Source organism: Camelus ferus, chromosome 14, assembly GCF_009834535.1.
Source record: "Camelus ferus isolate YT-003-E chromosome 14, BCGSAC_Cfer_1.0, whole genome shotgun sequence".
NCBI lineage: Eukaryota > Metazoa > Chordata > Mammalia > Artiodactyla > Camelidae > Camelus > Camelus ferus.
Genome location: NC_045709.1, coordinates 14,899,621 through 15,892,092, shown reverse-complemented (window position 1 = coordinate 15,892,092; position 992,472 = coordinate 14,899,621). Strand labels below are relative to the sequence as shown.

Sequence of the window (992,472 nt, the reverse complement as noted above, 5' to 3'; positions counted from 1 at the left end):
TGTTAACTCATTTTGCGTGGTTACAGTGCAAAGAACCACAATCTGCATTTTATGGATGAGAAACATTAATTAAAGTAATAAAAAAGCTCTGCCATATGTATCTCTATATAGATCAATATCTATATAGAGATATATAATGTATGTGTGTGTGTGTGTATTGACTATATATATAATGCGTGTATGCATATATGTAGTCAGAACCTCAATGAAAGTTCAGAAGTTTCTCCTCCTCTTTTCTTGTTAAACCTATTGATGTCCTATTGGCAATTATTAGGTAAATATGAACAATCTGGATGGTCAAACAGATGTTTTATGTCACAACACGCATTCTGAAGCCTGAGTGATCTGCATTTTTGCCCACATTTATTTTTAATAAATCAGGATTTCTAGACATTTATTTACTTAACCCAGTGTGGACAGAAACCTATGTGCATATTTATAAGGCTGTTTTCATCAAAGCTGCTGTTTTCATCTGAGCCACAGGCAGCCAACACCACATGATCAAATTACTCACAGAGAAATCACACATGAAATCCATAGATAATCTGCAAACCTCATTTCAGCCAATGGTTTTAAGTGTTTTTCCTCGGCAGACCTCTCCTGAAAGCTGCTAACAGGCTGATTGGAATTTTGTATCCTCTCCACTCTCTGGTGGAAGAGCTGCTAAGCGATGAAATGGCCAAAGCAGAGCACACAGGAGGAGGAGGAGGGTTGGGGAGGGGGAAGCAACGCACTGAAAAAAAAACCCTCCAGCTTCATAATCGCATCCTGAATAATCAGCAGCGGACAGACGCTCCTCACACACGGTGCGTTCTCCACACTCTCAAGCAAACCGGGCAAAGATTGAAACCTCGATGTTATGCACACACTTGTCCTGAAATTGCTCGACAAACGTATTAGGAGGTTAGATCAAAGCCGGATGGGCCATCACAGCCTGTCAGATTTCCCTGGTAGTAGCAGCTATCTTTAAACCGTATTTCCATGGCAACTAATTTAAAAACATATTTGACGATATTGCCTCTTCCGGGATGAGAGCCATTAGAACCCAAGCGGCCTCTTCTCGTCAGACCCCTGAGGCCAGTGAGGACGGGAGGAAGAGCCCCTTCCAGCGCAGCACGGTGGGGCCCCCAGGGGCCTGGGCCCCCGCCCTTCCGGGGTGCTGGGGAGGTTAGCTGGTTGGATTTGCCAGAGTCCCTGTTTCTGCATGAAGCAAACCTCCTCTGCCTGCCTCCTGAGCTTTTCCAAACCCAGCTCTGGGGCTGGAGACTTCTCCTCCTGCTCCCCTCAGATTTTTGCAGCTCTGCCCCAGATGCTAAGACCAACCAGCACCTGACTGTTTCAGAAATGAGGGGCAAGACCCTGTTTGCTCTATGAAAAACTGGAGGAACAAAATGCTCACCATGCTTTAATTCACAACTCTCTGTCCTTTTTGTAATTGCCCTGTCAGTTTGGGATGAGGCTTAATCCGAGGACCAGGGCACTCCTGAATTCTTAGGCTTTTATTAAGAGAAATCACAAATTTTCTGCAGAGCTGGCAGTTAGGACGAGACCGACAGTGACCCCCTCTCAGGGCTCAGGTGAGACGCTCGTGGGTCTTAGATAGTTCTTCACTGCCAAGAAACTTGGTATTTTCCCAGGTACTCTCTGTAATCTCCCTGAGATGTAGATCTAAGTATCACTAATTCTTGTTTTCTCACTTTGGGGGGAGCCTGTAACAGCCTGTAACTGCAACAGCCTGTAAAGTTTGGACTACAGCTAGGTCTCTGTGTAGATGGCATTGATAGATGGGGCCTACAATGCGGTGATTTGGCTGCAGCTTCGGGGACCTTCTACTCAAGGGTACCATCACCCATACCCCTGAAATTCCCACTCCTTCACTTTGAGACTCTATCTTTTATATGAGATATGTTTCCGCAAGCATCAAATCTTTTTTTTTTTTAATTAAAAGATAGGTATGCAACAATCAATAATTTTCAAAATAGCCCCCAAATCAGATTTGGGCCCTAAAATTTTGGGGCGAGCACATATCACTGAAAGGGAAGTAGGAGATAAAAAGACGGAGAATTAAGAAGATCAGGTCCAAGGAGACAGAGAAGATGGCGGAGTAGAAGGATGCTCGCAGGTCACCCTCTCCCACAAATACACCAAGACCCACATCTACAGACCCACTCAGCCAACCAGAGCACCTGTGGAACTCCGACAGAACATCGCCCTCTTCAAAAGATAAAGACGCCAAAAATCTGGTAGGAGAAAAGGAAAAAAGAAAGAACAAAAGGCAAAGCAGCGCTGGACGGGTCCCGTGGGGAGGGAGCGGCAAAGGAGGACTGGCGCTCGCTCGCTGGGTCTCCCCTCTCCAACTGAGAGGCCAGCGGGACGGAGGGGGAGCCTCCTGAGGCTCGGATCTACAGAGCAGCCCTTGACTGACAGAACTAAGTTAAACGGGCACAGAGTGTCCCCCCGACACCCAGCCTGAGATGCGGGCCAGGAGCCGCGGGCAGGGCCAGGCTGCACAAGCCGGGCGGAGGACGGAAGCGGCTGCACAGAGGCAGCCCCCGGGGAACGCAAGGGGCTGCGCGCCGTGGCTGTGGGTGCACAGGGCAGAACAACCTGGGCCCTCCATAAAACAGCAAGGTTGATGTGCTCTCGGGGGAAGGGTGCACACCCCCATCTCTGAAAACCCGCGGAAAGTTTTCGGGGGAAGAGAGGCGGGGCTCAGGCACAGCCGCCATATCCTCCACGCTAAGCACCCAGGCGGGGGCGGGGGCGAAACCTGCATCCGCACCGAAGGGCTTTGCAGCCTCAAAGGCCAGACTGAGACTGGCCTGCAGCCCGGGGCAGATAGGATCCTTCCATCCTGGTCCCTCAGAGAACTTGCTCCACAAAGACAAACAAGGAGCTGGGTTTTGGCTCGGAGCAGGGACAGGGCTGTCCCTCGGTCTTCCCCGAGCCCACCCGCGGAGCGCCGACCAGGGCGGAGCGCACAGCCGCACAGAGAGCGGAACTACAGGCGGTGCAGGTAGAGGGAGAGCGGCCCCCCCTCCCACCTTTCGGGCAGGAACACAGCCCCTGACCGAGGTGCTGGGAGGGGGCACGACCCGCCCTCCTACCCGGCCAGTCTGCAACATCTGACTGCGGCATCCGGAGGGGCAGCAACCCGCCCGCCCACAGCAGAGGAGAGCTGCACCTGACCCAGTGTTGGGAGGAGGCGCGATCTGCTTGCCGACAGGTGCTGGGAGCAGCACAGAAGAGGGCGCCAACGGAGGGCCTCTGAAAACAGCAAGCTGAGCTTCCAAAACAGGACGAAGACAGAAAGACTTCACATTAAAAGCACACAGACTCCAGGAGAACACCGACAAACTACCCCCCCCCCCTTTTTTTTTTTAAATCTGTTTTTACCTGTTCTATTTTCTATTACTCTCTTAATCTTTACTTCTTATTTCATTTCTATTTCTCTTGGGTTTTGATGTCCTGCTATTGATTAGACACAGGTTTCAAATACATCTATTCATCTCCCCCCCTTTTTTTGTAAAGGTTTTAAAAGGACGTCTCAACCCGATTAATACTCTGCTTCAACTCACTCTTCTATTATTCATTATACACTGTTTTCAAACCCTCTTTCTCCCTTCTTTTAAAATTCTTTCTCTCTCTCTTATTTTTTTTTCTTTTTTCCTAAGTTCTATTCCTAAATAGGCATCAGATAGATAAAATCCTTAAGGACCAAAATAAACAACTGATACTCCATAAACCACAGTGCCAGAGAGGTATGAGCAAGATGAAGAAGCAGAAAAACCTTTCCCAATTAAAAGAACAAGAGAAATCCCCTGAAAGAAAGATCAACGAAATAGACATCGATAGCCTACTAGATCAAGATTTCAAAAAAGGAGTGATCGAATTGCTGAAGGAATTAAAAGAGATAGTGTTTAGAGATATAAAATATGTCAAAAATGAAATTGAAGCTATAAAGAAGAGCCAAGTAGAATGGGTAAACTCATTGACAGAGATGAGGAATGATCTAATAGCTGTGCAAAGCCGACTAGATAATGCAGAGGAACGAATTAGTGATCTGGAAGACAGGGCAATAGAAAGCACCCATTCAGAAGAACTACAAGAGAATAAAATAAAAAATAATGAAAATAGCATAAGGGACCTATGGGATAATATAAAGCGTCCCAATCTTCGCATAATAGGGGTCCCAGAAGGAGAAGAAAGATCAAAGGGGATTGAAAAGGTTTTTGAAGAAATCATGACTGAAAACTTCCCAAACTTAAAGAAGGAATCAGATATCCAAGTACAGGAAGCTCAGAGGGTCCCAAACAGGAAGAACCCAAATAGACCCACACCAAGACATATCATAATCAAGATGGCCAGAGTCAAGGATAAAGAAATTATTCTAAAGGCAGCAAGAGAAAAGCAAAGAGTAAGTTACAAGGGAACCCCCATAAGGCTCTCAGCTGATTTCTCTACACAAACACTACAGGCCAGAAGGGAGTGGCAAGATATATTCAAAGCCCTGAATGAAAAAAAGATGCAGCCTAGGATCCTTTATCCAGCAAGGCTATCCTTGAGGATAGAAGGAGAAATAAAGAGTTTCACAGACAAAAAAAAGCTGCAGGAGTTTAGCAACACTAAACCCATGCTAAAAGAAATATTGAAAGGGCTATTCTAAATAGAAAAGCAGCAGGATGCTACAGAAATGAGAAACACACAACTGGAAAGGTGATAACTCATGAATTACAAATAAAGTAAACATGAAGTTATAAAAGAAGACATACAAATCACTGAGAGTGGGAGAGGGAGGCAGGGAAATATAGAATATTTTTTTCTTTCTTTTTTAACAGTAGGATGGGTTTGAGATCATGTTACTATCAGTTTAATAAAAACAGTTATAGTAATGGGTTGGTAGATTTACAAGAAAGGGTAACCACAAGACAAAAATTTACTAAGGAGTCACAAAAATTAAATAAAATCCATGATAATACAAAGGAAAATTACCAAACCACAAAAGGAAGAAGAAAGGAATAAAGAGGATATACCAATTCAACTGCAAAGATAAGTTCAAAATGGCAATAAACACACATCTATCATTAATTACTGTAAATGTTAATGGACTAAATGCTCCAGTCAAAAGACACAGAGTGGCAGACTGGATAATAAAGCAAGAACCTTCAATATGCTGCATACAAGAGACCCACTTTAGGGAGAAGGACACATATAGATTGAGAGTGAAAGGATGGAAAAGGATATTCCATGCAAATGGAAAAGCTAAAAAAGCAGGTGTTGCAGTACTGATTTCAGACAAAATAGACTTTAAAACAAAGGCCATAAAGAAAGATAAAGAAGGACATTTTATAATGATTAAAGGAGCGATACAAGATGAGGATATTACACTCGTTAATATATATGCACCCAATATAGGAGCACCTAAGTACATACAAGAATTACTAACAGAGATAAAGGGGGATATTGATGGGAATACAATCATAGTTGGAGATTTTAACACTGCATTAACATCACTAGACAGATCTTCCAGACAGAAAATAAACAAGGCAACAGATAAATTAAATACTACAATAGAAAAACTAGATTTGGTGGATATTTTCAGAGCATTACACCCCCCAAAAATAGGATATACATTCTTTTCAAGTGCACATGGAACATTTTCCAGGATCGATCATGTACTTGGGCACAAAAGAAACCTCAACAATTTTAAGAAGATAGAAATTATCTCAAGCATCTTTACTGACCACAATGCCATGAAACTGGAAATCAACAACAGAGAAACAAAGGAGAAAAAAAAGAAAGCATGGAGATTATACAATATGTTATTGAAAAAACAATGGATCAATGAGGAAATCAAAGTTGAAATTTAAAAATACCTTGAGATAAATGATAATGAAAGCACAACCACTCGAAACCTATGGGACACAGCAAAGGCAGTGCTAAGAGGGAAGTTTATAGCGATACAGGCCTTCCTCAAAAAAGAAGAACAATCTCAAATAAACAATTTAACCCACCACCTGAATGAATTAGAAAAAGAAGAACAAAAAGCCCCAAAAAGCAGCAGAAGGAAGGAAATAATAAAGATCAGAGAGGAATTAAATACAATAGAGATTAACAAGACCATAGAAAAAATCAACCAAACCAAAAGCTGGTTTTTTGAAAAAGTAAATAAAATCGACAAACCTCTGGCCAAACTCACAAAGAAGAAAAAAGAGAGAGCACAAATTAGCAAAATAAGAAAGGAAAATGGAGAAATTACAACAAACAAAATAGAAATACAGAATATCATACGAGAATATTATGAAAAACTATATGGAACCAAACTGGATAACCTAGAGGAGATGGACAAGTTTCTGGAAACATACTGTCCACCAAAACTGAATCAAGAAGAATCTGAACACTTGAACAATCCGATCACTAGAAAGGAAATAGAAATAGCAATTAAAAACCTCCCTACAAATAAAAGTCCAGGACCGGACAGCTTCACCGGGGAATTCTACCAAACATACAAAGAAGAACTCATACCAGTCCTTCTCAAACTCTTCCAGATGATTGAAAAGGAGGGAATACTCCCAAACTCATTCTATGAAGCCACCATCACCCTGATACCAAAACCAGGCAAAGACACTACAAAAAAGAGAATTATAGGCCAGTATCACTGATGAACAGAGACGCCAAAATCCTCACCAAAATTTTAGCAAATAGAATCCAACAACACATAAAAAAGATTATACATCATGACCAAGTGGGGTTCATCCCAGGGACACAAGGCTGGTTCAACATACGCAAATCAATCAGTGTAATACATCACCTCAACAAGAGAAAGGACAAAAACCACATGATCATCTCAATCGATGCAGAAAAAGCATTTGATAAAATTCAACACCCATTTATGATAAAAACTCTCACCAAAGTGGGTATAGAGGGAACATATCTCAACATAATAAAAGCTATATATGACAAACCTACAGCCAGCATAGTACTCAACGGTGAAAAACTCAAAAGCTTCCCACTAAAATCTGGGACAAGGATGCCCACTATCACCACTCCTATTCAACATAGTCCTGGAAGTCCTAGCCACAGCAGTCAGGCAAGAGAAAGAAATAAAAGGGATCCAAATTGGAAAAGAAGAGGTAAAAGTGTCATTATATGCTGATGACATGTTACTATATATAGAAAACCCTAAAAGGTCCACACAAAAGCTACTAGAGCTGATTGAAGAATTCAGCAAGGTAGCAAGTTACAAAATTAACGTTCAAAAATCAGTTGCATTTCTTTACACTAACGATAAATCAACAGAAGAAGAAAGTAAAGAAACAGTCCCCTTTAAAATAGCACCCAAAGTAATAAAATATCTGGGAATAAATCTAACCAAGGAGGTGAAAGAATTATACACAGAAAACTATAAACCACTGATGAAGGAAATTAAAGAAGACTTTAAAAAATGGAAAGATATTCCATGCTCTTGGATTGGAAGAATCAATATTGTTAAAATGGTCACACTGCCCAAGGCAATCTACAGATTTAATGCAATCCCTATCCAATTACCCAGGACATATTTCACAGAACTAGAAAAAATCATAATAAAATTCATATGGAACCATCAAAGACCTAGAATTGCCAAAGCATTACTGAAGAGAAAGAAAGAGGCTGGAGGAATAACTCTCCCAGACTTCAGAAATTGCTATAGAGCTACAGTCATCAAGACAGCATGGTATTGGTACCAAAACAGACATATAGACCAATGGAACAGAATAGAGAGCCCAGAAATGAACCCACAAAGTTTTGGTCAACTCATCTTTGACAAAGGAGGCAAGAATATACATTGGAATAAAGACAGTCTCTTCAGCAAATGGTGTTGGGAAAACTGGACAGCAGCATGTAAAACAATGAAGCTAGAACACTCCCTTACACCGTATACAAAAATCAACTCAAAATGGATTAAAGACTTAAACATAAGACAAGATACAATAAACCTCCTAGAGGAAAACATAGGCAAAACATTATCTGACATACATTTCAAAAATTTTCTCCTAGAAGAAATAAAAGCAAGAATAAACAAATGGGACCTAATGAAACTTACAAGCTTCTGCACAGCAAAGGAACCCAGAAATAAAACAAGAAGAAAACCTACGGAATGGGAGAAAATTTTTGCAAGTGAAACCGACAAAGGCTTGATCTCCAGAATATATAAGCAGCTCATACGACTCAATAAGAAAAAAATAAACAACCCAATCCAAAAATGGGCAGAAGACCTAAACAAGCAATTCTCCAAGGAAGACATACAAATGATCAAAAAGCACATGAAAAAATGCTCAATATCACTAATTATCAGAGAAATGCAAATCAAAACTACAATGAGGTATCACCTCACACCAGTCAGAATGGCCGTCATTCAAAAATCCACAAACGACAAATGCTGGAGAGGCTGTGGAGAAAGGGGAACCCTCCTACACTGCTGGTGGGAATGCAGTTTGGTGCAGCCACTATGGAAAACAGTGTGGAGATTCCTCAAAAGACTAGGAATAGACTTACCATATGACCCAGGAATCCCACTCCTGGGCTTGTGTCCAGAAGGAAATCTACTTCAGGATGACACCTGCACCCCAATGTTCATAGCAGCACTATTTACAATAGCCAAAACATGGAAACAGCCTAAATGTCCATCAACAGGTGACTGGATAAAGAAGGTGTGGTATATTTATACAATGGAATACTACTCAGCCATAAAAACCGACAACATAATGCCATTTGCAGCAACATGGATGCTCCTGGAGAATGTCATTCTAAGTGAAGTAAGCCAGAAGAGAAAGAAAAATACCATATGAGATTGCTCATATGTGGAATCTAAAAAACAAAAACAAAAACAAACAAACAAACAAAAACAAAGCGTAAATAAAGGACAGAAATAGACTCACAGACAGAGAATACAGACTTGTGGTTACCAAGGGGGGGTGGAGGGTGGGAAGGGATAGACTGGGATTTCAAAATTGTAGAATAGACTACACTGTATAGCACAGGGAAATATACACAAAATGTTATGATAACTCACAGAGAAAAAAATGTGGCAATGAGTGTGTATATGTCCATGAATAACTGAAAAATTGTGCTGAACACTGGAATTTGACACAACATTGTAAAATGATTATAAATCAATAAAAAAAAATGTTAAAAAAAACAAAAAAAAAAAGAAGAAGATCAGGTCCAGACTGAGTCCTCGCACAGCGGGAGACCTCAGGGTTAGAGGGCGTGTCCAGGACCGTCTTCTCGAAGGCAGAAACGTCATCTCAGACAGTCTGCCCAGGGCTGGGCCGCACTCTTCTCTGATTCAGGCCACAGCAATATGTGGCCGGTGTCCATTTCAGCTGTCTTCATGGTGCATATTGATCACTGCCATAGATCGCTCATTCTGCAATCTTCATTGATCATTAAATGGCTGGAATTAATAGATTAGCCAGTGGAAGGTCTATTCATTTAATGTGCATACACGGAGACAGTGAGTCTTCAGGGAACCTGACTTTGATCTACCACCGTGCGGTGCCTCATGACTCCCAGTGAGTATTTTTATGTGAGAGTGTGTGTACTTCAGTGTTTGTATACGTGAAAACTGCAACGTAGGCCACCTGGGACAGTTGCATTAATTTGAACATCAATCTGCAAATTGATACAACTTGGAAGAAGCCACAGTGAAACCTATTTTTGGATTGCCTATAAAGCCTTTATTAATTGTACAAACAACATTTCAGGGAGAATGTGTAAAATGCTTATGAGAGGAAAATAGTTTTAAGTAACCTCATGATTCCAATTTCAAATGATTGATAATGCCAATTAAAAAGCATTCTTTCTTTTTTCCAAACAAGCTATTCCTATGTGTTTATCAAAGCAAGTCTCCTAAGAACACATCTGGATATCTGTGTTCTGGGACTATGTGTCCTTGGATAATGGGAACCTAAGGGTTCTGCACCCAATTCCAACATGTGAGTTTCTTTTCCCCACTCCACCACACAGTTCTATACCAATCACAAGTCCAGGCTGTCAACTGTGCTTCTTATCAACTAACTATAGGTTGGAGGTTCCAACAGCTCCCTCCTAAGGTTCTATTAATTTGCTAGAGTAACTCATAGAATGCAGAACACTTACTATGTTACTGGTTTATTATAAAAAGATGTAAGTAATTCAGGAATAGCCAGATGGAAGAGATACACAGGACAACACACAGGGAAGGCTTCCGTGCCCTCTCTGATCGCGTCGTGCTTCCTCAGTTTCCATGCGGTCACCGCTCTGGACTCCATCCTTTGGGTTTTTATGGAGGCTTCATTGCATTTTCATGATTGATTAATTCATTGACCATTAGCGATTGATTAAATCTGTAGCACTTCTCCCCCTCCCAGGAGATGGAGGGCAGAGAGTGGGGCAGGGACCTAACATTCTAACCCTCATTTCCAGAAGTCACCTCATTAACAAAACAAAAGACAACCTTATCACTCTTATCATAGGAAATCCCAAGAGTTTTAGGAGCTCTGTATCAGAAATAGGATGAAGATCAAGTATATATTTCTTATTATCAATTACTTGGACTGGGAACTGTGGGCAGGTGAACTGGGCTGATGGGGAGGGCCTGCCAGGAGTTCACTGACCTGCATTGACTCTTCAGGGGCTCATAGTTGGAAAGGATCCACCCTAGAGCAGTAGCTGATGGGGAGGGCAGTGATATGTATCTTTTAGAATTTACTTCTCTGGCAGCCTCTTGGATGTTTTGTGAAGACTGAGGAGAGAGGGGCAGTAGACAGAACCTGAAGGAACTACGTGCAGTGGTGACTCTGTCAGGCATTGGACTCTGGTCCCATTAGATGATTCATTAGGTGGTGAAATGGAAGGAAAGGTAAGGGAAAAAGTCTTCTTCCATGAGGCACCCATGATTTTCCATCACTGGTGGTTCTGGAAGGAAGAAAAAGGTGGTTCCCATTTAGTGGTTGTCAGGCCATGTTCCCAATGCATGGGACTCATATATGTGGGTGACAAGGGACAATGTGGGGGCTAGAGAAGGTATTTGTGAGAACAGAGGAATGAGGCTTAAGTATTCAGCTAAGTATGGCTTATTACAGTTATAATGGCATTATTTATATCCGTAGTCGATACTGCCACAGAAAATCTGATCTGTTTCTGAACGTGATAAAACTAAATTTATTTTTTTAAATATTTGGAAGAGGTATAACACAGGGAAAAGAGCACAAGCCTTGGATCAGAACCCAATTTAACTCTGACTCTTGTCAGTTGTTACCTGTATGGCTTTGGGCAGGTGCGCAATGTGGCAGATTGTTGTGTGTTCCCTGAAACCCATTTTCCCTCCCATCTGAGCACACACCTTGATGATACCTCCCAGCCTCTCTGACAGCCAAGACTGAACCTGTGACAGCTCTGAGTACCGTGGACAGAAAGAAGTAATACATGCCTCCTCCAGGTCTGCTCCACTAGAACTTCCTGTGCCCAGGAAGCTTGCATTCACTGGAACATCAATCTGAAATTGATATAACTCAGAAGGAGCCAGATTAAAATCTAATTTGGAGTTACCAACACAGCCTTCATTAACTGTACGAACAGTATTTCTAACAGGAACACACAGAGCACCCAACAGAAGACGGCAACTCCCTGACAGGTGGTGGAGGCCAGGACCCTGACTGACCACACAGAAGGCCATTCACCAGACAGGGACATTAGTATTGGACTCCACAGGAGCAAGAAATTAACTTTTATTGTCTTAAACACTAAAACTGGGATTTATGTGCTACAGCACTTAGCATCGTTTGCATTAATTAATCCACTTGAACTTCAATGACTTCTCATTAATAAAAAGGAAAGAATGGTATCTAACTTACAGAGTAGTTTAAGAATTAACTATAGAGGCACACAGTAAATGTTAAATAAATAATAGGTGCTATATAATCTCTTATTCAGGTTTTCCTTTCATTTAGATCCTTCTCTCATAATCGGTGAGTTAAGTTTATTTTCCACTAGGGGGAAATAAATCACATTGATGAAGGCAAAACACAGCATCAATCTTAGATGGAAAGAAAGAGCCATTTAGTGAACCAGTGTGGGCATCAGTGGCGAAATATGGGACCTTGGGTACCATTCTTAAGTTTTCTGAACCTTAGCTTCCTCATTTGTAAGACAGGAGTCAGAATCCATGCCTCACGGGAGGTATGTGAGAATAAAATGAGGCAGCAAATATAAAAGCATCCCTTACTCTTTGAAGTTCCACAAAAATGTGTGGTTTATTATTATAGATTAACTATTTTAAACTCACAAAATCAAGCAGGTTTTGTACAAACATCATCTTCAAAAACAGTATATGGTTCTCCACTGGACTAGCAAAGTTGTTGCAATGCTTTTAATGCTGGTGGTTATGTGTGATTAATCTTAACTTTCCATTTTCTAATGTGTTTCAGTTGATGAACTAATGGCAGTGATGTATTTGAAATGTCCCACTTTCTTTTTATTTTAAAGGTGGGAAAAAAGACATTGCGAGCAGTAAATCATGTATGCCCAAGTTGAATCTGACGGGTCAGGAGGAAGTAAGATCCTCACTTTTCTGCTGTCATTGAAACATCCTTTGGAGAGAGATGCAGTGGGAGCCGGGCCTTCATTAAAATCAAACCAGATCTTGGCAGATGTCAGTTAAGCAAGCTTGGCAGTGAATCTGTGATTAAACTTTTCAATACATTCTCTTAATTTTACAATTTGTAATCTCTGAAAACACCTCATATGAATTTTATTACTGTGAATTGAAGGTTATCAAAAAGTCAAGTCTTCCTGGAAGAGCATTTGGGAGGCTTCTTACATGGCCACACCACATCAGCCTTGGAGGTGCCTGTCCTTCTCTAGGTAAAGAGTTAAAACTCTGAGTATTTACAATATGCATGCCTCCACCCAGAAGAAGAAAGTTGCAGTACCTAATGTCTTCAAGGAGGCCAAGGACACTGTTGAGTGGGTGGCGTTCAGAGCTGTGTGAAGGAGGTTGAGAGGAAATTACTTTCAGTTAATAATTCAGCAAAAATGTATGGAACTCTATGCAAGTGATCAAAGCGGACATCACTATTAATGTCATGTTGATATCATGTGCTACCAGATATGATGGCACAAGAGGGCCACGTCACCTCCGTGGTGTTTGAAACAACCCAAAAAATAAAAGAGTCTAACAATGAGGAAACAAGACTATTCTACAAAAATGAGGAACGTGCTGCAAAGTGTCTGACCAGTTCTCATGAAACTATACAGGATGTGAAAAATAAGACTGAGAAACTGTCACAGAGCAGAAGAGACTAAGAAGACACGACAACTTAATGCAATGTGGTATGAGAACCTTGGATAACTGGTGAAACCCAAATAAAGTCTAGAATTTAGTTAAGAGTAATAAGCAAAGGTGGTTGGTTAGTTTTGGTAAATACACCATGGCAATATAAGATGATGACATTCAGGGAAGCTGCAACTGGGTGAGAGGTGGAAGGTGCAGGAGTTCTCTGTACTACTTTTGTGTTTTTTTCTGTAAACCTAAAATTATTTACAATAAAAAGTTTATTAAATATCATATATGTGTATAATTTTAATAAATAAAAATCAAAACATCACTTCAATATCTTTTCAAAATAAATACTTTAATAAGTAGAATTTTCATTTTTAAAATAAAAATTTAATAAATAAATGTACATATATCATTTTAATAAATAAACTTCTCTCTTGATCTATCTATGGCGAAGAATCTAGCATTCTAGGAAGATGATGGTGACATGATAATTTTTGATTTCTTAAAATCACCGCATAAAAACAGGTGAAGCAGGTGGGAATAAACCACCGACAGCCACCAGAACTGAGTGATACCAGAATCTGTGCAGGAAGAAGCAGAGGGAGCATCAGATGTGTCTGAGGACAGAATCCCCAAGCAGCCAACATGTATTCACTGGCAGACATGATCAGCTAATTTGGGAAGTGCACCTCAAGCTGGGAGAGGCTGTGCCCAATCCAATAATGGGGGAGTGCGAAGACCCCTCCATGACGTGTGAAGGGACAGGAGCAGTCGGTGTCCTTATGAGATACCCTGACTGCCCAGACAGACCTGCCAGGGCTCCTCTATGACTTGGCCACCTAATGGGGCACGACTGACTGCTAGAACTGAAATTGTAATTGAGAGGAATAAAGACATAAAGATGAAGAGAGAGAATTTCCAAACAGAAGTAAGAAGGGAGACCAGAGCCAGGAAGTCTCAGAAAGAAAGCTGCCCTACTTTTTAATACTATATGACAGAAAAGCAAAATAAAACAAAATAAAATAGAAGAGGGTAGTCTCTGAAGTTAAACTATTTTGTTTCACAGATCTTTCCAAAAGTTCAAAAACTTAATTCTCACAAGTGGGCAACAGAAAACAATCAAAACAAAACAAGCAAAGCCATGATGAGGTGGATAACAAGGAATAAGGTATCTTTAGGGACACACCAGAGAGTCATCATAACCAAACAGATAAAGTCTGCACCTACTATTCCAAAACAAGGCAAAAGACCTCGAAAAGCTGACATAAGACATCAAAGAACAACACAAACCAAAACCATGGAAATTATGAAATGAAGTGACAACCCAGTAAAGAATCAGACATACAAGGAAAAAAAAATCATTTCAGACTATTAGACTAAAAATCTTACCAGACTATTGGAAGGAATACAAGATGAAATAATATCCTAAGAGAAACAGAATGTGAAAAGAAGAAAGTATTTAAAAATCATAAAAGAAATGAAGAGATAAGAAGATTATAAGAGGAAGTGACAAGTATTGATAAACAAAACCCAAAATCCAAACAATAGAAATCCCTGAAGAAGAAATGAAAGCAAGGAAATATAACAGGATAAAAGAATATTACCATTTATAATTTTGATAATGATGGTTGAAATTGGGCTATATTGTAGACAGTGTAACAGCCCCCAAAGGTGTTCACCTCCTAATTCCTAGGACCTGAGAATATGTGACCTTTCCATGGCTAAAAGGGCTTCATAGTTGTCACTGAGTCAAGGACACTGAGGTACAGTGATAACCTCCTAAGGGAATACGCTGGAAAGACAGAATGCTATTGTCAGAGACAGAGTGCCTGAAATTAGGATTACGGAAAGCTGCAATCATTAGTCCAGATGTTCTCAACCAGAGCTCCCTGAGAGAATTAAGCTTTCACTCCCTAATGTATCCAAAATATGTAACGAGTTAACTTCCTACCTATGAATTTAGTTTTGTACCCTCCTTAAGAAATTTGAGAAAATATTCACTCGAATCACCTACGGTATTCTGTGGATCAGACAAGGAGCCCCTTTGGTGAAAAACTAGAGGGTATGGCCAAGGGAATAATTGACTGAAGTAGAAAACAAGATCATTTTAAAAAACTCAAGGAGCAGAGAAACCAGGATACTGAGATGATCATCTCTCTATATATATTGAGTTCAGCAAGATTAAGACAAGAATGGTATTGGAGCTGAAATTCCTGAGAAAAAGAGAGAGTGACCCAGGAGAGGACAGGTGACAGCAAGAAGGAAAGGTAGCGAGCAGAGTAATCTCATGATGGAAATAGAGAAGAGGTTTTCCGGGAGGAGGAGGAGGAACTAGACAGAATACAGCTATGAGGGGAAACGTGGAGGTCTAGCTAGCCTCTTCTCCAAGCCCAGAGGTGGAAGGGCTGTGGAAGGCGCAGCAGTCGCCTTTAAGGGGCTCCAGGAAAGTAGGGTCCTCAGGGGAGAGTCAGCCCTTTAGCCAGAGGGTGGGAAAAACATTCAGAAAATCAGTGGAGGATATAGAGCACGTTGCCAATAATGGACCTGTATTTCCAGCAAGCTCAGTGGAAGGGATCGAGAATTGAGGAGGAGTGCCTGGAAGAGGCAGAATGAGGCACGTGCAGAGCCCACGGGGTCCCGTGCGGGAGACGAAGGGTGGCCTGCACTCGGGCTGTGCCGGCCCACACCCAGGGATAAAGGGCGTAACATTACTCGAGTTGGCTCAAGGCAAATAGTGCCTGTGAGCCTCGTGGAGGACCGAAAGGGGGGCTTCCAGGATTTCCTGATTTCAAGAAGGCAGATGAGGTGTGGTCTTAAATCCAGTGACTGTAGCTGACCTATGTGATTCAAGTTTTAAATCTTGGAGGATCACACACCTCTTCAAGAATCTTATGAAAATGATAGATTGACTCCTCAAAAAAAAAAAAAAAAAGCATATAAACTCAAAATTGTGAATATAGTTTCAAGGGAGGGTTTTCAGAACTAAATATACCCACATGTCTGTCTCAGCCACTCCCATCTTAGATCCATGGATTCAAAATAAGAAAATATGATTTATACTCTACGTTTTTTCTGTGACAATATAATTAAGTGACATGTTAAATTTAAAGGGGAATAATTTGTTATGTTTCTGGTGAAATTTATTTGCATTTGAGCATAGACATGCTGAAGACAGAAATTAATCCAGAGGCACTGTGCTGGGACAGGCAGAGAGCTAGGTGGACAGATGACGAGACAGCTGTCAGCATCACTCACACCAAGGCACAGCATCATCGTTTAAGAAAAACCTACGTGTGTGTGACGGGAGTGGTGGAGGGAGTGCTTCATAGGAAGTGCACAAAACAGCAGAAACAAACACAGGTCCTGCCCTTGAAAAATGGAAAACCTGAAACCCTGAATGTGTGCCTTCTTGTCTCACCTCTGCTCCCCCACTCTCCATGATGATCTTGGCTCCGTCATTTAAATTCTCTGTATTTTGGTTTTAGCACCTGTGAAATAAGAATCATAATATCTGCCTACAGAGAATTCAGGGGAAGTGGTCATCTTGGAGATGTTGGTGCTAATTCCAGTCAGGACGGTCTGTAGAAGAAGTGTCCATCCTCTTTTCTTCCAGAGCAGGGGGAGCAAAGGAAAGGCTTGTGTTGGAAAGTAGTCACAGAAAATTGCTGGGGCCCCAGCCCACCTTCAGCCTGGGAAAGGAGATGAGGAGTGAGTGCCTTTTCCCTGGGACTTGCGTTAGCTGGACTTGAGACTTCAGAAGATCTACCCTTCTTGGGCAGCTAGGAGCTGGGAAACCCAGTACTCATATTTTAAAGGCCAATGTTCATGGAACAATCGTGGAATGAAATGTTACATAAAAATAAGGAGTGGGGTCGTTCCTGGGAAGGGAGGAAACTAGGGTAAGATATCTTGGAAAATGCTATCTTCTATTTCATTGAAATGAACTAGAGTTCTGTATTTTAGGAGTTATTCAAACACTACAGAAACCAAGAGAAGTTTCAAAATGCTTTTCCTAACATGGAATCTGCAGTTTACTCCAGCCCTCAATCAATATTTGGGTTATTTGAATTAACAATTTTAACATCCACTCACACTAATTTTGCTCTTTTAATATTAAGTCATATTTTAATCCAAAAGACTCCATACAGGTAAAGAATTCAAACTTCATTGGGTATCTCACCGAAGTTTTAAGTGACATGATTGATAACTGTTTTCCAATGTGGAAAATACAATTTGCATTTCTTCTTTGATGTCAAGGTTGGAGAGCCCTTTTATTTGTCAGAATGATAAACTCTGTATGCAAAAGGTTACAAAGGAAGAAGCAAATTGGTAGATTGACATTTTCATCTAATTTAACGCAAACATAATTACAGGTATAAAATCTGAAATGGAAATAAATTAGAATTATGCCTCTGCCATTTTGGAGTGTGCGTCCATGAGCTAAATTAAAAAAAGAAGAAGAATCCATTGACTTGAAAGGGGGGATATAATTGGGGGTGGAGACCCATAAATGAAGAGCAAAGCTTTGAGACTCCTCTGCATGGATTTTTACTAACCCATCTAGATCCAGACTTTCTGATTCTTGCATTCTAGTTGAGTTGGCATAATAAACACAACAAACCTAAACCCTCTGTCTTCTTCCTCCTGGGTTTTCTTCTTTAATTGGATTTACTTGTTTTTCAAAAGACTCATACTTCACGTACATGGAGTTTGTTGGCCTTTGGCACCAACAATCTGTCATGTATATTCCAGATCAACCTGGGAAATTAGCCATAGAAGGCTTGATGGAATTGCTGCTGAATGGTTACCTCTTCGGTTGACATCTGGGTCTCTCCCTACGAGGGCAGGATTTTTATTTCAAGGTCAGAGATCCTGAATTTCCTCAACTCAAATTTTCTAAAAGTCAAGAAACTCAATATCCAGGAAAGAAATAAAAAGATCTAATTTATCAATGGAATACTCTTATGAAGTAGGTGCATTACTCCCATTTTAGAGTTTGAAGTTCTTTAAAGAGCTAACAGTAAGCTAGTAAATGTCAGAACTGAAATTCTAACCTGGGTGTATTGGAGCTGAATAATCAGTTAAGACAAATGATCTATCTGATATCCGTTATCCAGCCTTGGTGTCAATCATGTATTTATACATCATTATACAAGCCATCTATACTATACTCACACCACACAGGTTTTTTTCACATTATATATATATATATTTTTATATTATGCAGCCATATGCATAACCAAAGTGAACCTTAAAAATTAGTAATAACAACATAGATGACACGAGCTGCAGTTATTCAACATTAGCTAACTGGATTTGAAACGGAAGCTGTACAATTTTAACTTAATGCAGTATTTTCCTGAGCACAGTTTGACACTAGCTCTTACATGATTTGGGGCTGAACATGGCAGAAAGGATCGCAGATGGGGGGCAGGGTGGAGGCACCGGTGGGAATGGGAGGAGCGAGGGAAGCAGCCCTGCAGACGTAGCTCTGGGGGACTCCGAGCACTCCTCCCCACGCCCTCAGGTTCCAGCTTCCATGAGGGGGTAGGAGTCATGGCTGGAGGGACAAAGTGGGATCAGCATCCTGGTTTACACCTTGACGGCTCGTTAAGCTGAATCCACTCTGGTCAACTTGGGACTTCACTTGAAGATGGAATCATTTTCCTATTAAGTGACTACACCCTCTAGGAACTGCTTAGCTTCCCAGCAATAATTTGCACACACCAGTCCCTACAGACGGTGTGTAAGCAGGATAGAGCTTTGTAGGCGCATCACAGGGCTGCCCTGCGGCCAGACACCACCCAGGTTGCCGACCTGGGGCAGCGATGACTTCTGAGGATGGCTGGCCTTGCCCACAAATGCAGAAGGAAAACCACCTCCCTCCTGTGATATCAGCCCCTAGAGTCAGGCTGGCGGGACTCAGATCCCAGCTCCGCCATGTAGTGACTATGGGGCTTGCAGCAAATTATAGAAACACGGTGTCTCCGCTTCCTTAACTGTAAAACAATGGGAAAAAAATCATTGAGCCTGATTCTTAAGTTGACATAGGAATTAAATAAAATAACACAAGTAAAGGTCTTACGAGAGTGCCTAATGCATCATAAGCCCTCAAAATATGTCAGTGATTATTATGTGCAAACTTTAGAGGATGTTTCCTCTAAAAGTCGCAATATCCTACACTTTGGTAGCATGAAGAATCTCATATCCTTTTAGTAAATTCCAGATGCCATTTTCCAAAAAATACAAGAATCTTGGCAAAATCCTAATATCATTGTCAAGTAAGATATTCATTACCTCTTTGCTTAAAATATTTATTATCTGTTAGAATTCCCATAATTAAGTACAACAAATAGTGCCCTTCATTACCCATGCTGCAGTGGGTAGGGACAGCACAGGAACTGTGATTATATCAGTCACATGCGCAGACTTGTGGTACACACATTAGCTTTGAAAAAGCCAACCTTGCACGTATCATTTCTCACTATACTACCCAAATTTCAATCATCCTACTTTTAAGCTCCTACAACGTAGGAGAGCAGTATCCAAAGGGTATGCAATTTAGTTGGGTGGAAAAAGCATGGATGAGTGACAAGCTAAATAATAAAACAACAGTCCAACAGATGTTAGATTTCAAGAAATATGTAGTGAGCAGCTATCAGCAAGGCACACTTCATAGGAACTCTGGGGACCCAATACAAAGAACATAAAGGGCAGGATCTGTGGCCAAGAACTCAGGCTGGTGAAGGGTAAAAATGTAGTGTAAGAGTACTTCTAATTCAAGAGCGACTCCAGTGAGTGCTAAAATAAAACCGATTGCTAAATGAAGTGGAAGCAATCAGAGTAGTAAGACTCTCGTCTGAGGACATGAGACGCGTGTGCAGAGGAGAGAGGGGTTTGTGGAAGAGGAAAGAACATAAACAAGGGCACGGAAAGAGGGATGACCGGGGCAGGTCTGGACTTCTCAGTGAGAGCAGGGCGTGGGGCGAGTGATGTTAAAGATAGACTGAGCGGCTGTATAAACAACTTTATGCTGAAGGTTGAGGGGAACTGACGACTCAAAATGGGATCATTGAAGGTTTTTAATAAGAACAATGGCATAATCAGAACGTTCATGGGAGTACAACCTAAGCACCGGGTGTAGCAAAGACTTTGAGTTCTCCCAGCCTTGGCCTGAATGTTCTTATGACCTGGGCTTCAATCTCTCTAAGCTTCCAAATGGGCTAATAATGCCTGCCCTAACTTCGTCCCAGGGCTTTTGTGAGCATGAACTCAGAACGAAACAGGGTGTGGTTATCAGGGTCACTTGGCAGTGGGAGAGACCGCAGGTCTCAGGACCCTATTTACGGGGTCCACAGAAGCAGTGAGGACCTGGGCTGGGCAAAAGCAGTTACATAGGATGTTAAAGGATAGGGCTACCTTCTCTGCCCCGTTCCCAGGTAATTTATTCATGCATTGTGTGTGTGTGTGTTTTTTTTTTTAATTTACCCAGTCTTAGAGTTTTCTGTTGCAAGGTGTTAACATAACCTGAAGAATAGCATTTTTATCACTTTCCACTACTTCCTTATATGTTTGTGAGTAACCATGATATGACAGCAGATACCACTTAAATAGTTCTATGCTTAAATATACCCCCTGCATTTCCATTAAAAATCAGATGAAGTATTTTCATTTTCCATTGAAAATGAGAATGTACATAATTAAATCATGTTGTATAATACTATGGCATTTGAATTATTAATCCTGAAACTCTATAAATCATCTATCTACACTAATCTGTGATACAGGCCAATTTTTTATGGTGCTTAAACTGTGGACCTGATTTCTCTGGACTCCCTTTCTATCACGTGGACACTGTCCTCTTCCTACTAGGGTGCACGGAAGTCTTTCAGCGCCTCTGTTCTTTTCTCTCTCCTTTTACAATTCCCAGACCCTGCCTCAGCCTTGATTAATGGTCCTTCAGAGGGGAATCCATCTCTAGTGGCAAGCTCTGGGGCTCACACACAGAGCTGGTTTGTGTTTCTTGCATATGCTAACAAATACGCCCCTTCCTCCCAGTGGATCTGTCTCAGAAACACACACCTCTTACGTGTAAGCAGAAAGCTGGCACTACCAGCTGAGGCCGCAGATTTCTAGGTGTCCGTTTCCTTGGTCGCGATCCCATGCTTCCTCCAAAGGGCTGGGGTTTGCCCCGTGTCACCTGACAGGTTGTAGAACGATTCTGCCAGCTCCAGTCTCAGGCAATCCATCTCAGGGCTTCAGTAATTGCTCTTATTTTCTTGATTCAAACACAATATTCACTTTTCCTAGTCACGGGACTCTCACTACCCATTTTGTCACCTAGATAATTTTCATATTTCATCAAGATATTCTGATATGGCCAGAAGAAGCTTCAGGTCCTGACTGATGAAGAACAAGTGAAACTTAGATACGCCCAGCTTTAGGGAGGCTTCTGCAGAAGATTTCATTCCCCAGTGTGGACATCCTGACCATCCCCGTTAGTATGCCCTTTCTACCTGATTAAAACTCTGCTTATCCTCTAAGGCTTATTATTTCAAGCCTCATTTACTCCCAAAAGGCTTCCTTAAAACACTTCAACCCACAGAGATCATATTATTTTCTGAAAATGTGCTACTTGCCAACTGGGCCACCATTTGGAACCTAATTCAATACTGCCTAATAGAGTGACTTAACTCAGCAGATACTTGTCTTTGTACCAAGATGGTACCTTCCCCAGAGAAAAAAATGGATTTTTTTTGTACAATGAAGTTTAATCACAATCATAGAAATGTGGCTTTGGGTTTGCACTATCAACATATGTATCGTCCAGCCCAACAGGAAGGGACCACCCCCACCGTCCCAGCCTGGCAAAGCCAGAGCTTCCAGACACCAGGGTGGGAGGGTGACCCACAGGGTCTGGCAGGAACGGAAGATGAGGATGTTTCCAGACATGGAGTCCCCAGGACTGAGGACACAGGGCCCCCTCAGGGAGAGAATGTGGCCACTGCCTCTAGAGACCCCTAAACTGGGGAGGGGTGTGATTTATTTTTTTAATGTCCAAGAGAACCAAGAACACTTCTCTTCATATACATAGGAGGTGAGTGGGAAGAAACAGTTAATTCTCCCCACAGTATCCATTGTACCCTTCTTCTTCAGCAATAGAACCCTAGAGTGTTAGCTGGGCACGTGGGTCCCTGGGTAGACTGTGCTTCCCAGCCTTCCTCTCTTCTAGCTGTAAAACATGACTAAATTCTTTCCAATAGATATAAATGATGTGTAAGCTGATAACAGCTCTCAAAGATGTGTCCTCATCTTACCTCCAGAACCTGTGAATGTTACCTTATTTGGAAAAAGGGTCTAAAGATGTGAATAAACTAACAATCTTGAGATGGGGAGATTATCTTGGATTATCTGAGTGAGTCCTAAATCCAGTCAGAAGTATCCTTATAAGAGAGAAGCAGAGAAAGATTTAACACACATAAAAAGGAAGGTAATCTGACAGGCTTTGCTGGACAACATTTTTCTAGTGCTGAAGACATTAGGCATGTGACTCATGAATCCACACAACCATCTCAGAAGAAGCCAGAAATAGAGATGGGGTTACCCAGAAAGGTCTGTGGAAGACCATTTGGTCTAATAGTGTGAATCCAGGTGACATACACAGGAGACTCGCAAGGTTTTTGGGAATATTATACCAGCAGAAACGCTGTTATCTTGAACTAGAAAGGGGCAGATACAGAATAAAATGTAAGAAGGTTGGAGGGCTCCTAAAAATTCTATATGGAGGACAAAGGTTGAAAAAATTATTTAGCTGCAAACATAGGCTACCCTTCAAGAAAAAAGGAGAATGACTCAGAACAGAGGCACAGGCGCAGAAGCAGAGGCCACGGCTGTGGACAAAGAGGCTGAATCTGCAGAGGCCTGAGCCTTGGGCGCAGGGGACGGAACTATAGGACCAGAGGATAGAGCCTCAAGCAATAGGAAATCATGCCTTGAGAAACTAATGGGATTTCCTCTGCTAGATTCCAAAATTCCTCAGGAACAGTAAGCACTGGACAATGAAGACCATGTAGTATTCCGGCACCAGTCTGTGATGTGTATGTATTATTATGCAATTATATGCATAAAGCATTAACTTTTTAGCAATAGTCCTACATTTTTTTCATAGACATGTGGATTTTTTTAGTAATTATATATAATTTTTACCCAAAGGTTCATATTTGACTTCTCTTAATATCCCTTGTTCTCACACCCAGATATTGTTAAGCAGTAGCATTTGTATTTCTCAAATGTTTTACGTATATGTCACACGCTTCTTATTCCAATATCCTATCTGAAGCCTTTTTGGCATAGCCTAATTTGATACAATAACCTCTAACTTGCCCCAGTATCTTCAAACTTTCCAATTCTATCTAGAGAACAGAAAAATCTATCTTCCTGAAGCATAATTTTGACTGTCACTTTCAATGGTTGCCCACTAGCTAAACAATAAAGGGCCCAAACTTGCATTTATCCTTTAAGTATTTATAAGACACACACCAAAAATGTAAACAGTGCTTATCTCTTGTGGTTATTTAGATGGCTAATATTTTTCTTCTTTGTGTGTTTCTGTATTTTTCAAATTTGCCATAATCAATATATATTATTTTATAAGCAACTGTCTTAGTTCAGTCTGCCATAACAAACAACAGAAACTTATTTTCTCATCGTCTGGAGGCTGGAATTCCCAGATCAAGGTCTGGCAGGGTTCAGGTTCTGGTGAGAGCCCTTTTCCTGGCTTGTAGATGGCTGTCTTCTCACTATGTCTTCACGTGGCCTTTCCTTGGAGCATGTACACAGAGGGTGTATACTGTTCGCAGGGGGGGTTCTCTGGTGTCTCTTCTTATAAGGTCAGCAACTTAATTAGATCAGGCCCCCACCCTTCTGACTTCATTTAACCTTTGTTACTTCTCTAGAGGCCCCATCTCCAAAAGTATTTCCCCTGGGGGTTAGGGCTTTAATATAGAAACCTTGGGGAAGGGGGACAAACATTAAGTCTATAACGGCAATAAAAATAAATTTTATTATTACTCATACATCCTCTTTTCTACCTGTTTAGGCTTTATATAAGTATCATGAAACAGGAAAACAACTCAGTGTTATTGCAATCAGTCTATTCAGGACTATGGATCCTTGAATGTGGTTCTGGATGCATGAACATCCAGCAACCAGGGTAACTGACTGCCTGCTCAACAGCAGGAGTCTGTGGTTTCAACATTCCTGCTTCATCATAGATGGATCAGCAACTCTGTCTCTGCCTCTACTGAAAAATGTGCTGACACTGCTGAAGCTCCTTGAGAGGATCTGATTGGTTCACCCAGCCAGTAAAGGGCAGTTATATATACTCAACAACCTGTGACCCTTGGGTAAATGAAGGCCTTTGGGCTCAGTCTCTGTGCCTGCTCCGGTAAGCCATGGCTGGGATAGAAAGACTATGGGGTGATTTGTTTGTATGAAGCCAGTCAGAAGAAGGTTGTGGGTATAAAAGGCATTCTTCCTGGAGAGGTTAGGGTACCTGGAAATCACTCTGCTTGGTCTGGCCATTATGCTATCTTAATATAAATACTATCTTAATCCACAGATATTTACTATGTATATTTATTAAGTTGCAAAGAATGTTGCTACTTGCTAGGAATACAATGATAAATAGCTCAAAGTCCTTTCCTTATCAGAGCTCTCACTTTTGAAGGGAGAGAGACACATATTAAAACGATAACTTTATCATTCATCATGAAAAATGATTTGTCATGAAATAACAGCTAACAGTTATTGATAATGTATTCTGGGGCCCCGTAGTTCAAAATGATTAACAGAGATGTCAGTGGAACCATCACATGGGCAGCAACAAAATCATCAGCCTTTAAGGAACCAATGGCTTTTACCAGGTGGAAAAGAGCATTTCAGGAGAAGGCAACAGCATGGGTAAGGACTTCTAGATGCCAAGGCATATGGTTATTTGGGAGCAGAGAGTATGTCAGGGGAATACTTATAGACAAGTCCACAGGAAAATAAGCAGGTGAGTGATGAAGAAAAGACTGTAATGTAGTTAAGATGTCAAGGAATCTAAATTTTATCTTGTAGCTGCAGTCTTTTCCACTGGAAATAATCTCTTCTCTCTCTGAACCCCCTTACAGACTATATGTTACTTGCTATATTGTTGGTGCGACATCATTGCTGGTCTTATCTATTCTAAAGAACATAAGCATATAAAGGGAAGGATCTATTGATTATTTTCTGTATCTTCAATGTATTTAGTACAGTGCTATAAAGACAGTCAAAAATTAAGTATGCCAAATGGATAGTGTTTCTTACTTCTGGATTATAGAGATAGTGTCTTGACAATTTCCTTAAAATACACGTGACCTCAGATGTTTCTGCTCAAGAAAATAAGAAAGTTCCCGTTTATTGATTCAAGACGGCACCACGGGCAAAGGCCGAAGAGGAATGAGAACCACGTCTTAAAAGTGCTGACCCAGGGTTAGAGTTATCAAGCATGCCATCTTCCCATTGAATCCCGAAAAACTCTGAAGTTTCAAGCTGTTATAAAAATCCATCTCACTGAGAGAAAGGATTCCTTTTTATAGTGCCTTAAAAGGTTTATGAGAAGAAGAAGGCTAAATATAACCATAAGTAAACCTAAGTGTGGTTCGGCACCACACATGCAGAAACAGCAGTAAATCAACAATAGAATAATATCACTGCTGACTCTCACGCAACGCTGACGCCGGCAGCAGCTGACGGTGAGTATTAGAACGGATGTCAGCAGAAGATGCTAACTTTTAAGCCCTAAGTCATCACAGGTGAGATGACTATCTGCCAGAAGCGTATTCCTTTAGAGGAAATAGTTTGTTCGGCCCTTCCAAATTTCAGTTCTCCCAGGCCACTCAAGGATAATCAAGGGCTTACTTGCCACGAAAGTGAAAAGAAACAGCCAAACTCAGAACAATGAGGAGCAAATCATGTGGTGCTTCCTGGGTGACAGGAGAACCTGTACTGAAGGCCAGGGCTCAAGTGAAGCCATTTGGGGAGGGTCTTAGAAACTAGTTCAACACCCCCATTTTTATAGTTTATCCTCACAAGTGTCTTCAAGGCTGTCATTCTTTCCCATCTTACAAGTGAGAAATTCAAGGTTCAGAGAGATTGGCTCTCTTGAAATAATTCTTTGATAAGAGGCAGATCAAATCATTGTCTATAAGATTCAGTCATTCTAATGCCATCCTGTTAGAGCTTTCGGTCCTTGTCCACTTTCAGCATGTTTTCCAGTTTGGGACCTGTTACTCTAATGACAAAGAACAGAGAAAGCATCTGAGTTCTTAATTAAAATTTTCCATTTCTAACTCAATGTTTAGGACCATTATTTTAATCCAATTGTAACATCTAGTAAGAAGAAACTGGCTTTTAGTCCCTCATTTCTTTCTGTTTTCTTTACATTTCCTTTCTTTCTTTTTAGTTCTTTCCTTCTTTCTTTCTTTCTTCCTTCCTTCCTTCCTTCTCTTTATTGTAACTTTTTCATTAACAGATATTCCAACAGACTTGGAAAACAACAGCATTTACTGATGAAACTAGAAGCAAAAGAGAATTACTCCTTGCTTTTGCTCTCAGTTAATATTTAAATTGTGCCAGTAACAAATAAGGTTGGGGGCACTGTTCTCATAGAGAAAAGCCGTGCTGGGTATGGCATCCTATTTCCTGAACTATCAGATCAACCACCGATAACTAGTTTTTTCTAAATATTATCAGTGACAAGCATCTTCCTTGATTTACTTGACTTCTCCATTGCACCAAAAACTGTTGCCTGTTCGTTTCTAAGAATTCATTCTTCTCTTGACTTCTGCCTGGCTCTTTGCTAAATCTACCATTGGGAGCATCCCTTCTTCTGTCTAAGCTCTAAATATTGGAGTTCTTGGAACTTGGTCCTTGACATTCTTCATGGAAAACATAGGCTCTCATTTTATCCCTAAGACATGTATTATCATTATATAACATGTATTTTTAAATTTTTATTTCTAGGCTAGGCCTTTCTTTTAGACACATAAATGCAACTTCTCATTCTATGTTTCTGCACAGATGTCTCACAGATGCCCTAATTCAGCCTGTCTGAGTCTAGATGTTTGAGCTTTGCCTCCAAATCTGCTTCAGTTCCAGTTTCTTGTAAATGCTCCTGAAATCAGTCTCACTGTCACACCCATTCCACTCAGCCCATTATCTGATCAAGTACCACATTCCCAGTGGACAAAGACTTGGGAAACAACCAGAGGTTATTTTTCCCACTTAAACTATCTGGAAGTAGGCACTGTTGACATTGGATCAATGGTTTAACAATCTCAGGACCAGCATCCTTCAGTCTTGTTACCTCATTGCTGAAAGATGGCTATTTCCACGCTGGCCATTAGTACCCATTACAAGCAGGAATAAGAAAGAAAGACAACATTACCTTCTCTGTAACTTTTATCAGGAAAGTAAAAACTTCCCCAGAACTTTCTCAGCATCCTCCTGCTGCTCCCCACCCAGAACTTATTGTACCTCTTCTCCCTCAAAGCTGAAGAGAAGCCACAAATAAGCAGCAAAGGAGAAGTGAGGCCAGCCAGTCTTTACACACAGATAAGGAGGTGATAGGGCTGCTGTCAGATTTGCTCTGAAAGGTCTGTTTGATTTTTCCTTGTAAAGGTCTGGTTTTACATATCTTTCCGCTGGGCAGAGTATTCTCCACTTGCCCTCAAGGTCCACTCTCTGCCCTCTGCCCTGAGAGTCTGACCATGGGGGTTTTGTGGGTGGGGAGAAGGGAACCATCAGGTTTCCTGAGAGCAGCAAGGCAGAGCGGTCTGCCTGGGCTCCCTCCACGCCGGAGCGGGGTTAACATCACTGCTTTTCTCTGCACCAGGCTCTGCCGGGCAGCCCTGTCCTACAGCTGAGCTCTCTTTGGGTTTTGATGGCTATTCTCTCCTCTTGCCTCTCAGGCCACGGAATGGTGATGACACCCCCCAACCCTGGTCCTGTTTCTGGCTCTGGCCTGATGAGCATCGCACGTCAGTTTCCTTCACCAGTGCTGCACCTTTGTAAACAGCCCCTTCACTCAGCCTTCTTCAATCATCCCTTTGACGTGAGCCATCTGTTTCCTGCCCGATATAGTAATCAATATTGTAACACCGCATTATTCGTATTATTGATAACACCACATCCCATGCAGAAGGAGACGAAAACTGGTTGAATGTGGGGGTGGAAACGGGAGCAGCACATTGCCACCCTGTTCAGGAGTGTGGTGCTGGCAAGGCCATGAGCTCAAAAAATGCCTTTGAATTTCCCTTGCCTCCCACTAAATTCTTCCAGGCATTGAATGGGCAGAAAAATGCAACCTCCCAGTAATTTGTCTTCAATTTAAAAAATTAACTATCAGTTTTTCTCTTGCATCAATCTAACCTCGTCAGAGGGGCGTGTGCACGGAAGAAGAAAGAAAACAAGAGATTTAGCACAATGTAGGATGTTGCAAGACGCAGCCAGAGACCCACTGAAGGACATCACTCCCGAAGCCCTTCATTCCTAAGGAGCAGATAAACGTCTAGGAATGTGTGTGCACAGAGGAAAGGGCAGTACCCCCCCAGCTCCTCAGGAGTTACACAGTATCCCATTGGAAGCCCACATTATTCAAAATTTTCTAAAGTCTTTGTAACACTTGACTCATTTTCTAAAGTCTTTGTAACACTTGATTCTTCCCTGCAAATTATTTGACCCCTAAAATTAGTTGACTATGTATGTGTGAGTGTTTGTCTGGGGTCTCTATTCTGTTACGGGTCTGCTGGTGGGCTTGTCTCCACAATTTGATTTCTTTCTTCTTCACATCTTTTAACAGTCTCTTGAGGGGAAAGGAGCGTTGATCCTTGTGTTCCAGATCTGAGTGTGCTAGAAATGGGGAGTGGGGGGGGACAGGCAGGCATACTGATGTATTTGCATAAGAGTTGTTTGCCTACACAGACTATTACTGCCAGCTATTAATTAGATCTAGATTTTCTACTTTCTTTGTTCTCTGTGTTCTGTATATTATTGCCAATGTCCACATTTAAAAGTGAAAAATAACAAGTACATACCTGGAACTTCAAGGCCTCATCCTCTGGCTTCTCTGCACCAGCCCCTCCCTGTTGGCTATATGCTCTCCCTTCCCCAGCCAAAGTTTTAAATTTTAATGTAAAAGTCTGTGTCTTTGTGATTACCCTAGATATAGCAATATGGAGGGTTGTTTTTTATTTTTTTTGGTGGGGGAGGGAGGGTAGGAATAAAATAATTCATTGAGAATCATATAAATGCTGTAATGAGAATTTTAAAAACATAATTATTATAAAAATATTTTCATAGGTTTCTCTGCCAATGAATAAATAATAAATTATATTTCCTTAAGGCATTTATTAGTATGCTGATGAAAATTTTGAGATACAGTACTGACAGTCACAATAATGAAATACATGAGACCAATTACACTGTTACACTCTAGCAGTATCTTAGATTTAATTTAAATGACTCACAGCCACAAAAGTAGAAAACTTAGTGCACTGGAATGATAAAGTACAGTTTTTTTTAAAGTGGAAAGGACTTTATTAAGGAAGTTTGAGCATTATTTATGAATAAAGCAGAGTTATCTTTCAGTATCTGTACCCCACGACTGGGGAGGACTTTATTTTTTATCTTACAGCTTTCCTCATGATTTATTTGCAGTCAAGTATGACAGATCAAGGAGTGTGAGAACTTTGTGGAGCTGGAAGGAATGGTCAAGTACATCTAATCAATCCTCTCTTTTTATGATAAGGAAGGGAGGACTGGAGAGGTTGACTCCTTGAATCAGGTCATGCACTTTTCTGAGACCAAAGCTAGAACAGTTTTGCTCAGTCTAGTCCAATGGTTATCAGTGTTAGGCACACTTTGAGTATTGGGTAAAATGCAGATTCCTGAGACCCACTGCCAGAACTATTAATAAGAATTTCTAGGCTAGAATCCAGAAATCTACATTGTTACAAAACTTCCGTAGGGTGAGTCTGATCTGCACTGATGTTTCAGAACCACTTTCTGCAGACTGGGTTCTCCTCCTCCAGCTGCGTTTCCTGTGTAGCCTAGGGACTGGGGTGGGGGTACAGAGAAGATACCCATGGGCTTAGAGGGTAGTTTGGGGCAAGAGGACAAAAGCCATGGAATAAAACAGGAATATCAACCCACAGGGTCCATATTACTTAAAGGTTTGTGAGAAGTCTTATTCTTACATAAGGCAAACATTACATATAAAGTGGTAGTGAAAGAAACATCTGCTAGTAATGCAAACATTGAGATTAAACGAGAAGTCGGGGGGAGGAGCAGAGGATGAGGCTGAAAATGTCAACCCTCCAATCACATGGTTAGTTTTACCGGTGACCAGCCTCTATCCTCAAGCTGTCTAGAGCCCCCTCTTCCTAGCATAAACTCGGGCATGGTTGAAAGGAGATTCTTATGAATAATAAGACTTAGAAAATTTCAAGGGTTTTTGAAACTGTATGCCAAAAACAAAGAACAAATATATATATATATATATATATATATATATATACACACACACACACATATATATACACACACACATATATATATGAATGATACTGATATATTTTATCTCTTATTATATATAACTTAAAATATAGACCTTTCATTATAATATTACAATGTGGTAATACATATTTTTCCTAACATACTTTAAATATGAAAATATTAAAAATGTCAGTGTGTCTATGTCCTCTGTGACTTTGATATATCCAAAGACAAACTGTACATAAATCCCACTTCATCTCATTTCCATCCCAGGGACCATAAATACTCAAAAGGAAAATTTATAGTTGAATACATTTTTTTTAAAATTTTAAGTTTTTACTAGTTAAACTCCTATGCCTATCTGAGTATCAGTCCCATCCTTAATTGAAATCTTGATTGTTTCAGATTGGGTTTAAGAATTGTATTAGTCAGGGTTCTCCAGAGAAACAGATCAATATCATATATTGGCTGAAAGAGACTGATTAGAAGTCTTGGCTCACAGGGTTATGGAGGCTGAGACGCCCCATGATTTGCCCTCTATAAGCTGAAGACTCAAGAAAGTCAGTGGTGTGAGTTCAAAGGCCTGAGAGCCAGAGGTAAATGGTGTAATTTCCAGTCAAAGACTGAAGGTCTAAAAACAAGGGCACCGAGGGCAGAAGACTGATGTCCATCTCAAGCAGTCGGGCAGAAAGGGAGCAAATCCTCGTTTCCACCACCTTCTGGCTCTATTCCTGCCCTCAGAGAGCTGGATGATGACTTTCCACATGGCCGGGGCGGGGGGGCGGGGGGTTCAATTTACTGTCTACCCATTCAGATACAAATCTCTTCCAGAAACTTCCTCACAGACAGACCCAGAAATTCATTCAAGTTGACACATAAACTTATCACAAGAATCAAGGATTATTTTTATAAATTAGGATATAAATATTTTTGAGGAGGAATGTAACCACTAAGATTTACACTTCAACTGCCTAAAATTAAATGTCCAGCATACCCACTAGACTATGAGATCTTTGAGAGCATGGGGTATACTTTATTCTTATATCTCCAGAATCTGGTAGAATGTCTGTCATATATTGAATGTATAATTACTATATTTTTAAAAACATATGTCAGGCTATTAATTAAGAAACTCAATACAAACAATTGCTTTGCTTTGGCGTCCAGATATGTCGCCAAACTCAAACTGCAAAAACGAAATGATAATTGGTCCTCACATTAATGGCACTTAGCTCTTCAAAGGTTAATTGAATTAAGCTGGAATAACTAAGTGTTGCCCTTTAGAGCCCAAATAGTAATAATAATTATTACATCCACATTTGACATCAAATTGACAACTGTTTTGACATCTTAAATGATAATCACATTTTTAAATGAACCAGTCAATAACCTGAACTGCTACTAGTGACCTGAAATATCAAAGTGATTTTTCTCCACCTGAGACTCATTTTTTATATAATATTGTCTCGCTTTTGCTATGTAAAATGATGGCCCACAGGGTTTGAATATTTTACAACAAATATGAAACCATCTTGTTGACCATGCAAAGGAACGCCCATGTTTCCACTTAATCATTTGATTTTTCCAAGTATTTCTCTCTTCTAGAATTATCTCTGAAGGAGCTATTTGACATAAACTGATTTGTTACAGTATTCAATAGTCTCAAAATATGTCTTAAATTGATTTATTGTTTGGGATGGAAGCTTCAAAGAAGCAGCAAGCAAAATAATTTTAGATGAAAATATTATTTTTTTTTAACTTGAGTAATAGAAACATAAGCAAACACATATAGTTAAATCTAAAATAATAACAATAGTAAAAATGAAATCAATTAAAATTTCAGTTACTATTAACTGAGAGGTTACTAAGTGTCAGGTAGTGACCAGAACCTGTATGTGCAGTATCTTATTCCAACCACTCAGCTACATAAATCAGGTACCAGTTTATCCCCACTTGGCAGAGTCTTAAGAAGTTAGAGTACACCCAAAGTCATTCAGCCTCTAAATGGTGCAATTAGAAGTATTAAAAGAAATTTACAGGTTGAATTATCTCAGATTAAAAAAATACAGGCCAGCAAGAAGAAATAAAAAGCATTGAAAAACAGTAATTATGTGGGTAAATCTAAGTGAACATTGTGTTAAATAGCATATAGTGAAGTTTAATATACACAGAATTAAACTGCACAATGATAGTGCTAAACGTGAAAAGGAAATAAAGTGGTCTAAGAGCCTTCATTGTCAAAGAAGATTGTAAAAGTACGAATATATATGAATTTTTAAGAAACAAGCAAGCATATTTTAATCTCAGCTCAATTAAAGGGACAGTAAAAATAAATTGTATAACTGAAAGGCTAATAGAGTAGTGAAACTGAATAATAAACATTACTTGATTAAGGAGAAAAAAACAAATAAAAAGTGGTAGAATTAAAGGCAAATATACCAGTAGTTGCATTAAATATAAACTGAATGAATTCTCCAATGAAAAGACAAAGATTGCCAAATGGAATTAAAAAAAAAAAAAAAACACTATACATTGCTTACAGTAGACTCACCTGAAATATAAGGACACATAAAGGAAGAAAGTAAAAGAATAGACAAGAATGTATCATGCAAAAAATGACAAAAAGAATGCTGTTATAGTTATACTAACATAAAAAACTTAGACTTGCAGCCAATATGTAGATAATAGAGATAGAATATCAAATTTTATAAAAACAAAAGAGGAAATTGCAATAACTTAAAATCTATATGCTACTAATCACACAATTCCAAAGTATATTTTAAAAATATTGGCAGAATACAGAGGAAAAGACAAATTCAAAATCATACTGGGCACTTTTAATGTATCTCTTTCTATAATTAGAAGAACAATAACAAAGTATTACTGAGGATAGAGAAGATTTGGACCATAATTATCAAATCTAATCTCATTAATTTATTTTGCATCCCTCACCTACAGAATCCATATTCTTTTGGAGTGTAAAAATAGTATTTACTAAAATAAACTATACATTAGACTGAAAAGCAAGTCTCAATAAATTTCAGATTGAAATCATAGAAAGAATATTCTCTGAACTCATTGGGATTAAGTTAGAAATCAATTTTAAAAGAGATAAATGGAAAACTAGCAAATTGTTTCAAAAGTAAACAATCCACTTCTGAAGGACCCATTCAGAGTCAAAGAAGAAAGTATTTTAAATTAAGTAATACTGAAAGTGCAGTTTATCAAAATTTGTTGGATGCATCTAAAAATCTAAACTAAGAGAAAATTTTATAGCCTTAAATATAATTATTAGAAAGAAACAGAAGTTAAAAATTCATAATCTAAGTATCTGCCATAAGAAGTGAGAAAAAGAATAACAAGTTAATGCAAAGAAAGTTAAAGATATGAAGTAAGGTAATGCAGGCATTAATGAATTAGAGGAAAAATATAATAGGAAAACATCAATAAATCCAAAAGTCAATTCTTTGAAAAGACTGATAAAATAAGTGAAACTATAGCAAGATTGAATAGGAAAAAATAAAATACAGAAGGCATAATTTATCAATAATATGAATGAAAAAGGGAATATCACTAGAGATTCTGTACACATTGAAAGAATACTCACAGGGTATCATGCACAATTTTATGTCAATAAATTTGAAAATTTAGATGAAATAGGAAAATTAATTGAAAACTACAGTTGAAAAACTGAATCAAGGGCAAAAATTAAAAATTTGAATAGTGCTGTGTTTGTCAAACAAATTGAATCCATAATTTAAAGCCTTCACTGCAACCTCCACGCCCCTAAAATTTAAGCTCTAGGCTTATATTGCTTAACTAACACATTTTACCAAATCTTTGAGGAAAGAAACATTACTGAATAACACAAATTCTTCCAAAAAATAAGGGAAAAGGGAATATGCTCCACTCCAGTTTACAAGGCCAGCATAACCTTGATACAAAACCAGCCAAAAGAAAGAAGTCCAGACTAATATCATTCATGAAAAAAATTGCAAAAACTCTGAATGAGACAATACTAAATAAAATCCAGTCTTATATATAAAGGATAATGCATCATAATCAAGTAAGATTTATTCCAGAAATGCTTCCACCAGGAAAGAGGGGCAGAGAAGGAGAATTTGGCCTGAAGAGCCTCAGGTTGCAGTGCAGCTCTGAAAAGACCATGGCCAGACTTGCAAGGGGCTCCAGAACAGAGACTGGCCACGAAGGAGTCCTTCACTGGGCAGGAGTGGCCTGGTCCAAGACTCTGGGCACGTGTGGTCACTGGCTGAGAGCAGCCTTGGTGTGAACCCTACAGTGGATCCTGAAGGTGCAGCAGCAGGAGGCGCTCTGGTAACTCCACTCCTGTAATAGGTGCTCTTGAGGGGGATCTGCATGAATTGGGCATTTGAGGGCGCAGACCACCTACAGGGTGGTCACACAGGTTTGCGTACTTCATTGTAATTAATCTAGTCATGCACATAGGACTGAGTATTTTTATATGCATTTTATGCAAGTGCATTTGTTATGCAAATAAATTTACTTTAAAGATGTCAAGCAAAGAATCGAAACCACCATTCTGAATCATTTTACCTAGATATTCTAGAAAAATTTACCCCTAGGAACAGCCACATAGAGAATTATAAGTAGCTTTGTTTTTATGCATATTATTCAGAGAATTGCCTCATTTCTCCCACCACACTCTGTACAATCTCGATATAATGAGTTATCGCTGCATGCTATATAGTAACTGAAGACAAAGACTCTATTCTTTTTGAACCACGATACTCCTAGAACTTCCAAACTTCTTAAATATCTATTTTCTACATGATGATTTTAGTCTATATTGAAGCACCGTGTTTAATGCAGTCTTCCAGAGTTGCTGCCCAGGCCTGAGGTCTGCTTGTTGCTGGGATGGACAGTGAGTAGCTGAGATTTCAAGGTCTTTTGTACAAAATCTGTAGCTGTTCAAGTGCCTGAGACAGAATTTGGATCAGGAGCCTGGAATAATGGCCAACGTACATCCCAGCTTGCTGGTCTAGTCCGTGGACTGCCTGCTCTAATGGTCACAACTCAGAGTTTTTATCTAAAAAAAAAAGTCACACTAATAAATGGAAACATAAATAGCATAGTGTGAATTCAGTACCAGCCAGAAAGCAGTTACTAAATTTGGAAGTAGGCTGCTTTAGTTTTGCCAATTTGGCATCAGGATCTCTGCTTTAGGCTTTAAAAGACACTCTATTATTCTGGTCATGGCCCTCTTTCCAAAAACAAGATCAAGACATTCTCACAAAAATGAGAACATTCTCCCTTTTCAAAAAGAGGAAGCAAGAAGTACTTTTGGAACTTGCCAACCATGAACTCCATGTGAATGATTTAGAAAAATAAAATGTAGAAAACCTGGTGGAAACAGAACTAATTGTCTTTTTCAGTGCTCTTGGACAGTCTATCAGCCTCTTTTTCAAATTTCACAAATGTCTCTTAATTAATGAGTATTTCATTAATAAAAAGTCAAAAGTAAAAAGAAAATTAAATTTGTTCTGTCTTGAAAAATGACCCCCACATTCCCATATCAAATGAAATGGTAAGTAGAAAATTACTCTTCTAAAGTGTGTTTTGATGGAACTACTTTTCAAAATGCAATTAGAACGTTATAGATAACTTAACAGTTGTAACATAAATTCAATGCAACATTTCTAGAAGGATTTTTTTTTCCTTCTAACAAAGCCACATTATTTAAGATTAATGTGACAGAAAACATGCTCTATTTCTGTCCTGCCTCTGTCAGAGACGTTTTCAAGCTGGCTGCGTTGGGTTTCCAGGACAGACATCAGACACATGTTTTTAGGCATTTGTTAAATCTGCATGCCATGGCCCCAATGGCAAAAGTGACGTAAGGGAGCTTTCTTCAGCTGACAAGGGAAGAAAAATTTGGAAGAAAATTTGTAATACCCTAAAAGAAATTTCATACATCACTGAAAACAAAGGAAAGTAAAGCCAAATAAACTGGGATTGGGGCTCTTTTTTTAAATCATGTCAGCCCAAAGCGTTCCAGTCAGTAGTCTGAACACACCGCAGATGAGGACAGATTTACCACTTGACTTCACTGACTAACAATCTCAAAGCTAAAAGGAAAAGGAATCTTTGCAAAAGGAAACCAGTGAAACTTAATGCATTCTGATTTCTTCTAAAGGCAGTGTGTTGCTTAAACATGAATTCTCGGAATGTAAAATGTAAAGATAAAGCAGACTATCTTGAACATACAGCGAATTTGGAAACAGGAAAAAACAAAACAAAACAAAACTGAAATAGTGCCCAGAAAGGAGTCTTTGCAGGACAAGAATGTAGAATGAAAGAAATGGCCGGGAGCTATATCTATCTAACAAGACTGATTCAATTATTCTGTGGCTGCTTCCTTTTTTTGTTTAAAATAATCCAATAGCTGCAAAAGCCATTTGAGGCCTTCATGGTGCATGGGATCCAGTTTTCAAGACAGGAAAAGAAATGATAACCAAACTGCATTTGCTGATAAACCACTTCTATAATCAAAATGTCTATGATTAAGGTTAAGTGGGGAAGTATTTGCTGCTGTTCTTATTTAATTTAAACTCCTTTTGTAACAAATTTACCTAGAGTGCAGGGAAATAAATGATGCCCATTTCTGTTTTAAGGCACTGTTCTAGAGAAACTGTCACCTTAGACGGCAGTTGTAAAGTCAACTGCTACCTGGAATTGGTGTACTTTATTTTCCATGAATACTTGTAGCACAAGCCATATCTAAGTAGGATGAAATAATTAAGTTGTACCTCTTCCTTTTAATAGAGCATATAAATTTCATACAACCTGGGAGTGTTAAGGAGAAGAAAGGGTGTTTGTGGGACACAGAACCACCATAGAGGAAAGAGCTTCTGAAAAATAGACTAGATATTTTCAGCTAGCTCATAACCTGGCTGTTCATCTTCTTCCAATTGAAGGTCAAGAAGGCAAGGATCATCTCTCCCCAGCAGCCATGAAAAATACTCAGAGGTATTTTAGCTGAAAGCACCAGCTCAGCTGTTACCATGAAGGGAGAGTCACACTCCCCAGTCTTCCCACCAAGCATTCAATCTCAGAAATAAAGCCATTAAAAACAGAGCAATGCAAACAAAATATAGCTGAGAGATTTGCACGATCTATTGCAAGACAGAAAGTTCTTATACAGAAGAAAGAAGTTTAAGCAACCACAGACAAAATTCTTTGCATTTTTGCAGTGTATGAGCTCCAAGCTTTGAAGTTAGTCGACACGGCATGGACATCGTGGTATGTGGATTGACGTGGGAGCAAAAAAAGATCAAGCAGGACCTGGGGCTACAAAGGAACAAAGGGATCCAGTGGGAAATACTAGTCAAGCCATTGGGAACACGGGGTTTTTATCAATATCCAACAGAGAAGAGGCCGTTACACACACATGGTATTTATAATTGCTGTGAAGATGCAGAAACCTGAAAGTTCACATGCCACTCTAGTTTCCTGGCCAAATTACAGTTTCAGCAACTGCTGTCCTACAATTCAGCCAGTTCAGATTCCCCACCAACATAATTCTGATATCAACTCCATCCCTTATAATGTCCTCAGCTGCTTTTAGGAGTTCCTCAGGACACACACTCCCTTACTGTCAGGCCTCATCATTTAGGCTGCAAGCTACAGATTTGTGAGGTGAACACCTCCCCTCCACTGCTGGCTGTATTCTATAGAAATGAGCTCCAGTGGGCGTGGCCAGCACCTCCACCTTCAGAAACCTTCCAAAGCCCTGTGATTGCAGCCAGTTGTGTTCTGCAAAGCAACAGAAGAATGTGCTTCTCCCAAATTCTGTGAGATATCATGTCACCTGGGCCTTCATGCAGCACTGTGCACACCATGAGAGATTTCAGGCCTCTTGTCAAGCGGCCCCTGTAGCTTCTCAGGAGTCAGAGCCCAGCTCTTGGGCCAGCCAGGGAACAGAAACAGCTCTGCCTTCAGCTCCTCACTCATCACCTCTTTCTGTTCAACACCCAGCTCCTCCCTCACTCCTCACTGCCTCCCTCAAATAACCTCTTTCAGCCAAAATAAGCAAACCGGAGAAAGTTGTCACACATGGGGTTGGCAATCCAGGAGGAGGAATGAAGGACCACCGATTCCTGCATTATTGTTTATGCCGTGATGTGGGGTGAAGACATTGCCCTAAAAGAGTTGATTCCTATTGGGCACTAGTCTCAGAGAGGTGAAGAGGCGTCACCCACTGTGACAAGGCACGCACCAATTTTTTGCTTGTAGATGCTTCTATGGGCTCTTGTCACAGGAATAGGGGCTTTCGAAGAGCCAGAGGCCAACGCTGCTGCTCATTTTCAGGGACATGAATGGGCTTAGGCCAGACCTTAATGGGTTCACTGGCAATCACCCGAGTTGGTAGTGCCTAGAAGACATCGAACAACTGGACGTCTCCAGGAAGCTGACTCCTCTTCATTTGTGACTTTTAATAAGACATGTATCTGACAAAGCCTTGAGATTTTGATGTGAACTAAGCTGACCAGGGAGGGGCAGAAGCTCTGGAGACAGACAGTCTTGGGTGTGAACCCTGGCACTGCCATTCAGAGAACTGCCCAACTGCTTGGGCAATTTGTTTAACTCTCCTATCCAAGCCTCAGTTTTCTCATCTATAAAATGGAAAGAAAATAATAACTAGCGTTTTCAGTGAAGACTAAATGAAATCACGCTTCTAAATGGTTGGCCTCAGGTACAGGAAATGGTCAGTAACTGCTGGTTACCATTTACCATAGCCTTAAACACAGACAAGCCGGGAGCTGACTAACGCAAATGTTAACGTCTCCTTCAGCAAATATGTTCCCTGTAAGTCGCCTTTAAATGAAAGTAGGAGCAGACACTGAGTACCATCACCTACAAAGAGGAAAGATGGAAGCTGTAGGCATGGCAGCGAGTTGCCTGAGGGCGGAGGATTCTGAGAGAAGCAGCTGCAGGAGCCGGACCAGGAATGCAGCCGGAGCCACTGATAAGGAAGGAATGAAAGAATGTGATAAAGACTCTCTTCCAGATAGTCTTATGCAGTTTGACTTAACGTGAAAGCAATAGGAAGAGATCTAGTCACGTGTGGAAGGTATAAGCAGGTCTGATTTTAAGAAATATGTAAGAGTTCAAGATCTGCAGATACTACCTAATACATATAAAATAGATAAACAACAAGTTTGTACTGTAGAGCACAGGGAACTATATTCCATATATTGTAATAACTTATGGTGAAAAAGAATATATGTATGTTCCTATATGACTGAAGCATTATGCTGTACACCAGAAATTGACACATTGTAAACTGACTATACTTCAATAAAATATGTATATATAAAACAAAAACAAACAAACAAACAGAAATAAACATGAGTCATGTTAAACACAAGGGGAGCTACTGAGGGCTGGGGGGCTCTGCGCTGCGGGGGTGCTGACGGGAAAGTGCTTTACTGATGCTATGAGGACTCTCGGAGTCAGGACTAACTGACTGGGTGGGGCCCCTTCATCTCCTGCAGCTGAGGGAGGAGATGTGAGCAGGAACGTGGAGGAGACACAGACCAGGCTCCGCCGTCTCTCGCTGAGTGTCCCGAGGGCCCCCCGATGAATCACCATCCTGCTCTCCTGCGGGAGCTTCATGCATATGCAGCTGCTCCAACTGCCCAAGGACAAAAGAGCCAGTCTCACTGCACATCAGCCCAACTGAACATTACACACTGACACCCTAGGGCCCTCAGAAAATGGGATGGTCTGTGTCGGTGAAAAGTGGATGGAGGGGGACACAAGGAGGAGACTCACAGGGGCTTTTCCAAGGCAACTGGAAGGCAAATGGAATAGAGTTGAATGAAAATCGACTGTCACTGCCTCCATTTCACAAACTGTAATCTATAAATGGGCAACCAATAATAAAGAAGAAGAGCAGACAGATACGATGGAGGTAATATTTTGAAAATTACAAGTGTGAATTTTTCTTTGCCTTTCTGAGTTCATGATCTTCACCCAACTTGGCCCAAGACAACCATCTGCATGAGAAATTAAGATTTGTTTCAGAATGAGCAGGAAAAGACTGAGGTTATACTTGGCTTCTGACACTCAAGATGGGAACTTTTAGCAACATGGAGCTTTACTAAGACTCAAAATCCCTTTATTCTTTACACTTCTTCTTCCAGGGTATAAAGAAGATAATCCTTCCAGCTGTGCTGGGACTCGGGGAGCAAGGCAATAAGGCTCACAGGCCTGCAGGGGACTTGCAGTGGACACTGCACAGGAGAAGCGGGTGGGAGCCGGGAAGATAGAAGAGACCAGACAGAAAGAAAGGGAGGAGGGGGAGGCCATCACGTTGTGTGACCACTCCATCGTGCGACAGACCGTCTGACTGCTCTGGGCTTCAGCCTAGTCTGGGTGTGGATATCAGATATCAGGTCACTGACGTTCAGGCTGAGGGCAGGTGGGGGCTCCCAGGACGACAGAAGAACGCTGTCTTGTAGCTGTGCTGTACCAGCCTGTACACAGCCACGCCAAAATCAGCTTGATGGCTTGGCGAGGTTAGGTAGAGGCAGGCCTAAGTCTGGGCCACTTAGTTTCCCTGGGCCACTCGTGGTTCCAAACAGCATAAACAGGACCCAGGTATACCTGAGAATCTGGCTGGGGCAAAGAGTAGCACCCTCCCTCGGCCAGGTGGCTCTGCATTGAGAGTTTTGGAGGATGTGGCCCAGACAGGAGCCAAATAGGAGTCACCTTCAGAACTCAGAGGTGCGTTGCACCCACAGGAACGGAGCTGGAGGCTGTGTCCTGCAGAACATGCAGGCACTGACCGAGACAAAGAGGAAGAAACAATAGCCAGAAGTGGCCACAGAGGTTCACAGGACGTGAGGCCTCACCCCAGAAGCCAGAGAGCCAGAGGACAGCATGTCTGAGGACCCTGATTCTGCCTCCACCACAAGATCGTGTAAGTCTCACCACTGCCGCCACATACCCAGATGCCTTCTTGAAATGAAGCGAGGTGCTAAGCCGGGGACACAATCTGAGAGACAAGTCGTGCTGGGTTTCTGTTCCTAAAAGTCTGAGTGGAAAGTGCCTTTTACGTTTGCAAATCAGATTTATGTTTTAACCAAAGTATTAAAGCTAGTCGTCAATTGTCTTGGTTTGTTTGTCCCCCGGTAATCAGTGGCAAGAAAACCAGATTTGTTATGGAAGAAATACAGAGCTACATTTTTCTCTGCATATCCTAGCTGCGGTGTGAGTGAAATTCGCGGTCCTACCCTGGAGCTAAATCAAATAAGAAGTGTGAAAGGATAGAGGGACCAGTAGATGTCCCAGGCGTTTGTTCCTCCTCAGGATGAAGCCGTGAATGGGGTAATGCCTGGCAGTGATGGGGGATGACAGTGCTAAAAGTTGACTCTATTCCTATGTGCGTTTTTTGAAAGGAGACACGAACACGGATTGAATGTCACTAATTAGCTCACCTTAAGAGACCAGGCTGATATCATTAAACAAATAATGCTCGTGGTGAAGTCCTGGCCAGTGACTGAGCAGTAACTACCTGAATTCAGGAAGTGACATTTCACAGGGCTTCTCAGTCAGTAGTCATGTACCGGCTCCCACATCAGATAGCTGTTGCTGTATAACCAGTCCAAATCGGGTGGCTCAGAATAACAAACACTTATTACCTTACAGTTTCTGAGGATCAGGAATCCCAGAGCAGCACAGTTGGGTAGCTGGGCAGTTCTGGTTCAGGGCCTCCCACGCAGTGTCAGTGAAGCTGCTGGCTTGTAGTCCACAGTCACCTAACGGCTGCGGCTGGGGCATCCGCCTCCAGGATGCTCACTCACGTGGCTGTGGGCAGAAGGCTTGAGTGCCTCGTGTGGTCTCCTCCAGAGAACAGCCAGAGGGTCTTTGGACATGGCAGCTGGCTCCCCCAGAGAAAGTAATCTGAGAGAGAGAGAGAGAGAGAGAGGCAGACGTCACACTGGGGCTTTACAACTCAACCTCAGAAATGACATCCCATCGCTACTACAGTTCTCCTAGTCCCCCAGACCGGCAGTGTGGGAGGTGATCACACAGGGCGTGAATACCAGGAGCTGGGCCACTGGGGCTGCCTTAGAGATCGCCTACTATGACTCCCTGTGAAGGAAAAACAAGTTCAACAGACCTCCTAGTGTGGTGTGAATTACTTGTGACTTGAACTTGCAAAACGTGAAGCTAAGTACAAACGCCTTTGGCATAAATAAGTCGTATAAAATACACTATAACTTCTTAAACCTTTGTTTTTGCTCATTTAGAATAATCAGGCCTCATAAAAATCCAAAATTTTGTCAATCCTGGGATACAAACTTTAATAAGGTGTCCCTTGATAACTACAACCATCTAGTTTGCTCCCTGGAAGATAAGTTTCACATTGCAGTGTTATTGAAACCTGCATTAAATAGATCTCTAATCCACTTACTGCTAGAATCAACAGAAAATTCTGCATTGCCTTTTTACTGCTACATTTTTTGCTGATGAATAGCTGCAAGTTTGCCTGTACAAAAATGGAATCTGCATAATACATCTGCTCCCAACATAAATATGGTACTGGCTGCCACAGCACAAATTCTTTAGATTTCGGCATGCCTATATTCTGTAGGCCCCCAAATGATTCATTTCCCCTATCCTCTGTCTGATCTGAACCTCTGTAAAATCTTCCTTCTCAGAATGCTATGATATCATTTGCCTTCACTTGGCATAAAGGAGATCATAAATGAAAGTGCAAAGCAGTCACTGGAATCATGGGGCAATGTTCAGTTTGTAGGCAAATCTCTAGATGGTACACAACACTCTTATATAATTAGTTCTAATCACAGGAAAAATAAAAAAGGCCACAACTTGTGACCTACTAATACAAATGCTTTCCCAGCATGTAGCTGTGTCCTGAGGTCTCAGTTTATGCTGAGAAGCCCAATCGAATGAAAACGTGTCAGTGTTCATTTATAGACACATCAGGATGTTACCCAAGAGAGAGGAGCAAAAAGGTGTCCCTGGAGATCACAGCTGTGTCTCCTCCAAGAGCACAGACTCCATTAGTCCTGCGGGCGTGGGGGTCATGCTGAGACCCAAGGGCCTTCTGTTCTGACTCCTCCTTTCTCATATTCTTCCGTGGCCTAGATTGTGAGACACCCCCCAACCCCAGATCCAGCCAGATGACAAGTCATCTTTTCAAAGGTATAGCTACAGGGGCAGAATGACCGTGGGTGTTAGGAAGCTGTTGCCACTGTAAACTTGGTTTGGTTTTGGAAAATCATACCCATACGTTTGAGGAGATTTTGAACCACATGGCACTTTACTTCCTCCCACCACCCAGAAAATACCCTCTGGACCTGAGAGCTTCTTAACAAAGGATTTCATGGCTTTGACACTGAGCATGGCTTTCAAGGATGATATGGAGCCCCTGACCTCAGACGTCAGGACTGTCAGCCACCATCTCTTGCATTCTAACTGCATATCAGGACCCCTTCCCCATCTGAGCAGGTAAAGAATCCTCGGAAAATGGCCCCCCTCCCCAACTTGGCCCTCAGCCCACAGGAACCCAGAAGGAGGAGCTCTGACATCCGCTTCTCAGCCTTGTCTGCTAGTGTATTGCAGCTGACATTCACACCCGTCCTGGAGAGACACAGCTCATGGGTCCTCCTGCTCACCCCCTCTCTTGCCTGCTGTTAGCAGATGAATGGCCACTTACTCACTGAAAGAGACAAGAGAATAAAATCTCTCACACACAGAGCCAAGCATGGACCCACTTTCGGCCTCTGTCAAAGCACAGCTGCAGATGGAGAAAGGCCCCCACCCCAGCCCGCACTTTCTGACTAATCGGGATGTGGCTCGGGGGGCACTTTTCAGAAGGACTATAGAGAAAGGACTGTCAAGTCCTGCATGCAAAGTGCGGGTGTCGACTTCGCTCCAGGGCCTTTGCTTTTTAAAAACATGCTTTCAAAACCCTAAACATTTTTAGGTGGTGAGAAAGGGCTGGACACAAAGAGAAAGTGCTTTGTTATAAAAATCCCTTAGGATAATTCTCTGACAGACTCCAGATTCAGTTCTGGTGGGAAGTTCCCAGCAAGCCATTTTACTGAGGGTCAGGTTTATTCTTTTCTGCTGAACTGCTGCAGGGAATCCGAACTAAAGCATCACGAGGAGAATGAGGTGAGCCTCACCCCAGGTGAGCGGATTGGGGGTGCCCGCAGCCAATGCCGATCTGCCAGCAGTAATCTCGGGGCCCCTGGGCAAAACTTCCGTGCAGCTATGGGAAAGGCTGATTCCTCTTTCATTGCTAATGCAAATGCATCCTTTAGATATTACGAAAGGGATCATGGAAAGTGAGCTGTCTGCTCTCACTTTAGCTGCCTGCCGCCTGGGCTGGGAGGAGCCAGCAGGGTCTAGAATCTCATTAGACCTGCAGCCAGGAAGTGGTTTAAAGCATTACATCATGAGGTTGTCAAGGTAACCGGCCAGGCTGCCTCTCTGGACCCCTGCGGTTCATGATGACAGGTTCTCTCCACCAGGTAAGGAGCAGAGGGATGGCCTGCAGCCTGAAGCACAGCAGCCAGCAGCCTGGGCTCCAGAAGGTGACTGCATGCTGGGACGCCGCTGCTGGGACACTGCTGCCGGGCTGCCTCACGGAGGGCTGGGGACACCACAGTAAAACCCTCACTGCGCGAGGGGAGAGACCATCCCTGGTTCTGCCACTGCCCAGAGTTCCAGAAGAGTGCTTCCCGCCCGGTCACCACCCTGATGGCAGAAAGACGCTCTGCAGCTCACGAGGGCACCCTTCGCTCGCTGAGAGCTCAGGCCCTGGCTTCGCGTCCCCTCTAGGATGGACCCTGCAGGCTCCCTCAGGCCGCACGACAAAGCACCACAACTACGTGGTCCTGAGCAACAGAAGTGTGTTCTCTGACAGTCTGGGGCCTGGGAGCCCAAGACTAAGCTGTTGGCAGGGCCGGGCCTCCTTCAGAGCCTCTGGAGAAGGACCCTTCCTCGTCTTTCCTCCGGTGTCACAGCCCCCACGTGTCCCTCGGTTTGCAGTAGCCTCCACCTTCACACGGCTGCCTTCCCTCTGTGCGTGTGCCCTTGTGCCTTTAGACAGCGTTCTCCTCTCTGTGTCCAAGTCTAAATGCCCCTCTTCTTACAAGGACATGAGTCATATTAAATTGATCTTAAGCTGATTACATCTCCAAAGAATCTATTTCCAAATTAGGGCACATTTACAGGAACTGGGGGGGTGAGGATTTCAGCTTATCTTTTTGAGGAACACAATTCAGTCGGTAACAGGCCACTTTTCACTCTGCACAAAGACACACGTGACTTTCCTAGGCCTACAGCAGGACAGGCCTTGCTGCCTGACAAACTCACTGAACAGCAGGGAGAAAGCCAGCCCAAGTCGAGGCGTTAGAACGGAACCGCTGAAGAAATGAAGGGCAACCCTGTGGCCTTGGAAGTCAAGGTCACTTTATGATCCTGACCCTGACCACAGCACCCGTGGTCACCTCAGTCTCCTTTCCTGAGGCTCCGAGGGAGAGCTCGTGGGGCAAGGAGCCCAGCAGCGAAGTCCCGGAGGGGCTGCCCTTGCTGCAGTCCCCGGGAGGACGCACCCTGGCTTTCCGTTCCCGTGGTTTCTCTGCGACCACGACCAGGTGAGCCCGCCCAGCCCTGTGAACCGCTCATCCTGCACAGCCCAGATAAAGCGTTCCTGGTGAGACGTGCCCGCCTTCACTCTCTTAATAGAGGCTGTTCCTTGGAGTCAGCACAGAGCTTTTGCACTGTCTTTATGTCAGGAGCCTGCCAGAAACTCTTTAGAAAGGTGGTATTCTTGTGAATCAAAACAACAGGGTGGAGACCTCACCCGCAGAAACATAAATGGCCTGGACTCTGCCCGTCCACTCGCGCGCTTTCTTCAAGGCGTTCAGACAGGAGACTGGTCACCTGAAGCTAATACTGGGCTGTTTGAAACATCACTCTTAACAATTGGATTAAGGCCACTGACTCTGAAACAGCAATTTTCTTTCTGGAAATAGGGATATGGCTAATGCCAGGTGAGAAAAGGCTAATGGGCAAACCTCGCAGAGTTAGGAGAACCTACTTCCCACCCAAGGGAAAGAAACAGAAACAGGAGAGAGGGGGTGTCCACCCCCAAATTCCTGCCCACGTGCTAGGATTCTCTCTCACATCCTGAAGCCAGCTTGGTCCTCAAAAAAGTGTGACATCATTTAGTCACTTGCTGGGTGCTTTACATGCATTACCTCACAGCCCCCCCCCCCCCCCCACCGGGAGCTGGTATAACATCACGGCAAAGAGCTCTGGGCCCGGGGCCAGACGGCTCACGCCCATACCCCCACCTTTTACCTCCCTACATGACCCCGGCAGGCCAATGAGTCTCTGCTGTGAAACAGATCTGAACACCGACTGCACTGAGTGGTTGCAAAGATTAAGAGTTAACTTGTAGAAATGCTCAACAAATTTTAGCTCCAATTATGAGGTACTGTAACTATTCCCACTCTCTATAAAAGGAATCTGAGCTTCAAGAAGACTGAACCTCATGCTCCGGTCATACAGCCAACTGTGGAAGACAGGATTCAGCCCCAACTGCATGCTCCCCTGACCCCCACCACAGCACGACCATCGTGCACAACCACGTCCCCGGCAGATGGGCCAACATCGCCTGGGGGCTCCTGCCCTCCACTTGCAGTTCAGGCTCCTGCCTTTCGGTTTCCTCCTGAAAGGCCAGCCCCCTCCTGGCTGTCCCTTTCTCCCAGGGCTCCCCTTTGGAACCCATTTTCCCCAGAGAGCACCTCACAGTTCAGACCAAACCTCTCCCCCAACCAGGTGCCTTCCTTGGAATCCCCTTCTGTCAGCACTGCCCTGGGATTTCTGACGCCACAGTGGCCACACGTGTCGGCTAAAATACCATCAGCTGATGGTGGCTTAACTCCTTGCCCTTCATTCATTCAACAATGGCGTCAAAGACCAGCTTCCAAGCCACTGTGGGCCAGGCACTGTGTTGGCGCTGCTGACACAGCCCAGGCTCGTGGCCTCAGTCCTCACAGAGTCTACGGTCTAGAAAGGAAGGAAGACCTAGAGGCAAGGGGTGGTATTTTAAACCAGTTGCCAGAAAAGATTTCAAGGAGAAAACACCTGGCAGACTCAAGGGAGTGAGCCGTGTGGATGTGGGGGAGGACCGTGCCAGGCAGGAGGAGTAGCCAGCACAGAGCCCCAGGGTTTGCCTGGTGTGTGAGATAAGTATCATGGGGCCTAGGCTAGGGGAGAAAAAACAAACCAAAACAAGAAGGAGAGGGAGAGACATGAGATCAGAGAGGTATACAGTGGTCATTAAATTTTGATTTCCAACTTCTCATTGACATATCTTTTTCAAAGTGACTTTTTTTGTTTTTTTTTTTGCCTTGCAAGGACATTTTTAGACCCAAGGTGAAATTTGGATTTCTTCACTTTGAAAAGAGGCAGGGAAGCTGAGTTTGATCCCAGCTCATTGTTCATAACCAGTACCCCAGTTTATAACCACCCCTCCTCCCAAACACTCCCCCCCCACCCACACTCTCCGCCTCATCCTGCTTCATTTTCCCCCCAGCACACGTCACCACCCCTCACTCTGTGCATTGCACTCACTTACTGGCTTGTGGTCTGTGTCTCGCCCCCTGCGATGTAAAAGCTTCAAGAAAGCAGAGATTCCGGTCTTGCTCGTCCACTAACACCTAGAACAGTACTCGGAACACACAGTAAAAATACTTACCGTGTCTTAAATGAAGCCATCACGTTGGTTCTCCCATACCCTGGTTTCAAGACTTAGGCTTGTTCAGCAATTTTCTTGTCCAGGATGATCAATCAAACTACTCTGTGTCTCTTACTAATAAAGTGGGAATAATAACATCTGCCTCACCCAGATTTCAGAGTCTGGGGAAGACAGACTGAGATCTACATTATGAAGGGCTGTGAAACCTTAACTGTAATGCAGATGCATTTTATTTTTAATTATTGTCCAATTCCCCCCAAAGAATATAACATACATATGCAAAGAAGTCATTACTATGACCAGGGTTTAGTTTTCAGGCAGATTTCTTTGTTTCACTGCAAGTTCGTAAATAACTCTTCGTATGTGCTAGAGAAATAGAAAAAAAAAAAACCCACAGAAGCTGCTAGCAGTGAGAAAAATAAATAGAAATAAGTCAAGTGTAAGATTATTCAATTGAGTATATTTAGTTAATGTATGAACAGTAATGAGTGACATTAAGTTACAAGGCAATTCAGAGTTGTTAGCGTAATATCACTCAGTAAAGTAATGGGGAAAAGTAAACGTTCATGCATTTTATTAATGTCTATAACTCAGATGTCCCCAGGCCAGCCCAGGCTCTGGATTGGGCTGAGATCACATGGACACGAAATCCCAGCGCCTGCCGGCCTGCGTGATGACAGGCTCCCCGTACAACAGGCCATCCTCACAGACTTTCCCAGTTACCCTGACTCTCTCCCGAGACCCTTTGGGGTGTTTCCCGTTTGCTCATGATTCTCTCTCTCAGGGTTCTGTGCAGCACCTGCTTACTGACGTCCCTTACAGTGGGAGCTGTGGAAAGAGGGCTTTAGAGACTAGAGAGCCATTTCTCATCACCCCAGAGTTACATAACCTCCAAAGAGCCTGCGGGTCCTACTCGAACTGGAGCCATGCTGCGACAACTTCCAGAATGGGGAGGTTGGCCCCCTCCCCTTAGGTCTTGGCTCTAGACCCTGGGGATGTGCTAGGAAATGACAAATGAAAAGCCAACAGCATTTTCCCTTCCTCCATGTCATTCAGTTCAGGGCAAGTCTTATAAAATGACTGTTATCAGAAAGCCTGCCTTCACATGAATATAGAAAACTCCTTACTACTATGTAAGCCATAAATAGACTTGATCTCAGATTTCTTGAAAGCTTTATTGTTCTTTTAGTGATTACTCTGGTGAATTAACTTCTCTAAGAAAGCAGAACAGGGTGTTGAAAAAACAGCAAACAGGTCAAGTACATTCCCCAGCCTCAACACAACTAGTCACAATTACACTTGGACTGAGATTAGTGGTGCCACACACTCAGCTGTTCTCCAAATCACTCCCGGCCCCCCCACAGCCCGCTCTGCACTCTGGGCAGGCTGGCCCATCTGGGCCTATCTTCTGCTGGCTGGCAAAGGGACATCTGTATAATTCTCCATTCAAGCAGTAAAGAATGACTCCCAATTTTTTCACTTCTGATGGAAAATAAAAGTTCAGGGCACCCTGTCTTCTAGAGAAGCACAAGGGAAGGAACACCTCAGGTAACAGCCGTGGTGACAATGTCCCCAGCAGGGACACTGTCCCTGCTCCATCTCCCTGCTGCTCAGGCTGGGATGCCTTCTCTTCATGCCAAGCGCAGGGAGTCAGCGGGCTTTCTGTGTTTATGGTTGAGGGATATTCCACAGCTAATAAATGGATGTTTTCTTCTCAAAACTCACTGGAGAGATCCTCAAATTCAAATCCTAGAAACCTTCCCTTGAAAAGATGATAAAGTTTTATTTAATTTTTCTTGATTTTCACCAAAAAAAAAAAAAAACCCACATAAATTGACCTATGAGCTGTGACCTGTGCAATGCTCATGAACTGAACATTCAGTGGTGAAAAGATCACGTGTTATCAGCCCAGCCCGGACATTAGTATGACAACCAGCCACGTGCCGCAGCCATATGAAACGGTAGAGTCAGGACAGTCATTCTGAGTTAATGGGAATTTTTCCTTTCCATCATACCTTTAAGGAAAAGACACAATGCCACTAGAATTATTTAACTCCAGATTTAAGTTCAAAATCTCATTATTGTTTCCTGTAAATAACAAAAACTTTACATCTTGAAATTTTTTAAAATAGTAAGAAAAGGAAAGAAAATGACAGAAAATTGAACTGAAATTATCTTCTTTGATTTCTATTTTGTGTGATATTTAAAAGCAAACTGACTAGGGAGATGCTGGATTTGGGATTAAAATTAAGAATAAACTGGATAAGAGCAGAGTTGGGAGATATGAGTAAGGAATCACCCACAGTTTTGTCTTTCTCTACTTACTATTTCCAGTAACATATTTATTTGCTCAAAGGTCCAGCACTTTGTCTGGAGCCCAGGCATGCTTTGAGGGAAGCTGTAAGCCATATTTCTACTCAACTCCAGTCTGAAATTAAAGGGTTGAAAAAAAGAATAAAGCTCATATAATAGAATCCAACTCTTGGAGGACATCAGAAAGGGAATTTTAAAGTCATTTCTTATACAACCTCCCCATTCAAATTAGCATACAATCATTTCAACATTTCTAAATAAAAGGGTTTTTAACCCTCAAAAACAAAACAAAACAAAAAAGAGGTTTGTAAATAATTTAGAACTTTTTGTGAAAGTGTAATATTGATGCATTTCCTTTTGATTTTAAACTTATGGAAATTAATGTAATTCATTCATTTCTTATATATCTGAACACTTCCTTTTAATATAAAATTATTTAATTGTAAAGTAAAAAATGATTATTCTTCAATTCCTTCCATTTATCTTAATTCTTTCAAAAGTAAAAAAAAATTGATGTCGGTAAAGTGTTAATTTTTTGATATTTTTATTTATGTAATTTCTGTGTTGATATAAAAATGTTCACTGAAAGTAATCACAAAGTCAATAGAAGTCGAAGGGCATTTCTGAAATGGGGATGAAGCAGTTTATAATTTGGCAAAAATGAGCATCAGCATCTCAATTCTAATAGACAATATGAGTTACTAAGTACTCTCCTTGTAGCCAGAGAAACAGAATCAGTGAGATATACAGGCAAAGAGAGAAAGGGAGATTTTGAAGATCTGACTCACACGATTGTGGAGGTTGGCAAGTCTAAAACCAGAAGGGCAGGCCAGACAGTTGCAAATTCAGGTAAGAGTTAATGTCATAATTTTGAGTCCAAAATCCTAGAGCAGACCATTAGGCTGGAAACTCAGGCAAGGTTTCTATATTGCAGTCTTAAGACAAAGTTTATTCTTCCAGAAACAGTCTTTCTTGTTAAGGCCTTCAACTGATTGGATGAGGCCCACCCACATTATGGAGAGAATCTGCTTTACTTAAAGCTTATATATGTTAATCCTATCTAAAAAATACCTTCACCAACCTCTAGATTAGTGTTTGACCAAAGAACTGGACACTCTAGCCTAGCCAAGTTGAAAAACAAAATTGACTATTACAGTCCTGAAAGGAGCTAGTATTCTAGGAGTGAAGGTGTAAGAGTTGAAATTCCCTTAACTATTACTTTCCCCCAAGAAGCACTATCCATTATTAATTTAGTCCTCACAGAAATAGATTTCTGTCTTCAAGAATAAAAATGTGTCTGTGTATGTGTAAAAAATAAGACAAATGATTAATAAAAATAAAACAATGCAAAATTAAAAAATAAACAACTAATCACAAAATAGAAACAAATGATTAGCAATGACTTTAAGTTATAATTTTTACTTGATCATAAACTTTAGGGGGAGTACATTTTATTCACAATCCTAAGGACTTGACATATAAATTAATTTATATTACTGTTAAAATTGTAAAAATTACTGCTAAAAATTGTTAAAAAAAAAAAAGTTTTAAAATCAAATGGCAGCCTGATAAATGGTGGTTTATCTTATAATGAACTAACCTCCAAGCAGATAATTATTACAAATTTTGTTAACAAAAAAAAATACACCAACTATTTCAAGGTGCTGAAAGCATCCAGCAGACAAAAACTGGGAGTGGGAAGGAGGTGGCCTGTGAAGGAAGGGACTGCCCTGGGGTGAGATCCACATTTATATAATTTCTCTCTCGAGGAGACTCCCTTCTCCATGAAGCACAGGATGGTTACAACTCAAGCAGAAAGTAACATTCTTACAGTATGAAGTGTTCTGACATGATGGTATTTGAGGCTATCAGAGTAGCTGGAGATTAAGGAGGCAAATCCTGGAGAGGCTATAGCTACAAAAATACACAAAATCTACATACAAACAACTGGCAAATCCTTGGCTGACCCCTAAGTGTGCACGCCCGGAGGAGACTACAGAGGGGCCCGCAGAAAGCAATGGCTGGAAGGCTAAAAGAACTCGCAGAAGAGAAAGAATTTGGCATTTGAGTCCTGCCAATAACCTTGCAGACTAGAAAGAGAAACATGGGGTATTAAAAGATTGCAATCTAGTACAGTCAGTGTAACTTTGTTGTGGCTTTGGTTTTTGTCCCAGAAGAGCAGATCAGTAATAAAGTGGGAAAATGTGGTCTGGACCACATTAAGTGTGGGACCGATGCACCATCTTTTTGTCGAACCGTGATGAAGAATAATTATCAGTGGATTCCCAGCCATGATCCATCTGTGCCCAGGGTGAGAAAATATTTTCATCAAGATGCTATCTGATAAAATAGGGAGCAGCTCTTTTCACTTGTAGAGTGATCAAAACTGGGGGAAAGAGAAACAGTGAATCTTTACTCATAAAGATCTGGATCCAAATGGCCTCGATAAGTTGAAGAAATGGTTATAATTTAATAGAACACAATCCAGCAGACAAATGCTTAGGAAAGTGGACCAAAAAGCACAAGTAAATATGACAACAAAGCAGGTGATAGACTAGGAGAGTGGCTCTTAAACTTTTTGGTCTTAGGACCCTTTCATTCCCTAAAAAACTATTGTGAACTTCAAAGTGCTTTATTGGTATGGGTTATATATATTCAAATTTAAACCGAGAAAAATTTGAAATATATTTAATTCATTTTTAAATAATTCCTTTATTTACACATAACTTTTTATGAAAAATAAAATAGTGGCTGGTGAGCATGGCATTATTTTACATTTTTGCAAATCTCTTTAATGTCTGGCTTACCAGAAGATAGCTGAAGTCTCATAGCTGGTTTTATAGTCAGCATATTGAATTATTACATGTCATGTAGCCCCTGGAAAACTCCACTCTACACTCATGAAAGATTAGGAATGAAAACTGCAATTAACATCTTGGTATTAATTTGAAAATAGTTCTGAATTTGTGGACAATCTGAAATATCTCAAGGACCCCTGGGAATGCCCTTTGAAGAGAATTCACATGGAAAATGAATATGCTCACACTCCGGGTCACCTCTGAGACTTCCATTGACATACTTCTTTTCTCAGCCTCCTTATCACCAATCCTTCAGTCTTCCTCCTTGCAAATTTCAGGCCAAGCCACAGAGTCATTAGCAGCATCCCATGAATCTATAGTTCCACACCTCTGCTCATCTCTCTTTGTTTCTAAGCAAAGCAGACAATCAGATGTATCACTTGAAATTCTGACCGCTGAGAATTTCCCTTCCCAGTCACATGTGTGGGGATATTCCTCAACTAAGGTATAAATCTGCAGCATCCCACTTCAGACTGGTTCTAGCATATTGTACAGATATATCCCTAAATCAGGCTTGAATATTCTCTTCAGTCCCCATGATGTCATAGTTGCCGGGTGAGGGAGAGGTAGGCAGTGCAAAAAAAGCAGATGCATTAAGGCTCTGAGCCTTCTGATCAATGTGGCATATGGGTGACTTCAGTACCTACTTGAACCTAATTGTATAACTGATGATGACCCACTACCCAAATTTATAACTCAGTGGGTCATATAATACCCTGCATATGATGGATATTCGATTTGCATGGCCACTTGGTATCTCTGGAGCGCAACAGCAAACCAGGGGTTATTTCTTTAAAAGAGAATAAATATTCCCTTAGAAAAATACAGCTCTGCTCTGGAACTCCATGCACTGTGATTCTCCTAATGGGGCTTCCCACAAAATCCCTAGAGCATTTCAGTCTATCATAGTGAATTTTGAACAATGTTACATGCACTATGACATGAGGTCCAAGAGGTAGAGACGCTTACAATGCAGCCTGGCTTAGCTGCTCCCAAATGTGATAAATTGTCGCCTTCAAACTCCCCAAAGCTCCTTTCTTAAGTGGTGGGAGTTTTGCAAAATATAGAAACTTGTCTTCACTTTGGATGTAATATCCTGACATGCCCTGTATTACAGGAGTACCAGAAATTTCTCTGAGATGACAGGCACATACATTTTCACTGGGTTTATAGTCCACCCTGGACAGGTATATGTCTTACCGGGTGTCTGGGGTCTATTGCTGTGTAACAAATCACTCCAAAACTTAGTGACTTAAAACAACAACAATCATTTCATTATCTCTCAAGGTTTCTGCGAGTCAAGAACGTGGGAAGGGCTTGCTGGGCAGTGCTGACTCAGAATCTCTCTCGTAGTTGCCGTCAGATCGTGGCTGGAACTGGAACGGGGAGGGTGCTGAAGCAGCTGGAGGAAGCTCAGGGGTCTCTCTCCTCATGCAGCCTCAGGTCTCTCTGGGTGATCTTTCTATTTCCTTACAGCATCGAGTTCTTCTGCTTATATGGCAGGTGAAGGCTTCAAGCACAAATCTTCTACTGAATAAAACGGAAATCATTTTCTCTTTTATGACCTAGCCTAATGGGGTACACAGCACCACTTCTGATGTGCTCTCTGGTTGAAGCAGTTAGAAAAGCCTCCCTGCCCAGTTTCAGGAAAGGGAACATAGAATCGATTCTACTTCCAGTGAGAGGAGTGTCAGAATCCCATCTTATGAAAAGTATGTGAGATTGGAGATATTGCTCTGAAAGCCATTTGGGGAAAATACAATTTACCAAATCAAGTATCAAGGGCATCTACTAATTCTTGTTGAAAAAGAGCTGTAACATGGTAACACTAATATAGAGGACCAGGGTGAAATAGAATGATGAGATGAAGACGGATTAGATTATGACGGGCAACAGGAGAGGCTGGCTTTGCCCTTTCAAGTGTACTACTTTGCTTCCAGTAGTCTCTGTTTATTAGAATACTTTTTTAAAGCATTTTCCAGAAGAATAGCTGCATAGCAGGTACAGGGCAGTGGCGATTTGTTTTACAAAACAGACTACACTTAGAACAGTAAGTATAATCTGAATCACCACCTGATGGGTTTTACAACAGTCCCCTAGCATTCTTCTAGACCCTTTCATCTTCCGCATGGAGAAATATGTGCCTTACTTGGGAATGAAATATCAATCTCTGAATATTTTGTGTCTCTGTATGAGGCACTAATGTCTGTTGCAATTCACCTTGAAATGCAGTACTGCTTATGTATAACTTTTTTAGTCAGAGGTGCAGTTCCAGAGTCTTATGTTTGGCCCTCCATCCCATAATAGCCTTCACTCTTCTCATCAGAGAGTTATTCTGGGGAATCTGTCAGCAGCCAAATTTGTCTGTTGCAATGATGCCTTCAGGAACCAGAGACATAACTATAGTATAGAAAGTGTACAAGGACACTGGGACCCACTGCGAGACAGCTGGGGGCCAACTCCACTTTACCTCTGATCTCCAAAAGCCCCCACAATAGTACTCTGTGTCTTAAGGGATTTACATAATTCAGAGTCGGTAGTCAATAATGCCCACAATTTCATGGTATTTATTTCCCCAACTCAAGAGGTTTTCTGATAAATGGCTGTATGGAGAACATAGAAGGAAATTTGTACAATACATAATTATTCCAATGTCTTAGGGTCTTTCTGCAAGAATTTGTGAACTGGTTCATGTGTGGAAATTAAGAGAGCGACCACGACTTTGACTCATGTAATTCAAATCACACCTTCGTTTCCAGATTTAGATTCTTTTGTTTGTTTATTTTAATTAAGCCCAACTTTACAAGCTACCCCATTTGCTAGAGTTCCAGGGATCCCATGCTCAATTAACCATGACAAAGACACTTATGGGTCAAACTATTGTGATTAGCCTATTTATTTCAGTGACAGATGACCGTTTTCTGGTGATTAGTTATTGCCGCTGGGACTCGGCCAACTGGAGATCCCATCCTGCTCTGGGAACCAGTTTCAAAGCCAGGATCTCTACTAGAAGAATTAGTTCCCTAGCATTTTTCAAAAATAGTCCTTACATGGCTAATACATATTTCAATCCTTTGTCAAGGGAGTGTCCTTGGGGCCCTTTCTAGGCACGTGGTAAAGGTGAAGATGAAAAAGTCTCAGAGCAAACCTCAGAAATTCCTATCCCCTAAGTCTTTGGATTCCTCCTCTACACTATCTAGGGCATTTCTGGTATTTCAACTTCATTTAGTGAAGGCATCGTTGAAACTAACAGGAAACAGAAAAAGGTAGAGTTTCAGCCCAAGACTGTTTCACAACAGGCTCCCAGTATCCACAGACCTAGCCCATGATTAATTCTCAAGGGTGTTTTATGTACTTCAAAACTTGCTAAACCAAGAATTAAATTTTCTAGATTCTTTTGAGGCTAAGGTTCAGAATATTAATTGAATACATTTGTGCTGACTAGTAGCATCTATGCAAAATTTAAAGGAAGGGAGGATGAAAGTAGATTATCAACTATATCCAATAAAAACGCTAGTTACAAGCAAGTATCAAAATAAAATGAGCCTACACCTAGACCTTTGAAATGCTATCAAAAAGTATAAAACCAAGATTTTCCAAATTTTCAAAGCACACAGAGCAAAACGTGAGAAAGTTTTCCTGCAGTGTTAATAAAATGAAATATCCTTTGTAAGGTTTTTTTTTTCTATTTGGTAATATGCATACTAGTGTAGTAGTACAAAGAATTTATAACATAAATGTGAAGAAAAAGAATATTTGCTTTAAAAAATTCACTGATGGAGTGTGCATTCAAGAAGTTTGAATGCCACTGATCTAGGGGAAGGAGCACTAAGCCAAAAGTTATGTACAGAACTCTAGTTTAAAAAGCAAGCAAAGCTCACGCATATATTTTATAAATACATATAACATATGGTAGAAAAAACAATCCCACACACAGACACACACATATACACACACACATACATTTTCTGGAAGTGCGGCATTGTTAGACTATTTAGTGCCAACAGCCCAACTTTAAAGCCCTCACGAGATATACACATACAGCTCTTACTTATATACTTTGAAAATCATTTGTTTCCATTCACTGGAGCTATGATTTTGGAACCACTGCCATGACAACAATATAAGTTAGGAGAACATTTGTCAGTGCTCTCCTTCAAAAGAGATTTGAAAGATGTGTGTAATGGGTGTGATGAACAATGGCCATAAAGACCAGGCAAAGCTCATCAGACACACTTCAAATCCTGCATTAGGTTTTCAGTCAGATTTCTAAATATGCAAGACCCTTCTTACTGAACCAAAGGGCTTAATCTCAAAGACGAATGCTTCTAACTCTCATTCTACATCCTATGGTCTTGTGATGGATAGAACAACAGAAGTTCTGAAGTTATTTCTGTAAAAATAATTCTAGAAAGCTTCTAAGGAAAGAATGCAGATCTTTCACATTAAATCAATTACATCAATGGATATTAGACAAGGCCAGGTGATTTTCGTAAGAAATATAAATTACCTAATAGTATTGCATTGAGACAGTGCACATAACACAAAAAAAGTAATACCATGTACAGTACTTTTCAATAGCCCTTCTTATTTTCTTAAAAATGAATTGAAATTGCTGAATAGCAAGAGCAGATCTATTTTTGCCTGAGCCATATTTGTAAAAGCCACAATTCAATAAAGATATTTTACCCTGAATCCCTTATTCCTCAAAAGTTATATATTTTTTCCTAGAAAGTTTCCTCACCCTATCAGAGCAAAGATGATGAATACTAGAACATAAATTCATCAACCAAAATAACCTCATGTAGAGATACGCAAGCCGTCATAGGATATGGATATTGAATGATTAGGAATTATGAATATCTAAAATATTTTTAACAGACTCTTTCCAATTTTTTCCCAACTAGATTGCTTCTTAAAAGTTCAATGAAAAACTAAACTAAAATAAAGAACTGCATCTGCTAATCTAAAATAAATCAGATACACTGAAAATTTAGACTAGTGCAAGACCGCATAAGTGGTACAGGTGTCTCCTTAGAGATAATTCACTATCTAGAAACCTAAGGAAACATGTTTCTCAAGACATTTATTGTTCAGAAGACAACAACCACTTCTACACATCTGAATATTGTTGACTCTGAAATATGATACTTTGAACCAATGTGGAAAATTTGCAAACTATACATTGCAGTCAGCCTCTAGACTAGTCTTATTTTTATTGCTCCAACACTGTCTTTTATCGTACAATATGAATTACACAAATAGCATATATTTGAGTAACAAGAGGCTTTATTAGGAGAAAAGTACCTTAATCGTACCTTATCTTGAACACTGCGATTAATCTGAATTCAGAACTGCCCTTCTCTGCCAGTGATGATACGTTTCTAACTCTAGAAGGTTAAGGACTCTGTTTTCTCCTATATTTTTCCATGGATGATAATGATAACAAGGCAACAGCAACCCAACATTCTTATTCAGTTTTTACTAGGTGGTGCCAAATGTTTTAGTGACTTCATGTATTATCTCATTAACTCTCAGAATAACTCTAGGAGGCAGGTATTATTTTAAGGCTCTGTTACAGGTGAGGAAGTGAAGGCTAAAGAAAGGTTAAGCAAATTACCCACAGTCAAACAGCTGTAAGTGTCAGACATGCACTTTGAGCTGTCTGATCCAAAGCCTGTGCTCTTAACCACTATGTCACGTTGTGCTTCCTAGAAATGAAATGTCATGTCTGATCCCAAGGAGAGAACAGCTCACTATGGAGCCTGGTGTTCACCTCGGATTCATTTTCTCTTCTATACAGTTCTAAGAAGCACATGGAAGGTCCTGGCTGAGTTCTTTCCAGACCTCTCACGCTTCTCTTGATGAGCGATTACAGAGATTGTGACTCACTTTTCCTCTGTCGTCTTGCAAATGGGGTGTATGGGACATAAGGACATCCAGATTCCAGACCTTCTATCCAAGGCTCATGCAGGCTCTGGGCTGAGGAAATTCTGGGGACGGCCAGGATATTGGGGAAAATAAAGAAAACATATAGTACTTTTTGTCTCAGGTAGAAGTGGACAGAATGATAGTTTTTAATAAATTATTTATATAACATACATTTATGATGTAAACTCGATCTATAAAAATAATGAATTATCAAAAATAAAGTGATATGTACAAAGAAATTCCATTAAAAATTCCCTTTGAACATCTAAAATAAGATTTACCTATGAATATTATTCATTGAACAAATAATTTCCAGTATTTTTAAAGTGATAGGATATTATTTGTTTGCCAATGTCAGAAACACGTTTATTTTATAAATAAGAATCCCTTATATTTACTAAGTCAACCCAAGTAGACTTTTTTATTACCAATTTACAATACTTGTATATTTAATCATGAAAAGATGAGAGAATTTTTAAATAGAATTTTTCTCAGTGATTTGCAAGGAATTCAGGTAGGGATACCTATGAAAAGTATGAGGCCATTTTCTAGTTTTCAGTGCAATATATATAAATAAGATAAAAGGAATCAGTCAATAAGGTTTGTTACTAAATAAAAGAAGTTAAGTGGAAAGGAAATATTAAATCTTTCTTGAATCAGAGTAACACCATTTGGTAGGTGGTATCGATTAAAAATAAACATCTTGTTTTATATTTTTCTTGAATTTGTCGATAACGTGTACAATATCTAAAAATGTATTTTCACATAAAAGTCTTCTCTATTGCATTGTCTTCATTATCAAACTTCACATAATTAGCAAATCAATGTTTGATGTTATAATAAAATAACTTTTTTTTTTTTAGAATTCACATTAAGACCAGAGTTTGGACTTTTTCTTGAGTGAAGTTGTCAGAAGAAATCCCACCCATCTGATTTAATTTTTCCTTTTCAGCACAGTATCATTCTGGAATGGCAATCCTGACCAACATCTCAACATTATACAGGTCTATGATTGTCAATGTGTCATAAAAGCAAAGCTTTAGTTAGACCTTCCCCATTTCAAATATGCATGTTCTTCAGGAAAAATGATAGTCATCCTTAGCAAACTTAGTCCCATTGAAAATGATTCTATAAAGGACGTAAGAAAAACTTAGAGATGTGGAGGATTGTGCAAAGTGAACAGAAACATAAAATAGGCCAGTGGGCAGAGAAATCCTGGGCTACAGGATGGAAGTGTGGCTAGAACCACAACAGGTGACATACTGCTTCACCCCCCTCTCATTTGGCTCATCTTTCATGTACATTTTCACTGTATCAGTTCATGATGTACGGACACCACTTTTGCTATTTTCCTCTTTCTTGTTCATCTCTAAGACAATCATCAATAGCAAGGATGCAGGTACAGTTTTAGCTTAAGAAAATTACTTGAAACAAAGTTTTTAAAATCCAGAGGGTGAAAGTATTTTCAATCTCTATAAAATCAAATGGAAATCCATTTTTTAAGTGAATTTTCCTAGGGTGCAGGAAAATATTTCCAAATCATGCAATGACCTTAAGAAGTCTAAGCAGTTGCTAGCTGATGGGTAACTGCTTTCAGTGGGGCAGTGCAGTGGGCATTTATCTCACTGGAAAGCATTTATTCAAAATAAGGGCTGAGCCCACATTTGCTGTCTCTGGAATTCCTTTAAAGCAATAAAAGCAGCTGATCTAGATTATCAAGAATGTTACTAAAATAAGACATCTTGTAAGTCTCTCTCATCAATTACTGCCAAAGTGATTGTCTCATTTTGGTCACCTTGTCAAAGAAATTTGAGCAGATTAGTTCCCATTTTCTGGAAAAAAAAAATGCTCTACCTCATGACACACTTCAAGTTAGTTCTCCCAGTTACTCCACTGGAAGTGTACTCTTCTCTACAACACAAAACAAAGAGGACAGGCTCTGAGGCTGAAAAACAAAATTATCTTCTACAGTAACCAGGGTCCATTATATATACCAGAAATGCAGCAACAAGATGAAAATAATGTTCTCAGTATCACTCACAGTTCTTAACGTTTTGTTGAAATACTGTATTGAACAGGGCCTTGAATTGAGGTTCTGTGACCCAGGTTAAATATCTAACCCTTGCTGAGTCTTGGTTTCCACTCATAGATAGGTAACAACAGAATGTGATAAATAATCCATGGTTATTTAGGGGAGCAAATAATATGTGTAAAAACTTTAGTAAATTATGAACGCACTCAAGTTATTATGAAGTGCTGTTATTGCAGCGATGACCAGGTAACTAACTCTGCAGTGCAGCAAAAACAAACACGTGTCTGATACTGTTTGTGGACCATTAAGAGGCTATCGCAGAATTAAGTTTGAAAGAGGAAAATCATCCCTCAGTACTTAGAAAAAGACACACATGTAGTTTTACACTTATGGTATACAAGTACCCTACTGACTTTAAAGTCAATGCAAAAAAAAAATTATTTTTAAACCACTCTGTGTGCTGGATGCTGAGGGTACTGAGGACATCTGCATAAATCAGACACCCAGGTCAGTGCCCTCCACTGCTCACATTCTGTCCAAAGAGCTCACAATCTTCTGTTTCTTCTTTTAGATACAATGTCAGCAAAGTTATGAAAGCCAAGAGGACATGAAAAAAACAAGGCTAAACTGAAATAATCATTAATCTGGCAGAAATTTGGACTGTAAAGGGAACTATCTAATGCAAACGAAAGCCTGTATTTTGATCAGATTTAAACAGATAATGAAGTTCCTCTCCACAGAGAAATGAACAAACCCTGAAGGAGTATTGTTGTCAACAAAGCTGCTGAAATTCAAGAACTCTGTACAGCTTGGAAGGGTTTCTGACTATTGAAAACTCCTTCCATTGTGTGCCAGCTTTCTAGGGCTGCCGTGACAAATTATCACAAATCGGGTGGCTTAAAACAACAACAAAAAAATATTATTCAGAGTTCTGGAGGCTAGAAGTCAAATCAAGATATTGGCAGGGTCATGTCCCCACTGAAGGCTTTAGGGAAGACTCCTTCCTTGCGTCTTCCTAGTTTCTGGTGGCTGTCCTTGGCATTCTTTGGCTTGTAGATGCATCAGTGCGATCTCTGCCTTCATGTTCGCATGGCCTTCTTACCTTCTTACTTTCTCTGTGTCTCTGTATCCAAGTCTCCCTCTCCTGTCTCTTATAAAAATGCCAGTTACTGGGTTCAGGTCCCATTCTAATTCAGTATGACCTTATCTTGTTTACAAGTACAAAAACTGTATTTCCAAATAAGGCGACATTCACAGGTACTGGGAACTATGACTTGAATGCATCTTTTAAGGGGACATTTCAACTCATGGTACATAGCAAAAGAAGGAATCTACTCAAGCCTGAAATTTTGGGGACTAATGTATAAAACAATGTGAAGTAAGAATTGATGATTAAGTACTAAATTAGACTGACATGTGTTCCTTGAAACTTGGCTTTATTCTGAGTATATAATCTTTCAGAAAAACAGTATGTATTATTTACCTTTATATCCACAGAAAATGTTAAAATGTTGAGAGAAAACATTTCATTAAGTTCATTAAATGTGAACAAAATAATAGTTAAAATAAAGAATACAATAAATAAGTTTAGTCAGCTATATCCCATGAAAATGGAAATTTATGACTCAGAAAATACTATCCCAGAAATCACCAGGAAATGATAAAGAGATAAAATTCAAAAGAAAAACAGAGATACAAAAAATTGAAAGAGTGTCAACATCCAGAAGATTGAAATAAGTCCTCCAAGGAAAGGAAAAATCCATGTATATATAAAGATATTTGTAAATTTTGACAAGTCTTGATTTCTACCTCAGTGGTAGAGTATCAAAGATTGTTTGAGCTGATGTCCATTAGTTGTGTGTGCATTACAACTAATTCTAAACACGATTCAGCTTGATCAATCTCTTATTGTAGTCAGAGATGTTTTCTTTGTTTTTGTTTGTTTGTTTGTTTTTGTTTTGGGTTCTTTTTTTTTTGTTTCGTTTTGTATTACCAAGAGACTGCACTACACCAGAATTTACATTCAATATTGAAATGTTTAACTAAATTTACAATAAAATTTACAGTAATTGGAGGTGTTTTATCTTCTTTTTAATGGCCATTCAGAGTTTTATTTTGATGCATAAATTGGTTGAAAATATTGGGCTATAATTAGAATTAATTTGACTGATTTTTCTATTTGAAACATTTGATGGCACTGATATAAAACTCACATCACTCAGTTGTTTGTTAAGTTCTTCTTCTAAAAATACAGCCAATTTGCTAAGAGCTATCTTTTACTTTTCATGCATACAAAGGAAACCATAGAACCTAAAGTGAGTAAAATAAATTTAGAGGAACAATCATTTGATCTAAATGAAAAATCATGCAATGAAAATTAAACACACTTCCTGAAACTGTTCATGTTAAATTATCATCCTTGGGCATTAAAAAAATATATATCAATTTTTGAAGTATATATTGTTCCTTCTGTAGGAAATTTTTATCTTCTGGTTTTCTTGTAGTTAGTGACATCACTATGACACCCATAACAGATGGCAAATGTTCATAAATATTTTGCTTAAGTTACACAGTTATTATCACTTTCTTGGGAAATAGAAAGTCAGTAATTCATTTTAACAAAACATACATTTTCATTTTTCTTTTAGCACTTTGCTGTCAAAAAAAGTATTACCAAATAATGAGAAGCAGTTATAGAATTATACCTTAGAATTATTGACAAAACCACCGAAGCAAGTGTGTTCAGACTGTGTTTGATACACTCAACTGCAGAACTTCTCAGCCTCTATTTCCCAGACACTTTTCATGTACACCTAGATCGTAACTTCCCATGTTTTTAACTGACTCCAACTGACTCTACCAACTGGCAGCCTGGTGTCTTCATACATCTCACAGGGAATGGCAAAGGCCACAACACAGCTTGCTTCCCCCACCACCATCTAAGCATTTTCCAATGTCCAAGTACGCTTCCTTTTATCAGTAAGTGACTTGTTTGCTGTCTGTAAAATGCAAGAGTTAATTGAGTGCATCTGGAAAGATCTGGGAAAGAACATGGATCATGTTCCCAATTCAGCCATGTGTTAAATTGAGAATTCTGTTTTCTGTACACACCTCTCATATATTACAAGCTGACACCAGCTGGAAAGACAAAATGAGGGTCTATCAAACCCATCCAGGATTATTCTAATACAACTTTAAATAATAATACTGTATTTTAAAATAATAAATCTATAATGAACACTAGACAGGATGATGCAGGGCAACAGATTTACACTTGTGATCATAGGATGTCTGGTTACTCAATGTTTAAGTTTCATATAATAATTTAATACTAAAGGTACCAAAGAGGCTTAAAGTTTTAACATAAAATTGAACAAGAAAGCTGTGAATATCATCAACCCCTCCTGCTGGAAGATGAGATGAGTCCCAGATGCCCCCTGATTACATTTTATTTTATTGCAGGAAAAGTTTCTGAAAAGAAATAAGCAGTCACTTAAAAAATACCAACTCAAAAATGGCAAATCTCACAGTACCAAGGACTAATTTTAAAATAATATTTTGAAATAAAAGGACTCTTATTTCCGGACAGCAGGTTGAGAACAGAAGTATTAACCATCTAGTAATTTTAAGTCATCCAAAAGTAAACATGTTTTAGGTTGGCTATTGATTTTGTTAAAACTGAGACTGGAGATTTTCTGTGTATCTTGGAGTTTATACAGGAAAATCTGGAGTACAAAGATCTCTTTTGTCAATTCCTATCAGAGATGTTAGAATTGTGGTTACTTGACAGTTTTTATAATCCAAAACACCATAATTTGCACTTCAAATTTCTAATTCAATATAATAGACTGTAGGATAGAACATGTGCCATTATTACAATAAAATCTGTTTACAAACTAAAGGTAAAAGAAAACAAAAGTGAGTTTGCTGAGATCAGTAGTTGACCAATTTTTAAACCCAGATCACTTTGAGGTCATCGAGTTTGTTCCCATGTTATCTCTTGTTACATGGGCTTCAGAGAACAGTGCATACCCATGAGTCCCTGAGGCGCTTTGAAACCGAAGGTCGTTTATTGCTGGGACAAGTCTAGACAGAGACAATTAGGCCATGCAAAGATGAAACCTTACAGATCCTTAAAATTTTGATTTCTTTTTGAGTAATTTTTAATTCTTGCTTAGTTTCATCATTAAAAAGTTTGTCTTTAAGTTAAGGTGATGTAGCTCCCAAGAGCTATGGATGTCCTGTCTTACTACGCCCCATGCCCTTTTCTTACTCAGAAGCCACATTCCTCGTAAAGTCATCAGATGCTTTCCCTGTATTTTTTAAGTACCAAAACTTTTGTGCAGTGGTATGTGCTATGCTAGGGATGCCATCCTGTGACCCACAAGTTTACCTTGTGAGTTCACAGTCACAGCTGAGGCGGGGCGAAGTGGAGTTCAATGTATAAACTCATCCTTCCAGGTCCCAACTTACCCCTAACCAGATACATGCAAAGTGATATCAGAAATGAAATTTCACTTGGGGACTAGATAGCCTGTTTCTTTTTCTTCTCTTTCCCCACTAAGACATCTTAATGCTTTTTCCAGAGAAGACTGTGAAGTGTCCTGTAGTGAGGGCTTGCTTATGCCCAGAGTAGAGATATATCCAATCCTGCTGACACATTTGGAGGTAGCATCTTTGTAAGAAACTCCACTACTCTTTATTCCTGCTCAATCACGTCTCAAAAGACTGTAGGTGGAAGAGTTTCTTTCCCACTCACGAGACGGTGACCTCCTCTGAGCTTGCTGCTAGTCCCCTTTAATGGCTTAGAAGAGGAAGAGCAGGCACTGGATGCTGCTTTCCCACGTGTACTGAACCTCTCTGTGGCTGTGGTGGCCACTGGAAGAGCCTCACACAGAGGTTTAGTTCTCTTGCAGAGTAGCCAGATCTCTTGCACAAAGAACCGGAGAAACGATAGCCCTCAATGCACAGCCAAGGGAGGATGCTGCCAAAAAGAGGTCGTTTTCTGACTTAGCTCTGCCAAGTTCTCCAATACAGCTCACTTGGCTGGTGGAACAATTAACCTAGGTGCTTTCTCTAAGCACCTAGACAAGTGGTGGGCAGGCGTATGGGGCTTTTAATATTTCTCCTCTCTGTCCAGATATAAATGTATCAGAAGACCCTTCCTGGAAGAAAGGAAGGGGCATTCGGGAGTGTGTGCAGCCCAGATCCTGCTGAGCCAGGAAAAGGAAAATCAGACTCATCCGAAATAGAAAGCACATTTGCCTACCTTCCATTTGCTTCTTTTTGTTTTGCCAATATGGAAAGTGCCTTTTAAAGCAAAATACTTTACAAATGAAGAGCACGACTTCTCCCCAGTGTTGGGATCTTTGTGCACCCAGTTCATGGGTGGATATCCTATTTGACTTTTTGAAAACTCTACTGTCAAATGTCATAGAACATCAAAAGCAGCTATAAATATCCCATAGGCCTACAACAAAATCACATGAAACTCCAAATCCATTAACCTTTAAAGAGCAACCCCCCGGGCAATTTGCTCTGGAAGCCTGACATTAGCGTTCCACCAGTTTAGCCCAAAGACAAAGTTGTGCATTGCCATGTCACGGATATCAAGCTCGAACAAGATGGCCCTACAGCACGGGGAGGAAAGACTGTCCAGAATTGTGAGACAGATTGGTGTGCTTAAAGCAACAGAGTAGGAGGCATAAAGGAAGTGAGATTTAAATCATGGTCTTGAGCATCTAATTATCAAGTTGACTTCCTCATACAGGAATCACCATTGTGCAAGGCATTGTGCTAGGAAGACTTCTGAAGGAAAGGAAGGGAATCAGCTTCTACTGAGCATGAGCCATTTGACAAGGCTTCCATGAGCTTCTCTTTTAATCCCCATGATAATTTTAGGAGGTTCATTAGAAACACTCTCAACATGTCTTCACTCGACAGACTTATGGAAATGACTGATGTTCTTCGTTCTCTCCGTATGCCAACAGATGTCAATAGCCAGCTGGGAGACTGTTCTCCTGTATGTTCCCTGGCTTCTGCTCTCACCATTTGAGCTGTTTGCCTGCCAAACACCAGTTGCATTTGTTCATAAACCAGTTGCAGTTATAATTAGGTAACCTAATGAAATGTATCATAATGTATCAAAGAAATAGACTGAAAAAAAAATGTTGTTGTTTCTATGAATACTAAGTTGAATAATTTCAAAGAATTCATTTTAAAGGCAAGTCAACTGATTTTTTTAATGATCTGTAATCAAATTTGACACAGGCCAGACAAAAAAAAAAAAGGAGTGGAAATAATGGGAATGGGAAGGAAGATCTAGAATGATTATATCTTAACTGAAGCCTACGATTTCAGTCCATGCAAAAACAAAACCAAAAATATGACATCACTTACAATTCATTGTGGCTGGTGCTTTTGCAGGACAGAGGAAGGACTCCAACCTTATTCAGAAAAGTGCCTTAACGCTGCACCAAGATACTGGGTAACAAATGGACTCTTCTCTGTTCAAAATAATATCCGTGGTATAATGCATATTACTGCTTAAGGCTCCCCACTTGAATTGATTTTTTAATTAGTTAAACTACTGATTACATCAGAACTGAGGACTTCCACTGAATTCTGACCCTATTTTACAGATGAGGAAAGTAAGGATCCAAAAAAATTAGTTGATTTCTCAAAAAGCCACAGCTAGTTAGTGGCAGAGATAAGACGACATTTTGCTGTTTCTAAAATGGAGTTATAATTCTGCAGTTATGCTTTTTAAATCCCTTATATTATTTCCTTATCATCTCACCCTAGGTTTCAGTCTTTCTCTGAACTGGCTCAGAGCCTGGCAGGTTTCTTCTCGCCTGTAGGGTGAGGTCAGAGGGAATCCAATGAAGTACCTGAGGAAGCATCAGCACAGAGGGACTCACCTGAGGCTCCTCCCCTGCGTTCTGCCTGAGCCATCAGTCCTGGCGTCTGCCCTTCTGCCTAGTCTATTCGGGCTGATGACTTTGGACAGGATTACTTAGCTCTTATTGGACTTCCGTAGCCTCATGCTCTGTAACTGGTAGACTAATCCTGCCTCCCCTTCAAATCTGACCTGGCATTCTGGAACCTCTGCCTGGATCTGGTCCCTCAAAGCCCAGAGTGTCCTGGAGGGCAGTTTATGCACCCATCATTTTATCTCCTCCAGGTGGTTCCTTGTGATTACTTGCCTGTATTTCACAGAGGTCACATTTGCCTATACCTTGATGAAAAACAAAAGTAGGTATTTTCTGATTGTCTTTTAATTTCAAAGCTTTGCTTGTATTCCAAGCCTTTAGGATATTGGTTCCATCTCTAAATATGTCCATAGCCTCCATATTAATTTTGTGTATTACTATGCCCTTGGGAGAGTGTTTCATACCTTGAGAATAGGCAAAGGGATCAGCCACTAACCCCTCTCTTTACTCTCTTCTTGGCTCCCTGTTCTCACTGCCCCTGGAATCAGGGCAACCTCAGTCAGAACCTAAAATAAGGCCTTAGAGAGCCTACTAAGTAACCTGGACTTCAGGCTATTTGATGAATCCTAATCCACAGCAGAGATGATTGTTCCCTAGGACGCTACGTCTACCACACTGAACACTTTCCCACCAATTCACCAGTCTGAGGGGGAAAAATAATACTGACTGAGCAAAACTGAGCAACGTTTTTAATTTCTCTGAAGAATAACCCTGAGTATGATATCAAACAATGGGATGTCAGGGGTTTATTCACGTATTGCAGGGGTTGGGGGGAGGGTGCTAATAAGCAGCTAAAACAGGAATTCATAATGGATGGCCCAGCTTAACCCTAATATTTCACTGCCCCCACATTGTCATGACACAGCTGTACCCAGAAGTGTGAAACCATCTGAAATAATGAGTTGTCTGTGAAAGCACTGCAGGCTGAGATCCTCGTGAGCCATTTCACCTGAAAAACTGAAGTATTTCCATTCCTTTAGTGGGAGCTTATACAAATGAATTTATGGACATAAATATAATAAAAAACTGGAAAATGGTTAAAGGAATGTTGAGTGAAACTTCCTTTTCCATGCATAGCCATGGCTTGTCATAACTAGGCCCAAATCCTTGCCCCATATCCCATAACAAAGAAACAACTTCAGTCCGTTGCAGAGAGCATTGGCTTTTATCAATTCCATGTAAATACTAATTTCTCATTAAGATATTCTGGAGGATAAGACCTGTTTTCATTTGGAAATGAATCTGAGTTTGTCAGAGGGGGAAGAAACAAAAAACTTCTCTTTTGTTGAGCTGTTATTCTTTGAGTCCACCTGTTAGCACTTTGGCCTGATCTACCGAGCGCGCATGATGACAGCGTGGTCTGGGATGGGAGGGCGCGGGATGGCGAGCTGGATGAGTTGCAACGGCCTAGCCAGCCCTTCCACTGCTGGACACTGTCACGTACTAGGACACTGTCACGTACTAAGACACTGCTCCTCTACAGAGTTTCATACTTTGTTCCCTCCTAGGCCCAGCCAAGGTCAGAGAATCGGTTTACAGAGGCCAAAGAAGCTACAACTTACCCTAGCCCAGGGTGAACTGGAGAAGGCTAGACTCCTAGCCATGAAGTGATAAACTTTGTGTTATATATTTTTTACCATAGTTAGAAAAATAGAAAACAAATTTAAAAAAGAATAATGGCACATACTATAAATTTTTAAAAACATACTTTAACTTAGTTACAGATACACTTTATATGTAATTTTAGGATTAAAGGCTTCAAGCATCTGAATAATGCAGAAAATCTGCCCACACAGATTCAGTCTGTTAGAGAGGTACGTATTCTGCTTGGAAATTTTATTTCCATTAAGAAAGAGCGATTGAGTAGATCTGTTATGGTCACATTTTGGAAAGTTTTATTCAGGTTCATACTCCTTAACTTCCTTCTTCATCCACATCCAGACAAAGTTCCCTCTGTCTTGTCCACCACCACCACCACCACCACCACCACCACCAGGCATAACACGTACACCGTGAGTCTACACTCCCTCTACAGCTAATCGGAACAACAGGCACTTGACCCAAGTTGGGTCAGTGGGAGGCCTTTGCCAATGACTGAAATTAGGAGAAAGACAACGACAGAGAGGATGTGACAGGCAGTCTCTTAAAAGGTTCCTGGTGCTCTCTACACCCTGGAATTTCTGCCCTCTCCCCTTGAGTGTGGACTGAAACATAGTGTCTCGCTTGTCACAAACAGCGTAGGCAAAATCATGGTATGTCACTTCTGAGATTAGGTTTAAAAAAGACAGCAACTTCTTGCTCTCCCTCTCTTGCAACTTTCCTCTGATGGAAACCAGCTGCCGTCTTGTGAGCTGCCCTACAGAGAGGCCCATGTTGCAGGGAACTGGGGGAAGTCAACAGCCAGTGTGCCCAACCACCTGCAAGGGACGGGATCCAACAGCCATGTGAGTGAACTGAGGAGCCAATCCTCCCTCAGAAGAGCCCAGTTAACACCTTGACTGCCGCCTTGTGTGAACTGTTGAGGATGAGGCACTCAGCTAAGCCACACTTGGATTCCTGTTCTCACAAAGACAGTAAGGTAATAAATGTTTGTTGCTTTAAGTGGCTAAGTTTTGGAGTAATTTTTAATACAGCAATAGATAAACTAATACAGAGGAACAGAGCTGATGTCCTTTGGGGAAGCAAAAGTAAGAACATATAAACAGGCCAGTTGAGGATGGCCACATTATGCCATGTAAATTAAGGAGCAGAGAAACACGTCTTAAGAGGAAAAAAAAAAAAAAGAATTAGGGACAAGATGTATGGAGAGGAGGAGGGACAAGAATCTGCGTGAGAATACGTCTAGGTTCCCTGCGCTTGCCAGGTCCCCATGCCTTCCTGCGGTTTGGCTGCCTTCCTGTGTTCGTGTTCTGTGAGATCCCTGCACTGTATGATAAATTGCCTTTGTTTACTTTATTTATCTCGGTTGATTTTTATAACTTGCAATCAGAATCCTAAAATCCTAGGGTGTATCAAGGTGTACAGCTCTGAGTTTTGAAGGCCGTCAGGTACTTGACAAGGAGCTTGGCAGTTTAAAGAAGCTCTTGGCCTGAGCAGCACACAGATGTTCTGAGCCATTTGACTTTGGGGCAGAAGAAGTCGAGCCAGCTTTGAGAGTATGCAGCTCTCCACCGACCACTCCAATCAGTGATCAACCATGGCGACATCTATTCTGCATTCGGTGGTTTGGATGATATTTGTACAGAACTTAGAGATCCCAGCTGAAAGCTGTTTGAAATACACAACACTGCTGTTGATACAGAACAAACTGTTACCCTTTCTTCAAAGAACACAGTGGTATTTTTGGAGCTCTCTTATTATGTTACATGATGGAAACACATACCCAGAGGAGGCATATTTTAATTCGTAGAAACAGCCTAACTACAGAAAATGTACTATTCTTCTCTCTTAATCCAGTTAAATCTCTTTGCTGTTTCCTGTTTTCAAGTCATGTCACTGCTTAATCACTCACCATCTTAACAAAATTCAAAGTAGTTTACGTATTACAAGCTTTGCCATAAAACAGAGACTTTAAAGCAATAAACATCTTTGAAACAATTCACCGAGCCCTAGAAAGGTGCCAGAATGAGTTTTGGAATGGTAAGTTTGAATTTAAAAGTCAAAATTTGCTCTCAGGCTGAGACTTCAAATGTCACAAATACATTTTTATAGCCAATTTATAAACCTTGAAAAATAGCCTCGATAGACCTCCAAGTAAACACAGATGCACTGCAGTGGCTCTTCAGTAGTCAAAACACCCCTTTTGGTTCCATCCAAGTGTGTATCCCCGTCTGTGTACAACATCTGGACTTTTGCCTTATTACTTCTTTCCACATATTTAACATTCATTCTTATGTTGAGAGATGCAGTTTCCACGTGATACAAAAGTACTCGTTTATCATTAGTGCTCCCTGACTTCCACTGGTCCCCAGGGTCCTCAACCACAGGGCGAGGCCATGCCCTCTTCACCTTCCTGTGGACCACGTCTCACAAGCTTCCAAGTCCCAGGCACTAGAAATGACTGAAGCAGTCATGTGTTAGGGCCAGAGGATACATCGAGAGAGCTGAGTAAGCTCGTTGTGGTCACATTTTGGAGTGTATTACTCAGGTCCATGTGAGACTTTAAGTGCCTTTTTCATCCTTGACGATGCCACTAGTCTTGCCTTACTACTGCCCCCACAGTGCTGGGTACCGGGAGTCTGCAGCCCCACTACAGCTGATTGCAATGGTACATACATGACCAAAGGCACTCTAACTCAAAACAAATTTTAAACATTCAACAGTTTATAAACTTGTATATTCCTTAGGCCAAACAAACATCCTCAAAACATGTCCTCAGGCCTAGAGCTATAGAGCTAACAACCATAGGCAGGACTTTTTTTCCAACTTAATCTTACACCACACCTGCCTGGTGTCCTGTCCCTCCAGAACGCATCTGCCATCTGTACTTTGCTGTGTGTCACACCCGTCCATGGGCAAATCCTTCCTCCCTGTCCAGATGATCATATTTGCATAGTTACTATTAATGGCTCATGGAATCCAGGATCTTGACAGCAATTGCTAACAGGTTCTATTGTTTTCAGGTATCTCTTTTGGATAATAGCACAAAGAGTGTCTTCTGTTCTGACATTTATGATGACAGTAAAACTGAGACTATCTGGACAAGAATATTAAATAAACTATATGTAGCTGACTGTGTTTTTTCACTTGGGAAAAATGTGTTCCTGTGCACGTACTCATCACATGAAGGTCTGTCTCCCCAGCAAGAGCTCCTGGCCCTTCCCCGGGCTTTGTCTTCTCTGTTCTCTCTGGTGGGGCTGCTCTTCCTCCAGACACTCAGCTCATTCCTTCCTCTTCTTCCAGTCTCTGCTCAGATGTTGCCTTATTGTGAGGCTTCCTTCGCCTGTCCTGTGTCAACAGCAACTCCTGCCCCTTCACCATGCGTACTCCTGCCCTGCTTTATTTTTCTTCACAACACTTGACCACCTTCTGACATGCTATAGTCTGTCTTCCTCCACTAGAATCTAAGTGCCAAGAAGGAAGAAACTGCTAAGTGGGCAGCACCTAGGACGGACCTCAGCTTCCAGTAGGCTCTCAATGAATACCTATTGCATGAATAAATATACACATTCCATATAGATACCAAAAATCAATCAGACATTTCAGTAAAATTATGCTACTAAGGCTGCATGAAGCTTAACCAGCACTAGAACCACCCTGTCTTGCTCTTCGCGATCTTTCTCTGAATCAATGGCTCATCTTGTTCCCTGCATCTTGTCCGTGTCATACTGACCTATACCAGGTTGCTCCCTTGCATCATATCTGAGTTACTGGTTTGTAGAAAGATCTCTCTGTTGCAACTACTCAAAGTGCTCATTATTGGTCAAGCTGTGATCTACCCCACACCTCTAATTATCTCCAACACTGTTGGCTTCTACACAGCCCTGCAATGCAAGAACCAAAAATGTCCTCCCTTCTCAAAAGTGCATTCAGCGAAAGCGGCAGCAGAAATGATCTAAAGTAGTTTCCCCGATGCTATATTTTATAGTATAAAATGTATGCATCACCCCACAAGCATGCCTTGGAGCTGCTTAGAGTCACGGAGCCTGGTTGCTGCTGCTACTTCTTCTACAGACCCAGGGCCCTGGGCTGCAGCCCTCTTGTTGTGTGGGTGCCTCCCTTTACGCCCAGACCTTGCAAGTACCCTCGCACTTCCCTGCTGCTGCTCAGTGTGTACGGTTGTGTGACTGAGAAGGGAAGGGTGTTAATGTACTACAGAGGCAAGTTTCAGTCAACAGCAGATGGAAGCCAGTAAAATAATTCTTGTCCCTTCCTCCCTCTGGAGAGTTTGTTGGGAGATGCGGTAGCATCCTCTCCAGAGCTGCCTGCGGCACCAGGCAGTCAGTTCATCACGAAGTGCGGGCACCTCAGGAACATACTCCCCTCTGTGTGCTCACTCTCCGTCCTCGCCTCACTCCACTTCTATCTCACTCCTGCTTTCCTAGGATTCAGTCTTCAATAAAGTGTTGGCACATAAGCCAACATACATATAAACCTACTTTTTAGAGGACAAAAAATAACTTTTAGGCTGAGAGCTACCAAAAAAAAAAAAAAAGGTAAACAAAATAAAAGCAAAGACAAAACAATAACAAAACTCATTCTATTGCCTGGAAGTTATTATCTCTGTTACTTCCCTCATGTCACACTACAAGAAACTTCCCCTACGTAGAGTGGCTTGACTTTGCTGTTTAATTATTTGCTCCCTTTGAACGTGTGGGCTTTAAAAATACTTTGTAACACACAACGTGTGCTCACAGACATCATCTCATTTCATCCTGAGTTAGGAGGACAGGTACTCCTGGCCACGTTCTATTAAAGAGTAAACTCAGTTCTTCCTCTCTTACCACCTAAGAATTCTTTGGCAATAAAACACCCCGAACCTAAGAATGAAAGAATGACGATGATAATTTCTGCAGTGGGCTCATAGAAGGAGGAGAGATCTGAGGCCCACTGAAGTTTTGTGGGCTCATCAAAACAGACCACAATGACAATTAATATTTAAGCTCTAATGAAAAGTTAATCCACATTGTTTGTCAGTTCTCTATAACCATATACGATCACATATAACCATACAACCATATTATTCTATACTATGTAATACAGATTTTTTCCAAAGTACAGATGCTTCACGATTTTGATAAAATATAGAGCTTTTCTTAAAAGTCAACTTAGAAATGTCAGCATAAACAGTATATTCAGAGCTTGGCACCACAAAAAGAAAAAGAGTCAAAAATTTACTTAATGAAGTCAAGAGTCTAGAAATGGCCAAAATTACAACTCTCACAAGTTGAATGATTACTGTTCAGTTACGAGTTCCTTTAAAAGCCAGTCGTGGGGAAGCAGCCTGATACTTTGAAGAGCGGCCTCTTGAAGTCAGTTGTTTGGAAGTTGGAACTTATTTCTCATGGGAACAAAATCCCACATAGTAATCAAGCCCCCAAGCCAAGTTTACAGTGCCTGTTTAACCCGTAAGGTAGTTGCATCCTGTTTCTGGGGTTATGTGGGTGAAAGGAAGACAAATAAAAGAAGAAAATCAACTTCCTCTGGTTTTCCTGTCTCCAAGTCATCTCCTGACAACTTTTGAAAAAGGACAAATTTGGCTTTAGCCTCATTTCATTTTCCTTCCTTCAGCCCTGTCCTACCTCTCTGTATTCCTCCTAAAAGACTTCATCAGCCGGAAGCCCACATACCACCCCCTGCTCTGTCAGGACCTGCTCTCCCCCAGGTCCCTCTGGGATCCACCAGACCTGCCCCTGCTCAGAGCTGCTCTTCTCAGACGCTTGGATTGAACACGATCTGCCCAGATGATTAAGCTGTGAGGCACAGCCTCATCCCGGGGACAGCAGGCAAGGCTCTGAAGAGGAAGGCATCAGGTACCAGGAGCCCCTGGTTTTGAATCAGCAACTGGATAGCTCCAGAAACTGCCCCTTCTCTAGAATGGACTGCACCTCCTGCCCACAGAGACACGCTCCCCAAACTTCCAGGCTCTCGCTCCTGTTGTGTGGATGATGTATTTGGTATAAAATAAAGCACCACGATTCACCGTGTCCTGAGCACAAGCGTCTCTTGTTTCTCCCTTGTTCTCCTTTCCGTGTCTATTAGAGCGTCAGGAAAATGTCTAGCCATCTCACTGAGAGAATCCGGGTGATGGTAAGAGGTGGGAGACCTCAACAGGAGCCTGGTCAGCAACAGCCAGAGCAGCAGTGAGACGCTTCAGAGCAAGCAGGACTCAGGGCTGCAGCCTAGATCAGCAGCGCCCCCCACCTGCAGGTTCTCCTCCCAGCCCCCGCCTTAGAGCCAGTGGGAGGCACCTAACTGTTCAGTCCCCTGCCTGGTTTATTGGTCAGCTGAGGATTTTTGCTTTCTTATGTCTCTGATACGCAATCAAAAGATTGGCAGGAGTGGTGTTTATATCTCCCTTTCACTGATGAGGAAACTCACGCAGAAAGGAAATAAACCTTATAAAGTCAAGCCAGAACAAGCACTGACTTTGGCATTTGCTTTTAAATGTGGCCGAACAAAGTATCTTTAAGTGAAATGCAGCTTTCTTTCAGAAATCACCTTTCCTAAAGAATGTCTGTTGAATAGACTAGATATTACTCATCCCAAGAATTTCAACAAGATGAAGCAACAACAACATCACTGTCAACCACAGGGGACTAGCGAGCAAAACCAGACTGCGCCTTTGCCTCCTGGTTCTAAAGAAGATGCCTCCTAATTGTTAGGAACTTGGAGACAACTGCATTTCTCTCAGCCTCTGTGAGGGGGTTATATTCCCAAGTCAAAACTCCGTCTTTCCTTTGAGATGCAGCATGACCTGCACAAGAGAGGAGCTCTTTTACACTAGAAGAGACACTGTGAGTCCCCCGTGAGCTTGTGGTGACTGTGAAATGCATAAATACCATTTGACCTGTGAACAGATCAATTCTTATTAAAAAATCACCAAATTCTAGCGCTAACTGACATCTGTCCCTCAGTCCTGTCCCCTGTAGCATCACCATTCAAGGTGTTGTTAAGCCAAAATGCTGCTATGCTGTTTAAGCTTCATTTCTTCCTCTAGTGGCTTCATTTCAGATGCATGAAACCGAGGTCCTACCTGGAGAAACAGGAGAACTGCCCATCTGAGTCAGTCACACTGATGGCCTCGCTCAGCAATGCAGATCAATGTGGGCGAAGCTGTCGGGGTCCATTGCAATGACTGGCCCTTCTGTTGCCTGGTTTATTCACTCATGCTATCTAGACTCCAATTTCTGGAGCCTTTAGTGACTCATTTTTCAACAAAATGCAAGTAATTTCACTTTGCTTTGCCTTAAGCTCTGTATAACCTAATACTGAATGTGCACTGAGTAATCCTATGTGCAGCCATCAGAAAGCCATCTGCAGATATTCCAGAATATCATGTCACTTTTACTTTGATCACAATAATGTATTAACCCTCTAATTGAAAACTTGGTTTTGTGGAAACGCAAATCCTAGAACCCTATTCAAAGCTACAATGTTGACCTAAATACTGTAACAATGTTTTTACATCTCATATCTAGTTTGCAGTAGCTTAAAATCCCATAACTTCTCTTTAGGTTGGTTTAGAGTTAACTCCCGCCCATTCTTCCAAAACTTTAACATATTTTCTTGTAAGACTAGAACAGTCAAGAATAAAGCATGACTGTTCAGGGCACTTCAAGGGTCTGACTGCAGAGCCAGCAGCAAACTCTGGGGGATTTTTCCAACAGCAGCCGACTATAACCATGCAAGCGCATCACCATGAGATTGGGCTGTCAGGCTTTCAAACGAGCATATGTAGGTACAGGGCTGAAACCTTGGTCAGAGAGTCTACCTTTCTGGGGCTCTTGGGAGGAGAGTCTACCGTTTCAGAGCGCTGGAATCAGAAGCAGAAATCAATCTGGTGCAGTGGTTCATCCAGCCCAGCGTGGCGTTGCCTTGTTATATGTGCCTACAGCTTTAACTGTCCTCCCAGCAGAACGGCCTTTACCTTCACTGTGGAACATCACTCAGTAGACTCGTAAAGTTAACCCTGAAACCGTCTCCTGAGATAATACAGAAATTTTACTTTCCCTGAAGACTCTTATTTCTGCTAATTCTATGAGGTCTTTTAAAACACGTCTGCCCTGTCCTGGAATTACCTTTTCACATGCGTGTTTCCTGTGACCTAACCAGAATTCTCTCAATTTTCTCCTAAACCAGTTTCTTTGATACACTGTTTTCTTCCAAGTTTCTTTTTTCTATTCATTTTTTACTTTCTTCTTTTATTCATTATTTCAATAACTGTTTGTTGAGGGCTCATTGTAAGCCAGAAACCATTCTGGGGCCACAAATGTGGCAGCGAGGAAGCCAGACAAGATCCCTGTTCACATGGAGGTCATAGGCTCGGGGATGATGACAGCTACAGTTCTCAAACGCTGAACACTTTGCACCCGTTACCTCCTTTAATTCTCAAATCGGTCTAAGGCAGACATTATTATCCTTATTTTGCAGGTGAGAAGAGTGAAGCCCTGAGCAGTGTGCCCCAGGCCCCCAGCAGTAAGGACTGACTCCCGGGCAGATTCCGCTCTCCTTCGGCCTTGCCAGCACACATCTCCATGGCTTTTGTTTATTTTCTCCGAGGCTCCCCAGGAGTTCCCATGTATACTGAACAACCACAATATTTCTATACGTGATTACTTTCACCACACGATTACCAAATGGGAAAAACCTGTAACATTCCAGGTTTCCTTCCTCTCTTAATTATGGGCTTAGCAATCAGAGGAACTTTAATATTTAATATCTAAGCAAAACACTTAATGGTTATAAAGTGATGTTCCACTTCTGATGTAAAACCAGGGTTCAAGTGAACGCCAAGCAAAACGACTCTGCTTGCCTGGCACACAGTCAGGCCAGAGGCTGGAAGAAAGAATGCTCTTAAACTCATTACAGGTGTCTGCAGAACCATCTCATGCCTCAGCTCTGGTCCCCACTTTGCTTTTTGCTCATGAATTATACAGGCGACTTAAGTCATCAAGTAAAGGGGGCCTTTCATTGTCAATAGCCCTCCACACCCCCATGATGCAGACGAGTTGATAAACAGGCTACTAATTAAATTAACATTTTGCAATGTATGATTCAGTGTCGTTCACTGTAAAAACTAACCTTCCAGACTTTGAATATTTACCTTCTTGCCTGATTGTGCTTTGCCTCCGGTAAGTGTTGGAGGACCGCCAATATTATTCTCCTCTGATAGGTGACAGATTTCAGGAATTATCAGAGTATATCACTAAGTGATCTTTTATACATTAAAATGAAATACCAGGACTGCCTAATAGATGACAACTTGAAACTGAGGGGGAACAATTTCTATTCATAATAAATTATCAGAAAGATCCTTACCTATGAATATTTATAGGGAGTCACTGATTGTAGCTTGACTTTACCAAACCTCTTTTAAAGCGAGCCACCTCAGGGTTCCATGGGGTTCGGGTTTTGCTAGTGCCATCACCAGGTACAGGAGGGAGATTTCGAGATTTGCAGTTGGGCCCCGGAGCATCACTCAGAGCAACAGAAGATAGGAGAGCCAGAAAAGCAGCCCTCCCCAAGAGGTGATGTCAAACAAAAACAATGACAAGCCCCGGTGTCATGGGTGATGATGGTACGAGACCAGAGCCAGCAGGTGGGAGGCTGTCAAGGCAGCTCCAGCTAGCACTGGAGCCAGAACTATGAGAGACGCAGTGCTGTGGGGGCACGCGTGCACACGTTGCTGGGATAGCCGTGCGCTGCTCCAATGGCTTTACTTCGGCCTCAACAAGGGAATTTATTTGCTTCTTACCAACAGCCAGGAAACCTGGTTCAGAATTTTGGTTCTCCACCTAAGTAGCTGGGCGGCCTTCAGCTAATAAATTAACCTCTCTGAGTCTGATTCCTACCACCTACCTGGCAGGGCTGTCCAAGGATAAAATAAAATGTTACTCAGTGTCTGGACCATAGAGATACACACTTGTAGCTTTTATTATTCACTTTTAATTTATTATTATTTTTATTGCTGCTAATATTTATTTTCTGGGGTGACATAGCTTATATGATTTTTTTCCCAGTTATTCTCTTCCCTCCCTTTGGGAGGATTCTATTTCTTTGCCTTGCTTGACATCAGGCTTGGTCATGTGAATTCTTTTAGCAATGAGCTGTAAGACAAAGCGATGCCTGCCCCTTTAGAGCAGAACCTTGTGAAGCCATCATGCAGCACTTCCACTGCTCTTTTTCTACCGTCACAAGACTGGCACATCCCAAAGGGCCAAGTCTCTCAGCTTGGATCCTGAAATGAAGAGAACACGGAACGCTGAGCCACGGTTGGCCTGTACCTGACATGTAAAGTGCGTTAGAACTAAACTTGTCACGTGGGAGTCACCAACAGTTCTTTGTAACTGCAGCCCAACCAAGCAGAACTGACCAACACATGGAGTTTCCAGGGTCGGGCTAATCTGGACAGTGGCAAAGTTCTCAGCTATGGCCCCACCTGCCTTTAGATGTTCTTCTCCAATCTTCCCAGGTTGCTTTTATTTCTTAATCTCTTCTCATCAACCCCACCACAAGCCACCCCACACTGAAACCAGGAGCCATCCAATGTTTGTATAGAACATCTAACTGGAACATCATTGGGTGTAGAAATGAAGTGATACTAAGAATTCTTAAGATAAATTGTTGAGAAAACAATGACTATGATACAGAAGGAACCCTAAGAAACATCTCTGGCCAAGTGTAGGGGAGCAGAAAAGTAGGCATTTTCTTCCAGTGAGAAATCTGCAAAGCCATGTGCTTGAGCTCTCATTGCCGTAGGCATTGCACAGAATCCCAACATGATTCAGATACACATACACCCTGTCCTCTATGAAGCTATGGTGAAGGAAGATGAGATACTGCACAAAGAGCCACAGTTCAGCGTGAATGTGAGAAATCCCACAGAGAGGTACGAACTGCTACAACCTTCTAGGAGGTCACAGGCTGGGGTCATAGGAAGCTCATCAAAGTAGCTGATTTTGACTTGTGCCCTTGCAGGCTAGATCACACCTGGAGGGGCAGATGTTGAGATGGGAAGCACTATGCACGGGAAGAGGTTGGGGAAAACAACAGAATAAAAGTAGAAAATTAAAATTGTCTTCAGGGAACGGTGAGCAATTCAGTTTGATTGAAGCAAAGGGTTCATGAGGAAGTCATGGGAAGCAAGGCTATAGTTCAGCTGGTTTGGTTCTGAGTTTGAGAGGACTGATAAACTAGGAAGGGGTGAAGACTTTTTTGGAAAGACACTCCATGTCTTTGAACAGACACTGACTGACCAGAACTACATTTATTCCAGTTTCTGCATAAACAAAAGGGAACTGAATGCCCAGGCTAAAGAGTGAAAATTAGAATGAAAGATGGAGATTTTCTGTTCAAGATGGTGGCCCATGTTTTACTCCCTTTCCTTGCAAAGAAGTACAAAAGCAACAGATCCATAATCACTGAGAATGAGAGTGAGTTGATCAACCAGCCAGAGTCTGATAAATTTTCAAAAGTTGTTAAAATTTCAGAAATTTAATGAGGCCACATTTGTGGATAAGAAAACAATGCAGAAAGTCCCCAATGAACATCAAAAATATAGATACTTTTGGGGGGCGCATAGAGCTTAGTGGTTGGGCACATGCTTAGCATGCATGATGTCCTGGGTTCAATCTCCAGTACCTCCATTATATATATAAACACTGTTCATGGTAAGCTCAGGAGATGCTCAAAGCTCCAAACTAGCAAGTGAGAGAATGGGAATGAGAAGTAAGGGGAAAATCTGGTGGTAATTGAAGGTCTGACTGTGAAAAAGCCCTACCAGGAGTCCTTCTCCCCACTGCTTTCTCAGGTCCCTGCCAACAGTGGTATTTACCTCCAGGCTAAAACTGAGAAATTGCTCCTTAAAAAAATTATAATCCACCAATGGTGGGCTGGGGGTACTAGCCTGTGGGTTGCTCAGGCCCCCTTAATTTGACAGTGTGAAAGTACTCCTCCAGGGGAGTGTGTGAAGCCGTATTTCTTCTCCTAATGGGTGTCTGGAGATACCGTCTAAAGTTGATGGATGAATAGAGGGGAGAGAGTATTGTTTAGAGGTACAGAGGTAACCAAAACAAGATCCAAAATTTGTAATATAAATAACAAAACGTGGGAATTGGGAGGAGAAGGAAAGAGAAGCTTACGTATGTTGAATCCTTCATCTTTCATAATGGGAAGTTACAGGGTACATTTAATTTTTTTTTAACTACAGCCAGTGCTATTGCTGCAATCAGCTGATTTAGATAGAATGAGGCAGCCACTGAAGAACCAAAAGAGACAAGACTAAAAGCTGTGCCTTCTGAGCAATGAAACTTGGATCTGGGGGGGATCTGTGAGGATTGGGGGAGACATTTTTATGTTACTTTATGTCTTTCTATTCAGTCTGAACATATTTAGCCATGGACAAATAATTTCTGTTGAAATTTAAAAATAGAAAGAGAGATCATTTGAATTTTACTCAATGCCCAGATGACAAGCATTACTAATTAATTCTTTGTTGACCCCAAGAATTCTTAGGAAAACTACAAGTACTACAAGCTGCTGTGGATTTCTCTTCCTTCTCATTTTAATGGCTTGGCAATAGCAGGTCTTTTTTGTTTCTCTGCCTTATGTGGTTTTCTTCTCTTAGAAATTAAAAAAGTGTTTCCCGTCTGCTGTATGAGCCTTACACTTGGACTTACACATGCTCATTTATTATCAATATCTCATTTTACAGTTCCCAGGAACAACCATGCCCAACACAGAACCACATGAGCTTTAGTTATTATTGGACCAGTCTTCGGGAATCTGAAGAAGAAAATAACAGATATTCAGTGTCAAACATGTAGTTGTATGTAAAAATTACTATAGAATATACCTAAAAATAAAAAAGAGTTTAATTTAGACATACCTAATTGCTTCAGTTTTCCCTAGTCTGCTTGACTGTACACTGAAATTTGCATAAGAGGGCTATGAGGAAAGATTTAAATGAAGTTATTTTCCTAATAAGATTTCAGGTAGGCAGATGTTTGCCCCAAGGAGCTGTTCAAACAACAGAACTTACGGAAGAACATTGTGAGAGCCAGAAAAAGAGTACGTCTTCAGCTACCACATTTTTGTGTCATTTTTAAGACAGATCATGGTCCCTTTGAATTTCCAATGTATAACTTTTGAATTGGTGAAATTAACCTTTGTCCAATGATAAGTTTTTCACAGAAGAGACCTGGAAAACTCTAAATGTTTATCCTGAAAATTCTCCTGAGAATATCATAGCTTTAAAAAATGTTAATTTATACAGATATGAACCACTCAATTAGGCTCACACTCAGAACAGTCTTCCCTGACAAGAGTCGCCTACCATCTGTTAAGTCAACTATTTCCATTTCCAGTGATCCCAAGTTCATCATTTTAGTTGCTGAGATTGAAATTCTCAGTCAGTCATAAGTATCATCTGTTCGATGCCCCTGTCCTCCTCCTGTGTTCACATAGGTCTTGATTTTATTTCCCTTCTTTTTTAATCAACAAGTTTGAAAGCCACAGAAAGGATGGGTAAACAATTTCATTTTCATAGCTGATGGCTCTGAAACAATCTATTGCTCAAGTCTGATGGTCCAGAAGGCTGCTCTTTTCCTGCTCTCTAGAAAGAAACAGATGACAAGTAGAACTGAAAATGCATAATCCAGGGAGGACTGAAGGAAGACCTGTGATTCTCTGTGTTCTCTGGATCAAGAGTCACTTCAGACCTGCATAGAGTCACCTCCTCAATTCTAGAAGCTCTGACAATGTCAAAGAACCCATAAAAATTGAGCAGGTAGTTATTGCAGCAGTTAACAATTTAATTGTCACTGCCTGGTCTAGGATTTTAAAATTCAGAAAGTCTCCAACAAAGCCCTAAAGAGTTGGTCACTCTAGCTAATCTCTCATGGCTCTTCATGGCCCTTTTGTTCTTTTACCTTCATCACGGGAAGCCTAACAGTTGAGTTGAAGTCCTCGTTCTTGTAAGATTCATTCACCATGTGCAGTGTCACAGAGCTCTGTGGAAGGACTAGAGAGGTCATTTGGTCCAGTCCTGTGACTTCAAATAGATGAGGTAAAGGTTCACCTTGAAGAAGCTGTCTCTTAGGAAGCCCTCCATGCATGGTGTCGAGTTGGATCCAATGCCTTTCTTTTCCACCCCAAGAACCCAGGGCCTACCTTTGTCCTCTCACTTAGATCACAACCATAATAACTGCCTGCCTAGCCTGACTCTCCAACCAAACTTCATATTCTTTGAAGTCAGAAATTCCAGTCTTCTTTGTACCCATGTTGTATGCCTGGTTTTGGCTATCAGTAAATTTGCTCATCCTATAATGACAGAAGTCACAGGAGTGCCATCTCTATAGGTGTACGTAGACCTGCATAGCAGGTCCAGAGCTCCAGACCCTGACTCATGCCTCTAAATGGACAGATAAGAGGAGTGATTCCTTTTCTTACTTGTGTAAGTTTCCACCTGTCCAATAAAACCTACTTTTCAATCTATGATCTGCACTGCAGTGAAATTCATCATACCCCATTTCAAGGCAAGACAAGACAACTGGTAAACCAGATGTGACCTCCCCTTGACCTTTTACACAAAGTTACACATTTCATATCTCTAATACTGCAAGTTCATATTGAAAAGTATTTTTTTTTAGTCCTGCTTGGCCTTTTATTAACTATTTAATACCTCCTGCTCCATAGATGTAGAGTGTAGGATCCTAAAACGCAGGTACCCGTTACTCTCTGAGGAGGCGAGGTACCATGGTAGTTAAGCACAAGGGCTTGGGTCAGACAAGCCTGGGATCGAGTCCTCGATCCACTACTATCTAGTCATAGGAACCTCTCTGAATCAATCTCCCTTTCTGTAAAATGGGAATAATAAGAGCACTCATTTCATAAGCCATGTGAAAATCAGAGGGGCTGAGCCATAGTAACTGACACAGTGCCTGGCGTGTGCTGAGCCCTCATTAAGACCGGTGCTGAATCATCACTCGTGCATCCAGTCAGTTTCTACCTTGACCTAAGACTCTTTGCCCCTCTTGAGGACACTGCCCAGGGAGGCCGACTCTCAAACTTGTTTGCTATTGATGATTATGCCAGTTCTCTGCTGCGATGTTATCTCCTGTTCTTCATTTGTTCTTCTTTTTAAGCACGGCTGGCATTTTATTGTTTCCTCAATGAACACTCCAAACATTTCATTTCTTAACAATTCTTTGTCTCAGTTTGTTTCCTGAGAGCAGGAGCCAGACTTTACTAAGCTCTATGCCAAAGAGCAACAAATCAAAAATGTTTTATCAGTATCATCATCTTCACCATAAAATCATCACTATATTTAATAAGAGGACTGTCTTTTTCCCTTTTCTCTTAATGTTTTTATTTCTTTTTATTATAAAAGTATGAATGTATTAGACAAGCGGTAACAAGTGCTGGAGAAAATGTAGAGAAAAGGGAACCCATGTGCACTGTTGCTGGGAATGTACATTGGTGCAGCCACTGTGGAAAACAGTATGGAGGGTCTTCAAAAAATTAAAAATAGAGCTACCATATTATCTAGCAATCCCACTTCTGTGTCTATATTTAAAGGGAATGAAAGCACGCTCTCCAGTAGATATCTGCACCCCCATGTTTGGCAACATTATTCACAGTAGTTAAGATATGGAAACAATCTAAATGTCTGTCAGCAGATGAACAGATAAAGAATGTGTGCTGTCTATATATACAATGGGATATTATTCATCCATGAGAAAGAAGGAAATCCTGCCATTTGTGACAAATTGGATAAAACTTGGACATTATGCTAAGTGAACTAAGTCAAACAAAGACAAATACTGTATGATATCACTCATATGCAGAAGCTAAAAAAAAAAACTAAACTCATGGAAAGAGTGTAGAGTAGTGATTACCAGGGGCTGGAGGGTGGGGGAAAAGGCGAGACATTGGTAAGGGTATATAAACTTCCAGTTACAAGATTAACATGTTCTGGAGATACAATGTATTACATACCTGAAAGTTGCTATGAGAACAGATATTAAATATTCTCAGCACAAAAAAGAAATAATTATGCAAGGGGATGAGATATTAGCTAATACTATTGTGTTAATCATTTTGCAGCATGTAACTGAATCAAATCAACACATTTTAAATCTTCAATTTACTCAATTTTATATGTCAATTACATCTCAATAATGCTGGAAACATATGAATGTATTGTTGAAGCCAGTCAAATTATTCTAGAATGCATAAAGAAAAATTTACTGTTCATTTCTCCCATTCATTCCCATCCCCACTCCTGACGTGAGGTACCCCATATTAATAATGTATCTTTCCATAGCTTTATATTGCCCTACACAGACATATTTATGCAAATATATATAGAGATGGACAAATGTGATGCTGCTTTTCTTTTTGCTCTTGCTTATTTTGTTGCTTTTATCAAAACTGGATATTATACACATTTTTTACAGTTGTCTTTTCTTACATAATATAGGATAGATATTATTATTTTTAATAACTAGATAATCTATAAAATGGATGTACTATATTTATTTGAATTTCTCATTATTAACACATTAAGATTATTGCCAATTTCTATTTCACTGTAAACAATTCTGTAGTAAATAGCCCCGTACCTACATCTTTTATGCACTGGGACTCATTCCTACAGCACATGTTCCCAGAAGTGGGACTGCAGGTCAAAGGTCATGTACAATAGGGGAGAATTTGCCAGGAAGTTAAAGAAGTGTCAGCTTCAAAAGTCCTGGTTACTCAAGCCTCTTAAATGACCTTAGACTTAATTTTTTATTCATGATTTTCTGTGATTTTTCTTGAAGAATGAAAACTAAAATGAAAGAAGCTAATGAAGTTTAATCTTTGGGCCCCATGAAACCCAGAACCTCCCTAAGTTTGTATATATTTAGTTTTAACAAATATATTTAGTTTAAACAAATACCAAAATCTAGCAGCAATTCACACATCTCCACCAGGTAGGAGAGAGCCCAATGGCTCACATACTGATAGCACTGGATGTTTCTGCATTTCAACCGTCTTGCCAATTTGATGGGTAAACATATGGTATCTCTTACTGTATATTCCCTTTACTTCTATAAGTTTAAGCATTTGCCATATGTTTACTAGCCATTTAGATTTCTTCTGTGAATTTCATAGCCATGCTTCCATTGGATTTTAATCTTTCCCTCATCAGTTTACAGAAACTCTTCATATGCTGTGATCCTTCCATTCAAACAAGACTGGGAATCTCCACTACCCAGGGCAGCTCGGTGGGCTGGGGACAGAGCAGTGATCAAAACCCCAGACCTCACAAAATGTACTTCCTAGCGGAGAGGCAGACTCAAAGCAAACAAACAAGAGTAAAGGGTATATGTCAAAGTGCTACAGAGAAAATAAAGCAGAGAAAAGAAGCGTCCACGTGGGAGGGGGCTGATTTTTCATGCAGGTTTCTCAGGGAAGGCCTTACTGCTAGCAGGACACCTGAGAAGAGGCCTTCAGGTGGGGCTAAGGGAATACCTGTCGGAAGAGCACCTGAGGAGAGGGGCCATCATGAGCAGAGGGCTCTGAGGGGACAGGGGCTTGGGGTGTCCGTGGACCGGCAAGGAGGCCGGTGTTGCTGGGGCCCCGTGAGCAGGGGCAGGGCCCAGAGAAGCAGGGGATGAAGGCAGGAAGGAGCTGCCTGATGGTGACACTGGACCTCCTCAGCCACAGTAATGGCTCCGGCTGTTATTTAGCGAAACGGCAAGCCAGTGAGGGTTTTCATCAGAAGAGTGACATGATTTAATTCTAAAGATCTCTCTGCTGCTGGATAGCAAATACACCAGAAATCGTGTCATCCATCACAGCTGTATCCGTTGCAAATATTCTCCCCTGTCTACTGTTTGTCCTTGGAATTTATGCTAGATTCAACTGAGTGTGAAAAAATAAAAATGCTACATAATTAAATGTGTTTTTATTTCTTCTTCTCTTGCTTAGAAAAGACTCTTCAAAATGAAAGTTGTCGAAAATTCTTAATTGTCTTTACTATTTTTGAGTATCTTTTCTATTATTTAAACTAAAGATACAAGTGTTGGAGATTCAGAATCTAATCTGACACCACAAAATACTGTCCCCTTTCTCTGTGTCAGATGGTTTGGAATCACACTAAGGTACATAGTTTAACTCTTTGTTTAATTGTTTGGACCTTCTGGGACATAAAACTATTTTATTTTTCAGGAAAGGAAGAGATAAAGTAAGAAATCTCTGATTCAGCACGAAATGTGTATGAGAATAAAATCTTGCATGTAAGAATATAGATTTCTTCTCTTTTCAGGACTGTGAGTGAATATATAAAGATAAATATATCAAAACCTGTGTTTTTTAAGAGATCAAATTGTCCATATATACCCAAAAAAGTGAATTAAAAGAGTACTAATATTTGGAACAACAGGACAGAAAAGCTTGTTTATCACGTGAACGACAATACAATAGCAAAAATATCTTAGAATTGGATTCTGTAGTTACTCTTTCAATTATGTATATAAATTTAACTTTGTAGTAACAGTATTAAAATGAATGCTTCAATATGAATCTGAAATTTACATATAAATAAATACTGAATATATAGAGCTATAGTCATAACAAATACGATTATAGGATTTATTATTCTGATTTATTTATTCAAAAAAAGTGTGAACACCAGAAATTAGACAACTCCTATCATTTTGCATTTCACTGACCTATTTTCTTACCTTTAATATTCACACAACGTGCTAAAACTTTGGCTGTAGAACTCAGTAAATTTCAGGGTGACCCAGTTCTTCTAGGTTCATGTAGACAGAGTCTAAATCATAGGAGCTACAGCAGCAGGTGTAACTCTGGTCAGTGTCCTCACTGATAGAAGGGAACAATGGCCTGGATCGTAAAGTAAAGCATGAGCCCTGCTCTCTCGTCTCAGCTTGAACAGAGATGACAGCTGTCAAGTGAAATAGAGGGGGTAGGTAGGACGTGCACCTGCCCTGTGGTCCCTTCCCGGGGCTGAATATCCTCCTCCTGAATAGCTCCTGGACACAACCAAATTGAAATTTCTACAACATTATTGTCTTTTGTTACATTTTCTTTTCAACTCCATCTTCCACATATCACTGCTCCTCCCAGTAACCTTTGGCTGCTTGCTCAAGGGATGTCAGAACCGCACCATCAGCCAAGGGGATCCTATTAGGGGCATGGCAGAGTGAACCATGGCCTCTGCCACCATAAAAAGTGTGAACGAAAACTTATGGGGAAAGAGGATCACATTTCCTTCCAGTCACAGCTTATGGGGCAAACTATGAAAGCTGCTTACCACCAAAAGTTTCATAAATGCCCAGAGGTGTGTTCTCACCTTCGTACAGAGCTGTGGTCTGCTCTCGGGCTGACCCCCTGTTAGTGCTCACCCCACGATCACACAAGTGTGTCCTTCTACAGTTAAGCCCTGAGGCCATTTGGATTCCTTTTCTTTCCCCTTGTCCTGGGTCAGGACTCAGTCTGCTTTTCTCTTCACTTTGTAACTGACACTGGGCACCCCACCACCACCACCACCACCACCACCACACACACACACATACTCCAGGCAATGCAAAGGGCTAAAGTTTCTGCAGCTTCCTCCCTCTTTGCAGCTCCAAAGTCAAGCATACAGGCCCCTTCTTGTTTTCAGACTTGTATTCTAATTGCTTTAGAAAAACAATCACTGAGAAATCAGCAGTGTCACAGAATCTTACAAAATGTTTACCCTCTCAGTCCCCAGGCTGTTGGCCCTCTGCCATCCTATCACAGAAGCTGGAAGGCCAGGTCATCTCCTCTCTCTGCTCTTACATTTGAGCTCCCTGAATGCTCCTCTGTGTTTTCAGGTGAAGCTATCCCTTTCTCCAAGATCTTCTTTCATGATCTTCCCTTATTTCTTGAAGGCAAAAGTAAACATCCTCTGACCCACACAGGACATACACTTCTGTACATCTCCTCACTGCTGTGAATATGGATATACAGTTATGTGTTTGAGTCCCTGCTTTTAGTTTGGAGTGTACACTCAGAAGTGGAACTGCTGAATTAAATGGAAATTCCAAAATTTTTGAGATACCTACCACCATACTGTTTCCCACAGTGGCTGAAACATTTTAAGTTCTCGTCAGCAATGCATCATGGTTTCCAATTGCTCCACATCCTCACCAATATTGGATATTTTATTATTTTTTAACTAGCCATCCTAATAAGATAAAGTGGTATTTCACTGTAGTTTTGATTTGTATTTGCCTAATAATTGTAATGATGAGCATCTTTTCATGTGCTTATTGCCATCTGTATATCTTCTTTGGAGAAATTTCTATTCAAGTTTTTTGCCCACTCAAAATGCTTTTAAATAGCAGGTGATATGATCTGATTTGCATTTCAGAAAGAGTCCTGTGGTGCAGAAAGAACTGTGGCTCAGGGAGCCAGAGCGAATGACGGGATGCGACCAGAACCGCACTGGTGGTCGGGATGGCTTAGATAGGGTGGACCTGAGATGTGTGAAGAGGGTAAGATGAACAGGATGTAGAGTGTGGTGAATGAGGGAGGAGGAGGAGTCAAAGCCCGTCCTGCTGTAGCTGGGCTCCAGGCAGCGGGCCTGGGAACCCTCTCCGCATGGACTTGGCCCCACTCTGTGCAGCACCTGGTCAGAGCTCTCCAGTCTTCTCTTCTTCTAACTCTGAATTCTCTTAGGTCTTGCTCCCTTTCCTTCCTAACAGACCCCCTCTCCATTTCCCCTCCCTCTTTCTCTTCACCTGGCCATGAACCCATGTCCTCATCTGGCCACAGCTCTGCTGCTTCTCAGCACATCTGTAACCATCACCACTGCATATTTCCTCAAGTCTATTATTGCCTCTTTCCTGACTGCTCAGGGGATGTCAGACCCTGATGCACTTCTGGATGGAGATGTGAAGGAAGCAGAAGAAAACCAACAGCCCCAAGGCCATAGCAGGAAAAAGCAAAGAAATGAGCATTTCTGTCTCTTTCTTTTGATTTCATAAATTCCAATTTTCTCTCCTTTAACGAAGGAATAACATTTCTCCCACTGTATGTAATTGTTGGCTTACTTACCTATCATCTTCTCAGAAAATTTTAAGCTGAAACGCATATATATATTTATATTATATGATATCATATATATTAGATAAAAGTGACAGAGGGATATCACAGCCAATCCAAGCTGATCAGTGCTAAAATACATGCTGAAACCATGAGAAAGAAAAGATTTTGTATTTCTTCATAACCCATGCCTTTTAACTTTCCAAAAAGGAACATGTAACAGATATTGTAGTAAATATAACCAAGATATCAAAGACATAAAATAAATGGTGAGGAAAAGGTAACGAGGAATGCTCAGGGTCTGTGGTAATTAGCACTGAAGAAACCCCACTGATGTACCTCACATGAGGCAACAGTACTAAATATTATGACTTTCACTTTTTAAACTTCTTTAGATTATTAATTATTAGGTGTGGTCAAGAAGGTAATAAAAAGGAAATATTTTATTTAAAAATTATGCTTTACATATGATATGGGTTATCATCATGAAATTAGCAACTTTTTGTCAGCAATTAAGATTTCATCAGGCTGTTTCCATCTCTTGGCAGTTGTAAATTGTGCTGCTATGAATCCTGGGGTGCATGTATCTTTTGAATTAAGGTTCCCTCTGGATATAAGCCCAGGAGTGGGATTGTTAGATCTTATGGTAAGTCTATTTTTAGTTTTTTGAGGAATCTCCATATTGTTTTCCATAGTGGCTGCACCAAACTACATTCTCACCAGCAGTGTAGGAAGAAAATCATTTATTATTATTTTTTAACAGAGATACTGGGGATTGAACCCAGAACTCCATGCTTGCTAAGCATGTGCTCTACCACTGAGCTATACAACCTAAATGTCTATTGACAGATGACTGGATAAAGAAGCTGTGGTATATTTATACAATAGGAATACTACTTAGCCATAAAAAATAATAAAATAATGCCATTTGCAGCAACATGAGTGGACCTGGAGATTGTCATTCTAAGTGAAATAAACCAGAAAGAGAAAGAAAAACACCATATGATATCACTCATACGTGGAATCAAAAAAGAAAAAAAAAAAGAAAAAGAAAAAGAAAGAGACAAATGAGCTTATTTACAAAACAGAAACAGACTCACAGACATAGAAAGAAACTTATGGTTATCAGTGGGGAAAGGGTGTGGGAAGGGATAAATTGGGAGTTTGAGATTTGCAGACACTAACTAATATATATAAAATAGATAAACAACAAGTTTATACTGTACAGCACAGGGAACTATATTCAATATCTTGTAGTAACTTATGGTGAAAAAAATATGAAAACGAATATATGTATCATAATGTATGACTGAAGCATTATGCTATACACCAGAAATTGACACAACATTGTAAACTGACTATACTTCAATAATTAATTAATTATACACACACACACACACACACACACACACACACACACACATACACAAAAGAAAAAAAGATTTCATCAGAAGAAAAGTAATCTGAGATGCTTTGGCCTTTCATAAAAATTTTAGTGGAGCAAGGTTTTCCTTTCTTCTTCTTCTCCCCCACCCTTCCTCCTCCTCCTTCCTCTTTTCCCTAGGTTGAGATTTCTTTTCTACACAGCAATAAAATCCAATGCCAAGTTTACTCACTCAGCCAATAAAAGCAATTTTTTTAAAAAAAGAGATTTTGTACCCTTGAATTTAGAAGCTGTTTCCCTATCTCTCATCCCTGGCAAATGATCTAACATCAAAATATGAGGAAATAACCTTTGAGTAAGAACTGACAAGGTGTTACACTGTGATTCTGGAAAAAAAAAAAAATAAAAATCAACCCTACCCTCAGAAAAATATGTTCTTTCCAGTAAATAACGTTGCAGGCTGGTAGATGACAGTTTATGGGAAGAAAGAGTTGTTGCAAACCCTCCAGCAGGATTTTACACTGAATAAATGCCTTAAATAAAAACCACAACTGTGAGATAAAATGCCACGTAATGAGCACTACACAAGTTTCCTTTGTGCAGTTAAATCAAGAACAATAGGCAATGCTGAAGTCATATGCTTTAACTCTTGGTGCCAAACTCACTACCTGACCTCCAGCTTTACAAAAAAAAGAGTTGATTTGGGTTTTTGGTATTCAGAAAACAATTCAGTTGCTACTTTTAAGAAAGAAAAATCTATTTCATGCTTAGTTTGGAATTAAGGTTGTTGAGAGTCCTGGGACTCTATTTGTGATGCACCAGTGAGCACTAAATCAGCTAACGATACAATACTACTTATTACAATTACTGATTTTGAAAAAGAAAAGCCTAAAATCAATAAAAAAAAAAAAAAGAACTAAAATGACAATTTTAAAAGTGGAAAAGGGACATGAATAACAATTCACAGAAGAAATGGAAATTATCAATAGGATATGAAAAAAAATTCAGCCTCCCTCCCAGTAATTAAAAAAAAATTCTAGAGCATTTTTGACTATTAAATTAGTAAATATGGTAAGAAATACTGATGCCTGAGTTTGGCAAGGTTCTTGGGAATATAATTTAGTATGTCTTTTGAAAACCATTTGCTATATATATTAGGAGTCCTTAGAAACGCATCCACTTTAGGCCCGCAATGTCCTTGCTAGAAAACCAATCTAAGGAAATAGGAAATTGAACAAAGATACACTTACCAGTAACAAACAACCAAGTTTTAAAAAATGAAAACAGCTTAAATGTCCAAAAATAACAGAGAGCTTAAATTAAGTACGGTTTACATATGCAGGCAGACCTCATTTTATTGCACTTTGCTTTATAAACTTCGCAGATACTGTGTTTCCTACAAATTGAAGGTTAGGGCTACTCTGTGTCGAGCGAGTCTGTCAGTGTCATTTTCCCAACAGCATTTGCTCACTTTGTGTTTCTAGGTCACATTTTGGTAATTCTCACATATTTCAAACTTTTTTCATTATTATTATACATGTTGTTACAGTAGTCTATAATCAGTGATCTTTGATGTTAATACTGCAACTGTTTGAGGGCATCATAAAGTGTGGCCATACAACGTGGTGAACTTCCCAGCCCCACCCACCGGCAAGCCAGCAGCAGCCATGCACCCCTGGGCCCCGGAGCCAGGCATGCAAGGAGCCTGCCCACAAACCAGCAGGCCTGTAGCCCTGCACAAGGCAGGGCCCTGCAGCCAACTGGAATGGGGAGCATTCTTGCCTACTGGTGCATCCAGAGTAGTTGACCTGCCACAAAAAAAGCCCACATAAGAGGCATTACTAGAGTATAGAGCTCTAGTGACCAGAGGAGAGCATGCTGCCAGGCCACAGAAGATGACCCTATATAAGACTTACCTCTCCAAGATTGGGAGATGAAGTCAGCCTACCTAATACACAGAAGTAGACACAGAGAATTAGGCAAAAAGAGGAGACAGAGGAATATGTGTCAAATGAAGGAACAAGACAAAATCTCAGAAAAAGAACTGAAATTAAAACAAAATAAAACAACAACAACAACAACAAAAACACTAGAAGGAACCAATAGTAGATTAGATTATACCACGGAACCAATGAGCAAACTGGAAGACAGAACAGTGGATATCACCCAAGGTGAACAGAAAAAGAAAAAAAAAATTGTTTAAACAAGGATAGTTAAAGAGACATCTGGGACAACAAAAAGCTCACTAACAATCTCATTATACGGGTTCCAGAAGGAGAAGAGAGAGAAAGAGTCAGAAAACTTATGTGAAAAAATAATAGCTGCAAACTTCCCTAACCTGGGGAAGGGAACAGATACCCAGTTTCAGGAAGCAGAGTCCCGAACAAGATGAACCCTAGGTCCACACCAAGACACATTATAACTAAAATGGTAAAAAAAAATAAATAAAAAAAAAAAATAAAGAGAGAATCTTAAAATAAGCAAGAGAAAAGCAACTAGTTCCAGACAGGGAAATCCTGTGCGATTGTCAGCTGACTTTTAAGAAAAGAGGCCATCTCTGTAACATAAAAATGCAAGGTGAAGTAGCAAATGCTGATGTAGAAGTTGTAGCAAGTTATCTAGAAGATCGAGCTAAGAGCATTAATAAAGGAGGCTACACTAAACAACATATTTTCAATGCAGATGAAACGGTCTTATACAGGAAGCCGATGCCAGCCAGGACTTTCATAGCCGGAGGAGAGAAGTCAATGTCTGGCTTCAAAGGACAGCCTGGTTCTCCTGTTAGGGGCCAATGCAACCGGCAACTTTAAGTTGAATCCAATGCTCATTTACCATTCTGAAAATCTGAGGGCCCTTAAGAATTATGCTAAATCAATTCTGCCTGTGCTCTATAAACGGAACAACAAAGCCTGAATGACAGCACATTTGTTTACAACATAGTTTATTGAATATTTTACGCCTAATGATGAGACCTACAGCTCAGGAAAAAAGATTCCTTTTAAAATATCACCGCTCAGTGACAATGTACCCGGTCACCCAAGAGCTCTGATGGAGAGGGACAAGGAGATTCATGTTGTTGTTGTGTCTACTAACACAACCTCCATTCTGCAGCCCATGGATAGAGGAGGAAGTTGACTTTCAAGTCTTCTTATTATTTAAAAAATACATTTCATAAGGCTATAGCTGCCATGAAAAGTGATTCTGCTGATGGATCTGGGCAAAGCCAGCAGAAAACTTTCTGGAAAGGATTTACCACTAAGAACATTTATGATTCATAGGAAGAGATCAAATTACCAATATTAACAGGAGTTTGGAAGAAGTTGATTCCAACTCTCATGGATGACTTTGAGGGGTTCAAGACTTCAGTGGAGGAAGTAACTGCAGACGTGGGGGAAATAGCAAGAGAACTAGAGTTAGAAGTAGGGCCTGAAGATGTGACTGGATTGCTGCAATCTCCTAATAGAACCTTCACGGATGAGGAGCTGCTTCTTATGGATGAGCGAAGAAAGTGGTTTCCTGAGGTAGAATCTACTCCTGGTGAAGATGTTGTGAAGATTGGTGAAATGATGATAGAGAAGTTAGACTATTACATAAACTTAGTTCATAAAGCAGTAGCAGAGTTGAGAGGATTGACTCCAATGTTGAAAGAAGTTCTGTTAAAATGTCATTAAACAGCACTGCATGCTTCAGAGAAATTGTTTGTGAAAGCAAGAGTCTATGAAGTGGCAAACTTCACTGTTGTCTTGTTTTAAGAAATTGCCACAGCCACCCCCACCTTCTGCAACCACAACCCTGATCTCAGTCAGCAGTCGTCAACACTGAGGCAAGACCTCCACCGGCAAAAACATTATGACTCGCTGGAGGCTCAGATGATGGTTAGCATTTTTCAGCAATAAAGTACCTTTTAATTAAGGTATGTACACTGATTTTTGGAGATAATATGATTGCACGCATAATGGACTATAGTATAGTGTAAACATAACTTTCATATGTACTGAGAAACAAAAAGCATGGGATGTGCTTTATTACAACATCCACTTTATTGCTGTGATCTGACACTAAGCTAGCACTGTCTCTGAGGCTTACTATGGAATATCATTGCAGTGTCAAAGATTGATGAAATTGGGAAGTGCTCATGACACGATGTTAGGTGAAAACAAGGTCATAACATTATTGATATAATCTAATACTAATTTTGTAAAATATATACACTCATATGTAGAAACATATATCCACATATGCAAAAATAATCCTGAATTCACAAACACTAAAATCTTCCTGTTTATGCAGGGGTCAGAATAAGAATGGAAAAACACATCAAAATTGTAATCAGAGTCACCTCTGTTTATGAAGAGACAAGAAAAAGAATAGGAAATAGATATATCAAACTTGAATAAAAGGTGATTTTAGTTGTTTTTTGTTTGTTTGTTTGTTTTGGTACCTTTCTGTGTTTTCCAATTTTCCTGTAGAAAGCAATATATCAATTGAGATTTATCTGACTGCAGCTCAGCTCAACTAACTTGAGAAATAAAGGAAATGTATTGGCTTTCAAGATACAAAATTCTGGGATAGGCATTGCCTCAAGGGTAGCCAAATACAGTGGCTCAAAGGAATTTATCCAGGATTCAATATCTTTCCTCTTACATTTCCTGTTTTGACTCCTTCTCAGAAAGATTCCCCCTTGGGGTCCCAGTTCTAGGGACTAAATATTTCCAAGTTCAAATTGACATGCCCAGCAAAACGCCCAAGATCCATTCTGACTGGTCTGCCTTGAGTCACGTGCTCAAAATGAACCCACTGCTTGTCAGGAGAATACTAAGCACTTGACTGACTCAGGTCATGTGCTCTGTCCTTGGCTCTCTGCGAGCTCTACCCAGACAGATACCCAAATAAAAATCCAAGCTACTGTCAAGAAAGGGAGTTAAACAACAAATGCTGAATACAGACTTATTTCCTTTTATAAGGGGAAGAATATAACAATATTTTTTTCAAACCCAGTGCTAACCCTCTTTCCCATTAACTCTGAATCCTTTCTCCTTTCCCAGCAGTAACAATTATTCATCTGTTAATATCGTCACACGATGGAACTGCTCAGTTTGCCAAAGGCAAATCTATTGCTCAAATTCATTGTAACTGCTGGTGATATTCTCATAAATATTAAGAAAGAGTGACAAGGTAAAAATCATGTATCCTGGTAGAATTCAAAGTAAGACTTAAAAACTGTTATTGTCAATATTTGGCTCTATGTCTTTTTCTCCAATTGTTATGCCAGGCCACTTAAATAAAATGACTCTACTGTGTTGCATTGTTGATTTGAAGTATCATTAGAGAGACAGAGAAAGACAAGAAGAAAGCGAGAGAATGAGATTGGGCTGTTAGCTCCACCTCGCCTAATACTATTTTGCCTTATTTGGTAATGTCGGCAACATTTGCCGTAACATAACTTTATCTAGACTGAATTTGGAAATTATTTTAAATATATTCTTCTAATTTATTCATGGTCTGTTCATTTTTCAGTAGCAATGCTTTTGAAATGGAAGGCAGACTTTTCAAGCCTTTCTTCACTTATCTAAGTGAATGATTTTGACGGGCACACTTTTACTCCACCTCATGGAGATAATTTCTTCTTGAAAAACCTCTTGTTAAGTGAATTCTCATAAGTAAAAAACATAATAACCATTAAATTTTATGAACACCGATTTATGCTAAGACAACACCAAAGCCCATTAAAATCAGCTCAATTACTTCAACAGTCACATCAGTTAAACAACCTAATAAGGCCTTTTTGCTTCATTAATAACACCAAATTATGGCTGTTCACCTATTCTCATTAAGTTCTTGCAAAGCTATTATGTTATATATACTTAAGACTATTCTTACAAATAAAACACATTGGATACTCAATATTTAAATAGTTCAGTCTTTATCACCAAAAAAACCCCTCAACAATGACCAAAAATTTACTAAAAACAAGAGCAAATTATTTCACACTCAGCAAATAATTTGGCATCCTTAAGACACGAGATTATCATTGCTATAAACTACAACTCTACTCCTCTGCAGGAACTTTAATGCATCACAGTTCATCAATGACAGTGAACGTGGCTATGTGGTGCTTCTGGGCTGGCAAGGTTCTGCTGCCCATGTGACATCTGAAATCCAAATCTGCCCTTGTAAGTGCAAAGAAATGCCCTGTAAGCCAAAGCCTTGTAAAAAATAAAATCCATGTCACTCCACTCCATGTCACCTACCCAATACCTCAGAGCAACTGACAGTTTTAGACTGCTCGCATGACAATCACACCCAATAATGAGCATCATCAATATCTTCTGAAATAGTATTTCTTTAAATGTTTCAATTTTCCTTAACTAGTTGAAGATAATTGTTTTCAATCACTTGGCAAAGTATCTCAATTTCCACCCCATTGTCTAATCAATGAAAACACATTAACAGCACATCATCACAATCATTATTCCATCTGGAAAATTTGCTGAATCCAAATGTCTTTGAAGGAAACTGCTATAAGCGCCAACCTTCACTGCAACCGTGACAGAACGTGATGGAAAATCACCTTTTACCTCCTCCTTCCGGTCCTTCTCTTCAAAACTGCAAATCAGCTGTCAATCCTTTACCTAGCTTTATTAGCTTTATTACCAAGGATACTATCCTGAGAAAACACAGCTCAAGGACAAAGACCAGCTGTAAAATTGCAGTATGACCAACAACACTTGAGTTTTTTTTCCCTTTTGAAAGAAGGTACAAAAGAGGAAATGAGCTTTAGCCTTTACTGCCACCTTGTCTCGAGAGAAGTTCAATAAAGAGCTGAAATGAAGCATGCTTCAGACTCGAAAGGCAATGATGAAATGGGAGGGAACGTGTTCTTCAACACTATAGAAGCCTCTTCAGCCATACTAATAATATTTTAAAGAAATGGCCCATAATAGCATCAAGCGTCCCATGTTTTGTTCAGCCCATCTGTAGTGCATCAACAGGCTTTTTGTAAAAGTGTGTGAAATACTTTGAGCTGAGAGCTGTAGCCTTAGCCTTCTCGAGATGCTATCTACAGGTTGTCATGGTAACTCACAGGGCACCATCTTTAAAAACATTAAATTCTTAGGAAAAATACACACAGAGAAATTTCAGCCCTAAAAGCTATTCCCTCAGACAAATTGTCCATTAGCCTGCATATGTCTGTTCTTTTAAAGCTTTGCTTTGATTTTTATTTTCATTGCACTGCTCAATGAATACAGAACTCTGAAACAAGTAAAAAGAAAAAATGGAGTCTTTCATTATAGATTTTCTATGATAAGTTCTAGACTAGTTTTAAACTGAATGACACTGCTCCCACAATCCCACGTTTTCCTTTTCAGTTGACTTTGTCCTGTAACCAATATTAAAGTGAGGGATTTCTCCCTTACTTTGAAACTGCAAGTTCTACATGTCAATCCATGTGCCAATAGTTTGGAGACATAGTAACTTTCCTCCTCTCCTACAGCACTAATTCTGTGTGCCAGTCATATAGGACTTAGCAGATTTGACCTTGAATCTTTAGTTCTCTTCACATTAGCATCCGCTAACCCTCTAGCTGGATTATAAGCTATTAGAAGACTGGGAGGGTACTATTAACTCTTTGTATCTCCAGAGTTAGAAGCACTACAACACAGGGGAACAGTAAATATTTTATGACTTAGAACCCAACTTTAAAAATAATGACACTGAAAGGACCTTGGAGATCATCAAATGATGATCCTAGCCCCTTCTTTTCATAAATTAAGAGAATGAAACAAGGAGAGGTGAAATATTTTAGCTCAATATTATGTCTAGTTAAAAACATTCTGAAGTCAGCAAAGGGGATCCTAATTCCCATGCTGCCAGTGTGGGGAAAGCAAACAGGATCAAAACGAAGATTCTTTATTCACAAAACAAAGCAGCTAACGGCCATTTCTGGTTTACAAACCTCATTATGTTGTCATTTTGAGGTTCTAATTTAATAATCCTCTCTACCTGAGGGAACGTGCCAAGCACTGTCCAAATATAAGGCGTCATTAAAAGAAGGGTTCAAATAAAGCCCATGAGGAAAGATGAATGGAAAAAAGGAAAAGAATTCACTCTGCCCACTTTTATTCAACATAGTTTTGGAAGTCCAAGCCACAGCAATCAGAGATGAAAAAAAAAATAAAAGGAATCCAAATTGGAAAAGAAATAAAATTGTCATTGTTTTACAGATGACGTGTTACTATACATAGAAAATCCCAAAGATTCTACCAGAAAACTACTAGAGCTCATCAATGAATTCTATAAAGTTGTAGGATACAAAATTAATATTCAGAAATCTGTTGCATTTCTATACACTAACAATGGAATATCAGAAAATGAAGTTAAGGAAACAATTCCATTTACCACACATCAAAATGAATAAAACACCTAGGAATAAACCTACCTAAGGAGGCAAAAGACCTGTACTTGGAAAACTCTAAGGCACTGATGAAAGAAATTGAAGTCGACACAAACAGATGGAAAGAGAGACCATGTTCTTGGACTGGAAGAATTATTGGTAATCTTGAGCACTGTCTTGTTCTTAATTCATATGCAATTACCACACCATAAAGATGACTCCACTTGGAAAACTAACAGTAGGCAAAATTCTAATCCATAGGCTTAAAGGCCTGGAGAAATTAGGAAAAAATAACCAGAATAAGGGAACAGGCTAATCAGAAATCTCAAATAGACACACAGAGTAGTACAGAGCAGATTCTCCTTCTTTTCTGAGTTTCTTTGTAGTTAATCTTTGACTGGAAGCTGTACTCTGCAGAATCCCATGTGTATATGTGCCGGGAAGATCCCTGTGTTCTGTTAGTTCATTTGTACCTTATCTATGATTAAAGGGAAGGCCACAGGTAATTAGGGAAGGACCTAAAAAGAACATACAGAGATCACAATGATATGTACATATGATTTAAATTCCTGACGTATTGATGAAAAGGAAAGTTGATGGGTAACGATTTACAGGTATATTAGGCCCTGACAACTTACCAAGTTTGCATTTCTCAATGAATACCCTCCACAAGGCTCAGAGGCTAGAACAGGCATTCTCCTTCCTATTTATTAACGAGGCTTAGTGCAGATTTACACAAGGTCACACGCCAGGGAGTTCTGACGCCAAATCCAAAGCCTAAATATTTTACAGAAAGATTATGTTTTGCCTTTCCATTACTTCTGTGGGTCCCCTTCAAGACTGTGTCACTGCCTGAAAACTTCCTCACGAAGATTGGGCAGATGTGAAAAAAAAGGAGATGAAAAAGCTATTTCATCATCAGTCAATAGGTGTGGGAGAGAGGGGTTTTGAGGAGTTTAAACTGAAGTTTGAATCAGTGGACTACTACCCCATGTGTCTTCCGCTACAAAAAGATCATACCTGGTTCATTAATTAGAGCTTCTACAAAGAAAACTAGATCAAAGGAGAAATGTCTATTCTATGTAGACCAGCCGGTTTTAAGGGAGATTTTAATACTAACTTTACAACAGCAATGGAAGCACGTGGTCATTGATGATAAATCATCAGAGCAAAGTTAAGAATAACAACTACCTTTGCAGAGCACACTACGAATTATTAGTAGTGATTAAGGAATAATAACTTAACAAATGTACCTATGCCAATAATCAATCATGGAAGTTTGTGGAAAGAATTAATGAATGGTTTTTCAGAGAATGCCTAAAATATGACTTCGTAAATTAATTCTGGCAATTGAAATTGGACTAGGGAGGAATGAATGACAAACACTGGGGCAATCCTGTACAAGGCTCTGGAGATATCCAAAGATCAGTCATAGCCCATCACTGGCCTAACACTGGTTAGTAGAGTCAAGCCAGATTGAACAGGTTCTGACACTCCTGGATCAGTTGGTAAAATTACCATCCATAAAGTGATATAAAGTTAACTGCTTGGATTCCATGTAAGAGATAGCAAAAGGATCTAGGGCTTGGAGATCTTTCACGCAAATTTCTATTGAGGTTCTTCCCAGAGACCATGTCAGACCTGACCCCTTTGGATGGATCTCATAACCGTGAAATTCCTGTGCAGAAGCATGCATACATGAGCCCAAGTAGGTTTACATGCACGTGAGACTGTGAATAAAACTCTGAGATTAATAAATCTGCTCCTAAAAAACTTAAGCTTCATGGTGCTTCCTCTTCCCACCCTTCCAAAACATCTCACAGTTTAGGAGAATACTGACTTTTTGTTTTACATCATCCCCTCAATTCTACAATGTGGCAGTTTTCAGATTGAAAACGGCAGGAAACCAGAATGCACGTGAAGAATAAAGCCATGATTTTCATTTATTGAACACATACCATGTTTCAGCACTGTGGTAAAGCACTTTTCCCTGAAGGGGTTCAGAACTTGCCACCCTAAAATACGCCGCTTTGCCAAGTGGATTGTTCTGAGCTGAAGACCCACCAGATCAAGCTGAAGACCCACCCAATCAAGACCCACCAGACTCAGCAAAAGCTCTTAGTACCTCCCCCATAACCACCTGAAAGAAAATACAGACTTCCCTATTTGTGGAGGAAAATCTATATTTATAAAGGAAATTTCCATTTAAAAGAGCACCTGTTCTAGGAAGCGAGCTACTACCAGAGATATCTTTTATTTTTTCCACCTGAGAGAATTACCTGCATAACAAGGTGACATTTGTTTACCACACGTGTCTTCCTCTCACCTTCCCTGCACCTAGAAGCCCCAAACACCCATCAGCTTCCTTAGATCTGGATGGGACATAACTCTCAGTCATCTAGCTGCCTTTCGAATCTCATATCTTTGTGAAACTCCCGCATATGCATATGTAATTAAATTTGCGTGTTTTCTTCTGTTTATCTGCTTTATGCCAATTTAATTCTTGGACCAGCCACAGAACCAAGAAGGGTAGATGGGAAGATTTTTCCTTTTCCACCACCCATATTGTCTTCTTTAATCCTCCTAATGAACCTAACAGGTTGGTATGATCACTTTCATCTTATTAATGAGGAAATCCAGGCTCCACGCAGTTAAATTAATTGTAGAATTGGGATTTGAACCAGGGCTTGTCTGCTTAGAAAGCCTGTGCTTTGGTTGCTTTAATGTCCAGCCTATACTGCCCTCCTCTCCCAGCAGAAAGCAGAGAGACCAGCAACGAATGTCTTGATGGGTCTAGAAGCTGAAAATGCTCAAAGAGCACATTATTATGAGAGATTTTCTTTATTTCTTTCACCTGGAAATGGCCTGCAGAGGAGAGGAAAGAGGGTTTGCTCCAGGGCTCACGGACTTTCTCTGCCAGCCTTAGCAGGGAGAGGTCTGATAAAGGTCTCATTTACAAACAATCGGGTATTTCAAGCAGCGAGCAGGAAGGCTAAGTTTCAGTGGGGTTTCCAGGGTGGGGGTGGCAGGCTCAGAGTTTGAATCTGGAAAAGGAGTTTTAATCAGGTCTAATCAGTGCAATCAAAGGACAGAGCTTCTTCGTGCATCCATCCTTTCTCCTGGGCCGACCTTGAAGTTTGCAGCCCAAAGAACACTGGGTGCCTGTTTCTTTTGCAGGTTCATCCTTCGCGCCTTATGTGAAGTGTCAGGTGCTCCAGGGTTTGGGTCGTCCTTCTCACCCCATGTTCTCCCTGCTGGAAATCTGACGCCAACCCTGACAGCAGTTATACATATAGAAACAAGTAACTCCCAAATTTGTATCTCTAGGCTACATCCCTCCTCACAAGGTCAAACTCTCATACTCAGCTGCCTGCCTGAACTCTCCACACGCGTGTCTCATAAGAATCTCAATCACATTATGTCCAAAGTCAGTGCCACCCACCAGCACTTCCTAAGTCCTATGCTCAGCTCAATTATTTTTCTTTGTTCTGTAGCATTTATCACCTTATAACACACTAGACAATTTTGCTTATTTATAATTGTTCTAATTCTCTTTTCTCAGATTCTGTATTTGTCTATTTGGCATCCATTCACCATGGGCCAACTGTATTAATCATATTTTCTTGTTTTCTGTATTCTTGATGATCTGGTATTTTTGGCCTGACTGACTAGAGGGAGTTTGCCAGGTTTAGCCAATTCTTAGAGATAGCAGAGTCCTTGCCAGGAGCACGTCTTCCATATGCAAACTAATCAACCCAGGGTCAGGTACCAGCCAATGAGGGACAGCCCCAAATCCCAAAGCCTGCTGGGATTGTTCAAACTAGCCAGTAACCACTTACCCACATTACCCCTGTGGGTTGACAGAATTTTCAACTTAATTCTTACTGCCTCGAATCCATTCTCTTTCCAAATTGTATATTTAACAAACACATTATGTTTATGACACATACTAAACTCTCTTAAGCCACATATTGTTGGTAAGTGACTATATCATCCTTATTAAAGATCAGAAGAAAGATGTAGAGAGAGGCAACGATGACATTGGGGAAGCTGATGGCAAGAGGAGGGTTAAAACTCATGGCCTTAGTATCCTGTTACTTGTATAAGTCCTTCGAGACTTCATACGTTCTATTTAATTTTTTTAATTTCATGGAGGTGTTCAGGGGCTGAAGGCAAACTCAGGTTTCGCTCCTGGATAAAAGTAGTCGCTTAGATGGCAAATTACTCTATAGACATTTTAGCACAGGTAACAGCAGGCATCCTTGAGGATTCTAAATTCTGCCCATTAGTATGCAGAAATACCATCAGCTGCCTAAGTCACTTTCTAATAAACCAGGTCTTCGTTACGTCCCAATTGCCCAAAGCGTATTTGCCTTGTCAGACACAGAGTTTTAAAAGCAGTTCATAACGTGGATTTCTCCCTCCCTATTCATTTGCAGCCCTCCTTTCGGGTGCTCTATCTCTTTTTTCCAATATATTTGAAAAAGCTTTTATTCCCTCTAATCTCTTCAGCATTTTTTAGCACCGTCAGCAATTCTGCCGACCTTATCTCTTCCCTCTTGGCTCCCACAGTCTGTTGTTTGCACTTCCACAGTTTATTGGCAGCATTTTTTCTGACAAGCCGTCTTGAAATCTAATTGAATGTTTCTTGTTTTAAAATTTCTTTCTCAGAAGAACACTAGCTGGCTGGATCTCCACCACTGCCCTTTTCTTTCACCTTCTACCTGCACGCACACTGTAATATAAAACAGGTAAACATTCAAAATGTGCAAATCAATATACATTGAATTAAATTAATTAAGAGAAAATATTTTGAAAATACAGTAACATGTGGAGGAAAATGCTCTGCCACCAGAAGGCAATTTCTTAGACATCAGCTCAAAGAAACAATATCAATATTTTCTAACAACCTCCCTGGGGCACACATATTTTACTTTCAGTTCTAATAAACTTCCTGTGTACAGGAATAAAACTGTTATCAAAAAGTCAAAAAGAAAAGAAAAAATATCTTGATATTATGACATATCATCCTGATTCAAGCAAAGCAGAAAAGAAATAATTTTCTATTTGAATTTCAAATTGAGTGAAAATGTAAACAATCAATATTTCCAAAACTGATGGTCATTAATAGTTAAGATAATATTATTTTTTCAGATATGCGTTAGAGTTCTATTTTTTACTCTTTGACTTAATTGTGATACACCCCAGATTTTAACAGCCTTTTAACAAGCCCCTATATTTGATACCATACCATTTATTCAGCTCAAATATATTTTATTATCTCCCAGGACAGTTTGACTAGGTTATAAATCTAGAATGGAGGATTTAAAAATGGAAGAATCAGAGTTCATTATTTTTGTTGTGGTGTCGACTGCTTACTTTGTGTTGATAGTAAGTATTTGGAGCCATTTTAAATATCAGTTCACCTACTGCTGGTAAATCCCGAATAAAGATGGCTAGAGATGACCCCAGAAAATCAGAATTTCCCTTTATTTTACTGTGTTTGTTTAATAAACTTACTATATGGAAAATATGCCTTTAGCAACTGCCAGGGGAGTCTTTCAGTGCTAAGTCAGGCCTTGTTACTCTGCTCAAAGATTCCCATGGTTGTACATCTCATCAGAGGGAGGTGATCAAAGATGAAAAATCTGAGGCTTGTAGAAACTGACCTTAGACTCAGCATAGAGCTAGAAAGGAAACACTGGGATGGTTCCCTTGCACTCAGATGTCCTTCCCCAGCTCTACAGGGCCCACACACTTCGCTCCCTCTTGGACCCCATGCTTCTGCTCTCCCATCTCTCCTTTTCTTTTAGCCTCAGTGGCCACCCTATTCTTCCATGAAACCACCAAGCAGGCTCCTGCCTCAGGACCTTTGCAATTCTTTTTGTCTTTCCTGGGATGCTTTTCCCCCAGATTCCACATCACATGGCTCAATCTCTCTCTCTCTGTCTGTCTGTCTGTCTCTCTCTCTCTCTGTCAAATACCAGGAAGACCTCCCCTCAATCCCTGAATACCGAACATAAAATTGTGTTCCCGACCCCAACCCTCCCTATCCACTTCAGCTTCCTTTATTTTCCCTCATGGCATTCATCACCATCTCATAGAGTATGTATTTGTGTGTTCCCTTGTTCTCTGTCTTCAACTCAGTGGGAACTTGACTGCCAGGTCTGCCACTGTATCCTCAGAACCTAGAAGGGTGCCAGGCATATAACAGGCACCCAGGAAATATTTACTGAACTAGTGAATGACATCATCCTCCCTGACCTCTGGAGTCAAGTAAATTCTGAAGACATAGACGTGTAAGTAAAACAAGCATTGGACCACATGAAGGGGAGTGACAGAGACAAGTGCTGAACTTGTGCTCAATATGAAATTAGACAACCTTAAAAGTAGAAATTGAAATGCTGAAGGAGATCCCAAGTGTCAGAAGTATGGCTTATATTAGATCCTGCTTGAAAAATGGGGTCAGGAAAGGAGGCCAGGTGCATGCACCATCTAAAAACCTCTCCCCACGTTGAAAGACTGATGGTAAAGATGCTTTCAGCAGCACTCACTGCTGTCCGAGACAACTCTAATTTCAAACATGTTAGACATTTGAACTGGGAAACCCAGAAGGGCCTAAATGGATTCATGCCAATCAGACGACATTCATTTTTAAGGTGTTATAACTGAAGCAGACTTTTCTAGGCATCCTTCTGAGGCAAGTCTCCAAAGCAGACTTGATAGACCTCTAAATTTAAAGTCTATGTGTGGGAAGGACTAGGACTTGGCCGTATCTCGGGTGCTTGTGCTCCCAGAGCTAAAAGGAACAGCCAGGAATGCCATCGGCCCATTCAGTCTCTTTGTGTGGAATTAGAAAAATTCCCTTCCTTCAGGTAATGGGTCCCTTGTCCAGTCTTGCTTACACCGGAGGTAATTATTTGTGGTGGCCATGGAAATAGCAGGAAGTTTCAGAAGAAACTGAGTTTACAGCTAGCAATCAAGATTTCCATCCCAGGAGATTTCCATGGCCTCCTGGGCTCCAACTGAGTCCCCAGCTGAAATAAGGGACTCTAAAAGCAGCAAGGTCCTTCTGTCTCCAGTCCTTCTACGTACAGGTGGATGTTTCCTCGTAGCATCTCATGCAGGGGATCTTTATCTCCACTTCGTGCTGCCCCACCAGTCCCCAAGACTCTTCATACATCCATCAAGAAGTCTCTGTGCAGACCAAGGCCTCAGAGCGTCATAGTTAAAATCACAATTATGGAGTCAGACAGGCATAGGTCTGAGCGCTGGGTTGGCTCATATCACTGAGAAAAATCTCATCATTTCCATAAAGCTCTATTTCTTTATGCTTAAAATGGGGGTTAGTAAGAATAACTATCTTGGAGGATTTGTGAAACTTTAAATTATAAAACGCACTTACATAGTGGCTGGCAGATCCTACTAGTTAATATTTTTTCTGTTCAGTTATTGTTCTTAGCACTCTATCAGTATATTTGACCATAATTCATACCCAGAGTTGAATTCATGAAGTCTAAGATTTTTGCTCTGAAAATGGCAATTCCTCACCAGTGCAACATACACTTATATTCCAAATATAATTTATATAAGCCTTAAAATTATAATTGACTTCATAACATACTATATACACTGAAGCCTTTGCATTTTCTAACATATATTAATGAAGATATATCAGTTTCCTTTGATTTAGTATTTGCTTAGTACATCTTTTTCCACTTTTTTTTTTTTTTTACCTTTTCTGAGCCCTTTTGTTATAAGTATGTGTCTGTAAAGAGCATCTCCTAGATTTTTGAAATCCAGTTGGAACATCTCTATTTTTAATTGCAAATTTAAGCCATTAGTACTTATTTTATTTAAAACTTGTGACTGGGATTAATTTCTACCATCCTATTTAGTGCTTTAAATTTACCTTTTTCTTTTTTTTCTTCTTTCTTGCCTTTCGTCAATGATTATTTTCTTTCTTTCTTTTTTTTGCTCTCTACTAGCTTGATATTTATATAATTATTTCTTAAAGGTTACCCTTAAAATTTTAGTTTATACACTTGACCTAACAAAGTCTAAATTTGATCATTATCAAATTTAGGAGATATCTTTTCCTCTATCTCACGTGCCAATCATGTCAATATTTTATATTCACCTTGCTTCTTTGTCCTCCAGATCAATCATTATAGACAGTATTTTATACAGTCAATGCTTATTTACCTTTGCCCATCTTTACCAACTTCTCGGCTCACAATTGTTTCTTTCTTTTTTTTTTTTTTTTTTTGGCAGGGTGGGCAGTAATTAGGTTGATTTATTTTTAGAGTAGGTACTGGGGATTGAACCCAGGACCTCCTGCATGCTAAGCATGCACTCCACTACTTGAGCTATACCCTCCAACCACAATTGTTTCTTATCTAGCAATCATTCCACTGGACTCAATTTTCTCCTTCATGAAGTCCATTCTTTAGTAGTTCACTCCTGTGAGTTTTGGCATTAAAGCCCAGATCCTCTGTTGCTGAGACTGGCACCATCACCCAGAGTAGCTGCGGCATCAACTCATCAGCTTACAGCTATGGTTTCCCAATCTATCTTTCATCCTGGCAACTGGAGAATTTCATTTCTCTCTTGCATGCTCAGCTATGCATGTAAAAGAATGTTTGTTATATCACATTCTGCATTTCAAGGTATTTATAGCTGGACTCCCTTTTAATGTGGTCAGAAGTCATCATTCCTAAATTGAGTGTATATTTGGTGGCAGGCTGTGTTCTAGGTGTAAAGATGGATATAAAACAGTTTGGTCCTCAAGGAGCTTACAATCTTAATGACGATAGCTACAAATCAAATATGCGTAATAAAGTTTTTTAGCCACACTATATCAAGCTCCTTAAAATAAATACATTGTCTTAATTCGTTTTCTAACCTTAGTGTCTGGGGAAGTACTAGCAGATAGAAGCTGCTTAATTAATGTTTGTTGACAGGATATATGAAGGAATTATAGAAATCAACAGATATTTTCATTATTTATTCCCACTTTTTAATTCATGAAAAGTAAGATATTTATTATTTTCTAATTACAAGTGGAATTTTGATAAAGGTTTTACTTTAAAGATGTTTAATTTTTATCGTACTACTAATACATAGTTAATAATTAAGTCCTCATTCTGTATCAGACACTGTGCTCAGAACTTTCCAAGCATTACCTTGTTTGAACCTCAGAATAACCCTAAAAGTGGGACTTCTGTGGCAGAGCCTGGGTTGCACATTCAGAGCTATATTAAGAACTAATTCAAAGTAGTCTGACTGTTGCCTCTGTTCCTTGGTACTGTGTATGTACGCATTTGTCAGACAATGGTTTCAGCAGTAATTTCCAATTAGAGACTACCCTTTGTTTTTAAAACTACAGTCTATGTTTGTAGAACTTAGCCCATCTACAGTGTGATTACTGTCTTACTGATTGATTAATTACCGTTGGACTAGAAGACCCACTTCATTTCCAATGACTATACACCACACTGGTTTCACTGTTGCTATGTTGTTCTGAAAGTGCACAGCTTGAACACACTTGTATCTGTGACCCACCTCTCATCCACCGTTCTTTCTCCTACCACCTTCCAGCTGGAAGTGGCACAGTAACTAGTACAATCAGCAATCCCACATACGTGCAAATAAACCACTTAATAATAATCTAGACTTTTAGAATTTAGCCAGGAACCAAAATTTATATCTTGTTTGGTAGAATTTGCTCTTAAGAACTGAGCCAATATTAGCCTAAATATTTTTCTCGTCACATTTACTATTCTCCATGAGTTCTCAAAAAGTTATTGATAGTAGTTGTGGAATTACCACTGAAATTATTTCAGTGCTCTAATACATCATTTTTCAAAAGTCCAAAATATTGAAATTACTGTAAGATTCTAGATGCTATTTTACTTGTCTTATTTTACTGTCTGTAAATGCCCTTTATTGATAATGTCCCACATTATCCAGTTTGAATTTTGCCTCTTTGGCAGAGAAAGTATAAACAAAATAATTGTTGAACAGTTTCACAAAGGCATAACTTAGGTTTGCCATCCTCACAGTAATAGTATTTCATAGTCACTCTACATTTATTGAGCACCCACTATGGTCCAGGCACTATTCCAGTCACCACAAATAGAATCGTAGACAAAATGGACAAAAATTCCACTTCATAGTGCCTACGACGTGGTATCGTGTGACGTGGATGATCTTTTTCTATTCCAAAGTCTCTGGTGGCTGTCTTCAGCTGCTCCAGCAAACCTTTCCAGCCTCTTCCCACCTGCTTCCGCCACCTTCATCAGTACCACCAGCAGACAGACACATATGACCCTCAGGACACACCAGATTGCTCTGTGGTTCTGGATCCAATCCGGCATGTTCCTGCCTCTATGACTTTGCTTTGCGCATCACTTCTACCCAGAAGGACTTCTGAATCCTACCAATAATTCACAACCACTTGTGATCTTATCTCTAGGCCATCATTATTCATCTTATACAAACACGCCTGTTTCATGCTATCTCAGTATACTCTGGATTACAGTGGTAGTCCCTTTTTAACCTGTTTTGGGTTAGGCTTACTTGTATATATAGATATACCCTTATTAAGTTGTGAGAAATAGTCAGAACCTGGGTCTAACAGATTATTTTCCCTTTTACATCTTCAAAATTCATACAGGGCCTAAACAGCACTATGTGTAGAATAAATTCTCAGTAATACCTGGTAACCGGAACAATTATGTCACCTTCTCTGTTGTAAGAACTTAATTTTATTTATTTATTCAGTTATTTATTCATTTACTCAAAAGATATTTTGTTAGTGCCTACTAGAGGCCAATCACTTTCTCAAGAAATCGAGGCTTCACGGGTGAGTGAAACAGACAATAGCATGTTTTACCTAGTTTTAGAATTATTTATGTCAGGGCTTATGGAAAATCACCTGTCTATAAGGACTGATAAGACACTGGAGCATATTATTAAAGGAAGTGGCAGAGTTCCTTACGGAGAGGGTTAAGTGCAGTCTACATTATGTCTCGAGGTATCTGAATGAATTCTTCCCTGGAGGCAGGGGATGGGGGTTTTCAGCTCATAATGTTCCCTTCAGGTCTTTAGTTTTATGAATTAATATGCATGAAGGCAAACAACCAAGTGAGTCCATTCTCCCCTGACTTAGTTATTCATTCAAACAATGAAGCCAGTGAAAGGCTTCTATAAAAGAATCATTAGTTGTGGGAATTGTAGTAGGTTTAAGACTTTCATCAGCCCTTCAGACCTCATCTAAAGTAATCTATTTTTCCAGGAGCTGAAATTTAACAGCCTAGAAAGGTCAGTTCTCTAAAAAGGATCTCGACAATATCTGGATTGCTCACATTCTGTGAGAAGGGGAGATACAAGGAAATTTCGTAAGGAAAAAAAAAATTCCTTGACTAGCCGGAAAAAACTCAGATTAGCCTTTTATCCCCCACAGAACAGTACCGTGAGAACGTCAGAAGGTTGACCAAAATATAAATGTATGAAACAGACCATCGGAAAACCTGGAAGCATAAAGTGGCCACTCCTGGAGAAGATAGGAAGACATGAAGATACTCTCCATCCATCAGCAACTAAGCGCAGACGCCCTCTGGGGTCTCCCTCCTCTCCTCCCACCTCCTGCCCTCGGAAGCCCCCTCCCACCCCACGCAGCACCTCGGACTAGCGCCCCGAGGGCTCCTTGCTGAAACGGACCTGCCTGCTTGCAGAAACCGCACCGTTCACGCCGCTTTTGTACTCTCTGGAGAGCCCTAATGTTATTTTTCCAACTGGATGACTTCACGATGGCCTTTTTTTCAGCCGTGCTGAAGTCAGAGGAATTAGCTGCTTCTAACCACTGCCTTACGCCAGCGAGAGGTCTACGTGAAAGGCTGAAGAAAATAATCTTTCTGTCATTATTACTCAGAGACTCCTGGAAGTCAGTCCTGACTGGGAAGGGAAATTTGAGCGTGAATAATGAAAGCGTGTTTCTCACGAGGCAGCTTAAGTGTGAATGGCACAACCGGGGACGCTCTGGCCTTCCCAGGCTTTTGGGAAGACTGGCTCACCCCCGGGTGCCTAAGGATCTGCCCGGGCCCATCGCAGACAGGCTGTGAGGACGTGGAAACACCTCTCCACCTCCACGTCAAGCACAGGCCGGCAGACGCAGCAGCTGGAAGGTGAAAACTACCCCAGAACGAAATATTCCACTCGAATTTCTGCCTTTATCTGGGCCACTGGCACTCAGCCCAGCCATGAAATAAATGTCGCTGGACGGGGCTGAGACAAGGAATTCCGTCAAAAAGGATTATAGGAGGATGGAGCTGTGAGGGAGAGACGGCGTTGAGGGCTTTCGGTTGAAGGAGGAACCAGGCCTGTTCTGCAATGAGAGCAGCTGCCACCCACACAAGCCCTCGGGCCTTCATCTATTTTAATAGGATTTCAGTGGAGGCTTGGGGTTGGTTTATCATTTATGATAACCCATTCTTCACCGTAAATTTAAACATTTCCTTTCAGAGTCATTGACCTTTGGGGAGCCTGATTTTATACTCCCTTCACTGAACAAACACATGCTGAAGGCTTACAGTGGAACGGGCACTCACTGCTCCAGGCTCGGAGCTGCAGCCTGAAAACAGAAACACAGGGCCTGACTACCTGGGCCTTGCATTCTGGTGTGTGAGCTTCTGGGGAGCGGGATGTACAGGATAAACAAAGAAACAAAGATATTAATAAGTTCATTTCTTATACCTTTTAGGATAAAGAAACTAACACAGGGCTATGTGATAGGATGACAAGAATAGGGGTAGATTTTGTTTTTAGGATGAGGGGTCAGGAATGGTCCTGCTTAGGCAATGACTTGTGAACTTGGATGCCAGCAAGAAGAGCAGCCAGCAAAGACATGTGGGCAGGAGACTGTAACAGAGAGCACAAGATGAAAAATATTTAAAAAAGAGCTAAAACTTGGAATTTAAATTTGATAACAAAATATAGACTCATAAAAATGGATAGAAAAGACTGACATTTCATAAAAATAGCCAATCAAAGAAGGTAAGGTATATGAGAAATAGGAAATTACAAATCTAAAATTTTATAGATATGTTCTACATCCTATGTATGTCACATATATAGTTCATACCATATATATCTCAAAGTAAAATACATTTTACCAAAAGTTATTTGTATAATTTTTAAAAATAAAATAGAGTTTGTTTCATACTTCACTTCCCTTAACTTTTCCAGATTAAAGATGTCATAAAAAGGAAGAGAGACTAGTCACCAAATTAAAGGACCTGAGATGGTCTTGCTTCTGCCAAGATATTGCCTACCAGAGCAAACTCCCAGAAGTCAGCAGATATTTACCAAGTCACAAGAAAAATACAACCTGTGTCCTTAAGGGGTTCAAATTTTGTTGAAATGTTTTGCTACATCATAAAAGATATCATTAAAGGCAAGACATGTGGCTACAAGTGAGATAGAAAGGAAGTTTCCTGGAAGTATCAGGATACAGTGATTTAGTCCAAAAGAACTGACAAAGGCATAAAGAAAAATATTTAATTTTTAATTCAAAGCCCATGACAAATGATCTCTTTGAGAACTGCAAACCTGTTGTTCTGGTCAGATATTGGGAGAGCTGAAAATAATATTTCTGAGTGATTTTCCATCCCTGGAACTTCTCCTCTTCTACCTAAATGTTCCCCTCTGCTTTGTGATAGGATGTCTGGCCTCAGTTTTGTAATTATGTCATTGTGCATCACTATTTCTCGTTATATTACATCCTCCTGTCATTATAATTCATAGAATCATCCAGAAGACTTATCTCCTAGGAGCTATGGTGGGCGCTCAGCTTTCTTCTTGGGACACTTGGCTCTTCTCTCATCGTACAACGTAACAGTGGGCCTCCTTGCACCTGGTTGTTACGTGTGACCCTCAGTCTCCATCAGTCCTTTTCATAGTATAAGTTTCTATACTTTTCTGGAACTCTGGTTTATTCCCAGTGCCTTCTATCCATCCTCCCTTACTTGTACTAGAAGAGAAAGTATTTATCTATACTGGATAGTTAAGTTTATACTTAAGAGATAAAACAGAACCACCATACATGTTGACAGAAGTACACAAACAATAAACAGTTAGGTGTGGGGCCCAGAGCTCTCATTTTCCATATGAAATGCTAGACGACGACAGAGCAAATACATATGAAACCACTGACAGAACATCAGAAGCCAAGAATCTCAAGCTCAGCCAAATTGTTGTTTATGTATAAAAACAAATAGTCTCTGTCACATAATTTCCTAAGAAAGACTTAACGTAATTCATTTGACCAAAAAAAAAAAAAAAAAACAGACAAAAAAATTAAGAATCTCCAAATGGGGAATGCCACGTAAGTTATAAACTAAACAGAGTTAAAATCTCAGTAACTTTGGAAATGTGGTTACAAGTTCTAAACAAAATGTCAACACAAAAAAATTCTTCTTGAAGAAACATGGTGCAAAACGTAATCTTGTTTCCACACCCAGATGAAGTTAGCAAGGACTAGGGGTTGCTGGGGTGGAGACAGAGTAACAGACCATGAAGTCCTCATTTTACCCAGGGGGACCCAGGAGATACTGTTTCATTCCTGAACTTTCATAATCAGAAAAATGGAGGGATGCATTCTTGGATTCTGTCTTTTTCTTTTGCTCATTAGGAATAAGATCTGACACACTGAGTCGTGTATCTGAAGTTACAAAGAATAAAAATGGTATGTAAAGGAATTATGATTTAAAGCCAATTTCTCTGACCTCTGGGTAGTTCCCACCTCGTCCAAATCTTCTCAATGACCCCATCCCTGTCAGAACTAACTCTCCATCCAGAATCTTCTAGCTTCAAGTGGGTACCCACACAGTCAGGCGCCCTCTGCACATTTTTTCTTCACTCACCTGAGAAAATAACTTTCCTGCCTACACAGCCCTACCTCTGCCCTGAGCTTCTCAGTTGACAATCTTCCCCATATAGTTTGCACTAACAGGTTGTCTATCCGTCCTTCTAGAATACAAGGCACACAGCACCCAGCAAAATTGCCCATTTCTCCCAGGCACTTAATCCAGAGCAGTTATAAGCAATACTCCACTCACCTGTGTCTGCACCTGTTTTCTATTTCTCCCCAGTTGCTCTGATAGCTAGTTCCTGATGTCATGCATCCTTAAAAGGGATCTTTCCAACAGTTAATGCCTCCCACCCTGTCTCCTCACACTAATAAAAGCAAAAAACAGAATGATGTTAACAGTGAACAACAGCAGCCAAAAGAAACCCAAAGCAGCACACTGGCCGTATTTTCTATTTGGATTATAGTGTCTATTTGCCTAGACCATTATTTCTCTCAGGCCTAATGCCTTAGAGGTATGCGCTTTAATATTTAGTGAGGAGCCACAGCCGACCAATAATTTTTAATAGCTTGTCCTCTATTGATTTCAACCCACACATTAAAGCGCCTAATAAAAATTTTAAAAGAATAGGTGAAGGGACACAAGGACAACAGAAAATTAATAGCTTTGTCCACCTCCATTTGAAGAGACAAAGGGGGTTATTTCAACTTATTAGGCAGAGTTTGCATAATAAGACAATTGCTGACAGCCCCATCTTTCAGCAATGGGTTTTTATTTTTGAGGAGCTTAAATATACAAACACTCTTCAACTGATAGGGCTGTATTCCTCAGCAAGCTCTGAAATCAGTAAATTTCTGACGAGGTGTAGACGGGTGGGTTAATTGTATAAATCTGAAACCCCAGTGGGCACAGCAATGGAATGAAAAAAGAAAAAAGAAATTCCCAACAGGTTAATGGCACTTCTAACGTGTACACACACACACACACACACACACACACTCACTCACTCACTCACTCACTCAGACTATCTGATTCCCTATGCGGCCTCAAGAGGTAGAGCAAAGATGGGGCTTAAAAAAGAGCCATGAATTGCAGCTCCAGAATCAGATCGGAGAAGCTCCTGCAGCCCGGGCCTGAGGCTTTATGAAGGACAGCAACTGTGCTTGTCCCTGGATTTGACTTGGGGGAGAAAGGAGGTAACTGAGCTAGTTGAGCTGTATCATTCAAGAAGGAAAGGATTCATTCGAACGCAGCCCTCAAACTTAGCACAGGACACAAACACCATCAAAGGAGGTTTGCCAACAAATGGGCATAAATGAAGTCCTCCTTTGGGGCAGACACGCTCCATAAATCCTCCAGCTTAAGCCTGCGCAGTAATTCACTCTCTTTCTGTTCTCACCTGTGTTGGGGTAAGGAGGAAACCTACAAGGCGGTTTCTCTTGGTTTGACTATCAGGAGGCTGAGAGGAACAGAACTGTTATTGGCGTTTAAACCAGGAGAATATAGTGAAGGGCTGACTCTCAAAGGTACTTCTGCGTCCTTGGTTGCGATGCCAAGGGGCCATACCCCATTTGTGCTGAAATATGTTTTTGGAGAGATCAGAAGTGGTGCAGGGAACGGATGGTTTACAATGCTGAAGCAGGGTTTAACAGGCTGGCATTTACACCTGGATGTTCAGAAAAAGAGGCCCTTAAGCTCTCCTATTCAGCAAGCGAGCATGTGTTGATTACCTGCAGGTCAAGCACAGAGCTGATAGCACAGGGGACACTAAGGGAAAATGACACAATTTTTTTCTCAAAGATAATTACAGTGTCACTGTAAAAGCCAAAGATGTAGTGGTAGGAAGAACAGCCACCCTCAACTTGCCAGGGATGAAGGAGTTTCCGGGAATGTGGGATTTTCAGTTCAGGGAAAGCCAGGAGGGGCTGGTAACTCTGTGTCGTGGACCAAGCACAAGTGTAAACCAAAATTCTATGACAGTCTCTGAGACCGTGGGTGAGTTATTTAAAACCGCTCTTTGTATTTTTCTGCTTATCTGAAAAAAAGTAGATTTAATCAATTATAGATTGAAGATAGCGTGTTAAAGCCTCTAGCAGAGAGTGGGCACATTATTATGATATATTCTGTGGGCTTTAGACAGAAAGGAATCAATGGATTTCAGAGGAGGAAGATAATCACTGTGGTTTAGGATAGAAAAGGCAAGATCCCTAAGTAGTGTGATCATCTCATTTCTCTTCCAAGCTGGGGCACTCCTGAATGACAAAGAGGGTACTCTTACTAAATATGCTGAGCATAAATGGGTATAAACTGTGTACCTTCCAGACCAATGTGGTCAGAAAGGGCTGTCAGCAAACCCTTAAGTTAAGGTTAGAAGGACAAATGGGAAATAAATGGCAGAAATGTCATGAAAGGTGAAGGCCAAGGGCCATGCAGTGGTTTTAGGAACTGTGGTGAGAGAAGCCTGAACAGTCCTTGTGCAAAGGTTCTCCCAAAAGCATAGTGTGTCATAAGAATGTAGAAGGAGAAAGGGTTCAGGCTGTAGAATATTTTAAACACAAAATTAGCAAGTTTGGTTTTATCTCTTGGACCATGAGGAACCATTGAAAGAATTTGAGTAGAATAGCAAAATGCCAAAGTAGTGTATTAAGATCAATTTGGAAAACTGGGATGGAAAGAGAGGCAAAAAATCAAATGTATAAACACTGAAGGCAATATTCAGAGAGGAGGTGAGGTGGGGATGGTCTGGGGCAGGAGAGAAATGTCTAAAGTAGAAATATCTGGAAGAAACCTTAAGAGGGGCTGCTTATAACTAATTATGGAGAAATAAGAGAACTGAACATGAGTTAATGGGTTGATAGCTATTTGATTAGAAAGAAAAAACTGATACTGCTGATGAAAACTCATAATACATTACACGTCACATAATTTTCAAAAGTATCTCAACGTAAAGAATAAAATACTGGAGAGATTTCTGTTTTGTTAATTTGCTTTCACTGAGAAGTTCTCAGAGGGTGGTAATGTCATCACAGATGAAGATGCTTTGACAAGAGGCATCCCGGGACCTTGACTTTGTAATCTACACTGAACGACAGCTGGGGAAGTGGGCAGGTGCCAATATCAGGCCTAAGGGTGCACTCAGTCAGGTGTGGTCTGAGATCACACATCAAACCCAGCAAAGCCAGATAAGGAAGAGAAAGTCAGGTTTATTTGTGGATACAAGGAGGGTAAGAAGGGTAGGATTCAGTACCAGGAAAATCAGATCACAGAAAGGAGGAAACCAGACCAGGACACTGGGAAAGTGTTATCTGAGCCAAGAGTGAAAAGATGAGGGGAAGAGACATGGTTGGGACAGTGAAGATGGAGGCTAAATGGGAAAGAATTTGACAATTACCCTCATGAAAGGCATCAAATATGCCATCCCAAAATATGCCACTTTGGCATAAGGATTATTTTGGGCTGAAGGCAGTTGAGAATCAACAGGTGCAGGAACAGTTCTTCACCGCCCCCCCGCCCCCCCCCGGCCCCCCCCGCCTAACAGCAAGGCATTAAATTTCCCTTTGAGGAAGATACCTCCCTTGTCAGCCCCCTCACCTCACCCACCCCCACCCCCAAATTCCAGGGCAAGAAGAGCAACTCTTATCATTGAAGACGGGGGGGGGGGGGGGGGGCAGTTGACACCAAAATGAGTTTGCATAAACAGACCTCACCTATTTTCCATTAATTCTCCCATGTATTTCCTAGTTACTTCCCCACAGTTTATTGACCCTTTAAGCTCAAATCCCCTTTGTTTTGTTAAAAAGTATATAAGCCCAAGTCTAATAATTTCTGAGTTTCACTTTTTTTCTGTGACCTCCCGTGCATGTAAAAGTTAATAAAAGTTGTGTGCTTTTTCTCCTGTTAATCTTTTGTTAGTTTGCAGTCCCCAAGCACCAAACTAAGAGGGTAGAGGAAACGTTTTTCCTCCAGGACACTCATTTTAACCATAAGAAAATCAAGGAAATTCCAACTTAATCTAACTGCAAATCTCTTGCATTTCCCAGTCTAATATACTGGGACTCCTTCCATGCCATACTTCCCTGCAGAGGCAGTAATGGTTTCAGAGGGTGGTTGCCCTTGAGGTCCCAGGAGACAAGGTCTCATGACGTTGGGTGAGAGGGAAGGGGCTGGAGAACAAGGCAGTTTCTGGCGCGATTATTCTAAAGCAATTTGCCACATAATTTTCTACAAGTAAAATTCCTGAGAGCCAATGAACTGGCTGAGAAACAACTAAATGATTCTGCTAATTTTTTTTTTTATCTTAATGTGCCCTTTCCCTGAGCTGATACGTTGGAGTGATGTACACAAAAAAAGAGAAATGTCACATCTTCAACTCTTGGATCAGCTGGATGTAAAGTAATATTGAAGCAAAGATTCATAATAAAATATTTTAAAATGTTATCCTGCCCTACTCATCTCCCCTTGGAAATTGAAAAAAAAAACTTTTTTAAATTAAACCCTGAAGGAATTGATAACCAGTGACAGTCTCTACAGAACAGTATGGGAATCAATTAAACAGAAGCTAAAAAATGCCTCAGAGTATAATTGATAACATGATGAAACAGGAAAAAAAATTACAAGTATGAAGTTAAATCCAAAACTTCTTACTTAGAGAAAATGCAGAGGGTTCTCATAACCCACAGGACCAATCTGCAGAACTATTAGTGTTTGAAGAAGCGAGAACCAGAGAATAATTGTTGTTGTTTGTTTATTCTTGACAGTTTTAAAGGACAATTTCTCTTGGAGGGAAATTTCTGTTTTCCTCCTTCAAAGTTCCTTCTAAACCCAAGACCATTCCAGGAAAGTTTTTTGTCTCTTACTTAAACTTTGGAAATGGATTTTCCATAAACTTGCATAATCTGTTTACTTAATTGCTTCAGTAGATTATCATTCTTCAAATTCAGAGGTTTAAAAACATCACTGAATATGAAACATGTTCAGGAGAAAAAAAAATCAATGTTACAAATACTAGATGCCAGACTAATGAATGAAAGGCCAGAATATGTCTATGGTGGTCTCTGAATTGGACAACTGCCATTTTCAGCATTAAAACCTATTCACTATTGATGTGATTTTTCATAAAATGTTAAAATGGTCCAAATGTTTTCTTGAATTATAGCCCAAGGCAATTTAGGCACTTAGAGCTGGTTAAGCACTGGTTGCCAGATTTTCTAAGTCCATTCTCTATTAAGACACACACACTGCAAAGAAAACCTTCATTCCTATTAAAATTTTAAAAGTTGATAGAACAAAATTATCTATTGTGCATAAGAACAAAATTATCTGTTGTTTCACTTGCAATATTAAAAGTTTCATAATCTCTAACATGAGAATTAAAATATAAATCCATTTGGTAACCAACACTATATAATATTACAATTCTTAAAGGATTTTTCTGAATCATGAAGATATTTCAGGGAAAATAACTCATGAAGAAAATATACCTAAAATACACTGCTCTAAAATTAAGGTAAAATTATTGTACCCCATTAAAATTTGTAACCTCCTGTTAATGAAGTTTAAGAAGACAGCACATTTATCACAGGGGCGCTTAGGGAAAGGAAATAGTAATTATCAGAATATATGCCCCAAGTCATTCTACCTCATTCCTTGTGCATTTAAACTGTCTCTCTCTGCTACACAAGTCTTTTGTAATAAAAGTGGAAGATTTTGATAGCCTACTTATTGTAAATTTAGATGCAATCCACAGCAAGTTTTAAAAGAAGAAAAAAACCCTTAAATTTTATTAGCATAGCTTCCAGATTAATTCATGGCAGAAGGGTTAAAACTCCAAGTACACACTGGTCTTGTTAACACCTAATTGATTCCAATTCCTCAAAGACAGTTTCTCCTTTTTATGCCAGCCATCTAGGTTGTAAAATAAGGTAACGTTCTTGAGGAATACAGCGTAGCAAGAAGGTCTGTGCAGGCTTCATTCATTTATCTCTTTCTAAACTTATTTTTAATACAGCACAGCAAGAAGGTCTAAGCAAGTTTCATTCATTTACCAATTTCTAAAGTTATTTTTAATCATAACAACAAACTTTTCTGTGCCTACTATGAACCAAGCACTTTATAAGCACTATCTTGTTTAAACCTGACAGCAATCCTATGTGGTGTGGATCCTTATTATCACACAGATGAAAATTTCAGGACCCAAAGAAGTTAAGCAACTTGTTCAAGGAAGTTCAGCTGGTAAATGATATACCTTGGATTTGAACCCAGGTTCAGTTGACACTTGAGTCTGTGGTTTATTACCGAGCAAAACTACAGTCATCAAATCATCTGATAAATTTCTTCTGCAATGTCAGAAAACTATTCAAATTGGACAGGCTACTTCACTAACATTTTTCTTTCTTTACTGCCTATGAATGATGAACCTGCCAGCAAAAACAGGCATAAGCTTATCAGCTGCTCCTCTTTTAGCAGAATGAGACTCTCAGAACATGTCTATATATTTGAAGTCCTGTATCACTTCTTCATCATGCCTGCAGCAGTTTTATGATCTTTATGAGAAAAAACGTCCCATCTTGCCTCTCTGGCTGACTTGTCAATCCACAGCACCCTCCCCCAGTAACATCCCTATCTGAAAAAGCAAAAAAATCCGAAGACATTTCAAATACCACTTCTATGAAAACTTCCTTAGTTTTCCCAAACAAAATGAGGCATTTTGGCCTGTACGCTATGTTAGCACTTAATCCTTACTGCCATCAGTGCACAACCACAGAGCACTCTGAATTATTTACTGATGAATCATCTTCTATACTAGACCATTCTCCAGAACTGTCTCTTAGTGTTCAATGAATCTGCTGGTGAACACAGTAAATCTTTCATTCTCCTAAAGCATATGGAAACAGCAGATTATTACTGCAATTTTCTCCTCATGAACTCGCCCAAATTATTATTCTAAAAAACAAACAAAACCAGTGCTCTTAGCTTTATAAATAGGAAAAGCAAAGAATAGCTTCAAGTTCTTTTTCACAAAGCCACAGAGTATCTGAAGCCATTACTTGAGGAAAGATCCTTGAATGATAGAGAACACATCATACTGCACTGTGTTCCATTTCTTGCTACTCTATATCATAAACATTCCAGAAAACTCTGATTGAGAATGGGAAAAATTAATATTTAGTTTTTTGGAAACTAGTTTAATGAATAATTCTATTCTAATACCCTAAAACTATAGTTTTAAATGAGGAACCCCTTTAGAAATTAATAGTTCGGTTGCTGAAATAAAAATGTGATTAATTCTAAGTCATTAATTAAAATATACAGGAACACTATATCACTTCCATACAGAAAAAAATAGTAAATATCTTGAACACTGGAAATCATATAAATCTGGTAGAACCTAAATTAAAAAGAAAATTAAAGACTACTTAGAAAAAGTAAACTCGTTTTTCCTTAAGGGAAAACATAAAGATCTTTTAGAAGATTGAAGAGTTAAATTTTTGCTTCTTTCTGATAATTCCTATGAATCATTCAATCTTACTGAAATGTACAATTACTACTTAACATATATAGAACATTTGTATATATAAATGTATGTGCATATTTTGATTTTTATATTTTTGTGGCACCAATATAACTAGAACTTTAAAGTTTGCTTCCATTAAAAATAAATTGAGATTTTACCCAGCTTCTATTCTGCCTAGAGCTGTGAAATAAAGGAGTGGAGATGGACAAAATTTAGATATTCCACGAATGGAAGAGTCACTCTAGTACAATATAGTCAGAAAATTCCCCAAACTCTAACCTGATCTGGCAGTGTTCTCAGGGTGATCCTGACCATGATCTCCTACCTAAACAATTTCCAAGACTGGAAAATGAGCACTCAGCTACCACAGATGCTACCAGGAAAGTGCTTCAGAAGGGAGTTCACTTTTCTTTTTCCCCCAAATGGTGAAGAAGGTACAGTATTTATTGCAGGGCACCAAGCAAGGAGAATGGGCAGCTAATGCTCAAAAAAATCCAAACTACTCAATGGCTTTCAGGGAAGGGTTTTGAAAAGCAGCACTTGAGGTGAGGGTTGCGGTTCATGGGCTTTCTTTTGATTTGCTAGTGGTGAGGTAACAGGATGGTGGTGATGTTTCAGGACACCTATTCATCAACCTTTTGGTTCCAATCAGTCTGAGGTCTACATGTTTGTAGTCTGTACGTAGTCACTATTCTCCACCTGGGTGGGGTCTTAATTTCTGCAGAACAGCTCAAAGACATGTGCCAAATTATTACGTATGTAGGAGGGAGTTCACTTTTGCCCCTGTAATGATGTCTTTGTAGGGCTTGTGTGTTCATGTGTGGACATACGCATAGTGCAGTGCCTAATTATTGTTTCTAGCTAAGGAAAGATAGAAAGATACGCAAGCACATGTACAAATAAAATGTCAATATATCATTAGTAGCTGAAGCAGTTGGACAACAGCTGACAAGCAGCAGAGAGGGAAGCAGGGTGAAATGACTGAGTGATTTACTAATTATCTTCATTCTGTCTTTTGGAAATGTACAAGGTCATATTTCTTATCTACCCAAATAAAATTTCTATCCAACACCAAAAGCAATAGTATTTATGGTAGGCAGAAAAAAATGACCCCCTAAAGACATCCATGTCCTAATCCCCAGATGCTGTATAAATATGTCACCTTATGTGGCAAAAGAGACTTTGTAGATGTAGTTAAATTAAAGATCTTCTGATAGAAAGATTATTTTGAATTATTTGGATGAGCCAAATGCAATCACAAGGGAAGCAGGAGGGGCAGAGATAGAGAAGGAGATGAGATGATGGAAGTCCAGGTCAAAGAGATGTAGCCATGAGCCAAGGAATGTGGTCTGCCTCCTGAAGCTAGGAAAGGCAAGGAATGGATTCTCTCATAGAGCCTTCAGAAGGAACAGAGCTCTACCAATACCTTGATGTTAGCCCCATAAGTACTATTTCAGAATTCTGGCCTCTAAAACTGTAAGATAATAAATTTCTGTTGTTTTAGGTCGCTAAATTTGTGATAGTTTGTTACAGCAACCATTGGAAATGTCTCTGTTGATTTTTTTGTTTCCATTGCTGTCATCAATCTGAATATGCATTTTCTTTTTCCAGGGAGTGATTTTTGCTAGCACTCTATTTTTAACTTAATTTGCAAAATATTTATAAGTTAATGTCAGAATAGGCTTTTATACACCAGAGAGCTACCTTCAACTTAAAAGTCCTGGAAATTGTTATTCAGGAAGTGCTATATGCTAACTCCTGTGTTTTTGTAATACATCCTTCATCTCAGTTCAGTCCTCATTCTTCTCCAGGCACAAAGAGATTAAGCAAAGAATTTAGACATTGTGACAGACACAATGTGGGACAGTGCAAACAGGGTGGCTTAATACTTCTGGAGAGGATCAGGGTTGTGCAAGGTTATGTGGCATCCTGTGCCAGAGAAACCAATGGATAACCAAAGATTTCAATCAGCCTTACCCAGACAATCAGGAAGCTGTCATGAAGTTCTGCTGCCTCAGCAGCACAAAATGCAGTGATAACGAAATAGAAAACTAAATTAAGAAGTTCAGTATGCCCTTTAGGAGACTGGCAGAAAAACCATTGCACCAATGTGATCTGCCACCCAGTGGACCTAGTTCCAATGGAAAGTCAGTTGGCTGCTCTCTCTTTATCTTGGAACACTGCTACAACATGGTAGACCAGTTGACTACTCTATCCAGGTGGGTCCACTCAAGACTTGAAGGATTCTATCCAAGTGTTCTTAGTAACCCTGATAAGAGCAGGTAGATGTGGGAGTCTTGGAGGGTACCAATAGTTTAGATCACAACTTGTTCCTCAGGATTCTTGTGCTCTTCTTCATCTCGGACTCAGCCCCAGCAGCCTCTGCCACTCATTATCAGATCAGGAGATCTGACGGCAAAATCTCTATCAGAGAACAAATGTTGATATTCCCTATTCATGTGCTCTCTCAGGAGTGTGACAGAGATTATCCTTAGCATGGTAGTCATTAGTGATAGTCCTAATGCAGAAAGGGGATAAAAGAAAAGGTAAATGAATGATTTGAAAAGCTAAGTGGAATTCAGGTGCCAAAAAATAGCTGCCTTTTCCCCGCCCCCTCCTCCTGAAGGCAGTCTCTCCACTGAAATTTCCAACTCTAGGGAAAAAAGAAGGGAGGGATCCTGCTACGGGTTGGAAGGGTACTTCCTAACAGTCGTTAATAGTCCCTATATCTCACAAGTTAAAATAAGGGACAGAGAATACTACTGGATTGTCTGTGTGGGATACAGTTTCAGTTAGACAAGAAATCCTGTTTAGGTTACAGTCACCTGTATTCCTTGATGTGGCTGAGTATATTACAGAGGCCTCTCAATTACTTGGACAGCCGGAAGCTACCTGTTGTAGGTCCATTATATGCCAGGTGCTTTCTCATCACTGGGGAGGCAGATGTGGTCAGAGCCCTTCATAAACAGGAATGAGGAGAGAGTTCCACTGACCTGAGTTTGAATCCTGGCTCCATCTCTGAGTAGCTATGAGACTTTGAGAACATTCTAGCTGTTTCCTTCTCATCTATAAAGTGATGGTCTTAAAATCTCTACTATCTAATTAGGGTAGTTGGATGCTGCTTCCACTGAGTAGCTTAGAATCCAGTGGGGAGATAAACAGGCACACCGAGGCCTAAATGTTGTGAGAGAGGTATGTGCAGGTATATGGGAACACAGGAGACCTAGCTAGAAGGGAGCCTGATAAAGCATTTGTGGACATGGTGGACATCCAGACAGCACCCTGATTTATCAGATTTAGGGACTAAGGCTCCTCTATGCTCCTTTAGCCAGACAGGTTCTAACAGGGCATCCTACCTATACAGCCTAAAGGTGCGAGCTAAACTTCCATGGTGCTCCTTCTTGTTTGAGAGTAAACTGGAACCAGTAAAATAATGTACATTCATTCATTTATTCATTCAGCTACTCTGAAGTTGCAAGCATCAGTCAAGGCTAAGGATTCTACTGAAATGCCAACTGCGAGGCAGGAGTTCAGCTGCCCCTTACCCTTCAGGCAGTGACTGAGTCTGGCTGAACTGATTAGCATGTATGTCTTTCTCCTTTCTCCAGGTAAACCTGCTAGTGTAGACTGTACGTTAATCAAAATATACTTCAAGTAATGAAGTTGGACCAATTCAAATTAAGTAGAGAAATTAAGAAATAATTCCTACAATTATAATATAATTACTGTCTATTTAAGAAATGTAAATTACACTGGGATTCCCTAACTGGATGCCCTCTGTTGGCCACTTTATTGGACGGCATGATTCATTCTGTGGGAGTAGGCCTCCGTATAGCAAATGTGAAGCTTCCTGGCAGATTATCAGTTTATTGTATTCAGGGAACAGCATTCCTTACTAAGTTGTCTCTATCTTTTGTACAATTAGAGTGATATTCAGGGTATATGACTTATTGGAAGAAAGTAATTTTTATGGTTCTCAGAATCCTAAATTCTTTTTTCCGTGTAACAATTGCACTGAGGGTCAGCTTCTCCCCTTTCCCCAGTCCTACTTTTCTCAATTCCTAAGAGTGTATTTCCCAAGAGTATTCCCCAGAAACTTTACCTCTCAAAGTTTCTCTCTGTTTCCAGGTAACCCAACCTAACGTGTGCTTGTCAGTCAAACTGGTCCCTTTGGGAAGCTTTACACAAATTTTAGTGATTCTGCTCTTGCTCAGAATCTACTGAGAATTCCATTTGAGAGCCTGTTTTTAGAACCAGAAGCACATTTTGGGGGAGATCTAGCCTAAACTGCCAAATTTTTACCATCTGGGAGGTATATCTATATGTGTTTTGGAAACAGCCAAAAGTTATTCTAAGCTGAGTCTGAAAAATAAGGTTTATGATTAGAGTCTACAGTTTAGAATATAAAATTAGGTGCAGCTAAAATGCATTGGGCATAATTGGCCTCAACAGTGATCAGACTGGTTTGGAAACAATATCTAAAAAGACGCTAAATGTGTTTTTAGCAATGGCAACATCAGTGAAATAATGTGTCGCCTCCCAAGGGAGTTACTTAGAATGATAAATCTCATGTCCATGTATAGCTTCCACCATTTTTATTAAAATACCAAACTCATCATGTTACAGTTACACTGAAGTTGCAACTATAGGATGCTAGTTAGAGCCTATTACTCCACCTCTAATTATACTTTCAGGACGAAAGAGCTTTATAGGAAAAAATGACTTTAAAACGTAGGTTAGAAGTTCTAAGAAATGAGGGCGTTTAAGAAGCATTTTGTATTTTTCCAGTATAAGGATTTGAGCATATTTATAGGTTAATGGCAGGGACTGTCTCTTACTAATCTTGTTTACTTATTCACCCCCAGCTCCTAGTCCAGTGCCTGATACACAGCCGACCATCGTGGAATTAACAAAATTATTCAATTATAAGAGAAACACTAGAGACAAGCAGGATTTCTGGGCCCCAGCTAGCAAAAAATACCAGAAATGATAAATAAGATATTGTGAGTATAATAATTATAGAATACCTCATATTTGGGTGGCTTGTTTCTCATATCCATGGAGCATCCCCTTGTATTTTCCTCCAGCTTCATTTTCCCTTTAGTTATTAATGAGCTCGACCCTAAAAGTCTAAAGGATCTATATGTTTGTTTTCAGCAATACCAGAGACTGACTCTTCAGCAAGTCTTAGTAGTAGAAGAACCCAAGAGATAAAGTGGGTGGACATCATTGCAAAGAGGAGAGGAAGGCTGAGGAATCCTGGGGCCTGGGAGTGGAAGGGGGTGGTGCAAGGAGCCACCCCAGCCTGAAATAGGACCCAGGATTCAAAGAAGGAAATGCTCACGGCTCACCAAACAGGAAGCACTGATGTAGCAACAACTGACAGCATATGGTTACGTCAAAAAAAGAGCTGACAATTTGTGCCATGCGGCATAAGGGCAGAGATGGTTATAGACTGGAAGAATAGTCACGAGAGATAAAGAGAAAGAGAGCTGTGGTTTGAAAGAAAGGTTATCAGACCAAGGATTGAATAGGAAATGCTAGAGGAAGAAAGCATTCTCAGCAGCAAGAGTGTAAGTGAAGGCTCAGAGGCAGAAAGGGCTTTGACTTCAGTGGCCACCCCAGAGCCATCACATCGTGCTCACAAGTGATTGATAAAAGGTACTGTGGGCCTGCTGGGCCAGATCTGGGCCAGGCACCGGGAACATTTTAGATGTGGATACATGAGTGTTCCCTCCAGAGTTTTCACAGCAGGGCTGCAGAGAGAAAACCAACACACACAATACTATTAACCCTAAACATTGTACCAATTATCTGGGAACAGAAACTCAGAGAATTAAGAGATAAATCTGAGACAGACTCATAGAGGAAAGACCTCAAGCTAAGCCTTGAAAGGTGATCAGGATTTTGATAGGTTGCTGGGAGCAGAAGAAAGAGCATCAGGCTGGTCAAAAACAAGCATGACTTGTGCTATGCTGGGCAGAAAGGGCGTGTTGGATAGTATGAGGAATTACGATTGAACATATGAGTATGGGGGTCAAATTACAGAGGGCTTTAAAAGAACAAGGGGACGTGGATTTGGTGTGGTAGATTCTGAAGAGTCACTTCACGGATGGGCTGCAGTTGGGAGAGACTAAAGCCAGAACTACCCACCAGTAGGCAGCTACATTTACCCGGATCAAAATCGACGTGCACCTAGAGTCGGGGGCAGAAATGGCAACGGAAAAGGGGAGATGCCAACAAACATTTCAAAAAGCCCAGCAGAGTGATAAATTAAATAGAGATGGATCCAAAGTGATGCTGCTCACAGACACTAGACCACTGGGAAGAGCACTCAGGCTAGAAAATATATGGTAAGCTTGGTTTAAAATTCCTGCAATGTGGCAAGGACAGAGCTCTGGAGTGGAAAGGTCTGCACTCTTACCTTAATCTCAGAGGCTCCTTGGACATCAGAGTCTTCAGCACTTTTCCTCTGTGACTCAACTAGCCCCTGGTGCCATTCAGTTGCTCTGCACAAAGCTTACACATCATTTTTTGGTCCAGATCATACATGGTAAACAATCAGGAAATAGTATCCATCACTAGGTTCATTACAGCACATCCACCACATTCGAAGTACTGAGCCAGACTCTTGCTCTAGTTTATCCCACTTCATTTAAACACTAACCCAATGTCAAAGATGTTGTTCACCCAATTTTACAGAAATCAAAACTAACAGGTTCAGGGATGCTGAATTCCAAATTCACAAAACTCACAAAAATGGAGCAAGAATTCTAACCTAGTTATTTTTTAATCCAAAGCCTATATGGTCTTTCATTAAGATGCACACACACACACAAAGCGCTGGTAAAAACACAATAAAGATAACTGCATATGATGTGATTTAAAATATATTCTGAGAACACAGATGAGGGGGAAGCAATTATTTGGTCAGAAGTTCTACAGTTTCATTCTTGAGAACTACAAAGACCTAAATGGCCACCATCTAGTCTTAAGAACTTTTTGACATCTAAGTCTTTAGATTCAGAAGATCTGTCAGATTTATCATTAACCATTTTAATAGCACTAATCTGTTTCAAAAGATAATTTAAAAGTTAAACCTCATTACTTCTTCATCAGTAAAATCAAAATAATATATATCTCAGTACAAAAGGGGAAAGGGCGATTTTTAAAGGAATAAATACAAATGGTCAAAAACTTAATGAGTAAATATACAACATCATTAATAATAAAAACCACTGAAATTATAGGAGATATCATTTTTCATCTTCCAAATAGCACAGAATTTTTTTAAGAATCCAATTGATGAAAATCATCATTCTCATCTGTATCTTGTTGATTAAAGTATAAACTGATATCATCTTTCTAGAGGACAAGTTGGAAGTACAAATTCAAAATAATCAGAATAAACAAACTTTTTGGCTCAGGAATTTCTCACATACAAGTATATTCCACAATGTTATTTAAAGTAGTGAAAAAATTTGGACAGCCTAGTGTCTGACAATAATTAATGATTAAACAAAGTTAAAGGTAGCATACACTAGAATACACACAGTCATTTAAAAAAATCAAATTGTGGGAGAACAGAAAATGACTTGGAGAAATTATTATAGAACATCATTAAATAAAGAAAAGCATAACTCAAAATAATTTCACACTACAATTTAATTTTGTTGAGTCTGACCTAAAGCTTCACATTAAATCTTAACAAAGATTCTTTTTGCGTAACGGGATTGTATTTCCTTCCCTGTGCTTTTTCATGACTCCTTAATTTCCTACAATGAACATCTATGGTTTTTATTATCACCAAAAAGTCATGTAAAAATCTAATTCTGTTAAATTATCTATTATGCATAGCAGGGAAGCCAGGAACCAATCTACTTCTACAGAAGGACAGCTTCTCCCTCTCTTCTTTCTCCAGAACATCCCAAGCCCTCTCTAATGCCTCTCCTTACCTTCCAGAAGAGCACAGCTTCCTGAGCCGTGCACAGCTGCTTACAGCCGTTGTCCTCATCACAGACCTTTCTATAAGAATGCAGTGTCTTGGCATTCTCCTCTTGGGTCAGATTTTCATCTTCTCCAGCTTGATTCATTAAGTCATTTTTGAATTAAGCAGTTATTGAACATCTGCTCTGTGCCAGGCCATGTACTAGATGCCCATGAAACAAAGTAAAGTAGGACACAGTTCTGTTACAGAGTCAGATGTGAAGAGGTCGTGTATGTACTGTGACTGAGTATAATGGACACACAGAGAAAGAAATTCAAAATCAGAGACAGAAGGGGAAGGAAAGCAAGGAAGAATGCTTGGAGGCAGTGACACTGATGCTGGAAAAAAAAAAAAAAGGTGCTATTTAGGTCAATAACTCAGGGAAAGATAATCCAGGCAAAGGGAAGGCCTGTGTAAGGCACAAGGTGAGGAAGAGCATCGTATATTCTGGGAACCTCAAGGATCTCCATTTGGCTAGAGTACAATGTACAAGGGCAAGTGTCAGAAAACTAGGCTGAAAGAGGATGTTCCAAAATGTGTCACATGGACTGTCACAACTCTGAAGTCATCCTTGGAAAAAAAGATTTCCTGACTAAACAATTTTGAGAAACACCGTATGGTTCACCCACCTGTGCCACATTAACAGTGAACAGAACCCTTCTCTCCGTTTCTCCCAGGATTCCTAGAAACGCATTTCAGGAAACACTAAACAGAGAAATGAGAAGAGTCCAGAACATAAAGGCTTTGGGTAGTAAACTAAGGAACTGGCCCTTTACCCTGACCGTCCTGAGGAACCGTGACAGCTTTCAAAGGAGCCACGTGAGCAGCTTTGTGATTCAGAAAGTTCCACCACGTCAGCCTTAACGAGCATTGTGGTAAAAGGAGAAAGAGAAGAGACAGAAATCAGTTCTCAGGAGGCTGTTAAGGTGATCAAGAATACATCCTGAAACTAAAGCTAAATGATAAAGAAGAAATTGTGGATAAGAGAGAATTTGACCTCAGGCAGAATATAAGACTTAATAACAGAAACACGGTGGAGTCAGAATAAAGTTTGTGACAGGAAAATGTCTAAGATGTTTTAAGCTGTCTCTCAGTTTCTTTCTAGAGTCACTGGGGGAGGCAAAAGTAGGTCTGGAGAAAAAAGCAATAAACTCTTGGACTTGTCTCACATATGACAGGGAATACGAGTCTGGAGGTCAGCAGAAAGATCTAAATAGACTGTGCATCTCAGGGGGTCACTAGAAAATCAGTAATACAGGAACCACGGGCTTCAGTAGGAAATACTTACACGGAGGAGAGTACAGGTTCAAGGACGTAGTCCTCAGAGACACTGAAGTTTGGCTAGCAATAGTGAATCTATAAAAGTGGTAAAGAGAGGCCAGAGAGAAAGGATGAAAATCTCAAGAGAAATGCCAGCGGAGCCGATGAAGGACAGTTTTAAATGGAGGTTATGGCCTCTAGGATCAAATAGCAGGGAGATCTAGTGGGATGTGAATATTTGCTCTGGCTCAGCCTTCTCGGAGCAGGTGGCATCGGAAGTCAGAACATAGGGTAAGAATGAAATAAAAGACACAGAAAGCAAGGTGGCCTTGCCCTCTAAAGAGCTGACCAAGAAGGCATTTGGTGCTCAAGAAAATGTCTGTTTTGACTCTCACTTGGGAGATAACTGAGTATTTGTTTCTATGTTAAGAGTTGGTGGGAGGCAAGGGACGGGGGGAATGTCAGTAGAAAATGGAGGTTCAAGAAAAAAGAGGTGGTTGATAGAGGGGTCTCTGGGGTGTGGAGGGTATGGGATTCACAGTGCAGATGCCGGACAGTAGGAGACCCCTCACTCCTCTGAATTTGGGAGGAGGGGAGGAGCTCATAGGTATCAGGGAAGGAATTTTAAAATGTGCTCCCCCAATGACTTCAGCTTACCCAAAGCAAAGTTTTGTAAAAGGTACTTGGAAAGCATGAAGGTTTAATGGAAGAAGGTTAGGTTTCAGAGAAGAGTCAGTTCATCACCCAGAATCACAAGAAAGACTCCAGGAATGTCAAATCTATCTTTAAAGCTTCTCGAATTGAAATCATCTCAGTAGTTTTTAAAATGTTGATATTAAGACATATGAGCACAATTATCAAGGAAAAGTTCATCAGGTATAGAGCTGTGCCTATTTATGTCAGGGGGATGCATTTGGTGCACTTTTTTTTAATAAGAACTTTTTCTTAGGCATGGAGATTTGGAGAAAGGTATATGTCAGAACTTAGCAAACGTCCCTTTTACTTTTTCCTCCCCCAAATCTGGGATCATTTAAGGTTTAAGAAAATCACTAATACAGAGACTACACTTTCAGTTACTACTCTTGTTAATACTACTTTCAAATTTCCATGTAATAAAATGAAGTGCTATCAATTCCTAATGGGGCAATAATGTTTCTTCATTTTCACCATTGACTTCCCTTTAAAAGACTCTATCTGAGATAATTTAAAAATTAAGATATCGACTAGGTGGTGCAGGGACGGGATGCATACCATCTGACATTATAGCAAAAATCTAATCAACCAGGTGGATTCTTACACCATGGCCTAAGGACAGAAAAAAAAAAAAGCAACAAAAACAAATCCACACCTGGAGTAAAAATGCTAAGCCCATTTAAGAGTTATTTTTGGTTCTTTGATTACAGTAAAATGTCATAAGTACATATGTTTCAAAGAGAAACAAATGCATAGTTTGAAGGCAAATCAAGTAAGGTGGGGCTTCTAAAACTGGCCGCCACCTCTTCTCACCCATCCTTGGATAACCGAGTGCTTCATTCTAAAGGCAGCATGATATCGGCAGCTGAGCTGGAGAGGTGCAGACCCAGAATCCAAGCATAAGGGAAAGACCTGAGGAAGTCAGCGTGAGAAGACCAGGGGTTCCAGAGAAACTTCAGGGCTCCACAGTTCAGATCTGTTCACTCTCCCAAGATTTTGACATAACCGAAAACAGCCATTGCAACCCACATATTTTTAAACTGAATTTGTCCTCTTTGGCCTATTTTGATAGCCTTATCTACTTAATTTACTGTCTATTCCCTTTTATCTCTACGTTATTCAGAATTCACAGGGAAGTGAACAATTTAGAGGAAACCTTAAGACAAAAGAAATAAGCACCACTTAATTTATCAAGTCTGTAAATTTACATCTTCACATACTTTATAAAAGTTGTTTCAAGAGAGGTTTATCTGTAATTGTAAGTGCTTAGGAGCTGGGCACCTCATCTTCTTATCTGCTTTGCACTAAAACTTTTTGGAAGACTATCTTCCTCCAGTATGAATGAGAAGGCTATAGTACCAGGTTTGAAAATGTCATGAAAAACCATGAATGTCCAGGCAGCCAGAAATACATCCTTACTCATGCCTGATGAGGAGTCTGCCAAGATGTTGCTGTCATTGCCACTGGTCACACTGCACATCGCTGTCACAGGCACAGACACTGTGACCAATATTGAATATGGAATGTTGCTACCATGGAACTCTGCAACCTAACCCAGGGTACCGTGGCCACCACCACAACAAGACATCTTAGTCATCCCCACCTGTTTACATTGCAGTCTCTGGATTCAGTACCCTGGTGAGGACAAGGGATACAGCAGGCACATTCATCTGTTCACTTTCTAGCAGCCAAGTAGCTGGGAAGGGGATTATCTGCCTCCCTTCTTCTATGGGATTCTCTCCTAGCAGGAAAGCCAGGTGGATGCCGGGTAGCTAGCAAATCCAACAATATCCACCACGGGTTACTCATCTGCATCCTGTAAGTGTGTCTCAAAACTGTTCTTGGGGATGAGGTAGAGCTGTCTTTTTATGTTTAAAAAAAAAATAGGTAGGGATTTTGTTGCAGAAAATGAGTGAGAAAATGCTAGATCTCTTTGCTTTTTAATGCCTCAAATGTATTTCCAAATAACATTGCAAAGAGATGTTGATTGTATGGAAACTGTTTGGAAGAGAATAAAGGCCAATTTTCACATTCTGAGCAATCTTCATAATTTGCACACTAAGTAGAAAACAAAGATGCAGTTACTTTATTAGAATAAAGGCTTAATGAGCTAACGTGTAATAAATTAGCCCCTGTAGAGCTTGAAAAGAGAGAATGGAGCAGCTATGACACTCCCAGCTCTACCCCTACTCTTGGAAAGCTGCACGGCCTCAGGCAGACTTCCATGGAGAGGACATTCAGGAGATGTGCTCAATCTGACCTGCCTCAGCAGAGGATTGAAAAGTAAGAGTCACAGTTTTACATTAAATGAGACAGTCAAATATCTCTACGGTCCCTGTATTCATTTGTTCATTCACTTGTTTATGTATTCAGTGACACATATTAAATGTGTTTTCCATGTTGTGCATCATGCCATGCGTTGGTGAGTAGGGCGGACTCACCCTTCTCCAGTCCCTGTATGGTGATGACCCTGGTTTAAGATGACAGTTAAAAGAGTGTGATGAAGGTGGCATAAGGCATCAACAGTTTCTTCTTTGGAATTTTTCTTATTAAAGAATGATCATACTTGAATAGTATTTTATAAATCTCCCTAAGGGCTTTGTCCTGTGCCAGACACTAATTGAAACATTGGTCACTGAATTGCAGAACTCACATTTGAAAGTAGTCTACACTGATACGGATTTGCTACAGAAAAGGAAAATGAAGCAGCCACAATCAAAAGAGCTAATCTACAAATACAACTGGTCTGTGATGCAAGAAGGAACTTATCTATAGTGCAGAGCTAAGTGAAACTAAACTAATAATGATGATAATGCCTGCTAATGTTTAGCGGGTGCTTCCTACATTCTTACATTATTCTAAGCTATTCTGTCATATCATTCCATCTTCACTGCCACCCTATGAGGTACGGAGTGAAAATATTCAGTGCCCTGCCTTCCAATGTTAAAGCTGGAAGGTTAAGCCACACTGACTCTACATTTAACCACATTAATGAAGAAAGGAGAACTTTAAGCCAGTGTTGATGGCTTAGAGGGTGGTGTGCTGAGCCCAGAGACGTGAAAGGCAAGAGAGCCACAAAATGTGATCCATGAATTGCCATAGCTGAAAAGAAAGAGAAGTACTGTGAGATAAGAAAAACTAGACAACACAGAGAGCTCAGCTATGCCTGGAAATAAAGGTAAGAAAGAAGGGTCCATGGAGAAAGTGATAGGGATTCATCATTTGGACCAAACCAGAAAAGAGACCAGCGAGACAGTAAGCGAAGAGAGAAATGTGGCTAGTGTGGTTCTGGGGAGGCTTGAGTGCTAGAGGTGAGAAATTTGTGTACGTGCAGTCACATGAGGCATATATGCTGGGTATGGGTAGATGTATTTGTGCATCAAGATTAAATGGGGAATCAGAAACTAACACAACACTGTAAATCAACTATACCTCACTTAATTTTTTAAAATTAAAAAAAGATTAAATGGTGAAGGAAATATAGGTTTAATTTAATGTTCTGTCATACATTCTTGCATGACCTTAGAAAAAGTCTTCAAAATGAGATTTACTTTCTACAGCTGTAAAATGGGGACAAATAGCTACATTTCAAGGTTAAAACTATCAAGCATAAGTAACAAAGCCTAGTCTATAGTGACTGTTCACTGAATGGTGTCTATCACTAATACTCCCCCTTAAGTGTTTCCTACTCTTCAGAAGTATGTTTCTATCCAGCACTACCTTACATGTGCCTTCATACAAAAGTGATACAGTGAAAAGATCATTAAGAAGTTGCACGATATGCCAGCATGCATTACTAGTACCCCTGACCCCCCTGGACACCTGCTCAATGAGATTCAGCCTCTTATTTCAACTTTTCTCTAAGTTATTTTAGATCCACCATTCTGATTATTAATAGCTTGTTTGCATCACCCTATAAGTGATTCAAAAGTGCCTAATATTTCAGACCTTATCCTTTAGAAATTTAAATTTGGAAAGGTCATAGTGACAAGACAGACTATTTTACTGGGGTCAGAAATGCAGGGCTCATTAAAAACTACAAGATCCACGTGGGTGGACATAAAAGAGAAAAACCTGAAGACAGAGCCAAGACTCGCTAATGAGCCACTGTCTGCTGCCTTCTTCCCCAGCCTGCTGCCTGCTGACAAGGCTGGGCTGGTCCAGGTTCTAGATCTTTCTGATATGGAATTTGGAGAATGGGTTGAGAGGGACTGAACAGGAGATTGAGAGGGAACCTGTAAGAATAAGCGAAAGGTTTCACAGCATACACAGTAAAGGGCTCAGGCAGGGTAGGGCAGAAGAAGAAAACCCTGCTAGGCTGAGCAGTGAGGGAAGGTTTGGAGTTTGTTATGGGAAAGGCTGGGGGCTGGGAGAAAGGAAAAGGAGAGTCCAATGTGGAATCGGATCCCATTAAAAGTTCTTTCAAAGATGCAGGTAGAAAGTGGATTTCTTTTTTTATTTCTATTTGGACACAAACTGAGCCTCTCCAACTTGGCCTCCTTAAGGAAACAGAAACCAGTGTTCTATCAGGGTTACATGAGAAAACAGAAAGTGAGTTAATTAGTATTTAGTGTAAGCTGGGCCATTCAAGAACCCTAGAGGTTCCAACTCTCTGATTCCACAGGCTGAAGCCGGCCACCAGCAAGGGTGAACCCTGGGGATTTCATCTCTATCAAGGTCATTACCCTGACCTAGTCTTGGACGGCTAAACCTAGCTTCCTGATTTAACCATGCAGTTTCAGCCCTAGCCTTGTGTCCTAACTGCAGCCTCTAAATTGCATTCAAGTCTGACTCTGCTGGTTTTCAAAAATCAGCTTTCCTTGCCTCTTTGACTGGCTCTCATCCTTCTGGTCTCAGCTGCTCAGGCTTGGTCTAGACATGATCCCAGTGTTCTTCCTCAGACCACCTTTACCTTGGCCCTCAGGTGCTCAGATAATGCAGATGTTTTAATTAACCAAGGAAGGCCTTATCGAGGCAAGAGAATCTCATAAACTATTTGAATGAGGGCTTGGAAATTTTAAGGAGAGATCAGGACACAACCGTAAAACAATTTCGTTGATCTAAACTTGAATTTACGTGGTTGCTTAGAGGTTAGAATGGACTGCGCATGGGGCTCTGTGCAAACTTGCCTTGAAATGAAAGTGAAAGCTAGTGAGGAGGAAACACCAAGAAAGAATTCACATTCTGGTTCCTCTGGAAGTGGTTCTTTTCCTGGATTTATATGCATTCCACTTCTTTCTGGGAACTTTGTTCCTTGGCTTAGAGAGCAGTAGGTGAATGAGCCCCATTTTCCACCCCCATCAAAACACCAAGTGATGAATTAAGCCAAGAGCTGGATTGTCTTTGGGTCTGGCTGAAAGAGATAGCAGGCTGGAGAAAATGCAACAGCTGTCTTCCATTTTTCTACAGAACTCCTGCTGGAACAATTTTTTTTTTTTGCTTTTCTTTTTATTTAAAAATTTTGCCAATACGCTGCAGCCCTGCCTGCCCATCCTTTAGCCAGGCATTCTGTGTGGGAGTGATTGAAGTGGGCAATTAGATTCTCCCCTTAGTTCCTCTTCATTTTCCTTTGGTAGACATTTATTTCTCCACTGTGCAATAAAAAAGGACTTTTGAACAGGAGGAAAAAAAAACTCATTTCATTTTATCCTATTTGGATTTCAGATAGATCATGAAGATGCGTGTTCCCTGATACACTGATGATTTTTGACAGGAAAACAGAAGAAGCATTTTGATGAGGGAGCATGAGCGAAAAATTCTAATATTCCCTTAGTCTTCTGTTTGCCTTATGGGGCTGCTGGGACCCTTAATCGTTCTGCCCCATGTACGTCACAAGTGAAACAGAAAAATGCTCAAAACCACGCTTCCCAATATCCTAATTATAAGCGTTCGACATTGAACTCTCAGCTGCACATAAATATCACATCAAAGTGTCTTCATCCATTCATTCCTAACTTTTTCAATGACTGTGCCAAAATGCAAGTAAGTCTTTTCCCCCTACCAGGAGTGCACACGTGCTCAATGTTCTCCCGTCAAACTCCACATTTTATCATTCCTCCTCTTACTCTGTCCAACAAGAAGTACATACTTCTCTTAATTGCTAGGACGTTTAATGAGAATGCAATGCTCTTGGCTGGATACTTCCACATGACATGTATCTTTACTAAGGAGAGAAATGGAACTTGACTGTCCCAGCCCCTAAAGCACTCTGACGTCTGAAATCACAATTCACAGATTTTAAATGCTTTCCTGTTGAGACCGACATGTATTTTATGAATTTGCTATGGTTTTGTTGCCTTTAATTTCCCAAATCTGCTTGGGGCACCAGCAAATGAGACCTAAATTTAAATCCAATAAACAGACATTTCCATCTTAAATTACCAGGGCCAATTTAAAGAAATCACAGAGGAGACGCACTGCTGCTTGTCAGCTGGTGTCCTCTTTGTAGAGCTGGCTGGTCATGTCATCCCCCATTTCGGAAGAGAATCGCGTGAGCAAGAGGGTGATCTGGCTAAGTCTAGATATCATTGTTTTAGCACCTGATGCTCCCTGTACGTTCACGCTGTGTGAATGTCCGTTCCCCTGTGCTTAGCAGTCTCTCCATGGCCCACTGGAGGCACCTGACTGAAGATCATCCCTGCAGCCTACAAAGAGAGGGCAGTGCTCAGTCACATGGAAACATCCTTCAGGTTCTCCGAAGCTGAAGGTACCACTCACAAAGAGCTGAAGTATATATATTATAAATAAGGAACTTACCTTCCTTCCTGGGAGGTCATCATTTTACAAATGAAATCACACACAGACTACTGATGGAGTGAATCCCTGATCTCAGCCTGACTTCCTCCTGTTACCACTCTACCCTAGGTGACCACATCTTTTAACATCAGTCACGCTGTGCGTAGGGAATATAAATCAATTCAAATCTAAGCCCAAAATAAGCAATTGCTAGGGTAAACCTGCTGCCAGAATTATTCTGAAACAAATAGCACCCAACACAATGCTTCACCTGGAAGACTTTTGATAAACATGCAGTGAATCAGCAAACATTTTAAAATAAATGAATATTAATGAGTTTTGCATCCATCCGTGGTTTGGTTTATCAGTCATATTAGATTCCTCCCTTCTACTGGTTAGGTCATTGAAAACGTACTAAAATCTGAGATGCCCTAAGAGCACACAAAATCAGAATTAGAACATTGGGAAGGAAAACGGATTATCTGCTTCACAAAATCTGTGTGTTGTCTCTTACAGGGCTCTCTCTTTTATGTTCACAAGCAAGGTTAGAGAACTCTAGAGAGCAATCAGAATGTCCTGTACTATTCAGTGGTTCTAATTTTTTTCTGTAAAAGGTACAAAGGAAATAAAATTGTTAAATGCTTACAATGTGCCTTTGCTTTCATGTACATTGTCTCACCTGGCACTCAACACAACCCTGTGAAGTATAATATTATTCTCACTTTAAAGATAAATGAGCTGAGACTCAGAACAGTTAAGTCGAAGAATCATTTTAAAAATAGTCCCCCAAATAGCAAAACTGGCCATGCTCAGCATTTGTGGAAATTACGTTTGTACAGACGACACATGCCCATGAGAGTTCCTGGTGATATTGTTTTATTGAGGATTTTGCATGGCCAAGCACAATTCTCAGTGGTTTATATGGATTCATTCATGAGGTAGGGGCTGTAATGGCCCCCATTTTACATGGGAGGAAATACAGGAACAGAGAGGTTAAAAATTGTCCCAAATCACACAGCTAGTAAGTAGTAGATCCAGGATTTAAACCCAGGCAATATAGCTCTGGGGCTTGTGTTCTTGAACGCTGTTTTAGAGAGCTCCTCAAAAGGGACAGAACAGAGAAACGGCTCCCTGTACAGGAGGAACTTGCAGCAAACCTATCAGAAATAAGGCTAGCCCATTTTACTGACTCTATGTACCAGTCGATATCTTTGGGGACAATATCCTTTATTCTCTCTCTCGCTCTCTCATTTAAGGTCTCTAGAGACTAGCACTGTCCAGCAGAACTTTCTGTAATGATGAAAATGTTCTGTATTTGCTACACTATCCAGTATGGTTGGCACTGGCCACACATTCCTACTGAATGTTGCTAGAACATCTGAAATGTTGCTAGGGCAACTGAGGAGCTGAATTTCTAACTTTATTTAATTTTGATGAATTTACATTTAAATAGTCACATGTCCTAGTGGCTGTACTGATTGCAGAGTGCACCTGGAGAGGCTCCACTGAAATGACAGTGGCTGTGGGAAGACCTAAAGTTTTTGAGCATCTATTAGCCTATTCAAGCCTCAGAACAACTCTACGTGGGTAAGTGCTATCATCAGTCCCATTTTACAGATTCAGAAAACTTATTTTACAGAGTGTTATCAGCCTGCTCAATCCCATGAAGCATGTAAATGCAACAGGTGGGAACAGAAATTAAAGGTTGGAAAAACTGATCTAAGAGGAAAAAAAAAAAAAGCAGCAGCAAAGATGCTTTGGCTGTGAAAGTAATTTTAAAGGGTTGAGGCACACATGGTTTTGCTATTTTATCCCAGGGTCTGGCTCTTAGTAGTAGATGCTCAATAAACACTTGTTGAATGAAAGAGTGAATATACACATAGTTATAATCTCAGTCTGATATACAGAGGATTGTAGCCAATTGTCCTTCATCTTTGCTCAGAACAGCCTGGGAGATTTAGATAAGATGAGAAAACTGCCTGACACTGAAATGCGTTTCTGGAGGATATTAAAATTTATATTCTGAAAGTATGTAAAAATAAGATTCCTTCTGATCAAAATGAAATGAATTTGATACATTCCCACCTACAGAATAAAGGATTGATTAAGTTCATCCTTCATCCCTCTGAGATAACCATCTATTGTTAAAATGTAAAAGACCCTCGCCTGGCATACAAAGAAATGGCAAGCATTTCCTGAACCAAAGCAATTTCTGAAAAGAAATTCTTGCCAAACACATTTCATTCAGAGAGTGAGTCACAAAGAAGGCACATTTATTCCCTAGTTACAGGTCTGTTGATTAAGAAGGTTACAGCAAATCATTTTGGGGTTATTCAAAACTGGATAGATTTTACACTTCTTTTAGTTTCATTTATAAAGCTCTTTGGACTAAAGACATCCATGGTCTCCATCTAGTTTTAATGAGAGCTTTCCACATGCTTTGTGATCCTCAAACAATTACATGGTCATTTACTCATGCTGATTTGGAAAGGTAATGGATGCTTTAAAGGAACTGCAACTATTAAGGCACTGCTAGTGACTGTTGCCAACATCTTTCGCACACACACCCCTCCCCCGTCTGTGATGCTCTCTGGAGCAGGGATCACTTCTGTCCTGATGGTGATTCTTATCCAATGGCACCTCCAGGGAGCGGAGCCGCCACAAAATTTGTTGGATGAATGAATGAATTCCAAGATGGCCAAATACATTACATTTTTCTAATTTTTTTTTTTTAGGTGAGACATCTGAGTCCAGGGTGAATCAAAATTTTCTCCACAGCCACCAAACAAGACAATAATAGAATACTGAGTATAAAGGGATAAAATCTCTAGAAACAGCCCTATTCCACTAGCTTTTAAATGCGCTTTTCTTTGAGAAGCATCTGAATCAGCCAAAGTGGAGCCAGGGAAGAGCACCTAAGGTGTGTCAATGACTCTATTGTCGGGTATGGATTTCACCGGTGACGGAAAAGTCAAGGAGCCTGCTGGGGTGGCAGAGGCAGGGCAGGGGGCAGTGGGCCGGCAGCCATGAGACTAGAAAAGGCCTGCGCCAGACAGGAAGAAGTCGGTGTTTCCAGAGCCGAGGAGCCTGGAGGGAGCTGGAAGAGTGGGCGTGCCCAGCGGGGCCTGCAGCCACGAGAGCGAGCCAGCAGCTAGGGCAGCAGAGAGCTGGGGGAGAAAGGCTGTGATGTAGCTCTTCACCTGGCCCGGTAGTTTTCCACCTTGCCTCCCCACTGGCCTCCTTGGGAGCCAGGAGAGAGGAGAGGCTGGGAAATATTGCTCCCTGAGTTACAGCGCAGGGCAGGGAAGGGCAGAAAATGCGTGGAGAGGAAACAGGCAAACAAACCAGCCACCTCCTCTTTTCCTTCTGAAGGAGCAAGCTTCTCACTCCTATCCTATGCACCCTTCCCTGCAGCACATTAGAGAATGATTATAACATCCATCATATTGCATAGTTAGTTAGGCTTTGCTTACATATCTGCCTCAACTCATAGCTTTTCGTTTTCCCAGCACTAGTACTGGGACACTGCAATTTCTGAGTAAAAGATTTTTGAATGAATGGATAAATGATTGATTTCATTCAGTTTCAGCAAATTTTTATTGAGCACTTACACTGGACCACAAAGTTCTGGTTAATTCTTCCACATAGGTGATCTCATTCCCGGAATGTTTTGAAAGGCTACCGACCTATCACATGTTCCTTGTCCCAAATTGTCAATTCTCCCCAACAAACTAATTGCTGGCAGTGCGTGTGATGGCCCATCAGCACAGATAGTGAGCTTATTTCCGTGGTAACGAATATTAATATCCAACATATATTAAGCCTGACATTACATGCTCGGTATTGTGTGGTTACAAGGGTTACTCATGTCCCTGTCCTCAAGGGGCATGGAAGGACCACACAGAGATCATTTTGATGCCTTTGCTGAGTTACAGTTCTACATAGGATGCTGTGGAGTCAGAGTTGACACTTTACCCAATCTGGAAGTTCAGGGAAGTATCTGGAATCTTGGAAGGGGAGAAAGACTGAATCAGTAAAGATAGAAGGGAAATAGCAGGAGCACAGGCAGAGTTGTTGGATGCAACTAAAGATGAAGTGTAGGTGTTGAGGTTAGGTCTAGTCATGAGACATATTGTAAACCTTTAGTCTGCAGGCCGTGGGGAGACACCGGTGTCACGGCTCACCCAGCTGCAGCAGGGAAGAGAGATATAACGTAAGATTGGACGCAGTTAAAAGGGAATACAGATCCTATGGAAACAGGCAGACAAATGTCCAACGCCCACATGTAAAAATGAATTCACATCAGCATTGCTTCTAATAATTCAAACCTGCAAATAAATAAATGGTCACATTTTAAAGTTTTTGAATGTCCAAAATTGATTCCAAACTTCCAAAATCTTATGTCAGAATGTGATTTTGTATTTCTATCTGTGTGCGTGTATGTGTTCCACACTATTTTTGTAACAGATCGACAGTTAGAATTATTCAGCAAGGACAGATTCAGGCTCTACAATGCCCCAGGTGCTGGATGTGAAAGCCAGTCCGTGGGTTGCAAGGGAGACAGATAATCTGTTGGGCACCTCGCCAAGCCTCGGGCAGCTCATGGGATTATGTTGTCAGCAGAGACTTCTAACATCATACGGCTCTCTCTAGGCATAGAACTGTAACTATTTTCTCCTTGAACTGCATAACATCTGCTTTCTTAAAGTGTGGGGGTATGTCTGAGTATACCTAACATTCCTTCTCTCATTAACAAAATCTCTCAATGACATAGCTGCTTCCTCTGAAATTTTCACCAATTTCCCACATAATCAGAAGTAAGTTCTTTCCTTATTTCCAGGTAATAGGAATTAATTCCACTCACAGTTGAACTATTTTTTCTATGTACTGAGAGAGAAATTTTTCAACCCCCCAAAAATATTTATTAGATATTCTGGGTATGATGACTCTAATAATTTTGTATCTCTGGCATCTGGCCCGTAGTCATTGCCAGTAAATGGTTAGTGAATTTAATAAGTTAAGCTAAAAAAAAAAACCAAAAAACTCAGTTTCTTAACTGAAAAGGCAGTCTTCCCTCTTTCCAGTCATTTTATTTCTCACCTTTGTGCCAATTCTATATTTTGAAACAATTTTTTAGGTCTATGTTTACCAACGTCCACCAAGCTGAAGATGCTGAAATGATTCGTGTTCTCGTGGTCTATCCCGACTGAATTGTGTCACCCAGAAAGGGTACTGAATTACTCACCCCCAGTACCTATGAATGTGGCCTTATTTGGAAACAAGGTCTTTGTAAATCAAGTAAGGACGAGGACATTGGGGTGGGCCCTAACCCAATATAACTGGTAACCTTATAAAAAGGTGAAATTTGGACACAGACACATTCTCCAGGAAGAATGCCATGTGAAAATGAGGCAGAGATCAGAGTGATGCTTCTATGAGCGCCAGAATGACAAAGGTCGCCAACAAACCACCAAAATCTAGGAGAGAGGCATGGAACAGATTCTCCCTCACAGTCCCAGAAAGAACCAGCCCTGTCCACATGGTGATCTCAGACTTCCAGCCTCCAGAGCTGTGGAACAGTACAATTCTGTTGTGTGAGCCTCCCAGTGTGCAGTACTTTGTGATGGCAGCTACAGGAAAGGAACAGAGGACCCTTCAGGCATATCAGTGAGAGTTCTTATCACTTCTTTCTAGTTAAACATTTATGCATCCATGTACACTTGTGATTGGGAACTCTTTGATATCAAATATTATGTCTTAGATGTCTTTGTATCTTGATAGCCTCTGCACAGGCACTGTACTGATCTGAATTAATTGTGTTCTGGATTTGCCCTGCGATACCCCCAGCCTGTATCAAATGTGTTTCCTTGGAACAGTGTGTAGTCTTCTCTCATTTTGGTTTACTGAGATACAGTGACAGCTGAGAGGTAATTTATGCTTCCTTGTATTAGCAGCTCAAGCTCATTTTGCTTGATTTCCTCATTGTTCTGCTCTTACAGGCAGGTAAGTTCGGCCGTAAGTTACTGCACTTAGAACCTGTTTCCCTGCTGTTTCCTTATAAGAGTAACTGGATACTTCCTGCACTTTAGTTCGTGTTGTTGTTATTTTGTTTGTTTGTTTCTGTCCTAAACCTATTATCATTTATAGAATTGTGATTTGTGGTTTCTTTTTTATAACACTTTCTTCTTTCTACCTCTTATATTAAAGGCTCTTAATATTAAGCTCCTGCTGTTTGTAGAGCACTGCACTAGACGCTAAAGATGCAGACATGAATAAAATAGGGTCCTGTTCTCAAGAGATTCAGTCAGCTCCTTTCCTGAACGCTTTCTTCCCAGTCATCATGGAATGCTACCTGCTCCTTACCGTTTTGTTATCATAAACCGCACACTAGGGAATCAAATTCATTTATTTTCCCACTCATATCTTGCCATCCAATTACCTTTTTCTATCTTCCTTTGAAAGTACTGACTTTAGGAGAAATAACATGCTCTATGCCTCTAAGTCCACCAGCCTCCTATTCAGATCTTTCACATCACTAGAACTATATCCTGAGTCCATTTTTGCAGAAACATGCTTACCCAAATGGGTGCACAGAAAGCAAATGCGCTGGGTACTTGAAAATAGGAGGGGCCTTGGGTTTTGTCAGCCTCCCTTTCAAGCTTATATTACGACTTACATATGTATTGGTATGGAGTTATCCACTGTCATCCACCACTGTGTGTATGTGTGTGGGAGAGGCGGGGGATCACTTCCTCCTGAGGTTTACGCAGGATTCTGCTCACTCACTAACAGTACTTAGAAATCCTTATTCCCAGAAAAATAGCAGCATTGCTTCCTCTTCAGGCAGACTTTAATGTCATGTCGTACTGGTGATAATGATTTTCCTTGCCTTATTCCCCCATGTCACATTCATTCACTCCTGTACTGTCGAACACTGGTATTGATTTTTCTAGTACTCACTCTTACGTCTTTAGAATATATATTTTTATTTTTAGCATGCTTCCTGAATTATTTTCTTATCCTCTTCTCCAGGGATTTTTCATTCTCCTTCATAAGCTGGAGCACAGAGGTATGCTCCTGACATCCTTTACCCTTCTTCCAAAGGAAAGATTAGTATGCATCTAGAGCACACATAATTGATGACTATTTCAGCAGAGAAGACAAACATAGCATATATTCTACAGGTCACTGGAACAGGACTCTTAGTTCCCATACTTCCTGGATTCTCTGGCTAAAGCATAATCAGAGGAGGCCAACTTTCAAGATTCCCACATAACAAGATTTCAGGATGCCCACAGTGAAATATAAACCCATCTGCTTAGCACAATACACATGGAGAGGGATTTTCTGGTAGATACTGCCACGCTCTAACAAGCTGAATGACCCTGCCTGAGAAAGATATTTTAAAACAATGACATCTCAAAGTCAGGATTTGAGTAGATAAGTGGATATATAATTCCGAAAGTTTACTTGCATATCTATAGTACTTTTATCATTATATTTTTTCTGAAAAAAAAAAAAGAAACTTACTAAATATTTGTAATCCCCTTTGGACTAAAGATAACATACAGATCCCTTTCCTTGTGCTCCAAATACTTCTCCCTCAGTGCCCTAGATTACTTCTTTTGGCCACAATTACATGTAGCCCTCCTTCAAAATTGGCCACCCACTTCCCACCCCCTATTTTTCCAGACTCAGCCATCTCTTGCTCATATATCCCCAAACCATCCTCTTGTCAAGAAAGCTCCTGAGGCTCCACTGGTCCCTGGTGCTTTTACATATCGGTCAGCACACACAAAACAACTGTATTTCCTGGGTTGACCAATTAGTCAAGGTTGGACTCAAAGTATCTGAGCTTCTTCTACTCCTGATTCTTGATTGTCTTTAAGATCATGAAAGCCATCACGGTAGACCTACTTCCAATGCTTTTCCTTCGTTTATGTCCTTTTATGTTTCATATGGAAAAGCACACATTATATTGTAAGTTCTTAAATAAGAAGAATAACACCTCCAACATCCTAATTATTAATATCTGACATTACCCATATCAAATAAATTGTTGGAAGGAATGTTGCTTCTCATGTATAGGAATGAGATGGTCAACCCATAGTCATAGTTCTTCTTACGTGAGCAACTATATTTGGAAGACCTTTTAAAAAAGATTTTGTTGCACTCTCTCAACTGAAATTTTAAGTCATTTTACACTATTGTACATGGGTGTTCTTTAAGCTAAATCTAATCAGTTTACAAATTACGTATTAAATATTTAGTGTTCACAAGGTCCCTAATACTATATTTGGAAAATTTTACATATAGATATGAATTGAAGATTATGCAGAGATCTTACATTACAAGATTTTATCTTGAGCTCCAAGCCCACTGGGAATCTTCCCTTCATACCCACCAAATACCTCAAATTGAACACTGTCATGAAGTATGCATGCCTTGTCAGCATGGTTCCCTTTGTCCAGCCTATATTTCCCCCTCTCTTTGTTCCAGGCCTGCTCAAGATAACATTCAGACAGTGTCTCCTCTGTGAATCTTTTCCTGACATCTCCGTCCCTCCTAAATACATAGGAATTGATCTGTCCTTGGCGTATTATAGCTTTTCATGAATTCCTCTGTTGGTTTGGTTCTCTGTGCTGCTTTATGTTGTTTTCAAGTACAAGGACTTTGTCTCTACTACCCATCCACTCATTCATTCAGTTACTTTTTTTTTTTTTTTTTTTAATACTTAACCATGTTCAGACACTACACCCTATAAGAGGGATTCGACAGTGAGCAGGAAGGTGGGTCCTCCCTTCAGGTTACAGTCTAGTGTGGGGAGGGCAAATAATAAACAAGAAATAATATCAAAGTGTATGATATCCTCAAAACCTGGCAAATATAGGCTCTTAAAAATGTTAATGGGGGAGGGTATAGCTCAAGGAGTAGAGCACATGCTTAGCATACATGAGGTCCTGGGTTCAATTCCCAGTACCGCCTCTAAAAATAAATAAATAAATAAATAAACCTAATTATTTCCCTCCCCACCCACTAAAAATGTTAACAAAATAAGTTATTTTTTCTAAAATCAATGAGCACTCATAAACGCTGAACAGAAGATCCTACATAAAGACACATACAGATTATTTTATTACAGGGCCAGGTTGGTATGAAGTTATAAGAAAGTGACAATGACTTCTTGGCACATCTTCTACTTGGTATCAGGCAGAGAAAGGTAAATAATCAATTGTCAAAAGCTTCATTCATATGTTTTTTGTTGTTGCCCAACCAATGCTATTTTCCAATCGAAATTCAGAAATGGGAATATGCAGCACTGGCTGCAACTGAAGAAGACAGAACTCCAGCCAGAGAGAAAGAAAGACTCTTAGCCAAAAGCAAAAACACTCTAATTAGTCGTTTCACTTCAAGATGTTGAAACAACTCCAACCCAAGGAAACCAAGGCCTTCAGAGTCAGAACAGCTTATAGAAGAGGAAAAAAGATGTTTCATTTGTTTAGGAGTTTGATCTGAATCCAACTTGGATTGAAAAACCTAAAACCTTTTAGAATAATAAACCTGGGTAGAAGGTTGTTTTCCTCAATAGGAGAAGACCTAGGCTTTTTGCATGAAATCTATTTTAAGATCTTTGAATTTCTGTAATCAGAGCAGGTGCTTAGATGGTTATATTAAATGGTTTAGTTAACACTGAGTATTGCTTTCTGTGAAATACTGTTTAAAGTAAGCTCTTAATTAAAAGCTTGATTTTAGAAATCTTGTGGACAAACAACTTTCTATTGGCAGTTACTTCTGAAATAGAATATTTATGAGAGAATTTGGAATCAGATACAATTTTTTTTAATAGGAAATATGACTGAGGGGGAAACTTTTAATTCTTAGATTGTAAGAATGAATTGATGTTGATATAAGTAAAAACCTACAAAGAAAGCCTTTATTTTAAAACATGATCTCCCCCCACCAGTGAAACCCAAGTCTTACCTTTCAAACTAAAAAAGATGGTAAATATTGATCTTTATCATGTTTGAATTTGAAGAAGAACGAAAAAAACGAGAAAGAGAAAGCAGAGAATAGACCTGCTTACAGAGGATATTTCAGGCTTACTCAAAAATGTGAAAGCAATTTACCAAGACATTCAGATCCTTGTAATTATTTCATCTGCATCCCAGCAGGTATAAGATTTCTAAATTAATTATAAGAAGTCCAAATGCATTATCCTATTGTCTACACTATTAATTATCCAATTAATTTAAATTAAAGGAAATTAGATCAAATACTTTATTCACAGTGTCTCTCCTTGCACAGCCAACACAATTTTCCATGCCAAAATGCACTCTGGGGAATGAAAAAGTCTTCTGATAGGAGATTTTCATCATTCTCTGCTCATTCATGACCATCTTACAAATTCTTGCAGTTCTGAAATGTGCTGTTTTTAAAGCCCGCCTGCTTTGGCCTGTTTTGTCTGTATGGCCAATCCCAGCTCTTCCTTCAAGTCTTCAATGGCCCTTCCCTTGGAAAACCTTCCTGATACTTCCTCTTTGTGCTGCCACAGCTTATGGAAACTTTTCCCAGTAAATAATCAGACTTGGTTAGTTTCCACATTCATCTCTTGCAGTAAACCCCAAAGAACAAAGACTGTGTTCCTTTGACATTTGTATTTCCAGAACCTCGTGGGGTTCTGTAACTGAATTAAGCATTTCATAAGTTGACAAGGGAAACAAAAGTGGAGTCCAAAACCTCAGATCTTGAGCAATATTTTCAGCTTGTATCTAACTTGTGGATCACAAACACTTTCTATATAAAAGGCCTCTCCCTAGATATTTTTCAACAAAAAAGGGAAAGGCATATTTGGGCAGTGCCAGATTTATTTCTTGTATATCCATTCAATTTCAAAATGTATGGGAAGAGAAAATAATACCAAAAGAATGTCAATTTATACTTTTCGGAGGTAGAAATTACCTTAAGTAAGTATAGATCCATTTATCTTTAGATGTCAAAGATTGAATTGTTTTTATTCTTTCATCAAACAATTAGGAAAGCACTTTTTAGAATATCAGACGCCTTTAAAAATTTTTTATTGACATGAAAAATCTTCAAGAACTAGAACAACCTAATTTATACCCTATGAACACATCAGAGAGTAATAAAAGATGGTGCCATGACATGAAGGAAGACATAAAATCAGTATTATAATTTTCGATTACATAATAATTCATAATGGCCAGTAAATTTTCTAAAGCTGCATTTTCTCATCTGTGTTTGTGTTGTTTTGTAAAATATGGGGGGGGGGGAAGCCCTATTAGCACAGCCCTGTATGTTTTTTCTAAGCACGTTCTCAAAAGCAGAAAAACTACTTTACTCAAAGAAAGCAATTTTAGAGGGGAATTACATGCAAATGTGGAAACTGAGCTTCAAAGCCCCAGGTCTCATATTTATGCATGAGTCTCACAAATCTCCACACATTCCGGGCAGGGGAGCATCGCATGTTACTGTCCTCTTATGCCACACTTGCATAGCTGGCATCTGGTAAGTCACGGTTGGTCTCTTGCACCTGCTGTCATTCAGCATCTATCAGTCCACTTTAAGTAACAGCGATGCTGCCTCCTCCGTGGTTAACAACACACCTGCTCCCCTGTCTGCCCCACACCATCCACCTCACGTCACCACCATCTCCTGAATGAACTTCTACAAGAGCTGACTTCTATGGCTCCTCACCTTCCCCAATCCTTCTCTCCTCTGCAATAAGAGTGATTATTTAAAAGCACAAATCTAACCATGTCCTTGCTCAAAACCTTTTGCTGACTAACATAGGATGTTTGGATAAAAGCCAGAGTCTCAGATGATCTTGCAAGCTTCCATGTGCCTGCTCCCTGCTCACCGCTGGAGCTGGAGCCCACTCCGGGCCCTCCTCACTTCCCAGGCTCCAGTCCCTCTCGTGCTTTCGGTTCCCTGGAGATGCCATGGAACCCCCCTGCCACAGAGCCTGTGTCTGCGCTGCCTCCCATGCCTGGGAATCTCGCCCACCCCTCTCCACTACCCTTACCTCACTGCTTCCCCTCCCTCGGTCCTCAACTGGAACTTCGTGCCCTAACCCCACCGGTGACGGCAGGTCCTCTGATACACGCTCTGCTCTCCTCGTGCCCTGCGCTTTGCCCCACAGAGTTGTCACATTTTCGTCACTGTGCGTGCACCTGTGTGTTTATATCCAGTCCATCCCTCCAGCCTGTGAGACAGGGACTGCCGCTGTTTCCACTCCCCAGTTTTACCACCAACACCCACACAGCCTGGCATGTAGGAAGCACCTAGTAAAACTGTATTGACTGAAAAACTGGACTTGCCTAGGTAAATATATCAAATCCAGTAGGCAAACGGTATGCCAGACCTAAGTGAATATATTAGTCAACACCAGATACAGTTCATTCTTGTTATTTGTAGTAGCTATGTTCTGTAAAACCACCGTAAACACTGAATTAGTGAATACTGAACCACTGCTCCTGAGGGAAATACAGTTAGGTTTCCAGGAGCCTCTAGTCACACATTTTCATCAACCCATCAATACATCACCTTCTCTTATGTGTGTGTAAGACACCTTGTTTAACACCTATTGTTGATTCAATAATGTTGATCTCAGGGAAGACGACTCTTAACTCATGAGTGAATGAAGCATAATGAACACACGCTCCTTCTCCACAAGGCACACCTGAGCCTTCTTGTGCTCAGGACACTTAACTCTTCAGGACCACGTTTAGGGTCTTTTAAACACTGAAGTCACCTATAAAAATTACATAAGTACAAAAACCCAGGCACCTGTGAAAAGGACGCTGTCCACAGTGAGCTGAACAAGAAGCAGAGGGTCATCTAGTTTGGCCTCAGCTGGGAACGTGTTCCACCAACAACTCAGAGTTTTCACTGCTCTGCACATGTCCACAAATGACTGCAAAATGCTGCAAATACTGAATTTGGGGTTACAAATCGACCTTAGTGAGTAGGGAGATTCATAAATACAGGACCCACAAACGGTGAGGACCAACTGTATTTGTTAAAAGGCTTCTTGCCTATGTGGAGTGTGTGTGCGGGTGTGTATGTACGTACATATGTACTGGACGTGGGGAGTGGGCCCTGGCAGTTTATCCTATGCAGTTCACAACCCTCTGTAGGAGTGTAAAAAATATTAAACTACCATATCCAATTAGAGAGGATTAAGCCTTCTAAGACTCTTATTCAACTGACTTAACCACTTAATAAGATTCCAGCACATCCAGTTAAGGGAAAATGCTATAATATTTGATTCTTACAAAGAATATGTGAGATATGAAAGTATGCCAACAGATCACTAATTATGTACATTTTCTTTGTAAGAACTTCAGTGCTGCCTGATCATAAACCGTCTTAGGAATAAATGAATGTGCGATTCCTGGACAGTTTGAAAACAACAAAACCAACTCTGAATTCATTTGGTGAGTAAATAATCATGCCAATGGACCATACGTAAATAAATCTAAAACCCAAAGGACACTTTAATACCCTGGTTACTCTTTAAATAAACTCACATGAGAATTTTGGTACCTCAAGTGAAAATGGCGTGTTCTGGGCTTCTCGCCAATTTCATTTTGGGTGTGAAATTTCTGACTTGAAAGCTGAAATTCTTGGAATCTTATAAGCAAATTTTTTTTGCAGTTGAGAATGGTTTTCCCACTCACAAAAGTACCTACTTCCCTTTACTTAGCAGTTATGAAGGAGCAAAATGCACAGGCCTGAGGAGCACCTTCTGAGGGTCGGGGCCTCAGCCCAGCCCCAGCCCCTCTCCTCACTGCCGGCTGCCTGAGCACCCCGAAGCCTAAGGGTTGTCACAGCATGCAGTGAGTCCCCACCCCCAGCCCAGGGCGTTAGAGGCAAAGGGAGGACTGAGCATGGGAGGAGGCGACAGCTGGCACAGCCTGCTCCCTCCTCCAGCTCCCCCGAAGCTCCTTCCTCTGGGGGTGATCACAGCCCGCCCTCCTCCGGAAGCTCCCCGACCCCCTCAGACTTGCTGCCTGAACAAACTCCTCGTGTCACTTTTGTTTCGCACTCGGGGTATTTTTACCCATGTACGTGAGGAGCAGAGAAGGCACAGGAGAGGACGGAGGGTGATTTCCCATGATGCTTTCATCAGTCTCACTCTTCTCCTCAAGGAGGGGAAGAGGACTTCCTTAGGAAAACACAGCTTCTCCCTCGCCTCAGAGAGCTTGGCCTGCATCCCCTGAAGATTCAACATGCAGGAATTGGCTCCCCGTTCTCGTTCGAGGAAGCTGAAGAGGACTGGAGATGGGGCCTGAGTCCTGCATGGGAAATCCAGCAAGCCGGGCAGGGCCAGCACACTGCCCTGGGACTGGGCACCACAGCCTGCACTCCTGTGCCCGGCCAGACGTGGGCCAGACGTGGGCCAGGCAGGACACCGGCAGAGATGGTCTAGGACTTGGGTCCTGTCCTGGCCGACAGAGTTGCCTGGACGGGCAAGCCGGTGTCTGCAGAAAGAGGCTGCTGGGGGCTGGGATAGGGATCCCACCAATGCCTGAGCTGAGGAAGGACCCACAAGTCACCACCTGAAACAGAGACTCATTCCTTCTTAAGGCAGTTTCAGGTGAGAGGGCCCCAACCTGGAACCTACAGAGGGCCGAAAATATGCCCCCCAAACAGGACCAGACCCAGCCACCGGCAAGGCTCAGGGTGTGAAGCACCCAGTAGAATCAGAACGGCCCCCTCCCCTTATCTCACCCCCTCCCCTCTTTCCAATGCAGGAAACAGCAGCAGCTAGCGGAGAGGGGGCACCTGCTTGACCCAAGTATGTGCCAGAAAAAGCCTGTGGCTTCGACGTTAAACCAAGGCAGACGTCTTGAATAGTATTAAATGGACATGTTTGAAATTGAGACTGTGCCTGCAACCCAAAAGTCACCGGAAGGATGCATTTTCTAAAACTAAACGGAAAAGCTCTGGAATCTGCCAGCATCTCCATCCAGCATCAGAAGAAGAAAACCTCCACTGAATAAAATTTAAAGGGAGAGTGAGAGGCAAAATAAGTTTTGCTTGTTCTAAACACAAGTCTTGTTTGTTTCGTTCATGCACAGAGTTAGAAAACACAGGAAGGAAAAGGTGAGGCAGGAAACCAACTCACAGATTACCAGTCAGAGGTTTAGGAAAGAAACTTTTAGAAGAGCCTGTTCAGAAACTCGCAAACCTGTCTCCAGCCAGACTTCTCTGAGCTAAACCTTGTATCTTTCAACCAAAATGCCCCACAGACATCTCTAAAGGAATGTGTTCAAAGGGGGAACCTCCTCCACCCTCCCTCCAAGGCTCCACATTCAGGTTCCTGCAGCAGCAATTTTGTTCATGCTTTCAGTAATAAAGAAACAGGAAAATGCATAAAGAGCAGTTAGCAGTTTGCAGGACACAAAACAGTTTTCATTATTACAAGATAATCAAGATAAAGAAGGAAGGAAGGGAGGGAAGAAGGAAGGGAGGGAACAAGGAAGGAAGAGAAGGAGGAAGGAAGGGAAAGAAAAGAGGAAGGGAGGAGGCGGAAGGGAGGAGGAGGAGGGAGGGAGGACTGAAGAGGAGGCAAGGTGCCGGCCCTCTCACATCCAGGTGTGCACCAGCCCATGCCCGTGCTCAGGCCAAAGACCTTCAGGTTGACCACACATGAGGGCATGGAGTTTCATCACAGCAGCTCACTCTAAGACCAGGCACCTCAGCACTGCAGGTGGAATCTGGTCTTCAACTTAGTAAGTAGATACCTGTGACAAGGAGGTGGTGGGTGGACTGTGTGATTGAGGGAAGAGTGTTGGCAGGATGTGGCATCAGAAGACCTGTTTGAGACCTAGATGCATCATCTGCAACCTTGAGAATCTGAGTAAACTATTTAATCACTTCAAGCCTCAGTTTTCTTATCTGTAAAGTGGCAAGAACGATCATAACTCTGGTTACCTCACCAGAAGGTGTAGAAAGAGATGTAATAGGTGTCCAGATGCTCCCGAGAGGACCAAGTCACTCACCTTCCCGGATCCCAGCAGTGAGCACCACTCATGTCCCACTCTGGGAATTGCCACTAGCCTTTCCCAAGGTCTGTCTTCCCTGAGGCTTGCCTACTCCAACAACTCACTGATCCAGTTTCGAAATATCTTCAGAATCCAACTCCGTCTCTCCACCTTCACTGCTAGCACCATGAGCCACACCTCCAGCATCTTATCTAAATTCTTGCAATAATTGTGTAATTGGTCTCCCTCATTCTGCCCTTGACCCCCTACAGCCTTGAACGATTCCTTTAAAGCATGACTTCAGTCATGTTCTCCACTACTTCACACTCCCTTACATCAAAGCCCAAGTCCTTGGGGACGGCTGCATGGTGTCCCATCACAGGCTCACTCTTCCCAGGGAATCTTCTGATCTCATCTTGAGGTTTACATGCTCCCTCTTGTCCCTGTCACTCCAGCCATGCTGGCCCCCTTGCTCTTGTTCAAACATGACAGGTGTGCCTCAGGCTCAGTCCAGGCCTTTGAACCTGTGATTCCTTCTGGAATGCTCTTCCCCTGACAAGACTTGCTCCCTCAATTCCCTCAAATCTTTCTACAAATGATTCCTGATCAGTGAGGTCTTTTCTTCCCACCCTAATTAAAATCGCAACACCCTGTCCCTTTTTTCTGCTTTATTTTCCTCCTGAATACTCATTATCATCAATACAGAATATACTTTACTTAGATATTTGCTTATCATCTGTCTCCTCGCACTAGAATACGAGCTCTGTGATGGTAGGGATTTTTATTTTGTTTTGCTCACTGCTACACCTAATACAATGCTGGTCACATAGTAAGTGCCCAATAAATATTCACAGACAGAATGAATAAATTAACAAATGGTGAGGAATTTCCCTAACAAATGGTAATTAACAATTTTTTTCTCTGTAAGTGTCCAACAAAATTCAGATGCTCCTGATCTAAATATGTACGTGAATATGTATCCACAAATAAAACATTTTGAACACAGTGACATTATACATCAAAAGACACAAGAAAAATCTGTAGAGTTGGTTAGGCAATGACAGCAATGCATTCTGAGAACTGACATTATCAACATCTCACTCCTACTCCATCTCATTTCTGTGAGATAGGTCCAAGGAATGACACATTTTAATTATTGTGATATCTTTTCTTCTTTGTCAAAGAACTGGTGAGAAAAGTCTGTGAAATTCTAAGGGCAGATGCTAGCACAGAGTCCATGTTTGTTTCTTTCCCTACCATTTCTCCGGGCACTGGGGCTCTCAGCATCCGATCACATCGTTGTTTTCTATAATGGACGCTAAGCCTGGGTGTCCTTTCCAAACAACAAACAGCTCTTAATGGTGGAAACAAGTCCTCTGTCTTCTGCAATTTAGATGAGACTTCTCACCCAGCTGACAAAAGGCTTTGCTGGATCTGTTAACAGAGTCATCTCCAGTTTTTGCTATTAGCCAACAATTTGTTGTGCTGTACTTGCCAATGATTTCTTTGCTTAACCAAATTGTTGGAGTTCACATAGTTGGCAGTGGTCTGAAGGGGATGGATCTCCCAGCAGTACCTGACAGGAAAACAAATTTGAACCAGAAACTCTTTGGTTTCAGTGGCACTCAGCCTCTCCTACTTTGCCAAATCTTTCTGTTTGCTGGTCAGTCGCTCTTCAGAAAGGGAGAGAGAGCATGAGACACAAAGAGTCATACTTGCTACCTTCCAGGCATTCTAAGAAAAGCAACAGGACCATCACAAGTCCTACTGAAGATTTTCCATAAACTCCCAGAATCAGTCTCCCCCTTGGCTTACAAGACAGCTCTGATTCAGACACTGTGAATGGAAGACACCCACTGATTGTCCTCACAGATCCTCTCTCAGACCCCATCAGGCCTTTGTTGTGGGTCACTAGAGAAAGGGACTCAGCTTGAATAATGAGAAACGTCAAGCCTGAACAGTTGAGGGTGAAGGGTGCTAGGAAGAAAGCAAAAAATTCTAATGCTAATATGGAAGAAGGGAAAGCAATGGAAAAGCATATTCAGCTGCTCCCAAAGCAGGTACAACATCGCAGTATAGTAGTTTGTAGTCGTGGAAAGCCCTTTAGAGACTTCTTATTAGAATAGTAAAGAGTGTGAATCAAAGACTGAGAAGCAGAAGTTTTCATATTGGGGGGTCCATGTCTGCATTTTCAGAAAGCTTACAAAGAAACTGGTCATTCAGAACTTAGCATATCTTCAATGGGAAAGCAGCCCTGTGTCTCCTTCAGCCTCTGGACATACAGGTTACTTGGGTGCTATTTATGTTTTGATGGACAAGTGTACACTCTGTTTAGATAAGCATCTTGCAATGATGCTTCAAAGGAGCAGCTGTCTGGGAAGATGAATCCATGCCAGAGGAGTTCAAGAGCCAATCCAAATACCAGTAACGATGGTAAACATTAACAGATGAGGCAAACACTTGAAAGAGACGACTTACTCTGAATCCACAGTGCACTAAAGATAGACAGTGTGATGCATATTTCTACTTACTTATTTTTCATTAAGAGGAAACTCAATCAAGATTTATCATTTTAAGGAATTATCTTGGTTTCCATTATTTGTGACTGTCATATTGCTTTTAGAGTTAGGGAGAGAAACAACACTTTATTTCCCATTCTCTTAAATTCTTTTATTTATTTATTTATTTTTAAATTTCATTTTATTGAGTTATAGTCAGTTTACAATGTTGTGTCAATTTCCAGTGTACAGCACAATTTTTCAGTCATACATGAACATATATAGATTCATTGTCACACTCTTTTTTATCATGAGATACCACAAGATCTTGTATATATTTCCCTGTGCTATACCATATAATCTTGTTTATCTATTTTATATATACCTGTCAGTATCTACAAATTTCAAACTCCCAGTCTATACCTTCCCACCCTCCTCCCTCTTGGCAACCACAAGTTTGTATTCTATGTCTATGAGTCTGTTTCTGTTTTGTATTTGTGTTCTTTTTTTTTTTTTTTTTTTAGATTCCACATATGAATGATCTCATATAGTATTTTTCTTTCTCCTTCTGGTTTACTTCACTTAGAATGACATTCTCCAGGAACATTCATGTTGCTGCAAATGGCGTTATGTTGTCATTTTTGTGGCTGAGTAGTATTCCATTGTATAAATATACCACCTCTTCTTTATCCAGTCATCTGTTGATGGACATTTAGGCTGTTTCCATGTCTTGGCTATTGTAAATAGTGCTGCTATGAACATTGGGGTGCAGGTGTCATTTTGAAGTAGGGTTCCTTCTGGATATATACCCAGGAATGGGATTACTGGGTCATATGGTAAGTCTATTCCTAGTCTTTTGAGGAATCTCCATACTGTTTTCCACAATGGCTGCACCAAAATGCATTCCCACCAGCAGTGTAGGAGGGTTCCCTTTTCTCCACAGCCTCTCCAGCATTTATCATTTGTGGACTTTTGAATGATCTCTTAAATTCTTTAGCGTGGCATTCAATGTCCCGCATGATTTTGTGCCATATGCTTTCACATTCCATCTACCGCCACTCCCCATCATGCATATAGTCTGTCTAGTAAAATCTAAGGACCCATCACTCCTTAAACTTGTATAAAACTTTGCTTATTCCCTTTCTTCTGTCTGGAATTGCTTTTCCACAACCTCACTGGATCAAATTCTAATCATTATTCAAATCCCAACCTAACTGGCATAGTCTTTGGGGAAATCTTCCCAAATATCTTCCTAAGCAGAATTTATTCCTGAAAGTGTGCTCTGCCAGTATATTGCAATGGTTCTACAACAGCATTTTTCATATTATGTAAGTGTCCACTGCTCATGGGCCTCTTTTTTCTACTCTACAATGAAGTCTTTTGGTGAGCTGGTCTGTATCTTACTGATATACCTCCTGCTCCTTCATTAAATGATGAAAGAAAGTGTAAAAGAAAAAAGAATCTTTCTTTTTGCTCTCTCACTTTCCCACTCTTTTGTTTTCACTGAAGAGAAACTATAGTAGTCTAAAGAGATTCAGAGTCTTGCCCTAGATAACATTAGCAAGGCTGAAAATACAGAATTAAATATGAAGATCCTTGTTGGATCTATGAACACGTTTAATGTTAGGGCAACTATAGTGTATTTTTTTCCACCAACAAGAAGCAGGGTTGTAATGGAGAAAGACCACAGTTGGTATAAAGAATAAAGAAAGCAATATTTCTTATTAAAATTCTGAAAGTTTAGTTTAAACCCCAGTTAAAGCACCTACATACTTTCAATATATATCAGTCTCTAGCAAAAAAGGAATATTTCTTCTGCATCTGACTTCTTCTTTCTCCAAACTCCCAACACACACTCAAACCCACAGACATTACCAAATTCAAATGTTAACCATGCCTTGAGTGGTACTGACATCATCAGAGAGAATTCAAGGAGTCAGTTCTCAGGACCTGGGAGAATCATCCCAAAGACGGTTCCTGGGAGTGGAAGGTGGAGGCAGGGATTTTGACTCTACTTTATTTCTGCATTATAATCATTTAGGTCCATATAAGTGATCAACATACAATCTCTAGCAAGTGGGAAACTTCATTCAAGAGAAAAGGAATTTTCTGGTTTTAATAAATTACGTAAACTCAATGAGCGTAAGGATCTTGGAAGGTTCTAGTAATAATATGCTTATGTCTCTCACTGAATTAGCAGAATCAAGACCAAGGCAAAGATTACCATCTCTTGGACTTCAATTCCCTCAGACATTGCAGGGACTGGTGGGCAGGGAGTTTTACTTTAGACCCGGAAGCATCCCCATGTGAGTGGCTTTCTGGAAGCTACTGAAAGTGAGAAAGTGTAATTTCATCATTATCACATCAGCATGCCCATTGATGTGTTTATAATGTACAGGAGCATTCCTAAAGCGTTTGGCCATAATTGCTGGGTCAATTCACAGGGCAGTCAAGATTCTCCAAAAGTCCTATGAAACAGGATGCTAATGGCATGCAGCAGTGACAGAATGTCAAAGTGATGATAGCTTAAGATACATGAGATATCAGCAAAGGTGACAGCAAAAGGAGACGCAGAAGCCTGTCTCTGTAGGAAGAGAGAAAGGCTTAGTTTAGCTAAAATGGCATTTTATTCCATAATCATCATCATCATTATTCTATCGCTAAGTAATCATTATCAGTCACTGGGTCAGGATTACTTCACACACACACACACACCCACACACACACACACATGCAAATGATTTAGTCTCAGACTCTGCTAAGCTCCCATTTGGTTTTCAGTAGGTGAATTTAGAAGTAACTGGAAAAAAACATACATATACATATTTAGTCTTGGTCATGGAATTATGGACTACAGCAAGAGGGATAAGGGTCCACAAAGGTAAAATGATATGTGTATATCAGAGTATATACAATCTCAGAAGAGTAAATATTCTTCACAAATATGAAGTCCTAGGACCATCATCTGAGTTTTATATATTCTGGTTTCTACTCTCTTTCCATTTACATGCTTTACCTGAGTGTGTCAGCCATTTCTATGACTTCTATGTATTCATAATATCCTAATATCTGAGGTCTAGACTCATAATTCTAACTGCTTATTGGTATTGAATATTGATGTTCTCCAGACATCTCAAATTCAAAACTTTGAAAAGCAGATGACTACAGTGGGTCAGAGATGGGTAGTTTCGATTCTTAGCAGGTAAATTATGTGACTGTGTTCAATGACAAAAAAATTTAGGGCAGTGTTTCTCAGACTTTTAGTACCCATAGGCTAAATACTTCATTGGTACACATGGACCAATATTTTTACATTTTATAGGGATTCATCATGATTTTAAAAAATTTAAAATTAAACATTTCATTTAAAATATTGTTAAAATATCAATAATATTTTTATGTCTGGAAGTAGGATAATATTGTTTCAAATTGTAACAAGTTATTAAAAAGGAACTTTCTGTTCATTTCAACGGAGGCCACAAGACAATGGATGTCAGTATACTCCCATTTCAAAATGAGGTGCTAAACTATTTATCAAGGTGTTTATTAAGGCCAAAAAGGAGATCTGAGACTGGAAATAAATTTCATTGGAAAGTATTGTTGGAGTGCTGTGACATTTTGCTTCTCTACCCACAAGGAGAAATGGAGAGATGTTCCACCCACCTTACCTCAGAGATAAAGAGACAAGTTCAAGGAGAAAACTCATGGAGCTTGTTGTGTGGCTTAGTTTGTGGGACAAAGTAAGCTTGTGTCTGACTCACAACAGGAAAATATAAAGGGAAGAGAGCTAAGTGAAATAGAGTGAAGATACATTTCCATTTATGATGGGTCAAATGTATATGTTTCCAGTAGACAGGAATTTTATTAAAAAAAAAATAAATAAAGACCAAGGCATGCAGTCAAGTCAACCAAAAATCAAGAGCGGAAGAAAAATATCCAAATATGCAAGATCAAATGATCACATATCAAGAGAAGTTAAAAATATACTGTTAAGTGATCAGAAATTAGAGTTATCAGACATGGATTTTAGAATGCCAGTGATTATAATTTAAGTAAATCGGTGGCAAGATGGTCAGTTCCATCAGATAACACAATCCATAAAAATAATCAAATAGGAATTATGGAAATGAAAAATATAATAACCTAACTTTGAAAATGTGATAAATGGGTTAAATGATAGATTAAAAATGGTGTAAGGAAGAATTAGTAAATTGGAAATGAGCCAATAGAAAATACCCAGACTGAAATCACAGAGAGACTTAGGAATGGCAAGTACAACAAAGACTGCAAGAAAAACACACACACACACACACAAGAAATACATGAGACAAAAAACATGCAACAAAAACAAAATAATTATGAGTATTAGTTTCAGAAGAAGAGGGGAGAGATAATGGCTCAGAAGCAATATGTGAAGACAGACTGGCTGTGAATTTTGCAAAACTGACAAATGACATAAACTGATAGAGACATTTTAGATTCTAAAGACTCTGCCACTGTCAAACAGTATAAATACAAAGAAAACAACGCCTAGACACACCATAGTAAAACTGCTGAAAACTGAAGTCTGTAAGACAAGGCTCATTACCTTCAAAGAGCAATAATGAGACTAATAGCTGACTTTCCAGCTGAAACTATGTCTTGTCCAGAAGGCAGTAAAATGACATTTTTAAACTTCTGAAAGAAAAAAAAAAAAAAAAAAACTGCCAACCTAGAATCTTATAGCCAGAGAAAACAGACTTCAAAATGAAATTGAAAAAAAATTTATTGTTCCTATTTCAGGCTCTATATAAAAATCAATTCCAAGTGGACTGCAAACCTAAATAGAAATTTTAAAAATGAAGTGAAAGAAGGAAGGAAGGAAGGGAAGAAGGAGGGAAACTAACTTCTAGAAATGAATTTAAGAGAATATCTTCATGACATTAAAGGTGGGCATACTTTCTTACACAAGACATAAAGATTACTAACTATAAAGGAAAAGACTGAAAAATCAGATTTCATAGAATTGGGAACTTTTGTTCACCAAAGAACATCATCAAGAAAGTGAAAAGATAAGCCTCAGACAAGGAGAAAATGTTTGCTCTCCGTATGTGTGACAAAGTGCTCATATTTACAACCTACAAAGAACTCCTACAAAACAGTGAGAAAGAGACCAAAAGCCCACTTTTTAAATAATGGTCAGAAGACTTATTCAAGCATTTCACGAAGGATGATATCCAAACAGTCAGTAAGCTTTTGAAAAGGTACTCAACATCACTAGTTATCAGGGAAACTGTAATTTAAAACAGTAGTAAGATATAAACACTAGAATAGCAAAAATGAAAAGAGATAGACAATATCAAGTGTTGCTAGGAGAGGGAGCAAATGGAATTGTCATCAGTGCATTTAAAGGGGTTCCATGTTGGAAAACTGGCAGGATCTTCTAAAGCTCAACAGATACTCTGTTGCCCAGATAGTCCAATTCTAGGTGCAAACTCAACAGGAATGTGTACCAAAAGACATGTACGGAATGATTATAGCAACATTACTTGTAACAGGGAAAAATAGAAAAGTCCAAACGTCCAGCGCTTCATCCCCTCTGCTGTCACAGGCCGTTGTTTATACATCTGTTCCCACCTTGCTCCATCTACACCCCTATTAAACACTGATCTCCAATTAGTCAGAGACTCTCTGCTGAACACAGTCAAAATTAAAAGCTCCGTTAAACACACATATTCTCACTGCCCAGCTACCAGGCTCTGTGGCAGTCTAGATGTGGGGATATTCTGGTGAGACTGGAAGAGAGACAGGGGTTCTATATCTCTATGAACTGATACATATCTATGAACAGTTTGTCCAGAAAACTTGGCTTTCCAGTGATAGCTAAACAGTAGACAGCAGATGTATTTACCAAGCATTTCTGCAATAAGCATACAAATTACTGGAAATACAGTTTCCATTACTCAGTTCAAAAATAAGAGAAAAAATTAATAAATACAAGAAAAAATTAAAAATTAAATTATAATATGTAAAGAAGTGGAGTTTCTGTTTTTATTTTTACTCTTTTTAAACTATAGCATACCCTATAATCTTTTGGAAGTAAGTTTCAATGCATAGATACCTTACTAAGTAAGCATTAGCATGATTTTCTGAATGTCCTATTTTAAGATACAGCTGAATAACGTTCTCCAAATACAACCTTCTCTCCCCACTTGACCTTTGCTCAACATCTACTGGATGCAAAGCCTACAAAGAGGGGGCTTCCACACCTCCTCTCTAGCTACACAAGTCCACCCAGAAGCACAGAAAGAGTCCCAAGTCATAAAGAATTCTAACGCCCACAGTGGCTGAGCTGAGAGTTCAGACAAATTACTCATAATGTCCCCTGGAATTCTCAAAAATATTTTTCAAAGTACACATGGGTGATCACCCAGGAGGTGATTCTTGATTCTCTTCAATGAAGAGATGCTGTGAGTGTGCCTTTCATTAGTCTCCAAGGGGAAGGACCTTTGCACATAGAGACTGAGGGTAAAGTTCCAACAGAGGCTAAAACCAGTGGTCAGGCATAGCAACATCAAGGACTTTGTGTCATTACCATGAATTTCACCTCCTTCAAACCCTCCTTCCACTGTTTCCGATTGTGGAAGCTTAGGCAAGGCAACTGACCTTTCTAAACCTCAGGGGTTCTCATCTGCCAAAAGGAGACAAAAATACTTGCTTTGAGAGGCTTCTGTGGAAATGAAATAACTCATAAGGAATACTTACTCTGTACGGCCTGGTACAGAATAAGCAATGAAAGGTTATTAGACATTATTTTCATTGTTACTGTTGTTATTATCACAATAAGGATTATTATTATCATTCTATTAGACACTAAAGGTAATTTCTGTATTAAAGCACAGTAGCATTATCCGATATCGTTTGGGAAAGAAATAGCCCTCCTCTTATTCTACAGCTTTTTGTACTCCTTTACCATCCCACTGTAAATTTGTTTTGTCCCTCTTATTACAATATCCGTGGATCAGAAATCTTTATGAATGAATCACAATAACCACAGCAACAGTAATAAACACGTACCAAGTGTGTGTTTATAGTGAGCCAGACACGCATCTAGCTGTTTTACATGCATTATCCCACAGCCTCCTGATGATGCAGGAATTTTTGTTAGCCCTACGCAATAAATTCACTAAACAAATTCACATCACTTCTTCCTTCTGTTGCCCAGACCGAGGTTTGTTGTGTGGCCTCAAGGAAAACAAAATCTCTTTTATGTTGCTCTGATGGCAGTGTGCGCAAGGTACACAGATAACATGAAGGAGAAGGTGCCCAGCAATGACTCTGGAGGCCAACAAAGGCATCACAGAGAAGAAAGTGTGAACCAGGTCTTACAGGATGATAAAGACTCACTGGGCAGAGCAAATCAGAAAAGGCCAGAGCACAAAGGCCCTTTCGGGACCGGAAATACTGCAAGGGCTGAAGCTGAGGGAATAACACAGAGCAGAAAGGCAGGCTTGGAGGTAACGGGGCAGCTAGGACCAGACTGCGAAAGACCAGAGCACTAAATTACATTGTCTGCACCTGATGTTGTAGGGATTATGGCAATGGCAGGGGCATTGAAAGGATTTAAGCTGGGCTTTTACATGATTCATCCCCAACATTTCCTCTTACAAAAAACTCTTGGAGTTTTGTAATTCTAGACACCAAGAAATACTGGATACAGAACATGTGAAATACAGATTATATGAAAAATGAGAAGGACCTGCAGGAATTCAGTGGTAGCAGAGCTGGAAAAGAGGGACAGATTCCAGAGCGAGGAGGCAGGACGAGCAGGGTTTGGTGGTGATGGGAAATGCTTGGGGAACAGAAGGGACAAGGCTAACAAGACTGCAAGTCTCAGTGACTGAATGGATGGTGGTGACCATGAGCAAAACAAGAACACAGGACGGGAGGTAGGACTTTTTTTCTTTTTGGTTACTGAGGAAGATAATGACTTTGGTATCGAGCATGTTGAAGAGGAGTGATAAGAATTTGCAAAATTTCTAATTGCCAGATTGGCAAATATGCAAAGATTAAAAAAAAAAAATAGATTGTGGAGGGGCTCCCAATGGACTCTAGGAGAGTCAGTGGTTGGAACCTTGCCCTGGGTCAGCTGGCCTTGGGTTTGAGTCCTGCTGCTGCCACCTACAAGCCACACAGGGCTGTGTAGAATTGTGGGTAAAATGTTTAAGGCCTACATATTTTGACTGCAAAATCCTACTTCTGGGAATTTATCAAAGGGAAATAGGAGGACTCAGGATGTGTGACCAAGGCAGCTCCCTGTAGCATTGTTTATAGCAGCAGGAAATGGAATTAAGTGTATAAAAATAAGAGGCGTCATGAACGATGGTAATGCAGCATACTATGCTGCCAGTGAAGTGATGGCCACCACTCTGAGGAAAAGTCAGAGCACACGTCGCATGTCCAGACCAACCCCATCTCATCCATCCTCCCCATCAACAACTTTCTCCAATTGCTGCCTCCTTAACAAGACTTCTCAGACCCTATCTCCCAAGTCACTATCATTTTACCCAGTTTATACCCTTATTATTCATCAAGTGTCTCAATTATCATGAGCCTCTGTTTCTCTATCTGTCAAATGGAAATCTTGTGAGAATAATGGTGACATTTAAACGAGATAATTTGTATTAAATGAGATAATATATAAATATGCCTGGTTTTACAAAATGAGTGCTGAACAACTGCCAACTGCAATTTTCATTATTCTCCCTTAATGATAACTCTCTGCTAAATTTTTATCTTCCTAATATTACTCTGAGATCTCTCAAAAGTCCCTCATAAATAGTCACGTATTGTCATGCAGAAAAGGTCTTGTCATTTTCAATATAAAAAGGTAAAATTAAGGAGGTTCCTGAAAGATATTGGTCCAGAAAACAAAAAGTGCTAGGAAGTCAAATAATGAGAAGTAAAACAAACATAAGGCAGGATCAACTGATGTCAGGAAAAAAAACCACACATACACTGATATTAATAAAGCATGACAAATCCTCCTATCTGACATTCTACACTGCCTCCCCCAAAAAGAGAGGATTTGCCCTTTGATACTTACCACTCCTTTGAAAATTTCTTTCACATATTCATTTTGCATTGTCTTCTCTTCTTTTTTGAGGTCTCAGTTATGTAAAGACCAGTATTATTTGAATGCAGTGATTTTGAATAATACAGACACATTATTTTTCCTGCATTTTTCCTCTCTCATCTCCTTTGTGACTCTCGTATTTTTGTGTATCCTCTATTGCCGTAAGATGAATGCCTAATTGTTCTCCCATAAGAGAAATGACATGTTAATGAGAGTATGCTGAATATACAACTATGCATGAAAAAAATGGTATCTCTATGGAATCTGGGGAGTCAGGAGGGTAGTTCCTGTTAGGTACAGGGGAGAAATTCTGGTTCTGGTTTCAAGAGAGAGAAACCTGCATTTTTCCAGTCCTTCAAATCTATCAGCCATTTTGCGTGGCCCTAGGAAGGCCACCTGATAAGGCGGCAGTTGAAAATGTACTCTTTGGGCAGAATTTCTGATACACTGTGACAATGGAGCAGTCTGCTCACTTAATAGGATGAAATTTGGAGAAGAATTGGCAGCTAACTGGGTATCTAAGAAAGCCCATCCTAATCTGAGGACACGTTTTGTTAATAAACCAGGATATAAAGGTTTATCTTCCCCTTCCAAAATGAAAAATAAATAAATAACTTCAATGGCAAAAAAAAAGCCTTGGGTTAAGCTCTGCTTGCATTAAAGCACTGCCCATAGCACCGTATCTTTTATGCTGGTGGGTAGCTCTGTTTCAACTCCTCAAGATCTTAAGCAACATACATTTTAACAGCATGACACGTTAAAGGGAGAGCAAATCTCTTTTCTTCACACCAGATGGGAATAAGAAACGTGAGTGTTGTGCACAATGAAACAATATCTATAAATCTGGCATTTTATCACCCCATTTCAGACTATAAAATTAGAAGATTCATCAGTCACACCTCTACTCGTGAAATATACCTGCTGAGGTACGAGGTCCCTATGGGAAGACTGATACAGATAACGCATTCAGAGGGTGAAGTCATACATCAGTGAGCATCACGGGATTAGCGAGAGCTGTGACCCTCACATCCAGCTGCATTTGCATTATGTATGCTGCAAGGTGTCAGGAGTGTGCCAGGAAACTGAGAATTATTAGGAATCCGCATATTACCAACCCTGCAACTCTGGGCCTTGTGGAAATCTGACTTTACAGTTTCTCTACATACAAAGATATTCCCAAACAATATTAAGGGAATATCAAAATTGACTAAAACGTATTTTCCTATTATTAGGATGCTATTTTCGTTGGGGGGAAAATAAGCAGATTTTCACCTATTTCTTCTCTGTCTTCTTTCTCCCAGTTTCTGATTCTAACCCACATCCATGTTCTTTGTCCTCATGGCTGTAACAATGACACGTGGTATCTGCAGGGTGTTGAAATGTTCAGAGTGCATTCACCGTCATCAACTCCTGTGACCCTCCAGCCACCCAGGGAGGTGGGAGCAAGAATGGGTTATGACTTGACCAGGAGCTGGGATGAAAACACAGATTCTGAATACTTTTTCAGGGTCTCTTCCCACCCCCCCACCCCCCCACCAATGTGCTGTGTTACACTTCTTTTCCCAATGTCCCAGTGATATTAGCAGACGAGGAGAAATACGCATCAGAGATTCTTTGCTTTCTGTATTCTTTTTTTCTTTTTGACAGACAAGCTATAGAACCCAAGGAAAATAACATAGGATTCTGTGGCCATTTCCTCTCTATTTGATTCATGATAGATGGGCATCATGCCTACATCAAGCCTGGAAGGTTTACCCCGACTGGACTTGCCTGGTTTGGGAGCAAACACAGATTAATTAATCATACATAATAACTACTCCAAAACCTAGTAGCCTAAAAAAATAGTAAGTATTTATTATCTTTGCCTTTTTTTCCTGGCCAGGAATTTGGAAATAACTTAGCTGGGCAGTTTGACCTAGAGAAGTCCATCATGGAATAGCAGGCAGACCTGCCATTATCTGAAGATGTGAGGGTGAGCTTCCAAGACGGGCGAGGTGGGGCTGCCTAATGGCAGGAGGCCTCAGTTCCTCACCACATAATCCTCTCCCAGGGCTGCTTCAGTATCCTCACAACCAGAGCAGGCAGCCCATGAAAGCAAGTGGGAACCACAATGCCATTTATGACCCAGCCTCCAAAGCCATATGCCATCTACTCCACTGTGTTCTGTTTATCACATGTGTGAAGAATCACTGGGTTCATCCTGGGGGTCAATATGATTCTGTGGATTCAGAGGGAGCCACTGAATATAGCATTGCTCCAAACGAGAACATCCCGGGGAGTGCACAACCTGTTGGAGGGCTGGTGTCACCTTGGTGTATGGCTGGTGCTTTCTTTCAACATTGCCTTCGTTCTTCCTTTCTCTTGGGAACTGTCCCTCCAATACACAGTCACCTCGGGAACCACTCCAGACTTCTGTGTCCCTCACTCACTAACCATGGTTTGTTGGTTCAGCATCAAGCAACTGACCAAAGTGAAGGGAGGTAGTGAAAATAGCATCTCCCAGACTATACAGCTGATTGGTCCAAGCGGGACACCCGACTCTTAGGTGAATACAATCATTCCCTGGGATTTTGAACTTGAGATCAAAATAAGCAAACTTGAGGGAAGTCTCCCTTCTTCTAATGGTTGAATTATAGAATATAAAACTTCTCCATGTGGAGGATCTGGTCAGTAGTGAGAAAGTAGGTCAGTGTGAACAAAGCAGAGATGAGTGAAGAAGAGAGAAAGCTGAGCTCCTGCCTCTGGGTTAGAGCATCCCCTTCTCACAGCTTAGTTTGTGTCCTTTACAACCCTTTGGATTCTGTGAACCAATGAATTCCCCCTCACAGATAAACTAATCTAGACGAGTTGCAAACTTGTTCACAGTACCATTCAGATGCAGAGAAAATATAAATTGTGTCTGATCTTCGTGGAGAGAAAATGTATTTGACTTTCTCTAATCTGGGATAATTGCTCACTCTTGCCTGTGTCTGCAAGCTCCCTCCTAATGGTATTGGGTTGAATAAAGGGAGGAGGGCTCCATGGCCTTGGGGCTCTGGAGCACAGAGGTCCTTAGATCTCCATGGCTCCTCTGGCCTCTGTCAGGTGTCTCTTGTCCACCTGACCACTGCTTACGCTGACACCACTCACAGCTGCAGCTCCGGAAGTGTGTAACTTATGCCCGAGCCTCCCTCTGCTTCCACTCCATTAGCCTCTGCTCTCCCGCCACTCAGCCTCACGGCCTACACCGAGCCCCTGTAACGTTCTCCTTGGGACCTCTGGGACCAGGGTGTCTTCCCACAGCCCATGCGGCTTCCCGGGGTATCAGGCAGAAAACCGTTCTCCTCTGTGCTTCCCTCAACTTACCTAGCACACCTGACCCTCTCAGGCACGTGGCCAGCTTGATCTTTTCTCTGTTTTCCACTATCAACCTGTAGCAGGAAGGAGAAGTTTCTCCATCTCGCATGACTTCAGGCTTCCCTCATATAAAGCTCTAAGATCTCTTCTCCAAGCCTGACTTTCAAGTCTGCTATGTCATTAAAATGATAATGAGTCATCTTTCTCCACTGTGGACAAGAAAGGAAGATTTTAAGGGGGTCAAAGACTTGAGAAAAACGTTTAAACTGATAAGCTTAATATTTGTTTAAAAAAAAAAAAAAAGATTCTTTAGGCAAGTCTGAGTCCTATAACTTAAACCCAGAATTCCGATTAATGCCATCAGGTAGTAGTAAAACAGTCAAATGGCCATCATTCAGTCAGTCAATTAGTCAGCCATCTTCTGAGCATCTTTGAGTTCCTGATCCAGGAAATATAAGTACAACTCATTAAGTTACTCACATCTAGGGGGAAAAAAATACACTTCTATAAAAAGGAAAAGAATAATACAATGAATTCATTGTGTTCCCTAAGAAAAGGATGATCAAAAGTCCCCCCACAGAAGGGCAGGTGAGTCATTCTGTCAGGGAGGAGTGGGGGCCCCTTCACAGTGCTGAGAGAAGACGGCTCAGCTCTGTAACTTGCAAAGCTATTACCTCCCCGGGTTGCTGATTCAATCTATTAAATTCAAATCTTTGAACAAGGTGCTTCTTAAGACTGAATTCTATGTGGGACAGGGATCATAAAAGATCATATCATGCCTTGTGACTGGACTGTCCAGATGTACGAATGCACAGCGCAGATCTACCCATGATCTTTGTTTTTGTTTACTTCCCTACAAAATGCAAGTGAGAAGATATTAGAATGTATTGGCAAGGACCCACACATTGCTGGGGACCCTGGGGTGGTTCTAGAAGCCGCGGCAGCCCATGGGCCGCCCCCTGTATGGCATCCCAAATATTTAATGACTGTTTACATACTTAACGGCTGTCTCTGTGAGGACAAGGTTTGTGTTGTTTTATTGACTGCTTATATCCCCATCCTGGCCACAGACTAGTGCTCAGTTAGTAAACGTGTGTTCAATGAATGAACACCAATTTTTAGGATGGAAATTTGGTTACATGTATCAGAAGTTCTTAATTCTCCTTAGAGATTCATCCCAAGGAAATAAGGAATATATGCATGTAATTATTTACAGAAATGTTCAGGACAATGTGATTTATACTCAGAGAAAGACAGAAACAACTGAAATGTCAAACAATAGTCTTGTTTAAGTAAGTTATGGTATCATCTTAGAATGGCTATTAGGCAACCCTTAAAATAATGGCTATAAAATTATTACATTTGGGTAAATCTGTATTTGCTCTGTGTGTGTATAAATGTATATGCAAAGAAAAGAGATCAGAAGAATGGGCACTTATATGTTCATTGTGGCTCTCTTCAGGTGGAAAGTTTTCAATCCACCTTTTTTGTATATATATTTTTATTGAAGTATAAAAAATATTGTGTCAATTTCTGGTGCACAGCATAACGGTTCAGTCATATATGAACGTATATATTTTTTGTATACACTCCTATCATCTTATTTTTGTTTCTCTTTATTTTCTCAATGCTCTAAAAGGACCTATTTCTTTTTATTGTAAGAGAAAGCAATAATGACAAAAATATGTTAACAATCTCTGAGCATGTGCCTTCAAGTGTTGGCTGACAGAACTCGAACTTACCAGCATGTCCTCATATCCAGCCAGGGTCCCCCTCAGTCTCTGAGGGAAAGCTACGTCCAAGCGCTTATCCGAAGTACTTATGACAGGATTTACACCGTCTACTGTCCTTCCAACCTGCTCACCAAAAGACGTGTTGGGAAGCAGTATATTAGGCAAGGTACAGGCAAGCCTTTAATAAAGTGTTTCTCTATTAATGCACATATTGATCTAGGCTAAGCCAACCCTACTATTCCTCGTGTACACATCTACCAAAACTCACACGAGCCTCACTGCTCACAAGAATTCAAAAGAAATAACACCACTACTGGTCCATCCCACCTCTTAATAGCTATACCCACCGGCCTGCCACTGCTCAGCAGGTCTGTTGGTCTCGACCTGCATCCCACTCGTCCTAAGTCATTTCCAGGTGGGTTGGTACCGGAGCCTCTACAAACTCCCCAGTGATCTGCAGTAGGTCCAGGCACTTGGCACATGAACAAAGACTAAGCCATGAAAATCAGCTACCAGACTGTTCTTCCTGACTGCGTGGGGAGCGATGTAGGAGGAAGGAGAAGGCGAAGATGATAATGGTATTTCCTCAGTAGTAGGAGTGATTGCTCAGGTGCAGCCATAGAAAAGGGAAATACTATGTCAAGTCCCATCAAAGTCCAGCTTGAATCTCCCCTAAGCCTCCACCATCGCTGCTCTCTCCCCAGCCTACTTTATTTACATATTTCACCTCACCCGGATCTCAATGAGTTCTAACTTGGAAATGCAATTAAAAAATTTTTTTTAAGTCTGTGCCTTCTTCTGTGAAAGCACTTTTAACTCATCTTCTTCTCTAAAGGATTCATTTTTAGAAAATGAAATTAGTGATAAAATTCCTAATGAAATGATTGCTTCTGTAAGTAATAGAAATGAAATGCCCTGGCAAAGCCTACAGGATAATTGTTCCTTTGGTAATGTTTACCATCATTACCAATCCTGAATTTCAGGTGCCACAGTTTGCACCCTCAAAACAGAGAGCAACACAATTAATCTGATTAAAAAGGAATCATTTATAGTTACAAATTGCCTTCATCTTAGGTTGATCAAAGCATTCCACTGATGATAACTTGTTCTGATTCAGTATAATTTTTGCATTGCTTATTGCTATCAAACTAAGTGCTTTAATTCTTACAGTTTTTTTTTTAAAATAACACTGAATTACAAATTGGGGTGTCACAAAAGTTTCTGAAGAATCTATTCTTTTCATACTCAACTTCCAAGCTGATAATCCTTTTTGCCAGGGTTCTCATTACAATTCTCTTGATGGGGTCAGAGCTCATGAAAACTTGTACAAGGAAAATATGACATGGTTTAGGAAGGTGGGGGAGAGGAGAAGAGGAGGATACTAAATTAAAATCTGCTGTGAACGCCTCAGATATAGATTCCAAGTCTTTTTAATAGAAAATGACTGAGTCTTCTATGCAGAGCTTCTGAGACTAAAAGACAAAAGTACAGAAATTTTCTCCCAACTTAACCTTACACATTTTTATTTTCCTTGCAAACTCAATGCATGATTGCCTGGCTGCTGGCAGCCTGTCTCACACAAATTATGTTGTAACGACTGCAAAAAAAGGGCTCATGATTTCTGTGTATTCAGTCTACCCCATAATGCTCTCAGGGCAGTGCCCAGTACTCCAAGGGCTTGACTAAATAAACATTGAGTTGAAAAGTATTGACTAGAAAAATTACTTCTATACAACACAAATAAAAATAAGCATCCAGACTTCAGAGCTTTTATTCTGCTCCTTACAAAACCTAAGGTGATTCCCTTTTCCTAAATAATAACCATACTTCATCCCATGGCTCAAATTCTTTCTTAAAAATTGGCTGACAACTCAACTACATTTGGGAATTCCAGGTGAAAAGGAGGGAACTGGATTCCCCTTCTGGGCTGAAAGACAGCCATTAACTAACGTAGGAGCACAAAATAACAAAAGAGCTTCCTTTTTTTCTTCCTTCTGGGTTTCCTGACAGAGCCTGGCTAGACCTAGGAATTGCCTCAGTTTCCATCACATCTTGTTATTAAATGAGCCCAGGTCAAGAAACACCCTTTTTGACACACTGATTACTGGAATCCTAGAGACATCTCCATACCTGGGCACTTTGTAGATCTGCCCAATTCCCCAAGTCTCAAATTCCTTCAGTCACAAAATTTTTAGGGACAGTAGCTACTAATATTGTTTTACTAATAATTTTGTATTTATACAGTGATTTAATTTTTTTAAAAAAACTTCCCAAAGGCATTGCATAAGTTTGCTGGGACTGCCATACCAAAGCAACAGAGACAAGGCAACTTGAACAACAGAAATTTATCTTCTTACGATTCTGGATGGTAGAAGTCCAAGATCAAGGCGTCAGCACAGCTGGTTTCTTCTAAGACCTCCCCACTTGGCTTGCAGATGGCCATCTTCATTGGGGGTCTTCCCATTGTGTGTACCCATGTCCTAATTGCCTCTTCCCATAAAGACACCACTTAGATTAGGATGTGGATATTGGATTAGGCCACATCCATATAAATTCATTTTACCTTAATTACTTTTTAAAAGGCATATCTCTAAATACAGTCACATTCTAAGGAACTGGAGGTTAGAACTTCAACATATGAGTTTGGGGAAGAGGGGATACAATTCAGCCCATGATAGGCGTGATTTCACTTTAGAGGCTATGAACCTAAAAGCAAAGCAAAGCAAAGCAAAGGACTGCACTACCAAGCTCACCAGCCATTAGATGGTGCAGCTAAAATTCAATCCCCAGGTCCACGATTCCAAACGCCATACTTTCTCCCTTACAATTTGCTTCCACTGCAATAACTAACTTGTGTCTAACCATTTAACATTTACGGACAACACATTATCTCATTGAACTGCCTGAGAAAAGAAAATAAGATATTACTCCAGGGACCATTTGGCCATCTCTGATACATCTCTATTTTGAAAAGCCTGGGGCAGGAGAGGAGGTTCTTCTGTAATTCTTCAGCAGTTTACTCTCTACCCACAACGTTTGCCCTCTGGTCAGACCTCAACATTGAGTATGCAAGAAAAGGCCACTGGACGAAAGCTTGACTCTCAAAAGTGTCCCTAATTTTGGCTGAAGCCTAGAATGAATTTTGTCCAAGGGAGCAGGATGAGGGTTCATCACCAATGTCTATCCCAACTCACTTCAGTCAGACCTCAGGTACTAGCTAAATCTGTGAGTAGATGGACAGATCTAAAGATGAGGGACTTCCAGTGCAGGTGTTCCTGAGTCCCTTGTAAAGTCAGCCCAAGAGGAAAGAATCTGTTCCTGCCATTCACGGTAACTAAGTAGCTCTTGTGTTTTAAATTCTGAGAGTACTATTTTTTGGAAGCTAAAAATGCAAACAAAAGTATTTGAATATCTGTTGATAGTTTCTTCTAAAAATAAAGTGAGAATAAAAGTATGTTAGAAGACATACAGATAGCTAACAGGCACATGAAATGATGCTCAATGTCACTAATTATTAGAGAAAAGCAAATCAAAACCACAATGAGATATTACCTCATACCTGTCATCAAAAAGTCTATACCACTGGTGGGAATGTAAATTAGAGCAGCCACTATGGAAGAGTATGGAGTTTCCTCAAAAAAGTAGAACTACCGTATGATCCAGCAGTTCCACTCCCAGTCATATATCTGGAAAAAAAACTAATACACTAATTGGAAAAGATACATGCACTCCAATGTGCACAGCAGCACTATTTACAGCAGTTAAGACATAGAAGCAACCCAAGTGCCCATCAATAGACAAAGAAGATGTGGCGTGTGTGTGTGTGATGGAATATTACTCAGCCATTAAAAAGGATGAAATATTGCCATTTGCAGCAATATGGATGGACCTAGAGAATATTATGCTTAGTGAAATAAGTCAGAGAAAGACAAATACTGTATGATATTACTTATATGTAGAATCTAAAACATAATACAAATCAATGTATATAGCAAGACAAAAACAGACTCACAGATAAAGAAAACAAACTAATGGCTATCAGAGGGGAGAGGGCAGGGGAAAGGAGCAAGTTAGAGGTATGGAATTAAGAGATACAAACTACTATGTATAAACTACTATGTAAAAACATAAAAGCAATAAGGATATATTGTATAGCACAGGGAATTATAGCCATCATCTTAATAATAACTCCCGCTTGGAGTATAATCTGTAAAAATACTGAATCATTATGCTGTACATGTAAAACTAATGTAACATTGTAAATCAACTATACTTCAATTTTTTTAAAAAAGATTAAAAGCGTGTTGCTAGTGACTCTGGTGCATCCAAAACTTGTTTCTATGTATGTCTGCACAGAAGTCTGGAGACGGGAATTCAAGTGCCTGGTGCTAGTGCTAGTGAGGAAATCATGAGATCTCTCCAGGCTTCGGTTCTCTCATCCATAGAATACAGGCTGGACTTTTTATAGCCCTAACTTTTAATGTACAAACTCAGCTTTTGTCTTGTTTTTCAGCTTTGTCTTCACCCATTCCTTCAACTGTGAGGTGCAGATGGTGTAAAATGCAAAGGATAAAATGTCTCTCCCTAGTCCTGACTCAGTCAATATCGTCTTCCTACTTCCTCTGGATCTCCCATGTCACTCACCAGGGCAACAGGGACTGACGTAGCAAGGTGGGAGAAGGGATGAGGTCATTTGGGAACAAGGACTAAGGCAGCAAGTGCTCACGCAGAACGCTTCTAGAAAAGGAGGCTGAACCAGAAAGTGTACGGGGAGCTGGTACCCAATTTAGGAAGGACACAAACCCAGGAGCTAGGAGCAACAACTTCCACATGTGGGTCCACAAATTCATAACAAGTAAAATACAAGCAAAGCAAAGCAGGTTGGGATTAAAAGAATAGGGGCAGAGGCTGTGCAGTGTGGAGGGGTGCCCGGCTGGGTGCAGAGGTGCTCCTTTCCTGGAGTTTCTCCCGTTCCCACGCCTTCCTAGGAATGGGATACTCCATCATCAAGAGGTGGATTCTACTTTCCCTCCCCTTGAATTAGGGCAGGTTTGTGACTTACTGGTAACCAGCAGAACACAGTAGAAATGACCTTGAATGATTTCCGAGTCTAGGTCATAAACACTGACCCCACCTTGCTCAACTGGAGCTGTCGCAGCAGCCTGAGCCTCCAGGTAAGCTGCCCAACTGCCTTGAAACTGCCATGCGGTGCAGAAGCACAAACTAGCCCTGAGGAAAGACTGCATGGAGAAGCCCGAGAAGGGGGATGCCCGGCCATCGCTCAGGTGCCCCAGGCCTCCTCACTGTGACAGCTCTGACCACTGTCTGGCTGCAATGGCAGGAGAGCTCTCAAGCCAGCAGCACCCGCTTGAGTCCTTCCTGAATTCCCAACTCACCAAAGTTAAGAGAGATGATAAAACGATCGCTGTTTAAGTCGCTCGGTCTTGGAGTGATTTATTACACAGCAACAGATAACCTGTAACACCATTGTTTATTCCCCACCTCCCCCCCAATTCTGCTTCAAGTCTGAGTTCTCAAAGTTAGGTCTACAAATTGAGTTCTTTTCCTTCGATGTTAACATCATACTATAAACTGAGGCATCCGAGAATCTGATCACAGGGTCTTAATGTTGTTTCTGCTCACTTCATCAAGAAGTAAATAACCCCAGTATGATCATCTTTTCCTCTTGTTTATATGTAAACTGTTTAAGAACTGAACTGTCTCAGCTGTTTAGAATTGCTTCCATATTATCCCAAAACAATTCAAAATTCAAGACATACAATAAAATCAGTGATTTTCTCCCAGAATCCATTGAACCAACCATATTTCTTTGAGTTTCTCATTTGAAGGAAGCGATGGCTTGTCTTTTTTTTTTTTTTTTCTTCTCTTTTGTTCTTATCTTGGCTATTAAGCAGGATTATTTGCATTTTTGATAACTGATATCTAAAGGCACTTCAATCATTAAGAAAAGAAGATAGTAATGGCTCATCAGTCAAGGAAAACTACAGAGGACAAGGGATCGAATGCTGTAACATCGTGGTAGATGTAGGTGGTTAGCTGGGATGTGTTTATCAAATCTCTGAACACAGATGGATGCTCTTAAAAGATAATTTTAAGATGAAATTGTTGCTTATCCTAATTTCTCTCTGGAAAGTGACTGCATGTGATTAATAGAAGGGAAGGAGCGGGGGTGGGTTTGTAGTTTGACTCCTCTCTGTGACACTCCTGATCCCATTTTTAGTAAAATCAACTGAAATGATTATAGGAAGAAAAAAATATCACACTGTTTAAACCTGTCCACATTAGCTCTTTATAACTCAGAGAAGCACGATCATTTAATGCAGTATCTTCAGCATGAAAAAACCCCCGCCTTCAAAAAAATGTTCATTTACCCTTGAAATTGTTTTTGCTATCACCACATGATGAATTCTGGAGAAAGGCTTGAATACATTGTTGAGTCAGTGTTGATTTAAACATAGTCCGACCTCCCACATAGCCACCATCTCTGAGTTTTTGCTGGAACTGAAAGAAGCCGGAAGGAAGTATCAAAATTCCCTCCACAGAATTAATCTTCCCTCTGCCCAAACTGCCCTAATGTAGAAAAACTCAATCCCTTCTCCACAGAATGTGAAACAATTTAGTCTACAATGGCACGTATAAAAAGTGTTGCTAAGGGAATATTTCCTAATATTTAGAATTCATTTTACTTCTATCAGATGCATCTTTCCACAGTAAGGAAAAGGCCAAAGTCACGTCTTAACACCTCTCAGGACCTTTCTCCCTTGGCCTCAGCGCTCAGGGCTGGAGACACTATTTGTGGTACGAGGCTGAGGAAATGAGCCAAAATGCACTTCAGACTTGCCAGAGCTTACCATCTTAATGCAAATTCAACAATTAGCAATGCCTCAGCTGTGAAAGCTGGAAAAAATTCTACACATCAGATGGGGGAGAGGCTGGTGGGGAAAATCATTTCCATTTATTTTACTGTTGTCATCCCATCATCTCCTAAGTCAACTCGTAACCTTGAAAGCAGACCACGACCCTGTGGGTTATAAACCAGAAAGGGAACTTCCTGACTCATCCAAACTAGAACTATAAATTTGTAAAAAGCCTAAGTAGGGAAAGAACTTTAAAATATAAGAAACACTGTAACATCAGCTTCAAAAAATGCCTTGGTTAATAGATATCACTGAAAGCCTAGAGGATCCAACTGTATGAAGATACTTATCAAAATAAACAGCTCCAATGTGTCCTTGTCGACCTGAACCACACAGGAGGTATTGCTCTGTAACAAGGCATTTTTTGTTTGTTTCTTGAGATTTTTGAGGCAGGCGGAAAACACACACACACACACACACACACACACACACACACACACACTGCATACCCTGGGGTCATTTAGACACCCAAGAACACTGAGTTTCCTTGCCTTCATTTCTTCACATCAGTCTTTTTCTAAAGAGAAGGGAAAGCTGTAGCTGTGGATGTGCATGTGAACGTTTTCACTACTCCTATTGGGAAGAAAATAATGATATAGCAAGTTGAGGGAAAAGACCTGAAATTCTAAGGACTTCACATGCTAAACACAATTATTTATTCCTTGTGGGGTCCCCCCAAATCTTTTCTTCCTATTTCCATTGCCAATCATTGCTGATATGCCAACTCCGTGACAATGCCCAGAGCTAAGAACCACACTCCATTGCGACCTGTTAATCAATTATATCACAACCCCTCTGGGACTAAATTTAGAATTTCCCTGAAATATTTTTCTTCATGACTTTTCTTCGCTCCTTTCCTTCAAAATACCCTCAACTCCTATTAAACTCTGTTCTGAATGCAATTCAAACAAGATCAATGTTTTTAAATAAAAATGCCTCCCAATTTTTCTCCATCAAATAACTATTCAGTATGTATCTTAGTTTGGATTCCCTCTAAAGCAAAGCCTGGGGAAAAAATTCAAGTACAAGTAGTTTGTTTGGGAAGTGATCCTAGGACGCAGAGTGTATCTCTGCAAGCCAAGGAAGGTGTATCGGTGTGTGGATTACCACTGCGGGCAATTGTGCCTCTGTCCCGCTGGGACCTTCTGAAATACTGCACCTCACATCCCCAAATTGTCCCACAGTGGAACATTGATCCACCAACTCGTATCTCTCATTGTTTGAAGGTTACTTTTGAGACTTTCCTCAACTCCCCAGAGCTTCTAGCCTGCCTGGTGCACAGGCAGGGCCGCTCCTGGAGTGAGAGAACATCCTCTGGCACAAAGACCCTGATGCTACAGGAGAAAGTCCTCATTGTGGTCAGGAACCACTCAGCAAAGCTGCAGGTAACCTTCGAGAGAGTGGGGGAGATTGACACGGCTCCGACTGTGGTGCCTGCTGCAGTACGTGCCTGAATTCCACCACGTGCTCAGCTGTGCACACAGTAGGTTGTTGTGTATATTCAGATATTCTCTCCCCCTTTTTGCTCTAACTGAATTAGGATCCCCATTCGTATCCTTTCCTGGATACAACCTTTAACCCAAGCTTTCATTTACACATCTTTTCATCTGTACAAAAAGCTTCCAGTCTCTACTCTGCAAACACTTCTTTTGAACCCAATTATCTCAGTGCTCTTCTCTCTCTTACGCACTGTCAAGGCAATTTACTTCAAATGAGCAAATAGCTCCAGCTCGTGGCCCCTGCTTTTGAATCCTGAAAAAGAAACTAGGATATCTTTCTCAACCACAGGGACATAGTAAGGCGGTTTTTCAGCAGTTTAAAAAATAACTAATTATTTCAGATTCACATTACTATTTTTTACATCTTCTATTTACATAAGTAAAAATGAAATCTGTCCCTTTGTATATTAGCCTCTCATTCAATCAGCAAATTTGAGGTCAATAAGTTTTCTCACAGCAAATTCTGTTGGTTTTATATTTAAATCCCAATTGGTGCTTTGTGAAAGAGCTTATAATTAAGCCCATACAGAACTAGAAAAAAAAATCAAGCATGTACCCCCAAAATCATCTTTCAACTCATTTTATCTTTCATATTAGATATCACCTATTGAGTCTTTTTCCTGCCACATCGTTCTCTTCTTGTAACGCAGGATGGTTTGTTAACCCCGGTTCTCAGTGACTGCACCACTGTATTGATCCCCACAAAATTTGGGGGACAGTGACTTCTTCAGTGGAACTATCATTAGTGAGAATTTTGAGATGTAAACGTGTGTGTTAGGGATTCGGAGACATCATTTCTCACTTTCTGTCACGGCCAAAGTACTACATTTTCTTAAAGTTTGGAGAAGCAGCCTTAAGGCTTTTGATGGGAGTGTACTGTAGTGTCTCCTACCTGACTCATATTTGTAATGAACATGCTTTTGGATTGCTGGCAATAAAAGGGACATAATCCTTAAGCATGTCTCAGAGAAGCTCTACTAATTTACATGGCAGGACTCAATCTCATATGAAGTTTAACGAGAAACTCATGCAGTATAAAGTGTGCCTGGCATCTGTTACAGAAGATAGCTCAGGGAAAGCAGAGGAATACCTTATGTGAAGAACATATATCCAGACTTTTTTAACTGACAAGAATGACCCTAATAGAGAGTGAGGGAAAACAGCATCAACAACAAAAAAAAGACCAGTCCAGCAAGTATTGATCCATTATATACCTCCTGGTTACTGTAATAGCCTCTGAATTTCCCCCAAAGAAAAGTGCGACATGGATAATTTACATGCCTATTGAAAGTAATCTTCCGAGCATGAATGGCTGAAGGATTATAATTTCTTTTCCCCTGATCATCACAGGTCTCCCAGAGGTCATACAAATAACCAGCATCCTTTCATCCTAAACACCACCAAGCCAAGGTTGAGATACGAGCCTATTAAAATCCGGTTTGAAAAAGAATTTTATTTTGCCCATGATCTCACTCATTAATTGCTGACTGCCTTTTAAAACCTTCCATGGAAGACAAAGAGACCTTCAATTCCTTTCTCTGAGAATTAAAGCTTTCATTTAAGGATTCCAGATGGGCTGTATTTTAAGTATTAAAGTTCAAATACTTTAACCACCAACAGATGAAAGGAATTTTATCCAGTTATGTTCCACAATTGCCACCCAGTAGTTCTTCAATCCTGGCCAAATTAAGCATCAATTTAAATTAGATTTACTCGTGGGACCCTTGACGATCACAGTCAACACTAGATATTAGGGAGTTTAGGAAATGGGTCTATTAAATGACAATTAAATCTGTCAGCCTTCCAGAGCTTATTTTCAGTTAATTTGATCCCCAGTAGACAGTCACATTTGACTGCTATAAACAAAGAGGTCTGCTTGAATGTGCCAGATGAGATGCAAGCTGGTTGGTAGAACCCAGGTGACGGTGTATGTTTCACTCTCACATTAAGGGGGCTGTTCCTCTGAATAAGGGACTTGACCATCACTTTCTATGCTACTATTTAAAGCCTCCTGAAAAGCCCTAACATTCACCAAAGTAGAACTTAGCTGGCCCCTTTCAGAAAAGTCAGCAAGGAGGTCCTGAGTAGTGACTGGCTTTTCCTTTTTATGCAAAGTCTCATGGAAATGCTTTAGGGCCAGGTGTTCCCAATCTGGCACATGTTAAATAGCACTTTTCACCTAGAATGTGCCTGAAATTGACTATCAAAAGTCTTAGATCATCCATACCCTTTGATACAGTACTTTTATTTCCAGGGATTTATCCTAAAGAAACAGTCAGATATTTGCACGAAGATTTATGAACGAGTGTGTTCCCTGCAGCATGAGACCTGGGTAAAACATAAAGCAAGTTTGTTTTCACCATTCCTCCCGGCCCATTCTCCTTAACCCTCCCACAGGCCAGACCACCTTTCTCTACCTTGAAAACCTCTTCAGTGTCACTTTCTGCCAGGCATTTACCTGGAGAGCTGTGCCCTCCACCAGCCAAAAGTTTCTGGGCCTTTTTCCATCAAAACCTACCTGTATGCCCCCCATGCATGTAGGTTCATGCTCTCTGCAGTCCGCCAGACTAGAAAATCAGATACACTTTTTGTTCTGAGGTGCTGATGGATGAATATTACCCACTATTATGCAGTATTTTATATTTTAAAATGAGATTCTCCTGAAGACAATGCTTCCAACCCAAAATGAGATTATAATGGGAATTTCAGGCTCCTAATAAACCCAGTAGTTATTATGATTTAAAATCTCTTTGAAAATATATTTTCAGCACATGTGCGAGTGTGTATGTGTCTTAATTTATTCATTTTGTTTCATTATGACAAGATATTCACACTTATAGAAAGTGTGGGAAACAAGAAAAAATGAAAGAAGATGAAATTCATCCATATTCCCTACCATGCAGAAGTCACATTTTCAACATTTATTGTGCTTCTTCCCAATCGTAGTAATATGGAAAATGTTGTTTATTTTCTGGAGTCATGATTACAGTGTGTGTACAATTTTTGCATTCTTTTCTCACTTTGCTTTTTATTTGAAAAATGTCAGAATAGTTCTACCCCAAAAAGGCCTTTACTTTTTGGGGCCATACTTTACAGCAATTCACCCTTTTCTTCACTCACTATTTTTCTTGCCAAGAATATTTTAAAAGCTTGCCTAGTCTTTCTGGGTTTCTTATCTATTACAACCTCTGCATTAATTGGAAACCTTACCATATCTAGTTGGTAAGTAAATTTCCCAAAAATAAAAGCACTCAAATATAGTTCCGGAACAGGGAAAAGACTGGTGTATGTTAAAACGTGCTCGCAGCCCATGCAGGACACTGGCTGGAAGTCAAGGTCACAGTCTGCAGTTGAGGTAAGAGCCTCCCCGGCCACAGCTCCCCTCCTGTGGCTGTATAGAGGAGCGGACAGCTGCCCTCACAAGACCTACTCTGCTCCCCAGCTGCTATAAGGCATCTTTGGAAGTATCTTTGGTAATACCCATAGGGCACAGAAACTGTTCTCACATATTCTGATGAAAGCTCATTCCTACCACCAAAAAATACCTTCCCTCCCTCACCCCTCTCTTCACTCACCTCAGCCACATCACTTACTCAGCTCACAGACTAAAGGTGTGGGGACACTTGGGGGCTCACGGTCACTTATGATCTGGGTAGTACATCCACATGGCTATTTTTCTCTAGTGTTGCCACTGATCAAGTTGTAAATGCTAGCATTTGCCTCATATAATCCTACTTGGTAACTGATAGTCATTCTTATTACAGCTTCAGATTAAATAGAAAAAAAGTGCAGCCTACTTTTTCAAGGAAACAAGATGGGGAGATCTAACCATGTTAGAGTTAGACCCATTAGTCATACTTTTTGAACAGTGTTCAAGAAGACATTAACAGGAAAAAGGGATAAGAAAGGGTGGGGAAGATCATGTAGATGTGAATGAAAAATATTGCTAGTCACATCAGTAAACAAAAGATACTGTGGCCATCAAGTCACCAGCCCCTACTGCCACCAGACATTGTGAATTTAGTTCTTTCAAAGTGAGCAGAGGGAACTCAGGATGCAGACAAGGAGGCAGCCCAGCCTCTGCAGCCACTCCCAACCATGCACCCTGAACTCAGGATGTGATTAACAGGGTACTGGCCCTAGGTAGCTAGGTGCCTATCAAAGGAATGATTTCAATGAATCCAGACCTTTGCACTTTCCCATACATAGAAATCACTAAATTCCTTAACTTGAGATACCTGGTTTTCTTTAATTAACAGTAATCTTTTGATGTTCCAACTACCTGGTCTTTGTAGCAAAACTCCTATACATCCTGGCTCCTCCCTGCCACTTTGGAACAGTCTCTTAGCGCTGTCTGAGAGATGCCTCCTGGGCTTGAGTCTCAGAAAGTCTGCAGAATAAAATATAACTCTCAACTTTTAGGTTGTGCATTTTTTTCAGTCAACATAGACCACAGTTGATTTGAGTATTTTGTTTGTAAATAGCATTCCATTTTACTAATGGAGTTGAATTACATCTAACCTCTCCATAAATGTTAGTTTGTATTCAATTTAAACATGTTATAAAGAGCTTTTTTGTATTTTTGAGCAAGCAAAACTGCTCTGTTAATAAACACTTAGGCGGAGTATCAGATTTCTAATAACTAACAATATGATTATCTACCCAGAGACTTCGAAAGAACTAAATTCACAACGTCTGGTGATTGGCATGTTTACTGCCTTTGACACGGAACGCTAAGCACACAGCATGGTGAAACGCTAGGGGAAAGGGGGCTCCTTTACCCACCCAGCAACTGCCAACCTGCTTAGCAGCAAGTGGGGCGACCTGAGTTGCCTTGGGAAACAGAGCCCGCTTCTCAAAGAGGATGCAGGGAGATGGGGGCATGGGATCCACAGGAAGTCATAGCTTTTTTCTGAAGACTTGGCAGTGACAGTTTTGATTCATTGAACTGGCCACCATTTTTCTACCGATCACTAATCCATGTCTACTCAGCCTTAGAATAAAAACAGATAAAGGGGGTGGCCAAATCAGAGGCAAAAAGGCAGAAGGAGATGAAATGGTTGAGAATATGCATTATTATCCTCATAAGTGACCTGACAGATATATAACGGCAGAGAAAAATGAATGGTGTATTTATTTTTCCCGTTGTCTTATGTAGTCAGAAAAAATCCAAAAATAGAATCCCCATTTTAAACAAATAATTATTAATGCATTCCACTGTTTACAGATACGCTGTATTATTTTTTCCTATTTCTTAAGTTCTTCTCCATGAAGTGATACCTGTTAAAAATGTTACTGCACATCTACCTGATACAAATACGATTTTAGCTCTTTCATTAATCATATAGGATGAACTGACCTCTTTAGCTGTTACAAAAATGTTGTGCTTATATATTTCACCACAATAATTTTTTAAAAATAATGCACTGAAAATGCACGAAGAGATGCCTGAAATCCTTTTTAGGAATTCTTGGAATGAGATTTTTGGAGGAATTATTTGAATCACCAACAGTGAAAAGATCCATCCCTTACTGGTTAAAAGTCGGCATGCTTTAATAATGTGACAAAGTTCATAGGTTATGAGACCCTTTCATTGACTTTTTAAAGGCATAAAATATGTTCGAGCTGCCCTTTCCCAAATGACTGAGGATTAAATAGAGAAAAGCCAGCCTCTAGTCATGGTCTGAGGACTTCAAAGAGGGTCCTCCTCTGGCTTCTTTCTCCCTGCACTGGTTCCCAGAAAGCAGCCATGCTGCGGATGGTTCAGTGTCTCTGGAGGAAGGCTGCCCACTCACTCAGCCACATTCACGATCAGTGCGTTGGATTTTCCTTTTCTCCGTAGAAACCAGTAGCTACTAGCCGAGTCTGAACCACACAGCAGCAAAACCCAGAAAGGCGAGATAGGTGAATCCGAACTGCTTTCACTAAGCATCACTTTTGTCAGATTTCAATTTTCATCTTGATTTCATCTTAAGCCTTTGTAATGCTGCACCTTGATGTTCCCTTTGTGGTCTCAGGACAAATGGGTCTGAGGCCAAATCCAGCCAACCAATACTCCCAGGACCCAATCTAAAAACTGCCATCCCTTTACCTCCAGCATAGCACTTCGTGAGGTCAGGACTAAGTCATGCTCACTTTTTCATACCTGTGCCTGGCATACAGCACGGCTCAATTAATGTTATGTAAAATGGGGGACAGGGAGGAAAGACATGCAGAATAAGTAAATACATACTTCAATGAATGCTTAAAACGCACTCTTCTTCATGTATCATATACTGGATTTTTTTTCAACCAAGAAAAAAATCTAAGAAAATGCCAAAGATGACAAGCTACAACATTGATATTGGTGGAACAAAGACCAATAGTAAAATGACAGTGGGATTTTGAGCCCAAATCTCTTTATTCTCACTTCTATAATCCTAATTTTGGGGGGGCATATCTTTAAAATAATATTACATGGTCTCACGAACACTATTTTTATTAAGACTTTATTTTTAGAGCTGTTTTATGTTCACGGCAAAGTGGAGGGGACGGTAGAGAGATTTCCCATATACCGGCACTCACACATGCACAGCCTCCCCTGCGTATCAACACTCCCCCACCCGAGTGGTACATTTGTTATAACGGATGAACCTATGATAACATACCGTTATCATCCAGTCTACAGTCTACATTATGGTTCATGCAGTATTAGACATTCTGTGGGTTTAGACAAACCTATAATGGCATGTATCCATCGTTATGGTATCAAACAAAGTATTTTCACTGCAATAAAAGTTCTCTGTGTTCTGCCTATTCAGACCTCTCCAACCCCTAACCCCTGGCAAACACTGATCTTTGTATTCTGTCCATAGTTTTGCCTTTTCCAGAATATTATATAGTTGTAATCATACAGTATGTGAGCTTTTCAGATTGTCTTCTTTCAATTAATAACATACAATTACGGTTCCTCCATGTCCTTTCATGGCTTGATAACTCATTTATTTTCCGTGCTGAAAATATACCATTGTCTGGATGTACCACGGTTTATTTATCCATTCACCTACTGAAGACATCTTGGTTGCTTCCAAGTTTTAGCAGTTATGAATAAAGCTTCTATAAATATCCATGTGTAGGTTTTTGTTAGACGTAAGTTTTCAACTCTTTGAGTAAATACCAAGGAGTACCAATGCTGAACCATATGGTAAAGTATGTTTCACTTTCTAAGAAATTGCCAGATTGCCTTCCAATGTGGCTGTACCATTTTGCATTCCCAAAAGCAGTAAATCAGAGTTCCTGTTGCTCCACATCCTTGTCAGCTTTTGGTCTTGTCAGTATTCTGGATTTTGACCATTTCAATAGCTGTATAGTGTCATCTCATTTTTATTTAATTAAAATTTCCTTGATGACATACAGTGTGGAATATCTTTTGTTGGTCTTATTTATCATCTACAGATAACACGTGTCTGGTAAGGCCTTTGGCTCATTTTTTAATTGTTTGTTATTGTTGAGTTTTTAAGAGTTCTTTGTATATTTTGGATAACAATCCTTTATCAGGTGTGTCTTTTGCAAGTATTTTCTCTCAGTCTGGGCTTGTCTTCTCATTCTCTTGACATTGCCTTTCACAAAGCAGAAGTTTTTAATTCTAATGAAATCTAGCTTATCAATTAAGTCTTTAATGCGTTGTGCCTTTGGTGTAGTATCTAAAAAGTCATTGCTATATTCAAGGTAATCTAGGTTTTCTCCTATGTTAGATTTTAGGAGTTTTATGGTTTGGGGTTTTACCTTTAGGGCTATAATCTGTTTTGACTTAATTCTGGGGATGGGTTAATGTTTATGTCTAGATTCACTGTTTTGCATGTCAATGTCTAGTTTTTCCAGTACCGTTTATTGAAAAGACTATCTTTGCTCCATTTTATTACTTCTGCTCCTTTGCCAAAGGTCACTTAATTATATATATGTGGCTGTATTTCTGGGTTCTCTCTTCTGTTCCATGATCTGTCCGTCAATTCTTTCTCCAATACTACACTGTCTTGGTTACTGAAGCTTTATAGTAAATCTTAAAGTCAGGTAGCATAAGTCCTCCAACTTTGTTCTTCTCCTTCGATATTGTGTTGGTGCTTTGGGGTCTTCTGCCTTTCCACATAAACTTTAGAATCAGTTTGTAAATATTCACAAAATAACCCGCTGGGATTTTGACTGGGATTACATTGACTCTATAGATCAAATTGAGAAGAACTGATGTCACAACTTTGAGTCTTCCTATCCATGGTCATGGGATGTCTCTGCATCTGTTTAGTTATTCTTTGATCATCCAACACTTTTCAGTTGCAAAAGTCCAAAAATATAAGTAAATATAATGAGAAACAGCGTATGTTTATATAATCTTGAAGTATCTTCCACAACACCCTTTTTAATTTCAAAGGGCAAAATAGTCCCTTTATAATGGCAGTCCTATCTTAAGTGATCAGAGTTGGCATCTCCAGTAGTTAGACATATCAACATTGTGTACCCCCTGATAAGATGTACTGAGAAGGACACAATATCACTATTGTGACATTCTTACCAAAAATGCATTATCTGAATTTGATTCGAGGAAAACACAGACAATCTCAAATTGAGGGATGTTTTACAAAATAACTAACTGGTATTCTTCAAAAGTCAGGAAAGATGTAAGACTGAAAATTTGTCCTACATTGGAGGAGACTAAGAAATCAGGACAACAAAATGCAATGTATGATCTTGGACTAGATTCTGGATCAGAAAAAGGACACTAGTGGGACAACTGGAAAACAATTTTAATAAGCTCTGTAGACTTCTTAATAGTATCCTATGTTAATTTCCTGGTTTCAATCATTATACTAAGATTATATAAGACATTAACATTTGGGGGAACCATGTGAAGGGTATATTGAAATTCTTTGTATTATTTTGCTACATTTCTTTTTGTAAGTGTCAGATTATTTCAAAAGAACAGTCAAAAAATTTTTAATTAAAAATATCTGAAAATCTAGATATTGGATTTCATTGCATATCTGTGAGCATTTGATACATTTCTGAGAAAAAGGAAACAGAGATTTCAAAACTCTTTGCATTTACATAAGATCAGTGGGTAACTTGAGCATCTTGGCATTTTAATTAAAGAGGGAATGAGATCCAGAGAGGCAGAAAGACAGACAGTAAAAGACATCCTGTATTGGTATGTCTGCATTGACAAAGCATTTCAAAGAGAACCAGGGCTTCCTCTTGGAGTTACACCAAGAAGGTGATCACTGTCCTTGTCACAGCCATGTCTGTGCTACAGAATCAAAGGCAGGCTTTTTTCCGATTGGTTGGGTCAGGCTGCTAATGAGGCAAAGGTCACAGATTGGATCTGCTCTCCAGGCCTGTGAGTGTCACTCTGTCTCCTGGAATTTCTCTGATCACAAGGGAGCCAGGTGTGACAGCTTGACTGCACCAGCAGAAGGCTGGCTTTACTGTCGGGAAATAATGAAAACATACACCCTCCCTCAGGTCACCTTTAAACATAATGGACATACTTGAACAGAATTCCTGTCATCTAAATATGCTTCTAAAAATATCTGCACCAGGAAAGGGATTCCTTATTAGAGTCATTTTCCCATAGTAAAACTATAATTAGGAGACCTGGAAGGGGGAAGCTGGTTGGCCTCCAATACAACCCACAGAGACACAGAAATTCTTGACGACCATGTTACCTCTTTAGCAGGAAGATATGATAGCTTTAAAGGCATGTGCTCTGATCCAATACCGCTTAGGCAGCCACCAAAGTACATAAAGAATGAGGCTGTTCACCTCGCTCCTGACAGTTAGACATCTTCCAGCTTTCATGTTCCGAAAATTATTGAGAAGGAGCTTCTATCAACGTGATTTTTCCCCTGAGCCTCCTATGTTTACCAGGAGAGCTTCCCTGATGTACTTAGGATTCCAAACTGGGAGGTGAGCATGAAACGAAAAATTCTTAATTTCGAGTATCAGTATGTTTAGAGCCAAAAGCAGCTAATGAATTAGAATAGATTTAAACATAAGATAATTTTGGAATCATAAACAAACAGCAATTTGAAAGTAAATTTGCTTATGAGGTAAAGTTAAGAAAAACACAGCTAAAAAATCAAATTTAGTGAGTTTCACTCGCTTCCACCTACAGTTAGAAGAATTAAATTTATACTATGCAAAAAGTTATCCCCTTGAGATTCTGTGAATGTGAGAGCTTGTAAACATAAAATGGCTGGGGAACAGGGAACTGCCTTGAAGGTCAGTCCTTCCCTACCCCTCTGCTTTCTCCACTGAGCTGTGGATCTTCAGGTCCTCCCAGCACTTACTGAACAAGATGAAGTTTGGAAACAAGCAAACAAACCAAAAAAAAAAAATCTTCTAAATCTCTCTTGCTTCTTCTGCTACCAACATATGCAACTGATCTCAGGAAAATAAGCTATTTCACTAGGTGAGACTTGTTGGAAGTGCCTCATGGCTATAGAAATAAAATAAAAACTAGAAATGTATTATCTGTCTACAATGTGTGAAACCACAGTCCACCTGTGCTGGGTAAAGCCAAGGACAGCTACAGACATCGATGTTAGAAAAACCAGCAACTGTGGAATAGAAGGGAAGTAAAACCCCTCAAGACTCTAGAACCACTGGGTTGTAAATATTCTTAAACCCAGGCTTAGAAGACAAGGATGCAGCCCATATTATACTAAAATGGTTGTGTCATTTTTAGATGAGGCAATTCACATTCTGCCACTCTATCTTGATCTATATTTTCCAACAGGCACACTTGAGTAGACATCCCAGTGTTCCTGTTTATAGACTTTTACTATCCAAAGAATAGACTAATTTTACATTTCTGTTGCCTATTTCCTTTACCAGTATACCAAATGTAAGGAACAAACAGTCTGAATTATATTCTTCTCTGGAAATAGTTATATAAGTTCATCTCACTACACATACACATTCTGCAAGGAAAGGGGGGAGAAAAAATTACCTATCAGAAATTGCCCTGTGAAATAAGATACAACACTGCTGTCTCTCAGAAAAGCACAGAACATGTTAAAGGAAAAAGTTTGCTATGACACTTGTTAAGGAATGGTAAGGTAGATTTTACTCAGCATCACTGCAGTAGGGATCACTGCAGTGGGGTTTTGCAGTAGGAGAGAGTGACCTGGGTCAAGTCAGAATCTAAGAAGAAAAAGTAGGGGTTTTACAACCAAGGAATTGTTGGGGGGGGGGGTGGCGGGTGTTGGTAGATGGAAAATTACTAAGAGGGTAGGATAATACCCTCTTGAAAGACAGAAGAGCAGTGAGGACTCCCATTCAGACCCTGGGCAAACCCTTCTGAATAACTCATTTAACCTTTTTTTTCCCCGTGCTTGTACTGAAAAATCGTGAAGAATTTCTTCTCACAGCTTATTCAGCAGATTTGCACACATTATCTCATTTAAAGCAAAGAGTATGATTATCATTATACAAGTAGGACACTCAGAAGCCAAGGTGGAGACACAGCCCAGCCTGCAGAACTGTCCCTCCACTCCCGTCTCCCAGAGGTGAGTCTGTTTCTGATCAGCATCCTGATAACCGCAAGCGCACATGGCCACTCTCTGCTCAGTATTTTCACCGTCTGTGTGCGCAGGCACCTTAGATCACCTCTCTGTTCCTTTCAAAATCCACAAAATGGACATTTGCCCAAAAAGCCCCTATCAATCCTACTAAAATATCACCTCAAACTGAATACAAAGCATCCGTTGTTTCCTAAATTATTATCTTACTAATTATAATGGCCTTGTTGGAGATAAAAGGGATTTTACAACCTTTTATTTTTAACCACAGGGACCAACCAGCTAAGAGCTCACACAGATACAAGTACGTACATTACATTCAACCTTTGAGAAAACTGGTGAAGCATCAGGACTCCCTGATCAATGCTTAGTCTGAGTGGAAAAACCCCACGATGTTCAAAACTCAGGGAACTAACACAGTCCACGCGAGGTTGGTTGAACCTTGGAAAGCAGAACTCACGGATACAGAGGGAAGGCCGAACCTCAAAATGAAAACACCTGAACAGACAGCAGTTGAGAGAGAAAACTCTAAAATTCCCTTGTTTTAACAGAGCTTTCTGAAAATTCAGCCTCCAGGAAGAGGGAGGAGACTTACCCTGAGCACCTAGAGAATGTGAGAATTATGCTGCCACAAATCCTCGTCCAGGGAGTTTCCAGCCAGGAAGGAATGACCATCAGCACCTGGACGAGAAATGTGAAATCTTTTAACAAGCCTTATTGGAACTTCCCATATCAGGACGTTCCCACTGAAGCCCTAACCACCAGCACCCCTTTAAGTATATGACCCTTTATCCCTGGCTATTTGGAGAGCTTCTTCTCATAGGCTGCTGCTGCATGCGTGTGTAGTAACAGTTTCTCCCGTTAACCTGAAGAAAATTTCAGATTGTCAGTTAATTCGCAGGTCCTGACCACTACCACTCAGACCTCAACTGGGAGAGAAAAAGTTTTCCTTCCAGACCTCCAACATCACCAAACCACCCAGCTGACCCGGTTCCCCCCTCACCTCCAAGGTTATAGTTATGTGAGAAAAGTAAGCCTCAGAATTGGTTGCATTTTCTGAAACTTAAAGCAGAGAGTTCATAATTCACTGTGCTCATTCTTTTGTGCTTGGACGCAAAATAACTACCCCCAACCCACAGTATAATAGGAAAAGTCGTAGTTCTGACTTGGACCCCAGGAGAATCAAAAGAAAGTACAGCAACATCCGATCACATCTGTGTTGCAACTGCAACACATCCTACTCCATAAACCAATGCAGACCAGCTTCTCATAATTCCTCAAACAACCCATTCCAATTCTGGTAAAATGAACAAGGTATTTTTTAAAACACTACAGTAGTTTTCAAAAACTCCTTTAACTATCGTTCAGAAAATGTTCAGATTTGGGAACTATGTGTTTTCATAATTAAAAGACACTCTCTTCCCCCAGAGTTCTCAGTTTGTGGGGGGCCGTTTGCAGCAGGGCGATAATAAAGGGTAGAGGGGGAAATTAGAGGGAGTCCTCGGGCGGAGGCGGAATGCATGCTTCTTCCAGAGTCAGCAGGAGAGGTGGAGGCAAAGGTGGGAGTGAGCTGAGTTCTCAGTAAGAAGCAGGATGAAAGGGTGGGAAACAATGGGCACCACACCCAGACCTGTATCCCAGTCGGGAGGGTTCATGAACTTAGAGAAATGAAATGGAAACTTGAACTACAAAGACCAAACCTTTAAATTAGCCTGGCAGTTGGCAAGATTCTAAAAGAATATTTTTACATTTTACAAGCTCTGTGGAAACTAGCTGAATCTTGATACATCTTCATCCACAAAATAAAAGCATAGGAATAAGTGCATCCTAAGATTCTCTCAGCTCGGAGATCTCAGAATTCTGCAATTTGTCTTCACAGGAGGATCCTGGCCACAGCTTTTCAAGTTATATCTACATCTCTTCCTCCAGCCCGAAAAAAGAAAGCCCATGAGTTTGAAAAAGAAACTCTCCTATTATTCCCCCAGTGGAATAGCTAGTGTATTTAATTCTAGCCCAATAATTGAGCCTCATTGATCAACAGGTGCAGTAATTCACTCCATAACTTTTGTAAAGCACCCACCACGTATCTAGAGACTGTGGTTGCATTCAGGGTACAGAGATAAGACACAGTATCTACTTTCAAGTTACTCAGTTTAGCTTGAGCCAATGATTTTTCCAAAATCTACTCCAAATATTATTGCATAAATGAATGAATAATTATTGTGACTCTGTAATCATTTTTCTAAGGGGAAGATTCTTACCTCTTGTCAGCACCCTCTGAGGTTGGTAACATAAAGAGAATATTTGTAATTCTCTGGCTGGGTGTTAGTATGCTGGCACCCAGTAGCTCATAATGAGACTGTGGACTAATGTTTGAACATCAGAGCAGGGCACCTCCTACCCATTCTAGATACTTTCCTCCCCAAACATGATTAAACAATAATGAAGGTTTAGGTAGTTCTTTGTTAAAATGTTCAGGTAATTTCTCCAAAACCTGACAGAGTAGGGGAGTGATGGTGATGGATGGAATCAATTACCATGCCAATGGGCACCTCACTCTCTTGAACCCTAAAGAGGAAGAGGCACTTCTTTCAAAGGCTTGGATGATTCATTTTCTTCTCTCACTCTAATTTCTTCTTACTGTCTTCCCCCTTGAAGTTTTGTCCCCAGCTATGACTTAATATCACTGTTTTTCCCCCTTATCCCAGGATATCCCATACCCTCTAACATATAAAGTCCCAGTACTATGGTCAATTTCTGTTTCTTGCAAATTTCACAACTTCAGGCACCCAGTGAATAGCAAATACTTTCTCTTAGACACAATTTCTGCCAGTTTACAAAGTGAAGAGAGGGTCTGCTAGCCCCACTTAGGAAATAATGTGCTCATGACCCTTGGATTTAGGTTGGTGGTGAAGGGGGAGAAATAGTAGAGCTTTCTCTCTGGGGTGTAGTGATTTTATCCTCAAGTATCCAAATATAACAGCAATAGCAACCCCACTAAAAGAAATGTAAGTGGAGGGGGGAGGCTATAGCTCAAATGGTAGAGCACATGCTTAGCATGCACAAGGTCCTGGGTTCAATCCCCAGTACCGCCTCCAAAAAAATAAATTCATAAATAAGTAAATGTAATTACCTCCCTCTCAAAAATTTGAAAAAAAAAATACTCAGAGATGTAAGTGGGTTAACTTCCTTCCACCAGCAGTGTGTGTTTGTTCAAGTAACATTACTTTAAGAGTTAGTATTCACATTCATCCACGCTGAGAATAAAGAGATGCCCAAGCAGATATTGATAAACAGCCAGAGAAGGGAGTGACTCTGGTGAGAATAAGAAAGACTTCACAGACAATGTGGTATTTAACTTGACATTTGAAGGACCTTCACCAGGAACAGAGGTGTTATAAAGGCGGGAAAACTTAGGGTCACATTTCAATCAAGGGGAAAAGATGAGCGAGGCATGAATCTGCCTGGTGTGTTGAAGACGTTCTTAAAAGTCAACCATTCTGCAGGGAGAGTACAGCTCAAGTCGTAGAGTGCATGCTTAGCATGCATGAGGCCCTGTGTTCAATCCCCAGTACCTCCTCCAAAAATAAATAAACCTAATTACCTCCCACCCACATAAATTAATTAATTAATTAATTAATAAAAAGTCAACCATTCTAAAAATATTTGGGGAATCTTAGACCTGTAGCTTCCTCCACAGTTGCTGCTCTATGAAAAGACTCCTGAAGGCCCACATGACTTTTGAGAAATAACAATGGGAGACTGAGATCGTCCCCAGCTAACTTTATAAACATCCTCCTCGGGTTAAATAAAGCCTCTAGAGGATGGCAGAGGCAGAGTCAAGAAAGGGAAGAACAAAGCCATGTGCAATGCTGTTTGTACATTGTATGCCCCAAATAAAAAACATAAAATCCAATTCATCCGTTATTCCATGGCTTCTTAAAGTGAGTAATTCAATCTGATCTTTATTTTCCCCAAACCACATTTAAGGGGGAAAAAAAGTTACTACGGAGCTGCTCTGAAGAAAGCATGAGATCCTGCAAGAGTAAAGTAATAACTAAAATCAAGGAGTCTACAATACAGAAGGATAGCTGGATGGAAGAGATCACAGAACAAGAAGGAAGACTGTAATGTGTGTCATAAGAAAGGTATAATCTAAGAAATGAGAGATGATGTTTAAGTAGAGGAATCAGTGGAGGCTTCCTGAGGGAAGAAGTAAGCAATGTCATGAAGGCTGGACAGGAGTTTGGCAGGTGAAAATGTAGAAGGAAGTCTATTCTAGCAGAGGCAGTAGCATATGGTGGGAAACCATAGACATGTGTGGAGTGTCCAATAACACTTTTGGAGATGTTGGAAATATTGCATATCTACACTGTCCAGTATAGTAGCTACAAGCTACTTGGGGCTACTGAGCACTTTCAAGTTGACTAGTGAACTGAAGAACTCTATTTTTAATTTTAATTAAATTTAACTAGCCACTGTGGAAATAAACAAAGACCAACCAAATGAAGACAGGCTTAGGCCTTTTACTCAGAGTTTGCTCTAACAAGGGAGTCAGCCACTGTTAATTGTATTCTGACAGAGACTCAAAGGCAGACAGAGGAGCAGGAAAGCTGTATAGTGGAAAAAAGGAAAGGCTCCAGGTGTGCCCTGACTGGAGGCTGTTGACATGGAGAAGGTGTAGGTGGGCTAATTAGATGTGGGGCAACCTATGTGGTTGGTTGGGGATGCATAGCTGGATTTCTCTGATTGGTCCTAAGCTGGAAGTAGAGACAAAACATAGAGAAACTGTCAGTCATGAGTTAAATCCTGGCTGTTTGGGAACTACTCCTGCAGGGGTTATTGTTTAGCTTGCTAGACACAGTGGCCTTATTTCCTATAAATATGATGTTTAGATAGGCTGGTTACTGTAGATCGTGGCTTGGTGTTCTGGGCTGTTTTCTGCAGATTGTGGGTCAGAGTTCTATTTTCATACTTGGTCTATCATCTGTATATTTGTTCTCATACCACTAATGACTAGTGGCCACAGCACTGGACAGTATAGTCCTATAGTAACAAGAAGTCCAGTTTGGTGGAATACAGGATGTGTTTCAGGAAACAGTAGAAAATCAGCCTGATACTAGAGATCAGAAGTCAGGGTGCCAGTCAAAAGAATCTGTATTTGTTTTGATATAAACTATCATGGAAAATTTGAGGACAGGAAGCTACAGCTTTGCTTTAAGGATTACTCAAATATTGATATGGAAAATGGAACTGAGAAGGAAGCTACTGGAAACAGGTCAACATATTGTAATTGTCTAAACAAGAGGATATGAGGCTACAGGATGATGGGAATGTGAATGGAAGGACGTGAACAGGGGCTAAAATAATTTGCAGGTACAGTATGGAGTTCTTGAAATCTGATTGGACATGAGGAATTAAAACAAAAGGGGCTCCAAAGGACTTCTGAGCCCAGAGTAGGGGGAAGATTATAGATCTTTTAAAGACTAAGGAATTAAGTACACAGCAAGGCTGGAGAATGGGGCAAAGGAAGGGAAGATGATGGGTTTCAGACTAGTCAGCCCCAACAGATGAAAAATGAATAAAAAGTAGAAAAATAAGTCAGGAGAAACCAAAAGAAAGTATGCCTTCAAACAAAGAGAAAGTTCCTCGAAAAGATTAACAAATAGACTATGTCAATCAGAAATTACATTATTCCACTCAGTAAACAATTACGCATTCTACTCAAATCCCTAGATTATGCTTGAGACAGTTTTCAGATGGTCTCAGTTAATTAGAAGAGTTCTGTTCAACATAAGCAGTAATATCAGGAGTCTTTTTTTTTTAAGGAAAAAAAACCTGATTTGGTTCTCTGTTCTACCTGAGCTTTATTAGTTAATTAAAAAAAGCAAATCTAAACAAGCATTCTTAGTAACATGCTCCATATTAATTAATAAAATCTTTATAAGAAGAGGATGCCCACTCTTTTCAAGAGAAGTAATCAAGGAAATACTGGCGTCTCAGGAGAAACTGAGTATTCATCAAGGCTTTTGGGTCACCTAGCATCTCCTCTTTCTGGTTGATTAATCTAACTTGAACTTGGTTCATAGCAACTTTCTTTTCTTACCTCATTGTATTATTTTCCCTTGGGACTTTTGTGACTAAGGGTATTTAAATTCAAATGTGCCAGTTCCCCATGTAGGTAAAACCCAAGCAAACAGGAACCTTCCTACTACCCACTCCCCCGTAACTGTCATTCTTCCAACATCTCAGCTGAAAGCTGATCAGTGAGGGACCTGCTAGTTCAAAGGCAACTGACAAGATTGACAGAGATGTCCCCTCCCAAGTGGCCACCACTGTGTGAGATCTCAGAAGGCAGAGACTCCCGTTTGGTTCAATGTCACCTGTGAGGTCCTTCATACAAAGGGGTCTCTCAAACCACTTTGGCTGAATGAATCACTAAAGAAAGGGGAAAAAATGTCTACAGAACAGGTGAAAACCCTGACTTATGCTGTATCCTCGAGTATCATTGCATAATTTACCTACTCAAGTATTTGCTGAGTGCAAACTACAGGTCAGATAGTTTACTGGACAAGTGCCTGAAATACAGAGATAAACACTATACAGCTCCTGTCCTCCAAAAATACATTAAATTAAAATCTTTGTTATCTATGTTTTCATGTAAAGTTGATGACATATCATGCTTAATTACTATGCTGTTTAATGCACAGCATTGCACTTATAAAGTACTCAAAACTCTCTACTGGACAAAAACAGGTGCTGCAGAACGCCCCTGTCATTTCCCAAGAATGCCAGGCCCTTTCTGATTGTTAGGTCTCTCACTTCAGTGGTTTTAACAAGAAGATTTGATTGAAAAGGTAAAAACACAACTCAGTTATTTTATACCCAGAAAGTAAAGGTGCCGGCTTAAGGAACATGCTTTCCAGTGGTCGCATAACAAAATCCAAACAAGCTGAAAAATCAAATGCAAGTTCTTTATTTCAATAATTCTCCTTTAAAAGTAAATCTTTAGAGACTAGAGTATATCATTTCACCAACAATAAACTTTCCAACATAATTTCTTCCAGCTTATCTTACCATAAATCAAGATCCTCTCCAAAACCAAACCAAAAAATAAAAAAACTTTAATCAATTGATATCAAAAATACATACTTTAAGGAAAGTAATTAAGATACAGTGATGATTACAAGTGCAGAATAATAAAACTGAGGTCATTTATCTTCACTTGCCTTTTTCTTCCACATTCTGAATATTTCACAGATAGCAAAGCAGTCACAAACAGGATTTGGTTTGAATCTGTCACTACGCATTTTTAGAAGAATTTCAGTTATCACTCATGTAATATATGCTAATCTGGAGTTGAACACGGCCTCAGGTGTGATAAGGAAAGCATTAATTAACCACAGTTCTGATTCCCAAAGCCAAAGTAAAATATCTCACTGCTTAGTGATCCAGAAACAGGAGTTCTATTCGAACATTCCCAAAATTCCAAAGGAGTTTCTAAAAATGGATTATCATTATGAGAGCAAGGACCTAGCGCCATCCTCAGTGGTAAATCCTCTCCCTGGGATTTTCTCCAACCTGGCAAAAAGATCAATACAACATTCAGACAGATTCATTTCCAATAGACAAGTAAGTCCCTTATGGGAAGGTCACTTAATGTGATATTGAGCTTTCGGACTCCTCCTCATTCCGCTCTCTCAGACTTCATTTCTTGGAAGCAGAACAGGCTTAAAGGAAGTCCCCTGGAGCACTTGGATGCCCCTTCTGCGCTGGCTCTACCCTTCACGGCTCTGCTTCCACCCTCCTTGCAATCCCATCATATGAATAAATGCTTATCCAGCCTCCTAAGGAGTGAGGTCAGCATTTCAGGAAGCAACCTGCCTGGTGAGGCCAAGAGAAGTGGACGTTGCATTCCTTCTCATTTCAAAGCGACCATCTATCCGGAGGTTTTTGGCAAGTGAAACAGCCCAACTCAGGCTAATGTAGGCAGAAAGGAGATTTAATCAAAACACACCACGTAGCTCACACAATCAGGAAGATCATAAAACCAGCCTGGAGGATATACAAATGGAAAAGAGGCCCCATTTCTTGCATAGGAAGGGACCATCATGAAAACAGCAACAAAGGGATTGGAGAAACAGCCGACCACCCCCGACCCACCTAGACTGAGACTGGCCAGCTAACGTGGACCCTGACTGTCTTGGCTGCATTCACTGTGACTCTGAGACAGGGTGGCTCTGAGTTCCATACCAGTCCCAGAAGAGAAGTACAGTGACAGTTTATATGCACAAGGTGAGGCCCAGCGGGGCCGTTCCATGGGCCTAAAACAAAAACTGACGTAATGACCAGGAGCACAACTGAAGGTGTCAGAGGCGTGACGAAGTCCAAGGCAAAACTGACAAAGTCTGTTTATTCATAAACCTGCAGCTCTGTCCTCGTTCCCAAGTCAGCAGCAGTTCAAGGGTGTTAGAAGGAGAGTGAGTTTTATGGAGTAAAAAGAGCAAATGCTGAGAGCATGTCTGATTGGCAAGTGTTCTGCTGAGGTGGGATTTTTGGAAGAGGGGAGATTTTTCTATTGGTCTTCGGGTACATGCGATAGTCCCTGGTCGCCTACAAGGGGCAAATATTCATTTGAGGACATTTCAAAAGAGAAAGGATTGTTCAATGTCGGGGGCACAGGGTTTCCTGTCCTGACCATTCTGTGAAACCAGGCGGGGTAGAGGGAGTCGAGAGGTCTTTCTTACAGCAACGGTCCTTGTGGCTAGCTGACTTCTGGGACAGGCATTTTCTCAAAATCTAGGAGACAAACTGGGTCAGGAACCAAAGGCGACCCCGTGTGGCACAGATACAAACTAGAGAAAGCAGGTGCAGGGTGACACTGACAATGCACTTTCTGCCATCTTGGCTGAGTTTTACTGGTCCAGCCATAGAAACAGCAGCTATCCACAAGGGAGGTCTCAATTTTCAGATATCCTAAATGCAGTATTTCCATCCTTGGGATTATGGACTTCTGGTCATCAGAACTGCAGATTGCACTGTGCTTTCCTCTATTCAACTAGATGCTAAGAACTTTTTGACGTGAAAATAAGGATGCTACACAAAACATGTGCTATGGACTGAATGTTTGTGTCCCTGCCCAAACGCATGTGTTGAACCCTAACTCCCAGTGTGATGGTATTAGGAGGTAGGACTTTGGGAGGTAATTCAGACTGAATGAGGTAATGAGAGTGGAGTCCTCACGAATGGGATTAGTGCTCTTAAAAGAGTCATGAGAGAAATTGCTTCCTCTTTCTGCTTTCTGCCACCTGAGGAAACAGCTGGAAGTCAATGGTCTGCAGCTCAGAAGGGGGCTCTGCCCAGAACCTGACTCTGTTGGCACCCTGATCTCGGACTTCCAGGCTCCAGAACTGTGATAAATACATCTCTGTGGTTTAAAAATCACTCAGTCTATGGTACATCTGTCACAATAGCCCACATGAATATGACAACATGTTTGGACTAACACATCAGTAAGGCTACCATTAATAGGATTAAAGACATTGGGCAGCCGCTAATCCTGATCTGAACAATACAACATTATAGGATTGTTCTCCCACTTGGCCCTAAAGCCCTAAGTCTTTCAAGTTAAGAGTTTACCCTCTGTCACCTCTTCCCAAACCATGAGCTGTGTGTTCATGTGTGTCGTGTGTGTGGGTATTAGGAATTGAGGATCAAGGTTAGAATGAGTAGAAAGAAAAGCAAAAGAAAAACTAAGAGCTTTAGAAAATAGCTGGGGAAAAAGTCTGTGCTTCTACATAGCCTGATGTCAATTTTATGTAAATACACATACTACAGTCCTATTTAGCCTTCAGTAAAAACCAGGCGATGACCATTACCTTTAACATCCCATTAGCTTTTTATTATATTCCTTATGAAATTACCCAGTCACCGTTCTCATGAAAAATTTATCTTAAATGCTTAGTACTAAGCTCTTTGATTAAGTGCCTCCCACAAATACAAAGAAGAAGTAAATAAATAAAAATTGTTCAAATCTGTTCACTTGTTTAAATTAAAATTCAAACTTCTGGAGGAAAGAAGTAACTTAATAAAATACTTATCACGCTGCGAGCTTTAAATATTAAATATCACTGTGTATGAAATGCCCGCATCTTTGAGAGAAAGGACCAAAAAACCCCCATATGAATTCAGTAGGACTTAATATATAGTTTAAATGGCATTTGTATATTTTCTCTGATATTTTCTGAAAATGTAGAAAGGAATGTTAATTTTTCCAAATACATTTTCTTTTGCTTACCAGCAAAAGTTGTTTGAACAAAGCAGTTTTCACCGTTTTATTAAATTCTCATCTGTACCCAAATTGTCCTTCTCATTTGGAGTTTTGGTGTTCTGGTTATTGTTGCTTTTTCCTTGTTGTTTTGCAATTCCATAATGTGATGGTTGCCTTGGCAATAGAAAAGTGGGTTCAAATCTTTACAAAATGATAATTATCTCAAATCTTTACAAATGATAACTATCTCTATTCTGCATTATGTATTGGATTTCATTCAAGTATCCTCACCTTTCCATTTCTTCCCTTTGTGAGCTGAAAGTTATTCCTTCCTTTGTCATACTGATTTCCATTTTCTAAATACTTCTCTAACTGCCAGTATGTCTCACCTGCTCTATTCAAATGGAAAAAAGAGTCCAGGATTTTATATGCAATTGAGAAGTACACATTTGCATTTGCTTTTCAACCAGTCCTGTGACTGAGCATCATCTTCCACCTGCACAGACACCACTCACACCTACTGTGTCTGGGAGCTACCCGGGCTGGGGATTCCAGGAGGACTGCGGTCTGGGGAGCAGGACTATCAGCAACAGTGGGGTTGGAGCAACTGGAGAGGGGGCTCCATGGAGCGCTCAGCCAGCTCTATTCCTTAGTTAGGCAAAGAGTTTCTGGCAGCATGTGGCCTCTGCTTTTAGCTTCTGTGTGACTAGAAATGCGGCTGCTGCAGCAGTGGGTCCAAGTTCCCCTTTTCCATAGGTGACTGTGGAAGGAGGCTACACCGTAAGTGTGAAATGTCAAGCCCCCTAAATGTAAGAGACACCAGGTGCTGATTTGTAGCCCAGGGCTGAGTACTTACAGTGGGAATTGCCCAGAATCAGCCGCGTAATGACTCATGGGCATCAGCATACCAGACTGATGGAATTATAGCACTTTAATAAAGGAACCTGGGGTAGTTTTGCCCAGGAGTTCTTTCTTAATCTAGGAGACTCCTACATTTCCATAGATGCACTGAAGTGGTTTCATGGACCACTCAAATTATATGTAAAATTTAGGGTGCGTGTGTGTTTCTCTAAGGAGAAAACCTAGGGTTTTTTTCATATTCTTGTAGAGGCCTATGACAAGCAGAGAATATCAGTTTGCATAGAGCAGTCATATTTATGTCCACGTGCTGGCATCATTACTAAGAATGCCCATTTAACTCCGAAAAGTTTAGGTTAGTTGATAAATTATACGGTCTCCCTACTTTTGGCTGACCAAAGGATAAGAACTACTAATTTGGTCCAACCCTCCATTTCCACACAAAAATTATTGTGCCATTATTTTATAGAAGCTGACAAGCCATAAAAATGTATGTGATACCTTTATTTGAAAAAGTGAGGTGCAGTTATGTAACACAGAGATTTGAAAATCAAGCAAAATTCTTTAGACTCCACTAAGATAAATATTTTAATTACCAATACCAATATTGTTGCAAAGTTAAAAGACACTTATAATCATAAGCAACAGCTTGTTTGAGGCAGTGTTGTGAGATTAATTCAAGATGAGGGAAGGTCACTTACTTATTGTAATTCAGAAATTTTACTCTTTCAAATTTCTTTTTCTTCCTGTGCATACAGTTCAAAGAATTAGCAAATTCTATGGTCAGCAATAAACAGGTTTAGTCTGAGTTAACAAATACCAATTGAGCCTTGACTATGGGCCAGACACTGTGCTAGGTCCTTATGGGAAGATAAGGATGAATGAGATCATAGGCAAGCCTTCAAAGATCTTAAGGGTCTAGGAGGGAAGAAAAAAGATGCAAATAATGAACAAAATGGGATCATTTAAAATATAGTTACTTATGAAGGATTAGGTTCAAGTGAAATGGGAAGAATATCCACAATAACAGTGGCTTAACAAGATTAAATTTCATCTTTTATCCACCTAAAAATATGGAATTAGGCAGTCCAGGGCTGGAGTGGTGTTCTTCTACAGAGTCAAGGGGCCAGGCTCCTTTCACACTGTGGCTGTCATCTATGGGCTCCATTCCCAACATTGTCAGAGACCTGGAGGGCTGCTCCAGCTCCAGTCACCACACAGATATTAATGCCAACAGAAGGGAAGGAAGAGAAGAAGCATACACATCTCCCCTCAAGAATTATTCTCAGACACTACACATATCACCTCCTCTTATATCCCACTGGCCAGACCTAGCTCACATGGCCACACCTAGCTACAAAAAAGGCTGAACACAAAGCCTTCATTCTTGTCATGCCTGTGCCCTGCTAAGACTCATGGGTTCTATTACTATGGGAGGAAAAATAAAGCTATTTGGAAGACAATTAGTAGTCTCTGCAACACCTACAATGAAGCAATTGGAAAGGAGAAGGAAATCCCTCCATGCTGACAAGAAAGATGCACGAGCCATATTTCCAAGTGAAATGGCAAGTTGTGGAGTCATATGTCTATTACCACCTATATAATGTCTTTTAAAAAGATATATATTTATCAACGCCTGGAAAAAGTCCTGGAAGTTACACTTGCCACTAGTTTTCTCTAAGAAATAAATGAGATTGAGGAAGAAAGAAAACAGGAAATATGTCAACTTATTCAATATACTTCTGAATTATTTAACTGTTAAAATGCCTTAGGAACTTGTATTCTGCTGTCATTTTAAAAACCAAAGGGTTAAAAATACAGTATACAGGTAAGAATGTGATGAGAGCTTTCATAGTAAAATAACAAATAACAGATGAAAACCAACTAGGAGTGGCTTTGGGGGAGGATGTTAGGCCTTTAAAATAATAAGATTTTAACTGGCACAAATTTGAGAAGAAGATAATCCTGTCATAGATTAAAGCATGAGTTAATTCAAATAGTGAGGGACATTAATGTGTGTCCACTGCAGCTGAGTGCAGTTGCAATGGATTATCATGGACAAGATGACTGGAAAATGTACTGAGACCAGATTACAGAGAGCCTTGAAGGGTTTCCTAAGGAGTTTGGTTTATACTCTGAAGCTAAGGGAACTTCAAAGATTTCCAAGCAACAGAGTAGCAACATCTATATTTCAAAAGATAGTCTAGGTAGTAACTGGAAGAACACTCTGATCAGGGGAAATACTGATTTCGGAAAGGCCTGTTAGAAGGCCTGACACCTGGGGTCCTGGATAGTGAGGTTCTGTATTTGGGCAGAAGCCTGGGAATCGGAAGGACTGGACAAATTCAAAGTACATTTGGAAGACAGAGCAATAGTCTTGTTAACCAGTTTGTTTCAGAAGGTGAAACAGGAGGGTTGAGAATGACACCCTGAGTATCTCAGAGAAACGCTGATGTTATTAAAACAAAAGAAGACAAGGATTTATTGGAGGGAAAGATTTAATTCCATGTTGCATTGGTTGGGAACACAGGTTTGTGCTCAGGATGGAGGTGAGGACTAGAAATGCAGATTCAGAAGACACTGATAATAGGTACAGACTTAGGAGAGAACAGTGGGAGGGAAGCGGACCCAGAAATGAAAGAGGAAGGAGAAGAGGGGAAAGAAAATGAAAACCTAAGGGCATAAATTTTGTCAGAAAAACAAAATAGCTCATCATGTTCATGAAAACATTGATTCCACTAATTCTCACCTTCCTGCGAGCGGGGAAGAGCTAAGCTACTTATTTTACAGGGAAAAGAATATGGTCCAGGCATTTATTCATTTAACAGACATTTATTAAGCCCTTATTCGATATAAGCACTAAGCCAGGCTCTGAGGATTTAGTGTGAGCAGTTTAGTCCAAGACTCTGTTCCCACAGTACTCACCTTCTTGTGGGGTAAACAGTCAACGGATAAGAAGTAATGACTCACGTAATTACAGTTTCAGTGCCATGAAGGAAATAGGCAGAGAAGTGAACTAGAGTCCCTGGGGAGAAGCCACTTTGGAGAAAGGACTAAGAGAAGGCTTCCCTGCAGAGGTGAACTTTGCCTTGAGTATCAAAAAATAAGGATGAAAGACGTGGCAAAAATCATTCCAGCCCCACGTTGGAAACAAGAGCCCAAAGCAGAAAAGGACCTGGTGTGTTTAAGGAACACAAAGAACCCAGTGTGCTGTTGCTTAGGGAATAAATTGGAGAGTAGAATAAAGTGCGGTTGGAAAGAAGAGCAGAACCTTGTAAATCACAGTAAATCATCAGGGCTTCCTTATCTGAAGGAAGAAGGAGCCCAGAGAAGGGTCTTAAGCAGGGAAGGGACATAATCCAATTCACATCTGCTCTGCAAACAAAAGATTAGAGAAGGTCAAGAGTGGAAGGTCAAGAAGTGAGATACGATGGCAGCCGGATCCAAGGTGGTGGCCTGGAGATGGAGAGAAAAAAACAATCTGAGATACACTGAAGATGAAACCTACAGGACTTGCTGCTGGAAGGGGGAAGAGAGGGAAGAGAAAGAATCAAGGATAATTCCTGCTTTTGAGGCTTTGTATCCAAGTGACTGGTGGTACCATACACAGGAAAGGGGAAGACTGAGAAGGGAGGTGACTTGGGGCACAGGGATAGTGGGGGTGTAGGGATGGGTTGGGGAGATAGCTATCAAAATCTCCATTTTGGAAATACTAAGTTTGAAAGGAATTTTAGACACCCAAATAAAATTGTCAAGTTGGCAACTGACTATACCTACAACTACAAATTTGAAATTTGTTGGAATATAGAAGGGATTTGAAGTCTTGGGACTGGATAAGTTTATAGATCAGGAAGAGAGAATGGATAGAAAAGAAAATCTGACCAAGAACTGAGTCGCAGGGCCAAAGGACTCACTTACGCTGGCCCCTTCCAAGAACCAGGGTTGGCCTTAGTAAAACTTTTACTTAGTCAAGTAAGTAGTATTGGCATGGCCAGGGTCATTTTTGGAAATTAGCTAATGGGAGGTAGAGTTATGAATATATTTAGTAGGTTCAGTAAGGTATATTTCTGGGGCTCACAGTCTCCTCCTTGTATAGTTAAGTCACTGCTGGACATCTCTGTATGGGAACGGCTTGCAGGGACACTCTAACCACCATCTTATTTACTTGTAGATTCTACATTGGTTGTGACAAGCACAGGTCAGTTGGCAATTATGGTGCCCTACTTTTATAAGGGGAAAAGTTTATGGTAGTTGTTACCATATCACCATTGGAAGATACCTAAAACATAAAATGCCTCTTGAGTCCACAAAGTGAAACAAGTTCTGGGCAGTAGGATCCTGCCATTGAACTACAGTTCATGGATGGTCGTAAGACAATGTGACTATATGAAAAGTAAGGACAAAGGGCTGCAAGCACAGTTTAAGAATTTTAATAAGTATTTATAATATGTGCCTTGCATAGCTCATTCTGGAGAAAAAGCTAATGCCACAATACCTAAAACTGTTGACTGCTCAGTAGGTTGCAACAGTTATGGATATGCCATCTTAATTGTTTTTTAAGAATTTAAGTGTAACAAGATGGGGTCACGATTATAAAGTTGTTCCAGCCTTACAACCTAGATACAATGATATTTTGAGGACTCTAAAATACATTTTGAAGAGTTGGAAGAGGAATTTGAACATATACAAGAAGCAAAAGAGTTTATTCAAAAAATTACTAATGTTTGAGCATACTATTTTACTTGCAATTTTGAATGAAAGACATTTGTAACAATTTAGTAAAATAAGTGAGAAACTACACATTGAATTGGGCTTAATATGAAGAGTTCCTTCTTTTGTTATCTTTAAATTTATTTACTAAAGGATTGAAAGGTAAACCCAGGTAAAAATATTGATGGAATATGAAATTAAAAACAATAAAGATGAGAGATGAAATCAGTAGAAGTTATTCTAATCTCATAAAGCAAATGATAACAAACATAATTTCATATCATACCAGGAGAAGTTATTCATTAAGAGGAAAAGATAAATTTAGAATAGAAGCAAAGAACAGACTGTAAATTGTTTGACAATCCTATTAACAACAAGAAGTGAATCTTAGGAACACGTTGGAAAGGAATGAAAGCTCCTGCTGATCTGGGGCAAAATACTAACAATGTTCAAGACAATGGAAATTTCAAACAACTCCACTGCATGAGGACATTGATGACAAATGGTTAATGAGTGTTGTCATTTCAGAGTAATTACAATTAGTCACTGTACAAGAAGACTTGAAATGTCATAAAACCTTATAGCTTAAATATGAAAGAAACTTGATAGAAATTGTACAGGTTAACTGTCCTAAAATTTTATACGGCATTACCAATAATAACTTATAAAGCTGAAAGAAAGTCACTAAGCTAAATATAATATAAAACAATTTCTGTTCAACAGAAGAAAAAGTGAATTTTTTTCTAGCCTCTCTACAGAAAATGTTACAAAAATCACTGTCATATAAAGAGGTGACCAAAAATTATGCCGGCAAAACTGTAGAGGAAGATAGTACTAGGAAGGCATGTCACACGGTTAATTAATTTAAATTTTTTTCCATTTCATGATGTCTTGGTATTTATAAACACTTAAAAATATGTTGTAATTTCTTTTCTCTTTCTGAATATTTACTTTCATACTTAATTTTGTATTTATAATGTTGTATCTTTTTACCGAAAGAATGCACCCTGCACTGTAAATGCCTCGGGCGCCACAAACGTGGACCTCTGTCAGAGGCCTCTGAGCACTCAGATATTGGGTAGAGAAAGGGGAAACTATGAGAGGGTGCTGTCTTGAGGAGGTTGGCAACTGTGCCGGATGCTCCTGGAGTTCAAGATAAAGGAAGAGATGTATTCTTCGGATTCAGCAGCATGAGCATCTTGATGACCTTGACGAGAGCTGACTGAGAGCTGAACCCATGTTGGAGCAGGTCGAAGCGCAAATTGGTCTGTGTAAGATTCATTTATACTGCGCTGGTTATCTTCTGGTTTCCCCTCTACATCAGCTTTCCATCCTTCCCTGTGCTGCTTGGCCTGGGAAGCTGACTTCCATCAACCACTTCACCAGTCCTGCCTGCTGGCTTCCCCTTGGGTTGACCAGTTGAAGACCCTGGGAGAAAACTGGGCCATGGTTTGGGGCTGGGCTCCTTGACCTGTGATCACACAGTCTGTGGGTGGCCCTTCTCTTGGCTACAGCTCTCCCCTGGGCCGACAACGCTGCCTCCTCTGCTCTTCAGGCCCAGGAGGAGGAATCTCTTTCTGCTCTGGCTAACACCTCGGTGCTTCAGCATCCCTGAACAGTCCCTTAACCTCACCCACTCTCCTATAAATAACCCCTTGTTAAATGTTCGTCAATTAAGCCTTTCAATCAGGATCAATTGGGTCAACAGACCCTGTCAGCACCTGAGTGATTCACACAATGACTTTTCTACTAATAAACCCGACTTACGTAGCCCCAGTTGGGGGCAGGCATTGAAGATCTTTACATACTCAGCTCTTGAAACAAGTATAACCAGGTGAGACAGCAGAAGACCTCCACCAGGGACAGGGGTTGGGATTTAGTCCTGAAAGCTTAAGGAAAAACATATTTGATATCTAGGTACTGCCAATCCTGAGACTTTCTTCTCACCCCTCATGGTCAGGGTCTGTACTGGTTTTGTGAATAAACCCTAGTTCTCATACTTTTGCTGGACCCCTACCCAACCAAGCACCTATGGTCCTTGTCCCCCTCCCCAAGAGGCTGCATATCACACTGCAAACCCCCAGCCAACGGCAGGAATCCTTCATCTCTACAGCCAGACACTCATTTGGAATCACAAAATTTCCACCAATGCAGCTATGAGTATAACTCAGATCAAACACTCCTGCTCAGCTCCTACACCAATACTGGACACTTGGATATTGAACTGAACTGGATCAAGTCAGATCGATTACAATAAAATATTGATTTGAGCTACTATGAAAAGCCAGAGCTATAGTCAGGTTACCCCCCAAGTCTGGCTACGTTCCCAGGTGACTCCCTTCTTCCCACCAGCCTCATCTCCTCATCAGACTTGCTGGCCCTCACAGGTACCTGACAATAGTGATCAATTCTTATCCACATTCAAAAGAATGAAACTGAGCTCCTATCTTACACAAAAATTAACTTGAAATGGATTAAAGACTTAAATGTAAGACCTGAAACTATAAACTCATAGAGTAAAACATAGGGAGAAATCTCCTTGACATTGGTCTTGGCAATGATGTTTTGGATATAACACCAGTAACACAAGCAGTAAAAGCAAAAATTAATAGGTGAGATTACATTAAACTAAAAGTTTCTGCACAGCAAAAGAAATGATCAACAAAATGAAAAAGCAACCTACTGAATGGGAGAAAATATTTGCAAATTATATATCTGTAAGAGGTTAATATCCCAAATATATAAAGAACTCATACAACTCAAGAGAGAAGAGAAAAAAAAAAGTAGGCAAAGGATCTGATTAAACATTTTTCCAAAAGAGATTTATAAATGACCAACAGGTACATGAAAAAGTGTTCAACATCACTCATCATCAGGGAAATGCAAATCAAAACTCAAAGAGCTATCACATCACACCTGGAAATACGGCTATTATCAAGAAGACAGGTGACAACAAATGTTAAAGAGAATGTGAAAAAAAGAAAATCCTTGTGCACTGTTGGTTATTACGGTAATCATTTTGTAAAACATGCATGTATCAAATCATATTGTACACCTTTAACCTACATAATATTTGTAATGTTAATTATATCTCAATAAACCTGGGAAAAATGGATTAATTCTGAGAAATAATGATTTCCACACAGAGAGTGTCCTCTGAATGAAATCTCCCTGCGATGTCAGGAACTGGCTGTGGCGTAGTTATCAGTATAGAAAAGGAAACTCTCATCTATACCCCATCTTTGATGTTTCCTAGCACTTTCTCTTTCAGGAAGTTTATTAGAGAATGGCTACCTGATCGTGTCACTCCCATGCTTTAAATCTTTCGGTGTTCTCCAAGTGTGGGGAGTCAAGTTTCCAATTGCTGGTTGAATACACAGGCCTTTCATTACCTGAACTCAGCCCACCTCTCCAGCTTCATTCCTTGCCATTCCTGACCCAAGCTCTCGGAGGCAGCCCTTGTCAGCGACCTGTCTATTTCCTGAGCACACTGTGCTTTCATACCTCTTCTGCTCACACGTGATGCCCCTGCTGTTCCGACTGCCCTTCCTCCTCTTCTCATTTCAAGACTCATCTCAAGCATCCCCTCTTCTGGGGAACCTCCTTGCACTCTCCAGTGAATGAAGTAATACTTCATTCTGTATTTGTATAGCACCCCTCACATGAAATCATCACGCTTAACATAGCAATCAGTTGCTTGCCTGTCTTGATTACTAGCCTATAAGTTTCTGGAGGACTTGTTCATTTTGATTTTCCCAGTACCTAAGACAATGCCTGACATGTAGAACACTTAACTGTGTGTGTATTTTTATTTAATAGATTAAGAGGAATGAGGGAAAATTGGGGGGCGGAGGTGGGTAAGGGGAAACAAAGCTACAAGAAGAGACATGAATTTGTGAAGACAAAAGAGGAAAATGTTGAGAATATTTCTCCTAGAAAAGAGAGGCAATAAGATAGTCTATTTTCACATATGTAACACATTATCATAATTATAAGTAGGCATATTTAAAGAAATGTGCTAGAATTGTGTCAAAAGAGTATATTTGAACAAGAAGAAATGCTTTTGCCATAACTGTGGCTGTACAAAAAGACTTCCTTTATGTATTTTTTCAAATGCTATCCCTAGAAATATTTTAAAAAATGAGATGAAAAACCATCTTGCTTAAGAGTTTGGGTAGATATTTGCCTGGTGGAAAAATGGAAATATGGTTTCACATCAATATAGAGCTGCACATATCAGCTAGCCCACCTGAGTCAGGATAGCACAGTGATCGAATACGGACGTGGGATCTGACTGGCTTCACGGCTTTCGAACTTCTTTCTTACTAACTTACTACTTGAAAATTATGTTGCTTTTATTATCACCAAAATTATTGTCTCACATATAAGGAAACTATGGTCCAGGGTGGTGTAGTGACATAACCAGGGTCCTATAACCAGGTCAAGCTAGGCCTGGGATTGGGTATTCAGATATGCCTCCCCCTACTCTTTTTCATGACAGAAGGGCTAGGAACTGAATGAGAACCAAAGGTTGCTTGGCTTTTATGCAATACTATATACAGAGTGAAAAACTGCAATGGGAATTTAAAACTGGAATCATGTAACCTGTAACTTTTATAAATAAAAGGATTAAAGCTCCATTTTTATTAGGCTTAATTTTTTAATTACAAAAAGCAAAACACTTTTCTGGCGGTGGGCTACCTGAAGCTCTCCTTCTAAGGCCAAAAGCTTTAACATTACTTGCTCATTTAAAGCTAGATTTTTTTTTTTTCAGTTGGATGTTAAATTGACATTATGACCTCCACAAAAGAACTGAAAATGTTTTGGCCTTCCAAAGATTGTTTTCTACATGAAGCTTTATATAGCATTTAGAAAAAGCTGAGTGGTGAAGTGTTTTTTGCTTCCACCTGGATGTTTGATGTCAAGTAGATCGTAGGAAAACCACGTGACTCTAACTCATACACTCTGCTTAGTGGATGTGTGTGCTTTGTTAGACAGCTGGAGGCCCAAGCTAGGAGGTTTAATGTTTAATATTTTCCTTTTGCTGAATACACTTGGAAATTGGTCCTTAGCCATCTTTCTAAATACTACTTTTAATTTTTTTTCTTCCAGAACAAAATGCAGCTAGAAGTTAGCAAAAAGATGAAGTTTAAAAGATTATAAATAAAAATCATAAAGATTCATGAAAACATCAATCCATTTGTATTTATAGAGTTTGTGTGCCTCTAGTGTTTTTAAGATGATTATTTCACAGTAAGGGTGGTAGTTTCCACTTAGTAATCTCTGCCCTCTAAAATTCAATTCACAGTAATCCTTTTCTTCCTACATTGCATGAATTAAGTCTTCTCCAGTGTGATAGATTTTTAAAAAACCTAATGACTAGGTGACTGCAAATCTTTTTGCTGCTATTATAAATAACAATGCCTCATTTCTGGCTGAATATTAAGAATCTGCACTGTGCTTGCTGTTTAAAATATCTTTTAAATGTCCACAATTGAATTAAAGCCGTATGTTCAATCATGAACCATGAAATTAGTTGGTATTATCAACGTTCTGCAACTCAGGCCTTGGAAAAAAAAATAAAAAGATTGCAATTCAAAATTACCAAAAAGAATCTCAACTAAAACTGGGTTTTTCTCCTTTCTAAAAGCCTTGATTGCATCACTAACTCTATCAAAGGATAAGACAAAAAACAAAAGAAACTTACCAGCATACATGATTCTTTATTTTACAAAAACAAACAAACAAAAAATTAAACCAGGTATGGTAGATTTTAGTGACAGAGGATATCACAAACTTAAGTCTATTTCAATTTTGTACTGGGAGTTAAGATTGTATACACATAAATGTCTGTTTATATTTTGGGTGAATTTCTGGTCCACTCAATCAAGTACTCATCATTTCACTGGAATCACAGGATATTATATAGTGATCAAGGAGACTACTCCAAGATCTGATCTGATCTGAAAGCCAGCCTATTCCTGCAGCATGAAGTCCTTACCCAATGTTGACTTAAAGTAAATAATAAAATAAAACAGTCATTTATTTTACCTGCAAAATGGGTTTAACAGGGAAAAGCAAAGACCTGAAATTCAAGCAATGCAATCTATGGCAAATCACAGGCAAGTCTGGAGAAAGGAGGGGAGCCTTCTTTTCTAAATGACAGGGGAACTGGGAGGGGCTGTTATAAACAGTCCATTGAAGAACAGTGGGAGTTCAAAGAGGAGTGGCTTTTCGTTGGCTGAGTTGTGACAGTCTCTCACTGGCTGGGTTGTTGCTGGGCAGGGAGTAATTTTTCCTTTCTCCTGCTGAGTGGTAAAGTAATAACCTTCTTCCTGTTGGAGATACAAAGGTACCTCTCTTCTTGTTGGGTCTACATTTGTCCTCTAGGGTAGTGCGCAGGAGCTCCACCTTCTGGCCTCCTGACTCCATTTTAAATGACATTTTTGTTTATTAATTTTCACACTAAGGGTATTGTCACTGTGTCACAAAAGCAGTTACTAGGATTTGGCTCTTTGCTACTCAGAATAGGTCTGCAGAATGCAGAGTTGACATGACCTGGGAGTGTTAGAAATGCAGAATCTCAGGCCCTTCCCCAGACCTCCTGAAGCACAATCTACATTTTAACAAAATCCCAGGTAAATCAAATGCATGTTAAGCTGTGAGAAGCACTGATTTAGCTGATTGGACTAAAAAGTGTAAATCTCTTCCCTAATTGCCTAAAATAATACCTAGGAAGAAAACTGAGCAATAGTTTGGGGAGAGAAGTTAATAACACTTTCCATCTGCAGTTTTAGACTTCACCTCATTTAATCATCTTTAAAAACCCTGCAAGGTAGATTTATTTCCATTTTTACAGTGATGGAACTAAGTACCTTGTCAAAGATTACACAGCTAATAAATGTTGGAGCCAAGATCCAAAACAAGGTCAGTCTGGCTCTGTCTTTTCCATTATAAAGCACACTACCCCTTATCTTGCTCATTTTTAAATACCGCGTAGAACCATTAAATGTTTACAATATAGGCCTTAGATTGAATTTTATCATCAAAAGCCATTTTTTGAACTCACTTGGTTGTCACTTATGTTTTTGCATTGTGTGTCCAAGGCTGCCCTGGATGGGTCACAACCTCAACAAGGCAAGCTGAGCTGTTTGTCATATTGCTTTAGGTCCATCGATGGCACATATTTTCCCTTTGGCCTCGGAATTTATCTTTTTTTGTAATTTATGGATGCAAATATTTTCAAGGTCTACTGCAGATATAATGGTCTCCAAATCTTACTGTCAAACATCATGGTTAAAAATTACATAGGAATCCTGCAAATGGTGTCTCACTAGCTACATCAGTAAGAATTACCTTTTTTTTTCCCCTTTGGAGGGAAGTGTATGCCGTATAAAATGGGCCACCCTGGTCAGCAGTCGTGCTGTTGCTCATCACCACTTACAGATAAACTGCAATTCTGCCCTCCATTGAATTAGTCTCTGAATCTGGTTTTCAGAAATCTGTGACACATAAGATGAGAATTTCTTTTAGGGAAATCATGGAAAATTCCTGGTGACTAGTCTTCATTTTGAATTTAAATCTCTGGCCTCTTAATTTTCTTTCTGAAAAAGTGTTAAGTTCACTAGTAATTGAACACGAATCAACCAGTCAGATCTAGTGTACTCTTTATTCATAATAAAACAAACACTCTACGGGAACCAATACATGGCCACACAGAAGTTTACCTTCTTTCTATAAGTACTTGCTTACAAGAGGGAGTAATTCAAGTTACTGTTTTGTGCTGGACTACTCCCTTTAGCAGTGGAAACAAGGTCGCTACTGCCTTTAAATCTAATCAATGTCAGAGAATCCAGAACCATTTTAGAGATTCCCCGACACGTACTCTCTAAGGTTCTGTTCCTCCAAAAGCACTTCTAGTACAATTTCTATATCAGTTCCACTCTAACTAGAGAAGCAAAACTGCTCTGTATGATATAAACTAAAATATTTATTATAATCCCTCTTTGAATTGTGGGACTTAATGGAGTAGTCCATGGAAACTGTTGCCTTTGCATCTAACGCCGAGCCTAATGTTGCTTTATGTCAGCCAGTCTGGAAGTCAGGAAAGAGAGCTGGATATGGATGAGAGCAAAGACAAACTGGACCATACAGGGAAGTACTCAAATTCATAAAGGAAAACTAGAAGCCAAGTCTCTCACCAATTCCCACATCAATGCTGTTAGGTGACCTGCAGGGGAAACCAGTGCCTTTTCCCATAAAGCTGCACATCACTTGGCTCATCTCTCAGGATCTGAAGGAACCACCATCAAGATGCTGCCCCAGTGCAACAAGGTGAGCAGGTAAATGATCTAGAACACATGAGGACTGCCACAGTGCCTGGCCCTAAACTGACCTTCCAAATGATAAAAATGTAGCTTCTTTTTCACATCTACCTTCCGCATCTTGTACAAAGTAACTCTACATCCAGTGTTAACTCAGGAACATATAGGAAGGGAAATTTCAGGGAAATGTAGTTCTATCTCAGGTAAGCTGAAGCTGTACAAAGCCACCACACACAAAAAAAATCAGTAACTCTTCTGCAAATATCAAGATGCTTCACATATATTAACACAAAAAGACTTCAATTTTTTGTTTATTCTAAAATACGTGTTTTCTCACAATGTATATTTTAGAAATGCTAGATCTGACGGATACTTTATGGGGAGAAAATTAAGATGACTGGTATTACTTCATTAAATTTCATGACCTTCTCTTGATGTGACACAATTCACGTTATTTTATGAAAGTTCTGAGAGGTCTTGAGTCCTCTTTACCTTGGTTTAACCCAATATCACCCAAATTTATTTGTGCACAGAACTCCTTTTATCCCATAATAATTTTTAACATCCTATGCAAACGATATTTCATAAAATAAATGTTAGAAAACACTGTCTTAGAGAATTACCTAAAACAAAGATGATAAAAAGCTTCCTTCTTATTTGCCAAGTCTAACCCACTTGTAGTGGGTCCTTGAAGCAGCAAGTTGAGACTATTTAGGAATCTGAGTGCAGGCTCAGTGGGGAAAAGGCCATGATCAATTAGTAGCATCTTCTCTAGTCATAAAAACTGAGAAAAATGGCAGGAGTACATTTGCTAACACTGGCCTCTGTGGCCATGTCCGTTTACCTCAACCAGCAATGGAACGATAGTGTCGTCTACAGCCATGGGGAAATACTGAACTCTCATGAAACTCAGAAAAAATGTATCGATCACTCTTCTAAATTGGATTCTTATAATATTTCATTCTTTTCTTGCTGAGCTAACTCACATGGCTAGATAGGCATTATTTCTGGACAACCTCTCATGCCTTCTCTAGTGAGAACATATTTTGGTTAAACCTATTTAAAGTTTCTCTAGTTATATTCATTAATATCATCAATGTGTGTATTTCAAGTATCGATTTTGGAGTGATTTAGTCTGAATTATATTTTCACCAAATATTTCACTGTTAGGAACTCTAAGTCAAATTGTTTCATTTCATAAATGAAACAAGTGTATATTATCTTCAACTATAATCAAATCCTGTAGATTAATTTTAGGTGGTAATAGTAATAATTTGTATGGGACATAAAATTTGTATGGAACATTGCTATTTACAAAGCAATTTCACGTGCTTTATTATATTAATAGTTTTAGATGTTACTTCAGATGTTTCAAACACTTAAAAATATAGGTAAGTCTATCAAGAAATATTTTCCACTTCATTTCCGACATTTTAGAAATCTGAATGAACTTAAAAAGATAAAAATACAGAGCCACGCTAGCTGAATGCTTAGTTGTGCACATGACAGTCTCCTTAATTAATGGGTTTTGCTTCAGAACAGTGAAGAGCTACAGTTGCCTTGTTTATCCAAAGCAACACAGAATTCTATTTTTGGTTTCATTCAAAGTGAACTCAGGAACTCTAATAGAGATTCAAGCAATCAAAAGTGCTTCCTCCTATCCACTAAAAAAGTTGAGTTCATGATGAAAGCTGCTAGGTCAAGTCTCACACCAAAGAGAAATCTAATGATTCCACAAGTACCTCGTTTAGCTGTCAGTACAGCAGATCCCTGTAAATTTTTAAGTTCCATATTTAACTTTGGGTTTCTAAGAGCCATTAAGAACCACCGTGATTTTAGAATTACTTACTCCTCAACTCATAGACAAGAGTACTTCTTAACTACACACAGCGACAATAATAGAGATCACCATTTATTTGCCTATGTATCACATTAAAACGCCACATATTAACCTACTAAATGTTGAACAGTTTCAACTCTCTCCATAATCACAAGAAAGGCTTAAGATAGCAAAAGTACAGAAATAAAGAAATAAGCAGGCAAAATGGCACCCAAGCATCCCCAGAGTCACAAATGGTGCTTTGACAGGTACATGCTGGAAATTCTGCTGGTGCCATCCTCTACAGTACTCCTGTCACGGATGCTGTTGGTGCTCGTACGTGCTTCTCAGGGGAGACCCAGTCATCTCCTAGCTGTGTGGGTGTTAAGGGCTAACGACTCATACCTCTTCCTACTCCAGAGACTGCCCTTGACTGAGCGAAGCCAACTCACCTGGAGATTCCTGGCAGGTGACATCTTCCCTGCAGAGGTGGCCCAGAGTCAGTAACAACTGACGTGGGATATAACGGCCCAGCCCCCTTACCTCTGGGAAAAACCACCTCTGTGGTACAATTCATGCTCCAGAGATATCTGTGGAATTGGGCTGAGGCTGGACAACTCCTGAAGCCACATTTCCGCCTAGCTACCTCTTCTGTACAATCCTGTTTCTTTCAGTTTCTTACAGGTTACTCCTGAGAGTGCACCCTTAATAAATCATTTACATAAAAACTCCATCCCAAACTTCCCTTCCACGAAGAAACTACCTTAAACTCTTAAAATTTTATTGCTGATGTCATTAAAAACTGGCCCTAAAATGTAACGGCACAAATAGATCAATGGAACAGAATAGAAGGACCAGAAATAGATCTACAATCTTACAACCAACTGAATTCCAACAGCAGCAACAAAGCAATTCAATCAGGAAAGGAAAATCTTTATTAAAAATATACTGGAACAACTTAATAGCCATATGAAAAAAATGGACTTTGACCCTTATCTTATATCATATACAAAAAGTAATTTGAGATGGATAATAGACCTAACATTAAAGTTAAAACTATAACACTTAAAAGAAATGTATGGAAATTTTATCTCAAAAAAAATATCAAAAATAATAATCAGTGGTAGAAAAAGAAGGAAATATAGATGAAACAAGAATGGCAGAATGTTGATAGTTGTTGAGCTGGGTGATGGGTAGCGGTGTTCATTTTGTTTACATATAAATGCACATTCATATGTAAAAACCCCATATGTGGTGAATTGATTTTCAATATAGGTACCAAGCAGGATAAATAATCTTTTTGATAAGTAGTAATGGAACAATCAGATATTTATATTAAAAAAAAATGCTTACTCACAGAATACAAAAATTATTTCTAAATGGTTCATAGACAAACATAAATTCCAAAACTATAAAACTTCTAGAAGAAAATATAGGAGAAAATTCATGCAACTTTAGCATCTCAAAAATTCTTAGGACGTTAAAAATGTAAACCATAAAAAATTTTGATAAATTGAATCTTATCAAAATTTAAAAATTTTGGTCTTCAAAAGATATTGTGAACAAAGTTATAAGGATGTGTGAGACCAGGATAAAATATTCTCAGTACACATTTCCAACACAGGACATGTATCCAGAACATTTAACAAAACTCATGATATCAAAGCCAAAAATCCAATGAGAATAATAAGCAAAAGATTTGAACAATTACTTCCTGGAAAAGATCTATGAATGGCCGATAAGAAGATGGAAAGGTGTTTAACATCATCATCGTCAGAGAATTACAAATTAAACCATGAAGTATCAATATAATCATGAGGATGGCTAATACTGAAAATGTCTGACAACTCTATGTGATGATGAGGAGATGGAGCAACTGGAATGCACATGTATTGCTGGTGGGAATATAAAATAGTACAACCACTTTGGAGAAGATTTTATAGTGTCTTATAAACCTAAAATTATGCTTACCATACAACTCAAAATTCCACACCTAGGTATTTACCCCAGAAAAATGAAAACATATTGTGAAGATGAAAACTTTTACATGAATGATTACAGTAGTTTTATTCATAAGAGCTAAACTAGAAGCAGTTCAAATGTCCATCAACAGGTGACTAGATAAACAAACTGGAATACAGTTTCCAATGGGAGAATAGGGTAAGGCATTGATGAAATATAAATAGTAGAAAGCTGAAAGTTGTTGAAGCTGAATGATAGATACATAGGGGTTCACGATACTGTTCTATTTACTTTGCATATGTTTGAAATTTTCTGCAAGTATTTTTTAAGTAACATGGTAACCATTTTCAAAAATTATAAAAAATGATCTATTCATTGATCTAGTCAATCCTCTTCTGAAAAACTAATCCTAGAAAACAATCAGAAGAGGAAATAAGCTGTATGCAAGAAAATATTCCTCTAATCTGATTTACAATGTTGGAAAAATTGGGAAGAGCCCAAATATATAAAAACAAAGAAGTAGTCAAGAAATCATACTTTATAGAATGTCATGCAGAACTATAATTCATTAAGATGAATAAATAGCTAACATTTATTATAATTTTCATGCACTAGGCCCTATTCTGAACACTTTAGTCAGCTTAACTCATTTAATATGAATAATATGTAGGAATATTTAGATCATTTAACAAATATTACTCACTCACTACTTGTACCAGGACCATGCTAGGCCCTATGAATATGAGAGTGAGCAAGGAAATGTTACCTTTGGTCTCATGGAGCTTTGAAAGTCTAATGGAGGAAATGGATAAGTGAAGAAACGATTACAATGGAATGCAATAAATGCACTGACTGGGAAAATAAAGCGCTGGTCTTTTGATTTAAGCAGCAAAGTGAATGCATAAGTTATTTCCTATGATGACAACTATGTAAGGGGACCAAGAGTAAAGAAAAAGGTTTGACTTCTTCAGGTGATATAATTATAAAACAATTTAATTTTTCATTTCAAATTCCTTTAATTTTGCTATAATCCCTTAAGTGAAATAAAGTCAGATCACCTATATATCAGATGATCGATTTAGTAGTGAGTAGGGTTTGTTACACGGAAATTTTATTGTAATTTAGAAAATCTAATTAGTTTAGCAAATCTTTCTCAGGTTTCTCCCACTAATCAGTGTAATAGAAAACGTGTTTATTGGTCCTAATCCTAATACTGCAAGTCTGATCTAGTTACTGTACTAAAGTAGTTCTCAACCTGGGTCAGCATTAGAATCCTCGGGAGTTTTAAAAACCTAATGATGCCTGACCCCCACCCCAAACCAATTAAATCCAAATCTCTGTAGTAAGGACCCACTGATCTACTCAAAGAGCCATGGATCACTTTAAAATTTTTTACTTAGGTTATTTGTTGAGCTCTTTTCACTCAGGAAGCTTGATATCCATAATTACTATATTTTTGGCTGGGAATATAATTAAATTTACTGATGCAGACACTTCAAAAAGTGACTAAACAAAATATAGACCTTCCATTCATCTTCCCATTCTAAACATGTTTACTCTGAGCAGTGTGCATTTCAGATGACTCACCACGCACAAGGCAACAACAGGGTGCTGCACACAATTAAGAAAGCAAAGTTAGTTATTCCATCATTCCTCAATACACAGAAAAGACACCACCAGGAAAGAGAATGGAGGATGTACGTGACCTGAAATAAACATCCGAGCTCAGACAGGAGCCCAGAGACAACAGGCAGAGATGCAGGTGATCTTGTTGCAGATGAAATGACAGCAGTGACAATTCTCTCAATCCACCTCCTTCCAAACAGCCAGTGTACCAACTTACACTTCCACACAAAGAATTGAGATGACTCAGAGGGGAGATGACTCAAAGAGGTAAATAGTGTCAGTATTTCCTCTGTCTTCCTGAGCTACGTTCCTTCGTACCTTGACTTACCCTCCGTAGGGTACCTGGAAATGGTTCTTACAGCTGCTTACCCTCTCCTACGCTTCGGCAGGTTGTCCTGGTGAATTTTCAGGAGGGATGGTGTGGAAGGCAGGGATAATAGCTATTTAACTTGCTTGATACAGTACTTAGCACAGTAACACATGCATGCGGATGCCTAATAAGCCATGGAGTAAAATTAGCCTAGTTCTGCTCAGACTCCTTGTTTCATCAGCCTTTGGGGAAGACAATGATAATTAGCTGAAATAGCTGAAGAATAACACTTAATCATAGAAAACTAATGCAGAAAAATTACCAAAAACAAGTTGTCTTTGCCTAAGATACATTTCTAGCTGAGAAAAGGAACAAAATTAAGCAACCTTGAAGTCCTTCAAGCCTTACGTCCTAAAATGTTAGGATATTTTTCTTTACTTTTTTAATATCATCACTCTGGGCAGATACTTGACTCAAATTCTCAGATGGGTCAAGCTTTCCTTGACCTTATCAAATAACTAATGTGAGATTTGTATAGAAACCTTCACAGTCTATTTTACTAATTAATGTAAAATATAATTAAATGCACAGCAATGACTCTCAATTAATTGCTCAATTCTTTCAAGTTTATATATATACACTTTTTCTTATATATGTACACACCAATTCTGGTTTTGATACACTGACTTGCATAGTGTTCAACAAGGTAATTAAAAACAAAAGGAAAGAGAGCAAGTATTATCTGAAATAATGAAACTGTTTCAGCTGCTTGAGTTCAAATTAACCACCTTTCTGAAAATGAAAAGTATGATTATACAAGGGTATAGTTATAAAATGTAGGTGTTTAAATAATCAGAATTGCAGAATAGTTACAAGCTGTGCTTTCCCCATCCTGGATAGCCCTTTAAGGCCTGTCAAATACAATTAAGGGTGTCAATTAAAGGATAATTAGCTTCAGAGCAAAAATGGCACTCAAGATAGGGAAATTTTCCCATGCACTTCAACAATATAGAGATACTAAAACACAAATCCAAAGAATAGTAGCTGCAATACATTTTAAATAGTTTTTTTTTTTTAATTTCCACTCTGTCATTTTGTAACAATGATAACTTCCAAGGGCTGCAGCGCACAATCCCACACAGCGTAGGTATGAGACATCAGGGCTGTTTCTGCCTGCAGGCTCTCTCCATCGTCAGAGCTGCAGCTCCCCTCCTAAAGAGGTCTGGAGGGCTTGAATTGTTCTCACATTTCCTTTTACTCTTGGAAAATATTTAACCAAGATTCATGACTGCTTGAGTATAATGGCTATGCAAAATTACGGCTTTGATTCTACCTCCCTACTGCCTTTTTATATGCTCTTTAATAAAGTCATATATTGCAAAGACCAAGCCAAGGAACAAAAACAGACTGGGAGCACCTGTTACTGCACACCTCTAGGGTGAGAAAAGCACAAGTAGGAGGCACACCCACAGGATTGCTAATGCTAGTGAGCAAAGATGTAGAAAATGAAATATATTCCAGTGAGCCATCTGCCTTTGACAGAGAACTTGCAACCATGTCAGCAGTGAAAATCATCTCAGAGGCGAAAGCTAAAAACCAGCTCTGACCTCTCAAGAGCAAAGATCAGCATCGCTCCTTTTGCTACAGCTGGTTTAACGTAACCCCCCAGGTAATGTTTTCAGAGTTCTACCCTCTTTTTATTTGGCTTCACACAGCCTTTTGCCTTTGAGATATGAAATAGGCTGGACTACCTGAAGACTGGCTTTTAAAGGAATGGATCTGAAGCTCTCTCTCTGTCTGTTCTGTGTCCTGAAGTTCAAAAGCACACACATTTGGCTGTTAGGGGGTGGCTATGGTGCACTGTATTTGGTATATAAGATATTGATTGTATGAATGGGCAATGCCTTGAACTAGACTTGACAGATGTTAGCCAGGGTGGAGATAAAAACCTAAAGTCTGAAATAGTGGGATTGGTTCTGCACAGTTTGCACAGAATCCGACACAGAGTAACTGTGCAAAAAAAAAAAAAAAAGTTTGGCAAGAATGAATGAGTCAATGGCTGAATGAATGAATGAATGAATGAACGAATGAACAAATGAATCTACTTGGACCAACAAGCTAAATAAGGCATTCGCCACCACTTACCATTCCTATGTGCCTGGGGTTGAGTTTCTATACAGCAGCTTTCTCCCAGTTTTTCTTTTCCCTATATCTCTTCAGAGCAGACCCCCAGGCCCTCTAGTTTTTCACACTTGTGGTTTCTCCCTGACTTTTCCTGAAATTCTCCCAATCACCCACTCCCCCTCATGCTTCTGCAAGGCCTTGTGCCCCAGTCCACCTCACATAATACTTTCAAAGAGACCATAAAAAGAGTTGATAACCCCTGGTTGATCTGACTCAAATCACCTAAAATTATGAGACCAAATAATAAATCAAGGTCCCTTTCAGTGTCAATTTTCATCCTAATAATTAATTTCTTCTCTGATTACCCGATTTAAACTATTCTAGGTTACTTTTGTGAAATAATTTATTATTTTAGTATTTAAAAATAAGGGTAGCATTTATCTCTGTCATCTGTAGTCTATGTGATCACTATTACTATTTTTAAAAAGCTATTGCCCATCTATTTCCTGTAGAATGATTCCAGTTCAGAGGAGCCTATTGTGCCTGTGTATGGGGCTCCACAGAGTGTTGAGAAAACAGAATTGCTGGAGTTCCAGTGGTGGATACAGACACAGGACAAGACGATTCCAAAAAGATGCACCTCAACTGTCTTGTAAGTAGTGCACTGAGCAGCATTCTTTACCCTGACTGAACAACTGGGCTTTCAGAAAGAGATTTCTTTTTAATGTCAGGCATCAAACTCTTCAAACAATTCCACACTTTCCTGGTGCTCATTCTAATGTTCATCAGAAATCAAACAGATGAGTATACTTTAAGGCGATATCTTTTGCTTCCAACAAACATGATCAAAAAATGGTATCATTTATGTTTTAGGGTTGGTTATGATTACTCAGAGGTGAGCTAGAGACGAGAAAAGAAGGAATCAGCCTCCTAGCTTGATAACATAGCATTGCTTGTTCAGTCAACCAAGAATTTTCTATCCTAAGCTTAGCTTTCCCCCTGACCATCATTTTTTTTAGTTCCTTCTGGCGTCAACAGCAGGAAATGTCCTAGCTGAAGTGCAAATACGATTCGGGCATGTAACAGCAAGCCTGGAGCTAGAGGGAAGCCTCTGGGGAATACTTGCAGGAATAGTTTTAGAGGCTCAGGCTGGAGACGGGGCGTGACAACAATTAATTTTTAGGGGAAATGGAGAGTAAGTGGCAGGGGGCAAAATCTGATTCTAAGAGGCCAGTCATTGGACTGAAGGGAAGTACAGTGTCCAGTATTCTGATGGTCCACGGGCCCAACTCCCCAGACACTCAGTTAAAGGACTATGACAAGGGACAAGAGAAAACAAAGGCTCCAGTTTTTTTGTTTCTTTCCTTCTTTTTTAAACTACAACTTTAATGGGCATGGAGGGGGCCATACTATCCTCCATATTTGTGCCAGAAGCTTCTCCTTGCATTTCTGGGCCAGAAATTGATCCAGAATCTTCTATAAAATAGAAGTGACAAAAAAATTATTTTTGCCATGCTTATGGAGCTCCAGGAAGTAAGTGCTTTATATACATTGCATTTATCTAAGAGATATCAGCAACCTCAAACTGAAAGACTCTCAACTTCAGCCCAGGCACCAAGCACAGCACCTAAATACAGCTCTGGTTTATACAGGAAGTCTCAGTGGCAAGACATTTTCAGTGAACATCTGTGGCATAAATGCTGAATTTGGTACCTGTAATAGCCTCCAAGATATCCCCAATGCTCTCTGCCTCCTGATATCCGTGCCCATGTATAAGTCCCTCCTATGTACACTGAATAAAATTGATCTATGTATCTAGTAGAATATTGTGGAAATGTCAGTGTTTGACTTCTCAGGATGGGTCATAAAAGACACTGCAGCTATAATTTCTTTCTTCTCTCTTGGATCACTTGCTATGTAAGAAGTCAGCTGCCATGAACACTCAAATAGCCCTATGGATAGGCTATGTGGTGAGGAACTAAGAACTCCTGCCAAAAAGCCAGTGACAGATTGAGGCTTCCTGCCAACAACCTTGTAAGTGAGCCATCTTGGAAGCAGATCTTCTAGCCCTAGTCAAGTCTTCAGCTGACTTCATCCCAAGCCAAAAATTTAACTTCAGCCTCATTATTGATCTCAAGCCAGAGTTACCCAGCCTACCTGATCTGGATTCCTGACCCACAAAAATGATAAAAAAAAAAAAAAAAAAGTTTATTAACTTAAGCTACTACTAAGTTTTGGAGTAACTGATTCCACAGCAATAGATAACAAGTACAGATTTTGTTACTCTGGTACTTGGAAGGGGAGTATCAGCCTAACAGATAACTAAGGATATGGAAATGACTTTGGAGAAGACAGTGGGCAGAAGCAGCAAAGACTCTGAGGAAAGTATGAGTAGGAGCCTCACATGCAGTGAACAGACTATTAGCAGAAGCCAGAATGCCTTTGAGGAAGGTATGAGTCAGGGCCAAAAGGAGGTGTGCGAAAAAGCCACTGGAAACTGGAGGAAAAGGGACGCTGTTAGGTAGCATCACAAAGCTTAGTGACAGTGCTTCCTGCAGTTATATGGGAAGTAGAAAATGAACCACGTAAAATGGGAAGACTTTGCTAAGAAGATTTCAATGCAGGTGTTTACAGTGCTGCTTGGATGCTCCTTGCTGCTTATAGCAAAATGTAAGCAGAGAGAGAGAAGCTAAAGAAAGACTTACACAAAAAGGAACAAGGACTTTCTGGTTTTAAAAATTCCCAGCCTCTCCAGATGACTAACAATGCTATCACTAAGGAATGGCTTCCAGGCAAGGATGAAGTCCAAGATGCTTCCAGGAAAATATGGTCTCATATAGATCTGCTGTGGTGCCTCAGAGAACTGTTCAGTCACACAACAGGGCTTCTAAGAAACTTAAGAGTGAATTTCCTCAGTAATCTCAGCAGAAGCCCAAGTTAAAGAAGAACTTATCTCAAAAAGATTCTCAGACATGGTTTTTGTCTAACAAGGAACACAGAAAGTTTTGAAGACAATTATTTTGGCAGAAACATCACTAGCTTGGACTGAATGAGACAGAAACAGCACAGCACAAAACAAAACAAAAAAAGGCTTTGATCTCTCAAAATTCAACTGCAGGGAACAGGCTTGAAAGCTACACAGCTGCAAACCTGAGTTACCTTTCATGGAAAAGGATGAGTGACTCAGAGAGCAGAACCTAGAGCCCAGAGGGCAGATCCATGGACCCTGGAGAAGAAGTAGGGCTACACTCTAATTAAGCAAGTTCCAAAATACACCCAGTTAGATTTCAAAACACTGGCACTCGTGTGCCTCCTCTTAACCACATCTTTAAACAAGTGTGACTGTAGCAGTTACATTACGCCTATCCCACTATTGTATGTTGGGTGTGTTAGAGGGAAATAACTTGTCTCTTTATGCCCACAGGTATTCAGATCAAGAGCAACTGTACTCAAGGAGCTGTACTTAAAAAACTACACCCAAGGAGTTGCATCTGTATCTGGGTCTGATTCATACGATAGGATTCTGGACTTCATTCTGAGGTTGTAATAGGTTGAGGTTTTGGGGTGTTTTGGGAGAAGTGTGAGTGCACTTTGCATGTGGAAGAGACATGACTGATCAGAGGCTAAGAGGCAACTAGCAGTCAGTCTCCAAAAGGGTCCCCAATGTTCCCTGACTCCTCTATTTTAGTATACATATATATGTATATATGTAATTTTATCATTATAAAAGATGTATAGGATATAATTTATACTTCCTGAAGTCTAAACAATCAATAAAATGATTAATCAAGTTCTGATATGTAGTGTTTGCTGATTTCCATAATATAAATAATCCCAGCACAGCTGATTTTAAGCTTACATAATTTCATTTTTAATGATGGCTGTGTTTAACAAATGGATTGCAAAATTCATGTTAACAATTAGTTCTCAAAAGCAGGTATGAGCCAGCTTCAGCCCACCATTGAACTGAGCGCGCTGTACGTGAACCATCTTGGAAGCAGACCCTTCAGCCCCACTCAAGCCTTCAGATGACAGCAAGCCCCACTGTTAGGGCTTGACTCTTGACTGCAACCTCATGAAAGACCTTGAGCCAGAAGCACCCAGCTAAGCTACCTCTGAAAGCCTGACCCATAGACTCTGTGAGATACTAAATGTTTATTGTTTAATCTGCAAAATTGTTGAGGTACTTTGTTACTCAGTAACAGATAATAATACATCCTCAGTTGCTGTAGCCATGGGAGACAGTGCTTCCTTGAGGCAGAGGAGTACAGAGGGAAATGGGGAGTTCTAGATAAGTAAGAGCAGCATTTCATAGCATACCTTTGGCACCTCTGTAAGCACCAAAACTGTTCGAGAGAAGTTGAAGAGAGACCTGGAGTTTTTCCAGGGTTGTTTTTCAGTCTCATTTCACCAATGAAGTAACTGAGGCTTAGACAGATTAAGTAGGTTATCTAAAATCACGCTGCCAATAAGCCAGTAAGAGGTAAAACCAGGGTTTAAACCCAAATCGAAGCCTATGCTTTCCCAGGGAGACCTTCAGAAAGTCTTTAGTTTTCAGAACAGAGTATTGTTTATGAATAATTTGATGCCTACTTAATCTGATGGCAGAAAAAGGGTTATTATTTCTACTCTAAAGTTTTAAAAATTGAGATTTGTATAGCTAGTAACGGAGCTAAAACTAGAAACCTTCAAAACTCTAGTCTGATATTCAAAAAAAGACTGAAAAATAAGTTTATTTGAGTATAAAATATGATCATGTGTATAATTAAGTATTAAATTTTGTAGTATAGAAAAATTCAAAATTCATAGCCTTGTTATATTTTACTAGTCTTTCTAATTTACAGTTAGAGGCAAGGAAATGTAACAAAAGTAAACTTCTATGGTCAATAAATGTAGATAATATTGTTAAGATTTATTAAAATTCTTACTTGTTCAAAATCAAATTTCTTTTGTGGCCTCATCCAATTTGACCCAGGACCTATGGGTCCCTACTAATTTGCATGATTGCCTCATATGGTATTAAAATATTTCCAAGCTCTTCCAATTATTCACTTTTTAACAGCTTCTCATAAGTACTTCAAATGAATAGTATCACAGCTTTGTTTTCCAGATGTCATTTCATGTGTCTGACTAATTCTACCAGACCTTAATGATTACATCAATTCAGGATAGAAAAGAACAAATACCAAACTTAACTTAGAACAATTTTAACAAGTTCCATATTTGCTTTTCCTCTTAAGCATTTACTATTTATGACTTTGTACAGTGGGTACAATGGTAGAAGCTCCATTAAAAAGGCCTAGAATTTGAAAGGCCAGGATGCTCTCTGGGACTAAGTTTGAGAAATACAAACCAAATGGCCCACTCTCACTCTGAGAGGTGGATTGTAAATGTGATGACTAGAAAGACAGGATGTATCCAAACTCCAATCAGGAATACCAGAATGTGGCTGCAGTCCAATCAAACTGACTCGGGTAGGGTCTCGGGAAGGCGTAAACATGATTGTGGTTAAAGAAAATGACAGCTAACCAACTGCACTGCAATTTGCAGGAGGAGAATGAGTCAACACACCCAGGATGGTCTTCATAAGAGTCTGGGGAAAGGGAAGCACAGATTCAGGGAAACAGGTGAGTATTCCAGGCAGTTTCTAGCATCAGATACCCCAGACATAAGCTAGAGAATGGCCCCACTCCAGAAATAAAATGGTCTTTTTCTCCTGGATTAGAAATTCTCAAACGTTTTGGTCTCAGGACCCCTTTACAACACCTTTAAAAATTACTGAGGACCCCAAAGAGCTTTTTTTTTTTAATGTGAGTTATATCTATTGATATTTACCATAATAGAAATTAAACTGAGAAAAATTTTAAATGCAAAATACTTAATCATACAATCCCATTAACTGTCAGAATGATGACATTATCACATATCGTGTAGCCTCAGGAAAATTCCACTGTACACTCATGATGGAGAGTGAAAAAGAAAAATAGCCTCTTAATATTATAAAAATGGTTCGATTTCACAGACACTTAAGAGGGTCTTAAGGACTTGGAGCACACCCTGCAGAGCCCCGTCCTTGATGATTCCAGTTAAACAACTATCTGGGGGTGTGTTGACTTCCCAGGTGAAACATCCTACTGGAGAAAAAGGAATTCACCTTCTTTGCAGTCTCCTCATTCAGCCATCTCTCTTACCAGCATTCTGATTTATATGCCAGACTGGAGTGACTGGCTTGGGGGAAGGGGTTTTTCACTGAGTCTCCTCAACTCTAGTAAAACCGTATCTTAGTTTTTCAAAGGTGATGCAGAATATTTCCCTGCATAAAGCTCACATTCAGTCTCACTCTTGAACTTCATTGGTCTGGATTCTCAGAAATATATTAAGGCACTGAATAAGTTAGAGGAATGAGTACTCTCTTTTCAGTGCTTTTCATAATACACCATTAATTCCAACCCTGTGAGATAGGTCTTATAATCCTCATTTTAGAGATGGACAAACTGACGTTACACAGGAGCATATTGGTATGTGATAAAGCTGGAATCTGAAACATTTAATAATAACAATTAGAAGAATAAACAGCAATTGATTGCATTCTAAGTAGGTCGAGACATTGCTCTAAATACTTTACGTGTGTTTTTTTAATTTCTCACAGCAATTCTATAAGGTAAAAACTATGATTAATTTCCCACTTACCTTCGAGGAAACAAAGACACGAATAAATTAAGTGAAATATGCAAAACCATACAGCACATATAATTGGTGGAACTTGAATTTGGTTGAGCCCAGGTAGTCTGATACCAGGATCCACACTCTTAAACCCTACCTTCTACTACTACTACCAGTATAATTCAATCCCAAACCTGTTCCCTTACCTTCCTATGCACTGCCTTTCCAGAAAGTCCTCTAAGGAGAGACCTCACAGACAGGCACTTTCTCCTGGCTGCAGAATATGTACTAAGTCTAACCAGTTATAGTTAAGATCAAACGTATATAAATAGTGAAACTGTAAATATTTAGGAGTAAATATACTGTATATAATATCTATACATTCTAAGGAACAAACTTGATAGAAAAACCCGTGGTTAATTTTATAGAAGTACTAAACAATAAAAAATAATTATAGAATGAGAGACACCTAGAATCTCAGAATTATAGAGGGTCACAGTTACCATGTAAGAAAGGGCAGGCTGACTGTAACAGAGAATTTTTGAATCTGTGTAGAGCTTCAGGCTCCACATTACTAAGCATGAATAATCTAAGGACTTTGGCCAACAGGAATAATTTCAGACACCCTTACCCTACCTGTCTCAAACTACAGGCAAGGCCATTGGCCAGTTTTTAAATATACATTTGTTTCCTACATGCTCTAATTCTGACTGTCTAAGTTAAGGCTGCTTAACTTACTTTTTTTAAAGCACCTCACTGTTAAGGCAGAATTTAAAACTGTTCCTTTGATAATAAATTTTATAGAGGTAGAATTCTTTAAGAGTATGACAAATTATTTTTTAAATTTATATTTAACATATTACACTTTTTTTTTTTCATCTCTATGGTTATTTATTTACCCTGTTAGCAACTTTGATGATGATTTAGCACTCTGAACTCTTGCTGACTAAAACTCCATTTCCACTGATAATGGTTTCACTTATGTGCTTTCACAGGCATTTGGATATAAAGATGAACCCAGAAGTAATTCCTTTGATATTCTTTGATAACTTCAAAAAGGAAGAAATTCGGAATCTGAATGCTTTTCAGGTGAAAATTAAGCGCCAGTCAGAACTGGTTCAACCCCTCCTGACCTTCCATGACATTTAAATACTCTTCTTCCAACCTAACTTTGCCCTTCCCAGATAGAGCCTTGACTCCAGACTCGACAAGGGGAGTTCGTGCGTCACTGTACTGACGGCACAACTGTTCGCCTGTTGTCATGAAGACAAGAACTAACTCTCTCTCTGTTTCAACAGTGTTCTCATTATAAGCCACATTATCAAAAATTATTTAATAATAATTTTATACAAAAACACTTAAAAACATGTGTGATACTACTCTAGGCCACATTTTTTTTTTTTTTTTTTTTGTATTGGTTCTGTTTTAGGCTGAAACAGGTATGGCCAGGGTTTCGGGAAGATTTTTAAAAAGAGAAGGACTATAATGAAAGAAAAACTTACATGACGTTTTAAAAACTAATCGACACATAATGTGTGTTTGTGTGTGTGTCTTAGGCAGTGAGTAGCATATAATACATCAGACAGCATGAACTAGGGAATCCAATATGCATATCATATAGGAAATGTGCATTTCAAAATTTTAAACTGAGCTTGGCTGTGTAATTAATTATCCAAACAGCAGCAGCTGAGAGACTCAGAATAGAAAAGAGTTCAAAAGAACTAGGATAAACATGTAATTGTTTATAAATAACATCCATCTGTTATTAGTTATATCTCATAGGTGCAGCAAATCAACATGTATCCCTCATATCAGTTCCTGTTTGTCCCAAAGTACCTGTCTTGCCAAAGCACCTTGGTGTACAGGGATGGAAGATAAAGAAACAGAGGGAGTACTCTCCAGTTTTTAGTTAGCAACATTTCAACATGATGGTGTATTTTCTTTTCTTCCTTCTTTTGTAACAGGCTTGATGTGTTATCTTTATCTGAAACCATAGTGCCAATACCAAAGAATGACATGATGGATGTAATGGGCCAGAGTCAAGCATTGTTCAGTCTGCAGTGTGATGCTACCGAGAGTAAAAGGGTTGCAGAAGCCAGAGCACTCAGAGCAGGTTAATGACAGCAGTGCCTACAAAAGAACCAGCAGCAGAAGAAGCCATCATGGGACATCCAGGGAGCTCATGGAATGAAAAGACTTAAACAACGTTGACTTAATAGATTCTATTCTAAAGCAGGGCTTTGCTATCAGCTTCTGCTAAGTTTTAGACCTACAGTCAAATTATTTTCTTCAATTTGTCCCATTCACGTTGAAACAGGATTAGTAGTGCCAGTTTTCTGCTACCTACGTCACAGAACATTGCTCAGAATCGTGAGTACTTGTAAAAAAGTTTAAGCAAATAGATAAAAATATTTTTCTATCTATCTATCTTGAATTGAACACATAAGTGTGAGCAGCGTGAGGAATCAGAAAGTTAAGGATCTTTCTTCAAGGAGCTTACAGTCTAGCTGGAGAGATAAGATACTGTACCTGTTATCTAATGCTATATAACAAATTATCCCAAATTTAGTAGTTTACTATTTATTATTTCACAGTTTCTGTGGGTCAGGGAGCTGAGAGCAGTTCGGCTGGGTTAATCTGGCTGAAAGTATCTGAGAAGGTTGCAGGGAAGACATGCCCTGGAGCTGCAGTCTTATTCACCAAGAGAGGAACTGCTTCCCATCTCAATCAGTGGTGGTTACGAGGCCTCAGTTTTTTCCTGGTCGTTTACCAGAGGCTTCAGTCCTTTACCACATGGCGCTCTCTGTGGGTGGTCTGAGTGGTCTGATGACATGGCAGTTGGCTTCCCTTGGGGAGAATAATCTAAGAGAACGTACCCAAGACGGAAGCTACAGTCTTTTCCAACCTAGTATCAGAAGTGACATACAATCACTTACAGACTGTGGTCACACAGACCAACTCTGATAAAATGTAGAAGGGGCTTACACAAGTGTGTGAAAACCAGGAGGCGGGCGTTGCTGGGGGCCAACTTGGCAGCTGGCTAACACAGATACATCCACACAAAGAGCAAATGTGCAAGTCCCGTGAATGATACTTCTGAGCGGGTGACTCAGAAAATACATGCTGCACGAGAACATCACAGGAGGGTTAGGTTCATCAGGTCGTGGTGCTGACAGGGCTCCCAAAAAGCCTTGAGGGATCGTTTAGGATTCAAAACAGGCAAACAGAAGCTGGGAAAACATTCCTGTCATGGGAATAGCAGGACAAAGAGAGACAATATCTATGAGACGTGCTGGAGAAGCCAGGAAGGCCAGCCAAGTGCTGCCTCACAGCCTCCCACTTTGGGGCCCAAGTAAGTTTTTCAAGAGATGGTGAAATTGAGTTTTCCTGCCTAGACTCCTGATTTATAACTCTTTGCCACTAGAACCGGTGCTCCACTGAATCTTTTGAAAAATCATATTACAGACAGAAGTGCCGAAGGAACCTCCAAGCTCATGGCATCAACACCTGGAGTACCTGTAACACTAAACAATGAAAACTCTACGTAATGTGTCTAACGCCCTCTGTGCTTTCTGTGCAGCACAGCCGTACGTTACCAGATGCTGGAAGACACCATTCTTTTATCAAATCAAAAAAATCTTGCCCAAAAATGAGACTAACAAAACATTAATGAATCCTGATGAGCTGTTTTCATGGTGTCTACTATCTAATGATTAATACTCTATCAATGAAATATTTCTCATCTCATTTAGCCTCCTAATTTATGTGATGTGAAATAAACAAAGGAAAATGATTATGTCTGTGTTGAAAGTTTTCCTCTTTGAGGTCGATGTTTAATGGTATGGCGAGTGCTCAGAAGCCTCTGCTTTGATCCCTCTCTTTTCAGGTGTGTGGACATGTCTGTAATTGGCACCCAGATGCAACAGAAGAGGTGAAGTAGTCAGAATGGCCTGCAGTCTCCTGGCATGCACTTTGGTGACTGAGGGGATGTGACTTGTTCCAACTCCAGGGTATTCACTATATTTCAAATTGTTAGTTTTGCCCTTCATTGTCTTTTTGTGTATGGGTAAAATATACATAATATAAAATTCAACATTTGAACCATTTTAAGTGTACAGTAGTGTTAAGTACATTCACATTGTTGTGTAACAATTAACACAAACCAATTCCAGAACATTTTCATCATCTGCAACTGAAAGTATATACCTCTTAAACAGTAACTCTCCCATTCCTCCTCTCCTAGGTCCCTGGCAAACACTATTCCAGTTTTTATCTGTATGAATTTGGCTACCACAGGTGCTTCCTATTAGTGGACTCATACAATAGTTGTCTTTTTGTGTCTGGCTTATTTCACATGGCAGAAGATCTTCAAGGTTTATCACATGTCTTAAATATACTTTTTCCATGAAGAAAGGCAGGTTCCTTCTTAAGCATGTGGCATTTGTTTATATCTTTATGTGGGAATATATGCCTATAAATATGAGGCATACAAGGATGTCATAGGAGGGGTAAGGGCTATATAATTGTACCCTTGAAATAGGAACAGAGAAAGGGAAATAGTTCAGTTGACGTTGTCCCTAAGGATGTGGGCAAGAACCCTATTATGGGGATCAGAAGTAGTAAGAAGCAGGGGTTAGAGGTGAGGGGTAATGGGTGTTTCTCCTGACCCATCCAGCTTGCTCCTCTTTACATGCTCCTCCTGAATGATCCATTTTCTGCTGGAGTGTCCCTATTATTACAACCATATGGCATGAACCTCTTCTAGGCTTATGCATTTCCCTTCACTGATATGCAATGAGATAAAAGATTTAAAAAGTGTTCAACTCTCATTATACTTCACTGCTTTTGAAGATCTATGGGGGTTTTTGCTATTAAATGGAACCAGAAGTTGTTTTAAATCTAAATGTGTCCCAGGCAGTGATGTTACAGAGTCATTATATCACCTGAGTGGGATATACTTCACAATGTCAAAGAAATAGATATATCACATCACCCCAAGATCATTAAACAATTCCTGTATGTGTGTGGAGGGGCTTTATGGACAGTGAGGGCAGCACATGTCTAAGGGAGTATCCGATGAGTTATAATTGGCAAACTGACTATTCTGGTACCCTGTCTCAGACATCAAAAAAGCAGTCAGAGAGGTGTGATCTTTACAGTGGATGGTCCATGGCTGTGAAATACATAAGAATTCAGGAGGAGAGGAAAGCAGCTTTTCAGAACTGTCTAAAGACATAGCCTGGATTCCCTTCAATTAGTTTGATGGAAAAACTGACCTGAACTGAAGTAAGGCTATTTATAAGAATATGTGGATCTAAGTTTCTCATTTAAGGAGTTCTGAACCTGAATAAAAAATACATAAAAATAAGGAGTAAAAACAGAAACTAAATTGGAGTAGCAGGTTAGATATATTTGATTTGTCCCTAAGCTTTTAGTCATTTGCCATGTAAACCTATTAGCCAACATTACTGAGTATTTCCTGTGTAACAGGTATTGTTCTAATATGTTCTTTAATGTTCTCAACAAACCTCTGGTATAAGTATTATTATTGTCTCCATTTAACAGACAGAAACAAAGCCCCAGTAGTTTTAGATAAGGTCACTCAACTAAAAAGAAGTTATAGAGAGAAAATCCAGACAAATTTACTCCAGAAGCCCTTTTCTTAACTAAACTACATTGCTCCCACATAGCACTGAAAATCACTTAAGGAAATCCTTCATCAATTCCATCATCAAAATGGCAGTACAGTTCTCCACTGTCTCCCTACCCAAAGAACACCAATCGTCAACAGATAAGAGTGCCTTTGTGGAAGTCTAGGAAACTGGTGGAAAAGTTCCAGCACATCACTGGAACAAAAACAAAAACAAAAAACAATATTGGACACATTGAAGAGGGTAAGAGGAATAGTTTCATTCTACCTATAAAAAGGTGCCCCAAGGTGGCAGAGCTCAGTGCCAAGAGAGAGCTTCTCGGCCGAGTGTTCTACCATGGGGGAAAACAAGAATGTGTGAGAACGCCAGGCTTCTCCAGCTATGCAGGATGCTGCCAAAGAGGCCCATTTATTTCTGGCCCCATCCAGAATACTGAGCTGTGAACTGCAGGAGTAGGGGGCAGTGAGCCCCTGTGAGAAGGGTGGCCAGGGAGTGAGATGGAACATACCAAAGGGACATGGATCCTACAAATTGCTTCATGGACTCCATCAGGAAGCTCGCCTACGAGCCACTGGGGATGTCTCACCTGTGGATCTCTCCAGCAGGCTCAAGGGCATCCCCAACACTCCTAGCACCACACCCACACCACACCCTATGGTTGGCTCTCTGTGCATGTTCCTGAGGGCAAAAGTGGGGAGGGAGAGTCTTTACAGACAGCTAGTGAGCACATGCAGAAAGCTGGCCCCACTCTGCAGTACTGGCAGAAAACACACTAACTTAAGCATTCAACACTACCCCGGGGAAAGCAAAAGAGAAACTTTCAGCACATGGCCTGGGTAGGCAGGATCAAGAGAAGGCATACAAGCTTAAGAATTCCCCTCCAAGAGAGAAGAAGTATAGAACAGGTATCTATTTTAAAAGTCTGAGAAAGCCTCAGAAATCCTAACAAGGCTGATGGAAGGATTTCTCTTCTGAAGCCAGTCAGTAAAGACTGAAGAGGTGACTGCTTCTACAAATGCAAAAGGGCTTCAAGGAGCATGAGAAATCAGGGAACCATGAGGCCACCAAAGGAATATAAGTTTTCTAATAAACAACCCTGAAGAAATGGAGATCTGCCTTTTGCTTGACAAAAAATTGAAAGCAGTTGTTTTAAGGAAGCTCAGGATAAATTCCTAGAAACAGACAACCTACAAAGACTGAATCATGAAGAAATAGAAAATCTGAACAGACCAATTACTAGTAAGGAGATTGAATCACTAACCAAAACATCTCCCAAAAAGAGAAAGTCCAGAACCAGATAGCTTCACTAGTGAATTCTACCAAACACTTTAAGAGGAATTAATACCAATCCTTCTCAAACTCTTACAAAAAAAAATAGGAGAGGAGGGAACACTTCCAAACTCATTCTATGAAGCCAGCCATACTTGGATACCAAAGCCAGACAAAGACACAACAAGAAAAAAAAATTGCAGGCCAGTATTGCTGATGAACATAGACGCAATGATTCTCAGCAAAATATCAGCCAACCGAATTCAACAATGCATTAAAAGGATTGTACACCATGATCAAGTGGGATTTATTGCAGGGATGCAAGTATGGTTCAACATCTACAAATCAATTAATGTGGTATATCACACTAACAAAACAAAGGATAAAACTATATGGTCATTTTAATAGATGCAGAAAAAGTGCAAGGCAAAATCCTATATTATTTTGTAATAAAAACTCTCAAGAAACTGGGTACAGAGGAAACATATCTCTACGTAATAAAGGCCATATATGACAAGCCCACAGCTAACATCATACTCAACCGTGAAACACTGAAAGCTGGAGGCATCACACTTCCTGATTTCAAAATACATTATAAGCTTTAGTAATTGAAACAGTATAGAGTTGATATAAACACAGACACATAAATCAATGGAACAGAATAGAGTCCAGAAAATAAAACCATGCATTATGGTCAATTAATTTTTGACAAGGCAGCATGAATGCACAATGAGGAAAGAACAGTCTCACCAATAAATGGTATTAGAAAAACTGGTTATCTACAAGCAAAAGAATGTAATTGGACTCAGCTTATACAACAAACAAAAATCAATTCAAAATGTATTAAAAACTTAAATATAAAATCTGAAACTGTAAAACTCTTGAGAGAAAACAGAGGGGATAAGCTCCTTGGCATTGATCTCAACATTTATTTTTCTAGATTTGACACCAAAATCAAAGGCAAAAAAAAGCAAAAATCAACAAGTGGGACTATATCAAACAAAAAAGCCTCTGCACAGCAAAAGAAGAAATTAACAAAATGAAAAGGCTACCTATGGAATGGAAGAAAATATTTGCAAATCACATACCTGATAAGGGGTTAATATCCAAAATATACAAGGAACACTTACAAATCACTAGTAAAAAATTAAAACCCAATTAACAATTAAAAAAGGAACTGAATAGACATTTTTCCAAACAAGATATACAAATGGCCAAGAGGTATATGAAAAGATGCTTAATATTGCCAATATTCAGCAAATACAAGCCAAAACCACAATGAGATATCACCTCCCCCCTGTTAGGATAGCTATCATTGAAAGGGCAAGAGATAAAGAGATGCTGATGAGAACAGAGAGAAAAAGGAACCCTAGTGTACTGTTTGTGGAGATGTAAATTGGTACAGCCAGTATGAAAAACATTATAAAAGTTTCCTCAAAAAACTAAAAATAGAACTGCCATATGATCCAGCCATACACTTGTGGGTATATATCCAAAGGAAATGAAATCACTATTTCAAAGAGGTATGTGTACTTCCATGTTCATTGCAGTGTTATTTAAAATATTCAAGGTATGGAAACAACCTAAGTGTCTATCACTGTATGAATGGATAAAGAAAATGCAGTATAAAAATGTATAATGGAATATTATTCACCATTGAAAAAGAAGGCAATCCTATGATTTGTGACAACATAGATGAAACTTGAAAGCATCATGCTAAGTGAAATAAGACAGACAAAGACACTGTATGGATACTTATACTTACATCTGGAATATATATATAGAGAGAGAGAGTTAAACTCATAGAAACAGAGCATAGAATGATGATTGCCAGGGGTCATGAGGGTGGGGGAAATGAGGAGTCAAAGGGCCCAAACTTTAAGTTATAAGATGAATAACTTCTGAGGCTCTAATATATAGTATGGTGCTTCTAGTTAGTCACACTGTATATTTTATTTGAAATTTGCTGAGAAAGTAGATCTTTAAAATTCTCAACAAAAATTAAAAAAGCTAACTATTCAAGGCGACAGATGTATTACTTAATTTGACTGTGGGAATCATTTCACAATGTATACATATATCAAATCATTGCATTGTACACTTTAAATATATAACCACTGTATTTATCAATCATGCCTCAATAAGGCTGGTGGGGGAAAGACATCCCTGACCCCATGGCACACTTCACTTCCCCATCATAACACTTTCCTCACAGATAGCCTTCAATTAATAAACACCTCCTGGGTACTAATTATGCACCAGTCACTATTGAAAGTATGGGGGTAGAGCATTAAACAAAACAGATTAGATTGTTAAAATCACCTAGTAGTTGTTTGTGATTTTCCACAGGACTTGAAGTTCCAGGATGGCAGAATATAATCTTTCCTACTGGCATCTCAATCTCCAGTGCCTAGCACTGGATTTGACACATACTAGACTCTTAAAATAAACTTTTATTCAATGAATATTATTGAATGTCAAAACCATGCCACTTCAGCATATAACAAAAAAGCCCCATACTCAATTGAAATGCTTTCTTTTAGTTAAACTCTGCTATTGTTACAAATAAGCCAGTGACCACCAGAAACATCTGAGTGTTCCTTTATAAGAAAAAGTCAAACACCTTTGGTGTTGTATGGACTTGGGTGCTACATCAAAGGGGAGAAAAGTTATGAGGAATGTCATTAGAGAAAATGCACTTTGTATCTTCTATTCTTCCTCGTTTCTGAGAAATAAGCCTTGCAGCTGCCAGCACACAAATTCAAAATGATACCAAAACCCAAAACACTTCCTTTGACTACAAATTGCACGGCACTACATGACAATATTTTTCCACACCCAAGTCCACATGACACCAAAGGCAAATGTTAACATATAAAATATGTTCTGGGGCTTGGGCAATTCATCCATCAGGTACATTTTAGGTCCCAAACTTCCTGCAGTTGCTCCTCCCAGGAATGAAGATGGAAACTCCCAAGAAGTCACTCCAGCCAGAGCCTTGCAATGGAGAGAGCCAGGCAGCCCTCTTTGCTGGTAAGCAATCTACTCAACACTCAGTTAAGGTCCTTCCCTTTGGGAGCCTAGTTCTAAATGCCACATGGCCAAGGTAGCACAGAAATCACATTACATCCATGTCAGCTGAGCACACACAATGGTTTACCCACTCCCTTCTCATTTTTCAATTTAACTCTAGTTTTCACTTCCTATTTTTCCATGTTTCTCTTCTATTTCTCTTCCTCCTTGTTGAATGGACCCCCTGTGAGCTATTCATGAAAATTCTTAAAACTAGGAGGAAACTGATTACTAGATTTATGAGGTTGTGATGATTTACTCTCCTCTTAAGGAAAGAGACAACCCATCACATTTTGAAAGGCTGAATAATCAAGTCCTGCATGTGTTTATGTATCATAAAGCAGTCTTCTTGACGAACAACTAAGCCACCAACCTAATGATGAGGCTGATTTGCTGTGGACAGACATTTTGAAAAAGACTATTTCAGATATAAATGTATTTGTTTGCCAGTGAGGATATTTTCAATGGAAGAGAAACTCAATAGTGTAATTACTTTGACTCAATACTGCATGGCTTTTTAATAAATTCATTTGGAAAAAAGTTTGCTAAACATCTACTATGGGCTAATTGTTGTGTTCAATGTAACAGATTTTCTAGCAACCAGGGGCTCACAGAAGCTCACAGTACAGTAGGGAAACAGATAACTAAATAAATAATTATAACAAAATGTTAATTGCTAAAAACAAAGTTGAAACTTGCCCAGATTGGGAAGTTCAGAATCTGTCTGCATGAAACAAAAATCATGAGTCATGTCCACTTTTCACTGTTAGCATTAAAGGATTTTTAATCTTTTACAAAAGAAAAAGTATCTTATGAGAAACCCCAAATATGAATAAAAGATCTGTCTTCAGTACATAACAAGAAACAAGAAGGTAAGGATAAGTATAAAACATGGGGCTACTCGTCAAACTTTCCCTTATACTCCTTTCAAAACTTTCCAGTTGTATGTACTGCTCCATCTCAGAAACTCTTATATCGGAAAACAATCTGATAAATGAATTTTTACCGAGATGCTAATGGCTTGTAGTCTAAGACATCATCATATTGGAAAATCTTACACTATTAGGCACTCTTAAAAATAAAAGACTTAACTCACTATTATGAATCACTGATTTTAGAGTATCAGGCATTATATGGGTTTTATCTCTACATCTGAATGCCCTGCCCTGATTTGTTCAAATTGAAATACTTGGGCATTCATCGACTCCATCCAGATGAAACACTGGTCTAAGCCACGTGCATTCAGAAACAAATCATTCACTAGACTACAGTTCTTAATCAAAACATTTGTGATATAAAATAACAATAACAAACACAAATAACAATAACAAAAACAAAATGATAACTTTATATGAAACTATTACCATCAGAAATTAGGGTGATCATGGGAAAATGACTCTAGCAAAAATTTTAGTGGCCTCGATCATATTTTTCTTTCTGTTTTTCCCTTTTACAAGAAAACTCAGGGCCATGATAAAACAACTTATAAAGAAATAATATATTCACATCCTTAACTAAGTATATAGACAAATGTATATGTATAACCATGTATAACCATTGCATGTGCTAAGATTTCAGCCTTTAAGCAGCAACATCCGAGACCCGCTATGTATAACCATTGCATGTGCTAAGATTTCAGCCTTTAAGCTATGTATAACCATTGCATGTGCTAAGATTTCAGCCTTTAAGCAGCAACATCCCAGACCCGCACCAAGCAGAGATTCATGCAACTGCTGCTAAGAAAAAAAAAATTAATAAGTAAACTCAAGAAGAAACTAATGGAACAAAAAACATATTTTGATTTATAGAGCAGTCTTCCAAGTAACAAGAAGAACATTCAGATTAGAATCTGTACTAGCAGGGGTTTTACAAATCACCCAAGGCCAAGAGTTATCTGGAAATTCCATTCTGGAATAAGGCAGAGAGAAGCTTTCTGATTTTACCACTGGAATATCGACAGCCTGGCCATTGTACCTGAGCAGGATTCTGGGAAGTGTCCCCAAGGTGAAGTAGGTGAGTCCGAGTCCTCAAAACAGCAACATGTAGGAGACCAAGATAATTTTCTAGCAAAGTCAGAATTTCAAAAGTCTAAATCAAGCATCAGATAAAAGGCTTGGTCACAGAGGTGAAAACCTTGTACAAGATGTTGGGATGGCCCCTCAGCTCCAAGACGGGAGGCAGGAAGATTGAGGAAAAACTGAAACTTCCTGTCTTGCCTCTTCATAGTGTCCATAACTTCACAGCATGGGGTGAAGAAAGCAAAGCCAGATTTACAGCATGCACTTTAAGAACAAATGGTTCCAAATTAAGATATGGGGTAGGCCCGAAGAGATAGAGTGAATATTAAATTCCTCTCAACTTTGTCCAACAGATTTCATTTCCCAAAGTGCCAAATTATTTTGGTTTCACTAAACTTAATCCCTAATGCAAAGCTGCAGTTCATTAAAATAGAAACACCTAACGCTGTCTGTGGCTAATTCAGATGGTTTCAAAAATTCAGCAAAGCCCTTTTAATGGTTTCAAGCAAACTACACATCAAAACTGCTGTTGGGGCTGCCTAGCAACAAAGCTAATTGCATAACATAAACTCACTACAAAGCTTAGTAAAGCAGATCTTTATTCAAATGCGAAAGTTCATCCCAACAAAAATATTTTTAAATGTATGATGTGGAAATATCATACAGAATATTTTATTAGACTCTCACATACATGAAAAATATAAAATGATGAACAATTCATATACATGCAAAATCAATTTACCTCTGGAAATTGCTTATTCATCACAAGTAATGCTTTAATAAATCTCTGTTTACTTCCTTCTACCCCCTGCATGTCATAATACGTGTTCTGATTTGTGAACTGAAGACAATTTCTTTTGAAACCATGAAGATCTTTTTACGGCATCATCCGCAGAAGTAACGGTCCTGCTAGTTAGCACTACCATCCTATTCATGGCACTGAGCTTGATGGAGAGCCTTTAAATTAGCCATGTCAAAATTCATTCTGTCTGACTTATTCTTACAGGGATGAAGACCATAGCCTTATTTATTCCAGAAAAGTATTTGCTCACATGCTAAAAAAATCCACTGTAAAAAATCAAGAAGAATGTTGATAGCCAATGTCACTGGACTATTCCTTACAAAAGAATTAGATAAATTCTAAAATCTCATTAATCTTACAATCACTAATATTAATAGATCATCCTGTGCTAGTGATTGTGCCTTCATAAATATCAAATACATTTTAATGACATGTTCTCCATCATGAAAACAATAAAGTAAAAAACAAAATTTTATTATAACTTTATATAGGACTAGTTCTTGCATGGAAACTTTGAGGATTAGGCATTTTTCCCTCTAACCTACACATTTTCTCTCTAATGTGTAAGTTTGGGAGATTTGACAATGAATGATTAAGTCCCTGTTAAGTCACTGTGCTAAGCATTTATTAGTATTCAATAAATACTAATTGATAATAGTTCTTTCCTCCTCAGTATATATTAACATCTAATATTTTTCATTTATTCCTTATTAACTTGAAAAGGAATGATTATAAGTAAGTTTATTTTATTACTTGTGGCTTCAAGTACATAAAACCCACTTTAGTGGAAAACCTACTGCTTTCTTTTCTTTTTTCTTTCTAAATAAGCTTTAGAATTTAATGTATTAGTTTTTCTGTATCCTTCATGTTGACTTGTGGAGCTGTTCATTCTGCCTATAATCATTTAATTACTTGTTTAATCCAGTATGGAAGCTTCACACTATGGTGTTTTAATTTATTGCCTCAATATGCACTAAAAGATTTACAAGATAACCTCACCCTCTCAATCTGTCACGACCGATAAAAGCTTTAAATAATCTATTAGGGAAAGGCAACACCAAACACCTGGTGATGCTTCACATTTTAGAGCCAATTCTGATATGCAGAGTTTAGAAGACAAGATGTTAATCATCCCTATGACATTTCACAAATCCCCAATAAGTTGCAACATCTTCTGCTTGGGAAACTGAACGAGGCACTTATAAGGCAATCACCAAAACACTACCTCGACTGTGAAGGGCCAATCTGACCAAGAACAGACAGACCACTTCTAGTGAAAACTCTAAGGAACTGTTTTCAACTATAATAGTGGGGGAAATAACTGGGTTTAGGGAGCAAATTGGAATTGGTTCAACATTCCAGAGTCAACCCATTCAGCAGTGCTTCGACGAGCACAGACACAGCATTAAAAAGCTATAGAATCGAAAACTGAGAAGCCAATATAACTATTTCCACCATTCTCTAAAGTTGTAACTAAACAAAATCTGAAACACAAAGTCAAAATAAATACAAGCCTGCACAAACGGAACAAGTAATTGACTTTGTTAATCCCTTAAAGGATAGCGAAGAAGGAGATTTTTGGAATCAAGAAGGAATAAATTTGCTTTTCTTTTTGGTCACGGTTGTGTTTCTTCCTGTTATTTTTTCCTACATTGTGTTTCTTCCTGGATGCATATGATTTAAGGACTATGAAGTCAGTAGAAGCAGGGTATTATAAGAGTTAATAGAGAGGGCCCTAGAGTAAGATGGTTTGGTTTTAAGTCCTGGTTCCATCATTTCTTTCTGTAAGATTTTGGGCAATTGTATGCTTAGGATCCTCTTCTGTAGAATGGGGATAAATAACAGCACTATACCATTAGTTTGCTGTGAAAATTGAGAGAAAGCACATAAAATTTTTGGCAAGGTGGCTACTACATAGTTGAGGCTCAAAAAAATGGTAGCTACTATTACTGTTAGTAGCATTTTGAACATGTGGATGCTCAGTAGATGCTGACTGGATGGAGAGAGGGATGCGTTGTTGAAATACAACTGGTGACAGTAGGAAAACAGCTCAGTAGGTACAGACATAAACAACCTGTTCACCATCGTTTATCTGCGTGCAAAGACTATGAATATCAGAGATGCTGAACCAGAATATCATTAGTCCAGCAGACCAATGCAAGAGAATTGGGATAATCAAGCAGGTCAGTCTTTCATTTCTGGGTCTAACCTGCTAAACCTTTCAATTCACACAATGTTTTGAAATGTCACTGCATAGAAATCCTTCCACTCCTAGAAGTTTCTTCTTAGCCTGTTAATATTGGAGATGTAAAATCATCTAAAAGTCTATCAGACTGATGTGTAGGTATTATTATCTCTATTTGATAGATTAAGAAACTGAGAGTCAGAAAGTTGTGATAACTTGTCCCAATCCCACATTTAGCAAGTGGTAGAACCAGAACTCAAGCACAGGTCTTTGATTGCACTTCTGGTGTGATTTGATCATTAGTTCAACAACAACAAAATTATGTTCAATATCTACTATGTGTCAGGCACTGTTTAGATACTATGGATACAAATGTAAATAATACGCCACAACTCCCCTCAAACTGTTCGTGATTTAATATAAAAAGACAGAGAAGTACATTCAAAACCACTCCACCGTGGTCTAAGCAGCTTATGAAAAATGTGGATTCCAGGTTTCACCAAGAGCTCTGATTCAGTAAGGCTGAGATACAGGCCAGGAATCTACACTTTTAGGAAGACTTCCTGGGATGATTCTCTTAGACCACACCTGGAGAAAGGTTATAAGAGAAGTAAATCTAGGAACAGAAAAGCAGACTTCCTGGGAAGATGATTCCTGAATTGAGTGTTGAAGGACCAGTGGAAATTATTACCTAGGCAGAGAGAGTGGGAATGAAGAGAGAAGCACTCACATAGAAAAACAAAATTGACCGAGTTTTTTATTTGTTTGTTTGGTTTTTGTTTTTTTTTTTTAAGAATTGACCAAGCTTTTGAGAGATGAAACTCATTTGGGAAAATACGGCAGTTAAGTGTAACTAAACTAAAAGAGGGTGGCGGGGAAGGATTTGGAGGAAATAAATGTAAAGGTACACAGGACCTCTATTCCTAGAGTCCAAGGGAGCCAGGCCCCGAGTTAGAGAACATGCAGAGGGCCAGAGTAGCCCCCAGGTGGGGTTTAAGCAAAAAGCAGGTGGCATGACCAAGGGATGCTTCTTCCCCAACTCCTCAGATTGTGCTATAGAGAGAATTGTGCAAGTTTGCTCCTGAATAATTAGCTTTCCCTTGGAATGGCCTGTTTCAGTTAAAATGTGTCTCTAAGGACGATTTGAGCCAAGCCAGTAGCAGGCTTCAACATACAAAACACATATTTTAAAATGAAATGGTGAATCTTCAAATTATATTTAAGTCAATACAAGTTACAAAGTTAATGAAAGTGCAGCAAAGGGGAGACCCAATGAGTAGCTCTTAATCTTCTGTGCTTTGCTTTAACAAATCTGAAGTTCTTTCCCCTCAGGTATGCTGAACAGACGTAAAATCATCATGCCAGACCTTGTCCTGCTTCGAGGCCTCCTTTTTCTAAACCACCATTGATATTCCCTGGGCTCCACATAGGAAGAGCCGGCCTCCTGGACCGGGTCTTCCTCATTTCAGCCACGGGGAATGACGTCTGTGTGCCACAGTCTTTGGTTTCAAGAACGTGGATATAATGGAACGGGCATATCTAGATGGATAGGAAAAATGACACAGAAACATGTAAACTTGTAATGTGGCATAGTTATTGATCGTTGGAGAAAGAGAAGGACAACCTTGCAAGTCAAGGAGATGGAGAGCCTCAATTCCAGCAATCTGTGAGGCAAAGAAGCAGCAAGCTTCATCTGCAGCCAAGGTTAGACTGCTCTGTCAGCCACGAGGGGAATCCATCATGTCCAGTCCCGCAGGAAAGGACAAGGGACGCTGGGAAGCAGAATAAATCACCTCATGGCTGGCTGTTCCTGGTGTTGCCCAGAGGACCACGGACTTTTACTTTTTTCCAGACAATTCTTTTTTTGTTTGTTTTTGCAAACCTTTCCCATGTACTGTAAAATGTTTGTCATCCCTGGCCCCTGCATACTAAATCCCCAAAGTGACCTGGAAACTCTACCTAATGGGGATGATAGCCCCCTTTGGAGAACCACTGAGAAGAACTTTAAACCCCTTGAAAGGACCTTCAAGGTCATCAAGGTTCCACATTTCCATTTCATAAGGAAAGTAGGGACAAGCCTAGAATCTGATTTTCATGATTCTCAGGCAAACACTTATTCCTTAAATCTTGGTGCCTCTGGATTCCAAAAAGGGTCCCTACCCTCCCACTGACATCTCTTACTTATACCATCTAAAAACTCTCTCTTGACCACAAGGCAAATGCAAATCTCTGGCAACTTCTCTCTTTGGCAATATGTGCCGACCTACTTTTTCTTGAACTTAAGGTACTAGCTGGTACTGAAGCCAACAGCAAAAAGTAGGCTTAGAGCTAAGAGAAAAACCCAGGCATCTTTAGATGGAAAGTGTGGGCAAGATTAATGGATCTCATCCTCATGAAATTTCAGAGCAAGGATAAAGCAAGGACTTAAAAAGCTTCCAAAAAGGTGAAAAAACATGTTTCTTCAAAGAAATAATAATCTGATTGATACCATAATTCTCATCAGAAACACTGGATTCTAGTACCAATTGTAACAGTAAGCACTGCTCTCTAGTAGGTAAAGAAATGAAATCTTCATATTGGGAGAGGGCGGGGATGGGAATTTTGAAACTAGAATTCTGTATCACTCAAATGAGGAGATAAAATAAAATGCATATATATGTGGATATAAACATCTATTCACACATATATGCAATAAAAAAGTTTACCTGCCTACAAAAAAAAAATTACTACAGTTTTTTCCACCAAAAAATTAAATATCTGAGAAACAAAGACAGCTAAAAAAAATGATACACATGAACTTATTTACAAAATAGAAAGAGACTCACAGACATAGAAAACAAAAGTAAAGGTAAATTAGGAGTTTGAGACTAACAGATACACATTACTATATACAAAGTAAACAACAAGGACCTACTGTGTAGCACAGGGAACTATATTCAATATCTTATAATAACCTATAATGGAAAAGAATCTGAAAAAACATGTATGTATAACTGAATCACTTTGCTTTACACCTGAAATTAACACAACATTGTAAATTAACTATACTTCAATCAAAAAAAATTTAAAAAGCCAAACTCATGGAAACAGATACTAGAAAGATTGTTGCCAGGGACTGTGGGGTTGGGGAAATAGGGAGATGTTGGTCAAAGGGTAGGTACACACTTCCAGGGGAATAAGTTCCGGAGGTCTAATGTACAGCATGGTAATTATAGTTAACAACAGTGTTTTATGTACTTGAAAGTTGCTAAGAGACTAGATCTTAAATGTTCTCAATACAAAAAAAAAAAAAAAAAAGAAAAAGGTCATTATTATGTGACTTGATTGAGATGTTAACTAATGCTACTATGGTAACCACTTCACAAGTGTAAGTGTATCAAATCAACACATTGTATACCTTAAACTTGTACAATTTTATATGTCAGTTATATCTCAGTGAAGTGAGAGCCGGGGAGATGGGAGCAGAAAGAATATTCAAGTCCAAGGAATGACTTAAGCAGGAGGGAGACAGGTAATCAGCCTCAGTAGAGGAAGAGTAGAAATCAGAATAGCAGTTCTCAGCCTGTGGGTCTGAGATCGGGGGCTACACAGGTATTGCAAGAGGTCTGTGAATCTAGGTGAGGATCAGGCTCCCAGCAGACAGATTAAATAACACCCCTACACATGAATAATACTGCTGTCTTTCAAATGTATTAGGTTCTATTGTGATTAGGGAAATTTCTACATACTTAAAAGTACTATTAAACTCATGCCCAGTATCTTATATTTTCTCAATTAATAAGTACTAAAATGTAAATATTCCATATCAAGAATTGCACAGCTGTATTTAATTGTTAAAGTGAGAGTCTCATACTTGTAAAGTTAGGAACTATTGTGTTAATACTGGAGGGTCCATTCTCTGACTACAGAGTTTTAAACAAAGGTCAAGAGAGGCAAGGTATATGCAGCAGCCCAACCATATCAGAGAAAGTTGAAAACATCCTTGTAACTAATACCTGGATTAGAGAGGAAAAATCAAATACAATATTTCATAAACACGCATAAGAAAGTTACATATTAAAACCTCTAAACTTACAGGACACTTATAGCCCCTTCCAGGAAATACAAATCATCAAAATTGATTTAAAAAGAAATAGAAAAACTAAGTGGCCATTAAACGTAGACAGTACTGAAAAAGTTCGTAAGTAGCCACATTCCAAGAGGCTCTCCCTTCAAAGAATAGGTAATTCCTATCATATTCAAATTGTTCCAGAGAATTGAAAAAGATAGTTTTCCAGCTAAGTTTTCAAGACTCGTAAAGAATAACAAACAACAGGACTTGAACAAAAGAAAGAAACAAACAGGACAAGAACAAAAGAAAGAAAGAAAATAATAGACTAATGATTTAAGAATATAGTACAAACATATAGTACTTTAAGCATTAATAAGCTAAATTCATCCTTCTATTAAATAATAATACACAATGATTAAGTAGGGCTTATTTCCGGATGCTTTAATATTAGAAAAATCTTCATGAACAGATTAAAGGAGAAAAACCCATAGATCATTTTGAAGGATGGCAAAAAAACATTTAGTAAATTTCAACTTACTTTCATGATGGAGGAATTATATCTTAATACTAATTGACTGAGAAAATATAGGGTAAGACATTATAAATGAATTCAGTAACACTTCCAAATGAATTTGACTTTCCTTAATTATAGCAGCTAATTTGGTAATAGGTAACTGGCAGAAGGCTTCAACAAACTACATAGTGAAACATTAGAAGGGTTGCTATTTGTTTCTAGAGTAAAATGAAATGTGTGTACTCAAGGTTAAAAAAAAAAAAAAAAAAAAAAAAAACCAAAATCTCAGTTCATTGGAAACTTAAAATGCATCACTAGACGAGTTTTCAAACTTATGGTAAATCCCTACCATGAATCAAGGAAGCTTATCTTCACAAATTGATGAGATCCATGAATACATAAGGAAAAGTTCTAGAAGGATGCATCTCTGGGCAGGTTGTAGAATTAGGGGGCTGTGATGGAGATGTCCTCTTTCCTTACTTTGTACTTCAATATTGTTTAAACATATTGTACAACAACCATATACTACATTTTTTATTTGACATTTTAAGAAGTTTGAAATATTCAATACCCTTGTATTTTCTGTTCTGAATTTGGGGTATACTTCTGTACACTCACTATGATTGCTTTATCAAGGTCTTGTGTTTCCAGGACATTCTATTTTATGTTTTTCTGCTTTAGTATTTGTCACAGAAAAGTTTAAAATAATGATAACATCTTCATAGATTATATTCTTTATGATTATATTATAACCCTCTAGATCCCACTTAAGTCTTTGAGACTTAAATACTACTTTTTAGAAATTTGCAGTGTCATTCCTGTTTTCATTTTGTTTGCATTTGCTGAGTGTGCTTTGTCTCTCATTTCATTTGTACCCTTTTCTAGTTATGTTATTGTGTTTCTTCTAGATCTTACAGAGCCTTGATTTAAAAGGTATAACTGAAGCCAGATAGTTCACAGATTTAATGAAACCTTGAAACAATGAAATATGGTTGAAACAGGTTCTTTGAGAAGGTACATGCTTAGCTAGCCATTATCTCTTATTAGATAGATGAGGAAAATTTTAGTGAAATTTTACATATTTGTTATCCTGAAATTTAAATAAATGCATACATATTCTTTAACTTGTTACCTGAAAGTTGAATTTCTGTGTCAGCCTGTTTGCTAATGAGGGAAAAGAGCTTTCCTAATATGTAAGGGTTTGTTTTAAGAGTCCTAAGAACTGTTGATTTATAACCTTCACACAAGACTCTTTTCTATAGGAAACTATTTAAACTCTTTATGGTAGAAAATTATGTGTGTTCTATCATGTGGTAAACCACAGTTGTCATAGGAGATTAATTTTAACTACCAATTTATATCTCATTGTGATCTCACCAACTAGCACTAATTAACTCTACTTCTTTAAGGGACTGTGTAGGTTTCCTGAACATGAAACATAGTTAAAGAGATTTACTTCTTAGGCAAATTACTTTAAAATAAAATACAAGTATCTCTCACAGATTAAAACCCAAGGGGAAAAAAAAACTCTCAATTTGCCATGTCAGTAAAGCTAGTAATGATTAAAGAATAATTTAATAAGGTTACCTTATGGGTTATTTTCAGAGAAACTGCAAACGATGAAAGATGAAGATCAGGAAAAAAAAATCCGTAGATCTAAACCTCTTTCACCTCGGGACAGACGTTCAAGTACTATCTACCATACTTACCAAAAATCTTTGCCCCCCACCAAATCAAAGCCTTGTTACCATGTCTGAGTCTGTCTCTAAGAGCAAGATGAAACAATGAACTAAATCTCCCTCATGGTCAAGGTACCATGAAAGACACTACAACACAGCAGGGAAACAGGTGTAAACCCTGCCCTCCCGAGCTTACAGTTTAATATGCTTGCCTGTTACCCAGCTCTGAGCTGTCCAGTGTGGTACCATTAACCACATATGGCAATTTAAAGTTAACCTTAACAAAATTTAAAATTGAGTTTATCAGCCATGCTAGCCATATTTCAAGTGCTGAATAGCCAAATGTGGCCAGTGGCTACCTTACTGAACAATGCGGATAGAGAACATGTCCATCACTGTTAAAGTTCTGCTGGGCAGCACTGCTCTAGATGTGTGGCACTTATGGCTTAGACTGGGTTTTGAAAAGGACAGGTCATTATATATGGTAACAAAAGCAGTTACATGATGAAAAGAACCTGGTTCCTGAATAATGGGTCTTTACAGAACTGAATAGCTCATAAACCTGGACATTCACCTTGGAATCATTATGTGAAAGAGAAACAAACTTCTCTAATCCTTGAGCCACTGTATTCTGTGGTCTCTTTGTTTCAACAAGTTTAAAACTAGATTTTATCTCAGTTCTCATCAGCCCTCTTATTCATATGTCCTGTCAGTTCTCTTACTTTAATTAAAACTATATGTGCCATCACATCTGCTCATTGCACCATCTCAGAGGAGAGTCATCTATGAAAGTAATTCACACTATAATGTTAATGACTGAACTCCAATAGGTAGCATGTATTGTATTAATTCAATACCTCTCTTAGAATAATTTGATTATAAAAGAAATCCCAGAAAGAGGAGTTTCCTCTACATATAAGGGCAGCATCCAAACTCAGTATTTAGAATAGACATTTTTCCAAAGAAGATACACAAATAACCAACAGGTACATGAAAATGTGCTCAAAATCACTAAGCGTAAGGGAAATGCAAATAAAAATCACAATGAGATATCGCCCCATGCCTGTCAGGGTGGCTGCCATCAAAAAGACAAGGGATAATAAATGTTAACCAGGGTGTGGTGAAAAGCGAACCCAGGTGCAGTACCGACAGAAATGTAAATTAGTACAGCCACAGTGAAAAAGAGTATGGAGGTTTCTCAACAAAGTAAAAACAGACCTAACGTACAGTCCAGGAGTTCCACTTCTGGGAATGTATCTGAAGGAAACAAAAATACTATGTTGAAGAGATATCTGTACCCCATGTTCACAGCAGCACTATTTACAATAGGCAAGATATGGAAACAACCTAAGTGTCCATTGAGGGATGGGTGGATAAAGAAGTGATATATATAGATAGATAGATAGATAGATAGATAGATAGATAGATAGATAGATAGATAGATAGATAGATAGATAATGGAATATTATTCAGCCATAAAAAGAAGGAAATTCTGACATTTGCAATAATGTGGATGGACCATGAGGGCCTTATGCTAAGTGAAGTATGTCAGACAGAGAAGGAAAAATAACAGTATGATCTCACTTATATGTGCACTCCAAACAAAAAAAGGGAAAAAATCATAGAAAAAGACATTGGATTTGTGGTTGAGGGTGAGGGGAGGGTGAATTGGATGAAGGCAGTCAAAAGGTCCAATCTTCCAGTTACAAGATAAATAAGTACTAGGGATGTAAAGTACAACACGATGACTGTAGTTAACACTGATGTATATCTGAAAGTTGTTAAGAGAGTAGATCCTAAGAGTTCTCATCACGAAACATTGTTTGTTTTGTATTCTTTTTTTTCCTTTGTATCCCTGTGAGACAATGGATGTTAAGCTTACTGTGGTAACCATTTCACAATATATGTAAGTCATGTCATTATGTCCTATACTTCAATCTTATACAGTGCTGCATGTCAATTTTATCTCAATAAAACTAGAGAAAAACACTTCAGGATTTAATTGCAAAATCTATTAAGAGGTTAAAAGAAAGGAAAGGAAAAATCCATTTCTTTGCTGTCTCTTCATAAATCCTGAGAGATTAAATACTGAAAGGGCTAATCCAACTCTTGTCAAGCATCACCATTATACGGATATAGAGGATGCTACATTACATTTACACCCTTGTTAGAGCCGCAGGAATTTGGCTGATGCAGGAATTTCAGTACTTTAAAAAGCGCAATACCTTATATTCAAGAATTGGTCAAAAAATATTTGTTTGAACAGTCCCCAAGAGGTGTCTTAAATCCTTGATTTACTCCATGCTGCCAATAATCTCTTCTATTCTGAGTCAAGATGCTCTCACTAACCAGCACTTTTCTCTACAAGCATCTGCCTAACCAATGAGATAGCTGCTCTTCATCTTTTATTACTACACTAGACCACGCAAAATTCAACAAGCCCTCTCTCCTCCTGGAGAGAGGGTAGAGGTTAAGGTAAGATGGTGGGGCCCACATAGCAGGGTTGCTGGGTCCTCTCCCCTGACCCATATACCTTGTCACTAAGTCTGAGACTGGTTATATAACCAGAACCAGGGGAGCTCCCCCAACAGGGACTTTGCCGTTGCTTCCTGCAACATGACTTCTACTGCTCAATTCCCATCCTCATCCCCAAGCTCCTATTCTTATACCGACCCAATCTGTCTATCAAGGATACAGGCCAAGTGTTATTTTTCCATAGGTGGTTCTTCAGCCCCATTGTAAGTCTGACATTGATTTTATGCTGTAATAGCTGTTGGCCAGTCGTGATGTAGCTGTGCTTATACAAACTCGGTCAGAGCTGTTCATATTGTGGTTCCTTCGGTTAAGTGATATACGTTGCTCTATAAACACAATGAATTGAACTGCCATTTAAAATGTCTTCAGGAAGATTATACTATGATTCAGCATTGATATTAAAAGCTACTGTATATTAAGGAAGGAACAGAAACAGTAATTGAACATAAATTTGGTCCTAGCAAAGCAAAAATTTGTCATTGGAAGGACAGATGCAATTCCATATTTTCTTGCAAAAACAATAACCAAGTGCTTTGTAGGAACTAAGAAAGAAAGACACCTACAACTAAATGAATCTACATTACCTTTGTTACTGAGAAAATGGAAAAGAATTGACAATCACACCTAAGCAAGGGAGGAGAAATTGCTCAGAACATCAGAAATGGATGAAGGAGAACTGAAAGCAACGAGAAGCTGATGTGAGTGACTCATGCATCCAGCGGGACTAGCATTAAGGCATCAAACACTATTTTGTCAGACACTCCCTTCTGACTTTGAACATCAACTATTTAACTTCCAATACAAGTGATTTAATTGAGAGAATCATGGAATTAGATTTAGTCAAATAGAAAACCATAATGAAACTCTAGAATTTTTTGACACGCCTTGAAATTATATTATCAATGCTAAGAATTAAAGAAATCAAAACCATGAGTTTGGGTAGTTTATCACTGTGATGTTGTGCAAAATTTCCAATGGCCAAAAGTTTGGCTCTATATTTAACTGTAAAGCATAAAAATCTAAGAATAAGAAATTTACCCCCACCAGGTAAATACTGTTTGCCCTTAAACAAAGTACACATGACAGCTGAGTGGCTAAATTCCACCAAAGAGGCCCAGAAGCACCTAAGTAACCCATCAAGTGTGGTAGTTACTGATGCTTTTTAGACATGTCTAAACAGTTCTAGCAAAAGCAACAAAATGGTAGCACTAAACTTAATGGTGGATTGGAGAAAAATCCCAGAGAAAACAGTGGAGCATTCTTTTAAGAAAGGCTGCATCACTAAGGCTCTTGACAGCATGGAGAATGACATTGTAAAGAAAAACACAGGCACTGCTGGATGAGTCAAAACTCATTTAGAAAAGTCAGATTGTGAGTGGGGGGAGGTTTAGAAATAGTTTATCTAATCCATTTAACTTACATTTTCCTTCTAAACGAAAAGAGTGATCATGATTTTTTAACTGTCTAAAAGAGTTCTTCTATATCTTTAAGTATAAAACAAGTTTTTAAATAGGTAGTTTTGTGCCATGGTTTAATTTGAAATGTTTTATCTTTCTAAGTAGAATATAAGATAATGATGCATCCTACAATCAGTGGCACCTTCAATTGGATGAAATTCTATACACTTTTTTGGCTCACTGCTTTTGTAGTTAGCTGTAACAGTTTGGGCAGCCATAAGTATGTGTAACAAAGATGGCCATTTTCAGTGGTGAAAATTAAACTCCAAATTCTCAATCCTGACTTTGCTGAGACCATCCAGCTTCTGCAGGAATCTCGGTGCACACTGTAAATGGGGCTCATTCTCCTTCAGCACCAAACCATGATCTCTCTACTGAGCTCTCCTTAGGAATCAAGAATGGGAATCTTCGGTGACAAAGTAATGAAATAGCCCTTTACACTCGCCACAAACACGCCTAAATGGCCGACATTTTTCCTACATTCAACAAGCATTTTGGAGGATATTTACTGTGTTCTAGACACGATAGCAGCCAGATCTCATTTGAAGGACACTTACTTTTGATAGGGTCTTGCTATTTTGGCCCCTAATTGACCATTCGATGAAATATTAAACCTCAAGATGTTTAATTCAAGAGGCATGTTTTCATAGTTTCATAATCTGTGTAAGAAATATAATCATGTGAAGGCATAACAAAATATAGTTTGTTCTTTCATTGAATGTCATGGTACTCACAGAAACAGCCTGCTGACGAGCATACTAAGGTTATTTTTAGCACATCACCTTTTTACAACATTTGTGACTGTTAATTATGACCATTTGGAGCTCACAGATGGTATATGAAATTGTAGTGTTCTGTTTTAGATAATGAGGGTGGTGGTATAGCAAATAAATCATTGCGAAACCAAAGGACAAAGTTGGTACACAGCATGGTGTACTGGTTATTTATTACACACAGTACCTTGGCTGTTAACAGTGCTTTATATTTGATTTCCAGCCACTGTTCCATCTGCCACTCTGGTCTCCCTTTTACACAGCTTCGATCATGTTACCTCTCTACTTATAACCTTTGGTGTCTCCTTTTTGCTGCCCTATAAATCCTGAGTTCCTCAGCTTGGATTCCAATAAGACTCCATAATCAGACACAATCCTGACAACTGGAATTATTTTCCACAGCCACCAACAGGCAGTTTTTCTCCAGTTAGTGCATTCTTCGCCCTGGTTTTTCTATGCCTTCTGCTCACTGCCAGTTATGCTCTCCCTGATGTTCTCTCCACATATAATGACTATTTTCCTTCCTTCTGCCTATCAAAGCTCCAATAGTCCTTCGAGATACAGCTTAGATACAGGGCTTTCCACACAGCCTGTGTTGACTTTACCGATTGCCATCATTTTCTCCCTTCCATTCCAAGTGCAAATACGGTAAGTGCCACCTCGCTTTACATTCATTGTTCCCTGATTAAGTCACCATGTAGGTCTTAGCTGAACAAGATGGCAAGGTCACAAGCAACAGAAAGCCTGACGTGCTCTCCTGTGGCTTCCCACACGCTACCAAATGAAGCTGCAGGTGGGAGAAGGGAGAGTTGGTGGTTAATAAACACCTGTTGAGTCTCTGACTAATACAGAAATAATTATCCAGCTAAATATCCAGAAGATAACACTTGCAAGTCCATTTTCTTAAAGTAGAAGAAACTGCATCTAGCAGTTGGTGTAGAATGTTGACTCTGATCATGTGATAAATAATCTCTCAGAAATTTACCATTCTGTAAACTGTCAAGGACCTCTCCAAGGAGCGTGTCACACGATCCTGAAGTTCCAGGGCTCAAAGCATTAATTTAGTAGTTGGGGCTTTACAAGGAGACTGTGCAACCAAAGGAAGGAACCTATTTTGTAGGAACCATTAGCTATTTGTTACAGTATTCAGTGCCCTATTTTTGTGTTGATTCAGGCATTTGGCATAGTGTTCCTGTTGTATGTCATTCACTTAGCACTTTTGGTATTCCTCAGTAGAGACGAATAAAACCCTCAGGAAAACGGTATACAAATTTGTACAATGAGATACAAAAGTTACTTGATAGAAAATTATTAGAAGGTGTGATTAGCTATAAAATGATTTACACTTAAATTTAGAAAACAAAACTTTGCTATGAACTAATACAAATTTGAGACAGCGAGAGAGGGAGAGAGAGAGAGAGAGAGGAAAAAAAAGGATCCAAGCTAAAGGAGATTCAGGAAGTCCTACCAGTGAGAAGGAAGGTAACTTATAAGTTAACTAGAGCATCCATTTGTCACACTGTGTCTTGATGGGTTTTTGTCTCAATGACCCTAATTTTGTTGGTATAGAAAAGACCTGGTGCTTCACAGTCTTGTTTAAATGTGTGTGCTTTCTCAAGGTGATAAAGTCAAGTGTCGCTTTTGTGACGGTCTCTTATTTTGAACCTGAAATAAGAATGTGTACAAAATACTATGATGATAAGGGAGATGAAACTTCCCTGGACAGTTTAACTTTGACAGCTGAAGTGGCAAGTAAAGTGAGCATGGCTTCTGATCCCACACCTAGTAATTTCTAATACCTCAAGTTACATCAGTATTGCCAGGGACCTGACTATCTAGAAAAGCCATGGATGAGACAATGTAGGGCTATTCAAAGCTGCTCTTCTCCATTATACTCATTCTTCCTTCTCTTGTTTTTTACTTTTCCCTGTGGTGCTCCTGTTTTTCCAAATAGTGTATGCATCTCAAAATAAAAACTGTGTTTCCTATGTCTGTAGATGCGTCCTTCAATGGCGGTACCACGCTGAGCAAGCTGAAAGTGTAAAATGCATACTTGGTGGTTGATTATTTGCTTGAGAGAAGCTAATAAACTGTGTGCATGCAAAGAAAGAAGAGAGAATAATCTAATGACTGAAAATCTAATTTCTTATGAACATTCTCCACCCAGAATTCACCCTAAGACAATTTATTTGAGAATTTTGAGAGTTTCCACCTCAGGGACTAGTGTGGAAGAATTCACCCTGAAAGGAGGAAAGGACATAATGATGGCGATACATTAGATTTTAAGAGAGGTAGAATTTATTTTATTTTATTTATTTCATGAATTCCCTGCCTCTTCTTTTTTCCTCATGTTAATTCTCTAACTATTCATTCAAATTTTGGTTGACTATTTTCAACATTCACACTTTTATTCAGCCTTCAAGAGATACTAGATGAGCACCTAATTCTGGGCAAATTGCATGACACTGAGGATACAAACTAGTAAGGCGCAAGGTTTCTTAGTATATGAAGCAGCACATGAGAGAGTTTCTGTGCAGTTGAATAAGGTTAAAACTGATTTTACAGGAAACTGATTTTGTGCAGAAGTCAGGACAAACTACAGTGCTACTATTTCCTATTATACTCTGTCTAAATACATATGTATAATATATATGTTTTCTGTATCACTCCAGTCATTCTTTAAAAGACAAAGGATTCTATAAATGGAACAACAGGTGTGTGAATGCCATGTGTAGTTATATACTATTAATAGAGATTCCCTTTTCTATAAGATTTCTGATGATTGAGTGCTTGGTATGTGGTTTGTTTTCTAATCACAATCGATTATTTCTTCCTTGAAGTCATTCTGGTAACACATCTCTGCCGTTATTTTTAGATCTATGACAAATCATTTATTCCATACTAACTGAGAAATGTTTTTGATTGAATAAATCTCATCAAATGCTACTTGAAAAAAGACACAGTTAATCTCATGTGATCCTAAGGGTTGGCTTCACTTCAGACAGAAGGAAAATTAAGCCCATTATACCGATTAACCCATCAACGAATGCTGCGGGGAGGGGGCGGGGTGGTAATCTTAAGTCTACGTAAAGAAGTTACTTGCTCTTGTTAGGAATGGGCTCACCTGCCCAAACGTCTCCCTCACAGAGTCATTTGCTCTTGAATTTCCTTCAGTACAATACGATCTTGTTTCCAAACTCCTGTTAAAATGCAAACAGCTCTAAGAGGTCTAAATTCACACCAAAGTAAAAATAATATCAACTGATATCAACTCTTTCCTGAGAAAAGTTGTTCTGTTATTCAGCTGCCTGTAGGAGTGTGGAAGAATTCACCCTGAAAGGAGGAAAGGACATAAACATTTGGCAGGAACTGAGGACACATTTCTCTTTACTTGGCAGTTTGTCAAGGATTGACGCTGACTAGAGAGTTGGTAGACTTTTCCCCCAATGTTTTCAGTCTTAAACTTCATCCTTCTACCTGTCGATTCCTTGAGTTCCAATGAGAAGGATTGCAATTGACATCCAAACCACGTGTATAATCAGATCTTTATAGAAACCGTAGTTCACTGCATGTCCACTTATGTTTAAATTAAGTGTTCAGTGAAGTTTCTAAAGTTCAATCCATTGTGTCAACTCAGTTGTTCTCAAGCCAGCTTTTTGATAAGCTGGGAAAGAAGAAACCAAGCTTTCTCAGATGGTCTTGAATTCTACCAATACAGTCTGGGCCCTTCAGACTATGAAAGCTCTAGAATTTACTGAATGAATGAATGAATAAGTGAAAGAACAAAGAAACAAAAGAACATAAAAAAGCAAGGGAAGCAACCTGGTAAGCAAATACTCTGATTACAGTAAAACCATTTCCCATGACGGTTCAACATTTAGTTTAAATATAACTGAAGATTCTTCCTCTGTGTCAGACCTCTTCACTTGGTGAAGACCAATCATGATGTGGGGGATGCCCAGGAGGGGTGATGACATTGTATTAGAAAGTGGCACTTCTCAGTCTAGCTCCACTAATGGTGTGGGTGCAGCTGCAGCAAGACTGCCGGGCGTTCCTCAGCCTTCTTGTTCATCACTCTGAGATCTGAGAATGGTGGGGAAGGATTATGCAGTGGTGTAAGACATTATCGGAAAATCACTTGTGCTTCATCATGTTTGCTTTTACCAGCTTGTGAAAAATGAAAGCACTGGTGTTATGTGGTGCTCTGTGGAAAAAACCTTTCATTTCACAGAACGTAGATGTGTGGGTTTCGAGCAGAGGAGTTTCTGCTGCACAAGTGGTAACTGCTTCATATGCTTCACCTTTGGATTTATCACACGAGGAATCAAGGTCACACTCTCCATAAAATACAAAGCAGTTTTTGCTAGCTAAAGTTTATTCTACACAGGCAGAATAAGAGGGAATTTGATAGAATCATAGCCAGAATATTCAAGCAAAACAATGATTCTTGTCTGAATTATTCAGGTTAAGACATTTTCCCCCTTAAATAATGGCTTTACCAGGGCTATTTAAATAGCCCTATTAGTATCTCTAAGTGAGGCCTTATTTTAAGAATAGAGATAAAAGATTTAAGAAAAGAGGGTTAATTTTTAAATTACTAAAGAAATCCTGATTAACTAAAATTAATTACCTAAGATGTTGAAATTCACTTGTGCAGCAGAAAAAAAATACTAACTGAAGATAGGGATCTTTCAGTACGAAGCATAATAGAATTCTTTTTGGTCCTAATTTACCTGAAGAATCTTTTTGCCATCACTTAGAAGACTTTCATGTAGTCAAAATCAATCTCTCACACTCCCTTGGACCATTCTGTTGATTTTTGACATCCCACATATGCAAAATCATTTACTTCAAGTGACTAGAGAAGTGGAAAAATTAGAGTTTCATGGTTTACGAATTGGAATTTATACAGATTTTACAGCTTTGCTTTTAAAGAAAGGAAAATGTTTTCTGCAGTTGAGAAATCACTCCAACAGATGGGCCTATCTCCTCTATTTTTATTTCTAGTTGGCTTACGGGTGAATTACCCTGGACATAGTTATAAATTTGAAATTATAGGAACTGCTGAGGGGTGATTTTTTTTTTCTGGCCATAAAATACAATGAGGACACAGCTGCAGTATCTAGAAAGTGAGGGAAGCTAAAACCATAAAAATAATACTGTTTCCTCTTCTTTGTTTTGGATGCAAGAGTAAGCTTATCTGGTTTCCCATTATTTATAATGGTTAATCTAAGGCCACATTCCCAGAAGAGTAATTAGCCAGTCAATCACTTCAGTGTGAATCCGGCATTTCTGATTAAGTGTAACTTCACAATTAGAAGCAGCCAAACATTCAATAAAGCATAGTACAGTGTATCTTTTTATACTGAGGTAGGGAGGCTGTGGGAGGAGGCAGAAATATGATGGGAATAACTGGTTCATGTAACTCCATTGAAAAGAGATCTTGGGACAATTGTGAATCACCTATTGAATATAAGTCAACACTGAAGTTCCATCTACTAATCTTTCTATGTATGTGTTTGTGGAGTTTTCACATGAGTTTGGCCTACTACGTTCTCAACCTGCAACTGTCTGCTTCGTACATTATCTTCAGCAAGTTTTTCATCAAGAGTGGACTCTTCTGAGATTTGATTTGTTTCAGGCTCCCCAGCCTTCCCCACTATCTCCCAACCACCTCCTATATATTGGTGTCAGTAGTAAGGCTCTGAATAGCCATTTTTTGAAAAAATATTAATCCAAAAATATTAAAACTTAATATTAATACTAAAATCTTTTAAGAACAAATTCTCCAGAAACCTCAAGATCAAGCTGAAGCTCTTTCACGTGGCATATGAGGCTCTTGTTGGTCTGGATTTTGCCAACCCTTCCAGCTTAATCTTGCTCCAGAAATATTTTTAACGCTTGATGCTCCAGCAATGCTAAGAGAAATGTAGTAGTACAGATAGTTGTGGCAATACAAGTGACCATTTACTGAGCATCAGTTACATGAGAGATAAAATATTAAATACTTTATCTCATTTAATGTCCATAATAACACCACAAGGCAGGTACTATTATTCCCATTTTACAGCTAGAAGAAGTGGGGCTCTGTGATATTAAGTAAACTGCTCAAGTATGCACAGTTAATAAGTAGTACACCTAAGGTCCTTCTCTTAATCTCTTTGTTATACCTCGACTAGGCCATGCTATTTCATGTCTTTGGGGATTTTCACGTCTTCTTTCATCTCACTATAGTACCATTCATTGCCTTGTACACCTTGTTCACTTTAGAGACTCCTACTCATTCTTTAAGACTTCTCTATGAAATCCTTTCTGACCTGCCTCCCAAGAAAAGGTGATTAGTCTTCCTCCCTGTCTTCCACAGTCCTATCCCAAATGCACACACACCCCATTATTATACTCTTCATTATGCTTTATAATAATTTATCTACACACGCAAATATCTGTCTCCTTATTAAGTTGTGACAACTCTCCATTAATTTTGAAGCAACAAAACAGTACCCAATAAATCTTCACCAGATTAATAGACAAATAAATGTATTTCAGAGCAAAGGAGGCACAGCATTGGTAGTGGGGCAGTGGACCACCAAAAGAGAGTTTGAAAAGCAGAATAGCACTCAAGCAGCTTTTCAGGCACTCTCATATGTAATTTTTGGTATCTCTTGCTCTCTTTCTTCATCAGTTCCTTCCAAGTGATTGCAATTTTTTTTTTTCAGCCCTTGGTTCTTGCCATGATCTCGTGCTTTTATTTAAAACTGCTTTCTGATACCAGATACCTGAAAAACATTCAACTGTTGGCTTTCCTCCCATTTTACTGTACTTGGCTCAAATGTTCTCCCTACAACCAATCCAAGAATGCTTAAATCTCTATGAGTGAACAAATATTTATTCTTCACTTTATATGAGATAGGGATTGCAAGATTAAAAAAAAGACAAATTCTGTGGTTTTATGAAGCATATGTTCTAGTGGTGAAAACAAGGAAAATACAGAAACAAACAAAAAATTAATACTACAATTCTAGGTACACTTTCTAAATTCTTTGCAATGCATCCTTCTCCAGGATGAGCTGTGACTGCACTTGGAAAATATAAAACTTTAAATATTGGCTAAGTCTACTCAAATATATCTACATTCATGTTTTATTTTACACTATTATCAGCTTCTTGAAAAAAGCAAAGAACAAATAAACAGTAAAAGAAAAACAAATAGTAAGATAACAGATTTAAACCTAATTATATCAATAATCACATTAAAGGTAAAATGCCTAACTTCCCACAGTTAAAGGGCAAAGATTATGTATGTTGCCGATAAGAAATGTACTTTAACTGTTAAGATGCAAATAGGTAAAAAACGGAAAAAGAAATAGCATGCTAATTCTAATCAAAAAGAAAGCTGGAGTGACTATGTTAATGTCAGTTACTATTCTCTTTTTCAGAGATGAGAGTTTTATCGGAGATAAATAAGGTCATCTTAAAATGTTAAAACAATCGATCTACATGAGGATGGAATAACTCAAACATTTATGCACCTAATAACAAAATTTCAAGATACATGTAGAAAAACTTATAAAAATTCAAGGAGAAATTCACAATTATAATCAGAGATTTCAATACCTTTCTGTCAATAACTGAGAACAAGGAGGCAGAAAATTACATCATTGACCAACTGGCCTAATTAATATATTTAGAATACATCACTCAGTAGAATACACATTCTTTTCAAGTGCATTTGGAAATTTACCAAGATAGACCAAATTCTGGACGTTAAAACAAGTTATCAGTAAATTCAAATTACCCAAGTCACACAAATTATGTACTCTGGCTAAAATGGAATAAAATTAGAAATCAATAACAGAAGTATCTCTAGAATATTCCAAGTATTTGGAAACTAAAAAACACATTTCTAAATAATCAAATGGTCAGAGAAGAAATCAAAAGGAAAAATTTGAAAGTATTTTTTTAACTGAATGGAAAGTGAAACACATGATATCAAAATCTGTGGGTTGTCAATAAAAGAAAAATGCATAGTATTAAAACTGTATATAAGAAATATATAAAGATCTTAAATCAATGACCTCAACTTCTACCTTAAGAAACTAAAGGAATAAAAGAGAAAATGAAGCCAAAGTAAGCAGAAGAATGGAAATAAAAATCTGTTTTTTGAGATCAATAAAGTTAATAAATCTCTAGACAAATTAGAAGAAAACGTGAGAAGACAAAAATTACCATTGTCAAGGATCACTACTGATTCACAATGTTAAAAGGAAAACAAGGAAATATTATAAATCCAACAACTTAGATAAAACGGACAAAATCTTTGCAAGACAAAGAATACCAAAGCTCGCTCAAGAAGAAATAGAGTTTTTTTCCAATTTTTTAATTGCAGTAAAACACTTATAACATAAAATTTACTATTTTAATCATTTTTTAAGTGTACAGTTGAATGGAATTAAACACTTTTATAATGTTATGTGATTGTCACCAGCACCTTTCTGCAGCCCTTTCATCTTGTAAAACTGAACTCTGTACCCATTAAATAATAAGTACCCATTTCTCCTTTTCCCTATTCCCTGGCAACCACCATTCTACTTTTCATCTTTATGATTTTGAGTACTCTGAGTGGAATCATACAGTATTTGTCTTTTTGTGACTGGCTTATTTCACTTAGCATAATGTCTCTAAGCTTCATCCATGTTGTAGCATATGTCAGTGTTTCTTTCCTTTTTAAGGCTACGTTTGTTGTATATATCACATTTTGTTTATCTGTTTATCCATGGATGAACATTTAGGTTGCTTCCATACTTTATCTATTGTGAATAATTCTTCTATGAACACATGTGTAAACATCTCTTTGAGATCTTGCTTTCAATTCTTTTGTGCATATACTCAAAAGTGGAATTACTCAATCATATGGTAATTCTATTTTTTAATTTTTTAAGAAACCATCATTCTGTTTTTAATAGCAACTGCACCATTTTCAATTTCTATCAATAATGCACAAAGGTTTCTATTTCTCTACATCTTCAACAATACTTAATATTTTCTGTTGTTTTTTAATAGTAACCATACTAATGTGTGTGAAGTGGTATCTGTAGTTTTGATTCACTTTTCCCTAATGATAAGTGATGTTGAGAATTTTTTCATGTGCTTATTAGTCATTTGTATATCTTCTTTGGAGAAGTCTCTATTTAAGTCCTTTGATCATTTTAAAATTAGGCTGCTTGGTTTTAATTTTGAGTTTTAGGAATTCTATATATATTCTAGATATTAATCCTGTATCAGAAATATAATTTGCAAGTATTTTCTTCCTTTACATAACTGCCATTTTTGTCTGTTGATGGGGTCTTTTGATGTGCAATTTAAAAAAATTTTTTTACAAAGTCCAATTTGTCTATTTTTTTCTTTGGTTGCTTGTGCCTTTCGGGTTACATACAGAAAAAAATTACTGCAAAATCCAATGTCATGAAGCTTTTGCCTTACACTTTCTTCTAAGAGTTATATAGTTTTAGATATTACATCTAGATCTTTGGTCCATTTTGAACTAATTCTTGTAGCTTATATACAGTGTTAGATAAGAGACCAATATGATTCTTTTGCATTTGGATATCCAGTTTTCCCAGCACCATTTATTGAAAAGATGCTCTTTTTTTTATTGAACAGTCTTGACACCCTTGTCAAAGGGTCATATATTTGACCATGTATCTGAGGACTTACTTCTGGGCTCTCTACTCTAGTCCATTAGTCTGTATGTCTCACTTTATGCCATTACCACACTGTTTTGATTATTGTGACTTTGTAGTGAGTTTTGAAATCAGGAAGTGTGAATCATCCAGTTTTGTTCTTCCTTTTTCAAGATTGTTTTGGTTATTCTGGGTCCCTTGAGATTTCACATAAATTTTAGAATGGACATTACTACTTCAGTAAAAAAAAAAAAAAAAAAAAAAAAAAAAAAAGTCATCAAGATTCTGATAGGAATTTCATTAAATCTGTAGATCACTTTTGGTAGTATTGTCATCTTAATAATATCAAGTTTCCTCTTCCATGAACTTAGGATGTGTTTATATTTATTTATGTCATCCTTAATTTCCTTCAGCAATGTTTTGTAGTTTTTCTATTACACACATTGTTACTTTAAATTTACTATATGAACTAAACACTATTTATTAACAAATTCAAAATACGTCATCTCTCAGACATAAATAAAACTTTGAAATGTAAATTAAAATATACTTAGTTATGGCTCAAAAAAAAGAAAAAAATGTTTTGTTTATATTTGTTTATGATATTGGTGATCTTTGTATTTGGAAAAGAAAGCAGTCAACTGGCTTCTTTTTATAGGTATTATGTTCTATTTCTAAACATAAATACAAGAGTGACTGAGTCATGAGGTCTACCATCAAAATGTATGCAGAACCTCACTGCTTCTTACCACCTCATCATTCACTCTAGTCAAATCACCATCATCTGTGCCCTGGATTTTACAATAGTCCTCCACCTGTTCTCCCTCCTTCCCTTTCCCCCTTCTATAGCCTATTCCTAACACATTCTCCAGCACCTTATGGCATTCCTTGCTCAAGACTCGCCAGTGGCTCCCTCATAGAAGCCAAAGTTTTTACAGTGGCCTTCCAGGTATTACATACTCCTGTCACATGCTCCTTCTTTCTCCTACTCCAACATGCCAGCCCCACCTCTACTTCGGGTTCTTTGACTTGCTCTGCCTGAAACATTTATGCCCCAGACACCTGACAGCTTGCCTTCTTTTCTTCTTCAGAGACTTACCCAAATGGCACCCACTTCACTCCCTATCCTATTTTCTGCCTTGTTTTTCTATGTAACGTTCAACATTATCTTACATGCTATTCATTTTACCTATTTAGTGTATCATATTGATTTTACCAATGACCAAAATTACTGCCTTTACATATCTACAAATTTTGCAATGTGAGTTAGCAAATCCTCCCATCAAGAGGCTGAATCTATCTCCCCACCCCTTGAACCTGGGCTTCCCTTGTCTTTTGCTTTGGCCAAAATAAGGAAATGACAGTGAGTCAGTTTCAAGTCTTCAAGAAGCATTGTGCACTGCTGCTCTCTTGCTTTTCTCTTCTGCCTTTACTGTGACTACAAGCTTGGCCCAGTCAGATCCAGACACAGGAGCAAGTCCAGGCGAAATCAGCCAAGCCCAACCCTGCCAACATTTAGACACATGAGAAATAATGATAAATAGTGGTGATTTTAAGCTATGAGGCGTTAGGGCAATTTGTTATGCAGCATTATTATAGCAACAGACAGCAATGTGTCCTTCTATTGTCTTTCTCCCCTGTGAGAATATAAACTTCTCAGAGGCAGTAATATCTCTGTTTTGTTCCTGCTGGACCCTCAGGGTCGAGAAGAGTGCCTGGCTCAGATCACTGCTTAATAAGTATTCATTGAATGAATGAAGGAATTCAATACAATTTGCTAGTATGAATATTAGAAGATGAGAATTATTGGAGTCTATCTTAGATGCTGCCTGCCATATGCACTTAGAGGCCCTCAAATTCCACCTTCAAAAGGTTAAGATTTAAATGATAATAATATTTATGCTTGATTATTTTTTTTAAAAAGTAAAATTACATCAGATGGCATTACTGCTTTTAGTAATGTAAATCCCCAAACTATTTTTCAAACTTCTGGGCCCTGGAAAAACCTGGATACTAGATTTCCTAGCATGCCCAGTATTTTAGAGTATGTATTTAATTTAGGGGTGATCAGAGCAGACAACGTGATTTAAAGGCATCAAGTAGAATCTCTTGACAAAAATTTTGTATCTTTTATGATAATTAAACTTTTACCATTTAACCTTCATTTTATTTGGTCTGGAAGCCCTGTTTTCAAGTTATCTATTTCATAATTAGTCTTAAGTATCTAATAGTAGCTGAGTTTAAAGCATCATGAGAGTTAAAAATGTTAACATTTTTGCCCTTAAAGGCTTAGAATTTAGTTTAATAAAACATAAGTAACACCAAGAGCAAGGAGGGTCCCTTAAATGGTGTTCAGCAAAACAGTTCTTTTCTGCTTAAGAAAGTAAATGACTAGAACAATTATTAAGTATGTATCTTAAATCTTAAAAATATATCTTAAATTTTTCAATAACTCTACCATATCTTTACTCTTCCCAGAATCACACACAACTGGATCATGAAAACAGGAAAAAAATTCCTCTAAAATAGCATTCCTATTTCCACTGACCCTTTCAGCAGGAGCAGCAGGCTGCCCACCACCACCAGGTTCATGTGCTCACATAAGTTAACTCATCACTGCTCTACCATTGTGCTCTTCAGTTACACAGAATGCCAGGAGAGTGAGCAACATAAACAAGCAAAAAAAAAGTCTAAATTAATGTTTATCATTATAAAAACCAAAAGAGATGCACATTGCATTTCTTATGGATAAATGTGAGTCCATTCATACATCAGTATGTAAACTATTCTTCTGATGGAATTAACTAGTCATGATGGATACATCATGTGTCAACGTCCTCTAAAAAACATAGCCAGCATATAGTTGCTACTGGAAAAGATCCTGCAGCAACTAAGATCTATGATCCCTAAATGCGAGTTCCACATCAATGGAATGTAGAGTCCTGGGTTGAAAGGGCAGGAGCACAGGCAGATGGGAAGAGAGTGAGGCAAGAGAGATGGGAGTTACCCTCACTAAATGTGACTTATTTTACACTCACACAATGTCTTTCTGAAAATCAGAAAAAGAATAAAATACATTGCCATGGACATAAATGACTTTATTTCTCATAAGATGATAAATTTAAGAGGGACCCAGTGATGCCCTTCAAAGGACTACTCTGTTGAAGAGGTGTAGAATCATTAAACTGATCGACAAAGCAGATACTGAGAGCTAGCCTTACTTTCATATGACGTTCTAACATAAGACTGACCAACCATGCCCAACCAAGCATGTATTCCATGACACAATCACACTGGTACCTCCTCTTTAATTGAACCCTAGTGTTATCACCTCAATAGCCTACAGTATCTGTAAGATTTCCTCCTTACATTTTAAAGACTGTATCTTGCACTTCCAGACAGAATGAATCCTTTTCTTGAGAGAGAGTAAAATAGAGAAGTAAACTCATTATCTTTGTAATTAAAACAGAATTAAAACATTACATCAATTATCTGACCAGGATAATAAACTTCATTCCCTACTTCACCTCACACATGTAGTGTTTCTATTTTCCAAGATGTAAACTTAAAAAAATAATTACGTATTTAAAATGCCTGCCTCATAGGAGTTTGTGAAAAGTAATGGAATTTAAGTTAGAAAGAATGTAATTAGCTGGCCTGGAATTTGGCTAGTGCAGCTAAGTTAATACCATAGCTTTGTCAAAAATGTGTCACCAGGCCCATAAGCTCAGGGAGTATAATAGCAACTCATGACCCCAAGTACAAATCGTCTCAAGAAGAGGTCCTCTGAAGTCAGATGCAATCCCTTGTCTAATGCACAGTACCGGTCACCGGTTATAGGTCCGTGGAAAGAACAGTCTTCACCTCATTTACCAAAAATCCCTTCTATAATAAATCAGCAAAAATGTATCGAGTGCCTCGTATTAAGAAAGCCTGATCAGCCGTGCGGGAGGGGTGTTCAGGGGGTTGTTAAATTCAGTGTTACTGTGAATTCTGCTTTAAAAGCTTGACTTTAAGCAGTATGTGCAGAAACTCTGTCACCCTTAATATTTAGATCAATCAGAATTCCTAAAAACCTCTGCTCCCTCCAACAGTTTGTCCTACAAATTAGCGCTTTTTATTAACCAACATAATACAGCATAAAAACTAGCAATGTTTTTGGAATTATCCTTGGTCGGATTAGTAAAAGCATTCTTAAGACTCTATGAATGCTGTCTTTGGACCTCAAGCTTGGAAATTTTTTCACGCACCCAAAAGTTTAAGGCTGAATTGGGTACTGGCCTAAATTCTGCATTTGAAAAGCCTGTCTTTGATTCTATAACCAGGAGCTTTTACCCTGGGATTTTCCAGGTATCCATTTAACCCTTGACATTTTAAGGATGTCTTCTGTGAAGAAGGTTGTTGTACAATAAAGAATTCATCTAGTCTTTGTCCTGGGTTCCTGGCACAGACCTTCTAAAACTCAGATTTTCCTGAGTAATGGAAGTGTTTTTGTTATTCATGAGCTCCTTACATCACACCTGAGTTTACAGGAATGAGATGGCTCAGGATGGGGGTGTTCACCAGAAAAGACAGCCATGTGATTGCGGGGTTGGAGCTTTGGACCCAGCCTGACCTCTGAAGATGGGAGGAGGGTTAGAGAGCAAGTTCAGCCCTGTGGCCAATGGTTCAATCAATCAAGCCCATGTAATGCAGCACCAGTAAAAATCTGGACACCAAGACTTAGGTGAGTTTCCTGGTTGTTGAACACATTGATACACTGATATGCAGGAAGCAATGCAAACTGACTTCATGGGGAGATGACAATGGAAACTATGTTGAGACCTCTCGGTTCTTGTCCTATGAGTCTCTTCATTTGGCTGGTCTTCATTCGTATCCTTTATAACAAATTGATGGTTTTAAGTATAATACTTTCCGGAATTCTATGAGTTGATCTAGTGAATTATCAAAATCCTTGAATTTGTAGCCAGTTGGTTAGAAGCGCAGGGTTCCTGGGAGCCCCAAACTTGCAATGGACATTGAAGTGAGGACAGCCTTGCTGGGGGTGGTGCCCTTAAACCTGTGCAGTCTGACACTAATTCTGGATGGTTAACATCAGAATTACAGGGCAGCACACTAGCTGTGTATCTGTTGTCAAATTTTCAAAGGGCTCTTTGACCCAAATGCTAACATTATAAACCACTTCTCTATATAGTGCTAAAGTTTCCCAAAGGAAAGTGAAATTCTTAGAGAACTAAGAAAGCTACATTAGCTATGAAGAACAGTCAGATGACTTCCACAAATTTACCAAAGATCAAAAACACCTCAGATGCTTAAAAGTCAGGATAAATCTTAAATCCTCTCCTTTCTAAACTTTCAAAACCAAAAAAAAAAAAAAAAAGTAGAGCACAAGTTTTCCCAAGACAGAAAGTTCAATACCTAACTCCTCATCTTCTCTATCTGATCTATCCTTTTCATTCCTATTCCCTCATCTCCACCCCCTTATCTGCCCCTTTCCTAGTCTTCCCCATCTCTGCAAATAAGGACACCAGTTACACAGGCCGTCAGTCTTGGAGTCATCCTTGCCTCCTCTATTTTTCTCATATCCCACATCTAAAACACCATCAAATCCCCCAGAATGCATTCAGTAGCAGACAATATCTCATCTTCCACTGAAGTCCCAAAGACCCTTAGAGAGAGTCCACAAAATGTTCACTAAAGGGACAGTCCAACAAAGTGAGCCTGTCACTTCAAAGAAAAAAAATACAAAATACTCAAATATTTTTTGACTTCTTCACTGCATTGATGCTTACAGAGATGGTACAAAAACAATGGTGGATAAAACTGTTTGAGTCTTAAGAAAAATCTAAGCAATGGCACTAAATTGTACTATTGGTCTGTATTCCTCAGGGCCACACACTCAAGGTGGGAGGGAGTAAGGGAGAGGGAGCCAGTTTCACTTAAGAATGTCCTTAATGAAATAGTACCAATTTTTAATGTTATTGTTATTAAATATCAACCTTTGAGTTCATGCTTTTATAAGACTCTAGATAATAAAATAGAAAACATACATAAAGCGCTTTGTTACATGATAAAATACACTTGTACAATTGTTTGTGTTGTAAGCTCAACTAACTACTTTTCCTAGGAACATCATTTTTTCTTAAAAGAAACACTGAGAAAAATCATCATTATTGACATTGGTTATTTGCAGATATCTTCTTTAAAAATGAACAGTGAGCCTGTCACTTTTCAAGGAAAAGAAACCACAGAAAATTGGCGCCAAAGATAAAACTGAAGATTTTATAGGAATATTAGAATTTCTAAAAGTTCATATCTAACACTGCGGGCTTGAGAGCTTCTCAATAGTTAAATCTTTTTTTGATGAGATTGGTGGTAATATGAGTGAATGTGGCTTTTTTTTATAGAATAAAATGCAACACCATTTGGGAAATCTGCGTAACTCAGTATTTAGTATTTTCCAAATTTTCTTCATGATGTCATCAAATTAGGGATGAGTAAAAATGTATTCACAGTAGGAGATAGACCAATGGGTATTAAGGAAACAGATTACAAAAAATTTACTGATATAGTTTCAAAGAAACTACATTGCATATTGCAAGTAACCTTGAAGAACTATTACTTATAAATTTTGGTGGAATATCTAAGAAGAATATCCACTATTATCTGAAAACTGTTCCCTTTTCCAAGTATCTCTGTAAGAATAAATTTTCTTCACAGACTTCAACCAAAACAACATATCATAACACGTTGAATGCAGTAGCAAATGTTAGAATCCACTGTCTTCTATGAAGCCAGATATTAAGGAGATTTGTAAAACTCTGAAGTAATGCCAATATTCTCACCATTTTTTTTCTTTTGGAAAAATATGCTTATTTTTCATAATAATATATTAATATATTATAGATTTATTACTGTCATTTTTAAGGGAATCAATAAATGCATTTTTAAAAGTCTCAGTTTTAGTTTAACATGTGGTAAATATTGATAAATATAATCCACATAAACAAAAACCTTTTGAGGTCTTCAATAATTCATGGGAGTATAAACAGTTTCTAAGACCAAAATGTTTGAGAAATACTGCTTTACTGTTATTACTCTGTTCCAAGCCATTATCATCACTCGCTGAATTTTTGCATTAACCTCTAATAGATCTCCCTGCTCTCATCTTGTTTCTTTGCATAATATTCCCAGCCAAATCCAGGGTGATTCTTTTTAAATGTAAATCAAGTCATATCACTCCTCTGATCTAAATCCTCCAAAGACTTTCTTCCAAAATCATTTGGAGAAAAGGGGAAAGTTCTTATTGGCCTGCTAACATTAGGCATGTTCTTTAGTGACACCTGCCACCATGCCCTCCCCTCACTCTCTCCAGCCACACAGCCTCTTGCTCTTCCTCAAATAAGCGAAGTGTGCTCTGACCCAGTTCTTCACTCAGCTTAGAGTTCATTTCCCTCGTGTATCTATGTGACTGTCTCTTTCCTGCTTTGGTCTCCATCCACATTTCACGTCACTGAGGTCTTCCGAGACCATTGTGCTAAGACTGTTTAAAATCATATCCCCCCCAGGCCCCTACATTGCTTTATTTTTCTCTGCTTTTATTACCATCTGATGCATGATATATTCTGCTAATTTTTTTTTCAGTTGTCTGTCTCCCTTTACTAAAGGATAAGTTCTTAGAAGGCAGGAATTTTGTCCATTTTTTGCTGTATCCCCTGGCACACAGTAGGCACTCAGTGAATACTTGTTGAATGAATGAATGAGTGAACGAACAAGTGAATGAGACAGCATGAATACAGAGAAAGAAAAATGCCTCCAAAAGTTCTAAAGAATTGTAGTCTTATCAGTTTCCCTGATGATTAAATTTAAATTCAACTTAATTTTAATTAATTTAAATTTCAATAGCCACATTTGGCTAGTGGCTACTGTATCAGACAGTATAGCACTAGAATTACAGACCAGGCTCACTCTTCAGATCCTTCAGAATTTCTAGTCCAGGACCACTGAGGTCTTTCTCTATTTGCCTAAGTCATCTAAGGTGTTCATTTAGGCTTATAACACAAAAGCCATCTGCATTTTGACAATGGCCTCTTAAACATCTTAACTGATTCAGGGACAGAGGGAACAGAAACCTGATACCAAACGAACCAAAAATGTGGACTATTTCCAAACCTGTGTGAGGCTAGAATTGTCATTAGGAAATACAAACTTTTAACTTCCTCCAAGTCCTCCTTTCTCCCTGAATTTGTATTTGCATCAGCTTTTCGATCACTATTCAAACCAGAAAAAGTAGTTGGTTTATTACTTCTTCTAAATCACTCTTACCTTTTTTTAAACAACTGATCATTTCTCTCTAATATTATTGTATTAATGGATGAATTATTACCACTTTTCCAAAGTTAAGGAAAATTGATCCAAACATTTTAAATGTAAAAATCTATATATACAATCGTTGGACTGAAGAGATGAAAATGTCTATACAAATGAAACAATTAAAAATGAATTTACAAGAGGTCATTTAACACTTTATTTGGATATTCAAGTCCAAGGACAAATCTTTACAAGGAATTTAAATCACATTCCAAAAAACTGTAGTTTGTCCTTATAAGATATGCATATACATACATAGGTAAATAAATTCTGAAAATCCTTTGTGTGAATGGTATAAACATACATAAAAATCAGGAGATGAGGAGGCCTAGATATCTTTAAAACAAACAAGCCAACAAACAAAAACACACAATACTGAAGCTGGTTATGTCAATGGAAATAGTGATGACACAGTAAGATAGCACAGTCTTTGCCCATTGATTGCTGAATCCACCAGTGGTTCAGACAATCCAAAATAGTGGGTGATCTGTTATCCAGTCAGTGCTCTGTCCCTGGAGGTTTACTGCTACTGCAGCTACTATCCGCCCCCCACTCCCACTGGGAGCCCTCTCTGACCACAGTAGTCTATTACTCTAATCTTCCCTGAATCTACAACTTTGGAGTCAATTTATTAGTCTGCATGTTCTCTGAAAGCAATAGTTGGGGACAAGGGAGCATATTAGGAAGGAATACAAGGCCAAGGAGCATTTTCAGTTGAGCTGAGACCCTGTATGGCATTCCTGGCTATCAGAGGACTCTCCCTACAGGAAGAATCTGAGAGTTTCCACAGCAAGAAAGCCTTTGTGCCCAGCCACCAGGTGTATGTTCCTATTTCTCTATCATTTGTCCACCAGCTTCACTATTTTTGATTGAGCACTTCTATGGAAAAAAGAGCTTTACTTCCTAAAGTCTTTTTATTCTCATAAACCCAAAGAGGTCATAATGGTTATCCCATTTTACAGAAAGATATGGAGTCTAAGAACCATGGCTGAAACCCCCAAGCTAGTAAAAGCTGAAGTTAGTTCACAGAGCAAGTCAGTAACCTGGAAACTTCTTTCCTCTTCTACACAGATTATCTCATCACACAGATAATGCGCACAAAGGTCGTTAGAGGACATCTAAAAATCAGGCTTCATTTCCTTGTGCCTCGTAGACTGCCTGGGTGAAGGGAAGGAACAGCTGGGTTAATTCCTGGGCCGCAACACCCAGGAGAGCTTTCAACAGAAGTCTAATTTTATATGAAAATGCTATAAGATCACTTACAGCGGACATCCCCCAGATGAATCCATCTTAAAGTGAACATATCAGCAAATTATATTCATATTTAAGGAAAGAGGTCTTGTAAAGACACGCCCTAAAATATGCCATTGCATTTCTCTGGAATGTGTTCAGGAGGTGAAAATAACTAAAGAAGACGGCCAGCTTTCATTATCACACAATATTCCAACCATCTGCTGCATGTTCTTATGAAGACAGAGCTCAGTGCTTAAAATTCTCATCAAAGAAAATGTGAATAACCAGTTTACAACCTGTGAGAAAAAGGGAGAAGGATGCCTCTTTCTCATTGCCACAAGTTCAGAGTCACAGTTAACACGTGCAGTTGTGGGTGGCTGTGCTTGTTTCTTGAAAGAAGATAACTGCACACACCACCAAATAACAAAACAAAAGGGGAAAATGTGTGTGGGTGGTGGGAGTGAGATGTTAGAATAATTTAATTACTGTCAGGTGGTTTTCAAGCTGCACTAAAGGAAAAAAGCCTCAACAAGATCTGTTACCCAGAAAACAATTTGAGCTTCCATCTCTGCTCATTTTTATCAACTGATCCCAAAAGTTTTCATGAATTTGACAAACTTTAGGTTGATATATGAGCCAGATGCTATTTGCTCTGAGTGCAAAGATAGGTTAAAGTCTCAAGTTCAATTAAGTCATCAAAGGCCAGTAACTTTCACTCTATATATGCTATGACTACTAATTGTATATTACACACTGGTGAACACTGGGACCATTATTGATAAAAACAACTTCCTGGCCTCCTCTGAACAGCCCAGGGTTCAGATAGAGACTTTGGAAATCTGTCACCTATCTGTGTAAGGCCCCGGGCTTTTGGAACGAGGGCAACTCACCTTATAGGGGTAATAAGTAACGTGGAAGTGGCCACTACAACAGGAAAGAGAGGCTTTAAAAAAGAGAGGAGAAAAGACATATCTCCTTGCAGCCTAGCCATGATCAGTGGCCTCTGCGTTACTTCAGTGGTTTTGGACTTTGAAGATGGCACTGAAATGTACCATAGGTAAAGCATGAGGCTGACTTGGTCTTCTTCCTGCACTGTAGAGGTATAACAAGGAACATGGTATCCAGGGTACCTCATGAGGCCCACCACACTGTGACAGCGTAGAGGCCAGAAGAGGAGAAACACTGGGAAGAGAGGTCCCTATGTGCTAGACGCACACACAGCTATGAGCCCTTGTAACAACAGCATCCTATGTTCTGGCAGTGGCTTGCAGCTGTCATTAGAGTGGACATGCCAGTTCCAAAACAGTGACGAAAGTCGTAACAATGCTCTGGAGAGCTCAAGAATTGACAGTCCTGGAATAGAAAGGATCTGACGTGGAGAGCGGTAACTGGATCATTCAGGACAGGCTTCACGCGTAAGCAAGCTGGTAGATCGAATCGAATCATCTTTGGAATGACAGCCAGGCAGGCTAGATGACAGAGTCCCGAAACTGGAAGTCCTGGCTTGCTGGACTCACTACACATCTCTCCCCTCACCCGCTGCAATGCCATCTCCAAATCCCACCCTCCAGCTTTGCCTCTGAACTTGGAAACTGTTGAGGATTAAATACACAAATAAACGCTCTGTGAAATGAAATAGGCACACCTGTCACCATTAGCTGTTAACATGATCATAAATGTTGACATTAACCATCAAAGTATTGAAAGGATATAATATAACTGGTTAGAATACTGAAGTCTGTGAGCATCTCTGAATGAACAGAAAATTACCACTGTCATCCTGACACGCTACAGCATTAATTATACACTAATAAAAGTCAACAATCATTGTATCATTACAGTTACTGAAATCCAAATGGCATCGTTTTGTTTGTGAATCATTGGATTAAAGATATTAGGGCCAGTGAATTAAACTTTGCATTCCTTCCCTTAGACATGGCACAGCCAAGTGCTTGTTTACTTGGCATGCTTCTTATTACTCAGAGAGAAGCACTTGGCTGAACCGAGTCCCTTGGTTACAAGTACGTCATCAGCCACACTTAAACCAGGAAATGCAGGACTCTCAGGAAGTGCACTTGATAATAAAGCACAGTGAGCCAAAATTAGCCAATAATCGGCTTTACTCTTCATCCTGAAATGATGCAATCATACTTTACAAGGTAGTCAAGCATTGAAGATCAGCCTGAACATATACAATCCCTTTCCTAGGTCTGTCACTAGTTCATGTGATTTTAAATGACCAGGTGTTAGACTTCCTAGTGTTTCAGCTTCTCTTTTTCATAATCTCAGAAACAGCCATCAATAACAGGATTTATAGTTCATATGGGTGGCAAATTCACTAGACTGTGAGCTCTTTAATGCTAAGGACAATGTTTTATTCTTTTTTATATCTACTGAGCACAATGCCTGGTGCAGCAGGTATTTAATTAATGCTTGCTAAATTATTAACAATGAGAAAACTAAATGATGAATGAGCCCTATTAGTCACTAGCCGATTGGACAGGCTTTCTTATTGCCCACCAGCACTATGAAGCATAGGGATGGGAATGACTAGCCCGAGATTGCTTACAGAATCACATGGAAAAGCCTGTAGGGCTTCCTAGCCCATGGAGCCATGAGCCTGCCTAGACAGGAGTAACTCAGTAACACATACACTCCACCTAGCAACACAGAGAAAAACAGCGTTCTTAGATTCCAGTATGCCAAGGCCCACTTATTTCAGGTTATCCATTTTCAGCAGGCACTGTATGAATACCAAAGAAACAGTGCTGAAAGTAAAGGTATTTTTTATTTTGAATCCTAGAACATTCGTAGGAATTACTGTCTTTTGGTGGATGGGTATAGCTGGAATTCTCTTTATCCTGGAGAGCACACAGCAGACAAAAGTACTGAGGCACCATTCTTAGAGAACTATAGAATGCTGTTTCTGTTTCCTAGTGATTTATAATCTAACACCTGAGTGACTCTTTAAAGAAAAAGTAGCCATGCCTAGCATTAAGAAATTGTTAATAAGCATGTAGGGTTGCACAGGCTCTAGAGTGAAAAGAACTGGGTTTGAGATTTGGCACTTCCTAGCTGTGTGACTCTAGGCAAATCACTTAACCTCTCTGAGCCTCAGTTATTATAACTAGTCTCATCTGTTAGCCTTCTTTTAAGATCTAGATTAAGTCAGGTATATTCTGAGGGGCTCTGTAAATTGTAAAACAAATTACAATGTTATTCATTATTGTTTTATAGGTGCTTCTTTCTATATATATAGAAGGTAAAGATCTAAATTATACGAAAATGCCCAATTTAAAAAGAGTAATTCAGAGAGCTATAACTGCAAAGTGAGAGTGAATTCCAGTGTGACAGAGTGACTGAAAATCAAATCCTGGATTTAGCCAGGTATCCAGAGACATCACTGCATACCAGGAAGGTAATAATGTCTTTCTGCATAAGTTTGTTTAGAAGACAAAAAAGAATTTGGCTCTCAATTCTGGTGCCTCCAATATCAGAGTGATTTTGACATCCAGAAATTATATGCAGTGGCATCACTCAATGTCTGCCATGTTTATTTAATTTTTTAATTTAAACTTTAACACTATTATGTATCACATAGGCAACTAGAGCTTTTTATTCAGGTCTAAAACAATCTAAAACTTTCCAGATATACTTGGATCAGAAATACTGTTGGTGGAGACAAATAAAAAGGCTCGGGTGTTGGGCTTGGGGTGAGACATTGCCCAACAACAGGCTTTCAATGATGTTATGCTTTCCTATAAACCTGTATGCCTTCTTTGTAAAATAAGCAATTTTTCTGACATTTTTTTCATGGCTCAATTCCTCTCGTCATTGAGGGACACATTTTTAAATGGATTTTAGTACTTCTCTGTTTGGAACAATTATGTATTTTATAAAGGAATAAATACACAGTTACCATATTTTTCTCGAATTTCTAGTTAAACTTTCCCCTGCACAGTTGGATTGCTGGTGTAAATTCGTTAGAGAATCCTAAATTTTCTTATCTCTCTTATCTTCTGTCCTTCTCTGTCTTTCCCCTTTGGGTCCTCCCAACAAATGTCGTGGCTCTCCTGACACCGAAGCAGGGGAAACAGATGGCGCCCCAGCTCTCCTCTCAGGGTTTTATCGAGCAGCAGCTACAGAACCCACACAGAGGGAGGAATTCAGGTCCCACACGGACGAGGAATTCAGGTCCCAGACACATTTATGCTCATCTAAAGATGAGGTAACTTCTCCTTCTCTCTGCACTGTGATCAAACCGAGGCTGATCCACAGAGGGATTTTCCAGTGAGGTGTGTGCCTGGATGCTGCGCTTGGCTCCTCCCTGGGAGTAGTCGGTCTCCATGGAGACAAACGCTCTACAGAAGAATCACGACAGGGCTAGGTGGGGACCAGGAGCAGCAGGGGAGACGCCACAATGTCAACAGATGGGGAAAAACAAGAAACACTAAATGGGAGGATCAATTATTTGGGTGGAAGAATTTACTTTCTAGCTAATCTTTAAAATATTTCCTCATCTCAAAAAAATAAAATAAAATAAAATAAAATAAAATAAAATAAAATAAAATAAAATAAATAAAATAAAATAAAATAATAAAATAAAATATAATAAGGAGAAGACGATTTAGGTGAGTAACACCAAAGCTTTAGTTGTTAATTACATATAATTTCCTCAGGGCCAGGATGTTCTGTAATCATCTCAATGTCTATCATTGTAGATCTGCTCGACTTTCATTAAGCAGAATTAGTGAGAAAGCAGTTGATCATGAAAACTGTGGCTTTCACTTGGCAAATAATCACATCCCCATTTAACGCCCTCCTCAAGTTGCACACACGATATGATCTATTAAGCTCTTGGCTTTCTCTAGCATCTCACTAATTTCAGAGAGTGATTTCTAATGATCACATTTCAGAAATTGTCAGAAACGTTCCTCTCCTTTTGTTGCTTGTCGCCAAGCGAGAACAATCTTGTAATAACACCACACGTTTCAACATGCCTTTCCACAATGAGTCTTTAGAGGGAAATTCAACTTATGAGAATTAAGAAAACAGCCTGCTACTTCCCATAACATCAAAACCATAGGAACATAGTTTTGCATGCATACTACTACAGGACTATAATCCCTGCAGTGGGGGTGGTTATAGTCTACATAGATTATGAGCCATCACTGCTAATCCACTTAAGTGTAGTATTACTTGCACTTGTGAATATACACAGTTTAAAGTCACTGATACCATATAATCTGTTACCGTTTCTAAGAACTAAGAAATAAAAGGAAAATGTGAAAGGTCAAAACATAAAGTCTCAGCTTTGCCTCACAACAATTATATGCCAACATGACAAAAAGCTAATGTGCTCAATACTACCGCTTCTAAAAATCAGAGATATGTTCATTTTGTTACTTTCCACCACCACTCAGGATTAACCTTAGTCATTAGTATTGTTTTCAAAATAAAACAGTGAATAACAATCAATGCAGGAAAAATAGACTAGTAAATGAGGTGCATTTATCTCAAATCCTCTGTCCTTGGAGATCAAGAGTGACTTGCCCGTTGGGACTTGAGCAGATGCGACAGCCAATGTCACAGGAGCCAAAAGTGAAGTGAGAGCGAAGGGCTCAACCACATTCCCTAGGGGGTGCTTTTGAAAGACATGCCCTCTGAGCTTATGCCAGTGACACAACACCTTTTTATGACACTGCAATGTTGTTCTGCTATACTGTCAAGAATCCTTGGATACAGAACAAACCTGTGATACTTCAAAGCTATCTCAAAAGGCCTAGTAATTCATTTTACTTCTGAAGTACTTCAACAACCAGGGCAAGAATATCATTTTTGTGCTCCATGTTATAGTGCGGTTCAATTCAGGATTATCAAAGTCAGTTCTTCCACATTTGAGTCAAGTAAAAAAATCTGCAAGCCCCAAATATAACTCCTCTGCCCACCTGAAGTCTTATCTGAGTTGATTGTAGATTCTGACCTTGTTTCCAGAAGAACCCTATTAAACTTAAAAATTCTATCATGAATTAATTAAATTATACTAGTGAAAAATGCTTAGCTGAATGAAGTTCCTTAAGGAAATATGGCCGGAACAGATAAAACAGGTAAAGAGATATTGAGATTGAGATTAAGGAAGAGACAAAGATCAATTTGGTATTTTGAATACATACCATATACATAGAATTGAGCACTTTCCATGCACTCTACTTTTTAATCCTCACAATAAGTTATTAGTGCTCCCATATTACACAGTTGATCACACAGCCAATGAGGAGTAGAGCCTGAATTCTAGCAACACTGATGAGTGAATAGGGATGGTGGGTGGGATGGAAAGGAAAGTCTGGAGAAGGTCCACTGCATGGGGTGGTCCTGGGACAGTCAGGGCAGTAATAGGCTAGGTGTCAGAGGACAAAGCTCCAAATGCAAAGTCCACCAAAGAGATGGCTTAAATGGATATAACAGATTCCTAACGTTGGCTCTACTTTATTTCATCATCATGTTGAAAACATTTGAAGGACAGTGGGGAGAATGATTCAAACAGAGGAAACTAGAAGTGCCATTTAATCTTCACACACTTCAAAAACAGTAGTAAAATGCTGTTGGGGGTTTACTGTAAAAATTAAGTGGGCTAGTGCTTGAGTGTGGTGAGGGTGTGTGTATAAGTGTGACATGCATATGTGCATGCATCCACGTGGGGTGGTAGTAAGCAAGTGAATGAGTGTGCTGTGTCTGTGTGTATCTACATCAGTGTGCATGGAAAAGCACACTGAACACATTACTACTTGACGATGCTTAATTTACTCACCTGGGAAAACAACCAACTCTACTTGAACTGTTCACCTACTGGGAGCCTGTCCCACAGAAAATGAACATAGCTGGGCTGACTGAGCTCTTCTTAAATTCAAAATGGGTACCCAAAAATGCCCAGTGAGCCTAATATGTTTCCTAGAAGCAAATTTCCCCCATTCTCCAAGAGGTCCATTTAACACATTCTCATCTGTTTTCTGACCTCCAAAATTCCCTCTAACCCACTCTAACTTTTTAAACTGTTGAACTCATCTCATATTTCACTAAGAAGCTACACATAACCATATAGGAATTCTCTCATCTTCCCAGCATCACCTCTACCTGTGTCTGTACCCAAATACTCTGCCTTTATTCCTATCACAATGGAAGAAGTGTTTTTTCCTCCCATCAAAGGCTAACATATTTGTGCTCTGGATTCCATCCTCTCTATGCTTCTCAAGGATTTCTGCAACTCTTTTGAATTATTAGTGCCTTTCTCTCTCATTTCTATCAGCATACAAACATGCTCTAGGATCCCCCGTCTTTAATAAGTGTTCCTGTATACTGCATCCCTCCTCAAGAAATGCTCACATTTCTCTGCTCCACATCAGAGCAAAACTTACTAAAGTAGCCATCTAATGTTGATTGCTTCTATGCCTTCACTTCCAATCATCTCTTTGGCCCTGTCAGTAGAACTTCAGTCTCTCCCACCAACCCAACAGAACTGTTCATAACCATCAACGACTTCCTTAATATCAAGAAAATCTTCACTTCTCTGACCTCATTTGACTCTCTCAACAGTGTTCTGTGGAGTTAAAACTCTCTCCTCCTTGAAATATTTTAACCTCTTGGTTTCCTTGAAACCAACTCTTCAGGTTTCCCTACTAACTCACTGCCCATTCTTTCTCAGTTTCTTTGCTGGCTACAACTTGATATGAATAAAAACAAAAATACAATACAGAAGGAAATTTACAGCTGTAAACACCTATATATTTTTTAAAAGGAATCTCAGATCAATAACCTAACATTACAGAAACAAAAAGATTGAAAGGTATACTATGAAAAAATGTATGTCAACAGTTAGATAGTTAGATAAAATGAACAAACTCTTAGAAGATACAAAATACCAAAACTTATTCAAGAAGGAATAGAAAACCTGAATGGACTTACAACAAATAAAGAGACAGAGACAATGATACTAAAACTTATCACAAATTAATGCCTAGGCTCAGATGGCTTCCCTGATGAATTCTAGCAAAAATTTAAAGAAGAATTACTGTCAATCTTTCACAGACTCTCCCCCAAAATATAACCGAACACTTCACAATTCATTCCATATGATCCGTACTAAAGTTCCATGAAAACCAGAAAAGATATCATAACAAAAGGAAATTACATCCCAATATCTTTCATGAATATAGATGCAAAAATTCCCAACAAAATAAACTGAGCAACATATAAAAGGATTTTACACCATAACCAAGAGAGATTTATCTCAGGAATGCAAAGTTGGTTCAAGGTAGAAAAATCAAACAATTTAATTTTAACCATTTTAATAAAAGGACAAAAACAACACAATCATTTCAATAGATGCAGAAAAAGCATTAAACAAAATTCAGTGCCCTTTCATGATTAAAACACTCAACAAACTTGGAATGGAAGTGAACCTCTCAAGCTTATAAAGGACATCAGTGAAAAACCTAGAGCTAAAATCATACTTTATGGTGAAAGACTATATGGTTTCTTTCTAAAATCAGAATCATAACAAAGATGTCTTCTATAGCCTCTTTTATTCCACATTATACTGGAGGTTCTATCCAGGACAATTAGGCAAGAAAGAAATAAAAGGTATCCAGGTTAGAAAGGAAGAAATAAAACTGTATTTGCAGATGACATAATCTTGTATAGAGAAAATCCTAGCAAATCCTGTAAAGTACTGTTATAACTAATAAATGACTATAGCAAAGTTGCAGGATAAATAATCAATATATAAAAGCAATTATTTCTATATATAAATAGCAAACAACTTGCAAATGAATTTAAACAATTCCATCTACTATATCACAAAAAAGAATAAAATCCTTAGGAATAAATTTAACAAAAAAATTCAAGACTTCTACATTGAAAACCACAAAACATTATTGAAGGAAATTAGAGAAGACCTAAAACAATGAAAAGACATCCCATATTCATGGACTTTAAAATTTAATATTGTTAAAGTATCAGTAATCACCAAATTGGTCTTCAGCTATGTTGTAATACTGAACAAAATCCCAACTGTCTTTTCTACAGAGATTGTCAAACAGATCTTAAAATTCATATGGAAATCCAAGGGACTCAGAGTAACTAATTTTGAAAAAGATGGAAGACTCTCAAAACTGATAAAATAAAAATTTTTTAAAAGGATGGAATTTTTCCAAGTTTTCCATATTTCCAAGTTTCAGAACTTACCACAAAGCTACAGTAATCAAAACAATGTGGCATGGCATAAGAATAGATATCTACATCAACACAATAGAATTGAGTCCAGACAGAAATGAACTTATGTTTTCATGGCCAATAGTATTTCAGAAAGGGTGCCAAAGATAAATCAAAGGGGAAGAAATAGTCTTTCAATAGTGCCAGGACAACCAGATATCCACCTACATGCAAATAATAAAGTTGGACTATCTCACCTCATATACAAATTACTTAAAATAGATCAAAATTCTAAATGTAGGAGGTAAAAATGATCAAACTCTTAAAAGAAACATAGGAGTACATCTTCATGCCCTTAAATTAGCCAGTGGTTTCTTAAATATGACACCAAAAACACAAATGAGAAAAGAAAAAAAAAATAGAAAAATTGAACTACATCAAATTTAAGCCCATTGTACTGCAAGTGACACTATAAAGAAAGTGAACATACAACCCACAGACTGGGAGGAAATATTGGTAAATCATGTATCTATTAAGATACTTATATTCAGAATATATAAAGAACTCTTTCAACTCAACAACAGAAATATAAATAATTATTTATACACTATAAATAATAATTAAATAATATTTAAATAGGCAAAGGATTTGAATAGACATTTCTCCAGTGAAAAAATAAAAATGGCCAATATGCATAAAAAAAGATGCTCAACATCATTAGTCATTATCAAAATGCAAATCAAAACCACAATGAAATACCACTTCACACTCACTTAGGACGGCTATTACAATAATTTGAAAACAAACAAACAAACAAACAAACAATATTGAGTATTGGTGATGACATGGAGAAACTGAAACCCTTATTCTTTGCTGGCAGAAATATAAAATAGTAGGGCCACTTTGGAAAACAGTTTGGCATTCCTTGAACTGTTTCAAAGAAATATTACTTGACAATTAAAAGGAATGATTACTGACACATGCTATACAGCATAGATGAACCTTGAAAACATTATACGAAGTGAAAGAAGTAAGGACAAAGACCACAGATGTTATGGTTTCTCTTGTATTAAATGTCTAGAATGAAATCTACAGACAGAAGGTATATTACTGTTTGCCTAGGGCTAGGGAAGGGAAGGGACAATGGTAGTAACGGCTAATATGTGTGAGATTTAGGGTTGGGGGGTGATGAAGCATTCTAACATATGTTGGTGATGGTTGCACAACTCTTTGAATATACTAAAAACCACTGAACTGAATATTTAAATAACTAGATTTTTCTGGTATGTGAATTATATCTTAATAAAGATGTTAAAAAAAATAATCTTGAGAGCCAAATGCCACATATTTAAAGAGGGGGAATTTACAAGATTCCAGGATAAGAGTGAGAAGCATATGTCACTTAAAAATATTTCCCCTGCTGGCAGCAAGAACTGTAAGAGAACATTAATCTTAACTTGAGATATACTGGTAATTCTTACATAGGGAATAATTCATCAATTATGTGAGAAAGCTACGTATTCACAGACCTTCTCCTTAAAGGATTTGTAGTAGAATGAAAACAAATTCAAGCTACGGCAGCACTCAAAGTTTTCTCCTAGGGCTATGCATTGCTTCTTCAAGTCTTAAAGGTAACATCATAATAAGATGATTGTAACAGTTGAGGGAAAGCCTGGTTGAGAATTTCATCTGACTAGGTTTCCTCAAAACAGTGTTTCCAGCTTCCTGCCAAAATACCTATGATACAGTACACTCCAGGCAAAATACAGATTTCCTAGTAAGGTGTTTTTACTTACAAAGAATTTTGTTTGCTTTATTTTTTTTTTAATAGATTTTATTTCTGGGGCAGTTTTAGGTTCACAGCAAAATTAAGCAGAAGGCTTGGAGATTTCCATTTACCCCCGACCCCACACAGGCACAGCCTCCCTTGCTATTGACATCCTGTATCACAATGGTACCTCTGTTACAGTCGATGACTCTACATTAACACATCAGTATTACCCAAAGCTCATAGTTAAAATTTGGGTTCACTCTTGGTGTTGTACATTCTATGCCTTTGGATATAGTATCATACGAATAGTTTTACTGCCCTAAAAATCCTTTGGGTTCAACCTGTTCGTTCCCTCTCTTCCCTTTAACCCCTGGTCCTTTTTTTATCTTCACAATTTTGCCCTTCCCAGAATGTCATATCATTGGAATCATACAGTATGTAGCCTTTTCAGATTGACTTCTTTCACTTAGTAATGTGCCTTTAAGGTCCCTCCCTTCATCTTTTTCATGACTTGACAGCTCATTTCTTTTTAGTGTTGAGTAATATTCCATTGTCTGGATGTACCAGAGTTTGTTCATCCATTCACCTGCTGAAGGACATCTAGGTTGCTTCCATGTATTGGCAATTTTGAATAAAGTTATTGTAAACATTGGTGTATAGGTTTTGTGTGAAAACAAGTTTTCAATTCATTTGGATAAATATCAAAGAATGTGATTGTCAGACTATATACTAAGAATATGTTTAGTTTTTAAAGAAAATGCTATAATTGTTTAAATATTTTTAAAAAACTGTAAGATTCAGAGAGAAAAATAAAACTTCCTAAAAGGAAACATCAGGATTTATCTATTGTATATCGATTTTAAATCACATTGTCAAAGGACAAGGACCCAAATTACAGAGCATTTCAAGAGAAGAGAGGGTTGTAACTTAAGACTTTTCTACAATGTTGTTGCTTACTTATGAAAGTGGAAGACAAATATCTTCAGAGTTGCAAGGGCTCCAGCAATCTGTTACTCGGGTAACCTTCTTTCAAAACTTACTTGAAATAACCTCCAAGGTGGATAAAGCAAATTAAGAATTCAAGCATGAAGACATGACTGTGTAAGAGGGCTGGCGGTAAATACACTTTTCCCTGCCCTCCCTAATTTGAACATCATCTTGCATTGCAGGTTCTCTAGGACTTTGTCCCTTAAGGATGACACTTGTCACAGTTGCTGGTGTGCCCATGATACTGTAACTGCTCCCGCATTACACTGTGTGGTCCTAGCAAGCAGGCAGTGTGTGCTGCAGCTCATCTTTGCAGGTAACCCTCTCAACAGCATGATGTCTATGAAGAAAAAGAACTTGACACACCTATTGTCACACTTTCCACACCACCCAAATGTAATTTATTTGTGCCACACATCTAATTTGTTAATTCTTCAAGGTCCAGGACTAAGCTGAATTTATCTTTTCACCCTAAGAGTCCCTGCTCAGTGCCCAGGTGAAAAAGTCATTCCATATTTGGTGAATTATTGAGCGCAATCCCCTGCCACACCCTCCCCCTGCCACACCAAACATTGCACCTCTGTGACTTACTGCATGTTGTTTTCACCTCGGATTCTTTGCCCCTCCTCCTCCACTTCTTGAACCCCAGAGCCTTATAGCCAGCTCCACCTGCCTCCTCTGTCAACACTCAGGCAGAACTGGCTGCCTCCACAGCAATCAGCTGTGTCACACAGAAATTATTTGCTCATTTATTTATCATGCACATTAGATGGTGGGTTTCTGAGGGCTATGACTTTGACTTTTCAGACTTTAGGCTCCCTGTTACCTAACTCATAGTAAATGCTTGTTGAATGTTTGCTAAATAAATGAACCCACTGAAAGAGCCACATGAGCACGTAAGTCATTGCTTATCTAATCAGAAGTGTTTTTTTAAGGGCCATCTTGGAAGTACCAAAACAAAAGTGGATACTATGCATCCAGGGAGGGTGTCCAAATGATGAGCAGGCATTCTCAAATTTACCTGAGCATGGTTTCAGTATGCAGGGGGTTTCATCCTCTCTGTGTTTAAGACTACAGTGCTCTCAAGGTTTGGGAAATGAGCCAAGCTCACAGTTTAGCTCCGTCATACTGAAATTATGTTCCGTCTCTTAGTTATAGTCATGAAGTCTCACTGCTTTCAAGCTCTTCCTCAAAATTCTTTTTAGTGTATTTTGACTCATGGGTCTATCAAAATTTCCTTTGGTCTATTGCACTAAACCAATTTTCTCTGTCATGTGAAAAATGCCATAATTTTTAGTACTTAGAAGACTCAAAGTTTTAATGGGAAGATTTAGTTAATCTTTTGAAATAATGTTTTTTTAAAGTATACTTTCTTAGATACAGATACTGTACTTAGATTGGCTTGCTCTATGATTGATCTCTTTCTCTTGAACTTATTTTTTGCTGAGGTTTTTTTCCTGCTCTTGAAAGAATAAGATAATCTAACTCCACCTGCCTGTTGATGAGGGTTTTCATGTACAGGAGTTATAAGGAGCACACCTGCTGAGAAACTGTTCGCACTTATAGAGAAGTGAGTGTATAGCCTTGCCTGAGAGAGTCCAGGCAATTCTGGATGAATGAAAAGATCTGAATAAAATGAGATAGACCTATGGATCAACATATACTAAAACAAATTTAAAATCACTATTATAAATTAGTCTGGAAAATATTCTACAGAAGTCAACAGTTTAAATCTCACCTAAAGGCATGTTATTGAAACAGGAAATGCCCAGGTATCACAAAAACAGCTGCATTGTACTTCAGAGCGTAACTAAAACGAGTATGTCCTAGAAAGCAGCCTTCAAATCCTATTTTTCACAATGTCAAATCCATTTTATAAAATTTGAAAAGTCTTAGAAGTATCCAAATACTGGAGCAAGGATTTCTCAGGATACCATTTATTTTACATTAAAAAAAAAAGATGAAGTTTGTTGGTTCTTACCTACAAATGCAAGAAACAGAAACCTGAGAAATTAAAGTTGTAGTATTAATCAGTCTTACCCAATCATTGTCATAATTACTCCTGATTATTAATTACTCATCACTTACTGATTTGATCTTGGCAAAAGAAGAGTCCTAGAGTAGGAACCAGGGATTCCGAAGTCCAGTTCCAGTGCTGCTGCTATCTAGCTGTGTTCCCATGGGCAAGTCCTTTCATCTTTTAGAGTTCCAGTATCTCCATTTATAAAATTGAGAGGTTGAATAAAGTTATTCCAGTTTTGATTTTGGGACTAAAGTTAGTTATATAAAAATGAAATATAAAAACATGGTCTGGAAATAAAAACAAGATAAACATTTGACACAGTTTAAGAGAGGGCAGAGATTTGACCTAAAAGACAAAAAACAACATTCAACTTATATATTGCCACACCATCATCTACAGATAAGATTGATGTCAAAGACACAAAAAGAAGAATAATAAAACTTTAACCAAGAAGAGCAAGTAAATTGCGGATGGCACGCCATCTCTACCTGATTGGTAGAAGCTGTCTAGAGCAGGACAGAGAGGGGTTTAAAGGCAAGTCTGAGTTCAGTGGGAAAGAATGCTGTGATTTAGTAGTAATATCCACCATGGACTCAGAAAGGATGAGTGTTAGGGTATGCAAGATACTTGCCACATAAGTTGTAAAACAGTATTTTAACCAAGTATAGTAGATACCTGTTATTTGCGTCTGAAGAAATGCCTGAAGACCTTAGGACAGCCTCTATTCTTAAATAATACAACAGCATATACTCTGTCACATGCATCACAGTAAAATATGACTTTAAAATGTAACTCCTTTCAGGTGTTTAACCGTTCTATAAACACAAGATTACAGCAGAAAAGCTAGTTGCAGTTACATCCCACCCCTCAAATTGTTAACCATCTTTTCTGTAGTAGTAGGAGCTCTGAAAATTTATTTGGGCACATGGCTGCCCTAGAATAAGTACTCTGTTTCCCAGCCTCTCTTGCAGATGGATGGGGCCATTTGACTAAGTGCTGACCAATGAGATTTGAGCAGAAGTGATGTGACCAACTTCCAGGTTGTCTTCTTTGCCTCTTCCAACTGGTCCTGAGGCAGACTGGGTGATGGTGCGCCATGAAGGGGATGAAGATGAGATAACACCTCGAGTCACTGTATCAGCTTTACACCTCTTACGGAAAGTTATGCATGACAGAAATAATTCTCTGTCATGTTTAACCCACTGTAATTTCAGGTCTCACTTAGAGCTAACAAACCCATGACCTCTCTAATAAAATAGGTACTGTGAGACACGGGAATGTGCACAATTAAAATGCCTCACTGTGGGAAATGGGATTCAGGAAAAAGTCATCTCCATTATGTAGATACTTCTGAGAAGTATCCAAGAAGGTTAAGGGAGCAGTGCAGCAGTGCAGCTACCCAACAGACTATTTCTTACGCTGGGGTTGCATGGGCCAAAGTCAGCCAAGCACCTTTTTGTAAATAAAGTTTTGTTGGGACACAGCCATGCTTATCCGCCTATTGTCTATGGCTGCTTTCTGAGCTACAATAGCAGAGTTGAGTCGTTCTGACAGACACCATATGGTCCACAAAGCCTAAAATACTTACTCTCTGAAAAAAGTTTGCTCGCCCCTGTCTTGAAAGATGGCAGCCTTTGTACCTATGAGAATTCTACCTGAACTGATTTCAGATAACACTTTTTCTCATTTCCATATGGCAATCTGTAACATCTATGCATTAATATTCAACATCCCACTTTCAGTTTATCCAAATACAGTATTTTCTGTCAAAGAACTATTTAAAACTCTTTAATTTCTTCTCACTTGTCTCCCTAGTAAATTTCACTTGAATGCCATTTAACCCCGGGGCCTTTTTCACAAAAAGACAGTATCTCTTCACGAGAATTAGTGCATCACAAAGGTAAGCTGGGAAAACCAGTGGACTAAGATACAAGCTCCTGGTTGTTGGCTGTACTCACTCCAGAGTTTAGTGACTAATTCCCACATTCTAATCTCACAACCAGTGAAGCCCAAGTTCACTCCCTGCCCTCAATGTCACTTAATCACAGTGATTTTCTTTCACTATTAAAGAAAATGTATCTAAAATATTTAAAGGAAATGAGACTGTTTATGTTAAAGTCAAGAATGGTATGGGTCTATTTTAGCAGAAGTTTTATATGAGCCAGTGTGAGTCTTCAAAGGTGAATTTGACTTAAAAGAGAATTTTAAACGGAAAGAAAAAGTGAGACCAATGAAGAATATGCTGCATTTATCTCAATAGCAATCAAATAATCAAAAAGAAAAGCAAATGATTGCATTTCTAAATGCAAATTAAAAATCACACCTGTCAGAGTAGGCATCCAACCAACAGTGAAAAGTTTGTAATGTTGGCTCTAAAAACGCTAGGCTCTTGAATGCATTCTTTCAATACATTTTTAACAAGAAAAATTAAGAAAAGAAGCTTAGGCCATTAAAAAATGATGAAGACTTAGCAAAAATTAACTATAGGTCAATATTAAGAAAAGGCAAAGAAACTCAATTGCTATATATGCATAAATCCATACATGAAAAGAAGCTGTACCTGTATTTTTTAAAAAATATTTTAAAATTAAATTAATTTTATATACTCATCACTTATAACATGACTGTCTTAGTACTTGTGAGATTTCAGAATCTAATTTAAAAAAAAAAAATTACGTTCCTAAAACCCAGCATTGCTGGAAGAATGAAATGTTTTAAAATTATAGTTATACATATATTTAGAACATGTACTAATTTATTACTTATTATCTCCTAGAGCTATGCTGTCTAATATGGTAGCCACTAAAGACATGTGGTTTCAAGATCTATTAAGATTTTGAAGTGTGGCTAGTTCAAATTTAGATGTTATAAAGTACACACTGAATATTTAAGACTTAGTACAATAAAAAATAATGTAAAATATCTCCTTTTTTACATTTTGATTACATATTGAAGTGATAATATTTTAGATACACTGGATTAAATAAAATACGCTACTGAAATTAACATATTCCTTTTTAGGTTTTTAAATGTAACTACTAGAAGATGTTAAATCATATATGTGGTTCGCATTGTATCCCCGTGGGAGAGTGCTGGTCTTGAGTATCTCTGAGTCCTGTCGTCCTCAGAGACAATTATCAGCTTCGGGGTTCTGAGAAACCTATCACCATTAACACTGGTAATCAATAAATGTAATTGTGTACTGGAGATTAACATGAGATTGAAAAATCATTTTGTAAACTCCAAACATGGATTTTACTTTAAAGAATCTAATAAGAAATACAGAAATAATATACCCAAGTCCTATTGTTCTCCTTGCTTATTTCATTTTAATTTCATTGATTCTAAAGAGAAGATTTTACATGTGTGCAGAGCAAGACGCAGTGTTATAAGTTGGGAGGGAAATAGATGACCAAAAAATAGCAGAATCAGCAAGAGAATGAGACCCATGTGAGATACAGTAACTAAACTTGGGATGAAATATGACCAAAATAACCTCTTTAAAGAACTAAAATTTAGCACCTTATTTATTTTTCTAGTGCTGCATTTTCACAATCAGTCTAGGATACCAGCTTGGTAGAGAAATAGATGGAAAAAAAGGCTTCTATAGAAAAACAGATTGCTTCTAAGATTCTTCATTGATATACCTTCCACAGATAATCAGGATAATATTATTTAGGATATGAATTCTAAAATATAATATTACTAAGTACTTTTTTACAGTAACAGTTCTAAAATGCTGACTTAACTTACTGACCATCTAATTTTATCTTAATGAACTATTCTATTCGATGAATCACTATTCTTGTAAGTTCTTCTGCATAACAGAACAGAATGTGACAGCTACCAGCATGTGCCACTGAACGTGCCCGCTGCCTCCAGCCCTGTTGTTTTGAATGATTTACTCAGGATAGAGATACTTGACCCTGCAGACAGGCAGTCCTTCGGATTTTCTCCTAAAGCCCACTTGAAAGCTATCTCCCACTGCTCTTTTGGTATCAAGTATTGTCAAGAATAAAAATGCTGTGTCACTCACTCCATTGGTTCTTTGTCCCTAAACAGATGAAAAGTCCTTGTTTTCCCTTCTAAGATGTCAGGGAATTAAAAGAGAAAAGTAATTTCAGTGCCCAAAAGTAGAAATGCCTGTGTGACAATTTCTGAACAACACCAGTTGCTACTGAGGTCAGCAGGAGGACATGAGGTCTGATTGTTCTCTGTTTCTAATTCACAGGTGAATTAAAATACTTCTCTTGTCAAAAAAAAAAAAATCCATACTTTATTATTTTAATTTAATGAGAGAACAAAGGCAAAAAGAATCTGTGTTAAATGTTCAGAACATGGACTTCTTCATTAATAGGGATCCTGATCATGGGAATAAAAACCCTGTCTCCTGCCTCCAACTCAACCAGCCTGCAGCAGGACCTCCCTGCTGTGCCTAATGTACAGCTGCACGAGGGCTTTTCATATTTGTACTGTCAGAGGTGAGAAGAGCTTCTGCAGGGGCCCCAGGGAAAAACAAAGTTGGGAAAGACACACACACACAAATAGGACATGATGGCATATATTCCAACCAGCCCCTCGCACGAGGTCTAACCTTCCTCAGAAAGGGATGGAAATGCCATTTTGATGAGGAAACTTATGAGACTCTGGATACAAACGCTGAGAGTCTAAGGGACAGAATGTGACTCCACCAGCGCCCAGAGGCATGAGCAGGTACTAAGACGTGGTGAAGGCAGCCAGGGGCGGGCTGGTGTGGTGCTGCGTCCTCCATCAGTGGTAGCTCAGGAAGTGAGCATACAGCACCACATTTATCTATTTCCTCTCTCTGTCTCATGGTTTTGTCTTCAAAGTCCTCCTCATTTACCTGCCATCACAGTCTTAACCACTGCAATGTCAACATAATGCCTTTTCTGAAGTTGTTCATGACAACACTTTTGATGAATGTGATGGATGGGAAGCACTGCTTCTGTCACAACCTCTGTCCAGCAGTGCAAGCTACAGGGTATAGATGGACATCAACCAGGAAGTGCCCCTCACCCCAGCACAATGGGTACCAGGTGCGGCCACTGTGGTCAGCTGCCTCCTTCAGCTGAACTGCTGAGAAGCTAGGGAGGGAGATTCGAAGTCTTGACCGAGGGCGTAAGTGAGACAAAGCTCAGGAGACTCTGAGGAGGGGTTCTGGTTGCCCTATGTTCACGTGGCCTCCTCATTCATATGCAGAGCCTGGAGAGATCTACGTGCATTCAGATCACATACGACTTTTCTACCAGAGAATGAAGCTGGAGTCAACAGACCATGAACTCAGAATCCCCAATCCCAGGAGTCATGTTATCACTACATATTGGGAACAAGAAAGACAGAGAATAATACTGGTTCCAAATTTTAGATTGGAATTTTTCATTTGAATATTTGTTTAAATATTTATCTTTTATTACTCAGTAGATGTGCTCATGAACATCATAGTAATTTTTTTAATTTAATTATATTTTAAATTCTGTAAGAAATAAATTTATAGGAATCTGCAATAACACCTCTTATTAAAAGATCATCCACTAAATGTATCTATTTTGTACAATTGGATTTTTACACTCTATTTTCTTGAAATGAAATATAACAAATTAAATTTACCATATTTACGATATTTTTATTGGACCCTTAATATGTGCCATGATTTGACTAGGCCCTAGGAGTTCCAAGATGAATAAAACACAGTCCTTGTCCTCAAAGAGGTTATGGATTGTCAGAGAAGACAGTTATGATACCATGTGAAAAAAATCAGCACTAAGGAAGAAGCGATTAATTCAGCAACGGTGGGGAAAAGTCTGGTAAGCTATATGACTTTGAAGCTGGATATTAAAGGATGATTAAAAATATGACAGGTAATTAAGGGAGGGAGTGATATTCCAAACATAAAAAGAACATGTACTTGGGGGAAATAGATGAAGGATACACAAGTCCTCTCTATGTCATTTATACAACTTCCTGTGAATTTACATTATTTCCAATTTTTAAAATGTTTAATATGCTAATGTCCATATGTATGAATATTGGTATTTAGGAAAAACTGCAAGTAATACCGGGGGAGGGATTAGGATGGGAGCATGCTGGACAGGAAATCAGGAATCAGCTTGTATTGAAGAAAAATAAAGCTGGCAGCAAGGGTAAGAGTCTTGGAAGAGTGGAAACAGAAGATAAAAGACTTAAAGGCATTTTGAGGTAATAGCAAAAGTCTTTGGTGATTCTGGTAAAGAGGGAAGAGGTAAAGAGAATTTTTAGATTGGGGTGGAAATTCATGCCAATAATCATTATAGAATAACCAAGGAAGTGTCTATAGTGAAAGATGATGAGCTCAATTTGGAATTATTGAAACTGAGTTTCAACACCCATTTGTAGCAAAGTCTTACAGTACACATTTCCTATATTGTTTTATCATATTCAATTCTGCTATAGAAGACAAGAAAACATAGGATGGACTGAACTCATAAGAAATGTTAATCACAGTTCATAAAACTATTAAAAAATAGGTAAAACTCGTAGGATACTTTATGTACACAAAATGAGTAAGCAAGTCACTTGTGAGACACAAGTAGAACTCATGTGATATGTTAATACAGACAGTAAGTTAGCAACCTGTAAGATCGGCCAACAATTAATGGAATAAATAAAAAGCATGATAGAACAAACAAAACTGTTGTTTGGAGGTAGGAAGGAAGGAAGGAAAAGACCAAATCATGCTGCCTCTGGGATGAATACAATGTCACCCTCAAATTCAATCACCCACTGGTGACATCTAGTATGGTCTCATCCTGGCTCCATGTGTACTCTACCCAAGAAACACACATCAGATCTATGGCTATTTAGGAGGCTGACAAGCCACAGCCGTGACCAAACGTTCTTGGCCCTGAGTGTCTCCAGCAGAACAAGGGTGTAGCATTGGCCCAGGTCTCCTCCTGTCTGTGAACCCCGACCTCAACCTCCACTCTGGTCCTCATAACCACACCATGGACAGGGAGGACAACAGTGGCAAAGAGACAGAGGAGAAGGGAGAGGATACGTGAGCCTTGGGAGCCCTAGGTTTCAGGTACTGTGGTCCTTCCATTTGCTTGTACCCTAATCCAAGAGTGTTCACTTACCCCATCTCTTTACCTTTGCTTGCTGTTGTATGCATTAAGTTGTTTTAATAAACCCCGTGGTCTGTGAGCCTGTCTACCCTATGACTTCTAAGATAGCATGCTTCATACTGTACTTAGAACACTTCAAGGTAATTCCCTATATGATAGGTCTGAACTAGAGGATTATAATTGTTGAACTGATTGAAATAATCCAACTAGACCCCAATTACCTTGGTTTAACACAAGTTTTTTTGGTGTATGCAAGCTTTCAACAAATGTAAAACCCCATAAGACAAAAATCAAGCCTCCACCTTTGAAAAAACAGAAATTACCTCTTTTTAATGTCTATTTCTGAAACCTTAATGTAAGTCCTTTGGGGCAAAAATCATGCTCTATTTATCTTTGTATCTTCATACTCAGCCTATTACCAGTAACGGTGCAGATACTTAATGTGTTTTCTGAATTGAAGAATAAGTTATAGTGCATTTTTATAACTTGACTATTTACACACTGATATTTATATATTGATTCTGAAAAAGCTCATCAGCACAGCCACTAGTAATTTGACTTAAAAACTGTGTGGATTAGATCACTTTCCCAGACAGAGACTGCCATGGGAAAACACTGAATTCCTCCTGGGCAGGACTGACAGAATGAAAATGACTTCAATGACACAGTGGTTCAAGGCTCCTGGACCAGTGAACCTCAACTTGGTTTTCAACAGATTATGACAAAGATCCCAAACCCTCTATTCATTGTCAAACTAAGTTAGCAAACAGAATTTGCGATTGTGGGAATGTGGAAAAGTAAACACATGTCATATAGATTGCTTGCTGAGGCATAGTGGAGCAGAGAAGGGATGCAAGTATCAGGACAAGACAAAGCCCAACACATGAGAAAATAAGGAAGAGAGAGAGAAAAAATAAAAGTCTTTTTGTTTATTTATCTGGGATGATTGTTAAATTGGAGACATGTTAGATAAATTATAGTTCGTTCATACAAGAGAGTATTTTGCAGCTGTTTAAAAAGAGATTTAAAAAAATTCATGAGCCAATAAGGAACAATCTACCAGCTATATTGCTAAGCAAAAGAATCAAGGTGAGGAGCAGTTTGTATAGCATACTAATATTCTGTGTGCAAAAAAGATCTGGGCTTCTATATCTGCTTATGAATAAAATTTTGTGGAAGGATACATAGCACACTGATTATAACAGCTGACTCTAGGAAAGAGAACTGAGAATTATGAGATATAGCAGAAAGCAGACTTGTTTTTTGTGTTCATGTATTTTTAAATTTTTGTAATTTTACATGCACCATGTTTTCCAAAAAATTAAGCTGGAGTAAGATGATTAAAATATCAATTTTTAAATTTAACATTAGATTTTTTTCTAAAATGTTTTTCCATCAAAAATATCTGGAGGATACTGTGCTTAGTGAAAGAAGTCAGATAGAGAAAGACAAATACTGTATGTTATCACTTATATGTGGAATCTAAAAAATAAAATGAATGACCATAACAAAACAGAAACAGACTCACAGATACAGAAACAAACTAGTAGCAGGGAATTAAGAGGTACAAACTACCATGTATAAAAGAAATAAGCCACAAGGATAAACTGCACATCACAGGGAATATAGCCAACATTTTGTAATAATTTTAAATGGAGTACAATCTTGAAAAAATTTTTGAATCACTATGTTGTACACCTGAAACTGATATATTGTAAATCAACTGGACCTCAATGAAATCAATACATAATAAAACATTAAAAATATGGAAAACTCAGTTCAGTAAATAAATATATTTCTACCCCTACTCATATCTACAGTTTACAGTGTTCCACTGTACAGTGGAAGCTTTTTCATTTAAGATTTGTTAAAATTCCCCAAACAGGATAAAAGACTATAATTTCCAATTATGTTGTACATTAGGTTATACATTTAGAGCTCTTTTCTTCCAAGTTAATATGTCACAAGAAGGCATTAACTCACTAAGCCCTATTCAACTTTTGAAGTTTCAGTTTAATTAATTTCACAAATTTCACAAATTTTTCATTTATGAATTTATTCTTTACAATTAATTTAATTCTTTAGAAAACTTTTCACAGTAGGAGATAGACAGGCCCTGTTAAGTCCAAACTGTGAATTTGACTCTCCAGAGAGAAGACCAAGAAGAAAATGAAAGATACATAGTTTGGTTTTCTCATCTACAGAGTGGGAATAATAAGAGTAACTAGCCTGAAAATATATACAAACCCCACAATAAATGGTAGTTGTGCCTAACGTAGTCTAAGGTCAGACGAAGATATGCTGGTTCTGTGTAAAGATTTCTGTCCAAAAACCGTAAGTTTATTGTCTTATTTAAGTAAAACTAAATGCCTAATGATGCTTGGTGATGGGTATTATCCTCCCATCACAGCTTGGCAGATATCTCTCCCAAATATCTGATTACCTGTTTGAATTGGAAATGGCTCATCTCCCAGTGTATTAACAAATAACTGTTTCCAATGGCTTGGTAAACAAAATAACCAAATAATTGTTCAAATTGCTTACACAGTTGTAAAATTTAATTCATTTAAAATGGTTTTTTTAAAATATAGGTTTATTTTTTAAAAAGACAGAGACATGCTATATATTTGCATTTGAGTGATGAAGAACTTGAATTAGGATTATAAAGATAGTAAGAATCTACATTTTGGAGAGGGAGAGTTAAATCTGTCTTCCTAAGGACTGATACAAAACTAATTTTAAAACAATTCATCCTTATTTAGTTAAATTGACCAGGTAATCACCTGCAGTTCATTCTTTACTGCCTTTGTAAACACAGGCGGGTATCATTTATTTGGAGATTTAGTGAAGACTCATGTGGTGTCTTAAACATTCTAAAGAGGTTTATATTTAAATGACTAGTCCTTGAGAAGATAAACCAGACTAAATCACCTCTGGGTGTACTTGCCGTCAACCAGCAATTATCCAATCAATTTTTTTAGTTATGCCTGGAACACAAACTAAGTACTTTGAAAATGAATACCCATGGTTGTTTTATGAACATTTAGATCTATTGTCCTACCAGGCAGGGAAAAACAAACAGATCTAAGAGAGGACTGAAGATGTCCAAATGGTCGAAGTAAAGTGTAGTCCCAGACACAGAACAATGACCCTGCAAACCCAAACGTCTTCCAGCCCCCACAGTGTTTTGCCTCAACCAGGCTCATCACCTTGAAAGGAGAGAACTAGCTGCTGCTTCTAGAAGCTGCTTTCACCTATCAACGACCTACCCAAGTACAGTGTGTGTGTGTGTGTGTGTGTGTCTGTGTGTGTGTGTGTCTGTGTGTGTGTGTGTCTGTGTGTCTGTGTGTATGACAAAGCAGAGGCGGAATGCCTGTGAAGGTCTCTTTTTGCCTGTCCCATAAAAGGGGAAGGAAGAGGAGAGAGAAGAGGATGATCGAAAAGACACCTCGAGGAACCTGGGAGAAAGATCATGCTTGGCAGACCTTCATCCCATGATTCAGGAAGAATCAAGATAATTTCCAAATATAGTGATTCCTGACACCTAGCTTAGCTTTAGTTGCCTGAAATCCACAGCTGGAACAAACCAACAGTGACATCTGTCCAAGTTAACAATGAAGGAGCATCACAAACAAAACCAAAGAAAACCACAGAAATCTCATGAAGTCCTCTGGAGCCTAAAAGGAGTAAGAGAACACATATTTTTGGATTGAGGAAAATCATATACAATCATTCTTATTTCATCTAACACCCACCCCCAAAATGGTTATGTTTTAGTCCACGTATTCACTTAATTACTCAATTAATGTTTGTCAAAGAAGGTGTATATTTAACATGATAAGAGCATTGTTCTAAGCTAGAGATAGAATAATAAATAAGCAGCTGGGGCTTCAAGAGGAGGGGAGAAGGCAGGCCACCACTTTCAGTGAGAGAACAAGATTCAGGACTCCAGCCCAAGAGCGCAGGGAGCTTCACCGTCTCACTGACCAGCTCAGTCACCCCTTCCTGTGAGGAGAGTGAGAGCTCAAGTTTAAGCTGCTTCCCCAGTCCATTCCTGAGGTGGACACATTGGTGAAAGGAGCATGAGGAGAGACATAAGCCCTAATTCTAATTAATATTCCAAATCATCCACGTCAGTCTCCCACACACCTGCAGCCCATTCCCTAAAACACGCCGGGCACTTCCACACCTTGGGGACTTCATTCATGGTGTTCCCTCTCCCCGAACTCCTTCTCCCCATAACCACCCATATTATCTTCCCAAGTTGTTGAAATCCTTTGCACCTCTGAATAGTCTCTCCTTTTAGAATCTTTCCCCAACTCTCCATCCCCATAGGAAAGTAAACTCCTGCACTATTAGCCACTTTGTGACCTTGGGTGATTGGGTCTTACTTTCCTCATCTATAAAGCAGGGATCAATACTACTTGACTCCTCAGGGCTAGTGTGAGGGTTAAAGCATGCAACATTACCTGGTTGATAACTGATGTTTAATAAATGTTACGTTCGTCTCCACTCTGAGACTGAAATTGAATTAATTTTCTGTCTCTTTGCTAACTAATCCTGGGACTAAGCATATTTTCCTTTGCCTATGTTAAGAAATATCAAGACAAGCAAAAATAACAGCTATTTGCTCTAGGAAATATTTGTTCCTAGAAGATACAACTGTGAGCCAACTAGAACAATTTATATATTAAGACAGTTTGTGCATCAAGACTTATTCAATACCCTTACCTCCTTGTGTGCTTCCCAACTCAAAACTATAATGTCCAAAACTCTGCACACTGGTAGTTTGACTCTTTTAATAAACTTAATTTTGCTTACTCAACAGATCTTTTCGGAGAATTGACAGTTGACACTTTGCCTTAATTGCAATTCAATGGCACTTGGCTTAAACTCCTACCTCAGCACTGCGCTGTAACTTTGCTGCTGGTTAGTTGCCTAATTATCTGCCCTTCTCTATAAAATAGTAAACTTCAAGAGAGCAAGATTGTGTCTTTTAATCTTCGTAATTCCAGTGCTCATCATCACAGTTTGCCAAACACTGAGCCAGAAAAAAACAAACACATTTTTCCTTGGATGAATGGATGAATGAATGGCCATCCTTGAGTTAACAAATCCACTTTTAATGCACTAACCTAGAGGTTTCACGCAAGGATTCAATCTGTCTTCTGGTCAGACTCAGCCAATGGGAAGCACCAACAAGGGATCAGGGCGTGGTTGGAGAGCAGGGACTAGAGCATGGTAGAACAGGGACCGGCTGTTACTTCCCCAGCTCCCCGCCTGCCAGGCCATAGCTGGCAGAGGCTGCTTTACCTTGGGTTCCTCTACTAAAGCCACACTCCTCTCCGGGGGCCTCACCTACAGCTCTCTCTCTCTCCAGGGTCTAACAGTCAGTCCCCTCCCTTTGCCCCCACAGGTCTTGCACAGTAAATGCTCCTCCTATTGATTGCCTTCACCATCCTTCATTTGTTTCCTAATCCTGGGTAATTGCCCCTTCATTAAACCTTCCTCAATTACCCTATTTAGATGCGCTGTCAGTACCACAAGGAATCCTGACTGATGCATCTTCTAGGGATAGGCCCCACGAAGAAAGCAGTACCACCAACAAGCTGGTACCTCTCGTGACACAAGGAGTAGCAAGTCTGAGTCTAACTTTGTGACAGTGCCAGGACTCCTCAGAAGGGAGATGTGTGCCTCTGAAAAAGGGGTTTTCATTTATATCTGCTGTAAACCAACCTGGCCCCTAACCACTGAAACCAAAGGGTGTATTTTAAAACTGTTTCTGAGAAAAAAAAAAAAAAAGTTTTCCTTCTGAGCCTTAGTGAAGTGGTTTCAGGGCAGTAAAGGCCATTATACTTTAGCAAAAACAACTGCATCAAGCTATAACATTTGTACTGAGTGGTGAAGACCATTCCAGTAGCCTCTAGCATATCCCAATTATGAAGAGAAAAAAACTGAGAGATAAGATGTTCGATCTCTTCCACTCAGTTCAGAAATTACTGAAATTTGTAACCATATTAGGAGAAATCCAGCAGAATAAGCAAACTTCTCTTACAGGCAGAAAGAGCCTGAGATTTACCCTGATTTTTAATGTAATTTGATATGTGTTATGGTACTCGTTAAGGCCTCCTGTAAACTAATATTCAGGAAAAGAGAAGGTATTGGAAATTGGAAGGAACATCCTATGTTTTTACTGGTATATGGAACTACAAGTCCAGGTATAAATCTTTTCAGCATGTCGTGCTTGGAAAGGGGAGAATTATATAACGGCATGTTCAGGAGGAGGGCTGGAGGTCCTCATGCAGATGCAAGTTGATTAAAATTAGCACTTCATGAAATTGCTTTCTTTTTTTTTTCTTTTAGATGAAAAATGATTCTAAGTGGGACATAGCTATAAAAGTAAAAAGTCCTCATTTTTCAATCTACACTAAAGGTTCTTTCCATGTGTGACCTTATTTGGTGCTTTAACCTAAAATTATAATATGCAAAGAACTTTAAATATTTCTTTTTCCTTTTGCTTGTTTTGGTTCTTATGGAAAACTGCCAAGATTATCTGAGGGCAGAGTAACTAGCATGGTAGAAAGAGAATTCAAACCCCAAGCTTAGGATTTACCAAAGCCACATAGCTTTGCACAAACTACTTAATTTTCTGAGTCACGGATTTATCTTTAAGGTTTAGTCCTGAAGTCGCTGAGAGGATTAGGTAAGAGCACACCTACATAGCACCCTTCGCAGTGTCTGGCACTGTGCACGTGGTACTCAGTAGCAGTTACTGTCACGCTCAGTGTCCGTGAGTGATGTGAGAGTTAGTGGCAGTGCTGCTATTCAATTCCGGAAACTTTGGTTGTACACCTATGACACACTGGGTGCCCGCAAGGAGTTTCTAATTGTGTAAGTACGCAAATAACTTGAGTGAATTTGATTTGAAAAGAGAGAGAAGAGGTTAAGGTCAAGCAGGAATTTTAATTGAAATTGAAATTCCCCTTGGGTTGCTGATTCAGATCCATTACTCCATAACACTGCAGAGGCTGTGACCTGGTGCTGCTGCTTAAAAAATCACCCTGAAAGATGTTAAGGGGCCAGTTTTAAGACTAGTTTGTTCCAGTAGTATTTCCAACATAACATACTCTTCTGCGTATCTTCATATGATGAAGCTAATTGGTGCACTACCCTACCAACTTTGCCAGTTGTCCACAGTATCTTCTATGATGTGCTTGGGCTGTTTCTATTTAAGCCCTCTCCGTTCTGCTGACTCACCCATCATCAGAAGTACATGCTACCTATCACTGACATTTCTCAGAGACACACAAATCGGACTGAAGCACTGGCAATTAATATTTCCACTCTTTTCTGCGTGGCATATACAATATTACAAGTGGTACTTCACTTGTGTAGAAATGAAATTAAGTTATGTAAAAAAGACAGAGTTTTTGAGACCAAAATCAATGGCAGGTATACTTTCCAGATAGGCTTATAAAGGAGAGTGAAAGACTAAGGCATAATGTAGCACTTTTTAAAAATCACCCTTTTTTCTTTCCCAAGAGAACTTAAGGCAGGAGGTGGAATAGCATCTATGCCATTATGTCATTTTAAAAATCCCTAAAAGAATATAATGATTATTTTCTCATTTAAATGATTTTATCATTTAAAATTAACCAAATATAATTTATGATCCACAAATTGCATTATTAATGGGAACCCTAAATTTACCAGCCACAACAATAAAGCCAAACCAAAACCAAACTTCTTTAGAACCATCTAATGGTTATTATGTATGGTTACTGCATGGTGTGTAACCACACAATGATTATAATGACAATAATAACTCCAAAGTTCTCAAATGGGATCTAAGCCCATACCTGGCTGTTCAGAGTTTCCCTCTCCACACTGTTCTCTCCTAAGGAGCACAGTATAGACTCCGTCCTCTCCCCATGCCCCAACCTCGACACGCTTCCTCCTCACCTTCTTTAGATCTTTACTCAAGTGTCACACTTCCATGAGTTTTCTTCTTGGTCGCCTTTCCTAAAAGTGCTAACGCTCCCCATTCCCCCACCCTTCTTGATCCTCCTTAGTGCTTTCCATTATTTAACTTACTGTATAACATGTCTCAATAGGCCTTGTCTCCTCTAATATGTACACTCCTCTTGCTTATAATCTACCTCCTCCTACTAGAATGTACAGACCATGAGAGATTTTGTATGTTTTGTTCATTGCTAGACCCCCAGGGCCTAGTGCAGTGCCTGGTACATAATAAATGTCAAATATTTTTGTTGATTGAATGAAAGAGACCTTCCTTTTCTGAATTTGGAAATCTACATTTCCTTGTAAGTTCCCAGGGGCCAACTACAAGAGCATCTTGTGCTAAGAAAATTAACAAAAACTTGGAAATGAGGGAAAAGGATGGCTGCCTGTCCTGATTCAATGTGGCACTGAATCACCGTCTGATAGACCCGTGCAGGGATTATTTAACTCTTCATGACTATATCTTATTTGTCATACCATTTACTGTTGATAAGGGTTCAGATGCTAAGAAGTTACATGGTAACTCTCAGATTTTGGCTGATAGAAAGTAAATAATTTCTGTGCAGATGAAAAACTAACCCCAAAAGTTACACTTTTATTACACTGTTGGACATATAATGGTTTTGTATCTATCCTGGCAATCTTTTTTTTTTCATTGTCTTTAAATGCACTGTATCTCAGATGCATTTTGAACCAGACTTATCACTTGGCTGGTTCCCTCATCAATGAGTTAATTAAATCTTTAACATGTGTTTATTCTATATTTGTATGAGAGTCATACTGTAACATTTTAAAGATAATATTTTGAAAGTTTTCGGAGACATACCCCCAAGATCTGCAAGTGGATGATGGAGATCGGGTAAAAAGCAGAAAACCTAGTAATGTTAGTATTTTTGTTTCTTTGTCAGGTTATTCGCAAGCTCAAATCAATTTTAAAAAGTGCCCATTGCAAAGGGGAACAACTCTGTGATCTGGGCCACTCACTTTTTGTGATTCTAAGTTTACTTCTGACCTACGTCTGCTACTGTAGAACTGAAGAGTCAAGCTATTTGTCCAGCTGTTTGTAACTGAGAAAACCTCTTTCTCTTGTTGCCTGAGTTTGAAATATGTAACTATACCTGGCAAGAATTAATAAAATAGATTATAAAATGTCATAAAAGAACTCTGTTCTGATAAACAATAATAAGCACTTATATAAACCTAAGGTTACCAGAATTTCTGCAAAGTAAATTAAACTTCTAATATTTTAAATATGCTATCACCCATTCCCCCAAATCCATAAACCAACCACCTTCTAGCACGAAAACTGTTAACTCAGAAGCATTTTTATAGAAAATGCAAGTTTATATAATCAAAGTGAATCACTAGACCTATTAGACTTGTTTGATCACTTTGGTTAAAAGTAGCTTCTCCCTGACTCTATCTATGCAGAATATAATACATGAAAACATTTCACAGTAGATCTCTACTTGTCTTCTCATGAATAAACAATTTCATTTGAACTCCTCAAAACTCTTATTTGGGTCTACTGATCAGGCAAGCCAACATATTTCACACAGAATTTGGGGTTATGAAAAACATAAAAATTTTGGGTTATGATAAACATTAACAATTAAAGTTACAATTTTGACGATTGTTTAATATTAACAGTGATTGTGTTCTATAGTACATCAGCTTACACATAATTTTCAAGATCTTTAACATTAAGAAATTAAGATGATATTGAGTTAATTAATGAATAATCTTGGATACCTAGACAATTCCTAATAAGCTAGAATACTGTAACATTGGTCAGCAAGCATAGTTTTATATCATTATAATAAGCACAGATAAACATCCAATTTGAGACATATATGTATATATACACATATACCTCTCATATATTATAATACATTACATTGTGGCTATACCTTGAGGTCATGTTACACAGGGTTTCTTGACAGAGGTACTTATGGTGTTTTGGATAAGATAATTCTTTGCTGTGGAGGACTATCCTGTGCATTGTAGAATGTCTAAGTCCCTGGCCTCTACCCACTAGATGCCATTAGCACTGCCCTTTCCCTCCAAGTCGTAACAATCAAAATGTCTCCAAACATTGGCAAATATCCCCCAGAGGAAAAAAAAATTAGAACTACTGTGTTAATGAAGGTGTTTGTTTTTACCATTTTAACAATGTGATAAAATGATCCATTTGACTGTTGGGAGTCATATTAGGTTTACTCTGCTGACTTTCCTAAAGGCTGAAATTTGAAGGATCTACTCCTCATCCCCCCACCCCATTCTCTCTGAAAGTAGAAGTTAGTTATTTCAGCTAAAAGTTGAAATTAATGAGTGATTAAGACTTTGGTAGGAAAAGGGTGGCAGAGATGTATCACTGTGTATAAAAGGTAATGGACCACTAAATATTAAAAATAGATTTTAAAAATTTTCTTCTGTATAGGACAAGGAACTATATGCAATATCTTATAGTAACCTTTAATGAAAAAGAATATGAAAACAAATACATGTATATATATGAATGACTGGGACATTATGCTGTACACCAGAAACTGACACATTGTAACTGACTATACTTCAATTTTTTTAAAAATGGAGTGTTTACAAAGAAAAAATTGAGAGAATTTTGTCCTAAAATTGAGCATCTTATTCTAAAATGTGAATGCAGATAGTGAAGGTTCAAACTTGACTGGATGTATAAAATTAAAAAAAGAATGCAGATGATTTTGCTGCCTTGGTTTATAATAAATACAAACAATGAACCTAAAAATAAGCAATGATACATGTTCAAAATTTGGCACAGTTGGCTCAGTTTTGACAAAGTAATTCATGTTTAAAAAAAGAAAGAATTCCGTTAATCCTTTATGGCCAAATATTTTGTTAACACAAAATTAAGATTTTGGTCTTCTTTCCATTAAAATTGATCTTGGGGTATTTGGTCTGCTTTTAACAAGGAGTGAGAAAGCTTATTATTTTTCATCTATGGAATCTGCTCAGATAACAGAGATTCCATATCTCACTAGAATAATTTTCTATGCTTCAGCTGATTTAGCGATGCCCTTTATTATTTTTTTAAAAATCCTCACCGAACAAGCTAAAGTCATGATAACATCCTCTGCCTTTAATACATGCCACTGTCACTCTGATGAATAAATAGTCTGGCTAAAACTATTCATGTACTTGGGCATCTATGATTCTCTCTTAGTAAGTGACTACATCTTATTAAACTTTTGATTTTTTTCTTTCAGAATCAGATTCTGAAATTGGGGAAGAAAATTTAAGATGTCTCTTACTACCTAAATTATTTTTCAGATTTTCCAGAGGGATCCTAGGAAATCACAAAGATTTAGGTTGGGTTTTTTTTTTTTTAACTTATGTATTAATTTCCTACTGCTACTATAACAAATCACCACAAACTTAGTGGCTTGAAACAACACAAAGATATCCCCTTACCATCCTGTAGGGTATAAGTCCAAAATAAGGTTCAGTAGGCTAATATTAAGATTTTGGCAGGGATGGTTCCTTCTGGAGGTTTTGAGGGGATAATCCACTTCCTTACTTTTTGCAGCTTCCAGTGTCCACCCCTATTCCTTGGCTTATGGTCTCTTCCTCTATCTCCAAAGCATATCACTCCAATCTCTGCCTCCAGTACCACATCACAATCTCTTCTCTCTTATATAATCCTTATAATTATATTGGGCCCACTCAGATAATCCAGAACAATCTCGATTTCAAAATCCTTAGTTTAATCATGTCTGTAAAGACTCCTTTGTCTTTTAAGGTAATATATTTATATGTCCTGGGGGTTAGGACATGAAGATGTTTGGGAGCCCATTATCCAGTCTACCTTGTAAAAAGGAGTATCAGAAATGATTAGGTTTGCTGGTAAACTCCCCACCTCTTAAGTAGCTCTACATCATTGTAAAAGCTTCAGGGAAAAGTTGTTAAATAAAAGATGCTCAGCCTTCCTTGGGTTAATTTTGGACAAGTAAAACATTGTTAGCATAAATATGTTTTCTAGATTGTACACTTTCACAAGGCAGGCTGAAAGACTTGGAAGATTTGTCAATGCCTTTGCTATACATGATATGTTCTTATGCCCAGAGGAAACATCGATCAAATTCTTAAGAACGAATTATATATTATACCCCAACAGAAGATTTTACTCTTTTATTCTGTTTATTGGCTACTGAAATAAATTAGCCATACTCATTCAGTCTTATCATTAACAGGTGGTTTTTGTTTCTCCCTGTTCTTTGAAGACTTAATACTCAAGACAGAAATGAATTCTGACAAAAAACAGTCTTGGAGCCTTGTGGGAAGGACTGAATCAGGTCCTCTTTACTATTGACTTTTCAAGACATACAGTCATGGGTACAGGCTTTGAGCTTAACTCAACATTACCTAGCCAACCATGAATCTGTACAGAGAACTGAATGAAGATATCCAGGATGCATTTGAGTCCAGAAGCAGATGACTTTCAAGAAAATCATTCTGCTGATCCAAGATCCATTATAGCAAGACTTAAGTGAACATAGGATGTGCTGAACTAATGAGGGAAATTGCATGCAGCATTTTGGAGAGACTATCCTTACAATTATTCTTAATACTGTATTTTTGTTACATATATGAGGAAGCCCTTTATCTTTTTAAAATCTATCTCTAACTCTCAAGTTACACTTTTATAACTGAAATTTAAGATTCTTTAAGTGGTATCTGGTTCTCATGACTCCAGAGTTTGTAATTCTGGTTTTCAGAATTTAGGAACAAAAATTTTAATTGAGTCTCCTTTTCATAGCAATGTAGTTATTTGCATAAAATCAACACAAATCTATCCTCCTTTGTACAAAGAAATATTTTAACAAGTGTTTACAATGAGGCCATAGCTAGAACATATTTGAAAATAAAACACATTTTATGAGCTTTGACAAGCCCATCACTGAGGAACAAGGATTGACTTCATGTGTGGAACCAGTGCTCACAAATACTTCCCAGGAAATGGTCTGATACAGTTCTATGGCTTTCAGTTCCTAGATTTACATGCAGTAGAGGTCAGGAAGTTTAGCAGATTGTGGGAACTTCAAGAAGAGAATTCAACCTAAGGTATAGTTACTGCAGGCGAAAACTGTTGAGATTAATTTCTTAGGCTTGGTTTTCTACAGTCAGAATACAAGAACCAATAAGGCTTTTTGTTCAATCTTTAGAATAACAGAGGCCATGACATGAGATTCCTTATGAAATTTCCAGACAGAAGTTAATTTTCTCAACACATTTGACTCTACATTTGCTAACCTCAAAAAGGCTCATCTCTTTAAGACTTCTATGGAATCTATGTAAATTAATCAGATCAAAACACAAAGTGATAGCCTCTCTTTCTGGTGATCAAAAATAATCCTTAGAGACTATTTATGATCACACTTGAAAACTCACCTGCCCTGTATCAAAGGATAGTTTGTTGTGTTTTTTTAAGGTAAAATCACAACCCTCGCACAAATATAAAATGAACACATATCAAAGATTCTATTTAATGTATTCATTAATAAGAGAACCAGAAACATATTCCAATAGTGTCAAAGGAAACTGGGTTCTTTTGGGTGGGGGTATGGAGGGGAAATTAGTTGTCTCGCCATTTGACGTAATTTATTTGCATGTTTATAGAGTCATTTGCATGGTTAGTTAACTACAACTAACCCAGCTGTAAATTGCTCATAGTCAATGAAAGGTAAAGATAACCCTGGGTTACTAGACAGGATACTCAATCTTCATTTATTAATTTAGTTAGCCCATTTACAAGTTTTTCCCAACTTTTTCTGACACATTTGACTCCCTACTTCCCCCTTCCCTCTCTTGCAGGCTTCTCAACTCATCTCATGAAGAATAGATTTCTCCTCCCTTTCCCCTAAAAAGACTACTTAAACCACATTAGTACTAAGAAATCCTGCTAGGAGTGCTTCTTTACCATTAATTTCTTCACAGCTGAGAATGGTTTCCCCCAAGGGATGTAGCCTCGCATCCCTTTCTATGAGGCTTCGGTTTGCTGGCTCCTTGAATACTCTGAGCCTCAAAAGACAATACTGACTTGAAGTAACAAGCCTTATTCAGGCCTGAAAAGCAGCTCATGTCTCCATTGGTGGAAAAAATGAAACTCACTGTTACTTTAATAACTTAGCCCCATCCAAGGGGCTATCCAATTGGACAAGGCCCTAAGGATTGGGTCACTCAAAGGGGTCTGGTCTGCAGGCTGTGGCAGAGAGGAAGGCCCTGGTGCCAAGGAACCTGGCCTTTTCTTTAGGTTCTCCCCATGTAATAACCAGGATCCTATGAAGACTTCCAGGGACAGATCTCTCCCCCCATGTCCTCTGCCTGCTTCTCGTTTGTGAAAAAGCCGTCATCTCCCAGGCCTCCCCTGAGTCACAAAAGTCTGATTCAAGAATTAGTGATTGAAAGGATGTGAACATGTATTTACCAAGGTAGTGTTGTTGGGCCACGAGAACTGGTAACATTTTAAACAGTATATCAGCCTCATGGCAGTCACGGAATCTTTAGTTCCTCCCTGAAGTACCTAGGTAACATTATCTGATGCACATTTCCTGAGTTGTTTTACAGATGCTAAAACCATCCCTACCAAGTAGAAGTTAACTACTTGATGACCATGAATACATAGCCCCCAGGCCTACTAGAGCCCGAGGATCAATAGATAATGTTAACCCCTGTGACACCACCCTGTTACCTCACCATCAACCAATCAGAGAATTGTTCATGAGCTGATCACACATCCTGCAACTCCTCCACTCCTCTCCCTCACCTTGCCTTTGAAAATGCTTCCCAGAAACCCATCCAGGAGTCTGAGTCTTTTGAGTATGAGCTGCCCTGTTCTCCTTGCATGGCCTTTGCAATACACTTTCTCTGCTCCAATCTCCGACATTTAGGTTTGTTTGGCTTCACCATGCCTCTCGGGCACATGAACTTGGGTTCGGTAACACCCAGGAGAACCCTTAATGCTCTGCCATATCTCTGCCCTAAGGTACTTGCTTTTGTTCTCTGTGAGCTATTTTATTTTTCAGGCTCTGAAGGCAAGGCTTGCAAGTCAGCTGAAGTCATCTTAGATTCCTTAAAGGCATCACTGAGATGTATTCAAATATATGCAAATAGGGTACACAATGGAGTAATTAAAATAAAATCTAGTAGCCTTAAATAGATACCAAATAATAGTCCTAGGAGAGGCAATTAATTCTATTGGTTACAACCACTCTTTTTGTTAGCTGATTTTTTTTTCCCAAATGAAGAGACAAATCATTTTCTTTGCTTCTCTGATAGACAAAAAACATTGCATTTATTATCTGCTTCATTTTTATCTGGAAAAGCATAGCCAAATGATGACCATTAACAAGAGGGAAAACAAGTCAGAAGTGAACCACTGCTTGGAAGGCGCTCAGAGTCTGGCCACTACTCACACTTCAGTCTGACCTCATCTCCCAACCCCTTCTCCCAATGTTCAGCTCCTTCTGTACGGAATTTCTGGCAGTCTCACAATCCTACCCATAACCAGTCCCCTCTGCCAGAAGTCAGAACACAGCCCCTGCCTTCAGGAGCACACACGCAGTCAGGGAAAGAGACAAACAAGCAGGTAATTTTATAATAGAAGATGTCGACCGCAATGATGGAGATGTGAACAGAGCCTGGCGGAGGCATAAACAGGAGCACCTATGGGAGGAGGAAGGAGAGCAGTCAGAGCTGAGCCTGAAAGATGTCAAACTTGATCTGAGGACTGAAGGAAGTATAGGAAGCAAGACCTGAGGAAGGTGGAGGCCTAAAATACAGGACTTTATAATCTGGGTTTGGAAGAACTACTGGGAGTTATGGGGGTGAAACAAAGTGTAAGGCCAAGAGGGACAAGAGAATGAGGCTCCGGAGGCAGAGTGACCAGAGCCTGGAAGACTGGGCTTGCCACTGTCAAAAGATAAACTGAGACATGTTAAAATTTTAAGAGTTTATCCCAGCAAAAGTCAATTCTAATCGGGCAGCGCCAAGCCAGAAGCAGTCAAGTACGCTCTACCAGCAGGGACATTTATACAGACAAGGCAAAGCGAAGTAAGGGAGTTACTGACTGGCTATAACTTATGGGATAAACTTTCCTCTAGGGTGGAGACCACCTGCCCGCACCCCCTCACAGAAGGGAAAGGTGGGCAAATACTGAAGGAGGAGGCCCCCAGTTCAGAGGCTGCTACGGTAACACCTGGGCGACATGACCGTGGCTTTTGTTAAGGCAGCAGCAGTGGACAAGAGAGGGGGGCATATTTAAAAGGTGTTAAGAATGGGGAGAATTAACTGGACTGATGACTAATTAGAGAAAGTGCTGGGATGCGAAAGGAGGAGCCAAAGTCAGCTCCCAACTGTCACTGGCATCGCCCATTAACAATTCTTGGGGAATAAAAATAGAATCTGGGTAATAAAATAAAGTCCAACCTTTTTTTTCTTTGTGCTTAGTCTAGTTTCACTTGTTCACACAGTCCCACGCGCAGAGGCCTCGCCCCGACACTTTAGACCGGAGTTCCCGGTGCCAAACGGCTGCGCCAGCACCTTGGCTCGGCTGCCTGTCCACACAGGACGCGGCAGCCCAAGATGGCGGCGGCGGGCGGTGTGCAAGGACGCGGGCCGCGCAAGCGTCTGGAGCGTGGGCGCCACGGCCGCGCCCGCCCCGCGGGAAGCCCGCCCCCGCCCTCTGAAGCAGCCGTGCCCAGGGCCTCTCGGGAAGGGCCTGCCCTCTAGAGCCCTGAGCTCACACCTCTCCATTCTTCGATCGAAGAATTAATCTTTCCTTTGCTTCTGACCCAGACTCGGTCTCTTTCTATTGGCAGGAGCATTCGTCAGGCAGAAGGACCCTTGTTGGGGCCTGACTCTAAGGGTCAGTGACACGATTTTCATGCTTGGCAACTCTGTAGCTACTGGTGTCTGCACTGAGTCAGGAGCACAGGAACGGGGTTTGGGGTTGGAGGGACGTTGAGTAGCATATTAAACGTATTGAGAAGTAAGTGCTTGATGAGCAGGAGGCAGACGGATAGACAGGTGGGTAGATAAGTTCTGGCATGTGGACGGTCGCGGAGAGTGCTAGTGTAAGGAGACATAGCAAAAGGGGCAGAGACCCCGTAAGCGGCCCGTCAGCAGTGCGGGGAAAAAATAGTGATGGCGCTGACAGGCAGTGACAGATTCAAGACATATTTAGGAAGTAAACTGTATTTTTTCCCCTTCATTCTTTAACCATTCAAACATTACTCATGAGCCCAAGACTACATTAATTGCTCTTATGGAATGAGTAATCACAAGCTAGGAAAATCTGGATGGTTAAGGCTTTGGCTTGTGTTAATGTCTTTTTTTCCATTCTGATATCTAAAGCCTTTCTAAAGTTCGTGTAAGAAATATGTCAAAGGGGTATTCCAGCCCTCCTTATTTTCTGGGAGTAATAGGGTGATTTACCCACGTTACTTAGCTAATTGGTAGCAGAGATAGAACTGGAATCTTTCTGGTTTCTAATATGGTACGGATCTTTCAACTTGGCGTGTACTTGTAAATATTTAAAACAGCCTTCTAAAGATCTACAGAACGTCAGAGAAGCTACATTTTAAGCAGCAATCCATTCTATCCCCAAAGGTACATTACAGCTGAAATCATGAAATTAATAGTTACTTACTTACTCAGAATCAATACATTCCTTGGCAAAGATGAGCGATTGGTTTTGGACAGAACATAAAAGAGATGCGGAGAAGCCAGTGCAGCTGAGCACTGCTGAGGGTGGAAACAGGAGGCTGGGGAGGGTGGAGAGCCTGCAATGGAACATGAGGGGCTGAAGCCAGCCTCAGCCCATCCAGGTCTTAAGACCTGTGTTGTGGCCTGACCGAGGCGGGGGGTAGATATAACATTAGTGACTGAGCCTTTGAGCATAAGAACCTAGAGTTTAGAAACCTTTAGGAAACCCAATTTCCTAGTCTGGGTCCCTATATTCTATGTGTCCTCTGACTTCAGATCAACATCTTTATCAAATGTCTTTTAACTGATTAACTGTATGTGAATGTTGCAAGTTGGAAGTAGAAGTCCATCCAAGAACGTGATATTCTAAATAAAAATCTGTAATCGAAAAGATGCTATGGCCCTAGTGTGGAAGTAAAAATACATAATGTTATAAAAATCCCCAGAACAGGTCAGGTTTATTCAAATTATTTTCTCTTGAAATGAGAAAATCAAACCGACATACAAATGTAACTACTCTAAATTGAAATGCCACATTCTTTATGAGCCACTTCTACTTTCAAACTATGTCAAGAACAAGTGTTCACTAAATGCATTTCTTTTAGAAGCTGTCTTAATGTGGAAGTGAAATACCATATACACTCACTGTTTCCATGGTAACTATTTTCTTGCTAAATGGAACTGTCATAATCAGCATTTAAGACCTTCTATTTCCTGAAATGTTCATCTTATGTGAATGTCTTTTGTATATAAGTTACATGTAGTATCTTCTTTTATCTTCTTCTTTTAATTAAAACTAATTTTGTTAAATTTTGTAGCTATGCATAGGGAAAATGATGTGGTGTATTTGTTGCTCTATTGTTTATAAGATACATTCTTTTAATATTTGAATGTTTTGTAATAAAAACTGACATACTTTTCTCATAGTGTTGAGAATTCAGAGCTTTTTTTAAAAGATAATTTAGTTAATGTATGTCCTAAATGTGTTTGGTAAACAACACAAGAAATGCTCTATCTGTGTTAAAAGATAATTTTCAGAAAAAGGTAAAATCATTTCTCTCATACAGATATGAAAATGAATATGTGTTTAAAATGTTTACTTTACTGATTATGAGAGAACCCTGGCGACAAAGACTCTCTCTCTGACACTGAGCCCCTTCTTAACTGGGCCTCAGCCTCGGGCCATGGTCCCTAATGGGCCTGCATAGCCCAGTTTTAGCAAGAATCCTAAATCCATTTAGAGCGAATCCCTCATTCAGTGATCTCTAATGACCCTGGCCTGACTTCAGGAAGAATCCCGTTAAATCCATTTAACAGGAATTCCCTGGACTCCTGGGGTCTCCTCTCAGTGATTTTTCATCTGCCCGCCCCTCACTCAGCTGGTTGGCTACAAATCCCCGGCTGTCTCTGCCGTGTTTGGAATTGAACCCGAATATCTCTCCACTATTGCAGTAGTGTTGACACCCATCACAATCGTCCTGAATAAAGTCTTCCTTTCCATCTTAACAAGTGTCAGAATAAGGTTTTGGTTTTTTTTTTTCCTTTAACATAGGCAGGTGTTTAACTGGTTCAAAGGCAAAAATCAAAAAACACAAACTTCAGTGAGTAAAAGGATCAAACTGTAAACAGGGGCAAAACTGGTTTTTCTCAAGGGGCAGGGAAATCTACTGGAAAAGACAGAGTTTGATATCTATCAGTTACCTACAGTTTACAAACTCTGCAAAATAGCTCAAAGACAGCAATCTAGAGTTTGTTGCGGAGTTAGCAGAAGACAGCCTGGAAGATGGGCAATGCTTAGTTTTCCACTGAAGTATAAGTTTGTTTCTGGAGTAGAGCATGGTAACCACAGGGAGCACAAGTCACACTGTAAATTCCTTTGAGCATCAGCTTTGCAATCATACTCTCCCGGAATCCAAAGCCTGACTTCTTATAATCTGGTCTCATAAAGTAGATATTTAACTCTTGCAGGATCTCTATGCAGTGCAATCTATATACTTTTGAGAAGAACAGTCCATCCATAGATAGTCCCTACTTACAAAGCTGATGTAGTAAAGGCCATAAACCATCACCCAATATGGCGAATAAAGATACAAAATTTATTAATATTCTCATTAGCAAAGAAAACACATTTTGTTTTGAATTTTAAGAAACCCATTAGAAAGAAAATGGAATCTAGCTAAATGAAAAAGTGCTGGGGAGATTAACTTAAAGAGTTCTTAATATTAATTCACTGAAGTAATTATATGGCTGTCATTGTACTTACTTCATACTGTCTCACATAAACTTTTTAAAAAACATATTTTGACCTACTCCAATCAGCACAAGGACTGTCTATATCACCGTGGTCTCCACAGAGCCTAGTGCTCTGCACATAATTATATGTTGGCTGAGTGACTGAATTGAATGAAACTCAGTGAAGCCTTCTCTGTGTATGTGAAGTACCATTTCCCAGACATTCTGTTTTCTATGGCCCTAATTTAATTTAAAAAGTCATTTTTAGATATTACTACTAGCTATCATCTATTGAGCACTGATTATGTGCCAGGATCTGTGCTAAGCGTTTTACATTTATTATCTCATTTAATTTCTGCAACAACCCTATGAGGTTATTATCCTCCTTTTGCCAGAGATATAATGGGATTAAGTTTCACTATTGTGCAGATCTACCCAAATGCACACATGCATTTTGTCTTCTGCACCATCATCATCTTTCTAGGGTTAAAGCCAGTACCCCACTCCCATTTCTAATCTCTATCTTTCAGAGCCATTAAAAAGGAGGGGTGTCCACATAAGGCATTTTAAATGGGGCTCCACAAAGTCTTGGGGTGCACCTTCTGCTGAATGATTACAGGCTATTATAGCCAGCTGTGGAAGGAGACCCTTATACCCAAGTAAGGGACAGCTCACCTGACCCCTCAGCTCAGACACTGTAAAGTGGTCATTCCAATCGCAGCTGGCATGCAGGCACTGGCTTGTCTTCCCAAGAGTAGACCGATGTGATCCTTGGGGTCACCCAGATGCTCCTCAGTTTAGGTCCACTGATCTCCTCTAAGGACAGGTCACACACCCCACTCAAAGCACAACCCAATATTATTCTGATCTCCCTGGGCCAGGGCAGAATAAATAAATTATAATAGTACCAACATCTCTCTTCAGTTTTAAGAAGCATTTTTTTTTTCACTCTCAAACAAACTAAGCTCTTGAGAATGAAATGCCTTGATTTGAGAAACCACTGTTTCTGATGTGGGCTTCAGAGCTTTGAAATTCAAAAATTGAATACCCTTCTTGTCTTCCGAAGAGAAGAATCCAAATTCTCTTGAGATCATTTGGAAGCCTCTGTGTTGCAGGAGTGGGCAAACATTTTCTGTTAAAGGCCAGATAGTAAATATTATAGAATTTGTGGGCCACAGAGAGTCTGTGTCATGTAGTCGCCATTTGTTTTTTTTTTTTTAACAACCTTTTAAAAGTATAAAACAATTCTTAGCTCCAGTGCTTTTGTAAGTTCAAGGGCTTCACCTTGCTAATCTGAATTAAAAGAGATGAGTTCAAGACACTTGTCTATTTGTCTATTTTGAGCTCAAACCAGCTAAGAATGTCATGCCCATTGGGAAGTGAGTATCTGGACTTGTAAGTTTTGTATTTCTGTATGTATGTTCGACACGTGCCTGGAATTCTACAATTCGAGCTATAATAAGCTCTTTTCAAACATATAAATATGTTTATATGTCTTTTCTATATATTTATATTCTATAATGCAGAATGACCATTAAGTTTTGAATGAGTGTGTAATATTTATAGATAAGATTGTGAAATTTCTTCAATCAAAGGAGCTCTATTCTGATTGGCTTATAGAGATAAATAGTGCTTATATAAATTGAATATTCCTAAAATTCCCAGAAATTAACAAAACTGAATGTCTAATAATTTCAGTGTGCTAAAAAAAAAAGTTATTCTTAATGAAACTAACTTAGGTATTTAGGAATTCAAGTTCATATAATTTAGATAAGTTCTTGCAAACAAGACTAATTTTAATATGTTGGTTTAATAAAAACAGTTATGTCTTCACAGAGTTATCAGCATTAAGTATCAAACAATATTATATCTTATTTTAGTTGGGTAGTTCTTAAACTTACACAGGTTTACTGATGGAATAAGCTAACATTACTTTTACTAAACATTTAAGATTATGAATAATGGAAACTTGTGTTTAACCAAATTCAATTATTATTCTAACAACTTTATTTCAACATTAATTATATTTTATAATATGTCAGCTTGATGATAATTTTCAAGATTTTTAGATAATTTAAAATCTTGGACTGATACCAAATTGAGTAAATTAATGGACATTCATTAAGAAACTAGAGCATTTCTAAGTAAGATGGAATTCTGAAGCATTAATTATTAAGCATAATTCTAAGTTTATATGCCTTTTATCTCTAATTTTTGAGGGTATAAAGTCTCTATATATTGGGGGTATTTTAACAAATGTGTTCATTTTTGCCACTTTGAAAACCTGCATATAAGGGATATACAGGATATAGGAAGTTGTTGAAGTTCAAGAAAAGGGAACTATTTTTTGTCCTGGCCAAAGCAGGCTATAGTTTGACGGTTTTATTTATAAGATTTTCAAAAAGAGTTTTAGTATCAAATATTATGCTGATGTAAAAGACAAATTTAGTTTTCTCTCTGTTAAAATGACAAAATTTTTCTTAGATTATTGGTTAGGTCTTAGTAAACAGTTATCAAAGTTTATTCTTTACCTTCTATGTAATCTGTGTAGATAACAAAGATTCTGCGACTTACGTACTAATTTTCACATTTATGTTTATTATTCCTTTGATTATTTAAGAAAACAAAGGTTTCTCAGTTAGGAAAAAGTTTAGGTTCTTTCTGTTCAAGTTACCTCTCATGTTTACTTTTAAAATCTTTCACTGTCACTTTGGTATTTAAGTATTCCTTACTCTTAGAGAGCCAGGCATCCCATCATCCTAGCTGAATCAAGCATTCAGTTTCCTCAAATCAAAACCTAAATGGTATCTTTTACACCATGAAACTATCTTTGAGCTGTCCCAAAGAGCTCTGGAAAATCACCAAGGATCTGTTTTTCACCTTGTGAAAAGCGAGGTACTGGAATTAATTAGGCTTATTTGAATGCTGCTATGGGTGAGCTACATGGAAAGAGCTGTCAAATTAGAAGAAATGCTTAGCCTTCCCCAGGTTAAATTTGTATGGGTAAAAGTTGTAAATATAACCATTTCAGCAATTGTGTGCTGTATGGAAAGTTCTTAAAGAACTGTTAATGCCCTTGCTGTCTGGGATATGTTTCTATTTATTAGAGTCCTGGTGCTGCTTTGCCTGTTGTTAGACAATAACAATTCAGTGTGATTAGTCATAATTTCAGTTATTTTTAAAACGTTAACTCAGGCACAACTTCTAGCTTCTTCTAAATCAGTGGTTTCCAATTGGAGATTTGCATCACTTATCTATGGTGTTCTGTTAACATATGGATATGTAGGACCTATTCCAGATTCACTAAATCTCTACTTGATATTCTTGATATATTCTGGGTACATTCTTACTATATTCTTGGTATATTGTGTCACTATTATCACATACCACAAGATCCACCATAGATTACTGAAGTGTAATGTGACTAGGGGAAAACAGCAGTCTTTTTGGTCAAAGTGTTATCCATGTCCCATTGTCCTTGCATGGCCCGGAAAACATTTGTCTGCCAAAGATTTGCTTTTTTCACTGTCAGCTAAAGATTGTCACTCACCACGGGGTTCTATAAAAATGAAGTCACTAGTCACTGCAGTTACTGACCTTCAACACATCCTGAAGGGATTTCAGGGTGGAGATCAGGAATTAGGCACTCTGTGCTCTGGAAAAATACTGGCAGAGCACGCCTTCAGATAGTTATATATTTTCAGGAGAAGATTTTATGAGCCCAATTTCTTGCATCTTCTCATATCTAGAAAAGCACTGAAATCATTAACAGAAACATCTGCCCCTCATGACTAGCAGCAACCTTGTGACCAGCAGCAACCTTCTGCCAAAATATGTGCTTGATTGCAGGCACACCCCCTCCACTAAAATCACATATATATTGACTTTCCTCACCACCTCTTTTGGAGCAGTTCCTCAGAGCTATCTGAGAGGCTCTCTGCCAGGCTATAGTCCTCATTTTGCCCCAAATAAAACTTAACTCACAACTCTAATGCTGTGCAATTTTTTTCAATTGACATCATCTTCCTGTAAATTGCCCCCCTCCCTTTGAAGTTCCAACCCCCAACCTGCTTCTCCTCTCAGATGGCATATAAGCTTCAATTACCTAACTTGTCCCTGGGAGCATATAATTATGGAGCCTCCATACATAAATTACTACATTTTAGTTTCTCCTGTTAATCTGTCTCATGTCAATGTAATTCTTAGACCTGCCAGAAGAATGCAGAAGAATAGAGGAAAGTTTATTTCCTTCCTCACAACATGTACTTTGAAAAACTGATGGGCAGTGAAATAAAGACGGGGGAAACACTAGAACGGTAGAACAGTTTTCCCAAGACTACTGAAAGGCTTTGGTGCTTATCGGGAAGGACACCTACAACAGAGAAAAAAGGTAATGGGGCAAGTTACCAAAAGGTAAAGAGCAGGCACCAATGCCATAATAATGCTCTCCAGTCACCAATTCACTCTTCCAACTAAAACCTAGCTCGCAAGTGAAATAACAGTGAGCAGGAAGACCATGGCGATTGACATGCAAATAAGCACTCCAGGCAACCCACACTGAATTCTGCACTGGGGAGGAATGTTTGGGGTGCTCATTTGCATGATGGTTACCAGAAAGTTTTTTCAGTTCACAGCCATTTTAAAGCACGCCTTGTCAGAGCCTGGGAACAAACTGAAGTCTCTGAACAAAGGTGAACCGGCAATGAGCTCTCTTCTGTAACCCATAGGAGACAATATGCCTTCTACTGGGAATTTAAATACTCATAATGTTTATCATGCAAACAGAGCAGAGCCTATGACTACTGTAAATGTTTGTTGTTACAGAAAAGATCTCTGACCACGTTGACTCCATTTCTGATGTAATCTCTGGATTCTGATGTCCTGGAGCCTCCCACTGAGCTCCCCTTCTCAGAAAGAGTAATATCTCACCCTTCTCTTACTGCATCTGCTTCCTGTTTACAAAGGGTGCACTTTGAGAAAAGCAACGTTTCTTTCTTTAATCCACAGCAATATTTATTGCTTCAGGGAAATTCCAGTCTTGTCCTCTGGCAAGCTCTCAGCTCTCAATTTAAACAGGCAAAGCAAATGCATTTTCTCTCCATGTGAAAAAGGCTGTGGTTAACAGGACTCTGTCACTGACAAGAGTATTTTAATTATTTTAAAACAAATAAACAAAATATTTTAAAAAGATAAAGTCAGGAATCCACTCTAGTAATTTCTTTCTCATGGCATCTTTGTAATCAGCACAATTCCGCGTCCATCATCATTGTTTTTCAAGTGCCTACTAAGTACTAGTTGTGGTTCAGAGTACCCACCTCTGCCTCTTAGTCACCAACACTTAACAGAGAAAATACACAAAACAGGTGTCTACAATAGCACACATTCAACACTTCCTAAATCTCCTACGTGAATACAGTATTCTCTTTAAGGACGGAGTACCAGGAGGGCTATAGGTTGTAGATGGTAAATAGAGACGCAATCTCTATTGGATGATGTACTTATAAATAGGATGGAACAGACGCAGAGATGACATCTCTTTACTTTGGACTAAAGGAATGCTTTACAATGATGGCCAGATTTCAGCAGTGAACACACATGAACTAGAAGAGCCCCCAACTGTTTCTGTCTTTTTGGTATCTACAAGGCTAGTTCTTCCAAAAGGTGATCTTAAGAATAGAATAATTATTTTAGATATGCTGGTGTAATGGACTTCATCAGTCTCATTCACAAAGCTCATTTCAATGTGGATCAATGACCAACTATTTTCAGAGGATCCTCTGCTGTTAAATTCCAGCCATTTTTACTCCTGACACTCAAAAGGCAACAACGGTGAGGTCTCTCCACCTCACAATCAAGGACTGTGCAAAGAAAATACACAAAAGTAGCTCAATAGATCACATGATGATTTTTTTATGCACAATAAACTGCAAATAGCCTCCTCCTTAGGGAATGCCTAGCTGTGTATCTATTGCTTTTAATCCCGCCTAACTCCTTTTAGCATATTAGTTCTGCTTCACACAGGAGCAGGGCAAACATTTTTTAGCATGCAAACAACCGTAAATCACATCCTCTTCCACTTTTATAGCTCAGTGCAAATATTTAACATTTATCTCATGTTTCTTATTATCAAAGCACCTTCTATCATATGAGAGAAACAGATTTTAGTTTTACTCACTACATAGAAGAATAAATCAAGATATGAAGAAAAAATTAACTTTGACTACACATAAGGTCTACGACACAGGTGAAATCTGAATTCAGAATTTCTAAGATACATTCTTCTCCTAAATGTAGATGTAACACACAAAATTCTTGGCCAATGAAAGCCATAGAATGAGTCCTGCCTACTTAGTGGAAAGTGTGTACCTTGTAAATGTATTATCAGTACTTTTTCCCAGAAATCACTTGCTTCTATATTCTTCACAAAACGGCCTGGATAGAATAACTAATGGCATAATTACTTAAGATCTCTGAAATAGTTGAAGAGCATCTGATGAATGGATTAAAAATTCTGTCCTTTTTATGAGTATCATTACTGTAATTTGGCTATATGTGGAGTTTTTATTGAGCATTATTAATCATTCTTAAATGCTAAGACAGAAGATTTGGATATTTTTTAAAGTTATCTCAATGCTTGCTAGGCCACAAAAACTACTAAAATATCAGAGTTTTAAAATATTGACAATAATTAGAATAAATACATATTTACATCAAAAAAACCCCCAAAATTTCCACAAAGCTAATATTTTTAAACAGTTTACTAAATATCATCATATTGAGTTATTGAAAATCGTGTTTCTTGGAGGTTGGTTGTTTATCAAGGAGAAAATCCTGTTCTTAGATACTGACCACTCAATTTTGGTATCAAATCAACTCCTTTTTTAAAGCAAAGTCCTGTCCAAAGCTACTGCGATTTCAAACTCTAGAAAGAAATCAATCCCAACTGAAAAACCTTCACTGTTCTACACTATCTCATTTTGTAGAAAATACATCTTAAGTTTTATAGGTTGATCTGAAAGCAGCATGTTTACGAGAAGCCTAGGATAAATACTAGAACAAAAAGAAACAAAAAGGTGGAGTTTCCTATTATGTATTGAACAAGTGGTGGGATTTAATAGCTCTTTTTTTACCTAATTTAAAACCTTAAACAAATTTCAGTTCAACTTTGACTAAAATAACATAATCATTTTCTCTGCTTTTATTTCTGTTTCCTATCATTGCCAGTATTTCTATATCTGATTAGAAATAGGACTTTACAGATTACAAAATTACAGGGCACAGAAGAAATAAGATGGTTGTGATCCCAGAGAAAGGATCAGAGCTGAACAGCATGAAGACTGGGTTGGGAGAGAAACAAAGTGAACCAAACAAAGGGATATGTCTTAATCAGAGCACACTGGGAAATGTGAATTTACTCAAGGTAGCTTAAAGAAAGAGGGATCTCACAGGCTCCAGAGAAGGAAATCCAGGTTTACACAGGGCTGGGAGTTGGAATGGAAGATGAAGACCAAGACTGCTCTGCACCAGACAGAGCCACGTGGCTCCCCTCCATTCTACTTCCCTGCTCTGGCCTCTAGTTTTCTAACTTTCTCTTCAAAACTATTGTTTATTCCTTCCCGAATCACTGATAGGCGGGTGGTTCTGGTTCTCCATGGTACAGATTCACACCCTAGTTCTCTAAGACTAATTATTTCAATACTCAACATTGCCTCCATTCTGATTGGCCCAGCTCCCAGGCTTCCACCCCTTTTCAGTCAGCTCTGGTCAGGGGACAGAATCAAATGGTGATAAGATCGCCCCTTCTGGACTGTGTGTGAAGGAAGATTTCTAAAATGGGGTTGCAGGAAGGCATGGAGTGGCCAGCATCTGTATACTATGGAATAGAAAAGGCCCTGGGTATTTATACAGAAGTAGCCACTTGCTTATCGGGTTTAATTGTTGCCTTGGAAGGCTGAATTTGAGATCAGGCAGAGAAGAGTGAAAATGATGGGACTGATGTTACAAAGTAATGAAATACATTTCTGTAAAAAATCAAAAGCAGGAGTCTTTGGAGAATGGCCATAGCGATACAGAATAGAACATTATCCATAGCTTTGCCTTTTACATATGGTAGAAATGGGAAAGAATGCCAACAATTATGCCTTGAAAACTGCAACCCCAAAATGTTATGTTAAAGAAATTACTATTTACAAAATACCATAAATAAACTAAATAATTGTATTTCTATTTATAAATGATTAAATGTGGGTCAGAAAGAAGGCATTCATAATGAATATTCACAGATCGCAAACCAATCTGTTGTCAGGTATAAAAACAGAACTCAAAGTCTGAATCTCTAATCTCTTCCAGGTTACTATATTTAATGTACTTATGAAAATGAGTCAATCTCTCCCACATATTTGATACAGAATTCCTTAAGTGTAAAAAGAATTAGAACTCTTTCTAAATAACAAAATTAGTAGAACTTGAGAGTTAAAAACACTTTTATTTAATATATTAAATATATGTTAACCAAACCAAGAGTAGCTTTACTTCCCTGTTTTACCCAGATTTCATTCAGAGCTAAAATTTGTTAATAATTCTTCATTCCAATAGTTTCAATAGTTTTCAATGTGCTTTAAGCAATAAGAAATTAATTTGAGATAGACATGTTAATGGAAGATCTAACTGAAAGGGGCCTTTTTCTAGAACATTTTTCAGATCTATGGCTTTGAAACTTCTTTGATGTTTAAATAATGACCTAGTATATACATACATGAATAAGTTTTACATATATACATATTGCATATTACATACATATATACAATATAATGTACAGTCGGCCCCCCCATACCCATGGGTTCCATACCTGTGAATATAGATAGCCAGCTGTGAGGGCTTTGAGTATTCATGGTTCTGGTATCCACAGGGGTCCTGTAGCCAATCCTCTGTGGATACAAAGGGACAATTGTGTGTGTGTGTGTGTGTGTGTGTATATGTATATGTGTGCATGTGTGTATCCATACACATATGTGAAACAGAAGTTGTACAAAACATTACTTATCCCATCTATATCCAATATTGTCTGCTATTTTTACTACTTTTCCTATTCTATTTTCTTTTTTAAGCAACGCTGGTCACAACCCACTAAACTGATTTCACAAACCACAAATGAGTTCCAATCTGTAATTTGAAAAACACTGCACTAGCCCAATTAAACACTATACTTTACTTCAGTTTTCTTCAATTAATTTGATACACCTAGAGACAGACTGTATCATTTATGAAGTGCTAGCCAAGACTATGACTTATATCGGTCTACCCACCCATAAATGTTCTTCCTAGTAACCCACGCAGCCTTTCTCTATAAATTAGCACGGTTGGTGTCACTATAAATCTCGAAGGCATTTCCTTTATCTGCAGAAAGTATCTATTTTCAAATGGAAAAAAGAATCCCCACCAAAAAACAAACTAAATCACACAGTAAATCTAACAGAAAGTGATTAATGGGATTGGTGGTCAGCAAGCCCAGCTTACTTCCCTCAAGAAGTGCGACTAGGACCTCAAATTCATCTTCATTAATATGTTACCACTTAGTGCCGTGTTCTAGAGATACATTTGCTAGTTAATAATTAATCAGAAATGTCTCTAGTGATAGTGGCAGAAGGGAGAATGAATGGGTAGATTTGCCCTGCATAGAGAGAGATTTCCAACAGTGACACCAGAGCGTAACGCCTTAAAGACGTAAGAACAATGGCCTTTATGAAATCTGGATAGAATGATAGATTTTTAAAGATACAGTCCTCTTTGGAACAACAAGTTTAGTCTCACTACACCAATAATGTTCACTATTCCACGGCACCTCCCCTCTGGTTCCCATGTCCCTAAACTGTCCCTATCACATAATACCCTGACTTATCCTTTAGAGTGCTCATCCTGCCTGTAATTAATTACTCGATCATTATTTGCTTCATGTCTGCCATCTCCCTTAGACCGACTAAGTCAACATGGATTCCACAATGCCTAGCCCAGTGTGTAACACACCAACAGAACTCAGCAAATACTCATTGAATGAACCAGTGAATGGATGGACAAAAGTGAGTAAATATATTAGAATGTACATTATCACATTTTTCTGCTTTCAGATGAGGCAGAGACTAACAGCACCAAAGGCACACCCTCTGTGCGTTTGCTGAAAAAGCGTGTTCCTGTTCCTCTGACTCACCAGAGCCAAGAACTCCAGTTCTGTTTAGCATTCCCCCCTTGTATCCCATTTATCTGATGTTTATTGGGTTCTTGCCACAGGCCAGAAGCTACAGTATCTCTCTGATCCTCCTGTTCTTCTCCATTCCTTGTGCCACAGCCTCGCCATTTCTTCCATAGATCATTGCAGTAAACCTTCCCTGCATCCTGCCTCCAATAGTGACCCCTCAATCTATCCTACACATGTAATCTTCCTGAAACATATGCTATTCCCTTGCTCAAAATCCTCAAAGCCAAACTCCTCAGTCTGGCATACAAGGCCCTTCCTTTTTTCCTAGATTTATCTCCCTGACATCAACTCTATACTCTACTTACATAGCAAAAATTTGATAACACTTTACTGAATGCCCCTCTCTGTTTCATCACTCCATAACTTTGAACATTCTGTTCCTTCTTCTTGAAATATCCTTTCCATTTTCTTCATCTGACATACTTCTATTCATTCTTAAAGATCCAGTGCAAATGATACCTTTTCTATGAAATCTTTCTTGGTCCAATGACCCTTCTCAGCCAATTACTCTTGTAGGCCATTTTGCCTTTTTTGTGCTCCTCACTCTGTATTTCAAGCCAATAACAGCATCTATTAAATGTTCCTGTTATTTTATTACTAATCATCAGAAAAATGCAAACAAAACCATAATGAGATATCACCTCACACCAGTCAGAATGGCTATAATCAAAAAGAACACAAATAACAAATGTTGGTGAGGATGTGGAGAAAAGAGAACCCTTGTATACTGTTGGTGGGAATGTAAGTTGGTTCAGCCACTGTGGAAAACAATGTGGAGGTTTCTCAAAAAACTAAAAATAGAATTACCGTATGACCCAGCAAGTCCACTCATGGGTATATATCTGAAAAAAAAAAGTAAACAAAAACACTAATTTGACAAGATAGATGCATCTCAATGTTCATAGCAGCATTATTTACAATTGCCAAGATATGGAAGCATCCATTGTCCTTCAACAGATGATAGGATAAAGAAGATGTAATATATACATTTGATGAAATACTACTCAGCCATAAAAAAGACTAAAATTTTGCCATTTGCAGCAACATGGATGGACTTGGAGGGCATGATCCTAAGTGAAATAAGTCAGACAAAGAAAGATAAACACTGTATGATATCATTACATGTAAAATCTAAAAAATACAACAAACTAGTGAATATAACAAAAAAGAAGCAGATTCACAGATATGGAGAACAAACTAGTGGTTACCAGTAGAAGGGTGGAGTGGGGCAATATAGGGGTGAGGGAAACCACTGGGCATAAGATAGCTCAAGAATGTTTTGTACAACATGGGGAATACAGCCAATATTTTGCAATGACATAAATGGAAAGTAACCCTTAAAAATTGTGTAAAAATTTTTTAAATAATACTAAACTTTTTAAAAATAATAAAAATAAATACACTTTACAGTTATTGTTTATTTACATGCCTATTTCCCCCCTTCCACAAGACCTCAAAGCCTTTCAGGATGAACATCAGTGAGCAAGAATGAAGATCTGGGCATAAATCCATTTTCTATCTACAATACCTATCGCAGATGTTATCTGTCAGAGTCCATAGTTTCTGGACACATAATCTAATTTAGCTACTTCATGCAAAAAGGGAATTATTACAACATGTAGAGCAAATAACACAGTTTCTAGGAGAGGCAGGTTGTTGGATGTTACTCAACCAGCAGTGGAACACGTGGTCCCTGTAAGGAGCTGTCCTAGCTGAAATCTCACTCTCACTGCCCTGGGCCAATGACATGACCAGTGGCTCCTTTATCAAAGCTTTCCCAGGAGACGCAGACACTGCACCACCATACTTACCAGAAGGTCTATCTCCCTGCATTCACACCAACCAATCACTATTCACTTCTTCCTTCCAAGTCTCACCCCCAAAAGGGTGATACTCTGCACAGCTCCAGAGGGTGCCATGACATGACAAAGAGCCTGGAAGCCATACGCTGAGGCACTCTTCACACAGGCTATAGATGCTGAGACAACAGAGGTCATCTGTGGAATCCTGGCTGCAAAGGAGTCTGGGGAATGTAGTTTTAACCCTCCTGCCTCAATAGTTCAGGAAGCCATCCTATAAGGGGGCTGCAGTGGGTGGTGAGGGAGCCACTTTGCAGTTCCTCTCCCATAAATGCCTCATAAATGATGAGGAGGAATGAACCAACAGAAGGAAGAAATATAAAGGTCACAATTATCATCTTAACTCCTCCATAGTTTGTTGTTTAAATAATTCAAATTTAGCTATGATTAACAAGGTATATCATTATTCCTTCAAAACTATTTATTCTTTTCAGGCAAGTATTTATTTTGCTCTGTCTTTAGTACATCATCAGCTTCTAAATTTTTCCAGTGTTCATACTATTTAGGTGTTTCTTCCAGTTTAGTTTGTGATTTGAAATATATTCCATTCCTTTTCATTTGTGCAGGAACATGAATCCTCTGATTATAACAACACATATTGACTCTGACTAACGGCAACAATAAAAGTTTCTTTCAAACGTGAAACCATAATTCCAAGTTATTTCTGTCAGAACAGATAAATTGAACATAATTTTGATTTTTTTTTGTACTTGGAATTTTATAGCACATTGATGGCAATTAAGTTATCCTATTTTAGGTATATTATGTATAGAACTCTATTGTAAAAATTCACAGCCTAAATGGATTCAGCTTTTTACCTGTGTTTTAGCTTTTGTTTCCCAAAGATCAAGCCTCAGATTAGCAATCTTCTAGTGCATTTCCAAAGCATGACTATTAGGTACCCAGACTGAGTTTTTGAAGATAAAATTATGCCCAGTGGTAGGACTCACACGATCCCAGTTCAGCCACTGACTCACTGAATGATTCAGGTGAACTATGTAAGATAAAGCACTTGGTTTAAGTACAGCAAGTGAACTATAGGAAGTGTTAGAGGTTAGGCGTAAAAAACTCTGGTAGAAGAGATAATACCTTATAATTTTTAAGTGTTTCTCTCATTAAAACATGTTCACACTTCTGGGAAATAATCAGGTATCATCTCCATTTTGAAGATGAGAAAACTGAATTCAAATCATTGAAAAAAAATATGTATATATATATGTATATGTTGAGCACCTACTACAGGCCAGGTACTGAGTTAGGTGTGATAGTTATCATTACAGTATCTCTAGACAGTGTAGAGATAGTGTAATTAGAGTGTAATAAATGCCATGATAGAAAAGTACAGAGTAGAACAGGGGCATTAAGGTAGAAAAGACGTACAAAAGCAGCTCTTAGGGCAGACTTCCACAGAAAGTAAAAGGAGCATCTTAACGGGTGCCAATTTTACCGCCCTCCCCACCTCTGGGACACTTCCCAATGTCTGGAGACATTTTCGATTGTCCCATTTTTTAGAGGCAGTAGTGGGGGTGCTACTGGCTTCTAGAGACTAAAAGCCAGGGATGCTTCTAAAACTCTTTACAAGTCTCACCCACAGGACAGTCCCCCCCAAAAAAGGTTATTCAGTGCAAAATGTCAACCATGCTGCAGTTGAGGACGCTTGATCTAGGCTGAGCTGCTGTATGACTAGGAGTTGGCTAGATGCAGGGATGAGGGGAGGATGCAGCAGGGATGGAGGAATGACAGAGGACAGTGTTCCAGAGAGTGAGAACCACATCTGTGAAGGATCTCCACACTGACTGATTCATCAAGTTTTTTTAATTGTCGTAAAACATACATAACATAAAAGTTAGCATTTTAGCCACTTTTAAGTGTACAGTTCAGTGACATTAAGTATTTTCATATGTCATGTAATGATCACTACCATCCATCTCTGGAATTTTTAATTCATTACAAACTATAACTCTGTACTCATTAAACAACAACTCCCTATTTCCCCCGCTCCCCAGCCCCTGGCAACCATCATTCTACATTCTGTCAGTATGGATTTGACTGCTCTAGGAACCTCATATAAATGGAATCATACAGTATTTGTTCTTTTGTGTCTGCCTTATTTCATTTAGCGCTTATTTCGAGGTCCATCCATGTTGTAGCATGTGTCAGAGTTTCCTTCCTTTTAAGAGCTGAATAATATTCCATTGTACATATAGGCCACATTTTGTTTATCCATGCATTGATGGACACTTGAATTGTTTCACCTTTTGGCTACTGTGAATAATGCTGCTATGCACATAGGCGTACGAGTATCTGTTCAAGTCCCTGCATTCAATTCTTTTGGGTATATTGCTGGAAGTCATTCACTAACCATTTTAGGTACCAATTAATTTTTCTAGTGCTTGGTATATGGTATAAAACAATATCCAAGATCCTCCTATCATGAAACTTACATTCTAGTGAAGGAAAAATGCATGAACAAGGTCATTTCAGAGAGTCCTATCAAGAAAATAAAAGGACATGATGTGGAGTTGAATACGACTGGAACTTAGAGTACTGGAACTTAGGAAGGGAGTGGTAGGAGAGGCCTTTAAGGACCCTTTATTTCATTTTACTGGGCAATGAAAAGTTCAGAGAAGTTAAATGAATTGCCCAAGGTCTTACAGCTAATAAATCCTACAGGCCAGGCTGGAACCAGTATCACAGTCTCTCCTTACTATACAGATTTACTTTGGCACTGCAAAACTGGATACAGGTCCATGTTTATCAAACACAGAAACCTGCCCCCTACCAATCAGACATCTGATCTTTTCCATCTGCTTTCATGATTCTTTCCAGAATCAACTCCATGAATAGTAAGAGGACAATTTAATGTTCTACTTACCCACATTCATTCTACACCCAGCCTTCCTGCTGGTATTCCTATTTGCTTTATTAAAGAGATTTGCTGCAAGTACCAGATAAAATAGTATTGACTCTAACAAGAAATGCCATACTTCCCTATAGCCAGCTTTAAAATAAACAACTTTATTCAGTTCCAAAAAATGCACATATGGCCCTGAGTAAGTAATATTTGACAAAATAGAGCAGCGTTCTGCCAAACAGTAAGAATACTGTTTCTTCTAAAACTTGCTTTCACTCAAGGTCATGTGCAGCTTACATAAATATTACATGAAACCTGTTTTGCAAGGAATCACTGTCTACGATGATTTATAGAGACAGCAGCGCACCGGCAGAGTCTACCTTTTCAAATATCACAAGCTTTTATTTTCTAGTAAGAGGAAGAAAGTGACTCTTTCTTGATTAGGTAAATGGAGCTATTCTTTCATGTAGGATTAAGACTCGAACCCAGTTTCTGTGTGCAGTTAAGATTTATCAAAGGCTCTTTGTGTCAAGTGTGTTGCGATCCACTTTAAAATCCAGACCTCATTGGCTGGAAGAGCAAAAATAAGTTACGACACAAAGTTTGTATCAGGAAAAGATGGAGAGTATTTTTCATTCTCATAATCTTTTGGTACAATGTAAGCTATTATAGAATTAAATAGTGAGTAGATATTCTTAGCCCTAAAGTATTTTAGAAAAAGAGGCCAATTTTGCTGAATATATTTGCTCTGTCAACAAACAGTTGCTGAACAACTATTATGTGTAAAGCACTTTAATAGGTGCTATTAAAATTGTTATATGTCATTGTGAAGCAAAACAGTTTCCAACATACATTAGCTGATTGGTCTGGTAAAATTAAAAAATTCCCCATGTAAAAAGATTTAGCATGCTTTAGAGAAGCTTTACCTTATTATTAAAAATCTCCTAATTACTGCCAGGGGACCTCTTATTTTTATTGTTTAAAATTGACCTCACATATAACACCTTGTAAGTACGTTACTTAATATAATACTTCAAGAAGTGACAAAGGACTTTTCGCTGCCTGGATTTTCACAGAATCTCCTTCTACCTCTCTTATACATTCCTTAGTTTCCTTTTTATTAATTCAATATTCAACCCATTTTTATTAAGTGTCAGGCACTGTGCTTGACACTGAGGATACAAAGATGAAGAAGAAAGGAAAAGCTTGTTCTTTTGTGAAGCTGACAGTCTGGTTGGGGAGACAAGTAAATAACATGAAGTTTATAGGCATCAGGAGAAGGCAAATAGAGGTTACAACAGGGCACATGGTAGAGGCATCAACAGCAACACAGGGTGGAGAGCTGGAAAAGGGGAAATGATAGGAAAAACATCCCAGAGGAAGACACATGGATCTCACCCATAAAGAACTCCTCCACAGTCTCACCATTACCAGAGGAAGAACTCAGATTTTCAACCTAAATTTTGAACCCTGTTCTATGAGACTCCTTCAAGTCATTCTGCTAGACGCTCCATTATCCCCAGAGGGTTCATTCTTGAATTGGTCTTCATGACTCGATGGGCCTGAGGAGGCAGGGATTGTGCCTCCCAAGCTGTAATGATATCTCCAATACTCTTAAGTTTTTGTTGCCTTGGTTTTAGGAATGAATTTCAGTTTCTAGTGAGACTGAACTCCAACTGGTTTGTCCAGGACCCTAGCCCTCTGTCCAGCTCTCATCACACTCTCCCACTCTCATGTCCATCCTTCCCAAAGATCAGTGTCTAGTTCTCTACTACTCCCCTTACCAGATGGGTACATGCTCCAATTCAGGTAGAAGTCAGAAGAGTTGTCTAGTTTCACCTTTCAAATTGGACACCCCCAGAAAACAAACACCGTTTCACAAGGAAAGCAGCCAGCCACATCCCCATGAAAGCTGTGAGTCAGCAGGCACTGTTAGTTGCCTCTCACTTGGGGTGAGGACAAGTATCAGTAAGTGTTCTTTGGTTGCAACCAACAGTAATCATTTTGAGCTTCTTTAATGGAAGAAGAAAAAGAATCCATGGGAAAGAAATTAAGTAGCTCACAGAGCTAAAGGAAAATCTAAAGAACCGAAGTTCAGAAAGGCCAGCAGGATTTTGGGGCAGCAGGAAGGAAGGAATCATCACGAAGCAGGCTGGGGCGGGGCAGAGAGAAACAATCTTCCGTGAATCGTATGGTTCTGCTTCTAGATCCACCTAGTAGATGCACCTTGAAAGAAGGGGGCTCCACAATACTCTTCCTTCAGTCCAGCCTAATTTAATAGTCTAGGGAGCAACACTATGCACTTGTTAAGACAGTGTGTCTATGTTGCTCACTGCCATATCTCCAGTGGTAGGCACAATGCCTGAAATGGAAGAGATGCTTGGTAAATACTTTATGAATGAATTGATGACTAGATAGGTGGATGGATAAGTAAGGAATTTAAGACATTTTATTTATAGTCAATATTTATGGTTTTCCCACATAAAGTTTTCTTGCACATATATAGTGGTTTCATACTTGGCTTTTGATCAAACTGCAACTCAGAAACCAAAGGAAATCTCAGAAGGATATTTTTACTGGGACTAAAATGAAATAAATGTTATATGTCATCTATAGATATTATAACCACCTAATGTTCCCCAATGTACAAGAATAAGTACCCTTCTTTATCATGTGCTGGCTTAGTATGAGAAATATTTTAGTACTAAGTTCTCCCATGAGCCAGAAGTCTGTTGGAGTTGTCTCAGGGTATATGCTGCTCTCTTTTCTCCAAGAAGTTACTCCAGTTGAAGTGTGAATTCAAGTCACATGACTATTCATGTTGTCCTCTGCTTACCTGATTCAACATCTTCAACTTGGAGGTGCTCTCTTTTTTGGATCATGAGGGTACCTATTATACCTCTTGGATTGGTCAAGAGGGCCCAGACCTCCCTTGTAATGTATCAAACATCTGTCTATACAACCAGCGGCCACAGCTGTTACTACAAGATTTCAGATCAATGATGTCCTCTTTTAATGCCCTACTCTCCACCTTTCCAGATAATCTTTGCACACACAGAAACTCATCCCCAAAGAAGAGTTTAGGTCTTATTTAATATCCTCAGCTCATAGCATGGTGTCTGTTGAAGGAAAGAACACATGATTAACTAATGAATAAATACTAAATTATTCTAACAGAGTGACCCACCCTAGTCATTGCAATTCAATGTCTGCTCCATGCTGCAGGAGAGGCAGCAACACTGAATCTTTATCTCTATGTCTGCCCTATCTTCAAAGTATAGTGAAGCATTGTTTCCCTGAAGAATGAGCTAGGCACCCTAATTGTCCTCCTAGCCATATTTACTCCCACTAAGCAGAAAAATCAAATCACTTAGGGAATCTCAGTGTCTAGCATTGACTATTTACTTTCAACTAAGAGAGGGTAAATACATTCATTGCTTCTCCCAAACTCTACAACTTCTAGAAGGCTATTTTCAATTTTCCTGGAGCTATTCCTTACCAACACCTTTATGGCATCTCTTGTACACATTCCTCTTTCCAGAATTTTCTTCTACAGACTACATTAAGTTTAAAATGCTTTTAACTAAATGCCTGGAGAAGTGGGTGAGTACAAGGCTTGGAAATTGTGTGTAGCACTATTTCTTTGTCATAGTTACAGATTTTCTTTGCTTTTGTTAAATATTAAAATCAAAATTAGCATTACTCAGCCCTAAATTGTAAAATAATTAAAAGGATCTACTTGCTATTTAGTTCAAACATGGACAAAATTCAGTACTCTTCCTATAGATGTAAAATACCAGAGGACCAGATTATAAGTCAGTGAAGACTAACTCTGTTCTAATAATCAATTTGCTTTGATTTTGGGCAAAGCACATAACTTCTCTCTCAGCTTTTTTCATATTGAAAATAAGGCATTTTCTTCCTAACTGACAAAGAACTGTGGTGATTGGTGAGATGATGGTCATATGCACTTGTGGGTCTTAATCACATTGAGTATCCATTTACTTAACCAGTAATAGCTTCTTGGCATCTCCTGCACACAATTCCTCTTTCAAACATTTTCTTCTGCAGAGCCTACATTAAGGATGAAAAGCTTTTAACTAAGTGCACAGAGAAGAGAGGCAGCCTTTTTAATCATTTATAGAAAAGGATTAATAACAAACATTTTTAAAACATCCATAATTAAAACAATTCATGCTCAAGGAAAAAAATAATAACATTCCATTATTCTCCTAGGGAGCAAAAGAGGCAGTGAGCCAGTACTGAGCCGATTTCTATGAGCCTGCCCTTCTCCCGGGCTCATCCACTGCTCTTTTCATTTGAAGTCTCACAATAGCCTTTAAATGCACGTTTAGTAGCTCCACTGTTCATAGAACAGAGGCTAAAACTTCAAGACACCTAGCATGCTATTTTAATGAAATACAATAAAATATTTTTAATACTGCTCTTTTCATATATAACACAGGTAAGATTTTTGGATCTCTTATAATCAGAAATGTGGCTTCTCTTCCTGAATTCTATCCAGTACTGTGGCCCGAAGGCAGGTAGCAGAGTAAGTTCCCTACAAGGAAGGAGAGGCTATGATATGGGGAAAGTCATTGTTAGAAAGGAAGAAGAGACGAAGCTCAAGGGGTGTGTGGAAAGAGGAAGAAGGAGAAGAAGAGGGAGGAAAACAGTCATATGATTGTCAGGGGTTCCCCCTCAACTTCCATCTCGTGTCTCCCCACACCCCAGTCCGAGTTAATGAGCCAGTGAGATTCAGGGGGGAGAGTCAAAAGCACAGAGATAATTTTCCCCGTGCCACATCCGTAGCCTTAGAGCAGGGACTATCTCTCCAGATGCCCTCACCCCCCACCTCCTGGAGGCAGCCCCAGGAGATGGCAGTGGTCCTGCAGCAGAGTTAAGCTAAAAGTCTGAATTAATGCCCTGGGATGTGCTTGGCTTCCACAGAGCATGGAAAATCCTCAGAAGTCCCTGCAAAGTGGTGGAGAATCGATTCACGAAACTTCCTAGAGGGAGTTTCTACACCAAGAACAAAGTGACGTCATCACCAGAAAGGCCAAGGAGACTGTGAAACTTAGCTGGGTCCCTTCAGCAGAGAGGGGAAGAGGTCAGCAGCAGATGCCACCAGCGGAAGCAGTGGCCAATGAAACAAGAGACACCCCCGTCATGGCATAGGTGAGCACAGGTTACCCAGAGGGTAACACAAAGACATATGTAGAGCCACCATAAAGATGTTCACACTGAACATTTATCTACAAATAACAGGCTTTTCAATCATTTATTGAAAGGAATTAATAACAAATGTCTTTTAAAAGCCCACAATTAACTCATGCTCCACACACAGAGCCACCACTTTAAGTACAATATTGCATTAAAGCAAAAGACACAGAGACCTCATTCCTGGTAGCTCACGACTTTCTCTGCAACACAGAAAGGTTCAAGGTGGTGATTAGATTTGTTTTGGGAAGTAAAGTGTTGAGAAACCAAATTAGATTTTCTCTGCACATTTCAGCCATAGTGTGAGTAAATACATAGGCCAACTACAATATGATTACATAGACACAATGCTGAGGGCATGACGGTCCATAAAACAAAGAGGCCACCTGGAGATTTTCCTTCTATCAGCCATGATGACTGGCTTCAGACAACCAAGTCAACACCAAAAATAAATACATCCTCACCATTTTCCTACAGCGTGGTTTTAAGATATAAAAATTCATTCTCATTTTTGTGGCCTTAACACTCAGAAATGAGCCTTTCTCACTGAGAATATTTTCTCCGAGATCACATTCTAGACAGCCAGCCCTTCACTTGTATGCCACCAAATCTGACCACTGTGTGAACTTTGTTTTTGTTTCTAGTCAAAGTGCTTTATATAAAATACAATGTTGAGTTAAAGAGCAGATTAGACTTCAAAGGTAAAACCTGCTGTGAATAAAGAGATAGCAGTTATCATCCAATCATGACTAGAGGAAGCTGGTGTGTTTACTAAAATAGGTGAGAATTTCGCTATGAATATATGTGGGACAGGAAATTGCTCTATTCAAATTGTGACATAGAGCTGAAAGGAAAACAGGTACAAAGAAAGAAAGATAGTAGACATTTTTGTAAGTCCTAAGAGACATCACACATCCATTGATTCAGTAAACATTTACTGAGCCCCTACTAGTTCCAGATAATTCTCTAGGCACTAACAATGCAGCAGTGTAGATACAGAAAGAGTCTTCCTTCAAGGAATTTATATTCTGGTTGAGGAAACAAGCAACACATAACTATACAAAATATAGGTCAAAGAGTGATGAGTACTTTGAAAAAAATCAAAATAAAGAAGATAAGAGGAAAGATGGAGGGGGCAGGAATTTTATAGAGAGTGGTCAGGGAAGTCCTCTCTCGTAAGTTAATATCCAAGTAGAGATCTCAATTAAGTGAGGAAGAGATTCATGAAAAGATCTGGAAGAAAAAGAGCATCCCAGGCAGAGGAAGTAGTAAGTACAAAGGCTCTGAGGTGGCACGACTTTGCTACGTTTGAAGAATAGCTAATAGGCCAATAGGGCTTGAATGGAATAAATGAAGGGATGGCAGAAGATGAGGTCAGAAAATTACCAAGCATGAGTTCATGTGAGAATTTTTTTTACCAAAGTAAGACATTGGATTATATTCCAGGTGTGACAGGAAGTCATCAGAAGGTTTTGAGCAAGGAAATGACCAGATTGTATCTCTGTTTAAAAACAAAAATCATTTTAACTGCTATATAGAAGATAGACTGTAGCTGGACATGGTGGACACAAGGAAACCGGCTAGGAGGTCACTGTCTTAGTTCAGGAAGAAAACGACAGTCACTCAGACCAAGGTTGGGGCAAAGGAAGTGATGAAAAGTGGTCAGATTAATACACTTTTAAGGCTGAGCCAATAAGACTTGCAAATAAATTGAACGTTGGATGTGAGAGAAAAGGAAATTCAAGCTGACGATTAGGTTTTGGCCCCAGCAACACATAAACAGTGCTGATATTCACCAAAATAAAGAATCCTTGGGAGGGGTCTTATTGTGGGGATGGAGAGGAAATGTGTATTTTGGATTTGTTTAGTTTGAGATATCTGTTAGACTTCCAAGTAAAAATGTTGAGTTGGCTACTGGATAAAAGAGTGTAGCATTCAAGAGAGACTGGTGCTGGAGATAGAAATTTGAGTTATCAGCAAATGGGGCTGAATGAGATCAACTGGAGAGTGGGTACAAACAGAAAAAAGAAGTTGAAGGATCCAGTACCGGGCCATTCTAAATTAACAGATGAGGACGTGAGAGGGAACCAGCGAATAAGACTAAGAATAGGCATCCAGAGATGCAGGAGGAAACCAGGAGAATATGTTGTTCCAGAAAATAAATGAAGAAAGTCTTTCAGAACAAGAGGGCATAGTAGTTATCGATGTTGAGAGATTCAACCACTGGATTTGGTAACATGAAAGCTATTCACAACTCTGATTTTAAAAGAAGGTTTCAGTGGATTGAGAATAAAATCCTGATTAAATTGATATTGATACTAGAGTTGTTAGCTTGAGCATAATTATTCAAAAGAGAAAAATAAAACAGTCTTTATTCACAGATAGAAAAACTGAAAGAATATATAGTCAAAGTATTACAATCAATAAGAGAAATCATCGATACTGATAGATACAGGATTGATGTATAAGAATCTATGGGCTCACTACACACAAAAATAAAGGGAAAGTGAAAAAAATGTTAAGGCCATTTCCAATAGCAACAGAAATATAAGGGACTTAGAAGTAAAATAGTAAAACTTTATTGAAAGAATTAAAGACCTGAATAAATCAAGAGAGAAACAATGTTCATGTGTAGAAAGAGTCAGTTCAGTAAAGATGCCCATTTTTTCCACATTTTTATTAGGTACTTAAGTGCTATTCCAGTCAAGTTCTTAACAGGGTTTCTCAAGGAACATCACAAGCTGATTTTAAACTTATATGGGTATGCAAAAATCAAGAAAAGCCAAGACAGTTTTGAAGAAGAAAAACAGATGGCAAAACTCATAAAACTGTAATAATTTTTCAAAGGTGTGATAATGGTGCTGGAATGGACAAAGAGATCAATAAAGCAGAATAAAGAGCTCATACACAGATCCAAACATATGGATACTTGGTATGTGGCATCACTGATCAGCAAGGAAAGAATAGACTACTCAACACACGATGCTGGGTTAGTTAGTTATTCAAACTTAAAAAAAAAAAAAAAACTGAATTGGATTGTTACCTAACTATTCACAAAAATCAATTCCAGATACACTGAATTCCTAAATGTGAAAGGCAAATTTTAAATTCTCTGGGAGAAATTGTGAGAATATATTTAAGATCTCAAGATAGACTAGAATTTCTAAAACTAGGCACATCAGAAGAAAGAAGATAGAGAGAGAAAGAGAGAGAACTGTAAGGAAAAGATTGAAATATTTGACTACATTAAAATTTCATACTTCTGTGATTCAAAAGATGCTATAAACAAAGTGAAAAGACATGTCACAGCATGGAATAATATATTTGTAATAAATGTAACTGACAAAACATTGATATCCAGAATATATAAAGAATTCTAACTTCAATAAGAAAAACCAGTGGTAGAAAAATGGGCCAAAGTGTTACTTACATAGATATTTCAAAGAAGAGGACATCCATAGGACCAGTAAACATATGATAAGATGCTCTATCTCGCTAGTAGTCAGGGAAATCCATATTTAAACTGTAGTAAGATACTTTTCACCCATCATATTAGCCAAAACCAAAAAAAAATTGGACATATCAAGAGATGACAGGAATGTAGTCAAGCAAGAACAGCTCATTTGCTGCTAGTAGGAGTGAAAATTGAAACAACCATTTGGAGAGCAATTTGACAACATCTTGTCAAGTCAAAGATGCACATACATACGACTCAGCAGTTAATTCCTATATATCACAGAGAAAGACTTACAGGAGTGTACAATGGAGGTAGATAAGAGTGTTCATTGCACCATTACAATAGCAAACATTTGGAACAACATAGATGTGCATTAACAGAAGAATGAATGAATAAATTATATTTATATAATGAATTAATACAGCAGTCAAAGTGAATTATCAGCTACATAATTCAACATAAATCTTAAACAACTATCACCTTGCAAAAAAAAAAGTTACAGAAGGCTATCTACAAAGCTTAATAACATAAAACAACAATTTGTGAATATATAAAAGTCAGACAGAAAGACAGACAGACACGAAAATAAGAATCACCAAAATCAGGAGAGTGCCTGTGTTACTGTAGAACTCCAAAATAGGATTAGATGGTGAGAAACTTTTGGGGAAAATGGTCATGAAGGACAAAGGGGGAGAAGCAAGTGTTATCAGGAAAACCCTCCATAACCTGGGGCAGGATTGGCACCCATGAAAGGAAACAGGGAAAGAAGATGCAGCAGGGATGTAAGAATGTCTGGCCAGGCCGATGACAAGTCCTTAAGCCAAAGTCATCTTTAAGAGAAGCCTTGCATCAGACAGAAATGGATGGGAACGTGTATCCCCACTGTGCACAGCTGTTACTGGGAGCAACCTGGGGGGTAAATTCAGAAGGGAATCATCTGAGGCCATCATCAACTCGTCTTCCTACAGCAGGGGAACTGAGTATCCCAGTTTTCTGGGGGTGGGGGGGCACATGAAGGAGCTACCTCTGGGGTAGGGCATAAGGGGGGGACTGTGATCCAGGAGACACAAAAGAGCTTGAAATGTCTTTGTAATATTTACTTCTGATGTGGGGCAGTGGGGACATAGATGTTCACTATATTATTTTCCTTATTTTTTGTGTGGGTGGGGGGTGAAGTAGGAAAAATGGGAGGTTAAGAAGTTAATACATTGCATTTAGACAAGGCTTTCCTGGAATTTTGCTATAATGTGAAGCATAGCAATAGGATTAAGGGATAAAAATATTACAGCCTTCCTGATGCTGATCCAATTTATGGGGAAATTTGACAGATAAAAAAGAGGGAAAGTTACAGGAACAAAGCCCCTGTGCACTGCCTGGGGATGAAAGGAAGGAGTTAGCCCTAGAGAAGAACACAGTAAGTTTATCACCCTTGAAAAGGGAAGGCTGAATTTAGGGTAAAGGTGAAGGTAGAAGAATAGATTTTGTGGTGGGAAGACAAGGATGTTCTCTAATGACTGCTTTTATTTTCTCAGTAAAATGAGAAGCAAGCTGATGGGTTGAGAGTGAGGAAGAGGAAAGTGGTTTTGGAGGTCTGAGGAAAGTAGAATTGCCAAGGAGTCCCGAGGGCTCACTTGAGGTTTGTGGTCGGAGATTCCAAATGATACCAGTCAGCACGGTTGTGTGCTTTCTACCAGCCATGAACAGCTGCTCATATGTAGGCATGCAGCTGGCTCAGAGAACGGAATATTGGGTTTAAGCAAAGCTGGGTTTTGCCAGGCAAGTACAATGAAAACAGATAAGACTAAGAGATTTGAGGCTGGATGGAAAGGCACTAATATGTGAAGAATTATGGGGAGTAAGATACAACAATCATTTACCTCTCTTTCCCTTCTCTTGTCTTTCCTGTAGGTTGGAATTTAGAGCTAAAAGCTTGATTAGTTTCAGTTAAGTATTTTTGGCAAGAATACTTCGCAGGCGATGCTGTGAATTTCATCATGCATCACATCAGGAGGCCCTTAATGTCGGGTTGTCCCACTATTTTTGATGCTAAAATTGAGCTCTGTGAGAACAATAAATAATTGGGGTAATACCTTGCAAATATCCCATTTTGAATATGTAAATCTCTTAACTGTGTCCAAAAAAAAAAAGTTCAGTTATCAAAAGTATGATGCAAACATAAAAGGTTGACGACCTGCTGTTTGAGAAGGTTATAGAATTTTTGACATTGAAGGATTCACAAGCCAGGGGGAGTCTTATAGTCATTGTTGGAAGTGCAAGACCTCAGTGTGGGGGGAATTGTGGAGAACAGGAAGAAGTTATGCATTATTTTATCCCCTTCCATTACTCTAAGCCTGAAATTAAATGACGGCTAGACTATAGATCTTTCCCCCCAAAACTTCCATGGGCAGGCTAAGTATAATTTCATAATACTATGCATGCTGGCAAACCAGCTAGTTCTTAAAAATGACATCAATATGAAAACAAATATATGTATGTATATGCATGACTGGAACATTGTGCTGTATACCAGAAACTGACACATAGTAACTGACTGTACTTCAATTAAAAAACAATTTAAAAAATTATTTAAATGACATCAGATGTTTGTAAAGGCTCCTGTTGATTTTTGTAAAAAGCCTGAGAGGGCAAAGGCCAAAGAAAGAGAATAATTAAAATGCAGTTTATATAGCATATCAAGGAGCACACTGAAAAGTAGCAATGGTTCCTTAAACAGAGAAAGTGATGCCAGCATTCATTTGGCTAGCATACATAGCAAAAATTAACTTATAACACATATTTCCTGTTTCTAGGTTTCTGTCATTGAGCAAACATAATTAATTGAATCAACGTGGTATAGAGGTTTTCTACCTGCTAACAGTGATTCTCTGCTTTATTTTGAGCATCTAGTTTTAGGAAACTGGAGTAATCTTTCTAACCTTAAGGGCTGCCCAATCCTGTCGGCATAGGTACATTGTCAACTGTCAGGCCAGAGACACCCAGAGTCCCCTACCTGGCTGATGCATGCAATGTCTACTGGGTGTGCATAAAGCAAAGGGCATATTCTGGGACTGTCGAGATCACTTATACAAAGTTCAGGCTGGTGCTGTTTCTGCTCTCTATTTACTACCTTGTACAACACTAGCATAGGCTGCATCTGGACCAAGAAGAATTCTTTCTGAACCCAACTGCATTTCCAAATCACCAGGGAGCTTATGAAAATTACAAATTCCAAAACCTCATCTGAATGTGATTATATTGAAAAATCTATGAAAGTGGAAGACCAGGGCACAGTCTTTATTAGTGGAACCGACTGACAGAGAAAGTCCCCACAAAAATGGGACAGTTTAACTCTTCTTTATTTTTCTCAACCTGTAGGAACTCTGGCTAATTATGGGTTCAGTTTCTGTACCCTCGGATCAGATTAAGTCTTGAGAATTCCCAAGGAAGATTTAGAACCCAGAACTCTGCTCCACATGGAAATATTGCTGGAGTATCTTGAACTGCTCATGGGCATTCTGTTAAGCACAAACTATTGGTGCCCTGAAAGGGCAAGAAATGTATTTTTTTTTTAATGGGGTTTTATATTTGACCTTTGTCACTTTGATTTAAGTCGGTTCTTTAAAAACGAACATATAGCTGAATTTACGTTTTATTCCAGCTTAATGCTGTCCATCTTTTGGTAGGTAGATTTAGTTAGTTCACAATTATCTTGAAAAGTAACATAGTTCATTTTGTTTTCCATCTTCTTTATGTTTTTACTTGTAGCTTTTGTGGTTTCCTTTTAACCACTTTGTTACTTTTGTTGTCTGGGTCATTTTTTTTTTAATCCCTTCCCCTCTACCTACTAATATTAACGGGAAATTCTCCAATGCTTTTCAAGTTGGCTGATGACATACAAGGTGTATTACTTCCATCAAGATATTATATTTGACAACATTCCTCCAACTCTGGAAATTAAACTTGAGATTGCTTTTACTTCCTACCACCAGCTCCCTTTCCTTGTTCAACCCTCAACTTCTTCCTGGATTTTACCAAGATAGTTCAGAATATGTTTCTTAATTTAAAGTCTACTTAACACTTGCATTGTCAGTTTTCAGTAATATTATCATTATCCATTGAGGTAAGAAGATGGATAGATAGATAGATAGATAGATAGATAGATAGATAGATAGATAATCAATTGACTTTCTTTTATTCTTGTTGAGAAGCAATATCCTAGCTAGGATCACAGTCTGTTTCTCCCAGAAGGCTGCCTTTCAGCTCTCAGTGTAGCAAATGGAAATCTGATGCTGGTTATCCTTCCTTTGTTTTTCCTTGAATTTAGAATTCTAAAAGGTTTTCTCATGATTTTTGGAATTCAGAAATTTCATCAGGATATGTCTAAGTGTGTTTACTATGCCTGGACCTTGTCAATCCTTTCAATATATGATATCAACTCTTTTTTCCACTTTTTTATTTTTAAGCTTAGAGATATTTTCTTCTAGAACTTATTGAATTTTCGCTTCCCCTCCCAATCTATATATTTTCCTCCATTTGGAATCCTTAAATATTCACAAGCTAGGCTTCTTGAACCTATCTTCCAAGTCTATATGATTCCCTCCTAATTTCTATCTGTGTTTTTTTCCTTACATACTAAGATATTTCTTTCATCTATCTTCCATAACGACCAGCAATGGATTGGCTCTTTTCCAGTTCACCTAGTGAGTTTTTAATTTTGGAAATTAGAGGGTTCTTATATTCAGAAAGGCTTTTTCTATGATTTTATTGCAGCTCTCCGAGGGTTCTCATTTTTTTTATATACGAAGTTTTTTCCATTGTTCTGTTAGCTCATGTCACCTGGTTACTGACCTTGGACTTCCTCCATCAGGTCACTGTAGCCTCTTAAGAAGGGTGTGATGTTTCTTTGCCATCTCTACCCACAAAACATACTCTGAATACAGCCACTTCCCAGGTCCCCACTGCTAACATCCTAGTCCCAGTCATCATCATATCTCGCCTGGATTTCAGCAACAGCCTCTGAACGGTCTCCAGCTTCTCTGTTTGCCCTGCCCTCCCCACAGCAGTCAGCATGATTCTTTTAAATATGAAGTCAAATCATGTAACTTCTGGGCTCCTTTTCCTGCAAGGGCTTCCCATTTCACTCAGAGTAAAAGCCTACAAATCCTTACAAGATCTTGGCTGCGTTATCTCCCTCCTCGCCTGTTACTCTGCCTCAGTCCTCTGCTGCAACTGAAAGTGATGTGTCCTTGCTTATCTGAAAGATACTGGAAAACGCTCCTCTGTTAGGTTCATCGCACTGGCTGTTCCCTCCTCTTGGAAAGTGCTTACATCTTGGCTGACTCCCTCACTGTCTTCAACTCTGTTCAAAAGGCATCTCCCCAAGAATGCCTGCTCTGACTACTCAGTTTAAAGCTATAACTCATTCTGTCCCACGCCAATACTTCTATCCCTTTTATACGGTTCTGTGTGTTCTATTTTCATCTTTACTATCTTACATAAATTATATATTCCTTATGTTTATTATGTATTTATTTTCTGTCTCTCCTGCTAGACTGTAAGCTCCATGAAGCAGAGATCTTTGTTTCATTCACTGATGAATGCCTGTAACCATGTCTGGAACACATCAGATAGGTGGGAAATGTTTGTTAAATGAATATCAAGTAAATGATTTTTTAAAAATTATTCATTGTCCGAGATTTGTCAGTTTCTTTTTTTGGGCCACTTGTTTTTGCTGCTTCTCTGTGCTATTTATTTCTTCAAATGTCTGGCAGTCCTAAGATACCCATTCATATTAATGAATGAAGGCAGTGGGGATGGCATATCTCTGCAAGTACAAAGATCTGTTTCCCTTAATGGGAGGGCTGGCTGCAAGCAAGCATTCTACGGAGGTGCTTGGAGATAAAGCAGCCATTTATACTTGGGCCAACACCCACCTCAACTCACATAGCCTCTCTCATTAGGCTAAAATTATAAGGGTTATATCCATTGTGCCTATACCAATCCTACACCTCAATAGAGCAATAAATTCCTTTAATGTACAGTTCCCAGAGTTTAGTCTAAGGCTAAACACATGAGGCCAGGAACTCCGGTTGTATATTGATCAATAGTGTATACTGATGATGGAGGAGAGTAGGAAGGAAAGATGGAGGAGGGAAGACTAGCACATCTGTTCTTCCAACTCATCATTTCTATAGGGCCCTCCTAGCATCTTTGGTTCTGTCTTTATGCTGTCTCCAAGTCTCTCAGTGAGGAACCATTCTCCCTGCAAGGGGTCAGTCTCCACTGCAGATTTTTGTGCATACATGCATACGTGAAGTGCCCTCCAGTATAGTTTATTTCTCAGTATAATCCCATCATTTTCAATCTTCTAGAAATTCTCTACTAAATTGTCTGTTTAATTGATACCCTAGACTGCATCACCTTCTTCACTGCCTATAATGACTCTGTTTCCTTTTATGTGTTTTACCTAGCATCTCCATGGAATTTAGTAAGAGATGTGAATAAAGGAATGTTTAGTCCTCTATCTTGAACCAGAGGCCAGATGAATCTCTGAGGAACTAGTACTACTTCTAAGGAAAAAGAGAAAAGATTTACCTGAAGCAAAGAAAATTCTTAAGTTTTACTTCAGTTTCTTTTTCTTCTTTAAAAATGCAAGTAAAATTAAATTTAATATATTCAATTTTAATTTAATGCCTTTAAATATGCAAGAATAAATGCCCTATATGCACATTAGAAAATGTAGCCACTGTGATTCCTAAGCCATTTTGCACAATAGATGATGGTCATATTCCACACCATTTTCAAAATGATGAATGGGAAGGTGTGAGAGGAGATTAAAGACATTTGAATGATTCTACCATTCATCCACAAACTCCATAGTCACATGTCTAATGTCTATGTCATACAGATTCACAAGTCTAGTTTATCCCAGAGTTCTTTCAAAAGATTACTATAAATTCTCAACTTTAATATGGTCTTTGTATTTGCAATACCCAGAAGACAATGGCAAAATTGATTTCTATAACAAACTCTGCCATGTAAAATTACAACATGTTTTATCCTTAGTAATAACCACAAGGTGATGAACTGACAGTTTTTAAATGTATTTCTTTTGTGATCACCAAATTGAAAAATATTTTTAAATGCATTCCCTGGTGATAACTGACAGTAACTTTAGTGTTCTCAAATCTTTGATTCAAATATGTCAGAAATCTAAAGAACTGCACTTCAGAATAAATTTCTTGAAGATGAAAAATTTCTTATAGATTTAATTCATTCTAGTGGTTCAACTGCTCCTGGTTTCCCCAAGTTAATTGTAAAATAGAATAAACATGAATTGGATTACATTACAACAAAAGTGATACAGAAACCTATGATGTTATACATGAAGAGTTACTGCTGGCATAGTCTCCCTAGAAAAAGCACAGTTGTTACAGTGAAGATAGGGGTGGCTCTTGAAAGAGAATGAAAAGCTCTCCAAGTGATAATTTAGTGTTTCTTCAAGGCATTGATCTAAATTATACTTACCTTAAAACCAGTGAAACAGCAATGTTCATTAACAAAGTAGGTGACTGCCTACGTGGCTTAATTTGAAGGTTGCCCGGAGCTTTCTCTTTTAGTGGAGTTGTTATGGTGCTTGGAATCCACAAAATCTGACCCATTCTTTGAGCCTTTCAGGAGGATCCTAGGAAACACTGGGAAAGTTTCTTGGGAGAAAAGATGGAGCTTTGAGCTAGGAGAGGTCTTAAGGTGATGTATGCCCAATTTTTGCCCCAATTATTAACACGATAATCTCCAGTAATAAATTCTCTCTTCCACTTAAGACTCTTATAAATCAAGAATACTCAAACTCTCTTAAGAAAGGAGGGGAATTTATTTCAAATTCAATGAAGTATCATCATAGGAAACCAAGAAGAAACACTCAGGCCAGAGGATGGGTTGAATGCAAGGTAACTTTGAGGAGGAGTCACTTTCCAAACATCATTTCTCTTGCCACTTCTGTGCATCTTAGAACGCCTCCTTCATTCTCCTTTGTACTATTCAGCTTCTCTACTTACCCATCTTAAACATGACCATAAACATAGCTTCCTCTTTAAGCCTGTAGATCCTTAAGTTAGTGACTTTCTGCTGCATTTTTCGGTTCCCTGTCCTGAGAGAAAACAGTAGATGGTAGTGGCTCATCTTTTCAAGCCAGACTAGCTACTTGAGTCTCAGGTCACTAGCAAGCAATGAGTGGACCAATCCTGAGCCAGGAATTCCCCTTGGCCCAGCACCCGCAGACAGGGAGAGTGTGGTCACACAGGCAGGAGGTCCACCCGAAGGAGCCAGGCAGCAGGAAGTGAAAGTTTCTAGTACACATTCTTCACCTCATTTTCTCTGTAAAATATGGGCGAGCCACTGTTCCACAAATTTCCACTGGGATTGAGGTACTTTATTGACTTTTTGACTTATACAAACTTAGAATGGCATGTTGTCCTTCCATGCTTTTCAGCAAATGCCACCAACTTAATTTGTTAAATATAATTGACATCACTGATGGTGACTGTCTTCATATTTGATCTTCATTACAATATTAACATACATAATGTTGGCTCCAGAGGACACAGATACTGTCTGAACTCTCAGAACACCCTTCTGAGATCGATTTATTTAACAGCTCCTATCTGTAGAACGTTTTATAGTTTACAAACTGCTCTTGCGTAGACGGCATCGTTTCACATGGTAACCCGCAGTGGCCACACACACAGCACAGGCTTCCCTTGCAAGGTCTTGACAGCTGTTTCTGCTGCACCTCCTTTGCCCTGACACCAGGGCTCTGCTCACTGGGCTCTCAGCTATGCTGGTGTTACTTCTTTAAGGCAGAAGGCTGCCAGACATGTGATCCATGATTCAATTTTGATTTTGTAAATGATAAAAATTACTCTAGTGTTTACTGGAGGAAAACATTCAGGACAGGGATGCTCTGGAAAATCAGGAGTCTGGAGAAGCAGTGGCCCAGTCCTCCAGTAAAGGAGAAAACTGAAGAGATTAATACAGTTCAGAAACTATCCTGTAGTTTTCTGATGATCCGAAGCTCAAGAGTCTACCTCTTACCCTTCCTTATTGCAAACTTCTTGATATCTTCCAGTATGAGTAAAACTCTATTTGCGTCACCTCAGAGGTTAAAAAATAACCTGTAATCAGTCTTACAGCTATTTTAAAGGAGCAGGTGCCTTGCAAAAGGTACCTGCTTTAAAGACCCATCCCCAAATTGCTGCCCTCCTCCTCTGAGGGCTCTTCCTATGCAGAAAAGCAATACCACATATAATTGGACCAATGAATTGTATCCAGGATTCACGTTTAAGTATGAATGGTAGGGAAACCATATAAAAGCAATCTAATAGCAATTTGTATTGATGGTGTTTCTTATCAGATTCTCAGTTTCTAGACTTGTCAAATATTGAAGTTCTTAGAGCAAAAACCAACCCTCCAGAGCCTGCAAAATTTACTTGGAACCGTACTCAGAATATAAAGAGCTAGGACAGGAAAGAAAAACAAGTCAATACAACCATGATGTTCTGTTTCTCCCAGAATGTGTGTTCTGAGAAGGAAGTACTGAGAAGCAGTCAGATGGGGTCTGCTTAGCCTGTCTTTTGTTCCCTAGCCCCTCGGACTACCCCTGCCCCTGTGCAAATGGTAGCAAGTGCTAAATTACCACCCACTATGGGGAACCATCCTGTGTGGGATCAGGACTGAAGACAGCCAGGTCTAGCACTGCCTCTGCCCTGAGATAACTACGTGACTCGTGTTTCTTATTTATCCTCTTGATCTGCTTCTCTTAAAGTGGGATCATACAGCGAACGCTGCTCTGCTTACTTCAGCAGGCTGTTTAAGATATAGAATAGGATCATATAAGTGAAACTATTTTAAAAAGCTAAAAACTGATATGCAAAAATCAGAAATGAAGAGAATGTAGGCTATTTTCACTCAGAACCCAAAGAGTAACATTGTTTTGCTTTTATCCACTGAAAAGAAGCCTCAACTGAAGTCATTTTCTTTTCTCGGATATAAGCAGTTTGGGAAAGAACGTCTGCCTGTGATGCATTCTGTCACCACCATCCCACCCGGCCCCTTAGACTTCTGCTGACGCTTTTCTCCACACACTTGAGGATTTTACTGACATTTTACTCAAGGTCTTTTTGGCTTCCGACTGCAGCGCAGTCCCAAAGCCAATGCCACACATTTTAGGGTTTTGTTACAGACAGACATTTCCTATGGGATTTATTTACAGGGAGTCAGATCATAATATTTGCAACCCATTCCCTACACACACACACACATACACACACATCCCTGACCTGGCAGAGGACTGTAATAGCACCCCTTTTTAAACAGCTAATAAGACCACTTAGGGTGACCCACTTAGGGTTCTAATTACCACTGCTGAAAAAATGTCCTTTAATGTTTGCATTTCTGCCACCTACCTTTCCTAATGCTAGGTGCTGAATCCCTGACTCTGGTCTTCATGTCTCAGTAGCCCAGCAGCAAGGCACCAAATTCCAATTTTAAATATATCTGCCAGATTTTAGTGTGCTTCTGTGGCTGCATATATGCTGAGAGGCTAAAAAAAGTAGTCCTAATCACAAACAATCACCTTAATCATTTGGCAGAGACACTACTATTGTTTATATTTTGAAAAATCAATATCTCTTTCAATAAAAATAGCCAAACAAAAGCCAGATAACCAAATCCAAACCATCATTCCAGATCTTTATTTACAGACTGACGTGTAAGTGTCCAATCTCACCGTAACTTCCACTGCAAACAGACTATCTTTATATGATTACTAAAATTCCAAACAGAAATGAAGAATTAGAAATTCAGGACTTGCAAATACAAGTTTATAGAAAAAAAAATCTGTCTATAAATCTTACTAGAATTCTTCAAAGAGGTCATTTAAATTTTAAAATTTAGAGCTGCCGGCCTAACTTCTAAGCAGAAGAAACATTAAAGCCTAACTAATTTCATTATCTGCAGAAGTTAAGAGCCTCTACAAACATGTGTCTTCTATACAGCAGACATTCAATAATTAAACAGTCCTAGAGTTGAAATGGAATTGGCAGATCCCTTAAGAGTACTGAATGAGGTAGTATAGGTGAAATGTAAGCAGAAGAGCCTAACACAGAACCTGGCATGCTGTAGGCACTCAATAAATACTTGAATTGAATCTATTTCAGTTGTCACTGGTTGAAAATAAATATTTCAGGTAAAATCTCTGCAACAAGAAACACTTCCCCCAAAATTTAGAGAATACAGATAAACAACCACATACATTAAACACGCAGTAATAGTATCACAGAAGTAGACAGCAGCACTGGGTGTAGAGTCAGAAAACCTAAGTTCAAGTCCCAGTTCCACCATTTACCAGCTGTCTGATGTTGGAAACTTCACTCAACTTGTCCTAGTATCCAATTTCTTACCTGTAAGAACAGGAATAATAGTATCTCATCACATATTTACATAGGGTTATTATAAGCACAAAATCAAGTGAGATAATTCTTCGGAAAGAGTAACATAAATCTGAGATATCACTGTCACCACTGTCGCTGTTGTTACTGTATCGGTATTGCTTTAAAACCCCCCTGAACATTCCGAAGAGTTAGTTTGGAAAATGACAGATTCATCTGTAATCTTACAGGAAATTTCAACAGAGATGTGAAAATGCATACATGCTTGCAAAGTAGTTTCCCAAGGGTATACTGTATTGTAAGAATAATAAATCACTATAAATCAAATAGGACCAATAAATTTTGCACTTAACACAATGAGTAGTTCAGGGTTCACACAGTTTTCATCAAAGAAGTGCACTGAACACCAAAAAACCAAACAGCTCTGGGGTAGCCAAAGTAGAGAGAAATGTAACAATGACCTTAAAACTAGTGACTCACTAGAGAAGTTCCTCAATTCTGGAACACTTTTGCAAATTTTAAAAAAATAATAGATAAATTGGTTAAGATGTAAAATATAAATCAGCTTCAAGGAGGCCGATAAATAATTTTGAAAAGAAATTAAATACGTGTCACCCAATTCACCATAAAATTACTTTCTGAAAAACATGCAGAGGCTTCAAACATAAAAGGCTAAATCACACATCAAGATACCTTTGCAATAATTGGACATTTTATTTTTCACAATAAAATGCTAAACTATGAAACATGGTTTCCTAGTAACAACAGTAATACTAGGTAAATAAAACAGAATTTAGTTTTCAGCAATCAGCAACCATTCAGCTTCCAACAAGAGGTTGAAATCACACGGAGGCTTGCTTTTTCATTTCCATTATCATAAAAAAGAAAAAAATGTAATTGACTTTCCAATTGTAGAATTATTTTTTCAAAATTTGGAGGAGACATTGAAGTGGTGCCCCAGTGTTCCCTGGACCATTTTGTTCTTTCCTGGTCAGTGTGTAATTACACCCAACAAGGGCATCCTTATCCAGTGAGTGAAGGAGGAGGCATCTTACGTGGCATAAGTTTTCAAGGGCCAAGACCGACCTCATCTCTACTCATCGGTGTCTGAAATTCCACACTTGGAAATAGTCTTTGTTTCCGTTCGCCTGGGGTTCTTTGCTTTATGTTGTAAGGCTTCTGGTCCTAAATTTTATAAAACGCAAATGTTCCAATACACATCCTGGTATCCCAAGTATAAACCCTTCAACCAAATTAAATGCTGGGCATGTATAAGGATTGTACTAAAAGGAAGAAGCAGAAACTGGTAGACAAGATATATGCATAAATAACTCAAGTGGGTAGCTGCTACTCTTAAAATATAATGAATTCATACTGCTCCATAATACCAAAGGAGTTTAACACTCCAGTCATGACAACATAAAGTCTATAGACATAATTTTCCACTATACTTAAAAAAACCTTCGATAGTCATAGCCAGTCATCTACTACCAATCAGTAACAGGGAACAAAATGGTAAATAAAGAAATAATAGTGGGAAAACTCAGAAATACGATCTCTTAAAATTTTACATTAATTGCTTTTGACATGTAGAAGCAGGCAGAAAAATCACATTTTCTGCTAGGAACATTATTGTTCCCAGGAAGTAATGACATAACCAGTGTTGTATAAACTATGTCATGTTATACAGGAAGCACACCATTTGTCCATATTTGAGAAGCCCTAAGAGTTACCTACCAAAAATTCGTTCCTCTGCAAACACCTTCCTTCCTGGAAGTTTCCTGTTTTGTTTTGTTCCACTTGTCCACCCTGCTTCCTAGGATCAAGTGCTTAGGAAGGATATTCTAATTCACAGCTGAGGAACAAATACTGAGTAGTCATGCTAGTCATGATAACTCCTCACCAGTGTCTAACTTAGAAATGGGCATGTGGTATAATCCTGATCAATGAAATATAAGATAGAAGTCTACTGTGGAGACTTCTTCAATGGTTTGAAAAACAAAAAGACACAGAAAAATGTACACTTTTATACTAAAAAGTGTTTTGTCCAGGTGTAATGACTGGAACTTCTGCAGCTATCTTGTGACCAAGAGGAGCACTAGCCTAAAAATGAGCCAGTATACTAAAGATGGCAGGACATAAAGATGGAAAGAACTCAGTTCTTCATGTCAATGAGTTGCTGAATTAACCAACCCTGGAGCTGCTTTACTTCTGGGCTTATTACTATGTAAGCTAATACACATTTTTATTATTCAAGACAATTGAGTAATATTCAAATGCAAATTTTCTATTATTTGCAGTCAAAAAGCAAATGAAAAGTTGCATTCTAACTATTACAGAACATATGTTTATCACAGCAAAGCATTCGAGAGATCTCTTGTAATGTCCCTGTGAATTTGATGGAGAAATGTGGTTTGAAGAATAATTGGATAGGTTAATAGATGGTTATAGAATGGAGGAAATCTTCAGTAGTATGTCTCAGAATTTATTTTGTCTTTATCTTCACCTGATGAATATTTTTTATCAGCAAAAAATAAATACAGAGAAGCCATAAAACATGTAGATGACAAAACAGAGAGGGATAACTAATATGCTAGATGACAGAATCAAACTCAGAATGTATTTTCCCAAGTAACAATGTGCATGCCTGATATTTCTATCCTACCTCAACAGTCTCTTCAACCTTAACTCAACTCAGCTGTCTTATCAGTGAAGCTTTTCCTTCTCCCCGACTCCTAGGCACAGATAGACATATTTATCCAATCTCTGTTTGACCCTTGTCTCTACCGATATCACAGCTTTCACCACACCTTGATATATATTTGTTTACTTCTATGTGTATGTAAGCCCTTGGAAAACAGGAATCATGTCTTATTTATCTTTATACTTTCAACCTCTTATTTGGTTCTGTTGGTGGAATACATGCGTGTATGAATAAATAAGTATGAACAAACACTTAAATTCATTGATTTAAAGAAATAGTTTCATTTATTTGAAGCTGAAGGAGAAAAAATAAAAGAAACAAAACTGAAAAGTTAATGGAAACTACCAGAGACCACAAAAAATCTGGATCCAGACCCAATATGACAAATGATTAAGAGACATTGTAGGAAGCTGTTTGCTCTCTCTTAATTGAGCCTGGCTCCCCTTCATTTATAACTTATTCATATTTATGTGTGCACACGCACACACACACAACGTAACGTTGTAGATGGCCACGACATTTCACACTTTTCAAGACTTTCTTTGCAAGAGCACTGACTAGCTTGAATTATGCTTTAAGCAACAATCACTGGGAATTTGTAGTTTCTGTAGAGATCACTGGTAGCCTGGACAGAGTAACTTTTTTTTTTCAATCTCTCTGAAGTCCTGAGCTGTGATGATGGCAATGTAGAATGCTTGGAATTCAAACCTGATCTCTATGCAATTGTCTTGTCCTTCAACAGACTGTTTGAAATATTTACCTTCCAATGCCTTCTCCAATGACACTCCATGTTCCCTTTTACCAGTTATGCACGTAAACATATTAAAACATAAGATGCAAGATTTATGCTAATTCTTAACTGTACACAACTAAATATCTATTGTATGGTTCTAGAAAACGTAACAATTCAAAAGAAATCATGTGTTAAGAATTAAAGCCATATATCTAGTTCACTTGCAGGGGAACAGAGACGCATAGCTTTCAGAGCACAGAAAGGAAGCCAAAGGAATGACCTACCAACGCTTTGTTTGAACACAAAGGCCCCTTTACTACAAGTCCAAAACCAGCTAATAAAACCACTGAGTACATAATAAAAACCATAATACTAGAGCTTTATTTTGTTATGATAACAAGGCTCCAGGTTAACTCCTCCATATGGACTGAGCTCTTGGTAAACATTCTGGAACCTCCTCATTTAGATTGGGTTGTGAAATCAGACTGAGAACTGATGTGAAAACTGAATGCCTGACAATTCATGTATGAGCCCTAAAGAAGACAAATTTAAATTATTACTTAGAATTTAGAAAATGTGACTACAAGCACTTGAGTAAGTTTATTTTCATCTAAGCTTCAATGATCCAGTCAAAAGGTCACCAATCTCTATTCTCCCAGACTGTAGTAACCACTGCCTCATTCAGCTGTAAGAGAAAATTATTTAAAAGAAATATAGTGTTTGGAGATATCCAGGGTAATAGCTTCTCTATGTCATGCCTTATATGATTTATAGGAGATTTTTGCATTGTTATGGTGTGTTAAATACAGAAAAAGGAAGAATGGACGTTACAAATGGTAGTCAGTCCAGAGGGCAGAGGGCAAAGGGCAGACTATGGAAGTTTTAAAATATTGGCTCCAAATTTTGTGATATGTCTCATATCAAGAAGAGGGTCCCCACCCCACAAATCTGGGCAGGCTTGTGACTGCTTCAGTTAATTAGATAGAGGGAAGGTGACACTATTTCGGAGGCCAGGTCAGAAAAGGCCGCAGTATTTCCACCTAGTTCTCTTTTGCACTCTTGCTCTTTGGATGTGTCCTTTCAGGAAACTCTCTGGGACCCTCAAGCACTACAATGTGGGAAGCCCAAACTCACAGAGGGATGGTTTGGCTGACGGCCGCCAGCTGGCTCTTCTGTTGGAGTCACCCCGCTGAGATATATGTATGTGAGAGAAGAAGCCTCTAGGCCAGTGGTTCTCAAATTCTAGTATGCATCAGAGTCATCTGAGGCCTTGTTAAAGCACACAGCCCAACTGCTAAAGCTTCTGATTCTGTAGATCTAGGGTAGAACCAGATAATTTGCATTTCTAAGTTCTGCGGTGATTTGGAGATTACACTTTGAGATGCTGCAGATGATTGGAGCTACCACCATTGGTGAGACCCCAGCATAATAGGACAGAGACAAGCCATCTTTGCTCTGCCCTGTCTGGACTCCTGGCCCACAGAATCTATGAACAGAATTACTCCACATTTTCCCATTTAAGAAGGTATATTAGAATGAAAATGAGTAAAATGACATACATTATAAGGAACTTTTAGTTCACTCTAATTGATTTTAAAAGCACAGCATTCACAAACTTTAATGCCTTAATGATTAACTTTAATTCTCAATGGGATGCAACACAGTTCACAAGTGATTGCAGAACATCACTGCTTACTCACCACATCCGGGAGTCCCCCAGATGCAGAACCCAGAGCATGGGCTTTGGAATCAGTAGAGCTGACATGGAATCTCACCTCTGCTACTTACTTACATGTTAATAGGACAGCTGATGAGGGAGGGGAGGGACTATGGAGTTTGTGTTCCTGGGTTTAAATCTCAGTTCTGTCACTTTCCAGCTGCGCATGATCTGAAGCAAGATACTTAACCTTTGTTTCCCCATTCCTAGAATGGCCTGAGAATAGTTCTATGATCATTAAATGAGATAATGCTCTTAGAACATTGCCTGGCACTGAGAAGTCACTCTGCAAATATCTTTTGAAGTGTTACATGTCTTTAGATAGGCTTTTTATCACTCTGAGAATTAGAACTTCATATACAAAATAATATCTACCTCATTAAGGTGATTATTAGGATTAAACAATAGATAAACAATGTGCTCAATAAATGGCAGCTAATTGTTATTGTATTCTTCTTCTTCTTTTTATTATTATTATTATTATTATTATTATTATTATTATTATTATTATTATTATTATTATTATTATTATTATTATTATTATTATACAGGATACTACTAGGGACAGAAAGCACAAGTGAACAAGTTCTACTCCAATAAAATAGAGTTTACATGTTGGGGTGAGATGACAGCAATACATAAGGTAACTTAACCTGGCTCCAGTGAAACAGTAAGGGAGTACAAGTTACTAAAAGTTCAATGTAGAATCAGAGGGATTCCTGAAAGTCTTTCCACATCTGCTCTAAAGCCAGAATAAGAACTGCACTAAATCATCGTAGATTCTGGCCACTGTCCTCTTAGTGTCAGATCCTGGCAACTGTGAAGCAAGCAGCATCCAGCTTTGTTGTTTCCAACCTCCAGCATCTACTCCTCTTTCTCTCCTTGGTACCCAGAGTACAGTTTCTAGGTATCATTCCCTTTAGACCTTATGCTAATAAATTATTAGATGGACAGCAAGTCCTTTGGAATATTAATCAATGATCAATATTTTAGCTAAGAACTCTGAGATGATACCTTTCATTAATGGAAAAAGACTTTAAAAGACAAAGAACCTTCATGGTCTCACAGAGTAAATCTATAATAATGCAGTGATGGGTGAGGAGACTGCCAGTTTGAAGCAAGATTTTCTCAGTTCAGTTATGTCACAGTATAAAGAAGGCTACTCTCCCCCAAGCCTGGCCTGTTGGTTTCAAATTTTACAAGGTATTATTAGCATAGCTTTCTTTAAAAAATTATTTCTTATTCAAGATGTATTTCATTCTTCACATAACTAGAAAAATTCTAGTTCTAGAAGAAACTTTAGGTAAATATTTTCCTCCTCTCTGGATGGTGAAGAATTTTCTACGCATAAAGAAATAAAAGGAATCACAAAGTAAAAGATATACAGCTGTGACTGTATAAAAATTGAAATCTTCATATATTATGAAACACCATAAGCTAAATTAATACTGAGAAATAGCTTCATCCACAAAGCATTTATATCCATAGCATACAAATAGTTCATATAAATCATTAAATAAAAACTCTAGCATCTCAATAGAAATATGGTCTAAAAATATACACAGATAATTTACCTTATTAGTAGAAAAAATAATTGCAGATTTAAACTACATATCATTTTCCCCTCAGCAAATTAAAAAAGATTGTGAAATATGTTAATATTTTATGTTGTTGAAGGTTCATTAAAACTGGATTCTCATACCCTCTCATAAAAGTGGTCCGAATTTTCTGGAAAAAATTTCAGCAAAATAAGTGAGAAGTCATAGAAACATCCTTAAGCCTTGAGCCATAGAGTCCCCTTCTAAGAAAACCTGGGAAATTTCCTCAGGGAAAAAAATCAGAGTTTCACTCAAAAGTTAAAGTACAAAGATAGTTACCCTAACTTTATTTATAACAGCAAAATTGATAGAAAAACATATACTCAACATTAAGGATAAAATAGAGTTTTGTATGTTTCAAAATAATATGCGGTCATACAAAAATTTCAGATAGTTCTTAATGATTTGAGAAAATTCATACAAAAAGTCAGTGGAGAAAAAAATCAGGATACAAAACAGTATTCAACAGTGATAGCTTTTGAAATTTTTTGGTAGCGGCTGTCTGGAGGATGTTCTGAAACAGCATCTGGGCTCAGCAGGAAAGAAGCCGTGATCACGAATATGTGCCACGAGCATAAAAGCTGGGGAGTAACAGCCCACGTGCACCACGTCTGCCATCCCTAGTAGTACATGCACTCTGGTCCCAATCGTTTATCAGCATGTACAGATGCTCTGTGTGCGTGTGTAAAATCACTTCATTGTAGCCACATAACTACCTTTAGATTGTGATACTAGGGTGATTTGGTTTTGTTAAAAAATACTTTGGTAGTTTTCAAATTTTCTACATTAAATACATATTGGGTTTGTATTAATTTCTTTTTTAGATGTTTAAATTGTTCAAGAAATTTTTTTTAAAAGGATGCTACATTCACTCGCGGGGAAAGGGGCAGGGGTTGGGGAATAAAAACACAGGCTATTACATTTTTGAGAGATTTTTGTAGGTACTTTCATTTCTTTTTTTCCAGGAGGTAAATGTATTATTAGAGTTAGGAATATCTTTCCCAGGACAGGTGAGCTCTAAATCTCTTTAAATTTGGTTATGAATAAGAATGTGACCTTTTGTCTCCTATGGAAATCCAAGCACTTAAAAGATTTCTGTGAATGAGTTTAAAAAAAAAAAAGAATCAATTTTGTCGGTATAAATAGCCAAGGGTCTGGAAATAATAAGATTGCATTTGAAAGCATCAGTCTTATGGTGAGCTTTTAAAGTTCTGAAACAATTGATGACATTTTTATTTTATTATTTTTACTCGTATGTATACTGCTGAGTCATGCCCATTCTTAAAGCTGGGTTTGATATTTTCAAAGCTCTGATTTCTTTGCAGAAAGTAATTACCAGGTGAAGCAGCAAGTAAGTGTGGTTTCATGGCTAAATTTTTCCACCTCCTGAGGCTGAGTCTCAGAATTGGAAACCATAAGCTTCAGAGAGTCAGGGACAAAGGGCCCAGATGCAGCTCTCTCTTTAATTAGCTCTGTGACATGAGACAAGCCATTTTCTCTGTTCCCTTTTAGAATTTCCACATTCGTAATATGAAAATATACTGTTACTGTCCTCCAGGGCATGATATGTGAGGATAAATTGGGTAAAGGATGCAAGATGTATAATCCGACAGGAGGCCATACTTCCTACTGGGTTTCTCTCCCAGATGACAGTGTACAACTCCTTTCTAAGGTGTTAACTGATAATTAGGATGTTAACCAGCAGCCAAGGAGTCAGTGATGTTTGAGTTTCTAAAAGTAAACTAAGTGGGATTGTCCCAAATTTCAGAAGTAGAGTGTCAGCAAGATGTCCAGTTCTGGCCCCGGGGAGCTTCAGGAGAAGGATAACTGACTGTAGTTTCCCACAGCCTCACCCAATTCTCTCAAAACTGAAGTCCATCAAGACAATCACAGGTTGCCTCTTATTAATTTGCATTCAACCACAGCTGAGTGAATTTGTTGCCTTGCTCACAGCTGATTTGCATTTCTCTGCTCCTTTAATATGTATTTATGTTCCTAGGAACACAGATATGTGTTAAGATAAAATTAACCACTGGGACCAAGAGTGGGAACAGTCTTTGTTTGAGAACTAGTTATTGGATAGAGTCTATATAACTTCTTGGGGAAAACCTAAGCATGCCAAGAATATTCCCCAATCTAAACCAGGCCCACCATTATACTACTGCATAGCTCACTTTATCTTTCCTTTCTTCCTTGACTCTGTATCCCTAGCAGCATTTGACAAATGCTTACCCTGTGCAGGCATGAGCTACACCCACTCCTCATGGGTGGACAAAAGAGCAACATGACAGGAGTTTTCATGGGCTGCATTACATCACGTTTGGAAATGTCCGTATCTCCAAATTGTGGGCTTTTAAAAAATGATCTAAGCTCAAATACCCTTAAGTGTGAAAAGCCCTTCTTTGCACTTATTTAAAATTTTCATGAAATGTTTAAGCTAGATAATTTTACTTTATATGTAAAACGTAATCACATTAAAACTGCATTCTATTTCTCTTTATCTTTGGAGAGATTTAAATTTTTTAATATAAATACCTACCAAAATATATACATGTAGGAAAGCATGTAATATAGCATATTATGTAAAATTAAAGATATTGCCAAAGCTTGATTCTCTGTCTCAAGGGTAACCATTTCTTTGTAACTAAAGTTTAATAATGTCCTCATGGAGCATTAAGGAGAAAAGGAGCTTATCCAAATTAAAGAATATTTTAAAAAATGTTTAAATGTTATCTCTGTATGTGTATCTTTAAAAAGAAAATACTTATTTAACTAAAATCGATTTATTAAATTTTTATGTTTTGCTTGGCAGAAGTGACATTTATCCACTTGTGCAGTTTTCTAACTAATGGACATTTTCTTCATACATGGAACAATAAAACCTAAATCTTCCCTCTTCTTTTATTTTTCTCTTAGCTCTTAGATATTACTATGATTTCTTGGGGGGAAAAAAGAGCCAAATCTTAAATCATCTTAAGACCAAGTCACAAATGATTCAGAAATTGTTTGATTTACATTGGCCACACTGTATTTATCTCTGTGACGGTAGGTGATCCTGTGTAAAGCCAACCAAGCAAGAGATTAAACCCCTAGTCCAGGTTGTCCTGAAAGTAACATCAAAAGGCACCAATTAAACTCAAAGAATAGTAGGAAGATGAGCATAACTGGCAGCAAGCTTCTCAGCCCCCAGAAGATAAACGCACAAGGGCACAAACTAGCATCGGGACATAAATGGGATAAACAGAAGTGGGCAGAAGGTGCAGGAGGTGTGAGGCCACATCTGGGCTTCGGTGCATAGATTCTTTATAGAGTGGCTTGACCTGGTGGAAACTGCATCCCACCTCAGACTGGCAGCCTCTCTGTGGAAGTGGGACAGTGAGCAACACACTAGTGGGTAAGCTTTCTTTTCCCATGTGGCCAGATAGCCACTCTTTATAACAAGCTTCCTTCGTACTGGACCTGGGACACCAGAAAGGCAGATTGAGGGAATTCTCCCCTCCTCTCTCCTCTTTCTCTCTGTTCTATTCCCCACTCTAATGAGGCCTAAACTTTTGGGGTGAATAGAAAGGCATTAGTATAAATACTAGGTTAAATTTTAGTTTGACAAATTTGGAGAACATACTTAATAATTTAGGAAATAGGCTTAAAGGGAGTATGAGACAAATCACACATTATTCCTTCATTTATTACATATACATGTGTAGTCTTTCACAGCAAGCATTTATTGAGCTATATTCCAGGCTCAAACGGCATTTGATTTGGTATAAGAGATAGACATGTTAATAAAAATGTACATCTATAGTGTGTGATAAGTGCAACATTAGAGATAATAACAAGAAACAAACAAACACACAAGAAAGAAGTGATCAGATCTAATAAGGAGGTTTGGGAAAGCTCATGGTGGTCTCTGAACTGAGCTGTTACATTGAACAGAACTTGCTTTGAAGAAGAGGGTAGAATGGAACTCCAGGCATAGAAAAACTCAAAGGTGCAGATAAATGGGACAATAATGATGTACTCTGGGACTCCAAGTAGTTCAACACGGAGGATAGAGTGCAATGTAGGTAGAAGAGATGGTGGAGAATTTTGTTGGCCAATCTAAGCCTTTAGACTTCTTTCTGTAAGCAAAAGATAGCTGCTGAATTCTTAAAAAAGGATCTAATCTGCAGATTAAAAGGAGCATTCTGAGGGGAGGGTATAGCTTAAAGCACTAGAGTGCATGCTTAGCATGCATGAGATCCTGGGTTCAATCCCCAGTACTGCCTCTAAAAAATAAGTAAATAAATAAGCCTAATTACCTCCCTCCCTGCCCCTTCAAAAAAAACAATAAAAGGAGCATTCTGGAGGCAAAGAAGGGGATAGATTGAATGGCATGTAGACTGGGAAGCTAGTTAAGCTGGCAGTTGTTAAAATTGCTATGAGGGATGTTGGTGGTCTAAAATGACTTTAGACTAAAAGGTGATTTCAAAAGAAAAATGTCAATGTTTTTCAATGGCCATACTACCCAAGGCAATCTACAGATTCAATGCAATCCCTATCAAATTACCCATGGCATTTTTCACAGAAGTGAAACAAAAAGTTCTAAAATTTGTGTGGAAATACAAAAGACTTCAAATAGCCAAAACAACCTTGAGAAAGATCAGAACTGGAGGAATCATGCTCCCTGACTTCAGACTATAGTACAAAGCTATAGTAATCAAAAATAGTATGGTTCTGGCACAAAAATAGAAACATAAATCAATGGAACAGGATAGGAAGCCCAGAAATAAACCTCCAAGCTTATGGTCAATTAATCTATGGCAAAGGATGTAAGAATATACAATGGAGAAAAGACAGTCGCTTTAATAAGTGGTGCCGGGAAAACTGGACAGCTGCATGTAAAAGAATGAAATTAGAACATTCTCTAACACCATATACAAAAGTAAACTCAAAATGGATTAAAGACCTAAATGTATGACCAGGTACTCTAGAACTCCTAGAGGAAAAGATAGGCAGAACACTCTTTGACATACATCACAGCAATACTTTTATTGGCTGTCTCTTAGAGTAATGGAAATAAAAGCAAAGATAAACAAATGGGACCTAGTTAAATGGAAAAGCTTCTGCACAGCAAAGGAGACCATAAACAAAATGAAAAGACAACCTACGGAATGGGAGAAAATATTTGCAAATGATGTGACCAATGAGGGATTAATTTCCAAAATATACAAACAGCTTAATATTAAAAAGAAAAATCCAAAAATGGGTAGAAGATCTAAATAGACACTTTTTCAAAGAAGACATAGAGATGGCCAACAGCACATGAAAAGATGCCCCATATTACTAATTATTAGAGACATTCAAAACTACAGTGAGGTATCACCTCACACTAGTCAGAATGGCCATCGTTAAAAAGTCTACAAATAAATGCTAAAGAGGGTGTGGAGTAAAAGGAACCCTGCTACATTGTTGGTGGGAATGTAAATTGGGGCAGCCACTATGGAGAACAGTATGAAGCTTCCTTAAAAAACTAAAAATAGACTTTACGATATGATCCAGCAATCCTACTCCTGGGCGTATATCCAGAGAAAACTCTAATTCAAAAAGATGCACACACTCCAGCATTCACAGCAGCAGTATTTACAATAGCCAAGATATGGAAGTAACCGAAATGTCCATGCACAGAGCAACGGATAAAGAAGATGTGGTATATACATACAATGGAATATTATTCAGCCATAAGAAAGAATGAAACCAAGCCATTTGTAGCAACATGCATGGACCTAGAGGTCATCATATTAAGTGAAGTAAGTCAGAAAGAAAAGGACTAATATCATATGATATCACTTATATGTGGAATCTAAAAAAAATGATACAAATGAAGATGAAGCACATAGATAGCAATGTTAGGAACTAACAGTCTGTACAAAAGGACACCTGTCTTTGAGCAAAAGGCTTTCACACACTTGTTTCTTTTTTTTCCTTCTTCTGTAGGTTAAAACTAAGGAGCAAGAAGAATTGAACAGTACAGACATGTAAAATATAGAAACCTCACGTGAGAAAGAGTTTTTGCATTTTCATGTTTAAAATGCACTAAGCCAGTGTTCTATGATAACTGTATATTTTATACCACTTTAAATTTATTCTGTTGTTTCATTTTAGCCTCATAACAATTCTGTGTGGGAAGTAGGACAAGTATTATTATTACTTGTTAAAGGTAAAGAAACTGGGGCACGCCGAGATCAGGGAACAGCCCATCCTCGACGGTTAGCAGGGAAGGCTGGACCAGACCTGGTCCCTGGAGTCAGTGCTTTGTTTAGGAGCCCATAATACACAGATAAAAGCTAATTGCAGTTTCAGTAGCACATAGAGAATAATATTTAAGTGGGAAATTAGTTGGTTCTTACTTGTGAATTTTCAGAAGTGAATACACTCATTTAAGTTTTATTCAGCTAAATTTCATATCATCTCCACAACAACTAATTCCCCAAGATTAAATCCTCTTTGCCTCTGAGACTGATGAAGTGTTTGCCTTTAAAGCTAAGGAGACTGACCTAGGTGCCGAGAAGTTTAGTCATAGTAACCCAGCAGCAGGGTAAAGAAAACAATAAACCCATCCAACAGTGACACGGCAACCGGGAGAGGAAGCTTGGTTAAAATATCCAGAAGAGAGAACTTCTAGCAAAATGGAACTGCAAGAGAAGACAGATATCAACCCAAACCAAAATATACTACTGTTACAACTGCTACCACCACCACCACCACCACCAAAAGCAATAGTAATAACAGGACAGGGGAAAATTCAATTTCACCATGTATTTTTTTAAAAAAAGACATTTAGGAATGACAATCTATGATTTTCGAACTTAAAAAAAAAGGGAGGCCCAAATGATTAACCTAGAAGATCAAGTAAGGGGAAAAAAAGGAAAATTTACAAAGGGCTAGAAATTATGAGAGAAAACATGAGATTAGATGGACAGATCCAGGAGATACAATTCCAGGAATTCCAGGGGGAAAAGTTACAGATTGAGAAGAGGGAGTAGTTACGCACATAAAAGAAAAATAATATCCCTGAGTTGATGGAAGAGAACAGATTTGAAGGTCTCACTGAGTTCCAAGCAGAACATACATATGAGGGTAAAATTCCTGAACTTATGGAAAACTTTTACAAGAGTTTTGTGAAAAAAAGAGTAAGTTCAAAACAAATCAACAGAAAGGATTGGCTTTTCATCTACACACGACAGAGGAATCCAGAAATGACAGACTACTATCAACTGATGTAATAAGAAAAAGACACGGCCCAAGAATCCTAAAGCCATCCAAGATATCACTTAACAGCCAGGTTAAAGGAAAATATTTGCCAAAAGCAGGACTTCAGAGAACTCCCATTGAGAAGAGTACTGGAGATAAACCTACAACCAGTCAGCAAATTGTAAGACCTTAAGGGAAGGAAAGCTGCAGATGAAAGGAACAGCAGTGAAATTTTAACCTGCAACATGCATATTTAAATTTAAGTAGCTAATAACTGGGAATGTGCGAAATATATCCTAAATAAAGATTCCAGACATAAAACAGTTATGCTAAAAGGGAAAACCGAATAATAGTTTGTAAAGTAAAATGCGGTATATATATGAAAGGAGCTTTAACCTCCAAAGAATTCAGAGAAATATAACCAAAGCAATAATCACTTAACTAACAGTAACTTAAAATGTTGATTATATTTATTGCTGTTAGGGATGCTATAAAAAGGATTTCCAACCAAATTGGTGAAAATGCAAATGCCATAGCATTTGGTGGGAACAATTTGTACGTATATTAGTTTTTTATTGAGGTATAATTGATATATTATATTAATTTCCGATTATATATTATGAAATGATTGCCACAGTAAATCCACCATACATAGTTACAAATATTTTTTTCTTGTAATGAGGACTTTTTAAGATTTACTCTCATAGCAGCTTTCAAAAATGCAATACAGTATCACTAACTCTAGTCGCCATGCTTTCCATCACACCCTCATGACTCTGGTTTTATAGCTGGAAGTTTCTACCTCTTGACCTCCTTCAGCCTTTCACCACCTTCTATCCGCCTGCCTCTGACAACCACCAATCTGTTCTCTTGATCTATGAATTTGGTTTTTGGTTTTTGGGTTTTCTTTAGGATTTTCATATATAAATAAGATCATATGGTATTTGTCTTTCTCTATCTGACATTTCATTTAGCATAAAGCTTTCAAGGTCCATTCATGTTGTCACAAAGGCAAGATTTCATTCCATATATATATAAATCAGGGTTTTAGGAGAGTCACTTTCATTTTAAGAAAAAGAATACACACCCATAACGTGTGTGTGTGTGTGTGTGTGTGTGTGTGTGTGTGTGTGTGTTTTCTTTCAGTTCCTCCAGGCCTCTTCACATATGGTTCCCTGTGAAGGAACATCCCTGCCTAGAATGCTCATCCTTCCAATTCTCCCCTTTTATCAAGTCCTAATCTCTCTTCCCATGCCCACCTTCAGTCCACTTCTTCAGGAAGACTTCCCTAGTCCCCTAGCTGAGGTTCAGTCCGCATCTTATTTGTTTCCCTTTAGCTTCTCCCTCTTTCATAGCTCTCCTGCATTAACATGATAATTATTCTAACTGTTTATCTTTCCCACTAAGGTAGGCTCTGCAACCAGGAACTCTCTTTCACCCCTACTTCCTTGCATATCTCCTAACATACAGGAGGGGCTCAAATCTCAATCAATATTGATTGAATGAATAAATGACTCCCTTGCAAGATTTTCAAGGACACAGTCACCATCATTTACTTCATATGTAATATCTTCCACATCTAGAGAGTAGGGTCTAGAGTCTATTGCTTCTGCAGGAACTATTTATTGAGTGAATATACGAATAGATGAGAGGAAGCATGATAGTTATGATACATGAAAGATCTAGCTACCTCCTAGTAGTCTGCTAATATTCAAGATACTAAGCCATTCAAGGCTTTTAAGGGAATGGGAGCTAGTAAATATGACTTTTAAGGTACTGGTATATGTTTTATTTATTAAAGTCTGATTTGAAACAAATTGATGATATCACGTTTCCTCTATAGATCACTTGAGGGTTGGGGGAAAAGTATATTTATAATGAGAGCTTTTGCAGAAGAGATGGTTTACACAGCCCTATATAGTTTCTGACCACACATCCCCACTCCAACGTGCAGTTGCTTAGATAAGGTGTGGACCCCGACCCAAATGTGTCTAATTTTATTCTTTTTCTTAAATTTGAAATTGAGACACTGAAAGACACTAGAGCCTAAAAAACATACAAAATCAGGGCCAAAACACTGCTATAGCAGGACAGAGCCAACAACCAGCATACTTCAGAGAACAAAGAGGCCCATGCAGAGCAGAGAGAAGGGGGTAAATGGAGCAGGCAGGCCAGGATGACAGATTACCCAGCACCACGAGAGATTAAGAGAGCAGCCTCATGTGTCTATCCACCCATTCAAATATCTTCTGAACCTGCGAGGACCCCTCCATTACCCCAGGCGCTAGGGAGTCAGCAGCAGGTTGGACAGTAAAAGCCCAAGTGTTACCAAAAGGGCCGAGAGGAAATGATGATGAGGAAATGTCACAAATGTCATGAGACGGAAAGTTCAGGATGTCCTGGGGACATCAAACTGGGGAATCCAACCTGGCCTAGCCTTAGGGCAGACTTTCCAGTTCCAATCCTTTTGTGTACCTCATTTTCTGTCTTTTGATTCCTATGAGATGCCTCTTTATCCCTTCCAGAATAAAGTATTTCTTCACTTGAACCAGCATTCTAAACATCAGACACAGTCTGTCTGCTCACCACCCTTTTGGGTGCTGTCGTTTTAGGAGCTGTCCCTTCTCTTCCTGGTGGGGGAGTTGCACACAACCCACCCTGGGCGACTCAGAATCCTTTTCTGGGGACTGACAGGAGAATTGAAGGTCTCTGTCCTTCTGAGACCTCAAGCACAAAGGGCCTTACGAGGCTGCAGCTGTTGGGACCATTCTTGCCACCATTCGGAGGAGGCTGGCCTGAGCATGGAGACACCACAGAGGACAGCAGAGCTGAGAGATGCTGAGGATGAGGATTCCTGATGACATCTTTTTCAGCATCTCTAAAGCTTGTTAGTTACCTGAGCCAATACATTCCTTTTTTTTTCCCCCTTAAGTTAAATGAGTTGCTTTTAGTCACAACTAAAATACCCTCATTATTCAGTATCAGCTTTTCTGGATAAGTATCTGTTTCATGCACAAATAATCCTTGACCAAGATGGTTTAGTGGGGTGGGTGGTGTGGAGGACAAGTTGCCCCATCTTTCCCTTACTCTTTCCCAGGCTGTAATAACTCCGTTGCCTAGTACAGTTCCTCACATAGTTGCCTATGATCCTCCTGCCACTTCTGTGAGGTGAGTATTATTATTCCCATTTTGCAGTGGTATCCTAAGGTTGATCAGCTACAAAGTGATTGATTTGGAACTTGGAATGTCATTCTGGAACCGATGCACATCTCTGATTCCTACTCCCCTCAAACCAGTCCCCTCAGACCAGTGCAACTATAATTAGCCTCTAGCTCCCTAGTCCCTGAGGGTGCCCACTGAAAAATGCCCACTGGGAAATTATGAATCTGTGTAATTATCTTTTTTAAGGAATTAAAATCATAACATAAATTTTATCACCTAGCTAGTTTAATTTTCATATGCAAATTTTTGATAAATTAATAGTATTATCCAACTTTTCAAGAACCTTATATCATGCCAAATTATTCTTTTAATGCAGTGGATAAATGCATATTTTTTGGAAACTTGACAAAAATATCTGGAAATGGTTTCAGCAATGGTCACACATAGGTATGCATCAGATGATGGACAGAAAGATTGCTTTTGTCCAGATTCCTACTTTTCATAACTATACAGGAGCCCTGAGTTAGAAATAAAACATATAAAACTGTCACCATTAATTTTTTAATAAAAAATTCCCTGTACTGCTGTGAGATTGGTCCTTAAAGCTGTAGGATTTGGGGGACAGAATTAATTTTTTGCTCCATTACCCTAAAACATTCCAAAGAAATATTAAACTTGGATAAAACATTTAAAATACTATTTATTTTAAAATTCCACTGATGATTAAGTTTATGTTAAAATAAATCACTGCACTTTATTTTCTTGACAACTTAATAAAACTAAACTCTCTCTTTCAAACTCCATTATATTTTTATTCCCTTAGAATTCCATTTGGATACTTTTATGGTTATTTGGTTATTTTTATGTCAGTTTTTGAAGAATGACACCAACAATTATACACTAGCAAGCCTAAGTAATCTGCTAAAATAAGCCAGAGTCCATCACCACTCAAAACACTTTTACTTTGATAAGATATTAGGCAGAGCTTTATTTTAAAGTCTAAGTCTTGCCATTTGCTACACATAACATAGGCTGGGATCAGATATTAAGTCTTTATGTTTGTGTTCATGAAACACAATGTCTTTATTAAAGTATTACCTTACTTAGTATATGAAACAAAAGAAGTAAATCTAAAAATTCTTTTCCAAACCCATTCTGAAACCCTTTTTTTTTTTTTTTGGTTATTATAAAATAAATCTAGTTACGAATTTATCTGAACTTATTTCCATCTTGCCTATACGAAGATTAAGCATTAAATAACACAGACACAACGGCCTCAATTCTGTGTGCAGTCTAAGTCACTACGCAAGATGATTCTGAAGATTCCTCATCTCTTGAAACTGAAGTCACTCAACACTCTGAAAGCAGGAAACTTTGTACCTCCTTGCAGTGTCATTGTCAACTGCTCACACCTGGCCATGGATGAACAGATCAGATTTCCTGTTAGAGTGAAACTCTAAAGGAATGGAACAGAGAATCAATGAATTTTGGTAGAAGAGAGGCAAGAAGAAAGGTATAGAATGATTGCATGGAGCTCTGAGAAGCTAGTGAGCGCCAGAAAAGTCCTAGACTCCTGGGACTAGGGAAGGGATTCAATAAAAGGTAGGAAGTGTTAAAGGATCGAAAGAGAAACCCACAAGAAATTTCAGGAACTTCACATTTTCAACAGCACTAATTCTACTTAGAAACATTTTCAAAATGTAACATCAGGATCATGACATTGAAAACAGGCTCTGGAGCTAAGGGGAAAAAATCATCCCCCTAATTAAGCTCACGGAGACAGTTGGTTGACTTCGGCAATGAAATTTAATTTGTTCTTTTTCCCATTCTCTCATGTGCACACTCTGCTATACCTTACTGAGCAAGCTGAAAATTCAATAAATAAATGCATTCATTAATGATTTAGTGTCACCCAAAAGGAAAGGAAAGCTGCCGGAGCCACTCCACAGGTCTCTCACTTTGCCAAGAACAATTACAGTGGCGCAGGGCTGATGGCGGGAACCCGACTGCAGGGGGGCCAGGTTGCCGGGAGGCCGCTGCTCTTGCAGCTGCTGCTGTTCCAGCAACAGGAAAGCAGCTGCCTCTTAGAATTCGCACACCCACCGTGACTGAGAAAAGAGAAATGTAAGTACGTTCACGTTAAAAGTTCTTCCTTCTTCCCCTTCATTATGCACCAAGAGATGTTGTAGTAAAATTCAAGACATCAGTTTAGAATATGTTAGTGCTCATAAATTAAATTGCTCACAGAAGGTGATCAATTTTTAATGTTTACACTCAAGATGTTCTTTTTAATTAACACTTAGCTACATTTGTACTGTTCACCGCAGAAAATGCCTGAACTTGCAGAGAACCGCAAAAAGTTGTAAGACATCAAACTGCAGTAATTTTCCAAGTTGCACACTTCAACTAAAGAAAAGGGGCTTAGCTTCAGATGGTTGACATCCCAAAGAGACCTAACTTACTCTTAGGAAGTAGTGGGAAGCTACTCTGCGTTATGTAGATATTTTTGGATAATTACCTATATTTCTCACATGGAGGTGAAAATTATCCATTCGTAAATGCCTATGGTATATTCTGAGACATATATGTAAAAAGGAAAAGTGATTTCCAAATTTAATGAGCAAAGGCTCATTAATTAAGAATCCACTGATTTATAATTAATGTTAATTGATCACTTGTTAGCTCTCTAGGACTACAAAAAAACAGATTGTTTACCAGCTTGTGACCTTGAGAAATTCACCTACTCATCAGTAAAAATAGGAATAATACTCATATGATGGTTTCTTGTGACTATTAAATAACATATGTGAAGTGCCTATCAAGGCCTTACGTATATTATGTAATAAATAAATACTAGTTTCTTTCCTGTGTTATTACCATTATTTACATTGGGCTTCTTAGTACTTTGTCTCTAAAAATGGGAATAAGAATGTCAGGAAAGTATTTATATGTATCACCATGATGAATGTTACTTCTGGTACATTCTGCGGTCCTGCCCCCAGATACGGGCAATTTAGGGAACAGACCCAGAATTTTGAAGTCTTCTGCAAAGGAAAACGTATTACGCATCATTTAAAGAAAAGCTGGTCTCAGTAGAAAACAGATATTCATGGACCATGATAAGCAGAATGGTTTTCATCACGGCATTGCCATTTCTATAGAAAATAAGAGTACAAGACTATAAAGAGAATATAAAAGAATGATTTTTTAAAATATGGATTTTTCTGATCCTTATATTCTGTGTGAATTGCATTTTTAAAGGATCTGTAAGTGTTATCGCTAGCAGAGAGATTTCCAAGTTTTCCTAGTTTGATGTGAGAAGAAATTTCAGGCTTTGAGAAGATAGTAATGAAGAAGAGACTGGCACCAAAAAGGGTGGGCGGAGCCAAGACAGATTTTGCAGACTGATGAAAGTGTGATTTTGGCAAAATGGATGGAAATTTTCATCTCTACATATGCTCGAACTAGCTGTTGGGCTGGTGAAATATTAAATTATAAATGTATAATTTTTACTGCTGATGCACTAACCTGCCTAGGAAGTTCTCAAGATACAGCTTTGGGATAAGTATCCTAAAGTGTGAGCTTCTCCAACTACAGATAACTTCTCCCTGTGTGTAATTCCGATAATTCACATAGGTCTTACTTTCAGATGTCTACAGAAATTTTTGGTATATGAATTATTAAAATTAATATTTAAACCCATAAAAAGTCAGTGGTGCACTAGACAGGACAATGAGAGTATATATCCTTGTAATACTTAGAACCAGAGCTGTGAGAGAACTTCCTGAGCCACTATTTCTGGGCTATTATAATTTGCCACATGTTGAACTAGGAAAAAATTGTCTTTACCTAACCAAAATTTAACCTTCTTTAATCTTTATCCAGTTTTCCAAGTACTTTCTAAGTAGTTTTTCAATGTGAACAAAATTTCTAAAAGCAGGACAGAATAGAGCAACATTAGGATTTATTTTCTAAAGTAGATGATTCAAGAGTGTTAAGAAAGTAAGGCACACAGACAAAAAATAGACTTAAGTGACTTTTTTTGGTAGCCTGACAATTAGTTTTAAATCTGGAGATTTGTGGAGGAAATGATAATACTTTACAAACAAAAAAACTTGTTATCAGCAAAAATTCTATTGGCTTGGGACGTTGAGAGAGTTCACCCTGTCTGAATAAGCAGTGAACATTCCTTGAAATATTTTATTTTCCATTTAGTTAAGTTATTTCAGATTTAGTTTCTATCACAATTGAATCACTATAAGTCAAACTGGGTAGTTATACCATTTAACCTGTAGAAGAGTCAACAGCTGAAATGCAAAATAATAACCTGATCAATGCTTCATAACTTTGCTGCATGTCAGATTCAGCTGAGTATTTCAAAAATACACCATATCCACTTCTCACACAGGTCATATCCCAGTATTAGTAGTTTTAACAACTCTGCCCAGTTGATTTTAATGTGCAGACAGGATTAAAAACTGCTGCTTTTGCTACAGCCTTTTTTTAGAGAGGAAGGAGCCCTTCAAAGGGTTATGTCCATCCCTGTTCCCTGAATATGGAGAGTGGTCAGTAAGTGTTAGATCCTTAACCATGTCAATCCATCAGGGGTTGGCAAACCTTTTCTGTAACAGGTCAGATAGTAAATATCTCAGGTTTTGCAGGCCATTAGGTCTCTGTTGCACCTACTCAACTCTGCTGGTCTCACTGCAACTACTGCATCCTGTCATTGTGATGCATTGTGATGTCATCATGAAGCAAAAGCATCCACAGACCAGATGGTTGTGTTTCAGTAAAACTTTATTTATAAAAACAAGTGGCAGATTGAATGTGGCCTGCTGACCATAGTTGACTAACCCTACAGTACCCCACCTCTCAATTCAACTCCTACAGTCTTTCACAATTTTTCACAATTTCACTGTAGCTTTATTTTACAGTTTAAAAATATTATTTATTGCAAAAATATTGCCATGGATTAAATGACTAAGTAAACATTATACATGATTATTTAAGAAATTGCATAAATGAGAATAACCAAAATAATAGCTTCCGCACTTTGGATGAGATTACTATCTCTAATGATGTCTGTTATTAGTGAATTTTATTAAGCTTTATCTAGGCTAGCTAATGTAACTTTATAAACTATGCCTACTGGGTACAAAGTGATTAAACAAATTCCCTAGTGCTACTACTATTAGAGGAAAGGAGCTGTTTAATTGTTTTCAGAGAAAGTACCATGGTCAGTGGTAGTGATAGAAAAGACAATAGTAGGTATACTCAGGGCCCATTTCCTCTACAGGAAAGACATTGCCAATCAGTTATAACTAAGCCTGGATGTGGCCTTGCAATATTTCTCAATATTGCTCCAGGCAGTCACCACAAATCACAGTTAGCAGACAAGATGAAATCTACGTGATGTTCTTAGCACAAGGAGAGATGTTTTTCCAGCTCAGACAACAAGCAGGAAATTATTCTTCTCTCCAAGGGTATAAATGCCCTTCCCATCACTGCACTAAAGAGTGTGCTAATCTTGCTGGGAGAACGCGGCACTGCGTGTTCTGGTTAGAGGGGCAGAGAACTTCAGCAATCCATACCCCAGCCAAAGCAGGTAGTGAGCAGATTCCCATATAAATCCATTAATTAAGAATTCTGTAATTAAAGTTTTGTAATTTGAGTTCATGTAAAAGGAAACAGTAAAATTTTTCTACAATTTACAAAAAATAAAGCCTGAAGCAGAGAGTTGGGGGCAGCTGGTATGAGACTAGAGAAATTGGTTCTCCTCCACATGGCTTCTCATCCTCCAGCATACTAGACCAGTTTCTTTACATGGTGGTCTTAGGGAACATTCCAAGAGAGCAAAGACAAATGCTGCAAGGCCTTGGAGTCCTAAGATCCAGAACTTGCATAACATTGTTTTCCACAAATCAAAGCAAGATTCAAGAGACAGGAAAAAAGACTCCACCTCTTAAAGGGTAGCTCTACAAAATATTGGGCCTATATTTTCCAATCTGCCACTCATGGTGGACCTGCAGTTTTTGTTTTTGTTTTTTTTTTAACACATTCTTTTGTTTCTTCATAAAATCCCGAGTTAAGCTCTTCCAATTTTTATGTATGGAGAGCAGGACCAGATGGCCTCTCTGACACCATCTGATGCCCTGAGTGGACAAAATGGATGAGGTTGATCTAATAAAATTCTGTCACAACAACGCTTATTTCCATCTATTAATGCTATGTCTTATACATTTACCCTCCTTTAATATTTCATTTTGTAAAATCCTGTATTAAAAAGAAGAAATGATTTCAAATATCATTTAATTCCATGGTAAGCAGGATTTCCAATTCAGAAAAAAATGTAACTCCATGACATTAAAACAATAGATTGAGGACCATGAGGAAAAATTATATTCTTCTACAGCTCTGCTCCCTTTATTTTGAACAGTGCGATGTAGTCCTTTTTGGTCATTAAAGATTTACTGTCTAGCTATAATAAAGTAGAAGCAGAGGTAGGCAGTAGTGTGACAGATTCCCTGACGTCTTAGGTGAGAAACGGAAACAGGGAGACTAAGGGTCTTGCTCAAGGTCACAGAGGTAGCTAATGGCAAAAATGAAGCCAGGAGACAATACCCACTCCCAAAACAGTGTTTTTCATACTGCTCCATTAGAACAGTTACTTGAATTCAGGACAAGTCTTTATATTTATAGGCTTTGCTGCTTTGGCAAGATCAGGGATCAGCAAATTTCTTCTGTAAAGGGCCAGATAATAATTATTTTAGTCTTTTCAGTCCATAACGCCTCTTGTCACAACTACTCAACTCTGCCATTGTAGCACAAAAGCAAACAATACATTAAAAAATGAATATTCCTGTATTCCAATAAAACTTTATTTATAAAAACAGGCAGCAGGCCAGGTTTGGCCCGTGGGTCATAGCTTGCCACCTCCTGTGCTTGATTTAAAGTTAAAACTACGAGGACTCTCATTCTTCACCCCTTCTTGCATCCATATCCTTGCCATGTCTTCATTATCGGTACAGTTTGTAACACCTTTATTTTGAGCTTGAATGTGTACAGCGGGTTGAATTGTGTTCCCTCCTCGCACAAAAAAATTCATATGTCCAAGTCCTAATGCTCAGTATCTCAGAGTTCATTTGAAGATAGGGTCTTTAAAGAGTTAATCCAGTTAAAAGGAGGTCATGAGGATGGGCCCTAATCCAACATAATTATATATATACACATACACACACACAGACACAGACACACACACACACACGCACACGCACACACATATATATATATAGATAGATGAAAATTTGAAGACAGACACACATAGAGGGAGAACACTATGTGAGCATGAACATAACCATCTACAAGCCAAGGAGAAAAGCCTAGAACAGATGCCTCCCTCACAGCCTTCAGGAGGAATCAATCCTGCCAATACCTTGATTTTAGACTTCTAGCCTCCAGAACAATGAAACAATAAGTTCCATTGTTTTAAGCTACCTAGTCTATGATAATTTGTTACAGCAGCAAACTAACATACCTGTAACTTCCTTTACCCAACAAACCATGGCTGGCAATAGCTGTGTGCCAGTCCCCAGCCTAGGGCTTAAGAAATTTCACTTTTTCACTTGCCCTTTATACCTCTTACACTGATATGAGAGGAACATTCTCTAAAGCATTCTTGCCAGTCCAAAGAGCCTGAAAGACACTTGAAGCAGATCCACATCGGCCAAGTCCAATCTCTAGCTGACCTGCAGATACAAGCAATGCTAAGTTTTTTTCTGTTAAGCCACTGATTTTTTTAGGATGCATTGTTATACAGCAACAGTTAATTGATGCAAAATTTAAGTTTAACATTAGATAAATTTCCCAAACAGGGCTATTAACATCTAATACAGAACTATGACATTCTTTTCTCTTGCATGTGCTTTGTCACTGAAAATTTAAGTCAACTTCTGAAAACACTGTTCACCACTTCTACTCCCACACCCATTTCTTTTTCCCTCTAGTGAAAATAGTAATGAATGAGCACTTGAACGGATTAAGAATCAACTCGCCTATTTTCTGTTAACTCAGGTCAGCAAGATTGCTATGTAGTTGCACTTCTTACTTGCAGTTGCAAAAATTTGCACTGCTTTCAGCTGCCTAACTTTATTAGCCAGGCTATTTCTTTTTTTTTTTTCTCCCCAGCTTTATTGACAGATAACTGAAAAATACAAATTTATATATTTAAGGTATACAATAGAATGATTTGATAAAGTCTATTTCGTAAGGGGTGTATCTCCAAAAAAAATTTCATTGTTGCTGTTGTTAAGTAACTAATGCAATCCATTTAAAACATACAGAATTATACAATATTTTTTGAACAGATACAGTAGATTCTTAACCTCTTTGGTGCTCTGTCTTCAGAAGCTTGCTTAATGTTTTGGTCTTCATTTTTGATCAGTAGAATGAAATTAGACTAGTCGCTGTATAAATTTTCTAAGGTTGCTATAACATAGAACCACAAATGGAGTGGCTTAAAACAACAAAAATCTGCTGTCTCACAGCACTGAGAGATAAAAGTGCAAAATCAAGGTGTCAGCAGGGCCACGCTCCCTCTGAAACGTATTGATCTGAGTATTTCCTTGCCTCCTCTGGCCTCTGGTGTTCGCCAGCAGCCCTTGGTGTTCCTTGTGTTACAGTTGCTTCTGTCTCTGCCTCTGTTTTCACATGGCTGTCTTCTCCCCATGTATCTTCCTCCTCTTACAAGGACACCATTCAGATGGAATTAAGGGCCCACTACATACTGCCCACTCAAGTATGACCTCATCTTGACTTAACTAATTATAACTGCAACAACCTTACTTCCAAAAAAGCTCACTTTCTGATATCCTGAATGTTCAGGCTTCAATATGTTATTGAGAGGCACAATTAAATCCCCAACAATGGGTTTTCAGTTTTGTTTTGCATTTTTAAACCCAAGTGGCTTTTCTTCAGATGAGCTTTTACCCAGAAGTATAAATCAGGAAAATAGTTTAAAACACAGCTGCTGGCTGAAGGAACAGCAGGCACTCAGAAGCCTGCCCATTCACCCACCAAGTCCCCTTTTCAGACCCACATCTCCAATGGTGCCTCAGAAACCTTGAATCATAGTCTTTAAAATCACTAGTCTATGTGAACTCTAGCTCGGAATGATTTTTCTTACAAATATAAAATATTCCAAAAGATTATATTTTCTCTCCATTATTGTGTTGAATAACTCTTTCTATACGAAAATCAAATTTTATGCCCCTCAAAATAGTTACTGTGTAAGTGATTAAAATGACTTAATTACTTAATTAATTTCAAAGTTACTCTAAGAAACTACACTATTTTAGGTGAACAATTTTATGTCATCTCATTTCTGCATATGACTGTTAGATTTACTTTAACTGTGCAGTGAAGAGTTAACTTAGCAGGCTTGGGTATTCAAACCCAATACCTTCCAAAGAAATGAATGGCCCTTGATCAGCTCCTGGGAGATAACCTCTAAGCCTCTGAAATGTCCTATCTGATAAGAGTGCCTGCATACCTGGAGCTTTGGGACTTGCCAGATAGTTGATGCTAACAATGTGATTTATGGTGGGGGCCTTGGGCCATGCTGAATCAGTATGACCTCTGGGGGAGCTGGAGACTGAATAAGAAAGGTCAGTCACATGGGCGCTCCATGCCTATGTGACAACACCCAACTAGAAACCCTAGACATCAAGGTTCAAATGAGCTTCCCTGGTTGGCCATACCCTGTGTGTACTGCCACATATCATTGCCGGGAGAATTAAGCATTGTTCATATGACTCCAGTGGGAAAGGACAACTGGAAGCTGATTCCTGGTCTCTTCTCTCCACTCTATGAGCCTTTTGCCTTTGCTGATTTTAATCTGTATTCTTTGGCTGTAATAAACCATCATTGTGGGTTTAACAACTTTTCTGAGTTCTGTGATCCCTTCTAGCAAATCACTGAAACTGAGGGTGGTCTTGGGGACCCCCAAACACATATTTGTGCTAATACACCTGAATGGAAAATGTAAGATGTGATAGAACTCCTCCATCGAATTATTAATGTGTAATCATTATATTCTTCTCTGCCATACATTACATTCATTTAGGTGTGATATGTATACGATCAAGTCATTGAAACAGGTGACAGCCTGTCAGGGCCCCCATTTTGATAAAAGGATACCAACATTACCACTGGTTCATCCAATCTTTACAGGGCATGGATCTGACCTTAACTAGTCCCATAGAAAACTTGCCATTCAGGCTCTTGCAAGACCAAGGTTCACAATGTCAGCTGAACCATTTGCTAGTTATGAGACTCCGAGCAAATTCTGTAAACTCTCTGAACCTCAGTTTCTTGCATGTGAACAGAAAATCAATGAATATCACACAGCATTACTGTGAAGTTTATCAGTGATGGTGTATGTGTGATTGAACAAAAATTATTAACAGAGGATGGTTCTTAACCACTAACTTTGCTAAAGAGGGTCCTGTCTTTCTATCTCATCTACTCTCTTTTCCTTTGCTTCCAAGGAGGATTGTGCCTTTGCCAGGTTCCTTATTTGGAATTAGGGTGGGACAGAGTCAGAAAAGAGGAAAAGATAGAAAGAGGAGTGGTACATAGGCAAAAGCTGGTAAGCAAGTTTTTCAGGAAGACTTTGATTGAGATGGGTGTGATAGTCGGGTGAGAAAGCAGATGGGAGATAAAGAGGAATTTTAAGAAGTGTTGAATCCTCTTCATAATATTTGGGGATCACAAGTATAGACCTGAGTAACCCCAGCCAGTTTGCTGTCCAATTTCCATCAAAACCCTCGCTGAGAGAGATGATAAAGAATGATGCTTGAAGAGTAGTCTACTTTCCTGTAGAGTAGGCCAGATCAGATCATAGAAAACTTCATATGCTTGTATTTGTCTTGTTTCCCAGAAATTCTTCCACTGATTTCCACTGGAGCTCTCTGTCCTTACCTTATATTGAGGGAATTATAGACTTGAAAATGTGTCTATAATTCACAATTGGTGACAATTTTTCACTGTGATGTCATACTCCAGAAATGTCACTCAGAATCTAATGCCAGAAAAAGTTATTTTCTCAAGATCTAATATGTGTCTTCCATATACAAATAAGCATATAAGTTTGGCTATCATGAAGGTCAGAGTCAAATTTCTAGTCCAGCTTTTGTAATGATCTAAACCCTTTTACCTATTTGCATTAGAACTGCCTTCTTCATCCATTCATGATGAACAAATCAGGTCATTAGGAGTGGAGGAGGATTATACCACCAGACAAGGAGGTTAACAGACTTCCTTTATGTGAGTTTGGGAGAGGGTATCAGTAGGAGTAGCCTTAAAACAAGCAAAAATAAGTCAACACAAATTTAGGAGCTCCAGGGAGCCAACAAGAATAGGGCATTTTAATAGAGCTCTAAGAGTCAAGGCTAAATGAAAAAAGCTTCTTATAAAACTTGACCTAGCTTAAAAGATCTGAGTGATAAAAACAAGTATAGTGTTTTGGTTTCAGGATCTATACAAAGAATTCAATTCACGATCAGTGGCTGCAAAGTGTACAGTTTTGATTTTTAAATACCAGGAGATTGAACCTTGGAGCCCTACCAGAAAAGACTCAGTGTGTCTAAGGATTGAGAGAGGTTTAAGCAGCGGGGGTTGAAAAAATTTGCAACTGAACATCCAGATGGGTATGTTAAGTACTGTGCCACACAGAGTACCCATAATTTATTTCTGTGATTATAATATCAACCCTAGACCTTGACTTAAAAGAATAATATTCTTGAACCATCATTGACTCCCGAAGCCAATACAACAAGCCTTCTTTCTGAGAGTTTTTCTATTGGTCTCATGGACAAAATCCAGTATGTCCAAGTCAGTTCTCCTTAACACAGTCATGTTTACGTTTAGTGAAACAACCTAAGGACAAGATACACAGAATCACACCCAAGAAGAACCTTAGAAATCATCTAGCCCTCATTTTGTAAGTTTAAAACTAAAATTCAGAGAGGAAGGAATCAAATGGCTCAGCTATGAATGGCAAAGAGCTGAGGGCTTTGGATTCCAGTGAATGCTCCCTGTTCTGTGAGAAGAGCTTAAGTCCACTCTGCCCAAAACACAACCAATGCAAGCTATACAAATGCATTTGAAGCTGTTTCTGGTGCAAAAACAAAGACTCACATATCTACCATCTCTCATCCCATACACCAGTTCACATTTGCCTTTTTTTCCTATAAATTATTTCAACTTTTAACTTTTTTAGTTTTAAAATGCCACTATAATTTGCATATTCTATGAAATTCCCAGGAGACTTTATCGAGCATATGTGTTGCCAGTATAGACAAATTTCATCTTATGACTTGTTACTACATGTCTTTCTTTATGAATCTCCTCTGCGTTTTTTATGACTCAAGATTTCCCTTTAAATCTCTTTGGACCAATATTTCTATGTTTTCACTAAGGTTTGGTTAGCACTTTTAAATCCAAAAATGTAATCTGTAAGTCTGAATCTTTTCTTCAGCAGGAGAAGCATGCTTTGTAGTTCTTTGGCAACTTACTTTTACCCCTCTGCTCCTATGATTCCAGGATATTTGCAGAAAATTGTATTTGTTCTAATTTTCATTCCATAAGTATCTCTTCTAACCACAGAGCATCCAAGTTCAAGGACAGATACAAAACAGAATCAAAGTTTGTATTAAAGTATAGCAGATGCATTTTTAGGATCATTACAAATCCTTGTTTTGCTTAGAAATATTGTGCGCCATTTAAAATTTTAATAACACAATATCTATATTATTTTAAGAACATACTGTTTCCTATTGTAAAATGGCCTTTTTTATTTTTAAAAAATGGTACTTTTGCTGTACTCTGTGTAACTGACACAGAAATAAATTCACAAAAGATGATAAATCTTTTCTGCAATGAGGAGTTAGTCAAAACAGGCATCTAATTCTCTCAAACTATGGGAGACCTTTTGTAAGAATTAAGTTCACAAAGTCTTAGATGAATTCAAATCTGGAAACTGTCAGTAGATAGAGTCAAAGGAATGAGTAGGAATTCCTCAGAATGGCTCTTGTATCTTTCACTTACTATGTCCTCTCCATGAGATTTGGTATCATAAGTGAAGCTGATAGATTCCATTTTGTTTTTCCAATCCCCCTCTCTCCAAATTTGTCACCATGTAGAATTCACCGAAAGCTAAAATTTGGATTATTGCCTTATCACTAAAGAGTTTCTAAATCTGCCACCACCTATGAAATCCTTTCACTTGCAGGTTCTCCTAGAAAAAAGCAAGTTCGTGATTAGGATGAATTTCAAGGGTATGATTTTAAACCATCTCCAGAGTTTTTCCTGGAGCATTTCAGGGACATTTGCCTCAAGGAAACATGTTCTGAAGTCCAGCCAGTGTGGCCACAGCCCAAACAGTACTGGAGTTATTTTTGTGCCCTGTGATATCTTCCATCCCGATTCTTTGTCCTCCTTTCCCATAGCATCACTTTCAGGATTACACCTCACAAATAAAGAAAGCAATAGGGAAGTGCCGAGGGAAAATAAATGCTACTAGAGTGGAATTTTAAATGTAGTTAAAGGAAAAAAAAAATAAATTAAATAAAATATAGTTAAAGCGTTGTTTACTTATTTTTCTAATAAGAAAGTATCTCTTTCTCTATATGTGAGTATATGTATATACATTCACACATATATGTGTATATACATGTGTGCAGACATATACATATACAAATGAATAAAGACCTACACACATATGAATTTAAAACCTGTATGTAATTAAACTACATTTTTATGTTGCTTCTGAATACTACTGATCTACATACATACAAGCTCTTAAAATCATGAATCTTATTTTACTAATTAAATTATATCTTAAAACTGTTTATTTGCATGTTAATAGTTACAAAAGTGTGTACTTTTAATGGTCATTTACTGCTTATTTTTTCTTGTGTGAAAACTAGATATTCTTCATCTTTCTTTTTCTGGCTTCATGCCCGTCACAAACACAACTCAGTTCCTTCAACATTTTCTTTCACTTCACACTGTGATTTTCAAACTGCAGGAGAGAATGCTTCATGAATATTTTGAAAAATCTTCTGCTCTAAACTTTCCCCCTCCTCCCATTTTGAGTTTCTGTGTTTTCCTACACAAAAGAAGTATGCCATTATTCTTTGGAAAATTAAGATTCTAAAATCTTTTTCCCTCTCTTGACAATTTGTCACATGGACTCTGAGTATTCATGACCTTGCACATAAAATTGGCAGAAAAGTATTTTTGAGTAACAAGCTTACATCAGTTACCTGAGCCACATTCTAAGTTTCTGTTAGTCTTAATATTTATTTTTCTAAATTTCAGTTAACATAGCCAAATACATTCTTACTGTCTTTGATGATATCTTCCAGAGGTTCAGATACTCTTTTGATGTGATATTCTTCCAGTTCAAGAAAAAGTTTAATTATTCCTCAAATGAAACTTTCTACATCAGTGAATTTTTACATTTCCTCAACTACCTATAGTATTTGTATACTAAATTTCCTTGACCTGTTTTCTAGGCCTGACATTTCCCCGTGTGTTGCTGTAATTAGTTTATAAGTTTTATCCATGATAGGAGATGTTTAGTTTGTTCTCCGTTGCTTTACTATACTCTTCACAGCCTCCAGAAATACATTTGGTTCATCTGTAGTATTAACTGGTTCAGACTCGTCTTTCATTGTCATAGCTAATCTTTTTCTGCAGTCCTTGTTTTCTCCTTTATTACTTCTCAAGAATAGTGAGTGATTTACATGTGCAGGTCAGTCTTCAGTAACTATTTCAGGCATCACAGGTTTCTTCTCCAGATTGCTGGGTCTGTTTTCCTCTTTGATGTTGCAATATTAGTTCACTGGGCATGGAGTTTTGAATAGGCCTCATTGTTTTTAGAACTTAAATTATTGGATTCTGTTATTTTCCCATTTTAGCAAACACTTTTTTTTTTTTACTGTATGGAAATAAGGGATAATCTGATGCTGTGGTATTCATATCCCCCACTGCACCATCTTTTTAGAATGCCATAGACTTGTACCACCGAATACAGTAATTTTTTCTGTAGTCATCCTTGATTTTTTTCTTGTTAACCTCTTCTGATGATCACTGCACAGTTTATTAAAATAGATGGACAAGTCATTTTCAAAGTATTTGTCAGTCCTCCAACAGACTTTGCCTGGTGCTTAAGGTTTGGATACTAAATGATAATGACCTGTAATATAAAATAATTCACATTCATAGATTTCTCCAAGTCGGATTAACAAGTAAATTTAGAGAAACTCTTTTCAACCTAGCAACTTTTCTTCGAGCACAGTACAGCTGCCACCCCTTCCTTGCCTTGGTGCTGGGACCTGTAGTTAATGAAGTTAAGCAGATTCTTGAACAAGTTAGTTAAGCCATTAACCGGACCAAGGTGCATCTTCAAGCTCCAGCTCCTTGGCCACATAAGCTGAGGCTTAAAACGCCTTTCATTTTGTCATTGATTGGCTTTCCTCCCTGTTAAAACTATAGATAACAGTTGGAGAAACTATAAAATATAGACCTTGTTCCAGAGATTAAAATGAGCCACTTGCACGTTTTGATTTATTTTATAATGTTCTATGTTGCCTTCCACAAAAAGACCACCTGTCTCTTTCTCCTTCAAGCAAAGAAAGTGAAAAGTCTGCCTCGAACCATTGTGCCCTTTCATTCTCTTCCCCAAAGCAAAGTCCTTTGATCCACATCTCTACTCCAAGATGCCATTTCTTTACATTCCTATGACTTAAAGATGTCTATCTCCACAGTAAAGAAACAGTTTGCCTTGAAGCTGTATTGGAGTTTCCATCTTCCACCTAATAAAAACTTCTTGCAGTTTTTAAGTAATGAAATTTGAGACATTGGGGAAATGACACTCTGTCGTCCCTGCCCCAGTTTTCTTTGAAATTTGTGGGATCTGGGAAACCTGATACAACTTCTTACAGTCTGTGAGACTTGGTGCTATGTATTACTGCATCGAAGCAGTTTTCACGTCATTCAACAAATATTTGTTGAATGCTTACTGTGGACCTGGCTCTGTCTGCGATGCATCAGTGAATAAAGAAAACAAAAATTTCTCTGTTTATCCAACTGGTGGAAGGAATACTCACCTTAAATGAAATGAAGAAGCTAAGTCTTTCTGTCTCTGTCTCTGTCTCTGTCTCTCTGTCTCTCTCTATATATAATATATATTAGATAGTTACAAGCACCAGGAAGAAAAATTAAGGAGGAAAGGGAGGTGGGGAGGTCAGCATGATGTGACAATAGCTTTGAGACACCATGCAAAGCCCTGAAGGAAGGAGTTGCAGGCACAGAGAGCAACCAGTACAAGCCTTGAAGAACCCAGAAACACAGCTCTCAGATCTCTCATAACTAATATTTTCCTCAAATCAAGACAAATATGATACAAAATAAAAGTATAAGAGTCCTCCTTTTCTTAAGCTTCCTTGACTCTTACTGCATCTTAGATCCCTGGGCTGTCTTAAGAACTCCTTAGCACACAGAGGGTTTTAGAAGCTTCCTCCGACCTTTCCTGCAGCTTAGGCCATAAGAGCAACCATCACATATCTGATTCTTCTAAATGTATAGGACATAATAAAACACTTTTTGGATTGATTTTGGTTTTTCTTATCCTCCACTCCTGCTGTGTCCCTAATTGCTTAGAGGTGACAACTCACTGACAGCTGAAGGCAGCGGACCTCATGCCAATCTTACCAAAACGAAATCATCCCGCACCTGAGGGGATCTTGGCCTTCTGGACTTCAGTTCTGGCTGAGAAATCCGTGCCCTACTTTGATGGCCTGAACCACAAGGGAAGAAGGGAACTTACAGGAGTTCCTATTGCTCTCATTCCTCACCTCCAAAGCTGCCTTAATACCAAAAGGGGCCCTCAGACCCTGCCTCTGTGCTTCCAAGCCTAGAAATTCTGGGAGATCGAACAGAGTGAAGAGCCAAGGGCATTTAAAATCACAGTAGAACAAGGAGGGGTAGGCATTCAAAGTTTATTATGTAAATGAGCCGAGTTGGATGAATGGGGTCCACGGCAAAATTGAGAGCTTGCATATCTTTTGGGGAGAGCCAATTCTCACATCTAGTCAGAGGTTACAACATGGCCATAAAAATCCAGTGTTGCTAAATCTGATTTTTAAAGAAAAGACATAAATCTAAGTATTTCTATGATGTTTCCTGATGTTTTAACGTTGGCAAGTAGTAACTCAAAAAAACAAACAAAACCACCGTTTGATTAGGTCAGGCCAAATGTGTTGTCTGCAGTCTGGGTTCTGCCTGAAGTTCCCTATTCTGTGATTTCTGGATCCCATCACTCATTGCCTAGTTCATAGTGTTTATGGGAGACTGACATTCAAAATTGAGAGATGGCGCAAGGATGGCAAATAATTTCCAAATTGCATGCCCACTGATTTATTAGTAGTGGCTGCCTTACGTATTATGTTTAGGATTTTGAGTCAGTAGAAAAAATATTGTGTTGAATTATCAATGTTGAGTAATGGTACATAAGACATGTATTTGCCATTCCTTAGCCAGACTATCCCCATGATGGTTGTGCTGAGGATGTCAGAATAAATGTTTTCAGCTGCCTCCACTTCCTTAGCTTGTCATCTTAGGTGTGTGTCTCTCAAGTTCCCCAGAGCCTGGGAAAACAGAGTGCTGACTTTCAAAGAAAGGAGGGTCCTGCCAGTGATCAGGTGCCTTTGCTTGCAACTCAGGACAAACAAACCAAGCTAACATATTTATCACTAAAGGAGGAGGGCAAGCTATCTGATCTATCAGTCACACACTTAAGACATAATTTATTCAGTGCATGTGGTGTAAAAATATCACAGCAAAGTTCCACTACTCTAGACCAATCAGGATTCAGATCATCAAATATTTTTATCTGTATCGATATTGTAGCTGATTTTAATTTACCAACTATGGTTGCACTTCAGATTTAGAATGCTCTTTAATACAAAGTCCAAATATTTTATTTTAAAGAGAACAATAAAAATCAACACTGGAAAGCATCCTGAGAGATAGTTATTATTAGTGTTTTAATTCTTGATCAGGAGACCAAAACCAAGAAAGCAATTGAAAAATGTTACCCTCCACAAGAATATCTTAGATGTAAGGGTATTTGGGTGTTTAGAAAAATGTTTTTTAACATACATCTATTTTTGTTGATCTCCAGAAGGAAATCTTTTACAGGAAAATGGTAGCAAACCTATCAAATAGGTTCTTATCTGTTAATTCACTCTGTTTTCCTCCTAATAAATGCTGTACCAAAACTCTATTCAAAATAAGGGAAAGTCTACAAATTCCCAGTTTCCAATCATTGCTAACTCAGTACTAAAATAAACTCTTTAGTAAATGGAGAAAGTGGTAGAGGGCCTCGATGTGACTTTATACTCTGAGTAGTGTCCCATCGTGTATATATATACCACATCTTCTTTATCCAAGCATCTGTCAGTGGACATTTAGGTTGCTTCCATGCCTTAGCTATTGTAAATACTCCTGCTATGAACATTAGGGTGCATATATCTTTTCAAATTGGAATTTTCTCCAGATACATGCCCAAGAATGGGATTGCTGGATCATACAGTAAGTCTATTTTCAGTTGAAAAATGAATTTCTATTGTTTTAAGCCATCCAGTCTCTGGTATCTTGTCATGGCAGCTCTAGCAAACTAACATATTCATATGTCAGACCAAGGGATCCAGTATGCCTCTCACTTTTGAAGAACCCTTTTAAAGGCCATCCAAGAATAAATTCACCTCTCCAGCATCTACCAATGCAGGCAAAAGCCAGTCAAAGCACATGGTTGAAATCCTCAAAGAGTTTCTCCAATGTAACATCAATGGTTAACAGGGTGACTGGGCCAATGCCCCAGGCTGTCACATTCAGTGCTTCCTTCCGTACACCTGTCTTCCAATTCAGCTTAACCTTTGCTCTCATCAACCTCAACCCTGCTACCAGGACAGCCTCTCACTCAGCTCAGCCCTGCCTCCCCGGGAAAAGAGCAATTCCAGATGATGGAGAGTCCATGGCATGGTGGAAGAGGTGTGAAGTGATGTGGGAGTGAAATGGAGGTGAAGACTATCCACTGATTAGCCACAGGGCAACTGAAGTTCTCCAGAATAAAGCAGGACTAAAGATGAAGACTAGAGATGAAGATTTGGAGCCAGAGGTTAGAAACTCCCATGACTATAGAAGAGAAACTTGAAGGGTGATGCAGGAAATGGAAGAGGGGTTTTGCATGATTGGGGAATAGTCTGGAATAAGCAAGAAGACAGCATTACTCTCCTGCCCTAAAGGTATTACAGTCAGGAGAGGGAGAGATACCAGCAAACAGATGATTAAAATACACTGTGGTCTGTACATGATCAGAGCACGCTAAGGGAGCCCATGAGGCTTTTTGGATCCCAGGCAGCCTTAGCACAGAGCAGAAAGAAGGGAAGGGTTAAGGGAGAACTGGGTAGTGGTTTTTCAGCACGATCCAGAGAGGAATACCAAATATGGCCAAGATGAGCTTTCCAGTCACAGGAAAAGCGTCTCTGCGAGTAGAGGTGATTGACTAGGACCTGCCACAGACTAATGAAATCTTTCCCGGCGCTCACTAATCAACACTCTCATTATTAGTTTATCTTACTAAGCACCCTAATTCCAGCAAAGGTACACTGCCCCAGATGGAAAATACATGCATTCCACCTACTAGAATTGAACATCTCACACGGTAAATTGCTTAGGCCTCTTGTGAGTCAATTGCCATGAATCACCTTTCCTGAGGCTTTTCAGCTCTGAGAAACTGATGGGGCTGAAGGCCAGTCGGAAGGTCTTGCGAAATTCACCACAGGTAATGTCACCTCTGAGACTTCCTGAGAGTCAGACTTTTAGCCTTCTCTTGGCCGCACGCTAACATGCGCTGCAGCCCCTCTGCAACGTTTAACAGCGGACGTGCTGAGTTTGCGCTGGGTATCACCAATTAGCTTGGGGGAAACATAAAACCCATTTTATTTTTATGACAACACCTACTTTCCTTTCCCATTACTGCTCAGCAGCAGAGAAACTAAATTTGGTCCAACCAGAAAACTTAGTCTAGTCCAGTAAATTTTCCAGTTGCTTCTGACTTAAAATTGAGCATCTCTTGGGTAAATATTCAATCCAGTGCAGGTATTATTTTTATCATTAACTATCACTGTCCAGCTGAGTGTTCCCTCTCTGCCTACAATTCTCCTCCTCTGCAATAGTTCAAATATTTGTGTCCCCTCAAATTCAGATATTGAAATCCTAATCCCCAATGTGATGGTACTAGGCGGTGGGGCCTTTGGTGGGTAATTAGGTGATGAAGGCAAAGCCCTTGAATGCAAATGGAATTAGTGACCTTTTAATAGAGACCCTAGAGAGCCCCCCAGCCACCTACCATGTGAGGACACAGTGAGGAAACGATCAGCTATGAACCAGGAAGCAAGTTCTCACCAGAAACTAAATCCTCCTGTGCCTTGATCTTGGACTTCCCAGCGTCCAGAATTATGAGAAGTAAATTTCTGCTGTTTATAAGCAGCCCAGTCTATGGCAGCTTGTTATGGCAGCCCAGATGGACTAAGACGCCCTTTATCCAGCTAAGTCTCCAAAGGCCTGAGGGCCATCGCCTGTGTGGTGTGAGACCTAAAATGAAGACCCAGTGTCATACGCTGCTTTGACAACTGGTAAAATTGGCGTATCTGTTTCTGACTTACTTGCCTATAGCTGCAAAACTAAAAAATGATGGTTTTGAATATGGTTCCCATGTGTAGACGTGTGGTCACAATAAATCTGGGCACTCAAATCCATCTTTTGCTCCTTTTCTTTCCCCCTCCCAATGTTCCTTCCCTTCATAGCCATGCTTTACAAGTGACTCTGTGCTCACTTTCTTAGCCTCCTCTCCTCACATCCACTCTTTGTTGCACTCTGACCCTGAAACTCCTCTCCACAAAGTCATCATTTATCTTCAAATTGTCAAATTCAGTGACAGTTTAAGCCCTGGTCTCCTTTGACCTCACTGTGGCATTTGACACTGCAGTCTACTCCCTCCTTAAAACTCGCCTTTAGCATTAGTGACACCAGGCTTGCCCAACTATCCACCTCCTTCTCTGATCATTGTTCAGTCTCTTGCAAAGCAAGCTCTTCCAGTGATGCTTCAGTGATGCTGCCACCACTTCTCAGGGCCTGATTCTTTGTCTCGTGCTCCTCTGTCTACATGCGTTCTCATTGGTCACCATGTTTAAGTCTCTGCTCTCCTTCAAGGACCACTTATGACCCAGTACCTTCAACTCCTCATGCCCAGCTCAGACATCACCGCTGCTTGGTATTGGACAGGCCTAACCAAAAGTTGCCCAATCGTTTAGTAATTAAAACCCCTTTTCCCTCTGAATTCCCCTACGTGAAGGTCCAATCATTCCCCCAGTGACCTAGTATTCTAGTCATTCTAGACTCTGTCTCTTCTATTCTCATCTGCTAAGAGTCTGATTTTACTTCCTAAATTTAAGTTAGGACTCCTTCTCTTTCTTGCGTCTCACACTGCATGACCTTAGGCTTTTACTGCTTTTTGCCCAGAGTATTGCCCTCTTACCCTCTAAGCTGCAAAAACTTGTTTCTCCTACCCAATCTCCAGGGTGACTTTTCTAAAACTGTAAATCTGCTCATGGCAGGTCACTTTCCTGCTTCAGATCCTTCAGGCTCCCATTACTTTCAGGACAGGCTTCAAACTCCTCAGCCGGGCACAAGGCTCATCGTGATGCTGTGGCGAGAGGGTCATACTCTGGCATCACACATTCTAGCAGCAGGAATGTAGACAAGTTACTTAACCTTTCTATGCCTTGGTTTCTTCCATCTGCAGAGACACAAACAGCACTTATGTGGTAAGATTGTTGGGAGGATTGAATGAAGAGACATGTAAAGTAGCTATCGCAGGGCCTAGCACATAGCAAACTACTCATTTCTGACAGTAGCTATCATTTTCACCATCCTTCTAATCCTTCTCTTTCCTTCCCTTTGGTCATACTGGTCTACTTGACATTTCTGAGAACAGCCTGTGACTTCATTCTTTGGGGGTTTCTCATCATGTTGCATCCTCTGCTTGTAATGCCTTTCTCCTGTTCTTTATCTAGCCAACACAGACAGTTTAAAAAACTCTTCCTATGTCACTTCTTCCAGGAAGACTTCTTTGACCTTTCCACTTCAGTCTGATTTAGCTTCTCCTATGCTTTCTTATTTCTTTACAGAAACATTTATCCCAGCATTCAATACTCTGTATTAGACTTGATTATATGTCTGTCTCCTCTACAAGACTGTGGGTTCCTTAAAGACGGGATACATCCTTATGTCCTCATTTTTAAGAGCAAGGTTTGACTCTGTTGAAGTTGGAGTTTAATAAATTATTGTTGGGTGAATAAAAAAACTAATCATTTCCCTTCATCAGGTGCTCAGAGACTCCAGACCACCTTTGCTTCAGAAAAGCACCTTACTCCAAAATTATTTTTATCTCATTCCTTTCTCTACAAAAAAATCCCAATTTCTAAGCAGCACTATTAGATCACTGTCAGTGATGAAAGTGAGATAATCACTTGCTAATTAATTACAGTTCAATACACTTCTATAGGATATTTGTATTGTCAGACAAAGCAGTTATGAAGACAACAGAATTATTTAGTGATGGGATTTAAAGAAGTAGAGCAGGAGGAAGGGATGTAGCATGAGGTGAGGAAGATAAAATTTACAGGGAATTTCTTAGCACTCTTCAAATAACATCCAGTGGATGTCCAGTCTCCACAGGTAAGTAAGGCGGAGGGCTGCTGTACAAGGGGTCTGGCTGGGAACACATCAAGAAAGTTTTCATGATTAAGCTAATAGCTGACACATTGACTTGAGTGATATCAGTCATAAAATAGCAGTATGACCACATAAAGGAATAAAATCTTGATAGACTCTACAATATGTAAAGTGAAAAAAGCCAGAGACAAAAAGACACACATATATTATGTAATTCTATTCATATTAAATATCCTGAACAGGCAAATCCATAGAGGCAGAAAATAGATTAGTGGTTGCCAGGAGCTGGAGGAATGGGGAGTGGCTTCTAATGAGTACAGTTTTCTTTTTTCAGCTAATAAAAATGTTCTGGAATTAGATGGTGGTGATGGGTGTACAACCTTGTGAATATCCTAAAAGCCACTGAATGGTGTACTTTCAACAGGTCAATTTTAAGATATGTGAATAATATTTCAATAAAAATATATAAGAAAAAAAATGATACACCAAAAAATTACCAGTAGAGGAAACAGTATTAGTTATTCATCATTGCTGTTAGAGGGTCCAGAAATAAAATCACATTTTCTAAATATAAAGGATCATGTAGTCAGCCATTTTAATGGCTTATATAAAGCATTTTTATAGTCTTTTCCACCAGTTCCCCATAAGTCTTCTGCTGTATTGTAACCACTCATTCACAGACTCTAAAAACCATAATTGTCAGTTAGTTGATGTTTTTATTTCTATTTTAAAATTTCAATTAAAAAATAATTTCTATTATTTTATAATGTTCTCAATTTAATTCATTCAATACAAATTAAAACTTAAATTATCTTAAGTTAAATTTAAATGTTCCTTTTGAGCACTAGTTCCACTTTATAGATGGACATTTTATACAATTCGCTGTGATGCCAAAGACATGCTGTAATTAATAACATTTTATGTGTCTGTTTTTATTTATTTATTTATTTATGTTTTAACTGATTTATAGTCAGTTTACAATGTTGTGTCAATTTCCACCGTACAGCACAATTTTTCAATTATACATGAACATACATATATTCATTGTCTCATTCTAAATATTTTTTATTTTTTGAGGGTGGAGGTAATTAGGTTTGTTTATTTATTTATTTAATGGAGGTGCTGGGGATTGAACCCAAGGCTTCGTGCATGCTAAGCATGTGCTCTACCAATTGAGCTAAACCCTCCCCCTCTGTGTCTTTCTATTTTTCTTAGTGATACAATTTCTTAATTATGGTTTACTATAAATGTTAGTTTTACTGAGGCATAAACTGAAACATTCTTTAGGTAACAGAAAAATTATACTCATGTTTTGCTTATAATCTCTTTCTCAAAACCTCTTAGATAATCCAAAGTTGGGAGGTCACTGAATGAATGTTTATTGAATGTCCATTATGTAAAACTATGGCTCTCAGCATTTTTGCGTGTTTGAGAGGGTATTTTGAACACCCGCTATCTTGAATGGCAAACTTGAAGAGACTGAATGCACCACACAACTTAACAATAATTATATTGCAATTCCAGAATATAATGTCTCATAGTGTCTATAAAAGTATACAGTCATCATTTTGTTCAGTTAATTGTACTTTTGCACTGGGGACTTACTGAAGAGAAATAATGACTTATCTGACTATGGTCTTCTATATACTTAAGGGCAAGGGTTAGTTTATGTTATAGTAAGCATTTGTAATACAGATGTCCCCAAATTGCCTAAAGTTCTGATGTCATTTTTTTTTATAATATTTAAATAAAACAGTTCCTCCTACTTCACACACTTCAGGGATGCCAGCTTCATCCCTTCCCCTCCATCGATAATTCCTTCCACTTTCAGCAGATGCACATTTTCTTAGTTGCCCACATTGCAGCTGTTTTCTCACTGTTGTTTGATTTTGAACCATTATGTATGGCTTCTATATTAGTTTTTACCCAGTCAAAAAAACAGAAACCTGTTCAGATTTCTATATTAGTCAGCTTGAGCTACTATAACAAAATACCACTGACTGGATGAATTAAGCAAAAGAAACGTGTTTTCTCACAGTTTTGGAAGCTGAGTAGTCCTTGGAGGTAGTCCCAGGTGCCAGCACATTCAGCTCCTTGTCAGGGCTCTTGTCCTGGCTTGGAGACGGCCACCTTCTTGCTGACTCCTTTCAGGGCAAAGAGAGAGCTCTCGTGTCTCCTCCTCTGCTTTAAGGGCACCAGCCCTTTTAGATTAGGGGCTCACTCTTATGACCTCATTAACCTTCATTACAGGCACTTAAGTCCAAAAATGATCACCTTATGGGTTAGGACTTCAACATACAAATTTTTGGAGAACACAATTAGATCCACAGCATTCCACTGCTGGCTCCCCCCAGTTGATGTCCTTCTCACAAACAAAATACAGTAGTCCCTCCTTATCTGCACGCGTGTTTTCTGTGGTTTTAGTTACCCATGGTTAATGGTGGGCTGAAAATATAAAATGGAAAATCCAGAAATAAAATATTTATGTTTTAAATTGCATGCATTCTGAATAGTATGATAAAATCTTGCACTATCCTGCTCTGCCCAACCCTGTCCTCCCCCAGACATAAATCATCCCTTGGTCCAGGGAATCCATGTGGTACATACTACCCACCCTTTAATCACTCATCTGGGTTATCAGACTGACTGTATAACCAGTACCACAGTGGTATCACAGTGTTTGCGTTCAAATAACCCTTATTTTACTTAATAATGGCTTCAAAGTACAAGAGTAGTGATGCCGGCAATTTGGTGTGTTCTCTTAGTGTGCCTTAAGTGTCAATTAAACTTCATCATAGGTAAAAACATAGTATATATAGGGTTTGGTACTACCCACAGTTTCCAGGATCCACTGAGAGTCCTGGAATACATCCTCTGCAGATAAGGGGGGACTACTGTACATTCATTCTGGCCCACCTGTCCCAAAAATCTAACTCATTCCAACATCAACTGTAAAGCCTAAAGTCTAAAGTCTCATCTAAACAGCATCTAAATCAGTTATGGGTGAGATTCTAGTTCATTCTGAGGCAAAATTCCCCTCCAGCTGTGAATCTGCAAAACCAGACGAGTTATGGGCTTTGAAAAAACAATGATAGGATAGGTATAGGGGAGACATTCCCATTCCAAATAAGGCTCAGCAATAATCCCTTTGGTTCAAAGTTCTGCCCTCTAGGCCCACTGGGATGGCTGTACCGCTCCAATGGCTCTGTGAGCGTGGCCCCACACCTGAGGCACTAGACAGGAGGTGTGACAACAGAAGAGGAAATTGGGGAGAACCAGCCCTGCCCCATGGGTCTGTCGTGGGAGTGGCAGCCCTCATGGTCTCTCAATCACCTTCAGGGTCATTCTTATCTCTTCTTGAAGGATAAAGCATATTCCCACCCAAACAGCTTTACTGTCCTGCCCTGTGGACTCTGACAGCCTTCCTTCATTTCATCCTGTGTCCTTTCAATTCAAACTAGCAACGTTTCTGCTCATAATATCCCATAATCTCTTTAGCAAGTGATAGTCCAGCCACAGGCTTGGTGTTCTTCTCCAAACACACTTTCTTATTTTTTGCAATATGTCCAGTCTGAGATTTTTTCCAAACCCTCAAGTTCTGATTCTTCTTTGCATTTTTAATGCATCTATCTTCTCTTGCATTTTACTATAAGCAATCAGGCTGCACTCTCAAGATTTTGCTTAAAATCTCCCCAGCTAAATATCCAATTTTCATGGCCTCCACCTTCCACAAAACATTAGGACATAATTCAGTTAAGTTCTTTGCCACTTTATAACAACGATCAAATTTACTCCAGCTTCCCAAAACCTGTTCCTCATTTCTAAGACTTGACCAGAATGACCTTTCAAGTCCATACTTCTACCAACACTCTGTTCATGGCAATCTAGGCTATTTCTAGCATCCACCTCAAAACTCTTCCAGTCTCTACCCATGACTCAGTTCCAAAGGTGCTTCCACATTTTTAGGAATTTGTTAGAGTGGCACCCAACTTCTTGGTACCAAAATCTGTATTAGTCATGGTCTTCAGAGAAATAGAACCCCCAAGAATATGTGTGTGTGTATATATGCATGAATGCTTTATTATAAGGAATTGGCACACATGATTATGGAAGCTGAGAAGTTCCAAGATTTACAGTCAGCAAGCTGGACCCAGGAAAACCGATGGTATAAATTTCAATCTGAAAGCTGGCAGGCTCAAGACACAAGAGCTAAAATTTCATTTGGAGTCCAAAATCCAGAAAAAGATCAATGTTCCAGCTCAGGGCAGTCAGGTAGGAAGAGTTCCCTCCTACTCCCAGGAGGTTAGCTTTTTTGTTCTATTCAGGCTTCAACTAATTGTATAAGACCCACCCACATTAGGGAGAGCAATCTGTTTTACTCAGACTACTGATCCAAATGCTAACCTCAGCCCCAAACACCCCCAGGGTTACATCCAAAATCATGTTTGACCAAATATCTGGGCACTCTGGGACCCAGTCAAGTTGTCACATAAAATTAACCATCGTAGTTTCTCAAATAGGGGAAATTTGTATGACAAATTGGTCAGAAAAATGTTAGCCAAGCTAAAGGAGCAAAAACAGAAAGATGTACTCAGGCATGGAAGAACCAAAGAGAAAACAGTGTCACATGGACCCCACATCCCAGTGATGCCCAAGCTGCCAGGGTGCTGCTGTTGCAGCTGTGCTGCTCCTACCCTGTGGGGAACCATGCGCTTGCATCCCGCTGCCCCCCAGGGGCTCGGAGGCTGGGAGATGCCCAGCACCGCTGCCGCTGCCGCTCAGCCAGAGCCCGCAAGTGCTATGCTGTGAACTCTGCCGGTGAAACCACTGCCTGGGCAGGAACCCAGGAGCCTACATTTGCCTGCCTGCTGCTCCTTCTGTCCCGAAGTGCTGCCACAAGTGGGAGAAAATGGCTTCTTCCCGCTTCCACTCTCTCTCTAACCTCCCACCTAATGCCTCCCAGGGACCACGGGCAGGACTTCAGTGTACGCTCTCAGACAAGAGAATCTGGGCAATATCATTTGCAACCTTTCAGCCCCCTGTGATTCAAAGGAGATAGGAACGGAGCAGAGAGCCAAGAGCCACATAACCAGAACAGCTCCTATAATTACTATCTTTTTTTTTCCGTATAATTTGTCCCATATGGGGCATCAGCTCTGATTTTTAATTCTCCAAGCCCTACTAAAAGAAAGCTGTTGCATGTAGGAAACTTTTTTGAAGGCTTTATATAATTGAAGATATAATAACATAGGGGGAAAAAAATCTCAAGCTTAGGTATTAATGATGATTGTTTCTACAAACCAAAAGAAAAAATAAACACTTTTATAGGGGTTTTCTGCTGGTCACATTCGTGATTCCAGCCTCACTTGTTTCCCTCACTCAAGGTCCGTCCACCTCTCTCTGCCCCTTGCAGACCCGTGTCTCCTCTTCTCCAAGTCACATCCCACTCTTCCCACCCCAGCTCTACAATTCACTTACTCTGCCTCCTGGAAGATTGCAAATATAGGCTCCTAATGTTTACTTGACAGAGCAGTCTAGCTTTCTTTGTTTTCTCACTTTTACCCATTGAGGTACTTTTAAAAATAAAACTAATAAATATTTGGTTAAATGGTTGATAGACTGACCTGGAAAATTTGGTAACATGTATGATACTTAAGGCAACTGGTAGGTTAGTACCTAGTCAATACACCCCAGGCCTTCTTTTTGTTCCTTGAAGGAGCCAAACTGACTCCCATTTATGATCACGGCATGAACTGTTCCCTCTGCCTAGAATGTCGTTACAATTCTTCCTGTTGTCATTCTTTATTTTCGTATGATCTCTTCAGACAGCCGCTCCAATCTAAAGGAATGCCATCTCACCCAGAACCCTCTATCTTTTCATCCTGTTTTTTAGTTTTCTTCATCACACACATCACTACCTGATTTATTTATGTGCTTATTATCTGCTCCCAAGATGTATCAGTTAGGTCCATGAGAGCAGAGAACTCCTACAGCTTATGCACTGGTACATCCCTAATCCCTGGAACAAGCAGGCCCTCAACAAGTATTTGTTGACTGAATAAATGAAGTAGGTCATTGCCAAGGCACAGAGAAGATGTTGCAATGAACATCTGCAAAAACTTTTGGATTTACTCTCATTTGGATTTGCACATTGACAAATACAGACTAATGTGGTGTCTTACCATGTCTTTATGAGTTTTTCCTCTCTACCTGCAGTTTTCTCACTTAACTGAATCCTGAGGCAGAAACTCAAGAATCCTGCTGTCCTTTATTTTCACAGCTGAGTTGCTTTGATTACAACTTCAGTGACAATAGACTGGATTTTGTTTAGGATCTCTTTGTTAAGGATTTTATCTTATTTAGTGCTGCCTATGAATATTCACAAAATATAGGCATGCCATCATTATGGGTTCAAGCATCACCTCTCCAGTAACAGGAAAACAGAACATCTGAAAGAACCATATGCACTACAATTGTTGCTGCCTCCAGAAAGATGTGACCAAGACTCTGTAACACCCTAAATGCACAGTTTGTAAATTGCCTAGTTAAATCTGGACTCAAACTGTGTTACCCACTTTTAAACTGTGTTAAATTTCTTAATACTTGAGAGCTGCTAGGGTGAGCCCATTTACTGTGACAAAAGGATTACCTCTAAGTTGGTCTTTGACTTTAAGTAAGTAATATTTCTTCTTTAATGATTCTAACAAAAGAGGGCTATAGTTTACTACCTATGAATGAGAAAAAGACGACCTGAGGCATATCAGATTCTAAGAGGAGACCGTGAGTGCATGTGCACTGTAGCCCATAGCAGGTACTAGGAAGCTGGATGAGGAAATCATTAGGGTGATGGGGCCTAGACACCAATCTCAAATTATGAATATATATTCATTAGTAGATCCAAGCATTCGATAAAATTAAATTTGATAATTTGAAAAGGTTTTCTCCTAATTTACATATTTAAATGTTTACCTTTTTGAAATAATAATAATGATTTTGAAATCCGTACTCATCCAAGGGTTGACAGGCAGTAGCTATTAATGACTGATTTTTAAAAATGCCAAAAGGATATTTTTTTCAAATTGCATCTCTTTATTTGTTGCTATATTTTAAAAGGTCCTTCTTCAACCTTTTTGCTTATTCTTTTTGGCAATCAAGGGCTAATGTTCCATCTTTTTACAAAAATTTCTTTGTATGCTGTTCCCCTCCCCTCTTCTTCAGGAGGCTCAGGTCTATGCCAGCAGCCATTCCCTAAATCTGTCTCCATCTTTCACATTTTATTCTTCAAAGATCTCTTGAGATTCCTGGCATCTATGCTCACTTAATTTTGCTTTAGAATCTTTAACCAGTGGTCCAGTCCCAAAAGACACATCAAACTTCACGTATCTTTACTGACAAAGAGACATTGGGTTTCTCATTGATTTCACCGATCTCTTGGGAGGTGTGCTCCCTGAAGGCAGCACTTCGTTCTCCTGGAAAAGGGCCCTATTAGGTGGTATGGGGAAGCCATTTCTGAACTGTAAGGCAAGTCCTAAAATTCACATTGGGTCAGTACTCTTTGCAGAAAAGATTCTACTTTATTTACAAAGTGAAATTCTTTTATTCTTTACAATAACATTAGAGACAGGTTTTTTGTTATTTACATTCAGTCTCCTGCCCTAGTCAAATAATTAATTATTGCAGGAAGGCATCTTGGAAATGAACTTATTCAGGTCTACGTGGACAGAGACTAGGATTTCCTTGGAGACCCTTTAGTTGTATCTTCTTAAGAACTACTAGGGAGCATAACAGGCAACTACAAAATAATCTTGTTTTGGGGGTAACCACCAGTCACTGACCCTCTCCATTCTCTTATCTCTGTACTTTGTCTTACCTCTAAATCAAACTTCCTTCCCTCCCAAACTTTTCCACTGTGACCTCTGGAAACATTCTAGAATGTTCACATCATTGCTTTGCTTTAATTAAAATTCAGTTTTCTCTATGGAGACATTGTTTCCCTTGAAATGTATTCAAGTGGAAGCTGGCTATTTTCTTAAAGGTTAGGTTAACACAGGATTTAAAAGTGGGTTTGCATGCTTTTAGCTCCAATTGTCTATTCCAAGTCATTGCTCCTTATCTTAAGGATCTCTCTATTCAGTTATATCACTTTCTAATAACCACCACTGCATTAACTTTGTCTCTGCCCAAGAATTTCCTCTCTGCCCAAGTCCCAGCATTCTTTTATTTGGCTTCCCTTCTGTGCCCACGTGGTTAACACGTGGTTAACCACATCCAACATCTTAACCTCAGAGGTCCTTGATTTCCTCAGCTTTGACAACATGTACTTCTTCATCAACTCAACCTCCTACCACCTATATCCTAGACATTTTTATGGCCCTGACTGTTTTGCATCAAAAATCATAAGCTTCATAGATCATTGATTAGAGAAGATTCATTTTTAAAACATGAGCTTTAATGCTATAAATTTCCCTCTAAGCAATTTAGCTAAAACTAACAAATTTTGATATAATATGTCCTTATTTTCACTCAATTTACATGCAGCAAAATTTACTCTTTTTGGTGAATAGCTCTGTGACATTTGACAAATGTAGATCAATGTGCAATCAGCACCATAATAGAGATTTAAAATAGTTCCTTCACCCAAAAAATCTCCCATGTTCTTTACTATACAAAAACTCCAAACAACTCCATTCCCTCTCAAGAACTAATCTTACAATTGTACCCTTGTAAGAATGTCAAATAAATGGAACTATACAATTAAAAAAATCATAAGCTTCAGTATCCTAATTCTCTAATTCTTATTTTGGTCCTTCAAAATATCTTATTCTTTATTTCTATTTCACTTGCTCTCTGATCTCAGAATGATCTAGACCCCTTATCCATTTTCCAAATTTATCAACTGTTCCTGTCTTAACTTTCTTATTTGACTAAATCACATGATACAAGACACAACACATGCCACATCCACACTCATGCTAATATCATTAACTTCCTTTGTCATCTGACATGAATGTCCAGAGGAATCCTACTCCTGCATCAATACTATTGTGGACTTTCCTGTTCCTACAGTCAAGATGCTGAATACTGCTGGAGAAAAGCCAGCAGCCCAGAAGCTGGTGCTAACACAAATGTGCAATCTCTGATCCCAACAGTATCCTCAGGAATGACAATAATCTTTTCATGTGATGCTATTCTGTTTCCTCTCGCAGCCTCTATTCACACTTCTAACACCACTCAGGGTCCCACTCCACCACATGTTCCTTTATTCCCCACAGACCATCTATCACATTTTCTTCCACCTTAAGTTAGAGGTAAAATTCCTTAGATAGACATGAACACAAACATATTAAACAAAGCTTCTTTTAGCATCTTGCTACCCACTCTTCCAAAAAACTTATCTTTATGGGCTTTTTCTTATTTCCCACCTATCTCAGTGGAATTCTATCCCACCACCTGCCTGTGGCTAGCCTGTTTCCTGTTCTTTGGATACCATTTCGACATGCCACATTTTTTGTTTGTTTCTCATTTTCTGATATTTAACCTTACTCTTTTTTCTGGATCTATTTTCTTAAAGAATATATAAACAGGCCCAGTCTCTCCTATCTTAAAAACAAATTATTCAACCACATGTCCATCTTTAACTTTTACCCACCAATCCTTCCTTCTTTCAAAGTCAAGCTATCTTTAAGATGCTCACTCTTTCCATTGCCCATTACCCACTAACTCCTGAATCCATTTCTAGCTTTCACACCTTCATTCTATGGAAGAGATTCCTGCTCCTTTGTTTAGTTCAACAGGAACAATCCAGTGCCTTTTTAATGTGATTTTTCTGCAGCATTTACAATATTGACTACTTCCTCTTAAAACTGTTTTCTTTCTTTACTCTGGCAACACCAGTCTCTATTGCACTGTCCTTTCTATAAGTCTTTTTTGGGGCTCTCCTTAGTCTCTTCATTCAGTGAATGTTGCTTTTCCCCAGGATTCCATCCTTAACGCATTTCTATCTGTACACAGCCCTGAGGGATCTCAACTACTTTCTTGGCTTCAACCACTACCCCAATACTCTGACAATTTCCAGACTAGTTACTTCTTTCGAGCTCCAGATCTGATGTAGATAACTGTCTACCTACTACTCCACTTGGAGTATCCATTATCTAATCCTTAAATATGAACCATATAACCCACTCAGATTCTATACCTGGATATGATATGGCTATTAAAGACACTATTAGTCTAAGCAAGAACCTTGGAAGTCGACCTTAAATCCTCCCCGTCCCTTATTTTTTCACCATCTCACCCATCCCCCCATTAAGTCATCAAGTCTCACTAATTCATCTCAGTCTGTGTACATTTGCATTTAAGTCTCCATATCAAAAGTCTGCGCAATCTTTCTACTTTACCTATTCTCTCATTAGAGCTGTTCATAGTCCCTTAACTGATCTGCCTACATCCAGGCTTGCATCTCCCAATCCAGCTCCTCCCTACTGTCAGACTGATTTTTCTAAAATGCGTATCTGGACATGCTAATTCTCTGGGGAAAATTTCTTCAGTGGTTCAATTGAAATCAGGGAAACATTCAGACTCTTCCACAAGATCTAGAGGCCCTTTATAGCCTCAATTCTTCATCCTTCTCCAGCTTCATCTCTTAAGCATCCCCCCAGGCACCCTGTTCTCAAGCTGTTCTAGCTACTTGTAGGACTTCAAGCATGCCAGATTCTCTCAAGACAATGCCTTCACCCGAGTCTTTTCATCACATGGATTATATCAACTCATTCTTTAAGATTCAGTTCAATTATCTTTTTCATTAGAAGACTTTCTGCCCTTCCTCACTTTGGTCTGATTAGGTCTATTTATTTTGGTTTCCTTCAGTTTATGCTTGATTTCATCACATACTTCTTTTCATACACTATTTTGTAATTACTTACATTCTGTCTGCTTATAACCCAGTATTACTAAACAAAGAGTTTGAATAGAATCATGGTAAGAAATAAGAAAAGCCAGAAATAATTTGAAACATTACAATCTCGATCACTTTTACCTCACAGAGGACCACCACTCACACCTACAAACCTTGGGGTCACTCCCAGAAAAAGAATACAAAAATAGATGACAGAAAAAGGCTATTCCTACATTCTGAGTTTCTCGTTCCTCAGTTTACATGAGATTAACACTGGGATGCTGTCTTTATTTTACTGGGCATCAGTTACATACATATGAATGTATACACACACTTCTAGAACAAATAGGTATCCGTTAGAAAGAAGTCTTTCTTTTTTTAATCAGGTGAGCTTACAAACTGGGAAGTAAATGATTCTGTGTTCTCAATTTCCTAGTTTTATCTTAAAGCGAGAATAATACTTCCTCCAGAAAATAATGGGAAGCTTAGTATGAGGCTCTGTGATAGACTTTCCAATACCTTCTGTCACTTCTACTAGAATGCTTAATTAAGCCAGTCTTATTAGTTAAGATATAGCTTTGGTTGATGGGTTACATGTCTAAATTAACAGTAAGGTCACAAGAAGGAAGTTTGTTTCTTTTTCACTTAACAGTTCAAGCTGGTATTGTGATTCTGTTTCATGAAGTCGTCAGAGGATCAGGATTCTTACCGTTCCTCTATGACTAGGGTGCTGCTTTCACCTGCGTGACTTAAGATGGCTTATTCCCAGACCCACTAACCGCTGGGGAGGGCAGAGCGGATACCATTAAGGCTTGTCTTACAAGTTGAATACCTCATCTCTGCTCACATTTAATTGGCTAGTAGTCTCTTGGCTTAGTAATTGCTAAGTGCAATCTTTATTCTGAATGTCCAGGAACCCACCTAAAAACTGGGGTTCTATAACTATAAAGAAGGGGGACAACAGTATTGACAGACACTTAGCAATCTGTCATATCACTGCTTTAGTGATATCAAATATCCATACCCACATTTCTTACTAAACAAAGGATACGTTTACATCTTTGACAGTGATATATATGGTCCCTCTATAAAGTCCAGAGGTGGCTCTTTCTAAATTGAAAGAAAAATTATAAGCTTTCCACCATATTGAATCATATATAACAATCAGACAGTATGAATAAGATAGTTAAAATAACCGCCTTTTGGAAAGGGACAATTAGGAATCATACAGACACTTCTGGTTTTTATTAATTATAAAGTCCTAGAAATTATCAAATCCTCTAACTTCCTGTGCTGGAAATGTAGTAGAGTTCTTTGTTCAGCCTCTGGATCTGTTCTCTGGAGGAATTTGTTTTCCTCCATGGTCCCTGGTTTTACTTTCAGAGTAAAACAATTATATACATTCCAAGTCCATTTGCTATCGTGGCACTACCTGAATGGGCAGAGGGAATAGATCCTTGGGCGGGGTGGGGGGGGGTGGGGGGGTGCCTACTGGTGGAAAAGGGCACAACTTTTGCAGCTGCCTCCTGATAGTGCAAGTTTGGGGTCCAGGACCTAACTATCATAAAGCTTTTGAAGGCAGGTTTGTCATCTCTTTGGCAATGTAATTCCCTCAAAATTGTAGTAGACTCCCAATATATTTCCTTTGATCAATTTTATAAGCAAGTCAACTCAACCAAAGATCTTATTTAGGTAAAAATGTTGAAGTCTGAGAACTCCCCGACTTTTATTTCCTGGGCTTTGGGCTCCAACCCCTCCTGCCCTACCTCCCAACTTAATAGCAGCAGTTTAAGACCTGACAAAACAATTGTCTTGGATATGAAGGCAACATCCTTAATCTAATTTTAACCCTTGAGCTGGCTCTCACTAGCTGCCGTGGCTTGAGGCTACATTTTTATCTCCTGCTAAAACTGCCTCTTAAGATCCACCTTGAATAGCAACTTTTGGTGCATAGAAGTGTTGACAGATTGACTGTGAGGCCCCTCCCAGTTAATTTAGATGGCTAGCCGGGGGCAGAGAGCCTTCTTAGTGTAGCTATGATTCTTTCCTGCTCTGGTTAACTAGCTGTAGCCAGAGTTCCTCTCTCTTTTGGAGGCTCTGCTAAAATTAGCAAGAAGCAGCCAACTTACCAAAGATCCGAAATGTTTTTATCTACTTTCTTTGGAGTTATAGACTCAGATGGCATGTGGGCTGCCTTCTGTGACAACACAGGCAATAGTTTTATCCAATAGTTTTCCATGACCTAGCAAGACTCCCCAGTTGTATCGTTGTCACCTGCTGGGGAACCCTAATGTGATGCCATACATTTCATAGTCTGTCTGCTCATCTTCTCTTTCAAGTGCCAAGTTTTGCATTAGCTGTGGTATAAGTCTGGCAGCTGTGACAGAGGTTCAAAATAAGAGCAATTTAAACAAGAAAAAAAGATTATTTCCCTATCATATAACAGAACAAGCTGGTGAAGCAGTGCAGCTTTACATGGTTGTCAGTACTTGGGCTCCTTTTATTTAGTTTTTACCCCATCACTACAGCGTGACTCTTGTGATCCAACAGGGCTTATCATCGCATTTGCGTGGCAGCCTGAGAAAAGAGGAGCAGGACCCATTTTGCTGACACTCACATACCAGTTACCAAACTGGCTCACATGGCCACTAAGAAGCTGTAAGAGAGGCTGGGAAACATGCAGTGCATTCTGGGTAGCCAGAATTTGACCTTGGGGGTGGGGAGGCAGTTGGCCACACTCATCTTACTCAGCTATTGAGATTTATAGCTTTTAATTTTCATTTAAACTTTTAATTACGAGTTGGAACATTAAAGAAAAAATACACAAAATACACAAACAAAACTAGAGAATGCTTTCATTCCAATTATGTGAGCCTAATTCAGGAGTGTCAGCCTGACAGAGAGGAGAGGCAGAGGTCAGCAGGATAGGAAGACGTGGATTTGACTTTACTTCAAAAATACTTTCCTAACAACTGAATTAAAAACAAACAAACAAAAAAAACCTTGTATGTTATTTTGTTCTTCCCTCTGTCTCTGGGTAGGCCTGCATTTAAAATATCATGGATAATTTTCATCTAAACATCTCTATAAAAAGCTATTTCACAAATTCCTCTATTAAATTTAATGTCTCTCAGTTGTCTAGCCAAAACGAATTCCTCAGGCTCTACACTTCCCTTATGGAAGGCTTGGTGCTCACGAATTGTATGTGAGACTGCCATAATACTGAGACATAAAGTCTTTGAGAACAGAGACTGCCCGCTTTTGTGTTACTAGATGCTTTGTTTTTCTTCAGTTAATTTAATGACCTTTTATATACTTAAGGAGTTAACTTGGGTGCATACCATCTCAACTTCCATTTTCATCAGAGCGTGTATCTGAGAAGGGATACTGCAACTCCATCAGGAAAAGGGAGCTCAGATTATCAGGTTCAACACTTCACAGCCTGTCTTGGCCCTGCACCCAAATGTTCTAGAAGTAAAGATGAGATTTTCTGACTATTTTTAGCCTTCTAGGATTGGAGAGCAGGGACTACAAGAAGAATAAAAAAAGGCTTTCTTTTAACTCCCTAAAAGGTTTATAATAGGAATGTAATAGATATTTTCAGAAAACAGAATAGAGGCATCTTACTGAAGAAACTATACCTGGCAGCTTCATAAGAATTTTGCTCCTGAACCCATGCACTTTCTATACACTTACAGGTCAGGCTATTTTGAGGACCTGCTATTCATTTTTGAAATAAAATCCAAATACTAATGTTTTCTATTGGTAATTTACATAAACTTATTTTTAGAAATCATGATCAATTTCAACCTGTCACCTGATTATCTATGGTTTAATTCCTGAGGAAGCAATTAAGCCCGTCTGGACTCTAGCTATGATGATCTCTAATTGTGCAGAGCTCTTACTTTCTCACGTTTAGAATGACCTTCTGTGTCCTTTCCTCTGTGGCATCTTCTAATGTTAGATGCTATTGGTTCTTGAATGTATATTAAACAGATATGAAAAAGGGAGAGTATACGTTGATGCAAGAAGCATTAACATACAGCATTCTCAAACACTCCACCTACACTGCCATCTTTCTCTTCTAGGTTCATATATCATGATTCAAAATCCTAGGGAGCTGTCCCTGGAACACTTCTTCTCCTAATCGTAAACACCTGGGCCCAATACATCAAGCAATGCCAGACGTTTTAACAAATAAAACAACTAGCCTCCAAAAAGCAGCAGCTTCAACATATTTGAAGATACATATATATTTTTTCTATTCCAAGACTATAAGACTATTAACTGATTTTTTTTAAAAATCACAAAATCTTTTAATGTTCTACTGATCTGTGATCACTGTTTTTTAACATAAAATTTGAGACATTTAAAGAGATCTGGTAGTTATAATTTTTTCAGTCAGAGGGAAAGTCTTAGATATTATGTGAGGAAAGGACAAAATACAGCTCAGGTTCCTCTTCTTTGCTAGCTGTTATTTCTTAATTATATGAATTTGTAGGTTTCCAAACTGAACAAAAGAATTCATCTGGTCACGTCACTAGGTATCACACACTCAGCTGTGAATTCACTTGTCTCACACATTTCGCCTACCAGAACCACAGGTGGAAGGGGAAGTGGCTACAGGCCATTGAGGAGATGGGCAGTGACCGCTCAGGTTCTGCAGCTGCAGCGGAGGAAGGCAGTGAGGAAACTAACGAACTCTTGCTGTGTTCTAGTCATTGTGGTAGATGTCTCTCATGAAATTAACTCACTTCGTTCTTACAGCAACTCCTTGAAAAAGGTATGATTAATCCCCAAAGAAACTAGCATTCAGAGAGACGAAGTGACTCTCCTAAAGTCACAAAACCAATAGGCAACAGAGCCATGAAGCCAGATCAGGCTTGTCTCACATCACAACTGTATTCTGTCCACTAAACCCAGAGGCCTCCCTGAGCTTTGCAAGGTGCCATGGGTGCCAAGATTTTAACCCTGCCCAAGGAGGCAGAGAAACTTCCAGGAAAAAAGTATAGCTGGAGTCAAGTCTTATGGAATAAGCATGAGTCCTACAGGCAGACATGGTTGTGAAAGGCTTTCCAGACAATGAAAAGAACATGTGAAAGACGTAGAGGCTTGTGAGAAATGTCAAGTTTAGGGAACTACAAGCTCTTTAGCACATGAAAGCCATTTTAGACTTCAGAAGCTGCCTAGATTCAAATCCCAGCTGCCGCACTTCTTAAATGTATGCTTTAACTTCTCTTTCCTTAACTATAAAATATGGATAATAACAGGACCTACTTAATAAAGTTCTTGAGGATTAAATGACATAATACATGTAATGTACTTAAAAACAGTGGCTAGAAGCCAGGGAAGGCTCCATGAGTGTTACACATTATTATTCTGAAATTGCTGGAATCTAATATAACAAGGGAAATAGTGACAGGAGACAAGTTGGGGTTGAAAGGTCAAGATCAGATCATGCGTGCCTCCTATTTTATGTCACTGGGAACATTAGTGAAGGATTTTAAGTGTGTGTTTATGTTTATATGTGTTTCTTTCTTTATAAAAATATCTCTGTGATGTCAGTGTGAAGAACAGGTAAGAAGTGAGACCCAAGTTAAGAAGATCGACTCTCTGATTATTCCACTTATCCAGAATAGGTACCATAAGGATCTGAACTTGAACTTGAATCAGTAGTGATGAAGAGGAAGGACAGACCTGGAAAACACTTAGGAGTTAGTATCAGTAGCACCTGGTGAACAGTTAGAGAGCAGAGGGGTTGGTGGTGCCAATACCAGAGATAAGAAATATAAGAGAAGAATGCTTTGAAAAAGATGCTTATATAGTAAAGTCACGTCTTGTTAAAACAGTAAAAGAAATTATCCCATTCAGTCGCAAAATACAGGTACTATTCTGTTTGAAAAAGCAATCTAGAGAATCTTGCTTCAAGTTTAAAGATAAAAATAAAGAAATATGTTGCTAAGTTAGTCACAGGGAAAAAAAACTTAAATCGACGTTTTATTGGATAAAACTAATAACTCATTTAATATTATTCACGTTCAACTTTTATATATCATCCCCCAACAAACACAATACTTTTAGGTTAGGTATAAATTCACAAGAAGATAGCACACACAAAAAGGAAGGATTATACTTATGATTTTGTTAGTAAAGGATGCAAAATTAGTTGGCCACATCAAGCAGAATAGATGCTGCACATCCCAGCATAGAGTCCTATGGCTCCCAAAGTCCCCAAGTGGGCACATAAATGCAGATGACACTGTCAGAACAAGACAGGGTCTCACTAGATCTATAAGGTAGTTTTCTTGAGGTGCCAATGTATTTACTCTGAGCTTACCTATCTATGGAGAACTTACACCCACACTTTACGTACTTCTGTCTACAGGGACATATAAAAGCATGGCTATTCCCTGATTTGTGACCCCTACTCAGGATCAACAAAGCAGTTCTCTTGAAGGAAGCCCATTTTTCCATAAATGTAAGTCATCATAAGCATTGAATAAACCCTACCTATAATCAAGCGGGCTGTAATACACGTTAGGCAATTTGACTACAGGTATTTATTTCTAAAACAAATCCTTTAATTCTGACACATTAAATCAAACACTAGTTAACAAGAAACAAGTGGTGATCTATTTTGATATCTGGAACATTTATTGACTTCTCTATGTCCTGTGTACTAACATTTTTCTTTGAACTGCTAATTATCCTCTTGAAAAATTTTTCTGATAATAAAATATAGTAATAAATAGAATATGAAGTATTGATTTCATAATCATTAATCAAGACATTAAAATACATGAAATCTAACGCTTCCTTTAAGATATGAACATTTATCTAATTCATAATTTCAATGAAAGGGTATGCCTAAGAGAAACTGTTTCATTCTTCAACCACAAGGAATACACAGAACAATTTCAGCACCAGGGATAGTAATCTTCCAGGATAATAGTGAATGCCATAGTACAGATAAGTAAATGCTAGGTGTCTAACTTTAAATTAATTATTAGGTTTATATGAGTGAATATAATATGATAGTTAAGAGCACAGGTACGAGGAAAGCATTCAATAAATGTTTTGTTATTGTTTTTGCTATTATTCTTGTTATATGTGAAGTTGATGCAATAAAAAATAGTTATGTTTTTCCTTAGTCACAGACACCCATAAAATGTGGAAAATTAATGACCCTAATTAAATATTTCTTGTTTATATATATTAATTTGAAATATAGCACAACGAACCATCATTTCTCAAGATTAAGCCATTCATATGTGAACATATATTTGATCTAATATATAATCTTCATTAGAAATGGTAATCTGGGTTCTGCACAATTTTGCATATGACCATTTATTTGTTTATATACCAACAACAAATATAAAAATGTATTGTTGCTACCAATACCCAACATATTTTTAATGGGTGGATTTATCCTATATTATACATATGATTATTAGACCAATATACAGTTTAACAGGCATCTAAATGTGATGCGACTTACAATACTAGAACTTAGAAACCCAGTTACCAGGAATGCATGGTGGAATGGCCAGAATTCAAGAAACATACTAGTGTATAAACAAATGGCTCATTAACTCAACAGCCTATAATAGTTCCCATCAACAGAGGGCAGAAAGTTGTTGAGAGAAGAAATGCACAACATTTGCAGAAAAAGCAACTTGATGCTAAGTCCTGACCCCTTACACGTCACTCCTCCATCCTGTAGAGCACAGATCCTCAGTGAGCCTGGCCTGAGGTTCACAGGTGATCACTACAGATGCCTAGCTAGTGGCATGGTTGGTCACTGTTGAATGCAGAGGTGGAAAACAAGCAGTTACCTGATGTCAGCAATTTGTCCCCCTCCACAAGGTTGAGGGCTTTGCTTCACACTGCCATGCACATCACTACAGTACAGTTTATCTACCAACTAACTCTAGCCAGTAAGTCAGTAAACCCACGGCATGAGAAATGAGTGGAGTCAGCAATTTCAGTCCCACCTCAAACCATGCATACTGAGCATGTAATAATGAGTGCATAAGTCACTGATTTCCAGGGTTTTTTTTTCCTTCAAAATATTTTGTAGTATCATGAAAACATGATGTAAGTCCAAGGGAAATCTGTCTAGAGATTTGACCAAGCATTTCCTTGCTGTCCAATTAGAAAATGGATAAAAGGAAAAAGGCTTCTAAAAACTGGCTAAGATATTTATTGCCAGAATCTTCTTGAGACAAACTAGCTGTTTAGTTTCACCTATATTCCCAGACCTCAGATCTCCTGAGCATCCCTCCCTGAGGGATTGATGCTTTCCTCCAAGGAACCATTAAAATGCAGTGAAACTGAGGCATAAAAGTTGAGGATCTGAAATTCGGTCTCACATTTCCCTTTCTTTTTGTTCACTGGTGTTTGCAGACTCTTGCCTGTTTCCCCAACTTTGGACTGCCTTCTTGCTCTATTCTTGAGGATTTGTGGTTGCCTTGATTTTCCTTTTCAAGTTTTCCCTGACTCTGGCTTGTCTCAGTTTTGATTCCTGACCATTTGATTCCTGTCAGCTTTCTAGCTCTGGGCATTGAACATCCCTCTCCTCCTTTTAACAGTGACCCTCAGCATGTCACACACTTTATCAAAACCAGTTTCCTGCTGTAAGTCTATATTTATGACTCACTATTGCTTGCATTCCCAGAACTGAGAAAGTAGTACTCATTTCAGATTGCTGCCAGAATTAATACTACTGTTTTCTCTGTAATACTCTGTACTTTTCAAAGCACGACCACAATTTAACTCATTTGTGATTTCAACAATTTCAATATATAATAAGAGTTGTTCATTCCCATTTCATTGGCAAGAAAGCTGAGACTCAAAGAGGTCAGATAGTTTATGGAACACTCAACAGTGAAGAATCAATAATTTGAATGCTAGTTTTAAGGAATTTAACACTCCTCAAAATTCATATTTTAAGAGATTTAAGAATCCTTTAGAAGAATGATGTTATTCTGATTTTAAAAGTCTGTTCTTCTTTCAATAGTTGAGCCAACTAAATACTGAATTTGTATCACATTATTGAATTTATTTAATTGTTAAAATCTCTGCTTTTAACTTCTTACCTCCTTCTTTCCTTTATCCAAACATTTATTGAGTGCTTACCATGTATCTTACAAATAAAACCTCGCTAAAGGGTTTATTTGTGAGACATAGTCCCTGCCTTCAGGTAGCTGTGGATCTAGAGATGATAAAACATATAACGAATCATTACACCACTATATCTTTTCGATAAAAATAATTACTATCTAAAAGTATCATCTTCTGAAATCATATTATTTACATAAACATTATTAGTTTATCGTCTGTATCCTTTGTTAGAATGTAACCTACATGAGGACAGGGGCTTTGTCTTACTCATTGTTCCGTTTTCTGTGCCTTGAAACTATCCATATCTTGCAGAACGTACTCAATAGATATACGTAGTAAGGAAGAAGATGTTCATTTTCTTTTCGGCTTTAAAAAATTTAATTATATTGTGTGCCCAGGGAATGAAGACTACTTACTAGATGTATGAGTTAATGTATTTTTCTTAAAGTTTTGGTTAAGTTGAACTCTTTAAAAAATGTTTTCTACCCTTATCAAACAGGACATCTGTGTTATATTATTCAATAGACACACAATCTTTAAAATACAGAACTCCCTTCATTTATTTAACAACAAATATGCACTGTTAGATAATATCTCTTTAAAGTTCTCTTTTTTCATAGTTTCATTATTTGAGACTCCTTAGTATGCTTTCTGATGAATCTCTAATGAATATTACAGAGTTACTACTTGTTTATGTAATTACATTGGAGGAATACGTTCCTATTAATTTATTAGTGGATACAAAATTTCATTTTTGGTTAATGCCTATTGAGTGGTAGATGATCACAAAGCTCAAAGGATTCATGTTTCAATTATATTGACTATTTCATTTTTATAGTTGCTGTGTTCGAAGTTCCACTGCATCACTGTTTTTACTCTATTCTGTTATATATGATTATATTTCTTTTGGACTTTTCCTTATTCAAACATCAAATAGATTACATTTTACAATTCTATAGTGCTGAGACCATATCTCTCTAGTTCACTTTCAAAATAATTAACAGTACTGATCACATGTGAAAAGTTAGTGTATGCTTTACAGTGATTCAATATAAGACACTTTCAGTTTAGGCATTAGTAGAGGTATTGAGACAAAAGACATTATGAATTCTATAAATATTCCAGGTTAGAACAATTCCAAAGAACTAGTAGCTAGGAAAGGAAAGTAGAGATACATAAATATCCATTGTCAACTCACATTTTAATTTTAATAACTAGAAGCTATATAAGTAACCTTAGCAATTGCTAAGAAGTTTATGGTATATGAATGATGCCATTAATGTTGTGGGTTCCTGCCAGTCAGTGTCAAAATTAAATACATATAACTAAGAAATAATTTTTAAAAGTTAATCCCATGAAGTTCCACTGTCTCTTTAAAAAAGAAAATCAGGGAAAAATCTGTCTTGGCACTTAAAATACTAAACTTTATTTACAACAAAGCAACAACAGAAAGTTTAGTGAAAATGAAAAGTAGAGAAACAGATATTAAAACAACAGGATAAAAGTTGGGTTTAAACCCTTAGGTACATTTTGGTAGACTGTTCACTTTTGTGGGCTGGTAAATTATAAAGGGTTATCTTATTATTATTTGCTATCCTTTGGCTTTTTTATTTTTATAAAATCTCAGAGAAAAATTCCTAGTAATAATATGCCTTCTTTCTCTATGGCTAGTGAAAAAGAAGAAAAGATATACTGCTAATCAGGTTTTTTGTACTTAACAGAGATAAAACAGTTAAATTTGAGATAGAAAGGGAAATTGTTTAAATTCTTGCAAAGTAAACAAATACAGAATATGTATAGCTATTTAAAAAATGAAAGAAGAAAATGCTGTTCTATTTGCTCTTTGAAAAAGGGAAAATCAGGTCAACGAATGAAGAGAAAATAAGTGGGTATTAGTGTGCTCAATTATATAATCTGAAAACTCACAAAATTCTACTAAAAGCCTTTTTGTGATAATGTATACACACAATTTCCATCATCTATTGAGTACGTATTACAGGCATTGTCCTAAATGCTTTTTATCTTTAATCTCTTTAAGTATTCCAAACAATACATATGAGCAGTTATATTTTACAGGTGTAGAAAGAGGTTCAAGGGCAATTTGTCTGCATTTGAACCCAATCCATCTCATTTCAAAACCCTTCTTTTAACCACTATACCTACTTTAAAGGATTATTTGGGATTAGGATGGTAATGATAAAACAAAAAACAGTGAAATATTTGGCAGAAATGTTTTATCATGTAACCATGTGAGTTTTCCATTGTGCTTATGAAAGAAAATACCATGGTGTGAATTATGAGGGCAAATCATGTGGCCATCATCTTAATATGCTTCACTGAATGCAAACAGCCCTGAAACATGCTCTGTTATGTCTTCTTGCCACTGCAAAAGAAATCAGGCTGAGCTTGTTTTAACATAAACAAAGAAACCAGTGATAAAGCTGTGGCCAACACAGGACATTCAATCTACCTCTCACAAATTTAGATCAGCCAAACAGAAATAAAGTTTTATATACACATTCATGTATATTTAACAGAAACCCAAACATTAAATGTCATAAAGCATCATGATTCCTCGAGATATCTTTTAACTTTATGATTATCTGTGCTATTTAAGATTAGTTTTCACATTAACAACAAAGACACTGAATATAATGAATTGCTCAAAATGTATACGATTAAACTCTCAGGTAGGAGCTACAGTCTAGTCTGTTCTACTTTTCCTTTACTTTCTTTTCTGATCTTGACTCTTGTACCTGTTAAGTGAAGACAGGTGTACTATAGCCACAGGAAATCAAAGCATAAGTCTCAGATTGTTTCTACATACTACCTGCTAATTCATCAATAGGTAGTTATTTCAAGCCATTTTTCCACTCGTTAATCCATGGCTTCTGGCACCACTAGAGAAAGGCTCTAACCCAAAGCTTTATGCACAAGGACTAGGCTCAGATTGAATCTAGGCACCGCTTCTTAGTTGGCCTAAAGTTTGGTAAAGATGCCCTCTCTTACTTTGCAAACATTCTTTTAATGAGATAACTATTTTAAAGGACTCTGGACATTACCTCCAGCATTCTTTTCCTCCTTCTACCCTGAGTATGGTTTTTTTTTTATTATAATCATATAGACTTATGACAATACTTTCAGTGGGGACTGGGAGATTAATGGTTAGTTAGACACGTAACAAAATCTTCACCAGAAAAGCCTAATAAGGAGTGATATATTAATGGGACTATGCAATTAAATTTTAGTTAATCTTAATGAACACAATTAAAAACAATCTATTTATTCCAAGTAATTTTTGTCTAGAATTAAAATGATTCCCAGGAAACAAAAAGGCTAATGAAGTTTTCTGAACCTTTACAGGCACAGAGATATAAAACCAGTAGAGATCATCTCTTCATGGGCCGCTTTCACCAAAACATGCAAAAATATGGTAACTTTGTTCTTTTTACTACATGAACCTTCCCAGTCTTATTATCTAGTAAATTTGGTAAAAATGAAATAACGGCCTCAGTGTCAGTCCCAATGTAGCCCATGTGGGACAGTGAGTAAACCTGAGGACTTAGCCAGCCATAACTGGGATCAGATCCCAATTCTGTCACTTCCTATAGTAGGATTTGCACAACTAACCACCTTTCCTCATACTTGTTTCCACCTTTGAGAAATGGGGACAATAATATCATACTTGTAGAACTGAAATCAGGGTTAGAAATAATACATGTAAAACTGCATGGCAGACAGAAGATGAACAGGATTACAACAGGTATCATGGTTAAAAATAATCAACTGCATTTAACATTTCTTTGCTTCCTCTAACACATGTATACCAAACACAACAACAATGACAGTGCATTGGCTGCCATTGTGTGAAACAAAGAGAAAAACTTATGGTCTCTGTTACTATGAAAATAATTATACATGCCTTCCTCCCTGTGTGTCTATCTTCACATTATCTTCCCTTTGTGTGCATGTTTGTGTATTTCTTGTCCTCTTATGAGAACATATTTGATTAAGGGTCCACTTATAATGAGGTTATAATTAGGAGTTTGCATTTCTTTTTAATGATGAAAAGAGTTGTACACACACAAATAAGTTGGGAACCACTGTTACAGGGTTCCTGTCAGGCACAGTATGAGGTAAAACAGGAAAGTAAGCTAAAATATGAAGGGCTTTTGGTACCAAGATAAGGACTCCAGGTTTAATTTGTTAGGCAAAGAGAACTACTAGTGAATTTTTCTGAGCAGATGGCATGCATGTATGTAGAAGCTATTGTGATTAAATTAAAAATCCTGAACCGCACTGATTTGTGCATCAAGGTGGAACTTTTGGAAAATGACCTGCGTATAGAATGGACTGAAGAAGAGTGAGTATGGAGATAAGGAGACTAGATATGAAGTGAGCAGGATCTCACTGGGATGAAAAATGCCACACATATTGCCAAGGAAGATGGGCAGAGGTGGGGCTAATCTGATGGTGAGTATATATGTATTTGAATGTAGATTTATGTGGATGTTTGAGGGTGTATGTGTACAGTAAGACATTTATATGACGTCTAGTTCCTTTGAAATTCAAGAGCCCTTATTATTTCTGTACCAGTCATTTGATATTTTTAATGTGCTGACTTGCTGATTAACTTTCCACATGTAAACACAATATTTCTCTAAATGGAAAATCTGAAAACATTCATTTCGACTGGTCTTGCACACAGTAGGCACTCAGATATGTGTTGGTTGGTAAGCATCAACATTTTAGCCATCTAAAAACTGGCTTAAATTCACTAACAAATATTGAATTTCTATTTTGTGTCTGTGTTTTCTGCTTAGGAGAAAAAGTAGCAGAGTGAAAAAGGTAGAACTAACAATAGTTGGAAGACACTGAACTTAAGTTTGGTGAAGAAATTGTAAATAGGCACCAAGCTAGTTTAAATGGTTTCAAGTTCCCAAGGCAGGACAAATTATACCCATTGATCCCGAAAGAATCTGAAAACTAGATCACTGAACAACTCTCAGTGGTCTTTAGGACTCATAGAGAAGTAGATGTGCCAGAGGAGTAAAGCACCAAAGGGAGAAGGAGAAGACAAATTCTTGATAACCCAGAGCAAGTAGCTTAATATTACCTCTAGGTGAGATTATAGAATGGTTCATTCATTAGAAAGGAAGCAGTAAGCCCTATTATCAAATCAAACACATTTTCTTAGTTATTAGAAAAACTGATAATTCGTATCTATTTATTTTTACTTTAAGTTTGTTCGGATACAGAGACAAGAGTGTATCCAGACTTTAACTAGTCAGTTGTCAAGGTCCCTTATATCTTTTTGGCTGAGTTAGAAAAATATGGGCTAGTTGTTAGCACAGGATGGTAGCTATTTAATATTTGAAGTTTAATAGTTATACCAAACAGGTACTTACAAGCAACTTAAATCAGTGGTTTAAACTTTTTGACTATGATTTGCAAGGAGAAATACATTTTTCATATTACCTGGGAAGCATACATGTGCATATATATATGTGTGTATAATTAAAATAACGGATGTACTTTGACGTTTTCCATTCTATGGTTTTCTATTATATTTCATTAAAAACTGCTGTTTGCAACTTAACAAATTTATTTCTTAACTCACTAATGGGTCGGGACCCATAGTTTGAAAATGTGAATTGATTTCAATCACAAGGTTTCTAGGAACTACACACTGTTTTTAACCTGTTTAATAAAATATTTGGGTGATGTTATAAAAAGATTGTTCTCAAATCTGAAGATAAAAAGATAATAAGAAGATAAATGTTAGCTTGATATAATCAGGATTAAGAAACTTCTAGCAAATTAATTTTAAATAGAAAATTTAAATAAAATAAAAATGAAATTGAATCTAAGATAGGTACAATTCTGCATTTCATATCTCCAAATTACTTGTAAAGCTCGGTATTGAATACGTGCTGCTGCCTGGCAGCAGCCTGTCTAGAAACAAAACAAAACAATAACAGCAAAACAGAACCTTGGTGTTTCAGCTGACAATAATTTTAATAAGAGAGGGGAATGGAACCAAAATTGTTTGAGAATCTACCATGTGCCAAACATACACATGATGCATATAAGAATCACTGGTGTCATGTTGCTGAAAAAACAGAACTAAACCAAACCAAACCAATTTGGAGATACATTAACAGGAATTTCGCTTCTAAAGATTGAGGTGTTTCCCTCTCTTCCTTTCTTCCTTCCTCCCTTCCTTCTTTTTGATTTTAAACGGAGGCTGGGGATAGGGATTGAACCCAGGACCTCTTGCATGCTAAGCACACACTCTACCACTGAGCTATACCCTCCCCCTCCCTCTCTGTTTCATATTGTATAAACCTGGCTAGGATTTGGAGTACCCTGTTCAGATAAACTTTAGAGGAAAGCAAGAAACCTGCTCTTCAAAGAACCAGTGAAAGGAATGAGGGCATTTAGCCTGGACAACTGCTGCTTTCATTCATTCATTCATTCATTGTTTAACATCTTTATTAAATGTAAATTATAAGCCAGGAGTGTTAGGTGCTGAAAAAACAAAAAATAATTAAAATGTTGTCTTTTCCCTCTGCCAACGAAGGGAAATACTATTTATCGACACTTGCTACTACAGTATGTACCTTAAATGTATTAGCTACTTTCATCGTTTAATCCTATGAATCTCTACTTTGGGTTGGGTAAAATAAGGCTTTGAGGAGAAGTCATTTGCCCAAGATCACAGAGATGAGTGGGAAGAAGAACTGGAATCCAAACCCAGGCTGCACTGAGTCTGGAGGACGTGTTCTCAGCCACTACACGACATTGTCTCTTGAAACTCAAATTCATGGGCTTCTTATCTTTGAAAGATTTTTGTTTGGAAGTATGGGTATGCATCTATTAATGCAAAAAGCTATAGAAAATTGATATTCACCACATAAAATATATTTTTTAACCTGGAGATTTAAAAACAAATATTATAGGTAGCCTCTCTTATTATATAGCTATCTTTTATTTCAAAATACTGTTAATGCAAATGCTAAGTTATTTGTATCTTTGCAAGAAAAGAGGCTTTGTAGGCTAAAAGGAAACAGGTCTGCTTGAATTTTCTAAACTTTACGCTTTTGGGGACAGTATTGAAAACATGTAACTGTGAAATTATAAAGACTTCTATGTGGTTATTATTGTTCTTACATGTGTTTACAGGTTATTCAACACAGACTGTTCATGTATACCATGGGTACAAGGACACATTTACTATATGCTGGTTGCTGAGTTGAAATTATTTCATTGAATTCTCACAGTGGGATAGATATTCTCATTCCTGCTAGTGAATGAGGAGACTGAATTCAGTACCTTGAGTACACTACACAGGTAGTAAGTTGTGTGATTCAAAAGCCTGTGCACTTTCCACAGTACCACACTGCCTTCCAGGAGCTGACAGTGAACTGGAGAACACTTTTCAAAGTCTAAAAAGAGCAAAAGATAGAACCTGCTGCCATATATATGCTCAATGGGGTGGAAAGAAGCTAGTGTGATGACCTTTCAGCCTGGATTTACACATTTAAGATAAATATATCATTTAAAATTAGCAAATGGAAATAATGCTTGCAAAAGTAGACACTACTCACTTGGGATAGGTAAAACGCTGTATGTGGATATATGTCACAGGATTTTTCAGTGACAGCATATCTAAATCACACTGTTAAGATTTAAGAAGTTTTGTAAATTTCCCATACACTTTCAATCTTTCTAACATTTATAATTCACTTGCTACCTAATGTAAATAGACATACCAATTACCACTTCTTTCAGAAATTTTGCTTAACTGTTTTAATAATTCAATCACTTCAGTGCAGGTTTAAACAAACACACACAACCATGAACTAATTCTAAGCACTGGTCTTGAGGAATTTTGTTATGCATGCCCTATGGTACTTTAGAATTTTAACGTGTTTCAATATCCTGACAGTTAACTTGACTTGCCAATCCAATTAAACAAGAGTAATAACAAACCAGATAATGACAGATTTGTATATTGACTGTTTTCATTTGAGATGACAATTAAAATGATTTGAATATACCTCAAGATACCTAATAGCTCTGGTGTCTTACAATGGATCTTTATTGAAAAGGGCATATCTCATGAAATATTAAAGAAAATTACATCCTTCATTTCGAGGAAGAAAACAGCAGTCATGTCTATTTGGTTTTAATTCAACACTAGCAGCAGATTGCTGTGTACATTTTAAAGTTTTTAAACTAAAAGTAATTTTTTCGTTCTATATATGTGAAGATACAGAAATCTACTTTTATCACAGATCAAGGCTGGTAGAGAATTAATTATATTTTAAGATAATTTCAAAATCCTCTGAACTGTACGTATCTAAGAAGAAGGGAGGGGTCATTAATTGGCATCATACCTGAGGATCGTTAGGGATTTTTAAAATGTGGGATTTGTCGCTCTCACCAAACTACTACCCCACAGTGTCACACAGCACAGGCGTTTTAGGCTGGGAGGTGACTTATAGAACTGTTTGTTGTTCAGAGCTGCATCCAGAGCGGATCACTGTTTGACAAGTTCTATTTTAGGTCGCGCCTGTGTGTGCAGGTGACAGCTTCTTTCATGGCTGTAGAAAAAGACCCATTACTCCATCTGTATCCCTCCCCACGACAATGCAGGATCATTCCCCACGGTGCGTTTGTTTCTGCTTTGCCAGCCACTTTCTCACTGGGAAATTCTGGAGAGGGGGAGGGGGCAGGCGGGCAGGACTGTAAAGAAGGGCCAAGAGGGGCAGAAAGAGGTCGTCTGCCACTCCCCTACCTTACAAGGCACGTGGCACTGGCAGTAGCAGCTACTGGATGCAACGACGAAGATGATGAAAACCTCCTCCTAGCAAGAGGATATTAAGGGAATGAGTTGGTAGCGAAGGCAAGACACACACTCTGTGTCCTTCCCCTCAGGGAGAATTCACCCTCAAGGGAAAAACTACGAGGAAGCCACCGCCCGCCCCACCTCAGCCAGCTTGCCCCAGTGTCTGGCAGCGGTCCCCATGCACCTGCTCACCTGTCTATCCGTTCAGGGTGGTTGGGGGAGGGACGAGGGGTGTCGGGGTGGGTGTGTGGAAGGAGAAGGAGGGCAGGGCGAAAGAGGGGGTGTACCAAGCGCTCCGCCCCCCAGAGGCTCTGCGCAGGCGCAGTGGCCGCTACCGCAGGCAGGGGGCGGCAACATGGCGGAGTGAGCGGCGGCGTCGGGGCTTCACAACAACAGTGGCGCCCGTAGCAGTGGCGGCAGCAGCGTCAGTAGCGGCGGCCACAGCCTGAGCTCCAGCACCCGCCAGCGCCGCGGCCAACGGCTGGCGCCTCAGGGCTTTTCGGAGCGGCGGCAGCATCTCCGCGGGGGGCGGGCCGGGCCGGACGGACCGGGAGGGGGTGAGAGAGGAGGCAGCGGCGGCGGCAGCGGCACAGCTGCTGGGCGGGCATTGCCGCTCGCCGGGCAGCGGTTAGCGGCTCCGCCACCGCCAGGAATAAGACTAATAACCCACCGCCTCCGCCGGGGAGGGCGCCGGAGCGGGCCGGGCTGAGGCGCAGGCGGGGAGCGGGCCCGGCGCCGCGGCGCTGGTGGATGCTGGGGCTCCGAGGCGACGGCCGGGGGGCGGGGGCCGAAGCAGGTATAACGGTACCGGCGGAGGCAGCGCCGCTGCTCTTCCCTTCTCCTCAGGAGGGGGGCAAATGGCGAGCGAGAAGCCGGGCCCGGGCCCGGGGCTGGAGCCTCAGCCCGTGGGGCTCGTCGCCGTCGGGGCCGGAGGCGGAGGCGGCGGGGGCAGCGGCGGTGGCGGCAGCGGGGGCAGCGGGATGGGAGAGCTAAGGGGGGCGTCCGGCTCCGGCTCGGTGGTGCTGCCCGCCGGGATGATCAACCCTTCGGTGCCGATCCGCAACATCCGGATGAAATTCGCAGTGTTGATTGGACTCATACAGGTCGGAGAGGTCAGCAACAGGGACATCGTGGAGACGGTGCTCAACCTGGTAAGGGAAAAGGCGTGCTCGCCATCCGCCTCCCAGCCCCCATGGCCTCCCTCCCCAGGCGCTGGCTCCCCACCCCTCCACCCCCCGGTCACACGCGCAGCGCGTCCCTGCGAGCACAGATCGTCCGGCGGGTACTGCCCAGCGGGTGACCTGCCTGCGCGCTGCCGAAGCCACGCCACCTCCCCGCTCTCCTCTGGTCCTCTCCTGCCACCTGAGCGCGGTGCCCAACTTAACACAGCAATTATCACTTCTCATGACTATGAGGAGTCAGGCATCCCTTGTCGTGCAGGTTTTGGGTCGACTCGAGAGTTTAGTTAGTGGGAGCGGAAGGCCTCCTTTTCTCTGGGGTTCTTTCTCCCACACTCTTAATTGTCCGTGGTGTCGCTCTCCGAGGATGAAGCCTTTCCCCTGGAGCCTAAATTCCCCCGTGCTGCTGAAATGCGAGAAGCGCATTAGCTCTAACTTGAGCAGCTGGGTGTGATGTTTTCCAGTGAGGAGGAAAATGATGCAGTTTTGTATCTGCCTTTAAATATATTACGAGGCTGTGTCAGTGTTGTGGTTGTTATCCACCCCACCCCCCCACGCCCGCCCGCAATCTCTTTTGAGGTACCCTTCCTTTCTTTGTAATATTGCCCTGAATACGCTGACCTCTTAGTCTTTTTTGTTTGTTTCTGTGCACAGAAGATGTTAAAATGGGAGGGCACCAAATCATACAGGTTGGTTTCTGTGGTTGCCTTCAGAGAGCATGGCATGTGGATAAAGACTAGAGGAAAGGTGTTAGATTCAGCCCTAGGTTTTGATTTCTTTCGTGATAAGAAAGAGTTACTGCAGAACTGTGTATGACTTAATGTTTTGCGTTATCTATCTACGGAGAGGCTAAGAAACGTTCAAGATGTCAGGGGAAGACACGGGGAAGAAATAAGGAGAAGAGAATCATAAATTTCGGATAATATGACTAGTTCATTTAAGACTAGTTCATTTTTTAATGCTTTGTAGATGCAAGTTTTTGCTGCAGAAAAGCTTTTTAAACAGTTTCTTCTGCAATATCTAGTCTTTGACCCACTGTAAGGTTGGGTTTTGGAAGGTAAGGCTTAAATCAGGAGCAATCAGTTGACTATTGTATTTGGTGTGGAGTCACAGGAATATAAAAATGTGTTTGCAAGGAGATTTTATAACACCCATGCAGTCAGATTTTTTGCCTAAGCAGTTATTTTTGTTTGATCTATTGGAAACCTGAAAGAAAGCTGCAGCTGCAGCAGTGGTGCCCCGAGATATGGATTAAATAATGTCTATGGTTTATGTACCTCTTTAATTCACGGAAAAGTTAAAGCTGTTGTTTTTTGTTTCTTGGGGGGGGGTGGTTTTTTGGCTAGGATATCACGTGAAAAGATAGGAGCATATCTGTCTTTGTTATATTTATTACTGTTTAAATACAAAACACCTCTTTCTAATTCTATGTACCCTTCAAACAAATCACCACAGAAAGTGTAAGTTTGGGGGAGTATCACTGCCTTTGTATAACAAAATTCTTTTCAGAACACTAATAGAAATGTTGTTTTGACGTTTTAATTTTAACCAGCTACAAATAGGTCAGTACTTGCCTTTTTTTTTTCCTTTTTAGAAGAAAAGAGATGAAATCTCAAAATATGTTAGTAGGTCAGCAGGTGCTGTATCCGTAGATTTAAAAGAAAACATTTTAAGTGTTTTACAATTTTCCAGATTTCTAATACCGTTTTTACTTTAGATGATGTGCTATACGATTATTTTAATAAGTATTTTTATGCTTACTTAATACATCTTAACGTGATAAGAGGCAGTAGAGGCTCTCACAAGCTGGAAACTGATTTGAATGTGTAACCAGTTTGGACTCTGCAGCAGAAGCAATGTATGCTGGATCAGTTCTTAACAGATGGAGTTCTATAGATACACAGTAGGTTAAGAAAGGAAATGAAATATTTCTTTTGAGGTAAAAAAGAAGTTTAACTCTCTTCAGTGCAGTGAAAATCTGTCATGAAGTCTCAGTATGCAAATGCTGTTTTGAAGGTTAACTTTACTGCTAAGTTTAATTAGAGTAATTAGAAATAAAGTAATACTGATATGGTATATCCCCAGATCCACTTAAGACTTTGTAACTGCATTGATTTTTGGAATTAAAAAAGTTAGGTTTAAAATTTCTTTGTAGGTAGTAAAGCACGCAGTTGATCTTTACATGGAAACTTGGGGGAAAGAGTAAATGACAAAAGGAGCTGTTTACTATTAAATTGTTAATTATATTGATTGTGGAACACACATTAGTCATTTGCAGTGTAATATTTCTTGAATTTTGGGTTTAGTGCTTTATCTTTCCAGTATGCTCAAGATGAAAATGTCCTGTGAAAATTTAAGCTGATTCTGAAAATATCTGGAAATCACTGGCATTTAAAAAATAATTATCAAAACTTGATCCTATTTACTTGATGAGTAAGTCAGTAAAATCCATTTAGGGCACTCAGTGACTTGCTAAAGGTTGGAAACCTCTACTATTATCTCTAAAATGAGGTGTTTTTTTTTTCAGGTTTCAATCTTAATTTTCTATGACAGAAAAGAAAGGAGAGAAACTAATGAAACTTGAAAACAAAACAGTTTCTATCTTAGCAAAACCCTATCTCAGTCACCTTTGTCAAAATATTTTCCATTCTTTTTTTCCTGTACATTTTTTTTCTTTATATGATATGAGAATACTAATACTTGGTTTTAGTTTTCTCACATGCCTTGCCCAAAGAATTAAAAGTTCTGCAGAGTAAAGCATAAGTATACATTAAAATATAGAACTTCTTTAACACAGCCATATTTGTAATTTTTGTGCCTTTTTTTTCTTTTTTGCCAAAAGTAGAGATTGATTTCACTATTAGTTGGATTGTGGGAGTTTGCTGAAGAATCACCGATGGAATGAGAAATAAAATGGGTAATTTCTGTACAGATGAATGTATTTGTTCAATGATATTATAGTTGATTTAAAAACATTCAAATATGAGATGGATAGGATCAGGAAGATGAGTAAGTTAGTTTGTACATAGGTTATAATGAGAGTGTATCATCACGAATTTTGCATTGTAGCTTTACCAATGAACAGAAGCTGATCATCAACAAACTCTGGCTTTAGGAGGAATTATTTAATATGGCAGCATAAGAACATTTCACTATAGAACAGGAATTTTGTTGGTTGTTTCAGTTATAAAACAGGCATGCTACTTAATCCAATGCTTCCTGTAAACACGCTTAACGTATATTTATGTAAGGTTTTTCCTTCCTTGAATTAAATTCTGTTTATATATCATGTGTTCTTTGTTTGTAACATGAAATTTCTTATTTGTCACAGGTTTTAATATAAACAAATTTTTAGAAAAGATAAAGGATTAATATTTACTTAACCAAAGAATTCACATTAGGGTTTTTTTTTTTTTAATAGCTGTCTTAGTATAATTCTATAGCATTTAATTTTAAGTTTTTCTTTTCACAAATTACTGTGCAATATATTAGTATATCTTTAGTTGTAGAAAATATTTCCTCTGATAATTTTAATTTTTTACAATCTAAATGGCATCCTGTATATCGTATTAAAAGCATAACAAAATACTTGGAGGGGATTTTGTGGGCTAAGTTCCTCTCTTGACATACAGATCATGGTGGTATTACTGTTAAAAGGAATTTTTAAACTTATTCTTTTGTACTTAAATGTGATAGTAAGTTTTCTTCCTTAGAGTTTTTTCATTTGCAGCTTGATAGAATAATTTATATTTTAAAGATTTTTATAATTTTATAAACAAAAGATGTATTCTACTTTTGAACTAAATTTATTTAAAAAATATGTATTTGCATTTTAGAATCATGGAAGTACTTACTATTAATAAAACCACATTTATTTATATTAAAAGAGAATTTTCTACGTTTTAGTTTAGGTTGATATGTAAATCTTTTCATATTGACTTGAATTATGTGTTATTCTCATTGTCAGGTATTGAAAATTAAATTAGGAATGCATATATAAATACTGGAGGTTTCAATATCTTACTGAGTCCAGGGTTTTCCTCCAAAGTATTAATTTAGGCATATAATGATGTTAAACAACAAATATTCTATAGCCAGTCTGTAATCAAGTTATATTAATTTTAAATAAGTGTTTTGTATATTGCTAGTCAGTGTTTGGCAGATACTGTGTGGTTAATGAAATGCATCTCGAGGTTCCCTCTTTCGCTATACATTATTATTAACATTATTTTTAACAAAAAATATATATACTACATTGAATAGAAATAAACAAAATTTTTTTTTTTTGTTAGCATTTGTTGTATTACCAGGAATAGTGGACTTTTCTTGTTTTTGTCTGTCTTGCAAGCATTTCCCCTTTTTGGTAAGAGTACCTCAGTTTTCAGTCTAATGAACCACTCGTCCTCCATTCTTAATTCAGCTGGTTTAGGTGGTTTCAGGTGGGCTGGTGTATAGCGGAGACAAATCCAGAATCACCATGATTGGTTCAGGGATGAACATTTAACGTGAGGAGAGCCACAGGGTCAGTCATAGGACTTGGGCTGGAACTCTTCCTGTTGGGGATGCTGAACTGGTAGACTCACCCTATAGCTGTGTGGGTGCCTGTATGAGAATTTGGCCAAGTGTGAAGCCGAGAGAGAGGAAATATATTCTTGATTCTGCTGAGCATCTGGAGTTCTCTGTGTCTGAGGCAATTATCTTCTAATCGTTAAATTCTCCATTTTAAAGGTTATTATTATTATTATTATTATTATTGTTATTAGCTTCAAGGCAGTTTAAATTGGGTTTTTGTCACTTGTAAATGGAAAGAATCCTTGCTGTCATAGACGTTAGTAACTGAAAGTGGGACATTGTAGGAACAGACGTTGAATGTTGTAATGGAGTGCCAGGCAGTGAGGACTTCGCTTTCCCCTAGCAGTTTCTTTTTAGGAATTACAGAACAGCTGTTTCAGTTGTCACCTGTGTCATCTTTGCCCATGGAGCAACTGAGGCTGGAACTTAAGGGGTGCTCTAGTATCTTACACACTTCTTGGGGCCTTTGATAATGTCTTACAAGAAAGGAATTTGCTTTGTCCAAGTTGGCATACTTGAAAGCAGAGAGGAAAGAAAATACTGTCTTTTCAAGTAAGAGAGGCTCTTTTCTGCCTGTAGCTACCATCCAAGATGCAGAGAATTAGAAAATCAAGAACCTGGAAGGTTGGAAGGCCAATTTTTTTCCACACCATGCTAAAAATGGTAAAAGGAAAGATACAAGTTTAAATTAGAATCAGATAAAAGTTCTCTTTTATAAACTTTTCTCGAACACCTCATGCATTATACTCCCAGCTTCCTAGCTAAGGAACTTATTACTAAAGAGCTTTAAAAGAGGATGCAACCAAGGAACGAATGGTTGAGTAGCTGAGCCTCCTCATCTAGCTTATTGTCCCACATTGCTTCAGGGCAAGTCATTATGCAGACGCTTAGAGGGTGAGGACTGTGAGGGCCTATTGCTATGAGACTGAATACTGCTGTGAAACTGAAAAGGTGGATTGGTTAACCTGTATCTTGACAAGATCTCTGGTTTTGGCTGCTGGTTCAACCAGTTGACTGAAGTAAATTGACCCAAAGTGTACTGAGCTTTTAGAGAAACTCTCCAGGTAACCTCAAGCCTGGTAAATGAAGACCTGTGTTCTTTTTCCTCTAAGGCAGTTCTCAGCTTCAGTAAGAGAAAGTGGGCTGCTAAACCAGTGTAGCTGCTAGAAGGAAAATTTGAGGCTGTGGAGAATAACAGACAAGTAAGGCCTCCTGAGATGGTGGTAATAAGTGCATCCAAATTGGCTGATCAAGAAACTCTGTTGCCACAACAGGGAACTCTTACTACTGTGACCAGTAGTATATGGTCTATACTTTGAATTAGTGACCATGGTTTGTTTACTGCTGGTTTGCAAATTCCCCTCTCACCTACCATGTACAGAGAGCAAGGGGTGACAGGAGAAAAGAGGCAGACCACTCCAGATTGGTAGGTGGCAGGTTTAATAAGCAAGGGAACTTACCTGTGAGGCTTGTCTTGGGTGGCTGCAAGATGAGTGAATCTTGCACACCTGCCTGCCAGAGTTTTAAAAGTTTGTAAAGAGGCCTTAACTGAGTTCAGTCATGTATACTGTCCAGGTTTCAACAGCACCTTACTCTTTCAAGGCTATGTCCTTGGAACCGCTCCCGCTTGGAACACTAGGTAGAGTGTACATTTTAAGGAAAGGGGAGGGAGTGAGGAGTCTCTGGTTGCCCCGGTCCAGCTCGTGAGTCAGCTGATGGTCATGCCCTCTTGATTATCTCCTCCACATTTACTTTCTCCACTCTTCTAAGTGGAGATTATTATTATTTGTTTTTCTTTTACCATTGTATATTGATTATAGGGGAGATAGTTAAGTTATTACATAGATATATATTGTCAGACCATGAGGTACCACCATATGCATGTTTGGACCTGACCAAGAATAATATTCATAGCACAAAGATTTCTGATTTGTAGCTGAATCCAGTAACTTGACATTATCTTTGTTTTGCTCTGTGCCTCCCCTGCCCACTGTGAGGCGATGAGTGCATTTTCTGTTGTAGTTAAGACAGTAACATTGTTAAATATGGATATTTAAGAAGATATATATACATATATATATATAATTATATATATATGTATAAATAAAAAGAAGTGAGTGTGTAAGGTGGATGGGCAGCCAAGGGCAGGTATGTTAGAGATTTCTATTAGCTATGTTAACATCCATTTTTTTCTGTTGCTAATAGTTCTAAATTTTTTGATACTCCACTGGGGAGTCATCCCTTCTTGATTCTTGGCTTACATGTTTTAAGGTTTCCCTCTCTGCTTTCCTGGACCAGAAACAGAAACTACCTGGCCCATCATAAACAGATATTGGTTAAAAATATACCTGCTTATCTGAGACAGCTTGCTAACTTCTTCCATTCTGCTGGAGAAAGAAAAAATGCTCATCACTGGAGTTGCTAAGATGTTAGAATGTAACACTAGATTTGACTGGCACTCTGCCACCTTGAAGGCAGAGTATGCTTGTGAATGGAAAACTATGACAGAGGCATCGACAACCAAGAGATTAGTGACGGCATCTCTTGAGCCTTTGAAGTCAGTTATATTGCCAGGCTTTGCAGTGCATTAAGCTAATACATTTCTTGTTTTGCTGAAACTAGTTTGAGTCAGGCTTCTATCTGTTGTACCTCAGTGATTCCTGCCTAATCAGAATTAAATTTTTTTAAAACTTAGGTATTAAATGTCATAGGACAGATCATAAGAAACATTAACTTGCCAAAGGACTTGATGCATTTCAAGAAAGAAGAAATAGATATGGCTAATTATTACAAAAATTCATCTTCACTAAATTAGGACATAAGATAATAGTGAGATACCATGAAAAAGAAATGATTAAAAAGAAAATTACCAGTATTTCCTCAGCATGCTAAAGTAATCTTAAATAATGTTGTTGGGCATGTAAAATGTTAACAGCTGTTCTGAATGACATTGCAGCAATATACTTCAAGAAATTTAAAGAGGCTTTTGTCGTTAATCCTTAGTTCTTTAGGCTAAGGAAAAATTATCTGTGGATAAGTATAAGGGTTGAATGTAGTTTAATGATATAAAAAATGGGCAGTAACCTAAATGTTTAACAATAGGAAAAAGTTAAATTATTTTACATCTATGTTATGGAATATTATACAGCCATTAAAACTTTGTGTGCTTCAGTTTCCTTATGTGTAGAAGGGGTTACCTCATAAGGTTGTACAGGTTAAATGAATTAACATATGTAAAGTGCTTGGTACAAAGCTAACTTTGTTTAGTACTTACTATTGTTATCTTTATCTTTATCTTGAACCTGATGATCACCTGATCCTAGAAAAAAGTTAATGATCTAACTACAACCAAGTTGTTGGTATTTTAGCTTAGAGTACCTGCGCTGGTGAAGCTGTTAGAGTAGGGATTCTTCTCCTGATGAAACATCGGGGTCTGTTCTCCTGAGTCCTGTTTAGTCTGTGACAGTGCCTGGGATGGTTTCTCCTGGTGGAAAACTGGGGAGGGCATGAGGTGACACAAGTTCCTTTGCCTGGAACCCATTCCATCTCTGCCTTCCTTCACATGGCAGAGTTTCACATGTAGATGTACCAGGACATGAAGGGTGATCCTGGGTAAATGATCCTTCCCCTGGAAGTATTAGCTTAAGTATTTAGAAGATTACTTGAGTAACCAAACCTAAGGGGCAAATTAGAAGACTGAAAACTATTTTGTGATCAGTTGTTTTAGAAAATAATATTATCGTATATTTTAATAACTCTTAATTGTTATACAGTATACTTGTGAAATTGTGCTGCCTTAACTAATCCTCAGAATCCTCTGTTTTCAGATGCCATTCCTTCTTTACAGATGTGGAAACTGAGAGTGCAGGAAATGTGAAGTAGTTAGACAAGTTTAGCCAGTTATTAAGTAGCAGAGCTGGGACTCAGGCCTTCAGATGCAAAGGCTAGAGTCTTTTCCATTATTAAACAAAATGTAGCTACCTGGAAATTATCCCAAAGGCTAGCATTATTTGAAGAGATGATACCAGAAGGGGAGGGACCAACCAGCCTCAGTGAGTTGATTTTGTGCCAGAGAATGCTGCCCATAGAGAATTCAGGACATACTGTGCACAGGAAATAAAAATGAATGTAGAACAATTTGATGGATTTGTACACAAAATGATTTAACCACCTATGTCGTGAAATTAATTTTTGAGTTTTGGGGAATTGGTTATACAGTCTTAGTAAATGATAACTAGCTTTGAGTTGTGTAACTTCTCACTAGGCAAAAGGTGGATATTTTAGATATTATTCTGAGCAAGAAAATAATAGTGTGCATTAATATATTTATTTTATATAGAAAGAATAGATTTGTTTTATTTTAGTGTTAGTCAAATGAACCACCACATATACCATGTTTGCTTGGATGAAACAAATGAGTTATAGAAGGAATTTAGTATACTAGCTTCTAGGTGATATAATTTCCAATAATTGTGATTCCCTTTCCAGTTCACTAAAGTAGAGCAAATATTGATTATTATGAAATTTTATGGAAGTGTCATGTCTAGATATATTTCTCTTTAGCAACTACTTTCATTTTCTGAATGAAATAACTTGCAGCTGATTTAAAGATGGTATGTAAGTATTTCCAGTGTTATTTAAAAATTTTTCACATGTGGGGAGGGAGTTGGCATTTATAGAATTGGGTTTGATTTCATAGCTTATGTTTTTAATATCCTCTACCAACCCTTTTGAAATAAATGTGGGTTTACTTTAATATAATAAGTAAACTGTGACTGAAATTAAAGGGCTTGTCCACGGTTGTCAGGCAGTTTAGTTGCAGAAATTAGACTCAAAGCTAGATTCCGTTTCTAGGTTTGTTGCTCTTTAATCATGATGATGACAATGATAGCAGCTTACACTTACTGAATCTTTACATGCTAAACACTACGTTAAGTATATAATATGCTTTATCTTATTTTATCATTCTTTACCTGGAATGTAAAATCTTCAATGAAATTAAAATAGTCATTGTCTTTCTAAGTTAAACTAAGTCTGGTATTTTAAGAGGAGAAGTGCTTTCAGCTCTAATTATATAAACAATATTTTATTATAAAATGTCATAGAGTTATTTTACTTGATTTGTACTAATTTTCTATAACTTGATTACCCTTTAAAAGTCCTTGAATATAAATGAAGTATTTAGATTATTTTTAAAGCTTATGAGATATGAGTCATCAGTGGAAGAATGTTTCTTTTATTATACTGTCTTTACTGTTACTTGCTAAATAATTATTGCATTTCTCAAAGTCATCATGTTCTTTCATTTTTTAAAAGACCTCCTGCTCATGTTTCAAAGGATTAGCTCTTGTCCCCCACTTAAGTGATTCCTTTGCTGATCTCCTCCTAAAAGCTCTTCTTCCTATCCTGTGCTCTCCCATAACACTTTGTACATATCTCAAATTTAGCAATTGCCCATTCTATTTTAATTGTCTACTTGTCAGACTACCCTAGAGTCTCTGATCCCTTGAGATCAGAAGGTTGTCTTTTTCACCTTGATAATACTGAGTACTTAACATAGAATCTAGAATTTTGTGCTGCTTAGTGAACTTTTTTTTTTAATAAGCATTTTTTTTTTCACATTTGATATAGTTTGCTTATTTTTGTTACTTCTGGCTTGGGTACAAATCTTGTCTTCCCAGGCTGTTCTGTCTGGCTCTTTTAATTTCTGTGTTTGCTTTAACATTTTAGTTTTTATCTTATTTTTGGGAGAGGGGGAAGGATAGAGATATTTAGGTGAAAATATATATATACTATATGTTTAAAAGAAAGTTTTCTGGCTATTTGAAATGGGTAAAGAGTCATAAGGTCTTCAGATCTGGTGAATAGCCTGACTCTGTCACTTGACTCTATAACCAGTTGGGTTAAGATCCTACAGTCTTTCACAGACTTCGATTTATCACCTAGATTCCCAAGTCCAGTGCTTTTTTCATTTTATCTTGGTGCCTGTAGTTCTACTTTACCTCAACCCATTTGGGGTTATAACTTTCATGAAGAAGCATACTTTTTTTTTTTTTTTTAACTCAGGTACTCTCAGAACACTTAAAGTGATGATTAAATAAATTACTTAGTAATCCTAACCTAGTGTTTTATTGCCAGAGTCAAGATACTCACTGGGAATATTTAAAGGAATTACATAGTCCCTACCTTCAATAACTGGAAGTTCAATATCAGAAAAAGAAAAGACAGACAAATTACAGTGGTAAAGTAATATTACAAAGATTTAAACAAAATGCTACGGAAATATTAATGGTTCCACTACCTTTTCCTGGAGGAGTCTGGGAAGGTATCGTTGGTTAGGTGATTTTGGATTAGATCTTGAAGGGCAAATAACTTTCCCAGGATAAAAAGGACAGGCATGGAAAAGCTTTCTACACAGAGGAGATAGCTTGTCCAAGGACACAGATCATGAGGAAGTCTTTCCATTGTTATGTCCCCTACAGTGTCAACTATAAACTACAGTTAAATCAGCTTTATTTCTTCTTGTGGAAAATTTCCCCCACCTCCATTTTTAATTCTGTAAGTGTTCATTGACTTAATTTTTTTTAATCCTTTCAGGCTTGCTCAGGGTAAAATTTATTAGGGTCCAATTCAGTGAATTATTTCAGGAGCTCTATTTGTGTAGGCATTTGTGGTTCATGAATAAGAGAAGAGGTGGAGGAAGAGATGAAAGGAAAAGAACTGAGGGTGTTGAAAATTATTTTTAATTTTGTCAGTCTTATAAAATCAGAATTCTTAGAAGTGTAACATTTTATTAGAGTTAATGGTTATCTGAAATCTAGAAGAAAATTCATGGATCTGATACAGTTCTGTATTACTATCACCAATGTCAACTGAAATAAAACCACACAATGTGAGAGTTGTGGGTTAAGTGTTATTTGGGGCAAAATGAGGACCATGGCCCAGGAGTCAGCATCCCAGAAAGCTCTGAGAAACTGTTCCAAGAAGCAGTGGGAAAACTCAGTATTATATATGATTTCAGTGAAGAGGGGTAAATGCAGTCAGGTGCACATTGAGGCAGAGGCTGCTGCTAGTCACGAGGAGCAGATGTCCCCGTTAATGATTTTAGTGCCTTTCTAGATATGAGGAGATGCAAGAATTGGGGTCATAAAATCTCCTGAAAATATCTATGTGAAGGCCTGATCAGCCAGTTTTCCCAGAGCACAGAGTGCCTTATTCCTGATCTCCATCCTGCACTCCTTTCAGGCTGTGTTGGAGGTCAGTGGCTGCAGCGACTCTTGATTTAATCCAAGCAGAGTTAGATGACAAGTATCAACATGATCCAATACTTGTAGAGGCAGATGGCAAGTGTCAGTTTTCAGTTAGCACCATGAATAAGCTTTCTTCCCTTAACTGGTCTAGTATTAGTACTGTTTTGTTAAACTCCTTCCTCTGTAAGGATATCCTGTTTCCTCCCACCCCCTAAAGGACATTTCCTTTCTGCAAATCAAATTATAATTTTTCACTTATCAACATTCCAAAACTGAAGGAAGGTTCCAGAAAAAAAAAGTCAGGTGGTAGATCAAATAATATAATAATGCAGCAAGTATTTATAAAGTAGTTTACTTACTTTTCATGATTTTTAAGAGTTGAGATTTAATGATTCATCTTCACCAAAGTGTGACTTTTTACATTGTAAGTTTCTTTGGTGTATCTGTTCCTATGGATAAAATATGCTAAGGCTTGAATTGTGTGTGTGTGTGTGTGTGTTTCTGGGTGTTAATATGTTCACATTGCTATTATTGTTGAAGTCATCCACCTGGCAGGTAGCAGGCCCTAATTGGGTGGGATTGTAGATGCAGTCTTTTAACCATTGACTATACTAAGTTTAGATTCCGAAGGAAATGTAACCCATTTTTTTGGTTTCATTAGTACCACACAGGGACTGACTACACTAATTGGTCACAGTTCAAAAAAGTTGCCTGAATGGTCATGGAGTTGTTTTGAGCCATTAACATTTTTTCATCCTGGGCCTTGGAATCAAAAGCACTCATTTTTTAGATGACTGACTGTCTTATTTTTGGGATGGATGGATGGAATAGCTGTGAAGCATTTTCCTCTGTGAAAATACTCATTTAGGTACTTTTGTAGGAGGTATGTTGAGCAAATAGATTTTAGTCAGATTTGCTGCTTTCTTTCATTAATTATACTGGGCTTTTTTTATTCTAGAAATAGTGTTTAACCTGATTAGTGATTTGCACTCTGAAAGGTAAACTAATGTATTTTAGTTACTGCATGACAAATTGTCATTCAGAATGACAGCTGCACCCAATTACATTGAAAAATTATGCTGCCAAACTCTGAGATAAATTGAAGATGACCTGCTTAGAAAATATGGGATATAGACATTTACAAAAGAGATTTCACTTCAGTGAAAGAGTGCTTGGGGTTTTGGATCAATATGATAATGCATTCTGTATCTCCTTAGAGCCCTAATTTAATATCTTTGTATGTAAAAGGAATAAAGGCATATTAATAGTGAGGTAGTTTATGAGAATAAAGTTTAATAATTAGATGTTTCACATTTGTGGCACATGTTACTAGTTGCTAAAGAGAGGCTCTATTAATGTAGTTTATTCCTGAGGAAAAACTAGAGAACTTCTAACATTTTGCTTTATGATAGTTGGATATTAATGTTTACAATACACTGTTACTGAATTATATCATTTTACAGCTGACTTAATTATCACTTTCTAATTGATTTAATTATTCAAGATAGATTACTGTATTTAATTTGCTGGTTTTCTAGTTCTTTCGTTCATGGCTATTTCTCCTCCCCCTGCCCCACCACTATTTAAACACTGTTCTGTTGGGTCTGAATACATATACTCATCTTCAGTCTAATGTCATTCCTGATCATATATCCATTTTATTCCATAGATTTTTTTTGAATACTTACACCATGTATAATGCTAAGCACTGAGGATACAATGATCAAGACACAGTCCCTGCCCAGAAATTTATAGTATTGTAGGGAGTGAAAAATATAGGCAATGAAATGTGTAAATTTTATGATGGAAATAAATTAGGGAATAGTGGGCAACACTGAATGGAGAAATGTACCAAGGGAGTCAAGGGAAGGCTTCATAAAGTGGTGTGATGTTTGAGTTAAGTTTTGAAAGATGGCTAGCTCTGTCTAGAGCTGTGCAGTCATATGGTACTACTAGCCACATGTGGCTGGTGAGCACTTGAAATGTTCCATAGGCATAAAATTTACATGTGATTTTAAAGACTGGGTATAAAAAGTGTAAAATATCTCATTAATAATTTAAAAATATTTGTTACATGCTGAAATGCTGTTTTAAATATATTGGGCTAAATAAGAATTAATTTCATCTATTTTCTTTTACATATTTTTAAATAATATTTATTCTGCTCTGCCCTTTTTAATTTTTACTTTAATGTGGCTAATTAAAATTTAAAATTATGTAATATGGCTTGTGTTATATTTTATTGGACAGCACTGGTTTAGAGGAGACATCTCAAAAGTAGATGAACCACTGGAAGTATGGAAAGAAACTAATAGATATCCTAGCGTGCTCTCTTTTTAAAATATGCATGCTTATATATATGCATATATATGTGTGTATATATGCCTATGTCTATACCATACACACATATATATACATAATCTTTGTATTGTTTGAGCCACTCATTGTGGGTTTTCCTGTTAGGTGTCAGTAAACCTCATCCAAACTAATGCATTGACTTAATAGCAACAATTTAAAAACCACATATCACTGGGGAAAAACTTGTTCTCCCTGCCCTGGTAAAAGTTTCCTAAATAATTCATGGAAATCAATATGGCAACAAATTATTTTATTGGCATTTATTGTCAGCAGATACTTCGTTAGGCAAATTGTAAACATTGCTACACAGTTGAAGAAACAAAATAAAATGTAATTATTTTGTAGGAGTTGGATGCAGTGCTGTTATTTCTAACATAAAATTTGCTAGACTGTTTCTTAATGAAATAAACAATGATTTTTGTAGGTTAACTATTAAAAATATTTATGTGAAAATACACTTTCTGGAAATCCATGTATGCCCTGTTTACCAAAACTGGAAATTAAGAAGTAACCTTACCTTTATCTGGAAAGCAGAATACATACACTTTGTGAAGATTTACTTGATTTATCGGAATAAGAGTCCCCTATTGTATTTAGGTTGCTAATTTTAGAATTGTCAGGAGTACCATATTTTAAATAAGACTCTGGATTGAATACTAGCATACTAGAATTCTGGAATGTTAGTGCTTATCTTGATAAGATTTCAAAGATTATCTGTTTTTTGAATTTGGAAACTTAGGCACAGAGAAGTTCTTGACAATATTTTCCATCATGCGAACCCCTTACTTTATTTTGAATTTTTTTTTCATTTTCCTTCTACTTTTTCCTTCTTCCTTATATTTTTATTTTCATATGCCTTCGTCTGTGCATCTATAGGCATTACATATTTACTTTATCCAGTTTTGACTCTTTTTTTCAGCTAATTACAGTTTTATATCTGCTGTAGTGTTTGTAGAAAATCAAGATCTTCACTCTCCTTTAATAACAGTAAAAATAATCATATCTGATGGAGGTGAGAGGAAGGTTAATTTAAACATACTTTTATTTCTAGGTAGTTGTTAGGACCTCAAGTGCCCATACCGAGGGATAGTGTGATCAAACCTGGGGGCAGAGTGAGATTGGAAAGATAATTCTTTCCTTTAAGGACTTTAAATTCTAGTAAGAGAGACCACTGTATAAATTAGAAAAAAAAAATGCTAAATAATGTGATCAGGCTTTTGTGGTATGACTAACCTGAATTCACATCCTGGCTCTGCCTCTTTTTTGTCTTGTGACCTTGAGTAAAAGTATGTATTAGAGTAAAGCATCGCAGAAGAGAGGGTGATTAACTATTTGCAGGAGTCAGGAAAGACTTCAAGGTGGAGAATTCTCTTGAAAGTGGGTTCCAAGGGGAGCAGGAGTTTGCTGAGTTTGCGGACAGGGTGGAGTTAGGGCGTTCCAGGTCTGGAAATTTGAATCAGCACAGTATATTTAACCTTCTTTCTACAAATGCTTTTTCCTTCTGGCAAATTCCTACCTATCCTTTTGGACTTAACTTAAAGCTTCTGTCTCTTACTATGGATCCTTCTCTTACACAGAGAGTTTTGAGGCAGTTAAGTGTTTCCATTTTTGCTTTCTATTGGCGCCTTGTAAGTACATCAGTCTCCCAACACCCTCAGAAGTCACATTCTTGAAATGTAATGTGGTTGGCAAAACTGCAATTGGCAAAGTCAAAGTCTCTAGACAACAAATGATAAGCAAAGGAGAAATAAAAATAATGTATCAAACATGTATATATTTATATATAAGTACATAAAAGAAAAGTTCTAAAATGCAGCTGTTTCCAAAACAAACTAGGATCATCTGGTGCTGTTTGCATCAAATGTAATAAAAAAATAATAGTGGTTACAAGTTTTTGTTGGGTATGCTGCTAGGCTGTTGACTGTACTGATTTAATAACAGCTCTTGATAGGGAAAGAAAAAGCACTACCACATTAAATGTACACATCAATTATGAGTTACATGTTGATTTCAGAAATGTTAACTTGTGAAATTACTCCTTACAATGAAGAAAATATAGTATTATCATTAATACTATAACTCAATGACAGAGGCATTTCTATCCCCATTTTACACTTGAGAAAAGTGAAACTTTGTGATCCTAGGGACTTTGGGTGATATGGAGCAAGGTGTTTTGGCAAGAGAGAGAGGTGAGCAAAGCAGTATGTTTATTCCATGTACGTCGATCTGATTAGACAGGCTGGTGTTCTCTTACTCTTTTCAGTATTTTTTCTGGTTCTCTCCTGAAACAACAAGATTGTCAGAGAAGACAGCCTGTTCAGTGGTGAAGTGTATATAATTGGTGCTGCTTCTAGCTCCATCTTGTACCTGCTTCTTTAAGACTTTTATAACTATAACTGATGTATTTGACTCTCTGTACTTAGATTTATAAATTAATGTGTAAATGATGTTTGAGTCAAATTCATTTTTGAATCCTGGTTTCCTGTAAAGAGCTTGGCTTTTGTGGTATGACTAATCTGAATTCAAATCCTGGCTCTGCCTTTTCTTTGCTTAGTGACCTTGAGCCAAGTATTTCATCTCTCTGAGCCTGTTTCTCTCTCTCTCCCCTCTGGTGTCTATTTATCTGTTTTTCTTTATCTGTGTCTATATACATACATACTTTGTATATCTGAAAACAAAATAAATGATGCTATTTTCCCTTTTATTCTTAAGTGAGAACTGTGTATATGAATTATACAGATGACAGATCATTATATTATTAACAGTTTCTGCTACTGTACAGGAGGTTCATTTAATGACGTTACTATTCAAAATGTAGTCCATAGACCAGGTTTGCATATTTTTGAAATGTTTGTTGGTCTAAGATGAGATGAGGAGCTTGTGCCAGAATGTAAATCAACTTTGTCAATAAGCACACTGTTTATTTCAAATAACGTTTCCCCCCTCCCCCCATAGCAAGACTTCCTTGATGAAGGAAGCAGTGTGTTAATTCATGTCCTGATTCAGTCTCCTTCTCATTGCCTGGTACTCTGAGTAGCTTGAATGGAGGTTACTTTGAGGGTACATTCTGAACAAAGCTTAGGTTTATTTGTGACATTTTTCTTTTCATTTCTGGTATTAGATAAGTTTGCTATTGTTAGTGAAAAGAATGTTGATTTTTGGACTTGGAGTCTAATCTTGTCTTTATTACTAATTAGTTGGGCAAGTTATTTACATGTTACAGACTTTATTTTGCCTGACTGAAAATAAAGATTGGGTTAGATGATATATGTGGTTCTTTCAGGCTTTAACATGATATTACTATATGATTTTAAATAGTAGTTCTTTCTTTCTTTTTTTTTTTTTTAAGAACCAGAACATAGACCTGATATTAAAGTCAATGAGAAGATGCACTGGGATAGAAACATGCTTTAAGAAGCTTGTTTTTGGAATAGATATTTTTATTAAACTTTAGTCAATCATATGCCAAGAAATTGTTCCTAAAGATAGAATGATTAATGAAACTGGCTTTTTTTTCATAAGTAGTCATCTCCTGGGGAAGGTAGACAAGTAAGTAGAATATGATTGACCCTTGAACAACACAGGAATAAGGGGTGCCCGGCCCTTGAGCACCCAAAAAGCCACATATAACCTTATAGCCAGCCCTCCAAATTCACAGTTCCACATCTAAAGATTCAACCAATCACAGATTGAGTAATAGTATAGTATTTATTAAAAAATGTCCATGTATAAGTGGACCTGTGTAGTTTAAACCCATGCTGTTCAAGGGTCAGCTGTACATATACATGTAAGTATATAAAGAATAGGTAATGTGTTAGTGATATGGACCAAAAATGTTGAAACAGGAGGCTGTGAGAAACAAATTCTCTAGAACAGGAGTAGGCAAAGTTTTTCTATAAAGATCCAAGTATTTTAGGTTTTGTGGGCCATATGGTGTCTGTCACAACTACTCAATTCTGCAATTGTAGTAGAAAGGCAGACATAACCAGTATTTAAATGAAAATACATAGCTTTACAACACTAAATCTCTGGCACCAGCTAGATGTCCTAGAATCCAGTGCAATTCTGACACTAACTACCTGGAGTTAGCGCAAACCCCACAAGTTAAGGGCTCAGTCCCACATGTCTGCTTCCATTTCAGATGCCAGCTGTTAAACGTGGATGCATGCATTTCTGCCTGGCTGACTGCAACCCCTCAGGTTCAATAAATTGCTAGAATGAGTCACAGAACTCAGGAAAGCGCCATACTGACAGTTAGTTTCATCATAAAAGATACAACTCAGGAACAGCCAGATGGAAGAGATGTAGGGCAAGATATTGGAGTGGGCACACAGAGCTCTCATGCCTTTTCTGTGCCCAGAAGCACATCAATCAGTGCATTCACTAACCTGGAAGTTCCCTGAACCTCATTGTTCAAGAGTTTTTATAGAGTCTTCATCATGTAGGATAATTGATTTAATCATTGGCCACATAATTGAGCTCAGTCTCCAGCCCTCTACTCATATGTTTGGTCTGTCATTGGCCATCCCGTCTCTTGAAACCATCTAAGTGCCCAGCTTGAGTCACCTTGTTAGCATAACCTTAAGTATGATCAAAAGAGGTTAATTATGAATAAAAAAAAAATCCTATTACTCATGAAATTCCAAGGATTTTTGAAGCTTTGTTCCAGGAACTGAGGGCAAAAACCAAATATATTTATTTTTAATTATAGTATAGGCAGCCTTAATCAATATGTAAATAAACAGGCATGGCTCTGTTCTCATAAAACCTTATTTACAATAAGGCAGCAAGTTAGACTTGACCTGTAGGCAGTAATTTGTAGACTCTTGCTCTAGAAAAATAGGAAAGACTTGTCCAAGAAGGAGGCATTTAAACTATATCTTCTATTTCTTTAAAATTTTTTGTTGATGTTATATACTATTTTATAGAATTTTTAAAATGATATATTACAACCTTAGTGATGTAATTTTAGGGAAAATTTTTATAGTTCAGTGGCACTATCTATAGAGAGGTTTGTTGTGTTTTTTTGAGATTTTGTTGTGCTATTTATTGCCAAAAATAAAAACTTTTAAAAGTAGAGAGTTTTTTTTTTAAGGTACTTGGTAAGTGAGCAAGGAAATTTTTCCACACATGTGCCCTGATTACTAATGTGTTTTAACATCAGTTGAGAAAGTCTTCAGTTCTTCTCAGACATTGATTCCTTTTAGCGCCTGTAAGTAAGAAGGTTTGAATATTACCTATCAAGTAACAACTGATAGGTGTTATTTTGCTGAGTGACCATGATTTTTATCATATTCCTTGTAGTAATAATTTGTTTAATCTGTTGCTATTAGAATGCTGTTTTCCTTCTGCCATTTTTATTTTGAGTCCCACTCTTTTGTTTTCTAATGAAAGGAACTAGAGCCTTGGGTTTGAGTTTTGTCCCTTTGACTTAAGGGAGCCTCTGCAAGTTCTACATTGAGAGCTGTCTGATGAGAGAATAGAAATCTGACACTTCTTACTGTGTAATGCAGATCAAGGCATGAACATTTAAAAACTTGATTTCTGCCTTTATTTCCCCCTTTTTGCCAGATCATAAATTGTTTCCTATTCTTGCTTGAAGGTTTCACAATGGAATGAATAATCATGCTGATAAAAATTTATTAACTTATCTTGTTAATTTTATGTCTTAGTATATATGAAGTTTCAAATTTTCATGAAGATGAACATTTGGAAAGCCTCTAAACATGGAAAACTGGGAGCAGTCCAGAACTGACTGTTTTAATAGGGATAGGGTTTGCTTTTATTCATGTGCTTAAGTGATGGAGAAGAATTGCCCTAATGAATATAGCAGAAATGATGATGAAAATGTAGGTAATGGAAAAATTATCTAATATTTTAGGGCTAAAATAAAAGCAAAATTTAGAAGAATCAAAGGGAAGCTCAGTTTTTTGTCGATAACCACAGATGAGTTAGTAGTATCATCTTTAAATATAAAAGGACAATTATTTAAACATGTTTATATGTATGGGTCACAGCAATAGTCAGTCAGTAACACATGAATAGCTTATTCACATGCTTTTTCAATTAAAGTATTTTTTTAAGTTGAATGCCTATTAAATGTTGTTGGTACTGAGTTAGGCTCATATGGAAATAATAATAGAATAATAATAATAGTAATTTTTATCCAGGAGTCCATTCAGGAGGCTAAGTATAATAATCCTCACAATAACCCTATGAGATAGTCCTGTTTATCCACAGTCTACACGTGATGAAACAAGATTCTGCAGGTAAAGTTGGCTGCCTGATGGTTAAGCCTTTTAACAGTCTGTTTCTTTCTAATAGACACAAATTTCATAAGTTTTATAAGAGAAACATAAAAAATTATATATGTTCCAAGAAGGGGTAAATAACATCTTGTTTGGGAAGTGGAGCCTCAGGTAGTGTCATAAAGAAGAGACATGGAAGATGATGTAAAAATACAAGGTGAGGCTTGAGCACAGAAGATGTTGGATATTAAGTTGCAACATGAAGATTATCTGATCATAAAGCTAATCTTTTTATTCATTGTGGCATGTTGCAAACTATTCCATGCTGCTTTCTTCTCTGGAAAAAAAAAATGCAGTTTTGAGGCTTTGTGGTTGTGTTTTCTAGAGGACTTCTCTACTACTGCTCTACTGCTCTACCCCTCTACTTGTTTACATGCCTGTGCTTATGGATCTAAGTGTAAATGTAGATAAAGTAGAGTGTGCACAATTACCTTGCACAGAATAGATGCTAACATTAATCAGTACTTTAAGGAAATCTAATCCATCTTGAAAATTGGAGTAATTTTCCTTTCCAGATGAAGGTTCACAAGGTTTAAGATTTTGTTTTGTATCCTGTGCGTGTTATAAACTATGCTTTCAGTCAGTGTGGAAGAAGAGAGGGAAGTATAGAAGCATACGCATTTCATTTAAAGTTGTTCTTTAATCAGTATTCTAATCTGTAGAGGGGCATATTTTAAGCAATGCTGATGAAAAAATGAGTAACAAAGAGCTTGGGAAGTATTTGGAAAGTCTGCATTGTCCTATTTGTTAATGATAACGTTTAGAGCTGGCTCACTAGCCTCTGATAATCAATATTTACTGATGGAATTGGAAACCTTTTGCAGTGAACACACATATACCCAGCACCTAGATTCTACAGTTAACATTTTACTAAACTTGCTTTGTCGCATATTCATCCATCATCAATCCATCTTGTTTTTTGTTTTGTTTTTTTTTATGTTATTTCAAATGAGGTTGAAGCCATGCTATTTAATAGCTCAAATTCATTGTTTGGTTATGAACCCTGCTGCCCTCATTTAAAATTATGTGTGATGAATAAATATCAACCTTAAGAATAATGTTCAATGAGTTTTGAAAAATGCATGTTCCTAGGTTCCCAAACCCTTATTGAGATATAGAACATCACAGTCACCTCAGAACTTTTCCTAATTAATGTAATTAACCCTTTCCTAATTAATCCCTGCCACTATCCCCAGAGGCAACCACTATTGAGTTTTTTCCCACCCTAGATTAGTATTGGGTATTCTAGAATTTTATATAAATGAAATCTGATGATACGAATGAACTCTTTTAAATGAAGCCTCTTTCATTTAACATAATGCTTTTGCAATTTGTTCATGTGTTTATCAGCAGTTTGTTACTTTTTATTGCCTAGTAGCAGACCATCATATGAATATACTATAGTTTATCCAGTCTGTTGTTGATAGAACTCTGAGGTGTTTCCAGTTTTTGTTGTCAGTCTCTGCCGGTTTTTGTCTTTGTGTACCTCCTTTTCTACCTTCTTTTGAATTAATTGAATATAGTTTTGAGTTTCATTACTTTATTTTTTTAGTCATACCTCTTTGTATTCTTTTTTATGGTTGTTCTGAGGATTGTAATGTACATCTTTAGCTTTTGAGGATCCACTTAGAGTTAATGTAGTACTCTATCATTTAAAAAGTAGGAATCTTGCAGTCATAAATATCCACTTATCCTTTTCTTCTACTATAGTTGTCATACTTGTTACATCTACATTATTTATCCACACCACACAGTGCTATAATTTTGACTTTAAATGTTCATCTGTATTTTAAATATATAGTAAGAAAAATATCCCCTTATACTTACCCATGTGTGTCTCATTTCTGGTGTTCTTTATTCCTTCCAGAAGTTCTAATTTCCATCTTGTATAAATTTTGTACAGCTTGAAGAAACTTTACAAGCATTTCTTTTAAATACTAGTGAACAAATTCTTACTTTCTTAAAATATGAAAATATCTTTATTTGGCCTTTCTTCTTGAAGAGTACTTTTGCTGTGTATGGAAATTAGGGTTGACGGTTTTTCTTTCAGCATTTTAAAGGTGTTGTCCTAGTACCTTATGGCCTCTTTTTTTCTGATGAGAATAAAGTGTCATTCAATCATTGTTTGTCTGTCTGTAACATGACTTTTTTCTCTGGCTTCTTTTAAATTTCTGTCTTTGATTTTCAGATGTTTCATTGCTGAAGCTTGTTTTTGTTGAGCTTTTTGAACTTGTTAGTTAATGTCTTCTACCAAAGTTTGGAAATTTTCACTCATTGTTTCTATAAATGTTTTAAATTTTCTATTCTCATCCTCCTCTTTTATTGGGTCTGCAGTTACAATTATCTTTGATTTTTGTCCTACAGGTCCCTGTTCATTTTTTCCCAATCTTTTTTCTTTTCTTTTTTCTTCAGATTAAGTATTTAAATTGATCTATCTTTAATTTCACTGACTCTTCTCCCATCTGCTGTTTAGCCCAACCTGTGAACAATTTACTTTAAGTATCATAGCTTTTGGTTCTAGATTTTGTATTTGGTTCTTTTTTTATAGTTTGTACTTCTCTGCTGTGATTTCTAATCTTTTCATTCATCATGACATTTCTTAAAACTTCTTTGAACATAGTTACAATTGTTGATTTAAAATCTTTGTCTGCTAATTTCCGCATCAGGGTCATTTAATTGTTGGTTTCTATTGGTTATGTTTTATCTAGAGTATGGACTGTATTCTTTTTGTTAACTATATGTTACATAATTTTGAATTGTATCCTTAACACTGAATAATGCCATGCATTTTGTTATGTTTCTATGAATTTTATTTAAAAAGGTAAGGTGTCAGTTTACTTGGTTGAACTCAAACTGCAGAACTTTCTCTCATATAGCTGGCAGCAGTTGAAACCTAATGAACGTGAGTAGTTCATGGTTCAGCCAGACATTTGCCCAGGTTGTATTTGGGGCTTCCTCTCTCTTGTGCTCTTCGTTTCTAGAATTGCTTATATCATATTCAAACTGCTGTGATTATTCCTAATTTCTGGTTCATGATGTGGATTTGGGCCTGTTCCTAAACTGAAAGTTATAAGAAAGAATTTTACATAATATCATTACTTTTTTACACCTGTCGATGTTCTTTCTTTATATCTATCTTTGGTTGTTCTTCAGTGCCTTCAGATAGCTGTTTTTTAATATTTTGTCTAGAATTTATAGTTCTGATTTTTGCTATGTTAAGAATCACTCCACCATATTATCAGACCCTGCCTATATCCTAAATTATAAAACAAACAAAATCCTTTATTATGCCATTAGTTCACTCAACAAATATCACAGAGTCCCTTATGTGTGCTTGACAAGCGTTGGAAGTATAAATATTAAAGACATAGATCCTTCCTCTCAGGAACTTCACATATTTATAGAAGAAAATAAGGTAAACAAGTGTGATGAATACAATAATAGATTTCGCTTGGAAAGAAAGTGTGATTGATTCTTACTGGGCTAGGCAACATGGGCATGCTGGAGGAAGGGATGTCATTTAAGGAGGAATACAGTCTGAAGGAATATTACATCCTGCTTGGAGTTTGAAGGATTATTAGATGTTTGCAGGTAAATGGAGGAGGATAGCGCTTCATTTTTAAGAGACAAAAGAGATGATGTGAAACATAGAGCCACATTTGGTTGGAAATTTTAAAACCATCCTTACCTTCTTTTGCCCTTCCTTCTATTATGTCTGGCTTTGATTCCCCTAGCTTAAATCATTGGGTGACTGCCCCACTGATTTATAAAATTACAATGTGAATGGCCAATTTCCTCTGTGTTCTACAGATATTTCAGATTAGCACTTTAATGGCTCAGAAACGGGGGAGTAGTGAGGGCTAGAACATAAGAAATGCTGGTCCTGAAATTTGTCAGCCTTTCAAATGGCTGAGACAGCAGATGTAGATCGTAACTCTTAGATCACAGTGGTAAACTCCCAGTAAGAGTTAATTTCTGTTTGTGAATGCATCAGTCAACAGTGTTAAGGCCTGTGATCAGGTAATCTACTATTAGCTGTCAACTGTTTGCATCAGGGATCCTTGTTCTATTTGTACATAAGTTTCAACAGATATTCATTAGAAGCCCATTAGTACATTTTACTTTTGCTAACAGTTCCAGGTTCATCTTAATGGCGAGATTAACTGTCTAGCAGTTGCTGGGCCTCTCAGAAAATTGTCGCTGAGAACCAAGAAAATCTTAGCCTTCCATTTGGGGAAGGTTAGACTCAATTTGGAAATCTGGTGTTCCTTAATGGGGAGAAAAGGAGCTAGAATGAAATAAACAAATCAGCAAGTATTCAGTTTTTGACTTGGTTAAGAGATGTTTGAGAGAGAAATAGCACCCTTTGGTGGTTAACCATTGTGCTTAAGGTAAAGCTGGAAATTCTCGGTATGACTTTTAAGCCCCTCTGTAATCAGATACCTGCATAGCTCCCTAGCCTCATCTGCTGCTACTCTTCCATTCATCACTCCTTCCTCTTCACCTTTGCCTTCTGCACACCAGCCACAATGGTCATCTTTTGTTATCTTTATTTAGAGGTTTTTCCTATTCTGTGGCTTTGATAAGTACTGTTATCTCTGCCTAAAATTCTTTTCCTCATTTCTTTCATGTTCCTGTTGGTACTTTCTCCTTCCCCAGTGATCTCAGCTAAATTTTAAATTTTCAGTTATTTCATGACCTCTCCAAATAAGGTTTTTATGCGCTAATAATCTGCCTAAGTGCTAGAATTTAAGCTGTATGGCGTCAAGTTTTTATGTCCACTACTGTTCTTTGAGCACCTGATATAGGCTCTTGAATATAGTAGATGCTCAGTAAACATCTGAATGAATAACAATGAATAAGTCCAAAGATGAGCTGATTATTCAGAATTCTATTTAGCTAATTTTCGGTGAGAACTAAATTTTTGAAGATTAGTGTGAATCATTTATTCCTACCTCTTCTTATCAGAGTGAGGAGGTAGGTCTCTAGAACTAAATAACCAAGATATATGACAACTGCTTTTAGAGATTTATTGTCATATCGATTGAATATGATCCTGGTTACAACACAGTGAGTAGTGCCTATTATGTAGATGGTGCCCTGTGCATACACTGAACTGAAGTACAGTGAGTAACATTATATCTGACTTTCATTCAGTCTGTTACAAACATGTTCATATATAAGAAGCTTTGTAGTTCTTTTCTGTACCCTTCATTAGTTAGTTTTTGATTTTTTTTTTTTTTTTAGCTATTTGAATCCAGTTTCGATTATGATTCTTTTGGAAAGATAGGTAGAAACCAGTTAAAGGTCACATAGGTAAGGATATGAAAAGGAGATTGAATGAAGTTGGATGGTTTATGTGAAATAATTCAAAGAGTGCCTGTATTAAATTTCAATGATGTAAAAGCGGTTTATACCAGTCATTTATTATCTACTTTAATGAAGAGATGAGAAAAGAAAAATTCAGCTTTCAGCAGGAGAAATTTATTTCAGCTGAAAAGAAATATTTTGAGGGTTTCAAAATTTTCTAGGAAGTGAGGATGTTCACAGTCCATCTTTGAAGACCTTTTAAGAAGAAAATAGGAAAATATTAGTTTAAAAATACCGAATTGAATAAAGACAACTGGCTTGGGTAGGATCTCTCAGCTATTTTTAGTTGTGATTATGTGATTGCCTGGTTTTATTTAATGTACTTGTTAGTTTCAATGACTCATATATAATTAGTTGCTTAATCATTAAAAAAATTATATATATAAATATATATAACATACTAAATATATATATATATACTTTTTTAAGTTCCCAGAGAGCAATTGTGTGCATGTGTATGCAGTACATGAGTGTTATACTTTGTCTCTCCCTCTTTTAAAAATTTTATTTATTTATTTTTCTTACTGACGTATAGTTGATTTACAATGTGTTAATTTCTGGTGTATAGCATACTGATTCAATGTTTTATACGTATATATATGTATTCCTTTATATATTCTTTTTCATTATAGGCTATTACAGGATATTGAATATTGTTCTCTGTGCTATACAGTAGGACCTTGTTTATCTGTTTTATATATAGTAGTTAATATCTCCAAATCCCGAACCCCCAATCTATCACTCCTCACCCCTCTCCTCCCTGGTTTCCCTCTTTTTTTCTATAGTGGTTTTCATAAGGGGATTACTTTTTAAAAATGAGATTTACTTTTTAAAAGTGGGATTTGATCTTATTTGGAATTTGAGATAAAACATTTCATATTAACTAGACTTCTTAAAATTTTCCCCATGATTTATATTCTCTCTAGAAAGTTACAGAAGCAGGAAGAATCCAAGCCTTTTAGACTTCTGTCCTGAAGAAGAGACTTTTGCCAGAAGATATTAGTAATTAGGAAGTTTGGAGTCAGAGACCAATGAAGTCCTAATATTTTTTAACCTAATATTTTTTAATTGAACATTTTTCTAATTAAAAAAAACCCTTAGTGAAAAATTCAGACTGTTAGGAAGTAATAGTCATTCATAATGCTGTTATTGAGAGTTGACATTTATAATTTACAGTAGTTCCATCTAGGTTTTTTTTTTTTTTTTCCTATCTTGGATAGACATTAGGCAGAATACAAGGCAGCCTCTCCCATGTTGTATATATGTTGGATGTTGCAACCATGGTATGGTGTTATGGGTTGAATTATACTCACCCCGCCTCTCCCCCAAAAAAGAAGGTATGTTAGGAGTCTTAACCTCCAGTACCATATAGCATGTGACCTTATTTAGAGATAGGATCTTTAGAGAGATAATCAAGTTAAAATGCAGTTATTAGGATGGGCCCTAATCCTATATAACTGGTATCCCTGTGAAAAGGGAAATTTGGACACAGAGACAGACATGCATAGAGGGACGGTGATGTGAAGAGACACAGGGAAGATGATGTGAAGATGGTCATCTGTAAGTCAAGGAGAGAGACCTGAAGCAGATCCCTCCCTCCTAGCCCTCAGAAGGAAACAACCCTGCCGACACCTTGATTTCAGATTTCTAGCCTCCAGAACTGTAAGACAGTAAATTTGTTGTTTAAGCTACCTAGTTTGTGGTGCCTTTTTAACACAGTTTTAGCAAACTAATACAATATGGTATCAAATTGCATTATAGCAACTTGATAATTACTTTATGTCTTGAATTTTAAAGTTTCCTTATATTTGTTTTATGCCTATGTTAGGAATATCCAACTAAATTGTAAATTTTTAAGATCTGGTTTATATTTCCCTATCTTTTCCTTCCCTTTAGTACATCATATAAGATATAAAAGATGTTTGCATGATGCAAATAGGCATGGTTTTGATGAAAAGAATTTCTTCTTATGTAGAAACAACACTATGTACAATATAGAATTGGGGAGAAATTATTCAATTTTAGGCATTTTTCTTTTAGCTGAATAATTATTTTATATACTTGGACTCTAATATTACTGCTATAAAACCTAAAATACAACTTGATACTTAAACATTCTTGCATAGTTAGGTGAATTTTGAGATATTTAAATATAAAATTACATAAAAATTAAAAATTGATATGGTTTTTATTATTTATTTTAATTTTATTTTTACCCCAGGTAATTTACTTGCCACACCATATTGAATTTGTAGCAATGTTAGGGTTCAATAAATCTTTGTGGAATGAATGCTGATACCTGAAATGGTAGTGAGGGGAGTTGGACCTTTCAAAAAGTTATATATCTGTGTAATCATGATCAGATGGGATTTATACCGAAGTGAAAATTAACTTGGTTTTGGAAATGATCTGTAGTAGACTTCTTTTGCAGTTACTCTTTCAAATCGTCATAGCAATAATGAGTGAAACATGGAAGTGAGAACCAACTGTTGTCCTTATTTTATAAGAAAGGAAATATACTCTGGAGGTTAAGTGAATGGAAGATAGGGGCACATTGGAAAATCATATTTTTGAATATGATTTGTGTATTTACCAGATTTGGATTTAGGAAAGGTCACTCTTAAGTGCATGTGTGTGTTTGTGTGTGTATTTTCTGATTATAATAGTATGTATTCTCATTGCAGATCATTTTGAAAATGTATGTGAAGAAGAAACTAAAAATTACCAGTCATCTCATTGCTCCATAGTAATCACTGTAAACACTTTGCTACTTTTTAAATGCCATTATTTATGTTCTGTATTCAAAGTGGTGTGGAAGCAAGACCGCTGGACCACATATCATGAAACCTGGATGGTCTGCCTATCTATTCCTTTAGTTGTTGACTCTCTTTTTTTTTTTTTTAAATAATGAAGGATTTCTTCTCTTACCCTCTTTCTGTCCCAATTTCTAATAAATTATTTTTATTAAATAAATATTAAATAAATATTACTTTGATTTCCAGTGAAGTAAATGCCCAATGAAGAACAAAGACATATGATGTTTAGGTTAACTCATACAGTTTTAATTCTGGGAAATATGATACGTTAGATTTTTTTGAAATATAAAGAGTAAGTTGAGCATTGCCCATTTGACTCTGTAAAGGCCTAGGGTCTCCACTGAAGAGAGCAGCTGGAGTAGGTGGCTGTGATAAAATTCTTTTCAGGTTAAAAGAGCTGATATTCTAATTCCATTGCACATTGGTATATGAACTCATTCATCTTTATTATTATCCCCCACCTAATTCTTCTTTATTATTTTGCTTTCCAGACCAACAAGCTGATATACCAAAAACTCTTGCATGTGACTATAGTTATTTTAATATATTTGCACTGTATAATGTAGATAATTTATGAGTTACAGACATGATAATCCCTCAAACTTATTCTTTGGCCAGTAATCTGTTTTATGAAAAACTGAAGTTATTCTTTGTATTTTTACCAACCTTCTCCCAACCAAATATTACTGAAACTATTATTAAAAATCTTTTTACCTTTTAAGAGCCCCACTTTGGAGCTGAGTATTATGAAGCTGGTATTCAAAGTTGCGTTCATTGTTGGAATTTCTGGCAGCATATCTATCTATTTCTACTGTCAGATGCTTGTATATTGTACTAACAGTGGTAAGTAGTGACAGAAAGGTTTTCTAGTATCCAAAGGGTTTATATTTTCCTGCTTAGTGCCAGTTCTAACTGACCTTATTCTGATTAAACCAATGAGATACATCATGGTACCTTTTTCATAGTGCCATTAGCTTACTTTTACTCCTTTTTATGTAGACATACTCCAGCTTCATGCTTATCAGATATTTTTCAGTGTAGATTTAATAAAGTCATGTACTAAAAAAGGCACATCTCTGACCTTACTGTAGAATTAGAGAAATATTTTACTTATTCTGACAAAAAACAAATAAAACTGGAGTAAAATTTAGTCCTGCACTTATTCTTCAAAACTTTATTTATAATAATAACATTTTAAAATGTTATTTTAATAACATTTTTATTTATTTATTGTAATTTAATAATAACATTTTAAAATGTAATAACTCAGTGAGAGTTATTTAATCCATTTCTTGTGTTTTCTCAGTGACTCAGAGATCACAAAGCTATGTATAACGTGGGTATAGAAATTAAATTTGCTATTTTAGTAATTTTAATTAATATTTTAATAATAAAATAACATTTTAATTAATTTAATAGGCTTATTACCTTAGTTTTTGTTAAGTTCAGTACTTTAAAATGTGAGTACAGATTTGAGAATTAAAATGCACTCATATAGTTGAAATGATTTGTATTCAGTTTGACTGAAGTGCTAGTTTACTGGTAGCACTACATACCTTGAGATTAATTCTAAGCCATATTCTCACTTCTTCCAGTTCTGCATGTCATTCTTCTATGGGCATAACCCAAGATATAAACCTCTGTGGTCAAGTTTTCTCTTCTGTAAACTTGGTGAAGTGTAGTGATTCAGCACGTGGTCACTGTGTATTGAGTACTTACTTGCCAGGCACTATTATGAGTTGAAGCAATTAAACACATGGTTTTTACTCAGGTCATATTACTCTAGTTGTAGACAGATAATAAAACAATAATGATTACAGATTGATAAATGCTTTCATAAATATAATCATAAGCTATATGTGCATAGGAAATGACACTGAATGGGGCATATGGGTTAGAAAATGCTTCCTTTTAAGAAATAACTCCTGAGCTGAATCCTGTCAGCCAGATCCAGGGGATTAAAAAGGACATTTCAAGCATGTGCAGAAGCTTAGAGTTATAAGAAAACATGACCTTCTCTTTCTTTGCCCTGTTTCCCTGTCATTGGCTCCTTTTCTGTAAAAACGTTCTTGGTATTCTCAGTCTTTCCCTCCAGTGGTGTCTTTTACCTCACCTGACAACTAAGTGCTTTTTCATTTTTTCAAGTGCAGTGTACTTCAAGATGAGCAAAGAACTTGGCATTCTCTAAATACTTTGCTTCCAGATCACTTTTTTTCATCATCATCTTTCCACAGTTCCTTCTCACCTTGAAATCTGTGCTGTCCCTGCTTTATTGCAGTTGTTCCTATACTTACTGCCATTATCTGTTAACCTACAGGATACCCCTCAAGGACTTTTGCCACCTAGCTCTCCGTTTTCCTTTGTAGCCTCTCTCCTAAGCCTCACGGATGAATTCACCTCACAGGGAAATGTCTCCCGCAGAGCAGGCCTCTCAGTTCCTTCCTATTCCAACAACTTGTATTTTCATGCCACTTCAGCAACCAGCATATATGGCCAGATATCAAACTTTGGAATCACCAGAACTATTGTTTTAAAAATCTTGATTTTACAGTGACCTATTCTGATATCAACATACCTTTCTATGTTCCATTCCCAGTAACCTGACTTCTGCCCTCGTTGAGACATCTGGTGTCTTGAATCTCTTTACTTCATTCTTCTTTCTACCAAATTCAGAGTCAGTTGAATACTGTTTCAGTTAGGCACATGTGTGAGAATCTTTGGCTTCTTTGACCTCGGCACTCTTTTTTTTGTTTTGATAATCCCATAAAAACATATACATAGTCTCTACAGTAGCTGTAAGTGTGCCTGGCAGTGCTGCGGGGTGGGGGTGGGTGGAGTGGAGTCATGTAATCATCTTGACTGGTTTATTAGAAACTCATGTACTTCTGTCTTATCTGGCTTTTTAATGTCTCTCCATAATTTTAAATGTTTTTAATTTTGGTTGTATATGCCATCAGGCTTTTTCTAATGTGTATGAAGACGTGATCAGGTGTGCTGCTGTAAGATAAACTTGGATATTATGTATTTGGTGATTATCTTCTGTGCCTCATCCAATCCCTATTCTCAATAATAAAATAATACTCTTGAACCCACCTTCCAACTTGTGATCTAGATAATACCAGTATTGTCGAAGCTCCCTTTGTGTTACTCCCCCATCCCATTTTCCTCATCTTCCTTAGAATAACAAATTTTGTCAGTATTATATTTATCATCCAAGCCTTTTTACATGTTTTTTTTTAAAAAGAAAACATGTATGTGTACCTCAGCCATTTGTTTTTTAATTAAGGTTTTAAAAATATACATGCTTTATAAAAATGGAAGCCAAATATAGTGATTTTTTCTGATTAAAAAAAATCAATATCATGGGTTTGACTATCTTCCTTAAACCTCACAACACCACTATGAGATAGATACTATTATTACCCACACTTTACAGATCTGGAAGCTGAGCACAGAGGTATGTTTAAATAACTTGCCTAAGATTATACATCCAGTAAGTGTCAGTATCTAGATTTCAACCCAGGCATTCTATCTCAAATTCCAGACTTTAAAGCATTGTACAGTGCTCACATTCACTAATAGGGCAATGCAAATTCAACTGTGATGCTCACCATCCATGGATGTGTCTGTATGTATTTACTTTTTATCTCTCAAATATTTACATGTATTTAAAATGCCAACAGATTATCTGCAGAGGATTGAGAATCAGATGGACAGGTCAGCACATTCCTTATGAGCAACATCAGATTCCATGAGACAGTGAACTGATAAAAGGGGTAGGGGAAAATAACTTTGAATCTAGAAATGGCCTACCCAGAGAAATTACCATTTTAGAATAGGACAGAAAGTAAAGACAATTTCAGGCATACAGTGACTGAGAAACTGTCGTGTCCATTGCTGAGAGACTTCATAACGATGTGCTCTAGCATGGGGAGCAGTGAACCAAGGTAAAATAGTGGGATATGAGATGTACTGAACCACAAAGAAAGCAGTAAAATATGTTGTTAAACCTAAATATAATTGAAAAAATTACATGGGGCGTTGGGAGAGGAGGAAGTGTAGAAGAACACAATAGTAAGCTATGGTTCTGGTCCTGTTTGGGAGAAGGGCAGGTATACTTGCCAGCATCAGATTTGGCTAGGAGAAAACGACTACTGCTGCTACTAATACCACCTACACTAAGCATTTAGCACACGGTAGATACTTTGTAAACATTTTACAGAAATTATAAGAAAAAATAAAGATACATATGCAGAGGCATTATCTTGAGTGTGAGCACACACTTGTGAAGGTGTGTAACAAGCCCTCTGTTTTATACCAGTGTTTTCATTTGTGCATTCAATTATCAAACTATCACTCTGAGATTCTCTCTCTGCCTATTGTTGGACATTCGTGACCAGTTTGAGTGAGTACACGGGGATGGATATCTGCTTGTCCGTTACAGTCACCTTCTGAATCTGGGAGAGAGTTCTTCTGATGGGCATCAACATGTGCTACTCTAATGCACCCCTCAGATTCCGTAGTGATTTCCATAGGGCCGTTCCCCATATGAGCATCCCTTTAATAGGTCAGGTTTCCATTGCCCTTCTGCCTGACCATTGGCCACTACCCGTGAGTCAGTAAAAACCCAAACATAAGGGCTTTTACTATTGTTCAGTTTTACCCTCACCGCTAGGAAAACAATATGCAATTCAGCACACTGGGCTGATCTGTTTTTATCTTCTTTGATCGGAGTGGTGGCTGTCCAAACAGGATGTTGTCCATTCTCCTTGGAACTGCCATTCACAAACCAAGCAGCTGATTGTTGGTCATCAAGAACTGTTTGTAGGGCACTGCCTAAGTGACAGTGAAATCTAGCACCTCCTCACACAGTTTCAGAGTCAATCCTATGGGGCAAAGAGGCTCCCTGCTGAGATTGTCCTCCTTGCATTCCCCAGGCAGCATGTATCAACTATATCCATTTTATTATGTTCTGGGCCCTGCCTTTCCCATTAGAGTGTTCCTCTGACATCATCCTAGACATTATGGCTATTTCAGGTTTCAAGCTTGTTTTATGTCCTTCAGTCGTAGGGGTAGCTTCAGTTAATAATGTCCAATAGCAAGGTAGTAAATATGCTTCAACTGGAAATTCTCCAGTCTGAAGTCCCAGTAGTCATTGCTGGGAGGCACTTCACAGGCTTTTGCACTGAGCCAGTCTGTGCTGCACACAATGCTTTCTCACAAAGAACTTGTCCTTCCCAGCACTCTGGCTTCTGTTCCACACTTTGTGCACTCAGGCAGTGTTACGGGTTCCTGTTTAGCATGTCCAATTAATATTCCTTGAAGGGCAGATTTACATGCCTATTTTACAATGCTACATAGGGGAAGTGTTTCCTAGTCAGATACAGTGTCCATCCCCATAATATAGTTAGGTTAAAGATGTACAGCCACTTCACATAAAGCTTGTTCAAACATACCAGTTCTCCTACAAACTTTTACCTTAATTCCATCAACTCTTACTTTCCTGATTGTAGCTTCTGATAGGACTTCATCCATAGGCTTTACTTTTACAATACTAGGTAGAGGAAGGTGTTCCTACCCAGACATGAATAACATCTGTTTCCATAAAACATTCAGGTGAGGTTGATACAACTTCTTTACATAATACCTACTTAAACATTTCAACTTTCATGTCATATCATGCCATCCATTACATTTTTGTGTACTCTCAATCTAATTGTAGCCCATGTAAGGGCTTCATCAATGGTTTGGTACCACAGTTTGCGAGACTGTTGTACAAAGGAGTTGTGGAAACTTCTCTTTTCTACCCCTTGTCATTTTACCGACTCTTGTACTGAAGGCTTTGGTCTCCAGTAAAGGATTGAGCCAAAGGACCCTGCCCTTTTATGAATCTTTATTTTAATTAATCTGCCAACCACCATCCTAAAATATTGCAGGTCAGATTTCTCATGTTAATCTGCCTTCTGCCTTTACATTTTTTTTAAACTGGGGTAAATAGGTGGATTTGTTTGAGGGCCTTTAATTTTGGAGTCCAGCAGTGGGTCAGAGGTCTCTGGCTCACCCAACCTTTGGTAATTCTGTATTAAAACATGTTTTTTTAACTTCATCAGTGTTTGTTTTATTTATCCTATTTCTTAATAACCTTCGAAAGATTTCTACCCTGCTGGGATGAGTCCTGTGACCCCGCCCCTTTTAGTTTCTTGTTTAGCACCTAGCGATATTTACTTCTTTCACCTTATTTTTTAGTAGCTGTTTAAAAATTTCTGTTTATTGAGAGAGGTCCCTTGACTCTCCCCTGGGCTCTCCCCATTCTCTGATTAACCAAATGTTCTTATTAACATCTGTATACTGTGTGGGGTTGGTTGAATATACAAATACAAAACCTTGGATATGGAGGAACCACAGATACAGAGGAACCAGGGATACTGAGGACTTACTACAAATTGTTACATGTGGATTTTCGATTGCTTGGAGGGTTGTCTCCCATAACCCCTGCATTGTTTAAGGGTCAAGTGTATATATTTATTATAAATCAGAGTATCATATCAGGTCAGCTCTCAAAAAGCAGAAACTATAGTATGTTCAAGGAGAAAGAGACAGACATTAATAATCAGAGACTTTAACTTCCTCTTCATCCAGCACAGATCATGTGCGTGAAAAATTACCAAGTATGTAGACTACCTTAAAATATGATCAAGGATAGATCTTATTTATATCAAACTCTAAACCCTGACACTATGGGACCATGTCTTCTTTTTAAGTGCACATGGAATGAATGGACATTGAACATGTCAGAGGCCAACAACAACAAAAAATCTCAGTGATTTCCAAAGAATAGAGATGAGAAAAAGAGTATTTTCTGATCATAAAGCAATGTGTTAAGACTGAACAAGCTCAATCTAAAAACAGCAAGAAAGGAGAAAAGTGATTCACAGAAAACCTTGGATAAATAGTATCAAATGATGAAACTCAAACAATTTAGTATTTAGTTTGATGTTCTTTCTTCAAAAGGAAGCAATGTATGGATTGGGGGAGTAAGTGCAGAGCTTCACAAGCAGAGCTCTTTCCAGAGGGATTTTGGACAAGAGGGATTTTTATATAGCGCTGTTTCCACAGCTGCAGTGTGGAAACACAGCATGATTGGTTGGGGTTGGATATCTGTCCTTATTTAGAAAAATTAAAGAACAAGGAAGTATGTATAGAGCCCAGATTTGCATTGGCATTTGGGGTTCAGTCCAACTAGATAAAATGCATTTTTGATCCAGGGGAGCATTTACAGGAACACCAGAGTTTGGTTTGCTGATGGGGCACAGTGGGCAGAAACTGATCCATCTTGGGCCTAGAAATTTATTTTGACAATCGAAAGCACAAAAGTGATAGAAAAAAATTGATATATTAGTGATCAAAATAAATGGCAGTGGAGTGCATATAATAGTATATGATTGAGATTGTAATGTGGGAAAGAAAAGAAAATTCAGGTATATGCTTTTTAAAAGAGATGTGTAATTGGTAAAAGGATAGAAAATGAACCAGGTGATTAGCAGTACTTTTCACTACCCCCCCCCCAACAAAAGCTAGGTAACCTTATTAAAAGTACACAATTTTGCTTTCAAGGTAAGGATAAAGAGGATCACTAAATGATTACGTTTCCATTCACTTAAAATAGCTAAAAAAAAGAATGTGGAAAGAACGTAAGTGATTTTAATTCCACCAAGTGTGTGATTGCCTGTATGTTCCCATATGATTCAGGAACATTACACTTTGAAATTTTTATCCGTGTACATTTTATTCCTTAAATTGAATGTTGGTCTGATTTAGAGTTAGCATGCTTTATCTTCTAATCTAGATCATAAGGCTGTTCAAGTCTTTTGTGAATTTTTGGATGTTCAAAATACTTTGAGTGATTAAAAAGGAAATAAAAGTGAAAACAACACAACACCACAATGAAACACTAGACAGCTGGACTTGGTATGCCACTACCAAGCTTTGTTTTTTCCTCTTGAATAGTTTCTTGTTTCATTAATGCCTTTTAAGGCTTTAATGTCCCATTTGGGAAGCAGTTCTTGTAGATTAGGGAAATGCCTATATTTTTCCTTTGTAGAAGATACCAGTGCACTTATTTGATTTATGTAGTAACTTATTTATTTCAGCAAGTCTACCATTGAATAGAATGGTCATGGTATTCCCATTGGGTACACGACATTATAAAGGTGCAATCTGGTTGAGGATCCAAAATAAAGAGACGTTAGAATAAGCAGTGCTTGCCTAGAAATTGCTCATCTAAAAAGAGTAATAGAACAAATGTGAATTTGCAAAGTTGATGTAATGCAGTTATGTACATGATAGAATCAAGATAGAGCTGTTGCCTTTATTTTTAAGAAGTGTAAGAATTTAAAAAAATTATCATGACGCATTATCTTTCCCAGTTTTTCATTGCTTCATTTATTATATATCATGCATTCAGCTAATACTGATTAACATTTATGTGTCAGGCAATTGAGTGTTACAGGTTAAATGGTGAACTATATTTTAAGAGACAGTTCTCCATTTTTTTAATTGTTTTTGTTTTTGTTTTGTTTTTTGGCATATTTTGTATCAGTGTTTGTTCTTTTCAAGGATTTTTGAATCCTTGAATCTTTTTATTCTTTTCAGGGATTTGTGTATAGTAAACAGCCTTGAAAGAGATATTTAGGGCACAGGGCAGATTTGTTTCCCAATCATGTTAATAAAGATGTGTCCCTTTAAGGCAAAGATTGGTCAGGCTTGCTAGCAGTCCCCATAGAAGATTGGAGTTTTCTGCATGTTTGGTAGCTGCCCGGACTTGTCTCTGCGTCAGCCTTTTGGGACTCTGAGGGACAGAGGGAACCGATGTAGACATGAAGATCACACAGGCTGATGTGCTTGAGTAATGAAATCCTTTGTCTCTGACACAGTAGCCTCCTGTCTTTTGCCAGCTTTATGAAATGGGCAGGCTAATTTGTTAGTTTGCAAGTAGGGCAAAATCTCAGACCCTTCACAGTTCTTGACCCAGTAGATTCTGGGTTTTTGATCTTGCAGAATCTGTTTTCCAGTGGAAGAGAGAGACTGTGAAACAGTTAATTACACTGTGATAATTGTTGTGATGGAGAATTTCAGCTAGTTTGGAAGTACTAGCAGGAACACCTAACCCAGCTAATCTGATTAAGGAGCGTCAAAGAGAGCTTTCTGAGGGAGCTGACATGATGAAACCTAGAGGAAGAGAGTAAGTTAGCTAGGCAGAAGACAGGGATGGGAAAGAGTTTATATTTTTTAAATTTGTGTGCATGATTGCTTTAGGCTTCTCTTTGTTTTGTGTTTATGAATTTTAATTCACATTTTAAGTTCCTGGAAGACAGGCACCATTATATATCTCCCACAGGTTTTATTCTGTGTTGTATGCCTTAAACATTTCTTCATTTCTTTTAAGCTGCATATAGTTGAGTGTTTTGTTCTTAAAAATATATCCAGTTTGACAATCCTTATCTTTAAATTGGAGTGTTTAATCTCTGTATGTAACAGCTGATGTATTTGGCTTTAAACATACCATATTACTGTTGGCTTTCTATTTGTCTTGCCTATTGAGCATGTTTTCCTTACCTTTCTTGCCTTCTTTTGGATTTAAATATTTTTATTATTATTTACCCCTCTCTATTATCTTTTTAGAAATATATTCTTTTGCTCTTCTTTCAGTGGTTACTCGAGACATTATACACCTTTGATTTATTAAAGGGTGAAATAAAATCCATTCTTTTTCTCTCTCTCCCAAATTCAGTGCTATTATTTTTATTTACCTTAATCGTTTTTATTTGCAAACAATGCTGCTGACAAGGGCTTAACTTCCAGAATATACAAACAGCTCATACAACTCAATAACAAAAAAACAAACAATCCAATCAAAAAATGGGCATAAGATCTAAACAGACATTTCTCCAGTGAAGATACACAGATGGCTAATAAGCACATTAAAAGATACTCAATATCGGTAATCATCAGAGAAGTGCAAATCAAAACTACAATGAGATATCACCTCACACCAGTCAGAATGACCATCATTCAAAAATCCACAAATGATAAATGCTGGGGAGGGCGTGGAGAAAAGGACACTTACACTGCTGGTAGGAATGTAACTTGGCACAGCCACTGTGAAAAACAGTATGGGATTCCTTTGAAAAACTAAATGTAGAGTTACCATATGATCCAGCAATCCTACTCTTGAGCATATATCTGGAGAAAACTCCAATTTGAAAAGATACATGCATCCTAATGTTCACAGAAGCACTATTTACAATAGTCAAGATATGGAAGCAACCTAAATGTCCATCAACAGATGACTGAGTAAAGAAGATGTGGTGTATATATACAATGGAGTCCTACTCAACCATAAAAAATGAAATAATGCATTTGCAGTAACATAGATGGACCTAAAGATTATTATACTAAGTGAAGTAAGTTGGACAAAGACAAATATTCACATGATATCACTTACATATAAATGAGATAAATGAGCTTATTTACAAAACAGAAACAGACTCACAGACATAGAAAACAAACTTATGGTTTCCAAAGGGGAAGGAGTCAGGGAGGGATAAATTAAGAGTTTGGGATTAGCAGATGCAAACTGCTATGTATAAAATAGATTAAAAAAACAAGTTCCCACAGTATAGCACAGGGAACTATATTCATTATCTTGTAATAACCTATAACAAGAATATGAAAAATAATATGTATATATGTGTATAAATGAATCACTGTTGTACACCTGAAACTAACACAAGATTGTAAATCAACCATATGTCAATTTAAAAAAATCTTAACCTTTTATGTCTTTTAAGCCTTTCTTGACGTTGTTATTGATATACATAGCAAATACTTATTTAGATTTACTGGTATATTTACCCTTTTCCTAACTTTTATTTCTTCTGGCATTTCTAAGCTTACATCTGGGATTATTTACTTTCTGTTTGAAAATACATTTAGTGTTTTAAAAATATATTTTCTTTGTTGAAAATTTACAGGTCACAGTCTCTCTTTGTGTCTCTGTGTATGTACATGTGCATGTGAAACTTTTATTTTCCCCTTCATTTTTGTAGAATATATTTCTATATATAAAATAAAAGTTGGTCATTTTTTTCTTTCTTCACTTTGAAGATAAAATGACTTCTATTGTTGTTTTCTGACTTCTGTTGTTTCAGTTTTAAAACAATATGTTGCTACTTTTTGAAAATAATATGTTTTCTTCCCTTGGCTACTTTCTAAGCTATTTCTTTGTTTACATATACATATTTAGCACGTTTTATTGATGTACACAAAAGTGATTTTCTTAATGTTAGTGAACTGAATGACAGAAGTGATTCTTGAATCTGTGGCTTAGTTTCTTTAAATAGCTTTGAACATTTCTTTGCCTCACTGTGTTCGAACAGTGTTCTGCTCCTTTCTGTCACCTGTCCTTCTGGAGATCTGATTATCCATATGACAGATCTATTTGTTGTCTTTCACATCTTTTTTCACCTCTGTTTTAATCCTTGTTTTACTGTGTGCATATGTCTGCATTTTGGGGGATACATTTTCCAGTTCACTAATTCTTTCTTCAGCTGTATGTAATCTGCTATCAGACTCATCACTGAGTTATGAAATACAGTTATTTTATTTTTCGGTTCTAGAAAGTACATTTTATACTCATAGTTTCCTATTAGCTGCTGAAATCCTAAATCTTGTTGTTTAATTCTTTGAACATATTAGTTATGACTAGTTTAAATTCTGAGTTTGATAACTCCATTGTCCAGTTATCCAGATAATGGAGCAGAAACATTTGTTTCATTATGTAGTTACCTGTTTGTCTGTTATTTTCCTTGGCTTTTATTCCCATCTTACCTTTTAACATGACTGGCTATTTTTGAGTGAGACATGAATAAAGTACATAAAAAGCATAAAAAGTTGTAGAACTGATTTGAGGTTTTGGATGCTGTTACTTTCCTCTAGAGATTACTTGTGGTTTAGGTTGGCACCCAGGCTTGAGACCCTAACAGTCTCAGATCGTCATAATCCAGTCAGAAGTTGAGATGGTTTGAATGTACTTTATCTCTGCATGGGATTGTCTATTTTTCTTTCTTTTTAAAATTGATATAAAATTCACATTATATATAATTCACCATAACCATTTTAAAGGGTACAGTCAATGGCTTTTAGTGCATTTACAGTGTTGTGCAACTGTTATCACTATCTAAACCTAGAATATTTCCATTACCCCAAAAGAAGCTCTTGTAACTCCCAACCCCCATCTCTCCATCCATGGCAACCACTAATCTACTATTTGCCCCTATGGATTTGCCTGTTTTAAATAGAATCATACAATATGTGGTGTTTTGTGACTGGCTTCTTTTACTTACCATGTTTGGGCTTTTTTTTTTTTTTTTCTTTTCTTATTTCACCTTACTCTGGGAAGTAGCTCTTCATGGTAGTGAGCAAGAGGTCCTTGTTTGTAAGGGTTCTTCCTTTGTAAGTCTCTGAACCATACATAGTTTCTGTCTATTTCCAGGGGTATGTTAAAATTTACGTTCAGGTTCTCAGCCTTTCAGCTGTTGCTTTTACAGTGGCCCTTTGCCTTGAGGGGAAAAATAGCTCTAATACTGGGCTTATTTACTTCTCTGAGCTTTCATCCTCTCTAGATCTGGCTTGGCAGTACCTCATTGTTTTGGTAGTTCCTGATGTCTTCAAATACTGTTTTTATACTTTGTCCATTTTTTTTTCTAATTCCCAGTGGGAGCACAGTGGGGCTGGGCTCTGTAAATTTTGCTGAACAGTTGAATTCATTTATTCAACCAGTATTTATTGAAAAGCAGACATGTGCCAGGTGCTAGAGGTATAGCAGTGTACAAAACTCTCCTCTGATGGAGGTGACATTCTAGGGACAGCTGGTATGAAATAAACATGAACATAAAATACACAATATGTCATAACTGTAACTTTCTATGGAGAAAATAATGTGGGAAAGAAGAATAGAGGGAATTCTGGGATGTTAACTGTTTTAAGTAAAGTAGTTAAGGGAAGCCCTCTTTGATAAAGTGACGTCTGTAAGACCTGAAAGGAAAGGAGCATGAGGATATCAGGCGAAGACCGTGGCTGGCAGAGGGAACAGCAAATAGTCACAAATGTGTGGAGTGTGTCAAAACAATAGTATGCTTGGAACAGAAGTGAGTTTGGTAGGTTAGATCTGAGAGGTAGAGGACAGGGCAGTTTATGTAGAATGCTATATGAGTTTGGACTGTGTTGGAACTGAGTTGGGAAGCCAGTGGAGTGTTTTAAGCAGAGGAGAGACATGATCTGCTTAGCACTCATAATTGATACTGTTAAAACCAGTGTTGAGAATAAATCCTAGGTGGTGTGAGTAGATACAGAGAAACCATTGAGGAGGTTCTTTCAGTAACACCGAGGAGAGATAGGTACTGTTTCAGATCCTGATGGTAGCAGTATTAAATAGCAAGAATTGATCAGATTCTAGATATATTTTGAAGGTCCATCTGCCTGGATTTGCTAGACATTTGGATGTGGGCATGTGAGAAGGAGAGGAGTCAAGGGTAACTCAAATTCGGCCTAACTGAAAGAATGGAGAGTTACCATTGACTGAGATTGGGAAGTTTGCTTGAGGATCTAGTAAGTAGGGTGCAATGGGGAGAAGATTGGGAGATTGTTTTTGGCCCTGTGAAGTTTTAGATGTTTATCACCCATAGCAGAGGAGATGACAGGAAATCAGTTGGATATAGGAGGCTGCAAATGGTCTGAGCTGAAGATATTTATTTGTGAGTCAGCAGTATCTGGTTTGTACTAAAAGCCATGAGATTAAATGAAGTCATGGTATGGGCAGAGAAGTGACAAGTACTGGGACTAGGGGCAGTTCAAATTCTGTATGTCCTAGGGATGAGGAGGGTTCAATAAATGAGAGTAGAGAAGTAGGCTAGTGGCTGAAGAATGAGAGAGGGTCATTTTTTTTTTTTTTTTAAAGAAGGGGTAGATTTTAGTGTGTTTGCATGCTCATGGGAATGTCCCAGTAGAGGGGATGACCTGGACCCTGGTGATGCAGGGACATAGAAGTTGGGAACAATTCACAGAAAATAAGTGAAATTCAAAGAGTTTATATACCCTTCTTAGCAAAGGAAAGAGGGTTTGGACTCCAAGGGATGATACTTTGTGAGGACATAGACTAGGAAATATGTGGGAGAAATAATGGAAGATGAGGTTATTTTAGTAAAATTTGGTTTATGCAGACTCGTCTTAGGGCCAGCTCTCCATCTTCAGTAATAAGTGTTGCTCTTGTCATCCTAGCACAGGAGAAGTGGGATATTTCTGCCACTCTCACAATGGTAGATTTATGCCCTGCTTTTAGGTAGATAAGGGGAAAGCAGAGAACTCTTCCTGTATCTGTTGATTCGTAATTGCCTTCAGCTTAAAATAACCTTTGTGCTATAGTGCCATTTTTGGGTGGCATATCCTGATTCCCTTCAATATGAGTAAGTAATTGACTAGTACATGCTGAAACTACATGGATTATTGCTGTTACTTGCTGTGACTTAATTTTCAAACAGTAAAAACAACTCTTTGCATTATATGTAAACATATATATTACCTTAGTATGTAAATATGACATGAAAATGCAATCTTTATTTCAAGTAAAAATTGTTTTGATATTGACTTCTGTAGATCGAGGAAAACTGAAGTAATTACTCATAGTTGGAAATTCCTATATGAACAAGATACTGCTCTTAATACTCCTAAGGATTTCTAAGAAATGTTTATGGAAGCTTGAGTTTAGATGTGTATCTTCACTTTAAGGATTATTCATTTTAGGCTAGATGATGTTTTACTTAGGCTTAATCCTTCACAATTATGGTATTGCATTTATAAAGGGAATTTTAACTTTTATACCTATGTATGAAATGTGAGTTTGTGTTTTCTAAAAAGCAAAACCAACACTTTCCTTGTGATACTCTTTACTATCTCTAAAAATTTTTGGTAATTTTTTAAACGATTTTACAATTATATATATTTAGAGATTATGCTTTTATTTATTTATTTATTTTTTAGTTGAAGTATAGTCAGTTTACAATGTGTCGATTTCTGGTGTATAGCATAATGTTTCAGTCATATACACATACATATATTCTTTTTCATTACAGATTGCTACAAGATATTAAATATAGTTCCCTGTGCTATACAACATAAACTTGTTTCTCTATTTTGTATATAATAGTTGGTATTTGCAAATCTCGAGCTCCCAATTCGTTTGATGCAATTATATTTTTTAAATAATATTAATCACTTGTCATTTAGTTCTGTTTATCTATGCATGGTGCTAATGAAGTTAAAGTCATGAGTATTACTCCCGTGTAAACCAGTAAGTTTTCCTCCTTATTTTTTGCTGGCTGCTCATCTCATCCTGGAAAAATAAGGGAACTTAACATTATTAAGTACCTAGTCTAAGCCGGTCACTGTTGGGCACTTACATACAATAGTTTCTTTAATCATCCAACATCCCTGTGAGATAGGCGGTGTTATACTGAGAAGCTAACTTGCTAAGCCAAGAATTTAGTAAGTGGCACAATCAACATTTGGTTCCAAGTTAGCCCAACTCCACAGATTTGTGTTTGATCAATTGTGGATCAGTAAAAACCACTTTTACACAGCATTTAAAAACAAAACTGGTTATTTAGCCTTATGTAGTGAATTGTTCCTTTTCTTCTTGGTTGTGTCATCCTTAATCAGTATCTCCTTGGACTCTATCACTCTCCTTTAATTAGCTTTTACTTCATATTCTGATTAGGAATTTGATCAATTTCCATGTTATGGGAAGAAGAGAAATATAAGGAAGGGACCGCTTTGGGGTATTATGGAGTGGAAGTAGAAGTGGGAAGTTGAATGGCATTAGGTTTGCTCTGGATTCTGTACCTAAGGGATAATTTATTTTCATAGACAAATTGGCAGGAATTCTTTGATCAAACAGGCCAAAGGGCTATTAAGTTGAAAACTTTAAAAATGTAAATATTACTTAAAACTCACTGTTAAATATACTGATATCTTGAAAACTATATCAAATACTTGTTTAATAGATATAAAATAGTTTCACATGTTGCAGTGCATACTGCATAGGTGCTGCTCATGGACTGGTCAGTAAGACATAAATGGTCCTATCTTCAGGGAGTTGATAGTCTAGTGTTTATATATAACCCCTGAAACTAAGAGTTACTATGGTCCCCCCAACTTCTTTTTTTCCTCTACTTGTAAAAATAAATGATTCTCTGTTTATAAAATTTATAGAATCAAAAAATATGTAAAATATGTAAAGATAAAAAGGAAAGCTTTTACAAACCTACAACTCAGAAATACACTTTTAGAAACACTTTAGTTCCTTTTCTCTCTATGTAAATTTATTAGCACAGATGGAACATATATCTCATGAGAAGAAAAGTTTACTTACTTGCTATGTCTCATTTTTGATTTTCAGAGTTTCCTCTTTATCTGAGGGTTGTGTACATTGTTTTTTCTCCTATGAATCATGTTATGAATTTATTTACCAAATCTATGTACTGTTTTTGTTTTTTAACTCATGAAATTCTGCCTTAACATTAATACATCATAATTTACTCAGATTTGCTTTTTAAAAACTTTTCCCAACCTTTTGAGTTAAATGCTTGATTCATTTATTTTTAATTTTTTGTTGCTTCCTAATGAGAGCCTTTTAAAGTAGGAATGCCGTCTCATTGGGATATAAACAGCCTTTTGGGAAGTCACATTCCTATCCTGGTTATTGCCAAAAAATTTCTTTTTATCTCATTGCAGCTTCTGTGAATTGTAGAAATCAAAGGGTAATGTTTTATTGTGCTAGCCACATATTTTAAGCCTTAATAACATTATTAAAATTAAAAATAATTATAATTGGAAAATTATTTTAGAATTTAAATTCTGCATTTCAAAAGTTTCCACATATGTAAAACCCATATTATAAAAGATATTCTGTGTGCTCTGTAAGAGAACTTACATGATAACCTTACTTAACAAGCAATATGTATAACAGTGATTTATGTGTGCAGATTTTGTCTTTTCGCAAAATGGTGCATACACTTTGGACTGAATTTTGAGTTTCAGATAAAAGATTGGGATGTAGATGTTTGTTAGTTTTTCTTCTTATATAATCTCTTGTTATCTTTTATTCATCCATTTAAAAATCATTATTCATTACATTTAAATTGAGGCGAATAACTAGAATAAAGTTATATTTTTATATCAAAGCAGTTAACCTCTTAAAACCCTCAGATATTCAATTATTATTTACCATTAGAATTTAAAAAGTTAGAAATAAAATGAAAACGCTCTCATATAATTTTTGTGAGTTAGATTTTGATGTGGCTGATTGCATACATTTACTTTGTAAACAGAGATTGCCATATGTGATTATGTGTACATATTTACACACTGAAATATATAGTGAAGAGTCTTTGTGAAGGCATTTAAAAAATTTTTTGGTGAAAAATGGAGTTTATTGCTTTGTGTTAGAATCTAAATATTAATATATCTAATTGATTCATCAGCTGCTTGGATTTCTTGTACCTCTTGCATGAAAGTTACCTTATGTGCCAGGCACTAGGATGTGTAATAGAGAAAGGCTAGGACTGTGTCCTCTACTAGCGTTTTTTTTTTTTTTTTTAATGAGATATGGATAATATATACATCATCAAGTGCACGTTGTAATTAATTCTATGAATGAAATAGTGTATTTTATTATGGAATAATGGAGACATACTTTAGGTGGAGTAGCCAGTGAATCCCTCTTTGAGGAGATGGCAACTCAAACTGAGACCTGAAATATGAGAAAGAACTGGTCATGCAAAGAGCCAGTAAAAGAGCACTGCAGATAGAGGGAACAATGAGCAAAAGGCCAGGGAGTTGGAGGAAACAAGGTCTATTGAGGAACTGATCAGAATCTGAGTGATTGAAGCCTATAATGAGCAAAGGGGAGAGCAATGTGAGATGAAAGTAGTGAGGTAGACATGGGGATTTGTTCAGGTTTTACAGACTGTGGGACAGAGCTTATATTATGGTACAGGAGCAGTGGGAAGCTGTTGAAAGGCTGTAACCTAGAGGAGTGACATTTATGTTTTAACAAAATCTTCAGACTGTAGTAGAAAGGGACAGGGACAAAGGAAGTGGAGATCTGGTGGTATAGTGCTTTGTTCACAGTAACTACACAGCAGTTTATTAAATAAAGTGATGAAACTACAATTAAACAGGAGAGTCTTGTTTCTAGTTGTTTCTAGTAGGGTTGTTTCCATTTTGTAGACTATTAGTAAAATGTGTGATCTTATGTTTTCATTTCCTTTGGGTAAATACCTAATAGAATTGCTGGGATGTATGGGTAAATGTATGTTTAACATAATAAGAAACTTGCCAAATTGTTTTCCAAAGTGGCTATGTCATTTTGTATTCACACAAGAAATGTGTAGGAGTTCCAACTGTTTCATATCTTCTTCAACACTTAGTCTTGTCAGTCTTTTTGACTTGAATCTAGTGGGTTTATAGTGGTTACTTACTATGGCTTTAATTTGCGTTTTCATAAATGACAAATCATGTTGAGCATCTTTTCATATGTTTATAGAATATTTTTATAAGCTATGTTTAGATCTTTTGCTTATTTAAAAAATAGATTGGTTTTCTTTTTATTGTCAAGATGTGAGAGCTCTTTATACATTCTGGATACAAGTCCTTTATCAGATACATGATTTCCAAATATTTCTTCTCAGGCTGTGGTTTGCTTCTTTGTTCTCAAAATAGTATATTAATTTTGCAGAAATCCGAATTATCAGTGTTTTCTTATGTAGTTTGTCCTTTTGTTTCCTGTTTAAAAATACCTGCCTAGTCTAAAGTCAGAAAGATACTAGGTGTTTTATAGATTTAATTCTTACATTTGTGAATGGTGTAAAGTAAGAGTCAAGGTTCATTTCTTGGCATATGGATGTCCAGTTCTTCCTCACTATTTGTGAATACTGATCTTCCTCCATTATTTATCTTGATATCTTTATCTGTAATCAACTGGTCAGTGACTGAATTGTTTTTTGATTTGTGTGGGTCTATTTCTGGACTTCCTGTTACGTTCTATCAATGCAAATGTTTATTCTTCCAGCAATACCACATTGTCTTGATTTATGTGGATTTGTAGTTTAGTCATGAAATTTAGTAGTTTAGGGCCTCTCAAGTTTGTTCTTCTGTTTTGGATTTGTTTTGGCTCATATGGGCCCCTTTAATTTTATTGTCCAAAATCAGCTTGTGAATGTTTAATGAAAAGACAGACACAATTTTGATTTGGATTTTGTAAAAATTTGGGTAGAATTAATATGCAGTACATTTCTACATCTGTTTAGGTTTTAGTTTTCTTTTCTCTTTTTTGATAAAAATCTTGGCAATGTTTTGTAGTTTAAGTATATTGACCTTATAAAAGAATATTTAGATATATGTCTAAGTATTCCATGTTTTATGCTATTTTAAATGATATTCTTTCTTGGTGTTAATTTATTATTCAAATAAAGATTTTTGTATATTGATCTTAAATCCTGAGACTTTAATAAAAGTCTTTATTAATTTTAGAAGTTTTTAGTAGACTCCCTAAAATTTTCTATGTAGATGATTATGAGGTTTGTAAATGAAGATAGTTGTACTTTTTCCTTTCCAATCTATAGGCCTTTTATTTATTTTTCTTGGCATTTGCATTGCTTTAGGCATCGAGTATAATGCTGAATTAGAAGTGGTTGGAGAGGACATCCTTACCTTATTCCTAAAAAGCATGCAGTCATTCACCGTTAAGTATGATGTTAGCTGTAGGTTTTTCACAGATGCCTTTTACCTGTTTGAGGTAAAGTTACTTTATACTCCTAGTTTACTGAAAAGTTTTTATAATAAATAGATTTTAATTTTGTCAAATGATTTTTCTGTGTCTTTTAAGATCATAATATGCTTTTGTTTTTTAGTCTGTTAACATGGTGAATTATAGTGTTTTGTTTTTTGATTGGTAAGCTAAACCTGCATTCCTGGGAAAAAATGTACTTGGTTATGATTTTTTAAAACATGTTGCTGGATTGGATTTGCTGTGTATTTTGTTAAGGTTTTTGTGTCTATGTTCAAAAAGGTTATTTGGTTGTAAGTTTTTTTTTCTTGACATATTTTTCTAGTTTTATTATCATGGTGTTATTGGCCCTTTATAAAGTGAGTTTGGAATTGCTCTCTTTAAAATTTTGGGAAAAGATAGTATAGAATTGGTAGTATTTCTTTCTTAGATAATTGATGGAATTCACCTGTGAAATCATCTAGATCTAGGGTTTTGTTTGTGGGAAGATTTGTAACTACAAATTTAATTTTTATAGTAGACATGAGTCTATTTTGGTGGCCTGTTTCTTCTTAAGTAAGCTTTGGTAAATAATTTTATTTAAGTTTTCAAATTTAAAGACCTAAAGTTGCTTAGTAGAGTCACCTGTTATCCCTTTAGTATATGTAGGATCTTAAGTAATAACTCATTTTTTGTGTGTTAATGCTAATTTGTATTACTTTCTAGCCTTTCCCAAGATTCTCCCTTGACCCTCCTCAACTTTCATTCATTTGGTTAAGTAAATTGGAGAACCAGCATTTTGTTTCATCACTATTTTTGCTGTTTTTTATATCTTTGATTTTTCTAGCTTTAATTATATTTTTTTCTTTGTCTTACTTTGGGTATGATTTGCTCTTTTTTTCCTAGTTTCTTAATGTGGAAATTGATGTGATTGATTTGAAATCTTTTTTCCTTGGTAATATAAACATTTAATGCTATTAATTTCCCAGAGGCATTGTTTTATCTATATCTCCCAGATTTTGATATGGTCTGTTTTCCTATTTATTTAGATAAAAAAAATAATTTTCTTGATGACTCCTTCTTGACCCACAGTTTACTTAGAATGACTTTCCAGATTCTTTAGGGTTTTTTTTTTTTAATAATGTATATTTATACAGATTTTTATTTTAATTCTGCTGTGTCCAGAATTTTTAACTTTATTGAGAATTCATTTACAGCCCAGGATATTCTCATCCTGGTGAATACTTGATGCTCATTTGAAATGGGTATGTTTTCTGCTGTTATTAGGTAAAGTGTTTTATATGCCTCTATAGCAATTAGATCAAGGTGATTGATAATGTTTTTAGTCATCTTTTATAGTCATCCCTTGTTATCTGTGGAGGATTGGTTCCAAGACCCATTGTGGATACCAAAATTTGAAGTTGCTCAAATCATATAGTTGGCTCTCTGTATCCACTCTTCCTGCATTCATGGATTCAATCAACAAAGAGGATCTTATAGTACTGTAGTATTTATTGAAAAAAATTCATGTATAAGTGAATTTTCACAGTTCAAACCTGTGTTGGTCAAGGGTCAACTATATATCCTTACTGAATTTTTTTTTGGGTCTGCTTAATCTACTTATTACTGAGATGGGAGTGCTGAAATTTCCAAATAAAGTTAGATTTGTCTGTTCCTCTTTTCATTTGTTCAAGATTTTGTTTCCTGCTTTTTGAAGCTCTGTTACTAGATGCATTCATATTTAGGATTGCTGTGTCATTTTGATGAATCAGCTCCTTTCTCCTTATGGAAAGTTTCTGGTTATTATTCTTTTCTGAAGTCTACATTTTCTTATACTAATATAGCCACACCATTTACTTTTCAGTTGTATATGCATAGTGTATCTTTGCCCTGTCTGTTTCTTTATACTTTAATTCTGAGGTTGACAAACTATTGTCCATATGCTAGCTACTTGATTTGCTAAATAAAATTTTACTGGAACCCACTTACACCTTGTCATTTACATGTTGTGTATGGCTATTTTGAGATGCAAAGTTCAGTAGTTACGATAGAGACCACAGAGCCTGGGAGTTTAAAATCTTTATTATCTGTTCCTTTAAGAAAAAGCTTGCTGACCTCTATAATTTTTTTGCTGTGTAGAATATAGTTGGATCTTGCTATATTTTATGTTTGTACCTTTTAAGTGGTGGTTTTAGATTATTTATATTTAATGTAATTATTATTAATTATTAATATGACATTTCAGTCTGCTATTTTTGCTATTTATTTTCTATTTATCACATCTCTTTTTCTGTTTGTTTCTCTTTTTTTCTTTTTCATGTTTGGTTTTGGATTAATTGAATACTTAGTATGAATTCTATTTTGTATCCACTATTGATTTATTAACCATACCTCTTTGTTTCTTTAAAATTTTTTTAAATTAAGAATTTAAAATTTTAAAGCTATTTTAGGTTCACAGCAAAATAGGGAAATGTACAGATTTCCCAAATGCTCTCTGCTCTCACACATACTTAGCCTTCCCCCACCAGAGTGGTACATTTGTTACAGTTGATGAACTTGCATGGATACATCATAATCACCTGAAGTCCATAGTTTATATATTGTTCACTCTTGGTGTTATACATTCTGTGGATTTGACAAATGTATAATGACATGTGTCCACCATTGTAGTAGCATACAGAGTATTTTCACTGCCCTTAAAATCCTCTATGCTCCTCCTGTTTGTCTTTCCCCATACCAACCACTGGCAACCACTGATCTTTTTATTGTCTTTATAGTTTTACCTTTAACAGAACAACATGTAGTTGGAATCATGCAGTATGTAGCATTTCTTACATTGGCTTTTTTACTTACTAATATGCGAGTAAGTTCCCTTCATGTCTTTTCATGACTTGCTTGTATTATTTGTTTCCTGTGGGGGAGGTAATTAGGTTTCTTCATTGATTTCCACTTGGAGAAAGTACTGGGAATTGAACCTAGGATATCTTGGGTGCTGAGCATGTGCTCTACACTTGAATTATATACCCTTCCCCCCTTTTCATGACTTGGTAGTGAATTTCTTTTTAGCGCTGAATGATATTCCTTTGTTTGGAATGTACCACAACTTACCCATTTACCTAATGAAGGATCTCTTAGTTGCTTTCCAGGTTTGGCAGTTATAAATAAAGTTGCTGTAAACATCTGTGTGCAGAGTTTTGTGAGGACCTAAGTTTTCTGCTCCTTTGAATAAAAACTAAGGAGCATAGTTGCTGTATTGTGTGGTGAGGGTATATTTAATTTTGTAAGAAGCCATTGAATTGTCTTCCAAAGTGGCTGTACCATTTTGCATTCCCACCAGCAAAGAATGAGCATTTCTGTTGCTCCTTAGCCTCACCAGCATTTGATGTTATCAGCTTACTGAATTTTGGCCATTCTAGTAGGTGTGTAATGGTATCTTATTGTTGTTTTACTTTACTGGTGATATAGGATGTGGAGCATCTTATATGTTTATTTACAATGTGTTTATCTTCTTCAGTAAAGTGTCAGTTAAGGTCTTTCATATTTGTTTCTTTTTTACATATAGTGTTTTCTCTAGAGCTTACAATATGCATTATTAACTTATCACTCTCAATCTTTAAATACTATACTACTGTAAGTATAGGATAAAGAACTTTTAAAAGTATACGTACTCTTTTCCTAGCGTTTGTGTTCTTGCTGTCATTGTTTTTACTTCAGTATGTGTTATAAATCATTTAATGCATTGTTATTTTTGCTTTAGATAGTTATCTTTTAAAGAGTTTTCCAAATAGAAGAAAAAAATCTTTGTATCTAAAAACAGACTTAATAGTTCTGGCACTCTTCAGTTTTTTTGTGTGTCATTTCAGATTTCCATCTGGTATTATTTTCCTTCTGCTGGAAAAACTTACTTTAACATTTCTTGTAGTAAAAGTCCGCAGGCAACATATACTCTACAAGCTTTTATTTGTCTGAAAAAGTCTTTATTTTGTTTTTATTTATGAAATAGCTTAGGGTTTTCAGTGTTAGGCTGGGAGAATTTAAAAGCATATAGTGGTTTGGCAATTAACACATTTAATTTTCCTTCATATGTCACTTGTCACCTAGTAGCCAGGTGTATTAATCATATGTGTTTGTTATCGTCATATAAGGCAGTTATAAAAGTGGTTATACTGCTTTTGATAAACTGCATGTTGTTTAAAATATAGTTTAAAGAAGGCACTTATTGTATGATAGTCATTCCCTTTGTTTTCTCCTCCCTTCCCTAGAGTTTTTATGGAGGTATTGTAGCAGCGCTTGTTATACTCTTGGGTATAGTTATTTCTATACCACAGAAAGATTGCCAATATAAATTACTTGTAGAGAGGACTGGTATGAAAGAAATAGGAATAAAAGACGTAACTTTCTCTTTTTCTTGCCTTGGTTTGTTGGCTGGGTTTAGGATCATTAAATTTTATTATGTTCATGTCCAAATTTATAAAGTATTTTCCTATTATTTACTAAACACTTACCTAAAAGTCATTCATTATGCATGCTAATGTTTAATAGCAGATATTGAAGGCTACATGACTGGTGGAAGTACATAATTATGTCTTGAGGGTGGTGATCTTTCTGGTAATGATATATATTTTAATTCTTTGTGATATTGATGAGACAAGACCAATTCTAATGCTGACACTAGCTTAGGGACCTTGCAATTTCCTTGTTTGAGATACTTGTCTCACAGAGTTATAAGAATTAAATGAGGCTATACACATAAATTACTAAGCATATAATAAATGTTCACAGGATGGTGGTTCTTAATTATCATGTTTCACTTTCATTTCTTTGTAAAATTGTATATATAGCTTTATATTGATGATCTATTCTTTAGAAATTAATAATTCAAAAGCTTTATAATTTAGATTGTTTCTGCTTCTAAAAGTAATTTGATTGGCTAATAGTAGAAGACATCCGTATACTAATAGAAAACAAAATGTTAACAGGAAGACAGAATAGAGGAAGGAGATAAGACAAATGTAGTTTTCAAATTTTCAACACTAAAGTAATTTTTTTGATGGGCCATCCTTTTTTTATTTCTTTGTGTGTCTCATATTTTTTGTTGAAAATTAGACATTTTGAATATTGTAGTGTGAAAACTCTGGAAATCAATTCTTTTCCCTAGTGTTTGTAGTTGCTATTCTGTGTTATTGCTATTTGTTCAGTAACTTTTCTAAAGTATATTCTTAAGGTCTATAGTTTTCTGCCACTTTTGGCCATTGAAGCCTTTATTCTTAGTTTGATGATCAGCTGATGTTTTGACAAAGTTACCTTAAGTGCCTGGAGCTGAGGAAAGAAAAAAAAAGAAAGAGAAAAATACTCTTCCTATCTTTTGCTCTGTGCATTTCTTCAGTGCTTAGTCAAGCTGTTTACAACTCTGCCTTAACTTTTACCTTCTACTTTTGTAGACTCTAAAGGCCAGCTACAGGTAAAAGCGTAGGGTCTTTTTAGGTCTTTTTTGAATGTGCAGCCTGCCCTGTGCATGCATGTGGCTTTTTCTGTTACCCAGTATACATGAGAGCTTTTAAAAGACCTTATACCCACACTTATCCTCTTTCCCTACATGTTCCTTCCCAGGCTTCCAGGTCTGTCTATTGCTTGTCCCAAGTGTTGTCTTATTCCAGGCTGCTGAAGCTAATCCGTGTGCCTTTACGTGCTTTCAGCAAAAGTGTCCTAGCTGGGAACATTCTGAGTTAGATGAGGCAAAGAAAATTCTCTGTGTCTATCCTTGAGGGAGCTGCTGGACAAGTTCAGACCCACAACCACAATTCTTTGAGAATAAGATCCGTAGTGCTCCATTTGGACTAGCAACGCTCATCACCAGTGCAGGCTGGCGTCCTCATGACTGTTGCCAACCTGGGCTGTGGGGGATTGAAGGTGGGACCGTGCCTTTCACCACAAAACAGTAGCTTCTTCTCAGTAAGTCTTACCTTGGCTGTACATTTTTGACTTGATTACAGAATTCTTTAGAAGCTGATTCTGCAGGTTTTTGCCAGATCATTAGTTTTTTTAGGGAGGACATAGTTGCCCACTCTGCTGTTTTTTGGTGATGTCACTCCCAACATTCTTTTTCAAAGGAAGATGTTGTAAACTGATTTCACTTGAAAATAGTTAGAAACTGGACATGGAAATATATTTAAGCCTGATTTTAATAACTAAAAATTGTGTGTAGTGTATTTAGATCTTATTTAGATGTCTCCCCAATTTTACCGTGAAAGCTCACATATTTTCCAAGTAGTAATAGAAGAAAAAGGAAAGCAACTGAGGGGCATAAACAGGGATGAGAAAACATTTTCTTTGCCTTTGTGATCATCTCTGGAACTTTAAAGATGTTATATGGCATTGAGAACAATTCATTGCTAAAACAGAAAAGTAGAACATGGTCTACTTTTAGACAGATCTAGCTTGTAGCCTGGCGACTGACCGTGAATTAGTGAAGCCTTTCTGCCAGGTTGCTTCTCTCTCTTCTGTCCTTTCATCCTGCCATCTTCCCATTTCATGTGAAATACTGAATAATTTGCATGGGTTTAGCTGTGTACTAGTGATATAGATATGCTTGAGAGTTACAAATGGTTCTTACACTCACAAAGCTGTAAAGTGGGTAATAGAAAGTAATCTGTAAACATCTATGATATACTGAAATGATTGCTGTGGTGTGGATGGGTTGTAATTGTTGTTCAGAGAAAGGCAGTCTTTGTGGTTCCTGGGAAGACTTTCTGGATTAAGCGGTATCTAAACTGATATTTGGAGGTTTATTGGAAGTTAAATTTAGGGGTTGGAAGGGATCCCTGTGTCATGCATGGAGAGTAACATCATGAAGAGTTTTAGATGAAGTGAGAAATGGCATTGCAGAAATGTTCTTTCTGGCAGTAGCTAGGGAATGAGGAGTAGGGGAAGCTGAATGTAGGGTGCTGAATTGGAGCGAAGAGTTGAGAGTTGCAAAGATTTTGCAAAGAAATCCAACTGGTTAATAATTAATCCAGTTTGATCTAATTAATGTACACTGTATTATCCCATATGATCCTAACTTATAATCAAAGATTTCAAAATAAAGATATTTAAAACTCTATACTTAAAAAAAATAAAAGATACTTATATTGCTAATTATGAACCATATTACTTTCAGAAGATAATATATTTCTAGGTCAGCATTTTATATTCCTAATTTTTATACAGTAATTTTTATGCTTTTATGCAAATTAAAGTTCTTTAAAAAGCTCAGCTATGCTATTTACTTTATTCATTTATGACCGACTCTTGAGTAGGAAGCACCATTATCGGCCACTTTTCTTGCAGTGGCAATACCTTTTAGAATTTTAAGGAGAAGTCCTGGAGGAAAAGAACACCCTTAACTGTGCAAATAGAGTGTCACATGGACACATTCAGATTTTTAGCAAGTCTCAATTGATTTATAAGTCTCATTTATACCATGGTAACACTGATTTTAGCTTTTTTTGATTTAGCTTTTTGGCTTGTTGTGTCACTTTGTTGGCATTTTAAAATGTTTTCCCTATGAATTTTCTTTTTTTGTGTTTATTGCTAATTTTCCTGTACTTGAGCATTCAAAGTCTTAGATTTTCCTGCTGAAATAATGTCTTTAAATAACTTTAAATAAATTGGTCGTTTTTTCTTTATTGTGACTTATTAGTACATCTGGATGTTTTCTTTCTTACCCACAGAAATCGTTTTTGTCTTTACTCATTTTACCCACATATTGTTCGTAAAACACTAATTTCTTCATAGAGCTACTGTGACACAATTACATCTCTATTTTTTGAGTTTACACCGTCAACCTTCATAGCAAGTTGTTTAGGTGCATTTTCTAGTCTAGACTAGAATCCTGGATCTGCCATTTACTTCTGTGTGACTTTAGTTATGTTGCTTAACCTCATTTATCTTGTTTCTTTCTATGAAGATAATTAAGCTTTTTCCTCATAGAGTTGTTAGAGAATTATTTAAATAATAAAAGACCGGTTGTTTGTACCTTTTCCTATATGCTTTAAATATATGCAATATTTATATGCTTGATAAATATTGAACTGTTCATTACAAATGAGGAATAAATATTTCCCTAATATTGGAATGATAGTCTTATAAGCAGTTAGCCTCTTTAGCACTAATGTATTAAAAATTATAATAAAAGTAAAAAAGACCATTTGAAACCATAGATCTACTCTAGAACATTGAAAATAAATATTTTTATAGCTTCTGGCAGTGAAATCAGGGAGCCATAACTTACTCTTTTGTAGTTAAATGATGTACAGAAAGGGGCATTGTTTTTTTAACTGTGAAAGTTGGAACCTTAGGCTTCACATAATAGGCTGATTGTTAGAATTACACATTTTAATTGTTAATTCCTTTAAAAGCAGAATATTTTTTGTTACCACTGAGTCCATCTCTGTTATTTACACATTTGATAATGGTTTTTGGGTATACCAGATTCTACTAAAGCGTTTATAACTCATTAAGGAGATTATTCTAAGCAATTCTTCGGTGTTATCTCATTTTAGTGTATATGAATTCTTACATTAATTTATTCAGAGGCTCATAGACTTAAACTTTGGTATCTAATTCTTTTAGGTCAGTCAGTAAGTGTCCACATCATTGTTTTTCAAACCTATTTATTTCTCTGTATAGTTGACTTCTAGAGAACCTCTTCTGAGTTACTAATCATGGGTCTATGTATTTAATAGTAGCAATTCACGTCAATTGGACATATAAATATGAATAAGTAAGTAGTTCTTTGGTGAGATGATGGCATGGTGAAAATGATGTTTGAGTTGGTTTTGATAGGTCTACAAGTAATATCTAAGAGAGTTACATGATCTACAATAATTTACCATTTGCTGGAAATTAGGCATAGATGGCTGTTTCATGATACTTTAGATGAATGTGATTAGTTGACTACGTTTTTTAGCTCAAAGTTGGGGTAAGAGAACGGGTAACATCTAATGTTAACTGAATGCTAACTATATGCCTGACTTTGTAACTAAGTGCTTATAATCTGATTACTTTATTTAATCCTCACAGCAACCCTATTAGATAGGAACTTTTATTACCTATTATAGATCAAATAACTGAGCCTTAGAGAAGTAGCATCATTAAAAGTCACATAGCAAGTGAGTGGTGTCGCTAAAATCGGAATCAGGAAGTTTGAACTCAGAGCCAATCTCTTAACCACTCTCATGGTTATTTTGTTAATAAACTAGAAATAATAGGAGTTGAAGTTGTCTCGCACTTAGAAGTAAAACCAACCTTTACCTAGAGAATATCTAGATCAGTAAAAGGTTGGAAGTGAGCATGAAGGGCTAGTTTCTTGTAAAGTTGAATTTTGGAGCTATTATAAAGAAAAATATGTACAGAGTATAATATTTTAAAATTTGAGGATATTTTGTTTTTAAATTCTTAAATTTTAGAAGACTTTAAAAATATTCTTAAGTGAGATTTCATTGCTTGTATAGACTTGTGTGAAGACAGACTTCTGCTGGGTTTTGATCCTGGGTCCTCTACCTACTAGTTTGGTGACCTTTTTGCAAGTTACTTAAACTCTCTGTGCCTATGATTCCTTACCTGTAAAATGAAGGGAATAATAGCTTCTTTGTCATTAGTTGTTGTGAGAATTAAATTATTCAGTACATGTAAAGCACTTAGAATAGTATTTAATGGCATGTGAGGTGAGGTGGTGGTATTATTATTACCATTGTTTATCCTGTTTATATCACATTTATACCACATGGTCATCCGTCATATTAATGAACACCTTCCACTGATGGAAAATTAATTCTACCTCTAGAATCTAATAACTAGTCCCTGTCTGTCCCTAATCTTATTTTCCTTTGCTTCCTCTTTTTCAACTACTCACTATGTCCTTTTTTATACTTTATGTAACTTGTAAGCCACCTTCAACCTTTTTTGGAATAAGGTGGAATATACATAAATGCATATAAGCATCTTTATTTCTAGAATTTAGCTCTGTTAGTACATTTTTTTTTCTTGTCCACAGATACATTTTTAGTTCTTAGTGCAGCAATTTCTAGTCTTAATAAGTAAAAATTTTGATGAATAAATAAATGACTTCAAATTTGTCAGGAAGTTTGTGTATGGCTATTATTTTCTGCTTGAATTTTCCACATTTTCTCTAGACCAATAAAGATCCAATTTTCATTGTTCTTTCTTAAGAATGGTACTTATAACTGAATAAAATAATTCATGTGTGGTTTGATCAGTAGCGAATAAGAGGGACAGTAATACTTTTGACTCTTGGTGTAATGCTACAAGTCAAATATGTTGCCATTAAATCAACTCACTTTCCCAATTCACATGTCTTTTTTAAAAAAGTATTACAAGATATTAGATGTTTCTCTTTTAAACATTTTTAGCATTAATTCTATAATTTCAACATTTAGTATAAGTTTGCTAATGTCAATTTCATATTTCTTCAATTCTATAAGTGCAGACGAGACCCAGCTTTTCTTTTTCTGTTACATGTGTTTTATTTGTCAGCCTAGTAATATAAAAGAAAATGAATTTTTATGTCTTAAAATTTACCCTTAGTGAACGCTGCATCTTCTAGTATTTATCACTTTTAAGAACCAAACTGTTTTTTAAGGGAATTTGTCCTGAATCCCACTTCATAGTCATTTGCTCTGTTTGGCTTTTCTAGATTTGAAATTGTCTTTTCCCATTTGCAAAAAAAAATTAAATTTCTCTATGTGAGTTTTAATTTTTACAGCATCTTTCACTTATCTGTAGTGAAATTTTTATCAAAATTAGTTTTAGACTGGAAGACTTGAAATTTTTTAGAGTAGCTATACTTTCTTGCTAGTTAAATGTTTGGTATTATATTGTCTTGTTGTTAGATACAACTTCCCACATTATCATTAGTGATTTTTTTCTGTTTATTTTCAGCTGGTTGGTGGAGAATTTGACTTGGAGATGAACTTTATTATCCAGGATGCTGAGAGTATAACATGCATGACAGAGCTTTTGGAACACTGTGATGTCACATGTCAAGCAGAAATATGGAGCATGTTTACAGCCATCCTACGAAAAAGTGTTCGGAATTTACAGACTAGCACAGAAGTTGGGCTAATTGAGCAAGTGTTGCTGAAAATGAGTGCTGTAGATGACATGATAGCAGGTATGGGATTATCTGACAGGAAACGTATACTTTAAATGTTTATAAAGATTCACACAATTCTGTTTATATTCTATAAACAGAATTTTATAAATTCTTATTTTAAAATAAGTACAAATGTCTGGAAAATTTGCCTTTTATATTAAGAGAAAACCTGAAGAATGGAAGATGACTTCTGTATTAGACAAACATAATTACTATTTTGCTTTTCCAGATTTTAGAAAAATCTCAGTAATGTGGAATAAGTGCTATGAAATCTATTGGAAAAATGAATAGTACTTTTCTTTGTAGAATTTAATTAAACCTTCACACAAGTAAAATATCACACTACATGTCACATTTCTATAAAATTATCACTTTATTAAAAATATCTGAGCTCCATGTTCTTCAATCCAGCATATATGGAAATATGACAGGATATGCTAAAAGCCTTTTAGGACAAGCATGCTGTAATTTTTGGAAGTGTCCATTTTACTTTGATATTTTTTGGAGGAACTTTTGTATTACGATAAACACAGATAGTTGTGGATTAGAACATAAAATTTGCATGAAATTTCAAGCTAAAAATAGTAATTTTGTGCTTGTTCTGTGTTATTTCAAATAATAATTTTGACATCTGTAATTCTTCACCGTCAGTCCTTTACCCACCTGCAAGTCCATTTTCCTCTGTAGTTAGATGAACATTAGTAGAAAGTTTTTGAAAGGTGCTCCTGGAACAACAGTTTCCAAAAATATTCCCAAAAATAAGTTTAGAGTTTGAAATGTTGATTCTCTTAAGCCATGGATTTTCAGCATAAGTTTCTTCTGACATGAAAGAGTTTTTCACAATTCTAAAAGTACTAATAAGACTCCTCACAGTATCATCTTATGATCTTAAAAGTAGTTGAAATACTAGAGCATCCTCTATAATATTTGATTTTTGCATAATTAGTTATAATACTGGTAGAGCAAAACATTAAACAGGAAAGAATGGAATGAAGAATAAAGATGAATGCTTTTTAACGTAAACAATATTTCAGAATTTTTGTTTTTCTTATAGAATATATTAAAATCATTTCTAATGGCTTTCAAGGTGACATATATCTCTATTTAGAATGATTTAGCATTCTCTATATTGGTTACTAATGGTTAACTTGATGAAAAAGAGTTTCAAATGTAAAACATCTTTTTAATGAAGGTCTGGTACCATTTCTGTAAATTTTAGTGTTAACAGGAATTTATTTGTATAAACTTACATGTACACATATTGTATAGAACATGTGATCTTTGAATCTTCATATCTGGGTTTAAGCCCTTGATTTTTTCTCTTTAGTTTTCTTTTTTGTAAATAAAATGTCTACTTTATAGAGTGTACTTTAGAAAATGAGCCACAATTATGTACATGTACATACTAGTTTATTGGTACATAATTCATAAGCACTAAGATTGAGGTGATAGTAAGCATGATAATAGCACAGAAGCTTATATCTTCGTGTTTTTTATTATATAAAGCTTCTTAATTCCTTTTCCCTTTATTCTCATTAGTGATAAAATGGATAACACAAAATTTTCACTTTGTTATTTTAAGCATTAAGTTTTAGAAAAATACCTCTACCTTACTTTTCAGTAGAGAAATTAAAATTTAGATAATATACTAATGAACCATCAGTAACCACCAAAACACTACTAAGTTTTCACTCTTGAGTGTTTTGTAGCATGCTAAGTTCAAAGAGGTTCTTTTTATTTAATAATGTGAAGGTTTCACTTGAAGGTGGTTGAACATCTATAGTAACCTGATAAAAGAATTTCATAGGCTTAGTATTTTTCCTCCTTTAAAAATCTTGTACAGAAAAGATCTGTTATAACAGATAAAGAAGATCTGTTATAAAATTAAAAACTGAGATAGTTGGTTATGTTATCTGTATAATAAATAAGAAATTTTAATAATTATGTAATTAAATACAAATATAATAGATCACTTTTGTGTCATATCAGAAATGAGGTAAAGATTTAGAAATAGAAGTTCTTTTAAAATAGTCCTTATAGGCAAACCTTTAAGAAATATTCTTTGAAGGTTGCCATTGCAGCTAATTACTTTAAAATGCTTTATATTAACTTAAGAGTTTTAAGGGGCTTGGTTTTTATCTAGAATTCTTAGATGCAGATCTTCTGACTAATCTGTAATAACTATGAACATATTTGGTACTTGAATGGTGAATGACCTTTCCTTTAAAGATCTTTCTTTAAAATGACATTTCCACAGTTACAGTTTTATCATAGAGGTTACTTACTTCTAATGGTGTTAGGTAAAAGTCTGTCAACTATTTATTGATGAAAATAACCATATTAAATTTCTATTTTAAAATACATATATAATAAATATTTTTAAAGTCTTAAATTCCAGCCTTTAATCTGATATTGTGTAATATATATCAATAACCAATTATTTCAACTTATCCTAACCTAATCTTTTTATTAATTGATGATAAATTATTTAGAATGTATATGTGTATTTATTGTAATAACTTGTACAGTATCTTTAATTCTTAGGAAGTGCTTTAGAAATTGAGAAAATGAAGTATATATTTAGATGTGTAATTTCTTACAAAGAATAATTGATAGAGGTACTATTACTCACAATGTCCACAGATGAGAGAGTAATCAGAAATAAGAGATTAAATGTATGATTTTTCTTATTGTTCGGTGAGCTGACGTGTCTCTTATATGCACATAAACTCATTATCATAATGGATATCACTAGTCATGTGTTGAAATGGTACTTCCATTTACAGAGTAATGGGTAAGGGTGAAGCTTCTGGAGCCATACTGCCTGGGCTTGAATTTTGACTCTACCACTTACTAGAATGTGTTCTTGGGCAATACAGTTAAGTTATCTGTGCCTCACTTTACTCATTTTTAGAAGGGGATATTAATAATACTTAACTCAGGCTTGTTATGAGGTTGTGACGTTAATGCATGTAAACCACTTGGAATAAAGCCAGGCAAGGAGTAAGTGTTCACAATTGTTGTTAATGGCCAACGAATATTTCAGGAATATGTTTTATTAAGAGTAGATAATTCTAAAAGAAAATGAGGTCAGCCATCACTCTTACAGTTGAAAACGTCAAATTTACATTTCGTTAAATTGTTACAAGGTTAAATTATTGTACTTTTCTATATTTTTGCCTGCCTTTCCCTGTGTATAGCAGATGTGTGTGTGTGTGTGTGGGTGGGTGTGTGTTCTGTGAATTTATGAAATCTGTTTTATATAATTCTTCTGAGAACTTAATTCAACTGGTAATTCTGGTAGGAAAATCCTATAATTAAAATATTACTTTTTTGTTGTTTGATGATTTAAAAACTGTTAGTTAGAATGGCTATTCATGAGGACATCTAGCTATGTTAGATATCCATATATATGTAGAAATAACAAGATAACTTTTGTTCTTTCGAAAGTATATTACCTTGACAGATGGCAGCTCATGACTAGAGTTCAGAATAACTTTATTTTCCTTTGAAGATCTTCTAGTTGATATGTTGGGGGTTCTTGCCAGCTACAGCATCACTGTCAAGGAGTTGAAGCTTTTGTTCAGCATGCTTCGAGGAGAAAGTGGAATCTGGGTAAGCTGTGGTCAGAGGGAAAAGTATTTAATATCTGTGCATTAATATTTAATGTTCAACAGTTCATCTCTAGAGAGCTATAAACTTGAATTTATAATGGAAATTGTTCCTCTTAAACAGTTTAGTAAATGATTTAGAATTAATTTTCTCTCTAGTTAGTAAACAGTCCAGTGGTTAACCTGATGAATTAGGTATTTTTTTTTCCCTAAATTTGTACAGTGATATTTCTTTTTCTTGTTTCCTCAGCCAAGACATGCAGTAAAATTATTATCAGTTCTTAATCAGATGCCACAAAGACATGGTCCTGATACTTTTTTCAACTTCCCCGGTTGTAGTGCTGCAGTAAGTTTTAAATTCATGTGTTTATTTTTATTTATTTATTTTTAAGTCAACTCTATGAAGATATAACTTATATACAGTAAAATTCACCAATTTAAAAAATATTGTTTGGTGAGTTTTGAATAGTTCTGCAACTACCACCAACAGTCATGATTTAGAACAATTCCATCACTCACCAAAATTCCCTTGTGTCTTTTTGAAGCAAGTTCCCTCTCCCTAGCCCATCCCTTGCAACCTTTGATTTATTTTGTGTTTGTATAATTTTACCTTTTCTGGAGTTTCATATAAATATAATCATATAGAATGTTATCTTTTCTGTCAGGCCTCTTTTAATTACCATAATGCTTATGAGATTATCCATGCTGTAGCTTTTCAGTAGTGCATTCTGTTCCTTCTTGTTCTGAGTAGTATTACATTTTTGGATATACTACAGTTTACCCATTCACTAGTTGATAGACTTTTGGGTTTTCAGTTTTTGGCTATTGCAAATTAAAACCTCTATGAACATTTGAACATAGATCTGCAGGAATGTTTTCTTATCTCTTGAGTAAATACAAAAGAGTGAGATTGCTAGGTTTTATGTTAAGTGTTTAATTTCATGAGAAACAGATAAGTTGTTTCCCCTAGTGGAAAATTTTGCATTCCCATCAGCAACATATGAGAATCTCAGTTGTTCTGCATCCTGAACATTGTGTCTCTTTAATTTGAGGCATATAAATGGTTATGTCATTGGAGTTTTAACTTTGTGTCACGCTTATGACTGATGTTGAGCATTTTTTCTTGTGTTTATTGGCCATTATTGCATCTTCTTTTGTGATGTTTGTGTTTAGATCTGTTAAAACTTTGTGTTTCTCAGTATCTTAAGAGTTCATTATATATTTGGGATATAAATTAATTTGTCAAACATTTTCTTCCAATTTGAAGCTTGTCTTTTTATTTTCTTAACAATATTTCTTGAAGTACAAAAGATTTTAATTTTGATGAAGTCTGTTTAAAATTTTCTTTCTTGTATGTAATATGCTTTTGTAATCTAAGAAATCAGGATCAACCAAGATCACAACATTTTTATTTTTCTTATGCATTCTACCAGAAGTTGTGTTGTTTTAGCTCTTACGTTTAGGTCTGTGATCCCTTTTGTGTGAGTTTTTAAAATACGGTGTGAGGGAAAGTTGGAGGTTAAGTTTTGTTTGTTTTACATATGGATATTGAACTGTTTCATAACCATTTGATGACGACATAGTCTGTTCACACTGGATTATGTTAGCACCTTTCTTTGAAAACTATCTGACCATGTTTGTGTGGATCTATTTCTGAATATGCCAATTCACAGAACACAATGTATCTTCCTTTATTTAGTATTCATTGATTTTTCAGTATTTTGTAAATTTCAGCATTAAAGTCTTAAACGTTTTTATTAAATTTATTTATAAATATTCCATATCGTTTTATGCTTGTATATAGAAATGCAATTTTTTTGTATATTGACTTTGTATCCTGACCTTGCTAACTCACTTATTAGTCCTAGCACTTTTTAGTAGGTGCTTTTTTATTTCATTTTATACCTTTTTGCACTGGCTAGGACCTTTAGTTGAATGACACTATTTTGACTTATTCTCAGTCTCAGGGAAAGCATTAAGTATTTCACCATTAAGTATGCTGTTAGCATTAGGTTTTAAGACATGTCCTTTATCAGGTTGAGGAAATTCCTTTATATTCTTATTTGCTGGGAGTTTTTAAAATCATCACTATGTTAATATCAGTGTTAATTTTGTCAGCTGCTTTTTTGATTTTATTGAAATGATCATGTGATTTTTCTTCTTAATCTTTGTTAATGTGGTGAATTACAATGATTGATATTTCAGTGTTAAATCACCTTTGCATTCCTGGATAAAAACTACTCGATCACAGTGTATTAACCTTTTCATGTAGCATGGATTTGATTTGATAACATATAGCTAAGAAATTTTGTAGTATTTATGAGTGATTTGGGAATGTATTTTTCTTTTCCTGTAATATCTTTCTCTGGTTTTGATGTTATAAAAATTCATCATAAGATGAGTTGGTAAGTATTCATTTCTCTCTGTTGAAGAGTTTGTATAGAATTGATAATACTTATTCTTGAATGTATACTAGAATTCCCAATTGAAGCCATTTGGGTCTGGAGTTTTGTTTGTGGGTAGGTTTAAACTGTGAACTTAATTTCTATAGTAAACATAGGGAACATTTGTTCTGAGGAAGCTTTGGTAGTTTGTATCTTTCAAGTAATTTGTCCAGTTAATCTAAGTTGTTGAATATGTTGGCATAAACTTATATGTTGATTGATTCACCATATCTTCTTATTAACTGTTTAATGTCTGTAGGATATGTAGTGATGTTTCCTCTTTCATACTTGTTACTAGATTTCTTTTTCCCAGTAGGTCTAGCTGGAAGTTTATCCGTTTTGTTGTTCTTTTCAAAGTACTAGCTTTCTTAACCTGCTTTATTTCATCATTTTAATCTACATAGTAGCATTGTAGAGAGTATGTAGAATTTTTGGCTAGATGAATTGTTTTCATTTCTGAATTCTGTAGTTCATTGCTGTGGAAGGCTAGTCCCTTAAAGTTTCTTGGCTTACTTTCAGGTAATTGTGAGACTATAATGAAATAATATCCTATTTAAGCACTATAAAGTTGCAAAAAAATCATGTATTTATTGCTCTTTGGTCATAATAAGTACTTAAATGTCCTTGCAATCTTCCATTTCATCAACCATTTCTCTAATTTTGTGTTTTTTTATTAAAATTTTGTTATTAATTTATTTTACGTTACAATTTCCACCAATCATGAAAAAAATAGGAAAGTTTAAAAAAACCACTTTCAGGATGGAAGCTAATAATTTTATGTATCAGATTGTTAGAATAGAACATATATAAAATATTCTTTATAGTACTTAGCAGAGAAAATACTGTCTCTGTCCCTAAGAGGTAGGAGTTCTCTTAGATGTAATAGTTCTATTTACATACATATATACATTTCTAATACATTTTACAGAACTGCTGTTGATCTGATAACCTGGTAGACTTCAGTCTAAGGTATAGGAAAGGAGCAAAGTGTTTTGACTGAAATGTAAGCAAGTTGCTGTTTTACACATAGAATTAACAAAAATTAGCTAAAACAGAAAGTGTAACTCTGTTTTAATAAATTGCCTGAGTTGCCTCAGTTAAGGTTGCAGTTCATCCTGTTTTTAGCCATTTGGCCATCAGTTGCCTGATATTTTTATCTGTGAATATTTTCTATCAACGTGTAATGCATTTTACTTACACACACACACACACACACACAATTTTATTTATATATTTTTAGTAGTGAATGTTTGAATTGTTTTTGCTCATGGGATATTGATGGACTTACCTATTCTCCTTTTCTTGGTTTTCCCTGCATCATTCATCTTCATGACGGGTAGTTTAGATCAAAAATATATGCTATGTAGAGGAGAAGGCAGGGAAGGAATTAGAACTTTTATAATCATTATTTCATTTGAGTCATACAAGCTAATATAAAGTAAATGATATTACTGTTGTTACATCAGTTGAGGAAACTAAGCCTCTGCAATGTAACATTGTTCAGTCATAAAGTAGAGACACAACCCAAACCAAAATTTGCCTGACCTTAAATCCACGTTTTATTTAACAACAGATTGGCTTAGTTTCAGGCATCTTACTTCTGCTAGTGAACTCCTGAAAAATTCAGATGGGAGCTGATTTTAAAATCCTTATAATTACAATGTTTTTGATAATCTGCTTCTGGATGACCATGAACCAGTGGCACCCTGGTAACAAGACGGTGCCTACTGGTTGGACCATTGCTCATAGCAGTGCCTTTGGATGATTAAAATTGTGATACCACTTGCTTTCTTTCCAAAATAAGCATATATACTAGGCCTTCTGAATTGTATTTTGTATTGTGGAGATGCCTTTCTATGCGCTATGCTGCCTCCAAATGAGCCATTTGGTAACATTTACTCCTTCAGAGAGCTAAGTGAATTCTACATGATTCATGTAAAGGTAAATGACAAATGTAAGATGGCATTTTACATGCTGTGTGGCCTCAATGGATATACTATTTAAATTTGCTTTTTGTGATTATGACCTATTTCATGAATCTGCTTCATTTAAGAAATAGTACACTGTTTCATTCACTGAAATAGTTAACTGAAAGCTCCCTATCTGAACATCAGAATCTTTTTTTCTTGCAAGGTATAGCAGATAAGAACATAAATTTTGGAATCAACTAGACCAGGAAACATTGACAGATACAGATTCCAGAGTCTTGTGGACTCACACAATGAGGGACACCCGGTTGTGGATACCAACATTATTATTAGGAGCATTATTTCCTAATACTTATATTTCTTCAATTTTGATTTGATTAATACCTCTACGACAATTATTTTTGGATTTGAAAGTTTAGCTTCTTTAATCAAGTGAAATATTACTGAAAACCTAACATAAACCATAGAAAGCTGAAAATTCTTAAACATATGTGTAAGGGACTATATATTAGTGAAATTGGAGGAGGACTTCTTGGAGTATAGTCTGAACTCTACTACGTATCTTCGAGATGAAACTTGATTTATTGAATATTTGAAAATTTAATGCTTCAATAGTCAACAAATAATATTAATAAATTAATAAGACAATAATTTCTATTTTTATATTTGTCCATGATTCTCTGATATTTATACAGTCACTGTTTTTAATCTATAAGAACCATATTTGACCTTAGTTACCATCACATTTTGTGTAACTGATACTTTTGTGTCTTTTTTCATTGCCTTTTAGGCAATTGCGTTGCCTCCTATTGCAAAGTGGCCTTATCAGAATGGCTTCACCCTAAACACTTGGTTTCGTATGGATCCATTAAATAACATTAATGTTGATAAGGATAAACCTTATCTTTATTGGTAAGTAATATGTTTAATTTTAGTACTTTTGTCTTAAGTATTTCAATTTTGTAAATATGTAACATAGTATCAGAGCAACATATTGAATAGAATAAATAAATATATATGTTAAAACTATAAATATGTAGTTAAGTTAGTTTATCTTACTCATTTTTTGTTGTTGATTCTAGGCAATTTACCTCACTTTTTTCCCTCTCAATTACAGTTTAAGAATCACGGGTTACAGACCTCCTGTCTCTAGTCTGCACAGATCAAATGTGGGTTCTTAGTGAATATGCTAGTCCCTAATCAAGGAGGGGGAAAAAACCAAACTCCTACCATATTTCATTCACTTTGCCTTTTTAGTTACATAGTGCTGTGAGCATAGTTAAGATATGCTTTAAAAATACTGATTTTGAGGAGGGGAGGGTATAGCTCAGTGGAAGAATGCAGTGCTTAGCGTGTGTGAGGTTCTGGGTTCAAGCCCTGGTACCTCTATTAAAAATAATAATAATAAATAAATGCATAAATAAGCCTCATTACCTCCCCTCAAAAAATCTTTTTAAAGATATTAATATTGATAACCAAGTGAGAAATTAATCAGGTAAGATTAATTATTTGGTAGATAACTGACAGAATATAGGTCTGTCAACCATGGGTTGACCTGTAAGGACTCAGAACTTGGTAATTTTAGTTTACTGTTAATGCTAAGTAATAAGAATTCAAACTTTCATTTACTGCCTTACTATGTACTGGGCATTAAACTGCTTACATGCGTTATCTCATTTAATACTTTCAGTGCTCTGAAATAAGACTGCCTGAGTTTAAGTCCTGCCTTTACTGCTTACTGTTTATCTTGTGCTTTGATATCTTCAGCAGTAATATGAGAATAACAATAGTACCTGTCACATAAGAATTAATGAGAGCACATTTTTGTACAATGACTGGTTCAGAAATGTGAATGTAGAAAAATGTGAGCTATTAATAGCTTATAAAATCTCTTATAAAAAAGATTATACATAGATAGTAATGAGGGGAAGTTTTAATGAACATTTGAACTTCTAAACATAAGTGAGGTTGAACTTGAGAAAGGTCATTTTGGGAGATCATACATTTGTTTCAATTATATTGTCATTTGTTGAAGCATTTACAATGTTTTAGTACTGTGATTGAATTCACAGCTAGGAGGAGTGCTCTTCTAGAGGAAAATAACTGTATTTCTTAGTCATATCTTTTTTCTTTTTTTGACTGAAAATGTACTCCTTTTCTTAATTGACTGCATAATTTATCATACTTGCCTCTTATTTTTTATGAATTTGTAAGCTATTTTCAAAGATAAAGTAGAATTAGAGAGCAAGTTGTTTTTAGAACATTTACTATATAAATGATTTCCATATTTGTAATTTTCAGGTGGTCATTGAAGGAATATTAAATCTACTTGGTAGGCTTTTGTTGCTCATTAGTTCGTTTTTATGTATTTATGATATTTTAAATTGAAATTTTAAAATATTCTCTAGTCTTCTGTTTTCCCAATTTAAATTCCTTCTTTTAGTTGTTCGACACGTTTTATACTTTAGTCTTTATTTGGTACATGTAATATCCCTTCTACTATATAGGGGAATAAGTTTTATTTTTATAATTTTTTTATATTATCATATAATAATAATAATTTTAGATATATTGTTTTTTATATTAGAGGGTATTATACTATTCTCAGTTTTCTTTACAGTTTTCGTACTAGCAAAGGAGTTGGTTACTCTGCTCATTTCGTTGGCAATTGTCTGATAGTCACATCATTGAAGTCCAAAGGAAAAGGTTTTCAGCACTGTGTCAAATATGATTTTCAACCACGCAAGGTAGGTATAAGTAAATATATGTATTGAGAATGACACAATTCACCATTCCCATTGTCTTAAAACTCACTTGTTATGACTTCTGTAATACTCTCTTTTATTGGTTTCTCATGACTGCTAATGTTTTTCTCTTATCTTTGTCTGCATTTTCTTTCTACTTTATGCCTAACTTTTGACGTAAAAAGCTCAGAACCTTTTGCAGTTTCTGTTTCTCTCACTCTCTCATTCTCTCTTTTGCTGTGATCTGTTCTGTGGCATTCTTCCAGTAAGCACTTAATTTATTTAGCACGTATTTACTGACTGCCAGAAACTGTTGGAGGCACAGGAGATATGACAGTGAACTAAGCAGGCAACATCCTTGCTTTTGTGGACCTTGTATTTTTTCAGAAATTTTATTCAGTTTCCTGATAGCTTTCCACTCTTAGTCTTATCCCTAGAGCTTTATTTTTCTCACATCCATATGAGATATTGCTTTTGTGGGTGTCTTTCTGGCCTCTCAACCACAGAATGTATAACACTGAATTTTCTATCCCAATCCCATATCCATTCATATTCTTAAGTCTTCTGTTTTGATTAAGATGCTGCCATCTTTCTAGTAGTGGGCACTTGAGTCAGCTTTGTTCTTCAGCCCCTTTTGGATCTTTATATCAGACAGATAAATTTCAAGTCCTATACTTTTATCTCTAATATATAGTTGTCACCTTTGTAGAATTCTTACTGCTTAAATTCTTCATGTTGCCCTCATTTTATCTTGGATTATCTGTCTACACCTCTTCCAAACTATTTTGTACACGAATACCTGATTTATTTTCCTGATCATGTTATTTCACTGCTCAAACCAATTATTTACGTCTTACTAACTATAGAATAAATGAAAAATTTTAACCTAGTCCTTCATGATTTGTATTTTATTTTTAGCTTTTCACTGAAATCTTTATTTTGGCAAAACTGAACTAGTAAGACATGATTCACTTTTTTTTTTTTTTTTATCTCTTCCTTTTCAAATGTTTGATCTCTGGCATGAAATCATTTACTTGTCCTCTTACAGCTCTGGATCTTTAAATCCCACCCCATTGTCATGTTCCATTTCATATACAATTTCTATGGAATCTCTCCCTGATTTGCCTTGCTTTGCTCCCCATATAGTCTTTCTTACAGCATAGTATTTCAGTATTTCTAATGGCAGTTATTTCTTTTAAACCTTTATTATTCATTTGGATGTGCATTATTTAGTAACTGTTGAGGTTTCTCCTTCTTTTTTTCTCCCTTCTCCACTTTCCTTGTTCTTTCTCCCTCTTCTTCCTCTAACCTTATTTAGTTTAGGTAAGAACCAGTTTTTAGACTAGAGGTGCAGACTTTAGAGTATTTGATTTGTGTATGTGTGTGTATGTTGTGGACTATGGATTTACAGATACTTAACTCTTTTTGTAAGTTAAATGGAGGTTTAAACCTTCAGATTTGTTGATACAGAGAGACATTCCTTAAGGAGATTCAGCTAGTCCTCGTAGTCTTGAATCTTGTTTCCTGATTCTGAAGGTTTCACTAGATTCTACTTCTTCAATAATGCTGGCTTCAAGGAGAGGGATGTTGCTCTACTGATAATATTTAGACCCATGAAATATACCTTTGCTTAATATCTATTTGAATATGGATATTCAGAGACCAAGTTGAAACCTACTTTTAAAAGTTCGGCTCAAAAGATAAAGAATAGAAAAACCAGAAAATATGCAACTATAACAGTAGATATATAGATATAATTTACTTATTATCTGCTGGAGTTTACTTGAAAGATGTTTCTGCCTGTTTACCGAATTCCATCTTTGTGTCAGAGTAACCATCCATTTGAAAGAACGAGGGACAGAAGTATAGTTGTTATTTCCACGTTTGCGGCCTAGTCCCCCCGCTCCACTTCCAGGTTCAAGAGTCTTTCTTAGGAATATGACAGTGAGATTGTCCACCTTCTTCAGGGCATACCTTGCCTCGTATCCACAGGAGTATTAATCCACAGGAACAGCCCTAACAGGTTTGATGAGCCCACAGAAGGTGGAGGGAATGTCTTCATTTCTTTTTCTTTTTTTCTTTCTTTTTCATTTATTTTCTTGTTTGTTTATGATCCCATGTGCCAGAAACTGAAGAAAATATTATTTTGGATGGAGTTGTTAAATATCTGTTTTTATTTTTAGATGAGTCTAATAAAATATTTCCTTATGTGAGGGATAGTTTAATAATTATTTATGTTAAAGAATGTCAATTTAACAATAATTCGTTAATACATACTTAGAAAATAGCTATATTAGTACTGTATTTCTATATTAGTACTTCCAGTCAGTTCTGTTAATTAGTTCCTGCCCACCCCACCCCCCCTTTTTTAAATTACCAGTGCCTTTTTAGTTTAGGCTTCTGTGGTTTTCTTACCTGGACTTTTGCAGTAATTTTCCCGTTTATCTTCATCCACACTTGCGTAACTATCCTACTTCCTCACTGCTGCCAGTTATTTTCCTAAATTATAGAGATGATCATTTCATTTTCCTGTTCAAAATTCTTTAGTGATGCATAATGTATTTGCATAATGTATTATGCAAAAATAAAGGCCGATTACAAAAGGTGTCCTGTCCATCTCTTTAAGAACTAGTCTTTGTCTGTTTTCCCACTAAACCTGAACACTGAGAAAAGTTTTGCCAAACTGCTGTGCTCCATGTACCATAATAAGAGTCCTCTGCCTGGAATGTTTCTTTCCCCCTTGTTTATTCAACAGTTCTATTCATCCTTCAAGCTTAGTCTGAGCTTTGTTTTACTCTTTTAGTGAACTCTTGTTAGCCATCCTTCTCGAATTGTCCTTCCTTTCCCCCACCTACAGTTAGTCATTACTCCTTTTGCTCCCATGTCTGTAATTCAGATGTTATCTGTTGTTTTATAATTGTTTTCATGTTTGTTTCTCTAATGAAACCTTGTGGGTGTATATGTTACATTTCTTTACATGCCTACAGTTTGAGGAATACTTGTCATGAAGTAGGCTTGCAGTAAATTTTTTGAATGAATAAATGACTTTCAGGAGTAAATATCAATTTAGCGGAAAAAAAATCTCATGATAAAGAAGTAGTAGATAAAAAATAAATAGGAATTTAGTTCATGGTATCTTGTTTATGGGTATCAAATATGTTTTAGGGACAGTTCTTCATAGTTTTCATACATTATTTATTATCTTAAAATTGTTTTGGGGCAACAGAAAATCCCTCTCTCTATATAGACATATATTTATGTCTATTCTATTTAGAAATTTAAATTTTAAATATAACATTTATAATATATAATATAAAGATATATATATATAATTTATACAAAATATAAAGATTGTATTTCCTGTGTTATCCAGATGATATTTCTGGTTAAAAATTTTCAAACTCAGTGAAGGTTATATGGATAAATTTTAATTCTTACACATGCAATTTGTAAGATTTTTCTTAAATTTATTTGAAGCTCAGATTTTATGGCTTCTTCTTGGTAATTTTATAATGTTTAGAAACATGAGTTGTTAAATGACTAAAGATTTTTTTCTTTGACTCTGATTTTTTAATCAGAGTTAACATATATGTTACTTTCTGATCAGGTAAAAGCCTCAGTTTGCAATAAATTAAGGATGATCCAGAATAAAGCAACTTTAAAAAAAGACATGTGTTTTAGGAGTTTTAAAAGATTTGACCTGACTTTTTTTTGTCATTGAGGAAGAGTGTAATTTTGTATTACTGTCTTCTATGAGTTATTCAGTGTGCTATTTTTATTTTCTAAATCAAAATGCATGAAATTGAATTTTGTTCAAAGTATTTCAGATATCTTGAAATAAATAATGTTTTAGTGGTTGAGAGTTACTATTATGGCTTTATGTTTTGCAAAGTATGTATGAAATAATTGAATAGTGCTTTTAAGTAATCTGGAGAACAAAAAGTTTGAATTTTATATTTTTATGTTTTGTTGGAAAACTAGTATAATTCCTCTCCAACTGAAAGCATAATTGTTTAAGTATCTATAAGTCATTTGTATTTTTCTATAGTTTAGAAATAATATTTCTATATTCTCTGCATTAGGCTGTTAACTCTGAAGAGACTAAAGGTTGGATCCACAAATTATTATAGAACTTAAATCATTTCGTATCAAAATAGACTTTAAAATGCTTTTTGTTGACACTAGTAACTGTAAAATTAGAGCTCAGTATAAACTCACTCCTTATTTCTTAATTAATAGTCATACATTATTAACTTAAAATGTATAATTATTCCTGGATTTAATAATTCTAAATTGTGGGATTTAAATTACCGAAATCTTAGAAATGTTAAAATGTTCCTTTGACAGCTCTCTCCTGAGCATGCAATACAAAGAATCCTAGGTTATTCTTTCTCAGTTTACACTGTTCTTTTTTCCCCCACAGTAATCACCAGGATTTATACTTATGTATTTGTTTACTTGTCTAATGTATGGCTCTTCCACTGCTCCATAAATTCCAGGAGAGCTGGACCTTATGGTCTGTCTGTCAAAGCTGGGTGTTTGCAGTGCCTGGTGCAGTGCTAATGTTATTAAATGAATAAGCACAAATGCAATTGTAATTTCACAATTTTTGGATCTTCGTAGAATGGAAGAAATATTATTCGTGTTCAAAGGGTCCTTGCTCTCTCTCTATCACAAATTTATTCTTTATGAGTCATTTCTTTCATCTCTAAAATGAGAAATGGGAGAGGGAATTTGAAGAAATGGTAGTGGATGATCATTAATATTCCTTCAAGCAATTTTTTATAGTGTAGTGTAAATATTATGATTACTTTTTAGACAGTAATAATTAAACATTACATATTGATACTCTAATTTTTTTTTCATTTTAGTGGTATATGATCAGCATTGTCCACATTTACAATCGATGGAGGAACAGTGAAATTCGGTGTTATGTTAATGGACAGCTGGTATCCTATGGTGATATGGCTTGGCATGTTAACACAAATGATGTAAGTTTTTATTTATCTGTGTTTTCATGTATTTGAGTGTTTATAACATGAATTGAATAATAGTTTGTTAGAAAGGTAATAGTTTTACTTCAAAAGTATTTTTCTATTAAGTGAATTTTTAAGTCTTAATTTAGTATAATTAAATTGCTGAAAGACGTGATTAATGATGCAAAAAAATAAAATTACTTGGCCAAATTATTAAGTATTAGGTCAAACATATATATATGCAGTATTCTGTTATTTTCAGAATCTCAGGCATTAAAAGATGTCTTATGCCTTATTTTGATGTTAAGGAAGACCTTAAACAGAATAAACAAGTGTAACATGTTCCTATCATTTATAAGATAAATGGTAATAAATACCATGGGGAAAAATTAAGTGGGAACATGTATAAAGAATGTAGATGTGGAAAGGGAAAAGCTAGATGGTCTAGAGATGGTCTTAGTGAGAAGAGTGGAGGGAGAAAGGCATGTGGAGAAAAATTCCCATTCAGTGGAAACAGTGAGTACAAAGGCTTTGAGGCAGAACTGGAAAGTTCATTGAATAACAAAGCAGCCAGTTTGTGTAGAACAGAGGGAGGAAGGAGAGAATGATGTTAAATGATGAGGTTAGCCAGACAGGAGAAGGGCAAATCATTTAGGGCTTTATGTGCAGAGATAAGGCCTGAATTTTTTTCTTACCCAACATAAAAATCTTTGGAAAGTTTTAAGGCAGACAAGTGACATGATGCTGGCTAATATTTTAAAAACATCATTCAGGCTACAGTATTGAGATTATTTTGAAGGGAAATAATGACAGATGCAGGGAAATAAGTTACATAAATTATTGTGATAATTACAAAGTGATAATGTTAGTTTCAGCCGGCATGTTAGCTGTGGAGGAGGTAGCACAGTTGGATTCTAGACAGAGGATGTCTAGGGTTAAAACCTCAAGAGCTCTTATTTCTCTGTTTTGGGCCTTTCCTTGTCTCCATCCTGGCCTGTCAGAGACAAGGTAAGAGATATGTTCTAATACCCAAAGGACTTCCAAGCCCAGTTATTATTACAACCCTACCGGCATGCATGGTTTTATAAAAACTTGCATCTTTTTAACAAAATTCACTTCCCAAGATTGTTCTCATTTTTCTAGACTTTCAGTCTCCTTAGGGTGGGAGATTGGGTCTTCTTCTGTCTTGTATTCTCCTAAATAGCAAGTGTGCATAGTCCATAGTTTGTTCCCCAGCTCAGGAGTTGGCGAACTGTACCCAATGGGCCAAATCTGACCCTTGATATCTTTTTGATTGACCTAGGAACTAAGAATCTTGGTTTTTATATTTTTGAATTTTTTTTAAAGACTCAAACAAGCAAAATCAAACAAAAATCAAAGAAGAATCTGTGACAGAAACCAGATGTGGATTGCAGAGCTTGAAATACTTACTATCTATTCCTTTACAGGAAAAGCTTGCTTGTTATTTCCTAGAAACTCATAGTTGGGTCACAGTCAGTAAATATTTCTGAGAATGATTTTGTCAGAATTAGAATATTCAGATGAAATTCTGTTTTATATTTGCCCTCCAAAGAGATCAGTCTTTTTTATTATAGAATTATTTTGTTGACTGTCACTGACTCTATAGTCATATTAAAAAAAAAAACAAAAAACGAAAGGAAGAAAAGACTTAGATTTTTGAATTATTTGCAATAGTATTCCAAGAAATGGAGAGGCCTGGACAGTAACACATATGTGCATGTACATTATGCAGTCGTGAGATCCTGTACTTTTAATTAAAGATGAGGTATTTTATGAGGACATTCTTTCTTTGTACCTCATTCACAATTACTTATGATTCAGGTATAGAATGTGAGGATGGGAGAAGGAAACTGGACAGTGACTACTTTCACTGGTCTGGATAGGTGGAGCCAAGTATTAGGTGTGATTTAAGAAGTGATTTTAAGAGTCTCGTCAAATGTGACTTCTTAGGTGCTGAACTCCCCAGATGAAGAGCACTGTAGTGAGCAAATTTTGGTGGTTATTGTTTACTTGAGTCTGCATAATGCGTACTCATGTAAGAGTGAAATAGAGAAATAGAGAAATACATCCCTAGTGGAGAAATTAGGTAAAATATAAAAATTCAGTCCTATGTATTTACAGTTAAAATTTAGAATAGTCATTCTCTTGATTCAGGTAACTGTATGGACAATTGAAATCATAACAGTTTTAAAATTACTTTTACGTTTGTAAATAATTAGTTATAAGCCCTTTTGCTTTTAGCTGTACAATTTAGAAAGCTGGTCAAGTGATTGCTGAGTCAATGATTATTGTTTGTTTGCTTCCCCTGAAATATGTAACATTTGACTGATTAACTTTTCCTATGAAAACTTTAGTTGGCTTTTATTAAATACTCCATAGAGTCTTAACTGTTACTTTATTCTGATATTATTGTTATGCTTTATGGTATTCCTGATAATGAAGGCAGGTATCCTTAAGTATTTTGCCATTACAAAATAAAACATTTGATTTTTCTATGACCTTTTTAAAAATAGAGCTATGACAAGTGCTTTCTCGGATCTTCAGAAACTGCCGATGCAAATAGGGTATTCTGTGGTCAGCTTGGTGCCGTGTATGTGTTCAGCGAAGCCCTCAACCCTGCACAGATATTTGCAATTCATCAGTTAGGACCTGGATATAAGGTAGTAAAACCATTTTATTATAAATTCTATGGAAAGTTTTAGATAAGAAATGTGATATGATAGAATATATAGTGATTTTCTTTCTTTACTGTGGTTTAAAAGTCATTCCTTTATTTTGGAGCTAAGTTAATATGTTTCAGCTTTTTCTCTTTTTAACTATTTTCCCTTCACGAACTTTTTTTTTATTCTTTAGAATGTTTTCTTATGTTGAAGCTGTAGCTTTTGTTGACATGGTTCTGAAATAATAAATTTTATAAAACCCTATTACTTAAATGTGATCCTTGAAATCTCAAATTTTGAAATTTATAAACTATATTATGAACAACTGAAATGTTAGAGATAACCCAGAAAGAATAGTTATTGATTCAGAGGGAAAATGATACAAAATATTATATGTAGCTGAAATTATTCAGTTTTATATCCTGCTTTTGTTTGTCCTTTGCTATGGCAAGGAAGTGGGTACAGGAGTGACCTTTTTTTTTAAGCAAGATATTACATTTACACAGATGAATTAGTTTTTAATGGGCAGTATACCTGGCTAGGGAAATACATGAGTTTTGTTTAAATCATATCAGGAATTGTGATATCCCAAGCTGTTTGGAACTACAGTATTTATAATTCTGAAGTACATGTGTTTCATTTTTTTTTTAAACTTAGTGTTTAAATAATTAGTGTGAAATTTGTGTTATGGAAATTTAGGAGTACAAAACACTAAAAATATTTCTTCTTTTGCCTTTGTATTTTTGCATTAATATTTCTGTTTTAATTTTTCTGTTCTATATAATTGGACATGTGACTGAATTTACTCTTAATTAAAAGATATTTCTGGTCCCAGTGATTTTAATAACCATAATAATACTGAATGACAAAAGTGCTATCATTTTTATGTCAATGGAACGGTACTTGCTACCATCTTTTGTCCATATCATTTTATTTGTTTTACTCTTCCTAGAAATGAATGTGTGCTGACATAGCTAGTTTTTCTTTCATTGGTCCTTTTGTTGGGTTTGAGTCCTAGTTCTGCCACGTGTTTGTTGACTGTGCATTGAGAGTGTTTCTGTAATCCAGATTTTTGGGTTAATACGCAAGTTGCCTTCCTTTCATATTTCTTTGCTTTGTTCCATATTAATATTTGAAGTGGCTTTCTTCAAGCACTAACAATGAAATTAAAGTGAAAAGCCAATGAAATATAAATAAAGGTAGAAAATCAAGAAAATACAGATATGCAAACCGTAAATACACTATGATTGCTATAGTGAAATTTCAGAATTGATGGGAGCTTTTGGCAACAAAAAGGAAAAAAGGTTAAACATAAACAATTACATATTTTCCCCATTCAGAAAGGAGCAAACATTGTCCTGAACCAGTTTGCAAACTTAGTTATTTGTCATATGGCTTTCTTATCCTGTTCTTTTGTACTACCAGTGAAAGTGAGTAGTAACCCTGTGTCACTGTGTTCTGTACAGAAGTACTCACGTGATAAAGAATCTATCCCTTGCATCCTAACATGGACAATAGAGTACCTTTATCAGCGTCAGATCTTTTAAAAGAAAATACCTATAAATTTGAGTCATCACATGAAAAACTATTTTTCTCAGTTTTGAAAGTTCCCAGCCTATAGGCATAGGCCACTGGGCCCCTTTTGTTAATGGAGGTCGATTGTATCCATTGGTGCATGTGCATTTTCTCAACTTTTAAATATTAAAGAGTGCAATTACTATCAGACCGGTGTCTGCAAAATAATTTTGACATTCAAAAGTTAATTTCTGGAAATTCAGAGAGTGTAGGAAAGTAAAGAAGATGCAAATGAAAATCAGATTATTTTTCAGTTATACATGAACATATATATAGTCATTGTCACATTTTTTTCTCTGTGAGCTACCATAAGATCTTGTATATATTTCCCTGTGCTGTAGAGTATAATCTTGTTTATCTGTTTGAAATCCCAGTCTATCCCTTCCCACCCCCTGCCCCCTTGGCAATCACAAGCTTTGTGTTCTATGTCTATGAGTCTGTTTCTGTTTTGTATTTATGTTTTTTGTTTGTTTGTTTGTTTTTTTAGATTCCACATATGAGCAATGTCATATGGTATTTTTCTTTCTCTTTCTGGCTTACTTCACTTAGAATGACATTCTCCAGGAACATCCATGTTGCTGCAAATGGCATTATGTTGTTGGTTTTTATGGCTGAATAGTATTCCATTGTATTAATATACCACATCTTCTTTATGCCGTCATCTGTTGATGCACATTTAGGCTGTTTCCATGTCTTGGCTATTGTAAATAGTGCTGCTATGCATATTGGGGTGCCGATGTTACTCTGAAGTAGGGTTCCTTCTGGGTATATGCCCAGGAGCGGGATTCCTGGGTCATATGGAAAGTCTATTCCTAGTCTTTTGAGGAATCTCCATACTGTTTTCCACAGTCGCTGTACCTAACTGCATTCCCACCAACAGTGTGGGAGGGTTCCCTTTTTTCCACAGCCTCTCCGGCATTTGTCATTTGTGGATTTTTGAATGATGGCCATTCTAACTGATGTGAGGTGATACCTCATTGTAGTTTTGATTTGCATTTCTCTGATAATTAGTGATATTGAACACTTTTTTCATGTGCCTATTGATCATTTGTATTTCTTCTTTGGAGAATTGCTTGTTTAGGTCTTCTGCCCATTTTTGGATTGGGTTGTTAAGTCGTATGAGCTGCTTATATATTCTGGAGATCAAGCTTTTGTTGGTTTCATTTGCAAAAATTTTCTCCCATTCCGTAGGTTGTCTTTTTGTTTTACTTCTGGTTTCCTTTGCTGTGCAGAAACTTGTAAGTTTCATTATGTCCCATTTGTTTATTCTTGCTTTTACTTCTATTGCTTGGGTAGGCTGTTCTAGGAGAACATTTTTGAGATGTATGTCAGATAATGTTTTTCCTTTATTTTCTTCTAGGAGGTTTATTGTATCTCTTCTTATGTTTAAGTCTTTGATCCATTTTGAGTTTATTTTTGTGTATAGTGTAAGGGAGTGAAGAGCCTCATTTTTAATTTGTAATAAAAGTTTACAGTATGATTTTTTTTCAAAAAAAGATCAACAAACTGCAACATCTATTAATAAAGGTCTTTAAAAAAACCCCTGTAGATTCTGAAAATATTTTTTAAAAATTTAGAACTAAGGAACATTTTGAGTTATAGAATATAGGTATAAGTACTTATAAGGTGATTCTTTTGCAAAGTACACCACTCATTTGATCATCTTTGTTTAGCTATATTCGCCTTAGAATATCAGGCATACTACTTTATAGCTATACTATGTTTAAAATACTAGAATTTCAGTGGATGACAAGAAAAGTGCTCTGGTTTTCTAATGTTCTGGTTTCCTTCCCCCAGTGCAATGCCCTCAGCAAGCTTTATTATCCATATTTAAATAAAATTTTTACCCAGTGGACTTAAAATGAGTATTCCTATCTTCCTATCAGGTTTTTAATCCAGTTAAGTTACATTTTGTAAATACTAACAACTTTCTCTTCTATCAACTAAGAATAATAATGCTGCCTAGTGACCACTGAGGGGAAATAATATAGTCTAATGCTGTTCCCTTATTAGTCAAAGACCTCCAGTTAGTATTTTTAAAGTGTCATTTATAAATTCATGGATTTAAATGTATTTGAGGTGTTTCAGGCTATATAAGTTGTTGGGTTTTTTTTGTTTTTTGAAAGTTCAAATTATTCCAACTCTGGAAAATGGATATCTCTTCTGGTTGGTCCCTTAGTCCATTTGACATGACCTTGTATCTTTTTTTTTTAACAATTTTTTTTTTATCGAGTTATAGTCATTTTACAATGTTGTGTCAAATTCCAGTGTAGAGCACAATTTTTCAGTTATAGATGAACATACATATATTCATTGTCACATTTTTTTTTGCTGTGAGCTACCATAAGATCTTGTATATATTTCCCTGTGCTATACAGTATAATCATGTTTATCTATTCTACATTTTGAAATCCCAGTCTGTCCCTTCCCACCCCCCGCCCCCTTGGCAACCACAAGTTTGTATTCTGTGAGATGACCTTGTATCTTTGATAGCTTCCTTGCTAGTTCCTATGACGCTGTTTCTGGCTCATCCTGAACATTTTGTTGTTTCAGTCCTGAAATCAGCCATTACTTCAAGAACCCCTAGTTTTTATTAGTGGGGAATGTAGGACTTGTGTTTCATCTTGACCTTGTCTTCGTTAAATCTGTATCTCCTTTCTTCCCCTTTGAGAATTCTCACTGGCAAGTAAACAGATGATGTTAGAAAAGCCCATAATTACACATATAACAGTCTAAGAACAGCAATACCAATATACCCTACTGGTGTAATTACTGAAAAAAGTTAATTTGTTCTGCATATGCTCTCTCTATTCTCCTTGCCATTTTGAATTTTTGAGGTATATTGTGAGCTGAATTATATACCCCCAAAATTCATGTGTTAGAGTTCTCACTCCCAGTAACTCCAGAGTGTGACTATATTTGGAGATAAGGTCCTTAAAGAGGTAAAGTTAAGTCATTAGGGTGGATCCAAACACAATATGAATGTTATGCTTATAAGGAGAGGATATTAGAACACAGGCAGGCACCGAAGACCACGTGAAGATACAGGGAGAAGGGGTCAGTCATTTACAAGCCAAGGAGAGAGACTTCAGAAGAATTCAGCCCTGCCGATACTTTGACCTTGTATTCTAGCATTCAGAATTTTGAGAAAATAGATTTTTGTTGTTTAAGCTACTCAGGCTCTGGTACTTTCTTATGGCAGCCCTAGCAAACGAATACAAGGGATTAGCTACATTGTGAGTGCACATAGTTATTGCATATTATTCTTTCATCTTTTAAGTCTTATTTAGTCATAGTTCTGTAAGTACCTATATTTTTAAGGGTCATCACATTCCTTATATTGATGTGTTTTGGGTATCTGAAGCCCATTCCTCAGGAAGAACTCATGGAATAATATTTTTTGAGACGTGTGTAATCAGTATTGGTTTATTGAGGGCATTTTGTTTGATAGCCATTTGCTAGGCTATAAAATCCTTCGGTAACCTTTCTACATCTCAAATATGTTACTAATTTTCTTCTGGCTTAAAGTGTTTTTGTTGAAAGTCTGATGACAGTCTAATATCCTTTCTGTTGTAAAGCTCCTGCTATTTTTGCCTACATGTTCAAAGGATTTTTTTTTTCCTTTTTTGTTTAAATGCTGCAGATTTGCTAGATTATGTCTTGGTTATTCTGAGTTGATTTCAGTTAAGTGGTATGGGCTTTTTAATATGCAGTCTTGTATCTTCTTATATTTTAAGAAATATTTTATATTGTTTATAATTTTTTCTTTTTTTCTGCTTTAGTTTTCTTCAGAGACTTTACTATACATGTTTGATTTATTTTGCTCATCTTTAATGTTATCACTTTCTCTTGAATTTTCATCTCCTTTATTTCTTTCTCATTTTTAAACTTAAAATGAAACTTACAGAAAAATTACAAGCATAGGACTAAGCAGTTTTTTCCCCTGACATGATGTCCAGTCATTGCTGAATGTTGTGTTTGTACAAACAAGAACATTTCTTCACATAATTAATTAACATCAGTGTATTACCACCATCTAATTCTCAGACCCCATTAAAATTGTGCCAGTTGTCCCATAATGTCCTCTATAGGAAAATGATCTAGTTCACAGCACTTACATTATAATATGTCTTTAGTCTGCTCAGTAGAACAGTTTCTCAGTTTTTCCTTTATTTTCCATATGGATGGCCTTTTCACCTGAGGCAGGCTGTGGCATTATTTGCTAGCCACCTCTCACTCCCTCACAGATGCCTTCTTAATCCTTCATCTGCTCCAGTTCCCACATTGGCCAGGCTCTCAGCAGATTTCCTCACCCCGCACCACCACGTTATTCTTGCTCTGCAGCCTTCTTCACCTGCTGCTGGGCAGCCCTCTTGTTTAGATGTCATGTCACCTCTCTGGGACTCTGGACACCGCATGCCAGGTACCCTCCTAGGCAGTTGTGCTTCCTATCCTGCTGTGTTTTGATTTTGTATCCTGCAGTTTTGCTGAATTTATTAGCACCAATAGTTTTTAGTGTGTATGTCTGGATTCTATAGGATTTTCTATATATAAAATTATGTCGTCTGCAAATAGAGGTAATTCTACTTCTTCCTTTCTAATCTGAATGCTTTTTATTTCTTTTCTTGCCTAATTGTCCTGTCTAGAATCTAGTATAATGTTGAACAGAAAGAACATTAGTGCAGGTATCCTTGTCTTGTTTCTGGTCTTAGGGTCAAAGCTTTCAGTCTTTTAGCTTTAAGTGTATTGTTAGCTGTGAGTTTTTCATTGATACTTTTTTATCAGATTGGGGAAGTTCCATTCTATTCCTACTTTGCTGAATTCTTTAAAATAGAAGGGTGTTGGATTTTGTCAAATGCCCTTTCTGCGTTTATTAAGATGACTTTTACAAAGAACCAGCTTTTGATTTTGTTGTGTTTTCTCTTTTGTTTTTCTTATTCTCTATTTCAGTAATTTTTCCTGGAATTCTTAGTGTTTTCTTCCTTCCTCTTATTTTATGTTTAGTTTGTTCTTTCATTATCCAGTTTCATAAGGTGAAAGACTTGCTTTTTGATCTAAGGTCTTCTTTTTTATTATAAGTACTTATAATGCTAAGTTTCCCTCAAAGTACTGCTTTGGACCCTGCTTATATTTTGATATTTGTATCTTTATTTTCATTCATCTCGAAATATTTTATAATTTCCCTTTGACTTCTTTGACACTTTTTTTTTTTTAGCAATTTGGTGTTTATTTCTACAATATTTTTGAATTTCTGAAATTTCTTCCTATTTGTTTCTAATTTGATTCCATTTTGGTCAGAGAATGTACTCTGTTTTATATTTATCCTTTTAAGTTATTCAGGATTGATTTATGGGTTAACATTGGTCTATCTGATATTTGATGTACAGTTAAGAATTACATGTTCTGCTGTTCTGCGGTGGAGTGTTATAGAAATGTCTTTTAGGTCTAATCACCTTACAGTGTTCAAGTCTTCTGTTTTTTTGTTGACTTGTGCCTAGTTATTCTATCCACTATTCAAGTTGGAAATTGAAGTCTTCAACTATTATTATTACCTTGTCTATTTCTCCCTTCATTTCTGTCAGGTTCTTCATGTATTTTGGTGCTCAGTTGTTAGGTGCACATATGTTATTATCTTTCTGATAGATTGACTCTTATTATTATTATTAAATGTCACTCTACCTCTAATATTTTGCTTTAAAATCTGTTTTCTCTGATATTAGTACAGCCACTGCAGCTTTCTTGTGATTTGTTGATAAATTTCCCATTGCTTTTACTTTGAATCTATTTTTGACTTTGAATCTACAGTATGACTCTTATAGAAATACATTGTTGGATCTTATTTTATTATCCAGTCTAATAATCTCTGCCTGTTGAGTGGATTGTTTATTCCATTCACCTTTAATGTTGTTGGATTTATATCTGTCATTTTATTTTTGTTACCCTTATCTCATATTCTTTTTATGCCTTTATTCCCCCTTTACTGCTTTCGAGTTGAATATTGTCTAATGTAGCATTTTCATTTAATAATTTTTCACTCCTTTTTTTTGTTTTTACTTATTACTTAATGGTAGCATTGACTTAGCATTTACATTTTTGCTTATCAAACTCAGCTTCAGACTTACACTGACTTAATTCCAGTGAGATACAGAAATGTTTCTCCTTATAGATCTATTGTGTTTTTCTTCTTTATGTGATATTGTTACACATGGTACATATTAGTATTGGTTACAAACCCAACATTACATTATTGTAATTATTACATTATGTAATTAAATGTCTTTTAAGGAAGCTGAGAGAAGAAAGAAAATCAACTGTATGTTTATAGCTTTTGTTATATTAACTTTATTTTTCATTTATGGATTTCCTCATTTGTTCAGTTACCACCTGGAGTCATTTCCTTAGCTCATTATGGCTTTCCCACCCATCTCCTTTGTGTTGTTATTAGGAAATGTGTTACAATTCTGTGTTATAAGCAAAACCATACATTGTATACATACTATTTCATAAAATTGCTTTGAAATAGTTAAGAGGGGGAAAAGAATAAATATGCATTTATACCATCTTTTATAACTATGACTACTAGTGCTCTGTTTTTCATGTGGATTCAAATTACTGTCTGAGTCAATTACTTTTAGCTTGAAGGACTTCCTTTGTATTTCTTGTAAGATAGGTCAGGTAGCAGCAAATTATCTCAGTTCTTATTTGTTTGGGAATGTATCTTACTTTCCTTTTAGATATGAAAACTAGATTTGCTGGTTGTAAATTCTTGGTTAATAGTTTTCTCTTAGAGTATTTTGAATGTTTTATTCCTCTGTGTTTGGCCTCTGCTTTTTTCAGATGAGAAGTCTGCTGTTGATCATATTGTTGTTCTCTTTAAGTAAAGAGTCATTTTTCTCATGCTGTTTCTAACATTTTCTCCTTGTCTTTACCTTTCAGTATCACTATGATTTTTCTGTTTTGGATTTCTTTGCTTTTATCCTTCTCTTATCTGTTCCTGGTATTCTCATTCTTCATATGTTACTTGGTTATTTCCCAAATTTTTCTTAAGCTCTGATCGTTCTTCACTCTTTTTTCTCTCTGGTTTTTGAATTGTGTAATCCCTATCAGTTTATCTGTATATTTGCTAATTCTTTCTTCTACTTGTTCAAATCTACTGCTGAGACCCTCTGGAGAGTTTTTCAATTCAGTTACCTTTTTCAACTCCAGAATTTCAATTTGGATTGTTTTTTATAGTATCTTTCTCTCTTAGAAAATAATACTAAATTTCAATTTGATTAATATTTTAAAGTATCAATTTTATTAATATTTTAATACAATAGTAATTTTATTAATACTTTCCCAGTATTTAGAGTTTTATTGAGAGGTAATTGACACACATCACTGTATAAGTTTAAGGCATACAGCATGATGATTTGATTTACCTATATTGTGAAATGATTATCACAGAAGGTTCAGCTAACATCCATCATCTCATATAGATACAATATATAAAAAGAAAAGAAAAGAAAACATTTTTTTTCTTGTAAAGAGAACTCTTAGAATTTGTTCTTTTTTGTGTATATCGGTATCTCTCTCTTAAGTGATGTACTCTATTGTGGCGTTGTCATCATAACTATATTTGCTTCCCTAACTATGGTTTCTTTAGTTCTTCAAATGTATTTTTAACAGCTTCTGTGAAGTCTTTTTCTCTAAAATCTGACATCTGGTTGCTCTCACTACCAATTTCTGTTGCCTGCTTCCTTTCCAGTGTATGGGTCATGTTTTCCTGTTTAACGTGTATGTTTCTCAATGCTTGGTTTGAAAATGGACATTTTAGACAATGTATTGTTGTGTGTCTGGGTACTAATACCCCCCTCCCTCTCCAGAGCTTATTATTTGTTTATTTACTGGATGGACTACTTTAGTGTTCTTTTAAAAAATATTTTTTCTTCAATATTTGCAAGAACTCACCATTGAATCTGCACCTGGAGTATTCTCTATATTAAAATTAAAAATTATAAATACAGATTTGTAAATTGATGTCACAGAATTCATATTTTGTATTTCTTCTCTGAATGTTTTTTAATTTTACTTTTTAAAGAATATATACATTTCATTTATATGATTTTGTTTTTGGAAGTTGGCTAAAGTTTGTTTTATGAACTCAAATATGTGTCTTCTTTGCTGGTTATTCCATGTGTTCTTGAAAAGAATATGTATGTGCTCTTGTTGTATATAATGTTCCATACTGAAATATACTGAAGTGTTCTATACTTAAGAAAGCTGTGTCATATATTACTCCTTTGAGTGTAACTAGTAAAAATGTGTTCACATCCTCTTTTTTCTTCTAAAAAATTATAGCAGCTTTATTGAAGTATAATTTACATGTCAGAATTCATTCAAGTATACAAGTAAATTATTTTAAATAATCTTACAGAGTTGTGCAAACATCACCACAATCCAATTTTAGAACATTTCTATCACCCTAGAAAGATCTCACATGCTGTTGGCAGTCATTCCTCATTCTCTTCCCCATCCTACTCATATAATTTTATGTAACAATTCTCTTTTTGAAAATCCTTAAAGTAATAATCCAATAAATATTGATATTTTTGCACAAATCTGCTTACTATACCTTAAAATATGTTTGAAGACTTAGAAGTGATCTGTATACTACAACTGGGATTAAGATAAGAAAATTATTATATTTACATAATGGATTATATGGTTACAGTCATTTATTTTTTAAATATTACTTTATTGAGTTACAGTCAGTTTACAATGTTGTCAATTTCCAGTGTAGAACACAATTTTTCAGTTATATGTGAACATACGTATATTCATTGTCACATTCTTTTTCACCGTGAGCTACCACAAGATCTTGTATATATTTCCCTGTGCTATACAGTATAATCTTGTTTATCTATTCTATATATACCTGTCAGTATCTACAAATTTCGAACTCCCAGTCTGTCCCTTCCCACCCGCCTACCCCCAGCAACCACAAGTTTGTATACAGTCATTTAAATTGCATCATATTTTTAAAAATCTTAATGTGTTACATATAATTAATTGTGATACGAAATTGTTTTGCTACTGTAAGCCAAAGTATGGAATAATGATCTTTGTAGTATGGACTGAAAAAATTAAGATCATTTTTTCCCAAATAAGGTTAGATCTTAGTAGGCAGTTTAAATATTTTATAACTTTTAAGAGAATATTTTAAACTTTTTTTTCCTTTATAAGCAGTATGAACAAAATGAAACTAAAAGTTTTTTTGCCTGATAATGGAATGTACATACATTCCAGCAGTGTTAAAATACAGACATGGAGAGCTGTGTTTTACAATACATTTTGCAGTATTTTATTTCAATCATTATTTTTAGAAACCATATACTCTGAGTTCTTAAGTATTATAGTTGTAATACCACCAAAAGCAAACAAACGAAAAGGATAAGAAGTATCAATAAACTACTTTAGACTAATTGTCTTTAAAGGATAGTAATCATGAGCCAAATTTACTTAAATTCACTTAAATTCATTGAATATTATAAAATAAAGTGTATCAGTAATTATTAGTACAAGACTTTCAGCTCAAATGCTTGTTTTCAAGTTCAGTGTTGGACAAAGGACATGAGTGATTTCGTATTTATACTTCACGGCCCCTTTGTTTCTCAAAACAACCAATTATTTTATACATACAATATATAAAGGAAAACTGTGCAGCTTCTCTGAACAGAGCCAAAGAAAAATATTTAAATAGACAAAAACTGAAAATGGTAGATTTTAGTAATAATAGAAAAACTACAGTTTTATGATTAGTGTCCAGAAGGAAGACCAAAATTAAGGAAGATGAAATAGGGTAGTGTGGTTTTAATGTTAAGAGTTAGGGATGGATGATTTTATTCTAAATTCTGAAGTTTTCCTGAATAAGAAAAAGTCATTTAAAAGTAGTGTTTAATTGACTAGAGGAAAACTAAAATGATTCCATTAGGATGAATTTTCTCATACAATTTTACAATTCAGAAGACATTCATTAAAGCTTTTCTGTGCACAGAGCACTATTATAGGCATTATGGAAGATGTAAAACTGTAAATTATCTTTAAAGATCTTACAGAGAAGTAAAGGGAGAAAGACAAAAAACAAAAAGTAAAATTGAATCAACATATAATTATGATAAAAATCTGTGAACACTAAGTCCTTTGTGATCATGGAGAAGGGTTCTGACTGTAGGAACTGGAAAATACTTCAAAGAGAAGATAGCTTTAAAACCAGTTCAGAGAGGTCCATGAAGCTTCTAAGATTAGTTTGAAATTCTTATAAATTAAGTGACTTTTGTTTCTTTTAGTGGGGATTGATCTTCCCTTGATTACCTTTTATGAATCCATCCAACTGAAAAATGCTGTTTTTTTTTCTTTTTTGTTCAGTTGGTACTCCTTAACTGATTCCTTTTACCTATGAGGATGACAGTTAGATTTCATAAACAGTGTTTTAAAACTTGCTATCCAGTTTACAAAATTTATTGTTTAATTAATTGATTTTTAAAACATTCATCCTGGGTTAGAGGGTATGCTTAGCATGCACAAGGTCCTGGGTTCAGTCCCCAGTACTTCCATTAAAGTAAATAAGGAAATAAATAAACCTAATTACCTCCCCCCAAAACAAAACAAAAACAAACAATAAATAAAATATTGAAAAAAATTTCATCCTTACTCCAGTGATAGAGTAAGTGGTACTAGATTTGCCGTACAATTGTAAATAACTATAAAAATAGGCAAAATATATAAAACATCTCTTTTTAGATATTTGTCAATACACATAGCACAGACCAAAGATCCTTCAGAGGAGAAAAACATTTTGATATGAGTTTGATAATTACCTCAGCCTTGGCTGGGGCCAACATTTTTATTGAGGCACAAGGAGGTGGAGATCAGGCATAGTAAGGTGGTCCAGGTGAGCTGAGGTGGAGATCAGAATTCAGGGCTTCTGAAACAGCTGGAACTTGTGGGGCAGGGTGCTGAAAAGGAGCAAGCTCTTGGGGTAGGGGTAGAAGTCTTTGTCAGGGTTCCCTGTGTGTCCTTGGCCAAGGACAGTGCTGTACGTGTACAGTGTGAGATGCCATGAGCCCTAAAAGAAAGCAGGTGTTGCCAGTAACAGAAGAGAAGGACCAGAAGGCACACCGTTGTTTTGAGACTTAGGAAAGCCAGCCCAGTGAGAAAAGATGTTTATGCCCACATCCTCAGGTGCTCAGTAATCACTGATCAAATCAATGACACTAGTGGTATAAACAATCCAGGGGTTTTCCTCTACTAGATTGTAATCATTCACACATTTTCCCTATCAAATCATTTCTAAAAAGTTGATCTTTTATCATTCTATAATATTAATTACTATTGCAATTTAATTTTTGAAAGTTCCAACCTGCCAAAATATCCATTCTTCTGTGCGACTACATGCATGTTAAAAAAGAACTTTTGCTTATGTTAAAAGAATGAGTTAAATAAAATTGCTTGATATTCACAAATGATTGCTTAATTTCATATAAGCAGCTTCTTGGTATTAAACATAATACTCTTGGATATTGGTTTGTATCAGTGATGTGTTTCTCTTGTTTAATATTTAAAATATTGCAGTAATTATAGTGCTGGTACTTGGCACTCCTGCTAATTTGATATATGTCATAACTTTTTGAGGTTTGATTGGTTGAGTCATTTTCAACTATGTCGAAGTACTGACTTCACACATTGAAATATTCTATGCTAATCCATGTGCCATTTGCAGCATGCTTGTGACTATAATCTTTACTTTCTTCCTTGTTAAGGGCTGGTAATAAGGATTGTAGGGCATGTAATTAAATAAAATTCAACAATATATTGAATAATTATTATATTCAAGTAACTGTTCTGAGCTTTGGGGATTAAAAATGATTAAGCTTAAACTCTCTTAATGAAGATAATTGTATCTGTAAATGTTTATAATTTAAAGTTGATATGTGTACTGCAAGGGAAATATAATGAGAATACTATTAACGTTTTTTGGAAGGATGATTATTTCCAGCTATAGAAGTTTTAGTGACTCTTCATAGAAAAGGAAAAATTTTAAAGTTCTTGGAAAAATAAATAATTTGAAAGGATGAGCAGGATGTGATGATATAATGTGAGACAGAGGGCATGATTCAAGGGAGAGGAGCAAGGGAGCACAGGATGTGTTTATGGATTGGTCCATAGTCAGGCATGGCTTCATGGTAGACTACAGAGTAGAGGGAGTGGAGTGGTTTATGGAGGAATGCAAGGATGATTACCATAGGTTCAAACCAGTTACTAAAGCCTTTGAATATCAAGGTGGTGAATTTGGGTTTTCCATTCATGTGGAATTATCGAAAAAATTTTAGCAGGAAATTAGATTGATTATATTTATGTATTTTCCTTGAGTAGTTTGGTGATATTAGAGTTTGAATGATTATTTTTTAATGAATTCAGATGAATTATTTATTCATTTAGAAGAGAAAAATGTACAAGGGGCAGCGTTGTTTTAATTATACAGCAGGAAATAGGATTCATTGAATTTTGCAGTGTCATTACTGTGTAACATTTGTCACATAGTGATTCTGGGGAAAGCAATAGATTTGTCCAACATAAATTCAATGAAAAATTGGCTATATTGTCATTGGTGAAGTTTTCAGAGATTAGTTTTAGAAAATTACATGCCTCAGCTCTTATAACAATTAGATGAACTTAGCTTTCTTTAGTTTAGCAGTGTTGTGGTGCATTTTCTCATATTTACATTAATTCCAGTTTGGATTATTAAACTTTTCTCAATGAGGCTTTGCCTCAAGCAACTATGTCACAGTTACCTGAATTCAACTGTCATCAATGCAATATGCCATTACCATAAAATTTATGGTAAATGTTTTATGAGTAACATTTATGAAAAAAATTGCATTTGTCAAAACCCATAGAATGTACAACATCAAGAGTGAACCCTAACGTAAACTGTGGAATTTGGTTGATAATAATGTGCCCATGTTGGTTCATGGATTGTACCAAATTATGCCACACTGATGAGGGAAGGGGAGTATATGTGTGTGGATGGGGAGGACTATGTGGGAACTCTATTTTCTGCTCAATTCTGCTGTAAACCTGAAACTGCTCTAAAAAAATAAAAGTCTATTAGAAAATAAAAAAATTAACATAGAAAGTATATAATATTAAGTAGGAAAGGATGTAGTGCTAATAGTAGCTATCATTTTGAGTTGCTTTTAAAGAACCAGTTATTGTTCATAGTGTTTTATTTACATTATTTTATGTGTTGGGTATGTAGCAGATAAGAGGCAAATAACTTGTGGATAGAGACACATCTACAGGTGATAGAGTTGGGATTCAAACTCAAGTCTAATTGGTTTTGAAGCTCCTGCTTTTAACTTTACTGTACTGTACAGACAACGTAGTAATTTGCAGAGGAAGGGTTGGTAATTTAGTTTATTTATTTATTTAAACAGAGGTACCAGGGATTGAACCCAAGACCTAGTGCATGCTAAGCATGCAGTCTACCACTGAACTATACCCTTCCCCCTACACAATAATTTTTGTTTCTCAATTTTTTAAACTTTTTGTCCAGTTTAGTTGAAATATAATTGATATGTAACTTGTTTTTTAGTTTAAGGTGTACAACATGATTGGATGTATGTTTATACTGCAAAATGATTTATCACATTAAAGTTAATTGACACATCTATCATCTCACATAGTTACAATTTTTTGCATGTGTTGAGAACTTTTAAAATCTTTCTTAGGAACTTTCAAATATACAATATAGTACTGTGAACTATAATCAACATGCTATAATTATGGACCCAGAACTTACTCAGTTTCTGCAGAGAAATTTAAACTATTTCTAACAATTTTAACGATGCCTTTCTTATTGCAGCTAGCACATCTTCTCATCCTTTGTATGAAATGGTAACATGTTTTAATGAATATCTCTTCTGGGTTTAAAATGGCTATTGTGATTTTTTTTTTGTGGAGTACCATTGATATTCACTATCTTGATATACTTATTATAGTAATGACAAATATTTTTATGAATTAATATTTTTTAGTCTCAAATGATAGCCATTTTTCTGTATTAGTAATTCATGTGACAGGCACTATTTACTTATATAAATACTTTTGAAAGTGTTAACCAGAAAAATTAAATTTATGTTATAAATTATTAAAGTAGATCCTATTTACATTTAATATCATCTGGGTTTATATTTTTCTAATAAATCTATTTTATAAATAATAAAAAACAATAAAAATGAGAATATGAAGATCTGAGTTTGTTTATTAGCATAATAAAATTTAACTCCTAGAACTGAACTGAGAATAACAAAGCAATATATATGCCACTAACCAGTGCCTGACACATGGGAGGGTCCTAACAAACTGTTATCTTAAATGTTTCTCTGCTTTAAAACTATGTTACTATGTTACATTTAAAGAGTGTTTAATTTAGGCTTTGTTTTTTCAGAGCACCTTCAAGTTTAAATCTGAGAGTGATATTCATTTGGCAGAACATCATAAACAGGTTCTGTATGATGGGAAGCTGGCAAGTAGTATCGCATTTACGTATAACGCTAAGGCCACTGATGCTCAGCTTTGCCTGGAATCATCACCAAAGGAAAATGCATCGATTTTTGTGCATTCCCCACATGCTCTGATGCTCCAGGTAGGTGAATAATAGCTTAGTCTTCATCTTCTCATCAACACTGTGTCTTTATTTTACATATTAAACATTGTTCATCTATAAACCCCCTTTGCTGTGTGTTTTTCTCTTTTGGTTTTCTAGTTCTTTGAATGACGTTTTTTTGCCTTCTACCTTTTTTGGCAATATATTTTACCTAGGACTTGTCTCCTTAGTAGGAAATCTATCTTTTCTGTTGTATTATATGTTCTATATCCTTTGAAATAAAATCAGTAAATGAGCTAAAGAGATAGTTGTAGACATAAAAAAAAAAAAACCTTTGCTTTAAGAGTGTATAACTCCCCAACATCAAAATTACCTGAGTGCCTTTAAATCTATTAACAGTATCTCCTATTCTAAAATACATTTTGGTTTGTAGCTTCATATTTTCAGTGTAAAAATCTCTCAACCTAAAATTTAACATTTAAAAGTGATTAGCAAAGACATTTCAAGTTTTTATTTTATGTGTATTTTATTTTATGTGTATGCAATTGAGGGTTTTTTAAATGTCTGTTTAATTTAATTTTCTTACAGAGTTATTTGGAACAAGGAAATAGTGATAATGTTATACTTCAGAAAAATTTAATAAACACTTTTGTTTTTGAACATAGGATGTGAAAGCTATAGTAACACATTCAATTCATAGTGCAATTCATTCAATTGGAGGGATTCAAGTGCTTTTCCCACTTTTTGCACAACTAGACAATCGGCAGCTCAATGACAGTCAAGTAGAAACAACTGTCTGGTAAGTTTTCTTTGAATATGTAATTTATGGTGTTTTTCACACACTTAGATTATGCATGGTGCACTTGGTGCTGTGTAAATGTATTATAATACTGGTTTTTATTTTTGAAGTGCTAATAAAAGTTTCTTTCGGACTAAGGCAGATGTATATTTACACAATATAAAAAAGTTTGGCATTTAGATTTTTATGATCACAAAGGAGTGACTTCCTTGATAATAAATTAGAAATTCTCACCACCTGTAGCATAAAGATTATTTTATGCAGTTGAAGAAAACTGTTAGTCCTAACTTTACCCTTTGCAAATGCTCATGGTTTGGATTGTCCATGAAGTCCTATCAGATTAAACAGAATTACCAGAGTAAAGATTGTTCTCAAGAATAGTATTTAATGATAGTTATATAATTTATATCTTAAATACTGGTCTTAATCTATAGTGCTATTATCAAAAGACTAGCCCAGTATTAATTGATATTAACTTTTTTTATATATAGTTCATGTTTTAGAACTTAAATCTAACCAGTGATATATTCCATGTTTATGTAAAAATTCAGTATATTCAGTATCTTCTAATTAGGTTGATTTTATGTGCAATTATTGTAACTTCCTTTTTTATTTAAAAATTACCTTATGCATCAACTCTGATTTAATCTTATATCTTAGAATCATATATGTCATAAGTTAAATGTGAATTTTAACAGCTATTTTGACTGCATACATTGCTATGTTTGGAGAATTTAGAGGGAAAGCTATATAGGTAAATGTTAATTTTTACTCCAGAATTAATACAGAAATGCTTCTTTAGTGTGTACATGTATACATGAGATTCTTCATGGGTCATCCAATTTTGAATTGGTGGAAAAACTAGTGAATGAAACCAATATGTGAAAGGTTTACAGTCCATTGAGATGTAACATATGATTTTCTCATATTAATCATCTAAATTAGCTATTAACGTAATTCTATTTTAGTATTGCTAATAATATTGTCCCTGTATTGGAACCATCTTTATGTAAAGTATAAATGCAAATATAAATGTGACCTGTACATTTACAACAGTCAGCTTCCATCTATGGATCATGCTTTCTTTTATATCAGTGTAGTGTAAAGGTTGGGGTTTGGAAGTGAAAAGGAATCCTGAGGCCACGTCCTGCTGAGATACTACTTTGTTATGAGAGTTTAAATAATTTTATTGGGAGGCATATTAGCTTAGTGGAAAAATGAAACTTTAAATTCCAGTCCTGAATTTAAATTAAAAATGGTTTGCTCTGTATCATTAAGTGAACCAGTACACATTATGATCAGTAATTTAAAGCCTAGTAAGTGCTGTGAAAAGAAGCTAGAGATGAAGTAGCAATTAGAAAACTCTATGTGTAATTTAAATATTTTGTATGAATTAACATTAAGCCCTTAATTATTTTAACTTGAAATGTAATTTTTGCTTTGTGTTGAAAAATTAGAAAGATTATGCAGTTTGAAATGTTATATCTAAAATGATCATAATAATTTATATCATCATGAGTGGTTATTATAAAATCTTAGTGCTAAAACCATGTTTAACAGGTTATCTGGTCCATTCATCCAAGGCACATGGTTATTTTTCATTGCATGTCTTCAAAACTCATTTTAGTGTTTATATTATATTTAAATATTTAAATTGTGTTTATTTCATCATGGAGATAAAAGACAGTGTAAGGGCTCAGCATTCTGGTTTTCATTTTGATTTCTTTTTAGTTCTTTTATATCATTCATCTTAATTTCTCCATGTAGTAACTTTAACTTTTTCGGTGATATATATGTTCTTAGTTTATGGCCAACAGAAAACATATAATTAGAAGTTTATCACTTTCCTTTTTAATAATACTATATACCCAAGTTCAGGCAACCCTGTGATTCATATATGTGCTATTTTGAATTCTAATCTGATACTTTTTCATTGCTTCAAAGCCCTTGATATCTGAGGTTGGCTCTTTAGTGGACAATTGTTTATGTCAGTAATACAGTTTTTTGTTATATTTAAAGTTTTGAAGGGGGAACCTTTGTAGACACATATGCATCAGTGATACTGTCTTTCAGTTTTTAAAATACTAAAGGCAAGTTGTTAAATGGGATGCCCACCTCTACTTGAGGTGTAGATTGTAGATTCTTAGCTTTAGGGTAAGGATTGATAGAATTTCTTATTTTCTGGCTATATCATAAATTCATATATATGAATGACACCTTAAAATAGGATATGTCTGTCATCTTATTTTTAGTCAGTTTTAAACTCTTCTAGATGAATGAGAATTGCTTTGAACTTTAAAAATCTTCCAGACAAAATTCTATATACACTTTTTTCTTTTGAAAATCTGTTGGTATAATAAATACATACCCCAAATTGCAATATTATCTAGTTCTTGTTTACTTTTTGGAGAAATTGAGCTAAACTCTAAAATAAGTTAATTCTCTACTTCTGTGTTTCAAGCTGAAGCATCTTAGTTTCCGTGCACTTTTCTCCACTCAGTAGTCCCTGTTAATGAAGCTTTTCATTGTTTTTATAAGCCTCACCTCTGTTGGCACTTTATTATTTCTATAATCATTGATGAGTTTTACTGTATTTAGGGGGTTTAATATTAAAATGATTTATTGAAGGAATAAACATATCTTCTTTAGTCTTTAAAAATACGCTTTATTTGTGCAGGTGAATTTTTGTGACTGTTTTATCATGAAGGCTGCATATTATAGTTGTTATACGTGTGGACTTTCAAGTAAGATTCAAATCCCTAGTTTACTATTTATTATTAACGGAACATTGAGTGTGGTTTTTTTTTGTGCTTCACTTTCTACAATTATAAAATTAGAATAATAATAGCTCACTGGACTATTTAAATTAAACTCAATAAAATATGCAGATTGGCATAGAAGACAATACATCCTGGTTTTGTTATTATGATGACAGTAGGTTAGGCAATCTACAAGATTATCTCTAATGCTACAGTTTTAAATATGTATATAGTCAATCTTAGGATTGGTTGTTATAATAGGGGCCATATTACTTTATATTTGAACTTTTCTACTAAAGATGTTATTTATAGTAGAGAATTACTTATTTAAGTGATTAAGTAGGACTTATATTTTGAATTTCAGTTGTAGTGATGAAAACTGATTGTGAACTGTCTATCCATTTTCTAAATATAGTGGTTTAAAATTGAGGAATATGTAAATTCAAGTTTTGAAGCCAGTGCCAAATCAAAGAAAGCCTGCAAGGGTTTAAGATGATTTTTCTTTAGCTAGATTTTGGATTTTGTAGCTACACCATTAGTATTTAAATCTCCAGGAATAACACTTTTATTGCTTTTTCTTTTAACATGTATTTTAGCCTTTATTGGAAAACAAACGAACAAAAATGAACCACAAAAAGAATAGATAAATGTTATTGAACTGAGTGAAATAGCTTGTGGCAACACATGCAGTAGTTTTAACGTGATTTGGTTTGAATGAGTAAATTAGCCAGTAGGTAGGTTTCATAGTGATTCCATCCTATTCCTAATGATTCTCAAGCACCATGATCACCTGGAGTAATTCTGCCAAGTGATCAAAGCTCTTTGGAGATTTTGTTATTGCTTGGGGATTAATACTATTTTAAATTGGACTAGTCAGTCCCATTCTGTTCAGGGACCATTGAGAGCACTAACTAAACAAATTGCCTTTCACTATATATTTAATATTTATTCAATGAATAAAAATGAATAATGTTTAATAAATGATTTCTAGAAGTATAACTCTAATTTGAAATAATTATATCTTTTATATTTTGTGTCAAGGAATAACTCAGTAAATTACAAATTACATTTGACTGTAAATGACATCTTTCTCCAATTTGGTCCCAACCTCCCTTTTTTTTTTTTTTTTTTGAGTGTATGTTACTAAACGCTATAGGTGATATAAAACAAAATGTTCCTTAGTGTTTGACTTAGGAAGAATTTGCTTTGAAGAAATAGTGTTTTCTAGCACAAGATATAAGTAGGCTTTTGTATATCAAATGATTAAAAATACACTAAGAGAGTAGTTTTCATTAGAGACAGTATGTGCAACAAGCAAGCCTTCTTTTGGTGTCAGACTAATGCTCAAACTGGTATTCTGTTGTGTATCATCTGTTCTTAGGTGATGGGCTGTCTGAGGGTGTGTAGTAGTAGCACAAGGCATTTACTGAGTACTTACTGTGTGCCAGTAGCTGCTTGTAATTGCATTATCTCATTTAATCATGTTCTGCTAATGAGGGAGAGAAAAACAGTATCTTGCTCAGGGTCACAGAGATTTAAGTGGCAGGTAAGAACCAGGATTCTAATCCTGAAAGCCTGAATCCAGAGCTCTCACTCCAAACTACCATAAATAACTCTGTGAGTCACATTTGCAAGCTGTGGAATGATTTTAATAATGCCAACTTTATCTGATTGTAATATTAATTAAAGTAAGGTAGTTTATATAAAGTATCTGTCATAGCCTCTGGTATATAGTAGACATTTATTGAGTTTTCTTTATTTCCTCAGTAAATGTTAGGTACTCTATTAATGTGATGCAATTTGGTATTTCTAAAATTTATTTTTAATGCTGTTCTAATTCTGATAAATTTAAAAAACTAAACACCAGCCTCTGGTGATAATTTAACTTAATTCTTATAATTCTTAGAATAATGTTCTCTTTCTTTTCAAATTATGATACAGATTGTTTGATAGACTGCTTGATGGAATATAAGCTATAAAAATTTTTTAAAATCCCATAAAGCATTTATGTCAGTGATCCTATAGTTAAGAATTCTCTTGTGATATGAATATTTATGACTCATTAATTTTAGTGGGCTAAATCCAGATATTTTTTCTTAAAAACTGTCTTGCTAGTCAGAGTTACTCTTGTAATTATCTTGAATTTTATAGCCCCCTTAGTAATTAAAATTTTCATTATAAAGTCTTGATTAGCACTCTTGTCATATGTAAACCAACAAAATTACCTGGAAATTTCAGCATTTCAGTGTCTAACAATCTAAATTTCCCCTAACACTTCAAAGTGACATAAATATCCTTTGTCTGACTATGTTTCCTGATTTTTAGTTCAAGGGAAAGTGCCTATTAGCATATAATGTCAAAATTTTGCTATATATTTTTAACCCAACTGACATAAAAGATGAAATGTGATTGCTTTCAGTAGGTGAGAGAAGTGAAATTAGTACTTATTTGTAATGATTGTCTCTCTTGTGGAGGTTGTTTGTGCGTGTAGAGTATCATTATTTTGGTTTCCAGAAGTATTTAAACATTTAAAAATATATATCTATAGAATTATATCTTTTTATTTTCTTTATATTTTTCAGAAAAAGTGTACATTTCTTCTTTACATGCATATTTGTTACTTTATGTTTTTATAAAGTTTATAAAATTAGTAATGAAAATATTCTTTGAAGTGAAACAGATACAGAATGTGTATTTGACAATAATATACCACTACTACTATTAAAGGAGAAAAAAAGTAATAATTTATTTAGTGAGATTTAGTTAGAGTTAAGTGGAATTTATATTGAATTCACTGTGAAAATTTATTTGTAAGTAAAAATTAAAATTCAGTGTTCTGCCTGAAACATACGGAAAATATAATGTATTTTATATATTGATGCCATTTGTAACCAAAGACAGATTTATGTTTTCCTTCCCAATCTGTCTATGTCTTATTTCCTTTTCTTGTCTTACCACATAGCAAGGTCTTGCAGTACAATGTTGAAAAGGAGTGGTGAGAGGGGACATCCTGCTTTGTATCTGATCTTAATGGGGAAACTTTGAGTTTTTCGTTGCTAAGTATGAAGTTAGGTGTAGTTTTTTTATGGGTAGTCTTTATCAAGTTGAGAAAGTTCCCCTTTATTCCTAGTTTCCTGAGAGTTTTTATCATGAATGGGTGTTCCATTGTATCAAATGCTTTTTCTGCATCTATTGATGTGAACATGTGATTTTTCTTTTTTAGCTTGTTGATGGGGTAGATGATGCATTACATTAAATGATTTTCAGAGCTTGAGCTGCATACTTTGGATAAATTCCATTTGGTTGTGGTGTATAATTATTTTTATCTTTTTTGGATTCAATTTGCTAATATTTTGTTGAGGATTTTTGCATGTATGGTCATGGGAAATACTGGTCTGTAGTCTTCTTTACTTATTATGACTTTGTTTGGTTTTGGTATGAGTGATGCTGACCTCAGAATAAGCTAGGAAATAGTTCCTCTGCTTCTATCCTCTGAAAGAGTTGCAGAGAATTGGTATAGTTTTTTTTTTCATAAGTGTTCAGTAGAATTCACCAGTGAACCCATCTAGGCCTGGTGCTTTCTGTTTTGGAAAATTTTAATTCCTGATTCAATTTATTTAATAGATATTGGTATATTTAAAATGTCTGTTTCTTCTTGTGTGACATTTGGCAGACTGTGTCTTTCAAAGAATGATTTTTTTTCATTTAGGTTTTCAAATCTGTGGGCATAGAATTGTTCATAGTATACTTTATTATTCTTTTAATTTCCGTGGGATATATAGTTAAGTCTCTTCTTTCATTACTTAATATTAGTATTTCATCTTGTTCATTTTTTTGTTAGCCTGACCTACAGGCTAAAAATATTAATATTTTTAAAGTACCAGCTTTTGTTTCTAACAGTTTTCTCTACTGATTACCTGTTTTCAGTTTCTTTGATTTGTACTCTTAATTCTTATTATTTCTTCTTCTGCTTCCTCTTTATTCTTAAATTTACTCTTATTTTTCTAGTTTCCTAAGGTGGAAATTAATTAATTAATTAATCCATCCTTAACAGAGACACTAGGGATTGAACCAAGGACCTTGGGCACACCAAGCCCGCCCTCTGAGCTATACCCCTACCCTCTCTAAGGTGGAAATTTAGATTACTGATTTTAAATTTTTTCTAATATGCATTATAGAGGTCTGAGCACCCAATTTCAGCGTGTGGAGGTGTGGTTTCCCCTTACACCACCAAGAAATTCTCTGTGACACCAGCTGGGTATCCTATAATTTGACTTAATTCTGACACTCAAATCTGACATAGCATCAGATTCAACAGGTTAAAAGCTCAGTCTCATAAGACTGGTCCTCCTCACTTTAGATACCAGTTGCAAGTCCAGGTTATCACCTGCGCTTCTGACTGACTGCCTATAGAATGGGGGTTCCAGTAACCTCTTCCTTAGACTTGAGGTTCCAGTTGCAAGTCCAGGTTGTTACCTGTACTTGTGACTGACTGGCTATAAGAAGGGGGTTCCCACTACCCCCCTCTTTAGGTTCAGTTACTTTGCTGGAGTGGCTCATAGAGTATAGAGAAATATTTTACTTACTGGATTTCTAGTTTATTGTAAAAGGATATGGTAAAGACCACAGTTGAACATCCAGATGGAAGAGATACATAAGTCAAGTTATGGGGAGAGGGCAGGGAGTGTCCATGTTCTCTCCAGGTACACCATCTTTCTAGTGCCTCTATATATTCGCAGACCTAGATCTCCCAACCATGTCTGGTTTTTTTTTTTTTTTTTTTTTTAATTTTTATGGTGGCCTCATTACATGGGCATGGCTGATTAAACCATAGTCCACTGGTAACTGGACCCAATCTTCAGCCCTTCTCCCCTCCCTGGAGGTAGATGTGCAGGATAGTGGGGCTGGACTGAAAGTTTCAACCCTGTAAGTATATGGTTAGCTGTTCCAAAAGTCACTTCATTAACATGGCAAAAGACTTTTATTGCTCTTGTCCCTTAGGAAATTTCAGGGGTTTTAGGATATCTGTGCCAGAAATGGGGACCAGGAGCAATTATGTGTATTTCTTATTATAAATCACTATATATCACAACAGTCAGTGCTATAAATTTCCCAGTAATTATTCCTTTCATATTATTTCACACATTTTTAAAGGTGTGTTTTCATTTTCATTTCATTCAAAACATTTTAATATTTTGAGAATTCTTCTGTGACCCATGTGTTATTTATCAGTACACTACTATACTTGTCCATCTCTGAGGGAGATATTGAAATCTCCAACTGTGATAGTGATTTCATCTATTTCTCCTTAAATTTAGAGCAATTTTTACCTTACATAGTTTGATGCTCTGTTGTTAGGTATATACACTTTAGGAATTGTTATGTCTTCTTGGAAAATTGACTCCTTTATAATTATGTAATGCTGTTCTTAATCTATTGATGACTTTATATTTAAAGTGAGTTTCTTGACAATAGGTGGGTTGTGTTATTTGGTCCACTCTGCACTCTGAGAATTTCTCTCTTTGAATTGGTGCATTTAGACAGTGACATTCAAATTGATTATAAATATAATTGGATTAATATCTACCTTTTTTTTTCTCATTTTCTATTTATTGCCTTGCTCTTTGAGCATTTTATATAATTCCATTTTCTCTCTCTCAGCATAATCAGTTGTACTTTTCCCCCCAGTTTTTAAGGTGTTTTCACGGAGTTTCCAACTAATTCAAATCTACTATCAAATAACACTATACACTTAAAGTAGTAAGAGTACTTTATACTAGCAAAATAATCCTAATTGGAGTATGCATATATTGTTGTGATCACCTATTTGTTCTTGTAACCTGTCTCTATTTTTCTTTGAAACTTTGAACTTCTTAGGTGTTGGGGATTTACATCACTACATTTCTAAAGTTCTCATGTGTGCATGGTTACTATAGTGGTACTGTCACTTGTAACATGTTCAAAAAGCCTTTGTAAAAAGATTTCGATATTTAGAGCATTGTAAGTGATTGTTGGCTGGGGTTAAATTACAAACTAGTAGCCTTTGAGAGATATTTCTCTTACAGTGGAGCCTTTTAATAAATATCTATTGGTTATTTATAGAGAACCACGAATAGAGCTGATCAAAAGACTGTCAAAATATGTAAATACTGATAAATGCTATATTCCAAAACATAATGGATGTCATAAAAGATGTGGAATTAATTCCTTTACGTGTACAAATTTTAAAATTTCATTTCCTTCTTAAGACAAATTTTGACACATTTCAGTCACAATTTTATAAATGTCTATTTTTTGACTATAATATATTTTGTTAGAAATGAAATAGGCTGATAAAACGTAAACTCTATTACCAGATAAAGGAAAGTATAAACGTATAATAGCCTGACTAAATTTTAATAGGGCCTTTAGAAAATGTCCTTAAGTAGTCATGACAGTGGTAGCAATTCAGTTATGAGTCTGCCTGTCTCCTCATCAGGCTGAAAGAAAAGGTAGAAATTACTGAGGAGAGATTTTATGGCTAAGGGAGGCTTAGTAATTTCATGTGCTACCCAGTGTATTTCATCTGTCCTCATATTTTACTGTACTGCATTTCACTGTTTTCCTTATTTGACTCTGCAGATAAATGTATTTTACTTATTTCGGCATGTATCTCCACTTGATGTCGGAAATGATGAATGTGACAGTTTGTGTATTAGGGTTTATTGCATAGGTAGGCAGTTAGGCAGTGGTGTTTTCAGATAGCATCTTCAGAAATACATTGTCTAAAAGTGACAGCTAAATGTACCCGCAGTTAGAAACTTTTGGTTTAGACCTTTCTAATTTTGAACTGTGAAGGAATTTAACTCTTCTAACTTATTGTGAGATATTTTTGAACGTCACTGGAAATTAATTAGGTTGAGAATGAAATTATCTTGAGTATGGACCTGAGTTGATTTCTTTTACAGTTTTATTACTGCTATGACCACTCTGATCTTGGAAGAGTTTGTAGTGAAAGAAAGAGCAAAGAAACTGGAATTAGATAGAATTATATCATTTTAGCAAGATTTCAGTGTTTCTCAATACTAAATTACTAAATTAAGTTACCTAAGAGTTGAAACCTTATGAAAAAGTCAGAAAAAATTCCCGCTTGACTGGTACTTTAAACCTTATTGGAATTTAATCTATTCCTTAATTTATTCTGACAATTATTTTGCCTGTAATGTTTCTTGAGAGATTAAAAACACCCTTATATAAGAGGAGTTGTTGAATTTCAGGAGGAATCTTCGAGTTTTGCATTATTAATTCCATCCTTTTAAATATATTTAAACAGCCCATCTAGCTGAGGTAGTTTGTTTGTTTCAGTACAAAGCAAATTGAAAAGACAGTTTCTGTACTCAAAGAGCTGCCTTTGAACTGAATGTAGGTTATATTTTCAATCTTAATCATTTCGGTTGTAACTTAGGTCTGTCTTTATGATATTTTGCACCTTTAAATAATAAAATACCTCAAAGATAATAAAACTTTTGGGATCACATTACATGAGTTATCTCCATTAGTTGTTTTTAAAGAATAAGTATTGGACAAATTGAAATGGATTAATTTATATTACTATTAAGTCAAAATCTATATTTACATAAATTTTAATGGATCCTAAATGTACTACGTATTTTTCCATTAGGAACAAAAATGAATCATGTTCATACACAGTTATTAAATATTCTCAGGTATTTGTGGGCCAAGACTACTGTGGTAATTCTTTAATAATATGGGCCAGAAAGCTCTGGAGAGATTATAAATATGCTAAGTCATTAGAGGTAATATTATATTATTTCCTTCCTTAAGGTCTAGCCCTTTATTAGTATGATATTTGAAATAAATATTATTTCTTAATTTAATTGAAGCTTATGAAGAATTGGAAGATGGTAATTATTTTGAAGAAATAATCCTATAGATCATTAGTGTCATTTTCCTTAAAAGGAGGCAGGATTAAAAACCCTTAACCCTTCCTGAAGTAGAATTGCTACTTACAGAACATATGTTATAGTACTGTCTATTGAAAAGTTTAGCAATTTTACTAATGAGATAAAAATCAGTATACATTTTGTCTTTTAAGTAGAATATTCTGGTGAAAATCCGTTTCTAGGTATTGCTATACTTTTCAAGAGAATGTTCTATGTTGTGTATACTAGTTTGGGCTGATACAGATACTTGCTTTTTGGTTTATCCTATATATTTAGATCCTCTGCAGATGAACTGATGTGTCTAGACAGGAAGTGGTATGTAGGAGATATAGGAATGGGCTGAAGTATCCTTTATATTTGCCTTTGTATCTAGGGGAGTTGGAAATAGGCAAGAATGGAGAGAAATTTTGTATGGCAGTACACAGAATTTTGCAAGTTTATTGTGAGCCCTGCAGCAATCCGATGCATTTTAGTTACTGGTAAGTTTGTTAAATTATGTTTGAAAATGTACCTCTTCGAAGATGGCCATCTATTTACTATTAAGTCCACCATGTCAAATATACCTATTTTTAAAGATTTTTTGAAAAGATGTAGTATTGCTATTGCATTGGGTTTAGGTATATATTAAAAATACTTTGTTAGTGATTTTTTGTAGTTAAAATTGAGTGAAATTAACATTATATGGATAGTCGTATATTAATATTTTAGAACAATAAAATTAATATTTCTGATTGTGCAATGGAACTCCACTGTGTTTAGAAGTCTGAGTTAATTCATTAGATATTGAGAAAGAGCAGTCCTTCTGACATAAAAGAATAAGAAAATCCACAGCATCTTTGTCATTTTGTATGGTTCTACACAGGAGGGTAATTTATTGTAAGAAAAATTATTTTTTTTCATGGACTATAGGGACCATAGCATTTCTAGTCTTTGTTTTGGGCAGTGCTGATGTTTAGGAGTTTTAGTCATCTTTCCCCCTAAATCACTAACTCAGGTGTAGGTAAGAATTCCGTGAACAGCTTAGGAAATTGTGTAATCTCTATGCAGTAGTTTTCTTTATTCTTTTCAGACATTTAGGTGAAAGTATTATGTGTAATAGTGTTGAAGCAGTTATTTGTGGAGTGGCTTTGACTATTGATATAATTCATGTAAAATGAACTAGATTGCTTAATAGCTGTTCTTACTTACAGAAACATTTAAAAAAAAATCCCAAGGCATTCCTTGGTAGTTGTGTTTTTCTTCTAAATGTCTATCTTTGACTTTGAGACAAAGTAAAAGAGTATCATTGATTTGCAATACTAGCTTACTGGGGTTTATTTTGTGGTTCAAAGATATACGGCCAGTTAATATAATTGAATTTTAGTTTCTTGTAATGAAATACTTTATTTACAGATATATACTATATTTTTCTAGCTGATATCATGTAATCCATTAAGCTATCAGTTTTTATAATAATAAGGATGATGCTAATTTTCCTGTTGATTCTTTTAATGAGAATATTTCTGATTTGAACATGAATAGCTGCATTATCGGAGAAAAGTGTTGTCAATCCTATTGAAACCTGAAGAGCTAGTATACTTTCGGAAAATAGAATAGTGTTAGATTCCTTTTAAGCCTTAATAATTTTCAGGTTTTTCTCATTACCAGATTTTCTTAATTTCATATAGAGATGAGTGTGCATTTAAAATGTATTCAGAAGTTTATGTGAATGTAAATAGACAGTTTGGGGTACATTATAACGCAGAATAAATGGATATTATTTTAATTGTTGAAGAAGTCTGACTTATCGTCACTTATTGTTACAAACTACAGTAAGCTTCTACAGCGAAGGACTATATATTTTCTTAATGAGGAATGCTGTCATGTATCAATTCTGCTGGTTGAAAATTGTTCTATGTAATTTTGTGAAGTAATATTTTAAAAGCTTAATGTAATGCAGTCATTTATTTTTCTTTTGTTTCTTCCTTTATTCAACAGACATATCAAGTACTTTATCTTTGGCACATATCTTTGCTTGCTTTTATGTGTTTGTGTATACATTGTGTAATTAATTGCCACTTTTTATTTCAGTATTACATAAATCATCTTATTTTCTTCGCTCTCATGAACTTTTCTGAGGGCATATATGGACATAAGTAACATGTTGCATATTTCTCTGGATATTTAAATATATATGTTGTTTTTAAAACATAGGTCTAAATGAAAAGTTTATTTAAAAAATAAATGTATTCTTCCAAAGCAATATTTAAATATATGTACATATTTAAAATTTTCTAAGATACCGTGTTCTTCTAAAGAATGTTATGATAATCTTTATTGTGGAGAGGTACAATATTTGTGGGTATGTTTCTTATGTTAGGTTTACTTGAAGCAGGGAATATGTATGCAGAGGTAAACTTTGATGTTTTACCTTGGAATATTAAAAAAACTCTACAGTTATGTTTCTATATAATGTGTAATTTTAACGAGATAAAACTATTTTTCTCCTGCTTGTGAGAAAATACATTCTTGCATAATAAGTCATGATAGCAAAATAGCATTTAGATTTGAGTATGGTTGTTACGTTTTGGGATAATAAAATACTGAAGTGAAACACTATGTTTATGACAATATTTGATGATTACATAATGGAATTATCTGTACTTTACATGCAGTGCTACTCTTTTGGCATTCCTGGTTGAACTACTTAAAAGTTCAGTAGCCATGCAAGAACAGATGCTGGGTGGAAAAGGCTTTTTAGTCATTGGCTACTTACTTGAAAAGGTAAGTGATATGTATTGATGATTTTTTGTGTAGCCTTCACAGATAGACATCTGACAATTACTAATTATATTTTTTCCATGGTTTCCCTTTCCATTGACTGTGCAGAGGCCACGTTGTTGGTTAAGGCACAGATATTTTTGTATTATGCACTTGGACTATGTGTAGACATTGAACTATATTGAGTGTTTGAAATCTGTATAATTAAGAAATGTTTAGTAAAAACAGAAAGTAAAGAAAAATTATTTTATTTATTTTTTTCAAAGTTGTATTTTCTCTTCTTTTTTCAAATTGTTTCTTTACTATCTTTATACTTAAACTAAGTTTCTTCCAAATTTTATGAATTTTAGTTTGAATGGATTTAATTTGTTTTAGCTCTATTTTTTCAGTTAATACGTAAAAAAATCTGAATTTGTAGCAACAGAAACATTTTTTACTTTGTATCTGATTTTGATATATTTGAATATTTAAAATGGCTTTTTTTCTAGTCAATACATAGTGTAAACAATACACATTAGATCACTTTAATTTTTCCCATGTTGTGTCATTTATGCCCTGTTATTTTAATGACCTTCTTTGCTTTAGTCTCAACTATATACCATTATGGTAATGAGTGCTGGATTTCTGATTATGGTATTATTGAGAGTTTGGTTGCATCATGTAATTTCCTTCAAAAATTAAAGTGAGATTTCATTAATAAAAGTGTTTTTTTTCCTAAAGAAATATCTATCACGATCATTAGTGCTCCCAAACCTCTTCTTATCAGTTAACTCTTTTAACATTCAGCTGCTCTGTAAATGGAACTATTTGACAAATAATAGAAGTCCCTGAGACCTCAACTAAGAGGAATAAACTTATTTTTGGGAAATAAAATTTAGAGGGCTTTTGGAGATAATTTTTCCCCTCAGATTGTTCTACATTTGAAATTCCTCTAACTCGTCTTCTCTTGAAACAAGTACTTTTCTTTCTTGAAGGATTGGTGATTGAGGAGTGGTAGATTAGTAAGTAGATCAATGATAGGCAGCATTTCTTAATTGAGATATTTTCTCAGCAGCGTTACTAAGATTTTCATTAAGGCTATCTGGTTTATTTTTTTTTAATCATGAAAAACTTTTCCTATTATATCTAGAATATTAAGAATTAGTTAGAAGAGTTATGTTAAATTATATTTTACATGAATTAGATATTATGAAATACCTTTGTAACGCTGCTGTGCATGACAAGATAGCTATCCAGAACTACCTCCTGAATGTACTTTTCATCAATTTACCGAGGATTTACCAGCATAATTCTAAAGTGGAAATTCTTTTACACTTTCTGTGCTGGCATGTTTTTATTTGTCTTGGGTAGATACCTATGAATTGATTTGTTAGGGCCTACTGTACCTCTGTGTTTATCCATTTGAGAAACTTCCACATGTTTTCCAAAGCAGCTCTATCATTTTACATTCCCATCAGCAGTGTATGAAGCTTCCAGTCTTTTCATAGTCTTGGCAACCCTTGTTGTTACCTGTTTTTTTTTTTTTCCAGCTGCTCTAGTGGGTATCAATGGTTTATCATTTTTGTATTTCACATCTGTAATGTCTAATGATGTTGAGCATCTTTTCATGTGCTTATTGGCTATTTATGTAGTTTTTGAGAAATGTTTATTAAGAAGACCATTTTAAAAAATTGGGATATGTCTTTTTATTATTGAGTTGTAGGAGATTCTTATTTTATATACTGATCCTTTATTAGATATATGATTTGCCAAGACAGTCTTCCATTCTGTGAATTACATTATATCTTAATTTTCATTTCCCTGATGACAAATTAGGTTGAGCATTTTCATGTATTTGTTGTCCTTTGCCTGTGTTCTTTTGCTACATACCTGTTTGGAGCATTTGCCCTTTTTCATTTAGGTTGTCTGTCATTTTCACTGAGTAGTCTTCCTTGATTCCTGGGAATTCTGTATGTATTCTGGATATGAGTCCTTTATTGGGGATGTATCACAAATGTCTTTTTCTGTGACTTGCCATTTCACTCTCTATCTTAACGGTGTTTTTTGATGAACAGAAGTCCTTAATTTTAATGTAGGTCAAATTTTCAGTTTATTTTATGATTAGTCCATTTTAGATTCGTATGTATTCCCAAAGCCATCAGTCTGTTCTACTTTTTCCTCAAAATTTTGTTATATTTTTCACATTTAAATTTACAGTTCTCCTGAAACTGAATTTTGTGTATAGCATGAGGTATAAGAATCAAAGGGCTTTTTTTACGGTGTATATTTATCTAGCTAACCTAGTATCATTTACCAAAAAGATTATTTTCTACCACACCTGTATCTAATCTAATCTTTATCATGAATCAGGTCACCATATATAAGTGGGATCATTTCCAGAATCTGTTACAGGTTTTCTTTTTCCTATTTCTGAAGCAATACAACACTGTCTTAATTTGTATAGCTTTTTAGTACATGTGGCTATCTCATAGTGTCTCATCTAGCTGTATTGTTCTTCAAGATTGCCTTGGGTGTTTTTTGGTCCTTACATTATGTTGATATCTTTATACTGAATCTTCTAATTTATGCACTTAGTATATATCCTTCTATTTGTTTAGGTCTCTTTGTTAGTCTTCTGTATAAGAAATTCTCTGTCTTTTTATTGGATTTATTCCTAGATACTTGAAGTTTTAAAATTTTTAATTTTTAATTTGTCATTGGTACATAGAAATACAATTTGTGCTTATATTGACCTTTTATATACCAGTTTTACTATTTTATTAATTCTACTAGTTTGTAGATTCTTCAGAAATTTTTCTTTGTGAAAAGGCATACCATCTGAGAATTATTTTTTCCTTTCTCATATTTATTCTTTTAATGTCTTTTTCCTTGACTTACTGCACTAAGACTTCCAATATAGTGTGTAATATAAATTGTAATATTGGGCATCCCTGTCTTGTTCCAGATCTTATGGGCAAAGTATTCAATAAAAGACAAAGGTATAATATATGTTGTAGATTACTTTTTGTATATTTTAAAAATCATATAAAGAATCTATTTCAAGTTTGCTAAGTGTTTTATCAGTATAAACAGATGCTGAATTTTATCAAATGCTTTTTCTACTTTGAGATAATTATGATACTTCTACATTTTTTCCTTAGTTTAATGAGTTATATTAATTGATTTTTGAAATTAAGTATTCTTATATTCCTGGAATCCTGTGTAGTCTGAGATCCATTTCCATTCTAATCAGGCTTTCATCCTTATACTTCCCTTAAAATGGCTTACGTCAGTGTCACTAATAGCCTTCACAGTCTTAAATCTTATGATTCTCAAGTCTTCATCTTATTTGACCTTGTAACAACATTTTAGTTTAACATTCTTTCCTTCTTGAAATACTTTTTTCAGTTGTATTTTGTGACAACATTCTTTCTTTGCTTTCTTCCTGTTTCCTTGGCCTTGTTTTATTCTCTCCTAGTAGTTTTTCTCTTCTTTCTAAATTCTAAAGACTGCTGGAAACCTTTTCATTTTTCTGTTTACACTTTAATTGAGCTTAGCATTTCCTTAGCTTTCCTTATTTTGTAAATACTACTTATCAAATGTGTATCTCCAACTACAACCTCTCCTTTGAATTTCAGTCCCCATATTTGGCCCCACTTGGATGTCTAATAAGCTTCACAGATCTAAATTATCTAAGCTGCTGCCTTTGATTTTCCTCTTAAATCTTACATCCCTTAGTCTTCTCTCTCTTAGATACTAACATTACCATCCAACAAGTAGTTCAGACCAAAAATGTTCATTCTTTTTGACTCTTCTTTTTCACACACTAAATTCATACTGGCAGCAAATTATGTTGTCTTAGTATCAAGACATATCCACGATCAATGACTGCTTCCTGCTTACTACTCCTTTCTATACTGTTACCATCTTTGTTCAAGCAATCATTATCTTTCACCACTAGTTACCCATAGTCCATTTTTCACTTGCAATCAGACTAGTCCTCTGAAGATGTTTCAAATCTTACTAATCCATCCTTCTCAAAGTAAATTTATAAGTCTCTTACTTATGACATCATCTCTTACCATTCTCATTCGTTCTTTCTCTGTTTCAGCCATATTGACCATACAAAGGCCTCTTTGCAGGCCTTTCCCTTAAAAACTAAAATTGTAAGCATGTGCTCATCTCGGGACTTTTGCATTTCTTTCTGTAGCTGTGGTCACTCTTTCTGTAGTTAGCCACATGGCTTGATTCTGCATTTCATTCAGGATTTTGTTTATGACATCTTATAAAAGAAGTCTTCCTTGATCACTCTAAATAAAATAGTACTCCTTTGATAACCATCAATGACTGTCTCCCTACTTTGCTAATTTTTTACAGCACCAGTCTGACATTTTTTACTTGTTATTGCCTCCTTCCACTTGAATTTAGCCTCAGCTTCAAGAAAACAGAGACCATATTTTTTCTCTTACCTTATTGCTTTATCTTCAGCACCTAAAAGTGTGCCTCCTTCAATAAATGTTTGTTAAATTGAATTAAATAAATGAAAAGCACTTGCATTTTTATCTGATTACATAGAAAGAATACCTTTTTCATTTTTCTCAGATTAATGTCCACAGATTTTTATTTCTAAATAATCATCTGCCAGGTAAATATTATAGATAAGGTTCCATTTTTTATTTTATCATCAACTAAAAACAAGTTAATGGTTAACTGTCACTTAGCTTTATCTCCTTGTCTTAGAAGATGTAAATTAGTTACCAAAAAGGTAGTCTAATGAGTGGCCTCCTTATTCATCACATTTAGATTGTTTCATGAAAAACTCTTAAGGTATTTTTGTTTTGTTTTATTTTGCCAGAATGTGAGTTTGAAAAAAAAGTTAGAGGTAATTGAATGCATTTATTATTTGTTATTGTGGTTAACAAAAATTTGATTCAAAGAGCTTAAACATTAAGGAATCATGCTTGCTAATGTAACTGGAGGTCTAGCCATAGGTGGCTTATCATTTGTAGTCCTGGTAGGAAACAGGTGCCACATTCAAACTTGGTTATCGAGAAGAGTTTGATGCAAGGCTCTTTAAAAAGTTGTGACCGTTAAGGGAAATTAGCAAAGTCTGAAGAGATGAGAGGAGTGAATGTTTAGCATAACTCATATAGAAAGTTATTGTAACTACAGGAGAAGTGTGGTCTTTAATAAAAGAATACAGTGTATTGACCTGAAGGGGTGAAACCAGGGAAATGAACCACAAACATCATTTTCTTCCTATCCTTTAATTTCCCGCTGGAGTTTCCAACTAGTCAAACCCAACTGGAAGCCAGTAGACAAGGGAGTCTCCCCAGCACAGAAATAGGATGGGAAAGATTGGAAAGTGGAACGGTGCCGTCAGGAAAACATATCTAGTGAGTTGGACTTCAGGGTTTGGTTGTCTGAGTCTCAGTTATATCATTAGAGACCCAGGTTTTCTTTTTTCAATATCTCTGCTCTGCTGTCTGCAGTTATGATTTTTTGCTATAGCTACTATCCTTTGCGGTTACATACAAGCTTGCCAGGTGGATTTGATTCTATAAGCCTTCATATCCAGATGGAAACAGAGAGCGTCTTTCTCCCAATTACTGAACAAGGTCCTTCCCTCCAACTTGATTGATTAGCTTAGGTCTTGGCCTACTTTGAACCAACTGTTGTCATGAAAAGTTTGATGATGGTCTTTGAACTAATTGCTGTCTGCCTCTGTCCTCCCCTGCCAGAGAACAACAGTACCCATAAGTTACTCACATTGGGTTAGGCTCTTTGGACCTCAATCTTAGTGTCCTGGGAGGAGCAAAATGGATAATGAAGATCAGCTACTTTTAGATATAACTCTACTAATTAAAATTTCCCACACTTTGCTTAATATATAATGCATGTTCTCTCTCTCTCTCTCTCCACACACACACACACACACACACACATACTGAATTCTATAGAAAACATTTCTAATAAAAATGAGTATTTCTGGCAATGCATTCTATTGTGGGCTGCTCTAAGTATGGGAAAGACTTCTTTTTACTGAGTAACAATTTCTCTCTGTAAAATCCATTGCTCCTTTTTGGTTTAGGTACTTCAGGAGTAGATGTTATATATAATTGTTTTTTCTAGCTTTTCAGATTCTACTTCCAAATATGTTTAGTTGTACCTTATATAGTACTTTTTGCAAATTATGTACTGTTATCACACAAAGTAATGTCATACAGTTTAAATTCCATAGCTTACACTTTACAGATTTATAAATGTAAGTTGTCCAAGTATAAATTTCTTTTGAAAATGACTTTACTTGAAAAAATGAAACCAAATATCAAAATAAAAAATATTTTAAAGCAGTCACAGTAAACACATGAAAACAGAAATGAACATCCTTCTCTCATTCGCTTCTAATCTGAGTTTTGTCTTACCTCTTCTGTTCTTACTCTATTCTTGAATTTGACATGAATTCAGTTCAACACTTACTGAGGATTTATGGATAAAAGATGAATAAGATAGTGTCCTTTTTCATATCATGAAAGAAAGGTATGTGAGCAACTAACAGTAATACAAAGCAGAAGGAATAAGTGCTACATACTTACAGGTAAAAGTGACATACTATTGAAGTGAACATCCACTTTATGCCTGGTAGGATTTTGAGTTGGCCAATTAAAAAAACAATTTTAGAAAAACATTTCCTGAAGATCAATTTTAGAATTAAAAATTGTTAACCAACAGCATTAAATGCTATGAAAAATGGGAATTTTTTAGTAATATGGAAGCCCTCATGTGATGACTCTAGCATATTTTTCAGTAATATGGAGAAAGTTAAAAACTTGTTTCCAGATTATGAATTACTTCCTGAAATGAATGTGTCAATAATGGTCAGTCTGATTTTATATCGCTTTTGTTTACAAACACATTACAATTTTTATAGGCTAAAATCTGATCTATAACACTATTTAGGAACAAGTTCTAACTGTTCTATTTCTCGGTTTTAAGCATGAAAGTAGAATGTATTATACAATGTTCTTGAAATCATTATTACTGAATAAAAATAGAATGTATAAGATAAGCTATATGAAATCATAACTGGTGAAGGAGCTGGTTGAAGGTTTAAATAACCCAGTGCTCTCTTATTTAATTTTATTCTCCTATCCATAAATAAAATATTTTAGAATTTAAAAGTATTATTTTTCACTAAAGTTCCTTTAAAGTGAGGGCCCTATCTGCTTTTTTTAGCTCAAACATTTGTCTTTGTCTCCTGTCCCCCTTTTAATAACAGCTATTTGTTAGCATCATTTCCTCCATCTTAGGAAATTTTCATGTGAAGTTATGATCTAAGGCTTGGTTTGAATTTTGTAGGACTGTTGCATATCTACTCACCATCATGTTTTGTCAGACACACAGCTGCTAGCACAAAATCATTGCCAGCCTTATCATACTTCAAACTAGTTAAGTGCTACCTTCTCAGTAAAACCTTAAAAAGTCTAAAGGTTAAAAACCACCTTTCCACAGATTTTCTATCCACTTCGTGTTCTTTTTATGCACTTACCATATTTAATATGTTACATATTTTGCCTTTTTATTTATTTGCTGTAATTCTCTACTGTCTCTTCACTTAGAATGTCAGTTCTACCAAGACAGGATTTTTTTCCCTCAGTTTTGTTTAACTGCTCTTTTTACAATGCCAAGGAGAGTACGTGGCAAATACTAAGTGCCCAACATGCATATTTTCTGAGGGACTAAATGAAAAGCATTGAACTCTGCCTTTAAAGAAAAGGAAATGGATGTGAGGGTTTTACAAGTTGAAGCAGCATGATAGAGAAAGGCGGTGAAGCAGCCTGGTGTGCACATGAAATTGGCCCAAAGAAGTATTTTGTTTGACTCAGTGAAAAGTGTTTTAGTTTTGAATTTTATTTCCTTTAAGTACCTTAGGCAGGCCTCACTACTCTTTATTGTCTCCTGCCCTAATTCATGCATTATTGTTAACCACTTGCATATCGTAGTTATTTGAGTTTGTGACCCCTTATGTGGAGGTATGTAAATGCGTGGCACGTGTAGGTCAATTTTATTGCGTTGCCCTTGTTACGAGCATGATGAATGTAAGCAGGTCATATGGGAAATAAAATTGGTAAGACAACTTAGTCCCTTTTGGATCTTAATTCATCCTATACTGATATTTGGACTTCAATCCATGGATCTTGGAGATAAAGATGTGATGTTACCTGTGCTTTAGGGTTGAGTGGTAGGTGATTCTTTACCCTAGGGAGGATGGTGATACTACAAAAAGATCACTAGCTAACAAAAAAGAAATTTTTCATAGGAAGATATATTTAAATTACTAGTTTTTACAAAGAGCATTTCCACTATAATATTTTCTCTGAAATTATACGCTAGGGTAACATTGTCTAGTTAAATATAATGCAAGCCTAATATGTCATTTAAAATTTTCTGATAAGAAATAACAGATGAAATCAATTTTGATCATGTATTTTATTTAAACTAGTATATCCAAAATATTATCACTTCAACATAAACTTAACAACAAAAAGAATAGTAGATATTTTGCATTATTTTTTTTCATTCGAAACCTTAAAAATCCAGTGCATCCACACTTACAGCACATATCACTTAGGACTAGCTCCATGTCAAGGGCCCAGTAGCCACCTATGGCTAGTGGCTACTGTATGGGACAGTGCAGCTTGAAGGTTTGGTTTGAATTTTGGGAAATCTGTTGTTTATCTAACTACCATTGATGATAGGTTATATATTGGTGATGGTAGTTGAAAATTCTTGATGAGAGTACTTAGCTTAGAGATAGGGTTATATAAAGCTGTAGAAGCATAAAAATATAATCTAGGGAGAGTGTATTTATGAAGAGAAGGCCAAAGAAATAATCTTCAGTAGTTTCCATCTTTTAAACAAAAGATGCTGAAGAGTAATATGAGGGTCATGAATGCCAAGGGAGGCAGTATTTCCAGGAGAGTGAGATCTGCTTTTTCAAATAATGGATTTGAAAGGCCGGGGAGGTTTTATGCGAAGCCAGATGCATTGCGTTCATCCCTGTGAAACTCAATTTTATCTTTTGCAAGAAAGGTTTTATTGGAATGGTAGGGTCACTTTATTTTCACTTTGGTTTAGAGCTAATGAAAGCACTTCTCTTTCCCTAGTTCTGTGTGTGTGTGTGTTATCATGATAGTAATTCCACTCCATTTTAATTTTCTTTGTCTAAGATCTTACTTGTTAGTAAATTTCTACACAAATGAAATGAAATTATTTTTATTTGCAACTTATTTTATTTCTTTAGCTTGAGTTGAGAGTGGCGTTATTTAACCTGAGTTATTTATCTGCAGTTGTCCTCGAAAGAACTTCAAATAATAAACTAACATTTAGAGAACTATCTTAAAATTCTAGGTTTCTAAATCTAATTAAATTTTGAATAGCAAAGAAAGTATAGAATGTTCTATTCTCTATTTATAGTATTAAGAAAGGTGTTATGACAAATTTGTATGTACTTATTCTAAGTCAGCAGTTTTACAGTTTGATAATCTGTATATTTCCAGCTGGAATTTCTGTTTTCTTTCTTTAGTCATCAAGAGTTCATATAACTAGAGCTGTCCTGGAGCAATTTTTATCCTTTGCAAAATACCTTGATGGTTTATCTCATGGAGCACCTTTGCTGAAGCAGCTTTGTGATCACATTTTATTCAACCCAGCCATCTGGATACATACACCTGCAAAGGTACACACTTTATTATTATTCATTTTATATTAGTGTAATGTTATAAATTATACATGTAAGTTCTAGATATTAGACCTAGATTATACAGTAGAAAACATTTGGGGAGGTAATAGCTCAGTGGTAGAGTACATGCTTAGCTTGCACAAGGTCCAGAGATCAAACCACAGTACCCCCATAAATATAAGTAATTAAATAAATATATTACAAACCTAATTGCCCCTCGAAAAAGGAAAAAAAAAGACAAATTTAAAAAAAGAAAATATTTGGATTTTTCAGTTCTTTTGATAGTCAACCAGAATGCCTTTTAAATAAACCAAATACTATTAATAGAAATATCTAGGGTCTATTTGTTCAAAGTATTCTTTCTTTGTATAATAAATTTTGTTGCAGAACCAAAAAAAAAAAAAGCAGTTGTATTAGGCCGTACCAAAATACAAAATGGTAAATATGTAAATATTAAAATAAAATGAAACTATAGTTAAAAATTGTTTCCTTATGGAGTGATGAGGAAGTTCTGGAACTAGATAGTGGTAATGGTTGCTCATAAAAAGGAAAAAAAAAAGTTGAAGCCTTATTTCTTACCTTATACAAAAGTGAACCCCATTTAAATTTAAGACCTAAATTTGAAAAGTTAAAAACTGTAAAACTAATAGGAGAAATTGTTGAAAGATATCTTTGCAGTTTGGGGATAGTCAAAAAGTTCTTAAATATGACCTTCAAAACCTTTCTATTTAGGGGAAACAATTAATGCATTTGATGATATCAAAATGAAAGATTTTGTTAAATGACCTTCAGAGATAATGTTAATAAACAGATGATAGGTTAGGAGGTGCTTTTTACAATGTCAAAAATTATCAGGACAAAAGGGAAACATTGAGTATGAACGCTAAATTAGACCTTAGCATTGTGAAAGAGTTAAATTGACTGAGTGGAGGAATTGTATTATGGTCTATGTAGGAGAATGTCATTATTCTTAGGATATTTACACTGAAGTATTCAGTAGTAAAGTGTCTGAATGTCAGCAACTTCCTTTGAAACATTTCATCAGAATATATTTATACAACTATATATAATATCATAGAAATAAAGCAGATATGGAAAAATATTAACAGTTGGTAAATTTGTTATGATGTAAACAATTTTTTTGTTAGTCTGAAAATTTTCAGAATAAAAAGTTGGAGAAAATATCAATAAATAAAATTCATAATAGACAAGGAACTCTTGAAAATCAACTCTAAAACGGTAAAAAATAATTGGATGTAATGACTGCATTCTGAAGTCATTAGATGTGATTCATACCTTTCCAAGAAAGAGAATCTGGTACACTGGTTATTAAATAAAGGAAAAGAGAAAATAATAGATAACTAGTTAGATTATGATAATTGTCATTATTATGGCTGAAAAATTGCTTGTATTGTGAATATAGAGTTTATATCATGATATGTAGAAGTATTTGTTTTAAAATAAATATATACATACATTTTTTTCTAAATATCAACAAAATTTTTATTATTTTGCATACCTAAATTTAGACCTTTTATATTCTGGAAGAAGTCAATAATGAGGGACATTTTTTATGAATTTGAGCTGCCATATAATCTTCAAATCTCCCACATAACCTTGGTTAGATAATATTTAAGTTTTACTTTTAAACAAAGTTTGTCATAGTAATTGTGCTAAAACTCAAACTTGAAATTTGTTCACTCTTTAAACAAGGTGTTTAAACTTGCCTTCTGTTTATTTACATGGTTAGATTCTGATACTGTGGCAATAGATTAAGAAGATCTGAAATTACATAAACTTGTAGGATCTATGACAACAGTATATTCTAAGTATGATGTAGCTGACTAACATTAAGTTCTGTTCCTTTGAACTGCTGCACTGTGCTTTGATTAATCTCTTTAGTCTAGTTGGCCTTTTAAATAATTTGATATATCAGATACTTCAATGGAATTATTGAATCATTTAAATTATTTTATTAATAATTATTAGATTACCTTTATTAAAATAAATTTTATTATAATGTGTTGATTGTAGATTATTTTTAATGCAAATAACATTTAGTAAGTAGTTATTTTTAATCTCATAATAAATGATTCTTGGCCTTTAATAATTTGCATTTAAATTAGAATAGAAGGTATATTTGTAATATAAACACTTCAGGCATTTTAACTTTATTTTAATGCTTTGTTCATATTCTGTATTAGGTTCAACTTTCCCTGTACACTTATTTGTCTGCTGAATTTATTGGAACTGCTACCATTTACACCACTATACGCAGAGTAGGAACAGTATTACAGCTAATGCACACACTAAAATATTATTACTGGGTCATTAATCCTGCTGACAGTAGTGGCATTACACCCAAAGGTTTAGGTAAGTACAATACTTCTTACACTGTACTGTGATTGCTCTGTATCCTGAGTGCTATTACAGTGAACAGATGTGCATGGTTATGAAATTAACTCTGACCTGTTGTCTTTCTTATGTAGTAGACTGGTATATTGAGAATTTATTGTGGTGAAGAAGCTTATACCTTTGGTATTAAATTATTTTTTGGAATAAAGGTAGGTAAAATAAATAGCCTATATGGTTGTTGTGATTCAGGAAGATAACATAATATTAAAAACAGATGAATGATGTTGATCATAGCCAATGTGTTCTAATACAGTTGTTTAAACATTTTGGGATTGTTTCCTTTCTTTATATGTTTTCCCTAAACTTTACTCTTTGTTCCAAGTGTAGTAGAATCTAATTTAATTCTTCAAAGTAGTGTGTTGTTTTAAAAATATTGCCAGTTTTCCTAATTATTTGAGCATGTATTCATATAAAATAAAATAATATAGAAGAAAAAATTATTCATAACCCAAACCCCAGGAACAGTTACTATTACAAGTTTGGTGTATGTGCTTCTCCTATTCTTTGTTGCATAAACATGTGAAATATTTAAACTCTTTCACAGAATTTAAATTTTCTTGTTTTCTTCTTGTGTTTTTTTCCTCAGCTCTACATAGTAATCTAAGGGGATATACCATTTACATGTTTCTAAAGTTTTGATTCTATAAATAATGCAGTGATCTATTCCTTTGTAATTATTCACCTCATCTTTGATTTGTTTACAATTACTGAGAAATGGCTTCATGACAAATATTGTGAATTTTTTCAGAAATACTGTACTAGCTTACAGTTTTCCCCAGCAGTACATTAGGGTGCTTTTCTCAGCATACTCATAATAGCATTGAAAATTACAATTCATAAAAATTTTTTTGATAAGGAAAAATCAAATTTCACTATTTTAGTATTCAGTTATTATTACTTTTATGTCTTTCATTTTATCAATGTGACTTTAAAATTGTGTTATTTACACTCAAATCTATATTCTGTCATTTATGGCTTTTTCCTTTGCTTGTATTTATTCACTTATTTATTTAAATTTTTTATTGAAGTATAGTCAGTTTACAGTGTTACATCAGTTTCTGGTGTACAGCATGATAGTTCAGTCATACATATACATACATATATTCATTTTCATATGCTTTTTCATTATAGGTTACTACAAGGTATTGAATATACTTCCTGTGCTATAGTATAAACTGGTTGTTTATCTATTTTATATGTTGCTCTCTGCAAATTCTGTACTTAGTATCTGCAGATCTCGAACTCCCAATCCATTGCTTCTAGATTTAATAATGTCTGAAATTAACTTAATACTTACCATGAGTTGGAATCTATGCTAAGTACCCTACATGTTAATTTTTTTGAATCATTTATGTGTAATATAATTATATATACATAAACATATTTATAAATACACATAGGACCATATCTATCTATAATTATGTTGTAAATATCACTCCCATTTTGTATGTTAGGAAACTGAAAGTTGATACAAAGTAACAGATCTAAAATCTAAATCATGTCTATTGATTCAGAGCCCTATTTTTTAAAATTACACTCTGATAGAGTTTTCTCTACTCTAGACAAATCATACATTCACACATATTCATTTATGGTTCAAAAAATTAATTTTTAATTTACAGAAAAGTTGCAAGAATTATACAAAGAATTCTTACATACCCCCACCATATTTCTCAGTATTCTACATTTTATCATGTAGAAACCATTCTATTTTTATATAAACAAATATGCATATTTTTTCTGAATCAATTGAGAATAAATTATAGATATGGTACCCTCTTACTCCTAAATAATGTTTATTTCCTAAAAAGTAAGGGCACTGTCTTAGATAATGAAGGGCAACTGTTAAAATCAGGTAATTAATATTAATACACTACTATCATCTAATCCAAAAATCCCATTCAAATTTCACCAATTATTCTAATAATATGCTTTCTAGTCTTTTTTTCTTTCCCTGAATCCCAGTCGAGGATCATATGGGATTTAGTTGTCTTGTCGCCTTAATGTTTTTCAGTTAGAATAGTTCTTTTTGTAAGTCCTTGTCTTCCATAGCCTTGATGTTTTTGAGGAATATTGGCAAATTTTCAGACTGTCCCTTAATCTGAATTTATTTGATATTTCCTCATGATGACTCAGGTTTTTCATTTTTGGAAGGAATCACACAGAAGTCATACAAGTTCTGTGTCGTTGTTACCATGTCAAAAGGCACATGATGTTGAGTTGTTTTATTACTAGGGATGTTAACTTTTGGTGTCTACCAGGTTTCTTTACTATAAAATTCCACTTTCTCCTCTGTAATCATAAGTACTGGGTGGAGAAATACATGGAGACTATGTAAATATCCTTTTCTTCAACAAACTTTTACCTGCTGGTTTTAGATCTTGATGACTCTTGTCAGAATTGATTTTTACTGTGATGGTTGTCAAATGGCAACATTTTCTAAGATATTTATTAATCTGGATTCTGCCATAAGGAGGAATTTATTTTTCTCCTTCATTTACTACTTTATTTGTTTATTGGTTTAGTCTCAGTGTAAATTTCATGGATTTCTGTTTTATTTGGTATGTTATATCAACAGTTGGCACACTTTCTCTGCAAAGGACCAGACCATAAATATTTTAGGGTTAGGAAGCCATAGATCTCTGCTACATGTGTTCAGCTCTGCCACTGTATCGGAGAAACAGCCACAGACAGTATGTAAATGAATGGGTGTGGTTTGTTCCAGTGAAACTTAAAAAACAAGCCACTGCAAGGATTTAGTGCAATGTCTGTCCCCTCAGTTGGATCATTATTTTGATGTTCAAGTTGTATGAGATCTGGCTTCTTCTCTTAGGAGCTCCTTCACTTGAGTTCTTGGGCCTTTATGACAAATGTCTATAATTTTTTAGTACTTGCTTGCTTTCTGGTGCAAGATATTTTTGGTTCATCTTATATTTTTCTTATCTCAGTTCTGGAATTAGCCATTTTTCCAAGAAGCTTGTTTTGTAGATATGTTTTTTTGGAAACCAAGGAAGGTCTGGGTTATAGGTGTATTTATTGTGTTTATTGCTCTCTGGGTGTCATTGCTTCTAGGCATTCTTGTTGGACAGATCCTGAAAATACAAGCTTAAATGCATATACATATATATACACACACACACGTATATATATATACATATACATATATACACACATATATGTATACACACATATATATGTATACACACATATATACACACACACATCTAAACTGATCTCTGTTAATAACCATGAGTTCATACCAGTATCTTCAATTCCAATCCAAAACCCATGGTTCAGTCTAGCTTCAAATTTACTACATTTACAGCTTTCTTCCTTCAAAAGTGAGAAATCTGGCTCCTATTATCTTTAATATTTTAATATATTTACTTATTCTACTTTATGAAACCAACATTCTGACATGTGACCCATCACCTTCTCAGCTTTGACATTGCTAGTTGGCTCTGACTGTCTTCAGCTCTGACACTGAATAGCCCTTGTCACCTCCTCAACCCCATTTCTTTCTTTACTGCTGATCATACTACTTGCCAAAAATCTGAAAATAATATTTATATTCTCTGATTGTATTGAAATTGTACAGAATTAATACTAATAAGTATAATTATAGTGAATATAACTTAAAGAATTCCGTGATATCCCAACATAATCGCATTAAGCTTATTGTTAAATAATAATAATAAGTGGAATTTTTTTTTTCCTTTTATTTTCTGTTTTATTTCTAGATGGTCCCCGGCCATCACAAAAAGAAATTATATCACTGCGTGCTTTTATGCTACTTTTCCTGAAACAGCTTATATTAAAGGTAAAACGATTTTACTTAATTAAAAATTACAATATATTAAGTGAAAAGAAAATTTTGGCATAGTTTAAATCATTACTGTAAAATTAGTAGTAACTACCTTTAATGCATGAATTGCTTTCAAAATCTTAGTGTTAACTTTTGTTGAGCTTCACTTTTTGTTAAATCTTTGAGATCCTTCATATGGGTGTAGCAGAAATGGATGAGGAACATATGCATGAAAATTGAGCATATAGATTTTATTCTAGTAAATGACCTGTGTCCCTGTTTGAGAAGGTTTACATTATGTATTTATCACAGTAGGATTTTTAAAATATTAAGATAAAGACAAATAGAAAGTAAAGGCAAGTACACAGCAATTGACATTGTAACGCTTTCTGGTAATTTGCATTATTTTAAGAAAAGAATACATGGTTAGAAAGTAGTAATATAAATATAATAAATGATCAAAATATAATAATTTTTGAAAGTGAAAGTCAATCAAATATTAGCAATGTTAGAATAGATACAATTTTCTAAATATTTACTTATTTAGCTTATAATAATATAGCCTATGAATTATGAAATATCTAGATATTTTAATTAAAACATCACTACTTCTATTCATATTTTCTTTTAAAGTGATCATTTTGATGCCTGTCTTTAATTAAAAATTTAATTTTAGATTTATATTAAGTGATTCTTTTTAAAAATTAGGATCGAGGGGTCAAGGAAGATGAACTTCAGAGTATACTAAATTACCTACTTACGATGCATGAGGTAGGACATGGCCTGGGTCTTCTGTTTTAACAATTTTATTCAATGCATGAGAAAACATTTATAAAAAATAAATATTGATGATCCTTATTATGCAGGATGAAAATATTCATGATGTGTTACAGTTACTAGTGGCTTTAATGTCAGAACACCCAGCCTCAATGATACCAGCATTTGATCAAAGAAATGGAATAAGGTATGATTATAACATTAGTGTTATTAATGGACTTTAAGTACAATTGTGCTTCCTAGAATAACCCCTATTGAATTAACTTTTAAGTAAATATAGCAAAATCTTACACGTAAGAAGGGTATAGAGGGAGAAAGGTGTTATTAATTCTCTAATACTCAAGGAAACTGATGTAGTGTATAGAAAATGGGTCTCAAGTCTCAAGAAGGGTAATTATATTGTTGTTGCTATAGTAAAGACATTTCAAGTAGTGGAAGAGCAGATTTTTTTTGCAAGAAGACAAGAGAGAGCACGATATATTTCAGCAAAAGAGAGTTCAAGAATATTCTGAATTTAGTTAGGCTCAAGAGTTAGATAGTGGCCAAATTTGGAAGATCTATGTAATAAATAGTAAGATGTTTAGGCTTCATTCTGTTGTTGATGAAAATTAAAGATTTGCTCAGTTTTCCATTTTGCTAGATTTACAATCAACAGTGTGGAAAATGAGTTGCAAAGGGACAAAACTGATGTAGCAGGATCAGTAGAGGGAGTATTTCATTTATCAGTGGGATAAATGGGAGGATGTGCTAGTGCAGTAGCAGTGCAATTGGAATAATGGAGAGAAAGTATTTTGGAACAAGAAGCCAAAATCAAAAGAATTGAGAACTAGGTGATTGTAAAGTAATTATGTAAATGAGTAAAACATAGTTTCTTGGTTAGTATTTTTATGAACTTAAACCTATAACCTAGTCCCTTAGGGATTCTCCATTTTTATTTTTCTGGAGTCTGAGTTATTTGAATAAAGAAGAAATCTAGGTTATGCCATGTGCGCCTCAGTGAACTTACACAGGTTATGAAAAGTTTGGAAATAATATATCAGTAAATGTGGAGGGATTTTATTAGTGCTTCTTTTACTTGTCCATTTATATCAGCAAATAATAACTTTATAGTCTAGAAGGACTTCCTTTTCAAATCAGAGAAGCAATCACTTTATTTCTATATGAATATTCAGTTTGTGAATCACTATTACCTTTGAGTTTATAACCAATGGGTTATTTATTTAAGAGAATTATACATTTAATTACTAACAACTACAAGTATTTTATTATTGTGTGGTTAAACTATATGCAATTGCTGACACTTAACTGATTTTACCAAATAATGATAATTTCATACTGTTCAGCCTAATAATATAATACATACATACAATTATACTCATTCTTAAATTATATTTAGATAGAACACATAGTATATCCTTGAACTTAGATCTAGTACCTGCTTTATTTATGTTAACTGATCAATTAAGGAATCAATTGAAAATACACTCATCACCCTTGTAGATGATACTAACTTTAGATTGATTAATAATGGTGAAGTGCAGAAATAACATTATTTTGACACACTGGAAGTAATAATCTTACAGGAGGACTGAAATAGTATTTTAAATGTATAAAATAAAAGAATTGATTAAGGACAATGAATACAAAGGCCTTGTTACTCATGTTTGGCACCAGCTGAACATGCCACATTGTTACCAGGGTGTTCAGAATAGTCACAAAGATGGAAAATTTGCTACTTCAGTTTTTGCACTTCAAAACAATGTGAAGAATGTAGGCTCTAGTTTAACAGATGGAAAAAATTGGCCTATGAGATAGAGTATTTAAAATTCTATCTTAGAAAATAGATATTAAAGGGTAACAGTTATATAATTCATACACATGCACTTATTTTGTTCTCGTGCTATTTTAACTGGACTTAAGGAAGAGCTTGTGATAATACAACACTGAACTGAATATTAAAAATGTGATGTTTTTATATCTGAAAAACTTTAAAGAAAAGATTAGACAGTTTCTGGTTTCACATAGTTTAGATCATTTTCTGACTTGAATATAGGAATCTGGAGCAAATGAATTAGAATTGACCTATCTTATCATAAATAAGTAGTCATTAACTGACTTGTCAGTAAATTTCCTATTCATTCTGTAACTTGTTTTGTAAGAAACACTTGTCTAGTTGTGAAGAAAATTCTTTGTAGCATAGATGTCTGATGGCCTTAGATGTTTTCATATTTTAAATGTTAAATCATAGTTTCTGTTGATCCTTTTAACTCAAAATTATTTCTAGAGAATGGGAATTCTGTGTGAGTGTCTTATTATATATCCGAATATAGCCACATTTTTAGGCTGTGAGGTTTTACTTTGATTCTCAAGATTACTTTTGCTGTTAAATGTTCTTTCTTATGATTTCCTGAATATTTCTTTTTTGACATGTATAACTTTTCTATCCTCATATTTGTGTTTTTTTCATTATTGATATTGGTCCTTGAAAGATCTGAAAATAGATTTCAGTATAAATATATATTCATTTAGAAATTTGAGGCTTTCAAAAAATTTATCTTCCAAAAGAAATAATCACTCTTGAGTTTACTTCTTCTCATAGTCTATTCTTCAGTAGAGTAATACAAAAAAGAGAAGCATTATCAATAATATTTTTAATAGTATAAGATACTGATAAATATAAAATAGATGTCATTAACTTTCAGTTATTTGTTCCCCTTTGTTAATGTCACTGAAATGTTAGGAAAATTATACTACATCTTCTTTTACGAGCTTTTTTTGTTCAGCCTAGATTACTTCACCTTCAAAATATAAATGATGTTTTATTTTTTAAAAGTATAAATGACATTTTTAAAAAAGACATTAATAGAATAAAACTTGTCTTATTTTGTAAAAGTATTTAATAGAATAATGCTCAACCACTGCCACCCTCAAAGAACCTTCTTAAATTATAGAATTAGTTGCAAAAGAATATAGTGTTATTATTGCTCCCTTCTACTTTATAGAAAAAAATATTTGCTTTTTTTTTTGAAAAACTATGGGATGAAATTTCTAATGTACTTCTAAATATTATAATGAATATGACCCTGCTTTCATATAGAATTTGAAGTGACTGTATATATTAGGTTAGGTCATGTGTTAGAAGAGACTTTTTTGCCCAATGTAACAGAAAACTTCTCTAACTAATTTAAGTAAAATCAGAATAATGTGTTTATTATAGAAACACATTATGGTAGGAACCAGGAATTGGAAAGCTGTGAGGAATCATGTTTGCTTTCTCTGCTACTTTCTGTGTAGTGCTTTATTCCTTCTGTGTATAGACGCCTTTGTGAACAAAACAAGGGTGTCCTATAGTTCCTATTTTAAATCATTTCCTAATTCAAGAGCCTAGCAAAGACTAGATATTGTTTCTCAGAACTCATTCCAAATTCTCAGAAAAGCAAAATTATTGGTCAGATATGTACCTATGGTCTAATTAGCCATAACCAAGAAAAAAGATCATCACGTGCATATGTCAGGGGAAATTAATGGAAGAAGAGATGTGACTTAACTAAGCATGGGTCTTAAAATTGAAAATTTTGTTCACTGTGCTGGAAGGCAATACTTAAGAACAACCAGTCACATTGTCCTTTTGAGTATTTATTTGAAGGCCAAATTTAAAGAAAAATTAATATGCTTATTTTTAACTTCTCCAAAAAATTTAAAATCCTGAGAGATATTTTGTTTTATGTGTTTATAATTTATTTGTAAAGTATACAGTGCTTGTGTTTTTAATATTTATAAGTGCTTAAAAGATCATTCACCTCTATGTTTTAGGGTAATCTACAAATTGTTGGCCTCTAAAAGTGAAAGTATTTGGGTTCAAGCTCTGAAGGTTCTGGGATACTTTCTGAAGCATTTAGGTCACAAGTAAGTTGGTATTTTTCATAATGAATTATAGGAATATCTACTAAATTGCATTTTTACTAGTTTTGTATTTAATGTAAATATGAATTTGGAATTATCTTACAATGGAAAATAATAGCTTCTTGTGGTAGAAGTTTTAAAAATGTTTTATAAAATAATATGTTTTTAATAGTAGATTATAGGACAAAATTACATTTAAGTAATATAGTTTATTCCTATTTGCCTGCTGGAAAGAAGTGTTGTTCTTTTAAGGATATAATAAAATATTTTATCAAATAAAACAAAGCACATAGGGATATGATTTCAATGAAAACTTTCTTGACACATGTATGTATGTTGAGGTCTCCCTGAGAGCTGCTATTTTGCTCACATGCTAAGTAAATATTTAATATTTGTTTGTATTTTTTTCTAACGTTGAGGCTTATTGTGATTTGAAGATCCTACAATATCTCTTTTTTCTACCAAAGTCTAGAATTTAGATACTTTTTAAAACCACCTGCTGACATAGTGAGTGTTTTTCATACTATGTTGTCCTGTGCATGAATAGTCTTGTTTAAATCCGTTTTCTATACAAATGACTTCAAGAAGGTAGTGTTGCCATTTAGTATTGATAAGTGGGGTTTCTCTCAGAACTTTACTGTTGCCAGTTCTTTTTGCTATTTTTGAGTTACCAAGAGTTTACTGATGACACTGTTGAAAACTGCACTACATTCAGATAAAACATCTCTAACATGCTAAATAGTCTAGAAGAATAGATGTTATTTTCATTTTGGCATCAAATCAATAGTCAAGTAAAAGAGAATAGAGATATTATAGGGGATAGTACAACGAGTCCAGGGTTGTAGAAAAGAGTCATGTGTATATGAAGACCTATAAATACACTACGTGGTAGAATACTGAGAGTAAGAGCATATCACTTTTTATGTGAAGAGATTAGGATCATGCATTTAGCTCTGTTAAGTAAAGGAAATTGCGTGGAAATAATAGAGGATTCTAGTCCTAGTTACAACTTTTTAAAATATTGTCAAGAAAACACATTTTAAAATATAGAAATGTGGAAAAGATAAACAAAACCAACTAGTACACGAAGAACACTCACTGGAAAATATTCCCATGGAATACATAATAAATATGAATTAAATTTTTACCATAAGTAAAAAATAAGTGAATTCCTTCTGATGAAGGGCAGCTACTAAACAGAATTTCAAGAAGTTGGAAGAAATGGTAGAATGACATTGAAGTGTTCTGTCATGAGCTACAAAACTTTTGAAAAACTTTGAGGAAAAAACTATCTCGCAAATAAAAATGAAGTTGGAAGAAACTCAAGGAAGAGAAACTCTGCGGGTAGCATACTAAGATACTCAGAAGATAAAAATGAAAACAAAGCAAATAATGTGTGTGGATGAATGTATAAGGGTTCAGAAGGATTAAAGAGCAAATGATTGATACAAAAAGCACAGAAATCCAAAAATGGCATAAATGAAATTTCCAAATAGGAAAAGTGCAAGTGTAACTAAAGTAAATATTTAAAGCTATAATTCATGGAGGTCCTAATATAGACTTTGCCACCTGTATTAAAAGGCATACTTTTGTGCCCTTTTAATGTACCAGAAAAAATTTTCCTGGAATGGACAGCATGAAAATACAGGATTTAAATATAAGTTTTTAATAAAATCCTTTGTTCTGCAATGCACAAATTAATGGGAAAAATTTGAGTCTGGCCTTAGACTTCTGTACAATGACCTTCAATATAGAAAATGTAGAGCAACAACCATAAGATCCTCAAGTGAAGAAAATGGAAGCCGAGATATCCTTTATGTAAAAAAGGTGCTGCCAAACAATTTTTAACCATATGATGAACTGTTTTTCTGAATAATTCTTTAGAAAATTGCTGGGGGATGAAGTTCAGCCAGTAAGGATTGACTGGACAGACTACAGCTAAGTACCACTGGTGAACACTGAATTAATTTAACAGTAAAACTAAGGCTGAAACAAATGTTTGAGTTAGAGTGACATACCAGAATTTCCTTTTTATATGCCCTAATAAGGTAAAAATGCTATAATTATAATCAGTTGGAAAAAGACTAGGGAAAGGAGAGTAGTTCAAAGAGTCAGGATATCCTATAAGCTGACAAATGTAATATTAGAAATGTAGGCCTACTGAATAAAATTTGATGGTTTAAGAGAGGGGAAAAATAAAGAGTAAATATACTGAGTTTATCATTGCTCATGGTAGGGAAATATACTTCCTAATAAACACATAGAGGACTTCTTATTTCTTTATAGTTCCAAAGATAAGCAGTTAAACAAAATTGTAATGCTGTCAAAATATTAAAAAAAAAAAAAAAAGGGTATGAACAAAACTGAGAACAATGCATGTAATGGAAGTTTTTAAAAATCTATAGAAGTCAGGAAACATAACATAAAATGTGACATATCTAACAGCAAACATATCTGCCATAAAATAAATGTAGAAGTTTTTTAATTACTTTAAATGTGAAGTTTTTTGATAAGAAAAATATCACAGTTGATCACAGTGATAAAACCCAGTTCTAAATGCAAGAAAGATACTAAAAATCAAAGTGATTTAGAAAGTCTGAAAATAAAAGGATGAGTAAAAAGTTATACTATGTAAATACAAATGAAAAAAAGCAGGAATCATGATCCTAATATTGGGCAAATTAGAATTCAAGCTGAAATGCAATAAACATTATAAAGAAAGACACTTTATAATATTAAAGCTTGAAACTTTGATGAAACAGAAATTATAGGAGAAATACACAATCAATGATAACTTAAAACATTAAAACAAACTTTAATTCATCCCAGCCCATACAAAGTCAAGGGAGAGAGAAATCTAAATAATAAGATAAATCTAATTAATATAGTTTGAACTCAATACCACATTAATAAAGAATATAACTTCAAGTACTCATGGAACCTTTATGAAAATTTGACATGGTGTAGTAAGCATCAGAGAAAAATTCCAAAATATAGAAACAAGCAGACAAGATTCTCTTATTAACATGCAAAAAAATTAGACAATAGGAACAAAATCAGACAGCAAAGTTTCTTCTACCTTCACATTTAAAATTTATTAAACTTTTGTGTCAAATAGAAATTGCAGGATTTTTAGAAAACAACTTCAAAAAAATCTGTGGGATACAGCTAAAGAAGTGCTTAGAGGAATATTGTAGCTTTGGGTAAATAGAAAAGAAATACAGAAAAAAAGAATTATAATGTAAAAGTTAGACAAATATTAACAAAAACTGAAAATAATAGGAAAGTAGGAATTATTCAGAAGCTGGAAAATCATTTAAAAATCTGATTTTTAAAAATCATGATAGAAATGGATAAAGCATCATTAAGTCAAAAAAGGACAAAAATATGAATGTACAAAATAAATGATAATCTTCATAATTAGTGTAGAAACTGAGGAACTTAAAAGAATCTTACATGATAACTTTGCATAGCCTTCCCTCGAAATTGATAAGACAACCAGAGAAAAAATATGCAAAAGATGTAAATGAATAGTCTGTAGGGGAAAATATACATGGCACATAAACATTTAAGAATAGCTGAATTCTGCTTGTAATAAGGGAAATCTAAAACTAAAGTAAGACACCATTTTTCACATATTAGATTGATAGAAATCTCAAAATTCAACCTCCATCTCTGTTAGCAAGTTTGAAGGAAGAGCAAGCATCTCACACATTGCTAAGTGAAACATAAATTAGTATAACCCTATGTGGAGTACAGTGTATTAATTTTGATCAATATCTGTCAAAATTACAAACATTTATACTCTTTAATCCAGTAGTTTATCACTTGCATGCATGTGAAATGATGGCTATTAAGATTTATTCAATGTTGTTTTGTTTATAGTGGTAAATGTTATCAGAAATCTTAAATTTCCATTAATTAATAGGGGGTTTGTTAAAAATAAGTTATGGTTCATTTTTAAAATAGAATACTATGCAGTTATAAACAAAACTAATGAGATAATTCTTTATATATAGGTATCACAACTATATTGTTAAAAGTTAAAAATAACTAGTATAAATGAGTATGTATTGGATGCTATTTTGTATAAAAAAGAGAATATGAGAATATAATACTTCTTACACTTCTAGTGAGAAAGTCTAGTAGAATTCATAAGAAATAAGAATCAAGAGTAGTGGCTTCTAATGGGAAGTTGATAGAAATGAAGATGGATGTGGATTGTGTTAATATTTTAATCATGTGAATGTTACCTGTAGAAACAATTTTTCAACAAAAACATTATTTAAAAAAACTACAAATATTAAAAGTAAAAAGCAACTTAAAATCTTGGAAAATTTTTCAGTAATTATATATTAATGGAGTTAGATTGAGTAAAATCAATGAAGAGTTGTCTACTGGAGCAATTATGGAGCAAAAGGACTAAGGCTAACACTGAAATGTTAATTTAACTACTTAGCTACACAGTCCAAATGATTCCTATCAATATGATTGTGAAGTTAAATTTAGTTCAAAAATAACACATAAAAGAAAGCATATACAGCTTGATGGTTAAATGAGATAATTGGTTAGTAAAATACACATAGTTCATGGCTCTCAAGTTGGAGAACCAATGAAGTACACATTAGGTTTGGATCCTGGCTTCGCTACATGTTTTTTGAGTGGTCTTAGAAACTTCTTTGATACTCAGTTTTTACCCTGTAAATGAATAAAATTATTCTGCCTCTCATATTGAATTTTAAGGATAAACGATATAGTAGATGTAAAGAGGTCACAGTATATTGCCATGTGTTAATCTGAACAGTTAACAGAAAGGTAAGAGGTACACTCAGTGCAGTTTTGATAAAATCAGAACTTTTCAAGACAGATGAGTCTCAGTGTTCTGTTGTGGTACCAGCAGAGAAAAATGACAACTGATGAGGGTTCTTTCTCCCATGGGAATGACAGTCAGCTGAAGAACTATGTTAGGGGCCAAGGTAAAGACTAAAAAGCAGCAAATCCTGAGGGATGTTTTGATCTCAGAGATTCCTACCTACTATTCTCTCCCTCTCCCCTGCTTCCCACCTTCTGAGAAATCTTAACGTTGGCTTCTATGTAAGTTACCACTGGAAAGCCAGGTGAATTTCCCTGTCCTTGAACTCGTGGGAGTATAAGGATATTGGCATGCTGGGATGCTGGCTTCAGGACTTAAAGCACGCACGCTAAGTTTTATACTACAGGTCAGTTTTTTAGAGGAATCTTTGCCTTACAGTGCCTGCAGGGATCTCATCATGTAAAATTCACAGCAGAGAGATCTGAGTGCAACAATGTGAAAATGAAAAATAGCTAGTTTGAAGGAGCATGGCAACCAGAGACAAGATAAGAATCATCAAATTAGGTACTCAGTGAGATAGAACTAGTGTGGAGGCTGTGGTGGAACCTTTAAATTTTATTTTTGAAAAGTGCATTTGAAATTCAAGTAGAGCACCAAAGGTGATATTCTGCCTCTTATGTCGTGATATCATGAATTAGTGAACTGAACCGTCTCAATGCATGGACCAAAAACATGAAATAAGAGGAAAGGTAAAGGCATAGGAGACTTAACGTGTAACTAATACAAATTCTTAGAGAAGAAAGATGATGGGTGAAACAAGATATCCTGAAACACTTGTACTACTAAAAACTTAGAAAAATCACAAATCCTTTCAGATGTATAGCTGGGTACACAAAAGTAAGGGAGAGTCTAATGTGCCAAAAATGAATTTCAAACATAATAGAAGACACAATTCTTAAGAAACAAGATCATATTGAAACAAATCTTTCAGCTTTTAATAAAAAATCTAAAGTAACTTCTGGAAATGAAAAGGTACTAACTAAAATTAACAGCTCCATGGGCATGTTAAACAGATTATATAGAATTTAAGAAAGAATTCGTGAACTGGAAGAAATGAAGAAATTACAAAGAAGCAGCACCAAGAGACAAAGATGACAAATAGGAAAGGAGGTTAAAGATATAGACAAAGAATGAAAGAGTTCATGGAATAAAATACTTATGAATAAATTTAACCAAGGAGGTGAAAGATCTATATACTGAAAACTGTAAAACATTGATGAAAAAAAACTGAAGAAGACACAGACAAATGGAAAGATACACCAGGCTCATGGATTGGAAGAAGTGATATTGTTATAATGTCCATTCTTCCCAAAGTGATCTACAGATTTAATGTGATCCCTATCAAAATTCCAAAGGCATTTTCCATAGAAATAGAGCAAATAATCCTAAAATTGGTGTGGACCACAAAAGACCCTGAATAGCCAGAGCAATCTTGAGAAAGAACAAAGCTGGAGGCTTTATACTTCCTGATTTTTAAATTGTAATCCAAACTTACAGTAATCAAAACAGATGGTCTTAGCATAAAAAAAAATAAATCAATAGAACAGAATAGAGAGCCCAGAAGTACACCCATGCACATGTAGTCAATACTTTATGACAGAGGAGCCAAGATATACAATGAGGAAAAATAGTCTCTTTAATAAATGATGTTGAGAAAATTGGGCAGCCACATGCAAAGTAATGAAATGAGAACTCTATATTACACTTTAGGCAAAAATTCACTCAAAATGAATTAAAGTCTTAAACATAATACGTGAAAACATAAGGGGTAAGCTCCTTGTCTTGGCAATGATTTTTTGGATTTCACAACAAAAGCAAAAGTAAACAAGTGATTATGTCAAACTAAAAAGTTTATACACAGCAAAGGAAACTTAACAAAATAAGAAAGCAACCTACTGAATGGGAGCAAACATTTGCAAATCATATCTCTTATAAGGTATTAATATCTAAAATATATAAAGAATTCATACAACTCAGCAAACAAACAAGCAATTCAAATAAAAAGTAGAAGATATGAATAGATATTTTCCCATAGAAGACATACGAATGACCAACAGGTACATGAAAATGTGTACTAAGGCAAATCTAAACCACAATGAGATATTGCCTCATACCTGTTAGAATGGCTAGTACCAAAAATAACAAGTGATAACAAGTGTTGGTGAGTTTGTAGAGAAAAGGAGATACATGTAAACTGTTGGTGTGAATGTAAATTGGTGCAGCCAGTATGGAAAACAGTATGGAGTTTCCTCAGAAAATTAAGAATAAAACTACCATATGATCCAGCAATGTCACTTCTGGGAATATATATATATCTGAAGGAAATAAAATCACTATCTCAAAGAGATACCTGCACCCCATATTCATTACAGCGTTATTTACAAATATCTGGGACATGGAAACAACCTAAGTGTCCATTGATGGATGAATGGATAAAGAACATTTGGACACTTAGGTTGTTTCAGTGTCTTGGCTATTTGTAAATAATCCTACAATTAACATGGAGTTGCAGATCTCTCTCTTTCTATATATAAAATGGAATATTATTCAGTCATAAAAAAGAAGGCAATCCTGTCATAGACCATAACTTGGATGGACGTTTAGGGCTCTATACTAAGTGAAATAAATTAGTGAAAGACAAATACAGTATTATCTCACTTACATAAGGAATCTATGAAAACAGAACCCATAGAAACAGAGAACAGATGAGGGTTTCCCATAGGCTGAGGAGTAGAGAATGGGAGAAATGAGCAGATGTGGTCAAAAGGGACTACCTTCCAGTTGCAAGTAAGATAAATGAGTTCTGGGGATGAAATATAAAGCATGGTGGCTATACTTAACAATACTGTATTGTATATTTGAAAGTTGCAAAGAGAGTAGATCTTAAATGTTTTCATCACGAGAAAAAATTTTGCAACTATGTAACCATCACAGTGTTAACTAAACTTATTGTGGTAATCATTTTGTATTATATACATACATCAAATCATTATGTTGCACACCTTAAACTAATGCTATGTTGTTATATGTCAATTATATCTCAGTAAAGCTGGGGAGGATGGAACTGATAGGCGGCAGTAACAAATGTACCAGTCTGTTGGGAGGTGGCAATACGTACATGGTATACATGGAGCTGGCCAGGGGTATATGGGAAATCTTTATACTGTTCAATTTTTGCTCAATTTTTCTGTGCACCTAAAACTGCTCTAAAAATTAAAATCTGCTTAAAAGCATGTGTGTGGGTAGAAGCTGATAGGGAAATAAGAAACTAAGAAAATATGTAGTTGTATTGGAGGGGTGTGAATGAGGAGAAAGGGGTATGAGTTGGGTGTGAAACATCTTTGTATCTTTTTATGTCGTCATTATTTTGTAAGTGCATTTGCAGACATTCTCCAGAATACATTATAGGTTGGGCTGTAATAGGTTAAACAAGTTTCAGTAAACCTGAGAGAACTGAGATCAAACAAAATATGTTCTTTGGCTACAACAAGATTTAATTAGAAATCAACAGCAGAAAGAGATTTGAGGGATTGCTAGATATTTGGAAAGTAAACAGCACACTTCTAAGTAACATCTGAGTCAAAAAAGAAATCACAAAGAAAAATAGAAAATTATTTGATTTGAATAAAAGCAAAACCACAACACGTAACAGTTAATTGAATCCTCATGCATTGCTGATGGGAATGTAAAATCCTCCAGCCATGTTCCAGGAGGGTTTTCTGACTTCTTAAAAAAATGTAGCAAACACTTAGCACACAACCTGTCATTTCTACACTTAGGTGTCTGCCCAAGAAAAATGGCATCGTATGTTCACATGTATACTTCTGCATGAGTGTTCTTGGTGCCATGCCTTGACAAAGAGCATGGAAGATGTGTATGAGTGCTTTTTCTGTAGGACAGGACTAAAAAAGGTCCACGAGTTTTCTGCTCACATTCCATTGGCTAGAACTCAGTTAAATGGCCACACCATGCTGTAAGAGAGGCTGGAATTATCCTATAGCTGTGGAGAACGCTGTGGAGGAGGCAGGAAGGAAGGAGGTAACAGAAGATTGGTGGTGGCCTAGTCAGTTTATGTCACAGTTGCCAAACAGGGAACAATAGAAAGTCAAGGTAAGAAATGAAATACTGATGGTTGGGAGCCGAGAAGATCCAGATCTTGAAAAGAAGTGACAGGAATGAGAGGCGTGTAGTGATTCCTGGGCTACAGCTCAGTGCTCCAGGAAGCCTTTACTGGAGCCTTCTGTCTGAATTATGTATTTGGTGACGGAGCAGTCAAACGAGCCAGCAGTTAAATGAGCCACAAACACAAGCAGTAACGAGCCCTCTTTACTTTTGTCACATTATTTTGCTTTGTACTTACTTTTAACTATAATTTTAAGTTTTTGATATTCAAGTTTTACATAGATTATTTCACAGACTTTGGACAGAAAGGATTTGAAAAATTCTATGGTGTCTGTGTTAAGGGAAACCCATAATTTTAACCTAATAAAATAACTCCTAGTTACCAGAAATTTGAAAATAATAGCTGTCAACATTTATATAGTATTTTCTAATTTGTATCTCAACGTTTTAGTTTTTGCAGACTTTTTTTGAGAAGTGTTTAAATAGTAATCTTGGCATTTTGGAAGATAGCTGTGCTATGTAAATTGTCAATTCTTTTTATAGATAGAAGTTAGTAAAAATAACTATAGGATTCTGTGTCTGGGTATAGATTTTACTTACTTAGCCTAAAGTCATGTGATTAGAAAATCTAATGTGTTTCATAATATTGTGTTTTTCCCCCTTTTTGTCCAGGAGAAAAGTTGAAATTATGCACACACATAGTCTTTTCACTCTTCTTGGAGAAAGGCTGATGTTGCATACAAACACTGTGACTGTCACCACTTACAACACACTTTATGAGGTAAAAACTTGTAAAATGCGTGATGATAATTTTAAATGTATGCAGTGGAAACCCTCTATGTTATTGGAATAGTAGTTGGTCAGTTAATCTAAAAAGGCAATAATCCTCAAAAAAGATGAACACATACTTACATTTAAAAATTTTGTTTTAAAACATATTCTCATACATTGACTTGCCAGTCTTCTTATGTTGGTCCTAGGCCTTTTCGTTGAGTATGGGTCAGCTGATTGGCTTTGCAGAGTTTTTCTCACATAAATCACACCCATTGTGTATTATATACATTTGTTCTCTCCCTGTCCCTACCCTCTCCCCTTTTCTCTCTCTCTGTTTCTAATATGTGGCAACTGTCAACAATCACCTAGAGTTGAGACTGGGATAAAATGTAGGTAGAATTTTTGTAAATGATGTCTGGAGAAGCTTTAGATCTCATCATTTCAATTCAGAAATTCTTTTCTTAATTATCTCTAATACAACTTGGGTTCAGTGTTTTCTATGAAATGCTTGTACTACTTCCCAGAGTTACTGTTCTCATTTTAAATACCAGTAAAATACTAGGAATGTTCCCTTTTATTGACCTTAATTCTGTTTTCCTGTAACTGATGTTCAGAGGTCCTACTTCTTTTCTCTAGTTCAAGGATTAGCGAACTAGCAACACCTGCCTTTATATGGCCACAAACTAAGGATAGTGTTTATATTTTTTAATGATTGAAAATAATCAAAAAAGAAAAAGAATATATGACATGTAAAACTTACATGAAATTCAAATTTCAGTGTCCATCAGTGTGTTGTTGGAACTTCGCCAGGCTCGCTTCCTTACACACTGCCTGTGGCTGCTTTTGTGTTACTGCAGCAGCGTTGAGTAGTTGCAACAGGGATCCCTTTGCACTGCTGCTTGGTGCAGTTCAGTAACTTGACAATGTTTCACACACCGCCTGTGTTGCCCAACCTAACTTTCTTTTCTTTTTCATACCAGTGCATATCCATCATGTCAAAATAAGAGAAAAGTGGACTTCAGATCTCACACTTTAACATACAGTGCAGTGTGGATTATTTTGTTACAGATGTAGATGGTAAAGCATTGTGTCTGTTACACAAGGACACTCTCGTTATGCTAAAAGAATATTTATTGGCATTGTTAGATTAAACACTCTTAATAATATTCCTAACTCAGAAAAACAATGGCTGGAAAATATAAAACAGTATCTCATCTATGCAGATTTTTTCAAAGAAATTTTTAAAAATGAAATGATTTTGAGGAGTGCAGATGCTGAGATTCTAATGGAATTGTACTACAACTTAAAATTAATATGGGACAAATTCAGACTCCTCTAATACCACTTTTTTTTTTTTTTTATGTAAGCCATTGGCCAGATGTAGCTCAATTCTAGTTTTTGCATGGCTTGTAAGAAGAGGATAGTTTTTATATTCTTAAAGACGGGAGTAAAGAATATTTTGTGATGTGAAATAAAAATTTTATTGGAACATAACCATGCTTATTAATTTAAGTTTAGTTATCCTATGAGTGACTTCGTAGTATAATGACAAAGTGGAGTAGTGAGAGACACCACATGGCCCACAAATGCTAAAATTTTTACTATTTTACCTATCTATAAAACCTCTGCTGCAAAGTTAAAATTCTCTCTCTGTGACCCATGAATTACGAGATTATTTCATCTATAAAATAAATATAAAATAAAACAAATGTATAATGCTGGACTCAGATCTATGTCTATAAATGGCATGTTTATCAAGTTACCTCCATGCTTTTAATTCCTTGTTGTTTCCCAGCCCTGTCCAACATGATAGCCACTTGTCACATTTGGCTATTGAGCCCAAGTCCAGTCAAACTTCATGGCCCATCTTGAATCCTATCCTTTCATTAAATGTTTACATCCGTATTTATCTCTCCTTATTTATATCTCCTTATTTATCCCCCTCCCTTTTAAAAATGCGCATAGGTTCTTCATGACAGACACTGTACCACAAGGGCATGGATTTGTGCCTGTCTCTGGAATTAAATAATAATTAAATAATTTATTCTAGAAAAATAGTTCCACCTAACAACTGTGTTTCCCATTTCAAATGTGTAGCAGGGTGCTGGCACATAATTGGTTCCTAATAAATACATCCTGAATTGAATTGCTAAATATATTTTTGTAATTAAATAAAGACTCATATTTAAATAAAACTGTGACATACAGTTTTCTAAGCACTTTCACATATAGATCCCTATTTGATTTTCCGAGCCCCTTTATTAGGTAGGCAAGGCGATTAGGACTCTTGGTGTTAGATGATCAAATAGGGGCTTGAAAGGACAACAGTACAAAACTGGAGGTTCTTTGAGGTAAATTTTGTTTTCTGTGCAATGAGATTCCTACTTTTAGGGATGAGAAAGTCTTGGTTATTCTCTGTCATGGAAGAGAGTGGCCTAGTCTTTTCCAAACATATTTGCAGTTATTTTGAGTCTGTTTGTAACCAGAATTCTTGGGATCTTGTCTGCTGGGCTGTAGGTCTACACCAGGGCCTTTTGGGCAGGTTGGTGTGAAACTTCTTATAGGCACGTACCAACCACTAGTTGATTTTTGGTATGTGGTTTTCAAAGAAATTTTTAATCTCATCTGTCAGCTCCATCTGATTAGCAGTGCATGTCTGCAGTGCTCTGTTAAGAAAATTCTGAGGCACTGTTTAGTTGCAGCAACAAAGTGTTTGTTTCAGTAAAAGTATGAGCATGAAGAGAGGGGTACTTGTGCCCTACATTTGTCATTTTAATAATAGTAGGTTACTTTTTATTTCAAGTCAATACCTTCATATACATTCTTAATACCTACGTAAATTTTCTATCTTTTTCTTCTTCTTTTTTAAAGTCTGAACAAAGGTAAGAAAATGCCACTGCTGGATGTCATGATCTTTTTCTAATCAGAAAGGATTATTCCTGTCTCTTGATTAATTTATTCTCCATCCCAGTTTTTACAACATAGCTACATATAACTGGGCTCTCAGCCACCTTTCATGGTTTCCTTGAATGTTTTTGCATCTTACTGTAGGTTGAACTATTTAAAAAGTTTCATTCAGAGCTTAGCATGTTAAACTAAACAGGAAATTAAATCACAATATAAAATGGCATATTTATTAAGTATAGTCTCATTGGATCTTTTAATATATGCAAGAATAGACAAACTTAGGCTATAGCATAAAATACAGTGAACAGTCGTATATCCATATTTTATATGTAATGAATCCATTCTTAAATGTAACAGATATTTATTGACTGCTGGCAGTATGTTATGCACGGTGCTAATTGCTAGGAATGTAACATTGAAAAAGATGTATAAGAGTCCTGCACTCATAGAGTTTGGGTGTTAATGGAAAAATTAGTGAATGTTTTAGAATTCTGTCTTTCCTTTATTTGGTCAACTTTTGTCATTTTTTTGTTATTTGAAAGAAATTAAAAAAATCATTGGTGAATGAGCTACATTTTTAATAAAGATTTTCCCCTTATCACACTTCATTTGAAGTTAGGACCCAGGCTCAGACATTATTTTTTTTAATTATTTTCTAAGTTTTTTCATTAATGATGAAGTAGCAGTCAGATGTTGTCAATTCACAAATTTAAATGTATTAAAGTTGTACTCAAACAGAATTAATTCTTAGAATTCCTAATTAATCTTTCCTTCTATAGATATTGGTCCTAGTTTTGTCTTTACCTATAACAAACAAAAATTGAAGACTAGAAAGAGTTTAGAAGCATGTGGAATTCACTAGAAGACCCTTTAGAAGAGACGTTTCTTTTGATTTGAACAAATTGACATTTTTTGCAGATTCTTTGTATATCTATAATTTGCAATTATGAATTTATTTTCTAAATGAAATTCAAATTCTTCATCTTTCAGATTTTGACAGAGCAAGTATGTACTCAAGTTGTACACAAACCACATCCAGAGCCAGATTCTACAGTGAAAATTCAGAATCCAAGTGAGCAAACAACAATTCTATATTGTAACGCAATAGTAACATGGTAACACGTGAGACTAAATCAAAATTTTTCCTAACCAGTCTGGGGTTTACATAGTTATGACACTTATAACTCACCTACCACAGTACTAAGCATTTAGTTAAAAATCATGAAATACTTTTTGAGAAGAAGATATAATGCAAACCTTTACTGTACTTTGTTTGTTTACAGTGATTCTTAAGGTGGTGGCAACTTTGTTAAAAAACTCTACACCAAGTGCAGAACTGATGGAAGTTCGTCGTTTATTTTTATCTGATATGATAAAACTTTTCAGTAACAGCCGAGAAAATAGAAGGTAAGCAGTTTGAATACTAGAATAAAACTTTATTCCAGAGCTAATCTTATTTCCTCTCTTCTGTTTTCAGTCTCTTTCAAAGAAAAAATTTCAAATCTTTCCTATTGCTAGGTACTTTTCATCATTAGAAAAGGTGTTTATGCTTTTTGATATAACCTGCATTCATTATACTTCTACTTATTTTTGTATGATTTTGATTATGTAGATGTTATATTCTAATTGTATATATGAATATACAAATCCACAAACCCTTACTTAAAATGCACTATTCCTTTTCCTGATACCTGGCTGCCACCAACAGTATTTTAAATGTAATTGTCTTGGATTTGCGTATGTCATCTGTGCTTTCCTCACACTGGTCTGATAGCTGATTATTGTCACGCATTTTTAAGCTGGTTAGTAGGACACGAGGTTCAGTCTGAAGCCGTGGTTACTGCCTGAGCCTTATATTTAACAAGTGTTGATTGGGTGTCTGCTGTGTATAAAGCAGCACTGTGCTGCACAGGTTGTTATTGTATAGTCTCAGTACAATTTAGTGGGAAAGATAACAATAAAGCAGTGATTAATTCATAATGTGTTAAGTGCATTGTGAGTGCTACATGTGTTGAGGGAATTGAACAGTAACTAAATCTCACTGGAAGAGTTGGGAAAGCAATTTTAAATGATAATATGGGTTTTTCCACGTAGAAAAACAGGGGAAGTCATTCTAGGTATAGAATATTGTATGTGCTGAATGACTGTATATATTGTTTTACTTAAGTCTAAACATATTTTCACTATTTATCACAACTTAAAAATAGTAAATTCCAATATAAGTTAGGAATTTTTAATAAGTTTTTTTTCCCCCCACTAGATGCTTATTGCAATGTTCAGTGTGGCAGGATTGGATGTTTTCTCTTGGCTATATCAATCCTAAAAATTCTGAGGAACAGAAGATTACGGAGATGGTCTACAATATCTTCCGGATTCTTTTGTATCACGCAATAAAATATGAATGGGGAGGCTGGAGAGTCTGGGTGGATACGCTCTCAATAGCCCATTCCAAGGTAACAAGCGATTTAGCATTTTACATCATCGGGGTTTCAGCAGTGGATTAATGTCTGTAAACACTCATCTGGTGCCATCTTGTGGGCATCTTGCATTATGGCTGATTCCTTTATCCCAGTTTCCTTTCTTTTCTGTTTTTGTTTTTCTTCTTGGGTTCATACACCTTTAAAGCTTGCAGTATCATATAATTGAAGATCATATAATTGAAACTTTGAGTATGTAAGTTAGGAATTTTAGGTTCCAAAGGTGACCGTCATACATATGTTTTATAGTAGATCTGAGAACTTACACTTGAGTCTTTTAACTAAAACAAACCTACTAGTTCTTAAAAGAATGTTTCATGAAACAGAATCTGAAGTATACTTATAAAGCCTTTTAAAGAGTAATCAGAAATTGTTTTTATTTCTAAGTGAATAATATGTTTAAAGTATTCAAGCTTAGTGTTGTTTTTCATTGCATTATCTTTATTTTTAATCTTAAGAATCTATATGTTTATTTACATTTTAAATATTGTCTGATTTTTGATAAAAAGAAGTAGTAAATTAAAATTTACAGTATGTACACATTAGATTCTGGAAATTCAGAGTTAAGATTTCTCATCATGTGGTGCCATGAAAAGACCCTGGGTGTCAGAAGTTGGCTTTTGCTCCAGTCTGTGCCACAATTCAGTTTTGTTGGCTTTGGGAAAGTCATTTAGTCCTCCGGGCAGGGATTAGAAAGATGTTTCTAAAGGTACAGACAGTTAATATTTTAGGTTTGTGGGCTGTGCAGCCTCTGATGAAGCTACTCAGCTCTCATGCAGTGTGAAAATAGCTACAGACAAAATGTAAGGAATGAACGTGGCTGTAACAGAACTTTACTTACAAAGCAACAGGTTATCAGCGGGTATAACCCATGGGCCATAGTTTGCCAGCCCCTGGTTTTGGAACTTGATTTCCTTTTCCATAAAATAAAGGGTTTTGTATTAAGATAATCTTCAGAGGAATGTCCCTCAACCTAAAATTCTGTCATCCTATCACTTAAATATAAACTAATGTCATATGTGTCTATAAGGAAGGATTTTGAAGTTTTTTTAAATTTTAGAAGACCTTTTATTTCTGTTACATATTTACATTTTATAATATCTTGGCACCTCACTTTTATAATTTCATTAATAAGCTTGAAAATAGTATTTTATAGGAAAACTTATTGTAAATCTTTGTGCAAGAAATGTATATCCTGATTATTCCTAAACAAGCCTATGCAAAGTAACAAATTATAGTAGCCTATATAAAGATAAAATTATAATGTTTTAACAGTTTATAAATGTATTTATTTATAGATATGTGTTATTTTTGACCTCATTTGTTGCAGTAGGCACACATATGAGTAATAGATGGTGAAAACTGATATAGTAATAGTCCTTTGGACATTGTATATTAGTAGCCAGTTCTCTATTTTAGCTCAGATAACTCAAATATTTAGAAGTTCAGCTGGCATATTAACTAGCTTAACATTGAAATACTTAACCAAAAAGAATAGATCATTTTATTTAAAACTTTAATATTGCTAGTTTACCTACCTGTGTCTCTTGCCAAGTCAAATAATAAGTCATATATGACTGTTTTGATGATATTCCAGTTCTTGATGAAACTAAGCATTTGTCTTAGGATTAATATCCACTGTATTTGAAATTTTAAAATTATTAGCACCATTTTTGCTATTATGATGATTTTCTTTGTATAATTTTTTTCTTCTTAATTTATACAGAATGTCTTAATGTGTTCTTTACCTATTTCTAAGGTCACTTATGAAGCACATAAGGAATACCTAGCCAAAATGTACGAGGAATATCAGAGACAAGAGGAGGAAAACATTAAAAAGGGAAAGAAAGGGAATGTGAGCACCATCTCTGGTCTTTCATCACAGACAACAGGAGCAAAAGGTGGAATGGAAATTCGAGAGATCGAAGACCTTTCACAAAGCCAGAGCCCAGAAAGTGAGACAGATTACCCTGTCAGCACAGATACTAGAGACCTGCTCATGTCAACAAAAGTGTCGGATGATATTCTTGGAAATGCAGATAGACCAGGAAGTGGTGTGCATGTGGAAGTGCATGATCTTTTAGTTGACATAAAAGCAGAGAAAGTGGAAGCAACAGAAGTAAAGCTTGATGATATGGATTTATCACCAGAGACTCTAGTAGGTGGAGAGAATGGTGCTCTCGTGGAGGTTGAATCTTTGTTGGATAATGTATATAGTGCTGCTGTTGAGAAACTCCAGAACAATGTACATGGAAGTGTTGGTATCATTAAAAAAAATGAAGAAAAGGATAATGGTCCATTGATAACATTAGCAGATGAGAAGGATGAACTTCCCAACAGTAGCTCATCATTTCTCTTTGATAAAATACCCAAACAGGAGGAGAAACTCCTTCCTGAACTTTCCAGCAATCACATAATTCCAAATATTCAGGACACACAAGTACATCTTGGTGTTGGTGATGATCTTGGATTACTTGCTCACATGACCGGTAGTGTAGACTTAACTTGTACATCAAGTATAATAGAAGAAAAAGAGTTCAAAATCCATACAACTTCAGATGGAATGAGCAGTATTTCTGAAAGAGACCTGGCGTCATCATCTAAAGGGTTAGAGTATGCTGAAATGACTGCTACGACTCTGGAAACTGAATCTTCTGGCAGCAAAATTGTACCTAATGTTGATGCAGGAAGTATAATTTCAGACACTGAGAGATCTGACGATGGCAAAGAATCAGGAAAGGAAATCCGAAAAATCCAGACCACTGCTACAACACAAGTGAGTCATCCTACCTGCATTCTAAAAATGCACTGAGTAGATATGGAGTTGTCAGCGCCAAAGCAGAGTGGTTTCTTACTAGTTACACCGTGTTTATGTGTAATTGTGGTGTAATAGTAATGTATAAAATGGAGTGGTGTGGTGGTTGGTTTAGGTAAAAGAAACCTAAAATATCTGAATCATATATCCAACTGTCGCATACTGTCTGTGTAACTTTGCTCAACCTCTCTGGGCCTGAATTTTTTAAAATGGTACAAGAGGTTGTACCGCTTGAAATATGACCTTTAAGGCCTCTATCACTTGTAACGTTTTATGGTTCTGTGACTACATTGACACATTTGTACTTGAGATCTTCATTCTGAATACTTGATTAATTTAACCTTTCAAGCTTCAGGCCCGACCCTACTCTGTGGATTATAGAAAAGAGGACTTGGAGCCCAGATGGAGCTGGTAAATGAAATGAAGGGGAAGGGAAAGGGGGACTGTTATTTTCAGGTGCTTCCCGTGTTCCAGGCACTGTGCTGTATGTTTTCAGATTTAATCCTGACAGTAGCCCTGTGAGGTCGGTAACATGGCTGAGAAACTTGGAATATTAGCAGTGAGAAGTTTCTTTTACAACCACATGGATAGGTATCGGTATGAGAAAACTAAAGACTTAGTTGGTGAGGAAATGGTGGTGCTGTACTTGTGACCTCAGCATGCCAAAGCTAAAAACAGGCAGGGTTTTCCGACGTTGATATAACTGTGGAGCTTTTGGTTTCTACTTACTTGTTTTCTAGGCTAAATTATGGTTAAGAGCTGAAGAAAACTTAACCCTTAATGATTTATTTTTTGTTGTTGGTTGTCTGGGTTTTTCATTCACCTTTTAATGTCATCAAAGAAGAATTTAACATGTGTCCATTAGAGTTATGACACAGAGAGTAAGCCACACCTCACTGGTGTCTTTGTGCTCTAATAAGATTCTTTGAAAATATGTTCTTCGTGTGGAAAAGGTATTTTTACTTTTTTCTCTATTAACTACTTCCAATTTCCATTTTGTGGCGGTTGTACTATAGTGATAATTTGCAGGGGATAGGGATATTGAATTAAGGGCAGGTTTAAAACAATGGAAAGCATGGTGTATTGTTTACTGAGCATAGTAAACACTAGACTTGCCTGGTTTTCACTCAGATTTCACAGGCATTTATCTGGTTTTCTAACTTATAAAATGTGTGTGTTTTTCTAAATTGAAATACTGTGAGTAAAGCAGGCTTTGAAGTTAACTGGAATCTGTTCAAGTAATATTTCTTTTAGTCTTGTGTTTCTAATTAGAACTAGTTGGTGACATAGACCCAGTATCCTGCACTAGCGTATATGCTCACTTTCATAAGGACACATGGTCTAATGTAAGGACGCATTAAGAGGACTGAGGAGGATCCGGTTTGCAATGAGAACTGTGGTGTTAAACTTAAGTAGTTAGTTACCTTGTCTAGTTTCTGAAATGGCAAAATAAAAATAGTAAGAGTAGCCTTTTCTTCTCAAAAAGTGTTATTTGCAGGGAGTCACCAGGTGCATAATATATGTAAAATATACTAACCTACTGTAGTCAGATACAGAAGCTTTACCCAGTTAACTGTACTCACTGTTTTCATTTTGAAATCAGCTATTTCTTTTGCATTCTACACACGTTCACCTCGTCTGTCTCTAGGCTGTTCAGGGTCGGTCTATCACACAGCAAGATAGAGATCTCCGAGTGGATCTAGGATTTCGAGGAATGCCGATGACCGAGGAGCAGCGGCGCCAGTTCAGCCCAGGCCCACGCACGACGATGTTCCGTATTCCTGAGTTTAAATGGTCGCCCATGCACCAGCGGCTGCTCACCGATCTGCTGTTTGCGTTAGAAACAGATGTACATGTTTGGAGGAGGTAGGAACACTTTTTTTCTATAAATGACTACTTTCGCTTGAAAAAATGAATATTTTAAATGAGTAGCATCAACTAAAAGAGACGTATCATTAAAAATCTCACAAATTAAATCTATCAAAAATAATCAAACATTGAAATTTTTATGGAAACATAGATATTTTCATAATGGCTATAAGGCTGGGTATCTCAAATTAAAAGGTATCCAAGAATTTAGGCTTAAGACAATTACAAAGCAAAATCCGGCATTGCCTATTCTATATGAAAAAGAGATTTAACCAAAAAAAAGGTTCAGTATTGGTTCAAAGTAATTTCCACATTTTTATCTTTTTCTGTTAAAATTAATACTATATAGTACATATATTTTTGGTAAAAAGATTATAACATATAATGTTAAAATAAAATTTATAATTACCTTATGACATGTTTTTAGAACTTACACCATTTAAGTGGCAAGTGGGTATCAGTTCAAATATACTCATTTAAAGAAAACAAAGTAAAAAACATAGTTCAATTGTTTTATTTAAGTTTAAATAAATTTACTAAATTAAAACAAAACAATTCTACATAATTTAAAAAATTACCTTACCTCACTTTCAATTTAATTTTCTAACGGCAAATATGCAATAAATTAATCATTTTGAGAGTGTCATTTACATGTTCATGCAGATAAAATAGGGATTTGATGGCTGTATGTACTGGAGCACCCCCCCCCCCATCAGCGAGTGCGCCTCTCTGCTTCTCCTTATTTCCCTTCTAAGATTCAGAGGAGGCTTCTGCTCCCAGCTTCAGTTCAACACAGGGAACTTACCAAGCCAGGACTCTTCTTTCTCTTTCTTTCCCTTCTTCCTTCCTCCTGTTCCGTGTCTTCCTCTCCCTCCTCCTCCTCTCTCTCCTCTTTCTTGTCCTCTTCCTCCTCTTCTCTTCTTCTTTATTATTTTCCTAAAAGAAGCCCCTGAAGAAATTTCCCTGTTAGGTCTCACTTGTCAGCAGGATCCTGTGCTCTTCTTGAGTCAGTCAGGCCTACATAAGCGCAGTCCTGGTTACAAACCTAGTAGCTATGGTGAAGCCAGTCTTTCCTTTACCTGACCTAGCTCAATGATAGAACACAATCTAGATTGTTTTAACAGGGAATCAGGAATGACTATCATAGAAGCAATCAGTGTCTGGCATAGAAAGATTTTAGTTCTCATTTTATTTGGTCAGTTTGTCCTTAGTCTGCAGAAGCAATGATAGATGCAATGGTCTTTCCATTGATGTGCTAAATTACCTGGTGATGGTAAATAAGGAGATTGGAATACTGTGAAATACATTCATGTTAACATGAATATCAAAGTATGGAGATAAGAGGTGTAATTTATTAATTACAATATCAGTAGCCCCCAGGTGACTGATACTCAGCTTTCCTTGCCTTAACATAGTGTGTGTCTTTCTGTGTTTTCTTTCATGGGCTCTCATAAAATTTCCCAAATAGAATTCTAAGTAATTAAAATTTAAAGATAGATAGCACTTTAATTTTTAAGACAGGATAACATCTTGAGATCTAAGATATAATAGATGATATTTTGCAGTTCTAAAAAGATGAGAATCATTGACTTAAATTTGATCATGGAGTAATCTTTTTTTTTTCTGTTAGAAAATAGTTCATATTCTTGACTGACAGCAAACTGAAGCAGTGTAGTTTCTCTGGGCATCTGGGAATTGTATGTTTTGTGTAGCAGAGGTTCACTGCTGACCTTTGAGATCTTTTTCCCTTTTTTATTCAGTAAGTACTTGAATTTTTACCCATTCATTTATACTCCCCCTATCACCTCTCTTCTGTGACCAACAGTATACACTTTCAGTATGGCTGGTGAGAGCAGGAGCTGCACTCTGCTGCTGGATCAAATTGTCAGTTAACTATCCACTTGTTCTCCCTTTCAGTATAAAACAAAATATATTCTTTTAGCCAAATTAATTGACCTAGTCATATGTCTTTGAATCTAGTTAATACACTGAGTTTTTTAAGTGAAACAAAGCAATGAGTTAATGTACTTGGGTACATACACAAAAAATCCATGCAGAGATGAGTGCTGTTTTTAGTAATATGATATCTTAATGGTAAATTATTTTCTCTTCTAATAGCTCTATTTTAAATTTGCCTAGCTCTTATTTTTTACTTGAAAAATATCTTTATAAAATGTAGCCTTAACTTCTTTTTTTTAAACCAAAGAAATGTTAATTTGTGTTTTGTTTTTCTGCTATTTTAGCCATTCCACAAAGTCTGTAATGGATTTTGTCAATAGCAATGAAAACATTATTTTTGTACATAACACCATTCACCTCATTTCCCAAATGGTAGACAACATCATCATTGCTTGTGGAGGAATTTTACCTTTGCTCTCAGCTGCTACATCACCAACTGTAAGTACTTTGCTTCCATCTAGTGGTTATGTTTTATAATTACATCTCTAGAGCAGGTCAGTGGTGGTACGTTTTGTAAACATGAATTTTAACACTTGTTCACCTAAGGAAACTTTTAAACCATATAATTTAAAATTGTATATATATATATATTCTTATCTCATATATATATATTCAGATATATATATGTGTGTGTGTGTATATATATATTCTTATCTCTTTTAATTGTCAGTGTTGGGTTCCAGCTATGTGTGTTTATAAAAATACTTCTCAGAAGAGCTGTGACCATAAAGGATTTAGCTTTATTTTCTATATATTGTTTATCTCTCCAAATATACATTGTAATAAACCGTCAAAATCCTAGTTCTGTAGATCTTTAAGTTCTAAAGTACATGGTTGTTGTAGAATAATCACAGTCCTGAATCTAAATTTAGAAAAAGGTATAATTAGATATGCAGTCTGATATGAACTACTTGAAATATTTTTAAACTTAATATTATTTTAAACTATATATAGGAGTTGTATGTTTCTGTTCTCTGAGATTTAATCTTGAAGCCATTAATTTGCCTCAAAAAGGGTATCAAATGAGTTCTTAGAGTGTTTCTTATTTAAAACTTAGGTACTTCCGCTAAGTATAAATAACATTTTTTCTGCATTAGAAAAATTTCATAATCCTTAAAAACCTCACAAACTTTTGTTAGTCATATGGCATCTTATAGCATTTTCATCTGATTTGATTTATTGAGTCAACATACATTTTTTAAAAATATAGACTTGTCTACATATAAGACATTAAAGTATTTTAATATATATGTTTAAAAGGCATTTAATGTTATTTATATGTCAGTTAAAGTGTAATAGTTAAATAAGAATAACTATATTTCAAGAGTCATTTAAAAATATCTCTGGTTCATACTAAAAAATAAAACAGAACACACTCCACTAATTGCTCAGCTGGGAAAGAACATGGAACCTGGCTTCCCATATTAACTGTGTTCTTGCTGTCATGTTGGAAACTTATCCGTTAGCCCATATGTATCCTTTTTCCAGAGAGAAACTTACTGTTTTGTTAAGATGTTTACTTGATGAGACAGTCCTTTCCAAATTGATCTCTGGCTTTATTTCATCATTAACAAGCTTTTCCTACTTGACTCTTTTTCTCACTGTCCCGTTGTCAATGCCACCATCCCCAAAGCAGCATTGAAACTTAAATATTAGCATCAAAAGAATGTATCCTCAATACACCTCCCCTTCACAGGCATACATACTTCTATATCATCCGAATATTTATTAAAGAGTCTCCAAAGGCAAGAAGGCTAGTTCAGGAGGGAGAGCCCCAGAACAGTTCTTTACGGACTAAATGGAATTAGTAACTGACCGAGGAAGTGGAAGCGGGAAGAAAAATAGTTAATGGTGTGTGAAGAGTGCAGATAGCCTGCGAGGTTAACATACCATCCCTTCTCTTTAATCTCTGATTTCCTCTCATGACATGTATCAAATTCTGGTAAATTGAGAATTGTGTATAATTTAAGAAAATACATTCTATCACACAACATTGTAAACTGACTATACTTTAATAATAAAATATATATAAAGAATGCATTCTAATACTTGGGCAGGAAGAGGGGTTTTTTCCCTCTCTTTTATACATCAAAAACAAAATTAATCAATGTTTCATCCTGGCATTTTTCTTCATTGTTTAAATTTTCTTTCATATCTTATAAATTATAATTTGTTGTCAGGAAATTTTTAAAGGTTATACTGAAATTTTCTTTAAAATATAGTATTGCTTTAAGATTTTCTGTAGAACAAAAATGATCTTTATATAAAATTAGCAGTAGACATTAAAATGTGTCTAGATTTGAAATATTCACATTACTAAATAGTATTCCAAAGTTTTAAACTAAAAGCTCTCTATCAAGATAAATACTAAATTAATCTAATAACCTATCAATAAACATTATGGTTTAAATACTATATTGCTACCTAAATTTACTTATTTTTTATCTCCTAATGAAGATAATGACATTTTGAGGTTTGACTTCCAAAATTAACACCTGTGCAGTTCTAAAACCACTGTAGTGGAATTTGAAACTGTTTTACTTATTTTTTAGACTGTTCTCAACAGACTTGTGAATTCATTCAATTGTAGAAACTTTTCTTCATTGTCTCTGTCTCTAGAATCTGTTATTTTGGTCCATTAACTAATTGTACTGATGCTTCATTGTGCAACATAGCTTATTTTATGTTCTTTGATAAATTGCTTCCCTAAAAGAAACAAAGAGACCCTTTTCTCCCATTTCATTCTGGTAGAAAACATGGTTGGTGCCGACTGTTGAGTCATGTTTTCTATTACTTGGTTGTATAATATTCTTGCTAAAAACTGTAATGTAGTAGAGGGAAATAATTAGGAAGGGGGAAGTTGAGTAAAAAAAGACATTAAAATGGAAGATAGAGAACTTTTTGACTTAGATTTAAAATATAAAAAGTCAAAAGAGAATTTTATATAGAATGAGTGAAAAAGGAAACATTGACAGCATACAGATTATCAAAGGGAAACACTGTCATGTAGATGCCTTTAGAATGTCAATCCTAGATATGTAATGAGAGATACAAACATTTGCAACTAACCTTTGAGTGATCTGTAATTTTGTTTAGGTGTGTGAAGTTTTTCAAAATATTTATACATTATATACAGATATGTATTTGACAAATAAGTAAGAGTAATAATGGTATTGCAGTGGATGGCAAACTTATTCTGTATATGGATCATATAGTAAATATTTTCAGTTTTGTGGGCTATATGTTCTGTCCTAACTACTCAAATCTGCTAGTTTTGCAAAAGCAGCAATACACCATCACGTAGAGGAGCAGGTGTGGGTGTGTCAGTGAAACTTCATTTATCTTTGGCACGTGGGTCCTAGTTTGCTGACCACTGACTTACAGTACCATTTTCGCATAAAATACAAATGTCGCAGTATAGTTTTAGTTTTAAACTAAATTTTATTTTGGTATGAAACTTTATAACTTATTGCTGACCATTGAAAATTCAGTATTTAGAGCTTAAGATATATTTATTATTTCCTGTTAATCAAGAGCTTGCATTTGACTTAATGATCATTTACTGTAGTTTACTTTTTTAAAACAATTTTACTGATTGTTGTGGTCACTATGTTTTATTAGAAGGTGTGTAACATTTTCACATGCAGCCATACTAAATTTTTTTAGCTTTGATACATCTAACATTGAAATTGTACTTAATTTTGAAAGGGTAAGTAGAATGTTAAATGTTCTTTATAATTCTCTATTAAAAATTCAACCCATGAAAATGTCTTTCCAATTTCTCAATATAAGTGTGGATCTCAGACAGTATACTCCTTTTCATCAAAAACAAAATTATTTTCCAATAATCAGCGAGTCCTAGACACGACTTTTCTGAAGTTATGATTTAATGGAGGCATATAGGTTTTATCATGAGGTAAATCTATATTTTAGCCTGGGTTCTACTACTTACTAGATGTGACCTCAACCTCAGTTTCTTCATTTTAATGGTGTTACTTTTACTTACCCATCAGAGAGTTTGGGAAAATTAAGTTAAGTAATACCACTGGATGGAGAAGGCTTTTACTGAGTGTTTCCCTCCTTCACTTCCTTTTGGAACCTTTTATTCAGATTTGTATCATGATAGAATAATCTTCCTATTTATGCAACAAGCCTGTCCCATTCAGAATTCTGAAATTTAAAATAGGATAGTTGAGACAAATTTAGTTATTATAGGTGATCCATTTTGATGGCAAAAGTCTAAAGTGGTGTGATCTTTTTATCTGCTATCTCCATGGGATTGGCATAGTAGTGGTCTGTTTTCTGCCCTTGGACCTTATATGAATACAGTAATCTGTGCTAAGGGTAACATTTGTGTATTGCTGTTGCAGTGTTATGTGAGAAATTTTGAGCTGCTTAATCTTACTTGTAAGGAAATATTTCAATGGAAACCTTACGGAAAAAAGAATATAGATATACAGTGTTTGTATTATAATGACACCTCGAACTTAAAATTCGTTGAAGGAGTAGGATTTTTTGGAGTTTCAGTTTTACCTAGATTACTGAAAATCTTATATTGCATAGAAAATAAATTACAAAAATAAAATAGTTTCAAGTCTCTAAATTAGAGAAATAGTTTTAACTTCAGTAGTCAGGAAGAAAAATAGACCTGATTTCAGTGTGTAGTTTGACCAAGTCTTTGATTTGGGGAAGAAGTATTATTTTTGTTGTTCTTGTTGAGTTTTTGAAGTTAATGTTTCTATGACTAGTCACTTGAATTGTCATTTATATTCTGTACATTGATCAAGTTGGTCATGAATGAAAGCAAGGAATTAGAGAAAAAAATAAAGAGAAGCAAAGAACACGTATCAACTACAAATTGCATAATCATTTTAAGTTGACCATTTTGGTCAACCATCCAGAACACTGGATGTTTAGAATATAATTTGGTGTCATGTACTGTATGCTTTCATTTTCTCTGTTATAGACAAATAATAGAGACTGATATTTCTGGCTTTCCTAATAGTTTCATAATCATAAGAAAGAAGAACAACTTTTTCTGTCAAAAATGATGACAAGGTCTTAATTTTAGTTTGCATTTTCTTATCATTATCAGGATATGTAGCTAATAGATTTGGAGAAACTAGTATTTTTTGTTTGTTTGTTTATCTTGTAACACTGATTATACTTCAGTATTCTCAGGATGCTTTTGTATGTTTTCCTATACAATGTACCATGAAAATAGTGTATTTTGAAATTTATGCTCACGTACATTGTCAAAAAGCAGAGAATGGAAACAGTTGATGACTTTTATTATGAAACTTAATTCTATCCAAATTTTTAATATATTGAATATAATTCTTAATAAGACTCTGAAACTTAGTGTGATATCTATGCGATTATCTTTGTTCACATGCCACCTTGTTTAGTGTATCAATAAGTTCTTTTCTAGCAAGGGAAAGCAGTTTTTAAGTTAGAATCACTTAAATATTTTATTATGTTATTAACTCCTGGGGGTTTTGGTCTATAGAAAAGGTTCCAAATATGTTAAGAAACAAAATGACATGATTCCTTAATGAAAATTCCGGTAGGTTGGTATAGTTTATTTTCCTAAGTCATTTCTGCTTAAACCAGTACTGATTCAGGGCCTTTACAGAGACATTGTTATTTTATTTATTGAAATGTTTCCTTAGTCATCTTCTAGGAAAAGATATTTATTTTGTAAAGTAGAATATGCATAATTTCTAGTATATGAACTCTGTTTACATAGATATTATTTGGGCAGTTACCGTAATGAAAAAATAAATATAAGTCTATTTGATATTTAATTTTAATCATATGTAATTTATAAAATGAATATCTCTTCTGAGAATTTTTGCTTTTAATAAAATAATCAAATATAATTTTAGTATATTATTTTGTGTTTCAATTTTACATTGTATTTTCATTTAATTTTAATAATTTCCTTTTCTTGTACTTTTTTGGTCTGTTGTCTGTTTTGTCTAATGCATGTCCAGGGTTCTAAGGTTAGTATTGCTTAAGTAATTTTCAGGTTTTCAGTTTTAAATTTTATTTTTGCTTATTTATGAAATTTTTGACTTAGTTATACTTTGAGTTTCCATACCATCTTTAACATTAAGTATACTTTGATATGTTTAGAAGACTCAGTAGGAGGATTATTTTCTCAATGCACTGATGAATTAATTTTTTATTATTCACAGTAATCTTTAGACTAAACTATTGTAATAGAGTGAAAACAACAGTATTTCAGTCATATGTACAATCAAGTGCTAACTGGTTCCAATGAAAGAAAATTGGATGGAATATTATGTTAAGATTTAATAATAATCATAAGTGGGTAATCTTTATTAATCTACATTAAACCTATGTTATGATATTTATGTAACATTTCTTCATATTTATAATTTACTTTTACATAGAATTAATAAGAACTCCCTTTTAGGTTACTGGTTGTGTTAAAATTTTAAAATAAAAAGCTTTCTTATTTTGCTTAGTCAAAAATAACAATTTGGCAAATTACATGGTTGACTAATAACTCTGTTTATAATTTCTGTTTATAATTTACTCATTTAAAAATGAAAACATTCTTTGAAGCTTAGGCCTTTTAGACCCCAAAAGACTTAAAAATAAGATCATTAATTAGTAAAATGAGTTAAATTTCTCATAATTTTAGTAATTCAAAATAATGAAGAATTTCTGTGAGAATGCATGTATAGATATCCTAAAATTCTAGTATTTTGAAAATTTTTCAGGATGTTTGATAGACCTCAGCAATGGCCGGACTTCCAGCCCATTATAACACACTTATATTGATAACATGTTTAAAAGAAGGCTTTATATAAAACTAATTTTTTGACTTTTATTATATACTAGTGTGTCGTGGTCACAGATTTTTAATTCATGCTATGAAATGATGCTGCATATCAGTGAAGTACTAGGAAATAAGGGATCTTTATTTTTTAAACTCCAAGTAATGAATGAATCATTTCTTTAGGCCGTGGATACCGAATTGGCATAATGTAAATCAATTGAAAACAAATTTTTGTCTATTTTCAAGCTCCTCTTAGAGAGAATGATTGTAACACTATTTTGATGTTACACGGAAGGGAGAAAGACTACATTTTATACTCCACTTATAATTGAGTTCAGTTATATAGTGCTTGCAGTGGAGTCAGCTATCATTTTTCTTATTCACGTTGTACACAAGAAGTGTTTGAGGTGTGTGTGTGTGTGTGTGTGTGTTTTAACTCAGTGTTCCTGCTGACACATGCTAATGTGAATAGCAATATGTTTAAGTAGAATGAAGAGTATAAATAATGTCAAAATGAGACCTTAAATAGGAGCAGGTAGCCTATAAAATATGCTTACTGTATAGCTGAATTTATCATTTGATGCAGAAGTAAGGTTAATCAATACGGCTAGTGTGCCCATTTTAAGAAAATTTAAAAAGTGATATTTTTTATTTATAAGGCATTCCTTACTTTTCTGTTTTTGAGGCACTGAGAAAATGAGGCCTAATCACAATGAACCAAAATAATTAAACTGTTCTATAGTTCACAATGAAAAGTAAAATAAGAAATGTTGCTATTGCTTATAAAAGACAAAGCTGGACATCTTACGAGACAGAATACTTTGTGGATTCCCTTTCAAAGCGGGAAATTATATTTTACTATAGACTTTATTTTAGTGAAAGTACAGCTTCACCAATCTAGAACACTACTGATTTTTCTTATTGCGAGTGTCTTGTATAGGTTGTAAATTAATATCAGAAGAGGAATTAATTACCTTCTTGAGTATTTTTACCTTAAATTTTTACCATACATGCAGGATACCTAGTAGCTTCACATTCTGAAATGGATAAGAAATTGTCATACATTCTAATCTGACAGTTGTCTCATTTTGATGCCAAATGAAAGTGCCATATATCTTTCCTGTTACTCATCATACATTTATGGGAAAGAAAAATTAGTTCATATCATTTTATAAATGAGAGTGATATTTTAGGAAAGAATTATCAATTTTTTTGTCTTTGTTAACTAAAAAAATAGAACAAAACTGGTATAAATACATGCACGTGATTATTTCTAAATATCTTTATGAAATGATCTTAGGTTTGGAACATAGTTTCTATAAGTAATGATGTTTAAATATAACATTGATTTTAAAAATAGACGTTTCTTTTATTTAAGGATAATTTCTGGGTAAACTGATTAAATTTGATAACCAGCTCTTGTGATACGTGGAATTAGTTTATGATTTATAACTTACTTTGTTTACAAAATATACTAAACTACTGTTAATCTGAAGTATGTATATACATGTATTTTATTTCCAAATTTTAAACAAGGCTTAAATTTTCTACTTTCTTAAAGACGGAATTGGAAAATATTGAAGTGACGCAAGGCATGTCAGCTGAGACAGCAGTAACTTTCCTCAGCCGATTGATGGCCATGGTTGATGTACTTGTATTTGCTAGCTCTCTAAATTTTAGTGAGATTGAAGCTGAAAAAAACATGTCTTCTGGAGGTTTAATGCGACAGTGCCTAAGGCTTGGTAAGTCTATTAAGAATAACACCACATGTTAAATAATAACCTACAGGTTGTTTTTTTTTTAATGCTCTGTGATACATAAAGTATTAATGATATACTTTGATGATTATGTAATGTAAAGATTACCTTGTAATTCTTCAGAATTCCTAAACTGAAAAATCATAGTATCTTCACATTGGAGATTTTATGGGATTGATCTTTAATGGATTATAATTTGCAATAAAGTCAAATATATTTTGAATTGTTTCAAACACAGTAGGACTATAACATTTTTCATTAAAGTGATTTTAATGTAAATCCATTTATGAATCCTTTTTTTGGTAAACTAAAACAGAGGATAGCTGTCCTGAGCCTACAAGCTTATTAGGAAACTAATGACATAGTTTTATGCATGTAATGCTAAAGGATAAAATCGACTCTGCCAACATCCTTGATACGTTGTCTTTTTACCCATAATTTAACAAACTGTGTAAAAATCTACACGTCTGTAGTTTCAGGGGAGAGGTTGTTTCTCAACCAAGGAAGGAGTAAGAACTTGCTTTAAGAATAATGGAATGAAACATGCTCTTTATGTTGTTTTGCTTTTTTGTATTTTCCTGAGAGGAACCATTTCCTATCCATTGTAAGGGAGAGATTGACCACAAAGAGATCCCTCTGTCAACCAGGGGGTGTGGGAAAATTTACAGCGGGCCATCACAAGCATTTCTGTTGTTATTTAACAATAGGTGACAGATTGAACTTTGTGAGAAAGACAAATATTTTTTTAATGCCTCAGTGTCTTGAAAACAGCATTTATTTGGTTAAACCTTTATTTCTGAATATATTCCAAGGCTTTACTGCTGATTTCATTTTTGTTGTAATGATTCCTAGCAGATTTAGTTTTTATCATCCACAGTCAAGTTTTGTAAGTGAATAATAATGAAGCAATTATATATCGATATGTGCTGTTTACTGTCCAAGGATTTTTCATATACTGATTCAGTTAATCAGTATATACTCATTTTCTAATGAGGAAACTGAGGCACAGATAGTTTAAACGGCTGACCCAAGACCACACAACTTATAGCCAGGATTCAAACTCAGATGGCCTGATTCCAAAATTTGTACTGTTTATTACTATGCTTTACTGCTTCTTAAAATAAGTCAGTGAATGAAAAGCTTGTTCTTCCTGAATGCTTGTTGACAAAGGCCGTAGGCTTTCTTACCATGAAGACAGGTGGATTTTGAGACTTGTGAGACTTGACAATTATCGCCTGACTTGGCAGTGTTGTACCCTATATGGTCACCAAGATAGTCAAATAAGGACAATATCCTTATTATTTAAAAAATTATCAAATGTGAGTAAGTTTTTAAAAATTTTTATTGATCCATTAATTCCAGAATTTTGAAGGGTTGAAGGGGATAGAGTAAGAAAGGATATACTGGGAACTTCAGAGGCCCTCATAAAATTCTGTTTCTTCAGCTGATTAGTAGTTTACGGGTAATTTGTTTTTATTTTTTGACTTCATGAATGTTTTGTATGTACTTTTCATTACTGCATTTTATAATTAAAAAACATTTATTAATCTGATTGATTTGAAGAAGAATAATGGGATGGAGAAAATGGAAGAAAAAATTTTTTAAATATGTCAAAGTCAATAGTTTATATTAATAAAATTAAAAAAAATTTAAAACGTGTCAAAGTCAATAGTTTATATTAATAAAATGTTTTTGTTTTTTAAAAAAGTTTGCTGTGTTGCTGTGAGAAACTGTTTAGAATGTCGGCAGAGACAGAGAGACAGGGGGACCAAACCTTCCCATGGAAGCAGTAAACCTCAAGAAGCTCCCCAAGGTGTGACTGCCACAGCAGCTTCCAAGGTAATTAGACATTTTCTCTGTTCAGTATAATTTATAATTTTTTTTTTAAGTTTATGAAAACAAAGTGACATGGTATCACTTCATGGAAGAGTGAGGGCTTGATAATCGGATGGCTATACAGTCCAGTTCTGGCTTCTCCTCTTCAGAATTGTTACCAAGATTACTTAACCTCTCTGAGACTGGTAGTTTGTGGTTACTAAATGAAGATACTGGTAATTTCTACTTCGTAGGGTTCTTATAAGGATTATATTCATAGCACTGAAGAGTTTTTAATTATTACTATTTTTAATAGTTACATATATTCTCACAGAGTTCAATTTGTGAATAATGTACTTTTTAAATGGATATGCTTTGGGGGTTAAAAGTCCCATAATATTCAACAAAAATGTATTGAATGCTCGTAAAATGAATGAATGGTTTACAGTATCTTGGAATGCCTCAGTGGTTCTCATTCTGTTAGTTCTCTTTGTTGTATGTTTAGCTGACCATTTGCATCACTTCCAGAGTTGCAGTTACAGGACTTTTAGGTCCTACATAACTGACCCTTGCTTAACTTCAGCTACAGCTTGGATCTCCTGACCCTTGCTTTTACCATTCTAGTCACATTGTAGACTTCATGCAGTTCATCAGAAGAATTTTTTTTTTAATCTTTAGACTTTGGCATAGCTTCCCTTTTCTTGAAATGTCCATCCTTATTTTTCACTCCATTGCATCTGTTCCACTCTTGGCCTTAGCTTAAGTTTAACTCTCTGAGGGAAACGTTTTCTGATAGCTTCACTGGCACCCCAAGCTAGGGGAGGTTCCTCTGTTTGATATTTTCTTAAAATCCAGTAGGCCTCTTATCACTTGCTGTATTTATATTAGATGTTTGATAGCGACACAGTGGTTTTTTGCTCAATGAGTGAAGACATGAAGTAAAAGTTTAATTCATTAAAAGTTCTGTGGCTTCAAACTTCTGCAGCTTTCAAGCAAAACAACCACACATTTAGTATAATTGTATTGCAACCTCACTTTTTCATTACTGTTAGAGAAACATTCCTGAAATAATTAGGCCATATATTATTTAACTGCTGACAAGGTTCTCCGTTGCTTAGAAAATTAAATATAAACACATCAGCAGTAATGTTTCATGTTATTTGTGTAGGGATAGGAGACCGTACGTTACTTGAGGACATGTCCATATCTTATACACATTTGTAATTATAAATATACACCGTGTATGGCCCTATGGGTACTTTATCAAAAGAGCACAAAGTCTGGAATCAGACAATTCTGACTTTGTACCCTGGCTCTACCACTTTGTGGTTTTGTGACCCAAGACCAATTCCTTAGTCTCCTGTGCCTTAGTTTTCCAGTCTTTAAAATGGGTATATATCTTAATTTATAAGGTATTTGTATGAATTAAATAAAACACAATAATGTGTTGAAGTACTTAGTAATTCCAGAAATGCAGTGAAAAGTCAATTAATACTAATTCCCTTCCTCTCTCTAGGAGTTAGCTACTCCGTATATATACTCATGAAGTGAATAAATTAGTATTTTTGAGAACTTAGATTTTAAAGGTTTCTGTCAGTGGACAATAGGGAGTTTTTCAAGTCTGTCAAATCAAGCATCACACTGATGATTATAGAAAATGGACAGAAAAGCTCAGTGAGAGGGAAATTCATAGTAACTTTGTTGAGCTATTCAGTGTCTCTCTAGCAAGACTTTGGCAATGAAAAATGGATAAGTGATGGATATAGAAATACTAGGGGAAAATTTGAGTTGGTACAAAAACACCTTTCAGAATAGAGAATCAGTGAACCTAGTTGGGTTTTCTCCCTGTTTTTATGCATTTTTAGTGTGGCAACTGAGTAAGTAAATTCATAGTTAATTTTGGTGTATTACTAACCTGTGTGGACTTGCATTAGCTACACATTTTCATCAGGCCTCATTTTTCCTACTTTGTAAAAAAGAGCAATGATATAAGCTTTTCCTATAAAAAAGTCTCAGATTATGGACATGTAAATACTTTATAAACTGTAAAATAGTGTATAAATTAAAATTATATAAATTTTTTCATCTATGCTATTAATAGTGTATTCTTTCTTTAATCATCCTGTGATAAAGATAATTAGCCTATTATTTAGATATAGCTGAGATTCAGAGAGGTTAAATATCTCACCTAAGGTCATATGGCTGGTAAATTTTGGAATTGTGAAGGAAGCCAAATAACTATCAACCTTCAAATACCATACTCTTTCCACTATGCTGTGCTGCAAAGGAATCAAACGTCTTAATTTAAGAGTGAAGTAGCATAATTGAGGCTTATAGAGAAATAGAAGGAGGCTTATTACTTATTTTTAATTAGAGTAACAAATTACTCTATGTGTAGGAATTGTATTTGGTACTTTACATATATCATCTAATTTAATCCGCACAATTTTTAACATATTTTGTAAGTGAAAAAATGCTAGGTTGGGTTTCAGAATTCTGTCTCACAAGTTTGCTGTGTGACATATTACCTAAAACTTGTGGATTTTTGTATCTTCAACTATAGGAAGGATTTTTAAGGTGATTATCTTTAATATCTTTCAGCTTTAATATTAAGGCTACAACTAAATTTTTTTGTTACCATTTCTAACTTTTTGTAGATCATGAAATGCTTACACACATGAAAGCTCATGTAATAATGTAATATAATAATCTCATACATTATAAAAGCATGATGGATAAATGAACCCGATGACTCAAAGAGATTTATTAACTAGAGGTACAGAATGTGAAGCTCACAAAAATGTAGTTACAAGCTTGAGGTCACATAGCGGAGATTTGAGCCCAGAGTATAAGATCAATCTTCTGCCACAGTCTCCCAGCCTTTCTGAGTCTATAGTGGTAGCTGTGCTGATAAAGAACGGGAAGAACACTAGGAAGCGAAAGCAGGACAAGAGTAGAGGGGAACGGGAGAGGCTTGGTAATAGAGCATGGCTGTCAGTGAGTGTTCAGTGATGAGGGGAAGGGAAGAATCGGGCCAGCTTAATGCCTAAATTAAAGAGATTAGAAAGTATACTGCTATATAAGTTTCTGCAGTATACTATTTTTTCAAAATTCTGTCTTTTTTCAAGACTCCCCTAGAGAATGTTCCAGGTAACCTGTCTCCGATTAAGGATCCCGATAGACTTCTTCAGGATGTGGATATCAATCGCCTTCGTGCTGTTGTCTTTCGGGATGTGGTAAGTTATGCCCGCCTGATTTTCCAGAAGAAAGCTTTCCACTGACATTTGTGTAAAATAATTTAAAATTTAGAAGAAAGCTGCATGTTAAAACTAAATGCCCTAGTGTCAGGGATTGTAGGTTTATAAAATACTTCTGTTTGTAAAATGGTTGCGTTTAGCTTTCTCTGAAAACTTATTGATATGTAATTTTTAATAATGTGACAATGTTGTTTCATTTGTATGTATACTAAGAAATGGAATAACTTTGCAAATTATAATTGACTTTATCTTGAATCTGCTACTCCTGTCTTTTGGAATTCCTTGCTCCATCTCTAGATACTGAATGTATTGTTATCGATGTTCCTTGTATTGTGGATAGAAGGAATTAATTCATTAAGGTGTTATTGGCAATTACTTTGAGGGGCAGTTACTTTTGAGAGAAGAATCTGCATTTAAAAATATACTTATCAACGGGAATTTGAGTTAAGTTGCTTAATAAAGCTTAAGGAAAAAGAAAGCTTACAGAAATGGTTTCATGGAACCCTCCCAATATATGATCACTTATTCATAGTAAGTAAAAATAAAATTGGCCTTTCCACAAGTTGTGTAGAAGCATACAAAGCATTTCACAGCAGACTCATTATCGGCAGTGCTCCTTAATCTGGTTACTAGTTTACTAGCCATTTTGGATCCTGTTTATCTTATTTTAATTGATGATTTATGAAACGTAGAAGGAAGTTTATATTTTACATTTTAAATTTACATTTAACATGTTACATTTTACATGTAACATGTTACATGTTAGATTTAAATTTACATTTAACAATAAATTGGATGGAGTACTTTATACTTGAGAAAGTGGTTAAAATATATTTAAAAACAGCATAATGCTGCATGGTATATGGGATAGAAAAAATTGTCACTCTCTTAAATATATAACAGTTTTTATAAATCACTAGGAAATTTAGAAACATACCAACAGAAGAATAGGCAGTGAACATAAAATATGAAAAACAAGGTAACAAACACATGATTTAAAAGCTAGTATTGCCAGTAGTCAAAGAAATGCAAATTAATATAACAGTGAGATATTTTTACTATTAAATAAACAAAAATTTTTGTATAATAATACCTATTATTACAAGAGTGAACTGAAACATGCTCCATCACTTATCACTGGTAGGAGTATAAACTGGATACACTTTCTGAATAGCTGTTCATCAATGTGTGTTAAAATCTTAGAAATATTGATGCTGATGACCAGTGGTTCTACTCAAGCTATTTAACCTCATGTGCTCATCAGAGCTGCCTACAGGAAAATTGACAACATTATAAATATCCAACATAGAGCTTAATAAATCATAGTATATTCATTTAGCAAGAAACCATGTAGCTATTAAAATCATAATTTTGAGGAGAACTTAGTGACATGTAAAATGCTTATGATATATTTTAAAAGAAAGCAGCACTATACAAAAGTATTTATATTACACAAAAGCTATATTTGTATGTTGAGTGGACGTACATGCACATGTGCACCTTTATTTATTTTTTTAAAAGTCTAGGAAAAATACACCAAAATGTTACCAGCTATTATCTCTAGGTAAACAGTTTTTGTTTGGTAGGTTTTTTGTATTTTCAAATTTTCTGTAATAAACCTGTTTTTGTAATTAGCAAAAAATAAAGGAATTTTTAAAAATAGGAGATTAAAGACATAATAGCATAAAAACCATGATGTAAGAAAGAAACTCTCCATAATCTGGAGTTGAATCCGGACGTGGAAGAGAATTACTTACTAACAGTTTAACCGTTTAGAAATGGGAATTATTTATCCTGAAAAAAATGTGTTATGGAAAGAATGTTTTTTTGTTTTAAATGAAGGATGATTTAAACAAGGAGCATGTCTTCATCTCCAGGAGACTCACTCAGACCTAATGTAGAAGGGGTTTTTGGTAAGAGTGACGTTGCATTTAAATTGTTAGTAAATTCTGCATTGGGTTATTGAGGTAGATTATGATAATTATTCTAATATTCATACATGTTTTACATCTATGTTGGATAATCAAGCAGTGGTGCTTATTACCTTTCTCCCTGAAGGAAGGGAAGTAGTGTTTCAGGTGTACCTTCCAAACATGATCAAGGTAACATAACTTGTGTTCACTGAGTTTATACTGTGTATGAGACACAATATATATTATCCTAAGCTTCCAGTAAAAGGTTAAGAGAAAGTTAAGGTTCAGAAACATTGAGGTGACACAGCTAGTGTGAAAGTCAGAATCCCAAGGTAGATTTTTTCAAAGCATACTTCATAATCTAAGACACATTTCTTTTTTTCATTGTAAATAATCTCTGAAATTCAGAAATTCATATAACAAATATAATTTACAACTGCTATACTTTATAGTCAATTGTAGATATACTCAGATTTCTCCTTGACTTTTGAAATTTTTATGAATCAATAGTCATTTTTAGTTGTCTTAATTTCAAAAGCAAGTAAGATCAAAAATTAGATTTCTAAGGAAAATATACTGTGTATAATATGTGATGTATATGTATATAGAAAAGCTGTCTATTACCCACAGAATATGAAATACTAAATTCATAATATTTCATAACAAAATTAATCTACTTTGGTCATTTTCTCCACTAGCTGTACTAATTCTGCTTCATAGTATAAATCATCAGTAAATATTTCTCATTTGCTTTCTTTTCTGACAACTGCATATAAATTTTGAATCTTGTTCACATTGTGCTTAAATGATGTAAAATTATAAAGTGCCTGTTTTGGAGACACTAGGTGTCAATGTGTGTTTGTTTTCCTTATTCCCAGCATGCTACTTTTTGCCTGCTATCCGTGGGCCACAGTAATTACTTGCTGTTTCGGTTTGAAGCATCAATTTTACCTAGCCTAGAAAACAGGCTTAATAGCCATTTGTGTATGATTCCTTAGATAACGGTCTAATTTGGAAGTAGTGTTAGAAATCATTTAAATTTGCCTTCTCAACAGTTTTTCCCTGTAGGATGATTGTCTAGGCTTTATGGATAGAGCTCTCAAGGTTATATGCAGCTCTTTATATTTTTGTAAAGCATACTTAATATCTTCCTTACTAGACTGCAATCTGCTTTTTAAAAACTATTCTTTTTATCCTAACTTGGCCCATCTTTTTCAGACCTTTTACACTTTGCTGTTCTCCCCTGGAAAAACTCCATTTGTCCCTAAGCTTTTGAAATTGGGATCCTCAAATACTGGCAATGTTTTAGAGGTTTCCAGTGCAGAATATTGGGACCGTTACTTCTTTTTATCTGTTTATATAGTCAAACATTGCATTAGCTTTTTCTTAAGATGCCATGTCACACTTTTAGCTCATACTGAACTTGTATAAAATTCATGTTTTATGCATCCCCATTTTTATCTTTCTTTTTTTTACGCATATTGTTTCCTGCTCAAATAGTGATGTTAGAATTGTATGTGTATTCCCATTGTAATTTTATTCTGTTAATTTTTTGTTACAACATTTGAAACTCTTGACTTTTTTATCCAGCCATTAAATTATTCTTTTCAAGGTTGTACCATCTGCATATTTCATAAACATTCATTCTCAGTTGTTACGAAAGTAATGGATAATAGGGGTGAAGAGGACAAAGAATAAAATTTTGTGGCACATTCAGCAAAATTTTAACATTCTCATATTTTGAAGTTACATTTCAGCCTATCAGGATATATTTCTGGAGTTCTGCATCTAGACTTAAGTGATAGTTATTAAACAATAATATATATATACATACCTAGCAAGTTTTAATAAAAGTTAAATGTCATATTTTGCTTCCATACAGAAAATGGAACAGGAATAGCTTTCTGTACTCTTTAGAATTTATACTTTAAAATTTTGAGTGTCAAGCTGCCCTTTGGTTTCACGCAGGACGATAGTAAGCAGGCGCAGTTCTTAGCGCTAGCTGTCGTTTACTTCATCTCCGTTCTGATGGTTTCCAAGTATCGTGACATTTTGGAGCCCCAGCGAGAGACTGCAAGAGCTGGAAGCCAGCCAGGTAGAAACATCAGACAAGAAATAAATTCGCCAACAAGTACAGGTACTTAATATTTGTCTAATTATTTGAATTTTCATCATCATTTATCTCTCTTATTTCATTTTTACATCCAGACTTTAAACTGGTCCTAGTCATAATAACCTCAAAGATTTGTAAGTAGGTGGTATATAAGTGCCAATCTGGTATTTTAAATTACATAAAAATGTATGAATATTTCCATAATATTTACTATATTCTCATTTGTTCAGAGATTTTTGGTTTTAAGTTTTCCATTTATTAATACAAATCATTTATACTCCCATTTAACGTGAAAATAACTCATATATTTTAAATGTTATTTTTAACCTTTATAAACAAATGCAAATAGACAGTCCTAACAGAGTAGTTAGTTCATGACCAACAATAAGCCAAAATAGAAATCTTTACAGCCAAGTTCAAAGATAGCATCCCTCTTTCTTTTTCTTTCTTTCTTCCTTTTTTCCCTTTCTTTCACTGTGTATAGTTATTTCAGTATCTAAATATTACATTAGCAATTCATAATTAAACATACATTCTAAACTTTATACAAAACAAAGACTTGTAGACAGCAATGACCCCAAATCTTGGGTCATGTCTTTCTCATTATAGAAGATGTTCATGTTGTAGGAGTTTGTGTATTATTAGCTTTGTCTCCTCTACTTGAAAATGATTAACACATTTTCTGGCAATTAATATTTTAATATCATGGGGTTCCTTTTATCAATTGCATTTCCTGCCAGGTGTTTACATCAAGATTATTTCTCTGTTGTTTGCAGTGTAACTGTAATAACCAGTGGTTATTTCCTGTACCACTGGATTAATTTGTAATAAAATTACCTTTCCTAAATAAATTCATATGATATATAAATAAAATGAATATTTTAAAAATAAGTAGAAATTAGTGGTCAAATCTCTGCATTTTATCTTCCATAATCATGTCATATTTCATTTACATTTCATTACTGTTGTGGAAATACAGATGTTTAACTACAGTACTGTGGTGTTGCATGCTGTATTTATTTTAAGTACATAAGCATGATGTTATTTCTTTGGAGTATACTTTTACTTTGAACTTTATTCTTCAAATTAAACGTTATCCTTCCATTCCAGTTTATGTCTTTTAACCATTGAAGACACTGAGAGTTTATATGTTAGTCAACTTTCTTCATTTTTAATGCATTCATAACAGTCATATATGTATAAAACAAGCAATATTTTAGTGAACCTTCCAGTTCTGGTTTTCTCATGTGTTTGTATGTCTCTGTGTATGTTGCTAAAATTGTTCTACTTAACAAGTATATTATTTCCTTACTCTTAATACGTACCTCTTTCCTTCCTCCAGAGATGCAGTCTTTATTGCTAGTACTGTTTGCATGTTGCAGTGATATAGAATTGTCTTGGATCTTCAGTGGACCATGTTGCAGGTTGTTACATGCTGGCTCAAATTTGACTCCATGATTTTCTCCACAGTTGTGGTCATACCATCTATCCCTCATCCAAGTCTGAACCATGGATTCCTTGCCAAGTTAATTCCTGAGCAGAGCTTTGCCCACTCATTTTACAAAGGTAATATTGACCTCATCTCCTGACCTGTTTGGGTATTCTTATTTCACCTTTTCATCAGTTATTATACAATAAACATCCATAATGTAATTGTTTATAAAGAAGTATATACCTCAGGTGTCATGGAGATATGATACATTGTGTTTATACCTGGCTATTGAGAGCAAAATAGAGATTTTATATTTGTATCCCATCATATTTCTTTAAGTATCATCTGCAAATTAAGGATACCTAATTATATGTATAATAATATACACAATGGTAGCATTCACTGGAGATTGCAGAAGAGTCCCACTTTATATTAGCAGGACTAAATTAGTCCTAAAATAAAGGCCACTGTAGCCTCACAAGAAAAATTTAAAAACAAGCCTTGCAAGCATCAAACTGACCTATAAGTTATTTAGCTTTGTTAGAACAAAGTTCTAACTCTTTTTAAAGGAATACAAAAATTTCTTCACCAAACAATGTAAAATTCAACATTAAGCATTCAATAAAAATGTTTAAATGTGCAAAGGAGCAAGAAAATATGATGCATAAGCCGAAGAAAAAATGTTAGTCGATAGAAACAGATTCAGAAAGGATAGAGATAGCCAAATTTCAGATAAGGACACCCGAACAGCTATTTTAAGTATGTTTAGGATGTTTTTCAATCTAAAGGAAAAAGTGAATATAATGAGAAAAATGGAGGATTTTTTTTTTCTTCTAAAGAACCAATTGGAATTTTGAGAGATGAAAAATAAAATAGCCATAATGATATCTCTGGGTAATGTTAACATGAGATTAGTCTCTGCGGAACACAGGATTGTGGTGAGTCAAAGTATGCTCCCATCCCTCCACCCCAAGTTTTTCCCATATACGCACCCTGCCTAATTCCTGGGACATTGAATATGATGGATTTTACTCTTGTGACTAAGTTATATACGTCAGAACAGTTGCTTTTAAGAAAAGCTGATTATACAAGTAGCCCTGACCCAATCACATGAGCCCTGTAAAAGCAAAAGGTTTTCTCTGGCTGGTTTAGAACAGGAAGTGAGAGACTCAAAGTGTTAGAGGGATTTGACATAAGGAAGTTCTTCACTTCTGAGACGGAGGTGACTGTGCAACAAAGACTTGAGATCACCTTGTAGGAGCTGACAGCACCTCCCAGCTGATAGTCAGCAAGAAAGTGGGGGGACTTAAACCTACAACAAGTAACTGAATTCTGCCGATGACTGAAGTAAGTGTAGAGAGGGCCCTCAGCTCCAGATAATAACCACTGTTCAGTGTACTTCCTACATTGGGTAATGATATGGATGACCAACTAATAGAACAAATAAAGCAGCAAGGTATTTTTATTACAACTTGATAAATGCATAGATATTTTTTATAAATGTGCAAACTTTGAACATCATGATAAAATGAAAGACAAATTCTTTTTAGCTTTATTACTTACAAACACATCCAACTCTGAGCTGTTATAAACTAAGAAGGATTTAATTCAATTTGATTTGATTCAGGTCGATTTGATTCAGTTCGATTTAATTACATGTTGTCTGGAGTTTGTTTTATGTAGAAGTGTGTTCCAAGAGCTTAGCTGTAGTGACTGGAATATACTGTGGAGTAGTTAACCAGATTAAGGAGCGTGCATCAGAATATCTATGCACTGCTTTTATCAAGAAAGGTTTACCATGAAACAATTTTAGCTGAACTATACAGTGGTCTTCATGGTATAATAAATTCTGAATTACTTTAAGGCTGATGTGGTAAATTTCCTATTCTCTTTATTATGTGGTGGTGTGGAAGGTGATGCTAACTGTTACTGCATGCTGTGATGCAGTGGTTATTGAGAGAAGTTCTGTTGATGATGTTGGAAATACACAGTCAACTCTTAGTGTTTTTACAGGATAAGAAACCAGTTTCATTCCACTCTTTAAAGATTAATAGGATGAGCTTCTTTGTCAGACATATAAAATTTGTCAAATGAATTCAGTACTTCCAACAAGAAAGTACTGCAGTGTGTATTTTTATTGGCAGAAAAGATCAAAGGACAAAAAAAAAGTTAGACTCTTAGAAGAACATAGTTTCTATGACATGCTTCATAATTTGATAATTATTGTTTAATAATATTATTTATTATTTAATAGTTATTTTTATGAAGTTTCGTGATCTTTAAGAGTGATCTTGATTTGGCTCAGCCTTGAAAAGCTCCTATCATTTCATATACTTGATAGAATGTTTTGTATTTTATTAAAAGAAGATTAAAAGAAGATTCATATATAAAAAATTAATAGAACAGGAATCTATTTCTTTCATTAAAATATAATTAATATTTGATTATAACTATATAGGATAAATTACTGCAACTGAGCATTGATGAATATTGAGGGTATATTTTGAATATATAGCATTTCTAGTTTCATTTCAGGTAAAAGTGTAAAATGAATACATATTCTGAGCTCTCTAAGTTTTCATTTTATCAGCATACCTCTGTGACATGGCTTCCTCCACTTTGCATGTTATTAAAGCAAAATAAAGCAAAACAAAATAGGTTAGTTATATGCTACTCCCGTGAGTAGTAGTATTGCCATTTCTACTTGGATTAGATAAAGTTAATAGGCAAAAGTTGATCACACTATAAACTTTAAATATTCATATTCACAGTATTTGTTCAAAATATTTATGTAGGCATTTCCTTTGGGTAATCACCCTTTGCTCAAAACTTTTTGTTTAGTTATGATAGGTACTAAAAAAACTTCTAAGTGTAATAACATATGTCTATATTGATCATCTATACACACAATTTCAGTGGATAATGTGGACAGTTTTTGTAATTTTTTTCCTAATGTTACCTTTGTTCTGATTATATTTACTGAAATTTAATTCTATGTCTATGGAGGCAAATTAAATTTTTTATGCTTTTATTTTGTGTACTTCAATTTTTTTTGTTTTTTCAATAATTTGTATTTATTTCATTTTCAAAAAATGTCATTTAATGATGGATTGAAAAAAATAGTAAATTTTTACAAATAGTTCGATAAGACTGATCTGGACTACTTTTCAACTCCTTGACACTTTACTCCTTTCTTTCAGCTCCTTATTGAGACTTTTTAAAAATCCTAAACTAGCTGTTTGGCCTCTCTCTTCTATTTAAATTTGATAGTTCTTCAAAGTCATAGCCCTTCTTCGAGTATTGCATAGTTTCTTGGTTTGACTTCTTGTCTCTAAACATTTAGTTTTTTACTGATGACAGTTTTTAAAATAACACTAATATATAAAATAATAAAGTAACGGAATATAATTTATATTGAATATAATACATTCATATAATAAATATTTTATAACAAATGTAATAAATTAATTTTTCTTTCTGAAGATCTCTAAGGGATTCCTATAATTTGGGGAACAAAGTTAAAATGTCTTAATAGGGGCAAGACTGCGCTAGCTCTAACTCACCAGGATTACTACTGTTGCCTCTGAAGGGATTTCTTCACCAATTGACTTACTGATCTTAATTCTATTTTTTTTATAGTTTTGCTGCAGTTTATTGTAAAATATAAGTGAGATTATGTCCCTTTTTGACGTAAAATTTTCTCATAACATTTAGAGTAAAATAATCACTACCTTCCGAGCTTCATCTTACATGGTTTTTCCATTGCTCATTATGCTACAGTCAGACTACTTTTTAGTTCTTTAATCAAGCATTTTCCTGCCTCGTGATCTTTGTATTTTGTTCCTATTTTTTTGTTCTCTCTTTTCTCTATTTTTTGTATGACTGTAGAGTGCTCATCCTTCATGTGTCTGGTTAAAGGTCACCTCCACACAGAGGCTTTCCCTGACTACTACAGCCAAGTAGCTTCCACCCCCCACAACCACCTTATTTTCTATCATAGTTTTATCTTCGTTTCCTTTCTTGCACTCATACAACTTATTTATTCATTTATTGTAATATATACTTCAAGAAGGTGACCCTGTCTAGCATGCCACTTGGAAGTAAATACAGTAAATATTTGTTAAGTAAATGAGTAAGACAGTGAGAAAACTAAACTATTTTTTAAAAAGCTGAGTACTCATGGTAGCCATAAAATGTATTTCATTAATAGACATACTAAAAACAGAGAAAATAATTTTTTCTTGGTAACTTGTCCTAGAAGCTGTAGAAGCTTTATGTTAATTACTTCACTTTACATTTAAAAAGAAGAATGTTAATATTTAGGTGAACTTACAAATAAATATATGGTATATTAGTTTCCTCTAAAACTTTATTGTCAGGAAAAAGAATTATGTACACAGGAAATAATTAAGATAATGTGGTATTAGTACAAGAATAGACATATGCCATTAAAAATTATAAACAGGCTGGCATTTGTATGAGTATTTCATATATAATAAATATAACTTTTCTAGTCAAATGGAAGTGGAGGTATTTGCAAATGGTATTGGGATTACCAAATGGGGTAGCCAATTGAAAAAAATTAAATTCTATCCTTATTTCATGTATCATGTCAAATAAATTCCACATGTATTAAAATTTAAAGTTAAAAATTAGACAACATAGTTGAAGAAAATTAAATTACTATTTATATAAGAAAATGCTTTAAATCATAACATCAAAGGCTGAAGTTGTAAAGTAAAAGATGTGACTAAATATAAAGTTTTATATATCTACCTGTCTAAAAATATTAACACAATTAAAAGAAAAATGCAAACAGGAGAAATTTATATTCATGTAAAAGTCAGTAGCCTTAATAAATAAATAACTTATAAATCGATTAAAAGGATGTATCGCAGTAATGGTAAAATGTAAGAAAATACCCAACAGCTAACAAAAGAAAGGCAATATACAGTACAAATAAGGTAAATTTTTAAAAATTTACTAATAATCAAATTTATATTGAAACAAAAAAGTATCATAATTTTCAAATTGGGCAAAACTGAAGGATGAGAATGTAAATGTGCACTTTTAACATCATAAAAATATGCATAATCCTTGATCTACTGATTTTATTCTTAGAATTGTATCTTAAGGAAACAATGAAGGATATACGAATAATTTATATACAAATATTTTCACCACTTAGTTTTTATTTATTGCATACTTAGAACTAAAATTAATATTTATTAAATTGTTACATTCATATAATTAAACACTAAGGTTTTTAATATTGTGCATTTGTTACTCTTGCTTTGGAGTCATTTTTAATGGATTCATTGTAATCTGTTATGTGGGGGAATTTTAATTTATTTTGCAAGTACTCTAAAATACTATCATTAATATATTATTTATAGAATTCTTATTGGCTACTGTTGTCAAATATATATTTTAATTAATTACAAGTGAAACTCATGCCCAATTATTCCTAGCAAATATTTTTTAAAAAAACTTTAAAATAAATGTCTCTTCTCAGTTTTAGTAAAAGTACTAACAGAAGCCTCCCTCTTCTCTTTTTTTCTTTCATCTTCTAATTTAGTCTTTCAATTTACCTTATGATTCATTAATTATATATTTGCTGAATAAATTAATGGTTTCCTGTTACATACTAGGTACTGGAGATATAATGGTGAGCAAAAAGTCCCTCTCTTTATGAATTAACATTCTAGTGAGGGAGATAGACTTTTAGAAACCACATAAGCCATGAATTCTAAGAAATGAAATTACAGGTTATTATGAGAAAGTACAGAAGAAGAAACCTAATTTAATTTGGGGGTTGAGAACGGCCTCATGGAAGTGACATTTAAACCTGGAACCAAAGGATGAATTCTGTTAGTTTGGGGAAAAGAATCAGGACAGTGGAAGCACATTCCTGAATTGGTAGCCACATATTCAGAGCAATTCCTTGGTGTATTTTGGCAACATGTGTGATTGGAACGTAAGAGTCAAGGGAAAGAGAAGCATTCCATAAATGTAGATAGGTAAGCAGGAACCAAATCCTGTAGGGCCTAAGGATCTGGTCTTTAAACTAAGCAGAGGATTACTATATTAGTGTCCTATTACTGCCATAACAAATTACAACACACTTACTGGTCTAAAACAACACAAAGTTATTATCTTACAGTCCTGTAGATCACAAGTCTAACATGGAGCTCACCCAGCTGAAGTCAAGGCATCCTCAAGGCTGCATTCCTTTCTGGAGGCCCTTGAGGAGAATCCATTTTCCTTGCCTTTTCCAGCTTCCAGTGGCCACTCATATTCCTTAGCCTATGGCCTTCTTCCTTCTTCCTCTGTGTTGAAAAGCAAGAATTGCATGTCCTTCAGACTACTCGTCTGTAGTCAGCATCTTCCTCTGAGCACATCTAGGAAAGGCTTTCTGCTTTGAGGTTTGATTGAGACCACCTGGATCATCCAGGCTAGCCTCCTCAACACCTTCACGTCTAACCTTTTTGGCCATGTACGGTAACATTCACAGGTGATGGAGATTAGGATGTGGACCCAATTGGGAGGGAGGGGGCATTTTTCTGCCTGCTGTAAGTATCGTAGCCTGGTACAATTTTAAGAGTATTCTGTAAATTAGAGACATACTTTGGAAATAAAAGTAACAGGATATGGTGGTAGATTGGATGTAGGGCATGAGGGTCTGTGAAGTTTTCAAAGGTGACACCTGGCTGTCTGGTCTGAAGTACTGGGATGATAAAATCGTCATTTATGAAAGCAAACAAGAATGGAGGTAGATTATTTGAAGAGGTTGACCAAGACTTCCATTTTAGATGTGTTAATTTTGAAATGTCTGTGGAAATCTTCTAAGCCTTTGGAAAGCTGAATCAGGCAAGCACGTTACAAGTGATAGCCTGCCACATTTAAACCTCATAGCACACTTAAGATACACATTTTTCTAGGGCAGGTTTTGCAACTTTTCAAAACTTAACTAAGTTGTTCAAGAAAACATGGAAAACTAGAAACTTGTGAAGCCAGAATTGAAATCTTGATCAATTTGATTACATTCCCATGCTCTTTCCATTATGACACATTTTCTTCAGAAAGGAAGGAGAAACACCCAAAGTAGCTTAAGGGTTAGCAATATAAAGGGCTGTGGAGTGAGAGGTTGTTCTTTTAGGATAGGATATGTTGGTCTGCAGATAAGGGGGCCAGAGCTTGGGCCAAGACACAGAAATTGAAGATAGGCAGAGAGAATAACTAATAGACTGGTTGTGCTCTGTATTTTTTAGGAATATGGTGATGATGATGGTAATGATAACAGTAAAATTAATAATGGGATTAGGAGGCATAGGAATTTATAGTAGGATTGCTTTGTGCTAGGCACTATTCATGAATTATATTCTTTAATTATCACAACAACTCTATAATGTATGATATGTACTGTTGCTATGCCCATTTTACAGATAAAGAGGCTGAGAAAAGTTAAATGGCTTATCCACATCACAAAGCTAATAAGTGGTAAATTAAGTCTTGATTGAAAGTCAAACAGTCTTAATCTCAAAGCCTGAACTGTTAACCATATGTAATATGCTGATTGTGGCTTATCTAATTGATATTAACAGAGTGATACCATACTTTTGTTCCTGCAACTCAAGGAAAAAATTTAGGCATGTGTTACTGGTTTTAATAGTTGCCTTCATAACATTACTGAAATGCACACTGTATTTCAGTAGGAAAAGTAGTTTTTTGTTTGTTTTTTATCTTTGGGAAGAAAAAAGTGCAAATACAAGCTAGGGCAAGAGGAAGGCAAAATATGTATGTGAATTTTCATTACAATTTCTAATTGATATTCAAAATATATAGAGTGGAACTATGCTAGATTAATGATTTTAAATCTTTCTATGCATGGCTTTTTTTCTATTTGGAGTTCTTTTTATGATTAATTTTTTGCAATTTAATTAAGTTGCATTTAATAAACAAGATATACAATTTATTTATATACAGATTTTTATGTTTATCTTAAATTAATGTGAATAGTTAGCTTAATATTACTATTCGAAGAGCAAATAATTAATCTTACTATAATTTTTAAAGCTATACTAAGAAGGAGCTGTATGTTCCTTTCATGTTATTTCTTATTCTGATAGTTTGGAAAATAACAATTTGAGTAATTTAATAGGTAAGAAATATTGAAACACTTCATAAATCACTGTAAAACAAGATTTTTGGAGGAAAAAATGTGATAAATGAGGTCACCATGTAAAAATCAAGTCATTTGCTGAACACAACCCCATATTTTTCCCAAAATGCATTAGATGAACTCATTAGTTTCAATGAAAAACAGTAAGAAAAAGAGGCTTCTGGCACCCAACTGCCTGTTTCTGACAAGGTTAAGATCACTCAGGCTAGTAATGTTTCTGTTTTGTGTACTGACATGGCCTGCTGCCACAAAAACTGATGAAACTACTGAAAAGTTACAAGTTTACTGTCAGTAATTTAACCTGCACAGATGCAATCACTTGTACATTCTCTGCTGTTTATGCTTAACTTTCCTTGAAGTCACTTGGGTTAAGTCCTTAAAGTACTTTAGTATTACAAAGAAGTATTCTGGAAATATGTAAATTATCTAAACTGAAGTTTATGCTATCATCTGAGAGCATGTTCTGTAAAAGAGGTTCATGCATAATGGGATATTAAGGTAGGTTTTTTGAATACTGATGTGTTTTCTATTTACAGTTACTATTATAAAAATTTTCATTGTTGTTTATTTCTATGTAAATAAGATCACAGGGTACGCTTTACAGAACTTGCTTGTTTGAATGGAATTTTTATTGAAATATAAAAATTACTGCTTTTATGAAATGTCTTTGTCATTCACAGTAAAAGTAAAATTAAGGTTTTAATACTGTATAAATATTTTGATAAGTCATTTGAAAATACTCTAATATTCAAGTTTAATAAACTTTTAATCGTGTTTTATAACCAAGGCCAACATTTATATTGGAGTTCCACATATCTAGCTACAGAGTTATAGATTTTGTCTGTTTGAAAGAGTCAATTGAACAGAAAAGCAAAAAATTGTATAGTTGGTAGAAAAAATCTTTTCATGTGCTACCTTGTGAACACAAATCAAATACTTTATTTTCTTAGATATTCTATTTGCTAGCAAAATGCTTACATTTCTGACTAATATAACTTGAAAAGTTTACATTCTTTTGGTAGCTCTTAACGTAAGACACACCATAAATAATGATTGTGAGATATCATATTAGGGAAAGCCAAATCTGTAGACCAAATCTATAAATTAGCTAAATTTAGACTAAGTCCTAGACTTGACTATATACCGTTTGAAAATTAAACTCTGTAAGAAGAGTTAACCTATGCTAGTCACTATTGCACTGTGATATTCTGTTGATATTAGAGTTATTTTGTTTCTATATTTAGGTTCTCTGTCCTGTTGTCATAGAAATGTTGCTACTTCTGTTTAATTTTCTCCTGATTTTTCTGCTATACTTGTTTTCTCTTCAAGGGATATGATCTATAGATTAAACATGCGTTTAAAAAATTCAGTAGTATCTCTAAGAGTGGAAATAGCTGACTTAGCCATCTTATCTTCTCATTCTGTATTCCTAGGTAATTCCATCAGTTTCCAAAGTTTCGATTATCACCTCAGTTTGAATGATCCTCAACTATATGGCTGTGGTTTCCTTGACTTAGATATAAATGTCCCATAGATTCTGATGACTTAATTGAGTCAAAATTTAATTCATTATTTTCCTGAACAAACTTGCTTCTTTTTAGCTTTCTTCTTCTAGTTAGTGGTGTATCAGCGTTCTTTTTTATTTTTTCCCTTAAGCTAGAATTTCCAGAGGCATCTTGATTCTTTCCCTTTCTTATTATTCTTAATGCTATTATTCCAATATAAGTCTTAATCTTCTCTCACAAGGTTTTATTAAAAAAAGCCACACTGTTATCTTTACCTTTTTCCTTTTTCCTTCTGTAGTGCTTTGTGAATCATATTATTGAAATTGTCTGTCTTCTCAAAAAAACTTTTTGCAGTTGTTTTAATTTTTAGCTTTGGGAACAGCTAAGTATTAGTCTACTGTATTTTTTATGTTGTTCATCCAGTGTTTGAATATTATTATCATGTTCTACAGAGTAATCTTTTCTTCATTCAATTCTAACATCCTTGCCCAAATAAGCAAAACTAAGACCTATTTAATGAAATATGAGGAAAACCACAATATGACACTGACTTGTGAGAGACGTATATTTTTAGTCAATTTAAATGAATATTGTATATTATGAAGATTGAATAAATGAAGACACTTATTTCTAAATTAATTTATAGATATAATCTGGATCAAAAGGAAAGGAGAATCATAAGAAAGAAAAGGAATTTCCTTTTTTTTGAAAATGACAAAATTGTTACATTTACCAGGGGAAAAATAATAAATTCACAGCCTCCGTAAATTTGAATGTCATGACGTTACTCTACATTCATGAAATTAGCAGAACTGTCTAATAGAGTCTAAGAACTGAGCCCTGTTACTAAAGAAATCCCTTTACAATATTATTAATCCTTTAGCACTTGTGTATTAAACACAGAACAAGCTGTGATCCCATCCAACAATAGTATCACCCAAACAACATTTCTCTGTGTTTTCACTAGAAATTTCACCAAAGGTTTTAAGAGATGTCTTGCTGAAATCAAAATAGCCTGTTCCCCTGTTTCCTGCCCTAATAACATTTCAAAATAAAGAAACATACAACAACGACAAAAAAGACTCCACAGGGCAGTTTTATAGAACTTACAGATGTTAATTATGAAGAAATAATAGAAATAATTTAGTTTGCCCTTCTTGTTTTACAAAGAATAACTGTTTAATACAGATAGTTATGATTTACTAAGTATTATTTTATACAAAAACTGCAAGTAATTTACATGTAGTATCTTATTTTCCTCTTCAGTGTCACTTTATTAAGTTAAAAGCTGTTATTATGCCCATTATACTACATTAGATAAATTTTTCAAGAGTATCATTTAGAATTTGGTAACATTTTATTGCATAGACAACTTTATTATAGTAACCTTTGTATAATGAGATTTGATAGGAATTTAACATTTTAAAGATGTTTTTCTTTTTATGTATTTTAATTGGTAATATTATATATGTATTTGATACACACCCATTTGTGGTTCAGTTTTAACAAGTTGAAATATATTAATTTTGAAAGAATCAGCATGCATAATCCAAAATAATTGTTCTTAAAGGTACATACAGGTTAAATTTTGGGGGCTCACTATTCTATTATTAAAGCATTTACCATAAAATGACTATAACTCAATAAAAAATGTTAAAAAAAAAACATTTACCTTTTTGAGCTAATCATTTGACATGCTTTTTGAAATTAACTCTTTAGAATTTTATGTATTCTATGTAATAAAAATATTTTTAACTAGTTTAACTATTTCAATTAGACATTTCGTTATTGGTTATTGAAGTACAAAGAAAGATTTTAAAATGACCTCATATTTTTAAGGAAAATATTAGAGAAGTATAAGGATTTATCTTGCATGATTGGTGACTAACAATGAAAAAAATAAAGGGGGAGCTTTATATAATATTAATTTATAAGCTGCTATGAGAAATCATGGTAGAAACTATTTCTCCATGCTTATAAAGGCATCAGTTTTGAAATGCCAGGTGATTTATTAAAAAAAAAACAACAGGGTTCTGTTGATGCTTACTGAACAAAACAACAGGTGCATATGGGTGATTTGTTTTAACCCAATTGTGTTGTTACGCACATCCATTTAGCAGATTTTTTGTTTCTTATAAGTTTTCTTTCCTCTGTGCTAATATGTGAGTGTATTTTATTAATAATACTGGGTTTTCACCTGTGAAGCTTTTTGTTTAAACCACATTCTTTCATTATAGAAACACCTGCTGCATTTCCAGACACGATAAAGGAAAAAGAAACACCAACCCCTGGTGAAGATATTCAGCTAGAAAGTTCCATTCCTCATACAGATTCAGGAATTGGAGAGGAGCAAGTGGCTAGCATCCTGAACGGGGCAGAGTTAGAGGCTACCACAGGCCCCGATGCCATGAGTGAACTGTTATCCACTTTGTCATCTGAAGTAAAAAAATCACAGGAGAGCTTAACTGAGAACCCCAATGAAATTTTGAAGCCTGCACCGTCCATATCTAGTATTAGTCAAACCAAAGGCATCAATGTCAAGGAAATATTGAAAAGTCTTGTGGCTGCCCCAGTTGAAATTGCAGAATGTGGCCCTGAACCTATCCCATACCCAGATCCAGCACTGAAGAGAGAAGCTCAAGCTATTCTTCCTATGCAGTTTCATTCCTTTGACAGGTAAGTACTGAACTTGTTATTCAGAGTACTCTTTGCATAGAAGAAAATTAGAGTCTGTTAATTTAAAAATATTAGGAAGATCTTGAAAACATTATATTTATTACTGCAGATTCTTACTACAAAGCCTATCAAAGTGACAGGCCAATCTGCTTGACCTTATAGTCAGGCATTTTAATAATACATCTCAAAAAGGAGTTCAGTATGAAATGGAGGATAGCACATTGAATTGGAAACAGGAAAATGCAGATTCTGATTATCATCTGTCATCAAGTGACTACAGTACATTGGAGAGTCATTATATATGTTTTTTATATTATGTATATTTATATGTATATATGTATGAGGTAAATGGCAAGTAATCATTTTTTTGTTTTAGAGAGAAAACAAATGTTCCTTAAACTGGAGTGTCAAAATAACTATATAGTCAAAATGTAGTATCTATTCCATATTACTTTCTCTAAAATAGCCAAACTGCTTTGTCCGAGTTAGAGACAGTAATTTTTTAGAATTTATAGGTTGAGGTGTGGCAATAAAGCCATTTTCAGCTAGGATGAATTGTCTTTTTCAAACATGAGTATAATTTAAAATTTGCCGATAAACATTTTAACCAGTGTGCTACAGCTATTTCTTGAAAATTTATTGTGAAAATATAAATTGCATTAGTAATGTCAAATGTAAAGGTAGGTAAAATCAGTTTTGTTTTCTCTGAACTTAAAGTAGTAAAAGGAGATAAAATGTTTGCAAATTATTATATAAGATAAAATGTGTTAAGTGTCAAAAATTTTTAAAAACTAAAAAAAGGGGTATAAAATTTAGGAAATTATTTCTTTTTTTCAATAGTTTGTGTTAATATTATATTTGGAGGTTCATTAATATAGTTCCTTGGATGTTTCTTATGCCATTTCGTATTGATGTCCTCTATTTTCTTATTTGGTTTGTGTTCCCAAGAGATATGTATATATGTGTTTATAAGTTTACATAAGCATAAGCTTGTAAGTATTTGTAACTGTACATATCTATAAATCTTTATAGGTAAATGTTATAGTAATTTAATTTGGGGTCATAGAAGTTTTATGTTCCATTTAATTTTTAAGTTACATTATCTAACTTGTTAAAATATAAAACAGTAAGTACAGAGAAACATTGTGATTTGCATAAGAGAATCCAATGAAATAAAGATTAAGTAAAATATTTCTGTTCTAATTTGGATTATTGTTAGAACAGTTTTTCATTAAAACTCAACAAAGCAGTCACGTGAGTGCCAATCATTACTAGCTACTAAAAATTTATTACACTTTTGAGAATATTGTTTTACAAAAAACAGAACTTTCCGTTTGTTCCTGGTAGCATTTGTGCAAAATGCAATGGGAGTGGAATCATTATTTTAAATTGCATAAGTAGAAATGAAATCAAAAGAGCACAAAGCATATTTCAATTCTTTTTAGGAGAAGGGTCTCCAGTGTAGTTAATATATGCAGTAGCTCAAGTACTATCAAATGTAAATGATGAGGTGATATTGATGAAAGGAGGGGATTGAGGTCTCAGGGGGCGCTGATGACGGATTGAACAGAAGCGGCCTTGCACTGCACGTAACTCAAGTCTGTCGTCTTCACTGCTCAAAGCCATAATGGGAGGTGGCAGTCTGAAATGAGTTGCCACGGCAAAGAGTATTATTTTTGAAATGCTTTCACACAAATCACTAGGCCCTGCATACAACTTAGTTTCATGCTTTAATGTCATCAGGAGGCACAAATTGGTGTGTCTAATTGTTTGCCACCTGCCAGCAAAATGAGCTGCCAGCCAGCCAGACGGGTTTGATTGTCTGTCAGCCATTCAATAGATTGAGAGTGACAACATCAAAAATTTAACTTCAAACTCTGGAGCTTTGAGCAGCTTTTCAGAGACATCATCCCCACAAGTGCTTCTGGACAAGTGCATTTTTCAATTATATTTCCGATATATTGCTACGATTTGCCTTATCTGTCTTAAGGTAGCTGTAATTACATTATGAGGTATATAAACATATTTCTGAAGCACTAAAATCTGAAATCCAAGTTATGACATGTCTTTTAACATCAGATTGAATTCCTTGAAAAGTGGATCCACGATGACAGGCTTTGGAAGCAAAGTCCTGAATGCTGCCAGTTTCCAACATAGAATTATCATGGGTCTTACTTTACCAGTAATGTATTTTTCATTTTTATCTTTAGTTGAAGAACAGCTATAAACTCAGTTGCTCATTCTTTGTAACTAAATCATACATAATAATATCGTCCAATCCCAGTGGAAATCACCTAGGATTTTATTTTTGTTAGCCAATAGTTCATTGGTTCTATTGAAAACATGCTAACAATGTGTTCTTTGTACTTATTCTAGATTGTAAGTTTGGGAATAACTTCCTAAAACAACTGACGTCATTTGAGTTATATTAACTTATGCTTTACATATGGAGTTTCTCTCTGCTTAGCGTGGAGCATTGATGAATTTCAGTGTTTGGAAGTTTGTAATATCATTTCCACTAGGTATATTGCCACATCAAATTTTAGAAACATTTAGACATGCATAAAATAAACCTTTTTTCTTTTAGTATTAAATCTTTTCTCAGGTTGTATTATGAAATATTATGTAAATATTCTCATCTACATTTATGGAACACGCTGATTCTTTTTCTTTCATTTCCCCCAGTCATCATCTGTGCAGATTTAAGTATCTGTCTTTGATTACACTGAGTGACCCTGTCAAATGTATATTTATGAATTGTAAAGCACTGAAAATGCTAGACATCCCCTAGTACTGTTCTATAGTGAGGAAACTATATATAGAGAGAAAATATAATTACAAAACTATAGGAGCTTTTTTTCTACTGTTCTGTTACTATGAAACAAAGGGAAATATTTATCATGGTTTTATTTCCAAGAGAAGAGTTAATAATCTCATCATAGAATTTATAAATCTAATTGCAAAGTTCCCCAACAATACTATCTCCTGTGATAGATTTCTGTGTCAATGTATGGTTTATAAAGTATTTTAGCTGAGCTGTGGTTTTTACATACTAGTAACTGTAACCTTTAGTTTGAGGGGGTGCTTTTCTCTAAAACTGCCAGTTAAGCTTTAGCATATCTTTGAAACTAAAATTTAATTTTATAGATCCAAATGCTCTTACTCTTTTGAGAATTTGATATATACATGTGGTTTTAGCTCAGTCTTAATTCCCCAGGGATTCCTGAGACACCCCCTTTAGTTTGGACCAAAGACGGGAAAAAAAAAAAGGCAGAAGACAGTATGCTTCTCCATACATTTTAACTGTTATTATATTTCAGAAACTTGTTTTAAGTCTGGAATATCATAAAAAGTTTAGAATTGTGTTGCTTCTATGGCTAACAAGCATCAGTCTTATGATTTATACTTTCTTCTGATTTTACAAACCTGGTTATGTTCAAATTACTGGGTTTGATATGTTCAGGCAAATTAGTTTGTATTTTTTTCCCTTCAGACTTTTAATACTCTTGCTTCCAAGTGTTTCATTCTCTGACAAAGAAAATCTCTGAAATTAAAAAAAGATCTTACAAATATTATGGGACTAAAAATCAGTGTATCTGTAACTTTCATGTTATTAAACCTGAAGTATAAGCTCAGTCTAGGTATTTTCTCTCTAGTTTTTAGCATTGATTTTTTTAACATGAGTGCTAAAGATGACGGTTTAGTATAAAGAATGTTTAGTAGAGATGGTGGAACCCTCCTACTTTGATAGCTTTAAGCTTAGAATTAAGTAAGAATGCGAAAATTTTTAATTACTGCTGAGTACTTCCATTTCTGTTCTTGTAGTTTATGACTTTTTTTTAAAAAAGTGTTCTGATGCTACCATTTAGAAGATGAGCAAGTAAATGTAAGCCAAATTGATAATAACTTTGCCAGCCTTTGCTATTCAAAGTTTCTATGTTATCTAGTCACTGAAATCCCCGCTTTTATTACGCTCCAAATGTCCTAGGTATTGTGTTCTAAAGCCAATTGCCAGAAGATGCAGTTTTGACTCAGCATGGCTGTATCGTAATTTCCCCAATGTTGTTGCCTTTGTCTCTCCTGGCATTTCCACAGACAGTTCAGGGAGCTGAAAAAAAGCATCTCTTTTTAAAGGGAAGATTAATGAAATACTCAATTATTTTTCATAATTCCTCTTTTTTTCTATTGCTTTTCTAAATATTTTACAAAATAGTGACTGATGCAACGTGAAAACATCATAAATAAACTTGTGATTTCCAATGAGCTGCAGTAGATTGTAATGTCACCTTAAAATCAGAAACAAACTGTTTTTCTCCAAAGCTTCCGTTTCTTTCTTTCAAGATAAATGTTTGACAGTAAGTCTTGTTAGAGAGAGAGTAATGATCTAGACATTAGGAGAGCTGGCTATTAGTCTCTTTGTAATTAGTGTGACCCTTATCTATTCTCTCTGGCTCTCTGAGACTCAGTTTCCCAACATATAGAATAATGCATTATTTCTAAAAAGGCCCATAAAATTCCAAAATCCTATCATAAATGAAATGGCCTTATAATTAACCTCAAAAAAGTAGCATATGGTTATGAATTTGGTTAAAAGACCTGAATCCCAGAAAATATTCAACATGCCCAGTCCCCAAGCTGTCCCCTCACTTTAGGCCCTTGGCATCTCTCAGGTGTATTCATTCCTTCTTTTACCTCCTAACTGCCTCACTGTTTCCAGGTGTCCTCCCACCAAATGCATTTTCCACATTTATGCCATAGAGGTTTTTCTTAAACACAAAACTGATTCAGAAGATTCTGAAACAGTTTCTCGTTATATCACAATAAAGGACGAACTTCTTAGTCTGGAATAGAAGTTTCTCACCTCTCATCAGCCATAACTATCTATTTGCAGTCCTTTAGTCTTCTATGATTTTTCGTCTCTTTGCCTCATGAAGTTTTTACAGTTGAACTTTTCTCCTCTTGGCTAATTCCCATGGATCCTTTTAGATTCCGCTCACTCTTCCCTGATAATGCACATCCTTTTGGTTAGTGAAAGGTCCTGTGTATAATTCTAATCAGAGCAGTCATTGAAATATATTGCACAGTTAATTTATTTATCTCTTGTATTTCTTTCAAGTATCTCTAAGGCACAGGTTATGTTTTATTTGTCTTGGTATCCTCCAGATTTGTTACTGTAGTTGTATTCTCTTGACCTGTCGGTGCTCAGTAAGTATTACAGGAAAGGGGGAGGGAGTGAAAAGAAGAAAGAAATTATTATAAGATCCATGAGAAATTATAAAACTCATTTATCTTAATGAATCACTATTTAAAAGCCACTTCTTATCTTCAGTATCTCACTTTATACTTAGGAGTTCTTAAGGTATACAGATAAAGTAGTATCATTTTCCCAAAATTCAGAGAACTAGTTGATGAAGACCCCAAGGCTCTGTCTTTGGACCACTTCTTCCATCCAGTTGCACTCACTTGTTTGCTCACTTCATCCACGTTCCTGACATTAAATAGCGTATAGGCAGATTACTACAAAATTTATATCTCAGCCCAAACCCTTCCCCTAAACTAAAGACCCATCTATCCCATTGCTTATTCAGCATTACTACTGGGATGATTAATAACTTAACAGTTATTAAAAATTTGCGCCAACCACAGCCATCCCTATTGTAGTTGGCCGCTCTGTCCTTCAAATTGATTAAGGCAAAAATCTTTACATCATCTTTGATTTTTCTCTTATACTCACATCCTCAGTCTTTTGCAGTCCTGTTTGTTCTGCCTTCTTAAAACAGTCAGAATTTGACCCACTGTTCACCAGTTTCACTTTGCCATTCTGATCCAAACTACCATCGTTTCTTGCTTAGATTGTTGTGATATTCTCCTAACCAGTCTCCCCCTACTTGCCTTTTTCCCTTGTCTATCTTTAACATAGAAGCCAGAGTGATCCTGTTATAGCCAGCATTATGTTCCTCCCCTATTCGTAAGCTTTTAATGGCTTCTGATCCCACTCTGAGGGAAAGGCAACGTCTTTACAGTGGACTGCGAGGACCTGAGGCCCTGTAACTTCTTTCATCTTGTCCCTTAGAACTTGTCACCTCAGTCAATCTTCTAAAGTCACACTAGCCTTCTTCTTTTCCCTCTGCTTTTGACACACTTCCTTTCATGCCTTCCTGGCTTCACCCCTGTCAGTGTTTCCTCAAATACCACCTTTTTAATGAGTCAACTTTTAGCCACCTTTCCAGTAATACTCCTTATCCTGTCCATGCTTATCTTTCTCATAGCACTTACCATTTGATGTACTGTTTTTAAGCATTTATGTTATTGTATTTTCTGTCTCTCTCTTTTGGAATGTAAGTTTCATGAGGGCAGGTATTTTGTCTGTTCTGTACATTGCTATATCTCAGAATTTAGGGCAGTGCCTCACACATCATAGTGCTTGATAAATATTTGTTAATGAACTGTAGATCACATCCCATATCTCTGGTTTTGAGATAGGATCAATTCAGTGATGGAAAAATTTACACTTACATGTATTTTGTATCACTCAGTGTATTATAAAGCATACAGTAATCACTCAATGAAACATTCGTTTGAAGTGAATTAGACTGAGTATTTTCCTGGCTTGCACTTTTTTGATAACCTTTACAACCTTGAAGCATATATAGATTATATGTAGTACAGAGTTATCCAGTTCTTTATAGTTTTCAATCTTAAAAGTGTGGGACAGAAGTGTGGAACTGTGTGGGAAAATACAGAAAGAATATTGTCAAAATATAGTAATGCGCTTTTAAAGTGTGTGACGCATAGAGTGTTCTAGATCTCCATCAGTACGAATAGTAGATCTCGTAGAAGAGAGGAATACATGAATAGTTTAGACTGGTGGCTCTTAACTTTTCTGTGGCTATATTTTTGAAAGCCACATAAAAATTATATGCTCACACTATATATACTCTAAAGATTTTTGTGTATTTATGCACCCTATGGTACATAGACTCCTGAGTAAGCCTTTTGGTGTAGGTAGAATAAGTAAGCAGGTGAGAAATGTTGAGTAAGATTTTGTAAGAGTTGAAATCTTTTTACTTTCATATATAAGTAGTTGCAAATACATAATAACATTCCAGAAGATAACTGATGTGTTATCCACACATATTGATAATTAACTAATAATTTGTAAAATAGATTGCTTGGGAGAGAGAATGATTTGAGCTGTTAAGGAATAGGTAGTGTTGGTAAAGAAATGATATTAAGGACAGAAATATACAGACAGTCCTCTGATTCTAGATAAACAATTTGGCCTTAGTGATTAAAGGGGAGATAGTAGTTCTTACAAATGCGTAAAATTGTGGATTGAGAAAGAATCTCAGAAATCAGTCATATCCAGCTTCCCGCTTTTCTCAACACCACTCTTGTGACATGGTCACCCTAGCCCTTGAATATACCAGTGGTTGGAAACTGGAGCTCATAAAAATTACTAGAGATTTCTTTCTCCTGTTGATCGTAATCTGGTATTTGGAGATACATGGAAGTTTCATCTTGTTTCCTTGAGCCATAGCAATGCTAATGATAGCTAAAATGTATTGACCACTTATAATATTCCAGGTAAAGTGCTGAGCACTTTATATGCAGTGTATCCTTCTATCTTTGTAACAATTTTATGAGGTACAAACTATTAGGAGTCTTATTTTAAATATGAGGAGAATGGGGCTTAGAGAGTTTTGCTTGCTTAATACCACACAGCTAGTAATTGTTAGAGGTAGAATTCTAACTCAGGTCTATCTGACATTAAAAACTGGACTTCTTGCCACTGTGTACTCTATTTATATTCCATGCTGCACTATCAGACTGCTGAGTTTGCTGTCAATGAAGTGTCTGGAGGTTTTCACATCAATTGCTATTAAATCAGATGCTTTCAGAAGTTTTTTAAGTAGAAAGGCATTTAATGTTGTTTGCATTTATTTACAAGTCATCATTACAGGCTGTTGAGATGAAAATTTTTTTCCCTCATCCATATAACTAGTTTTTATAATATGTATCTCATACCCTCAGTACTTGACAAGAAGGCTGTAATAACCTGTTTCAGAGATGTTTTGTCCAAAATTTGTAATGATCTGTTAATCAGGAACCTTTGGTAATAGTTTTTTCTACTACCTAGAAATTTGTCTCTCAGTCTCGCAGCACTGTCAATCAGCCTGTGTTTCTTTATTTTATCCATAACAATTTTAATGAGAGATTTGGGGGAAAAATTATAGTTTTACTAATGACTTCTTTTCAAATTAAGAATTGATAATTTGGATTTGTTTGTTTGTTTTGCTAGTCAGTGAAATATTTTAGAAGTTTAGGAAAGAATTTTGATGATAAACCCAAAATGTTAGGTTTTTTTTCTATTGATTTTGATGTAGATCATTATAACTAAATACCTTATCTTGTGAGCAGAGAATTATTTCACTTTAGACAGTGGTAACAACTATTAACATTTATAAAGCATCTCATAATTAACGATGTCCTTTTAAACACAGTCACATTCATTTTCCCCAGTTATATGTGAAATAAGTACCTTTTGTCTTGCCATTTTTACTGAAAAACTGCAACTTAATATCACATGGCTTGAGAGTGATTTAGTTCTCAAGCTTTCATCTTCTAATTTCACATCCTGAATTCTCTCCATATGGCCACACCACTTCTCAATGAAATAAATGAAGGTATTCAATGAGGAATGGTCAATGAAGGCAAAAAGCATAATGCATGCTTTTAAAAATTTAATAAGATAGTTAAAAGGTCATGGTTGAGTCCAATAAATTTGACTCCATTCATAAAAAAAAAAAAAAGGAAGTATCCAGAAAGAGATAATGAAGAATATTTTTGGTATGAGTGAAATTGAGATTATAATTACTTTGGTCACAAAAAAGTTCTAATACTCCTAAAATTGAACATAATAATTCTTATAAATTTAGATTTTTGACATTAATGAAGTCATTGAAGATATTCAGAAAAGTGTTTCTTTGAAAAAAAACTATTAGTATTAAGGAAGGTTAAGCCATGGACTTATTTGAGAGTGAGCCATTGATACAGGTTTCTTTATGTAGAGATTTTAATGTGAAAATTATAAAATATAGATACATTTAAAAAACCTAGTTTAGATTGGATATTTTTTACTGTCAGTCACTAGTTTTCAGATATAACTAACATTTGAACTTAAAATATCTCATACATCTATTTTCTAGATAAGTTCAATAATGGTTGAGTAAAGCTGGAAAGATGGAATTGGAGTGCTGTAAATTTTGAGAAAAATAAAACTTCACTGAAAGGAAATAAAAATATTTATTTTAAATTGACTACTTTTCACATCGATTTATTATTTAAAGATAACACAATGTTAAGTTCAGAAATATTTTTATGAAATTTATTTAAATATGCTAACGAAACATGGGAAAATGTTCAACTCATAGATTCACAAAGTCAAGGTATAAAAGCTAAATAGAACTTAAACCAAATATATAGTGTATCTAGTGTATCCTCTCATCTTTCATTGTAATAGCATTCCTACCATGAAAAGCAGCTTGATTTTGTTCAGGAAAACAAAGTTTAATTCTATTATGCCTGTAGATGTTATTCAGTATTTCTTAGTTTAATTTTTAGCTTTACTATAAAGAAGCTTCAGAATTTGGCTTTCAAATGTTATGTTTTTATGATTGTTTTCCACATGGAGAGTATAATACAGATAAGATGGACATTTTATATACAGTTTGCACAAAAATCCTTATATGAATATGGAAAATACTCTAACCTGAGCACACATTTTTCCAGTTTTCCAGGATTCATGATTATAGCCCACGTCATTTTAAGAAAGGTCTGCAAACTCCAAATGTTACATAAATGTTTGCCAAATAAATTATAGTAGTCAATACACTTTACATTCTATCCTTAAAGTCTATATCCTTTTCACCAATGCAGTTGGAATCAGGAGTTTAAAAAAAAAAAAGGAAAAAGAAAGAAAAGAAAATATGATCCTGATTATTTGCTACAGCAGGGTTAGAATTCATCTTAGACCTTGTGTTTGTTATTTTTTATCATTTCTTTTTTTAAAATTTTTTATTGAAGTATAATCAATTACAATGTGTCAATTTCTTTTCTTTTTTTAATCATTTCTTTGCAGGAGTGTTGTTGTGCCTGTTAAGAAGCCACCTCCAGGTAGTTTAGCTGTAACCACTGTAGGAGCCACTGCTGCTGGAAGTGGGCTGCCAACAGGCAGTACCTCTAATATATTTGCTGCTACTGGAGCTACACCAAAAAGTATGATTAATACAACAGGTATTGTCCTTATCTATTTTTGTGATACCTCATCTTTTTCTTTCTGTTCTCTATATCTTCATTTTTTTTCTGCTTATTTGATCTTAAAAATTAAAAATACCCTGATCATATGAGATTATCTTAATCTTTAAGAAGGTTATTCTTTATATTATCTTTCAGAATTTGTCTTTAGTTCTGGGGTGTACTTTTTGGTCATTTTAGAGAACACAATGGGTTTTGTTTTGAGTCTTCTCAAAACACAATGCTGTTTACTTTCAGACTGAACTCAGATTGCTGAAAGATATTTGGGGAGCAAAACCAAAAGATAATTTGAACACTGAAATTTGATATCTAGAAATTAATAAGTTGTATCAAGAATATCAAGGTATACTGAATATGTTAATGAGAGAAAATAAATTTAGTGACACTTACTGGTTGAAACTTAATGTATATTTTTTACAAAGCTCCCCTAAGAACCTTGATGATATGCTACAGCCTCAATTTGATAAACGTGCATGTGAATAAGAACCACTGTTTGCCACTGAATTAATTTGTATACTTATATTTCAATTATATCCAATTCATTGTCCAACATTTTCCTCATGATTCTAGGAACAAAAAATTCCAAATCACTACAAATTTTTAAAGCCTGCTTAAAATAACCTTTTTTTGTAAATTTCCAGAAATGTTCCTGTTGATTATTAGCTAAATAAATCCTTACCCAAATCTTTGTGATTCCATTTTAGGTATTTATACAACGCAAGATGATACCTGACTTTTCTTCCCTGACTATAGTAGCAGTAGCCTTCTCTTCTCCAAACTGTATAGCCTTGAACTTTTCCATCTAATATCATTACTTAGATTATTCCCATTTTTATTAATTTCATAGCTCTTCTTTGTACTTTCTGTATTTATCTTGTTTATCATACCACCTGAGTCTGACATACCATGAACAGCATATATATGGGGTGTAGTAAGTAGAATGTACTATCAAACATATTTATACTAACAAGTAAACATCATTAATAGAATTGTGTTAAAGAATATAAATAATCTTTGATTTATATGCGTTACAAATATTTGTATCTGACCTGTCTGAAGACTTTATATAAAGTGTTTTCTATCCTCTTTACAGTCTTACTCTTTATTTTGCATTCTAGAAATTGGAGTCAAAATGTTTTTCTTTTACCAAAATGTATACTCAAAAAAGTGTTAAGATTTTAAAAATATGTGCATGTAATAGGAAAAAAATCTACATTTGATGTTTATTGACTAAATCCTTAACTTTTAAAAGATAAGTAAATAAAAAAGCAAATCATCCCTTTTTTATCTTTATTTGGAACAAGTTATAATATTTTCCTTTAATTTCTGTTTTATGAATTAGTAATAGATATAGGAAGTGGTGGTAGCAAGTGATAGTATAAAGCATATATTATAATGAAAAATGTAAGTAATGAACATTCTCCTTAAAAATGCATACATGCAGACACACACACACAAATTGAGGGCCAACATGTAAACTGGGACCTAGACTAGTTTAGATTTTGGCACATAACACATTGTATAAGTGTTGTGGAAATCCTAGTTTTATAAGAATTAGTGTAGGATAAGATAAAGATAATTTTTAGGAACACTAGGTGTCCCTCAACTCCATGGCTATTTCATATCCATGTAAGTGTGGTGTATTATAGAAAATCTGTTCTAAAACAGCATCTTCATATTGTTGAGGAGAACTCCTTATTTTAAAGTCAGGTACAATTGTATTCATTATTATAGCCCTCCTTGAACAAGCATTTTATCAAAACAAGCACTTGATGCTGCAGTGCCACAAATTTATGCTGAGATAGTTTATTGTAAATTATATATTGGATGATGAAAACTAAAAATTTTACAACATAGCAGTAAAAACAGATAAATTTTCACATCTAAATTTGCATTGTTTTATCAGCCTCATTTTATCTAAAATTATTTTCATTTGTTGGTGTCTTTTATTTATACTCCATTTGTAATATGTAGTTTTGTTAGAGTAATATAAGTAAATAAACTGGATTTTAATGCAGTAGCAATTTTTTATAATTATATAGAGTTATTAGTGTACCAATGGCCATATGATTTTTTAATTGCCAAATGATATTTTGAAATTTGGATGATTTTATTTCAAAACTAGAGAATAATGATATAATGAAAATATTTTTTAAATAAATATATTTAAGGCTAAAAATTATTATTTTGGAAACAGGTGCCGTGGATTCAGGGTCCTCCTCCTCTTCCTCCTCTTCTAGTTTTGTGAATGGTGCTACCAGCAAAAACCTTCCAGCTGTGCAAACTGTTGCTCCAATGCCAGAAGATTCAGCTGAAAACATGAGGTATATATAACTATTTGTTTTTTCACTTATTTAACCCCTTTCCTTCCCCCTTAAAAATAGTAACACAGTATAGAATAAATACAAAGATACAGTTAAGAAATTCTTAAGAATGTTTAATTATGTGTTTTGTGATTGCATCTCATACTTCCATTGTTTTGATATTTTAGCTATTCATTATATAAAAATTATTTATTATATTTCAGAGTCTATAAACTAAGAGCTCTTGAAAGATTTTTCAAGATCTGACTTTCCTGAGTTTATAATCCATTGTCATATAACACATATTACCGTTTCCTATAATGTTAAAAACAGTCACACATGACACCATGATAAAATTAGGCAACTTTAGGGTGGCAATGAAAAGTTTAAAGTAAACACTTTCAAAATAATTTTGCAAAGTTATATATAACATATATAATTGGAAATTAAGTACCCAAACATTATCTTTTCTATTGTAATTAATAGATAAAAATGATTTGTAGTAGCATATCAAAGAGCATTCCTATAAAAGATTGGCCCACATTCTTGGAGTTAAATTACACATACACATAGTATGTGTGTGTGTTCACATTCTGAATTGAAGGATCACACAACTACAGTGTAAAAACGTAATGAAAGAATGAACACAGTCATGTTACCATCACCCAAGTCAAGACATAGAATGTTGCAAGTACCCTAAAGTCCCCACCTTGTGCTCCTTTTCTGTCAGTATTCTTGCTCATTTTCAAATTCATCACTCTGACTTTTAATACTAGATTAGTTTTGTCTTTTTAAAATTTTATGTGAATGGAATTACACAGTATGTATCCTTTTGTCTCTGACTTCTTTTGTTCAACATTGTGTTCATGAAATTTATCTATATTGCATGTAGCAGTAATTTTGTTCATTTTTATTCCTTAGTGGATGTATACTACAATTTATTAATTTATTTTGCTGATAATAGGCATTTGGAATTTTCCCATGTGGGTCTATTACAAATAATGATGCTTTATACATAACAGTGCTGCTTGTACATTACTCTTGGGTGTACTACACATTTGTATGCATGTCTGTTGGGTAAATAACTTGGAGTGGAATTGCTGATTCATAGTGTTTGTGCATGCTCAATTTTACTAAATAATGCCAAATTGTTTTCCAAAGTGATTAAATGTAATGTTACTAACTCATTAGCAGCAGATGAGAGTGCCTAAGTCTCTATCTCTTTAACAATACTAAATATTGTCACTTTTACATTTTAGCCATTTTGGTGGAAGTATAGGGGCATTTCATTATACTTTAAGTTTGCATTTTCCTAATAATTAACAAGGTTGAGCACCTTCTTATTTATTTACTGTTGTTTTTCTTTCTTCTTTTGTGATTTGCCTGTTGAAATCTCTCATTTATTTAAAAAATTTGAGTTATTTGTTTTCTTCTTAATTTGTAAAGGCTCTTTATGCATTTTGAAAATGAGCCCTTTGATAATTATATGCCATTTGTAAATCTTCTCCCATTCTGTGGCTTTTCTTATTATCTATATGATCTGATTTGATCAATAGAAGTTGTAAATTTTAATTAGACTCAGTTTATCAAATTTTTGTTTTTTTAGCGCTTTTAGTGTTGTAGATGAAATTTTTTCCTACATTTTCCCTACCTCATCTTATGACTGCTTTGTTTTTACTTTTTATATTTAGCTATATAGTTCATCTAGAATTGACTTTTGTGAATTTTATGAAGGTAGGAGGAAGATGGATGTCAATATGACCCAGTAGCATTTATTTGAAAAACTCTTCTGTCTCCAGTGCTTTGCCACTTTTGTCACAAATCCAGTGTCCCTGTGTACTAGATTCTGGTTTGCCACGCAGTTCTGCCCAGTTTGTCTGTTTGTCTACCCTTGTAACATACTGTCATCATTAGCTTGAGATTTAATATGGATCAATATTTGAATGAGTAAGGTCTTCCCATACTGTTCTTTTTTTTTTTTCCAAGAACGCCTGAGCTTTTACTGATGCTTTGCATTTCCCTTTAAATTTTAGAATCAGTTTGTCAGTGTCCATATTAAAAACAACTTGCTGGGGTTTTGGAAAGGAATGGAATTTATAAGTCTATTGCAACTGGAATTATATTTCATCTATAGATCTCTTTCAATATTGTGACTTACAAACTATAAACATCTTATATTCCTTCCATTTCTTTAGTTTTTTAAAAAACATTTCCCTGTAATGATTTTTGTTTTATTATGTAAAAGTCTTACATGTTCCTTATGTGGTGTATTCTCAGAACTTTAATATTTTGTGTTTGTATCTTCATTTCTGTAGTTAGTTTCCAAATTAAATTTATTGAGACCATTTTTATATTGTTGTAACTCAATAAAAAATACTCATTTGAGTGTACACTTTAATGAGTTTTGATCAGTCTATGTGCCCATATAACCACCACCACAATCAAGATGAAGAATATATCCATCACCCTAGATAGTTCCCTTGTGCCCCATATGTAATTCACCCCATCCTTCCCCAGGCAAACATTTATGTGCTTTTTAATATCAATTTAAATTTGTCTTTTCTAGGGTTTCACATAGATGGAATCATATAAAATATACTCTTTTTGTTTCTGCCCTCTTTTGTTCAACTTTTGAGATTTTGAGGTTCATCCATGTCTTCTTTTCATGAGTAGTCCAGTCCTTTTTATTCCTAAGTGTTATTCTATTACATGGCTGTCCCACTATTTATCTGTTCAATTGTGGATAGACATCTGGGTTTTTTCCAGATTGGGGCTATTATAAATAAAGATTCTATGGACATTTGAGTACATGTCTGGTGTAGACATACATATGATCTTGGGTAAATAACTGTGAGTAAAATTGAATAGAGGTATAGGATGATCTTTATAAAAACTGCTGAGCTGTTTTGCAAAGTGGTTCTATCATTTTATATTCCTGTCAACAATGTGTGAAAGTTTCTTTTGTTCCACATTCTTGTCAACACTTGGTATTGTCAAATATTTTAATTTAAAACTTTGTACTTTAAACTTTGCTTCATAATCATATCTCATTTGGTTTTATTTTCCATTTTCCTAATGATTAAAGATGAATGTTTCTTTAATGTGTTAATGTACTGTTGAAATCTTTTGCTTTTTTTCTTTTAAATAAGGTTGTTCTCTTATAAAATGTAAGCATTCTTTATGTGTCCTGAATATATGTCCTTTGTCAGGTATTCCATTCCGAGGCTTTATTTTTATTTTGTTAAAAGTGTTAAGAACAGGAAGATTCTAATTTTGACCAAGTCCATTGTTTTGAAGAGTCTTTTCATTTATGGTTTGTGAATTTATGTCTTAAGAAAACTTTACGTACCCCCAAATCATAAAGATGTTCTCCTATATTTTTTCCTAAAAGCTTTGTAGTTTTAACTTTTATGATTAGGCCTGTGATCCATTTTCACTTAATTTTGGTGTGTATGATGAGGTAAAGTTTGGGGTTTATTTTAATCAGTATGTATATCAGTGTTTCAACTCCTCTGAATTATCTTCGCACATTGGTTTAAAATCAATTGACCGTCTTTGTGTAGACCTGTTGCTGGACTCCATACTATTTCGTGATCTATGTGGATGTTCTTATGCCAATACTCCACTGACTTTATTATTATAGCTGATAGCGTATCTTGAAGTCAGGTGGAATAAGCCCTCTAACTCTGTTCTTTTTTACAATTGCTTTGACTTTTCTAGATAATTTGCATTTTTATATAAACTTAAGAATTGGCTTGACAATTTTTTAAAAAATAAATCTTGTTGAAATTTTAATTAAGATTGTATTGAATCTTTAATTAAATTTAGGGAGATTTGATATCTTAATAATACTGAGTCTTCCAATCTACAAACATTGTCTGTAACTCCATTCATTAAGATTTTTAATTTCTTTCAGCAACTCATTGTAACTTTCACTGTAATGGTCTTGTGCTTAGTTTTTTGTCTTTTTTAATTTATTTTTTTCATGCCTTTGATGATTCTCTAAATTCAGCATTTTACTTGGAAGCCAAACAGAAATGAGTAAATCCTGCATGTTTCCACTTGTATAAAATGATAAAATATGCAAATAAATTTTTCTTAACAGAGAGCATATTGATGACTGCCTGTGTCAATTATATCTCAGTAGAACTGAGAAAAAAGGAAAGATTTTAATCATGTGTTTTTAGTATATAGAAAGACAATTGACTTATGTATATTGATTTTATATCTTGCAACTTTGCTTAATCCACCTGATTTTAGTAGCCATTGTAGATTCATGCCAAAAGCTATGATTTGGTAGACTTTTCTCAACTCATACTAATATTATCTAGTGAAAGATAATGTTACTTGTAGCTTTAGTGTCACTTATCCTTAAATGTTTGAGATTTCACCATTGGAGCCATCTTCTTCCTGGAATTTTTTTACTGGAGAAGTTTTAGAAATTAAAAATTTTTAATGGATAACTGATCATTCAGATTTTCTTTTTTTTTCATCAGTTTTGGTCATTTGTGATTTCTTGGATTTCAGCCATTTTATCTAAGTTGTTGGATTTATTGCCATAAAATTTTTCATAATTTTTTTACTTTAAAATGCTTGTAGGATATCTAATGGTGTTCCCTCTTTCATTCCTGATTTTGTTCATTTATGCCTTTTCTCATTTTAGCATTATTAGAATAACTATTGATTTTTCAGTGTTATAGTTTCCCCTCCAGAAATTAGGTGTTGGTTTCATTAATTTTTTTTTTCTGTTTTCTATTACATTGAATTCTGCTCTTTTTATTTCCTTTTAGTTATTTCAGTTTTACTTGATTTTTCTCTTTCTAGATTCTTAGAGAGAAACTTAGATCAAGATTCTACAAACTGCAGCCCAGGGATCAAATCTGCTTGCCATCATAAACTTTATATGTAAGCTTTTTGTAAATAAATTTTTATTGGAATACAGTCACATCATTTGTTTAAATATTGCCTGTGACTGCTTTCACATTACAATGGCAGAGTTAAGTGTTACAACAGAGATATTATGGCCTAAAATCATAAAATATTTAGTATCATACCCTTTATAGAAAACATTTGCCAATCCTTGCTTAGATCTTTGATTTTAGATTTATTCTTTTCTATTAGGAGCATTTAAATCCATAAGTTTTCTACTAAGCATTGTTTTAGCTGTGTTTCACAAATTTAGTTATATTGTTTTTAATTCTCATTTAGTATTTTTTCTGTTTCTCTACAATTTCTTCTTTGATCCCTAAGTATTTCAAAGGTGCATTTTGAGATTGACCTTTCTCAATATAATGCCATGAGACTCATCCGAGTGTTGTGTGTATTAATGCGTTGTTCCTTTTGTATTTCTGAGTAGCATTTCATGGTATAGATGTATGGCAGTCTGTTTAATCATTCACCCACTAAGGGACATTCAGATTTTTTCCAGTTTTTAGCTCTTACCAAAAAAAAGCTGCAATAGACGCTTGTTTATGTGAACGTAAGTTTTCATTTCTCTGCGATAAATGCCCAGGAGTGAAATTACTGGGCTTATATGGTAAGTACCTATTTAGTTTTATAAAAAAAAACTCCCACCAGCAATGAATGAATAGTCCAGTTTCTCCTCATTTTTGCCAGCATTTGGTGCTGTCTTTTTTTTTTAAGGCCATTCTGGTAGGTATGCAGTGATATCTCATCGTGGTCTTCATTTGCGATTCCTAATGGATGATTCTGAACATCTTTTTGTGTGCTTATTTGCCATTAGTATGTTCTCTTCAGTGAATGTCTGCTTATGTCTTTTGCTCATTTTATAATTAGATTGCTTTTTAACTTTGAGCCTTGAGAATTCAGTATTTTAAGTACAGGTCCTTTTTCATAATTGCTGTTTCCAAGTATTTGCTCCGAGACTGTAGCTTGTGTGTTTCTTCCTTTTTAATAGAGTCTTTGGCAGAGGAAAACTTTGCATTTTTGTTGTAATGTAACTTATCATGGTGTCATGTCTGAGAACTCTTCACCTCACCCTGAGTCCTGAAGATTTTCTCCTATGTCACCTGCAGAGTTCTGTGGTTTCATTAATAGTTTAAAGTCAAGGTTCCATTTTGAGCTAATTTTTATGTAAGGTATGAGGTTTAAGTCCAGGTTTACTTTTTTGCCTTTGAGTGTACAGTTGCTGCAGTACCGTTTGTTCAAAAGACTGTTCTTCTTCATGAAGTATCTTTTAAGGCAGACGTAGGGTGGCCTTTCTTCTTGGGCTAATTTTGCCACACCGAGAAAGTGTGCTGAATTTCTCCTGAATGCTCAGTGTATCTAACGAGGCCTCTCTTTTTTGGCCAGAGGGAACACAGACAGTTCTTGACCCTGTGTGAGATGTAGATGTCTGTTACAACTTCTCCAAAATTGTTCTTTCCTCAGAAGTTGTTTTATTCCCCCCTTAGGACCTTTCAGGTATCACATACATAGATTGTTATTGAGCCAAAAATTACTAGAACTGTTTCTCTCCCCGTAGCGCCTTCCTCTTGGGTACTGTATCTCCAAATTCTATTCACCCTGGCCTCCTTGAACTACAGTTTTAGTCTTGTTGACTCAGAAAGGTTGCTGGATTCTGTATCTGCCCTAATATGCGAAATGCCTCAGGTAGAAAATCTTAGTGATGGTAGAACTCACCTCATTTGTTTCTCTTTCCTTGGAATTTGTGATATTTTACTGAGTGTTTTATATGAAAATAGTTGTTCTTGTTATTTTGTACAATTTTCTAGTTGTTAGCACAGTAGGTAATTCTAGACCATCTTACCCCGTCTAGGTGAAAAGTGGAATTTGATATTTTTTAATGTTACAAATTTTTATTTTATAAATTTCATTTTTCATTGTTTGCTGGTATATATAATTCATTTCAATATATTGGGCTCATATCCTGAAACCTGTAACTACTTATTGTTCCTAACTTACCTATAATACTTTGTAAATAAACATGTATGTAGGCAGTTATTTGCTCTGTAAATATTGACAGTTAAATCGCCCATTACACAAATCCTTGTACCTTTTTATTTCTTTTTGCTGACTTAAAGTATCGCCTAGTACCTCCAATACAATTTTCTATAGAAGTGGTTAGAACGGCATTCTTTTCTTCATCTCAGATGGAAAGCTTTGAACATTTTATCATTAACTATGATGTTTCCTGTCTATTTACTAGAGATATTTTTTTGTCAAATGTAGTAATTCTCATGTTCTTATAATAAACCGAGTTGCAGTCATTATCGGTATTGAATTTTATCTCTTTTTTGTGAGGGTCACGGAGATGCCATGTGGTTTTTCACCTTTTTCTGCTAACATGACCTATGATACTGACTTTTTAAAAATGCTAAACAAACCTTTAATTCCTGGAAGAAATCCAGTTTCTTTGTGATATAAAATCTGTTTTATCTTGTGAAGAGCTCATGTGAGATTAGTGGGTTTTTTTGTTTGTTTGTGTTTGTTTTTTCCTAAACTTCTTGGTAAGAGTTCACATGCAAAGACATCTGATCCTGAATTTCCTCTTTGAGAAAAGTTTTTAAATTAAAATGTCAATTTAAGAGTTACAGGTCTCCCCAGATTTTGTTTTTGTCTTGTATCAGTTTTGGTAGATTCTATTGGCATAGAGTAGCTTATAATATTTTCTTATTCTTTTAACATTCATATTACCTGTAAGAAAGTCCCTCCTTTATATTCCTGATATTTATTATGTCTCCTTCCTCCCTCCCTTCCTCCCTTCTTCCTTCCTTCTTCTTTCCTTCCTTCTAATTCTTGGCAGTGACTAATCAATTTTATTCATATTGCCATTAAGAAACAAACATTCACTAGAGCCATTGTTAGGTTGAAGGCTATACCTTATTATCTTTTCCTTAGTGCAGTGGATCTTAAACATCAGCATGCAGCAAAGTTACATAGGTTTGTTAAAACAAATTGCTAGGTCCCACTCCCAGAGTTCTGACTCAGTGAATCTCCTGAGTCTTGAGAAGGCCCACGATATGCAGTCAGCACCTAGAGACCCAGGAAAGGCAATATGTAGTTCCAGTTAAAGATCTGAGAATCAGGAAAAGTTGGTGTAAGTTCCAGTCTGAAATCTGGCAGGCTCAGGACCAAGGAAGACCTGATGTTTCATCTGAATCTGAGGCTGGCAAAGACCAACTATTAGACAGAAGGAGTTCCCTCTTATCCAGCCTTTTGTTCTGTTCGTGTCTTCAGTTGAATGCATGAGGCACATCCACATTAGGGAGGGCAGTCTGCTTACTCAGTCTACCCACTCAAATGTTAATCTCATCCAGAAACACCCTAACAGACACACTCAGGATAATATTTAATCAGATGTCTGGGCACCCTGTTGTCCAATCAAGTTGGCACATGAAATTAACCATTACACTAAGTGATCCTGGTGCTCCTGATTTGGGGGACACACTTTGAGAAATAATGTTTTAAGTGATCATCTTCTAGAGTGCAACATTAATTCTTGATTTATATAAGTCCTCTTCCCAGGCACTGCATGGGTCTTAAGTATAGTTTAACTTCATTTACTCCAAATTTTGCAAACACACTCGTACATACGTATATATGTGTGTGTGCATGTAAAATTGTAAATGCCACGAGAGAGTGTAGTTACTATTTTATTGGTTAACATGTATTTAGATTTACCCAAATATTTATCATTTTTTGTTGCTCATTATTCCTTTTTGAATGTCTGACTTCCATCTGCTATCATTTTCCTTCTTTTTGAAGAACACCATTAGTATTTTATTTAGCCTGCCACTCATGAATTCTCTCAGTTCTTACTTGGCTAAAAATCTTTGAAATTCACCTCAATTTTTTGAGGGATGTTTTGAACGAATATAGTGTATAGGTTTGCAGATACTTGTTTTAGTACTTAGAAGATATTATTTAGTTGTCTTTTGCCTTTCATTTCTTCTGGTGCTTTCTTTCCTTTTTTGCCTTTTTTTTTTTAAAACAAAGGTGACTTCTAGTCTTATTGCTGTTTCTGTGCTCCTCCCCTGCCTTTTCTACCCCTGCTACCTGCTTTTAAGATTTTCTCTATCTTTGGTGTTTGTATATCTTACTATGATATACTCAGGCTCTTTGATTTTTCTTTGTATTTATCCAGCTTGGGATATGTAGAGCTTTTCATTTTTGAAATTTGATGACTTTCATCAGTGGCTGGAAAATTCTTAGCCATTATCTCTTCTAATATTGCTTCAGAACCAGTCTATACTTTTCTGGGACTTTAATTACACAAATATTAGACACTTTTTGTATTTCTCATCTATCTATCTATATTCTCTCTCCAGTATTCTAGTATTTACTTTTAACCTTAGTCCACTTCACTGATTCTGTTTTTAGCTGCTTCTAATATTCTGAGTTTTTAATTTCAGTTTTTGTGTAAGTGTTGGAATTTACATTTGATTTTTTATTATAATATTCTCTTCCAGTTTTCTGTATTGTCTTTAACTTTCATATATATATATATATATAATCTCATATATGTATGAGATATAGATGCTTTAGTCTTTGTTTCATTATTTGACTTCTCTTAGGCCTACCTCAATGATTTTGTGTTTCTCTTGATATTCAGTAATATATTCTTGTCTACTTTAATATCTTTTGCTTTTATTACAGTGTGAACAACCTAGTATATGAAAGACTGTTAAAGGTAAAAAATGGTGGCTTTTTTCCCCCCAGAAAAAAAAAAAAAAACTGCATTTGCTTTTGGTAGGCAGTAGCAATCCTGGATGACCATAATGCAGTCAGAGTTATACGGCTGGTCTTTTTCGGGTTCATCATTACTTTAGGGTGTAGTTCTACAGAGTTACAACTTGAATCACAGTGGTTTTTCTAAGCTTTCCTCCCTTTTAGTAAACCTTAAATGTCAGTTTTTTGCCATAAGTTTGTTAAATTTTTTTTTCCAACTGCCAAGTCATTGAACTGCTTCTTCCAATGTGCATATGAGAAAAGTGGCTCAAATATCCAAATCACCTCTTTAGGACTTCTTCTCTGTAAAGATCAATTGATCTTTGTCTTAACTCTCCACTGTCCTCAGAGATATGTTTTAGTTTGGGGTTTTTTTTATCCAGCTTTCTTAGTTGTTGTTAGCAGGAGAATCAAGCCTATTCCTGAAGGTAGCAATCCAAATTATTTTATATAGTTAGCTTGCTTACCATCCTATATTTGAGTATAGGCATTGAAATGCTTAGTTTTATAAATCACTTCTTTCAACTGAACTCTCAGACCCATTTACTCTGTCCTTTAATTACATCATGGGAAAACTTAGTTTTCTTATAATTTTTAAGTTATAAATAATTTGTCAAATGTAATGTAAGTCCTAATATCTCATCCAGTTAAACTTCTTCATCCCCTTACTCTGTAAGGAGGGTCCTAAATAAAAGAATTATTGTGTTTTTCCATAATTCTAAAGTAATAATTCTAAAATAAAAATAATCAACAATTGGATGTGAAACATGCTTTTAAGGAGATTCATTTAGAAAACAGGAGACAAAAATCTTACTTTTTTTCCTATTCATTCATGTATTTGCAGTTGCCTTGGCCTTGGATATGTATCAAGGTCAGTTACATTTGGTAAAATTCGATAATACTTGCAGCCATGAATTTTCATATATTTTTTCTCTCATGGATTATTTATATTTTTATTCATATAAATTTCTTAGACTATCTGAATCTTTCTAAATGTGACTTCCTTAATATCAGTAAAAGCCAATACATAATTGTGTTTTTTAAACCAAAATAATAAACTCTTGTGTTTTAAGTCATATTGTTTTAATCCACAGATTGCAGCTATAGGACTTTATCTAAAGCATTATTATTTCCTTTGAATGTTTTGTTTTCCTTTCATTGGTCATTTTGTTAGAGTGGTTGATAAATTTCCCAAGTTGTAACTGTAATTTTGTTCGTGGAAATAAATAACTCTTTCTTAAAAGAATTTGCATTTACTATCAAGAAAAATAGCCAAAGTCAAAATAGCGTCATAAGTATAATTAGTGTTACTGAAGGGAACGAGAAAGAATAGAGGAGGAAGAGAGGAATGAGTCACTTGAGAGAATGCACTTCTGCCTAGAGTTGAGAAATTCTCTATTTAGGCACCAAGAACTTTTCAGAATATTAAGAAGTTACTAGACAGAGTGTTAGGATTATAAACTTCACTTGAGACTATGTAGGGCAAATTCTCCATCTTGTCTACCTTTGTATTATTTCTCTGCACAAAATGTCTTAGACTAAGTTAATGTTTTTTGAATAAATGAAAACTTTCAAATGACCGAGAAATTAATTTAATAAATTAGTTTTACACTGTGTGTTTATTTTAGATGAGAATTGAATTAGCAATACAGGCATAGTATGCTTTTTTTTTTTTTTTTTTTTTTTGTAATTGGTGGTTATTTGCCAGGTGAGAGAGGAGGATATAAAGCTAAGATTTATGTTTTTATCATTTCTTTTGAGAATTTAAATTGTATAAGAATGAAGATCACATACTTTATACAAATTTACTTTAAAACACATTTTGAGGAATCTATACGTCCATTTTCTTCACTGTAAAAATGTAGCAACAAAACTTTTCTGTTTAGAATATTTTTGTTGTTTGATGGAGAAATCTAGCAGTATTATTTGATAATGCTTTTTGTATATAAAACCTTTGATCTCTTGCTGGTTAAAATGTTACATTTTTGCCCTTTATTAGAATATTTAAATTATAGTTGCAGAATGCTGTGTAAGAGCATCATTTAGTGCTCTATTACATTTTATAAGAAAAGAGCTGCAAAATATCTTATAGGGATTCACTCACTGAGAAATGTCTGTTTTGGTCCATTACTCTTGAGTAAAGGTAATTAGTAAATATTTACATACACACATGTAATTAGTTGAATAGATTAATTAAAGTTTCTATTTAATTTAAATTTAATCTGCAAGAACAGTATTTACACAATTCTGAAGCCTCTAAATTGTACAGAAACCTGTAAAATATGGAAAAATCTTAAACTAGGGAAAATTCTTCTGGCTTTAATTAGATAGTAGTGTATATTACAATCCAGTAGTATAACTAGGATTACTTAAGCTGAGAAGCTTGATCAAACATGATCCTGGAAATTAGAAGGAATGAATGAAATAATGAATCTAAAAAGGAAGTTATCTGTATTCACTAAAATTCAGAGCTAACTCATTATGATGATGCTTATGACTTCAGGTATCTTTTCCTTTGCTACCTCTTTTATTACAACTTAATAGTAGTGGAAACAGTTTTTTCTCAAATTGTGCTTCTTGGATCAGCAGTATCGGATCACCTGAGAATGTTAGAAGTGCATACTCCATCAGTACCCTGACCTGCCGAACCTCAGAGGCTGGGGTCCTAGCAGTTTGGGGTTAAACAAGTCTTGCAGGTGATGCTGAGGGCTGAGAACCATTACCTTAATGTAGGTTTCTTGCTGGAGGAGTAACAAGAGTGGGAGAGGGTATTGCAAGTCTGCAAAGGCCTACCCAGTTCCCTTTTTCTTGCCTAATAAAGTTCTTCCAGAATATTCTTTTTAAGTGTTTGTGGAAGTTCCTAAACTTCAATTTCCTTTTTGAGTTCTTTCTCTAACGCTGTTGACCCAGATGAAGTAGACAAATTGAAGTGCTAATGCTGAGGCTTTGTGTACACAAAGGATTCAGATCATGCTGTTTCCAAGTTAGGAAAGAAGGTACCCAAGATTATTCCCTAATCCCTATTTAATCGCTTTAAAAACATGGAATAGTTTAGTTTTAAATATTAGTCTTATATTGCAAATTATTCTGTGATTAATTGCCTTTTTGCCATTTATGTTTTCCTCATATATAACAAAAATGTTACTTAGCATTGTTGCAGAACTTTCATGTTGAAGTGTTGTTTAATTCCTGACTGTATTGTCTTCTGTGTAGAAGAATGTGTGCTCGTCTAAGATTATTATATTGATTTTGTTTCTGTTTAAATATATCAGAGTCACATTTTGTAAGAGTAAATATAGGTTTGTTTTATTCAAAGTAGCAGTTACAAGAGCTATCACTGTTGACCTCTCACTGTGTGCCAGGTACTTTCCTATGCACTTGACCACCTTAGCTCATTAACCCTCACCAGGAAGGTAGTATTATCATCTTCCTTTTGCAGGCATAGGAAGCCGAATTTCCCAAGGTCATCTAGGTAGCACATGATGGAGCAAGCATTCCAGAGTGAGCAGTCTTACTCTAAAGTACTTACTTCTAACAGAGACAGTTAGATGTTACCAAATTACTTATTTGAGCAGAATCATTTTCTCTATCCATGCTTTTACTTCTACATCTACTACTTGAGGTACTTCCAAGAATGTCATATATGTAAGGCCATATAACTTGAAATTTGATATTCAACAATGTAAATAATGATGCAATGGTTGGTAAATAAAAGTAAGTGGGCTTATGAAATAGAAAACGCCTACTTTGGCAAAGTAATTTGACTGTATCAAACTGAATTCCAGTTATTCCCTTATTTGTCCTGCAAGGAAATTTTCAGGGAACTCTTGAGAACAAGAGCTAATTCTTTGTAACTTGCACAGTGACTTGAGTAGTAAGTGGGTAGAAGGATGTACAAGGTCGTCTTTCTTGAGTTACAGACAGAATCTGTGGCCCTTGTGGGTAACAGGCTCCCGATTCCTTTTCACAGGATAATCATTGTGATTTAACTGCAATCTTTTGAGTAGTCTTATGACTGATGTGAATCTGAACAGTGTCCCTTCTACATGAAGCTATTATTATTCATTGGATTAGAACTGGACATTTATGATTTTTAAAGGGTTTAATTTAGAAGTAAAGTTTATTTGATTTTTTTATGGAACCATATTTACTAGTCTTTATGTCTTAATTTCAACAGCATCACTGCAAAACTTGAAAGAGCTTTAGAAAAAGTTGCTCCTCTTCTTCGTGAAATTTTTGTAGACTTTGCCCCATTCCTATCTCGTACACTTCTTGGCAGTCATGGACAAGAGCTATTGATAGAAGGTATGATTTCTCTCTCTATTCTGATTATTTTAGTTTCCTATAATGTATCTATTAATCATGGCATAACTTGTGCTACTAGAGGAATATGTATTGCCAAAAGAATATAAAGACATTGCTTCCACAAATTCTAGTAACATATACATATATGCTTTCTCCTTATTCATTTTTTAAAAATAGCATAATTGCACAGTCAATACTAATAACAGAATGAAGAACTTTGAACAAGTGTTGGAATGGGAAGCTCTGGCCCTTGTAATCCCAGTCCGTTAGGTGGGCTATATATCCTTCAGTGGGGTGGCGTGTTTACTAAGCAGTGATCTCTAAACTAACTTAAGAGCCATGCATCTTTAAGTGACTTTTCTTACTCACACATAACTCGTGTAATGTGAGAATCCTTAACTGAGAGCATGTAAAGGAATACTGATCTGGGAATTGATGAAACTGTTATCCTCCACTCAATAGCAGCTTAAATGGAGTGAGAAGGCAAAGAAGATAAATTAACTGTTGTGAAGATTTAATATATACACCTGTATTAGGAGCTTCGAAAATGATTATCTGAAGCCTTATTTCTTTAAAAAGAAGTTTTGTTTTATAAATAATCATGAGCTTCAGAAAGGGGTAATCACTATCTAGATGATCCTGTAAGTAATGGCTTTAGGTGCCATTTCTTGGATTTAGCAGCCTTATATATATATGTATTTTTTGTTTTTCACTTCCTATTTACTGTAGAAATTTTTCTGTGTCTGTTCTTTTATTTTCTCAACTGCTTTTACAAATATGTTTCTGTTAGGGGAGACAATAATAATGAATAACCTGAATTTAAATCCCTGTTACATTACTTTCTTAGTTCTAGAATTTTGTGAGTTACTTAGCCATTTTGTAGCTTAGTTTCTAGTAAGATATGTCAATGATAATGCCTCCCTCCAAGGGTTCTTGTGAGGATTAAATGGTATAATACATAGAAAGCTCTTAGAACAGTGACACATGGTGGGCTATCCATTTTTTTAATATTGTGTTCCTGCTCCAGGCCAAGCACTATCTTAGCTACTTGGAATATATTAGTAAATAACAAAGATCCCTGCCTTGGGAACCTTATATTCTATCAGAGACCATAAACAAACATCAAGCAAAATAAATAATTAAATTATATAGCATGTTAGAAGATGATAAATGCTAGGTAAAAGGGTAAATAAAACACAGGGGATTATAGAAATGGCAGGGTTGGTGATTAATTTTAAATAAACCAATAGTAAAAGTTACATCTCAGCAAAGACTTAAAGGAAGTGAGCCATACAGCTTACTAGAAGAGTGTCCGAGGCCAAGAGGGTAGTTACTGCAGTGACTCTATAGCATGCGCTACCTTTATAATAAGAAAAATTCAATAAACATTATCAAAAAAATATATCTCAAATATTGCTTTATTCCCTAAAAGTGTTTTTTCCCTATATTTATGTGTATATTTTCCAGAAATGATTTGACAGATTTACAGAAGAAATTCATAAGTAGTGGACAGAGACATGCTAAAATAAACACGGAATACAGGTTAGTAATGTAGTGATGTTAGTGATGGCTCCTGTACTGTTACTAAAACTGGGCCACAAATTCAGCGCTAAGTTTTCCAGCAGCGAAACCAAGGAAGGAATTATTTGAAAATTGTTTGTGACAGTTTTAAATTCTAAGGAATCACTGTCAGATGACTTTTTAACTGTTCTGTGTTGCTCAGTCAGAATCCCGCATATGTAACCCTCTTTCCAAAATTCTCCGTGGCCAGACATCTGAACTGTTTATTTCTTCCCAGCACTGCAGAGAGAAGGCAGGAGAAATAGCCTGGTAATTGAGAACTGTTGTTCTTGGGCTTCCCTAAATTTGCCTCAAATACTCTGAATTGAGTTGAAAGAGAATTAAAAATATTCCTCTTAGATTTTTAGCAAGGTTACTATGCTAAAAATGAAACATTAGAACAAGTTATATATTGAAAATTCACTTTCTGTTTGCTTGGCAGAATATAATTTAATTTTTTTCACTTTTCTGCATCCAAAGAATTTTAACATAACCTGTTTTTAAAACTATGTTGATGTAATGTTCATACCCCTTCTTTTTGTGTTAAAATGGTTTTTCTTAATACAATGATGATGCAAATGGTAGATTTTTAGGTTTTGAATTTTGTTTTTTAAATGCCATTACTTGGCAAAATAGAAAGTTGACAACCTTAGGATATGGTCCTCTATGTTTTTGCGAGGCCATGCAGTCCAGAAATCTAGAAACCTCAGCTGTGTACTAGAATGACATTCAGTATCCCTCACAATTTAGTCATAACCCTTCCTTTTTGGACTCAGCTAGTCTTCAGAATCTTGCTATAGAAGACATTCCTTTAACACGTGATGTTATGCATTGTCACATTTCTTTGTTTTTGTACCACTCTTCCTTCTGCTTTGGATCTTTTTCCTTTTTTCTCTCCCCCAAATTATTCTCATCCTTTGAGTCCTGCTTCAGGTTCCTTATGCTAAATTAATGCCTTCTCCTCTGTGCTCCTGTGCCATTTTTTAAATACAATATTAATAAAATTATTTTTCACTTATAAATAGGAAGTATTTTATCATTTTTATTAACATTGTCTAGCTTCGATTCTGGTACATAGTATTGAGTATTTTTTCCTTGTACTTGAATAGAACATTATTTGTGTTACTGATGATGTTTGATAGAGGTAAGTTTTGAAAATAAGGGAAGATAGCCAAAATGTTTGTGTTCTGTGGTGAGAATTCCCCAAATTAGTCAATCATCCATACCCATGAGTTGGCTGCTGTCCTCATCCTAGGAGCATTGTTGCCCTCCACCCCTCCCTCTGGAAGTACATATCCTGTCATGTTCTCATTCTTGAACGTGTACTCTTGATCATTCTCTCTTTTTCCCTCTGCTCCATTTCCCTTCTTTCCATAATTTGATGCACTGTTCCTCTTCTCTGAGAAGAAAAATTGTCAAACTGTTGTGAAGAATCAGGAGATTGACATGAGAAAAATATCTTTACACTAGCTGTGGAATATTTCTGTTTAAAAATAGTGCTGCTGATGAACAAATCTCATTGCTTTTGATTCTATCATACATTTACGTATGGTAGGAACAAAACTGGATTTATGTAACTGAAGATATTTTAATGTCTTATGAGAAGAGAAGGCAATTACTCTTAATTTCAAGTAATCATAAAATATATTTGAATTGCATCTTTATTTGTAGTTTTATATTTAGTTTTTTCTTAATTTACACATGTATCCATTTGTTTTTTCTTCCAGAATAATTAATTATTGGTAGTTTATATTGTCTGTGTCCTTTAAAACACATACTAAAATAATGTCCTTCCATTTTCTTGATTTATATTTGTAGTGATTATTGGTACTTTTTTTTTATAAAACTATTGCATAACGATGGGTAAAATCAGTTAGTGATTATTGATATTCTAATTATTTTATCCCATGTGCTTGAAATCAGGATTCTCACTGAACGAACGAGGTCCAGATGTAAAGTAGAAAAGATTAAGTGAAAGCATTTAGTTCTGAATTTGAACTGAACATTATAAAAGCTACATTATTATGTACAATGCACACACACACGTAGACACACGTTCACGTATATACTCTAGCTCTGTCTACTGTTTTACATAGAAACGATGACCAAGTCAATAGCAGTGAGCACACCTACAGTCCAGATTGCAGTCTTGAAATATTATTTACCACTGAGAGAAACCAGAGCTCGTTGGAGAAATGGATGATTTCAAGGCTAAGGCAAGACGTATTCATGATTTGCTTGCAACACTTGGTGATACTGTAAAACCAAGGAAGACATCAAATACTGTCAAAAAGACTCAGGGGCTAACTTAAGATGCCCTTATTAGTTAAAGATGGAGCATTAGAGCTTCAGCGAGTATAGTAACTGCAATGCATTAAACTCATGACATGTTTAATTCCATGAATCAGTAAGAATAGGTTTTTAAATGATTTGTTTGAATTTCAAGGATAGAGAACCAACTCATTATTTTGAAAACTCATCAATAAAAGGAAAGATTTATCTTGCCATTCCCATGTAAGCTCTGTCATTTCTGTTATCAAATCACTAGTGATAGGGGAGGGTATAGCTCAGTGGTAGAGCACATGTTTAGCATACATGAGGTCCTGGGTTCAATCCCCAGTACCTCCATAAAAGAAAAAAAAAAGTTAATTAAATAACCTAGTTATCTGCCCCCCACACACAAAAAAACTAAATAAAAAGAACAAAAAAAGAAACTAGTGAAGGATGCTTTCTCTTTATAGAAATATAAATATATCCGATAAATGGTGGAGGGATTTTTGAGTTAATTTAGTGCCTTTTAGCATCCACTCAGGAATTAACAGATGGCATCAATTGCTGTTAACATCACAGAAAGAGAGACACTAGACAATCAGATGGGGAAAACACCGTCATCCATCCAGACTGACTATGTCTACTTCTACAGATATACATACATATATAGACACATTTTGTATATCTGTGTTACATTTTGTAAAATTATTTTTAATGTGTTTATGGAGAAAGTTATAAAAATTTTAATGGTATTAAAGGCATAAATAATGGTGAACTGTTTGTTCGTGATAGGAAGATGGTGTCACAAAGAAGTAGATTCTGTCCGTGATTACCCATCAATTTCCAAAAAATTTTAATTTCAAAAACATCTCAGGTTATTTTTAAGGAACTTGATGAGTTTTCTCTTAAATTTCTATAGTTGAATGAAAGGTTGAAAATAACCAAGATAATTTTGAAGATGGACAAACTGCTGTAATTTAAAAAGTGTTGTAATGGCCGAGAGATAGACAGATGACTGTGTAAGAATAAATATCCAGATCCCACACACACAGTAACATCATGTGATCATGTTGCCTTTGCAAAGAGAGACAAATAATGGGATGAGTGCACATAGGTTAATTGGGTTTCATGCTGTTAATTAAAAAAGAAAAAGTGGAACTCCTTCCTTCCTTAATACATAAAACATCACTACTAAAATGGTTGCAAAAGCAAAACTTCAAAAGTTATAGAAAAAGAAAATATAGCAAAATATCTGTACTGCCAGAGGCAGGAAATATTTAACTAGACACAAAAGCATAAAATGTAGAGATTGATAAATCTGATATTAAAATTATTTTGGTTTATCAAAAGAAACCATTAAAAAGTGAAAAGGTAGTGCCGTCTGCAAGATAGTGAATTAGGAAGCTCCAGACCCTCATTCCCCCACAGAAATACTGAATAAACCACAATATATTGATAAAAAAGAGCTTTACTAAAACTCTAGAAACAAGTTAAGAACCTGCAGCAAACAGGCAAACCCTGAAAATGGTTGGAAATTCTAAGACATTTTGTTTGCCTTGTGCCATCTCTTCCCCAGTGCAGTATGGTACACCTGGTCAGGAGGAAATCACTGAATTTCCACTTCCTCCCTTGGAATGGAAGAGATAAAGTGCAAGTTCCTTGCAGCATTCTAGGTTTTCTACTGGTTGCCCGAAGGACTAATTTCTGTCTTGCCTATCTCAAAGTACTAATAAGAATGGAGGCAGAGTTTCAATGCTAGATTGAAGGCTGCTGAAAGAAATGGCAGGCAGCGTGACCTATTAGAGCTGCAGGAGGCCTGCAGACCTGTGGGTGATTGGGAGCAGGGATTTATGGGAAAAGGTCTGAGGGACCCTCAGCCTTTAAGCCTGGCTAGTTAGTGACCATCTTTCCCCTATACAAAGACAGTTCTTAAAGACTGGGACAGGTGACTTTTTTCAAACAGTTTTTATATAGGGGTTAAATTTTTTCCAGATTTTTTTCAAAATTCTTGACCCTTGTATAGAAGCATTTGGTTGATGTTTGTTCCAATTCTAGCCAAAATCTTCAAGGGTGGTATTTTTATTATAAAATTCTCAAACAATTAAAATTATATTATAGTCTTCAAAAATATTTACTGTTAAGTTTCTATAACTTTTATTCCTTACTTTTGAAAGCAGTGTTAATATAAATAATACTTAGGCTTTTTTTCTGTTCTTGAAATCAGACTAACAAATCACTTATCCAAAATAAAAAATAACGGATTAGTTAACTATCTTTATATTATCTCTTTTGCTCATAAGTGTTGAAATAATTACTTTTAGTCTAAATTCTCTTATTTAAATAGATGTAGTAAGTATATCTCATTCATGAAAATATGGTGCTATGGCAGTGTTACATCCTAAATTTCTAATCGATAAGAATAAATCTGTGAACTGGATTCTGTAAGTCAAATGATCATTAAAGATTATTGATGTAAAAATATTATATTTTTTATGCTAACAGTTCTGATTTTTCAGTTTCAGTCTTGCTAACTCCTGACAGTATCCTATAGTGAATGTATTTAAAATACTATATATATGATTAATTTCCATATCACTTCTGAGAGGTGACAGAGCAGTAGTCACCTATTAAAAGTCACTGCTATTAAAACTTCATTATAAGAGTAGCAATGGACGTGATAACTGTGCTTATGTTTAGTGACTACCTGAGACATTGAAAAATACTTTGTGTGTTTAAAGTTTCAATTTTTACACAAATTTAACTAAGTTTTAATGCACAAGATGATGGTCTCACCTTAAGGAATTAGAAAAAGAATTTAGATAAGTCCTACTCTAGACATAGATGAATAATCTGACAACAACAATAACAACAACAACAACAACAACAACAACACTTTAGGAGAAATTGTACATAAGGAGTTAATCATAATTTGAAACTCATTCTTAAAGAATAAAAAAAAATGTAGTTCTCAATGTGACACACTCCAACTTTGTATATTTCATTGAGTTATTTGGCCCTTTGAATGCTAACATGGATAAATACCAGTTTTCTCTGTGTTTTACAGAGATCTGATTAATAAAAAAGAATTGAATAAAGTCTACCATGTAAAATGGGTGCTCTCCATTTCTTTCATATTTGACTAATTATTGCTACCTAACATCAAGTTGTGAATTAAGAGTCTAACACCAGTTACCTTATGCAGGAAGGTACACAAGCTCTATATTCTTAAGTTTTATCTATTACAAAATTGAATTATGAGCAACTTCTACAGATTTTCATACTTAATATTTTTATTTTTAGTGAATTTCATATACAATGCAAATTTTTGTTTTAAGGAATTCAGCATTTCTCTTTGCTCTCTGGATTTATCTTAAATCCAGAAGTACTCTAGAGCAAGGTTCTGCAAACATTCTCCTTAAAATCTAGATTGTTTGTGGATCAAAAAAACAGTCTCTGTCACTTGTCCTTTGTTTTGTGTGTTGTTTTGTTTTTACAATTCTTTAACAGTGTAAAATCTGTTCCTAGCTTACTGGCCATGCAGAAGAAAGCAGCAGGTTGTATCTGGCTGTAGTTTGCCACCCCAGTGTAGACTAAGAGATAATGGCATCATCAAAAGAACAATTAAATTTAGATACTACTGATAACAGTAGTCTTTTTTTTCCCACTTAATTGACTGTGGTTATTTTTCTATATGATGGTGCAAGTTGAAAGTCTCATATAGTATCAGTAATTCCTTTCTATACTAATTACTCTCAAGGTGTTCCTTAGCAAATGGTTATAGGAAGACATTTTTCTCTTATTGTATTCATTACATGGTATCCTGGATACCTGTTCTCCTTGAAAACTTTGTTTAAAACAACAGGTTTCATTTCTTCTAGCTGCGAACCAGGCTCAACTGGTATAATTTTCCAACCAACCATGATTCAATGGTCTGTTGCTTAAGATTGATCTATATTGACTGCAGAAAGCATTTCTTTTCCTGTTTTTGATGATTACTTTTGGTAAATTTTATTTAACTGCCACTTAGGAACCGTTGTCCATTTTTTTTGCATAATTTTGCCTAAGCAGCACTGTGTGTCCTTAGTTTCTAAAGTTGTTACTAGTGATGTTATTTTAAGAAAATGGTCACAAACGTGAACCAGTGATATTTTGTTTCACATTCCACATTTTTGCAAATGATAGGTACATTTTTGCATTAGGGGGAAAATACTTCACATACTGTGCTAAATCTCAAAAAAATTAGGAATTTATAATCAACCATTTTTACTCAAGTAAAATATTTTGTGTGTAATTTAAAATTTTTTATCTTTCTAAATTATTCTTTAGAGGTATTTGTTGGTATATAAACAGATGATCACCTGAACTATTACAAATATGATAGTTAAATGATGTTTTATCAAAGGCTCTCATTACAATTTTCAAATAGCTGCTGAAAATTTTTAGATACTTGAGTTATTTGGGTTGTCAGAATGTGAACAGATTGTAGTATAACATAAGTTTAACTAAAGAAACAATCTTTCAGAAATGACATCTTCAAAAAGGATTTTTTCATATGAATCAGCAGAGTGGAAAAGGGATGCCTGATTGATTAGCTGTATCACTTGACTCATCATGACAGTCTGTGCTTTACAAATTGTGACAGCCAGATGGCCTTCATATAAAAATTACGATCTAACATGAAGAACAGAACATCCTTGAGTATCTGTTACATAGTATACTGTATGTGTTTAAGGATTTATTTTAAATGCGTAAGATCCCATTTGCCTTCTCTATGCTTCCAAAAATGGGGAGATCAAATTAAAATCCATGAGATGACGAGAGTGTTTAGTCAAGAGTAACATTTCTTTAATAATCTAGGTTGAATATGATGTCTGCATAGGCTATTAACAGGAACAGGAATTAAGGGGTAGTGGCATAATGTTTTGAAGGAACGTTTATTCTCAAGGTTTTCCTTAGTAAATGGATTTATTTTTCCACTTTTTGTCATGATAGAATAACATGGAGTGGACTTGCCCTCCAAGTGTAACTAAATTGACAAATTCATTTGATGGATTTAATGGCTTATTATACAGTGATTAAGACAGTAACAGTGAACTAGAAGGTACAGAATGGCATTTTTACAAACTGAAGTAGGAAAAACCAATTAAATAAATAAAAAGATAACAGAGGCACAGGAGTCTATATGATAAATCAAGTAGTTTAACATTCATGGAATTGGAGTCCAAGAAGGAGGTTAAGACAATATGTGTGTAGTATTTTTTGAAGAAATAATAGCCAAATAACTTGAAAACTATAAATCCTAAGACCCAAGAAATTCAGCTAACCACAAGCAGAATTGACACAAAGAAAAAAATTCCATGGAACATCATAATCACACTGTTCAAAACCAGCATTCAAGAGAAGAATCTCAAAAAGTAGTCAGCAACGTTAAGCAACGCAACAGCTCATTTAAAAATGATTTGAACAGATAGTTCACCAAAGATCACACTACTATGACAAATAAGCACAGAAAAAGATGGTCAACACCATTACTAGTAGGTAACTGCAAATTAAAACCATCATGACTCAACATCACGAACAAATGAGAATGGCTAAACTTTAAAAAATATATATCTACTACTACCAAATGCTCGGGAGAATTTGGAGCAACTGGCACTCTCATCCATGGCTTTGAGAATGCAAAATGACAGTTACTGAGGAAAATAATTTGGAAGTTTCTTATGGAGTTAAGCATTCACTTACCATGGGACCCAGTAATCCCATTCCTTGATACTTTCCCTAGAGAAATGAAAACTTATCTTCTCACAGAAAGCTGTAGTTGAATGTTCATAGCAGCTTTTATTTGTGATAGCCCAAAGCTGGAGAAACTCAAATGTCTTTCAGTGAGTAAAAGAATAGACTATGGTGCATTCAGACAGCAGAAAAAAGGAGCAATCTATTGATAAACCTTACGACTTGGATGAATCTCAACATTATTGTGTGGAAGAAAAGCTCATATCAAGGGTGGTATCTGTTATGTTTCCCTTTTGGGGACATTTTCAGAGCAGATCAGTGGTGGCCAGGGTTTATAGGCAGGAGGGGGTGTCACTGTAAAGGAATAGTACAAGGGATTCCTTGGGATGATGATGATACATAAATCAGTACATGTGCTAAATCTCATAGAGTTCACAAAGTAAAAAAGTGTGTTCACTTGTAATTATTTAAAATTTAAATTAAAAATTTTAAATTGCTGTCAGAGGAAAAAATACATTACTTACAAAAATAAAATTATCATCAACCTTTAGTCAGAAATTATGCAAACCGGAAAATAATGGGATGTCTTTCAAGTGTTGATAGAAAAGACTTTAAACCTGAAATTTTTATCCAGTGAAAATATTCTTCAAAAATGAAGGGTAAATGATGACTTTTTCAGACAACAAAAGAGGATAAAATTCATTACCACCACAGCTGAACCTTAAGAACTGTCAAAAGGAATCCTTTAAGCAGGGGGTTAATGATACTAGTTGAAAACTTAAATTCACACAAAAGAGGGTGCAAAAAATAGTTAATATATGGATACATATGAAATATTTTCTCATTATAAATTGATGCAGGAGAAACATTTATTAAAATTCAGTACTCATTCATGATAAAGCCTTTGAGAAAAATAGGTCCCAAAGAGAACAAAACTTAACCTAAAATTTATATCTATGAAAAACCTAAAACTAATGTCATACTTAATGAAAAAGCAAATGAGATTGGGAGTAAGGGAAGGATTTTGCCTCACACCACTTGAACTCAACATTTTACTGGAGGATCTAAGTAGTGCAGTAAGGCAAGAAATAAAAATAAAAGAGAAGCAGATTGAAGAGGAGGAAGTAAAACTTTTTAATTGCAGTTGAAATTATCATGTATGTGGAAAATCCTAAGAGTCACATGCTTTACTGATTCAGAACATAAAATGGTACAACTTTGAAAACCAGTTTGGCAATGTTTTATAATTAATAAACATTCATCTAAAATTTGACCCAGAAATTCCACTACTGTTATTATTCAAGGAAAATGCAAACATATATATATATACATAAAGACTTATACAAAATTTCACAGCAATATTCATAATAACCACAAAATGGAAAAACTATTCATCAAAAAATGAGAAGATAAACAAATGCTTATGTTCATATGAGAGATTGCTGCCCAGCAATATAAATAAATAAAACTACTGATACTCATAGCCAAACGCATGGATTTCAGAAACATTTTGCAAGAGAAGCCTGGCTCACACGAGTTCATATTGTATGATTTCATTTTTATAAAGCACTGTCACAGAAGAAATCTTTTTTATAGTGTAGAGTACAGGACAGAGGTTGTCTGGGTCTAGGGGTATAGAGAAGGTTGAGTAGGAATAGCTTTTTGTATTGACCTAATTGCTGAGCATCTTGTCCAAATTACTTTCTTCCTTACAAATAAGTGGAAGTTAAGTTGTCGAAAAAAACTCAGAAATGTTTACTAAGGATAGATGTTAACAAAGATTTTTCCATCACAGATAACTTCTAACATGAAAACAATATCCTCTAGAAGTAGAAATCTTACTTTTCCATCATAAATAAAACATTTTCAAACTGCACAGTTCTGTATTTCAATATAGAAATCTCCTTTGAGCCAATAAAGATGATTAACACAAGAACATGATCCGTCAAGAAGAATGATTTTACTAACGCCCTCAAACCAATGTTATTTTTTCGTTCATAAAATTATTATGATTCTTATCATATACTCATTGACCAACTGAGCTGGAACTATATTCCGGCAGTCTAATGTAAAATCAAGCACTGATGAAAAGTCAGAGAAACCTTATTTACTAGAAGGATTTACTTAATATAGTATATGTAGTAAGTCAAGGATACTGGTATATATACTATACTACATTAAGTGTTCTGTGGTATACTATAGAAATACAGTCAGAGGTAACACATCATCCCCTTGTCTCCCAGAAGAGAAGTTAGAAGTAGAGCATACAGGAATGCATCTCTTCAGAAATAGGAGATATGAATAACAGTGTATAAATCAAGAGTAGACCAGGAAATTGAGTATCCTTAGCCAAAACACATAGCCCGAGATTAAACATGGGGACACCTTTTAAACATGTAGAAGAATATTTTGGGGAAGAAACACACCCTGGATACTTAAATTAGGAAGTTTTAAAGTACAAGAAAGCTGTGAACTGTTCTAGATCAAGGGACACTAAAAAGATATGACAACTAAATAAATGTAGTGCATAATCTTTGTGTCTTGGATTAAAACAGAAGTTTTTTAAAAAATGTAGATTATCCTGAATGTATTTAGTAGCTGACAGCTCTCTTTGTCCTTCCTTAAGTTGCTCTAAGGCAAATCCACATTTTTTTTTAAATTGAATTCTGATCATTTTAGGTATGAACTGTTATAAATTTTTTTTAAATTTTAGAATATTAAATTACATACTGAGAACAAACTTGAGTATTACTTATTGTTTCCTTCTATTTTAATAGATTTATAGAAAGCATGCACTCCCAGTAGTTACAGTGGAACTAAAGCGTCTGTAGCCCATGGTGTCAGGGATACATGAGGATGATGGAGACACCTGTGTATAAAACTCAACTAGTTATGAACAAAATTCCTACCTAAGAACAAATGACTGCTGTTTTAAATTATGGAACAGCAGCATCTGGGAATGGGGCTAGCAATGCAGGGACAGTGTGCTTGCCCCATGTACATATCCTGTGTGTTGTTTGGTACAATGATTGATCCAAGTAATGAAACAGAAGTTAATTCATGGATTACTTATACAATCCTTCATTTTACTTAATTATAGAACCAACAAATGTAAAGCCTTACATGCATTTCAGCAATACTTTGTATATATATATATCAGATAAATTAGAATTTTCCGTTAGTGATTTATAGGTTTTATATGTTATAGCTAGGAAATTCAATGAAATCAGTTTATTTCTAGTCATAGAAGAATATGAGGAATTCAGAAAAGTCTTTACGTTATTGAATTCTTTTTTAATGATCATAAATGCTTTCTATTTACCTCCATTTGCCTGGCTGACTGCTTTGTATTCTTGTATCATAAATTTCCTCTGGAAAGACTTACCCAATATCCTAGACTAAGTTAGTTTCCCTTGTTAAACCTTTCATAACATAGTATACTTTTTCTTCAGAGCATTTATGAAAATTGTAATTGGTAACCCATATTTGTATAATTACTTGGTCTCTGTCACCCACCAGCCTTTAACCTCCACAAGGACTCTAGGACCTGCCAGAGTGCCTGGCATTAATTATGTATCCAAAGAACACTTGTGGGTGGGTAAGTGGATGGTAGAACAAATGAAATTGCTTTCCATAGTCAAGTAGCTTTCAGTAATTGGTCTGAATGATAAAAGAGAAGGGTCTAATTTTTTGAAGCAAGCAAAAAGCAAAAATCCCTTGTTTACTTTATTCCAGTGTTGTCTGAGGATTTCATGAGTGATGGTGATAGTAACCAATTTTAAATATTGCCCATGAAATAATATATTTCAGTACAATACTCTTAAGTTTTATGTATAGCCTTAAAAAGCTGATATTTATCCTTGCTTTATTTTCAACTATATTTGTAAAGCAAAATTTTGTGAAATAACAGTACAACATACACAAAACACAACTTTGGGTGCACGTTGGTCAGGTTTAAACCTGACAAAGGAACCATGTATGTAAGGAAAGTGAAGACACCAGGGCCAGAAGAAGACATATTTGTTCATGACTACTATTGAAAATTGTGGAAAGGCAGAGACACTGACTTTGCCAAATACATATATTCTAGACAGGAAAAAAAAAACCTAGATCCTACGTGCATGGGAGGATTTTGAACAGAAAGAGAGAAAAATCTAATATGATTAAAATACAGTCTCTCAGTTGTATACAGCAAGTTTTAAATAGGAAAGTTTAGAGGCAGATAGAGCAAATAAGATTTTATTGAATAAAGATAGTGTTTAAATGAAATTCTAATGTGAACCAAAAATTTTCAAAAAGACGGTTGAAAGGCAATTTCAACTCAGATAAAGTATATAAAAGCCTCTGGCTTCATTTTCTCTACTCAGTGTCTCTTCTGTCTTTGGGAATTTGACATGTACATACCAAAAAGCTGCAGCATAATTGTCCATTTGATGTGTAAAACTAATCCCTGTTACAACAACTACCATCCTTTACTAGGCCCATTATAAAATGGAAACACTTAAGGGCTGTAAGTTAAAGCCCTATAAACTGTAAAGGATTTAAATCTTTATACCAACACCGAGTACTACCCGTGAGATTACTCACTTCTCATTCTTGTTTTCAAGTACAGGATGAAATAGAAATCTCAGGCCTAAATATCTGACCAAGAACCCATAATTTTCCATATCATTTTGCCCACTATCATGCAAACTACTCATCTGGTCCCAGTTTAGCCCAGTAAGACGTGAAGGAAGGACTCAGAATCATGGATATGCAAGCAAGAAAGAACTATAGGTGTCCTTTAGTGTAGGAGTCAGTAGCCTTTTCCTTAAGGAGCCAAAAGCAAATACTTTAGGCTTCTCAACTTTGACTCTGTCATAACTTCTCAGCTTTTGCATTGTAGTGAGGCAGCAGCTGCAGACAATATGTAAAGGAATGAGCTTGACTATGAAATTTGAATATTGATTATTCAGCATTTGAATATTTTATAAGTTTCAAGTATCATGAAATATTTTTCATTCCTTTAACTCCAACCATTTCAGAATGTAAAAACTATTGTTGTTAGCTTTCGAGCCAGGAGGCTGGCCGGCTCTAGTGGTATTCAGGCTGCCGATTGTGACCCGTTAATGACACAGTGTAATCAATAAAGCATGCCATGACATAGCATAGCGTAGGCCGGAATATCTGCACTCGGTGAGAGGGAGTGCTGTTTTGTCAAACATTTATTTTAATTATATATACTAGATCATGATGTAAAATGTATTCCTTTAGGTTGTGGTAAAAACAAAGTTTCAAAATCATTAATCTGTTGTTTATCAGCAAAGATTGTTTGATATCAAGAAAGGCAAGTGTCTTAGCTCAAGGTTACACAGCTGTTTAGTTTGTATACTAAAACCATGTCTTCAGATTTTCAGTTTAGAGCTTCTTCAACTTAATTAAAGACTAGACCCAGAATAAAGAATTTTGTAATGCTAATAAAATTGCCTAGTTCTGAGAGCTCAGGCTAAACACTAGTATTAAAATATTTGGAAAAAATTATAAGAACTAACTGGTTTGTTACTAACATTCAGATAATTACTAATATCCGCGTATATAGTATTTTAAACACCACTACAACTAAAGAGAATACACACAGGCAGACTTTTCCTGGACCACGATCTCTGCTGTCCAGATACGTTTTTCCTTGTCTTTAGTTTCAGAGATTGAGGTCAGGCCCAGGGCATGTCACCCTTGACCATCAGTCTCCAGTCTGTCCTTCTCAGGTATCAAGACACAATTTTCCACGTTACAGATGCCCTTTAATTAGGTAGAGTTGCCACAATTTAGGTGGACCCTGGATCACAAGAGAAATAAGCCCTTTCTGCAGTAACTCTTTCCTCAGAAACCTTCTCATTTGCCAAGTGAGCATCTTTGGTTTCCTGTATTTCCTAGAATTCACCTTCTGCCATCCTGATACTTTTTTTCCTACAGATAGACTATTTCATTATATCCTTCGGAAATTGTAGTACTTCATCGACCTACTATTTCTGGTCCCATTATTGCAAAGGACAGTGTGATAATGATTCTGTCTTTAATTTTTTCCTATGTAATATGCAAGCCAAGATTGTTTAATTTTTTAAACATGGTGAGATTTTGATCAACTAACTATTTTTCCATTTCAACTGTTTAAGTCAGTGTGTAGAACTGTTACCTTTGTGGACTTTCCCCAGAGGACTAAGCTTTTCCCTCTGTGTCTCCTTTAAAGTTTATTTTCCTGGATAAATTCTTTGTTTCCACTACTTTCTTTTGTGTATACATTGCCCCTACATGTAGAATCAGTGCTTTTGATCTATTTTTGCTTGATATCCAGTAACAAAATTTACTGGATTGCATATTAAATAAACATAAACTCTATTGTGCATAACAGAATCCATGAAATCTCCAATTTAGTCTTATAATACCAGTTTTAACTGCTAGAGGATTATTTTCTCCTCTTTCTCCATATGAAAATATGACGTACATGTTATTACCTATTCCTGAAATGTTGTTCTCTCTGTACTCAGTAGAGTTGTTCTAATTACCTAAGTCCAACCAAAGATAACCTTCTGATTAAGAATATTATTTTGACTTTGAAATAGTTACTTAAAAAGATTACGTAGGTTATTTCAACAGCTGTACTTTGCAACATTTAAGCTAGAAAATATTCTCACTTTGTGTTTTCAGTTAATGTGTTTGTTTTGTTATATGGAAAAATCTTGGGGCTTGATACCCTCAGTAGAGATTAGTTTTTTTTTTATAACAAACTGATTCTGATTTACAAATCGAAATACCATTTGCGATTGCTGATCTTGGAGTGATCTCTAAGTCAGTTTTTCCCAAGAAATTAATAACTGTACAACATTATTGCAGGTTAAATATTTCCTGTTGTTACTTTTACCATGTTCCTGTAATCACAATAGGAATTACTTTAATGAAATTATTTATCTTGTTTACCAAGTCAGCATCCTGTAATGGTTCTGAGATAGCACATCTTCTCTTCACATTAAACTTATCAGTTTATGTGCTGTGTCATCCATTAGAATACAGGCTTGTCTAGGACATGGAACATACCTGTTTCAAATTTGTGCCCTGGCATACAGGAAGTATGCAATGCTGTTTTCAGAATTGAATCATTAATGTCTTTAATTCTTGGGAATGACTGGCTCCTTATTTTTGTCAGACATTTTTTATCACCATTTATTTGATTCCATTTTGTAGATTTCCCAGTTCATACTGTTTCAAAATATAGCTGTTATTTATAATAGATCTGTTATTACAACAAGAATTAGAAGAAATAAAAGCACCATTTACTTTTATAAATAGGGCTAATATTTTATGCTGAAATGTTATTTTTTATTGCAAAGCAATTAACATACTGACCTCTCTACTGTATCATTATTGGATAGTATTCTGGTACATATATAACCATATAATTTGATACCAAGATATCACTCTGAATTGCAGATAGCTGTATGTTTGATGTAGAATTTTCTAGGATAGACAAAGTAATCTTGTTAATTCAGTGATCTATACTTTTTTGCTTATATAATCCTTGACATATAATCACTATAAATGAATGCTTAGATGGAATATATGCTTATAATAATTTCTGTCACTTTTGACAGTATCTTCAATGTTGTAAAATGGAAGCAATTTCCAAGTTCTTCCAAATTCTAAAAACTTTCTATTTCATTCTTAAGAACGAAAAAAAAAAATGGATTGATGACTCATCTCTATTTAACATTTTGCTTTAAGTGGAGAATTCAGTAAAGAAAACTCTTCCTTGGTCAGATTGGAGAACTTACTGCTCTGTGCATGGATAAGGAGTTTTTTGAAGGTCTAGCTGTTATGCTCAGAGTGCTTCAACAATTTAAGCCTGTAATTATTGGATAAAAAGTTAATGTGCTCCTGAAAATAAGTGAGGTTCACCTGCCTGAACCTCTACTTGAGCCTACCTTAACCTGTAGCTTGTTTTGTTTTTTTTGTTTTTTTTTTTTGCTTTTTATGCCCTAATCACAATACTTACCAAATAATTTCCTTTTACTAGTTATGTTTTTAGATTTTTATCTTTGACTTTATGAATGCATTCTTAAGAAAAGTGATACATAGTATTTCCATTGTGCATTATTTAAAAGAGGCAATATTTTTCTGAAAACAAAAATAAAAAACTTAAAGATGTATATTGCTATAAAAGCAATTTTTAATTTAAGTTTACTCAAAACTGAGAACTTAAAATTATTAAATATATTAATTTGAGACTGTAAAAAAATGGAAGTCAGAATTTGGATAGTTTGGAACTATAACTATACCAATTATTCGTTTATACATACTGTGTTTAAAAGGAAGATCCCATGTTTTATAGAATATAAATCATTGTTTTATTTTTAATAAGGCTTTAGTATAGCCACTTTTATTCAACTCTATTCATATGACTTAATTGTATGACTATCTTGGTATATATTTTCTCTTTTGATTATTAATATTTCTTGAAATAAAATACATAGTTAAAACACATATCTAATTCTTAATAATTATTCAGTATCAGAGTCTTTCTTGGATAATGTCAAAATTTGAATCAGACACAGTTTAGTAGTTTTAGAATTTAATTGAGGCTTTTGGAATTTGAAGGAGCACAGGGAGAAGAGAGGAAAGTTGGTGCAGGAGAGTGATACAGGAATAACAATTGATTCTATAATTAAATTTAACCCAAAGAGAATTGAGGGATCCAGATGATTTATGATAGTGAATATGTCTCTTATTTCCCTTATTTCATCCTTATTCATTGCTGTTGTGATTAAATCAGGAAGTCAAAGAAAGGGCAAGACACTCAGGTCAATCATTCTTACTAGAAACTTGAGTTAAATACTGTGGATAAAAGTATTTAATAAAAACCTCAACAGTAGTTGTTTTAAGTTATTTAGAGGCATAATGCCTGGTTGTAATTTTCTTCAGTATTGTACTCTCTCTGGACACCTTCATATATGTATTTCTGTGCTTTATTTTTGTAACAGGGCTTTTTGCTCCTTGAGGTCAAAGACAGAGTCGTCTCTGTGATATAGCAGTGGCTTACTTAGAATTCCTTAAATTATTTAAATGAAAATATCTCAAGAGACAGCCAACTTAAAACTTAATTAATTCCAAGTGATTTGGAAATTTTAATCTACTGTTCAGTGTATGTAAATGAAGAATGGTATTTCCATGGAATGTGCAAAGGGAAGTGAAAGTCACATAGAAACAAAAAAAAGTGAAATTAAATACCAAGAATTTGCTGGACTATTTCCCTTGATACGACATTTTTGATGTACTAGCACAAACATGGTTTCTAAAGCAGAAGTTTAAAAAGAGTAAATCTACATCAGTGTTGCACATTTAATAAGTGTTAATAATAATGCCACGAGAATATTCTCTTCAGCTCAGCTCATTCAGTCAAAGCACTAGTAAATATCATCTAGGAACCATCACTGTGGCTTCATTTTTTATTGTAATCTATCATTTTGTGGAAAAATGACCTACTAAAGAGTCTTTTGAACTTCAGCTCTACCACTGCACAAGAATTCTTAGCAGAAGTAAAACTAAAAAAGAAAAACCATCCAGAGCCAATTCCTAGGTTACATCAATAGAACGACCAAAATCCAAAACAAAAACAAAACAAAACAAAGCAAAATGAATTTACAGTTTATTTTAGTAAATCAGTCAAAACTTCAGGGTATTATGTGACTACAGTTACAGTTAATCTTGTTTGTGAGTGATCTAAATATTCTTGATTTACAATTTAAAAGCACCTATCCAGCCATTCTCACATGGAAATAGATTTTTAGTTCTGAACATATGGAATTTCCATGGGAAAAGGTGCAATATCAAATTACTTTGAGATTATAATTTATATTAGTATTAAATTCTTAATCTTCCAAAGCATTTCATGTGAGTGAATACTGCTAATTTCTGACTTTTAGAAGCTGTCACATTTCTTTTATTTTAATAAATGCCTAAAATCCCTATTCAAAACCTTAGAGCCCAATGTATTTTGTAATTCAGATATCTGGAGATTTAAGAAAGGTAATATGTGGCTTTATGTATATTTTATTGCATCTTCAGGGGGGTCTAGGATAGGTCATTACTCAAACACAGTTATACGTCTACAGTAATACTTTGGGGTAGTCATACTACATAGAATAAAGATTGTAAATAGCATACATTATTTAGGTGAAATTTTGCTGATGGAATTTACGACAGTCGTACAAGAAAGCTTTTTTCAGAGCTTTTTGGATTTGGAATTATAAAGTATCATAGACATACATCTAAAATGATTCCCCTACAGTTTTAAAAAATCTGTAGATGTGTATATGTGAGTATGTGTGCACATGTATATGTTCTCTCTCTCTCTTACACACATATGTGCATGTACACACACACCTTGGGAAGAGGAGATAGTTTTATTGGAAGACAGACAAGCTCATTTGTTTATGTCCTACCTGGCTGCTTTTGCACTACAATGGCCGAGTTGAGTAGTTATGACAGAAAGTTACCATTGTCCTCTGGCCCCCACCCACAAAGCCTAACATATTTTATCTGAGCCTTTACAGAAAATGTGTGCTGACCCCTGATATATATGATACATCCAGGGACTTCAATTCTGTTCTTTTCTAAAGACAGTGAGACTGCCATAACTTTGTGATAACCTAGTTTAGTCAACTAAAGTAAATCAATGAAAGAATGAACTCATCCTATCTCAGCAATATTTTGAAGGTGTCTTTCAGTTAAAACTTAAAATCTAAATGTAATAATAAACTATAATGATTTAATTACATTTTAAAAGCTTTGTGTTAGTAAATGAACTTAATGTTATTTTAGTTCTTGAAGATTCATTACAGTTGTTTTTATCTGTAGTGCAGTTTTAAATTAAAGTAAAATATCTGAAACAATGTGTAGGGAAATCTTGAAATGTCCAATCAAAATAGGATGTAATACTGCCCATACAGATATTAACGTTAGTTTTAATAATAATAACAACAATTTAAACCATTATTGTTATATCAAATGATGTTTATTGATTTTTGTTTGGTTTTGGTTTTTTAGTTTTAAATTAGAAAGCCACACTAATTTCTCAGTTTGCTAATTTTGAAGTTTTTGACTTTAATAAATTGAAATGTCTTAAATGGTAATACTGAAAGTAAATTCAGTATCACATTGATGAAATAGGAAAATAAATTTCACATTTCAGATAAAAAAGTAAAAGAAAGGTTTAAAAAACACAGGAAATTGCTATTATGCTGATAGAGTTGTGTAAGCATTGCAGAAGTCATGAGATATACACTTTATAGTGATACACTGTGTCTTAGAATGCTTCTTAACACAAAGTGAAAACTACAAAGCAGAGAAATTCAAATTACCAGCTGCACATCACTGAAACTAAAGCAAATGAAGAATAGGGAGCATACAAAATGTCTTTCAAGGGCTATGGTTCTTACTTAGCATTTATTATTAAAATGAGACTGTTTCAACTATTTCAGTGCCATTAATGTCTACTAATTTTAGAATTTTAAAAAAGTTAAAATCATTAGAAACTCATTTAAAAACTAAATTGTCCTGGGAAGACTTGATATTTCAAATTCAAATTATCAGCATAGTCATGCCTTTTTGATGGAAAATAAATTAGCATATTTTATTGTGAGGAGAAGTAAAAAAACTAAATCTTAAAACTGTACTGGTAAGATTAGTACTGATTGTCTGCTAGTGGGGCTCCACAGTTATATTGTCTTCAGTGCCGTGTTATCTGTGTCACTTATTTATATCAGGTTTGTCAGAGTTATAATATCTATACCCAAAAAACAAACAATCTTAAAGCTCAAAATTAATTTTTTTGCCTATATTCCTAATTTGTCCAGAATGAAACTCACTTTCTTTCTGCAAACCTGCTTCTTCATGTATTTTCCTGTCTCAGAGTTTTCATCATTCACACTTTGCTCCTTTACCTTGTCCTTTAATCTAGAATTCGGCTGTCTAAAATGTTTTATTGTCTTACTCCAAGATGTCTTTCAAACTATCTCTGCTCACACTGCCACTGCCTTCAGTTCAGGCTTTCATCATCGTGGCTAGACTTTGCGGTTAAGGGTTTCTTCCTGGTCCACTGACAGAAAGTGATCTTCCCAAAATAGACTGAATTCTGTTTGCCACCTCCACCCCACCCTGGGGCTTAAAATCCTTCAGCCTTTCCCTGTTGCCAGTAGGAACCAGATGCCACGTATGGCTCTGCTTCCTGTCACCTCCCTCTTCATTTCCACTCACCCCTTCCACCCTCTGCACTACACAGTGTAACACTCCACCTGCACTTTACTGGCTATTTCATGCCTCTTTTTACCGCTTATAAAGCCTTAATACCACTATGGCCTCAGATGACTTTCCTTTCTCCCTTTTTCTGCCTAGATCGGGTTGGCATCATCCAGCTCAGATGTCACACTCCCTGTACATTCTCCTCAGCAGAGCTGCTCACCCCACTTTCTGTGTGTCTGACACCTTGTACTCTCAGTGTACCTCCTAGCATCTATGTCATGAATATTTGTTTATATAAACTGCCCTACTTTCCTCACTTCTCTTTAAACTCAGCACCTGGCATGGGATCTGGCACATAAGATAGAATACTCAGCAAATGCTTTTTGAATGAATTGTGCTCTTGTTCTTAAAAAATACTCTTAATTTTTCTCAAAATCTTTTTTCTCTGTCAACTATATTTATTTGTATAAATATATATCAACTATGTAGTTACTCAGTGAATGATAGTTTTTAGATTTACTCATTTAATTAAAATGTATGGAGAATGTACTCAGAGCCCTGCCTTAGTCATGGGTGTGTTGTATGGTCTCCTCTCTTGGAAGAGGGCCCTTGCGGAAGGAGAGCTTGGATGTTACTTAGAGGCAGGACTCAGCAGCTTTTAAGGACGATTCCTTGCTTGTCAGTGTAACCCTTCATACCCTTAGCCTCCCACCATAAGGGGCACCCAGCTGGAGATGGAATTTTTCCACACTATTTTAAAGTGTAAAGGGTCTTTTAACTTGATCTTCTGATCCTATAGGTACATGAGATCAGACTCACACACATTGAATCAAAAGTCTAACGGCTCTGTATTAAAAGAGCATCATAATACCTTTAAGTATTCCTTGTGTTAAAGAAAGATAGTTTTACTCTTAAGGTCAAACTTTTAACTTCATGCTCATTTTACAATTTAGTGGGATTTAGTGGGATTTGGTGGGCTTTTCTGTTGTTGTTGTTGTTGTTATGTGTTTGTTTTATTGGCAAGGGAATGTAGTTCTGCAAGTAGAAGCTGACTTCTTACCCCTAGTAAGTGGAAGCTCAAAAAAAATGCCAGTGTTTTGGATGGTGGGTTACTCATCTGTTCCCAGTTTGCGTTTGCTGCCTGGATCTGGACCACCTCAGATTTGGCCGCCTAATTCATCTTCTCAAGTGCTTGTATCTTGGGCAGTCAGTTAGCCAACCTATCTTTCAGCAGCATAGTTCATAATATATTCAAAAGCTTGTGCTAGCCAGTCTCCTCACCGACGGAGCACCTCCTGCATATTCAAGCGTCTTTCTCTTACATGTTTACTGTCTACACTCCGTGGGTTCATCTTACACTGGTGAGCTAGTATGGTACACAGAATTGGATTAGTATCTCTAGTCAGAATATCTCTCCTGGTGAATATATATTTGCCAGTGAAAATGTTTTATTAATTGGCCAGCACTTCTAACTGATTTTTGTTGCCGGGGCCCATATGTGTAGTCCCTTCGGGGGCTACTTCTTAATTGACGAGGTGGGACAATGTCCTCATGGAGCAGGAATGCCATAACTGATCCGTAGTATCCTTTCTCCCACTGTGTAGCCTGCTCTGTATTCCTCCTCCTGACTTTCAAACACATATATAATTTCATTCCTTTTAATCTTTATCTGTCTTTGAGTTTTACCCTAGCCCTCTAGTCCTACTTTCACATACCCCCTATATTCTAGTCATACATTCCCCAAGCTATAAAAGTCTTTTCAGGGATTTTTGGTCCCTGGCTGCCTCTGTACTTTTTGCTTAAGTTAGTGCTTTTTGTCCCCACATCTGGCCAGCATATGCTACCTTCTCCAAGAAAACAGTCAAAATGACCCAAGTTGGGAATAAACCATTATGACCTTTCTTGTAGTCACATATTGCCATCCTATTAATGTCAAATTATTTAAGTAGCTTTGAGGCAAACATGAAATGAGTTTTCAAGTGAGACAGCTTGAGTTCAGGTCCCAGTTCCACCACTTTTACTGAATGAACACCTTGGGCTACTCACTGAATCCCTTCATTTTTTATATGTCACATGAGGTAATAGTAACTAGTTCAAAGAGTTATTAAGAGAAAACCAATGAGACTGCATATATAAAGGTGATTTGTACATGATAAAGCCCTGTGTAAATGTTAGATAATCTTAGATTTGAATTAAAAGAGGAGCACTTGGGAAGGTGAAGCTAATGTCTTACTGCTGTAAACTCCTGAGTGCCAACACTATCCTTACTCATACGAGGAACTATCAAATAAGTTGATTTGATTACGAATGTCTTGCTAGATACAAAAAAGAAAAACTCAACCTATTTAAGATAAGATATACACTTGTAAAATATTTGTCTTTTGCATATACAGCCTGAGTTACCTATAGCATCACTAGATAAATTTGGCTTTCTTGAGCTTACAAGATTAAAGTTATACAAAATCACATTAATCACATTAATCATATTTCCTGCACCTTAAATTTTCAAATGTATGTGCCTTTTTATTTGGAATGTGAAAGGTGGTTTCATCAGACAATGCTTATATTTTCAATATCTCTAATATCTCAGTATCACTAATATCTCTGAATATCTTCAATATCTCTTATATCTCAAATAAAAAATCTATTTGTTTTAGTAATACTTTTGTTAACACTTAGAAATAGTTCCAACCAGAATGATTATTTTTGAAGGTTGGTAAGTGTTCCAAAATCGTCTCTGCTTGTGTTCTCATTGTCGTTGTTTTTTGTTTTTGTTTCATTTTGTTTTTTGAGGAGGATAGATTATCATTCAGTTCGTTGTGTTCAAAACTAATCAGACAAATCACATTACTAAAGGTGAAGGGTCTATTGAGTTGAAATCATGATGGCCTTTTTCGAGATTTGCAGATACTAACTGCTATGTATAAAACAGATAAACAAGTTTATACTGTATAGCACAGGAAACTATATCCAATATCTTGTAGTAACCTATAATGAAAACGAATATGAAAACAAATATATGTATGTATATGTATGACTGAACTGTTATACGCTGTACACCAGAAATTGGCACAACATTGTAAACTGACTATACTTCAATTAAAAAAGAAAGGAAGAATTAAAAAAAAAAAAAAACCTGGAGTGCTGTTTGCAAAATGCAGTTTTGCTGTCCTATCATTTTGTTGTCACTTTCTTTTAACAAAGCATTGGTGGAGCATTTGTTTTGTTTTCCTTATGATGGAATGACAGTGTTTGGAAAAAATACAGATATTCTTACAACACAGCAGTTTTTTAGAAGTTCATTTAAGAAATAGTCTATGAAAAATGAATGTAATTGTGTTTTTCTAATTTTTACTTCAAGTTGTTATGTATTAAAAATCTCTAGTACACAGAATATATGGTGAATAATTCTTTATATAGTCATAAATTGTATAGCCATGTATTCTAATCATTCTTCATATAGCCTTACAGTCTAAAATCTAAATTGATATGGAGTACAAATTTTAATTATGATCCTTTTGCTGTGCATAGGCCTTTGGCCTTTTGCTTAGTTTTTCTTTGTCAGAATTTCAAATAGTTGACTAGCCAACAGGTGATAAATGTCCCATTAATCTTTCTGACTCTCTAACTCCTGAGCAAGAGAATTGCTGATCAATTACAACAATTGTCTCTTAAATGAGCTTTTCACATCTGCCTACTTATTTCATTAGTTAACTGTCTGCCCAAAGATCTGATAAGATGGGATACTAGTGCCTTTTTACAACTTGTTCTGTGGGTCTGTACATTAAGGATAGGGTTATTAGCAGAATGGGCACAAAAGGGTATTTATTCACTCCTTACAATAAATATACATGCTAGTGTCTGGAAGACATTTGAGACTCTTTATTGAAATCACCTTAAGAAGAAAACTGGTTTTGCTTCAACTTTCCATTTAGCAACAGCTAATGTAGGATTTTGGCATTTCTTACTATACAGTGCTTTTACTGATTGTATTTGTCTTCATATAAAAAGAAAAAAGAGTCTATTAATTTAAAAAACAGTTAAAAACTTTAAAAAAATATCATAAATTAGCGAACATCATGATTAACATACTCTCCTCCTGAGATTGTTATTAATCCTTGGTTACAGCTTTCTCTACGTTGGCACTTCAAAAATACTGCTAATCATGATCTGCCTTCTTATTATGTGTTATACAGCGGTCATCCTTTTAATTGGAAAAAGTCTTGATGAATAATCAGTGTTTAAAATGTTTTTAAGAAGAGTATTTTCTTACCTGTAGAATGGAAATAATAACAGTAGGTGACAGAATGTAAGTGAGAATTAAATGAATTCTTGTACATAAGGCACTTAACAAGGCACATAGGAAGTAATCAGTGAGTCACAGCCATTATTATGTATATATTATTACATTTAATTCTTTTTTCTTCTGATGTCTAGTCAGAGACTTTGGAAGCAGAACAGTGGAAGATTTTATAAAGCATTGCATAATATGTTAATTGTGTGTGAAATTCTTTTTTTAATATTATAAAATTTATTTAACAATTGACAACCTATGAAGGATTACCTGTTTGTAAATATTTTTAATTTTGTCTTTTGGAGGAAAATTTAGGTAGATCTTCAGTGACTATTGCCCTGTACTCCAAGAGACAATCATATAGCAAATGCCATTGGAATAAAAGGAGCTCTAACCAACTCATCAGTTATGATAACTACCCTCACCTTGTTTAAATATAGGAAATGCCTTCACCAAATAGATAATCCAAGTGTGAAGTCAATTTTTTAGTATTCTTCACATCTTCTTGAGTATCTGAATATTTGGAAATCAATGGTGTGAAAATGTGTTCCTATACAAATATGTTTACTGAATGTTTCCATTCATTTTATTTTAGGAATTTGATTTTAAAGTAAGATTTTATAACTTAAAACTATATTATGAATTGACTTGGAATGATGATTTCTACCATTGTAATTTCATTTTTTTTTCACCTTTCTTTGCTGCAGGCCTTGTTTGTATGAAGTCCAGCACGTCTGTGGTTGAGCTTGTTATGCTGCTTTGTTCTCAGGTATGAAATCTCATTTGTTTGATTACATTACACTATATGAGGATTGTTTTGTGTCACAAAGAGGATGGACATGAATATCTATCTATGTGTTTATATATTTTTAAACATTTCTATCTATCATCTCATAGATAAAACAAATCATACTGAGGTATATTTTATGCAGATGATCTTACCACACAAATACTGAATTAGTCTCCCTCTCCCTTCCGCTTCTTTAGCTATCTTACTCTTTCCCACTTTACCTAGCCTTCTATTGTTCCCTATTTTTTAATGTCTGCAAAAATATGTACTTTGTTACAGATATTTTGATACCCTTCTTTACACCCCTCCTTTTATAAATGATACACTAATATTTATAACTGATGTTCATTAATATTCATATAAATGATATTCATTGATACTCATAAAATTGATGTTCATGGTTTCTTTTTCACTATTAGAGATAATGAAAACAAGAGTTTTTTTATGCAATAGCCAAAGTATAAAATGCAGCTCATTAGTGAGTGGTTTTTGATATAATTCCTTACTGCTTTCCCCTTTTTAATGTACATTTGTACATTTGTACAATTACATTTAATGTAATTGTACAGTTTAAATTCTAAAAATCTTATACCATTTATCTTTACTAATCAGAATTAAAAATAGAATTGTAATTGTTGGGTATTTTTAAAGCAATTATAAGAAACCATACGTATGTCTGTATATATGTAACATTTTTCTGATAACTAAAATAGGGACCTAATCGTCTTTCTTCTTGCCAGCTTTGCCAAGTCTCCTAGTGATGCTGATTTTCACATAAGTATTAAATATTTTGTAATATGAGAATGAAAAAAGATTCTATGTATGTTTGTAATAAGTAGTTATTATATTTATCCCTAGTTTCCTCAGTAGAGAGGTACCGTTTCTAGTTACTGACCCAAGGTCTGGCTAAAACCACAACTAACTTCCAAATAAACAACAATATGGCTTCAATTGACCCTTTAAAGCATCAGCAAAAACAAAACAACCAAAAACTTACCTATTGATTTTCAGTATTCAGGTTTGCTTTCTTCAAGAATATATTCATAAGGAAATCATTAGGTCCGTTTTCCCCTTTTCATCCAGGAAGAATATTAATAAGGAAGAAGTTAGAGAAAACAGGAGTTCATCTGCAGGGCGTTTGAAAATTGTTACCTAATGCCAGAGTCCTGAGTTCAGAAGACATTCTGTGAGCTCTCTCTGGACCTTTGAGGTTCTTGATGATGCCTATTTTTTAAAAAATGGTTTTTTGGGGAAAAAAATAGTGTAAAATTGCTTCTTCCTTAGCTCTTGGTTTCACTGCAGCTCAGAGAAATAAAGAAGAATGTAGCATTAGGGTTTAGTGTCTTTGATGGCCTCATCATCTAATCATAGGTTTAACATTACTCATTTGCTGGCTCCAGGAATTCCTGCCATTAAGGGCCCTAGAGATGAAACTTTGCCTCAGATATTGATTGAAAGGAAGAGTGAGAAATTTAAGCTCTCTATGCAGTGCACTTTCTTTCAGTGTTTCAGCAAAGCAGTATTATAAACATGTCTCTCAATTTGATTTTTAAGTTGAGTTTTTAAAATAATTCAGTGTGTTTTAAATATTCAAGTGGTTAATTGATTAAATATACCTCATTTAAGTGACTTTTAAAGTGTTTGTTTAAAAAACAAAGAAATTCCAGTTGTTTTATTTTCGATTTAAACTGAAACTTTGCTTTCCACAAAATATTTTTAAAGAAACAAATGACTGGTCTTCCTTCAGTGCAATGTAAGTGTGAGGAGTTTACTATTATACTTTTAAATTAGCTTATAAAAACATCTTTTGCAGATCATTAATTGTTCCACAGATGTATAAAACCTTGGTTTTGAGGACACACAAAAAATGGACGTGTCTTGAAAGTTTCTTGAAATAATCTGTCATTTTTCTCTACTGCTCAAATTCATGGTGATTTATATCCTGTTTCCACCCATTAGCCAGGCGACCATAGCAGTAGCAGACTTCCAGTAAATAGAAACACGTACAGTTGCTGATGCTGTGAAGATTGCTTGGCACAGCAGCCCCTCCAAAGCTGAGTTCTCTTCTAGAGGCCTTAATGCATCTCTTCAACAGTGAAGCTGGTCCCTGTAGACTCAGCATGGTTCTGTAGGCTGCCTTTGTGCCAAGGCAGACACAGTGCTGAGGAATCTTTAAGATGCAGAGTTTTGAGTGGTCTTTTTGTTTTATTCTACAAGTCAGTCCTTTGTAACTATTGATACCTCCATATTATTATGATCAGCAGTTCTTAGTGCTAATAAGATAGCTGAAAATCTGAATAAGTAACTATCTTGATGAACTGTATATATTTTTCCCACAGTGGGAAATAGAACTGAGATATTATCTTGGTTTAATTCTTAATTGAAATAAGTTTTCAATACAAATGGAATTTTCTGGTTTATTCATTTGCTTAAAATGTCCTCTTTTTCTAAATCTGGATAAAACATAGAAGGATAGCATTTTGTTTGGAGAGGTAGCTAAGAGTTGAAAAAGGAAAGGAAAATGCACCATTTCTTGCAGAATTTGTTTTTCTTTCATTTGTTACAACACATTAGATGCTTTTATTTTTATGCTTTTCATTTCGGAAATTTCATTTTAACTACTACATATTATTAAGGATATCAGCTTTTCTTTCCTTTTAATCTGAGCTCCTGAATAAACTTACTGTTGCCAGTGGTTTGTGTGCAAAATATGGTCTAAATTTACATGAGATCATATTACAAGTGTCTGAAGGTACTTGTCAAGGATAATTCAGTTCATATGGACAGTCTTTTAAACTCTAAGGGACATGCCATCCAGTCTACACCCCCCCCCCGTGGAATTTTAGGTCTCTGTGGAAAACATATTTTAAGTTTTAAGATGCTATTAGCATTATCATTATATTGCATTTATTATTCCATAAATACCCAAAGCATTTTTTTTACTGTGTATGGATATTTTTCTTTTCTATGTAGATCTTATGACATAGAAATAAATTTTTAGGATGAACTATTCTTCTTGCCTTTCAATTTGTATGAAAATGCATTTGGTAGTATCTTTTTTTTTAATAGGAGTAAAGTGAACTGAAGCAAAATAACTAATATATAGTGTTTTGAAAAATCAGTCCTTAATCAGTTAATACAGTGTTTCCCCCAGAGTTCTTGAGTATCTCACAGGTCAGCTCTTGTCCTCTGACTTTTTTTTTTTAAGTTTTACAATCAGATGTGGTTGAGGTGATTTTCATTATCCTGTATGTGTACCTTATTTTTTGATTACATTATTCTGAGTGTATTGTGCTCGTTGATGAAGAGCAGATTTCGTCTTCAAGTAAACTTTTAAGGTACTATAATAGTTTCTAATTATTTCCAGATTTATTTTAGGAAGTCTCCATCAGAGGTACTCCAGGAAAAATTGAGTGATGTTATCCCATAGGATTTCTTTAAGTTTTCATAAGTAAAGCTTAGCAGATGTCACTTGCATTTTTCTGTGCCTTATCTGTCAATAAAAATGTTTTATAAATTGAGAAGCTTTTATGTAAAAAAAATAATGTCTTTCAGTATTTAAAGACTTTCTGACTTGAAGCACTGATTAAGCAAATGTGTGCTTAATAAATCATTTTTATTCTCATTAAAAACCTAAAAATATATAAATAACATAAAATAGAAGTCAGCCTTGCATGTCTCTTTAGAATCTGTATATGAAGTTACTAACATGAATTATTTTGTGGTTTTGCTTGCCTTTATGCTTTTTTAAATACTTCATATACTTAAATAAAAAGGATTCTAGTGACTTCAGTGATGTGATCAAGGCCATAACCCAGGACTTCTAAACACAACAGTTACAAAAGAACCACAACTGAAGAACAGTCTTCCTTTTTCAAATGATTTGGCCTTTGAACATTTAAATTTTTCATTTTTCTCCAATTTGATACAGTTTATTCAGATGGTACAAAAGAAAAAGGGATGCTTTTCTTCTAACTATAATAAACCTAAGATTGAAACACAAAGACATACATAAGATGAGTATGGAGGCCTACTAAAGAATAGGTACTCAATGTTAAAAGGATTTTTAGTGTTTAAAATAGGAAGATTGTAAATGTAAGAAAACTAAGAATGGACTAAACTTTTTCAAGCATCTTTGGAAATACGAAATCCTAATTATCATAATGGAATAATGTTACTTTTTATTTAGTGACTGCTTTTTATTTTAGCATTGTAGTATTTCCTAAAGATTTATTCTTAAAGAATCTGATGTTGTCTATGGAACTTGCCTGTTGTGTAGCTGAATTTGAAATCGAGGAAGAATAAAAAATTGTGGCATGATATTTGAAATTGAATATAGTCAACTGCTAACCATGTGTGGTTCAGAAAATTGACCCTGTGAATCAAAAATTAGATTTTCATGGAAAGTTTTATTAAGGTGAACTAAAGATGGACCCCTTGAAGCTAATAGACTTTCTACATGGCCTAAGCAGGGAAGGAGATTCAGTCTGAGCAAAGATCCGGAGAGAAGTGAACCTGCTATATGCTCAGACCAGTAGCCAGCCTCATTTGGATCGTATCAGTAATTAAGCAGCCAGACAATATATTTATCTGGGTTTATGTGTGACGTAGGGAACTACTCATTTCCAGGTAATACATGAAACAATACTTCCTCAAGGGTGTTTTCTAAGATAAATGTTATAGTATGTTAATAGCCAAGAATTGAAATTGATAAGAAATTTCTAACTTGCAAATCGTGTTCAGTAGTTCATGGTGTTTGCTTTTACAGGTTCTGCCTGTTTTTAGAAGGAATAAAGCCACTGTTTTATTCCTAAGTATCTAAGAAATCCCTGCCTTTTTTTCTGACAGTGCCTGACCTCAACTCTCATCTGTGGTATAAGTCATCTCAAAATTAAAGGGGCAAATTATGCATTTAAAGTTTTTTGGAGTTGCTATGGTTATATCATCTTTCTTGCTAGAAAGTTTGTGATATATCCTAAGTATAAATAAAAGTAAAGCAGGAAATTGAAAATGTTGTGACACATAGAGATTATTCTCAACAAGGGTCATAAGAAAGACTTTAAATTATTAGAAAATATGGAGTAAATTATACAGTAAAAATGTACATATTTTAAAGAAAAAAGAAGATGGAAGTATGAAATAATCAGAAAACGTCTGTTTAAAGTGTCTTGGGGCAAATGCCTGTTGAACATTTGCAGCAGTGGAGCAGACTCAGGTACCTGCGATCTACCTGATTATTTACACCATCCCCCTATGAAAATTTAATCCAAGATTTAAAGAGCATGTAACTCCGATTGCTTTGATCACTTCCATGAGGCCTCTTAGTGTTGATTTCTTTATTTCAACTTCTGGAGAAATCGGCAGGTATAATAAATTCAGTGAGTCAATAATTTTTGTGTTATAAAATTGCTACCTTAATATGTATATTACTCATACATGATGCAACACTTTCATCCTTATATTAGTTAGTTCATATCCAACCCAAATGTATAAACAGAGAAAGAAAATGATGGGTGAACAAAAGTTCTGAGCTCATCTGTGTGAAAATAGTAAAATATATAGGAGAAACAATAAGCCTTTTCTTATGTCTGAATTCTCATAATTCTACTAAAATTGGGCAAAAAGCAGCTGGTAAGCCTTGGCCACCTGTGGATAATCTTTAAGAGTGCTACGGTTTCTGTGGCAGAGGAGAGGGCCTGTAGTCTATTCTGAGGTAAACAGACTCCCCTGCATCACAGGCAGACCATCTCCTGCCCTAAGACCCATGCCACCCTTTGCTACAATGCCCACCCCTTTCCTGTCTTCCCAGTTACTTTGGTTTGTTTGTTTTCCCCCTATTTTTATTTTTCTATGTTTATATTGTATAAATTCTTCAGACACTTTCCTGTGATTTTGTTGTTGTTGTTTAACTAATTACAGATTAACAAGAAGCTGCAGAAATAATAGAGTCCCATGTACCCTTTTCCCAACTTTTTCTAATAATACAATAATATATAAATGTAATACAGAATCAAGAGTAGGAAATTGGTATTGGTACAATACTTTTAACTAGATACATATATTGTTCAGTTTTCACTATTTTATGTGCATTCATTTGTGTATATGGATCTATGCAATTTCATTCCTTACATTGATGTAACCAATACTACTATCAAAATATAAAATTCTTGCTGTTACCTCTCATCTTCCCAACGATTTCAAACTTTCTTCTTTCATGAGGCTTTTCTGGTTTACTATGATATGGTTATAATCCCTCCATCTTTCCCTTTAGCATTTGAAGTCCATGTATCTAGATAGTAAATATAGATACCTGTTTACACGCTTAATTAGGTGCTCTTATAGGTGATGAATACATGATTTTCTTTATCCATTACATTGGAATTTCCATTAGAGTAAGCATCATGTCAAGTATTTCCTCCATTTTTGAAGCATTTCATTTAGCCGAAATTTATTTAGAGAAAATAAATGTTGTATAGTCTCATCAGTTACTTAACATTAATGAAATGAGTTTTGAATTATACAATGTTTATTTAAAACTATCCAAAAAGAAAGACTACTTAAGGATGACAAAGCCTTAGAGTCTTCAAGGTCACATTATGAGTGTTATTCATTTCAATTTTACTAAGATTTACACCAAAACAAAATTCATTTCATTTTTCTGTTGCCAGTGATGTCTTCTGTTTTGCCCTCACTGTGTCATCCACACCTAGCACAGTGTCCAGCACTTAGTATAGATATTTATTCATTACTAATTGAGTTAATTCATGAGTGAAAGAAAAACACTGTCCCCAAGATGATTAGATATATTTATTTTTATTGTGGTAAACCATATACAACATAAAATGTGCATTTTTAACCACTTTTAAGTGTACAATTCAGTGGCATTAATTATATTCACAATGTTGTATAACCATCACCAAAATTACTTCCAAAATTTTCAACACCCCAAACCAAAACTTTTTACCCATTAAATAGCAATTTTCCCTGTCTCCTTTCCTAGACTCTGATACCTCTAATCCACTTTTTGTCTCTATGATTTGCTTATTCTCTCTCTGTATCACCTAAGTGGAATCATAAAATATTTGTCCTTTTGTGCCAGGTTTATTTCACTTAACATCATGTTTTCAAGGCTCTTCCATGTTATAACATGTATCAGAACCGCATTCTTTTTAATGGGTCAATGATATTCCATTCTGTGTATACTGTACATAGCACATTTTGTTTACTCATTAATCTTTTGATGGACACTGGGTTGTTTTCACCTTCTAGATATTGTGAATAATGCTGCTCGTAACATTGGCCTACAAATGTCTACTTGAATCTATTTTCATTTAGGCTTATACAACTAAAATAATTGAGTAGTACATAAAAGGTGTCAGAAAGTACATCTTGAGAAATATTAAATGTCTATTTTCTCTTTAGGTTATCTATGGACATTTTTTGACAAGCTAAACTTGCATAGCAGTTTAATAATACTGAGCACTTTTGTGATAGTTATATATAGGCTAGAGTTCTTGATGCTAATGGTATAGTTTCCTTATATTTATATTTTACTGTGTCTTATACTTAAGTTATAAAGTTTTGAGTATCATTCTGTTGATACACCTGTTCTTAGCTCTAGAAAAATATGGCATTTAAAGGCCATCATGAAGAGTGATACCAACAGTACAGTGTAAATTAAGACAAAGTAGTTGAACGTTGGTCATGACTCAGATACACGGTAAAGTCTTAAGAAATGTGTTCAGTTAAACAAATGTAAATTATCTTTTTCATGATAAATCATAGAAATTAGAGAAAAACAGTCATTGTTACTTCCCTGATTATAGACTAGAATAGGATTTTGTTTTATTGTTTTTAAGTTTTAAAAGTTCTTTTTCTTCAAAACTACATTTAAAAAACCCTATTCCAGCTTTTACTGTTTTCCTGCCTACATAGATCTTAAAACATGAAACATTTTCTTTATTTTCTTATTTAATAAAGTTATCATTTCCTTGATTTCTTCTGATCATTTCTAGTAGCAAGTTTTTCTTAATAAGGAAGTATTCTCAACAGCTCAATTTAATATAAATATGCTCATATGTCTAATATAAATATGCTCATATATTCATAGTTATAGAAAATGCTCTGTTTAAAAAATATATTGTAAAACAACCTAGATTATTTTTCACTATAAATACAAACATAAATATATGTGTATCTGTTATATATTCATAAGAATATGCACAATAAAAAATTGTGTTAAATTTATTTACACAATTTAACAATCTACCGAGATCCTGGGAAACCTCATTATGTTTATCTTTATGTGATGCACTAACTCATCTTTTAGTAATCAACTAGATATATTTGCGTATTGCCTAATCATTTTTCTATGGTTGACCTTCATATCGATAATCTCTTTGTACCGATCATTGATTATTCATTTCTTACATTTAGTTTTTTCCTACAGTGCTTTTAGTAAGATGTTTATAAAAATAAGCAATGAAAGTGAAAAAAATCATACTTTGAATATTTTCATTTTTTATTAGTTTTTATTTTTGCTTACATTGAAAACATTACTCATCCCTGTTTTTTGCTCTGCGTTGTATTATTTATCTCAGTCCCTGTACTTACTAACTTCTCTAATTTATTGCACAGAATTTATAAACATGCCAGTTATAATGAACATTTGTATAAACTCTTTTGAGGAATGTACCTACTTCTTTTAGTGGCAATTAATGATAAGTAGACATTAAGGATATAGGAAATAAAAAATGATTATGGAGTTCCAGAAGACTTAAGATCTCAATATGACCTCCCATGTTTACCTTGAAATATTTCCATGTTTTCAAAAAATATGAGAAGAATTAAGTCTTTAAGGACATTACACTGGTTTACTTAACTGTCTACAAAACAAAAGGGAATGAGAAATGTGCATTAAACTGACATAAAAGAGGAAAAACTGATGGGGGAAAAACTGTGGGCTGGGTCTAATATTTCTACTGGGTTATCTAACTACCATAAAATGATTATGAAGAAAACATAGGGATTTCATTGTCATCCTTCTGGAACCTATTTGTCTTCAAAGTGTTAGTTTCAAAGGGTCCTTAACTTGATATCCAATTCTCTGAAAAAGTCCTTCATCTTGAGGAAATTTTATGCATCCGTGTAGAAGAGTTAAGAATTGTGACAAAATTGTCCAAAGACTTGGCAGCTCTCTGCAGGCATTCGAAGCCAGTTTAGTATGTTTCCCCATGAAGATAAAAATCTTATGGCCACTTTTAATTTACGCCTTTTTGTATGGCTGTTCGTTTTCTTCAGTAGTGGAGCAAGTGAGTGTATGTGTGTGTCTGTGTGTTTTCTCAAGAGGCGAAAAAAGACTTTGGAATGATTTGTAGGTAAGGTTTTTAAATATACATTTTTTCCCTGTCATTGCCAAGAGACTGTCTTTGTTGAAATGATGATAAATTATTATTATTATCCCGTTGTATACATTCTCATGTATCCATTTGCCTTGTTTTAAGTAATTTCTCTAAGTCTACATGTCAGAATTGTTAGGGAGCGAGGACAGTGATTAAAGTGTCCTTTCCCTGTCCAGCTATATCCCATTTCTTAACTCTCAGCGTACACTCAGTTCCTCCTCTGTGCTGTGCACTTGTCCTGTCACAAAGCTTTGTGTAACTCCCCTTTCAATATTTTACCTAACTATTCTTTTGAACTCCTAGAATCAGTTACATAGTAATATGCATTAAAGAAATACTTTTTGAAATGCAGAAACAAGTGTGTATCAGTGCCAAGGGATATAATCACTGCATAACCTTTCATTACTCATTTTTTACATCTTTGTTATAAGGTAGCACTTTCAGTCTTACATTTATAGAAATGAAATAGCATGTCAGAGCTGTAAAGAACTTCAGTAATGGCCTTATTTCGGAGATGTGGATGCTTCAATAATTATGATGTAATTATAATGCTGTAGTATACTATTTTACAAATGAGTAGAAGGAATTTAAGTAATTGAACAATTTAAAGAGAAATATACACATTGCTTCATAACACTAAATTACTCCATGCTGGCAAGTTAGGAACTCTGAGGGTTGTGCGTGTGCAGTCTTGTTGAGAGGGAGAAGTGACCTAATTCAGTGGTTCTCAACACTGACTTCACATCAGAACTACTTGGGGAGCTTTAAAATAATACTGATGTCTGGGCTCCATCTTTAGAGATTATTCTGATACTACTGGTGCTTCTTAACAACACTCCTATTGAGTCTTTTGTTCAGTCAGAATTGAGAACCCACTGATTTAAGGATAACATAAACTCTTTTAACTTAGGTGGCATCCACTTTGATCTTTGCTTAGGTCCAGGCCTGCAGAACTACTCGTGTCCACGCAGCCTTCACATTGTAAAGCATACCCAGAAGGCTTCTGTGGTAGAAAAGAAAATATTCATGTTTGGCAAGCAAATAGCTGCTAGAACCAAGAAAAAATACCAGGAGATATTTCTTAACTTTTATATATAAGGATAAAATTTAATTTTTTTCTGTTTTCAGTCTAATGTCACTAAACTTCTATAATGGCACTCTGATTGCCTCAATGATGTAGTATAGTCACTGAAAATTTCATCGTCTGTCTTCTGGTTCTGTGGTTACCACATGAATAAAATACAGCTCTTCCCTCAAAGTTACAGTATCTAAAATCTAATAGTATATTTTGGGCATAGAACATAAAAGTGAAGTTGTAGAGGCATGTGGAAAATACTGTTAAGCTAGCAAGTTTTAAATTAAACTCTTTTATTGGAGAATTGGTATTTCAGCTTTTGTTGTCTTAACATCCTGTAATAAGTGTTAGATAAACTACTTAGGTCTGAGGAAGGAAAAGCAGTATATTAGAGGTGGCGGAAGAGCAGGATACACAGAGCCTGTAAGCTTTCTTGCCTGGATGCAGAGAACAGAAAGTATCTTCTCTTCCTATGGTTGGAGGAAGAGAGAGAGAGAGAGAGAGAGAGAGAGAGATCCTTTCTTCTTTTTGCCATTTAGAATGCTCTCTCAGGTCTCCCCAGAAAAAGAACCCAGTTAGATCATGCTTCCATAGGTGTAGGGGAACACTATGTTCAGTTAGTTATGAGTGTCCTTCATAGGAACATTTTAAGAGGTTTTATTACCTATCATATGACCTCACATCTCTGATAATGACGAGAGGTGAATTGCATATGAATTGCAGCTCACCCAGTAAATCACTAATCATTGTATTTAGTGAGTAGTACTTAGGTGTCTTATGCTGTAGCAGGTGCTAAAAATTAAATATTAGGATTTAAAACCACGTTTCACTTCAAAAGACCAAAGCAGAAAGACCAAGGAGTTCGCATTCTTTTAGAAGACAATTATTGAACAGTTGACAATTGTATTACTTAAGTCAGAGTCCCTTCCTGAATACTAATGTGGACTACTTTCTATGTGAACAAGTAAAGAAAAACTTCATCTACACTTATTTTACTCTTTTTCTGAAGTGAGGACTGACCTTATTCCTTTCCAAGACACCCTATTCTCTAATGCCTTTTCAAGATTTCCCTGTCACCATTTCTCTCTTGTAATCAGTGTTTCTCTGACTCTCTCATTCTCTGTAATCTACAACTCTCTACCCTAAAAATTATGAACCTGTCTTTCTCTCAGCCGCCTATCCTGTTTTTTCTTAGCTTTCACCACAGAATTCTTTGAAAGAGTACATTCCTCAATTCCCTTTTATTCACCAACCCAGTGCAATCAGGCTTCCACCCACTGCATCCTAGTCACCAAAGACAGGGAACTCTCTTGTGTTTTTGTCATACCTGACCTTTCTGACAGGTGGTGAAATTGACAGTGTAATAAGGTGCAAACAGTGTGATTGGTTTCTAATGCTTACTTTTTAAAAAAAAAAATCTGAACAACTTGGGAGAATAAAGTGAGAAAGTAACAGTCTCAACCATCACAAAAAGGTTCAAGAAAATTCTCTCGGGCAAGACTTCAGCCCTCCTCTCTAATGTAAGCTCTTCTTTAGGTAAGAAACTTTGAGAGAATAGCTGTTCTGTAATTTTAGGTCTTCTGAGGAAGGAACTGAACTCAAATACAAAGCCTTTCAGTAGCATCACACTGCTGTCAAAGAAATTTAAGAATTACATTGCTTGTTTAGTTTCAAAACTAGTTCTGGAGGAAAAAAAAAGATCTGCACTGCAATGCTGAATTTTCATTCAAAAGACGTCTTCTGTATTCAAAACCTCTCTGTAACCTGATAAAAATTTTTTCCTTTTTGACAGTCTGTTAGTCTGCATATAGTCCAGGTCTCTCCTGATTCTTCACAGAAACTGGATTAACTTTACAATAGTTCTATGAACTGTTTCTTAGATCTGTGTCTGCCTTTTATCTGATACCTTCCCTTGGACTCATGTTTAGGGTTGTTCCCATGTTTGGTTCTTTCCTATACCTTGAGCACTTGGTGGGTACGCACACCTTTGCTCCTTTGAACTGAAGCTTGGTCATGTGACTTTCTCTGACCAGAAATGTGAGAAGTGACATGTGTTACTTCTGGGCAAAAGCTACAAGAGCCAGTGACCCTTAATCCATGTTCTTTCCCCTCCACCTAGGTTGCCTGTAATGTTGCAGACAGTGGTCACGTTGTCAGTCTAGCTCCCAGGGCGAGGGTGATGGCAAAGCAGAGCTGAACACAGGCAGTGGACGTGGACCTAGAGCAAGAAACAAACCTTTGTTTTTTAAGCCCCTGAGACTTGGGGGGCTGTCACAACATAATCTTGTCTTTCCTGTTTGATCTACTCGTTTTTCTGGCATAGCATACCATCAGTAGATTCTTGAAAGAGAGTGGATGAAAAATAAATGTTTACTCATGTCTGAAAATGTAACTCTTCTGTCCTCATTTTTTATGGATAGTTTGGCTGGAAATAGCGTACTTAGTGTTACGTTCCTCATGATGCTGCAGGCGTTGTTCTCGTTTCTCTTGTCTTCCAGTGTGGCCGTTGAGAAGTCTAGTGTCTTTCTGATTCTTGATTCTTTATTCTTTGTATAAATATTTTTCTTCTTATTAGCCTTTTCCTTAATCCTGGTGTTCTAAAATTTTCTGATGATGTGCCTTGTTTGGGTGTGTTACATTAAAATTTTTACTTCTTACCATTAATAAAAAAGAAAATAATATTAGAGATTTTAAAATCTTGTATTTTTAAAATTTTCCCAAGCAATATGCACACGTGGATTATTTTCTTCTGAACAATGCTGTAATATTTTGCATCTGGTTTTAAATATGGCTAGATCTTTTCTTATCCCCTTCAACTGCTTCTTTTTCTAATCTTAAAAACGTGAATGGTTCCCAAGAATCAGCCTAGGTCTTTTGATCCTCATTTTGTTTGTTGTTCTTTGAAGACTTTTGCCTAATGCTGTGCCTCGGTTAATACTTCTTTGTAAATAATTCAAATTCTACAGTCCTCTTTGGTATACTAACATCATTCTAAATTCAAGAGACATAAACTTAAGGCAACCTTACAATTTTTCCCAAATGTGTACCCTTCTTCTTGAATATTTTCATAATAATATTACCGTTCTCCCAGTCATCCATGTCAAAACCATGGTAACCTCATTAGACTCCAGTCTTCTACGTTAGCCCTAAAATCTGGTTTCTCATCCAGTCTGGCCTCTCTCCTTTGTAATGTCTCTTACTTTCCATTTCCCTATTTGAATACTAGGTTAGGTGCTTGTTGTCTCTCTTCTGGAAAGATACATAAAACAGTCTCCTATTATTTCCTCTTTTTGCTTCTAAAACTAATTTCTTGAATGAAGTCTTGCAGTCATACACTTCCGTTGGCTTTCACAGTCTTTAACCTCTAGTACCTGTAACTTAGCTCACGCTTATTTCCAAGTTCCTCTATCAGCAGTTTCAGATTAGCATCTCATGGGCTGAAGGCACCGCCACAGCTTTTTTGTTTGATCAGAACAGAGGTTTTTAAAACATGTCAGACTGTGATCTTTTAGACACAGAATAATTTGGGATGGGTATGTAATACCTGAATATGTCCTTTGTGAAATATCTTCTTGAAAATCCTATTCACGTGAGAAGTTTGTATTGATAAAAGAGACTTGGTGTACAACAGCATCATAAAGAAAATCATGTTTAAAAAGTTGTGAGAACCTGCTCTTCAGAGTGGCATGATTCTTGTTACATAAGAATCAGTTTTCTCTTTAGCTAATATGATAGCTAATGTCAAGTATTCCTGAGAAATTTGCATATTGTGTGGGATATTGTTTTTCAATAAATAGATTGTATGTAATGGGAATATACAAAACGTATGAGGATGGTAGTAAGTTACTTTGTTAAAATGTGGGGAAAAGTACTGCCTATAATTGTTTTCAACAGAAATTATTTGGAAGTTTTAATAAGGCCTGTAAAATGCAGTAATGATCTTGTCATTTGGATTAATTTCAGGTCAAAGTTATGGTAGCTAAAACACTATGGCTTTGCTAAAAACAGAGTTATTTAGGCCTTTTTAAAGGTCATTATTGTCCCCAGACGACCACATCCCTTTTTCCAAATTGTTGATTCTTTTTCCTGGGAAAATGTAGATTCGGGATTTGTTCTTCTAATTTCTTCAAAAATTTACTTAGAACAGGGATTATTTACTTACCAAGTACCTAAGTTTGGGAACCACATTTATTCCCAGCACGTGTGCAGAGCCTTCAAAGGGAATGTGATCAGGAGTAGAGTGACGGGTTGACATGGAGACTGTGTTTCATGAAGATGAATTCATGGCCAGCACTTTATTAGTAGAAAAGCATGGAGGAAAAGTCTATAGATGAGGGGCATGAGTGATCAAGAAGGATTTTTAATAAAAATGTAGTAAGCAAGTTTTTATTTATAGTACTATTGAAAGGGATATGTTTTAATCCAAAAAATTTTGATTTACCAGCTTAATTAAAAGACCCCAAAAATGAAATCACTATAATAAATTAATAACAAAAATTGTTTAAAACTTATGCTAAATATGCCATAGAATGAGTGTAAACTGAGCAATATACTTTCCTAATTCAAAATATTATATAACAGTCACTTGTATTCATGAGGATGAAACTAGGAAACTGCCAGATGCACAAATACATTTTAATCTAAATCAGCAAAGAGAGATGGCATTTGGATAAAATTTTAATATTAAGTTTTTTCTTTTCTTTTTTTTTTTTTTACAGATTTCAAAAGAATTAATTTGTAACATTTTTTCTATGTACTCTTCAGTCATTTGGAATGCATGTCACTGGAACCTTTTATTGCCAAATCAATCTAAATACATTGTTTATATTTCTCATTTTCATCTTACAATCACAAGAAAAATCTCTGTATTAGAGACTGGAGTTTTCCATCCCAAATGCTTCTGGTCCCTGGGTCATTCCATTACTGATCATTTGGTCTCTTCTGGAAGGAAGCTTTGAGCTGAGAGCCCTCTGTCCCTGTGATCGCACTTTCTATCTCAGTCTGCATCAAGCCTGGAATTTACTAGGAATTCAGAAAACACCTTTTAAACTAAGTATTACAGGGCTGCTTTTAAAAATGTGATTTCTTACAAAATAACATTTGTTAAAAATTTTTTAGAAAGACTTATAAATACTGTCACGTGGAAGTTATTAGCAACAACATGATCCTTAAACCAGATGTTACTTTCATGTACATGCTCATTTTTCTTACACTTGGTTTGCTTTCTCCTTTTAGGAATGGCAAAATTCTATTCAGAAGAATGCAGGACTTGCATTTATTGAACTCATCAATGAAGGAAGGTAATTAATTTTACAATTTTTAGACAACTAGTCAGTGTACATTTTATTCCACTGGGCAACTGCTCTTTCCTGCCATCTGTTCCCAAAATGTGTAAGAAAATATATTTTTGTTAAATAATTTATCACACAGACACTTAAGCTTTAAAGGAACAAAGCTTTAAATGTTAAATATATTTATTGGGGAGGAAGCATGTATGAAATAAAGGGACAAAGTTTATAAGATTTATATGAGATCTGAGCCACGTCTTACCAAGTAGTAAAGTTGTTTTACGCAGATCAAGTGAACCCAGTTTGCAGTCCCATCTGCCACCCCATCTGTTTTCAGAGCCGTACTCTGTCTTTGCTCCCTCAGCCCATTTCAGTTCATGTGAAATAGTTTTCCAACATGTCATGCTAGCTGGGATCCAACTAAAACCGTGAGGGACGGCAAATATAGGAACTGTATGTCTGGTTCGGAATTTATTTATACCATTGTTAAAATGATATTGTAGGTGAAATTATGTTTGAACCTATTTATTGCATTTATCACTTTATGATAGACTGTTGTTCACTGTGATGTTTCTAATAATTTATTGGCAATGGATACATTAAGACAGATGTTACTGTCACCATTTTGACATGTAACATGTACAGCTTCTATAGCGAAAGACCTGCATCCTATAAAACTTGAGTTTCTTCTGTGATATTGTGCATTCTTTGGAAAATAATGACAGAAGATTTGACATAATCTATTTCTTATTTGAAACCATGTTTAATTAAGTTGATAAGGAAATAATATTACTCTATATAAAACTTAATATTTTTCAAGGGAGGTGTTGTGAAAGAATATTTTGCAAGATACTCCATCTGTATATGCTATAAAAACCTATTTTAAAAAATTAACTTAAGTGCAATTTAGTATTTTTTCCATCACTGCATTATATTCTGAGAAATAGTCTCTGTTTTCATAACAATTCATTTTATTTTGTATTTCTTATTTAGATATTTCATGATTGAATTATTTTTAATCATGATATTATAACTCTATATATTAAAATAAATTTGCATTCACTGCCAAGAAAATGATACAGGAAAATATCAGTTTTCTTTTATAACAGGAAGAAGAATAATAAAATAAAAAATAAAATAAATAAAATAAATAAAAAATAATAATACCCTATAGTTCTTAGAAAACTTTATTGTGGTAAGAATTGGTAATTATTATTACCCATCTTCAGGCAATGATAAAATAGAAAAAAAGTTTTTTTGTCCAGGCAGCTAGCTCATTGACGTATAGAAATCTCTCACTTCACATACATGCTAGTTTTGCTAATTTGTTTCAACTGTGAAGTAAAAAACAAAAATTTTGTTGTCATCAGTAACCCTGAAGAGTTAGCAGACTGAACCTTCAGCATTAAGGTTAAGATTATAGTTATTGTCTTAGAAAAGGAGATGAGTGAAAAATTTGCCAACAGAGATTTTTTAGCTTTTGAAACTGTTTTGTTGTTCAGTCATAGTGTTTGGGGTTTATTTTGTTTTGTTTTAGGAAAGAAATTGGAATTATAGAAAAGAGTTATAATTTAAAAAAATTCATAAAAGCCTCAAAAATGCTTACCATAATGTTCCTTCTGCCATTCTAGATTTGTTTTCATTTTTTATACTAATTGTTCCTCCAACAAAGATAATTTTTAAACAAACACTGAATTTTGGTTAGCTGTAAATACACAAGAACATACCATGTGTACATTACCATAGCAGGTGTCTATTCAGTACTACGTACCAAATACTATTCTAGGAGCTGGGAATCGAGAAGTGAATAAGACAAATATGTTTCTAAGTTTAGAGGGAAAGACAAACATTAGACCAGCACGTACAGTAACACAAGGATGCAGTGATAGAGCTGGGATAGGTGTTAAAGCAAGTAGAAGGCAGGGCACTTAGCCTCATCTGGATGGGTGCATTCTTCCATTGGTGGGATTATCAGGGTTTTCAAAATGTGTATCCAAGCAAAGGCAATATAGTAGAATAAAGATCATCTTTTCAACAAATTGTGCTGGAACAACTGGACATCCACAGGCACCAAAGTAATCTAGACACAGACCTTATACTCCTCACAAAAATTAACTCAACGTGGATCACAGACCTAATGTAAAAGGGAAAACTATGAAACTTGTAGACGATAACATAGGAAAATGTCTAGATGACTTTGTGTTTGGTGATGACTTTTTAGTTATAATTCAAATGGCATGATCCATGAAAGAAAGAATTGCTAAGCTAGACTTCATTAAAAGGAAAAACTTCTGCTTTACAAAAGACAATATTAAGAGAATGAGAAGACAGCCACCGACCCGGAGAAAATATTTACAAAAGAAACATCTGATAAAGGACTGTTACCTACAGTATATAAAGAACTCTTAAACCTCAGCAATAAGAAAACAAACAATTAGATTAGAAAATGAGCCAAAGACCTTACCAAACTCCTGACCAAAGAAGATAAATAGATGAAACATAAGCATAGGAGAAGATGTTCCACATCATATGTCATCAGGAAAATGTAAATTAAAACAACAATCGGATACCACTACAGATACATTAGCATGGCCAAAATCCAGAACACTGACTGCACCAAATGCCGGTGAGGATGTGGAGCAGTGGGAGTTCTCATTCATTGCTGGTGGGAATGCAGAATAGTACAGCCACTTTGGAAGACAGGTTGGTGATTTTTTATAAAACTAAACACTCTTACCATAGGATATAGTAGTTGTGCTCCTTGGTATCCACCCAAAGGAGTTAGAAACTTATGTTCACACAAAAACCTACACGTGGATGTTTACTGCCAAAACTTGGAAGCAACCAAGATGCCCTTTAGTAGGTGAATGGATAAGTAAATATTTATTTATGTGATTCATCCAGATAATGGAATATTTATTAATTAGCACTAAAAAGGAATGAGCTGTCAAGCCATAAAAAGATATGGAGTCACTTTAATTGCATATTACTAGATGAAAGATGCCAATCTGAAAAGGCTACTATATGATTCTAACTGCCATTTTGGAAAGAGCAGAACTGTGGACACAGTAAAAAGATTACTGCTTGCCAAGGATTAGGGGGAGGGAGGGATGACTAGGCAGAGCACAGAGAATTTTCAGGGCAGGGAATTACTCTGTATGATGCTATAATAGTGGGATATGTATCATTTTACATTTGTCCAAACCCTTATATTACTTCCAACCTTCAGAGAAATGAGGCAAGATGTGAAACAATGTCAGTGTTAGTGCCTGTTTATTTATAGTGTGTTTTTAAGGCTGTTTCCACAGCGCCTATTATAATATGTAGCATATGTATATTATTTGCACCAAGTTCAAATACCAGTTCTCCTGTTGATAAACTGTCAGACTCTAGGCATGTAACACAATCTCCTTCTGACATCGTTTCACATTTTGCCCTGTTTCTCTGAAGGTTGCAAGTAATGTATGACATTGATTACAACTGCTACAATATAGACACTTAAAAATGGAAGGTTTTTGGTTATGTTTTGTTACTGCATATAATTTATATTCAGGATTTTGCTAACTCTCATCCTTAGTCCATTTCCTTTCAGTTTAGACCCTTCTCTTTATAAATTTGAACTGGGAATTCCAGATCAAAAAAAAATACCATGTTTAGATAGTTGGAGTGTAGTTACAGTAAAGACACATTACTCTGTTTATCTGGCTTCTATTTGTTGATGCCAACTTTGTGTTAGAAACAAATTAGATTCTTTACACACACTTCTATCTCATTTGTATGGACATACATTTTCTTAACTTTTTCTAATAGTGTAAAATGAAATATATAAAAAATATTCCTCTTGGTTGTTAGAATATCAGTCTTTAATTACCAATGTCCTTGTGGGAATGAAGATAAAAATCTTTAAGTGGAAATTGTTATAAATGTTTATCCTACTTAACAGCTACACTCACAAATATAATTCATCAATCATAGCTGGAGAAAGCAATTGTGCAGTTGTCTACAATTAACAGGACAAAAACAGTTGATGAATGTGCAGCTGAATTAAAGTACTCCCTAGGACAGGCTGAAATTATAAACTGGATCATTTAGAGGAATCTAACAAAGGATCTTTATAATTAAAACAAAGCAAGGTTAATGGGATGTAAAATTGCCTATAATATCTTGGCAATAATAATTGGATTTTAAATTATTAAAATATGAATTGAACTGTAAAGCAAATAAGAAAGACTTTTAAATTATGGAATTTGAGTGATCTTTGGAAATAAATTAATCATCTGCCTAAAATAAACCTTTATCACTCTTATGGAAGCATATAGGATGTAAGTAATGAATATTCATAACCAGCCAGAATGTATTCTTGTGTAGCGCTGAATTTAATCTGTGATTCACAAGAATACACTTTTTTGTTTCGTCCTTTAAAATAGGGAAAAATATATACCCTGAATTTCTTAGGTTTTGAAGAAGAGAAGCATTGTGCATCCAAGTATAATTCTTCAGTGATCATGTGGCCCAAACTTGAATATCCTCTTTAATTTAACAAATGCTATTTAATAATTAAATAAGCTTGGATTCCTTGAGTTTGTTTCAACTTGATTTCACCAAAACTGTGTTGAAAAAATAGAACCGAAACTGAAAGATAAAGAAACTTTTTTCTTAGAGTTGAGATTCTGATTAAATTTTGAACCAAGAAACCTGGGAACTCCTAGAAAACAGTTTCCTCTGTATTTTTTTCATGAAATGTTTGATCTATACCTTTTTCTTACTACTATGTTACTCATTTTACACATTTAGTAAGTTATTAAACATGTTAAGTTTTCTAAACAAATAGGTTTAAAAAAACTATGCTTTTACAAAATTAATTATATAGATTTTAAACAAAATTGCTAATTTATAGACTTATAATTTTAGACATTGATAATAAATAAAATGCTATTTACCTAAAACTAAAATAACCAAGTCCCATTTGATAATGGCTAGATTTCAAGTAAAAAGGAAATACATTTCAAAATTAGTGACTGTAAGTTTATTTGAATTACATTTTTAACCATGTTTAAAATATACTACATATGCATGTGTATTGAGATTTTTCTTTCTTTGAGAACTTTAAATATAGTTTCCTTCTGGGCACCATTATTTTAACTTTGGTGAGAGTTAAGTAATATTTTATAAAACACTCATAGTTCTTTGCATTTAAGAACAAAAAAAGGGCAGAGAGAACCCTATCTTTGGTATAATAATTTCTGTGCCTTATTTCCCTCATTTCTTTAGAGACATAAAGGTTTTTTGTTGTTGTTGTTTTTCTTAGCTTATTATTGCAAACAAATGCCAGCTGAGATTCAAATGATCCATGTCTATATTAGAAAACTTTAATTTACTTTCTGCACCATTCTGACACAACCAGGATCAGTTGGCAACGAGGAAAGTAGAGTTGGCCTTTGCATTGGGTGGCTGGTATGTTGTTTAAAGAACAGATACAGGGAGAAGTAAACTAACAGGAGAACCAATGCTAATATGAAGGTATAGTGTATGTGGTCAGTCCAAGCATACACTAAAGGTGAAAGGAAAAGGAATTGGTTGAGCAAGCCAGATAAGACAAGAATATAGTCATGGCCTGAGCCGTAAGTCTAGAAACTCTTACCAAGGTTTCCAGAGAATTGAAGCATTGATTATAGGCTGTTTAGTTCCCATGTTGGTAAAGTAAGGATACAAAGATGATTTATATCCCTCAGTTGCTGTGTACAGACCAACATGTGAAAAATCAGATTACTTATGTTATAACATGACTGTTACAAAAAGTCACAGTCCAAGCTGGACATGGTTGTTATTTTCTAATTACCAAAGGTAGTGTAATACCTGTACAGGCATTCCTGAAGTACTTAACACCTATGTAATTACAGTACATACAGAAAATAAAACCCTGAAAAAATACTAATGAAATATTCATTAGTTTTAGCAGTGATACAAATACATTTTATATCTGATCTTCATCTCCAAGTAATTTGTAATTGAGAAGTTAGGATTTACATGCAGAAAAAAATTAAACAGTTCAAAATGTCATAGACAATGTATAACCAAGTACAAAATAGTGATATAAAAACTGCATTGACTTTAGAAGAAGGACCTGTTTCAGTGGACACCAATGATTGTGGAAGGCGTCTTTTAGGAGACAGGACCTAAATAAGTATAGACACACTGTGTGGGATAAAAAGAAAAAATCAACCCTAGCTTTTTGTGTGAAAATTAAGATTTAAAACAATAGAAAATACATTTATATTCTTTATTATCTAATAAAGCAAATATGGACATAATTTTATTTTAAACATTATAATCTCTCTTTGAGCTTTATATTATTTAAATAGAGTCAAAGTTTTCCTAATTTTTAAGTGATGACCAATAATCTTCTTATTACTGCTTATTTTATAGAGTTTATTTCTGTATCACAAAGATTATGGAACTTTGACATATTTTTTAAAAAGAATTACTCATACTTAAAAATGAGACTCCAAAATAAACAGTCCATTATTCCAAAGTTCAGATTTTTTCATTCTTAGCACAATGTAAGAAAAACAATGGACTTCACTCACTTAAGAGCAGATTGATGTTAAAAATATACATATTTCTACCAATCATTTAAGGAAGAAATGATACTAATTACACTCAAAGTCTTCTAGAAACAGAAGAGTAGGTAACATATTACAGCTCATTTTATGAGACCTGATAACAACACCAAAGACATTACAAGTAATGAAATTACAGACCAATACAAACCATAAACATAGGTGTCATAATCCTTGACAACATTTGGAAAATCAAATTCAGCAATATATGAAAAAGATTACATCAAGAGCAAGAGGTGTTTATCCCAAGAATGCAAAGTTGGTTTGATAATCAAAACAAATTCATCAATGTGAAATACCATATCAACAGACTAAAAAAGAAAAAATATACATGGATATTTTATTAGATGTAGGAAAAAACATTTGAAAAATTCAGCATCTATTCATGATAAAAACTCTCAGTAATCTAGAAATTAAACTCTCTCCATGCAACAGATGGTATCTACAAGAAACATACAGCTAACATCCTACTCAATGGTGAAAGACTAAATTCTTTCCCTCTAGAACAAAAACACTTCAAGGATGTTCTTATTGACTGCTTCTGTTGAACATCGGGCTGGATGTCTTAGCAAGTTAAATCAGGCAAGTAGAAAATTCTAAGTTGCCTGAAAAAAAAGCTACTAGAACTAATACGTGAATTAACAAAGCCGCAGGATATGAGGTCAATATTAAGAAATAAATTGTAACACTTATAATATATGTGAAATACTGGAAATTTAAATAAAACCATTATGATAGTATCAAAAACATGAAATACTTAGGGATGTACTTAGTAAAATATGTGAAAGACTTGTACAATTAAAAACTACAAAATATTTCTGCAAAAAAATTAAAAACAAATAAATACAGAAATATATTGTGTACATGTATCAGAAGACCCAATAGGATTAAAGTGTTAGTTCTCCACAAACTGATCTATAGACTCAAACCTAATCAATACTCCAGCAGGCTTTTTGTTTTTTTGGTAGAAACCAGCAAGCTGATTTTTAAATTTCTGTGAAAATACAAAGGATTTATGACAGCCAAAACAAATTGAAAAAGAACAGGGTTGGAGGATTTTTGTAAAAGTACACAAATAGATCAATAGAAGGGAAGAGAGATGATCTTACAACTCAATAATAAAAAGACAAACTACCCAATGTAAATTGGGTGTATGATTTGAACAGACACTGCACTGAAGAAAGTACACCAATGGCCAATCTGCAGATGAAAAGATGCTCCACATAGTTTTCTGTTGGGAAATTCACTTTTAAACCACAGTGAGATAACATTATGTATCTACTACACTGGGGTAATTTAGTAGATCAGCAACACTAAGCCTTGGTGAGGATGTGGAGCCAGTGGAATACCTATACCTTGCTGGTGGGAGTGCAAAATGGTACACCCCATTTGTCAGTATCCTATAAGGTTAAACATTCACTTAGCATGTGACCTAATAATTTCAAGTCTAGGTATTTTCCTAAAATAAATGAAAATATAAGTGCACAGTAAGGCCTATATGTGAGTGTTCATAACAGCTTTACTCATAATAGCCACAGACAGGAAATAACCCAAATGTCCATCAGCTGGTAAATTGATAAAAGTATATCATTATATGAAATACTACTCAGCAATAAAAAGGTTTGAGCTACTGATAACACACAACATACATAGAACTTAAAAGTATTTATGTGAAGCTAAATAAGCCAAAGCGCAAAGACATACTATATGATTCCATTTATATGACATTATGGAAAAGACAAAATTACAGGGACAGAAAACAGTCCCCTCATTCTTGTGAATGGCAGATAAAAGGCACAAAGGAATATCCTCGGGTGATGGTAATGTTTTTGATTCTGATGATGGCTGCCTTAAATATGCATTTGTCAAAACTCATCAAACTGCATTTAGAAAGAGTTAACCTTATTGTATGTAAAGTATACCTCAATAAACCTGACTTAAAAAGCAAAACAAAACCCTACAGTAGTGCTTCATTACTTGTAAAGTCCTGTACCGTAACCTGCAAGGCTTTTGCTTACCTGGCCTTCCCTACCTCCCCGCACTGAACTAGGCACCCTCTGTTTACTGCTAAAGTACCCTTATGTCACACTTACATTCCATTGTAATTTGCCACCACAAAGAAGGCCCTCGATGAAATATTGTTGAGTGAATGACTGCCTAACTGTGTGTCCCTTGCCTTTTCTCACTCTGGAATGCCCTGTCAGAAGCCACATTTCCCAAACAAGTTAAACACAGTTGCCTGTTTGTGTGACTTTGGGCAAGTTACTTAATCTCTCTAAGCCTTAGTTTCTTCATATGTATAATGGGTCTAATTATGCTTATCTAATAAGATATCAAATGAAGGAAAAATCCAATAAAATGATACCTATAATGCACTTAGTCTGGTAAATAATTCTCAATGTTCCTGGCACATAGTAAGGACTCAAGAAATGAACATTTGCCTTGATTATTATTTATTTAAGTGGCATTTGGGCTGGGTTTTGAAGGCTATGGACAAAGGAGGTTGAAGAAACTAGATTACTTTACACATCCCATTAGGAGCACCAGTGAGTCTTCTGTGTTCGCAATACAGTGTGTCACTGCTCCCTCTGTCTATAGCACGTTTTATGCAGAACACTAACATACACATGCACACAAGTAGTAGGACAGAGTGGTGATAATGACCTGCTTAGAGGCTTCCTGGGGCATTGCACTACTTACAAGTGGGAAAAGTAAAGATAAAAGCCATGTGTTACTTAGTGTCGCCTTTCTTTTCCAAAGGAAATGTGTTTTAGATTGCTTTATTGTCTAGTTCCTAGAATTTATACTGGTAGATTCAGCCGTAGAAATTGTATTTTTTAATCAAGGAAAACGCTCTTATTGGGACTTGTATTTATAGTATTTGCAACACTGTTGTCCTTTTCCCTTGGAAAAGGACCCATACCATTGAAGGAGCACAGAAGAGCTTGGGAAATTTATCAAAGAGAAGGTCATAGAGCACACATTTCTTCCTGGCATCATTGTGCTTTATTGTGGCTACTTACGACGTTATGCCTCATTTGCTTCCAAATTTTTGTCCAAAATGTTCTTTCATATAATTAATCCATGTTTCTTCATTCCTATTATTAGAAGTTAAATAGAGTAAAATGGCTTTTAGAATAAAAAAGCTTTTAGCTAGCTTTCTTCTCTTTAGTCACTGCCACATCTCTGATTTTGAGCCACTTTTTCTCAACTCACAATCCCTATTCCATCACTTTTCAGAGTTTTGTATACCTCTTAGTGTTGGTTGTTATTCTCCTGGACATTACAACTCTGAGCTGTTTAATTAGACTCTCAAACTTAAGCTAGGAGCTTGATTATTTGGCCCATGGTTAAGCTAAAAGGAAGGATTCTTCTCACCAATATTTTTTAAACTATTATCTTGACCAATTATAGGACACAAAATCAAGTTAATAAGTTCTCATCAGCATTTTTAATAATAGGAAATAGTAAATAATGGAAAAAACAATTGGACATATTGCCTCTTGTTCAGAAAGTACTGTTTGCAGGAAGGGAAAGAAATGAAAAATGAAAGTGAAATTAAGAGATACAGAGTTTAACTTACAAATCATCAGAATTGAGAAGGCAAAAAATACAGAGTAGGGGAAATGAAATGCTTTAAAAGATGGTGTGAATTTTTAAGAGCTGATTGAAAGCATGAATATAGTGATACAGGAATCACAATGTACCTCAAGTAGGATAAATACAAAGAAATCCATGCTAAATGCATGATACTGAAACTGGACAATGCCAAAGATAAAGAGGTAAAAGCACTCAGAAGTAAAGAACTGATCATCTATAAAAAGGAAAAAATTAGAATAACGGCAACCAAAAAAGCTGGAAGAAAGTAACTTACTACTTTCAAAGTGTTGAAAAAAAGAATTCTCAGTAATTGTATATGCAAGAGAAATATTTTTTTTAAATTATGAGGGATGATGGTGGAGTAATTTTGTGACATTTTGACTTACTCTAGTCCCATCCTTTGCTCCTCAACTCCATGGAAACCATAAAAAATAGCACACATTACAAGCACTGTACCAGAGAGAGAAAAAGAGACATCATCAGCAAAGAATTTTAATCACTTACTTATTTTGATCTGTCTGGTGACTCCCTGGAAGAATGGCTTAAAAGATTTGTCTTATTTTTAGGGGAGGGTATAGCTCAAGTGGTAGAGTGCTTTCTTAGCATCCACGAGGTCCTGCGTTCACTCCCCGGTACCTCCTGTAAAAAAAATAAATAAATCAGTATACCTGATTACCTTCCTCTCCCCCCCCAGAAAAAGATTTGTCTTATTTTGCCTAATTTAGAACTGTCCTATAGTTTAAAAAAAATAGTTGCTGTCCTGAGGGCATTTATTGAAAATACTTATAGGCTAATGTCTTCGGTTACCACTCCCAGAGCTGATAGATAACAGTTGAGGCAAATGATAGACAATCCAAAAAACCTGAGAGGAACAACAGGGGAATGAGATGTACCCAAGTGCTTTGAAAAGCTCTGACATATTCCTGGAAATCTAAAGGGCCATGCACATGCTTAACTTTGTGTTCATGCTTTGGAAAAACCTGAGAAGGCTCTAAACTCTCACCTTCTGCTGACATTGGGACTCTATGGAAGCAGAAAGTAAATGCAAAGGTAGAGTTGAAACCTGCCTGGCTGAGTGTTCAAGGGCTGTCCAGACACATACATAGCTCCTGGGGAAAGTCTAGGAGACATTTCTGGATCTAGGCATTGAAGGAAATCTCTGCCTAATCATTAGCTGCCACTAAGATAATGAAAAAGCGACTTCAGTAACCACACATGAATAAGACTACAGACTTAATAAAATGAGTTTAGAAAAGTCAGTTCAACTACAGGCAACAAATAACAACAGAAAACAAGTGCTGGGGAGAGGGAAAAATCAGATTTCAAAAGTTGCCATATTATAATATTAAAAATGTCAAATTTTCAAAAAATCAACAGAAACTGCACTTAAGGAAGTAGACAGTAGACTTTCTAGACAAGGATATTAACTATTTAAAATATATTCCATGAATTAAAGGAAATATGTCTAAAGAAAGAAAAGAACATATGAGAACATTATTTAACCAAATTTAGAGTATCAGTGAAAATAGAAATTATTAAAAAGAGTACAGAAATTCCTCAAAAAATTAAAATTACCATATAATCCAGAAGTATAGAGTTTAGAAATTTTGGAGCTGTAAAGTACTTTTTAAAAAGAATACAGATCTTTAATCAGTAACCTAAACTTCCACCTTGAGAAACTAGAAAAAGAGAACTAATTTAAAGCAATCTTTAGAAAGGAAGTAATAAAGATGACAGTTTAAATAAACAAAGTAGAGAATATCAAAATAATAGAAAAGATCAATGAAGTCAATAGCTTGTTCTTTGATAAGAGCAAAAAAATTGATAAAACTTTAGCTAGAATAACCAAGAAAAAACAAAAAAGATGATCCTAAAATAAATAAATCAGGAATGAACGTGGGAACAGTATTACCAACCTTACAAAAGGAAAAATGGATTATAAGGAGTATTATAAATAATTATATGGCAACAAATTAGGTAACCTAGATGAAATGAAAAAAAAAATTTAGAAACATAAACAGTGCTAAAACAGACTCAGTAAAATTATGAAAATGTTTCTGTTTATAATAACAAAATTTTAAAAATATTAATAAGCACATAAAAAGGTGCTTAACATCACTAATCATAGAAATGCAAATCAAAACCACATTGGGATACTGCCTTACACCCATTATGATAGTTATTGTAAAACAAATAACAGTCAAACAAAAAACAAAAAATAACAAGTGTTTGTGAAGATGTTGAACCCTTGTATACTGTTGGTAGGATTATAAAATGGAGCAGCCGCTATGGAAAAGAATACAGAAATTCCTCAAAAAATTAAAATTACCATATAATCCAGCAATTCCATTTCTAATTATATACACATAAGAATTAAAAGCAGGGACTCAAAAAGATCTTTGTACACCCATTTATTTGCAAGAGCCAAAAGGCTGAAGCAAACTGTTTGTTGACAGATGAACGAATAAACATATTGTGACGTATACATACAACGAACTATTATTTAGCCTTAAAAAGGAAGGGAATTCTAACATGGGCTACATTAGTGAACCTTCAGGACATTATGCCAAATGAAATAAGCTAGTCATGAAAGGACAAATACTGTGTGATTTCACTTGCTTGAGCCACCTAGAATAGTCAAACTCATAGAGACAGAAAGTAGAATGGTGGTTGCCAGGGCCATAGAGGTGGAAGATAGGGTAATGGGGAGGTTATTGTTTAATAGGTACATAGTTTTCATTTTGCAAGATGAATGATGAATGGATTGATGGATGATGATGATGATAGCAAAATGATATGAATGTACCTAATGCCACTGAATTGCACACTTAGAAATGGTTAGATGGTAAATTGTATGTTATGTTATTTGACTAGTTATAAATTTTTTTTGAAGATTCTAATGAGTACATTTAACCAAACAAGTTCAAGATTTGTGTACTGAAAACTGCAAAATATCTTTGGGGAAAAAAAGCTATAAATATATCTAACGACCTCCCATGTTACTGGATTAGAAAATTTAATGTTTAAGATGTCAATACTCCCAAATTTATCTACAAATTCTATAAAATCCTATCAAAATTTCAGCTGTCTTTTTGTCAAAAATTTACAACATATCCTAAAATTCATATGGAATTGCAAAGGACACAGGATAGCCAAAACATTCTTGAAAAAGGAGAATAGAATCAGTGGACTCACTTCATGATTTCAAAACTCACTAGAAAAGCTGCAGTCATCAAGACAGTGTGATATTGAATAAGGATATATGTAACAGACCAATTTAATAGAATTAAGAGTCCAAAAATAAACCCATACATTCATGGTCAATCAACTTTTTAAAGAGTGCCAACTAACTGAAATGGGGAAAGGATAGTCTTTCCAACAGATAGTACCAGAACAACTGGATACCTACATGCAAAAGAGTGAGTCAAGACCCTTTCCTCACACTATATGCAAAAATTAACTTAAAATATGTAACAGATCTGCATGTAAGAACTAAAATTTTAAAACTCTTAGAAGGAAACATAGGTGAAAATCTGCGTGGCCTTGGATTAGGTAATTTTTTTTAGATATGACCTCAAAATCACAAGCAAACAGCAGGAAAAAAAAGATAAATTGATAGTCATCAAAACTGGAAACTTTTGTGCATCAAAGAACATTATCAGAAGGTGAAAAGATGATCCAAAGAATTGGGGGAAATATTTGCAAATCATGTGTTGATAAGGGTCTGGTATCCAGAATATATAAAGGACTATTACAACTCAACAATAAAATGACAAATATTTTTAAATTAAGCAGAAGATTTCAATAGACATTTCTCCAAAGAAGATATACAAATGGCCAATGAGCATATGAAAAGATACTGAACATCATTAGTCATTAAGAAAATACAAATCAAAACAATGAGATACCACTTCACACTCACTAGAATGTGTATAATTTTTTTAAATGAACAGTAACATACATTGGTATGGTTGTGCAGAAACTGGAACCTGTAATTGTCACAGTTGTTGGTGGGAGTGGAAAATGATACATCCAATAGAAAACAGTTTGGCAATCTCAAACAAGTTAAACATAGAATTATTGTATGACCCAGCAATTCCACTCTTCAGTATATACCTAAAAGAACTGAAAACATCTGTGCACACAAAACTTGTACCCAAAAGTTTATAACAGAGTTAGTCATGATAGCCAAAACGTAGGAAAAAGCAAATGTTTACCAACTGATGAATGAATAAACAAAATATGATATAAACATGCAATGAAATATTATTTAGCCATAAAAAGGAATGAAGTACTGATATATGCAACAACATGGATGAACCTGGAAAACATTACGCTGAGTGAAAGAAGCCAGAAACTAAGGCCACATATTGCGTGTTTCCTTTGATATGAACTGTCCAGACTAGGCAAATCTGTGAACACTGAAAGTAGATTATTGGTTGCCAGGTGATTGAAGGGAAGGAAGGAGAGGAAGTTGGGACTAACCGCTAATAGACATGGGGATTTTTTGGGTTTTATTTTTGTTTTGTTTTTATTGTAATAATTTTGAACAGGGGAGAGAGCTGTGAGGGTAGGAGATTGTAACCAGAGAGTAGATTGTGGGGACTTAAAGATTTAAGGAGTGAAGCTGATTATGGCCAGTAGAATAATTTCCTGAAGTGAGGTAGAAATGAAGATTCTACAGGGAATCTTGGATTTAGGGATTTGTAGTTCCCCTTAAAAAGATCAGGAAATTGTGAGGCACCGTGATGAATGGTTTTCCACATGGCTAATGAGGTCACCGAGAATCACTCTTAAGAGTCAGGTAAGAAGATACATGGATATAAAACATCATACACTAGTTGGTCTATGACTCATAAGTGTCAGAGCTAGGACAGACTTTCAGACAACTGATACAATTTCTCTTGTGTTTCTGAGACATGAATCTCCCCCACCCCAACCCCTCCTCTGCCGCCATGTCTTTTGGCTTTGCCAGTCCACTATTTCGATCCCGGCAATAGTTACTATTAACCAGACAGACCATGCGTCTCTCCCTTCCTGCTGTCTTCTGTTAATCTATTTAAATTTTGTAATCTGCACTAATTTGCACATATCAGATTTCTTTCTGGCTTTCTTCAGTCTTCATGCACTAGACAAAGCCACTGATTGAAATACTCTTATATCTCACGCTCTCTTCTCTTTTGAAGCCTATCTATAACATATAGACTAATGATGTCATTGAAGTTAGTATTTGGAGTCTAAGTTATAGTCTTTAGCTTATTTTTCCTAGGCTCCCTCAGTAATTGAGTTTAAGACTATCTATGTGACTGTTTGCCCTCCAACATTATTTACAGAGGAGGTTTAGCCTTTATTCCAGGCATTGTGGTTTCTAGCAGATTTCCCAAACCATCGTGTTTTCTGAATAATTTATGTTGTTGTTAAATTGCATGCCGAAAACTAGACAACAGTCCCATTGGCATGTGACCACATATGTCTTGTGTGATTGGAGAGACTACTGCTACATGTTTCCAAGTGATATCTCCACCTGTCCTGCTGCTCTGCAAGATTTTAGGGGTGCCTCTGTCATACTGCCAGGAAGCCCCTGCTGGTCCAAGAGTGAGAGTCATAATTTAACCCAAATCTCATCATGGAGTAACAAAATCTATGTCAGACCAGACATCAATTTTGGAAAGATTTCTACTGAGAGCGATCCTGAAATCAGTGCTGCTTAGAACTTACTTCAAGGCAGTGCCGTCTTAAAGAATCCTAGCATTGAAGTGAATTTCAGATGTCATTTAGTCGTATCATCTGTACTAATTAAAGAATTCAGTCTGCAGATTTCCTAATGTATGGTCATCCAGTTTTTGTGTGAAAATTTACTTCCATGATAGTGAATTCTGTTGTTTTAATCATTTTAAAACAGTGTCAAAAATCCTTGATTTTTATTGCATTAACTACCTTTATTGAATTAACGGAATCGTTTGTTCACAAGATACTGTATTTAAGAGACGTTGCTGTAAGGTTTTATGCACACTTGCTTATTTCAAACGTCAGTGAATTATAATTTAAACTATATGAATTGTATAAGGTAGCTAAATTTATCTAAAATTTATGTATAACTAATAATTTGCCATACTGAAATTTGATTATTGAGAAAAGTTGGATTAAGCAAAGCTATGAGGAATAATAATTCCAAAGGTATTTTCCTTTTTAGATTGCTATGCCATGCCATGAAGGACCATATAGTTCGCGTTGCAAATGAAGCTGAATTTATTTTGAACAGACAGAGAGCAGAGGATGTACATAAACATGCAGAGTTTGAGGTAAGGTTTTGGGGAGTGGATTAAATTCTGTTTTTGTATTATTAGTCAGTCATCACCAATGATAACCTTACAAAATTTTCTTTAAGAAGAAAATTTCACTGAAGGCATTTCAGTTGTTTTTAAAAACTTTATTAAGTGTCAAACACAGAGCACTTTTTTCTTTTTACCTTATTTGCAGTGTGAAGAGATCCCTCCTGCCATGTGCCTAACCACTTGGTAGACTGATGTTCTAACTTACTCTTGAAGGCACATACAATTTTATAATGCAACTATGTTAGTAATTTTTAATCATATTTTTACACACCATTAGATACGGGTATCACAGGGGTTATATGAAGAAACTCAGTTTGACCAAACATCCAGTAATTTACTATTTATTAATGAATCCATCTTCAGAGTGACCAAAGATCATTTTAGCTCACATTTCATTTTTATAATTAATATTTTATTGACAAGTGAAGCAATGCGATTATATGACATATATGTAGATCTATATGTATATGTAGGAATATAATAGTTTAAAAATCCTAAGTACAAGTTAACTATCATTTAAGTAAAGAACAAATTAACTACCTTTCTATTTCAAAAACTAAAGGATGTTGTAGTATTATTACATGCTAATAGTTTTTAAATTAAGAATATTATTTTTATATTTCTAACATGTCAATAATTATTTGCCATTATTTGTATTGCCTTAGTTCAACAACATTGGTTTCAGAAATATTCAGGTAACCTGGTATTTGGCTTAGGTTGGGCTTCAGTGGCCTTGAAAATAATAAGTAACTCCACCAATTTATTCTCCTGATGCAGCATGGGAACAAGGGTGGCGTGGCTGGAAATGAGAGCCCACAGTTTCGGTTTTGATGAGGTTGTTATCTCGGTGTAGCAGCTCTCCTAGCCATGCAAGTTGATGTCCTGGGTCTCGTGATCTCTGACCTGACTAGCCGAAAAGCATGAGGCAGAGAAATAGCTGTTGTTGCTTTAATACCCGTGGCCTCTGCTTGGTTTGTCAGACGAGGCAGCACACACTTGTCATATGGGATTGCAGCAACTTTACTTTGAAAAAAAAACAAAAACAAATATTTTAAACTTTGATAAAAGTACTTCAGTAATTGAGCATTTCTCAAAGTGAAGTTTCGTGTCCCTTCAACTGTAAATAATGTCGGGTATTTATCAGGGAACCGTGCTGTGATCTGGATGGCAAGAAGAGACTGAGTTACCTGTTCTTTGAATAATACATTTAGGTATAAGATATATCAGAACTCTAGACAAAATAAGAATGTTCAAGTAACTCAACTTTTGTTAGTAAATAAAATTTAGAATATTAACTGAATTCCCTGCAGAATCAGTTTTCAGTCGCTCATATTTCTACTAAGAAAATCAAGATGTTTTGTGGCGATATAAGCAGACCAGTATTTGTCATGCAGAAACATTTACAATAGATTTTCAAGCATCTAAATATTAGTTATAAGCTCTAACGTATATTTAACCAAGATGATATTAAGCTAAGGGCAGTGTTTCTCCACTTTTTAAAAAATTATTGCCCCCCGAGAAAAAACTTTAGTCAGTCGTCATTCTAATAGCTCCCCTGCCTTGAAATCCTATTACCACCAGCTTGCTGCATATCTGTTTGTGTACTGAATATGCGTCTGTGCTTCATACATTAAGTGTAAGGTTTTTTTCACACACCCCTAACGCCAGTGTTCACCCCCTTGGGGATGAGATGACTCCTACTGAGGATGCACAGCTAAGGGAGATAGAGACGCTGTGAAAGGACCATGAAGACTCAGTGGTTTTTTACACTATATTACACATACTGAAATACTAATATAAACCTAATGTTGAGAGTATTACCATTGTTACTAAGGAATGTGCATCGCTTTTAAAGCCAAGTGTTTCTCTTTGTTTTTTATAGGTTAAACCCATGTTAATCAATACATTGATTTGTGTATTTTACCACACATGTACTGCTTTTAAATTACAAAGATTTTACAGAAGTCATGACATTTTATACTAGGACTTTTTGAGGAATTTCTGTCGCTTGCATAAGCCTGTAACTAAGAGAAAAAGTATATTTAATTTAAGATGGATACTTCACAATTAAGTTTTTGTTTTTTGGCTTTTTGTTGTTGTTGTTGTTAAGCACTGTAACTGTTAAGGAAGAAAAATGAAAATTTAATTTTACTCTCCAATGAGCTAATGAAATATTAACCTCATTATGGAGGCAGATGATTGTACTAATTGGTGATTCCCTGTAGAAAAAGATAAATGGGAAGATGAATTAATCCTTCTTAGGTTACTGTAGGGTTATTTCCCTGAAATAGATGACTAGTGGTGGTAGTCTGTGTCAACAGCTAGATGGAAGGAATATGTCCACACTTTCCATGAAACAGATTTTTACTTTGGAATGATGAATGTGAACTCGTTACATATATTTTTTTAGATGACTGAAACTCTTTTCTTCCTAGTTATATGAGTTGTATTTCATACTTGGTAACATTAAAATTTACAGTTACTTTATCCTATACAAAAAAATCAAGCTTATGATTTAAGAAATGTTCATCTTCATGTTTGTATTGAACCTTTTTGATACATAGTGAGATTAATTAGCAATGTTGCTAATGCCAATGAGCGTGAATACAGATAGGTGACAGGACAACTGATTATTAGGGAAGATAAGTTTAAGATAGTAATTATCATGAGAACCATTGAACATATTAAATTCTAGAGCTGGGGGACACTGCAGAGAAAAGCTTGTCTTAGGCCTTCATTTTACAAATATAAAAGAATACAATGGAAAAAGTAAAATTTGTATAAGATGTGAAATTAAATCCAAATCTAAATTCCTAAACCATTGCTTTTTCTTCTACACCTCATTGGAAAACTATAAATTAAATGGCAAGTTTTGATCTATATATAATTATCTTATGTATAATATATAATACATATACACATATTCCACATAACTCTTATTTTAAGTGAGATATACATGATAGTGGTTAAAATAATAAATAGAATTACATTTTTAATAACTATTTTGTTTCTAAAATACTTATTTTTAGAATATATTGAAACCAGAATTTCAGAAATGGAAGGAACCTTAAAAGTCATTAATTGCTTAACAATATTACTTAATAACATCCAAATTATTTTACATATACTTTATATATAAACATAGAAAGAATACAATTTTACCAGTTTGAATAAACTTTTTTTAGAATAAACTTTCAACAGATTACATTATCTGAGTTTTTAAATTTAAATTGATACTTATTACCCTGAACTTAAGGTTAGCTATCATTCCACTCTTACACACGGTAGAGGTAGATTATTATGCATTGTGTGTGCTTCTTTGTAGTCGCAGTGTGCCCAGTATGCTGCTGACAGGAGAGAGGAGGAAAAGATGTGTGACCACCTCATTGGTGCTGCAAAACATCGAGACCACGTGACTGCAAATCAGCTGAAACAGAAGATCTTGAACATTCTCACAAATAAGCATGGTGCTTGGGGAGCCGTTTCTCATAGGTGAGTTGTTAAAAACTGCAGGTAAATAATAACTTACAGGTTAATTATAATAGTTATGTTTTTAAAAGCTCTAAATTTAAAAATTACTTAGAAATTACGATTTTAAAGTATAAAAAATTGCTTAATTTTTTCCTGAAATCTTTAGAAATGCCTCTTTAGAACGGTTTAGAAGAAAACCTAAATGTTTAGAAACAATCGAATGGAAATTATTTCCAGTTTGTAATAATATGTAAAATAATAAGAAATTTGTTTAGGCAAGTATTTTAGACTACTATCTCTCCTATAACCCATATAACTCACATGGGTGTTAGTTATAAGAACTATCTCATTTTTGATCTTTCAGAGTCAACTCTTCTACATACTAAATTTATATCATTCTTAATTTTTCTTATACACAGGTAGTAATCATATAATCATTCACGATGGAAAAGTAATACATTCTTTTAAAAATTTTTCTTCTATATTTCTCTATTCAGTCTTTGTCAGGAGAAGTTTTCATCTCAAATTAGGGTATCTGTGGTTTTATAATACAAATAAAGCCAAAATTGGTTGTTTTTGCATTCCAAGTGTTTTTCTTCCTAGGGTTTTATAGACATAAAATTGTTTTTCTTTTCCCTCACAATAAAGTTTTTTAGAAAAAGAGTAGTGAAGGAGGTCACTGTATTTAGATTACTAATGAATACATCTTCATTTTATTTGATCTCAGTGTCACTCTAAACTGGCAGAGTTTAGGGATTGGTTAAATGTAAACAGGACATTAAGAAGAATTCTGGTAGTATTGATTCTGTTAGTTAGGGAAGAATGTCTAGAATATCGCCAGGATAGTATTTGACCAACTGTCCTGGAATTTCAAATATAAGATCAATTTAAGCAAACTGTATTATTTGAATTTAAAGTAGAATTATAACATCATGTCTTTAAAAATAGTCAACGCTCAGTATTTGTCTCTTATAGTAATAGCAATACCAGGACGTCTAACGTTTATTGAATATTTATTGTGTACCAGGCACCGTACTAAGAACATTACATATATTATTTTGTTTAATCTTCAGAATATCTCTATTAAGGTTGATACTGGTATCCTGAGCAGCTAGAATAATGCCTGATGCACAGTAGGTGCTAAATAAATGTTTTTTGAATAAGTTAATAAATGAGTACTTGGTGTATATACCCTTTAATTACAGGGATGACACTGATAGTGGAATACAAAAACAACTTAGTCTATTGTCTGGGACAGTTTTATATTTTAAATGAAATAATTTTAATAAATGACAAAAAGTACTTACCCCTGCATGAAATGATAGGTCAAGTTCATCCAGAAAATGCAGTGAACAATTTCTACTTCATTGGGTTATTTTAATGGTAAAATGAGATGTTATATGCAAAATGCTTAGCACAGTGTCTGACACATAGTAGATGTTTCATATTTGTCATTCTCTTTTCTTTTTATGTTAGCTGTTTGCAAAGAGCCTTTTTTAAGACTATGGTTTTAGAGTCATTTTAAGAGTAAAGCAAAATTGAGAAGAAGGTACAGAGATTTCCCATATGCTCCCTCCCTCACACATGCATAGTCTCCACCCTTATCAGTGTCACTCACTGGAATGATAACATTTTTACCAAGGAGGAGCCTAACTTGACATGGCATCATCACCCAAAGTTCGTAGTCTATCTTAAGGTTCGCTTTTGGTGTCGTATATTCTGTGAGTCTAGACGAACGTGTAATGACATATATTCATCACTATAATCTCATACAGAGAATTTTCACTGCCCTGAAGATCCTCTGTGCTCTGCTATTCATCTTTCCCCTCATCCCACTCCTGGCAATCACTGACCTTTTTATCTCTGTAGTTTTGCCTTTGCCAGAATGTCATATACTTGGAATTATATAGTATGTATCCTTTTCATATTAGCTTCTTTTATTTAGTAACGTGCATATCTTTCAATGGCTTGATAGCCCATTTCTTTTAGTGCTGAATAATATTCCATTGTCTGGATGTATCCCAGTTTATTTATTCATTCACCTAGTAAAGGGCATGTTGGTTTCTTCCACGTTTTGGCAGTTACGAATAAAATGGCTGTAAACATCCATGTGCAGGTTTTCGTGTAGACATAAGTTTTCAGCTCCTCGGGATAGATACCAAAGGGTGCAGCTGCTGGTTTGTAAAGTAAGAATATGTTTATTTTGTAAGAAGCCACCAAACACCAAACTGTCTTCAAAATGGCTGTAAGCGTTTTGTGAATCCATCAGCAATGACTGAGAATTCCTGTCATCCACATCTTCACCAGCATTTGGTGTTATTGGTGTTCCAGATTTTGGCCACTCTCATAGGTGTGTTGTGGTATCTAGTTGTTTTAGTTTACATTTCTCTGATGACATATCATGTGGAACATATTTTCCTATGCTTACTTTACATCTATTAGTCTTCTTTGGTGAGGTGTCTATTAAAGTGTTGGTCCATTTTTTAACCAGGTTTGGTTGTTTTCTTATTTTTGAGTTTTAAGATTTCTTTGTATATCTTGAGAATAGTCCTTTATCAGATATGTCTTTTGCAAATACTTTCTCCCAAACTGTGACTTATCTCTTTATGGTGTCTTTTGTAGAGCAGAAACTTTTAGTTTTAATAAAGTCCAGCTTATCTATTATTTCTTTCATGGAAAATACCTTTGGTGGTGTATCTAAGAGGTCTATACCCAAATTCATCTAGATTTTCCCCTGTGTTATCTTTAGGAGCTTTATAGTTTTGTATTTTACACTTCGCTCTGTGATCCAGTTTGAGTTAATTTTTGTGAAGGGCATAAAGTCTGTGTCTAGATTTATTTTTTTGCATGGAGATGTCCAGTTGTTCCAAAACCATTTGTTGAAAAGACTGTCTTTGCTCCGTTGTGTTGCTTTTGTTCCTTTGTCAAAGATCAGTTGACTTATTTATAGGAGTCTATTTCTGGGCTCCCTGTTCTGCTCCATTGACCTATTTGTCTAATCTTTCACCCCTTTGTCCTGGTTATTGTAGCTGTATAGTGCAGTACATATACTATAGTTTTAAGTTCTTTATGTCAGGTAGCACTAGTCCTCCAGCTTTTTTATTCTCCTTCCAAAGTCTTTTAAAGTAATTTTGCATGCCACTTAGTCACCATCTAACTTGCAATATACAGTTACAATTTATTTATTTTATTCATTTAATGAATAGATCGCTCTTGAGCTCTTACTTGTGCTAGCCTAGTGGTGAGCGAAACAGACTTGTTCCCTGCCCTCACATAATTATAGTCTAGTAGAAGGGGCTGATATTAAACAATTGTAGAAATAAAAGGTGTTAATAACAAACTTTGGCAAATGCTAGGAAAGAAAAATATAGGGTACTCTGAAAGAGAGAGTATAGAAGAGGATCTTTATTTTAGATTAAGGATTTGGGGAAGACTTTTTTTGAAGAAGATGGATTTAAGCTGAGTCCTGAAGGGATGAGAAGATCGTCAGCAAACGCTGGGGTGTCCAACATTATGCAGAGAATTATTACAAAGACTCGGAGCTTAGAAATAATTAAATGAACAGAAAGAGTGTAGTTATGTCTAGAGCTCAGTGAGCAGTGGGGTTAGTGGCTTGAGATGAAGCTGGAGGGTAACAGATGAGCCTGATGATTTAAAGTCTTGTAGGTCATGTTAAGGATTTGTGACTTTATCCTAAGTGGCATGAAAAGCAGTGAAGGGTTTTGAGCAGAAGAGTAACATGATCTGATTTATGTTTAAAAAGATTAGTCTGGCTGCTTTATGAAGACATATAGTGGAAGAAATAGGAAAGTACAATCACCCTGTTTATAGCTGAGTTCAGATGTCACCCTTTCTATACCATCTCCTGGGTTCTTTATTTTTCCTGAGCCTACGTCCTCGTGTTTTGTTGTTACTATTGCAGCTATCTATGATATATCACTTAATGTTTTATAGCTATGTGAATGTGCCTGTCTTTTCCAGTAGACTTGTTGCTTCCTAAGAGGAGGGGTTAAAGAGTACTTACAGTTACATCCCTATCATCAAATATATGTTAAACCTGAAGAATTTCACCTGTATAATGTTCGGCTTCCTGTTTTACAACAAAGTGTTTAATTTTAACATATAATTCATTTTGCTTTTATCTTTTGACTCGGTGGTGCTGCTGGCTGTAACATATTTTAGCTTTTGAATTTTACTGACCTTTATTTCTTCCTTGAGGAAAAACTAGGATTTGAGAGCTTTTTAAAATGCATATTCAAGACCTAAATTTGTTACATGATATTTAGTATTTACAAACAGTGTTTCCTTATTTGTTTTATCTTTTTGGGTCATATTTCCTGTTCCTTAAACTACATAGAGGAAATATTAAAATGGGCAAAGGACATAAATAGACATTTTTCCAAAGAAGGTATACACATGGCCACTGGGTACAAGTAAATGTGCTCAGCATCACTAATTATTAGGGAAATGCACATCAAAACCACAATGAGATGTCACCTCACATCTGTCTGAATGGCTGTCATGAAAAAGACAAGAGATGGCAAGAGATAACAAGTGCTGGTGAGGACCTGGAGAAAATGGAAACTTTGTGCACTGCTGGTGGAATTGTAAATCAGTGTAGCCCCTATGGAAAATAGTATGGAAGTTCCTCAGTAAATTAAAAATAGAACTACTATATGATCCAGCAATTCCACTTCTGGGAATATACCTGCAGGAAACAAAGGTACTACGGCAAAGAGATACTTGCACCCTCATGTTCATAGCAGCATTATTTACAATGGCCAAGACATAGAAGCAACCTAAGGGTCCATCAGTGGATGAATGGACAAAGAAGTTGTGGGTCTACATATATACAATGGAATATTATCCACAAATCAAAAAGCAAGGACATACTGCTATTTGCAACAATGTGGATGGACCTAATATTATACTAAGTGAAATAAGTCAGACAGAGAAGCACAAATATTGTATGATCTCATTTGTATGTGGAACCAAAAAAAAAGAAGAAAAAATTCATAGAAAAAAAAAGAGATCAGACTTATAATTACCAGAGGAACAGTTTGAGGGTAGGGAGGATTGGATGAAGGCACTCAAAAGGTACAAACTTCAGTTAAAAGATTAATAAGTACTAGGAATGTAATGTACAATATGATGACTACAGTTAACACTCCTGATTGGTATATGGGAAAGTTAAGAGAGTAGATCGTAGGAGCTCTTGTAACAAGGAAAAACAACTTTTTTCCTTGTTTTTTTTTTTTTTTCTGTATCTATCAGAGATGATAGGTGTTAACTAAACTTGTGGTAATCATTGTACAGTATGTGTTAAGTCAAGTAATTTAATTATGCCATATACCTTAAACAGTGCTGTATGTCAATTATAACTCAATAAAACTGGGTAAAAGGGAAAGCTACATAAGCCATAACAACTTAAATTAAAATCAAGAGGTTGTAATAGGCTCTTTAGTAAAACACACACACACACACACACACACACACACACATATCCCCCAATTTTCAGTGTGCATTATCATATAAACATTACTGTTGAGATTTGTTTTCTGATAGAATGTTGGTGGAAACTCACATTTATTGAGAGCAGTTATGTGTTGGTAGTAACTCCTCATACTTTCCATCGAATGTCTTATTTTCATTCTGACAACACTGTAAGGTAGGCATGAATCTCAAAGAAGTTGAATAGCTTGCCCAGTGTTACATAGCTAAATAGTAGGGGCAGGATTTTAATCTGAATCTATCTAACCCTAAAGCTCATGGTCATTCCAGTGTTGAAATTAATTACTAATTATTGTATTAATTATAAAAATTATAAATTAGGATAAAGAAATAAAAGAACTTCTTAAACAGGAATAAGACTCAAAAATCTGGGGCTTTAGAAAATATTTTCAATGTTTTACAAGTTCAAGACCCAAACTAAATTGATACTGGAACTCCTACTCGGAAAGGTCATGATATATAGCTTGCAGTCTGAACCTGACAGGGTTGATTGACTGGTAAAAGAAAAACAAATAGACATTCTCCATAGGAGATTAGCAGGATACAATTCCAAATTATTTAATATGCAAAGAACCAAGAAAATCTTAATGTTTCTCAAGAAAAGACAACTAACAGATACCAATTCCAAGATGACCCAGATGTCGGTACTATTAGATAAATATTTAAAAGCAACAATTATGACCATCTTCCTTGAAGTAAAGTTAGTATTCTTTAAATGAATGTCATGATAGAAGATCTCAGCAGAGTAACTGAAAGTATAAAAAAGAACCGAATGAAAATGAAAAATGTAATGTCTGAATAAAAATAAATTAAAAAATTTAAATGTGACATCTGAAATTTTAAAAAAATTCAGAGACTGAAAAAAGTGTTTGCAAGTCACATATCTTATAAATTACTTATGAGTATAAAGTATACAAGTATAAGTGTATATAATATATGTATATATGGATGTATAAAAGACTTTTCAAAACCTAATAAGAAAACTAACATTGCAGTAAGGAAGCAAGCAAACATTTGAACAGATACTTCACCACAGATAACATACAGATGGCAAATAAGCACATGAAAAGATACTCCATGTCTCTAGCTTTTAAGGAAATTCAAATTCAAATTAAAACAATCATATACCACTACCATTAGAATGAGTAAAACTAAAAAAAACCAAAAACCTGGTAATGCAAGAGCTAACAAAGATGTAAAGCAGCTGGAACTCTCATACATTCCTGGTGGAGATACAAAATGGTCCAACATCTTTGGAAAGCAGTTTGGCAGTTTCTTCTACAGTTAAACATGCAGTTACCATATGACACAGCAGTCCTACTCCTAGGTATTTACCCGAAGAGAAGTGAACATTTACATTTACACAAAAACTTGTATGCGAATGTTTATAGCAGCTCTATTAATAATTGCCAAAAATTGAAAACAGCCCAAGTGTTCTTCCGCTGGTGAGTGGGTGACAGACTGTGGCCCATCGATACAGTGGAATACTGCTTAGCAATAATAAGGCATGGACTGTTGAGAATGCAACAGTCTGAATACATCTCAAATGCGTTCTGCGAAATAAAAGAAGCCAGACTCAAAAGGATACCTTGTATAATTCCATTTGCATGACATTCTTGAAAAAGCAAAAACTTTGATAAAGAAAACACATTGTTGGTTTCTAGGGATTAACAGTAGAGGGAGGATTTGACTAGAAAGTGCCAACGTGAGGGAGTTTTTGAGGGATGGTTGAACTGTTGTGTATCTTGATTGTGGTATGGGATTCATGACTGTGCTACTATCAATATATATAGGACTGTACACCAAAAAGACTGAATTTTACTGTATATAAATTCATAAATTTTTTAAAACTTAAAAAAGGGCTAGAGAAGGCTTTATAGATTATTCTTGAGCCGTTAATACTAATATTTAACAAACTTACATTTTTACTATAGAGAACTACAATCAAATATTATTTATTATTTAGAAGCTAAAGATATAACAACTCATTATCTTAGTTATTTCCATGCTAACACAAGTATATTTGTCATATACTCTGCAGAATAAAATTGCATTTCCCTACAACTAATTACTTGTAAATGGATTAATTTTACATGTATTTTTTAATTATATAGTTTCAAGATCCTTATGTAAATGTACTAAATATACTGTTCTCTACATAGATCATGAAGTACTCAGAGGCAGAAAAAGAAAGTTTTTTCCAGCAATTTTCAAGTAGTTTAAAGTGTCAAGATTTAAATTAGGAATGTGCTGTATACTCAATGAATGTGGTTGTTACAATTTGTGTTACCAAGTATATTGATAGTTACTGGGGTAGACTAAATCATCTACTAATTGTGATCTCGTCAACACTGTGAGATCTAAGAGGACCCAAAAAAACCTGCATAGAAATTAAATATATATGCATCATAGCTCATATTAATTTAATGGCCATGAGGCTTCGTAGAATGCTCTACCGTAATAAGAGTTATATAAATAAACAGTAGGTTCAAATGAGAAGATGACATACCTATTGGATTTCAATCTGATATTCTACACTTCAAAACAAGAGTTCACCTGTTCACTGTTTCAAGAATTTAAGGCCAAAACAATAAAGTAATACAAAATAAGTGTTACAAACACAAAATAATAACTTAAAGTACCATAAATTTAAACACTGAAACATAGAGCAATGAATGAGTACGTAGTGTTATGAAGTGAAAATGGTATGCTTTTGAAACGAATTCTAGATCTGGAATATTCTGAAACGATCATATTAACTTTCACTTCCTGGCTCCATTTCTGTTTCCTTTATCTTAAAGCATTCACTGTTGTCTTCTGTAATAGCTATGAACTGCAACCACTGTACTCAGGTATTTAATGTCCAGCTTAATTTGCCCTGAGTTCCCTCCATGGGGTTGTTAGAAAATTCAATCTCAGTTATTAATAGGAACCCTCCCACACACTTCAGGATTACACACAGATTCTAGTAATCTTATTAATATAAAACTCAGGATCCTCATTTCCCTCTGGGCTCTAGAAATATGCTTGATTCATGAAGGCAGGGATATTTCTGGGAAAAATTAGGCATTGGGTTCTACATTAACTCAAGGAGCTGTGGTACCTAGGGTACCAGCCATACATGTTCCTGCTATTTCATTTCATTGAAAGTATATGTATCGTCCACTTTCAAGACATTCTTCTTACATCATCTTCTTAGTTTTGGAATAAACTACCCAAACCCTGGATATCTCAATCTCTTTACCCCTCAAGTCTCTATGTCCATCATCTCTCCTGGGATAATTCAGCTACTTTTTAAAGGGAACATCTCATCTGCTAAAAAGATTAGGGTTGCCTCAGATCTCCTAGATTCAAAACCCTGCTTGTTTTGAAGAAGTTGGTGTAGTTTAGTGGGGATTTTGCTTATTTCTCTGATCCATTTTCATTACTTGGCCCAAACCTTTCTGCAGTCATCCTGGATATCTGTTTGATCTGTAGGTTCTATAACCATGGAACAGGTTTTGTTTTTCCTTGGGTATTTGAATCTTTGATGTTCAACTCATTGTGTTCTAATTGATTGAGGTTATTAGTTCTAACTACTCTAATGGAAAACATAAGTCTAAAATTAGGTAGAGTCTTTATGACCTGATGATTAAATAGTTAGGGAAGAATCAAGGATGTTGCACAAGTTGCTGTCATCGTTCCTTGGGGGGAATAGTGGTACCATCTGTAGAACTGAAAAACATTGAAGGAAGTGGTGTAGATGGAAAGATGATTGTTGAGTCTGCCTTGCCTGGGGCATATTCTAGTGGGAATGTCCACCAGAAAGAAGAAAATAGAGCTCCATATGACAGCAGGTCACTGCTTATGTCTGTGTTAACCTTAGACATGGCCAAAACATATTTTTCCAGTCCCTAACAAATTTTGTCTCTCCTATTCCTTGATTTACTTCTTTCTTTCAGCCTTCCCTCTCCCCATACAACACATACACAAATTGTCCCTCACTAGTTCCTGTCAGGCATATATCTATATGCTTAATTCTTCCAAACACTGAAAATATTTAGAATATGAATTCTTCCAGGATTATGTAATACTGGATAGTTTCATCAAGACAGAGGAGCCAGAATATTAAGATAACAAGTAAGAAAGTGGTTGAAGTGTTAGAGTAATAAGTGATAGACTTAATCTAAGATAATTCAGGAAGGGAAGTAAAGAAAGAAGGGTGTTGATACACAGACAATAATGGAGTCAAGAAAACAGAAATAGTGAACTGAAAGGATGGAAGTTCTAGGATGTTTGAATTTAAAAGTTCACAAATACGTTAGTACAAAGTTGACAAATCCAGAATGTGGTCATGAAAATAGTTAAATGGAACTGAGTTGAAAATCATAGTAAAGATCAAGAAACTGACAGGATGGAATCTTGCATGTGGCACTTATGTTGAATTACGCAAGATAATCCCAGTATTTGGGATGGAAATGAAGATTGTCAACATCTAATTTTTCAGTAAATAAGAGGAAAGGCTTGGGAGGCTGGTAGAGTACTCCAAATGGGGAAGGGACAGAAGTGGCATTACTCAGATTCGTCAAGGGCCTTAAAGGAGTCTCAAAGTTCATCTTCCTGTTAAAAAAAAAAGTATATGTATTATATAGAGAGAGAGATAAATATATATATATATATCAGGTCCAAAAATGAATAGTGTAGAAAATATACTACAAGGTGATAAAGTTTTAACAGCCCCCCGTCAGATCATATTCCCTGATTGAACTCTAATGCAGGTCATAAAGGTAAGTGCAATAATTTGAAAGGACTGGGTCATTTTAGATCAATAGGGATTGCATGGATGAGGACCAGAAATGCCTGTTATTTGGATGTGTAAGTGGACGAGATGAACCCTCTATGACCCAAATGATTATCAACATCATTTCTGCTGCCATTTTTCCTAAAATATATAGATTTTTAAAAAATAGTATAATTATATTTATATATTTGGGGGGGAGGTGATTAGGTTTAAAAAATAGAGTGATTATAGTAAGTCTCTCCAAAGTAAGACAGTTTGTAAAATGCTTAAAATACACAAATGATGATAATGAAGACAATCAATATGCACATATACAACAATAAATCTCACAAAAATTAGAGTACTTGCTCAGCCATGGAAATCATTAGTTTTAAAATAAAAATTTGTGTTTTGGATCTCCACAGTAGCGAAACTTCTCCTTGGCTTACAAATGGCATAAAGTTTAAAATTTTTGACCATTTGCAACAAGTGCCTAGAGTTAAAGTGAGTTCATCACAGTCCCTCAGTCCTTTATTTGGCTGCTAATTAAAATATTCACATACCAAACTGTAGAAAATGTTTTTCAAGCAGTAACATCTGGTATCTTGGCAGATGGCAATTTTGTTGGAATCACTGAAGATAGTACTTTATTAGGCTATTGAGGAAACTCTCCGGGCTCCTTTGATGTGATTGTTTTTATAAGCTTGCTTTTTGGGTTAGACATTTTTACTTAAATATCACTACACTCCCTAAAATAATATGTTCAACTCATTGACTTTTTGAAGTTCATCAAAAGACATGAAAACATTACAAACATTTAGGAATTTGAATTGAAGCAGTGTTTTTCGTTTTCCTCTTTTTATATCCTCTTTTTATAACATCTCCTTTTTTGTTTTTACAAATGAAATGAATAAATTCATTTACAATGAGATTGCTCTGTATTCTATGCACACTAAAATATTATGTATTAGGATGTGAAATATTTTTTTATATTTGTTTTCACAAGTAGTTTAGTGTCTTTTGTCAATAAGAAGGGTTGCCTGTTTAGTTGGAAAGCACCATTGCCCTAGAGTGCTGTATTCTGAAGTCATCTGTCAGGGATACAATGTAGAGAAGGAAGACTATTTATGTTTATGGCATTTTAAGTAACTGAGTTAAACCCTTTGGAATATAGAGAAATGGCTTATTTACTGTCATCACTGTTCGCTTAATCTTGTGACCCTGACATGATAGCATTCCCATAAATCTCCCTGTGGGTAGTTCAGTAAAACAGATGAACATCAAAATGTAATGATTGTTTCAGCTTTAGGAATTAACTATGTGATGGAATAAATATGGCCCAGATAGTAATACTACAGAAGCATTTTACCTCTCCCTTTTTCTAACAAATAATACTAGAAAATAATTATTTGTTATAATTTATATTCTATTTTCAGATAGTATTTGCAGTTTTAATAGTCATTAAGAGAAAGAAAATAGATACAAATAATATACATAATGTGACTATTTTTTAAAAGCAGTTTAAATTTTTTGACACACTTAAGTTGGCTTTTACAAGGATATTTTAATGTAGCTTTATTTTATATTATGTTTTCATTGTACTACATCCCTGTATTAACTTTTATGTATGCACTCTTTTTAATATTTAAGATTATGTAGTTCCTAAAGCATAAAGTCTTAACATCAGTATTTTTTTTAACCTCAACCTTTTTGTAAGCAAGGTATTCTGGGGGAAAAATTGAGGGCATTGAGGCACTCAAGAAAAAAATAAATAAATAACCTGCAGCATTAGGATAAATTAATGGAAGAAGCTGAAAGAACCTAACCTAACACTCACTTGTCACTGTACTTACATGCCAGAGACCATCTCCACAAACCGGAAGAAAATCCAACTTTGGTTCAACATTTTGTAAAAGTAAATGCTATTAATGTTCTCGTTGCTTAGACAATAGACCTATAGGATGAAATGATCTTAAAGCACGTTACATTTGTCTCCCACCAATTTCCATATGTATAAAACTTTTTGTCAGTTTTGTTTGGTGTGGCAAAACCTCTAATCCTCTTTTCAAATAGGATTTCATACTTTGGCTACTATTAATCTAGTTTGCATGGTAATGATAAATTCTAAACACCAAATGTATGCAGTAAAATGTAAAATCTATGGGAAAGATTATAATATTTATGGTTTTATACAAAGATTATTATAGAAACATAACAAATCTGTAAAACATACCCTCATAAGCATTTTTAGTGGCAATCCAGGCAGGAAACACAGAAAGTGAAACTCTGAAGCCTGTCAGCAAAGGAGGCCAATTACTAATATGATACACGTTCCCAGAAAAATAATATGAATCATGTATCTTTACTAATTGAATCTTAGACCACTAGCATCAAGTTGCAAAACAGTCTTCCATGAAGAGAAGGTTGATGTGTATCATGAAGTGAATGGTCAGCTCCTTTACTTTAGATGTAGACAACTGAGCCCTAAGAAGACTTTCTTCTGTTTTAATAGTCTTTCAAGCTAGTATAAGCCCTAAAAACTTGATTCATATGATTTTTGTGGAAGCTACAAATTGTAATGTCTCTTTGTGGACAGTGTTAAGACAGAATTTTTTTTTTTAAGTGGGATTTTTTTCTGTTATCATTATTCAGTTAAGAGTTAACCAAATTGCAGTCAGACACTACAGATGAAGATACTGTTCAGTGCCAGGGACTAGGGCATTCCATGAGAAGGATTTTTATGCCTTTGGAGTCAACATAAATCTTAAAAATTGAGTACGCCTGAGAAAGACTTTTGAGGTCTAGGCAATAAAATATGCCAAATATAAACTATCACATAGGCATTTTTAAATCTTATAAGCTAGATTCATCCAGTTGAGAAGCTGAGTGTGTTCTAGGGCACAGTAAGATACATTATTAAGCAGTAAATAAATAAACATAAAAAATACAGCTAGCAAAATACCTTGTTAACTTCTTTAGAAGCAGTCATTATGAATTTGATAATTAAGTGGATAATTAAAATTTTTACCTTCCAGTAGATTTGATGGTGTCATGGTCAGAGTTATGTGAGTATTGGTTTCAAGTATTTCTAGTTCAGGGGCACTTAATTGATGGAGAACCTTGTGACTGTTCCCTTGAAGGAACATATACTTAGTTTAGTTTAAAGTAAAATTGATAAATTAGTTCATTTTTCTGTAATTCTCTTCACATATAGATCCTTCAGTCTGTATCAAAAGTAAGGTTTTCTACTCTGCCTTAACCCATTACTCTCCACATCATTTTCGTGAGACTTCAACTTTGGCCAACTCAGATTCCATCTATAAATTGAGTCATCTCACAACCTTACATACTCTCCTGACTCAAACTTTGTGGCTGCTCTCTGCTCTTCCAATACTGGTGTATAATCTAGGACCTAGAGGAGTAAAATGCCTCAGATTTGTCACTTTATATTTCTTGAATTTCTTCAGTATCTATTCTGTCCCAGTTGAAGCCAATTACAGTCTCATTTATGTTCCTGCAACCCAAGATTACTTGTTTCTATTCTGGATATTTATTATAAATCCCTTTATCATTATTAACACCAGTATTCTTTGTTTCATTTTTGAAACAATCTACAACTCCAGATATTTTAATGTACCTCTCTGATGATATTTTTAACATTTAAAATTTACATTATTGTTAATACACAGTACACATCTCTTAAGTAGGTTGTGAAGATTAAAAACATATTAAGTGCAGATCTTAGTTATTATAACCTTATGATTATATCACTCCTTACTCTATATTTCCCCAGAGAGGTAACTTCTTAACTATATAAAAATCCAAAAGTATTTAAATTACACTTAAAGTGTGCTATATCAACTCAGTTCAGTGTGTTTTGCGTTTCGGATGCTGGGGTTAGAAAAGCATTGTTAAGAAGAGTCCACTAACCCAGCTCTGCCTGGACACAAACACACTTGAATCATCCAAGGCACATATTTGATGTCCACTGACTGAAATTTGTTAAAATCCCTCGTGGTCAGATCAGAATTTACAACTGTTTACTCGACTGTCTTTAACCAGGTATCCTATGAGGTCTTAAAGTGAATAAAGCTGACCTTAATTGTTACACTTTTGGTTTAGCCCTTTCCTTCTCTCTGTCTTTAATACTTTCTTACTTGGTTTATTTGTATATTGTATATTTATTCTTTTTACTGCCAAACTCTGTGTTCCTCAGGAGTTGAAGTTGTTAGTGTGTATCTTAGTGACCGACATGTAAGAGGTGGTCTGTAAATAAATATTACTAAGTAAGAAAGTGAATGAATGAAAAAATGAATGAACGCAAGACTTCAAAGTACCTGTAACTGGTCCTCAAAAATTCTGAAACATTAGCAGATGTACCAAAAAAGAATAATAATATTATTTAGGTATTTTTGCTAACATTTCAGAAATTTTTAAGTTTGGATAAAGAACTGAATAAGAATACACTTTACTTCTGCCTCCACTTCTTTCTGCTTAACCTTGAGATATGGAAAGAATGAATAATACTATTATTCAGAATATTTTGAATATATTAACTATAATATTTTATGTATTTGGTAGAATTCTAATTTTCATTACATCATTTGGCAAACTTTGAACATAAGAAAAGTAAATTAAATTGATAAGTGTAAATTTTAAGTGTATTAACATTAATTATAAGTATTAGGTAACTATATGGATAGTATTATATTCGAGCTTTGGATTCTGACAGACTTGAATTCAATTTTCGTCTCCAAAGCTTCAGATTTCTATAGCTTTGGTAAGTTTTCTAAGCTTCTCCAAGCCTCAATATTTTTCATTTGTAAAATATGGCATAATAAATACTTTATAGAATTGTGGAACATAAATTAGAAAACAAAATCCTACAGTTTTATCAAATGTTTATTAAATAAATGAGTACTTCAAATTGGTAATAATGTAGAAGGAAACCTAAGGAATAACTTATTGGCATCTTTACTGGTTTATTTTTCTAGTTTAAATATGTACCATATTATATTTAATTCTTGGAATATTCATCAGCATATTTTAAGCTCAAAACATCTGTATAAGCTTAATAGTATCTTTACTGTTCTGATTTCTAATAATTTACCTTATGATCTTCTTTTATAATTCTCACTGTTACCCAAATGAAAGCAATTATTAATTGGCATTGCATTTCTACCACTGTATAGAAATACATGGCTAGAATATTTAGTAGAAATAACTTTCCTAAATAAAGTTGTGGCAGAGTATTGTTCATTAGTAAATTTTTTCAAGAAAAACAGTATCACCTACAGTGCTGTAAAGTCAGAAATTCAGCCTTTGGTTTTAAAACCTTTGGGCAGCTTTTTAAAAAATTATTAAACTTAAAATGTGTTTAGGTTTGTTTTTTCATTTCTGGGTAATTAACTATTATTAATCACCTTGGTGTTACTTTCCTGGCCTTTCAAAAAAGTACATATACAACTTTCAGATACTTCTCCTAGATGGTGTTTGTTTACCTAGTTAAAATCTGGTTCAAAATTCATGATGTACATTCATTTCTTTGGATTTTGAATTAGAACCTGAAACATCTATTTTGATTCAAGAGTTGTCAGTCATGCCATTTCACCTCTAGGCCATTTCATATCCGTTTGTCATGTGCTCTTTTACTTGTTCGGCAAGTTTTTATTAAATTTGCCAAGTGACGTTTAAGATGGTTATGATATTTTTGTGTACTTGTTTTAAAAAATGGAAGACTTAGGAAATCCTCTCCTATTTATTCAAAGAATGAGATTATGTCAAGCCTCATCCTCTTGACTTTGACTTTTTGTTTTTCCTCCCTCCGTCTTAAGTGAATCATAGTTAAGCACACACATTTTCATGTTTCATTCTTTACTTCCACTACATAAAAGGCATGTGCAACAGTGTTTTTATATAATACCATATTGTGTCAGTGTTCTGCAAATATCTAGAAAGGTGGCAAGTTAACTTATGTTCTCAGAAACTGTGTGAGATTATAACACTTAAGGAGGCTGAAATTTATATTAAATGAGAGAATGTTGACTTTGCAGTAATAAGTTATCTGGAATATATTAACTCATAAAAATTAAGAAATTTAGGAAAACCATTAGACATGTTTCCTAAGTGAATTTTTTTATTCATAGTTACCTGAATTAATATGAATATTTGTTATTTCCAGTTACTTAATAAATTGTTGATTCTTGAATATCTGAAAAGCAATACTTCTGTGTTAAATATTTTTACCTTAGAAGTGTTTTAAGGGGAAATATATATAATTGGGATATAATTAGTCAGAGACTAATTGGATAATATAAACTATAAATCTTTATTGTTTGTTATTGTTACTTTTTTTTCTTCTTTTTCTTGTTTTTTTAATTGAGATATTGGGGTGGAACCCAGGACTCATGCATAGGAAGCACGTGCTCTACCACTGAGCTACACCCTCCCCACTGTTGTTACTTTTTATTTTTTTAAGTTCTTTTGGTTTTTTTAACTTTTGTTTTTGGTCAAGAATAGGGAAAGAAAAATGACCCATTATTTCCGTGATTTGAAGGTTTTAGTGCAGCAGCTGAGCAGCTCACTTTTATTCAATGCTACATTAACTTTTCCATTAAGGGGACTGCTGTAAAATACAGAGCCCTTAAGCACTGTGAACTTGCTGTCTGGCATTTGTTCATTGATATGGCTGCTGTATTTGAATGTTGCAGTCATTCCAGAATGAAAGCTTTCGTCACTTTTTAAGAATGTTAGTTCTTTCATTTTGAATTTAAATTTCACTTCACTGCTGTGGTTTAAGTGTCTGTAAACATTTTTATAAGCCTGAATCTTTTTCCTTATTTAGAATTTCTGTCACTTTAGTGACAATGTAATTATAGTGTTACTTGTATTCATAAAATCCAGATTTGCAAAAGACAAATCTTATTTTAGAAAAAAAGCAAATACTTTACTGACACATATGTCCTTTAGTTCTTTTTTACTTTTTTTTCCCTTCTTTTCGTTAATTCTATAAATTATCCCAGTTGTCTATAATGATGTGGGACCTGAGGAATGGTCTCCAGGAGGTTAGACTCTTAGGGGGAGACTGATGATGGAAGAAATAGGGTACCCTCCCTTGTGGATAGTTAGGCTGTTGAAAGAGAGGGGGGATTTAGTTGTGGTTAGGAAGAGGGGTTGTGAAGTTGTGGGCACATGCTCCAGGAAAGGGAGACTGCAGAAAAAGCTGCTGTTAGCCTGCTTAGTGTTACCGGTGTGGTTCCCCAATGAGCAGGCTGGGGAGTTCCTGTATTCTCCTCAGCCCTGTCCAGTGTTTCTTCCTAGCAAATGTTCAGGCCTCCTTGCTTCCTGGTGAGAAGATAAATTCTATGGTAATGAAAAGACTATGACAATCAAATACCCTTTGTTTCATGTTTCTTTAAAGAGCTAAGCAATAGGGAAAGAGCTGAGAAGAACCACGTTTATGCTGTGAGATGTTTTGTTTGTTGCCAGGTTGAGGTTGAGTTGTTTTGTCTTGTGGTTGTTTCGTGTGTGTGCATGAGTGCATTTTTTTTTTCTTTTTGTTTTTGCATTTTTACTAAATGGAGACTAAGAGAAGAGACAGACTTCCCTACCAACTATGGGAGTGAGCTACATTTGTAACAGGTTGTTGATGCTGATCAAATAGAGAATCAAACTAATGAACAGTAAGGACCAGCAGCAGATATGGTGAAACATCGGGTAGAAAAAGAAGCTCATTCAAATATTGATCTGTGATTGTGGAGGAAGACACATGGAAGAACCCAGTCCCCTGCCAGTGAAGGACTAAAATGTCCATTTAGGTTGGACTGATGAGGCTGGCGGAGAGAAGGAATTATCCCTTGGGGATTAGGGTTTGACAGGCTATCCTTCTTGTATAATAGTAATCTTTATTTTCTGTAATTTTGATTGGTTAATTTAATTTCCCCAAATATAAATGCTTCCAAACTTTTGCATCTGAAGCATCTAACTGTCATGAAGCAGCAAGGTGCTGCCTCTCATTTCATAACCTTGTTAAAATTTACCTCTTCCAATGAGTAATTCTCTAGCTCAGATTCCATTGGTCTTTCAACTATCCATCCTCCTGTTTAGCCTTCCAGTTGTCTCTAACTGATTTTGAATTGTTTTCTGGACCCAGTGCTTGGAAGCCATTTGACTTCTGCCTTCATAGTCACTTCATTTAAATTCTGATACTTTCCATCGGTACAGTTCTGTCTTTATGACTTTTGTTATACCTGTCTTTAATTTATCCAATCAAAACAAATAAATACACCACAAACATACACAAGTACACAATCTCACTCCCTACCAAAAACAAAAACACTGATTTGGGTCTTTTCATTGAAATTTTATATTCTTACTCTGGCCTTTTCAAGCTCTTTACTAATCACTTTAAGAAAGCAACTTAGAAGAGATAATGCCCTATCATAGTATTTTTTTCCAAAGAACCATCATAGTTTTTCTGATTACAGTGTAGCTTTACTATTAGAAGGATAAAATTTCATTCTTATGGTATAGTGATATTGTATCAATAATAATGATAATCTTGATAATGATATATCAGCCTTGAATTGATATATCATTGAATCTTACTGTCATGGGAAAAAAAGGAATTTAGGTATACAGAATGAGGAATGTGCTTGTGTGTGTATCTAGGAATAGACCTACAGAAACTAAGGTCAATCTATTTTTGTTTCATTGCAACTTGTATTTCGGAGGTGGCTGGCACGGCCTTTGAAAAACAAAACTTCAATAAAATCTCTCTCCCTCATAGACACAAGTCTGTTTTGCTAGTGGAAGCTATAAGATAGAGAAAGGTTTATAACTTATAGGAATCAATGTCTGTAGTCAAATTCCAGAAAATGCAGTTGATCATTCTAAATACATTTTGGAGATTTCCTGGTACATGTAAACTACATCATGACATTGGCTGGCCTTTTAACATCCTCTGCTTATAAAATTAGCTTTATCATCTTTGGATGTTGGTAAAGAATGCAGTTAAGGTAAGGATTTTGGGTTCTAGGGTAGATTTTACTCCATAGGTAAATCAAGTTGATAGATTTAAATTTCAAATAAACAGTGAAATGAACCATAGATTACTGTAGCACAAGAGAAGAAGGCAAACAAAAGGCATGAGAGGAATAGCAATTTTTTTTAACTTTAAAGTATGACATATATGAAAAGTACATATATCATAATGAAAAAGATCCATGGAGCTATAGTCTAGTTTGTGAGATCATGCCAATTCTTAGGTAATTATAATATTAACATAAAGCAATATTTAATAATATTTGAGTGAACCATTAACTGGATTGTATGCTTTATAAAGAAATAGATGAATATTCAGACTTTCCAGTCCCAAAGAATAGCACAAGATTGAAACAGCCAGACTTGTTTTATTACATTAACTTTTCCAGAATAAAGTATAAGAATGGTAGTAGTTAAAGATAAGACTGCAAAAGAGAGTTCAAGTTCAATGGAGAAAGGTCTTGAATGCCCAGCTAAAGATTAGACCTGGTTGTGTAGGCAACTCAATTTTACAGATAAGAGAATGTCTTGAAAGGTCATGACCTGCCTGTGTATGATATAAAATCAGAACTGAAGTTCATAAGAAAAAGAATGTAATCTTCTTGATCCTTAATGAAATTTTCTACCCCTTCCAAACTAGTTTCTCTGACTAATTATTACAATGGTGTTACTTTATACTCATAAAATATTGTTCCTTGTCTTTTTTAAATTATATTCTTCTATGTTTAATTAAACTCAGTTGTAAAACTAAATTGATGAGAAATGGGGAAAAAAAAGCAATTATTCTTTAGCCATGACAAATATAATAGGCATTCATGTCATATGATATTGAATGTTCAAATGAGGTCACAGGGCACTTGAGAAAAAGAAACAAACCATATAGGACCCCTGGCTGATGAATGTGAGGGAAACATCTTATGTAGGGTACTAACCAGGATATTTATCAATTAGTGCTAAAAGTCTGGTGACATGATAACAAGGTTTTTTTGCAGTAGTCATGATACCAGAATCCTATAGAATCTCTTCGTGATGAGTTCTTTACACCATTAGCTCAATGCTTCCTTAAACAAGAGGAAAATGGCCACAAGTTTCATTGGGAATGATGAAAATGCCATTACCTATTCCCTTTTTGTACTGTCCTTTTTATCTTAATATTCAGAGCAAATCATCTGTCTTTATTTTCTTTAACACATATTTAAGCCCCACAAAGGTTAGCCTTAATTTATAGTCAGAAGTACAGGAAACATAAAAGGAGAAAAAAATATTAAGTGGATTTTGGAGTTAATAATTTTGTTGTCATTTTTATGTAGCATAATGGCTCTTGGGTGGTAAATTATGTATTTCAGAAAACATTAGTGCACATAAAAATGGTCAATAGATGACTGTAAAATGAATGAATCAATGTATAAAATAACTGAATTGTCATTATCATTCCTTCATAAGCCTGGAAATAAATAAGGCATTATTCTTTTCTCATTCACTCTCAACTTTGTAATAGACTTACATTTTCAGAAAGTGTTATGGTTATTTATAATATTATCCCTTTTATAACAATAAAAATATCTAAATTTTATAACATGAACTAAAAATTCTTAAGTTGAATTAAACTGAAAATGAAAATGCTTAACTTTGGCAACAAGGGAATATTTAGTTCAGTTTAGCTCCTAGATTAGACTTCTACGGGCTGTATTTCAAATTTGAACTTGTACTAGAAACAAATGAGTCATCGGTCTGGTACAAACAATGCCACCTTAGCATGTGGTTCTCTTGTGCCATCTGCCTTTATGTAATCTGGGGACCAGCAGATACTGATGCATAAAATAGTTGCTTTGACTTCTGTCCTTAAACACAGTAATACTGTCAGAATATGCATCTCATTGTAAGTGATCATACATACCAGTACCTTAGAGATTTGGGAAAATTTGAATTCCAGAAGAATTCAGTAGAAGAGAAATTTAAACATAGCCTATGGAAGAGTCAAGTAAAGCATTCATCAAAATTGCCCAGCTAGAAAGACTTCCTTAATTAGGAAAACTAGGTGACTTTAACATGAGGGAGGTTAGAGGACTGGTAGAATTTTTAAGAGCAATCACAGTTGGGAATAAAAGGAAATATATTGTCTAAAGTCAGAATAAAATAATGTCAGTCAGAAACAAGTTATGCCTAATCAGTGTATAAACTATAAATAGCATTACTTAGGGGGAATGAGGAAGTAAAACAGAGGTCATTCCTTAAAGCAGAAGTAAGAAGTTAGTCTATTTCAGAGAGTTACAGGGCTCCGCGTGCTCATCGGAGTGTGTGGTTGAAAAGAAGACCTTTAAGTGAACTTCTAGGCTGACTGGAAAAGACAGGGAAAAAACACTGAGAGATCATTGCAGGTGAGCAGGTCAGGGATGGCCAGGAGTTATGACCTGCCTCACTGTGGGCATTCTTCTAGCCCAGGGACAATGGGCAGTGAACAGGACATCTTTTACATACCTCTGTTGCTGAAAAAGACATGGAAAGAGACCGGTAAATATATAAAAGTTTTAAAAGTGGAAAATTACTAAAAGTATTAATAAAATTTGACCTAATGACAAAAATAACGGTGATAAAATTTCTATTAGTGTATTAAATGGTAATTGGAGAAAATAATTTCAGGAAAAGATACAAATTTGCGTGTGTGCATGTTTAAACATATCTCATACGTTGGAGATAAATAGGTATTTTCTTCCATGTTTGGGACAGTAATGAAATAGCCAGGCAAATAGGTATTGGCCTGTGGTGTGATTAGCTGGTCATATGACAGTCCCATCTGGGAAGGTAAATCTAGCACAGAGGCCCAGGTGATTTCAAGAACTAAGGTGAAGATTGAAAAGAAAAGAGATTCTAATACCCAGGCCCAGTCAGAAACATACTGATTGGGAAAAGCATGCAATGGCTTATTCATTAACACCAAAGAAAAGGCCAGAAAATAGAAAAACCATGAACATTGTGAGTATCGATTTTAAATGTTAATGTTATATTAGCACTTTATTATTGAATCATTTGTCATGTTCTAAAGAGTATTTACTTATTCTAGACTTTTATGCGTAAATAGATTCTTCCTGCCTTTAGTAAAAATTTCTGAGTGGTACACATTACATCTCAGAAGCATTGAGTAGTACCCTTGATATATGTAAGAGTAATACATCTCCAAAAGTGCCTGATATGTAATCAAAGGAGTGATAATTTAATCATTCAGCAGGTTTCAGCCTATTTTTGTCAATCCTTTCTTATGCTTTTTAACAAATCAGAGTATTTTAGCACCTACAAACTAGAATTGTAAATTTTTAAAATTACCTATTCATTTTTTGCAATTTGAACTACTTTTGCAAATGGACTACTTTTTCTAGAGTAATAGGAATATAATATTGCACCATTCCTAATGTTAATTATGAGCTTGCTTAAGGGTCACCAAATAGAATTCAATTTGAAGATTTTATTTTCCCACTTTTTTTACCTTTCTCTTTCAGAAGTATACTTTTTTGTAAATAAGTTGATGTTTAAAAACCAGAAAGAGACTCACAGACAGAAAATAAATTATGGTTACAGGGAAGGGCAGAGAGGTGGGGGAGGGATGAATTGGGAGTTAGGGAGCAGCAGATACAAACTACTATGTACAGAATAAACAACAAGGTTCTACTGGAAACAACAAGGATCAACAAGGAACTATATTCAATGGCTTATAGTAACCTGTAATGAAAATATATATGTGTGTGTGTGTGTGTATATATATATATAAAACTGATCACTATGCTGTACACTAGAAACTAATACAACATTGTAAATCAGGTATACTTCATTTAAAAAAAAAAGTGTCACTGTTGGCTCAGATATCCTAGATTTGAAAGCCTGCTTTGATTAGATTACATTTTTTTCTTCTTCAAGCATTTTCTTTGTTCTCTAGGTAAACCTTTTTGAGTCTTTGCTGTATTAAAAGTTTTAACAGTTTGTACAGTGAGTGGGTCAGCTTTATTAATTTACACTTTGGTAAATTAAGGTTAGCATGGCATTCATTACATATTATCTACAGAGTACTTTCTTATTATCTATGGTGTGAATGTTAAATATTTTTGTTTTAATTTTACAATTTTTTTATAGTAACTGATTTTTCTGTCTTGCTTTTCTTTTATTTAACCATTTTACTTCTACCTAGTTAAGAAATACAAAGCATATGTTTCTGGGTTTAACAACTTCAAGACATTAATATTTTCTTTACTTAACATGTTAGTTGGACATGTTTTATCTGCTGTATGTGTCTAATACAGTAAAATCTCTTTTGATGTTACTGGTTTCATACTGAATAGGCAAGGGACTGAATCCATTTATCTGGCTTAGTATAAGACTCACCACGATGATATGCACATGTGGAAAGGAAATCCTAATAACAGTTGGCATGTATGATTTAGATCACTTCCCACTCCTTTCCATTTTTCTTATTATGTCTTGTATACTTTTCAATAGAGATCCACAGTAAACGTGATGGTATTTCATATATGCGTAAGTAATTGCATTAATATGACAAGTTTATAAGATGAATATGTATTTTCTAAATATAAAATAGAACATATGTACTTCTAAGCATGAAACATAAATATATTTATAAAATATATGCTGTAACTTGAATTTGAATGCTTTTATTTTGGAAAAATTTTTAAAGGAAGGATTTTTCCATAATAACATTTCCTTCTGCTCATTTTTCTCTAGATTCTTAACAGCACTTATAATATAATACTAGTAAAAATGACAGCAAATACTGACATTTTGTTTGCAAAGCATATTGATTTTTACTTTTTCTATTTTGTATCTTCCAGAACACAATGACAGATTTTGAGCAAAATTCCCATTTTACTAGCAGAATTTTCATTCATACAATTTTAAATTAAGGAATATTTGTCTTCTGTCCCCCCATATTTCTACTACTCAGTCTGAAATTCTTTCAAAATGTTTTTTGTCACTCTGCTGTCACTTTTAGCTATTGATTAACAAATAATATTATCTTTATATTAAATAATTACTCAGTCACACTAATTTTTATCTCTATTTAATTGTAAATATTTAGAATAACTTAGAATAACTCTAGGATAATCTGATACTAGGACTAAATCACTGAGAGCCCTAGGAGATACTACTGGACTAGTTAAAATTGAGAACAAAGAACAAAAGTAATAGTTATTTCCTAAAGTATAAAAAAAAGAATTAACTCAGTATCTTGATTGACTAGATTAAACAGTTTTTTTGGTAACAGTGATTAACGAACAAGTCAAGTAAACTTGAATTTCATTTGATCATTTTATTTTCTGAACCTTTGTTTAAAAATATATTGAGTTTTTCTATGATTGTTGATAAATGTGGCTGCAGTAAGCTTATAGCAGAAGATCAATGTTTTAAAAATTGAAACAGTATAGGTTTGTATTGATTAATGTGGCTAAATCAAAATGAGAGGTTTTGTAACGGCTTTCTTAGACAGGCTACTCCCCAGTAATGGCAACCTATCAATTTTAGCTTTCCACTGATAAATCAGCTTGAAAATTGGATGTCAAAATTTTTTTCAACGAAGGAGTGATTTTTCCATGCCCTTTAACCTTTTCTGATATATTAGATTGGTTTATAAGACTAAGCTCTATCTTACAGAAGGCAGTTGTCAAATTGACATTTGGATAGATTTTCAAATACTGTACCACCTATTTTTATACATGTGTATAAAATAAGCATATGTATACTCATCTGTGATCTAACTCTCTAACTGCAAAGATTGTTTATCTTGAAAAAATTCAATTGCATGTTACAAAATTGTAGATTGTGCTGTATATGGATCTCAGAAGTTCAAAGGTTAGAACCTCAACTGCAAGATTAGGAAACATGCTTACAGAAAGGTACTTTAGTCTTCACTGAGTAGGGACATTGATTGTTTTTACCCAGTGAATTGATTTTTCCTTTCTTTCATTCTTCCGTTGTTTTTTTTTTTTTTTATTTCCTTGGAAAGTACTAATAGGTTAATTAATGGCAACCCTCCTATGTTGTTATGTGGCCAATAGTAACTTGGTATGCTTTTGTAACAAAAACAAAACCTGACCAGACTTTATTTCTAAGGAACCAGTATTGAGAACTTGAAATAACACTAGGAAAGATTCGATTAGCAGCACAGAAAAACAGACTTAATTTGGATTTAATGGGGTAGACTTCAATGACAGCTGACACTGCCATACCTTCACGTCTATATAGGCGACTTTAAGTTAGCCTGAGAAGGTATTGATTGTGAAGTTTCTGTTGTATAATTACTTTTTGCTAGGAAAAAAAAAAAAAAAGAACCATGGCATATTGATCTAGATGGGAGCATGTACGTAGCAGTTTCCCTTGGCTAACAGTGAGTGTCATCTTTCAGCCATGATAAATGGTAACGTTCTGGCTCAGCATAATTGCTTTGTGGTGAAATGAACCTCCTATACCCTTCTCCTTTTCCCATCAAGGAGATACAGTAATCATCTTTATCTCAAAGCCATGATTTACTGAACTAATCATCCTCTTAATAAAGGAAATGCTCTCCCCCCCACCAGAGTATGTCCAGTTTTTTGAAACAGAAATGCATTATGAAACGTTGGAATTTTTTTCATATTTTAGGGTCCACAAGATATACTTTTAATCAACTGTCAATTATTCCTGACCTATTTCTTTACTCATCCGCCCATTCCCAGTCTACTAGGTAGCCTGTGATCTTTCACTGAATGTATATTTAAAAAGAAAAGGACAGAGATGGTCAAATCTTACAGTTTTTTTGATAACAGGAAGAATCATTAAATAAATACCTTTATTAGTTTTCTGAAGTGTTCTACATTTGGCAAATACAAAAATTTAGTTTATTTAGTTAAAACATGTTTTGGAAAGCCTTCTCTGGATATAATGCTTATTTTTTACAACTTCAAGTATTAAACAACATTTCTTTTTTAGATTCTTTTTCTATGATGCTTGTCTTCATTAAGAGACAAAAAAGATGCTTTGAATGTGGGAAGCATATATTCCCTACCAATTCTGAAAAACTGAGATAATTTGTGTTATTTGTTAGCTTTTTGACAAAGATGTTTAATGTGCTATCAATTTTTCATTAAGCCTATGTTATATTTTGCTGAAAATAGATCTGTATTTACTTGCCAGTACTTTAATATTGCCCTTGGGTAATGACTTTTACTTAAGTAATGTTATTTAAAGAATATCTGGCAGTCATTTTAGATCATTTTAAGACCGCTGTGAAGGGTTTGGATAAAGGTCATTTTCAATGATTGTGCTTAGTTAAATAAATGTGAAAGGTTTCACAAAGGGAATCTTGCTTTTCAGTGTGCTGTCATAAATTTCCTCTTAGCACATCTGGGAATACCAAGTAAAATGGAGTTGTTTCTGCCTTGAAGGCAGTATATTTTATATTTTCCTTCTCTTTGTTTATTTTCACCTCATAATTCTGTTTATTCCCACAACCGAGCACAAAGGTCTCATTTGTCATAAATTAGATTCACCACTTTTGACAGTGTGTGGAAGCCCCTGTATATATTTCTCCCAACGTTTAAAACGAGTAGTTTTTTGCTGAGACTTATTAAAAAGTGTTACTTTTTGTTTTGTTTTTTTTTTAAACAATTCCCCCTCTAGTGTAACCCTGGTGCACAGTTTGCTCCCACTCTGGCCACAGCTGGCCTCTTGCTGTTCACAGCTGAAAAGTGAAATCAATGCTTGGTCTAACAAAATGCAGATGAAAGCCATTCTGATCATATATAGTCATTTCCCGTAACTTTATCAGCCTTCAGTTACTTATGTGCTCTCTGGAAATCATTGTTTATTCAAGTAAATACAGGCCCAACTTCTGTGTTGAGATGTGCTGTCTTCTAGGAAAATAATACTTCCTTAAAGCCATAAGCATTGTGAGTAGCTCATCATTATATTTTCTAAAATAACTATTGCTTTTGTTCCCCCAAAGGAAATAATACAAATCTAACCATATCATTTATCATTTAAATTCTGGAAATTTATACTCTAAGCAAAGGTGCCTCTTTATTCTTAATGTTAACACATTTTAAAATTTTGAAACAAAAAATGTTAAAATACCTCAATCCAAATTATTGTCGAGCTAGTATTTGCTTAAATATTTATTTGAACAAAATTGGATAGAAGCTGTTTTGTAGCTGAACGCTTCAAAGGTCACAGAACTACAATGAGTTTGATGGAAAACAGCCTTTCTCCTTCCTATTTTAAATGGTTCCTTCTTTGATTACAAGCATTTATTATAATTATCAAGAGATTAGGCTGTTGTTATAGAATCCTTGTAATGGAACCATTTAGAAGGAATATAATGGCAGTTTATTGGATTCTGCAGAAGAAAAGAGCACAGATAAAGTGATCCTTTTTGGTAAATGGTTCAACTGCTAGCTAAGTATACTAATTTTATTATTCTATCTTAGTTCATTTGCTTTAGTAGTTTTTGTGACTGAGGGTACAATTTTTTCTGATAAATAACCTGTCCTCTAGTCTTTTCTATGGTTTATGTCTTTTGTAGGATCTCTGTGTGTGTGTGTGTGTGTGTGTGTGTGTGTGCGCGCGTGTGTGTTTTCTGAAAGAGGGAAGGTTCACAAATCAGTAGCACTCAATACTCGGATATACAGTCTTTGTTTTAGAAGTTACATTTGTACAGTATTTCTTTTTAGATGGCTTTTTATTATTAATCTATATTTTTATGTTTAAAACTATTGCTGTATGAGTCCATTAATTTATTGCTTTTAGTTCATATGTATTTATTCTTCCAATTACAGTAGAAACCATCTTAATGAAATAAATATCTAGGGAGTTGTCAGATTTAAGACCTATTCAGTGCTAATATCTTTATATCAAAATCAGTACAGTTATCACTCAGGGTAGATGTATTTTTGGATCTTTCCTAATTCCTCAGAGGCAAAGTTACAGGCCTTAACAACACTCTTTCTTTTGAGACTTTTGTCCGTTTGAAGCGTGATGCAAAAAATGCAAGACAGAATATTTAGAAAGATGCAAAAATACAGTAAAGTAGATTTTTTTGTCCTTTTCCAGACTAGCAACTAGTAGAACTACAATATTTGCTAAAATACTAGAGTAAGCAATTAGGGAACCCATGCCTGCAGAGAAAAGGCACTAAGGCACTAAATGAGATGCCAGGGTAGGGAGAAACCTGAAGTTCAGGAAACCTCGTTCTTGTGAAGTAGGAGACTCGGGAAAGGAGTGGTAATGTTATTTTAGAGATTACAAACTTCCTAAAAGCAAAAATAACCCGGCAACTACCTTGTACTGATACATATCTTGATCATAATAGGTCTCCAAGAATATGTTTTAGAAAAAAAATTTTTTTTTATCAAAGTAGTAAAGGAAGCACCACTTTTTAAATTTTAGATTTTAGATTTATTGGAAGAATTTCAAATCATATTATCTCTACTTTTTTATATCCCATGTGTTTAATGTTCATATTGTTATTTTGTTAATATTGTTGCTATACAAAGTTGGAGCAATAGTTTTATTCCTGAAACCTACCTGAAAAGCCTTAAATCACTTGTTAAATACCATAAAAAGCTTTATGTGTAGTTAGAAGGTTTCTAGAGATATAAATGAGAGACATAATTTAGAAAGACTTTGGGAATAATGATAGTTAAAAATGTACAAAATCATTATACATTCTACAAGTTTACCCGGTTTTTTTATTTAGCTCAATTTTAATTTAATATTAAGCTTTGTTTAAAAGAATATTGTGTGTATCTATGTGTGTGTGCTAATATTTTACGTAGATTTATACAGATAAATAAAAATTGTAGGTGCATGGGGTGCATACAGATAAATATGTAAGAGTTATGGAAATGTGGAACATGAAAGGGTTTCAAAAAGGAAATTTCTGTTCTTCCCGTAGTTTTTATAAGAGTTATACTTAAAACATCCAGAAAAATGAAATCAAGAAATTTATGTGTATTAGTTGAAGACTTTATTTCTGTCATTAATTGTCAAACTAGGCCATCAGGAAGTTATTTCTTAGTTCTTACCAAATTTTCAAGTATAATTAAATCTGTTCGTTTTGTAAATCAATTTTCTACATGACTGAATTTAGTTTCTCCGCAGATCTCGAATGTATCCACGTAAATTTGATGCCACTTTCAGTGCTCTGGCTCTAGCCATCGTTGGTGTTGGAATCTTTATGTAGGAGAGACATTAGGGCAATAGCAATCGGTTTGGTAGGAGGCACCACAAGCACACTGTTTCTCTCGGATGTTATATACCAAATCAATAAAAACGAACTTTTCTGCAAATGCCATCATTCATATCTTATATGCCAATATTTTTATTAATTTCATTTAGAGGAACTCAAGTAGGCTAATAAGATTATGATTTTGTCATTTGTAAAGTAAAGCACACATAATTAAGGTTTGCATTCACCTATTAAGACTATAAAATGGCAACTGAGTAATATTGATAAACAAAATAAATTAAAGATACTTTGCATTTGCTTAGCATGTGGATCAAATGGGAGTAAGAGCTTCACATCTAGGATTTGTTACAGGTCTAATCCTTTTGAAAGCCATGAAAACTATGAATTTTTCATATGCTTGTGGAAAACATTTGCCAACGAAACTTAATTTAAACTAATATGTGGCTACTTACTGTCTTTATTCATCCAAGTTAGTGTAAATCTTTACACATTTCTTTACAGAAATACTAATTTATTTGATGATGGAATACTAACCCAAGAGAGATATGCAATGCAAAGTAACTGCACCATACTACTTTTCTAACATCCAGAAAACTATGGTTTGGAAACATATTCAATCCCAAGGGTAGATAGGAACCATACTAACAGTGCAAATAGCAGATTAAAGTTGCCATGAAACCTGGAGAGATCAGAAGGAAAATAAGAAAGTTAGGTGTCTGGATAAATGGAACTTTGATTTCCCTAGATAATTTCAAATTAAGAATGGTAACCTTGCCCATAACCAGAGATGTTTCAAGTTAAAGACTCAGTAAGTCAGCACTGTTCAGAAGGGGGAGTCCCGATAGGTACATTGTGACTGTTATTGACCTTCCAGGTCACCACTGAGCGTTTCATTGGGAATTATTTCCTGTCAGAGTTGTACTGGTTGACTCTCCAGAGCTAGTACTTCTAGCTAGCTGGGACTGCTAGCTGAGTCCTATTCGTGATGATAGCACACATGCTGAGAAGCTGCTTCTTTACAGCCTCACTAGACTAGCCCTGTCACTATGACCGATTGGTTTCAAATTGTATTTAATCAGTACAGTTTGTCCAGTTGAAGGATGGTCATTGCGGTTGGTAACTGAGCCCTGCACAGCACCTTAGTGCATTAACCTGTTGCAGTGGTGGACACTTCCTCTTGAAACATGTTTAGTCAAAAAATTGGAATCCAAAGTATCATTAAAACAATTGTTTATTTCAGAAATTTTTCTGATGATCATATTTGAATAATTTAAACATAGATGTCCTTTTTGTTGATTCAGATTCAAGCAGTTTTGGAAAATTCTAAAATACCATTTTCCTCGTTTGAAAATTTTATATATAAATTCTACCAATGAAATGCTGATTTGCAGCTTTGAAGTCACTAAAACACTGAGACAACTAAAAATACAGTTTTAATTTCTTTTTCAAAGTTATAGGAAACAGGTATAAAAATACCTTGTCTATCCTCAAATTCTGCCTCCCTTTCATTTCGATTTGTTTTCAGTTAATGCAAACCTATGCACCTTTAGAAGTCTTCTTACGTGGCTCATGGTCCCTGTGGATATTTGTTAAACCATACACCTACCACTTTTGCTGCCAGGAGTTTTATCTTACAGACCATGAGCCCATTGTAAGTATTCTAATGTCATAGACAGCATATCATAGTAACGAAGGCTTACCTTCCTACTTGAACTATTTTATATCATCACACCTAGACAGACGTATTAACTGTAGGGAAATAGCACATTTGACCTTCTAAAAAGGAAGAGGTTCTTTGTTTAACTTGTGCATGTGTCTTTGTATAGCCAAGGACGAGAGAATTGATTGCAGAAATTGTCTTAACTATTTTCTGTCTTCCTCCCCATCCCTGGTGGATTGGTCTCTCTCTACCGTATGATGGAGCACTTAAGGGGAACACTATACAGAAGTGAAAGCACTGCTTCTAGGAACAGAAACTTATGTATTTCTTTACCTCTGAAGAAAGGGATCATCTCGTCAGGACACAAGGGAGGACAAAATTCTATATTCTCATTTCTTCCCTCTTTCTTTCCTTCATTTTTCCTTCCTTCCTTCCTTCTTTCTTTATGGTCTTATAGTAGAGCTTGAAGTATGTATATAATCACTGATGAAAATGTATATATCACAGTAAAGCTATAATATTGTAAAAGTTTGAGTTTTTTAAGTTGTTATTATAAAGATTTTCCAAATAAATGAAAAGTGGTTTGATTCCCATTTACCAATAAACTCAAAGATTAATATAAATTTATTTTTCTTGCTATGCATGCAAGAGCTTCTATTAACCAAACTTGCTGTAGAAATGGACATTTTCTTTGTGCTAGTGTTTTAGATCCTGATGTCTTCTCTGCATACACATGCATGCACATAAACACAGAACACAGACTCAGTCTTGGGAGATTTGCAAACCCCTGCTAGACTTGGGTCTAACTAGAGTAACAGATTCTCTGCTAGATAGTAATTTGTGATTTCTGCGCTTACCTTTATTATTTTCTTTTTTTAACTCATATTAAGTTTATTTCCCTATTATTTTCCTAGTTTTTTGAGATGCAAGCTTAGGTTATTGGTTTTAGACCTTTCTTCTTTTCTAATATAAGTGTTTAAAGCTGTAAATTTCCTCCTATGCACTGCATTGGCTGCACCTCACATTTGTTTCATTATCATCAAGTTTGAAATATTTCCTACTGCTATTTCTTTAATAACCTATGTATTATTTATGTATGTTGTTCAATTTACATGTATTTGGGGTATTTGTAGATATCTTATTGTTTATTTCATTGTAATCAAGGAATATATCCCATATAATTTCAATTATTTTAAATTTAAAGATTGTTTTATGACCCAGTATATATGGCATATCTTGGGGAACATACCAAGTGCATGTGAAAATGATGTGCATTCTTCAAGTCATTGAGCATAGTGTTCTGTAAATTTAAATTAGGTCAAAGTGGTTATAAGTGTGGCTCATATGGTCTGTGTCTTGACTGATTTTTTGTCTACTCGTTCTGTCTCTTGAAAGAGGGGTGGTAGAATTCCCTAATATTGTGAGATTATCCATTTCTTCCTTTTGTGTTTTTTTTCACATATTTTGAGGCTCTGGTGTTAGCTAAATACACAGAAATATTATGTTTTCTTGAACGATTGACTCCTTTATCAAGATTAAATATCCCTCTTTATTTCAGGTAATATTCCTTGTTTTAACACAAACTTTGCCTGTTAATAATATAGCCATTCCAGTATCTTATGTTTGTTTATATATCCTTTCTATACATTTACTTTCAACCCATCTATGTCTTTGTATTTTCAGTACATCCCTTATACACAGCATCTAGTTGAGTAATGCTTTTTAATCCATTTTGATCTCTACTCTCCAGTTGGAGCACTTAATAATTAGTAATTGTTGACATGATTGGATTTAGTTCTGTAATTTTAATATTTGCTTCTGTGTGTCTCTTATGTTTTGGTTTGTTTGTTTCTCTGTTCCCCCTTTCTGCCTTTTTTTGGATTATTTGAATTTTTTTAGAATTTCATTTTAATTTTTATATTGGTTTTTTAGCTTTACCTCTGTGCATTTAATTTTTTTACTGGTTGGTCGAGGGGTTATTTTATACACCTTAATTTTCAGTCTACATAGATTTAATAGTTTACCACTTCATACAAAATATAAAAACCTTGTAGCCATATAGATCCATTTACTTGCCACATTCCCCACCCAGAATCCTTTGTGCTGTCTTTCTTGGGTAATATATATTATACCTGCATACCTTAGGAATTCCACAAGAACATATCATAATTTTTGCTTTGAAATCATAGATACATTAAAGAAATTAAGAGAGAAATATATTATCTATATTACAGTTACCATTTCTAATGCTCTTTGTTCATTTCAGAGGGTTCAAGATTCCATCTGGTATTTTCCTTCAGACTGACAGTTTCCTTTATCATATCTAATAGTGCAAATCTGTTATCAGTAAACTCTCATACTTTTGCAGAAAAGTGATTATTTTCTCTTCATTCTTGAAGGATATCTTCACTAGATATGAAATTCTAAATTGATAGTGTATTATTTTTCTTTCAGCACTTTAAAGAAGTATTCCCACTGTTTTTTGTGCTGTTATGTTTTCCGCTGTATGCGATGTGTCCTTCTTTCTAGCTGCTTTCAAGATTTTGTCTTTATCTTTGGTTTTCAGCAGTTTGACTCTGATGTTCCTCAGTGTGGTTTTCTTTACCTCTACCCTGTAGAGGATCACTCAACTTCTTAAATCTGTCAATTTATATCATTTCAAATGTGGGAAGGTTAGAGCCATTATTTCTTTAAATATTTTTCTGCTGCACTCTTTCTGTTTTGGGGACTCCATCTGCGTATATTACATGGTCAGATGAGTTTGGGATGTGAGTTGGGATGTTGAATTAAAGAAAATTAAACAGTTTTGTTTAATGCAGATTTCCACTTACATAGAAAATTCTTCACTAGAACCCCTAAACGTCTTTGTTTATTGAATTTTTCTATATGGGAGAGTATTCTAAAACATTTGTTAATAGTCTCTATCTCTGTCTTGAGGCAATTGTAAGAGAAAAATTTTTTGGTATTTTGCGAAGTTTTTGCCATCTTTAAATAGATCATTAATCAGTCATATCTGTATTGCTTTAGAAAGGATTCAGAGAAGACAGAGGTCATTTGTTATTAGCTAACTGTACATCACTTTATCCTCATTATTTATATTTAAATTCAGGAAAACTTACATTGAAGATCAAATCCATGGACGTGGATTGATGAATTGCAAACTGTGTGCTGAGTTTTCTATTCATGTTTTTATGTCATTGGTTTAAGCATATAAGCTGCCTCTGTGTAAAAGAGGAAATATGAAACTGATTAAATACTGAATACAAACTGCCCATCTGTAATTAAAGGATGCATAGAACATCTCACTTTATTAATATGTCCTAATTATTAAATTTACATGAACTATTTAAATTTTGAAAATTGAGTCAAAATAAACAAAAGTGAAATTTAATGCATGAAACTTATCTAAATTGGGAAGGTAGTTTAAAACCATTCTAAAAATGAACAAGAAAGTTTTCAGGTATCACATTTTAATAGAAAACTTAATTTAAATGTAATCTAATAACTGAGGCATGAATATTGAAGTAAATATTTAAATATACTTAAATTATATAAGCACATGTTATGCTCCCTTTGGAAAAACATTCTATACCTGAACACTTAAAAATGAATTCAAAATGAAATGCTGTATTTAAATATCAGTTTTAAAATAATCACAAAATCATTCCTCTATTGTAAATACAGTTTTTAAAAAATATTTAACTACATTAATGAGAATTAGGGGGTAAACATATCATGAAGTGTTTGCTGTGTGGGTACTGAACTAGTGGGGGACTTTCGTTCTTGTCTGTTAGTGTGACAATTATATAAATCGGGAGGGGGGGATTACCTTTAAAAATGGCTTTCTTTCTTTTAGGATTCGTATTTGTGGGAAAAAAAACAAGGTGGGAGTGTGTGTAGGATTTGTTGTTTTTCTGAATTGGCAAAATTGAAAGTCCCAAAAGCATTGAGAGCCTTTATAAAGAGAAAGTTAATTGTGAAACAAGTAAGCATACTTTTTCAATTAATTTAAAATAAATGTGTTAGATAACTTTTTTGGGATGGAAATATTTTTCTTTGGCATACCTCATAAATAACAGAAAGAATCAAGTAGAAACGGACCAGCTTGCATTTGATTACTGAAATGATCATCTTGCCTAAAGCAAACTTCACAAAGGCAGAATAAATTGTCACTGTGTTCTTAATTTGTTGTTATATTTTCAAACTATTTGGGTTAAATATTTTACTGGCAAGTCATTCCCTTCTACAAAGGCAGGATAAGCTGCTAAGAAAGTGATACTTTTAGTTCCATCATCAGTAGTTTGAAAACGACTTCCAGCCCATTTAATATGAAATCAGTGGGAAAGCCAAATAGGCCATATATGGCTTTGTTAAAATTTATTAGCATGTTTAATAATTAGTAGCTCTGCTCTGCCTTTCAAGACTTGTCTCTGTCATAATTTCATTTTAAGAGTTAACTCTAATTTTATTACATGAAAACACCATGAGAGGACAATTAAACCAACAAATGCTGTGGCATACGTGTTATTTGCTAACTGTTCTAAGTACTGTGGGGTTGCAGAGCTGCATAAAGCACATACCCTGGCCTCTTGTTTCCAATCTAGTAAGAGAGTCAAGGCATAAATCCTTGATTAAATGAAGAATTGAGATCTACCAGAATATGGTCAAATGTTTAATTGCCAAAGTTACAAGCAAGGATGTTTTAGAAGAAAAAAAGCATGTGATACAAAACATACATAGAAACATAGCAAAGAGTAATACATGCTAATTGATAAGCATGAACATTTCCATGAGAGGAACAGCACATCAGTAGGAATGAACAGCACAAATCTGGGGGACAGTCGAGGGGAGTAGAGATTTTAAATTATGCAGTAGGGGTGATGATATTGGAAAGAGGGCCACTCAGTGGGCCACACAAAGCAGGATAGAAGATATACTTCTGCATGTCTGTCACTTCAGTCAGATGTTGCATTAAAAAAATGTTAGGCTTGTAAAAAATATATCTGAATTTCTGGAAAACTTCCTGTTTAGTTTGATATAAGTGCACGACTATATACACTTTAATTTGTATAGCAGCTGGCGGACTTGTAGCAAGCACAGAGCAGAGAGCGTTAATGAGAACTATTACTCCCATGTAGATAAGAAAACTAGTACTCAGACAAGTCGTCATTCACCTAGTGAATGGCTGAGCTGGGATTTGAACCTGTTTCTGACTACCCTGCCTCCTGCCACTGGCGCTCACTTCTGTGTCCCATGTACTGGGCTGAACACACTACATGCGTTCCTCACAATTCCCGTCTTATACATGAAGGAACTGAGGTTTAGAAAATGCAACAGTGAAAATCATAAACTTAATTTTAAATAATACCAGGCTTGTATATGTTATATAACTGATAAGATACCTTTTATTTAAAATGCTATTGAAAAAAAAATTTACTTTGTAGTAATAGATACAATTTTTAAGATAATTGAAAATTGTACAATTTATCATGAGGATATTTCTCAAAGTTAAGTAAATCCATTTCTGTGTGATTTCTTATAGTGATCAATTTTTGAAGTCTTAAGGAGAAATTTTTAATTATAATTTCTAAAAATATTTAAGCCTATTCACAATAGCAGTAATTGTCAGGATGAAAGGATATCTGTTTTCCTCCAGTGGGATAATTGCTGTATAGAGTTAAATGCTTCACAAGTAATTTTATAATTTTCTTAATTAAGATCAAAGTAATTATTCCTACCCTAAGATTGCGTTAAATTGAGACTCCAGCTTCACTGGAAAAGGGAGGGAAAAAAGGAGGGGATTGTAGACATGCACTAAAAAGCTTGGTATGCTACCGCCCAAAAATAAGTAAATAAATAAAGACTGAGTCAGAAGAATAGTTAGTTTAAAAAAAAGAAAGATGCAAAGGCAAAGAGTGAAAATGCAGTTCAGTATTTGCTAATCAGTGGGTAATAGAGAGCTCACTGAATGTAATTTTTTTTCCTTTTTAGAAACCATCTTTTCTACTCTGTAGCCCTGCCTCATTGTTTAATTGTTAATGATGCTGGAGCCATTGTTTTTTTGTTGTTGTTTTTTTTTTTGGCAAATGTTAATGAAGTGAAAAAGCATAAAAAGTGAAAGCTATAAAAATGAAAATGTCCCTTAAACTGTTTTATCATTAAAATCTTTCCATTTGCTGGAACCAAACTTTTCCCCAGCTTCACCTGGCAACCCCTTTAGGAAATATAACCCTCATAAGAAATGAGCTAGTGCTCTGGCCCAGGAAGGAAGGTGCTGCCTCTTCAGCTCTAGATGAAGTTCAAGATCCAACTCCCCTGCTATGTCTGAATACTCAACTCCTAATTTTGTTCCTCTTCTTTTAGTTGAGATTCAGAATTTACAAACGTTGTAAATAAATATTTTGTAAGAACTCAGCCCGTTTCCTGGGTAACACACTTAAAATAACTGCGCTGGTGTCATATAGAACCCGGCCAGATGCTTATGGGCTTATTTTTCACATCTCTCATTTTCACATGGAAAACTATCCCTTTAAAACTATAAAACCACTGGATTCCTTACGCTGCCAAAAAGCCAGGCTCAGAAGGAGTGGTGGTGCACCATGAAGCAAAAGGATTCACCGAAATATTTTTTGTCCTCAGAAAACTGCTTTCCCTGAAAAAAAGAAAAGAAAAGAAAGTGCAAATAAGACATCAAATACTGTTAGGAGACTTTTCTTTCTGCAACACTAAAAAACAAAAAAGAAATAAAAGCCCTCTTTCCCAGCAACATTAAAAAAAAGAAATATAAGAAATATGATTAATTATTTTAAGGACAAAATGAAAGCTTTTTCTTGAATGATTTGCTCTGCCTTTTATCAAATAGGCATGTATCTGCCTTCAAAATTACAATATAAATATATCCCTCTTTAAAAATTACTGGACAACATCAACATGGTTTTTCCGAGGTCACCTTGAATAAGCTAAGAATTTTCTTGTGTAGTTTTGTGCTGGAAGGACTTACCTTTCATGTTATATGACTAAGATTATATTGTCATAATTTAACCAAAGAATATTACCTTTTCCTCTTTCTGATAAAAAAGCAAATTATGAGCATAAGGGATGCAAAAGAGTACAATGCATTGTCGCCGCCGTAAACAGTACAAGGAGAAAGAGGGGCAGAAGGTAGCAGAAGCTACACATGGGACCATCTAGAGAGAACAGACACAAAAAGTAGATCATAACTCAGGCAAAAATAAGAAGCAAATTTTAGACAGAAAGTTTACTTTCCTATCCGCTTTCTTTTTCATACCTTTAGGTGTTTGATTTGGTTGCTAACAAAACATTTCTCACTATTAAGTAGAGCCTGTGCAGTGTAACATACACTTTAATAATATTCACTGTTTTTTCATCTAAAATTTCATTATGCTTAATTGGAAACCCCATTTAATTCACATACATTCATCAATCACTGTCTCCGTCTCTGAAAATCCAAATTGTTTCAGAGACTTTTCTCAAGAATCATCATTCCCAGTAACTACTCCCCACTGATATTCATGGGAGTAAATGATATAGACAGATGGTTGGAATGCATTCCCAGTGGTGTATTTGGAATCCTGTCCCTTCTTCCAGGTTCAGCAATACTGGGAGAGAGAACAAACTAGCCTGGCTTTAAAGGACTGGACTGAGGACTAGGATTTGGCTTTGTGAACTATGACTTTACAGTTTCAGGAAGTGAGACTCACTTTTCAAAGGTAGGAAGGATGCATTTTTCAGGAGCTTTACCAGTCAATTTGTCATTTAAATTACCAGATACAATCTCAGGGCAGAGAGGACGTAAGAGTGTCAGAGAAAGAAGACTTTGAAAGAAGTACTCAGTAATACACAGGAGAGTCAGAACAGTATTAATGGCTTAAGACATATGTCAAATGTATATGTGTAGATGTATACTTTAGATAAGAGTGCGTATACAGACATGTACTTGCAGCATTTAGGTAGTGTGTATCACTAGAAATTGACTAAGTAGCACAGGTCATGTTAAAAAAAAAAAAGTCTGATGAGTTTTCTTATGGAGGAGAACTACGAGCATCAGTAAATACAGAATTGGTTTGGCCAACATACTTGGTAATCCTGTTTCATTACCATCCTCACGCTTGTGTATGGTACACTTACTTACTCAGTAAGTTGGTTCCCCCATTTTTATTACTGTATCTCATCTCTTTCCTTCTTAACACTCACAAAAATTTTAACTATACGTTTATTTATTTCCATTGTGAAACAGACTGAAAGCTGCACAGAGGCGGGAATCATGTCAGTTTATTCATCCAGGCATAGTTAGATACTTAGCCTGGCTCACAGGTGTTCAGTAACTATGTGTTGACTAAATAAGTGAACATACACAACACACACAGAGCATTCTACATATTTCAGTTATCATTGTTCATTCAGAATAATGAGTTCTGGTTACAGAGAAGCAGGATAGTCCATTTCCTTGGTCACTTTCTTTACAGTGAGAGGCTGTGTGGCGTGAGCTAGAAGCCCGACAGCCTGGGGACAGGGGCTGCTTCTGCCACCTACTGGTTACTTAATCACCGGCGCGTTACTCAGCCTCCCTGCATCTCCATTTCTTCATTTGTAAAATGAGTTGATAACTTATCTCAAAGGGAATTTTGGGAGAGTAAACGACTTAATACATTCACCATGCCTAGAAAAGTACCTGGAACACAATGAGCTCTCAGTAATACTAGCCCTTCTGTAAGTATTATTATCCTGGAATTTACTCAGTTCTGGGGTTAGAGTATACTGCAGTGACACGTGACCTTCAAATCTCAGAAGTTCAACACAAGAAAAGTTTATTTCTCACTTTTACCCATATTCAACTTGCAACTGCAGGGAAGCTCTGCCCATCAGAGTCACTCAGGGATGCGAAATGGTGGAGGCTGCACATCAATGCTTATTTTCTGGATTGCTGCGGGAGAGGGAAGGGAACATGGCAGATTGTTCGTTGGCTCTCAAAACTTGTGCCTGGAAGTGACTCACTTCTCACATTTTATTAGCTGAGGAAAGTCACGTAGGCATGCCTTATTTCAAAACAGATGGAGAAGTACAGTCTGCATGTGTCCAGAGAAGAGAGGATAACAATTTTTAACTATTAGTCTGTCGGTTAGCATTTGTGTGTTTGTTCCATCTCAGAACAAAGATGGATTAGAAGTCATGCACAGAAGTCTTGACCTCAGCGATCACCACCGTTTCCTTAGTCAAGCAGAAATTAAAGTTCTCACTGCACTTTGTGTGTGTGCTCAGCAAAATGATCCTTTGTTCCCTTCATGCTTTTTTCTGTACCACTGGATAGTTTTTGTTATCAAATATCAAGTAACCAGTGAACAGTTCAGTCATACTTTACCAGGCAAATGAGTTTTCCCCCTGGCTTATGAAGGTGGTTGATCCTGGGAGGGGAGGAGGGATCCCTTTTCAGAAAATTAAGTGCATTCTCCTAAGTCCAAAATGTAATTATCAGAAATTTCTTGGAGGAAAATTTATGATTTCCTGAACCCTATTTATACTAAAATAACACCAAATTCCAATTAATGAACACCATTATAGCAATAGTAGCATCAGTTATCATAATACAACCTAATTGGGGACCCTCCCTGTATTAATTACTGGCTGTTTACCTACTCTTTTCCAGCAATTATGTACTGTACCTATAAAACCACACTCCTGAACAAAGCATACATATGATACTCAATGTTTGTATAATTCAGCCATGAAGGTCAAAAACAAAGCTATGAAGACCCAAATAAATAAATAATGAGAAATAGTACATATGATAGTACATTCACCCTCCTAGCTGACATCATTAGAGGTATCACACATGAGATTAGCTGCTATAAACGTGCAATTCCAAGCAGAATTTCAGTGCAGCATGGCTATACAACCATGGAGGTGATGGCCTAGTGGTTCCCAGATGTGTCCACCTGGCTGCTCTCCAAGGACAGGAATCTAAATTAGCCCTCCTTCATGGAAAGAAGTACTTGTCAACCTAACTTAGCATATTTAGAGAAACTCTTAGAGTACTCAAAATATACTGACCTAAATAGGCATATCACAGACTAAAAATTCTGGATCATGCTTACAAATTATTAATAAGAATTGCATCTAGAGTTTAAACTTACTAAAAACTCTTCAGAGTCATCTCTGTTATTATCTTTCTTCCTGCAATGGCTCACATGTTACAGAAGAATATGGCAAGGTGTATCTTATTACATTGAAATATTAAATAGGAGGAGTGATGGAGGAGCAATTTAGTTTGAGTTTGCGGGCTTATATACTGATGAGTTTCAGTGGGAAAGCAGAGTGAAGAACATGTGAGTGAGAATAAAAGGAAAGGAATTTTATCTTGTTATATATATTATGCTGCTAGAATGTATCTTCAGCACCAAGAGCATTGCTTAACATATGATAAGTACTCAGTATATATCTTTTTGAATGGAAACATTGAAGGAAGAGAGAAGGAAACAAATGACTAGGAGTTTGAATAGAAAACAGAATGACAATTTTCTAGCTTGGTGACCTGGCACAGATGCTGATATAATGGTGTTGGAACATAAGCCTTTTGTAGGCATATCGTTCTGCCTGCAGAACCTCTGATAATTCTTAACTTGCTGATAAACAGTATTATCCATCAGAAAAAATGAGGACGCAAAGAGAGAATTATTTATATACTCTAACAGTATTTCTGAATATCTTTGGACCAGAAACTGTTTTGAGGAAAATTTTATGAAAACTGTGGACCTCTCCCTCTCATATTTACATATCCCACAAAATTCTGCATACTATTTCAGGAGCTGTGTGGACCCATAAAACTCATCCATGAGTTAGTGGTGAGTAAATTACCACACACTTCTTTTTCAGTGATAGGAATGCTAGATATAAATCATGTAGGAAAGCAGATTTTGGAAACAAGGGGAAAACGTACAAGTTCTATGACCAAAAATTCAACAAAAAATAACTTTCAATGTTTATGACAGGTTTTAAAAATAAAATTGTGAAAATACAATAGAAGAAAAATACCAACAAAAAGGAAACTTATGAGTGAAAAACATGCACAAAAGAAAAATGTCAAGAGGAGCATAAATGCAAAGGAGCAACACAAACCTGTGAGATAGATGTCAGAAAGACCAAAATCTGGAATGAGCTAAGTTGTAGTATACAAACTAATGTAACTCCTTCATCAGGTCCCACAATGGCCAGGACAACACACTCTCCCTCTGCATTGATCCAGGAGGCCACAGAAAGTGCACAAGTGCAAAATATCGCTTTACTTTTCCTACAAAGTATGCTGTTAGCTCATATAATCAACCTCTCATGAACATCCTCTAGTCCCATCTGTCCCTAGTCTTTATCCTCTTTTCTACCCTCTGCCTTCTCCTCTACCCTCCAGGATTATATAAAGGTTAGAGCCACAGAGATGCTTCCACTGGTGTCTTGTTGGAAGAGTTTTCTTGGATCGCTGTAATCTCCACATTTCTAGGGACCTGGTTTATTAGGATTTTCAGATTCATGAGAATGGAGCATCTACAAAACAAACCAGTATTCTTTTTGCTAGTACTATCTCTCAGTACCTAATTACATTTTTTAAAAAAGGAAAAATAGTCCTTTTTCTATTAGAGTTGAAGAAGGGAAGGGAAAAAAGAACAGTGGTGAAGAGGCTGGAAAACCACTTCCTCCCACATGATAGCGGATGTGGAACGAGGACAAGAAGGGTACTGCTGACGTACTTTGTAATTTCGGGGACACCATTCCTATCAGTCTAGCTGAATGATACCCATGGGATTGCCCTACTGCTTGGGGACTAACAGTCATTTTAGAAGATGATCCAAAAATAGCACGACTCTCAATACCTATTGTTATTTCATCTATACTCAGTCCCACTGTCTTTAAACTGTAAACAGAAAAGCAAGCATGAATTGGAAGGAACAGAAGTGTGGGCTTTTTGTTTTAAGTTTATGTCTATTTGCATATTGAAAATCCCAAATATGACCAAAGCCTGACTATCAGTAATATTAAGGTAATTTCCACATAGATGACGGAGAAAATACCAGAAGAAGAAATCAGAGAACAATATTTAAATTTTCCAATCCCTGCTCCCCTCAAAAAAAAAAAAAAAAAAAAAAAACAGGACGGTGGATTTCAGATTTTAGAAACAATGGTGGGTAGTGATATAGCTTAGTGGTAGAGCATGTACTTAGCATGTTCAAGGTCCTGAGTTCAATCCTCAGAACCTCCATAAAAGATTAAAAAAAGAAACTGCAGATGAAGAGTTTTCATTGTTACTTCTGCTTAAATCTAATTTTGTGTTATGAGCCAAGAAGTGTATCATTTACTTGTTAATTTACACAAAGACTGTTTTTGATCTAAAAGGTAAAGGAGAAACATATTTTAAATAGAACAAAACATAGAAAATACATTTGAAATGAACAAGATACTGGTAGATTTTAACATTACCAGTGATGATTTCTTTCAGGTAGGCATGATAGAATACAGTGTTTCCCAATCACAGTTTAGAAGAGTTTATGATATTCGAGGGAAGAATGACTTCCATTGAAATGCATCATTTACTCTGTCATTTATTCATTGAATTTGGCTAATAGCTGTTAAGTGCTGTGTCTCTCCAGCAGAGGAGGGAATAAGCTGGCAGTCCAAACTGACTGCTCTCCTGTGCACCCTCCTCCCCAAAACAAACACAGAGAAAGTGATGCATCCCTTATCATTTGTTCCCCCAGTAACCTCTCTGACCTCAGTTGTCTCATAGGCAGTATTCCCTACCATAAGTGCCCATAAATATTGCCGCTTGACTGAGTACTGGTACATGATTTGATACCCAAATTAAGATAAAATAACCCTAGGACTAAGGATCTAAGATGAGTATTTATGCAGAGTGGTTTCTGGAATATAAATAGTGAAGGAAATATTCGTTTTTCATCATTAAAAGTAAATATCATGAAAGTATAGAGTGCTGAATTTGGAAATTAACAATTTATTTTGTATGACTTTATTATATATGTGAGTATAGGAAATTTTACATATATTGAGGTTCTGATAGGATGACATTTTTAATTGAATTTTATTTTAAGATAATTGTAGATTCACATGCAGTTTAAGAAATAAGACAAAGAGATCCCATGTGCCTTTTATCCAGTTCCTAACAATAGTAACATCTTTCAAAACCATAGTAAAATGTAACACCCAGGATAGTGATACAGTCAAGACAGCAGAACATTGCCATTATCACATTGCTTTTTTATTGCTATATCCATCCCCCTCATGACTGCATCTTTTCCTTTAACCCTTGGCAGACACTAATCTGTTCTTCATTTCTATAATTTTGTCATTTTAAGAATGTTAAATACAAAGTTATTGTTTATTTTTTCACTCAGCATAATTTGTCAGAGATTCATCCAGGTGGCTGTATCAATATTTTGTTTCATTTTATTCTTGGAACTATTCCGTGGTATGGATGTGCCACATTTGTTTAACCATTTACCTTATTGAAGAACATCTGGGTTGTTTCCAGCTTGGGCGATTGTTACAAATAAAGCTGCTATAAACATTTGTGTACGTATTTTTGTGTGAACGTAAGTTTTCATTTTTCTAAGATAAATGCCCATTTATAAACAAGTACACAATTACTGGGTCAAATGGTAGTTACATGGTTTTTCTTTTTTAGGAAGTACCAAACTGTTTTCCGGAGTGACTGTTTTGCATTCCCACTAGCAATGAGTGGGAGATCCAGTTTCTCCATTTTCTTGCCAGCATTTGGTATTATCACTATGTTTTATTTTAGTAATACGAATAGAAGCATAGTGATATCTCACTGTGGTTTTAATTTGCCTGCCCCTAATGGCTAATGATGTTGAACATCTTCTCATGTGTATATTTGCCATCAGTATATCTTCTTCAGTGAAATGTATCTTCATGTCTTTTCCCATGTTCCAGTTATATAGTTTGCTTTTTTTTACTGTTGAGTTTCAAAATTCTTCATATATTCTAGATACTAGTCCTTTGTCAGATATGGTTTGCAAATATTTTCACTCACTCTTTTCATCCTTGTAATGTTTTTTTTATTATTGAATTATACTTGATTTACAGTATTGGTTTCAGGTGTGCAACATAGTAATTCGATATTTTCATACGATATGTTCCATAGAAAGTTACTGTAAAGTATAGCATGTTCTTTTGTAAATCAAATGTTTTTAATTTCTGTGAAATCTAGTTATCCATTTTTCCTTTGAGGGCTTGTGCATTTGGTGTCAAGTCTAAGAATTCTTTACCTCACCCTATCCCAAAGATTTTCTTCTTTTTTCCCTAAAACATTTATAGTTTTAGAATTGTTTGTTTCTGATCCATTTTAGTTAATTTCTCTGCAAGATGTGAGATTTAGGTCAGGGTTTTTTTTTTTTTTTTTTTTTTTTTTGCCTGTGAATGTTCAATTGTTCCAGCACAGTTCATTGAAAAACTATCCTTCCTCCATTTAATTGGTTCCCACACCTTTATTAAAATCAGTTGGGCATACTGGTGTGAGTCTTTTTCTTGGTTCTCTTTTCCGTTTCGTTAATCTGTGTGTCTTTCCCTTGACCTAATCATGAGATCTTGATTGCTGTAACTATATATTAAGTCTTGATATCAGATAGACAGATTCTTCTTGCTTTAACCTTCTATTATATAAATTTTATGACTAATTAGTTTGTATTTACTAACACTTTTAGTGGAATTTTGAAAGAAATTATATTAAACCTATATATTAATTTGGGGAGAATTGATATCTTTACTATATTGAGTCTTCCAGGCCATGAACATGGTATAGTATGCCTTTCCCTTTTATTTTGATTTTTTTTATTCTTTTCATCAACATCGTATAGTTTTCACTACATAAGCCCTGTACTGTTTTGTTAGATTTATACCTAAGTCTCTCTCTCTTTGTGAATGATTTTAAATTGTATTTTTATTTCAGTGTCCATGTGTTCATTGCTAGCATATAGAAACACAATTGATATTTGTGTGTTTATCTTGTATCCTGTGACCTGCTAAACTCAGTAATGAGTTCTAGGACTTTTTGATAGTTTTTTTTTTGTGATTTTCTACATAGACAATTATGTCATCTGTCATCTGCAAATAGGGACAGTTTAATTTTTCCCTTTGCTATCTATATTCATTTTATTTGTTTTTTTTTCTTTATTGTGTTGGGTAGAAATTCCAGTACCATGTTGAATAAGAATAGTGAGAGCAGACACTTTTGCTTTGTTCTCAGTTTTAGGGGAAATGAATTCAGTCTTTCACTTTTAAGTATAATTTTAGCTTTAGATTTTTTGTGGATGCTTTTATGAAGTTGAAGTTGCCCCTAGTTCCTATTTTTTTGAAAATGTTTTTCTATGATGAATGGGCATTGAATTTTGTCAGATTCTTTCTATATTGGTTATATGATCATATGGTTTTTCTTCTTTAGGTGCTAATATAGTAGAAATTTTTAACAAATGCATAATTTTAATTAGTTCCTTTTTAAAAGTCAAAAGAGAATCAATAAAATTATTCACCTGAAATCAGAATTAAATGTTCAGCAAAATTTTTGTTAATTATTTTTGAATTAATTTTTATGGGGATATAATTAACATATAACATTATACAGCTTCAAGATGTACAACATAATGATTCAGTATTCATACATACTGCAAAATAACTCTAGTAACATTCATTGTCCCATCTAGTTACAAAATTTTTTCCTTGTGAGAAGAACTTTTAAGATTTACTCTTAGTCTCTTACATATACACAATACAGAGTTATTAACTGTAGTCACCATGCTGTGCATTTTATCCTGTGACTTATTTGTTTTATGTTTGGAAGAGTGTACCTTTTGATCCCCTTCACCCACCACACATTCCTCACCTCTGGCAACCACCATTCTGTTCTCTGTATCTGTGAATTTGGAGGGTTATTTTTGTGTCTGTGTGGTGGATTTGTTATTCTTTTTGGGGGGGGGGTTGATTTGGTTTATTTTTACTACATCTTCTTTATCTATTCATCCATCATGGACACTTAGGTTGCTTCCAAGTTCTGGCTGTTGTAAGTAATACTGCCATGAACATGGGGGCGCAGATATCTTTTCAAGTTAGTGTTTTGTTTTCCGTCAGATAAATACCAAGAAATGGAATTGCTGGATTACATGGTAGTTCTATTTTTAATTTTTTGAGGAACCTTCATACTGTTTTTCATACTGGCTGCACCAATTTACATTCCCACCAACAGTGAACAGGGGTCCCCTTTTTTCCATATCCTCACCAACACTTGTTATCTCTTCTCCTTTTTGATGAGAGGCATTCTAATAGGTGTGAGATGACATCTCATGGTGGTTTTGATTGGCATTTCCTGGATGATTAGTGATGTTGAGCACCTTTTCATTTATCTGAATATCTTCTTTGGGAAAATGTCCATTCAGATCCTCTGCCCATTTTTTAATCAGGTTGTTTGGGTTTTTTGTTGTTATTGAATTTTTTGACTTCTTTATACATTTTGGATATTAACCTCTTATCAGTTATATAATTTGCTAATATTTTTTCCCATTTGGTAGGTTGCCTTTTCATTGTGTCGATTTTTTTTTTTTCTGTGCAGAATCTTCTAGTTTGAAATTCCCAGTTGTTTATTTTTTTGCCATAGCTTTTGGTGTCAAATCAAAAAAAAATCATTGCGAAGACAAATGTCAAGGAGCTTACTGCCTGTGTTTTCTTTTAAGAATTTTATGATTTTAGGACTTAGGTTTTAAAGTCTTTGACCCATTTTTAGTTGACTTTCATGTGTTGTGTAAGATTCGTCCAGTTTTATTCTTTTGCATGTTGCTATCCAGTTTTCCCAACACCATTTGTTGAAGAGACTGTCCTTTCCACATCGTGTATTCTTGGCTCCTTAGTCTTAAATTAATTGACCATAAAAATAACGGTTTTATTTCTAGGTTCTCTATTCTGTTTCCTTAAGCTATGTGTCTGTTTTTAATTGCAAAACTATGCTGTCTTGATTACTATAGCTTTATAATATAATTTGAAATCAGGAAGCATTGCATTGCTCCAGCTTTGTTCTTTTTTCTCAAAATTGTTTTGTCTATTTAGGTTTTTTGTGGTTTCATACAAATTTTAGGATTGATTGTTTTATTTCTGTGAGAAATACCATTGGAATTTTAATGGAGATTGTGTTGAATCTGTAGATTGCTTTGGTATGAACATTTTAACGGTATCAATTCTTCAAATCCATGAGCACAGAGTATCTTTCCATTTATTTGTGTCTTTTTAAATTTCTTTCATCAGTGTCTTAGTTTTCATTGTACAAGTCTTTCATCTCTTTAGTAATTTTATTTCTAGGTATAGTATTCTTTTTGATACAACTGTAAATGGGATTTTTTTCTTAATTTCTCTTTCTGATAGTTTGTTAGCTATAGTGATTTTCAGTATATGTCTTTGTATAGGATTTTTAGTGGTTGTTCTAGTTACTACATGATATCTACAAGGCTCATCACAGTCTACTGGTGGTGTCATTTTACCAATCCAAGTGAAGTATAGAAACTTTACCTCTCTTTACATCCCTTTATCCTCCCTCACTTATATTTGTCTTAAATATTACCTCTACACACACTTAGAATTACATCAGACAGTGTTATAATTTTTGCTTCAGCAGCAAATCGTAATTGAGAAAACTCAAGACGAAAAGGAAAGCCTATTATATTTACTGATATTTTGCTTATGTCCTTCCTTCGTGGTGCCCTAATGTTCCTTCTTTTATTGCTTCCCTTATGATTTATAGGATTGCCTTTAGCCATTCTTTTAGACTAGCTCTAATGGTGACGAATACTTTCTCTTCCATCATCTGAAAGTATTTTTATTTCTCCTTTAATTCCTGAAGGATATTTTCACTGGCTGTAGGATTCTGAGTTGACAGTTCTTCTCTTTTGAAACAAAAGTTTTGCACTTCCTCTGGCTACCATAGCTTTGAGTGTGAAATATGCTGTCATTCTAATTGTTTTACCTCTGTAGGTGAGATGTCATTTTTCTTTGGCTGCTTTTTAGGTTTTCCTTTGCTCTTAGTTTTCAGAAGTTTAATTATAACATGTCTTGGCATGAATTTCTTTGGGTTTATCATGGTTGGAGTTCACTCAGCTTCTTAAATCTGTGCACTTATGGTTTTCTGCTAGATTTGGGAAGTATTCAGCCATTATTTCTTCAGGCACTATTTCAGTCCTACTCTCTTTCTTCTTCCAGGACTCCAGTAACCCAAATGTTAGATGTTATTATCCGTAAATCTCTGAGCTTTGTTTTGTTCAGTTTTTTTAGTCTATTTCCTGTTTGTTGTTCATATTGGGTAATTTCTATTGTTCTATCTTCCAGTTAACTAGTTCTTTTTTCTGTCCTCTCCATTCTGCTGTTGAACCCATCTACTGAGATTTTTATTTTGATTACTGTATTTTTTATTTATTAAATTCCATTTGGTACCTCTTTACATCTTTTTCTCTCTTTTTTTTGGCTGAGACTTTTTGTGTCTTTGCTGAGCCTCTTTTTTTTTTCTTTGAAGCATGTTCATAATTGTTCGCTGAAGCATTTTTTATTGTGGCTGGTTTAAAATCTTTGTCAGAAAATTCTAACATCCCTATCATCTCAGCATTGGCATCTATTGATGATCTTTTTACATTCCACTTGAGATCTTCCAGGTTCATGGTATGACAAGTGATTTGAGACTGAAATCTAGACTTATAAAAATTATTTTCTGATTTTTTTTAATCTCATTTAAATATTCTGTTTTAACGTTGACTTTCTTGACATTGATCACCAGGAGAAGTGAGGAGCACTGTCTCTTCACTGCCAGGTGGAAGTAGAAATCTAGATTCTCCACTTTCCCTCCATTGATATCCAAGGAATGGGCAGCTCCTCATGACTGCTTGGCAGGGGTGGGAGTGCCAACTCACCCTGTCGGGTTCACTGGTGGGGTGTCCTCATTGCTGTTGGTCAGTGGTAAAGGTCCTGACTCTCTACCATGCTTCCTCCTGACACCACCCCAGTGAGAAGAGAGAAGGATGCCTCCAATGGGGATGGAAATCCAGCCCCTCACATGGTCTCCACTGACTCCTTGAGGGTGGGGCATCTTATCACTAGCCTGCAGAGATTAAAGTCCTGGCTCCCTATTTGGTCTTCTCTGAACCACCCCAGTGAGGATGTTAGGACACCTCATTACACCTTCATGAGGCTTCATATCTAGGCTTCCCACTCAGCCTTTACTACTGTGTGTTGGGCAGGGGGAGGGCAGGGGGCACAATTTATCTGTAGTGTTTGGCTGGAGTGCAGTAATTGTCTTCCTAGGATGCCCTTTTCCTGGTCCTTTGGCTAGAGAAACAGGTGTGCACCTTTTGGCCTATCTGGGTTGCCAGCCTCTTTGCCTCCAAATCTAGGATACATGAGACAAAAAGATAACCCAAGGAACTCACCGCCAGTCCTTAGCCAGTCTGCCTTCTGCTCTCCACTTGCAGAGTTTTGTTATGTTTGTTTTCTATATAGTGTCCGAATTTTTCCAGTTGTACTTAATGGGAGGAATAGAGGAAAGTATGTCTGTGGTTGGAAATTTGAGAAAACCTTAGATCTTAGTTCTCTCCTGGTGAATTCAGCTACTTGATTTTAATATACTTTTAAAGAAAATCATTGTATTAAGATTTTTAGTTTGATCTTCCTTAAGCCACTAGGATTATTCTGTATTTGTAGGGATAGAAATCATTCTATTTTAAATTAATGACAGAGGTACACTACTTGTAGCAGTTAATCACCAGGTAATCATTTTGACAGAAAAATTAAATTATAATGTTTAGAAAAGCAATTATATTAAAATAAATCTCAAATAATTATGATTTCAATGTTCTTTTTTATATATCCCCTACATTGCTATGTTCTTTTACAATTGAATTATAAAAAACAAATTAAATAGACATAAAATCCAAAAACTTTTCAAAAGTAAATTATTCTTCTCAGTGACTATATATATCTGTAGATGTTCAAAGTAAAAAAAGTATTATAATTAATTCATTTAATATTTATTAAAAACAGTATGTGCCATACATTGTGCTAGAGGTCTATTGAACAAAATACACAGTTCTGCCTTAATCAAACATGGTGTTCTCCTGCAATAAAATACCAAAATAAGTAATGAATTCGATCTTCTTTGAAAGCATTTTATATGTTTTTATGAATAGTGCAACTCAGAAAAATTAAAATATTATCTTTTGAGTATATTACACCAACAGAGAAAAACAGACTTCTCAAGTAGCATTTGTCACTAATGTTTATCAAAATTCAATTGAAAACAAAAATGATACCATGAAATGTTCCATTGATATACAATGAACATATTTCAGTAATTTTTAAAATATCTCACAGATTTTTAATATTGGTTTAAAGTATAACATGGTTTAGACAGTGTTACCCAATGGTGGCCGTGATTGTTAATGGTTTATATTAGCTGAAAGCCGTAAAATCATCCAAGAACTCTGCTGGTGTTAGAATAATAATTTACCAAGACAATTACCACATACTGGAATTTTTTGCAGCTCTAATTCAGTATTATTAATAATGGATAAAATTGCACTTTTCTCAGGTTGCTGTGGGTAGCAGGGAATTATTTCAATGAATATTTCAGTACATTATTTTAATCATTGTTCCACCAAATCCAAGTGGGCAATATTTTATAGTTCTTAATTCAGTCTACTAAGAAACCATGGTCATTAAATTGCAAACTGTTTGGAGTGAGGTCTATCCTGTGATTTACAAGCCTTGTTAAAAACAGTGTAAAAGAATGCAAACTGTGCCATTAATACTTGTAACTTGATGATGCTTTTGTTACCAAACTCTCAACGATTAATGTTTTTAGTAGAAGGAAGAACATTGTAAAGAGAGCAGAGCTGAGTGTTATAATGTGTAAAATATGAGAATGTTACTATTTTAAGTTTTGTTCATTTGTAGAGGAAACATATGTATACAAACACGGTTGTAAAATATAAATATCTCAAAAATAATCTTAATTTTCCAATGAGACCAAAGAAATACAGATTTAATTTTATTATTTATTCATGTAAAATATTTAAATTTACCATAGTTTATAATAGGTAATGCCATTCAATCTTGAAGGATTGAATAGAGGAAAATTTTAATTCTAATAAAAAGAAAATGTACCAAGCTTTTAAAATTTATTGTGGAAACAGTCTGTGAATTGATATAACTTGAAAAATGTATTTCCAGTCATATGTTATTACTAATAGTTACTTTGTTTTTTATGTTCCCATTCTTAGCCAGTTGCATGATTTCTGGCGTTTGGATTACTGGGAAGATGACCTTCGTCGAAGGAGGCGGTTTGTCCGTAATGCATTTGGCTCCACTCATGCTGAAGCACTGCTCAAAGCTGCAATCGAGTATGGTGAGTACCAAACACTCCTGGACGTGAGGTGACTCTTTGTGGTTGATAATTCATTTGTTTCACTAGCATTTAAAATTCCCCGTGTAATAAGTCAAAAATGTTATGTTCTGCTTAACCTTCAAAGGCATCATTTAGGTTACACTTAATCAGTCCAGTATTTCCCCCACTTGATGTATTTCAGATTCTTCAACTTCTTCATGATATATTAAAAGACTCTACATAGTAGGTTATTACCCAACATCCTTCTCATACAGCATAAAACAGGAGTAAAATCAGTTCAGTGTCTTTCAGACTTTGATCTTTTAAACCTTTTTAACCAAAGTGAAAAAAAGTACTGATGTAATTGCATATTCAGACTTACACATTTGTATGTATAATTTGTGTGTGTGAATGTGTGCAAGCCACACACTTATGTACACTGCATGAATATACATATAGACATGAAATATATATACAAGTATGTATACTATTGTATATATACATACATATGCACATACTTGTGTATTTAACTGAAACAAATGTCTTATTAATAATCTCATTACATGACATTTTCTATTTTAACCCTATTCTATTCTATTACTTTCAGTCTGAAAAAAATTTAAAAGTCATGTCTCAACATGCCCATTTAAGTTCCCAACCCTACAATGGATTGCAAATAAAGTTTGAAAAAGACTATCCCATGGTAAAGGCACCATCAACTGTCACACTGCAGTAGAACTGTACCCTATATTGTCCTTTATAAAATGTACAATAAATAGTAAATGTCAAAAAATTTTTTGTAATTTATTAAAAATGCCACTACTTTAGATTGCTGTCCACCAAGAAGTATGCTTAGGACTAGTCTGTCTGTTCACCTATTTTTGTTGTTGTTGTTGTTGTTTTATTTTTAATTGAAGTGCAGTCAGTTACAATTTATCAGTCTCTGGTGTACAGCACAATGTCCCAGTCATGCATATACATGCATATATTCATTTCCATTTTTTTTTCATTAGAGGTTATTACAAGATACTGAGGATAGTTCCATGTGCTATACAGAAGAAACTTTTTAAAAATCTATTTTCATATATAATGGCTAACATTGGCAAAACTCAAAACTCTCAAATTTATCCCTTCCCACCCCCTTTACCCGGTAACCATAAGATTGTTTACTAAGTGTGCGAGTCTGTTTGTGTTTTGAAGATGAATTCATAATTCACCTATTTTTAAATGCTCTAACAAGTTTCAGCTTCATTGATCATATCAAAATTTTATATACCAAATACACTTGGAAAATACCATTGATGGACACTGTCCGTATATTTTTGTTATTAACTACTTCTGTTCTCACAATTACTTGGTTTTTTTTAAGTTAGTTTTATTTATTTGAGAATAATCATTGAGCCATATCTTTTAAAATTTACCATAGTTTATAACATAGAATGCCATTCATGTTCTTGATGGATTGAACAGGGGAAATATTTAATCCTAGTGAAAAGAAAATGTACACAGCTTTTAAAATTTATTATGTAAATAGTCTGTGAATTGATATAATTTAGTAAGGCTCAAAACATAAATAGGTGAGGATTTCATATGAAGCTATTATCCCTAAGGTAAAGCTTCAAAGTAACTTTATACAGTAAAAGAAGGTACAGGAGAGGATGTGCTAAAAAAAAAACACGCAGTTGACCTATACTGTAGAGGGTTTCTTTAATCAACTCAAAGAAAACACTTAAGGATTTTAGCACACCAACTTAAAATTAGTTACTTTATTTATGGTCTACAGAAGAGATTCTTTGAACTATCTACATAAAGTGGCGTGCTTTATAAGATGAACTTAAAGTTTTTTAAACTACATTTCTTACACCCAACAATTTAGGCTTTTTTGCCAGTTCATCTTGAATTCATCTCATTTGAAATTAGAAACATCTAGAGGCAATTTGTAACAGAGGTCAGGCAAGAATGATACATTAGTCATACTGAGTTGCCAAAACTTTAACTATGTAGGATCCATATTATACTACATTTGGCATTCTGCAGGTTGCTATCTTAAAAAGGATCTGTTAGAAAAATATTTCTTTTGGTTCTCTATAAAAATTGATGCCATATTTTGTATGTTTAATTTGTATAGTATCTCTATTAATTAAACCAGTGTCAAAGCCTACCAGAGACACCTTTTTAAAAATTTGATATTAACATCTTTTTAAGGCTGATTGTCATATTTTAGAAACACAATAACCATAGTTAATGAACTTAAACTAAAAAAGAATATTTTAATTTTGAAATAGAGGAAAGATGTAGGTGATACTAGACGTCCTTTGTGTGTGATATAAATGTATTTAACAATCTGTAGTGGTTTCTGGACTTTAAATACTGGATCATCAGCAGTATTCAGAACTTATTATCCCTCCTGAGTTTGATTCTTTGATAACAGGAAACTAGGGTATGTTTCTAGTTTATGCATATTTAGAACAAAGACCACGTGTATGCCATACAGTATTCAGGAAATCTACATGGTACCTATGCTGGAGTTACTCCTTGGTCATTCTCAGGGCTAAAGTCATGTAGTGGAGGACAAAAGAGAACTCAAACAACTCTGCCTCCAAAAGCAATTCCAGAGCACGCCTCTTCAACATCACATCTGTGGACTTTCAGAAGTGGATAGAGAGTAGGGAGTGAAATATGGAGGACGTGGAGAGGTGAGTGAAAAGCGCTCCCTGGAGGGATCTGTATGTAGAAGCGGAAGGAGGAAGTACAGACCAAGAGAAAAACTGTAGTTCTCCTCTTCCAGACTCTCAATGTGCCTTCCAACCTATGTATAAAGTATTTCTTCAGAAGAAATAGGAAGTAAGTGTCAGTAATTATTACAAGGCACTTCAATAAAAACAGATGTTGAAAGACTTAATTGAAAACATATTTTGTATATTTTAGAGAAAACTTTTGTATTCACGTACCGCCAGAATATTCATATAAAAGTAACGAAACTCAGACCATCATCTGGCCGCTCTGCCTGCCATGAAGCATTGAAATGTGTTTTAAGTACCTTAAAGTCTGACGGTGTGTAGACTAACATCCGAATGACTTAATGTTTTGGTTTGTGTAGACGTAGACAAAGGGTATATTTATAGCACAAACCTATACATTTTGAGAGAGCTTCTAGAACAAATTGAAATTCAATGTATTCCTTCCTCTATTTTTAATAATTACTGTATTTCAGATTCTATCTTGAAAATTAAAACATTAAGTGCATAAAAACTCTGCTATAGTCTTTGGTCAAAAATGTTTTTATTCATCTATATTATGGCAAGAAAATTGTTTTAGGAACAAAAGAATATTTTCTGAATGAAACTTTCAGTATGGCTAGAAGTATTTGAATCAGTAATTAAAGTTTTCAGAATTTTAAATAAGTTGTACAAGGGAATAACCTATAAGTACTTAAATAGGGAATATTTACATGACCATCCCTGAGGTTTGATCACTGGTCATGTGTGTCTGTTCCTGTAGTACACTATGTTTCAAGAGTGCGAGCCTGTTAATGTAATAGAAGTGAAACTGAATTTGCAAATTTAGTGTTTTAATAAAAATGTTTTGAATCACTTGACTTTTCCCTCAATTCAAACATTTTAGATTATTTATACTCAAACTTTCATGTGATGGGCAGAAACATTTAGCTGTGATTTAAATTTCATGACATTCTTTTTAGGCAATTTATTTGGAGCCACAAAACAAGTGTATTAATAATGCTTTCTTTTAAATGAGCAAATAATCAGAATTGGAAATATTTTCAAGGAGATGTAAAGGACAATTACTTTATTTCATATTTACTTTGAAAAGCTTTCTGTTCCACTTCATTATTAAAACTTTTGGTTGACCTTTTTCAGTTGCAAAACATCCTTAACACTGATGGAGTTTTTCATGCTTCTTAGTAATACTAATGAGTTGAATAATTTATGAGGTTGTCATGTGCACAAGATTTGGTGTGATTTGATATACTTTCTGCCTCTGGTGTTAGAATGTGATTAATAAAAACCTGGAGGCATGTAATTTTTTTCCTAATGTTTAATGTTCTAATTTCATGTGTATTGAATGTGTTGTTTAGGTATTTTCTAATAATAAAATCTCATACAAGTGTAAATTTAATTGATTACCAGGAATTTTACAGACCATAGCAATGGAAGAATATAAAGAAAATGTCTTAAAGCTCATAAATTCATCTTCTGACCTGCAGGGTTTTCTTCTTCAAGGCAAATTAGCTAATAGGAAATGATTGAAAAGGAGGGTTTTGTATTTGTCTGTATGTTTAAATAAAACCTAGACTAATTAAATTCTAGTGCATTTCTGGTGCTGAAATATTATGCTGTCAAAGAATAGTATAAAGTCTTAATAAGTTTGGTTGTCTTTGTTGAATGTCAATTATCATTTAGGACTCTGTTTCCCTTCCATGAAATTATAGTGGAACAATGTTTCATCAAAGGCTAAAATCTCAAGCTCCCCCATGTCTGTGATCAAAGACAACACCTTAAATAGGTCCTGATCAGGCATCGCAGAAGAGGGCAGGCTGCTTCAACTGGAGGAAAAAAAACACATGGAGCAAAGATGACAAAGTTAATCAGTCATTTCTTTGGCAATAAATAATAAGATATGCTGAGAACTGCAAATGAGAACATCCTTAGGTTCCTCAGAGATGTGTCTGCTTAACACCTGATTTATCTAAGCTTGTGAAGCCATCAAGATATGACCTTGATGAATAAAAAGCAGCTCTGTAATGAATCTGGAATTAAATTAGTTTTGATGGTATATGCATGGCTACTGTAATGTGCTACTTGCAGTCATCAAGAAATAAGAAAAGCACTGAGAATAAAAATTACTAATGCAGCTATATACAGTTGAGACAGGAGTTTCAAATTATCTGACTTCATTTTTTCTCTACCTTCAATTTTTTAAGAGTTTACAATTATCATATTTGGGAAAGATGATTTGATTTTTTTCCTTAATAATCTATTATTTGTACCATGTAGCATCTCTAGCAAACATCTTACTATTGTTCATTGATAAATCCATTTTAGCTGGTGTATTATTAATTACATCTTCATATCTGAAATAAAATAGATGATCTGATTATTGTTAAATAATATATTGAAAAGTTAATGGTGTAAATTTTTTAAGAGAGAGGACATACATGGAGTCATCTGTCAGCTCTTTTTGATGCGTGTGGTATTTTTATATCATAGTCTTGTCTTCACCCTGTGGTTTTATACTCTTCTTAAAATAATTAAAATGGATTATATAAATGCTAAGTTATGAAATATGTTTATAAATGCATTTTACAGGTTTTATATAACAGCATTTTCATACCAACAAAGGTTTTAACCACTCCTCTGTTTTTATGTTGAAGCTTCAGATGGCAGGCTTTAAACTGATTCAGAGGAATCAAGTGCTTCATTAATTTAAAAGCATTTATTGAATATTTCCTACATGCCATGCATGTGCTGCATGTTGGATTCAGAGACTGAGACAAATTTTCTACCTTCTAACAGCACATAGTTTCGGGTAGTACCTCTCAAGAAGGGTGAAAGGCAGAGTGTGCTACTGGCATCTAATGGGTGGAGACCAAGAATGCTGCTAAAATATCCTGCCACTCACAGGACAGCTCCCCAGAATGACAACAGAAATCCAGCTCAAAATGTCAGTAGTGCCAAGGTTGAGAAACCCTGGTCTAGTGGAAAGAAGTAAGCAGTTACCGTAGAGGGAGGTAGTGCATAAAAGAACACAGGGAAAGAGGACTAACTCGGCCCTAGTGCATTACAGTTGACGTCACAGAAATTACCAAGACGTAGAGGCATAAAAGGGCCTAAACTCACTTTTTTGAATGGCTTCAATATTTTGCACTTGGTTATAGGTCACCTTGTAGAGATTTCACAAAATATTTTGATTTTAGACATTTCATATCCTGAGATAAAGGAAAAAACACTTGAGGGCAGGAATCGTATCTTTCATCTATTCCATTTAAATTGGATTTTTTTAACAGAGGTACTAGGGATTGAACCCAGGACCTTGTGCATGCTAAGTATACATTCTACTACTTAGCTGTACCCCACCCCCTTCCATCTATTCCATTTAGAGCATCCACATTTATACCCTTTTAAATACTTTTATGGTTGATGTTTTTTATTTAATTGATAATTGGTTCATTTCAAGGTATGCACACAGTATTTTAACCACATTCACTTATCTCTTGCAGTAGCAGCACTGAAGGATGATATTCCATGGAATAGGTCTATAAGTATGGTATTTTCAAATTCTGAAATTTTTTTTATGTCTGTACTTATTTCTACTTAAAGCACCAAAAGCTATTAAAGATAAGAAATTAACAAAATTATATTAATGAGTCTATTACTTAGTGGCACAGAACTGCTCATAATCTTACTTATATTCTTTCAGAGTAATTTTTTATGAAGTGTGCACAATGTTACATTTATTAAAAATTGCAATACAGTATGATTGATAGATATTTTCACCAAGGTGTATTAAAAAATACTATGTGAGCTCAGTGAAGGGTGCTGCCTAACTGAAGAAATGAATTTTTGCTGGACTTGAAAGGAAGAACGGAAACATTCCCAAGCCCATAAGTGGGATGGTGGCAATGCAGAGAAAGGGACCACACAGCATAATACACTATGTCCGGGGAATGGAAGATGGTGCTGTGTGATGGAACACAAGATAGTGTGAGGAGATCATATGAAGATAAGGCTGCAAAGACTGGAGCCATACCATAAAGGGATTTGTCAATAGACAGAGCCATTAAGGATTGTTATTTGGGAAAGTGACAGACCATAGATATTAAGTGGCATGATAACTAATAAATCGTAGGTAGAACAGAAAGTCAATCTAAATACCGTTCTCCTCCTGTACATACAGATGCATTTGGAACTTTCCTAAGTGCAAGAGCATTAGTGAACATGTCCCCTCTCTAAAGTTTACCTGATAAATTTTAGCCCACTCGTATAGCCTGTCCGCCACAGGGTTATGTCAGTACAGGTGAATGTAGTGTCATTCACAGACTGTGCATTCAACGCCATCTATAAAAATGTAATTTTAAATGTTTTTGGTGTTTTAAGTGCTTTAGATAACCTATATCAGCATCATCTCTTAACTCTTCTATTTTTTTTTATCATTAGAGATAAATTCCTGTTAATTACCCCTTCCTTCCATGTCTTTGAGCTGATTGCTTACCTATCCAAAACATCTCCTCCCCCATTTCTCAGAGTTTTAAAGTAAATTTTCCACACTAAATATTGCAACAGGCTTTAAAAAGAAGCACCAAGCATCATTCCCCAGGTTAATGCCATCCACTTTCAGAGAAGTGTCCCCACCCAGTCAGCCTTCATTCAAGTTGTCCAGTTCATCTTTGCTTTCATTCTAGGAATTCCAAAACATCCTTCCTTCCATTCTGCTGCTCATCCGCCATCTACCCCTCTTGACTCATGATGAAAGGTTTCTTCCCTTTGTTTGTTTTTCCCTTCCTTTCTTCATTCCTTCCTGAAAAGAAACATGTTCATTGTAGAATATCTAGAAAATGCCAAAAAAAAAAAAATTTTAAAGAAATGGGGAAAAGTCACTTATAGACAACCATGTAAAGATAGCTGGTTTATCATTTTGATGTATTTGTTTCTTGCTAGTCTTTTTCTAAGCATGCTTAATCTTAGGGACCAGATGATATGCTATGTACTCAAACAATCACAAAGATGAATAATGCATTATCTCTGCTCTTTATGATATTTAGAGGGTCCAAACTGGCCCAAGTTTTTGATATGTTTTAGCATTTTTTTCCACAGGTCAAATGTGCCATGTGATTTTTAGTGTAATGAAATCCTATTTAAAATATCTTAAAATCACCCAAACTAAATGGCTAATCAAAATCCTACCACACAATATTCAGTATAAAATGCAGAGATTCTACATTTATTATCATGTATATTCTTAAAATACGGCTTATCAAATTTCATTTAAAAAGCATAGAATGCAGTTTTCTACATCCACTCCATTAAGAAGATTATTAAGTTAGCATTTCGTACGTATATAGGGGTGCACTTAAATTCAATAACATTTTCTTGCACCTCTTTAATTGCATTTTTTTCTGTTTAAAAGTGCTGTTTATGAATATCCCCTTTGTTGGTCTGTTCTAAGAAATATTGCTTACATATGAATATTTTGAATTAAGAATAAATGAAATTCTGTTTTTGCTGTCAGAACCAAATTGTAAAAATGCATTGCATGTCTTTGAAAATCAGTATACTCTATTAGCAGGCCTGTCAATATAAAAAGTGCATTCCATTTCCACCTCTTGCTCTAATAACCTTTTCTGTGTTACTCTGAGACAGTTCACATAATCAGAGTATATTGTCAGCTTACTGGAGTTGGGGAAGCATGAAATGAAAATCACGTTAATATTGATCCAATTCTTTTACTTGCAAGTGTCCTTGATGCCCTTTCCCAGAGAGCAATGACTGTTGATGCTGGGTAGCCATCTTCTTGTATTTCTCCTAGTCCAGTAAATCGTTTACAAGCATAACTAATCTGAATAAGAATTTACCACTTAGAATAGTAATCTGTGAACATTCCATCTTAATTAATGCCCATATTACTAATTCTGCAAGTTTACTCTGCCACTGAAATATTTCCCTCGAGCTTTTCAGAGAACAGCCTAGCTGCAGATATAATGTTGACGTCTAGTTTAAAACAATCAAAAATCAGTACAAGTTCTTCATTGGCAAAAACACAAAGGATGCTGTGCTCTAATTTTATGTGATATAATCATGTGCTAAAATGGATCATAAATAGTAACATCAGTTGTTGATTCAAAAAAGGCTTACCATACCTGAATCAAATCCATTATAAATGTGAACCTGGTATCTTGGTAATTTTATGGTATAGATAATATTTATTTTGAATTATAAAATATATTCTCTGTCAACAAAAATGGATTAAAGTGAGAACCGTGGTTAAACCCAGCGCATTCAGACTAAAATATCCACAACTAAGAAAGAATTTAGTATCTAAGAAGTCTGGGTTTTTTAATCTGTATTTATTAAATTTGGTCAATAACTATTCAGATTTTTACTTAAAGTGTGTTTGAAACAACAAATAGAAACTATTTGAGTAGAAACAGTCTATTTCATGTATGGAAACACTTGCTTTCACAAAATGAATTTATATTGATGAAGTGAGCCTCCTGACTCAGCATCAGGTACAAAAGAGGGAAAATGAGACTTGAGATTTCCAGTCATTCTTTACAATAGTGTTTTTATTCAGTATCACTAACAGTTTTTACCATTAGGATTTTTCTATTGCAAAGTCTGTTTAAAAAAAAAAAAATCCTGTTCCATACAGATTATTTTTTTCATTCCTTGATCTTCAGAAGGTCTTTCCTTTTATGTCATCATCTTTATGTTTCTTAAGAAAGGAAATATTGTGTCTGTGGTATAAAGTCAAAAGCAAAATTTAATTTTGAATCTAAATTCTTTACAAAGAAAAATACTTTTTAGTAAACCTCTATTGTTACAGTAAAGTTGTTCTGTGTATGTATCTACTGCTTTTATCTCACATTGAGATTGACATAAAATATTTTTGAATGGTAGGTTTCTCAGTATAATAAAAAGCATTCTTTCCTCTTTTTTGAAATGCTCAAAATTGTAAACTTCTTAGTAATAGATTGATTCATACTTACTATTACACAAGATCATGTCACCATATCTAATGTAATTAGTTGAGAGGTATATTTATCTTAAAATCTTTTCCTTTTAGTGGAAATTAAATAATATCATTTGGGGTTAGTAAAACACTGTTCTGTAAAGGTATTTGTTGCCCTGATTTCAGCTTTAATGAGGAAAAGTAATCTTTATTTAAAAATTTCCCAAAGTATTCATGTGTCATTAATACTTCTAAGAGAAAGTATTTATATTTGAAAGTGAGTTGCAGTATTTTCTCTTTCTTACACGGGGGTAGATTTTGTCAAAACACATTTCCAGGCTAAAAATGTTGTGAAATGGTATATATTGAAAAGAATTTCTCCTTCAAAAAAGAATGCCACCTTAAACTGATTTTAGGATGTTTAAAAACATTAGAATTTCCTAATATTACATTTAGATGAAATTAAAATGAAACTAAATTTCCATTCTTCCCATCTCCTTCCAATGATGAAAGGAAAGTATATATTCAATGGATCATCTTTATAATCCTCTAAAACAAATTATGGTATCAACTTTGTTGAGAAAGCTGTTCTTTTTCTTATCTAAGATGTTAAGAATATTTACATTCTTAAGATGCCTATATACAAAATCAAAAATGCATATCAAATACATTAACACTTATATAATTGTATTTAATAATATATTTAAATGAATAATATGGTTTTTGAGGGAAAACAATTTTTAATGTAAGCTAGTTACATTCCATTCAACTCTACAGACACTTTATGGCCCCTGCCAACGTGCTATCCTTGCTGTCTTCAGGAAGCATTCAGTCTAGTGGAGGAGTCAAAGAGTCATACTGCCTTATAATGAGTTTAAACAGTGTTAAGACAGCATGGTGGAGGGAAGAAGATTAATCTCAACTGATGGAAAGGAAACCATTATTTGTTGAATACCCATCATTGAGTATTGTGCTAATGAGACCTTAGACACATTCATTATCTTGAGTTTTTTAATCCTGACATCAGCCTGCTTTTTTTCTTTTACATAAATCTTCAGAAGCGTAATTGTAAGCACTAAAGCACTGGCTGTGATCTTGTTCAGTTTTAAATTAACTTTTTCAATACTCTTGTTTTTTTTTAAATTTATTTTATCAACATTTTAACAGACATTTTTGAGAGCTAACTATATAAATAATATTCATACATTTCAAAGTATTTTAGCATCCATTGTCTCATTTTAACATTGCCATAATCCTGTGAGAGTTCAGTTGATAAATTCTTAGTCCTCTTACAGCACGCGAGGAAACAGAGATTGGTCTGGATATATTTGTTAATATATTCTTAACGGATGTTTGCAGGAAAAATAAAGTAAGACTTGCAAAATATGCAGTCCACCTTGCTTATTTATGAGGAAACTGTAAAGGACATAACGAAAAAAGTAACTTAAGGACTGTGCATATAAAATGATTAATATGTGAATTATCTTTATATTTTCAAGCGCTCACTCAACAAATATTTATTGATGGCCACTTTTGATACTTAATACACTGGAAATTAAAGTCTAATACAAGAATACCTAAATAAAAGACTTCAAAAATATGAAAATATAATGATAATATATTATGACTTACAAGATTCAAAAATTATACAGTGAGGAGTAATCAATTAAACTGAATCCTAAAGGACAGGGCAAGTAAGAGAACTCCATGTGAAAGAAATTACATTTGTCAAACTTATAAAGTTTTGAAACAGTGTGGCATGTTTGGGAGCAAAAGCATTCAGCTCTTGGGGACTATAATGTGTGAAAAAGTCAAAATCGGTAAATTAATGAGATTAAATAAGCAGGGCCAAATTGTGAGTCATGGCCCATGTACTTAAATTGTACCAATAAAATAACATTGAAAATATATTCTTACATAGTAGATATATATAATTTAGGTGGATAGATAGATACATGTATACATTCATATATTATTTTTAATAAATGAAAATTAAAGCCATATTTCCAAACTCAATACAAAATAAGTAATATAGTACACTACGCTGTACTACACTAAAATTGGCTTGTTACGGTTTTATATTTTTTCTCTTTGTGCATTAGCCACACAGACATGATTTATGGCTTACCTATTGTTATAAATTATTTTTTTCTTTATTGGCATAGATGTTTTAAAGTTGACTATAGAATAATTTCTTAAACAGAAATAAACTACTGCATAATATTTTTCTTTACGGTAATGGTTTACATTTATCAATCAAAAAGGACATACTGGGCAAATGAAATAATTTCTTTGCCTTGATTGTCCAGACTCTCCAATTAGACATATTCTCTGAATATTATTAAGATAAGTTAATGTCTCCAACTTGTCATTTTTGTATTTTAATTTATATCTATTTGAAATAGCAATAAAACTTTAAAATGATAATAATAATAATTATGGTAGTAATAATGCTAAGGTATAGTAACAGTACTAAAATTAGAAGCACTTTAGTTTTCTTGTTACTTCACTTTTTTTGTTAGTTCACTTTTAAAACATACTTTGTTTTACATGGATCCTTATTTATTAAGAGAAATATTATAAAAGAGAAGCTTTATATAAAAGGTTCATGTAAGGCAATTTTCTATACTAGGTAACATTTCCACATACAGAGCTTCAAGCATACTTACTAAGAAATCTATTTTTTACATTTTTTTTATTAAAGTATAGTTGATTTACAGTTTTGTGTTAGTTTCTGGAGTATAGCATAGTGATTCATTTATACCCATATATATTATTTTTCATATTCTTTTTCATTATAGGTTATTACAAACTATTCAATATAGTTTCCTGGGCTATATAGTAGGTCCTTGTTGCTTAAGGAAATCTAATATGTATAGGATGCTTTCCTGTATTGTTATTTGTAACATGATGTGGAAAATAATGTAAGTGTAATTTTAGATTTGGCTTCATTAATCTATAATTTTATAGAATTACTTTATTCTGAAACCTTTCAAATTTTATGGCATTTTAATGTTTTCTTAGAAAATAAGCATATATGTCTATCCTGTCCAGCTTTACACATAATTCACATTTTCAAGTCTAATGTGTTCTGGTGGTTTGTGGTACTCGCTTGTTAATTTCTTGATGAATGGCTAAAAAGGCCAAGAAGTGCACTCAGTCCAACATGTCTTCTGAAGATAGATGATCTCAAATAAATTCTCTTCCCAATCAGATTGTGATTTGTTGGGTGTTAAACCAATTCTTTCTAAGGACAGTGTTTATAAGCCTTGTAATGAGACAGCCCTTTGAGACCTTACCTCTTTTTGCCTGTAATTTTGATAAATGAAACTCTAATTCATAAAGGATATTGTGATTGAAAAGCACCTTTGGATCTCGTACACTTTAATTTAGATAAATGTTTGGTGCGGTACCATAAAATCAGGAAGTTTACTGAGCTGCTAACTGGTAACACTGCAACATGGACAGTAAGTTCATTGTGTTGATAGGGATTTGTTTACTATACATCTTTTAAAGACATAATTGTTTTACTGCTTTAAAACTAGAGGGGATAAAATTGAAAACTTAATATACATTTGAGAGCTTACATTCCTTTGAATTCATTTTCTTTATTGGTAGATTCTAATTTTAATAACACAAGGGTAGTGTAAACCTTTTTTTTTTTTTTTGGAAGACAAAGCAGCACATGGTTGTGATATGAGAAAAAAAAAACTTGCTTTATTAGACTGACTCATGCATAAAGGGCTTTATTGACTATTTCATGTAAAGACCCAAGTTCCTTTTTGTGTGAATACATAGATTCTTCAGTTTACCCTCAAACTGAAGGTAAATCACCAAGAAATTCTGAGCTATCCTGGGATCTTCAGGTTAAGGGATATCCAGAGGTAACTTTCATGTCTCAGTTTATTCATTTAGTCAGTATTTATGGGGACTTGCTCTGTGCCAGGCAGTACGCTAAGAACCAGGAATACAAAGGCAGAAAGATGTTGCTAGTCATCAAGGAAGGAGCTTCCCGGCCATGCAGAGATAACAAGCACACAGACAGGGATAACACCTACAACTTCTCTAGTAGCAGGACTCGTGAGATGTGGTGGAAGCATAAGGGAAAGAGCACACCCAGCTTAAGAAATCAGAGACAGGAACCCAGGGTGGGTAGACTTGAACTTCAGTTCAGCAAGGGTTGGTGGCACACCCGCTGGTACCAGGCACCAGGGCTGCAGAAATGTGAATGTTTTCTTGTTTTCTTCATACTTACCTACTTTCAAAAATGATCTGATCAGCTGATTATCTAATTCACACTGAAGTATAATTGTGTTAAAGTGTATAACTTTGTGGATCAGAAAACCAAGTTTGTGATGAAGTGCAGGTTTTGGGTAGAAATTGCAGTGGTCTAAGAGTCCCAAGACATGGGTTACAGAGTTCTTTGTCTACTGCTAGCCAAGTCTTAGGTTCCCCAATAAGGCATGTTGCTTTCTCAGCCTGTTTCCTCATCTGTAACATAAGGATAGGTGATTATACCCCTTGCCTTTCTCACAGAGTTATTTAGACCAAACAAGATAAAGAAGGTAAAAATGTTCTAAACTTGAAAGTAATATGTAAATGCAGCTTATATTTATAAGAAAGCAATAGATTTTTCTTCTGATATTCACTGAAAGCAAAACAATCACAGTGACCTAAGCTATTATATTTTGATTGTGATTAGGCACTGAAGAAGATGTAGTAAAGTCAAAGAAAACGTTCCGAAGTCAGGCAATAGTGAATCAGAATGCAGAGACAGAACTTATGCTGGAAGGAGATGACGATGCAGTCAGTCTGCTCCAAGAGAAAGAAATCGACAATCTTGCAGGTAAGTTTTTAAATATTTTCTATTTGTTGTAACTGATAAATGCACAAAAAGTTACCAAATTTAAAATCTATCTTCTGATAAATAAGCTTGTGCCAGTGGTTGGAACAATGCTCAATCCTGTGAACAGTAATAATTGACTTTATCTCATTTCTAGTATTGAAAAGATGAAAATACATATCAAACTAACAATGAATGAATAATATCTACTTTTTTGTGTAATGAAGAGCAACTTTTTAATACAGGAGAAATAATGGTTAGCATAAATTGTTCCCATTTAACTGCCTAAATAACTGAGGGGGGTGGGCAGGGTAGTAGACTTACATGTGACTTTAACATGTTGACAGCTATGAAAAATAGCCACTTCAGCCAGGCGACCATTGAATTAACCATTTCCTTCCTGCTGTCACTCTTGGGAACGTCCCTCCCAATTCCTGGTTTTCTTCTCTCTCTGCACGCTGCTAATCCCCAGTGTCAGGAGACATTCTTTCACCTGCCCACTCTCAGTTTCCACTTTGTCCTGGTGCTCGTCTGTGGTCAATTCAGAGCAGCATCTGCAGTGGCCAGATGGGATATAGATATCTTAGAATTTTGGCCCATAACCATTTTTGATTTTTAAACCACTTTTGAGAATCTGATGAAAGCAGATTTTTTCCAGAAGGTGCACGTACAGTTTTGTACATAATATCAGAGGGTTCACGGACCCCTGGAAACCAGTCTGTGGAATCATATCCTTGATCTCAGGTTAAAAACTCCTGCTTTAGAGTTAGCAGATGGCATTATAGAAGTGGACTTCTGTTCATTATTCTGTTTACAAAATAGCACTCCTGTTTCCAGAAGTGTGCTGAAAATTACCTGGCATTCTTTTGGAAAGCCTCCAACGATATTTCTACCAGTTAGAAGTCTGTCATTTTACCAATGACTAGTTGTTATTGTAAACTGTAAACTAGAGATGGCACATTATCCTCCCTCTCCTAGAAAATGTTTAATAAGCTTATTCTAACACAGGTTCCTGGATATGCCAATGTTATTAGCATTACTGTATCGTAAAATCTATTTTTCCTATTTAAAACTAATCTTATATCTATGAACAAATGTTTGCCTCAAATTGCTAAGTAAATATTCAAGTTTCGGTTTTGTTGTTTTTGTGGTTTGTTTTAATAGTTCAGAGATTTTTATCTGAGGCTATTTGGCAGTGTAGACAAATGAAGTTCATTGTTTCTTTTTGCCACAGACTGTTTTCTCTTTTTCTGGTCTTATTCTTGATCCTAAAGAACTAGAGGAAATTCACAAACATAATTCCTGGCCTTTTTAGATTACGTTTTGCCTTTCCTCAATTCACATATCCTAACAGTTATGTCCAATAATTATACAATTTAGTTTAGAATCTCTGGTCTGTAATTTCCACTAAAGGAAATTAATTAGTTGATCGAGTTTGACTAGTGTCTTGGAGTTTATTGTAATAAGATCTGTCCAGTAATACCAGAGGCAAAATCTGATAAAGATAAGTACCTTCTTTGTATTTCTCTCTTACAATGATAGCTAGAGTAATTATTCATATTAATTTATGTTAATAGGCAAAATTCTCAAAATAACATTAAGTTAAAATATTTAAAGAACAATGAAAGTATGCTTGGAATAAATCGTTTAGGAATCGAATTGTGCTGCTCTTAATCAATTCACTCTATCAGTACTCCTCCAACTTCTGTCTTTTACACAGATTTTTCTTTGAGCAGATTTGCTCCTTTTCCTCTCTACCTGGTCTTAACTCACACTCCTTTTGTGGAATTCTCATGTCTGAAAAATCTTACAAAGTGTCCTGAAATATTAGTCTGCAGTGTTCATTTCTAAATCAGCAGTGCGCAAACGTGACCCTGGCCTTGGAGTACAGCAGAAAAGAAGTAGGGGGTGGGCGTTTTCTAGCGGGAGAAGTAGAGATCACAGAAATAGTCTACATAATATGAAGGTATCTAATAGAGTCATTTTGTAAATGCTGAAGTCTGTTTATTAATCTAGACTGTCAGGATAGTGACAGTGTCACATAAAAAAAATTGTGTGAGTTAATTACCAGCCAGTGTTCTTAGGTTTAAAAAAATCAGCTTTTAATAAAGTTTTAGAGCACATTCATGTATAACTTTTTTGTTGCTCTAACAAATTCTTGTCCAAATAATTGCTATCTCTGTCTCAGAAAATAAAATTTGTAAAGTAATAGTGTCTTTCTTAGGATCAGTTTCTGTTTAGAGAAAGAAGAGAAAGAGGAACAACAGCCATTGTGCCTCTCTAGGATCCACAGTGTTCCGAGGGCTTCATGTGCAGCAGCCTATTTAATATTTACCGCAGCCCTGTGAGGTGGATACTGCTGTTACCTTAATTTTACAAATGAAGATATAGAGGCCAAGAGAGATTTAAGGAGCTTGAGTAAGATTAAGAAGTATGTAAAAGACTTCCTTAAAAATACATAGTATATGGCTTGTACTAAACTATACCAAATAGTATCTTTAAATAAATACGTGTATATACTTAAAAATTCCTCTAAAATGATGTAAAAACAACATCTTCAGTTTATAACTCAATTTTTACACTGGCTCCACTATACTATACTTGCAAGCCTATGAATAAGCATAATAATTAATTTTAGTTTTATGTATGTGTTCCCCCAAATCATCTGGTAAGTTAAATTCTGATAGAATATTTTTTCACACAATTATATTTAAATATTGGCCGTTTCTCGTGTTTTCTCCATTTTCTTTGTAGCTTTCTAGTTTTAATAAAGATAAAATGTTCCACCAAGTTCTGCAACTTTAAATGTCATACAATTTTCTGTTTCACTTTTAGTTCCTTTTCTTCCCAAGCTGTTCGTCTCAAGAGGCAAGTTAACTGTGTGTGATTATTAATTACTCAATTGATTATGTATTATAACAAATGGCTAATATGATTATAATATAGAACTATGCCAATCAAGTAATTATTATATTGATAACACCTAACTTAATTCAGTTTAATTGCTTTTTTTATTTTGTAATGGTTGACCGCAGTGAATTAGCGTCTAAGATTTCACATGTAACTAAAAATACCAGTTTACTAATAATATTGTTACTTAAAACATTAAAATTAATTAGTGTAATTCAACTGATTTTGATCTAAAATCTCAGTTATTTATTTTAATTTGCAATTTTGCTTGGCAAATTGTCTCTTCAAATAATTGACTAAAATTTTGAAATTAACTCAAATTTATGTGAATTGACAAGTGAATGAGTTAATTCAATTGATGAAAGACGTGTGTCCCACTAATGAAATGTATTTCATTTCTTTTAGAGAGGTAGTTCTGTCACATACACTGAGTGACAATAGAAATATTTACGTGATAGAATCAGAATTCGTAAAGATTCCTTTTTTCTTCACTTTAAATGCTAGTAATTTTGATAATTTAGGGAATTCTAAGTTAATATTGATTAAGATGGTCCTTCATGCTTTATCAGTTCTGTAAATTGTAAACAAATGTTTTATGTATATATAAGCTGTTATCACCAACAATCCACCTGAATTTTTAATGTCAGATAAAAGATTTTCTACAAGCCCACACCGCCAACGCCCAACCTTCTGATTTTCCTTGAAATATCCTTCCACATCTCTGTTATCCTCCTCCCTTGTTTCCCTCATCTCATCCTCTACCCGTGTTTTCTACCTGTTTAAAATACTTTATGAAATACTCACTGGCCAGTCTTATTACCCCATAACACTTTTCTGGTAACAACTTAACTGACATATAATTGAATACCATACAGTTGACCCATTTGAAGTGCACAGTTTAATGATTTTTAGTATCTTCACAGAGTTATGCAACTGTCACCACAATTTTAGAACATTTCATCACCCCCCAGAAGAAATCTCACACCCTTTGGCTGTTCCCCCCAGATTTTCCATCCTCCCTCCACAGCCCTAGAGGACCACTAGCCTACTTTACGTTTCAACAGATTTGCCTATTCTGGACAGTTTATATTAATAGAATCATATAATGTGTAGTCATTTGTGACTCCCTTTAGTTAGCATAATGTTTTCAAGGTTCATTCATATTGTAGCATGTATGTCTTTTTATAGCAAATAATATTCCATTTAATGAATGTACCATATTTTGCTTATCCATTCACTGTGGTTTCTCTATTCAGATGTTGATGGGCATTTCGTTTGTTTCTCCCTTTTGTCTATTATAATTAATAATTAATGTGGCTATGAACATTCATATACAACATTTTATGTGAACATATTTTTTTTTCTCTTGAGTATATACCTAGGCAGGAATTGCTGGGTCAAATAGTTACTCTATTTTTAACTTTTTGAGGAACTGCTAGACTGTTTTCCAAAGTGGCTGGATTATTTTACATTCTCAGCAGCAGCATGTGAGGGTCCAGTTTCTCTGCATCCTTCGCAACGCTGGTTATTTTCTATCTGTTTTATTATAGCCGCCCTATAAAATTTTAACTGTATCATTCTTAAGTCACTTGCCACATAAAGCCTTGTATTGTAGATGCTTTTCTGTATGTTTTCTCTCTCCTTTTAGACTGTAAATTCCTAAGGCTAGCAAGCACATCCCATATAACTTTGAACCATGAAGAAATCTTCTAACACAATTACTTGCCCTTAAAACGTTCCCATTGGAAAAGTTCATGTAGGTAAAGTGAACTGGAGAGCTGAGATAATTATCTAGTTAATTTATACCAAAACCAGGAGACAAAACAAAACAAAACATCTTTTGACCTATTGAAATTAAGTATTGGGGTGCTTGAATTATCAGATCATCTGTTCATAATGATTGAATTATTCAAATAATTACTCATCACTCAACGTTTCCATGGTAAGAACACCTAAAGTTAGCTAATCTTTGTCTCATTCCAACTTGCACTAGTTGTGTCATTTTAACTAAATATCTTTTAAGGTTCCCATATTTAGAGTTGAGATACCACTGTGACTCTTGATCCAAAAAAAATTTTTTTTCTCTATCATGTGGAAAAGATGTCCTATAACCAATGGATTATAATCTTATTTTGAATATTTTAAAAAGATTTATTAGTATAGGAAACTGGCAACAAGGGGAAAAACTATTAGAATATAAGATTTTGATTTTTTGTGTGTAGGTTTTTCAAAGTGGTAGGTTTACAGTCCTTTACACAGACATGCACACTCTAATCGAAGTAAAGAATCTGAAACTTTGAAGAAATGCATTATGTGAATTTAAGAATGAGAAAAATATAGAAATAAGGAGAAGGTCTACCACGAGAAGCAGAATCTACTGAACGGGAGGTTCTCCTAAATGACAGTCTCCTTCCCTTTGTGACTCACCTTTAATGCTCATCATAGTTCCCAGGTGCACTTTCTCTGATGTTTAGAGGACATGATTTTGAAGACTGTTTTTCTTGCTGTTAACTGGTCAAATTGTTTGCATTTTGTACAGTCTTTGTTCTACCAATCCAAAGTGAAGGCAGGTAGCAAATGATGGGGGCAGGGAAGGAAATTGTTGCTTAGAATTTTTTGAAATTATGTAAATTTCAGGTGTACAGCATTATAATTCAACATCTGTACACACTACGAAGTGATCACCTCCACAGTTCTAGTTACATCTGTCACTGTACAGTTGACGCCCGCACCCATTTGCTTAGAATTTTTTCAAGGTTGACCATTCCTACCTCCCTAAATCTCTGTTTGACTGCATTTCACATAGTCATTTACTTACTCATTAACATATATTGAATACTTAGTGAATATATAGAACTCTAGGATTCAGAGACTGATAGAAAAAAAAAAGTCATCAGGAGGATTAGCTCTGCTAACACTACCTCTCAGTAACTCAGATAACCAGGAAATTATGGCAGAAAACATGTCTACCCTAATAAATGAAAGCAGACAATTAAGATGATCACTTAATTTAGTCTTTTAAATGTTCTTACTTAGAATGTTCGTATACCAGAGGCAAAGTTGTTTGTATAGAGAGTGAATGTTACCTAAAAACAGCTAAGAAAGGAGGATAAAGCAATATATGGAGCATACAAGAAGGGAGAACTCAAGAGTCTAGGAAATTATAATGAAATTAAAAGAACAGCAGAATTCTAAAAGCTAAGGTTTTCAGAGAAATGGGTTATTTTCAAAAGAAAAAAGAATATGAGCCAAAAGCACAGAAAATATTTATTGTAATTGTTTAAAGGAATAAAAGAATAAATTCTGTAGAAGCGACCACAGTCAGTGTTTCATAGATGCAGATAAACTCTGATTCAGATCATGTCTGCTTAAGTTAAGCCTAACTATTCCATACAACGCAATTCTAATATGGTTAATGAATATACTATTCCTGGCGAATCTAGCTTTTTTTTTTTAAAGACTCCTCCACATTTATGCCTTTAATTACAAAGTCTGAGTAGACTGGCCTCAACCTGATATTAGTATTTAGGGGGAAATATCTAAGCATTCTGGATTCTCTGAAATGCATTTTGCTCAGGATTTTCCCCTTAATTTTTAAACCCATGTGTATTTTAAGGGAAATTTAATCCATATGTCCCTGACTCACTCACACTTAACTCATCAAAATGTTGTTTAGTAAAAGCTATTTGATGTTGAAAAAGCCTTATGAGCCTTTATAAGTCTTTTTTCTCTCTCTTTGAATTAGGAAGTTGCTTTGCAGTCATAAATAGTATACTCAAAGGGTTCATGTACAGCTTCAAAAACAAAATTCACAAAGCTCTTAGAGACAACATTAGCACATGCCCACTTCTTACAAAAGCTAAAATATTTAAATTTCTACCTTAATTTTTTAATTCAGTTGAAGAGTTTGAAAATCAATAAAAGCTTCACCATAAATATTTAGCCTTTTTAGCATATCTTCATTATTTTTACAATGTCTACAAGACCATTTTAGAGTCTGCAAATATCTTACTGTATCCATCTTTCTGTATTTCCAAAAATGTATTTCCCCTCCAACCAAGGATTCTGTAGTCTGTAGAAACGTTAAGATACTTTTAAGTATCGCAACATCCCTGCTAACCAACCTTTGTAAATTTAGAATATAATAAAAGGGCATAATTCTAGTCTTGTTTATTAGACATCAACCATGATTCAAATCATACATAATGTTCTTACATCTTTTTTATTTTAAGAATAAGCCATTCTTTGTTATACTGCAAATCTTTCACAGACCACAATGATGAGGTTGATTCTTTCTAATAAATGTTCTAGTTGAAACCCATTTTTAGTTTTCACTTTTTTCTCTGTACAGAAAGTTTCTCACAAAGTAATCCCTCTAAAGATTTATAGTTATACTTACTACCAACTTGAAAAATAAGGACAGTGAACAGCCCGACTCACTTATTAATAGACCATCTCTCTCCTCTTGTAGGGAGCTAAATTTTCATATGCCGTGTTTTTTTAAAAAGTACATGGATGAGGAAGGATATTAATCACCTATGGAAAATGTATGGGTCACCTCATTTGTCATACTTGGAGGAAAAAAAATGTGAGATAACAAAACTGTTTTCCCGGTGCCAAACTGTGGGTGTCAGCAACTTAGAGAAGAGGGAGGGGTGAGGATGCATCCTGGCATCACCGCTTCCCCGCCGGGAGCTCTGGTGGCCCCTCTCAGAGACTTCGGCACTCTTTCACAACTAGCGGAAAAGCTGATTTTTGCCACTACATTTAGAGCAGTGCTATACAGAAAGGCAAATAAGTCTCTGCATGTCGAAAATATTTTTTTATTTAATTATTTTGTTTCAATGGCTCAGTGCTACAGAGCCCAGAAACTGCAGAAGGTACTTAAACAAACAGCACTAAGGGCAAGTTTTTAGAGGGAAATCCATTTTTTAAGCAGTTATTCAAGTAGAATCTGCTTCATCAGTTCAAATCATCCGTCCAGTAGGTACAGATCTAGAACTTTTTATCAGCTAAAAAGAAGAGAGAGTCAGACTGAGTTTGCTGTCTGAATATTTTTAAATTATCTTCTTTCCAGATAAAATGTTTTATTGATCAGAAGATGACTGATTGTAATGTCTTGTGTGTTTTTTGTTCAAAAGTTCTGTTGATGTTTTTCCTTCATTTTAAGTTACTAACAGATGAAGCAGCTAAATAGAGTTGCAGTACTATTTCAGTTCAATTTGTATCTAAAACAGGAGTACTAAGAACCCAATATCACAGAAAACTTAAAAAAAAAAATTCTTGGATCAAAGATCGGGTTGTGAGGATAAGTCCTCATTCACCAGCTAGTTTTTGGGGTGGGGGTGGGGAATTGACTATACACGTAGTAAAGAGATAAGTCTGGATGGGCAGATGAAGCCAGGAGATATAATCCATATTTATTGACAGAAAACAGTTCTGCAGACTGATAACTTTACAACTCAATGAATTAGGTATTATACTTTATTCTAAGATGTGGAAACTTAAGGTCAGACATTGGGCTATTTATTCATAATCACATAACGAAGATATGAGCCAAGATGTGAACCCACTTGTCTTTCTCCAAAAGCCCTTGTTCATTCCACTACATCATGTTTGGTTTTTTTAAATTCTAAATTGTAACCCATTGGAGGGTTAGCATATCAGTTACTTGGATTATGACCAGCATTATTTGTAAATGAAATAAAAGAGAAAAGATTCAAATAGAAAATGTCAAAATTCATCACACAATAAAGATAAGAACTGGAAGGACCTGTTGGGTCCTTATTCTCTGCTGCCAGATCCCAGCTTGACTCAGACTGGATGTGGTTATTCAAGCAAAACAAATGCAAATGTTGAATATCTGCTATATGCAAGATGTTAAGGTGGGTACTTGGAGTAAAAAGACACATGCTTAAAGTTCCTGCTTTTAAGGCGTTTATAATCTGGATGGAGAACAGATAATGAAAAGAAAAAAAAAAATCCTAGATATACAAAGTAAGCCATGATAGCACAAAATACACCATGTGGGTTCTGGAAAGCCTTCCTAGAATGGGTGTTTCCTGTCTTGAGTCTGGAATCATAAGTAAAAATATTTAGAAAGATTTGGAGTTGTTACAGACAATGGTAAACATCAGATGCTAAAATACCACCTTCTGCGTGAAACTACAGTAGTTCTGAATTATTCAGGTAGAAGCATGAGGCAGAAGATCTCTACGGTTGAGACTGACAGTGTTATTAGGGAGTGTTCTGTGCCATGAGGAGCCTATATTTTATCCTGAAAAGTACAGTGAGTTGAAGGATTTTTAAGTATGGCAATGAAAAGATCCAGTTTATATTTTTAAACAAATTATTCACCCAATGTTCAGATTATGGTTTTAGAATGCCCAGACTTGAGGCAAGAGGCTGTGGTTGACCAAATCAGAGGTGATGGGAGCCTGAACTGAATTGGTGGTGGCAGGAAGGAGAAGGGGGCAACTTCAGACACACTTAGGAGATACAATGTGAAGGACCAGGATGATTCCCTGGTTGTGAGAAGTAAGAATGAGGAGAGTCTAACCTGGGAGAAGAAATGATGTAGAAGCTGTTAAACATGTTTGATAACGTGAAGATGCTGGGCTTTAGGGGAGACAGGAATGAAGTCAGCTTGGACTGTTGGGTATCCAGATTGTTCAAATGGATATAAAGTTTTGAAATTTGAGAGCCAAGTTGGGCATGGAGTTCATAATTCAAACCTCTGAGATCACCCAAGGAAATGGACAAAATAGAAAGGAAAGATCAGTAGGCAAAAGTCAAATCTCCTGCAGAACAAGGTTTAATTGGCCAGTGAAGGAGAGCTCCTCGGGGTACCAAGATGGAAGTCAGGCAGTAAAAGAACAAGAGAGAATTACAGGCACACCTCGGATATACTGCGGGTTCAGTTCCAGACCACCTCAACAACAAAAGTATTGCAGTGAGTCAAGTCACACAAATTTTTTGTTTTCCCAGTGCATAGAATGTTATGTTTATACTATAGTGTAGTCTATTAAGTGTGTAATAGCATTATGTCTAAAAAATGTACATTTCTTAATTTAAAAATACTTTATTACTAAAAATGCTAACATCATCTGAGCCTTCAGCAAGTTGTAATCTTTTTGCTGGTGGAGGGTCTTGCCTCGATGTTGCTGGCTACTGATTGATCAGGGTAGTGGTTGCCAAAGGCGGGAGTGGCTGTGACAATATCCTAAAAAGATATCCTTTCACAAACGATTTCTTTATAGCAGGCAATGGTGTTTGATAGCATTTACCCACAGTAGAACTTCTTTCAAATTGGGCTTAGTCCTCTCAGGCCCTTCCACTGCTTTATCAACTAAGTTTATGTACCGTTTTTAATCCTTTGTTGTCATTTCAACAGTCTTGACAGCATCTTCACCAGGAGTAGTTTCCATCTCAAGAAACCCCTTTCATTGCTCATCCAAAAGAAGCAACTCCTCAACCATTCAAGTTTTATCATGAGATTGCAGCCATTCAGTCACATCTTGAGGCTCTGCCTCTAATTCTAGTTCCTTGTCATTTCCACTACATCCACAGTTACTTCTCCACTGAAGTCTGGAACCACTCAAAGTCATCCATGAGGGTTAGAATCAACCTCTGCCAAATGCCTGTTAGTGTTGACATTTTGACCTCTTCCCATGAATCACAAATGTTCTTAATGGCATCTAGTATGGTGAATCCTTTCCAGAAGATTTTCCATTTATTTTGCCCAGATCCATCAGGGGAATCACTATCTATGGCAACTATAGCCTTATGAAATTCATTTCATAAATAGAATAAGACTTGAAAGTAAAAATGACTCCTTGATCCACAGGCTGCAGAATGGATGTTGTGTTAATAGGCATGAAAACAACATGAGTCACCTCGTCCATCTCCAGCAGAGCTCTTGGGTGACCAGGTGCATAGTCAATGAACAGTAATAATTTGAAAGGAATCTTTCTTTCTGAGCAGTAGGTTCAACAGTGGGCTTAAAATATTCAGTAAACCATGTTGTCAACAGATGTGCTGTCATCCACGCTTTGTTAGTGTATTTTATAAAGCACAGGCAGAATAGATTTAGCATAATTCTTAAGGGATTTTGTGAATGGCAAATGAGCATTGGCTTCAACCTAAAACACCAACTGCATTAGCCACTAAAAAGAGAGTCAGCCTGTCCTTTGAGGCTTTGAAGCCAGGCATTGACTTCTCTCCGGCTATGAAGGTCCGACTTGGCATCTTCTTCCAGTAGAAGGCTGTTTCATCTACATTGTAAATCTGTTGTGTAGCGTGGCCACCTTCATTAGTTACCTTGGCTAGATCTTCTGCATAACTTGCTGCGGTCTTCCATCAGCACTTGCTGCTTCATCTTGCACTTCTGTGTTATGGAAATGGCTTCTTTCCTTAAACCTCATGAACCAACCGCTGCTAGCTTCAAACTTTTCTTCTGCAGCTTCCTCACCTCGCTCAGCCTTCAGAGAATTGAATAGAGTTAGGGTGTTGTTCTGGATTAGGTTTGGCTTAAGGGAAAGTTGTGGCTGGTGTGATCTTCTATCCAGACCACTAAAACTTTCTCCATATCAGCAACAAGGTCGTTTCCCTTTCTTATCTTTCATGTGTTTGTTCACTGGGATAGCACCTATAATTTCCTTTAAGAACTTTTCATTTGCATTCACAACGTGGCTAACTCTTTGGTGCAAGAAGCCTAACTCTTGGCCTGTCTTGCTTTTCAACATGCCTTCCTCACTAAGCTTAATCATTTCTAGCTTTGGATTTCAAGTGAGAGACATGTGACTCTTCCTTTCGCTTGAACCCTTAGAGGCCAGTGTTGGTTTATTAATTGACCTAATTTCAATATTGTGTCTTAGGGAATAGAGAGGCTCCAGGAGTGGCAGAGAAACAGGGGAACAGGCTGATCAGTGGAACAACCAGATCACACACAACGTCTATCAGTTAAGTTCTCAGCCTTCTATGGGTGGGGTTCATGGTACCCCAAAATAATGACAGTAGTAGTGTCAAGGATCAGTGATTACACATCACCATAACAAATATGATAGTGAAAAAGTTTTAAATGTTATGAGAATTGCCAAAATGTGACACAGAGACTTGAAGTGAGCAAATGCTGTTGGAAAAATGGCACCCATAGAGTTTGTGGGCACAGGGTTGCCACAAAGCTTCGATTTGTAAAAAAAAAACACACTCTGCAAAGTGCAGTAAAACAAGTTATGTCTGTAGCATGCCCTGGAAATCAAGGAACTCTTGCTCAGTATTTTTCAACCTGATACCCCTTGGAAAACAATTATTTTGAAATATTCTACAGGGAAAAAGTATAGTTAAATGTGTTTGGAAAATTCTGGGTTTAAAAATAAAATATGACACAGATTTTGTTATTTAAATTGATGGAAGGACTTTTCCAAACCTTCAGCATATTGACATGTGCTTCCCTAACACCTGGGCTGAGGCTGAGGGGGAAGCCAAAGGAGTGAGGGACTAAGAGATAGGCACTGAAGTCTAGGAGCTGAACAGAGGAGGGGAGTACAAGGTCAGAGAGTAGCTAAAGGAGGGGACGGAAAGCCAGGGAGAGTGAGTACCTGACTTGAACAGGAGGAAAAATATATTTTCTGGAGAAAAAGAGATAATAATAAATGCAGAGGCAGAAAAATCTTTAGATAGAGGAAGATATCAAAATAAATAACCAAATTTAATTTTCCCCAAAATATAAATACTTCATTTGTTATACAGTTAGGATGGACAAATGTTCAAATGTGAATTTTTCTAGGAAGGGGCCATATATTTAATCATCTTCTCCAAGAGATGTGTGAGCACAAAAAAGGATAAACACCACTACTTCATACTGTAATACCTGAGCTTTCATCTTCGGTTCCTTAACCTAAAAAGTCTGACATTCAAGGCTTCGTGTGTTTTTTCTGTTTCATCTCCCACTGCTCCCCTTTGCACATCCTAATTGCTGACCAGTCTTACGTACTCTTGTTCATCCCCTGCATCTGTCTGTTTGTTCACGCTTCTCCCTGCTTACAACACTCTTCCCCCACATATACATCTCTCCAGCTCCTACCTAGCTATCACAGCTCACTCCAAATGCCACTGCCTTGTCCAGTCCCTGCTACACCTTGTGCCCCCAGTGCCCAGCAAAGACTGGAAATCATTACAGTTCTGTGACTATAGAAATTTTTTCTTCTCCTCGCTTGGTGGGAGGAAGTATACATAACAGTAAATACCCGGGAGTTAGGTAACCAGGTTTGAATCCTGTCTCTACCATTTACTAGTTGTGTGACCTTCCCTAAGTTACTTCAGTACAGTCTCGCCTTCTCATCTATAAAATGGAAATAATAGTGGTACTGATCTCATAGGAGTGTTACGAGAAGTAAATGAGATTAACATATGTCAGGTGCTTTAATAATGATTAGCTAAACCCTTTCTCCCAAATGGCATACTTACCCCTGTATATTTCTCATCTTTACTTTGTATTATAAGCTCTTTGTGGGAAAAATTGATGTGTTATACATTACTGTGTTATCTCTTAGTGCACAAAACCAAGAATAGTTTTTGTTGACTACATGAATGAATGAATGAAGAATGCTGAGTTAAATATCTCTCTAAGCATTTAATTTACAAAAAGGGAACAACTTACACACTAGGAAAGATGGCGGTTATAAAAGTATGCCATTTAAAAAAATAATAGCATGCCTGTGATATAGCTGGAATGACCAATTACATTATATAACTCTTACTGGTTTTCAGCATATTTTTTAATTTATCTTTTCTACAAAATGCAGTGTCTTTCATAATTTTAAAGAACAATTTGAAATCAATTCCAGAGAAATATAAAAGATGTAATCTTTTATTTTAATTGGCCTTTTTACTGTGACATATACATGCAGCAATGGTGTGTATCGTTTTTTATATTTAGTTCGATAAACACAGATTGCATACTGTGTGACAGAAACTGTGTTAGATGAAGAAGATAATACTCCTGTCTTCAAGTAGCTCATGCCAAATGGGAGAAACAAACTTCTAAACACATATATTCAACATACGATAAGTGCTGCAATAAAGATGTGCCGAGGAAACCATGCGAACATAAAGACAAGGCACTAGTCCAGCCAGGGGTGCAAAGATGAAGTCCTCCTGGTCCGGTAGATTTAAATCATCTCCTCTGGTTTATTCACTCATCTAGTCTAGTAGGAACTTACTCTTCTTTATCATTAAATGATATCCTAGTGCCATAAAAGAGTCAATACCCTTCCAGAAAGTGAAAAATGGATTCCACATGTTGAACTAAATGTGATATAACTAGAAACACAAATCTCAGCTGGCTCACCTAGCAAATGAAAAGGCAGAGCAAATTACCACAATGAACATTAAAAACATCCTTCTTTTTTAGTATATATATACATATATATACTAAAATATATATATATTATTTAGTATATATAACTCAGTAATATTTTACTTAAAATATATATGCTTTGTAAGCTTTTTGTTCCATAAAATTGCCTATGCAGAAAATGCACTAGTTTTTGTTGGTTTCTTTTTAACATAAAGAATTATTTGTTCCACAAAGGAATTAAAAAACACAAATGGTACATTAAAGTTAGAGCCTATCAGATTATCTTTTAGGACTTTTAAAAATTATTTGTATTCAACACATTAAATGAGATTTTATTCATGCAAAAATAGATGTTCTACCATGATGAACAGGTATTTTGTTAAAATGCAGTTTTCAGTTGCTCTTATATAGAGGGCTCCATTCTTTCTGTTCCTGTTTCAGACTCTGGTAAGCTGAATTTTACCAGAGGTAGGTTTGCTCAGGTCCGAAAAGGTTCACATGTGTTCTTAAGCACCTGTCTCATTTTGTATGGTGATAACCTAAGGAAACCACTGCACTGGGGGAATGATTGGTTATTGTTAATCTCAGTCTAAGGGTAGATTATGTGCAGAAAGTCACCAAAGAGTGTAAAGAGGTCACTTCCTGGGCTTGGTGAGCTTTGTATGAAATTTGGATTTCTAGAGTATTTATAATGGGTAGTTTCTGTGTGTGTGTGTGTGTTAGGGAAGGAGGTAACAATGCTGGAAGTTAAATTTGTTAACTCTTGGAGTATGTATTCTATTACTTGTTCAAGTTATATTTTTCTGAGTCAAGCTAAAATATTCTGTAACTATTTTCATTGCAAGAAGTTTTTGAAAATTTCAGAGGATCATTATTCTGATAATGTATTTGGACCACTATAAATATTCTCTTTATATAAAGAAAAGCAGCACTGTGTAGAGATTTTGTTATGCTTTCTTTTTTCTTGAGGCATTTCAAATGCTTGAAACCCAGGGAACTGTGCTGGATAAAGGGAATCTAAGATCTTCTGCAGTATTTTCCCCCGAACTCTCCTCTCCCCTAGGCACAAACATCTCCATTTTCTTAATGCCTGAAGTTTTCCTAGAATCCCAAAACAAAGTTCCAACTTTCTCATATTCTTCAATAATTTATTTTAAATTACTTTGAGATTAAAGCATTTTACTCTTCTAATTCTGTGGGGCAAACATTTTCTTAAATTATTTTTAAGTATAGAACTATTAATTTAAAGTTCAAAGCAGTGGTAATATTTTAGATATGTTCAGTCACTCATGCTGTGAGTTATTTTCCTACAAATTTTATCACATTATAGGAGTCATTGTAAAAATTTATTTATTTTATTTCTGTCTTAAAGATTTTTTGGAATAATGGCCTTTTTCACTAAACACAAAGGATTTCAAATTAGTTTTATTCTAAATAATTTCAGGATTTTAAGTTTAGTAATTTTACAAAGATTAGTCAATGCTTATTATCCCAAAGTAGTGGTCTTTTTCATGTTCCAAAAGCAAATTGAACATGTGGTTTCAAAGTACTTGAGGTTGGAGTTAATCCATATAGCTAATAAAACTTTTATTAATATTAAACTAAGTTTAGCAGATATTCAGATGACTCTATAATACATCATAATTTCACAATTTCATGTAAATATAGTTTTTGCCAACTGAAAGTTCATCAAATAATTGTAACGATGCCAATTTTAATTACTTCAACTCCTTGTCCCTATATATATTCTTTGTCATACTCTATATTGAAATTTGAAAAGAATTTTAGCATTGTTTGAGAATTTAATCACCATAATTGCCTTTTAATAGCAGGAAAGCTGTTGACCACCCCCCAAAAAAATGATTAATTCCTATATCTGAGAAAAAGAAAAGCAGCCCCTGACCTCAGGAAACCGGCCTGACCCTCACAAGGAGGCCTTGGTATTGCTGGGAGCTGGCCTGGGGCTCACAGCTTGACAAGGGTGTTCTCCTGTTGGACATAAACAACCTCACAGAACATCAGACAATAATGATGTGAGGCAAAAGACAACTTCTTAATTTTGTCTAAGCACAAAAACAAGGTCTCTTTACACACTGCTTAAATATTAACATCCCTTTCTCCTGATTGTACGAATGACTGCTACTTCTTTGCCAGTTAGTTTTAGCCTAGGTCTAGTCCTAGATAAGATTTATTGAGACACCAAGTCACAGAATTATCGCTCTTCCCTGACAGAGCCCGGTCCAGAGCAAAGCCCTGCATCCTTGAATACTTCCCCAAATCACTTAACCAAAGCCCAGATCCTACAATAAGTCCATTTTTACACTCAGTCGCCCCGAAGTTCCAATATATCCCTCACTGCGTTGAGCAATAAACCCAACTTTCTCAACTGCAGTTGTGCTCCTGGTGGTCTTTGGCAGGAGGGTATTGACACATCCATATGTCCAAAATTGTGAATATTGAACCAGTAGTTAAGTAAAAATGTAAAAGAACTTTGTAAACTGTAAAGTTCTATTTAAAAGTTGATTATTATTAAGATTTCTCGACTTACAATTTTGTTGTCAGTAGAATCCTCCAAACCCACAAGTATTTTTTAACATTATAGTTTTAAAATATGTTTGATGAACAGTTCCCTTCTCAAATATAAAGCATATGTATTTTCTGCTCTACATTTACCATCCTAACTGATTAAAGATCCCATGGCTCTAAAGAGACGTTCCTTCTTCTAAAGACTCTTTCCATCATGTTTGGGTGATTTTTGTTCTAGTTCAGATTTTAAATTAGCATTTAAATTAATGGCAAGTAATATCCCTATCCTTCTTTCAAATATAGGAATGGATCAATATTTCCTAAACATTACAGTGCCAATTCCAAAAGGTAAATAACACTTATTTTTTCCTTTAATTACCACATTAGATGGTGGAATTTTAAACCATTGTATGCAGCAGTACAAGGGGAGGAGGTTTTGTCCCATCCATCTGTTTAACTATCTTTTAATAACCATCACTTTACTTCTGTATGTGCTTAAAGACATTGATATAATTTATCCTTGTATTGCCATAGAAGTCATTAGAATGAATATATCTACAAACTCACTACATGAAACAAAGTTAGGAGATTAAATTTGTACCTAGTTATCTTCTAGGACAGAATCTGCCAGATCACCATCTCTCTGACATCCAGACATGCTGCCCTTTCTAAACTATTTTCATTGGGAAAGGGATCCAAGGTGGGGTTTTTTTTGGGTTTTTTTTTTTTTTTGGTTTTTTTTTTTTTTTTTTTTTAGTTTGTGATTGTGCCTTATGTAAACATTTTAATATCGGATCCCTAAAATCCAGAGGCTCCCCCAAAGGGGATTAAAACATAATCCCCTCTCTGTATTGCTGTAGTGGATTAACTCTATTCTCTCTGCGGCTGGTTGCTCCCTGAAGGCTACAACAAAAAGACTCAGCGCTCTTAAACATGCTATGGAATTGGAAGTTGTAATTGGAGATTTCCAAAGGACAAGGGTAAAAATGACACACTATTAAAGCTGAATATTTCATGAGTGTCTTTCTTAAAGAAAGACCGGTTCGTAGCCCTTGTATGAACCCCCAGAAAAGTCTCCATTCAATAGAATGAGAATTGGAGTCAAATCAAAAGGAAACGCACTCGCCTTTCAGAAACGCAGAAAAACAGGTAGAGAAAATGTGTTCCCTGTTAAAAGTTCACGGAATTATGTACTTAAAATTCATAACACTGTTTATTTCGGTAAGTCAGTTTGTATGTTTCTGTATCGTGATTTTTAAATTCTTTCCCAATTTGTTTGGATATGTTAAATTACTTTTTAAGAGAAAGAAGTAGTTCGCCATGTTTAATGTTTTTGGCCATTCTTGGCTCCAGATGCTTGAAATCTCTGTTAAACCAGCAATCACTAGCTTTCTGTGTTTAGAATGACGACTTTTCTGAGGTTTTATCAAGGTTCAGTGATGTTTAAGAAGACACTTTGTTTCCGATGTGAATCAGGTCACCTTTCTCACCTCGCCCCAGTCACAAGTAAACCTGGATTTATCCTGAAGGGAACTGTGAAAAGTGGCATCTAGAAGAGCGTCCCGGTGGCTTAAGGGTTAAGGGAGCGGTTCTAACCGGCCCGAGCGTTGGGGGCTTCGGAGGAGGGCGCGGAGGCAGGAGGCGCCGCCGAGCGCGCGCACAGACCCTCCAATAAACACAAAGGAGGGCCTTGGGAATAGAAACCCAAATCCACTTGTAATCGTACAAGAGATTCGGGCATAATTACTTGAGCAACCTAGATTAAGATTGATGAGCCTTTAAAGTGGCGCTTCAGATCGACCGCCTCGCCCTTTGGAAAGAAAAACCTTACGGAGCCGAGGTGGACCCCGACTCCGCCCGACTCGGGCGGAAGCTGCCTGCCCGAGACCCAGGCGGGAATCCGCGCGCCCCGAGCCCGGGCACCCCAGTGCGGGCTTCTCCGGGATAGAAAGCAGTAAAATAAAAGCTGGGCCTTAGCCTTAGCCTGACCCGGGCGGTCACGATCAGGGGTGCAGACTGACACAGTGTGCTTCATAGCCACCCCTTTAAGCGCGACAGAAGCGGCCAGTTCCTCTCCGGTCCTCCTGCAGCAGAAACGCCCGGCTTTGTGCTGGACGGTCGCGGATTCGGTGTGTGCTGCTCCCTGGAAACGCGAAGTCCGCTGCAGTCCCCGCGCGGCCGGGCCGGGCCTGCTCGAGGCGGCCGTGGCGGTGGCGGCGGCGGCGGCGGTGAGGGCCGGTCTCCCCGCGAGGAGCCGCCGCCGAGGGGCCCGGGCCTGAGGGGCCGCAGGGGACCTACCTTTTCATTGCCTTTCTCCTGCTGTTGTTGTGACTCATTTGTGTGCATTTGAGGGGGGGAAAGTGGAAGGGAGTATAATGCGCCCTTGCTGCTGAAAAACGAATACATTTTTTTCTGATTTCTAAGTCTGAATTTTAAGTCTATGATAGAAAAGAATGCCTCCCCTTCGGGAAATTTTAAAGGGCAGTTAAGTAATCCTCCTTTGAATTAATATTCTAATACATGAAATTTGTAATTTTCGATTTTAATTCAAGTGGTGGAAATTCGAAGTAAGCACCTTAGTATGCACACGTTTTGAACATCTTTTACGGAAGGTTAGTTCCTCTAGTCCCAAAAGTTGAGGAACAGCACGTTTCTAATGCTTTTCGGAGAATCGTTTTGTTCAAGCGTCTTACAATTTCATCATTTTTGACTTTTTTTCGGTGAGAAAAATAAGTGCTACAATTTTTGTTCTTTTCTGCCTAAGAAATATTTGATGTCCATGTTTGCGCGTATGTCGATGTGCAGTGCGCTTTAGGACGCCGGTATTCCTTTTCTTGCAACATGCAAACCCGTTAGTTAGTGCAGTGGAATTTATGTGTTTAGACCCTATACCCCTTCACGTCCTCCCGCCCATCCTGGGGGAATGCTGTTGCCCAGTTGACGGGCTTTACACGACGAGTGGTTTTGGGGGCCAGTGCTGACTGCCCAGGGTCTCTGGAAACGCGGCTGGCGCTCAATGGAGAATCGGGGCCTTGGGGAGTCTGTTCTGCACTTTTAAGTTAGCTAATGGCAGCGCCTCACCAACCATACAGGATTTCTAGGCGGCGGGTGCAGACTCGCTTGCTGAAAGTCACATATTCGGTATGCTGACCTTTTGGGGTTTTATAGAATTATTTATCTGTAGTCGCGTTATAAGGTAATGCATAAAAAGCAAAGCAGACCCATCTCACATGAAAGGAGTTTGCCGCATAATATAGACAACTTTTTTTTTTTAGTGCATCTTTAAAAATCAAAACCTGTGGTACCCTTCGGGGAGGGAGTGTCAGGGGCACAGAAGCGCAGCCTGACTCCAGTGCCCTCTCTTTCAGGCCCAGTGGTTCTCAGCACCCCTGCCCAGCTCATTGCTCCCGTGGTGGTGGCCAAAGGGACTCTCTCCATCACCACGACAGAAATCTACTTCGAGGTAGATGAGGATGATCCTCCCTTCAAGAAGATCGACACGAAAGTGAGTTAAAGTAATTTCGTTTGCAGTGCTGGTGGCTTTGTGGCAGGAAGTGGTTTTCAATTTTGCTTGGTTTTAAATGACAGTGGGGGAGGGGAGCACATTCCCATCTTTCTTGCAGAAAGTAAAATGAATGAAATAACACACATGTTCTATTTCATGGGATTGAAGAATATATTAGCGATTTAAAATCTTGTATTACCAGATCATGCACATTTTGTACATTTTAACAGTCTTTCCATGAGTGCCTTTGTGTGCACTTGGTCAGATTTGATAGTTGAACCAATTGCTCCCAAGTCCCTGGGGTACAGCATCTCCAGCTCTTGGGGAAGACTGGGAAAGGTCTCTTGAAATTTCTTACCAAAATCACTTTTGATTTCTAAAAGTGTGCATTGCAATATGACTTATTATTTATTGAAAGGTTATAAGAAAAAGGGCAGGGATTTGGATATAAATTCATCTCTCTTATTACATCCATTTTTTCACCTCCTGAAATAAAAGTGGATTTTATATGTGAATTTAAAAGGAAGAGAAACTGATTTTCTGAGAAGCTTTGATTTAAAATGTGTATACACAGTATATACTGGCACTCAGATGTTTAAAGTTTGTATTCTTCTGTGAGTATAATGCCAGACAATTCATATTTGGATGATTTGAAATGCATAAATGTTTATTATATCTTATTGTGTAACTTTTAAAACGTGAGGTTTTGGCAGCTCTATTACTCTGCACTCTCTTCTGAAAATCAATTCTGTTGTTTTAACTTTTGTTATTGTGCAATTTGTAAACTTGTTTTCCTGAGAATAAGAATTCAGAGAACGTGTCATGCTGGATATTCAAGCATCATTTTACAAAGATCTTCCTTTAAAGTATTTTTCAGAGGCAGTTATTCTAAAATAGTCAAAGACAAATGCTCCCATAGATCCAGAACTGTATAATTTATATTTAATTTATATAGAGAAATAAAGCAGCATAAAACACTATTTGTAGAATAGCAATTGAAATTCTAAAATTTACCCCCACCTGAATTAACTAACTACCTTAAGGCCCATAGGTGATTAGTCCTTCCTGCACTTGTTGACAATTAAAATACTCTGAAGGACAGTCACAGGACTTCTTTCACTTCTGGATCCAAAAGAATTGAATTTTGAAAATGAGTTTTAAATGTAATATATTTGATTTTAGATAATTTAAAATTTGTCTTTATGCCTTTATCATTGGCTTGCTCTATGAAGTAAAAAGTAATTTTGGATTTCTGATTCATTTATCCTGCCAGTGGAACCCTTCCTGCATAAAATAAGGTTTGACATAAAATAGGTCAGAAATTATCTTCATTTTATTAGCATAGTTAGTTTTCATATCCAAATTTCAGAAGTTTTATTGGAACTTTGTTAAGTTCATTTTCTCTGAGTTAGTCTGATTTTTAACTCAGCAACCTTGACTGTCATGACATATGTCATCCTTATATTTATCAAAAATTCTACAGAAATATTAACCCAGAAGAGCAAGCTTTCAGAGATAAATTTAACTTGTGTCTGTTGTAGCATGAAATAGTCTCATAAAAAGTCAGCAACTGACAGTAGATCATTGTCTTCTGGAGCTATACAAAAAGCTTTTCTCTAATATTTTAGATTTTATTTTTAATAATTTCATTAGCGTATTTCTCACAATGTTTTAAATAGTCAAGTGGGTTCAGTTTTCAAAATGAAACATTAATCTTCTGACCGAAAAACAATTTAAAGTGAGACACAACAACTTTTATTTTACTTCATTTATTAGCTTCTAATTAAATAAAAACCAGCAACAGAAATTAAAATCTAAATCACAAAAGTAATTATCCAGTGTATTTCAAGTGCATTTTTCAAATATATAATTCAGATATTCAAGCGTTATTATATAAGCTGAATTCAACTTTCTTTGAATATATTTAAATAACATTTCAAGTATATTTATGGAATGTTAGAAATAGAACAAGCAATATATTTGAAACAAAATGTAAACTTTTTAAAGTTCAGACACTTCCAAAGATGGGTCAAAGTACCAGGAGGAAATCTACCTTTAAATCTTTGTTAGTGGAAAATGTCTGGAAGTATCCAAAATGGCAATTTAACTTCTGTTCACCAAATCACAAAACACCAACATCCACACTTTCAAAGACAATGTGAGATCACAATATTTGTTACAAATCAAAATATACATTACACTTTCCTTCAGATGGCATATCCAAATCGTGTTTACTCACAGCCAGATGCATCTAAATCACCAGGATTGCTATAATCCTTTGATAGTTAGGCAGTGTTCATTGTGGTCTTGCATTACAGCCAGGCTGTTTTCCGGGTGTTACTGTGTACTTTTCAAGGGAGATATGAAATCCTTTGTAAAGAAGTCTTCTAATACTTGTGGGTTTGGGGTTTTCTCCATCCGCTTTCCCTGCTTCTTTTTCTTCCCTTGGAGGGGTGGGTGAGATGATGCCTCAACATTGTATGAATACTCCTTTTTAAGGAAGAGATTCTTTGCACTGTCAAGTGGAACACTAGGTTGGAATCGAACAGGAAGTTTACACTCAGTGAGAACTTTGAGAATAGTCATCACATTTCGGCTCTCGATTACATTGTCCTCTAAAGTTTTTCCAAACTTTTCGGGTTGGTTAGGATCTCTCTTGCCAGTCGCCACGTTTGTTTGGCAGCGTTCTCCAAAGCCGAGTGAGGTTTGCCTTGAAACAGATCTAAGTTTGGTAGGAAGTAGTGAGGACACCGCCGGCACTGCAGGCAGGAGATAAGTTGCAGCAAAATCCCGTTAAGCCGATCACCCAGGCAAGACTCGTCCCAGTCTGACTCCCGGGGATGCTTTTCACACTCATAGGAAACCAAAGTCTTCATGTGGTAATTGTTCAGGGGCTGGCCTGGCAGTTCAAGGTGACGATCCCGTAAGGTTTTGAGGATGGAGAGGCATTTCTTTCTGCAGCCCCCCATCTGCAGTCTGTTCTCTGCCTCCGCGAACTGCAGCACCCAGGCGTCGCTCTCGGCTGAGCTCTGCTTGCCGGCCAGGGAGTGGCACTCCTTGGACAAGAGATTGAACCCCTCTGCTTTGACCTCCGCCACCCGGTTGGGTCCCGGCCAGGGGATGTGGGGAAGTGGCCAGTGGGCAGCACTCCTCGGCCAGATCCCGGTGCATTTAAAAGCCGGGGTGATCTGCACCACGTACCTATCTCGGATTCTCAGTTTCACTTCGCTGGTGTCTGCCACCATCTTTACCACATCCCTGTAGCTACATTTGTCTACCGCTTGAGCCACCAGCGTCTGAAACCTGGACCGGATTTTGCGCGCCGAGAGGTAGCCGGAGGCGGTAATGAATTCCACCCAGAGGGACATGCTCCTCTTGCGCCCGTCGCTCAACTTCAGCACCGCGCAGCCAGGCAGCGAGCCGTCGTCCACAAAGTTGAACACCCCCATTTGGTTAAGGTAAAGCACCACTTCAAATTCGGTGGGGGAGATGACCTCTAGGCCCTCGTAGCGGTTGTCCATCTCGTTGAGAGAGCTGATGAACCGGGGCTCCTGCACTTCCACCTCCTTCAGGACGTCGGAAACTACTTTGCAGACTTCCCGAATAGTTTTGGCAATGGCAGCTTTCCTGGCTTGGCATTTTTCGTTGTAGTATTTATTCAGATGGTAGACCAGCTTGGCCTGAGCCGCGATCATGTTGGGGCAGAGATCCGGATTGTACACCGGAGTCTCGCAGTAAGCTGTGGGATCCAATGCGGCTGCTAGAGCTGGAGCCAACTTCGGTGGAGAAACGGGCCGCCGCGCTCAGAAATGTATCAGAAACGTCTTTCCGAAGTGCTGCAGCGGTGGATTCCTAGCGGCCGCGTTCCCCTTCCTTTTATCTTTGAGCCCAGCCGATCTTAAAGTGAAAGATTGTTCTACCCCCTCTGTTTCTCTTCCTCTTTTACAGAATCCTTGTGTGAGAGAAACGCAAGGAGAGATCACCTTCTCAGTAATAAAAACAAAAGTTGCGCTGAGACCCAGCAAAGCTCTTCCAGTAGTCAAAATAATCAACCCTTTCCGTATTTATTTACGCATTCCTGTAATCATTGTGTGTGCAGGACTGTTAATCAGATGGAGGAAAAGTGTGCTGAGTGTGTGTCGGGGGTGAGTGTGCGTGTGTATGTGTCAGAAGAAGCTGCTGTTGGTTTGTCTAAGAGCCCAGATGCACTCGTGTGGAAATTATAAAGGCAGGGCCAGGCAGGCTGGCGGCCAATCGCCACTGGGCTCGTCACGACAGCCTCCGTCAGCTCCAACCCGGCTAATTAATCCCCCTCATGGATATAGGCACACAAACTGAAGGTAGGAGGCTGCTGCCGGCAGAAAACCACCCAGGCCACCTAGACAGTCTTGGAAATCAAGAGGAGTCTCTCGGCTTTGGTATTAATTGAAGCATATTGACGTTTTGAAAAGACTTGGCAAAGTGGTTCTCTTCTGTGCTGAAAACCCTGCTTGTCTTTTTACCGATGAAATGCAAATACAGGTGTACTAATGTTCATCCATCAATTGGTGAACTAGATGGGATTTTCTAAAACAAAAGTCACTAACTTGCATTTAGAGTAAGATAATTAATGTCTGTTAATCCTCGAGGTCCTTCTGAATGCAGGCAGAGAGTTTGCTCTTTCATGTATATGCAAGTTGGCTTAGATGGACTAATAATACCTGTGTGATCTGGATGTTCCGATATTAGAATGATTTTTTTCTTATGTTATGCAGTGTTTAATTTGTTTTTTCCTCATTTGTAGTTGTTGAATCTGACAATTACTGCTGTTAAATGTTGTCTACCCCAGTTTAAGCTAGGATGTTTAAAAAATGTTTAGTACACCCCTCCCCCCATCTGCAGTCCTCTTTGTACTTCGATAGACTTGCCCAACATTATAACCAGGACATGAAGTTTTGTATGCACTGGCAGAAATATTTGAGAAATAAACTATCTCTGTGATCGAGAGATTATTTTAGTGTGAGTTCATAATGAGCTGTATTTAATAGGTGAACATTTAGGAGAGATCATAGAGATGAGACCTACTGGCAGATAACTATCCTGAAAATTTGCAGGTTTGGGGTTTCTGGCTTGTTTACAGATGTATAATTAAGGCTATATCTCTTCTCCTAAGTGTCCTTAGTGGTCACCTGACAGTAGACTTCTAATCTTATATTATTTCATAGATTTGATTACAGGAAAATGGTTGCGGTTTTAAAAGAAAATTAATTTACAGTCATCCAGGGTTTTTTAATTTAAATATCATTTTTGAAACCTTTGAAAGAAGTCATTTCTAAATTTGGGAACCTAGAAGCAGGAGTGAGAAATGGATTTATGTGGAACTTTTTTTTTCCTGGTGGTACCAATTGTTACCTTAATATACAGGAAATAGAAGAAATACGACTTAGGGATTCTGTAGTGGTTTTTAAACCTAGGCATATTTTTAATTGCCTACCTTTAAATTAGATGCTGTCTTTTTCAAATTAAGAATCTTTCCAACAAAATCCTATAACTCTTGGAACCGGTTTGTAGGTACTTTCCTTCAGAGCCACTTGTAATAAGATCTTGTTTAGGGCTTCCACTTTTTACTGAAGCATTTGATGTTTTTTTTCCTTCTTTGCACAGGTAGAGCATCATACTTTCTCGTTATCCAAGAGTGGTAGATTCCGATTTAGCTTAAAATAGTACATTAGACTCGGGGCTCATAGCATCTGTCCACTCTGTCCCCCAAGAACCTTTCATTCCCTTAAGCAGGGCTTGGGAGCACCCGCCAGCCCGTCCTCACTTTGCCAGCGATGCGGGTGAACGCACTGCTACCTTTTGGCATTTGGAAGAGAAGGAAGAGGAGGCAAATCAGAGCCCCAGAACCTGCGGCCACGAAGGCGAAGATGTGTCGTGGTCTCTGAGGAAAAGCCACCTTTGTCCCCACCCAGCGCAGGTTCTGCGCGCTTCCCGCTGGTGCCTGTCTTCCGCTGCTCCGCACTCCCGGCCCATCCTTCTTTCCTCTCTCTGCTCAATGTCCCATAAGCTTTAGTGTGTGTGCGCGCGCGCCTGTGGGTTATTTTAAAACCTTACTTGGTGTCGGGAGTTTCTCCACGGCCGCTAGGCCACGTTCTCCGCCCCGGCGCCCGTCCGCCCGAAAATCGCTGGGCCCACGTGCGGTCGCGGCCGAGCCCCGCGCTTCCTGGTCGCCGTCGCCGGCCCCTGCGCTTTCCCTGGCGTTCAGGTCAGAGTTGCTTGGCTGAGACCTGGTCTCTCGATTTTGGGGTCTACCTGCAGATGCCCCCGATTGTCCAGAATGTGAGGCAGCCTGGGAGGCGGAGGCCCCCGGGGCCGTTTGGGGGACCCTGGCTCGGCCGTCCGGGTGGGCCTGACGCGAAGGACGCGAGGGGCGCCGCAGCCGCGCTGGAGCCAGGCGCGCAGGTGGCGCATCTTCGGGGCTCACTGTGCGGCTTAATTGGGTTAAAGCGAAGCTAAACGCCGAGGCACTTTGTGCAAACTAATTGGTATAACCAGGGCCTTTTCACTAACGATTTGCACTTTGAAGAAGAAAAATGGATGGTGAGAAAAGGACTAAGAAACTCGTTAGTCCTAGAGTGTTGCGGGGAAGTGAAGTCATTCGGTTTCAAGGACCCCAGGACTGTTTTCTGAGCTGCTTCCTTCAGCACCCTTCAAGCGGGGAGCTGACAGTGATTTACATAACATAGGATTCACCCATCCGCTCTTATCACTGTGGGTGAACTGGGCGCCCTGGAATAATACTCCAGCGCAAGTACTTCTTGTTGCTGCAACACAGTGATTTTCTATTACACTGAACACGTGAAATGAATTGCCTTCTGTAGCTGATCCTTTCAGTGATCTCAGACACCTCTCATTGTTGAAGGGAAAAATTAAACTATTCTGAGGAGTGTTTTCTACCCCTTAATTTTTTTTTATTGAAATGACCAATGGAGAGGAATTTAAAATATATAGTATATTTTCTGTAATTCTGCTGATTTTCACCCAGGCTTTGGAGATAGATTTGTTTTATGGGAGCAATTTATTTAACTGTTTTATGGTAATTTTTTAAAACTATCACTTGACCTATTGAACCAGTTATTTCATGTGATTGTGTAATACATGGAGATAGCTTAAAATAAATTGATTTGCTTAGGTGAAAAGTTCATAAAACAACTCTAATGACACCAATCTTACTTGTATTATTTTTTTTACTATAAATATAATCATAGTAGTTAGTACTAGAATAAAAGCTTGTGTGTGTGTCCTGTGCTTTAGGATATAAATGCTTAATTGTTTTCATTGGTATGCTGTGCAGACATCTTTGACATGAGCTAAGAATAGAATGCTAATTGAAGAAAACTGACCTAATTGAAGAAAAAAAACCCACAAGAATCTCACAATTTAATGACAATTTGAGATGCTTGTATTTGAATGGTATTTGGAATTTTAAGTCTTAAGGATTTGACTTTTTCATTTCACTTAATTTACTAGGCAGCCTTACTTTAAAATGTGCTATTATGAAAAAAATTGAAGAAAGTCACAAGCACACCATTATCATAAATTTTAGGACTATTAATGAATATATAATAATTAAATATTTTGATCCTTAACACTTCCAACCATTCAAAATAACAACAGCAAAATAATTTTTCCTGAAGTTCTGTTTCCTAGGTAACTTATTCTCCCTTCTGTAAGCCTACTTAACTTTATGAGATACACAAAGTAATGTGCAAATAGTCACCTTATTAGGTTTAAAGGAAAACTCTATTATGTTGAGAGATGGAGGAATGTGAAGTTTCTGTGTTTTTAGAAAAACCTAATTTAAATCTGAATTACATGTTCATAAATTTAAGCAATTGTGACCTTTCATCTGGAAAAATATATCTGTTAGAGGATATGCATACACATGTTAAATGCTCACATAGATATTGTTTTGTGTTTTTTCATTATCTACTGGCTGCTATTCTGTTCACAAGCATTCATGAATTTAAAGTTTTATTTTTTTAATATGTGCTTATTACACTGGGGAGATAAAAAGAATATGAAGTTGAGTTTATTAAATTATTTATCCCTACTGCTGGAGTGGCTTTGAAGGCTCATTGTATGCGTCTGATTTCTAGCCAGCCCCCCCTTCTTTTTTAAAATGCACCCAGGCTATTTCATCTGTTTCATTCTGCCAGACACAATATATTTCTTTTTTTACACCAGAGAAATTAAAGACAGATATTTGTGCAGGGTTTTCTTTATGTGTCACATTAAATAAAGTAAAATAGAGGGAGTTTTTCTGGTAATCTAATTTGATGGCATCTATACCTTTCTTCCTGTTGTGACTCCTTGTATAAGAACACTTGAAACAAAATAGCTTGAGAGCTTCAAAAGTTTCAGTGACTTCCTAAAATAATTATTTCATATTTTAGTATCAGGCTTATGACGATATAGAGAATTAAGGTCACTGTTTGCACAATACCCTATTTTATTCCTTTAACCAGAGCATCCTGGTGATTGTGGTTAAATTTTAAAAATTACTTCCTTAGTTCTTCACTTGATGTTCAAGGCTTTTGCCTCAGCTTTCCTCATCCCTCTAGTACGTGATCATACAGTCACGTTGGTAGTAGGGAATACTTTTTTTTCTTATAGTGTTGCTTAGTAAATTTGTTACTGGTGTTAAAAAATGTTGAAAAGAAAGTAACTTTGAGATTAAAGATGGAAGTTGGAAGTGTACTCTACCAGAATTAGCACCACTACTAGATTTGCAGATTTGAGGTTAACTCTTGATAACTCTGGCCAAAACCTTTCTTTTGGTAGAAAAAAGACATTTCAAATCTGGGTTATTTAGATAATTGTCTCAATTTCCTCACTTCATTTGGATGTATACACAAAGGTACAGGATATTTTAAGTTGCATCTGCAAACTGCCAAATTTGAAGGGCAGGGTTATCAACCAGAAGACTTTGTTATTGTTCACAATCCATTGTGGTCTCTAACCCTTTCCAAACATTTAAGGATTTGGGGGTTAATCTCTCATTTATTGAGTACTATGGCAGAAGCATTGATTCCAAGATTCCAGTTCCTCATAGACCCTTTAGAAAGTCACTGTTATCTTTATAATCTATACAATTTAAATTCATTTTACAAGATTCTATCTTATGTTTTTAATTTGGATATTGTAGACATATTCTGACAGGAAAAATGGGCTCGTGTGATTCTTTTCTATATGAATGTATGAAAACTAGGTATTCCTTAACCCATAACTAACGTAGATTTATAGACATTTGCGTATATGACTACATCCTTAGTACTCTTAGTACCCTGCAGTTTTATTGCACTTGAAGAAAACAATGGAATCAAATGTGATTAGTGTCTGTTAATCTGTACATCTGTAGTGGGTCATCCAGGACTGCACAGCTCTCATTACTGTCTCAGACCATGTGTGATTAAACCACTGAAAATATGCAATGTTACCTTGAGACTAGGGTATGGTATGTAGATAATCAACTTCCAGTGATTGCATGTCTAAAATAACACTTCCTATTCCTAATTTTAGGAGCTTATTTTTAATGAGTAAAGCAATTCTTCTAAACTAGGATTTATTTTTTAAATGATCAGTAACTGGAGTAATAATTAAAAGGATAATCACATTAAATAAAAAACTATTACCTTTTGTCACATATATGCAATAAAACAAATGCTTTATAGAAAAAATTGAAATCAGTTTATGAATAGGAATTTACAGGTTTACATATAGAAATAGATTATAAGCATTTTCTGAGATGAGAACACCTAAATAATATTTAATTTCCACTTACGTGTAATTATTTTCACTATTGTAATAATATACACCTTAGTCTACCTATGTGTACTACTTCTTAAAAGCACAATTTTTCCATATGACTTGTCAAAAATGTCAGGTCAAAAGTACTAAGAAGTTATTAATACTTTTTAATCTACATGTTTATTCATTTTATCTAGCCACCTACATCAAATCAAAAGCATGATGAGCATAAGGCATTTGTAAGATGTGGTGTCTCTTAATAAAAACTTGTGGACCCTGTGAAAAAAAGTTATAGCATTATTATTTTATTTTTATGTGAAATCTATTTTTATTATTAAAGTCAGGTTTATTATGTATATTTTGCAGACATTACTGTTCTAGTCTGTGATTTTTCCATATGAGTGTGCCATTCTATGAACTTTGACAAATATATACAGTCATATAACATCTGGCACATTGAACATTTCCTTGGCCACAAAAGAAGTTTCCTTGTGCCCCTATTTTATTTTTTAACTTGCAAAATTTATGATTAATTTATAAAAATTGGGTGTTTTGATTTTATATCAAAAAATCCTTAGACTGTAAACACCTTTATTTATTCCTCTAGAATTTATTATTTCTTTATGCTTCTAATTTAAGACCAGTTTAGTCAGAGAGCACCAAAATAGCAGCAAGATAAAAAATGCTATTTCAGATATACAAGCAATAGGTTTATAATTTTTGTTTTACATAACAGTTATTTAATTTTAATGTGTGACATTGGTAAAGGATTCATTTTTCAAGGGAACTGCTAATATTTGTTATGCTAGCATGAATATGTGTGTTAGACTGAGGAATATAGTTTACAGTTGGCTCATCAAAATATGTTTAAGAAACAGGGATTCATCTTATAAGTTAGCAGCATTTGAGGCATATATGTAATGTTACTAGCTTTATGTCATCAGAGAAATAAATCTCCTCTAAGTATTTGAATTACATTTTACTTTGCATTTTTGGTAGATTAATCCTCCCTTTGAGTGGTAGGGGATGAGGCCAAGGAGTTTATTAGAGCTAATATTAATTGATATATACACATTCTTGGAACATAAGCTTCAAATTCTAGTTTTGTATAAATATGCATTATCATTCAAATTTAGATGGTTAGAAATACTCCAAAGAATTATTAAATTGTAGTAGTACAAATATATTCATTGATAATGATGCCCTTTCAAGTATTTTGCCTTTTTGCAACTTGGAATAGTACAACTAGTCTTCTCTTTCTTCCCCAAGACATAAAATTATTTAAATACTTTCTGCTTTATATTTTTATTTGGCAATTACAATAGAAATTTTAATGTTATGCATGCTTACAGGCCTATTAAGAAACAAGTTATTGCTTTCTTAATAATCTTAAACCATTTTTAGGAAGTACACTCTTTTTATGGTTTGCAAGATAGCCCATGCATGCAGACTATACGTACGTACACACAAACACACACACCACTCCAGTGTTTCAAATAGTAAAAGGTTGAATTGATCTGTGTACATTTTTTATGTTAACCTATTAAAAGGAAAACAGGCACTAAATATAGGATTCTTGTCACCACCGGGATTTAATATCACATCTGCAAGATTGTTCTGTAACAACCTTTACAGTTTTCAAAAATACCTTAAGAGGTTGCAGCTAAATGGAATTTTAAAATAATAACAACTGGAAGTTTCAACAGTATTTATCCAGTTTTTATACTATTATCCCGGTTTAGGTAGTATACACTAGGGCAGTTGATTACTAGCCATTCTGTCCATATAAATAAAAATATATTACTCAGTCACTCACATACATCATGTGTCTGTGTATACATAAAAACACCTGCACTTACTTAAAACTATTTTCACTTTTTTGCAACAGACCAAGGTTAAGTTTTTTGCAACATGAACCTGTGTTTGATAAGCAAATTGCATAACTCACTGGGGAGGGGAACGTGGGGGTTTTTTTGGTTAAGGGGGGGTTTTGGGGGGTTTGTTGTTGTTGTTTTCCCTTTTTACTAGCAAATTCAGTTCTTCATTTGTTTTGCTCTCCACGCTGCATTAGCACAGTTTTCCCCTGAGTGCATCTGCCAGTGTACAATTTAGCCACGGGCATCTGTAGACCTTGTGGTGATCAGTATTGCAGGCAAAAGCCATATGTGTTTAAATAAAAAAAAAATCTCTTTATTTCATTTGCTGTTTTAACTGGATGGATAACTTTTGTGCCTCAAGACAGAGGAAGAAAAAATACAGAAATAATTAATTGCCTCTATTCTTGAGGCAGTTTCATTTCCCCCTCCAATATGGAATGCTTGTCAGCTTTCCTGATAAATGACTGCATGTATTTGCATAGATTTTACATTAACACAAAAATTAGTTTTATTTGTGGAAAACTAGTTTACATAATAATATAAAACCTAGTGTTATTGATTATGTTTCCAAGCATTGATGATTTTTTTAAAGGGATCGTAGTCTTGTTATTTTTCAAAGGTCTGCTCAACCTATTTCTTAATTTGAACTTTTTTTTTGCTTTATATACTTTTGCATTATACAAGACAAACATATTTATAAAATGCTAAAATTTGAAAAATTATTTTCTAGCTATATTAACCACAACTGTTTCAGAACCAGACTTCGTAGCACTCATTTGGTAAATTGATTCTGATTTTAAACTTTTGCCGAGGAATATTTTTAAATACTTCTTATCAACTGCATATGCCTCAAACGGTTGGAGGATTGCATCTGTGCAAATGATTTTAATTTTCATATTCATGTTATCCAAAGGATGGGTAGTCTATTGGGTGTGTGCAGTTGAGCTCACTCCTGAGACATTATGCATTGTTTACAACCAATTTTAAAATTAATCTGAGAACTATTCTTTCTACCTTCAATCTGTTTCCTTAAACATACTTAATCAATTGATCACCCTAATTCAGCCTTGGGAAAAAAAACACTCTGTTGGAGCAATTTGAGTGCTGAAAACAATTCTCCTTCTCTAAGTAGCAGGCAGTAGATGTTTATTCATCTTGTAATCTGGCATCTTGTTGTCTAGAGGCAACCCGCTAATTATGTGCTATCTTGTATTATCCATGTTACGGAAAATTCAAATATGTTCACTGCTGTTAGTTATATCACAAAGCTTTTCATAAAGTGTACTTGATCCTCGAGAAACCTACTAGACTTAACGGCAGCCTAAACCAAGAGTGTCTCTGCCACTCCTTGATTCTGGGACACCCTGGGTGCCAGCTGTCACAGCTCAGCTAATGATGACAAATGCCCCTCTCTATGCAGATTGCCGAGCTTGCAGGCTGCCGTGAAAGGCAACCAGATTACCTTTCTTCAGATAGTAACTTAACCTTTTAAACTCGTGTCAGAATGAAATTATCAGCTGTGATAGTTTCAATATCTGTATCTTTAAAAACAAAAAATCAGAACAATATCAAATTACACTGACTCACTTTTGAAAAAATGTTCCAATTTTTGTATAATTTATACTACTTTACCCTTGAATGCTGTGAGTCTTAAATAAGAAAGTCTAGATACTCTAGAGCGTGTATTTGAACCCTGCCTTCAACTCAGGTAGTGTGATCCCTGAGAAAATCATCCAGAATATTTCGGCCAGAAAATAGGCTGGTGAAATTTTTAGGGCAAATGTAATTTTTTTTTTTCTTCTCTTCACCTGTATGGTAGAGCCTTTATTCTCTCGCTGTGTGTATGGGCCTGGCCTGTTCCAAATAAATGGTTATATTATTTCTTTAAAATTCTATGGATTATTCCAAAGTGACTTAGATAATAATTGTTACTGATGATTGTTTTCTGTACTTTCAAACTTGAGCTTTTAAGTTGTTGATTTGTGCTATAAAAATGTATTATATTATGATCCATATACTTTACCTACCCAGATTATTCAGAACAATAATAAGCACCATTAACCATAATGTAATTCAGGGGAATAAGTTGCCTATTAAATGAGATAGTACCTTACAATTGCAACAGTCTTTTCTATTTTCAATCTTTGCAACAAATATTAATTCCCATTTACAAATAAAGAGACTAAGATTTAGAAAGCTTAAGTGCCTTACCAAGGGTCACATAAGTCATTACAGAACTAAGTCTGTCTGACTGCAGCTGCTCTCAGCACCAGAGTGTGTATACTGTGCATCGTGGAGCTGCATATACGTGTGTGTGTGTGTGTGTGTGCCTGAATGCCCGCATGCGTGTCCTGTCTGCACCCAGATATAGTTTTAGCGACAGCTACTAGGATGTAAGAGTTATTCTGAAAAGAAACTACAGGCTTACGTTTACATTAAAAATACAGTTGATGAGTTTTAAAGATTGCATTCTTTATTGTAGCCTTTTAATTAAGTAAATTTTGAGACACTTTTTATGCTATGAATTTTTATTTTATGATAATATATCCATCTACCTCATAGGGACAAACTTAGGAGATGTATATACTACTTAATGAATATCAAATTGGACTAATTCACCAAAAGTATCACTTCATTGTAAAACCTAAGATTAAAAGGATATACCTTTAGACAAGTGAAAAATAATTACTAATACATTTAAATACAGTATCTGTATACTTTTTTATACATATAGTTTTATTCTGTGACATCAATGAGTTATACAAGCCACAGTATTGTACATCTTTCAGTTCAAGACACATTGAAAACTCCCTTTTATCAAGAATTTAAATACAATCATTTCCAAGAAAGCTATTTGAACACCAACTGTTTTTATTCCTCACTAAACTTTTCTTGGTACAGATACTACAGTATCAGGATTTTTATCAGTGATACATCTGATTATGTTATAAATGCTCTATCCTCATGTATTTTAATTATAGAATTACTTATAATTACTAGTCACTACTAATGCCTAATAAGTTGTAAGTATTCCACTGTATATAAAAATTATATAGAATTTACTGTGAGTGTTTTATTAAAACGTACCCTGCAATTAGTGCTGGAAGGAGGAAAGGAATCCTGCCTCATAAGTAGACATTTTTTATCAGGGCAGGAGAGAACTTTCAAGGAGAATAATTATATTATGTAACCCTCCTCGTTAACTGTCTGAAGCTTCTCTACAGCATTCCTAAGGCATGGTCATCCAGCCTCCACTTTTATCCCCTTGATGAGGAGTTCATTACCTACTCAGATGGATACTTGCACTTACAGACAGTTCTAATTGTTAGAAAGCTTTTCTAATGTTGAACCCAAAATCTCTCTTCTTGGCACTTTTACCTTTTGGTGCCTTCTTTATAGTCTTGTCCCTTTAACAAAAATAAGCCCTTAAATTAGCATTTACAATGTCAAGTTGAATACTCTCGGGCCTTAGCCATCACACCTGTAGCATATTTTATGTCAATTCATCATTCAGGATCCACTCTCGTACATCGTTTTCTTCAACTGTGGTGCCTAGAATTCATTACTCCCATAGTGGACTGGGGGAAGTTCAGTAGAGAGAGACCCCTATTAAGTGAAACATGACCGCATTCCCTTTTTGGGGGGGAAGCTCTGTAGCTCTGTTTACAGATGCAGAGCTATGTGTCAACAACTGTCTCATTTGTTTAGACATATGTTACTGGGGTCCTAAGTAAATGACTTTTTTCTTATTTTCCCAGCTCATTTTATCTTACTATTTTTAGCTATTTTTCCATGGTTTGACTTTTAAGTTATGTGTTGTTCTTTTGAATAAGCATTAATGAGCATAATAGTTCTTTCTTAAAATTTGTCATAGGCTACATGTAGAACATCCATAGCAAAACAGAATTTAACTACAGTGAATTTACTGGTTTTGCTCAGCCAAGGTATACTAAGAGGCTTACTACTTAATAAGGTCTGTAGACAGATTAATAGATTAAATACTCCACAGCCTTTATATGGTTTTTTGCCAAACACCTGAAATTCTAATACTAGTTTTCATGGCCTTATCAAAATACATAGCTAAGCCCCATTTGGTATGAAGTGCACACTTTGTATATTTTGACATATTCATCAGTTTTGCTCTGTGATTAGATTTTTTGTCTACAAATGAAATCTGCAAATTTCCCATATGCTTAAACAATGCACAGAAAAACTAGTGAACTTTAAATGTAAATTAATGTGTTCATAGAGTCTTACAATATTGTTGGAATAATGTTCGTAATTATCCATTAATATATTTACCTTTTGATGATAGCAATAATTTCTAAATAATTTACCATAAGCTGAGGAAAAATGCTTTTTAAAAGTGAAGTATTTAACAAGTCGAACTCAATGTGAAAACTTAAGCTAAAGTAGTCTCACCAGTCAGAAACCATTCTTCAAAAGCAGTGCCAGTAGCTGAATGTACAGTAAGCCACAGTGAATTGGTGAATATCATACCGAGTAAAGAAGCCTCCATTAAATAGTGAATACATTGCTGGAAAACCATGTTCAGAAGATTAAGTTGTAAAAGGCAACCAATATTAAGAAATTTTTTAAGTAAGTAATTGATAGAATACAAAATATCTTTCTTTTAATTTATTTCACTATGGGTTGTTAAAAAAGTCTAGTAGCTTTTTGGGTGAGCGTGTTATTTTACAGCCTGAGATTTCCCTAAGTGTAGGACACATGACTTTGTTTACCACCTTTTTTTTCCTGAATGAGGGTTTTTTGTTAATACCTTACGTACTGTTGTTGTGACACGTAGGCAGTAAAACACAAAGACAGCCCGCCTGAGGCTGAGTTCTCTTGCGGTTTGTGTCTTGAATGGAGAATAAGAAAGTCCAGTGCTTTTACAAAAGAAACATTCTCAAGTGCAGAGCTGCCCCATCTGTTTCATCTGGTGGCTTATGCAATCAGAGGTGTTATCACATGAATCTAAATGCACGAGCAGTTGTTTTATGAACTCTTCCTGTGCTTTGAGGAGTTTATAAGTTCCCTGCTCTACTGTGTGTCAGTCCCAGCTGACCCAAGTGCATTCTGCCGAGCATATTTGGGGGATAATTAGAACTAATGAAGCCTGGAACACAGCTAATTCTCTAAATGATTTATTCTCATGCTTTTGTCTGATTCCAAAAGATTCTCCAAATCATAATCTATGCTGCTTATTTTTTTTCCTAGCACCATGTTGATGCAGCTACTCTATGTTTGATGGGCATTAAATAAATCAGGTATTTGAAATGCTGAGAAACATATTTCATAGTAAAAGTTTATATTATTCGTTAGTCACCAGCATTGAATGGAATCCCATTTCTTGGCCATTTTTTGTTTTTGCTTATATCTCAGACTGTTTGTGGTGTCTGTAGGTAAATAATAGGAGAGAAAACATCAAGAGATAAGAGCCTCTTAAAAAATGTACCACTGGGGAATAAAACCCACCCAGAAAATAATGGAAAATAAGTAATGGAAGATTCCAGTGTCTGGATTAGATCTCCTAAGGAAATCAGAAGATTTTTTAAAATCCTAAGAATAGCCTTCAAGTTTCAAAACTGTTTCATTACTATGGCTTCACTGTACCGCATTGTTGAGAATGACATTTCTCCACATGCCCTCACCAAGTAGTCAGTGATTCAGTGGCCTGTAACACTTTAAATCCCATCAACTTGCTTTCCTTTCCTGTTATAACTGTTTCAATGAGTGGCACTTTTGTTGTGCAGGTTAAGATCTGGTAGCTTACCGAGGGCACACTAGAATGAGGACAGACACAATTGCCAACACAAGAAGGCTACAGCTTTATTAAAGCCTCACACTCAGTAAATGCAATACCCAAGTCTCTTCAGGTAGGTAGTTCGTGTAGCCTATATTCTGTTCATTCTCTCGTTTTCTAGAAACTGTAGCAGAATTTGTTTTTAAGAATTTTTACTTATATCTATTGATCTTTAATATTCAACATACTCTAGAGCCCAGATAATAAATACCTTAAGGGCAAGTACCACTTGATTAGATGTACCGAAATACCTCAAATACAAACCAACTCTGCTGCCTAAGTGCTGCCCTAGGAACCAGTTGGAGATTCCCTGCAACTCATTAAGATATTTAATGCTGCCTTTTGTAAATTCTAGTCTTCACTGTGTGCCTTGACCTTAGGCATTATTAGTCTTCCTTATCGCTAACAATCTGCCTGGAAGCCAGCTGAACATTCAAGCAGCATGTTCTGGAACCTTGAAGGGAAAAGTTGCAGGTCATTGTTATTGCTTGGGCTTTAAGAACATCTTTTTTTATTTTTAATTGTTTACATCTGTAAGAGAGACAGAAAATGAGTTGATAAAGCTAGTTAATATTGCGTTCCCATCATACACTAGGACTGTGCTGGGTCCGTGATCTGTGGTGCTGCACCTTCATCCCCTCCGTGGCACCAGGAGTGGCTGCTGCTGCTATTGTTTCATTGCTAGGAAACTGAGACACACAGAAGTCAAATCACTCCTCCAAGTTTACAGAGCTAAGAGTTTGCAGAGCTGAGGATTTTCAGCCAGCCCTTCTGAATCCAGACTCTGGAGCCCACTTTCTTAGTCTCACATTAAGCTTTTCCTCAGTTTGCTTTCTCCTCTGTGAAACAGGGATAATAATATCTACATCATAGGTTTGGTGCACAGATTAAACAAATTAATAAACGTAAAAAGCTTACGGTAGTTTTATCTTGTATTACCCAAGTCCATACGGGAACTGCAGAGCTAGGTTTCAAGCCCAGCTCTTTTTGCCTCTAGACCCTTGAGCTAGCATAGTACTTGGGTGAATATTTGTTGAATAAATAATTAAATGAGTATCATCTGTCCAGTACTTCCCAATGGCAGAACGTGTTAATTTTGCTGGTGGTTTTGAGAGCATACAGCAGATACTCAATGATGGCTGAATGAGTGGATGATTACTCATGCTGTGCTCCCCTCGAAAATACACTGATGATTCCCAAATGTAGAGCTTCAGCCAAGACCTCTCCCCTCAATGCCAAACTCAAACTGAGCCCCTGCTCGTCAACCCCATCCTGCCCCTCCTGCCATCATCTATACCCCAGTGAATGGCAACTCCTTTTTCCCAGTTGCTGAGGCCAACAGCTTGGCTGCCATCCTTGACTCCTCTCTTGTTTTGTACCCCACAGCCAGCGACATCAGCAAATCCTCCAGAATCAGATCCTTCAGAATCAAATCCTCCAGAATCTGACCACCTCCTACCAACTTTATAGCTTTGGTCTTACTGAAGTTACATCATCACTTCTCTGTACTGTTAGTTATCCGACAAGTGTCCTGGTTTCCTTCCTTGTCCCATTCCTGTCGTACCCTTACACTCTTTCCTCAACGTGGCAGCCAGAAAGATCCATGAAAAATAAAAGGAAGTCAGATCAGTTAGTTTTTTGCTGTTGTTGCGGGGAAGCACTGCCCTAAACATCAAGTTTATTGGATTGTCTCAGGTGGCACCCTTAAGTTCACAATTCTCATACCAGCGTAAAGTCTAAATCATTAAAATGACTTATTGTCTCTACAGTCAGCACTTCCCACCCTACTGCTCCGCGCTCACATTTCTGACTTCATTGCCTACTGATGTCGTCATCGCAGTGTCTTCACCAGGCGCCCTGGCACCCACTCACGTTAGGGCCCCTGTGTGTGCTGGCTCCTCTGTGCGGAGCTCTGCTCCCAGGATCTACATGACTTTTCCCCTTGTGCTCTCCAGGTGATTAACTTACCTAAAGTGCAGCACCCCACCTGCACTCCTTCTGTTCCCCTCTCTGTCTTCTTTTCTTCTACCACATATCACTGTGTTACATATGTTTTTACTTGTTTATCATGATTGATGTCTCTCTCCCACAATTTAAATCTGAACTCTTAATGAGGGCAGGGATTTGGTCTCTTCATTGCTACTATACCCAATCTAAAACAGTGCCCAGCTTAAAATGAGTGCTCAGTAAATACCTGTTTAAATGAAGGAAGGGAGGAAGGAAAGAAGGGATGGATAGAGGGAAAAAACTAGAAAGAAGGAAAGAATCAAAGGAGACAATCATTTAATTCTGATGACTATTATGTTTGTAATAATGCTATGGAAACGGTACTTAAAAGTTCCATAACCTCTTAATTCACAAATCATATTGGCTTCTTGACATCATTGACCTCCTCCTTTTTGGGGGGAAATTTCTTCTCTTGACAAAAGGAATAATACCAGCTATTGAACGCTTATTCTGTGTAAGTCCCTGTGCTAAAAGCTTGATGTGTGCAGCACATGACTGAGTAGGGTTTTTCCGTGGCTCCAGAATTGACATCTGGGGTCCAGAGCTGAGAGCAAAGAAGCATCCAATGTTTCATCTTCTAAAGAGCTGAAAACAATTGAGACTAGACAACGGAGCTTATATTCTAGGGAGGAGACACCAACTTAACAAACATATAAGCAAGGAAACAAATCTAACATGTCAGATAGTGGGAAATGCTTTGAGGGACAGACATTACTGTCTTATTTTTATTATTTAAGGGCCTCTGGCTGGAGTGGGACTCAAAACTGTCCCTTATGACTTGAGCATCCGTGCACTTAACTCTTGGGCTTTGCTCGCTGTCTCCATCCATTATCCTGTTTTGCCTCTTATCCCACTGACTGATTTTTCACCATTAACGTGCCTCTCTTTTCTCTTTCTCCTCTAACTTCCTAAATATGAGTATACTGTTTAGTCTCTTCTCCTCTTAAGGTCATACTCCTGAATATGGGTGCAGATGATGCTTGGACAAAAACACAGGTTTGAAGTGTGAGTCCAATTATATGTGGATTTTTTTCAATAAATACATTTATGTCTGTAATTGTATTTCCCTTCCTTATGATTTTATTAATAACAATCTGTTTTCTCTTACTTTATTGTAAGAATACAGTATATAATACATATAACATACAAAACATGTGTTAATTGTTTATGTTATTGGTAAGGCTTCTGGTCAACAGTAGACAATTAGTTATTCAGTTCGAGGGGAGTCAAAAGTTATACGTGGACAACAAGGACCTACTGTAGAACACAGGGAACTATATTCAAGGTCTTGTAATAACCTATAATGGCAAAGAATCTGAAAAAGAATACATGTTTATAGATGTGTAACAGAATCATTTTGCTGTACACTTAAAACATTGTCAATAAACTATACTTCAAGAAAAATTAAAAAATTAAAGAAGACATAAAAAAGAAATGAATAAAGTAGGTTGAGTTTTAGAAGCCATAGGAAGAGGAGGGACCGTGGTGAACACATGCTTGTCCAGAGGTGACAGGTATAGTCCTGTTCCACGTGGTGGTTGTCTTAAGGCATTCCAGAAACAGCACTGTCACTTATTCAGATTTTAAAGAGAAGTCAAAATCCATTTTTCATCTGTAGTCTCCTGATTCTTAAAAAAATGTTGGCTATCTTTTTTCAGACTCTATGTGGTCCAGATGAAACTTTGCTGCAGGCTGGATTTGGTCCAGTGGCTTCTAGGGTGTAATTTCTGGACCTCTGGTCCTTTACCAGCCCAACACTCAGCAACACTGAGGTGGAAATCTTGAGGTAGTCAGACTTTTAAAAATTTTTTTGATATTATGTCTGAAAGAAAGGAGACTAAGCTGACTTTTTTCATAGAGATTAGGGTTCATGATAGGTTCTCCATTCTCTCGCCTGGTTTCTCAGTGGCCTGTCAGCAGTGAGGATGAGGGCTGTAGCCCGTGGCCATGAGGAAGATGCCTTATTCAGCAGTGTGGCTGATGTGCTGTTTGCTTATGAGGTAAACCCAGTCATTTAAGACTTTGTGGCTAACGAGGGAATTGTGCAACTAGAAAGGGCTAATGGAAGATGGTGACACAGGTTAGTCCTTGGTGAATGAAGTCATTGGAATCAACAACTGTGTTTTCCTCTGATTTCCAGCTTGCTTGAACTTGTAAAGAAAATGGTGCACAAGATGGTGCACAGAGTAATGTTTCCCGTTTGCTTACTGCCCCTTGCCCTCTGACATGTGTTGATTCATTCATTCATGTACTCATCAGGTATTTATTGAGTACCTATATACGAGGCATCCGGCAGTATTCTAGGTTCTGTGAATATACCTGAGAACAAGACAAAGTCCCTGCCTTCGAGGAGTGTGCAGTCTGGTATAAGGACCTGGCGGTGTGCCGCACATGCTGGAGCTCTTTTGAAAAGCTGGCCAGTCATCATTCCTTCCCAGCTCTTGCAGTTATGCCATTGCTTGAGTTGGATGTCAGAAGAGAAGTAGCAGTTGAGGGTGGTAGGGGAAATTAAGCAAGGAGGTCGCCTCTTTTTCTGGGATGTCAACAGGATGTTGCAAGGTGGTCCTGGAGAAGAATTCCTAATAGTTCTTGCTTCTGGTGTATCTCCTGGGGCCTAGTGGTTCCTCTCATGGCCTTTGGAATCCTCTGAGGGTATTCTTCTCTGCTTTGCTTTGGAGCTCCTTTGGAATTGATGTGGAGATTCAGGATGTCCTGTTGGAAATGCAGCCCTCAGGGTGTTTATTTCTTAACTCAGGAAGCACCAAGGGATAAGGAATAAGATTTCTTCCCTGCATGTTCACCTAGTTGTGCTTTATTCATAGCTATCAGTCATTGAGAGTAGCCGGCACAATGGCAAATTTCATTTTGCTCTGTGTTGAACCGTTTGCACTTAATTCTATTTAACAAGTGAAAATTATTGGGCCTGTTATTAAGGATGCTCAACACAGTCCACTCTGTTTTTTTGCTTATTTATTTTGGACTGGTGCATGGTTTGCCGGATAACCTTTCGTCTCTATTATTGAAAGAAGTCTTGTAAAGTTGGGTTCAAGTCTCAGCATTGGAAATGTTCTTCTGGACTATCTGATCATTAATTCATGAAAGATAAGCAGTGCCATACATATGCTTGGGAAATCACACACCTTTTAATATGCCAGGGCCTCTAATAAATCAAGAATACCAAGAGTCACCCAGTTAGGAAGTTAGCATTTAGATCACTGGCTTTCTCAGAGACTCACCAGGTGAGTTCTCATTCCTGTAATTTATATTTCTGGGCTTCTCACATATCCCTGTCATATGGCCAAATGTGACTTGATGATCATAGTAAAGAAGGCAAGCAAACAACTTTTTTGTGTGTGTATTTGCCATGGAGAAAAACACATCTTGATGGGACCCCAGGATGGTATCAGAACGACCATGGTAGAACATTAGGATGCCAAGGCAGCATTTGTTAATAGAAGGCTGGTTGCTTATATGTTCAGTGAAGTAGATCCTTTTTAGAAATGGTGAAATAACCCTGCACAGTATATTGCTATAATTTGATAATACAATAATGATAATGCTTTTTACTTTAAAAAACTCAGGAATTTGGTAGGAATATAAAATTGAAAAGCACAGCAAAATCAGGAATCTATCAGTCACAGTTCCTTTTTTTTTTTTTTACAGTAATATAACTCAAGGAAAAGCTAAAATACGTGTTTGTAAGCCAGCAAGCTAAAGACTGTATTAGGAATATATAATGTATGCCCCCATTCAATCTATGCATACATACATAAATATGTACATATACACACATACATACGTACAACAGAATCTTGATTATCCTACTTCGGATACTTCTTTTTGAGTAAATTTATGAACTTTTGCTTGATCTGAGGTTTAGCCCATCACGTGTTCCTCAAGCTAAATTTTCAGGTGTATAAACATAATATAACAACTACTTAATACCCAGACAGGTATACTTCATTGAGTTTCTAGTTCAGGATAAATACCTTTCTGTCAAGGACTGTGAGTCAGAAATTCGTAACACTTAGATGGGAAGGTAGGACATCTGGATTCTGATCCAGGTTTTACAAAGACAGGCTTTTTAGGCAAGTTTTTAAAAAATCTTTCAGGGGTTTTAGTTTGCTCATCATAAGATGATTTTGGTGGTGGGGTAAGGGCACCAAATAAACATCCATTTATTTGGGATACCATTGCAAATGTGGTCTAGCCCCTTTCTTTATGCAAAATAGATTCCCTATACATGTGCTCTGCATTCATATTGAAGCTTGATTGGGAACAAGTCGTCCCATTTGGCAATTATTATAAATGACAGGCAATATATCTCGTTGCTGAACGACTCTAAGCACCCATTTGATATTTATACAGGGACTATAAAAAAGTTTTACATGGATTTTCTACTGCACTGAGGGGTTGGCGCCCCTAACTTCCACGTTGTTCAAGAGTTAACTGTATGCTGCTTAATTTCTTGTTGTCTTATGGTTATACAGCTTGAGTTATCATCTCTGTGTAGATGTGTCACAAATCTGTATCGCGAATCCTGACCTCTCTGTTAATTCATCATCGTCATTTTCTACATCCTAGCAGACATTTTCCAAATTGATGCCCCTGTCTTCCCCATATTATTGTTCCTTCTTCCTCTCAAGTAGAAGCCAGAAGCTTTTCTTAAGGATTGCTCTCTCTCATTTCTTCCTTTGTTTTTGTCGTTGATTTGAGTCACTGTTATAATTGCAAAGAATTGGCATCCTAGTCATTATTGACTCCTCTCTTGCCCTTTGCTCCTTCTCTGCCACCTCTCTGGCTCTGTTAATCTCCCTGTCTTGTGGATTCTCGTTCTTACCTAGTATCTTTCACGTGCATTTTTGTCATGCTCGCCACCATCACCCTAGTTCAAGATCTTTGTCACTTCATTACTAGACTGTGGATCTGCTTCTGTCTTTCCCTTCTCTAGTCCATCATAAAAAATGCTGCTGGGTTGACTTTTTCACAGATCAACTTCTATCATGTTACACCCCTGTTCAGAAACCTTTGATTGACTCCTGGTTCTCATGGGAAGAAAGGGAGGAAGTGATGGAGGGAAGGAAAGAAGCCTTTTCTGGTTTTCAAAGTACTTCATTATCTGACAAAAGCAATACTCCAGTATTAGCTTCTTGACATCCTTACTTGCATTCTCTGCTGTACACTGATTGTTCTCCTAACACAGTTCTTCCATTTCCTTCTCTGCCTTTTTACCTCTTACTCTTCACCAATCAGAATTGGATCCACTCCTTAAAATCAAATGTATTCTATCTATGATTTTCCTAATTAAACATGGTCTTTTCCTTCTCATTAATCTTCATTATCACTGGACTTTTCTACCATTGGTATAGTGTATATAAGTGCTATAAAAAAGAGTAATTTAAATTTGTAAATGTCTTTTGTCTCCAAAGTGGATTCAAAATTCCTTGATGACAAGCAGATTTTTACTCTTCTTTTTACCCTTACCCCCAAATGCCTAGCATAGGACTATAAGCATAGTAGATGATCAGTACATATTGTTGAGTGATAAAACATACCTTAATCTTCAGGTATCAAAAAGGAGGAAGAGGATTAGGGCAGGTTTAGTGATCACAAAAACCTGGTGACAAAGGTCATAGTAGCTATTTCATCTGTAGACTGATTACAAATAAGCTGGACAAGCCTTCATACGTTGTGTTTCATCCATGAGTACTATAATAGTATGACATATTTGGTACATTGAACAAACTGGTTGGCTTCTATTTTCTTTCCTGATAATTATTAAAAACCAAAATTTGGTAAGTAGGTTGAGATTCTGCACAGCCATCTCAAGGTGCCACTGTTATCTTGGTGTCATAATATTATACAAAGAAACAATTCCTGAATTTCTTTCCTGCTTTATATTTCCACAAGTGGTGGTCTTGAACCTTCTTTTGTCATTAAAAAAAAAAAAAAGAGTCTTTCCTGAAGACACTCATTCCTCAAAACAATTCAGGTGAATTGTTCAAGTGTCTTCATTCAGGAGAATTTAAAGAGATTTGAAATAAATATCTTAACAATTCATGAATTATGATATCTCAAGTATAAATATATGTGTAAGCAATAATTTGAAAATCATACAGTTATAATCATCGGGCTGCTGAATGCACGGGAGAAAAATGCAGTTGTAATGCTTTCTCAACATTACATCAGGAATGTGGAAAACATTCCTTTAAAATTCCTTGCAGAGGACTCAGGCAAAGAACTTCTTACATCATTCAACTATCAGATATTTATTGAGTATCTCTTGAGCTCTCTACTATGCCCTGGAGATACCTTCCCTGCCTTCATGGAGCTTTCAGGCTAGTAGGAGATTATAATTAACTGAGCACACAATTACAGTTCTGGGGGCTAAGTACTAAGTGATTTACTAGGGATCATAAAAGGAGGGGCATGTAAATGCAATCCAAGAAGTCTTTCTGATTGAAAAACTGAAGGTTGAATATATTGGTCCTGTCACCAAACATTTATTGAGCATTTTTTCTCTTTCTATCCAGTTCTCAAGCACTGTAATACAGTGGTTATCTAGCTCATACATCGACTATGAAAAGCATTTATATGAGAAAGGTAGAGAAATCATAAAAGAGTATTTGGGTACACCTGAGATGATTCTCAAGTTTCTACCTTGAGTGACTGGTGTACAGAAGCCCTACCAATTGAGATACAGAAATATTGGAGCAAGAACAGGTTTTCTGGAAAGATGATGAGTTTAGTTTTAACCACAGAAATCTGGGTTACCCAGGTGGAAGAGTAAAGAAGGCAGTTCATACATATGTAGAGAGAGAGACATAGAAGCTTTCTCTAAAGCTTAAAAGAAAGATCTAGGACTCATCATATTTCTTATAGTTAGAAGCATGAGCACTTGAAAGATGCCAGGAGATAGTACAGAATGAGAACAGGTGCAATGACAGTATTCTCAGGATCACCAACCGGTGAAGATGACCCAGGAGAGATGAATGAGAAGTGATGTTCAGAGAAGGAAGAAGGAAAACAAAAAGATAAGACTGTCCTAAAAGCCAAAAACAAGAGAGTTTAAATAAAAAGGTAGTGAACAACAGTTTAGCTACCACATGGAGGTCACATAAAATGAAAAGTTTTTTGTCTCTTCACGTCAGTTTCAGTGGAGTTGTAGAGACAGGCAGATTACAGTTGGGTTGAAGAGTAAGTGGGAAGAAGTGAAGTGTAAAATACACTTTCAAGAAAATTAGATAAAAATGAAATATAAGAGATATGGTGGCAATTATGGGGTGCTGCAGGATAAAGTTTAAGAGAGATTTGCACATATTAAGACTTAGAGGAGAAGTAGAAGAGAGATCAGAATTGAAGAAGGGAGGGATAACTAATGGAGGCCCAACTCCAAGACTAACAGCAGGAAATGGGATCATTCTCTTGAAGCTACAATTGAGAGATGGCTCAGTTTTCCTTGAAGGTAAACTCTGCACAGTTATTAATATTGCATTGCATTTTCTATATTCCATATATAATAATGATGATGGAGAATGAGGGTGTTGGTTTGAGATGGACAGATAAGGTCTAGAAATATATGACGACGAAGCTGTTGCATTGTGGAGGGTAATTGTGAAGAGAGAGAAGTGTATAGCTGGTGGCTTAAACAGTTGATGGAGTAAATAAATTAGGCTTCAGTTTTCCCTGGGCAGTAGAGAGCACTGGGACTTAGGTAGGGGTTGAGGAGGAATTAGAATATTTATATCATCACTGAAGGGAATGGCAGTAATACATTGATCCAACAAGTAAAAGATTGAAGAGGAACATTCAAGGTCCACCATGGTAGAAACCATGAATTTGTAATGATACCAGTTTACATAGAATCAAAATCATCCATAGCACTCAGCCATCCAGATGTGGAAGAGGGGAGAAATTAAATTAGAGAATATATTGGGATGAGGATTTGCGGAGAGCTAATGGGTGAAGGATATGCATGTGAAACAATCAAAGGTACTTACGCAATTAGACTGATAGACTACTGGTTCTAAACTGGAGGGGAAAATGAGTAGTCAGATTGATAAAGTGGAAGTAAATAGAATGATGAAGAAACTGGAAGTCGGGTGGGTTTAACATATGGAAATACAGGACTCTCACTTAGCTTAGGAAAAGGTTCTTCTTTCCAGCTCCACCCAAAGTCTCAGCTTATGAAAATACAGCACTTCCAATTAAACTTATATTTCAGGTAAACATTTCATTATCTGTCTAAGCAAACTTCCTGTACTTGATCTGGCAGCCCTAGATGAGTATCAGCAGTAGATGAAGATTCCTCAGTAGAAGACTTAATGAGATAGTTTAAAGGTAGGAGGCCAAGTAGGTCATGGAACAGAATATGGCCATAGATTATAGATAGAGACTTGGAATTCAGAGAAATCAAGGAATTTCAAGATTAAACTTGGAATGTATTGAATATTAAGTATATGGAATCTTGAATTCTTTAAAAGTGATGAAAAGATTTTGGATGGATTTCTTTGGGAAAGAAAACACACAAGGAATAAAATGAGTGAATGGCAAGAAAAACAGGCTATACAGAAGGAAATAAATGAGCCCAAGAAGGGTGGCAGGAATATTGGAAGCCAAAGTCAACTGCACAAAATCATTTCTGGTTTGATGCTATGAATACTTTTAAGATATTTAATAAAAAAAAGTTTTATCAACAGCTGATGATACTGGAGTTTATTTAAATGTATTCCCATAGCCAGGGCAATCATAGCTTTTATAAAAGACCCTGATATATATGAAAGTCTATTTAGGGGGTCAACCCAAGTCTTAATCCTCTAGTCATATCTGTTTCCAGTACTACCAAAGTGTCTCTCAGGATATTTTTATAGGAGTCAATCATATCTTGCTCATTTTAGGTTTGTAAAACTGCCCCCAGATACTTTTCCTTTAAGTCTTTGGTTATCACATAACTTCCTTTAATTTCACAGTAGAGTGACTAGGAATAAGAACACTTGGGTTCTAGGGCTTGGTCTTTTTCAGATGAACTATCTGACCTTTATTAATGGGTTTAGTTAACTCTCTGTCCAATTTCCTACCCTGTATAATGACAGCATTGGAATAGATGATTTCTAAAGCCTCTTATACCCATTCACTTCCAAAGTCATTCAGTTCTCTATATTTTAACTAATTTTGAAGTCAGCACAGAACATCAGCAGATCTTTGAAGGTATACTCTATCATATATATTCCTGAAAAGTTAGCAGTAAATCGTATTTTTAGTATATTTTTATTGAAGTATAGTCAGTTTACAGTGTTGTGTCAGTTTCTGGTATACAGCACAATACTTTAGTCATACGGGAACATACATGTATTCGTTTTTATATTCTTTTTCACTGTAAGTTACTGCCAGATATTGAATATAGTTTCCTTTGCTAAACAGTATAAATTTGTTGTTTATCGGATTTTGTGAGAATCCTCCTGTATTTTGAAATGAGAGACACTGCCAGAGTTCAGTAGATGTTCTGTGTGATTCATTGGGTTTGCAGATGTAATTCTTGGTGTATTTGTGGAAGAGGGCGAGCTGCGAGTCTCTCTACTCCACCATCTTGGCTCAACCCCCAGTAAATCACATTTTTATCATTTGAGTTATATTCAAATCTATTTGAGTTTATTCTTCAAGGACCCGTATAATGATTCTTTTATAGAGAAATTGTTGTTTTATACTTTTATTTCTTTACAGTGTATAATTTTAAAATTAAACCTTTAGTTATTAAATATTTTAAAAAACAGAATTCTATATATTTTCTTTATACTTTCAGGAAGGACGTAATGAATATGATTAAGAGTAAAACAAAACATGATAAATAAGAAAATAGTAAGAAAGTGAATTAATCACTTTAAGTGAGTTCATGACTTCAGGGTAGTAGAAGAACTTAAGTTTGATTGAAAAACCAATCATTGTTGAGAAATTACAGAGAATGTGAGATGTGTCAGAAGACCAGATAAGGGTAAAATATTAGGGAATTTTCTACTTGGCACCTTCTTGTTCAACATTATTAACAAAGATGTGATGAAGACTTAGGGGAAAAACTTAAGGGTGTCTCAAATCCTTTTGGTAACCAAATAGGATCTAAATTTTTAAAAAATAAATTTGTATTCTGAAAAGTTAAGATGTATATTGCAGGCCTGGAGCAACCTCTAAGAAAATAACTAAAATATGAATAGTTTTAAACATCATTAAAGGAATTATAATATTGTAGTAAAGACTATTTAATGCAAATGAAGGTAGTAAAGGAGGAACAGATGAAGAAAAAAGACCTGTGACATATAGAAAACAAAAAGTAAAATAGCAGAAGTAAATCCAGTTATACCCATCATAACATTTAAATGTAAATGAATTAAACAATCCTATCAGAAAACAGACTGTCAGGCTGATTTTTTTTAAAGCAACAAGATCCAACTATGTACTGTCTGCATACAATTTTATGTTGTCAATTATATGCCTTGTCCCAGTTTAGACTCAAAGATACAGATAGGTTGAAAATAAAAAGGTGAAAAAAGACATACCATAGAAGAGTTACAGAGGCTATACTATACCAAAAAAAAAAAAAAGAAGACTCTTAAACTAAAACAAAAAAAACAAAACAAAACAAAACAAAACTTACTAGGGATAAAGAGAGACATTTTATAATGATAAAAAACTTAATGTTTTAAGAAGATATAACAATTCTAAATGTCTATGTGCCTAACACAAAGCCCAAAATACATGAAGCAAAACCTAACAGCTTTGAAAGGAGAAACAGACCAATAATGGAAACTCCAATATTCTACTTTCAATAATGAATCAACTAACTAGACAGTAAATTAACCCACATACAGGTTTGAACAACACTATAGACGAGACCTAATGGATATCTATAGAACACACCACCCAACAGCAGAATTCTTCTCTAGTGCACATGTAATCATTCTCCAAGCTAAACCATATGCTAGGTCATAAGAAAAGAGTCACTAAATTTAAAAGGATTTAAATAGCACGAAGAATTTTCTCTGACACAATGGAATCAAATTAAAAATCAATCTACAGGTGACACAAACCTGAGTTAGTGAATACTTTACATGACATCAAAAGTCATAAATTACATGAAAACCGTATCATGTGACTTGAAGGAACTGAGGCTAGTTTAGCCTATGTAATAAGAGACTAATTTGTATGGTAAAGATAGGTAGGACATCGAAGCTTCCTCTAAAAAGTCTGTCATTTATAATAAGGAGTATATTTATATTTGATCTTCCAGAGGACACAGGAGAACCAGTGGGTGGAAGTTACAGTGCAGGAAGAATATTCTAATAGTACTTTTCAATAAGACATAGGCAGTGTTATACTTTTGTATCTTGTGTCCCTTAAAATGTGTTTTTAAAAGCCCTATATCAGAAAGTTAAGCAATAATTTATTACAGTGCTTTAAAAAGGACTCCATTCTCAGAAAGGTTAAAGCATTACATAAGTATGATTCTTGCAAAACGTCTTTTCTCGAAAAATCAAAGAAAATCCTTAGTAGCGGTACCAGCAGGCAGCCTCTGCTCCTCCCAAGGTCAGATCTAGAGCTTAGAACCTGAGTTGGCCCATTTCACATCCTTCTCAAAATAATATGCCCCCCCAAACAAATTTCACAGATTTAAAAATAAATTCTTGTATAATTTCCACATGTTTTGGAACTTTTCTTGAACTTTATCAAGCCAGTCCTTAGTTACCTAAATTTCTAGAGAGTCTGTATTCCAGTTACTAAGACTGTGAATTATTTAAATAAGTTACTCAGGTGTGTTCATGTAAAATCTTCAAAATGCAAATTGGACAGAAAGTAACAATATGAAAGACCAAGATCACCTGCAATAGGTTTCCTCGTAAGTAGTGAACATTGTTACTCAAAGTTACTCAGCCAGAATTCTGAAGAACCCTCTGCAGGGGAGTCGAGAAGGTGCTCCTTCTGTGTATGAGTATATGTACACATACACACAAACGGACTGAAAAGTGGGGGTCTGTTTTGCCATATTTAACGTCTGTGTTTCTCTTCATTAAGACAATGTTTTTTATTACTGAGAAGTAGAGTTTTCAAAAAGATTTTAATAATAAAAATTGTTTCATTTACTATATTCTCCCAGAATGTAAGTTACACTGTTGAAGTGAGTTGGACATATCCTTTTCTACCCTGGGATTCCTTTAGCATCTGTTGTTCCAGTGACTGCTTGATGTCCTTTGCATGCTGAAGAAATGAGCTTCCAAATTGTTTGGTGTACGTATGAGAGATTAACTTACATACCAGGAAGATGAGTATAAATCTGTGGTGCAGCATCTTTAAGTCATTTCTGTTTTTTAAATATGGGTCCATCCATTTAGATAGCATCCTGAACCTCACAAATGGTATATTGTCTCATTTAATGATGGGCAGTTAGATTTCTCTAAAGAGAAAATCTGAAGTCTTAGATATATCTGGGAGACTTCAGGTTATTTATGATATTACCTAATATTATATAAACATTGTATACTTTTCCATTAATTTTCTACCAAATATTGAAATGAATATTTATGTTTATGGCTTACTAAACTTCCTTTTGTAAGATTGGCTCATTTTTTACCTTGCATATGTTGTTTTATATATTTGCACCCTTTTTCCTGCACACAATTGTTATTTTAGGAACAAAATTATTTAATAATAGCTTTATAACATTGTAGATCTTAGCATGTTTTGATTTGTACAAAAGCTCTATTCTTTGAGGGTCATATACATAAGATTTCATGAAGGAAACGCATTGGAGATGCTAAGCAGACATTTCCCCTGGTCATTAAGAATTACTTGCTTATATGGATATTTATTGTTTATGTAGGAGTTAGATACTTAACTTGTAACACCCAGGCCTGCCTGGTTTGAAAACTTTTCATTACTAATCTTGTCTTTTATGTGTCCAGTAAAAATTACCAAAATATCTTCCATGAGGTATGGCAAATAATCGCTAGTTACCCTTCAGTCTGTTCCTCCCCCAGGCAGGTTGGTTCCTATCTGGCACCCAGAGTAAAGGGGCCAAAGCAGGAGTCTTTGGTGCTGATGGGGTGAAATAAGCTACAGTGACACATCACTGCTGTACCCGGGAAGACATCACGGTTCGTTTATTTCAGATATGGTGGTAGCAATGTTAGATGATGAAATACTTTTCTTAAAGCACTAGGAGAGCAGAGATTACACTTAGCATTTTTAAGAAACATCCTTCAAGATAATTTGAAGAAAAGAAGTTCAAAAACAAAGTGCTCTCATCTCTTTAATAAATTGTACTTTCTCCTTGACTATTTAACTTATGCAAATGCACCCTGAGAATATTTTTGCTTCAAATCTGAATCTCCACAAGGATATTTATATTTAAAATACTAAAAAATTTATTAGCTACATTAAATGTTTACTTCCTGTTATAGTTGAATTAAATACCTGTCTTCACTCATGGAAACACAGCATGCCAAATGCTCCTCTAATTTTTTTCCTCTAATACCTTATGGTCAGCCACGCCTGGTACAAAGGACATACAGACATACACCTTTCTGATATTATTAATGAGTTGTTCATGACCTTTCAGTTGAGATTAGTGTGTTGTTTCGTTGTTTAAAGAGAGAATTTTGTGGAATTTATGTGACCACACCAAGCGCTTTAAGAGTAGGTATGATTCCTGGTTTGGATCTGTAACCCGAGTGAATCATAATCACTTGTAGGAAAAAAAAAAAGTCTTGCCATAAGCAAGCAGTTTTGTTTTAGTTTGTTTTTTTTTTTTTCCCCAAATGAGAGAAAATTGATGTAATGCCCTTTACACTGCTTTTTACAGAAAAGCATAAGATCTGTTTACCTGGTTGAAATTCAAATTGTTTTATTATGGTGTCAGTTCTTGGGTTTTGGCAGCACTTCTAAAGTGTCTATTCACAAAAAGACGACCACAATGAATGAATGCTAGTGTTGACACCACCTAACAAGCAGGGATTATGTGTTTACAGAAGAAGTAATATGATAGGTCAAGTATACGAGGCTCTTCTCACGGGCACTTCAGCACATAATGAGCGACTGACGAGCGAGCTCCGAGCTGCCACTCTTTGGCTTCAGTCCGTGGTGATGCCTGCCTCTCTCCGCCAAAGCTCTCTTGATCATGTTCAGCTGCTCTGTTCTCATGTGGGGAATAATAGTAGAGTAAAGCTGCTTTTCTGTCTCATTTTTCTTGCTAATTTACACATTCAAGCCATTTTTTGTTTGCTACCCTTATTTGCTATTCCCTTTTGTCAAGGCACTGTTTGTTCTCTTTTTTGCCTCAGGCCTAAGAACTAATTTGAGCTTCTATAATTACTTCATGTTTTACACCTGTCTGCATATCAGGCACCCCCTTGTCTCTGTCCTGAAGCTGTATATTTCCTTGCAGAAAAGCTAGTTTTCGTACACAAGGAATCCTAAGTTTCTCCACTCCATCCTCCTGCAGAAGAAACACAATTAAACTGTTGAGATATCCTCAGCAATGTGGCTGACCTCAGGGGTTCACAGAGGACAAACGAACGCTGTCTGCTCAGACAGTTTGTGTTAAGACATTGTGAAGCAGAGAGCCTGAGCTTTGTTCCTCATGAATGAAGCCATGGTAGTAGTCATTTTAAAATCATTAAGGCTCTGAATGCACAGTATCATTCGACAGTGTTTGCTCTACAGCTGCTCCTCTGCTGTAATAGCAGCTTATTAAATTTGGGTCAAGCGGACTCTGAAGAGCATCACAATGAAGAAACTGTTCTAAAAGTTACCTGTTTCAAAAAAGCAATTGATTAGATTTTTAACTTAAGTGACAGCTGCAGTTCATTGCCCATTCTTTGCCAAGTCCTGCAGCCAGAGCAACCTTTTGTCATTTGGGCTTCATTTTGTAAGCGCTTTCCTGAATAATCCAGGGTTGCTTTCCACTCAGAGCCTGCTTCAATCCAATTAGGAGTTTAACAAGGGTCAAATTAAGGAGACTTTACACTTCATGTTTGCATCATTAGCCGTAAGACTGTTATGTGAGTGCAAGACTGTGTGTCAGGGAAGAGGGGGAAAACTGCGCGCGGCTGGGACAGGTGCAAAGCCGTCACCCACCCGGGGCTGCGCCCCTCACTGATGGAGGCTCAGCGGGCCGGCAGCGACGTTTCCAGTTGTCTTTGGGGTTGTTGCCTTGTCACACCTGCTGGTGTTTAGTTGTTTGGAGGTTACAGGTGCTCGCTGGGGCGGAGGGGGAAGACTCTGTGTATTCGCCTACTCTTTTCTCTTCGGGCAGCCTGTTGTGCTTGGACCAATGGCTGGGAAGACAGGAAGCTGAAACGTCTTGAGCACATTCATTATTTTTGATGAGATGACAACTGTCTAGGTTCATGTTCTCACTCCTTGGAGCTGTTTCCTGCTTCTTCTCTCTCTTTTTTTTTTATTGAAAACATAATTGTTCATTCTGTAAAATATTATCAGAGAGAGTGGAAGCTCATTTCGTAGGAGAGTGGCTTGTTAGAGGCCCTGCAAAGATCAGCTCCCCGCTGTTCAAGAAAATAAAGAGCCTGTGAGAGTCTTCTCAGAATTGTGATGCTTAGAGTCACTTTTTGTCTCGGTTTGTCCATACCATCGAGTTACATTTATATTTGTTAATGTGCTCTAACTATATTACGTCACTGTAAAGAAAATGACCCATTTCTAAAAAGAAAAGGCCACGGAACCCCGCTAGTCAGCGCCTGCTTGCGTGGGACGTTGCTAGAGAATGTTGCTCTGCTCTCCAGCCAACCTTTGTGCTGCTACACAAAAAGTGAAGATTTATCTAAAAATAACACTTTCATTGTTCCTTTCTTACCTCTTCAACCCATTAATAGGTACTTTAGTATCATGAGTTTTCATAGTTTAATCCCCTTTCAAAAGCTTTTCAGAATAAAAGCTCTAAATGGTCCTCAGTATTAATTTGATGTGACTTCTGTACAATATGGTTTAAAACTCTCAGAAGCACATTTTTACTGCTTACCCTTTTTCACTGGAGCAATGTGCAGAAAATTCCAGCTAAATGTTTAGTAGAGTGTCTAATGTGAACCATTTTGCTGCTTTCTAATAATACAGTTTTCTAATTTTAAAAAATTTTTGTCAGGGTGATGTAATTCTTCATCCTCAAGAATATTGTTTTGGGTTCTCCATTAATTTTTTAATTATAAGTGTATTCTTAATGTTGATAATTTTCAAAGCTGTATTTTTATCTCTGATTTGCTGAAAATTAAGAGTCAGCCTGGTAAATAGCAATCAGGCTAGATTATATGCAGTTGGTTACATCTTTGTTTATGTTTGGACCACAAGGGCCTCAAAACACAGAGCTTCCAGCACTAGCAACCCACTCTACCCTTTCTATGTGTTTTGTAGCTTTTGAATACACATCTGTCTTTCTTAAAACGTAGTAGATGGTGAATGTAATTCTTGCTGTCTACAAATCATTTACTACGGGACCCATGCTTTCCCTGCCAAGTTCCATTTCCTCGATTTCTCGTACATCTACAGAGCCTCCAATATAAGGAAAAAAAAAAAGAAAAAAAAACTTACTGATTCTTTTAAACTCCAGATTCCTTCACTGAATTTTAATGTTCACATTTTCCAAAGGGCAGTGTGTATTCATGATCACGCATATCAGTATATGCATGTAAATATCTTCCCGCAGGAAAAATGTGTTTATTTTTATGTGTTTATGTAACATGTTTATGTGTTTATTTTAAAAAATATTTCAAATCCCCTGCTAGTGCAGAGACTGTGCTGGTGAACAGTAGAGAGAGCTAAAACAATACCTCCCTGCTCTTTGAAGTTTTCCTGCAGTGGGGAGAAAGGAAGAAATCAAATAAGCACCCAAATACATGTAAATTTATGATCAGTGAATGTACTCTTGTTGGGGAATGTGATCTGGTCAGCAAGTTCAGGGAGGATTTTCCTGAGAAAGTGACTTTGAATTGACTTGTTGAAGACACATTGCTATGAAAATAAAAAAAAATTTGTACTTACTAATTTTTATTCCAAAGAACTAAAAATATTTGCACATATACTTCTGATTCAAAATTTACAACCATAATGAAAGTTTCTACTGATAATACATTAAATGATAGAACATGTAGAAAAAAATCATCTGGAATGAGTTATAAATAATTTTAATATCAAAGGAAAACTTTAGGCTAGTTTTAGGCTACATTCATGGATGGGAAACAAGCAAGTGAAGTGACTTCTCTAGAACTCTATCTTTTGTTGGTTACATTTCTCCGATGTTTTTTGTTTGTTTCTTCTTCCCACAAGGTGTATTACATGATTTATCTGCTTACCATGTAGGAACAGACTGGAAATCTCCAGTGTGGAACCAGCGGCTCTCTGGAGCTAGCTCCTACAGGCTATGAGAGTCACATGTGCTTATTTCTTCTCAGCTACATAACCAGTGACCACGCCTTGGGAGCCTGAAATCCACCACTGTGTGAGGATTTATACAACAGGAGTGGCAGGCCCTGCAGATAAGCCTGGCCACCCCAGCTGCTTTATCAGCATACTCTTGGTTATATCTGATCCAGTTCTTGGGGTCTGGGCCTACAGATAGATTTGGGAAGAGTCCATAGAGTCTTAAAATTTCCCTCTATTCCTCTATAGGAACTGGGAGTGGAAATTAGAAAACATGAAGTCACGTTTTAGGTTATTTTTCTAATTATTTAAAGTTTTATGAGTGTATAAAACTTACCGTTAACAAAATTCAGTTTCTTAGTGTATAAAAATTCAGCTAGTGATATCATTTACCTTTTAACATAACAATGAGTAACAACTCTTACCCATGGATTCAGTGATGCTTCCCTTTTTTAAATAATTCTCTTTTGCATGTAAATATTTACTAGTTTCCAGTGTAATAGTAGACAATATAAATTTAAAGGTATATTGTTAGCCTTTGAACTGGTGACTTTTATCATACTTTATCTTTTCTCTATAATAAATCAAATTTTTATTTTGCTTTCAAAGCTAATGCATTTATTGCTTTTACTGTACATGATATTTGCAAAATGTTAAAATGTAGGTAATTTAGAATACTATTAAGAGTAAAATTAAAACTACCCATAATCCAACAACCCAGAGATAAAAATTAACATTTATAACACCATACTTTTTCAGTGTATGTATCCACCTATAGGTAGACGTATTTTTACAGATGCTAGTATACAAATAATTTTGTAACTTGTTTCACGCAACAATGTAATATGGACATATTTCATTAAGTATAAATCTTCATCATTCTTTTTAGCAGGTACCTAATTAATATTCATTGCATAGACATAATATAATAACCAATCACCTATAAATAAACATTTTTCTCTACTTTAAACAATGAATAGTTTCAGTGTTCATACAAAAATAATTTTGTAAATACCCCTTTGTACACTTGCTCACTGATTCCTTTAGCATAAGGTCTTAGAAGTAGAATTGCTGGTATTGAGAGTTTATCTTGTTTTTGTTTTTGAAGCTTTCATGTGTACTGCTTTCAAAACTTTGTTCCAGAAAGGTTATGCACATGTATAAAGTAGCATTACAACTATACATGTCATTGCTCCCTTGTCAATCTCAGATGTTATCATTCTTACTAATTTTTGTTAACTGATTTGTTGTCAGATGGCTTTAATGATATACTTTAAAATCTTTAAAATTTTTCCTCACTGTATAGATTTAACCTTGAAATTGTCCAGTGAAGTGTTGACACATTGTCCAATTATAGTTACTCCCTCAGAGAAAGAAACAAGAACCAATTTAAAATGTGAACATTTGAAGTAAAGAAATGGGACTACTTTTAGTTAAAGAGCAGGGAAGATGTATATTATAACTATATTATGTAGGAAGAAGACAACAAATAAGAATATTCAATTGGATATTGGGATATGTCACATTCTTTATATACAGTCCTGAATGAGTCTTCATTTTAAAGGAAATATTTTAGATTACAAAATCAGAATGTGGACCATCTCAGCTATAGAATGTTTCCAGCTAATTGAAGTTAAATACTCAAATTTCTCAAATGATAGAACCATTGCGATGGAACTGGAAAGGACTTTGTAAGTCATCTGACCTAATTTCACCTTTCAGGACTCTATTTCTTAATATCCCCCCAGCCATTTTGAATGTGTGTAGCAATAAGGATCTCCCGTTAGTTTTCCCTCTTCTAGCTGCTTATACACTTTCCCCCCTTACAGCGCTGTCTCCAGCGGCTTCTTCCTTTCTCCCTTAAATCCCCTCAACCTAGGCTTTTGCTTTCACCACTTCACTGAAAATGCTTTTTTCAAGGTCACCAGTGATCTCAATTTTGCTGAATCTGGAGGCCAGCCTCAGCTCAGTTCAACATAATTTCTCACGTCCTCATCCTTGACTCACTTTCTTACTTTGGCTTCCAGAACACCCTACTCTGATTCTCCTCTTTCCTCACTCATCTCTCCTTTTCAATCACCTTTGCTGAGTCTTCTTTTTTTCCTCAACCGTCCTACCTTGGAGAACCCCAATAGTTAGTTCTTAGACTTCTCCTTCTTTTTCACAATCACTCCCTTGGTAATCTCATTCAGTCATCTGGCTTTACATATCATCGTGTGCTGAGAGATCCACGATGTATATCTGTAGCATAGATCTCTGTGTTGAACTCCAGGCTCTTATATTCAACTGGCTACTAGGTATTTCTAATTGGGTGTCTAGTAGATAAATGAAATGTACCTTATCCAATTCTGAACTCCTGTTTTTCTTTCCTTCTGCCCCTGATCCAAAAAAATTATTCTACCCCATGGTCTTTTTATCTAAGTTTCTTATAACCTCATCGATCCAATTGTTCAAGCCAAAACCTTGGAGTTATCCTTGACTCTTCTGTCTCTCTCTCATACCTCACATACATAGCCTCTTAGCAAATCATTATCTCTACCTCACAATATATCCATAACTTGACCTCTTCTCACCACCTCCACAACTACCACATGGGCTAGCCTCTTCTGGGTATGCTTTCATGTTAAATGGACTCCTTACAGTGTAATGTTCAGAGATGGCCTGATTGAACTTATTACAGTGATATCCCTTTTCCATCATAACAATTTATCCTAGGTTTGCAAGGACCATTTTAGTATATATATCACAATGTTGAATATAGTCAACCAAAACTCCCTGATGTTTTGTACTATTAATTGCTGATAGATTGGTATCCCCACTAAAGTAATTATAGTGACTCTAGATTGTTGAGCACCTACTTACACAACGTTATCACCACAATCTCTTAGAGATCAACATTATTATTCGAACTGGTAGATGAGGAAATAGACGTTCAGAAAAGTTAAGCAATTTGCTCAAAATTACAGACCTAAAAATAAGTAGAACTGGCAATAGAATTCAGATCTGTCTGACTTCAGTGCTCATCCTTGGACCACTACATAGGGAGGCCTGGAGATCAGCAGGACCATGATACATTCAAGGATTTGAAAGAAGCTGTATATTGGGAGGTTATGAGGGATAGGAGGCTGGCAAGAATCAGACTAGAAAGGGCAGTGCCAAATTTTGAGGGAGATTATAGACCATACTGAGAAGGTTATACTTTATTGTCAAGCATTGGGAAGAAGAAGCTGTTAAAATATTTTAAGCAAATTTACTTTTACAAATAATAATTACTCTGACTTTACTATGAGAATGAATTGAAAGATAACAGTACCAAAAGAGTTTTGGGCAGCCTAATCTGGAATAGTGGCATTGAATAGGAGTTGCCTAAAGGATTGTGTTTGTAAATAGTTACTCTCTTAGGGTGACTAAAAGGCAATAATGTTTGAAGTTGCACCATCTGTGGATACCTTGGTGAAAATTATCTTAATGCCCAGCATAGATATTTTGATATTTTTATCTGTCTCTAGTTTGATATTCATTAGTTTTTTTTAAAACAAAGAATTTTACAACTATTAGCTATGGAGTGAAAATTTGAAGATGAGATTTTTCTATCAGTCTGTTCATTAGAGGGGACTCAAAACTTACTTTCCCAAAACTATCTTAGCTCTGTTCCTGGTTACCCATAGCAGAAATGAGATGGTCTTCTATTTAGGCAGGCATTAAAAAACTTAGGTTTCCAAAAGAGCCAAATTCACCCCTGTCTTGAACTGTTGCTGAAAGCATGTGGTTTTGCTTTCAGTTTCTAACACAACTCTACAGAGACATGACAGAAAGCAAAATCTTCACACACCACTCAATATCAATTAAAAATTTGGCTGGGTGAAACTGTATTTATAGAAGATTGCCTGAATGTTAAGGAGTCCACTCATTCCTAAATATTCTGTACTCCTGGATGAAACCTGATTAGCAGAAACTGTGAACCTGGACCGTCACGTTGACCTCTTTTCTGGTTAAACTCTTGGATTGCATGGAATAGACTTTATTCAAGTTACCTCAAGAAATAGGGACTTTATTGTAAAGAAAATGTATTTATGGTCTGGAATATTAAAAGTAAAGAACTCAGTCAACTCTAGGGACTGCTCTGTTGTCCCTCTTTCATAAACCACTTGGTCTGCCAATTTCTAGACTTCTTTTCTTCTCCCTCGACACATAAGCTTCCTGGACTTGTTCATAACTTTGCTCCACTTGAATTTGCAGCTTGCCCATACCTCATTTTGGCTCCGCTGGCCTTTCACTATGTCATGACATTTTGGCTTCAGTTCCTACTGCCAGTTATATAGTTCATTCTGTGTTTACTATGTCCGGTTCTCTACAGACATCTAATTCACTGAGCTCATATTTTTTGAGCCAGGCCAAACCACAGATTATTGGCAAACCTATGGATCTTCCTGGAGGAGGCGCATCCTGGTCCTCGTAAGTCAGCCCCTTGCACGGAAACACTGATGAGCCCTTTTCTCTCAGAAGGCAAAGGTGGCTCTCACACAACCTCTCTGTGGGAGTCATTTTTTTGAGTTGTGCTTTGGGAAAATACTGGAAGCCTCAAATTCAGTGTGAGGATATTGTGGAATCACTGTTAAACACTATGCAGCACCCTTTTTGTGAAAAGCCTTGGCGTTAATTTATTTCTAGCTTTAGGATTAGAAATAATTGTGCAATTATTCCTGAACTGCTTGTTTTTGTCTTACTAACTTTATGGTGAATTTATTACTTCTTTTTTTTCACATTGGCTGTTGGGAGTTTACAAATCTGTGGCCCAAACAGTGGAAGTTTAAATGACTCTATTGTGCTTTTTCATTTTTATTATTAACCTTACATCTAGATCCATTTTCCATTTTTGACCTTCTCTTTTCATGTATTTCTAATTCAAATAATGTTTTATATATTTCTGTAAATCACTTTACATCTTTTCAGAAGCAAAGTTTATATATATAAATGTTAACACACTCAAGGACTTGTTAAAGTTCCTACCTAGTTTTCAGTTAAATGTGACCTAATTTTAAAGAAATGGACAAATAATTTGAAAATGTTAATATCTTACATGTTTCTGTATTTATGTGATTTTTAAACCATCCAGCCACTTTTTTAAAACATAAAAATCCCTTTGGAATGGAAATATCTTTCAAATAAAGTTCAGATAGAAAAGATTTTATTATACATTCATCTTTTTTTAAATTCATCATAATTATTTGTAACATACTCTTGTCATGGAGAAGGTAGCAGTGTAATAAAATTAATATACATTTTAAATTGTTTCCCCATAAACCCTATTTCAGAACAGTAGCTTCTACCCCTCCAACGATAACATACTCCTAAAATTATTTCTTTTTTCTCCTAGACTTTACTTCTCGGCTACTCCTTTTTTAAAAAAAGACAACTGACATCAAATTTATATAAAAGAAGCCCTTGAGGTGGAAAGTTAGGGAAGGCTGCCTGAGTTTACAGCAGACGAAATGTCGCTTACATTCTGCTGCTCCACCGTTTGATATACTCATTTGCTGATGTGAAATGACGAGGGCTTACAAAACAGGGTTTGTTTTTTAGCTGCCTGTAGACCTAGTGGGGCCTAACAGAACCCAGTCAGCAGGTCATTAACTCTGGAGAAAACAGCTTGCATTAATATGCTCTAATCCGGTATAATTAGTCAAATTACTGCACGCCGACCAGCTTGTCATGTGTTGTCAGACTTGGCACGCACACTGGACTGCCTGGGTCCCTCTGGAATGCCACCCTCAATCAGGGAAAACTGCTCATTTGTAGTGGTCTTGAACTCTTGATAGAAAAGCTACCTAAAACAGCAGTCGTGGAGGAACTTTTACCAATTCTTTAGGTTAAAATATTTTTTCATCAAAAATAATTTCGTGTTAGTGCTTGAAATGGAATCTTTTCACTCCTGCTATTTTCTGTAGCATGTCTATATAATATTCCAAGTGAAATTAACATGAGTATGAAGAACAGATTTAAAATAAATATTTACACATTGATCAGCCATCCTTCCAGTATATGGGAGTGTGAGTTCATATGTGTTTGTGTATGGGGGGGTCTTTTTCCAGTACGGTAAGAGGTTATTAAACTCTAAAAGGGCCGTATTAGCATAAATTTACAAGGGCTCTTGTTCTGGCAGCAGGATAAAAACCTGTGTTACCTTTGCATTAACACTGAATTGCTTGTTGTGCTTTTGGCAATGACAGATAAGTCACTGTAATTCCCCATTGCAACGGAAATGATGCTCCAGATTCCAAGCGCATCCTGAAGATGTCACTGACAATAATCTTCAAAGAACGGCCAGTGAAAGTGGGCTGTATGTTTGTAGGATGATATACTGCAAATGACAGGAAGAATTATGTGAGTGAAGACGAATCTGTAACATATTATTAAGCAATTTCACGAGAATAACAGGGATAAAAGGATAATGGATGAGGGTGTCATTATTACCTTCATGTAGAGGGAAAGCAAAAGCAAAGGTAGAGAGACAAGATTAATTGAGGAAGGGTGAAGCATTCATTGCTCATCAGCTCTTTTGTACTCTCTGCTCCTGAAATTCCAGACTGAGGGGAAAAAAAGGTGCTCAGAGCTGCATTTTAATGTAGCTGGCAAGGAGTAGAAAACTGACAAGGCACTTTTTAGTCACCTCCCTTCTTATCAAAAACCACATCATCACTGTTACCTCTTGAATGTTCTGAAGCCACAACAGAAATCCAGCAGAATATTTTTTCTTTTAGTCTGTAGCAGCTTTCATTATTAGTTGTACCTTTAAAAAACTAAGATTATAAAATATCAAGATGTGTTTTCCCATGCATTGCCCCCAAAATTGCTCTTTTAAATTTAAAGACTCACATTCAGTGATGAAACATTTCCAAATCCATCAGACTGTTGTTTTGATCATCCTGAGATCATTAGGTTAAGGAAACTATACATTTTATAATCAAGTTTAACTGTTCCTTCCATTTTCTAAGCACATTTCCCTTTCACCTATTTTTCTTAGATAATAATAAATATATTTCCGTTTATCAAATGAAGGCGTAAGTAATTGAAAATTTTAAATACTATGTCTTCACTTATGTTTTCATCTGTTTCTTATAACTTCTCACTTAGCCAGTTATTCCAAAGTACACTTTATATCACGCACAGTAAGATGCAACTATAATATAGCAACCACTATCCTGGTTGCAGAATAGTAACACAGGTGTTTTGCTGGAATCTAAGAAACCTTTGGGGACATGAACTCCCTTCTGATTATAATTTACTCCGGCTGCAGAGTTAACCTTAAATGTTGCTGAAACATTAAAAATATACTATATTTCTGTGTACTGAGCTGGTAGGAAAATCATATGATCAAATTACAAGCTTAAATATATACCCAATGGAGATACCCAAAGTCCCTTTCCATGCTTTAAACTCTCTTTGGACAGATAATGCCAAATATCTCCCAGTCCTGTCTTCTCTCTGTGGCTCCATATTCTTAGCTGCCTGCTCTGCTCACGAGCCCTCTCCGGATGCTTTACTTACCCCAAACCAAACTTACCATTTTCCTTTTCTTCCTAAATTTTCTCTTAACTTCCTGATCTTAAAAGAAACCATTCTTCTTCTTAATCACTTAGGTCTTGTTGCCAATTTGAATTAGTTTGCCATTTTTGGATCTGACATTAAAAGCCTCCCCTGTCTTTTTAGGCTGCTGAATTCTATCCCCCACTCCCTCTTCATCTTTTGCACTTCAGCCATTCTTCAAGGCCCATATCAAATATCATCTTTAATAGGAAATTTCCCCCAAACCCATCAAATGTGTGTATTTCTCTCTTCTTTGAATCTCCAAACTCTTAATTTGTACCCAGGTTTTCCTGCCGCCAAAGCTGATGAAACCTAACAAGAAGCTGAATAAATATTTGTTGAATTGAATTAAATCAAATTCTCTAACAATCTCAATCAAGTATTTTTAATTTATGTCATTTTTCCTTAGACATGACTGGGCTTTGACTTTTCCATGTCAAAATTTAATGTTAACCTTTTGATTATTTATTTAACATTTCAGAGCATTTTTTCTTACTTAGTTTATTTACATTTGTACATTCCAGTTCATTATCAGAGAGTTACCATTCGTGGACGTGCTCTTACTGCGTGCCTTTCGTGGACCAGGCCCTTTGTTCCGTCCTGGGTATAAAGAAGTGAACAGGTCCCTGCCTTCATGAAGTTGCCTGTGTGGTTGGCTGGGAGGATAGTGCTCTTGTCAAATAACATTTAAATCAAATGTATTAAACATGTCAGCATTCTCGTACAGTTATATTTATGGTGTATAAGGAAAGAGAGAAATATAGAGAGCACTTTATTATGTTATATTTATTTATTTCTCATAACAACCAGTATTACTTACCCCCATTTTACAGACGTGAAAACAGACCCTTAGAGTCCAAACTACTTGCTCCAAAGCACAGAAGCAGTAAAGTGACAGAGCCAGGAGTGGAGCTGAAGTTTATTTAATGCCCAAGTCCAGGCTTTCCACTGTGCCACGTGGCTCTACATGTCCTTGACTTAGCGAGAGAGATGTTATAGGACAGGCCATCTTAACTTTGACTTATGTGTTTATCCAGTCGCCTCAGTTTAGAGAAGGCGGGAAGCATTAGTCATAATTACGCCAGATGATGGGTAGAATAGTATTACTTACTAAGCTTACAGAAAGCACATCCCTGTGGTTTTAGGAGAGGAATGAAAACAACATACTACTTTCATGCACAGATGCCCAAGCAGGGTGAGCACACGTGGTTCCCCTGCTCAATAGTGCTAGTCACGTGATTCCAACTACTGATGTAATTTGAGTCAGGGAGAATGCATCCTGTATCCTGCATCTGGGTGGGGATGTTGTGGGATGGCTCACGGAGCCTGACACTTTCCACTACACATGCTGCCGCTCGAAAGACTCTAAGAGAGCAATTCTTCAGTAACCATTGGCCCAAATCAAGCATAGCAGATGACAAAAGAAGGAGAATTAGCTCCTCTCTCACTTGTATAATGAGCAGGTTTTGATGATTGTGGAGATGGGAACGAACATCAACAGATTAAGCAGTGCAGCTCTACTATAGCCTCTCAAACTGCCTGGATTTATTTTTCTTTCTTTTTAAATTCAAAGTTCCCTTAACTATCAGAGCTTCTTTTGTCTTTTCTTATAAGCTGTTTTTGAATCCAGTCTTTTGGGGGGAGGGGAAGAAATGTTGACATTTTCTCATGGTCTCACATTACCCAAATTTCAAAATTCTAGTCGACTTACTTGCACACAGAATGACGCTCCTCAGTATCAGATATGTTAAGATTTTAGTTTTAGTCAACTGTTTGCACTTACGAGATTAGTTTATATTTCAATGTGTGATCTCTTAAAGGTAGGATCACTCACGTCTCTTTAATCAGCTTTATTTAGTGCCCATCACAGTGGCCTTCCCAAATATTTATATAGGAGAGCTTTTGATAATGATGTTATCTCACTGAACTTTCAGATTTCCTAGGCATCCATGAATGAAATAATAGTTTCATTTATTTTGAAAGATAAGTTCAGCCTTTTAAATAGCACTCAGTATAATGCAGACAGGAGTCCATGTGCTTCAGGGAGGAAGCGAAGAGCCTGACATAATCTGCTGGTTTGGCTAGGTAGACGGCATGCCTCGGGTGCCTCACAGTGATACAGTCGCCGTGTATAGCAGTGTTCCAGTGGCTAAATCACCATGCATCATGGTGCTTCAGTGGTAAAAATGCAGCAGGTAGCATGTCTCTCCTTATACCAGTGAGACTGGAACATTTTGTCCCCTTAGCTGTGGTGACACTGAGGACAGGGAGTTTTAATAGAATAAGGTAGGAAGAGGTAGGAAGGAAAGATGTGCCAATGGTGACACTAAGGAGGAGTAGGTGAGAGCATCCGGGTTTGTAAGAGCGCAGTGCCAGTCAGCCTGGGACATCCTAACAGGACTCGCAGGGACACCGACCAAATGCCCAGCTGCCTCTTTTTCCCCTGACAGCTCGGAAACTGGCTGCCCCTTTTCCAATACTATCATCTGTCACCTTCACCCTGGTTTTCTTTCCTTTTTGACCCCAGAGAGGAAAACAACACAGTCTTCCTACTTCTCACAATTCCCCTCTTCCTTAAACCAAAGTAAAGTCCATTGGAAGTTTCTAAGTGTTTTCATTACTTCAGTTGGAGAGCTTGCTCTTGAAACTCATGATTTATTTATGACACACCATAAACTCAACTTTTTTTCTGACGATTTTTCCTGAGGAGACTTCTGTTGAGGAGAGATCCTTTTGTTTATTTCCTCACATCTCTGCTTTGTCCATAGAGAAGAAGCTACTGCCTAAGCTTTAGTTGTTCTTCCCACGGGAAAGGAATTTCTACTCTGATTTTCCAGAATTTGAAGTATTCATTGGCCCATAAAAATCCACTGTTGGTAGGGGCAGTATAATGTTAAATTGTCAGTGCTCCCATGAGGTAAACACATCTGGACAGAACTGATCCCTCAAGGTAGGCTTGCCAGCCTGTTTTCTTCTGTAGAATCATCACATTGAATTAGGTCCCTATTGAAGCCCAGCCACTTTCCCCCACAGGGGTATCCAGGTATGTATTCCCCCAAAGCTGTCTTCACGCTGGGTAGTAGAGGCCTTGTTTTATCTTCAAATCCACACTAAATTCTTCAGTCCAGCTCTTGTCAGAATAGCCTAGCAACGGGAGAGGATACTGTTTTTTAAAGTTCTTAGTTTCGCATCTGATTGTTACCATTCGGTTGTGTATTTTATTAGCTGAGAACCCTGAGGGGGGAAAATGGGATACAATGGGGTTTAAGCAGCAGGTGCTGCCCTCAGGTTCTAAGCCAGCAGCTTTTATTGCCACAGGTCTGGATTTTCAGGAATCACTTGGTTGCAAGAAATGGAACTCCAGCTAGCTCAATCTGAAAGACCATTCATTTTAAGCCATTAGGGGTAGCTCATAGAATCCAGTGACAGGAACAGCTGGAACCCAACAAGTGACTCGGACCTGAGAATTGGAAAACCTAAAATTTCTAGAATTGGAAATTCTAGATTTCTCCCTTTCTTGGCCATATGGTCTCTTGTCGCTGCTCTGCTTCATCGTTGTTTCTCTCTACAGATTAGATTTCCCTGAATCTCTCTGCTCCAAACCCAAAAGTAGCCACTCTGGCTCCCTACAATTCATTGCTGCTCCAATACCAGCTAGAATTTCAGTTTCAAATTTCAAGGAGAGGGAATATGATTGGCTAGCGCCTGCAACAGGTGTTCACCCTGGTCTTAATCAGCCGTTATGAAGGAGAAGGGGGGGCACCCATAGACATCATTTGCAGGGTACACCCCTGAGAATAGGGGGAACTTCTCAGAGAAAAGGAAGACATTTGGGACATAACACTCCAAAACGTCCCTCTCTTTTTCAACTATTTTGTTGCTTCCTTCCCTCAGTATCCTATACAGGAGGAAAGAAGGGACACCCTCTTAATTTGGAGGACGACAGGAAGATTCCCAGATGTGAACCAGTCAACAGGAGGTCAGACAGAGGAGGACATTCTGTACAGATAGAAGGAACAGGATGCAGAGGCATGGAGGGCGAAACACGTAGGGGGTTCTGAGAACACAAAGCTTCAGTGGAGCGCGGGAAGCAGTGGCCTGAGGGGAACCTGGAGAAGGAAGCTGACATCCAGCGGCAGCAGAGTCATGGGATGTCAGCCGTGCCAGGGGTGGGGGCCAGGACAGCCTGGAGGCTGCAGTGTTGCTAAGGCTACATTAGAACAGATGAGAGATCCAGTGAAGAGACTTGCATCAGGCCAAGTGAGGGCTTGAGCCCTGGAAATGGAGAGGAAAGGGCAAGTTTGAAATGTACTTTGGAGCTAGAATCAAGATTCAGCCACCAGTTGGAGATAGGGAGTGAAGTAGCAAGAAGGTTTACAGTAAGTCCCAAAGTTTCAGCTTTCTTTGCTTCATGAATAGTGGTGCCACTCACCATAATAATGGAAATTTACCACTGTCATCGTAACCACTGTCTCTGAGTAATTACGTTACTCAGAAGCACTGTGCTGAAGACCTTCCTGTTCGTTGTTTTATTTAATCATCATAATGTCTCTATGAATTTTATATTATTTTCATTATTTTATAGATAAGAAATACAAGCCCTCAAGAATTTAGATACTTTGCATGTACTCACATAACTCATAAAGCGCAAAGTTAATTTTCACACCCATTTCCTTCTGACTTCAGAATGATCGAGCACTTAAGTTTACTTTCCTTAAGAAAGATCAAGTAGTAAGGAAAACCTAAGTTTCATTTTGGACATATTGCATTGAGTTTCCTGTTAGCCAGTTCACTGAAGAGGGCTAGTGGACGCTGGGCGATGGGTCTGTGACTTAACGGAAGGTCTGGGCCGGCCCCTCAGATTGGAGAGATGGTCGCTTTAAGTGGGAACTGTGCAGGTGGAGGAAATCCCTCCAGACGTGGAAACCCAGTTAGTTACTATCCAAAGCAGACACTGGCCTCTCCTTGGAGCTGCTTAACATTGTAAAATAGAAATTATTTTAAAATACACACAGTTTTTCAGAGTATTCATTTTTAACTTTAAGCATCTTTCTGTACCCATTGTTACAGCTCTACTTTTTAGATTTGTATACTTTTTCCCTCTTTTTAAAAGATATTTACCAGTGATTTGTCTTTGTCTTTTCATAGAATCATTTTCTTAAGACTTTCAAAATTTTTACTTTTTAACTTATTTTATTTTTAACATTTCCTTCCTTCTGCTTCTTTTCCTTTGAAATGTTCTTTCTTTAAGATTTAAACTGAATGCTTGATTCATGCATTTTTTTTTCTTTTTTGATAGATGAAAACATGTAAAACTACAAACCTAAATTACCAGTATGTTTTCATCACATTCCATGGTCATGTTTTAATATTTGTTGTTTCCTAAATGATCTGTTTCTGGGCTCATTCCTGAAAGAGTGACAGTCACCCAGATGAACCTGACTGGTGGGATGTCTTTGGGGATAAGCTCTTTCCCTGGGGCACTGGAAGAAGGAGAACAGGGAGCCCCACTTGCTCCCTGCAGGTCCGCAACCCAGTTGCCCAGCCACCTCAGAATCCATGAGGAAGAACTGTGCTAGAGGTTAGAAAAGAGAGAAAGATCCTTCTTCTTGTGAATATGCTCCAAAGGAACAAATCAAATCCTTTGGATATGTTCCAAAGAACTAGTCAGCAATGAACAACGTAATGTGAGTGAGGAAAGGGGTACAGGGAGCGCCCCCAAAGCCCTTCCCCTCCCTTTCCCGTCTCCTATTACTCACTTCCTCCCACTCTCTCAAATGCCTAGTAGTGTTTCCTGTAAACTTCATTTATTGGACCATTCTCAACGTGCTAAATTCATAGATTATTTATTCCAGTTAAATTCTGTATCAGGTGCTATGTCATTGAACAATATTGTCATTTTTTAATTCTTTTATTTCAACCTGGTGCATTACACTGAGTTTGTCATACATAGCCATCAAACCCAATAAAGCTAAATATTTTCAAAGGAAAACACAAATGCCGTAATACCTCACTTGGATTTTATTTTATATTATTAAAAATAGCATTAATTAGTGTATGTAAATATGATTTTTATAATTAAAATTATTGATTTATATGTCATAGAAAAGTGTAAAACAACTCCCTTGCTTATAAAGGTTTGTTTACACAATATTAGAGTTAAACTGTAGGCACATATCTGGAGGTTCCTAGTCAGCATGCAAGGTATGATTTTCGGAACAGCCTACCTGGATGAATGATCAGGAGGGTTTTATCTAGACAGCATTTTAAAGGCAGAGTACAATGTATTGTGATCCTTGATGTGCACTTGTTTTGTTATGTTTTGTTTTTTTATCTAGAGAACTAAAATTGATGTCATTTATTTAGAATTACGACAAATCGCAAAATTTATTCTTCTCTATTTTTTTCATGTCCTACCATGTTTGAGAAGATATTTAAAGCAAATTAATGCTTATCAGAAATGAGTTACTGTCAAAGCCCATAAAATGTTACTGCTTAGTATATTTACTTACTTTGCTTTAGTGCCTTGTGTATCAAATCATCGAATGTTTACCAAGCTGTGCATTAATTGATTGCAGGAATCATTGGTAAAATTACTGTATTAATGAAACAAATGAAAAAACTTGCCCACATTTATGGGAACGTGTACTCTGTACGGGAGCTCTAAGACAAGGTATGTAGGTTCTAGTCTCAGCTCTGCCAGCGTTCAGGTTTTCTGTAACCTTGATGGAAGTAAGTCAACATCACCAAGTCTTTTCCTTCTCACTGGTAAAATGGGGACAAAAATTCCGTCCCTACCCATCACACAGTAACTTTGTGATAATTAAATAAAGTTGAACATTTGAAAATGGTTGGCAAACCTATGGAGATACAGATACAACAGCATATATTCAGTACGTTTAATTTTATTAATATTTTAAATTATCTTATTATGAAATAGTCACATCAACAGAAAAAAATCAGAGTAACATAACCAATGCCATGTACCCAATGCCTAACTTTAACATACTATAAAATCCTGCCATATTTGCTTCTGATCATTCTTATGAAATAAAACATTACAGACACAAGTTATACTCTACCATGGTTCCATTCTCTTCCCTCTTTCCCTAGAAATTTTACGTTATTTTATGGATGCATTATAGTAATTTAATAATGTTCAATTTAGACATCCTACTGAATTTTCACAGTTTTTCATATAACCAACAATTTTGCTCCAAGAATGAGTACACCCATTATGTTGGCTCTTAACAGAATGGCAGACCACGTATTTCCAGAAACACTGTCTAGTCATCATCAAGAAAACCTATAATCCGACTCTATTTGCCTTGTTTTGTTCTCTTTCTAGATGTTAGTTGATGCCAAAAAGAAATAAAGAAGGCATTCTTTGAAGTGTATTTACACAAAGATAGTTCATTGAAAATACTGATTTTTCATCTTTTCTTTGGGATAGGTAAACTAAGAACAGAAGCAATTTCACAACTTGATTAAAGTTGCAGTTGTAAGCAAATCTGGATGACAAATATGAATATTTACTGTAATGGGAATAAGGTTAATATTTTAAAACAAGGTTGACAGGAGAAAAATTGTCTTAGTTTGCAAAAAGGAAATTTGTTTCTTCAAGTGAAAATTGAGGTCAGTGGGCCATAGCTCTCCTTACTTCTACATGACTGAAATGAATTAAATAATGTACCAAGAAAGCAGTACTGTGCAAGCTAATGACAAAATTATACATGAAAGCTTAAGTGAAATTATATGGTAGAAACATGTATATGTATAAGAAAATATGAAATTTTAATATTTGGAGCAGGAGGTGATTAGCTCTAATTAATATTTTTTAATGGAGGTACTGGGGGTTGAACCCAGGACTTTGAGCACACTCTACCACTGAATTATACCTTCCTCCCACCGAAAATATGAAATTTTAAATTCTTGTGCACTTCACCTCAATTATCTTAGGATAGAGAAACTAAGTTATTATTCTCTCCTGTTCATTTAGGTTCTCAGGGTCCTTTTTGGGGGAGCAGGAGTGGTAACCAGGATTTGGACATATTCCCGTCTTGGTTGCTGCATTCTGTTTACTGACCTTGATTTCAATGTGACTGGGTTATTATGAAAGACTTGTTCTTTGTACAGTAGAAGCAATATCCAGCCCCGTATGATCTCCAGAGGGAGTATTATTTGGCTGGGTGTAAATCTAATTTTGAATTGTCTGATCTTTGGACTCTTGGGTGAAATGTGGTAGTAACTTGGCTAATCATGTACTGTGTTCTCGACATTGGGCTAGGATGCCCTATGCCCGCTGTTTAATCCACAACAACCCTGTGAGGCAGACATCATTTTCACCATCTTATAGACGAGGAAACTGGCTCAGAGAGGTTACTTAAGTTGACCAAATTGACCAAACTAGTTAAGTGGCAGCTATTATACGCAACTCCATATTTTTAGTAGTGACATTTTCAGTAATATATTTCAAATATATTTGGTGTAATATTGCTACCATTTATATTGAATCTTGCAACTTGTAACTTTAAAAATAAGTGGGAGTCTACTTTTGGCCATGAGAGAGTATAACACTTGCAGCCTGTTCTGTGCATTTATACACTAACAAACACACAAAGAACCTTGTATTTGGCTTTTTTGGTTTCAGTGCCAATACCTGCAGTCACCCTATGGAAAATGTGAGTGAAAAAACATTACTGAGTGTTAAAGTACATTTTATTATATAATCATTTATTTTTATGTGTGCATATCATGAACAAAGTGTTGACGTGCACATTTTATGTGTAACTTTGAATAGTCACGTGTAAAGTGTACATAATTATAGGATGATCTACCTCCTGCTGAAACAGCCACCCAATTCACAGAAATTAATCAGAGTGTGATTTTTATCACAACTCTTCACTTTTTAGTCCCCGGTGTCAAGTTACATAGTTTAAACACAATCAAGTCGTAATGCCCTCACTGGGTCGCACTTGTTCATGACGACGCTTTCCCCCAACGGCTCACATGCAGGAAGTGGTCTCACTGCCATGTGGAGGTGCTAGTTTCATCCTATACTCTCTTCACACAGATTAGGCCTCAAAACACAAAAACGAAAACCAGCACTACCGCTACCTGGTGATCCTTCCAAGAAAATTCTTTGAAGATAACTGATGATGAAACCAGTACACTGAGCTGAAACCAGTGCTGAATTTCTGCTGTGATACAGCTTACATGTGGAAGGAGACAGAGATTGTCTTACTTCCCTTTTCTGTGTCCATATTATCAAAGCAACCTTCATATTTGTTTGTAATAATGACATTTACACTGTGTCGCATTAAAATGAAGAAACACGGATTGCGTCTGTTAGTAGATTCCTTTTAATTACTGTGTAAAAATGATATGTAATTGAAACGAAAAGCACTGTTTCCAGCTCTAATTTTTTTTTTCCTCGAGTCCATCCTGTCAAGCTGAAAGCGTGAAAGTTATTTTCTGGTGGTGTGATTAGATTGGGGCTGAACTCTCCAGCTGGCAGGCCTGTCTATGACTGGCGGCAGCCTGTCCCCAGTGCTTGTCATTTCCTGACATGCCTGACAGGATGGGGACAGCCGCCCCAGACAGGTTCATTAGATGGTGTTTTCTACAGCTGGGCTAAAAATAAATAAATAAATAAATAAATAAATAAATAAATAAATAAATAAGCCCGTGCTTTGTCCGGGCCCAAGCTGAAGGGGCCCTTCTTGTTGGTTTAAACCAGGGCCTTGTTTTGACAAGTTTTGATCTGTGCTGTTTTTATTTTATTTTCTGACACATTTTTGTTTCCTCCCCCCTTGGCCTGCACTATGTGCCCTCTGCCTTGTTGCTGCTGCTTCGAAATCCTAACAAAGTCCTCCCAATAGAAAAAGAACCACAGGTACTGAGATCTGAAAAGCAAAAGCGCAGTGCAGTCCTCTGTACAATAGCGATAGTTGGTTTATTTCCGTGGCGATTGCACACTGGTTGGAAAAGCAACCTTGGGACTTGCGATAAGCCAATTACAAGAAAGTTTAAGAGTTTTTCTAGTGCCAGAAACAAGCCATCTACATGAGAACACAGCATCATTACCAGCAGTCTACACACTCGCAGACACTGCTCTGCGGAACGGCCAGGAATGTAAGCTGTCTTCATTCTCGGAGTTCTAGGGAGCTGACAGAGTTCTCTCCCTGTGCTGTTAGGCTTTGATGTCAGAAAGAGAAATGATAGAAGATTATAGAATACCAGCTAATTAAAGCCAGAAATAATTCCAAAGTCAAATTTAGAAATGTTTCTTTGTCAATGATCGGGCCCCTTTTAAAGGTAACTGGATTTGCCAGAAATTGGTGTACATTTGAAACATTCATGCCTACAGGTCATGATTTATCATTTTCAACCCCAAATTTAACCTTTGAAAACTGTGTTGTTGGAAAGGAAATAAAAAATCTTTAGCCAAGAAATTATTCTTTCTGGGTTGTACCTACAATTAAAAAGTACATACTGACATCATTACTTTTAGACTTGCTGGCCATGGTCTCTTTACTCTCATATTGTCTGATAGCTGCTTTCCATTGGGAGAAACAATTAATCTAATTTTTAGTAAGTATAACATGCCCAGGTAGAAAACATTTGGCCGTATATGTTGACGTAATCTTAGTGCTCCCATCGGCTGTCGTTACATCCCCATGCAACACACAAAATGTAATACTAATTGTGTCTCTTGTACTTTGTCTTTGGTGTTAATAAACAGTGTTGCTGAAAAAAAAAAGCAAGCTCCTCATTCACAGAAATCTTAGCCCTTACCTTTCCTTTGTATTGTTAGTTTCTGCTGCTTTAGTTCCCCGTCTCTATGACAACTGTTTAAATTGGGATGGGCAACTGTCATCTGGAGTATTACTGAGAGAAAAGTGTTAGTGAGCACACAGTTCCCATAGATAGAGCATTTCAATATAATCCAATTTTAATTGAGCTCCTGAGACTTTGATGTGCTGCAGAAGGTTGGGAGAGAGCTATTCCAGGGAGAAATTAAAGCAGCCCAGCAAGGCTTCACCACTCCAGACTGTCACCATTTTAAGTAAGCATTAGCATCAGACTTAACCTGCCCCTATGGAACATCTCACTTCTTTTTTCAGCCTTTCGCTGATTTATTTTGCCTTGTGTAAAAGCAGAGCACTTTCATCTTTTTATATATGTTTTAACACCCATTTGATTAGGCTTGAAAAGCTTGTACTAGACCTGAGATTCATCTGAACGCTGTCTGTTGGACTTTGCTTTTGCGGTTCAGAAAAGAAAAAGAAAACAGGAGGGATTAGTTTGAAATTGTCAGCTATCGTATATTAAACTTCCTTTTTAATATTACTTTGTAAAACCGTATCTTGGAGCTAAAAAGTTGAAGGAAATGTAATTTTTATTTAGCTTTGATTTACCACCGAATTTCATTTTAATACTCAGTTGCTCAGGTATTTATTAGAGGTCAGAATTTTTATTTCATAATGTTTTAAAATATCTTTTCCTCATCATGTGAAAAATACCTTTCAGGCAAAGCCAGTTTAAAGCAGCTGAACACAGGCACATCAATCCTTAGGGGAGAATGCATTAATCTTTTTTTTTTCAATGGGGAAGAAAATAGGTATTTTTTCATGCATATCCAAAGACCTTTTAAATACATTGAAGTATAATGTTAAACATACATCAGGTATTTTACTACTAATAAAAATGAAATAAAACCACAATGTTTATTAAAGTAATTAAGTGAACACCAAATATAATGCTTATGGATATCTCTGCTTTGCTATAGATGTGGTGAACTAAGGGAAGTTATTACCTCTTTAGGATATATCTGAGATTTCTCATTTGTATTGGCACATTTTAAAAAAGAAATCAAAAATACATATTGAGAAATTAAGTAAAACTCAGATAATAATTAAATATTAGTTTGAGGACTTGCGTCATCATAGATACACCTAGATTTACTTGTAGGTTTACTGGAATCTACAAGCCAACGAAGCTCCAGCATTAGGGCCCCTTCCTCCACAGGCCCTTGTGAGAAATCAGAGCTGCCAAGATTTGTATGATGGTCTCACTTTACTCAATTGCCTTAACAGACCTCATGGGGAAAAAAAAACAAAAACAAAAACTAAGTTTCTAAGTTGTCAGTATTTGTCCTCATTTTTTTCTCATTCTAAATAATTATTCATTTACATAGATAATTGTTATTTGTAACTTTGTATTCTTTTTCTTTAAAAAGGCATTCCAAATAATGTAAGCTTATTCCATACTTTATTTAATTTACTTTATTGAATTAGCACCTTGCCCCTCCCTCCCACTGATGGACATTTTCTTCCATTCTTTTGTTGTTAAAAGCAATGCCACAATGAATAATCTCTGCATACTTCACCTTGCTTTCCCGGGAGTATATCCACAGGATAAATTTCTAGAAATGAAATGGCTGGGTCAAAGGGCATATGTGTTTAAAATTTTTGATAGATAATGACAAAATTTCCTTGATGAACCTGCACTTCCACCAGCAATATAGTGATTGCCTGTTTTCCTCACAGCAAACTCCATATTATTAAACTTCCAGATTTTTACCAATCTCATGGATAAAAATAATATCTTCATATAGTTTTAGTTCTGTTCTGGGTGAAGTTAATCATGTTTTTAATCAAGAAATATAATGTTTTCTGTGATTTATCTCTGACTGTTTTTAGAATTTTACTGTATCACAGTGTCTATAGGAGGAGATTATTGATAAATAATAGTTTGTCTCATGTATCTGTTTTTGTATATTAGATGTCGTAGAGACTTACATATTATGAAAATTATATATATGTGTGTGTATCTCCTTTTCTCCCTACCTCCCACCTTGATTAATTTGGTTTTCCTCTACGGAAACCCCCACCACCCCCGCCAAATCTTAATGGCATTAGTCATGAGGATAAGAATTAATTTTTTAATTAACCTACCTACCCAATCAGAATCTTTCTGCTCTGGCATAAAAAAAAATTGTTAATACTTATAATAAGCTAAATATATTAACACTTACTAATTAGCTAAGTATAGTAATGCTTTGTATTTGCTATATAGAATTCTGTACACAAGGGCTACCTTCTTTATAGATTAGTTTGTTATGTGGATGTCTCTAGTGTAGATTTTTATTTACTTACTAAAAAAAGAATACTGGAAAAACATGCAGTGGCATCCGTGGACTTACACTCACTCACTGTGTCCCAGACACTATGGAAGCAAGCACCAAGGGAAACACTCAGCGTGAATGTGGGCTTAAGACTGAAACTTACAAATAACTTCCGTATCTGGAGAAAATAATGTTGTTAGATTTATTTATGTTATTAGTAGGGATCAAAACTTTAATAACACATTAGCTACTTTAATTTATTAATTTTATTTTTATTCACTGGTTATTTTTTAGCCTAGTGTAGATGGGTTAATTGCTTTTGTGGTTAACACATTTTCTTCCCACAAGTGTATGTTTATATAGGTGGTAACGAGCAGGTGTCACATCTGAAGTCTGGACTGTACCTCTTATCTTCTTCACAATACTTGTCGTCTGCCAGAAATCCTAAGCCCAGAATATAGTGGAGAGCACCATTCACCTAGTCACTGGAGTCAGAAACTCTTACAACAGCTTTAATTCCTTTCATTTCTTTACTTCAACAGAAAACAAAACAGAAATATTCAGGTCCTGTTAATTCTCTCATAATTATCTTGACACTCTGTCTCTTTCTCCTCCTACCTGTGGCAGCTTTCTTAGTTAGACTCCCTTCACTTCCTACTGGCACAATTCACATTTCCAGTTTAGCACCCTTCCAGGTCCTTCCTCCACTGCTTCCAGAGGGGCCTTTCTAAAGTGCAGTTTTCATTTTCTAACTACTCTCCTTTCAGTGGCCTCAATGGCATCACTGTCATCAGAGGAGCTACCATTCATTCGTTGAGCACTAAGTTTAAAATCAATGTCTCAGTTAATCCTCTGCAGGGAATGCTCTGGACAGCCTCTTGGCTATTGAAAGGTGACCTCCAGTACTAACAGTGGGGACACTTGTTAAATACAGTAATTCTTTTAATTTTTTTCAACATCCCAGTAAAACAGAACTACTATAATCAATCAGTTATAAAGACATGAATAGGAAGTATAAGCTTCATAAAAGGAGAGCTCATCCTTGTCTTGTTTACAGTGTATTCCCATCACCTAGCATATCTGGAACACCGTAGGTGCTAAATTTTTGCTTGGTGAACAAATGATATGTGATGCTAACAGCCTTTGCCTGGGGACAGAGTACGTGATCAAAATGCTCAGGTAGAACAGATAAATGGCAAATTCTCACCAAAGTAGTCTTTGTCTACAAATCAACAGTTTTATGAACAAGGAGTGTAAAGTAAACAGAGGAAAGAAAAGTAGTCTTGGGGAATTACGGTGATGTAGAAGAGTCTTTTGGGGATGCTGCACCCTATAAATACTATTTTCATTGCCTGCAAACATTGGGAGGTCTCTGAAACCTGTCTTTACCTACAACTACAGATATTTGTGGAAGACATTCATGTACAAGCAAGCGGTGTTTACTGAGCTGTTTACATTTAAACTGAGTTGCATTTTTTGGAGAGCTGTTAACTATCCCCTAATATAGAAATTTGAGAGAAGTAAAAATACCCCAAGAAATTTAGTTGCTGAATTGTCTTTAACTGAAGCAGTAAGAATTGCTTTTTTTAAAGATTAAACTACAAACACAGCAGACAAAACACTCAAAGCCATCTAGGAAGTGGTATATAAGAACAGATTCTTGGAAATAACCAGATTTAGTTGAACCAACATGAGCTGCAGAAGCAGGGTTTGGATCAGAGAACAGTGCATCCTGGAAAAGGCTATTGTGCCAAGACCACAGCAGGAACTGCTCTCGTCACTCCTGACTGGGTTTCACTAGGGTCCTGGTGGGAAGGTTGTAAGTTCATCGGTTCAACACAATTAGGTAGCACTACCTTTGTGCCAGTCTCTCCGCTCGACACTTTATGGGTTATTTCATTTAATGCAACAGCTGTGTACAATGGATATGATCATTTTCATTCCGTGTAGGTGGACATTGTATCTGTTATGTTGGGAAATGTTCCCCAAGTTACCCAGCTCAGGAGTGGTTGAGTCAGACATCAGTCTGTCTTTTCATACTCTAAAGTCCAAGTTCTTTCTACTCCAGCGTGGCATACAGATGTATAAAAAATTATCTTAGCCCACCAAACTAAATGCTAATAAAGTGCGCACGTATTGGTACGTACTGGTAGTGTGAAGAAATGTGTCAAGGGTAACACTGTGGTGAGCAGACACACATTAAATAAGACCCAATCTGAAGGACTTTACGAATGCATATTCCCTGCATGAAGACTGGGCTTCATTCTAGAGCTGCTCTTTGGGAAAGAGATTCGAGAAGAGCTCTAGCTTTTAGAGAAAGAAAAACAAATTCTTATAAACTCCAAGGATGCACCTGTGAGTGCTCAGGAGTACTCAGGTTTTCAATTGAAAACACACTTTGAGAACTGTGAACTGGTATTGTAAGAAAATAGCTTTCCATTACTGATTTTCACTGAGAAAGAAATATCTTTAAAACTTGAAAAATGATTTACATTCATATTGTCTTCCTGGTTCCTGATGAGCCTGGCACCTACCTGACAGATACTTGATGAATGGTAAATACCTTTTGAAGAAATGTTTTTTGAGCAGTAAGCTTTTAATACGTAGTAGGACTTTACCAGGCAGACAAGGAAGGGAAGATATTCTAGAACATATACAAAGTATGGAAATGTTTAATGCCTGCATATTTTTTAAAATGTTTAGTAGACTTTATTTTTTAATTTAGTTTAGTTTAAGTTTACAGAAATGTGAGCAGATAGTACAGAGAGCTCCTATTTCTGGGGCGTGGGTGTGTGTGTATTAATCAGGCTTTTTCCTTCTTCAGATAACAGAGGCATGAAAGTTACATCAGGTAATAAAAGTTTGCATCAGAAAACTCAGCTGCAAGTAATAGATACCCTAATTCTAATGGCTTTATATGTATATGTTTATGTGTGTACATCATAAAATAGTATAAGTCCTGAATTATACTAGTCTCTTGGGTTGGTTGATTCAGCTGCCTCTGGATGTTTTCAGGAACCCAGGTTCATTCCCCATCTTCACTCTGTCATCCTACGTTTGTCCTCATCCTCACACCAATAGCGACAGTGGCTTCAGCACTCCCCAAAACAACACAGCACAGGAATGTCCAGAGGAAGGAGGGAGCATCTCTTTCATTGGTTCCCTCTTAAGACTGGGGACACTTTTCCAAACCTGATCTATCTCTGGGACTGGCCATGGGGTCAGTGTGCCCTGACTCAGAAGTGCAGGGGAGAGAAGTCAGTAACTGAACAGTCAGGGGTCAGTTAATCAGGAAGGTGGAGGGTAGAGGAATGCAGGAGTGGATTCTGAGTGGGTAAGCAGTAGTGTCTACTACAGGGTTTATGGTAGGAAAGCACAGTAAAGTATGAGTCGGGAATTCTCATCAAGTCTTCTGAAAAACTGGAACATCATCTAAGTTCAGTGACCCCATCTTTTAAATGTCCCTTCAGTCATTGCCATCCATTAACATTACAGTAACAGTTACTCTCTGTCTTTATATTTTTGCTATTACAAACTGCCTCTAAATGTACCTTAAGTTTAATCATTCATCAGAATATTTTTGAGTTTCTACAATGTGGCAGGCACTGTGCCAAGCAGTAGAGATACAGTAATGAGTAGAAACAAATGGTCAAAGAGTGGGGGAGACCATATTAATAAATTACATAATAAATTTGCAAAATAACACATGTAGTAATGCTGTGAGGAGAACTTCTCTTGTGGATGGTGCCATGAGAGGGAGTGATGGGGCAATTTTCCTAGCAAGAGAGGTCAGTTGAGAAAACAAAGTAAGGAGAGCTCAAGGGTGAGTAGAAGTGAAGGAGGCAAATAAGGGAGGGGAGCTCTTTCCAGAGATGGGAGATCTGTACCTTGGCTCTGTGACAGGAAACAACATGGTATGGACAAGGGACTGGAAGAGCAGTGGGACTGGAGCCAGGAGAGCACAGTGGTTCCAGATGTGTCTGGAGCAGAAGTTGGTTACATCTACCACTAGACTCATCTCTTTACGTCTTGGCCCCCGCTTCCTCAGAATTCCTGCTGCCTTGTGGTTTCTGGTGACTGCCTTCTCTGCCTTTTGGCTTCTTCCCACCCTCCTGCTACAGTTGTCTCAGAATATCTCACATTGAAATCACTGAGAAAGATTCTCTGATGGGGTCAGCCAGCCAGCATCTATGATAGCATGGCTGTGATGGACAGGGTCCTCAAAGATGTATAAATATAACAACTTTAAAAATTGTCAGTATGTAGAATAATGCAGTAGAAGTTCACATACTCCATGTGGAAATGAAAGTGAATACTAGAAACTAGAAATTAGTTTCTTTCCAGTGGTGTGGACTTCTCCCTCCCCCATCCCTTCCCTTTGTAAAATAACAGCAGAGGGACAAACACAAGATGTTAGAGTTTGCCAAATTTGAGGAAATGAGGAAACACAGCCAAATATACAATATTTACACATGGGGACATTCATGAGTGGGACAAAAATGAAGCAGCCTTGCCAATGTCATTTTTTTTTAATTTTGAGAGTTTGACTCTAATTTTGAGAGCTTACATGCACTTGAAGATGAAGTAGGCACAGAGGACTCCAGCTGCATCTTAAAGTTTGTTTGTAAATTAAATTTGAAAATATTTTATTCAACAAAAATTGATTGAGTTCCTTCCATGTGCTGGTTCTATGAGGAATACAAAATAGAATACCAGCTGGTCTCCACCCTCATGAATGCTACAGCTAGGGGAATATAGTTAATAAAATAGATCAGCTTAAAAATGCTTCCCGTCGTGTGAGAGATACTATTGGAGAGGTATGAAAATACTCTTTTGAAAGCATTCATGGTTTTCTACTAATGAGTATAACATAACGTTTGCATAGATTATTGGAACAGCACTGCCCTTCTCCCATCAAAACAGCCTTCACACTGCAGTCTGTCACAGCAGCGATATCTAAGGTGCAGATTTAATCATCTCGCCTCTTTGTTTAACACAGGGGATCTCCATCGCTCTCAGACCAGAAATCCAAACTCTTTAAAATGAATCACATGATGCAGCCCCACATCCTGGTTCCCCGCCCACCTTTTATTAGTCTAATGTTACTTTGCACCTCTCTCCTCTTTACGGTACATATTCCAGACTGCCTGGACCTAGTCCCCAAAGCACCATGTTTGCATACGTGTTCCTTCCACTTGGGACACTCTCCCTTCCCTGCTTTCCCTCCCCCACTGTTGGTGAGTCTCCACCAGACTGTGAACTCTTTGAGGTCAGGGACTCCGCCTCTCTTCTTCATACCTGGCTCACGGTGATCAATTGATAAGTATTTGTTAAGTGAAAGTTATGAAAAGAATAATAAAATTGATAAATCATGAGGACAAGCTTGGTAGCAAAGAGCTGGCTTAAGTATAGGCTGTTTCTAAGAATGGAAGAAGCCTTCCTGGAGCTGTCAGTACTAGCAGTGGGAGTGGGAGCTGATGTCCCAAATAGCTGAACTTCCTAGTTTGAGGTTAGTCCTGTGATTTCAGAAATTTTCCAGAACGCAGACTTCCATTAAGGAAACAATAGCTGTGTCCAAGTTTTCTAATCCCTTGTGGCAGTGTCATTAATGAAGGTTAAAACCAGAGATCTGCTCAGTGTGTGGACATATGTGTCTGTACACATGCACACAGGGAAGTCGGCAGTAATTGGAGTAGGAGGCTAACATTTATTAAGCACTTCCTGTTTGGCAGGCACTGTTTTTTTTTTAAGAGTTATTTTGTTCAAACCTTCACAACTATCCTGTGAGGTTAGGTACTGTTAGTTCCCCCATCTTCTAAGGGAGCTGAAGAATAGAAAGTGAACTGCCTGAGGTCTCACAGTAAGAGAGGCAGACCCTAGGGAGGCTTGAAGTCTAGGAGAGGCTGGTGCCTAAGTTGATGAACTAGAGCAAAATGTAAGGTTGCTCAATAAAAAGCTCCCTATACACGGGCTCCCTAAATTTCCCCCAATTATCGGCTATTTGACCTGGCAGTTTTAACCCATATAGTGATAATGGCTGTATTTGTGACTATTTAACCTCAGAAGTATAACAACATTGTGTAACAACATTGTTTAATTTTCATTGAAAATGTATTTCTTGGAAACCATCATTTGCCAGCTTAATTTACTGATCATTTTCATTTACTTCACTAAGTCATTTTCAGTTTTTTTCATTTTCATTTTTATGTTACATGAATTATTTATTTTCATCGGGATTAATTATTTTTCGTGTAAATTTTAATGAAAAGATTTGACTCAGTGATCAGTTTTTGGTTCATATTAGATTTTACTGATTACAGTGCCTACCCCTGACTGTTTTATTTTGATAAAATGTTCATTATTAATTGGATAAAAGGATAAAGTGAGACTTTTCCATCAGATATTTGAGGTTTTCTTTATTGTGCAGGGCCAATCCATGGAAATGTCCTCTAACTTTTTTTTCACCTGCCCCATAAAATAATTTTATAAAACTACATACCATATTACTAATGTCTAAGCTAACATCTGAAATTTTTCATAAGTTTAAAATTTTTTAAAGATGTATTGTCTAGTATGTTCTAACTGTTGATATTTTAAAATAAAGTTCTTACACACTTTTCAAATATACTCAGTAGAATTGAATATATCCAAAAGAATATATTTTAAAATAAAGTTCTTACACACTTTTCAAATATACTCAGTAGAATTGAATATATCCAAAAGAATAATGATTTGGTTACTATTATCTTCTATTTTAAAATGTACAAATAATCTCTTTTTTTCAAATGGACATTTTATATAATTCCTCTTTCTCTTTCAACTAATATTCCCATTTAATTCGCTTTCCAAAAGTTACCTAATCTAAAAATATTTTATTCTTGAAAGTCTTATATTGATCACTGTATTCTTATCTGCAAAAAGCATGTACACAAATGAATTAAAATATTAACATTTTAAATTCCAAAGACCATAAAATTCTAAGTGTTTAACACTTTTATTCAGGAACAAATTATTATTACAAATATTATCATCCACATATGAATATTACTGATTGCTAGAACAATACAGGGGGTCGATATTAAAGCTACTCCTAACTTTCTTTTTTCTAAATATGTTGAAAAATCTTGTTCATAATTGTAAATTGTAAATAAATGGAAAGATGTTTTATTATGGCAACATTCATAGTTTTTTTGTACCACTTCTAAGTTGTATGCTAAAGCTCATCTAGTGATCTGTGGTCAAAAATTATTTTTAATTCCTTTCAACTGGCAGCTCAGTTAAATTAACTTCAGCTCTTTGAAAGTAAAGAATTGGGAAACAATTTAACTCGCAAAAAGTGTTTTTTTTTTTTAATCCAGTCATTGAGGGCATACCATTTCCAACACTTTCATCAGTATTTTGAATTGTCCCTTTTTGAGGTTTCTACCCCCTCAACAGATCTTATACACCAGATAATACACCAGCGAGAGCTCCCTCCCCACGTCTTTTTTTTTTTTTTTTTCTAAATTGGAGAAGGGCAATGGGAAAAGGTAGGTGGAAAAGAGAACCTGTATTTCCCTCTCATGTTCATTTTCAGGCAGATAGATTTTAAGCAGCTGAGAATATGGAAACTTACCCTTAAATTATGCATACCTAACTTACCTCTTGGAAAGTTATTCATTGCCCAATTAAAACAGCATAATCCATTGTGTTGCTATTTCTGTTTTTCCATACACCTCTAATTATTTTTATATCTTCTACTCTCCATGCCTTTGGTAAGGAAACAACATCCCCAAGACACATGATGAGAACTGGGATGAGGGAGTTCCAGACATCCTGCTGTCTTTCCTGCTCCCCACATCCTCAGCCCGTGTACCATGACAGCAGTCACCAGTCAGAGATGATCTCCCACACGGTCGTTTTAGAAACCAAGCTGCTTCCGTTTTGTGCTTCTGCTGTCCTTCTGGGCCTTAGAATGCTCTCCATTCAGCCAACAAAAGGGAAAAGAGCATGGATGATCGTGTATGCATGTAAACCAGAAATTACTTTGGAACTATTCCATCTTGAATATATTTGTTACACCCAGAATCACTGATAGTTTGTACAGATTTATAAAAGTAATGTGGACTTACAGCTTTACATTGCACTAACAGCCCTTTAATTAAACTGCTCAAGCTGCAAGTGTCTGTTGGATGTGACGGCCTCCTAAACACTGAGCAGGCCACAGCTCTCCAGCCCTCCACAGCGTTTTCATCAATTCTTAACAGATAATAGACCTTGAAGCAAAATTTAGTTTTTTTCATATCCAAATACTTGTTCTCATGTATGTGTCAGATGATTTGAGATCAGCAAAGCTATCACTAACCAAGTACTCTGAGGTCACATAATATTAACTGCCTTAAAAGGAAAAAAAGACGAAACTGATTTGACAGCTATACCCATGTTTCTGACAACATATGCGTGTCTGATACACATGAGTGCACGGCAACCCTATTTTCCTTCCCCGCGATTATCAAGTAAAGTGTGTTAAGCACACATTTGGGCCAGGTGGTTTACAAGGGGTCGCCATTACATTTGTTTTATGTTGCGTCCTGTGTGTTTCAGTTCATAAGTGAGTGGGGAAGACCTCAAGGTGTAAGGCCAGCATGATCTCTTTCTCCCTTCACTTCTTTTGGCTATTAAGTCCTTTGCTCAAAACAGTTCAGTGGTCACTTAAGAAAATCACAAAGTTCCATACTAATTGTGACCAAGACACCTTACTGTTCTTATTTATGATGTTTATGATGTAATAACAGTTACGTTTATTCAGTTTTCAGAAAATGAAACTGAATAGGCTGGTCAGCATTTGTTGATTAGATTTCACAGTATATTAAATAATTTGGAGAAGCCAGCAAGCATAAACCAGATGATCTGGAAAGGTTGACTCAGGAAAGAAAACAAAGCCACAAACCTCAAGTATAGACGAAAGTACTTATATGGTTTAGAAAAATATCTTGGACAATGAAAAACTAACTTAAAGCGTTATTATAGAAGGTCCTGAAACTTACAGAACACTACGTAATCAGTAGAGGTAGAAATAAAATACAGGCAATTTTATAGTCTCGGGTCATATTTCAGACCTAGGCTGGATGCCCAGATTTTTAAGGGAATACGCCATAAACTTAGTATTTAGTCAACTTCAAATGATATTCCTTTGCATTTTTGAAGTATATGCAGATTGGTTAAACGCCTCATCACTCACCTGAAGTAGCATCCTGACTGCTCCCTCTGCCTGCAGTCTCACAGCCTTCCACTTCACCCTCTGAGAGCCCCGGCTTGTGTGTGTTGGGAATCTCACCTCAGCGCCCCTCATCCTGAGTTCCAGTGTTTTCTTGTTGCATATGAGCAGAGGAGAGCAAAGGGGATTGGGGTACAGTCCCAGGCAGCTATGACAGCCAGAAAATGTCTTTGAATGCTAGTGGTTTATCTCAACAGTTCATTTTTTTACGTTTTCTTTTTCATCCTATCTGTGTTAATTTCACTACAGAAACTTCATAATTACTCACCAGAAATAAGCTTGATGCTCCAGACGGGTGCCAAGTGATACTCTGTGACACACCTCAGTATACATTGTCTTAAGTGAGAGGCACAAGTCTGTAAAATAAAGTCAAACTTCTTCACCTGAAGACCGTCCACAATGCCTCTCGAGTGAAGGAGCCCTTTTTATGCAGGACAAGGTCTTTCACGATGGGGTGTAACCCCGTCTAGAGTCGCCTGTGGGTGCAAATTAAGCTACTAGAAAAGAGAAACCAGTTGTTCTATTTAGGTTGCTCGTTTAGATCTTGATTAAATCTAAAGTCAGGAGAGACCTCTGGCGGCTCCCCCATTAGGATAATAAACATGAGTAGTCTGAAGGCAAAACCGGAACGCTTTTTCCAGTTCAGCAAAGGCGTCAGATATGCATTACTTCATAAGATCTCTTTGTAACCTTCCCCGTATGTAGTATCTCTGTCTGTTTCTCCTAGTGATTTATACAACAAACAAATGTGTATGGAGCACATATGTGCCAGGCACTGTTTTAAGCACTGTGTTTTGAATAGTAAATAAGATAGATGAGGGCGCTTCTCTCATGGAACTTTCATGTCACAGAGGGGATAGGCAAAAAACAGACCAAAAAAATGTCTTGCACAGAATTAAAATGTTTATAATAGAAGGTATAATGGAAGAGATACTGGAGTTAGTACATGATAGCTGTAAATCAGATGCCAGGAAAATCAGTTCACAGGAAAGGATCTAAACAAATTAATTAAAAATTTTAGGAGAGTTTTGTTCCATAATCAATCTTGAAGGAAATAAGAAGAGAAGGCAGGAGGTGGCTTGCTGTGAAAAAAAGGACTCTAGGCTCTGCTGGGTTTCCAGGCAGGGAATTATGAACAGCTCAGAGGGTACATAGTCTTTTATCCGCCCCTTTTAAGGATTTCAAAAGCTCAAATATAACATGGGTGACTATGAAGTAAAATTTTCCTTCCCATGGCCCCTTGTATGCTCATTCGGATGATGCTGCCCTTGTCAAAATAGTTTGCACCTTTGGGTCTGTCTTTTGGAATTTGCCTCCTGAGCTGTTTACTAGCTACTAACAAAATAATTTTCTTTTTGTTTTATTCTCTCTCCCTTTACTCTGCCTCCAGGCTCTACTGCTTTCGTCTGATTATCTTGGTTTCCTTTTTTCTTGCTCCCGAGGGTCCCTGAGGACTCTCGTGGTGCCAGCCTGGAGCTAAGAGAACGGTGGTAGGAGAACTGAGGGGAGTTCATGTGTCATTTTGGAGCCAGTCAAGAGAAAGAAGCCACACAGCAATTTAAACAGGAAAAGTGTTATAATTTATAAAAGCAGAAATAATTATAAATTATAACAGGATATTGAAGTAACAAGGGAATGGTTAGTAAAAAATAAAAACAACTCTTCAGAGTAGGGGAACAGTATATAGACACTGTCTTTGAGCTGACGTTGAACCCAAGAGCCCCTTCAAGCCTTACTGGGGAGGGCATGGCTGTAGCTCCCTAAGTGGTGCAGAGTCACTCTGGTGCCCTGCTGGGAGAGATTGCTGGAGCTCTGTCCTTTGGAACTTTCCAGAAAACCACCCTCTAAGGAGTTGGTGAAGCTGTTTATGGGAGGGTTCTTACCAGAGGCACTCTGCTACAGAACTGCCTGGGACAGGGGAGTTCTGGAGAAAACTGCTAGTCACTGGGTGCTGTCAGCCATCACACACTGCGGGAGCCGGGCACTGGAGAAGCCCCGCCCTCTGCAGGGACCTGCTGGCTGAGCACGCCAGAACCAGAAAGAAAACCCCTTTCTTCTGCATCATCTCTTCAATGTCCTTTCCTGATAGAGTGTGGCATCATGTCCACTAGCAAAGGAAAAATAAAGGGCACAATTCATTTTCACAGGATAAGCAATTAATGGTAAATTTGGAGCCAGGAAGCAATAATTTGATAACTGGCACAGTTGATAAGACAGTTTTGCATTGAGCACGTACAGAGTCAAGCCAACTTCTTTGTGTTTGTGAGCCACCTGCCTGCTGATAAACTGATGACATGCTTAACGGAAAGGAATACTTGGTCAAATATTCATCACATTATGTTTCCCAAAGAGAAAAATAAGTAAAAATATTAGTATGTTTGTGTGTGTGTGTGTATATATATATACGTATACACACACACATATACGTAATGTCCACCATCCTCCTGGCATACCAGCTTTAGTATAAGGGTGTCAACACAGCACACAGGTTTATTGGGAAGGTCTCTCCCTTTTCTGAGATTATGCTCATTTTATTCTTTGGGTTTTATATATATATTTTAGTGAAAGATAGTTTTTGTTGTGTAGCTGCTTAATTTGTCTTAAAATTCTTCTTACTTGACAAAATAAGAGTTATCAACGCTGTATTACTGCTCTTTCCATTTAAAAAAAAAATGTGCTGGTCTGTGAAATTCAAATCTGGAAACCATTGCAACGAAGTGAGACTATATTAATAGGAATTGTGGCAAGTCACTATAATCCTTTTGTGAAATGTATAAAAAGAAGTTTTGCATTTAGAACCTGAAAAGCAGTTGTCACTTTATGCTCAACAGCAAGGACACATAAACTTACAAACAGAACGTAAATAATAGCTAGGCCATGCACTTTACGTTCATTGTCTCCACTTAACCAGTAATAAGTATTATTATCACTGTTCTTCAGATTACAAAAATTAGATAGAGGTAAATAATTTTTCCAAGTTCCAAAGCTAGCAAATAGCAGAGCCAAAATTTAAATCGGAGTCTGACTGGCTCCAAAATCCTTCAGTATTTAAATAAATGTCTGACTGGCTCCAAAAACCTTCCAGTGCCTGGAGAAAGACAAAAACTGAATTAAGGGGTTAGAAAATAGAATTTTCAAAAAATAGAAAGACCAATAGATCATATACCGTGTATTTATGTGTGTGTGTGTATATATATATATAATATGTGTGTGTATATATATGTGATATATGTGTGTGTGTGTGTATGTTTCCTAGAGGAAGGAAATGTGAAAAGGACTTCATAACTTGTTTTCATGGATACCATGTATGTTAAACTCAATAACTAGTTTCTGTTTTCACCAAAGCAAATATACGTGTAGCAGATTATACAGGGTACACCAATGCAAGTAGAAAATGTGTTTATGAATTGTTAATATATATCGGTGTCTCAGGAAAGAATGTGCTAGTTGCAGATTTGACTACAGTAGCATAATCAAGTATGGATTTGTCTGTGTTATGGAAGAAGTTGTCCAGATACGAGTAGATGCTGAGACTGTTTCAGTAACTCAACATTAGGGCCGACCTTGCTGACATTCCCTTGACCTTCCTCTTACAGTTACACAGTTGCTGCTACAGTTTCTGCCATTTCATCTCCATTCAAGCAAGGAAGAGAAAGAAGTGTACCAGCTACATATGACTCATTTTATCAGCTTTTCTGAAATATCCCGAGTGACTTTGGTTTTGTTCTCATTAGCCAGTTCTGGGTCAAATGTCCTTACCGCTAGTTGCAAGGGAATTTGGGAAAAACAAGGAATAACTTTCTCATGATTGGCTTAGACCATGGGTCAGACAAACTCTGGCCTCAGGAACAAATCAGGCCGTTGTCGTAAATAAAGCTTCACTGGAACACAATCACACACTGTGGGAGCCGGGTGTGTACACATTGTCTGTGACTGCTTGCACACTATGATGGCAGAGCTGAGTGGTTGTGAGAAGGACAGATGGCCTCCTATTTGGCCTTTTACCAAAAATGTTCATTGACCCCTGGACCACGTTAGATCAATCGTGACCCATCACCTGAAGCTGACCACGTGGGCACTTTGGGGCTCACTGGTCTTCCATTAAGCAAAGAATAAGGAAGAAAAGTGATACTGGAAAAGAACCAACAGTATGTCAGGTCACCTGATCTAGCTGATCATATACAAGACCAAAAAATTGTAGTACGTTTTCTGTTTAAAGTCACAGGGTCACCTTGAACATAGAACTTTTCTGCTCCTTCATTTCTTCATGAGCCAACTAAGAAAATTTAGAACGGTAGAAATTTTGCAAATATTCAGAATCAGATGATTGGCAGTATTGTGATATATCATGAGTTCAGGAAGAAAATCCCTAATTTACTTGCTTTTATACAGCACTGTCTAAGGTATTGTCAGACTGGGTCTGAGGTGGGAGGACACAGCTCAAGAGGTAGAGGGCATGCTTAGCATGCATAAAGTCCTGGGTTCAATCCCTGGTACCTCCTCTAAAAGTAAATAAATAAAATAAATAAATTACCCCCCAAAAAAGACCCATTTCAAAATCAGACTGAATCTGAAACACATATTCAACTGACTGACACTTCCCTTTCAACTGTTCAATTTAGGTTCTCGCATACACTGAGGGACTGCATGGAAAATGGATGTTCAGCGAGATTCGGGCTGTATTTTCAAGACGTTATCTTCTACAGAATACTGCTTTGGAAGTATTTATGGCAAACCGAAGTAAGTCCCCTTGAATGTTTTGAAAGAAAATGTACTTATTTTTGGATGTTGTTCTTTTACATGGTCGGATACTGTCTTGATTTTTTTTTTTTTTTTTTTGCTGTATTTCTCTCTTTGATCTGCCCTCGCTAAAACAAAAATAAAAATAAAAAAGAATTAATTTGAAAAAGTTAAGCCTAGATTTCTCATGGATAAAGTTACACAGAAAGCTGATTTTCCATGCTGATTCATTGCCTTTACAAATAAATCATGAAAGGCTCTGGAAAGTGATTTCTGAAATTGATGGTTAGCTCTCTTGTGGTTTTCTAAATCATGTTTTTTCTTCTTACCACAGCCTCGGTTATGTTTAATTTCCCTGATCAAGCAACAGTGAAAAAAGTTGTCTATGGCTTGCCTCGGGTTGGAGTAGGGACCAGCTACGGTTTGCCACAAGCCAGGTAATTATATCACATTACACATTATCTATGGTTTGTTAACATATTTTAATCTCAATATGACAGAAATCTAAATAGGGTTATAAAATTATAATTATTTTAAGAAACAAGGAATTTTCTCCCTCTGCAGGTCATTTGTAGGGAAGGAGGTTATGTAAATAGCTATTTGAAGGATGACAGAATGGGGCATAATTTTATTTAACACATAGAATGAGGAAGTTAAAAAATTGATAGCATCTTACAGCTAACACATAATTAAGACATTTTTACTGAAGATCTTACAAGAAACATACCAAAAGCTTCATGATGTTTGTGATTAATTGTTGTGGTAGCATATAACTTGTTTTTTATAAATGCTATGTATAAGTGCTTCTTCATTAAAGTAGTAAAATTCTCAGAATTTAGTGAGATTAATAGTCATTAATTATGGTATGATTTTAACCATTTCCTAATTCTTTCATCTTGGTATTTTTAAAAAGCATTTTTGAAATCTTATTTCATTGAAAGATACTAATCTAAGAAAACATAGCCAATAATTATGTATATATATCACTAATGTCAGTCAGTTTTTGGCTCCAAGTAACTGAATACCTGATTAAAAGTAGCTTAAACAATAGGGGTTTTTTTGCTTTGGCGGTTCTGTTTTATGAAAGATGTGGAGTTAAGGAGGAGTTGCCAGTACTGACTCAGAGGTTTGGTGATGTCAGAACTTTCAGTTGGTCTCATGTTCACAAAATAACCACTACTGCTCCAGGTACCACATCTTCACACAACTACATTCAAGTAGGAAAAATACACAAAGGATTTCTCCTTGAACATCTATGTTTTAAGAAGGAATGTATCTAGACGCCTCCAGCAGTCTTTACTGCAGTTCCTTCTGGCCAGAATGGGGGTCACCCTTCTGCCCCTAGAATCATCACTGAACACTAATGTGAAATCATCCCCTAGAATTCAAGGGAAAATATACCTCTGAACTCTGCCCCTTCCTTCCTGGACAAAATATATTTTCTATTGTTCAGGAGGAAAGAGATATTATCGGCACTGGGCAGACAAGCAACACTTTCTTCCACATAGATCATTATGTTCCTGGGAATCACTGCAGAGCACTGCATGCATGGAAAGGAAAACTAATCTTTGTCTATCTTCTCTTAAATAGGCTACAGACATTTAAAAGACAGGGACTGTGTCTTATTTATCTTTTAATCTACGACACCTAGCACACCGCCTAATTGCAAAGGTGCTTTATAAGTGCTGCTCGACTAGCATTACCTTGCATTGTGAGGTATCTGTTCTCCTATTAAGCTTACAGGGTAAGGCTAATTCACTGACAGGTATGCACATGCTCAGGATGTTTGTTAGTTGAATGACAAGATTAAATTAAGACATTTGTAGATAATGAGGTACTTATATAAAATACAGGTCAAAAGAAAAATGCATTTAATCTGTCAAAAAAAGAAAATGAGGTTAGTTTTGCAAGACTTGTTCTTATTGAATCTCAGCTGACTCATAGTAATCATTACTTCCTTTCCTAAGTACTTACAAATCTTTTAATCATCAATTCAAGAATTTTTCCAGGAACTGACATTAAGAACTCACTGATAGGTCTTTTTCCTTTTTAAAAGTAATCTTCTGCCTCCTGGCATATTTCTCAATGACCATGATTCTTCAGAGAGTACCAATAGAGTTTTCTCAATGGCATGTGTAATTTCCTTCAGTACTCTTGGACTTGTTGGGACCTGAGTTCATTGAAAACAACCAGAAGCTCTTTTACTATACTCCTTACCTATTATGAGCATTATTTTACTTTTAACCACACTTGATCTCTCCTTGATTTTTGGAAGATGATTCTTCTTGACAGAAAAATCAAGCAGAAGCAGAGCCTTGAGACATAACTGTAAACATCTCAGGGCTGCTGCAGGGTGGTTTATATTTTTTAGGGAAACACAGCAGCATCTGTCAGACACTGCTCAAACTCTTAGGTTGGTTCTAAGTTTCAATGTGTGCTAGCACTGCATTCTTTTTGATGATATCTTAGCCTGTGAAAGTAAGTTTTAGGGAGTTGCTGGTGATTTAAAAAAATAAAAGCACTGCATGAAAATTAATGAGGAACAGGAAATGAAGGTGGTGATGTCAGATAGGATTCTGAGGCTTAAGAAGTTATGCAGTGCCCAACAGGTGGACGATACATTCCTTTAGTAAGTAATCATTGTTATTTTTAAGCCACTTTTTAAAACTTTTTAAAATTTATTTGAGGGGGTAATTAGGTGTATTTATTTATTTTAATTTTTTTAATGGAGGTACTGGGGATTGAACCCAGGACCTCCCACATGCTAAGCACACGTTCTACCACTGAGCTCTACCTTCCCACCAATCGTGGTTATTTAAGAATGAAATAAAATACTTTTTTTCATTTTATGAATATTATATTCTCAAACAGCTACTTAGTTATTAAGACTCAAGTATTTATTAATCTATTTAGGCCTAACTACTTAATAAACAGGACTGTTAGGTATTTCTCTTGGGCTGGGGGCACCATGAAAAAATTCCTGAGACCCTAAGGGTGGCATAAATTGAAAAGTTTGGGAATCTCTGTCTTAAGTGGTGGTTTTGGAAACTCAGTTAGCCTTATCATACTTTGACAAATACAGTCAGCTTTCATTATTTTTTAGATAAACACATTGAACCTTGAAAAGTTCATAATTTTTACAGAATTTCTTGATTCACTCCCTTAAGCTATTCCTAGGTCCCTTCTTCTCAATTCATACATTTTCAAAGTTCCCAGTTGTTTGTTTTTTACCTCATAAGAGGGATGTGTATCGTGTGGTTAGAGGCTGTGCACATGCGCACACTCTGTGTGTGGGGCAGATGTAAAAAGTTCAGTGGCAGCATTATCATATAAGATTTAAGTCAAATGCTCATATGCTGGTGCCTGACTGTCTGCCTAGCTTCTTAGCATGCAGCAGATTTGCTGTATTGTTTAAAAGCTACTTTGACTTATTTTGAGTAATGTTTCACCTTTTTTGTTCTTGTTGACTTGTAAAATACCCACTTGAAGCCATATCATCCAAATAGAAGCTTTCACCGTGGTTTACCCTGAGTAACTAAATGTATCTTCTCTATAATAGAATTTTCAAATATTACGAGTATCTACAATTAAAATATATTTTGTCATTTATCAAAACCATGAATTATTTTAAGTTGAATAAAATCAAATTACTATATTAGTTATTTCTGAATTTTTAAAAGTCATGAGTTAAAAGAGACTGTCTGTTATGGTTTGCTTAATTGCTAGGAGGATCTCACTGGCCACTCCTCGACAGCTTTATAAATCTTCCAACATGACTCAGCGTTGGCAAAGAAGGGAAATTTCAAACTTCGAATATCTGATGTTTCTTAACACTATAGCAGGTAAGAAGACATCTCATTCTCTAATCAGGTAATATGTTTCTGTTCATCAAAATCATTGGTAATGTGACTTGATGGAGTACATCGTTCTCCTTGGAATTCAAATACAGCATTAGAATAAATATTGAAGTACTCACATTAAATTGTTATCAGAGACTACACAAGTAAGTACCAAGGTTTAGATGCATTTATTGTTGAAGAGGCTTTTCCTTGCTCTCCTTCTGCCATTTCCTTTGCTGACAGCTTTGTCTGAAGGTTTATTAGAATCAACAAACCATTGCCAGAGAGTGTCTGGAAATAATAATGGGAAAATGTAATTTCACTACTTTGTCATTCTCAGCAGTAGCAGCTAGACAGGAGAATAACAACAGGATTCTGCCTAGTACAGATGTCACCTGGATTATGGCATGATTGGGTTACAGCATCTTTTTTTTTTCTTAAAATCTTCCAATGAAAATATAAAATCAGATTACATTTCTAAATGATGAGTAACTGCCATCAGCCTCGGCAGTACCAGGCTTGTAAATTAAAAGAAGATAGTGGCTTTGTTTTTCAGCTAAATCAGTGGTTGTCAGTGGCTGTACATGTCTATGAGATTTAAGTAGCTCTTTCTTTTGTCCTGAATTAAGCTCCAAAGCCCTAATTTATGTTGAATTACAAAGAATTTACTTCTGTAAACCAGGCTCCACCAAAATTTTTGCAATCAGATGAATTTAAATAATTACTTAAATATATATGCTTACCTATGATTATTGTTCTTTCATGAATGAATACTCAGAACCATGAGTTTAGAGCCTTGTGGTCTGATTCATTGCTTGAAAGGGTAACTGTGTAATATTCGTCTTTTTTAATCTATCATATACAAGTGAATATGGATGCTATGGGCATATATTAAATATGAATGATACAGATATATATTAAATAGACAAGAGAACTTGATTTGTCAACAAAAAGGGATAAAAAATTATTTGAAATGGTTTTGCATTTTAATTATTTAATACACACATTGTAATTTTAATGCCTTTGCTAATAGTATACTAGAAGTGCAACCAAAGAACTATTTATTACATATATTAAATGTTATTCTGTATTTCATACACGTATCTCCACTATATAACTATACCTTCAAGATACCTTTATGACATATTTCATATATATTTGTATGCCAGTATATACAATGTACATATCTTAAAGAGACCTGCTTACTTCCTTGAAGATAAAAGAAATGTGTTATGCTATTTAATTAACACATTACTTACATATAAAGATAGAATGAACTTAAACATCTGAAATGTAAAGAACCTAATTTCCTTAGCATATTTATGTAAACAGCATGATGTAGCATAAGCTTCATTGCCAAGGTGAAGGGGATAGAATCCCAGATCTGCCAACTTTATGTCCTAGGGCATAGGTGGAATTGCAGGTTTTAACTCTGTCTTGGACTTTAAATCTTTCAATAGCCATGTTTGATATGTTTGCATCTGTTTTAATAACTAATCTGTTTGGTCTTATATAATCTTCTCTTATACCATTGCTTTTAATATTTTCTTGCTTTTCATATTGTTTTGTCTTTCTTCAGGCATGTAAATAAAATTTTGCCCACTATTTTAGAATTCAGAACATAGGATATTTTGTTATTAATTTTCTTCGAGAATTAATATGTTTAAATTTTTTTAACCTTCTAAAATATATTTCTCTTACTTTTGAACTCAAAAATGAATCAACATTTTTAATCACTCCTATGCAAAATAAGAACATTAACTCAATTTACTTCTCATTTATTGCTTATCTTCATCAATATAACTTAATACCAGAATCCATATTATTATTAAACACTTATTTTTTGAAGCCCACATATTTTTACATCTTAGGAAGGATTTCAACTCTATTAAAATTTTCTTCTCGTTAATGCAGTATGTTATTTTCAACTACGTGGATCTTTACCTGATTTTTCAGGGTAGTGTTCTCTTTACATTCTTCTGCAGTATTCTTTCATGTTTCCTGTAGTTAGGTTCTCCTATTGTCCTTGAAAGATCTATCGAGTCATTGTCTACCATATGTCGTACATAAGCGTGATTTTTTTTTCCCTTGACTGTGCTCCCTGTTTGGAGCTTTTGGAATTAAAACTGAAGGACAGGGTGATCTCACTCTGTTTCCAGTCAAGCTGGTATGCTTACTGAAAGGTTCTTCTGTTCTACGATGGGATTCTGTCCTCTGGATGGAACGTTATCTGGTTTATTGTATTAAAGGACTCTTTTTGTTTATTTGTCTTGGGGGGGCTATTAGGTTTATTTTTTATTTATATAATGGAGGTACTGAGGATTGAACCCAGGATCTTGTGCATGCTAAGCACATGCTCTGCCAGTGAGCTATAACTTCCCCTCTACTGGTCTTCATCTCTTCTCTGCATTTTACTCCTGTCAGATACATTTCCCACAGTGTGGTTCAGTTCCACCTGTAACCACCACCCACTTCATGCCTGTTACTTTCTGGGAGTTTGTTTCTCTGTCTAGCTCTAGAAAGATTGCAGCCTGGATAGAGATAGCACTGTGATCCCTAAAAGCTGTCCCTAAGCGATATAGATACAGCTGTTTTTCTGATTGGGATAATCTTCGGGTTTCTGAGCCAGAGCATGCAGATTGTAAGGAGAATTTGAGTGTCTTTCTATCTTTTTTTGAATAATTGAGGTCTGTTTTATATGGTGTCACAAAGAATGTACAGACAACTGGGAGTTTTTTAAAAGAATTTATTGGGTATTTTCTTTGCAATGACTCTAACTAAATATTAAAGTCTGTCTACTGTAGACAGTGGGATGAAGAGAAGTATAAATAGACACTCGAAACTCAGAGCACTTACAACTGGATGAGTAAATGAAATATACATAAGAGCATTTTGAGACAGCTGATGGTAAGTGCTGAATGAGTGCTATAAATAGTGAATGCGACAAGAGCTAAGCAGGGTGGAAGAATTTTAAGAATGTTTTGGGGGAGACAAAAAAAGAACAGAGCCTTACAAATTTCTGCCAGTTGGATATGTGTTACGCATTCAGTGGACATGAGTGTCATATCTTGGCTACAGCAGAGAATAATAGGAGATAACATTGGAGTTGTAGGTAAGAACCAGACTGTAAAGAACCTGAATCTAGGAATCAGTGTTTTATAGTAGAAGAGAATGCAGTATGGAGTTTTAGGAAAATTAAACTGATAACTATGGATGGCATGAATCAGAAACTAGATCTCCTAAAGCTGGGGAGAGCTTTCAGGAGAGCATTACAGGACTCTAGATATGAAATTGACTTGTTCCTCGTTTTAATAAAATGTTACTGAACGCTTCTGCTATGTGCCACACACTCTATTTGGCACTGACACTTCAGAAGAAAGCAAAGTATGGTTTCTGCCTTGGAAGAGATCATAGTATAGTCAGGAAAACAGACGTACGTACACCAGCAATTCCAGTAAAAAGTTACAATTATTATAGTAGGAAAATATACAAAGCTATTTGAAGCCATAGATCCAGAAGGCATTACATTTACAGGAAAAGCTTCTCATAGTATTTTCATAGGCTTCTTATAGGCAACATGTAAGCTGGAAATTTCTTTAATTTTTCTTAATATCAAGGTTCAGGGAAAAATAATATTTTTATTATTTTTGCCTAGTTTTATTATTTCTTTGTGAAACATTTCTTTTATGTCAATATCAACATTGAGAACAAATGGTAAATAATAATGCTTACCGAGCAGTTTCCGAATGTTGCAAACATGGTTCTAAGTGTTTTATGCATATTTACTCATTTAATCCTAACAATAACCCAAAAGTTCTTATTCTCATTTCACCAATGGGCAAATGAAGTACGGAGAAGTAAATAACTTGCCCAAGCCACAGAGCTAGTACGTGAAGAAGTCAGGATGCTAATGTAGGTAGTTTGGCCATAGACTTTCACTCAACTACAATAGCATACTGCCTCTGGATATTCACAGTGACATTCAGTTTCACCTCCAGTCACCAGCCTTAATCTATCAACTGCTTTAAGACCTAAACAATTAATGATTTTTAGACAATTGTTTTCATTTTTATTATGGTTATGACTTTTGTACACAGGGATATTCTACCATTAGATCTGGGTCTAGAATTATCATCTCTAATGTACAAGCTGGTACTGTTTTCAGCGAGATCTCAGATCCAGAGAAGCAAGACTCTGAGACAGAGACTTTCTTGCAAGAAGTTTATTGGAGAGTGTCCTTGGGATCAACATCTGTGGGGGAGTAAAGAAAGTAGAACTTGGCAGAAGGAAAAACTGAACCTCAAAGCAGGTGCAGCAGAGACCTCAGCAGATCTTACAGGGAGGCGAGAGCTGAGATGACCTTTCAGAGATGTCTTGCCCTTGCAGCAAGGGCACCCGGCCTCGTTACCTCCACTTTGCGGTCACTGGATGCAGACTCCTGGGAAGGAAAGGGCCTTGAGTGAGAGGGCTTTCTCCTGATGGTGGCAGCTCCTAGAGAACACCACCAGCCACAACATGAGCAACTCAGCCACCAACCCAACTCCAGGATAGAGTAGTTCTCAGAATCACCTGGAGGGCTTGCTGAAACAGAGCATTGAGCCCCACCCCAGAGGTTCTGATTCAGTAGGTTTAGAGTGGGGCTCAAGCATTTGTATTTCTAACAAGTCACCAGGTGATGCTGATGCTACTGGTCCAAGATCCACACTTTGAGAACCACTGCCCTGTACCTATATTCTTTAAAAGACATACCTTAACATAATTGTGTTAATGTCCCATAGGATTCACATCTTCCACAGCACTGTATGTGCCACACGTGTTGGCACTTATAGTAATGTGTCCTTAGCATTTTATGTCTTCTTCTCTCCATTGGGATTATGAGGTCAAAGTTTTGCACTATAAATACCCATCAGATTGAACTGATTTAATATTTATGCTCTGTGTTTGCATGATTTTGTGGTCTATTATGTGAGTTGACTAGAATTGCTATATTTAAATTTAAATTTAAATTTCCTGGATTAAAAAGAAGAGTTGCAAAATGCAGTCTGATTGAGAAGATGAAACAACCCTTTCTGGCTTCATGTTTTTAAAAATATAGGTCAATGTGACCTAATAAATTCACATTTTCTGCAAAGATATTCAGTATTTCTCTTACACTTTACATGAAATTCGAAGTACATTTTGTGATGCATTTCTTCCTCTGAGGTCTCTCATCCTTGGCCAATTTGTCTTTTCCTCCTTTCAAAATGCTTTTAAAAGTAAGACTCTCCATAAAGCACACAGCAGCAATGTCCTAGAATTAATGCAGTATGTAGAGTTTTAGACCCTCATGTGACACATGTATATATACATAATTACATAGAAATAGACACATTTTCCTATACGTATGTAAGTTTTGTAAAGATACTTTACGTAGTAAAAGAAGCTTGTCAAATACTCAGAAAACATACTGTTTTTAAAAGACACCTAAAGGCCAACAAATATTTTCATGGCCTTTATTTTGTTGTATTTATAAATTCAATAAATACTCGTGATAGAAAATTAGAAACATAGAAAAGTATAATTTAAAAACCCAATCACTTGTAATTCTAGCCATAAATATCACAGTTAACACTTTGGTGATTTTTCTGTTTTGTTTTGTTTTTTTCCTATGTGTGGCAGTCTTTGGGAATCTGTTACATATACAGGTTCACATTCTACTTTTTTTCATCCCATTAAATATTCTTTGAAAACATGACCTTTAAAACTGCATGAAAGTCGGCTTAGGACTGTGATGTAATTTATTTAACTATTCTGAAACAATTGATCTTTAATTTTTAAAGAACACTAAGTTTTGGAAGACTTTTAATGGTGCTTAGAGTTTGATTTAGATATATGGGTTCAACCTCTGATTCCCAGATTGACCTAGTTTCTGTTCATTGTGTTCCAAAAGATACAACTTCTGCCTCATTTTATACTTTGTTAAATAATACTATGAACAAGATATTAAAATCTGACATTCTAGTATTTAAAAAAAAATAGAGTGATTGCTTACTAGCTTCATGTAAATGATCCTGTTGGGTTTGGGGGCTTTTTTTTTTTTTTTAAGATTTTTGAGTTGTTTTTCATATGGTCAGCTAATAAATTCAGTACAACTTCCCCAACGCCAACCTTTTTCTCCTGTTTAGCATTTTCCACTTTTTTACTCTGTGATGTACAAGCCCTCCCTGGTTAATTATGTATATATTTAGCTACTGCATGTGTTGGGCTTATTATTGTCATCTAATTAGATGTAACTTGAACTGCTTGCTTCTAGAAAAATCATTAAAAATTCTTTCCTAATGACCTAGAGATGACAAAATGTCTGTAAAGTGAGAAGAAGCAGACAAGCACAGGAACATCGCTCTTAAAGAGTGTTAATCCAGATGCTGCAATCGTCTAATTAAACAATATTTTGCTGTCATTAACATTTTCACCAAGGAATTGCAGTTATAATTTCTTTGTCAGCTGTCTCTAGATCACTTTACCTTCAAAACTAAAGTGCCATATAAAAACATTAAATTGGATGGTTTAATTAAAAAGGTTTTTTTTTTAAATAAAGAAACATATCTGGTGTTTCTGAGATCTCATTTACTGTGCTTCACTTTTATTGTTTGAGTAGATTAGTGTCACAGGCTTGCAATATTTAATATTCATCTTCTAAGATAAATCCTTAAAGTACAGTAAGTAAAAAGAATTCTGCACTTACTACTGCTGGAAAAGGAAGAAACCCTACCAATTACAGCACAAGATTATTTACTAAATTTCAATTATCCTAAATTTAAAAATTGATAAATAAGTACCTCCATGTGCCAGAACCTAACAGGTATTACTTTGGAAATATTTCACTTTTTTGTTAGTAGGTAAGTTAGTAAACAGCAGGATTTTTTTTTTTCAGTTCACAGAGGTGTTCAGTAAAATAATTAAAGTAATAATGCTAATTCATGGCTGAAACTTAATAAATGCAAAATCCCAGAGTACCACTACTTACTCTTTTTCATCCACGTGATTTTTAAGTACATTGTGAATTTTTAATTCAAATCAAAAACATTTATAACTGTCCATGTTGCAAAGCTTTTATGTGGAAATTTTTGTTTAGAAAGGGTTTTAATGTAACTATGTCAGAACATCTATTTATATAGTTTATTGTATTTATTAGAATTAAAATATGCTATAAAGTTTTAGTAATTTAAAACTAACTAAATTTTCCTAAGCATTTATTTTTAAAGAACTTTCCAAAGATTACTAAAAATGAATTACAAAAAATGTGGGACAGATTAATTGCCATGAGCTGTGACTGTTGGCATCAATCAATTTGTTTGTGTGTTTTAAGGATGATGCCTTCTTTTCTTTATAGTTTCCTGAAAATAGCATTATATCTTTTCTTATACTAGAAAATGACGTCCAGTAAAAGGCTGGTATCTTCCAGTATGGTCTCTATTTTTACGTTGTTTGTACTTACACATTTAAGTACTGAATTAATGTAAACTAATTTTTTATTGATTTTATTTTGACAGCTTTTCTTTACTATACAAGTGTTAAAACTACAGAAATTTTAAAAGCAATTATGGTATCTAATTTTCAGCTATTAATTGATTTATAGAAGTAATATAAATGTTATATAAATAACATCAAGTTATTCTCTAGAAAATACACATATATCATTAAAATCTATTAATTTTTTAAGTAGAATGGTAACCCAGAAAATGGCAGAGCACAGAATATGCCATGGACCTACTTAGAATCCCAGAAATAGCTTTACATAGCCAACCTAGACGCTCTGTGTATGTGCTGAGAGTAATCAGGTGTCCTAGATTAACATAAACATGAACCCTCAGTAATAAATTTTCAATTTTAGAATTTTACACCGTATATTTTACAATGATACTGCTTTAGCAGAATATTTTCATATATGAAAGACTTTAATTAAAAGGTCCCAAATTCTTGTTTATTCTCATCACTATGATTCTTCACAATAGACTTACAAACATGAAGCAGGTGCAGTCATTGGCTGAGCTGTGGAGCTGCAGATGTTTCCTTCCAGTGGTTTACTGTGCTCATTGACAACGCCGTGCTCTCTCATACGCACTTCTGTGCCTTTGCCTGGTCCTCATCCTCCAAAGAGACTATCCTGCAATTTTCCTTCTTTATTTGGCCATTGTTTGTTCATCTTTTAAAATTTGGCTCATTTTATCCCACTTTTATCACATATGTAGTATGTATGTTCACACATGTGTTCATTCCTTCAACAAACATCTATTGGGCAAAGAGAATGTGGCAATACACAGAGTTGTTTGTTTTAAGCCCAGACCCTCCATTCTTGAGTTTACAGACGAGTGGAGAGGCAGGCAAGGAAACGGTGCTGTGTATCGGCTGTAACACGTCTGCAGCAGTGCTGTGTCGAGAGAACAAAGAGCAAACACTAACCCTGCTCTCTCACCTCATTCCGGGAAATGCAAAGTGGAAGCAATATTCTGCGTTCTATCAGTTGCCTACATATATAATACATACCTACATTAGTTTATGCATTTAAAACTATGTAATTTTGTTGTAAAATGCAGATTCCTATAAGAAACAGATAAAATAGTCAACCAATAAAATGTTTACTCAACGAATTAATTAATTTGATTTGATGTTTGTAATATCAGATTTAGGCCTTCCTCATATTATGGTTGGTTTTTTTTCTGTTTCACAGTCACATTTACCAATTGCTACAAGCATAGGTATCTTTTAATGTCAGTTGTTGGTGACGGACGAGATAACGTAGGCATATCTATGCTACTGCTCTGCTAACACGGTCTGCACAGCAAGGCCCCCAGGATGAAATCCACATCACTGAGTATCAGAGAAACAGCTATTTGCATGGATTTGAATAGAAGTTTAGAAAGTCCTATGATCAGATCATAACACATTTTTATAAAAATAATCTTGTCCAAAGAAAGTTTTCTTTGGACCTTTGGACCCCGTTTCTTTAATAGTGTCCCTGTTAATTTCATCTGACCATGTGTTATTTCAGTATCAGTTTATCAGGGTGAGTCTGTGCTGTGCTCTCTCTAAGCTTTTGACAGTCCCATGGCCTTCAGTATCCCACCCATAAAGCTTAAACATTCTATCAAAACAAACAAAAAACAGAAAAAAAAAAAAAAAGTCAACCTAAGATCCAGCAGCTCTCCAGTAAACTGAAACAACATGATACAAAAGGAAAATTCATGAACTTGAGGGTGTGGAAGAAATGTGCCTGACGTCTGCATCCATGCTTTTTCATGCTGGCTTCTGGTAACTTGAACATTCTCTGCATTGATTCTTATTAGAAGCACAATATTGTAGTCTGTATACTGGCAGTGTAACTTCTAGATACGTACTTACCATAGTAGAACACCATCACATAGTCTGCAGGCGTTCGGGCCAGCAGGGGAGTCTCCTCCATCATCGCTCTCAGGGACACTGGCCTGCAAGGCGTGGCTTCCAGGGTGACGATAGCATCCTCAGCAAAAGGGAGCTGGAGCCTGGAGCACCCGTGTGGCAAGTTGCAGGGGCCCAAGCCTGCAGGGGCGGATGTCATCTCTGCTCACATTCTGTAGTGTAGAATTAAGACTGAGAAGTGTGGTCCAGCTCAGGATGGGGAGAAACTGACTATGACAAACAGCTAGCAATCTCTACCACAAGCTTATATCATAAAAAATTAATTTACTCACATCTTCATTTTTATTGAGTGAATTCACTTGAAACACATTGTTATGAGAGTGCTTTTGATCAAAGAGACATACTTCAATAAACAAAGGAGTTACTTTTCCTCTGAAATGCAATCATTGCCTTATCTGTTGTAAGAGTAGGACTGTTTTCACAAGCAGTTAGTACACAGATTTTCATTTCTTTTTCTTTACTAGGACGGACGTATAATGATCTAAACCAATACCCCGTGTTTCCATGGGTATTAACAAACTATGAATCGGAAGAATTGGATTTGACTCTTCCAGGAAACTTCAGGGATCTATCAAAGGTAACTTTTAAATACATAGAAGTCAATTTTCTTCGTTAAAGACTATATTCTAAAAGCATTTCTACCAGAGTATATACAGTCAATGAATGTTTATAAGAAAGTAAACCTGGATGTCTTCGATTTTTGTAGTCAGCATCTAAATTTTGTCAATTCTTAGCATAAGAATCAAGCTGCAAGAAGATAAGTTAGCACCAATATAGGTAAAATGTAATGGATAGTTGAGAAAAAGCAGATATAGGGAGAGGTTGCTCTGATATCCTAGGTTTTAAAAGTCAAGGCAAGAAACCTGAAATTAGTATAAATATGATGGCGAATAATTTCTGCCATGTACTTCTTAGGTCATCTGACATTTTATCTTGACCATAACACACACATACACACACACACAGACACACACACACACAGACACACACACACACACACCACTGTAGGGGAGCTTAATACTGCAAAGAAAGTAGGCCACAATAATTTATCAAGGGTCTGCTAAGATGAGAGAAGATTTGGCCCAAAAATGGCAAGAAAAAAATACATAATGGGTGATAAGAATAGAAAGCAGATTTTTGGTTAGTTCACCTCATTTGTTGAGAGGAAGTTTAAGTGGGATACTAAACTCTTTGAAACTCAGTGAAGAATTAGGAACAAAGCCCCCAGAGCTGCTCTGTAGCCTCAGCCAATGTCAGAGCCAGGCCCTGAAGTATGTAATACTTGAGCCATATGAAGCCTCAGCCCTTTCACATTTTGTTCCTTTTTCTATCATAGTTGGTTAGCTGGCTTAGCATTCCACAGCAGGAGAAAAGGCACGTGGGCAGGTGTATATACATTTGGTTTTGGAACGCGGTGGGTTGAGGAGCTCACAGACAGGGGAGCGCAAGTCCTGCAAGGAAGGGAAGCATGCAGTGAAACCAACTTAAAATTAATCTCATAGATGATTTTTAACTCAGCACACCTTCTCTTGCCTTTTTCCTGCCTTTGAAAACTAGTTCTACCTAAGTTGAAGTTCTCTATGCCACTCTTCACTAGCTGTGTGACCAGAAGCCAGTTTCTCTTAGCCTCAGTTTCCCCATTTATAATATGAGAATAATAATACTCTCCAACCTCATACAGTTGTAAAGAGCAAATGACATGTGCAATTAAAGAATGTAACGCAGTACTTGCAACATAGGAGCACATCGTGGATATATTAGCTTGGTTACACATGGGATATTTCTTAGCTTGTTTCTGGAGCCTGTGTACTAATTTTTGCATATTCTTATCTGTCATTCACTCTCTGGTTCTTATATTTTATGTGACTTCCTTATCAAACTTGCTAGCTCATTGCTAATTTTAGCATATGATATTATAGGTATTCAAGAGACCTAAGAGATCAATTAGCCAACATCTTACTGAGAGTCACACAGCTGGTAAAAAATAATGCTAGCAATTGAATTTCAATATGATTGCAAATATAGTAATTATTTGCAGTACAATTGAACTGAACAAAACTCTTTAACCATTTACTATGTGCGAGTAAGTATTTAAGCTCAGGGAGGTAGAAGCACAGTAATTCACAAGGCCCTCCCTCTGGAAGGAAATCTGGTTACAGATTATCTGAATGATAAAAGCGCTCTCTGCAAAATTAAGAACGTACTATATTAGAGAACTTCATGAGAGGCAACAACCAGTGGTTAGGAACGGGAACTCTGGAGCTAGACTGCCTGAATTCAGATCCTAATCCTGCCTTAGACCACTGTTAACAGGGCCTTAAACCACTATTTATTTCACTTTGCCCAGTTTCCTTGCCTATATAACGAGGACAGTAATAATAGGATTGTAGTGAGAATTTGACGAGTTACTAAGTATGAAGAACTTAGCAGAATGCCTGGGGCATCAGCACTAGTTAATACGTGTATGTAGAGGTAATGCAGTGAATCAGTGCTGTATGCTGTAGACTTCGAATTGTCTTTCAAATAATGATGATAAATATATGCTGCTACATCCTTACTGGAATTTGAATGTTTGAGTGACATGCATTTCTGACATGACTTGCTAAGGCTGAGGTGGAATCTTTGGGTGTGAAGCAAAACCAAACTAACTTATTAAAATGAGGGTGAAAACTGTTAAACTAGTTCTTTAACAAAAGCTTATCTACATATGTTCTATTCAACATTAATTGAATGGTCATTGTGTATTAGACATTGTAAAACATATATACAATAACAATGTATGGTGTAAATTCTCATGTGGCAGAAAAAAGAGTGTTAAAATATCATAAACTGATTACTAATATGGCTATTTTGGATTATTTTTTAAACTGGAAAGAAGATCCTTTTCCTTTGAAATCAACTGAGATATCTTGGTAAAAGGAAGTTTATAGACCAGAGTTCCTTTCCTTCCTCCACTCATGTGTTCATTCAGTCCTTCATTCAGTCAACGACTAGTTACCACACACTCACTATGCGTATGTCAAGCATTGTACTAGGTGGGAGAGGGGACGGCAGTTACTAAAATAGGGTCTCAGCCACCTGGGTAGAGTCCCTTCTAGAGCTGAGATGAAAACTCAGTTACCAGAAATCTGTGAGGCCAGCATTACGACAATAGGTACGTGGGGACTGTAGCAGATTGGAAATTGCAAGCTTAAGTACGTGAAGACATTTGGACTCAAATGTTCCTGAGACACTTTCCCAAAGAAAACATGCCTTCCATTATGACTAATATGGGTTATAGAAGGTATACGGGAAAATATTATCTAGTAATTATAGATTTTTAGTTTATCCATGTGGAAAAGATGAGATAAATGAGGAAGTCATTGTTTCTAAGTTAACTAGAATATGTAAACGTTCTTCAAATTTTTAAAGCTGATCTATTTAATCTGTATTCTTTTTGGCAGAACTTTTCCCTTTGTGACCCACATGTGCTCTCCTAAGTTTATTTAGTGTTAGATAAACAGAAGAGATAAACTGACAGCCCAAATAAATTAGGCAGCGTGAACACTGACTGTACTTTTGCAAGCAGAGTCCTTCCTGTTGTGAACATTTGAACTCATAGTTCTTAAAAGATAGCTCTTTCTTCCAATTCTACTATGTTCCATGCTTTAGCAATTTGTTCTTTATATTCTATCAGGCTAACATGATAGGAAAATGGTAGCAAATTAAAGCCTCTTGATATGTTAATAAATTACCCTTGCATTGTTTCTATGCTTCATTGAATTTCTTAATAGGAACTTCTTACAAATGGGCTAGAAACCCAAGACTATGCTGTATAAAAATCATTAATAAACAAGATTTTAATGTGTGAAAATATATCATTTTATATGCCTAATGGGAAAATGACATTTGAAGTATAATAATATAATTGGAAGGGAAAACTGCTAATAACACACTATTGTTGTAGTGAAGAGATGGCCACTGAGAAGTACATGAAATTCTTGTAGTTGTAATCAGTACTACAAATTAAAATTTTAATGGAGAGTTTGTTCATTCTTCAAAAGCTCAAGGAACCTTTAGAATATTTGAATGATATAATTAACCAGAAACATTCTAGACGATCTCTAACAACAAGAGAAGTTGTTCCTAAACAGAGATTGGGACCCAGGTAACAATTTCTAGCAATGAATAATTCTAGAATTTGTTTCAGTAAACAACATTTGGAGCCCCAAATTTTTTATATTCTTTACTGCATAAAAAATTAAGAACCTATGAAATGAGCAATCCTAAAAAAATTAATAATTTATTTTCTTTCTTTATACCCCTGCATTACATTGGCTTTATGAAATTCTGTGTTCTATCATGACTTTTAAATGAATGTTTTAGACAGCCCAGCTTAAACAATTGGCTTGAATAATAAATCAATATTATTGGTTCTTATAAGTGAAAAATTCAGAGGAAGGCTTAGTTTTCAGCCAGATTTTTCCAGTAATGCAGATAATGCCACCAAACACCTGATTCTTTCCACTCTTTCCATTCTACTCTGCCTTCCTTACTGTGGGCTTCATACTCACCCTCTGCTGGATGGCTCCATGCACTCCCTTTTTAGGAGCGAAATAGCTGCAAGTTTCAGAACTCACATCATTCCATCCAGAGAAAGAGAGCATCTCCCCAAGTAGCTCTCATGAAAGACAAAGAAACTTTTCTTTCCCAGCAATCCCAGAAATTGTCTCCTCATATGTCATTAGTGCAGCTTACGAGGGACGGGGTATTATTAATTGGAGACAAGCCAGTTATTTTCCAAGGTTAGAGTTGTAAATACAGTCATGATCAGACAAGAAGCTGAGAGTTGGCCAGAGGAACCTTGGATTCCTGTTTCCTGAAGAAAGGGGGCCTGGTCGATGGGCAACAAACAACTATTATTATAAAGTGTCAAATATACTATATCTGAACATTTCTTCTTTATAATTTATATGATCTAGAGAAAAGCAAATAAATTACAGGTTTGTATATGTATGGTTATGATGTAACAGGAGCTTTGCAAAGTGCTCAGAGGGTGTTGAAGTATAGTACTGACCCTCAAGGAATGGTCACTGTTTATTAAGGGAAAAAAACAATAGGCAGCAGGTTGATTAGTACATATGTACAGTTATAATATATGACATTCAGTGGAGTCAAAGTAAATTTACCATGATTAATTAAGCTAATTCAGCTTAAGCTTCAAAGCCCCTCAAGTTTCAGGGGATTCTTTTTATCCCTTGTCCCTAATTTTATGTTTATAGTCTTATGTTCATTTTCTTAAATAACCCTTCTCCTGCAAATTGCTTATCTCATAAAACCCAGATCTGTCCTCAGTGCAAAGGAACGAGCTATCTCTTGAGGAGGCCTGGATGCTTCACTGAAGCACATGAGAGGGTCCATGAGGGTTTTAAACATCCAGGTACACCGGGATCTGTTTCTTCCCACATCTGATCTAGGTCCATAATTCAACTTTTACATGTGTTTCTTACATACTTCCTCAAAGTGTTCTGACAATATTGACAAAACAGTGGTTTTCTATTTCACTTTTATGTAGCATCTAATATTTAACAAAAGCATGTTGGAAAAATTAGTAACAATATTTGTATAAGATTATGCAAGCAAGAACCAAAAATGAGAAAGTAAATAAAAACAGTGTCCCTGTCCAGACGTCCTTTCCCTGGGGCTTAGATGACATGGACAGGATTACAAAATGAGTGGGAGCTGGCTGTCTTGCTCTTCACCAAGTCCGTGCTGCACTCAGCTCTCAGTCACAGAGGAAGCTGAATCCTAGAGGTTTCTGTTCTCTGTATTGAATGCTGGGAAAGGTTAATCCTGGAATCGTCAGACCTTTTCAGTTTTCCTTTATTTGTATAAGCATTAAACCTGAGAGGGAAAAAATGAGAGGTAGTAAATAGAGTAAGGAGAGAATGTAGGCTCCGTTCAGATGTAGCTCTCTCGCATGCTGGGCAGACTTAGGCGTGTTTCCTAAGCTCCCTGAACTTCTGTCTCCCCTTCTTTAAGATGAACACAATAGTATTTACGTAACAGAGAACTAAATGCACTAATGTAGGTGAGACACCTGGTATAATGCCCAACACACAGGGGCATTCAGTGACTGGTAGCTACACAGAAGATTTCCAAAATTGTCAGTTGAGGGTTCACCGTCTTTGGTATGATTGAAAAAAATCTAGTGAAAGATTTATTTAATTTTGTTCTAATAAAATAAAAATCAACAACTTTTTATAAAATATGTAATATTTTTCATGTGATAATTGCTTTTTCATCTCTTTAAATTACCAAATTGCCAAAACCTTAAGCATCAAATAACTGAAATTAAATTAAATGTTTATGGAAACTTAAGATGCACATTTATTTAGATGAAATCTTTTATTATATTTACAATATTCTTACTCTTTCCTTAGCTGACTTAACCAAACAGTTGAAGAGCACAGAAGCAATGAAAGTTCCTTATCAGTAAAATTTATTAGACCCCCCTCATCTGATTAGACATCACAGGTTCAAGTTTTATTCACTACATGTCCAGGTTAGAGGTCATGTGTATTGTTTGACATGATGGACAGCTCGTGAAACAATCTGTCATTGACTTATCTTTTCAATACCCAACCAACAGTGGGTGTAGAGGTTTTTCTCCCAGTTTATATAGATTTTCCTCGTGGAGATGTGACATTGTGGTGAAATCTATCTTAAAACATGAAACATGCTACTCCTTCACTTATTTACATACACTCATGTGAACTTTGCTCTGAAATTACAGTGGTTACATGACTTTGACATGAAGACAGCCCCTGCTCATTAAAGTATAAATGGAATTTTCCTATTTCCCAGTCATGCCCTCTGATAAATGAAGCAGTTTCATCACAAGGCCAAGTCCTACTAATATTGACATGAGCGTAAGACATCACACACACATTCATTGAGTAGAAAAAATATATTTTGTTAACACAGGAGTTGTTTGACTGACAGATGATGATAAGCATAACCATTTTCCCAAATTATTATGCCACTTAAAAGAGGAAGTGATAATGCCTGGAGGCTTCGAAATATGATAATGCAAATGGATGCACTGAAGTGTGAAAACTCTCAGCCGTCCACCCTTGATACTGCCAAGTGTCTACGTACCACGTAGAACAGAGTTTAAGCTGTTATGGTGGGGAATGCTCAACTTGGCAATATGGCGCAAGTTCCTACAGCTTTTTCATCATAAAGTAACAATACCTAAAATGAAATTAGTTTGATTTACTTCAGTATATAATCTACCTAGTGCTCGAGTTTCAGCAACAAAATGTGAAAAATGGGCAAAACTACTAAGTGCCTTGGTTGCTAACTATGATGACACAAAATTTATTAGAAGACAAAATGTGAATGTCTAAATTTAATTATTTACCATCTGCCAAAAATCCTACTAAATATGAAATTTTTTTCTAAATGTATGTTGAGGGTCTCCTCAACATACAATGCAATTTGAAAATCATTTTTGTTAATCTGGCTTCTGTTGCAGTGCAGAGGATAAGTACTATTTTAAGACAAGGTATTAGTGGCAGCATCTGGGTACTGTCTTAAACTCACGGAATAATCCCAGCCGAGGGTATAATTGCAAGGGGGAAGTGCAGAAGGGCACCAGTTTCAGGACTGGACTTATTTAAATTAGCAAGTGTATTCTCTCTTTCCCTTGTTCTTTCATTACACAAGCATTTATTGCACACCTACTCTGTGCCAGGCACTGGAGAGAAAAACAGTAAGAACTAGCCCCTACCTGTAGGGGTTTACAGTCATTTTTTTGTTTCCCCAAGGGTATTTTATGCTCTTTTGTCTCTAATCAAAAGTGCAAAGGAAGAAGTTGATTCACATTCTCTGTGGTAACCAGAAATAGTGAGATTTTTTTTTATTTGTTTGATTTTTTTCTCCACTGGTGTTTGTTGGAGACACACAACAGGGTGGCAGGGAGCTTAGAGGACTTACACAGAAGTCCTGAACCAGTCCTGCTTTTCCTGTCTGCAGTGTCTGCTTAGCTTCTTTTCTCGTGTCTTCCCACTTAGCCAAGCGTCCCAGCCTTTCAGAAAGAGGGCTAGAGGGATGAAAATACCGCAGCTTGTCCCACTTTGACAAACGTTGAGCTGCTAAAGAAGGAACTGGGAAGAACGGGAGCGCTTTCCTCGCGTGTGCTCTTGGGAGAATACTCCTGGGGAAGGAGAAGAGAGCCTGCCCCACGCGCTTCTATTTCACCAGCCCCATGACACACCGAAAGTATAGCATTATTGTGGCAAAATTAGGCTGAAGTCAGTCTCTTTTAACCTTGCTCCCAGCAGAAACAAAGTGTTCGGTAGAGACGATCTTGAAACTGATGGCATAGGCTCATTATCCTGCTACTTAACACTTAGAAAGCTTTTAGAACTGACACGAGAAGATTTAAGATATTTTATTTATATCTCCATTGTTTTTATGTAAAGACGGTTACTTCTCACTAAGATATTTAAAACCAATTTTCTTATAAATAATTCTAGGATAATGAGAACAATAACAGCCAACATTTGACTTGTTACTATGCTAGACGTTGTGCTAAGCATCGTACATAGATTTTCTCATTTTATCCTCACAACTCTGATGAATTGCACTGGTTGTATTTCCTTTCGTTTGTTACCTGTTATTTCTCTACCATAGGTAGGTAGAATATATTATTTTTTAGAAGCCTAGTGATTGGCTTATCTTCTAGATTCCCTTCACCTTTCCTATATGCCCTTCCCTAAGGACAGTCACGTCAGATATGAGCAGAAGAGGCAGACTTCTGTCCCATTTACCTATGACTGTCATCCTAAATTTTGCTTATCAGAATACCACTTTGGTCTTTTTTTAATTGAAGTACAGTAATTACAATGTGTCAGTTTCTGGTGTACAGTACAATGTCCCAGTCATGCATATATATACATATCTTCGTTTTCATATTTTTTTCATTAGAGGTTGTTACAAGATACAAAATGCCACTTTGGCTCAAAGTTTATCTTTCTTCATAATCTAATTAATTGTGTTTATTCACTCAGTGAAAAAGTATAAAAAGAAATATACTCAATTATATAGCCAGTAAAATATAAACAAAATATAAATATACGATTTATATAAAAATACAAACTTTCTTTTCTTCGTGCTTCTTTACTTCAGGTTTCATTTATTAAGGATACATGTGGAAATTGTGTTATGATTAGCAGAAGTTCACCTGATGCTGAAAATCCATATTAAGCAAATTAATAGTGTGCGTAAAGTTGCAGAGGGGAGGTTTAATTTATTTAAAAGAACAAAATTTTCACACATTCTACAAACACAAATTTCCAAGTTAAAAGCCTTCTCACCAACAAGAACAACCTAGAACTGAAGCACCTTATGTTTTAGTTGGAATTTGAAAGAGTTTTCTTTGTTCTTACGTTCCACTTTATTTTGACTTTTTAATTGTAAAAATTTTCAGAAGAAAAGCACCAACAAGAATTATTACCCACTTACTCAATATCTAGATATTATAATTATTAACATTTTAGCTTTTTTGGTTTGTTTTACTGAAGTGTTTTAAGGTAAATTAAAATTATCATACTTTATCCCTAAATCCTTTAGTATGAAAAAAGCATTTTCCTGCATAAATGAAATACCATCATCACACCTAACAAAACTTATGGCAATTTTCTAATATTATCTAACACTGTACCCATAATAAGTTTTCTCAGTTACCTGCCGTATGTTTTTAAAAATTGGTTTGTTCAAGCCAGGATTCAGTCAAAGATCACACAGTACATTTCTTTTAAATAAGCATTTTTTTATTTTTCCTTTTTTATTGAAGTATAGTTGATATACAAAATTATATTAGTTTCAAGTATACACCATAGTGAATCAAAGTTTTTATAGATTATATTCCATTTAAAGTTCTCATAAAAATATTGGCTATATTCCTTGTGCTGTACAATATATTCTTGTAGTTTATTTACTTTATACATAGTAGTTTGTACCTATTACTCCCCTACAACTATCTTGTCCCTCCTGCTTCCCTCTCCTCACTGTTAATTTGTAACCATTAATTTGTTCTCTGTATGTATGAGTCTGTTTCTGTTTTGTTACGTTCACTCTTTTGTTTTATTTTTTAGATTCCACGTATAAGTGATAACATACAGTATTTGTTTTTTTCTGTCTGACTTTTTTCACTAAGCATAATACCCTCCAGGTTCATCTGTGATGTTGCAAATGAGAAAATTTTCATTCTTTTTATGGCTGAGTAGTATTCCATCCAAGTACTACATCTTCATTATCCATTCATCTGTTAATGGACACTTAGGTTGCTTTCATATCTTGGCTATTGTAAATAATGCTGCAGTGAACATTGGGGTGCATGTATCTTTTCAAATTAGTGTTCTCATTTTCCTTGGATGTATACCCAGGAGTGGAATTGCTGGATCATGTGTTACTTTCATTTTCAGTTTTCTGAGGAATCTCCGTACTGTTTTCCATAGTGGCTGCACCAGCTTACATTCCCAGCAACTGTGAACAAGGATTCCCTTTTCTCCACATCCTTGTCAGCACTTATTATTTGTGGTCTTTTTGATGATGGCCATTCTGATAGGTATAAAGTGATATCTCACTGTGGTTTTGATTTGCATTTCTTTGGTGGTTAACGATGTTGAGCATCTTTTCATGTGCCTCTTGGCCATCTGTATGTGTTCTTTGGAAAAATGTCTTTTCAGATCTTCTGCCTATTTTTTAATTGAGGTGTTTTCTTTTTGATATTGATTTGTATGAGCTGTTTATGTATGTTGGCTGTTAACCCCTTATTGGTTATGCCATTTGCAAATATTTTCTCTCATTCCAAAGGTTGTCTTTTCATTTTGTTGATGGTTTCCTTTGCTATACAAAAGCTTTAAATTTTCATTAAGTCCCATGATGACACAGTATGTTTGATTCTTATGTCTCTTAAGTGTCCTTTAGGCTAGAATAGTTCCTAACCACTACCCTTTTTTTTCCCATTATACTGACTGATTGAAGAAACCATGCCAGTTCTCCTGTAGAATATCCCACCTTCTGAATTTGTCGTTTTTCTTTATATTTTCATTTAAAGTTTTGATATATGGTTTATATATGCAAATATCAGTGAAGATGGATGAAAGGAATTTATATTTGGAAATATATGATCTTTATTGTTTTCTATTTAAAATACAAAGTTATTATAATTTATTAAAATTTATGAAAGGTGCAATGTTCACATTTGAAAGGTATTTCTGGATCATATAATTTTAAGAGCCATCTAAAATTATATACATGTGATAAGCCAAATACTTAACCAAACAGTAAATAAAAGGGTGACAGAAAACTAAAAATCTTCATTATTTTCACTCCCCAGAGACAACTATTGTTGTAGTTTCATGTATACTCTTCAAGATTTTTTCTCAATATTTAAGCAAAAATATATTACATATATACCATAGGATTTTTAAAAAAACATTGATAATGCTAAATGATGCTGTTTTTGCAACTGACTTTTTTCAATCCTGGTACTAGTCATGATAATTTAATGTTATCTATAATCCATTCTCCACAGAACCATGGAGGCACCTTTCTAAAGCCTAACTCGGATCGTGTTTCTCTCCTGCTTAAAACCATTCAGTGACTTTCCACTGCACTTACCATAAAATGTATTTCATCACTCTGGTCTACAAAGCCATATGATATAACAATACCTGCTTTCTCACCTCGTCTCATAAAGTCTTCTACTCGTCTGTTATGCTCAGGTCACACTGCTTTTCTTTCTGTTCCTTGAACATGTCACAGGTCCCCCTTCGAGCCTTTGCACTAGCTATTCTCTGTCTTGAATTCTCTTACTCCAGAATTTCTTATGACTGGCTTTCTCTGGTCATTCATGTCTCTCCCAGAGGTTCTTGAGAGATGCCTTCCCTATCACCCAGTTGCTGCTATCCTGTTACTGTTTTAATTGTCAGTAGAGCACTTATCTCTGGTATTTTCTCATTTACCAAATTGTTTATTTAGATTTTGTCTGTCTCTGTCTCTACAGGCAGGCAGTCAGACATATACACAAACACTTAAATGCACAAACACACACACATGCATTTGAACGCAAACTTCATGAGAACAGCAACCTCGTTTGTCTTATTCTAAGGTCTAGCACAATTTTTGACACATAGGTACTCAATATTTATAAGAGCAATTTATCTTGGAATTTTTTCTAACCAGCCTTTTTGATTAGTGGAATAATATACAGTACTGTGGATGTATCATCATTTATGTAACCAGTTCCCTATTGGAAATTTAAACTACTTCCAGTTTTTGTTTGCCTTTTCAAGCAAATCTGTGAAAGTATCCCTGTATTTTATTCTTTCCATTTTGTAAATTCCTCAAAATGGAATTGCTAGATCAAAAACATGCATTTTGTAAGAAGTATTACCACAAGAAATTCATACCAACTGGATTCCTACCAACAGCATCATGAGATGTCATGTTTTGCTATACCCTGGCCAACACTGAATATTGTGAAACTTAATCATTTTTGATAATCTAATGAATAAAAATAATTTTTTTTCACATTTTGAGTGTACTTCTGATCTTTGGTTGTAAGTTACAGGAAATCAACTTAAACTGGTTTAATTTGAAATATAAAGTTGTTCTGGCTCATATAACTGAGAAATACAGGGATGGGTCAGTTCAGGAAAACTGGATCCAAGGGCTCACCAGTGTCATAGGATGCCACATCGCTGTTACTTTTCTGCACTGGCGTCATTCTCAGGCAGGCTTCCCTATGTTATAGCAGTGATGCCTTTGTAACCCCACCAGACACAGAGAATGCTTCTTTCCCAGGTTGTCTCAGCAAGGTTTCATTGGAATAACGAGAATCACATACTCATTTCTGTAACGATATTCATGGCCATTTGAATAGAATATGCTGACTGACAGGTCTGGATCACATGTCTACCAAAAAGGTCTGAAAATAGATAGACTCAGCCCACCCTAACCAGGTAGACCAAGAGTAGAGAAGGAGTGGTTCATAAAGGAAGAAGGAATAATGGATGCTCAACAGAAAAACAAGATACCCAGTACCTTGTATGAGCTGGTAATTTTTTTTCTACACATGTTGGAAATCTGCATTCTTTTTTCTGTGAATTCCCTATACATCTCATTTGCTCATTTATATAATTAGAACATTTCTTAGTTTCTTATTGAATAGTAAGAGCTCTTTTTTTTTTAAGGAAACTAGCCTTTTATCTTATGTGCTATAAATATTTTTCATCGTGTTGTCTTTTGATTTTGCCTAAAAATGTTGTCTAAAATTTCCACGTGGAAATTTAGAGTATTATACTATCAGATCAATCAGTCTTCATTCATTCAGGATTTATGATGCATCTAAAAAGAGCCAGATACTGAGGGTACAGAGATGAACAAAATGTAGGGCTTTCCCTTGAAGGGTTTGTCTACTGGATAAAAAAAGTTATAAACTTGCCTAACTATCACCAGATGGTGACATGTAGAGCTTCACAGATGGTATTTGAGCTGCTTCCAGAGGAATGAGTTGAAATTCCCCAGTCAGATAAGAAGAGAAGCAGGGAATTTACTTGAGCACAGAAGCATCTGTAGGTATGATTTCTGTATTGTCATAACTGAGGATTTTAAGAATGATGATAGGTAGCTCATGACTGAAAAAACAAGAAAGGCAAGAATTCTTGAAGCATCTTCTAAGGATTTCGAAGCCCTTGTTATTATAATGCAAGATAACAAGATAACTTAGATATTTTAGAAGCTCAGAGGTAGTGGGTGTTGAACTAACTAAAAGCAATCCTTAGAAGTCAAACAAATTAAGCAGCTGTACAAAGCCTCAGCTGGTTCTGTAACGTGTGTAGCCATCAACCAGCACTGTGATCTTGATTTGATTTTCCTTTTCTTCATTACCCTTATCTAAAACGTAAGAGAGCTGAACCTGTAAAGTTCGTTCCATTTCTGAGGATCCATGATGGATGAAGAATCTTGTAGGCAGTTATAGAAGAAAAAAATGACATAGGTTCAGAATTTCATATTTAGCAATGAAAAAGCAGTGCAGTGTTGTGGAAAGAGCAGAGACTCAGGTGTACCTCCTGTTTCCTCGTCATGAAATTAGGTTCATAATGAATGCTGTGTCTGCCTCACAGACTTTTGAAAATCAATCTAGAAAATGGCTGTGGACAATATCTTACACAAATATCTAGTATCATTAGCAGTTGCAGCAGCAATAGTGAACTCTTAAACATTATATGTATATAAATAGAATCCCAGTGCCATGAATATCATAGTTTCAAGTTTTTTGATATGCTAGAATTCAGTGTTATTAATTTAATTGGACCTTAGATTTTTCCTTGAAAACTCTTTTTATTCTTACAGTTTTTAATCTATTTTAATGGCATTGCCCATATCTCTGATCAGTCCACATTTATTTTTTGTTTATTTATTCAAATCAATCCAACTCTATGCTCAGACTTTGATATTTTCTAGAGTCCTTTTAGTGTCTCATATAGTACCATTTACCCAATAAGTATTTTTAAATAATTTTTATTGCTCATTTTTTACCTATTTTATTTAATTTATATACCTATCCCATAGAAAAGACTTGATAAAACGTGGATGGTTTTATTAAATAGAAAAACATTGATAGATCAAAACTAAGAGAACAGAAAGGGAAAGAAAATAGGAAAATGAAACCAAAGAAAAACTTAGCACTCAAAAATATGAACTATGATTCTAACCAGAATTTTTCAAAGGACATAACAAGGAACACTAATTCTATTGCATGTTAACAGGAAAACAAAAGGAAGAATGAGGGTCTAGTAAAAATAGATAGATAGATAGACAGACAGACAGACAGATAAACACTGGAGTGAACAGAAATAATGCTGTTTACAATAATATTTCTCAGAACCTTTAATATAATGTAAATCTCCATAAATATCTATCAGGATTTTTGTTCCATATAATAAAATCACAGTTTATCAGGAAAACAAAGCTATTTGTGGTATTTAAGGCAGAGACAAACGTATTTGTATTCGAAAAGGAGAAATCAGCTGATAACAGAAAATCCTCAACATCATTTCTTCAATAAATTCAGTAGTTTGATGTAGATATAGTAATGTTACACATGTAATTTTCCATCAATTTTATGTTGAAAATAGAGCTTTTTGCAATCTATATAAGCTTTATAGCAGTTTTAGAAATTGAATTATAATGATAAAGCATTGTAAAGGTAGAATTTTTTTTTAATTTTGCATTGCTATCTGCATCATTTTCTGTTACCTGTTAGTGTCAACTTGTAACATACAAACTCACAAGGACAAAATAACAACAAATCCAATAGCAAGTTCTAAACCTGCAGTTACACTCTTCACGTGGGAACCTTTGAAAGTACAGAGGTGGCTGTGTCTAAAAGCCTACTGTTTTAACGAAAATGAAAATGAAACTGATTATTGCTACAGTAATTAAAATAAAAACTAAAAAAGATTGCAACAAAATAAATATAAATTTCATTAAGTGTAGTTTTAGTGTTTTTTTGCCAGAATTCTACCTTATTTATTTACTAAATCCAGATGGTATTGACATTGTATTATTTGCTCAGTTTTTAAAATAGTAACAAACTTATAACCTTATCAGTTTATATGTAGGTTAAGTAGATAGGTGGATGATTAATTACTAGGGTAGGTAGGAGATAAGATAGGTAGGTAGATGGTTAGATATTACATCTATTTGGATCTCATAAGGAAAGATGTCATCTGTGATGTAACTCTCACTTCCCAAATAGGTATTTTTTAGAATTTTTCCTTTGAATGATTTATTGCTTCTTGATCAGATCAAAATAATAGAAAAATATTGAATACAAACCAAGTTATTTACATTTGTTTTATAAAATTTATTTTTAAATGCACTAGATAAAAATTCAAAATTAGACATGTATTTTAAGGAGTTACTCTTGGAGGCATACATAGACTTTAATACAGGGCAGCTGTTTCCTACAATGTGTTATTCTGTAAAACACTCCAATAAAATGACTTTGATGAAACTTGAGTAAAATAAAAACTGTAAATATTTATTTTATCCCTTTTCCAGTAGTTTAGGAGAAGCCTGGAAAAGATTAAGAGAAAGGGCCATGAGGCCCTTTTTGGGGTTTTGGTTTTGTGAGGTCTTACAGAACAAGCAATATCAGGTAAGGGCAGTCCTGAGGGATTGTGCAGACATTTTATGCATGTGAAGGATCTTCGAGCGTATTCAGCACAGAATGAAGCACTAAACATTTTAAATGCTTTGAAAAAATTTACTTAATAATATTGAGTTAGAAGAGCAAATACCTGCTCATGTAGAAAAGTATAAAATATGTAGGCCATTTTAAATGAAAAACTTACTGTATCAATCCAGTAACAGAACTCACATTCATTTCATTATAGTAATTATTCTTTTACCAAAAAAGTAATTATGTATTTGTTTTAAATATTATTAACATTTTATGTGACATTTAATGAAATCACATTGCCTTTTTATATGCAAGTAATAACATTTGAAAAATGATCAGTGACATTTAGCACAGAATAAAGTTTAAGCCTTAGAATATTTAAAAATACATTTAAACCAAAGTTTTAAAAAATTAAGTAATTCAATAATTTAGTCTTTGTTAAGTCATAATTAAGTTTAAGGAAAATTAACATAATTTGTAAATACTTTTAATATTTAGAATAAGAATATTTGCAAATAAGAGTTTATCATGGAAAGTACTAACAATTGCTGACATCATTGTATTGTTTGAATTAGTCCCCTGGGACCAAAAGAAAAAGCTTGCAAGCAATTTATAAATGAATCTTTCTCTCTTGTGTAATATTATTTGTCTCATTGAAACACTAATTTTCTACTACTTCTCATGTTAAAATTAAGCCTTGGGGGAACTTCATAGCTAACTAGTAATATTAAATTTTGAAGTAAAGGGATTATATATTATGATTAGTATTCATCTTTTGTTTTCTACAGAAACATTTATTTTTTGTAGTATGCCTTCCAAAACAAAATAATGTTGCTATTAGGTATCATATGAATGTATTCCATATGTCATTAAACCAAAATCAGACAAAAACCTAAGCTAAGGCAATTTGCTGTTTGAAATCATGAGGACTATATGCTAGAAATTCTTAATGATGTGTGCTGGAAGTTTGAGACAATGATTCAACTAAGACATGCTTTATTGAAAAAAAAATACATATATTGTATCCTGAGCATTTTACTGTATGCTCAGCTAAAGGGATTAATGTTATAATGGTGGTGTGATGGAATTGATGGAACAAGGCTTGGTGGCCTTAGCGGAATGCTTCCCAGGGAATCTGAATTGTCTGGATTATTCCCATCAGCCTTAGGTTTGCAGTTTAACTTCATAAAAAGGATATTACATCATCTGTATAATGACAGAGTGGGATTAACATTCCGACAGGGTTTCCATATGAGTGATTGTTGTGTTTCACACTCTGGGTGACAGGCTATTAAGACAAGGTTTTCTCCAAAGTGACTGTCATGTGGTCAACTGCTTTCACTTTCTCCTCACTGTATTTGCTGTGATCAAGCTAAATGTTCATTATGGTTGTGATTAAGTAGACAGGAAAATAACATCAAATACTGATTTTGCCTTAACGGTTTATACTAGATCATCTCTGTAATCTACTTTACTGAAACTTTCAGTAAAACCTAGAAACCTTGCATACATAAATAATCATCTTCAGTGATTTTTAGCAAGTGTAGTGGTTATCAAAATCAAATATCAGTATCAGAGCCAAGCAGAAGGGGTATAGCTCAGTGGTAGAGCATTTGACTGCAGTATCAGAACCGAACTAGATAAAAATGTAATACAAAATAAGTTCTTTATGTTCTATAATTAAACGAATTAACAGTAAATACTTTCAGGTAAAGAGTCATACTGTAGAAAAGCTAATATGACTGTATTAAACAGAATGCTGCTTTTTCTTTTTTTCAGCCAATTGGTGCTTTGAACCCAAAGAGAGCTGTGTTTTACGCAGAGCGTTACGAGACGTGGGAAGATGATCAAAGTCCACCCTACCATTATAACACACATTATTCAACAGCAACGTCCACCTTATCCTGGCTTGTTCGAATTGTGAGTGTCTTCATCAAGTTGTGGTTTGCCTTAAATCTTAAAGTATTTAACATAAGTAAATTAAATAAAATCAAGTATACTTGCTATTTGTTTTAAACAAAGATTAGAGGCCAGTGAAGTAGAAATGAGAGATTCCAACCTCTAGCAGAACCTGAATCCTTTTTGTTAATGAGTTGTCTTATTTGCAAAGTCGGGTTAGAAAGGTAGATTATTGTTAGTTTCTTAAACCTGAACCAGTTATAAAAGGAACCAAAGTCCTGGAGTGCATCCTTAATATCTGAAGTTTCCTTTCCCACTGTCACAGGCTGGCAGTCTCCTCAGCCCTCTCAACCTTGCATCTTGGATGGTATATTTTAAAAACAGTTTTCTAAATGGTTTTGAAGACTAGTTTCATTTACTTTCTCTTTCTCCTGAAACATAACTATATCCAAGTCTCTTCAATCTTTTAAATACATACATACATACATACATACATACATACATACATACATACATACATAATGTATGTACATACGCACAACTTGCAGCTCCCGCCCACTCTGCAGTGACTTCCCATGTCTCCCCCCAGCGTTGGCAAGTGTGCTGCTCTGCTCTGCTTGTCTCTACTTCATCACCTCCCATGCGATCTTTGGCCTGGTTGACTTAGGTTCCACACCCATCACTTTACTGAGTTGTCCCTGTAGAGGTCAAAGGTCGTGTGACAGAGCTTCCCACTTCTTACCATGATGTATCTGAAGCATTTGGCACCATTGCTCGCTTCCTCCTACTTGAAATTCTTCCCTCTTGTGGCTCCTCTGACAATATCCTCTTCTGGTTTCCCTCCTATCATGCTCACTGTCCTGCGCAGTCTCATGCTCAGATGTCTTTTTCCTCAGTATTTCGATTCCTAAGGATTTTTCCATGTCCTTTAATCTGGACTCTGTCATTCGGTTAAAAACTAATGACTTCCAGCTTCTATCTTTGTTGCAGACATTTCTCTTGGACTCCTGACCTAGGTCTTGTTTGTTTGTTTGTTTATGTCTATATCCCACTGGATTTTTCTACCTGGACGTCTCATAATACTGTAAAGACCATTTCCAAAATGAACTCCTCCTCTCCCTCCTGCCGGGGTTCCTACCGATTTCTTACCTAAATGATCGGCTTGATCTCGCACCCAGTTACCTGACCTAGATAGTTTTCTCTAGGTTATCAGCCCCTTAAATCCAATCCGACATCACAGGAAATAGGTCCTACCAGCTACAGTCCATCTCCTTTTCTCTGTTAACGCTGGCACTTCCTTAGTTCAGGTTCGCATTATTTCTCATCTAGAATATGGCAAAAGCTCTTAGCAAATCTGTTTGCCTTTTCTCTTGCTTTCTCCGATCCAGCCTAGTTGAGAGCAACTACTGGAGTCAGATGGTCTGGTTTTTGTCAAACTGTAAGCAACTGAGAAGTATTATAGAATGCTAAATCAGGTTTCTAAATCAATCCCATCAATATTTTCGCCTATTACCAAAATAGACTTCAGACCACTCTGCTGCATGGGGCTTTTTTGCCTCAGAAACACATTGATAAGCAGCATCCATGAAAACGTGCATACACAGGAGGGCACCTCCTGCTTTTCAAGGTACTTTTTCCCACTGCCTGAATGACAGCTTTGGTTTGGAGGTCTTCCTCAAGCATTCTCTCCACAGTGGAGAGAAACTGAACTTACTGCCAATGTGCGGTATGTGTTATGTTTTAGGTAACTTGAAAAATCACTGATATCAATTACTGGTATCCAAAAAACTGTCAGAATTATGATTCAGTTTAATTGAACATATATTTTATATTTTTCATAATCCCAAACCAACATAAGAAATCAAAGAAGTTTAGATTAGCTACCCTGTGAGAAAACAAACTGAAATCTTATTTTTAAAAAAAAAAAAAACTCTGTAAACGAAAGGAAATGACATAAAACTTTCTTTTTTAGGCAAAAGTTACTGGTCTGATTTGTTCAGAAACTCACCTTAATTATGTCAACTTGGATTCTTTTATAAAAATGTTTCTGAGCTAGCAGTTTCTTAGGAAGTATTTTTTAACTTTAGCACTTTTAAAGAATGAGAGGTTCTATTTCTTTATTTTATGTTAATCTGGGGGGATATTAGATTTATATAAATGCCTGTTTACCATTATAAGCCAATCAGAGCAGAGCCCCTGTAGTTTATGGGTTGGAATAGTTTATTAGTATTCTCCAGATAAAAAAAATACTTCACACTCATGCAAGAGGTAAAGGCGTTTCTCAATTATAGACACACGTACATAGAGAGAACTTTATAGCTTCTCTCCTGTAGTTTCAGCCACAGGTCAAAACTAAATACAAAAATTTCCCAGTCAGGATCTGAAACAGCTGATGTCCTTTACCATGGGCATAAAGTATGTTCTTATTTCATTTGCTCTCACAAAGATACTGGCAAGAAAACTAAAAGCAAAAAACAATCACTGCTATAGTGAGCCAGCATGGTCAAGGGGTGTAAGACACCTTTCTCGGGTTTTTAGGGGATTAAAAAAGTCAGAACCATTTCTTAAAAACATTATCAAGTGGGTTACATGCTATATATGTATATTTTTTATTTGTTTGTTTGTTTGTTTATATTTATATATAAATATAGAAAATGGTATTCAATGGATTTTGTGTAATTAAATTAGTCTGAAGTTAGATTTATAAGAATTCAAGTGTGAGTTCATATACTTGTTATCAGCAACTTGATTTACATGAACACTCTCCTATCCCTGATGAGTTAAACATTTTATAAGTAATAAATCATAATTCACCCCTAAGTTGATGACCTATTGCAGTGAAAAGGAATACAAATTTGAAACTCTAAAGGGCAGGACAGAAATGCTATCATATTTATCCCACACATGCCCTTTTAGTATTGTCTGTGTGGTGCTGTGTAGAAATTTAATGCAAGCCACTTACGTATGTAATTTAAACGTTCTAGTAGTCACATTTAAGAGTAAAAAGAAAAAGGTGAGATGAATTTTATAAATATATTTGTTAGGAAGCGGGGAGGGGCAACACAGGGGTAGGGAAGTAAGAGGTACAAACTATTAAGTACAAAACAAGCTACAAGGATATATTGTACAACACATGCATATCATAAAATATAGCCAATATTTTATAATAACTATAAATGGAGTATAAAACTATAAGTCACTATGTTGTATGCCTGTAACATATAATAGTATATAGCAATTATACTTCAGTAAAGGAGAAAAAAAAGCCCAGTATATCCAAAATGTTATGATTTCAACATGTAATCAACAGAATGATTATTAGTGAGGTATTTTAGATGTTTTAGGTATTAATTCTCTGAAATCCAGAATTCAGTTTGCACTAGCTCTATTCCAAGTACTCAGTAGTCACACATGGCCGGTGGCCACTCTATTGACAGAACAGATCTATAGGATTGCTTTTATAGGGATTCATTTAGCCAACACGTCTTATGTCATCTTATGTCATGCTGTTATAAATAGAAGTATCGTGGGCTAATAGCTTACTAAGCGTTTAACCTAATGGCCCAGGGAATTGTGATTTCCTCACTCCCATTCCAAGGAGTTTATGAAGTAGAAAATGCAGTAAAATTTCTGTCACTAAGAATTTGTTCATAAAAACAAAATACAGATTAAAATAAGTATCTGCCCTTTACCTTTCAAACCTTTTAGACCCAAAGCCTTCAAACGCATTGTGAGTTTCAGTCAATATATTTAGTATGACAATAATAATAATTGATTTAAAATGAGAATTAACTACATACCTCATTACTTTAAATTAAAAATATTATTTTAGACACACTACCGGTGAGTCACTTGTCTAAATTACAAGACTCTGAAAAGGCTGTTTCTTTGCTAGCTGCCATTGGACAAATGATGAATAAACTATCATAGCAGAGTTTATAGAGTTTCTTCAGATATTAACTAGTATAAAAGAACACATTTTACTTGGAATGTTTTTGCTTTAAATCCTACCCTGAATATATAACATATACACAGAAGTAATTAAATCTTAACTCTCTGACCTTTACATCTTTAGTAACCTATTCACCTTCCAAATTCAGTATATTCAAAATACCGATTCAAAATTTGTCAAACATTTGATCATAGTTCTTAGGAAGTTAAGTAGGTTGTACAGCAAAAGTTAATTTATAAATCAGTTGTTTAGAATCTGGGACTTTATAAATTATAGATTGCTTTGAAAGCCTACCCAAGAGCCTGTTTAAACCATAATAGATCTTTGACAGTATATATTTGTAATGGAAAAAAAACAGTAGAAACACTTTTGCAGGTGTTGTAATTAAAAGGAAAAGATAATGCTGTTGAATATGAAATATTGTGGTCGTGTTTCTCTTGTTCACTGATGCTTATGGACAATGCATGTTTACTTAGAAGATGAAAGATTCTCAACCAAGGGACTGGTGTATAGTAGGTACATAGGTTAATGGAGACTTTCTGAAGATTCTAAAAGATACTTCTGGTCTCTTTTAAAAGCAAAATAAACTTCTGAAGTTAGACTAAGCATGGTAGAAATAATGGTTCCTCTATTTCCTAGAATGTGATCCTTCTCAGGTATAAAACAGGAATGATTAATACCTACTAGAAGGATAATGGTGAGGATTGAGTGAACTGAGATAATGAGGTGCTGAGCATAGAAAGGTGCTCAGTAATTCTTACTTCCCATCCCATTAGTCTTTATTATGCTTCATAATGCTTCAAAGTTTACATCTTTTGTTTAATAAAGTTATGTCCCAAGCACTACCTGTCACTCATGGATGGAGTTGTTTCAAATGAAATGAAGAGAAAGAAAAGAAGAAAACTATAAGGGGAGAGGGATGTAAGAAGAGAGTCTTATGAGATGACTGAGCCAAAGTCATAAAAGACAGAAGAATAAAGGCGTTGGCCAACGAGAAGAGGGTCGGAGGCACGGGTTTTGATTGCCCAGGATGAATAACACTCAGGGTCCGAAGGCTGGGGTAGATCTAGTCAGGAGAGGGAAGTCTGCCATCAGCCATTCATTCATACTGCAGGGCCTAACCTGAAGTTCTTAAAAGCCCACTGAGTGTAAGTATTTTAATTTCTGAAATTTCTGTTTAATATTTATGTATTTGTCTATCTTATCTCCTAAGCCAAAAGCTCTTCTAGTAGAATGATAAAATATCTAATGTGGTAATGTACACAGAGGAAACGATTTATCAACATATGTCAGGTGAATAAATATAAAAGTTTCTTAAACTTAATATAGCACTTGACCCTCTGTGTTAGTCAGGCATGAGTCAAATGCAACAGAAAGTCTTTGCATATGCCTTGAAGGTAATAGGAAGATACATGGAAAAAAGTAATCTCCACAGTAATCAGAGCTTGCAAGATCAATACCCACTTATAAACAAATAGGTTATCCATTTCTATTAGTTCTCTACCACTGTAGCAGCTGGAGGCCTTCAGGAATAGTGAGAGTATGTGTCAGTAAAGTAATTTGGGGACTCTAAAACAGCTGTTAATCAGATCTTTTTAAAAGCTACATAAAACAGTTAACTCTGGAATTCTCCAATATTCTCTGCTTTTAGGTACCACCAAATTCATAAACTTCACGACCAGAAATAGTAATTCTTCAATTTCAGATTTATTTTCTGTGCCCATCTGCACTTTTCTTGGCAAGCCTTCATTAAGGCATGAAAACTAAGGAAGGATTTTATCATTTAGATTGAGGTAAAGATCAGCTTTTAATGGCTGATGATAAGAAGTAAGACTTTGCATGTATGAATAGGTCTTTACTCAAATCTATTTAATAGGGTAAAAATCATGGTGACAAGTCTGGTCCCTCTAAATTGTTCTCTGCCTACCAACTACAGAGAATAAATAAATGTCATCAGCATCCTAGAATAATGAAGAAGTAGATTCTGAAGATGCAACTTTTTGGTCAAACTAGTGGTTAAGAACTGACAAGAAAAACTGTATCTTACTCCTATCCAACCACACCCCTTCTCCCAACAGTACCTTCTATGTTTAGGTATGTTCAACAGAAATTTATTAAATACTAACTATGAACCAAGCACTGTGCTTGGTACTAAGGATAGAGGGGTCAATAAGACCTAAAGACCTTAGAGTCTGGTTGGGGGTCTAGCGAACTGGTAGTCTGGGGTGGAGCCCAGCAGTGAATACTTGATATAGTATGTGAGGCTGGTAGCCATCTTCATAACTCTGTGTTGGGTAAGATACTTCAAGCTTTCTCAAAATAATTTTATCTTATTTAATTCCCATAATTACCCCCAACGTATTGTCATTCCCAATTAAGTAGATGAAGGAACTGAGATACAGTTACTTAACACCACTCCTTACCTGAGGTTAAGTAACTAGCCTGAGAAAGGTAAATGGTTCCACCAAGATCTGCCATATTTCATTCGATTTACCCTTGCTACTTCTAAAATTGTTATTTTAATTTAATTTAGTATGATAAGATATACTGCATGAACTACCTTATGTTCAATAGTGAGTCAAAAATCTACAAAGCAAATTAATTAGTGAAAGACATCTCATAATTTTTTTCTAACTTAATTTTGGTGACATCTGTTTGTCTCTCGTATCACTTAAAATCTTAAACAACAGTATGAACTTCCTGGATGCATATCTGAGTTTCAGGTAAGTCAGTAATGCCCCACTTACCTGAATAGTGTTACGTCATCCTTCATCTCATCTCTTTCATCATACTTTTCTGTCATTCAACACTAAACATGAAAGTTGATGATACATTACAAACTTACAAAGTTGATGACATCTAGCCACACTGAATTTCAGGAAGATACTGAGAAGATGAATTTTTGTAGCTATTGCCTGTCAGCTGGACCTCACGACTAGTGGCAAAAAGAGTAGTTTAAAAAGGCAAAATAATGTTGTATGGATATAAAAGAATGAACAGTTTACATATTAAAGAAAAAAAAGTAAATATTTAGGAAAGATTTCTTAGCATTATTGAACCTAGGAGTGACACATCATTTATCCTAGACTTAAGGGAGAAGGATTGAACCATGGGAAAGGAAATATACGTTCATCTTTGTTATACTTGATGTTTTCTAAGAAATCCTTAGTAAGAATGACAGTTATTTAATCCTTTTTAAATTTGGAGGCAAACTTAATGACATCAGAAATAATGCCTCTCTCCTAACATAAAAACTACAGAAAAAGCGTTAAAATGAAATGCATAAGGACCCTGTAATAAAGTTATTTTCCTAGGTTTCCTGCTATGGGAACATATACTCAGTGACAGATGCCGTGTTATCATAAGGTAATATTTATACCATGTTATCGTAAGGTGATAGTCACAGAAAACTAAAAGGACTAGAGTTTGTCTAGTCTGATTTATGCTAACTTTATTTCATTCATTCCTTCAGTAGATTATATATCAAGCAACTTCTATGTACCAGGAGGTAGTTATTCTAAGTGCTGGACATCAAACAGAGAATATGTTAGATGTGGAACCTCTTCATGCAGTGGGGAAAATAGGTTAGAAGTCAGCAACAGTGTGACAGATGCTTCAGTGGTGTGTTTGAGGAAATACCTGTTGCTATTTGAGCACCCTGGAGAGCTTGGCAGATCAAGGACAGCCTTTCAGAGAAAATTACATCTTGGCTGAGACTTAAAGGGTAAAAAGAACTTAACCAAGTCAGGATTGAGGGGGTTAGAGGGCTAAGGACGGTAAGAGATGAGAGTTTAGCAGATTCTAGATCATTCAGGCTCTTTTAAGATAAATTAAGTAGTTTAAACTTTTTCTTATTACAGTGTTACTATGTATGGCCTTAGTTATGAGAAAGAAACTCTAAATTATATATTGACAATCATGCAAAATCATTTATCATAAAGTCACCATCGTTTTACAAATCAGAAGACTAAAGGCCAAGAAGCAAAATGATCTGCCAAGGTTGCAGAGTGACAGGTGACCCAGTCGCCCAGACAGGCCCAGACCAGTACCCCCTGACTCCTTAGTGTGGGCATCCTTCCAGGACCCTGCACCATTTCTGCCTCAGAAGGGTTTTTTTTATTTTAAAGTCATACTTTACAAAGGAACAAGAGCAATTGTGTTCAGAAGAGTCATATCCTTAATTCTTTTTGTTTGGTTGTTTGTTTTTGCTTTTGTTTTTGTTTAGGAACCTTTCACAACCTTCTTCCTCAATGCAAATGACGGAAAATTTGACCATCCTAATCGAACCTTCTCATCAGTCGCGAGGTCTTGGAGAACTAGTCAGAGAGATACTTCAGATGTAAAGGTGGGCTCTTTTATTTGTTGATATTTGTTAATTTCAAAATATGTCAAATTTTGATTTGTTTCAATTAAACAGGTATATAAGACATTTTATTCTGCAGCTCTGGTCCGTCGTCTTTTAAGGTTACGTGGTGCATCTCACCTAAAAGAAAACTAAGGGAAAGAATTTTGAGCCGCGCAGAAAATGATTCAGGATTCTTTTATATTGTTCAGTTAAGGTGTTTTTCTTATTTCAAAAAATTCCTAACTAATTTAGATCGAATAATCAGGAGATGGAAAGAAAAACCCATAAATTGCCTTTCCTGCTGTTAACTCAATATTTGGCCCATTCCATAAAACACAGCAGGAATTGGATTTGACCTTAATGTGTCATATTGTTATAGCTTGCCCAGCTTTGGGTTTACGTAGCCTGGGGCAATTAATAAAGCATTAATGACAAGACCCATTTAAAATGTAGGCTTTTCTGTACAGCCTTAGCTTTTACTTGACTATGCCTGGGGATAATACGCAACAATACACATTAGATTAAACCAACACACACACAATATCCAGGAACAGCTTGAGAGCAGAGTGAATTTTACAGTTGGTACTACTTAACTATTGTTAAATATAAAGATTTGTTATTCGTTTATTTGGGCTTTTGTTTTTAAAAGTGGTTGTTTTCAAAACAATGAAATACGTTTGTTTTCTCATTTTTCCCATTTTTTCCTGTTAAGAAAAAATGTTATGATCAGGTTATTACGTAGGTATATGTGTTTCTGATTTTAATCCCTTTTCTTCAGCTTTTTCCCATCACTGCCACTCATAGTATTGAATATACAAATGTCATGGTATCATTTCATTTAGGGTCTTAATCCAACAAAAGGCAATGAATTAAAGTCAAAATTGTCATTTACATATTTATGCTGAGCTATTACAAACATTTTTAAAAGGCAGTTATAGTGTTGTTGAAGTGTAAGAAATTGGATGAATACAACCTTTATTCTGTTCTTTTTCAAAGCAAAAAACAAAGGAAATTAATCCAAGTGTGTAAGCATATCTATGTGTTTTTTCCATCGCCATCAAAGTTTGCATAAATAAATATTAATTTATACATGCAATGTATTCACATTTGGAAATAAGATAATTTAACATGCATTCTTACTGTGTAAAACTCTTAAGGCCCGTATTTTTCTCCTAATCAACTTATAACTTCATTGAGGAATGAAACTAAAAGATCCATAAACCATCATTTAAACTCATTTAGTACCAGTGAAATCAAGGAGGGGGTCCATTTCTTATTTAAGAATTAACAGAAAATAAGGAGTCCATAGGCTTCTAGAATTAGCACAGTGTTCTTAAAAAGCATTCAATAAATATTTCGTATGTGAATTAACTAGTCTCATCTGTATTTTAAGGCTTCCTATCATATGTAAGATTATATCTTAATTCTGAGCTGTATCCGGATTATATCCAACTCTTTCAAGTGAAAATGCCTGTTCACTCTCGACATCATCACAAAACAGAAACTTGGTTTTTCAGCTTAATTCAAAGACTCACCCCCACAAGCCCACACGTGCGACAGTCAGTCATCCTGATTTACGTATGCAGACAGAGTTTCAGGCTGTACTTTCTATCCTGAGAACGTTATTGATGCTTCTGATCACCAGATACCTTGCCAGTGTCAGTCTCTGATGACTGATGTCCATCCCAGGCTTTTCCCAAATCTCTCCCAGCAGTTTCCCTGTTCTGAAACTTTTCAGAAACATTAACACTTTGTTACTACTTGTGTTTCTTCGGCTCTTGGGAGCACATCATCAACGGACAGAGACCAGTGCGGCTGTCACTAACTTGGGAGATTTTTATTTTTAAATCCCAGGCAGCTGTACTTAATACAAACAGGCACCAACCCTCCAGATTACCCCCTTAGTTAGTTCGCAAGACACTCGCTTCCTCAGCCTGATATTGCATGGATTGTTCTCGTTTTCAGTTCTCTCCCACCACCACCCTGAACTTTTCATATTCTGTGATGACATACCTTGAATATCCTCCCATGTAGACCCCTTCTTTTTGAAGGCTATACATTGTGTGTGTGTGTGTATATATATATACAATAATTTATTTACACAATCTTTTATTGATGGATAGTTTGTCTTTCTCTCTGCTTGTTATTGTTAAACACAAGGCTGCTGTAAACATCCTTCCATAGACATCTTGAGGAAATTTGTGTGTATATGTAAAAGATAATTCCTGTTAATGGGACTGGTGACTCAAGGGCTATATACATCTTTAATTTTGAAAGATATTGCCAAACCATCATTCCCAAAGCTGCTAATTCACTCCCTACAGCAGTGTGTGAGAGGATGCCTCCTTCCCTACCCTCCAACCATCACTTGTATTATAAACAGTGTAATTTGTACAAATCTGGTGAGTGGAAAATGGAGTTGTCTTTGTTTTGACTTGCATTTCATTAATTATGGGTGAAGCTGAGCATTTTCCCTATAATTATTGACCTGTTAGCTTGCTCATATCTTTTGCCTGTTTTTCAATTGGGTCATATGTCTTTGTCTTATCAACGTGAAAAAGATCTTTCTTTTCTGAAATTGCAGGAAGTTGCATTGCAAGTATGATTTCTCAGTCTTTCAGCTTTGCTGTGTTTCAGTTATGTTTTTGTGGTTGTGTGTGTGTGTGTCCAAACACATCATTCTTTCTCTATATAGTATCAGGATTTGGGGGTCATCACTTGAGGGAATGTTAAAAGTTTTGGGTAATCCTGATGGTTTTAAAATTGAGATTTTCTAAATTCATGTTTAAAAATATTGATTAACAGGTACAGTATCTTTTCCCTCTACAATAATACCTGATTTAGCAGGGAAGAATGTGGTACCAAGAGTAATAGCGGTTTTACTGTGTGTTAAAACCTAAGCTTTTGATTTCTTATCCTAAGCTGTTAAAGCATTTGATACATACTTTTAATGGAATGTTTTTATATTTCTGAAGAAAACTCTCTCTGCAATATCTACTAACTTTGTCAGGTAAGTTCTCATGTAAGAGGGAACTAGACCAGAATAGATGGTTTTATTGTCTCTCTTTGTTAACGTCAGTCTGTTCCTGTGATAATGAATTCAAGCTGGGCAGAGCAGGAGTGTTGGTGAAATGACCTTTCAGGAGAGAGGTCTCCCGAGTTAAGTCAGACCAGTTGGTTTTTACTTTATTTTATTTTTTTATTTTTCTCCTCTAGCATCGTCTTGGTAACAATGACATTCAACTCACTGAAGTTCTTATGCTAATTTTCCTTAATGCCTTCAAAAGTTGTTATATTACTTTTGAATAGCTATGTAGATGTCAGAAAAGGTAGCTGTGACAAAATGTCATTAAGGTGACATAGTGTAAATTAATACAGTTAATGGAGGTGCTCGCCACTGACTCATTGACCCATTATGAGCTCTTGTGGCATTAACGAATGCCAGGGCATCAATCTTTTGAAAAAAGGAAGAAAAGAGATGGCAGCTTTAAAACCTTGCAGTGAATTATATTAGAAAAGTGAAAACGTCTGGGTTGGATTTGATTTCACTAGGAAGCCATAAAATGGTATGCTCTCTGAGCAAAATATATTAAACTGAAATGTCAGATTTGATGCAATAGGTATACAATTATGATAGTGTTAATAGTGGTCTTCTATCATTCTAAGACATACTTTCAAGTCCAATTTCTCAGCAGCCTGAACTTGTCATAAGCTTGTAAATTAGAAATTGTGTTTGAGGATATTTTCTTATTATTGACGGAACGCGTATAATACTATTAACTGTACTGTGGGGTTTTGCTATAGCTGTTAAAATAAACTAGAAATCACATTTACAGACACAAAATGCCTGTTATAATATTTATCTTGCCATTTCTTTAATAATATGTGGTGTCTTCCTGCACTGTTTTCCATTTAGGAAATTTTAAACTACTTGGGACTCTTTCCTTAAAGAGAAGCTGATTAACAGAAATCTATCAATGGGAAGAGAGTAAACCCAAGAGCTATTATATTAAATAGCAAGCTAGTGCCTGAAGTTCCTCTGTAGGAACACACTTATAAGTTATAATAGTGGAATTCATTCTTCTTGAATAATTCTCAACAGTTTTCAAACCTGCTTTTTTCTTGGTTATTTGATATGGTTCTCAAAACAGCCCATGAGATAGTGATCATTACCCCTGTTCTGTAAAGGAGGTTCACAGATATTGAATGACTGGCCTAGGTTCACACAGCAAGTAAAGAGGAAGCCAGAGCTAGCCCTGAGAGCTATTCAGTTCTTTTTGGGGCTTTATCAATTGGATGTTTCGCTGCTTTAATTCTCATGATCTCACAATCAGATCCACATTGACTAGTTTGGAATAATTGACCAATCAAGTTATACTCTAGTTATTTACTGCTGTATACAAACCACCCCAGAAACTTGTGGTTTAAAAAAAGAAACAACCATTTATTTTCTCAGGGTTCTGCAATCAGAATAAGGTACATCAGGTACAGCTTGTCTCCGATCAATATGGGGTCAACTGGAGTGGCCTGTCTGGGTCTGAAAGATTCAGAATGACTTCATTCACACGTCCAGTGCCCTAGCACCAGTGGCTGGAACAGCTGCAGACTGGCTGGTCCTCTCTCTCTTTGTAGTCTTTCTGGGAAGATCATCACAATTTGTTTTCAAGGTGCCTGCCTACCAAGAGGATAAAAAAGTGAGAGCTGCAAAACCAGTTAACGCCTAGGCTTGGAAGTCACATAGTGTTACCTCCACGGCATTCTCCTGGTCAAGGCAAGTCTCAGGGCCAGCCCAAATTAAGAGAGAGGAGAAATGGACTCCACTCCCCGATGACATGAGTGGCAAGTGGCACATTTCAAAAGGACATGGAAGTTGCAGGGATTGCATGGTCATCTTTGGAAACAATCTACTCAAGTCTGCTCTCTGGTCACAATTCACATTCCTCCTACAAGCAAAATGTACTCAGCTTGTTCCCCACATTATTGTATCAGGCTCAAAATCTAGTATCTCACAATCTATAACAGGTCCAGATACAGACAAGGTGCATAAATTCCTAATTTGGAGACCTGGAGGCTAAAAAGACAAGTTATCTGCCCCATGTATATTCAGCACCCAGTGGTAAGACAGAAACAGGTAAACCTCAACATACTCTCTGTTCAAAAAGTGGGCAGTACGGAAGGTACACAGCAATCACTGAGTAGCTTTTCCCCACATGCTTCCTCATCATAGAAAGTCAAGGCCAAGGCCTCCTTTGCCTAAGTTCATACAGAAACTTTAAAAATATGTGGATTTCCCATGATAACATTATTGTTCACTATCACAAAAAACTCGTGCTCACAAGCTCTTCCAGGACAGGGTCCTCCCTACTTCAGGCTGTGATTAGGATGCCCTTTATAATGCTTCTAAGATTCTTGGAATCCCTTTATGGGGATTAAAGCTTAAGAAACTTGCCAAGCTAGCAAGAATTCTGGATTTCAGTTCAGGACTATTTGATTCCAGTGCACAGAAAGTAGCACTTCCCTGGTAGAAGGGACAATCCTGAAACTGCCAGCCTGCCAGCCTCCCCCTTCACTGCAACTTCAACTGGTAGCCCTGAAGTAACTCTCCTTTAACTAACACAGTTTGAAAACCATAGCCTTCAATATTTTTTTATCACTATCTCATGCCTGAAATTCAGGATGCAATAAGTATATAGCAATGATCGATTCATTTTTTCATTTCACAAATATGTACTGAGTACCTGTTTCTATGTCAGGCCCCATTCTGTGAGCAAATGAGTGGTGAGCAAGTGAGCAAGATAGACAAGATTGCTACTGTCATGGGATTTCCACTGCAGTGAGACACAGGAGCATAAATAAATTTAAAGAATAGAAAAGAAGGATTACTGTGCAGAAAATTAAAATAATGAAGTCATGTAGAGTGACTAGGTTGCTGCTTCAAAAGGAAAAACAGAAAATGTAAGAGCAGGGTCCCTGTCTTTTAAGTGTTTAGGTTTGATTTCTGGCTTTACTACGTATTTGCAGTGTAGTTGTTAGAAAATTACTTACCCTCTCTGTGCCTCAGTGTTTGTCTATAAGGTGGTAATGATGAGAATACCTACTTATGACATTTTTGTGAAGATTAAAGTGTGCTTAGAATAGTGCCATGACACAGGAAGAGACAAATAAATAATCCCTGCTGTTTGAAAGATTGAAGGGCCAGACGTGACATTTCAGCTGGCCCCTTGTCTTGCAGCCCAGACACAGCAATTGTCATCTTCTCGGACCTAACATTTGAATCTCAGAGAAGAAACTCTCTTCTTCATTAATTTTTTTTAAATAAGCAAATCTTTTAAATAACAAAACTGTGACTATAAATTATAAACTAACACCCTGTATTTACATGCTAACTTTAAAAATACCATTTGAAACAAGATTTTAAAACATTAAATTGAGGCATAACAACTTGCACCCACTCTACTGCTTTGGCAACTTCTCCCTCGATGCTTGATGATTTTAGTCGTTCTTCCCTCCTCTTCATGGGGAAAAAAAAACAACAAGACAAAAAGCATTAAACTTCCACAGCTCAGGACTTCAGGGTTCAGACAGCTCTGGGCTTTTGAAGCTTCAAGGAGCTTTAGCAAATGTACTGTGCTTCAGGAATTCCTTCGTATTTCTTTTAAAATTGTGTCTTTTTTTTAATCTACATCCTAAAGAATCCAAAAATATTGATAGGGTGAACCTGAAAGAATTTCTTCACCCCCTCAAACATCAAGCCTCCAACAGTTTACACCAACATCTTAATCAACACCCTGATTTATGACCATATTCTGGTCGGCGAGGTGAGGACCAGAGTGAAGAAAATGTCTCACTGAAGTGTCATCCTGAAGGCCCTGATAATCCCATTTAAACATGATTGACTCTGACTCAAGCTTTCCTGTAAGTTCCTACTGAACTTTCCCCCCTCCCTCAGGGCAGAGGTTCCTCAGCCTCGCTCTGCTCTCCTCCTGTGGCAGGTGACTTTCTTCTCTCTGGAGTGCTTAAAGTAACATGAAGAGGACCTGCTTCCTTCCCTTCCTCAGTTTGGGTACAGTTTTGCTGACAAACGTTAAAACCAACGTTTTCTAAATTTAAACTGAACTCTTCTACACTTTTGAACCTCTTTGCATAACTAGAATAAGCAAGATAACGCTTTTTAAGCTGCAAAAGTTTCCTCTCAAAAGGTACAAATGTTATTTCTGGGTTCCTCCAGTTTCTTTAATAAAGTACTTCATTGGCTCTTTTCCTGTCTTGAAGCATTCGTCTAATCATCTGCATACTCCCCAGAAGATTTCTAGTGATATTAAGATAACTTTATCTAAAGTCTTCAATAGTTTAATATTTAATGAGCACCTGCTGCATACAAAGTACTGCACCAAGAACTATGGGGGATTCAACAAAATATAAACCTCATAAAATCAGGCTCAAAAATCTGCTTTTCCCAAATTATTAATAATGTAAAACCCTGGGCTTCTTATGCCTTTGTGAATCTAATTTAATGACATTCAATGAAATAGTATTACAGTGGCAAGTAGGTTAATAATAACCGCATATTTTATGTGACCCTATTGCACAGGAAAGAATGGGAAAGAGTATATATGAAAAACATTAGAGTACCAAGACACTTGAAGATAAACTGAAGCTCTTTGGGCTGTTTAAATAAAAAAGAAAAATCCATATTGCTGTATCTGAGTGGATACGTGCCCCTCTCCATCCTCAAGGAAGCTTACATAGTCTAGTTCTAAAGCTAGAACACAGACACAAACAACGGATGAAAGGCAGAAGGGAAATCCCCGACTTACATGAGCCTCTTACATATAAACCACCCTCCACACCGAGGCAGCTGGGCCTGCATTCCCTTCCCCGTTTTGGACCATTTGGGATGCCGTTGCTGCACAGTGTCATGTGTAAAACAGGCAGTGTGCAAACAGCAGTGCTCTTTATCTCCTCTATCTCCTGCACTAATTTCCCATGTTTTCCCAAACAGTGAGAGCAAGATTAAAAAAAAATTTTGTTGTTGTTGTTGTTTTCTTGGTCAGCTTGGGCTACTGTATCTTACCATAAACCAGGTAGCTTGTAAATAGCAGAAATTTATTTCTCACGGTTCTAGAGGCTGGAAGCCCGAGATCCAAGTGCCCACATAATCAGGTTCTGTGTCTGGTGAGAGCCCGCTTCCTGCTCATGGATGGTGGTGTTCTTGTGTGTCCTCACATGGCAAAGAGGAGAAGCAAACTCTCTTAGGACTCTTATCAGGACACTAATCCCATTCTTGGGGGCTCCACCCTTATGACCTCATCTAATCCTAACTACCTGCCAAAGATCCCACCTCCTAATACCACAACATTAGAGGATAGGGTTTCAACATTTGAATTTTAGAGGAATGGAAATATTCAGTCCGAAACAAATACACATTTCTGATTGAGTCCAAATAAATGAGACTGGCTATGATTCTTTACTTCTACCTTCTATTATCAATGATCACACACCTTTACCAGACTGCCCCCTCAGTGCAATATGGTGTACATTCATGCTTACCCAGCCCAGAAATCACACTCATCATAGTCATTGCTGGTAGAATATTGCTAAAGCACCCTTTAGCTTCTGTTTTAGCCACCAACTAAGCTGTATCGTTATTTGCAAATAAGGATGTTTGTCTACCTATTAGCTTTTCTTTCAGCCCCTTCTCAACTTTCACTTTCACAATCTAGTCACTGAAACTTTTCATTAACATATTAATTTCACTGTAGTTCTTTCCCACAGTTCATTGTGCCCTTGATGTCTTGCAGACAGTTTATTGTTAATATATATTTGCTTCTCAGTGTGAGCCATCCACTTCCCGCTCACTTTTGCGTCACTGGATCCACATCTTTGTTCACTCATCCTCACGTGGGTTGCAGATGACCTCTTTGGTGCAGCCCAACACTAGGTCCCCTTGCTCGACACAACCAGCCATTGTCCTTCCCACTCCCCTCCCATCCTCCGTGCTGCTGCCGGCGCCCCTTCCCCCCGCCTCCAACACATAGACCTAGTCTCTCCCCTCGCCAGTTCATCCTTTACTTTGACACCCAATATCTTGCTTTAAAACATGTCAGTAGCTCTTCTTTAAAATTATTATCAGTAAAACAAAAACCCAGACAGCTTAGGGTTGGCATAAAACTTCCTTCATCCTCTGACTCCGTGTACTTCCCACCATCTCATCCCCCCTCCCCTGTCTTGATCTAATACGTCCTGCACTCCACCTGTACTCAGTTCTTACCACTCCCTGATGGTCCCCCTGCCCCTTTTCCCATCTTTATCTTAGCCGTGGTCTAACTCACTGTCCAGTCCCCAGCGAAATCTCTTCTGACTTGCCCAGAGTTCCTGCTCTGTGCTTCCTGCTCCCTTGTGCTTTGTTTATACTTCTTTCACAGCTATTATTGTTGTGTATTATAATCATCTGTTTACACATCTGCCGCATAGACCAAACTATGAGTTACTCAAAAGTAAGGCCATGTTTGCTCATTATTTGTTTTCTTAGTACCCATCACAATGCCTGGTACTCCAACTTTACTACATGAATAAATAAATATCAGGGACTTACGTAATGGATTCTAGAAAGTTTTCTATTTAAACGGTTTAAATAGAAGAAAACTGATGATTCTTAAAAAACTAAGCTCCATTTATCCAGAAAATTCATTTACATGAGTCTGTTCATGCTCCCATAATGCTGGAGAAAATAAACATTGTTATATTCTTCTTATGGTTCACATTTATCATCAAAGAATGGGTAATGATCAAATTCTCGCAGAGTATTACTAGATAAACACCTACTTATGCTATAACAGATAAACATTGGTTTTAGTAGGAGAACCCATAAAGAAAAACTCTTGTGTATGCTTTTCTTGGGCTGAAGAATCCAGTTTATTTGAAGACCTCAGTGTCTGGCTTTTTTTTTTTTTTCCCCTAAGTTTTTCTATGTATCCCTATGTATCCCACAATAAGACTCAAATTTCAGGTTCTGTGCCATCAGTGTTGGACATGTTACACAAAGAAATGTTCTTATGCTTTCACAATATAATTTAAAGTTAATTTAACCCTTATCTTGATATTTGAAAAGATCAGTATTTTTCATATTGATGGTATACATAAAAACTAGTGTTTTTTGTTTTCATTTTTTTCATTTAAAAAGAGAACAAATAAAAATTTTAAGGTCATCAAATCAGTTCTTTTCTATATCATATTCATTCTAAAGTTATATAAACCATGTATTAGACATTGTGCATCAAACACAAGTTTGCCTTGAACCCAGTTACTAATACCATACTTACATACAAGTAGCACAAGTTGTCTTTGCATTCAAATTAAGAACTTACTATTAGGTGGCATGTGTCACATATTTAAAACCTGTTTTGTTACATATCATCTCTTAATTATGCTAAGTGGTAGGTATAAAAATAACTTATTTTGCCAAATTACAAAATGAAACTGAGTCTCTTCATAAAAATCATGTGTTATAATTGCCAGTGGAGTAAAAAAAAAAGTAGAAGAGATTTCATGATTTTTAACCAATACTGGCAACAAGTGTTTTTAATTTAGGTATTTTACTAGTAATATTTGGAAAAGTTTGTTGAACAACATAGACTTGTAGATACAGCTTTATATTTTTGTTTACTAATACTATTGGGAACTATTGTTGATCCTATAGATCCTATAACCCATTTCTTAAAACTAATTTGTGGCAAAGTAAGATTGAAAATCTTATAAATTGATTTGTTAAGCATAATGTTCAAGAAAAATGTTTGTCTTCTCTTCCTAGACTATTTAAGGAAAATTAAATGAAGAATAGAATTAAGTAATAAAATACTGGATTTGAGTAAAGAAATTAATTCTGCTTATAGTTGTTATAAATTAGTATTTTTTTCAACTGATTTTTAAAGTGGTTTAATATTCTCCATTTTTATTCCTGGCAGGAACTAATTCCAGAGTTCTATTACCTACCAGAGATGTTTGTCAACAGTAACGGATATAATCTTGGAGTCAGAGAAGATGAAGTGGTGGTAAATGATGTCGATCTTCCCCCTTGGGCGAAGAAACCTGAAGACTTTGTACGGATCAACAGGATGGTAAGAGAGATTTTGTTTTTGCTTGAGTAGTCACAAGGAAGTAAAAAATATTCCATAGGTTTGTTTTGTTTTTAACTATTAACAAATTGTCATTTAACATCTGTAAATGCAAGGTTAAAATTTTAAGAAAAAAAAGCATGGCTTTTAAAGCATTCTCTACTGTAGAGTGGATTTTCCTTTCATGAGGACCAATAAAGGAATGGTAATTCAGTTACATTTGCTCCCTTAGGAAAAAATCAAATGAGCCTCTGTTGACGAATACAGCATTCTAAAATGCTTGAAATAAATGCCCGTTCCTTATTTTTGTCTGCTGGCTAAATCTGCACTCTCTTTTCACTGATAAAATATTCAAAATAAAATAACATACATTCAGAATATATTTGTAAGTAGGAGAATATAAACTGTGAAACATACCTCAAAATATAATATGCTTGACTTTAAGAGAACGCCCATCTAGTAAGCATTCATAGGAAGAAAATGTCATTACTTTTTAAATCTCTATGACAGATGCCTGGGTGTTCAAATAAAAAATGTGTAAATAGAATGTTTACATATGGTTATTTTATAGATTTTAATATATTCTATCCATTTTTAAGGAGATTTTAATCTCAGTGTGGTTATGGTATATGGAACTAAACTGCTTTACCAAACTGCCTCTCAGGTGTACTGCTGTTCTTGGCCAAGTGAGGAATTATATCAATAAAGCCAATGATCCAAAATATGTTTTTACCCCTATTTTACCTCCAGTTTTTTCCAGCTGTCTCATAAATGTTTTATTTTATTTTCTACAGCTTGTTTATTTGAGTCAGAATCCAAATAAGGTCCACATCACAATGGACTTCGCATCCCCCTTAGTCCCTTCTGTTAAGAGCTGTATAATGCACATATATCACACAGATCTAAATCACATACCACGCAATTCAGCCATTTAAAATTAAAAAAAAAAACAAAACAAAACAGGGGGTTTTAGTCTATTCACAAAGTCATGTAACCATCACCACAATCAAGTGGAACATTTTTATTACCCCATAAAGAAACCCAGTACCCTTTAGCATCTCCCCCCGTTTTTCGCTGTTTCCCCAACCGGCCCTAGGCAACCACTAATCTGCTTTCTGTCACTATAGATTTGCCTATTCTGGACATTTCAAGTAAATAGAATCATATAATATGTGGTTCTTTCCTCAAACCCCTGATTTTGTGTCTCTTTTTTCGCTGTCAGTCACATGCTTCCTTCAATTTCAAGGCTCTGTTTTCTGTCTCTAAGAAGTATTTTACTTTCAGTACCCTTTATTTTAGAAAGCTGTTACTGAGCCAGTAGACCTATGTTTAAGGCTCTGTAGAGATAATCTGCAATCTCATTTCCCCCGAGGTAACATCATGTATTACATACATTTATGTACAATTTCTCGCACTTCTCAATCTGTAACTTGGCACTTTCAGATCTATAGAGTAATTTCATACAATCTCCTTGAAAAACAGATTAGTTCTTATCTTTTTAGTTTGAAGAATTTATCCTTTAGTAATGCATACTTCTAAAAATCTAGACTGACTTTTAGAACTGGTAGTCCATTACCAGACTATCCTTACATGCTCGAGTACTGGCTGTAATGTCAGTGTCAGGATTCCAGACCTACAAATTCAGCCCGAGAGACCCCTACATACTGAGCTGTGTCTGGGCTGAGTGACTGAGCTGTGTCTCTCAGCCACATCAGCCATTGTGTATTTCTAGAGCGCAGAACTGGGCCTGGCAAGAGTAGTTAGTCATTAAATATTTGCTGAGTGAATGAATGAATCACACAGAGGTAATAATCTTAATGATTTCATCATGGTGTCTAGTTAGGTCCAAGCTAGTGAAACAGAATGCAAAGTAGCCAAAAACTGTTGGACCAAATTTTCTCTTGCGCACGCTGTTGAACTCAACTGATTGAGCATAGGTTTTCATGTGCTAATGTGCTAATAATTAATAAATGCCAGGTGGTTATATTGGAAGGATTATGACTTGGAGTTTAAAAGTTTCTTGCTCTTGAATCTGAACTTTGATATTTGCTGGCTTCATTGGCCGGAATAAATTATGGAATATCTCTGGTCTTCATATTTCTCATCTGTAGAGTGGGTATACCTTATGAATCTTTCCCCCAAAAATGTTATTTATCATAAAAGTCAAGGCACTGGGTTTTTCTCTATTCAAAACCAGTTTCTTGGTATCTTATAGACATAAATGAATCTGGTAAGACTTGTGAACTAAACCTTTACTTCATGGAATGAAAGGCTTCCCACAAAATTCTGCTTATTTGGGAAAATCAAATTTCCCCAGTCTTGGTTCTCTGCAGCACCAGGACGCAGTGCCTGGGTAAACCGATCCTGTGTAGGAAGTGCCTAGCCAACACGTAATTGGTGGCTTGAGAAGTGTTTATTCTTTCTATCTTCTTTCCTTCGGTTTTCCTGAAAGGGATTCTACACAATAACAGGAAGGGAAAGCGAGCATGCGTATCAACAGGATTCTTTACCTAGAACCGCCATTCCTGGTGCATCAAAATTGAGCGAAAGGGCAGACCCAGGCTGCTGCCACTGGGAAGAGTCTTAAAGCATCAGAGCTATCAAAAGACAACTTACAAAATGTAGCTGTGCTTGTCTGTAGTTCTCCTGTCTCAGTGTCTCCTGTACTACTTTTCTTCAACTTGAAGTTTTCCTTCACAGCACCCTGTTCATAGTTTCCTTTGCTCCAACCTCCGGTCCATCTTCCCATCATCCTGGTAAGAAATGACCATACAGATATCACATGGAAGTAAGGTCAGCCATCTGTGTTAAAAATAGAAAATGTGACCAATTATCTACCTATTTTCTTCTTTTTTTGCTGGAGAAATATTTTTTGATGAATATTTCTGTAATATACAAGCCTGGGTGGTAATATAAAATATGGAAGTGTTTATATTTTCCTTAAGTTTTCCATGAGTTCCACGAGTACAACATCCACTTTTCAATATTATTTTGTAACATTGAAAGTTTCCAACTTCATACTGGCTGGGTAGCTCATACAGGATTTAGTGCTTATGAAGCAGGTTTAGAGAAAATGTGCTCTAGTATATTTCTAATTTGGCCAGGATTATCTTCAGTTATTTGAAAGAGTTCTTTATAATGAGCCTAAAGTATAAAATGAAAATGTCATATATCCCAAAGAAATGACATTTGCAGTGGTAGAAAACCCTTCATCTCCTGTGTAGATTAGTATTCTGTATCCATACAAAGGCATATTCGTCCTTCTTCTCTCAAACTGTCATTAAGAAATTCAAGGCAAAGAAGACAAAAATAATGCTATAAAAAGGGATGAGATCATTGATTATAAATGATTGGTTTCATTATTCCATGCCAGCAGTTAAAAAGGCATTTGATGCATTTGTAGAAGCCTTTACATGCTGAGAACCTCATTTTCTTTTCTCATTTTTTAAAATGAAACAGTGCTTTGATTTTTTTAATGGTATATTTCTTTTAGTTCATTGGTTTTTTAGTTATGAACAATAATATACGTCATTGGTTAGAGTTATTCGTGTTTTGTAAATACAGTGACAAAGATTGTGTTTCACTGAAGAACTGTGAAATTCAAAATTTGGTCTCATTAGCAAACCTGGAAAAGTGATATAGACACTTTTAGTAGACATTTCAATAAGTTTTCAATGCATTGAGTTCCTACATCAAGAATTGGTTTAATTTATCCACATGAAGCTAGGCTGATTATATCCGACTCACTCATGAAACATTAATAAAGCACTGTGTTCAGTTCTAACATGATTATAATCTGACCTCCTCACAAAGGGCAGAAATACAAAGTATCTGTGATAACATTACCCTAATGCTGGGTTCATCAATCATATTCTGCCCTTTTTTAAAAATTTGTTTTAGAAAAAGGCCTTTCACGGATGTGCACTGATAATCTCCCCCTGCCCTCAGCTCAGCACATCCCTGGTGCCGCTGGACCAAATGCAGAACGTTCTCAGTCTGCCGAGCAGGGCACAGCGCTTTGACTGGTATTACATCCTTTATGAGACTGTCACTTTGTAAAGGAAAAGTCTCTTTTGTGATAGGTAAAAATCTGCCTTTGGGGTATATTGTACTAAAAAAAAAACACCTTGCTCAAAAAAGAAGCTTAAGCAAAGAGCATGACACAAGAATTGTTGGGAGTCTATGGCAGCCACTTGAAATATTGAGATAGGTGTCTTGTGTGTGAGTGCCCTCCCTGCCGCATTCCTGTGGGTGAGCAGACACACATCCCTGCCCTCTCAGAGCTTGCTTTTGATCAAAGGGAGACAGACAGTAAACAGGAAATAAATAAGTAAAGTATCTAGTGTGTTAGCCAGTAATCAGTGCTGTGGAAAAAGGAAGTAGTGCAAAGTAAAGGGATCAGAAATACAAACGTGGATGGTCAGGATCCCCTCACTGTGAAGAGGAGACGTGAACTAAGGCCTAAGGATGTGAGAGAATGAACCAGAGACTCTCTTGGGAAAAGACCAGTGCAGGCAGAGGGAACATCTGGAGCAAAGGCCCTGTGGCAGGGATGTGCTGGCCAAGGAAGCCAGTGGGCTGGGGTGGAGTAAAATGGGGCACACAGAAGGAGGAGAGGACTGAGGTCATGTACATCCTTGAAGGCCAACGGAAGCACTTTGCATTTTTACTCTGAGTGAACTGGCGATCTATTGCAGTGCATTAAGCAGAAGAGTACTCTGTTTTTACTTGTGTTCTGGAAGTCTCATTCCAGCCGCAGTGCTGGGGAAGAACTGTTGAGGCACAAGGGTAGACTCAGGCATATCTGTTAGGAAGTGTTGTGAGAGATGATGGGGGCTTGGACCAGGGTGGTAGCAGTGAAGGTAGTAGAAATCAGTTGACTGTAGATACATTTTAAAGTTAGAGCCAGCAGTTTCCTTCTGCAGCATCCTGATAGTGACTGTTTTCCCTCAGATATCCCTAGTCCTACAGAGCCAGGTAGAGAAAGGGTGGGGGCGAGTATGCAGACTGGGGATGGCCGGAGCCCAGAGGCAGATCCACTACACTTCAGTCATTTCTCCTAGGAATGAGCTGGGAAGGTGGTGTTAGTGCTGATCATCACATTGGACTTTTAGTGGAAATTCTAGCAGCAGGAAAAGCGCAAGTCAACATGTTTATCTCCCACCAAATTGTGATCTTTTTGAGGACATGGCATACTTATGCGTCTGTATATCCTGTAGGGCTAGAGTCTGACATGTTGTAGGTAGGTGGCCAGTAATTTGGGGACATTAGGCTGTTTAACTTGTTTATTTGCTTTTTAGTGGGATGTGCTCCTGGAGAGCGGAGATTTGTCTCGCGAAGCACAGTATCCCGTGAATGCATCCTGGCACGTAGAGGTGTGCCATATTGAGAGAATGAATGAATGATGAATTAATGAATGACTATCCCCTCTGTTTGGGATCCTCTTCCCTCAGATGTCCTTTCAGTTCACTTCCTCTTTGTGGTCTTTACTTGTCACAAACTCTAGGAAGCCTTCTCTGACTGCTTCCTCTAAATTAGCAGTCCCCTCTGCATCTGTCCATATGCCTTAACTTCCTCTCCTGCTTTTCTTTTCATAAGCAATTATCACCTTCGGGCACATTCTCTATATTAGTAATTATCTTGGGTTTTGTCGGTACAAAACCACTACAATGTAAAGTCTCTGACAGGGATTTTGGTTTCATTTATTCACTGCTGTAATCCTAGGATTTAGAATAGTGTCTGGCACTTAGCAGATGGACAATCAACATTTGTTGAATGAATGAATGAATGAATGAATGAATTCTTTCCCACCCACCCTTACTTCCTGACATTTTTTCTTCCTTCCTCTTGTGACCAACACATCTTTCCCACTGTGTAATTAATCAACCAGTAAATATTTATTAAACATGTATTATTTAGGAGCTACGGGAAATGCTAAAGAAGCTTTAGGTATAGTCCCTATCTTTAAAATGCTTATATTCCAACTGAGGATACAGTATGGCAAGTTTAAAACAATTAAGTGCTAATTGGTAATAACCCCATTCCTTTGTCAAGTACTTTATAATTTATATGCAAATTGGTTTTCACAAGTGAATTTGTATACATTATTTACTACATTAAACAGGAGAGTACTGATGATGGCATAGACATTCATAGAGGACCTCATAGGGTGTGAACAGGAGAACTCAGGAGGCAAACATTGGACTTGAGTGAGGATGGCTAGAACTTGAGAAAGAAGCAGAAGCATTGATGAAGTGTTTTCACCTTAAGGAGAAAGGAACAATGAAGGTTCAGAGGTCGTAGCAGTTGCTATGTGCCAGGGATGTAAATTACGCTACTGGAGCCAAGGATTTGTATCAAGAAGCACAAAGAAAATAGTAGGGGGAGGGTGGGATCAAGGTTTGGAAGGCTGTAGGGGGCAAGTGAAGTTATACCACTAGGAACCTTGGCAGATTTGAAGCGGAGTTGGACAGTACGAGCATGATGGTTTCAGAATTCTGTTCCAGCAGCAGGGTGCAAGACCTGGGCTAGAGGAAGAGGTCAGAGTCCATTGCAGTCACCCACGTGGAGAGCAGTGGGAGCTGAGACTGCGACGGTGCTGGTGGGAATGGAAAATAATCCACCAGAAGCAATCAAGTAATAGAATATTTTAAGCCCCCCCAAATAAACATTTAAAACAACTGTTACCTTTGTTTAAAATAATTAAATCTTTCATTGGGTAATATCTGTAACTTCAACTTAATCATGGAAAGAAACCAGCATAGACACGACAGACAAGCAGCAACATGACTTTCTAATTGTCCCCTGGAACATATGCAACTCTATTTGGAGAATTTTTTCAGTATCAGAAGGAGATTTTTGAGGCAATAAGAGAAAGGGCTTGGAAAAGTTCTTGGTCTAGTCTAGAAGAAGAGAGAGAAATTCACTGTTCTTAAATAAAAGAATTCAGGAGAAAAATAAACATTCTCTCTCATCACAGTTAATTTCACTAACCTGGTTTCCTTTTTCATAAGTTTCTGAGCTGCTTTATCCTAAACCTGCTAGAGAAAGAATTCTCTTCGATCTAATGCCCATGGGACAATATGGAAATTAGAATTAGGTAACTATTATTCATCTAAGAGATATCCTCTCTGGTTTAAATCTCACTCTTTATTTCCTTCCTCCCAGATCCCCAGGGTAGAATTATGGATTGGGAATTGGTTTATCCGGGCTTAAAGCAATTGCTTCTGCTTTTGGATATTCAAGTAGAGGGTAAAGCAAGCTATTAAGACCATTATAACCTTAATAGCTTAGTAATCAAGTATTTCTGTATATTTTTCAATTGTAAGTATTTGCAGTAAAATCTTGTTTCAAAGTTCAGTTGTAAGTATTTGCAGTAAAATCTTGTTTCAAAGTGCAAAATGGGTTTGTGCATGAAAACATAGTTTTAGAAAGAACAAATAAGCAGATAGCATGTATTTAGTAACAGATTAATACTGTTAAGAGTACAGTTCAGTTCAGTGTCAGGCTTCAGCTTTAGATAGGTCTTCATGCTTTAATTATGTGACATCCAAAATTCAATTCTTAGACATGCATTTGATTTAGAACCAGATTTAGCTTTTAAATGTTTTAACTGGATTTTCTTTTCTTTCTGAGGTAACTAGTAAGACAAGCTATAAGACTATCTGTTTAATTTACTACCTTATTGTTTCTTTGTCATTTAATTTTATAACCCCTTCCAAAAAAAAAAAAAACTGAGGCAAAATTATTTTTTTGATTGTTTATTGATTCACTCTTCTTCCTAACACAGAATAGAATAGAGTAACTATAGACATAGAAATTTTTAATTTAATTAAAGATTATTATAAACAGCTATAAACTAATAGGTTTTAAAACTGAAATTAAATGGAGAAAAATATAAAATGTCAAAATTGCACCAGAAGAAATAGAGAAAAGCCTTAAAGAAATTTAAGTAGTAAATTTTCCAACCCCAAAAATATCTAAAACTGTATTGTTTTACAAATGAGCTCTACCAAATTCAAGCAATAAGGAATTCATCTCTTATGCAGATTGTTCTAGAAAATCTAGCAAGCCATCCAGCTTACTTTAGGGAGCTAGTATGATCTTGATTCCAAAGAATCAAAAAATGTTTCCAGAGGAAAGAAAAGGAAAAAAGAAATAGGGCCGTTTCATGGATGGATATCAATACAAAAAAAATCTAAATAAAATGTTATCTAACAACCCAACAGTGTTATATATAAAATGGTGGGGGGGGTGGATATGGGTGTAGAATGGTGTATTTTTGTGTATTGCATCAAGACCGACCCTTTTAAGATCAGGAGAAAGACAAGGATGTTCCATATCACCACTGTTGTTTCATGTAGTTTTCAAGGTTAAAAACAATTTTATAAGAAAAACATAAAGAAGTTAACTAGTAAGAGTCACCAAGATCACAATCAACTTTCAGACATCAATAGCATAGCATTTTCTACATCATCAGTAACCAAATATAAAATGTAATTTTCAAATATTATAATTACATCAGAACTTATGAATTGTCTGAGAATTAACTTAACCAAGAATGCCAGTGTCCTTTATGGAGACTATATTAATTTTAACTCAAATAAAGTGCAGAGAAAATGATCTATATAAATAAAGAGACATTCTGAGACCTTAGATAAGAAAACCTAGTATCCATTTTTTCCATTTTCCTAAATTAATCAATAAATGTATTGGAATCTCAATCAAAATTATTTTTATGTATCTATACACTTACTGTAAAAGTTACAGGGAAGAATAAAGGTCCACAAATAGTCGAATTGACTCTGAAAAGAAAAATAAATCTGTTATCAAATTTTGATCCACTTACCCGCTGGCAGTAAAGCCAACCTACTGACACCAGTTTGTGGTGAAGGAAAGTGCAGTGTTTATTGTAAGACACTGGAAGAGGAGTCTGGGTCAGTTAATGCTCAAAAAATCCAAACTCCCTGATGGGTTTCAGGGAAGCACTTTTTAAGGCACAGTGAGGGAGGGGAGTCAAAAGGTGTGTGATCAGCTCATGCACAATTCTCTGCTTGGTTAATGGTGAGGTAACAGGGCAGTGTCGCAGGGGTTGTTAACATTAGCAACCATCCGGCTCCAGTAGGTCTGGGGGCCACATGCTCACAATCAAATAGTTAACTTCTTCTATGTGGTGGGAGTTTTAGGATCTGTGAAACAACTCAGGGAATGCACATCAGAAACCGTTATTTAGATACTTCAGGGAGGAACTAAAGATTTCTGTGACTGCCATAATTTACTGTTTAAATTGTTACCAGTTCTCCTGGCCCAAATGCTGCTTTTGTCACTACATGTTCACATCCTTTCAATTATTAATTCTTGAGTCAGGCTTTTGTGACTCAGGGGAGGCCTGGAAGAAAGACTACAGCTTTTCTACAAACAAGAGGCAGGCAGAGGACATGGCGGGAGGGGTCTGTCCTGGGAAGACCCGCAGGGTCCTGCTCGGTTACGAATCTACCAGATATTAAGATAAAAAGGAGAGAAAGGAAGGAAGGAAAGAAGGAAGGAAGGAAGGATTGTATTGCTTTTTGTAGGTAGATTCTTATATTTTCTGTAACAATAGCAGTTTTATATCTTTATTTCAAATATATATTCACACACTACACATGACAGCACACGTCACTGAGGTAAAGTGTATTTTTTTAATAGATGGTTTTGGAAAAACTGCCTTATACATAACAAAAATTATGCCGGATCTCCACCTATACCACACGTAAGTGAAAGTAGACTCTGGATAGATTAAAGGGCAATATATGAAAAGTAAAGCCATAAATATAAAGCTGATGCATCAGATTATAGAAAGTTAGCTTTGCTATTTCAAAACAAAATCCTGAGAGCATAAACATAAAGAAAAAAATTTGATTACCTCAAAATTAAGAATTCCTGTTCAACCAAGAACAGCATGGATAAAGCTAATAGACACGTGACATTTGGGAGAATGCATTTGCAATATTTAAAACCAACAAACTGCTATCTAAAGTATATGAAGAGCTTCTACAGACTGACAACTAAAGATAAGGAACTTCATTAAAAAATGGGCAAAGAGTAATGGACATTCATAATCACGCAATTGTGTCACGGCGAGTTCGAGACAGAGTAGTGCTCCTTACTGGGGGAGTTCTGAGCAGCCACTGGAAGCAATGGACTACCTATAGCAACATAGGTAGATCCTAAAAAGCAAGGCTAAGTGAAAAAAAGTGAGAAACAAATGAAATCTGTAACCGTATTCCATTTTCATAAATCAAAGATGCATATACGCAGAAATACATTACATGAGTAATGGTTTATAAAGACACATGCAAACAAAAGGAGAAACATTAAACACATTTTAGGCATTGCCCTTGGCAGAGGAAAATCAAAGTAGTGGATGGAGATAAAAGAATAAAGAAATGTTTTAAAACTCAAATTAGTGAAAAGTAATCATTCCTTCCGACTCTCATAATTGCATTAGGCATTTAGTTCAGTAATTTGTTTTATTCTAACAGATTTAATAGTAAATTTCATTGACCCTTTCTTTCCAAATATGTCTAGTCGTATCTATAAGATTGGTTTGAAATGGTTGCTCTTAGCTGATTATGTGTTATGTTGGTAAAGCCTCCCTTTAAGTGATGTATCTGATTTCACTACTATTTTGAATTCCAGTGAACAGACTTGGGCAATACCTACTCTATAATGAAGTGCCACTTATTCATTTTTTCATCCTTTCATTTAGTGCACCAAGCACTGAAAACAGTGCTGAATAGTGACTGACTTTCCATTTATACAAATTGACCAAACCAGTATGATGGACATAAGCAATACAGAATTTGAACCAACATCTCTTTTGTATTTTAGTCCCTTTTTTTGTGTTCTGGTCTGGGCTATTATGTCAAGACCAATGAGATGTAGAGTATAGAAATTCTGTTTAGTTTTAGTATGAAAACTATCCTTTCATTAAATCTAATAGTTTATATTTTTGAATGAGAAACACCCACAAATAACTGATGTAAATAAAATACCAAAAAATTTTTGAAAAGTAAATCAAAAAAGAGGTTGAGGGGAATAAATTACTAGTCAAATGTGATTATGGGAAAAGTTGAAAAGTACCCTTCAGATATTTTGTAAATTAAAAAAATGAAATATAACTATCAGAGGGCTAATTTAAGAAATCATGTATTAATTAAGTGAATTCCAAGCTGGTTTCAACACCTGACAAATCAGGGACATGCAGCTAGAGAATGACTTCATTCACATATTTAGTTACAGCTGTAATTTCGAAAATTGTTTCATACAGCTTTGCATAGTTGAAATTTAAGAAGCTAGCTCTGCAGCTTTTTGTTCATGTTGCTGAAATCAGTGTGCCCTCAAAATGAATAAGAAATTGATGATAAATGAATGCAGCGCAAGGCATAGTAAGCCACACCGTGATGGTCACTGCTTATACCACACTTGTGAGCAGAACTCCGTGCCTACCTGTCAGAACACCTCTAGGAAGCTTATGATGGCTTCTTAAGAAATGAGAACGCCTCTTTTTTCCTGACTCTTTATGGAAGCTTCATATGGCCACTGACTCTTAGTAATTTACATTCATTTCCCACTGGCTAGCAAACATCTAAAATTACCCAATGGTTCCTAACCTGTATAATAGCAGAGTTAATTCATAGCAGAAGGAAGGCGTTCCCTTTAGTAGTGTTAGAAGTAAGTTTGAAGACTTTAGGCAGAAAAATAAGTGTATATCAAAGCTTCTAATAAAAGTGTCTAGTTTCAAACTGATGTTTGAAAATTAGAAATTAAATTATTGTAAATGGTATTTTAAAAAGCAGGCATTTCAGATTATTTTTCTCTTAAACATGAATGTGTCTTTTTGAGAAATATATTTAGTATTAAAATTCACATCACATACACAGTGAAGCCAAGAGAACATTAAGTATTGTAGAAAGAAAATTTTCTTTTTGGTCTATGTTTTATTGGAAATTGTGTTTTCTCATTTCTAAGAGTAGAAGGTCTCATACATACAGATAAAATACAGGGATGCAAAGAACATTCTACTAATTTATATAGAATATATCAAAGTAAGAAAAAGAGAGATTTACTAAGTTTATATGGTCTCTTATTTCTATCTTGCCTCATTTCAGGCCCTGGAAAGTGAATTTGTTTCTTGCCAACTTCATCAGTGGATTGACCTTATATTTGGCTATAAGCAGCGTGGGCCAGAAGCAGTCCGTGCTCTGAATGTTTTTCACTACTTGACCTACGAAGGCTCTGTGAACCTGGACAGTATCATTGACCCTGTGCTGAGGGAGGTAGGTAATAAGTTGCATGTTACTCTAAAAATTTCTGTCATCTCGTAAACATAAATGTGGCTTTCCATCTCTTTCTGTGTGAGTTTCCTTTCAAGGTAAATTTTTATATAAAACATGGAATTCACATTCTTGACAAATGTGGATAACTTAGTGTTATATGTCATAAACAAATAATGAGAACACCATGTCGTTCCTTTTTGAATTGCGGACATACATAATGCACTTCAGCATCCCTGTTTTATTTGTTTTACTTCAGCATCTTCATTAAGATGCTTAATGCCTTATGTATGTTATTAATTAATGAAACCTACTTGAGTATTTAGATATGAATAGTTCACATTTAAATAATCTGCCAGTATCTGGGTTTTTAATAAAAGCAAAATTACAACCTTCTAGACAGAATACTCAAAAAGTGCATCAATAAAATAGATGAGGTTATAATATTTTATTCCAGTATGTTCTCAAAATGTATCAGTAAAATAGATGAGGTTATAGTATTTAATTCCTGTATATTCTCACCCTGAAATTTTATAGCTAACAGTTGGAAATTATATACTATAGTAAGTGTTATAAGTATTTTTTGTGAAAGTATTCACAAAATATATTATTTAAATCACTTCCACATTGCGCAAAATTATTTCGGATAGGTGAAAAGAGTGAAGATGCAACAGCTGCTAGATGAGTCTTGCTTCAAGGAAGCTGTACCCTAGTCTTCCATTCTACCAGACATATGCCATCTGCTCTATGCAAAACAAGTCATCATTTCTACATTTCTAGTCAGTGGAATGTTTTTTTTATTTTTTTATTTTTAATTTTAGAGGTGGAAAACTCATAGATTTGGGAAATAAAGCTCTACTAGAAAAATTTGCATCCATAAAGTTATTTCTTATAGACGTCTATAAAAACAAAATGACTCCATTTGTATGGCCTCAAGCAGAGAAGAGGAAAGGGAAGGGAAGGGCCTCATGATCATTGATCATTGGACCCTTAGGGCTAAATACTGCAAGAACACATTGCCAGCATGTTATTAGGTGCAGGGTTATACCATGTTGTATGCACCAGTAAATGGGATTATTGCCTGAAGCTGGGAGAAAGAGACAGGGACAGAGAATGAATGAATGAGAGAGAAGCCAGATATTGTAAGATTGGTTGGTGAAATAAAGGATTTTCTCTACAGAATAATCTGATTGATTTGTATACAACTGGGATTCTAATTCTGAGCTTAATTGTTCTCTTAATAATCTACTTTTGCTTAATACATGCCACATCTATAAATGTCTTACAATCTACATTTTTTTTCTCAGAACTAATACCTTTAGTATCAGGGGGAAAAAAAAAAAAAAAAAACTCCTGGAAGAGCTTACCCTTTTATTCTAAGACCAACTCCAAATTGTTTTTTGACTTTTAAATATTATAAACATTTTTGCTTCTGAATATTTTATTATACTTTTTTGTCCCTTGTAAAGTGCTGTCCTTATGAAGAAAGTGGCAAGTTAATCCTCTTGGGCAAAATGAAAATATTTTAAATATATTGCATATAATGAAAGTACAAGGCAGCATTAAAATTAACAGAAAAATAGCAGATTTTTCACATTTAAATGAGAGTAAATAAAGATACAAATGGGAGAATAGAGAGAAAGTAGGATTAGAATTGAGACTTTCTTTACATGCATATAGTGTACTTGAATCCTATAAAAATACCTGATCCTACAACATATTATACTATTGCTTTGGACAGTGACAAAAACTATGTATAGGCCTTAATCGTCAAACTGTAGGACTTCGTAATGAAACATTACATGAAAATGTGTAATTTAAAAATGTTTTGTTGGGTAAGAGCGGTTCAGCCACAATGTTGTTATTATATAGACAATCTGAACAGTAATACATTGCTGCTCCGATTACTGCACTGTGATGCAGACTGAGTGCCCTACTTCAGGAATCTCCTTCCAGCATTCCCATTCTGAGGGCGCAGATTGCTGAATGCTGAGTTTCCACTAGAGAAACTTCCAGAGTCATTCTGTGACATGTATATCTTCCCTCCTAAACCTCTCACCTGCCTCTCTCACTCAAACACTCTTCTGCCAGTTCTCAGAATACGAGGTGAGAGAGCTCCCACCTGGAACACTGTTACCTTCTCCCGCCAGACAGCATAGGCTCACGCACACACAAGCAGAGACATTCGTCCTGACCCAGTAGACCTCTGTCAACTCAAAATTGTTTATGAAGATACTTTATTTCCTTAAGACCAGGAGGGAACCACTTAGTATGTCGTAGACTTAATAGATTAAATGATCTTGCAAGGAATATAAGTTAACTCTCCCTCTCTCCATACCCCACCCTTACCTCCTCCACCCCATGACTAATGTATTTCCACAAAAAAAGTTCTGCATTAACATTTAAGAACCTGCAAAAGATGAGAACCCACCTGAATCCTGTGAGCTTTCTAATCTGGCCAACTCATTTAATGTTCCTCTACCTCTACTGCTTTCTCTATAAAGGAGGGATAATACAGAACATACGTTTGCCAGCATAAAAGCATTTAGCATCTTCTGTCACAAAAAAGAACTCTGTGGATAAGTGAAATGAAGTATATAGTATATTTGTTATTTGGCTGTCATTTATGCCCCTTTACATATGCATCCCCCCGTAAGAAGGCTGTCTGTAAGGCACAGCTCTTTCTATCAAAACATCCATTCCATATGAGATAGCTCATATGTGGAATCTCAAAAAAAAAAAACAAAGAGCATAAATACAAAACAGAAACAGACTCATAGACATAGAATACAGACTTGTGGTTGCCAAGGGGGCGGGGGGTGGGACGGGACAGACTGGGAGTACAAAGTTTATAGATACTGACAGGCATGTAGAATAGATAAACAAGATTATACTGTATAGCACAGGGGAATATATACAAGATCTTGTGGTGGCTCACAGCGAAAAAAATGTGAATATATGTATGTTCATGTATAACTGAAAAATTGTGCTCTACGCTGGAATTTGACACAACATTGTAAAATGACTATAACTCAACAAAAAAAATGTTTTAAAAAAATCAGCATTTTCCCAGAGCTCTGCCCTGTGGTACTATGACTTGAGAGAGTCAATATCTACCTAAATGATCAGACAGAGGCTCTTGAAAAAAGCAGGGTTCACAGTGTTAAGTCTTTTGTTGAGCTCAGTGCATTCCTTTTATTTGATAATGTTAATCTTAGTATTTTTAAAATGTGAAGATCACTATATCTCACAAAGATAAAACCAAAGGAAGGCTACAGTTGTCTTACACTAAACTCCAGCTAGCCTTAGGAAGATGAATTTTTAATGCTTAAATTAAACACTGATTTAAAGGAGAAATATTATTTGAAAATCTACGTATGTCACTTTTGTAAATGTGTATATATATATCCCACAATCTGCCTAGAACTTTGAGCTTTGAAGGTAGTGCTAAAACTTGAGAAATAGCTTAAGGTTATTGATTCATTCTCCCTTGACAGGTGAAATCATGAAGCAGCACTAACCACAGCAATTATGGCATTAAAATGTCAAGAAATTAGAGGTCAGAATAACAGATAATTTTCTTCTTTTTGTCAGATTTAAAATTGACATTCTTTGACAGTTTAGGATCTCTGGCTGAGGAAATATGATAGCTTAACTTATTTTATACTTGTAAAGCAGTAATTGATAATCAACTTCTTCATGACAGCCTCTGGGCAGAAACATGACAGAACAGTTGTGGTACAAAGCTCTTCATAATATGTAAACACTAGATCTGTTGGATATTAGATATTATTTAGATTGTCTTAAGTCTTGGCTTATATCATAATCTTCTAGGCACTTTTCTCGTAGACAAGCTCATCTGACTATTTGAGCAGTGTTTTTTTAAGCATGATAATGAGTATCTTCCTTATCCATTTTTACATATTAATAAAAAGTACTTGATTTACTTTATGTTTTTCCCTTCCAAATGATGGTGAAGGAACTCCATCCTATAACCTGCTTAGGAAGTAGGCTATTCTGGCCTGTAAGTATCTGGCCCCATGGTTTTCTAACTCTTTGCGACTCAAATGTGGTCCATAGACCAACAATATCAGCATCACTTGGGAACTTGTTAGAACTTCAGACTCCACTCTCAGGCCTCCCCGACCTAGTAAATCTGAACATGCATTTAAGGAGATCCTCAGGTGAGTTGTTTGAGACACTACAGTTTAAGGAGCCCTCTACTAAACGTGTTAGAATGATTTAGAATGCTTTTTTTCCCACCCCCTACAAAAGTAGAGAGAATGGCAGAATGAACTCCTATGCACTTGTCACCCAATTTCAAAAATTGTAACTCTTCTTGGGTCTTTATCCTCACCATTACCCTCTCTTCTATTTTCACATCCCCAGGCCACATCCATCTAGCCCCATCCAACTCTCCATCCCCGCCCCCTCCTGTATCCCATGGGCATCTCAGAATATCCAGGGAGAGGGTTCAGTCAGGTTTATTTTGGAAAAAATATTCTCTACAGGCATTTTATATACAATTCAAATCCCAATTGAAAACCACTAATCTAGCCTAACACCCTTTTAAATAATTTTCCAAGGACACACAGATACGTAGCATCAGAGCAAGAGTTGAATGAGGTCTCCTGGCTCTCAAGTCAAGGTTTCTTAGTCCCATTATTTTCTAGGAATTTATAAATAACAGAATACTTACTAATGCTTATTGGTTTTAGAGATGATATTCTTCTTACTTCCAAAATGACTCTTAAAAATGTAAGGGACATATAATGTGCATTTCCATTTTACTAACTTAAGCCATAAGGTTGTCTTTCTATTTTGTTTATGCCTTTAAGTTTGTTAAAAATTTCAACTCAGTAAAACTTCCAGTAATTACAGAGAAAATTTTAAGATAGCTTTAAGAAACCTTTATCAGCCATTTATTTTATCATTTGTTTTAATCACATCCCAGAAAATGTAGGTTTTATCAGTCTTCGAGAGTTCCAAAGGCACTAGGGGTTTATGCCATAGTTAGTATTTGGTTAGTAGAGATTACAAATTAAATGCCACAAAAATCGTTTACTGTACGCTTATAATGGGTGAAAATATTTTACTCTAAAATTGTTTTTAAAAATTATCGCTCTTACAATCATGGATAGAATAACTCAAGCCTGTCTGCCTCAGAGTATGATTATAGGATACTTGGCAATAAAAGATGATGGAAAGGTGGAAATCAGATAATAGGTTATATCAGAGCCCCATCATTATTATTTGAGTGACACTGAGTCGCTTTACTTTTATGTACCTTTGTTTAACCACCTAAAATATGATAACAGAAATGATACCTAACTCATAAGGCTGTATTTGAGGACCATACAAGAAAAGCTATGTGAAAATGCTTTGTAAACTGAAAGCATTACACAAACATTGCGTGTTATTACCCAAAAGCATAATTAAATGAAGTATCTTGTAAGAACTTCTGCTTTAATAATTTATTTCTCTGTATTGTCTTGTCTATAGTTGACACTGCCAAACCGAAATATGATTTAGATGACTTCTCTTTGACTGTAAGAGGTATACACATAAGCCTACCATAAAAGGCTGTTTGGCTGGCAAGCTATTCAAACATATGGGCCATGCAATATTTATTTATATGCATATACACATTTATCAACTTATGCTTGAATATCAAAACATTAAATACATTTCAATGTTGCCAATAGTCATAAATATATGGTATTTTTAGTCTAATTTTCTGTTACTAATATTTCTTAGTCTTGGAGTATATCTTCTTCATTTGTCTCATTCTTTGATCTGACAGGGATAACAAAGCATTCCTTTGGCTCTGCTATGGTAAAAATATGCCCATACGAAGCAGAATAGATCACTTCAATTTTTATTTTCTTGCTGAAACATTCCTTGCTACTACAGAGAACCGACATGATAGGGCTGTCAAGAATCAACAAGACAGATGTGTCTTTAATAAAAACAGCTGCAATGCTGGCTTTCCTAGAAGATGAACTTACAAAATTTATAAGGAAACAAAATTGACCCACAAAAGTCCCAATGATGTAAATGAAGGTATTTGTAGTGAGAACATTGATGGCTTCTACAATCATTGCTTACTCTTTCTGTGAATTTGTCATCTCTGGTCTTTTCCTTTCCCTGTTTCTGACTTCTTTCTTTGAACTGACCAAAGATATGATCACCCATTTTTGGGTCATTTGAGTGGGCAGTTGTACAGTGTAGTCTAGCTACTGGTGCCATGATACCGAATTGTTTTCAAAGAAGGGATGTTCTCCTAGGCAATTATTCTGAGACATGATTCCAACAATTGATCAACAGAAAGGCTGATAAAGATTTCCTAAAACCACCTTAATTTTTCCCCTATAATTAATAGAAGTTTTCCTGAGCTAAAAATGCTAACAAATTCAAAAGCCAAATTAAAACAGAAGGGAAAAGCCAATATTTTAAATTATAGGACTGGAAACACACATTAGGTATTCTTTGAATTTAAAGAATCATTTTGGGAACAAGAAGAGTATTATGACCCCTAAAACTAATGAGTATAGGTTCAAATGTACTTGTTAATGTCCAGCAGTAAGACATGCATTGGGGTGATTCAGCAAAAGGAGTTTCTACGTAGGAATTTGTATCAAGGAAATTAATGACACACATTTAATTTTGATTAGTGAATAAATCTTTAATTTAGGTTTATCTTTTCTCCTCCTAATTACTGCAGTCCTTTGCTAGTCCATGGTCATCAATCGTCCATAGAAAAGCATAAATAATGCAGCTAGTCAAAGTGGGATGTGTGTCATTTATGTGAGGTGTGCTTTTTCTCCTCTTTGTGTTATTTTTATTGTTTGGTGCTGAGAAGTGCTAATTATCGATTTTCAGAAATTAACAGCAAATGCTTTTGCAAGCATCTAAAGTCATATTTTACACACGGAAGAAGGATGACAATTGCAGCCTGCTGTTTGTAGTAGAAATTGCTGGAAGGAATTTCTTTATCTTCTATTAACATAGATTTCAGCTATGTTACACAGTTGTTACCTTAGCATAAATTAACAGTGATTCAAAACACATTGCGTGCTTCAGATTGTTGAAGCAGATATTACTCAAGCTAAGTACCTAAGCATTTCAGTTAGATGTTTAGGACTCATTTTTAAAGGTTTTAAACATATTGATAATGAGCCTATTTAAAGCCATTTGATCTCAATATAGTATATCTAAATTATTGTTTCCCATTTATGCCAAATTAAAGAAGAGCATTTTGATCTGCCAAATACATGCAATACTATTTTTAATTTGAATTTACTTTAATAAAAGTGCATGATTTCATTTTGTAATGTTTATGCCAGCACCTGGTGAACCTTTGTCTTGATGTCTTCCCACATACCAAACAAATCTATTTCAGCTTTTATTATTTTCATTATTATCTTCTTTGCATGATCAGACATTCCAAGTGAACTTAATTTCATATAGTGAAGAAGGGTCACCACCTGTACCTCTGTCTCTCTCATTCCTCCTCCTCCATCACTGCCTTCTCCTCAACTTCAGTCCCTCCTCCATTTCCTGCATCAGCCAGCATAGAGTTTGCTTCATCTAAATCCATTCAGCCAGGGAGAATCTGGCAGGGACATAATACTGATTCCTCTCACATATCATTAAGCATTCCTGGGTTGAGTATTCTGCTTATGTACTAGTAAGCGATCAAGCCAAAAGTGAGCAAAGAACCAAAAACCTGGAAGCATCCTTAAGAGATCATCTGCTAAAACCCTTGTTTCAGGTAGGTCAGTCTCTAAATCATCTAGAAAAGAGTGTTTTAATTCTCTTCTTGAGGATCAACAAGTATACATGGCAAAGAGACTTCATGGCCTCCCCCAAGAAGCTTATAACCATGTTTTCCTGCAAAATATTCTAAATCCTCAGTGAAATGTCTTGGACTTGGATATAATCATATGTTGGACAGTCCTACCTGGAAATGAAGTTAAAAACTAGCCAGCATTTTTGTTATATATTATACAAATACCATTTCTACTTGTATCAGTCAGGGTCTCAGCACATTACTCTCTCAAAGGGATAATGAAGACTCTGAAAAAGATATACAAATGGCCAACAAGCACAGGGAAAGATTCTCAACATCACTAACCATTAGGGAAATTTAAATCAAAACCACAGTGAGATACAACCTCATACCCATTAGGCTGGCTACCGTCAAACAAACAAACAGAAAATAGCAAATGTTGGCAAGGATGTGGAGAAACTGGAACCCTTGGGCACTACTGTGAGAATGTCAAATGGTGCAGCCTCTCTGGAAAACAATATGGAAGTTCCTCAAAAAATGAAAAATAGACCTACTGTATGATCCAGCAATTCCACTGCTGGGTATATATCTGAAAGAATTGAAAGCAAGAGTTCAAAGAATAATTTGTACAGCCATGTTCGTAGCAGCATTATTCACAATAGCCAAAGGGTAGAAGCAACCCAAGGGCCTTATCAGCGGTTGAGTGGATAACCAAAATGTGACATATGTATACAATGGAGTTTTATTCAGCCTTAAAAAGGAAGGGAATTCTGACACATGCTGTAACAGGGATGAACCTGGAGGATGAGTATTATGCTAAGAGAAATAAACCTGTCACAACAAGACAAATTACTGTATGGTTCCAGGTGCCTAGAACAGTTAAAATCATAGAGACAGAAAGTAGAAGGGTGGTTTCTAGGGGATAGGGGAAGGTGAAATGGGCAGTTATTTAATGAGTACAGAGTTTCAGTTTTTCAAGATAAAGAGAGTTCCAGAGATTGGTTGCACAACAGTATGAATGTATTTAGCTCTACTGAACCGTACACTTAAAATGGTTATGATGATAAATTTTATGTTGTGTGTATTTTACTACAATTTTAGAAAACTTCAAAGGGATAATGAAAAGTTTAACTATAGTCCTATTTACAAAAATATGGCAGGATATAGTGGATGACGAGGAAGGCAAAGCCTCCAGGGATTAACAGCTAGGTGCCACACCTAGGCCTGAGGACATAAGGGGAGGGAGCTTTTGGCTTAGCTTGGCAGGAGAAGTAGCCCTGGAAGGTGGTCACCCCGCAGGACCTGTGGCCTTAGGTAGAGAAGTGCAACCCAGCCACTGCCAAACTGGGACTTGGCAATGAGGGACACACCATAAAAATTCACCTTTCTTTTGTCCTGACTTCTCAGCAGCTGAAGCCAGTGGGAAGCCAGAGGGGGAGGGAGTACCAGTGATGTAGTCCATGGAGACCAGGCTCCTGGGAACCAGGATGCTGACCCAGCTCACTTCTCTGCCCCTCTGAGTTAGTCACCACTCTAGGATGAGCAGACTTACTTAAGGCATCCAGGGTAGGACAGCCACTACCTGCTACACTAAAATACATGTGCTTTTTCAACCTGACTTGACTTATATTTATTTTTAGGTAGAAAGGTTGAGTGAGCTGGCCACCAGTGGCACTGACCTAATTTAAAAAAAAAAAAAAGTTCTGGACAGAGCTTTATTCTCTACCATATGTAGAGAATATGGTGCTTATTTTTTCACATTCATTTCGTTAGTCAATTACATAATATCCTTACAATTCATCATTCCAAGGAGGAAATAGGAATCAGCAGGAGGATAAGTCTCTTCTTCATTTTTTTTTAGATTTATACCAAAAGAATACAACCAAGCACTCAGGCAGGTAGAAGAGCAAATCCAAACCCCCTTCCTCAAGTATGGTCTGACATCATCTGATAGCTAAAGAAATGTGACTCTTTTTCACTTGAATTACCAAATATTTTCTTAAATATTCTAACAATTTTTGCATAATACTATGCAAATAATTTTGCAGCCTTAATGCAGTTGATTGTTAAAACAAAGGAAACATCCTGGTTCTTCTGTTTTGTAGTTTCTATGAAAAACTAGAAGCAGTTGAATATAAAATAGCATTTTAATTTTTTATATAGTTAAATGTTTATAAGGCAAGAAATAATAAAGTACAGATATTATTTGCTTGATTTATTTTGCTTGTTTCTCCAGCATTAAAAAGTAATGCTTTATATGATCTTGTTTTATTATAACAATAAACCAGAAGCAAAAGCTTATCAGTTAAAATACATTTTTCCATTAAGTAATCTTTCTTTTTATCATTTCAGACTTCTCAAAATTCCATATTTTTTCCTACTTGGTATAGAATTGGTAGAATTGGAGGTAGAACACAAAGATGATAAAAAAAAAATCACATATGCTTTTTAGTTGCGTGTCTAAGTTGTATGTTTCTGGTTAAAAAAAAAAGCTTATCCACTCTCAAGCATTAAAATAAAAGCATTATAAGTAAGAACTGCGGAGTGAGATTAAACACAATACTAAGGACGTTGTTTGAAAATCTTTTTCTGTGTTCCCAAGCTTTTACTATTTTTTTCTTAAATTGTCAGAAAATTGTCAATAACTGACTTGCAGTTTGGACAGAGTCTGGTATTTTGCATTGTGGGTAGTGTAGCTTGTGGTGCTTTATAAAATGCCAGTTTTTCTGGAAAACCATTTAAAAGATTGTACAGACCAACAGAAATGGATGAAGCAAGTCATTTGACAGCCTACCTCATTAGCCTCCTCACACTGTCTCTCCCATGGCACTCAGACCTGATGGCGTTTCATCTGAAAGGCAATACTAAACTGCATTTGCAAAAAAGACTAGAAGTTGTGAAGATTCTATGGGAGAAAAAAAGGACCTGGGTTAAATTTACCTGCATTGATGAAAAGACAAGATTAATCTAAGTTTTTAATCTGGTGCATACCAGAGAAAGTGTAAATAGATAACTAGGCTACACAAAGGGAAGGAGAAAGCACATTTGTTCACCTAAACAGTAATTTCTTTCTTTTAGAGTATTTTGTATGTATCATTAATTTGAACATCATTCTAAACTATGACTTAGCTGCTGCTATGTTTACTTTCACCTTGGCTGTGAAGTCTTTGCATTAACAGGCAGACAAATAAGACACATAAACCACAGCATGTTCACTTCCTCTTCTGAAGATTTAATCCCAGACTTGTATCTTTATTCATAGAGGAGGTAGAACTTTCTTGGGAGGGAAGGCAAGAAGGAAAAAAAAAAAGCAATTAAGCAAGAGGTGCAACAGGTCAGAGGAATAAGGCATACACATGTCACAGGCATAGCAAACACATATGGCCTTTTTATGCAAACTAAAAAAAGACACTCTCTTTAGGAGGATGAATTTTTAAAGGTGCTGCTTCCTCTGGCAATTGGGGTCAATTCCATCACTCATTTGCCCCCTAACCGGGCACCTTTGCATATGGCATCAGTGACACAACCACACAGTGGCCCTCACCTGTGGGGAAGATGGAAGACTGGAGAGAGCTTGTTGAGAATAAGTGAGGAGAGAGGAGAGTTGGATGAAGGCGTGGGTAATCTTGGAACTTGGCAGGTGTGTCCTGGAGGATTTGTCAAAGAGAGCCTAACAAGACCAAGGACTGGGACGATCAGAAAGTAGGGAAGGGACAAGAAGGAAACTGTCCTAATAGGAACTTTCCCTAGTGGGAACTTTATATTACAGATAAGCAGGTAAAACTGAGTCGTGGGTCTTATTTGTGTATGAAATCTGAAAACCACACATACCGTGCAAATGTACTTCTGTTGTTCTCCTAAGCATAGTTCAGTTCACTTTTTCCTTCACTTCTCTGCTTCCCCTACAGAATTCCGTGTTTTAAAACTTCCCCCAAGGGGTTGAAAAGGTCTTTTTTTCCCCCTCTAATTTTATAACCTACCTATTTTTTTAACTGAAGTATAATTGATTTACAATGTTCTGTTAGTTTCAGGTGTACAGCCAAGTGAGTCAGTTATACATTGTTTTTAGATTCTTTTCCATTATAGGTTATTACAAGATATTGAATATAGTTCCCTGTACTATACAGCAGGTCCTTGTTGTTTATCTGTTTTATATACAGTAGTGTGTATCTGTTAATCCCACGCTCCTAATTTATCCCTCCCTCCCTTAACCTACCTACTCCTTGACAGATGTTAGCTGGAAAGAAAAATAAATGCTAAATATAAGGTGACTGCTCAACAAATATTCAACAAAATTTTTGTAAGAATAAGTAAGAATTGATATAACAATTAAAATTTAAATCTCTTAGTAAACTAACTTAATTGCCCTTTCTATCTGCACAATTCTTGGTAAAGAAATAAAGCAGTATTCCTTATATAATTATTTTATCAGACACCATTGAGTTTGATACGTAAGAGTTTCAGCATATCAGTACCCTAAAAGGCCACACGGCCTAAATCATTGCTCTGTTTACAGCTTTGACATTTTCATTCTGCATTCACAGATACTTACAAATACTCAAAATCAGCACAATCACTTTGAAGAACAATTTAGGAACAATTCCTTCCCTGTGACTCAGCAACCCCATACCTAGGTATACACCTGGCAGAAGTGACTTCTCCCCTCTCAAAAGACATGTGCAAGAATTTTCTAAGCAGCTTTATTCACAATAACCTGAAACTGTTAACAACCCAAATATCCATCAACAGGAGACTTGATATGTTGTGGCAGATTAACATAATGGAATACTAAGCAGCAAAAGAAAAACAAAACCCTGTTGACACACAACAAGAAGGATGAATCTCACAGACATTATGTTGATCAGAAAAAGATACAATAAAGATATTATACGATTCCATTTATCACAAGTTCAAGAACAGAAAAATAATCAATGATGATAAACATCAAAATAGTGATCAGCTTGGCAGATGGTGAGGAGTGGAAATAAGTGCCTGGCAGGAAAAGAGGCAATCCTGACATATGTACAGTCCCAGTAACCGCCACCCAGGTCGAGGTGCGGAGCTTTCCAGTTCCGTTCCAGAGCCCTCTGTCTTGATCTGGGTGGTGGTATAAGGCGAAAAAGGTACACACACACACACACATACCTATACAGTCACCAAACTATACACGTAAGATTAGTGTACTTCATGAACTTTATCTTTCTTAAACCTCAAAAAATAGATAGCAAATTCAGCAATTACAATGGCTTGTGAAACAAGGTTATTATTTAATTATAAGCAGATTTATATTTTGATGTTATCCTACCAAAAGGTTACCTAGTAATGAATACATGGTCTTCCATATTTGTAAAATACCAAAGGTTTTGTCAGTCACATTGGTTTTCAGAACTCTAGTGTTTTAAGCCTATGTTAGATTTGTATGAAATATGTGACTTGTAACATCACAGTCTATTATATGTAAAAAGTTACTATAACTGACTGATTCTAAGATGTATGTCATTTTTATATCTCAGTATTCCAAATCCCAGTGCCTTACAGTCAATGATGTATTGTTGTTTAATTGGCAACTTTTTTCACTTCTTGAGAGTATACAAAATAATGATGCTTCTAATAATGGATAACATCTTAGATTCAATGAAGTAAGCTAGCTTTACAGACCTATTTCCCCAGATTGAGGCTTCTGCCATACGCATTACACAATTCATGGGCTCTCACACACACAATGTTAGTTCATTCTTTCTTCATTGGAAAGTGCAATAGATACACAAAGCAATAGATTTCTTGTAACACAAACTGAAGTGTTGGTACTAGATTTTAAAAGGATTCACAAACTGAAGTCTATAGCATTCAGGCAGGGAGTGAGTTAGGGAAGCAGGCCAGCAGGCAGTGCATGCATGGGTCACATGAGTGGTGGGCATGAAAAAAAGAGTCTCTGTGCCTTGGTTCCAGACACGTGTTGCATGCAGGAATGCTGATGGGGTTAATGCCAGATCTTCTGGTTTTTCCAAGAGAAGCCAAAAAATCCAATTTACTATATGAAATTTCCTGACACATAAATGTTGGCCACTAGACTCATGTCTGTGAGCTGACTCTAGATTCCAATGTGTGACATCTGGCTGAGTGTAAGCCCTGTGGTGTCCTGGCTAGAATATAACCTCTAGGAAAGCAGGCATCTTTATCTGTTTGTTTGGTGAGTATCAGAGCTATCTAGAATGGTACCGGGTACATAGTAGGTGCTCAGTAAGTATATGTTTTATAAATAACATGGTCTCTCTGGTCAATGCAGAATATATAGAGAAAAAGAAAGACATCAAATTTTTAAGATCCCATTTCTGATAATACAGGAAAAAATCCACCTTATAATTAACTGTAAGTAGTTGTTTGGGTATTTTTTTTTAACTTGATATAGTTGGAAAAATTGTATTAATGGAAAAATTCCATGATACAGCAAAAAAGTCCATATAGCAAAAACTCTTTTCATGTTGTTGACCAGCTAATTTCTACTTAACCTTCAAACCTCAGCTCATGTCCTTTTTCTGGAAGTCTCTTCCCTAAAGGCCCTACGATCCCCCCCACCCCATCCTCCACTCTGAGTCTGATTTGGACATCACTCCTCCAGGCTCCCTGGCACCCCGGGCTGGCCTCCACCGTGGTCCTACCTGCCGTGGGCAACGATGTACTCATCCCATGTCCTTATGGGCTGAAAACGTCTGGAGGGCAGTCTGATATCTGATTTTGTATCCCTTGGTGTAGAGTTAACATTCAACAGATGTTTGTTGACTTAGTTGTTTTTGTGATATTGAATTGTAAAAGTAAAGGACTCTGAAGTTTTCTCTGCAACTACGCTTTTCTTTTTTCAGGCTACCTTTCAGTTTTGCCCAAATGCCCCACCATTTCCCCACATTTATATTCAGCAAACATTTTTGGATTCTGTAGGGCTAAATCACAGCCCTGACTGGCAGAGGTTCATAGTCTGAGCAAACAGACACACATAAAGTATTACTTGTTGAATTCCATGGAAAAAGGGGAAAAATATCCTGTGAGAATATGGTGAACATTTGTTATGATTTAGGGCATCTAGGAAGGATTTAGAACCCTGCCCAAGGTTAGCATGAAGGGAAATGTTACCTCCTACATCAGAATAACTACTCAGTTGCTATGCTTCATAGGTTCCAGAATGGGCTGTGTATATCCCTGGGCATGCTCCCATACAGAGTACCTCCCTTCTTGATGAGAAAGAACACATTGATGAGTCCTAAAAGTGAGGGAGCACAGAAAATAGATGACAGGGAGAACCGGTCAAGAAAATCAGTAGGTACTCCCTTCCCATTCAAACACTGTAATAGACTTTGGGAAGGCAGCATGTTTTTTCAAGATCAGAAAGACCTGTACAGTTTAACATCAGAGGGTAAGGACTTATTGGAAGGCAGGGTTACAAGGTAGCTAGAAGATAAATATCGGAGTAAGAACCTTTAGGTCATGAAGGCATGTGATGTGAATCACAAGGAACAGGGATTCAGTTTAATCTTAAATAAATGTTGAATGCTGGGAATAGCTTGTCTTAATGAAACGGTGAGATTGAGCACAATTTAAGATTTACTCTGATGCCATTGAGAGTCATTTAAGATATGTGGGTGTACATTCTGCCTCGGTCCAAAAGGATCAGAGGCGGGACCCACTAAAGAGAACTGTAGAGAAGATTTCTGGAAATTAAATCCATTTCCTAACATATTTGAATCTAATATTTTTATTTCCTTTTCAGAAAAAAATTTAAGTCAAGCAAACCAAGTTTGCTAATTCATTCTGTGAACATTTAAAGGCTACCTACTAAGTGCAAGGCACTGATGTAGAGATTTAAATGTGTTTGATGTTACTTCTGTCTTCCCTACCGCCACCCTGGTCCTCTGTCTGGAGGAGTAAAAACACAGGCAATAGTACTTGCTGTTGGAGAGATTTAGTTTATGGTACATTAACCTAGATATTGGACATTTTCTAACCAGGGCAGCTTTAACAATATAGTTACTGCTTTTTTGTTCATGTGTTTCTCATATAATTCTCAAGAGTTTACTGTTTATAATGTGAACCTAACCAGAAATGGTGTCTCCCCTTCCTAATCATAAATCTTGCATTGGGGAGATAAAGTATGATGGTATCTACATGAGTACGATTTAGTTTAGTAGTCACCCTTCGCGTATGAGTGGACACCATGCAGATAAATGTATACGTTAAAATTGGACAGCACTTTAAGAGAGTCAATAATTCATCCTGTAGCCTCTGCAGATAAAAGAACAAAAACCCCATTTATGCAGTTGCTAAAATATGGCAGATAATGATGCATTCATGTTTAATATTGCTAATAAATTTGAAAATTCACATTTTTATTGATAAACATTTTCTTGAAATGCAGTCTAGGAGGACAGATTGTTAAATTTAAGGACTTTATAAATGAGACTTGTAGATGGTGATGCTGTTGGTGGCAGTGCTGTGTCGAGAGCCATCTACCACCTTACCTGCACTCCCAAGTACTCAGCAGTGAGTTTCATATTTCACTTTTATGTGCAACCAAACAGCACACAATTTTAGGGGAAAAATTAGCATGGTGACAGAGTAACAATCATAATAAATATTGTGCTTCTCCTTGTTGACTTAAATTACATACTTAGAGTATTTCAGAAAAATATTTGTTAGTCTAGCTTAAGATATTAAAATTTTCATCTGTAAAATTTATGTATAGAGGAAATACTTAAATCTCTTATGAGATTATCTCTTTGACCTACACACAAAAAAGGCATATTATATACACTCCGTACAGTTAGAGATTTAAAATTATTTCTATTCACTGAAGTCACAAAACCTCATTAATATTTCCACCTGCATAGACTTTAATGACATTGCATAGCTCAGGATGCCCCAAGAATTATTTCCTCTTTGGGTTAATTCTCTCTAAAATTTCAGAAAATTTTCGATAGAAATTAATTCATACCTTATAAATAAGATTCCAGAATCATTTTACAGTAGCTTGGCACAGTAAAATACATTTTTTGTAGTGAGAGTTTTGCTGTATTAAATTATTACACGAAAGTCTTTGTATTCTTTCTACTGATTGCCCTCTGAATTGATTAGAACGTGATTTTTTTTTTAATTTTGTTTTGTATTCTTAGTGGACTTCACGTCTCATTCTTTTTTCCCGTTAAGATTCCAGAAGCTTATTTCATTAGAGATCCCCATACGTTCCTTCTTACAAAGGACTTTATTAAGGTATATGTGTTGTATTTAGTGTTCAAAATATTCTTTGGTTTCTAGCTGCATGCATGTATGCACAGGTTAACATTTCCACATTTAACCTCAGCTTCTAAATAAGAATAGTGACTTGGTTAATGGAAGCATGTTTGGAAGGAGAAGCAAAGCTTGTCTACAAAATACTAACACTTGGATGATTCTGCACCCGGGGAGAAGAGCGCCCGGTGAATTTTTCTGGACTTTTTTCATGGCTGACTTGGGATACACTTGCGTTGTCAAAGAGTGCGTTGACCTCTCTTGTTGATGCATATTGATTGTGACAGTCACTCTCCTTCCCCCGCAGGCCATGGAGGCCCAGATACAGAACTTTGGACAAACGCCATCTCAGTTGCTTATCGAGCCACATCCACCTCGGAGCTCTGCCATGCACCTGGTAAGACACCGCAGCTTGGGAACATTTTTCCCTTTCTTTGTACCTGAGTATAAATCAAATCAAATAGTGATTTTTTTTTAGCAGCATTTTAAAAGGCTTCTCAGTTTATTGGTTAACTCTTCAGCCTAAGTATAGACTTATCACCCTCAGGAGAGAGAAAAGAACACAGTTCTTACCTCTTAGTTTGGCTTAAGCTAGTCCAATTTTGGATTCACAAAAATCGCCGTCCTCTCTGACAATATATGCTTCTGCATAAACTCCATACACATACAACCTTTCAGACACATGCCAGCACCAAAATTAGAATAGATTTATAAGTCAGAATGAAAAATATAATATAAACACAATATGATGCTGCCCAATTTAATCTTTTGGGGCAAGGTGGGACAGGTAGGGAGAGCAATTCGTTTTAAGAAAAGAAAAGAAATAGAAAGATAATTTATAGCCACTGAAGGGAGGCGGTTGAGAAGAGGGGTTAAGAGCAGGGACCTCAGAGCCCAACTTGGGTCAAACACCATCTCTGCCACTAACTAATGAATGAATTGGGCAAGGCATCTGAACTCTCTCTTACATTTCAGCATCAATAACCTGGGGGTAAAAATAGTACCAACTCTGAAAACGTAAGGACTCAACACTGTGCATGGCACTTGGACCAGCCCCTAGCATACAGGTCCTCGGTAGATCTTAGCTGGTGTCATCACCATCATGGTTAAACTCCTTATATAAAAACTTTTATTCTCATTTTGCAAGGGAAAAGGCAATATTCTTTTCATTTTAGTCTGAATTTTAAAAATCTATTTTCATAACAAAACCATCCTTTTTCAGTTTTTAGCAAATAGTAAACATTTCCCTCTTTATCTAATCTGGAGAAGGTAAAATTTTTCTGAGAAACTACTTTAGAATTTATTTTTTAAACTGTAATTTTTGACAAATTTCTTACTGAAGGAAAAACATGCTAGGAAGTAAAAATGTGTTTGCAAAATGAGTTAGAGTCCAGCAGTCGGTTTTTCTGGACAGTCATCAAGGCACCAGCTACCCTGGGACTGGAGTAAAATGCTCCGGAGCAATGCAGGAACAAACATATAAGTTGTTGTTTCATGATGGAGGTATTGTTCACGCCTTTCATTTATTCTGTCAGTTACTTAACAAATTTGCCCTGAGCCCCTTCTGTGCACCAGGCACGACACTGCGTTTTGGCAACACAGAGGAGATGCCTACTCCATCCCTTCAAGGAACTGGTAGTCAGACACCTACTGAAACACATATGTAAATATGTTTTTGAAACCATGTTTTTCCTGTACAATAGCTCAGCCAGTTTCAGCCCCCTTGATGAGTCAGTCATGGACTCTGCTGCTTGAAGTGGGTCCTCGCGTGGGACCAGGCAGAAGGCTTCCACCCAGTGCACCGCCCCCATTCAGACCCCTGGGCACACAGTGACGTGCAGCTGTGGCCTTGGAGTCTCCAGACCTGAGATGGAGCGTTTTTAATCAACTGTCCAGGAGACTCTCTCTTACACTTTATTTTATGAAATGCTTTGGCAGAAGAGTTTTATTCCTGCATTCAGTTTCTCTGTTTAATAGTAATAATATTTATCCTGGAGAAATGCCCAGTCAGGACTCATTACTTTCCTAGGGGAAATTGTCAGAGACTAAATTGGCATGGAACTGTTCATAAAGAAAATAAGCTTTTTAAGTTCATGTAACAGAGAATTCATAAATAAATATATATCTCCAACAATTACAAAACATGCATGAAAGCTAAATAATGGTTGTTCCCCCATCCCTATTTTGTGTGTTTTATGTGATGATCTTTCTAGTGCTTTATGCTACTTAATAGCAGTGTGTGTAGTATTGACTTTCTATCAAGTCATATGCTAGATGTTTGAGAAACAAAGATTAGAAGAGAAAAGAGGAGAAGTGTTACCCTCAGGAAGCTGACAGTCTAGCAGAGGGGAAGGAAGCCTAAACCGCAGTCATCAGAGCCACAGCAGAAGCGTGTGCACAGCACTGCAAGGCAGGCTCTGGTACTTGAATTATTCCGTCTTGTAGCCCCGACCCCGGCCGGATCAACCAGGTGAAAAACGAAAGTATCCATCAATTTGCTTTATATTTCATGTACACAGTGTCAGTATCTGACTGGACTGATTTTTTCACCAAAATGATGTTGTAACTGCATTGAGTGATTATGCAACATCAAGTGGATGTATCTATAAGCTAATGTCTCCTATCGCCGTGTGGCGATACCTAAACTGCGGCTGGTCGTTAATTATCGGGGGTCCTCTCTCAGTGACTCCACAGAGTCCCTGCTCACGTCTCTGCGCCGTCCCTCAGGACTAGCGTTCCGATGGCTCTGCTCTGTTTGTGCTCGTGCTAGCCTGTTGTAACCTCGTTCTCCCAGAGCTTTCACTAACTGTGTTATTCCTTTTGTTTTCTCCTGCTCTCTTCCCTTTCTATTCAACAGTGTTTCCTTCCACAGAGTCCACTCATGTTTAAAGATCAGATGCAACAGGATGTGATCATGGTGCTGAAGTTTCCATCAAATTCTCCAGTAACCCATGTGGCAGCCAATACCCTCCCCCACCTGACCATCCCTGCGGTGGTGACTGTGACCTGCAGCAGACTGTTTGCGGTGAATCGATGGCACAACACAGTAGGTAAGTGTGCCTGAGCGAGTCACTTGCTAACAGGGTCTTAAAAGCTGGGATCAAGTTAAGGGAAGATAAGTGTGCTGGGAGCTCACGAGTTTGCCAAATTAGCTACAAAAAGCAGCAGAGTGAATAACTGCTAAACCTAACTAAACACCTCCAGTCTGTCTTATTCACGGCTGCTGTATCTTAGTGCCTCACAGAACGCTTGGCTAATGGTTAAGAATCAAATAAATATTTGATCAACTGAAGCAATTCTACAAATAACTCAGGTCTCCCTACCCTATTTGAGTGCTAACCCCCCAGGAAAAAGAAAAAGAACAAACACTATTATGACATATTAAACAAAAGTGAGTTTGAATTTGGATTTTCTAGATAACGGTTTCGAATCCTCTTTCATCCACTTCATTAAGTTGTTTAGCAAATATTGGACCACTTTGCGTCAAGTGTTCCTGGGCGCTGGGAGGGTAGCAACAAACAAGACAAACGACATCTCTCTCTTTGTAGAGCTTAGAATCTTTGAGAACAAACAAAATCAGAATTGTTCGGTGATTTCATGTGTGTTTTCTCCGAACTCATTCCTGAAGTTTCCAGCCAGTACATCTTGAAGTGATACAATTCTGTTATAAAAATTAGGCATGTTGATACTTGTTTAACCAGGACAGGAGTGAATGTGACTAAGTGATTTAGTTGGCCCAGTTCACCACTTAAAATCTCCCTGGAACCCCTGGACTCCCACTGTCTCTAAGACTGAGTGGATGAGCCACGCTGAATTAACCTGAATCTTTCTATTCTACTGACTTCTGCATCGCACTGAAAAATAGAGTGACTTGTAGATTAGTCGCCTAAGGGTTTCTCAATGCCCCTATTTTATGGTTATTGGTGATGTTTTCAACATGAGGTAGAACGACTTCCATTCTATCAGAAATATGCAGCAGACATCTTTTAAAAATATGACTTTATTATTCACAGGAATCTTAGCCTCTAAAAACATTTTACATTGAGAGAAAGCTGGAAAGAATTAATTTTTTTTCTTTAGAATTGGTCAAAAGTATTATATGTTATACATATGCATATACATGTAAAAAATTATGATCAGTGTACTCAATCAAGCTCTAAACATTAATCCTCCGAAAGTAGATTTTATTTTAAGATTTTAAGTGTAGCTTAGTTTTATATCTTCAGTTGACTTGCCAACTACTGAAAGAAAGTCAGCTTGGTTGGGCGCCCCGTCTTCCCCTCCCCTGGCCCAGGTGGGCAGGTGCTCTCACCCACCTACTCGCAGGCACGGCCTTTTCTTAGATTTCAGGCTCACTGATTGCCCAGCAGCCTTAGGTCTCTGATGGGTTCGAGAAATGTTACAATCTTCCATTTTATTCAGCTTTTCTTGTTGTTAGGATAACAGCACTCTTCCTCGCTTTCTGCATCTTAAGTGAAAACCATACCAGCAGTCTTGTTGTGATTTTTGCTAAGACTGTCTACAAAATTTCTGTCCTGTATTTACACTTTGTTTTTGTTTGTTTGTTTTTGTTTTTGTTTTTTAGATTCCACATATGAGCGATCTCAGAAATAGACTCACAGACAGAGAATACAGACTTGTGGTTACCAGGGGAGTGGAGGGTGGGAAGGGATAGACTGGGACTTCAAAATTGTAGAATAGATAAACAAGATTACACTGTATAGCACAGGGAAATATACACAAAATGTTACGATAACTCACAGAGAAAAAAATGTGCCAATGAGTGTGTATATGACCATGAATGACTGAAAAATTGTGCTGAACACTGGAATTTGACACAACATTGTAAAATGATTATAAATCAATAAAAAATGTTAAAAAAAAAAAAAAAAAGACCGTCTACAAAAACATGTTGTGGGACTGAATCATTCTTACAGTAATTTACCAAATAATTTTTAAGCAAATCTGTATTTTGCGTAATCATAAAACACTGCTTATTAGGAAATTTCTCCTTTCTGAGAATTTTATGGTCATTTTCTCTTTTAATTCATCATCAGGCCTCAGAGGAGCTCCAGGCTACTCCTTGGATCAGGCCCATCATCTTCCCATTGAAATGGATCCGCTCATCGGTATGTTAACAACAAAAGTGCATTTTCACACTGCTGCCTAGCCACGGACTCCTATGTGGTTACTTATCACCAGTGATAGTTGAATAGTATTTTTCTTCTGCCACAAAATTCATGTGCAAAGACCATCAAATTACCATCAAGGAGCCGTAAGAAGCCATCTAAGAACTCTGTGGTATTAAGACAATTATTTGTGGCGTTTTCTTGGTATTTTAGGAGGTCACTTAGGTTGGCAAACTAAACTAGGCAAAGAACTCCAAAGTGTTCTTTCTCCCAGCCTCAGCTCTTCTTTAACAAGTTCATATTATTTGAACTATATAAGGACCCAAAGCTATTATTAGAGAAAACTAATGCTGAAGAATATATTTGGTGGAAATCTCCAGTAGGGCTAAACATTTTTCTTAGGGTTCATATGAATTGTAAACTCAGGAGCTGTAACTCGTCACAGCAGATATTCCAAGTGTTTTTGAATAATCACACCTATTTATTAGCTGTACGACTCAGAGCAAACACCTTCATCTTCCTGGGCCTTAGTTCACATCTGCGAGATGGTTGCTAATAATGTTTGCTCTGCCTATCTCATGGGCTCGTAGAGAGAACTAAATTAGAAAAAAACTGAAAACGGCATGAAAAGTTATAAAGCCATGTACAAGTTATAGTATTTTTTCTTAGATTAATTCACTCTTCCTCTTTGAACCCAGAAGTAAGATGAGAGGCAGCCGTTTAGTTTGGTTACTCATCCTCCTACACAAACTAGCATTTACATGCTTTTGGGAGGATATACCCTTAGGACGAGGAATATTTTTAGAGCCGAGTCTAGCTGTTCCTCTGCTGAAAAGATGTTAATAATCACATACAGCTAGAGTGTAACCATGGAAAAATTAATAGCTGTTCTCTAATTAATCAAGGACCAATGACATAGTTCTCCAGTGACTCGGGAGCCTCTCATTTTCTCTTCCTTTGCTGGTTTTTTTTTAAGTAATTTTTTATTTTTACTTTCTCTTGTAATTATTATTACAGTGTCAGTCGATATCCACAGAGTAGCACTTAGATTTAATTGGTGTTAGAAAGCGATGGTGATCTCCTACATCTGCATTTTCTGTTTAAGAATTCAGCCCAGGGATTTAGCCTGAAAGGACGCTGTGGAGTAAGGGACAGGCTGGCATACAGACAGGCACTAGGGAAATCAGCTGGCGTCTCTGAGTTCCTGACTTTGTTCAGATTCAATCCCAGGGCTACCCGCTGATTCTCTGCCTGTCTCTTTGCTCCCCAGTCCCTCTCCCATCTTTCTTATTCCTCTTCTCCCCTGCCAGCCCATTCTGGAAAGGCTTCTGTTTGTTGACAATCCAGGTCTTTAAAGTTGCTGACCTAAAGCTCCCTGAGGGGCTGCCGACATAACATGCCCCTTGCTCAAACCCCTGCTTTCTTCTTCTCACGTGAATTGTAAATGCCATCAGAAAATGACAGGTGGGGGCAAACAGTAAGACATTTTTTCCTTCTATAACATATTTCATACAATATTTATTCCTCATTATTATTGAATTTGTTGGACACCACTGAACTTGTGCATGGTGAACATCTATTGAATTAAACGCATTTTACTATTTTTATTATGTTTCAAATTCCTATCAGTGGAGGAAGAACTTAAACTTCCAACAATTTCTAAATATATAATATGGTTCATAAATAATCACTGCTACTAAAAAGTTTCTATTCCTCATGGGGAAATCGTAAGATCTTAACAACTTTTCTAGCCTTGAAAACCCATTCCTAGATAAATAAAGCATAAAAATGTTCCTTCTATAAGAGCTTACTGGAATTCTTGGGGGGTCTTTCCTTGAATTCTTTTCTCTGTTTATGTTTAGCCAATAACTCTGGCGTGAACAAGCGGCAGATCACAGACCTCGTTGACCAGAGCATACAAATCAATGCCCATTGTTTTGTGGTCACAGCAGATAATCGTTATATTCTTATCTGTGGATTCTGGGATAAGAGTTTCAGAGTTTATTCTACAGAAACAGGTAAATTTAAGCATGAAATGCCTTATCCTCTTCAAAATGTCCACTTTTACACCCAAAGCTTCACATGAAATCCTACTTAATAATGTAGGCATTTTTATCTTGAGTGCCAAGATTCAAATTAAATGTACACATTGTAAGTAACTGACTACTTATAATTCCGTCCACTGTGAACTTTAGCGTGAGCTGAGCCCTGAGTTCACAGGACAAGTGGTACTGCTATCTCCTTCCCCAAATCAGATCCAGTAAAAGACCTTAAGCCTCCCCTTAGTCTGGCCCAAACCCTGGGGAAAAAAATCACGAATCATGATTGTGTTATTTTATAAGTTCTTTCCTTAAAAAAAAAATCCCAAGTGACATTCTTGTATCATTTTTTTAGAAGCCATTCAAGAAACCAAATCTGTAGCTAGATTTGAATTACCTTATAAGTGGACTGGTCTATAGAATCACTTTTCACAAATCTAAAATAAAGTTAAGCTTATTACCATTTAATGAAAAATAACAAATGAGTTCAACCTGCCATTTCTGTGTTTCAGGGAAGCTAACTCAGATTGTATTTGGTCACTGGGATGTGGTCACGTGCTTGGCCAGGTCTGAGTCATACATCGGTGGGGACTGCTACATCGTGTCTGGGTCGCGGGATGCGACCCTGCTCCTCTGGTATTGGAGTGGGCGACACCATATCATAGGAGACAACCCAAACAGCAGTAAGTATTTGTCTAGAATTGCCCTCTCAGACTGTAAATTCATCTAAATATATTTTGCCTTTTTTATTTCCCTAATAGTTTTTCCCGGGGTTGTAAGAATTTTAAAATATGAAAGCTCAAGTGGCAAACATCTCATTGGAATGTAGCTATGTCCAAAGTGTAAAACAGAGCAACTTCTATGCCCTTCAGCCTGAGGAAGCCCTCACGTCCCCTCACACGGGCCCTCTGCTCAGCTGCCTTCCTCTATCTCCAGATGTCCTCATCCTCCAGAAGTTTCCTTCCGTGTCACCTAGTCTGTTCAACTTCCTGTGATTTCTCTCAGCTGAGTATAGTCACTCCCTTCTGTGAATTTCCGGAAGATTTTATTTGTGCCTCCATGAGGACACTCACTACTTTCTACCACAGGGTGTCGTAAATATCTGTTTGTTTATTTAACAATGATTGAGTACCCTCTTCAGATTAAGCGTTGGGGAGGCAAAAACTGAATATGATGACTTCTTTGCTTGGGATGATTTCCTGAGTGTTTTCTATTCAAAAGTGCTCCCTAAAATGTGCTGTAGGAAACAATGGGAGGGAATCCAGAGTGAAGTAATTTTAGAAAACACCCCACACACTCTCGCCCTCAAGGTGAGCTCTGAACGTTGTACGCAAATGAATCTTTTGACATTTGTGTCACTCACAGCTTCTCAAACATGTTTTCCATGGAACATTTTGTTCATGAAAGAGCCATTATTATTCCTTGGAGCTGCCATTCTGAGGAAACACGGAAGTGGACCATGAGTCCCTTCTTCCCGTCTTAAGTCTCTGGTGCCCGGCACAGAGACACACGTAATAGGTTTTCAGTAAATATGGTGAAATGACCAAAGAACTACATACGAGATTTCCTAGAAACAATTACTGTTTTTAATGACCAAACTTTCAATAGTTCAAATGCACCTATTTCCTGTAAAATAGAGAATGACTTCTGTAAAGTGTTGATAATAGCAAATACCTAAACCAGGGTTATTCTGATCGTAATTCATACAGTGGTCACAGCTTCAATGGTGCTCCAGAATAAACTGAAACATGAGTTTGGGCATATTGATGACAAAACAGAGGTAGGAATTTCCCAGGAATGCTGTGTATCTGCCAGTGAAACTTTGTAAGAGTAGGTGAGAGATGGACAAAAATACCGTGTCGCAACTGCATGCCTGGTCTGTTCAGCCTTTGAGAGAGCTGGGCGCAGAGCCCGAGCTGTCCAGCCACCCTTCAAGTCCCACCCACCCCCAGCTCTTACGTGTTTTGACAGGAATACTGAAAAAGAAATAAATGGCTTTCAGCTGATAGGAGCAAAGGCCCTATCATAGGTCCTGATGAGTATGATACATACACATACGAAGGTAGTGATAGAGTGAGCTAGGTGGCCAGGTGATGTGTGATGTTTCGGCCCTGTTGCCCACAGCTAGAGGGGAGGAACAGTAGATGAAGAAACTAAAAGTGCAGTATGGAAGTGGTGTCTCTTAACAGTGAGGACACTGAATAAGAGAAAGTGTGTGGATTGTACGTTTCAGCCTCTGCTCTGAGCTGTGAACTAAAATGTGATTGATACTGGTCTGAAGAAAACACATACTCAGTGTTGCTTGATTTCCAACCAACTCAAATAATTAGCTACCAATTATATGTTATAGCAAACATCATACTCTGAATACTGATAAGTTAACCTCCTAATTTACTCTTTTTTTAAACCATACCCGTAAAAAAAGAAACTTCATTTTTAGTAGAATTCTTGTGTATGTGTGTTTGTAAAAGACATTTGATCTACCAGTGTTGACTTTATTATTCTCAAGCATGGTACATTATCACATGTGTTTTATCTAAATGTATTTTTACATGTTTCCAAATTTCTGTTTCCAGAGTAGTGTATCATTCATTAGAATTAGAAGAAAAGTTGAATTAAGCAACAGGGCTGTGTGGTATCTTCCATCTGTTATTGACAAAAATTAGAAGTTATCGGATAGAAAAAATTTTTCTAAAGAAACAGAATAGTTTTTAAAATCCAATTAATTAACATCTTCAAAGTGAACCTCAGAAATGATGAAAATGATATTTCCAAAAAGAGAATTCATTTCTTAAAAACTACCAGCTGGTAGCAGAGAAGATACTTAATATAATGTACTGCTATGAGGTAAACAATTTTAAAGAAAAATGTCAATTATAGTAATTATCTGTTAACTACTTTATTTTCTAATGATCTTTTAAGCCAAATGATGATTAACAATTGATTGTAGGTATATTCCCTCACTTAGCAAGAAACGTTAAATGTAGTAATATTTAGTGCATTTAAAGTCCCTTACAACAGGAGCTCTGGAAATGGAAATGTTTATGTTAATGCTTAAGAACAGAATTGTGAATACTGGATTTATTTAAATGTAGCATTTCACTTAAACTTTAAAGACAAGATTATCCCTAAGAAATTATTGCAAAATATTATCCATAAAGTATTACCTCCATTTATAGGAACTTGTTTTTTATCAAAAACTGTTGTCATCATTATGAATCTAAAGGACTTCCATAAAACCCACCCTGCCAAGACTTCCTTGGGCGTTTAATGTGGGCATGTGTAGTATGGTTCCATTTTATCCATTATCCTTAACATAAAGGGAAAAAATACTCTTCTAGAACAAACTGGATGGGTACCTAAAGTAATAGTCAAGTGACAAGCATGTGGAATGCCTGCTGTGTGCTGGTACTGTCTTAGCAGCTGGGAGTGCTGGGTAGTGAAATCCTCTGCCTTTCTGGGCTTCACAAAGTCTATATTATAATGAGCACAAAACTGCTTTTCCTGCTTGGAAGTGCTGAGTGTATTGAGTATTACATGAATCATGAATTGCTATCAGATAATATTTTGTATCATAAGATCTTTGGGTATCCCCAAAATGCTGAATCTTACCTCTTGGGCACAAATTGAAGATTATGTAAAAACTGGTTTCAGCTTTTTATCATATATAGTAATAGTAAAAAATAATTAGTCACATTTAGTATGGCTTTGACTCGACTGATTGATGAGTCACTTAATCTGTTAAAATGGCCCACCTGGCAGCACATGTGTGCTTGCCTAGAGACCATATATATTGGTCAGTTCACTTTTTGTACAGGCAGTCAGATCACATCAGGGATCAGCCCTGGGTGTTAACACAGACTTAGTCCTTGCCATCAGAAAACTCACAATATGAGAGAAAAAGGGTTTTTTTCTTTTCTTTTTTTTTTTTTTTCCCTGATTCAGTTTAATCTATTCTAGCTACCAACTCACAGGTCAGAGAATCAGGCTATACGTGTTTTCTATCTCATAATGCATTGCTACTCAAGACCAAAAAAGCTAGTTACGTCTAAATTCATATTACAGTGTGTGACACAATGCCCTTAGGTTTTGAGGGTTGTATACATTAACCTAGACTTGAAGGGGGAAGTCCTAGCATGAAACATAATATCCTCATAGCTGTTAGAATTCAGAAATTGGTCTTGGTGTGGACACTGAATTCGCTTTGTGTGTCAGGGGCTGAATCATATATATTCAGCACAACACCATAACGTGATAGGATTCATTACTCACCTTATGTTCACATCACTGAAACTTTCCTGAGATAAATTCAAGTGCTTTAATATATGTACGTTTCTTTTGCCTTGTCATTATTATTTTTTTAACAGGTAGCTCTATTAGTGCCATAGAGGGGAAAAAATAAATAATGTTTGTGAATTTTTTTAGGTAGGCATAGAGTTTATGGTTTCCTTGTGTCAAACATATTGTTGTCACTAACTAGACATGTCATAAATAAGCCTTTTTCTAATTATTTCTATAGTGTTAATGAATTTGCTGCAAAGACAATAAGAACGTGTAAACCAATTATTACACAGAGTCTCAGACCATAAAAGAAATAAGCAAAGGCTGTCAGGCGTAGGTTCCAGTTGAATTATAGTTGTTTTATTAATATATTTAATGCAGATATTCATTGTTACTCTTTCAAACTTGTGATTTGAGCACAGACAGTTTTCTTGTAGATTGAAATAGGGTCCCCAACTAGATAAGAGAATTGCAGAGATGTGAGGGACAGCTGCTTTCATCTGAAACAGACTTCTACACAAATTCTGAAACTAATTTGGAAGTGATAAAAATTAATTTGCGCACTTTAATTGGAAGCAGGCTATCACATGAAAGAAGGGAGAGCAGAGCAGGCACTTTGTGCTAAAAGCTGATTGAATTTTTTGTCAGGCAGGTATCTTGGACTTGGCTGCTTATCCTCCTGAGCCCTTCTCTGCAATATGTTACAGCCCGTCTCTGACTGGTGTTCTTTAAAAGGATCAATGCTATTCCTGTTGAATCCCTAGAGCCCCAAATTTCATTGATCTTGGGACTTGACATTTCTCATTACGTGCTGTAGCTTCCAACAAGATAGTCACAAGAGGGGCAAGTCAACATTGTCTCAACAGACGCTTAAAATACATGGGGACCTCAGCTCAAAATCCGGTCTGCATTGAAAGAGTGTGGTTTGAATGTTTATACCAGATGCGAGGTGCTTGATAGAAAGCTTGTTGAAAATGTTTACAGTCGTTGCAGCAGGAAACTTTGAAAGAGAATTTACTGTTCATCTTTTCATATCAAACCGACAAATGTTCATTGAGTAGTATGTATAAGACGTTGTTGTCGTGCTTTTTCTATTTCACTTTTGAAAACAAGTCTTTTAGCTCCTGTGTGAGCATTATGCAAGCTCTGAAACGGGAAGCCTGTGGCGAAGGAGACTCCAGCTGTGCGCACACCCCTTCCCTGGGCTCCCATTGTGTGCGCTTCAGCTCTGGACACCCACCCTCCCGCCAGCCACAACCTGTCACTGAGCATCTGCCAAATCGCATCCCTCGCTTTGTCTGCATCCAGCCTTCTTTTAAAACGACCATCCTGGTGCCCAGCTCTATAGCCACCACTAACTAGTGGTGCTACAGGAGCTGAAGAAAGCCAGGACAAAGAACAGCCTAGAGATACTAATTTTATATATATATAAAATACATATATATGTATATATTAATTTCTCTCACTTCTCAGAGCAAAGACTCTTAGCTGGGGTTTAGGAAACGTTAAACCATCTTCTCATTAACCCTGAGAGGGAGCATGGTCAGGTGTGTAATAATTCTCACCTCACAGGGCTTTCTGATAACGTCTGTAATGTAACATCCCCAGCACGGGGCCCGCTCCACAGGACACCCCACGGCCCGCCCATCCCCTTGGCCTCACGTCGGGAGACTACAGAGTTCCTGACTAAGAAGGGGGCTGCTTGCCGCTCAGTTTCTGCTTTTCTTTTCCTTTTATGGAACTAAGGTGCAAGGGTCTTTGTCCTGGATCAGAAGCAGTATAAGAAACAAGAGTGCCTAATATGTTCGCATGATCAGAGAGCCTCAGCTCTTTGCCGGCAGGCTCTCCGGCATCACGCAGAACCCTACTTCCTTGGGAGAGGCAAGTAGACTGTACTATTGATTATGTGGGGGTGGGAAAGGTGGAGCGGTAATGTACTGTGGCCTGGATCCAGGTTTAGGACTTCAAGGAAAGAGATCTGCCCTGAAACAACAGTGCTCAGAGGAAGGTGTGGTCAGTGTCCTCTCTGAAGAAGGGAAAAAACGACTTAGGGTGAATGAATAAATAGGTTTATCTCTATCTCGTACTTCTCATCAAGCACTCTGTGAGTGTACAATAAAGTGAAACCACATCATGGGACGTTTTCCAACCCGTGGAATGTTTTTATGTGGCTTAGCTTGTGACCTGTGGAAAATGCAGGCCCCAGCGTCTCTGGTACTTGGGCCAGAAACCATTGCAACAGCCCTCAGGTGGCTGGGGACCAGCATCTCAGTAAAGGACTCCTTACCAATGGGGTTCTTCTGAGCTATCCCAGCAAGTGTCAAACATAACTTGTTACAAATAAATCTTGCAATCAGAGTAGTGATGAAACTACTACACCCTTTGAAATCTCTTATTTTGGGATTTCAAGTCAAAAATCCATCATTTTTACGTAGGTATAAACATGAATGAAAATACCTTCTGCAGTGATTCTGCAGTAACTCAGCAAAGGTCACAGATAAAATCTGAATGTCGTATATCATCAAGAGGTTCATTTTCTGACTCCAGCGGAACCGCACTGAGGACTATAGAAAAACTGCTGGTTTTGTTTAGCTCTAATTCAGAAGGACCAAAGCTTCCCCTGCGCATTAGTAGTCCCATAAATGAGGTTCAAAATAATAAGAACCATGAGTAATCTTTACTTTGATCATTTCTCTGAACGCCATAGACGATCACGTGGAAGAAGCTCTCCTTGCCAGTTCTGTGTAAAGGGCAGCATCTAATACCTTTGTACTTTTCTCATCATCCATTTTAAAAATACTGAAATGGCTTATGATAAAAATGAGATGGAATCTGTGTATTGTAAGCCTTTTACATTTGGGGCTTCCAACTGCTTGCCTGTAAGGAATCTCAAAATTGGACGTGTTTGTTCTTTATCATGTATAGTAATTCCATCACACAGAAAGCTCTTCTCCTGAGGAAATGGCTGGGGAAGGAGGGCAGTGGTGCTGTGGTCCTTGGAGGGGAGATCTCACCTGCACCTCCCTCTGTGCGGGGCCCTTTAACCCTCAGCTACATCCATCAATTGTGATGTGACAGTGACAGAATATTCCTAGGATTTTGAATGATTGTTGGGGTGTGTGACATCTGTCCCTGGCAGTGAAATGAAATGCAGGAAATATGCTTTCTCCCTGCTGCCAGTTCCCCAACTCAGAAACCCCCAAATAACATTTTGTTTACTTTTCTATAGTTTAAAGAGGGAAACAATGCTTTCAGAGGTCCTGTAAAATCCCCTAGGTTTCATAGTTTATTCAGATGATCTGGGGGAATTGTAATGAAACTTTAAACATTTTAAACTTTCTAAATCAGAGAGAAGCCTTTGAAAAATGTATTTCCTTATAGAAAATATATTACATGCATAAGAAATATTTTTACACATCTTTAAAATTCCCTGCAGTGGAACTAGATGCATTTTACTTTTTCTGTAGCGTATAAGGGAAAGCTTTACAAAACTCTGTATGAATTTTATTAAGCATATAATTGTAGGATTTTTAATTCATCAGTCTCTCCAAGGTAAAATAATCACTTAGAAAAATTAAGGATAATATTACACATAAAATACTATCAATAGTTAATCTTCATTTTGCTGGGGAATTCAGGGCATCTTTGAAGCATAATTTTATCAATTATATAAATATGTTTCAGACAAATCCAGTACTGCTGACAAATATAAGTGGGTACTCTGCCAATATTCAAACACAGTCTAACAAGGTGCATAAATTTAGAATAAGACGACACACTAACATGGGATTTCAGCTTCCCTCCCACATGCCATCCAAATAAGAAATTCCCCAAAAGCAAACTGGAAGCTGATGCACCTGAGAGAACTCAGAAAACTGTGAGCAGGTCCCGAGCAGACAGGAGACCAGTGGGTCTGCAGGAGGAGACACTGGTGGACCAGAGGGGAAGAGTGGTGGGTACCTCACTGAGCACCTCACTGGGCATTTTAGTTACATGCTTTCTTCCCAGAATTTTCCATGACCTATTGTTGCCTTTGCTTCTGCCACTGTGGGGCAGGGAATTGGAGCACCAATCCAGCTGCTCAGGGCTGTGCATCTTGTCAGTGCCAAGGGAGGGGCTGCCCAGGAGGCAGGCACAAGTGCCAGTCCTCAAAGGTTCTCTCCTCCCACTGCACCTCCACAGGGAGGGCCACGGGATTGCAAGAGGAAGCAGCGCTCAGAAAGCATAGAGCGTTTCTCTGAGAGATCAGATGGGGAAGGGGGGGGTCAACCCCATCCAGAACATGAGTTCACAGAGGAAAACAGGCAGCATGCAGGAACTCAAGCACTACACAGGCAAAATCACAAACTCAACAACCAGGTCAAGCGAATGAACAGAAGAGAAAAATACAGAACTTTTTTTTTTTAAAGCGTAATATTCTCTAAAATATAAGGGGGCATTCAAGTTACTGGTAATGTTATTTCTTAAGCTAGGGGGTGAATACAAGGGAGTTCATTTTGTTCGCTTAGTCTTCTATATGTGCTATAAATATTTAACATGTAATTAATGTTTTTTATTTAATTCTAAAAACAGGAAAATACAGGTAGTGGTGTGGAAGCTGCCAAATTGAGTTTGTGAATTTCGATAAAAAATAAATTAGTCTATAATAATGTGTCTCAAACTTGAGTAATACACTGACCCCTTTTAAAGAGAACAAAATTGTCATTAACCACCCCCCCCAAAAAAATCTCTGACTCTTTAGAATGTGTTCTTGGACTCCTTGGATCTAATTTGAGAAACACTGACTTAATTAGCTTTTCTTCATTTTTAAGTATATTTCCATTTTAAATTGCCACAGCATAGATTTTTGACAGCAAAGAGAGATTTCATCTTTACAACTGGTTAAAAGTAGAGTATCATCAAAGTGCAAATCTGAAATGTAACATTTTTCATAGAACTTTTCACCCCCAAGAAAATATCCACAGATCCCAGGGTACATAGGCCATAATTTGATGAATAGGAAGAATTCTGGAAGAGTTGCAGTCACCAGACCAAGTTACAACATGCCTTTCCAAGCAGAAAAAGTAATGATCAGTGATACTGGCAACTTAAAATGAAATAATGATATTTTTATATACACACAAGGGCATATTTATATATTTATATATTTATATATTAATACTTGCTCTTTGCTGAGATGATATTGTTGAATCAACTGAACAGTTACATCCCAGATAAACCAGTGTCGTACAATATGAGTCCACTAGAACTGTTTAAAACTTAAAAAAGAGAAATAGGCAATATAAGACATTGATAAGTATGATGTTGTTAATGGAAAGTGGAAATAGTTGGGTACAACACGGTATTAATAAATATTTGTGGAATCTGATCTGAGTGGTCCAGCTCCAAATGACATTGTAAATAAGCATTTCATGTCCTTCTTTGCGATCACCCGCCTTCAATGGAGTTTCACTTAAGAGTCTTTCAGGCCCTCATATCCTGCCCAGTATGGCCAGTGCTGGCTTTCTTTTCCCATCTACCAAAGCAGACTAGCACCACCCCCATGCACCTCCAGAATTCCTCTCTGACTTTCTGTTGTTTTCTTTCCTCCACACTTTTGCACCCCAAGATGGTAGCCATCCCTCATCTCCATCTCAAAGTGGCTTCTCCAAATAAGACAGTATTGAGCATGTGCCCTTTCAGCTTTGTTGATCCTTCTTGCAGGCTTGCATGCATGCATTTTATTCACCAATATTCTGCTTTTCTTGTTCATTTGTATGCGGGTTTTTTGATCCCTCTTACACTCTGTGCATATACGTTTGTTCTTCCCACTTGTCATTGTTGAGTGCCTCTGGTGGTCAGCCTGTGGAAGATGTGCTGTGGTTGTTTCATGGGTCCCAAATCCTAGCCCACTGAGAAGCACTCCTGTCACTTCGAAGGTGTGCACTTAGTACAGAGGTGACAGCACGCGGCAGGCAGAATGCTTGCAGCTGGACTTCCTGAGCTAGGTTCACACCAATAAAGTCAAGTGGAGAATTAAGATGATCATCTGATCATCTCTTCTTCCTTTCACTGCTTTCCTCCCCTCCCCCAACCAAAAGGCAAAGCACCACAGGCTGTTTTGTTGAAGATTTTTAAGGAGCATTTTTAAATGGATATGAACACAGGTTTGAAAACTACCTAGCTCTGAGTTCAGTTCTAACACTTGCTCCTGTATGAAAGTGTACACATTGATTAACTTTTCAAAGCCGTGGCTCTCTAGGCTATAAAATAGAAATAATAATTGTACCGTCCTCATATGAATCTCGTAATTAAATGAGATTACTCATGTAAATGCTTTGACAGGCTTGATTTCTATTTCTTAATAATAATCAGGAAGAAAAGAATAGCTCTCACCCCTATCATGGTGTCATAAGCACATCACATTTGTTGACTTACCCAGTCATCTAAGCAACCTGTGTAAGAGGTTGCTTACACAGGAAGCAACCTTTTTTTTTTTTATGGATGAGGAAGCAGCAGAGAGGTTACGTAACAGGCTCATGGTCACACAGCTAGTAAGTGTCCTTACTAAACATTAGTGATTCTTATTTTAAATGTTTGGTTTAATGGTGTAGCTCTTCATTTCTGCTCTTGGTCTGTAGTGACTCACTGCTGCTGTTTCCTTGCAGGTGACTATCCTGCCCCAAGAGCTGTCCTCACCGGCCACGACCATGAAGTTGTCTGTGTTTCTGTCTGTGCAGAACTTGGACTTGTTATCAGTGGTGCTAAAGGTCAGAAGACAGTTCTTTCATTTTCGGCCTTTAAAAACTGTACTATTCTCATGAGGTAACCGTGATTTATGATTTATTTCCTTTAGGAGGCTCTTCCTAGACAAAGGTAATCCCTAGGTTCTTTACAGCTGTTCAGTTTTATTATTTATTATAACATTTGCTAGTCCTAACATAAAATACACATAAAATTTTATGTAGTGTCTTGTGGTCACCAGCACTCTAGCCAGAACACTGGTAAATTAAACTGCAGCATATCCGTATGATGCAGTCATTAAAAATAACATTTAAAAGATAAGGGAAAGATACCCAGAACGCGGGGAGGGGGCAGTCACGGCGGTGGGGGGATCATGAGGGGGTCAGGTTGCGCATCAGATACAGCCTTGGATCCACCCGCTGCACGAGTCATCTTCTCAAGGCCTGGGGCTGTATAGAGGTAGGTGGGAAAGGAAATACAATTACTTAGTTCTTTTGACTTTTTGTGGTAGAAGTATTGTTTGGGGCAAAGTCAGGGAACTTGGATTCTAATTCTGGCTCAGATTCCAGTTCTCCATGGGAAGTTCTGGGGCAGGAAGGAGCGTAATGCTTGGGAGGAACTGAAAGGAAACCAAAGGGGCTGAGGTGAGGACACCACAGAGTTAAGGAGAGAGAAAGCGGAAGAGGTGGGGCCCGTGGCTCGAGGATCTGCAATTTGTATTTTACTTTGGGTATAGTGGGAAACTGCTGAGGTTTTTAGCCAGGTGATAAGATGATCAGATTAGGCGCTTATTCTGGCTGCTTGATAGATAATGGATATCATGTCTGAAGGTAGGACACTGTGTTCTTCATTTTTGTATTTAAGAGTCAATAGCCCAGGAATGGACACACAGGATAATCTCAGTAAATATCTTTTAATGTCTGTTTTGGTAATAATATGTCTAGTATTATTCTATTATGTAAAGCTTAAAAAAAAAAGAAAGGAAAATAAAAGACACATAGTACATATAAGAAAACAGTTTTCTGTAGATGATGGTTGATGTTAGAGGTGATTGCTAGTTTTTTGTCTAACTCTTTGTATTTTCTATAATGCACACTTACTACTTTAGTCATCAGGAAGAATTTTATGTATAGCATTATAATGTCACTTGTTTTGTAAAATATGTATTTCCTTGAATCAATTTATTGAAAAATAAGAATGTAATTCATACATAGTTTTTGTGCAGTTTTTTGGGGGGAGTGAGTAGGGGGACAGATAATACCAAACTTTATCAACCAATTATTTATATGAACTTGACTAATAAATCTTTTATCTTAACACAACTTCTACCTGGCAAAAAAACAATTGGAGCAGAATAAGTCACTCTCTGGACTACTTTCACATTCCTGCCTCACTCTTTGTTTATTTAAAAGACAAAAAGTGTTTCTACAGTCTGAATTACTTGATTAATTTTCTTAATTTTGCCTTTTACATTTTATGCATAGACTATAGAAAAGGTAAAACTTATTATTTGTTAGTAATGTATGTATGTGGTACAATGTGAAAATTTTGATGATACTAAAGAAAGTTAGCAATTCTTTTGAAAATCGTCCTAAACTTTCTAAAGAAAATTTTCTAAAAGCAGATGAAGAGAAAACTGGGACATACAGTCTTTTATTCCCATGTAATGTATGAACTACATCCTTTTTAGTGAATATTTTCTCATAAAGGGAAAAAGCACGTCTTTACCTAGGTAAACGCTTGGAGGATACGTGTGTGTCACGGAACAGTATTTGTACTGTTTGGTTCTGATGAAATGTAACCTCGGCGCTTGGCTCTTGCCAGCATCGTTCTGTTCTTTTCCGCCTGCTTTCGACAAACCTGAGTGCGTGTCCAGGTGCGGTGTGCGGGCGCGATGTGACCGGTCATCGCCCGTGACTGTGCCCGTTGATGTTCCCCTGCTCTGCAGAGGGCCCTTGCCTCGTCCACACAATCACTGGAGACTTGCTGAGAGCCCTCGAGGGACCGGAAAACTGCTTGTTCCCGCGCTTGATTTCTGTCTCCAGCGAAGGCCACTGCATCATCTACTACGAGCGCGGGCGGTTCAGCAATTTCAGCATCAACGGGAAGCTCCTGGCCCAGATGGAGGTCAGCGACGCGACACGGGTACGTGCGCACGCGGCGCGGGGCCGGAGCCATGGGCTGAGACGCGGCTGTTTTACACTAAACGACTCATAATACATCTCTCTGGGGTCCAGACAAATGTACAGTGGTTTGTAAAAGCATATAGATTCATGTGGATGGATGCTTTGAAAAACTCAAAGCTCATTTAATATCAAGTAATTAACGCAATGAATTAGACTTTGGAGATGACAGCTGTTATTTGGTTAGAGGTCTGACTTAGGGAGACTTTCTTAGGCTCCTCTTACAAACAGTTCCTGCACTGCACCCCCTGACATTAAAAGCTAGTTTATTGTCAATGAATCTTAACTTTCGAAACCTAGACCAAAATTACGTACCCAATTGCCCATGACACACAAATGAATTTTAATTGCTGGTTTATCATTATTAAAAACTGTTTTGAAATATGCTTCTGCCATTTGTTCTAAAAGTCTTGATGCTGTTAATATTCTTTGGGACTTCTGTTATTTTATAATCTAAATTGGTTTTAATAAGATCTTTTGTTTACGTAAGAACTTTGATGAATTGCACATTGGAAAGTCTATTATAAAACTTAGATGGATGGCTAAAAGCAGATAATAATGACAAGGGACCTGTAGTAAGTACATTTCAGTAGTGACTGTTGGTCATTTGGGAACCACGGAGAGAAACGGTTGCTTTTCTGCCCTGTCTGAAGGCCATTCTCCTGAGTAGCGATGGCCAGAACCTGGTGACCGGAGGGGACAATGGTGTGGTGGAGGTCTGGCAGGCCTGTGACTTCAAGCAGCTGTACATTTACCCCGGATGTGACGCTGGCATTAGAGCAATGGACTTATCCCATGACCAGAGGTGAGCCACGTCGGGGAGAATGTGATCACTTAAGAACTGTCTTCGGAAGTTCTTTATATTTTACCCAGGGTGAAATGTGCTGTGAATAAGAATGCAGCATCCAGATGAAAGAAAGACAAGCGCAGAAAAGGGTAAACTGAGGAGAGGAGTAAGTACCCTAAGAAGGGATTCTGGTAAGAAGGGAACAGAGGAAGAGAATAAGGGGGGGGGGGGGAAGAAATGGGTCTGAAGAAAGCCAGGCACAGCCAGATGCTGCCCCAAATGTGAAATTATCCCCACCAACTGCTCTGTCCTCAGATCCTTGCCTGGTCTCAGACAGGCCTCCTTGGTTTACATTATGTGGAAGAGACACATTTTTTAAAACAGAAGTGAGTCTCAGCTTGAGGCATAAGTCTGACTAATGAATTTCAGCCAAAGGCAGAGCGCAGACCACAGCTGGCCTCTGCTTTAGGCGCTCGTTACTTGAAACAGTCCCAAACCCCCACTTTCTTACTCACGTATCTCTCATTTATGTGATTAGGTGGTATGTTACGTATTTCCCTAATACACTGTAATCTTTTCTTGGGAGGAGTTGATTTGGATGTTAACTAAGTGATATGATTTTCCAGTTTTCCTCAGTTTTCAACAGGAGTTTGTTATTTTCTAAAATTTGCCTTTGGGTTTATTATAAAGTGAAAAGAGTATTTGGACTATAAAGTCTAAAATTTCTAATTTAAAAAATAAAACTATAATCTGAATATGGTAATTTCTCATTTTCTGCTATATTTTAACAAATAAGAAAAGCTTATTAACCAACTTATTTCACTATTTGTATATTCTTTATAAGAGTACTGGTTTTAAAATATTATAAATATAAAGGCTTATATAATAAATTTAACAAAGCATCTTCACAGTATAGTAAAATGGTACTGAAGTCATCGAGAAAAACAATGGACTTTAAATTAGTTTGGGGAAGGGATATTTGATCTGCAGCCCAGCCTGTTTTAAAGAAGATTTAAGCAGCTTATTATTAGAGTGTTCCAAAATGCTATAGTCCTATATTCATGATAAAGGGGAATGGTTTGCTGTGTAATTACTTGTGTATACAGGGGTGTTTCGAAAGTGTTTGATATTACATGTGTTTAAAAATTCTCCCTGATAGTCTTATTCATTCCCATATTCACATGGCAAACGTTTGTTGCTACCATCATGGATTAAGTACTGTGCACAGTCCTGAGGGTACATGACAAGATTACTGACCCAAAGAGCTCAAATACTCATTATGACTGTATATGAGGGAGGCAGGAGCAAAAGAAGGAAGTGATTCTCTCTTCTTGAGGGGTGCAGAGGGCAGGAAAGTCTTTGTAATAAGCTCTTTATCCTTCACTCGGCGTGGGGAGAGAGTGGAGGAGAGATGGTAGGCAGAGCTCATTCATGCTAGCAGTCTCCAGAGGAGTGAGGAAAGACACTGACCAACTTTCTATCTCTTTTTCAATCTCATCCTTAATTTCAGTCATTCTTACTGTTTTATGATGTCCCTGATATATGTTGGAACAGTAGCACATGACATGCACATAAGTTACAGATTGACAGAGCAACATATGGTGAGGCTACTCAAAAAGTGTTCATCTGATGAGTTGTCCGATCGAAAGTTAATCAGCAGTTGGTCTGGCCGTCCAGGTGTTGGTGGGATTGATTCAGCCTCTCTCAGGAGAACCAAGAATAAATTTTCATCCTCTCTCAGTGCACAGGATTAAAACTTGGTGAACTTTGAGATCGTGCTGTTGTTTAGTAGGAAGTAGAACCACGTCAGGGATTTTGTGTCTCTCTTAACTACTGTCTCTGCTTTTCCAGGACTCTGATCACTGGCATGGCTTCTGGGAGCATTGTAGCTTTTAATATAGATTTTAATCGGTGGCATTATGAGCATCAGAACAGGTACTGAAGACAAATGAAGAACCAAAAGCCAAGTTCAAGCTGAGAGCACAAGTGCTGTGAGGAAAGGCAATATCTCTGGTGGAAAAAACTCGTCTACATTGACCTCCGTTTGTACATTCCATCCCACCCAGCAATAGCTGTACATTGTAGTCAGCAGCCATTTTACTTTGTGTGTTTTTTCACGACTGAACACCAGCTGCTATCAAGCAAGCTTATATCATGTAAATTATATGAATTAGGAGATGTTTTGGTAATTATTTCATATATTGTTGTTTATTGAGAAAAGGTAGTAGGACGTGTCACAAGAGACTTTTGACAATTCTGAGGAACCTTGTGTCCAGTTGTCACAAAGTTTAAGCTTTGAACCTAACCGGCATCCCATTTCCAGCCTCTTTTCAAGCTGAGAAAAAAAAAAAAAACCCACGTTTGATACTTTGTACATCAGATGCATCTTATTTAAAGGGATACTTTTGTAAAAGTGAAACCTTGTATAAAGAACAAAACGTTTCTTAATTTTATTGTGGAGTTACAACTTGCATGTTCTTTAATCCTGATGTCTTGATGGAACAGGTGCATTCATGCTAGGAAATCGTAAGATCTGTCCAAGGACACAGCTTGTATGAAAGGATTGAATTTGGACTCAGTTAGTAATTGTTGACATTTTCACCAAAATATGGTTTGCACTTTTTAATCTAAATTCATCCCTTCTAAGTGAAATTTGCTCATAAAGCATTTGGATACTAAGCCATTACTTGCCATTTGGGGTACTTTATACAAAGAAAATTCAGCCCTACCCTTCATAATTTGAAGACACAGCAGAAAGGGGGCTTAGGGATGAGGTCCTGGTTTTGTTGTATAAATTGGAGTCCCGATCGTTAGTTCTGTAGTAATGACTTCCTAACTCCTGGGCAACTCTTCCAGAGTCATCCTGCTGGCTTAGTATGTGTACATTAGGGGAGGAGAATCTGATGCTAACTTTTGTTTGCTATTTTTTTTTTCTCTCTCTCTCTCTTTGGTTCTTGAATAGCTTAGTTTCTTTACTAATAAGTCAGACTTTATTATAACAATAACTGAAGTTATTCTTTTAGGTTCTTGTGAAATTCTCACCTAACGCCACATTCTTAAGCCTAAGGCACTTCATCTTTTCTGATATACAATGATGGCTGTCAAATGATTTTCCATACATTGTACTGATCAAGTTACACACCCAGGGGTATATACACTTTATTCATGTTTCTTCTTTGTATATTTGGTGACTGTATCGTCATAGATGTACATATTGTGTCGGTAGGGCTATGAGGCATGTTACAGGAATGTAATTTTCTCAGAATTTACACTCACTTGCAGTCCTTTATTTAAAAAGATAAAACAAGATAATGGGTTCTTTGTATTGGCACTTTGCACCAGAAACATATCATTATTTATTGATGTGATTACTTATTTGTTATCCACCTTGTACTAGTAAGTTTTAGCACTGAATTCCTTCTTCATTGTTGTTTGTATTTATGAGATTCTGAAATTCTGGGGGAATCGGCGTAATGATTAAGTTATTCATCACCAGGCTGTAAGCAATATCTTGAGTTTTGTAGCTTAGAATTGGGAAGATAATGAACATCTGGAAGACAAGTTCATTTCATCTCGAGATCATGGTGAAATATTTTGGATATATAAATTCCTTAAGCTATTGTAACCATGTTTTATTGCAAAGATGTAAAATATGCCAGATGTGTGTGAGTTGGAAATCAAAAAAAGAAAAATAAAATATGCAAAGAATTCACTGATTGTTTCACATTTCGTTGGACACTTCACTTCCATGCATTCATTATGTTGTCATACAAGTTTAAGAAATCAGCGTCACCTCGTATAAAGGCCGAGAGCATCTAAGAACATGAAATAGAGTCCTAATGAGGTCCTGTAATTTGCTGAAACATGAGCTGCTCTGCTTGGTCATCTGGCAGGGATTCGGGGCACCAGTGACCAGAGGCAAGCAGCCCTTGTTGTTTCTTCTGCATGGTCCACTCTGGGGGTTTGTTTCATGTAAAAGGAACTAAATGCAGGTGAAGGGTGTAAAGACCTATTATGTGAAAGTTACCCAGTAATGCTGTTTTCATTTGAGCCATGCTTTCTAGAGTTGATCACTGACCAGGCATGATGCAGGCGGGACGGGCAGCAGCTGCAGACCGAAGCAGGCGGGTGGCAGGAGCAGTGCGGAGGGGGCTTCGGTGGCTCACAGCAGCCTGGGCCGGCCCAGGGCGTGACAGACTGCAGGTGAGCTTCCATCCGCGTTCTCGGGACAGAAGGACACAACCAGCAGTAGCCTAAGAAGGACTTGCTACCATCTTTCTCCATCCCATCCCCAGACCAGACACCTGTCAGTCACCACCAGTCCAGGGTGGCTCCCTCATCCCAGCCCGTCCTACAGCCCATCAGCCACTCATCGGTGTGTTACTACCTAGAGATCTCTTTAAACCGACTGCCCCTCTTCCAGAACCATCATCTCGACTGACACCAAAACCACCTGACCAGAATCTGGGCCTCACATCGGACCCCTCCCACCATACTCCACACTGCTACTGGAGGGTGTGGCTACACCCCAGCCCAGTCATCCCACCACCAGGCACCCTGAAGTGGCTTGCACATGTTCATAAACTCTGGTGGGTGAAAAATCACCTGGGGAGCTTATTTCTCATAGCAGAATCTAGGGCCCCATCCCCCAGGTGATTCTGATGTGGGTCACCCTGGGCACGCTGTCAACAATGACAATGTGAGGGGTGCAGTCCAAACTCAGTAGAGGAAACATTCTCACCTGTCCCTCCCTTGGCACCCTGCACCTCAGGCAAACCCACCTCCTTACACGTGGCTGATCACCACCCTGTACCTTGGTCCCTAGTATCATCTCCGCCCAGAGAGCTCCTTTTAGCTGGCACTACCTGGTGGAACTCCTTGTTGCAAATTGACCTAAACCAATTTGGTCACACACAATCTTTTTGGCAGGTAAAGGTAAGTCCCCAAACCCCACATCCTCACTATGTTATGAGGAAAACAATTTTCAGGTCCAATTTCTGCCACATTTGGAGATATTTTCATCCAACACATTTCATCTAACTCATTTTAGGAAGCAAGCATGAGCTCATTCATAGAACCCTTCTGTGAGCGTGGGAAGACCAGTGTCTTTCTAGGTGATCTGACAACCGTTTACATAGAAGACACACTGAAAACACATGCACAAATATTCTAGAAGCAGGGTCCCATTAGCCTTGTAATGCCACCAGCAGCCGGAATCCTCCACCCTAGTCGTTTACGCATCAAGCCTTGGCCACCACCCCACGAGCACAGGCTAGGGACCTCAGTAGATTTCTACGCCTTGGTCATGGGGAGAAGGGAAAGGTCTCTACAATACTGCAGCCTGTGTATATTGAATTCACATACATTAAATACCACTAATTTCATCAGTGGTGCTAATTAAGAAGCCAATCATTTCCCTACTGAATACTCAGTCTTAGCTTTCACTACCATAAGCCATAACGCTTCTAGTCTCCTCTGAGATAAGGAAGCTGGAGCCCTGGTCCTTGACTTCACATTGACTTTACTGACTAAATGATCTGGAGTGTAAATTTCTGATTAGGGCGACTGACTGGCCCCTAGCATGCAGTCCATTAACACATACTGTCACATTGTCTATACTGGTAAATTACATCATAAAACTTCTACGATTGTCATGGTCCCATCCCTCCTCTGCGAGGCTTCCCCTGACCCCTGGGTTAGCTTCCTCATACCTGGTTTGTCCCTGTCACTGAGGAGTAGTGCATTGTCACAGCTTACTTGCCTCTCGTTCCTGTGAGCTTCTTAGCAATGTGACTCTTCTATCTTGTGGCCTTAGGACAGTGTTGGATTCAGAGTAGATTGTCAATAAATGTAAATTTGCTAAATCTATGGATAAACATATGAATACGAGATCCCTGGGCAAAGTAGGCAGGAATGCTCAAGGGCCCACCCTCTTCCCACTGCCCTGATAACCGGAAGCCTCAGGCTGCCCTGTCCTGCCCTGCACTGTGGCCCTTCCAGAGAGCTCCACTCTCCATTTACCACCACAGGTGGTTCCATGTATTTTTGCCTTAGGCTTATTTGCCGTAAACATCTTTTCCAGGGATGTTTTTGCCACGTAACTAATTGGTCATAAAGCAATTTTGCCATAGAAGATAATGAAAAATTAAAAGCGGCATTAGAAAGGACATAATGAAACACGAACTATCATCAACAAAATTTAAAAGACTTGCGAAACACAGATACTTGAATACATTTAAAACGTTCATAGATTCATGGCAATACTGCTCAAATACCTGATTTTATTTTGGAGGTTTTACCTAAACACTTGGATTTTAAGTCTCTCATTCGTACATTCGTAGTTTTTATACTTTTTTTTTTTTTTTTTTTTTTTTGCTCGTTGATTTATCCCCTCTTTTGGCACCGTAGTTTTTCGCTGAAGTGTCTTCCTACCTTAAAAGATGTATCAGCTATCAGTTCCCAAGTAGTAGGATGCATATTTGTAACTGAGCTTTGTTACAAGGGTAGTGAAAGCCGTGGACGCTGCCCTGTGTTCGCAGCATATTGTCACATGTCCCACGTCTGTCGATAGACTTTACAAAGTTCTATGGGAGATGTGGGTCCAATTCCACATCTTCCAGGTCCTCAGCCTCTTTCTCCTCCGATGTAATATGGTTCAGAATAAGAAACCAGCCCTTGGGCACATCGTCATCACCTGTCACAATTTTTGCATTATGTGTGTTAAACCAAACCGCCAACCAGTTCGCTTATGTTTTACGGCCAAATTGCCTTACGGCCAACTAGTGCCGTAAGGAAGGTGTTTGCGGCAGAGATGTTTACGGCCAACACGGACCGGTCACAGCCGCGGGCCTTTCCCATCAAGGTTGAGCGAGTCACCGATTATAATAATGCCCAAGGCTACGAAAGAAGGAACATTTAAATGTTTAAGTGGCTGCTCTTTCCCCACCTTAATCCCGTGGGAAGAAGCAGGAGCTGACAGATGATTTGGGGTAAGAGCTTCTCTTGATGTTCTGGCCGATTCAAGCCACTGAAGGGCAGGGGCCCCCTAACTAGCTCCACACTCGAAGTAACTTTTAAGTTCTCTTCTCAGTGAAAGTGGGGACAGTAATACCTGCCTTGTGCTGTTTATAGCATAGGTCAGGCTTCATAGAGCTCAGAATGTGGCCATCGCCTTCCAGAGTCTAGTGGGCGTGCTTCATTTTCGCCTTCTTGGCATCCCTTGCCCTGTTTATCTGCTATGTATCTTTCTGGGTTAACTTTTCCTCCCCTTCCTGTCATGTGGTTTTGTTTTGTTTTGTTTTGTTTTGTTTTACTGGGACCCAATCCCTGGGACCTCCTGGACCCATTCTTTCCCCCCGTGACTCCCCCCACCCCCGCTCTGATGACCTCAGTGATTGTTCAGGGTAGATCTACCAGTGACCTTCCCTGAACTTTTTATACTCTGAAGTGATGGAGAGAAGCCTCTTTCCTCTGGTGTCACTGAGAAGCCATGAGCTGTCAGCAACCAGTTCTCCATTACTCCATTTAGAAAGCCCATTTGCAATAGTTGAAAATAAAGCTGTGAGAGATGACGGATGGAACAGGAGCACGTGTCTGCCAGCCAGAGTTCCCAGGCACCCAAACTGCCTTCGTTCTTAGAGATGTCCCAGTTCTGGTCCCCTGCTTTAGTCAATGGCCAGTGAATACTCTCCCCACCCCAAGTTGATCCAAGCTGTATTTTTTGGAGCTTGAGAACAAATCAAAGCATCCTGAATTAATACAGTTCCTGCCCTCAGCTCCCTAGGTCTGCCAGGAAAACTGCGACAAAACCAGATGTGGTAGTAAAGCTAAGCCTACTCCTAGTCTAGGTATGACCTCGCAATCGCAGTTTAGGTAAAGATCCAAAAGAAATGCCTGCTTCCTTCCATCAACAAGTCATGGGAAAAGAATGCTCTTGGCAGCTTTGCTACATTTATTATTATTATTATTATTATTATTATTATTATTATTATTATTATTATTATTATTATTATTATTATTTTAAGGGGAAGGATGTAATCAGGTTTATCTATTTATTTTTAGAGGAGGTACTGGGGATTGAGCCCAGGACCTTGTGTATGCTAAGCATGCACTCTGCTACTTGAGCTATACCCTCCCCACTGGCAGCTTTGTTCCTGATAACCAAATGTAGGTGTTGATTTAAAATCCCAGCACAAAAGAGTACATACTCCATGTTATATAAAGTACAAAGACTGGTGAAACTGATACATACTGTTAGAAATCAGAATAGTGATTACCTCTGGCGGGAGATAGTGACTGGTAAGGGCCACGCAGGGGCTCCTGGGCACTGGAGTTCTATCCTGGAGTGTTGGGCTCCTCATGAGGTGCGTGTGTGATCCAGGTACATGTGTGATCCAGGTACATTCACTTTGTGAACATTCACCGAGCAGTACAGTGAAGATGTGTGTCCTTTTCTGTGTGTACATTATACTTCAATTAAAACATGTACTTTTAAAAGTTAAAAATATGCCCTGCCTCACACTGGCTCCTGTGACCACCCTGAGTTTGTTACCCCTGAGCCGGTCCTGTTCTCAGAGCCAGTGACCACCATCACCACCTGCTCTTTTCCCCTGTGGTTTTTAGGTCTGCCATCTTGGCTGCCCTGCCTTGATGAGCTCTCTTTTTCTTCTAACGACAGCCTTGGCTCCATGCCTTCTCCTCCAGGAAGCCCCCTCCCCACCCCTGCTCCCTGCCGAGTTGGTGCCCGTCTCTCTGCGCACGGGTTTGCTTGCACACACCTCTCCTTTGGCGCCATCTCCCTGTATCCTCACTGCTCACTGACACACATCTCCCTTCCACTACATGACAACTCAACTGCCAGGATTTTTCTTTTTGGTGTTGCAGACATTTAGCACAAAACCACATTGTCACTGTCATTTATGTGTCTGTATTTCCCACTGGACTGTGAACCAACATGCTAAACCCTTGAAAATATGAAAACAAATGAATAAGTAAATGGATGAATCATGTGAGAAAAAGGAATGGTAAACTTGAGACTTGGGCACTTGGGTCTGAGCCCTAGCTCCCCTGCTTCCTGAGCTCTGGGACCTTGGGCAGGCTGTCAAAACTTTCTGAGGCTCAGCTCTTCAGGTGTGCAAGAGAGAGAGCCCTGTGCAGGCTGTGTGCTTTCCAGATCACAAAGCACTGCCTATCGGTGAGGTCTCGCCCCTGAACAATGAAGCCCTCAGGCACCAGGTCGAGTGTTTTTCTGACAAGGCCAAAGCGCACGGGAGGGGCTGCGCCTGGTTTTTGCTGGAATCTGTGCTCTCTGTGGGAGAGGCTGAGCCACAGCTTCCCGCCACCACGTGCAGACAGAAATCTGGATTTCGGTTCTGATCAGCACCTAGTAAGAAGGAAAGATTTTGTTTGGTTTGGTTCTGTTCCTTTGTGGTGCCCCTTCCCGATCACACAGAAACAAAAACAGGGGGCCACTTAGTGTCACTGGGGGAGCCAGCTTCTTAGCAGGGCCTTCTCTGAGTGATCGTTCTCTCAGATAATGAGATGTTTTTCCTGTTTGCATCTAGGGCCAGAACCCTGGTAGGGAAAGCTGTAATTTGAAGCTCTGACACCTCTGTGCTCACTTCCCTCCCCTCTGGTGCTCTGGTGACAAGAGAGTCCCCAGGGGGCCATTCTGAAGGTAGCACCCCTCCGGCTGAAAGTGACCTCAGGAAGAATCAAGCTCTCTCTCCACGCCTGGGAGAGCTGGGGTGCCGGGCCCTGGGCCCTTGGGGTTGTTGTCGAAGGGCTGGTCTGCTCATCTCCTTTGTCCTGCTTGGACGCTGACGGCCAGAGAGGTCATGACCTCTCCCTCAGTTGACCACACAGTTTGTGGATTCCCATCCTGCTCCCCTGCCCTCCATCCTACACCCAGGGCTGGAGAGTTTGGGATGAGGGAGGCCCTGGGCACTCTGCCAGTGTCACCAGCTGCAGGTGACCATGGTCAATCTCCCCCACAGGGCAGGGGAGATGACAGGCCTCATGCCCTGCCCCCACTGCCATGTAATTAGACTAGCTCTTCCCATGCCTGATCTGAAGGCCCAGGATGAAGATGCCATTGGTCTAAAGCAAAATCAAAGGCCAGAGATTGAGTTTGTCCTAAAGCTAAAGTCACTCAAATATTCTTACCCTCAGGTGATGCCTTTTCTTTATGCTAAACATTTCCTTTCAAAGGAAATTGTGGAATCTGTAGACAATCACGTTTCATGCCCTTCTTGGTCAAATAAAGTTAGCGCCTGAAACATTTTTGAGAAGCTCTTTCCTGAAATCCCAAAACCCATTTTTGACTCAGCCCTGACCTCTTCCCTCAGGAGCAGAGCAGACCTGAAGTCCGAAAGAGGCCAGAGGCACAGTGGGCACCAGCCAGGGGTGCCAGCTTCTGTCCAGCGTGAAACCAAACCAAACCAACTCTTTCTTTCTGAGCAGATGGTTAAGCAGCACTGAGATCCAAATGTCTGTCTCCTGGAGGCTTAGCCTCACCCGCAGCGAACATAGATTTCGTTAAAAATCCCCTGCTGCTCCTGGGAGGGCTCCCTGTCCACACCCCCATCCAGTCCTGAGAGGCAAGGAAAGGGCTTGCAGAGCCAGGATGGAGGGTACAAGCACCCCAAATCCTGGCCCTGCAAGCAAGTCCTGCCCTCACTTCCCTCCCAGGGTCACAGAAGGAGAAGGAACACATAAGTGTCCTAGAGAAGTGTCCCCTCCATCAGCAGACTCCTTACTTATGAGCAGAGGGAGTTCTGGGCAATTGAAACAGAAACATGATTTGTGGGAGGGACCAGGTAGCCTCCTCCAGTTCAGGCTGGATGGGACCTCCCTTCCCAATGTCGGGTCAAATATGAACACCGTGGTGTAAGTGCACTGCTGAGCTGGCACCAAAGGAAAGACCCCCAGAGGTAGGCACCAAGGGCAAGTGGAAGCCTGGGTCTCCTGCAAAGGGTGGCTTCCAGAAGAAAGGAGATGACCAGGCAGCCGTGCCCAGGGCCTGGGGGTGGCCCAGAGGCCCAGGAGCCAGCAAGCAGTAGTTCTGCCCGAGGACACAGGCGTTGCAGGGTTTTGTTGGGGTGCTGGTTTGTTGTTCTTGCTTTGTTTTGTTTCGTGTGAGAAAATGGGAGACCTGTGGCTTCCTTACAGAGACGGGGTTGTTGAAACGACAGGGCCCGAGGGTGAGGATGATAACATTCACAAAACACCTGTCCATACCGCAGGGCTTTAAAAATGGAAAATAACAGGAAGAAGAAAGAAAAGCAACTATGCCAACCAAAATCATGACCATGGCTGCTGTGACTGAATGCAGATTCACTCAGAACTTTCTGGGCAGTGCCAGGAAGAAACAGAAGGGGGACGCTCGCCCACACCTGCAGTGACTGACCAGGAACAGCCCTGTTGAGGGCCTGCTGGGCGCCTGTGCGTCTGTGACTGAAACGCACAACAGCCACACAAGGTAGGCACCGTCACCCCCGTTGTTCATGGAGCGAACAGAGGCCCAGAGAGGCTGAGGGTCTTGCCGAAAGTGACATACAAAAGTTTCTGAAATTAATTCCTCTTTATATATGGGACACCGAGAAATCTAAGGCTCAATGTTTTTACAGCACAGGAGAATGCAGTTTTTATTTTACTTTTCCTATAGTAGCCAAGTTCTGTGCGAGGCTCTGGGTTCAGAGCAGCAAGCAAATTCCTCAGGGGTGACAGTGCAGTGGGGAGACTAAGGGGCCACTCACTTCAGTCCCAAGTACAATGGCTGTAAGGAGTGCAGGAACTGGGTGATCCAGGTCTCCATTCCGTGGTGTTACAGCATGGGATACTGTTACCAGGAAAAAGGAAATGAGAATTGCCTCGGTTCTTAGTCACCGGAAAAAAAAAAGAATTTTTTACAAGAGACAAAAAGCATGATATAAGCGAGATTTTTATTGGTGAATTAAAAAAATTGTGAAAGCTGGTACACTTCTGAGAATCGGGAGCGGGCCAATCTAAGAGAGGAACAATGGCGCCGTTCCTTTGTTTTTCCTGTTTTTATATCCTGGTTTCATGATTGATTGATTGATTGACTGACTGACAACTCAGGTTCCCTGCGCTCTGGTTGATTGTCAGCTCAGGTTCCTTGTGCTCTGGTGAATTGACAGCTCAGGTTCCTTGTGTTCTGGATTTTCCCTTTCCCCTTCCCCCTCTCAGTGCTCATTTCTATCTAAACTACCTAACAATACCACAAAAGCTGTGTTGATGTTGATACTTTATTCTTAAATAAGCTACAACCAAACTATAGCTAAATAACAATATTCCGAACTAGTCCGCAGTCTCTGTTCTTGCTAAGAGAAGTCTAAGGTCCAGCCCGAGGCTCCTGTGTCCTTTCAGTGGCTTTCTTCACACGGGATGATCAGGGAAGAGACTCTAGGCTGAAATAAATTGTCCTAGGCAGGAGAGATCAGAGCCTCAGGGACTGGCTTCAGTTTGAAGAAAAACTGACGGGTGGAGTTGAGAAGGGAGGGGAGGGAGGGGAGGGGATCGACCCCTTTGGGGAGAAGGGCAGGGTCTGGCTCCAAGTGAAGGGCTGGGAACTGGATCAGGGAACTTCCTCCTCTTTGCTCCCCTCCCCTCTCCCTCCCTGCTTCCTCGTCCCCTCCTTTCCTCTTCCCTCAATGTCCTCTCTCTCCTAATCCCCTCACCACACCCTCCTCCCATTTGCTTTACTGGGTCTTTCTGCCCCACCCTCATTCTGACTCTCCAGCCTATGAAAGTAGGTTGGAACCTAAAACTGCTTGGAGGAGACATGAAAAAACTAAAAAGATGGGAATTAAATTGAGGTCTTCTGGGAAGGGTTTGAAACTGAGAGAGGAAGTGACCAGAGCACTTTCTAAACATGTGCACCTTTGTTCAGCTTGAGACTAAAGACACTATGTTTTTATTTTATGTAAGTGAACATCAAGATCGTACTCTGAGAAGTCAGTATTGCATCAACAGAAGTACCAGCAACCCTGTTCTTAAATAGCGCATGGTAAGCCAGAGCCTCGGAAGCCAGCCGATCTTGTGGTCACGGCTTCAGTACAGTGGTGGGCTGAGCGTGGGGAGCAGAGAGGGGCCTCCTGCCTAGGGCTGAGGCTGGGGAGGGCTGCCTGGAAGTGGTGGTGACAGGAAGCTGCGACCTGAAAGCTTCCTGAAAGAAGAGGATGGGAGGGAGGAGAGGTGGTGACCTCCCACTTTGGGGGAATTGCTACTCCTTCGGTGTCATGGTTTCACACAGGAAGTGCGGCAAACAAAGCTAGCAGGCTCTTCAGCGAGCACTTAGCTCTTAGAAGAACGAGTGTACAGCCCAGAAGGCGTGGTTCCAATCGGATGATCCTGGAAGTGGATATTACATAGTGCGCACTCCGCCCTTCAGAACTTGAGGGGCATCCCACAGCACATCTGGTCCAGGCAGCAAAGTCTCTGCTGTGTCCCCCAGCTCTGAGCATGTGGGTTTTCTCTATGGACTCAGAAATGAGTGTTGGAAAACGTAGCCACCTGTGTAGGGTGGTGAGTCGTGGGTTTCCTAACTCCTAAGTTTCGCAAGTATGTTTTAATGAAGAAGGAACAAGTGATGTCTTTCTGGTTATGAAAGCCTGCTTTCCTCCTCATCACTAGCATGGATTTTATTGGCTTCCAGACAGGGGCCTCCTCCCCGGTTCTGTAGGGATGCTGAGCACAGAGCTTTCTGAGGGAGCTTGCCATGTGGTTGTGATACAGGAACAAGAGTTGGGGGACCGTGAAGATGACGGTGTCCCAGTTCCCAGTCAAATCCCTAGGACGTGCCCTAAGTGAGGGTCTTTAGCTTCACGCAGGAAAGAATTCAAGAGCGAGCCATAGTTGAGTAAAAGTAGGTTCATTTAGAGAGATGTCCGAGGGTTGGGGGACAGAGATGGTAACAGTAAAGGTTAAAGTAAAGGTAGAAACACACTCCACAGACAGAATGTGGGCCATCTCAGAAGGCAAGAGAGACTGAGACTGCAAGGTGTGGTGTTGCTAGTTTTTATATGCTAACAAGTGAGAGGATTATCCCAACTACTCTGGGGAAGGGGCAGGGATTCCCAGGAATTGGGCCACTGCCCTCTCTCTGATCTTTCATGGGTAGCCTCGGAACTGTCATGGCGCCTGTGGGTGTGTCATTCATCATGCTAGTACATTACAATGTATATAATGTAGCTCAAGGTCCACTGGAGGGCGAACCTCCCGCCATCTTGGGCCTCAGGGTCTGCTGGGAATTTGCTTTTCTGCCATCTTGGGGCTGATTGCTGTGTCATTCTTTTAATGGCCATGTCCTGCCCCCTTCTCTCCTGTCTCAGTTGATAGATCTGCTTTGCTATTCTTGTTATAAAAAAAAACTACCTCGTTGAAACTGAAGACCATACCCCTGGTTCTGCCCCTGGAAGCAGAACAAACTAGCACTGGGAAAATGAACAATCCCACTGGGACCAGGAGCTCCAGTTTTCCCTTACACAGTATCTGTTACTTATTGGAGAGACTTCAACATCAAAACTCTCACAATTCATTCATTAATAGGAGAATATCATCTTCCTATTTGATTTGACAGAGGGGCCTCCAATCAGTTCATCTAAAAGTAGAGAGAAAAAAAATCCATGTTTCACAGAACCTCAAAGATCTATCTACAAAGTCAGAGGATCACGAGTGTCTACACTGATGTTTGTATATAAAATGCAGATTTTAGAAGGGCATAGATGTTTGGTCCACAGACAGGCCAAGGAGAAACGCAAATCGTTGTTGCATTATCCTTGTCAGATTTCTGCAGTAGGTGAAAGGCAGTGTGGAAGTGGTCAGCATTTGGGAATGAAATCCAGTTGTTCCTTATATGTGGTGATGAGAAATCCAGACCCGAAGTTCTAAGGAGAAAACTGGCACAGGTTTAGAGGGAAAGCTGTTGAAGTAAATGAAAAGGCATGAGAGATTGGCATAGGGATATCAGGGTAACCCTTTGAGAAAACTGGGTTGACTACACTTTGAGTTTATAAGGAAAAACATATAATTGAAGGAGTAAACATTTTGGCAAAAACCAGAACAAATCATTTAAATTCTTTTTTTTTTTTTTTGGCAATATGGAGGTTTAGCTATTCAAAAACCATCCTACTACAAAATATCTAAAAATGTTGGAGTTGACAAAAACCTAAGGGAGGTCACTAGAAGCCAAAAACAAAACTGAGTCATGAATCCAGAGAGGTAATTTTATGAAAAATAGTACTACCCTAAGGTCCTTTGCCAATCTCCAGTTTCCAAGACCCTGTGCAGAACAAAAACTTTGGAACCAGAGTGAAGAGTTGGAACAGAGCCAGCCCTCCCCAATCCAATAAAGTATAAAACCAGAATTCCTATTCTTAAAATGAAAGGCTATCCTTAAAGTGACCTGAAAAAAAACAAAGTAATTTATCTGTTTTGCATTAGCTCAATGTAGAGAAAGAAAAAGAAAAAAAAAAAAACAAAACTGTCTCCATTGACAGTTCTTAATCATAGCCCAGCCTGCTACCTGCATGATTCTGAAAGCCCCAAACCAAGGTTTCAATTCAAAGAGGCCCCAGTTTGGGACTTTTCTAGGCACTTGAAAAAAATAAGTGCAAATTGTCCCTGGAGAAACAATTTCTTAGACTTTAGCAATTTCCCATGGTTAAATTTGTATGAAATACATGCGCGCGCACACACACACACAGACACACAGACACACAGACACACACACACACACACACACACACACAGCAGGAAAAATGCCACTGGGAGCAAGAATCAATCAAGCTGAATTAGACTTCTAAAAATTACAGATATTGGAACTGTCAGAATCAAAGTGTGTTAGAACTATTTAATATGCTTTATATTTTTAATATGTATTTTTACATTCTGAAATTCTGTTGGTTATTTTTAAGGACACCAAAAGGGGAAAGGAGAATAAATATAAAAAAGAATAACACGCTATCCAAAAGACCAGGCTGATTTCCAAAACAACCCAACCAAACCTCAAGGAAATAAAATGTAATTAGTAAAATATAAAATTTAACTGATAAGTTACACAGCAGATTAGACTTGGCAAAAGAAAGAATTAGCAAACTGAAATTTAAAATCTGAGGAAGTTGCCTAGAATGCAGTACAGAAAGCAAAGAATGAAATGATGAAAAATATAAAGACATGGAGAATAGAATAAAAACTTCTATATATGTCTTACTGAAATTCCAAGAATGGGAAGAAGGCAATACTCAAAGAGATAATGATGGAGAATTTTCCAAAATTGATGAAAGACATGAATCTGCAATGGCAGGAAACAAAATGAATCACCAGCAGGATAAATAAATACACATCTTGATAAATCTGGAAGATCCCAAAAGAGAAAAGACAGATCACCTTACAAGACCATCACAATGAGACAGAAAGGGGACTCCTCAGCGAGAAAAGCAAAGGAACCAGAAGGCAAAGGAATAACTTTTTCAAAATACTGAGAGGAAAATTACAACTAATGAAATATGATATATGATATATATAGCAAACCTATCATTCAAAAAATGAAATCAAGACATTTTCAGGTAAACAAAAACTGAGTGCGTAATCACAATAGACCTTCACAGATAGACTTAATATTCTTCGAGAAGGAGGGAAAGAATCACAGACAGAAAAGTATAACGTGCAGGAAGGAATCCTGTGAAAGGACAATGCAAACACATGAGTGAAACAGTACTGATAAGGGGTAAATGCTAAGGTGGAAACCAAGCTCTCGTTAAGTGGGGAGGCTGAAGATTGGCGGTTGTGCTGATTTGCTGGGGCCCATAACAAAGTACCACACGCCGTGTGGCTTAAACAACAGAAGTTCAACAACAGGAGTTCATTTTCTCACAGTGCTGGAGGCTACAAATCTGAGATCAAGGTGCCTGTAGGGTTGGTTCCCCCCAAGACCTCTCCCCTCGGCTTGTTGGTGGCTTTCTCCCTATGTCTTCACGTCGTCTTCCCTCTGTGCATGTCTGTGTCCTAATTTCCTCTTCTTAGAAGCACACCAGTCATACTGGATTAGGGTCCACCCTAATGACTTCCATGTATGTTAATTGCCTCTTTAAAAGGACTGATTCCAAATACAGTCACGTCCTGAGGGACTGGGAGTTAGGACTTCAACATATGACTTTTAGGGAGGGGGACACAGTTCAGTTCATCACAGTGGTAAAAGCAGGTTAGGATCCTTGCGTTGTCTTCTGAAAGGCTAGTCAAGGAGACTCAGTTTCTTGGGACCCACAAGTGGCCAAAACCAGGCCCATCTCCCTGCCTCATCAAAAGGAGCCATTGGCTGCCTGGAGGCTTGGAAAGCCCTCACCCCTTACTCTCCTTGACCCCACCCTCGGTCTGCAGTACACAGAGCTATAACACGGACGCATTCAAGAACTGGTTTTTGTTGCCCGCTTTAAAAAAATAAAATAAAAAGCAAGCAAGCCAGTGAACAGTCTAAATACAAAATTTTTCTTTGGGACTTTGTTCAGTTTCAGGTGGTTGATCAGATGGGGAAAGGTGACCAGGTCCTGGACCAGACATTTGTCCTGGATCAGTAAACCATCAGGATTGTCAGTGGGGAATCTCCTTCCACAACCTCCATTTAAATCTGTATCACAATCCACTGTGTCCCTAATGCCATCTTGTTTGTTAGCTGAAAACCTCACACCCCAGGTTTCCCTTTGCCATCTGTTATGCATTATATGTTCTGCTTAAGGAAAAGTAAAACTTAGATGTAATAAACTCAGGAGAGGTTTCATGGGTGTTACACTTGAAGTGTTACCTTCAACCTGCCAAGGCCTGTCTTTGTTTCCAGGTGTTACTAAGCCAAGAACTGGAGGACTGAGACCTGCCTCCTTGGAGGGAAGTCCTTGCAGGACCAGTGAAAGGAGAGCGCTCAGGGACTAAGCATTAGTGGCCTTGGCTTCTATTTTCCATGGCTGTTTGGAAAGCAGAAGTTAGAAAGAAGAGCTGTCTTTCTGGACTTCATCAGGGGGTGGCCCGTGTAAGAACGGGCACATAATGGCTTAAAAAAAACCCACCCCTGAACGTCTGCATTGGAGGGATGTGACATGCTCTCACACAGGGAGAGCTTGGGGTCAGACAGGGGCGTCTGTTTTCTGATGGACTCCAATCAGGAATTGCCCTTGTGCGGAAGAGCTGGTGAGGTAGAGCAGACGACGGACAGGCAAGAGCAGAGACTTGTCCTGCTCGCGAAGGGAATAATGAGTGGCCAGTTTCACATGTTCAGCAGAAAATACAGCAGGGAGGAAATCTCCTTAGAAATAATGTTCGTAAGATGACATTCTAAAAATGATCCCTAACAATTACACAACTAGGGACTGAGTTCTTCTGCAAGAAAACACATTCTGATGTACAGACCAGCCATTGCAATACGGGCCGGGCTGGGACAAGAGCAGGGGGACCGTATGAGGGGGTGAAGGTGGCCAGAATGTCAGTCTCATTCCCTAACTCACACCTGGGGAAGGATTTTCACACATTTGTAAATCAAGCAAGAAATCGAGGTGAATTTTATAATTCCACTGTGTCTTATTAGTAGCATTTTTTTTTACGTTACATGATTATGGTTTTCATTTCCAAGTGTGGGTCCAGCCATCTAATCTCTCATTTCTTACGTAAAGTCCTACGTTCAAGAAATTCTCCAGTTTTGCATAGAGACCTCTGTACAGAGAAATTTATGGCACTATTAAGGGCAAGGTCTGGTTCTCCAGATGGGGTAAAGCCAGGGAAGCAGCCCCAGACCAAGAGTCTCCAACACATTTTGCACTAATCAGCTCAGGCTGCCATAACAGAACACCACAGACGGGGGGCTTGAACAACAGAGATTTATTTTTTCACACTTCTGGAAGCTAGAAGTCTAATGCCAAAGGGCCGTGAGGGGTGGTTTCTCGTGAGGACTTCCTTCCTGGCTCGTAGACAGCCGTCTGCTAGCTGTGTCCTCACGTGGCCTCTCCTCTCTGCATGTTGTGGGGGTGGGAGGGAGTCTCCGGCATCTCTTCCTGTTCCTACAAGTACACCAGTCCTGTTGGACTAGGGGCCACCTGTATGACCTCATTTAACCTTAAGTACCTTCTTAAAGGCTCTCTCTCCAAATACAGCCACATTAGGGGTTAGGGCTTCAACCTCTAAATTTGAGGAGGATACAGTTCCATCCAAATCAAGAATATTGCTGTATGGAGAGGGTCACTTGTGACATTTGGGAAGATGACAAAACCCCAGACTTGTATATACCTCCCAGTTGAGAGGAAAAGCCTTTGCCTTCACAAGACATGGCTTTGCATCTTCTAACCACTTTACCTGCTGAAGTGATCTTTGGCAAGTTCCTTAACAGGGTCTTTGTGAGGGACACTTACTACATGAATATGTATACTCCTGAGCTCTACAAATGGAAGAAAATGAGCACATTGTAGTTCAATGGGACTCTTTCTGATCATTCTCTATGTTCCAGAAATGTACAATCAATACAATGTGATTGGGTGGGGTCAGATAAGGAACTCATATAGCTACAATACTGGTCATTTTAGGATAAAGTGACTTGAGTCAACTCGTAGTTGAAGAGTTTTTCAAGGTTAATTAATATTCTCATTTTGGTTCCCTTGCACCAAAATACGAATAGCTAGACAGTCAGAAATCATGTCCTTTGCCCTATTTCCCAAAGCTGCCTTCCTTTTCCTTCCAAAAGTGGTAAAAGATTAGGAGTAACAGTTAAACAAACTAGGGTATATATGTCTTTGTGGAAAGAAAGCAGAATTCACTTACTCAGTTAGTCATTTTTCTAACAATCAAACACTCCGTCCTGAAGCCCTTTAAACTGATACTGTGTTGAATGATGTTACTAATGTTAATTGACAGTTTGCTGGAAACTGTCTCTTAAAAACCCTCAATTTCTGTTCAAGACCTGTTTATTTTGTTACAGAATTAGAAATCAAGGAGGAACTTCCGGAAAGAAAAAAGTGTGTATGTGTGTGTACGCATATGTTTTGGCTTTTATACTAGGAAGGTCATTTGCAAGAGAGAGAACAAAAAAAGAAAAGAAAGAAGCAAGTAGAAATGAAATTAGACCTGTGTTTATACAGTTCTCCACGTTGGCTCAGGACTTATTTTTGAAAGTTTGTAAACTAGCCTTCCAGTTTAAATTGAATAAGTAGGTGCAGCTGAGTAAATGGGGAGACGCGGGTTTGTGGCCATGTGTTTTCACTTTAAAATTACATTGCAGAGGAACAGAGGGGGTTAGAAACGAAAATAAGAAAGAGATACAAGACAGGCTATGTTTAAAAGGAAAATGTGAGAAAACGAAGAGTCAAAACAGAAGTCCTCTTTGCTTGGCCCTAGGGGCCCGAAGTCACTCCACCCTGTTAGGGGAGGCAGAACAGCCTCAGAGCCATCCCTCCAGACCTGGGGGCGGATGCAGGAACCTGCAAGGCAGGGAATCCCTCACACCAAAAGGCGCGGTGCCGGGATGGGACTTTGAAAGGTCAGGAGACATTCTGGGATGGCCTGGATTAAAGACGTGTCCGTCTGGGACCCCAGGGTCTCCGCTGGGGAGTTGGGGGGAAAGTCATTCATCTCATATTAAACACAACCCAAAACTACTGACCTGTTCCTCAGTAGGTCAGGACAGTGACATCCTCTATAGCTACATGTTATGGGCTGATTTGTGTCCCCACCCTCTCTTCCCCTCCCCCAGATTCATACATTCAAGTCTCAACCCCCAGTATAGAAGATGGAACCATATTTAGAAATAAGGTCTTTAAAGGAGTGACTGAGTTGGGGGAGAGTAGAGCTCAGTGGCAGAGCATGTGCTTAGCATGCACGAGGTCCTGCATTCAATCCCCAGTACCTCCACTAAAAACAAAACTAAGTAAATAAATAAACGTAATTACCTCCCTGCCTCCAAAACAAAACAAACAAAAAAGAAAGAAAGAAAGAAGTGACTGAGGTAAAATGAGTCTCTTACGGTGGGCCTCAATCCAGTTTGAGCCAGAGTGAGGACACGGGGGAGATGGCCATCCGCACCCTGAGGAGATAGGCATCAGGAGAAACCAGCTCTGCTGGCACCTTGATCTTGGACATTCAGCCTCCAGAACTGTGAGAAAGTAAATTTCTGTTGTTTAAGCCCTCCGGCCCATGGTATCTTGTTAGGACATCCCTAGGAAGCTAATTTGGTGCTGAGGGAAACCACTCCCACAGTCCCTATTAAAGGTGGCTTGTTGTCTTGCCAGCACCAACCTGGAGAGAGTAATGTGGCTTCTCTCTCTAACAAGTGCAGTTGCTTAGTTTCTGCCTCAACTGCCCAGGGCACACTGTAAAATCTATCTGGACATTGTGTAATTACTCATGGACTTCTGGGTATTTCTAAAAGATTTCCCTTCAATTTATTCCAATAATCTGCAACATCTCTGTTACGAATTAAATTGTGTTCCCCCCCGAAAAAAAAAAAAGGTTTGCTGGAGTCCTAACCCCTAGTACCTCAGCGAGTGAATTTACTTAGAAATAGGGTCTTTACAGACGTAATCGGGTTAAGATGAGGTCATTAGGGCGAGCGCTAATCCAGTGTGACTGGTGTTCTTCTAAAGGGGAAATTAGGACACAGACGCACACAGGTAGAACATCACGTGAGGGTGAAGACAGAGAGCAGGGTGATGTTTCTGTAACCCACATTTCTAACAGGTTGCAGGCAAACCACCAGAAGCTGGGAGAGAGGCCTGGAACGGATTCTTCCTCCCAGCCCTCAGAAGGCTCCAACCCTGCTGGCACCTTGATCCCAGACCGCTGGCCCGCAGAGCTGTGAGACAGCACACGCCTGTGTTTCTGCCTTGCGGTGAGTGGCTGTTGTGGCCGCCCTCTCTTCCAGGTGCGGCTGTTGGATGGAATCACCTCCTGCGGTCCCAGTAGGGTCTGGGGTGGGGCTTGTCAGGTGTGAGGCTTGATACTTTGGCACGTTTGGTCTACAGGGGTCCAGCTGCCCCTTTGCCCCTTCAGAATCATCTCTCCCCCTTCCCCCACCCCGACTGTACCTGATGGTACAGTCTCCCCCACCCCTCATTCTGGCTCCTCTCTCTGGAATGCCCTTCCTCCCAAATGCCTTCCCCTCTCCCCCTTGTAGGCTTTATCTCAGTTCCCTTTTAGGAAAGCCTTCCTGAGAGCCTTCTCACCCCTCCCTAGGCTGGTGCCTGCCAGCCCTCTAAGGATTCTGTCTCCTTTGGACGCCCAACTCGAAGCCTGGCATGTATCAGATACTCAGTGTTCTTTGAAAGAATACATAAATGGAAAGTAATGTTGAAGGTGTAATGTAAAGACAGAGGTATTAATCCATTACTATGTAACAAATTACCCCCAAATTTACAGTTTATTCTTTTGACAGTCTCTGTGGGACAGGAAGTGAGAGCTGGGTCTCAGGCGAACTGTTGACTGGGCCGGGCTAAAAAATATGAAGAATCAGCTTCCTAGCTCACTCTAGTAGTTGCTGCAGGCTTCAGTCCTCGCTAACCTTGAGTGTCACCTCAGCTCCTCACTACCCTGTGGGCCCCTCCATGGGCTGCCTGAGTATCCCCAGGGCATGGTGGCTGGCTTCTCCCAGAGCAGGTGACCCAAGGCAGAGCCCAAGATGGCAGCCACAGGCTGTTTTGGGGTTTGTCTTCATGTGTTAGCTTCACTGAGGTATAATTGACAAATTAAAATGCACATATTTAAGGTGTACAACGTGATGTTTGGTAAACAAAAACACTGTGAAATGATCACCACCATCAAGCTAATGAACATCATCTCCATTAAACTTGTGTGTGCATGTGTGTGTGTGTGTGTTTATCTGTGATGAGAACACTTAAGATCTACCCTTGTAGCAGATTTCAAGTGTATACCATACAGTATTGTCAGCTGTAGTCCCGGGCTATGCAGCAGCTCCCTGGAATCTGCCCATCTCACCTAACTGAGACGTTGTGCCCGTGGATAAACACCTCCCGTTTCCCCCACCCCCAGCCCTGGCAACCACTGTTCTACTCTGAGCCGCAGACTGTTAACATCCTCATCTCCAAAGTGGTATAAAGTCACTGCTGTATCTGTGGATACAATGCGAGAGGTTCCTCAGGGTGTGCACACCAGGAGAGGGGGTCATGGGGGCCGTCTTGGAAGCTGCGTTCCGCTGACCTTCCCAGACCTTCCACTGATGGACTGGGCAAGGCTATTACCTTTGTGGGTCTCCTTAGCTAGTTTTTATCTGCATAATGACAGCTAATAACTGCAAGGTGATTGACTATTCAAGTGATGACATACGTTGTCCCACTTGACCCGTGCGTCAGTCTCCCGAGGCAGGGACTCCTGTTCCCACGTTCATGGGTGGGAAGCGGCTGGCTAATATTCAGGAGGTCTTGGACTCAGGTCTGCCTCTTTCCTGAGTACCACGTTTGTAATGTATAAACGGAGAGTGTTGGGCTCCACAGCCCCTCCCAGCTTCCCCTCCCAGGGAAGCACTGGGCTCTGGGGACGAGCTTTCACCCCGATGCTGCCCCTGCTCTTCTTGCTGCCGGGGAGCAGCTCTGCTTCCCTGGGCTCGTGGTGTCCTCAGCCCAGGCATGCATTGTCATCCTTCAGGAAGATTCTGTCCCTCTGACCCGACCCAGGGCCCCCTAGTGTTGCTAGGCCACCTGGCCGTGACACATGCTGAGCTAGGTCACCAGCTGCCACTCTCATTTCACCTTTCTTTCCAAACATTTATTTCTGCTATTTTGAGGACAGGGTTCTAGACTAAATAAGCCTGTGGTTTGTGGTCAGTTGTTGCAGGTCCGGGACACCTGACCACAGTTGGCCGGTCGGCAGAGGTCACCTTCCTCCGGAGGCCCTGAGCTTCCACATTGAGGGTCTGGTTTCCCCCATCCCTTGGCGACTGCATTTCAGGACTCTCCTGCTTTCTTTCCAAAATCCACCCCATCCACTCCTCGGTGACCAGGGCTGGTGGAGGCTAGAAGTGGCCTGCAGGACACATCTGCTCCCATGACGAGGCCTGGCCACTGGCAGCCACGGAGCCGCGTCGATGCCCCTACAGAGCAGAGTTTGGATGACTTTTTTCTTTGACATGACTGCTGCCTGCCCTCCCTTCTCTTCCTGTTCTTTCTCCCTCCTGACCCTGCTTTAGCAGGAAAAAACAATAGGACCACATTTAAACTTCAAAGAAGACTCCTGTTTCAAGATGCCACAGAGGCCCGGGCTCCTGGAGAACTCTCTCACCCTCTCTTCTGGGAACCCGAGTACAGAGCACATCTCTCCCCAACCCCGTGCTCAAGGTCAGAGGGAAGCCCAGTCTGTGACACACCTGAGGAATTCTAGAAAGTCGCGGCAGTCAACAGGAATTTCATGAGTGTCTTTGGCTCTGCGGGAGAACCTGCAAGGCAGATTTTGGAGGGCTGAGTTCATTGTATGAGGCTCCTGCAGCCACGATACGGGGCCAGGGAGGAGACGGTCAGGTTGAAAAGTTTCAGAGCTTTTCACTGTGCAGGTGTATTCGAACGTTGGCAGAACAACTGATCCCCAGCAAGTGTTATGGGACAGCCAAGCCAACCAAGTAACAGGGGCTCACCGAGCTGATCACCAGTGGGTGCTGAGTAATCATCTCCCCATCTTTTCCACAGTGAACTAGGGAGTCCCCAGCCTGGCCTGTTCTGCCTTACCCCACAGCAGCTGGAAGGCACATTCCCACCCCCTAAACGAGTCCGGATGCATTGTTTTCACTCCTGCCCCTTGAGTACATTCATGGAATCTGTCGATGTCCCTTATTCAGTAGGGTGTGTGCTGTGGAGGGAGGTCGTCAAGGCCTCTATCCCGTGATGCTAAGTGGGCCTTGCAGTCTCCAGCTCGCAGATCAGGGCCACCTGTTGGGAAGGCAGTGCGAGCGGCAGAACGAGAAAGAACTTGAGTTTGGTAACAGAGAGGCTGGCGCCATTATCAGCCATGGGCCTTTGAGCAAGGCCCACGAAATATTTGAAATTTAGTGCTTGCCTCCAAAATGGGGACAATGATATCTACTGTGCAGACTTACGGTGGAGGGACAACATGCGTGTGAAATGCCTAGCTTGTGGTGAACATTCAGTGTAACAGTTTGCTCTTTCCTCTTTCCCCTGGAAACCATCCGCCCAGGCGGGGCGAGGAAGGATGGTAGCCCCGAGGTCATGCGCGAGATGACAAGTGTAGACATGCGTGCAACTTCTGTTCTCCTGCTCCTGCTGCTTGCAGGTTCCACAGCCTCGGCCCGCGCCCTGGGAGGCTCGGGGCACCCCAGAGAGAGCTTCTCTGAAAAATAAAGTCACCTACTCGCCTGCTGGCCCAGGTTTCATTGGAGCGCCACATAATGAAATGATTTTCCTTCACCCTTTTATTTCCTCTCCTTCTTTCCTTCTGAGACAAATGGAAAAATAATTTGATCCCCTTGAATCTTTTCACCCTGGGTTTTTCCTCCTTCACACCCGAGCCCCTCCCCTTGATAAACGGGAACACATGTGCGGAAAGGGCGGCCTTCGCCCTCCTGACTCAGGGCCCTCCTCCTCGCGGGACACGGGTTTCCTTTCAAACCTCAGAATGAATTCATCACAGCAGGAAGAACATTGTTTTTCTTCAAAACTGGAAGGGGGAGAAAAAAAAAAAAAAGCAAATCCCATGTCACAATTATTCCATTTCAGAGGGAGAATGTTACCCTTTAATCTCCAAAGTTTATTCTCTCCAACTCTGAAGGCTGTGGCCAAGGTGACTCGCAGACTCAGTGCAGCTGCTTTTTTTTAAGAGTCTGCACTGAGTCATGCTTTGGGGAGCCAAAGGGTGACACATGCATATTTTGAATATTACCCTGTGTGTAGATCTGCATTGTGGCTTGACTTAAGGAGCGTCTGCTTCTTGACGTGTTCACACGTGGACACTTTCAGTGGAGTTTTTACTTAGAAAACGATCCTCAATACGATTCTTTAATTTGAAAGTTGAACTTTCTGAAAATTGTGCTGTGAGCCTTACTATGTTTTTACTTTTGTATTTACTGTGGTTCCTCTAGCATCCTAGCCCCTCAGAGGACAAACCGCTTTTTTTTTTAAAACAAAAACACGCAATATCAAATGCCCAGTGCCCTAGAGAGGAAGCCTTGGGTTTGACTATCTCCTGTAGCAGACATCAGAGAAGCAGGATGTCTTCTTGAACTGAAACACTGGCTCAAGAATTCCTGTAAACTTCCTTACACTTCATTTTAAGAAAAACTCCCTGACACTGAGCATACTTCTCCGTTGCTGCCAGGCGTCTTTCTGTTTATGTAGACTTTGTTTACATGTGCCCCCTGTTAATAAAATCTGTATTTAACAGATGCACTCAAGCATCTTGGAAACTAATTTTCTTTCAAACTCATGCACTTTCTGGGAAGGAATAAAAGGAGTGGAGAATTGGGTTGGCAGCCGTCCATCGCGTGACCATTTATTGTCAAGGAATGTAGCAGAAGACGGCTCCCGCTATTTCCTTTTGATTTCGGTGTGTAAATCTGCTCTCACCTAAAGCTTGACCACATGATGGTGCAGACACACATTAAACTGATTATTTCTGTCTGAGCTGTGTGTAGAATGTGCACTCTAAATTGCACATAAAAATGTTCCCCAAAATAGTACCACCTGCCTGCAGAAGTATCATTTTCTTTTACAAAGACAGACCCAAATGTGTTTCTGGGATTCTGCAGCCTCTGGCTGATGAGGGTTGCCGCCCTGTCTGTGTTGGGCGTGAGCCAGGGCTGGCCTGGGGCTTCCTTCCCAGGGAAGGCAGGAACTCCGGGGGTCTCCCCGAAAGTGTCTTGGGCTCTTGCTCAGAAGACAGTCTCAGATATTTAGGGAGCGGCTTCTCCCTATCCAAGTGAGGGATAGGAAAGAACATTAAGTGGGGCTAGGGGTGGTGTGTGGGAGGGGCTGGAATACAGAGAGCAGAACAAAGCAGTAGACGGTGAAATTACAATACAGACCATCACAACCCAAGGAAGAGCTCTCCCAGAACAGGGAGAGAAACAAACCTGGGGAGGAAGAGAAAGGAATGTAGAACTAAAAAACGAGAGTTGTTTCAGTTTTTAAAAGGCACAAAGAAACTAAACCCAGAAAGGCAAGACCAAATTGTAATTTCTCCTGATTAATGAGAGACGTCGCATATCCTATTATCTTTCAAACATCTGTCCTGTGCCCTCACCAACTGAAAAAAGGCAAAGATGTTTGGAAGGAGAAAGAAAGGTGTTTTGCCCACATAGGGGCACACCAAAAGCTTTTATTCTGGAAACAGCCCTTCTCTGACTTACTAAGTTCTTTGCCCCAGAGAAAAGAGAGTCATCTCATCCCGTCTCTGGGGGCCGTGCTTGCAATTGCTCTGTTTCCTAATTGTCCGGGACTGTGCAGAGGGAACCACACAAAAGACCTGAAAATGCTCAGAATTATCTTGGTCATTGTGTGCTCTGGTTATAGAGCTTTAAGACTCTAAACAGAAGATAGTAGACTATCTTAGCAGTAAGGATAGAAGTATTCAGGACCATAACTTGTCCATCAGTGTTTTTGCTAGCTTGGAAGGCTCAGGGCTGGGCTCCTTCCCGCAGGTTTTGGGAACATCCATTCCTACCAGCCTGGAGCTCCTCATCCTTATCCCGACTGTGCTTTTTGTTCCTGCTTTCACATTCTCCAAACTCCTCAAAAATAACCTATGTCCCTGGTTTCACATCCTCAGCTTGTGGTCCCATATCAGACCTCTGTAAACAAACTTCCCTGCACCACACCCTGCTATTCCTCCTCATTTTGTAATAATTTCAGACATAAAAAATTGGCAAAAGTAGTACAGAGAATTCCCCAAATGTTAACATCTTCCGCAAACAGTGAAATTATCAAAATCAGAAAAATAACACTGATTTAACATTATTATTTAATCAACATACCTACTTCAAATTTCGATAATTGTCCCACTAAGGCCACTTTTATGTTCCTGTTTCCAATCTAATAATACATGTTGCATTTAGTTGTTATGTGAGTTTAGTCTTCTTTACTGTGGACCATTTTTTTCTGGCTTCCTTTATCTTTCATGGCCTTCACACTTTTGAAGAGCCCTGGCAAGGTTTTTTGCAGACTCATTCTGAATGTCTGATGTTACTTCATCATTGAGTTAGTTATGCATTTTTGGCAAGAATGCCACAGAATTATCCCAATACCAAAACCAGCCAAAACTATCACAAGTTTAAAAAAAAATGTAGATCAATATTGCTTACGACTGTAGATGCAAAAATCCTAACAAAGTGTGAGTGAACTAAATCCAGCAACATAGATAATTATATACTATGGTTAAATAGGATTTAGTCTAAGAATGCAAGGTTGGCTCAACATATAAAAATCAATCTGTGTAATAAACCACATAGTAGAATAAAAGACAGGAATTGTATAATCATTTCAATAGACACAGACCAAACATTTGACAAAATCCAACGCTCTTTCATCATGAAAGTACTCAGTGTACAAAAATCAGTTGCAGTTCTATACAGTAGCAATGACCAGTCTGAAAATGAAACTAAGAAAATAATTTCACTTACAATAGCATCCTTAGGGTATCAGTTTAACAGAACAGTACAATACCTATACACTGAAAACTGCAAAATGTTGAAAAAATTAAAGATGATGAGAATAAATGGAAGGAAATGTTTATGGGTTGGAGGGCTTGATATTATTAAGACTTTCTATTCCATAAATTGATACACAGTTTCAATGCAAACCTACCTACCAAGTCCCTCATGGTTTCTTTTTTTTTTTTTTAAGACTTTATTTTTTAGGGTTTTAGATTTACAGCAAAATTGAGATGAAGATGCAGAGATTTTCCATATGTTCCTCTTCCTACCCCACATACATAGCCTCTTCCATTATCAACATTCCTCACCAGAGTGGTACGTTTGTTATAACTAATGACCCTACGTTGACACATCATAATTATTCAAAGTCTGTAGTTTACATTATAGTGCAGTCTTGGTGTACATTCTACAGATTTGGACAAATGTATAATTTTATGTATCCACCATTATAGTATCATACAGAGAATTTCCATTGCCCTAAAATTCCTCTGTGCTCTGCCTATTCATGATTTGCCACCCCCATTCTTCCAACCCCTTGCTAAACAGATTTTTTACTTTCTCCATAGTTTTGCCTTTTCCAGACTGTCATATAGTATGAAGCCTTTTCATATTGGCTGCTTTCACTTGGTAATATGCACTTAAAATTCCTCCAAGTCTTTTCATGGCTTGACAGCTCATTTCTTCTTAGCACTGAATAATACTGCATTGTTTGAATGTATGACAGCCTATTTTTCCATTCACAGAAGGCCACTTTAGTTGCTTCCAGGTTCTGGCAATTCTTAATAATGTTGCTAAAACAGCCTTGTGCAGGTTTTTGTGTAGATACAAGTTTTCAACTCCTTTAGGTACATATCAAGGAGTAAAATTGCTGCATAGTATGGCAGGAGTAAGTATAGTTTTGTAACAAACTGTCAAATTGTCTTCCAAAGTGACTGTACCATTTTGCATTCACACTAGCAGTGAATGAGAGTTCCTGTTGCTCCACATCCTTGTCAGCATTTGTTGGCATCAGTGTTTTGGATTATAGCCATTCTAACAGATATGTATAAGTATCTCATTGTTTTAATTTGCATTATCCTGGTAACATAGGAAGTGAAGCATCTTTTCCTATGTTTATTTGCCATCTGTATATCTTCTTTGATGAGGTATCTGTTAAGGTCTTTGGTTCATTTTTCAATTGGGTTATTTGTTTTTTATGGCTGAGTTTTAAGAGTTCTTCAGATATTTTGGATGAAAGTCCTTTATCAGATGTGTCTTGTGTAAATATTTTCTCCCAGTCTGTTTTTGTCTTCTCATTCTCTTGACATTTGCTTTTTTAGCAAAGCAGAAGTGTTTAATTTTAATGAAGTCTAGTTTATCAATTATTTATTTCATGGCTCATGCCTTTGGTGTTGTATCTAGAGTCATTAAAATCCCCAAGGTTATGTAGGTTTTCTCCTGTATTATCTTCTAGGACCAGCTAGCTCCTTTGCAGAAAGTGACAACCTGATCCTCAAATTCATATGAAAATTCAAGCTACCCAGAATAGCCAAAACAACTTTGAAAAATAAGAAAAACATTGTAGAACCCATGCTTCCCAACTTTAAAACTTACTACAAAGATAGAATCAAGACTAAGAGTAATCATGCACATACACACACACACTTTTTTTAGCCACTGACTCATCACATATTTAAGGAGCACCTACCACATGCCAGTCTTCCAGACTCTTAAACCTCAGTGCGGAACAAGACAATTTGTCCACTCTGCTTTGAAGAGCACCCTTAATCTCTGAGTCTATAAAGGCATTATCCTTGGTGTTCTCCCTTGTCGACGTCCGTTGAACTCCCTCGCGCTTGTCCACACACACAGTTACCTTGTTTCCAGGTCTCTCTGCCCTTGGCAGGGAGGACCCTAAAAGCAGCAGCTCACGCGGAGCACAGTACCAGCACTGGAAGACACTCAGCTCTGGTTTGTGGTTGGGTGAACAAGTGAAGGAAAGAATAAAGGAATGAACAAACCCTACAATGAGTGCTCAGATGCAAGTCATGGTAGAGGAATATTGCTTAAGAAACTCAGTGTCATCTTGTTTGCCCTCAGGTGGTGGCCAGCTGACTGGTATGTTAGTTTTCTGTCTGGACTGGATACAGAAGGAGAAAGAGGGAGGAATCAAATACACTCCCAAGGTTTCTGGTGATGAGCCCGTTGGTGGCAGGTGGTGCACACACTGAGCCTGGGACCTGTCTGGAGAAGGTCTGTGGGTTTAGCCCATACTTGGTTAAGGAAATGCCCCCTGCCTGGGATGCTCAGTTGGGGAGTCTAGGAAGCAGCTGGGTGCCTGGGCTGGAGCTCCTAGGAGAGCACTGACTGGGGATGATGACGCTTTGGGAGTCGTGGGCCTGCTGGGGAATAATTAAGCCCCAGGAAAATGAGCTCACAAGCAGAGAGAGGAGGGATGAAAATGGAGCAGAGAAACCTGGACCACACTGAGGTGTCGGTCAGCTGTGGAAAAACCTGAGGAAGGGCAGCCTCAGAAGAGTTTCAAGGGAGAACAGTCAACGGAACCAAGAACTGGAGCAAGACCAGTGAGACAGAGTTGGAAACGGGCCAGGATTTGGGCCTTGCTGGGAAGTGGTGGGGGCTGGAGGCATATTTCTAAGACTCAAATTGTAGATAGAATATGGGGAAGTGGACACTTGAAGTGTCTGTCATCCTCTAAGGGAATTCCAATGCCAGCAGGACAGAGGCCTGGTGGTACTTCTTGGAAGCTTAAGGTCAACTGATCATTTGTTTTAAAGCCATGGAGCTTCCTGAGTATGCTTGTACAACACAGAGCTAGCAGAAAGGAGGTGGTTTGGTAGGACAGGAAATCATTATTAGCAGGAGAGCAAAGGCGTGGGAGGAGAGAGGGTTTGGAGTCCGGGTGGAAGGCAGAATCTCACCCCGGGAGGCCCCAGCTTCCTCTGAGGCCGGAGGGAGGAGGCGAGGGTGCAGAGGGGTGGGTGAGTTTGAGGATGCGCGGCAGGAGGCTGAGGCGGCTCCCTCCAGGGCCTCCATGTTTTCTCTGAGGCAGCAGGTGAGGCCGTCTGCTGGGGGTGGGAGGGGTGGCTGGCAGGAGCAGGCAGAAAGGGTCTTGAAGGAGTGAGGGGGAGCTTCTCAGGAGAAAGATGGCTGCTGAGTGGCTTTCAGAGAGCAGCCAACCACGGGGGCTCTGACTCTGCAAGGAGACCTTGGTCTGTGTTTCTCCCACCGCCTCCAGCAGCCCCAGGGAAGGGTTGAGGCTGATGGGTGGGTGAGATGCCCCAGGGGGGCAGGATGGAGGGAGGGGCGTGAGGAGGCTGAGGTGAGAGTGGCTGAAGTGAGGGGTTGTGGTCTAGGGAGGGACCCTGGGCTTCAGGCTGAGGGAACAGGCCCTGGGGAGGAAGGGAGGGAGAGAAGTGAGGGCTTGCAGCCAGTGGGTGGGATGATGGCGTCTAGGGTGTCTTTGAGGAGCTGTTTGGTGATGACAAGACCTGGGTGTGGTTGTGGGTGTGAGTGGCCAAATTCTCGGAGACAGGAGGGGTGTAGGAAGTGAAGCAGGTCATTCTGGGACACCAGAGGGGGCGGCCTCACCTCGGAGACCTTAGCTAGAGGCAGCCAAAATTGTGTCCAGCGTGTCAGAAGACAGATCCTGCCCGTGGGCGGAGGAGCCAGTGAGAGAGAGGGCAGGGCTGACACAGGGGGAGAGGGGAGGAGGGAGCAGAAGGGGGACTGGGTGAAGGCTCAGAGGTGGGGACAAATAAGCGCTGGCGGGGGAGGGGAAGCAATCCCCCCCGCCCCCAGAAGCCCACTGTGGTCTCCAGCCTTGCTTCTGAAATGTGAGCTCAGCACACACCCCTGTTAAAGAGAGAGGACTCTCTGGAGCCCCAGTGTTCAGTGTAAAGAGGTAATAAAACTCCTGCTTGCAAGTATGTTAGACTTAACAGGTTTTAACTAAGATAAATCAAAGTCCTCATATACATTTTATTCCCGTGATGTGACTGATACGGGTGGTGCGCTGAAACTAAATCACTGGTTTTGTCATGAATATGGTCCAGTGTGCCGCGGCGCAGTTTCTTCTTACTTTTGTTCTTGCCCTTTGTCCTTGTGATGATTCGAATTCTTCTGCCACTAGTTGCTGTTTGATCTACGTGAACCCTTTGTGCGATGAGTTCCAAAGGCACCTAGTTTCCACGTGATGGAGGTGAAACTTACATATGTGGGAAGTATGGAGCAGGTTACAGCTCTCAGATGAGCCTCTCATGCATGGATTTGCTCCTGTGGCAGAGCACAGCTTTGCCCAAGGTTATACCTCCTTCCGGGGTCAGCTCACAGCTAGTGACACAGTCAGTTTGGGAGGATAAAGCCTCAGCCAACTCCCCTCAATGTGGGGCAATTCTGAAGGACCATCCTAGCTCCAGAGCTCCCTGGAGCGTTGGCTGAGGTCTTTTTTGCAGCTACATCACAGTTGAACTTCTTTCTCTGCCCAGTGCCGCTGGCTTCTCCCCATCATGGGTGTTGATCCTGAGAACAACCCCCCTGCCCCCTGATCCTTCCTACCAGAAACTTCCTGCATGCCAGTCTCCATCTCAGTTTGCCAGGTGTAGCAAATGCAATTACAAGACACCCAGGTAAATTTGAATTTTAGATAAACAATGCATAATTTTTTAGTATAAGTACATCCCCAATATTGCATGGGATATACTTATACTAAAAAATTATGCATTGTTTTTCTGAAATTTTCAAATATTTTTTGTCTGACGAAGCTGCTTCTTAAGGGAGCCAAGCCTGAGTTAACAGAATGAACATTCATGGCCCTCATAGGTTGTGGAAGAGGAGCCTAGTTGTTTCTGTGCTGTGAAGGAGCACAGAGGTGATTGAAGGCACAAGAGCCAAGGGCGTTTCAAGGTCAGTGGGACACCCCATCTGGAGAACGAATGGGAAACAGGTGTTACTGATGAGGCCGAATGAGTCTGAGGGGTGGAGGTGAAACTAAACAGCTCTCCAGGAAGAACCCCCATACTACCTACCTGGAGGTAACCACCACAGCGAGGCTGCCCGCAGAGCACACAGAAGCCGAATGAGTCATGTGAGGCCGGGGGGGCGTCCCTGTGACAGTCACCAGGGGAGGCTCTGCCTCCTTCCTGCCCTGGCTGTGGGAGAGCCAGCTCTTACTGGAGAGGAGTTGTTTCAGAGCCAGATCATACCCCTCCGCCATAGCAGCCTCAGATTAGGAATGAAGACATTTTAATGATAAAGACTGAATCTTAAATGCCAAAATTAAACTGTTTTAGTAACCAAGAATGAGGGAAACTTATGGAATCTGGTCAAAATGGTGTGATGAAGAGACCAGGCCCTCAGTGAGAAAGGAGGGTTCAGTATGGACCTTATCAATAGGAAGTTATTGGAAGGAATAAAATCATTTCATCCTTATACCCAGTGAGTCATACCTCTAATAAATCAAATTATTATTATTATCACACCAAAGGGCTTTTAATTCTGAGAATCTAAGCCTTCTAATGTCCTGAGCAAGGATGTCTGTTACTAACTCTTACCAGAGAAAGAAGAGAAATGGTTGTAGCTTGGGAAAAATCATGGGACCTACTCCCCATTCAGCCCACCCAGTCCTCCTGGCTCTTGGCCTCTTCCCACTGCACTCACTCTGGGGAGGCCCTTTGTTCCCAGAAATACATTCAGGTCTTCCTATAGAGCTTCCTCAATTCTATGACTTCTTCAAGCTCTCCTTCCTTCCCTCCCAGTCCCCTCAACTCTGCAAGTCATGGTGGTGCACAGTATAGCCAGTGGGGCTGTCTTGGGGGACACTGATGACTTGGTTGGTTCGTGCCCTTGTTTACTGGTCTGGATCCTCCTTGACCACTTGGCAGCACCTGAAGCAGCTGCCTGTGGACATTTTCTCCAGAGTCCTTCCTCTTCTGGAGTGTAAAGGATCTCCTACCTCTGAATATTCCCTATCTCTATTGGTAACCTACTTCTTTCTGCCTTGGGAAGGGCCTCATTTCGCAGAAGTTCCGTTCTCAGTGTCTCAGCATCCTTGTCAACACCTGTTATTGTCTCTCTCTTTTCTTTTAGCCATCCTAGTGCATATGAAAGAGTATCTCATTATGACTTTAATTTGCATTTTCTAATGACTAATAATGTTGCCCATCCTTCTTATGTACTTATTGGTATTTGGATATCTTCTTTGGAGAAATGTCTATTAGAATGATTTGCCCACTTTTTCATCAGGTTACATTTCTTTATTTTTGAGTGTAAGAATTACATAGATAGTCTAGATACAAATTTCTTATCAGATATATGATTTACAAATATGGAGCCTTTTTTGACTGGCTTTTTTCACTTCTTTTAGCTTTTGAATGATGTTGAGATTCACCCATGTGTTTTGTGCATAGCAGTTGTTCCTTTTTATTGCTGAATAATACTCCACTACACAGCTGTTCCTGGTCCATATATCTGTTCACTACCTGACAACTGGGTTATTTCTAGTTCTTAGCAATTATGCAATTATACAAATGTTAGCATAGACATCCTTCTACAGCTATATATTCTTATTTTTCTTGGGTTAGTACTATCCTTTTGAATTTAACCTCTGGCTGTATGAGCCTTGCTAAAATTCAGGAGTTCTAGTATAAAGATAGAAAAGAATAGATACATGGGACAAGTAGCAGATTCTGCAATAATCACCCATACAAAACTCTGTCAAGGAGAAACGATAGGGGATGGACACACATACACACACACACACCCTAGAGATTTATCATGAGGAATCGACTGGCTAAGCCCATACAGAGGCCTTTAGGAAGGGAAAATCAGAAGTAAGCTAGACCAGCAGGCACAGGTGGAAGCTATTGTCCAGGGAAGGCTTGAGCCTTCTTTTAAGGCCTTCTGACTGATACAGTTAGGCCAGCCCAGCACAGTCTCCCTAACTGATCGGAGACTTTAAGAACATTTGCAAAATCCCTTCTCAGCAGCACCCATGTTAGTGTTTGAATAACTGGGAGAAGGTGTGTGTGTGCTATAAAATGGCTGTTGCTTCTCTTCTGTCCCCTAGGCCCCAAGAGAATATCCCTTATAGCCCACCCTGTCTGAAAACATACTGGGAAGGGAATTCTAGGAAATGTAGTTCAGAGAAGTTCACCACAAAGCCATCACACCTGCGGTTGCAAATTAACAAGTCGCAGTAAAAGTCTCTAATTGGTCCAGTTCAGGCCACATGACCACCCCAAGCCCAACCTCTGCCACACAGGGAAGGGGCAGAAAATCAAGCCTGAATGTCATGCCCATCTCTTGACTAGGAGGCTAGGAACCTGTGATGGATAGCCCCACGGCATCACATGATTGGGTTGGCGAAGGAACAAACGCCCAAAGGAATGGGGGTGCTGCAAAACCAACACAAGCCATTTCTACATCCTGGACACCCCATAGGACGGAGCATCGTGCCTACCCCTTAGAAGGCACAGCTGAAAGCCGAAGGAAGGACCAGAGTGGGACACACAGGTGACACTAACTCAACTGCTTGTCCAGTAGCTCCTTTGGCTGGGCCTGGCTGAGACCCAAGAGAAGGGCAAGCCTGCCCCTGCGACTCCCACACAGGTTCCCGCACATCAGGACTGGCTTCTCAGCAGGTTAGTGCCTTTCCAGTTTCCTGAAACAGTTGCTGTTTTTCAAGACATATTACATGTCCGCACAGCAGCACTGCTGCTTGTTCGCACCGTTGCCTCTGGAAGTCTCTGGCAAGCACCATCTGGCTTCAGGGAGGGGACTGACTGAGGGTCTTGTGTTGCCCACCGCCTCCTCCTCCCCCCAGGGCTTTAACCTCTCCGTAGGGCCCCTGAGGAGAAGGCCCTCCATGTCTTGGGGTCCCATTCAGCCAAAGCAGCAAGTTAGTCTCTGTGGCATCATCCCACTGCTAAATCTAGGCCAGTGGAAATGGTGCTTAGCTGCCTCTCTGGTGGACTCATCAAAGTTTCATGATCCTTTTCATCAGAGCAGTTCCAGCAGGAAGGGAGCTGTCGCTGTAGATTCATCGCGGTCTCATCCCCTACAATGCTGTAAACTCCCTGGCAGGAGAAGTAATATCTGATTCCTGTCTGTGTGTGTCCTCACCGCCTGATTCTAAGGCGAATGTTTGCTGGTGATTAATGAATGAAGGAGGGGGATGAATGAGAGAGCAGGAGGGGCCGTCTTTGTGTCCTCTTGGGCAGGGTCAACAACTGAGCTGAATTAGAAGCCATAAAGGGCTATCCCAGTGCAAGGTAGGGCTGGTAGTCCTATACTCTCCTTCATCCTTTCTTCCCTTGCCCCCATTGGAGTTGTAATTA

The 992,472-nt window shown here is 36.7% G+C and overlaps 2 protein-coding genes and 4 long non-coding RNA genes across 18 annotated transcripts; 2 read left to right on the top strand and 4 right to left on the bottom strand.

Annotated features, from left to right (window-relative positions):
- Nucleotides 1-53,782: 53,782 nt before the first annotated feature.
- LOC106729344 lies at nt 53,783-422,562 on the bottom strand. Of its 2 annotated transcripts, XR_001365731.2 has the most exons (5): nt 422,283-422,562; nt 422,040-422,108; nt 193,657-193,742; nt 59,738-59,838; nt 53,783-55,375 (listed from the first exon to the last, which is right to left on the bottom strand). It is a non-coding gene; the product is annotated as an uncharacterized LOC106729344 (long non-coding RNA). The 2 variants fall into 2 exon arrangements; XR_004325713.1 differs by lacking the exons at nt 422,040-422,108; nt 422,283-422,562 and adding an exon at nt 291,070-291,285.
- On the bottom strand, nt 126,045-130,039 carry LOC116668567. The gene is made up of 3 exons (XR_004325717.1): nt 130,028-130,039; nt 128,869-128,874; nt 126,045-126,114 (listed from the first exon to the last, which is right to left on the bottom strand). It is a non-coding gene; the product is annotated as an uncharacterized LOC116668567 (long non-coding RNA).
- LOC116668565 lies at nt 357,495-371,982 on the top strand. The gene is made up of 3 exons (XR_004325714.1): nt 357,495-357,606; nt 361,672-361,673; nt 371,972-371,982. It is a non-coding gene; the product is annotated as an uncharacterized LOC116668565 (long non-coding RNA).
- Nucleotides 422,563-422,569: 7 nt separating the features above from the next.
- On the top strand, nt 422,570-959,194 carry NBEA (neurobeachin). Of its 11 annotated transcripts, none has more exons than XM_032496311.1 (60): nt 422,570-423,241; nt 482,766-482,997; nt 486,494-486,594; nt 486,841-486,936; nt 491,753-491,874; nt 493,583-493,709; nt 498,578-498,697; nt 501,217-501,363; nt 517,430-517,627; nt 518,254-518,387; nt 531,744-531,852; nt 541,415-541,567; nt 543,775-543,943; nt 547,726-547,805; nt 548,499-548,561; nt 548,657-548,754; nt 552,381-552,473; nt 562,138-562,246; nt 566,137-566,218; nt 566,430-566,553; nt 567,407-567,599; nt 569,383-570,399; nt 572,087-572,304; nt 574,551-574,704; nt 580,263-580,271; nt 582,639-582,819; nt 584,543-584,673; nt 587,778-587,885; nt 591,788-591,956; nt 593,403-593,498; nt 605,289-605,727; nt 615,869-616,023; nt 618,242-618,368; nt 632,215-632,342; nt 659,178-659,239; nt 674,972-675,036; nt 691,438-691,546; nt 694,905-695,071; nt 747,589-747,713; nt 762,082-762,225; nt 765,058-765,090; nt 782,386-782,522; nt 854,008-854,125; nt 854,460-854,562; nt 857,852-857,967; nt 867,867-867,979; nt 885,425-885,565; nt 893,722-893,841; nt 904,806-904,958; nt 917,108-917,275; nt 934,260-934,322; nt 934,648-934,737; nt 937,213-937,390; nt 939,398-939,469; nt 941,332-941,487; nt 942,021-942,191; nt 952,437-952,538; nt 954,461-954,657; nt 955,349-955,500; nt 957,334-959,194. In XM_032496311.1, the coding sequence occupies exons 1-60, from the start codon at nt 422,948-422,950 to the stop codon at nt 957,422-957,424; spliced, it is 8,922 nt and encodes a 2,973-aa protein (XP_032352202.1). In that variant the 5' UTR covers nt 422,570-422,947; the 3' UTR covers nt 957,425-959,194. The 11 variants fall into 11 exon arrangements, with proteins under 11 accessions (XP_032352202.1, XP_032352200.1, XP_032352201.1 ...); XM_032496309.1 differs by having other exon boundaries at nt 937,198-937,390; XM_032496310.1 differs by lacking the exon at nt 580,263-580,271 and having other exon boundaries at nt 937,198-937,390.
- On the bottom strand, nt 701,993-726,828 carry LOC116668566. 2 transcript variants are annotated; one of them, XR_004325715.1, is made up of 3 exons: nt 726,008-726,828; nt 709,015-709,018; nt 701,993-702,003 (listed from the first exon to the last, which is right to left on the bottom strand). It is a non-coding gene; the product is annotated as an uncharacterized LOC116668566 (long non-coding RNA). The 2 variants fall into 2 exon arrangements; XR_004325716.1 differs by lacking the exon at nt 726,008-726,828 and adding an exon at nt 719,969-720,049 and having other exon boundaries at nt 701,994-702,003.
- Nucleotides 782,574-786,674, bottom strand: MAB21L1 (mab-21 like 1). Its single transcript, XM_006182654.3, has one exon. The coding sequence runs from the start codon at nt 786,215-786,217 to the stop codon at nt 785,138-785,140; it is 1,080 nt and encodes a 359-aa protein (XP_006182716.1). The 5' UTR covers nt 786,218-786,674; the 3' UTR covers nt 782,574-785,137.
- Nucleotides 959,195-992,472: the final 33,278 nt, after the last annotated feature.

Excerpts from the sequence above, each read along its gene's own strand:
- NBEA (XM_032496309.1), top strand. The coding sequence starts at position 422,948 with ATGGCGAGCGAGAAGCCGGGCCCGGGCCCGGGGCTGGAGCCTCAGCCC. Across the intron at positions 423,242-482,765 it reads TGGAGACGGTGCTCAACCTG|CTGGTTGGTGGAGAATTTGA; the intron begins GTAAGGGAAAAG and ends GTTTATTTTCAG. Across the intron at positions 548,562-548,656 it reads ACCTACTTACGATGCATGAG|GATGAAAATATTCATGATGT; the intron begins GTAGGACATGGC and ends CTTATTATGCAG.
- MAB21L1 (XM_006182654.3), bottom strand. The coding sequence starts at position 786,217 with ATGATCGCGGCTCAGGCCAAGCTGGTCTACCATCTGAATAAATACTAC.